The sequence below is a fragment of the Bos indicus genome, chromosome 8 (assembly GCF_029378745.1).
Source record: "Bos indicus isolate NIAB-ARS_2022 breed Sahiwal x Tharparkar chromosome 8, NIAB-ARS_B.indTharparkar_mat_pri_1.0, whole genome shotgun sequence".
In the NCBI taxonomy this organism is placed as follows: Eukaryota; Metazoa; Chordata; class Mammalia; order Artiodactyla; family Bovidae; genus Bos; species Bos indicus.
Genome location: NC_091767.1, coordinates 17,452,988 through 18,606,420, shown reverse-complemented (window position 1 = coordinate 18,606,420; position 1,153,433 = coordinate 17,452,988). Strand labels below are relative to the sequence as shown.

General features: G+C 38.7%; 1 protein-coding gene, 1 non-coding gene and 1 pseudogene across 2 annotated transcripts; 1 reads left to right on the top strand and 2 right to left on the bottom strand.

The window, feature by feature from the left end:
* Positions 1 to 186,797: 186,797 nt before the first annotated feature.
* Positions 186,798 to 188,336, bottom strand: TUSC1 (tumor suppressor candidate 1). Its single transcript, XM_019965523.2, has one exon. It carries the CDS (start codon positions 188,119 to 188,121, stop codon positions 187,492 to 187,494), a length of 630 nt encoding a protein of 209 aa, XP_019821082.2. The 5' UTR covers positions 188,122 to 188,336; the 3' UTR covers positions 186,798 to 187,491.
* Positions 188,337 to 997,253: 808,917 nt separating this feature from the next.
* On the top strand, positions 997,254 to 997,360 carry LOC139184752 (U6 spliceosomal RNA). The gene has a single exon (XR_011568304.1). It is a non-coding gene; the product is annotated as a U6 spliceosomal RNA (small nuclear RNA).
* A 43,690-nt stretch (positions 997,361 to 1,041,050) lies between these two features.
* On the bottom strand, positions 1,041,051 to 1,043,130 carry LOC109562446 (translin pseudogene; annotated as a pseudogene).
* Between the last annotated feature and the right edge of the window lie 110,303 nt (positions 1,043,131 to 1,153,433).

Genomic DNA, 1,153,433 nt, shown 5'->3' with positions numbered 1-1,153,433 from the left:
GGCAACAATTTGAAGTGCATTTTTATTAGTAAATAGTGTTTGAATAGGTAGAGCATCACCGCTGTTGACTTTGTCATCAACATAACAGCAAAGAAACTACTTGACTAGAAACATTTCTAAATGTTGCTTATATCAGTCAGGCTTCAACCAGAGAATCAGAAAACTGTATCAGTTGCAAATATATATATATATATATATATATATATATATATATGTATGAAGTGAAGTGAAAGTCGCTCAGTTGCGTCTGACTCTTTGCAACCCCATGGACTATACAGTCCATGGAATTCTCCAGGCCAGAATGCTGGAGTGGATAGCTGTTCCTTTCTCCAGGGGATCTTCCCAACCCGGGGATCAAACCCAAGTCTCCCACGTTGCAGGTGGCTTCTTTACTAGCTGAGCCACAAGGGAAGCCCATATATATATATACATACACACACACACACACACACACACACACACACACACACACACATACATACATACACACAGTGCTTGTGCCCAGCTGTTAAGTCATGTCCAACTCTTTGTGACCCCATGGACTGGAGCTCACCAGGTTCCTTTGTCCATGGGATTCTCCAGTCAAGAATACTGGAGTGGGTTGCCATACTCGCCTCCAGGGGATCGTCCCTGACCCAGGGATTGAACCCACATCTCTTATGTCTCTTGCACTGGCAGGTGGGTTCTTTACCAGTAGTGTCACCTGGAAAGTCCCATGTATATATTCAAATATATTATCTATCTATCTATACACACACACACACACACACACACACACACATAGTAAATAAACTCCTTGCACTACACAGAACAGCCTTCTACATTCTGCATCCTCTGGTCATGTTTGTATGAGAGTACAGACAAGGAGGCTCTTTTCCCCCTCTGCTGGAAACTCGTACAATGGCTGATTCAAATGTTTCACCATTCTGCACGTGTCCACAAATGACTGCAAAAACCCCACTGGTATTGATTTGGAGGTTATCAATACATTTTAGCAAGTAGACAAATTCACAAATACAGAATTCACAAATTTTTAGGGTCGACTCTATACATGTTCGGTAAACCTAAGTCAGTAAAATATACTTTGAAAGATGTAACACATGCAAATGTCAAAATTTATTATAGACATCAGATTGTGGATAAATGTTAACTATTTTATGCTTCATTTTCTAAAATGGAAACACACTAGTTTCAAACTAATGTTTTAACAAATAATGAATTCTGTGTTCTTTGGTGAAGAGAATAACTTAAATGTCACTACAGGCATCTAACATTTTAAGGTTTTTTAAAATGTAAATGAAAATTGGTATTGAACTATCCATTTTAGAGTATTCACATTTAATCACATAGTGTTGATAACCAAAAATTGTTAACTTTATGTTATACAGAAGAAAGTCAAAAAGTAAATGAAGAAAGATACTGTAAGTATTTCAATGAATATTTTTACTTTTGGCATATAGAATTCTGTATACATTCCTGATATGTTGTTTCAATGGTTTATATTTTTGTGAATGTGTGTATCTGTGTGTATGTGTCTATGTGTGTGTCTTCCACTAACAAAGAAAGGTGACATTTAGAAGGCAAAGAGGAAAATGAATAAGAAAAGAAGCAAAAATCCCACAAGTGGCATTTCACTAAAACATTTAATTTTTATTCTAATGTTCTAAGCAATATATGGAAATGACAGCTTTTTGAAAAAGCAATTTCCTTTTTGGCCGGATGAAAGCAAAAATTCCTATATGTTCAAATGTATTTCAAACTTCAAAGGACAGAACAGCCTTGGCATTGGCGTGGTTCTCTCAAGCAGTTGGATCAATTGACTACATAATGAGTCCTTGGCTGTCCCTAACCAAAACTTTGCTGGACAGGTTCATTTACAATCCTCAAACAGAATGACCTTCCATCTGGCTTAATGGCCCCTGGATTGTTGCAAATGCGACCTGACATTTCCTTATGGGTGAGTTATTAAATTATATCACAGAGCACAATAACATAATTTGGTTTCAGAGCCTAAGTGAAAGTGATAGTCCAGCAGATTAAGATGTAAAATTCCTTTGCAAAATTAAGTTATTTATAATCTGATGCATACCCCCTTGTTTTATCTGCCATATAATGTAATTACTTTCCACAGTACAGTAGCCGCATACACTGACAATGCTGACAGAACAGAAACAGCATTTGAAAAGCGGAAGAGAACTTCAGCAAGCAGGTAACTGACTTTTATGGCCATCTTTTTAAAGTGAAACCACTTGCAATTTTTGCTTTTTTTTTCCCTCCTAATGGAATTGATCCATTAAGCAGTGCTTCTCTCTTTCACTTAATAGTATTAGACATACTTAACTCTATGAGCTACAATTCCTTAATATAGCCCAAAATACCTGCTTTGAGATGACTAATACCAATATATTTAAATTTGGGGTTTTCATATATTTAGCTATTTCTAGCAGCCATGACTGGGTGAAAAGTAAAGCAGTGTCTCATCCATTACTCTATCAGACACTTGAATTATTACCTCTAATTCTCTAATAGTCTGGATTAATTTCAAAGACCAGTAAAGCTCAAAGAATAACTTACTTTTATACTTATTCATAGATAATAAAAATTTCCTTTGGATATTCTTTTGCCAGTAGAAAAAGAAAGATTTGAAGGTAAGATTTGCCTGTTGGTACAACTAGAATTTCCATTCAAACAAAGAGATTCTTCTGGTACATTTTACAGTCAAGAACTCCATTCTGCATGGTGTCAAATCTCTTTCCTAGAATTTCCTAACTTTGTAAAGCACTTTCCTTTATTCTGTTCACTCATGGGTGCTGTTTATTTGCCATCAACCAAGCTTTAGTTGAACGTTCATTCAGCAACTTCTTTTGAGGGCTTACTAGTCAAGTCACTCTGCTGGGTTTCATAAAAACAAAGATACCACTGGAAACCACAATAATGTTAGCTTAAATGCGACTAAATACGAGACTTACAAGACCTACTAGACACATATATATATTTGAAGTGCCTAAAATACATCTGAAACCTATTAGGAGCCCGAACATTGTGGACGGTGCTCAATGAGTGCTTCACATGTCTGTTCTCATCTAAACATGCCCTTGCCGGATACTGTTATTTCTCCTTGTTCCACATGAGGAAAACGAATAGGTTTAATCGTTTTTGCAAGTCCATGGAACTAATAATGGCCAACCATGTCTTGAAGTCAGAGAGAGTGGTTCCAAAGCCTACCCTTTGAGCAGTTATGTACGCTGTTGTTTGTGCCTGCCCTTACTTAGGAAGTTCAATCATATGCAGGAGCTTATCCACAATAAAGGCATCTGGGATTAACCTACTTGGTGAGCTTTGTACATTCATGACAGCACTTTTTGTACCCTGCCCTCATCATTCAGATCCATGATATAAATTACACTATATTATATAGTGTTATATATATGTATGTATGTGTGTATATATACATATATGAGAATTTCAACTTTTTAATGAAACCAGTTTGGGTCAATGAGAGCTAGCAACTTCACTTGAAGGAATATCATTCCCACATCACTGGTTTTATCAACAGTTAATTTGTCTCACATTCTGTCATCCAAGTTACATCACTTAGAGCTTTAAATCCAAGATTGAAGCTAATTTCCTGCATTAAACCTTCCCTCATTTAACAGTATTTACCAGTTCATGCGTCTCTTAATCTAATTGGGCTGTGTCTATATAAATCTGAATAATCTTATGCCAGGATGAAAGCATCAAACTGACATAAAGTCACAGAAATGCTATCAAGTGAATATTTCCTTCTAAGTTGTTGAAGAACACCATTTCTATTGATTACTTATCTTTTTTTTTCCTTCAATAAACTATACATAAGTTTCTCAGCCTTATGTGCTCTTGTTTTATTTTTGAGGGGACAGGAATTTGAACTCAATAACCCTAAACTCTTAGATGTTACCACATACCCTCAATAAGTGCAAAAAAGCATTCCTTCTCTATACTGTTAACATTTTCACATGGTTCCTTCCTGAGAGTTAGAAGAACTCATGGGGTGTTCAATGAATGGCATAGTCATCGTGTCATTTAAAGCTTGCCAGTTGTTTTCCATACTAAAACTAGTATCTTATTTGTAATTATTTAAGAATACTACAAGGCCAGTGCTATAACCTGTATTTTGCAGTTTAAGAAATTATCAGAAATTTCAAAAAAATATGACTGGGGTCAGCTATTTATTGGAGTGTATGAATTTACACTTTGCCTCCCTTTTAAGATGAAAGATATAGCCAAGAGTACCACTCAGTTCCTTGTTGGCTCAGACGGTACAGCGTCTGTCTACAATGCGGGAGACCCGGGTTCGATTCCTGGGTTGGGAAGATCCGCTGGAGAAGGAAATGGCAATCCACTCCAGTACTATTGTCTGTAAAGTCCCATGGACAGAGGCTACAGTCCATGGAGTCGCAAAGAGTCGGACACGACTGAGCGACTTCACTTACTTACCACTCAATTACAGTGCACAGAGTCCTCTACCTATTCCCCAATCCTACCATAAATCCACATATCATGTCTGCTCAAGCCAAATGACAGTGTCCAACTCCAGGCTTTTTTTCCTGCCCCAGGGACTGTGCATTTGTCTCTCCTCTTATTGAGGGTCATTGCTCCCACCCCTCCTTCCTTCATAAACCTCCACAGATTGAAGTCCTACTAGCCCTGAAGGATCAAATTCAAATACTAACTACTCTTGGGTATCTTGTTTTACCAGTTGAAGGTGAATTTTCCATGTGCTACAGACTCACGACCACAGTGTGCCCCTAACAGAGGTGACCTCAAACTGCCTCGTGGTGTAGTTTTCCCTTTTGTCAATGTTGTTTGCCTGCACAGTTCTAAGTCTCTCCAAGGTTAGAAGAGATATATATGCCCTGCCCCTCTCACCATGTACTTACCCTCACACAAATACATACCCAAGGCGGGGGGGCGGGGGGGGGGAACTGGCTCTCCAGAAAGAAAAACAAGAAAATCAGTAATGTGCTGTGCTTGCCTATTTTAGTGATGTAAATACTCCTCCGTGCTCAATGTCAAGCTGCCAGTAGTTTAACAAGCAGTTCACAAAATGTCTTAACATTGGAAAATTGACTCTTGATAGCTTTAGGAGCTGGCTCATATACACACATTTACACTTACTAGCATAGTTCCATGTACACAGTCAATAATCAGTGGTAAGCAATAAAAGAAGCCAGCAAGAAGGAGTGTAGTACAGAAAGATAGGAAAGCAGGAAGCTGAGTGTGAAAATCTCAGTGTTTCAGATTTCCTATAATACGAATAAAGCAGAACCAGCATAATATTATAGTCTTGTTTCCCATTATTCTTGATGAAGGGTCCCCTTGTTTTTCTCAGGGTCTCTCTCTCTCTCATACACACACCATTCTTTGCCAGCTAGTTTTCCTCTTTCCTCAGACCCTCCCATCCAGTAACTAAAAATTATCACAGCAGGACGAGAAAACCCAAGGTAGTGGACTTTGAGAAAGAGAGCATTTGCATCCGCCACAATTCACACAGCCCCTCAACAGTCCATTCTACACTGTTTTCATTAATCCAGGCTGGGAAGCTCAAGTCTGAAGGAGTTCAAGCATTTTACATCTCCAGGAGACACCCACCTTACTGCTTTCCACTGGTGGCTACGCTGACCTGGATGTCTCTGCAGCTAATGGTCCTTCAGAGAATTCTTGAAACGGAATTACTAAAATCTCATTTGGCTTTGTGTAAGTTCTTGACATTGGGCAGAGAGAGGTTACTCAGGAACACAGCATTCAATTCCATGTGGACCAGCCTGATAGCTGGAAGGCAGGTGTAACATTTGTTTAGTCTTTCAGTTACTTTATATCACACCCATGAGGAAAATGCCCCAGGAATAAACCAAGAATTAGCATATTAATTATAAATAAAGCATTATAGAACAACAGCAATTAACAGTTCAAACTAGTTTTTTAGTGCTATTAATCATGCTGAGCCACTAATAAAAAAAGTAACAGGAATGACAGAAGACAGTATAACCAATAAATTGTCTGTCTGTCTGTCTGGATGTCTTCTATCTCCCTACCTACAATCTTAGTTATATTATCTCAGGGTTGTTTTTTTAATCCTGATTCTGCAGCTTTCTACCTCTGAAATGCTATGCAATTAATTTAAATTCTCCAATTTTCTATATTCTCTACAAGGATGATGTCTAATGTACAACAGCAGTGTTGCTAACTTCTGTCTGTATATTGTTCTCTGTCTTCGTTTTGGTTCCCATTTCCTCTGACTTGTAATAAAAATGGCATACTTTGAAAATCACATATAATCGTCTACTTCCGTTCAGACGGAAATAGCCAAAACCTGCAGCCTAAGATATTTAGGCTAGGTAAGTGGGTGAATTTTACAACAGTAAACATTTAAAAATAAAGTAAGGATTACTCTCTTCATAGAAGGGAACAGAGAATTATCAAATCTCTCTAGAATTCTTAGAAATAATTCTCTATATATTAATGAATTTATTGGTTCCTTTCTCTACAGCCATTCTAAATATCAGGTTTTTTCCTACCCTTCTCCAAGGCTTTCTACAAAGATATTTCCTCCACAATTAGATACTATCAGCTCCTCAGAGTAACCAGTTCTTACCAGTTTCCTAGTGTTGGTGTCGAGGTTCATATTATTTTGTCTGTTAATGCTCACCACAGTGTGCTATTATATTCTGTTCTTGTTTCTCCTTTTTATTCTTTTTGGTAGCTATTACACACTAGAATATTAACCTCTGCCTGGGCGATTTAAGTGTGTAATGATCATCTTTATATCCCCAGAACTTATTATAATTCCTGGTAATAATAACTGCTAGTTGACTGAAGGGAAGAAGGAGAGAATCTAATAAATGATCATTTTTTGATGGAAACCGAAAGTTCATTGTTCTTATGGAAGTAAAGAATATACCATTTTGTGTCTAGATCATACTGATACACCCAAAGCAAATTAATGTACCAAATAAGAAAGGTCCCAACTCTCCTAGGTCTCTCAAAATTTCAAATATTCAAGCAAATATAATTTCTAGATCATTGCCGAAAATTGATTCTACATATAATTTAGAGAAATTCATGGTGCTCTATTAAGGTCCCACAATTAATATTTCCTTGAGAGGTAAATAAGGGTGTTTTTATGACCCTAATATAATGTACAGTGCCTATACATTTCTTCATACCTCAAATGATAGTAAAAATAATTAATTTGATTTATGTTAAATTTTGGAAAATTAATTATATACATTAAGTCAATCTTGTTTTTCACTTAAATCTAGTGTTCTTTTTCTTGACATTAAATAGCCTCCCTGCTTCGAGGGTAGGGAAAGATTAAACAACAACAAAAAATCCTTCCACTTTCACATTTTCAAGTGAAAAAGATCTCTCAGTCACTTGTAACACGTCTTAATTGCTTCATTATATTTTTATAGAGCACCTGAATTGCTTGGAAGCAGCTTAATTACAATGGTGCTTGTTTTATAGTTAACGGAAATGCAAAAAACACATATCCTGCTGCAAATCAATCATATTTTTTCTTGGCTGCAGTCTTAAAGACAGTGTAGACTGGGCAGATTAATAAGGCACTGAAATGTTTCAGCACCATCAGAATTTAGATGTGTGTATCTTCTTGGACCTCAGCTTCTCATAAACCTTAATGTGATCTTTCCTTAGATCTACTACATCATTTAATGCATTGCGGACCATATTATATTTTGTGGTCTGACTGTATATTCACCAACTCTGTATGTTATGAAAGAAAAGGACTTTTCAATAAAGCAGCGGTTGCCATTAGGCATAATTCTATATTGCTTTTGTAGTTAGTTTACCTATTATTTTCAGTAGAAGTAATTGGGAAACTAAGAGACACTTTTGAATCCTAATTCACTGGCAGGCATGTTGCATGGTCTCAATTAAATCATTTAATTTATCTATGCTTATTTCCCTTTTCTAAATAAAAATGGACTTCTTCCCTGGAGATACGTAAAATAAGCTTCTTTGCGTGATTGTGATTTATGACTCTTAGAGGGAGAAAGGATAGAGTGTAGAACTTGAGAAGGTCTGTACAGGAAAAAAGGTGCTTGCAGTACCAGTGGGCAGCATCTGCATGGCAATTGCCAGAAATTTCTGAAATGACTAAGTAGCTCACCGTGGGACTCTTGCAACCGTGCTGGTCTGACCTGCCACTGATATTTTTCTTCCTTACAATCACAATCACGTTAGACTTTCCAAGCTCTTAAAGGTCTATGCCAGAATCTGCCTTGTTTCTCCTATGGGAGTGAAAAATGGGGGGACTTTTTAGAAATTCTTCTTACTTTGAATTTTGTTCCAAACCTAAAACATAGCATTCGGTCATTCACTGGATACTCATTCAATCAGTCAGTTCAGTCACTCAGTCCTGCCTGACTTTTTGCAACTCCATGGACTTCAACATGCCAGACATGCCTGACTATCACCAACTCCTGGTGTTTACTCAAACTCATGTCCATTGAGTCGGTGATGCCATCCAACCACCTCATCCTCTGTTGTTCCCTTCTCCTGCAACCCTCAATCTTTCTCAGCATTAGGGTCTTTTCCAGTGAGTCAGTTCTTTGGATCAGGTGGCCAAAGTATTGGAGTTTCAGCTTCAGCATCACTCTTTCCAATGAATATTCAGGACTGATTTTCTTTAGGATGAATTGGTTGGATCTCCTTGCTGTCCAAGGGACTCTCAAGAGTCTTTTCCAACACCACAGTTAAAAAGCATCAATACTTCAGTGCTTAGCTTTCTTTATAGTCCAACTCTCACATCCATATATGACTTCTGGAAAAACTATAGATTTGACTAGATGGAACTTTGTTGGCAAAGCAATGTCTCTGGTTTTTAATATGCTGTCTAGGGTGGTCATAACTTTTCTTCCAAGGAGCAAGCATGTTTTAATTTCATGGCTGCAGTCACAATCTGCAGTGATTTTGGAGCCCCCCAAAAATAAAGTCTCTCACTGTTTCCATTGTTTCCCAGTCTATTTGCCATGAAGTGATGGGACCAGATGCTATGATCTTAGTTTTCTGAATGTTGAGTTTTAAGCCAACTGTTTCACTCTGCTCTTTCACTTTCATGAAGAGACTTTTTAGTTCTTCACTTTCTGCCCTAAGGGTCATGTCATCTGTATATCTGAGGTTATTGTTATTTCTCCTGGAAATCTTGACTCAGCTTGTGCTCTTCTAGCCCAGCGTTTGTCATGATGTATTCTGCATATAAGTTAAATAAGCAGGATGACAATATACAGCCTTGATGTACTCCTTTCCTGATTTGCAACCAGTCTGTTGTTCCATGTCCAGTTCTAACTAACTATTGCTTCTTGACCTGCATACAGATATCTCAGGAGGCAGGTCAGGTGGTCTGGTATTCCCATCTCTTGAAGAATTTCCCATAGTTTGTTGTGGTCCACACAGTCAAAGGTTTTGGCATAGTCAATAAAGCAGATGTTTTTCTGCAAGTCTCTTGCTTTTTTGATGATCCAGCAGATTTTGGCAATTTAATCTCTGGTTCTTCTGCCTTTTCTAAATCCAGAAAGTTCACAGTTCACATACTGTTGAAGCCTGACTTTACTAGTGTTTGAGATGAGTGCAATTGTGTGGTAGTTTGAGCATTCTTTGGCATTGCCTTTCTTTGGGATTGGAATGAAGACTGACCTTTTCCAGTCCTGTGGCCACTGCTGAGTTTTCCAAATTTGCTGGCATATTGACTGCAGTACTTTCACAGCATCATCTTTTAGGATTTGAAATAGCTCATCTGGAATTCCATCACCTCCACTAGCTTTGTTTGTAGTGATGCTCCAAAGTCCCACTTGACTTCACATCCCAGGATGTCTGGCTCTAGGTGAGTGATCACAGCATCATGATTATCTGGGTCATGAAGACCTTTTCTGTATAGTTCTTCTGTGTATTCTTGCCACCTCTTCTTAATATCTTCTGCTTCTGTTAGGTCCATACCATTTCTGTCCTTTATTGTGCTAGTAACTCAGTTGGTAAAGCATCTGCCTATGATGTGGGAGATCCTGTTTCGATTCCTGGGTCAGGAAGATCTGCTGGAGAAAGGATAGGCTACCCACTCCAGTATTTTGGGGCTTCCCTAGAGCCTCAGTTTGTAAAGAATCCACCTACAATGAGGGAGACCTAGGTTCGATCCCTGGGTTGGGAAGATCCCCTGCAGAATGGAAAGATTACCCACTCCAGTATTCTGGTCTGGAGAATTCCATGGACTGTATAGTCCATGGGTTTGCAACGAGTCAGATACAACTGATCGAGTCATTCAATATCTGCTTACTAAACATTTACTATGTTTCTGGCACAATTGATGTCAGATTTTATTGTTTTTGACATCAGTGACTAATTATAAAATATAGATATGAAATACAGGATGTAGATAATGTGATAATTGGAGAAAGAAAGAACCTTTGAACATTAAAATATGTATATTTTCAAGGGAAAATTCATAAACAAAATTTTTGACTAAGTAGTATTGTGTTACATGTTATGCTACGAATACAGTGATCAGCTGTGATTTACTAAAATACCACTGCACAAAGAAGTCATAGAGTTATATAAATGTCAGGGCCAGATTAGTAACAACAAACTTTTCCTGTAGTTAATGCTGAACTTTAAAATACAGTACGTAAAACTGATAGTACCCATCCCCTCCCCTAAATACACCCCCCCACACACACACATAATTTAGTTAACATAAAATAGAATGAAAAGAAATAGAATAAGCTTAATATACAAAAACACATGTTCCATTGACCAGAATAATCCACCATAATGGAAAAACTACCTCTAATTAGATTAATAACAGTTCTGGTTTGCTGGGTTGAATGGTAGCTGCCAAAAATATATTCTCCTATCCCTGGAACTTGCAAATGTGACCTCATTTCAAGAAAGTTTTTGCAGATGTAATTAAGTTAAAGATCTCTAGATGAGATGATGAATTATCTGGGTGAACTCTAAATTAAATAACAAAGTGTCCTTATAAGAGATACACAGAGCAGAAACTCACAGGGAGAAAGAAGAGAAGGCCATGTGGAGAAGGAAGAATAGGGGTTGGAGTGATGCAGTCAGAAGCCAAGGAATGTCTGGAGCTCCCTGAGGCTGGAAAAGTCAAAGAAGAATCTCCCCTAGAGAATGTGGCATTGCAGGTACCCTGACTATAGACGTCTGTCCTCCAGAACTCTATGAGAATAAATTTATCTTGTCTCCAAACTACCAAGTATGTGATAACTTGTTATGACAGTCCTAGGAGAAGGAAATGGCAACCCACTCCAGTATTCTTGCCTAGAGAATCCTGTGGACAGAGGAGCCTGGTGGGCTGCCGTCTATGGGGTCGCACAGAGTCGGACACAACTGAAGCAACTTAGCAGCAGCATCAGGAAGCTAATACATGTGACAAAATTTTGTCTTTTCACTACACAGTGAAGTGAGCCTGTATGAACCAATCATGTTGTAAATTGATTGGTGTGACTATGAATTTGCCTAGAAAATTTTAGGAGCATGCCAAGAAATCTCAACCTCATACATGATGGGATCATTTTCTTCAGTTTATTTGCTTTTTAATTTCCTTGATTTTATAATATACGAGCTTCAGTGTCCTCCAGCTAAAATGAAAATTAAAATGATAGTTGCTTAGTTGTGCAGAGTTGTTTGACTCTCTGCGATCCCATGGACAGTAGCCCACCAGTTTCCTCTGTCCATGGGATTTACCAGGCAAGAATACTGGAGTGGATTGCCATTTCCTTCTCCAGGAGATCTTCCCAACCCAGGGATCTAACCTGTGTGTCCTGCCTTGGCAGACAGATTCTCTACCACTGAGCCATTGGAAAACCTGTCTTATCCATTATCACATGCTATTTTCTTTTTCTGTTAAATTTTTTAAGAGTACTAAGCATAATGCCTAAAATTTCTTCATTTTTCCATGGCAAAACTTTTTACTCAAAGATATATTCTTTATCTGGCTTTTGCATTTCTGTGGTCACCACCTTATTTTATATTTCAAAATCATTTATTAGTTTCCACTAATGTTTTATTCTGTTCATTGTCTTTGAATAAAGGGCAAAAAGCTACCTATGCTTTCTATTTGCCTCTAAATAGCTTGTATGAATTTTTCATGGGTCCCTCATTTTATTACCAAAAGCCATCGTCAACTTTCTAAATATATCACAGTACAATCATTCAATTTTCTCAATAACCATGTAAACTGAGTACTGCAAGTGTCATTATTCTCCGTTTTTATTAGATGAGGAAACTGATGTACACAGCATCAAGAGATTTATTTAAAGCTTCACACCTTGAGACTACATCAAATGTAGGATTGGACCTCAGGCAGTTTGTCATAATCCATGTTTTTTGGTGTTTTTTTTTTTGACACACCATCATTTCCTTGGAAGACCTGATAATGAAGAGGTATATTACCAATTACATTCTTTAGAAGTCTAGTGAATAGGAAAACAAAGTGGTGAACAATCCCAGCAGAAAAACCTGTCCCTTCTGTGTTGCAGAATTCCTATAGTCCTATCTGGTAACAACTTCTAGGATATCAAAGCCCATCTCCCATAACCTCCTAGGTACACCATTTATATAGCAGCTCCCTCTGTCTTAACCTTCCCATTCCAGAAACAGGCCTAGTTTGCTTTTCATAACCAAAATGTTCAGAAGAACAATTTTATAAAAAAGAGGAAAATATCTATCTTTCCTCTTCCAACCCCAGTTGTCCCATGAAGATAGAAATCTCTCTCACCCAATAATCAAAGATTGCAGTCCCAACTGCAGCCACCAAGAATGTGGGGAGTGACTGCACCAGCTTTTACAGTCGCTTTTTCTTCTTGTCCTGGCTACAGCTATTTCTACCTTACAATATTCATTCCTATGAGAGTCTGCAGCAGGGGTAGCGAGATGTGTATGTTTAAATTATCTCATATCCTGAATTTTCAAGTCAGCCTTTTTGAACTAAATTTCACCAAGTGCTGGCAGCTCATCTTTGAAATCTGACACTGCAAGATATCCGTTGCTTTGAAGTTCATTAACAAAACTTTATCAATCACTTAGTCTCTCATTTTCCAAACCTAAGGGATCATTTAGCTCTCATAGATGTCTATAAACTTGAATGAATATTTGCATAACTAGTTATGTAAATACCGATTTCTCACTATTTACAAGAATTCTTAGAGGGGGAGTTTCTAGCTCTTACTGATGTTTATACTTTCTCTACCCTGTTTCGCTTCATGAATAGATAGATGGAGAAATAAAACTTAAAGTGATCTTGTCATTTTGGCCTCATTTGCTCAAGAAGCTTTGTGCTTGAAATGCTTTCCCTCTCAATAACCTTCTTGAATAACTGCCCATCTTTCAAGGTTAATACAAAGGTTTTCTTCATTATCAGTAATTTCCTATCTTGACTGAACGTAAGAGTTACAAGGTTACACCGTGGGAAAAAAAAAATCTCAAGTCCTCTAATCAGAACACCCAAAGGCAGGCATTTTTAATAAACACTTCAAATGAGTCATGATCAAGCACTTTTGGGAAAAGTTGAATCGCATGAAATCTGTAAATGCCAGTGAGAAACATTCTCTCCAATAGTTTTATACCTTCTTCAGAATACATTTAACATTCTACTTTAAAATATACTTTTATATGTATAATTTAACTCTGCAATAAACTGCTCCCCTTTCAGAGTTAGAAACTTGTTTGAGTCAAATTTTGAATTCACTGTAGGTGAGCATAGTGCTTTGCAAAATCTAAATATCTGTTGAGTTGAATCATTGCACAGACTCTCTGCAAAGTCATCTCTCCGAACTCAACTCAAACAGATTTTCTTAAAAGACAGATTTTAAATGTGTAGGGTAAATTCATATTTTTATTATTTCTAATATATAAAAACAACACAATGCTTAATATAAATTGAATCCCAATGATATTTTGTTATAAACATTTTAAAGCCTGATATACTAAGTAAACTTTTCTAGTGTTCAATCATTATTTACAAGTTTTTCTTAATTTTTGATAATAGTCAAAAAGCACCCAATTATAAACTTACCTCTTCTAATATATTAATTAAATAACAGATACCTGAGAATAGATTTTAGAAAAACCTACAATGAATGAATGATCACAGAGACTGAAAAACAACCACAAGTTGAGGGTTTTTTAAAAAATGGATCTTCTAAGGCACAGAACTTGACACAGAGCAAATGAAACATACTGTTGACTAAATGCAAAACATAACGTATCAGTCAGGATGCCCAGACAACCAGAACCACAGCAGCACACGGGAAGTGCAAAGGAATGAGACCTTCAAACAAGCACTCTTCTCCACAATTGTACTGAAAATTAGGGGTCTATTCTGACAATTCAGAAAAGAAAACAGAGAGAAACATGTATGTTCACATTTCAGACTGCACGTAGGGGTTCCTGTGATGATAAGTTCAGGCCATATTATTAAAATGACAAGAGTGAGTCACGTCACTGAAATCATACTTTAAATTTTCTTTACATTTTAATTTTAGGTTTTAAAATTCATTTCTGTGTCTTTGTCTTTATGTAAACGTCAAACATACAGAAAAGCAGTTTAGCATAGTAGTTAAAACCCTAAATTCTGAGGACCTTCCAAAGGCGCCTAGTCTATATCTATCCCTCTATAAAAAAAAATTTGATATTAATGCCTAAATCATGGGGTCATTACTAGTTAAGTGTGTTACATGAATTATAGTGATTATTTCTGTAGAGAACTCAAGTGATACCAATTGGTAGTAGCAGCTACAAGAAAATAAAAAGTAATATGTTAAGATGATGTAAGTACACATAACAGAGAGCCTTAACCATCTAGCTTAAACAACAGGTCGATTTCTTACTATTGTGTCAGCCAACTTAACTGCTCCCCAAAGATGCTTTTTCTAACCATAAGAACCTGTGAATATGGCAAAGGGAATTAATATTGCAGACGGAATAATTACAGTTGTTCATCAGCTGTCCTTGAGATGAAGAGATAGTCTGGACTATCCAGGTAGGCTTATTTTTAATACAAACACCCTTTTAAGTGAAAGAATGAATCAGGGGAGTCATAGTTAAAGAAAAGTGAAAAAAGCAATAGAAGTTAGAATGATGTGATTGCTGACTTTGAAGATGAAAAACAGCCAGCAGTCAGAACATACAGTCACTTTCAAGACACTAGAAAAAGTAAGTAAATAGATTCTGCCCTAGAAATTTGAGAAAGTAACAGGGCCTGGCCAACTGCTTGATTTTAGTCCACTGAGACAGATTTTGAACATCTGAGCTCCAAAATTGCAGGATAATAAACTTCGTTATATTAAGCCATTAAATGGGTGATCATTTGTTACAACCACCATAGGAAACTCTTCAGTTAAGATCATTTCAGGCATTCAGTCGTGTCCCACTCTTTTCAACCCCAGGGACTGGAGTATGCCAGGCTTCCCTGTCCCTCACCAACTCCTGGAATGTACTCAAACTCAAGTAAATTGAGTCAGTGATGCAATCCAACCATCTCATCCTCTGTCATCACCTTCTCCTCCAGCCGTCAATCTTTCCCAGCATCAAGGTCTTTTCCAGTGACTCAGTTCTTCGGATCAGGTGGCCAAAGTATTAGAGTTTCAGCATCAGTCCTTCCAATGAATATTCAGGACTGATTGCCTTTTGGAGGGACTGGTTGGATCTCCTTTCAGTCCAAGGGACTCGCAAGAGTCTTCTCCAACACCACAGTTCAAAAACATCAATTCTTCAGTACTCAGCTTTCTTTATATTCCAACTCTTACATCCATACATGACTACTGGAAAAACCATTGCTTTGACTACATGGACCTTTGTTGGCAAAGTAAATCTCTCTGCTTCTTAATAAGCTTTCTAGGTTGGTCATAACTTTTCTTCCAAGGAGCAAGCGTCTTTTCATTTCATGACTGCAGTCACCATCTGCAGTAATTTTGGAGCCCTCAAAATAAAATCTCTCATTGTTTCCACTGTTTTCCCATCTATTTGCCATGAAGTGATGGGACCAAAGGCCAGGATCTCAGTTTTCTGAATCTTGAGTTTTACGCCAACTTTTTCCACTCTCCTCTTTCACTTTCATCAAGAGGCTCTTTAGTTCTTCATTGCTTTCTGCCATAAGGGTCATATCATCTGCGTATCTGAGGTTATTGATATTTCTCCTGGCAATCTTGATCCCAGCTTTTGCTTCATCCAGCCCAGCATTTCTCATGATTACTCTGCTGCTCTGCTAAGTCGCTTCAGTCGTGTCCGACTCTGTGCGACCCCAAAGATGGCAGCCCACCAGGCTCCCCTGTCCCTGGGATTCTCCAGGCAAGAAGTGGGTTGTCATTTCCTTCTCCAGTGCATTAAAGTGAAAAGTGAAAGTGAAGTCGCTCAGTCATGTCTGACTCTTAGCGACCCCATGGACTGCAGCCTACCAGGCTCCTCCGTCCATGGGATTTTCCAGGCCAGAGTACTAGAGTGGGGTGCCATTGCCTTCTCTGGATTACTCTGCATATAAGTTAAATAAGCAGGGTGACAGTACACAGCCTTGACATACTCCTTTCCCGATTTGGAACCAGTCTGTTGTTCCATGAACAGTTCTAACTATTCTTGACCTGCATACAGATTTCTCAGGAGGCAGGTCAGGTGGTCTGGTATTCCCATCTCTTGAAGAATTTTCCACAGTTTGTTGTGATCCACACAGTCAAAAGTTTTGACATAGTAAATAAAGCAGAAGTCACTTGTTTTTCTGGAGCTCTCTTGCTTTTTTGATGATCCAGCAGATGTTGGCAATTTGATCTCTGGTCCCTCTGCCTTTTCTATATCCAGCTTGAATATCTGGAAGTTCACAGTTCACGTACTGTTGAAGCCTGGCTTGGAGAATGTTGATCATTACTTTACTAGCATGTGAGATGAATACAACTGAATAGTTTAAGCATTCTTTGGCATTGCCTTTCTTTGGGATTGGAATGAAGACTGACTTTTTCCAGTCCTATGGCCACTGCTGAGTTTTCCAAATTTGTTAGCATATTGAGTGCAGCACCTTCACAGCATCATCTTTTAGGATTTGAAATTGCTCAAGTGGAATTCCATCACCTCCACTAGCTTTGTTCATATTGATTCTTCCTTAGGCCCACTTGACTTTGCATCCCAGGATGTCTAGGTTAGTGATCACAGCATTGTGATTATCTGGGTCATGAAGATCTTTTTTGTACAGTTCTTCTGTGTATTCCTGCCACTTCTTAATATCTTCTGCTTCTGTTAGGTCCATACCATTTCTGTCCTTCACTGAGTCCATCTTTGCATGAAAAGTTCCCTTGGTATCTCTAATTTTCTTGAAGAGATCTCTAGTCTTTGCCTTTCTATTGTTTTCCTCTATTTATTTGTATTGATCACTGAGGAAGTCTTTTTATCTCTTTGCTATTCTTTGGAACTTTCCTTTCCTCCTTTGCCTTTCACTTGTCTTCTTTTCATAGCTGTTTGTAAGGCCTTATCAGACAACCATTTTGCCTTTTTGCATTTCTTTTCCTTGGGGATGGTCTTGATCCCTGCATCCTGTACAACGTCACAAACCTCCATCCATAGTTCTTCAGGAACTCTATCAGATCTAATGCCTTGAATCTATTTGTCACTACCACTGTTTAGTCATAAGGGATTTGATTTAGGTCATACCTGAATAGTCTAGTGGTTTTCCCTACTTTCTTCAATTTCAGTCTGAATTTGGCAATAAGAAGCCACAGTGATCTGAGCCACATTCAGCTCTGGGTCTTATTTTTGCTGACTGTATAGAACTTCTCCTTTTGGCTGCAAACAAAATAATCAATCTGATTTTGGTATTGACCATCTGGTCATGTCCATGTGTACAGTCTTCTCTTGTATTGCTGGAAGAGGGTGTTTGCTATGACCAGTGCATTCTCTTGGCAAAACTCTGCTAGCCTTTGCCCTGCTTCATTTTGTACTCCAAGGCCAAATTTACCTGTTACTCCAGGTATTTCTTGAGTTCCTACTTCTGCTTTCCAGTCCCCCATAATGAAAAGGACATCTTTTTTGGGTGTTAGTTCTAGAAGGTCTTGTAGGTCTTTATAGAACCGTTCAGCTTCTTCAGCATTACTGGTCAGGGCATAGACTTGGCTTATTATGATAATGAATGGTTTGCCTTGGAAATGAACAGAGGTCATTGTGTCATATTTGAGACTGCGTCCAAGTACTGCATTTTGGACTCTTTTGTTGGCTATGAGGGCTACTCCATTTCTTCTAAGGGATTCTTGCACACAGTAGTAGATATAATGGTCATTTGCGTTAAATTCACCCATTCTTATATCACTCAGTACAAGATTCCATAATAATGAGTATCCATTGCAGCTCACATCATCATCAGGAACTCAAATTTCTTCCATCTTTTGCTTGGCTATTATAACACAAAAGGTGTATATCAAGGTGTTTAACTAGCACCTCTGACCAATATAAAATGCCTTTGCCAGCTTCCAACTCCCTGACAGCTTTGCAGACCTACACAGTGCCGATCTAAGGGCAAATAGGTTATGTGTCTCCCTTTTATTTCTGTGTGAGGCTTGTCAGTCTATTTTTGGTATCTTTGTCATAAAGTTTTCTATTCTAATCTTATAAACACACCAATCTTTCTCCCTGTGATTTGTCCTTTATCTTGGCCTTATTTGCAAATTTCTACCACAGAGATAATTTCTCTAAAAGGTGTAAATTTTCTTCCTTGGGTCATACTTTGAAATCAGCTTGAATTTAACTCATGTACGGTGTGAGGAATAGATCTAATTTTTTCATAGATATCTGAGTTTTTTAATGTTACTTATTACAAAGCAACTCCTTTCCTCAGTGACTTGTCATATGCAACCTTTGACTTAAAGTTCTGTTTATAATGTATATAGATTTGGGGGCTCTCAAGTGTGCTGCCAGATCAAATACTATATTCTTGCATATTCTACATTTTCATTGCTATCACCTTGAAAAAATTATTTATATATGGTAAGGCAGTTTATTTTTCCATCTTCTTTTTAAGAATTTCAACACAATTCCTTCCAAGTGCATTTGAGAATTAATTTGTCAAGTTTTATGAAACATCCTATTGGAACTACTTTTAGAGTTATACTGTGTTTGCAGATTAATTTAGAAAGATGTGTTATCTTTCTGATTTTTTTTAAAAACTAGAAACATGTTTCTCCCCACATATTCAGATTAAATTTTACTTTGTACTATTCAAAAATGTTTATAATTATTTCCATAATTTTGCTCTCTATCTTGACACATTTATTTCTAAGTACCTTATGATTTTTGTTGCATGCATTTTTACATTTTTGAAGGAATTTAAGTTTTCTTTTTAATTTTCATTGGTTATTGCAAGATTATGAAAATACTTCTTATATTTGTATCTAGTGAAATTGACTTCTCATACTCTGAAAAAAATTTCATATATTCTATGTAAATAATGACAAATTTTAGTTATCTTTCATCTAAGAAACGAAAGATATTTCTTATTGATTCTTATGCCTCTTACTACTGTTTTTAGACTTACACTATTTAGTGTGATTTTTAGGGAACATATTAAGGGTAATAGTAGGAAAACTTATCTTGGTAATGATTATAAGGGAAATTCTATAATATCCCTACTAAGTACAACATTTCTCTCTTTCTCTTTTTTTTTTTCCTGGTTATACATTTTCAGTTTAAGGAGGTTTATATTTCCAGGATTTTTATGCTCTTGTTTGTGGTTTCAAATCATGCTTGACCAAGATAAATTGTTTCCTACTATATTTTTACTGGAAACTCATTTGGAACAACTTTATCTGCGTGAATCTCATCAGAAAGTTCTTGTATTTGTTTTTTCCAGGTAACCCAGCTAGACACCACTTTTATATTAATTTCCCAGGTCAAAAAGTTAATCTAAATGCAGTTGTCAAATTCATATGAGTGCACACCTGGTGTAAGAATTCTCAAGGAAACAAAATTTTCTTTTTCACCCAGAGCTTAAGCTGAGGCTTAGAAAGTTCTCTATAGTCTTCATTTGCAGGACATATTTTATCTTGTCTATTCTTTAAGAGTCCCAGATTTATTTATATACCTCATTCTAACTCTCTGACTTTTGTAGACCTAATGCTTTTACCCCTGTCCTTTTTTTGGCTAAAATTCAAAACTATAGGTTATTGAGACTGATACATATACCTGAGGAGGTGCAAAGTACATTATTATTACTATATGATTTCTATTTTCTCTTCCTTCTGTGGATTTTCCCTAATTTCCTACATATTTTAATTAATGTTTGTTGCATTTTAAAAGCATATTCAGTGTTTTGAAAAAGGCAATTTTGGGGACTTCCCTAATGGTCCAGTGATTAAGATTTTGCTTTTTGATTCCAGGGATGCAGATCTTAGCTTTCTTGGTTGGGGAGCTAAAATCCCACAGTCCTCATGGCCAAAAACAAAACAAAAACACATAAAACATAAGCAATATGATAACAAGCTCAATAAGGTCTTTAAAAATGGTCCACATCAGGAAAAAAAAAAGGCAATTTTTCAACATATCTAGTTCACATACTTCATAAATGAAAGCCTCATCTCTATCACTTGTTGATAAGCTTAATGGTTTTATATTTATTTAATTATTGATTAATCAATAAAAAGCAAGTTTATTCCTCTTGATGAAATATATCATTCATTACTTGATAAATCTACATGTTCCTGAGTTGTTTTGTTGAGAGAGATACTCAGGCCAAATAACTCAGGTGTCGTCTAAAAGAACATATGCAGTTCAGCATCTAATTATATAGAACTTCAAATTTCAGGGAAAGAAGATGCCAGAGATCAATTCAGCTTCTTTCACGAACACATTTGTGACATCTTTAGTTATGTAACTGTAAGGTCACTAATTGGGCTTCCCTGGTGGCTCAGATGGTATAGAATCTGCCTGCAATGTGGGAAGCTGAGTTTGATATGTAAGTTGGGAAGATCCCCTGGAGAAAGGAATGGCTACCCACTCCAGTGTTCTTGCCTGGAGGATTCCATGGACAGAGGAACTTGGCAGACTACAGTCCATGGGATCACAGAATTGGACATGACTAAGTAACACTTTCACTTTTCAAGGCCAGTAATTAGCCTGGAGTCAGGGCACATCAAAATCTTTTCTGTATATTCAAGAAGGTTATCCTTCCCAATATAAAATATTTTTTCTGATCAGCCCACTGGGAGATAAAAAGATAAGAGTATTTGCAAAACCTGAGTATAACTCTGAAGTAATGGTGTTATTCTCTCTTAAAAGTACTACCCCAGTGCCTTTGTGGGAATCTGCACCAGTAATGGAATCAACTCAGCAATCAACAAGTATAGTCTTACTGTATGTGTTTTCAAGAGGGGCATTTGTGTGGCAGAATCAAAGTAACTATAGTACAAAATGCAGTTTCTATTTTTGAACTGTTATTAGAATTGATGTGTTTTCTTTTTTTTCTTCAAAAATGAGGCATCTGAAAACATGAATACCTGTGTAATGCTTAAGTCTGTAGGATTCTAGAACAATATTTGGTGAAAAAAATGGAACCAAGAGAGACATTTAAGAGACCATTGAGTGTTTAAACAACTGATTCAAATTTCAAAATGAGATGAGACCTCATTTATATGTCAAGCACTGAAGTGGGACATACTGGTTAAAATGTATCATCTCATGAATAAGTCAGAAAAGAAAGAAAAGAATTCTTTTCAATGTATATCAGGAAAAAATGAGTATAATAGCAATGAATGAAATAGTAACAACTACAGACTCATACTATTTGAATAGCACTTTTTGAATGATTAAAATTCTCAGACTCTCCTAATTTAACTCTCAAGGGTTTTGTGTATTGTGTTGAAAAAGTACCATTACATTCAACTCTCTGATACATCTTACCCAAGGGCACATGTTGGTAGATTTCTGTCAAATAACTCTACTTAAGCTTAGTAATAAGTATTGGAAAAAGTCACTTTGCAGTGGTCTAAAACTGAAGAGGGGAGCAGTCATTTCTAATCCATCACAAAAGGACATTGGAAAATGTCTCCTGTGAAGTTAGCAAAACTGTGAGTGTAAAGGAGAAATGAGTAAAGAAAAAATAAAGCAGGTAACCACTATAGATAAAACTTTTAGCTCTATAAATAATGAATATGGAAATATGGAAATCTTCCAAAGAGTATTTAACTGACAGTTCTTCTGAAGTATGACCTAGCATTGCTCCATGTTTAGTAAATACCCTATGGATTATTTAAACTAAAGATATAATATTTCTTAACCAAGTTCTAATTGCTGTGCCCATAATATGTTAGGCTTGTATGTACTTAATATTATACTTATTTTTTTAATTTAACATCTATACAAGTGATATATTATTCAACAATGTATGTAAATCAAATTATATCATTCAAATTTAAGGCTCTTAGTAGTATTTTACAATCCTTAAACTCTAACAGATTGATATTTCCATAGTGAAATAATTTTAATCTCAAATTTCTGTATTCCTGACACATTTTGCCAAATATATGTTGTCTCATTCAGTACAAGACTCTTCATGACTGTTAGGCTTTGAGGGCAACTTTGTGAATACAAACTGACCCTCTGCTGCTGCTGCTGCTGCTGAGTCACTTTAGTCGTGTCCAACTCTGTGCGACCCCATAGACGGCAGCCCACCAGGTTCCCCATCCATGGGATTCTCCAGGCAAGAACACTGGAGTGGGTTGCCATTTCCTTCTCCATGCATGAAAGTGAAAAGTGAAAGTGAAGTCGCTCAGTCGTGTCCAACTCTTAGCGACCCCATGGACTGAGGCCTACCAGGCTCTTCTGCTGCTGCTGCTGCTAAGTTGCTTCAGTTGTGTCCAACTCTGTGCGACCCCATAGACAGCAGCCCACCAGGCTTCCCCGCCCTTGGGATTCTCCAGGCAAGAACACTGGAGTGGGTTGCCATTTCCTTCTCCAATGCATGAAAGTAAAAACTGAAAGTGAAGTCGCTCAGTCATGTCCGACTCTTAGCAACCCCATGACTACAGCCTACCAGGCTCTACTTTCTGTTAATTATTTCTGTACTAAATTTTATTTATCTATTAGTGTTATTCTTTTTAAGTTTGCCTGTGTTAATCTCTACTTTTAGTTTTCCTATTCATTCTGTTTTATATGCAAATCTTGTGACCAGAGACAGCTTTAATAGCAAACTATAAAATGTCAATTTCAGGAACCTTCCAAAGCTGTGTGACAGATTGTATTTATAATGCTACACTCATTTTCTTAAAGTCAGCCACAAACTTTTATAAGCGTTAGGTCCATCAGACCTGAATTTTACTGCTTGCTAGTAACACATAGCTGGTTTAAAACCCAATCTGAAATTCTTTATTTTAACAGGTATTTAACATGTTCATTGTAGTTGAGATATTGTCTTATTCTGGTCATATTATTTTATAATATTTACTGTATCCTTTTAATATGGCCTCATCCTTTCCTTGAAACTTTTGCTTACTTTCTGTTTGTTTAGTTGCTAAGTCATGTCAGACTCTTTTTTTTTTTTTTTTTTAAGGAATTCAGAATGTCTCATTTATTTATTTATTTTTTGAAATTGAGTAATGGAGCTTTATTAAACCATTCTTTTTACATATTCTGGGTACCTTTTGACTCCTTTGCCACCCTGTGGATTGTAGCCCATCAGGCTCCTCTGTCCATGGGATATCCCAGGCAAGAATACTGGAGTGGCTTGCCATTTCCTTCCCCAACTTTCTGCTCTATCCATTTTTAAATCAATTGTCCTCTTATTAGCATATGGTCAGAGTTCCTTCTATATTGTGCATATAAGTTCTCAGTTAGGTCCATGTTTGCAAACACTTTCATCCAATCTCTATCTTGATTTTTTTTTTTTGCTTAATTGTGTCTTATGAAGAACAAACATCTTTAATCTCGATGAAATGAAATTCAACAAACTTTTCTTTTATCATTTATGGTTTTTGTCTTATTTTGAAAAAATCTTTGCCTAACCCAATCACGAAGATTTTCTCTAGTTTTATTCAAAAAGTCTTTTAGCTTTAGTTCTTATTGGGGTCAATAATCCATTTCATGTCAATTTTTTATATATTATGAGACAAAGGGAAAGACTCATTTATTTTTGCAGACTTCAGCAAGTAAAAAGGCCTCATAATACAGGAATTGGGTAGACTCCTGTAGAGTAGGAGTACACTCCAGAGGGATACTGCCTTAGTCGTAGAGCTGAGTTCTAAGAAGTCCATTTTAAACACACTCTTAACAACAACAACACCACTTTAAAACAAACCTCAAAGTGATCAAATTGATTCCAAGTAACTGTCAAGTAGGAAAACTAACTGTTCTGAGCCCTCTGTAACCTTTGGAAATTCTTTGCCATCTTTGCCCTGGCCTCAAGTACCTCAAGTTATATATGCAAAAATTAATAGTCAAGCAAAGGCTGGAAGAGACATCTCTTTGGATCTCAAGAACTGAAGATACACTTTCTCCCTGTGAAAGTACCTTCTCTCTGGTATTCTGCTTTGCAAATTCTAGCTTCCTGGACTCCTCATACTCTGAGACTTCTCTTCAATCAAGAGACCTCTGGAATCTGTTTCCTTACCCTACAGATGCCTGAAAACTGCCTCCAGGAAGTAAACAAGTAGAGTTCATCTTGCTTATATCCAATCACTTAGAGATATACTTCCTGCTCTGTACCATACCTGAAAACTGATAGTTCTTACATATTGTCTGGTTTTCTTTTTTATAAAGTATGTGTGTGTTGGCAGGAGGGGGCGGTTAGTAAATCTGGTCCCTGTTGTTCCATAATGGCCAGAGCCCAAATATGTCTTGAGCAACGTACAAGGGTGACCATTGTCCAGAGTAAAACTCACTGAAATGTTTATATTTTAAATGCATTAGTGATCAGGAAATATATCTCTCTTTAAAGAGCCTTACTTTTTACTTATATTTCAGAAAAGTCTTGCCATTCTTTCTAGTTGTTTGCAAATGATTCCTTTATTGATTTGGTTAACTTTCAATTTGGAAAGCTTGAGAAGCCTAAAATAAGAGGTAAATTCACAATTAAAATTCATTACAAGTGTGTAATACAGTATACTAACGCATATATATGGAATTTAGAAAGATGGTAACAATAACCCGGTGTACAAGACAGCAAAAGAGACACTGATGTATAGAACAGTCTTATGGACTCTGTGGGAGAGGGAGAGGGTGGGAAGATTTGGGAGAATGGCAATGAAACATGTAAAATATCATGTAGGAAACGAGTTGCCAGTCCAGGTTCGATGCAAGATGCTGGATGCTTGGGGCTAGTGCACTGGGACGACCCAGAGGGATGGTATGGGGAGGGAGGAGGGAGGAGGGTTCGGGATGGGGAACACATGTATACCTGTGGCATATTCATTTTGATATTTGGCAAAACTAATACAATTATGTAAAGTTTAAAAATAAAATAAAATTAGAAAAAAATAAATAAATAAAATTAAATTAAAAAAACAATAAATTGATTTATCGTAAAAAAAAAATAAAATAAAATAAAATTCATTACAAGTGTGTAAATGTCACTGTACCTGGCATATAAGCAATTGTTGAATGAAGAAGAAGGATTATTAGAAAGTGGAAGTAGTGAGAGAATTCAGGAAGAAAAGAAGTTAGAATGTCTTACAGTAAATAAGATAATTTGAGGGATAAGCTTCAAAATAATGGGAAAAGGGAATTTAAAGTATTTGCTGTCGTGAAGAGTCAGACACAACTGAGCAACTTCACTTTTACCTTTCGCTTTCATGCATTGGAGAAGGAAATGGCAACCCACTCCAGTGTTCTTGCCTGGAGAATCCCAGGGACGGTGGAGCCTGGTGGGCTGCCATCTATGGGGTCGCACAGAGTTGGACACGACTGAAGCGACTTAGCAGCAGCAGCAGCAGCCAGCCTACTGATTCTCATTCTAGATTCTTTTCCTTACACCACCCAATTTTTTGTCTTAATAAATCTTTTAATGGGCCATTTACATTAAGTTTTTTTAGAATGATTATAATTTTATATTGTCCATAGAATAACAATTCTTGCCTGACACAACTGAAATATTTCAATTCAAACAAAGGAATTCAAACTAAGAATAAATAAAGACCGTAATAATAAAAACATCTAAAATATCATTTGTTCTAGCTTAAGTATTTAGGGAACTTAATTTTTGGCACAAAGGTACTTATGGAAACTTAGGAAGATTACAATAAGCATCATATATATAAAAAACTGTAGTATGAGAATATAACAAACAAACAAATTAGGTAGAGACATGGATGGACCTAAAGACTATCATACAGAGTGAAGTAAATCAGAAAGAGAAAAACAAATATCCTATATTAATTTTATACGTGGAATCTGAAAAAACTGGTATAGACAGTATTATTTACAATGCAGAAACAGAGACACAGACAGAAGACAAACATACCAACACCAAGGGGGAAACGGGTGTGGTAGAATGAATTGGGAGACTGGGCTTGACATGTATACACTACTGATACTGTGTATAAAATAACTAATGAGACCCTGCTGTATATCACAGGGATCTCTATCCAGTGCTTTGTGGTAAACTAATGTGTTTAAAAGAAGAGGCATTACTCTGCTGACAAAGGTCGGTATAGTCACGGCTATGGTCTTCCCAATGGTCGTGTACAGTTGCCAGAGCTGGATCATAAAGAAGGTCAAGTGCCAAAGAATTGATGCCTTTGAACCGTGGTGCTGGAGAAGACTCCTGAGAGTCCCTTGAACAGCAAGGAGATCAAAACAGTCAATCTTAAGGGAAAGCAACTGTGAATACTCATTGGAAGGACTGATGCTGAAGCTGCATATTTTGGTCACCTGATACGAACAGTCAACTCATTAGAAAAGTCCCTGATGCTGGGAAAGATTAAGGGCAGAAGGAGAAGAAGGCATTAGAGGATGAGATGGCTACATGCCATCACTGATGCAACGGACGTTGAGTTTGAGTAAACTCCGGAAGATAGTGAAGGACAGGGAAGCCTGGCATATGGGATCTCAAAGAGTCAGACACAACTGGGTGATTGAACAGCAGCAACAAATGGGAAGGAAATCCAAAAAAAGGGGGGATGCATGTATATATAGAGAGGATGCACTTTGCAGTACAGTAGAAGCTAGCACAACATTGTAAAGCAACTATACTCCAATGAAAATAAAATAATAATAATAAAAAAAGAAAACAACACCAATAGTGATGAATGCAAACTAAATCATCCATCAGCAGTTATGAACACATTTGGTCTATATGAGGGAGCCATTCACAGGTAGCCAACTTTTTAAAATCATACTCTGAGAATTCATGTATATTTCGAAAAAATCTCTTTGAAATCTAACTGAATTTCCTCCATGTATTCAAGTTTGTTTAAGACTAATAGAGAGAGTGTATTGACAAAGGTCCGTATAGTCATGATTATGGTTTTATGAGGACAGTACAGTTAATATGATTTCTTATTTACTTAGACATTTTGATCCAGCTTGATTGATTTAAATGTTTCAAATACTGGAAGTATGAATGAAGTTGACTGTTAGGAACAGGATTCCAAAACCACAATATATTCTCCAAAACCACAAAATACCATCTCATCCACTGATGCCCTCTTCTCCTTCTGCCCTTAATCTTTCCCAGCATCAGGGACTTTTCTAATGAGTTGGCTGTTCCCATCAGGTGACCAAAATGCTGGCGCTTCAGCTTTATTTTTTATTTTTTTAATAACTCACTTTGTTTATTCCTCAATGTTTGCATACCAGTTCAGAATAATATCACCAACATTAAAACCAATGTTTTTAATTGTTACTGAAAATAAACTTAAGATTGCTTTTTAGCTTTTAAAACAATCTTGGAACTGCGCTTCAGCTTTAGCATCAGTCCTTCCAATGTGTATTCACAGTTGATTTCCCTTAAGATTGACTGTTTTAATCTCCTTGTTTTCCAAAGGACTCTCAGGAGTCTTCTGTAACACCATAGATCAAAGGCATCAATTCTTTGGTGCTTGGCCTCCTTTACGGGTCCAGTTCTCACGACTGTACATGACCACTGGGAAGAGCATAGCCATAACTATACAGACCTTTGTTGGCAGAGTAATGTCTCTGCTTTTCAACACATTTAGGTTACCACAAAGCATTGGATAGACAGAATATATTGAGCCAAGATGACACATGGCTCATGAAAATATTTCATTGATTGTAGCCACAATGCAAATCACCCTATATGGTGATTTTTTTCCTCTCATTTTTAAGAGAAATGCTGGATCAAATTGCCAACATCTGCTGAATCATAAAGCAAGGGAATTTTTATTTTTTATTTTATTTTAAGGGAATTTTTAAAAATCTACATCTGCACCCCTGATTATACTAAAGCCTTTGACTGTGTGGATCACAACAAACTGGAAAATTCTTAAAGAGATCAGGATACCAGACCACCTTATGTGACTCCTGAGAAATCTGTATGCAGGTCAAGAAGCAACAGTTAAAACTGGACATGGGACAACAGACTGGTTCAAAATTGGGAAAGGAGAACATCAAAGCTGTATATTGTCACCCTGCTTATTTAACTTATATGCAGTGTACATCATGAGAAATACTGGGCAGGATGAATCATTAGCTGGAATCAAGATTGCCAGGAGAAATATCAACAACCTCAGATATGCATGATACCACTATATGGCAGAAAACAAAGAGCCATCAAGTCTCTTGATGAGGGTGTAAGAGGAGAGTGAAAAAACTGACTTAACAATTAAGCATTCAAAAAACTAAGATTATGGCATCTAGTCGCATCACTTCATGGCAAATAGATGGGGAAACTATAGAAAGAGTGACAGATTTTATTTCCTTGGGACTTCCCTGGTGGTTCAGTGTTTAAGAATCTGCCTTCAAATTCAGTATACATAGGTTTGATCCTTAGTCTGGGAAGATTCCACATGTCATGGAGCAACTAAGTCCATGTGTCACATGGGCTACTGAGCCTGTGTTCTAGATCTATGAGCCACAAAATGAAGCCACCACAACAAAAAGCCCACACTCCACAACCAGAGGGTAACCCCGACTTGCTGCAACTCAGGAAAGCCTGCACAGCAATAAAGAACAGCAGAGCCGAAAGTAAAAAAATAATTGAACAGGTGAGTGGAAGAACACGTAGAATTAAATATCCAATGAAAATAATATAAACTCATAAGGGAAAGTAGCATCTTAACCACAAGTCACGTTTCCCATACACTTTGAAAATTATCAGAGTAAATAAACTAAAACAAGTATGACTTAGTAAAATATATTTTTATTGTAACTATTCAGTTCAGTTCAGTTGCTCAGTTGTGTCTGACTCTCTGTGACACCATGGACTGCAGCACACCAGGTTTCCCTGTCCATCACGAACTCCCAGAGCTTACTCAAACTCATGTCCATCTCATCAGTGATGCCGTCTAACCATCTCATCCTCTGTCGTCCCTTTCTCCTCCTGCCCTCAATCTTTCCCAGCATCAGGGTCTTTTCCAATGACAGAGTTCTTTGCATCAGGTGGCCAAATTATTGGAGTTTCAGCTTCAGATTCAGTCCTTCCAATGAATATTCAGGACTGATCTCCTTTAGGATTGACTGGTTGGATCTCCTTGCAGTCCAAGGGACTCTTGAGAGTCTTCTCCAACACCACCGTTCAAAAGCATCAATTCTTCAGTGCTCAGCTTTATTTATAGTCCAACTCTCACACCCATACATGACTATTGGAAAAACCATAGCTTTGACTAGATAGACTTTTTTTTGGCAAAGTAATGTCTCTGCTTTTTAATATGCTTTCTAGGTTAAACATAGCTTTTTTTCCAAGGAGCAAGCATCTTTTAATTCCATGGCTGCAGTCACAATCTGCAGTGATTTTGGAGCCCAAAAAATAAAGCTTGTCACTATTTCCACTGTTTTCCCAACTATTTGTCATGACGTGATGGGACCAGATGCCATGATCTTAGTTTTCTGGATGTTGAGTTTTATGCCAACTTTTTCACTCTCCTCTTTCACTTTCATCAAGAGACTCTTTAGATCTTCTTCACTTTCTGCCATCTGCATATCTGAGGTCATTGATATTTCTCCTGGCAATCTTGACTCCAGCTTGTGCTTCATCCAGCCCCACATTTCTCATGATGTACTCTGCATATAAGTTAAAAAAGCAAGCTCACAATACACAACCTTGATGTACTCCTTTCCCGATTTGGAAACAATCTGTTGTTCCATGTCCAGTTCTAACTGTTGCTTCCTGACCTGCATACAGATGTCTCATGAGGCAGGTCAGGTGGTCTGGTATTCCCATCTCTTTCAGAATTTGCCACAGTTTATTGTGATCCACACAGTCAAAGGCTTTGGCATAGTCAATAAAGCAGAAATGTTTTTCTGGAACTCTCTTGCTTTTTATTTGATGTCTGGTTCCTCTGCCTTTTCTAAATCCAGCTTGAATATATGGATGTTCACCGTTCACATACTGTTGAAGCCTGGCTTGGAGAATTTTGAGCATTACTTTACTGGTGTGTGAGATGTGTGCAATTGTGCTGTAGTTTGAGCATTCTTTGGCATTGCCTTTCTTTGGGATTGGAATGAAGACTGACCTTTTCCAGTCCTGTGGTTATTAGTTTTATACAATTCATATAAAAATTTCCTACTAAAAATCTTCATGGCATAAAAAACCTTTTATGTCATAGTGTCCACCCTCTTTTTAAGTAACATTTTTACTATTCTTTTATGTGCAGTATGGTATGGTTACCCAGAATGTCTCTTGATTTCCCTCCATGTCATGTTCTTGCACTTCTGTCTCTGTATCTCTGCTTTGAAAGCCCACCTCAAACTCTTCTCTTTTTTTTGGTGATGTTCAATACAACATTTCAAATCAACCTTAGTGTTTGCTCCCTCTGTGGTGATGACTTTCCTCAGACCACAGAACAGATTAGTGTGATCAACCCTATCTCCTGTAGATCATCAGAATTTTAAACAAATCTCCAAGATAGTTCCTCTCAAAACCCTTGTAGTAATTTTTGGATGCTTATTAGCTTTAACAGACTGAGATACAGAGAATATATCTGGTTAAGTTCTATAATCTCAACTAGGAGCACCTTATAAACGAATATTCTGTGAGTAACAGATACAGAGTAAATTGTGGGCTCCTTTATATTAGCTTAATGATGGAGCTCACAGTACAAGTGGGTGAGAATCAATGAGGAGAAAAGCCAAATAGGAGAGAGACAGATTCATGTGAAGACTGATTGCTACAACACCTCAATGAAAATCATGATTTTAGAAAAATAACCTTATAAAAATATTTCCTTAATCTGAATTAATCTCATAATTAGTTCAGTTCAGTTCAGTCACTCAGTCGTGTCCAACTCTTTGGACCCCATGAGTCTCAGCATGCCAGGCCTCCCTGTCCATCACCAACTCCCAGAGTTCACTCAGACTCACGTCCATCGAGTCAGTGATGCCATCCAGCCATCTCATCCTCTGTCATCCCCTTCTCCTCCTGCCCCCAATCCCTCCCAGCTTCAGGGTCTTTTCCAATGAGTCAACTCTTTGCATGAGGTGGCCAAAGTACTGGAGTTTCAGCTTTAGCATCAGTCTTTCCAAAGAAATCCCAGGGCTGATCACCTTCAGAATGGACTGGTTGGATCTCCTTGCAGTCCAAGGGACTCTCAAGAGTCTTCTCCAACACCACAGTTCAAAAGCATCAATTTTTCTGTGCTCAGCCTTCTTCACAGTCCAACTCTCGTATCCATACATGACCACTGGAAAAACCATAGCCTTGACTAGACAGACCTTTATTGGCAAAGTAATGTCTCTGCTTTTGAATACGCTATCTAATTAGTAGATTCATTTAAAAAATCCACAGGAATATGGTAACATTTTTGGAAATGTTAGTATTACCAGTCTAATCCATATAGACTTCACCTAATGTGAATTATATTTTTAAAGGAAGTCACTTCCCTTAGTTTGCACATTGAAGGCATTTTTATTTTATTACATATGGCCTTTCTTTGTGGTTGTGACAAGCTAACACAGTCCAATTTTCATCCAATTATAGAGTACAGAGAATTTCTCCTAGGAGCTGCTTTTGAAGATTAAAGCATATAAATAATTTTATTAATGCAATTTTATTTTATTATATAACAGCAAAATTCAGCAAACCTAAATGCTTCATGAATATCAGCATTATCTGAATAAAATTTAATTTACCAATGGTACAATGTGAAAATGCCCTGGTTAGCTGTTGCAAAATGAGTAGGAGTGAGTACCCTAACAGTTACTGCTTGCTATGAGTCCTCAAAGTTTCACCAGAGATTGAAAAACTAGAAACTCTGGGCTCAGAGGCACCCTTCAATTGTGTCCATTTTCTGTTTTACAAACTGGTTATCTGAAACTATATTTAGCCTTACTACAACTCTGTAACCTAAATAAATTGCCACTTTATTTTGTGTAAGTGGGGGAAAGAGACTCAGAGATTTGAAAGTAACTTTCCAGGGTCATGAAACAGAGAAGGGCAGAGCTGGGTCTAGAACTTAGATTATGTGAGTCTTGGCTCAGTACTGTTTCTCCTCTTGAATAATTCTATTTAAGCCCTGGAATGGTTTATTAGAAGCTGTGCTGTCAGGTTCAGAACTGTGAAATAAAAGGGAGTACAAAAGACATAGAGGGAGCTAGAAGAAAATTTTTAAAAATCACTCAGATTTGTATTCATACATAGATTCTTGCAAGAAATACTGGACATCTATTTTGAGCCTTTCACTCTTAGTTATATTAAATTTAGCATTTAACATATGTATTATTTAAAAGATCTCATTTTCAAAAAAACTATGACACATACAAAGAAGTAGGAAAGTCTGGCTCATGTACAGGGGGAAAATAAATAGTCCATACAAACTTCCTGAGGTGGCCCTGAGATTAGATCTACTACCAAATACTTTAAATCAACTTTTGTAAATATATTCAAAGAACAAAAGAAATATCTATATCAATACAAGGAAACATGGGAGTGATATATCACTAAACAGAGATTATCAGTAAAGAGACATTATTTTAGAAAATAAGCAACGGGAAACTACGGCATTAAGAAGTATTCTTACTGAAATGGAAAATTCATTAGATAGGCTCAAAAGCGAATTCGAGCTGGCAGAAGAATCAGAGAACCTGAAGATAGGTTAATTGACATTATATTGCCTGAGGAAAAGAAAGAAAAAAGGAGAAGAAGAGAACAGAACCTCAGGGGCCTATAGGACCCCATTAAGCAATCAGATATGCTTATAATAGAGCAAAGAAGGGTGACAGAGAATAGAAGTGGGAGGCAAGAAAGAGCATTTGAAGTATAAGAAAAATATTGAAAAAGCTCAACTGTGAAATGGAAAAATTTAGAAATATATACCTAGATACTGCAAAATAAAGCCTGAAAAGACAAAGAGAATCTTGACAGCAGCAAAAGAGAGGACTCGACAAATGCTATGAGCCACGATAAGATTAACAGCTCATGTGTCATCAGAAGCCATGGGACTAGAAGGCAAGTGGTATTACATATTCAAAGAGCTGTCAATCAATAATTTTATATTCAGCCAAACCACCCTTCAAAAATTAAGACAAAATCAAGACACACTCAAATAAACAAAGATCAAGTGAATCTGTCTTTAGCAGACCTGTCCTACATGAAATACTAAAATAAGCCCTGGGCTGCCATGAAAGACCACTAGACAATAACCAGATTCCTCCAAAGAAATAAAGAACAATAGTGAAGATAATATAAAGTTATACATAGGTAAATATAAAGGATATTATTAAGTGTTTTTTGTTTGTAAAGCTTTCTTTTCCTGTGGTTTTTATTTTTAATACCATCTTCAGAGCAATAATTATAAAACTGTGCTGATTGGCTTATGTACAAAAATGTAATTCATATGATAATAATAGTCCACAGGATTAAGAAAGAAAGTTACATAGGAGGGAAAGAAGGTACATAACATACGACATAAATAGTAAAAATGTCCCCAGATTAAAAGATATATTCAAATTCTAAATTTGCTTTAGTGTAATAGGCAGCAGTGATTCAAAATTAATATTTACAGTTATGGAGTAATAAAGGTTGGCTCAAAAATATTCTGTTCTCCCTATGTGTAGAACTGTACTTATTTTCTCTCTTTGACTTAGGCAATCATGTCTCTTTGAATGAGTCTCCAACTGTGACAAAAATGACTTGATTCAGCTCAAGGCTATAATATTATAAACCAGAGTGTGGGTTGTACACTTTTTTGCCTTCACATTAATGGAAGCATGTGTAGAAACTGAGTCTTCATCAGTGCTGTATCTCTGGGTGGCCATGATATTCAGAGACCTTAGCTAATACACCTTAGACCTATGCTGGTGGAAAGAGATTTTCATTGAATTTAGCCATTGAATTTGGAGGGTAATTTGTTATCACCACATGACTAGCCTATTATGAAAAACAGTACAAGAAGAATTCATTGCAAAGCCTTTCTCTAGGATTAGTCACTCCATGATTATACCTGTATTTGACAAAAGATTCAGATATTAATAATTTGAGAAAAAATAATTTTAATTATTCTACGTGATCTTTAATAGGTGGCCCATATGACATCCAAATTTATTATCAAATTTGTTATTCTTTCAAAGAATCTTTTACTCTAACAGGACAATTTATTTTTCTGCTATCTCCTAAAGCAAGGCTATGGTTTTTCCAGTGGTCATGTATGGATGGGAGAGTTGGACTATAAAGAAAGCTGAGCACTGAAGAATTGATGCTTTTGAACTGTGGTGTTGGAGAAGACTCTTGAGAGTTCCTTGGACTGCAAGGAGATCCAACCAGGCCATCATAAAGGAGATCAGTCCTGGGTGTTCATTGGAAGGACTGATGTTGAAGCTGAAACTCCAATACCTTGGACACCTCATGCGAAGAGTTGACTCATTGGAAAAGACCCTGAAGCTGGGAAGGATTGGGGGCAGGAGGAGAAGGGGATGACAGAGGATGAGATGGCTGGATGGCATCACTGACTCGATGGACATGAGTTTGGGTAAACTCCGGGAGTTGGTGATGGACAGGGAGGCCTGGAGTGCTGTGATTCATGGGGTCACAAAGAGTCAGACACGACTGAGCTACTGAACTGAATTATAAAAATAATATCTATTTCACTCATTTTTGTGATTTATTTAAAAACATGTTATTTATTTAAAAACAGGTTCTAAATCCTATCTAAATTTGGTCTGTTGGCATCAAAACTGAGTTTGTTTGTTTAGTAAAATGGTTAAGCAGAATCACTTTAGGAAATTAGATTTGCCTCTTAAGCATTATTAGTACAATAAAAACAAGGTATTTTTATAGAGAAATCAGAATATTTTGGTGCATGTCTTCAACTCATTAAGATTTTTATTTTGGAAAATATTTACTATGCTGAGTTACAGCTATATTAAATATGGTGAATGAATATCTCCTAAGGGGACAAACTAAATTAAATTGGGAAGAAACCAAATCTAATTGTATTACATCTTTATAATCAAGCAGCAAGAATCCTTAGTCTCTCTCTCTTTTTTTTAACGGTAACATTTATACTTTATCATTCTGACTGATACTCTATTTTTTTAATAAAAGGAAATAGTAAATAAAACATTGAAAAATAAAGTTCTCTGTTAAAAATTTACTAATTACTTATAATCATTTCTTAATAATTTGCATGATTTTCTTGATAATTCAGTCCCTTTATGTTTTAACAAACATTTATTCAACAAATATTCATTAAGTAGTAGCTATTGAGAACACAGAGAATACCATATGATCCCTGTTTTCAGGTCTTCCATCTACTTAGGCAGATTTATAAATTAAAGAAATAAGTAGATGAGTAATAGACAGATGGATCGATAATAGATAGTAAAGCCATATAGGAAGCACTTTTTAAAGAAAAAGCTGGTGAATTTGTCTTTTTTCCCTGGGGAAAATCCAGAAAAATATAACTGGGGAACATTGAGTTTTTGAAATTTAGTAAAGAATAAGAAGACCAATCTAAGCAAAATACTAGCTAATACTTATTGAGCATCCAATATACATTTACATGTGCAGTAAAACTGAGGAGTAGAGAGGCAGGTAGCACAGCAAGTTTACACAGCTGGTGAGTGGAAGACTTAGAACTGGAATTCAGGTAATTTGACTTCAGAATCTACATACATTTTAGATAGCACTGCAAATCAGTGGTAATATGAAATCTAATAGGTCATCCTGGGTCATAGAATCTGAGATATTTGGGAGCTGATGGTGATGAGACTAGATGTTACTTATGGTTTATTATGAAAGCCCTAAAGTGCTTCACCAAGGAATTTAGATTTAATCCATTAGAAAGTATCAAAAGCTCCTAAGCAGAGAAATCATAAGCTCTGAGGAGGGTGGTTATTTAACAAAAATAACAACCACCACCTCAAATTTAGAATTTAAAAGTAAGAGACTAGGCACTTATTTAAGGGACATCATAGATTCACTGCAGAAAGGAAGTGTGGGTGCACAGCAGTCAGAGTCTGGAATGAGCACAGACTGTCATTATTGTTAACTCAGTGTGACTTCTCTGGTAGCTCAGATGGTAAAGAATCTGCCTGCAATGCAGGAGATCCATGTTCATTCCCTGGGTGGAGAAGATCCACTGGAGAAAGGAATGGCAACCCACTTCAGTATTCTTGTCTGAGAAATCCCATGGACAGAGGAGCCTGGTGGGCTACAGCCCATGGGGTCGCAGAGTCAGTCATGACTGAGTGACTAACACTTCACTTTCAGGGTGTCTGTGTGGGAAGGAGGGCCTGGAGTGCCCTAGTCTGCCATCCTTCTGACATTGAGCAACTCACTTTTTAAGTCACAATCGGTTTTAATGTAATATTTACCTAAACACTTCAATATTACCTAGGATGAAGTCTGTATCTCAAAATTCTTCAAGGGCTCCTCCTGCCTTTTGGATATAAAACTATTTAAGTATAGATGATGGGACTGTTCATGATCTAGCCTCCACATAGAATTCCAGGTCATTTCTTTCTTGAACTTGAACTCTGCAATATAGTCAAGATGGAATTTTTAACCAACACACTGTTTGGAGTTTCTCAAAGTTCTGGAGAAACCAGGATCAAAGTGCCAGCTAATCAGTTTCCAGGGAGGACCCTCTTCTTGGGTTGCAGATAGCCATCTTCTCCCCACCTCTTCATATGGTGTGTCTTTAGTGTGTGCACACGGAGAGAAAGAGAGAGATACCCTTCTTTCTTGTAAGACCACTAATCCTATCATGAGGGCCCCACTCTTAGGACCTGATCTTACCCAAGTGCCATCCCAGAGACCACATCTTCAAATCCCATCACATTGGGAGCAGAAGTTTCAATATATAGACTTTAGGTAGGGAGTCACAAACCAATCCATAACACACCTCTGTCCCAATTCTACTTTTCCTTTGCCTAACTAACCTCTTCTCAGTTGTTTTTCCAATATATCATTGCCACCAATTTCTAATATTTCCTCTGAAACTCTAATTAAATTTAATTTAGATCTCTTAATTTTACTGCCTATACCTCATCATCTGTCATATTTCATCTTTTTGTCTCTTCTCCATTAACTTCTTCAGATTTCTATACCAGTTTATTTTCTCGTGTGATAACTTGTGCATTAAATTTTCAGTTTGTAATGATTTTTTCTATTTTTAAAAATTTCTTTTCACATTTTGTCTATGTTTTTAAAGGACTTTGATTCATTGTTTATATATTAACTGTCCTTTTCTATCTTCTTAAATATTTTACACATTGTCTATGCCCTTGGGCTTTAGGAAATACCAGTTTATATCTGTCTGATCATTGTCTCTTACAGTAACTTATTTTAACTTTGGATTTTGAGCTAATATTTGTTTCATCTCAAGCAGAGAAAATGCTGAGGGTCTTTGTTGATGGTGAGTTCCTCTAGTGAGGATTTGCATTGGCTCATGCCAAGTGTGCAAGGAGTTCCTATCTCGGGATATATTTAGTTAATTTTATTGACTTTAGGTTCTCTGAGATGCCTTTGTAATGTAAATTTAAGCCCAAAACATTGTTGGTAAAGAGACTGAGTTACAAACTCTCTCAAGTTATTATTTTTATTTTTCCTATCCAGTGCTGTGGCTAAAAAAAGTTATTATGATCATGTTTCTGTGTTGGACTAAATTTTTTCCTGATTAACATTTTTCTCTTAAGATTCAAAGCTAAATATGAGAATCTGACCTGTGCCTTTTATCTTGTACCTGCTTAAGACATTGTCACCTTTCATAGTAGTGAAAAATGAAAGTCACTCAGTTGTGTCCAAGTCTTTGCAACCCCATGGGCTCTAGCGTGCCAGGCTCCTCTGTCCATGAAATTCTCCAGGCAAGAATGCTGGAGTGGGTTTCCATTTCCTCCTCCAAGGGACCTTCCTGACCCAGAGATTGAACCCCAGTCTCCTGTATTAGGCAGATTCTTTTCCATCTGTTCCATCTGAGCCATCAGGAAAGTAGCTTTTAAAACGACTCTTGGCTTCCTGACAGGTCAACTACAAATTAGCACTTGCCATGGTGCTTGGCATCTACCTCTCTACAAGGAATAAATCATGTACTGATGCTACTGACCTTCAGCACCCACAGGAGGAGTTCACGGTGGAGAGTGGAAATAAGGCACTCTGGGAAAACTGGTAGGACAGCTCTTCAGATAGTTAGATGTTCTCAGTCGCTGATTTTGTGAGCCCAATTTTGTATCACCTCATATCTAGAAAAGCACTAAAATCCTTCATGGTGATGACTGTTTCTCATGACTAGCAGAAGTTTCATGAGACCAGCAGAAACTTTCTACCAAAAAAAAAAGAGAGGAAAAAGTAATGCATGTACTCTCCCTTTACCAAAATCACATATATACTGTCCTTCCCACTGCCTCTTTGAAGCAATTTATCAGAGCTATCTGAGATGCTGTCTTCTGAACTACAGGCCTCATTTTGGCCCCAAATAAAACTTAACACACAAGTCTCACACATTTTTTTTTAAGTTGACAGCTATTAGCAAATAACATCAGAGAGCCCAGAATTCCCTCCTGTTTACTACTCAAATTGCATTTCTTAATTTATGCCCCCAATAATTCCTTGTGTGTGTGTGTGTGTGTGTGTATCTTCTCTTACATTTTAAGAATGTAACCAGCCCCTCTTCACTCCAGTCCTCTGTTATGCTTAATTATTGTTTACATTAAACTTACAATTCCCACTCCTGATTGGACTCAGACTGATTTACCATCTAATATCTTCTCATAAGATATTTTTGTCTCAATTTACTCATAACTTTGTATTTTAAGTTCATTTTGAAGTCTGTCTTCCCCATACTATGCTAGCTACTTCATAGAAAGTGCCTAATAAATATGTAGTAAGTGAAAGAAAGACTGAAAGCACTGCCCAATATTTGGCTACATTATGTACAACTGAAAGTTTAATTCTCTAAAATACCCAAGTTCATATATATATATATATATACACACACACCCTATATATAGAGAGAGTGTGTGTGTATTCTTCTCTTCATATATAAGTGGGTGTTTTCCCTATGTTTTAAAAAGTTTAATCCAAATTAACCAAAGGTATAAAAGGTAAAAATAAGAGTAAAAATTTTGAATGCAAAGGTGTAGAAACTTAACACATATATTCTGTCAATGCAACTAGTCTTACTAACATATTCAAATTAGGACATTACAAGAACACCCAAGTGGATAAAAAAAATAACTATACTTATACAACATCTTGCTTCTCACTGAAACAAACTTTTAATATTGAGATATTTCATAAAAATCCTCGTTGCAAAGAAAATAATATAATATAGTTGTGTTATACCTAACTTCATCTAACTAGCTTCTGATTCAGCTCTGTGGCAAAGAAAAATGGCAATAGTAACAGAGGGAGGAAAGAAAATTTAATAAGATCATATGTAGGAGGATGATATTTAGAAAAACAATTGCTGTATTTTTTCCTTAGTTTCCTGTGCCCATGTTCTTCTTAAAAAAAAAAAAAAAAAAAAAACCCGCCATCAGTATCTTAAGGAGACAGAACAAAACACAAAGAAAAATGGACTATATATTTTAAAACATTTTTTTCAGGCATAAAATAACAGACTTGGAATAATATGTGATTATTCAAATCAGTATTCCTCATTAATACTATTATACTTCCAACCTGGAAAACTAGATAGAAATTTCCTGTACTGGCAAACCGGGAAAAAGAGAGTTATACAAATACAGAGTTATCCCTCTGTATTTGTGGATGTGAAACCCATGGATACAGAGAGTGTACCACATCATTTTATAAGAGGCTGAGCATCTTCGGATTTTGGTATCCTTAGGAATGAGCAGGAACTAACCTCCTGCAGAAACTAGAGGGACAACTGTCCAGGGAAAGATGTAAGCTTATAGTCTAGTGGGTCTCTGATAAAAGTCTATGCCGTGTTCTTATCCTGCTGCTGCTGCTGCTGCTAAGTCACTTCAGTCGTGTCCGACTCTGTGTGACCCCATAGATGGCAGCCCACCAGGCTCCCCGTCCCTGGGATTCTCCAGGCAAGAACACTGGAGTGGGTTGCCATTTCCTTCTCCAATGCATGAAAGTGAAAAGTGAAAGGGAAGTCGCTCAGTCATGTCTGACTCTTAGCGACCCCATGGACTGCAGCCTACCAGGCTCCTCCGTCCATGGGATTTTCCAGGCAAGAGTACTGGAGTGGGGTGCCATTGCCTTCTCCGGTTCTTATCCTACCAAATACAAAAATATAGGAATGCCAGGAAACTCATAACCCAAGTTGAGATAGTCAACATAGATGTGACAGAAATTTGTAATAAAAAATGAGCTAATTAGAGTCAACTTTAAGTTCAAATCAAGAGCACAATCTTCAAAAATTCTTTAAAATGTGCTTAATTAAGTATGGTCAAGGAAATAATATTAAAGGCAAGAAAATCTGCCATTGAAACCTGAAACACCAGTATCTTGTAACTAAGTCTGGAAAAAGAGGCAGCTATCAAAAAGAAAGGTGGGTGTCATTATTGGCACACAGAATTTACTGGGATTAAAAACATATAAAACCAACTAGCTTTCTTGAGAAACTTGTACTAGTCAAAGAGCTCAAGGGGATTAAACAGGATTGTGATTGTTCAAGACAGTTAGGTTTTACCCAGATTCCCATTTCTGTAGGGAGGCAACAGCTCTCTCCATATAAGTTTATTCCAACAAAGATAATATACAGAAAAGGTCAGGCAGTAGGTGGAACCAGGAGAAAAGTGGTGGATCAATGGAAAAACAACTATGGGGGAACATTGCTAGAGCTTCATTACTACACAACGTTACCAACAAAACTTTAGAATAATTATGGACAAATGACTACTGTATGCCTCCTACTTTACTCTTTCTTCATGGAAGCATTTATAGCAATTAGGTGAAAGTCAAATAACCTAACATCTATTTCATATTAATTATTACAAATCCTAAATTTTGAGTCTTTTGCAAATCTTCCTAGTACAGGAATAAATATATTATATATGCTTTAAATGGAGGAAAATAACACTTGTAACCAAAAGTTAATCTATGACAAATTGTATTATTATTTCCAGTTATTTGTTACTTAATTGTAATAGGATTATATATCTCCCCCTAATATCATGTTGCTTCTATTAGCCATCTGTAAAAGGAATATTACTATTTTTTCCCTGTCCCATTGTCATAAGTTTCAGTCATGTGACTTGCTTTGACCAGTGAAATAGAAGAGATGACAAAAGTCATTCTAATTAGAAACTTTAAGATCCATCTTGTGATCCCTCTAGCCATTCTGCATTTCACTTCATGTCTCCTGAAAGAGCATGTCCAGATTCAGCTGGATCCTAGAATACAAAAAGACTCCCTGAGAGATGGCTAACTGAATACAATTGGCATCACTTTCAATCCAGAGTATGAACAAGTATTAGAGAGTCTATAATCTTTATACACTAGTAAATTGGAGAAATCTAACAATTTTAATCCCAAGCACACATGGTGCTTTTTATCCCTGATATATTTCTTAATCTATGAATCTTTATTGAACTTTAAATACTTTCAGATTAGAAGCTTCCACGGGGGACCATAAGAGTTCAGTACTATTTCTTATATTTTCCTGACTGGTACATGACAGTGTATCCAGATCAATTAATGTCTGAAAAGACTCTGATGCTGGGAGGGATTGGGGGCAGGAGAAGAAGGGGATGACAGAGGATGAGATGGCTGGATGGCATCACTGACTCGATGGACGTGAGTCTGAGTGAACTCCAGGAGTTGGTGATGGACAGGGAGGCCTGGTGTGCTGCGATTCATGGGGTTACAAAAAGTCGGACACGACTGAGCGACTGAACTGAACTGAAGGCTTCTGTGAAGTGCTTAAGAGTTTAGGACAAAACTAAGATATCGAGTACACAATCTTAGAGTTAATGATCTCCTATTTAACACTCAGAGGAAGAGTAAAATGTCAGAATGGGACTAATTTCCTAAAAGGATTGAGGAACAGTAATCAAGGATAGTATTCTAGGAGGCAACAAAACCATTTTTAAAGTAAATTGCAAATTGTTAAGATGAGTTCTAAGTAAGAAAAGTCAATAGACATTGGTAACATGCTGAGATTCTGTAGGAATGACATTGAGTCACTAAGAATTTTGTGAATAAAGCCTGCTGATTTAGGTCAACATTGAGAAATTACTGGAAAAAAAAACACAATAAAGATGATAATCTTTAAAATCTTTATTCTTCTACTGCATGAGAACTGATCATCATAGTTGCCCACTTACAAGGAAGAATTAGCACTTGAATTTTCATCACACCTTTCTGAAACTGGTAATAAGGAATGTGTAATGTTTAGTCATCATAGAATCTGACTTATATATGCATGATAATTTCCCCAAAGTTGATAATTTACTAAAAAGTGGCTATTCCCAAAACATGTGAAGTAGTTATTTTTTTAATGCAAATTTAGTTTTGAAACACTGTGTATTGAGCAACAATGCATTTTAACCTAAATTTTCCAATTCATATTCTTCATACCATAACATAACATTTGCTAAGAAAACAAACAGAAAAATAGGTGTTTAGATAAAAGAAATTCAGATGTATTGAATATGTTGATAATTTATCTTTTAATTTAATGTTATCTTTCCTCCTATTAGACCATGAGCTGTATCAGGCCAAGTGTTATGCCTTTTTTATTTTATTTTTTTTTATGTTACAATATAGCACTATTTCTAGAACAGAGGGGGTTGTATGAAGGACATATAAACATATAATACATATGTATATACATTTAGCAAATGCTGCATGACTGAATTGATGAACTTAAGAGTAAACAAAGCTCAATAATCTTGCCTTGATGACCCTTCTGTAAATAACATACACATATTAACCCAAGGAAGCTGCTTCTTCATTTTCTCTTTAACTGTTATGGAAGCATTGAACTTTAGAGTAGTGAGTATATTTTGAGGTATTTCCCTAATATATTTTGCTTCTATGAATAATTTTTATGTGAGTTCAACTAGTATAATTATGACCACTCTTGAAATTCATATAGTAGAAAAGTGGGAGAAGTGTAATTTAGCTCTTATGAAGTATTTATTAAAAAATACTGCACCAGGAACATAATACTAATGGGCCATGGCAGCTTGAATAATTCAATAGCATGACACTTTTTTAAGGTAGCACAAAAGTGGTTTCTAATATCCTATTTTTGTTTATTTCCAAGCTAATATATTTATTGTCTCCAAAGAAGGGAGAAACACCTGTGGGAGCTGGAAAATTTTTACTTACAAAAAAAAAAAAAGAGAGAGATATTGCTCTGTCTTCCATAAAGTCCATAAAGGTCCATATGTTGAAATACTTTTATAAAGCAGGTCATAGGCAGAAGCATAGTGAATATTATAATGGTAGGTGACTGAGATATCAGATATAAGGCAGAACCAGAAAACATTTCTATGAAGCTCTGATGCACGGTACAATGCCTGCTAGTGTCTAAGCCTGAGCTAGTATAATAGATCTAGTAAGTATCCTGTCCAATCTAGTTCAAGTTAGAAATCGTTTTGCTAAAGAGAGATACTGTATAACAATGGAAAAACCAGGATTGGGAATAAAGACTTGGAGGTAGGAAGAAGGAACGGAACTAAAATTTGTTCAATAACTGGCCACATGTCAAGCACCACAACAAATGTTATCTAATTCAACTTAATTCCTCCCAATAACCTAGAGACAAATGTAGTTCACCTTAAAAAATAGGAAACAGGTTTGGAGAGATGATGGAAACTACCAGACATCACATAGCTGTCCAGTTGCTGTGCCAATAAATGCATGCCTGTCTTATGCCAGGTTCCAAACTCTTCCTGCTTCTGTAGCTAATGAGCTCCATGAACTTCTGTGAGTTACATTCCTGAGGGCTATACTCTGGTTTTCTCTTCTGTCATATTTAGATAATACTATTTATTGTTATATTATATTGTTGTAATAGTATTATGTATTTAACTAATGGCTACTGACCTGGGGTTTCCCAGGTACCTCAATGGTAAAGAATCCATCGGCCAATGCAGGAGCCATAGGAGATGCAGTTTCAATCCCTGGGTGGGGAAGATCCCCTGGAGGAGGAAATGGCAACCCACTCAAGTATTCTTGCCAGGTTAATCCCATGGACAGAGGAGCCTGGCAGGCTACAGTCTACGGGGTTGCAGAGTCAGACATGACAGAGCACACGCACATGATGATAACTGACCTGGGAGCTTTAAGAATTGTTTTGATAATACTGAGATAAAGTATTTTTAACAAAGAGAAGCACTATGCAATGTAACTTATTTATAACTTAGAGTGAATTTACCCACAGTGGAAAGACAGCCAGCATACTAACACTCTTGGCTTCTCTGTCTCCTCATCTCTCATTTAGCACATGTGAAAACACAGTCTGACTTGGCCATCATTTGCAGTAAAGTTAAAATGTGATTCTATATCATTCTAGAATGTAAGAAGGGGGGAGGTTATTTTTTTCTTCTTTTTCTGAAATTCATAATTGCCATTCCTGTTGACTCATCTTCTAGCTTCAACTAGCAATTCACATACATAAGCCCTTTGAAAATGTCCTGTTTTGGATGTGACATGATTTTGTAACCTTATCAGTATCTTTTAAAGTAGTTTTATTTAGTCACGTAAATTTTAGGTTTTACAAACAGGTTCAGCCCTGGCATTAGAAAAACAGAAAACAAATGTCTGAGAACATATAAGTAACTGTACAATTTTATGTTTGTTTGTTTGTTTTCCAGGCACTAAACTTTAATGTGTGATAGCAACAAGATATACTTGCAATCTTTGGAAACAGATGAAAGATTAAATATATGGTTATTAAAATATCCACTTATTGTTCTCTAGTACAATATATTTTCCTGAATTTGGGCTTATTATGGTGATTAATGTGATAGTTAAGTACACTAAGTGGCAAAAAAAAAAAATGTAGAAGTTCAGTAGGCAACATCTTGTATACATGAAATCTCAAGGAAAGCTTGCCATATAAAAATACACCCTTGCCCATAAATACATTTGGAAGTTCTTACTAATCTCAGAATAAAATAACAAGTAGCACTGCTTTCCTGTGTACTCGCTGATACTAGGACAGGATATTTGCTTATCTGGAGAGTTATTTTTCTTTCGGATATTTCAAAAATATTTCCTATTTCTTTTGGTTAAGTTGAAGTAAAGGAAATGTCCTAATTACTGTTGCATTCTTGGAGCTCTGATAAGTACTTAGTGGTTCAGATTGATGTGACTGGGCTGTCTGCACTCATTTTCCTCTACTTTATTGTGATTGTAAAAAATATTTGTTTTTTTGTCCATGATATCTGACACAAAGCACCTAACTCTTAGAATTTCCTAAGTGCTAGGAACAATCAAGGTATTAACAGCTTCAGTTATGTTAATAAGGTGAATTTCAGAAAGCCCCGAAGGATGGGGGAGACAAACAAATGGTTAGAAGATGGAACTTTCAGTCCCACCCCTCCTGACCTCTAGGTATGGGTGAGGGGCTAGAGGTTGGATCAGCGGCCGATGGCGGTGATGTAATCAACCATGCCTATGTAATGAAGTCTCTATAAAAACCCAAAAGGACTTTGTTCAGAGAGCTTCCGAATTGGTGAGCATGTACAGATGTGGGGAGAATGGCACAAGAGAAAACGAATGGAAGCTCTGTGCCCTTTCCCACATCCCTGGCCCATGCATTTCTTCCAACAGGCTCGTTCTGAATTATATTCCTTTGTAGTAACCAGTGATCCAGCAAGTATACTGTTTCTCTGAGTTCTGTGAGCTGCTCTGGCAAATTAATTGAATCCAAGGAGAGGGTACTGAAAACCTGATTTTTAGCTGGGTATCATAAGCATAGGTGATAACCTGGACTTGTGCCTAGAGGAAGAAGGAGGGCAGTCTTGTAGCTCTGTGGCCTTAACCTATGTCATCGGGTGCTATCTCTGGATAGACAGTGGCAGAATTGAGTTAAATTGTAGGACATCCAGCAGGTGGTCAGAACTTTGTTGTGGGTAGTGGGGGGGAACCTCCCCTGCATTGGAACTGGTACCAGAACCCCCTTTTAGGTATATATTCTGAAGTGAGTCTCATGTATATATGTAATAAGTACTTAGTCCTGTTATAGCCAAATGCTCTGGGAAACAAACTCAGTCAGAAGGACAGCGTGGATAGTGGAGTGCAGTTTATTACACCGGCAGGTCTGAGGAAGAGTTTCCTCTTTAGTCAGGGACCCCGACTGACTTTTGTGAAAACCTTATATACCTTAAGTGTACATGCTCAAGCCCCCATCCCCAAATTCCTTAAACCTAGCCTGGAAAATGTTAAAGAGAGATACAATCAGGTTATAGCCATGATTCATAACCAGAAGGGTCAGTGGGTTGTACTTTGTAGCCTACACCAATGGGTGCCATAAAGATTACAAAGGCGATTGCCTACTGCTACTGCCGCTGCTAAGTCACTTCAGTCATGTCGGACTCTGTGTGACCCCAGAAACGGCAGCCCATCAGGCCCCTCTGTCCCTGGGATTCTCCAGGCAAGAACACTGGAGTGGGTTGCCATTTCCTTCTCCAATGCACGAAAGTGAAAAGTGAAAGTGAAGTCGCTCAGTCGTGTGTGACTCTTCACGACCCCATGGACTGCAGCCCACCAGGCTCCTCCGACCATGGGATTTTCCAGGCAAGAGTACTGGAGTGGGGTGCCATTGCCTTCTCCAGTGATTGACTACATAGGGGATTATTACAGTCTTTCTGGCAATGGGAAATCTTGGTATGGAATCTGGTGTTTATCAGTCCCGGAGGCCTGTTCTGCCTTAGGTATGCTATCTTCATGGCTACCAGGCACACAGTCCAAAGTTCACTGAAAAGGCAAGTAGGCGTATAGTCCAAAGTTCACTGGGAATGTAAGATGGAGTTTCCTTCTTTTTCAAGATGGAGTCAGCTTGGCCTGTTCCTTTCCTCCTTCAGTCCCAGAGAAATTAGTCACAGTCCCTTTCAAGATTCTCTTGATATTCCAATTTCTGATGATGCATGAGTTTGAAGGCCCAGGTTAGGTGCTACTTAAATACCATTCATAGGATCATAGAATTTTAGGTTCTTAGGGAATTATATAAACATCATCTTGTCTATCAATGTGTCAAAGTTTAATGTTTCCCATACTCCCTTTGGGATTTCCCCTTTATCCCGAATCATCTTTACCACTGTGTACAAATATTTTTTGATAAATTATTTATTTTAAATGAATGAATATATATATATACATAATTAAAATAATTATATCAAAGATATAATATAATAAAAATTTAACTCACTTAAGATAAATCAACATTAAAATAAACTGTGTATATAAAATTAAACTAGTTTATATATATGTATATATACCCATATACATATACAAACTCTGTAAGTCATCTTTGTTGTAGCAGTAGGATATTCACACTTCAAACAGTAATTTTCTTGAAAACTACTCAGTGATTTTCTTGAAAACCTTTCATCCTGTCCTCCATAGTAGGACATCTCTGAGAACAAATAGAAGCAAATACCTGTATCCCTATAGGATTTATTTATTGATCATAGGTCTATGAGGCTAAATAGAGAAGGTTAAATATTTCTTCCGGGTAATATCTTTTAAATATAGATTTAAATGGAGTCTTAGAAAATTATAAGATTGTTTAAAACAAATTCATTTGTGGGTAAGCTATGAAAAAGTATACTCAAGTAAACATAAAAGCATTGTCTCTAGCCAGGGATCAAAGATCAAGCTGATTGGTGACAGAATTTGTCACAGAGTGGCATAGCTTTTGGAATGAGTAACTAAAGTTTGATACCACACTCAGTAAGAAAGCCTTGATAACTTTTACAACACTGTAAAAAGAGTACATTTTTTGCAAAATGCTACTCATAAGCTAGTCTCATAAACAAGGAACATGTTTAAGGTCTCAGATCTTTTTCTTTCCTTCCTATTTCAGTCCCTATTCCAAAACATCTTTTTTCTGATTACTATTATTATTATTTTTTAAGAAATGGCACTTACAGAACAATGGCTCCTGGCCAGTTAGGTTCATTCCAGATGGACAAATTTTCAGCACATTCACTTCACACTGTAACTTTTTTCTTCCTAAGCTTACAATGAAGATGTCTACTGAAGAGCCTGTGAATAAGCCTGCAGTGATGTGAGGGTCTAGGATGAGAGAATCTATACACCCTTACCTCTATAGCTACAATCTTGACAGGCCTCTCTTGGAACACGTTCCTGCATGTTCACTATCCTTCAAAATCCTTCAGCCTCTAAGCCCATCAAATGCATGAATACACATACTCATTAAGTTGACTATAGATATAAAAATACAATTTCATAAATTTCATAAAAAGATCAATTTTCTTGGAATCTTCACTCATAAAGAATCAACATCAAAAGGCCTCTATATTACCTAATGTTGGTGACAGACAGTAATGGTTTCATATGTCTCCACTTATCCTTGTTTATTATAAGTCTCTCATTCAGATTCCATAGTTGTATTCTTATTTAAACACAAACGCACAGGCATGCACATAACAATACAGCATAATGGCAATGAATGCTTGCCCAGTGTATGTGAACCACACAACTGTCATGGTTGCTTGGCAACCACTGACAGGTACCATATACTGGAGAGCAAGGGATACAAAGCAATGAGTGAAAGACTTATCGCCTGCTCTGATTTCAGATGGAAGGGAACTGTCTTTAAAGCAAAAATGACTCCTTTGGGTTATGAAAGACAAACAAAAGGAAAAAAAACTTATTTGCCTGTTTTTTTTTAATTAAGCTAAATAAACAGATGTATTGTTATAGGATACTAAGTTGTTTCATGAAGAAATAGCTGATTATTGGTCAATAGGAAAGATGGATGTACCCAACAAATTAGCTGTTGAGTGTACTCTCATTGTGGTAAGGTGAACTTCTGATACTGCTTTGCACGCATATCTCTTTTCCCTCTTATTCCAAGATCAAAGAAAATCTTATTAGACTTGAATTTTTAGCATGGACCTTTTAAATGGGCTTCCCTAGTAGGGGAATGGGCTCAGCGGTTAAGAATCCGCCTGCAGTGCAGGAGTCACAGAAGACACAGGTTCCATCCCTGGGTTGGGAGGATGCCCTGGAGGAGGGCATGGCAGCCCACCCAAGTATTCTTGCCTGGAGAATCCCATGGGCAGAGGAGTCTGGCAGGATACAGTTCATAGGGTCACAAAGAGTCAGACACGACTGAAGCAACCTTGCACACTGCACACACACCCCCTGGTGGCTCAGCTGGTAAGGAATTTGCCTGCAATGTGGGAGACCTGGGTTCGATCCCTGGATTGGAAAGATTCCCTGGAGAAGAGAAAGGCTACCCACTCCAGTATTCTGGCCTGGAGAAATCCATGGACTGTATAGTCCATGGGGTTGCAAAGAGTCAGACATGACTCAGCGACTTTCACTTTCACTTTCAAATGTCAGTCAAAGGAAAAACTTGCTTCTTTAAAATACTGCATTTTTCTCTCCACAGTGTCTATCATATAGTTGGCTAATATTTTAAATATGGGCTTCCCTTGTAGCTCAGATAACAAAGAATCTGCCTGTAATGGAAGTGATCTGGGTTTGGTCCCTGGGTTGGGAAGATCCCCTGGAGAAGGGAATGGCAACCCACTCCAGTATTCTTGCCCAGAGAATTCCATGGACAGAGCTTGGGGTTGCAAAGAGTCAGACACAACTAACTAACATACACACAAATATGTTAAACTTAGATTCTAAAGGAAATAAGCATAGATTCAGTCATTACTCTTGGTAAAAATTCTTAGTTTTGTCTTCCCTGAGTCACAAAATTTCATGTCTTACTGATGTGGCTATTTTTCATAATATGCATTGATATCTCTGCTTATACATTTTGTACCTTTTAGTTTCAGAATATGTGTTTCCTCCCAAATAGTCACCTTTTGTTCTTCGGGTAAGATAAGTCAAATATATCTTACTCAGATCTCTATAGAAAAATAATTTTGTTTTTTTCAAACATGCTACTGTCAAATGTTGGCTTTCCTGGTAGCTCAGCTGGTAAAGAATCTGTCTGCAATGCAGGAGACTTGGGTTCAATCCCTGGGTTGGGGTTTTTAGACAGGGATATTTGTAGACAGGAGGGTCTCTGAGGAGCTGATGGGTAAGTATCAATAGAAACCTGAAATTTGTGAAGGAGAGAATTGTGCCAGGAGTTGTGAGCATTCCAGACAGAAGGAGCAGCCAGGCATTGAGGTCCTAGTCCAGGGACCAACCTTGAGAGGTGGAACAGCAGCAGAAGTCACTGTGGCTGGAGTATATGTGTACAGGGAAAGAGGGAATGTGAAGCAGAAGTGTGAGGTGTAGGGATGGGTGGTTGGCTATAGAGCTGGGAAATGGAAGTGCGAGGCTGCTGTGTCCACAGGTGTCCACAGGACTGAATCTTGTAGGTGGGGCTCACCAGCGCCCAGAGGTTTTGGCCTTGCCACAGGCAATTGAACTGCAAACCTGACTCCTGGCAGCCTGCCTTAGTGCTAGCCCTGCCACTCAAGTTTACTCCAGCTACCCTGACCATCATCTCAATTAGAAATAATCAATGACTATAGTAAAGTTGCAGGATATAAAATCAACACACAGAAATCCCTTGCATTCCTATACACTAATAATGAGAAAACAGAAAGAGAAATTAAGGAAACAATTCCATTCACCATTGCAATGGAAAGAATAAAATACTTAGGAATATATCTACCTAAAGAAACTAAAGACCTATATATAGAAAACTATAAAACACTGGTGAAAGAAATCAAAGAGGACACTAATAGATGGAGAAATATACCATGTTCATGGATTGGAAGAATCAATATAGTGAAAATGAGTATACTACCCAAAGCAATCTATAGATTCAATGCAATCCCTATCAAGCTACCAACAGTGTTCTTCACAGAGCTAGAACAAATAATTTCACAATTTGTATGGAAATACAAAAAACCTCGAATAGCCAAAGCAATCTTGAGAAAGAAGAATGGAACTGGAGGAATCAACCTGCCTGACTTCAGGCTGTACTACAAAGCCACAGTTATCAAGACAGTATGGTACTGGCACAAAGACAGAAATATAGATCAATGGAACAAAATAGAAAGCCCAGAGATAAATCCACGCACATATGGACACCTTATCTTTGACAAAGGAGGCAAGAATATACAATGGATTAAAGACAATCTCTTTAACAAGTGGTGCTGGGAAATCTGGTCAACCACTTGTAAAAGAATGAAACTAGAACACTTTCTAACACCATACACAAAAATAAACCCAAAATGGATTAAAGATCTAAACGTAAGACCAGAAACTATAAAACTCCTAGAGGAGAATATAGGCAAAACACTCTCTGACATACATCACAGCAGGATCCTCTATGACCCACCTCCCAGAATATTGGAAATAAAAGCAAAAATAAACAAATGGGACCTAATTAACCTTAAAAGCTTCTGCACATCAAAGGAAACTATTAGCAAGGTGAAAAGACAGCCTTCAGAATGGGAAAAAATAATAGCAAAGGAAGCAACTGACAAACAACTAATCTCAAAAATATACAAGCAACTCCTACAGCTCAACTCCAGAAAAATAAACGACCCAATCAAAAAATGGGCCAAAGAACTAAACAGACATTTCTCTAAAGAAGACACACAGATGGCTAACAAACACATGAAAAGATGTTCAACATCACTCATTATCAGAGAAATGCAAATCAAAACCACTATGAGGTACCATTTCACACCAGTCAGAATGGCTGCGATCCAAAAGTCTACAAGTAATAAATGCTGGAGAGGGTGTGGAGAAAAGGGAACCCTCTTACACTGTTGGTGGGAATGCAAACTAGTACAGCCACCATGGAGAACAGTGTGGAGATTCCTTAAAAAACTGGAAATAGAACTGCCTTATGATCCAGCAATCCCACTGCTGGGCATACACACTGAGGAAACCAGAAGGGAAAGAGACATGTGTACCCCAATGTTCATCGCAGCACTGTTTATAATAGCCAGGACATGGAAGCAACCTAGATGTCCATCAGCAGATGAATGGATAAGCAAGCTGTGGTACATATACACAATGGAGTATTACTCAGCCATTAAAAAGAATACATTTGAATCAGTTCTAATGAGGTGGATGAAACTGGAGCCTATTATACAGAGTGAAGTAAGCCAGAAGGAAAAACATCAATACAGTATACTAACGCATATATATGGAATTTAGAAAGATGGTAACAATAAACCTGTATACGAGACAACAAAAGAGACACTGATGTATAGAACAGTCTTATGGACTCTGTGGGAGAGGAAGAGGGTGGGAAGATTTGGGAGAATGACATTGAAACATGTAAAATATCATGTAAGAAATGAGATGCCAGTCCAGGTTCGATGCACGATACTGGATGCTTGCGGCTAGTGCACTGGGACGACCCAGAGGGATGGTATGGGGAGGGAGGAGGGAGGAGGGTTCAGGATGGGGAACACATGTATACCTGTGGCGAATTCATTTTGATATTTGGCAAAACTAATACAATTATGTAAAGTTTAAAAATAAAATAAAATTAAAAAAAAAAGAAAATCAGTGCTCTAGCGTTTAACTTTTTTAGAAGCAGATGAAAAGTGTGTTTGATGATGATACAGTTTTTAACAGCTTTATTGAGTTCACATACCAGTGGCTTTTAGCATAGAGTTATGCACGCTTCCCTGGTGGCTTAGATGGTGAAGAGTCTGCCTGCAACGCGGGAGACTCTGGTACAATCCCTGGGTCGGAAAAATCACTTAGAGGAGGAATTGGCAACCCACTCCAGGATTCTTGCCTGGGAAATCCCATGGACAGAGGAGCCTGGTGGACTACAGCCCATGGGTCACACAGAGTTGGACACAACTGAGCGACTTAACACCACACTGATGAATGTTACCAGATATATGAAACATGATATCTGAGTAAATTTCATACCTAACATCTTCAAACTGTATGTGTATGTATGTATATATATATATATATATATATATATATATATATATATAAATTAAAATGCTTATACATTTGAAATTTGTAGTCCCATTACTGATATTTTAAATTACCATCATCATAATTCTTTCAGTTGTAGGAAATATCATGAGTTACATTTTAAAAAATGATTAGGTAAAGCAGATGAAAAAGCCAATGAAAGAGCAAACTCTACATGTGCTTCCCTGGGTCTAAGAGAAGTGGAGATTAAACTGATGGAGAGAGGCAGTAATCTTTTCCTTATTCTCCAATTCCTATTGGCTTTCCCATGATAGAGAAAACAGATGATTCTAAAAGATGCTTTCATTTAACAAATATTAAGTGTTTCCTACCTCTTAGTACTAACTTCCTTTTCTAAATAAGAAAGCAGGACCATAGATAGGTTAAATATTTTGACCATAAGAAAATGCTGGCCAATGGTAGTACACAGACAAAATGAAGTCTCTCAATCTGAAACCTAAACACGTAATCTCTGAATTCATTGCCTCTTGGGATCCATTAGCTTACCTGAGTGTTCAGTTAAAGGGGTCACAATATCTCTCTGTAATACCAGCTACTTGACCATAAGAAGGGCTTTCTGGTGGCTCAGATGGTAAAGAATCTGCCTGCAATATAGGAGACATTAGTTTGATCCCTCAGAGAAGGCAATGGCACCCCACTCCAGTACTCTTGCCTGGAAAATCCCATGGATGGAGGAGCCTGGTGGGCTGCAGTCCATGGGGTCGCGAAGAGTCTGACACGACTGAGCGACTTCACTTTCACTGTTCACTTTCATGCATTGGAGAAGGAAATGGCAACCCACTCCAGTGTTCTTGCCTGGAGAATCCCAGGGACGGGGAGCCTGGTGGGCTGCCGTCTATGGGGTCGCACAGAGTTGGACACGACTGAAGTGACTTAGCAGCAGCAGCAGCAATTTGATCCCTGGGTTGGGAAGATCACCTGGAGAAGGGAATGGCTACCCACTCCAGTACTCTTGCCTGGGGAATCCCATGGACAGAAGATCCTGGCAAGCTACAGTCCATGGGGTTGCAAAGAGTCAGACACAACAGCAACTAACACTTCTTCTTTTTTTTTTTTTACCATCATACACTATAGGAAACTAAAATTACCAATTCCAACACTCATGGGACATTTCTGGGAATTAATCTGCATTTACAACCCACATTTGTGAGTTCACCTACAGTGTAATGAGCTGACCTTACCTCTTCAAACTTTCCACTTTTGCTGCTTTCTTTCTTTTTTTTTTTTTTCTTTTTTTCATTTCTATGTTCCATTGGAAAGATTTGTCTTGACCATTCCCCATTGGACAACTTAACCTAGAAGAGTTTGACCCTTAGTCATCCAATCACTATTCAGATTTTCTTGAGCATCTCACAAAACAAGCTATAATTTAAGCAGGTGTAAATTTTAGAAATTTCAGTCCTTTTAAAAATGTTGAACTTCTCAGTAGTCCACTTTTTAAAAAACTTGATAGAATATACCAAATCATTAACATTGTTATGGAAGGATATCAAGGGATGCTTTAATAAATCAAGTTTACAGTAGCCCCCACTCCTTATCTGCAGGGGATACTTTCCAAGACCCCCAAGATGCTTGAAACCTTGGATAGTACTAAACTCCATATACACTATTTCTTTTTCCTATACATACACACTTGTGATAAAGTTTAATTTATAAATCAGGCACAGTAATAAATTAACAACAATAATAAAATAGAACAATTAAAATAATATAATGTATTAAAGTTATGTAAATGTCATCTACCTCTCACTCTCTTAAAATATCATATTGTACACATTTAATGCCTTTTCCATCTTACCTAAGCACTTACCACACACAGTGGCCATAACTATTGTAGTTTGAGATGCAGCAGCAAACGCAATTTTTTTCCTTCTTTATAATTTCTTGGGTAGAAGATTTATTATTGTAGATCTTAGCAACTTCAGCATTTGACTTCTTTATTAAGTCAGTATCTTTCACCATTTCACTTAAAGGAAGGACTTAATGGCTTCTCTTTGGCATATCAAATTGCCAGCATCACTACTCTTATCCTTTGGGGCCATGATTAAGTAAAATAAGGATGACTTGAACATAAGTATTGTGATACCATGGCTGCTGACCTGATAACTAGAGGCTACTAAGTGACTAATGAGGACGATGCATTGGACAAAGGGATGGTTCATGTCCCTGGTTGGATGCAGCAGGACAGTGCAAGATTGCATCACTGCTACTCAAAATGATCTGCAGTTTAAAATGTATGAATTTTTTCTTTCTAGAATTTTCCATGAATATTTTCAGACCACAGTTGACCATGGGTAACTGAAAGTTTGGAAAGCAAAGCTGTGGGTAAGTGCTATTGGTTTACTGTTTCTGATGTAGGTGGCTGAAAGTTCCTCAAGGGGAACTGAAGTTCTCAGTCTAAAGTTTTCCTATTACACATTTATGTTATCAGACTTAGAGAGAGGAAACTGTTCCCAGAACAGTGTGAATTATTTTATTTTGAAATTTTACTAATACTTTAATAAGGGGAAAAATGAATAGTTCCATTTAACATTAAGAATTTTACCTTTCAGCTTATAACTATAAACAGAATTCTATGGAATTTCCTGGAGAATGCTAGTTAAAAGAAAATCCTCTACCTGTAAAATTGTGAAGGAAGCTACTTGAAATAAAGGCAGAGAAATTAATAGAGATGATTAGTTTTTGCTTATATGAATCAGCAGTGATTGGTGGTGTTTTTTTTTTTTTTCTCAAAAAAGTAAAGCAAGAATTTATGTACACAAAAGTATACTCTCAAAGGGAGACCAGACAAGCAAGCAAGTAGTTGCCCTGAGTTTTCTTAGCAAGGTGGTTATGTAGGGCATACAGATGAAGGGGCGGTATATTCATTGAGGAATGCAGGGTTGAGGGTTGTATTCCCTGATTTTCATCCCAGCTTCACCTTTGATTGCTGTTTCTTGATATACAATATTAAAATCAAGAGAAATTAATTTATGTTTAGATCATAGGCAATGATATATATATATATAATATCTTTAAGTGAATAAACATTAAGGAATTCATATTTTCAACTTCAAAACAATGTATATCTTGTTATAAAATTTATTATGTATTTGATAGCATAATCAGAAAAAAAAGAATATCTTCATCTGTCTATAAATGTGGCTTAAAAAAAGAAATAGGGCATTGATATAGGAGTTGCAATAGTTTTTTTCATTGATTCCCAAGTAAAGTAAGAGCTATTACAATTAAAAGTAAAATATTGAGAGGTGATAGAAAATCATCCATAATTTAAATACAAAATTGAAATTCTATTACAATGAAAACAAATATTAGTTATATTAATATATTCAGTTCAGTTCAGTCACTCAGTCATATACGACTCTTTGCGACCCCAAGAATCGCAGCACGCCAGGCCTCCCTGTCCATCACCAACTCCTGGAGTACACTCAGACTCATGTCCATCGAGTCCGTGATGCCATCCAGCCATCTCATCCTCTGTCGTCCCCTTCTCCTCCTGCCCCCAATCCCTCCCAGCATCAGAGTCTTTTCCAATGAGTCAACTCTTCGCATGAAGTGGCCAAAGTACTGGAGTTTCAGCTTCAGCATCATTCCCTCCAAAGAAAGCCCAGGGCTAATCTCCTTCAGAATGGACTGGTTGTATCTCCTTGCAGTCCAAGGGACTCTCAAGAGTCTTCTCCAGCACGACAGTTCAAAAGCATCAATTCTTAGGCGCTCAGCCTTCTTCACAGTCCAACTCTCACATCCTTACATGACCACAGGAAAAACCATAGCCTCGACTAGATGGACATTTGTTGGCAAAGTAATGTCTCTGCTTTTGAATATGCTGTCTAGGTTGGTCATAACTTTCCTTCCAAGGAGTAAGCGTCTTTTAATCTCATGGCTGCAGTCACCATCTGCAGTGATTTTGGAGCCCCCAAAAATAAAGTCTGACACTGTTTCCACTGTTCCCCTATTATTTCCCATGAAGTGATGGGACCGGATGCCATGATCTTCGTTTTCTGAATGTTGAGCTTTAAGCCAACTTTTTCACTCTCCACTTTCACTTTCATCAAGAGGCTTTTGAGTTCCTCTTCACGTTCTGCCATAAGGGTGGTATCATCTGCATATCTGAGGTTATTGATATTTCTCCCGGCAATCTTGATTGCAGCTTGTGTTTCTTCCAGTCCAGAGCTTCTCATGATATACTCTGCATATAAGTTAAATAAGCAGGGTGATAATATACAGCCTTGATGAACTCCTTTTCCTATTTGGAACCAGTCTGTTGTTCCATGTCCAGTTCTTATTGTTGCTTCCTGACCTGCATACAGATTTCTCAAGAGGCAGGTCAGGTGGTCTGGTATTCCCATCTCTTTCAGAATTTGCCACAGTTTATTGTGATCCACACAGTCAAAGGCTTTGGCATAGTCAATAAAGCAGAAATAGATGTTTTTCTGGAACTCTCTTGCTTTTTCCATGATCCAGCAGATGTTGGCAATTTGATCTCTGGTTCCTCTGCCTTTACTAAAACTAGCTTTAACATCAGGAAGTTCACGGTTCATGAAGCCTGGCTTGGAGAATTTTGAGCATTACTTTACTAGCATGTGAGATAAGTGCAATTGTGCGGTAGTTTGAGCATTCTTTGGCATTGCCTTTCTTTGGGATTGGAATGAAAACTGACCTTTTCCAGTCCTGTGGCCACTGCTGAGTTTTCCAAATTTGCTGGCATATTGAGTGCAGCACTTTCACAGCATCATTTTTCAAGATTTGAAATAGCTCAACTGGAATTCCATCACCTCCACTAGCTTTGTTCATAGTGATGCTTTCTAAGGCCCACTTGACTTCACATTCCAGGATGTCTGGCTCTAGGTCAGTGATCACACCATTGTGATTATCTGGGTTGTGAACATCTATTTTGTACAGTTCTTCTGTGCATTCTTGCCACCTCTTCTTGATATCTTCTCTTGGCACTGCTCCCTTATGTAAGTGGTGCTTGAGTTCAGTTCAGTTCAGTCACTCAGTCCTGTCTGACTCTTTGCGACCCCATGAAACACAGCACGCCAGGCCTCCCTGTCCATCACCAAATCCCAGAGTCCACCCAAACCCATGTCCATTGAGTCGGTGATGCCATCCAACCATCTCATCCTCTGTCGTCTCCTTCTCCTCCTGCTCTCAATCTTTCCCAGCATCAGGGTCTTTTCAAATGAGTCAACTCTTTGCATCAGGTGGCCAAAGTATTGGAGTTTCAGCTTCAACATCAGTCCTTCCAATGAACACCCAGGACTGATCTCCTTTAGGATGGACTGGTTGGATCTCCTTGCAGTCCAAGGGACTCTCAAGAGTCTTCAACACCGCAGTTCAAAAGCATCAATTCTTCCATGCTCAGCTTTCTTTATAGTCCAATTCTCACTTCCATACATGACCACTGGAAAAACCATAGCCTTGACTAGACGGACCTTTGTTGACAAAGTAATGTCTCTGCTTTTTAATATGCTGTCTAAGTTGGTCCTAACTTTACTTCCAAGGAGTAAGTGTCTTTTAATTTCATGGCTGCAGTCACCATCTGCAGTGATTTTGGAGTCCAGAAAAGTAAAGTTAGCCACTGTTTCCATGGTTTCCCCATCTATTTGCCATGAAGTGATGGGACCAGGTGCCATGATCTTAGTGTTCTGAATGTTGAGCTTTGAGAGTAGTTCCCTTCAAATACTCAGTAATAAAACTTACAGTAAGTAAGGACGGATGTTCTCACACAAGTTTCTGTCTGTAATAGGAATGCATTTCACAAATCAGTCTTCTGGATAATGTTCAGCATGGATGTTAGCAGTTATTTATACTGCACATATTAGAATTCTTTTGGAGAACCAACTCACGTGAAGGCCACGGTACATTAATGCCTAGTGTGCATGCTTAGTTGCTTGGTTGTGTCTGACTCTTTGTGACCCCATGGACTGTAGTCCACCAGTCTCCTCTATCCATGGAGTTCTCCAGGAAAGAATACTGGAGTGGGTAGCCATTCCCTTCTCCAGGGGATCTTCCCAACTCAGGGATCAAACTACTGTCTCCTATATTGTAGGCAGATTCTTTACCACCTGAGCCACCAAGGAAGCCCGAATGATGCCTATTAGCCTAAGAAATAGTTCAAACTTCTGGTTATCCATTGGCTGCCCTTGGTTGGCATTTCCTTATCTGAAGGCCTGCATCTCTCTACCTTCTAAATGGCCTCTTGATGACTGGGAACTCACTTATCTATATAGAGACCACCCACATGACCAGTATTTGCTAGCTAAGACCTGTGATTCCCCTGATTAATTTCTTACAATTGATCTCCACTTACAATAGTCAGTTCACCTGTAGAAACATGCTGCCTCTACACCTTAAACTGTGACTTCTGCCATGATGTAGAAACTTCTGAACTGTATAAATACCATACCTCTCCCACTTAGCAGAACTACTCCATGGGTCAGATCTACTCCATTGTGTTTTCTTTTTTTTCTTCCTAGTTAAGAGTCTTTTATTTCTTTCATTACTTATATTGTTGTGCATCAAACAAAATTTATAACTGGTCTATGAGTTCAGAGTCTTGGAATGTCTTTATACATCTCTATTAATGCCAATGTATTAAAATTGTCATTAAGTGTGCTAGGCACTTTTCATACACACACACTTTTTTAAACCCTACAACTGTTTGAGATTAGTGCAAATATTCATTTTTATCATATGAGGACACCAGGACACAGAGTTTATAGACATTCTATAAGCCAGCATAGTAAGAAATTGATGGTCAGGATTTAAATATAGGTGTTTTGACTTCTGAGTCTAAACTCATATGCACTATATTTCAATTGCTTTTCAAAGTAAGTTTTTAACAGGGTTACTAATCTAGTAATTCAGAGAATGTGATAGTGTAGTCTATCTAGAATTCAATATAGCATTTGATGATATGCCATGGAAATATTTTTCATCTCTTTTTGAAATGGAGAAGTATGCACTGAATACTTATTTAATCAAGTAGATTTTTACCTGGTTTTAGGATTAAAGGATCAATGCTAATCTGGAGGGAAATGTGCTGTTATGCCATAAAATTCATTTCAATCTCAACAGTTAAGCATATTTATTAACGACTTATGTTTACATATGCAAAACACAATGATCAGACTTACAGATGAGATGAAACTGGAAGAAAGAGTAAATGCTTTGAATTTCTGTACCAAAAATATCTTGATAGACTGCAGCAAAGGGCTGAATATTAAAAGATACCATTAAATCAGGAAAAAAAAATTTAAGATTTGGTACTTTCCTTAGATGTTCAAGGCAGCTAAGCATAAGTTTACATAGTGGAGGTGTGGACAAGTAGCAGCATCCACGGAAATGGTTTAGAGACATTACATCAACAAACCAGGCCCATGTGAATTACCAATTTGCTATGTGAAAGTGAAAGTCGCTCAGTCATGTCTGACTCCCAGGCTCCTATGTCCATGGAATTCCCCAAGCCAGAATACTGAAATGAGTAGCTGTTCCCTTCTCCAGGGTATTGTCCCAACGCAGGGATCAAATGCAGATCTCCCACACTGCAGGTGAATTCCTTACCATCTGAGCTATCAGATAATCTGAGCATGAGTATGGAGAAAATAGGACAGTACCTACAATGAAAGAAAGGCTAGTGCCACACTGCTCAGTTCTCATCAAACCATAGATTTGCTTTTTTTTTTTTTTACTGTTTATCAATAACTACACTTGAATGACAGTGTGAATACCATGGGCATATTTTTTTTGGGTAAACCAAAGTTTGGTGAAGGATGTCATGTAACGTGAGAGTGCCTGAAGAAGGTATAGATGCTTGCATGACAGAGAAATGGAAATATGTTTGAACTTAAATATTAAAAACTCTTTTTTTTCTGAAAAATGTATTTTACAAATATTCTAGTCTCCCAAGAGTTACCTTGGGGGGAAAAGTATGGAAGCAAAACGGTAAGACAAGTTTATGAACAGAAAGAAGTATCTTGAAATATTTAGAGCTAAGAAACACCTTATGAACACCCAAACATAAGACTTGCTCTATTATTATAGATGAATTTTAAGGGTAAACTGTGGTGTTGGATTTTATGCTAATGAAGATTCCCTTCAAACTATGGAAAGTTAAAGCTATTTCCTTTCCCACCCTTTTGTTTGTCTGTTTCTAAAAATTGAGATCAGAAAGGAAGGTTTCTCCTTGGAAGAAAAGCTATGACAAACTCAGATAGCATATAACAAAGCAGAGACATCACTTTGCCCACAAAAGTCTGTAGAGTCAAACCTATGGTTTTTCCAGTAGTCATGTATGGATATGAGAGTTAGACCCTAAAGAAGGCTGAGCACTAAAGAACTGATGCTTTCAGTGGTGCCGGAGAAGATTCTTGAGAGTCCCTTGGACAGCAACAAGATCCAACTGTTCAATCCTAAAGGAAATCAACCCTGAATATTCTTTGGAAGGACAGATGCTGAAGCTGAAGCTCCAATACTTTGGCCACCTGATGAGAAGAGCCAACTCACTGGAAAAAACCCTGATGCTGGGAAAGATTGAGGGCAGGAAGAGAAGGGGATGAAATGGTTAGATGGCATCTTTGACTCAATAGACATGATTCTGAGCAAACTCAGGGAGATAGTGAAGGACAGGGAAGGCTGGCGTGCTGCAGTTCATGGGGTCACAAAGAGTTGGACACTACTGAGCGACTGAACAACAGGGAAGGTGCTAGAGAAAAAAGACGGCTGTTAGTAAATCTACAGCAACTCAACACCATGGACAGCACAGGCCTTTGAAGCAGACCTGGCCTCCTTGGGGAACAGCAGCCTCTGCCTGCATTAAACTTTTATATTCCATTCTGTCTTCTGTTCTCTGCCTCCTATACACTTAAGTCTTAGTTCAATTTTTAAAGATATATTTTTTTAAATGTAGCTCTTTAACTTCTATGACAGAAACAGGGACCCCATTATTCCTCTGTACATCATTACATTCCTTGACAAATATTGTCCCTATGCTAGAAAAATATTTAAAGTAGTGTAGGGGGATTGACCATTTCAGTGGTTCCCATTGACTCTTTTAATATGACTCCAAAGATAACTTTTTTTTTTCTTTTTTATTAAATGCAGGGTCTTCTCAGTTGCTGGAGCAGAGTGCTTCATGCTTACAGTAATAATATCTTAGAGTAGATCTGCACTGACTTCCACTGTTCTGTCTTTCAAAGAATCTTATCTTCTTTCTCTGAAAACTGGCTAAAAGATAGAGGCAAACAAAGGTAGGGCATTACCATCACATAAGTGCCTACTTAAGTTCTAAACTATGAGTCCCTCTTTCCCGTTGCATTTGGTCCTCATACCAGTTTGGGAGAGTAGGTGTGGCTAGTTAATTTCACAGATAAGGAAATGGAGAGCGGTTCAGCTATGAAGAGAGGCTGACTCCAAGGCACAGAGTACAGACTGGTGTTAGAAAGAGTTGGCATCCATAATTGTACCCTCTTCTTTTCTCCCCACTGAGGAGGGTGGAAATACACAGACAAGAAAGGAGTGAGCTCTCACAGTTCTAGTCCTTAATTGCACAAATCTACTCCCTGTAAAGATGTGCCATTTATAGGCACAAGAACACAAACAACCCCAAAACAATTAGCATTAGGCCGCAGGGATTCTGGGAAAGTAGCACCATAGGAAGAGAAAGGAAGTCTTCAGGCTTTTTTTGGCACTCCATGTTAAGAACTGTGAAAATACAAGTTTTCAAAACTTCTGAAATAGTTGCATAACTTTTGATATCAATTTTACCACAATTCATGTTTTCCTGAAAAGAAGAAACCTAGTGGAACTACAGAAAACATATATGCCAGGTTTTTAAACTTTGGCCACTAAAACCTTAGAACAGTCTTATCTACTTATGACATATTCTACTTTTTGTAGACTCCAGGTTGAAAAGATCAGAGTCTAACTAAACTTAATGCTTCAATCATATATGAGCCTGAGAAAAAATAAAATAAAAAAATATATTGTTTTAATGATGGTATTAGATTGGTGCAAAAGTAATTGCGGTTTTGCATTGTTGAAATTTGCCATTTAATATTAGAATACATTCTTAAATATATGTGGTTATTTTATACATCATTTTAATATGTATTTCTCACTTTATGTTTTTCTGCTAATGACTTAGTACTTGCTATTTATCTTTATTTTACACTAGGGAAATGATGTTAGATAAAAAGCAAATTCGAGCGATTTTCTTATTCTCGTTAAAAGTGGGTCATAAAGCAGCAGAGACAACTTGCAACATCAACACATTCCACCCAGGAACTGCTAACAAACGTACAGTTCAGTGGTGATTCAAAAACTTTTGCAAGAGATTAGACCTTTGAAGATGAGAGTGCAGTGGCCAGCCACCAGAAGTTGACAATGATCAATTGAGAGCAATCATCGAAGTTGATCCTCTTGCAACTGCACAAGAAATAAGAACTCATTGTCAACCATCCTATGGTCATTCAGCATTTGAAGCAAATTGGAAAGGTGAAAAAGCTGGATAAATGGGTGCCTCATGAATTGACTGCAAATCAAAAAAATTGTCATTTTGAAGTTTCATCTTTTATTTTTATTGAGCTTCCCTGTAGGAGACATGCATTCAATCCCTGGGTCAGGAAGATCCCTGGAGGAGGGACTGGCAACATACCCCAGTATTCTTGCCTGGAGAAGCCCATGGACAGAGGAGCCTGGTGGGCTACAGTCCATGGGGTCTCAAAGAGTCGGACAGACTGAGAAATTAACACTTCTCTTACTCTAGGCAACAACAAGAAATCATTTCCTGATACCAAATTGTGACATAGTATGAAAAGTGGATTTTATACAACAACAGCTGACAATCAGCTTAGTAGTTGGACCAAAAAGAAGCTCCAAAGAACTTCCCAAAGCCAAATTTGCACCAAAAAAAGGTCATGGTCACCATTTGGTGGTTTATGGCCTGTCTGATCCACCACAGCTTTCTGAATCCCAGCTAAATCATTACATGAGAAGTATGCTAAGCAAATTGTTGCGATGCACCAAAAACTGTAACACCGGCAGCTGCATTGGTCAACATAGTGGGCCCAATTCTTTTCCACAACACCTAACCACACTTCACACAACCAACACTTCAAATCAAAAGCTGAACAAGTTGGGCGACAAAATTTTACCTCATCCACCATTTTCACCCAACTCTCGCAACCAACTACCCCTTAAGCATCTCGACAACTTTTTGCAGGGAAAACGTTTCCACAACCAGTAGGAGGCAGAAAATGATTTCTAAGAGTTCATTGAACCCCTAGGCACAGATTTCTACACTATGAGGCTAAACAAACTTATTTCTTATTGGCAAAAGTGTGTTGATTATTGGTTTTTATTTTGATTAATAAAGATGTGTTTGAGCCTAGTTATAATGATTCAAAATTCAGTCCCAAACCACAATTACATTTTCACCAACCTAATACATCTACATGAAAATGATAAAGAATTTTGAAATGGAAAAGATTTCCCACTTTGAAACTCAAGTTACTGTTTTACTTCTTTGGAAATAAAAATATCTATTTAAAGGAAAGCAGTAATAGAACCATATATTTCTTTGCTGCTCTAAGTTCCTTTTGAATAAGTTACAGCTTTATCAGACAAAAGGACAACCACCAGATAATTTCTATATTCTGTACAAGGCATAGCTTCATAGTCTATATATGTGCAAAAATACTGCCTATAACTGTAAAGTTTCTGCGTAAAAGAGAGGTCAATCACGACCACCCACTATGGCCATTGATCATGTTGGGCAATTAACTGAGATCCTGTGTTCTTGCATGGAACAAGGGAGCTGGACTAGCTCTTTTGCAGACATTTATCAGGCCTGATATCTTATGTGACCTCATGTTTTCTCTGACAGTACTTTTGGTGCAACTATTCAGGACATATGATGCCAGAGAACTCCCAAAACATAACCAAATGCCATCCTTTCTCTCCATTTTGTGAAACAGAATATGATACACTTTCCTTAGTTTACAAAGGTACTTGACTTTTATTTTATATAACAGAACTTAAAGCAACCCTTTCACATAAAAAGAACATAGTGAATATTTCTTAAACAAACAAATGAGTCAATGAATTCATAACAGTAGTTCATTTTGGACCGTGAATTCCTGTCAACATTTCAACTACCAAACTACTGTTTTCTAAGCTCACACTTATATCATTATACTAACATTTTAAAATGTTACATTTAAATGTTACATTTTAAAATTTAAACATTTTAAAACATTTTAAAAATGATACCCATCTAACAATGTTTTATGAGACTTCCCTTGAATCAGTATAATTTAGATAAACAAAGTTTCAGTGAGTGTCATTATATGCCTCTGCCTGGTTCTAGATGTGGGGACAATGGAACTGGGAAGAAATAGTATCTGCCCTCAAAAATTTCACAATCAAGTCAGATGGGTAGGAGAAGGTCACTGATAACCAAGGCCTCAACAAAGAGGGAGACTATCTGCCACATGTTCAGAGCAAGAAGAATATGCATCCATTTTAAAGATTCAGAAAACTTTTTAAGAGCATTAAAGACATGTCTTAGGATCAGGCAGAGTTTTGACAAAGACTGGTGGAAAGAAGTTTCTAATATTTTCCTATTTTAACTTGAAAGGTGCTTGATCCATTCTGGACTGAGTCCATAAATTCCTTTATATGATTACAAACAACAGGGGCCTGAGTGGCTTTTGTGATCTTTAGACTTCATTAAGTCATTTCATAACTTCATAGTACCCAACCCACATGTCAGGCAGAGCGGATACTATCACACCCATTTTGGAGATAATGAATCAGAGTTCTGAGATTTCCAAAGTCACAGAAAAAAACAGATGATTTAATGGATAAAAATACCTTTTACCTTGGAAAACCAATGCTATTAATGCTGCTATACTCCTAGGATAAATCGTTTGTAGAAAACGGTCACTCAAAGCAAGGCAAGCTTTTCATGGGAGTAAAGTATGCCCTAAGTGATACAATTTAACCAAAAATTTCTTAATTATCGTCAACCACACTATAATATTATGTTGTGGGTGATAATAGCACAGACACATGATTAGGAATTAGATCATATCAAAGGTGTATAGAAAGGAGTGGGGTGGGGGTGGGAGGTGGAGTACTGGAATGTTTAGTGAGAATTTGCCAGAAGAGTAACACAGTGTATGTCAGATTCTACAAGTATATGTCAACCCACTGAAAGGACATCACAGGCAGAGTACTGACGCAAAATATTATTAGACACCTAGGGTAGGCAAATATGTATTTAAACGAAGAGCTCTGTAGTGCTTTCTCCAATAAAAATCCTGTTCCTAGATGGGATGGGATGGTTTCCTGGGTTTCTGGACTAAAATCTATCTGTTCTGGGAAGACTGAAAATTTATAAGGAAGAGGGGGCACAGTATGGGAAGCATAGCTGAGAGGAAACGAAGGCCAAGGAGCAGAGTTTAAATGTCAGGATCACTCTCCCCGTGTATCCTTAGCTTTAATCGACTACAGTAGCTGCAGACTCAGTGCTGACTTTGTTCGAACCTAGGAGACAGTTAAGGGAAGGAAAAATTGAAGACTTATTTTCTCTTTAGCTTGCACAATCAAATTTATCTAAATTAGCAATGAATTCAAGAGAATATATGTAAAATTACTAGAGTTTGAGAGAGCCCTCACCACACTTCTCAAAAGTACACGCATTGCATTTGAAATACTCAGATGTGTGACTTTGATATTGTTGATACCCAGTAGGATTCTAACCATTAAGTCCAAGTATTCTCAGGAAAAATCTCAGCCCCCACATCCCAGATATGACTTTCTCACTTGTCTTTCCTTACAGAAACTATGTTTTGACTTCTTGAAGCCATCATAAGCCTGTGTTTCTTTTCTGTCTGGAAAATAACAGACAGTGTGACCCTGGCTGTCATCTTGTTTTTCAACTGCTGATCTGATCCCACCTAATAAGTAGCAACCAATGGTGACTATCGCAATTCAGATTAAAAGGAGGAGAGGGGCATGATGTGCAGACAAAGCTCAGATGTGGGTTTGTTGATATTTGTAGCAGGAGGTTAATTAGCATTAACAGAAGTATCAGCAGTCGCTTGGACTCACTCATAAGGTACCGGCTGCTCTCAGCAGTAAAGTACAGAGGAAAACAAGTCAAAATAGTTTTCTTTTTTCCTCTTACAGAAAAACCATTTACAAAAACAAACATAAAGTAATTGGATTCTTTTTTGTTTGCTTTCTGTTTCTCCTTTCCAGCTAAGTGTTTGATTTAGCTGCTTCTTTTGCTCCTTCCAAGTCCTACATAGTTTGAGTAATGATAGCGTTACTTGTACTTTACTTCCCCATCCTTTGGTGGTTATTTTCCTTCTCTTTAAGTAACAATTTTATGTTACTTTTATTTTATTTTATTTTCAGTGAATGATGAGTGTATATTTATGGGTGGTTTATACCTTTGGGATTATATAAATAAATGCAGGGCACACATTTATCCCTCTGATCACTAAACCCATAAAACTCTTGAAGGCCCTACTTCTCCCTTTTCTATGCAATGATCAGAATTAACATATCCAATGTTTCAGCCTTAAACAAAGCCCAGAAAAGGGATTTGTTTGTTCGACAGTATATTTCTTTTCCATTTGCTCTCCAATAAAAAAGAAACAACTTTTTTAAATGCAATTTTCTTGTATTTGTATGCAGGAGAGCTTAAGGTCATTTGAAAAGCTATTCCAGGTATTCCAAACATAAATGTCCACTGTTTAGTAACTGTAGAATTATTTAATATACACATGTCAGTCTATTATTATTTCTTCTTTGATGTTTTATAGAAAGTTTACTATTTTAAGGTATTAATGAAGGATTAATAAATAATAACCATAATGTGATTAAAATATTTTCTTCTTTGCAAGACTGATGTTAATAATTTGATGAGAACCTTTAAGATTAATTTCTTTGGTCTTTTCTTCTTTGGTCTTTTCTTGCTTTGCAAGACTGATGTTAAGAATTTTGATGAGAACCTTCAAGATTAATTTCTTTGCTCTCCTTCTTTGGTAGAAGGAGCTGGAAATGGATTCAAAGGAAAATTAAGGAAATATGTATATATATGTATTTAAAAATTCTGACCACAAAGCAAAGACAGCTTAAAATTCTTTGAGGAAAATTTACTCAGTGGTGATAAGAGATACGAGACAGGGTGTCCTGTCATTGTTTTGTACAAAAACATAAAAGGAAGTTAACTGTAACATCATTTCAACTTAAAACTAGCCAAATCAGATGGAATATATCTATCTATACCCAAATATACCTATCTAGACAGACAGACAGATATAAAGACATTACTGTAGATTATTTTATAAATGGTACCATGTATGAATCATAGGTAAGTGTTTCTCATCAAGTATCATGGCTCACTGGATAGACAAGATGGATTAGACAAATACCTCAATTTACCCAACCCTATCATATAGTAGGGTTACTTGCTTTTTGGAAGAAAAGCTATGACAAACCTAGAAAGCATATTAAAAAGCAGAGACATTATTTTGCTGACAAAGGTCTGTATAGTCAAAGCTATGATATTTACAGTAGGCATGAATGGATGTGAGAGTTGGACCATAAAGAAGGCTGAGCACTAAAGAATTGATGCTTTTGAACTGTGGTGTTGGCGAAGACTCTTGAGAGTCCTTTGGACTGCAAGGATATCAAACCAGTCAATTCTAAAGGAAATCAGTTTTGAATGTTCATTGGAGGGACTGATGCTGAGGCGGAAGCTCCGACACTTTGGCCACCTAATGTGAAGTACAAACTCATTGAAAAAGACCCTGATCCTGAGAAAGACTGAAGGCAGGAGGAGAAGGGGACAACCGAGGATGATAGATATGGTTTGATGGCATCATTGACTTAAGGATATGAGTTTGAGCAAGCTCAAGGAGATGGTGAAGGACAGGAAAGCCTGATATGCTACAGCCCATAGGGTTGCAGAGTCAGACATGACTGAACAACAAATCATACAGTAGAGGATACTGAGGTACACAAATGCTAAGTGAGAACCCAAACAGTAGTTATTTGGTGACTGAACTGGGGATAAAATCTAAGTCCCTGGCCCTTTATTCAGTAGCCTTTCCTTAAATATACAGTGCCATTCTTGGAAATCAGAGTAAAGAAAGCTTCAGTCTTGATGATCTTCTACTCTTTCTCTATAAAAATGCATCATAGGAATACAATATGTAACTCATGGGCTGAGGAACTGGACATGTGTTAAAAGTGAGGAGATTTTAAGATTCTATTCTTCTCAAATTTAATTTCAAAAGAGGATCCATATCTTGAATCCTTGTGATTGAGGAAGAACAATGAAGGAAGGAGAATTCTCATTTATAAGTATATTCTGTTATTTTAGTGAGGAGATAGCTGCTATGTTTTCTTCAGTTTGATGACAGCTAATTATCCAAATCATTAGGACAAAAGGAGATTGGACGTGGATGTATGGATAAGAGGTACATGTCTGCATCTTATTTGTCTTGTCAGTGGACTAGTTTTGTGTGCTCAGTCCCTCAGTTGTGTTTGACTCTTTGTGACCCCGTGGACTCTAGCCCGCCAGACTTCTCTGTCCATGGAATTTTCCACTCAAGAATACTGGAGTAAGTTTCCATCCGGGGGATCTTCCTGATGCAGGGATTGAATTCACATCTCTTGCATCTCCTGCACTGGCGGGTGGATTCTTCACCACTGCGCCACCTGGGAAGCCCTTGTCAGCAGAGACCCGGCAACATTTGGGTGTTTGGGATACTTTTTTGCTATTTTTTAATGATATGAGTAGGCTTTGGCAAGTGGTCATCCTAAAAGAGAATTTAGACTGCTCAGTAATTGAACACTGAATTATCACAGGAAGGAAGAGGATAGTCTAGGCTGATAAAGTCAGAGTGCAGGTGTGCACACGTGTGTGCAAGACAGAAAGAAACAAGGGCATCAGCCTAGGTAACAAATGCAGGAGTTTAGAAAAGTCGTGGTGGAAGTAAAGAATCAGACTTTCTGGAGTCTGTTGATTTTTCAGTGATAATTTTAAAAATTAACATTTTTGAGCATTTTCCTGCCAATTTTTTCCAGTATCCTAAGGTTTTACATAAGCCATCTCAATTCTTATAACAAATTAGAATAGTATCTATGATCATTTTCCAGAGGATAAAGAATAAGCTATGGCGGCAAAATAATTTCCCCAAGGTCACTTAACTAAAAAGTGACTGACAGAGGCTGGATTTGAACTCAGGAATTTCTATATCAAGAACTCAAAGTTCTCAGACATTACAATACAGTGTCTCCAGTGACCATTTGCCCCATATCCAAGACCAAAAGTTATATGATTTATAGGTGATTTGGGCTGGCACAAAGAACTGAGTGCCTGCTGAAAGACAATAACGCAGAAAAGCAAATGAAATTCTCCTATAGCTCTGCTATTTAAATATACATTATGGAGAATAACTTAAAAAAAAAAAAAAGACAAGTGTCTTTCTCAAATTTTCTTAAATGCCTAGCAAGCTGATGCTAGCAAATGTGCCATTTCCCCATTCTTTAAGTATATTCTTTCTCATCATAATGCCATCCTCCAAATAGTTAGCACATGGTAAATGAGGGGGAAAATCTATATGAAAAAATGTGGCAAGAATATTGAAGTAGTGATGAAGAACAGATGGATGTTTCATAAGTAAAACAGTTTTAAAATAAATGAGGGTTCACAAGAGGTTTGCGAGAACCAGTTAATAGCCTATTCTAATAGTGAGACACATATGTAAAAGTCCTCCAGGTTCAGATGTTATTTGTGAGTCACCAGCAGAAGGACAGAATATTTTTGCACAATGGCCAAATTTAAGTACCTATTTTTAATCCTCATGTCACAACACTTGTTAGATATAATTCACCCTTATTTCCCAGCCCAGGGTTCTGACTGACAGTAACTTTTCTACTTGATGAGCAAGCACCCGTCAATGTCACAACACAGGGTTTATAGTAACCTATAATCTTTGACTTTGGGTCACTGTGGGTTCTCACAATCACAATTCACCTCCAATCAAAGACACTGGGACCAGCAGGTCCAGATGAAGAAACTGGAGCAGAGGAAAAGTGAACCTCACCTAACATAAGAAGATCTTAGGTATGTTTTGTGTAGAGAAACAGGAAGTACATGAATGAAACCGCTGCTGAACAACAAAACTAGAAGAACACGTGGATCCAGGTTCAGTTTATTTGGATTGTTTGCTTGCTTGGTTGACTTTTTAAAATACTGTGACTCCAGTCACTAGCAAAATGTGGCCTGGTGAATATAAAGATGCCAACATCATTTTCTTCAAAATTTCCCTCATAGAAAGGAACAATGTTGAGCAAATATTATCTCCTTTTGATGAACAGAGATCAAAACAGGGAGAATCTAGTGCAGCTCTCTCCATTTCAAAAGAATCATTAGTGCAAATGGCAGTCCTTAATTCTATATGCTCCCTATTAAGATGTGGAGTAAAAATAATTTATTGATGGCTCCTCAGAAAAAAAGACGTCTAGATTTGGAAGCATCTAGGTTACCAAAAATAATATGTAATTATTGAATAGTTACCTTGTATTAGGTATTATATTAAGAGTTCCATGTATAGTATTTCATTTAATCTTCATAGTGTTACATTAGAAAGTATCATTCTATCCATGTGACAGACACAAAAACTGAGGAACAGAGATGTTGAAGAATTTAATCTATCAAAAGAAGAAGTAAATGGACTGCAAACTGACTCTAGGCAGTCATGAAATTCCATTGAAGAGTAAGGATTATGATAAAAGATACAATTTACTTTATGAATTTAATATGCCATCGATATTAATATTTAACGTGACACTGTTAAGAAGAATAAAGTAGCACTTGGGATATGTAATCAGATATAACTCTATGTCAAACTTGAATATCTGATTTCAAAATACTGTCCCTTCTGCCTTGCAGCATTTGCAGGAGGTGCTAATTCAGGAGGTAATGAGCTCTTTTCTCTTTCCTGTCACAGTGAAGCCACCTATGCATGCGTACCAGTAGACTCATCTCTGGGACAAGATGGCACATGGGAAGAAGTTGGGGAAGGCAGAACCACTGAGAACTCATAGTATGTCATAACCATGCTCTCTTTGTAATAGTGTGTCACTGGCTTTTTCTTCCCTGGTTAGAATCAGAGCACTGAGACTTTGGAGCATTTATCTTGCTGGTAGACAGGGGAGATGTAAATGCCAGAAAGAAGGAGTTAAAGGATAGTATTTTCCTTCTCTGATAAAGGTCCACATAAATGATAATGTACCCAGGAAGCTTTTTATTCTGTCTCCTAAATTTTAATCTCAAAATAGTGTTTCTTCATATATTTGTCCTTTGGTCATTAATTTCCTTTGGCAGGCATGTTTTTTGGTCTTACCTCAGGGTGTTCAGATCCCTGGGTTGGAAGATGCCTTGGACAAAAGAAGGGCTACACACTCCAGTATCCTTGCCTGGAGATTTCATGGACAGAGGAGCCTGATGGGCTACAGTCCAAGGAGTCGCAAAAGAGTCAGATATGACTGAGAGATTAACACTTTCACTTCCACAGGGTGTTCAACTGCAAATTGTTTTTGTATCCAGAGTTTGGTTTGCAATACTTCAGGTAGTAATTTCTTAAGTTTTAACAAAGATCATTTCCTAGAATTTTCTTTCAAAGAAGAATATTAGTAAAAATATCTCTGGAATCTAAATATTCAGTACAAAGGGAAGGTAGTAAATTTACTCAGCCAATGATGGTTGCCGAGTGCCTTGTATGTTTCCAACAATGTCCATGGAATTGTAAATTTTCAGAAAAAGTAATGGGTTTTATCCCATTTCTACAGGACTGTCTTTCATTATCCTATTCCTCTATTTGTCCATCAAAATAAAGTTAAGAGTCTGTATATATTGCTGCAAAGATTATGAGGGTTTGATCAATGGTCATTCATCCATTCTGCAAGCATATGCTTTAAATTATGTATTAGGCATATGCTAAGTCCAAGATATTCAATCTTGAGTAGGACATGGTGTAGGAATGGTAGCAGAAAATCAGTTGACTTATGAGGATATAAAATGGAAATGATTTACTGAGTGGCTGTGACTTGAATTTGAATCTTTGGCCTATCTTGTTTTACAGCAAACTAACCAAACTGATTACTTGAATCACAGCCTTGTCTAACTCAATAAAACTACAAGCCATGACGTGTAGGGCCACCCAAGATGGATGGGTCATTGTGGCGAGTTCTGACAAAACTTGGTCCACTGGAGAAGGGAATGGCAAACCTCTTCAGTATTCTTGCCTTGAGAACCCCATGAACGATATAAAAAGGCAAAAACAAAAAAAAATATGACACTGAAATATGAACTGCCCAGGTCAGTAGGTACCCAATATGCTACTGAAGAAGAGTGGAGAAATAACTCCAGAAAGGATAAAGAGGCTGAGCCAAAGCAAAAACAACACCCACTTATGGATGTGACTGATGATGGAAGTAAAGTCCAATGCTGTAAAGAACAATGTTGCATAAGAACCTGGAACGTTAGGTCCATGAATCAAAGTAAACTGGAAGTGGTGAAACAGGAGATGGCTAGACTGAACATTGACATTTTAAGAATCAGTGAACTAAAATGGACCAGAATGGGCAAATTTAATTCAGATGACCATTATATCTACTACTGTGGGCAAGAAACCCTTAGAAGAAAATGGAGTAATCCTCATAGTCAACAAGAGTCCAAAATGCAGTTCTTGGGTGCAATCTCAAAAACGACAGAATGATCTCTGTTCATTTCCAAGGCAAACCATTCAATATCACAGTAATCCAAGTCTATGCCCCAACCAGTAATGCTGAAGAAGCTAAAGTTGAATGGTTCTGTGAAGACCTACAAGACCTTCTAGAAATAACACCAAAATAGATGTTCTTTTCATCATAGGGGGCTGGAATGCAAAAACAGGAAGTCAAGATACCTGGAGTAACTGGCAAGTTTGGCCTTGAAGTACAAAATGAAGCAGGGTAAAGGCTAACAGAATTTTGCCAAGAGAATGCACTGGTCATAGCAAAACACCCTCTTCCAACAACACAAGAGATGACCCTACACATTAATTTCTACACACGAATATCACCAGATGGTCAATACCGAAATTAATTATATTCTTTTTGGCAGAAGATGGGTAAGTTCTATACAGTCAGCAAAAACAAGACCAGGAGCTGACTGGCTCAGATCATGAATTCCTTATTGCAAAATTCAGACTTAAAATAAAAAGAATAGGGAACACCAATATACCATTCAGGTATGACTTAAATCAAATCCCTTATATTTATACAGACAGTGGAAGTGACAAATAGATTCAAGGGATTAGATCTGATAGACAGAGTGCCTGAAGAACTACAGAAGGAGGTTCATAACACTGTACAGGAGGCAGTGATCAAAATCATCCCCAAGAAGAAGAAATTCAAAAGGCAAAATGGCTGTCTGAGGAGGCCTTACAAATAGCTGAGAAAAGGAGAGAGGTGAAATGTTGCGGTCCTTTAATGGACCGGAACCTGGTGGTCCAGAGTCAACGATAAGAAATTGAAAGAGAGAAAGAAGCTAATACTCCCTGGTTTAGGCAGAGAAACAATAAAACCCTAGAACAGGGCTTGCACTGCTCATGAAGGCACAGGGTGCCCTCTCAAGGGGGTCTTGAAAGCCCAGGCAGGAGAATGAGCTTGGTGGGTTTCCATGCTCCAGAGAATTAGCCTCAGGGAGGGGGAGAAAGAGAGAGAGAGAAAGAAAGAAAGACATGGGGACCCAAGCTCTGATGGATCAAAGGTGCTTTTATAATCTTTCTGTGAGTATATATAGACTGTTGTACAAGGAATTTCTTTTGACAATGATAAAGATCAGAAAACCAAATGTACAGCAACCGTTACCAAGGGAATAAGGGATTAACAATGGTCATAAGGTCAGGAGACAATCCATATCTCAAGAAAGAAGATCAAGACTAAGCAGTTTTGTCGTAAGGAGCATGTTTACTGAAGGAGATTCATGCGTGTCTCATCCTCTGACCTCAGTCCTGGGAGGGGCGTGCCATTCCACTCATTTCTGTTGCCAGAAACTGATAAGGAACAGAGGATTTATGAGAAACAGCATGTAGGAATCCTCCTGTTAAACATTCCCTGACAGTTAAAGGCAAAGGACAAAAGGTAAGCTATATCCATCTCAGTGCAGAGTTCCAAAGAAGAGCAAGGAGAGCTAAGAAAGCCTTCCTAAGTGATAAATGCAAAGAAATAGAGGAAAACAATAGAATGGGAAAGACTAGAGATCTCTTCAAGAATATCAGAGATACCAAGCGAACATTTAATGCAAAGATGAGCACAATAAAGGACATGAACAATATGGACCTAATGGAAGCAGAAGATATTAAGAAAAGATGGCAAGAATACATAGAACTATACAAAAAAGATCTTCATGACCCAAATAATACTGATGGTGTGATCACTCACCTAGAGCCAAACATCCTGAAGTTCAAAGTCAAGCGGGCCTTATGAAGCATCACTACAAACAAAGCTAGTGGAGGTGATGGAATTCCAGCTGAGCTATTTCAAGTCCTAAAAGATGATGCTGTTAAAGTGTTGCACTGTATATGCTGTCAAACTTGGAAAACTCAGCAGTGGCCACAGGACTAGAAAAGGTCAGTTTTCATTCCAATCCCAAAGAAAGGCAATGCCAAGGAATGTTCAAACTACTGCACAATTGCACTTATGTCACAGGCTAGCAAAGTAATGCTCAAAATTTGTCAAGCTAGGCTTCAACATTATGTGAACTGAGAACATCCAGAATTTGAAGCTGGATTTAGAAAAGGCAGGGGAATCAGAGATCAAATTGGCAACATCCGTTGGATCACAGAAAAAGCAAGAAAATTCAAGAAAAACATCTACTTCTTCATTAACTTCATAGACTATGAAGCTTCATTGACTATGCTAAAGCCTTTGATTGTGTGGATCACAAAAAACTGTGAAAAATTATTTAAGAGACAGGAATATCAGACCACCTGACCTGCTTCCTGAGAAATCTGTATGCAACTCAAGAAGCAATAGTTAGAACTGGACATGGAAAAAAGGGCTAGTTCCAAATTGGGAAAGGAGTAGGTCAAGGCTGTATATAATCACTTTGCTTATTTAACTTATATACAGAATACAACATGTGAAATGCAGAACTGGATGAAGCACAAGCTGGAATCAAGAATGCTGGGAGAAATATCAACAGCCTCACACATGCAGATGACACTACCCTAATGGCCAAAAGCAAAGAGGAACTAAAGACCCTCTTGATGAAAGTGAAAGAGAAGAGTGAAAAAGCTGGCTTAAAACTCAGCATTCAAAAAACAAAGATCATGGCATCCAGTCCCATCAGTTCAGTTCGGTTCAGTCACTCAGTTGTGTCTGACTCTTTGTGACCCCATAGACTGCAACATGCTGGTCCCATCACTTCATGGCAAATAGATGGGGAAACAATGGAAACAGTGACAGACTTTATTTTCTTGGGCTCCAAAATCACTGCAGATGATGACTGCAGCCATGAAATTAAAAGATACTTGCTCCTTGGAAGAAAAGCTATGACAAACCTAGACAGCATCTTAAAAAGCAGAGACATTACTTTGCTGACAAATTTCCATCTAGTCAAAGCTCTGGTTTTTTCAGCAGTAATGTATGGATGTTAGAGTTGGACCATAAAGAAAGCTGAGTACAGAAGCATTGACACTTTTAAAATCAGTTGAAGACTCTTGAGAGTCCCTTGGACAGCAAGGAGATCAAACCAGTCAATCCTAAAGGAAATCAGTCCTGAATATTCACTGGGAGGAGTGATGCTGAAGCTGAAGGTCCAATACTTTGGCTATCTAATTCAAAGAACTGACTCATTGGAAAAGACCCTGATGCTGGGAAAGACTGGAGACAGGAGGAGAAAGGGACAACAGAGAATGATTTGGTTGGATGGCATCAATTAGTTGATGGACATGAGTTTGAGTAAGCTCTGGGAGCTGGTGATGGACAGGGAGGCCTGGCATGCTGCAATCCATGGAGTCACTAAGAGTCAGACATGACTGAGTGACTGAACCATGTATTATATGTATGACCTTGAATATGGCATAATTGTTTTAAGCTCCAGCCCCACACTGGTAGAATGAGTCATCAATTCATCTTTCACAGGATTTTTATGACAGTTTAATGAAATTAATATATAATATATATATTATATATATAATATATAAAGTATCTACCACCTGGCAACTTTTAATAAACATCAGTTCTTTCTTCATTTTAACTCAGCCACATACAAACTTGTATGTACAAGTTTACAGAAATAAAGTTAATTCAGAAAGGTCACTTGAGTTTTGTAGGTAGAAGGAGACTAAAAACTTTGGGGAAATAAGTTCTCTGTTGAAATAATCTCATTTATGAGTCTAAGAGAGGGTCTTTTAGGAAGGTCTTGCTTTCTTTCTCAGCCTCAACTCTTTAATCTATGCTAATCAGGGCACATAGGACCAGAAAATATCACATTGAACCTCTGATAATTTTGGCTTATTTTTCCACAGAGCACAACCCAAATGTGTTTTCCTCAGCATCTTTTGATTTCTCATTAAACTAATAACTTCTCTTTTGAAGCCAGGTTAATAATTCTATTTATTATGACATAGTTATATGCCAAAGACTCTACCTTTGGTCTTCACAACAACACTGTGAGCTACGTATATAATTATTTTTACTTTATACAAGCAAAACGTGAGACTCATAAAGGAGGAATGATTTGCCCAAACTCACATGTCTACTATGAAGGACTAAATTTTTTTCTGGCTGTAGTGGTTACACTGCTTTGAAATTGTAAGAAAAAATAATTATTCCACTTTTTAAAGCAATTTCACCAAGAAATAGAGGACAGCGGCCCTTGCTTCTTTACTTCAAAGGCTCTTGAAATGATGTCACTTGGCTGATACTCCTAAATTGGTTTATCCTATGGGAACAATTAAGCAATAATCACTTATAAATGGCTTCAGGGAAACACTAAAGATGGACTTTGTTAGTCTACAACTCCTAAGCAAAATAATTGCAAATATGGCTATGGTGTTTCTGTGGAATATAAGAGAATAAATGAAATAAATTAAGGCACATTTGTCTGTATTAGAGCATAATAGACATTTGATACAAAACTGCTATTCAGGGCAAGATTACACTGTTTTTGTCCTGATAGATAATAATATCTAAAAATAAGAAGCCATATAAAGCAGTAGTTTCTAAAATGGTTTGTTTTAATAAATTTTAGTAAAAATGAATGGATTATTTTGTTATCATCTGAACAAAGGATTTGTTCTTGCTTCTTTATGGAAACTAAATTACCGTTTCAAGAAAATATAAAGTAGTGTTATTAAATGTGAAATTATATAGGTCAAATTAAATGTGTGGGATATACTGATGTAAAACTCATAACAAAGGAACTTCATAAATCCTGGCATTCAAGGACTGTAAAAAAGAGATGTTGCATCCAGCTTTTAAACAGTTTGGGTTCTCCTGGTGCCTACACTTATAAACAAAAATGCAAGTTACAAATGAAACAAGGAGTTGCACTTTGGGGCATGATCGGGTAACTGACACCAGACTAGCACTTCTGCCATAAAAACAAACAAAACACAAAACAGAAAACAAACAAAATCCAACCGGTACCCACCCCCCCCCCCAGAAAAGCCCTAGGAAACTGGATAAAATATATGAAAAATATATCCATATATTGGACAAAACACCATACAGGATTGTTACTCATAAGAGGAGAAGACAAAGGAGATGATTCCTATGATCATGCAGGCTTTCTGTCTGGAGGCATCTACCAGATTTTAACACACAGGAGAGAGAACCAAAGCAAAGCAGTTTCACTAAGCAAGAGAGACAGATATCAGAGGTGAGGGAATCAGAGACATCTAGAATTTGCTGGGCATAGTATTATACAGAAGGGAACTATACAGATTAAAAGCACCTAAGATCTATGCATGTGTTCCATTGAGTTCTTGCCTGAATACTAAACTGTGCATGTGTAGAGTGAGATGCTGCAGGTCTGATTTCAAATAATTTTGAACCTTCTGGTAAAAGTTATTTTTAAATGACATATTCTTAAAATTTACTCATCAGATGCTCCAATTGCAAAATACAATGTCATTTAAAAAAGAGAATACATTGAGAAACTAAGGAAAAATAATGAAAAGCGATGAAGCAAAAGGAAATGTACTGCCCAGGGATTGTCAAAATGAGAGCAGATTTTCAAAAGTATACTTGACCATTTTGCTAAGTATAGAACTGATTGAATATAGGTAACTGCAAACTCAAGAAATGCTAGGTTTTATGAACCCAGAGCAAAATGGTCCAGAGCTAAGTTATTCTAATGTACTTGGAAGCCAGTATTTCAGTACAGAATTGAGTTTTTGTCGTGTTATATGCCTTAGCAACTTTCCAGATTTAATACATTAAATTACCTTTTATTTTATTCCCTGTCAGTTATTGCCTTCTGTAGCAACTTCCACCTAGACTCTCTGGTTGTTTTTTTTTTCCCCCTATTGCAGAGTTTAGCTAAGACCAGACTCCAGGCTTCAGTCCCACCAGCTGTGGATAGAGTATAGCATGGGTCTTTGTGGGATCTAATGTGTCTGCACAAAATCCCGGACATCTTTGGTGTCAAGTTCCCCATCTAGCTGTCCAGTTTCCAAATGCAATCAGAGCACTGTGCTGAGCCTCCACTCATTTTTCTAGGGCACTGACTCCTTAAGAGGTTCTTGATTATTTCCAGGGAGCTAGATTCTATGTCCTCTACCTCATGGATGAAACTCTACTCCAGCGGGAACAATTTCTGAACGGGTTGATATTCCCCTACGATGATACCCCAAGTGACACATTATAATCTTAAACAACTTTAAAAATATATCTACATACATTACAAGCTTCCTAGAAACCAGAGTCCAAAGCAAGCTCAATTTTGTTGAGAAAGAGAGATGGAACAAGAGGAAGAAATAATGAATGTTTAAATAATAATGAATTATTCTATGACTCAGTGTACAATAAATGTAGTATTCTAATATTTTTATCAAAAGGCTTATTGTCAGGATAGATGAAAATTCTAATATATATCAGCTTTCAGATTGACCATCATCTCTTATGTAACAAAAGAATTCAGAGGCTTCTTTGGATTAGAAATATAAAAAGGGACCTGGTCTGTAACCTACTCATTTGCCTTATTATTTCTGCTACATTGAAACCACTGTGTGGCAATGGTTTCTACCAATAATGATGGATGATCACTGTGAGCCAGACACAGAGATGTCCTCACAAGATACTCTCAGCCCTTCGTAATTCTGACTTTAGAGATACCCCCTGAGTTTCTAAGCCTGAGAAGCAAAAGATATGCTTCCAGAAACATTTACACAGCCATTCCACAGTAGAAGTCCTAGGTCACTAAGTGTGAGCAGAATAAAGAACTACCACAGCCCAGTTGTCATAGGAAACTAGAATTTTGCAGAATTCCATCATACCCCCTGAAGTCCATTTATATTTTTCTTTCACATGGATCACCTACCTCTATCCCCATTTCTTGAACAATTCAACTTTGTCATTTCAATAGGCCCACATTTCCCCCAAAAAGGCCTTTTTCAAATCTCACTTAAAACTACTGGAAGCTCAAACTTTAAATAGGAAGGCCTCTTCTCTTTAAAATACTCTTTTCACTATTCTTGATGAAGCAAGAGTAGCAACAATAGCATCAAAAATGGTATAAGGCCCCACATCTATTGTAAAATTATGGATATTTTACAATAGCAGGATATTTTACATATCCTGCTATTGTAAAATGATGGATGATTTTTGTTGAAATTTATTGTGTTCTTGGTATTCATCACTATCTGCACTTCTGCTTTTTTTATTAGATTATTTATTTTTGCTGGAATCTTAGGCTATATTCTCTTTACCATTTTGTTCATGATTCTGTCCTCAATACCAAGAAATTTTCCCATATATAGGAATATTCAATACATATTTATTCTATTCAACTCCTTTGCACTTGTACTCATTCTCTTTAGTAAAACTAATAACCATAATAATAAACAGAAACCTCAATTAAATAGAGTTGGGGGAATAAAAGAAGGAGTTCTCACATCCTACAATGAGAAGCAGAGCCTAACAGGAAGAAGAAAGACACCTCTTTTCACCCAGAAGGAGCAAGCCTATGAAAAGTCATGAACTCTTTTGTTTATTGCAGCCCTCCCAACTTCCTTTTCTTCTCTATAAAAGCATTTGTTTTTCCTTGACATGTGAACACTTGCTTGTGGCTTGCCATGATTGCAGACCCCAAACTGCAATTCTCTGCTGATCCCAAATAAACCCATCTTTGCTGGAAAAATACCTGGGAGTCTAATTATTTCAAGTCAGTACTTTCTATTCCCCTTCCAAACTGTTGCTGAATATTTTTTCCTACTCCTGCATTAAACAGTATACCTAAAAATCTCCCACTGACTGTAGTCCATTGAGTTTTCCTGGCGAAAAGTGAAAGTTGCTCAGTAGTGTCTCACACTTTGCAACCCCACGGACTGTAGCCTGCCAGTCTCCTCTGCCCATGGAATTCTCCAGGCAAGAATATTAGAGTTGGTAGGCATTCCCTTCTACAGGGGGTCATCCCAACCCAGGAATCAAACATGGGTCTTCTGCACTGCAGCTAGATTCTGACTGCCTGAGTCACCATTCTGTCTCCTCAATCCAGTCATTGATTATTTAAATTATAAAGGTGTTACATATGCACAAGCATATTTTTCTGTTTGTTATTCATTGTTCAGCCAAATTACTTGACTTTTTATAATACTTTGATAAATGTTACTCAATTGAAACTGTCAACAAATGAAATTATGTCTTTCTACTTTTCTTCTCTATTATCCTAAATTCTCACATTTGATTTTTCACTATTCAGTTATTTCCTTAGAAAGTCATTTTTGTGTTCTACCCACTGTAAAAAATGTAGTCCTTTTTTTCCCATTAGGTTTATTTTCCCATAAGAGAGCAGAGGATATTAAATAGTGCACTTTTGTTTTAATATACAGAAGGGATATATATTATGGGAACCAAAGACTGACGCCACTGTAATAACACAATTCCATAACAGATTAAAAACAAAACAAAACAAAACAAAAAAAAGCACAATATTAGGAGATATGCAACCTGGTCCTAGTCTTGGCTTTGCCACTTTCGGCAGTTTTAGGTTATTTATAATATGACTAGTTTCGTGTAGTTTTCAAACATTTTAAACAGTGAAGTCAATTTAAAAAATCTTTCAATAAAATGCATTAAATAGGTAATCCAATTGAAGTGAAGAGGGAGATCTGGGGGCCTGGAGGCCTACAAAGTGGTATGTCCACCTACTCTTTCTGCAAGGCCCACCTTTCTCTTAAAGCAGCTTTCAAAGCAACTCCATGGAATACAGTTTAAATGAAAGGCTCTTTAAAGTTTCTTCCATCTAACATTTTAGGATAAACCACAACAACCATTAATACATGTATTGCAGAGACTTATTTTTATTAGCTATTTGCTTTACTTTTTAAAATTTATTTTTTATTTGCTTTACTTGCAAAGGTGCAGTACAATTACAATTCATTAGGAGAAGGGACGCTATTCTTTTTTTCCTCTAATCAATTATATGACCAGTTGTTGTTGTTGTTCAGTTGCTAAGTTCTGTCCAACTCTTTGTGAGTCCATGGTCCTCCACTCTCTCCCAGAGTTTGCTCAAATTCATGTCCATTGAGTCAGTGATGCTATCTAACCATCGAATCCTTTGATGCCCCCTTCTCCTTTTGCCTGGCTTCAGATGGTAAAAGCATCTGCCTACAATGTGGGTGACCCAGGTTCGATCCCTGGGTAGGAAAGATCCCCTGGAGAAGGAAATGGCACCCCACTCCAGTACCCTTGCCTAGAAAATCCCATGGACAGAGAAGCCTGGTAGGCTACAGTCCATGGGGTCACAAAGAGTCGGACACTATTGAGTGACTTCACTTTCACTTTCTCCTTTTGCCTATGACCAGAAGAGATGTCAATTCATTGCCTCAAGTCCAGGGGGACATTTTGACTGTTAGCTAGAATCCCTTACCTTTGAACTGCCCTGGCATAAAATAAGCCCAGATTCCAATGCTTTATTTTGTGTATGCAAATATTTGAGAGACAATTCAAAGGCAAAATTAGTTCTGATCATTTCTCTTTCCTGGGGTTAGGGGGAAGAAGAGAGAATAAGGGTGAATGTTCATTCCTGTAAATTAGTGGCAACTGAAATAAAATTGAAGATCCCTTTGAAATGTACAGTGTTCAATCTTTAAACCATCTGCAGCAAATTTTCAGCAAACACTCCTGCATCCCTGGAAACAGTTTTATGCCACAAACAAGGAATTTCTCCAAAGTTACAATTATATGATTCAAAACAGGTAATTTTCACCCCAATCTCAAGTTTTCATTCCAGGTCTTAGTTAATGCTGTCTTGATGGTTGCTGTTTGATGAATCAGCTTTCCAGTTAACTAGAGGTACAGGGCCATCATCTAATGAAAACACTCTGTATTTTATGGCTCCCTGGGCTGCAGTTCTGCATATTAAAATGGAATTTCAATCTCACTGTTAGAAATAAAATCAAAACTAGCATCTGTGGTTTGAACAGAACTGAGAAAAATGCTGCTCATTTAATTTTAACAATATTTTTCATGCTAGACAGTATAAAAAAGAGGGCCTGGATATAATTTTAGAATACCTATAAATTAGAAATAAATTGGTAGAAATCAACACAATAGTTCAGTGCAGGGGTTAGTTCATTATATCTACAAATTTAAATGCTAAAAGTTTTCTCTTCTCATTAGAAGTTTGCCAAAATGTTCACAAATTAAGGTTTCCTACTGTTCTTCATTCACAATGGTAACAGATCATTTTCTATTCCTCCTGTTGCAAATACTGAGCCTCTCTGGTCACTCTCTGAAAGTTTGTTCTCTCTCTAGGAATGATTGCACATTCAGTCAGGAAGAATTCAAGAGGAAGATGAAGGAGAAATCAGTTAATTGCTATAAAGATCAACAAGCAATGCCAGCAAAGTTACAAGTGTTTGCAAGTAGAAAGACCTTTTTCTCTTTTCTTGGGCAAGTGGGAGGGGTGTAAAATTGCGCAGTTAAGTGTCTTCCCAAAAAAACCCAAAAAGAGAATATTTTGAATGTAGGAATTATTAATATTTTTTTTTACAGATGGGGAAGTCTAGGCTCAGAAAAGTTAATTTGCTTATCAATGGTCAAACTATAACCTTTCCTCACTTTTAATGCCTAGGAGCTTTGTACATGATAGCCGCCATACTAAAATATTCCACCATAATTAATTTAATACCTCTGCATATAATAAAGAAAAAGTAAAGTTTTTCTAACATGTTTTGAAGAAAGCAAATATAACTAGACATTTCAGGAACTCTCATAGCTTTATCAATATTCCACATAAACTTGATTTGCCTTGTTAAACACAGTCAATGCAATAATTTCCTGGAGTACTTAACAAAAATGTTTAGACAACAATTTGAATTCAAGCATGAGTTCAGCTTGTTGCAGAGTGACATAATGAGACATGATCTCTAATCCCTATACGCTTAGAGTCAAGTTGGAAAAAATAAGTATGCAGGTAATACAAAATCATTTAATGTTAAAAAATGTGGGTCAGCTTTTAAGTACAGAAGAAAGCGATTCATTGGGTATGTGCCTTCACAGGATTCAAGCTGTGTTTTAAAGCAAGAATAAGATTTATGTATGTGAGAGTGGGAATAGGGTTAGATTTTTACATAATAAGATGATATTGAGATGATGAACCTCGTACAATTCCATCATTTCCAATCTTCAATTCTGAAATCCAAAAAGTTGTGAAAAGGAAAAGTTTTTATAACTTATTTATTGGTAAAACAGGGCCTAAACTGATGTAAGGATTTTAATAATCTTTATGGATTCCACTTGGTGTGAATCTTTATATATTTTGCTGCAGAAATATTAATGTTGTGCTGTTTTTGTTTAAAGATGTTGCTTGTATCCAGCGGGACTTGTTATATAATATACAGATATGCCTCCATTAGTAATCTCTCTTAGGCCTAAAATATTCAAATTCTTTTATACATTTGACACCACTTTTCTGGGTGAGGGCTTACGAACTTTTAATTGTATTGGGAGGAAGAGAAGGAAAGAGGACTGAGACACTGAGGAGCCAAAGGGGATGCTGTACAATGAAGGAGATGACACAGAGCCTTAAAGATAGGCTGATGATAACAATTGATGTAGGGACTTCTCTAGTGGTCTCATGGCTAAGACTCTGAGCTCCCAATGCAAGGGACCTGAGTTCGATCCCAGGTCAGAGAACTAGATCCCGCATGCCACAGCTAAAGATTCTGAATGCTGCAGCTACAAAGACCCTGTATGCCTCAACTAAGACCAGGCACAGCCAAATACATATCAAAAAAAGAAAAAAGAAAGAAAGAACTGATGCAGTAAGTACTAGGTAAGTGTTAACTGATTCTTCAGGATGAATATAATGTGGTAAGATCATGGATAAGGTATCTAAGTTCCCCCCTTAGCTCCCTTATACATGAAACTTAGGCTGTTGTGAACATCAATTGTTTTAATACACTCCTACCAGCTAGGAGAGTTCCTGACTTATATTAAGAGTTTTGATAAATAGTACCTTTGACTGTCATTGTCATTATAGGACTGGCCACACTAAGATAATTAAGGATAGAAACAAATGACAAGGTTGACCCTAAAGTTTATTTTCTGAGAGACTGGGGAAAGATGGCCTTGTTACACAAGAAGTATAAACACTTTTATGGCTTCATTTGTTCACCTCGGAGCCTGAGGGTAGATGATCAGATTTTTAAAAAGGAACAGAAAAGCACCATGAAAATCACTGCCTACTAAATCAAATGCAGGGGAAATAATAAAGAATATATTAATAGAATTATACAAATCTCTAACAGATGTTGGTTTCATGATATCCACATGGATATGGAATAGGCAAGTTTTAACTAGATGGAAAGTTTGCAGCATAGTTTTGTCTTTATTTTTCCATAAAATGATAAAATAATGGGATGACAAAAATGCAGTGCCTTAATTCCGTAATTCAAATATGGTCAATTTTGTTGAAAATAACCAAGAAAACACAAGAATATGTGTGTGTGTGTGTGTATCTCTCTCTATATATCTATATATTATCTATATCTATGTGTATGTGTGTATGTTAGTTGCTCAGTCATGTCTGACTCTTTGTGACCACATGGACTGTAACCCACCAGGCTCCTCTGTCCATGGAATTCTCCAGGCAAGAATACTGGTGAAAGTGAAAGTTGCTCAGTCGTTTCTGACTCTTTGCGACCCAATGGACTATATAGTCCATGGAATTCTCCAGGCCAGAATACTGGAGTGGGTAGCCCTTCCTTTCTCCACTGGATCTTCCCAACCCAGGGATCGAACCCAGGTTTCCTGCATTGCAGGTGAATTCTTTACCAGCTGAGCCACAAGGGAAGCCCAAGAATACTAGAGTGGGTAGCCGATCCCTTCTCCAGGGGAACTTCCTGACCCAGGGATTGAACCCGGGTCTCCTGCATTGCAGGCAGATTTTTTACCATCTGAGCCACCAGGGAAGCCCCTATCTATGTCTATTATCTATGTTTATATTTATATCCTGGATCATCACAGAGTGAAAATCCTGGGAGAGTAGGGAACTGTCCAGGAGTAGAGAATAGAGAATTGTTATAGTGGAAAGTTGAATACCTTATTTTAGAGACCCTGCATTCAACTTTAGAATTCATCTTCTTTAAAATACCCATGACAGGTAATGTCCATAATCACTAGGTGAGCTACATTTATCTTACTTGGATGCTATCAAGGATTGAACCCATGCTTCCTACATTGGTGGGCAGATTCTCTAACCCTGAACCAGCAGGGAAGCACTTGAGTACACCTGGAGGGCCATTATTTGGTCTGTAACATACATTTTCACTTATATTAACTCCCTACAATTACATGAATAGGAAATTTATTTGGAGAAATGTATACTGGAATTAAATATGATCTTCGAAACCAGTGTTACGGTCTTTGAACCATAACAGGAATTTTGTGATTTATTATCTACCAAATGGGAAAAATATCTTTCAAAGTATTGAGTGACAGAGAAGCACTAAATTAAAAAAGCAGGGTTGCTTAATGCATAGCATTTCTCTGTACATAAAATAACAGATTTCCCTCCAACAGATTTCTTGTTAGTGGAATGGATGTATTAAAATAATAGCATTTCATATAACAAGGTTATATATTACTTAGATTGCTTCTGCACTCTTCTTTTTTCTATGCAAATACAATATATTACTTTCATGTTCAGCTGTATTAGCCATAGTTCCGAATGTACTTATTTATCTGATGCAGGGTTAACGTGGTATCAAGAAATTTTATGAAGTTAGAATTTCTGGCTATTGAACAAGAGTTACAGCAACACCAAAGTCTTTATACTAGATGTGATACAAAAAGAAGGAAAAAAAAACTAATATAAACTAGGGGAGAATATTCTGATAATGACCTTCTTACATGCATTTCATATTGTGCAGATTATGAACTGGGCCAGCATGTCAGAAAACTGTATCTTTAATTGGTCTTTATAATCATCTTTCTAACCTCTGAAAGATATTAGCTAATAAAGGAGAACACGGCTTGCATTATTTAGGGCCCGAATAATTAGGAAGTCAGTCTCCATATCAGAGCTGATATGCTTTATTATTGTAAAAATCTAGGGTACCATATTAACTACATCTTTGCTATCTGAAAGACAGACATTGAGGTGGTTGGCAGAGATATGCAATAGCTTCTCAGATCTGAATTGTTCATTTCCATTGTAAAGCAAACTTGTTTTTCTTTCATTTAAATTTAAATAATGGTCTCTACCAACTGGTTGAGCAACATTAATGTCTTCAGTTTCCTTTGGGATAAAAGAAACTAGTTTACTTACCACAGACCACATCTAATTCATAGGCTCTCATCTAGTCAATAGCAGCATTTGCTATTAAATGCTCTGAAATGGAAAAGTGCTGAACACAGGAAAAAATAAATTAAAAGGAAATTAAATACTCTCTAACAGATGGACCAATTAGTTATAAACTTCAATGAGGTAAAAAAATGCGATCTGTGTTCAGGATTTTGTGTGTGTTGTTTGTCAGTGTGTACGCACACACGTGCATGTCTATAGTCACTCAGGAAACTTCCAGGCCTCCAGAAGATGTCAGCATTGAATGGATAGCAGGCTGAGGGTGGAGCGCAAGGTCTTAACTACACAGAGACACAGAGATGACACCAGAAGCCCATGTTTAGGTGGAGACAGGAAGAGCTGTATCTACACTTGGATTGTATGGACAAGTTTTCAGTGGTTCTTTACATTTCAGTTCAGTGCACCTCAAGAAACTGGTTCCTATTATGTGAAAAACTCCTAACTGAGTCCTAGGATATGTTCAGCTATATAAGATATAGCCTTTGCATATAATTCATACACACTCTCAATACACATACACACATACGTAATGCACACACATATTAGAACAGTCATGTTATGAAATTCAGGAAATGCTGGGGAGACTTTAAAAGGACAATACTCCAGACACATTTTCTTAAAAATAAGTGTTATACAAATGGAGAAATTGTTAGGATAACTAGAAGACATTAAAAAACATAAAAAATATGTGTGGAGTTTGTTTTCATTCTAACAAACCAACTATGAGCAGATATTAAGACAATCCAAAAAAAGTAAACACAAACTCAGTATTAAAAGATATTGAAAAGAAACATTATGTGGACTGTAGCCCAGCAGGTCCTCTGTCCATGGGATTCTCCAGGCAAGAATACTGGAGTGGGCTGCCATTCCCTTCTCCAGGGGATTCTCCCAACCCAGGGATTGAACCCAGTCTCCCGCATTGCCGGCAGATCCTTTACTGTCTGAGCCACCAGGGAAGCCCAGAATTCCCCATTAAAATGCACAATGATCTAAGTCAAAGTATCAGATAGTGTTACAAATACCAACATGAACTTTGTTGTCAATGAAGACAGACTACACCTGCACCCCTCCCCTACAGAAATGTCCTCCGATCCCTTTGGCTTTAGATTATTTGGCCTTTTCTTTGCATTTGAATTTCAGAGAGGTGACATAACGTGTTGATGGAGAGTGTGGGCTTTGGAGTCAGAGGGCAATTGCTGCCAGTGTTGGCTTCCTACTTATCAGATGGCTAACTTGGACCAAGTTACTCAAGAAGCCTCTAGAGGTCTCATTCTTACCATCTGTGAATCAGTTTATCCCTTGTGGGACTGTGGAGAGGATTTAATTAGAGGGTGTCACACAAGGCAAACAGCTTAGAAGAAACAAATTAGGAGGAACATCTCAACAGAACTATCTTTGAATTTTGAGCAAATGTTAAAGTAGCACTGATTTCTCATTATATGTACTTTCAACTCTCTGTCATGTAATGTGTAGAGGAGGCTGAGGTTAGGATGAAGGTACTATGGGAAAACACCTAGGTCAGACCATCTATTTTGAAAGCCAGGAACATCAGAAGTTTCACTCCCCAGGGTTCTCAGCGTCAAGACATCAAAAAAAAAAATGTACTCTGTTTCTGTAAGTTGAACTGATGTCTTTCAAATTATCGCAGTAACTCAGAGAATCCTGTCTTCTGAGGAAAAAAAAGTGATTTTTAATACTGTGAACTGGGAAAGAATATAAATATCATCAGAAAGATGCATATTAGCGGCTTACAGAGATTCAAAAGAACAAGAAGTAATTTTCAGCTTGTGAGAACAGTGAAGCCTACATGGGAGAAGTGGCTTTTGAAAGGAGCTTCTAGAAAGCTTGAGGAAAAAGGGGGCTGTGTCAAATGTAGGGAGAAGTAGAAACAAAGGCACACAGAACCATTGTTAATAATAATTATCTTCTGTATTTCCGTAAATATTGTGGTAGTAAATCATGAAAACATCACTGAAAGATCTTTTTTTTTTTTTAATTTGACTTTGAAATCTTATGAATTTATTTTTAAATTATATTTTGAGACATAATTGATGCATAACAAGTCACACATTTTGAATTGTGCAGTGTAATAAGTTTGACACAGGTGTACCACTGTGAAATGAACATCACACACAAGAGAATAAATGTGCCCATCACTCCTAAAAGTTTCCTCATGACTCTTTATAATTTCTGTCCCTTGACATTCAGCCCTCTAAGCCCTAGTAACTACTGACATATTTTCTGACACTGTCAATTAGTTTTCATTTTCTAGAAATTTGTAAGAATGGAATTATACACAGTGTACTCCTTTATCCCTGTTTCTTCCACTCAGCATAGCCATCTTTTGAGATTCATCCATGCTGTTGCTTATATCAAGAGTTTAGTTCTTTTTACTACTGAGTATTAAGCTTCCCTGGTGGCTCAGTGGTAAAGAATCTGCCTGCCAATGCAGGAGACGCAGGTTTGATCTCTGGGTCAGGAAGACCCCTTGGAGAAGGAACTGGCAACCCACTCCATTATTCTTGCCTGGGAAATCCCATGGAGGAGCTTGATGGGCTACACAGTCCATGGGGTCCCAAAAGAGTTGGACATAACTTAGTGACTAAACAAGTATTTCATTATATGAAAACTCCACAGTGTATCCATTTGTCTGCTGATGTTCATTCATATTGTTTCCATTTTTTACTATTTCACATAAACTTGCTATGAACATTTATGCATACATTTTGACATATGCTTTTCCTTTGGGTAAAAACTTAGTGGAATGGCTGGATCATATGGTAGGTGTGTAATTAACCTTTCTTTAAAACTTCTATTTTTTTTCTGCCAAACTGATTGTATCTTTTGATATTTCTATCAACAGTGCATGGGAATTTTGTTTCAAATTCTCACTAACATTTAGTATTGTCAATCTTTTAAATTTTATCCATTCTAAAAAAAATGTGTATTGATGTTGCCTTGTGCTTTTAATTTGATTTTTCTAATAACTGATATAGAATATCTTTTATGTGCTTTTTTCCCCAAAAGTATACATTTTGGGGGGAAATGTCTTACATTTTGCTAATTTTTTAACAAGATATTTGGTCATTAATGAATTTTTAAATGTTCATGGTCTGTAGCTTTCTATTTCATATTTAGTTTGTAAATCATATGGTTACTATAAGTGCATTTCTTATGTTCATAAAGTTAAGTAGAGGCAAGAAAAGCATAAAAAGACAGAAATAGATCTTCTAGAGATAAACACCACAATGTCTGCTGTAAAAAATATCTTGGAAGGGATTAATGAGATTAAACACTGCAAAGAAATGAATTCTACATTGTAAAGTATTAGTCGCTCAGTCATATCTGACTCTTCGAGACCCCCATGGACTGTCGTCTGCCAGGCTCTTCTGTCCATGGAATTCTCCAGGCAAGAGTATTAGAGTGGGTTGCCATTTCCTTCTCCAGGGGATCTTCCCAACCCACGGATCAAACCCGAGTCTCTCACATCGGAGGCAGATTCTTTACCATCTGAGTCACCAGGAAAGCCCTCTACATGGAAACTAAAAGGCATATATGGTTGGAAATATTATTCAAATCTCTCTAAAAGATATTTGATTGTCTAAACAAAAATTTTTACTGTTTTTCGTGCTTAATATTTTGTATTCTTTCTCATAAATCTGCTTCCAGGGTTTTCTGGAATTCAGTTAAATTACCTGGAAAAATATGATCCTTTGAGTCTTGTTTTTTAAACTTGTTAGGCACCACCAAAAATACTTACTCCTCACTGCTTAGGCAAGACCCCTTTAAGTACTTCACCAATGCCCAGTGAATTTTTTCAAATTTAAGTCTTAGGAACAAGCACTACTTTAGCATTGTGTGACCTCTGGACAATATTTCGCTTAATTATTTTGTAAGGTTCACTACCAGGGCTTTCCCAGTGGCTCAGCAGTAAAGGATCTGCCTGGTATGCAGGAGACACAGGAGACATGGGTTCCATCCCAAGGTCAGGAAGATCCCCTGGAGGAGGGCATGGCAACACACTCCAGTATTCTTGCCTGGAGAATCCCCTGGACAGAGGAGCCTGGGGGATTATGGTTTATAGGGTTGCAAAGGGTCAGACACAACTGAAGTGACTGACCATGCACACATGTATATGTGTGTGTGTGTGTATATTATCAGATCAGATCAGATCAGTCGCTCAGTCGTGTCCAACTCTTTGCAACCCCATGAATCGCAGCACGCCAGATCTCCCTGTCCATCACCAACTCCCAGAGTTCACTCAGACTCATGTCCATCGAGTCAGTGATGCCATCCAGGCATCTCATCCTCTGTCGTCCCCTTCTCCTCCTGCCCCCAATCCCTCCCAGCATCACAGTCTTTTCCAAGAGTCAACTGTTCGCATGAGATGGCCAAAGTACTGGAGTTTCAGCTTTAGCATCATTCCTTCCAAAGAAACCCCAGGCCTCATCTCCTTCAGAATGGACTGGTTGGATCTCCTTGCAGTCCAAGGGACTCTCAAGAGTCTTCTCCAACACCACAGTTCAAAAGCATCAATTCTTTGGTGCTCAGCCTTCTTCACAGTCCAACTCTCACATCCATACATGACCACAGGAAAAACCATAGCCTTGACTAGACGGACCTTTGTTGGCAAAGAAATGTCTCTGCTTTTGAATATGCTATCTAGGTTGGTCATAACTTTCCTTCCAAGGAGTAAGCGTCTTTTAACTTCATGGCTGCAGTCACCATCTGCAGTGATTCTGGAGCCCAGAAATAAAATGACACTGTTTCCACTGTTTCCCCATCTATTTCCCATGAAGTGATGGGACCGGATGCCATGATCTTCGTTTTCTGAATGTTGAGCTTTAAGCCAACTTTTTCACTCTCCACTTTCACCTTCATCAAGAGGCTTTTTAGTTCCTCTTTACTTTCTGCCATAAGGGTGGTGTCATCTGCGTATCTGAGGTTATTGATATTTCTCCCAGCAATCTTGATTCCAGCTTGTGTTTCTTCCAGTCCAGCATTTCTCATGATATACTCTGCATATAAGTTAAATAAACAGGGTGACAATATACAGCCTTGACATACTCCTTTTCCAATTTGTATATTATACGTTCTTTAAATTTATGAACTAGTAGTATTCTGCAAATACTTGATAGTGTGTGAATGCTCAGTCACCTCAGTTGTGTCCAACTCTTAATTCTCTATTTGCACAGCTTTCATTTCCCCTGTCTTCTGTGCTCCAAACTCCAGCCACCTTGGTCTTCCTCAGTTCTCAGCTCCACCTCAACTCAGGAAGAACTTCAAGCTTCACCTGAGTTCCCCCTTCCTATGCAGCCTCAGGGAAATACTCTCTAGGCCCTAACCTGGTGCAATTATTGAACTCATTTTGCAGGTTTTAAATATTTAGGGTCCCCTGCTTTTCATTGGGCTTCCCTGCTGGTTCAGCTGGTAAAGAATCCACCTGCAATGCAGTAGACCTGGATTCAATCTCTGGGTTGGGAAGATCTCTTGAAGAAGGGAACAACTACCCACTCCAGTATTCTGGCCTGGAGAATTCCACAGTCCATGGGGTCACAAGTCGGACAAGACTGAATGACTTTCACACTGCTTTTCATTGTCTAAAGGCCATGGTCAGTTTCTTAAAAATCACTGTTTCTCACATTTTATCTGTTTGGTTTCAGGAGGGAAAGCGTATCTAGCCCCTGTGACTCCATCTTGGTATGAAGTGCAAGTGTGGAACATTCTAACAGAAAGACCTCACACTTTCCTAAATTATGCTGAAATACCTATTTATATTAGGGAAGACAATTCCAGACTTCTTTTGCCAGCTACTTATTGATAGCAGGTTTCTTTTCTTATAACCTGGAGCCAGACATTTGAAAATGCCAGAAGCACTGGGGTAACTTGAAAGGCAGTGGCTTTCAGATTCTTCAGCCTATAAAAATGGAACACCAACTATATAATCTGAGCCTTAATAATGAAAATTAATCTAGTTTGGGTACTGGAAAAAATAATTCTATAAACCTATTTAATCCTGACTGGCTAAGGTATATTTTCTACATTAAAAAGATATATCCTGGTTCTGAGAATGTCAAAATATGGTATACATTTTTTTCTTCCCTTCCATTGCTTTTGACCAAAACCTTCTTCCTGCATTGTGTCTGTTAGTCCACTGTGAAGCAGCCAAAGCAGCTTTACCTATTCAGTACTGTAGGCATTTTACACATGTACTTTCTTTCCTCAAAAATATGGGCCTTGAAACTCATCCTTGCTGTCTGCTTAGGGTGTCACGTATTGAAGCCAGTCAAATCTTTGGCCTTGAGTATATATCTATGAAATTCATTTTGTTCATTAGTCAGATGGGATAATAACCACTCCTGTTTGTTTTGAAACTGGGTAAACGTCATTTGTCATATACAGGCTTTACAATTCTAGCTGAGATTTTCAACATTATTCTTATTTATTATATTAGAATTTTAAGTTTCAAAGACTACGCCCTTTCAAGATAAACACTTTTAACATTGTCCTTGCTGATGACTTTTAAAATAATCAGAAAGGCTAACTGAATTGCCATCTTCCATGTTCAAGAAATTATCTCCAGGAGCAAGCTCCAGGAGTTGGTGACCAACAGGGAAGCCTGGTGTGCTGCAATCCATGGGGTCACAAAGAGTCAGACATGACTGAGTGACTGAACTGAACAGACTGATGGCCTTTGTTCTTCCATCAACATCTAGTTGAAATGAAATGAAATCTGTTTCATCAAGTGCAGTACCAGTACTTTTTTTCTTCCCTACAGAGTAAGAAAGTTTAAGTTTCATTTAAGGATAAAGACCAAAAACCAAAGAAAAATATGAGCAGTAATAGTTCCTATTATCATGAATGAAAATGTTTGGCTTTTAGTAAGAACAGATTAGAATATGATGGCAAAAAAAAAAAATTTGTAATGAACAGCAATTATTTTTTTCCCCTAAACTGGCCAAAGTCAGGAAAAAAAAAAAAAAAAAACTGCATGCTAGCTATGTTGTCAGAAATGAGAATAATAATTAGTTAAGCAAATCACAAGAAATAAAAACTATCTTTTTAAAAAAAAATAAAGCATGAGTCAAATTTCCCACCTACCAAGAAAACAAGCTTTTTGGGGGGTCAGTTGCTGCAATTTCCAGAGTATACGATTTTTTGCATCCAAAACAAAGAAGACATGTGAGTTATCCCTTAACACATGGTCTGATTTTTATCAAATTCATTTAACAAAATTGTGTTATTCATGTTGAAGTACAATAACTGTGCATGCATCTATAATGAGGCATGTTTAAGAAAAAAGGGGGATTTTGCTACCAGTGACTGGAGAAAATGGCATCAAGGCTGGAAAAGCCCATGAAAATGATGTACATGGCATTCATTTTTCACTTCATCAGTACCATAAACCTTTCCATATATATCAACTGCAAATGTAGCATATGTTATATTTGAATAGTAAGTATTAAATTAAGTTTTTTGAACTTGCCTAGGGGCAGCAATCAGCATATTCAACTTTTTCATAGAGGGAAAAATATATTTTGACTTCCAAATGAATACATAGAAAGCAATGTATTTTGAGTTATCAAAGAAACTTTAGAATTCAAACTATTTACAAATGGGAATTGACTGTATTCTGATCTTATGGTAGCTTAAGAGAGAACGCAAAGAAGCAATATCTTATCTCCCTACTTTATCAATAGACATATCAATTTGGGGAAAAATGATATTGTTAAGAAATAGAAGGCAATATTAAAAATTTAGAAAAATAATGTATCATTTTTGTTTGCTGAATTCAGATTTCAAAACTATTTAGCTTTTTGCTGTTGTTTGTGTTATAACAAACAAATTAAAAAGATAAATATGATAATTTTAAAAACTGGTTATGTTTTGTAGGCAAGATTTCTAAGTAATAAAAAATAGCATAATTTTGAAAAAAAAATTTCTCAGTAATGATTTCATATGATTTTTTTTCTTCTAGCAATCTCTCCAACAATTTCAGTAAAAAATACAATCCTTAACAACTATTGAGTATTTGTTACAAGCCACATCTAGTGTTAAATAGTATACCTTTACTATCTCACCTAATTTTCCTATGAAGAATTGTTACTAAATTATACTTTACAGACAAGGAAACTGAGGCTTAGATCAAGCAATTTTCTTAACATCACACAGTAACTAGGAGAAGCAGGCAGAATTCAAAACTAAGACTACGACTAGCAGACTGGAAGATGCATTTAACCAGATGTCTCTTCTATGGATCCTATGAAGGGACAAAATAAGTTGTTCTAATAATGGGTAATGTTTATTGAGCACTTACTGTTAGGCTAGACAATCTTCATTTCACTTTACATGTGATAGCCCATTTAGGTGTCATAACAATCTATGAGTGAATAGCATTACCAATCCAATTAAAAAGGAAATTGTAACAAAGCACAGAGGTGGCTCGGATGGCAAAGAGTCTGTCTATAATGCAGGAGACCTGGGTTCGATGCCTGCATTGGTACAATCCCTTGGAGAAGGGACTGGCTACAGTCCACAGGGTCACAAAGAGTTAGACACAATTGAGCGATTAACACTCATTTTTCACAGAGATTTTAACTCTCTTATTTGCTAAAGATCATATAGCTGATAAGTGGAGCATTAGGGCTCAAATCTTGGACAGTAGAGTTCTCATATAATATTAATTTTTATATCTAAGCTTTGGACAGTAGGGCAGCAAGAAGCTTCAGGACATATTCACTGTCAAGAATTTAGAGATTAACCATAATACAGAGATGTGCTTTAAATGTGGAGATTTCAACTCAGTGAAAACCACCTAAAAGGCTTTTGCAGTTATCCAAGCATGAGGCTGCAGATAACTATTTTCATTATAGTGAAAACTGAAAGAAAAGTAATATATGTATATTACAAATTAAAGAACAATCACAATTTATGAACCCAGTTTGAGAAGCCAGTGAAAGTGACCACAAGTTTTGGAGTTATGCTGCTGGCATTGGCATATGGTAACAGGAAAGTTTTTGAGAAAATAATGCATTGGTAATTAATATCTATATTAATCAACTTATTTTGTTTCTATATCATCACTTAAGTTGATTTGAAGCTTGTGCAATATTTACCATCTATATAAAGGACATGGGGGAGGATGGTGGATGCAATGATTTGGGAGATTGTGACTGACATTGATACACTAACATCTGTAAAACAGATAGCTAGTGGGAATCTGCAATAGTGGAGAGAGCTCAGCTCGGTGCTCTTTGGTGACTGAGAAAGGTAAAATGAGGAGACGGGGTGGGAGGGAGATTCAGGAGGGAGAGGATATATGTGGACATAGAGCTGATTCCCTTTGTTGTACAGCAGAAACTGACACAACAGTGTAAAGCAATTATACCCCAATTTAAAAAAAAAAAAAAAAAAAAGAGTAGAGGAAGGCATTAGAGAGGAATGACTGTTAGAAACCAGTTTTTGTTCCATATCCTGAGATTCCCTAAACATGACACTAGCTAAATCACTAAATATTCCTGAACATTGCTATGTAATATGCAACCTGAACTTATATAAGGGCTATAAAGATCACAACATCTCATATATAGGGTATGGCTTTGTAACAGGCAGAGGAGAAAAAAAAAAGATTATCATTATTTCTATGTAGAAATCCCTACTCTTAGATTGTACACACCCTTGTTGCACTATCTGTAAATACTATTCTTGATGGTGACATGGGTTCATATCTCAGCTCAACCACTTAACCTCATGTTTTGGGATCTTGAACAAATTTCTCAAATTCTGTGCCCACTGTGTAAATGGAATACATAATAATATACAACTCAAAAGATTGTATCAAACATCCATGATACAATCAGTGCATGTAAAGTGCTTATAGTTGTACCTGAAATACATACTAGATCAATAACAGTCATTATTATTATTAATACTAACATCATTATTATTTTTTTTGTTCAGCCATATAATGCTGTTCTTATGGGTTATCATGGTCATTTGGATTTCACTAATTTAATATATACACAGATAAAATTAACAATTTTCACAGGTATTGAAATATTTAAAGATAGGTATAATGATTTCCTAAATGTAACACTTCATCACATAATATTTGTGCTGTTTTTAATTATGCAAATAGAAAAAAGTTGATACAATGCCTTCAACATGTATCCAAAATGTGCTGTACTTATTTTTTGCTGAACAACAATAATTATTTATTATCCAGTTGTTTAAAGTGTTCCTCTTACTATATAATAAGTGAAGACTGGTTCTGGTATGTCACAGTTTGATTTAAAGGTACAATGACTTTTTGTATTTTTTCTTTATTTTCAGTCAGTGTGTTAAAATAAGCCAATGGGGAAGGCATTTTCCTCGACAGATATTTTTCATAGTAAAAAAAATATGCTGAGATTACAAAATATTTTCAAATGTTACCATGTGACTATCATTTCAGTGCATGTATTTCTGTGTAATGGCATTTGCCATCTGGCATTCTTGCAAGTAAGTCTTCTTTCTTAACACACTGTACATTTTTTGCCTATCTTTCTCAGTTTGTCTCTATTCATAATTAATCTCTAAGTTCACCTCATAGACCTCTCCCGCATGTTCTCTTAGCCAAGGAAACAAGTACTCAGAAGTGCAGCATCATAGGCTGGGAACAAAGGATTCGCATTCCACTCTCTGTGTTAGAGAACACTTATGTGATTCTCAGGAGCCAAGCTTCTTAGCAACGAAATGAAGGATTTACAGCCCTCCAGCTTTCTCAGCTACCAAAGCTCTTGAAGGCTTTCAAGAGCTGACCTTTTTAGCAAAGAGCTGGATTCTTTTAATGCACTCACTTTCAAAAGGTAACATACCTATTTTCCAGTGTAATGTGAATGCTATTAAAAGGGAGTTTACATGGACACGAACGTCAGTGGGAATGAAATAGGATTGTCCTCTTCTCAAACTCATTGTTCCTCCAAATATTCACAAAACCAAGATCATGTCACTCCTTTTATTCACATTTTTTATGGCTAGCTTATTTGTAGAGCACTGTCAATAGTAATTAATGCCTTTTTAAGTGTGTAGGTTCAAACAAGATATTTATGAGAGATGGTGTAACATTGCTGGAGAAGAGGGCAGCTAAGTACTAAAGACTTTATTGAGTGTGAGTTTTGTTATGGCTCTTTTATATATAACTCTAGAGAATATACATTCATTAGAGACACCATCCATTTCTTTGAAGTAATACAGAATTTGTCAAATGCTCCTAAAATAATGTGAATTTGAAGTTGCATCATGACACTACCAAGTCCCCCTTCCCCTTCTTTTTGTATTTTGAGTGATTTTAAGTGTATACAATGCCCTTATAGTTACCCATTTCAGGAATATTATGGCTAAAGAATATCAAATTCTCTTTACCAAGACACAGTTACATGTCCAGTGTGGCCAAACAGGTTCATTTGTTGAATACTGAAATGTGTAAGGTAATATTCTTGTCACTGGGACTTCTACAATGAAAAGGTATTAACTTTCTCTGAAGATCTCACAAAGGAGTCATACCATCACCTCTTCATGGAGTTGTAAGACCTACCAGTAAGTGTTCCCAGACTAGAGAAGATGGTTACATACTATCTGAGCAATTTGTCATAAATCTATGGTTCTGGAAGTTCTCATATGGAAAGGAGGAGGAGAAATCCCTGAAATGAGGACAGAATTATGAAAATAAGCTATTGGGTAACTTTTCAATTGAGAAATGGTTCTTCATTGTGTACCAATGTTCCAAATTCAGGTCAGCAGCATCAATTATTTAATAACCCCTCAATAACTGAGGGGGAAAAGTCAGCCTCATCTTAAAAGGTAATGCTGACCAAGTTGATCAAAAATTCAGCTGAATTCACTGAGTTTCAAGGGAATTTAAGGTTGTTTATTGGCTTTTGCTCCTATTACATTGGCTTTTGGTCAAACAAATATAGGATAAACCATATTTCTCATGGTACCATGTTTTTTAAGTTTCTTATAATAATAAGCTGAAATTGTTAATTGGTGTAAAACTTTAAATCAATTTGTAAAGTGAGAAAATTTCACTTTTTTAATCTTCCAATAATCTTCTGGTCTCTTTTTTCGTTAAATGTGTGTCAAATCACTTTATTTCATTTGGTGCTTAAGAAAAAATCAAGGAATTGAAACATCATTAGTTTTCCTATAACTACTGATGCCCCCATATTAAAACATATGCCCCTAAAAATATGCATCTAACTTCTAACAAGTAACCTAGAAATTCAATGTAATCTTATTAATTTGTTAATTACTATCTGTCAGTTTAACCACAAACACCAGTAATTTCCATAGAAAAATTATATATGGTATTTTTATTTTGTTTTCTACCTTGGCATTGAAAAAGCTAAAAATTCAAGTTCATGTTAAAGAAGGCTTATTGTTATACCTGTAATCAAAAATTCAATGTTAACCTTCAAATTATAACTTCAAAACAATGGGCAGATTGAAAGAAAAATATTATTTTTTTTAAAGTGAAGACAAAAGGATAACTTATGATTTCCAAATGGCCTTTGAAGAATAGTAGTCATCCTTAACAAAAAAAATGTAACTAAATAACACTATTTAAATTTCAAATCATTTCCCTTCAAACTACAGAAAACCACCAACAAATATTTATTGTTATCAGAAAGATCCACAAACTTAAAAGCTTTTGCAAAACAAAGGAAATCATAAACAAAATGAAAAGACAATCTAGCGACTGGGAGAAAATATCATCAAACCAGGCAGCTGACATGGAGTTAATTTCCAAAGTATGCAAATACAGATGGCTAAAAAGCACATGAAAAGATGCTCAACAGTGCTAATTATTAAAGAGGCACAAGTCAAAACTTCAGTGAAGTATCATCTGAACAGCAGTCAGTACAGTGATCATCAAATAGTATACAAATAATAAATGCTGGAGAGGGTATGGAGAAAAGGAACATTCCTGCACTGTTGGTAGGAATGTAAATTGGTGCAGCCACTGTGGAAAATAGTATGGAGGTACTTTAAAAAACTAAAAATAGTTTTAAATTTGATCCAGTCATATGATCATACTGACCCAGCAAATCCACTCATCTGCATAAACCTAGAAAAGGCAAGAAATTTAATTTAAAAAGATACATGTACACCCAAGTTCATAGCAGTACTATCTACAACAGCCAAGTCATGGAAGCAACTTAAGGGTCTAACGACAGATGAATGGATAAAGAAGATGTGGAATATATATATATATATAATACATAATATATGTGTATATATGTTGTTTTGATGTTTAGTCACTAAGTCGTATTCGACTCTTTGCGACCCCATGGACTGTAGCCCACCAGGACAGCCCCATCTGTCCATGGGATTTCCTAAGCAAGAATACTGGAGTGGGTTGCCATTTCCTCCTCCAGGGGATCTTTCCGACCCAGGAATTGAATCCACAACTTTTGCATTGGGGGCTTCCCAGGTGGTGCTGGTGGTAAAGAAACCACTTGCCAATGCAGGAGATATGAGATGTGGGTTCTATCCCTGGATTGAGAAGATTCCCCTAGAAGAGGGCATGGCAACTCATCCCAGCATTCTTGCCTGGGGAATCCCCACAGACAGAGGAGCCCAGTGGGCTACCTTCTGTAAGGTCACAAAGAGTTGGACATGACAGAAGGGACTTAGCGCAAATGTACTTTTGTACTGGCAGGTGGATTCTTTACCACTGAGCCTCCAGGGAAGCCTATGTATGTATGTATGTATGTCATAAAAGAGAATGAAATATTGTCATTTGCAATAACATGGATGGACCTAGAGAATATATTCATACTAAGTGGAGTAAGTTAGACCAAGAAATACAAATATATAGGATATAACTTATATGTGTAATTTAAAAAATAATACCAATGAATTTCTTGATAAAACAGAAATAGACTCATAGACATAGAAAACAAATTTATGGTTCCCAAAGGGGAAAGAGGGGAGAGGGATAAATTAGAAGTATGGAATTTATGGATACAAACTACCATAAGTAAAATATAGAAACAACAAGGTTTTATTGCATAGGTAAATAGACAGAGAACTAAATTCAATATATTGTAAAAACCTATAATGGGAAAGAATATGAATATATATACATACATACATATATATATATATATATATATATACACACACACAGACCCATGAATCACTTTACTGTATACCTGAAACTAACACAATATTGTAAATCAACCAGACTTCAATTACCAACAACAAAAAATTCCAGCTTTTAAAACTTTACTTAATTGCTCATCAGAAACCTACATTAAATTGGACCCTGAAATTGAAAGATAATTAGCTTCAGATTATAACCTTTATTTTCATTAAATTTTTGATAAGAAGTCAGTTTTTAAATACTTTCAAAAGAAATATTTAACATATGCTTTCTTCACTATTGCTATTTTTGCCTTTCAGAAAAAAGATGAGAAAAGATTAATTATGCCCTTAAATATCTACCTACATTTCAGCCCAAAACTTTTAAAGGGTAGGGAAAGTGGAGAAAACTTTCAGAGAAATTCATAAACCCTTCAAGTGCCACAGATGGGTTTTAGGTAGCATGAGCAATTTATTAGATTTATTGCTTGTACTTGCTCACATGAAGGAAGTTATAAGGTATTCCACAAAAGAAGATAAAATTGAAGGTTGTTGGTAGAAACTGTTATTGTTGTAAACTATACAAACGAGGGATGTGACCTAGGAATAAAAAAAGAAGTTATTTTCTCTTTTCTGTCACCTGGAGACATCTCTCCTTTGAGTCATCTTTGAGTCTTTTTCATTGTTTTATTTTTCATCCTTGTAAAAGCACTCTTACTGTTTAGTAAGCAGAATTAGGGTAGCTGAAGTTTATAGAGTCAATGGCTGACAAACAATAAGGTCAATGTCTGTCCCATCCTGGAAAAATTGAGGTTAGAACAGGTGAAATTATCATTCTGTTTTGTTTTTATGGCTCTAATAGAATACCAGAGAGTCCCTGACCTCTGCTGCCAGTCATGTCTTACTCTAACAGCAACGCGTAACCTTTGACACTCAATTAAAACAGGAAATAAGACAAAGAATGGGTCAATATGCATGTTTGGCCAATGCAAGCCTTCAAAATAAATTCCAAGGGGCTTTCAAAGGAGCCATAACCCCTATTCACTTGGCACACTGACATTAAAGTTATGGTCAGTAAAGTAAAAGAAAATAGAAACAAAAATATAAGCTGTATCATTTATTTTCTTTCTGACCCTAAGACCTGTGTATTAAGGTATCTCACAACAGAACAATTCACTTTACACTTTCTGGTTACTGAGGGTGAGGTTCTTGCTGCTAACTGGCTGAACAGGACAGGATAGATGCCAAAGGCACAGAAGGTTGCTGACTTGAATAGTCAGATCATTTTATTTAATGTGAACTTATTTTGTAAATAGAAGAGAAACAGAGAGTACTTTCTTCATATGGAATAACAGCAGCTTTTTTTTTTTTTTTTTTTTTTAGAGAAGTTAAATACATCAGAGCTAGTAATAGGCTTTGGTGATCACTCAGAGAGGCTTTCCAGAGAAGGCAATGGCACCCCACTCCAGTACTCTTGCCTGGAAAATCCTACAGATGGAGGAGCCTGGGAGGCTGCAGTCCATGGGGTCGCTAAGAGTCCGACATGACTGAACGACTTCACTTTCACTTTTCACTTTCATGCATTGGAGAAGGAAATGGCAACCCACTCCAGTGTTCTTGCCTGGAGAATCCCAGGGACGGGGGAGCCTGGTGGGCAGCCGTCTATGGGGTCGCACAGAGTCGGACATGACTGAAGTGACTTAGCAGCAGCAGCAGCAGAGAGGCTTTCACACTAGGGAAAACAGGTGTGCCATAATTCTGACATGTCCTGCAAAGCGACAACTTGTTAGTGGGTGTAAGTTCCACATGTATACTCCAAGATATTATCTCATGTTTTATCAGGAAGCAATGAGGAAAGTGCAGGAGAAAAGACATATGAGGCAAAAAGCAACAGCAGACACACCATGGTCCTGGGATTGGTTAGGTCTACATGCCAATTCTGTGCTTCCCTGGTGGCTCAGAAGGCTTACTGCCTTCAGTGTGGGTGACCCAGGTTTGATCCTTGGTTTAGGAAGATCCCCTCAAGAAGGGAATGACTACCCACTCCAATATTCTTGCCTGGAGAATCCCATGGACACCATTTTCTAGGAAGCAGGGATAATACTATATACCTCTTGATACTGTGTTTATTTTCTTCCTATTATTGTTTTTGACTAAATGAGATGGTTCTTATTTAATTATTCAGTGACTAGCATAAAACAGGCATAAATATTTCTTGTGAAGTGTTAGTTGCTCAGTTGTGTCCAGCTCTTTGAGATCCCATGGACTGCAGCCTGCTAGATTTCTCTGTCCATGAAATTCTCCAGGCAAGAATACTGGAGTGGGAAGCCATTCCCTTCTCCAGGGTATCTTCCCCACCCAGGGATTGAACCTAGTTCTCCCACAATGCAGTCAGATTCTTTAAATTTGAGCCACTAAGGAAGACCCTCATTAATTCATTATATATATATATTTCTCTACTGAACCAAAATGATTTGATCTAATGTGGCTCAGTTGTAAAGAATCTGCCTGCCAGTGCAAGAGACACAAGAGATGAAAGTTCGATGCCTGGGTTGGAAGAAGGAAATGGCACCCCACTCCAGTATTCTTTCCTGGGAAATCCCATGGACAGAGGAGCTTGGCGGGCTACAGGCTATGGGGTTGCAAAGAGTAGGACACTACTTAGCAATGAAAAAACAACAATGTAATATTAACTGTTAGAACTCCAGAAACACAGTACCAAGGTGTACAATTTCACATAAAGTGGTCATATATTTATTTTCAAGTAAAATAGTTTAGACAGGCATTTGTATGCATACAAAACACACACAGATACACACCAACCCACGTACATGCATATCAGAAAAGATCTGGAAAGATATACATAAATGTCAATAGTAGCAACCTGTGGTGGTAGGAATATGATATATGTTTCTTATATTTGGGCTTCCCTGGTGGATCAGTGATAAAGAATCCATCTGCCAATGCAGGAGACCTGGGATTGATTCCTGGGTCAGGAAGATCCCCTGGAGAAAGAAATGGCAACTCACTCCAGTATTCTTGCCTGGGAAATCCCATGGGCAGAGGAGCCTGGAGGGTTACTGTCCATGGGGCTACAAAGAGTTGGACACAACTTAGCAAACTAAACAACAACAATTTGTTGCTTTTATAATAACAATATAAAAGGACATTTTAATATTTGCAAATCATCTACTTAGTTTAAAATTATAAACTTGATTACTGATAATCCTTCTTAGATAGGCTTTTTACTTAAAAATATTAGCGATATTATCTTTGCACCATCTCTTATTTCTAGCATTCACAGATCCATTAATTTCTGAATGTGTATATTAATTGATGGAAAATGTGATTTTCTACATGCCAGCTGATACTATCTCATCCCATTTTAAAGGAAAACATTCATGTGTTACTGCTTTAATATGATGAAGGCGATATTGAATTCTGCTAGTATTTAGGCATTAGACTTTGTAGTGTGGGAAATTAAGATTGGTCTTTAGTTTTCTTTATGGTATAAGATTATGATGTTTACTATAAGTACTTTACTTGTTTTTATGAAGAATTTGGATGCTTTCTCTCATTATATATGCTTTGAAACATTTTCAGTAACATTGTGATTTACATTTGTAGAATTACCTTGATTATTTTAATAATCCCTGATTATGTGGGGGTAAGTTTCCATAAATTATATTTTCTATAAAACATTCATAGAACTTATTGCACAGTTTTGTAAAATATTTAAAGCTTTTGGGATTTGGGGGATATATCCTTTTTGTCACTCATTGTTTTGTTTCTGTGTATTCTTCTTTGCTTTCTTGAATAGATTATTCCTAGTTACCTTATTTTATTTTCTCCAATACAAAATAAATATAATAGGATAGTTTATACTATTAGTTCTACTGCTTTCTAGATTAAATTCTGATTTTATTTCTTTATTTTTAATGATTTGAGCTACATACATAATGAAATAATTGCCATGATAAGTTTAGTGAGCATCCTTCATCTCATATAGATACAAAATAAAAACGTAATTTTTTACCTTGGATGAGAACTCAGGATTTACTCCCTTATTTATTTTGATATTAAAATAATTTATTAATTATCTCCTTTTTAGGGGACCAAGTTCATCATAGACCTGTAAGATTTACTTTTATTTCTTATGTTGTTTAGGTCTTCTACATCCCTGCTGTTTTGACTATTTAATCTATCTTTGGCAAAGATAGTATGTTAAAATATTATATTATGTTTGTGTTTCAGCTTATTTACTTCAGATTTCTGATACATTTTGCTTTATGACAGTTTATGCTTTGTTATTTGATGGATAAATATTTATAACTGTCATATTATCATTATAAGCTGTAGCCTTTAAAATTATAAACTGCCTTTTGTTGGTTTAATATTTCTATGGCTGAATTTTCTACTTTGTCTCTTGCCAATATTGTATCCTCCTTTTCATATATCTACTATGTCCACAACCTTCAAACTTTTTCAATTACTTTGTTTACTATGTCCCCTGTACACATCAGATAATTGAATTTTTCTTTGAGTAATCTGAAGATCTTTTCTTGTTCTGCTGAACAATTTAATCTCATTTAAATTGCTTTACATGACAAATTCTTGATCATTTTTGTCATTATTTTAGGTCATGCTGTTTTAGATATCTTTCACTATGTAGACAATTTTCTTATTTTTCTTTTACTATTACGATATACAGGCTATTCTATCATTGTGTCCTCTTAATAGCCTTTATATTAATACCAAAATAAGATACTCTGAGCTTCTTCTTTTTAGACAGTATCTTTCAGTTCCCTAAACTGATAATAAAATTAGAGTATATCCTTTCCTCACCATCCTCCTTTCTACACTTTCTCTGACTTAACTATCTGATACAATGGCATCATCTTTTAGGGTACTTTGCTACTATAGTATTACTTAGAAAATTCTGAATGTATTTTTGGCTTGCAACTGACAATATCCTTTCTTCTTTTTTATAGTTTCCATAATTTTATCAGTAAATACTTTGGTATGTATGAATCTCCTATACCAGAGATAAATTCTCCTTGACAGAGTATGTCTTTTCAAAATGAAGATTCTAATCTTTTTTTTTTTTTTTTTTTTAATTTATTTATTTTTTTTTTCTCCAATTTTATTTTATTTTTAAACTTTACATAATTGTATTAGTTTTGCCAAATATCAAAATGAATCCACCACAGGTATACATGTGTTCCCCATCCCGAACCCTCCTCCCTCCTCCCTCCCCATACCATCCCTCTGGGCCGTCCCAGTGCACCAGCCCCAAGCATCCAGCATCATGCATCGAACCTGGACTGGCAACTCGTTTCCCACATGATACTTTACATGTTTCATTGCCATTCTCCCAAATCTTCCCACCCTCTCCCTCTCCCACAGAATCCATAAGACCGTTCTATACATCAGTGTCTCTTTTGCTGTCTCGTACACCGGGTTATTGTTACCATCTTTCTAAATTCCATATATATGCGTTAGTATACTGTATTTATGTTTTTCCTTCTGGCTTACTTCACTCTGTATAATAGGCTCCAGTTTCATCCACCTCATTAGAACTGATTCAAATGTATTCTTTTTAATGGCTGAGTAATACTCCATTGTGTATATGTACCACAGCTTTCTTATCCATTCATCTGCTGATGGACATCTAGGTTGCTTCCATGTCTTGGCTATTATAAACAGTGCTGCGATGAACATTGGGGTACACGTGTCTCTTTCCCTTCTGGTTTTCTCAGTGTGTATGCCCAGCAGTGGGGTTGCTGGATCATAAGGCAGTTCTATTTCCAGTTTTTTAAGGAATCTCCACACTGTTCTCCACTATGGAGAAGATTCTAATCTTAAGGACATCTCCTGAATTATAATTTTAAATACTTGCTCCATTCCACTGTTTTTCTCTTCTTTCAGAGCTCCAATTATGTGATTGTTGACCATGTTTGCTTTGAAGATTGATGTAACTTCAATATTTATCACTTGGTCCTATGGCCCCTTTATATTTTCTTTTATTTCAGTTTTGTTTTCTTACTTCTATGCATTTGATCTGTTTTGTACCTTACTGTGTTGTCAATTTTTTTTTCTTTTAGCTCTTTGTAATGTAGTCATTATTTCAGAAGTAATCTTATGTTTTACATCTACTTTTATTCCCAATTGATATCCAGTGAATGAGTAAGACAAATTTTCTGGTTTCTCAACTCTAATGATGTTTCAGTGACTGGTAATTCTTTTTGTACATGGTATTAATGCTTCAATACACTGTACTTTCTATGCACTTTTTCTCTCTACCTTGGTTGTCCTTAGATCAATCTAGAACCTTTCTTTCTAGAAACCTAGAAACCTAGGTTTCTAGAAACCTAGAAACCTAGAAATCAATCTAGAAACCTTTCAGGTGCAGGAGCACCTGACCTGCAATGTTTGATACTCAGGAATAAAAAAAAATGGAATTGCATCTTAAAAGCTACAAATATCATACGGGAAATTTAAGAAAATACTTTATTATTGATAACAGCTGATTTGAATGCCTCTGTAAATAATATTTATGAAAATGTTATTAGAACATAATCTAGATATTTTTAAAATAAACTGGAAGATAAATTTAAGAAAATTAAAAGGAATTTTTTTAAAAAGGAGAGAAAAAGTGAGACACAGGGACTAAATTCAGAATATTTGTAGTTAATAATAATTTGAGAAGAAAAGCAAAGAGACACTAGAAGCGGAGGAAAATATGCATAAATATCTCAAGTTCTCTTGGGATTAAGAAAGACTTAATTCAGGCTGAAAATATTTTCCAAGCACTATTTGCTATAAGTGAATAAAACAAGAACACTTCATAAGTTTAAGGCATAGTCTTATAAAACTTCAGTGTTTCAAGAGAGAGGAAAAGTCTTAATAAAACTTAGGTGAGGTCAAGTAAAGGATGCTGGAAGACTTAGTTATACTAGAATAAGAGTCAGATTGGTATTAGACTGTGTACTCAAAAGCAATGGGACTATATGTCTACAATTATAAGGGAAATGTGATTTTGAACCTAGAATCCCTTACCAAGAAAAACTAATAACCAAGAATGAGAGTAAATATAATTTCAAACATAAAACACATATAGATCAACCTTTCATGACCACTTTCAAAGGAGGAAATATTAATGTACTTCATAAAAGGAACAGAAACCCAAAGAGGAAGATATAGATTCAAAGAAATAATCTATTTAATTTAGGAAAACAATGTAAGTAAATTCCAAGTTGTCAGCTCTACAAAATCCTTAGAATACAACTGGACTATATTGAAAAGTTAAGTCAAAGGCTCTATGAAGACTAACTTGAAAAGAGTCACAGATTTTGTTTGAAACAAATTGTCTATTTAAGAATCTCTATGATATTAGCAATTAAAGGATAACATGTTACTTTATTCAAGGAGGAAATGGTAAGGAAATGAGAAACTTCAGGGGATAAAAGTATATAAATTAGTTAAATATGAACTAGACTAATATAAACCATGGGTTTTGAGACAATAATATGTCATAAGTGATGATAATTTACTTGACTTGATGTTTGAAACCTTCTCATTTGAGAGGCATGGACATAGCAAAATGAAATCACACTTTCTTTTCCATATGACATAGCTCAACAGGCTATAAGAAAGATATTTTCAGATATAATCCCAGTATAATTATAAACATTTAAAAATTAACTCTTTTATAATACTATTATCAATCTATAGGGTCTATCCAGACTTAACTGTCACATTAGCGTTCTTCATAACAAAATAAAATCCTAAACTGTGGGTTGTATTGAGCTTTCACATCCTTGACAATAACTTCACAAGTTAGTTTTAGTGATCACCTTGGTTCATTTTGTACTTTGCCCCTTGGGTCCACTTCTGCTAGTGCATAAACATCACACATATCCAGTTATGTTTGCCATTTATATTCCATCTATGACTCCTGTACCTTAGAGGTCATTAGAGAACTTCTACAGTAGCCAACAAGTTTCTTTAAGTACCACCGATTTTCTCAGAGGAGTAAGTCAGAATTAATTGTTTTTAAAATTTCCTATGCTTTTAAGTCATCATCCATTGCAGAATTTCATGCCATAGAATTGTGCTTATTTGTTTCAATATTTTTAAAACTGTCTTCTCAACATCTAAGATGTATATCTGACTACACTCTGCAGCCTATTCTTTCAGTGCCATATAGACTATAAGATAACATAATGTCTTCGTCCTAAATTTCCCATTGTCTTCTCTTTAGCAATCAATTCTGCCCTGCCCAAAAGAATCAGATCCATTCTAACTGTTTGATGAGTTTTTCCCTTTCACCTCTGTGAAACTGACTTTTTCAAAGTCAAGTTAAGAATCTTTTTTTTTGTATTTGAATGAGACTTTCAGTAAATGTCCAGATGGTTGAAGCCTCAAATAACTATTATAATTTGCATCTTAGCCAATGTGAGCTACATGTACAAAAAGTGGTTTCTACTCCCTCTATACAGCAGATTACTCTAATCTAATCTTTCATAATGGCATCACTTCTGTTTCATCCTCTATGCTTGTTTGAATTTTCATGGATTTCTGAGAATGTATATATTGTTTTGAGTTTGAGATTTTCTCTGTCTTCTGATATAACAGATGTTTCTTTTGAATAGGGCATAATTTTCCATTAGGGTATTCTTATCTTATCCCACCAAGTTTTGGAGAATACTAAAAGACGTTATTTGCTATTTTATCCTATAATGTCAGATTTGCACTACTTATCATTCATTCTTTACATTTCAGGAGTCTACAGTTTCTCAAGCTTAGTGCTAGGTAATATATATTTTAAGATATAAGTGGATATATTGTGAAAAAATGGTGTCAGGGTCAAATACTTTGGGAAGCATCATCTACCATAATTTCTTAGCAATTCCCAAGCTGAATAACAAGTGAACAGCCCAGAAAAATACCACATTAAAAAAAAAAAAAAAGCTAAAAACTTGCTTAATTTTGTAAATCTTAAATGTTAAGCATGCCCCATTCAAGATACAGATAAAACACAAATACAGCATTGTTCTCCCCTTTAAAATTTATGCAATGAATTTAACCTTATCCTGGTCCTAAGTGAAAACTTCAGCACGTCCACAAGCCCTGTATGTTAATTACTATTAAATGATTATTAGAGTAACCCTGGAGAATCCCAGGGACGGGGGAGCCTCATGGGCTGCTGTCTATGGGGTCGCACAGAGTCGGACACGACTGAAGCGACTTAGCAGCAGCAACATCAGCAGCAGAGTAACCCTAAAGTTGCTGTGCTCTGCTCAGTAGGTCAGTCGTGTCAGACTCTTTAAAGTCCAATGGTCTATAGCCCACCAGGTTCCTCCGCCCACGGAATTAACCAGGCAAGAGTAATGGAGTGGGTAGTCATTCCCTTTTCCAGAGGATCTCTCTTGTATCTCCTGCACTGGCAGACAGATTTTTTCCCACTAGTGCCACCTGGATGGAGAAGGTGACGGCACCCCACTCCAGTACTCTTGCCTGGAAAATCCCATTGACAGAGGAGCCTGGTAGGCTGCAGTCCATGGGGTCGCAAAGGGTTGGACATGACTGAGCGACTTCACTTTCACTTTTCACTTTCATGCATTGGAGAAGAAAATGGCAACCTACTCCAGTGTTCTTGCCTGGAGAATCCCAGGGACGGTGGGGGGGCCTCCTGGGCTGCCGTCTCTGGGGTCACACAGAGTTGGACACGACTGAAGTGACTTAGCAGCAGAGCAGCAGCCACCTGGAAAGTCCAGCCCTAAAGTTACTTTCAATTAAAAACAAAATATCAATATATAACCAGATTGTCTATTCCAAGATGAATCAAAGAGCTTAATTTAACATATATCTTCTTCCTAACACCAGACCAAGTCTGTTTCAGACTGAAAGGAAAGATTATTTCCATCAACTTACAATTCTCCTACTTCTCCTTCCCAGGAGGTCCAGACACCTCCAGGGATTTAGGGGTGGATAGAAGAGTGATAAGGGCTTAAGAAAGCACTTAATCAAAGGCCAGTTCCTGTTCCTTAAGACTGGCAAAAGTTTATAGCTGTTGATCTCATGAGCATTTTTTGTTGGTGGTGGTGGTGGCAATCTTTGGTAAAAGTTTATCAGACCCACTAACTTCCAGGTGCTCACTTAAGGACATTTCCTGTTGTTTCTAGATATCCCATAATCACATCCATCTTCACTGCTGGGCTCCTTCTGCCCACTCAAGTGGCTCTACTAGCCAGGACTCAAGAATACTCTACCCTGACCCTCTCTCCTACATGGTCACATCTATCTACACGAAACTCTCAGGCACTCCCTGCCTCGATAAACTCTGATTGTACAAGTCAGTCTCAACACAGCCTCCTCTCACAGGCCACTTTCATTTTCTCACAGGAGTCAGGATCCAGTCTTCAGAGTCCCTAGATTTCAAGGAGCACATTTTAAGCTCTATGAGAGCTTCATAAGAGCCCTCCTCACTAGATTTGCCATAAGAAGGCAGCACAGCCCACCACTCCCTCTTGGTGAGCACAGGACCACTAGAAGCACTGTACTGCACGGCAGCAGGGCTTCCCTGGCGGCTCAGATGGTAAAAAGAATCTGCCTGCAGGGTGGGAGACCCAGGTTCCATCCCTGGGTCGGGAAGATGCCCTGGAGAAGGGAATGGCAACCCACTCCAGTACTCTTGCCTGATGAATCCCATGGACAGAGGAGCCTGGCAGGCTACAGTCCATGGAGTCACAAAGAGTCGGACACGACTGAGCAACTAGCACTTTCACTTTTAACAGGAAGTGAAACGACCTATATTCTGTGTGAACAACGGAGGGTTGGAATGAGCGTGTTTTTCAGAGGAAGTACAGCACCCTCTGGAATTGTGCAACATGGAAAACTTCGATGGGGGGAGGCTGTCAACACAGCAAACAGATATTGTCAAAGTTATGCATTCAAAGTCCTCCCTCTTTACTAGTTGATATTCTTTCATTGTGTCAGAGAGTTCAGAGGTCACTGAACTTGTTTGTGGACATTTCCTTTGTAAATTCTGCATGTGGAAATCTGTCTGCCTCATCTCCTAGCATCTGACATCTGTCATGTTTGCACCTTACTAAATAATAAGGAAACAAGGAAGCAGTTTTAATATCCTGTTATTCAAATATTTTCTAAAATTATTTGTTTACAGAAGATATTTTCCCCCACAAAACACTGATTAATATTTCATGGGACAATGATGATCCATGTAACAGAGTTTGGGTGACAGGAATCTGTAGTCATCTGAGGTCAGATGTAATAAACAAGATAACTATAATTTTTATTTGCCCAAGACACCTTTCCATCCTCTTCTTTTGATTCTGTGGGAGAATTTCACCCTCTTTCCCTGTCTCAGTGGCCTTTTATCAGAAAATAAGAATGGGCAAATAAACAAAGAAAAACATAAATCAAGCCCACATAAATATTTTGGATAGAATGAAAATGTTTTCCTGCATTTCTTAAGAAGAAAGAATATTAATCTGGGGGTAAGAAATGAATGGAATGTATCTGCAGAATAAAAAGGAGTCAAGGTCAAGAAAGGAAATTTCTGAGTTCCTGGAAATAGTTGAGTCTCATTAGACAATTATACCACCAAACCTGCTAGTTACATGAGAAAATACATTCCTCTCTCCATTTTTCCTGTTAGATATTTTGGAATAGTTCTCTATCACTTATTATTATTTTTTTACTTTCTTTAACCTTAACACTCTAAATATACTAGAAGCTCCTTCTCAGTTGTTTTTCTTAAGAAAACAGATACCTCTTGTTTGTGTATGTGTGTGTGTGTTTTCCAACTTTGAATCCATAGGCATATCACAGGTCAGTATTAGCAGGCTTATCATTTTCTGTCACTCAGCCTCCTATTACCTATGATTCTTAATATGAAACCAGAGACCCTGCCAGATAATCCTGGTAAGCTAATATAATGCCACATTTGACCCTAATATATCTTACTCTTAACTGGATGTAATAATGAAATATCAAGATAATATTAAATCATTTGGAAAAACTCAAGAGCATAAGTTTTATTTTGGGGTTTATATCAATTTCTGAGTGTAACTACACTAATGCTAATGACTTTTGGACCTAAAGCTCATATTTGGAAATGAGCAAGCACATTCGGTTCTAAAGGAATTATGCACAGGTAATGGTTCCCACCAGGCCCTTCCGTTTTATGTGTTGATAGATTTGGCATGATTTGCTATTATCCACTATTATTCTCAGTGAATGATTTACATGCTCACTAAAATTAAAATATATATTTTAAATATGGGAGAATATGGAGAGTTCACTTTAGAAACCTACTTGACATTAAAGGCGTCCTTGTATTAAGACACAATACGAGCAACCAAGGGAAATCAGACTGAAAATAAGCATAAAATTAAATGAACTTATGGACTCACACTTTATTAAATCCAACCACTATGAAAGATTATCATAGTTTACCTTACTCAAGTGAATATACTCTTAAGAAAAATTCGCATTGGTAATAAACTGGTGTTATGTGTGTGTGTGCACACACATGCAAGAAATATGTAACTTCTTTAAGAATTAAATGTGTTTCCAGATGAAGTGTTATGTAAGAAAAGGTAAGCATATAGGATTATATTTCCTTTCCAAAATTCATCCTCACCTCATCAAGCAATAACTATGATCAAGCTAAGTTGACACATAGTCAACTTAATCAAAAGAGAAAACAGGAAAAGGACAAAAGAGATACAGAAAGAGAATAATATAGTAAAGCTAAGCAAAGGATAGCAGCCCTTAGAAGTGTATTGAATAATATCTTTGTCAGGTAGAGACTCACAGAGAAGCAACATCTCTCTCCAGTGAAACATATTCACAAATCTTTCTTGTTATACTTTTACAATCTTTGAGTCAGTCTGTTCAAAATTATTTTAAATGGATAGAAACCTGCTCAGTTGCATTTCATAGCTGTGAATGGTCACACTAGTTCTGTAGAGAGAATGGGTGGCTATTAACATCGACACAAGAACACGAAGGATAAATTGAAAAATATATTTTCATTCTAATTTATGGGTTTTTTCCAAAGACTGAATTCAGTTCATTCTGAGGGTCTTAAATTGATCTCTCTCTTTCTTGGCAGAACAACAAATGTTAGAGGCAAAAGAAAGTAGACGGAGTTTTCTTGAGAGAATTTGACTACATAGTTATGAGTGATAGAAAAGTCATGTCTACCTCAAAGACTCATACTTCTAGAGAACCTCCAGAGCTAAGAAAATATATATTCACCAAATACCACTCCTTAGTTTACAAATAGGAAAACGAAGACCAAAAAGTTGAAGTGATTTGCTCAATGTCATACAGAGAGATACTAACAGATCTATAACTGAAATTTAGTTGTTAGGCTTTTTCTATAAAATTGTGAACCTGCATTGTCTGTCAATTACTGGCATCAAATACCCTTCGATCTTCTCTGAAGTGTTAAACTCAGAATCTAAGGCTGGCAATGAAGCACATAAGAACATTTAATCCCATCTAATCAGTGTGCATCATGTGAAAGATCCACTCTCACTTTCCAAACAAAATTCTCAAATACAATAATCAAAATTAAACTATTCCTAAAAATGAATTTGCTTTTGAAAAGTCTAATATCTTGCATAATTTTTGTAAAGGCACACTTAAGATGAATTTTTTTGCATGCAATAATTTCATAGAAAGAAAATGCATTAGGTGTCATTTTTAAAACTGGAAGCAACCATCAAACTGGTAAAAACCATTACAGAGGAATTTGCCTCATATCCACACTTGTGCTGCTGCTGCTAAGTCGCTTCAGTCATGTCCGACTCTGTGCGACCACACAGACTGGCAGCCCATCAGGCTCCCCCATCCCTGCGATTCTCCAGGCAAGAACACTGGAGTGGGTTGCCGTTTCCTTCTCCAATGCATGAAAGTGAAAAGTGAAAGTGAAGTCGCTCAGTCGTGTCCGACTCTTCGCGACCCCATGGAGTACAGCCTACCAGGCTCCTCCATCCATGGGATTTTCCAGGCAAGAGTACTGGAGTGGGGTGCCATTTCCTTTTCTGCACTTAGCTTATGTTTATTCAACTACACACAACCATAAAATAGAGTGTGAACAATGTAACTAAGTTGAGCTATATGAAATCAATATTTTTTATAGTTTAAAAAATATCACATATCAGCAACTTTATATCACTGAGCCCACTTGCTTCTGAATGATCATGAAATGCAAGATAGTAAACCTGATCTTATTTCTTGCATGATATGAGTATTTTGCTAAGCTAAATGTGACTCATATTAAATTACTTCCCCTTTTTTTACCATAGAAGTCTTAAATACAGTCCACTGGCCTTGTATTTACATAAATTCATGTGCACTGCACTTTTTGAGAATGAGCAATTTAACAGCATTATTAAAGTTAATTTGAGGAATGAACATTTATCACATTTAAATTTATAACTTTAAAATGTAAATCTGAGTAAGATATGAATTCACTTATCTCTGGGGGTTTTAAAGTAAAAAGATTTACTTTGATCATTAAACATTAATATCTTTTTTTTTTTTTTCTCCAATTTTATTTTATTTTAAAATTTTACATAATTGTATTAGTTTTGCCAAATAAACATTAATATCTTTTACAATCTTTTACAACAAATATGGCATTTATTTTATTATATGAAAGATATCAAAGACTACTACCTGAGAAATTACCTAGTCTACTGCTAAAGCTGAAACTCCAGTACTTTGGCCACCTCATGCCAAGAGTTGACTCATTGGAAAAGACTCTGATGCTGGGAGGGATTGGGGGCAGGAGGAGAAGGGGACAACAGAGGATGAGATGGCTGGATGGCATCACTGACTTGATGGACGTGAGTCTCAGTGAACTCCGGGAGTTGGTGATGGACAGGGAGGCCTGGCGTGCTGTGATTCATGGGGTCGCAAAGAGTTGGACACGAATGAGAGACTGAACTGAACTGAACCCTCCATATTATTTCAAGGATTCTAGAGGATAATTTAGGCTTCTTATGGTAGTTATCAGGCTTCCCTGGTGGCTCACATGGTAAAGAATCTGCCTGGAATGCAGGATACCTGAGTTCAATCACTGGGTTGGGAAGATCCCCTGGAGAAGGGCATGGCTACCCATTATAATATTCTTGCCTGGAGAATTCCATAGACAGAGGAGTCTGGTGGACTACAGCCCATGGAGTCACAAAAAGCAACACTTTCACTTTTGATGATGGTATCACTATAAGACGACATATCTTTAGTTTTAACCTGCTGCCCTTTCTACTACTCATCACTACAGTTTACATTCACCTCCAATAAATGGATCCTTTATTCTTCAGTGTTTGATTTTATATTATATGAAGGCTGTTTCAACCTAAGAAGTACCTGTCAATAGCTATGCACACTTCTTACTCTTCTGTACCTCAAATGTGGGAGCAAGAGAACCTAAATTGAGAACTTGTAATGGTGAGCACAGAAGACCTTGAGAAATCAAGCCAGATTATTTCCACAGCTGTTTACTACTCTTGGTTTACAGGACTTTGACATCACGATCAGTTCTTTGTTTCAAGCACTGGCATCACTTGCCAGAAGAAACAGGACAAAGAATCTAACAACAACAGCTGAAGTCAGGAGGGCTAAAAGTAGACTGATGGATTGAGTGTCAAAACTTCCTGGTGGGTATCTTTCCCAGTATTTAACAGAATAAGTGATTTGCAAGCAGAGCAACCTGATTTTGAAATCCGAGCAGTTTCACCTTCCACTCTGGATCTTGACTGCGCAAAATTAAATCACAATAAAGATTAATGCAATGTGTTAAGTTGTCCCTGAGCTATCGGAATCAGATAAGAGGCGTGTGGCATTGTGGGGAGATCACATAAGATTGTGATAACTCAAACGCGCAATTTGTCAAATGGCTCCTTCTGTTGGCACAAAAAGCTGAAGCATTTTCATGAGCTTGAGCTCAAGATCTGAGCAAGGGTGAGAAATAACTATTTTGCTTTATGGATGAACAAAGATAAATGCGTTCTGAATTATGAAGAGGAAAAACGAAATGTGATTAAGCTTAGATATTTCCAAAGTATTTTTCTTAAGAAATAAAGCTAACACAAACATTTCAACTGTCCCTACACCTCGTCCCTCTATATCGTATCCTCGGTCTCTGTAGAGGGAACGACAGCACTTTGCATTTATATAGCACCGTATGTCCAAAAACTCAGTAATGTTATGAATAGAAATAGTTTAATTTATCCTTACAATGTACCTCTTACATGAATAAAGGGCTATTTGTCTTGTTTTTATTTTTTGTTTGTTTTAAGGCTAGAATAAGTCAAGTTCAGAACTATAAAGTCATGCAGACCATGTAGGTGTAATAATTGGAAAGAATGGCCCTATTTCATCATTGGATTTCCATCAGAGCCAAGGATTACAAATTTTTTCAGCTGAAAATATCATAATAGAAGTTTAAAAACACTCTATCTACTTGCAGGGCTGCCACTTGCTAACAGGCAGCTTTTCTTACCAAGTCACTATGTCTATCTTATAACACTCTCTTGGTTTGAAGAAATGCAAATCTGTATCAGTAATTAATTATATTGAATGTTCAGTGTGGTCAAGACAAGATTTTGAACCAAAATGAACGATGATCCCCAAGCTGGAAAAGGCACATTTAGTTATTAACTCATAAACCAAACATAAAAGCCACTTTATATGAACAGTGGGTTCTCCAAAAAGAGTCAAGTATAGAGAAGACTGGAGAAGGCAATGACACCCCACTCCAGTACTCTTGCCTGGAAAATCCCATGGGTGGAGGAGCCTGGTAGGCTGCAGTCCATGGGGTCGCGAAGAGTCGGACGCGACTGAGTGACTTCACTTTCACTTTTCACTTCCATGCACTGGAGAAGGAAATGGCAACCCACTCCAGTGTTCTTGCCTGGAGAATCCCAGGGACGGTGGGGGCGCATGGTGGGCTGCCGTCTATGGGGTCACACAGAGTCGGACACGACTGAAGTGCCTTAGCAGCAGCATAGAGAAGACATTTAATAATTAAACGTTTCTATAAATATACATTATAATAGCCAGAAATGTTGTGAACTAGACTGGGGCTTCCCAGCCTCTGGGCCTCAGACCACACCTTCTGTCAGATCAGCAGTGGCATTAGATTAGAAACAAAAAGTACAATAAATGCAATGTGCTTGAATCGTTCTGAGACCATCTTTCCCCACCTAGGTCTGTGAAAAAATTGCCCTCCATGAAACCACTCCCTGGAGCCAAAAAGGTTGGGGGCCGCTGAGCTGGATGAAACTTGAGTATCTCCACAAGTGCAAAATGGCTCAGGGCTATTCCCAGAAGAGCTGATGGGAGGAAATGGTGAAGGAATTCAGGAAATAGATCAGGAGCAGTAGGGGCTTGATCAGGGACTCAAAAGTACTTGGGCTAGGTGACAGAACTTTGGACAACTCTAAGTTCAGTGAATATTTTTCAAACAGATTTTTCTCCCTAATAATTGAACTCTCAATGGCATCAAAAGTAACAAGCTTCCCCTACAAAGGGAAACTCTTCTGAAAGTTTTACTCTTTTCAGAAACAGTGATTAATTGGATGTGGTCTAGACCTCTTGTGTATATAGCACATATTCTCTGACTCAGGAATCTGTGTTCAGGCTATCCAAGCATGTCTTAATTTTCTTTGTCTTTCTCTTCTATGATATTTATTTTTGGTTTCCATATTTTCTCATAAAGGGGAAAATCCTCAGTAGGAATTCTGAAAAACGTTGTTTTGTATAAATGAAAAAAGATAGCCCAACTTCAAGGCCTTACATAAATAACACTGATAATGATCTACATTAAAAAAAAAAAATATATATATATATATATAAGCTTTGAGTGTATTTCAGAAGTCTGAAGAAGCATGGAGAGAAGAGAAATACCCCAATAAAAAAAAAAAATTGCTGCAATTAAGTATCATGGCTGCCTATATTCAAGTGTCCTAGCAAGTATAAAAGGAGTGGTAGTAAATAGCCCTTATGGACCTCCAACGACATAGATGAAAGTGAATTGAAAGAATGCCACTGAGTGGGTAGGAGTGTATGTGTGTGTGTCTATATGTAGTGCCATTATGTTTCGCCATTGAGTGTTGAGTCCATTTCAAATAATGTTAGGATATGAATAGACTAAGAAAGTTCTGCTACATCAGCATCTATACTGAAGAGAGTGATTCATAATCTGAAACTGTAATTCTTTAAAATATGTCATTACCCAAAGTCTTAGAGTGTACAAGCAATTAGATTGTTAAGTAAAAGCAATGTGGTCACCTATCTGCTCATAGGTAATGCCAAGAGACACAAGTTAGAGATGAAAGGTCAGTATAGCATGTATTATAAATTAAGGCAGATTTTAATTAAAAGTTTTAATTTATTCAAATACACATTTATTCAATAGCTAAAAATATGTACTGAACATCCACTATGTGAGCTATTTTCTAGGTACCCAGAACACATCGGTAAATAAAACAGAAATCTGTTTTCATGGAGCTTCTATAGAAAAGTGAATTTAAAAGTCAATAAATCTATACAGTAACTTAGAAAGGAAATGCTGCTAATGAGAAACTAAAGCAGGGAAGGAGGACTAGAAACCCAGATGGGGTAGCATGCACGCTTAGGTATCCAGTTGTGTTCAACTGTTTGTGACCCCATGGATTGTAGCTCACCAGGCTCCTCTGTCCAAGGGGTTCTTCACGTAAGAATATTGGAATGGGTTGCCACTCCCTTCTCCAGGGGATCTTCCTGACACAGAGATCAAACCTCTGTTTCCTGCATCTCCTAAATTGGCAGGTGGATTCTTTACCACTGAGCCATCTGAGACATTAGAAAGGGTAAATTTGATGATGGGGATCAGAGAAGAGACTGAATAGAGTGATATTCTTTAGTAGGCAAGAAAGAATGAATCTAGTATAGCTAAGCCGATAAGCCTTAAATAGGGGTATGGGGTGGGTTCATCTATAGGAACAGTAGGGGAGAGAGAACACACGCACACAAATTCAGACAGGGGATTTGAGGTAGGAGCTTGTAGGATTTCTCTCACTACTTTCAATTTTCTTAGTGAACTGGGAGTGCAGTCGCTGCATAAATATACGTGGAAACTTGAGAGAGGAGATGTTTGGAATTGTCTCAAATTACACTGAGACAGTGAATGAAGTAAGTAATTGTATGATGGTGGATGTGTTAAACATTCATTTGAAGTTACTAGCTATTAATTTCAGATTAAAACAATTTGGTTCTAAATCTTTCTCCAGTCATAGTCAATTTCATGAATCCAAATGTATGCAGTCAGATCAGCAGATCAGATCAGATCAGTTGCTCAGTCATGTCCAACTCTTTGCGACCCCATGAATTGCAGCACGCCAGGCCTCCCTCTCCATCACCAACTCCCGGAGTTCACTTAGACTCACGTCCATCGAGTCAGTGATGCCATCCAGCCATCTCAACCTCTGTCATCCCCTTCTCCTCCTGCCCCCAGTCCCTCCCAGCATCAGAGTCTTTTCCAATGAGTCAACTCTTCGCATGAGGTGGCCAAAGTACTGGAGTTTCAGCTTTAGCATCATTCCTTCCAAAGAAATCCCAGGGCTGATCTCCTTCAGAATGGACTGGTTGGATCTCCTTGCAGTCCAAGGGACTCTCAAGAGTCTTCTCCAACACCACAGTTCAAAATCATCAATTCTTCAGCGCTCAGCCTTCTTCACAGTCCAACTCTCACGTCCATACATGACCACAGGAAAAAACATAGCCTTGACTAGATGAACCTTTGTTGGCAAAGTAATGTCTCTGCTTTTGAATATGCTATCTAGGTTGGTCATAGCTTTCCTTCCAAGGAGTAAGTGTCTTTTAATTTCATGGCTGCAGTCACCATCTGCAGTGATTTTGGAGCCCAGAAAAATAAAGTCTGACACTGTTTCCACTGTTTCCCCATCTATTTCCTATGAAGTAGTGGGACCGGACGCCATGATCTTCGTTTTCTGAATGTTGAGCTTTAAGCCAACTTTATCACTCTCCACTTTCACTTTCATCAAGAGGCTTTTGAGTTTTTCTTCACATTCTGCCATAAGGGTGGTGTCATCTGCATATCTGAGGTGATTGATATTTCTCCTGGCAATCTTGATTCCAGCTTGTGTTTCTTCCAGTCCGGCGTTTCTCATCTTGTACTCTGCAGTAGGCAGCTGTATTTTTCCAAGACCGGGGTTTCGCCAAGTGTTTTTCAACAAAGTGAGAGGGAGGCAGAGAAGAATGTGTCTAAGATAGAATGGTTTTAGCAATGGTAGATAAATTCAAGTTGGGTGAGAAGAGCTGAGAGGACATGAAGAGGAAGACAGGCAGTGTAAAGGTATCAGAATCACTGGACTTTGGGACCCCAGGGTCAAAGTGTTCAAGAAAATCCTAGAGGATTTTACACTTGAGGTTGTAGAAAGGTTCAGTAACTTATAATGACAGAGTCTAGGTGTATACCCAAGGTAAGTGCAGAAGATGCTTTCCTGTAGGTTGGGGAACTGAGAAGCGAGGGCACAGGAAGGATCTTATTTGTGAATGAGACGGTCATCAATAACTAAGGCAAGAGTAATTTTGGCGATTGAGACAGGAGTTTAAAATCTTCAGAGTGAGAAGATCACTTTGGAGTAGAGGGGTGAATGATCCAACAAAGAGGGATTCACAGGTGGTCTTATCTGATGGGATGACTTGAGAGTCACACTGCAGTGCTTCAGGAGAGAGAGGAGACACGGACTGGAAGAAGCAGGGGTGAACTAGGAGACCTAACCCAGCTCTAGGCCACCTAGTAAGGAGTCCGGGAGGGAAAAAAACTTCACCACATAACAAAATTACAACATGTCCTTAGGGGAGCCAGGTTATTACCAGCAATAAAGAGGAAGGGAAATTCTTTCTGAGATTAAAATAATATAGAGAGGATTTTGCCGATGATGAAAAGTGCACTATTTTGAAAATTGCAAACATTTTATTTTCATATTGAAAATTGTAAACTTATATTTCATTTTCATATTGGTATCTTGTTGTTCCATTTTTGGTATTTATGATTTTGCTTTGGTATAAAGTTGCTTTTGTTTGGGGAAAATTGACTTTTTTTTTTTTGCATCTTCCACAGTCATTGCCCAGAAAAGTGTATCCTTATAAGCTTAAAGTTATCTAACAAATTTTTTCAACTCCAATTGTCTATCATTTTGATAGAAAAATAAAACCCCTAATACACTGAAAAGGTTTTAAAGACACTTTCCAGTGAAATCCTAATGGCAAACCTTACAGACTGTAGAGAAGAGAACCAAAAAATGATTCTGGGAGTGTCCACTCAGATAAGATGAGGCAAGAAGCTGAGGATACGGAATTCTTTGTACTTTTTTCTTTACGTTTCCTTACCCTCTCTATTTCTTTCCTCGAGTTTGTCTCTTGTTCTTTGTACTTCCCCCTACTTTTCCATTTAATTTCTGTCTTTCTTTCCTCAACCTCTCAATCTTTGATCCCCATGTTTCTACTTTTTTCTCCTTTTCCAAAATTCTTTCAAATAGAAAGTAATCCAGCACTGTTATTCTCCACCATCTTCCTTACTTTACGCTTCCTATCAGCTTTGCAGGACATTCGTCATCTCATCTGAGATTCCAGCAATGCACATTCATTTGTACTTACAGAAAAGTACTGTTCACTGCCCCTAGCATTTGTTGGCAAAGGTCTCTCATTAATAATTCTGACTCTACTTGGTACCAACAAGTTGGTAAATAGTGTGCAGTGACATTTCAGATATATTTACAGAATTTATAGCAATTGCAGAAATGAAAACAGTTCTCCTCTATCCATTTTATTTTTTTCTTAAGTTAGAACCAAACTGAAACTGATGATGAGTCACTGAAAAGTTTGTGTTGTTTTTTTTTCTTTTAGCGAGTAAAAATATTAATACAAATCAAACAAATATATTTTAGACAAGTCTTTGGAATATTTTAAGTATCTTATTCTCACTTTTCAAAAATATTAATTTTTTGAAAATATGAATAAAATCACAAATATTAAAATATCTCATAATCACTCAAAAATATGTCCTGTAATAAATCTGACATGATACATGCAGAGATGGTATTTTTGAGATCCTGGTGGTTAATTACCAGTCCTCATGAGACTGATTTCATAATGAAATCTGATATGTCACCTGCTAGTTACATATTTTTGGATGAAGTATTAACATCTCTTTTTGTAACACAAAAATAAGGGCAACAATACTCTCCTCATAAACTTGTTGGGAGGATTCAATAATACACACAAAGCACTGAAAACCGTGTCTGCCTAATAAACAATAATGACTCAATAAAAGTTTGCCATTAATGTTGCAGAATACTTTCATGTTTCGTGTTCATAGATGACCAATAAAAGGAGAGGTTTCAGTATTATCTGTGACATTTCTCCCCCTCTCTTTTTTTAGTGGATAAGCTTTGATAAAGATAAACTGGTAAATGATCAGTTAATTAAATGAAAGCCACGTCAATTTGTATGACTTGTCAGGTTATGATAGGCACTTAAAAGCAAAGGATGAATGAACCGAATAAAATGAAATGAAATGTCTTCTATTTCTAAAAGAACCATTTATTTGTATTTGTATTAATACTTAGAAATGTTTTCTCTTCTTCAGTCAAAATATAGAAAGTATGTTATGTGCTTTTTATTACAAACAGACACACTTCTATTTTTAAGTATGTTAAAATATTTAAGACACATTATATTATCAGATTTTCAAATTTCGTAAATAAACATTATAATGCCAAAATTTAAACTATGGGTCAATTAAAATTATAACTATTTTATAAATTTCAACTTACAACTATATATGAATAATATCTTAATCAATGTATTGAAGAGTGACTTTTAAAATGACATTCCTTGTTCTTTTTGTCACATATTATATAAAACATGTGTGTGATGTCACTTTCATGGTTATGTTTTCAAAACAAAAATCAAGATATACTATCTGATAAATCTAATTATACCTTTTGCACTGAATTGAAATAAAGACTATAGAGAAAGATCAGCATATATGATAACTTGATTCCAGTCTTCCCTGTTGACAAAATATCTGAGTCCAATTTTTGTTGATAAACCCCAGTATATAAACAAAAACATGACAGACAGGTATAATAAGCAAATAATGTTTCTCAGAATCTACAGAATTTGATGTAGCACTTTTTTTTCCCTCTATAAGTACTGCTTAATATTCAATGAACTCAACTCCAGATAAGGTCTTCTATCCAGTTGTCATCTTCCTACTTGGCCAATTATGAATTGTCAAAGTACAAAGAAGATTTTAAAACAAGTTAATTTTAACTTAATTAACTTTATTAACTACTTAATCCTTAAAAAAATAAATAGCAATTTGATTACAGATTAGAGAAGAAAACTGAGATTCTTGGGATTAGATTGTTTGTCCATGATCGTAAATGCTGAATTTGAACCCTAGAATCCTTGTTATCAAACATTGTGGTCTACTGCTATTCCAGCTTGGCTATGAACTGTTTGACTATAAAATGAGCAGAGATGGAAAAATAAGATAACTGGGTCTCACACATCCTGTTTCTGAGGATTATCTGATTATATTAGGAAAGAATAGACCTTAGCTTCTTAAAGTACTAGTTCAGTTCAGTTCAGTTGCTCAGTCGTGTCCGACTCTTTATGACCCCATGAATTGCAGCACGCCAGGCCTCCCTGTCCATCACCAACTCCCGGAGTTCACTCAGACTCATGTCCATCGAGTCAGTGATGCCATCCAGCCATCTCATCCTCTGTCATCCCCTTCTCCTCCTGCCCCCAATCCCTCCCAGCATTAGAGTCTTTTCCAATGAGTCAACTCTTCGAATGAGGTGGCCAAACTACTGGAGTTTCAGCTTTAGCATCATTCCTTCCAAAGAAATCCCAGGGCTGATCTCCTTCAGAATGGACTGGTTGGATCTCCTTGCAGTCCAAGGGACTCTCAAGAGTCTTCTCCAACACCACAGTTCAAAAGCATCAATTCTTCGGTGCTCAGCCTTCTTCACAGTCCAACTCCCACATCCATACATGACCACAGGAAAAACCAGACCCTTGACTAGACGGACCTTTGTTGGCAAAGTAATGTCTCTGCTATTGAATATGCTATCTAGGTTGGTCATAACTTTCCTTACAAGGAGTAAGCGTCTTTTAATTTCATGGCTGCAGTCATCATCTGCAGTGATTATGGAGCCCCCAAAAATAAAGTCTGACACTGTTTCCACTGTTTCCCCGTCTATTTCCCATGAAGTGATGGGACCAGATGCCATGATCTTCATTTTCTGAATGTTGAGCTTTAAGCCAACGTTTTCACTCTCCTCTTTCACTTTCATCAAGAGGCTTTTTAGTTTTTCTTCACTTTCTGCCATAAGGGTGGTGTCATCTGCATATCTGAGGTGATTGATATTTCTCCCAGCAATCTTGATTCCAGCTTATGTTTCTTCCAGTCCAGTGTTTCTCATGATGTACTCTGAATAGAAATTAAATAAGCAAGGTGACAATATACAGCCTTGACGTACTCCTTTTCCTATTTGGAACCAGTCTGTTGTTCCATGTCCAGTTCTAACTGTTGCTTCCTGACCTGCATATAGGTTTCTCAAGAGGCAGGTCAGGTGGTCTGGTATGCCCATCTCTTCCAGAATTTTCCACAGTTTATTGTGATCCACACAGTCAAAGGCTTTGGTATAGTCAATAAAGCAGAAATAGATGTTTTTTTCTGGAACTCTCTTGCTTTTTCCATGATCCAGTGGATGTTGGCAATTTGATCTCTGGTTCCTCTGCCTTTTCTAAAACCAGCTTGAACATCTGAAAGTTCACGGTTCATGTATTGCTGAAGCCTGGCTTGGAGAATTTTAAGCATTACTTTACTAGCATGTGAGATGATACTGTCATTAAACATATATATACATTTTCAAAAGAAATGCTGTGTCACTGGGCCCTAATGATGACTTTTAATCTTAACTCATTCCACTTTATAGCCAGAATAATCAGTTGATTTTAATGAGTTTATAAAAAAATGTAAAGATTACAAAATATCATCAATGATCAGTCACCACTTTTTCTGATCTCATTCCCCAATCTCTCTCTCCCTCTCTCCTTTTCCTCCCTCACTATCCACACCCTTCCCTCTCTCTGTTCACTAGAAACCTGTATCACCTTATAAATCCTTACTTTCTTATCCTCTTCAAACTAACCTTTTCCCATTAGCTCTTTAGATTTTTACAATGCTTTACTCACAAATTTATCCTTTCCAGACTATTTAGGGGGGAGAAAAGACAGTTGTAAGTTGAAATTAGAGTATGCATACACACATTGACATATATTTGCCCTGCTACAATATTTGATAGTTTCTTCCTAAGAGGAGATTTTATAAAATCTTCAATTTAATTATCTGTCCATTCTCACATTCGTAAGTTGGTTAAGTAAAGAAAGTCAGGGGAAAAAGAAAGGAGAAAATAAAATGTGGGTGTTTTGCCAAATAATAATAAAAATAATCTCATAGTTTCAAAATTTCTTCTCTTGGGGACTTACATTTATAGCTGTGTTTGAATAAGTGACTCAGAAAAAATTAAAGGAGAAAACTGATGAATTAATAATACATGATAAAGAATAAATCATGCAAGTTGCAAAGCAAAAACTAAATGAAGGACTGATGGATAATAGTTAAATTGTTTATAATAAAATCATAATAACCACACTGCTGCTGCTGCTGCTAAGTCGCTTCAGTCGTGTCCGACTCTGTGGGACCCCATGACAGCGGCCCACCAGGCTCCCCCATCCCTGGGATTCTCCAGGCAAGAACACTGGAGTGAGTTGCCATGTCCTTCTCCAATGCATGAAAGGGAAAAGTGAAAGTGAAGTCGCTCAGTCATGTCCGACTCTTCGCGACCCCATGGTCTGCAGCCTACCAGGCTCCTCCATCCATGGGATTTTCCAGGCAAGAGTACTAGACTGGGGTGCCATTGCCTTCTCCAATAACCACACTACAAAATTTAAAAACTCTGATTTTGAAGAGAGATTTATTCTTTTATAAATGGCTCTTTAATTGCCCTTAATTGTAACTACTTTCATAACTTGGATTAGAGAGCGAGACTTTCCACAACAGAATGCCTCATATTTTTACTACCTTTCTGCATTTGAAAGAATATTAAAAATTACATTTTCCCTATAATAGTTAATTTGACTGTCCATGACACAAACTAAAGCTATGATCATAAATAAAAATAAAGAAGGCAATGAATGTGATGTAAAGATTTGGGACATTTCTGTTAAGAGTTGCCACTTATTGTTTAAAGTGTATTACACTTAGTCATAGTTCATTCTTTCTCCCTAGTTCCAGTTTGTTCCTAAAAAAAAAGAATGTAGATACCTTAACTTTGGAAGATTCACTGAATTTAATGTTTCAGTAAAAAAAAAAATAAAAATAAAAATTTAAATCCTTACTGATGAAAATGAGTTCTCCTTGAGTCAAAATCCTGGAAGAAACCCAGGAGAAGAGTATACTGTCATAAAAAGAACAAGACAGCTATCTATTGCATAATGAAGGCAAACTGAAAGTAACTCCATTGTCTTTCGAGTCATTCAAAAATAATCTTGTTCTAGTTTGGACTCTTTTCATGAAATAAGGAAAAGTCGACATTCTATATAAAAGTGATAATATCACACAGAGATAACAATAAGGAGGAAATAAGAGGATAAATGCTATCACCAAAAAGAATAAGGAAATCTGTGTGTAGACACATGGAGTAATTTCTAACTTATACTGTTAAATGGAGCAAAAATAGATGCAGACGGATATGCTACTGACTGCAAATAAAGGGAAATGAAGATATATACGTAGGCATCTGTGAATTCTTGTATTTCTGAAAGAGTTTATAAGTTATTTCCTTCTAGAGGACAGTACTAGACAATTTCCAGATATGAATAGAAGGCAGACATGGTCTGTGCTGTATATGATGTTGCGGTTGTTTATTCACTAAGTTATGTCCAACTCTTTGCGACACCATGGACTGCACATGCCAGGCTCCTCTTGTCCTTCACTCTCTCCCAGAGTTTGCTCAATTTCGTGTTCATTGAGTCAGTGATGCTATCTAACCTCTCATCCTCTGCCATCCTCCTTGCCTTTTGCCTTCAATCATGTATACACGTCTTTATTTTTTTTAAAAATTATTAAGTGCATGTATTTACTATTGAAAACTAAAAATTTATAATGAAGATGACTGTCAGTATTCAGAAAAGGTCTGGCACTCATCATTATTGAGAGTCAATGCTAATGGTATAGCCTATCTAGGTTTGGGACAGATCTAAGAGTTTTGCAAACTCTCTGAAAGTGCCCTTAATTTGTTGTAAGCACATAAATATATATATATATATATAGATAATGTTATATAAAGCACATAAAATACATATAATGTTAGTGCTTATTTTATATGTAAGCACATAAAAATATATGTGTCAGTGCTAAATACATATATATATATATATTTAAAAATACAAGCACTCACATTCCTATGTAAAATATAACTTGAATGAGAAATTGCTTTGATGATGTATTAAGCTATACATCATCAGAGCCAACAGTCACTCTGATGATGTATTGGTGCAATATATCTACAGCTATGACACACTGAAAAAGTATTACTCAAAAGAGAATGGTCTTCAAGTTAAAAACTGATTCAACATAAAATTCAAAGAGAAAACTATAGAGAAACAATTTATCTGTTGCCAAGAAGTGATATGCAAGCAAAGATGTCTTCTCAGGGCACTTCTGTTTTGAGCATTACAACTTTAGCAGGCTCAGGGGAAATCAAAACAGTGTGCCCATTCTTCCAGCAACCAAAATTAATCCTGGAGATAAGTGGTTAAAAGCACACTCAGGGCATCATCAGAGGATAGAAGGCTCTCTGAGTACCAAAGATTTAAAGGTGGCCTAGGGTAAAAAATAGAGGCATAGGAGGAATTTCAGAAGATGATCCATATATAATATAAGTGAAAATTTGCTCTGAAGGCTGAAGAGCTCAAAAACTGCAATGGAATACATAGTCCAGGTCCAGAACAGGTGAGCACAAAGTGCCTGTCACAGGTCAACTTCAGAGGCAGTTTAGGGAATCCTCCCTGGTTGATAAACTGACACAGAGGAGGGAATTTTATAGGTTGATTCAGAACTTTTCTATTTATTATTCACACAACCTTGGAAATTTTGAAATAATCTTTTGACATTCAAATTAGAAAGAGAAATTTATGGTAGAGATGGAAATTGCTCACTTGCATCCATTTCAAATCACTAAAGGAGGTGTCTGAACAAATTTGTCTGTGGTTGTTTTGTTTCTTTGCTTGAGAGTCTTTAAGCAAATACAGAACGTGATCTTTTAGTTGCTACTCATTTACTGGTAATCAAAGTTTAGGGAGGTACAGACATTCTGAGGATTAATTTTGCAATATACACCAAGAGCCTTTAAAATCAGCAATTCTGCTTCCAGGAATTATACTAAAATATATATGCTAAGGAAATAATGAGAGAGGTGTCTGAAAACATGTACTAGAATGCTAAGATTTTCATTCTTCTTCCCTCCCTCACATGTGTATAGAAGTTTTTAAATGTAACATATGCTCATTGTAAAAATGTTCAGAATATTTACAAATGTATAAAGTAGTAATACTAAAGTCCTTTCTCCTTCCATTAAAAAAAAAATGTGATCTTTTAGATGTCACTGTGTGTGTAAGCAATGGGAACATCCCCAGTTAATTCATTAATTCAGTGAGCATGTATTTATAGATGACCTACCCGTGCTTCCCTAGTGGCTCAGACGGTTAAGCGTCTGTCTGCAATGCAGGAGACCTGGATTCAATCCCTGGGTTGGGAAGATCCCCTGGAGAAGGAAATGGCAGCCCACTCCAGTATTCCTGCCTGGAAAATCCCATGGACCGCAGAGCCTGATAGGCTGCTGTCCACGGGATAGCAAAGAGTTGGACACGACTGAGCAACTTCACTTTCACTTTCACCCGTGCATCAGGTACTGTGGACCTTGAGGATACAAAAGTAAAGAAAAGAAACATAGTAACTCTCTGCCTTTATCACGTTTTGTCCCCTGTTTTCATCCCTTGTCTAACAGCATCCTCTTAATATTTCATGTGCCTCATATAATCATCATGGCCACTCCATCCCAAGTTATGATCACTCTCTTCTGAATTTCACTGAATTTCACAAATGGATGAAACATCATAATCTAGTTCAACATTTTCAATTTAGATGAGCCTATTGTGGCCTATACCAATCAAGTGATTTAAATGCTCAGGTTGTATATATCAAGTTGTATGTACATGACTTGAACCAAGTCTTCTAACCTTTAAGATTTTTCACTGGTATCGTCTGCGTATTTACATGTCTGTTCCACTCATTTGGTACACAACCTACACTGTGTTGTTTTTAACTCTTTGTGTGTAAAGTTTATGATTTTCACTACTGAAGAGAACTTTTGAGTCTAAGGACTGTGTCTAATGTATCTACGTATTCTTCTCTCTCCAAACCTAGGACACCTCACTGTCTTCCTGATATAGAAACGTGACTGCAAATATTACTCTTTCTAACTTTTCTCGATCACTGAGTTCTGAGACAAGAGCCATTTCAAGTAGTGCTCTGCAAGTGACTTGATCATGTCACTTTTAAAAAATAGATTGTAAAAAATAAAATAAAAAAATAAAAGATTGTGCGTCTCTACTAATGTCACATTCTAAAAAGGAATTCCATCAGATTTGAAGTTGTGGCAAAAACATTTTCAGCAAAGGCAGTGAATTCCAGGGAAAGTACTAGTAGACTGACTCCTAATCTGCTTAGTTATTTCAGATTTATTTCTTTTTTTAAAACACTTTCTTGGATTATTGTTGATTTACAATGTTGTCTTTAATTTCCACTGAACAGCAAATGACTCAGTTATATATTGGGTTGGCCAAAAAGTTCATTTGGGTTTTTCTGTAGGATAGTATGAAAAAACCCAAATGAACTTTTTTTCAACCATATATATATATATATATATACATATATATGTGTATATATATTCTTTCTCAAGTTCTTTTTCATTATGGTTTTTCACAGGATATTGAATATATTTCCCTACACTACATAGCAGGACTTGTTGATCCATCCTATATATAATATACATACATAATACTTGGCATCTGCCAATCCCGAACACTGCATCCTTCCCTCTCCCTCCGCCTCCCCTTTGGCAACCACAAGCTATTCTCTATATCGGATTGATTTATTTTGATCTACGTGGGGCGGGGGAGAGGTGAAAGTCCTAGGTATGATTTAACAAACACACTGAGTAGAATGGTCCCTGAAAATGTGAATGCTGAATCTGACTGTAATATTTGAGATAGGAAAGAAAGACAGTTCAGTGACAACAGATAGGAAGCCTTTAGTTGTAGGATGCTTTTCTTTTTTTCCCCAAGGATTAGAGTGAAGAACTCCTATAATCAGCTCTGGCTAATGAAATTGAGGATATTGCCACAAATTCCTATAAACTTAATACAAATATTAATAACTTTTGCACATAAGAAACACTCTACACTCCTCCCCCTTTTCCAGGTTTCATTTGAAAATCCAATTATACAGAAATGAAGTTTTAATTATAATATTGATTTTACTTCTTTGCTAGGAGTGGGACTAATTCAATTAGTTCTAATTATGTGCATAGAGTGGTCTGACTAATCTTGCAAGATGTTGGCCCACTCCCTAATTTCATACCACTTTTCTTCACATCCAAATCCGAGAGGAAAATTAAGGCTCTGAGAAGGCTGAAATTGTGCAGACCTTTAATAAAGGAACATGAGACAGGAGATACAATAGTCTGTTAAAGAATTTGACAATTTGACAGTGTTTTTTTTAGATGCAAAACTGTGCAAATAAGATTTTGTTTAGTCTTTGCAATTAGCAACTGCAGCAGGATTTAGAGAACTTTCATGAGAATCAGGAGGAAGACTAATGAAATAGTAATAAAGAAATGTTCAGTGGTAACAATCACTTTCCTATTAAAAATATTAAGGTGGGATCAAATAATAGATTTAATCATTTATATAAAAATCAGCAGGATGTTTTGTAGAAATAAGAGGTGTTATGATCATTATAAAATGTCCATGACTATTAAACAGGTGGAGAAGACTTTATTCAAAGCTATTTTAATAGAGCAAAGAGATCTTTTTACTCAACTGAAACCATGAGCAGAATGGGGAGATGTTTAGGTCACCTGTGTTTTTCAGCTGGTTTTACTCAAAGGAAAAGTAAACTTTATGTCTTCATGACAGATGGTAGTTTTATAACTTGAAGCAAGGTGCTCACTAAAGTTAAGCTCTTTCACTCCCACAGAGGTCAGGAGATAGAAGCCTTGATGACTACATACCAAAGGGTTGTCTCCCAGGCCATTGAATAAGTAGTCCTAGGTATAAAAGTGACAATTTGTTGTTGTTTAGTCATTCAGTTGTGTCCAATTCTTTTCTACCCTAGGGACTATAGCCCACCAACCTCATATGTCCATGAGATTTCCCAGGCAAGAATACTGGAGTGGGTTGCCATTTCCTTTTCCAGGGCATCTTCCCAACCCTGGAATTGAACCCATGTCTCCTGCAAATCTCCTGCATTGCAGGCAGATTCTTTACCTCTGAGCCACTAAGGAAGCCCACTTACTAGCTAAAAGACTTCATAAAAGTAAAGTCATTTTCTTTCTCTGATTTTATTATCCCATGTATGAGACTTAGAAAGGCCTGGCCTCGGTGATAGTTTCAAGTCTCTTCCAGGTTGTGTATTATAGAAGTCTATGTGTGGTCTTTACAGAAACATTTATAACTCTGATAATCTCATTTACTGCTCTTTTCAACTGAAAAATATGTACCCTAATATCCTGGGATAAATTTTGAGTGATTAACTCCTTCTCTAAAGGAGATATAAGAAAGCCTTCTTAAGTGAACAACCCAAATAAATAGAGGAAAACAACATAATGGGAAAGACTAGAGATCTCTTCAAGAAAATTAGAGATATCAAGGGAACATTTCATGCAGGGAAGGGCATGATAAAGTACAGAAAAGATAAAGACTTAACAGAAGAGAAGAGATTAAGAAGAGGTGGCAAGAATACACAGAGTTCCAAAGTCTATGCTCAGTTATGTCTAGGGTCCTCTGTCCATGGAATTTCCCATGCAAGAATTCTGGGTTGCCATTTCCTACTCCAGTGGATCTTCCTGGCCCAGGTATCAAACCTGTGTCTCCTGCATTAACAAGTAGATTCTTTACCACTAGTGCCACCAAAGTCCAAAATACACAGCAAACTATACAAAAAAGAAAAAAAAGGTCTTAATGACCTGGATAATCACAATGGTGTGGTCACTCACCTAGAGCCAGGCATCCTGGAGTGTGAAGTCAAGTGGACCTTAGGAAGCATTACTATGAACAAAGCTAGCAGAGGTGATGGAATTTCAGCTAATGTACTTACAATCCTAGAAGATAATGCTGTTAAAGAACCTCACTCAGTGCGTCAGCAAATTTGGAAAATTCAGCAGTGGTCACAGGCCTGGAAAAGGTCAGTTTTCATTCCAATTCCAAAGGTGGGCAGTGTCAAAGGATGTCCAAACTACCATACAATTGCACTCATTTCACATGCTAACAAGGTAATGCTTAAAATCCTTCAGGCTAGGCTTCAGAAGCATGTGAACTGAGAACTTCCAGCAATGTGTGAATTAAGAACTTGCCTTTCCTAGAACAGGCAGAGGAACCAGAGATTAAGTTGCCAACAATCATTGGAACATAGAGAAAGCAAGAGAATTCCAGAAAAATAAACACTGGCTTCTGCTTAACTGACTATCCTAAAGCTTTGGGAAATTCTTAAAGAAATGGGAATACCAGACTACCTTACCTGTCTCCAGAGAAACATGCATGCAGGTCAAGATGCAATTGTTAGAACTGGAAATGAAACAATGGACTGGTTCTAAATTGGGAAAGGAGTATGTCAAGGATGTATATTGTTACCCTGCTTATTTAACTTCTATGCAGAGCACATCATGCAAAATGCCAGTCTGGATGAATCAAGATCACCAGGAGAAATATCAACAGCCTCAGATATGCAGATAATACCACTTTAATGGCAGAAGGTGCAGAGGGACTAAAGAGCCTTGATGAAGATGAAAGAGGAAAGTGAAAAAGTTGACTTGAAACTCAGCATTCAAAAAACTAAGATTATGGCATCTGGTCCCATCACTTAATAAAAGGGGAAAAAGTAGAAGCAATAACAGATTTTACTTTCTTGGGTTCCAAAATCACTGCTGATGGTGACTGCAGCCACAAAATAAAAAGACACTTGCTCCTTGGAAGAAAAGCTATGACAAACCTAGACAGTATATTAAAAAGCAGAGACATCACTTTGCTGACCAAGGTCCATATAGTCAAATCTATGGTTTTTCCAGTAGTCATGGATATGAGTATGGATATGAGAGATGGACCATAAAGAAGGCTGAGCACCAACGAATTGATGCTTTTGAATTATAGTGCTGGAGAAGACTCCTGAGAATCCCTTGGACTGCAAGGAGATCAAACTAATCAATCCTAAAGGAAATCAACCCTGAATATTCATCAGAAGGACTGATGCTGAAGCTGAAGTTCCAATACTTTGACCACTTGAAGTGAAGAGCTGACTCACTAGAAAAGACTCTGATGCTGGAAAAGATCAAGGGCAGAAAGAGAAGGGGCGACAGAGGATGAGATGATTGGGCATCATCACAGATTCAATGGGCATGAGTTTGAGCAAACTCTGGGAGATAATGAAGGACAGGGAAGCCCAATGCCCTGCAATCCATGGGGTCAAAAGAGTTGGATGTGACTTAGTGAATGAACAACAACTGTAATCAAATGGCAAGTAAAATAAGCACTAGGGGAAATTATGTTTCTGTAACACACTCCTTTTCCCCTAACAGACATACAAGAAAAGATAAAAACAAAACTTCAGGTTATTTCCATTTAAACCTCAGCTGTCTTCTGCAAACCTATTGTTGCCTGACCTCTTCATCAATTAAAATAGTTTCAGAGTATCAGATCAATCAAAAAACTTCCTGGATTCTCTTAATGAAGCTTCCCAGCTGGCTCAGTGGCAAAGAATCTGCTTGCCAATGCTGGAGACAAGGGTTTGATCCTTGGGTGGGTAAGATACCCTAGAGGAGGAAATGACAACTCACTCCATTATTCTTGCCTGGAAAATCCCATAGACAGAGCACCCTGGTGGGCTACAGTCCAGGGGGGTCACAAAAGAGTCAGACAGGACTTAGGGACTAAACAATAACAGTTCTCTCAATGGTTGGATAAGATCATGACTCTGAACTGCAGTGTTTTACTTTCAGTATATTCCGGGATGTACACATAACTTATAGAATTTTATCTATTTGGAACAATGTCCACTTATCACTGAGATCTTTAGCATTGACTTCGATCCCAAAGTTACCATTGTTTCTCATACATCTTATCAGCACAATCACTATAAACCCTTACATTAAAAAAAAAAAAAAAAAGTTAAAAAAAATTTTTTTTTTATTTAAACAAAGTCCAGAACTTTTTATTTTGTACTGGGATGTGGTGGTGGTGGTGGTGACCAACACTTGTGACCCCATGGACTATAGCCCACCAGGCTCCTCTGTCCATGTGATTCTCCAGGCATGAATACTGGAGTAGTTTGCCATTTCCTTCTCCATGTATCGTGATATAGTGCATTTAAACCCTCAGATTTGATGCCACGGATAAGACCCCATTATTAAAGTAACCAAATACATTAAAGTATTTACAGGAAGGCTCCCATTAGGTCTCTATATAGTCACTTAAGACCAATCTTTCTCTGTATGTTGGTGACAGAAAAATTAACTAAAAATATTAACTCTTCCAGGAAAGAAGGAAACTTAATATAGATAAGCAACATTTCTTTAGAAAGCCTATGAATTCCAGTTTTAGAATACGGCTTTTTGTAGATCTGAAATTTTATTACACTGGTACCTACTCATACTAAGGAGTTAATGTTTATAATTAAAGAAAAACACATAAATTGGAAAAACTTAGCTTCAATGCCAGAAAGGTCTACTTATTACAAAAAATATAATGATGTCACTGATGATTATCAGCTTTATTCTAAGCACTTTACCTGTATTAACTCATTTAATCTTCCTTTTCATCATTTTACATAAGTGAAAACAATGAAAAGGAAGATTAAGTAACTTACCCAATATCACAAAACTAGTAAATAGCAAAGTAAATAGTTATTCAAAGGTCAGAGCTCCTACACACTAAGCCTTCTTCACACTGCCACATCAGCTTTCAGGAAAGACTTACCAGTTTTTAATTCTAACAGCCATGTAGCTAATATCGCGTTTTATTCTCAACTAAAGTGGGATAATTACTTAATAAAATATTTATAAATATTTTCTCAATTTAATTAGTAAAAAGCAGTCTTTAATTGTTATTTGAATTTGAATTGGTTAATACTGAGTTTGGGCACTAACAAGCAACTCTCTGTTTAATTATTTTCAATTACAAGTTGCCTGTGTCTTTGACCTTTTTTTCCCTATTGAGGTAATACAGTATATATATACAGGGCTGGTGGCTGTATACAGCCTGGTGGCTCAGACAGTAAAGGATCTGCCTGAAATGTGGGAGACCTGGATTTGATCTCTGGGTTGGGAAGATCCTCTGGAGAAGGGAATGGGTACCCACTCCTGTATTCCGTCTGGAGAGTTCCATGGACAGAGGAGCCTGGCAGGTTACATACAGCCCATGGGATTGCAGAGTCGGACATGACTGAGTGACTTTCACACATTATATATATACATGTAATATAAATAACATATAGAACTGTAGCTATGTATATAATATACATAAAGTATGCATGTAATGACTTTTGTTTTGTTTATAGTATGTATTTTGTCTTTAGAGTTTGCATTTTTATATTGTTAAAAGCCTTGAAGTTGTCTTTATGATTACTCACTTAATACTTTATTCTTGAAAAAGGCTTCATTGTTCTAAAATCAGATAAACATTTTCTTCTATCTTCTGAGATATTTATGTTTTATCATCTTCACATTTGAAGTTTCAATACATGTAGAATATACTAAGGTCAGGTAATGTAAATCTCTCTCTTTCTCTCTTCACCTAACTAACCAATTGTCGGATAGCTATTATTTAACTTTTCATGTTTTCATTAAATTGAAATAAGATTTTCATATATAGATTTTTTTCTAACTTTTAAAAAACTTTTCTTGACTGATATATCTATTCCTGTGCATTTCCTTTCATACAGTTAAATTACTGGAAATTTATAATTAGCTTTAATTATTTCTATTAGTATTATTTTTTCAAAATATATTTGTCTCTTTTAGACTATGTATACTTACTAAATAATAGACTGATACATTAGACTAAACACTAAATTATGTTCAGATTCATAAAAAATGAAAGAAATAAGAAAAATCCTATTGATTAGAATTGAATTTAACTTAAAATTAACTTATGAAGAATTGACATGATGACATAATTTTAGATCCCAAACATGGCATTTATTTCCATTTAGTCAAGCTCTTCATATTGGTCCTGTACATTTCTTATAAATTTAATTTGTCAGAATTAAATACTCTGGTCATGATAAACATATATAATATGTATGCATATAGATTATCTATTTTTATTTTTGCATACACCAGTACCCTTGCTAAACCTTACATTAAATTTTTTATCAATTTTATTGTATTATCCTTATTATAAAGTCATTTTCTTAATAATAACAGTTCAATGTTCAACTTTTATCTTAGTCCTGATTTTATGAAAACTTGTCTAGAATATCACCTTTATATATTATGTTAGAATTTGTTGGAGACTTATAAGCATATTGTTGTTTTTCTTATCTATTATCTTATGTTTTATGTTCACTAGCCTAAGGAGGGAATCTGAGGTCTCCTTCAGCCCTTACCTTGCCCTGAAAATATTTTTTTTTTTCTGGATGGTCCTCAGAAGCATGAGTTTCTTCCCTTGCCTGCGTGTATGCTAAGTCTCTTCCGTCATGTCCAAGTCTTCATGACTCTGTGGACAGTAGCCAGACAGGCTGCTCTGTCCCTGGGATTCCCCAGGCAAGAATACTGGAGTGGGTTGCCCTGCCCTCCTCCAGGGGATCTTCCCAACCCAGGGACCGAGTCCACTGTCTCTTGTGCCTCCTGAATTGGCAGGTGGGTTCTTTACTACGGGCTGCACCTGGGAAGCCCAAGTTCATCCCTTTACAGAGTAACTCTGAAACATCAATCTGCAGGACTTGGCTCTGACGAAATTTCTGGATTCATCTTTCTTCACTGCCAATTTAGCAACTGCATAAGCATCACTGCCCTTTGTAGTATTGAGTGGATATAAGAAGTTTTAGATTTCAATAGAGGACGAGGATAAGGGACAGGAAAAATAGTTCTTTTGCCCTTAGGAAGTGTATTAGTAAGGAAAGTAGCATCTGAGGTAAGAATCCAAAGTTACAGTGATTGAATAGCAATTTCTTACCTTCATTTTTTTGGATGACCATACTTTTTCTCCTCAATAGTTCATTCTCACTTTAAAGAATAGAAATTCCTACTGAGGTATGGAAAATCACTGACCCCTGAAGCTTTGTGTTTCCCTGAGCAATTCAGCAACTCCATGGGAAAAGTATGGATGCAAAGCTAACATTGTTGATTTCTTTGTTAAAACCAAATTTTATATATATATATATATATATATATATATATAATTTTCATCTAAATATAATTCCACATCAACATTTCTCTTAAAGATGAATTAACTTCTTTATTTTTTTCATGTTTCTCTCATCCTCTAGCCTGTAATTCCATGCTTTTCTATCTCACACCAAATATGTACAATTCTTCTTTGGCAGTGCCTCTCCAAGATTATTATCAATGATATTGTGGTGTAAGTCTGTGAGATTGGACTTTCTTACTGTCATTTTTCAAAGTGCTGCTGACTGTGCTATCTAAGGAATGGTAACTCACAAATTACTTTTGTGACTGAAGATAGAAAAAAAAATGTTGTCAATTTCTCGAATTAATTAAGAGATAACATTGATATAGGAATGGGCTAGTGCCACAAATAATTATCACTTGAAATTACAGAGTCAAAAAGGCCAATTAAGGAACCAAATATAGCTAATGAGAAAATTTAATTGATAATTTTTCAAGCTGCTGGCCTGGCCCTGCATTTTTTTTTCCCCAACAGTTCAGCAAAAATCACAACAGAAAAAACAACAACAAAAAGCATTAGAGGCTCAGCTAACTTTAAATATTCAAGTTTCTGGATGTTAGTTGAAATTTGTTTTTAGCTATTTGAATCCACTTCACCACATTAATACATAGTTTATTGTTAACAAATAATAATAATAATAATCTTTCCTAATTAAGCATAGTTTCCTCCACTTTGTAGGAATCCTAAAATTCAAAGTAAAAGAGGAGTTTCTATACTTTAAACCTCCTGCTTAAAAAACCAATTCAAATTTACCATGAAGGCTTTATCCTTCACATTATTTTTGGTAGTATTGTAGATTATATCTTCTGACTGACCTTCCTGAAGAAAATATCTAAAAATCCTGGTGAATATATAAAAATGATCTTTTGAAAATTAATTGCTAAGCAGACAATATAGGAAGGAATCTTTATAGCCCCAATCAAAATGAGACAAGGAAAGAAGGACGATAAGAGAATTATTCAAGCTGGCTTTCATCTCGAGGATATTTCCAATGTCCTCTAACTGAGTCTATTTTTAAAGCTCCATGGAGCATGAATAGTAGAAAACCTTGAGTTTATTCAATACAGAGTGAATAATAGGAGATACAAGCATAAAATCCCACTGAGGAAACCGAAAATAATCCTGCTCTCCCAAAACAGGAGACTGTAGAAGCAACAGCAATGCAAGAAGGAAAAGAGAGCAAAGAGAAGGCGGAGGAAAGAAAAACTGCACCTTTCAAAAAACCTGTTTTTAGAATTCACACATCAAATCGAGACCTTATAAGGATTTGCAGCTTGAATTTACATTTGTTGCGTAAACTAATTTAAAATTAGTATTCAAAAGAAGTCCTAGACTGAAAGGGTCCCCAGGGGTCTGGCAGGAGAAAATACAGGTCTTTTGACGGCTCCACAGAACTCAACTCATACCTCAAATATAAGAGTTCATGGAATCAATCTTATAAATGCAGAAGAAAACAAGGCACCATGAGTCAAACAGGCAGAAACAACTGAAAATCAAGTCAGATCCACAAAGACTTCAGGTATCAGAATTACCAGGTTCAGAATTTTTTAAAAGAAGTTTCATTTATTTTAAAGCGCTAAAGATGGAAAACAAAAGTAGGATAATAGAGAAAGAGAGCATAAAAATGTTCACTCAGATTTGAAAAATGTCCATATATGACTTCTGGATATTAAAAATATTACAAATAAAATGATAAACACAGTGTGATATTGAACAACATATCATGAAAAATATAGAAGAGAAGTTAATACCTTGGAAGACAGATCTGGACTATTAAGAATGCTGCACAGCGAAAGAAAATATGGCAGATATGAAAGTTATACTACCTCAAAAGTAATGACTTTCAGCTAACTTCAAAATCAGAAGATAGTACTATTGCTAATGCTGTTAATGTTATTAAATATAGTTTACATTTAATGTTATTAAAGATATTCTATCTGTTAGGACAACTGTCAACCCAGAACACCACACAGAGTAAAAATATCTTTCAAAGTGATTTTTCAGAAAAGCAAAAATTGAGTGTTGCCATATTTTCTCATGGGAAGGATTTCTAAGAGATTTAATTCCATTAGAAGTAAATGATGCTTGGGGCTGGTGCACTGGGACGACCCAGAGGGATGGTGCGGGGAGGGCGGAGGGAGGAGGGTTCAGGATGGGAACACATGTATGCCTGTGGCGGATTCATTTTGATATTTGGCAAAACTAATACAATTATGTAAAGTTTAAAAATAAAATAAAATTTAAAAGAAAAAAAAAAAAAGAAGTAAATGAAACACAGAATGGAGGCCTGAGATGCAAAAATGAATGAAAACTAAGATAATATTTTATATAAATCTAAACAAATGTTGACTACATTAATTTATGATAAAAAGTCCATCTTTTTTTAAAAATGAATTAAATCTTCAATAAAATAGCAACAAAGTGGGTGGGAGTAGTTGAATTTAAAGTGATTAAAGACATTTTATTCTTAAGATGGGCAGAGATATTTATTAACATTTGAATTATATTAAGGAACTATCATGAAATTTCTAAGTTATCAGTAGAAAATCATGCACACAACCTTCTGACATGTAAGAGTAAATTATGGTATAATAAATGATAACCAATCCAAAAGAAGCTAAGTGCAAGAAAAAGAAAACTACAAAATTAAATGGTGCAATTAAATTCAAATATATTAGTTATTCAGTTCAGTTCAGTTCAGTCATAGCATGCATGAATGAAATAAATTTTCTAATTACAAAATAGATCAGGCAAACAGAACTTTAAAAATCCAAGTATATGTTCCTTATAAAAGTGATCTAGAAAATACAAAGATGTTTTAATTGACTTAGGAAGATAAAATAATGTGAAGTAAATACATACTTAACAATATGGACTCAAAATACAAATGGAAAAGTGGCTTCATTGCAAGAGAAAATTAGATGATCATAATAATGAAGGATTTAACACCTCCCTAACAACTGAAAGATCAGGCTGACTAAAAATCAGTAAGTATAGTATTTGAACAATATAATTAACAACTGCTCACATATATGGACACTTCTTAGACTACTAACTGAAAAAAAAATGATTATTATTTAAAATAGGAAAATAAGTTGACAGAAAAGTAACAAATGTAATAGAATGATTCTTTAAAGTTATATAATTCTTAGTTTTTAAAAGTTTTATTAAAGTATGTATAGCTCCTATTCTTCCCTAATGAACCCTCACTGAATGCCCAACTCAAAGGCATTTTTGTATTGAAGGTACTCATTCCAACTCCCTTTGAATTCAGCACTTTCTTCAGTTTTGTCATTGCCCATATTGTTGGTTAATAACACATTTGTCTCCTAGTCTAAGTCTGAGCTCTTCATAAGACGGAAAGGAAATTGCCAGCTTTGAGCTTGAGGTAGGATTATCTCTTAGGCCACCAGGGATATAGAGAGGTTACTTCCTACACCATTAAGGATCATGCAGTTTCCTTGGGAAGCCCCCTAATAAGTCATTCCTTATGTGATTCCAGGACTTAAGTCTATTAAAGAGAAATGCCCCATAAGTCTTTCTCTTATTGAGGATATTATTGGTCACCAGTGTCCCCTGGCAAAGTCTTTTGTTAATTCTCTAACCACACGGCCTTGATTCCCAGGGTACATGTCGGAATCCTTGACTCCCTTCGTTCTTCTCTATCCCACTAAGGGACACCACTATCCTTTTGATTCCTTATGAATGAACTATTAAGTCTTTTTAATTTTATGTTTTTAAAAATATATCTCAGTTTGTTTATTTCTCCACTCCTAGTCATGCTTGTCATAATTTACTTTAAAGTACTGCTAAAGACCCTGATGCTGGGAAAGATTGAGGGCAGGAGAAGGGGATGACAGAGGATGAGATGGTTGGATGGCATCACCGACTCAATGGACATGAGTTTGAGCAAACTCCAGGAGTTGGTGATGGACAGGGAGGCCTGGTGTGCTGCAGTCCATGGGGTCTCAAAAAGTCAGACACAACTGAGCGACTGAACTGAACTGAACTGAAACCTCTTAACTTCCACTGTGTCTCTCTATCAAGTATTTGCTATTATACAATCTCCTGAAGAGACTTGAAAAAATATGTATGAATCAGATTAACCCCTTGCCTAAAATCTTGTATTGTGTCTTCGCATACTTGGAATAAAATCCAATCCCCTTATTTTAACCTGGCTTGGCCTTTAATATCTCCACCTTCACCTGGTAGTTTTCTCCTTGTTAATTTCAATTCAGCAATAGGGGTCTTTTCCTTGTCCTCTGTCACACAGAACTCATACTCCCACATTAGGACCATTGCTTTATCTTCTGTGCCCTTCCCCTGGCTCTTTACAAAACTGCTTCTTATCTTTCATGGTCTTTGTTTAAACATCATCTCCGCCGAAACCTTATCTGAAATTCCTCATCTACTGGCTTTTCCATCCAATGATTCTATCAGGACCTTAAAAAATTTTCTTTAGAACTAAAAATCTACATTTACTTATTTAAAAACACGTTTCAAAGTGTATCTTCCTCATCAGACTAGAAGCACCAAGGGACTTAGCAGATCACATTAGCTTGGGCACACAGCACACATAAATGCCAAATAAATATTTTGAATCAAGTAATTAACAAATGGATAACTCAAACGTCTAACCACATAGAAGTCCTCAACAAATGATAACATGCATATTTTGCATATCTATCAGTTACACAGTGATATATACATACACTAAGCATTGGATGGGCTATGGTGAGCAGAGTAAAATATGCATTTGATGAATACAAGAAAGAGCTACGGTAGAGATGGCTATGTATTCACCAAATCTTTCATTCATTTCCTGGCAGTTAGCTACAGTGTACTTTTCAGTCTCCCATATAAGCAGAACTCTCATGAGACTGAGTTCTGAAAAACTGGATACATATAGAGGTGAAATATGCCATTCCAGGCCTAGCCCATAAAATTCTCCAACACAATCTTCCCCTGTCTCTCTTTCTTTATGCCTGGGTAATCAAGATAACTCAGAATCTAAATTTAAAAATAGGCTTTGTTCCTGATGATAGCATAGAATGGTTTCTCCCACACCTCTCTCCTTACCTTGGACTATGATGTGAGTGAGAAGTAAACTTTCATTATATTAAGCCACTGAAATGTGTGATTGCTTTTAGAGAAGCTGACCTACGCTTATTTATATACCCTCACAAAATTATAATCTAGTAGGGTTATAATGCTGTGTGACAATGTCTTGCATTGTTTTGCCCTTCTGTTAGTTTTAGAATAGTTCCTGTATTAGAATTTATAAACTGAAGTCATAGTCTTGTAATAGAAATGAAATGTCATTCTCTAAAATGAAGCTAAACTGCAGATGAAAAAGGAAATCACAGAAATGTAGGATCACAGAGGAGGTTACTAAAGACTTAAAAAAAAAACTTGTTAAAACAGTCCTTTTCAGGCTCTCTTTTTATGAAATTGTAATAAGAATCTACTTTCTGTCCAAACCTGCTTCTTTATGCTGCAACTTGTCACTTCATTCTCTGTCTTTTCCAATTCATTCAGTCATTTAAAAGCTGAAAGTATACCTGATTTGCCATTTCTAGGAACTAATTGGTACCTGTGCTAATTGCAGGAGGTACAATATCGGGATAATGGCAATCATCTTATTTTGGGTTATAAGGTTACCGGTACCCTGGGCTCTATAACAAGTCTTTTCATTACCATGTAATATCTTTTAAGTGGGTTTTTGAATTTTATTTTCAAGTATGAAATGGTGCCCCCCTTAAGTCTAAGAATTGGAATGTCAAGAGTGACAGCAGTTATTTTGTTGGTTGTTCATTTCATACTTCTTTTCCCTTTCACTACCTGAATATTCTCATTATCTGATTATTTCATCTGTTGTTCATTTGGCACAGTACAAAACTCCTGTCCCTTAATTGTTTTTGCAGGCTGGCCTTTGTACAGGAAATGTGTACTGTAGAGCTGATATTTTAAAAGTTTAATGAGAAAATGGAACCTCCAGAGCATGAAAATGAATTATATATTTTTAGTGAGTTCAGGATAATTATGAAATTGGAGCAACTGCTATACTTACAAGCCTTGGAATTTTACCTTTCGGTAATGTTTGAGTTTTATGTCTTTTCCTAAAATGTTTTAAAATATTTTGCCCAATATTGTAAACTTATTGATGTTTTGAATCCAAGAAAACCAACAGTATTATTTATTGTATTTTTCTATACATTTTATGGTATCATTTATGCCAATTGTTTTTGCTTATCACATGTGACAATTTTTGACATGGATTTAAATATCTGCTGATGTTCCATTTCACAAAATTCTCAGATAAAATTTTGTGGTGACACTAAGAAAGTTCAATTCTGTTTTTAAATATACAAATCTTAGAGGACAAAAGTATTACTCCTCCTTATATTTATCTTAATGTATAATCTCACTTTACTCTTGAAACTTGTTCATTTCCATTAAGAATAGTTTTCAGAAGAAAGTGTCTCAAAGGTAAATTATTTTATGCTAAAAATAAGAATTGTGTCAGAATACAAAACTTACTGAATTAGAAAACTGATGACTTACTGTGATGTACAGCATGATAATTAGAGTTAATAATACTGTATGGTATACTTGAAAGTTGCTAAGAGCAGATCTTAAAAGTTCTTATTACAAGAAAAACATTGCAACTTGTATAAATACAGATGTTAACCAAATTCAAAATACATACAAATATCAAATTATTATGTTGTACACCTGAAACTGTTACCTGTTAATTATACCTCAATTATAAAAATATATTTTTTAAAGACACAATCTGTTGTAACACAGCTATTGAAAATATTTCATGAATGCCAAGACTCAGGGACACACAACAGGCTCTTATTCTCCTTTCATTTCAAACTGGTTCCTTTTATGTCCCGTTTCAAGAGAGTATCCTAAATAGGTCCTCAGAGGATATCTTCAGCTCCTGTGGTTTAAGAATCTCTTGCAAACATGCTTCCCTTGATCCATTAATTCTTTCTTTGCCCAAAATGCTTTGCTCCTAAATTTCCGTGTATATCACTGAATCTATCTTTTCAAGATCTTTGGACTCCAGAGATAGTTTTCAAGAGATAATGTAAATTCTCACACTAACAGTATTAATTTTGAAAATGAGAACTACAAAATCTGGATTGAAGAAAATAATGTTCACTGTGGCATTGTAAAGAGTGATTAAAAGAACCATTTTGCAGATGAGGGAATAAAAATAGGAAGGACAAATAGCTCACCCAATGGTAACCTGTTTAGGAGCCAGAACGTGAATACATGATGGAATCAATTTTTTCTAATCTTTAAAAGTATGGTTATTTGACATTTTGCCTTATATTTTTAATACATTGTTTTGTGATCTATATATAGTATTATACCTGATTTTAAAACTGTTTTTATTCCTTAAGCATGTGTATATGGTTGACTAGTAAAACAAATATTTATTTTTGTTTGGTTATCATTTTTATTCTATTTTATAGCAGAGGATCCTCGCTGGGCATCTTTGGGAAATTTCTATTATTACTATTGTGTTTAGATACAGACAGTTTCAGTTTTCTCTTTTTTTTTTGGAAATTCACCAGGATGGGTTATTAACTACAAAGGCAAGCCCCTACTGCCTGCTCCTGAAGATAGATTGGGTGGGCTGTTTCTGAACATAATTCTGCAAACTGAGATATTAACGGCTCTGTTATGTTAAAGGAAGGCAACTTTGGGGACTGGCACTTAAAAACTGATGATAGATTTCTAAAACGTACTTTCTCTGAAATGTTGATCCTAATGCATTGCAACTACGAAAGGTTATGAAAGAAGAGAAAATCTGGGGGGCTGTTGTGATTGTGAACCATTGTCACTGCCTTGGTTGAAACAAAGAGAATATCCTGATTTCCGTACTACTGAGTACTGAGTGAGAAATTATTTCATTCTTAGTGGTGTCTAGAGGCAGAATTCTTGAGTTCATCTAAGTGTTTTGCTATTTCAGATCTAACAGTGAAGTCCATAACCCATTTCATGTAAATTCTTGTTAGTGGTAAAAGAAAGGGGTATGATTTCATTCTTTTCAATGGGTATATCCAGTTTCCCCAACACAATTTATTGTAGTGACTATCTTTTCTCCATTGAGTATCCTTGGCTCCCTTGTCAAATCTTAGTTGAGTGTATAACTTTTTCTGGGCTTTCAATTTTGTTCCATCAGTCTATGTGTCTATTCTTACTGCTAGTACCATACACTTTGGCTTACTATAACTTTTTTAAACTAGGAAGTGCAGTGCCTCCAGCTTTGTTCTTTCTCAAGATTATTTTGGCTATTAAGAGTCTTTTGAAGTTTCATATGAATTTTAGGATTTTTTTCTGTTTCTGCAAAACATACCATTGGAATTTTGATAGAGAATGTGTTAAATATACAGATAGCTCAGGGTATAATGGGCATCCTAACAAAATTAACTCTTCCAATCCGTGAACATGGGATATTTTCTTATCGTTATGGGTCTTTTTTAATTTCCTTCAATGTCTTAGAGTTTTTTTGGTGTGTGGATATTTCACTTTCTTGGTTAATTTTATTCCTAAGCATTTTGTTTTGCTTTGTTTTTAATAGTATTGCTTTCTTTGTTTTACAGATAGTTCAGTGTTAGTGTATAGAAATTAAACTGATGTTTGTATGCTGATTTTATATCATGAAACTGCAGAAGTTCTTTATTATATCTAACAGTTTTAGAGTGAAATTTTTAGAATTTTCTATATACAATATCATGTCACCAGTACGAAAGACAATTATACTTCTTCCTTTCTAATTTGGATGACCTTTATTTCCTTTTTCCTTGCTTAGTTACTCTCGTTAGGAAGCCTATTACTGGGTTGAATAGGAGTGGTGAGAGTTGATACACTTGTCTTATTCCTGACCTTAAAGGGAAAGCTTTCAACTGTTCACCATTTTGATGTTAGATATGAGTCTGTCATATGTTTTTTATTATACTGAGATAGGTGTCCTTAACATTTGTCTTGGCAATGATTTTTTTGAATACAACACTGAAAGCACAAGCAACAAAAGTAACAATTAACATTTGGGCATACATCAAACTAAAAAGCTTCTGCACTGCAAAAGAAACAGTCAACAAAATAAAAAACCAACCTATTGAATGGGAGAAAATATTTGCAAACCAAATATCTAATGAGAGGTTAATATCCAAAATGCATAAGAATTTATAAAACTCAGTATCAAACAAACAAACTGATTAGAAAATTGGTAGAGGAATTAAATAGACATTTCCCCAAAGAAGACTTACAAGTCTCTGTTCCCTGTGCCTTAAGACTATATTCTGAAGAGTGTGAGTTAAAATGGATGAGTTCTCCATGGGTGGTCCCTTCAGGGTGCTTTGGGAGCACGGAGTAAGGAATGGCTAACCTCCCTATTTACATGAACTAATAAGCAAGTTAATGTAATTTATCTGAGACTCAGTTTCTTTAAAATGACTATTCTAAAATATTCCATCCTAAAGGAGATCAGTTCTGTGTGTTCTTTGGAAGGACTGATGCTGAAGCTGAAACTGTAATACTTTGGCCACTTCATGCGAAGAGTTGACTCATTGGAAAAGACCCTGATGCTGAGAGGGATTGAGGGCAGGAGCAGAAGGGGACGACAGAGGATGAGATGGCTGGATGGCATCACTGACTCAATGGACGTGAGTCTGAATGAACTCTGGGAGTTGGTGATGGACAGGGAGGCCTGGCGTGCTGCGATTCATGGGGTCACAAAGAGTTGGACACGACTGAGCGACTGAACTGAACTGAACTATTTCCCAGACTTCCCTGGTGACTCAGTAGTAAAGAATCCTCCTGCTGATGCAGGAGGGGTTTGATCCCTGGGTTGGGAAGATCCCCTGGAGAAGGAAATGGCAACTCACTCCAATATTCTTGCCTGGGAAATCCCATGGACAGTGGTGTCTGGTGGGCTAAGATCCTTAGGGTCACACATGAGTCAGACATGACTTAGTGACTAAACAACAACCACCACCTAATATATATAATATGCTTCTCAAAATCCTCATCAATGGCTGTCCACTGAGAAGAGTATAACATCTCAAATCTTGAGCCTAGCATTCAAATCAGTTTGACCCAAACTTATTTTCTTCATCTTTCACTTCCCCTATTAAACATACTCTCTTGCAGATTTTGAAATTCTCCTCCAAGAAATCTCTCTTTTTTATTTTTTTTTTCTGAACAAATAAATAAGTAAACAAATTCTCCCAGATAAGAATTTCTCAAGATTTAGAGTTATCCTCTTCCTGGCACAAAGAGAGATACACTTACAGATGGAGATTTCCTTTATACCAATAGTCCCCAGTTTATGGTTTGACATATAATTTTTAACCGTATTATTGTATGAAAGTGATAAGTATTCAGTAGAAATCATACTTTGAATTTTGATCTTTTCATGGGCCAGCAATTTTCAGTAAGATACTCTCTAGTATCTTATCTGCTGCTGTAGAGCAGCAGCAGAGCGCCAAAGCTGCCAGTCAGCCACAAGACCGTAAGGGTAAACAACCATAAACTAAAAAGCATTCTGTATTCATACAGCCATTCTGTTTTTCACTTTTAGTACTTACAGTGTATTCAATAAATTACACAATATATTCAATGCTTTATTATATAAAATAGGCAAAAAGATGCTATTACCCAATGGTAGGACAATGTAGATCTTCTGTTGTAGGTTTAAGGTAGGCTAGGCTATGATGTTCCCTTAGGTTAGGTATATTAAATGCATTTTCAACTTGCAATATTTTCATCTTACAACAGGTATATTAGGACAATTAAACCCATCATAAGTCAAAGAAGATCTATAATTGTAAATGTCTCTTATAAAAGGTTTATAAGAGTTTTCAGTTTTCAGAGCTTCACCTGTGCCAGCTGTTTCTTAAAAAAATAATCAGATGTCAAAGAGGCATATTTTGGGGAGATATATTTTACTCCTCTTCAAGACCCACCTCAGTCTAATGGCCTTCTTCTTTAATTAATTTAATACCTGAAAAGTCTACCTTTGATTATTAAATAAGCCAATATGTTTATTGCTCCCCCCCCCCACTTTCTTTTTTCTGTTCATGTAACCAGGAAGAGATAATGCTGACCCAATCTGCATTTGTTTTTTGTGATTTTAATCCTTGTTTTTTGCAGGTTTTGTTATTTTAACATACAAAATGGCCTGCCTCAGGGAACCCTGCTCCCCTCTCCTAAAGTGCCTTTTTTTAAACTCACAGGAAGATAACCTGACCCTGCCCACCTGTGAAAGACTGTGACATTCCTAAGTTCCTCGTGTGGAGAAAGGAACCATTTGTCTGCTACTTGCTGGTGTGAATCAGAAATCCACATTTGGCAGGGGAGCGGGAAGGGGCTGTCGGTGAGGGGATAGCAAATAGCTGTGGCATCCTACTTTATTGATATAGTAGGAGATATTCCATCTGTGAAATGGCTGTAAGGAAGTGAAACTAGCACATCCCCCTACATGAGGTTTGCCATTCTAGGAGATATTTGTAAGAAGTAAGTGGTCTTTATACTTTGTTTCCTCACCCCACCCCCATATCTGATCCATAAAAGAACATGGCATCCAGACACTAGATAAGATGGTTATTTTGAGACATTAGTCTGCCCATCTTCTCTGTCAGCTGGCTCTCCAAATAAAGTCATATTCCTTGCCTCCACACCTTGACTCTCAAATGTATTGGCCTATCTTATGGCGAGCAGAGCAAGCTTGGACTCAGTAACAATTTCTTTCCTGCTTATAGGAAGCTTGCATCTCTTTTGCAATACATGCTATATACAAATTAAAAGTGTACTAAGAATACAATACAATTTATAAGTCCAAATAAGGAGTTGTGGCAATAGCATCAAAGACGGTTAGGGCAAAGATTTGAGATGGGCCACAAAAATATAGTAAGATTTAAGCTAAAATCACTAAATATTATTAATATGTGATCCAATAGATACTTAAATCTACCCTCAAACTTTTCAGTTTTTGTAAACTTGGTTTAAATAAGCTGACATACTTTTTCTTTGTATTGTAACATTTAGGATTATATTTAATCTGGCATCAGGAAAAAAAGCAACTTTTTTCATTGACTTTTAATGTAGTTTTACTTTTATATTTGACATCTGATTCCAGGAGTAATTATCATACCATTTGGAGAAATATTTATGTTTACCATGGTGTTTTCAACAGAATGCCTCCTTAAAAAAAAAAAAAAATCCATAAGTTAGCCAATCAAGAAGACAAATGGTCTGCAGCTGTTTTTTTTTTACTCCTATTAACACTCTAGCCTTACCCAACTCCTTCATTTATCCTTCTGTTTTCAAAGGAGCTCTTAATTACTTCCATTCCCATTTCAGTTGTAAATGCTTCTTTATTGCCATTCTTTCATTAGAATAAATCCTCCAACCTATTCAAGGACCTGACACTTCACCACTGATTTACAAATGATCCAATCTTATTAATCAGATGTTGGCCCTGGCTTTGAGGTATCTGTATTGCCATTGCTGATAACTGTTGATGAAAGACCCTCTTTCTTCCTCCCCATTTCTTGGAAAACACAAAGGTATATTTTCAACATTTTATTTCAGGAAGGCTGAAATTAAAAAGAACTAGGGAAATAGAAAATCATGTAATTGTTTTGAAAAGAGTTATTATTTCACACTGTTGGCTAAGCAGACTATGGTTGCAGTGGGGATAATTGTGGCTTATAAAAGATTTGTCTGAAATTTTCCATTAGAAATTCTTTCTTCATAGATTTCAAGCTACTTCTGAATTTATTATCATAGGACCAAACCATAACACCACTGAACAGTGTTCTAAAAACAAAATTAAACAGCACACAAGAAACCACATTAAATAAGTATGGTGGTTGACTTTAGTATTTCTTCTCATGTTCAGGAAACTACACTTTAAAGTACCTTTACCATAAAGAGTATATATGGACTATGTATTCATAAACTATATATATAATTACTATATATATTAATTATATATATACTGGGCCTCCCAGGTGGCCCAGTGGTAAAGAATCTACCTGCCAATGCAGGAGATGCGGGTTCGATCCCTGGCTTGGGAAAATCCCCTGGAGAAGGAAATGGCAACCCACTCCAGTATTCTTGCCTTAAAAATCCCATGGACAGAGCAGCCTGGTGGGCTTGTCCATGGGGTCGTAAGGAGCTGGAAATGACAGCCACACTAGCCAGTTCTGGGCCCAATGAGCTCTTTTCCTCAGGAGATTTGCCACTGTTTTTCTAGCTGTCTTATCTTCCCCAAAGTCTTTCCATTGTTAGCTCCTGTGCTTCAGGTCTTCACTTAAAAGTATCATCTTCCAGAATATTTCTCTGACTACCCTCCCTAAATTTGAGCCTTCCTATCATTATCTGCGGATTACTTGCATATCTCCATAATCTTCCCTAAAATGATGGTTCCATGATTTCAAGAGCTCTTTCTTATTTTTATTATATCCCCAGCACTCTTCATAGCACCTTATACATAATGGGTAACCAATCTGTATCTGGCAAAAAAATGAATTAATAGATGCATAAATTATGAAAGGGAGAGAGTTCACCTTATTCCTCTCAACACTGGTTTTTGACTCTCATTCCAAATTTACATATCGTACAGATGCAAAAGCTATGTTGGAGAAAGAGATGAGGAAGATATATAATCAAAGAGAATGTCCCACAAAGCAGAAAAAAAGTCATTTCCAAATACCTCACCCGCTAGTTATGACATTGCAACTGGAGAAAACTCCTATGCAAATTCAGTCATGCAAGCCCCATTTAGCTCAGGAAAATGTGTAGAAATTGATTGAGTGAGCAGCTGGTGATATTGTAGTCAGGCTCTCTGGAAGTTAATTGGGAAGCGTTGTGAAAAATCTTGACATCGTACATGTAGCTATACTGACTTCCATTGTGCCCTAGACACTCATCACACACAGTTGCTCTGCACTATTACAAAATAACGGGATGCCTCTGCATCTCTGATGACTCTCATCAGTAGCCTGCTAAGAAAATTGAGTAGGAGGGAGTGATGAGCTGAAGCTTGAACTTTTTAATTGGAATGAAAAAGCCCCTAATCTTGTGAGTTTTCATTTCATGAAATATTTTTATTCTGCAAACAATTTCTTTTCAGGTCTCTTTTTATATTGTTCTTATGGAAAATCTAGAATTGAGATTAAATGACTTTCTTTTCCTGATGTTTTATTTACATATCTGTATCAGTTACTGATGGTCGTGAAACAAAACATACCAAATCTTGGGCTTAAAACACCATGTGTATGTGTGTGTGTGTGTCTGTGTGTGTCTGTGTGTCTGTGTGTGTATGCATGCTCGTTCATGTCCAACTCTTTGTGACCCTATGGACTGTAGCCTGCTAGGCTCCTCTGTCCATAGGGTTTTCCAGGCAAGAATACTGGAGTAGGTTGCCATTGTCCATTCCAGGGGATCTTCCTGACCCAGGGATTGAACCCTTATTTCATGTGTTTCCTGCATTGGCAAGGGGACTTTTTTACCACTAGTGCCACCTGAGAGGCCCCAAAACACCACATGGCTGAATATTATTTCTTACAAGTCTGCAGTTCAACTCAACAGTGCTGCTGTTCTAGAGTGGGCTTATTCATATGTCCTTGAGGAGCTGGTAGGTTGGCTAGTGGCCTGGACCTCATCTGGAGGAACATGGCCATTCTCCCTGTGTTCCTCACATAAGTTATGTCTATTATATTCCAGGCATTGTGCTCTGTACTGAGGATACAAAGGGCAATCAAACTTTGTGATCTTAAAGAGTATAGGGTGTAAAAGAAGAATAAGGATGTGTGTGTGTGTATATGTGTGTGTATGTATGTATGTGTGTGTGTGTATATATATATATATATAAATGCAGGACTTAAATACTAAGAGCACTATGAGAGAAATTTGTGGTTTACAGATAGGACATCAGAGAAAAAATATTCAATCCTGAGTAGAATGAGGAGGAAGAATCAGGATAGACTTTGGGATATATGCCTCTTGAATCAAATCCTAAAACATGAGAAACATTCTGTTAGGTCTTTAAGCTAGGACTCCAGGCAGGAAGAGTAGCTGAGGAAAAGCACCGATGTATGAGACATGCAATGGTTCATCGGGCTTCAGGACTGTGAGGTGTGAATAGAACAGAGCAAGATAAAACTGAAGTAGCAGATAGTGGCTGTGGGAACTGTACATGACAGAATGAGTTTGAATTTTGCCTTAGACACTAAAATGGTAATAATAATAATAGTAATAATAATAAATTACCTCCAATGTTTATGTTTTTTCTACATAATAGAAACTCTTATAAATCTTTTGCATGCCTTTTCTCATCTAGACCTCCTTATACCTCTATGACATGGGTATATGATATACCTCTACAATATCTCTATTTTAAGATGTGGTTATTAAGGAAGGTTATTTAGGATAGAGTCTCTAAATAAACTTATATAATCCTTCAATCCTGAAGATCAAATCCTTCAAGTGCAAAAAATTAAATCTTGCCCTATTTCATCTCTTACACCACTAATTCCCAGTCAATAAAATATATACAAATCTCATTTTCTATTACTGAGAGCATAATATTAAATAAAATTGAAAGTTCCATAAATGATGAACTCCCAACTTAAGCTGCTTGCCATGCTTCACAGCATAAAACAGGGTAGTGAACTACTAATAAGCATACAAGAGATATTTACTAAATTTAAATAAACCATTCATGATGATGAAAAGATGTGAAATGTTTGCAGGCTACTTAATTTGGGGAATACAGTGTTTGTATATTTACCATAGTGCTAAATGATTCTAGGGAAACAAAAAAAGACTTGACAAACTCAGTATGCTTCTTTAGCACCTTGATTAACTGTTGCATTTGTATTAACATCTTATTGAGGCATTGTCTGTCATTCAAAGCATCCTATTTACAATTGAGTTTTAAGTTATTTATGTATTTCTTTCCCATGAAGAACAGTTATGGTTTTTACTTTCTAATAGCTTGAGTTATGCATCTTATGTATATTTTCCTTTTCATTCTGCCTTCCTGAAAACTTAGAGACAAACATATTTTATATGCAGTTTAAAAAAAATAAATGCCAGTCATGTCTTTCAGCCTAACATAAAGGCAAATAAGGAAATCTCCAAGCATATCATTCAAAGTGATGTCAATGTCCCAAGGCTCTATACAATCAATAATGCACCACTTATCTGTGAAATGACTTTGTGTTGTTCAAAATATTATTTTTTGGTATTTTCTTATTTAAAACATTTGTGATGAAAGAAATTAGAAAATAAAGATCATTAGTGACAGTTACCTAAATAATCCATTAGTTAGAGATGATTTCTAATAATATTGTAAAACATATATCTTTTTAGTCTTTTTTAACATACAATTTCATTTAAACAAAAATAAAATCATATGAAATAATGTTTCCTATATACCCTACAAAACACCATGAATACCTTTCTATGGTATTTAATATTTTTCTACACTATAAGCCTATATTAATGATACATTATAACTTACATCAAAAATACACTATTTGTGATGTAATAAAGAGTAATAACTGACTCTCACGTTGTTTATATATTACCATTATTACAAACAATGCTCTGACAAGCAAGCTTTTGTAAAGATCTTTCTGTACACTCCTCATTGTTAGAATAGATACCATGAAGCAGAATTATCAGGTCAAAAGGTACATACATTTTCAATGTTTTGTATAGACTATCACACATCCATGAAAGCTGATCAAAACATACAATTCCCCAAGAATATAAAAGTGTTCATTTCCTATACTTTCTCAAACATGGAACATTGTGATATATTATTTTCTTTACTATTTGATTGCTAATGTGTGTTTCTATAATTGTTAATGGAGTTGAGTTTGCTTTGTACATCAGAATTAGCATGCTTTGGACAAAGCATATTACTTCAAAGAAAATAAGTCTTTAGAGGTTAGGACCCTTACCTGGGTCATATTTTTAATTACTGGAATTAGGTACTATAATTGGCAGTTTTTAGTTCATTGTTATAGTATGGAGAGTAACCTTTTCCAAGGGAAAAAATACTTCCAATCAAAAGAGAAAAGTTGGTTAGTCAACTTAGATGTAATAACTACATCCCACTTATATCCATTCTCCAAGCCCTCCGTTGTGAAGGTCCTGACAAACAGTATTCCAGTGAGTCTCTTGCATGTTTTACATCTGAAGATGAGGGGAAAACAACCACTTGTTTGTACATGATTTTCTGTTGTGTTTGGTTTAAACCTTTGTTTAACTGAAATCAATTAGACAGCTCATCCTGCTGAGTGCTAGAGATATAATAGCAGAGTTTCACAGGAATTTGGGAATGAAGGCATTTCCTTTACTCATCGACCCAGAAGTGAAGATGAGATTCAGGGACCAAGTCTGTATGATTCAGAATAATGTGTTCAGTTTTAATGGACAAATAGACTTCATCCAAACAAAATCCATGGATGTGTCTCTCAGATCTGTCATAAAACCAGCACCAGTTGGCAAAGATAAAATAGGAGAATTGGCATCACTGTATGGGTTCTACATACCTGTATAGCTACATGTAATGTAGTAGCTAGGTTTCATTTATAAAGTTATATAGAATCTAAGCTATACTATCGGAGAAGGCAAAGGCACCCCACTCCAGTACTCTTGCCTGGAAAATTCCATGGACGGAGGAGCCTGGTAGGCTGCAGTCCATGGGGTCGCTGAGGGTCAGACACGACTGAGCAACTTCACTTTCACTTTTCACTTTCATGCATTGGAGAAGGAAATGGCAACCCACTCCAGTGTTCTTGCCTGGAGAATCCCAGGGACGGGGGAGCCTGGTGGGCTGCCGTCTATGGGGTCGCACAGAGTCGGACACGACTGAAGTGACTTAGCAGCAACTTAGCAGCAAGCTATATTATCCATTTTATATTTTCAAAACTTTAAGTCATTACTAACATAAATTTACTGCTAAGTGAACCATAGCAAATCCTCTTCCACTCAATTGGATATTTACCTAGTTGATTTAAGTTACTAAGAATCAAAAATAAAACTGAAATTTTTAATACAAAGAATTGTTATCACAGGCTATACTACATAATTACTCAGTAAAAGAGCCAGAGATCACCCTTGTATGAAACACATTATCTCATGAGCATCATCAATCTTAAAGTAATTGAATCATACACAATCTTTATCCTAAAAGTCCTAACCAGCTTACAACTCTGTTCATATGAATTCCCCATGTTTGCTCACACATGACCCAGAAGATAGATACTCTGCTAAAATCTAGGAATCAAGAATATAGATGTCCATTATACAAGTCTTGGTCTAAAGGTTACAAGTTCAACTCCAATACAGATTAATAATGATGCATTATCATTATACTTTGAAGGTCACTGGAAAGAAGTCAACAATTTGATGCTAGCTTCCAGGAAAAAAATGATACAGAGGTCTTCTCTTCATCAGTAAAAATTGGCCTAATTCACATAGGAAAAAGCTTTCATAGAAATAGAAACCAAAGCCTTAGAGAGATCAAACTAGACACAAGAGTAGGGAAAAAAGCACAAAACACAGTGCTCAAGCTCTCACCATCTACTTATATGAAGAAGCATGCTTTTACTTGATCTGTTATCAGTATGCAACCTTAGATGAAATACACTTAGTTTATGCTACATATGCTGTTTATTAATAACCATCTAATATTTCAAAGTTATTAATTTCAAATAATAAAAAATACAATATACAATTACATGTGTCTCTTTGCAAATAATCAATTTGAAAACTGTGTCTATTCAGTCATCTACAGAGAATAAATCATGCTAGGAGATTCAGATTCTATAGAATTCATCCAGAGATCATAATTAGACAACAGTTGAAAAAATTTGATTTCAAATTTGAAACTAGGCAAACAACATAATTGAGAACAACCAAACTAAAGTGAAAGGATTTATAATGATCTATCAAACTACATAATTGCTATAATTTATAGCAATATATTTGGTGCAAATTAATTCCTCTTTATTTGTTAACCCCTCCCTACTAAGAATTAGTAAAATACTAGCAAATGGCAAATCATTTCTACGAGTTCCCCGCTTAACCTCACATGAATCTTTTTTTTTTTTTCTGTCCACAGTAATAGTGCTTGAAGCATACTGAATCTAGAAGCTTTTGAAATTCTGTTGGCATTTACTTAGAATCACTTTCAAATATGAGAGTCATTTTTCCTTAAAAATTCTTGATATTGTTCTGCTCTTATTACCCTTTAATCATACTCGACTTGTCTGCAGCCTTATATTATTAATTTAGTCCATTAATATATTTCAGCATCCATTATGTATCAATCAGTGTGCTAGGGACCAAGAATACAGAGTCAAAAAGATGTGAGCCCTTTCTTTAAGATCCTTAATCTGTGGTGAGAGAGAGAAAGTGTGTGTGTTTGGGTGTGTGTGTGTATGTATGGGGTGTGTGTGTGTGCACGCGCGCGTGCAGGCATGTGTGTATGAAGTGTTGTGTGATGGCATATCTAAGGTCATTGAAAAATCAAATTTTGCTGTTCCTTGGAACACAATTTGAGTGCTTCTTGAACACTTATCTCCCATAGAAAAGTCTGTTAAAACCCCAAATATACACCTTTTTACTTAAGTCTTCATTTCTAAAATTTTGGTTAATATAGCAGAGGCAAAGGAAGGAATGACTCTGCTTAAGAATTGGGGGAATGAAAACAAGTGAAGCAAAATGACACTTTCCCTCAGATTTGAAGGATAAAAATGAGTCTTTATGGTGGACAATGGGGATAAGAAAAAAGTTTCCCCAGACACAAGGAATGACATCTTCTGAGTCTCTCTTACACACAGCCTGTAATAAGCCCTAGTTTTCTCATGAAATATGAACAGTGGGAAACATGGATGTGTATGCTTTTCACAGGCCCCACTTCTTAGTAGTTTCTCAAGGATGTTCTCAAAGCCGTATTCTCCTAAGGACCTGTCTGAGAGTTCACATTCTTAGACCCACACTGGTCATCTGAGTTACTGAGCTACTATTTGGCTTTGCTGACCTCTCTGATTCCACAAAGCAGACATCACATTACTCCCTGGATTCGTGGCCAGTGGTGCCTCACCTTGACCACCGCACCTTACACAAGTGTAAGACATAATTATCCTTACCAACTTTTCTCAGCCAACTAGTCTTCTGGTCTCAGTATTCTCCCCTCTTTAAGTGGTTGTTTAATTGTATTCAATGACTTTTTTGAAAAGGTGAGCATTTATTTAGAAAACTGACAAAAAGGAATGCCATCCCCCGTTGCAGAGGTAAGAGTTTTATCTTTGTGCTCTTTTAATATGTCCTTTGGGCTTCCCAGGTGACTCAGTGGTAAAGAAAATGCCTGAAAATCAGAGACACAGGAGATGAGGTTTTGATCCCAGATTGGGAAGATCCCCTGGTGGGCTACAGTCCATAGGGTCCCAAAGAGTTGGACACAGCTGAGCACACATGCTCATTACACTATGTCCTCTGTATATAACCTTTCTGCTTCTCTTACATTTGAAGGAAATTGAGAAGAAAGTGATTAAATACTTTTTAATGATATTAAAATTCAAAATGCTGCTCTTATTCTTGCAGCAAAAATATATTTAAATTCTTTATCTTGTTCACGTTCCACTGTATGGTCCTCGTATAGCACTGACTTGAATGGAAGACATGAAGGAAAATCAGTTTTAATGTGTACTATCCATAAAGGTTGAAAACTTACTACCTAAAATTGGAAATTATATATATGTGTGTGCGTGTGTGTATATGCATGCACATATATAATATTATATATATATATATATATATATATATATCTCACACACTAAACTGGTAAAATGAAACTGAAAGTGAAAGTCACTCAGTCGTATCTGACTCTTTGCGACCCTATGAACTATACAGTCCATGGGATTCTCCAGGCCAGAATACTGCAGTGAGTAGCCTTTCCCTTCTCCGGGGATCTTCCCAACCCAGGGATTGAACTCAGGTCTCCCACATTGCAGGCGGATTCTTTACCAGCTGAGCCACAGGGGAAGCCCCAAAACTGATAAAATATCACTTTTTAAAATGCTACATGTAATACTGATAGTATTGTGAGTTTTGAGAGCTTTACATTTTTAAGAAAATAAAAGGTTACTAATTGAGGAAGGCAAATGACTTTTATTTTAATACTCAAATTCTTTATAACACTATTTTTAGAGGTAAATTTTGGCCATTATGATTTCTGATTTATTCTGATATTTCAGCAATGTGTGTGTTCAGTCGCTCACTTGCTTCCGACTCTCTGTGACCCCGTGGGCTGCAGCCCACCAGGCTCTGCTGTCCATGGGATTCTCCAGGCAAGAGTACTGGCTGTTGTTCAGTCACTAAGTCATGTCTGACTCTCTGTGACACCATGGACTGAAGTGGGTGGCCATTTCCTTCTCCAGGGGATCTTCCCGACCCAGTGATCAAACCCTCATATCCTGCATCTCCTGCATTGGAAGGTGGATTCTTTACCACTAATGTCACCTGGGAAGCCTATATATTTCAACAATTTATTTTATTTAATTCATTCATTATTTTTACTTAAAAAAAAAAAAAAGCTCTCACAGACACAAATCTCAATCATTGGTTCCTCTTATAATGATTTTAGTACCACTGAATTGATATACTCTTTAATTTGGAAAGTTACTCTTCTTAATTCTGTAGACTGATTTTTCAAAGCTCATCTTTAAGTATCTTTGAAAAATATGGGTTTGAGATTTTAACTATGTTCAAAGGCCAGTTCATTATTTTTGGTATCAAGTAAATACTCATTAAAATCTGGAGTCATTATTTAAAAATATTAAAATAATTTGCACATAACTCCCATTCTCTTCCAATACACAATGCAAGATTGAATGAGACTAGGTTAATATGTGGCTGAGTTGTACTAAAATTCTTTTTACATTAACACAAGTAGCCTTTTAGAAGTTAGGAAGTCAATTCCCCCAGCTCTCTGGTATATTACTTCTTAACACTTGCTATTAATTTTAATGAAAATGATTGAAAGTAATATTCACTAAATGTTTTGGAAATTTTCCAAACTGTGTTAATACTTAATTGAAATGTGCCTAAGGCACTTAATATATATTAACCTTACAATGATGGTTGTTTGGTTTTACATAGGATAAGAAAAATTGTAAATAACAGCAATGCCTTTGGGCAGAGAGGCTGGAAATTACAAACCTAAGGTTAATGAAAATGACCTTTCTGCACAAATGTTACTGTCAGAGGTAAAAAGAATGATTTATTTGTTAGTTATGAAAAATAAACAAGAAATAAAAGGTGTTCGCATATCCCACTCCTAATTAGCAGTGTCTTGACCTTTTACTTTTTATTCTATAGGATACATTTCTTTTGTATCAAATGTTGTTCTAAGTTACAGTAGTCCCCTTTTACCTAATTTCTAGTTTTGAGTTTTTCTCTGTCAAAATATTGGATTGGTCAAAAATGTTTGTTCAGGGTTTTAATCCCAACCAAACTTTTTTGGCCAAGCCAATATGTATCTTGTCAATAACATGGTAAAAAGTTTCTTTTAGGTACTTATATAATACAAGTTCATTCATTTTATTCAATTAAAAACATTTCTGAGGATTTTCTTACAAGATATCATAAAAATGAATTGGGATGAATTTTGAATTACACTTAAATGATAGAGAATTAAGAGAAACAGCAAGATATGTAAATGTAGAAGATTCTTTTGGATCTTTTCAACAGATATTCAATTTGTTATTGTATTTCATGTGTAAGATATTGTCCTATTATAAGACTAATTTTTTTAAAAATGGTCTGTGTCCACAATAATCTACAGTAGAATTGGTAAATATAACTTATGCACAGAAGCAGAGAATCAACAAAAGCATTTAAAAATAGAAGAAAAAAAAAAACTAAGTAATTTAGAGACAAATTTTGTTCCTGACTTTTCCTTGAAGGCCATGAAAACAATTGTTTTACTATCCTTAATCTTAACAAATCATCAAAAATAGTATTAGTGAAATTAAAGAGCAAGAATTTGACATCTTGAGTTAATTATCAAAAGCAGTTTTCTACCCAAAAGCTAAAAGCCACCAGCAAACTCTCCTGTTACTATTGTAGACATGTACTGCTTACTAATTTTAATGGAAGCATTAAGAATTTTTCTCCGAAAGTTACTAAACATACATTTAATTAGAAATGTTTGGGTTCACTTGAGAAATCAGAGTTCTTGTTAGCAAATCTTTTGTGCAAAGAGAAACTGTTGTTACAACAGAATATAAAATCATGTACAAGGCACTTGAGAAAGTATGTACAAAGATACATGAAATTAAAAAGGCACACATATGCTCTGGACTTCTCTTTTCTGAAATAATCATACATGACAGGGAGGGAGGTATACAAATAAACAAAAAGATATTTGCAGACCAGAACCTTATTGGTAAAACAGAGAACAAGTCTATGAGTGGCAATATTTGCACATAGGTATCATTACTCCTGACTCAATGGACGTGAGTCTGAGTGAACTCCGGGAGCTGGTGATGGACAGGGAGGCCTGGCGTGCTGCGATTCATGGGGTCACAAAGAGTCGGACACAACTGAGCGACTGATCTGATCATTACTCCTAACCCAGTCACATGCATTTATTCCAAAAATATGTCTTGATGCTTCAATAACACACACATTTCAGGTTGATCACCTTTAAATTATCTTCTTCTCATGCTTCTATCTCTTGGGGACTCTCCTCTAGTTTGTCTACCACTACTCTGATTCCTCTTTCTGTTTTTTCCTACTTGCTTGCTCGCTGCTCCTCTTGGCCCTTCAGTGTACACCATCTCTAAGGCTCTGGAGTCCTTTTCTTATATTTTGTCATTCTATCTATGAACTACTCATTAAGCCCAATCTTAAATCTTTAAGTATCATCTCTCCTCACATGGCTCAAATCCTATATTTTCAGCTCTGAGTCCTCTCCCAAACTTTAAATCTAAACATTTACCTTCTTCCTTCCCAGAGCCCCTTGCTGTATATTCTTGGACTAGCATCTTAGGCAAACTTGTCCCCAAACCCACAAGAGTTCTGTACTCTCTGCTGTCTCTTCTCAAGACTAAACATTCCTGGATCTCCCTCCTTCATCCCATCACTCTTCCTTAGAGGCTCAGGGCCAATGCCTCTTTTTAAATGCCTGATTCCACCTTCTAAGCAGAAGTAAAGCCCCTACTTCACTCAAACTCCCACAAGAATGCATTATGGCTGCCTTCTACTAAGACATTATGGTTGTTTTCCTTTTGATTTTTAAATTTTTATTCATCACACCCACACCCTAGCCTTTCAGGGTTAAGAACTCTGAATCAACTTGATTTCTTTATCTTCCTTATCCTCACAGTTAGTTAAGCTGAAAAAGAGCAACTTTTTCTCTGGCTTGAAAGTTCTGGTTTGATAATTTATTCTAGAATTTCAGATCCCCCTTCTCAAGCAGTTCCCTCTTCTTTCCTCTAAACACCACCATACAAGGTGCTTTTTGCTATCTGTGTTCAAATACTTTATTCTATAATATCAATAACCTCAGATATGCAAATGACACCACACTTATGGCAAAGAGCAAAGAAGAACTAAAGAGGCTCTTGATGAAAGTGAAAGAAGAGACTGAAGAAGTTGGCTTAAAACTCAACATTCATAAAACTAAGATCATGACATCTGGTCCCATCACTTCATGGCAAATAGATGGGGAAACAATGGAAACAGTGACATAACTTTTTGGAGCTCCAAAATCACTGTAGAAGGTGACTGCAGCCATGAAATTAAAAGATGCTTGCTCCTTGGAAGAAAAGTTATAACGAATCTAGACAGCATATTAAAAAGCAGAGACATTACTTTGCCAACAAAGGTCCATCTAGTCAAAGCTATGGTTTTTCCAGTAGTCATGTATGGATGTGAGAGTTGGACTATAAAGCTGAGCACCAAAGAACTGATGTTTTTGAACTGTGGTGTTGGAGAAGATTCTTGAGAGTCCCTTGGACTGCAAGGAGATCCAACCAGTCCATCCTAAAGGAAATCAGTCCTGAATATTCATTGGAAGGACTGATGCTGAAGCTGAAACTCCAATACTTTGGCCACCTGATGCAAAGAACTGAGTCACTGGAAAAGATCCTGATGCTGGGAAAGATTGAAGGTGGGAGGAGAAGGGGACAACAGAGGATGAGATGGTTGGATGGCATCACCAATGCAATGGACATGAGTTTAAGTAAGCTCCAGGAGTTGGTGACAGACAGGGAAGCCTGGTGTGCTGTAGTCCATTGGGTCACAAAGAGTTGGACACGACTGAGCAACTGAACTGAACTGAACTGAACTGATTTTATCCTTAATTGTTGTTATACTGGAGACAACAATGACATATAATTATTATACTGGGAATAACTTCTTCATAGTGATATCTCTACTTCATGAGTAGTATCTATAACAGCAACACCAAACACTAATTTATAAATTTTTGTATTTGCCAATACATTATTCCTCTCATTATTATACTGTACTTATACCAGACTCCTTGACACACTAACTTCTTAACTAGAGGCATCACACCTCTTCACTAACAGGTGCTCATTTCTACTTCACTTCAAATTCTATAGCCTTGATTTTTATCATCTTTTTCATAATACAATTATCATTATCATCATCATCACCATCATATTCATCATTCTTCTTACAGTGTTTTATATTTATTTGTTCATAGATTTTCATTTCAAAGGATTTTCATAAGCTTATTTGTCTAAAAGGACAGCATAACATTTCAAAATCATTTTCCTAATTTTCCAGGATAATAACCTGAAAACACTTGGAGATAAATAATAATAAATGTGCTCCCTGAACTTAAGAAGTTTAAATTTCACAGCAAATACATAACAAATAATATATACTTGAGAGCCTTCAACTAGGGTCTGGGGGCTATGTCTTGAATTTGAGTAATTCTTTACTCCCTGAAATGCATAAGTTTCTTTTCTTCTAAAATTTCCTTTTTAACAAGTAAATGAAGCTGAATGTATGCTAATCCAGAAGTAATAATATGAGGAAAGTCTGAAAGCATCCTTATAGGCTTTTTTTTTTTCTTTCTTTTTTTTTTTTTTTTTTTGGTCTCAAGTACCCACACTGAACCTCTGTTAGCAAAAGATTCCTTACCCAACACTATCATACTTCAGGAACATCAGTGCTTCAGGAATAAAAGAGAACAAAAGTTCAATTCTCAAGAGAAAAGTCTATGAGTAGGTGGAAATATTAACTACTAAGTAGGCAATGCTACTAAACAAGCAATTAACACAATTTGAAAGATTATTTTATTTATTTCTCTAGATTTAAGGATATATTTTAGAGTTACTATATTAAAAATTTATCTCACTGGCCTACAAGGATTTCAGGCCTCTAATTTTCCTTTCTCCTGTGGGATACTGTATATTCAAAGCCTCAAACCTACTTTTAGCTTTTATTTCATCACAATAAATGTCAACAACCAGTTTTTCACCATACGCAACCATACAGTCTAAGCAGAAAATTACAAAATGCAACTCAAAAAATTAACCTGGATTTACCACTGTAATAGCTAAAAAGGAGATAAGGGAGGAGGAGATAACACAAAAGAACAAGGAAAGAAGGGTTCTTGCATATCTGCTATGAACAAGATACCTGTTAAACATATCTCTTTCAATCATTATAATTTAGAAAGATAAGTGTTATTATTTTCTGTTTATATCCAAGGAAATGATAAATCAAAAATCTTAAAACAGTCAAGCTAAGATTCAAATTGAAGTTTGGTTTTTAATTCTGTAATCCATGCAGGATTCAAAGAACAAATTTTAAGGAAGACAAAATGATAGATAATTGATAACTTTTAAAAAATTCACATAATTAATACAAAATATAAAGAAATTCTGGATTTTTTTAACCTTTTGGCAAAGCTTGGGTTGGCTAAAATGGGAGGTATAATTTGATGACCAAATATATGCCTTCCAAAACAGAGGTATGAAGCTATTTCTCAGTAAAAGGATGTTCACTGAGTATACAAAATCTATATACAGCAACAGTGTTTGGAGATCAGTAGTCAGTCATGCAGTTTTATTTAAAACAAGATGCCTAAAATCTCCCTGAAACAGGATGAATTGAGAAATGTAAATGTCAGTTAAATATCCTATCAGAAATTGTAGTCATTACAGCCCTGGGGAGGATACAAACTATTGATGCCCCAAAATTTCATTATGTGCTTAACAATTAAAAGGAACTTTTATTATGGTTATTCTTGCTCCAAATTTATGTTAAACATCTAAAGACTCCTTCACCAGGAGGTGAAAGTCATAACTGATCTATGCACTTCAGCATTCAGGCCTCATCAAATACATTCTCCAAACCAATGAGTTAGCAAAAACATACTCTGAAATCTTGAAGACGAACAAGATGAGACTCCCAGATCTTTTAGGAACTCCTGCTACAATCTATTTTGGCTCAGCATCTGTGAAAATGGTAATTTTTATTATAACATGAATATAATATTAATTATTCCATGATGTGAACTCTAAATTCTATTTCTACCTATTAGTGAATTTTAAATCTAGTTTGAAAGACAGAACGTGGCTTTTGTTTATACATGAAACAATGACCATCATGTCTACTTACTAAATCAGATTATCTCAAGCTAGAAGGTCAGGAGGTCCTGACAAAGTTGAAGTCAGCAATCTTTAAAAATATATATACTGAAATCAGATACCTAATACTTTGCTTTTGACCCTGAAAAGTTAAATGAATAAGGTCAGAGGAATTAAAAAAAAAAATAGTCATGGCAAATCATGGTGTCATTTTAAATATGTCTTACACAGAAGCTGAGTCCTTAGATTTTGAAATGTTATTCCTTATAATTTATTTTTAGAACCTACTTAATTAATATTCATAAGTATCTCTTACTGTCCTTTGTTGCTGAAATTAATACAATTCTAAAACTGGAACTCTTGTGTTTGGTTAAGAGCTTAAATCTATGCTATTTCACCTTATGCAAAATCAATTGGAGAACTGAGGATAATTATCCAAATAAATCAACCAAAAACAAAGTTTTGCAGCACTTGTATGTAATGAATAAAGAAAAAGATTAAATTTTACAGGTGAAACTTTGAGTTTTTACTTTAGAGGCCTGAATCTTGGCATGGTACTTTGACTTGCAGAGTACTACACTACAGTAGGCACAATAATGTCACCCCTGACTCTGGCCCCCAGAATAGGCTCATTTTATACTTTGGAAACTATGAACATTTCATGTTACATGGAAAGGGGAAATTAAGGTTGCTGTTGGAATTAAAGTTACTAACAAAATACCTTAAAATAAGGAAACCAGCTTGAATAACAGATAAGGAGATTATCCTAGCCCAATGTAATCATCAGGCTTCCTTGGTGGCTCAGACAATAAAGAACATGCCCACAATACGAGAGATCTGGGTTCGATCCCTGGGTGGGGAAGATCCTGTGGAGAAGGGAATGACCCTGCAGAATCCCATGGACAGAGGGGCCTGGTGGGCTACAGTCCATGGGGTCACAGAGTCAGACACAACTGAATGACTAATACTTTCAATGTAATCACAAGTGTCTTTAAAAGGGAAGCAGGAGAATCAGTATCAGAGTGACAGAATGTGAGAAAGACTCCACTAACCATTGAAAGTATATTTTTAAAAGAGAAAATGATAATCCAAACTTGAAAATGACAGCTATCCCTGACCAGGGGGGATATGACAGTAAAGGGGGATGGGACAGTAAAGGACCATCTAGTTGATGCTCTGTTTCTTTTATCTCCATTCTTAAATTGGGTGATGAGTTTATAGGTATAAATTTTACTATTATAGTTCCTATCTTCCATACTGAATTTGGAAAACTCAGCAGTGGCCACAGAACTGGAAAAGTTTTCATTCCAATCCCAAAGAAAGGCAATGCCAAAGAATGTTCACACTACCACATAATTGCATTCATTTCACATGCTAGCAAGTAATGTTCAAAATTCTCTAAGCAGTATTTCTTCAACAGTAGGTGAACTGAGAACTTCCAGATGTTCAATCTGGATTTAGAAAAAGCAGAGGAACCAGAGAAAAAATTACCAGCATCTGTTGGATCACAGAAAAAGCAAAAGAGTACCAGAAAAACATCTACTTCTGCTTCACTGACTATGCTAAAGCCTTTGACTGTGTGGATCACAACAAATTGGAAAATTCTGAAAGAGATGGGAATACCAGACCACCTGACCTGCCTCCTGAGAAACATGTATGCAGGTCGAGAAGCAACAGTTAGAACCAGACATGGGACAACAGACTGGGTTCAAATTGGGAAAGGAGTACATCAAGGCTGTATAATGTCACCCTGTTTATTTAATTTATATGCCAAGTACATCATGCAAAATATCAGGCTTGATGAAGCACAATCTGGAATCAAGATTGCTGGGAGAAATATCAATAACCTCAGATATGCAGATGACACCACCCTTATGGCAGAAAGCAAAGAGAAGTTTAAGAGCCTCTTGATGTAGGTGAAAAAGAAGAGTGAAAAAAACAGTTTAAAACTCAATGTTAAAAAAACTAAGATCATTGCATCTGGTCCCATCACTTCATGGCAAATAGATGAGGAAACAATGGAAACAGTGACAGACTTCATTATATTGGGCTCCAAAATCACTGCAGATGGTGACTGCAGCCATGAAATTAAAAGATGCTTGCTCCTTGGAAGAAAAGCTATGACCAACCTAGAGAGCATATTAAAAAGCAGAGGCATTATGCTGCCAACAAAGGTCTTTATAGTCAAATCTATTGTGTTTCCAGTAGTCATGTGTGGATGTGAGAGTGGACCATAAAGAAAGCTGAATGCCAAAGAATTGATTCTTCTTAACTGGGGTGTTGGAGGAGACTCTTGCGAGTCCCTTGGACTACAAGAAGATCAAACTAGTCAATCCTAAAGGTAAACAGTCCTGAATATTCATTGGAAGGGCTGGTGCTGAAGCTCCAATTCTTTGGCCACCTGCTGCGAAAACAGACTCATTAGAAAAGACTCTGACACTCGGAAAGATTGAAGGCAGAAGGAGAAGGGGGCGACAGAGAATGAGAGGATTGGATGGCATCACTACTCAGTGGACATGAGGTTGAGCAAGCTCTGGGAGATGGTGAAGGACAGGGAAACCTGGTGTACTGCAGTCCATAGGGTCGCAAAGAGTCAGACATGATTGAGCAACTGAACAACAACAAATCTTCCATACACAGAATATTAAATATATATATATATATATATATATTAGGCCTCAAATATTAGGAGATAAAATGCAAACTACATCTATCTAAAAAAATGTACATATTGATAATTAAAAATGAAAAGTCTAACAAGAGAGATGAAAACATTAAATATCTGGGAACCTCCCCCTCTCTAAGGATATGCTCACATAGGTTGCTTCCCACATATGTTTTTGCCATTGGTATCACTGCACACACATACTTTAGTACTTTGCATGCATGTTTAAATATTCACGTTCTCCATTTTTCTTAGAAGAAGGCAATGCCAAAGAATGCTCAAACTACTGCACAATTGCACTCATCTCACACGCTAATAAAGTAATGCTCAAAATTCTCCAAGCCAGGCTTCAGCAATACGTGAACTGTGAACTTCCAGATGTTCAAGCTGGTTTTAGAAAAGGCAGAGGAATCAGAGATCAAATTGCTAACATCCGCTGGATCATCGAAAAAGCAAGAGAGTTCCAGAAAAACATCTATTTCTGCTTTATTGACTATGCCAAAGCTTTTGACTGTGTGGATCACAATAAAGTGTGGAAGATTCTGAAAGAGATGGGAATGCCAGACCACCTGACCTGCCTCTCGAGAAACCCATATGCAGGTCAGGAAGCAACAGTTAGAACTGCACATGGAACAACAGACTGGTTCCAAATAGGAAAAGGAGTACGTCAAGGCTGTATACTGTCACCCTGCTTATTTAACTTCTATGCAGAGTACATCATGAGAAACGCTGGGCTGGAAGAAGCATAAGCTGGAATCAAGATTGCCGGGAGAAATATCAATAACCTCAGATATGCAGATGACACCACCCTTATGGCAGAAACTGAAGAGGAGCTAAAAAGCCTCTTGATGAAAGTGAAAGAGGAGAGTGAAAAAATTGGCTTAAAGCTCAACATTCAGAAAACGAAGATCATGGCATCTGGTCCCATCATTTCATGGGAAATAGATGGGGAAACAGTGGAAACAGTGTCAGACTTTATTTTGGGGGGCTCCAAAATCACTGCAGATGGTGACTGCAGCCATGAAATTAAAAGACACTTACTCCTTGGAAGGAAAGTTACGACCAAACTAGATGGCATATTCAAAGGCAGAGACATTACTTTGCCAGCAAAGGTCCGTCTAGTCAAGGCTATGGTTTCTCCAGTAGTCATGTGTGGATGTGAGAGTTGGACTGTGAAGAAAGCTGAGCACCAAAGAATTGATGCTTTTTAACTGTGGTGTTGGAGAAGACTCTTGAGAGTCCGTTGGACTGCAAGGAGATCCAATCAGTCCATTCTAAAGGAGATCAGTCCTGGGTGTTCTTTGGAAGGAATGATGCTAAAGCTGAAACTCCTGTACTTTGGCCACCTCATGTGAAGAGTTGACTCATTGGAAAAGACTCTGATGCTGGGAGGGATTGGGGGCAGGAGGAGAAGGGGACAACAGAGGATGAGATGGCTGGATGGCATCACCGACTCGATGGACATGAGTTTGAGTGAACTCTGGGAGTTGGTGATGGACAGGGAGGCCTGGTGTGCTACAATTCATGGGGTCGCAAAGAGTCGGACATGACTGAGCGACTGAACTGACTGAACTGTGGCGATTCTCTTATTTTCCCTATTTTACACATGAGAAAATTTAGAAGATAATTTACTCAAGGACATTCAACTCAGTGGAGATGGCAGAGCAGTAATTCAAGACTGCCTGATTCCAACGCCTAAGATTTATCATGCTGTACCTAGATGCTGTCACTGATTTTTAGGAGTCAACTGGCTTACTGGTCTCTAAACTGAACTCTTTATAAATGTATTATAGAAACACATTTTAAGAAAGCCCACGACATTAAAAGTCAGTAAAGTTAGGGATTGTTCTACAACACATCTTTAAATACTTCATCTAATTAATAAAGAAAGGATTCGTAACACTAATTAACCCCGTAGGACAACAGTAGGAGCTATTGCCAAAAGATAATAAAATTAAAATTTCTGTGTTTTTAAAGTAGTATTTTTACTTATCCTTGCATCTGCTGATCTTTAAAGATCCATCAGTATCCTCACGACAAGAGCTCCCTTACTACCATAAGTTTCAACAGGTGGGGAACAGCCACCACAAGTACACAGGTTATAGCTCAGCCTAAAACCATCACATCAAAATGGTACTACCCTAAAAATAAGTTGCAGTAATATCTGATAATCACAATTCAAGTCTTAATCTTCATTTTCTTTTGATATCAGATTTTCTGTAGCTCTGAGAAAATAGATGAATTTATCTGGCCTCCTCTAGTCGTGACATGTTTGTGTATCTTTTAGGGTGATGAAAAAATAAAACCTATGTTCAATTTCTGTATAAATACTATTGCAGGGACATAGATGTTAACTCCTTTTATTTTAAACCTCAGCCTGCCTTTGTATGAATAATCTCTTGGGTCTCCTCCAAATTTTCTCTAAGTACTGGTGACTCAAAACAAGGAAAATGTGAGTGAAGTGGCGTGTATTAGAGCCTCTGTAACTCACTCATAAACCCCACAGTGTAAGAAGTAACATAGAATTATCAGACATCTGGGTTTCAGATAATTTCCCAGTCATTTAGAATCATGTAGACGGCAGTGGCTTGGCTTAGAAAGAAAATGTAGTATGCAACCTTGAAAATAGATTTAGATGGCATCTCTATTAGAGTCAACTGCTTTATTCTTTTTGTAATAAGACAACTCCTTCCTTCCATTGCTGCTGATGACCTTCCTTCACACTTTGTTAAGAAAATAGAAAAAGAAGAAAGTAATGCCTTTAGAGTCCCTCTGATAAATTTGCTGTTCCACCAATATCTCATCTACTATCTGCTTTCACTCTTATGACAAAGAATGAAGTGTCCCTGCTCTCTTCGAAGGCCAGTCTTTTCATATAGTCTCAGACTCCTATCCTCTTGTCCCTATCTCCTCTTTTGGAGGACACTGCTATTCATCTGCTCCAGGAACATCGATCTTTCCCTTTCCATTGTATCATTTCTAAGTGTGCGCTCAGTCGCTCGGTTGTGTCTGACTCTTTGCAACCTCATGGACTGTAACTCCACAGGGGCTCCTCTGTCCATGGAATTTTTTCAGGCAAGAGTACTGGAATGGGTTGCCATTTCCTTCTCCAGTGTATCTTCCTATAATTGAAAATAATAAATAGACAAGTTTCTCTTAAGCCTGTATTGGCTCACTGTCACTTCATTTTGTTGTTATCACTATTCTTTTAAATGGAAAAGTCTTGAAAAATCTGTTAATAACTGGGCATCTATGAGTCACTTTGTCACCTTCCAATGTTTCTTTTAACCTGCACCACTGAAACCCCTCTGGTCAATGTCAAACACGGCCTTGGTGATGACACAGCTCCTGGATGCTTTTGTGTCCTCTCCTTGCTCTACCAGTCAGGGTATTTGGCACACTTGGTAATCCCCAATCCCTGTCACAGGCCCTTTGGCATCCACGAAGTCTCATGCTCCTGAATTTTGTTCTATCCCACAAGCTACTCCTTCTAAGTTTTCTTTTCTGGCGTCAGCATCTTTAGGTGATATCCAAATATTTAGGAGTTCAGGGCCCAATATTTTTCTGTCTATATTTACTCCCATGAGATTTCTTTGACTCTCTATGTATTGATGCCCAAATGTACATATTCAGCCCTGATCAAGTCCCTGAGATTTAAATTCTTATATCCAAGTAATTATAATACGTCTTCATGTCTATTTCCAAAAAAAAAAAAAAAAGCATTACCCTGATTTCTCTCTGGGCCGTCAGTCAGACTGATGATTTAGAACTAAAATGATATTCTATATATCTAGTGCTCAAAGTCAATGGCTTAACATTACATTTAGAGCAAAGTGCATTTTTTTTTTCAGAGTTTACAAGAAAGGACTGGTTCTCACTACGTGTCCTACTTCTCATTTCTACTACATTCTCCTTAATTCCTTCTATTCACTTCAATTTTCTCTTTCAGACTTGACTAAAACTAGTAAGTAATTAATTAAAAGAAATTTTTATATGTGACACATTTGAATAGATTTTTCAAGGTTCCTTTAAAAAGCAAAAATATTTTTCTCCATTTGCACTGCACAACTTTTTAATTGACCTCAAGCTGTTGTTTTGAGTAAATAAGCCCTTACATTTTTTGATCCCTCATAGTAGGGCTAAAAGTTTTTACTACTGGGTTTTCAAATACTCTACGTAACTTGATGGAGAGGACTCTTACCACTTCTATTGATGTTATTGCTATTTCAGAAAAACGATGCATATGTATAATTGAGGTCACATACGTAGACTCAGCAGTGGGATAAGAAGATACAGGGCAATAGATTCTTAAGGTGTTCTGATTTTCTCACTTCCCAGTGAATTTGCTGCGTTTTAATCTTATTTTTCCATCATTCAGAAAGCTTTAGAGGCTACCCTATAAAAAATTCTGTTTCTAATAATGGATGATTACAAATGATTTTTTAGTTTACCATAAGGCCAAGAAGACAATGGCTATGTCTGCCTTTTTCTTTTGTAACAAAACTTGATCTAAGTTTGTACTTGACTAATCAAGTACAGTAAACAGTTTACTTTAGAATGATATGTATTCTTCCTCTATCTTGTTTTGTTTCTATTGGATTTCATTTGTAACTGCTGTGTTTAGAAATATTTTGTGAAAACTTGAAAAAATCTTTTCACAAGTAAATGGGATATAAAAAATTTTGATACATGAAATAAACTGCAGGAGAGTATTGAGCTACTTACCAGCAGCTCTCTTATAATGGAGCTCATGGTTGTAGTGGATGAGAAATTGAAAATAAATCTGAGCTGTGTGATATAAAAGTTGTTATCTAGCAATAGATGAAGATGTTGTCATGGAGAAAAATATAATCCCACTATTCTATACTTATTAGACAATACTGTTAAAAGAAACATAAGTCAAGCTACATGAGTACTTTAAAATTTTCTTGAAGCCATATTAAGAAAGTAAAATAAACAGATAAAATAACTTTATTAACATATTTTATTTAGCCTAATATATCAAATGTTATAATTCTAACATGTAATTAATATAAAATTATTAATGTAATATTTTGAGATTTTCTGACTAAGCCTGTTAAATCCAGTGTTTATTTCACATTTATTTATGCATCTCAAGTCAAACTACTCAAATACTCAACAGCCACCTCTGGCTATGGGCTACCAATTGGCCAGTGTATTAGACTCTATCTGAAAGTGAATACCAATTTAAGACACGCCTAAGAAGCTATTAGAAAGTGAAAGTGTTAGTCGCTCAGTCATGTCCTACTCTTTGCAGCTTCACAGACTGTAGCCTGCCAGGCTCCTCTGTCCATGGAATTATCCAAGCAAAGATACTGGAGTGGGTAGCCATTCCTTTCTCCAGGGCATCTTCTCAAGTGAGGGATCGAACCTGGGTCTCCTGCATTGGAGGTGAACTCATTACCCTCTGAGCCACCAGGGAAGCCCACAGGAACTGTCTATAAATAAACAAGACGAGAGAAACATTCACTTCTCCTGAACTCTGCTTTATTGATTCCGTAAAGAATAGCAAGGAGAGATAAGAAAGCCTTCCTCAGCGATCAATGCAAAGAAAGACTAGAGATCTCTTCAAGAAAATCAGAGATACCAAGAGAACATGTCATGCAAGGATGGGCTCGATAAAGGACAGAAATGGTATGGACCTAACAGAAGAAGAAGATATTACCAAGAGGTTGCAAGAATACACAGAAGAACTATACAAAAAAGATGTTCACGACCCAGATACACACGATGGTGTGATCACTCACCTAGAGCCAGACGTTCTGGAATGCAAAGTCAAGTGGGCCTTAGGAAGCATCACTACAAAGCTAGTTGAGGTGATGGAATTCCAGTTGAGCTATTTCAAATCCTAAAAGACGATGCTGTGAAAGTGCTGCACTCAATATGCCAGCAAATTTGGAAAACTCAGCAGTGGCCATAGGACTGGAAAGGGTCAGTTTTCATTCGAATCCCAAAGAAAAGCAATGCCAAAGAATGTTCAAACTACCACACAATTGCACTCAGCTCACATGATAACAAAGTAATGCTCAACATTCTCCAAGCCAGGCTTCAACAGTACATGAACCATGAACTTCCACATGTTCAAGCTGGATTTAGAAAAGGCAGAGGAACCAGAGATCAAATTGCCAACATCTGCTGGATCATCGAAAAAGCAAGAGAGTTCCAGAAAATCATCTACTTTTGCTTTATTGACTATGCCAAAGCCTTTGACTATGTGGATCACCACAAACTGTGGAAAATTCTTCAAGAGATGTGAATACCAGACCACTTGATTTGACGCCTGAGAAATCTGTATGCAGGTCAAGAAGCCACAGTTAGAACTGGACATGGAACAACAGACTGGTTTCAAATTGGGAAAGGAGCACCTCAAGGCTGTATATTGTCACCCTGTTTATTTAACTTATATGCAGAGTTCACCGTGTGAAATGTCGGGCAAGATGAAGCACAAGCTGGAATCAAGATTGCCAGGAGAAATATCAATAACCTCAGATATGCAGATGACACCACTTTTATGGCAAAAAGCGAAGAAGAACTAAAGAGACTCTTGATGAAAGTGAAAGACGAAACTGAAAAGTTGGCTTAAAACTCAACTGTCAGAAAACTAAGATCATGGCATCTGGTCCCATCACCTCATGGCAAATAGATGGGAAAACAATGGAAACAGTAACAGACTTTATTTTCTTGGGCTCCAAAATCACTGTAGATGATGACTGCAGCCATGAAATTAAAAGATGCTTGCTCCTTGGAAGAAAAGCTATGACCAACCTAGACAGCATATCAAAAACAGAGACAATACTTTGCCAACAAAGGTCCATCTGGTCAAAGCTGTGGTTTTTCTAGTAGTCCTGTATTGATGTGAGAGTTGAACTATAAAGAAAGCTGAGTGCCTAAGAATTGATGGTTTTGAACTGTGGTATTGAACACTCTTGAGTGTCCCTTGGACTGCAAAGAGATCCAACCAGTCCATCCTAAAGGAAGTCAGTCCTGAATATTCATTGGAAGGACTGATGCTTAAGCTGAAACTCCCATACTTTGGCCACCTGATGCAAAGAGCTGAGTCATTTGAAAAGACCCTGATGCTGGGAAAGACTGAAGGTTGGAAGAGAAGGGGATGACAGAGAATGAGAGGGTGGGATAGCATCACCGATGCAATGGACATGAGTCCATGGGGTCACAGAGTCGGACACAACTGAGCAACTGAACTGAACAGAACTGACATAGCATTTAAAATATTTCTTTTCAAATAAACATGATTTTGTTTTACCTCCTGCTGCAGCAACTTCAAAATGCTGCAAGCAAAAAACTACTAAAAATTACAAATTCCCACCTAAGAAACCCTGCCTACAAGATGATAATTAGTCCTATTTTTGAAGGACCACAAATTATTGCCATACAATTAGATACATCTCTAGGAAAACTAATCTCTTGGCTTTCAAAATACATTTTTTGCAGAAAGAGAAAAGTAATCTCTTTGCATTAATTTTGGGAACACTTTTTTCAAAAGTAAAAAAATAATTATTTGTTACCTCTAATATTCTAGGTATTTATTAGGGATAAATGGTGAATAAGATAGTATGGTTGCCTTTACGAATTCACAATCAAATGATGTACCTTTATGTGATATCACGTTTTAAGATACATATCCACTTCAGTGAAACTTCTAAGAGCAAGGCTTTCTTTTTAAAGTGTTTTTTAAATATTTAATGTATACAACTCGATGGGCTTGGAGATAACTATACATCTGTGATGACAAACCTAGACAGTGTTTTGAAAAGCAGAGACATTACTCTATCAACAAAGGTCCAAATAGTCAATGGTCTTCCCAGTGGTTACATGCTGCAGTCAGTGCAGCAGGTAGGGATCGAAAGTGGTCAACGCACAGTTTGGGAAAAAGAAACTAGAGACAGAGTTAAAGTTTCAAAGATGGGACTGGGAGACTCAAGATCTCTTGGATCCAGAGCCCTGTTCCTCGGAGTCACATCACTTTTATTTAGTGTCTTGACAAGCAGAAAGTATCTGTAGTGCTACGATGAAATCCGCCTCCTGTGTCCCCAGTCACATCTCCCATTTTATTGATTACTTTAAACTATCTTTCTTATTTTCTTGTACAAGCGCTATCACCTAGCTGGAGGTCATAGATCTGCATATGCCTTGGGAAAACATCTTAGTGTGTGCACAAGCAGCGTTCTGAACTTAGGCTGACCTAGCGTTCCAAGGTCCACACTGTTTTTCCTTAGCTAAGCAGAGTATGCCGACCCCAGCTAATCAACCCGATGTACTTTTACTTGGGTTATGCTGTATTGCTATGTTTTGCTTTTATTCTTTCCCATGGTGATTTTCTCATGGCTTAGCCAGAGCAACAGGCAGCTGACCATTAACCCCTGCAGTTACGTATGGTTGTGAGAGCTAAACTGTAAAGAAGGCAGAACACCAAAGAATTGATGCTTTCAAACTGGTGCTGGAGAAGACTCCTGAATGTCCCTTGGACAGCAATGAGATCAAACCAGTCAATCTTAAGGAAATCAACCCTGAATACTCATTGGAAGGACTGATGCTGAAGTTCCAGTATTTTGGTCACCTGATGTGAACAGCTGACTCATTAGAAAAATCCTTGATGCTGGGAAAGATTGAGGGCAGAAGGAGTACAGGGTGTCAGAGGATGAGATGGCTGGATGGCATCACTGATGCAATGGACATGAACTTGGACAAATTTTGGGTGATGGTAAGGGACAGGGATGCAGTCTATGATGCAGTCTATGCGGTCACAAAGAGTCGGACACGACTAGGCAATTGAACAACAACAATATACATCTGTGAACCAGCATCACAAGCTATGCCATAAACATAGCCCTCATTTCCACAAGTTTCCTGACATCTTTATTTTTTTGTGTAATAAGAACACTTAACATAAGATCTACCCTCTTAGCAAAATTTTAAATGTGCAATATAGTGCCATTAACTATCTAACTATAGACCAGTAAGATCTCTAGGACTTATTTATCCTGTATAACTGAAACTTTGTACCCTTTGACTAATAGTTCCCTATTTTCTCCTCCTCCTCCCAGCCTCTGGCAATGAGCATTCCACTCACTGCTGCTGTGAGTTTGACTCTCTTAGACTCCTCATATAAGTGAAAATATGTAGTATTTCTACTTCTGTGTTCTGCTTCACTTAGGTTCTAATGTTGAAATGAATGAGTTCACATATGTCTTTGACATCATGATTACAATTCCTTTGGATATACATCCAAAGTGGGATTCCTGAGTCATATGGTAGTACTATATTTAATTTTTTGAAGACTTCCATACTATTTCCCATAGTGGCTGCACCAATTTGCATTCTACCAATAGTAGATGGAGAGGGAAATGGCAACCCATTCCAGTGTTCTTGCCTGGAGAATCCCAGGGACGGGGAAGCCTGGTCGGCTGCCGTCTATGGGGTCGCACAGGGTCGGACACGACTGGAGCGGCTTGGCAGCAATAGTATGCAAAGGTTTCCTTTTCTCTATGTCTTCATCAACACCTATTTAAAAAAAAAAAAAAAAAGTAACAGCCATCCTAGGTATGAGGTGATAGCTCATCATGGTTGTGATTTTCATTTCTCTGAGAAATAGAGATATTGCACATCTTGTCATATACCTGTTGATCACTTGTATGTCTTGTTTAGAGAAATGTCTATTCAAGGTCTTTGTCTACTTTTTATTCCGATAATTTTCTTCTTTAGTTCCTCCCTCCCTCCCTCCTTCTATCCTTTCTCTCTCTCCCTCTCACTTTCCCTTCTCTTCTTCCTTCCTGCTTGCTATTGAATTATAGACAGAATTTCCTTAAATATTTTGCATATTAGCCCTTTATCAGATACACGGTTTGCAAATATTTTCTCCCATTCCAGAGGCTGCTTTTTCATTTTGTTGATGGTTCCCTTTGTTATGCAGAAGCTTTTAAACTAGATGTAATCTTACTCATCTATTTTTGCTTTTGGTATCATCGCCAAGAAATCACTGCCAAGACCAATGTTAAGAGACTTTCGTTCTATATTTTCTTCCAGGAGTTTCTAAGGTTTCAATCTTACATTTAAGTCTTTAAAACCACTTTGAGTTACTCTTTGTATTGGTCGACCCGGCGTTCCAAGGTCCACACTATGTTTTTCCTTAGCTTAGCAGGGTATGCTGCTAAGAGTTCAGTTTCATTCTTCCACACATGACTATCCAGTTTTCATGGCACCATTTACCACAGAGACTATCTTTTCCACATTGTGTGGGATATTCACTTTTAAATTGTATCTAAAATTAAATGAATTGATGAGAAGTTATACACATAAGGAGAATTAAAATGGAAAGAAAGCTTTGTGCGTGAAAAGTAGAAGGCTCCGTAATGGCTGACTCAAAACCACCTGCCTCACTCAGTGTAAACTTTGTACGTCTTGTTGTCCCGATTTATATACCAAAAATTGAAAAAAAATTGTTAAATGAAAAATGGTAAATTATTTTGGATTGAGAAATGATATTTGTTATTTATTCCCCTTTAATTCTTTGTAAGCTTTCCAAAGTAGTGACTGAGGACAGTGCCTGTCCACAGAGCAGGGATTCAACATACATTTCAAAAGTGAATGACAGTTTCATCAATACAAGAATGGATTATTTCTAAATTGCTCACCTTGTATATATGTTTGAGATTTGATCTTTAGAATGCTAAAATACAGATTAGTAGGTGGATGATACTGCGTCTTTCCCTATTTTAAGATAGCAGGGAAAACATCTATGCTCAAAAATGATGCATCACTGGTATTGTACTCTATCAAAATCCACGTAGGCCAACGAAGCAAATAATTCTCATCATGAAGGATTTTCAAGTGGTACAAAAATGCTCATAAAATAGTTCATATACACACTGCATGAGAGAAGCAGTAAGATGTGCAGTGCTAGTGGGGTTAGAAGTAACTAAATTTAGGTTTCTTTGATAAATATTGAGTACATACATTAAAACACTGTATCTCCAATTTTATAACATGTAACACTCAGGGTATTATCTTAATCTCTTATGACAAATGTTTTAGATTAATTGCCTTGATCATTTTGAGACAGAACCAGTTACTTTTAAGCAATACGAGAAAGCTCATTCTTTGTATCATTTAAAAATCGATTTTTATAAAAGTTATCTTAAATATCATTGCCGTTAGCTTTAGCAAATCTTTTTCATTTGTATCAGGTTTTAGATTTTCAATGCACTTTCATGTAAACTCATCTCTTTTGATTTTTCTCAACAATTCTGAATTGATATTACTATGCTATAAGTAAAGATACTGAATTCAGTGGACTTTTCTGACTTCAGGTTAAAGAAAGGAAATCTCGAGAGACTGCCACAAAAATCCAGTCTTCCTTTCTTGTATAAATGCCTCTCATTCTTTGATTTGATCAACATCCTCCTCCAATCCACATTATAGAGACACAGAGATAGTATGCCATCTGTACACAAAAGACCCAAGAACTCTTTCTCATCAACTTCACAATCCTGGTGTTAAGCCTGATAAAGAGAGGGCGCTGTTTTCCTTACATTTCTTATGAAAATGATGTATTTCTCCCCTAACACTAGTTCTGATTCCAAGTCTCCACTTTGTCTCTTTCTTACACCCAATGCACACTGCCAAGACTCCAAAATTACGAAATTTTCAAATCTTCACATGCATGATTAATTAATTCTACTTATCCTAGTAGAATTAATTCAACTTATATAGCATATAGAAAGATATCAGAATTCAGTTGCCAGTAAGACTGTTTAGTGAAATTCAACTTTTAAAATAAGAAGTTCTCTTGTGCATCTTCAGGTTATTTTTCAGAGTTGTCTCTTGTATGTTTTTTTCCTCCCAAAGTCCAATATGATTTCTACACTTGTGCTGTGTTTCTTGATAGTCACCTGGGCTCTCAGAATCACTCAGCCATCCTTTTATCTCCCCACTGACTACCTTTGAAATATCTTTAATCGACGTTTGAAACTTTTCTCTACTTTTACAACAGCTAACTTAATTCAACAAATGATTTTACTGTTTTATGGAAAATATATGACCTCACCCAATCTACCTGTCTCCAATCTCATTCTTTCCCTGTATCATCACATGTGCTTTTCTCGCTAGCTCCTCTTTAAGAATTTAATCTATTCCTTTACCAGACTGTTCTAACCCTCTGTGCTTTTGAGATCATCCATTCATGAAAATGTGTTACTTCAATTATATCATCTTCCATTACCCTGTTCATCACATGTTCTTTTATTCGCATCTCTCCTGAAATGTAGTCTAATCCATTCTATACACATGATATAAATAATACTGCCCTCAGCAAATTTTCCAACTCTATTCTTCTCTTTAACAAGATACTTATTTAAAAACATTTAATACCCAATTCCTTGTAGCTGCTCAACAATTTATAATGTTAACAGTTTGCCCCCAAAACCTAACGAATTAAAACCACCATTAATTGTTGATCATAGGTTTACTTGGTGGTGGTTTTGCTGATCTTGGCCTGGCTGGGTTGACCTATACAGGGAACATCTATGTGATTATCTGACTAGTTGTTTGGAAACTGGCCCGCTGAAGATAGTTGGTTGGCTGCTGGCTCGGGTAACAGGAGTGATCAGTTACTAGCAACAGAGTCTTCACCATAACTAAAGGCAGATCCATTAAGTTTAAAATACAATGGAGGTTTTAAGTTTAAAATGATAGAATCAAAAGTAAAGTGAGGATATTTGGAAAAATGAAAGGCCAAGGAAGACTTTGATCAGAACCATGTATGAAATATCAGGTAGATTGCTGTTCAATTTCTCTAAGAATTCAAATTTTAGAGTAGAATGCCTACCACTCAGACAAGAATGTTTAAGCACCAACAACCTCACTAATGTCCTTTCTCAAATTTTCTCTAAACTTTAACAGGTATTTGAGAACCTGGATTTAATAAATTAACATGAATAAGGCCAACACTATACTCATAAGCATTAACAGATTCTGAATATGATTTTTAAATAAGCAAAATCCCCTACTTATTACACCAACATAGTTTAATTCTGATCTTTAAGAGATGTTAATGTTAGCATGAAATTTGAGCAGAATAACCTCATAAAATCAGATGTAGATATTATCTAAATATTTTCCTTGGTTCTTATTTCCATTTTATAAATATATTTTTAGTCTATATCAGATAACTGGGCTTCGTTGGTGGCTCAGAGGGTAAAGCATCTGCCTGCAATGCAGGAAACCCGGGTTCAATTCCTGGGTTGGGAAGATCCACTGGAGAAGGAAATAGCAACCCACTCCAGTATTCTTGCCTGGAAAATCCCATGGATGGAGAAGCCTGGTAGGCTACAGTCCATGGGGTCGCAAAGAGTCAGACACGACTGAGCGACTTCACTTCTCACACTCTTCACTCTATATCAGATATGTAAAATATGTATCAGGAAAGCAAGTTTATAGTAGAAAAGCTGGAATTTATAATTGATCACTTAATCACTGAACAGAAATACTAATAAATTTTATCATTCACTCATGAAGATTTTATGACAAATTCTCAGTGAAAAATCTGTTCCTTTAATCAAAACAGAAAATGCTATTTTGGCACTGAAGATAAAATCATTCTGCTAATAATTATTTAGAATATTAATGATTTAATGAATAATTTGGAATTAGTTTAATCATGGTAATACTCATAAATTGGCAAATCTATGTCTAAGGTTATTAAATAACAAAAGATATTTTCAAGTATCTTTCAAATATTCATAATGTTGAAGAAGTTTACCAAAGATACCTTGGTCTATGATCTACAAAATACTTTATATTACTCTGATTTACACCCTAATTTTTATAGATAAAAACATAAAGATAGCATATATTTGTGAGTAGTACCAATAAAAATTTCTGATTAAAAAAATGCCAGTGCTCTTCACTGAATTATGACATATTTTTGTTGCTTGTTTCTATAAATTATAAGCCCTCTTTTCATTGCACAACAAATCTGAAGTTATGAAAATAAAGTGTTATTGTAACAAGGAAGATAATCTGCAGTTTTAGGTTATTTTTTTTTTATCAAACTAGAACCCAGATAAAACTTTTCTAAAATCAGCTTTATCCATTTCTTAATCCAGTACTTATTTTGATATAACAAAATATCTTTTATAAACTATATGATGCCTTATCAATTAACAGAGGCGAAATTCAAAAGTTGAAATATATACTAGCCTTAACTCATGTTATGGGGCATTTGGGTTTCAGAATTTTTAAGACCTTTCAGGAATTATGCTCAAAAAACTTCCTCATTAGTGTGTGTACCTCAGTATTTTACAAAAATTGTTTTCACCATATTTACATTGTACATTATTTTAATACAAAAGGTGTTTAAAACTAGGTAAACTGAATATTTTGCTTAGTTCTTGAATTGCCAATTGACACAATTGGGAATTATTTTTAATTTTTTATATTATTTCCTTATTATAAAACCTTTAACTCCCATTTGCTTAAAAGGAGAGAAAAATGTCAATGCATTCGAAATCTACATATCTGCTAAAACCCATAAATTCGTATGGGAGCAAAATACAGAAGGAAAGTATAAGTAAAACATTTACTTTGAACTTGTACATTTTAGATTTTAAATTGACACAGCCCTTATTCTGAAGCAGGCATTCTGCATATAGCATCTCAATAAAATTTTTATAACATTCTGAGGTAGTTAGAAAAATTTTAATGGTGAGAAATTTTTAATGGTGTGAAAACTAAGGCTTAGAGAGATTAACTAATTTATATGCAAAGTAGGAATAGGGACAATCTGCTTTTTGCCTATTCTTCAATTCTTAGTGCCTCCTAAAAATGTTTTAATTCTTTCCCTATTAAATAAAGACAGAAATACTTTTCACATACCAACTTATTCTCACCAAGTTTCTTCTAACATTTCTTGATCATAGAAGATCTTAATGTTCACAACTATCAACTATCTTTAAGTAAAATGTACAAAGTGTTTTCAATACCCAGGATTAGAAAAATCTCGAAATTATTTTCCTTGGCAACTTGTTTCATAAAATTGGCTATGAAACTTTTGGAGTATGCCACAAATAAAACAAAAACTCTAATTTATGATTTTTTTCTAACTGTAACAAAAACTCTTTTTATTCTTCTTAAACTGAAGTGTTTTCCACCACTTAAACACTCTTTTACACGTATGATCTCTACCAGGTACAACGTCACCCTCTTGATTAATAGGCAAAAGTGTTATTCACTGACAAAGTAGAATCAACTGATCTTAGAATATTTGTTAGGATTAATCTCATTTTTTTGGAATTGAAATTACAACTGCCACTTAAATCATATTGTTTTGGGGCTTTTGATGAACATATAATTCATAATTTCTCAAAAATTTTTAAACATTAGCAGTATTAGGCAAAATAGCTGTGTTCTATATTCTGTCAAGTCTAAAACATGCACAAATTACAAAATAATGTTTAGATTATCTAATTTTTTTGATTATTTTAAAAGATCATTGTTACATAAAGTGAAAAGAGAATGATAGCTTACAAAGGATAATCAAGTTCAGATATTAAGGAAACGTATAAACACTTAACACACTTTAAATAACAGTCATGGGATAGCTTCAGGTTAGTTTCCGTGCACCAAATTTATTTATCAATTCGAAGGATTACTTATAGGAAGATAGTTTAAAATTTCCCAAGGCAGGGGGATGATGGGGGAGTGGGATTAACAAATCAGTATATATTAGATGCATAAGGACTAGAACCAGGGCAGACATGAGTTTCTAAATTATAAACATCACTTTGTGCATTAAAGGGTGATATTTCACAGGATACCAAAGTAACACCGACTTATAAAAACAAACCAAACACTTAAAATGTTGGCCACATGAGAGAGACTAGCTGGAGGCTTTAGGAGACGATGAAAAACAAATCCAGCCAAATCAAAATGTACTATCATCCCTGGAAGAACCAAAATAGAGGAAAAAATACCACAGGTCCTTACAACACCCAGAAAAGTTCAGGCATTAGGAAGGGTCGACTGCCACCCACTTCACGCTGTTTTAAAGCCCGCCCCTCCGGAGCTAGGTCTCCATTGAACTAGCAGGCGCCAGAGACATGTGCTCTGTGCATGGCAGGACTCAGCCCCATGCCCTCCCCAACCTCTCCCCAACCTCTGCGGGTAGAAAGCTCGCCCCCGGGAAGTGTCAGGGCCAGGCCGGAGGCGGGAGCGCGCGGCTCACGCGTGCGCCAGGTGGGGGCAGCACTGAACGGAGGAGGAGCCTGCACGAGGCTCCGCCTCTCGAGGCTGCGGCCTCGGGCTATGGCCAGGGCTCGGAGGGCTCTGGCTCTGGGACTTGGAGGCCTGAGTTTGGGCTGCCCAGAGAGGGCTCCTCCTTGTCTCCAAGCGGTCGCGGCCCCCTCTGTTCGAGGTGCAGCTGCAGCAAGGCCCGCCGGTACATGGCTTCCAGCTTCTCGAGCCGGGCTCTAAGGGCCCTGGGGCTCCCCGGCTCGTCCTCGGGGCCGCCGCCCCTCGCCCTCCGGTTCATGCTGGCCTCCTCCGGGACCGGGGTCGCCCTCGCCGAGTCCGCGGACGCCCCGTCGCTGCCCTCGCCAGGGAACCGCAAGGCCTGACGAAAGAGGCTGCGGTTCTCGCGCTTCAGCCGCCGGTTCTCGAGCCGCAGCCGGGCGTTCTCCTCGCGCAGCCTCGCGTTCTGCCGGTCCCGCTCGTCCCGCGCGCAGATGGCCTCCAGATGGCTCGCCGCCAAGTCGGCGAACCGCTCCTCCAGCTGCTGTCGGGCGCCGCCCGCACGGCCTCGCCAGCCCACGCTGCCGCCGCTGCCGCCACCCCCACGAACGCGGCCTGGGCGGCCTTGCCCGCGGCTGTCTCCGCCGCCTTCCCCGCCGCCACAGCTCCCGCGCCTGGTGGCGCCACCACGCATGCGCCACATCGGTCCCGTCCCAGCCGCGCTGCCAGCGCCGTGGGCCGAGGGGCCGCGCTGTCAGGCGCCAGCGAGTTCGGGGCCCGGCGGGGCGGCCAGGGCAGCTGCGGAGGAGGAAAGGAGGTGGCGGGCGGCGGCTGCTGGCTTGAGGCCAGAGGAGGCCGGGAGTTTGCCCGGTCTGAGGCGTGTCTAGTCTTCTCGGGTGGAGCTGCCCCCGGGGCCTGGGATCTCCAGGCCAGCTCACACACAATGCCCCCGGGGAGCGCTCTGCTGCTCAGCCCTTTTCAGCTGCGCGCTGGGGGGAAAACTGTATCCCAGACTCTGCCAGGGCGCTTCGCGAGGCCCTGAAGGAACACGCCTGCCTCACCCCGTCCCTAGCCCAGCCACCAGTTACCTTGCCTTTTACAGGGCAATCTCGAAGCAAATAATAGTACAGTGAGAAGTTACGGAATAGCTTTATGGGGCAGGTTGAAAAGCTTAACGGGTTCATTTAGAACACAACGGTTTAAACCACCTCCAAGCTTAATAAAACATTAAGCTTAGAGGCAACAGAAGAGCTGAACACTTGTCACTTGAGGCCTCCCTCAAGCAGGAACGGGTAGCTCTCAGAAGAATATAGGCAATGCCCAGTTTGTGAACAGCCAGCGTTTCACTCGACAAACTGTTTGCAGTTTTGTAGAAACGAAGTTGTAATTAGATTTGCTCAGGCCAAAACCTATGAAATTCAAAATGAGTCCAACTCATTCAGGAAAATTGAAATACTCAGTAAATTTCAAATGTTCTGGGTGGATACAACTCATTGAATGATGGCATTCTTTGCTTCTAAGGGAATCAACTTACACAGTAACTGGACAAATGCAAAGTAAATTAAGGACAAGATAAGAATGCCAGAATCTCACGGGCCAGACTGGTGGTAGCAAGATTCTACATTTTAACAAGGTCCCAGGTAATTCTTAGGTTAACTGAAGTCTTCAAGCCACAAGTAAATGAACTAGAAAAGCATTTGAGAAACCTAGTTCACAGTTGGGGTTTTCACTGAAAAATACAAAGAGAAGTAAGTAGAGGAAAAGATAGGATTATACAACTTTTATCCTAAAACACTACAAACACAATCTCTCAATCGTCATTTCATAAAGTCAAAAAAGTAGGAAAGAATAAGAATTTTAAGAAATAGAAATTAAATTTTATGAAAGAAAGGCGATATTCTTAATTTCCGTTGAAAATTGATGACAAAAACTTTGTTGCAGACATACATCAAATACTCTATGGATTATTGAACTATATAACTACATATATATATATATATATTTCCCCCCCTCCCCCTATAGAGTGTATAGTTCAGTTCAGTTCAGTTCGGTAGCTCAGTCGTGTCCGACTCTTTGAGACCCCATGAATCGCAGCACGCCAGGCCTCCCTGGCCATCACCAACTCCCGGAGTTCACTCAGACTCATGTCCATCGAGTCAGTGATGCCATCCAGCCATCTCATCCTCTGTCGTCCCCTTCTCCTCCTGCCCCCCAATCCCTCCCAGCATCAGAGTCTTTTCCAATGAGTCAGCTCTTCGCACGAGGTGGCCAAAGTACAGAGTGCAGGAAAAAATGCTGGTGTGTAAGGAAAGATGATTAGTTCTCAGTTTTAGACAGGAGCCCTAGGAACCCATGAGGTGAAAAGTTAGATATGCCATAGGACTTAGAGAAAAAATCTGCATAAGAAAGATTCAGTCACCTCTTGGATGTTATTACTTGAGTACTGGTGTTTTATTTTTTGTTGGCTTCACTTTCCTCATCCTTGCATTAGTAAACCTACTAGTATTCTCATTTTACATCTCAGATTTAAACTGCCTTGTATCCTTTGTAAAAATATCTCCTAAATTTTTGTTCCTAACCACTGTAAATGAACTGTACTGAGTTTTCTAAAGAATACTGACACTGGTTACATGAGAAGGCCTCTATGTCCTACTCTCTACCCCTTATCTAACCCCAAAGTACTCTTTTGCCCTTCATAAGTTATTGAAGTAATATAAAATATTATGAAAATCAGGTAAAACTGCTTAGGCAGAAATTGTCTGTTTTATGTAGTTTATAGTAACTGATCTAGATATATGTGTATCTTCCCAAAAGAGAGACTCCATTAAAATTCTACAACTCTGGTCAGTCACATGGCATATATAACCATCTTTATTTTACTAAAAGAAAGGAAAGAAGGGAAGAAGAAAAGGGAAAAAAAAAAGAGAGAGAAAATTGATCCAGCAAAAATTATCACTCATAATCATGAAGGTTATCTGTGGATAGCAATAAACATTCACCTAGGATTAACGGAGATTCCATCATCCTCCAAAATAGGAGGTAGAGACAATAATCTCTAAGTTGAAAGAGAATTTGGAACGGAATTACCAAAATGATCACTGCCCAAATTATTCCTTGTATTTAAATATATTTAAATTTACTTAGCATATGTCAAGAACTGTATACCTGAAGATGAATATTACATCATTTCTAAATATAGTAGCACAAGTTAGTAAAAATAGTTCTACCAACTATTATTTATTAGTAGCCTACATATGAAAATAGTATTGCATAAATAATAAAAGACATATACAAAAATAAAATGAAAAATCTTAGAGAAAACAATTATGGGAATGATAAAGTTTAAGATAAATTATTCTTAAAAGAGGAGAATATAGAAAAACATAAAAGCTCTTAATTAGAAAACATATAAATATCTGTGCTTTCTTTTAAAAATGAGGGCTTGTAAACAGTAAAATTATTTGCTTACTAAACAGAAAAATGCTCAAAGGACACAGATTTCTCTTTCCTGACCTTGTCATTATTGTCCTGTTAAGCTACTCTTACTCAAGAAAGAGATAAGAATTCTCCTATGATAAATGCCACAGTTTTGTAAATAAAAACTTCAATGGACTATTTGCACTGTGTGTTTAGGAAACTAACTCCAAAGATTATCCTTTGACTAAGGTTATAAAATTTGGAGTAAAAGAGCAGAAAAAAATTCAAATAAGTTAATTTAAAGTACTTGATTTTGCTGTTTCCCTGAAACAACAACTTCTTAGTTTTTTGTTAAGGGGACTTTTTGTTATTTTTTTTTTCCTCCCTCCACACCTTCAATACCCATTCTCTAATTATTTGAAAACGTATATTTCATTTTATGTTAGAGAAAAAAAAAAAAAAAAAAGATGAATAGATGAGGTTATAGTCACTGTGCTTCTTAACATAATGCCGTAAATCAGCATTTTTGTAAATACAGAGCTGAGAAAAGCTGTGTTAGCAAATTGGAGTGGCACTGCTTTTTTGCCTCAACTTTAGTATTTCTCAAAGCCACATTTGAATGACAGCTGAGTTCTTTATCCCTTTTCTCTCATCCTCCATACAAGTTCCCCCCCTAACCCCACCATATATACTGCTGCTGCTGCTGCTGCTAAGTCGCTTCAGTCGTGTCCGACTCTGTGAGACCCCATAGACGGCCTCCCACCAGGCTCCCCCGTCCCTGGGATTCTCCAGGCAAGAACACTGGAGTGGGTTGTCATTTTCTTCTCCAATGCATGAAAGTGAAAAGTGAAAGTGAAGTCGCTCAGTCAGGTCCGACTCTTAGCGACCCCACGGACTGCAGCCTTCCAGGCTCCTCCGTCCCTGGGATTTTCCAGGCAAGAGTACTGGAGTGGGGTGTCATTGCCTTCTCCGCCATATACACTATCTGGTGTATATTTCTAGGTGTTAGCTTGAGAAAAAGGTCCTGTGTCCCTAGCTGATTTCTAAGATTCTTTTATTGTCAGACTTATTTGACTCTCACTTTAAAAAACACATTTCTTATAAAATTAATCTTATATTAAGGTAATTTATGGCACATTCACATTGGAAAAAGCCACCCCATATCAAATATCTCTGTGTTGTCTCTATTGTTAAGACATCCTATAATATCTCATTCAATGATCTTTGGTTAACAACTTTGACCAAGGTCAGTTGTATATAATGTTGAACTCCTTACACTGGCAGTTGCAGCTGACCATAATCTGGATGCCCTGGGCATTTCTGTGTTTACCTTCCACTTCTCCTCTGATGCTCTAGTCCCTCTGCTACCAAGAGTCACTGAGGTCTTTTGCCCTGGAGTTTGAATGTAATGGACTATCTGTAGGCTGAATTCAGTTCAGTTCAGTCGCTCAGTCATGTCCGACTCTTTGAGACCCCATGAATCACAGCACGCCAGGCCTCCCTGGCCATCACCAACTCCCGGAGTTCACTCAGACTCACGTCCATCGAGTCAGTGATGCCATCCAGCCATCTCATCCTCTGTCATCCCCTTCTCCTCCTGCCCCCAATCCCTCCCAGCATCAGAGTCTTTTCCAATGAGTCAGCTCTTCGCATGAGGTGGCCAAAGTACTGGAGTTTCAGCTTTAGCATCATTCCTTCCAAATAAATCCCAGGGCTGATCTCCTTTAGAATGGACTGGTTGGATCTCCCTGCAGTCCAAGGGACTCTCAAGAGTCTTCTCCCAACACCACAGGCTGAATTATGTATTATGTAGGCTGAATTATGTCCCCTCAAAAATTTGTATGTTGAAACCCTAACTGCTAATGTGATGGTATTAGGAGATGGGGCTTGTGGGAGGTAATCAGGTTTCAGTTCAGTTTAGTTCAGTCGCTCAGTCATTTCCAACTGTTTGAAACCCCATGAACTGCAGCATGCCAGGCTTCCCTTTCATCACCAACTCCCAGAGTTTACTCAAACTCATGTCCGTTGAGTCGGTGATGCCATGCAACCATCTCATCCTCTGTTGTCACCTTCTCTCACCTACAGTCTTTCCCAGCATCAGCATCTTTTCAAATGAGTCAGTTCTTCACATCAGTCATTGGCCAAACTACTGGAGTTTCAGCTTCAGCATCAGTCCTTCCAATGAATATTCAGGACTCATTTCCTTTAGGATGGGCTGGTTGGATCTCCTTGCTGTCTAAGGGGCTCTCAAGAATCTTCTCCAACACCACCGTTCAAAAGCATCAATTCTTCAGCACTCAGCTTTCTTCATAGTCCAATTCTCACATCCATACATATGGAAAAACCATAGCTTTGACTAGATGGACCTTTGATGGCAAGTAATGTCTCTGCTTTTTAATACTGTCTAGGTTGGTCATGACTTTTCTCCCAAGGAGCAAGCATCTTTTAATTTCATGGCTTCAGTCACCATCTGCAGTGATTTTGGAGCCCCCAAAAATAAAGTCTGTCACTGTTTCCACTGTTTCCCCATCTTAGTTTTCTGAATGTTGAGCTTTAAGCCAACTTTTTCACTCTCCTCTTTCACTTTCATCAAGAGGCTTTTTAGTTCCTCTTCACTTTCTGCCATAAGGGTGGTGTCATCTGCATATCTGAGGTTATTGATATTGTTCCTGGCATTTCAGCTTGATTCCAGCTTGTGCTTCATACAGTCCAGCATTTCACATGATGTACTCTGAATATAAGTTAAATAAGCAGGGTGACAATATACAGCCTTGATGTACTCCTTTCCCAATTTGGAACCAGTCTTGTTCCATGTCCAGTTCTAACTTCTTGACCTGCATACAGATTTCTCAGGAGGTAGGTCAGATGGTCTGGTATCCCCATCTCTTCAAGAATTTTCCATAGTTTGTTGTGATCCACACATTCAAGAGGAGAGTGAAAAAGTTGGCTTAAAACTCAACATTCAGAAAACTAAGATCATGACATTTGGTCCTATCACTTCATGGCAAATAGATGAGGAAACCGTAGAAATAGTGACAGAGTTTATTTTGGGAGGCTCCAAAATCACTGCAGACGGTGACTGCAGCCATGAAATTAAAAGACACTTGCTCCTTGGAAGAAAAGTTATGACAAACCTAGACAGCATATTAAAAAGCAGAGACATTACTTTGCCAACAAAGGTCCATCTAGTCAAAGCTATTGTTTGTCCAGTAGTCATGTATGGATGTGAGAGTTGGACTATAAAGAAAACTGAGCACCAAAGAATCGATGCTTTGAACTGTTGTATTGGAGAAGACTCTTGAGAGTCCCTTGGACTGCAAGGAGATCCAACCAGTCCATCCTAAAAGAAATCAGTCCTGAATGTTCATTGGAAGGACTGATGCTGAAGCTGAAGCTGCAATACTTTGGCCACCTGATATGAAGAACTGACTCATCAGAAAGGACCCTGATGCTGGGAACGATTGAAGGTGGGAGGAAAGGGGATGACAGGATGATATGGTTGGATGGCATCACTGACTCAATGGACATGAGTTTCAGTAAACTCAGGGAGTTGGTGATGGACAGGGAGGCCCGGTGTGCTGCAGTCTATGGGGTTGCAAAGAGTCGGATAAAACTGAGCAACTGAAGTGAACTGAACGCAGTTAAAGGCTTTGGTGTAGTCGATAAAGCAGAAGTAGATATTTTTCTCAAACTCTTGCTTTTTTGATTACCCAACAGATGTTGGAAATTTTATCTCTGCTTCCTCTGCCTTTTCTAAATCTAGCTTGAACAACTGGAAGTTCATGGTTCATGAAATGCTGAAGCCTGACCTGGAGAATTTTGAGCATCATTTTGCTGGGTGTGAGATGAGTGCAATATGCGGTAGCTTGACCATTCTATGGCATTGCCTTTCTTTGGGAATCAGGTTTAGAGGAGGTCATGAGGGTGAGGCTCCGTCCTGATGTAATTAGTGCCCATTAAGAAAAGACATCAGAGAGCTTCCCGCCCCCGCTCTCTGTCCACCTTGTGAGTAGACAGCCGAAAGTTGGCCATCTGCAAGCCAGGAAGAGTGCCCTCGCTGGGGAGCTGAGTCAACCAGCACCTTGATCTGGGACGTCCCAACCTCTGAACTGTGAAAAATATATTCCTGTTGTTTGTACAGCACCTTTCATTTTTTTTTGCCTCACTTATCTGGATTGTAAAGAATCGAAGGCAAAGTTTATACCCTACCATTTCATACATTTGTCTTAGACCCCCTGAACTCAAGGTGCTTTTCTCTCTTTTTGACATTGATAACATAATGTAATACCTGTTCCAATAATTTGATGCTGGGGTCCTTTCCTGTGTTAGTATTCCTGTACAAGTAGATCTGCAAATAAGATGTGAGTTCCTGGATCTGCTTATATTGTGTAAGTGTGTGTGTGATACAAATATTTCTAGAATGACCAGGATATTAAAAGCATTTATTCCTCATTCTCTTATATAATCTTGAAGACTTTACCAAGTAAAACTGTAATTATTTAATATTCAATAAAGTCAACCTTTTGAAGAAGGAAATGGCAACCCACTCCAATATTCTTGCCTGGAGAATCCCATGGACAAAGGAGCCTAGCAGGCCACAGCCCATGGGTTTGCAAGAGTTAGACATGACTTAGGCACTCAACCACCAAAGTCAACCTATATACCCAGTAGCTGACCTAACTGCAACTCACAAAAAAAGGGTTTTAGCATGCTGAAAAATTTCAGACTGAATTGGGAAGGAGGTTGGCACTGCCTTGTCAATGACAAGCCTTGTTAAAGGCTTATCTTAGCATATTAATATATAAAAGGTTTATCTTGAAAGTATGTTTTTGACTATGAAATAAATAAGAGGTAAAAGTTCTGTACTAAGACATACCCAGATCTTATCATCAACACCACAACCCTTCTACCCCAGTTATATAGCCTTGGGCAGCCTTCTTAAACCACTTTCTTAATTTGTACAATGGGAATAAAGTAGTGTTTACTTTATGGGGTTCTTGTGAGGAACTCTTAAAAATCTTAAAACAGAGTCAGCCAGCAAGTATTACATATTAACTCTTGATATTATTATTATTTTGTTCTTTTTATAAGATGGGATTTAGAGAAAGTTCTTATGAAGAGCCAGTGCTATTTAAACTCTCCATGTGAGTTATTTGCTTAAGGAGCTGACCCAAATATAATATGCAGCTCCTTTGCAGATATGATTCTTATTTTTTGATAGTTTTCATTAAATGTTTGGATTTGAAAATCCATATTTTGTGAGGTCCATGTGCTGAAAAACTTGGTTAATCACATTCTGAGCTTGGTGTTTGCTAATATTCTCTCTAAAATCCTAGATGAACACAGTTTATTTTCTGGGAGCAGATTTATTAGGGCTATGAAGAGCATGTATCGATGCTTGGTAGCATGAATATCTCTTTATTGGAATAATTACTAGAAAGTTAGGAATTGAGAATATTGATTACATTTATTTAGTCTTTTGATATGGACAAAAATATTAAAAACCATCAAACATTAGCACTGCCCTTTGACAGCATCACTTAATTCTAGCTACAGGGAAAATTGTGACATAAACAAAAGCAGCATGACTTATTTGTCTTAATTAGGATACTTTCTACATGAGAGAGAGAGACTCTCCTTCCTTTAAACATTATAAAAGCCCTAGCCAGACTAATACAAGAGACCAAGGGCAATACAGATTAAGCAGAAAATAACATAGTAAGAGCAAAAGGTGTGCCCACAGGATCCTTAACCAAAACAAGTCCAAGACTTTTTAAGGTGGGAAATGTTTTTGTTAGTTTTAAACTAGTGTTTCCATCCTACATGCTTGCAGATTAGTATTGTTCCTTAAAGAGACTGGCCTGTGCACCAGCTATAAGCAGCTATTTGAATTTCAGTTTAAATGAATCTAAAGTTAAAATTTAAAAATTGGTTCCTACATTACACTAGCTCCATTTCAGGTTCTCTGCAGTCCCGTGTGGCTTAGTGTCTGTCATGATGGATTGAGCAGGTAATAGACCATTTCCATTATCACAGAGAGGTCTATTGGACTGCACTGGGACAATTAGTATACCTCACTTCTTACTCTAATTATTGGTCTCAGTCTTCAGAAAGCCATGGCGAAAGTGATACTGGGAAAAAAAATGCAAGAGACCACTCTGCATATTTCTAGTATTTTCTCTGTGTTTGATTTCACGTGAATGAAACAGTTTTTCTTTGTTTTGTTTTAAGTCAACCCTGAACATTTAGGGCTGTCTTATTCTTAAGCATATGTAACCAAAGATAGTTGTTCTGTCTCAGTTTGAGTTTTCCTGTCACATACACATAATTGAAGGTAGTAATAAAAGTTTAGGAATAATTTCTAATTAGAACTACCAGGTTATTTATGAGCTATTTTCAGAAGGGTGCAAAAAAAAATTTTTTTTAATTTTTCTCTTACCACTGTCCCTCAAACCCTTTCTGTCACCCTCCCCTCCCTTTCTTTGTATAGTAGCTCGAGAAGAACCATTACTGTACCATTACTTCTGAATGTTAATCAACAGTCTTCATTTTCAGATATTAAAAGTCCATTTCAATATAATTCAAAATGTCAAATGCTCAGTCAATTCCTTGTTTCTCATCTCCTCAGAGCACTGTTGCCACGCTTCCCCTCAGATTGAGACCAACCAGGCTTAATGGAAAAGGAGGGTAAAACAGATGTTTATTCTCTTCCATGCCTCATCTTCTCACCCTCCTCTAACAACTGCCTCTAGTTCCTTCAGGGTCAGCAACAAGGGTAAGGTGAATGTGGAATTAGAATAAAAGGAAAAAAAAAATCACAGGTATCTGGTGCCGCCATTTTCTGGCGTCGGGTCCTCGGGTATTAGACGACTTGACACCCCCTTGCGTTGCAAACCTGTTCTCTCACAGGGCACCATAGTGGTTTCTTTTTTTTTTTTTTTAATTGGAGGATAATTGCTTTATAATACTGTGTTGGTTTCTGCCATACAACTACATGAATTGGCCATAAGTATATGTATATCCCCTCCCTCTAGAGCCTTCCCTCTGCATCCCCATCCTACTCATCTAGGTTGAAACAGAGCATGGGGCTGAGCTCCCTGTGCTCCCAGCAACTTCCCACTAGCTGACTATTTTAAACAGGGTAGTGTAAATATTCTAAGGCTACTCTTTCACTTTGTCCCACCCTCTCCTTCCTTTGCTCAGGACATGGAAGCAACCTAGATGTCCACTGACAGATAAATGAATAAAGAAGCAAGTCCTACCATATTTCAATAAGTAATGGAATTACTTATTGAAATGGAATGGAATAATTGAAATAGTAATGGAATAACAATTATTCCAGTAATTATTCCAATAATAATTATTCCAAATGGAATGGAATAATTAAAAAGTAATGGAATAATACTTAGCCATAAAAAAGGAACAAATTTGAGTCAGTTGAAGTAGATAAACCTAGAGCCTGTTATACAGAGTGAAGTTAGAAAAACAAATACTGTATATGAATGCATATATATGGAATCTAGAAAGATGTATTGATGAACCTATTTATAGGCAGGAATAGAGATGCACACGTAGATTGTGGGCCATGTGGGGTTTTTTGACCACCACACACTGATCCTCTGACACAGCTCGTTCCCCTTTCTTAACTTCTAATAACTCTTTCCTCAACCTTTCCTCTGGTGGTAAACTGCACAGACTCTTTCTGTGAGGTTGCCTTCCTTCCCACAGGTAATCCCTTTGGAGAAGCTGTCTGGTGAAAGTTAAAGCCAGTTACATTCCTTCTTTCCCACCTCAGTCCAAATTCAGAAAGTGCAGGTCACTCCCACTGCAGCCTTGTCATTTTTCCTATCATCAAAATCATCCTCAGTTAACCTTTAAGATTTATTCAGGGAACAACATCCCACAAACATCATAGTGTGTGAAGGCCACTTTCCCCACAATCCACCTTGTGGAAGCATGTGCCAAGGATACCAGTTTCTGTAGCTGAGAGAGTGTCCTGCTTCAGGCTGAATGTCAGTTTCCATTCTGTGGACTGCTCACGTGATCTGGCTGTGTTTCTTCTGAGGTACTCGTATTTAGACTACATAGGGAGTGGAAAACACTCTCTGTTAGGCAGCCCACTCCAGTACTCTTGCCTGGAGAATCCCATGGAGGGAGGATCCTGGTAGGCTCACATGGGGTCGCAGAGTCGGACACAACTGAGCGACTTCACTCACTCACTCACTCAGACTCTTCCAAGAACTTCACATCCTCAGTCTTTTCACTGATCATGCTGCCCTCTTATATCTAGGTCAGTGAGCCAGTTTCCCAGTTCAAACCCCTTGGTGAAGGTTCTGGATATGGTTTGGACTCTCTTAGGTAGGCACCTATAATCAATGTGTAGTTTTAACACTTTAGCTGAGATGAGAGCAAGTCTTACCATATTTCAAAGAAAGAAAACATGTCTCATTGAAGGCTATACATTCATCCAATCAAGTAGTATTTAATAAATTCAACTATGAATCAGTATTTAAAAAACTTAAAATGTATAAAGTGCCCAGAACACTGTAGGAACTTGAACAAGTAATGCCATTACAGTTGTAAACTCCAAAATTGCAAACTCTGAGAATATGCTGGATTCCTATATCCTTTCTTTTTTTTTATGTTTTCATTAAATATTTTATTTAATCCAATGACCTTATTTTTATTTTTCTATACTATGCTAGTGTTCTGCAAATTTATGTCTCAATCCAAAAATTCTACTCTGAGTTCCAGCTTCATACACTGAATCTCACCTGACATGTCTTCTTGACTATCTTGCAGGTGTTTTAAACAATATTTTCAAAATGAAACTTAATACACTGCCCTGCTCTCCTAACCCATTTTGATTTTAGACTTACCCTTCTTAACAATTAGTATCATCATCCATTTGGTGGTATAAACCAGTTATCATCTTTCTTCCTTACCATTTCCACCCTCTTGGGATCGATTTTCAGTTGTTAATTTCTTACTCTTAAAAAAGAAAAAAAAAAACTTGATTTTTCTCAGCATCTCCTCTGACTTAAGATTAGTCCAAAGTACTATCACCTATTATGTGGCCTATGAAGCAACTACTTTGTTGGTCTCAGTATTTACTCTCTCAAATTCATTCTGCACAGAGTGATCAGTGTGACTTTTTGCAAACATAAATATAAGAATGCTGCTTCTCTACAGAAAACCTTCCAGTTGCTTCCCATTATAATGCCAATAAAATTTAAAACCTTTATCATAGCCTACAAATTCCTGAATAATCGCTGGCTCCTGGTTACTTCTTAAGACTCCTCTATTTTTATTACCTACTTGTCTGCTACATCCTAGCAGACATGTTGGCTTCTTTTAATTCTTAGAGCTTGTCAAATTGTTTCCTGCTTTGGAGATTTTGAACGTCCATTTCTAATTGGAATGTATTTTTCCTCTACTCTTGTGACTTGCCTTTAAAAAAATCATTTACATCTCAAGTTAAATATTCTTTCCATCAAAGTTTTCCTAGATAACAACCATCTCTGCTGTCTATCACTTCACCTTATTCACTTGCTTCAGAATACTGAAAAATGGCTATAACTATATTTTATTAATTTTCCATTAATCTGTTAAGTTCAATTTTAATACAATATTTTATTCACCTATTCTGCCAGTCTGTAAGAAACAAAGAAACAGAACCCACATCATATTTGTTTATCCCTTTATACTATCTAGTCTAATATAGGCAGACAATAAACATTTGTTGAATAAATGAATGAATACAGAGGTGACCTATACTTCTTTTTCAGCTGTTAATTTATTTTAAAAATCTTGATTATTAAATATAAAGTTAATATTAAATTAATTTTTAGCAAACCTAAATTTTCAAATATTAGGAAAATAGAACTTTGAAGTTCAAATCTTGATAAAATTGGCTAAGTTTGATTATACATGCAGGAAATATCCAGATATAGGGAGAAATTCACCAAGAAAATACAGCAATCCACCTAATCAGTAGATTTTAGGTTAGAATAAAACAAGACTGGGAGAAAATATGATAGTGCTGACTAAGCAATTTAAGGAGTGCTCGAGTTTAAGAAACTGATTTTACACAGTGTTTTTATAGTTTAAAAGCACTGCAGTCTTAAGCAAATGAACAAACAAAAAACCAGACAACAAACAAAAAATGTCATCACTTTATAGTTAAATGAAAACCATATCAAAGAGCTCACCAGTAATTATTTATAGACTGAGAGAAAAGTATTTGTACGAGATTGTGGAGAAGCAAAGGATAAGAAGTGGGAGAAGACTGTGTTCCTCAAAAGAGAACAATGGAGTGGAAAGAGGGTATCTGAAAACCGTGCATCTGAAATGGTTGTCACACAGAGAAGAAAGAAAATTAGAGGCTGGTCCTCTAAATTTTTCTTGAGTGTATTTTGGCTAGAACATAGATTCTGATTTCCTAGGCTATTGTTCAGAAGTTTATATAGTTGAAATACAATACACCCATTGTAAAACATATGGATAGGTAGTTGATAAAATGGATGAGCAACCGACTGGCAATAATATGACAACATACGTGTGTGTTTGTGTGTGCGCGTGTGTGTGCGCACACGCACGTGTGTGAGTGTGCTCAGTTGCTCAGTTGTGTTCAGCCCTTTGTGACCTCATGACAGTGGTGGTGGTGGTTTAGTCATCTCTGACCCTTGTGACCCCATGGGCTGGACCCCAGCAGGCTCCTCAGCCCATGGGATTTCCCAGGCAAGAATACTGGAGTGGGTTGCCATTCCTTTTCCAGGAAATCTTCCTGACCCAGGGATCGAACCTGGGTCTCCTGCATTGGCAGGTGGATTTTTTACCCACTGAGCTACTAGGGAGGTCCATGACATTAAGGGATGGCAAATCAGTGACACAAGGGCTAGTTCTCCCTCGCCTATGCAGATATCACTAACCACATTCTTCTTCCTTGCTAAGCTTGGATTTGGACTCAGATTTTAAAACTTTCTTAACACAATGCTCCCTTACTAAAGTGTGGAAGATCTAATTTCAATTTCCTCCACAAGCAACTGAGAAAGCAAAGAGTAGAGATTAGTCCTCATCTTTCAAGGACAACACTCTTCAGACCCCCTAAATTGTTTGAGTGTTATTACTCAGTATTTTAGCTGTACCTAAATGAAAGAGATAACAATCTCTCTCTGTTTACACTACAAATTCTAACCTCAGATATATCATTGAATATATGCCTCCAGATCCATAATCTCTTGAACTACCTCATACCCCACAGGAGACTTTAAGTTTTAGCTCTGTTACTGCTTTTCAAAAGATGCAATGTTACACATGTATGAAATATAAAGGCAATGATGTATGCATTCTTCTTTATATAATCAAAAATAATTATTCCCATATACTTTTATCTTTTTGCAGCATGTGGTAATAATAGAGACATGTTTGTTTGTTCTAGGTAATTTGAGTTACTTATAACAAGTACAGGGTAAATTATTGGTCATTTACTTCCTTTTATTTACTTGCTACTGAGAGATAAACCACCATTTGGCAAGCTCCACAGTATAACATGAATAATGATCCAATGAGTGGGGTGAGATGTAAGCATTCCAATCACCAGTTCTACTCTCAAAGCAAGCTCTGAAACCTTTTGTTTGAAAGGCTAGAAATAATACTCTTCAATTATTCCAGATATCAACAAACAACAAACAAAAGCCAAATCTTTGCTAAAATCCTCTTTAACGTCTCAGATCAGGACTGTCAGCAGAGCCTATTGTAGCTAAGAGATTTAGAGGCTTCAGGGGAGAGTCTAGGAGAAGGAACACTGTCTGCTTTAACAGTACTGACTTGAAAAAATAGGGTTTTTGTCAGCCACCTCACAAGCAAGAGGCATCTGTCTAGGGATAAGACAAAGGGTGTCAGAACAGAGCTATCCATCAGAATATGACTGAAGGGAAAAGACTATTCACATTTAGAAAAATATAATAATTGAAGTCCATAGAATGCAGTCTAGGAGAGACATTATACTTGCTAACAGGGATAACGGGACTCGATGGGGAGTAGCTGAGAATGCAAATGTGCTTCACATTCCATTCCCAGGGAATGTGCTGTCTGATTTGTTTGTTTGCTTATTTTTAAATTTAATTTACTTTGTGACAGTTTGGTGGTTATCGTTTTAGTCTGTTATTTTCTGTTTCAGTGTACAGATAGCGCTACTGCCCAAGAAAGTGACAGGCACGTTGTTCATGGCTCTAGCAGGGCCGAGGGTCCTTGTGGCAGCCATTCGGGGCTTCCTGGCCAGGGCTGGGAGCCACCCAGCAGTCTGTCCTCTTCCTGGTCAGAAGGCATTGAGCTCTGCTCAAGTGGACTCTAACACTGTTAGCAAATAGAACTCTAATTTTTTGTTCCCAATATTGCTTTGCATTTCAGGGAAACAGACAGTAGGTTTGCTGCCTGAAAGACTGTAAACTACTATCCTCAATTCTTCTCGCCAAAGGAAACTTCAGCCCCATTAACCTATTGACAGTTTTCTTTAAAATTAAAGGACAGGGAAGTGAATTGTGTGTGTGTGTGTGGTGTTAGTAGCTCAGATGTGTCTGACTCTGTGCATGGACTGTAGCCCTGCAGGTTCTTCTGTCCATGGAATTCTCCAGGCAGGAATACTGAAGTGGGTAGTCATTCCCTTCTCCATGAGATCTTCCTGACCCAGGGGCTGAATGTGGGTCTCCTGCATGCAAGCTGATTCTTTACTGTCTGAGCAACCTGGGAAGCCCAGGGAAGTGAGTTAAGTGAGATGATATGAGTTCTGGCAGATAAAGACATGATTAGACAATGGCACCCCACTCCAGTACTCTTGCCTGGAAAATCCCATGGACGGAGGAGCCTGGTGAGCTGCAGTCCATGGGGTCCCTAAGAGTTGGACACGACTGAGTGACTTCACTTTCACTTTTCACTTTCATGCACTGAAGAAGGAAACGGAAACCCACTCCAGTGTTCTTGCCTGGAGAATCCCAGGGACGGGGGAGCCTGGTGGGCTGCCGTCTATGGGGTCACACTGAGTCAGACACGACTGAAGTGACTTAGCATAGCATAGCATAGCATAGAGAAATTACAGGGATATTAAGATTTCTTGCTCTTATTTCCCACTTAGATGCTTCATCTCATATCTCAGAGGAGTTGTCATGGTTTTCCTATTTTTTTTTTAACATAATGAAAGGTTTAATAGGATCTTTAGAATCATAATCCTTATTATGGTTTCATAATATTCTTCATGTGGGACCTAATGGCAAATGAAAAATGTCAAATAAATATTTAATAATTCCCAATCAATTCTATGTTCAGGGTTCACCCAGGTGTGAACCCTTCAGAGATCCTTATATATTCAAAGTAAGTGGGAAATTAGTTCTCTTTCTCTTTCCTTTATCCTCTGTCAATTCCTCACTGTAGTTTTACCATTTCTTATTCCAATGCCCAGCTGCAATTCAAACATATGTGTATCAAACTGAGACTTCTAATTTAAGATTTTTGTTACCTCTAGATAAAAAAACTTACACATCACTTTTGGTAGTTAAGTACATAAAAAGAGAAACATATTTTAGAGCAACTGAAGGGGCACTAAACATACAAACGGAGTTTTTTTTTTTTTTTTTTCTTAAGAATAAAAAAATATAGTTGAGTTTTATCACTATGTATTCAGAGAAAATTCTTACATGCATTGTAAGTCTTCAGATTTACTCCCAGCATAATCAGTATGACCTCTATGGGACTTCTGCTAGTTTCAAATAAGACAATTGTGAAAATTCCAGCAGCTTCTGATAGCATTAATTTATGAAAATGTCACTCTCTGACCTTGGCAAGTTGCGATTCAATTTTTCAATGAACATCTAGTTCTTAGAACTTCAAAGTCCATGTTCTCACTGGAGGCACAACATCTTGCCTCTTTGCCCTGTGTTCTAGACCTGACATAGGTCTGTGTGCTTTAGGATCAGGCAAAAGACATGGCAAGGAAACCAAATCTTTTTTCATCTAAATATAGTTCTCAAAGGCATGCTGCTGCTGCTGCTAAGTCACTTCAGTTGTGTCCGACTCTGTGCAACCCCATAGATGGCAGCCCACCAGGCTCCCCCGTCCCTGGGATTCTCCAGGCAAGAACACTAGAGTGGGCTGCCATTTCCTTCTCCAATGCATGAAAGTGAGAAGTTAAAGTGAAGTCGCTCAGTCGTTTCCGACTCTTAGCGACCCCATGGACTGTAGCCTACCAGGTTCCTCTGTCCATGGGATTTTCCAGGCAAGAATAATGGAGTGGGGTGCCATTGCCTTCTCCGCCTTAAAGGCATAAACACTTATAAATGCTGAATTCAAATGCTCTAATCAATTATTTTTTAAATATCACAACTTATCAAAAGAAAATTAATAAATCTAGTCAAAATCCTCAGGCTTTCCCTGTACCGATGAAAATATACTGATTTTGTCTTGAACAGAACCCAGGGTCTGTGTCTTCAAGATGTTCACAGCAAATAGTGGACATGGACATTTCAATCTACCTATGAGGTAGGCAGTAAACAGCACTGAGTATGATTTTGAACACAGTTAACTTTGCCTGGTAACACTGTGCTTCATTTAGATTCCGGTGCCAAGAATCAGTGCTATTGAATCTTCCTACCTGGGTAGTTGGAGGCTGATCACTGTGGGAAGTGAGTACTTAGAAACGGGATATAAGTCAGAGTTCACCAAGTTAGTGCTCATGTTTCACTGGTATCTGAGCTATATTCTTTTTCTCATGTTTTCATGCACAGTATTCACAGGTGTAACAATATCTAACCATTATTTATAATACAGCAGTAAATAATGCACATTATATAGTATAGTATGACCAGTGAGGAATTCGTTTTATATAAAATCTCATGCATTTATATATATAAACAAATGTGTCTATAGACATGAATAGATAACTGAAAAAGAATGTTCTAAAATAGTACTTAACTTACTATATGTGTTTGATTTTTTAAAAATTTTTTTCATTTAATCAAGAGAAATATTTTTGGATCTTATACACTAACATACTGCAACTCAGAGCTTTAAAAACACTGTACTAGTCATTGAAGGAGCCATATTATATTACTAGTGGTAAACCTGGCTTTTAAGTCTAAAACATAAATGTGTTTTAATATAAAGTGATATTGTTAAAAATCATATTTCTTTTGCTGTCAGTTTCCTTTGATTGTAAGTGTATTTTAATACATATATTTGGGGTTTAAGACTGTTAATTTTAACTGTTTTTTTTTTTTTTTGGTTAGCTATTTAAGGAGATTCAAAAGGAGAAAGCTAGAAAAATCTCTTAGATTATTTCCACAAAAATATGGTAAAGTGGCAGGTACTTGAAGATATCAGAAAATAAGAAAAATGCCTTCTTATTAATTTCATGGTATCTTTAGCAAATCACTTGTAATGTGCTGTCTTCTTAAATGTTGCCTGAAGTTATAAGACTTTATTAATGTATATGAAAAATTTCCTACACATTCCATACATGGAAGTGCTGATGGTAGGACATTTTTATGGATGGGTCTCAAAATAATCATTTTATTGAAAAGGAAGCTAAGGATCAATAAGATTAAGTATTTTGATCACAAGCTGATTAGCAGATAAATGGGCCTGGAATTCTCATTTGCTCTTTCATTGTTTGTATTTCCACCACAGCAGCTTTTTTCCCAGTCTTTCCTGATCTTAAGAATTGTTTAGGGTACTTACCTAAAAATGAAAATTTAAAAACAAAAATTTCCAAACACTGTTCCAGAAGACTGTGAGTCAGTAAATCTAGGATGAGCCTTAGGAGTTTTCATTTTTCATAAGCATCCTGAGTGATTCTTACATTCAGGCAAATTTGAAAATCATTGCCTTTGATTATTTTAATGACTATATTATTTGCTTCTGCTACAATATGGATGATTTGTTGCTGAAAAAAAAAAGTGACAATTTCAATCAAAGTACAACAGCTCTCTCACTACTCCCATCAGTTCAGTTCAGTCGCTCAGTCATGTCCGACTCTTTGCGACCCCATGAATCACAGCATGCCAGGCCTCCCTGTCCATCACCAACTCCCAAGTTCACTCAGACTCATATCCATCGAGTCAGTGATGCCATCCAGCCATCTCATCCTCTGTCGTCCCCTTCTCCTCCTGCCCCCAATCCCTCCCATCATCAGAGTCTTTTCCAATGAGTCAACCCTTCACATGAGGTGGCCAAGGTACTGGAGTTTCAGCTTTAGCATTATTCCTTCCAAAGAAATCCCAGGGCTGATCTCCTTCAGAATGGACTGGTTGGATCTCCTTGCAGTCCAAGGGACTCTCAAGAGTCTTTTCCAACACCACAGTTCAAAAGCATCAATTCTTCAGTGCTCAGCCTTCTTCACAGTTCAACTCTCACATCCAAATATGACCACAGGAAAAACCATAGCCTTGACTAGATGGACCTTTGTTGGCAAAGTAATATCTCTGCTTTTGAATATGCTATCTAGGTTGGTCATAACTTTCCTTCCAAGGAGTAAGCTTCTTTTAATTTCATGGCTGCGGTCACCATCTACAGTGATTTTGGAGCCCAAAAAAATAAAGTCTGACACTGTTTCCACTGTTCCCCCATCTATTTCCCATGAAGTGATGGGACCAGATGCTATATGTAGAAAAAAAAATCCTTAATGTTTTAAATAACTTTTGCCCATTTAGAAATTAATAAGATGTATTGGAAAACCCCATGGACAGAAGAACATGGTGGGCTACAGCTCATGGGGTCTCAAAGAGTTGGACACAACTTAGCAACTAAATAGTAACAACAAAGATGTACTTATCATACATTTGAGATTTGACTTTAGTGTAATAACAAAACGTCTATACTTGGCCTGGTCTCATAGACCATGAGGACCCCTAAACAGCCTTTTCTTATCATTCCTTGACATCTTTTCATTTGATAACTCACACAATGTTGCCACTTAAGCCCCAAGTCTACTAAGTCACACAGCAAACTCTGCAATCATCCATAGCTGCTATACATCTGAAAGTTGACCCTTTCCTTTTCCTACCTCTAACTATGTATCCCCATCTTTCCAGATGCCATCTACTTTTTCCGTACAGCTTAGTCACTGAAAACTCCAATTTCTCAACTCCCATTGTTTTGTTGCCTATCCAAACCTCTCTGCACTATACTCTAGCTATAGAAAAGAAAAGCCCCTGGTGCTGGGAAAGATTGAAGGCAGGAAGAGAGGGGGATAACAGAGGACGAAATGGTTGGATGGTATCACCGACTCAATGGACATGAGTTTGAGCTAGCTCTGGGAGATGGTGAAGGACAGGGAAGCCTGGCGTGCTGCAGTCCAGGGGGTCACAAAGAGTCAGACACGACTGAGTGATTGAACAACAAATAGTCTAGCTACACTGGCCCCTTTTCAGATCCCTGGACCTGACAAGCTCCTTTCTCTATCTAGAGCATTCTTCTGTTAGCTTTCATATAGTTTTCTCTGCAAATTTCAGGAGGAATTTTTCATGACCTCCTACGTATGGGACCGCATCCTCCACTCATTATCTTCTTGGCATCCTACTGTTCCTCTTCACAGCTCTAACAACCTGTACCTAGACCCACCCCCCCTTTTTTTTATTGTTCTATTTCTGACATGTAACATAATGTCTAGGTTTTACTAGTTAGCTAATATGTTAACATAGACATTTTCACACTAGTCTGTTACTACTCTCATATTGTTTGTCTTAGAAAACAAGGATCATTTAGAAAGAAGATGGAATGTCTCAGAAACTATTTGCTAGAACAAGCAATCTGATCTCAAAAAATGAGAAAGAAGACAAATGAATACCTTGTTTATCAACCAGGAAGAGCTAATCTTAAAATGGCTCAGGATGTTTAACCTCTGTAATTTATTTGAAAATACTATATTTATTTTAGTTGCTATTCCATTAGATGTTCAAATCATTTTCACCTATCTCAAACATATTGTACAGTGACTCATCAGACATCTGTAGCAAGTAAATATACACAGTGTATTTTTAGAGTAGCAAATATGTGTGTATGCAAAATTAAACCTGATCTGGAAAAAAAAGTAAATTCTTCAGCTCTGACCACTATTGTCCTATTTTCATCCTTAGAACCCAAGTTTCCATTGTACAATTTTCAGATCACTTCCCACCTTTAAATGCCAGAATTAATAGGAAATTGTTCTTCTTTTTTTTTTCCATATACTATTTGGCTAGAGGAGCCCTTCTGAAATGAATGTTGAATGCTGTTAAGCCCTATTTATGGCTTTAATAGCTTTGCATTAATGAAAAAATCAGATACCTTTTATAGACCCACCTCAGGGGTTCATTGAGGAGATGTTCTATTGATGTGAAAGAGAGTCAAATTGATTTCTGCCAAAGATGAGAAAGTAGTAAAAAGGCTCAAACTGCATAGGGATAATGAAATGGCTTATTTTACCACAAATATTCACTGCACAAGTTTTCTTCTTATTTCTTCTAATGGCTGTCCCCTGCTTTTCATATAGCTCAAATCCTGATGTCTAAACTGTTATGTGTACCAACAGAAAGAGGGAATGAACAGAATCTCAGAACATTTTAGTGAGAAGAGAGTTAAACTCAGAAATATTCCTGCATTTTGATCTGTATGTGCAGGGTTATATGAATAATCAGAAAGTTTACTTTTTATGAGTTAGACTTTCTGGAACAATTAATCAAGATCTTAATCACTACATTTGTAAAAGTAAAGTTAGATGTGGAGGCTAAGAACTTTCTAGCACAGAACTGTATGTTTTTTCCCCTCTTCCTTTTAAAGTATCAGGAATTCCCAAGCTGTTGACATTTGCTAAATCTGGTAATGAATAGTCTTCAAAAATAGGTTATGTTTCATTTATTTTCCAAATATTTTCCATTGCAGTAGGTTTCCATGAAGTGAAAACATTTACCATAATGGATGAATTTCATCAGGGAACTGCTTTAACAGTGTTCTAAATGAACAGAGTAAAAAGTACTGCAAAAATACAGTAAAAAGAAGTTAGCCTCTTTTCAAATAAAAGTGCTAGAATTTAAAGCCCAGCCTTATTCTGCAAACTGGACAGTATCCCAAGTATTTTGCTGAGTGAATGAGTGCAGCAGAGAAGTCAGAAACAAAAGATAAATCTGGAGTGAATTCAGCTGGATTAGATCCAGCTAGCCTAGGTTTGGTTATAAAAGCAAGACCACCAAGGCCAGTGGAGTTTTCAATGAAACTGACACATAGGCCAGGAGTTATGTTATTGCCTAGGTAGAACCAGTATTGATAAAAGGTGCCTGGGGCCAAGACAGAGAATGGAAGAATCAGAAACTAATGACTCAGGTTCAAATATGAGATCACAAGATGAAACCAAAACCAACTTGAGCAAGAAGAAACAGGCAGGAAGAGAGCGATAAGCACCAGGCAGGACGTGTGCATGTAATTAAGTTAGAGATGTGTGTGTCTTCTGATTCATGAAGACAGGAAGGAGAGAAAACTCAGCAGTAAGTCATGGGGAATTGTATTTTGATTTGAATATAAGCTGTCATCACAATCAATGAATACAATTAGTCATTCTCGTCAGTTTGTATGTACAGCCTCTTAAACGTGTTAGGTGCTCCATGCTGCTGCTGCTGCTAAGTCACTTCAGTCGTGTCCAACTCTGTGTGACCCCATAAACGGCAGTCCACTGGACTCCCTCTTCCCTGGGATTCTCCAGGCAAGAACACTGAAGTGGGTTGCCATTTCCTTCTCCAATGCATGAAAGTGAAAAGTGAAAGTGACGTCGCTCAGTTGTGTCCGACTCTTCGCGACCCCATGGACTGTAGCCTACCAAGCTCCTCTGTCCATGGGATTTTCCAGGCAAGAGTACTGGAGTGGGGTGCCATATATACAGCTGCAAAAATGAAGATCTCTATTACTAGCATGGAATAATTGTCCAGATTGATTTTTAAGTGCAAAAGGCAAAGTACAAAAGAATATAGCATATAGCCTTTCTTACAGAAAGAGGTAAGACAATATCAATATATCTGCTCATTTGTACAAACAGTAATTTAGGAAATAAAACTAAGAAACAATTGATATGGGGTGAGGGGATGAGAATGGGAATGAATTAGAAAAGAAAGAAAGGAAGAGAAACTTCTTTGAGTATCCTTGTATGTATAGTTCTGTATATTAGAGTCATAGCAATATTTCATAAACAGAACAAATAAATAATTTAAATACAAACTGGATATAGGGGAAGGACTGAAAATGAAATACAAAAATAACAAATGAACCTAATCCTATTATAAAATAATAAATAGCCTCACTGCAGGGGTCAGAGGAAAAGAAAAAACAACTAACTTCATTAAAAACATATTTTCACAAGCCACTGTAATGCCCAAGGGAAAAAAGAGAACTATATACAAATACAATACTTCAGTTGCTAAATTTGATTTCATTGGAGTATGAATTAGAAATTCTCAACTATCATATGTCAATATATCTGATAGTAATAGATTGTAGGTTATGAGACTCAAGTTTCTCACTATCAGAGAAAGGCATTACAAACAAGGAAGGGGAAGGCTAGAATCAACTGCTGCTGCTGCTGCTGCTGCTAAGCCGCTTCAGTCGTGTCCGACTCTGTGCGACCCCATAGACGGCAGCCCATCAGGCTCCCCCGACCCTGGGATTCTCCAGGCAAGAACACTGGAGTGGGTTGCCGTTTCCTTCTCCAATGCAGGAAAGTGAAAAGTGAAAGTGAAGTTGCTCAGTCGTGTCTGACTCTTAGTGACCCCATGGACTGCAGCCTACCAGGCTCCTCCATCCATGGAAGTTTCCAGGCAAGAGTACTGGAGTAGATGCCATTGCCTTCTCCTAGAATCAACTATGTGATTTTAAATTAAAGTGGAACTATTGATTGGAACTGATGGATTTTATTAGAAATAATGTGAATTGATAAAAAAAAATGTAGATGTGCATATACATGGGTTACTGCACATACAAATATTTTCTATATTCACTGAGATGATGTAATAGCAATGACATCCCAGGAGCAATAAGGACACTCTATGCCTAGATCTTGGTTTCTACAAGCAATTATCCAAAAGAAGCAAAAGCATTTGAAAAATTACTGATTCTAGGACTAGGAAATTCCTGGGGAAGTATAAGATGAGTTTGGAACATATTATAGTTCTGAAAAGTAAGGAAGTGTTAAAAAAAAGATGAAGGTCACAGAAGCCAACTTAAATTGTTTCCAACAGCTAATGCTGAGATAATTTAAGGAAAAAAGAAAAACTAAATAGTAATAAGTAATGGATAATAGCGTATCAAATAAAATAAATCACCATGAGACTATATTATTAAAAAGATATATAAACAAGTAAATGGGGTAAAAGGGGTATCTATTTCTTATACTGGGATTACAATTACTGAATGTAGAGGTGGTAATGGTGATTGGTGACGGACAGGGAAGCCTGGGAGGGACAGGGAAGGACAGGGAGTGCGGTAGTACATGGGGTCGTAAAGAACTGGACATGACTGAGCAACTGAAATGAAGCTAAACTGAAGCTGAAGCTGAAGGAGGAATGATAGAAATTTGCCATTTGGTGAACATTTTAGTCATAGGTACGATAGGTAGGAGTCATCAATTAATGCTAAAATTACTGAGTGAAAGTATGATGAGAAACACAATATTTGCATAGTCTGAAAGTATCTCTCCACAACATATTTACTACTTTCAAAAAAAAAAAAATTAGAAATTTTGCAGTAGAGAAACCTGGCAAAAATCTCTAACTGACATCATCAGAAATAAGACATAGCCTCAATTCCTGAACATTTTCTTAAACTCTGTAGCCATTTATCTGAAAACTTAGAAAGCATCACTTCTATGTTAGAAACAGAAACACCACTTCCATTAGGAGTGATTTTCCTCCTTTTGACTTTTTAGGCACAGCATTCCATAGAATGTGTCCTGTGAAACTAAATAATGGTATGGACTTGCTTACAGTTTCAGTCTGACAATAAAGAAATGCTCTGGTTTAACGTCTTCTGCGTTTACTGGTAGAATCTAGACTAGAAGCTTGATTTAGACAGTTTTGACCAAATGACAGTCCTTCTCTGTTTAGTGAAAGAGATAATCTGATCACTGAATGGACCTTGACTACTATTAGGGTGACAGATGTTACCAGCTGTTTTTATTGTATCTCTCCTATCACAACTTCAATGGCTAAGTAAGAGAACTTAACCTCTACCTGTACAGAGTTGTGGGACATCTTCTAGGATACTCCTCACCATAGCCATAAGCCAAATGTATTCCCCCCAAATTATTCTGCAGAGTACCAGTTTTAAGGGATGTTAAATGGTGTTCAATAAAGGGAGAGGGGAGGAAATTTGAAAATATACCCATACTAACAGATAAAAGGTATTTGACTGCTACTGTAAAAACAAACCAAACCAATTTAATTTGCTCTCTCTACTAGTGAGTTCTTACTTTAGATACATAAATTAAGATGTAATTCCTGAAGATTATATCTGACCACATTAAACAAAGAATTGGTTACATTTAGGAAAAAGTGAGTTAAGTTGTATCTTTAACACATGAATTGTCAAAGTTTGAATTGTCTTCAAATTAAATTATGTATTTTCAAGAGGGAAAAAATAGTGTGCAGCTTTTTCACAAACGTTTTTGACCTCATTATCCCGTCATCTACCCTTTTTCCCGGAATATTTTAAGAACTAGCATTTTGTGCAACACTCTCAGGATACAGGATTTTAAGGAACCATAAATTAATCACAAAGTCATCTTCAACTCTAAGAAGTATCAAGAGATAAAGTCTTTGTGCTTAGAGTTGTGCTAGGAAATAAAAGTGTACACTTACATATCGATAAAGAATCAAATAATAAAACAATCCTAAAATGCCCAGTGGTTCAGATCATTTCCACAATGAATATCTCATAGGTTAGTATCAATAGAGGAGGCAAAGGAGCAGAAACTGGTGCTGAGCTGTGATGGGTGAGTAGGCTTTGCACAGGTAGCAAGCAGAACCGCACAGAGTGCTCCACACACAGTAGGTGTTTATTAAGCGCTTGTTAATTAACCAACTAGCCTGACCTGTATGACCCTCAGAGGAAGCATGGGCTAGCTCAAACTGGAGAGCAGGCACTGGTGAACTTTCCATCTGCAGTGACGCAATGGATGTGCCTTTGCAGGAAAATCATTAGGGCCCTCTTAGAAGAGATTGCACACTTTCTTTAGCAACCTGAAGTGAGAACCAGTCAGACTGTTACGCTTATCCTAGAATTCTGCCTTCAGAGATGAAAACTTGGCTGAGATGGTAGAGGGTACAATATATCATCCCCACCTGTCTCAAAGAGCATATATGAATATCTTCCTCCTGAGGAAGAACTAGCCCATTAAGTTATGACTGTGTTACCACTCCCTGCACTCACTTTCCACTCAGTCAAAAATACTGGCTAAGCAAGATCACAGAAGCAAGGCGCTATGACAAGCATTGTAATATGGAAGGTAGGAACACTTATATCAACTTACCTGGAATAAAGGGAGCCAATATAAACTTCATTAAAGTCTTCTTAAGCATATGATCCATATCTTACCCATCTCTGTATTACATTACCACACAATAAATGCACTGTGGATTCAGTAAGTAACTATCTTTACCTAGATAGAACATGGTTTAAAGATACTGATGTCTAATGCCTAATCACATAATCCTGCCATGTATTCATATTTAGATTAGTTTTCTTTTTCTTAAAGAATATCACCTTTTTGATAAAATATGAAAGTCCTCTGCATCAAAATTCAATACTGCATCAAGCTGCCGCCATACTTATGAGAAGACTCAATTTGATTCACAAATGACTTGGAATTTCCTTGAAGATACTTTGATATATGCCTTATGATGTCAGAGTTCACAGTAACCTTTTATTTTTAAATGCAGTGTCATGAAAAGATAAAAATCTCCACATATTAAGTGGTATTGATACAAGAACAAATTGATGAAAGTGTCGGGTTGTCTTCTTTACTCTTGAATTCTTAACTCAGGTACCTACATATGGATATAAATTCCTAAATATTACATCTGATTGCATTCAACAAAGGGTAGGTAATCTATAGAATGATTTCCTTTGACCCTTTTAAAAACTGCATGAATTTATTGAGGATTCTTTATAATTCTTGATGATGTATCTAGTATTGTCAACTACAAGATATTATTGAATATTTTTAATCAATTATTTTGTATATGCCCTTTCACAAATCTGAGGTCCTTCATTATCAATAAACAAACGTGTCGAGATAAGGACTTTTCATTAAAAGTGAGAAATGAGTGGTATAAATTACTTACTTGTCATTGTCCAGATCCTTCTATGAGAACAGGGATCTTTGTTTGTCTTGTTCGACACTGAATTCCATCTCCTAGGGTACAAGTAAAATAAATACCACTTTAATGTATAAATGAATGAACAAATAATAAGTTGCAGAAAGGAAACATCTGTATACCTAAAAAATGGAAGTAGGTAAAATGTAACTGAGCAGGACCCTACAGGGCCATCCTGGGTCAGGTATCTCCCATTTCCTATGCTATAGCTCCTCTCTGCAATATCTAGATAATAGTCTCTGATGCACATGTCCTGACTCATTTTATAGATACTAAAGTGTTAGTCATTCAGTCATGTCCGACTTTGCGACCCTATGGAATGTAGCCCGCCAGGCTCCTCTGTCCATTGGATCTTTTTCAGGCAAGAATTCTGGAGTGGGTCACCATGCTCTCCTCTTGGGGATCTTCCTGACCTAGGGATCAAACCTGCGTCTCCTGTATTACAGGAGGATTCTTTACTGTCTGAGCCATCACATGGAAGAAGTTATTATAACTACTTGATGATCATGAGCCCCCAGACCTATTGGCACCTAAGCATTGAAAATATTAACCACCTTATTACCTCAACATTAACCAATCAGAGGACTGTGATTCTCCTCTCTCACCTGGCTTTTAAAATGTTTTGCTGAAACACTTTTGGGAGTCTGGGGTATTTTGGAGTTTGAGCCACCCGTCCTCTTCTGTGGCCCTGTAATAAACCTTTCTCTGTGTCAAACTCTGACATTTGGGTGTGTTTCGCTTCATTGTGCATTGAACACATGAATTTACATTCAATAACAGATACTATAAATGGAAAGGTACCTGAGATAAATGGAAAGGTACCTGAGATTTTCAAGAGTTCTTAATTCAGTTCCTTAACCACCCCTGGTAGACATGGGGAAAATTAGGAGAATTTTTAGAATCTCCTCAATGTTTCACTTCCAGAAGACCCCAGATGGCACTGGTGGTAAAGAACCCACTTGCCGATGCAAGAGACTTAAAAGATGCACAGCTTTGATCCCACAGTCGGAAAGATCCCCTGGAGGAGGGCATGGCAACCCACTCCAGTATTCTTGCCTGGAGAATCCCATGGACAGAGGAGTCTCTGTCTCTGAGTCCATAGGGTCTCAAAGAGTCGGACATAACTGAGGCAACTTAGCATGAATGCAAGCCAGAAGACCCACATTTAGTCTGGAGCTTTGAAAGCTATAAGCAGAAGCTGTTCACACTATGTGGGCCGGGACTGAGAGCTCCCTGCCGTTTTAATTCTGCCAATCTGTAAAGCATTTGTCTAAACAGTACCACAATGGATTCTTTCCAGATGCTGCTCGTCCAAGGACAAGAGAAATCCAACTACAGTGTTCACTGTTTGACTCCAGTCTTTGAAACTGTCTTTGAATCTGCATCTTAAAACTGTACACAAGCTCCAAGCCTCCCACTTTTATTACTTTTTTGGTCAGAGCCCAAGCTAGCACTACCCAATCAAGTTCTCACCTGACTCATGTTTAATACTTTCAACTTAGCCTTCACTAAGATCCTTTAACCTATACTCGATATCCTTAGCCCACACAAGAGCCCAACGGATTCTGACTTAGGAAGGAAGGAGAGACATTGGAATCCAGAGAGCAGCATCCACTCCCTCAGTCACAGCCTCTTCCTTTTCAGGAGGAACCGCCCCCCCACCCCCACCCCACCCACTGCAAAAGCTACAGAGTACTCTGGAAGGCATCCTAGCCGCTGGGACTTTGCCAGCCCCCAAAATTAAAATAAAGTGAGAAGAAAAACACGACATTAGAATCTGGACATCAAAATGTACTTCTTTGAGTTAAGCACACATTCTCCAGAAAGTTTGTTTAAATCTTAACAGCACAAGGAATCTTGAAGATGCAAAAAATACAAAAACAAAAAACTAACAAACAAAAAACTATATCTTTATTTCAAAGAAACTATCAATCACATAGATGCCCTTCGAGGAAGAAAGCAACTAACATGGGAATAGATAATTGGGCATCCAGGAAGTAAAAGACCCTAGAAGAGAAATGAAAAAGACACACAGAGAGAGACAGAAGGACTCCGAAACCTAACTTTCCTTATCATACAATTTTTCCCTTGAGTTTATATATGTGCAGAATTTGAATGCACCCGAAGCCTTTAGAAGATTCTAGCATATCTTTTAAGCCCCAATTCTATTCCAAGCAAAGTTTACTGACTTAAAAGTACACTATTTAATTTTATTTGGAGCAGAAGAAGACAGGCCTTTAATGGTTCTATTTGTGATAATAATCTGGAAAAAAGAAACAATATTTTGCCATATTTGTATTTTTTATGAAGTCTAACTAAAGCCTATGAGTCAAATAATATAGAACCTCTTTTTCATATATTTTTCTGCCTCCTGAATATATAAAACTCCACTTCACTAAAGACAGCAAATTCATCTTTATGACATAAAATGTGACTTCTCATAACGGCAAAACAAAATAGTATACACATCATTTAAAAATAAAATGAGAAAATCTTTATATGAACAATAAATATAATAAACATGCTTAAATGTAAATGTAAAACACAAACCTCAGACAATGAGTCTACATGAACACTCTGATATTTAGACATTTGTCAGGCAGTCTTCTTCTGTTTTGACAGCTAAATGAATGTTATATATAGAGGGACTCTCTTTGGAAGATAGACTTCCGTGCCTGGTTTCTTTCACTCTGAATACAACAGTAAGACATTTCAATGTGTGGGAAGCAGCTATGGTACAGAGAGTTGGAAAACATTCAGGCTTGAAGAACCAAAACAGTAAATTACTTGCAAAATCCAATATGCTCATCCATAATGATTTCTTCTCTATTTAAAACACATTTTCAAAGCCTAGGACAACTCAACCTGTACAGTTAACAAAATGCCATTTGCTTCTGACCATCTTATAAATGAACTTAAGAAGAAGGAATACATAATCTAAATGTTAACCATTTTTAGCTCTAGGAGGTGTCTTTCCCACCCCATCCCCCCACTCCTAGGACTCAGACATGAGACAAAAATTAACTGCAATCATCATATCTTTATAGCATCTGTAGTCTTTCCTCTTTCTTTTTTGTTTTGTTCCTGCTTTGTATAAAACTGTAAGGGCAGAAACCATCAATTCAAACTTCTACCTGAATGAAATGATCCCTTCCCCCAAAAATTAAAAAATAAATTATTCCCCAAATCTTGGCTTTAATTTGATTAATATTCTTAGCATGGATTTCATTATATCCAGCTGGAAATTATCTTTGAGATATGTGGATATGACTAATGTGTGTGATTTTTAAATTTGGGAAAACAAAAGGACAATGTTGTTGATGATTCATCGCTTATGGCAAAACTTTGCCAATTTATTCCTTTTATAATTCTTAGGAGACCAGAGCTGTAAACAAGTGTGTCTTCTTCTTCCATACTCTGCTCATATCCTCCTTTCGAGGAGAGCATGTTTGAATTATTCTACCCAGAGAGAAGTGTACGTAACATATCTTCTTTCACTTCTGGTTATGTCTAGTGACAATTAATGGAATGAATATTTTTAAGTAGTGTAGAGTAAGAATTCAGAAGAAAGGAGAAACATAACAAAAGTGAGAAACTTGAGAAATTTTAACATTTTGGCAATATTAGTTTTGTTAGATTGTTTTGTTAGCTAGTTTTGTTAGCATAGTTTTGAAAGCATTCTAATACACCGGACAGTATTAGAGTTCTTATAGAGAGCATAAAGAAAAAGTCATGATGAAATCTGGAATATGTTTTAGTTTTGGAATTTTACTGATTTTATAAACATGATGGACATTGCAAATATCACACTGATTTTTTTTTTTCAAATCTGACCAAATAAAGTGAACCATCAAGAAATGTGGGTAAAAGACCATACTTTAAGAAAACTACTTATATCCTGTCTCAAAAAAAAAAAAAAAAAAGAAACCAAAACAGTGCATTCACAATAAGCTCCTTTCAACACACTTAACTTTGAAAACAAAACCTTAAAGCCCTCAATGTTCTAATTGGAGTATGCTCTTTATAGAGAATTATATATAATATTTCATGACATACATTTTTAAATGATTATAAACAAGAATGAGAAAAAAATAGTTCTTAAAATATGTGAAAATGCAAATTATCTCCTAGATTATAGTACTAAACATAGTTACTTTCTTTCCATCTAAGTCACACTTTTCACTCTTTTCACAAATGTATTTAAAACTTCTATGCTTACTTCATTTAGATATTTCTTTAAATGATGCAGACAATCTAAGGGCATCCAAGTGCTGTAATGAAGATATGACACAATGGAACAAAAAAGTGGAAAAAATGGCCTAGAGTCTCAAGTAGATACTTTACAAAAGAAGATATACAAAAGGCTAATGATCAAATAAAAAGTGGTAAATTTCATTGGTAATCACTGAAATGCCAATTATAACATTTTGGTATAACTATAAATAAACCTTCCAGAATGTCTAAAATGAAAAAGACAGATATCACCAAGTTTCAGCCAAGATGTGCGTAAATGAGTACAACATTTTGGGAAACTTTTTGGCAGTATGTTCTAAAGCTGAACAACAACACTCTATGACCCAGCAATTATCACTCTAGGCGTAAAACGATCAGAACTTCATTCTACATACAAAAACATTTAAAAAAAATTCAAAGCAGCACTGTTAGTAAATGTCTCAACTGGAATCTGCCAAAACACCTGTCAATCATAGAACAAGTATATCAAAGAGTGGCATATTCATATGCAGAAAGGGCATACAGCAATGAAAATGAAGGAACTACAACATAAAACAATGTAAGTGGATTCCACAAACGACGTTCAGCTAAAGAGGTCAGACATAGGAGTGTCTATATGAATCTATTTATATAAAGTTTATAAAACCAAGTAAGCCTAATCTGTGATTTTACAAGTCAAAAAGTAGTTAACCCTGTCAGGGACAGTGATGGGAGGAGGCACAAGAGGTCTTCTGGTGTGCTGTTCTTTTTTTTTTTTTTATCTGAGTACTAGTTTTAAGAGTGTGTGCACCTGAAAATTTACGCATACACTTATGATTTGGGAAGAAGGAAAGCTATCTTCAATAAAAACTTTACATTGAAAAGTAATTATTGTAAGTGCCCAGATGAGGACTTATGCCTGGTAGGGATCTAGTAATGTGTTTAAACTGAATATATACTATGCCCATGGGTATGTATTTGAAAAAAATTTTTAATTTTAATCTTTTAGCTTTATTTCACTCTCTTTCAACTTTGACTTCTTTTTATTCCTTTCAAGTGACTAGAGTTGTTGAGGACATTTTGAGGATCCAGCTAAAAGGAAGTTGAGTTGCATCCATTAATTCATTCTGCATTTGATAATAGGATAGATTAAGTAGTTTGAAACCACTTCTATAGAGGTTACATTATCGGTTGCTGTCCTTGTAGAGGAATGACTTCTATGAATTCTCTGAGGGTCCTTTGGTGTGTGAGAGAATACAGATAAAACAAAGTGTCCACAACCCTCAGCACTGGAAATATTAGGTAAGTAGAGGAGAAATACTTTTCAAATGCAGAGACAAAAACTATTCTATAAAAATCCTTCCAAGAAATACATATGTAAAATGTAAGTGGAAGATTTATTTATTTGGGGTGTTTCATTAAAATGGAGGCCACCTCCTGTCAGAAATATACTTTCCAAGGAAGAATATATAATTCTAAAAGCATAATTTTTATGGGAATCAGACAAAGTAGAATTGTTCAATACCCATGTTTGCAGGGAATAAGCTTACAGCAGTACTAAAAAATAAGTGGTCAGTTTCAAGTAAGGCAGTATTAAAACATGGTTTCAATTGTTTCTAATATTCTCTGACTAATGACATAGGCAAATAAGGTGAAATTTTCTAAAATGTTCATAAATTTTGTTGACTAAGCACATAATGAAAAGCATGATGTACTTGGGTTTCAATTAAAATTAAAGAGGGCAACAATTTAAATTTGAAGTCTTTAACTGGTAATTTGCATGGTCCTTAATGATATGATTTGGAGACTAGAAATCCCAATCGCTGAAGGTCATGGCCCAGCAATCTAAGTGTTATAGCTGCAGAGAAGCCAATTCTGTGCAGGCATCTTCACTCACTTGCTGTATTATTGTTTTTGGTGACTATTTACAATGATTACCTCCATGGCATCACTTCCACCCTCTGCCCCTTATGTGAAGAGAAGTGTAAAGAGTTTCACATTGCTCTCCAGGGCATGCATTCCAGATTCTGAAAACACAGCCACTTCTTAGATTTATCTCTTAGGAATGACATCAGTCCATATTCTGTGTACGGACCCCTCATTTCTAGGTTCCTCCAGAAAAAAAAAAAAAAAGCAAGATTGCTTCTTGTTAAAATTTTTCTTTTTCAGCTTAAGTAGTTTTGACACCTTCCCCAGCAGTAACCATCCCTCCTTGAAAAGAATACAAACAATATACAACCACATTACAGCACTGTTTTGTTTACATTTAAAAGTTTTATTTAAAACAAATCTTTGTCTGTATCTGTGTCTGTGTGTGTGTTTGTGAAAGTCGCTTAGTCATGTTGGACTCTTTGCAACCCCATGGACTATATGGTCCATGGAATTCTCCAGGCCAGAATACAAGAGTGGGCCTTTCCCTTCTCCAGGGGATCTTCCCAACCCAGGGATCAAACCCAGGTCTCCCGCATTGCAGGCAGATTCTTTACCAGCTGAGACACCAGAGAAGCTCAACATATCCATGTCCAGGAACACTAATGGTTTCCTTCATCCCTCCTTTTCTCTCATTGCACATAGGGGGAAAAAAGTTAAGGGGAACAGTTTTTGAGTACTCTTATCACATGTAATATATTTAATCCTTACAATAATCTCTGAAAATATGCATTGTTGTAGGTCAGGACCTGAAGGACAGGCGTTTAAGAAGTAAACTTTATTTTACAGTTCTAAATTTAGAACCAAAAGCCATTGTTTTTTCTCTAATTGAGGGAGAAGTAACACGGGGCAGGCAGATTCTCCAGCATTGAGAAAAATAAGAGGAAGCTTTCTGCCCTCCCTCCACCGGTTCACTCACCCTGGGCTGAGGTTAGAGGGAGCTCTATAATTTAAAGAAAAGGAATGCACTAGAGTCTTCCCAGTGGTGCCAGCGGCAAGATGGCCCAAGGGCCCCGTCTCCTGCTATTCACAGTGACAGTAACAGTATTTTACTTGCAAGATTATTAGAAAAGACAGTGAAAACAGTGCTGCAATGAACACTGGCATACACTGTTTACAATAGCCAGGACATGGAAGCAACTTAGATGTCCATCGGCAGATGAATGGATAAGAAAGCTGTGGTACATATACACAATGGAGTATTACTCAGCCATTAAAAGAATGCATTTGAATCAGTTCTAATGAGGTGGATGAAACTGGAGCCTATTATACATAGTGAAGTAAGTCAGAAAAAAAAAAAAACACCAATACAGTATAGTAAAACATATATATGGAATTTAGAAAGATGGTAACGATGACCCTATATGTGAGACAGCAAAAGAGACACAGATGTAAAGAACAGACTTTTGGACTCTTTGGGAGAAGGTGAGGGTGGGATGATTTGAGAGAATAGCATTGAAACATGTATATTACCATCTGTGAAATAGATCACCAGTCTAGGTTTGATGCATGAGACAGAGTGCTCAGGATGGGGGACACATGTACACCCATGGCTGATTCATGTGAATGTATGGCAAAAACCACTATGATATTGTAAAGTAATTAGCCTCCACTAAAATAAACAAACTAATTTACAAAAAAAAAAAATACAGTGTACTTCCACTTAGGCACTCCTCCTCTCTCTTGGATCTTGTACCCTGGGGAAACAGAACTGTCATGCTGTGAGAAGCAGGGTGGTAGAAGAGCCAGAAGGTGAGAAATGGAAGCCTCCTACTGACAGCCAAAGGCGGGAGCATTGAAGTGAACCCTCCAGCCCAGCCAAGGCTTCACAGGACTGCAGCCCTCGTTGGTAGCTTGATTGCAATTTTTATTCAGGCAATGCGGGATCTGCCACTGTGGATAGTTTTTTTTTCTTTTCCCTAGTCACAGAAGAATTTCCTTTTCCTTAGGGAGGAGGTTAAAATTCCTGAAATCTGCTCATACAGAACTGAGAGCTATTCTTTTTTCTTTTTTTAAGAAGCTGAAGATAATTGATAATGTAAAATGATGTATTTGGAGACAAGTACATACTTGTGAAGCTTCCCACTAGGGAAGCCACTATATACTTGTGAAACCATCATTACCATCAATGTCATAAATTTATCCATTACCTCTAAATGTTCCCTCAGGCCCTCTTTGTTTTGTGTTTGTTTCATTTTTCCCCTCTGTGATAAGATCACTGAACATAAGATACACCCTTTTAGCAAATTTTTAATTATATCATAGGGTATTGTTAACCATAGGCCTTATTTACACACTGGACATCCAAAACTTAAAGATTTTATAGAGTAAACACAGTACCCCTTTGAGCAACACCTCCTTGTTCCCACCTCTCACCTCGTTCCTGGCAATGACCATTCTGCTCTCTGCCTCTATGAGCTTGACTATTTTAGATTTCACATACAAATGAGATGATGCAGTATCTGTGTTTCTGAGTCTTGACTTATTATTTCAATTAGCATAATCTCCTTCAGGTTCATCCATGTTGTTGTAAACGACAAGATTTCTTTCTTTTTTAAGGCTCAGTAGTATTCTGTTGTGTGTATGAATATATATATATATATATATATATATATATATATATATGCGTGTGTGTGTGTGCCAGGTCACTCTAGACACACTTGCTGTGTCTGACTCAGTATGACCCTATGGCCTGTAGCCCACTAGACTCCTCTGTCGATGGGATTCTCCAGACAAGAATACTAGAGTGGGTTGCCATGCCTTCCTCCAGGAGATTATATATATGTAGAGATATATCCACATATATATGTATATATATATACATATATGCATATTCCCCACATTTTCTTTATCCATTCAGCTGTCAATAGACAACTAGTTTGCTTCCCAATCTTGCCTGTTGTGAATAATGTTGCAGTGAAGACGGGAGTTCCGATATCTCTTCAAGTCCACAATTCCAGTTCCTTGGGATATATATCATGAAGTGGGATTGCTGGATCAAATGGTGCATGTGCGTGCTCAGCCATGTCTCACTCTTTGTGACTCCCAAGGCCAAGCTCCTCTGTCCATGGAATTTTCCAGGCAAGATTACTGGAGTGGGTTGCCATTTCCTATTCCAGGATCAAATGGTAATTATACTTTTAATTTTTTGAGGAAACTTCATACTGAGTTCCATAGTGTCTACATCAATTAATGTAAATTAATTTTAATTAATTTAAAGTTAATTGTTACTCATATAAATTAACAATGTAAAGGGTTCCCTTTTCTTCACATCCTCACCAATAAAAAGGCAACTGACAGAATGGGAGAAAATACTTGCAAACCATCTATCTGATAAATAGTTCATGGCTTAGTATTTAAAAAATGTAAGGGACTCTTATAATTCAATAGTAAGATCCACAAATAATCTGACTGAAAAATGGGCAAAGGACTTGTACAGACATTTAAACAAGAAGTCATACATATGGCCAACTGTTACATGAAAACATGCTGAACATCACTATTTACCAGTATGAAAGAAAGTGAAAGTGAAGTCGCTCAGTCATGTCCGACTCTTTGCGACCCCATGGCTGTAGCCAACAGGCTCGTCCGTCCATGGAATTTTCCAGGCAAGAGTACTAGAGTGGATTGCCAGTGCCTTCTCCAGGGGATCTTCCCCACCCAGGGATTGAACCTGGGTCTCCCGCATTGCAGGCAGACGCTTTGCCATCTGAGCCACCAGGGAAGCCCCATTTATCAGTATAATGCAAGTCAAAACCATGATGAGCTATCACCTCACACCTGCTAGAATGGCTGTTGTAAAGCAATATTTTTAAAATGTTTGTGTATATGTATGTGTATGTGATAAGACTTGGTGGTAGAACAGGAAAGGACATATAGGAATTGATCATAGGTGTCAGCATTCAGCTAGTCTGGGGAGAAAATACACAGTACTCCTAGAGTAGCAGTCCCCAATATTTTTGGCACCAGGCACCGGTTTCACAGAAGACAATTTTTCCACTGACCGGGGAGGTGGTGTGGTTTGGGGATGATTCAATTGCATTATGTTTATTGTGCGTTTTATTTATGTTACATCAGTTCCACCTCAGATCATCAGGCATTAGATTCTGGAGGTTGGGGAGCCCTCTCTTAGAGGATAACATGGCTCTATAAAAGTTGAAGACAGACAGACATCACGGCATGCATGTGGCAGGCATGGGAGTGGGAGGAGAGCAGAGGTGCTCTGGAGAGTATGTAAGTTTGTCTGGGCAGTTGTCATGAAGAAAGAGGATGGAAAAAAACAGCCCACAAATTCATTTTCTATTTCCAAACTACACAGCTATCAGAAAGTTGAGATCTTTTTGAATACTTCTCCAAGAGATGACTGGGGTCAAAGGCAGGGCTGGGAAGGCAAAGGGGGATTCTGTATGTTTTACAAATAAAACTTAGTTATGATTTTTACACAACTTTCTTTAGTTTATGCCTATTGTGACATATGGGAGCTTCACAGGTGGGTTCAGTGGTAAAGAATCCCCCTGCAAAGCAGGAGACATGGGTTTGATCCTTGGGTTGGGAAGATCCCAGGGAAAAGGAAATGACAACCCACTCTAGTATTCTTGCCTGGGAAATCCCATGAACAGAGGAGCCTGGCGGGCTACAGTCCATAGGGTCACAAAAGAATCAAATATGACTTAGCAACTGAACAACAACAATTGTGTCATATGAGATATGTAGGCGGTTTCAAATGACTCATTCTCGATGGCAGCTTCTTTCCACGCCTCAGTGCTAACAGTTTCAACTGTCCTTTCATGAACTTTAAGTTCTACTTGGTTCTTTTAGGCCCAGAACTCCTGCCTCCCTGGGATTCTCATTCTTCTGAGCTATCACTTCTCATGGGTAGTTCCATCCATCTTCTCTGAACTGGCCTTCAGCTCCTTTACCTTGATTTCTGAACAAAGAGAACAACACTGAGAACCTTTCATACAAGGTATATGCATTTGGCAGACTTCACTAAAGGTAGTGTTGACAGGATTTTTTTTTTTTTTTTTGCTGCAGCAACACAAATTACACAAACTGAAACCTGAGCTTGCCTTGCTTTTGCAGTGGTATATTCCAACTCATTTCAGTTTTACTGTTTCTAACTTTATCTTTCTATTGCTTAGCCCAACTTCTCATCACTGCCCCCCAGCAATCCCAGACTCATTCACTCCACAATTCAGTTACCTGAACTGAGCTCCAGGCTGAAACTTAACTACAGATCTATTTTTTAACTTTTTAAAACCCAGATGCTGATTAATGGGTTCTGTTGAGGCAGTTCCCTCCACTTTGGACCTCACACATCTCCTTCCCACGGGGATAACCTGTTCCATCCCCTCCGCCCACACTTCAAAAGTGGCAAGTGGTAAGTCTTCCTTTGTTTTTTCTGATTCATACAGATGAATGAGCGGGGTTATTATTTGGTGACTTAAATATTTTTCACTCTCAGACTTGATATTTGATTACAGGTTGTTTGGATGAAACTCAGAAATGCATGGAACCCACACACTGCAGGGCTGATCCCAGTTCATTCACTCCTTTTTTTTTTTTTAACCCCAGACAACACTGAGTTATACAGAGTGTTTTTCCTAGACATGATCTCATCTGAGGCTCCCAGTAACCCTATGACTTTGACAGGACAGGTAGTGTATCAGTCAGGATTGTCTCAGGGGCTAGAGAACAAGAGAGAATTTAATGTGAAGGCTTAACTAGTAGTTAACTTTCAGTTAACTATTGCAAACTGGTCAGAAAGAACTCTTAAGTGTCATAAAAGTAACTACTTTATAAAGCCCTTAGGACAGAGGCAGCAAAGAGAAGAGGTGGCAAGTACTACAATTCACCTGATGCTAAGAGCTGACCCACTGGCAAAGACCCTGATGCTGGGAAAGATTGAAGGCAGAAAGGGATGACCGAGGATGAGATGGTTGGATGGCGTCAATGGACATGAGTTTGAGCAAACCGAGGGAGATAGTGAAGGACAGGGGAGTCTGGGGTCCTGCAGTCCGTGGGGTCGCAAAGGGTAGGACACGACTGAGAGACTGAACAACAATTACAATTTAGGAGCCTGAAAGAGGGGTCCTGAGGAACTGAAGTTCAGGAGACCCTGCAGCCCTGATCATGCTGGCATCTCTGAGCTGGAAGGAGGGATCTTTGGGGGCTGGGAGCCAGACCTCAGAGGTGGAAGCTCCGGCTGGTGCTGATGTTTGGAGCAGGGAAAGGCAGAGTGAAGCCGGTTTTGCGAACTTTGGGAAAACAGCAAACAGAATTCAGGATTCAATGGCTGCTGCGGGAAGGAATCGCTGCTGATGGAAGTAGTTGCTGATGAAGTCCCGCCAGCGTGACTCAGAACTGCCCGCGGGTGGGAGGAAGCTGGTCCCGCTCTTCTTCCTCCAGGCGCGTGATCTCCCCCTAGCGTTCGCTACTGTTAGAGCCCAGCATTAGCCAGCAGAGCCCACCCCAGCCCAGGTCACAAAGAGGAGGGTGTGGACGTTAAGGCGGAGAACTTAACAAGTGGAATAGATGATCCTCCTGACCTAACTTTGCAAAATAAAACAAGGAAACAAAAGAAGGAAAATAAGGCTTAAGAGAATGTAGCCAGTGTAAAATATCTTGCTAAGTTAATAAAGCACCAGTGATAGCACTGAGATTTACATCCCTATATCTTGATTATAGGGCTTCCCTGGTAGCTCAGCTGGTTAAGAATCTGCCTGCAATGCAGGAGACCCCGGTTTGATCCCTGAGTTGGGAAGATCCCCTGGAGAAGGGATAGCCTACCCCACTCCAGTTTTCTAGGGCTTGCCTGGTGGCTCAGTGGTAAAGAAACTACCTGCAATGCAGGAGACCTAGGTTCAATCCCTGGGTTGGGAAGAAGCCCTGAGGAGGGCGTGGCAACTCGTGGCAACTCACTTCAGTATTCTTGCCTGGAGAACTTCATGGACAAAGAAGCCTGGCAGGCTACAGTCCATGGGGTCACAAAGAGTTGGACACGACTGAACAACTTTCACACTTTATCTTGATTATAAATGTCATGCTCTTTTCACTATACCACATTTCTTGAAGCCCAAACAAGTGAAATAACCTAGAATCATATACCACTTCACAGACAAAACCTGGAAAAAAAAAAAAAAAAAAAAACTACTTCTTTTGAAATATCCAATTTATCATTTTTTCTGTATATCAGACTAACTCAAAAATGCCTCCTAGAGAAAAGGAGAGATCATGTTTAGGAGAAAGGAGCAGTCCAGGTTTGGGAGAGAGGAGAATTTCAAATTCGCAGCTTTTAGGGAGAAAGAGCTAAGCTAGCAGGGGGAATGTGAAAACTGAGAGAATCATCCATTTATGAGCTGATTCATTCAACAAACACTTAGCACATGTCTGCCTCATTCCAGACACTATTTTAGACGATGGTGGCTCAGATATGAATACAAATTCTTCCTTTCAAGCAGTTAACAATATAATAAGGAAGCAAGACAGTAAATATGTATAGGGCTTCCCTGATAGCTCAGTGGGTAAAGAATCTGACTGCACTGCAGGAGACACAGAGAATGCAGGTCCAATCCCTGGATCCAGAAAATCCCTGGAAGAAGGAAATGGCTACCCATTCCAGTATTCTTGCCTGAAGAATTCTATGGACAGAGGAGCCTGGTAGGCTACAGTCCATGGGACTACAAAGCGTCTAAATGAATGACTAAGCACACACATGTGGATGGCATAGACAGTAGGTTAGAGAGTACAGAAAAGTAAAGCAAGGGGCAAAGATAAGGATCACAGAAGTGGAGGCATTTCTCTCCAGGGTGGCTAGAAAAGTCCTCATGGAAGACTGTGTCAGTAGAGAGAGAATGAAAAAAAAGGAGAGTAGCAGAAGCAGCAGGAACAAGCAGTAGAGAAATAACAGAGGAGCTGTTCATGTAGAGCCTTGTTTGAAGAAATTCACTGCTGCTGCTGCTGCTAAGTCACCTCAGTCGTGTCCGACTCTGTGCGACCCCATAGACGGCAGCCCACCAGGCTCCGCCTTCCCTGGGATTCTCCAGGCAAGAACACTGGAGTGGGTTGCCATTTCCTTCTCCAATGCATGAAAGTGAAAAGTGAAAGTGAAGTCGCTCAGTTGTGTCCAACTCTTCGTGACCGCATGGACTGCAGCCTATGAGAATGATATGATACCAAATATCATGGTGTACCAACTAAAAATTAGTGACATAATAAAGTAAGAGAAACACAAGAAATACAGTGCAAATCACCATTGGCCTTATATACTTCTATCAATATTATGAAGAGATTACCTAAGACTGTCTTTATAGCACTTCTCTTAATTACATAAGGAATTCTTTAAGAATAGGAACCTGACTCATTCAGTCTTATATCCCCAAAACCTTATTAATTTTACCCAACAGAAGATAAGCACAGGGGGAAAAAAAATACATCTGTTGACCTAAAATTAAAAACAAAAGCAAAATCAAATAGATCCCTACAGAAATGGATCTTCTGTTTGAAAGTGTATTTTATATTAATACCTTTCTTCCCTCTTTTCTACCTAGTAAATGAATTTATATCTGAGATATCTAGAAATTTGCATATATATACATATATAGGGCTATATATTATATATGGCTATATAAATATGGAAACATACACATGCATAATTTTGAGTATTTTAATGTTTTATTTCCTATTATATTTGATCAAGGCATCAGTTCACAACAACAACAAACACAAATAAAACCACAGCACTTTTTTGTTGTTGTTTTTCCTGCAGTGCAAGGAAAGCCTATTGTAAGAGTGAATTGATTGCTGGAGTAGACATCTCAATTTCTGTATTCTTTGATTTTCCTGTCATTTAATCCTGAAAGCCAATATTGTCCTAACCCCATAAACTTTATTTTTATTTACTGAATTTCTGTAAATGCATCTGGGGAAGGGTTTGGAGAGAAAAATAATGTGTCTAGAATGTTATTACTAATATATACAGGAGCTGTCATGTTAAGAATGGCTACAATGTTGTTAATATGACTTTAGCAGAATACACATAGCCTCTAAATGGTGACATAAATTACATCCAGTGTTCATATTGCTGCTTGATGCTATTACCTAAGACAATATAAATTTTATACTCGAAGTAAGTTGGCTACAGTCTTCAATAAAGATTCAGCTCTCTCACACTGCATCTCCTAGAGCAAAACTAATTAGGACATTACACTGGTGACAGATAGAATCCTCACAATGTTATGTAATCTTCTGGGAGTCAGTTCTATTTTGTCCCATTAGCTTTTTCCTACGCAAAAAGAACATCCCAGATTTGTTACTCTTTGACACTTTTACAGATGAAACATGAACAGCATTACAAATATGAATGCACATCTTTTCAATAATTTTGGTTTCATAGCCCCTTATTGAATAATGAATTTAAGAGATGGCAAAAACCACAGGAAGAGACAGGGAAATTTAAATGTATTAGTTATGTTATTTATTCCTGTGGAATAACTTTGACAGGTAAAGCATTTGGAAAGTCATTGGCCTTAAATATGTAAGGGGTACGTATGGATATTTTCACAGTGTCCCTGTATTACCACAATAAATTACTAGAGTTTATTTTCCATTTCTTTCAGCTAATAGTTTGGAAAAGAGATTAAACAATTTTTTAAGTATTATCAATACAACTGAATCCTTAGTGTCATTATTGAGTCAAACATTTCATTTGTCTTCACTGAGTTTTTGTTGTTATTGTTATAATTTTCCCTTCTCTTCTCTACTGTCTTCTAACAAGGGCATGCAATACATCTTTCCCTTTCACTAAAACCTAACTTAAGACTCCACGAGCCAGAGTTATATTTAATACTGGAGCTATATACTTGAGACTCATTATTCTAAGAAAAAATGATTTTTAAGATACGAATAATTTGGTTAATTTCTATCCTTTAGCACATGAAGCCTAAAATAAAATCTGCTTCCTCCAGATTTGCTCTGTTGATTAGCAGCCTATATCTGACCTGTGACTTTATTCCCTCTTCCTCATCCTTTCTCAATTCTACTGAATATGGTTGAGGGATTAAAATCTTTTCAGAGCTTTTTGATAGCCTAGACATTCTGCATAAATGAGCTCACTGAGTTTGATATAAATACAAAGGCCTTCTATTTACAGTAACTTATTTGTTTTCTCTGTGTGTTTAAGACCATTGCTCATCTTTCTGTAATTGATCAAACTATTTATTTTTAAAAATCTAGGTTAAAATTGCAATATATGTTGCAATGTAATACATCCTGAAAAGGGAAGATCAAAAGAATAAAGCTCATCATTGTAACATATAACACTGCTTTCCAATTTTCTGTGAAATATAAATTTTACTTTCAATTTTGAAATATAACAGATTGTATCTTTTAAATTACTACAGTAAATGTGGAGAGAAGGAGCTGCATTTGAATTTTTACTAAATGTCTCCAAAACCAATTAAAAGGAGTGAGGCTTTTATGTGAGTAAGTCTTGAAGAATGTGGATAAAATATGTGAGAATGTTCTCACTGTATTTTGAAAATACTTGAGCTCAAGTTGAGGGACTATGCTTTACTATTTGATGAAGGTTACTTTAAGGCAAAATAAAATATAAATATTCATTATTATTTATCATATAATTATTTCACAGCTTTGCTCTCTGATTATATACATTTCTTCAATTTCTTGCAGCCCACCTATAAATTCATTTGCAATAATCCCCATCTACCTCTTCCATTCCGGTTTCAGTTCAGTTCAGTTGCTCAGTCGTGTCCAACTCCTTGTGACCCCATGAACTGCAGCATGCCAGGCCTCCCTGCCCCATCACCAACTGCCAGAGTCTACCCAAACCCATGTCCATTGAGTCGGTGATGCCATCCAACTATCTCATCCTCTGTCGTCCCCTTATCCTTCTGCCCTCAATCTTTCCCAGCATTAGGGTCTTTTCATATGAGTCAGCTCTTCACATCAGGTGGCCAAAGTATTGGAATTTCAACTTCAACATCAGTCCTTCCAATGAACACCCAGGACTGATCTCCTTTAGGATGGACTGGTTGGATCTCCTTGCAGACCAAAGGACTCTCAAGAGTCTTCTCCAACACCATAGTTCACGAGCATCAATTCTTAGGTGCTCAGCTTTCTTCACAGTCCAACTCTCACATCCGTACATGACCACTGGAAAAACCATAGCCTTGACTAGACAAACTTTTGTTGACAAAGTGATGTCTCTGCTTTTTAATATGCTGTCTAGGTTGGTCATAACTTTTCTTCCAAGGAGTAAGTGTCTTTTAATTTTATGGCAGTGATTTTGGAGCCTCCAAAAATAAAGCCAGCCACTCTTTCCACATCTATTTGCCATGAAGTGATGGGACCAGATTCCATGATCTTAGTTTTCTGAATGTTAAGCTTTATGCCAACTTTTTCACAGATGATATTCCTCTTGTATTCAATTAATCCTTCAACCTGTGCCCTGCATCTTATCCCCTCTTTCCTCTTGGTCCTTGTTTTATCAACTTTTCCTCTACTCTTCCGCATCTTTAACCTCTCTTGCTCCTTATTCTTTGTCCTCATTATATACACTAGCTCAAATCTGAAACTGGATTTTGATTCTATTTCCCCATTGAAATTAATCAAAAAAATGATCAGTAACTTCCCAAAGGCTAAATATTATGCATATATTTCAAATCCTATCTTTCTGGGCCTTTCTCTGCCATTGAACCCTTGTGATTACTTTTCCTTGAAAGTTTTTCTTTTGTTTCTATGATGCATCTTCCTGGTTTTCTCCTTCCTAAAATGACTGTTCTTTTAACCTCTTTCCTATTTTTTCCACCTTGACCTTTATCTGTCGGTTCCCATGACTGTCCTCTGCTCTCACTCCATACAAACTTCTGAAGACCTTACCCTCACTTATTCTTTCATCTGATTATGATAGAAATTCCATGCACACCCCTGTTGAGGCCTCTCTCATAAGCTCCAAATCATAATCTTAAAATGCCTCTTGTACCTCCCCAAGCACTTCAGTCTCAATTCCCATCTTTCCTCCAAAGCTGCTTTTCCATTTCTTTATATAAGTTAATTATACCACTATTTACTCAGTTCCCCAGGTTAATAATGTCAAAGCATTCTAGACTCATCATTTTTCCTCATATATCTCTACTCAATTATAGATGTCTATTGATTCTGCCATCTGTCTCTCAAATCTGCTTTCTTCTCTCCAATCCACTTCCATTGTCTACATGAAGCCATTATTATTTTGGGAGATGATAACTACAATGACAGCAGCCTTTATACACTTCTTCCCCTAAATCTATCTTCACTCTTCCATTGGAATGATTTTTTTAAATACCATTATTGTGCTTAAAATTCACCAGTTGTCTCAATTGTAAATTGAGATTATAAATTGTAATTTTAAATTGTAAATTAGTCAATTTGGGGTAAATTTTGATCCCCACAATCAGTTGGACCAGCTTATTTCTGTACCCTGTCTGCCTTTTAGCTTTTTTTCCTGCTGTGGAGATGATGCTGCAAGGTAAGCATTATTTCAAGCTTCAGATGAGAAAATAAAGACCCAGAGGCATGGGTAACATTCAGAATCACACAACTGGGAGCTTCTCCTCCCACTCTCCTAAGAAGACACAGTCATCCTCCGCATCAGCCACACAGCGTATTGGCAAGTCTTTAAAGGTGTGCTGCTCTCGCGTATTCTGGTGATGGGAATAAGGCTTCCTCTTACTGGAAGGCTTACTTGTCCTCACACATTCCCCTCGCTGCTTTCAAGAGGCAACTCCAGTGTCACCCCTTCTCTGAATTATTTTCTAATGTCCCAACGATGACATCACACACATTCCTTCTACTTCTTCTTCCTACTTCTGTAACATTTAGACATCCCCTAGTTTTGGTACTTACCCTGATTTTTAACGATGACCCTCAGGTTATGGTCTCCCATGCTAGACTGTAACTCAGGCATTGCATGTGCCTCATCTCTGTGTCTTCTGTTTTGTGTACAGTGCCTGGAATTTGACAGGGCCTCAGTTCTAACGTTTAATACACTGAAAATAGAGAGAAATCTCTGATTTTTCTTATTTGTAAATGAAGGTGGGCTTACAAGATGACTTGGATCCATTATGTGACACTTCAATTACTACTTCTGTGTATTCATATAACTTTTGTATATATTATGGAATGTGCAGCTATTCTAAGGCCTGTAATATGGTGTACTTGGCTAATATTTTATTTCTTTAGGACAAAAAGGTATCAATTAATTTTACTGCTGTGCTGTATATGCATGGGTTTTCATAGCTGAGTTTAAATATGGTAACTGACAGATAAGGCAGACAGGTAGAATATACACAAAAAGAGAATTGCAACTGAATGGTATGTACATTGGGCTGTCAATCTGATATTCAAACAATTTTATGGGTTTAGTCAGTTAAATAAAACTATAGGCCAATTTGATGGAAGAAAAAAGTGAAGAACATGTCAAGTTAGTAATTTCACTAAATGTATTCATTCTTCACTAAATTACTTGTTTAACCAAATTAATCAAAATTATCTATAATGTCAAAATTCATGAAATTCTCTATATATACTTTATATACTAGTTGAGAGCATTAAAAAACACAAATATTTATTTTTAAAGGAATAAATCTAGAGATAATCATACAGATTTCCTTACAGGCTGTCATATTCAGATACCCCAGATCTTAAAATAGGCCGGGTAGAAATGAAAACTATTTATCTGACTTGAGATCCCTAGTTATTGTCATGTGTAGCATATTCAAAGACAAGTTTCTCAAGATCAAACTTGATAGGCACTCTGTTTATAGGTTTTGCCCAGTCGGGGCAGCAGATTTTTGATTCTGATGAAAAAGTGATGTCCACTTTCCAGGTATAAATATATAGCAATAGGATATTGACTCAAAAAGCATATCAAGTTTGAAGCCATAATATATAATTTGAAAATATAATGTTTACTTGTTAATTTATGTAGGTATTTTACTACACATAAACAGGGTTTATGGGGAATTGCATAGCTATGTAATGCTGCATGGTAAAATGCATCTATAATAAGTAAGGAAAATGGAGCCAAGACCAATTAAGTATAGAAAACCAACAAAGAGGCAGGAAAGTGTTGAAAACTCAAAATCTAGGCAACAGGCCCTGAATTCTTGCTCAAAGAAAACAATTAAATTGTTCTAAGTTCTCTAGAGCTGCAGAAGAAAATAAAATCAGTAATATTAAGTCATAGCATCTATAGTATAGAAACAAGTTGATTGTTTAGAGAAGAAGAATTATTCCTATAAACACTGACATACATTTATCTACAGATTTTCCTAGAAAGGACACTATATAATGGAAAGAAAAAAAAAAGTCAACAACACAAAGTACAATGCTGAATGCTATGAAACTGCTTTTGATATGTTTTCCAATATAGCTTGATATTTTATGCCAAAGTTAAAAGTCACTTGTTTAGAAAGATCAGTTTATATGGTTTCTGTGTAATATCATTCCATGTATAGCTCCACAAAAGGAATGTTTTACAGAGAAGAGTACAAGATAAAATTCACTCAAAGTCATGAAAATAAGGAAAATTAGAGTAAGACAGGTAGGGATGGAAGATCTATGATGGCATGTCTAAACTAAAGGGATTTCAATGCAATGAAAAAAGAAATAAACTGTGTAAACACAACAAAGCAAGTCTAGAGATAAAAAAAAGATTTGTTCAGTCGCTTGCCAATTCTCTTTCTGAGAATTAAAATTAATAAATAGGTTATATATACTACAAAAATGCTGCATAAATATTGCTTACTTCAACCAATTTTATGAAAGTTATTGAAAATTAGTAATGTCAAGATTATACCTCCTGGAAGGTACTTGAAGTCTAGTTATTTAACATTACCAGTAAAACATATCTTTATACATCATCAAATAGATTAACTGGTGAAAGTGATATTCACCTGAAAGACTGAGCAGGAAAAATAAGCATATACCTGAATAGAGGAGAATTCCTGTGGAAGGGTTGAAACCTCCCTTATGATCTGATTTTGGACATTTTAGACACAATCACAAATACATCTTAAAATGAAAATAATAATGTAGCCATGATAGAAATTAAGAAAAAGAATCTGTGATGAATCAGAAATTTGATGATTCTCAAAAAAGAGAGGACTGTCAACCACTGGCCACCACCAAACTTGTGGAGGATTCTGATGAAGGTCTTGAGTTCTTCATTGATGCTAGGAGTCTCAAAGCTGTAAAATCCTCCCTACTTACTGGAAATACAGAGTATTTCTCAGTGAGCTGAAATATATTATGAGGTATTGTTTCTTTCTCCTCATGATTTTATCCATCATTATGATACTTTGAACTGGGACAAATTTCTTTCCTGACCCCCTCACCCAGAATGAGGAAACACTTGACTATTTAACCTTTGAAGCTTGCCAGTGTTCAATGAGGAAGAGTTATTAGAAAGTTTTTGAGGTAATTCAGACTTGAACCTGTTAGCTGATTAGCCATCAGAAATGAGAAATTAACAAACTGGCTATGAACTAACTTTTGAACAACAGGTGGAAAAATATTCTAGATGCCTTAATGCAGCAAAAAGGAAGTCGCTATTTTTAAGGCAGAAGCTCATTAAAACAAACATCTGATCCAGAAACTAAAAGAAATGGATGATGTCAAGAAGACATTTCTTACAAAGTTTCTTGCCTCTGCAATTGTGTTATGCCTCTATAATGGGTATATAGAAGCCAATATTTAAACCAAATTCTATCCTAAAATTAAAGAAAAAAATGTTAGGAGGAATCTGGATAAAATTTACATAAAGATAATCCAGGCTTCCCAGGAGGGCACCTAGTAATGCCAAAAAATCTCAAGTGGAAACATGCAACAATTCAGATGAGATCTCCCCAAGTCACAAGGACACGCTGTCTTTGGCACACTTCTCACCTGCCAAAAACATAACACTGACAAACTTTTAAAGGGAGGGCATGGACATGGCTGAATCCTCAGCCTACTTGAATAACTCTAAATGGAGCAACCCCACATCCAAGGAGCAGTGGCTGCACGGGCACAGGAGGGCCTAGAGGAACTATTCCATGTTCAAGGTCAGGAGGGGCGGTGGTGAGGAGATACCCCTCGTACAAGGTGAGGAGCAGCAGCTGCGTTTTGCTGGAGCAGCCATGAAGAGATGCCCCACGTCCAAGGTAAGAGAAACCCAAGTAAGATGGTAGGTGTTGCAAGAGGGCATCAGAGGGCAGACACACTGAAACCACACTCACAGAAAACTAGTCAATCTAATCAGACTAGGACCACAGCCTTGTCTAACTCAATGAAACTAAGCCATGCCCCTGGGGCCACCCAAGATGGGCGGGTCATGGTGGAGAGGTCTGACAGAATGTGGTCCACTGGAGAAGGGAATGGCAAACCACTTCAGTATTCTTGCCTTCAGAACCCCATGAACAGTATGAAAAGGCAAAATGATAGGATACTGAAAGAGGAACTCCCCAGGTCAGTAGGTGCCCAATACGCTACTGGAGATCAGTGGAGAAATAACTCCAGAAAGAATGAAGGGATGGAGCCAAAGAAAAAACAATACCCAGCTGTGGATGTGACTGGTGATAGAAGCAAGGTCCGATGCTGTAAAGAGCAATATTGCATAGGAACCTGGAATGTCATTAAAGAGCTCTGCAAGGCATTACAGTTTGCTCAAAAACTGCTGTGCACACAATCTGATCTTTAGGCAAAGAAGAAAGGACAAATCAGACTCTCAAATTAGCCAAAACTTTGAGAAAGACATAAACTTCCCTTAGTTTATTCCTTCTAACTTTGTAATAATAAGAAAGCTTCTTTTGGAGGTTCACCAGTTCTGCTTTTATAAGTTAAGTCATTGTGAATGTGCATATTCTCAGACATGTCTGATTCTTTGTGGCCTCATGGACTGTAGCCTGCCAGGTTCCTCTGCCCCTGGAATATTCCTGGTAAGAATACTACTCCAGGGGATATTCCAGACTCAGGGATTGAACCTGCCTCTCCTGAATAGGTAGGTGCATTTTTTACCATTAGTGCCACCTGGGATGCCCAGTAAATCATTGAGTACTAAGTTACTTCAGTCATATCTGACTCTTTGCGACCCTGTGAACTACAGCCGGCCAGGCTCCTCTGTCCATGGGATTTCCCAGGCAAGAATACTGGAGTGGGAACTACTGGATCCCCGTTCTCCAGGGCATCTTCCCCACCCAGGGATCAAACCTGGGTCTCTTACATAGTCTGCATTGGCAGGTGGGTTCTTTACCGTTAGTGCCACCTACCAAGCCCAGTAAGTCATTAGTCAAAGTGCTCAGTCATGTCTAACTCTTTGAAACCCCATGGATTGTAACCCACCAGGCTCTTCTATCCATGGGATTTCTTAGGCCATAATACTTGAGTGGGTTGCCATTCCCTCTCCAGGGGATCTTCCTGCTCCAAGGATCAAACCCCAGTCTCCTGTATTGAAGGCAGATTTTTTTTCTTTACCACCTGAGATTTTCTTTACCGCCTGAGTCACCAGGGAAGCCCAGTAAGTCTTTAGTACATTAGTAGAATTATATAGCTAGGACTACCATCTCTAATCCTAGATTTTTTGTATTTTGGCAAGAAAATATGACTAAATAATATAAAGCAGTTGTTCCCCACCCCACTTTTTGGCACCAGGGACCAGCTTCAAGGAAGACAATTTTTCCATGGGCAGGGGGTGGGGTGGGAGGTGGGATGGTTTGGGGATGGTTTAAGCATTTTACATTCAGTGTGTACTTTATTTCTATTATTATTACATCAGCTCCACCTTAGATGGTCAGCAGTAGATCCTGGAGGCTGGGGACCCTTAATGTAGAGGACATATGGGATACAGACAATACTATCATCAAAGCTTATAGAAGGCCGTTTCCCAACCTTGCAAAAAAATTTTTGTATGACTTAAAACCTAGAAACTTGGGTCTACTTGAAGAGGTGAGAGAAAAACAGTTATATTGAAAAGGACCTTATCTGGTACTATATATATTAACAACTAGCAAACAAGTCAATATTCACGGGGTTGATTTGTGTATACAACTGCAGAATGTCACGTGACTCACATCTCTTTATTCTTTGCTAACATCTGCCCTCACTTGCCTTGACACTCATCTCCAGAAAGCAATTGATTCAGAGTCATACAGCTGCTGAGGTCCTGTTCCTACACATTTCTGAAACTAATCTATAAGTAGTATGGCAATGAAAAGCAAAGTAATAAATGTGAACTCACTTCTTCTCATAAAATACGATTTCAGAATTACCTGTGCTATGTTCTGTCATGTGGCACTAAGACAATAGAACTCAGCTTTCTCATATTATAGCGGCTTTTTTATCTGAAGAGGGAACTTTTCTCAGTGGTATAAAGTAAAATCCACAGTCTATCTTTGGAGCATTTATTCAATAACTTTGGAAACTATATTTGTTGAAAATGTGATAGCTACTGTAACAGCTATATAGTAGGTATCTTAATTCTTTCATTAGTATTGTTAAAGCTTTCAGAAATCTTATCAGAACAAGTTAAAACAAAGAAGGAAGAATGAATAAAAACAAAAAGGAAGGGAAGGTATAAAAATAAAGAAAGCTACATTCCTATTCTCTTCCTCAGAAACTTGGATGAAAATCAATACAAAAGGATATGTGAAAACTAAGAGGCATGGTAGATAAAACATTTAGTCCAATGACATTCTGATGGATCTAAAGGTCATCTGAGGATCTTAGCACTACCCCCACAAGATTGGTTTGGCGAGGGGTAGCGGATGGAGGCGGAGAAGGTGATGGCACCCCACTCCAGTACTCTTGCCTGGAAAATCCCTTGGATGGAGGAGCCCTGTGGGCTGCAGTCCATGGGGTCACGAAGAGTTGTACATGACTGAGCGACTTTACTTTCACTTTTCACTTTCATGCATTGGAGAAGGAAATGGCAACCCACCCCAGTGTTCTTGCCTGGAGAACCCCAGGGATGGGGGAGCCTGGTGGGCTGCCATCTGTGGGGTCGCACAGAGTTGGACACGACTGAAGCAACTTAGCAGAAGCAGCAGCAGCAGCAGCAGATGGAGGAAGTTTATAAAAGTGGTTCCTCTGATTTTGCTGCAAGAGAACTTGGCTTTGGGAAATCTGTCCATCCTATCAGTTTGTCAGGGGGAAAGGTTCAGATCAAATCAGGATATTTTCTGTTTGTCCCATTCTTTTCTTTTCCCTTATTATTGGTACAAAGATTTTTGTTTTAAACTGTGTTCATATTTTTAATCACAGTTAATGTTACATTTTGTAACTTTTCTTAAACTACACTCATTAAATATGTTTATTATTCGAGTTGACAAAGGTAAGGATCACTGTATTATTCATTAAGAAAAAATGCTTCAGGGTAATCCATGTCTCTGAATCTCTCTCCACATAAACCTGAAACTTGTGTTTATTTTTCTTCTGGATATCTGTTCCCTGTGAGATTAATGTTCTCCAGTGAATTAGAGTGATAGAAGGACTGTTTAATTTTTTTTTTTTCAGCAGAGTAAGTCACTTCCTTCCTAGAAACACCATGTAACGTCCTCTGATAATTTATTTAACACCCCTGAAAACAGCAGGTAATGGTCATTACCCACTTCTGGTTCAGTATTGTACAAGTTACATTTATTCCTAGTAATCTGTATGTTGCATGAGGGACAGGAACCTCAGCACTTGTCTTTGCCTACTTGGAGGGATTTTGTTTGTTTCCTGGTTTTTATTACTCTCAGAGGAAGTGTAGAGCCAGATGCAGAGGAAAGGAATGAATTACACTGACTCTCGTTTAGATGAGACAACTGAATTTCTTTATGTTCCCTCTGTACAGCTCTGCCACCTGTTTATATTTTTCTAGTTCTCTTTAACTTAAGGAAATAAGGGACAATAGTGAGCATACATACCATTAAAAAAAAGTATTTTCAATTTTTCATTCTCCTCTACATGTCTACATGTAATGTACAATGGATTATTACGTTATACCACTTAGCAAGGAGATAAGATACAAGAGAATGATCCACTTGGGTATTAATTTGCTCTAACAATTAAAGGAGAAAAATTAAGCTCGAGCTACTAAGATGTAGTTTGAAAGACAAAATGATGACATGTGTACCTAGGGGATTTCAGTCTCCTGGATCAGTTCTGAAGGGCCCAAATTCCCCTAGGGATCTTTGTTCTGAGAGCTCCAAGTTTGTTTGTTTTTTTAAGTTATTCTCTTCAGCACAAGTTGTAACCCCCCTTTTTGGGCCTGAACTTTTTTGGGGACTGAATAGAAGAGGTCTGAACCTCTCCGATTAAACAAGACTGTTAGCAGGTAGAATTAAAAGTAGCCGATCCAATAAGCAGAGGCACCGTCTGGGGCTTGTACTCCATTCCTCCCACCAGAGACCAGGAAATATGGGCTCTATCTTGATGAATACATTTCAGACATGTTTCCCAGATCTTTGAAGAAGGTATTCCTGGGTTATAAAAATGTCAAGAAGCTTTTTTAAAATGTACATCTACAGGGCAGAGCAAGAATTCACAATTTCAGGTTTTCTAAAGTAAATCCTCTAAGTAAAGGAAGATCAGGGTTTTGAGCCTGGAAGAAGCCTGTTTAGTCAACCTGAGGGAAACATTCAGGCCATCTTGGCCACCTAGTAATGAAATTCTGTTTCCAATGAAAGAAATGATTTAAAAAAAAAAAAAACAAACCTTAAATATAGTGTCAGTCAGTGTTTAAATCCAAAAGCATATTCATGATGTCTTTAGATGGTGTCCTCAAGAGAAGTTGTCTCAGGTCTTTGATTATTCACAATAGTAAGACCCCCCCACCCAACCCCCGCCAAAGATCCCAGTAAATAGGAATCTGGAACTACTCATTCAATTTTTTTTGGAGCAAGGGAAATGTCAGCAGTTGACAAGCTAATATTTGGGCTTTCTTTGCTAAAAGAAATGTCCAGACTATGCCCTGAGGCCAGTTGTTTAAAATGTCTACATCAGGATCTTAAACAGGAAAAACAAAGTTCTGAAATATGACCCTGCAGCATAATAAGGTCTAAAGTCATCAAGGAAAAAAATATATTTACTTTTTTAGACACTCTACTACTATTTCAGAAAATTGTATGAATCACATTTTAGAATAATTGCTAAGAATTGAGACAAAAAATATGTTTTTAAGAAATAAAAATTTAATCCAAGCATTTTTCTTAATTAGGGTTTCACCATATAGTTCTAAAATAAAACTCATAACTGTGGTGAGTATCTGTCAAATGAAGGAATGACTTTTGGGTTCTATTTTACATTACCTGCACCTCTTCACACTTTTTCACTTCCTCTAGGAAGTCTATTTTATCACATTTGGAGTTTAGTGAGGACTGTCAGTAAACTAGACCCTCATTAGAGATCCTGCTGAGATAATAACACAAAGAAGGTGAAGAAGGCTTGGTTGCACTAGAACAGAGAAGTAAAGGAACTATGTTCTTGCACATGGTCAAGTATTTTGCAATCTTTTGCTCTAGTAAGTGCTATTTTGGAAGGACTGAATTCTCCATTCTTGAATTAAGCTTTAGGCATTTTTTAATGTTAGGGAAATTATAATTCTTCCTATCTAGAATTAAGCCATTTGACATAAGGAAAAAAATGTGGATCTTAAAATAGAATGCTTTAACTTTCTTTAGAAGCTTTCTGTGGTCATCTTGTCTGTTACCCTAAATTCACACATGGCTGACCTTATCTTGTTGAGCAATATATTTTTTTTTCAAGGTCTCCAGAAGCCCTTTGTGATGGGAGGGACTGGCCATGGGGAAAACTGGGTCTTGCTCTGGTGGGGAAGGCCAAAAACTTCTAGAGCCAAGAACTTCCAGATATTCAAGCTAGATTTAGAAAAGGCAGAGGAACCAGAGATCAAATTGCCAATATCTGTTGGACCATAGAAAAAGCAAGTGAATTAAAGAAAAACATCTACTTTTGCTCATTGCCTATGCTAAAGCCTTTGACTGTGTGATTCACAACAAACTGTGGAGAATTCTTCAAGAGATGGAGATACAAGACCACCTTACCTGCCTCATGCAAAACCTATATGCAGGTCAAGAAGCATCAGTTAGAACTGGACATGGAACAGATTGCTTCCAAACTGGAAAAGGAGTACATCAAGGCTGTATATCATCATCCTGCTTATTTAACTTATATGCAGAGTACATCATGCAAAATGCTGGACTGGATGAAGTATAAGTTGGAATCAAGATTGCCAGAAGAAATATCAGTATCTTCAGATATGCAGATAACACCATGCTTATGTCAGAAAGTGAAGAGGAACTAAAGAGCCTCTTGATGAAGCTGAAAGAGGAGAGTGAAAAACCTGGCTTAAAACTCAACATTCAAAAAACTAAGATCATGGCATCCGGTCCCATCACTTCATGGCAAATAGATAGGGAAACAATGGAAACTGTGAGAAACTTTATTCGCTTGGGATCCAAAATCACTGCAGATGGTGACTGCAGCCATGAAAGTAAAAGACACTTGCTGCTTAGAAGAAAAGCTATGACAAATCTAGACAATGTATTAAAAAGCAGAGATATTACTTTGCCTACAAAGTTCCATATAGTCAAAACTATGGTTTTTCCAGTAGTCATGTATCAATGTGAAAGTTGGACCATAAAGAAAGGTGAGTGCTGAACAATGGATGTTTTTGCATTGTGCTGTTGGAGAAGACTCTTGAGAGTCCCTTGGACTACAAGAAGATCAAACCTGTCCATTCTAAAGGAAATCAGTCCTGACTATTCATTGGAAGGACTGATGCTGAAGCTCCAATACTTTGGCCACCTGATGCAAAGAGCCAACTCATTAGAAAAGACTCTGATGCTGGGAAATATTGAAGGCAAGAGGAAAAGGGGACAACAGAGGATGAGATGGTTGGATGGCACCACCGACTCAATGGATATGAGTCTAAGCAAGCTCTGGGATTTGGTGAAGGACAGGGAAGCCTGGTGTGCTGCAGTCCATGGTGTCACAAAGTGTTGGACTTGACTGAATAACTGAAAAACAACAACTCTAGAAACCCTACTTTTAGCTGAGTAAGAAGATTTGCAATCAAATTTGGGATTCCCATGTATTTGTTAAATATGCTTAGGCAAGTCACTTAACCTTCCAAGCTTCAGTTTTCTTAGATGTTAAAAGGACCATGATAATAAATATTTACAAATTTGTGGGGCTGTAAGTAAGATGATTTATGTCAAATTGCCATTTCAAATGTGAAGCACAATTCCAGTGTTAAAAAATTAATATTGCAACTTATTTACTTATTATAAAGTTGCTTTCTTCAAGGTTACATATTCTGCCACTAAACCTTGATGCAGCATGAGATTTTTCTATCTCAATTACTTTCTAGCCATGAAAGACACTTTTTCGGAAGGCTATTCCAATGCCAACTTTTCTATTGGGAAACGGAAATACCCAGAGCTGGGATATAAATATTCTAGGCTCTAAGATTTATTTGTGTGTGCATGAATGCTCAATCATTTCCAACTCTTTGTGACCCCATGGACTGTAGCCCTCCAGGCTTCTCTGTCCATGGAATTTTCCAGGCCAGAATACTGGAGTGGTTGATTTTCATATCTAACTTTTTCCACTCTCAGATATGTGTGTGTGTGTGTGTGTGTGTGCAGTGTAGGCATGGTAGGACAGGGGAGAGGTGGAGAACAATTACTGTAAAGATAGTATATTGAAAGTGTGATATTGGAAGGGAAAATGGAGAATTAAAGGATAATTTTAGTCACTAAACTATCAAAAATCCAGCCTTTCAATAAATTGGCAAGATATGATGAATAAAATATGACTGTTTATGACATAGACACACAATACTTTTCAAAGGCTTATAAGAAACTATGCTCTCTTCATTCTAATGATAAATGGATGACATAAAAATGCTAAAGGAGGGCTTTTTTTAATTGACTTTTGATTACTTAACTATTGCTTCATTTATCTCTTTTTGACTTTTAGATTCTATCTCTCATAATATTTTATTTTTAAAGAGAAGCTTACCTAAAATCACAGTCTTTTATACTATTTAGCAGGGATCATTTAATAAATTTCATTTTACAGATAAACAAGGTGATCACAAACCCTGGTTTGTCTAACACAATCCAGGTTTAGGCTTGTTATAGTGTTGTAATTATTGTTAGCGCCCTTGTTCGCTCTCAAGCCTGTCCTGGTTTAGATGATAAATTACAGTCACCCTGCAGGCATGGAAAATCAAAGATTAAAAGTCAAGGGGCTTGCTCAAATCTGAATAATTATTTAACTCTGCCTTTAGGGCCAGAACTTGGACCTGCCGACTCTTTTCCTGAGTTTCTAGTCACTACATCCAGGGTTCCTACCATTTTTTCTTCTTAGTCATTGCAATTCATGAATGATTTTTAAACAGAGGCAGAAAGGCTAAATCTCATCATAAGAAGTAGACAATTTCTCCTCCAACACTCAACCATCTCTACCTAAAAGGAACTAAAATGTTTTCAACTTACCTTCTTATACATTGCTGTATATTATTATTTTTTACAGGGGATTTTTAGAATGATATGCTGACACGGAAAACTGCTTTTTTTCCTTAACTATAAGTGAATGCTCTTCAGTCGCTAGGGACCAAGGGTAGTGTCATTTGTTTCACCATACAGAAATCCATCAGTTATCAAAGAAATGGGCTCTTCCAGTGACTCGGGAATGTGCCAGATGCAAAATACTTGCTGCCTGCTCTTTAGCCCTGGGAAGGAGACGATTGTGCTTGTTACTAGGTAATCATGTGCTACAGAAAAGAAAAGAACTGGTGTTGAATGCATGTCCTGCACCTGTTAGTTTTGAAGGCCTTGAACTTGAAGATTGCCTCTGATTATGGACCCCCTTGGACAAGGGGCCTAAGTGTAAACGAAACTCTGTTGTTTCTCTAGGATTAGTGATTTGCTCTGCATCAGGCTTGGGCAGTCTGTCGTGCATCTGCTCTGTTCAGGCCTTGCCTGATGATGTGGGAGGATCACAGAGTCTAATCTGACACAATGGCTATGTAAATGTCATCTGGGTTCCTTGTACATTTGCCTGAGGCCTCCTGCATGGGGGCACATTTCAAAAACGATAAAGGTTATAGCACCCTGTGAAGGATTTATGCCATGCAGTCTTCTGGTCATGATTTAGTTTTGTAGCAGACATTCCATTTTAAATTTAGGAATTAATCATTTAGCAAAGCTGGTTTTATTGGGTACCATAGAATATGGAAGATAAAGGGATGAGATTTCTATACATCACTGCTTTTGTCAATGAAAATAATAAATTCTTGTATATTTTCTTTGATATGGTTCTGGTAAAAGAGATGTTAAGCAGACATCGATCAAAACTTTCTTTTGTTCTAAGATGGCCTAAAAGGTTTATAGTCAAATAATGCTGCCAATTTATAATCCAATACTGCAAAATTCTAATTCTAGAAATCAAATGTAAAATTCTTAGATTAATACTCTCATGATAAATGGAATATTCTAATTCTGATGAGGTCCCACATAAACACATATACACAGGAATTGTTATCTCCAAACCAATATGGAAAGACAGTTCTGGAATGTAAAATTTATGTTCACCTAGCAAACATGAATAAAGCACCGAAAGAAACCTTCAAGGTGTCACATTCATAAAAGTTATTCCTTCATCCTCTAAACATGCAGATCTCTTCCTGCACACATTAGAATTATCAGGACTACTTTTATATAATACCAGTACCTGAAAGCACCTCCTTCCTTTTGAAGCAGGTAGTTATTTCTGTAGTTAGGAGAAAACATCATCAAAGCCTATATTTGAAAGATACAAGGTGCAAGCCAATTTAAAGCTAAAATACCCACAAGAAAGTAAGGCTGAAACAATGTTAAACACATGCTTTCTACAGCCTTAGGTATGAAATTATTATATAGAGGGTCTGTCTAGACTTATCGCATTAATGCAAGTCATTTGAATGCAATTAGTAAGTAAAGTCATAAGTATTGCAAATTGCTGAATGATGCTCAAATTTGTATTTCTGGGAAGAGTATGAAACCATTCTAAGGAAGAACAATTCTGTTTCCAGTCTTATGGACTCTGTGGGAGAGGGAGAGGGTGGGAAGATTTGGGAGAATGGCATTGAAACATGTAAAATATCATGTATGAAACAAGTTGCCAGTCCAGGTTCGATGCACGATGCTGGATGCTTGGGGCTGGTGCACTGGGACGACCCAGAGGGATGGTATGGGGAGGGAGGAGGGAGGAGGGTTCAGGATGGGGAACACGTGTATACCTGTGGTGGATTCATTTTGATATTTGGCAAAACTAATACAATTATGTAAAGTTTAAAAATAAAATTAAATTTAAAAAAAATGTTATGCTGTTCAAATCCACCTAAACAGTGACCAAGCATCTCAGTTTGTCTGAGACTAAGAAATTTGGGGGGAAGTAGGATTTTTCACTGCAAAAACTAGAGAAGTCTTGGGCAATCAAAGAAGAAGTGGGCACCTTGTTAACTGCTTGCAACTTGAGGGAAAGGGAGATGGATATTGTCAAATGCCACCAACAAATACAAGTATATTCATATCCTCCCAAGAAAGCAATAACTTAAATGATCAGCTCAATTGACAGCTTTGATTACAGCTCAGTAAGTTAGAAAACAGTAACCCACTCCAGTATTCTTGCCTGGAAAATTTCATAAACAGAGAAGACTGGCAAGCTACAGATCATGGGCTCACAAAGAGTCAGACATGACTCAGCAGGCAAGTTCCCACTATTTCAAATATTCCTTGCCCACCTTCTCCTACCCTCTTTTTTCTGTAATGCTCTATTTGATTCTGTCACAGTTTTGTTTTGGTTTTCTCTTTTGTCTGTTGTCTACATTATAGTAACAGAGTTGTTTCTGTGAACAGATTTTGAAATAGGTTCCAATATATTTTATTGTCTACCCTCATTTATCTTTGTCTAGTTCTATTCAGATTGTTCTTCTTCCATTTCATATTGGGGCTATTTTTTACAAGAGGATTCATTTTCCACTTTATGTTTTCTGTTTAGTTTTTCAATATGAATGTGCCTTTTTCCAATATAAAATACTTCAGACATACCAAAAAATGTAAAATGTAATGTAAAAGGACTCATTTACCACGGCCTAGGGTAAATAACAATTAAAATGAAGTTGAACCCTCTTACCTCAATCGGTTATTCTCCCTTCCCTCCAGAGCAAATGATTATACTGAATTTAATGTTCATTTTCCCCAAACAACCCATCCATAAACAGCAGATTATATTGTTTGGTATGATTTTAACATTTTTATAAATGCAATCTTACACTATGTACTGTAGGGGAGGAGAAATAATTTTACCTCTGTCTTTCTAGGTTCTTGGCTGAAACCACCTTCCTCCTCCCTGCCACCTACATAAGAATAGAGATTAACAGGAGAAAAATTGAAAGTGTACCATATATGCCTCCTGTGTACACAATTGGCACCCAGAAAAACTGAGTAACTCCTCAAAATGGACCAAACTATTACCACAAATACTTTCAGCTAATAGCCTTCAGCTAATGACAAAAGAGAAAACGGAGGGAGGGTGGTGAGAAGGGGAGGCCAGTTTCCAGAGCTCACCACGTAAAGCTCTGTAAACAGGGCATGGTTGTTATGCAGACCTAAGTTGTGGTCTTCTCCCAGGATAAGAGTTTCTAGATCCTGAGGACCTCAAAGCAGTAGAGGAAACACATATTTAAACTTCTGTTTCTTTCCCTTGTTAAAGAGAAAAACCACAGGCTCCAAAAGGCATAGCTTGTGCTAGAGGCCATGGTACCTCAACTAGATACATAACCTAACTGCAGTCTCAGCCCTCACCAGAAATGTAACCTTAATCAAACAGTTTGAAATTTTCTTGTCAGCACCAATGAGGTTTATCTGTAAGACGGGCCCTCTTCATTCAATCCCTAACTCCCCAGATGAAGAAGCAACCTAAGTAATAAACCCATGCCATTTCCTTCCCCTCCAAAAAGATGTTGCAGCCACCAATAACCCTTTCTTTTCTTTTGCTAATGACTGTCTTGCCCCATCCTCCTTTAGATACAAGTCTTCCATTTTGTATAAGTCCTTGGAGCATGCTTCTAGTTGCAAGAAGGCATGCTGCCCAAGTCATGAATTGCTGAATAAACATTAGATCTTCAAGTGTATTTGGTTGATTTTTTTTTTAAAGCAATCATTTCCTTTATGTTTTTGTGTAGGTCTTTTCTAGACTCTTGCTCAAATGCTCTTGTACATCCTAAGTCTAGTCAATCAATACTCTTCCCAACATCTTATGAAAATTTATAGTAAAAGTGAACCCCCCCACCTTTCCTATAACTTAAATTAGTCTGACAATATTTTGGCCTTCATTTTTCATTGATTGTATAGCTAAAGTCACAATTTCTCTCAGGTGATCCCCAAAGAGTTCAGTAAAATCTTCAGGTTCTACTCAAAAAGACACCAATTTTTCCTCCAGTTCTCTGACTAAAGAAAACAAAAGCCTATACTCTAGTTTCTCCCTTTCAAGGCTTCCTTTGATCTCCCAGTTAGGCTTTTCCTCTCCTCTCTTTTTTTTAAGTCTCCTTTGGAATAAACTATGTAGGAGAAGAAAGTTACTATATTATCCCCATGTATGTGAGGATGGTCACTTGCTCAACTAACAATGGAGAAATAAAGGCATTGCACTGTACCATTTGATATAACAGTACATTACAATATACTATACCTAACCTAACTTCAATCTCAACCTTCACCAGAAATGTAATCTTAATCAAATAATTTGGAACTTTGATACAACTTACATTAGATAGCTAATCCCTTTATTACATAATTTTGTTTCATATAAATTTATAGCAATTGCCAATAATATACACACTTCCTACATATGTTTCTAGCCAATAAATAATAGTGAAACATGACCCAAATACAGTTTAAAGTCACATTAATATCAGTTCAGTCTACATGTTGACTATTTGTCAAATGATTTGGGGAAATTATTCTCTTATTGAAAGTTCTTAGCTGGATTTCAACTATTCTCTCTCCATTTCTAAAAGGATTTGTGTAGAAAAGTTTCTCTCTCTCTCTCTCTCTTTTTTTTTGTTCAATTTTCTCTCAGAAGTTTGCTGAATGAGGCAAGGGTTATATTGAATATTGTGCAGTGTTTGTAACTTTTGCTGAATGATAAATATTAATTATTATGAAAAACTACAATAAAAATTAAGATTCTTAGTCCCTAGCTCTTGTGCACAGCAATCTACCAAGTTAATACAAATTTAATTTATAATAATTACTTCTGTAATACATAAATTATATGGTATAGTATAATAAGTGATAATAGTACATATTACAAAATAAGCTGACATCTTAACAAAAAAACATTCTAACACATGGCTATTAGACTGGAGGAAAATGGTATTGTGAAGTCATTACACTTACAATTTGCTTAGGAAATGAAACATAATGCATTAATGTCTCTGAATAATTTGTAAGTAAATGAATAAAAAAAAAAAAATTACATAAATGACCAGCCATAGGTATTTATGTTATTGGGTGAGGGTAGGAGAGGCGGTGGTAAAGAGGGGAGGGAATAAAGCCTTGCATTAATAAACACTTACATGTATGCTAAGACATCTTACACCATTTAACCAGCAGAGGACTAATACAATTACTCTGTATTTATTATTTTGCTGATTTGTTTGCTAATAAAATGTTATCACCCAATGACAATGTTGAATTAACTACATGATGCTGCTCTTGAAGATGAGCCAGATTAGATAGAATCCAATAGCTGAAAAATTATCTCATAGATGAACTAGTCATTCTTGTCTCCCAGTAGCAAAATCCCTTTTAAAACACTGTATAAAGGGGTTTCATGTTCTTTCTGTCTGTGGCAAATCCTCTATCCAAGCTCCAAATCTGTTCTCCTCATTATCAGAATCTTCAGTTTGACAGAATTGCAAAGATATCTCAATAAATTTTTAACATCTCAGCCACATCTGTAGTTAAGACCAATCATCTGATAAACCTCTAGTAAAATAAATAAGCAGATATCTCCTAGACACTTTTGCAAAAGCATTTTATTTCCTGACAAGAGGGGCAAAAGTCTCCTTTTACATATTTTCTTCTATCTGGAATACTGATGTAAAGGAAGAAACCACAGCAGACATCTTGTTGCCTTGAGGGAAAGTCAAAAGACTTGCAAACATTGACCCCTGGCTAAACTACTGGTTGGCTAAATCACAGCCAACCACTGCATCACTGAGCGAAGACAGGAAGCTTGGAGTCTTGCAAGCCCCTGCTGGTAGGGCACATTGATTTGGAAACTCACACTTTGCTAGGCTCATGCACCTGCATTTTTTTTTAATAGTTCATTAAGTCATTTTAACAATCTGATGAGGAAGCATGGAAACGTTAAATATCTTTTTCTGTTTCTACAGTTGTTCAGTAGCAAAGCTGGGATTGGAACATAGATAATCTGATGAGAGAATATATACCCCATAAATTCTCACCTCTCACTCACTCACTACCCCATCCAGTTCTTTGGCAAATCCTAATGGCCCTGTCTCAGAACCTGTCAAGTGAGCCTACTTTATTCCTTCCCATTAGCATCAGTACACTGTGTCTCTCTAGCCTCTACTGAAGGGGACCCTAACACACCACACCTTCTGTACTATCTTCAAACCACAAAGATGATTTTCCAAACACACAAATCAAATCCCATCTTTCTTAAAGCCTTCAATGATTGTAATTAACCAGCCAGTCTCATTTTGTAAATGAAGAGAAATTCTGTTAGACCAGCTTGCCTGACAAATACCAAGCCACAACTCGAACAACTGACCCCTTTAGTAATTAATAAAACCTTTAATTATATGCCTTAAAAAATAGGATGATAGTCATCTCTATAAGATAAGATGGAATCAGCTTGCACAAAGCCAAGAAACAAAAGTACAAGGGCAAGATCCTGTTGATAGACTGGTTTTATCTAACCCATGTGGTGGTTTTAAAGAGAAATTAAGGTCTGAAGGTCTAGAAACAGTGTCTCTGTATTCCTTCAGGCTGTAGTCCTGTATTCCTTCTAGTTGGCCAGAAGGGAACAGAGCCGCCCACTCAACAACTTGCCTTAGTCCTTTCAATGTCCTTCAGTTTTTAAACTTGGCTTCATCTGCTTATTTATAGTATGAGCTGGAATCGTGGAGATTTGAGTGTGGAACCCTAGATCACTGATATTCCAACCTTTAAATTGTTGCTGCAAACTTAGCAGCAGCAGCAGCACTGTCATTTTGGCTTAGTAGCTGCCTGTTTATCACTGTGGGGGACATAAAAATGTCTAACAAGTCCATAATTAATAATCCAGGTAAGGAAGACTGATGCATCAAGTATTGCAGAAAGAAACTATGAATTTAGAGAGACCATTCACAAACTACACAAATGAAAATATTAATAACAGCCATGTCACATGACTGCTACAAGGATGAAACAATAAAATAACATGAAAGCTTCTAACAGTCTGCTGGTATCTATTTAGGTACTTAATTGGACTGAGGTTTCTTATTATGTGATAGGTGTAGAAAAAGTTACAGAATCTCTTTGAGAATCTACTAAAAGCATGAACATTCAATCCAAGGGAAATAAATGTTTGTTTACTCAAACAGATTTTTTTCAAACGATTTTAGGATCTAAAGCCACATAGAGGACACTGAAGTAGATCTTAGAATGATACTTGAAGCAGAAAATTAAAAATAGTGGTTCTTAGTGCATATGGATTTAAAATAGCAAAGCATATCATGAAACAGTAAAAAACTCTAAAAACATATCTGTATCTGTAAAACATAAATTAAAAAAATAAAACAACCAGGTAGCATTTGATTGTTGTAAGAGAAACGCATTTATCCCACAAGCAAAATTAAGGGTGTTTGTAGAGTGTTTACTGTAGTATTCTCAAGCATATTAGAAAAATTATAATAATTTGATTTCCAGGCACATAACCCTTGTAAAGACATAACCAGGCAACAACACTGGAGTGGGTTGCCGTTTCCTCCTCCAAAAAAAGACATAACCAGCTCTCACAGAAACAATTCTGTAACTAATGTCATCAATATTATTCTCAAGAATCATATTGCTGTTATTCCACTGTTATATAAAACCACAGTGTCTTTCAAATATCATTATGAAATAACTTTTCAATAGAGTATGAGTAGGTTGCCACTTCCTACTCGAGGGGATCTTCCCAACTCAGGGATCAAACTAGCATCTCTTGCGTCTCCTGCCCTGGGAGGCTGATTCTTTACCACTAGTGCCCCATGGGAAGCCCACATATAAACATGAGATATTATAATTAGGTTATTAATGAATCTCATGCAACAAATTATGTTAGTAAAATCAATGGCTTTGTAATTAAGATCTAAAACATCTAAAATGGTGTTCTTAAACAAAGACGTGAGTTTTTACATTCATCATGTTGTGGAAATCTATTAACAGTTCACAACTAGATTTGAATTTGCTGATAGGATTTCACTATCAACTAAGTCCATTCCAGATCACAGACACATCTCTCTCTATTCAAACAAAATGACTCCTATGAGTGAAGAGGTTCTGAATGAGTCTCCCCCAAATGAATCACTTTGGCATGGTATTTTAAGCTGAAGGCAACTGCTATCACAGAAACTACTGGAGACACCCCATTGTGTTAGACCTTGTGCTATGCACAGTTGCTCAATCATGTCTGACTCTGTGACCCCATGGACTGTAGCCCACCATGCTCCTCTGTCCATAGGGATTCTTCAGGCAAGAATACTGGAGTGGGTTGCCATGCCTTCCTCCAAGGGACCTTCCCGACCCAGGGATTGAACCCAGGTCTCCCACATTGCAGAGAGATTCTTTACCAGCTGAGCTACCAGGGAAGCCCCATGTTAGCCTTTATTCAGCCTTTATTCATCTTACCCATTCAACCTACAGATCTTTGTTTTCCTTCTGTTTCTGGCTTAATTGTACTCTGAAAATGACTGCTTTCTAGCTAAGATCATACTATACACTTGATGCTCACCCCTCCAAGACAACACTCCCTAACACCCGTTTCCTTTGGGAGCATCCTTCATTCCAGAAAGAATGTCACCTGAGGATGACCTCAAGGACCACTGGGTCCTGTTCTGGAGTCACCTGATTCCAGCCCTGATGATCTCAATGCCCCCAGGGAGAGGAGAATACAAGACCACATCTGAATCTTCTGCCCTATTTTCCACCCTAAAAGGATTAGACTTCTTCCAACTTCCCAGGAAGGCGGGCAGAGTCTTGAGAGCATTAGCTGGCTGTGGCACTCTTTCAGTTCAGTTCAGTCGCTCAATCATGTCTGACTCTTTGTGACCCCATGGACTGCACCACGTCAGGCTTCCTTGTCCTTCAGCAAATCCCACAGTTTACTCAAACTCATGTCCATTGAGTCTGTGATGCCATCCAAGCATCTCATCTTCTGTCATCCCCTTCTCCTCCCATCTTTAATCTTTCCCAGCATCAGGGTCTTTTTAAATGAGTCAGTTCTTTGCATCAGGTGGCCAAAGTATTGGAGTTTCAGCTTTAGCATCAGTCTTTCCAATGAATATTCGGGGCTGATTTCCATTGATCTCCTTGCTGTCCATGGGACTCTCAAGAGCCTTCTCCAACACCACAGTTCAAAAGCATCGATTCTTCAGAACTCAACTTTCTTTATAGTCCAACTCTTACATCCATACTTGACTACTGGAAAAACCATAGCTTTGACTAGACGGCACTTGGCAATGTCTCTGCTTTTTAATATGCTGTCTAGGTTGGTCATAACTTTCTTTCCAAGAAGCAAGCATCTTTTATTTCATGGCTGCAATCACCATCTGCAGTGATTTTGGAGCACAAGAAAATAAAGTCAGCCACTGTTTCCACTGTTTCCCCATCTATTTGCCATGAATTGATGGGACCAGATGCCATGATCTTAGTTTTCTGCATGTTGAGCTTTAAGCCAACTGTTTCACTCTCCTCTTTCACTTTCATCAATAGGCTCTTCAGTTCTTCTTCGCTTTCTGCCATAAGGGTGGTGTCATCTGCATATCTGAGGTTATTGATATTTCTCCAAGTAATCTTGATTCTAGATTGTGCTTCATCCAGCCCAGCGTTTCTCATTATGTACTCTGCATATAAGTTAAATAAGCAGGGTGACAATATACAGCCTTGATGTACGCCTTTCCCTATTTGGAATGAGTCTGTTGTTCCATGCCCAGTTCTAACTGTGGCTTCTTGACCCGCATACAGATTTCTCAGGAGACGGCTCAGGTGGTCTGGTATTCCCATCTCTGGAGGAATTTTCCAGTTTGTTGTGACCAACACAGTTAAAGGCTTTGGTGTAGTCAATAAAGCAGAAGTAGATGATTTTCTGGAACTCTCTTGCTTTTTCAGTGATACAACAGGTATTGGTAAATTGATCTCTGGTTCCTCTGCCTTTTCTAAATCCAGCTTCAACATCTGGAAATTCACAGTTCAAGTACTGTTGAAGTCTGGCTTGAAGAATTTTGAGCATTACTTTACTAGTGTGTGAGATGAGTGCAATTGTGCGGTAGTTTGAGCATTCTTTGGCATTGCCTTTCTATGGGATTGGAATAAAACTGACCTTTTCCAGCCCTGTGGCCACTGCTGAGTTGCCCAAATTTGCTGGCATATTGTGTGCAGCACTTTCACAGCATCATCTTTCAGGATTTGGAATAGCTCAACTGGAATTCCATCACCTCCACTAGCTTTGTTTGTAGTGGTACTCTTTACCTGGCAAAGTAATAAAGCTACACCTTTCTACTCCTCCAAAACTCTGTTGCCATATTTCCATTGGCATTGGTGAACAAAGACCAGGTTTTTGGCAACACAAATCAGATTCAGCAGACCCAAGACAAACTTTTACCTCTCCCTTCACTACCTGGAAGAATTTAGATAGGAAGTATGGCCCAGAAAGAGCATTATTACCCAGAGATAACATTTTATTTTGATGACCTACCTGTGTGGAAGGACAAATATGTAATTACCAAGTGTTTGCTCTTCTTATCATTGGGTGACATACCCTCTTCCCCTTTCAAGACCCAGGACCCTGTCCCATTCTTGAGTTCAAAACAGCATTAAAGTCTCAACTGTCTGACTTTTTCTTGGGTCTCATTGTCCTTGTGGAGTCCTGGTAGGTAGGTAATTAAATGTATCATTCTCTTGTTAATCTGTCTTATGTCAATTTAATTATTAGACCAGCCAAAGAACCTAGAAAAATGAAAGTGAAAGTCACTCAGTCATGTCCAACTATTTGTGACCCAATGGACTATACAGTCCATGGAATTCTCCAGGCCAGAATACTGGAGTGGGTAGCCATTCCCTTCTCCAGGGGAGTCTTACCAACTCAGGGATCGAACACAGGTCTCCTGCATTGCAGGCAGATTCTTTACCAGCTAAGCCACAAGCGAAGACCAAGAGAAGGGCAGAGGAAAAATGTTTCTTCCTCAACAAGAGCAATAAAAATACAATCAGGAAGGGGATATTTATATAGGGAGATACGAGGAAAAGAGGACGAACACTTATGGAGTCCCTATTATACACAGGACTCTATATTTGCTCATCTAACTTCATAATATCCTTGTGAAATAGTTATTATTATGCTTATTTTAAAGATAAGAAACTAAGGTTGCACAGGTAGTCAACAGCAATACACTTAGAATCAAACGAACCAAGGTGATGAGGGTAGTAATCAGATGTTAGTGAGGAAATGTCATAATGTTATTATTGACTGGTTTTAAAAGGTACCCATTACACATATAGAGACAGCAGTTTAGAATTCTTGGCAGTCTAGTTATGTAATTATACGGCCACTGATTGTAAGCTTGGCCAGAGTCGTAAGAGTGAATGGATAAGATTAATCACAAAAGTGTAAACACCTGAGCAATTCACCACAGCATGTTTTTCAAGCAGCTTCATAATACTCCTTAGAAGCCAAGCATAAACAGATACATGTGTATCCAACTCTAATCATAATATTTCGGAAAGAATAAATCCCTAGATATTTGATTTCTAGAATTAAAAAAAAATTGCACTATAAAACTGCCTTTAAAATCTCATAAAGAAAAATATTCATTGGGAGCCAAATCAGATAAGTGGTCTAGTTCTATGCTCAACTGAGTGATACCAATTTGCCAACTTGCTAAATATTAACACATCTTGCTAACTTGAGTCCACCTATTTTTTCCCTCCTCTGCTACTCTTTCCCTCTGTCACTTTGTCCTTCTCTCTTTTGTGTCTGATTATCATACAATGAACATACCACACAGCTTTGCTATTTCTTAAAAATGTAAATGGAGAAAATAAAGTCTTCATTGGATGTCAGACTCAGGCTGCTTTCCACCATTTACAAAATATTGGGTTCATTTTCATATGAAGCATTGAAATTGGGGGAGTCAGATCACATAATGAAATGTCCTAGCAGGCTATTCCTTCACGGAAGGCCACTGACAAATTTTATGGCCTTGGATCCAGAAATAAACACCATTTGGTGCCTGTTTGTATAGTCAGGCTATTAAGTGCAATGATTTGTATTTCCCCAAGGGATTCCTTAAGCTACAGTGCCTTGTGTTGGCAGCAGCTTGGCAGGAGTTGTGTGTGTGTATATACATATATATATATATATGCTGCTGCTGCTACGTAGCTTCAGCTGTGTCCGACTCTGTGCGACCCCAGAGATGGCAGCCCACCAGGCTCCCCCATCCCTGGGATTCCCCAGGCAAGAACACTGGAGTGGGTTGCCATTTCCTTCTCCAATGCACGAAAGTGAAAAGTGAAAGTAAAGTCGCTCAGTCGTGTCCGACACTTAGCGACCCCATGGACTGCAGCCCACTAGGCTCCTCCGCCCATGGGATTTTCCAGGCAAGAGTGCTGGAGTGGGGTGCCACTGCCTTCTCCAATATATATCTCCTACTCTTTCAGTTCATTGGCCAATAAAGTGTGTGTAGGGCACAATACTTCCCAGGAGGTATGAAAGAGAAGAGGTGGAATTGTAGGGCTTCACAGAGCCCCTGGTAGATATAAAGCATGTAAAGCATATTGAACACCAATCTATTAATAATCTTCATTGAGGCAACTTTCTTCATGGATGAGGCTGTTTAATTCTGTCTACTCTGTGCTCTGAAACTCTGGCCAAAATAGTTTAGATGGTTATCTCTAATAGTTCTGAAGTATGCTGTGCTTAGTCCCTCAGTCATGTCTGACTCTTTGTAATGCTATGGACTGTGGTCAGTCAGGCTCCTCTAACCATGGGATTTTCCCAGCAAGAGTATAGAGTGGGTTGCCATTCCCTTCTCCAGGGGATCTTCCCAACCCAGGGATCAAGCCCTCGTCTCTGGCGTCTCCTGCACCGGCAGGTGGATTCTTTACTACTGAGCCACCCAGGAAGCCCAGTAGTTCTGAAGAGGGTTCTTTAAAAAGAATCTTCCAAAGATAACAAAGAGTACTTCATAACAATGATTTAATTGCTATTCTGAAATAAGCCTACAACTATTCTACCAAGGATTTCCCATAGTGAGGAGACACATTTTTAGGAAAATATATTTATAAAAATTATATTCAATAGGATAACTGTCCCCTAAAAATTGGTAAAATCCATTGTCAGTTAAATATGGCTCTTATTTTCTAGCATTTGCTATCCTTCTTCATCCTCCTGTGGATGCCCTGTGCTGTTTATATAATTCATTATTTAGTGGAAATCCTCTTGTAGGTATAGCCCTTACTGTTGTGTTTGTTTACATGATTGCTCAAAGTTTACTTAACATTGTAAAGCAAATATACTTAAATTAAAAATAAATTTAAACCAATACTATATTTTTGTATACATTAAAAAAATAAAATGTTCTCAATAAATTTGCATAAAAATATTTTCCTGTTTCCTTTGAAGAAGCTGGATGCCTGCTTTGCATATTATCCAAAAGGTGATTTTCCTTTTTTTTTTTTTTCATTTCTTTTCAATCCTGTGCCTTGCTACCTTTCATCTTCCTGAATACCCTGTTTTCTGACCTCTGAATGCCTTCAATGTCATCTAATGAACTGTAGGATAATCAGGAGAATTGAAAATTCTCTGATAGAAGGAAGATATTTTCAGTGGGTTCCAGGCAGATGATGAATCCCCCACATTGGACAGAAATACATGCCATGGGATACCATGACCCCCTTCTCCTTTACTCCTCCATCATCCAACACTGATCTCCTGGAGGGGATTCTAACTTAACCTTTGGCCATGCATACCTGGGGCCGAAGTCCACAGACACATAGTACCTTACATCACACAGGAATTGAATTAGGATGCCAGGTTTAGATATGAAGATGTTTACAAAGCTACAATTTTAAAATGTTGTCTGTACTTTCATTGAGTAGCTATTATAACCAGGTATTGTACTAGGTGCTGGGATGCCAAGATAAGATCTGAGACTCAAAGGAATCACTTTCTAATGGCAAGATATATACTTATACAGCTACACATCTGTATCTATCTACAGAATACATGGTCAAGGGCTAAAATATAGACACATAAATTGAGTGGCTTTAGAATTTGAAATCATATGGTATCAACAGATACACAACAGAATGTACTTCTTAGAACAAACCATGTTTCTAAAAAGAGGTAAATGACTAAGAAATAAGATAAAAGAAGCCATTTATGAGTGTGTAGTGAGGGAGATATTAAAACTAAAAAAATTGAATAAATGAGAAATGAAAAATTTATATTTCAAATATATTATATATTTACCATATATTATTATACCTATCTAATATATTAAATATATTAATGCTTGTAAAACATCCAAAAATGTGGTATGGAAGTTTGATGACAGAAATTCAAAATTTTAATTTAGGTAGCAAGAAACAGAAGAAATCATTGATATTTCCATTTTTAGGTAGATAGTCCAATTTTATGAACACTTTGGTGGCATATGCATTTACTAGCATTTATAGAGCAAGTTTTACGTATCATTGCAAATGCAAAGAAAATACTGGGGTTTTTAAAATAAGTGTTGTATGCTTTTTTCTTGATAGAATCAACATCCTTCATGATAACTTATGGGAATTTCTCCCATTGTTCAGTTGTAATTATGTGACAGTTTTTATATGGACGGCACACAGTGAAGGCTGCATCTCAGCATGGTTTGGTCACCTTTGTCTCACTTTGGTTTTCCAAAACAAATGGAAGCAGTGATATATTTTATCTCTTTGGCTCCAAAATCACTGTTGACATTGGCTGCAGTCAGGAAATTAAAAGATACTTATTCCTTGGAAGGAAAGCTATGGCAAACCTAGATAGCATATCAAAAAGCAGAGACACTGCTTTGCTGACAAAGGTCCATATAGTCAAAACTATGGTTTTCCAGTAGCCATATACTGGGTGTAAAAGTTGGACCATATAGAAGGCTGAGTGGTGAAAAATTGATGCTTTTGAATTGTGGTGCTGGAGAAAACTCTTGAGAGTCCCTTGGACAGCAAGGAGATCAAACCAGTCAATCCTATGGAAATCAACCCTGAATATTCATTGGAAAGACTGATGCTGAAGCCGAAGCTCCAATACTTTGGCCACCTGATGCGAAGAGCCAACTCACTGGAAAAGACCATGATGCTGGGAAAGATTGAAGGTGAAAGAAGAAGGGGCAGAAGAGGATGAGATGGTTCAACAGCATCACTGACTCAAAGGACATGAATTTGAGCAAACTCCTACAGATAGTGGAGAACAGAGGAGCCTGGCTTGTTTCAGGCCACGGGGTCTCAAAGAGTCAGACATGAGTTAGCAACTGAACAGCAACAATCTCACTTTGTATAACATTCACATTCTCCCATGGAAACTCTGTATTTTCCCCTTGTCTCATCCTATGACTAACATTAAAATCCTTGCAAAATCTTTGTATCTGTCACACATTTTTTTCCTTTGCTTCCCTGCCCTCTCAGATCAGTCGCTCAGTCATGTCCGACTCTTGGCCACCCCATGAATTGTAGCACACCAGGCCTCTCTGTCTATCACCAACTCCCAGAGTTCACTCAGACTCATGTCCATCGACTCAGTGATGCCATCCAGCCATCTCATCCTCTGTCGTCCCCTTCTCCTCCTGCCCCCAATCCCTCCCAGCATCAGAGTCTTTTCCTGTGAGTCAACTCTTTGCATGAGGTGGCCAAAGTACTGGAGTTTCAGCTTTAGCGTCATTCCTTCCAAATAAATCCCAGGGCTGATCTCCTTTAGAATGGACTGGTTGGATCTCCTTGCAGTCCAAGGGACTCTCAAGAGTCTTCTCCAACACCACAGTTCAAAAGCATCAATTCTTCGGTGCTCAGCCTTCTTCACAGTCCAACTCTGACATCCATACATGACCACAGGAAAAACCATGGTCTTGACTAGACAAACCTTTGTTGTCAAAGTAATGTCTCTGCTTTTGAATATGCCATCTAGGTTGGTCATAACTTTCCTTCCAAGGAGTAAGTGTCTTTTAATTTCCTGGCTGCAGTCACCATGTGCAGTGATTTTGGAGCCCCCCCCCCAAAAAATAAAATCTGACACTGTTTCCACTGTTTCCCCATCTATTTCCCATGAAGTGATGGGACCAGATGCCATGACCTTCGTTTTCTGAATGTTGAGCTTTAAGCCAACTTTTTCACTCTCCACTTTCACCTTCATCAAGAGGCTTTTTAGTTCCTCTTCACTTTGTGCCATAAGGGTGGTGTCATCTGCATATCTGAGGTTATTGATCTTTCTCCCAGCAGTCTTGATTCCAGCTTGTGCTTCTTCCAGTCCAGCATTTCTCATGATGTACTCTGCATAGAAGTTAAATAAACAGGGTGACAATATACAGCCTTGACGTACTCCTTTTCCTATTTGGAACCAGTCTGTTGTTCCATGTCCAGTTCTAACTGTTGCTTCCTGACCTGCATACAGATTTCTCAAGAAGCAGATCAGGTGGTCTGGTACTCCCAGCTCTTTCAGAATTTTCCACAGTTTATTGTGATCCATACAGTCAAAGGCTTTGGCATAGTCAATAAAGCAGAAATAGATGTTTTTTCTGGAACTCTCTTGCTTTTTCTATGATCCAGCGGATGTTGGCAATTTGATTTCTGGTTCCTCTGCCTTTTCTAAAGCCAGCTTGAACATCAGGAAGTTCACAGTTCACATATTGCTGAAGCCTGGCTTGGAGAATTTTAAGCATGACTTTACTAGCGTGTGAGATGAGTGTGATTGTGCGGTAGTTTGAGCATTCTTTGGCATTGCCTTTCTTTGGGATTGGAATGAAAACTGTCCTTTTCCAGTCCTGTGGCCACTGCTGAGTTTTCCAAATTTGCTGGCATATTGAGTGCAGCACTTTCACAGCATCATCTCTCAGGATTTGGAATAGCTCAACTGGAATTCAATCACCTCCACTAGCTTTGTTCATAGTGATGCTTTCTAAGGCCCACTTGACTTCACATTCCAGGATGTCTGGTTCTAGGTCAGTGGTCACACCATCATGATTATCTGGGTCGTGAAGATCTTTTTTGTACAGTTCTTCTGTGAATTCTTGCCACCTCTTTTTAATATCTTCTGCTTCTGTTAGGTCCATACCATTTCTGTCCTTTATCGAGTCCATCTTTGCATGAAATGTTCCTTTGGTATCTCTGATTTTCTTGAAGAGATCTCTCGTCTTTCCCATTCTGTTGTTTTCCTCTATTTCTTTGCATTGATCGCTCAGGAAGGCTTTCTTATCTCTTCTTGCTATTCTTTGGAACTCTGCATTCAGATGGTTATTCCTTTCCTTTTGTCCTTTGCTTTTCACTTCTCTTCTTTTCACAGCTATTTGTAAGGCCTCCCCAGACAGCCATTTTGCTTTTTTGCATTTATTTTCCATGGGGATGGTCTTGAACCCTGTCTCCTGTACAACGTCATGAACGTCATTCCATAGCTCATCAGGCACTCTATCTATCAGATCTAGGCTCTTAAATTTATTTCTCACTTCCACTGTGTAATCATAAGGGATTTGATTTAGGTCATGCCTGAATGGTCTAGTGGTTTTCCCTACTTTCTTCAATTTAAGTCTGAATTTGGCAATAGGGAGTTCATGGTATGAGCCACAGTCAGCTCCTGCCCTCTGCCCACTGCTTAATTCATTCAGCGGCTTTCCCAAGTCCATCATTGATTCAGCAGGCCACACTGTGCAGCTGATTCTTGGATTGGTTCTGGAAATCTCAACTGATGGCTTTGGGCTTCCTTTAATGTGCTTTTCTGTCGTGTGTAGCACTTAAATAGCATCTCATGTGAGCAAATAATACACAGTTTATTTAAAAGCCCCTCAGCTCCCTTGCGGCAACAACTGAGCACAGGCTGCTAAATCGTTGAGTGCCTCTGTTGTTTGCTACAAATCATAACATCAAATACAGCATCAGGCACACTGAGGAGCACCCCATTAGCAATTTATGCTGATGAACCCCAGCTATTAACATAGGTAGCGCTGGATCTGTCTGCCTTGCTGAAAGCTAGATTGGGCTAGGAATATAGGAATCAGAGAAGAGAGGGAGCTCTCAAATCTCTAATGGCTTGACTGGGGTATAATTATAACAGGTATGCCTGTATAAATCATGTTTAACATTTTCACAGTACAATCACATTTGGGCTTTTCAAGAGCCTAAAGAAATGAATAAAAGAGAGCTACTAGGGATCGAGATAGCCCCAGGAATTACAATTCCCCATTAAAGCTAAACAAAACAATGACACTGATGAAAGTGAGTTTTTGGACTTGTTGGGATTATAGTATTGAAAGGCGGATTATTTTACTAAACTAACAACTCAAAAAATAAACTCCCAGAAAAAAACTGTATAGGTGGCTGTTACTAAGGAAGTGAAAAAATAAGCAGAATTTTGTATTTCCCCCTGCTTTGTTTGACTCTTTCAATGAAAGATGAAGGTCGAAACTGCACATCCCTTTTTGGGATATAATGGGAAAGACTGAGACAACTATAGCAATGCTAACAATCAGAGAGCTCCATCAGCACCAATCGCTCTAAGTCAATATCTAACATTATCTTTACAATCAGATATCCCCACAGCTGAAGTCAGAAGTGCCACAGGTCTAAGAGAAAGAGGCATGACATGTTCAGTAGGTGAAGTGGCACCAGGGTTTGAGGCCATAGTGCTCAAATCAATATCAATCAATTGTTAAACAAACAAGAAGCTAGTCATGTCTGACACAGATGTCATATATTGTATAATTGAATTCCTGAAGCCACAGCAGAAGCCTCCACCTATGTCCTTTTATAAAACATTTCAGATTTTGAGTTGTGGAAGAAAATCACTATTGGAAGTAAGAAAGAGGTATGCCAGGAGGGCCATGGATTCAAACTGGTATAAGGAAGAGGGAATGGTCACCAGGGATATTAAATAGACACAGTTTTCAGGGAACGGAATGGAGTTCTGTAGCTAGAGCCCACTCGGAAAATCTTTTATCCAGATGCACTGTAAAATCTATAATCCAGGAATATTTAATTCTTACACTTAAAAAATGATAATAATGTTCCAAAATATTGAAACTTGAACTTTCTAAATTGTCTCCTAAAAAAGAAAACAACACATTTCTAACCATGGTCTTTGACCAGCTGTGCTGATGAAAAATGACTTAGATTTAAATCCCAAGTTTCCTTCTTCTTTAAGTGCTAACAGATTTTCAGCCACAAATTCAGGACAGATCCTAATGTTGACATGCAGGATTACAAAACTTTGTTGAGGCTGTTTGTAGCAAGAGCTAAAATAATGGTTTGTTTCATACTGGTTTTCCTTTATGTCATAAAAGAAGCATCAAAGTTTGTAGTCACTTTTCTCCTATTTTCTTTTTTTTTTCTTCTTTTCTTCCCCTCCCTCCATTCTTTTCTTCCTTTCTTGTCCTAAGAAAAATATTTTGCAAAAGGTCGTTAAGATATTTTTGAAGTTGAAATATCATTATTCACAAAGATGGAATAATCCTTCCATCTCTTTCTTCTCTTCTCCTAAATCTGACAGATGCATTTCAACAGTAATACATTTTAGAAAGAAAATAAAAGCAATCATTTGTTTCCCTCTTTGACAGACGTCTGAAAAAAAAACCAACACAACCCATTCCAAACTATAGGTTCAGGTTTCTCTGTAGCATTCCTTTGGTAGAATGTGAGACATTCCAAGGAACATGCATAAAATCTATCCAATGTGTCTTTATTGCACACTCATTTCTATTTGATTATAGGACCTACAGAAGGCATGGCAGCCACTCTGTAGGGCCCAAAGGACAGAACATAGAGCCAGAGTGGTTTATTCTCTTGCCTTGAAATTTGACAGAATTTGCCTTGCTAGCTTTTGGACTTGCTTGGAACCCGTGACCATTTTCTCATTGGTCCTTTTAAAATGGAAACGTCTATTCTACGCCTGTTCCACCACTGTATTTTGGAAGTACATAATTTGTCTGGCTCTATAGGTTCCACAGGTAGAGAGGAATTTTGCCTCATGAAGAATCATACTTTAAATCTCACTCATATCTGGATTTTGATGGCATTTAGATAAGACTCTGATCTTAAAACTGTTGCTCAAATGGGTTAAGACTTTTGGGACTGTTAGTATTGAAATGGATGTATTTTGCAGGTGAAAAAGAACATGAATCTTGTAATTTCAGAAGGCAGAGTGTTTTTAACTGAATTTATCCCCTCCAATTCATATGTTGAAGCTCTAACCACCCAATGTGACTATAACTGGAGACAGAGCCTTTACAGAGGTAATGAAGATTAAATGAGATTTATAAGGGTGAAGTCCTAAACCATTAAGACTGATGTCCTTATCAGTAAAGGTATGTGCTTCACACACAAAAAGAAAAGGCCATGTGAGGATGTAGTAAGAGGGCAGTCATCTGCAAGCCAAGAAGAAAGGCCTCAAGAGAAACCAAACATGCCAACACCTTGATCTTAGATTTCCAGCCTCCAGAACTCTGAGGAAATAAATTTCTCTTGTATAAGCCAGTCAATCTGTGGTGTTTTGTTAAGGCAGCCCTAGAAGACTAATAAATCCTGAAAGGTGGAGAAAAGAAGGTACTCTCAATAGGAACCTTGGGACTCAAGGAACCACATGGCAAAATTGATAACCCAGAAATGCCAATGGATAATAATAAAACAAGCCTCAATAAAAGCCTATCCTCTCTAGCCAATGATAACAGAAAGGTGAAGTCTGGGCCACTTTCTAAAGATAGAAAACTTTAGACAATAACTGTTTTTCTCCTGTCAATGACACAGAAAACACTGGCTCTACTCACACTCCCACTAACAAAGGCTGGAAAACAGATGTCCACCTTCACAAAGGTTTTTTTTTTTCTTCTTCTTCTTTTTTAAATTTATGTTTAATTGGAGGATAATTGCTTTACAACAGTGTATTGATTTCTGCCATACATCAACATGACTCAGTCATAGGTATACATATGTCCCATTCCTCTTGAATCTCATTCCCACTTCCCACCCTATCCCACCCGTCTAGGTTGTCACACAGCACTGAGTTGAGCTCCCTGCATCATACAGAAAATTTCCACTGGCTATATATTTTATATACGGTAATGTATAGGTGTCCATGCTACTCTCTCAATTCATCCCACTCTCTCTTCCCCTACTGTGTCCACAAGTATGTTCTCTACGTCTGTGTATCCACTGCTGCCCTGCAAGTAGGTTCATCAGTATCATCTTTCTAGATTCCATATATAAGTGTTAACATATGATATTTGTCTTCCTCTTTCTGATTTACTTCACTCTGAATAACAGGCTCTAGGTTCATCCACCTCATCCACCTTCATCAAATTTTCATAAGACTGAGTGGGGTGACAAGATATTCATTCCAAGCTCTAAAAAGGTATATCTACTCATCTCCCTCTGCTGTTGATGTGATGTCAAAGGAAGCCAAGTGGACAGTTAAGACACTCAACACCACCCAGTGGTAAAAAAAAAAAAAAAAAAAAAAAAAACCCATACACTGATGGAACCAGTGGATGCTACGTGGACCTACTACCATTATCATCCAAAGGGGTCTCAGCAGAGGTCTAGGAGGGAGCCAGAAATCCTACTCCTGCCCAGAAGTAAAGGGAAACCCCTCATCTCATTAGCTATCAACACTGGTCTAGTGTGGAACATACATTTCTACCAGTACCTCACAGTAGGCAGTGTTTCCATTTCCTCTATCAGATTAGTGTCACAGCCAATCATATAAAATTGAAGGATTAAATAACATCCAAAATGTCATAACATAAAAATAATAAATATTATAAAACATCACTCATAACAATTCCACAAGAATTATCTCGTAAGTTTCATAATGATTCAATAAAAAAATTACTTATCACTGGAAAATGTCAATAAAATATAAAAGACAACAAATAAATGCCAACACTAAGAATATAGAAATTCTAGAACCCTCTGACAAATATTTTAGAGTTTGTAATAAAAGTATTTCAAAAATCAATTATAAAAACGATTGAAAAAATGAAAAAAAAATAAAAATAAAATGAATCAGCAAAGAAAAACCAAATGAAAATTTTGGTACTGAAAATATAACTGAAATAAACAATGTAAGGGCCCAGGAGCAAAATAAAGGACCCAGAGGAAATACTGAACTTAAAGAGAGAACACTAAAAATTATCCAGTCTGAACAACAGAGTAAAAATAGACTGGGGGAAAAAAAATGAACAAGCCTTTAAGAAAGAGCTAGTCTTAAAAATTACTTGGCTGAAAATTTCCAAATCTGGCAAGAGGTGTATGTTTACAGAAATCATGGAGGTCAGAAGGAAAAGACATGGTATTTTTCAAGGGCCACATGAAAAGAACTGCCAATCCAAATTTTTATATGCAGTGAAAATATCCTTCAGGAAAAAAGGTGTAAAGTAAATATCATTTAAAAAACAAAAAAAAAACACAAAAACACCTAAATTAAGAGAGTATGTCACCAAACAGCCTACTTTAATGGAACGGGCAAAGGAAATTATCTCAATAGAAGGAAAATGATAAAGGATTCTCACAGCATTATCAATAAAGAAAGAACCAGAAACTAGTAAAAACATAAGTAAATACAAGACATTTTACTTTCCCCCTTGACTTTTTGAAATTATATGTGACAGTTGTGCAAAAATTTTAACATTGTCTGAAGTAGTGGTAAATGAATACAGTAGATATATTTAAAATAATTATTAAGAGGATAAAGGAATTTAAAGGGAGGTACACTTCTAAGCTTCACTTGAATTGGTAAAATACTAACACCCACAAACTGTGATAAGTCATGTATATAATACCAAGCACAAAAACAACAAAAAGTATATAAAGAGATAAGCTCAAAAACATTGTACATAAATCACAACAGAATTCTAAAAAACTCTTCATGTAACCCACAGGAAGATAGGAAAGAGATAAAAGATAAAAAAGAAAGAGAAGAACCCAAGAAATAAAAATAAAATGGAAGATAAACTCTGACATATCAGTAATTAAATTAAATGCAAATGGCATAAACACATCACTTAACCCAAATTCAAGAATCTCATTTCATATATAACATTACAGGTAGGTTAAAAGTAAAAGGATGGAAAAAGAGAGCTAATACAAATATTCATGAAAATGACAAAAAATATATTTAAAAAATAATAAAAATCAATGAAACAAAAAGCTCATTTTTGGAAAGAGTAATAATATTAACAAACACAACTAGACTGATGAAGAAAAGAGAGTAGGCACAAACCACCAATACCAAGAATAAAACAAGGATTATCTCTAGACATTTCAGACATCAAAAGGATAAGGAAATACTATGAGCAACACCAAAGCAGTTACACAGATATTAAGCAAGTACCTGAAAATGTTTCCAATATCATTAGCCATTAAGAAAATGCAAATGAGAACCACAATGAAATATCACTATACACACACGAGAATAGTCAAAATAAAATATAGTCCTAACAACATATGCTGCAGAGGATGCAGAGAAACTGGATCTCTCATTCAGGAAGCATATGCGAACCAGTTTATTAATTTTAAAATATTTATTAAGAATGCTTTTAATAGTCTTTGCCACTTCCCTATTACCCAAATAATGAGCTTCTGAAAATTTATCCCAGAAAAATGAAAACCTATGCTCATCTTAAAATCTGTACATGAAATTAACAGCTCTACAGTGAACAACCCAGGGTGAAACAAATCATGACCCATGCATACCAAAGAAGAGTATTCAGCAATCAAAAGTATTTAAGTCACTCTTTTGAAGATTTGGTTTATAGCAGGTACTCAGCAAATAGCATTTTTGCCTAGTAACTTTAGTTGTAATGTTTTGATGGGAAATAGTGGGTGAAAGCAGAGAAGGCAATGGCAACCCACTCCAGTATTCTTGCCTGGAAAATGCCATGGACAGGCTGCAGTCCAGGAAGTCGCTAAGAGTCGGACACAAGCGACTACACTTTCACGCATTGGAGACAGAAATGGCAACCCGCTGCAGTGTTCTTGCCTGTAGAATCCCAGGAACGGGGGATCCTGGTGGGCTGCAGTCTATGGGGTCGTGCAGAGTTGGACACGACTGAAGCGACTTAGCAGCAGCAGCAGCAGTGGGTGAAAGACAGTGATCACATTGGCATGCTTGTGACTCCAAACTGGTGCACAAAGATTACAAGGAGCTTGAGCTAACACACCTGTGAAGAATTACTGATAGACAAAGTGGGTGGCTATAGATGAGTGTGTGTGAGTGCCCTCCTGGCAGAGCAGGGACCAGCAGCATAGTCACAAGGCACTCTTGTAATTCAGCTGAAGGTGAAATCTGTTAAAGTCAACACTGAGTATTCCATGTGTTGTGAGAACAGACATGAGGGATTATGGGAGCTGCACAGAGTAGGACCCAAAAGCTGATGGAACCTAGGAAGTAGCTACATCTTCTATCCCCTTCCTTCACACTTTCAAAAAACCTATAGGAAAATGAAGAGGAATGCAGAGCTGGAAGTTTGATCTGAGAATCAGTTAATCAAATACAAATCTGACAAAGAAATCACTGGATTGGACTGAATTTGCTTAATATCTCTAACAGAGAAAGGTAAAGAGTTTGTTTTGCTTTGTTTTTCAATTTTCAGAATTCCCTTTTTTGCCAGCCTAAGTTTTGTAAACGGTCCTAACAGTGAAATGTTCCCATGGCTGCTCAAATTTGATACTGGTTGCTGGTTTTCTTTAGATACTAAGGAACAAGGAATTAATTTTAAGTACTATGCCATCCTGCAGGCTCAGTTATGTGGTGAGAATAATACTGTAGTGGGAGCTAAATGTCATCAATGAAGCAAAAGGATAATTTGGTTCCCCTGCTGCTGCTGCTGCTGCTGCTGCTAAGTCGCTTCAGTCGTGTCGGACTCTGTGCGACCCCAGAGACGGCAGCCCACCAGGCTCCGCCATCCCTGGGATTCTCCAGGCAAGAACACTGGAGTGGGTTGCCATTTCCTTCTCCAATGCATGAAAGTGAAAAGTGAAAGTGAAGTCGCCCAGTGGTGTCCGACTCTTAGCGACCCCATGGACTGCAGCGCACCAGGCTCCTCTGTCCATGGGATTTTCCAGGCAAGAGTGCTGGAGTAGGTTGCCATTGCCTTCTCCGTTGGTTCCCCTAAAGCTCCCTAAACAGCTCTTAACACATGCCTAAGGTTCATATCATCTGAATAGGCTGGGTGTTAATTTCTACATGCTTCCTTCTGATTTTACTCCTCAATATGCTTAATTGCTGGTACAGTAACATATCCCATGACTAGTTTATTCTCAATTGTAAATTCCTTTTGTGTTCTCCTTACAAATAATTAGTTGAGACTTCTTTCAGAATTACTCTCACTGAGAATACAATGGTTATTAGTCATATTGCATGTATGTTATTATTACTATTTCTGATAAAATTCATAGTGCCTCACTAAATTAGATCAAAATATATTTGAAATGTTGGCTTCTCCATTGTGCCATACTTTTTCCTGGTATATTTGTGTACAGCACATCTGGATTTGTTAATATTTTCAATTATATGTCAAAAAAGCTTGGGCATATTTCCTTATGTTTCAGGTAGGTGTGGTTTTTTTGTGATCAAAATCATATAATAGTAAACAATTTTATAGTCAATTTACAAGTTTATTCACTTGTAATTGACAAATAGTAGTGTTTGCTCATAAAAACTGTATGCATTTTGAAGCATTTGTCTATTATTAAGAAAAGCAAATTTGGACTTTCTATGTCACATGATGCTAAACATATGTCAATTATTTCACACTTAATATATGCATGTAAGTTATAAGAAGCATTACTTTTTCATACTATCAGTTTTAAAAGGTATTTTGTCTCTTACTGGATATTTTTTATTAAATAAATGTAGATGGTTTAAAAATTAAACAGTACTGAAAGGGTTATAATAAAATAAAGCCACTTCTATTTCAACTTCTAAATTCTGCTCTCTGAAGGTAATCCTTCTTAATTGCTTTGTCTAGTTCTTCAGGTATTTGTCTCAAAATTCTAAGTGAAGTACTTTCACTCTAATTGACTTAAAAATTTTACATATTGTAAACTGATTTTAATTATAGATAAGATTTAAATATTTTTATCTTTCCAATATAGTTATGTGAGATTTTTAGTTTAAAAAGTCAGCGTTCATTATGAGCTATATTCATTGTTTGTACTATAAAGCCAAATATTCATGTATATATAAATACCCTTACTATATTTTTTCTGGTAATTTTAAGTAATTGTCTGTGGGGATGTGCATGTGTGTATATAAATATTCATGTTTGTGTTTTATCTGCTAGGCTTCAATAAATGGCTCTCTATTGTTAAATTTTTCCCAAGTGCTTTATCAGAAATTATTGTTTAGTCACTAAATCATGTCTGACTCTTTTGCGAACCCATGGACTTTAGCCTGCTAGGCTCTTCTGTCCGTGGGATTTCCCAGGCAAGAATACTGGAGTGGGTTGCCATTATCTTCTTCAGGGAATCTTTCTGACCCAGGGATTGAACCCACATCTCCTGCATTGCAGGTGGGTTCTTTTACCATTTATTTGGCTCCCACCTTAGATCTATTTTTTTATTGAATCTAATATTTTGGTTTAAAGCCTCATTTTGCTGAATATCCTTCACTAATTTTCTAAGGAAAAAGTATGTATATGATCTATTTTCTGAGTGCCTGAAGGCCTGAGAAATGAATATTTAATCCCACAAATGATTGATATTTTGGTTATGTATAAGATTCTAGCATAGATTTTCCCCAAGGATTAAAGGGCATTTCACCATAGTCTCCTAGCTTTCAGCACTGCTGTTTGGAAGTCTAACTCCATCCTGCTTCCCAATGCTGTTAAGTGACATGCTGATGGCAGCCGTGGTTTATTTTAATCTAGAATGTTACCGGATTATCTCAATTTGTGGTGTTCTGAAATATAAAGATACGTCTTTGTGTGAGTCTACTTTTATCTACTGTCCTGGGCATTGGAGAGACATTTTCAATATAGTATTTCATGCACTTTGATTATAAAAATTTTCTTATACTACTTCTCTCGATTTTCTCAGTCCTCTATGAAGACATTATTGGTGTGACTGCAAACTGCTACGGCTGCTAAGTCGCTTCAGTCGTGTCCGATTCTGTGCGACCCCATGGACTGCAGCCTACCAGGCTTCTCCGTCCACGGGATTCTCTAGGCAAGAACACTGGAGTGGGTTGCCATTTCCTTCTCCAGTGACTGCAGAAGGTAAATACAAATTAAAAAACCCACATGACAGGCCTTTAAGCTTTATTTAGTTCAGAGGGAGTATACATTCCTTTTGTTTGCATTTCATTAGTCAAATCGAATCACACGAACAGTTTTTGTCAATGGATAAAATAAATTATCCTCCAAGGGTCTCGTGGGGAGAGCCAGTGAATACTTGAGCAATAATGCAATCTGCTACACTTGGTGTCTGTTCATACTTAAAGTGCCTGTTAGGTTGCTGATAGGTGAGCTTCACTGTCCAGTGATAGACTGGGGTGGGGAAGGGCCACCTATTTAACAAGGGGACACCCTCAGTTTAACATGTAGTGTTTTTTTCACTTGTGGTTATCCAGTCTCTTCAGAGAAGAATTGATAGACTTCTGCTTGGGAGAATTCAGCTTAGCTACAGCCATTCTATGAACAAAGAGGACTAGGAATGCGGCTTTCAGTGAAACCACTTTTAGTCACATAACTTGTCTGTTTCTTAGTCCACTTGCATCTATAGTTGCCAGTTCTGTTCTATTAAGTTTCTCCAGAGTATAACCCTGTGGCCCCCTGCCTGATGGTATTCATTTGGCTAGGTGGGACTATGGCATGATCATACAAAGACTTGCAAAAATTGCGCTGATTTCAGCCTTCAACTCATTCCTCTCACTAATTTAGGAATTGATTTCTCCAAGCCCTAAACTTTCTACAAGCCCAGGGCCAAGGAGTGACTCACTTCATCTAGTTTTATCCTACCCATGCATCTGCATCTTGGTTTCAGGCATTCACCCAGTTGAGTTCATTATTGCTCTTCCACTGGTTTTTCCATTTATCTGCCTCTGTCCCATAATCCGACTGAGCAAATTCCCTTTCACTTTTCACTGTCATGTATTGGAGAAGGAAATGGCAACCCACTCCAGTGTTCTAGCCTGGAGAATCCCAGGAATGGGGGAGCCTGGTGGGCTGCCGTCTATGGGGTCGCACAGAGTCGGACACCACTGAAGCGACTTAGCAGCAGCAGCAGTCCAATAATCTTTGTCCTTGTGAGTTTACATCATTTTATATTTCTTAGTATCATTTTAGTAGCCATTTGGGAGGAAGAAAAAATAAGCACATGTGACTGGAAGTCAAAGTGTAAAGGGTTAAAGAGTGCACAAGGGGGTGAGTAATATTGAAGAATTTGAAATGCTCCAGAAGAGGTAGTAAAGCATTACAATAATGTTCCAATCAATCCTCATACTGAACAAGAATGATGACAAAGATCAAGAAGGGAAAGAATGGATCCAAACTGGGGGGGCAAGAGCAAAATTCCTTAAGATAATGAAATGGACATAATGGTGGAGAATAACCAACAGACTATAATTAATACAGAAGATGAGAAATTTGGTTAAATAAGCAAAATAATATCTTAATAATAATCTTAATGAGCTCTTATAAGTTTGTCTTTTTATATAAGATAAAGCTACTGAAAACAGATTCTGTAATATGATGTAGACCTGAGGGTAGAAAACATGTTTTGTTCATTTTTTTACTTTCACTGCCTAGCAGAGTGCCTGAAACATAATTCAATTGCTATTGCTCAAAGGCCTTACTGTCTTCTTGATTTAATATAATTGAGGGTCATAATACCAATTTAGTAATTTTAATTCAGAAAATTTGTGAAACAGGAGTCTGGCATCTGCAGAGTTATTCAGACAGTTTATTAAAACACAACACAGACTATATTTGGAAAAGGACCCCATGCCCAGGGAAATATGGTGATGTTTACATGAGTCTTTCATTTGCCAAACATTGTATATTGCTTCTGAAATTGCTGCTCAAAAACTATGCTCTGTTTGATAATTATAGCCAGAATTTGAGGTGGCATCATATATCTTGCATAAAGGAAGGACGAAGGTTTTCTAAAACAATGAACAAAACTAAAAGAATTCAGACTGATTTATATTATTATGGACACAGGAATCCATGCAAAAAAGATATATTGAGCACTATGTTTCAGTACCTACATGTTTTAGGTAGACAGCATGAACAAAATAGGAAGAAAGCCCTTCCCTAATAAATGTATATAGTAGTGGTGGTAGAAACACACACACACACAATCAATAAAATGCATAGCACATTGGATTTTCATGGAAGTTACGGAGAAAAATAATGCAGGGCAAGTACTTATAAAAGTGTTTCTGAAAAGGCATTTTGAGTAAAACCTGAACCTGTTCATGGTGGGGGAAGAGTATTCCCAACAGAACAAATAGAAAGTACACAAGTCATGTGGTGCCCCATTTTTTTTAAAGGAACTAAAAGAAGACTATTTCGACAAAAGCAGAGTGTGGGTAGGGATGAGAAGTAGAAGATAAGATGGATGACAGATGAATAGATAATATAAGAAACTTAGAGGCCATTAAAAGAACTTTGACTTTGACTTTGAGTGAGATGGAAACCAATGAGGATCTTGAGTAGCAAAGAAAAACCTCAAGAAGAACTCCTTTTACCTGAGTTCATGTCAACTTCTAATAAGAATTAGATAGGTTTGTGAATCTTAGTGGAATAAATTAATATAAGTATCCAGCCACAGCTGCTACTATGCCTGTTTGAAGTTGAGCTTCTACTACTGTCAACAAATTCGTATGCTGTGTACAATTAATTGCATTAATGGTGTCAGATTTTCAACCCTGCTCACGTCTGAGCCCTTAGTCACAGAAACTATCAGGGCTTCCCACTCTATCACTGCGTCTCCTTCTGGCCACAGGGAGTTATAGTGTAATGTATGCAGAGTCTTAATATACTTGCACAATTGCAGTTTCTTGCTCTTGCCCTCTATCAGGGCCATAAAAACATACCTTGTGTAGCCCATAAGAGAATAAGTGACATGTGGAATAGACCTTAATTGCCTGTTTCTCTAGAAGAAGCCATCCTAGATCACCCAACAGCCAACTAATCTCCATGCTGCTGCTGCTGCTGCTAAGTCGCTTCAGTCGTGTCCGACTCTGTGTGACCCCATAGACGGCAGCCTACCAGGCTCCCCCATCCCTGGGATTCTCCAGGCAAGAACACTGGAGTGGGTTGCCATTTCCTCCTCCAATGCGTGAAAGTGAAGTTCCTCAGTTGTGTCCGACTCTTCCTGACCCCATGGACTGCAGCCTACCAGGCTCCTCTGTCCTTGGGATTTTCCAGGCAAGAGTACTGGAGTGGGGTGCCATTGCCTTCTCCGGACATGTGTATAAATCTAGTCAAAGCCAAAAAACCTGTGTATGTGACCCATGGCCAAACACAGATTCATGAGCCCATACATATGGGATCACATGGGCCAATCCCAGATCTGTTGAAGGATACAGATTTATTGACTAAACAAATGCCCCTGAGATTTTTGGTTGTTTGTTGTAGAGCATATATGGTAAGGGTATCATGCATATGTCAAAAACTTTAATTAAAAGAAGGAAAATGCACATAACCAAAATAAAATAAGAGGGTATAATAAAAGATTTAAAAAAGATACTTAACATTTGAAAAGGAGATCATGTACAGATATATAGGAATAGTGTATAATCTGTTTGTAAATAGGAGAAAAAATAGTTTCTCAATTATTTTATCAACAAGAATAACCAAAAAGCACAAAGTATAACAAAATCCAGAAAACTATAGAAAGTGAAAGTGTTAGTTGCTCAGTTGTGTCTGACTCTTTGTGATCCTAATGATAGGATCTGTAGCCTGCCAGGTTCCTCTCTCCATGAAATTTTCCAGGCAAGAATATTGAAGTGGGTTGCCACTCCCTTCTGCAGAGGCTATTTCTGACCCAGGGATCAATCCCTAGTCTCCTGCATTGCAGGCAGATTCTTTACCATCTAAGCCACTAGGGAAGCCCTACAGAGTAAAATTACAGACTAATATTTATATATGTTGATCCAGATTCCTAAAACTAACAAAGCTATTATCCAATACAGTAAAAATAATTTATTAAAACTTTAAAAAAGTCTATTAATATAACACATAAAATTAAAAGGTCAAATAAGGAATAACTATGTCATCATTTTCAAAGAGGCCAAAATGCATGTAATGAAATGCAAATATATTTTTGTTTAATAAATCCTTTACAAAAAAGATGAATATAAATATGGATTTCCCAAACATAATGAAGGATATTGATTTTAAGCCCAAAACTCAACGCTATAACTTGTGGCTTTCCCATTAAGACCAGAATGAGGTAAAAATCTGTGATAGAATTCTAAAATGACCTCCAAGTTTTTCCTGCCCCCTGGTATACACATCTTTGAGTGAAGGCAGAACCTAGGTCTAAAATGGGATATCACTCTAATGACTGGATTATTAATCAATTGACCTTAGATTATTAAAGAGAGGAGTTCCCTGGTGACTCAGACGGTAAAGCGTCTGTCTACAATGCCGGAGACCTGGGTTCCATCCCTGGGTCAGGAAGATCCGCTGGAGAAGGAAATGGCAATCCACTCCAGTACTATAGCCTGGAAAATCCCATGGACAGAGAAGCCTGGTAGGCTACAGTCCATGGGGTTGTAAAGAGTCGGACACAACTGAGCGACTTCATTGTCCTTTCACTTTATTAAAGCGAGATTATCCTGGTGTGACTGGTCAGTAAAACCTCTGACCTACTGGCATAACAAATGTCTGCTGTGTTAAGCCACTATTTTCGAGAAATGTGTTATGCAGAAGTAGGAAACTAAAATAGATTTCACAATATCACTACTGTAATATAAGAAAAACAGCATATTAAGAGAAACACTGTGATAATCAAGTGAAAATTATTTGAATATGAATTTATTTATAGATATGGAAAATAATGTTAGAAAAAGGACCCAATTCTTGGTAGCAATAAATTTTAGAAACAAAAATAAGCCAAATTAAAAATAAACTGTGGGTCTAGATCTTAACAAATGTGTGAGAAATTTCTTAATCCAGCACCCTTTAAGCTTTCTACAATCCCTTCATTTCCATTTGATTAGAAAGCCTCCCTAAGGTTTATTAAATTGGACTCAATCTTGACATGCTCTAAGTGCTCCATGTATCCTTATTACTAGTTATGGTGTTAAAAATGGTATCTTTATATGATTTGCTCTTTCATTATTATCTACTTCCTCCAATAAAGGACATAATCATTTTTTTTTGATCATTGTTTTTCTCCAGTGTGTCTGTGAGTTTAGCCTGCAAAAATTATGTGATGAATGTTTACAAATGATATCAATTATTCCTAAATTAGTTTATAAATTCAAAAGAGTATCAGTCATTAAATAGTACAGGTGACCTTCAATAGAGACACTTCATCATTTAGGAAAAAAAAATCTACAGAAGATGAAGGTAAAAATAGACTATTCAAATGTATGTGTATGCAAATGTGTGCATTTCTGCATTTTCTTATTACCAACTTAGTTTCCAAATTATCTCACATTATTTAATTGATGACTACATAAAGACAATGTGGCAAAAAAGAAATTGTGATCAAATTTGATTAACTTCTAAATAGAGATAAGGAAATACAGAAATAAGCCATTCAAATCTAAAGACTATCAGATATTGGGTAATAATGCTTTTAATGACACACACAGGAAAAAAATGATGCCTAGGACATTTTATTAAGGAAAATGTCCTTTGTAAGGATGGAGGGATTAGTAATACCATTTCCAATATCTGTGGAGGGGACTACAGAGGGTAGAGCTAATGAACCAGAAAATTTCTTAAAAACATGGGGAAAGACAAGAAACAGTGTACTGTGTGAGTGGGATATCTTCTCATAAAAAGAGAGAGAAGGTTAGGGCCAAATGAAGGAAAGAACAAACGAAATGAAAACAAAAATATCAGGGAGAAAAATACAGGAGATAAATAGATTAAACATGGGAAGGAGGAGAAAGGAAATCTCTAAAGGTGAGGAAAAGGTAAAATACCCATTACACAAGGAACATGAATTTGTCATAAACGGGAGGAAAAGATCAGAGGAAAAAAGATAAATGAGATGATAAGTATAAATATATTGGCAATAGAGAAGTCACTATCAAGAAGGAAAGGAAGTAACTTACTTAGAAAGTAGAATGGATAGTTAGAAGAAAATTATTGTGTAGGAATTAGAGGGAAATACACGAGAGACAGAGACGGAGAGAAGGAGAAACACTGAGAGTGAGAAGGGCCAGAGGAGAACGAGTCATTATGGGACAGAAAGAAAGTGAGAAGAAAAATGAAAGTGGATGAATATGAAACACAGGAGGGAATGTAAGAATATAAATGGGGTTGATATTTCCAAGTAATTATATGGAAGCAAATCAACATTTTCATGACACTCTTCCTACTAGAGGTAATAGGTGTTTATGTGGTCAAAAACCTCAAGGATGTAACCCCTCAAAATGATCACAATCCTGTTACAATTCCTTTTACATATCAGGTACACAGTAGTGTTAATCCTCGCTATATTTAGTCATTGACTTCATTTATGTAGAGTTCAGTTCAGTTCAATCGCTCAGTTGTGTCTGACTCTTTGCGACCCCATGAATTGCAGCACGCCAGGCCTCCCTGTCCATCACCAACTGCCGGAGTTCACTCAGACTCACATCCATCGAGTCAGTGATGCCATCCAGCCATCTCATCCTCTGTCGTCCCCTTCTCCTCCTGCCCCCAGTCCCTCCCAGCATCAGAGTCTTTTCCAATGAGTCAGCTCTTCGCATGAGGTGGCCAAAGTACTGGAGTTTCAGCTTCAGCATCATTGCCTCCAAAGAAATCCCAGGGCTGATCTCCTTCAGAATGGACTGGTTGGATCTCCTTGCAGTCCAAGGGACTCTCAAGAGTCTTCTCCAACACCACAGTTTATTTTTTATTTTTTTTCTTTTTTTAAATTTTATTTTATTTTTAAACTTTACATAATTGTATTAGTTTTGCCAAATATTAAGTTTAAAAGCATCAATTCTTCGGCGCTCAGCCTTCTTCACAGTCCAACTCTCACATCCATACATGACCACAGGAAAAACCATAACCTTGACTAGACGGACCTTTGTTGGCAAAGTAATGTCTCTGCTTTTGAATATGCTATCGAGCTTGGTCATAAGTTTCCTTCCAAGGAGTAAGTGTCTTTTAATTTCATGGCTGCAGTCACCATCTGCAGTGATTTTGGAGCCCCCAAAAATAAAGTCTGACACTGTTTCCCCATCTATTTCCCATGAAGTGATGGGACTGGATGCCATGATCTTTGTTTTCTGAATGTTGATCTTTAAGCCAACTTTTTCACTCTCCACTTTCACTTTCATCAAGAGTAGACTAATAAATAAATGGAAGGAATGGCAAAATCAATTGTGTGTGTGTGTGTGTGTGTGTGTGTGTGTGTGTGTGTACATGGCTGTCTCTCCATACACCGTCCTTTCTAGCTCTGTTAGGGGAACTCACTGTGGATTCCATGTAACAGCATGAGGAATTGATGATTAATATGGGAGAGTGTTTTGAAATCCAAGGTTCTTCAGGATTGCTAAACTAGCAACCTCGGGGAACAAGAGCACATCTGCTCTGGTCCTAACTACAAATGAAAAATGAGAAGAGTGTTGCCTTTTCCTCCTCCGTCTTTCTATAGAAGAGGAAAACCTTTCAGAAATTAGCGGGGACCTCAGTGTCTGGTGCTAAATCCAAGTTCCATTCAAAACAGCATTCTCTCCAGTTGGAGCCTAGGAGCCTTCCTGAATCAACATTTCATTTTTTTATCAGTGATAGGTAAACTCCATTTGGAGAGATGTTGTAGGAGTTTTTAAGATGGTTTTATGTCCCCTTTGCCTGGTTTTTATGGGAAGGTCACACATGTTCCGTAGTGCTCCGGACTTCTGAATAAAAAAGACAGTTCTGAGTATTGTTTCAACATGCACAGAAATCCATGTTCACTGCGCTTATTGCCTTTGTCTTTCTTATACAATCCTACTTTCCAATCCATTTTCACCGACTTTTTAATTTGGTCTTTAGTAATATGCAGCGATCTCATCAGAAAATACATTTAGCACAATGGCTAAATTGCTGGGTTAGAATTTCATTTTCTTCGGCATTTTAAGATAGTCTAAGTAAACTGGCTTTGGGGATGATAGAACTCTTTTATCAGCATACAGCTCACCATTCTGTGTTAAATTATTTCTTGAAATAGTTAGCTGGTGAGAATAATATTGAGAAGAGAAACATTTAAATGCGTTTGACTAAGCTAAGAGCTCTAGCATATATTTTAAATTAGTATGTTTAGTATTATCACCCTTAATTCAGTCCCATCACAAATATACTGTGTGATGGTACATTTTTCAGATAAATAGGGACCAGAGAGTGGAATTAGCTGACACCAACTGAATAGCTATTTTATGGATTTTTTTTTCTGTTTAAATGAACTCCTAAGAATAAATGTAGAAGACTCTTGGGAAATGGACTGCCATGATTCAGAAATCTATATTAACACATCTTAGAGACAAATTCTTGGTCTAAAACTCCACCCCCATCCCCAGGTGCAGCGTAAGTGTGAAATATCAGAGGCAGAAGGGCAGGCAGCGGGGCATGATGATGACATATACCCAAGGACAGGTTCCACTTCATGACAGCCCTTCCTTTATAGTCTGCTTCTGCTCCCACATGAAAGAAGAACAGTCCCTGGAGCCAATTTCAGCACCGAAGTTTAGTGCTCAGTACTACACACGCTTCTTTAAAACGTGTGATCTTTTTCTAGCATCTCTAAGATCGCCTAGATGTCTGACCTTCTCACTGTTGTGATCTCTTCATATTCTTTTACAAAAAACTGATGCTGACTTATAACCCACCCTTTCTTTTTTTTGTCTTTCCATCGGCAAAGTTACACAACATGGACATCAATACCAACAATGAAATATAATTATGAGTATATTACAGAATATTACAGAAAATATGAGGAATAAAGTTACTATATGAAAAGCAGCACCCCTCCAAAATGGTAAAATTCCCTCCGCTTCTTTACTATACAAAAATAAAGTATGTAAGAGGATATGCTATTTCTGTCTGTTTCATCTCAAAGAGTATGATTTAGCTCATCTACACATATTCAGCCCATTCAAAGTTTTATTTTACATACGTACACACAAATAATCAGGAGGAGGAAATGGCAACCCACTCCAGTATTCTTGCTTGGAAAATTTCATGGACAGAGGAGCCTGGCTGTCTACAGTCCCTGGAGTCGCAAAGAGTCAGACACAACTGAGCGACTGAGCACACGCACACATTATACATATGCAAACAAATCCCTCAGTTGGACATACTGTTATACAGATATGTAATTTCAAAGGTTAAGCAGCTGTTCCCTTAGGAACTAGCTCAGTTTTCATCCCACTGCATATCCTTTCAGTGGAATTACTGGGATCTATTCATGCAAGAAAAATCCACTAAAGATGGGTGGTGGATGCTATTTGGTCCCCATTAGACTAAACTGTTTTTGCCTCAAGTGGAAGAACTGAGAAAAAGAGGAAACAGCCTGATATGTCATATTTAGAAGCTGAAGCACATTTATTGTGACATCCGATTCGGACATGACTGAGCAACTAAACTGAACTGAGCTGATGATAGTAATGTGCCTTGGTACTATATTATTTGGTGTGTCATTCTTAGATCTTATGTTGCCATAACAACAGAATATGTGCCTGTGTTTAGTAGAAAGACAATCCATTTTTCCCCCAGTCAATTTTTTTTCTTTGATCTAAAGAACTTGCTTCTTTTCTTTGAAGTTGTCCACAATAGGGCATGATAGAAGGAGCACAGGTAATAATTACAGAAACTTCAACAGAAGAAAAAAAATACATGTTTTAAATGAAAGCTTTAAACCCCTTGCCTTATGTCTCAGGACTGTACAAAATGACTGAAGTGATTTCTGCCTGTATCTATCATAATGCCCTTTTCCCCTTATCAGAGACCAGCCAAAGATACAAAGGTTATGCCTTTCTTGATTAATCTATGTGACAGGGGCAAATTGCCTGTTTTCTTTTGTTTCTATTTTTTCTTAAAGAGTGCCAGAGGCAGAAAACTACTATGTTTCACTAGTGACTCATAAGAAAACTTAATAGAAGGTCTCTAATGCCCACTGGCTCTCCAGTAGCTGATTGATGTAGTCCCAGACTAAGTAGGCTACCTTCATGGAACCAAGCACATCAGAGCCATGGGAGGGAGTGTGAGGGAAGGGTCCCTTGTACTCTGCCATATTTTCCTCTTAGTGGTTTCACCAGTATTTAAGAAGACAATATTTTGATATTGTTACCAGTGAAATGACTATATTTGTGTTTGTTTTTTATCTTGCTGGCTTAAAAATAGAGTTATAGTAGAGTCAGATGTCCCTGTGGAATTCTTTTCACAGACTGAAATGCAGTTTCAATAACAAATAATTCATGATCATTTTGTGAAGCTTATGTTAAATAATTCATGCAAATATTTAAGAGTATCTAGAAAAACCTTAAGAATCAATCAATGATGCATTGTGTTGTGCATGCTCAGTGGAATCCTACTCTTTGTAATCCCATGGACTGTAGCTCACCAGGCTCATCTGTCTGTGCAATTTTCTAGGCAAGAATACTGGAGTGGGTTGCCATTTCTTCCTCCAGGGGATCTTCCCAAGCCAGGGACTGAATCCATATCTCTTGCGTCTCCTGCTTTGGCAACCGGATTCTTTATCACTTGCACCACCAGCGAAGCCCATAATCAATGAATTCTATAATTATATGCAGATCTGTGAAAACCTTTTCATACTGTTCATGGGTTTCTGATGCTGGTAAAGATTGAGGGCAGGAGGAGAAGGGGATGACAGAGGATGAGATGGATGGATAGCATCACTGACTCAATGGACATGAGTTTGGGCAAACTCTGAGAGATGGTGAATGACAGGGAAGCCTAGCATGCTGCAGTCCATGGAGTCATGACTGCAATCCAAAGAGTCGGACATGACTTAGCGACTAAACAATAACAAATGTGAAAACCTCTGAAGAGAGTTCCTTGGGCTACTGCTGAGCTGATGACCTAAGCTCTTAATCCTTGGAAGTCACCATTCTTTATTTCAATGTTGTGCAGAAGAGTTTATCAAGTTTGTTTTTGGAAACTCTCTTGCTAACTATCACCTATCAAATAGACCAACACAACTCACTATTGAGAAGCATTATACAGTACTTTTCAGCATTTAACATGGTGATGCTGGATTAAGAGTAGTTATAAAATTATTATTTTATATACTTTACAACTTAAAAAGAAACTGTATGCATATTTCCAGGGTTATGTATGTATAAAAGTGAAAGTTTGTAAGTTGCTTTGCTGCTGCTGCTGCTGCTGCTGAATTGCATGAGTTGTGTCCGACTCTTTGCATAGAGTCCATGAAATTCTCCAGGCCAGAATACTGGAATGGGTAGCCTTTCCCTTCTCCAGGGGATCTTCCCAACCCAGGGATTGAACCCAGGTTTCCTGCATTGCAGACAGATTCTTTACCAGCTGAGCCACAAGGGAACCCCAAGTATACCCACTTAATATTTGACATGACTATCTTATCACAACGGTTCTCAAATCTAACTGTGCTTAATATCACCTTATATGTTCACAGGCAACTCAGCCCTGGTGTTCTGATTCAGTACGAAATGCTGGGACTCCCAAATCTACATTTTGAAAATTACTGTCTGATACATAATCGGGTATGGGAATTACAGTTCTATAGCAGTTCCTGTATTTAAACTTAATATGACTTTGTAGTGAAAAGACATTTTTCATTTAATAGTTTTTTTAGTTTTTCTCTCTTCTGATATATTCATGTACATGTCTCTAAGAAAGAGACAGTATGGCCCTTCACATGATAAAATATAGGAAGTACTGTATTTCCTTTCACCACAATTGGAAGATAATGCCAGAAAAATTGTTAATTGGAGAGAAAAAGATTCTATGCTGTTTTACAGACTTTTCATTACCTCATGCAAAAATCACTGAATTTAATTTTTTGAAAAATTTTTTCCTCTTAGATCTTATCAAAGCATCTTAAATACTGTGCTTCATTTGAATTTATCTCAGCAAAAATCAAGGTTTATAGTCCATCATTGTAGCCTACTTTTGTATTTCCATGATCAACGTAGTCATCACTATAATGTTAAGTAATTAATGAGATATGAAGAGTGAAACTATTATGAAGCCTTAAATCATTTAAAGTCTATTTAGTATTATTACATCTCTGACAGAGGAAAATAAAATCCATGATGAAAATGAGAATTACAGCCTCATTTAAACTAATTTAACTATGGTTTTTAAATATCTTTTGGATCAACTCGTTAGCCCTGCCTCATGACTGTCAGTCTCAGAACACAGGTGATTTGAAATAGCTTTACGGTATTCTGCATAAACTCCCCGGGCATATCTGAGAGGACTATAGAATGTATGGAATTCTTTCTAATGCATATAATGTGGTCCTTTATATTAATATTAAATTTGGCCAGCTGACTCCATGTTCTCTAGGATTCTAGGAGCATGCCTCCTTTCAAGACAAGTTCCCATGGACTCTTTTTCTTTTTTTCAAATGATTAACTGGGCAAATCCTACCTGAACTGGAAGAAGGACCAACTAACAGCGGTCCCATGAGAGAAACCAAACATCATTGAGATATTCTATTCAGCTTGTTTTGTAGGAAATGGTTCACAAAGCTGCTTGAAAAAGCTGTTTCCCTGGTTACAAAAGTAAAACTATGTGACAATCATTTTGATATCCCCTACCCCAAGATACTTGCCTCTTTTTATGCTTTCTAACATGTTTCAGTATGCATGCAAACATGTCCTCTTATTCCTCTCTGAATCAATCCAGTTAAAACTCTGTGTTTTTTCAGATTTTATGAACCATGAACTTCCAGACGTTCAAGCTGGTTTAAGAAAAGGCAGAGGAACCAGAGATCAAATTGCCAATATCCACTGGATCATCAAAAAAGCAAGAGAATTCCAGAAAAATATCTATTTCTGCTTTACTGACTATGCCAAAGGCTTTGACTGTGTGGATCGCAATAAACTGTGGAAAATTCTGAAAGAGATGGGAATACCAGACAACCTGACTTGTCTCCTGAGAAACCTGTATGCAGGTCAGGAAGCAACAGTTAGAACTGGACATGGAACAACAGACTGGTTCCAAATAGGAAAAGGAGTACGTCAAGGCTGTATATTGTCACCCTGCTTTTTTAACTTATACGCAGAGTACATCATGAGAAACGCTGGGCTGGAGGAAGCACAAGCTGGAATCAAGATTGCCGGGAGAAATATCAATAGCCTCAGATATGCAGATGATACCACCCTTATGACAGAAAGTGAAGAACTACAGAGTCTCTTGATGAAAGTGAAAAAGAAGAATAAAAAAGTGGCTTAAGGATCAACATTCAGACAATGAAGATCATGGCATCTGGCCCCATCACTTCATGGCAAATAGATGGGGAAACAGTGGAAACAGTGGCTGACTTTATTTTTCTGGGCTCTAATATCACTGCAGTTGGTGATTGCAGCCATGAAATTAAAAGATGCTTGCTCCTTGGAAGGAAAGTTATGATCAACCTAGACAGCGTATCAAAAAGCAGAGACATTACTTTGCCAACAAAGGTCCGCCTAGTCAAGGCTATGGTTTTTCCAGTGGTCATATATGGATGTGAGAGTTGGACTGTGAAGAAAGCTGAGCACTGAAGAATTGATGCTTTTGAACTGTGGTGTTGGAGAAGACTCTTGAGAGTCCCCTGGACTGCAAGGAGATCCAACCTGTCTATCCTAAGGGAGATCAGTCCTGGGTGTTCACTGGAGGGACTGATGTTGAAGCTGCAACTCCAATACTTTGGCCACCTGATGCAAGGAGCTGAGTCGTTTGAAAAGACCCTGATGCTGGGAAGGATTGAGGGCAGGAGGGAAAGGGGACAACAGAGGATGAGATGGTTGGATGGCACCACTGACTCGATGGACGTGGGTTTGGGTGGACTCCGGGAGTTGGTGATTGACAGGAAGGCCTGGCATGCTGCGGTTCATGGGGTCGCAAAGAGTCGGACACGACTGAGCAACTGAACTGAACTAAACTCTTAATTTAAAGAGATCATAAACTTCATGTAAGAAGAAATATGCCACAGTGATGTTCCATTTTATCACAATAACTACCAGACTGAGAGGGGCTTCCCTGGTGGCTCAAATGGTAAAGCGTCTTCTTGCAATGCAGGAGACCCAGGTTCGAACACTGGGTCTGGAAGATCGCCTGGAGAAGTAAATGGCAACTCACTCCAGTACTCTTGCCTAGAAAATTTCATGAATGGAGGAACCTGGTAGGCTACAGTCCATGGGGTCACAAAGAGTTAGACACAACTGAGCAACTTCACCTTCTTTCTTTACCAGACTGAGAAACTGAATACAAAAATAATACAAATAGGGAGTCAGGATGACTTAGATTGTACTCTCGTCAATCTGAAGTGATATATTGAGCCAGTTTTTGTATCACTCTCAGCCTCTATTCCCTCACAGGAAAATAAGAATAAAAATGTCTACCCTCTGCTTTAGGATATTACTATGAATTTTAAAAAGAAAAAAAAGGTAACTAATGTGAAGATGCTTTGAAACTGTGAAGTAGAGGAAAAATGGTGGTTTTAAAATAAGTAATCTTTAGACCGATTTTAGATTTCAGTGTTATAGAATGGAAGAGTGAACAAGCTATTATGTACAACAGATCTATACCAAAAAGCAGTATCAAAATTTACATATGTCTTCTGTGAACTGGTGAATAACGCCAAACAGTTAGGAATGCTGTGAGAATTAATGAGATAATGTTTATCTTTGAACTGTCTCTCCCTCCAGCTTCCACTGCCTAAAACTCATTCTGTCTTCCAAACCTGTCCAACTCAAAGCTTTTAAAAGTTTTACACATAAATGCTTGACAAAAACAAATAAACAACACATAAACATCTCTTCTCTGGCTTAGGAGCAGGATTGTTCTATCATAAAACTTACCCAAGGGAGTGGATCCAATTATACTTCATCTCCCCCCTTGCAACACATCTCATTGTGATTCTTTCTTATGTCTTTAGCTGTGAAAAACCTTTTCTGCTAGTCTTCAGGACATGTGTACAGAGAGTTGCTCCATAAGCAGCTATAATTTTGTATATCTATGGAGGAAGTGAGTTCAGAGTCCTTCTACTCTATCATCTTGGCCACATCTTTCGGGTTTAATTAACTTTATATTCACAACATGAGACAATTGTTAGATAGTACTCAATAAATTCTTGTAGAATTAAACTAGATAGCTCAATACTGGGCATCCAAGTGATGCTGAGTATAGAGAAAATTCTAATTATCACTTATATTAAAATTCAACACTTTCTTCATTGTTTAGAAATAATAAAATAGACCCTCTCTAACATTGGCATTCGGAGAAGGCAATGGCACCCTACTCCAGTACTCTTGCCTGGAAAATCCCATGGACGGAGGAGCCTGGTAGGCTGCAGTCCATGGGGTCAATAGGAGTCGGACACGACTGAGCGACTTCCCTTTCACTTTTCACTTTCATGCATTGGAGAAGGAAATGGCAACCCACTCCAGTGTTCTTGCCTAGAGAATCCCAGGGACAGGGGAGCCTGGTGGGCTGCCATCTCTGAGGTCGCACAGAGTCAGACACGACTGAAGTGACTTAGCAGCAGCAGCAGCAGCAACATTGCCATTACTATATTGAGTATTATTAATATAATGAGAGATACTTTATTTAGGGAAAGTGCTTTTCTGTAATAAACTGAATAGTACAATAAAATTCCATTAAAAAAATCCTGCTAAAGGCTTGAAAAGCACAACGCTAATTTTCCTTAAGATATTTGTCCTGTGTCTGTATCTTATGGAAATAGTGTTAGTGTTATTTCAGTTCCAAACCACCTGTAGTTGTAGTCAAGTGATTAATACATCTCTTTACACACTAGTCATATAATGTACTGAGTGTGTTTACACCAAATGGAACCACAGCTTGAATGGATGGTAAAAATAAACTTTAATGCTTCCCAGAAATTCATAGCTATACAATAGCAAGAAAGATTAAAAGGGGAAAGTTTTTCCCTCTGCCAACCTTTACTTTTTTGTTCTCCAAAATTGAAAAAATAATTAAATGATCTCCCTCTACAGGTACAAGTGGTATTCGGAACAGCTTGCCCGGTAGTGCTCACTCTCTTATTGAATTTCTCAATGTGTATGTGACGTACTATGAAAGCACTACCTTTTACCTTCCCCATTTTCTTGGTTCTAGCTTTTTATTCCCCTCAAAAGCATATAGGAGAGATATCAGGGACTGAAGGAGGTAATGCTCAGGATTGGTAACTGAGATGGGAATCTCTGCCTATGATCCTAAGAAATTCTATTTTCCCCTAGATAAACATGAACATCGCAAGACACAGTGAGAGTCACAGATCCAGGGATGGACGATCCTTCTGAGGACAATAGAGAGAGAATTTATGCAAGTTTCCTGAGTGAGAAACCTTCCAGATGACATCGCTGAAAGTTAAGGTTTTTCCTGCTCAAACCCAGAGCTTCCTCAAGAGGAAGATAACACTCAGTTTCATCAGAGAGACTGAGAGTTTTCAACAGAGCTACTGTGGAAATGGAAAACAAAACTAGTGCAATGAATTTCTTTCTTTTTCTTTTTCTTTTACATAATACAGTTGGTACATATGCCCAATGCTCTGCAGTGCAACAAAAAATCTTTTGCCACAGAATACAACACGTGAGGTATGTCTGCTGCTGCTGCTGCTAAGTCACTTCAGTCGTGTCCGACTCTGTGCGACCCCATAGACGGCAGCCCACCCCACCAATCAGGGACAGTAACACAGAACTCAAAAGAAAAGTTATCACAGGCTGGAGTATGAAACCAACTTGAAAGAATCAAGGAGAATGCAGAAGTGACCCAATTCATTCCCTACTCTTCTTACTGAAGTTGATACTTATCTCTGAAAAGGAAATCAATATTCATACTTGAATACAGTAAGTAGATGATTGCGTACATATTTAAGTTCATCAGTGGCTGTATTTGTTTACCCATTTTGAAATTGAGTTGTTTCCAATCCATTTACTTGATTGGAAAGTTAAGATTAAAAACAAATAAAAAATTCAATTACTCAAATGTACATCAACAATAGACATCCCTATAACTCCATACAATTTGAATACTATTCAATAGTGGTCCAGTGCGTAAGACTCCATGCTTCCTATGCAGGGGGGCTCAGGTTCAATCCCTGGTCAAGAAACTAGATCCCACATGCCACAACTAAGTGTTTCCATGTTGCAACTAAAGATCCTGCATGTTGCAACCAAAACCTGGTGTGTTTATTTATATGTGTGTATATATATTTTTGAAAAGAATAAACTATAGTTACACTGAACAAAAAGTTTGAGTAAAAGAATAAACACATGTATCTACTATATTATTTCATTTATACCAAGTACTACACCAAGCCAAACTAATCTATGGTGATAAAATAGTAGAAAAGGATAATTTTTATCATTGGAGGTAGGTGACTAAAGGATATTAGGGATGGGGGTGCCTCTACATGCTAGTAATATCATTTATTGAATTAGATGCTAGTTATAAGGGTCTTCCCAGGTGGCTCAAAAGAACCCATTTGCCAATGAAGGAGACATAAGAGACATGGGTTAGATCCCTGGGTTAGGGAGATCACCTGGAGGAGGGCATGGAAATCTACTCCAGAATTCTTGTCTGAAGAATGGAAAAGACAGAGGATCCTGGAGGGTTACAGTCATAGGGTCACAAAGAGTCGAACACGGCTGAAGCAAGTTGGCACACACACATGCATGCTAGTTACAATAATGTAATCACTTTGGGGAATTTTATCCACCTATATTACTTGTTCATTTTTTTAGTTATATATGTGATTCATCTGAGGGAAGAGTTTAAAACAAACACACATACTAACCATGAACGTCATATGTAGAAGAAATACCTGACAATAATTCTCTTGTCAACAACTCTCACGCTTGACATTCCAACCAGCACACTCCACACTTCGGCGAACAATTTGCCATCTCCACGTATCCTCATGCTTCATATTTGATGTGATGGCTCATGTACTCCCCCAACCAGGGTCATCTGCCTTCACCCTGACCAGAAGAAACCCCACTCAGTCCACAAAGCCCATTGTGAGGGACAAATTGATCTCTCTAAACCACAGAGCTCTGTACCTGAACAACTCCGAGCAGCTCAAAAAGAACTTTTTGTTTCTAATGTTGCTGCCTATCGCAGTTTATGTGCTTGTTTCTAACCTTCCTTTTAAACGTTAAGATTTCTTGAATCAGAGGCTGTGCTTTCTCCATCTTCGTGTTACCTCCCTGAAGTACTCGGCATAGTGCTTGGTCTATGATAAGTGCTATATCTTGTAAATGTTTATAGAATTAAATTGTTACTCATAGCCATTTTAACTACAATATCTTCATATTCCACACCACCTTCTAGGTCATCTTTGCAGTTTCTTGAAAGGTAATGATCTTTTCATCTACGGTCAAGGAGAAGATTACTTTGGGTACTTCATCACAATGTAACTGATAAGAGCAAACTTTGATTGTTTAGTATTTCAATCTGTAAGGATCTATCTAAAAGAAGAAAAAAGCCTTCCTTTCTTATGGGAGCAGATGTTCCAGGGAGGCTAAAATGACATTTTATACTTTTCTCTCATTTTTACCCCCTTGATTGCTATTTTTCTTCTTTAGAGCTGGAAATAAAAGAATTAGGAGCTAGAAAGTGAAATCAAGGTGTATTCTCTGTGTTATTCCACGTAAATGGGGAAGTTATAACACACTTTGAAGTCAGAAGGAGCTCTTTCTGCATTGACTATCAAAGTAACACACTCTATTCATTTCTGCTGGACTTCTCAGGTGACTCCGATGGTAAAGAATCTGCTGCAAATGCAGGAGACCTGGGTTTGATCCCTAACTCAGGAAGATCCCCTAGAGAAGCAAATGGCAACCCACTCCAGTATTCTTGCTTGGAGAATTCCATGAACAGAAGAGCCTGCTACAGTTATGGGGTTGCAAAGAGCCAGACATGACAGAGTGACTAATTCCTTGGTCTTCCCAAGTGGCACTAGTGGTAAAGAACCTGCGTAAGAGATGCGGATTCGATCCCTAAGTCAGGAAGGTCCTCTGGAGGAGGGCGTGGCAACCCACTGCAGTATTCCTGCCTAGAGAATCCCATGGACAGAGGAGCCTGGTAGGCTACAGTCCATAGGGTCAGAGCTGTCTCTTAGTTGAGGGGATTATCAACATGTTTATTTTTATTTCAGGGGGGTTATTCTCTGCATCTGCCTTTTGCACCTGCAGTCACTTCAGTCATGTAGACAGTTTTTTACATAACCTTCCCACCTGCCTCTTTTTTGGCACATGATGCTGCCCAAGAGAACAGTGAACCAGCCGTGAACAGGTCCTGAAGCAAATCTTCCAGATGGCAGCACTTTAAGCTCTGATGGCTTTCCTCCTAGCTATGAGGGTCTTTTCCCCCCAACATTGAAATACCATTATTCTTTTGATACAGAATTTGCTTACTGCTTGTGACCCCTCTGTTGCCTAGGGCTTTGAGAAATTTGTCTCCTTTAAATAATCCAAGAAAAAGAAAAGATTATCCAAAAGAAAGCATAGTTGCCAATAAAGTCTCTCTCCTAGCTTGAAGCTACACTAATTAGACATGCTTCTCTGTGGTTACAGATCTTCATCTGCCATGTTGGCTACAGAAAAAATGCCATTTCTCCATTTCACTCTCACAGATATGCATCACGGAGAGCTCCATGAAAAATCGCATTTATTGATATTTAAGATTGAGCCTTAGTAACTGTGAAAAACAATGTACTGATCATCCTGCAAAAGAGCTTTCTAATGTAACATAAGAAACCTAACAAGAGGAAAAAAGAGGGTCAGGGAAACAGGATTTCATTATAGCAACAGATAAATATTTTTCATTAAACATTAAAAACAACATCTGTTACTCCCTTTAATAGTGTGAAGATTTCACTTTATTAAGTTTGGGGTGGTTAATGACTTTAAAAGTAATTTGCAATTTAAACATGTCTCTGTCTAGTGGCTAATTCATGGCTAAGTCTTCAGTGTTAACTCTCATTTTTATTAGTTTTATTAATGGTCTCTCTCAAGCAAAAGTCACAGAGTGGTATATCATTCTTTTGACTAGTGATAATAAGAAATAAATCTGTATCCTTGAGATTTTGATTGCTTTCTTCCGTGTTTCCCTTTCTTACAATTTCCTTCTTTCTTCCAAGAAAAGGATGTTTTTTGGAACAAAAGAACAATTAATTAGGAAAAGAAGGAATCTTTCCATCTCTCCTGCATTATTATTCTCCAAACTGCCAACTGATGATAGTCATTACATTTCTTGCCATGATGACTTTACTGAGAGGTCAAACAATGTTTCTAAGTTGTTTAACAAATTTACATCAAGGAAGAAAATTTCAGCCCCAGAGTGAGTAGAGTTTAGAATTAATTTGGTTGCAGTGGACCTAATACATGGATGAGATTACAAGAATTCAGAGACCACTGGAGCCATAATGTTTGTCTATATTGCCTTAGCTATCATATGAGGCCTTAGCTTCAGGTTTTGCTGCCCACTGGAGCTAACATGATTAGCTCACGTTCTTGGCAATGTCCAGCCCCCAAAAGGCTGGAAATCTTCTTTCATATCTTCAATCTATATATACATGAAGTCAGTACAAGAGAGACACCAACCCAATTCAACTCTATGGTCATGATGGCCCTCGGGACCATATGATACCACTGATAACCTCCCCCTGGTAGTCCATCTCTTTCTAGCTTCATCTAGTCCTAATGTCTTCCCTACACGCGCTGATCTATGCCATAAAGTCACAGTAGGTTTGAAGTCTGCTTAAAGTATATTGGTAATTTGTAATTATTATTCACATATGTTAAAATTACAACATCTCAGTGTGCAGAAAAGGGAACCATTCTATGCTGTTGGTGGTACAGCCAGTATGGAAAATAGTATAGAGATTACTTAAAAACCTAAAAATAGAATTACCATATGATCCAACAATCCCACTCCTAGCTCTGGATCCAGAAAAGATGAAAATCCTACTTCAAAAAGATCACTTATGGTTGAGGCGGGATGGGGAAAAGGATGTGGGGAAGGGATAGTTAGTGAGTTTTGAGATGGACATGTACACACTGCTATATTAATGTTTAAAATGGGTAACCAACAAAGACCTACAGTATAGAACATGGAACTCTGCTAAATGTTATAATATGTGGCAGCCTGGATGGGAGGGAAGTTTGGGGGAGAATGGATACATGTATATGAATGGCTGAGTCTCTTCACTGTTTACCTGAAACTATCAGAACATTTTTCATAGCTATACTCCAATACAAAATAAAAAGTTTTTTAAAATGATACCTGCACCCCAATGTTCATAGTAATACTATATACAGCAATCAAGGGTGGGATGATTTGGGAAAATGGCATTGAAACATGTATAATATCATATATGAAACGAGTCGCCAGTCCAGGTTCGATGCACGATAATGGATGCTTGGGGCTGGTGCACTGGGACGACCCAGAGGGAGGGTAGAGGGACGGAGGTTGGAGGAGGGTTCAGGATGGAGAACACGTGTATACCTGTGGCAGATTCATGTTGATATATGGCAAAACCAATACAATATTGTAAAGTTAAAAAAAAATAAAATAAAATAAAGAGAGAAAAAGAAAAAAAAAGACATGGGAACGACTCAAGGGTCCATCCAGAAGTGAGTGGTTTAAGACAACATACTATACACACACAAGTACACAATGGAATATTCCTCAGCCATAAGAAAGAACGAAATATTTCCATTTGCAGCAATATGGATGGACCTAGAGAATACCATACTGTCAGTCAAAACAAATACTGCATGATATCATTTACATGTGGAAGCTAAAAAATAATACAAATAAATCTAAATATGAAGCAGAAACAGAGTTACAGACATAGAAAACAAACAAGTTTACTTAAAGGTGAAAGGGAAGACAAGAGGGTAAATTAGAAACATGGGATTAACGGATACAAATTACATACATAAAAATAGATAAGGAAAGAGGATTTACTGTATAACACAGGGAACTGTATTCAATATCTTATAATAACCTATAATGGAAAACCATCTGAAAAATATATAACTGAATCACTTTGCTATATTTGTGTTGTATTCAGTTCAGTTCAGTTCAGTCGCTCAGTTGTGTCCAACTCTTTGCGATCCCATGAACCGCAGCACACCAGGCCTCCCTGTCCATCACCAACTCCCGGAGTTCACTCAAACTCATGTCCATCGAGTCGGTGATGCCATCCAGCCATCTCATCCTCTGTCGTCCCCTTTTCGTCCTTCCCCCAATCCCTCCCAGCATCAGAGTCTTTTCCAATGAGTCAACTCTTCACATGAGGTGGCCAAAGTACTGGAGTTTCAGCTTTAGCATCATTCCGTCAGTAGTTCAGTAATGTCTGACTCTTTGAGACCCCATAGACTGTAGCTTTCCAGGCTCCTTAGTCCATGGAATTCTCCATGCAAGAATAGTGAAGTAGGTAGCCATTCCCTTCTCCAGGAGATCTTCCTGATCCAGGAATTGAACCCATGTCTGCGGCATTGCAAGCAGATTCTTTACTATCTGAACCACCAGGGAAGCCCCACATTGCTATATATCTGCAACTAACACAGTATTATAAGTCAATTATACTCAATCCTTTCTTTGTCTCTTGATCCATTAGTCCAAACACTAAATTTTCTTTTGAATTTAAGGGGAACTTGATGCCACACTTACAAAAGAGTAGAAGGAAGGACAGGAGGAGGAAAAGGAAGAATAGGAGGAAGAGAAGGAAAAAGAGTGCATTTTGTTTTAAATGTGACTTTGCATAATTGCATCTTTTGGCATCGTTGTTTAAAAAAAAATAGCTGAAAAATAGCTGAATAAGTGGATATGTTCAGAACTTAACAGTGTATTTTTAGTTCCCCTCAATACAGCTATCAGAGATCAGATCAGATCAGATCAGTCACTCAGTCGTGTCCGACTCTTTGCGACCCCATGAATCGCTGCACACCAGGCCTCCCGGTACATCACCAACTCCCGGAACTTCATTCAGACTCACGTCCATCGAGTCAGTGATGCCATCCAGCCATCTCATCCTCTGTCTTCCCCTTCTCCTCTTGCCCCCAGTCCCTCCCAGCATCAGTCTTTTCCAATGAGTCAACTCTGCATGAGGTGGCCAAAGTACTAGAGTTTCAGCTTCAGCATCATTCCTTCCAAAGAAATCCCAGGGCTGATCTCCTTCAGAATGGACTGGTTGGATTTCCTTGCAGTCCAAGGGACTCTCAAGAGTCTTCTCCAACACCACAGTTCAAAAGCATCAATTCTTCGGTGCTCAGCCTTCTTCACAGTCCAACTCTCACATCCATACATGACCACTGGAAAAACCATAGCCTTTTTCTATGGAAAAACCATAGACGGACCTTTGTTGGCAAAGTAATGTCTCTGCTTTTCAATACGCTATCTAGGTTGGTCATAACTTTCCTTCCAAGGAGTAAGCGCCTTTTAATTTCATGGCTACAGTCACCATCTGTAGTGATTTTGGAGCCCAGAAAAATAAAGTCTGACACTGTTTCCACTGTTTCCCCATCTATTTCCCATGAAGTGATGGGACCGGATGCCATGATCTTCGAATACAGCTATAGGATGTTCAAATGAGGGGATTACTAAATTTTTCTATTGATGAAGTTTTGTGGATAGCAGAAACACTCTAAAACAACTGTCGCACTTCTTTGCCACCTCAAGTTCTGTTTTTTATAGAACAATAAACATTATAATAAATATATATAGATGCTAGTATCATAAATATTTTAAAAATTGAGTAAATTTTACATTGCAGAAAAAAATTGCATTCATTCCATTAAGTAATCAAGCATACCTTTGTACACTCCTAGTCTAGACAAAGCAGAGACATTACTTTGCCAACAAAGGTCCATTTAGTCAAAGCTATGGTTTTTTCCAGTAGTTACATATGGATGTAAGAGTTAGACTATGAAGAAAGCTGAGCACTGAAGACTTGATGCTTCTGAACTGTGGTGTTGGAGAAGACTCTTGAGAGTCCCTTGGACTGCAAGGAGATCCAACCAGTCCATCCTAAAGGAAATCAGTCCCAAATATTCATTGGAAGGATTGATGCTGAAGCTGAAACTCCAATACTTTGGCCACCTGATGCAAAGAACTGACTCATTTGAAAAGACCCTGATTTGGGGAAAGATTGAAGGTGGAGGAGAAGGGGATGACAGAGGATGCAATGGTTGGATGGACTCAATGGACATGAGTTTGAGTGAACTCCGGAAGTTGGTGATGGATAGAGGCCTGGCATGTGGCAGTTCATGGGGTCACAAAGAGTCAGACACAACTGAGCGACTGAAATGAACTAAGTAGGGGTCTAGGTTCTGAAGAGTAATGTCTACTGCTATACTTTTGCAAGTTAGGGTTTGTCTCCATATTATTCAAAAATATATTTCCATATATGAAATAGATGCATTTATTTAAACAATATACATGAGGTTACTTATAAAACAGCATTATTAAAGTATAACTGGGGGAGGAGCCAAGATGGCGGAGGAGTAGGACGGGGAGAACACTTTCTCCCCCACAAATTCATCAAAAGAGCATTTAAACGTCGAGTAAATTCCACAAAACAACTTCTGAATGCTGGCAGAGGACATCAGGCACCCAGAAAAGCAATCCAACTCTTCGAAAGGAGGTAGGAAAAAATATAAAAGACAAAAAAAGAGACAAAAGAGGGAGGGACGGAGTTCCGTCCCGGGAAGGGAGTCTTAAAAAGAGAGAAGTTTCCAAACACCAGGAAACCTTCTCACTGCCGAATCTGTGCCGAGCTTTGGAAGCACAGAGGGCAACATAACAGGAAGAAAAAATAAACAAACAATTAAAACTCGAAGATTGCGAGTCCTACGGTAACTCCCCCAGCGGAGAAGCAGCGCAGATGCCTGCACGCGCCATTAGTAAGCGGGGGCTGGGCAGGGAGGCGCAGCGCGGGCTGCATCGCTTAGAGTAAGAATCTGGCCTGAATACCCTGAGCATTATCTGAGTGAAATAATTTGGGCTAGCAAACCAGACTGTGAGATATCTACCACGCGAAAAGCCAGCCCTAACCTAAGACCGCCAGGCCAGCACACGGAACAAAGAATTGAACAGAGATAACCGGCTGCAGACCTTCCCCCTCCGGTGACAGGCAGCCAGAGCCGGAAGGGGGCAATCGCAGCCCCAGAGAGACATTATCTATAAAACTGTAAGCAGGCTTCTTTGCTAACTAAAACTTTTTGGGGGTCTGGACAGTTAACATCTGCCTGAGAAGGTGCGCCGGTTTTACACCCAGATAACCGAGTGGTGGGGAGGCGATAAGTCGCAGCATTGGCGCTCGCCAAACACCTCATCACCTGAGCTGCTCGGACCTGGGAAGAGCACAAAACGCAGCCCCAACTGAGTCTGCGCCTCTGAGGACTACCCGAGTGCCTGAACCTGAGCGGCTTGGACCTGGGAGGTACATGCAACCCAGGGCCAGCCTCGGATTGTTCCCGGCGGAACAACCTAGAGCCCGAGCAGTGTGGGCAGGGAGGCTACACGCGCCGTGAGCGGGGGCAGACCCAGAGTGGCTGAGGCACTGCGAGCGCACGCCAGTGTTATTTGTTTGCAGCATCCCTCCCTCCCTCCCCACAGTGCGACTGAACAAAGAGAAGAAATACAGCTCCACCCATCAGAACACTGACACAAGCTTCCCTAACCAGGAAACCTTGACAAGCCACCTGTACAAACCCACATACAGCGAGGAAAAGCCACAATAAAGAGAACTCCACAAACTGCCAGAATACAGAAAGGACACTCCAAACTCAGCAATTTAAACAAGATGAAGAGACAGAGGAATAGCCAGCAGATAAAGGAACAGGATAAATGCCCACCAAACCAAACAAAAGAGGAAGAGATAGGGAATCTACCTGATAAAGAATTCCAAATAATGATAGTGAAATTGATCCAAAATCTTGAAATTAAAATGGAATCACAGATAAATAGCTTGGAGACAAGGATTGAGAAGATGCAAGAAAGGTTTAACAAGGACCTAGAAGAAATAAAAAAGAGTCAATATATAATGAATAATGCAATAAATGAAATTAAAAACACTCTGGAGGCAACAAATAGTAGAATAACAGAGGCAGAAGATAGGATTAGTGAATTAGAAGATAGAATGGTAGAAATAAATGAATCAGAGAGGATAAAAGAAAAACGAATTAAAAGAAATGAGGACAATCTCAGAGACTTCCAGGACAATATTAAACGCTACAACATTCGAATCATAGGGGTTCCAGAAGAAGAAGACAAAAAGAAAGACCATGAGAAAATACTTGAGGAGATAATAGTTGAAAACTTCCCTAAACTGGGGAAGGAAATAATCACCCAAGTCCAAGAAACCCAGAGAATCCCAAACAGGATAAACCCAAGGTGAAACACCCCAAGACACATATTAATCAAATTAACAAAGATCAAACACAAAGAACAAATATTAAAAGCAGCAAGGGAAAAACAACAAATCACACACAAGGGAATTCCCATAAGGATAACAGCTGATCTTTCAATAGAAACTCTTCAAGCCAGGAGGGAATGGCAAGACATACTTAAATTGATGAAAGAAAATAACCTACAGCCCAGATTATTGTACCCAGCAAGGATTTCATTCAAGTATGAAGGAGAAATCAAAAGCTTCTCAGACAAGCAAAAGCTGAGAGAATTCTACACCACCAAACCAGCTCTCCAACAAATACTAAAGGATATTCTCTAGACAGGAAACACAAAAATGGTGTATAAATTCGAACTCCAAACAATAAAGTAAATGGCAACGGGATCATGCTTATCAGTAATTACCTTAAACGTAAATGGGTTGAATGCCCCAACCAAAAGACAAAGACTGGCTGAATGGATACAAAAACAAGACCCCTACATATGTTGTCTACAGGAGACCCACCTCAAAACAGGGGACACATACAGACTGAAAGTGAAGGGCTGGAAAAAGATTTTCCATGCAAATAGGGACCAAAACAAAGCAGGAGTAGCAATACTCATATCAGATAAAATAGACTTTAAAACAAAGGCTGTGAAAAGAGACAAAGAAGGTCACTACATAATGATCAAAGGATCAATCCAAGAAGAAGATATAACAATTATAAATATATATGCACCCAACACGGGAGCACCGCAGTATGTAAGACAAATGCTAACAAGTATGAAAGGAGAAATTAACAATAACACAATAATAGTGGGAGACTTTAATACCCCACTCACACCTATGGATAGATCAACTAAACAGAAAATTAACAAGGAAACACAAACTTTAAACGATACAATAGACCAGTTAGACCTAATTGATATCTATAGGACATTTCATCCCAAAACAATGAATTTCACCTTTTTCTCAAGCGCACATGGAACCTTCTCCAGGATAGATCACATCCTGGGCCATAAAGCTAGCCTTGGTAAATTCAAAAAAATAGAAATCATTCCAAGCATCTTTTCTGACCACAATGCAGTAAGATTAGATCTCAATTACAGGAGAAAAACTATTAAAAATTCCAACATATGGAGGATGAACAACACCCTGCTGAATAACCAACAAATCACAGAAGAAATAAAAAAAGAAATCAAAATTTGCATAGAAACGAATGAAAATGAAAACACAACAACCCAAAACCTGTGGGATACAGTAAAAGCAGTCCTAAGGGGAAAGTTCATAGCAATACAGGCACACCTCAAGAAACAAGAAAAAAAGTCAAATAAATAACCTAACTCTACACCTAAAGCAACTAGAAAAGGAAGAAATGAAGAACCCCAGGGTTAGTAGAAGGAAAGAAATCTTTAAAATTAGAGCAGAAATAAATGCAAAAGAAATAAAGTATAACTGAAGATAATGAGCTGCATATATTCAGAGTTCACAATCTGCTATATTTTAACGTATGTTCACACCTGTTAAACTATCATCAAAATCAAAACAATAAACTCATCACTCCCAAGTGTTCTTATGCACATTTGTGAGTACTTTCTCCTGCTAGTGTCTGTCCTACTCCCATTCCCATAAAACCATTGACCTGTTTTCTGTCATTATGGATTAGAACTGCACTTTTTTTGAGTTTTGTACAAATTAAATCATGCAATATGCACTTCTTTGGGTCTGACTTTCACACAGCATGATTGCTTCAAGACTGACCCAGGCTGTAGCACATATCAATAGTTCTTTACTATTTTATTCCGTGAATCATTCCATTCTGTGGATATGATGGAGTTTGTTGCTCATCTCTTCACTAATCTGTGTTGTCTATAGCTTATGACTATTACAAATAAAACTTCCAGAACATACCAAATCTTGCTATAAAATACACTTTCAATTATCTTGGGCTGATACTTAGGAATGGGATGGTTGGGTCAAATAGTAGTACAAATTTAACTGTTTAAGGAATGAAAATATTTTTCAAAATGCTAGGATCATTTAACATTCCCACCAATAGTGTATGAAGGTTTCAGTTCCTCTATACCCTTGAAATTAAATTATAACTAATTTAACTATAAAGAGTCTAAATTCTCTTCTGGAGGCTCTGGGGACAAAATCCTCTTCCCAAATTATTCTTTTTGTCAGTAGAATTGGTGGTTTTAGGATGGAGTTCTCATTTACTTGCTGGCTGTCAGCTGCTGCTGCTGCTGCTAAGTCGCTTCAGTCGTGTCCGACTCTGTGCGACCCCATAGATGGCCTCCCACCAGGCTCCCCCATCCCTGGGATTCTCCAGGCAAGAACACTGGAGTGGGTTGCCATTTCAGCCAGGGAATGCTTTTAGCTCCTAGACGCTACCTGTATTCTATGTCACATGGCCTCTTCCATCTTCAAGCCAGCAGTGGTGTACTGAACCTTTCCTGTGCTTCACATCTTTTTTCTTCTTTCTGGAGAAAGTTTCTTTCAAGGTCTTCAGATGATTAGTCAGACCCACCTGAATAATCACCCCATTTTAAGGTTAATTGTGCCATATACTCAAGAGAATGAAATCTACAGCATCATTTCCCTGGGTAAATACATCAGGGCTTGGGAAATCTTGGACTATGTTAAAAGTCTCCCTATCACTTTATCCAAATACATTTTCTGTTCTCCTTCATTCATTTGGGGAATTTCAACACATATATATTAGGTCTCTGAAACTGTCCTATAGCTCACTCATGTCCTGCTCATTTTTTAGTCTATTTTCTGTTAATTTTCAGTTATTTTTACTGCCATGTAACCAAGTTAACTTGGAAAAGGCAATGGCAACCCACTCCAGTACTCTTGCCTGGAAAATCCCATGGACGGAGGAGCCTGGTAGGCTGCAGTCCATGGGGTCGCAAAGAGTCGGACACGAGTGAGCAACTTCACTTGCCCTTTTCACTTTCATGCATTGGAGAAGGAAATGGCAACCCACTTCAGTGTTCTTGCCTGGAGAATCCCAGGGACAGAGGAGCCTAGTGGGCTGCCATCTGTGGGGTCGCACAGAGTTGGACACAATTGAAGCGACTTAGCAGAAGCAGCAGCAACCAAGTTAACTATTCTATTCTACCATGGGTAACCTTCTGTTAATTCTACCCAGTGTATTCCACACACATTGTAATTTCATTTCTAGAAGTTTTAAATATCTTTTAATTTCTATCTACTTTTATAAATATATGGAATACAGTTATAAATACTGCCTTAATGTGTTGTCTACTAATTCTAACATATGTGATAGTTCATAGTCAGTTTTGACTAATTATTTTCATGATTGAATCTTGTGTTCTCTTGCTGCTTTGTAAGCCTGGTAATTTCTAATTAGTTATCAAACAAATTTTTCTTCATTGGGCCTGGATATTTTTATGTCTCTATGAATATTCTTAAGCTTTTTTTTTATTCTGGGACACAGTTAAGTTACCTATAAAATATGTGATCCTTTGGGACTTGCTTTTAGGATCTGTCAGAAATTCAGAGCAATGCTCAGTCTGGGATCAGAGGGATGGTAGAAATCACGTGTTTACTTTTGGATATGTTAAGTTTGAGGTGTTTATTAGTCAAGTGGAGAAATAAATTATGTACGTCTGGAGTTCAGGGAAGAGATCAGTGAGAGGATATACATTATTTATCTTGATAATGCAACCAAGCGATTTAACACACATACACAACATGGGTTATTCAACTGAAGAAGACCAATCAATAGACCTAACAGAAGGAGAATATTCTTTGCCTTTTTCCTCTCTTTATGTTGTCCAGGACTCTCAAACTGTGACATCCAAATGAGCTTACACGACCTAGGAATTTGTTAACAATACAGGTTTGTGGCCCTACTTCAGGCCTACTGAATTGGCAGCCCCAGGGGTAAGACCAGCTATCTCTTTTAACAAGCACTGTAGGTGAATTTTATAAGTTCAAGAGCAGGTGGTCTAGTCTGTAAGTCCTAGAGAGTACTTCAGTACTCTACTGTTGTCTTAGCTGCTAGGTCTCAGAGAATGAATGGAAGTTTCGAGATGGAGAACAGAGTGGGGAAAAAAAAAAAAAAGCATTTCAGAGAAGAGAAACATGTGAAAAGGAATTGGATCGAAATAACATGCAAATAAGTTCTTTACCATATAATGTGTTTGGGCTATTTATATTATCTTTACTTCTCAGCAGAGACACCCTGAGCATTACCAAATGCCACTTTCTAACCAGGAAATTCAAGTGAAAATTGTTTTCCTTCTATAATTTTTACCTTAGGTAGACAGAAAAAGCCAAATACCATGCAATGAAACCTCACATTTCAGAAATGTTGTATAATATTGAAATGTGTAAATTCAAGTAGCAGTTATTTGTAATTAATCATAACTAATTTGAGACTAGGGACCTATCAGAAATGCAGTGTTGTAGATAGTTTTATTGCTTTAGCATTTCCTACAAGAGTGTAGGGCAATCCCTGATATATAATAAGCATTCAGTACATTGTTCTCATCATTTAGTCACTAATTCATGTCTGACTCTTTTGCAGTCTCATGGATTACAGGCTGCCAGGCTCCTCTGTCCATAAGATTTCCTAGGCAAGAATACTGGAGTGGGTTGTCATTTCCTTTTCCAGAGGATATTCTCAACCTCGGGATTGAACCTGTATCTCCTGCATTGGCAGGCTGAGTCTTTACCATCAGGCCACCGGGAAACCTCAATGCAATACATATTAGCAAATATAACTTATTTCAGAAGCACTTCCCGCTCTCTGTCTTGGTGTATTCTGAAGTGTATCACAGAGGTACCATGTGATTCATAGCTAATGCTCTAAGTAATCTCTTTTTTAGGTACATGTATTTACATACCATAAAAAGTAGCGCAGGATTAACTGCATTGTTTACAGCGCTAATAAAGTGTTATTTTGGAGTAAATATGGCCTGTCTGTAGAGGTATTATTAAACACTGTTTTCTTCCTCCAAAAAGATGAAAGATAAATATTATGTGTCCATATTCCCCTTAGATGGTCTGGATTAGACACACATAAGAAGAGCATAATGTTGAGACAAGGTCTGGATGGCCAGAAATGTTAAATCGGCTGTCAGGTAAAGGGATGCAAGTTCAGGATTGGAAATGGAATATGAAGCCAGAGGTCTGAAGACAAATGAAGGAAATAGAGGAAAGCAGGGCCAAGCTGGGATAGTCGGATTAGTAGAACTGCCTGGATCTCTCTCCTGTCTGCCCACACTCCTTCTCAATGACTGTTTTTCACTAAATGCTTTGCTTAGGATCTGGTGCACATGTTCTTCCACTTCTGTTTAATTCAAGTTTGAAATAATTTTTTTTTAATTTAATTTATTTGTGTGTGTGTGTGTGTGGTGGATCCATTTATTTAGATCTTCAGCTGGTAAAGAATCTGCCTGCAATGAGGGAGACCTGGGTTCAATCCCAGGGTTGGGAAGATCCCCTGGAGAAGGGAAAGGTTACCCACTCCAGTATTCTGGCCTGGAGAATTTCATGGACTGTGTTGTCCATGGGGTCACAAAGAGTCGGACACGGCTGAGCAACTTTCATGAGTATAATTGTCTTACAATGTTGTGTTGGTTTCTGCTGTACTACTCGTGAATCAGCTGTGTGTGCGTGTACGCCCAGTCACTGCAGTTGTGTCTGACTCTGCAGTTCTATGGACTGTAGCCTGTCAGGCTCCTCTGTCCATGGAATTCTCCAGTCAGGAATACTGAAGTGGGTTGCCATGCCCTCCTCTAGGGGATCTTGTGGACACTGGGATTGAACCAACATCTTGGATTATTTACCCACTGGGCTACCTGGGAAGCCCAAATCGGGAAGACATATATATATATATCCCCTCCCTCTTGACCCTGACTCCCACTCCCCCATCTCACTCCTTTAGGTCATCACTGAACACGGAGCTGAGCTCCCTTTGTTATACAGCAGCTTCTCACTAGCTATTTATTTCACACATGGTAGTATATATGTCAATGCTATACTCTCAATTTATCACACCCTCTGAAATAATTCTTTGAGAAGAATTTCATACTGCATTGCCAATTAGAAATCCTGAAATGGACTAAACTTTCCTTCCTTACTTTCCTATTTCTTCTATCAGAAGCATACTTATTCTACTTACAACTGGGATCAAAATTTCAGAATTACAGTCATCAATTCTCTTTCTATTAACCAAACCTCACTTTCCCAATCCATTAAAAAATGGTGAGATATGTTATACTTAAAAGTTGAATACAATGCACTGAAGGCTGTATGACACTTAGGCATGAGCAGTTATGGTATCCGGGCAGTGCAGTTGAGCTCTCCCACGGTCAAGTTAAGGGAGCAGTGACCACCCATCATTAAAGTTGTTTATGCCCAAATAGCCTTTTCCATAAAATGCTGTACAGAAATCTGACATTTCAATTTGTTTATTTTCCAAATATTTTAGTAGATTCAATGCTCTATTGTAGAGAAACATTGGAAAGTGAAAGTCTCTCAGTTGTGTCTGACTCTTTGCAACCCCATGGACTGTCCATGGAATTCTCTAGGCCAGAATACTGGAGTGTGTAGCCTTTCCCTTCTCCAGGGAATCTTCCCAACCCAGGAATTAACTCAGGTCTTCTGCATTGCAGGTAGATTCTTTACCAGTTGAGCCACAAGGTTGCAAATATTCTTATGGATTGTTTCTGTAAAGAAGGGTGAATGTTATATGTCTGGGCAAGAAGGAAAGTCAACCTCTTCAATATTGGCACCATAATGCTGAGTGCAACTTCTTGTTCAGCTGATTTTGGAAGCACATGTATCCCTTTATAATATAACATATATAATACATATATTATATATATAATTATATATATTATATATTATTATATATATTATATATATATATATATCCCTTTATAATATATAACACTATTTAGGTACTAATTTCAGAACAAACTATGAATTAGCTATGATGCAGCATTTTCTAAAGGCTGCCTGGAGCATCTAATACCTAGGCAAAGTAGCCTCATGGATATGTTAATCTTTTATTTCTCTAGTTCAATAAACTCTATTTTGACATTGAGGGAATCTGAAATAATATGCCATTGTAATAATATTTTAACTGTCCTCAGAAATGCCTCTGTTCATGAGAACAATTGGCAGGTGGATTATTTACCACTGAGCCAGCTGTTGGGTCAGGAAGATTCCCCTGAACAAGGAAATGGCAATCCACTCCAGTATTCTGGCCTGGGAAATCCCATGGAGAGAGGAGCCTGGTGGGCTACAATCCATGGGGTTGCAAAAAGTCAAGACACGACCTAGCAACTAAAGAACAACAAAATGAGAACTATTGACCCATGATGTAGCATATACTCTACTGAGTGATTGGAACATCAGATGAAAAAGAGACACGCATGACTAACATTAAACTTGTACTGAAACTCTTAGGGTTAACAGTAAAAATGTCCATACGTGGAATATTAACATACTAATATCTTTACCACTACTGGGGGAAACACAGTATCCCTTATTACTATTGTTATCTTACATATTTATCTATTCAATAAATATTATTGATCACCTTCCACGTGCATCAGAAATATAGTAAAAACTGGGGCTTAGTAAAGTAAGTACTTAGTAAAGTACTTTTACTTAGTAAAGTAAAGCCTATAGTAAAGTAGGCTTAGCCCCTACTTTAAGGAAAAATGCACTTAAGTCACAGAAATATGGCAATTAAGGATGTAGCCATACTAAAACCTCATGACCATTAACACAAATGTAAAATAATTGGATTTAGGCAATGAAGCCCAAGGGAAAACAAGCAAAATTTATTACACCTGAAAACTCAATCTAACTGCTTCCGTAGTCTATAAGAAGTTACTCTTATTTAGATCGCAACTTACCTCAGCTTCCTGCTATTAATATTTCTCAGAAAAAAAAAATGATTCATAACAATCCTTAATGTTTTCAGTAGTGGGAAGTTTACTCCTAATTTGTTTTTTACTAAACCTATTTGGCTAAACTGTCATGAAATGCAGAACACATGTCACATAAGTTCTCTCATTAGGTCATTATCTTTTGTAATGATTTATTGTCCAATTTCATATTAAGTTTTGCATGCTATCTGATCAAAGATAATTTTTTATGGCCAACTTAATTAAAAATAAGCAAACAAATGGAAAATATATCTCACACATTAGGTAGAAAGCCTCAATTTCATATTAAATATAGCTATTTCTTACGGACACATACAGAGTTTTCAAAGCTGTCATAAACTCTTTAAGAGCAGTCACTATCCCTTATATATACCTTTTTTGTGTTCCATTCGTGAAAAACTGTTAGGACCATTATCAATTTTCCACTTTTTATTTGATAACAAGATAATAATTATTTCTAGCTTAATTGACATAAAATAGACATAAATAATTCTGCAAATTTAAAGTGTATGAGTTTATTTGATACATATGTACTTTCAAATGATTCAGTTTAGTTCAGTTCAGTCACTCAGTTGTGTCCCACTCTTTGTGACCCCATGAATGGCAGCATGCCAGGCCTTCCTGTCCAACACAAACTGCTGGAGTTCACTCAGACTCGTCCATCGAGTCAGTGACACCATCCAACCATCTCATCCTCTGTCGTCCCCTTCTCCTCCTGCCCCCAATCCCTCCCAGCATCAGAGTCTTTTCCAATGAGTCAACTCTTTGCATGAGGTGGCCAAAGTACTAGAGTTTCAGCTTCAGCATCATTCCTTCCAAAGAAATCCCAGGGCTGATCTCCTTCAGAATGGACTGGTTGGATTTCCTTGCAGTCCAAGGGACTCTCAAGAGTCTTCTCCAACACCACAGTTCAAAAGCATCAATTCTTCGGTGCTCAGCCTTCTTCACAGTACAACTCTCACATCCATACATGACCACAGGAAAAACCATAGCCTTGACTAGACGGACCTTTGTTGGCAAAGTAATGTCTCTGCTTTTGCATATGCTATCTAGATTGGTCATGACTTTCCTTCCAAGGAGTAAGCGTCTTTTAATTTCATGGCTGCAGTCACCATCTGCAGTGATTTTGGAGCCCCCAAAAATAAAGTCTGACACTGTTTCCCCATCTATTTCCCATGAATTGATGGGACCGGATGCCATGATCTTCGTTTTCAGAATGTTGAGCTTTAAGCCAACTTTTTCACTCTCCACTTTCACTTTCATCAAGAGGCTTTTGAGTTCCTCTTCACTTTCTGCCATAAGGGTGGTGTCATCTGCATATCTGAGGTTATTGAGTTTTCTCCTGGCAATCTTGATTCCAGCTTGTGCTTCTTCCAGCCCAGCGTTTCTCATGATGTACTCTGCGTAGAAGTTAAATAAGCAGAGTGACAATATACAGCCTTGACGTACTCCTTTTCCTATTTGGAACCAGTCTGTTGTTCCATGTCCAGTTCTAACTGTTGCTTTCTAACCTGCATACAGATTTCTCACTACCATAGAGTTAGCTAACACTTCCATCACATACGTAATTACCATTTTTTTTTTATGATAAGAATATTAAAGGTCTCTCTTAACAACTTTGAAGCATATAAAACAGTATGATTAGCTATAATCATGAGGCTGTACACTAAATCCTCACAACTTTCTCATCTCATAAACTGCAAGTTTGTACCGTTTGACTAACATCTCCCCATTTCCTCCATTCTTCATCCCCTGGTAACCACTACTTTACTCCGTTTCACTGAGTTTGGCTTTTTAAGATTCCACATATAAATGACATCCAACAGTATTTGTCTGTCTCTGACATTATTCACTTAGCATAATGCTCTCCAGATTCAGCCATGTGGTAGCAAAATGGCAGGATTTCTTTATTTCTGATGGCTGAATAATATTCCATTTTGTTTATATACCAAATTTTCTTCATTAGCTCATCTGTTGACAGTACATAGGCAGATTTCATATACTGGCTACTGTGAATAATACTGCAATGAACCATCAGAATGTAGATAACTCTTTGAGATTCTGTTATCATTTCCTTTGAATATATGCTCAGAAGTGGAATTGCTGCTTCATATAGTTGCTCTATTTTTAATTTTTTGAGGAACTTCCACGCTGTTTTCCATAGTAGCTGTACCAGTTTATATTCCTACCAACAGTATACAAAGGCTCCCTTCTTGCCACATCCTTGCCCACCAACATTTTTTATCCCCCATCTTTTTGATAACAGCTATTCTGCTGGCGTGAGGTGTTATCTCATTGTAGTTTTGACCTGTGTTTCCTTCATGATTAGTGATTTGAGCACATTTTCATGTACTTGTTGGCCATTTGTGTGTCTTCTCTGGAAAAGTGTCTTCTCAGATCCTCTGTCCATTTTTAATTTCATTTTTATTTTTTGCTGTTCAGTTGTATGAATCATTTATGTATTTTAGATATAACCTCACCAGGTATGTGGTTTGCAAACATTTTCTCCCATTCTATATGTTTCTTTTTCATTTTGTAGATTTTTCTTTTATAGTTTCAGTCTGTTGTTTCTTTGTGGAAGTTTTTTAGCTTAGTATAGTCCAATTTATCAGGCTTCCCTGCTATTTCAGTTGGTAAAGAATCTGCCTGCAATGCAGTTCAATTCCTGGGTCAGGAAGATCCACTGGCAAAGGGATAGGCTACCCACTCCACTATTCCTGGGCTTCCCTGGTGGCTCAGCTGGTAAAGAATCCTCCTGCAATGAGGGAGACCTGGGTTCAATCCCTGGGTTGGGAAGATCCCCTGGAAAAGGAAAAGGCTACCCACTCCAGTATTCTGGCCTGGAGAATTCCATGGACTGTCTAGTCCATGGGGTGACAAAGATGTTGCATATGAGAATCATATTGTTTGAAGAGCAGTGTGTCCAGCCCAGGGAAGTGTGTCACGTGACCCTGTTCTCATTCTTCACTTTCATAGTCTTGGCTGGGGTTAGACACATAATCAGTCACAGCAAAGAAAACAGAGCATCCAAAAAGAGTTTCTGAGAAAACTTTATCTTTCTTATAAAAATCTTACAGAATTCCTTTCTCTTACTTTTCTTGATCAAGGAGTTGGGTTGAAGATATGACAAGACATTGGGTTGGACAACAAGTTTACTCAGGTTTTCTCATACCATCTCATGAAAAACTGGAACAAATATTTTGGCCAATCCAATATTTTGTGACTGTACAAAAGGTATCGTACAAAAGAATGGAATTCAACAAAATGCTGGAGGAAATTTAGCAATTCTGGGTGTGATGGTATTGCTCAGAAATGGAAACAACACTAGTCATATCTCCCTGTGGTCTTATTAGGAGAGAAAAACGTCTATGTTTTGTTGTTGCTTATTCACTCAGTCATGACTGACTCTTTTGCAACCCCCACCAGGCTCCTCAGTACATGAGATTTTTCAGGCAAGAATACTGGTGTGGGTTTCCTAGGACACTATTAATTGAGATTTTAGTTTAAGGCAGCTTAACTCATATATTGCTATAAGTTTTTATTGGTTATACTCAACAATTTTTCAAATTGTTCTTTAACAACAATGTCATGTATGACACTTAGCCTCCCACTTGAGTGATCTAATTTAGGGGTTCACTAATTTTTGCCTGAGTTAGTCAATAGACCTTTAATAAATGTTTGCTAAATGAAAATGAATTAGATTTTTGTAATATCCATTTATGTTTTCTTGCTACATCAATTCTCTTCTCCTTCCAATAATCTTGAGGTCAATGGTTTATTTTTCTGGAGCATAATTTCGATCATGACTTTCTTCTGCTCATAAATGTAAATGGCTCCCAGGTGTCTTCAGATAACCAAATTCCTTACTCTGTTATTTGAAATCATTCAAAAATCTAACCCTAATATTCCTCTCCAACCTAATTTCACATTATTGATTATAATCCAAATAAATAAAACTGCTTTCAACTCTTCTTACATATCTAACCAGTTTTGGGGACGAGATATTATTTCTCCTGCTAGAATGATCTGCTGCTCCTCATTTTGACTGTCAATCATCTGCTTTTCAGTTCCATCTCACATTTCATCGCCTCTCAAAAGGCTTTATTCAGTCCCCAATTCCATCCAGCCCCACTGAAGTAGAACCAATCTTCTATTCTCAACTATAACAGATATGTACTTGTAATTTTCTAATAGCTTACATATCCTGCTGAATACTATAAGGTTCTATGTATAGGTTTTATTTATTCTAATATCTTTCAAGTAATATTTATTTGTGCTTGCATAAACTCTGCTGAACCTAATACACACAGAAATTTATAATCTACATACAGAAAGGTATACAAATTATAAGTATAGATGTTCTGATAAATTTCTAGGACCATGTACACTTTTATATACCTACCACTTAAATAAATGTATAGAACATCACCCGCACACAGAAGAAGCCTTTTTCATACCTCTCTTCACTGGCCACCCCAAGCCAAAAGTAACTGTGCCTCTGGTTTCCATCAACACACATGAGTTTTGCCTATCTCTGAATTACCTATAAATGTTATCATTCATTATGCGTTATTTTGTGACTGGCTTCTTTTGCTTAGCATATACCTATGAGTCATAATCATATTGTTCATATATCAGAAATGTATTTCCTTTTATGAATTTAGTATTTCTTTTTGATAAATATACTTCAACTTTTATACATTTTACTAACGATAACCATTTGATATGCTTCTAATTTTTTTTTCTGTTGTGGATAACATTAATATAAACATTTTTGTACATGTGTTTGGGGGCACTTTGGATACATTGCTGTCAAGTATATATTTAACCAGGGAATTTCTGAGTAACAATAAATATGTATTTCCAGATACTTAGATTTATGAAGGGGAAACAACTATTTTTTCTCCACCTGAATTGGAGGAGACTGTATATATGTGCTTGTTTCTGAACTTTCCATTCTGTTGCATGGTTTCTTGTACCAAATACCACACTGTCACAATTACTATAACTTTATAATAAATCTGAATGTCTGGTGTGGTAAATCTTCCAACTTTTTCCTTCATCTAGATTTTCTCTGCAATTCTTATCAATTAATTGATAGTGTTATAGTTAGGAATACATTAATACATTAAACCTATTACATATTAATTTAGGAAAACTAGTATTTTTTAAATTATGAGTTTTCTTTTTTTTTGGACTTTATTTATTTTTTAAATTTTATTTTATTTTTAAACTTTACAATATTGTATTAGTTTTGCCAATTATCGAAATGAATCCGCCACCTGTGTTCCCCATCCTGAACCCTCCTCCCTCCTCCCTCCCCATACCCTCCCTCTGGGTCATCCCAGTGCACCAGCCCCAAGCATCCAGTATCGTGCATCGAACCTGGACTGGTGACTCGTTTCATACATGATATTATACATGTTTCAATGCCATTCTCCCAAATCTCCCCACCCTCTCCCTCTCCCACAGAGTCGATAAGACTGATTCTAATCTACAAATACAGTATATTCCATCTATTTATAAAGGTCTTAAAATGTTCCTTTGTCAGAATTGCTCTGTCACTTTCTATGTGGAAGTCTTGTATCTCTTTCCTAGTATTATTCCTAGGTGTTTGAATTTACTTTATTTTCTTGTCTTTTTGGACCAGCAAGAACTTCCAAATGATATTGATTTAAACAATTATAGAACGAATCTTTGTCCTTCTCTCTTTCTCAATCTCTTCAATATTATATCATCAAGATGATTTTTTAAAACTTTGAATGCAACTGACATGTTAATTTCAGTATACAACATAATGATTCAATATTTGAACATATTGGGAAATGATAACCATAGTAAGTCTAATTATTTTTGCTGCAGATGTTCTGTATATATGTTTTATCATATTTTTAAAATTACTATTATGGTTTGATAAAAGTCTTTAACATGAATAGGGAGTAATTATCTTCTGACCATGAAGGAGTATAGAAGTTGTGTTCCCAGAGTAAACAACTTAAAAACTGGTCACATTAATGAAACAACTGTTTTTAGCCATTGAGACAAGTAGTGTGGGGCTTCAATTCCTGAGAAAAGGGAAATGAATAAAGTCCCTATGAGTTTCTAGCTTTCCTTTTAAAAACATTTCCAGACTACAGTGCAAACAAAAGAAACTCAAGGAGAATATTGCCATCTTATTGAAGAGACTGATATCAAAGTTTGACTAGGCTGAAGCAGCTGGGATACGTAAGATATGTCATCAAAGATGACATACCAAAAGCTCTTGGGATCTGAACAAGATTTCTGTAGTACCCTGCAGTCTACTGTTGATACTAAACTGTAAATCAAAAGTAAAACTGAATTATTTGTGGGTTCAGTTCAGTCACTCAGTCATGTCTGACTCTTTGCAACCCCATGAATCACAGCATGCCAGGCCTCCCTGTCCATCACCAACTCCCAGAGTTCACTCAAACTCATGTCCATCGAGTCAGTGATGCCATCCAGCCATCTCATCCTCTGTCATCCCTTCTCCTCCTGTCCCCAATCCCTCCCAGCATCAGAGTGTTTTCCAATGAGTCAACTCTTCACATGAGGTGGCCAAAGTATTGGAGTTTCAGCTTTAACATCAGTCCTTCCAATAAACACCCAGGACTGATCTCCTTTATAATGGACTGGTTGGATCTACTTGCAGTCCAGGGGACTCTCAAGAGTCTTCTCCAACACCACAGTTCAAAAGCATCAATTCTTCAGTGCTTAGCTTTCTTCACAGTCCAACTCTCACATCCATACTTGACCACTGGAAAAACCATAGCCTTTTTCTATGGAAAAACCATAGATGGACCTTTGTTGGCAAAGTAATGTCTCTGCTTTTCAATATGCTATCTAGGTTGGTCATAACTTTCCTTCCAAGGAGTAAGCGCCTTTTAATTTCATGACTGCAATCACCATCTGCAGTGATTTTGGAGCCCAAAATAATAAAGTCTGACACTGTTTCCACTGTTTCCCCATCTATTTCCCATGAAGTGATGGGATCGGATGCCATGGTCTTAGTTTTCTGAATGTTGAGCTTTAAGCCAACTTTTCCACTCTCCTCTTTCACTTTCATCAAGAGGCTTTTAGTTCCTCTTCACTTTCTGCCATAAGGATGGTGTCATTTACATATCTGAGGTTATTGATATTTCTCCCGGCAATCTTGATTCCAGCTTGTGCTTCTTCCAGCCCAGCATTTCTCATGATGTACTCTGCGTATAAGTTAAATAAGCACGGTGACAATATACAGCCTTGATGTACTCCTTTTCCTATTTGGAACCAGTCTGTTGTTCCATGTCCAGTTCTAACTGTTGCTTCCTGACCTGCATATAGGTTTCTCAAGAGGCAGGTCAGGTAGTCTGGTATTCCCATGTCTTTCAGAATTTTCCACACCGTCAAAGGCTTTGGCATAGTCAATAAAGCAGGAAAGATGTTTTTCTGTGCTTCTGTATTAGTCTATTCAAGCTGCTATAACAAAATACCACAGACTGGATAGTTGCAACAACAAAAATGTATTTCTCATGGTTCTGGATGCTGGGCAGTCTAAGATCAAGGTGCCCATTGACTGGATTCCTGATGTGTGCTCTCGTCCCAAATTATAGATGGCTCCTTCTTCGTGCCCTCACACAGCTCAGAGACAGCAAGCTCTTCAGTATCTCTTTCTATAAGAACACAACCCTGTGGGATCAAGGGTCCACCTTCATAACCTCAGTTAACCTTTATTAGCTCCTTTGGCCCTATGTCCAAACACAGTCACAAAATTGGGAGTCAGTGTTTTAACATATAAATTTGGGGGAACACAATTCAGCCCACAGTAGATTCTATTGTCCATGTCTCTCCTCTTTCATGTGATGTGTCTGGTGATTTTTGCCTAAATTCCAGCCATCTGACCTTTCCAGTCAGATTTTAAAAAACTGTATCCAGCTTTTCTAATTGTTTCAACAGAGGTACTGGTTTGCCATGAGTTGCTCCCTCAAAATAATTTACAATGTGAGGCTTTCTAATGTAAATGCTCTATGAAAACGGAAGTCAGGGGCTAGAATAAAAAGAAGCTCATTTAAAATTTAATCAAGTTGAGGGGTGCTGCTTTGGTGGATCAGATGGTAAAACCTCTGCCTGCAAGGCAGGAGACCAGGGTTTAATCCCTGGGTCAGGAAGATCTCTGTAGAAGTTCCCTGTAGAAGGAAGATCCCTATTGAATACCCACTCCAGTATTTTTGCCTGGAGAATTCCATGGACACACCATGGGGTCACAAAGAGTTGGACACAACTGAATGACTAACACACCAGTCACAACCTGGCTCAAAACCCATGTGATATTATGCAGAACCTCTTTCAATCTCTCTTTTTTTCTCCCTTCAGCCAGTACTGAGGGAAATAACAACAACATAACATCTCTATGGTAGTCATATTTTCATACCCACTTTATGGAAGAAGAAACCCTTACTTAGATAAGGCAAGTTCCTTGACTTTGTTCATGTAACTAGGAAGTGGCTGATGTCTATCATCAAGATTTAAGAGCCCATTTTCCTAACCACCATGTCAGAGATGAAATAGATCTCATCACATAATTTCCCACTTTTACACCGTTTTTTTTTGTTTGTTTGTTTTGTTTGTTTGTTTATCTTGTATGGCCTTCGTCCATATCATCATGTTGGGAAGTGCAACAAAACTAACCTACGTTTCAAAAATTTTGTACATGTTAATAGCAATCTTTAACCCCAAACATCACCAGAATTCAATGATAAAGACTACTAAAAGAAACTATGCCATTATCCCTCTGTATCCTAAGTTTCATATCTGCAGATTCAACCAACTGCAGATTTTCTTTTTTAAAAATATTTTTTAAAGGATATTCTCTAGACAGGAAACACAAAAATGGTGTATAAACTCGAACCCAAAACAATAAAGTAAATGGCAACGGGATCATACTTATTAGTAATTACCTTAAACGTAAATGGGTTGAATGCCCCAACCAAAAGACAAAGACTGGCTGAATGGATACAAAAACAAGACCCCTACATATGTTGTCTACAAGAGACCCACCTCAAAACAGGGGACACATACAGACTGAAAGTGAAGGGCTGGAAAAAGATTTTCCATGCAAATTGGGACCAAAAGAAAGCAGGAGTCACAATACTCGTATCAGATAAATTAGACTTTAAAACAAAGGCTGTGAAAAGAGACAAAGAAGGTCACTACATAATGATCAAAGGATCAATCCAAGAAGAAGATATAACAATTATAAATATATATCCACCCAACATGGGAGCACCGCAGTATGTAAGACAAATCCTAACAAGTATGAAAGAAGAAATTAACAATAACACAATAATAGTGGGAGACTTTAATACCCCACTCACACTTATGGATAGATCAACTAAACAGAAAATTAACAAGGGAAAAAAAAAAAAAAAACATGTATCTATAAAGCTCACTAAAGCAAAGCACAGTAAAATGAGGTATGGCAATAAAAGGCGTTAAATTTATCAAATAAAAAAAATAAAGTGCTGAAAAATTAAAGCTGTCAAAAATAAATAAATAAAATAAATAAAAATAAAATACCCAGTTATTGAATGAAAAAAAAAAAAAAAATACTGAGAGAAGTTTTTCTACCCATCACAGATGCTTCCAGCCATATCATTACATGATCTACAAAATAAAAGTCCATTAGTTAAAGGAAACAGTAATTGATACTCAACTTAGTGATCTGAAGGAAAATGTATCTCAAGGCTCAAAGGCATAAGTTGAATAGAAGTTCTTACGCTAAAAATAAAGATACAACGTCTTTCCTGCTCTCTGATTACAGAGAACTTTCATATTCTCAAAAAAAAAAAAAAAAAAAGAATAAAGTCAACAATTCTCTCTCTCAAAAAAAAATAAAATAAAATAAAATAAAATAATTTTTTATTGAAGGATAGTTGCTTTACAGAATTTTGTTGTTTTCTGTCAAACCTCAACATGAATCAGCCATAAGTCTACATATATCCCCTCGCTTTTGAACCTCCCTCCCACGTCCCTCCCCATCCTACCAAGAGCCCCTGTTTGAGTTTCCTTAGCCATACAGCAAATTCCCACTGTCTATCTATTTTACATATGACAATGTAAGTTTCCATGTTACTCTTTCCATACGTCCCACCCTCTCCTCCCCTCTCCCCATGTCCGTAAGTCTATTCGCTATATCTGTTTCTCCATTGCTGCCCTGTAAATACGTTCTTCAGTACCATTTTTCTAGATTCTGTATATATGCTTTAGACCAACTGCAGATTCTCAGCTGTGGAACTTTAGCCTGAAATTGGTTGAATCCAAAGGCGGTGCTAGTGGTAAACAAACCACTTGTGAATACAGGAGACATAAGAGACTCGGGTTTGATCCTGGGTTGGGAAGATCTCCTGGAGGAGGGCATGGCAATCCACTCTAGTATTCTTGCCCGGAGAATCCAAGGGACAGAGGAGTGTGGTGGGCTACAGTCCATGGAGTCACAAAGAGTCAGACACAACCGAAGTGACAGCATGAATAGGATGGGAAATCCGTGGATATGGAGGGCCAACTGTATTCATGGTGCTATGCCATTTATGTAAAGGACTTGAGCATCTGCAGGTTTTGGAAACAATCCCTCAGAGACACCAAGGGATGACAGTAAATCCTTTGTATATATTCTATATGACTCCAAAGAAAATTAGGGAGATTGGTATTTTTCTATTACCTGTGCCATCAGAGCAATAGATGATGAGCAAAAGCCAGACCCTTCCTATCACACTAACAAAAACAATAACTATACATTTTGATGGATAACTATGTGTCAACCTCCATACTAAGAGATTTGCATTTTTTTTTCTCACTTAGCTTAATTAACAACAGTCTGTGAAGTAGTTACATTCTTCATTTTAGATACTAGAAAACTGAGTGTTGGAGAGGCTAAGTAACTTACACAAGGAGATTCACTCTAATGATATTTATAAACCATTAAAACTTGAATCTGAGATTGAGTTTCCTATTTGCTGATCCCAGTGTTTGTGCTCAATGTCTTTCCTCAAGTGCTGTGGTTCTGGGCCACATGTCAGCTCCTTCCATTTCTCTCCTTCCTTTCTTCCTCCCATCCTCTTTCCCTCCCTCCCCTCTTCCTTCCTTCACTGCCTTCCTTCCATCTTTGCTCAACAACCTTTCTTTCTTTCAACTATCTCACAAACGTAAATAGATCAGCATTTAGGGTAACACATTTTCACACTGGAGCAATTTGAATACTGTGATACAGGTGACTCCCTAAATGGGACAATTTCCCTTAGGTACTAATAATAATTAAAACAGAAAAAAAAAATGTAAGACATTTTTTTAATTGGGGAAAAATTAAAGAAAGATTTCTGTTGTCATAGACATACATTAATATTCAATTAAATATTCAATTAAAATACAGCAGATTTTATAGTACACTTCATTGATCTGTAAGGGGGGATATCAATGATCAAAAGCATTCTTCATATTGTACTTTTACACCTTCAAAAAATGCTTAGTGTTTCAGTGTTTTTCAATCCTGCCTCAAAAACTTACCAGAGAAGTTTATGAAAATAAAAATTCTAAATATCCAAGCCCTACCCCACACCTATTCTAGAATTATCAGATGTATGTGAGTTGTGTCTTAAAAATATAAAATCCCCATGACTAAATCTGATATACAACCTAGTATTAAGAATTCCTGCCCAGTTTTTTTTTTTTTTTTTAATGAACATTTTAACACATTGACCAATTGAGCTTACAAACTGTGAAAAAGTATTCACTTTACTTCTGTGCTATGTAAATAACCATATTAAGGTTTCTGGATTTCAGCAAATATTCTCAGTTCTCACATCTGGGGATGTGATGGGCTTGTACTTCTCAGCTCCCTTGTGGCTGGGAGGATCCATGTGCCAATGAAACTGTACTTCCGGGCCTGAACATATCATTGCCTGGTTAGTTCAAAGTCTGCTACTGAAAAAATGGTGGATGGACCAGCAGCAGCAGGAGTATCGTTTGAGCTCTTCCTGCTGCTGCTGCTGCTGCTGCTGCTGCTGCTGCTAAATCACTTCAGTCGTGTCCGACTCTGTGTGACCCCATAGACAGCCTCCCACCAGGCTCCCCTGTCCCTACGATTCTCCAGGCAAGAACACTGGAGTGGGTTGCCATTTCCTTCTCCAATGCAAGAAAGTTAAAAATGAAAGTGAAGTTGCTCAGCCGTGCCTGACTCTTAGCGACCCCATGGACTGCAGTCTACCAGGCTCCTCCATCCATGGGATTTTCCAGGCAATAGTACTGGAGTGGGTTGCCATTGCCTTCTCCATGAGCTCTTCTTAGACCACATCAATTCTCAGACCCTGCTTAGATGCATTGAATTAAAACTGGCATTTGCACAAGATCCCCAGGTGAACTCATTCAGATTAAAGTTTGAAAAACATTGCTCTTGAGTTCAAGCTTCCCTGGACTGAGGCCAGCAATGTTGGAGATACTGGCTGGAGTACCCATGGTAGAAATGGTAGCCCATTTGCCAGCCTGGAACACTGAATAACTCTGACGGGCAGAGCTCCTGGCCAACTGGGGAGAAACATGTAGCATGAGCTAAACTTTTGTCTTTTGAGATGTTTGTGTGGCTGGACTCCGCAGCATAACATGCCCCATACTGACTTTAGCTTTAGATAGCTTTAGGATATATTTCTTTTCTTGAACTCCTTCTCTCTGCACTCAGTTATAAAATATACAGTGTCAAATTAAAATCAAAACATCTGTGAATAATTTCAATTAGAACACAAAGTTGGGGCTTCCCTGGTGGCTCAGTGGTAAAGAATCTGCTTGCTAATATAGGAGACATGGGTTCAATTTCTGATCTGGGAATATCCTACATCCCACGGAGCAACTAAGCCCCTGCACAACTACTGAACCCGCATTCTAGAGTTCATGAGCTGCAACTATTGAGCCCATATGCCACAACTACTGAAACCTGAGAACCTAGCACACTCCTAGAACCTAGCACACACTTGCTCCACAGCAAGAGAAGCCACCACAATGAAAAGCCCATGTACCACAACTGGAGAGGAACCCCTACTCGCCACACCTAGAGAAAACCCGTGCAGCAGTGAAGACTCGGGGCAACCAAAAACTAATATATACATAAAATCATAAAATACACAGTGTCAAATGAAAATCAAAACATTTGCGAATATTTTCAACTAGCATACACTTTTTTTTTTTTTTTAAGCACCAGAATCAAAGATTCACATTGACAGGAAAATAAAGTCAAGACCAGCCAGAGCCAAGCAGGAGAAGGCAGGTAGACAAGCCACACTAGAGGCACACTGGGTAGGTTTTGGTTTCATTCAGATCTTGGAAGAAACAGCTCTGAGTGGAGCCTGTAGTGAACAGAGAAGAACGGCTGCCTCTGTTTCAAAAATTTGACACTCGCTGGTATTAAAACCAAAACCAAATGCACAGATGGGGAGTGGGGCGAGGAAGATTATCATGACTTGCCATATGGGCAGCTCTGTTTACTGAGCAAGGGAAAAAAACAGGTGGGTCAAAAAGCAAGCAGGAAATAAGAGAGAGAAAGGGAATAGGAATAGTGACAAAGGTTTCAGGCTAACCACAGCTTGTTCTTTTATTTCAAACCTAGAAAATAGCTCTGGGCACGCTTGCCTTGATGAGCTGGAAGAGTTCCACACATTGAGGCCAGCGACCCCGACATAGGCCACATCGGGAATGAATGCATCTTTTCGACAAAGGGCTAATCTCGTACAAACACATTGCAGGCTGTTTTCAGGTCCTCTAATGACCCCCAGACTCTCGCTTGCACCATATTGTTAATGGAGGGGATATTTGGGCTAAATATTGTACAGATTAAACTGGGGGATTATTTCCCTTGCATGTTAAAAACATCATTCTGCCCTGTGGCCAGACCACTCTTGACTGGGAAATACAAAGTGTAACCGAATTTTCCTTTGGTTCAGTAGTGGAGGCTTGAGAAAATCTAAAGGGGCTCTTCAACTTTCTTCCTTAAAACAAGCCTGTATTTTTCTTCCTAGGACACCATGAGATACCAGTGGTTTCAGAAAGGAAATGCAACAACTACAGACTAGATGCTGAGTTTCCTTAATCATTCAGGTACGCATTTATTTTTAAAAACATGTGCATGCTCTCTATTTGCCAAACACTGTGTGGAAGCTGGAGATACAGTGGGAAACAAGAGACACAAAGTCTGGTCCTTCTGCAGATTCTAGCAGAGCTGTATGCCCTCTGGATAAATGGAAACCAAATATGTCCACCGGGAATGCTGACCAACACTGGGATATTCAGGTAACTGCCATGAACCCACCTTGCTTGGTACCACGGCATCATTTTATGGCACACTAATCCCACCTTATATGGCATGTGGAGGTCTTTTTCACTTTTGTCCATTTATTCAGTCATTTACTTAGCATTTTCCTACCATAAAACTTAGCCTTCTGACAAGCTACTTTCGAACCAAGGAGTCTATGACCCAGAGTACTTCCCAAGTCAAGTTCTATGCTAATGGGAAGGATTAGTGTATTGGTCAAGAATTAAAGTGAGTGGTTCATATTCGTACAGTTTATGAACAAAAGCAAGATAAAGAAAATGGTTATGGACTGGGGTAGAGTGAGCTAAGTTGGTCAAATTCCTGTTGGAAATTAATGCTGCAAATATTGAATGTTGACATGTCACATGATTCTTGCATACAGTTTTACTTGCTCTGCCAATCCTAAATATTGTTATTACTCTCTATTGTTATTATTACTGTGCTTGCATTAATGCAACCTAGATGCTGAGGCAGCCTGACTTGTACGTCACAAAGGCCACACTCCCCAGGAAAGCACACTTTGATTTTGTCGGCACCATCATTCACACACTCTTGTGGTGGGTACCTCTGACCCTTCATCTTCTCCAAGGCTCTGTTCCTGCTGAGCTAAAATAGGGCAGTGTGCTTTCTTTCCTGCTTCTAGGTGAAACTGCACACATGGGTTACAAATGGAAGCCTATTTATGATGGAGAAAATTGGAGGGTGAAAATAGAGTGCTTATCAACTTGTCACAATATGAGGATGCTAGAAGGGAAAGTGTCATTTCATGCTACCTTCAGAGGAAGGAAGCTGATTTTCCTTTCAACAGATGTCAAGGAAAACTTTTAGGCTGTCACATACAGTGTGTATTTCTAGAACCTGGTCCAACTTAGCAACCATAAGGGCTTTGTGAACACAGCCATCCATAAGATGTGGTTTTGAGAGGAGGAGGTGGGGCATCACCAGGGACAGAACAGTGAGACATGAATGCAGAACCGGAAGACAAGAAAGTAAGTACACTAAGAAAACATTCCTGAAAACAATGATGTTGAGTTTACCCATGCACACTAGTACTAACTGGAAATGCATCTGACTGTCTTCATGCCTGTATACGCTTACATGAAGACCTATACATATTATATACATTCTGTCTTAGGTTAAATTTCTCCATAAACTGACCCTACAAAGAGGACTGAGCAAGTTTTGCTGGGTAGTGACCTCAGGAATTACCAGTGGGGGAGCAGGAACAGAAGAAAACCTAGACAAGGTGTGTAAGTGGGCTGGTTGCTGCTCCAGGCCATGGGGAGTCCACATCTGGGACAACGCTGGGAGAGGTGCAGAATCCACCACAGTGTAATCCCACAAGAGGGGCAAAGAAACTGGGTCATGCATCCATTAGTCTCCATTCATCATGGCTAAAGGCTGATCTCAAGGATATTAATGCATAGCCCCTCCATTGTCTGTCCCTACATGTTGAGGATATTCCTGCAATCAGGACACCCTTCAGGAAGTGTCTGAGTGTTTTTAGGAAGCAGTAGTCAGTGTCTATGGGATGATGAGTGGGGAGGCACATGAGCAAGAAGCTGACAGTATCTGCTAGCCACACCAGTGTCCTCAGACTCTATGATGTTGCCTTCTGATTTTTCTTACTTGAGTCTGATCCTTCCTATTCCTATTCTACCAAATATGACCTATGGAGGGACACTTCAGGCTCTTGTATTGAAGAGAAAGGCATTTCCTTCATGTCGCCATCTTCCACCCAAGTCTCTAGAGTAGCACTGCTCAGGAGAAACGTAAGGTGAGCCACAAATGCAAGCCATGTAAGTAATGTTATGTTGTCCAATTAAAAAAACATGAAATGAATTTTACATTTTATTTTTACTCTATGTAACTAAAATATTATTTCAACATGTAATTAATATACAACTAGTAATGGGATATGTTGCTTTTTCTCAGGTAAAGTCTTCCAAATAGATGCATATTTTACACTTCCAGCAGTCAACAGTTCTATGTGGCTAGTAGTTACCATATTGGACAGGACAGATCTGGAGCTTCTCCACCCTCCATCTTCAACAAGGAGTGCTTAGCACTGTCTTACTACATTAAAAGTGAGATGAGTAAATCTACAAGGGCATAAACAGTTCACACTCCTAGAATATTAAGTGGGAGGCGTGCTACCAATGTTTATAATGGTTTGTCATTGCTTTACAGGGTAGATATATAGTAATACTAAAGGCCACATACACCTTCCCCTTACCCCATTCTCTTAAAGAAAGAAAAAAACAGTAGATTTCTTGCTATGTAAAGATTTACACACAGCTACAGGAATGGAGTCTAGGGGAACCTTCCATTGACTGTAATTAAGTTTCTATATCTAGCAAACTGGGGAGGGAAAATATGTAGGGTTTCCCCATGATCCACCTCCATCATTTGTCTGGTATTCTTCCACAGCGTATCAGGGTTGGTCTGTGTGACCAACAGAATAAAGCTTAAGTGATGGTACACCACTTCTGAGATCAGGCTATAAAAGAGACCTTCTTGCTATCTCTCTCATTGTTTCCTCTAGGAGAAGCTGGCTTCCATGGTAAAGAGCAGCCCTGTGGAGAGACCTATTTTGTGAGGAGAAACTGACTCTTGTCAACAGCCTTGTGAGTAACCTTAGAAGTGGATCTTCCCATGCTGGTCAAGTCTTAGAGATCGAAAGTCCAGCTGACAGATTAACTGCAACCTCATGGGAGACCTTGAGGCAGAATCCCCCAGTTTATGGGCCCCCCAAGTTTCTGATCCTCAGACACTGTATGAGATAACCAGTGTCAGCTGTTTGACTGTTAAGATTTTGGATAATTTGCTGCACAGCAAGAAATAACTTACACAACATCCAAGAAAATAATTTAAATTATGGATAAATGGGAGTACATTTCTGTGCTAATAGACTGAGATTTGTGTTTGTCACAGTCAGACTGAAAAGACTGAGCCTGAGAAAAGAAGATATAAACCAGACCACAATAGACAATGGAGCAGGCAATTGCAGCCCACTACAGTATTCTTGACTGAAAACTCCATGGACAGAATTGTCCATGCGGGTCCCAAAGAGTCAGACAGGACTGAACACAGACACACAAAAAAAGAACAGAAAGTCAAGACCATTAGGACAAGGAAAGTGAGAGTCCAGAATTTCCCCAGAGAAAAGACATCAAGCGTGTTTTCATTGTTTGTTAGTCAAATGTAAAAAGCATGGGGTCAAAATCAATTTATTAATGTGAGGTACTAGGTGTAGAAGTCGTCCAAGTCTTATGCAAATCATCAACAATTAAACAAAAAAGAGGGAAAAAATCTTATTCACAGTGTTTGAGAGTAATCCAAATTCTGGGATTATATATCAGAGAGAATTGAAAATATACTTATGCCCCCAATCTGGAATTTCACCTGGAATTAAAGATGGTTTTGGTTTTCCCTGGAGCCAATGTTCCAGAAATGTTAACTGACTTTCTAAGGAAGCCATGCCTTTGGGCATAGCATACAGAATGCTTTATTAATCTTGTTAAATAACATGTCTTTGCCATTCATTGATTAGACATACAAATCATTCATCCCCATAAGGAATTGCAAAAGCATCTAAAGTCACTCAAAACCCAGCCTTGTGCTGCCTGTGGTTGTCAAGGTAACAAACATCTTACAATTCCAAGCAAACAGATCTCTGCAGACTATTTTGAAGCCACCATAGGTATTAGCCAGTCTTCCACCTCCCACTTCATATAACAATTTCCAGAGGCATTCTCAGGAGAGCCAATCAAGATATTAAGTTTACCCACAGACAACCAGACTGCCAATACCCTGCAGCAAGTCAGGAGAAGTAAATAGGGTTTTCTTTGTCTTCCATCAACCTTTAGATGCCAGATTCTTCAGAGCCAAACAGAAGCCCCCTCTGCTGTCAATGCTTGTTACAACAGCTGTGTTCAGGGCACTGCCTGAAGGAGAGGTATCAGGAACCTAAGGATGCAAATTCTACTTGCTTTTTTATATTGAGCACAGTGATAATTATAGATGTTATTTCTTAACTGTTTACAATTGGATCAGGCCCTTTTAAACATTATCTCATGTTTCAAATATTATCTTAGGCAAAATAGGTTTCATCATGCTCAGTTTAAAGATGAGAAACTTTGTTTCTAGATTCCATATATATGCATTAATATACTACTGATTAACCTATTTACAGAGAAGAAACGGAGACGTAGACATAGAGAACCGACTTGCGGACACAGTGGGGGAAGGTGAGGATGGGACAGATTGAGAAAGTAACATTGGCATATGTACACTATCCTGTAAAACAGCTAGCTAGTGGGAAGCTTCTGTGTAACAGGGCACCTAGCATGCTGCTCTGTGATGAAATAGAGGGGTGGGATGCAGAGGGGACGGAAGCGCATGGGGGAGGGTATATAATTATGACTGATTCATTGGATCATAGAGAAAGCAAGGGAATTCCAGAAAAAAGCGTGTATTTCTGCTTAATTGACTATGCACAAAGCCTTTGACTGTGTGTATCACAACAAACTGTAGAAAATTCTTGAAGAGATGGGAAGACCAGACCACCTTATCTGCCTCCTGAGAAACCTGTATGCAGGTCAAGAAGTAACAGAACTGGACATGGAATAACTGATGGGTTCAAAATTGGGAAAGGAATATGACAAGGCTATATATTGTCACCTGCTTATTTAACTTATATGTAGAGTACATCATGCAAAATGTTGGGCGGGATGAAACACAAGCTAGAATCAAGATTGCCAGGAGAAATATCAACTTCAGATATGCAGATGATACCACCCCAATGGCAGAAAGCAAAGAGGAACTAAATAGCCTCTTGATGAGGGTTAAAGAAGAGTGAAAAAGCTGGCTTAAAACTCAACATTCAAAAAATTAAGATCATGACATCAGTCCCTTCACTTCTTGGCAAATTGATGGAGAAACAATGGAAACAATGACAGAGTTTATTTTCCTGGGCTCCAAAATCACTGAGGATGGTAACTGCAGCCATGAAATGAAAAGACACTTGCTCTTTGGAAAGAAAGCTATTGCAAACCTAGACAATGTATTAAAAAGTAGAGACATCACTTTACTGACAAAGGTCCTTATAGTCAAAGCTATGGTTTTTCCAGTAGTCATATACAGATGTGAGAGTTGGATCATAAAGAAGGCTGAGAGCCTAAGAATTGATGCTTTTGAACTGTGGTGTTGGAGAAGACTCTTGAGAGTCCCATGGACAGCAGGAAGATCAAACCAGTCAATCTTAAAGGAAATCTACCCTGAATATTCATTGGAAGGACTGATGGTGAAGCTCCAATACTTTGGACATCAGATGTGAAGAGCCAACTCATCACAAAAGACCCTGATGCTGGGAAAGACTGAAAGAAAAAGAAGAGGGCAGCAGAGGGTGAGATGGTTAGATAGCATCACTGACTCAATGGACAAGAATTTGAGCAAACTCCAGGAGTTAGTGAAGGACAGGGGAGTGTGGCACATGTCACAGTCCATGTGGTCACAAGGAGTTGGACATGACTGAGCAACTGAAGAGCAACATGACTGATTCGCACTGATGCACAGTAGAGATTACAACAACATGATCACCCAATAAAATAAATAAAACTGGACTAGTGGAAAAAAGAAAAGATGAGAACTTGAGGTTCAGTGTGTGGTTGAATTCTCTATGTGATACGACCTTGGTACATGCCAAACACTACCTGACTTCACCAGTCAGGTCCTACACACTGTGATTTTTCTCACAGTCACCTTACCACTTCCTGCCCAGGAGTCAAGTCTCTCTCTTCCTATTTCCTTCAAAAAATATCATTTATTATGAAACATTTTCTCCCCATCTCTACAACGATGATGCTAAAAACATTTAAAACCCGGTATGGCTTTGCATAAGATCTATACCATTTTTAGAGAGTCCATATGTATGCAATAATATACAATATTTGTTTTTTTCTTTCATTCTGCATGACACTTTCTATACAACATTGTTAAGCAATTAAACTCCAATCAAATTATTTAAAAAAAAAACAATATGCTTGGGAGTTGACTAGTCAGCATATATGCCTCAGAGAGTTAGTGCAGAGAAGGGTCCCACAAGTCCCTGAAATGACAGAGGTTAGCCCTTTAGTTCGGAGAAGGCAATGGCAACCCACTCCAGTACTCTTGCCTGGAAAATCCCATGGACGGAGGAGCCTGGTAGGCTGCAGTCCATGGGGTCGCTAAGAGTCAGGCACAGCTGAGCAACTTCCCTTTCACTTCTCACTTTCATGCATTGGAGAAGGAAATGGCAATGCACTCCAGTGTTCTTGCCTGGAGAATCCCAGGGACGGGGGAGCCTGGTGGGCTGCCGTCTATGGGGTCGCACAGAGTCGGACACGACTGAAGTGACTCAGCAGCAGCAGAGAATCTCAGTCTCTCAGAGCTGAAAAAAATCTGCATTGTATAATGACTACTATAAATTTATAAATAAGCTAATGTTCTTTGTTGGTTTCTTATATTTTGGAAAATAAATTGTTCATGGAAGAAAATTTAAAAAATGAACAGAATTTGGTCTCTTAAAATGAGTTTATACTTTAGGTATGTTAGTATACTGCTTAATTGGTTCAAAAAATATCTGGTCATTTTTGTCATGATATTCCCTAGTGTGCAAAGACTAGCATGATATTCATTTGAGATAGCTGGCAATCATAGGAGAAGAAGGAAAAGAGGGGACAAATATTCCAGAGGACTGCAGAGCAATGCACTGAGGAAAGTTTCTGAAGCTAACTCAATCTCAGATAAATGAGCACCATTCACAAGGAATATGAGGAAACTGAATGGGTATATTTCCTTGAAAAACACATTTTAAAAGTTTGGTATCATTAGTACTATCCTCAAAAGTTTTTTTATTATATCTGATGTAGCTTTAGAAATATCCTCAAAAACAACAGTCCCCAACCTTTGTGTCACCAGAGGCCAATTTTGTGGAAAACAATCTTCTTACAGACCGGGGGTTGGGGGGATGGTTTGGAGATGGTTCAAGCTCATTATATTTATTGTGTACTTCATTTCTAACCTAATGCCACCACTGATCTGATAGGAGGTGCTGGTCTGTGGCCTGAAGGCTGGGGACCCGTGCTCAAAAATATACCTGATTACTTAGCTATGAAACTATAAACAAAACTAAAAACAGGTAAATTAACTATGAAATATCTTTAAATAAAATAATGAAAATGCTATTTGTCCTCCAGAGATTCCTAGGTAATAAAATATTAAATGCCTAGCAGTAAATATTTCTCTTATAGGAACTTGCTGGTAAATGGCCATTTCAGACTAAGGGAATAAAACTGAGGATTATTTCTTCTGGGTCCTACTGTCTCCAATTTAACACACAAAAAAAGACACCAAAATATAACAGCTAATTATATGTTAAGAATTCTGCTAATTATTATTTTTTTTAATTTTGGGTTAAATCATTATTAATTTTAACCTTTGAACTTTTTTTTCTTTTCTGTAGAGTGAAGTTAATATTGTCCCTGCTGCTGTTGCGATCATCATATCCAAAGGATTTGGGGTTGCCATGATTTTAACAGAGAACATTATCTTGGACACTATTTACCTAAGGCCTAACAGGTGGTTGAATACAATGAAAGTCAGTAGGTGTCGGCAGTTATACTGAATTATTATTGCTTTTCCATGTCCTCTTTTCCAGGCAACTTTGCAGTTCCTCTTACAAAAATACAAATTGGGCTTCAGTAACCCTGGAGCTCAGCCAAAGAACTGCTTTGGTAGAGGAACTTGGGCATAAGTGACAGAGTGCTGGTTCCAAACGTAGGCATTGACAGGCCTTGTCTATTTCCAGTTTGCTTCTTGATCCACCATCATTGAGCTTCCCTGGTGGTTTAGATAGTAAAGAACCTGTCTGCAATGCAGGAGACCTGGGTTAGATTGCTGGGTTGGGAAGATCCCCTGGAGAAAGGAATAGTTACTCACTCCAGTATTCTTGCCTGGAGAATCTCATTGACAAAAAAGCCTGGTAGGCAACAGTCCATGGAGTTGCAAAGAGCTGGACATGACTGAGCAACTAATATACACACACACACATGCACGCACACACACACACACACACTCCCATCACTGTCATGAAAGCAGCTTCTCTGGATGGTTGCTCTCTCTTTGTCTCGGGCCCCAGCCTAAACAGGCTGGGAGCAGAACCCCTGTGCAGCCAAATGCAGCTTGGAGGAGACACTCCAGCTCACTTAGATGTGAGAGAAAGGAATGCTTAGTGGTAAATGACCTGGAAGCATTTGCAATTGCTTGTTACATGACAAAATTTGTCAGTAGTTGACTGATACACTGGAAGTGGACTTAAGGTAATATAGTCTTGCCAGTGTTGCTCTCTGCTCAAATCATGAACATGTAAAACTTCTTAAGAGGCCAGAACAGCATCAGTAAAGATAACCTTTGGTTGACTATAAATGAAAGTGAAGTGAAAGCTTTAGTCATCCAGTTGTGTGCAACTCTTTGTGACCCCATGGACTGTAGCCACCAGGCTCCTCTGTCCATGGAATTCTCCAGGCCAGAATACTGGAGTGGGTAGCCATTCTCTTCTCCAGAGGATCTTTCCAACCCAGGGATCAAACCCAGATCTCCTGTAGTGTAGGTGGACTCTACTGCCTGAGCCACTAGGAAAGCATAAATAAAGAGAATTAAAACAGCAATTTTAAAATTATTTAATTAGTTTTAATCTAGACTTAAAACTAAGTTAACCAAACATGTAATACTTCATCTGTATTGCATTGTCTGTATTGTTACTTTTTTAAGGTAATACAAATACTATTACCTTATTCTCAAAAGACATGTCCAGGTTTAAAAAGAGAGGGCCATTAGAATCCAGTAATTACAGAGGACCTCCTAGCTTAAATATTCTTACATTTGATTTAATCAAAATAAAATGTCATTTCTTGGGGGACTCCATTAGTAGGGATTATGGTTTTCATTCTGAAAACCTGAGATTGAATAAGCTCCAGGAATTGACGATGGACAGGGAAGCCTGGCGTGCTTCAGTTCATGAGGTTGCAAAGAGTCGGACATGACTGAGTGACTGAACTCAGCTGATTAATAGGGAACAAGTAAGTAGAAGATTCTGTCTGTAAATATGAAGTGGATGCAGTTTATTACAAATAATGTAATGATGATACACACAATTTAAACACACCCTGCTTGTGAGAACTGTGCAAACTTGCTTTGGGTCTAAAGACGTCAAAGAGTCCTTTCTTTTTTTGTGTGTGTGACAGAAAAGAGTTTTATTCTTTTCAACAAAACACTTTCCTAGGGCTGGGACCATTACTCCACTGTGCCTTTATCACCTTGGAGTTTTTATGGTTATTTTTGATGAATTCACATTTTTGTAAAGGCTTTTTGAAATAATGCCAATTTTCAATTTTTATTTATTTTATTTTTTAGAAATTTATTTATTTTAATTAGAGGCTAATTACTTTACAATATTGTATTGGTTTTGCCATACATCAACATGAATCTGCCACGGGTGTACACGTGTTCACAATGTAGTTTGGATTACACAAACTGTAGCTTTATATATTACATGCAGACATAGACAAGGCTCACTCTTCTCCAAGAGAAAATGGAAATAACACAACTTGCCAAAAAATGCTTTGTATCTTCGTGAAAGTTTCTACAGAAGAAAAATAGCAGAGCTCTCAAATTTCTTCACTGTAGAAAGAGGTTAATGCAGTTCCAGACAGAGGTCAATGCATTGATCAGCACAGCTTCAAACAAGGAGGCAGGTCTTTCCACGGTGTAAACAATATATCTTGAAATTATCAAAACACTGTTTTACTTTTTCTTTTTTTTTATCAAGCAAAATTTTTCTATTTTAAAAACCTTCTGAAAAATAGCAACTGTTATATAATTCCATGTGTATTTATTTTAAGTGTACCTGAGAACTTTTCTTCTATAAATATCATATAAAACACTTTCATTTTACAGATACTATGAAAAATGAAGGCTTATGAATAAAAAAAAATCAGTTGGAATTAAACTGCAATAGAAATTGAACACTATATGGACTACTTCCTAGACAGTCTATCTTTTAGAAGGCCACTATTCTGTTTTCTCAGCACATAGGGAATGAAGGAACAAGCCTTATCATTATTTCACATTATTGACTGATATCCTTGAACCAAATACCAATGTCTTTCTTTTTTGAGAAGATGCTTCATTTTCACCCTCCTTTACTATTTCTGCTTCAATAAAAACTTATTCATTCACTTATTTATTCAACAAATATTTACTGAACACCTAACTGTTCCCTGTGCTGTGCTAAGTCGCTTCAGTTGTGTCCCCACAACTGTGTGACCCCATGGACCATAGCCCACCAGGCTCCTCTGTCCAAGGGATTCTCCAGGCAAGAATACTGGAGTGGATTGCCACTTCCCACTCCAGGGAAATTTCCCGACTGAGGGATAGAACACTCATCTCTTATGCAGGCAGGTTCTTTACCACCAGCACCACCTGGGAAGCCCTAGACAATGGATATAAAGCAGTTCACAAAAAGACATGAATGACCTTAGCTCTTTCAGTTTACAGTCCAATAAAAGAGATAGACACATGCTAAGAACACAGATAGGGAGATAAAGTAATTAACACTGTGAAGGCAAAGACATTACTACTGCTAAGTTGCTTCAGTCGTGTCCAACTCTGTGCGACCCCTTAGACAGCAGCCCACCAGGCCCCTCCGTCCCTGGGATTCTCCAGGCAAGAACACTGGAGTGGGTTGCCATTTCCTTCTCCAATGCATGAAAGTGAAAAGTGAAAGTGAAGTCGCTCAGTCGTGTCCGACTCTTAGCGACCCCATGGACTGCAGCCCACCAGGCTCCTCCGTCCGTGGGATTTTCCAGGCAAGAGCACTGGAGTGGGGTGCCATCACCTTCTCCAGCAAAGACATTAGGTGCTTCAAAAAAAGAAAAAGAAAACTATATTCAGATTGAGTGGTCAGTCTAGAAGAACTGACACTGAAGCTGAGACCTTAAGGATGCAAGAGGACTGACCTTTGAATGAAATTGTCTCCAGGCAGTAGAGAAAGTTCCTGAAAAGGCTCTGAAGTGAGGAGAAATTGAGTCTACCTCCTGAAAGTTTGGAGGGATTTCCTCTGTACCTTCATTTCATTCTTCAGTCATTGTACTTAATACTTTTATTCTCTCTTAATGTATATGTTCTGTTCCCAAAGCTGCTTGAGAGCAGAGAACTAGTTCAGAGTCATTTTTATCACCCAGGATAAATTATCATGCATTCTAGGGTCACAAATTTAAATGCCTCCAGGGTTTGAACTGGAGGAAAGTAAGCTGACGAGGAATATTCATTTTATTTTTAATCCAGAGGAGAGATTTTTTTTCCCCTCCTGCACTGATTCAGCCTGGCTTCAGCAAGAAAAACATGTCATTCTATGTATCCTGAGTATACACCGTTACTTTGAACCTGACACCCGTGGTCTTCCGCAGTCACCTATCTCCTACTCCCTCTGGTGCTTTTCCACTTCTGTCTTCTAAATCTCACTGGTGCCTCTTATTAACAGACAAGAATCTGTGAGAGTACAAATAAATGGATTCTGGGAAGTGTAGTTCACAGGATCTCTGCTGCAATGCAGTTTGGCCCATGCAACATCCATATTGACCCTTTAAGATACAATTAAACTTTCAAATAACAACAAAAACAATACCTTTCCTCTATCTAGCATGATGGAACTATTCCTTGATCAAATGATGACTTGCCCTTCCTCTTCCCAAAAGGTTGAGATGTACATTCCACTATGTTCCTATATTCATATTTGGCTATAATTATTTTTCTAGCAGTCAAGATCTCCCTTTGTTATCTTGTAACTTAATATTAAATTTCTAAAATTAATCACTGTTAACATTATTAACCAGAGAAGGCAATGGCACCCCACTCCAGTACTCTTGCCTGGAAAATCCCATGGATGGAGGAGCCTAGTAGGCTGTAGTCCATGGGGTCACTAAGAGTCAGACATGACTGAGCGACTTCACTTTCACTTTTCACTTTCATGCATTGGAGAAGGAAATGGCAACCCACTCCAGTGTTCTTGCCTGGAGAATCCCAGGGACGGGGGAGTCTTGTGGGCTGCCGTCTATGGGGTCTCACAGAGTCGGACACAACTGAAGTGACTTAGCAGCAAGGATAACCTATGTCTACTGGTCCTGTGGATAAACTTCCACCCCTATTACTACAGTCAATAACATTGTCCATAAATACACTGAGAATACACAGAGCCTGATGTTTTTTCATCTATTGAAAATCTCCTTGGGATGGGATGTCTTTCGGTGAATATTCTTACAGGATACAAATATCTCCATTCATTGCCATTTTGAGAGATCTATTGACCTAAGTCTTCATCAGTTTTCCAGTGGTGTTTCTTCCAAACGCTTACATTGCCCACAAATTGATTTAGATCTCTATCTCTAGCCATCTCTTCTTTCATGTAAGTGAACAACAGATGCATGGCACAAAACTCTGCCCATCTGATGGAACGCCCTCCCATTCTGATCTTCAATACCACCCCTAAAAGAACCTTTAGTAACACAACACACACTTTAGGGTTACATCAGCATATCATGCACAGTCATCTATATAGGAGGCCACTTTTTTCCCTTTCACATTCAGGGAAATGTGAGGGAGTTACTCAAGAGGCCATAGTGTATGAGTTGAGGCAGAGATGCTGATGGAGCAGGAGTACATGTCATGGAAGCCTGAGCCACATGCACATTTATGTTTACTTATGTCTTCATTTCCCACTTGAGTCAAATCTCACATACGTCACCTACACTTGATGACTGAAAGTGAAGTTGCTCAGTCATGTCTACCTCTTTGTGACTCCATGGACTGTAGCCTACCAGGCTCCTATGTCCACGGGATTTTCCAGGCAAGAGTACTGGAGTGGATTGCCATTTCCTTCTCCAGGGAATCTTCCTGACCCAGGGATCGAACCTGGGTCTCCTACATTGTAAACAGTTGCTTTTACTGTCTGAGCCACCAGGGAAATCACACTTGATGACTGAATGCTGCTTTACATGCCCTGTTTTATGACCCAGGTCCATCCACTACATTATGAGCAGCTTGGATTGAATGCATCCCAGTCTCAAGAATTCAGTTAATTCCAGGGTTTGGTAGCAGCCGGGAAGTAATTCTCAAAAGAATAATACTTATATGTATAAGACAGCAGGACTTTGCTCCAAAACTTTAGGGTGCCACCTTGTGCTGTAATTTTATTAATATTTATCAAATGCACCATACAGTGTCCATAAACTAGTTCAGGCACTATCAGATCTGTTATATGATATTGTCCTAATGTGAGATTTTAACAGCAACCTGGACAGCTTGCAAAGTCTTATTCTATTTCAAGACCTACTTAGACCTGACCTTAGTTAAAACCATAAAATCACTTTATTCATACAAGTGTCCCTTAATTTACAAAGGCTCAGTCATTCATTCAGATACGTTTGAGGAGTTCACAGCATTCAAGGAACTTAAATATTAATATAGTGCACCATATTATCCCAAGTAAACAAAAGACTATTCTTATAAACTTGTTGGGAATAAAAACTTTATATAGTCATATAAACTTATTGAACATGTTATTTAATTCTCAGAATTCTACTTAATTCTGATAAATGGCCTGATATCTTAAATAAGAGAACAGATAAGGCTATGAATCCAATTTGCATTGTAACCGAGCCAATTACATGATCAAACAAGATATAATTTTCAAAAGCCTCAACCTTCCTAGATACATAAAATAAAGTATATTTTAGGACTAGTTCTCTGTGTCACTATCTGAGGGCTAAATTTAAGCTTTATAGGACAGTCAGAAGAAGGTACTCCACTTAATTTCACCCTAATATTCTATTGAAAAGCAGAGAAATTACTCTTCTGACAAAGGTCTGCATAGTCAAGGCTATGGTCTTCCCAGTGGTCATGTGAGCTTATGAGCTGGACCATAAAGAAGGCAGAATGCCAAAGAGTTTATGTCTTCAAACTGTGGTGCTGGAGAAGACTCCTGAATGTCCCTTGGAGAGCAAAGAAATCAAACCAGTCAATGTTAAGGGAGATCAACCATGAATATTCACTGGAAGGACTGATGCTAAAGCTGAAACCAGTATTTACACAGTATGATGCACACAGATGACTCATTGGAAAAGTCCCTGATGCTGGGAAAGATAGAGGGCAGAAGGAGAAGAGTCTGAAGATGAGATGAGATGGTGTCACCCATGCAATGAACATGAACTTGAGCAAAGTCCAGAAGACAGTGAGGGACAGGGAGGCCTGGAGTGCTGCAGTCCACGGGGTTGCAAAGAGTCGGACACAACTGGGCAAGTAAACAACATTCTATTGTAAAAAAGAAAAAAAAAAAAAAAGGTCTTCCTCAGGCTTCCCTATCATAAGTACTTAATCCCAGTAGCTACAGATGATAAGTAATTGGTTTTGCTACTGCATGCCATTGACTACCAAAACTTACTTTTTTCAATAGCAAAGCAATGGTGTCAATTACAACCTTCCAATCATTGAACCAAACCCAAATGCTTATATTGGATGTTCTTATTCTCTCACTCATCAATTACTAAGCATAATTTACTGTGTTCCAAGTACTGCCCAGGTCCCTAGCAAAGTGAATAGAGAGATAACCTGATCCATTGGCCAGGTGGACTGACCTCTAGCAGTCTTCTTGTTTCCTTCTGTCTATGGGATGCTCTGGACTAGACCCAAAACCATGTGTTAAGAACAATTTCAACCTGGTAGAATGTGGGGCCATCATTATGAGACTGGTCAGAATGAAAGATGGAAATGTGAATGCTCTCAGAGATCCTTCTTTTCCCCCCACTAAGCAACCAACGCTGAGATGAGCCCAGTAACATCGTAAAGCATTGGAACAAAACCTGGCTGACAGTAGGTAGACACAAGTGTGAATTCAATTCCCTTTTATCCTATTCCCCACTTGTATATATCAGCAGAAAAGTAGGATCCATATGCAAAAAGTGGGCTGTGGGTCTGCTTTGCTGAAATGGCTGCCTTCTCTAAACCAGGAAATGATCTCCAGTGCAGGAAATAACTGTAGACGAGTGCTCAAATCCTGTTTGTAAGGATCCTGTTTCTATTACTCTTTGAGCGCTCTTTCAGTCAGCAGCTTAACTTTGGGTGTCACTCATGATTTAAAACTCTCTCTAGCTTTCCTTTTTAATAAATGGGACCACAACTCAATTTGTATTTAATAAAAGGTAAGTAAATACTTATATTATTTCAGTATATAGACTACTTTAAGAGAAAGCTGCATAACTTTTGAGACATGCACACAAGTATGCCGATCATTCTCAGGCTAGTAAGAAATCATTTTCAAATGATTTGGCTTCAGCTATCAATATTCTAATGACTCAAAAAAGTTAAAGAATAGAATGAAATGTTGAACATATATACTGAGGACCTTGGTTTGAACTGTATCTATGACATTTAAACAAATAGAAAATCAAAACTATGAGAGTAATAATAATAATAATGTGTTCTACAAATCGCTAATGTTATTATCTCCAATACTAGTGTTTTCACATCAGCAGCTTATTTACTTTAAAGATATTTTATACAGATGCTCATTGGGAACAATACTGAGAAAATTTCAAAATTACCATGAACTTAGTAAAACTAGACTTGCATTAAATATTACATTTATTTTAAACAGTATTCACATTATTTGGTAATTTAACCCTACTCAAAGTGCAAATCTATGTGGCAATTTAGCTACCATTATTAATTTTTTATGAATTAGCTGTGACTATCTACTTTGCTCAGGAAGGCTCTTTTACATCTAATTAGTGCTAATAGCAAATGCCTTAAAAATGTTCAAATTGAAACAAAAAATATGACAGCAGTTATTCTTATCAGGGAAATTTGCAGACTCTAAGTCATCTTATTAAAGGAGATAATACAGCCATCAGTTGAAAGATGCCAAGGAATCACTTAATTTTTGTGTGTGATTTTTTTTTTTTTTCATTCTGTAAACCTGGGCAATTCAGAACCTTCAAAACTCCCATAAGCTTCTGAACAGTGAAATAATCTGGGAATTTTTAACCCTGAATTAAAAAGAAAGGAAAAACAGGAGCCAAGGAGGGAGGGAGGTAGGGAGCAGGAAAGAAGACATAGCTAACACACACACATACACATGCACACACACAGATACACGCACACAAGTGATCTTCTCTTGGAAGAGGTTGGTTCATTCATTTATATTTTGAGAAAATATTTTAAGAGGGTTCCCACTGTGTTTCAGTTAAAGTGCCAAACACTGGGAATAATTCAGTGTAAAGACACTATTCCTGATCTCCAGGAGCTCACAGTTAATAGGGAGGCAGACCCAAATATAGCATGGTGATTGCCCAGACTGCTACATACAGCGGTCAGTAGCACAAGGGGGAAGTGCAAGTTGTCGGCCTATGGAATTTGGAGAAGCCTTTACGGAGTACAGGACATATGAACTGTCACTTGAAGGAGGAGGAGGAGTTTGTTAAGTCAAGAGAGAGGGGGAAAAAAAAAAAAGGCACTGCCCGCAGAGGAACAGGCAAAACCACAGACACAGCATGCTGAGTTCAAGAAACTATAAGATGTTTGCTATGATGTGAGCCCAGGCTCCTTTTAAACAATGCTCAGTTTCTAATTATTGACACTTGAAGGGTAGATTATTTAGTTCCTGAAAGCATAGTGCTCCTGAGCCATGATAAGTTTAAACTGAGCTCAACTGAAATGAAATCCAGATAGCCATCAAGGGGGAAAATAGAGCTATACCTCCATTAGTGGTAGAACGGATCCAGTGGAAGTTGACCCGGTCCCAGGACTCAGTGAGAGGCCCAACATTCTGGCAACAGGAGGAAATACACACAGGTAGAGTGACAGTAGGCCACACTTCACATCTGGTACTGCAACACTTCACTACTTTCAGGAGTGCAAAACTGGATCTGGTTCATGGGCAAGAGAGCAGGAGCAGGGTCTGAGCAGACTGTCGAACAGGACTGTACTGTTAGGTGTCTTGAGTGCTGGTCTATGTCTTCCTAACTGTTTAAAAGGACACAGTCAATGTAAGGTTGAACTACACAAAATTGCCAGTATATGATCTTTGTGACCTGAAACATAGAAATTTAATATAGATTCTTTTGAACTGTGGTGTTGGAGAAGACTCTTGAGAGTCCCTTGGACTGCAAGGAGATCCAACCAGTCCATTCTAGAGGAGATCAGCCCTGGGATTTCTTTGGAAGGAATGATGCTAAAGCTGAAACTCCAGTACTTTGGCCACCTCATGTGAAGAGTTGACTCATTCCATTGGAAAAGACTCTGATGCTGGGAGGGATTGAGGGCAGGAGGAAAAGGGGACGACAGAGGATGAGATGGCTGGATGGCATCACTGACTTGATGGGCATGAGTCTCAGTGAACTTCGGGAGTTGGTGATGGACAGGGAGGCCTGGTGTGCTGCGATTCATGGGGTCGCAAAGAGTCGGACACGACTGAACGACTGAACTGAACTGAACTGAGTCTAATATTTGCTAAGTGCTCACCTAGGATCTATCAGTCTCTTGAAGACTCTAAGTGAAAACTCTGAGTGAAAGTCACTCAGTCATGTCTGACTCTTTGCGACCCCATGGACTACACAGTCCATGGAATTCTCCAGGCCGGAATACTGGAGTGGATAGCCTTTCCCTTCTCCAGGGGATCTTCCCAACCCAGGGATCAAACCCAGGTCTCCCGCATTGCAGGTGGATTCTTTACCAACTGAGCCACAGGGGAAGCCCAAAGACTCTAAAGACATTATCAAATACAATTTAAAATTTACAAGCTAAATCTCAGATCTTACAGGGAAGAAACCAGAGATCTAAGGGTCTGGGTGAATACCGCAGGAAAGAAAGCTACTAATAAATTATAACCTCTCTGGTTCCAAAGCTGGAGAATTTTGATACATTGAGCAATTAAGCAGAAAATAGCCACTCTGAAATGTTGTTGCTTAGTCGCTAAGTCATGTCTGACTCTTTGCTATCCCATGGATTGTACAGTCCACCAGGCTCCTCTGTGCATGGAATTTCTCAGGCAAGAATACTGGAGTGGGTTGCCACCTCCTTCTCCAGGGGATCTTCCTGACCCAGGGATGAACCTGCCTCTCCTGCACTGGCAGCTGCATTCTCTACCACTGAGCCCCTCGGGAAGCCCACTAGGAAATTAGATAACAAACAGAAGATGGCTTGGATCAGGAGACCTAGTAAATGGAGACCCAAACCCAAAGTCCACAGGATTTGCGTCCTAATTATCCTCTCTGTTTCTGTTCTCTACAATCTGCTTATCTCTACTCCTCTGCCTTCACCAGCCTCTATTCCATTTACTCTCTTTCCCCACCACTGTCTTCTTTTTGCAATCATGAAGAAACAGATACATAAAGGTTGGTGCAGCACAGGTAAGACTATGTAGCAATGAGCTACATTTTGTAGAATCACATTTAAGATATGGAAGAATATTCTGGCTCTATGAAGTGAAAAATAAAAATTTACAAGGTAAGAGTTGTTGATCAAACATCTGTCATCTATCTGGAAAATGTCTAAAATGGTAATCTAACAGTCATCTCTGAGGAGATAGATACTTCTGATTTTCTGATTATTTCCTTAGTTTTCTACTGCTTTTGTAATAAAGTAAAAACATAATACTGTTATTTTCAAATCATCTAATTTTATATCCCTGTTTCTGAAAGCAACATCTTAGAAATATAGTTCATTCAAAAGGAGGCGTTTTCAATCCTTTTTTGTATAGTGTTCCTATAGTCCTTGTTTTAGAGGACTATGCTCCCTTACTATATTTTAATTCTTTAAAAACAAGTTTTTCTTAACTGCTTAAAAAGTCTCTTCCAGTATTTTTAAAAACTACTGTAAAAATTTTCATCTTTCCTCTCTTGTCCCTCTCCCACCCACCAAAATAATTCTTCTTTGTGTCATTCATTTGAATCCCTGGTCCTTTCGGAAAGGAAGAGACTAGATACGGTTTATAAATCCAGTTAGCACAATGATTTCTTGAGTAGGACTATTAGCCCTGCCCTTTCAGGTGTCACTATCTATTTTTTTTTTTTTAAACAAGCTATCGATCTCCCCCAAGAAAGTGGAGATAGAGATCAAAACGCAGCTAAGAAAATGAAGAAAGCGAGAGAAAATAAACTGGAAAGAAAAGCAGACCTAGGACAGTATTAAAATGGAAAGGAAGATAAAATTCTTAGAATAATAGACCTGTGAGGGACCTTGAGAGGTCACAGCTCTCCGAATGTCTTTTAGGTAGACAGATATTCTGTAGTGGTCCCTCCTGCAATCTGTCTTGGTTCATGTGTTGTTACTGTAATGCCCTAGTCTATCTTTGAACTTCTCATCAAAGATTTTTACTTGCTATAACTCATCAACGATTGATAATATAAGTTGGTGAATTTGGTGGTTTTTATTCACGGAAGAGAAAAATCCTTTTTGTTCCTTTAAGGAAGAAAAGACAGAACATAGGGGACATCTGATTACTTGGCCCCCGTGTCAACCCTTGAGGAAGTTGCCCTCCATAGGGCTGCTCTCATCTGACCCCGCAGAGTTAGGTTGATGAATCAGGCTGCTAAGTTTTACTGCAATCCCCTCCTTCACAGCAGAGAATTCTCCTCCTTCAGCAACAGCACAGGGAGGATTAGTGCCCAGATCCTCTGATCCCTAGTCTGGTGTACTGCTCACACATCATCTCTGGGCTAATCCTGAGATCTTGCTGCACCTCACTTCTCGACTGAATGAAATAGTATGTGGAGCCCATGGGGTGTACTGACATTCCTCACTAGAAAAACTATACTTTCTTTTCTCAATAAAGAAAGACTCTGATCTTATGTATGAAGCATTGCTCTCTCATAGGCATTTCACAATAAACATAATAAAGATTTTAGTTATTTTAAGATATTCTACAAGCAAAAGCCCTATAAAACCTACTACAGTTTTAAATTTAGGAGGAGACTCAAGGGATGAGAATTCGATCTCTATGTTGGGAAGATCCCTTGGATGAGGAAATGGCAACCCACTCCAGTATTCTTGCCTTGAAAATTCCATGGACAGACCAGTCTGGTGGGCTATAGTCCACGGGGTCGCAAAGAGTCGGACACGACTGAGTGACTGAGCGCATACACACAAATAATTCCTATTGTAGGAGAAATCTCACAAAATCTCATTAGGAAAGGGTCAAGTCTCTCATATTATCCCCAAACATTATTTTGCTATATTTGAATGTTATAACCTTATGATTTCATTGAAATCAGTGTGCTCTTAAAGAATATAGAACACATAGTCATTTATCTATTATGTCTATATCATCTGTACCTCATTTTGAAAGAAGCATGTATGGCATCTAAATAGTTAAATAATTATCTAATTCAGGAAAACATTACAGAGTAGAAATGGCTTTGAAAACTAAAAAAGTCCTTGTATTCTTTGCATGTTAGCCTTCAAATATGAAATGAAAGAGTGATCCCTGTTGAGTATGTCACAGCGTCTGGAGAAATGCATCAAGTAGTGTTCAAGTCACTATTAACTTCACATAATACATATTAACCAGCTTTAAAATTCCACACAATACACTATACAGGATAATTCAAGGGAAATGCATGAATTTATAGCTGTATTTATAACTTGGGGTTTTTTAATATCTTATAAATAATAAGTACGAAATTCTTAAATCCCTCAATAGAAATACAACCTTATAATGGTACACTTGTCATGCATTATACTTCATGCAATTCTCATCACCATCTCATTAGGATGGTTTCCATTCATATCAATCATATACTTTTATAATTAATTTATTGCATCAGAAAAAAGTTCTTATCCCATTACACTTATAACTCACAAGCTATTAGAGAAATTGATGTGGAAGAGGGGAGTCCACATATATTTATTCCACCTATCTTCAGAGACTTTGGAATTTTGCTAAGTTTTCTTTTAAATATTTCTAACATGTGAAAACATCCAAGGTATTTCCCCAGGCCCTTCCTTTTTACATTGGTCACGTACTCTCTGGCACAGAATAACAGCCACACTCTCCTAGTGAGGTTTTGTGATATTTCTTCTACAATAGGAAGTATTTGTGTGTATGTGCTCAGTCACTCAGTCATGTCCGACTCTTTGCGACCCTGTGGACTATAGCCCACCAGGCTCTTCTGTCCATGGAATTTTCAAGGCAAGAATACTGGAGTGGGTTGCCATTTCCTCCTCCAGGGGATCTCCCCAATACAGGGATCAAACTCTCATTCCTAGAGAGTTCTCCTGCATTGGCAGGCAGATTCTTCACCACTGTACCACCTGGTGCAATATGAAACAAAGTGATATGAAAAAAACAAAAACAAAAAGCTTCCATTTCACACACAGAGCTATATAGCTTAAGTGACATTCTCAAGGGAGCAATGTCATATAAATTACGGGTTTATTTACTGTTCCATTCAGTTCAGTCGCTCAGTTGTGTTAGACTCTTTGCAACCCCATGAACTGCAGCACACCAGGCCTCCCTGTCCATCACCAACTCCCGGAGTTCACTCAAACTCACATCCATCGAGTCAGTGATGCCACCCAGCCATCTCATCCTATGCCATCCCCTTCTCTTCCTGCCCCCAATCCCTCCCAGCATCAGTCTTTTCCAATGAGTCAACTCTTCGCATGAGGTGGCCAAAGTATTGGAGTTTTGGCTTTAGCATCATTCCTTCCAAAGAACACCCAGGACTGATCTCCTTTAGAATGGACTGGTTGGATCTCCTTGCAGTCCAAGGGACTCTAGAGAGTCTTCTCCAACACCACAGTAAGTAATTCTTTAATCATGAACATCCTGCTAAGGGCATTCTGCATATAACAGTCCTTCCTTAAAGCATTTATTTACCCAGGAGTCCAGTCAATGAGATTGGACCCACTCACATCCTTTTCTTTCTAAGGGTGTCTCTCTGGTAAAGAGTGAATTGATAGCAGGGTACCTACTATAATACCTTCCTCCCGCAGGGTATTTAGTAATATACAAGTCCTTTTTTTATTCCTCCTGTTTTTGCTATCTTTCTCTCTTTCCCAGAGAAATGCTATTCAAAAGTTGCCAGCCATATTTATGCCAGGCAATTTCATTTACAAGTCACTTCTGAGCCAATTTCCTTTGTTCTTGTGAGAATTATCTGAATGGTCTATCTGACAGTGAAACTAAAATGAAAGTAGATAACAATGTTCTGAGTAATAGATATAAGGAAACTTATTTGGGGTTTTTTTTTTTTTTTTAATGGCATTGGGGTAAGTTAGTCAAGATACACTAATTATCTCGACGAAGCAGGGGAAAAGGCCCATCTGTTCTCTCATAGAAAGCATACTTCTGGTGAAATGAGATAATATCTAACAAAAGCTGGTATCTTCAAGAAGGTACTCATCATGAGAACAGTAAGGACAGATATATTTTTATTTCAAAAAGTGGTGAAACTGAGACTTTTTTTTCTGACTGAAGAACATTAGCACTGCAGGAACACTCTAGCTGTGACTATGCACATGGAAATGAAAGAAAATATGCATTTATAAGATCCCACTCTAATAGAGGCAAGAGACAGCAGTAGCTATACTAACACTGAGCAAGGTCTCTTCTTGCTCCTTCTCTAGATCTTCAATAGCAATGTGCCCTCACAGTGTCTTCAGGAAAAAGGCACCAACATCAAACTGTGCAAACATTAATTTAGCAGGAGTGGCAGCAGCTGCAGAATTCCTCTCTGAGCTATTAGCAAAGGACTGTCCCTTGCACATGTTAGGCTGTGACAAGCTCCTAATCATAGTGATGGGAGGATCCCTGCATTCAGAAGATGTACCCAAGTCCTAGAACAAGGCAAATGGAGGAACACTGATTTGGCTTTGAGTATGGCCTGGCTGTGGAAAACCAGCAATCATGGCAGAAAGGGCAGTGCCTGCTGCACCACCAGTGGATCAGACACGTCTGCTCATGTTCCAGCTTGTGGCTGCCTTAAGCTTCAGCTGCAGCACCTCATTTGGTAGCCTACCATTGGCTCTCAGACAGCAGCGGTGGCATCTTCATTGTACAGGCTTGAGTCTGACAACAAAAGGACAAGCATCAAGTCCAGGTTGATTCTGACAAAGAAAAGACAAAAAAAGAAAAAGAAAAGAAGGAAGGAAGAGACAGAAAGAAAAAGAGACAGCCATGTTGGAATAATGATGGGAGAAGGAATTCTGGAACAGAACAAAAAGATTTCCCTATACTGGCAAAAATATGATAAAGAAACATTATGTTAATCTTCTTATCCAGGCAGGACCATGACATACAGGAGTCCAGGTTTGAAAAATGTGAACGATGCCCTTTAACTTGTGCAATTATCAGACTAGCTCCAGATTGATGAACTATAGAATCTAGATGCACAAAGAAAACACCGAGTATTCTAATTTACATGAATTAGGATTAATATATTTTGATTTAGCCAACATTTACTATCTGCCTATCGCAACCTCTGCTGTTGTTGTTCAGTCACCCAGTCATGTCTGACTCTTTGTGACCCCGTGGACCTCAGCAAACCAGGCCTGAAGTGTGCCCAAGTTCATGTCCTTTGCATTGGTCTTGCCATCCTGCCATCTCATCCTTTGATGCCCTCTTCTCCTGCCCTCAATTTTTCCCAGCATCACGGACTTTTCCAATGAGTCAGCTGTTCACATCAGGTGACCAAAATACTGGAGTTTTAGCTTCAGCGTCAGTCCTTCCAATGAGTATTCAGGGTTGATTTCTCTTAAGACTGACTGGAGGAGAGAATGGCAAACCACCCCAGTATACCTGCCGTAGAAATCTCATGAACTGTATAAAAAGAACCTTTGCCGTAGCTTAAGTTAATTAAGAAGGGGGAGTCCTGACTCCCAGCCAGATGATTTATCATGTTGAAATAGAGGAGATGTTCAGGGAATTGTATTCCATAACTGTACTTGTTCAACTCTCATTAAGATAAAGTTTCAAAGAACTGCGTGGTCTACTAAGATTTTCTTGTACTTACATTGTGCTTAGTGTTTGTCAATCTGGATATATTATGATTTTACAAACTAAACCACATTTATATCCATATTTATATTGCTATCAATCAACTCATATGCATTTTAAAATGTTTTACTTTTATGTTATGTTTACTATATTATCAACAAATATCGACTATACTGATTGATAAAGGGGACACATGTTGATCCTACTATATTTCCAACACTCCTATTCCAGCTTGTGATTACCAATTGTTATGGGGAAACGATGACTGAGCACCTTTCACTGCATGAATCTCATGCCAGGTTTTTACTTCTTCCTCTTCCCCTTCTCTCTAGAAACACAAACTTTCTCATCAATATTCTTACTATTATAAATATCAATCTACACAAATTAATATTAAAACAGAATGTAATAAGATATGCAGACAAGTAAAAACACATTATTAACATTCTTCCCCACTATAAGGAAACATTACCTTAAAGCTTAAACATTTTAATGCTCAGTTTTCCACCTCTAGACTTAACTTTATTACATTGGTTAACTTTGGTTAACTAGGTAATCATGGAGAGAAAAAAAAAACTTGCTAGTGTCCAATATTCTTGTGATGGTCCTTCAGATCTCTGAAATTCATAAAAACTGAGATATTAAAAAGAGAATTGTTACCCCAACTCCAATCTGAGCTGGTTGGAAAATATCTAGACGTGGAATTAATTATGGATGCCGCAAAGACTCTAGAACAGAAGTCATCAAAACCTCTAATTTCTACTTTCCAAGTTTGTTTCTGGCACCATTTTTAAACTAAATTCTCAGAAACATCCCAATGCTAACATATCTAGAAATGCTAGATAAAATATAACAAATATCCTTCCAAATGCATAACTGAACTAACTAGAAAGTAAGGAGAGTCTCCAGAGAGTAGAATTCAAAAGAGAGATAGGAATCAGAATGGCAGGCTGATGCTGATGCCAAGGATGCCCTAAGGGAGCTTGTCAATGTCAGTAACCAAGAAGTTTAGGTTTTAATGGTTGTGCCCAGAACAGCAGAAATGACCTTGAGCCCAAGCAAGGTGATGTGTGAGAACAGAGTTTACATCAAAAGGACAGGAATGGAGTGGCACTGTTCCCCTATTCAAAGCTAGACTAGAAAAGACCCATGCGAAAAGGGATTAGTTGACAAGAAAACTTGTCTATCTTAGCCTCTAGTCTGCTAGGAAAAGTTAAAGGTCTACCCTGAGAATTTAACATTTCAGAAATTCCCCGACTCATGCATGCTAAATTTCTTCACTCATGCCTGACTCTTTTGTGATCCTGTGGACTGTAGCCCACCAGGCTCCTCTATCCATGGGACTCTCCAGGCAAGAATACTGGAATGGGTTGCCATTTCCTCCTCCAGAGGACATTCCTGAATCAGGGATGGAACTGCAGTCTCTTACCTTCCTGCTTTGGCAGGTGGGTCCTTTACCACTGGTGCCACCTGGCAGATTTGGCGATTTTTATGGAAAGTGAACACTAAAAAGTAGCACACGTTAGGTTAGTCTTTAGTTGGTAGTTTCTCGGGGCAACTGGCAGAAACTAAGTTCTTTCTGGAATGCTCATCTTCATTTCAGGCCTTGTGAGTGTTCCCATTAGATCTTCAGCATATATGAACTCACAATACCATAAAACCGAAACTCACATGAGGAAAGAAGCTGCCCCAAGAGGATGCGCAGAAAAATAAAGAGCACAGTTAGATCTCAAAGAAATGCAGATAATATAATCACCAGGAAAAAAAAAAAAACTAAAACAATGTCTATGTATATTTAAATGTTTGGGTTAGTATAAGTTATCAAAACTTGCCAGAGGAATATAATATTAAAAATGACAACCAGGCTCATATGAGAAAAATTAACCAGATGTTCTAGGCATAAAAATATAAAAAAATACCATTAAAACAGAATGTGCATATTAGATACGACTAAGAGATAAATACTGAATTGTAATATAGATAGTAGAAATTCACAAACTATCTCAGAGGAACAAAGGGATGGAAAATATGAAAGACACATAAAGGCAGATAAATCTCATTTGAGTTAAAGAAGAATGGAAAGCCTAGGAGGAGAAAAGATACCAGCTGATAACTTTCTATAACTGATGAAACATGTGACTATGCAGACTCAGCTAGAAGAATGAATTCTAAAAGGGGCAAATACATGTAGACATATCAGATTAAAGTGGCCAATCATCAAAAAGAAAGAGATTTTTAAAGTCACCAAAAAGATAAAAGACCATCTGTATAATGACACCTTACATACATACACACACACATACACAAAAGGGGTTTCTGTAATCTATATAAATGTTGATCAAAGTATGCTTTTCTGAGGTGAGCTTGAGAAAATCACAGTTGCTTTCCTCCCAGGAGTCTCTTGATACATGAATAACAAAACTCCTAAAGTCACTATAGATTAAATGTTTCTGCTTTGTATACTCCTGTGGGATCCTCATAAGTATGTACCTGAGGGTTCTACGTCCTAGGCCTCTTCGTTTGATCTTCCACATGATAAAGTGATAATACACCCTGTTTATGGATGAAAAGCCATGCCTAGGTGCCTGCCCATACATCAGAGCCATTCTCTCTTGAATTGCCCTTGATGTAGGTGCCAGTGAAGTCAGATCATTTGGAGCCATCTAAATGCTATGATGTAAGTTTAAAGGACAGCTATGGTCATCCTCATGGGTAATTATCTGTGTATCAGCAATTATATCATTTTTTCTTTCTCTGTGTCTCCACCAGAGGACTGAGACCCCATTCCTCCCCACATTAAGCCACATCAGGAGGTACTCCTAAAGAATGTGTTTCATTGGCTTTTTTGTGAACATTTCTCAAATGGAATGGTAGGTTTAAATTAGATAATATCACATAAAACACCCAGCAGATGCAGTGGTAAAGAATCTGCCTGCCATAGTGGGAGATGCAAGAGACATAGGTTCAAGCCCTGTATCTGGATAATCCTCTGGAGGAGGAAATGGCAACCCACTCCAGTATTCTTGCCTGGAGAATCCCATGGACAGAAGCCTGGTGGCCTACAGTTCATGGGGTATCAAAGAGTGAGACATGACTATTCAACTGAGATACGACATAAGAACATAAAACACCTAGTTAGTATCAGTTCAGTCGTGTCCGACTCTTTGTGACCCCATGGACTGCAGCACGCCAGGCCTCCCTGTTCATCACCAACTCCCGGAGTTCACTCAAACTCATGTCCATGAGTCAGTGATGCCATCCGACGATCTCATCCTCTGTTGTCCCCTTCTTCTCCTGCCTTCAATCTTTCCCAGCATCAGGGTTTTTTCAAATGAGTCAGCTCTTCGCATCAGGTGGCCAAAGTATTGTAGTTTCAGCTTCAACATCACTCCTTCCAATGAATATTCAGGACTAATTTCTTTAGGATGGACTGGTTGGATCTCGTTGCAGTCCAAGGGACTCGCAAGAGTCTTCTCCAACACCACAGTACAGACCCAGAAGTGTTCTTGGCACTCATTTGTCTCCTTCCATGGTAGAAGTGGCAGATTAGAGTCTCCTATAATTTTGTAATATTATGTATCATCTCTGAACTTCAGTTTTGCCACTTGTAAAATGAGTATAATACCTGTCTTATGGGAGACAGCTCCCCTGGTTGAAACTTCCACTGCTCTCAAAATAAGCATCAAATTCCATTGTCCTAAATTAAGAACCTTGATTTTTTTTTCTTTCTGATTTCCTCTTTATATACATCTAGCATCAGTCCCCTACTCCCATTCTTCATCTGGTCAAGGTAAAATATTTGTTTTTCCAAAATAAGCAATGTGCTCTCAGCATATCATTTTGCCTAAAATACTTCTCTCTTTAATCCATCACACACCTACTTCCTATCCATATTCCTGTTCTCAATTTATGTGTCACTATTTCCTGTATGCCTCTCCTAACCCCCATCCATCTTTAGATTAAACACCTCTCCTGTGTACTAACTTTAAAACCCTGTGCAAACTCGTATAATTAACATTTTTTGCAGGTTTGCAATATTGAGTTTGTGTGTCTATATCTCCTGATAGACTTTAAAATTCTACAGGGCAGGAATTATAGTTATATTATTGTTGTAACAAAATAGCTACAGCACAGATTTTAGCAAATTGCAACAATTTATTAACATCTGTTGAATAAAAATAAGTAGGTTTGTGATGACTTTTATTAATGATGATTATAACTGAGGATCAATAGCTAATGATAATAGACTACCTTAAAATAACAATTACTCTCAATCAGGTGTGTTTTAAAGACACCCCACGCACCCTTTCTGTTAGGTAGTATTATTATTATTTCCATTTTATGAATGATATAGGAATGATATAGCACTGAGGCACAGAGTGGTAAAGATATTGCACAAGACATATGTGAGTTAGTGGTGAAGCCAAGATTTGAACTTGGGTCTACCTATCCACAGAATCTAAGTTTTACAATGCCTGCATTGTATCCAATAAATACTGGCCCCCTTTCAGTTGCCTTTCTTCTTCACCACTCCTGTCTCTTTCAGAGCTTCCTTCTCTCTTAGGCAGTCCAAGGATCTCATATTTGAATAATAGAGTACAAAGCAATCCTATCAATTCCCCCCCCCCAACACACACACACAAAAGCCTCTTTTATGTGGATGAACAATGTGATAGCTGACTAATCAACCTGATGTTGGTCAGTGGAGCAAACCCCTTGATGTCTGGCTGAAGCCCTGCCATTTATTTTGCATGGCTAAAGGAAATTTGGATGGTATATTTTGTTGTGAATCCCGCAAGAGGTAACACAGTAAAATAAAAATCTATAAAAGACTGAGTGGGAAGACCACCTGTGGAATTCTATAAGGTCTTTGAGCCAAAGCCTGTGACATAGTAAAGAATCAGTATGGAATTCCAACCTCCTAATTACTTTGAAGATAGCACGCACTGTCACCCGTGTCCACAGGCCCAGGGAGAGTTTTCCTGGAACCTCAGCAAGGATTAGGAAGCTCTGGAAGCCCAGTAATTGCTCTACACAGTGGACCACACCACCTCATTATCCTCTGAAGCTTATTGAAGTTACATATGCAACAGGAGCTGCTTGAAGGATGAATCAAATAAACTTGTCCTTGGAGAGATCATACATATGTATTAACCAAGACTTTAAAAAAGACTTTGATAGCAGCAAACTACCAGGTTGAATTGTAGATGAATTCGTGAGTAGAAAGAATTTAATCTTTTTTATCATCACTCACAAGGCAAGATTAAAACTAGAGTGAAGGTAAGTAATCTTAGCAATTAATTACTTCATCTTTACTAAAATATTTTCTTCATTTAATACACATTTATGTCTCATGATAATGCAGTGTTTTAAAAGGTTGTATAAAAGGTGTTGTATGCAAAAAAGAAAAAGCTATTACTTAATAAACATGACTATTCATAAAAGACCAACAAAGTGCAACTAAATAAAAACCTTGCATCTAAACTACAAATGGAAAGAATCTGAGCAACAAGTTTAAGGTGGAAAGAATAGGAAAAGAAAATGAATTTGAGCTCCTTGAGAATAGGGAAAGTATTGTCTTCACAATATCTATTCTAAGTTCAACAAGTCATTTAGTAGATGCTCAATATACGCTGACTGGATTGAATTGCTTATTGAACAGAACTGGAAATCACAGAAGGAAAAGAAGGGGGACTACCCTCAAAAGGCACTGTTAGTCCTTTATATGAGTGCTCCAAAATTAGAGAGCATGGGCCAAAAGATGCCTACCACTTCTTTTGTAAATAAAGTTTTATTGGAACATACTGAAACAGAGTCATGCAAGTTTGTGTGTGAGCTGCATCTGCTTTCACACTACCCTGTGGCCCAGTCAACAGTACTTACTTCTGGTCTTTTACTCTCTGTTTGTTACAAGAAAATGCATACTATTTGGTCCTTTATAGGGCCAATCCCTGCCCTATATATTAATTGTGAAATGAAGAGAATTGCCATGATCTTCCACTATAAATCTTTCCAGTATCATCAGTTTCAGCTTGGTTTATATTAGAAAACTTATGTGACCTTAAAAAATACCAACGGGCTAATGGGACAAGATATGGATGGAAAAAATAGTCAAAAGCATACAACAGTCATATTTAAAAATTCTGAATTCATACAGTTCTGAGTATGAGATGTGTGAGTAGTGAGATCTGGGGCTTAACTTCTAAGAATCCATTTTCTTTTTCAGAAAATAGGGATGAAAATGTTCATTTCATAGCATTGTCAGGAGGATAAAATGAAATAACATATTTGGAGTGCCTGGTTGGTAATGTGTTCAATAAATATGTTTTATAGTTTCATAAGACCAGCTAGTTAGTTAAACTTCACTTTCTGGCCTCTCTCCAATGGTATTAAAGAAGTAGGAACTGACAAGCTGTTTCAAAGTCCCCATCTAAAAGTAAAGGTGAATGTTTCCATGTTGGCTCCTAATCTTCTGCAGTTCTTAATAATAACAGTAATAACAGTAACAACCTAATAAATCTATCAAAAAGGAGTCCAAGTGCTTTGTTACAAAGGCCCTTGGATTTGAAGTTAGGGAATTAACCTAGTTGCAATGTTAAAATATCAAGTATCAAAAGGAATTAGAAGGCAGGCTTTCTCTATAAAAACATCAGAAAAATAACTGAAATTAAAAAGGTGCAGTATTGCAATAAGAATAGATAAATGGTTTAATGGAAGAAAAGCAGTAAGTGTTTGAGTGTGTGTGTGTGTTCAGATCAATAAGAAAAACTGGGCATACAATACAGGGACTGCTGACAAATGACTAACCCCTTGGAGAAAAAATAAAGTTATATGCCAAACTCATTACATACATAAAACTAAATTCCATGTAGGTTAAAGAGTTATTGTTTTAATAATAAAATAACAAAAAGCATTAGAATAAAATACAATGTATATTTATATGAGAATATGGAGGACCTTCCAAAGGAAATAAAACCCTCCAGAACAATAAAAGAAAAAGGTAACATATCTGTTTGAATGAAAACTGAATCCTTACATGCAACTACAAAAATTCCAAGTAAAATTAAAGGATAAGTTATGTAACAGAGGAAACTTTTTGGAATATGTACAAACCACAAAGGTTTACGGTCAAGAATATATTGAAAAAGGTGGGACTCAAATCAAGATGTTGAAGTAAAAGGACATGGAACTCACCCTCATGAAGACATCAAAAATACATTTATAGGTGGAATAATTCTCACTGAAAACTAGCTGGACACTAGCAGAAAAACTCCAGTATAACCAAGGCTGTAAGAAAGACCCACATGGAATCAGGCAGGAAGGGAGGGAACATGATCAGGTTGGAATCTGTGTCCTGGGCTGGGACTAGAAGGAAAAGGGATGTTACATGGGTGGAAACCCTCCGTGAGGAGTGAGGAAAGGGAGACACATATCGTGTGCCCTAGCTCTGGGTTCTGACAAATGGAAGATGAGTCCCCTTGACAGGGTTGAAGGGCCAGTGGGACTAAGAGAATTACTGTGGGAAGCCTGGACTCCTGACATGAATAGTGCACAAATGCTTGTGTTTACCCAAAGCAGAGTGGAGAGGGTGGATTTAAATTATATGGGTGGCTAACGGGCTTTCTGCAACCATCTCAGTGCATATCCCAGTCTGAGCCGAGTGGATGTTCCAGCACTGCTTGCTGTACATGGCAGCTTCACAGTGAAATGTGAGCTGCCACAAATGGGGAAAGACCTTGGCCATGAAGTGCTGAGGCAACTGAACCCCTCAGCAGCATCTGAGCAAGGAGTGGTTGGCCCCAGGTGGCATACTGCACAGGTGGCATATCAGACACAGTCTAGCCCTCAAAGGGTTGCCAGACCCCCACAGCCTATGCCCCAACTTTTGGCAAATACCCATACCAACCCCTCTTGCTCTAGCACTGTTCTCCTCTGGGGCAAGTGTGCTGGTGCTGGGAGAGGGATGAGCAACACTTACAGCGAATTGAACCTGCTAAGACCCAACGCTCAGGGCTTCTTGGCCCACAGCTTAAGAAATGACCCCACCCCTGACATGGCAGTGATGACCACTGAGGAGAGGGGAAGGCCCAGCTCATATATGGCTCTGGCCCTAACTCCTCTTGCTACCAAGACAGAGCTGCCAGAACATCCTGAAGAAAGATGTGACTTGTGCTCATGTCAAGTTTAGCTCTCCCACCAAAGCCACTGGGAACATGCAGACTATATAGGGATGTTCCCATAGGAGGATACCCATTCAAGGCTGCAACAGGTAACTGTTTAGGCTAATTTATACAGACAGAAAGTTAAGCCAAATAAGAAGATTGAGAAATCTGTCTCAATTAACCCAAGGGAAAATACCTAAAAACTAATAAATAAAACAGAAATAAATAATTTACCAGTAAAATAATTCAAACAATTGGCAATGAGAATGCTAACTAAAATTAGATAAAAGAATAGATGAATACAGTGAGAATTTTAACAAGAAACTGGAAAATATAAAAAAGAACTAGTCAGAACTGAAAGATACAATGGCTAAAATGGAAAACAGGCTAGAAATAATGAACAGTAGGGTAGGTGATACAGAACACATAAGCTATCTAGAAGATAGAATAATGGAAATTATCCAATCAGAACAGCAAAAAGACAAATTTTAAAATGAGAACATTTTAAGATATCTTTGGGATAACATCAAACTTACTTACTTATTCACTTTATAGGTTACAAAAGTAGAAAAGAGAGAAGGAGGTTGAAAACATATGAAATGATAATAAAAGTTCCCAATCCTAAAAAGGAAACAGATATCCAGGAAAACAACCACAGAGGGTCCCAAACAGCATGAACCCAAATAGACACACACTAAGACATACTGCAGTGAAAATGGATAAAAGTAAAATAAACTGAAAATCCCATTTGCAGCAAGAGAAAATCAAAGATCCTATTCAAGGAAATCCTTATAAGTCTATCAGCTGATCTTTCTGCAGAAACTTTACAGGCCAGAGGAGAATAGCATGATATATTTAAAATTGACAACAACAACAAGGACCAAAAAAACACACAAAAACCTGCTGTATAGGACATATTATCCAGCAAGATTATCATTTAGAAGTAGAGGAGAGATAAAGAGCATCTCAGACAAGCAAGAACTAAAAGAATTTATTGATACTAGACTGATCCTAATATAAATGTTAAAGGATCTTCTTTAAATGGAAAACACTAACAAGAAGCAAATGTCTATAGGAAATAAAAAATTAAAATAGGAGAGGTGAATATATATAGCAAATGCTGAGAATCAACTGTTTGAATGTCCCACATAAACATTAAAACACAAAAAATTGGAAAATCAAGTAAAATTATAAAAATCAATAAAGGATAATCATGAAATTATAAAATATGACATCCAAAATGCAAAGTGTGGGGGAAAAGAGTACAAAAAAATGTAGATCTTTTAGAAAGTGTTTGAATCTAAATGAATACTTGTAGAAAACAAATAAATATGTCAACATACATAAATCCTATGATAAACACAAATCAAAAAACTATAGCAGATACACAAAAATGAGACTATAACCATACTGTTAAAGAAAATAACCAAACCAAAAGAAAAGAAATATACCTATCAATAATTAATTTAAATAACAATGAGTTAAATGCACCAATCAAAAGACAGAGTTTTGCCAAGAGAACGTACTGTTCATGGCAAACACCCTCCTCCAACAATACAAAAGACAACTGTATACATGGATATCAACAGATGGTCAGATTGATTATATTATTTGCAGCTGAAGATGGAGAAGCTCTATACAGTCAGCAAAAACAAGACCAGGAGCTGACTCTGGCTCAGAATCATGAACTTCTTATTATAAAATTCAGACTTAAATTGAAGAAAGTGAAAAAAAAAAAAAATTTTTTTGAAGAGAGTATGGAAAACCACTAGACCATTTGGGTATGACCTAAATCAAATCCTTTACAATTATACAGTGGAAGTGACAAACAGATTCAAGGGTAGACCAAACAGACAGAGTGCCTAAGAACTATGGATGGAGGTTCATAACATTGTATAGGAGGTGGTAAGCAAAACCATTCCAAAGAAAAACAAATTCAAAAAGGCAAGATGATTGTCTGAGGAGGCCTTAACAACTAGAAGACAAGAAGAAAAGTGAAAGGCAAAGGAGAAAAGGAAAGATATACCATCTGAAAGCAGAGTTCCGAAGAGTAGCAAGGAGAGCTAAGAAAGCCTCTTAAGGAACAATTCAAAGAACTAGAGGAAAACAATAAAACGGGAAAGACTGACTAGATATTTCTTCAAGAAAATTAGAAATACTAAAGGAACATTTCACGCAAAGATAGTCACAATAAAGGACAGAAATAGGACAGACCTAACAGAAGGAAAAGATATTAAGAAGAGGTGGCAACAATACACAGAACACCTATCCAAAAAAGTCTTAATGACCCAGATAACCATGATGGTGTGGTGACTCACCTCAAGTGGGCTTTAGGAAGCATTACTACAAACAAAGCCAGTGGAGGTGATGCAATTCCAGCTGACCTATTTCAAATCCTAAAAGATGATGTTGTTAAAGTGCTGTACTCAATATGCCAGCATATTTGAAAATTCAGCAGTGGCCACAGAACTGGAAAAGATCAGTTTTAATTCCAATCCCTAACAAGGGCAATGATAAAGAATGTTCAAACTACTGCACAGTTCAGTTCAGTTCAATTCAGTTCAATCACTCAGTCATGTCTGACTCTTTGCAACCCCATGAATTGCAGCATGCCAGGCCTCCCTGTCCATCACCAACTCACGGAGTTCACTCAAACTCACATCCACTGAGTCGCTGATGCCATCCAGCCATCTCATCCTCTGTCATCCCCTTCTCCTCCTGCCCCCGATCCCTCCCAGCATCAGGGTCTCTACCAATGAGTCAACTCTTCACATGAGGTGGCCAAACTATTGGAGTTTCAGCTTCAGCATCAGTCTTTCCAAAGAACACCCAGGACTTATCTCCTTTAGAAGGGACTGGTTGGATCTCCTTGCAGTTCAAGGGACTTTCAAGAGTCTTCTCCAACATCACAGTTCAAAAGCATTAATTCTTCAGTGCTCAGCTTTCTTCATAGTCCAACTCTCACATCCATACATGACTACTGGAAAAAACATAGCCTTGACTAGATAGATCTTTGTTGGTAAAGTAATGTCTTTGTTTTTGAATATGCTATCTAGGTTGTTCACAACTAACCTTCCAAGGAGTAAGCGTCTTTAATTTCATGGCTGCAATCACCATCTGCAGTGATTTTGGAGCCCCCCAAAATAAAGTCTGACACTGTTTCCACTGTTTCCCCATCTATTTCCCATGAAATGATGGGACCAGATACCATGATATTCATTTTCTGAATGTTGAGCCTTAAGCCAACTTCTTCAGTCTTTTCTTTCACTTTTATCAAGAGGCTTTTTAGTTCCTCTTCACTTTCTGCCATAAGGGTGGTGTCATCTGCATATCTGAGGTTATTGATCTTTCTCCCAGCAATCTTGATTCCAGCTTGTGCTTCTTCCAGCCCAGCGTTTCTCATGATGTACTCTGCATATAACTTAAATAAGCAGGGTGACAAAATACAGCCTTGACATACTCCTTTTCCTATTTGGAACCAGTCTGTTGTTCCATGTCTAGTTCTAACTGTTGCTTCCTGACCTGCATATAGGTTTCTCAAGAGGCAGGTCAGGTGGTCTGGTATTCCCAGCTCTTTCAGAACTGTCCAGTTTGTTGTGATCCACACAGTCAAAGGCTTTGGCATAGTCAATAAAGCAGAAATAGATGTTTTTCTGAAACTCTCTTGCTTTTTTGATGATCCAGCGGATGATGGCAATTTGATCTCTCATTCCTCTGCCTTTTCTAAAACCAGGTTGAACATCTGGAAGTTCATGGTTCATGTACTGCTGAAGCCTGGCTTGCAGAATTTTGAGCATTACTTTACTAGCGTGTGAGATGAGTGCAATTGTGCGGTAGTTTGAACATTCTTTGGCATTGCCTTTCTTTGGGATTGGAATGAAAACTGACCTCTTCCAGTCCTGTGGCCACTGCTGAGTTTTCCAAATTTGCTGGCATATTGAGTGCCACACTTTCACAGCCTCATCTTTCAGGATTTGAAATAGCTCCACTGGAATTCCATCACCTCCACTAGCTTTGTTCGTAGTGATGCTTTCTAAGACCCACTTGACTTCACATTCCAGGATGTCTGGCTCTAGGTCAGTGATCACACCCTCATGATTATCTGGGTCGTGAAGATCTTTTTTATACAGTTATTCTGTGTATTCTTGCCACCTCTTCTTAATATCTTCTGCTTCTGTTAGGTCCATACCATTTCTGTCCTTTATCGAGCCCATCTTTGCATGAAATATTCCCTTGGTATCTCTAATTTTCCTGAAGAGATCTCTAGTCTTTCCCATTCTGTTGTTTTCCTCTATTTCTTTGCATTGATCACTCAGGAAGGCTTTCTAATCTCTCCTTGCTATTCTTTGGAACTCTGCATTCAGATGTTTATATCTTTCCTTTTCTCCTTTGCTTTTCACTTCTCTTCTTTTCACAGCTATTTGTAAGGCCTCCTCAGACAGCCATTTTGCTTTGAATTTTCTCATTTCACATGCTCATTTCACTGAAGAAGTTGGCTTAAAGCTCAACATTCAGAAAATGAAGATCATGGCTTCTGGTCCCATCACTTCATGGGAAATAGACGGGGAAACAGTGGAAACAGTGTCAGACTTTATTTTTGGGGGCTCCACAATCACTTAAGATGGTGATTGTAGCCATGGAATTAAAAGACGCTTACTCCTTGGAAGGAAAGTTATGACCAACCTAGATAGTATATTCAAAAGCAGAGATATTACTTTGCCAACAATGGTCCGTCTAGTCAAGGCTATGGTTTTTCCAGTGGTCATGTATGGATGTGAGAGTTGGACTATGAAGAAAGCTGAGCATCGAAGAATTGATGCTTTTGAACTGTGATGTTGGAGAAGACTCTTGAGAGTCCCTTGGACTGCAAAGAGATCCAACGAGTCCATTCTAGAGGAGATCAGTCCTGGGTGTTCATTGGAAGGACTGATGCTGAAGCTGAAACTCCAATAGTTTGGCCACCTCATGTGAAGAGTTGACTCATTGGAAGAGACCCTGATGCTGGGAGGGATTGGGGGCAGGAGGAAAAGGGGACAACAAAAGATGAGATGGCTGGATGGTATCACCGACTCAATGGACATGAGTTTCAGTGAACTCCAGGAGTTAGTGATGGACACAGAGGCCTGGTGTGCTGTGATTCATGGGGTCACAAAGAGTTAGATATGACTGAGCGACTAAACTGAACTATGGTGACCAATGAAGTTACCCAGAGTGGACTTCCTCACTTTGGCTGGACTCCACAAGGAACCAGAGCCTTGGTACCAGCAGTGGCCTCTGTGCCCATCCGCCTCTCAGGGAGTGCAGATGAATTTGGGTATGTCTCTCCTGGTTTTCGAATCTCCCATATTGTTGCATTTCTGAGTTTTATTTGGTGGTGGAGCAGGTTACCTGACCCCCTCCCAGTAGGAAAGATACTGGGAAATTTGGTTGAAACATACCAAGAAATTCCCACCCAGGCAAAAGATCCTGGTTAGGAGGCTGGCTTAAAGATGCCAGGGGAATTACCCACTCAGTGGAAAGGTACTGGGTATGGGGGGCTTGATTGGAGAAAAAAAATCAAGGAATACCAGGGGCTTGATTGAAAGATACTGAGGTCGCTCCATTGTAGAGGACTGAATGGTCTTGGCTGAGTGGTTGAGAGGCTTCTGGACACTTTTCCTCAGTTTGACTGCCATTATAGAATTTGTAAGGATAAAAGTGAGGAAAATACATGAGAGCTTTGCTCTGAAGAAAACAGACAAGACTCCTCCCGGCCGGTTTCGGTTTTCTCAGGTGACTGAGAAATTTACGGGAGTGGTGGAGATGTAGTTCTCATACTGTGCAGTGGTGCCATAGGGAAACCCACTTATTAATTAAAATACTTGCTCATCCAGGGGTTGCACATAAGAATTGGCCGTTCAGCAACCTGAGCAGCCACAGTGGTCTTGGATTGCAGGAGGCAGAATCCAAGACACGTAAGATGAGCTGAAATGACTCTGGGGTGACTCCTGGAGGAATTAAGCTCACAAGCAGCACATGGGGCACTACACAAGTTCACTAGTGACTTTCATCCCTGAACAAATTCAGCCTAAAATGGGAAAAAGAATCTCTCAAAAATAGAAATAAAGGGGTGTCAGAAAGCCAGCCTCTGACCAATACTAGCCAGATTCATGTATAATACATACGGAGCTTATAGTTGCAAGTACCTAGTTAACTGGATAACTTACACTAAAAGAAATCTCAACCTAAAATGGCCAAATTGGGGTTCTTTCAATATTCAATATTGATATTTTTGCACACACAATTAGAAAAGGCTGGCCATCCTTACTTTGGCTAGTATCTAGATGCTTCTAAAACAGGAAATGATAGAGCAACTTCTTCACAGGAAACCAAAAAGAAATTGCTTGAAACTTTACCAAAACTTCAAAAAGGTTGCTGGACCTTTGCTAGGTTTCAGGTCTAGTAGAACTGGGAAGTCACGTTTGGCATTTATGCCATTTGGCTTTTGATTTCTGGGCATCAATTTACCATCTTTTGGGGGCCCTCTTGCCACCTGATTTTTGATTTCTGAGCATCTCTTTGTCTTTTGTTTCATTTGGAGTGTGACTCCTGGCTGGTGATATTCTGGTTCAGTTTAGTTTTGTTGATTTGGTTTGAGAGCACAAACATCTGGTACAAACTGCTAATATAGGAACTGTTCCACACTCTAAGGTTCCACACTCCACCTGGGAACCCCTGTGGGGAAAAAAAAATTTTTTTTTGGACTGGTCAATCGATAGCTATAATCCTATGACAAGAAAAATGTCCTAAAAATATTAGATCTTTATTGACAAAGGATAGCAAAATGGACTGAAGTTCCCTTATGTCCAGGACTTCCTCCTGTAATCACCAGCATGAAACTGATCAAACTAAGACCAATACTTCCCCAGAGGGCCAATCCTTGCTGGAACCAATCTGCCCTTGTTATCAGGACCAAGTTGAACATTATCTGGTCTACATTTGGACTATAAAACTAGGGTCACAGAAAAATACAATTTTTGACAATGTGGTCACAATATTCTTTAAACTCCAGAGAAAGCTTAAAGAAAAAAAATTATCTCTTTAAGAATTCTTGCCCTGAGGAAATAACTCCTTCTATACCTTTAAACCATAGCTCTCCAGATCACTTATGTAGACCATCTCTAATTCCTGAAATCAAAAGGAAAAAAAAAAAAAGCCTTTTAAAATCTTATTCTAATAATTTTTTAAAACTAGTATTCATAACTAGTTTGGAAAACAAACTATAAACTAGTTTCCAAAACAAAGTTTGGAAAATAAAGCTATAGGAACTCTTGTGTCTATCTGGATATATGTATGTCTCAGTGTGTCTTTTTTTTTGTTTTGATAATATTGCTGAGATCAGTTTGTAATTGAGCTCTAATCTAATCGGCCTTTTAAAAAAAGTAAGCACTTACAATCAAATAATTCTAAATACAAGAGAAATTAACCTAAATGAATTTCAGGTTCACATGAACTGGAAAATATTCGGTATTAAATGCCTGATATTAATGTTTGTTTGTTGATCTAACTAATATAGACATGTCTACAGTACTGGAAGAGGTCAGTTTTCATTCCAATCACAAAGAAAGGCAATGCCAAAGAATGCTCAAACTACCACACAATTGCACTCATCTCACATGCTAGTAAAGTAATGCTCAAAATTCTCCAAGCCAGGCTTCAGCAGTACATGAACCATGAACTTCCTGATGTTCAAGCTGGCTTTAGAAAAGGCAAAGGAACCAGAGATCAAATCACCAACATCTGCTGGATCATGGAAAAAGCAAGAGAATTCCAGAAAAACCTCTATTTCTGCTTTATTGACTATGCCAAAGCCTTTGACTGTGTGGACCACAATAAACTGTGGAAAATTCTGAAAGAGCTGGGAATACCAGACCACCTGACCTGCCTCTTGAGAAATCTGTATGCAGGTCAGGAAGCAACAGTTAGAACTGGACATGGAACAACAGACTGGTTCCAAATAGGAAAAGGAGTTCATCAAGGCTGTATATTATCACCCTGTTTATTTAACTTATATGCAGAGTACATCATGAGAAACGCTGAGCTAGAAGAAACACAAGCTGGAATCAAGATTGCCGGGAGAAATATTAATAACCTCAGATATGCAGATGACACCACCCTTATGGCAGAAAGTGAAGAGGAACTAAAAAGCCTCTTGATGAAAGTGAAAGTGGAGAGTGAAAAAGTTGCCTTAAAGCTCAACATTCAGAAAACGAAGATCATGGCATCTGGTCCCATCATTCATGGGAAATAGATGGGGAAACAGTGGAAAGTGTCAGACTTTATTTTTGGGGGGCTCCAAAGTCACTGCAGATGGAGACTGCAGGCATGAAATTAAAAGACGCTTACTCCTTGGAAGAACCAATCCCACGTCCAAGGAGCCATGGCTGCATGGGCGCAGGAGGGCCTAGAGGAGCTATCCAACGTTGAAGGTCAGGAAGGGCGGCAGTGAGGAGATACCCGTTGTCCAAGGTAAGGAGCAATGGCTGCGCTTTGCTGGAGCAGCCGTGAAGAGATAGCCCACGCCCAAGGTAAGAGAAATCCAAGTAAGACGGTAGGTGTTGCCAGAGGGCATCAGAGGGCAAACACACTGATACCATACTCACAGAAAACTAGTCAATCTAATCACACTAGGACCACAGCCTTGTCTAACTCAATGAAACTAAGCCATGCCTGTGGGGCAACACAAGATGGGCAGGCCATGGTGGAGAGATCTGACAGAATGTGGTCCACTGGAGAAGGGAATGGCAAACCACTCCAGTATTCTTGCCTTGAGAACCCCATGAAAAGTAGGAAAAGGCAAAATGATAGGATACTAAAAGAGAAACTCCCCAGGTCAGTAGGTGCCCAATATGCTACTGGAGATCAGTGGAGAAATAACTCCAGAAAGAATGAAGGGATGGAGCCAAAGCAAAAACAATACCCAGCTGTGGATGTGACTGGTGATAGAAGAAGGTCCAATGCTGTAAAGAGCAATACTGCATAGGAACCTGGAATGTCAGGTCCATGAATCAAGGCAAATTGGAAGTGGTCAAACAAGAGATGGCAAGAGTGAATGTCGACATTCTAGGAATCAGCAAACTGAAATGGACTGGAATGGGTGAATTTAACTCAGATGATCATTATATCTACTACTGCAGGCAGGAATCCCTCAAAAGAAATGGAGTGGCCATCATGGTCAACAAAAGACTCCAAAATGCAGTTCTTGGATGCAATCTCAAAAATAACAGAATGATCTCTGTTTGTTTCCAAGGCAAACCATTCAATATCACAGTAATCCAAGTCTATGGCCCAACCAGTAACGCTGAAGAAGCTGAAGTTGAATGGTTCTATGAAGACCTCCAAGACCTTTTAGAACTAACACCCAAAAAAGATGTCCTTTTCATTATAGGGGACTGGAATGCAAAAGTAGGAAGTCAAGAAACACCTGGAGTAACAGGCAAATTTGGCCTTGGAATACGGAATAAAGCAGGGCAAAGACTAATAGAGTTTTGCCAAGAAAATGCACTGGTCATAACAAACACCCTCTTCCAACAACACAAGAGAAGATTCTATACATGGACATCACCAGATGGTCAACATCGAAATCAGACTGATTATATTCTTTGCAGCCAAAGATGGAGAAGCTCTATACACTCAGCAAAACCAAGACCAGGAGCTGACTGTGGCTCAGACCATGAACTCCTTATTGCCAAATTCAGACTGAAATTGAAGAAAGTACGGAAAACCACTAGACCATTCAGGTATGACCTAAATCAAATCCCTTATGATTATACAGTAAAAGTGAGAAATAGATTTAAGGGCCTAGATCTGATAGAGTGCCTGATGAACTATGGAATGATGTTCGTGACATTGTACAGGAGACAGGGATCAAGACCATCCCCACGGAAAAGAAATGCAAAAAAGCAAATGGCTGTCTGGGGAGGCCTTACAAATAGCTGTGAAAAGAAGAGAAGTGAAAAGCAAAGGAGAAAAGGAAAGATATAAACATCTGAATGCAGAGTTCCAAAGAATAGCAAGGAGAGATAAGAAAGCCTTCTTCAGGGATCAATGCAAAGAAATAGAGGAAAATAACAGAATGGGAAAGACTAGGGATCTCTTCAAGAAAATCAGAGATGCCAAAGGAACATTTCATGCAAAGATGGGCTCGATAAAGCACAGAAATGGTATGGACCTAACAGAAGCAGAAGATATTAAGAAGAGGTGGCAGGAATACACAGAAGAACTGTACAAAAAAGATCTTCACGACCCAGATAATCACGATAGTGTGATCACTCACCTAGAGCCAGATATCCTGGAATGTGAAGTCAAGTGGGCCTTAGAAAGCATCACTACGAACAAAGCTAGTGGAGGTGATGGAATTCCAGTTGAGCTATTCCAAATCCTGAAAGATGATGCTGTGAAAGTGTGGCACTCAATATGCCAGCAAATTTGGAAAACTCAGCAGTGGCCACAGGACTGGAAAAGATCAGTTTTCATTCCAATCCCAAGAAAGGCAATGCCAAAGAATGCTCAAACTACCACACAATTGCACTCATCTCACACGCTAGTAAAGTAATGTTCAAAATTCTCCAAGCCAGGCTTCAGCAGTATGTGATCCATGAACTTCCTGTTGTTCAAGCTGGTTTCAGTAAAGGCAGAGGAACCAGAGATCAAATTGCCAACATCTGCTGGATCATGGAAAAAGCAAAAGAGTTCCAGAAAAACATCTCTTTCTGCTTTATTGACTATGCCAAAGCCTTTGACTGTGTGCATCACAATAAACTGTGGAAAATTCTGAAAGAGATGGGAATACCAGACCACCTGATCTGCCTCTTGAGAAATTTGTATGCAGGTCAGGAAACAACAGTTAGAACTGGACATGGAACAACAGACTGGTTCCAAATAGGAAAAGGAGTTCATCAAGGCTGTATAGTGTCACCCTGTTTATTTAACTTATATGCAGAGTACATCATGAGAAATGGTGGACTGGAAGAAACACAAGCTGGAATGAAGATTGCTAGGAGAAAGATCAATAACCTCAGATATGCAGATGACACCACCCTTATGGCAGAAAGTGGATCTAAAAAGCCTCTTGATGAAAGTGAAAGTGGAGAGTGAAAAAGTTGGCTTAAAGCTCAACATTCAGAAAACAAAGATCATGACATCTGGTCCCATCACTTCATGGGAAATAGATGGGGAAACAGTGGAAACAGTGTCAGACTTTATTTTTCTGGGCTCCAAAATCACTGCAGATGGTGATTGCAGCCATGAAATTAAAAGACACTTACTCCTTAGAAGGAAAGTTATGACCAACCTAGATAGCATATTCAAAAGCAGAGACATTACTTTGCCAACAAAGGTCCATCTAGTCAAGGCTATGGTTTTTCCAGTGGTCATGTATGGATGTGAGAGTTGGACTGTGAAGAAAGCTGAGCACTGAAGAATTGATGCTTTTGAACTGTGGTGTTGGAGAAGACTCTTGAGAGTCCCTTGGACTGCAAGGAGATCCAACCTGTCCATTCTGAAGGAGATCAGCCCTGGGATTTCTTTGGAAGGAATGATGCTAAAGCTGAATCTCCAGTACTTTGGCCACCTGATGTGAAGAGTTGACTCATTGGAAAAGACTCTGATGCTGGGAGGGATTGGGGGCAAGAGGAGAAGGGGACAACAGAGGATGAGATGACTGGATGGCATCACTGACTCAATGGACGTGAGTCTGAGTGAAGTTCCCGGAGTTGGTGATGGACAGGGAGGCCTGGCGTGCTGCGATTCATGGGGTCGAAAAGAGTCGGACACGACTTCACTTTCACTTTCACTTTCACTAAGAGTAATTAACATTAAGTCGAGTATTTCCAGAGAAGGCAATGGCAACCCACGCCATTACTCTTGCCTGTAAAATCCCATGGACGGAGGAGCCTGGTGCGCTACAATCCATGGGGTTGCGAAGAGTCGGACACAACTGAGCCACTTCACTTTCACTTTTCACTTTCCTGCATTGGAGAAGGAAGTGGCAACCCAGTCCAGTGTTCTTGCCTGGAGAATCCCAAGGACGGCGGAGCCTGGTGTGCTGCCGTCTATAGGGTCACACAGAGTCAGACATGACTGAATCGACTTCGCAGCAGCAGCAGCAGCAGCATAATATTTCCATTGTACCTAGGTTCAATGTAAGTTAAATATTATTATATCTTTTACAAGTTTGTCAGCAAGGGAATTACCTGGAGTGAAGAAACTTCTAAAAAATGTAAATGAGATATGAGCCTTTAGATAAACTCTATCGAGAAAAATTGTGCTTTAGGAATGTCTGTCTAAAACAGTCTCTTCGGATTGGGGTAACTTGAATTTCTAAGGGTTGTGCTAAACTAAGTGTATGAAGTCTATTGAACAGCTAGGTCATTTCCAAATAAAATAGAATTTTGAAACATTTATTACTGAACACCAATTTCGTCTTACAGAGAAACTAAAGAGATTTGGGACTAAAAATGAATGATATTTGGTGCCTTCCTAAAATGTTCTAAGAAAGCAAAGGTTTTAGAAATTATCACTGGTATTTATGCTTACCAATCTATAAAATGTTAATATAAAAGTCAGTTATTGGTTGCTTAAGGAAAGTAGGAAGTGTGTGTTCCGTAAAGAAAGTATGAGGAATGGAACTGCATTTTGTGAAGGGAAAAGGAAGTAAGCCTGACTTACAGGTGGCTTTTTAGGATGCAAGAACAAAATAATGAGTACAGAAAAGTGGTAAGAAGGTTTGTGCAAAGTGAACCATGAGAAAAGAGTTTTGTGCATGGTTTAAAATAAGTTTAAAATAAATTTAATTAAGTTTACCTTTTAAATAAAGTAAGCTGGTGCAACACTTGAATTTAGCTTTTATTTTAAGATGACACCTTTTCTTCAGATATTGAACTGCCTTTGATAATAGATTTAAGTGTCTTTATCTCTTAAATGATCTGTTCTGAAATCCGTGGTTGTTACTTTGGCTACGTGAATAGCTATGGTTTCACAATGACCTATAATCCTATCTGACTGAGTGTTCTAAACCTTTTTGATAATTGTTGATAAAACTTCCTAAATCATTCTAATGAAGAACTTGATTTCTGGCTAACTTTGTGATGCTTCAGAGGGTCCCTGAAACATCCCAAAGAAGGATATTACACTAAATAGGTTCATTTTGTATACAGAATTACATGAGGAGTATTGTCAAGTGAGTAATAAGTCTCGGGTTATATTGTATGGTAAATGTTACTAATATAGATATCCCAGAAACTGTATGGAGTTCCTAAAATTCTGATATGTTTGAGTAAAATGTTATCAGGCATAATTCTAGTTTTCTATTATCTCAAAATAATCTAATATCTCAAAATATTGTCATAGCACAAACCAAGTTTTGCAAAACTGCTTCCTATTCAAGAAGATTTATAGTAAGGACTTTTGGATAAATACCAGTTTCTGAACTGGGTAAGGATTCTAATGGAAAACCTGATGACTTCACAAAGGTTAACAAAAGGACTGAATGAACTGGTGAATATGCTTATAAAATTTATGGTTTCTATCTGAAAAATTACTGATTTAAATCTGTGTTTTCCAGCTGTAAGGAAGAAAAAAAAAAAAAAAAAAAAACTTCCCCTCAAACTAATTAAGACAGTAATTTGGTAAAGTTATATTTTATAAACAAATTGAAACATTTATCTTTTCTATCTGAACCCTCCAGAGATTGGAAGCTCTTAGTTTCCAGTTTACTTAACTTTATCAGATAAGTTAGGAAGGTTATCTCACTAACAGGTACAGAAATCTCATGGAATTTTGGAGACCTTGAGAAGGGAGGAATTCACTTAGATTTGTTAGGCAAAATTTGTGATAAGCCTTTGGCATGACTTTCCTAGCCCTAAAGGTTTTATTTTAAAAGTTCAGTCTGAGACTTTATAAAAGTTTCAGCAAAGCAAAAGGGTCTATGATCAATTATGACTCTATAAATCATCAGGCCAAGTCTGTTGAGATCAGACCTATATCACAAACAAGTCTTAATTTGGTTATGTTCAGTAAAAATGACCATGATTTTATGGAGCAAAAGATGTTTCAATGAATGTTAAATAACAGTTTTTTAATGGAGGTCTGTATCTACCAATGGTCATTTCCTGGATAGTTCTTTGCTGTTAGGGTATATTAATGTAAAATTTAATTGAATTATTAAAGGACACTCTAGGGTTGTTTCTGAAGCTTCTTTCAGTAATCTGTCTTTGGATGAAGATCAGATGCCTCACACAAGACCTGTAACCAAGACTGGGAGAAGACATAATTTAAGGAACTGTCTCCAACCTGGATGGAAGGACCTTTCTGTCAGGTACTCTTTTTTTTTTTTTTTTAATTTTTTATTCCTTTATTTCTCATGTGTTCCCCATCCTGAACCCTCCTCCCTCCTCCCTCCCCATACCGTCCCTCTGGGTCGTCCCAGTGCACCAGCCCCAAGCATCCAGCATCGTGCATTGAACCTGGACTGGCATCTCGTTTCATACATGACATTTCACATGTTTCAATGCCATTCTCCCAAATCTTTCCACCCTCTCCCTCTCCCACAGAGTCCATAATCCTGTTCTATACATCAGTTTCTCTTTTGCTGTCTCGTATACAGGGTTATCGTTACCATCTTTCTAAATTCCATATATATGCGTTAGTATACTGTATTGGTGTTTTTCCTTCTGGCTTACTTCACTCTGTATAATAGGCTCCAGTTTCATCCACCTCATTAGAACTGATTCAAATGTATTCTTTTTAATGGCTGAGTAATACTCCATTGTGTATATGTACCATAGCTTTCTTATCCATTCATCTGCTGATGGACATCTAGGTTGCTTCCATGTCCAGGCTATTATAAACAGTGCTGTGATGAAGTCAGGTACTCTTAACTAGCTCAAGCCCAGGGAAATTGACTCGGGTTAACTCCCACTTCAAAGGCCCCTAAGCTAGACCAGTCTATAGAGAGGCCTGCTGACCTCAAACTCATCTTAAAACAATGCTCAGAGGTAACTACACTACACTAGGATGAGAAGAAGACAACATCAGAAGTAGACAGCTTGCCCAAGATGCTGATGTGACTTGTATGATCATTTATAATGTTTGCTTGATTCCTTGGACCTACACCTATCAATCAAATGTTTTCTATCATGGACATGATTCTATGCTAGTTTAAAACTCAATCCAATTGTTGGGTTGTGGCCACTTACCTGTGTCTAGTACTTCTGGGTTACCTTGGTGGATTGGGTAGGGCTCGGTGGATTAGATTTCTAGGGCTCAGATTGGATATCCCCTAAGAAATTTATTTAGAAGAGAGTTCAGTCATGTTCTATCTATTCATTAGATTACTAAATGGGATCCTCTCACCTGGCCAATTAACAATACCTGCTCTGATGCTGGCCATAGATTTAAGTTTTCTCTTAGGGTCATTCAAACTCAGTCGGAATGACAAGCTGTCTCAATAAAAAATTAGCCTCTCATCTGTTAAAAGGAAAAGACCCACAGTTATGGGAAGAATCTACATGGTTAACACCAGACTATGGTCATTTAAGTCTAAAAGCTCCTCTAAGCTGGGAATGGTTAAATCATACTAACAATAATCAACCTGGTCATTATGAGACAAGGCTGGGTGCTTTGGGAACTATACCCTTAGAGAGAGTGATTGGTAGGCAACTCAGTGGATTTGTGGCACTAATTTATGGCCTTTACATCTACAGGGGTGGATATGAAGGTGTAGCCTGAGATTCCTATGAATTTAAGGTCATACACATTAACAAATTAGAGGTAACCCTAACCAATCTACCATTGGTATGAACCCAGTGGGTCAAAGATCTGTATTCTACTGGAATGACCATTTAGCAGCTTTATGTGTGTGTGTGTGTGTGTGTGTGTGTGTGTGTGTGTGTTTATGTGTGCCTTCATTGGGGTTGGAGGATGTATTTGGCCATATCGGAGCCTTAACTTTCATAAGCTTTAAATGATAGTATCTGGGCTATTAGCCTATTGAATTCTGAGATCTCTATGATAAGAAAGACAGTGTCTCATAACTTCAAGGCCCTTTACACCTTCTAGCATCTCAGGGAAATATCTGTGCTATAATTCAAAGTGAATCCTATATTTTCATACCTGATAAATCCTTTAATGTAACACATTTGATGAACCACATGAAAAATCAGATTTCTGCTTTAAGTGATTCATTCCCTAGTCTTGATCATCTTTTTTAAAAAACTGGTTTGGTGTGGGAGGCTCATGGCTAAAATATTTACTTTTAATTCCACTAATGTTATTAACTATACCATTTGCATTTTGCTTGTTTGACAAGATTATTATTTCTTGTACTACCAAGTGTATGACTGAAGCTCCAATGAAAATGATGACTAGACATGAAGCAGTTGATCAAATGTATAGCTCAATATATGATCAATGATTGTAATAATGTAACTCTAGATAAGGGAAGATACAATGAAAGGGAATACTTTCCTGGACCATAACTAGAAGACAGGTGTCCAGAGATCTTCGACTATTAAGACCTAGTCCAGTAATAGCACATTGAGTGGCCTATCAACAAAAAACTTCTTCAGAACTGGGAATGAGCTTTCCCAGCAATGTGGGACAAAATGGTCATGAAGTGCCACCCAAAGTATGGCCGGATTTATGACCACAAAGGGGCTGTGTCAATTACAAATTGGCACTTACCAAGAGCATTTCAAATGAGTGAACAAAGGCATCTGCCATCTGCCTCTATGGAGATTGAACCCCATGCTGCCATGGCTGTTGACCTTCAACAACCCCTGAGGGAATTCAGGGTGGAGTGGGGCACTCTGTGCTCCAGGGAATCTGGTGGAACAGGTCTTTAGATAGTTGGATGTTTCTAGGAACAGATTTTATGATCTCAATCCTTGCATATCCTCATATCTATCAGAGATTAGTTGCTCAGTCGTGTCCAACTCTTTGCGACCCCATGAATCACAGCACGCCAGGCCTCCCTGTCCATCACCAACTCCCGGAACTTCACTCAGACTCACGTCCATCGAGTCAGTGATGCCATTCAGCCATCTCATCCTCTGTCGTCCCCTTCTCCTCCTGCCCCCAGTCCCTCCCAGCATCAGAGTATTTTCCAATGAGTCAACTCTTCACATCAGGTGGCCAAAGTACTGGAGTTTCAGATTTAGCATCAGTCCTTCCAAAGAAATCCCAGGGCTGATCTCCTTCAGAATGGACTGGTTGGATCTCCTCACAGTCTAAGGGACTCTCAAGAGTCTTCTCCAACACCACAGTTGAAAAGCATCAATTCTTTGGTGCTCAGCCTTCTTCACAGACCAACTCTCACATCCATACATGACCACAGGAAAAACCATAGCCTTGACTAGACAAACCTTTGTTGGCAAAGTAATGTCTCTGCTTTTGAATATGCTATCTAGGTTGGCCATACCTTTCCTTCCAAGGAGTAAGCGTCTTTTAATTTCATGGCTGCAGTCACCATCTGCAGTGATTTTGGAGCCCAGAAAAATAAAGTCTGACACTGTTTCCACTGTTTCCCCATCTATTTCCCATGAAGTGATGGGACCAGATGTCATGATCTTCGTTTTCTGAATGTTGAGCTTTAAGCCAACCTTTCACTCTCCACTTTCACTTTCATCAAGAGGCATTTTAGTTCCTCTTCACTTTCTGCCATAAGGGTGGTGTCATCTGCATATCTGAGGTTATTGATATTTCTCTCAGCAATCTTGATTCCAGTTTGTGTTTCTTCCAGTCCAGCGTTTCTCATGATGTACTCTGCATATAAGTTAAATAAGCAGGGTGACAATATACAGCCTTGATGAACTCCTTTTCCTATTTGGAACCAGTCTGTTGTTCCATGTCCAGTTCTAACTGTTGCTTCCTGACCTGCATACAGATTTCTCAAGAGGCAGGTCAGGTGGTCTGGTATTCCCAGCTCTTTCAGAATTTTCCACAGTTTATTGTGATCCACAGAGTCAAAGGCTTTGGCATAGTCAATAAAGCAGAAAGAGATGTTTTTCTGGAACTCTTTTGCTTTTTCTATGATCCAGCGGATGTTGGCAATTTGATCTCTGGTTCCTCTGCCTTTTCTAAAACCAGCTTGAACATCAGGAAGTTCACGGTTCACATATTGCTGAAGCCTGGCTTGGAGAATTTTGAGCATTACTTTACTAGCCTGTGAGATGAGTGCAATTGTGCATTAGTTTGAGTGTTCTTTGGCATTGCCTTTCTTTGGGATTGGAATGAAAACTGACTTTTTCCAGTCCTGTGGCCACTGCCGAGTTTTCCAAATTTGCTGGCATATTGAGTGCCACACTTTCACAGCCTCATCTTTCAGGATTTGGAGTAGCTCAACTGGAATTCCATCACCTCCACTAGCTTTGTTCGTAGTGATGCTTTCTAAGGCCCACTTGACTTCACATTCCAGGATATCTGGCTCTAGGTCAGTGATCACACCATCGTGATTATCTGGGTCGTGAAGATCTTTTTTGTACAGTTCTTCTGTGTATTCCTGCCACCTCTTCTTAATATCTTCTGCTTATGTTAGGTCCATACCATTTCTGTCCTTTATCGAGCCCATCTTTGCATGAAATGTTCCTTTGGTATCTCTGATTTTCTTGAAGAGATCCCTAGTCTTTCCCATTCTGTTGTTTTCCTCTATTTCTTTGCATTGATCCCTGAAGAAGGCTTTCTTATCTCTTCTTGCTATTCTTTGGAACTCTGCATTCAGATGCTTATATCTTTCCTTTTCTCCTTTGCTTTTGGCTTCTCTTCTTTTCACAGCTATTTGTAAGGCCTCCCCAGACAGCCATTTGCTTTTTTGCATTTCTTTTTCATGGGAATGGTCGTGATCCCTGTCTCCTGTACAATGTCACGAACCTCATTCCATAGTTCATCAGGCACTCTATCTATCAGATCTAGGCCCTTAAATCTATTTCTCATTTCCACTGTATAATCATAAGGGATTTGATTTAGGTCATACCTGAATGGTCTAATGGTTTTCCGTACTTTCTTCAATTTCAGTCTGAATTTGGCTATAAGGAGTTCATGGTCTGAGCCATAGTCAGCTCCTGGTCTTGGTTTTGCTGAGTGTATAGAGCTTCTCCATCTTTGGCTGCAAAGAATATAATCAGTCTGATTTCGATGTTGACCATCTGGTGATGTTCAGGTATAGAGTCTTCTCTTGTGTTGTTAGAAGAGGGTGTTTGTTATGACCAGTGCATTTTCTTGACAAAACTCTTTAGTCTTTGCCCTGCTTCATTCCGTATTCCAAGGCCAAATTTGCCTGTTACTCTAGGTGTTTCTTGACTTCCTACTTTTGCATTCCAGTCCCCTATAATGAAAAGGACATCTTTTTTGGGTGTTAGTTCTAAAAGGTCTTGGAGGTCTTCATAGAACTGTTCAACTTCAGCTTCTTCAGCGTTACTGGTTGGGCCATACACTTGGATTACTGTGATATTGAATGGTTTGCTTTGGAAACGAACAGAGATCATTCTGTTGTTTTTGAGATTGCATCCAAGAACTGCATTTTAGAGTCTTTTGTTGACCATGATGGCCACTCCATTTCTTTTGAGGGATTCCTGCCTGCAGTAGTAGATATAATGGTCATCTGAGTTAAATTCACCCATTCCAGTCCATTTCAGTTTGCTGATTCCTAGAATGTCGACATTCACTCTTGCCATCTCTTGTTTGACCACTTCCAATTTGCCTTGATTCATGGACCTGACATTCCAGGTTCCTATGCAATATTCCTCTTTACAGCATCGGACCTTGCTTCTATCACCAGTCACATCCACAGCTGGGTATTGTTTTTGCTTTGGCTCCATCCCTTCATTCTTTCTGGAGTTATTTCTCCACTGATCTCCAGTAGCATATTGGGCACCTACTGACCTGGGGAGTTTCTTTCAGTATCCTATAATTTTGCCATTTCCTACTGTTCATGGGGTTCTCAAGGCAAAAATACTGAAGTGGTTTGCCATTCCCTTCTCCAGTGGACCACATTCTGTCAAATCTCTCCACCATGACCCTCCCATCTTGGGTTGCCCCACGGGCATGGCTTAGTTTCATTGAGTTAGACAAGGCTGTGGTCCTAGTGTGATTAGATTGACTAGTTTGCCTTGGAAACAAACAGAGATCATTCTGTCGTTTTTGAAACATACTTATTGACTATGAGTACCTCATATCTATAGAAGCACTAAATTGCTTCATGATGACATCAGATCTTCATGACTAACAAGAAAACCTTTTGTAAAATGAGTGCTTCATGCTATTGAACTCCCCCTTCACCAAAACCTTATATATTCATTTTCTCCCATTGCTGTTTTGGACCAGTCTCTCAGAGCTATCTGAGATGCTGCCTCCTGGACTGCAGTCCTCATTTTGCCCCCAAATAAAACTTAATTCACAGCTTTCAAGTTGTACATCTTTTTTAGTTGACACCAAACCTCTGCCATCCCCTTCTCTCATGCAAAATGCTGGGATGGATAAAGCACAAGCTGGAATCAAGATTGCTGGGAGAAATATCAATAACCTCAGATATGCAGATGACACCACCCTAACGGTAGAAAGCAAAGAGAAACTAAAGAGCCTCTTGATGAAGGTGAAAGAGGAGAGTGAAAAAGCTGGCTTAAAACTCAATATTCAGAAAACTAAGATCATAGCATCCATTCCCATCACTTCATGGCAAATAGATATGAAAAGAAAATAGAAACAGTGACAGACCATGTTTTCTTGGACTCCAAAATCACCAGGGATGATGACTGCAGCCATGAAATTAAAAGATGTTTGCTCCTTGGAAGAAAAGCTATGACAAGTCTAGACCACATATTAAAAAGCAGAGATATCACTTTGCCAACAAAGGTCCGTATAGTCAAAGCTACGGTTTTTCCGGTAGTCATATACAGATGTGAGAGTTGAACCATAAAGAAGGCTGAGTACCAAAGAATTGATAATTTCAAACCATGGTGCTGGAGAAGACTCTTAAGAGTTCCTTGGGCTTCAAGGAGATCAAACCAATAAATCCTAAAGGAAATCAACCCTGAATATTCATCAGAATGACTGAAGCTGAAGCTAAAGCTCTAATACTTTGGCCACCTATGTGAAGAGCCAACTTATTGGAAAAGACCCTGATGCTGAGAAACATTGAAGGCAGGAGGAGAAGGGAGTGACAGAGAATGAGATGGTTGGATGGTATCACCAACTCAGTGGACATGAGTTTGAGCAAACTCCAGGAGATAGTAAGGACAAGGAGCTTGCTGCAGTCCATGGGTCACAAAGAGTTGAACATGACTGAGCAACTAAATCAAAAGACACGGGGTGGCTGATTGGGTAATAAAATAAAACACATTTGCACGCTAATTATGAGATTCATATAAGAACTAAAGACACACACAGACTGAAAGAGAGGGGATGGAAAAAGATATTTCATGCAAACATAAATGATAAGAAAGGAGGGGGCATTAGTACTCATATCAGTCAAAATACACTTTAAAACAAAAAATAGACAAAGAAAGGCATTATATAATGACAAAGGAACTAATACAAGAAGAGGATATTACAGTCATTAACTTAGATGCATCAAATACAGGCACACATAAATATATACAGAAGACAATATACAACAATACAACAAAAATAGGGATGTTAGTACCTCACTTATATCAGTGAACAGATCATCCATATAGAACATAAATAAGGCAACGGTGACCTTAAATTACACAACAGATGAGTAGGACTTAATGGATATGGACATCCCATCCCAAAAGAACAAATTTCACATTCTTTTCAACTGCACATGGAACGTTTTCCAGAAGAGATCATATACTTGACACAAAAACAAGTCTCAAGAAATTTAGATGAATAGAACTTTCATCAGGCATTCTTTCTGACTACTATGGTATAAAATTAGAAATCAATTACAGGAAGAAAACTGGGAAAAGCACAAATACATGGAGACAACAAAATATTACTAAAAAAAAAAAAAGGTCAGTAAAGAAATCAAAGATGAAATCAGAAAATACCTGAAGAAAGACAAGACAAATGAAAATGTAAAACACAGCTTTCCAAAATATATGAGAAACAGCAAAAGCAGTTCTACAAGATAAGTATACAGCTTTGCAGTCTTATGTCAAGAAAAAAAAAATCTAAAATGAACAATCTAACTTTCTATCTAAAGAAGTAGAAAAACAAAAACAAAGCCAAAAGTCCACAGAAAGAAGGAAACAATAAAGATCCGGAAAATATAAAATACAGACAAAAAACGCAATAGAAAGTATTAATGAAACCAAGAACTTGCTCTTTGAAAAGATAAACAAAATTGATAACCCTTAAGCCAGACTTACCAATAAGTAAACAGAGAGGCCTCAAATAAAATAAGAAATGAAAGAGGAAAAATAACAACTGGTTGCACAGAGTTACAAAAAATTATAAGATAAAACTATGAAGAGTTACAAGCCAATAAACAGGACAACCTAGAAGAAATGGATAAATTTCTAGAAGCATATAAACTTCCAAGGCTGAATCAAGAAAAATTAGACAATCTATAAAGATGAATCACTAGGAGTGAAAGAAAAATTTTAATTAAAAAAAAAATCTCTCAGCAAACAAAAGTTCAGAACCAGATGATTTCACAGGTGAATTCCACCAAGCATATAAAGAGCTATAGTGATTAATTAAAAAAAACTGCAGAGGAAGAAACACTCGAAAATTCATTCCATGATGCTACTATTACCCTGATACCAAAACCAGACAAAGACACTACAAAAAAGAAAACTATAAGACAATATTTCTGATGAATTTACAGGCAATGCTGCTGCTGCTAAGTCACGTCAGTCATGTCCAACTCTGTGCGACCCCATACATGGCAGCCCAATGGGCTCCCCTGTCCCTGGGATTCTCCAGGCAAGAACACTGGAGTGGATTGCCATTTCCTTCTCTAATTAAAGACAATAATCCTTAACAAATACTAGCAAACTGAATCCAACACTATATATGTAAAAGATTATGCTCCATGGTTAAGTGAGATTTATTCTAGGGATGCAAAGATAGTTCAATCTGCAAATTAATTAAAGTGATACACCATATTAACATAAGGAAGAATAAAATCATGTGATAATCACAATAGACTCAGAGAAAGTATTTGACAAAATTTAATATCCATTCATGATTGAAACTCTCATTAAAGCTGGTATAGTGGGAATAAAACCCAATATAATTAAAGTCATTTATGACAAACCCATAGCTAACATCACACTCGAAACTGAAAAGCTGAAATCTTTTACTCTAAAAATAGGAAAAAGACATATATACTCACTCTTACCTTCTTTATTTAACATAGTATTTGAAGTCCTAGCCACACAACATAAATACACATGAAAGAAATATAAAAGGCCTCCAAATTAGACAGGAAGAAGTAAAACTGTTGCTATTTAAAGACGATATGATACTATATATAGAAAACCCTAAGGTCTCCACCATAAAACAAAGAATTCAACATAAGTTGAATAAATGAATTAAAAAAAGTTATACGATTAATACCTAGAAGTCTGTTGTTTTTCTATACACTAATAATGAATTATTAGAGAAACTATTTTAAAGTTCCATTTACAATCACACCAGAAATAATACTAGAAAGAAACTTAACCAAGGAGGTGGAAGACCTACACTGTGAAATCATAAAATAATAATGAAGGGATTTGAAAATCATACCAAAAATGGAAAGCTATACCTTGTTCTTAGATTGGAAGAATTAAGACTGGTGTACTGTCCATATTACTTAAAGCAATCTATAGATTTAATACAATTCCTATCAAAAAACCTATGACATTTTCCATAGAACTAGAATAAATTATCCTAAAACTTATGTGGAGCCACAAAAGACCTGGAATTGCCAAAATCTTGAGGAAAAAGAACAAAGTTAGATGCATCATCTTCCAAGCCTTCACACTATACTACAAAGCTACAATAATCAAAACCATGCGGGACTGGCACATAAGCAGACACACAGACGATAAGCCCAGAAGTAAACCCATGCACTATGTTAAATTAAAATATGACAAAGAAGGCAGGAACATACAATAGAGAAAGACAGTATTTTCAATAACTGGAGCTGGGAAAATAGGACAGCTACATGTAAAAGAAAGAGTAGAATATTACATGCATCATATACAACAATATACTCAAAATATATTGAATGTAAGATCTGAAACCATAAAACTCCTAGAAGAGATCACATGCAGAACATCCTTTGACAAAAACTGTAACAATATTTTTTGAATTTGTCTTCTAAGGCAAAAGAAACAAAAGTAAAAATAAATAAATGTGACCTAATTAAACTTAAAAGCTTTTTGCACAGCAAATGAAAGGATAAACAAAATAAAAAGACAACCTACGGAGAGGGAGAAAATATTTGCAAATTATATAACCATTGCTGCTGCTGCTGCTAAGTCACTCCGGTTGTGTCCGACTCTTTGTGACCCCATGAATTGCAGCACGCCAGGCCTCCCTGTCCATCACCAACTCCCAGAGTTCACTCAAACTCATGTCCTTTGAGTCAGTGATGCCATCCAGCCATCTCATCCTCTGTCGTCCTCTTCTCCTCCTGCCCCAAATCCCTCCCAGCATCAGAGTCTTTTCCAATGAGTCAACTCTTCACATCAGGTGGCCAAAGTATTGGAGTTTCAGCTTCAGCATCAGTCCTTCCAATGAACAGCCAGGACTAATCTCCTTTAGGATGGACTGGTTGGATCTCCTTGCAGTCCAAGGGACTCTCAAGAGTCTTCTCCAACACCACAGTTCAAAAGCATCAATTCTTTGGCGCTCAGCTTTCTTCACAGTCCAACTCTCACATCCATACATGACCACTGGAAAAACCACAGCCTTGACTAGATGGACCTTTGTTGGCAAAGTAATGTCTCTGCTTTTGAATATGCTATCTAGGTTGGTTATAACTTTACTTCCAAGGAGTAAGTGTCTTTAATTTCATAGCTGTGGTCACCATCTGCAGTGATTTTGGAGCCCCCCAAAATGAAGTCTGACACTGTTTCCACTGTTTCCCCATCTATTTCCCATTAAGAAATGGGACCAGATGCCATGATCTTTGTTTTCTGAATGTTGAGCTTTCAGCCAACTTTTCCACTCTCCTCTTTCACTTTCATCAAGAGGCTTTTTAGTTCCTCTTCATTTTCTGCCATAAGGGTGGTGTCATCTGCATATCTAAGGTTATTGATGTTTCTCCTGGCAATCTTGATTCCAGCTTGTGCTTCTTCCAGCCCAGCGTTTCTCATGAGGTACTCTGCATATAAGTTAAATAAGCAGGCTGACAATATACAGCCTTGACGTACTCCTTTTCCTATTTGGAACCAATTTGTTATTCCATGTCCAGTTCTAGGTGTTGCTTCCTGACCTGCATACAGATTTCTCAAGAGGCAGGTCAGGTGGTCTGGTATTCCCATCTCTTTCAGAATTTTCCACAGTTTATTGTGATCCAGGGGTTAATATATAAAGTACATAAACAGCTCATACAATTTAATATTAAAAGACTCAAAAATGGACAGAAGACTCAAATAGACACTTTTCTGAAGAAGACGTACAGATAGCCATCAAGCACATAAAAAATGTTCAACCTCACTTGTCATTAGAGAAGTATAAATCAAAACCATCCTGAGATACCACCTAACACCTGTTAAAGTGGCTCTCATCAAAATTCAGACTGGTAGTTAGGGTTTGACATGTATACATTTTTATATTTAAAATAGATAATCAACAGGGACCTATTATATAGCACAGAGAATGCAGCTCAATATTCTGTAATAACCTAAATGGGAAAATAATATGAAAAAGATTAGATACATTTATATGTATAAATGAAGCACTTTGCTGTATACCTGAAACTAATGCAATATTGTTAATTATGTTCCAATATAAAATAAAGTTTAAAAATAATTGTGGCTAACTACAAAAAACGTCAATAAAGTAACCCAAGCGCCCATCAACAGATGAATGAATAATGAAGATATGATATACATATATACAATAGAATACTACTCGTCCACAAAGAAAAATAAAATTCTGCCATTGCCATAATGTTGGCTGAATTAGAGTATATTATGCTTCGGAGAAGGCAATGGCACCCCACTCCAGTACTCTTGCCTGGAAAATCCCATGGACGGAGAAGCCTGGTAGGCTGCAGTCCATGGGGTCGCTAAGAGTCGGACACGACTGAGTGACTTCACTTTCACTTTTCACTTTCATGCACTGGAGAAGGGAATGGCAACCCACTCCAGTGTTCTTTCCTGGAGAATCCCAGGGACGGCGGAGCCTGGTGGGCTACCGTCCATGGGGTCGCACAGAGTTGGACACGACTGAAGCTACTTAGCAGCGGCAGCAGCATCACTTAAATGTGTAATATAAAAATATAAAACAAATAAAGGAATATACAACAAAACAGAAAGAGACTCACAGAGAACAAATTACTGGTTACCAGATAGGAGGGGTAAGATAAGGGTATGGGATTAAGAGGCAAACATACTATATAAAAAAATATATATATATACAAAACAGGTAAAAACAGCTATTTTTATAACTTTAATTGGAATCAGTTCATTGGAATATAACCTAAAAAAAGATTGAAACTGTATATTGTACATCTGAAACTAATATAGTATTGTAAACCAATTATAATTCAATGAAAATAAATTTTAAAAATAAAATATATGATGATTTGTTGGTAAAAAAGAGAATATATTGAAAAACTGAAATAGAATAATAATATGTAAATAAAACAATGAAAATGGCTAAAATATTAGCAAGCAATACTTAAAAGGAAGATTACAATAACCCACATAGATAAAACAGTACTCCCTTATCAGGAGCAGAAAATCAGAAATCTTTAAAAATAGCATTTTTTTTTTCATGTATTATCATGTTTAAAATTCTTTAAGTTTGAGATATTCAGTATGATTTAGAATACAGAAAAATGCACATGTTCTAAGCACTAATACAAAAGAACAATACTTTCAAATTGACTAGTATATACCAGGAAAGGTTTTGAGTGTGTATATATACACACACATATATAGACATATATAGATATAAATATGCATATATAGACATATATCAGCTAAAATAAATATAAATACATATCTATACAGATACCTAACTTTCTAATATATAAATCATCATCTGATTTTTAGTAATCACTTTGGAAGTATTGTTGGTGTGCACATCTATAGAATATAAACATGTATATTCTTAACAACCTTATAAGACAAGTACTCATTTTAGCCTCTGTTTGCAAGTGATAAAATCAAGTCACAGAAAGGTTAAATAACTTGCTAAGATCATACAACTACCAAATAGTTTTTTACATTCCTACCAACAACGTGTCAAGTGTTCGTATTTCTCTACAACCTTACTAACACCTACCTTTTGCTTTTTGATAAGAGTCATTCTAACAGTTATGAGGTGATGGCTCACTGTAGTTTTGATTTGCATTGCCCTGATGATCAGTGTTTTGAGGACCTTTTCACATAACTGCTGGCCAGTTGTGAGTCATCTTTGGAGAAATGTCTAATTGTGTCATTAGACATGTAAAAAATCAGGTTGCCTTAGGAATTTTTGGGTTTTTTTTTCTGCTATTGAATTGTAGGATTTCCTTATACATTTTGGATATTTACACTTATCAGATATATAATTTGCAGATATTTCTTCCCATCCCTTAGGTGGTCTTTTATCCTGCTCATTATATTTCCTGAGCAAAAGCTTTTGAATTTGATGCAGTCTCTCTTGTCTACTTTTTGTTTTTGCCTTTGGTTTCCTATCAATGTGATCATTGTCAGAACCAATATCATGATGATTTCTCCCTGTATTTTCTGCTAGATTGTTACAATTTTAGATCTTATGCTTCATGATTCATTCAATTTTGAGTGGATTTTTGTGTATGGTATAAGATAGGAATTAAATTTCATTCTTTGGTCTGTGGATACGCAATTTACCAGCACTGTTTGTTGAAGAGACTATCATTTTCCCATTGTGTATTCTTGGCACCCTTATTAAGATAAGCTGATTATATATTCATGAGTATTTCTGGGCTGTATATTCTATTCCACTGATCTACTGGTCTAAGTTTAGGCTGCTGCTGCTAAGTCGCTTCAGTCGTGTTCAACTCTGTGTGACCACGTAGACGGCAGCCCACCAGGCTCTCCCGTCCCTGGGATTCTCCAGGCAAGAACACTGGAGTGGGTTGCCATTTCCTTCTCCAATGCATGAAAGTGAAAAGTGAAAGTGAAGTCGCTCAGTCGTGTCGGACTCTTTAGCAACCCCATGGACTGCAGCCCACCAGGCTCCTCCGTCCATGGGATTCTCCAGGCAAGAGTACTGGAGTAGTTCCATATTATTTTAATTACTGTAGCTTTGCAATGTATTTTGAAATCAGGAAGTATAACATCTCCAGCTTTATTCATTTTTCTCAATATCATTTTGGCTCTTCTGTCTTTTGTGGTTCCACATGAATTTTAAGGTTGTTTTTTCTATTTTTATAAAATACGCCATTGAGATTCCTTAAAAGATGCCATTTTGATGAGAGTAGCATTGAATTTCGAGAAGGCAGTGGCACCCCACTCCAGTACTCCTGCCTGGAGAATCCCATGGATGGAGGAGCCTGGTAGGCTGTGGTCCATGGGGTCTCGAAGAGTCTGACACAACTGAGCAACTTCGCTTTCACTTTTAACTTTCATGCGTTGGAGAAGGAAATAGCAACCCACTCCAGTGTTCTTGCCTGGAGAATCCCAGGGACAGTGGAGTCTGGTGGGCTGCCATCTACGGGGTCGCACAGAGTTGGACACGACTGAAGCAACTTAGCAGCAGCAGCAGCATTGAATCTGTAAATCACTTTTGTTGAGTATATGCATACAATTGAATATCAATCAATCTTAAAAGAAAAGGAAGTTGTATCATTTGCAACAACATGGATGTATCTGGAAAACATTATTCTAAAAGTGAAATAAATCACAGAAGGAGAAATACTGCTTGGTTCCTCTTGTATGAGGCATCTAAAAGTCAAACTTATAAAAGCAAATGAGAATGGTGGTGGGTGGAGGAGGGAGAATATGGAGAGGAGTTGTTCACTGGGTGTAAAGTTAGACAAGATGAGTAAGTTCTAAAGTGCCAATAGATAAAATATAGTACTGTGCATTAAGAATTTTCAAAAGTTTTTTGTGATCTGTACTGTCAAAGGCTTTGGCATAGTCAATAAAGTAGAAGTAGATGTTTTTCTGGAACTCTCTTGCTTTTTCAATGATCCAACAGATGCTGGCGATTTGATCTCTGGTTCCTCTGCCTTTTCTAAAACCAGCTTGAACATCTGGAAGTTCACGGTTCACGTACTATTGAAGCCTGGCTTGGAGAATTTTGAGCATTACTGTGCTAGCATGTGAGATGAGTGCAATTGTGTGCGTTTGAGAATTCTTTGGCATTGCCTTTCTTTGGGATTGTAGTGAAAACTGACCTTTTCCAGTCCTGTGGCCACTGTTGAGTTTTCCAAATTTGCTGGCATATTGAGTGCAGCACTTTCACAGCATCATCTTTTAGGATTTGAAATAACTCAACTGGAATTCCATCACCTCCAATGGAAACAGTGACAGACTTTATTTTGGGGGGCTCCAAAATCACTGCAGATGGTGACTGCAGCCATGAAATTAAAAGACATTTGATCCTTGGGAGAAAAGTTATGACCAACCTAGATAGCATATTCAAAAGCAGAGACATTACTTTCCCAACAAAGGTCTGTCTAGTCAAGGCTATGGTTTTTCCAGTGGTCATGTATGGATGTGAGAGTTGGACTATAAAGAAAGCTGAGCACTGAAGAATTGATGCTTTTGAACTGTGGTGTTGGAAAAGACTCTTTGAGAGTCCCTTGGACTGCAAGGAGATCCAACCAGTCTATCCAAAGGAAATCAGTTCTGAATATTCATTGGATGGACTGATGCTGAAGCTGAAACTCCAATACTTTGGCCACCTGATGCAAAGAACTAACTCACTTGAAAAGACCCTGATGCTGGGGAAGATAGAAGGTGGGAGGAGAAGGGGATGACGGAGGATGAGATGGTTATATATGTGAGTATATACCAAGTATATGAAAAATAATTATGAAATAAAACATGAAATTAATAATTGTAGATACCTCTGGAGGCATCATATGAAAGAGTGGAAAGAAACTCATGTTTTCAATGTATGTTTATCTTAATTCTATTACAAATAAAATGTTTTCATAAATAACTTATGATACTTAAAATGTATAAAGCCATTCATGCTATTTATTTCATGGATCTCATTCTTTAGGAATGAGCCAGACAATTCAGTGGAGTTTTCTTTTGCTTACACAGGCTAGTTGAATATTTTAGAGAATATAAAGCTACATACATTCACAAAGGTCTAATGTTGGATTTTGAGATTAAGTTAAGGGAGAAAACACTCACTGGCATTCTAATTCAGATTCCTCATATAATACATTAAGCAATTTTAGTAATTCTTACAAAGTAGTTGAAGACTGAAGTATGTTTTCCCAAAATGTGCTTTACCTATTTAAACTGGATTAAATCCCAGCATTTGTCTTTTTTTTTTTTTTTCTCCTGAACTGGTCAGAGGAATGCCTGAATTGTCTTTATTGGACTTTGATTAGCTCCCATTTGCTTTTGATTTCTGTCTGCAAGAAGTGTGGTATTTCCTTCTGTTTATACTCCAAGTCTTATTCCATAGCCTGCTAGAACAGAAAGAAATGTTAATCACTTCTCCCCAGGCCCAAAATAGAACAGCTAACCTACAGGATCTGATCTTTACCTCTAAACAACAAATTAATTCTCTCAGATCTTTTCTCCTAAGACATATACCTTAACACTGCACGCCGCTGAACTCTGTGGTTTTACAAAAACATCACTGAACTCCTAGACCCAGAAGGAGTTGCAGGAGCAAGGAAGTCACTATTTACCTCTGTCCTCAAAGCTCTCATCCTTGATCTGCTTCTGAGCTTGTGTTCTGATGCACATTTTTCATTTTCTTAAAGATAAAAACAGGAAAAACTTCCTCTCAACTCTTCTCCCACTGACACTCCAGAGTTTATTTTGCTTGGTATAAAATATATTGCATGGAGAACTGTGCTCCTCAATTAAGTTCATCTTTAAGGTCTTTCAAAACAAGCCCTTGGGTCAGGTGAGCAAAGAATCGTGAGCCAGTGCTCTTTGAACTAGCATCTCAACTCTAACAGAGAACATCCACAGCAACACTGCTTGTGAAGTCAAATAAATAAATGTATGTCAGTTTCCTCAACTTGAGAAGAGAGCAGAACAAGATCAAGGAATGAGAGGAGAGGTGCTGGAGGCAGGTTGCCTGGCTTTGAATCCTGGTTCCCACCTTTCCTACTTTTTGATTTTAGAGAGGTACCTAAAGATTCTGCTTTCTCTACTGTAAAATGAAGATTAAAAAAGAGACATGGGTAGCCCTAGAGACTGTCATATGGAGTGAAGTAAGTCAGAAAAAGAAATATCATATGTTAACACATATATGTGGAATCTAGAAAACTAGGATAGATGATCTATTTATAAAACGGAAATAGACACAGATGTAGAGAATAAATGCGTGGCCACCAAGGTGGGGAGTGGGGAAGGGCAGTTGGATGAATTTGGAGACTGAGATTGATATATATACACTATTGATACTTTGTATAAAATAGAGAACTAATGAGAACTAATAAGTATAGTTCAGAGAATGCTACTCAGTGCTCTGTGGTGACCTAAATAGGAAAGAATCCACAAAAAGAAAAGACACATGTATAGCTGATTCACTTTGCTGTACAGTAGAAACTGACACAATATTGTAAACTATGGTTTCCCAGGTGGTGCTAGTGTTAAAGAACCCACCTGTCAATGCAGAAGATGCCTTGTAAGAGGTGTGGGTTCCATCCCTGGGTCAAGAAGATCCCCTGGAGGAGAGCCTGGCAACCCACTCTAGTATTCTTGCCTGGAGGATCCCATGGGCAGAGGAGCCTGGTTGGCTACAGTCGTGTGAACACTCAGTTGTGTCTGACTCTTTGTGACCCCATAGACTAACCCGCCAGGCTCCTCTGTCCATGGGATCCAGGCAAGAATATTGGAGTAGATTGTGAGGCTCTTCTCCAGGGGAATCTTCCTGACCCAGGGATCGAACCTGGATCTCCTGCAGTGCCAGCAGAATCTTTCCTCTCTGGGCCATCAGGGAAGCCAATGCAACTATACTCAAATAAAAATTTTAAAAAAGGGAGGGGGAGGGCAGCACCTACTTCACAGCCTTGTTGTAAGCATTAAATGAGAAGATTTACCTGAAGCTTTCAGAAGCATGCGTGCCTGATACTTACTGACACAGACTCTCAGGATTGTTATCTTGATATTAGCATTTAAGTCCTTCGGGCAAAAGTTTTTAAAGCAGGGCTGTTATGGGCTGAGTTATGCTCCCTTAAATTTCATATGTTTAAGTTCCAACCCCCACTACCTCAAAATGTAACCTGATTGGTAGACAAGGTATTTATAGAGGTTATTAAGGTTAAACAAGGTCATAGGGCAAGGCCCTAATCCAATAGGACTATGTCCTCACAGGAACAGAAAGAGAAAAGGCCATGTCAGGGCACAGGGAGGCTGTGGCTGCCTGCCGGACAGGAGAGAGGCTCCAGGAGAAAACAAACGTGTTCACACTATGATCTCGGGCCACAAGCCTCCAGAACCGTGAGAAAATGAATGAATGTTATTCAAGCCATCCAGTCTGGTATTGTGTTAGTATATAGTATAGTGTTAGTTGCTCAGTTGTGTCCAACTCTTTGTGACCCCATGAACTGTAGCCCACCAGACTCCTCTGTCCAAGGAATTCTCCAGGCAAGAATATTGGAGTGGCTTGCCATGCCCTCCTCCGGGGGATCTTCCCCTGCAGGGACCAAACCCAGGTCTCCTCCACTGCAGGCAGATTCTTTACCATCTGAGTGTTGTGGCAGCCTTAGCAAACTCAAACAAAGACACATGTGCCCGTTGATTTCCTGCCTTCTTATACTTGTGTTCTATGCCAAAACACAGTCTCTCTTTTCTAGTTCTAACCATCTAATGGAGAGAAAGTGACCAAAAAATGGCATTATGTGCTGGTAGAGGCAGAGAAAAATAAACAGCTTTAGGTATTTTAGCCTTTTAAGAAAAAAGCAACAACTAAGCAAGAGAAATCCAAGGCTCAGACACTGAATCATGGAAAACAAAAACAAAAACACCTGATTTAATATTATGCTGGAATTGTTTTTATTTCACAAATTGTAGTCATAATTTAAAGACCACAATAACTTTTATCAATGTATTTGTAACTTGACCATCCTATTCATCATCCGTTTTGCATCAGGGTATATAGAAAGTTTAAGATTTAAAATTCCAACTTAAAATCATTTCCCCTTGTTATTTAAAAAAATACTCTATTGGTGTACAACAGTGTGAATGACATTAATGTCACTGAACTGTACACCTAAAAGTGGTTAAATGGTAAATTTTGTTATGTACATTTTACCACAATAAAAATTACTCTATTTTATTCTAATATCTAGTAATGCTTTGAGAAATGATTCCAATCATTTTTTTTTCTTTTAGTAGATAACTTTTTTCTTTTTCTGTTTTTAAATCTCTATGGCAGGACTTTCTCTGATTCTGTGAAAACATCTGGAATTCTTTATTTTTTATATTCTTGAATTTTATTATAATGTGTCTGGTTTAAGTAATTCAATGTTTTTTCAAAATGAAGCCTTCTGTCTTTAACTCTGCAAAATTTGTCACTATTACTTCAAATATTTCTTGGCACTTCTACATATATCTTTCACATTTCATAGCTCCCCAATAGATTTTTCCAGTTTATCTTTTCTTGTTATGTCTGAAAAAATTCTTCAACCTTATCTTCTAGCTCACTAATTCACTATTTAGCTGAATCCATTATTTTATTGCTCTTGGTCGTGCCCTTTATTTCAACTATTATATTTTCTTATCTACTACTTCTACTTGTTTTTTCATAGTTTCTCATGCTTTCACATGGAGAAGACAATGGCAACCCACTCCAGTACTCTTGCCTGGAAAGTCCCATGGACAGAGGAGCCTGGTTGGCTGCAGTCCAAGGGGTCTCGAAGAGTCAGGCATGACTGAGCGACTTCACTTTCACTTTTCACTTTCATGCATTGGAGAAGGAAATGGCAACCCACTCCAGTGTTCTTGCCTGGAGAATCCCAGGGATGGAGGAACCTGGTGGGCTGCCATCTATGGGGTCGTACAGAGTCGGACACGACTGAAGTGACTTAGCAGTAGCAGCAGCAGTGTGCCTGCACAGTCCAGTTGTCTTCTCCATTTATGTAAAAATACTTATCTTCCTTAGTGCAAATTATTGTTAATTCCATCACAATTGGTATATATTGCCCAGCTCATTGTCTCTCTTATGAAGATATGGTTTCTTTCCAGATGTGTAGTTATTGCAGCTTATAAGCTCATGTTCTCTGTGAAGTTTAGCTACCCTGTCCAGTAGTATCTGTTAGAGAAAGGCCATGTCCCCTGCTTTTTTCAGTCCCATTGGGTCTAAGCAGAGGAGAAGGAAAAAGCCTCAGGTATCACAAATAACGAACCACAGAGCAACTGCTGACCACAGACTCTAGTCACAGCTCCTGGCAACTTACCCGGTCAGTATTTACTCTAAAACTCTGTGGAAGAAGCAGTGTTAGGAGCAGAAAGACTAGGTTATAATCCATAAGCCATGATGGGCTTACAAGAGGAGAAGGGTAAAGGAGATCTGATCAGTAGGTCCTGTTTTCATTACAGCTTCAGGTCAGCAGTACATATACACTGATGCTACTCTAGGCCAACTGCAGATGTTACTGCTGTATTCTGCCCTTATGGGGAAGGTGACTGTCCCAATTCCATAAGGGGAGAAGGAAAGAACAAAATTTTAAACATTTTCTTCCAACCTGTTCTCACTATTGCCCCAGTGGCTCTCATCCCAGGACGTACCTAAATATCCCTTCCCAATACATGCCAACTCAAGATGGTCTTCTGTTACCCCTACAGCTTTCTATTTTGAAGTTGGTTCCTGAAATATATGTTTTCCTATAACACTTCTATAGTTTTTTCAGGTTAATTTCCATGCAGGAGTGATGATAGCAACCCTAGCTTATTCCCTCGCTGAGCAGAAATCAAAATTTGTGTATTCCAACTCCACACTTAAATAATTACATAAACCTAAAATATGCATTTGTTCATCCTTAGCATAAAAGTACCTCAGGATTCAAATGTGTTTACGCCTATGCATACATATATTATATAAATGGCCTGCTTAATTCACTGCATACATGCTAGTATCTCATCCTTTCAATATAAATATTTTGACTAACCAGGGAGTACTTCTAGGTTTTTTCATTCCAAAAGCAAGAAAATTAAATCCCAAAGCAATAATAAACAATTACATCTAAATAGAATAGTACAGATTCACAGAGAAATCAATAACAGTGTTCAAGAATCATAGCTCTCCCTCCCTATAAAAGGGATAAGAAAGTGGCTATTTGCATATTTCAAGGAAATGAAGGGAGACTGTAATGAGTAAAAATAAGACGAGATAAAGAAGGAACTCATAGGGGCTTTAAATTAGAAAGCAAAAGTGTAAGCCTATGCAAATTCCAGCAATTTAAAGACATTCCAGAGGTCACTCTTTAATGACCAGATAAATTTAACCTAAAGAATCAAACACTGCACAGTGTATGGAGTCTATGAATATAAGAGGTATTAATAACAATCTAATTCTTTAATAAGCTTTACAGATCAATCAAGCAAACTATATAACGTAAACTTTAATATTTCTAAAGTTATTCAAGATGAAACTCTTGATAATCTTATCAACCTTTCAGAAGGTTGATTATTTTTAATTAATTTATTTTCTCCTCATTAACCTTAGAGGAAAACTTATACTTGGTAAAACAAAACATTTCCTTATCTTTTTAAACCTGTACCTCAAACATCATGTTGTTTTGTTTGTGCTCCAACCATTGCAAACTTCTATCCTGAGAACAGAAAACTAAAACTATCCACTTTCCTCCTCAGTCACAATGATAGATTAGTTTAAAATAGAAAAACCTCATCTTGCTCCTTTTTCTCAGCCGAAAAGGGGAGAAAGAGTATTAATCACAAGCTCTAGACAATTTGTTATTACATTCATGAGACAAATTTATAAAAAGATCCTTCCAAAATTATGAGTAGAACTATCTATGGTGGCCATAACAATTGCCACAAACTGGGTGGCTTAAAACAACAGAAATTTATTCTCTTACAGTTCTGGTGACTAGAAATCAAAGTGTTGGCTGGGCCAGGTTCCCTCCTAAGGCTCCGAAGGAGGATTTTGTTTTTGCCTTCTCTCCCAACATCTGGCAGCTTCTGGTGCTCCCTGGCCCATAGCAGCACAACCCCAATCTCTGCCTCGGTCTTTACATGACCTTCTTGTTTCTGCATTTCTTTTTGCTCTCTTCTTCTCTTAAGGACACCATCCATTGAATCAGGACCCACCCTCATCTAGTATGACCTCATTTCAACAACTTGTGTCTACAAATACCCCATTTCCAAAAAGGTCACACGTACCAGAGTTGAGGACTTAAGCATCTTTCTCTCTTTTGGCTTAAACAGGACATTTAGCATCTTATATAACAGTAAGTTGGTAAGTAGGGCCAACTTCAGAGCTGTTTGACTCACTAGCTCAGAAATATCAACGAGGAGCTATGCTGTGCTCATATCTATGATCTCTCATTCATATATCATTTCATCTTCAGACAAGTTCTCCTCATGGCCCTAGCTGGCCAACAGAGAATGGAAAACTCTACCTTGCTTTCATATTAGGGGAGAGAGAAAAGGACAGGCTAATGAATGAATGGAGAAGGCAACAGAGCTGGCTATCTCAAACATGAAATATAAAGTCTGGACCAACTTAGGCCACTTGTCCACACCCTGATGAATAAGAGTCACCGAGTGCCAAGCACTTATATTATTAACCAAAATTCCCATCCAGAGTTGGTAAGGAGGTAAGCATCTGTTGAGTCACAAGGGCTGCACAGGAGATTAATAGATGAACTTAGGGAGGAGAAAGAAGGCGTTGGATGCTGAGTAGCCAATTGACAAGAGTCCCCTACAAAACTACAATATTTTATGACATTTCTCTATCCTTATGATGTCCCTGGTAGTTGCAGTAATTTTTGTAGTATCTTTGCCGAACACGTATTTTGCGAGGATACAATTAAGTCTACTAATACTATGAAAAAATTTAGCTTACTCTACCAACAAGAGAACTAAACTAGAATCATATGAGTTACTTTTTTCTGCAATCCATTCTATTGCCCAACTACTTCTATCATCAAGCCACACAAATCTAATATTCTACCACCTTAACTTGGCCCCAGTGTATCTCATCTTATCAATTCTCATTATTGTTCTTTTAATTCAAATCATCAACATTTTTTGGGCAATGGTAATCTCTCTCAAATAGTCTCTTTCTCCAGCCTCTTTTCAAAGTCTCAAATATCCTCCACAGTGTAGACAAATTAACCTGCCTAAAACATAATCATAGCTCTGCTTCTTAATACTCTCCAAAGGATTCCAAATTTTCTACAGGAGAAAGTTTAAATCCTTAGCAAAACATGTAAGGAAGTCCATCAATTCTCCCTTGCTACACCTTCAGTCTTAGCTTAAACCTGCACTCTATTCTTAAGTCATAACGTGCTCCTTTCCATTCCAAAACTATGCTGTTTTCAGTTCAGTCGCTCAGTCGTGTCTGACTCTTTGTGACCCCATGAATCGCAGCACGCCAGGCCTCCCTGTCCATCACCAACTCCCAGAGTTCACCCAGACTCACGTCCATCTAGTCAGTGATGCCATCCAGCCCTCTCATCCTCTGTCGTCCCCTTCTCCTCCTGCCCCCAATCCCTCCCAGCATCAGAGTCTTTTCCAATGAGTCAACTCTTTGCATGAGGTGGCCAAAGTACTGGAGTTTCAACTTTAGCATCATTCCTTCCAAAGAAATCCCAGGGCTGATCTCCTTTAGAATGGACTGGTTGGATCTCCTTGCAGTCTAAGGGACTCTCAAGAGTCTTCTCCAACACCACAGTTCAAAAGCATCAATTCTTCAGCGCTCAGCCTTCTTCACAGTCCAACTCTCACATCCATACATGACCACAGGAAAAACCATAGCCTTGACTAGATGAACCTTTGTTGGCAAAGTAATGTCAAATGCTGGTTTAATATACTTCTATTTTCCTTTTGCATGTACATTTCCCAGTTTGTTTTAGCAACTTTCTTTTCTCTCCCTTAATTCCAAATCCCAACCTTTTTCTGACTAACCTGGATAAAGAAAAATACTTGAATAATTTTCACTCTCTACCAAGTTCAATGTCAGTAACTGACCTGGACCAGTGCTTCTCACACTTCAGTAGGTCTGACTCAGGATGTCTGAGTCACCTAACAGCAGATTCTTCTAGTTGATGGGTTACATGTAAACAGTGAGGATGTTAATAAAAGATTCAGATTTTGGCTTGGCTTTCCCTGCTATGACCTTTGACTCCTTCTGTATCAGCTGTTGCTGAGGTCCTGGGCTCCCACTTAGTCACATCCCGAATTCCTCTCCATTCATGTCTGCCTTTAAATTGTGACAGAAAATTATTGTCTTGTCCTCAAGTCTAAACTGCAAAATGAATCACAAAAGGAAACAGAATACATTCAAACTATGAAGTATCAGCAAGAGTTCTAGAATTTCTAGAGTAGTCATCTGGTTTAAGGACATGGGTCACTGGAGGACAGTGTTGAAGATTTTTTTCAATATTAATGCAGACAAAAAAGAAACACTGTGTTTCCCTATTAAAGAACAAGTAGGGAACTGCTCAGGGTCTGGAAAAACTCTCATCTCATCTCAGACTGGATTTGATGCCACCACTGTGAAATACTAGTTTAAATAAAAAATAGTATATTTCCAGATAAGTCTTTAAGCTAGCCTTCTTCATTTTTAAACTTGCATCTGCAAAGTGTTCTACCACTAAAGAGCTATCTACATAGATGACCAGTGCAAGTTTGATGCATGAAGCAGGGCCCTCAAAGCTGGTGCTCTGGGGCAGCATAGAGGAACAGGGTCGGGAGGGACGTGGAAGGAGGGTTCAGGATGAGGGGGGACACGTGTATGCCTATGGCCGATTTACGCTGATGTGTGGCAAAAACCATCACAATTCTGGAAAGTAATTATCCTCCAATTAAAATGAATAAACTAATTTAAAATTAAAAAAAAAAAAGAAAGAAATCCACACTGATTAGAAAAGGCCTCTTCACAGTAAGCTGGAAAAGATATGGTCTCCTTAGCCACAAAGGTAAATAAATCTGGGGTCGATAATCAAAATATGCATACAGAGCTTACATGTTTTCTATAAAAATGGTATGAAAATATACTTGATGTGGGCAACCTTTCTATCGATTTGAAAAAGATGAAAGTGTTAATGAAAAAAACAAAAAAACATGGGTCTTGAAAGATAAGTGAGAGGTAAAGTTGCCAGAATCGGCAGCCAGCAATAGAAAATTGTATGTATGTGTAAGTGTGTGTATGTGTAAAACAGTTAACTTCAGGGAAAAACAAATGTTTAAAACATATAATCATAATATACCATGTAACTCCTCTGTGTATAAGATTTCCTTGGTTCAAATAAGATAAACACTGAATATTAATTGAGCCAAAAATGATTTGGATACTATAGGCAAGGAGAAATGCTTAAATGTGTATTAACACACACACAAAAATATCTAAATGCTAATCCTTTATAATAGAAAACAAAAAGAAAATAATGGCTAAAATTAAAAACCAATAAATTTTATGTTATTTTGTTATTTAATAATACAATTAGAAATAAGAGGGAGAGGGCATAAAAAATGAAAGGGGTCGCTTTTGAAAATGGGATTTGTGGTGATTTTTATAAGGTTTGTACTATTACTTGCCTTTTATAATCTATGTATATCATATGTTTCTTTGATAACATGAAAATCACATTTAACTATAACTAGATACAATTGATTTTAGAGCTTTTTTCAGGATGTTTTAAAGAATAAAATCTGTATAAACCTTTCTCATGTTGATTTTTCTTTTCATATTGGTTTCGCAGCATAATTTTTGTTTTGGCAGTTATCTCCTTTAACTTTAGAGAACCCATAGATTTCAGACATTAGCATTCAATCTGATGATCAGGACTAGATTTCAGAAGAACATATTCTAAAAATAGATGAGACAGTTCTTTGTTTTATTCCTAGGAAGAAAATGTGATTTTATATCACAAGAAACTCTTCCTAAATATTTTCCTAAAAGGTAACACTGCCTTTTAAAGTCATGTGAATCCTAAGCACTTATTTTTCAACAATATGACTTCCAAATGCATAATCCTATCCTGAATTCAGTGGTTGCTTCAGTAAGAGTAAAGAAAATCATCATATTCCTAGCAAATTGGAGGCTTAATCAGCAACAGGAAGTGTTATGACCCTTCTTCGCTCTACCAGTCTCATTTAAACAATGAATAGTTGGGCCAGGTGGATGGAAACGTGAAGGGAAGGACAATTAACTTGCATTGATATAGATGATAGGTAGGTAGGTAGGTAGAGGCACAGAGAGATTTAAAAAAGCAAAACAAAATAAAACTCATCTCTAGGGCGCTTCGACTTTGTAAGTCTTGTCCAAGGTTACTTACTGGAAATTAAGGAACTTGAGACTCTGTATCAAATCTTTCTCCAGAGTCTACATTTCTAGTTTGCCAAAAACCAAGACAGGACAACTGGAAATCTCTCCCAAGTCTGGGATCCTACATCTGGGTCCTGCTTCTATGGTTTTTAAATACAGCAGAGATCTTTGTGGACTTGTTATTCACAGGACTCTAGATGCCAACATTCATTTTCCCTAAATAATACCTAACCTACATCTGTGAATTTTTAAGGTACTTAAGGTAGAAATCTAAACCCTTTCTGGATCCTTCCTTAAGTATCTTTGTTTCACTGCTTTTATTATGGGATTAGCTTGCAGCTGTCTTCCAAAAAGGGCATGATTGAAGTGGTATGGTAAAAGAAACTTTCCAAATGATCAGGGTGGAGGGAGACAGAGAAGAGGTGAAAATTTTCTGCAAACATCATAAAGACTCTTTGAAAATCCTTGACTATTAACTAAAGAATGAGATTAGACTCATGTCAAACTTCAAAGCTCCTTCTTTAACCATCTATTTCAAAAGGCTTTTCTCTGGAAATAAAATAGTTTCCTTTTTCTTCACAGCACAATGAGAAATATATTTCTGTTCATTTGCACTCTTTTTTTTCTTTAGTATAAAATTCTTTGAGTTTATATGAGGGGATGAGTTCTTCTCCTGACCTTTCTTGTCAATGATTTTTCAAGGTAATAAACAAAAATACATATAAACATTTTTTCCAATTTGTGATGAGCAGTCAATAAACAGAAAATGCTAATCATACTAATTACTTCTCACTGGCAAAGTGATGCATAAATAATCTATTAACATGCAGGGCCAACAGGGTTAAGCTGTTTAAACATTGTCATTGATTTCTTCCTTCCTCCCCCATGCTCACTTCTTCTGATTCATCTGGTACTGTGTAACCTTTCTTTTCCATTATATTGTAAAACTTTGCTCCCTTGAGCATCCCTGTAAGGCTCTGCTCTTAAGACATTAATTAAAGGGAGGTGAAGTATTTGACTAATCAGCAGAGAAGTCTGTAGGACTCCAGTGCTGAATGACAAATGTCAATATCTGCTTTAGGTTTGCTGGATCAACCAGACAATATGGAGAGACTGATTCATCATCGTGTCACCAATTCCCATAGCATCCCAGAAGCCTGCCAATTAAAAAAAGTTGTAATCACAATACATCACTCAGTGGTGATTGGAGCAACATGATAAATAGGGACCTTTTTCTTTCTCTCTGTTGAGTATTTGATGTCTTTTTTTGGAAATTTATTCCATTTTTCAGGTTGATGCAGAACTCAGATCCAAAATGAAAAAGCGATCACCTTAACATATATGCACATTCCACTGATCTTTTTCCTGAAGCATAAATTAACATTTTGTTGAATAGGTATAAATTTCTGTAGACTTTTGAAAAGTGACAGAAATGGTTAAGACAGTAACTTCTATTACTAAAAGTTGCCCCACTTAATGGCTTTTTTTCTCTTCAAAGGTAAAATTTGCAATTTTTCTTTGGTGACTGCTCACTAAAATTGGACGGTGATATGACATATAAATTCCTTAATATCTCTTTCCTTAACAGGGCAAGAGTATGTTACATAAACTTCTCCAGCCACATTTCCTGCCTCATTCCTCCTCATACCTTCTCTAGTTATCCTAACCTACAGGCAGTTCTCTAAGTGGGCCAAACAGGGCGCTGGGTATGTTTTTCCCTGTATCTGGAAGGCCCTTCTGACCCTTGATCCACGTGGTCAACTTTTACAAGTTCTTCCAGGCTTGAATCAAATGCCATCTCCCCTGGACGCACTCTGATACTCGAAGCCTGAGTTAAAGTCTCTTCTGGGTTTCTTCTCTGATTTCGCACAGCACTTGGTTCATGCCTTTGTTGTTTAGTCACTAAGTCGTGCCTGACTCTTTTCTGAGCCTCTGGACTGTATCCTGCCAGGCTCCATGGGATTCTCCAGGCAAGAATACTGGAGTGGGTTGCTATTTCCTTCTCCAGTGGATCTCCCTGACCTAGGGATCCAAGCCACGTCTCTTGCATTGACTGGAGGATTCGCATTCTTTACCCACTAAGACAAAAGGGAAGACTGGTTCACGCCTTTATGCAAATTGAAATCCTCTCATTGTACTGAGAGTTTTTCTTATCTGTGTTCCATGTAAAGTGGTAAGCTCCTTGAAGACAGGGACCAACTCACTGTCACCATATCCCAATTTTGAGCATAATGACTGGTATCCAGTAGGTGCTCAGATCTGTTACTGCATTAACTTGCTCTTCAAATGACTATGCTCAAATCTCTCAGCAGTTACTCTTTGTCTTAAAATCAAGCCCAGCTCCTTACTCTGGGCTTCAAAGTCCTAGGCAGGCAAGCTGGTCTCTGACCTCATCTTGAGCTTCTTGTTGAGCCAACCTCCCCATTTTACTTGCTCCCCAAATTACTCCTTCTCGAGGGGCCTATGTACACCGTCATGTCAATGCTTGAAATATTCTTTATCACTCTTCCCCTGGTCAACTCATCTCTTAATCTTCACTTTAAAAGCCACTACTCTAGGAAACTTTTCTCTGATACTTCCCCCCAACCAAACTGTATCCCCAGTTGCATAATTCCACAGCATCCTTAATAACGTTTATCATATGTATCACTGGTATAGAAATGCAGTCCGTTCACAACTGCAAGATCCAAGAGAAAGGGGGCTATGTTTCTTTTGTTGCTGTTGATCGTTGTATCTGTGATATGAGGGGATATACTCAGCAAACATTTGCAGGTGACTGAAATACATAAATCTTGAATATATAAACAGATTTCCAGAGTGCAAACCAGAGTAAAGGCTAGAAACCTGCTACAGCACTGTTTTACAATGTAAGTTTTTGTAGCAAATTCTATCAAACTCCGTTCTAAAAAAGGCAGCATCCTTACCTTCCTTTTGCAGTGAACCAATCAATAGACTTAAAAACGGAGAGTGCCTGAACTTTGAAAAGCCAGGTGCCTCAGGTTTTACAGCTCAGGCAATTGGCCTGGCAAGGCTCCAGAAACCTGAGGCTCTCTCATCAAATTAGACTGAAAATGCATATAATTGTTTTTCCTTAATGCCCCTAGCCCCAATAATTGCTTGCATCTGTAATTTCCTTGACAGATGTTAGTGCCACACTCCTTTCCTCTCCAGCCAGGTGAGAAGTAAATACAGTCACTGAAGGAATTCTGACATGCTCTAGAGGCAAAATGATTGGCACTCAGGGACCGAAGGCTGCCTATGTTTTCACGTTCCATGGCCTCCACCTCAGTTCTGACACCCACTGTTCTCTGTCCCCCTAAGTAGGAGACACAACGGAAGAGAAGGCAGTGGAAACCAGTGGTACTTGCTAAAATGTCTGAGAGGCCCCAGAAGATAAACTGTGACTTGTCTGTGTCATATCCTTACCAGGCGTCTGTGGAGACTGCTTCCTGCCTTCTCTGTTGGCTTCCTCCGTTAATGTTCAAAGACTTTGTGTGGCGGTGTGGTAAGCAGGCGGTGCTGGCCTTGGGAAGGAATCACGGAGGGCTGGAGTCTCAAATGCAGTCATGTAAAACACTGATGATATTTTGGCTTAAAAATACTGCCTCCCCCGTGACATAGCCTGCTGAAATCAGTGGAATTTATGAACTTATTTATTTATTTACCTTCTGTCTGAACAAGAATCTTATTATGGAATTAAAATTCAACAGACAGAAACCCAAGTTAAGAGCTGCTCTCTAGGTATTGTTTTTAATCTTTCATCTGATTCACGCTGATGAGCAAGACAGCATTAAAGCTCCTCTAGTCATTTTCTCAAACATTGCAAAGCAACAAGGACTGAGATTGCTTTTAAAGTGAATCCTCGCTAAAATATTCACAGACCAAACAAAGGAAAATAAGCAAACAGAAGGCCAGGAAAATTTTTAAAAATTTACATTCTGAACTGCCAGAGTTGGTCTGTGTGCTAAAAAGGATACCAGGTTCAAAATGAGTTATTTGATGTAAATGTCTCTTCAGTGCTCTTTTCAGAACTTCTTAGAGCTGATCTAAATCTTTGAGGAACTGAGAGAATTTTGCCATCACTATAAATTCATGAACCATATTTATAGGTTTTATTTAACTATGAAACATTAAAAAATTTTCATTGCTATTGCATAGAAGTAATCTTTACAGAAAGCTGGCAATGTAACAGAGATAGTTTACTATGTTTTTTAAAATATAAAGACATAACAGTGTTCTTAAGAGGATATTTATGCATTTTTTAAGAGAACTTGCAGATGTACAAGCTGGTTTTAGAAAAGGCAGAGGAACCAGAGATCAAATTGCCATAAACTGTTGGATCATAGAGAAAGCAAGAGAACGCCAGAAAAACTATTTCTGCTTCATTGACTATACTAAAGCCTTTGACTTTGTGGATCACAACAAACTGTGGAAAATTCTTCAAGAGATGGGAATACCAGATAACCCTACCTGCCTCCTGAGAAACCTACATGCAGGTTAAGAAAAGAGTTAGAACTGAACATGGAACAATGGACTGGTTCAAAATTGGGAAAGGAGTTTGTCAAGGCCATATATTGTAACTCTACTTATTTAACTTATATGCAGAGTACATCATGCAAAATGACGGGCTAGATGAAGCACAAGCTGGAATCAAGACTGCTAGGAGAAATATCAATAGCCTCAGATATGCAGATGACACCACCCTTATGGAAGAAAGCAAAGAGGAACTATAGAGCCTCTTGATGAAGGTGAAAGAGGAGCGTGAAAAAGCTGGCTTAAAATCAACATTCAAAAAATGAAGATCATGGCATCTGGTCCCATCACTTCATGGCAAATAGATGGGGAAATAGTGACAGACTTTATTTTCTTGGGCTCCAAAATCACTGCAGATTGTGACTGCAGCCGTGAAATTAAAGACTCTTGCTCCTTGGAAGAAAAGCTATGACCAACCGAGACAGCATATTAAAAAGCAGAGACATCACTTTGCCAACAAAGGTCCATATAGTCAAAGCTATGGTTTTTCCATTAATTCTGTACAGATGTGAGAGTTGGACTATAAAGAAGGCTGAGCACTGAAGAATTGATGCTTTCAAACTGCGCTCTTGGACTCTTGAGAGTCCCATGGACAGCAAGGAGATCAAACCAGTCAGTCCTAAAGGAAATCAAGCCTGAATATATATTGGCAGGATTGATGCTGAAGCTGAAGAACCAATACTTTGGCCACCTGATGCAAAGAATTGACTCATTGGAAAAGACTTTGATGCTGGGAGAGATTGAAGGCAGGAGGAGAAGGGGATGACAGAGGATAAGATGGTCGGAAAGCATCACTGACTCAATGAACATGAGTTTGAGCAGGATCCAGGAGATGGTGAAGGATAGGGATATGCTGCATTCCATGGGGTTGCAAAGAGTCAGATACAACTGAGTGACTGAACAACAATAACAAATGCATTCTGAAAATTAAGTACATTTATGAGACTCTTCTGTTTCCTCAACCACCATCTACTTAATTTTGGTATATTCTCACTTATATTTGGTTTATTCTTAGTTTTGGTATAATGATCATTAGTTGATCATTCTATATTCAAGATAAAAATGATTTGAGTCATAAAAGCCATTAAAGGTTTTCTAGTTCACTCTTTTAATCTCAACAAATTTTACACCATTCATGTGTGACTACGGCTACAGGCTACCAACATTACTACTTGACTTACAGTTCAGTCATTTATCATATTATGTAGGAAAAACACCAAATTCATTGATCTATCTATTCTTACTTTAGGGGGTTACCTTAATATCTTTTTTACACAGAATTATGATATCCCATGTTATAATCACTAATTCTAATTAGAATCACTATTTCCAGTTTTTTAAGGAATCTCCACACTGTTCTCCATAGTGGCTGTACTAGTTTGCATTCCCACCAACAGTGTAAGCGGGTTCCCTTTTCTCCACACCCTCTCCAGCATTTATTGTTTGTAGACTTTTGGATCGCAGCCATTCTGACTGGCGTGAAATGGTACCTCATAGTGGTTTTGATTTGCATTTCTCTGATAATGAGTGATGTTGAGCATCTTTTCATGTGTTTGTTAGCCATCTGTATGTCTTCTTTGGAGAAATGTCTATTTAGTTCTTTGGCCCATTTTTTGATTGGGTCATTTATTTTTTTGGAGTTGAGCTGTAGTAATTGCTTGTATATTTTTGAGATTAGTTGTTTGTCAGTTGCTTCATTTGCTATTATTTTCTCCCATTCTGAAGGCTGCCTTTTCACCTTGCTAATAGTTTCCTTAGTTGTGCAGAAGCTTTTAAGTTTAATTAGGTCCCATCTGTTTATTTTTGCTTTTATTTCCAATATTCTGGGAGGTGGGTCATAGAGGATCCTGCTGTGATGTATGTCGGAGAGTGTTTTGCCTATGTTCTCCTCTAGGAGGAGATTCCTTAAAAAACTGGAAATAGAACTGCCTTATGATCCAGCAATCCCACTGCTGGGCATACACACTGAGGAAACCAGAAGGGAAAGAGACACATGTACCCCAATGTTCATTGCAGCACTGTTTATAATAGCCAGGACATGGAAGCAACCTATATGTCCATCAGCAGATGAATGGATAAGAAAGCTATGGTACATATACACAATGGAGTATTACTCAGCCATTAAAAAGAATACATTTGAATCAGTTCTAATGAGGTGGATGAAACTGGAGCCTATTATACAGAGTGAAGTAAGCCAGAAAGAAAAACACCAACACAGTATACTAACGCATATATATGGAATTTAGAAAGATGGTAACAATAACCCTGTGTACGAGACAGCAAAAGAGACACTGATGTATAGATCAGTCTTATGGACTCTGTGGGAGAGGGAGAGGGTGGGAAGATTTGGGAGAATGGCATTGAAACATGTATAATATCATGTATGAAACGAGTCGCCAGTCCAGGTTCGATGCACGATACTGGATGCTTGGGGCTGGTGCACTGGGACGACCCAGAGGGATGGTATGGGGAGGGAGGAGGGAGGAGGGTTCAGGATGGGGAACACATGTATACCTGTGGTGGATTCATTTCGATATTTGGCAAAACTAATACAATATTGTAAAGTTTAAAAATAAAATTTAAAAAAAAAGAAATGCAAATTAAAAAAAAAGAATCACTAATATTCATGTTTACACTTTAATCTCTTATTTAAAATAGCCTGGTAAACTGAGATAAGAGCAAGTATTGATGAATTTATATTCCACGACTTGTTGCCTCAATTTTCCACTTTAATTTTGAAGTGACAGGCACTGTCATAGAAAATGAGCCCATGCTGGTTCTCTTTGGGATCCAAGGATACAGTCAACTTTGGCTAATTCTACATTGGAAATGGGGTGATTCATTGCAGATTATTACATCTACTGGTTTTCCACTAAAGGAAAATAAATAAATAAATTTGACTTTTGCCCTATGGGGCAGAATTTAAGCAGTGGCAGTCAATTCTAAAAAGGTCATATTGTCCTTAGTTTTCTTCATGATCAGATACCTCAGAAAAATCATGTAACATCCTTTCTAGATCTACCAAAAAAAAAAAAAAAAAATTAAAACCAATCTCAGTTATCCAGTAAGACTGACAAGAGATGACATAGGTCATCCAAGAACACTGGACAAGTCTCCACCAGAGCCTATGCTATTTCCTGCTTCTAAACTGGCACCTCTACAAAGTTGCTGGGTAGAATGCTCTCTGTTACTGTGATACTGTATCACATAGAGCTATATCATCTTGTGGCGAAAGAGTTAATTCAAATTCCCAGAAGCAGTCTAGAAATATACATCCTAAGAGATTATGACTCCTTTTTATTGCACTTGTTTTTACACGTGATCGCTTTAGTTAGCTATTCACGAACTTTTGGCAGCTCTTTCACAGGAAGCAAACCATACTGAGAAATTCTAGTGATTTTATTACTGATTAATAAATAAAATTCGTAATTTTAGTTAAGGAGTGGCGAAAAGTAAGTGTCCAGGCTATTAGCATTTGCTTCTGTCTCTAAATCACTCTAATATTTTTTCTAGTTTAACTAAAATGTGACAGAATCTTTACCAAGCACTGTACGTCATATTAAGTGTGAATTCCTTTGAAATGCAGGTTTGCTGTATTGCCTTTTACTTTCTTTTAATAACCTGAAGCAGTGGCCTTCTATTTTTCCAGAGGCGAAGATAAACCCATATGAATGGGATGGCTGCAGTCTGCCGGACCCGGTTCTGGGCACCTGATCTATGTCATTTCCCATTAGTCTTATAACAAATTGATGAAGCTGGTGTCACAAAGCCCTATAAATTTTCCTATCCTTACAAGGTGACTTTGATGTTTTGCCCAAAACAGAGAAGGCGGCAATGCAATATATGGTATGATTACTATTTTGAAAAAAGAAGACTTTTACCCAAATCATCTTAATACCTGTCCTTTGTTTTTGGAGTAGAGTTCTCATAAATGACCTGGCTATGAGTCAAAGTAGATCTGTTGTATTCTTCAAAACACATGTGGTCTGACAATTTCTGTCAAGTTTCAGGATGGTGAGAATGAAAATGTCCTAGTTATAAAGTGCTAAAAAAAAAATGTTCTAGTAATGGAAATGGCAGTTCAGCAAAAAATACATATTGACCAGGCTAGGTCCTGCTATGATGTCACTGGTACAAAGCCTGCAGCTGACCAGGGCATTTTGAAGCATTCTAATTCTCTTTCTCAGAGATTCCCCCCCCCCCCCCCCCATTTATTGGATTAGTAAGGTAAGGCTGTATTTTAGAAGTTCTGAAGCTAGATACAAATCTTATACCAACTTTCGAAAAATGTGTGCAATTTAATTTAGTAATATATTTTTATTGTCTTCTGGAAGCCAGACACTATTATATTTCCCTGCATTAGCATCTATGTTAAATAAGAATTGCTTGTTTTTGCATTTTATAAGAAGGAGGGAGTATTTTTGAATAGACTCTGTTGTCTTCTGTGTAGACACATGGCTGGTAGGCTATAAACTAATTACCATGGACAGTAGATATTAAGAGTGGTTTGTCACAGAAGCTGATAAGACACTATAGCCTCAGAAACAGCACCAAAGGATCCCTGTGCTTTGCTTGAAAGTGATAATACTAATACCAGTTTATTAACATTTATAATCTAATATGCTCTGCTAATTTTCTCTTGGGGATATACTTGTAACAAAAGTGTTGCTTATTATACATGTATTCAAAAACAGACTCAGTGAATGTTTGAAAAGCTAAGTTAGGATTTTCAGCTCCAGTCTTTATTTTCAGATGCGATTGGTTCTGGGGGAGGAAATTTGAGCATGTAAAACCGTCACATTTTCAAATCAACTGTTTTCAAACCTTTAATTAAATCATTCTGTTCTTTATAGTCTTTGGAGCTCAAACTCCTGCAAAAATAGTAGTACTACTTGTCAACTGAGCAAGATTATGAATAGCTTCACCAGCTAGAGAAAAATGTGCTAAATAGAGTAGTAAGAAGGATCACTCTCTCTTTTAACTGTAACAACAACTAAACATCAATGAGCATGATACAGAAGAAAGATCAAAGTTTTAGAGTGAAAGTAAAAAGGGTTTGAATCCTGGCTTTGACAGATATTTACTGAATCACTTTCCCAGTGGCTCAGATGGTAAAGAATCCTCCTGCAATGCAGGAGACCGGAGTTTGATCCCTGGATCAGGAAGATCTCCTGGAGAAGGGAATGGCAACCCACTCCAGTATTCTTGCCTGGAGAATCCCATGGACAAAGGAGCCTGGAGGGCTACATCCCATGGGCTTGCAAAGAGTTGAACATGACTGAGTAAACAACACTTTTACTTTCACTGAGTCACAGTAGCTGATTTCTTTGAGTCCCAGTTTCTTCATTGTAAAATAAAGGTCATTAGACCTAATTCAAATTTATGTACATCCGTTTTATAATAAATACTCAAAAAAGTAGTGTCTTTTCCCTCCTATCTAAGACTTTGAAAATCTCTTCCACTAAAAATAATATGTAAAATAAAAAGTAAATAACTAATATGCCAACTTCAATTCCATGTGAAAGAAAGTTACACGGCTCAAAATAGCCTGAAGTTAAACTCCCCTCCGGGTCCTCCGCAGCATTCTATGCAAAACAAAGAACTCTCTCACCAGAAGGGAAAAAAAAAATGGACATTAAGGTTGATTATGCCCAGCTCCCAGCTGGTCCCAGCCTCTGGCCGATCTCCAGAATTCCTTGCCCCTGCCGTTTAAGAGATAAGTACTCCGAACAACCTTGGAGAAGAATAGGCCCCCTTAAGAGAGTAGATTTCCACATATATACCTATATTATTTACTCTGTTCTTGGGTTAGTGTAGAAGCTCACTAATCTGACTGCTGCCCCTTCTCGCCTCATTAAAGGTGATCTGTTCCTATAAAGTGCCAGTCTCATTCTTTTTCTAAACCTCGCCTTCTCTAACTCCCTTACCCTACAGCATGCATATTTAAAACTCTATTTCTCCATTTTTTCCCTTATAGTTTCAGTACTTGATGGGTAGCCTGACAGTATATGAAACTCTTGTCTCATACTTCCATTGATTGATTTTTTAGAAACGTTGCTGAAATACCGTTTTGCTTTGTATCTTGCAACTGAGAAATTTGATGGCAATGTATTCTTTACTTAGTAATGAACATGGTATTTTGACTTTAATCTTTAAAGTCTAATTGCTTAACTAAGATATGTCTTGGAGATGTTGCTTCTACGTCAGCTTTTTCTGATGTATGATATTTTGTCAGTTTCAATATATAGATTCCATTCTTAATTCTAGCAGTTGTACTCTTAAGTCTAGCGGAATTAAGGTTCCACTCTTAATTCTTGGAATTTGTTTTATATGCATTCTATTTTTACTCTCCTTCATTTCTAGAGGACCAAAAATTTACACTGTTGCTCTCTTCTCTTTCCATACCACCAAGATTTAAGAGATACCACCTCCTTTCAAGTTGTTCTTAGACAATACACACTAAAGTACTTAGTAGCAAAGCATTATGATGACTGCAGTGCATTTTCAATGTTTCAGAAAAAATAAGATTTATACATAGACAAATAAATGCACAAATTATTAGAAAAAAATCTTATGTGGCAAAATATTTAAAATTGCTGAATATTTGTGAAAGGTGTATGAATATTCATTGTAGTATTTGTTCATCTTTTTCACAGATTTGAATTTTTTCAAAATAAAAATATGGGGGAGGGGGTAAAAATAAGCCTCACTTAGAAATTTACCTGACTAACAGTTCTATGACAGCATAATTTAAAACTTCATATGGGAGAAATTTCAGGAATTACTTTATATAAAGCTTTATTTTATAAAGAGAAAAATGTAGCCCAGGGAATTTTCTTGACTTGTTCAACATTACAGAGCTTAAAAGTTTCAAAGATAAGAACCAAACACTCCTTTTCTGAATCCCAAGTTTACTGTTTTTTAGGGTTTTTTTTTTTTTTTTCCCCATTTCCCTGGACTAGATGTCAGAAATTTTTTTTTTTTCTTTATAATGTTTTTTTTTTTTTTTTTTTTGAATATCCATTCCTGCACACATGGAGTTTTTACATTTTCTTTTTTTATTCTAAAAAATGGAAAGCCATTCTTAACTTGAAGGCCATTCCAAAACAGGCTATAGGGCAAGTATGACCCTTGGGCAGGGGATATAGTTTGGGAATAAGAGAAGCCACTGCAATGAGAAGCCTGCACATCACAAGGAAGAGTAGCCCCAACTCTCCACAACTACAGAAAAGTCTGTGCAGCAACAAAGACCCAACACAACCCCCTCCATAAAAGTCATCAAAATAGAACCAAATGGTATTACAGAATTAAAATATCCAATGATAGAAATAAAAAATTGTTGGATACACTCAATAGTAGAGAGTAGAAATGAAAGAGGATACATGGGTGAACTGGAGAACAGATAAAGAGAATCAAACAATCTAAATAGACTTTAAAAAAAAAAAAGACAAAAAAAAAATAAACAGAACCTTAGAGATTTGAATGAGACTATATTACAGATTGTTTTAAGTCCACTGAATCAGCTTTCATCATGAAGCATAAATAAACCAAAAAAAGTAAGGAAACTATACACTGCAATCAACTACTTATGTCCAGGTTACCTGTGGCCTAGTTAAGGCTGCTATATTTAGCAAATAAAAACACAGGATAAGAATTCCAGTCTAGATAAAATGGGATCTTTCCTCCCATCTTTTCTCTTCCACTGATCTTTCCTCCTCCACTCTAAGAATGACTATGAACCCTGTAAACTGTGCAAGAGACAATCAGAAAAGAACAATGAAAGGAGAAGCCAAACTAGTTTTGACTCCAAGTCTAAAAGAACAACATAGCAGCAGAGTGTCTTGTCGCCCAACCCAATAGAAGGTGAACCAAGAACAGTGTTTCCTGGACTCCAACAAAACAACAGAAGCAGCCCAGTTCTGGGGAAAGAAAAGGAACTCCTCTGAAATCAGCTTCCTGACACCACTGGTGCAGGGGATGAACTGGCAGCCCAACCAACAAGAAGCCATGACAGCCTGGGATATACCACCTGCTTCAAGAAATCTGAGGCTGGCAGGCAGCATCATCAAGAGGGACTCAGCCACAATGAGCATGTGGCCCCAGAAGCCACATGCCATTACTTGCCTGGGAGTCCCCTCTCCTACAGTTTGATCTTCCATGAGCCCTTCCTGGGGAAACATCTTCCATCACCCCAAGCAGCATAGGGACCAGTAAGAGCCCCAGCAACAGCAAAGCAGACCAAAATAATAATGCAAGTTCTCTAAAATTAAACCCTCATTGGAATCACAAAAAACTAGGCCAGGACCTGCATGCTAAAACTAAACAACATAAATAAAGCTTAAATAAAAAAAAAACTTAAATACACCTCAGAGTCTCCAAACATAATGAACAGGATATAATAGAAAACCACTAAATTATCTGTGATACAAAAGTATCAAAAACACATAACTTGCATGAAAAAAAAAAGACAGTTAACTGATGCCAACACTGAGAGGGAGCAGATGTTTTAATTATTTGACAAGAATTTTAAAGCAGCTTTCCCAGAAATGATTCAGCAACCAATTACATGTTCTGATATAGATGGGAAAGTAGAAAATCCTGTGTAAAAAAAAAAAAAGAAGAAGTTGGACTTCCATGGTGGTTCAGTGGTAAAGAATACCTACCTGTCAATGCAGGAGACACTGGTTCAAATTCTGGTCCGGGAAGACCCCACATGTCATGCGTGGGACAACTAATCCCATGACCACAACTACTGAGACTGTGCTCTAGAGCCAGGGAGCCACAACTACGGAGCCCACATGCTGAAACTACCGATGCCCGAACAGTCTACAGCCTGTGCTCCAGAATAAGAGAAGCCACTGCAATGAGAAGCCTGCACATCATAAGGAAGAGTAGCCCCAACTCGCCGCAACTACAGAAAAGTCTGCGCAGCAACAAAGACCCAGCACAAACCCCCCAAAAAAGTCATCAAAACAGAACCAAATGGTATTACAGAACTAAAATATCCAATGATAGAAATAAAAAATTGTTGGATACACTCAATAGTAGAAAGTAGAAATGAAAGAGGATACATGGGTGAACTGGAAAAAAGATAAAGAGAATCAAACAATCTAAATAGACTTTAAAAAAAAAAAAAGACAAAAAAAAAAAAAGAGAACCTTAGAGATTTGAATGAGACTAACAAAGGATCCAACATTCATATCATCAGAATCTCAGAAGAAGAAGAGAAAGAGAGGGGACTAAAAGAATATTCAAAGCATTAATGACTAAAAGTATTCCAAATTTTATGGAAAGCACAAAACTACCTAATCAAGAAGATGGTCAAACTCCAAACAAAATAAGCCCAAAGAAATTTATACCAAGACACCTTATAATTAAACTTTAGGAAACTAAAGACAAGAAAACATATTTTCAGTATCTCATCATTTCAGTATTTCATCACATACTGAAATGTGATGCCATTTATTGAGGTAGGGAATGTGGGGAAAAGCAGGCAGGTAATCAGTGTTATATTTTCACCTTTAAGTTTAAATGCCACATAATTTAAAATAATTTGCATATGACTTAAACAGAATACTTTTTAAAGCCAGAGAGGATCTCAGCCTCCAATACTCATCCATCATGGATCATTCCTACAAAAGTAAGGAAAGAATCCCCTGCCTACTATGGACATGCCACTAAAAAGTATCTGTATGAAATCAAAGCTTCAGTTTATGTGGCAATTAAGATTCTCTACTTATCTGTGTGCACATACAGTTTGTCTTTCTTAGCAAGAGTTTTTGCCACTCTATAAATCTGGTCCTAAACATTTCAAATCATTTGGGTTTGCTGGCCATTTTTCTGATGAGAAAAAATTTAGAGTGTCTGAATTGTCCAGTGAATCTTTAAGGGCTTTTGTGTAGTGAAGAGGAAAACATTCACCCTTCTTATGACACAACAGCACTAGCTGAGTTTGCCATTTCTTTAGACTGTAAGAATGCAGCATCTTTTATTGATTTTATAATTATCATTAAATAGTAGGCTTATTCTACATTCAGAAAAATGTAAGATAAATAAAATCTAAAATAAATATATATCTTTTTAAGAATTGATGCTGTAGCAAGACTAATGATAGTTAATGCCAATAGATGAAAACCTCCCCTATTTCAATTCCATCAATATCAGTATCAAATTCCTTTCCTATAAGAGTTTCCCATTTCCTTTCAGTAACTATGCAGCCTAAGGACAAAGGATGCATATAAATGAGGTCTTTAGAGTTGGTTGAAAACAGAAATAGGCTATTTAAAATGGAGTTTTCCCCCAAGTCCATTACTATATAACTAGTTAAACTGATAAAACATTAAGACATAAAATCAGTCCAAGATTTCTTTTTTTCCTCTGTAAAGATCCTATCATCTGGTTTTATCTAGCCATATCCAAAGTTCTAAATATGCTTCAAGTAAAAATTAAACATCCCATTTCTTTTCCATAGATGGTAACTGGCATTTGTTGGAGATCTATGTCAACCAAATTAACATATCATCTGGTAGAGTGAACAGTATTTTCCATGAAGGAAAGAAAAAGCTATGGAAGTAACATTTTGAGGGAGTCAGGCACTGTGTTAGGCATTGTCTGTTTTATATTTTAAAGTACCCTTTGAGCTAGGAATTATCCCGTTTAGCTTTTATATATCTATGAACAAGACCCATATAATACCACTCAACAAATATTGTTGAACACCCATTTTCTGTCAGGCACTGTGCAAGTATTTTCAACACACTGTTAGTATACATTGATACACCTAATAGAAATACACTCTAATTTTAAATTATAATTACTATCTAAACTAGAGAAGGTAGATCATTAAATGAACAATTACTGTAAGTTCCTATGTTAAAGGTAGATCATTAAATGAACAATTACTGCAAGTTCCTATGTTAAAGTACATATGCTCTGACAGCTCCAAATAAAAGTACCTACCCCAGCTTTTCATTGCTGTTCTATTTGTGCAAGTAAAGGGGCAGAAAAGAGGGAGATAAGATTTCAGAAGAAGTCCTACAAAGTATTGACAGTGAGTAAAGCTCAGTTCTGAAGAATATGTATGAATTAGCTCTGCACAGAGGCAGGCCGGGAATGTTTGAGACAGAGGATCTGAACAGTTGACAATGAGATAAAGCTGGCACATTCAAAAGCTAAAATGACATCCAAAGTATGAAGAGAAAAGTGGGTGTGGACAAGTCACACAAGGCCCATCGCAACAGCCTTATAAGCGTTTCCCATTATAAGCATCTCCTATAACACAAAATGTCTGTCTAGTCAAGGCTATGGTTTTTCCAGTGGTCATGTATGGATGTGAAAGTTGGACTGTGAAGAAAGCTGAGGGCCAAAGAATTGATGCTTTTGAACTGTGGTGTTGGAGAAGACTCTCTAGAGTCCCTTGGACTGCAAGGAGATCCAACCAGTCCATCCTAAAGGAGATCAGCCCTGGGATTTCTTTGGAAGGAATGATGCTAAAGCTGAAACTCCAGTACTTTGGCCACCTCATGAGAAGAGATGACTCATTGGAAAAGACTGATGCTGGGAGGGATTGGGGGCAGGAGAAGGGAACGACAGAGGATGAGATGGCTGGATGGCATCACCAACTCAATGGATGTCAGTTTGGGTGAACTCTGGGAGTTGGTGATGGACGGGGAGGCCTGGCATGCTGCAATTCATGGGGTCACAAAGAGTCGGACACAACTGAGCAATTGAACTGAACTGAACTGAACTGATAACCCAAACCAACATGAAGCTATTAAGTGATTTTGAGGAGAAATGACCAGAAGTGACTTATATTTTTCTTTGGAAGGGTACATTACAATAAAATTATATTGCACAATCCCAGAGCTGTGTCCCTCCCTCACAACCCCTATTTCAAATATTCTATATAATATTGTAGAGAAGGATTGAAGAATCTCTCTTTAATTTTTTTTATTTTTCTGGCTCAGCTTTAATATCTTTTTTAAATGGATCCCTAACTACCATAGGTAGTTATATATAATTCTTTCAAATTGACTCTGTCTTTTTAAATATTCAAAAACAATAAAATTGTGAAGTGATATAATGTTTTCTCTAATTAAGAAAATGGAAAAAAAAGTTGCTACAATTAACTGTATCCTAAAAGTAGGAGGAAATATTTTAAAATTTTGTTTTAAAATTTTTAATTTCCTTAATTTAAGAGAGAAGTTAACATATTTCTAATTACCTATGGAAATGCTATATTATTATACAACAGTTATATATAATGTGTATATATAATAATTAAGTATGTAAAACACTTTAAGTACAAATGGGCATTTTCCTATTTAGACACGACTTTTTGCTATTCTTTAAAGCGCTACATTTAACAACCACTGAACTAAAGACAGAATTTAGGTTTAAAGTAAACCTAAACTTATCCAGGTGGCTCACTGGTAAAGGATCCACCTGCCAAGCAGGAGATGTGGCTTCAGTCAGGAAGATCCCCGGGAGAAGAAAATGCCAACCCACTTCAGTATTCTTGCCTGGGAAATTCCATGGACAGAGGAGTCTGGTGGGCTACAGCTCATGGGGTCTCAAAAGAACTGGGCAGAACTTAGAAACTAAGAAACAAAACTTATCAAAGTTATCATTATACAGTATAATCACAAAAATGTTAAGAATGTTAACTATGAAATGAAAACATGAATCCTGGCAAGTCAACTCTACAAAGAATTAACTGATTTGGGGGAAAAAATCAGTATCTTGAATAGTTTTGTGGACTCCTGCCTTATCTTCTCTTTAGATAGATGTCTAGAATTTGCTCAGTAGTGTAAACTATTAGAGTAAAATATTATTTCTATTTTTTTCAGTAAAACATGACCCACCTTCATTATAAAGAAAACTTGCCAATACAGTTTTCCTCCTCTCTGGTCTTTGTCTTTACAACTGTTTTACAAATCAAACTCAGTTTTAATACAGGAGGAGAAACCGAGTGAAGATTTTCCACAATAGCACTGCCATTGCCATTAAGTGACTCAATTTGATTCCAATGGATAAGGAATTTTCAAAACCTCCCGTTTTTGACAATCAGTTTAGCTGAAATCAGCTTTCATTCTATCCTGTTTTTCTTGCTAAATTAGGATTTCTATAACTATTAACAGAACTGCTCCTCTGATAATTATCTCACTTCTGTAATTAAACAGAGGATTTGGCTTGGCAAAATGCCAGATCTTAATCTGCTCTCCAAAAATAACATCAACTTCCAAATTATCGCCAGGGAGGCTGAGCCCATCCTGATGAGTTCCTCTTAGAATATGCCTCTCAATCATTTTGTTTCCAAAGTGGAAGTTTAAGAGAAAAACTTTAAAAATAATAAATTATGAGGGTCTCCTGGCCTTCTGATCCAGAATTAAGCCAGAAAACTCTAATCTCTGTTGGCTACTGATACCAAATTAGACTTATCACTTAGTGATACCAAGTATTAGGTTAACAGAGGACCTTAGTCAACTCACTGGCACAAATGAGGAGAAGATATTCAGATTATTTAAAGACATAATTTATTTATTAATCTAACATATCACATAAAACTTTTGGTACCTGGCAAAAAAAAACAGAACTGAAGAAAAAGTGATTAGTATCAGTCAAAGTTTGTATTTAATTAATTTACACCAAACTTCAAAATGAGCTGTAGGTAGCTCTTAGCCAGTCTCCAACTACTGCCAGTGGAATGTAACTGTCCAGTAGAATGTGGAAACCAGGATTGCCCTCACTGTTCTCAGTTTAAATGCATGAGCCTAGCTTGGTGCCTAGAAAACAGGAAGTGCCCAATGAATACTACTAGATGAATGAATATTCTAACAGCCCTTACGAAAGCCCTCTATAAAGGTTTCCTTGTCAATCTCCTCTCCATCCCATCCAGACAAAGCATAAAGGAAAGGGTGGAATTATTTCATGAAATAAAATGTTCTCATTGCTTTTACCACCACCAATTTTAGTTATAGAATAGGCTGTTAAAAATATTTTTTTCCAAAAAAAGATGCAGTTCTTAAGATGGATAAAGCAATTTCATTTTGTCTTGAGTAGTTCAGTGCCATTCCTGATAGACTTATTATCTCATTATAAATAATTTTGAACTGTGGTGTTGGAGAAGACTCCTGAGAGCCCCTTGGACTGCAGGGAGATCCAACCAGTCCATTCTGAAGGAGATGAGCCCTGGGTGTTATTTGGAGGGAACGATGCTAAGGCTGAAACTCCAGTACTTTGGCCACCTCATGCGAAGAGTTGACTCATTGGAAAAGACTCTGATGCTGGGAGGGATTGGGGGCAGGAGGAGAAGGGAATGACAGAGGATGAGATGGCTGGATGGCATCACTGACTCGATGGACGTGAGTCTGAGTGAACTCCAGGAGTTGGTGATGGACAGGGAGGCCTGGCGTGCTGCAATTCATGGGGTCGAAAAGAGTTGGACGCGACTGAGCGACTGAACTGAACTGAACTGAAAGTTATGTATTTTGAGCCATTAATAACCTTGAATTGGAGAGATCAGGAAAATTTAAATAATTTATAAAAACATTTGAAAAAGAATTTTCTAGTTTTCAGAATATCCACAATTAGATGTTTCCAGTATATTCCAAGAGGCAGTTATGTAGTGATTATAAGCATGGGTTCTAGAATCAGACTGTGCAAGCTGCAATCTCAGCTACACCATTTACTGGAAAATTAATTCTTTCAAAGCATCAGTTTTCTGCCTATAAAACTGGTACATAATACCAAAAGTATATGCATGCATGCTATGTGCCTGCTAAAGTAGCTTCCGTCATGCCTGACTCTTTGTGATCCTATTGACCATGGCTGGCCAGGCTCCTCTGTCCATGGGATTCTCCAAGCAAGAATACGGGAGTGGGTTGCCATGCCCTCCCTCCAGGGGATCTTCCCAACCCAGGGACTGAACTCATGTATCTAAGGTCTCCTGCATTGACAGGTGGGTTCTTTACCACCAATGCCACCCAGGAAGCCCAGAAGTATATAAGATATATATATATTCCCAGCATAAAAAAAAAATGCTTGTGAGCTACTGCTAAATGAAAAAAAAGGCACATCACAGAATACATAATATTCTTTTGCAAAATGATACCTATGCTAAAAAGAAAGGACTTTTATGTAAAAATGTTAATTCTAATTATATCTGGAAAATCAAAGAGCAGAATTAGAGAGATAATTTCACTTCATATTTCTTGCACTTGCTTTATTTAAAGAAAAAAACTACACATTTCTAGTAAAACAAAAATGTAAGATTTGTTTTAGATGACTTTTTTGAGGACTAAATGAGAGAATGTTGACAAGCTTTAAACTAGTACATCAGCTAGAAACAAATATTACATATTATAATTTTTTCTTGATTTGCATTTTTGTTTTATTGTTATTCCATGTTTTCATAATCACATGAATTTAAAAAGTGTCATGTAACTACAATATATACAATTAACCTAGTATAAAGCTGTAATACTTCCTATAATCTGAAGTTGTCAGAACTTCTGATTGTACCTATAGGGAACAAAGTGACATGCTAATAAAGAATATACAATGTGGAGTGACTCTGGTGCATCAGGATATATTTGGGTCTCACAAAACCACCATGTCCCCCTGCCATATTGGGATCCACCTGAGCATATTAGAACAGGAGAAGGCAATGGCACCCCACTCCAGTACTCTTGCCTGGAAAATCCCACGGACGGAGGAGCCTGGTAGGTGGCAGTCCATGGGCTTGCACAGAGTCGGACACGACTGAGCGACTTCACTTTCACTTTTCACTTTCATGCACTGGAGAAGGAAATGGCAACCCACTCCAGTGTTCTTGCCTGGAGAATCCCAGGGACGGGGGAGCCTGGTGGGCTGCCATCTATGGGGTCGCACAGAGTCGGATGAGACTGAAGTGACTTAGCAGCTTAACAGCAAGATGTGTCTAATTTCTTCTATAGGTGTGAAGAACTCAAAACTACAATAAAAAATAAAATTAACAAGGAGAAAATGCTGCATATCAAAATAAAATGGGATTTTCTAAAGTTTAAAAAGAAAAAGATTTTTATCTGTAGAAGATATTTTATACCAGCAATCTAATTGCAAAGTAAATACTATTACTTAGCAAGTATTATCACCTCTTTTCACACCACTGCTTCTTAGAAGGGACTCAATGGTAGCCTTGGGGCTTGAATGAGTTAATAGGCTCTCTTGTGTATATGCAAATACAATGGAATCCTTCAAAAAACCAAGAAATCTGGCATAGAAGATCATCTTTTACTTTTTCGTCTTTCCTTTACCTCTCCCTAGTTATTTATGTATTTAGTTATTTTGCTACTAGTAGTATATAAGAAAATGTTACTTTGTTATTAAGAAAGGTATCCTTTGGTATATGTATTACTACACTCCTTTTTATATAAAAAGCTATTATCTTGTACAGCTTATCAGAAATGCTGACACTCACCCTTCCCCAAGTCTCATCTGAATTGTCAATGCTGTTATAATTTTAATGCACACACATTGGGATGTGTGTAGCTAATACAAATGTATGTCTTTGGCATAAGTAATATCCATCATTGAATTTTCTTCTATGATGTTTTTATGACCAGCAACCCTTCCACTAGGCAGATCATTGCAAATTGTGATTTTCAATGAATCATCTGGTAATAAAGTGTGTGCTGCACAAATTGAACCCTCTTCCATGCGACATGAACAGCTTCAACATAAATTATCCATTACAGGTTTATTTGTCATGAACTGCGGCCAAAATACCCTGATGGTTAAGTTACCTTCTGCATCTTAAACTCCCCATCAAAAATGTTTTTATGGTTTTTGAATTAAAGCTTTGCCTTCAACAACGATTCTTCTCTGATATCAGTTATAAGTCCTACTGAAATGGAATCGTTAGGGAGGATTGGTAATCACCAATGCCAAGTTTCTCAATGGTGGCTTATTTGGCAGTCTGTAACCATACACAAAGAAAATATGAAGATCAAAAGGAATATATAAAATCATGAAACTGTGTGAAAGTGAAAATCACTCAATCGTGTATGACTCTTTGCAACCCCATGGACTATACAGTTCATGGAATTCTCTAGGCCAGAATACTGGAGTGGGTGGCCTTTCCCTTCTCCAGGACCCCTTCTCCAGGGGATCTTCCCAACCCAGGGATCAAATCCAGGTCTCCCACATTGCAGGCGCATTCTGTACCAGCTGAGTCACAAGGGAAGCCCAAGAATACTGGAGTGGGTAGCCTATCCCTTTTCCAATGGATCTTTCTGACCCAGGAATTGAACTGGGGTCTGATTCATTGCAGGTGCATTCTTTACCAACTGAGCTATCAGGGAAGCCCTGTGCTAACTTTTTACATAGATTAATTCATTTAATGCTTATGACTTCTTTAGGAGATAGGTTTTATTACTACCCCATTTCACAATTTCACAGTAAGATGGCCAACATCACACAGTCAATAAGTGATGGAGCCCATAGAAAACCCCAGACTCCCAAGTTCCATGATTTTAACCATGGAAGTGAAAGTGTTAGTTGCTCAGTCGTGTCTGTCTCTTTGCAACCTCATAGACTGTAGCCCAGAGAAGGCAATGGCACCCTACTCCAGTACTCTTGCCTGGAAAATCCCATGGACGGAGGAGCCTGGTGGGCTGCAGTCCATGGGGTCGCTACGAGTTGGACACGACTGAGCGACTTCACTTTCACTTTTCACATATTGGAGAAGGAAATGGCAACCCACTCCAGTGTTCTTGCCTGGAGAATCCCAGGGACGGGGGAGCCTGGTGGGCTGCTGTCTATGGGGTCGCTCAGAGTCGGACACGACTGAAGTGACTTAGCAGTAGCAGCAGACTGTAGCCCACCAGTCTTGTCTCTCCATGGAATTCCCCAGGGGAGAATCTTGGAGTGGGTAGCCATTCCCATCTCCAGGAGAATCTTTCCAACCCAGGAATTGAACCTGGGTCCCTCACATTGCAGGCCGATTCTTTACCATCTGAGTCATCAGGGAACCCTGCTTTTAACCATACTGTTTTTCAACTCTACTTACAAGTTCTACATATAACTTTGCACTAGGGATTCTATATAAATTGGGAGTACAGATTTAGGATTGATGAATTCTGACTCTGGTGATCTAGGAAGGCTTCACAAAAAAGATAGCAAGAACATTTCAGGCAGATACATTAGATGTTTTATAAAGGCAAAGGAATTATAGGAGCTCAGGAACTATTTGAAGAATGTCTAAGTGTTGTCTGTGATAAATTTATTAATTTCTTATAGCTGTTAAGGTAGGCACTGATATTCTATCTGTTTTATATATAAAATACATATTGGTGATTTACCGAGACCTTAAGATTAGTGAAAGCCAGAGGTAGTATTAGAAATACTCCAAAACAAATGTGTTTTCCTCTACATCATGGATTGCAAATCCAAACATTCTCAGAGTTCAAAAAATGGTGGAATAAGCAGGCTGTATTTGAGACAGTCAGGGATGTTGGTCCTGCATCAAACTACAGAGTATGGGCCTATCCAAAACAGTTAAATGTTCAATCTCAAAATAGACTATGTAAGATTTAAAAAGTATGTGTGAACCAAATCCAGTCCCTTAAATTTTATATTATAGCATCTGCATTCTATGATTTTTCTTTAGAGTTTTAAATGACTGAATTAATTAATATTTGCAGCTATTTATTAATGAGCTATCAAGCCATGAAAAAACATAGAGGAAACTTAAATGCATATTGCTAAGTGAAAGAAGTCAATGTGAAAAGGCTAAATATTGTATAATTCCAATTATAGGATTTCCTGGAAAAGGTAAATTTATGAAGAAATTAAACAGATCATTGGCTGCTAGGGGCTGGATGAAGGGAGTACAATTTAAACCAAGAGAAACATTTCTTGGATTAAAAGGGGTTATATATATTGACTGGTATTAAAGAATGGTAATCAGATTGTTCTTCTAAAGCATAATATCTTCTCAAGTATAATATATCCCCAAAACATTATTTTTATTTTAAATAAATATATAAAGAGGAATATAAGGCTATATAGGAGTATCTGAGATTATAACCTAGATTAGCAACTTGATAGATGTCATTCATTTATTCATTCATTCCACACATTTCCCAAGCATCATGCTAAAATGATCACAAAAATAGACTCAGCTTTTATGCAGTTTGCAGTCTAATGGTATAGGAAAGAAAAAATGGAAATTTACTATGAAGCTATTTTGAGTCAAATCATGGAGGTTTCATGCTAAAGAGTTTTGAACTGAAAACAGCATTAGCAACTTGAATAACCTAGATGTATGTGAAGATAAACAATATCCTCATAACCAAGAGCCCTCAGTCCACCCCCCACCCCCCGACAACACACACACACAAACACCTGAACTCAAATGAAACTCGTCCTGGAAGCAAAACAGATACCCGGTCCCTAAAGGAAGTTTCAATCAGCAGGGCCTGGCTGGTAACCAACAGGGAATCCCAGCTGCCTGGCCCACAGCAATCCACATCGGGCAGCAATCCACTCTGTGAGAGCAAATGCTCTAGACCATCTGTGAATTTAGAAAGATGAGGCAAAAACAGCATCAGCTCAGCCAAAAGCGAGAGTATCCAAAAATGAAAGTGCAACCAATCTGTGCAAAAGAACATTGCATCAGGGATCCAGCTTTTTAGTTCCAGGCTGACACGCAGGTCAGTTCAGTTTAAGTAAACAAACATTTGTTGAGCCACTCCATGGGCCAGGGGCAATAAGAGGGACTCAAAGTAGAGAGATGATCAGGAAGAGTCCTTGCCCTCTGGGAGCCCACAGTCTAGTGGCAGAGACAGACATGTACAGAGAGTGTACTCAGAGTGCTCTGCAAAAGGTCAGCTGTGTCCAGCTGGAGAGCTCTAGCAACTTTTTCCAAAGCAGGCTTTCTTACAGGTATTTGTAGATACAGATAACGTGAGGATTGTCAATTTGTAGATTCGTATTCTGTACATCAGGGGTGGGACCCAAGAGTGCACATTTCTAACAAGTTCCCATGTAAGTAGTAGCTGCAAGTCTGAAGACTACATCCCGAATGTCCACGTTAGAGGAGACCACCATGCCAGCCCATTGACTTCATGATTAGTTGCACCAAGAAGCTGGGAACTGGTGCTTTCCTGAGCAAAAGCTGAGTGAAGGCAAGTATACATGAACCATCCAATGATCTGTGGGCATGTGGAAAACAGATCCCTCTTACAGGAACAGGCATGAGGCTGAAAGAGTCTAAACAGGTAGGCAGGAACCAGTCCTGAGCAAGAACTTGAGTTCTATTCTACAGGTGGGTGAGTGATTCATATGCTTTGAATACTTAAAATCACCTTGAGAGCTTCTTTAGGATCCAGATTACTGGACTTTAACCCCCACTAGATTCAGATTCTAAAGCCTTTGGTACAGGAATCTACATTTTTAAACAATGCCCTCCTCAGGCAATTGTGAAGTAGGTGATTAGTAATCTACCCCTTGGGAAAAAAGACGCAGATGGTGCAGGAGTGAGGAGTTGTATCCTGAGAAATGAGGTGTTTTTTTTTGGAAAGTCCTTAAGAGTCAGACAGGACTGAGCAACTGAACTGAACTGAACTGTGGAGTCATTGGTTTAAGGTAGAAAAGTCTGGAAATATGGATAGTAGTTAGGAGCCGATAAAATAGCACAATCGAGTGATGAGGTGAAACAGAGCATTCAAAGGAGGGGACACACTTGAGACACACGTAGAGATGGAAATGTCAGGACTTTCCAGCTCATTGAGTGCAAAGAATAAGGGGGTTAAGGAACCCATGTGACCCCCAGCTTTCCAGTCTGGGTGACTGGTAAGATGGTGAAGCCAACAAGTGAAAGAGAGGAAAAAAGAAAACAGTAACTAACAAGAGTTGGTTTAACTGGTGCTGATGATATATCTCAGTTTGCAGCAGCTAGTTTTTAGGCTTCAGGGGGCCAACCCAGAGAAAATGGGCAGCAACAGGCATGATCTCAGGAGAGAAATGGGGCTGGGGATGGAATGCAGAGGAAGAAGGAAACAGTCCCCCCCCCCCCCGGTCACCTGCTTATTGCATCCTTCACCATGTAAGGCTAATTTCTACAATAACAGCGGTAGGCTTTAATGCTCTTATTAATACACTATAGACCGTTTGGAAAGGGAACTATCCTTTGATTATCGACCACAAATAGCCAATACGAAATGAAAATAAAAGTTTTAACAGAAACTACTGAAGGAAGACCTCTGGGGATCTATGGACAAAAGAGATGTTACCCCACCAAGGAGTCTCCACTTGAGACATTGTCTTCTCAGGCAAAGGTCAGGCTTTGTGAATGGGTACAGAATCCTACCCAGTGCCTGACTCATCTTAAGAATCTTATTGCAAAACTGAAGGTTGGGGAAGAGATGTCAAGGTACGCAGCCTAGTGATTCTCTGGTGGAAATGAATTGACATAAGCTCTGTATCAGTACACCCATTTATTTAATTAAGCTAATGTAGAGTAACTAATTCAAACACCACCCACTGCCATCAATCAATCATCATTCTAGGTTGAGCAGATAACACTATCAATAATGAGTTTCGTTCTTCTCAAAGTGAAATACGTAATTTTTTAAAACATTAGTAGAAAGCACAGGTTGTGCATGGTATAATCCAATTTCTGGTGCCTAAAGAACTGAACTACTTTTAATTTGTTTAGATGTAGTCAATTCATAGACTATTCCACTGTGATCTGGGGAAAAAATGTAGAAATATGACAGGAGATCGATTTTTCATTTGCTTTTCTTTTCTACATCCAAAGTTGAAGCCTAGGAGCAGTTTGCCACTGCCCTCAGACCCCGCCAATGCTGGGGGAGCAGTTACACAAAGCTATTCCCATATGGCCAATGGTATGCTGATATAAAAAATAATGTTTAATAACAATAATATACATACATAGGATTTGATTTTCAGTTTAAAAAACCAAAACTACAAAAAAAAAAAAAGACATGTCTACATTATACTAAAAAGATAACAATAAACTTTGGACAGAATATTAGAATGATATCAAAGATAATTTCTTGGTGATAGGGTTATAGGATTTGGGAAAGCTTTTTCTTTGTTCTAAAGTTAATTTTATAATCACAAAATTGAGAAGATCACAAACAAACCAGCTCTTTTTTTTATCGATTTCCTTGTGATTCTGTTCTGGGCTAATTCTCTGCAGGCTTAAGACACTGGAAGGTTCAAGGGGTGATCAACAGAGAAGGGGTCACAGCAAACAGCCAGACATGAGGCCTGGGTCAACGTGAGAGGCAAACAGCGCCACGGTAGAGGAAGCAACCCAGGTTGCTGTCAACCGCCTCCTCACTGAGCGTGCCAAATGGCTCCTCATAACCTTCAGAAAATAACTGCTGGAGGATTTCAGGTCACTCTGATGGCACAAGCCTGACTTTTTGTTATTATATTTACAGGGTAGAAATCAACACCATATACAACATCTCTGTTGAAGCTATTTTTCAAGAAGCACAGTGTATCGGGTTATATTCCACCTGAAGAAAAAAACGTTACATTTATGATATAACATCTGTCAGAATGGCTATTATCAAAAAGACAGGAGTTAACAAGTGCTGGTCAGGATGCAGAGAAAAGGGAATTCTTCTCTAGTGTTAGTAGGAATGTTAATTGGTGCAGTCAGTATAGAAAACAGGGTGGAAACTCCTCAAACATTTTAAAATAGAACTACCAGGTGATCCAACAACTCCACTTCTGCATATATATCCAAAGTAAATTAAACTGCAAAGAAATGTTCATAGTAATATTGTTTACAATAGTCAAACCATAGGAACAACCTAAGTGTCCATCAACTGATGGATGGATAAAGAAAATGTGGTGTATATATAATAGAATATTATTTAGACATTAAAAAAATAAAGAAACCCTGCCATTTGTAAGAACATGGATGGAACTTAAGGGTGTTTTTTAAGTGAAATAAATCTGACAGAGAAAGACAAATCCTGTATGATCTCACTTATAAGTGAAATCTAAACAAAAACCCCTAAGTCACAGAAAGAGAACAGATTGGTGGTTACCAGAGGAAGGGTTTAGGGGATGGGGGAAATAAGGGAAAGTGGTCAGAAGGCAGAAACTTGCAGTTATGACTAAGTCCTGGGGATGTAATGTACACTGTGGTGACTCTAACTAAAAACATTATACGGTATACTTTTAAGTTGCGAAGAGAGTGAATTTTAAAACTTCTCACCATGCATACACACACAAAGGCTACCTATGTGAGGCAGTGGTTGTGTGGATGTGTTAACTTACCTCGTTGTTGTAATCATTTCATAATATATACGTATATCAGATCATCACAAGGTATACTTAATTATATAATATTACTTGCTAATTACATCTTCATAAACCTGGAAAAAGGATTAACATCTAAATCCTTTCTAGATATTGATACTTCAAACCTTTCCATTGCACACAGACAAAACTTTTCTCCTCTTTATATCAAAACATGCCACTTTCAAGAAAAATGTGCAGGTTAAATATTGATGATGATGTGCTTAAAGTATTTTTTCCATTGTACAAAACGATATTCTGCTTAGGAATTCATAAAACAGTGATCCTTATAAGAATTTCAGAACCAAGCTATTCTGTGTTCAAGAACAATTCTTTTTGGTATAGTTCTTGACAATTTTATTTGCATACCATATTCATGATGCTTAATTACATTAGAATAATTGTAGTATTGGGCTTTAAAATGTATAATGTTTAACTCTGTCCCATTTAGATTTTCAGGGTTCTTTGTGTAGCGTTTGAAAAACTTTCAATGACAAAAACAAAAATAATAAGAACAGAGCCTTTTTCTAAGAGTCTGAACTGTAATATTATAAGGAAACACAGTTAACAACATTTGACCACAACTACCTCTTTCAGAAGGCAACTCAAATAATACTTCAAAACTTCCTAAAAGCCCAGTGAAATAAATCAGGATTCCTGCTGTTTTCTCTTCTTCTCCACCTTCATCAAGCAATATAAATTTATGCCTGAATATTAGAACATCTGTTTTATGTAGAGAGAAGGACAAAGGTGCAAGGAAGTTCACAAGAGAAAAAAGAAACATTACAAAAGAAAATTATTTAAAATATAGAACAATAGAAAAAGCTAAAATGTGAAATTCATGAATATTTCTGCATGATAGAAATTGGATTAATAGAAACAAATAGACTTAAATAGATTTCTATCTACCATTTTTATGCATATAAATTTGCATCTAATTTGTATCTAGGCTAATCTTCCATACTTAAAACTTTTCAAAAACATGGTTTTAAAAATTATTTCTTAAAATGTATGACAAATAATGAGACATGAGCTTGTATGCATTAGAATTTAGTCAATTTTAAAGCCACAAAGAATTCAGAAATAAACTCATCCCAGAGAATAGAGCATGTTTATTAAGGGACTGTAGGGGACGCAGTGGTAAAGAATGTGCCTGCCCATGCAGGAGACACAAGTTCAATTGCTGGGTCCAGAAGATCCCCTGGAGTAGGAAATGGCAACCGATTTCAATGTTCTTGCCTAGAAAATTCCATGGACAGAGGAGCCTGAAGGTTATACTCAATGGTGCTGCAGAAAGTTGGACGTGACTAAGCACAGAGCACACCATGCTGTCAGTGATGCCCCGATAGTTACCATGCATGTGACCTCTTGGGCCACATGTGGCCCAAGTGTGGGTGTCTTATCCCGAAGAAATGACCAGAAGAGACACTCTGCATCACACCCTCACTTAACTCTGGTGCATTTGCATGGCACTCTAGTATACATGTAACTGTTGCCATGGACAGGTCATCAGTGGTTAGTGAAGTGTCAGCGTGTCTCAACAAATAGGCTGAACATATCTCTAAAGAATTCAAAGTAGTAATCTTCAGATGTAGAGGCATGTAGGCATCTGTTTCTGATAATAATGGCTATCAGTGAGCAGTAGGCTTGGCCACTGGATTGAGTTTCAGCTTTTACACTAGTGAAAGGTGCTCAAGACCTGTGGGACATATGGGGGTGTAATTTTAGAAAAAGGTAGGTCCCAGTAATCAGAATTAATATCATGAATGGGGATGGGATGGAAATCAGGGCTAGAGGGAGTGACATATTTCTTCAGTCAGATTTTATCCTGGGAATTGCAGGTGACTCAGTGTGAAGGGAAAGGCAGGAGACTGGGTATCCTGTGAGTTTAATCCCAACAGAAACAGACCTTGTTGCCTAAAGACTTTCCAATTTAGAAAAATAATTATTTACTCAGTAGTTTGTAAATAGAGGCATTTTTAGAGATAATATCAATCATAGTTTCAAGATACAGATGTTTGAAACTGAGAACAAAGATGACCGAGAGCCTATCCAAATTTGTACACCATAGAGTAATAACAACTGAAATGAGCTCCTACAATGTGTGATCTAAAACATTAGAACAAATAGCCATTTATACTCATTCTCTGAGGAAGGAGCTAGAATTATCTCCCTTTTGCAGATAATATAACTGAATTATGGAAAGGTTACAAGGCTATTCTAATGATATAAGATTTTTAGGTAGTAGAAATGGGAAAGGAAAATTTAATTTACAGCAGATGAGGATGAGAACCCCAAGTTGGACCTACATAATTTTCCTATAACACTTGCTCTAAACATGCAAATTCATTTCCTAGTCCCCTTTCACTGAAATCTAAAAAGAGCCCTTCGGTCACAGCCTGCTGCTTAACTCCTGAGCACCATATTCTTTTTCATGGAAAATAGCAACAGCGAGTGTGAACTGGGCTTTGATTCTGTGGCCAGAATCTGTGTTCTAAGGGTTTTACATCTTGGGGCAGAACCAGTGATGTTTATCAAACATTCCTTTTCTCTGCTCATTTTGGAGGTTCTTTCAGTTAGCCAGAGAGGCATGAAGTGGCACAGGTGTCACAGCTCAGCTCTGCCAGGGAAAAGCCTGGGCTACCTTTCTCTTGTCCAGATGGCCAAGGGACAGGATTCAAGCAGGCTGGATGGCTGAGCAGCTGCATGTTCACTGCCCCCAAGGCCTACCCGATTCCATAAATGACTTCGTATAAAGAGAAATAAATCTTTGTTGCACTAAGACACACAGATTTTAAGTTGTTTCTCAGAGTACGGCAATACCTCCTGTAACACATATGTAACACACCCTAATCTTCCCAATCATCTTAGAACTGCCAGATGAGAAAAGGGACGCCCAGAGACATGGCAGGTCACAGAGACAGGGCATGGGAATGCCAGATGCAAAGTCAGGCAGGCCCACTCCAGAGACTGTGTTCTTACCTACCACCTGCCCACTGATGTCTATAGTCACAAGGACAATATATACTGACATGCAGTATTAAAGTTACTCAGTTCATTTTTTTTCTATTGGAATATTCTTTTTTAATTTTTTTTAATTGGAGAATAATTGCTTTACAATGTTGTGTTAGTTTCTGCTGTACAACATCATGAATAAGCTATATGTATACATACATCAATTCTCTCTTGAGCCTCCCTCCCTCCCCACCAATCCCAACCCTCTAGGTCATCACAGAGCATCAAGCTGAGTTCCCTGTGCTAGACAGCTGCTTCTCAGTCCATTCTGAGTCATACTTTGCTTTTACATTCCAATATGAGAAATTACTGCTATAATGCAATTCCACTGAGCCATAAACTGGACTCGGCTTTGCTCCATCTTCTGTCAACACTTTCTATCATGGCACAGTTGGAAAAACAATGAGGAAAATAGTACAGAAATACTGGCCTCATAATTAGAAAGATCCTACCTTTAGTATGCTGCAGATAACAAACACAGAGCTCAATTGAATAAGAATAAGAGAAAAAGATTTCAATTATTATGACAATATTCTATAGAATAAAACAGACAGGTAAAAGTAAACCAGAGGAAAAACTGGCTTCGTTTTTAGAAAGTTATTAATAGTAAATAATGATCGCTAGGGGAGATAAATTTATTTTTTAATGAGAGAAGGATTTATTTTATGATGATTAAATGGTAAGCAATAGAAAAATGTATCTAGGGAAAGAAAGAGGGCAAAGGTGGAGAGGGAGAGATTAGTTGTTTTCTGCCAAACAGTCCATAATGAGGATGATTAGAGGAGACCATAATTGATTACTAATATCTCTCAGACTGGACATCAGAGGAATTAGAAAATTATTCTTTGGCATTAAAATAGAGGATGATAAATACCATATGTAACTATAATTGTGGAATAAAACAAGATGAGAAAGAGGAAGTTTAACAGTCATTTCTTGCTTTTTTGTACTAAGGATGCTGTGAGGGCACTGTACACAGCTTTAAGAAATGTATCAAAACAAAAAATAATATTAATCACTAATGATTATAGGGTACTTTCCATGTTTTAAGATGTTTGAGATGTTCTACAGGAATTAACTCACTTGATCCTCAAATCCACGTGTTATTTTTATTATTATCTCATTTTTTCAAAAGAAACTGATACCCAGAAACTTTAACATCTTGCCTAAAACCATAAATATAGAAAGAAGTAGAGGCAGGATTTAAACCAAGGGTCTAGCTCCACAGCCTGTGCTCTTAACTGCTTTGCTTGCTACTTCTCTCTCAAATCACTACCTGATGGGCAGGTGGTAATGAGGTCCTGTAATCATGGACAGAGCATGAGGCTTAAAACCAAAAAGGCAGCATTTCATTTCCATCCACTTCCATCACTTACCAAGGTTGAGACCAGGGAAAGTGTGTTCTTTTCCTATTAAGACATACATGATCTACGATCTACTGTCCAGGGTTGTTGTCATAACCAAATATGCAAAGGAAAGACATAGAATGTGCTTTACAAACTGCTAACTCCATTATACACATGAGAAATTAAATCCAGGACATAGCAAAGTACCTAGATGAGCATTCAAAGCACTCCATCTCATTTCCTGGGAGAATCAGCATATTGGCTTTACAAAGTACAATAGGGTATCTCTGGTAGCTCAGCTGGTAAAAAAATCCACCTGTAAGGCAGGAGACCTGGGTTTGATCCCTGGGTTGGGAAGATCCTCTGGAAGAGGGCATGGCAACCTACTCTAGTATTCTTGTATGAAGAATCCCTATCAACAGAGGATCCTGGTGGTCTACGGTCCATGGGGTCACAAAGAGTTGGACATGACTAAGTGACTAAGCACAGCACAGCATAGACTGGATGATTTAAACAACAGATATGTATTTTCTCACAGTTCTGGATATTAAAAGTCTGAGACCAAGGTACCAGCATAGTAAGGACCTGGTGAGAATTCTTTTCCTGGCTAGAAGATAGCTGCTTTCTGCACTGTGTTCAAACACTGCAGAAAGAGACCCTCTGGTGGCTCTTTCTATAAGGGCACTAATCCCATCATGAGGACCCCACCCTCATGACCTTATCTAAACCTCATCTCCCAAAGGTTTCATCTCCAACCATCATCACAGGGATTAGGGCTTCAACATATGAATTTGAGGGAACTCAATTCAATAAATGGGCTGCCCTGGTGACTCAGTGGTAAAGAATCCACCTGTCAATGCAATGTTGACAGGTTTGGTCTTTGGGTTGGGAAGATCCCCTGAAGAAACAAATGTAACCCAGTCCAATATTCTTGCCTGGGAAATCCCATGGATAGGAAAGCCTGGGGGTATGGATAGGAAAGCCTGGGGGTCTATAGTCCATGGGGTCACAAAAGAGCTGACCACAAGTTAGCAACTAAACAAAAACAACAGTTCAGTAATTAGCACTGGGTTTAAAAAAATGTGTTTATGTTGGATAGGGAATCTGGAATACCAGTTGAATACGGGGAGAAAGGAAAACCTTCCAAAAACAGTACCAAATGTTTGGTGAATCCATGATGTCACACAGTAAAAATGTATGACGGATCCAGTGGGAATATGTGTTCAAAATAATTGTTAAATGCTTTGAAAAAGATGGCAGAATTCTTCACTGGAGAAATGTTAGAAAAACAAACTAAATGTTATGACATATACCACTCTAGTGGGTAAGAACAGATTGCCAAGCTCATCACATCTAGGCCTTGATCTTGACTTTACCATTCTTTGTGAACAAATCATTTTGGCTTTCCTAAATATGAGATTTCTCTTTTTTACTGTTTAGTTTCCCTGTCCAGCAACCTATCATTGTTCTTGGGTCTTGGATATATACCATGCTAGTATACATTCTTCATTACCAGAGTTAGCCTTTGTCCTGAATCTCTGCTACTTTGACCTCATAATGCTGAACTTTAAACAGCCACATATCCAATTTCTGTCTAAATGCCTGCCCCGGAAGACTTCTAGGAATCTCTACACATATCCAGTGGAGGTGATGGAATTCCAGTTGAGCTATTTCATATCCTGGAAGATGATGTTGTGAAAGTGCTGCACTCAACATGTCAGCAAATTTGGAAAACTGAGCAGTGGCCACAGGACTGGAAAAGGTCAGTTTTCATTTCAGTCCCAAAGAAAGGCAATGCCAAAAAATGCTCAAACTACTGCACAATTGCACTCATCTCACACGCTAGTAGTGTAATGCTCAAAATTCTCCAAGCCAGGCTTCACCAATACGTGAACTGTGAACTTCCCGATGTTCAAGCTGGTTTTAGAAAAGGCAGAGGAACCAGAGATCAAGTTGCCAATATCCACTGGATCATCGAAAAATCAAGAGAGTTCAAAAAAAACATCTATTTCTGCTTTATTGACTATGCCAAAGCCTTTGACTGTGTGGATCACAATAAACTGGAAAATTCTGAAAGAGATGGGAATACCAGACCACCTGACCTGCCTCTTGAGAAACTTATATGCAGGTCAGGAAGCAACAGTTAGAACTAGACATGAAAAAACAGACTGGTTCCAAATAGGAAAGGGAGTACGTTAAGGCTGTATATTGTCATCCTGCTTATTTAACTTCTATGCAGAGTACATCATGAGAAACACTGGGCTGGAAGAAGCACAAGCTGGAATCAAGATTGCCAGGATCAAATATCAATCACCTCAGATATGCAGATGCCACCACCCTTATGGCAGAAAGTGAAGAGGAACTAAAAAGCCTATTGATGAAAGTCAAAGAGGAGAGTAAAAAAGTTGGCTTAAAGCTCAACATTCAGAAAACTAAGATCATGGCATCTGGTCCCATCATTTCATGGGAAATAGATGGGGAAATAATGAAATAGTGTCAGACTTTATTTTGGGGGGCTCCAAAATCACTGCAGATGGTGATTGCAGCCATGAAATTAAAAGACGCTTGCTCCTTGGAAGGAAAGTTATGACCAACCTAGACAGCATATTCAAAACCAGAGACATTACTTTGCCAACAAAGGTCCGTCTAGTCAAGGCTATGGTTTTTCCAGTGGTCACGTATGGATGTGAGAGTTGGACTGTGAAGAAAGCTGAGTGCCAAAGAATTGATGCTTTTGAACTGTGGTGTTGGAGAAGACTCTTGAGAGTCCTGCTTGGACTGCAAGGAGATCCAACCAATCCATTCTAAAGGAGATCAGTCCTGGGTGTTCTTTGAAAGGACTGATGCTAAAGCTGAAACTCCAATACTTTGGCCACCTCATGCGAAGAGTTGACTCAGTGGAAAAGACTCTGATGCTGGGAAGGATTGAGGGCAGGAGGAGAAGGGGATGACAGAGGATGAGATGGCTGGATGGAATCACTGACTTAATGGAAGTGAGTCTGTGTGAACTCTGGGAGTTGGTGATGGACAGGGAGGCCTGGCGTGCTGAAATTCATGGAGTTGCAAATAGTCGGACACGAATGAGCGAATGAACTGAACTGAACTGAAACATATCCAACAGTGACTTCTTGGTACCTGGTCTCACTGCACTTACTCTTCATGAAGAATTTCAGCAATTTGATTTTCCCAGAGTAAAGGTAAAAACCCAGGCGTGAGTTTGAGTGAGCTCCGGGAACTGGTGACGGACAGAGAGGCCTGGCGTGCTGCGATTCATGGGGTCGCAAAGAGTCGGACATGACTGAGCGACTGAACTGAACTAAAGGTAAAAACTTTTGAATAAATATTTGACTCTTCTCTCATATTCCATATCCTGACAGCTGTGCCTTCAGAATCTATCTAGAATTCAACCACTTATTTTTGCCACTTCCATCTTCATTCAAGCTATTGACATCTTGCACATGGATTACAGCTGAACATCCTCCTTATGGTTCCTCTGGTGTCTACCCCTGCTTGACTACAGCGTGTTTCTCATGACAGAAAAAGAAACATTTTAAATGCCTCTGTTAATGCAAGTGGATCAATTTCCTACAGCTTATTTTATCAACACTTCTCTCTACGTATGGAAAAATAAATCGAACAACTGAGTTAAAGCCTATTTGTGACTCTTTCTAAAAATGCTTACTGAATAGTACAGAAATACCTGATTATGCTCTGGAATTAAACAGTCAACAAAATACAAAAGGCAGAAATAATGTGTATACACACACCAATACATGCTTCTATACAGCTGAAACTCGAACAACTCAAGGGTTAGAGGCACAATCTGGCACAATTGAAAATTCAAATATAACTTTACAATCAAACCTCTGCATCTGTAAATGCAACCAAATGCAAATTGCATATTTCTGTAGTACTCATTACAGAAAATTTTGCATATAGAGGGACCCATACTGTTCAAACCCATGTTTTTCAAGGGTCAACTGTATATACGTGTATACATCTACACATACACACACATGAATTACACACAAATTTATATACATATGTATGTGTGCATGTATATAAATATCAACCAACTCAGATATGCAGATGATACCACCCTAATGGCAGAAAGTGAAAAGGAACTAAAGAGCCTCTTGATGAGGGTGAAAGGGGAGAGTGAAAAAGTTGTCTTGAAACTCAGAATTAAAAAAACTAACATCACAGCATCCAGTTCCAACATTTTATGGCAAACAGAAGGTGAAAAAAGGGAAGCAATGACAGATTTTATTTTGGGGGGGCTCTAAAATCACTGCGGACAGTGACTGCAGCCATGAAATTAAAAGATGCTTGCTCCTTGAAAGGAAGTCTATGACAAATCTAGATAGCATATTAAAAAGCAGAGACATCACTTTGCTGGCAAGGTCCATATAGTCAAAGTTATGGTTTTTCCAGTGGTCACGTACAGATGTGAGAGCTGGACCTTAAAGAAGGCTGAGTGCCAATGGCTGGTGCCTCTCCAGCACAATTCGATGCTTTCAAACTGTGGTGTTGGACAAGACTCTTGAGAGTTCCTTCGACTGCAAGGAGATCAAACCAGTGAATCCTAAAGGAAATCAACACTGAATATTCATTGGAAGAACTGATGCTGAAATATCAATACTGAAGCTCCAATACTTTGGCCACCTGATGCAAAGAGCCAACTCACTGGAAAAGACCACAACGCTGGGAAAGGTTGAAGGCAAAATGAGAAGAGTGCAGCAGAGGATGAGATAGTCAGATAGCATCTCCAACACAATGGACATGAATCTGAGCAAACACCAGGAGATAGTGGAGGACAGAGAAGCCTGATGTGCTGCAGTCCACGGGGTTGCATAGAGATGGATACAACTTAGAAACTGAACAACAAACAATAAATATGTGTATGTATAGAAATAAATAAATATGTATATATATACACACACATTTATATATATGTATACAGACAACACCAATCAATTATTAAGGATCTTGAAAAATTAGGAAGAGGAAGCTGTAAAGCATCTATGAACTAAAAGATGAAAAACTGGCATATCCAATTCCATACTGCTGGTGTTAAAGTCATGTGCAAAGGGCCTGTAAACTCCTGCTCTGGTCAGAAGCTTTCAGCCATGATATGCTGAGGGAGAAGAGTGAAATTGCATTCTGTGAACTGAGGTTGAGAGTTGTCAGCCAAACACATGGACTTTTCATTACAGACCCAGGACCAGGCAGGACAGTCAGACTCCTAAAGGCAGTTCCCAACTGCCAAACAGGTGATGCTCCAGTGGTTCATTTGAAAACTGATTGTGTGGAACTCACAGCATTTTCTCCCATAAAATGTGTTATAAACGGTGGTAGGGTAGCTCCCATAGCCAACACATAAAAGCTTATTTAGCCTATAGTGAAGTAGAAACTCAGCACATTTGCTGCAGACAAATAATTCTCTTGCGACTAGTAATGAAACAAATAACATTTTTTTTTTTTGCCACGTGACATGTGGGATCTTAATTTCCCAACCAGTGATTGCCCATGACCCCAGCACTGGAAGTGCAGAGTCGTAACCACTGGACTGTCCAGGAAAGTCCCATTACTGTATTATATAATCATAAAGATGTTTAAAAACGATTGAGGCTTACTGATAAACTTCAGGTTCCCAACAAACACATCTCTGCATATATAATGTTTGATCGAACACATTTTTTCTTCCCTGTCTTTTTTTTTTTTTTTTTTTGGCTGTTATTTGCTACAAAAGCATTTATTTAGCAGAAAAATTAATATGGGATTTCAATTACCTTTACATTTTCTTGAACTCTTCTGGTATATGCTCCTCTTGCTATGATTAAAGGTGCCCCAAACTCAGCCCTTTGTGGGATTCCCAGAGTCTAACCACAGCAAACATGAAGCCATTAGGACTGTGCAGTTATTTTAGATGTGCTGAGTGAAGCACTAAAATACCTTCCATTTTGTTTTGGGGCAGATAAGCTAATGTTTAAAAATTAATGCCTTCAAATTTCACTATTAATATACTTTTATCAGTGCTTAAGGTAGCCGAGAATGTGATCTGCTGTTTACTTGGAGAGACTGGGGAGAGGCCTGCCACAGGATCATCAATATCAGTGTAGCTTCTGCAGCCAATCTGCCTAAGTGCTGATGGGATTTCTTCCACTAACTCTTAACCTTCATGGGCCTCAGCCTTTTTACCTGTAAAGGAGGTTGATGTGAGACTTACACAAGTGTATCCACGTGAGAAACGTATAAAACTGACTGGCATATTGTGAGCACTCAATAAATACTGCTGCTGCTACTGCTGCTAAGTCACTTCAGTCGTGTCCGACTCTGCGTGACCTCATAGATGGCAGCCCACCAGGCTCCCCTGTCCCCGGGATTCTCCAGGCAAGAACACTGAAGTGGGTTGCCATTTCTTCTCCAATGCATGAAAGGGAAAAGTGAAAGTGAAGTCGCTCAGTCGTGTCCGACCCTCAGCGACCCCATGGACTGCAGCCTTCCAGGCTCCTCCATCCATGGGATTTTCCAGGCAAGAGTACTGGAGTGGGGTGCCATTGCCTTCTCTGAATAAATACTAGCTATTATAATATTTATTAAGCAAATATTTTGATGAACAGTTTCCATATCTGTCAGAAATTAGATTTTAGTCTCAAGGATATTGGAATATATTTAATGTTACCCCCTTGGACTGCAAGGAGATCCAACCAGTCCATTCTAAAGGAGATTGGTCCTGGGTGTTCTTTGGAAGGACTGATGCTAAAGCTGAAACGCCAATACTTTGGCCACCTCATGCAAAGAGTTGACTCACTGGAAAAGACTCTGATGCTGGGAGGGATTGGGGGCAGGAGGAGAAGAGGACGACAGAGGATGAGATGGCTGGATGGCATCACTGACTCGATGGACAAGAGTTTGGGTGAACTCCGGGAGTTGGTGATGGACAGGGAGGCCTGGCGTGCTACAATTCATGGGGTCACAAAGAGTTGGACATGACTGAGTGACTGAACTGAACTGAACTGATGCCAAGCATATAATGATTTTTCTTGTGTGTTTTAGAAGGCATCTTGAGTATGAGAGCATTTCAAAGTCATTTTCACTGACTACCAGATGTCAATTCTTATTACATTTCTGAGGAGTGCCTATTGTAGTATCAAAAAACTTGTGAAAAGTTTAAATTTCAAGTGTTTTGATTTAAATTTGAAAAAAAAAAATCCATGCTGTTGAGACGTTCTGTATCTCACTTAAGATCATGTTCTCAGAAAAGCCTTGTTTAGCCACCAGCCATGACAGCTTAGGAGTTCTTTCTATGAGCTCTCACAGTACTGGTTCCCAGTACTGGTCACACTGTCTCTTTCCTCATTTGTCTCTCTAGGTCTATATGTGTGTGCGTGCTCAGCTGTGTCTGACTCTTGGCAACTCCATGGACTAAGCCTGCCAGGCTCCCCTATCCATGGGATTCTTCAGGCAAGAATATTGGAGTGGGTTTCCACTCCCTTCTCCAGGGGATCTTCCCAACCTAGGGATTGAACCTGGGTCTCCTAAGTCTCTTGCATTTGCAGGTAGTGAGATCTGTGCAGACAAATACAAATTGGATACTCCTACTTGTGATGCACTGAGCCTCAAGTTCAACATTTCGAAACATATGTCTCCCCTACTCAGACCTCCTGATTCTCCATATTTCTTATTTTACATATTCCCTAGTAAAAGGTAACATTTGCTCCCAAATCTATCACATTAGGCATTTTGCTAACACTTACTTTTCACACCACACACCCAGTGAATCATCCAACCTGGTATTTCTTCCTTACAGTCTCTTTGATGTTTTACTCCACTCCAGTCAACACTCTCTACTTTGTTATGCTGACAGCTACAAAGATGGACATCGCCTACCCTGAGTTGCTAAAGTCTTGCCCTCTCCTGCCTAATGCGTTTACCTCACAGCCACTACTCTTTCTAAAAAACAAATATGATAATGCTTTAAAAAATTCAAACAATGGCTCCCCACTATCACAGACTAAAATTCAAGCCGATTAACTCAAGATACAAGGTTATATGTCAGCCATTCCATTATTTTACATCCAACCTTATTTTAGCTCTCACCTATGAAATGGAATTGTAGTGATTATCACATGAGTCCCTTGCCCATCCATGATTACTAGCTATTATAATCTACCTCACAGAAGCGCTACCCTTCTGCCAGGATGAATTTCACACAGCCTGGTTCCCCACACCTTGGCAGTCTAGCATGTATTAATATGCAATGTTCTTCCATCTTCAATTTAGTGCTCACAGTTATTATATTTATCCTTATAGAAATATTCTTGCTTTCTTAGCATTCTTTGTTAGTATGTAAGCTCAAGTGAATAAGACCATGCTTGCCCCCTTAACTAATTTTAGGTAACATAAAGCACAATGGCACACACACACACCAAGGTGCCCATTAACTATGTGTCAATTAGATTGATTAAATAATGTTATCCATGGCAGATAACAATGAAAATTATATAAAGGGTTATTTATACATTCATCTGACAAAAGAGTAGATACAACACAGTTAGTGGCAAAACTAATATTAGAGCCCTGGACTTACAGCTTTTCACTCCTTATTCATTCATTCATTTATTATAATTTATTCATTTATTACATGCTAGATATTTTCTATTTTCACAATCAATTTAGGGAGACAGACAATAAAAAACAATTGCAGGTTGGTTTAGTTAAGTAGAGTGAGGTAAGGATAAAGGTACCACAAGGACATATGAAACAGTCCTGTCTATTTGATGGAGCCAAGAAAGGCTTCTTGAAGAAACTGGTGCTTGAACTGGATCACAAAGGACACACAATAACCAGTTCAGCAGGCAAAGAATAAGAGAGCATAGGATAAGAGGCAAAGGAAAATGCATGAGTTAATTCATACATAACATAGATAATACTGGGGCAAGAGAATCAACAAAAAATTAAAAATAAAAGCAAAGTCAAGTTTATTGATGGCCTCATTAGGGTCATCATTGCTTTCTTCTTCCTGAATTGTGCCTGGCACATAAAATAACAACTACTGTTTTCTTAGAGGTATTGGAGAACACCTCTTTTTAGCTAATCTCTTTGTAACTGCTGCTGCTGCTAAGTCGCTTCAGTCGTGTCCGACTCTGTGCGACCCCATAGACAGCAGCCCACCAGGCTCCTCTGTCTCTGGGATTCTCCAGGCAAGAACACTGGAGTGGGTTGCCATTTCCTTCTCCAATGCATGCATGCATGCTAAGTCACTTCAGTCGTGTCTGACTCTATGTAACCCCATAGACAGCAGACCACCAGGCTCCTCTGTCCACAGGATCCTCTAGGCAAGAGTACTGGAGTGGGTTGCCATCTCCTTTTCCACTCTTCGTAACTAACACATGCCTAATCCTGTATCTGATTGGCAAGAGGGAACGACTCTGGGATCTGCTGGCTCATACTCCCTTTTGGGCAGGATTAACGTGTTGAGTGACTCAGCCCACATCTCGCTCAAGCTTTAGCACCCTGAGTAACTGTTTTCTGCTTTCCTATCTTGGGGTGATAGGTAAGGACCCAGAGGTTGGCTGGAAACAAGGTTTCTCAGCTCAGTAACTGGATGATTCAGGGAGTAAGATGGCAATTCTGATCATAAATAGAAGCCGTTTCCTTCAAAACAGAATTTTTTCAGGGGATGGGGGGTGGGAGAAGCTTATATTTGGAACCTGAATTTTCTGCCTGTGTCGTGCTTGGCTCAGAACCCCCAGGGAACAGTCTGAGTCATTCTGAAAAGGTCTTCAGCAGCTTTATTGGTATTATCAAGCGAGTTTAGACGTTTACCTTTCACAGGTGGCCAGCAATTGTAGGGGAGTTATTGTAGACGATTCTGTCTACAATTTACAGTAAAAAAAAAGAAAAAAAAAAAACTCCATAGGCAAGTTATTGACACATCAAACTCTTTCCAGGGAAAATCATATAAACTTTAAAACAACTGTATAGAATTGCCTAAACTTCATACGGATCACTGGAGGGCAAATGGAGCTATAAAGAAGGGTAAAATTACACTTTGAATTTACCTACAGTAAAAATGTTTCAAAGTACACTTGGGAAGTTGGGTATACGGCATTGTGAGCACAATTTCGCTAGAAGGAACAGGATAAGACCAGCTAATTTCTCTGATGGGACCCTGAAATTCTTTTATTATATTCTACACAAGGATTTATTGTAAAAGGACTTGAAAGATAAAAAGATAACCTGTTTATGATTTTGTCCCATCAGAAAATAGAAAATGAGAACCTACTCATAGGGGATCTTGGTTTGGGTGAAAGGCATTACATGGTCTCTTAATAGTATTAGTATTATTAATGGAATATGCACTTAAAGAGACATTTTTCTCATGAAAGAGATTTACAAGTCTTACAGTCAGCTAGGAAAAGGATGTAAGTGTGCATTTTAAAGATCATAATTGAAAAAGAAAATACGCTATACTCCTTTAGAGAAATAAAAGGATTACACTGTTTAATCTTATATGAGTTCAATATATATACATAGTTCAATCTGGAGGGACTCCTGTGGGGATTTAATTAACGATACTTTGTGGCTCCAATTAGAATGAGATTCTTAACCTTTCTAATGTGCTGACCTACCTTTATAAGGAAGAAAAATTATACCACAGGCATACCAAGTAATTAAATTTACATTAATGCTACCAAGAACTGTGAGCAACTTTTCGTATTGGGAAATACTCCAAAAGGTCAGTAGGTCTGATAAACTTTCCATTCTTAAACATAGTAAACAACTTCTTGACATGACAAATATATCCAAAAGGCCTCGTTCTAGTAATACCAACATCCAATATCACCCTCAAGGGATAAGCCATTACTATGCTTCAAGTAATATAGGAACAAGGCATTTATCATAAACTCCAATAAAGAAATTCCAATTATAGTGCCCACTTAACTCACACCTGATGGAAAACTCTAAGAAGGGACTGCTACTGCTAAGTTGCTGCTAAGTCGCTTCAGTCGTGTCCGACTCTGTGCGACCCCATAGAAGGCAGCCCACCAGGCTCCCCCGTCCCTGGGATTCTCCAGGCAAGAACACTGGAGTGGGTTGCCATTGCCTTCTCCAAGAAGGGACTAAGGGGCTCTATTTATAAAAATCTGATGATCTACTCTTCCACTGGTACAAATTACCTATTAAGTATATCATGTCTAGGTTGAAGAACAAATGTTTTACCAAATGAAATAAACCAGACACAAAAGGACAAAGGTTGTATGATTTCACTTATATAAGCTACCTGAAATACTCAAATACTCTACTTTCTGTGGAGACAGAAAGTAGAATACTGGTTACCAGAGGTTTGGAGGAGGGTGGAAAGGGCATTTTTTAATGGGTACAGAGCTCCAGTTTTGGAGAAGGCAATGGCACCCCACTCGAGTACTCTTGCCTGGAAAATCCCACGGACGGAGGGGCCTGGTAGGCTGCAGTCCATGGGGTCGCTAGGTGTCAGACACGACTGAGCGACTTCACTTTCACTTTTCACTTTCATGCATTGGAGGAGGAAATGGCAACCCGCTCCTGTTTTCTTGCCTGGAGAATCCCAGGGACAGCAGGGCCTGGTGGGCTGCCGTCTATGGGGTCGCACAGAGTCGGATACGACTGAAGCGACTTAGCGGCAGCAGCAGCAGAGCTCCAGTTTGGAAAGATGACAGAGTTCTAAAGATGGCTAGTGCTGATGGTTGTACAACATTGTGAATGTACTTATTGACACTAAACTGTGCACACAAAATTGTTTAAAATGGTAAATTTTATATTATATGTACTCTACCATAGTTTAAAAAACAAACAAACAAAAAACCTTTTACTGTATCCCGAATTTGGAAGTTGGGATATTTTCTCAAGCCATCTGAGTGTCACTTTCTAAAGGCTCTATCCCACTCAACCACTGAAACCAGGACACAGTGACCACCACAGAGCTTGTCTTATTTAAACCCTACTCCAGATTCATCACATTCATTTTTCAGTGTTTCCTAAATTAGTATTAATGTCCTTGAAAAAAAATTATTGAGTTCCTACTATGTGCCTGGCATTGCTTTAGCTTCTGTATGGAATAGTAAACCAAACAGTAAAAAAAAAAAAAAAAAAAAATTACTTTCTTATGGACATAACAATCTGCATCTCTAGCAACACGTTAATATGTATTCAAATACAGTCAATGTGAGTGTTATAAGACAAAATCTCAGTCAAGTAACAGTAGATCAGCAGGGCACATGCTACCAAGTAACCTATTCTTACAGTCTTTTTGGAATTTACTAAACCAACCAAAATTCTTGGTCAGCTTCTTAAGAAAGATACAGAAATTAACTCATGTGTGTCAAATAATTTCAGACAAAGGGCCTCTTAAACCTTGATGTACTAATCATAATGAATCATTTTGTTAGTTGTTTCTTATTCCATCTATTTATTCTGGAAAGTCAAAAATAATGGATCAAACAGAATGGAGTATTACTCAGCCATTAAAAAGAATACATTTGAATCAGTTCTAATGAGGTGGATGAAACTGGAGCCTATTATACAGAGTGAAGTAAGCCAGAAGGAAAAACACCTTTACAGTATACTAACACATATATATGGAATTTAGAAAGATGCTAACAATAACCCTTTGTATGAGACAGCAAAAGAGACACTGATGTATAGATCAGTCTTATGGACTCTGTGGGAGAGGGAGAGGGTGGGAAGATTTGGGAGAACGGCATTAAAACATGTAAAATATCATGTATGAAAGGAGATGCCAGTCCAGGTTCGATGCACGATACTGGATGCTTGGGGCTAGAGCACTGGGACGACCCAGAGGGATGGTATGGGGAGGGAGGAGGGAGGAGGGTTCAGGATGGGGAACACATGTATACCTGTGGTGGATTCATTTTGATATTTGGCAAAACTAATACAATTATGTAAAGTTTAAAAATAAAATAAAATTAAAAAAAAAAAAAGAAGTTGCATCAAATCCAAATGGTTGGCATTGGCCAAAAACACTAAAGCAATGTAAATCTTTGAAAATTAAAACTTACTGTTTTCCTTTATTATGTGAATTTAAGAAAGGGACATATCAAAATAAGTAATTAAGAGGCCTTTTGAAAATCAAAGAGATATGGAAAATAATCCATGTGAGGGTGCCCTGGGAATATGGCATTTGCATTCTTCAGATGTTCCAGGACAAAGTAAGTTGTCAGAATATTGTGAGAGACCACACACAGAATTCTGACTTAGAAAATCCTCTTAGCATGCCTCTAAAATAAAGGTAAAGGGATCAAATGTTTATCCTTTAATAAAAGAAGACAACAGGGAAAAAATTATATTTTTGAAATGCAAACAGAAAGAAGTCAAAGAATAAAAATGACTAAAAATGTAAAAATGCGATAGTACAGAATTTGAGACCAAATTTTTTTTTTAAGATTCAAAGTAGAGAAGAAGCAAGAACTATCTTAAGTGAAAATTAAGTGAAAATATCAAAATTAATATTAAAATTATATTAATATACATTGATATTAAAATAGGATATTGACATTAAATTGATATTAAATAGGAGCTCTAGAGAGACATGTGGGAGAAGCCCCTGAAGCCAAAATATCTTTTCCTCCAGATTTCCTTCAATATACATTCTCCATGTTGTTGTTTAGTCGATAACTCATGTCTGACTCTCTGCAACCCCATGGACTGCAGCAGGCCGGGCTTCTCTGTCCTTCACCATCTCCCAGAGCTGAGTCAATAGAGTCAGTGATGCCGTCTAACCATCTTGTCCTCTGTCGTCCCCTTCTCCTCCTGCCTTCAATCTTTCCTAGCATCAGGGTCTTTTCTCAGGGTCTATGCAATTCACAGCCTTGAGTTATTTGCAGGGTTTTTTCAGGAAGAATGGGACTCAGGGAAGCATGACCTGCTGTGATCAATGTATCCTTTGTGATCAGTTGACTGTTTTCCTTCAGTTACTAACTCATTCCCACAGGGGAGTTGACCTTTCCTAAATTTTAAAATAGTATTCATATATATGAATGTTTCATATGTGTAAAATATATATGAATATATGTGTGTGCATGAGTGTTGTCTGTGAGAGACAGAGAGAGATCAGGATAGGCTCAACTTGTTTTCTTCCTTCTTCTCTTGTATTATTACTCCATTCTCTATCCCTACCGAGGTAAGCAATATCAACAATATAAGATGCCTTTTTTCTTATTTTTATCCATACTTACATAATCCTATAGAGATATATGTATAAGTATTTTAATCAGTTGTTTGTCATTGTTTCAAAAAATAGGATCATAATATATACATAGTTAAACCTTGCATTAATCTCTCCCAGTAATCTCCCAGGACTCAAACTCATTCTTTCTAAGAGGTATGTGTGTTAACATTTAGAAATAATCTGCCTAGGAGGCTGTGATATGTAGCTGGGTTTGAAAAGCACAATTATGGATACATTCCCTGATTTAGGGGCATTTTCTACTATTGGCCATTAAGAAACAATGCTACATCCTTGTAATGGCTTTACTAACTGGCATTTTATTTCTATGGGATAAATTCCCAACAGTGAATTTGATCAATCAAAGGGTTTATGTATTTTTTTTTAAGTAGGTGCTGCTAGATTGCCTTCTGAAGAGGCTTAACCCTTCACATTTCTTCCATCAATATGAGAAAACACCTGTATCCATCTGAGGAGACTCGACAGTGCTCTGGTGATGACAATTCTGAAATTTCTGGGGGTAATACAAAAATGTTTACTTTCACTTATTAAAAATCATATATAAGCCCAGACAATTCTCCAGGCCAACTGCCCTTATGAAGTAACTCTGATTTCTTTGAATTTGGGGCTATCAACTCAATAGTCATCTTGAAGCCTCAATCATGTGAAGTCTCATCCACAATTATGATGGCAAGTGGAAAGGGAGACAGGCTAATGGCAAGGACAAGTAAGTGCTCGGACACAGAATTCACACATGTCCATATTGCCCAGTGATTAGTCAGAACTAGGAAAATTGCCACATCTGGACTCCAAAGGGGTTGGGGGGGGGTGCAATCCTGCGTGCCCAGCAAGGAAGACCAGACACCAGTGTACACTAGGTGTTTCTATTACAGCCTCTTTTACTCCATATCCTCTCTAGAACAGGCACTTCAATCTTTCAAATTGTTGCCTCACTGAAGGGTTTAAATGGTAACCTTGATAACTTAATTAGCATTTCCCGAACCAACATGACTTTGAACATTTTTCATATGCTAATTGACATTTTCAATTTGTTCTGCTGTTGTTGCTGCTAAGTCAGTTCAGTCGTGTCCGACTCTATGTGACCCCATAGACAGCAGCCCACCAGGATCCCCCGTCCCTGGGATTCTCCAGGCAAGAACACTGGAGTGGGTTGCCATTGCCTTCTTCAATGCATGAAAGTGAAAAGTGAAAGTGAAGTCGCTCAGTCATGTCTGACTCTTAGCGACCCCGTGGACTGCAGCCCACGAGGCTCCTCCATCCATGGGATCTTCCAGGCAAGAGTACTGGAGTGGGTTGCCATTGCCTTCTCCAGTTAATTTGTTCTATGAATTGTCTATTCATATCTTTATTTTCTGGCATTAACCTCCCTTTGCAGCTTTTTCATTTTTTCTGTCATAAAAACCTATAGTTACCCAAACAGATTTTTTAATTGTCTCTAAATATGTCAAGGGTTGTAACATTGCTGTGCTTGTGTTTATGCTGTCAATCTTCCATAGACTTTCCTTCACTTCTCTCTCTCACACATTGACCTAAGTCCCTTTCACTATTAAGGGGATTCAATGGCACCCCACTCCAGTACTCTTGCCTGGAAAATCCCATGGATGGAGGAGCCTGGTGGGCTGCAGTCTATGGAGTCACTGAGAGTCGGACATGACTGAGCGACTTCACTTTTCACTTTTCACTTTCATGCATTGGAGAAGGAAATGGCAACCCATTCCAGTGTTCTTGCCTGGAGAATCCCAGGGACGGGGGAGCCTGGTGGGCTGCCGTCTCTAGAGTCGCACAGAGTCAGACTTGACTGAAGCGACTTAGCAGCAGCAGCCGCAGCAGGAGCAGCAGCTGGTGGTTTAGCAATAAAGAATCCACCGGCAATACAGGAGACATGGGTTTGTTCCCTGGGTCAGGATAATCCCCTGGAGGAGGAAATGGCAACTCACTCCAGTACCCTTGCCTGGAGAACCTGTGGACATGCTACAGTCCATGGGGTCACAAAAAGTCATGCACGACTGAAGCAACTTAGCACATACACACTTTCACTATTAAAGGATGAACTAGAGGCCCACATCCTCTCTTAAACATTCCTGTGCTCACAAGCCTTGCTTTCCATGAATTTTCTGTATCATCCTCTTGGTGCTTAGTCTATACCACTCTCATTTGCTATTTATCATTTCATAAATATTCTGATTCCCTAGGAGAACTGGAAATTTCCTGTTTTTCCCCATAAACAACCTTGCAAAGTGAATTTCTGCTGTTTGGCTGGAGAAATGACAGGTCAAAGTAAAGACTGAAAAGTGAGTGAAGGTGTTAGTGGCTCAGTTGTGTCTGACTCTTTGAAACCCCGTGGACTATACGTAGGCCACCATGCTCCTCTGTCCATGGAATTCTCCAGGCAAGAATACTGGAGTAGGTAGCCATTCCCTTCTCCAGGAGATCTTCCCAACCCAGGGATAGAACCCACGTCTCCTGCATTGCGGGCAGATTCTCTACTGTTGGAGCCACCATGGAAGTCCATAGCTGATTCATGTTGACGTTTGACAGAAAACAATAAAATTCTGTAAAGCAATTATCCTTCAATTAAAAAATAAATTAATTAAAACATAAAGAGATTAAAGATAATACAGTCTAAGAGATGAGACAATAAAGGGTTCCTGGGACCTGGTGCATCATTTGCTTAGCAGGTTGTGCTGCTGCCTGTAGTGTCTGGAGCATGAGAATCATTGCAATTCTCATCAGATCAAATACTTCTTAGATATCTGCTACTCCAACTGTGCCACCCTGAATGGGCAACATGAGAGTACTTGATGCTGAAGTGGACCATTGGCACTTTCAGATGACTATGGGTCCTCTTATTAACATGGAATAGTTTCCATGAAACTCATGTAGATTAAAATATCAATATATCATCCAAGGTACTTTAGTTTCTCCAAAGAAGCAACTGCAATATTGAAAAGCTAAAGAGCAACATATGATATACATAGCATTAATTTTCAATCAACTTACTTGTCAAGTGCCAATGAAAATCATGAGTAACTCACTTCAGAGATGTGAATAATCAGGAAGATAAGCTATAAAGTTGCTGCCCTGTATATTAAACACTAAAAATACCATTCAAGACAGCTCATTTATGTGTTACAATACTTCACTCAGTAAGAGGAGTGGGGATATGCCGAACAACAATGAAATCTTTTAAGTCCAAGTTCTCCAAACAACTTGATTAGTTTTCCTTCTTTGATAATAATTATTCTTCTGGCTTAATAGCTGCTCTTCACATTCTTAAATATTCTAAGTATCCTTGAACCAGGTCAAGGATGATACAGGATTGCAAGCTCATGTCTGAAACTAAAGTAAAGATACGTTTTGGGTGAAACAATGGTTTTTATTTGCATAAAATTTCAATTTTGGATTATTACCATATATGTACTGCTGCTGCTGCTGCTGCTAAGTCGCTTCAGTTGTGTCTGACTCTGTGCAACCCCAGAGATGGCAGCCCACCAGGCTCCCCCATCCCTGGGATTCTCCAGGCAAGAATACTGGAGTGGGTTGCCATTTCCTTCTCCAATGAATGAAAGTGAAAAGTCAAAGTGATGTCGCTCAGTCGTGTCCGACTCTTAGCGACCTCATGGACTGCAGCCTACCAGGCTCCTCCATCCATGGGATTTTCCAGGCAAGAGTACTAGTAAATGCTAATTGCAAACTAAATCTGAATACATGATACATGTTAAAAGCAAAAAGGCAGGTTCAAATCCAGTTGCAAACATTAATCTCTGATATATATTCATTCTAAATCTCTAAACATGAGACCAAAATGGAAAGAAGGGCTTGCTCATCCACAGTAATCAATAATCTACCTTAGCTTGTATTTCCATGTTCTTGGTGGCCATACAAATTTGCAATATCAATTATCACCAGTTCCTTTTTAAAAAGTCAGTGCATTTTGGCATGTAAAAAACTGGAAGAAGTATCTGCTCTGTGACCAATAACATATTTGAATGAAAGCCGGAGTTACATGTTTTGGTTCTTACAGGATTGACATGTATCTAGTAAATGGTGATTTGCTATTCCACTTTAACATAGCCTTCACTTTTTTACCTTTTTGGTGTTATAATATGTTTAGAGTACATTCTTATGTACTCTAAATATGTGGTCTGACTGAAAAAAGGATCATGCTAAATCTGCTAAGATGAATTAAATTAAGATAGAAACTCTGTTGCATTTTAGACTGTCACTAGATGGACAGCCGATTGTGAAAATTTCCAGTAAATTTTCACAACTGCTTTAAATGTGCCACTTGGACTACGTAATTATTTGTTTTGATTGCATTTGACATATTCGTAGACTTCCCTGTAGCTCAAATGGTAAAGAATCTGCCTGCAACGCAGGAGACCTGGGTTCGATCCCTGGGTTGGGAAGATCCTTTGGAGATGGGAATGGCAATCCACTTTAATATTCTTGCCTGGAGAATCTCATGGACAGAGGAGTCTGGCAAGCTGCACTCCGTGGGGTCACAGAGTCGGAGACAACTGAGTGACTACCACTACTCTGACCTATTCATACTGGCTGTACAGTTCATTCAAAAATATCAACATTTTTGAATAAAGTTTCATGCATTAGAATCTTAGAGAAAGAAACAGCAAACTGGGTTTTGCCTTTTTCTTAGCAGTTCTTTAAACTTTTGGCAAAACTAATACAATTATGTAAAGTTTAAAAATAAAATAAAATTAAAAAAAAAAAAGAATAAACTTTCTACAAATAGAGTCATTCAAGGAGAAATTTCAAACTACAGATTCATGGGGCCTGCATGAAATCTTCTAAGTCAGACTCTCTAGAGCACAGTCTAAAAATTCACATTTAATAGTAACCTGCCCAGGAGACTGTGATGTACAGCTGGTTCACGAATCATAAGATGCAACCTTAACTCTCTTACTATTACAAATATATTCTTTACCTATCCAAATAAAAATATTAAAGAAATCAAAATGTGTTCAACTCATATCTACTGCATTAAAATTGATATTTTAAAAATAATTTTTCATACTGGTTTTGTTTTCCTACCGTTGCAGAGTTTATTCATTTGGAAATTTCCAGCTCTCCGCTTCACTTTGCTGCCCAAGGCTCATAGTAAAAATCTACATTCTGATTCCAGGGGAGCATGCTCCATGGATCAGGAAGAGTTGCCAGACAATAAGAGGGAAAGGTACAGGTTGGAAGAAAAGTAATAAAGGTAAAAGATCTTGAGTAATCATTGAGTAAAAGGATATTGCTATATCTTTTCTCTGAATTTTTCTCATTAAGGTTTTAGAAAAAGGTAGCAGATAAAGAATTTTAATTGTTCCAGAGAAGATGAGGCTAGTTGTATTAATAGAATCAAAGTTTCTTGAGCTGGAAGGAGTTGAGGGGAAATTTAGTTCAATAGCTATAAAATCCACCAGCCTTGTACCCAGTGAATGGCCCTTGAAGCCAGGCTCCACACCATGAGCACTCCAGATGCTGACTGACTGGGCAGAGATTCTGAGAGGCAGCTCATAGTGGAGTGGGGAAGAAACTGTATTTAGATTTAAGGCAAACCTGAATTCTTATGTGTAATATATGCCACATTCTTAGTTACTTAAACTAGGTGGCTTGGGCTACTATTTCCTCTTTATATACAACCTCCTTATACTGCTTTTCCTATTTTCTTTCCTCTGTTGAGATTGCTATTAATATTCCTTTTTACACGATATGTTCTTAATTTGAATATAGTAACCTTAATAAAAGTTTTAGAGTTATAAAGGAAAAATGAGAATAAGCTTGATCTAAAAAAGAAAGAGAAAACATAAAAGGAAAAAGGCAAACAATAACGTTAAAAATTAATAGATATCAAGTAAAATATGTAAGTAAAATAAATTTTATCAATCTATACAATACATGAAAGAACTGACTTTTCTCATTAAAAGAAAGAGATCATCAGGCAAACAGGTCAAATATAAAAGAAAACTCAGTTATCTTACTTAAAATTATACATTTAAAAGAAATGTTAAATACTGAATATGAAGGCTAAAAGGAAGGAGACAAATGCAAACCAAAAAACAATTAAGAGAAAAAAAAATAGACGTGATTTTTTTTATCAAAAGGTAGAATTTTTGGTTAAAAGTACTAGATGGAATAAAAAGGCTATAAGAAAGAAAAGGCGTAAGTGATAAGGAAAGTATGTCAGGTTACAAATTCATATGTACCAAGCAATACATCCAAATACACAAAATAAAATTATCGGATTTATAAGAAAAATTTGGTAAAAATTTAAGTTGAAGTATGATATTTTCAGTATACTTCTCTAATAGTAGCACAGAATAGTAGGCAAAAAATAAATGAAATTGAAATTTAAATAATGTCAGTACATTTGACATCACAGATATATTACTATAAGTGCTATACTGTTTATGGATTTGAAAAAAAGGAGTAAATGAAAGTCGCTCAGTAATTGGACAGTAGTAGAAAAAAATAAAATTTAAATTTAATAATATACATTTGATATCACAGATATATCACTCAGTGCTGTACAGTCTATGGATTTAGATAAATTTACTGATGTGTCCACCACTTTAGGATCATATACAGTAGTTTCCAGGCAAGAACCTGGAGAATCCCAGGGACGGGGGAGCCTGGTGGGCTGCTGTCTATGGGGTCCCACAGAGTCGGACACGACTGAAGTGACTTAGCAGCAGCAGCAGCAGAGTAGTTCCACCACCCTAAAAAGCCTATGTGCCTACCTAGTCATCCTTCCCTTCCCCAGCCCCTGAAAACCACTGATCTTTTAACGGTCTTCATAGTTTTGCCTTTTTCATAATGTTATATAGTTGGAATAATGCAATATATAGCCTTTTCTGATTGACTTGTTTCACTTCCTAACATTTCCTTGTGTCTTTTCATGGCTTGATGGCTTCTTTCTTTTTGCTACTGAATAAAATTGCATTGTATGGATATACCAGTTTTTTTTATCCATTCACTAACTGAAGGACAGCTTGACTGCGTCAAAGCTCTGTAAATTATGCACAACGCTGCTATAAACACCCACGCTTAGGTTTTTGTAGACATAAATTTTCAATCCTATGGGTAAATACCAAGATGTAGGATTTCTGGATCGCATTCCACCTGATGCAAAGAGCCAACTTTCCCTGATGCTGGGGAAGACTGAGGGCAGGAGGAGGAAGGGGCAACACAGGATGAGATATTTGGATGGCATCATCAACTCACTGGACATGAGTTTGAGCAAACTCCAGGAGATAGTGAAGGAAAGGGAAGCCTGGCGTGCTTCAGTACACAGGGTAGCAAAGAGTTGGACGTGACATGACTGAGAGAATGAACAAAAAATAGGATGTTTAATTTTGTAGAATTGAAATCAAGATGTTAAAGAAATATGTGCACTCCCATGTTTACTGCAGCATTACTTACAAAAGCCAAGAGATGAAAGCAACTTAAATGTCTATCAACCAAAGCAAGGAGAAGGAAAATGTGGAATATGCATACAATGGGATGTTATTCAGTCATAAAAAAAGAAACCCTGCCATGTGCTTTAACATGAAAGAAACCTGAGGATACTATGCTAAGTAAAGTAAACTAGTCACAGAAGGCCAACTATGGTTCTACGTATATGAGGCATCCAAAGTACTCAAATGCATAAGATTAAAGAGTAGAATTGGGCTTCCCTGGTAGCTTAGCTGGTAAAGAATTCCCCTGCAGTGCAGGAGACCCCAGTTCGATTCCTGGGTCAGGAAGATCCGCTGGAGAAGGGACAGGCTACCCACTCCAGTATTTTTGGACTTCCCTGGTGGCTCCGATGGTAAAGATTCTGCCTGCAATGCGGGAGACCTGAGTTCCATCCCTGGGTTGGAAAGATCCCCTGGAGAAGGGAAAGGCTACTCACTCCAATATTCTGGCCTGGACAATTCCATGGACCATATAGCCCATGGGCTCACAAAGTGTTGGACACAACCAAATGACTTTCATTTTCAAGAAGTAGAATGGTAGTTGCTAGGTGCTGAGTAGGGGAGAAATGGAGAGCTGCTGTTCACAGGGTATAGAGTTTCAGTCATAAGATGGAGAAGTTCTAGAGATCGGTACAACATTGTGCTAATATTTAACAATATACTATACACTTAAATTTGTTTTAGTGTTTAGATACCATATGATGAGATTTTTTTACCACAATAAAAAAAATCTACCTTCATGCAATGAATAAATAACACTCTTAGAAATATCTTTTATACATGTGAATTTAAATAATGTAATAATACAGCATGATATGCTGAATACAGTCATTAAAGTAATATTGTCCAGATTCATAATCACAGGTGGCAGTCTTGGAAACACCCCTCATTCATGTAAGAAGAAAGTTTAGAAAATGAAGAAACTAAGTATTTGAGGTAAGAAATAGGAAAAGGACAAAATACATGAAACAAAGAAATCAGAAAACAGAATGTGTGTTGGTCCAGGCAGACTGTCTTTTGTTTTATAGTCCTGGAGGATCCAGCAAAGGGCTCTCAACAAGACACTAACAAAAGGAAAGAGGTGTTTTCATACAAGTAGTCTGAAAACAATACAGAAAATAACAAAGTGAGAGCAATGTGGGACAGGGCACCAATTAAAATATTTTGCACAAGTCTAATTGGCAAACATGAGGCACCTGGACCAGAGCCATACGGGCAAGAACACAAAGTTAAAAACAAAAAACAGATATTTTCAGAGAGACAGCAGCAAACAATGGCTAAAACGATGCAGAGAATGAGAAGAAAAAAAGGTAAAGAAAAGGATGACTCTGAAAAGTCAACTTAAGGCAAAGTACTGCACGTTAACTCACTGAAAAAAATGTGGATGACTAAGTTTTGATTTATTTTGACAAAATAATGGCCAAATTTAGTAAGTAGCATTGATAAGGGTAGCTGGGAGAGATTTTAGCACTGATTTTCACATTCCACTCCTTGAAAATACAACTTCAATTTTAATCTAAGTATGTTATCTGTTGGGTATATAAATCCAATGTTAAAGATATTTTTCTACATCAGTTCAGTTGAGTTCAGTCACTCATTCATGTCTGACTCTTTGTGACCCCATGAATTGCAGCACGTCAGGCCTCCCTGTCCATCACCAACTCCCGGAGTTCACAAAAACTCACGTCCATTGAGTCAGTGATGCCATCCAGCCATCTCATCCTCTGTCGTCCCCTTCTCCTCCTCCCTGCAACCCCTCCCAGCATCAGAGTCTTTTCCAATGAGTCAACTCTTCGCATGAGATGGCCAAAGTACAGGAGTTTCAGCTTTAGCATCATTCCTTCCAAAGAACACCCAGGACTTATCTCCTTTAGAATGGACTGGTTGGATCTCCTTGCAGTCCAAGGGACTCTCAAGAGTCTTCTCCAACACCACAGTTCAAAAGAATCAATTCTTCGGCACTCAGCCTTCTTCACAGTCCAACTCTCACATCCATACATGACCACAGGAAAAACCATAGCCTTGACTAGACGGACCTTTGTTGGCAAAGTAATATCTCTGCTTTTGAATATGCTATCTAGGTTGGTCATAACTTTCCTTCCAAGGAGTAAGCGTCTTTTAATTTCATGGCTGCAGTCACCATCTACAGTGATTTTGGAGCCCCCAAAAATAAAGTCTGACACTGTTTCCACTGTTTCCCCATCTATTTCCCATGAAGTGATGGGACCAGATGCCATGATCTTCGTTTTCTGAATGTTGAGCTTTAAGCCAACTTTTTCACTCTCCTCTTTCACTTTCATCAAGAGGCTTTTTAGTTCCTCTTCACTTTCTGCCATAAGGGTGGTGTCATCTGCATATCTGAGGTTATTGATATTTCTCCCGGCAATCTTGATTCCAGCTTGTGCTTCTTCCAGCCCAGCGTTTCTCATGATGTACTCTGCATATAAGTTAAATAAGCAGGGTGACAATATACAGCCTTGACATACTCCTTTTCCTATTTGGAACCAGTCTGTTGTTCCATGTCCAGTTCTAACTGTTGCTTCCTGACCTGCATATAGGTTTCTCAAGAGGCAGGTCAGGTGGTCTGGTATACCCCCTATCAAATGCTTCTCTATAAGCCACAGACATAGAAACAAGAGGGCTACCTCTGGGCTAATTTCAAATTATGTCAGAATACAAAGTAGAAATGCTCAGCAAGATGTTTAAGATGCCATTGAGAACCTTGGAGGGCTGGAGGTTGAGTAAATATTCTTGGCAGAGGACAGAGACTTGCTGTCTTCTGTCTGATCTCAGCCAATTCTCTTTAACCTTCCTAGACCTTGGAACTCTCAAAAGACTATCCAACTCCTGTTATATTAAGAAAGCCTCTAATATGTGAAGTCTGGCAACACTTCACATACAGAGCGTCTGAAATTAAGGAGATACCATTTGGTGTTTATATAAATCTTATTCTAATATCTATGCAATAAGTTCCCAGATGGGAAATGCTATCTTAAGAATAAATATAGCCTTGTACAATTTTTACCCCCCTTTATGATGGCACATTTACTCAGTAATCATATATAAGATATTGAATTTGGTACTTTACTTTCAGTGTGTAATTCTTAGAGCATTATGGAAATTGATTATTAATTACTCTTATTTTACCAATGAAGAAATTGAGGCTCAGGTTTAATATCTTGCCATAGATAATTCAATTGATAAGAAACAGAGTCAGAATACCCAACTCTCTTGGATATTGCCTATGTCTATTATTTTCCACTGAATTATGTCTTATTTACAGCATTCAAATATTATATGAGAAACAGAGTTGAACATGACATGTTGCTGCCATTAGAAACAATAGTTCAAACATTAAAGCATTTTCTACTCAGTTATTACAAACACTTATTTAAGTGCCAGCTATTTATATTTTAGCTATTTATGATGAAAAACATTTTAAAATGCACCAGCATTTCTACAGTTTCTTCCACAGAGTACATAAGTCAAAATATTATTATTTCTTGGTGATTCAGTCTTATTGTTAAGATGCATTACTAAACTGCATAAGTGTTTTGTTTTATATACCTTGATAATGCTTTATACTTTCTGGGCTTGCATTAAATTGGACTTCATCCTCTATGGATGGCTGTCATTTTTTCTCTTTCATACTAGCATGCTCCATTGTTTCTAATCTGTTGCTTTATTTTGACTCAAATTATGAGAACTTGATGAGTGTTTTAGAATGATTGTAATCTCCCATGAAATAAGTCATTTGGACTCAGCTGCACATCATTGCTACTCAGAGGATCTTTTCATGTGTTTGAGATCACAGTTCAATGCCTCAAATAAGTTTAAATTTAAAGCAACTTGTATCACAACAAGATAAGAAAGAAAAAGAAACACAGGACTAGACTGTTAAAGGGCTAAGGCTTTTACAGTTTTGGTATATTATTAAATTATCCAGATTATAGTATCCAAGAAGATGTAATAAATTAGGGCCTTATCTGTCTGAAATAAGTGTTCAACAGGGTCAGATTTAATGTGAGTTGGTGACTCAACAGTAAAGAATCCACCTGCAATGCAGCAGACACAGGTTCAATCCTTAGGTCAGGAAGATCCCCTGGAGAAGGGGATGGCAACCGACTCCAGTATTCTTTCCTGGAGAATCCCATGGATAAAGGAGCCTGGCAGCTTACAGTCCACAGGGTCACAAAGAGTCAGACATGACTAAAGGGACTTAGCATGCATATACCATGAGTCTGTAGTATGTGCATTTGAAAAGAAAAAGGGATCAACGTTTTGGATAATACCACAATCAGCCAGAAGGGAAAAGCAGGAGTCATGTGAAAAGTATATCCAGTGTAACTTTACTTTTTAAAAATCCAAGCTCCAGACAATAAAGATCAGAAACATTATTTTGACTGACACGGATCCACAGAAGAAAACAAGAAAGTATTCTGAGGCTTAGGTCCAAACATTTGGGAAACCCAGATCGGAATATGTGGATATGCATTTTACTTTTTACGAGAGTCCCTGGTTTTGCTCAAAGTCCTAGCTAGTCATAGGAAATAAAGACAAATCATCTCATACAGTACCAAAAAGTCAGAAGGACAAGAGTAACTGGCACACTCTTCAAGGAGGCTGCGATGGTTTGGGGGCAGTGAAGCAGGAAGGCTAATTAGCAATCAAGGTAGAAGCCCTGCCATTTTGACTGAGTAGATCATTAAGGTAAGAACATGGCAAGAATGTGGTTGAGAATCTGATAGGTAGAGTGGACAGCTAATCTAAAGCCACAAAACAGATTCTAGTCCCCTCTCCCAGTGACAGTGGATCTTTCTAGGTTAGTCTGGATTCAGCAACTGGGTAGGGATAAATCTCTGTGTTAATAGAATAGATGTTTGCAAATGCTGACCAGTCAGAATAGTTCACTTAAAATCAGAGCACATTAATTCCTTCAGTGCTTGAAATGCTTCATCATCTTAATGTTACTTTCAGAATTAGGTCCACCCTCCTTAAAAGACTTCCCAAGCCTCATCCTTATCTGTTTGTCTAGCCTTAGCCTGTACCACTTTCACATCACCTTCCACATTGACGAACTTCCAAATGCTTTTTCAATCCCACGTTTTCCTGCCTCCAGGCTTGCACATATGCTATTCGCTCAGCCTGGAGGACCCTTAGCATTTCTCTTCCCTTGGATATTTTGGTTTAAATAATATATTCTCCCTTAATCCCCAAAGACCAGGATGTTTCATTACTATGTGTTCTTAGAACATTCTGCACGCCTGCCTGCAGTCTTTGCACAGAGCATTGTTACCCTGTTTTTCTGTATTACTGGCTGAACTAAACTGCAAGTGAGTACTAACCTTATGTTGGCAACAATTTTATCTTCCAAGCTAAGCATAGGTCCTGGCACCTAGTAAACTCTTAATAAATATTTATTATTTAGTTAATATTAATAATGGGATGGCTAGATGGATGAGCAGGTGGAAGGGAGAGTGGATGCAATGGATAAACAATGCAGACATTTTAGGAGTCATTAGAGTTGTCAGAAAAACAAACTCCTCTTGTTATTGTATTAATAATAAACTGGATTTCTTCTCAAATCCTAGGATGACTCTAAAAAAACATGGATGATCATTTTTTCCTCTGTTTTTCCACTCTGTATAGTATATAGCAATCTGTGAATACTAAGAACAATCTATTTACAGGGTAGAACACTTTTAATGCCAATAAGAACTATATTCCCTTTTGTTGTTCAAAAAGGATGTCACATTTCAATATAATTGCTTAGCATTTTCAAGTGAGCTATTTATAATCAATGGGGCGACTTAAAGTAAATGTATTTGAAATGGCTGTTGCTGTGTTATAACTGAACATCACTTAAAATACATCATAAATCATTTGTAAAGCATTTATACATGGCGTTAATGTTGTCTCGATATAGTGTATTTCTAAATATGTTCATTCTTAGAACTGTTCTTCAAGTTAAAAAAAAAAAAAAAAAAAAACCTTAAAATAAGATCGTTGTCAAAGCTGTGGAGTATAAATAAGAGTTTTTGAAATCATTCCTGTCTTGCCCCACTGAACAATCCCTGAGCTCTTCTAAAGACTTCCACATAGAAACATAGTTAGGCAAAACTTCCCTTTAAGCCTAGGGCATGGTACTGGTTATTCCAAAAGCCATAAGACGATAATAACCCTCCATACACATAGAGCAAAATTATGGGTGGTAATATGACCTCAATATTACAGTGACATGTAAAACATGGGATTTTAAGTACTCTAGGTCTTGGAACACACAGTTCTTAGGAGTGTCTTCCCTGAGCAGCTTCCTTCTTTTCTTTACCTCTCTGTCCTGAAATATTAAGAATAAACTGAAAGGGTTAGTTATTTCAATTAGCCACAGTGCTCTTAAGCCAAGATGAAAGTAATAAAGTGATGGAGAAAAATGATATGAACATAACAGTGATTAGTGAACCACAGTGGCAGATCTATGTTACATGGTTTATAGTTAATTGGGAATTACTACCTTATTTTGAGAGATGAAGAAACCAGAATGCAAAAGTCTGAGAAATTTGTCTAAGGTCACAACATTTAAAATTTGTAGAGTTTGGACTCAAAATCAGGTTTGAAGATACGGCATGACAGAGTAATAGACAATTGATCATCTAACCATAAGCAACCATCAACTTGTAATACAACATGTATTACAAAACAGGTAACACGACAGTCTTCAGTCATTGCACCTTAAGAGCACAAGACTATAATCCTTGAGAGATGAGAAACAGATAGAGAGCTCTACCTTCACATTGGCTTTGGGGCACTTTCTAAACATTCACGTTGGCTTTGGGGCACTTTCTAAATACCATCACAGGGAATTAGAGGACAAATAGAACAGTACTCTCACTAAGAAAAGGAAACCAAAATAACAATATGGAGGTGCTGAGGTGGCTTAAAATTACATGTCCAGGTCCCAGAGAGGAAAGAGCTAAGTAAAAAAAAAAAAAAAAACTGCATAGGAGTTACTTTAGTCTTTGGCCAAAGACTAAGCTATGCAAGCTGAAAACAAGACTCTGTGAGGCTTTGCAGAGAACAGCTACTGGAGACTACAAACTAAAATAAAACTTTGAAGGATATGTAGTACTGGGAAGCATTAGAATTAGAACCAGTCAGAAATGCTGAGAAACCAAGGCATTTAGTTAAAATCCCAGAAAGGCTACAGTATAAGCATAGGTTTTCCATAGTCCTTGAGAAACTTCATTAGATGAGCCCCCAACAAATTCTAAAAGTCTCCACAAAGCATGAGTTCTAACCATGAAAAAATTAACTGCTCTCCATAACAAGGCTCGATATTCGTTAAAGAAAATCTACACTTAAAACAACGTATCATCCATTATGTGTAGTATATAATTAAAAAAAAATGTTGCAAAGAAGCAGAAGACAGGTGACTCATAACCAGGAAAAATAAACAGTTAAGAGAAATAGATCAAGAGATGACTGACACAGATGCTGGACTTAGGATGAAAGGATTGTAAAGGTACCATAATACATACATTAAAGATACTAAAAGAATTTACAAATACGCAAACAGAGGATTTCACAGAGAAACATTATTAAGAAGAACTAAATGTAATTCTAAATGTAAAGCTACAATACCTGTACTGAATGGGTTTAACAGCAGACTAAGGGAACACAATAAACTTGAAGACAGATTAATGGAAATTAAAGCACACAGAGGAGGGAAAAACTAAACAGACAAGCAACAACAAACAAAGTGTCCATGTTCAACTACTAGAAGATATCAAGTGGTCTAACAAGAAATAGAAAAAAAGATTGGGGCAGGAAAAATGACAGGATGTTGAAAAACGAATCATTAAAAATATTTCAAATTTAATGAAGACATACTAACCCACAAATCCAAGAAAGTTAACAAATATGAAGCAGGATAAACACAAATAAAATCACATCTAGGGTTATTCTGGTCAAATTGCTAAAAATCAAAGCCAAAGTTAAGGGGAAAAAACAATCTTAAAAGTATCCACACAAAAGGTGACACTTTACACATAGGGGAACAAATATAATATTATTACTCACTTATCAGAAATAATGTAAATTAGAAGACAAAAGAATAAAGACATTACAGCACTAGAAACAAAACCACCTAGAATTCTGTATCCTGCAAAAGTGTCCTTCAAGGAGAAAGGCAAAATCAAACATTTCTAGAGAAACAAGATCTATTTGTTTTCAGATAAACAACTGGGGGAATCTATCACCAGATTCTTATGAGTCATAAGAAATGTCAAAGAAAATGTTTTAGCCCAAAGGCAAATGATACGAGATGAAAACTTCAGTCAATTCAGTTCAGTCGCTCAGTCGTGTCCGACTTCGCGACCCCATGAATCGCAGCACGCCAGGCCTCCCTGTCCATCACCAACTCCCGGAGTTCACTCAAACTCATGTCCATCAAGTCGGTGATGCCATCCAGCCATCTCATCCTCTGTCATCCCCTTCTCCTCCTGCCCCCATCCCTCCCAGCATCAGAGTCTTTTCCACTTCGCATGAGGTGGCCAAAGTACTGGAGTTTCAGCTTTAGCATCAGTCCTTCCAAAGAAATCCCAGGGCTGATCTCCTTTAGGATGGACTGGTTGGATCTCCTAGCAGTCCAAGGGACTCTCAAGAGTCTTCTCCAACACCACAGTTCAAAAGCATCAATTCTTCGGTGCTCAGCTTTCTTCACAGTCCAACTCTCACATCCATACATGACCACTGGAAAAACCATAGCCTTGACTAGACGGACCTTTGTTGGCAAAGTAATGTCTCTGCTTTTCAATATGCTATTACAACTACACAAGACAAATAACAGCTCCAAGGTAAACATATGAATAATTTAAAAGGTTTCACCTTTTGTAATGACTTTATAACATAACTATCAATAAGATACATATGTGTCTTACTCCTGCCTGCTCATGTTTATGGCAGGATCTACCTGTGCTCAGTGGAGGCTGTGTTGGCCCCACCCTGAGCAGCTGGCTACAGAAATAAAGACAAAGATGATTTATTACAGCAACAGATAACAGAAAACAGTAGAACACAAAAGCAGACCCATAGGGTAGCTGACTCATTGGAAAAGACCCTGATGCTGGGAAAGATTTAGGGCATGAGGAGAAGGGGATGACAGAGGATGAGATGGTTGGATGGCATCATCAACTCAACAGATGTGACTTTGAGCAAGCTCCAGGAGATAGTGAAGGACAGAGAAGCCTGGCATGCTGCAGACCATGGGGATGCAAAGAGTCCAACACACCTGAGAGACTAAATAACAAGAGTAGAGAAGTAGGTGGTTGAGGTCTCTCCTTCACTGGATGCTGGGATTTGTACAAGCAAAAACCAGAAACAGAGCTATCTTGATAAAAGATAAAGGCAGCCATGAACATTTATGTTATTGCCCTGCTCTGTCCATAGCAATGGTTTGGTGGATATATTCCGTACCTCAACAGTGGATCCACAGTAACAACTACACAATAGAAGGAAGGGTATATTTAAGAAACACAGATATTTGAAACCATTTTTATCCAGGTCAGCAAAAAAGAAGCAACTGTCGTACATAACTATATCCAAATGATTACTGTGGGTATCATATTCACCAGCTTCTCCTATTATACAAAGTCAGGCTTCTGGTTTAAACAACAACAGGCTGTGAAAAAGCATGCTGGATACAGCTGGGTCATCTAGAGAAGAAGTACAAGCCTACAAAGATCTTAGGGCTGATCTGGCAATTTCTCTTGAATTTTATAAAGACTTCTGTTTATGATCATAAGAAATAGCTTGTCTGTTGTCAAACATTTTATTCACAGTTGCGTCCCACTTCAGACACATGGGAAAGACTATTTGAGAACTTGGAAAAACTCACTTATCTCTGAGACCACGAGCGGAGGGTGATGGGTGTATTGAGGCCATCTCATCTGTGCACTGAATAGACATAGCCAAGTGCGTGCCAGTGGTAAGCCTCTATAGTAACTTGGAAATGCATTAATTATGGTAACAAAACAGCAGCAATGTGTAGGGGTGCCCACCTATAATTTGCTAGTAGCTGTCAAAATGTAAAGTGTACATATCCCTTGAACCCATTCTTATAGGAATCTTTCTATAAAAATATTAGTGCAAGTATGCAGAATATAAGTATATGTGAATTGTTGTTGTTTAGTCACTAAGTTGTGTCCGACTCTTTGCTACCCAATGGACTGCAGCATGCCAGGACTCCCTGTCCTACACTATCTCCTGGAACTTGCTCAAACTCATGTTCATTGAGTGGATGATGCCATCCAACCATCTTATCCTCCGTCACCCCCTTCTCCTCTTGCATACTTAACTGTAATAATACTTTGGCATTGAAGCTGTTCACACACAACAGAGATTACCATCTGACAAGGGTACTATAGTGAGATTCCTGAATCAAATGGGAGATTACACTTGATAATTTCAAAGTTTCTCCCAATCATAATCATCAACTGTTAATTTTCTCAGCAGTAGAAGAGTGGGGAGGAGCAGTAAAGGTAGCAGCAGTGGGGAAATCCACAATCCCAGAAGCAAGTACTGTGAGCATGGCAGCAAGCAAGTCTGCAGAACCAGGACAGACACACTCAGGAGCAATGGCAAAAATAACTAGTGAACACAGGTATTGAAAAGCAGAGACATCACTTTGCCAACTAAGGTCTGTATAATCAAAATTATGGTTTTTCCAGTAGTTATGTATGGATATGAGAGTTGGACTATAAAGAAAGCTGAGTGCTGAAGAATTGATGCTTTTGAACTGTGGTGTTGGAGAAGACTCTTGAGAGTCCCTTGGACTGCAAGGAGATCCAACCAGTCAACCTGAAAGGAAATCAAACCCAAATATTCATTGGAAGGACTGATGCTGAAGCTGAAGCTCCAATACTTTGGCCACTTGATACAAAGAGCTGACTCACTGGAAAAGAAAAGCCCCTGATGCTGGAACAGGTTGAAGGCAGGAGGAGAAGGGGATGACAGAGGATGGGATGGTCAGATGGCATCACTGACTCAAAGGATGGTTTTGAGCAGGATCTCGGAGATGGTGAAGGACAGGGAAGCCTGTTGTGCTACCGTCCATTGGGTCACAAAGAGTCGGACATGACTTAGTGACTGAACAACAACAGCAAGCTGGTGGATGTGCAGGAGGAAACAGCTGGTATGACCCTGGTGCGTGCTGGTACTGTGTCATCAGTGGCTGTAACACATTCAGAGTGGGTACTGCAAGCATATCCTTGGTAAGTACTTCCAGCATGTTGGTGAAGTTAGTCTTTTCCCAAAGGGAAGCGTAAGTGTGATTACAAAGGGAGAGATCACTGTGCAGGGCATGCTGCAGAAACAGTTAAAGGTTCTATAGTAAGACCCCTTGTCTCAAACTTTCAGAATGAAGACTACACAATTTAATGGGATGGGAGTCAGAAAGACTCCTGGCTCAATGCTGAAGCCTGTAAAAAAGGGAGAAAAGAAAAGAAAGACAGAATTCACAGCAGAAGGAGTTCTCGATACTACAGGACGGGTCAAAGTCACTACAAGACACAGGAGGACAAGTTGCATCCTGCAACCGGTCCATAGCTAGCCATGGAGCTACTGGAGATGAGACGGAGGAAAAGGGCTTTGCATCCCAGGCCACCAGACACAGTTCTCCTTACGAAAGCACCGGCTGGAGACCTACAAATTGTTTCACAAGTGAGGGAACAACTAATCTACAACTAGTTCAGGTTCTTCAAGTGAGTAACCTGGTGGGATAAGATCTTTCTTGAGAAAATTTTCAGTCAACCTTACTACAAAATCATTGATTCAAACTCTGATAGAGAACTGTGCATTGCGTCTCAGACTGTTGGGGGGGGCAACATAGAGGCAATTACGAGGACAAGAGACATGAAAGGCTGAATTCCTTGGTAATGACACATCTTAGAGCAAGGAGTCAGTAACCTTTGAAGCCGGTTAAATAGGAAATAAAGCAGGGAGCTGTAATGAAGACAGATTCAGAGATGTATTCCAAGAGAGCTAGTTCCAGCTTTCCTTAACAGCTTAAATTTTGTAAAAATGAAATGTTCACTTCTGTTTGAATTTTTATATACCACAGTCTAGTAGTAACTTCATAGTAGATTTTGTGATTTTTAACTCTACTATAGCCTGAAACACCCTCCTCTATCTGTAGCCCCTGTCTCACACTCACGCCCAGCAGAGATATTATTAGTGATTTATCTTATTTTCTTTCTGGCTTGTTTTCTCCAAAGATATGGCTTTCAAAAAGTCACAGATTTCAGGGTGGAAAAAAATAATCTCTTCCATTTCCTCTTCTTCTTCCTGAAGTTCTCTGAATACAGATATTTAGCTCTATCCATAGACCAAGGAGGGGCCACCTAGGTGATTTAGTGGTAACGAATCCACCTGCCCATGCAGGAGACACGAGACATGGATTCAATCCCTGGGTCAGGAAGATCTGCAGGAGGAAATGGAAAACCACTCCGGCATTCTTGCCTGGAAAATCCCATAGACAGAGGTGCGTGGCAGGCTACAGTCCATGGAGTCACAAAGAATTGGCATGACTGAGGAACTGAGCATGTACACAGATCAAGGAAGGAAAAGACTCATGTCCTAAGAGGACATTCAGAGGAAGAATGGGGAATGGCAGTTGTTCAGCAGCTTCTGCTGGCAATTGGAGTAGGCTAATCTATTATTTAGACCTAACAATCTCACCCTTAATATATAATTTGAATAAGTTTTAAATGTGTTATAGGGGACAAAAAAATATTTGCGAGAAAATAATCTGTAATAACAAAACCCCAATTTCCATGAACAGAAACATGAATACATTTGGGTGTGTATATACAGTGGAAAACTATAAAACAATGAAAATGAATAGCAGATATGAAAATAAGCATGAATAGATTTGACATAGTGTTGAGTTTACAAAAGCAAATCACAAAATATGTGAGATAAAATTACATTTATAGAACAGTTCAAGCATAAGACCAATGTATTTTTGAGTACATATTTATTAAAACTACAAAAAAAAAGGATAAACAAATATAAAATTCAATTAGTGGTTATTTCTTGAATGAAAAGAAGGAAAAGGAGATATGATAAAGTAGATATATACATGGCTTCAAACAGCATAGGGACTTGTTCTATTCTTTAAGCAAGGTGATAGGTACGTGGAAATTTGTGTTTGTATTATTTCACATTTTCACATCTCTGAAATCAGCATGGTCTTAACACTGTAGCCAGACAGATGGCAGCCAGGATGTAGTTGTCACTACCTTAAGACATTCTTCAGCCAATTTCTTACTTCTGTTCTCTTCTCTTGTTTTCTCAAGAGTGATACATGTCAAAAAAATCTATTTATAATACCTATTTTAATAAATGCAAAATTCTAAGTGACAAAAATGACTAAAGCAAAAGTAATAAAAAATGTTTTGTATGGTTTAATACATTTGTAGAAATAAAATGTATGATAATAGCACAGATAATGTGATGGGTAAATATATATATATATATATATATATATATATATATATATCTCATGTGACTTTTGCATTGTACTTGAAGTAGCATCATACTAATTCAAAGTTGATGAAAATGAGTTAATAAAGCATAATATAGACCCCTAAGAGGCAGGATCAATATGGTAGAGGGAAGAATCGAAGCTTCTCTCTCCCCATACCTCCATCACCAATTACATCAGTACTACAACTATATATAGAGCAACCTCATGGTAAATGGACTGAAGACGAGCAAAATAAATCTTCAACCAAGGCTGCTGCTGCTACATATATATATAAACACATGGGACATGGACTCTGGAAGAAGGGAAGGAGAAGACATCCCTTCTCCTAGTTGAGGTCCACATCCCTAGAAGGTGACCCAGGAAAGAAGGGCATATCACAGGCACAGAGATCCTCCCTGAGGAATGTGAGGGATTTGAGCCATGTATAGACACCGCAGCCCAGGGGTATGACACCGGGAAGACAAGCCCCCTTAGCAGGCTTGAAAACCAATGGAGCTTACCAGAGGGCTATGAGAAGCTGAGACTCTGCTAATGAAAGGCATAAGCAAAGACTTGCTTACTCCTAGTACCAGCACAGAAGCAACAGAATGAAAACAGCCTCCTGCTCTGGATGGCCTGCCAGGACCACCCCAGTGTGCCCTCAGCTTGCACCAGGCTCCTGTCACAGTCAAGGCGAAGGTTGCCACGAGAAATGCCTATGTGCACATGCATTCTCCAGGGGAGGAGCAAGCACAGAAACCACCACAACCTTGGAGTGGGTAGCCATTTCCTTTTCCAGGGAGTCTTCACAACCAAAGGATTGACCTGGGTCTCCTACATTGCAGGCAGACTCTTTACCGTCTGAGCCAGCAGGGAAGCCCACAAACATGCACACAGTTGGGGGAAAAAAAAAAGGACATGATAAAGAGTTAAAAAAATAGTAACAGAAATGCTATTTCTATTACTATTTTTTGAATAGTAAAACATAAAGAGAACTTAAGGGACCTCTGGGAGAATATCAAGCATACTTATATTCACATTATAGGGGTTTCAGAAGGAGAAGACAGAAACTCATAGAAAAAGTATTTGCTACAATTATGACTAAAACTTTCCTAACCTGATAAAGGAAACAGATCTCCACGTCCAGAAAGCACAGAGTCCCAAATAAAGTGAACCCAAAGAGAACAATACAAAGACATATCATAATTAAAATGGCAAAAATTAAAGACAGAATTTTAAAAGTGGAAAGAGTCGCATAGGAACTCTCATAAGAATATCAACTGATTTTTCGACAGAAACTTTCCAGGCCAGAGGAGAGTGGGATGATACACACCAAAGTGCTAAAAGGAAAAGAACCTACAATCTAGGATATCCTACTCGGCAAGATGATCACTGAAAGAGAAAGAAAGATTTTCCCAGACAAGCCACCATGAAGCCAACCTTATAAGAGAAGATAAAGGGTCTCCTTCAAGTGAAAAGTAAAATGATGTAACGTGAAATAAGAAAATATTCAGATTTCAATATTGACCATCTGGTGCTGTCCATGTGTATGTTCTTCTTGTGTGTTGTTGGAGGAGAGTGTTTGCTATGACCAGTGCATTCTCTTGGCAGAACTCTATTAGCCTTTGCCCTGCTTCATTCTGTACTCCAGGGCCAAATTTACCTGTTACTCCAGATATTTCTTGACTTCCTACTTTTGCATTCCAGTCCCCCATAATGAAAAGGACAACTTTTTTGGGGGTGTTAGTTCTAGAAGGTCTTGTAGGGCTTCATAGAACCATTCAACTTCAGCTTCTTCAGCGTTACTGGTTGGGCATAGACATGGATTACTGTGATGTTGAATGGTTTGCCTTGGAAATTAACAGAGATAATTTTTGAGAGTGCATCCAAGTACTGCATTTTTAATTTTTTTGTTGACTGTGATGGCTAATCCATTTCTTCTAAGGGATTCTTGCCCACAATAGTAGATACAAGGGTCATCTGAGTTAAATTCACCCATTCAAATCCATTTTAGTACGCTGATTTCTAAAATGTTGTTGTTCACTCTTACCATCTCCTGTTTGACCACTTCCGATTTGCCTTGATTCATGGACCTAACATTCCAGGTTCCTATGCAATATTGCTCTTTACAGCATCAGACTTCACTTCCATCACCAATCACATCCACAACTGGGTGTTGTTTTTGCTTTGGCTTCATCTCTTCAGCATTTCTGGAGTTTTTTTTCCACTGATCTCCAGTAGCATACTGGGCACCTACTGACCTGGGGAGTTCATCTTTCAGTGTCTTATTTTTTTTTGCCTTTTCATACTGTCCATGCTGCTGAAATCAGATTGACTATATTCTTTGCAGTCAAAGATGGAGAAGCTCTATACAGTCAGCAAAAACAAGACAGGGACCTTACTGTGGCTCAGACCATGAACTCCTTATTGCCAAATTCAGGCTGAAATTGAAGAAAGTAGGGAAAACCACTAGACCATTCAGGTATGACCTAAATCAAATCCCTTACGATTATACAGTGGAAGTGAGAAATAGATTTAAGGGCCTAGATCTGATAGATAGAGTGCCTGATGAACTATGGACTGAGGTTTGTGACATTGTATAGGAGGCAGTAATCAACACCATCTTCAATAAAAAGAAAAGCAAAAAGGCAAAATGGTTGTCTGAAGAGGCCTTACAAATAGCTATGAAAAGAAGAGAAGCTAAGGCAAAGGAGAAGAGGAATGAAATACCCATTTGAATACAGAGTTCCAAAGAATAGCAAGGAGAGATAAGAAAGCCTTCCTCAGTGAACAATGCAAAGAAATAGAGGAAAAAAAACAGAATGGGAAAGACTAGAGATCTCTTCAAAAAAATTATAGGAACCAAGGGAATATTTCATGCAGAGATGGGCACAATAAAAGGACAGAAATGGTATGGACCTAACAGAAGCATAAAATATTAAGAAGAGATGGCAAAAATACACAGAAGAATTATACAAAAAAAAGATCTTCATGACCCAGATAATCACTCACCGAGAGTCAGACATCCTGCAGTGTGAAGTCAAGTGGGCATTAGGAATCATTATTACAAACAACCTAGTGGAGGTGATGGAATTCCAGTTGAGCTCTTTCAAATCCTAAAAGATGATGCTGTGAAAGTGCTGCATGCAATATGCCAGCAAATTTGGAAAACTCAGCAGTGGCCAAAGGACAGGAAAAGTTCAGTTTTCATTCCAATCCCAAAGAAAGGCAATGCCAAAGAATGTTCAAACTTCTGCACAACTGCCCTCATCTCACACACTAGTAAAGTAATGCTCAAAATTTTCCAAGCCAGGCTTCAACAGTATGTGAACCATGAACTTCCAGATGTTCAAGCTAGATTTAGAAAAGCCAGAGGAAGCAGAGATCAAATTGCCAACATCTGGTAGATCATTGAAAAAGCAAGAGAGTTCCAGAAAAACATCTACTTCTGCTTTATTGACCACTCCAAAGCTTTTGACTGTGTGGATCACAACAAACTGTGGAAAGTTCTTCAAGAGATGGGAATACCAGACCACCGGACCTGCCTTTAGAGAAATCTGTATGTAGGTCAGCAGGCAACACTGAGAAATGGACATGGAACCACAGACTGGTTCCAATTTGGAAAAGGAGTACGTCAAGGCTGTATATTGTCACCCTGCTTAGTTAACTTATATGCAGAGTACATCATGAGAAACACTAGACTGGATGAAACACAAGCTAGAATCAAGATTTCCAGGAGAAATATCAACATCCTCAGATATGCAGATGACACCACCCTTATGGCAGAAAGTGAAGAAGAACTAAAGAGCCTCTTGATGAAAGTGAAAGAGGAGAGTGAAAAAGTTGGCTTAAAGCTCAACATTCAGAAAACGAAGATCATGGCATCTGGTCCCATGACTTCATGGGAAATAGATGGGGAAACAGTGGAAACAGTGTCAGACTTTATTTTTGGGGGCTCCAAAATCACTGCAGATGGTGATTGCAGCCATGAAATTAAAAGACGCTTACTCCTTGGAAGGAAAGTTAAGACCAACCGAGATAGCATATTCAAAAGCAGAGACATTACTTTGCCAACAAAGGTCCGTTTAATCAAGGCTATGGTTTTTCCAGTGGTCACGAATGGATGTGAGAGTTGGACTGTGAAGAAAGCTGAGCGCCGAAGAATTGATGCTTTTGAACTGTGGTGTTGGAGAAGACTCTTGAGAGTCCCATGGACTGCAAGGAGGTCCAACCAGTGCATTCTAAAGGAGATCAGTCTTGGGTGTTCATTGGAAGGACTGATGCTAAAGCTGAAACTCCAATACTTTGGCCACCTCATGCAAAGAGTTGACTCATTGGAAAAGACTCTGATGCTGGGAGGGATTGGGGGCAGAAGGAGAAGGGAACAACAGAGGATGAGATGGCTGGATGGCATCACCAACACGATGGACATGAGTTTGAGTGAACTCCGGGACTTGGTGATGGACAGGGAGGCCTGGTGTGCTGCGATTCATGGGGTCGCAAAGAGTTGGACACGACTGAGCGACTGAACTGAACTGAAAGCCAGATAATGACAACTGCAAAAAAGAGAGGAAAATTAAAACATATCAAAAGCCATTTTGATAAACCCACAGATGATATTATACTTAATGGTGAAAAGCTGGACATTTCTCTTCTAAGATTAGGAACATTACAAGCATGTCAACCTTCACCATTTCCATTTAAACACAGCACTGAAAATGCTACTCACAGTAATCAGACCAGAATAAGAAATAAAGACCTCCAGATTTGAAGGGAAGAAGTAAAAATGTCACTATTTGCAGATGCCGTGATATTTTATATATATATAATATATATAAAATAGAAAACCTTAAAGACTCCAGTATAAAACTATTAGAATAAGTGAATTCATTGAAGCTGCAGAATACAAGACTAATATAGAAATCTGTTGTCTTTCTATACACTAATGATAAACTTTCAGAAAGAGAAATAAGTAGTCCCATTTACCACAGAGGTGAGCGATCTATACTATGAAAACTATGTAACGTACAAATAAGGTACCCTGTGTTCGTGGATTGAAAAAAACTGGTTTTGTTAAATGTCTACACTACCCACAGCAATCTATAGATTCAATGCAATTCTTATTCAAATACCCAGGATATTTTTCATAGAATTAGAACAAATAATCCTTGTTATGTGTGTGTCTGTTAGTTGCTCAGTCATCTTCAACTCTTTGTGACCCCATGGACTATAGCCCACCAGGCTCCTCTCTCCACTTAATTCTCCAGGCCAGAATACTGAGGTGAGTTGTCATTCCTTTCTGCAGGGGATCTTCTTGACCCAGGGATTGAACCTGGGTCTCCTGCACCGCAGGCAGATTCTTTACTGTTTGAGCTACCTGGGAAGCCCTTGCATGCAATCACAAGACACTCCAAAAAGCCAAAGCCATCTAAAAAAAAAAAAAAAGTTGTTGGTACCATGTCCCCCAACTAGACTATACAACTAAGCTACAGTAATCAAGCAGTATAGGACTGGCTCAAAAGCAGATGTATAGATCAACAGAACAAAATAGAGAACCAAAGACATATCTACACACATATGGTCAATTAATCTATGGCAAAGAAGGCAAGAATAAACAATGGGGAAAAGATAGTATCTTTAAAAAATGAAATTAAAATATTCCCTAAACCATATGCAAAAATAAACTCAAAATATGTTAAAGATATAAGACCTGAAACTATAGAATTCCTGGACAGAAGCATGAACAATACTCTCTTTGATATAGAACTTGGCAATATATTTTGAATCTCCCTCCTCAGTCAAGGGGAACTGATGCAAAAGTATACAAATGGAACTACATCAAACTAAAAAGCTTTTGCACAGTGAAAGAAACCATAAACAAGATGAAAAGAAAACCTACAAGGTGGGAGAAGATATTTTTCAAATGACATATCTGATAAGAGGTTAATAACCAAAATATACAAATTCATGTAACATAAAAAACAAAAACACCACAATTATAAAATTGCAGAGGATGTGAATAGTCATTTTTCCAAAGAAGACATGTAGATCATCAATAGGCATATGGAAAGATGCTGCTTCACCAGGGACATGTAAATCAAAGCCACAATGAGATATCATGTTGTACCTATCAGAATGGCTATCATCCAAAAGATAAAAAATAATTAGTGTTGGCAAGGAAGTGGAGAAAAGGGAACCCAAGAATACTGATGATGGGAATGTAAATTGGTACAACTACTATGAAAAACTCTGATGCTGGGAGGGATTGGGGGCAGGAGTAGAAGGGGACGACAGAGGATGAGAAGGCTGGATGGCATCACTGACTCGATGGACATGAGTCTGAGTGAACTCCGGGAGTTGGTGATGGACAGGGAGGCCTGGCGTGCTGTGATTCACGGGGTCGCAAAGAGTCGGACACGACTGAGTGACTGAACTGAACTGAACTGTGAAAAACAATATGGTTTCCAAAAAAATAAAAAATAGAACTACCATACAATCCAGCAATTCTTCCTCTGTGTATATACCTATAGAAAACAAAAATATTATTCAAAAATATACATGGACCTCAATGTTTAATGTAACATTATTTACAATACTCAAGATATGTAAGTGACCTGGGTGTCCATCAACAGTTTAATGGAAAAAGACGACACCACACACACACAATGGAGTATTACTGAGTCATTAAAAATAGACATGGATTTCCCTGGTGGTCCAGTGGTTGGAAATCTGCTTGACAGTGTGGGACACACAGGTTTGATCCCTGGTCTGGCAGGATCCTAACATGCTACAGGGCAGCTAAGCCCACATGCCACAATTACTGAGCCTGTGCTCTAGAGCCTATGCTCTGCAACAAAAGAAGTCAACACAATGAGAAACCCAAGGACTGCAATGAAGAGCATCTCCTCCTTGCTGCAATTTGAAAAAGCCTGTATGCAGCAAAGAAGGCCCAGTGGAACCAAAGCTAAATAAATATATAAATAAAATTTTAAAAATAGCCCTAAAATGTTGCCATCTGAACAACATGGATGGACCTGGAGGATATTATGACCAGTGAAATAAGTCAGACAAAGAAATACAAATACCATATGTCTTTACTTATATGTGGAATCTAAAAAATAGAATGAATAAATATAACAAAATAGAATCAGACTCAAAGAGGAGAAACTAGTGGTTACCTACCAGCAGGGAGAGGGATTATGGAAGAGGTAATATAAGGAAAGGGGACTGAGAGGCACACACTGTTAGATATAAAATAAATGGATGTAATGTATAGGGATTCAAGTCAATGTTTCATATGGAGGACAATCTATAAAAGTCACAGATGAACCAATACAATATTGTAAGTTGATTATACTAAAAAAAGAAAAAATCCCAAACCTCAACCATCATTTTTAAATAATCTAACTTCTACCCAAAAATGTCAATGGAAGAAATACAATTGAATAAAAATACTTAATAAAGATCAGGTGGAAAGGGACAATAAGGGAAAAATGAAAAGAAAACAAATAGCAAAATTATAAAGCTAATACTAACCATATCAAGTATTATATTGAAATTACATGGACTTAACAATCCAATTACTTAATCAGACTGGATAAAAATACAAGACCACCTTTATGGTACCTAGGAGAAATATCCTAAATGTAAATACACAGAAAAAGTAAAAAGATGAGAAAACATAAATCACAAAAGAGGTTAAGTATAGAAAGCTGAAGTGCCTGTATTAATACCAGACCTCCCTCAAAATCACAAAATACTAGAGTTGACACAAAGTATAAGAGAAAATATAAATGTCTTAATATTGGTAAAGACATTCAATTGGATACTATAAAACTTTCCATGAAGACAATGCTGATACAGTTAAATTCCCTATTGGTTCCCTCAAAAATCTTAAGAATAATGTCAGTGTTACACAAACTCTTTCAGAGAATTGGTTAAAAAGAGAAAACACTTTTCAATATTACCCTGATACAAAAACTAGACAAAAATATCACCTTCCAAAACACAACTAAATCTATCCTATGATTCATGCACAAAAATACAGCTGAAATATTTCAAAGTAGACAGCTATTTCAATTACAAACTTAATTAACAGCAACATTCTCTGTTCATACACCAGCACACACGAAAACCCTGGGGTATTCTCTCAAGCATATTAACCTAATCTTCAGAAATAAAATTTCTACCAACTCTTACTAGTATGTTAACTATTAGGCCAATGAAGACAGAACAGATGCTCTAGTATACTTCTTTCCAGTGGGAGGATCAGTCAAGTGTTCTGGATATGATCACATAAAGTTATAAAAACACATTGGCTATTGATTGTGGACGGCGAGGGTAAAAAACAGGACTGGAGTGTTGGCGTGTGCGTGGTGTGCCTGCATGCATGCATGTGTGCATGTTTTAGTGTGAATGCTTGAAAACAACATTGACAAATACATTTGCTGAAGCAATTTCCAAAACACAGAAAACTAGGAGAATCAGAAGTAACCTTGACCAATTCTGTCTTAAAAATAACCTGCTCACTAATAAATTAAAATAGTAACTGTTTACCTTAGATAAAAGTAAAGAATGGAACAAAGAAAAAAGATTGAAACACAAGATAAAAATACAGAATGGAACAAAGAAAAAAGGTTGAAACACCTGTAATCTCACCATCAAGAAAAAAATTGATTAATATTTTCTAATTTCCCTACAGTCTTTTCAAGACATACATACATTTTATCTAACCAATCCCAAACTCCTAGACACAGGATATTTACAGTGTTTTTCACAAAGATAAAAATGACTATGAAATAATCTTTATGTATAGAATATTGGTTAATATCTCTGATCATTTACTTAGGTCAAACTTCTAGAAGAATTTACAAAGTTGAAGGTTACGAACTCTTTAAAGTTCTTGATACATACTGCCAAATTTCAAAACAACTGGACTGAATTTCAGTCCATTAGAAGGCCCAGGATTTGTAGCTCTCATATTCATACCCTGACTAATGAAAAGTATTATGTTTTTCATCTTTGATTATCTGATGAGTGACAGTGTTATAACAGTGCATGATCTATAACATTATACAATGTTATAAAACAAAAGGCAGACATGAGCCCACATCGGGTAAGGCTTATCAGATGATCTATCCAAAGTCCACATACAGTTGTCATTAAGAGGCACACAAGGTAGACAGAAAAATCCATGGGAAGCAGACTTTGCTGGAAAACATATTAATAGTATTATACACAGAAGATTCCAGTCCTCTTGATCCTCCCTTCATCACTACATGCATTAACATGGTCACACATGTTTATAGGACAGAAGTAGTACAACTAAGTAAACATGGCATTATTCAGTTCACTTCAGTTCAGTCACTCAGTTGTATCTGACTCTTTGTGACCCCACGGACTGCAGCATGCCAGGCCTCCCTGTCCATCACCAGAGTTTACCTGTCCTCCCAGAGTTTACCCAAACTCATGTCCATTGAGTCAGTGATGCCACCCAACAATCTCATCCTCTGTCATCCCCTTCTCCTCCTGTCCTCTATCCTTCCCAGCATCAGAGTCTTTTCAAATGAGTCAGTTCTTCACATCAGGTGGCCAAAGTACTGGAATTTCAGCTTCAGCATCAGTCCTTCCAATGAACACCCAGGACTGATCTCCTTAGGATGGACTGGTTGGATCTCCCTGCAGTCCAAGGGACTCTCCAAAGTCTTCTCCAACAACACAGTTCAAAAGCATCAGTTCTTTGGCACTCAGCTTTCTTTATAGTTCAACTCTCACATCCATACATGACTACTGAAATAACCATAGCCTTGACTAGATAGACCTTTGTTGGCAAAGAAATGTCTCTTCTTTTTAAAATGCTGTCTAGGTTGGTCATAACTTTTCTTCCAAGGAATAAGCGTCTTTTAATTTCATGGCTGCAGTCACCATCTGCAGTGATTTTGGAGCCCCAAAAAATAAAGTCAGCCACTGTTTTCACTGTTTCCCCATCTATTTCCCATGAAGTGATGGGACCAGATGCTATGATCTTAGTTTTCTGAATGTTGAGCTTTAAGCCAACTTTTTCATTCTCCTCTTTCACTTTCATCAAGAGGCTCTTTAGTTCTTCTTCACTTTCTGCCATAAGGGTGGTGTCATCTGCATATCTGAGGTTATTGGTATTTCTCCCAGCAATCTTGATTCCAGCTTGTGCTTCTTCCAGCCCAGCATTTCTCATGATGTACTATGCATAGAAGTTAAATAAGTTAACTAAGCAGTCCTTTTCCTGTTTGGAACCAGTCTGTTGTTCCATGTCCAGTTCTAACTGTTGCTTCCTGACCTGCATACAGGTTTCTCAAGAGGCAGGTCAGGTGGTCTGGTATTCCCATCTCTTTCAGAATTTTCCACAGTTGATTGTGATCCACACAGTCAAAGGCTTTGGCATAGTCAATAAAGCAGAAATAGATGTTTTTCTGGAACTCTCTTGCTTTTTTGATGATCCAGAGGATGTTGGCAATTGAACTCTGGTTCCTCTGCCTTTCTAAAACCTGCTTGAACATCTGGAAGTTCATGGTTCATGTATTGCTGAAGCCTGGCTTGGAGAATTTTGAGCATTACTTTACTAGTGTGTGAGATGAGTGCAATTGTGCGGTAGTTTGAGCATTCTTTGGCATTGCCTTTCTTTGGGATTGGAATGAAAACTGACCTTTTCCAGTCCTGTGGCCACTGCTAAGTTTTCCAAATTTGCTGATATATTTAATCTCAGAATTCATTTCAAGGGCTTGCCTAAATTATTTCCTGATAACACATTCGATGTTAAAGTGGATGATCTATGTGTGTACTGCCTCAGTCACGTCTGACTCCTTGTGACCCCATGGACTGTAGCCCACCAGGCTCCTCTGTCCATGGGATTTTCCAGGCAAGAATACTGGAGTGGGTTGACATGCCCTCATCCAGGAGATCTTCTAAACCCAGGGATCAAACCCAGGCCTCCCTCATTGCAGATAATTCCTTTACCATCTGAGCCACCATGGAAGCTAGTGTTTTATTTGGCTATAGCTTCATGACAAACATTTTCCTAAGCAGGATGATTAAAGAGGCTTGATTCAGTGGGAGAAAGTCAGAATTTGGAGACTGACCTGAATAAAAATCCCCTGTTTATACTGTGTGAAATTTGTTACATTACATAGTCTATATCTATTCTAGTTAATGTGTAATGTAGGAAAAATAAAATCTATGTCACAGTAAGATCAGGTCTGTACCCCAACTGGTCAAGCTTAAGCCTCCTATGAGGGAGGGTGTGTGTGTGTGCGCATGCTCAATTGTATTCCATTCCTTGGAACGCCATGGACTATAGCATACCAGGCTCTTCTATCTAAGGGATTCCCCAGGCAATAAACTGGAGAGGGTTGCCATGTCCTCCTCCAGGAGATCTTCCTGACCCAGGAATCTAACCTAAATCTCTTTCAGCTCCTGCATGGGCAGGTGAACTGTACTACCTGGGAAACCCATGAAGGAGGAGAAACCAGTGAATCCTTCTCTGGATGTTACAGAGATGCCTCCTTCTTCCTCAGAAACAGGAAAGAAGCAAATTCATCAAAGCCCAAGTTTTCACACCATTTCAAGTTATGAAATTGAGAAAACAGGTTAGACTATAGCATTTCTTTCTCATGACCATCTGTAAAATGAACAAAATTCTCTGCTTAGATTCTCCTGAGAAAAATATTCACTGGACTTGAGCATTTTCCCAATAGAAAAATGTTATACAGAAGAAAAGTTTTTATTGGATTCTATTTTTGGAAGAGATTATTTCCAAATCTAAACCCAATCTGTGGCATAATTCTCGGTACATCTAACCCCACACTCAATGCTAATAGAAAATACTTTTCTAGAATAAGGGCTAAACTTAAATCTCTCCTACTAAAGCTTCACTTTTTGTCAATTTTCAGGAATACATGAAACTCTATATTTTAAACTTTGCTTTCCTATTCTTAAAGCTGTCTAAAAAGAGCAATCATAAAGATACTTTGAGGACAAGAAAATTGTAGGTTTAAAATATATAAGTTGAATTTACTATTAAAACTAATTATATGTAGGCTCCACACGTTCTTCTAGCTTATTTCTATTTTAAAGGCAATTTTCCTGTTCTAAAGTAATTGTCTAGGTATTCTCTTCCTCCAAAGGAATTCTCCTGGATACTGATAACTGATAATGTACACAGGCAACCAGAGACAGAGAAGTTACTTTCCTAATACTTAGATATTCACATGTAGGAAACATGTGTTTCACAGGTCAAGACACTCAAAACTATCAAAAGTGGTGTATTTATTTCTGAAAGGATTTCAGAATAAGGAAATAATATTAGCATGGAGAATATTTTCCCCCAAATATCTTGAGACAATGTTTTTTTTTTTTCATCTATTTTTTTTTTTTTTTTAATTTTAGGAGAGATAAAGAACTAGGTCTTGCTTCCCTTTAAAAATGTATACTTTCTGCATATGGATCTTAATGATTAAGAGTCTACTGTTAGAAAAAAAAATTCCTGAGTTTGGATTTCTACATTACCAGCTGTAGAACCATGGGAAAAACAATCTTTTTGCCTTAGTTTCCCCATATGTAATAATAATAATGAAATTATTATTATAGGTAATAATTTTGTCAACTTTATATAGTTGAGATTCAATGTGTGATTATGAATAAAATACTTAGTATCATGTATGTTACAGAGTAGGCACTATAAAAATTAATAAATGATAAAGGTAAAGGACCATGGCCATGTCTAACTCAATGAAACTACGAGCCAAGCCATGTAGGGCCACCCAAAATGGACGTGTCATGGTGGAGAGTTCTGACAGAACGTGGTCCACTGGAGAAATGAATAGTAAACCACTTCAGTAGTCTTGCCTTGAGAACCCCATGAACAGTATGAAAATGCAAAAATACAGGACAGTGAAAGAGGAACTCCTCTGGTCAGTAGGTGCCCAGTATGCTACTGGAGATCACTGGAGAAATAACTCCAGAAAGAAGGAAGGGATGGAGCCAAAGCAAAAATAATACCCAGTTGTGGATGTAACTGGTGACGGAAGTAAAGTCTGATGCTGTAAAGAGCAACATTGCATAGGAACCTGGAATGTTAGGTCCATGAATTAAGGTAAATTGGAAGTGGTCAAACAGGAGATGGCAAGAGTGAACGTTGACATTTTAGGAATCAGTGAACTAAAATGGACTGGAATGGGTGAATTTCACTCAGATGACCATTATATCTACTACTGTGGGCAGGAATCCCTCAGAAGAAATAGAGTAGCCATCACAGTCACCAAAAGAGTTTGAAATGCAGTACTTGGAGGCACTCTCAAAAACGACAGAATGATCCCTGTTCGTTTCCAAGGCAAACCATTCAACATCACAATAATCCATGTCTATGCCCAATCAGTAATTCTGAAGAAGCTGAAGTTGAATGATTCTACGAAGACCTACAAAACCTTCTAGAACTAATAACCAAAAAAGATGTCATTCCCATGAAAGTCATAGTCTTTGAATGATACTACATTTACATCCCAGTTCCTGAATGCATAAAAAGTATAGAAGGAAAAAATAAATTATTACAAAACATCTGTCCATGATTAAGACTGACCATCATGAAGATTATCATACTGGACTGTTCAGATTAACAACAAATATGGTCATGATCTTTCAACTGAAATAAAACATTCTCCCAATGTTTTCAGGAGAAGAATAATTTATTTTCATTAAAAAATTTCCATATAGAAAATATTTAAAGTATATCATTTACCTGAATATGTAACTCACCCAGAATAAAATTTTAGAAAAACCGAAATATCTGAGGATGAGACTACAGGACTAGCTTTTAAAGAAGGATTTTAATCAGTCTAATCATCAAATTGTAAACAAGATTAAAGATTATAATCTTCAAGAGCTTTAAGAATGTTCTTAGTATAAATAGAAGAAAACAGTTTATTTAACAAATATAACACATGGCCGGTTTTGCAGTTAACACAGGCCATGTGATTTTTTTTTCAAATTATGTCAAAGAGGAAGTAAAATTGAGTTATGTCCATTCTTTTTTGCACGTGTACTCACACACATACAAATATGAATACCATATGCTATTCATGTCATCACTTTGTGAAAGTTGATATATTCTTTCATACCCCACTTTTCCATAATGCCTCCTGGGAAGATGCTACTTGATGAAAAATTAAGTTGAATCACTTTCTTTTTACAGAGTACAGAGATGAGAGTGACAAACCCACTGTACATCTCTGGCTTGCATAAGTTGCTCTTAAACTGTCACTTTAATTATTCTTGAACTGCAAGCTTGCCTCCAGGCAAATTTCACAGAGGTTTTAAATAATCCATTGTATAAAATATTATCATGGACAGTGGGAAAATATTGAAAATAAAAGACGAACACAGAGTTTAAACAAATACATGAAACACGTTTATTTCAGGACAGGTAAACTTTTAAAAATAGACCTTAACATATTTCTGTGTAGACTAGGTGCTTGAAATTTTCCGGTAAGTGGTTCTTCCAGTGCTTTCCTGATTCTTCGTCATAGGAGGGAGGGTGAGTCTATTTCGCTAAACACTTCGAAGACACTGTGAGTTATAAGTAATTATCTTAGAACCTGAAATACTATATAAATAAACAAACTAGACCTAGACTCATAGAGATATCCTTTAGGGGAATTTAAAAGGAAAGCTCCAACTACATTTGTGTACTCAGTCACTTAGTCATGTCCAGCTCTTTGCCTCCTCATGGACTCTAGCCCACCAAGATCCTCTGTGGAATTCTCCAGAGAAGAATACTGGAGTGGATTGCCATTTCCTACCCTAGGGGATCTTCCCAAGCCAGGGATCAAATCAACATCTCTTGCATCTCCTGCATTGGAGGGTAGATTATTTACCATTAGTGGCACTTCCTAATGTTATAATTTTTATTCTGCTCAAAATCAACAGTCCTATCATCAGTTCAGTTCAGTTCAGTCGCTCAGTCATGTCCGACTCTGCAACCCCATGAATCACAGCACGCCAGGCCTCCCTGTCCATTGCCAACTCCCAGAGTTCACTCAAACTCGTGTCCATTGAATTGGTGATGCCATCCAGCCATCTCATTCTTTGTCATCCCCTTCACCTCCTGCTCCCAATCCCTCCCAGCATCAGAGTCTTTTCCAATGAGTCAACTCTTCGCATGAGGTGGCCAAAGTACTGCAGTTTCAGCTTTAGCATCAGTCCTTCCAAAGAACACCCAGGACTGATCTCCTTTAGAATGGACTGGTTGGATCTCCTTGCAGTCCAAGGGACTCGCAAGAGTCTTCTGCAACAACACAGTTCAAAAGCATCAATGTGTCGGCGCTCAGCTTTCTTCACAGCCAACTTTCACATCCATACATGACCAATGGAAAAACCATAGCCTTGATTAGATGGACCTCTGTTGGCAAAGTAATGTCTCTGCTTTTCAATATGCTGTCTAGGTTGGCATAACTTTTCTTCCGAGGAGTAAGCGTCTTTTAATTTCATGGCTGCAATCACCATCTGCAGTGATTTTGGAGCCCCAAAAAATAAAATCTGACACTGTTTCCCCATCTATTTCCCATGAAGTGATGGGACCAGATCATACTCACTCTTTATTGAATTTCTAAAATTATTTGTGAATGAATGGACTACTTTTAAATAATTTTTGCATTTTTGCATTTAATGCTCATAGCAATGATATAAAAAAGCATTATTGGTCACATTTTGTAGTTTGGAGAGATTAGGCAATAACCCAAGTTACTCAATTTATTGTTGAGGTTTTGGTTTTTTAACCCATTTCTATCTCCCAAATCCTGGCTTTCACCACATGAGGTGGTAGGTATAGCAATGGCTTTTTTTCTTCTGGGAAGAACGAGGGAGAGTGGAAAGAAATGAATATTTACCCAGCATTTTTTAAAAATATAACCAATATGATCAAACCAGTCAATCCTAAAGGAAATAAGTCCTGAATATTCATTGGAAGGACTGATGCTGAAGCGCCAACACTTTGGCCACTGGATGATAAGAGCCCATTCATTAGAAAGAACTTTGATTCTGGGAAAGATTTAAGGCAGGAGAAGGGGACAACAGAAGACGAAACGGTAGGATGGCATCATGAACTCAATGGACATGAGTTTGGTCTAGGTAGGTCTGGGAGATGAGTGTGGTGTGCTGAAGTCCATGGGTTCGCAGAGAGTCAGACACAACTGAGAGACTGAACAACAAGAAGGTACTAGTTAGTATTTTACTTATTCTGGATCTTTCACATCATACTGTTTCAAAGAAAGTTATGTATGTGGAAGTGCTACTACATATACATCTGCAGACTTGGAAATATGTCTTCTGGTTCTCTGGATATTACCTATTTAATCTAGCCCTCCAGCTTGATAGTCTTAAAATCATTTGAATCCCAAATTAACTCTTCTTCCTAGCCTCTGCCCATGGAAATTTCCTGAAGCAGCCTTTCTTCTCTTCATATTTTATAGTTCTGGCCATATTCCACTCCATACAATGCAACCTCTTCTTCAACTATCAAAGTTTAAATACTGTAGCTCAAATAACAATAGGGTGTTTTCATTTGATAAAAGCATTGTCTTTATAGGAGTTGGACTATTTAAGTCAATGTATAATAAAACAGGCAGAATGCCCTTTAGGCCAGGAGTCTCCAACCTCCCCCAACCAAGGCCACACAGCAGGAGGTAAGCAGTGGGAAACAAGCAAACAAAACTTCATCTGTATTTATAGTCAATCCCCATCGTTCTCCCATCACCCCCAGATAGGAAAGTCTAGCTGCAGGAAAACAAGTTCAGGGCTCCCACCGATACTGCATTATGGTGAGTTGTATAATTATTTAATTATATATCAATAATAATAATGCAATAATAATAATACAAATAAAGTGTATAATAAATATAATGTGCTTGAATCATCCCCAAACCACCCCCACCCTTGGTCCATGGAAACATTGTCTTCCATGAAACCTGTTCCTGGTGCCAAAAAGTTGGGGATAACTGCTTTACATCTACAGAAAGAATAATTCTAGAACACTCTAGTAGATGATATAGGTTGAGTCACTAAATATTCTATCTTCTGTATCCCTCATCTCTCTATACAATGTAGGCTGGAATATCTAAAAACAATCAACAAAAACAAACTTATTTTTCCAGGTTTTCATCCAGGTGACTTATTTCTGGCCAATGAGTTTAAAGCCATATCGGGCCAATCTTCTAACTCTATCTTATTTTTGTGCTGTTTTTTTCCTCCAGTTTGTTCTTAGTGTGATAGATAGAGCTACAGTAGTAAGGTTGAGACTGTTAGGTAGTGGATGTGGGAGAAAGGTCAAGTTTAATGTGAAGGTACAGTCTTTGACATCTGTGAGTTGCTAAAGAATGTGAAGAAACACGTACCTTCATATTTTGGGGATGTAAGAAAATGCAGTTGGATTTTCTGGCCCTGATGCAGAATGCTTTATGAATTTTATACTAAAGAAAGGTCATCACCAAAAATAAATAAACTGACAAGCTGACACAGCAAACTGCAACCCTATGGCTCAAAAGACAAATGTCATCAGCTCACACTGAAAGTGAAAGTGTTAGTCATTCAGTCAAGTCCCATTCTTTGCCACCCAATGGACTGTAGCCCGTCAGGCTCCTCTGTCCATGGAATTCTCCAGGCAACAATATTGGAGTGAGCAGCCATTCTCTTCTCCAGGGGAGCTTCCTGACCAGGGATAGATCCCAGGTCTCCTGCATTGCAGGCAGATTGTTTACCATCTGAGCCACCAGGGAGCCCGACTGACTGTGTTCAAAAGATGAAATTTACCAGAGTCAGCTGAGAAGCAGCTCTTTCTGTACAATAGAGATATATCAGTATTTTATCTGGGTACTTAGGTCAGATGCTGACCCCTAATATTCCTGCCTCTAATTCTGAGTTCTTCCTCACCCAATCCCCCCACTCATGTTTTAACCCCCTGCCAATTTATACATAGGATTGGGTATTCTCTGCATAGGAAATCAAAGTATTATACCCCCTAGACAGAAAGATATCTAGATTAGAGACAAATATACATCCTGATCAATATATCATGGAATTAGCCAGGGTTACTAATGCCACCAACTTTATATAACAATGCAAATCTCAGTGGCCTAAAACAAGAAAGGTTTATTTCTTGTTCATTTCAGAACTGAGCAGCTCATATATACATACTTTTCCACCTCTGGAGTCTCCCTCCCACCTCCTCATCCACAGGTGGATGACCTCCTAGGTCATCACAGAGCACCATGCTGAGCTCCCTGCTACACAGCAGCTTCCCACCAGCTAACTATTTCACACATGGTAGTGTATATATGTCAATACAACTCTCCACACATATGGCTGTTTCGTGAAGTTGTACAGCAGAAACTAACACATTGTAAAGCCATTCTGTCCCAGTTAATAAAAATAAAAAGCAATTTTAAAGAAGAAAGTATTGTGACTTCTTTCTAAGCAATGACTGAAGGGTTCCTTCTGCAATTACTCTGTGGCTCTGTCGGATGCGGGCCCTCTCTAGAGTCATCCTCTGGGTCCATCGACCTAGCTGGTGTGTTAAGACCTTGTGGCAGAAAGTGGAGAAGAATTAAAGAGCCTCTTGATGAAGGTGAAAGTGGAGAGTGAAAAAGTTGGCTTAAAGCTCAACATTCAGAAAATGAGGATCATGGCATCCAGTCCCATCACTTCATGGGAAATAGACGGGGAAACAGTGGCTGACTTTATTTTGTGGGGGTCCAAAATCGCTGTAGATGGTGACTGCAGCCATGAAATTAAAAGACGCTTACTCCTTGGAAGGAAAGTTATGACCAACCTAGACAGCATAATAATAAGCAGAGACATTATTTTGCCAACCAAGGTCCATCTAGTCAAGGCTATGGTTTTTCCAGTGGTCATGTATGGATGTGAGAGTTGGACTATAAAGAGGGTTGAGCACAGAATAATTGATGCTTTTGAACTGTGCTATTGGAGAAGACTCTTGAGAGTCCCTTGGACTGCAAGGAGATCCAACCAGTCCATCCTAGGGGAAGTCGGTCCTGGGTGTTCATTGGAAGGACTGATGTTAAAGCTGAAACTCCAGTATTTTGGCCACCTGATGCGAAGATCTGACGCATCTGAAAAGACCCTGATGTTGGGAAAGATTGAAGGCAGGAGGAGAAGGGGACGACAGAGGATAAGATGGTTGGATGGCATCACCAACTCAATGGACATGAGTTTGGGTAAGCTCCAGGAGTCGGTGATGGACAGGGAGACCTGGCGTGCTGCAGTTCATGGGGTCGCAAAGAGTTGGACACGACTGAGTGACTAAACTGAACTGAACTGACAGTTGCATGTGCCATTATATGAACCAGTTATGGGGATAATACACATTGCTTACCTCCAGATAATACTGGTCAGAAACCAAGCACATGGGACCAAAATTAATAAAAGGGAATCTTGGCAAATAGCCTTCCTGTGTTCCCAGGGAGAGAAGACAAGACAATTAAGCAGATAAATAACCTCTGTCACAACCTGTCTCATGTGGATTAAGCTAGAATGAGTCTGTCCTTTGAGATTCTTTTTCTTGAATGAACCAATAAAGTCTAGTTTCCAACTATGCATGAATGAATACAAGACTTGGCATATGGAGATTCAAGTGAGAAACCCTGCCTGCCATCATTCAGTGTGGAACTAAAACCAAGATGCTACAAATGTCAGACACTGAAGCCTGCAATCTCTGATTCCAAAATTCATGCTCCTATGGGATCAACTGAATTTCAAATTTTTTTTATGAAAATTAATTGTCCTAAATTTTGGTCATTCTGTTTTCTAGAAAATAGAGAGACAATACGACATTAACAAAGTATCTCTTGGTAACCTGTTGCAAATTAAATCTGACACAAGGAAAATAAGGGACAATTTTAGGCTGATGGCAAACATAAAGGTGATTTATCTTTTAGCAAACGTATCAAATGGCTCACAAACACAACATGTTAATGGGTTGCCTAAAAATAATAGCACTACAACAATCTCAGCATTTCTCATGTGCCATAATCTGTGCTGTTCTTTATTGACTTTATGATAAATCTCATTATGACATAAGAAGTGTTTAACCTCCCCTTTTATATAAAGAGAAGCTAAAAGTCCAACAGCCAAAGAAACACAATAAATTGTCTATAATTAGCTGAATGACCACATGTACAAAGTCACAAATCACATAAGTGAACTCAAGTTTATCTCAAAGCAACGATTATATTTATATTTTATCAACTACAAGGAACAGAAATGTTGAAAAAAATATTCTGAAGTCATATTCATCAGTAAGCCAATTAAAGAATGGGTTATTTCCTGATTTTAAGTTGCATTTATTACTATAAACTAGGCGATAGAGAATATTCATTAAAAATTTTATTGTTAATAATTATTGTGCTCTTAGCATGTACCAGGGACTATGTCAAATACATATATGCATTTTAAAAGTACATTGGTCAGCTATCACTGCAATGTGGTTACATACTAAACAGCACTAAAACTCATTGACTTACAGCAAGAAGTATTTAACTCTTACAGGTTTGTGAGTTGTCAGCCACTCAGCAGGCATAAGCTGTATTTTATGTTCCAGTCTCAAGGCTGAAGATTGGGTTTAGGTCTGCTCTATATAACTCTCATTTTACTTGGACCAAATGCTACCTGGACCATGTTTTTCTTAAGGTAAATAGCAAGAATACAAGAGTAAGTGACAAAGCATCTAGTCTGCAAAGATTTTTGCCCAGAAGAGACCATGGTCACTTCTGCCCACATTCAAATGTGTGGAGCACAGGGAGGGCACTGTGAATCTGCAAAAATAATTCAACCTATAGAAAAAGCAATCCTGAAATCCTGATAACAACCCTTTTAGGAAGATACCTAGTTAAATGAGTGCTTCTCTTGTGGCTCAGCTGGTAAAGAATCTGCCTGCAATGAGGGAGACCTGGGTTCAATCCCAGGGTTGGGAAGATCCCCTGGAGAAGGGAAAGGCTACCCATACTAGTATTCTGGCCTGGAGAATCCCATGGACTACAGTCCACGGGGTCACAAAGAGTCGGACATGACTGAGTGACTTTCACTTTGTTTAAATGAGTAACCTTTTTAAGGTCAGAGTTAGGAAGGACCAGAGTCATATTTTAAACTCAGGTTCAGACAACTCCAGCCTAAGATCTAAGCTACAATACTGTCAAGTTGATAGCATTCTTGACTCAAGGATATATACCAGTTCATATTCAATTTTAGGCCATTGGCTACAAAAAATTGTCAGGCTATATAATTTACTATATCTATATCTATACCTATCTATCTATCTATCTATCTATCTATATATATATTGGAGAAGGAAATGGCAACCCACTCCACTCCAGTGTTCTTGCCTGGAGAATCCCAGGGATAGAGAAGCCTGGTTGGCTGCCCTCTATGGGGTTGCACAGAGTCGGACACGATTGAAGTGACTTAGCAGCATATATATATATATACACACACACATATATTTTATATATATATACACATATATACACATACACACACAATTAGTTTAAGAATTGGTTTCTTTGACCAATTAGGTATGTCAAAAAGCAAAAGTCTATCATATATCTGTCATGTTAAAACACTCTAAAATCCTTCATTTCAAATGAATTGAACTCTTTACGTCTCCATGAACAAAATGGTAGCTTAAAGAATTCAATTTGACAAAACTTTTGTTTTAGGTATTTTTAAAAATGTATTTCCTTTTATAAAATTCTATAGATTTTGTAGATTTTCCATCGATCATGAAAATTTAAACTTAATTTTAATTTGCAAAAAACCCTAAACATTCTTCCTTTGTCTCCTTTGAGAGGCTTTGTTTGCAGATAACAATAATTCTTTCCCAAATTGTTTTAAGAGAAAACTACAAAAGCACACATTCATTTGCATGTAGGTTAAATTGTCCTCTGGATGAGATAAAGTCATTTTACTTTCTCTGAGATGACTTTTTTTAAATAAAAATAAATGTAAATGTCTGTTTCCTCATTCAATTAATGAAAATTTTGTAGATATTTTTGTTTCTTAGATTGGAGAAGACTTCAAAGGCCTTTAGTAGCCAGCATGTGAAGCAGCAGGATCACATCCAGCAATTAGAATCATCAGAAATCACCTTTATCAGGACTTTGAACTTTCTTCAAAGGAAAAAGGTTCTTGCTGGGTTTTCACTTCTTTTTTTAAAAAGTAGTTCTATTTGATACATTTCTGTTCAACTTCAAATATTCAATCATAGAATTATACAAGGATATTATAAAGGAATATTTTGGCATCTTTTTGAGAGAATTATTACTTAGGGTAACAAAGTACTACCGCATGAATTATTACAATTAGTAGTAGTTTAATTACGATTGCATCCCAGTATTGCTATGCTTTCAAATTACTGAGATTAAGTTAGAAAATAAGGTATCTCATATTCTAAGGCATTACAATATCATAGGACCTAGTGCAGTATGACTTAAAAGAAGAAAGTATGCAAAATATTATTGAAATAGAGACAATAGAATTTATGAGGATCCACCCAGGACATCAGAGAGAAAAGTACAATAAAATTCAAGAAGAGACTTAGGTAAGACCCAAACTGAGAATACAGATTAAATCTAAAACAAGACAAACTAAATTTCACATGATTTCCCAGATCTAGGATCTGAGAAATCCCATTTTCTTTACATTTTGGAGAGCATGAGGACAAATGTTGAAAATATAACCTGCATTTATGTAATAGGATGTAGGAATAAAATTTCCAGGTAATTTAATATTTCAAAGAAATTTTCCAGAAAGGTCAGATGTCTAGGCTTGAGAGTAGCAACTTAAGATATACCAGTTTTTAACTCGAATGTGAATGACCCTGTTTTCTGGATGAGTGATTTATTGAGATAATACCATACATGGCTTTCAAATATCACAAATTTAGGACTTAAAGGTAAAAAGGAAATGTGGACAAAAATGGAGTTTAAAATATAGAGGGCTTCCCTGGTGGCTCCGTGGTAAAGAATCCACCTGACAATCAACGCGGGAGACCCAGGTTTGATCTCTGATCTGGGAAGACCCCATGTGCCTCGGAGCAACTGAGCTCCTGCACCACAACTAGTGAGGCTGCACTCCAGAGCCCAAATAGCTACTCCTGAGCCCACGCGCTGCAACTGCTGAAGCCAGCATGCCTGGGAACCACTGCTCAGCAGGAGAAGCCACCAAACGAGAAGCCTGCACGTGCTGCAGCTAGAGGAAAGACCACGCAGCAACAAAGACCCAGCACAGCCAAAAATAAGTAAAAAAAATGATACGATTATTTTTTCTAAAAATAGAGACTTATTGAAGGCAAAGACTATGCTTTTCTTAATATAATAATGCAATTTATAACAGAAATGCTAGTTTTCAAAATGTTTCCAATGATGTACTCTGTTTCTAAAATAATTATTAGCACTCCAGTCTATGTTTAGATACATAGATGCATGCATCCATGCGTGTGCACACAACTGATTATGATTGTGCTTATATACACATACATGTAGATATACGCATACACACACACACGCACACACACACACACATTTCTGCATTAATATGGAGTTAACATTTCAAGGCATACTCCAAAGTAGAAATTCAGAAATGACAGAGTATAAAAAAAAACATTTTTCTCTCAGATCTTAGTAGCTTTATTGTACTGTGTCATAAATACATTCCACTTTAGAGGTCAGATAGACACAAATGAAACTTTTTTTAAAGATTTTTTTTTTTAATGTGGACCATTTTCAAAATCTTTATTGAATTTGTTAACAATATTGTGTCTATTGTTTATGTTTTCTTTTATTGGCCACAAGGCACGTGGGATCTTAGATGCCCGACCAGGGGTCGAACCTGCACCCCTGCACTGGAAGGCAATAATAAATTGCCTTCTTAATAAATGTAACTTCTATAAGCATACTTATTATCACTCTTAACCACTGGACCACCACGGAAGTCCCAAAACAAATGTAGCTCCTCTAAGCATACTTCTAAAATAGTGAAAGGTGGTATGCATAATCAAAATACAGAAGGAAGAATAAATTTGTTTCCAACATGTATCTTTTTAATAAACTGAGGTCATGTAGTTGCATGCAGTAATAGATCAAAGTAGAGCTTATTTTAATTGAATGTTCATCAAAGAAAATACCCCATCAATTCCCATTTGTGACACTTGAAAATATGGTATTTAATTCCCCTTAATAAAAAAAAATCACAATTTTATTTTATTGGAAATATGGTAGAGATCATTTTAAAGGCAAAGTTATATATAGAACAACAAAGAAATTAAAAATGAATCTCCAAATTGAATTACCCAGAAAAAATTAATGTCTGATAACATGTTTCTGAGTATTAATGGAGTTAAAAAGATGAATGATGTCATAGATCATCTGTGGCATGAAGTGGAGGGCAATGGGAGTGCTCCATTCTGGGTACAGTCAGTAAGAGAGTATATTGACTATAGATAATTTGGAAATATTAATAAAATTAAAATTTGCTTTTTATTATCACTCTGTACCAGCAATTCTAAACAATAACTATAATTACAACACTCCTCCCATCAGAATAGATTCCTCCCAATGACACTCCACCTTGGAACACTAATGGAATAGCTAGCTAGCTGATAAATATATTCATAAAGTTGAATTTTATAGCAAAATTAATTTACTCTATTTTAACTTAAGTAAATTCACATAGAACTGAAGAAAGAACAGACAGTCAGGGAAATATAGCTTTACTACATCAGATATTACCATCCAAAATATAATTCTAACAATAAGAAAGGTTATATTTATGTTAAGATATAGGAGTCATTATTTTAATCATCAGGGGATTGAGGAAGTAGAAAAACAGGATACTACTGGCCTTAGATAGTTAAGGTGCATATCAGTGGAATGATTTCAGTAAGACTATACTTTTGCATCTTCCCATACACAGAAAGCAATGGCACCCCACTCCAGTACTCTTGCCTGGAAAATCCCATGGATAGAGGAGCCTGGTAGGCTGCAGTCCATGGGGTCGCTACAAGTCAGACACGACTGAGCGACTTCACTTTCACTTTTCACTTTTATGTTTTGGAGGAGGAAATGGCAACCCACTCCAGAATTCTTGCCTGGAGAATCCCAGGGACGGGGGAGCCTGGTGGGCTGCCGTCTATGGGGTCGCACAGAGTCAGACACAACTGAAGCGACTTAGCAGCAGAAGCATACACAGAAAAGCACTAAATTCACTAAGTTGAGATGTTTGATTTTTTTGTTGTTGGTTAATCACTCAATCGTGTCCGACTCTGCAACCCAAGGACTGTAGCCTGTCAGGCTCCTCTGTCCATGGAATTCTCCAGGCAAGAATACTGGAGTGGGGATCTTCTCCAGGGGATCTTCCCGATCCAGGGATCTTACCCATGTCTTCTGCATTGGAAGGTGGATTCTTTGCCACTGAACCACAAAGAAAGCTTCTGGTTTTCCTTAATTAAGAGTAAGGGCATGGCAACCCACTGCAGTGCTCTTGCCTGGAGAATCCCATGGACAGAGGACCAGGCAGGCTACTGTCCATGGGTCCATGGTGTCATAAAGAGTTAGACACCACTGAGCTACACACACAGACACACAATCTTTCGATGTTCTGGTTATCTGAGGGTTTTGTTTGTTTGTTTTGTTTTGTTTTCCAAAAACTCCTATTTATCCTGGCTCCTTTCTTTCCTCTTCAGAACAGCCCCTCAGAGCTATATGAGAGACAGTCTCCTGGACATAAATCTTTAGGAGTAAAACATTATTCTCAACTTTTAGGTTGTGCTTTTTAGTTGACACCAGAATTCACAGATTTTGTTTACTGGTAACTTAACATTTGCTATATTAAAACTATATCTTTAGATCCCAGCCTCACTGTTGCTTCTGTGCCCACTCAGCCAACACTGTCCTTGGATTCCCCTCCTTTCACCATCTACATCATGAGGAGGGGGCCAAGATGAAGTCAGGAGGGGAAAAGCAAGACTGCAAAATATTCACAGGAGTGCTACCTTTTAACATGAGAGGTCATTGGCATTTGTTAACTGGTGCTTATAGAAGTTAGCTTCCTACCATCCAAGAGAAAATGGCAGTCAGGGGTCCTAGGATGGTTCCCAGTTTCTTGAGAAAGACATTCCTGGGTAATAGAACATCATATCCTATCTTAAATGAGCAGAGAAAGAATTTACAATTTCAAGTTTTCTAAAGAAAAGCTCTAAGAAAAGGGAGATCAGGGGCTATGGTCAGGAAAAGTCTGTCTAAATTTCAGACAAGTGAGGGGAAAGTCAAGGTCACTTTGGTCAGTATTCAAAGGGCTAAGTTCCTAAGATAGTTTGTAAAGGAGACATAGTCCTGAACCTGAATAGGATTTGTATCCTGTTGTCTGGAAGTTGTATAAATCCAAATTATGTTGACTTGGTTGATAGTGCTTTTCAGGTCTACTATATCCTTCTACTTTTCTGTCTATTCATTCTGTTAATTTTTGAGAGTTTGATGTTGAAACTCCAACTAGAACTCTTAATCCACTTAACAATTAAAATATATGAAATATAATTGTAATATATAGTGGGACTATATTTATCTTTGTTCTGTATTTTCCAAGTCTCCTTTAAATGTGTTATACTTTTGTAATTTAAAAAATAAAAATGAAGGAAAAAAAGATATATAGCCCCTTGCAGATGGGATAGAAAAATGAGAGTCAGATGTGTCTTTAGAGGTGGGAGAATGTAAAGTGACTGTTTATGAGTGAGAGAAAAGGAATAACTATGATAAAAAGCAAAAGAACCGCACCGATCAGAATAAGTGGAGGCAGACAGGCTGACAACTGACATGAGGGTAGAATGTAGATTATCTAGAAATCCTCTTGGTGATGTCAAATTCTAATAAGCAGACCCAGATAGATAAATGAGTGTAGATAGCCAGCTGTGAGAAACCAAGGACTTTGAGGGGCTGTGGTAAATTTCAGAGTATCTGCTCTGTCCTATTACCAATGCAGGGTCTCAGGTCCCACCCAGAATAAATGAACCAGGAGTCGCGTTTTAACAAGATTTCAAAAGGATATAAGGACACATTAAAGTTTGAGAAGCATGGTTGAAATCACGCCTCTGCAAATAACCTTTTCTCACCACTTCCTTGCATTGGTTTTGATCATTTACAATACTTCACCTACACAGCAGCTCTTCAAAGGGAAGGACTTTTTTTTTCCCTCTCTAAATATTTGCTTTGACAACAGATTTTCTGAGTGAATGAAAGTGTTGCCCTATGTGTGACCTATGTAAAATTATTCTTGCACATTGGCCCTTATGTTGCTCAGGATTAATCACATTCATTTATTTATAAAGGTGAGAATTTCAAATATAACCCTGAATCACATTCTGGAATACATTTTGGTATGCAGAAGGAAAAGATGAACACATAATCATTACATATTCTTTAAAACAAAGGGAGGAAAGAGCAACAGAAAATATATTAATGTAATTTTATGGCTGAGAATTTTGAAACAAGCATCATGAAATGTAGAGCTATGGTCCTCAAAGGAATCATAACTTGGCTGTAAGGCAAATATATATTAAAGCATAAATATAAGAGTCTATATAGTAATAGAAAATACTACCAACGAGATGTGCCAAGAGACTAAATTATAATTGACGTGGGAATCATAGATTTGGAATCTCTTACTACTTAGAATTTAAATTTTTCTGAAGCACTGAAATAAGACCAAGACATCCAGGTACCACAGGATGTGTGATCAAAAATATGAGAGGTCATATCAACAACAAACAGCTCATGATATTTATTTTATATCTAGACAATTTAACTAAAAGAATAATCAATTACAAATTCAAATAAGGAAGCCTGCAAGTTTTATATAATGCATAAAAACCAATCACTATAACTACACATAGAATTATAGGGCATCTAAGTACACACGACATACAAACTCATTAATTTTGACTCATTAACTTAGAATTTATGGTAATGTGGATGAGGACTCACAGGCTCTTAGGTTGCTGGCGGTGGAAGAATTCTTAGAGAACATCAAGGCTGAATGCTTGACCACTGTGCTGGGGTTTGTGTGTGTGCTGATTAAGACAGCCTTAAGATTTCCCTGGACTTGACTCAACTTCAGACAGCTTTCTCCCTGACTGAAGTCCCCTGATCTGTATTTTACAGCTTTTGTCTTAGAAAACTTAACAGTTGTAAATTCTTACTTTGTCCCTTAGAGATGTAAATCTTCTTCAGCCTGGGTATTGTTGTACTCCAAGAACAGCAAGCCACCCCTTTGAAACAGATAATGACTATCGGGCCCCCTCACAGACTCTGTGGGTAGGGAGGAGCCTAATATCAATGAACTGCAAGGAGCACCAATTAGCAAACACTCATGGCCTGACCACACTGACCAGCTTCCCCACTGATGGCTAATGTGCCCCAGAACTTTGCCCCTAGTCTGCCCAGGGATGGAAACTTCTCCCACCTTTCTTTTTCAGGAGAGTTGAGTTGAATCTGTCTTCCCCATTACAATTGTCTTGACTCTTATAGAAATAGTCAAAAATAAAGTCTTTATTATCTACTGAATTCCATCTGATATAATTTTTCTGATTGCATTTGTGTGTGTGTGTGTGTGTGTGTGTGTGTGTGTGTGTGTGTGTGTGTGTGTAGAGGGTCTCCCAGGGGACCTACAGGTCACACCTACCCCATCCACATCTTCCTCAAAGTATTCTGTCTTTAATCTGTTTTATATGTTGGTTTTTTTTTCCCTAAAACTGTATTTTTAAAAATACACTTAGAAACACTTTAGGAAAACTATTTCATTTTTCAAGTGAGATAACAGAGGTCGCAAGGAAAGTTATTCACCACATAGCCCAAGATCCCACTGTGAGGAACAAGCAGCTTTAGAGCCCTGGAAGGCCGCTCCAGTGTTCTCTACATGTTATTTTTGTATCATTAAAGAAGACAATGTCAACTGGGCAATATAAGAAAAACATGAAGGGATGATTAACCTACTCTAAACGACAAATGATCTTCAAGTGCCTGAGGAACAATCATTTGCATGCAACCAATTCATATGCAAATTAGTAATAATTTTTATTCAGGCCTTTGTTTGGGAACATTTATTAGCCATTAGTTGTGTTATTTTATTTACTTGAATGCATATTTTCCTAAATGCTGCATAACTATGTAGAGGATTATAAATTTAGCATCGAAAAATGTAAGACAAAGTCATAAATAGAAGCCAGGAGCACCAGTACAAATAGTGACTTGATCCAGTTAACTTATATTAACATGAATAATTCTTTAGTTAGAAGGTGACTTAGGGCATTAAATTACAGTTATGAATTTGGCTGAGATGCTTAGCTTTGCAAAGTCTCCCTTCCTCATTAGTAAAATGATAGGTAATAATCCCTAACTTTCTACTGCTTTAATCATGATATAGAAAACACACTTTAAGTGCTTAGCTTAGCTTAGCCTCTCAGTCCTTTTTGACTCTTTGCAACCTCATGGACTGCAGTCTGTCAGGCTCATCTGTCCATGGGATTCCCCAGGCAAGAAGACTGGAGTGGTTACTCCAGGGGATCTTCCCAAGCCAGGGATCAAACCCACATCTCCTGTGTCTCCTGCATTGCAGATGGATTCTTTACAGTTAGTGCCACCTACAGGACTAAATAAACTCTCACTGGCGTTAATATCCAACATGGCGGTGTGAGTATTCAACACCAAAATAAAGCATCGTCATCACTCTTCAGTTTCTTCAGTCATTATAATGATTATTAAGAAAATGTGCCTAAACAGTAACTACTATTTGATTCTAGTCCCAGCCAGTGGAACTGTGAAAATCCACAACCTAAATGTGTAAGCTTCGGTGCACAATAGAGTGTTGAGTTTAATTAAGTCCAAAATTCCAATTAGTAACATCTGATTTTTTTTTTTCAGATGTTATTAATAGTACTGACTTGAGGCAAATGGTAATAACAAAGTAACTGGGTGGTCAATTACATGCGGCCTATAATTCTTGATCCTTTTCAGTGATGTCTCTTTATTAGATGCTGCTGCTGCTGCTGCTAAGTCGCTTCAGTAATGTCTGACTCTGTGCAACCCCACAGACAGCAGCCCTCCAGGCTCCTCCATCCCTGGGATTCTCCAGGCAAGAATACTGGAGTGGGTTGCCATTTCCTTCTCCAATGCATGCATACATGCTAAGTCGCTTGGGTTGTGTCTGAGTCTATGCGACCCTGTGGACAGCAGCCACCAGGCTCCTCTGTCCACAGGATTCTCTAGGCAAGAATACTGGAGTAGGTTGCCATTTCCTTCTCCTTATTAGACTCTATTAAGCTATTTTATGAAAATGAAAAAACAAAAACAACAAAATTACAGTATTATTAAAGGAAAAATGCAGCAAATAAAATAATGCTGCCAGTGTATTCTCACATAAGAGATCATTTTCTTCTCCAATTCTTCTGTGTCTCCAGAAGTTAAATCAAATGAATGACTTAGGGAAGAGAGAAAATGATCAATTGGGGGACATACTTTTGCTAAAATTTGACCTGGAAGTCCTTAATAAAACAGAATGACCTGGATTACCTTCATGTTTATTGTGTTTAAACATTTATTTTCCTTAGGAGTGGGAGGGGGGCTGAAAATTAAATTAGGGAGAAGTACTGCCATACTGATGGAGACAAGTTCAATACCAAAGATTTATTTACTTAGACAAATGAAATCAGAGTCAGTACATCTATCCAAAATGTTCTGATGTCTCTGCAGAAATACAAAAAGTTCTGGGCAAATGCAATTTTACTTCAGTCAAATTAGATGTAGTTGTCTAGAGGCTGCTAATCGTTAGGGGTAGGCTTTATCAAATCAGTTCCAGGGATTTCATAAGACTGAAGAATAGAATTACCACATAAAATACAGGTTTCCTAATTAAGACTATATTTTAGATAAACAACAAACAATCATTGGCATGTCTCAAATATATATATATAAATTGTGTGTGTCTATTTATTTCCATCAACTAAATAACCAATGATAGCTTCTAGATATCATTTTTCATCCTTAACATATGTTTGACCTAAGAGACAAATTGACTTTCATTTGGGGTATTCATATTTTCAATCAATTCATTCTAAAGTAGTCATTTAAAGGCTATAGCCACACAGAAAGAGAGACATGTGATTAAAAAAATTAAAATATGACATACCTATACTTTGCTGAGTTTCCTCAATGGGCAACAACAATCAGGTTAAATATTTTTTGATATTTTTAATTCAGCTAAAATTTGAATCTCCTAAATTACTTGATTTTTATTTGTGTAGATTGATATCAGTTTATTCTAGCTTATAAACTTCCATTCCCTAGGCTACTCAAAAATGAAAAATGGGGCTTCTTTGGTAGCTCAGTGGTAGAGAATCCACCTGCCAGTGCAGGAGATGTGAGCTCTATCTGTGGCATGGGATGATCCCACATGCCCCAGAGCAGCTAGGCCTATGCCCCATAACTACTGAGCCAGCACTTTAGAGCCTGAAAGCCATAGCTACGGAACCCATGAGCTGCAATTACTGAAGCTTGCGTGCTCTAGAGCCCATGCTCTGCAACAAGCGAAGCCATTGCAAGAAGCCTATGCACCGCAACTAGATCGTAGCCCTTGTTCACTGCAACTAGAGAAAAGCCTGCACAGCAATGAAAATAAAATAAATAATTTTTTTTAATGAAAAATATTTCCATTCCCTCAGATAATATCAGATTGGCCAAAACGTTCATTTGGATTTTTCTGTAACATCTTAAGGGCCAACCCAATATTTGTATCTATTATCACTTTAACTCTACAGGTATAATTCATGTTATCCTTTGAAGACCCGAAGTATAGAATCTAAATTTCATAAAATGATTAAACTTTATATTTTGGTCATTCAAATACTTTTCAAGAAATTTTAAAGAACATGTGATACTCTGGCAAAGTAAAAACTGCTGAAATAATTATTGTTATACAACTATCCATACAAATTTGACATGTTATCTATTTTTTATAAGAAATATACATTGATTTTTTGAATGATAAATACTTTACACTATTGTTTAAATTTGCTAATTGTTTTTTTAGATAATAGAGCATATTCTATGAGATTAATAAACAACATGTTTACCATGTATCCAAAAAAGATAGTTAATACTTCAAGTATTAATTAGAATATGTGAATCATGAACAAATAAGAAGGCAAATATTAATCTTTACTTCTTCCTGGATCTCCAGAGTTCCATTTAGAAATTTTTTTGCATACCTGAAAAATATTCTTTAATATAAACATGCTTGTGACAAAGTATTTCAGATGGATTTTGGTAAACATACATTTATTTTGGTTCTATACCTAAAGTTTATTTTAATGAATATAAAATTCATGCTTAGGATTTATTTTCTCTCAACACATTGAAGCTACACTCTCATTCGTGTTCATTATTTCTTTTGAAAAGTCCACTGTAATCTAAGTTTTGCTTCCTCCAAAAGTCACACGTTTTTTTTCATTATCTACTTATAAGATACTTGGTATTCTTTATTTTATTGTGATACTACAGACAGGAATTATTTATTGATTTGTTTTTATACTCCCAGGGGTTTACTGGACAGACGTTTTTCATTAGATTAGGGAAATTCTTATTCACAACCCAGTATTTCTTCTTTCCCAGTTTTTCTTTCCTCTCCTTTTGAGACTCTATCTTGGATCTTCCTCCTTTATGTTCTATGCTCCTACATTCTCTGTGTTTTTCATGTCTATGTTTCATTCATTTATTTTTCAAGTTGATGTTCTCCTCAGAAGTTAAACCAAGCCATTTAATTCTATTTTTACATAAAATAAAATAAATATACTTTACTTGTATTTTTCAGTTTTTTTTTAAATTTCTGGGTTTTGTTAATTTGCTAGATCACTTTTAATATTTTAGTCCCTGCTATAAGTTTGAATCTTGTCATTTATTTCCTAGAATGTGAAAATTACAGTTATAGTCTGTGTCTGATAATTCAATATCTGGAGTCATAGTAAATTTCTTTATATTTTCTCTTATTTCAGGTAGTTCTTAATCATGAGGTCTTATCTACTCACATCCTGGATTTTTTATTGTTATATTTTTGGATACCATATGTGAAAATTTATATAAACAATTTGAGAACAAAAATGATATTACAATCCTCCAGAAATGATGCCGTATGATTTTACAAGGTATCTAGGTCACAATAATTTCTAGATCATCTCAATCCAATTTTATAATTGAAATTTTTCTGACCACCGGTAAGCTGGTCTGAAGTCTATGCAAGACTTAGTTTACTTCTGTTTCATTCTTCTTATGAGAGTCCAAATAAAACTGAGGTAATTTACCATGCCACCATACTTAAGGCCTTCCCTCTGTGCTGGGGTCCTTCAAACTCAAAACACCAGCTGACCTGAAATCTCCCATAGGACCAGAGCAAAGAGAATCTCTTAAATGGGTTAAAATAATGGACTGATATCTTCTGGGTCTAAATTTAGCAATTATTACTATATTTTTATTTTCTATTATTATTTATCTAGTATTTCTTATATGATTTATTTGATATTTTAATTACTATGTTCTCACTATTTAAAATTTACTTTAGCTGCAAGTTTTGTTAAAATTATTTAATTTGGTATTATCAGAGGAAATATCAAATCTTCAACTATTGAAAGTTAATTTTTTTTTTTTTTTTTTTCCAATTTTATTTTATTTTTAAACTTTACATAATTGTATTAGTTTTGCCAAATATCAAAATGAATCCTCCACAGGTATACATGCGCTCCCCATCCCGAACCCTCCTCCCTCCTCCCTCCCCATACCATCCCTCTGGGCCGTCCCAGTGCACCAGCCCCAAGCATCCAGCATCATGCATCGAACCTGGACTGGCAACTCGTTTCCTACATGAAATTTTATATGTTTCATTGCCATTCTCCCAAATCTTCCCACCCTCTCCCTCTCCCACAGAGTCCATAAGACTGTTCTATACATCAGTGTCTCTTTAGCTGTCTCGTACACCAGGTTATTGTTACCATCTTTCTAAATTCCATATATATGCGTTAGTATACTGTATTTATGTTTTTCCTTCTGGCTTACTTCACTCTGTACAATAGGCTCCAGTTTCATCCACCTCATTAGAACTGATTCAAATGTATTCTTTTTAATGGCTGAGTAATACTCCATTGTGTATATGTACCACAGCTTTCCTATCCATTCATCCGCTGATGTGGAGATTCCTTAAAAAACTGAAAGTTAATTTTTTAAATGTAGTTTATCTACAGAAGACACAGTCTATTTCATTACATTGTGAAAGGATGCTTTACTCTAACCCCAATACATCCAGCTCTCAATGACCATGTTCTATAAATGAATAATATCAGGACTTATTTTCTTTAATCTTCAATCATATAGTAGAAAATAAAGAGCTGGTAAGATAACCAAAAAGCCAAAAAGCAAAGTCTAATTCACTTAACAGCAACCATATAAGGCAACAGATCCATATTGGAGAGAATTAAGTTACTTTGTTGACTCAACAACTCACTTTGCAAAACAAGTTCAGTGTTTTCATTCAATCTATCTTTTTTGATTTATATCCAAAATACCAGTCCCACAAATCAAACTGAAGGAGGAGACAACCTCAAGAGCTGATTATGACTTCCAAAATAGAAAGAGAAAATTACTTGTATACGAACATAACTGGAAAAAGGAAGAAAAAAAAAAAAAAAAGCTGGAAAAAATATGCCTTTCCAAGTATCTCTGTAGTGTGGGAATAATTATTAATGGTCAAAAATGAAGTTTTTATGAAAAATACTGATTAGCTGGAAATTAGAAGGTATTGTGTTCCAGCTTGCCTCCTGCTTTTATGAATGAATTCTACCTCTTAGTCCATGTCTCAACAGCCTCATTTGTAAAGTAAGCAATTTGGACAACACTCTCTCCAAAATCAATTTCCCTTCTCAGTTTTCATAATGTATGTTTCAAGTTACATTTTTTTTTTACATTGTTAGCAATCCCTTGAGTGAAAATCACAAATATACATACAAACACAAGAAAAAAGAGCACATTAAATGTTTCTCATTCACAAAAAGTACCTCTCACGAAATGAACAAAGGCAGAACCAACAGAACTCCCTTAGATTAAAAAAAAAAAAGTACTTCTAAAATAGGTCAAATTCAATCCACATTCTTAAACTAATGAGAACTATTGTTACCACATGCTTGCAAAAATATTCATTACAGTTCAAATCTAATTTCTGTTCTCCAAGCAGCTATAATAGAATCAGTGAATATTTCCATAATATCTTTTATGTTCATGTCAGTGAGATAACAGTTTCATACTCAAAGATTTCTAATTGATTTGACCATAAAATAAGCCTTTTGTACAAAGAAGGGCAAAAAATAAAAGATAAGAAAGATGGCAATTTAACTTTCAGATGTATACTGCATACTGATATATTGGGGCCATTAAAATGCTGAACACAAAAAATAAAAACGCTAAGGCAATAAAATCATGAAATTGACCAAAGAGTCATGTAGCTACAATAACTACACAAGGACACAGGTATATCTTTCTGTAACTTTTAGAAAACAGAGAGTTCATTTCAGAGAAAAACATCAGATGTTTACATATGAGTTATTTTGCAGACAGCATTATTAAAAGGATTATTCAATAGCAAGTAACTTACAGAAGTTTCATTAGTAAGTCTTGAAAATATCCCTGGTTGGAGTGTGTGCAAGAATGAGTGTGTGTGTGTGTGTGTGTGTGTGTGTGTGTGTGTGTGTGTGTAGTTCTTGCCTTTTGATTTTAAGACTGAATCTGAGCATTTGGAAAATATTTATTCCAAATTCACATTTCTTAATCTCATTTCCCTCATTTGTGAAATGTTGACTAGAAGATCTATCTAATGGGATTATTATGTGTACTAAAAGTTATAAAATAAATTCAAACATATTTACATTGGGTAGGAACATATTAATGTAAGCCATTACTACTTTCTCCTTGGTAGGCATTTAAGAAATTGGAAGCTCTTGTCTTCAGAGTAATCTGCCAAGGGTTTGAAAAAAATACAAACATCATGAGGGAAGCCACACATGGCATCCTTGAGCTACAATACATTTAGTTCTACATTTTGAAAAAAAAAATCAAACAAATATCTATAGAAGTATCTTGCTATTCATCTACCACTCCATATCAAGGAAGTGAATACAGCATCTTTCAAATTGTTCCATACACTTTTTATCACTCCCTTTCACTTTCCTTTTCTGATTGCTTTTACTTTTTCCCATCTGCATTTTCTAGATACTGCTCTCCCTCAGTGTTTTCTGCTTTGCCATCTACCACTTATAATCTTCATCATCTTAAAGTTGTCATCTAATTGTGGTTTCAACCTTTGTCACTAAGTTGATAAATTCCAAAATGAGTATTCACCAAATGATAAGTCTCACCCTTCCTTCTGATTTAATTATTTCAGAGGGGGCATCTCCATCTGGACAATCTCCTGACACTTCAAAAAAGAGTACACTCAAATAAACCACTCTCGCTCTTCCTGAGAAATACACTTTGTATCTCAAATATCCTAGCTCTTCTGCCAGAGGAACCTCAAATTTATAGTGAGCCTTTCATATACCTTTTATTTCACCTTGAGCTTTCATTTTTCCTCCATGTTTTCAGTCTCATCTGTCGGCAAGTTTTTCCAGATGTGCCTCTGAAACGTCCCCAGAACTGAATCTTTACTCGATCCTAATTACAATCAAACTGGCCCAGTATTCCAAGGCTTCCTGGGTATTTTCAAAAGCCAATCAGATAATAACTCAAAACAGGGTGCAAACTAATACATTCTTTAAAACTCTACATGTACACTCTTCTATATTTACAATGGATAACCAACAAGAACCTACTGTATAGCATATGGAACTCTGTTCAATGTTACGCAGTAGCTTGGATGGGAGAATGGACCCAGGTATATGTATGGCTGAGTCCCTTCACTGTCCACCTGAAACTATCACAGCATTTTTAATAAGCTATACTCCAATACAAAGTAAAAAGTTTAAAAATAAATAAAGTGTAAAAAACAACCCCAAAACTCTACTGCTGATCACAGAAGTGAGAAAATAAAAGAACATAAGAAAGAAGAGCTTAGTCAGAATGATGCTTTACTAATGTGAAAACGGAAGAAAGGAAAAAGAGATGAGGGTGCGTAGGTAAAGACTTGGTGAGCATACAGACATGCAAAGGGAATCACTGACATTCAGACTCAAACTTGACCCAGTGCTGCCATGGGGGGAAATGTGAGTTCCTTATGTCACTCAGTTTCGGGTTTTAATCTGTTGCTGGCAATTCCCATGCTTAGATAACAAAGGTAATACAGAAAGCACCATCATACGTGATTTCCAAATGCTAGTCCTCCGAAATGTCAGGCTTCCCTCCCCATCTTTAATGTTCTGTGCTCGAATTCTTCAGATCCTGCTGACTTAAAAAAATGCTTTTATCAGATATTACTTTTGCTTATATATATATACAATGATTCCCTATTATAATTTTGATTTCCCTGGTGGCTCAGAGGTTAAAGCGTCTGCCTACAATGTGGGAGACCTGGGTTCAATCTCTGGGTCGGGAAGATCCTCTGGAGAAGGAAATGGAAACCCACTTCAGTACTCTTGCCTGGAAAATCCCATGGACGGAGGAGTATGGTAGACTACAGTCCATGGGGTCACAAAGAATCAGATACAACTGAGCGACTTCACTTCACATTATAATTTTAGACATGATAAATTTCTCTGCTGACTTTCCAGGCCTTCTATTACCTGACTTCAAACTTTTTTCTAATATTTTCTTCTGGTTCTCTTGACAAACTAGTTTTGCACCAGAGTCAAGTTGCCTTATTACCCTCTAACTACATCGAGCTCCTTGCAGTGCCAACGGTATGCATGTTTCTGTCTTTTTCCCCCATGGACTCCTCTATTTCAGATCAATATCTACAAACATTCTTCAAGGTATAGCAGGAGTTCTACTTACTCCATGAAACTATAAACACCTAGACTATTTCCCCACTGAAACTTCTCCATAGTACTTAGTAGTAGTAAAAGTTGAATAGATAACATGATTAGTTAAAAGTAGAAAAGCTACTTAGATAAGCTGCTCTACATGGAATCAAATAGCCCCTGTGACTGATTGTTTTCCTTAGTTTGGTGATATTTCTACTACATTAACTAAAACAACCAGTAAATGGAATGCCCTATAGTCACAGTGATATCTTGCTTTTGGTTTATCCTATTCTGACAACATTTGAAAGGTTCATTAAGCCAAAATTATTTTCCAGCATGCTCCGTAATGACATAACTCCTTATGCGCCATATCAGTAGCATATTCTTGCTGCATGTGCTCAGATAAAAATAGCAATGTCAGACACAACAACTGTCAGATTTGATGCCTGGGGCATCGTTTTTTGATAGAGACAGCTGTGGATGCTAAATTGAGGCTTCCTATGTGCTCTGTTCTCCCACCTCTTTTAAGAAAGCTGTCTATCGATAGGCTTTATATTTTTGTGTTTTGCATCTGTATTTGGATGCTGAGAAAACAAATAATGTACTAAATCCATGGTGTGGAGAGAGGGGAAGGAAAAACACCTGTCAAATGTAGAACTTTCAGTTACATTAGAAGAGAAGGTTTTCTTCTCTTATTGACAAGGAAGGCCTTTTGGACCTGCTCAGACCATTGTTATGTTCCATTTAAAAGCTGTTTCTGCAAATAAAAGGGTCTTGTGAATTCCACTTCAGAGGCCTCATGATTGAAGACCTCATACCCCTTTGCATTCCTCTCTCATCAGTGTACATAAGGGGTCAACACACTTTTTCTATAAAGGGCTATGTAAACACTTTGGGCTTTGTGAACCATATCGTCTCTGTCACAATGGCAAACTCTGTCAAGGTGTTGAAAGCAGGTTTAGACAACATGGGAATGACTGGGAATGACTTCGTTCAAAAAAAAAAAAAAAAAAACATGATCAGTAACAAAGAATTTTGAATTGTATATAATTTTTACATGTCACAAAGTATTATTCTTCTTTTGATATGTTCCAAACATTTCAAAGGGCTTCCCAGGTAGCTCAGATGGTTAAGAATCTGCTTGAAGTACAGGAAACCCAGGTTCAAATCCCTGGGTCAGGAAGATACCCTGAGAAGGGAACAGCAATCCACTCCAGTATTCTTGCCTGGAGAATTCCATGGACAGAGGACCCTGTTGGGCTACAGTCCATGGAGAATTGAAAGAAGGCAGTGAGTGGGTTTGGTACACAGGCCCCAGTCTGAGAACACTGGGTCTGCACAAGTACTCCTCTATCTCACTTTCAAAAACAGATGTCCCGTTGGAGGCAGACTATCATCTCCAAATACTGAGATACCTGAGCCTAAGACTTATCCATTTTCTTTATCAGCAAACTGAGAGCTCTAAAAGAGAGGCACCAGGTCCATATTTTTCAAAGGCCAGAAAAAGTCATCAGATTCCAAAATAAAAGTACCCAACTATTCTTTTTAAGTTAAATTCAATCATAATCTAGCTTATCTGGTGGCTCAAACAGTAAAGCGCCTGTGTGCAATGTGGGAGACCCAGGTTTGATCACTGGGTTGGGAAGATTCCCTGGAGAAGGAAATAGCAACCCACTCCAGTACTCTTGTCTGGAAAATTCCATGAACAGAGAAGCCTGGTAGGCTACAGTCCATGGGGTTGCAAAGAGTCGGACATGACTGAGCAACTTCACATTTACACATATCCTTTTTAACTCAAATTCATTCATAATCTTAGCTTATCTACATGCTGCTGCTGCTGCTGCTAAGTCGCTTCAGTTGTGTCCGACTCTATGCGACCCCAGAGATGGCAGCCCATCAGGCTCCCCCGTCCCTGGGATTCTCCAGGCAAGAACACTGGAGTGGGTTGCCATTTCTTTCTCCAATGCATGAAAATGAAAAGTGAAAGTGAAGTTGCTCAGTCGTGTCCAACTCCTAGTGACCCCATGGACTGCAGCCACCAGGCTCCCCCATCCATGGGATTATATCATAGGTTAAAAAAGACTGGGTAATCAAAGGAATCACCTGTAGTTTCTGTACTTTAAAGAATCTTTTTTGTTCTACCATAAACAAAAGTGGAAAATTTAGTACAGTTCTGAAATTTCAGTGTGATTCAATGCTAAGCCTCCATTGCATCAGCCAGACTTACATGTGATACAATCCGCCACCATACTGAGTTCTATTCTGAAGACTGCCATTGCTACTTAGTCAAGGAATTGAGTCTTTAACACAGGTCAGATCAGATCAGTCGCTCAGTCATGTCCGACTCTTTGTGACCCCATGAATCGCAGCACGCCAGACCTCCCTGTCCATCACAAACTCCCGGAGTTCACTCAGACTCACGTCCATCGAGTCAGTGATGCCATCCAGCCATCTCATCCTCTGTTGTCCCCTTCTCCTCCTGCCCCCAATCCCTCCCAGCATCAGAGTCTTTTCCAATGAGTCAACACTTCGCATGAAGTGGCCAAAGTACTGGAGTTTCAGCTTTAGCATCAGTCCTTCCAAAGAAATCCCAGGGCTGATCTCCTTCAGAATGGACTGGTTGGATCTCCTTGCAGTCAATAACATTATGTTCTAAGATGGTTTATCAGCTGCTCAGCAGTGCTCACTACACAGGACAGGATTTGACCCCTCATCAAATTCCTGAAGGGGATGATCATTAGGAAGCTGTGTTATGGCACAAGTGCTGAGGTATGAGTGAGCAGGTCTATACAGTTGTCTTCAGGTATCAGGCAGCCATGAGAGGGCTGTCATGTTTCTCTTACTTTCTTTCCATCCTCTGCTTGTTGTGGAGGTATTCTTTTTTTTCTTTTCATCTGTTTATTTTATTTCATGGTGTGTCAGTAAAGAGTGATATAATCAAGTTATCTCTTTTAAGTGGTTTAAATCATAGCCTGAGTCCCAGAAGTACATAATTGTATGAGCAGGTTAACCTGGGCAGGTTAACACAGCAGTGGCTGGGCAGTGTTTACCAGATCCCCACAGCTTCTGGGTACTTTAACAAACACTGCCATGCAGTGGAACAGTATCATTATTTTCAAACTGGGGTTTATGTACTACAGATGAGAAGTCTTAAGTTTCTCAAGGAATAGGTGAAGCTACCGAATAATATACCTATCTTTCTAGAGCTTAGATTATATTCAAAGTCTAGTGAAAATTACCATCTGTATGTTTAGATAAGTATAGATAATGAAAAAAATGTATAAATAAATTATAGGGCAGAATTCAAATTCACAGAGATTTTTGACAATTAAGTGAACACTCCCCTCCCCAAATAAAAGTGTCTTCAGTTCAGTTCAGTTCAGTCGCTCAGTCATGTCCGACTCTTTGCGACCCCATGAATCGCAGCACGCCAGGCCTCCCTGTCCATCACCAACTCCCGGAGTTCACCGAGACTCACATCCATCGAGTCAGTGATGCCATCCAGCCATCTCATCCTCTGTCGTCCCCTTCTCCTCCTGCCCCCAATCCCTCCCAGCATCAAGGTCTTTTCCAATGAGTCAACTCTTCCCATGAGGTGGCCAAAGTACTGGAGTTTCAGCTAAAAGTGTCTTACAAATGGTCAATTCATCTACCTTATTAGACCAAGGAAATAACATGATTCTGCAGTGCCACTAGTTATTTTGGTAAACAAGTTTAGAAAGCATTGTTACAAGCTCCAGACATTTTCCTGATGGACAGAGCATTGAAATGTTTCTATGACTAATCAACACTTAGAGAAAGAAGGAAAAGTAAAATTCATCTTCTGGTTCTCTTTTCATTCAAATATTCCAAATGTTAGTAGATTTAAACAGACTCATCTACTGAAAGTGCACACTATTTTTTATCTCAGGTATTATCATTTAATATGGTCTGCTGCTGCTGCTAAGTCACCTCAGTCTTGTCCGACTCTGTGTGACCACATAGGGGGCAGCCCACCAGGCTCCCCCATTCCTGGGATTCTCCAGGCAAGAACACTGGAGTGGGTTGCCATTTCCTTCTCCAATGCATGAAAGTGAAAAGTGAAAGTGAAGTCGCTCAGTCGTGTCCAACTCTAAGCGACCCCATGGACTGCAGCCACCAGGCTCCTCCGTCCATGGGATTTTCCAGACAAGAGTACTGGAGTGGGGTGCCATCGCCTTCTCCTATATAGTCACTAGCAGTCTGTTAATGAAAGGTCTAGGAGTCTGTAAAGTTGAAATCTCCTTCCAAGTCTAAATTGTTACATGACATCAGTTACTTCTCTTCACTGTTCTCTGAGCTTTGGGAAAGGGGCCTCTACCTTCTTTCACTATATCACAGGTTTTAATAGAATTTTTGAAATAATATAAAAGCAAATTTAAAAGCAGAGACAATGAACAAATATTTAGGCTAGAAGAAAAAGTATTTTTCCTAGATTGTTTTTCAGTTGCTAAGTCATGTCCAACTCTTTGCAACCCCATGGACTACAGCACACCAGACCTCCCTCTCCTTCACTATCTCCTAGAGTTTGCTCAAACTCACTTTCATTGAGTTGGTGATGCCATTCAACCATCTCAACCTGTCGCCTTTTCCTCCTGCCCTCAGTTTTTCCCAGCATTAAGGTTTTTTCCAATGAGTTGGCTCTTCGCATCATGTGGCCACGGTATTGGGGATTCAGCTTCAGCCTTAGTCCTTACAGTGAATATTCAGGACTGATTTCCCTTAGGATTGACTGCTTTGATTTCTGTGCTGTTCAAGGGACTCTCAAAAGTCTTCTCCAGCACCATAGTTCAAAAGCATGAATTCTTGAATGAGATACATAAAATCAAATAAAAGTGAGGCTATAAGAGAAATGAATGTTATGTTCTCTGAACCAGCTCCTCCTAAAATGCCACTTCTTAAGGAATTGAGTGAATCACTCTTTTAACAGATTATATGAATAAATTTGAAATGCTTCACTTTGTTAGGATGAAAGTGTTTTCAATTATTGAAATTATTTGAAAAGGCAAAAATTGTACTGGCTTCTACCCTATTAAAATCTGTGTCTTTCTACTATTTTTTTCTTTTTGTTGTTGTTTCGTTTTGTTTAACAACAGTGCAGAATGACAGATGTGTGGGGGAAAAAAGAAAGAGAACTACGAAAATATGATAACAGTCACAACTGGCTCCCTAGATTTATTTCCAGTTGATTTTACATCTGGCCCAACTGTGTTGTTTGTTGATATTCTGTTGGCAACAGACATGAGCCGTATGTCTCTTTTGCTTTTATTAACATTTCCATAGCTCAACAAGAGAATTTGGTGGAAACTGAACTGACTGATCTTTGCATTACATCTCAAAGCTGGAATCTTTCCATCCCATATTCAAAAGGTCATCCAATCTGGTCAGTTTGGGGTATTTGTAAATATCTCTAGATTTCCTCCTCTCTAGTTACCAGGATCATCATGAAATTCTCCCTGATTACAGTAAAAGCCTTCTACTTTCTTTCTTGAGTGGGCATTTCAATCCACACATTTTCCTGGTACTATATTTAAGATTTTCAAATTAAAACCTGACCCTGTACCTAGAACTTCTTCAGTATGTCAGTTACCTGTAAAATAAACCCCTACTGTATTAGTGAGGCGTGGAATACTTGCAGTATTGGCTATCAATCTACTTCATATTTCCAAGCTCCCATCTCTTGCCATTTACTTACAAATCTCAGCAATTTTGAACTTATCATTTTTCAAACATTCCAAACCTTGTCATAACTGTGGCTCTTTACACGCACCTTTTACTCTGCCTGCCTGTCACTCATTCTTCTGAACCCAGCTCAATGTCAACTCCTCTATGAAGTCTTTATTGACACTCCTGGCTGTAACAACAAAATAAACCCCTCTGATGATACAGTGAATTCATATTCCCCTAGGAATGGCTCATAACTCGGAATGATTTTTATAATGACATACTTAGCAAGAGGGAAAAATAGATGGCATAAATACCACTCTAGAAACAAACACAAATATAACTTCTCCAAATGGTATTTTAATATCCCAATGGCTTATTTGTTTCAATCACTTAATTTAGATTGGAAGGATAATTTCTGATAATCCTTTTCTTCCCTCTTATATGTAGGCCTTTAATCTATGAATATGAAATTTCTCTTGGTATATTAATTAAGTTTTTCTACATGACTCAAGTATTCAGAGTACTGTGCAACTACAGATTTAAGAAAAAGAAAACTGAGCTTTTGCGATTTATCTAATGCTACACAGGAACTCTGGCAGGCTACAGTCCAAAGGGTCACAAAGAGTTGGACATGACTAAGCATACACGCATGCACCCAGGAACTCCATTATCAGGGAGAAGGACAAAAAGCATCTCAGATCCTCCAAAGCCCCATAATGGGAAAAAAGCATTCATAAAACTGGTGTCCAACCTAACTCCTACAAATGTTATTTTCCGAGGTTGGTAGATATTGCAGCCACTCTTCCAAACATTTTCTAAAAATAGAGGACAGAATAAGTAATGTTAGGGCTGGAGGCAGGGAAACAAGCATGCTGGTAATGGCAGTGAGGTTTTCTGCACCCCGGCTCCAGTCTTCTGAGATGCAAGTCCTGAGTGCATCGTTTTTGTGTGTCTCCTACAAATGTAGCAGTCATCTCAGTATGCTATTCCATTAATCCCCTCAGATAATTATTTAATGGAATTTTGCCATGTTGGCTTAATTACCTCCTTTTCTGCCTCCTGGGGATTTTGTAAATATGGGATGTTTTTGGAATGAAAAATGAATTGTTGTTTCCAAATAGCATGCCAAAAAATTATGATCCAGAATTTTCACAAAGGTTTGAAAATAACATATGCTATCTAAATTTCTATTTGTAGATTTGTTTTGACTCCTGTCACATGTCTAGAGGAGATGCAGCACTCTTTTCTAGGTCAAATCCCACATATATCACTAAAATGTTTGGTTTTCTGGGTTATTTTGATGTCAGTCCAAGAGATGTCATAGCTTTCTAAAGGTAAGAAGAGCAAAGCCTTTCCTTTTCTCTATAATGCCAACTTGGTATTTCTGAACAAGTCACATCTTTCTGTCTTGCTGAGAAAGACAGTTATTTTTGCTTCTTATCAATATTTATCTTTCTAGCAGTTCTATGATCTCCATCTCTACTTGGGAACCATGCCTGGCATCCTGAACTGTCAGTTAAAAATATAATTCCTTTCTATTTTAGTTTTTTGTATATTGGCTGTTGACTGCAGCCACAAAATAAAAAGACACTTGCTCCTTGGAAGGAAAGCTATGACAAACCTAGTGAGCATATCAAAAAGCAGAGACATCACTGTGCTGACAAAGGTCCATATAGTCAAAGTTATGGTTTTTCCCATAGTCATGTTCAGATATAAGAGTTGAATCAAAGAGGAGGCTTAATGAAGAAGAACAGATGCTTTCAAATTGTAGTGCTGGAGAAGGCTCTTGAGAATCCCTTGGACAGCAAGGAGATCAAACCAGTCAATCCTAAAGAAATCAACACTGAATATTCACTGAAAGGAATGATGCTGAAACTCTAATACTGTGGCCATGTAATGCAAAGAGCCAACTCATTGGAAAAGACCCTGATGCTGGGAAAGATTGAAGGCAAGAGGAAAAGGGGGCAACAGAGGATGAGATTGTTGGAAGGTATCATCGACTCAATGGACATGAGTTTGAGCAAACTCCAGGAGATGGTCAAGGACAGGGAAGCCTGGCTTGCTGCAGTTCATGGGGTCTCAAAGAGTCGGACACGATTTAGTGATTGAACAACAATTATATTGGCTTATTGCTCCAACTACATTTAAAACACTTTGAATAAAGGGCCCTTGAAGTATCCATCCTCAATTCCCAAAATAGGTCTAGCACAGTGTCATCAAGAGTAAATGCTCAAAGTATGTCTGCTGTTAAAAAATAAAAGAATAGATGGAAAGAAAAAAAAAAAACAAAAAACACACAATGGGAACAGAATGGTGCCCAAACTTTTGTTTTTAAACAAAACTGGGAATAATGGGAAACGTTCATATTTTATCTTATCTTCTTATTTTATCTTCTTAATACTGGCCAGCCTCAAGTCATCACAGGCAAACCTGATAAATACATAGAGTTGGTTTTCACATGGGTGAAGCAGATCTGCCCACCTGTCAAAACTTCTATAACAGAGCTGAGATCAGGTTTGCCAGCCCATCTTTGAGTTCCCACATTCCTGGAAATCAGCCAGGGCTTGCCCATCACTAGGGAAGCCACCACTCCTTGTACTCAGATGGTGTGTATCACCTGTCAGTTTCAATGCACTAAATGACATTCCAGTGACCAGGAAGCGTTAACGATCCTCCAGAAAGAGAACAGCTCACTCCCATCTGATTGTTAGGGTCAGCCCCCTCATGTTTTATTTGAAAGTTTTGGTCCTTTCTCCCTTTTCTCTCTGAAATGAAAATACTGGACCAATTAAGTTCAATTTAAACACTTTTACACTTGTCTTGAAACAATGTTTAATCAATTCTCAAACATGTTTTTTTTTCCCTTTATTCTCTCCACTGATTCTCTTATTTCAGGATAACTCCAGTTGGGAACATCTATAACAACAAAATCCAAATGCAGTAAGATACTGATAACTTTAAAGGCTTAACTATAAAGTTTTCTTAAATGTTGAAATGTCTTTCACATTTGAAAATAATAAACATATATCATTTATATTAAGAATAATAATAAGGCAACAGAGAACTTTAAAATTGTCCCTCTCACTAAACTGAGTTCAAATAGGAAAGAAAAAAAAAGTTATTGAGTGAGTGGTGAAGTGTGGAATATCAAAAAGATGCAGATCAGAGTTCATAGTATTTTCAGAAAATTCCCTATAAAAATACACACAAGCATTAAAAGACAGGAGTCTCTGCATTGGTCAGATCAAGCATTTGGGGAAGCCAAATGGAACAGGGAAAACATTGAGATAATTAAATGTGATTAAAGATCTACAACATTATTAACCCAATGATTCTTAGTAGGTAACTCATTCATTCATTCACCAGTCCATCTATCTTTCTCTCCTTTTATACTTTCTCTCCTTTTATATCATCCACTCATCTGTCTATACATCTATATCCATGATTTAAGTTCAGTGGCTAGTACAAGGTCCTCAAATAATTTCTTATTGATTATATGAATAAAGTAATGAAATAATAATTTAATTTAGTATAATTATATAAAATATAATTTTAATTTTATTACAATAATATTTTAACCTAGTTGGTTGCTTTTTAAATTGAGATAAAATTTATATAACATGAAATTCATCATTTTAACTTCTAAGTACACAAAACTATGGCTTTTAGTACATTTAAAATGTTGTGCAGCCATCACCACTACCTAATCCCAGAACATTTTCATCATCCTAAAAATCATCGTGTACTCATTAAACACTAACTCTCCATTCCCCTTTTTCCTCTAGTCCCCGGAAACCACTAATCTACATTATGCTAAGTAAAACAAGCCAGACACAAAAGGCCATTACTTAGCATAATGTTTGCAAGCTCCACCCATGTTGCACCAGGAATCCATATTTCATCCCTTTTTAAGGCTGAACTCAATCACACTGTATGGATATCCCATGATTTGATTATCCAATTTTCAGTTGATGGACATTTGAACTGTTTCCACTTTTTACTATTACGAATAATGTTACTGTGAACATTCATGTACGAGCTTTTGCTTGAACACTTACTTTCAGTTCTTTGGGATATTTACTTAGGAGTGGGACTGCAGGTTCACCTGATGACTTTATGCTCAACTTTGTGAGGAGTCATCAAACTGTTTTTTTAGAGCAAATGCATTAGCAATGTATGCTGCTGCTGCTGCTAAGTTGCTTCAGTCGTGTCCGACTCTGTGCGACCCCATATACGGCAGCCCACCAGGCTCCCCCATCCCTGGGATTCTCCAGGCAAGAACACTGGAGTGGGTTGCCATTTCCTTCTCCAATGCATGAAAGGGAAAAGTGAAAGTGAAGTTGCTCAGTCCTGTCTGACCCTCAGCAATGTATGAGGAGTGCAATTTTTCCCTGCCATCACTCACATTTTTCACTCCATTTTTGTTTTAAGTTATAGCCATCCTAAAGGGGTGTGAATTGATATTTCATAATTTTGATTTGTATTTCCCTAATAAGCAATAATATTAAGCATCTTTTCATTATTTCTTGGCAATTTGCACATGTTCTTTGGAGAAATGCAGATTTTAAGTCTTTTGCTCATTTTAAAAATTGAGTTGTTGAGTTTTAGATCTTTATATGTTCTAGATATTAAACACTTATCAGATATATGGCCTGCAAATATTTCCCCCCATTCTTCAGGTTATCTTTTCACTTTCTTGATAGTGTTCTTTGATGTACAATAGTCTTAATTTTGATGAAATCAAATTTATTTATTTTTGTTGTTGCTTACAATTTTGATGTCATGTTAAGAACACACTGCCAAATCCAAGGTCATCGAGATTTACCCCTATGTATACTTCTAAGAGTTTTTTAGTTTTAGCTCTTAGTTTAGGCGTTTGATCCATTTTTAATTTTTGTCCACAGTGAAGTTTGGGTCGAAGCTAATTCCTTTGCATGCGGTTGTCCAAGTGCCATTCATTAAAAGGACAATCCTTTCTACACTAAACAATTCTCATATCCTTGATGAAAACCAATTGACCAGAGATGTATAGGTTTATTTGTGGACTCTCAATTGTATTCTATTGATTGATACACCTATCCTATACCACTACCAGCTGTTTTGATTACCGTAGTTTGGCAGTAAGTTTTGAAACTGGAAAGTCTAACGCCTCCAACTTTGTTTTTTGTTTTGAAGATTATTTTGACTACTCTGATTCTTCTGAAGTTCCACATGACTTTTAAGATCGGCTTTTCCATGTGTGAAAGAGAAGTCTTTTATAATTTTGACAGGGATTAGAATTTAGAATTTTGACAGGGATTACATTAAATCTGTATATCAATTTAGGGAGTTTGTCATTTTAATAGTATTAATTTTTCCAATCCAGGATCAATGGATATCTTTCTATTTATTTAGTTCTTTAATTTCTTTCAGCAATGATTGGTACTCCTCAGTGCACAAGCTTTATACTCTTTTGCTTAAATTTATTATTCAATTAATATTTATCAAACTTACCAGATGCAGTCAGTACAGTGATGAAGATACAATTAAAAGCCAAATCCTAACTCCCTTTTATTTATTTGTCTGCAAAGCATTGACTCACTGGAAAAGACTCTGATGCTGGGAGGGATTGGGGGCAGGAGGAAAAGGGGAGGACAGAGGATGAGATGGCTGGATGGCATCACCGACTTGATGGACGTGAGTCTGAGTGAACTCTGGGAGATGGTGATGGACAAGGAGGCCTGGCGTGCTGCGATTCATGGGGTTGCAAAGAGTCAGACACAACTGAGTGACTGAACTAAGTGAACTGAAGTGAATAGATCCATTTGGACTGGGACAGAGGCTTTTATTTAGAACTGACATATACTCTGAAATCTTTACATTTTATTGCTTGTACATCTACCAGTAACCATTAATGCTGCTTCAAAATTAAGCCTGACTATATTTTCTATTCTTGCTTCTCCTCTATGTATGATCCTAGGCTTGAAGAAAGAAATATTCCAATGGTATCAAGTATTATTAATTTAATGGAATAATATCAGTAAGTGATTTGAGCATGCTTAAATAATCACTTTTCATTCACTTGCATGCTAAATGATTATTTTATCCAATGACATTTTTGACCTTCTAAGTGTTGGACATTATTATAGGCACCAGTGATGGAAAAGTGAAAAATACATTGTTCCTGTCCTCAAAGAACTGAATAAATTTGGGAAACAAGTATAAACAATACAATATAGGATTATAAGAGGTAAGCTCTAGTACAATGATTCTTGTGAAGTGTTAGGTTGGAATAAAGTAATAGAATAAAAGAAGGATTTTCAAGTTTTAATGACTGAAAAAGGCATTTGCCTGTGAGAAGGCATTTTAAGCAGCTAGGACAGAATATACAAAGCAGTGAAGTGTAAAGCAGGAAGTTATATTTTGAGAATTCTGTGTGATTGTATACAGAGGAGGAGTTGAGTGTGAGACGCCAGGGAAAAAGTGCCAAGAGATGAGTTTTAAAAGACACCCGGGTATTACACCATGGACAGCAGTCTACCAATCAGTGGTTTCCATACAGATTTTAGTCACATACTTCTTTGTATCCAAAACATGAGCAGAGCAAATTATACACAAATAAAATGAATAAAAGAGAGAAGACTGCAAGGCCTCCCCAGTTACCTCACAACTTTTAATTAGTCAACATTCATAAAAGAGTTTTGAAAACCACAGTTGTCCACATGAGAAACTTTACAATATTCTACAAATATTTGGAATCAAAAAAAAAAAACTTAATTCTTGCTGATTATACAGAAAGTCAGCTTATTAGCCTAGGAATGGTTTCAGGTTTGTAAAATGGACTAGGAAATACACACACTGATTTTACACATGCTCCTCTTTGATACTCCTCCATATAAATGCCAGTCATTTCCTTGAAAATCAGGTAACCAGTCTTTGGTTGAAATTCTTGCAACTGCATCTAAATAAGATCCAAACTCCTTTCTGTAGTCTGAACTCCTTGCTTGTCTCTCCATCTTCATTCTTCTACCATTGTCCCTCATCAGTTCAGTTCAGTTCAGTCGCTCAGTCGTGTCCGACTCTTTGCGACCCCATGAATCGCAGCACTCCAGGCCTCCCTCTCCATCACCAACTCCCGGAGTTTACTCAGACCCGCGTCCATCGAGTCAGTGATGCCATCCAGCCATCTCATCCTCTGTTGCCCCCTTCTCCTCCTGCCCCCAATCCCTCCCAGCATCAGAGTCTTTTCCACTGAGTCAACTCTTTGCATGAGGTGGCCAAAGTACTGGAGTTTTAGCTTTAGCATCATTCCTTCCAAAGAAATCCCAGGGCTAATGTCCTTCAGAATGGACTGGTTGGATCTCCTTGCAGTCCAAGGTACTCTCAAGAGTCTTCTACAACACCACAATTCAAAAGCATCGATTCTTTGGCACTCAGCTTTCTTCACAGTCCAACTCTCACATCCATACATGGCCACTGGAAAAACCATAGCCTTGAGAAGACAGACCTTTGTTGGCAAAGTAATGTCTCTGCTTTTCAATATGCTATCTAGGTTGGTCATAACTTTTCTTCCAAGGAGTAAGCATCTTTTAATTTCCTGGCTGCAGTCACCATCTGCAGGCAATGTGGGAGAATGGGGTTCAATCTCTGGGTTGGGATGGTCTCCTGAAAAAGGGAATGGCTACCCGCTCCAGTATTCTTACCTGGAGAATTCTGTGGAGAGAGGAGCCTGGTGGGCTGCAGTCCATGGGATTGCAAAGAGTCGAACACGGCTGAGAGACCAACACTTTCATTTCAGGTTGAGTATGAGGGACAAAATCACTGCAGATGGTGACCTCTTACATGGAGGGGGAATGTGTCCTCTAGTAGCTGAAGTGACAGTATTTTGGTAGGTTGTTTCCAATAGAAACTGGAAAGGAAGCTCCTTTTCAGTGAAATCAAAGTGCTGTTGTTTATCATCTGGGTATCACAATGAAATATGAAGGTGTTTGGGAAGTTAGCCTTTTCTGAGAGTCCTGAAATACCAGAAGAGCTGATAGGCATCAACTCTTAAAGATTTGTTTGCTCTAACCAGATAGGAGTCTTTGACTTGTGGATAAACTCAATGGAAAAGGATCAGTGGAACTCAGTGGAAAACCATTAGCTATTGGGAGAAGAAGGTACAGGATATTTAGTGAAGAAATACCAATTTAATATACCAACCATTGAATTTGCATATTATTAATTATGCTTCCTATTATAACTTGTCACCAAAAACTGCTGGCAAAATATGGTGATGTTTGGGGTTGGGTGATTATGAAAAACTACCTTATTTAGCTTAATAACTATCTCGAGTATAATTCAAACAGGGTGAGGTGTTCGCAAAGAATAGTTATACATTTGTGACTTCAAGAATTTTCAAAGATGTTATATTCAAATAGGGTTCTCTGGTGTTCTAGGTAAGATTATTTTGTAGATGCTATTGTTTCTAAAGGTATGAACCGTGATTCACATGGTTCAGCATTTTCTGTAATGCCTTACAGTTGGATATGTCACAGTTGATGGTCAATAAGTGCTAGTAATTAATGGATTAGTTCTTCATTCTCTTTAAGACTCCAATTTCCTTCTCATTTTGATTCAGATACTGTATTCCTGGCATCTCCTTGGGACATTATTTCATTTGACTTTACATGGGAATAGAGGAATTCTTGGGAAGAGGAAAAACTCTACACTTTTTGTCTTGCTGTGTTGACTCTGTGGGAGCTGGAGGGGTTATTAAAAACATGGAATGTGCAATAATTAAATATTTGAATGAAGATAGTCACAAGATCATAAGATACTGTTTCCTGGTTTTAAAGATAAAGTGAGGTCAACTAGTAGGACTTCCCTAGTGGCTCAGCTCTAAAGAATCTGCCTGCAGTGCAGGAGAGGTGGGTTCAATGCCTGGGTCAGGAAGATCCCCTGGAGAAGGAGATGGAAACCTGCTCCAGTATTCTTGCCTGGGAAATTCCCTGGATAGGGGAGCTTGGAGGGCTACAGACCACGGGATGGCAAAAGAGCTGCACGTGAGTTAGCGACTAAAACAACAACAGAGAGAGGAGAGGATTTGTAGCAGGCAGCATTAGTGTTTCAAATACTTCAGTATTTTAATTTAGCACTGATTATTATTTTTTCTTTTTTTGCTGTGGGAATCGTGTTTTCAATTCGGGAACAATTACAGACTCTCAAGATGATAGTAAAAATTCAGATTGTAGTGTAATAAGTATATATATCATTTAAAGTACTTAAGCTTGGTCAGCACTCTTGTGCTCTATCTGTGAAATGGGAGAGATCACTATACTGTCTGAGCCATGAAGGAACCTGCCCACTCAACCTCTCCTAGCCACAATGTCTTTCTTTTCTTCAAACACAATGCATGAGTTAGCCTTTTTTCTCTGCTCTCCTTTGGCCTGAAATGCTTTGCTTCTAGCTCTTCATATAGCAGGACCCTTTATCATCAGGATTTATTCAAAATTTCTCCCATTCCTAGAGGCCTCCTCTGTCTACATCAACTAAGAGAGATTTCTCTTGTCACTCTAGGATGCCTCACCCTCCTATATTTTTCTTTTTTTCTTGCATTTAGTGCAATTTCAATCATCACGTATTTATTGTTTCTATCTCATCCCCAATTTTCTCTAGAAAATAAACACCATTAGAGGGCTTGTCTGCCTTGTCCATGCCCAGGTTCTCAGAAGAATGCAAAGAGCATAGCAATCTCTCACTGCATATTTGTTAATAAATGAAGTGACAATGGGTTAAACAAAAGATAGCTCCATCAATAAAAAGTAGAGGAAATATCAGTGGGTGTAGGTCAAATAGCCCAGAACAATTCTAATACATCCTATAACATTCTAGTTGGTCACCCACCACCTGAAAAGATAGCTTCTGTGGATCTGGTATATGACTCATCACTTCCACCCTTTCTTTCATTTTTACCTTTCCTAATTCATTTTTCCAGTCACCTATGCCCCTGCCCCTTGAATTTGAACAAAGAGTTTTTATTCAAAAGCAATCCCAAAGGAGTACAAAACAGGAGGTAAGAACAAGGAAGCTTTGGTGAATCTATTATAGCCAGCAAGCCATCACCAGAACCATATGAGTTATCCCAATTTGAATGACAGGTGTGAAAAAGCATCTTACAGCACTAATGAAATGCTTACTTAGAGTCACATGCATTATTGGCAACAATATGTAAGATATTATATAGATTCTGGGCTAACCTCACACTTAAGATTCAGATTTTACCAAAAGAATATGATTTAAAAATCACTTTTCACATTCAACAGACCATTTAGAAAATTCTCTTAAGGAACTTTTGATGACTTAAAGAAAACGGATGAACTAAAAAGCACTCTGACTTCAGGGTAGAAGAAAATTAAATTGGTTTCCACTAGGTTGACCACAATCAAGAAATTCAAACTTAACTGCAAAAGTGAGAGAAACACTTGAAGACTAGTAATACGGTTTCAGGGAGAAGAAGACGAATTTAGCCAAAGTTTCTGAACTCTCTAGTGAGAAGGGAGGTCATAGATACGAAGACCAAGAAGTAGTCTGCAATAACCCACACAGGCAATGATTAAACCTGGGATGAGAACAAGAATTATTGATTGTCTAAAGGGGGACTGGGTGGGGGCAGTTAATTTCCCTTGCTTCTTCCTTACTTCACACAAATAAATCATTGCTTTCAACCTATACATCTGAAGGAAACACATCATGAAAAAAGAACCATTGGTGGTTTAAAAAACTGAGGTATAAAAAGTTAAATGCTGCTAGAACTGGATCCGTAAAGATAGCTGTATAAACTTAAATTATTAATTGCTAGGGCCAACACTGATTCCCATAGTGCCAGATCCTGCTGAGATTTTGAAAACCAATATGTTTTTGTCTTGAAGGGTGTTTGAAAGAAACTGGTTAACCTAAAAGGCCTTGAGATGTTGGGGGAATTACAGAAGAGAGACTCTGTAAATCAATACAATTTCTTCAGCAAATACTGTATCAAAAAGAAGGACATTGAATTCAACATTGTCAGCAATGGAGATAAAATCATTTATATCCAAGGAAGTGTAAACAGCCTCAGATTAAATAGTTGGCAGCACAGGAGGAAATTGAAAGAGGCTCTCATCATACTGCACCCACACAATCTTTGATTCAGTAGGAGGCCCATTTACAAAGACAGACCATTGGTTTGAAGAATGACCACCCTCTCTAAACTCTGCTTTTAAGACTTAGTAGAAAGCACTCTGCTTTCCTTTCAGAAAAATGAAGATGCTTCACATCTTCAAACAGTGATACCAGCCAGTAAAAGGATTAAAGTGATGTCTCCCATTTCACAGATAGAGCACAAGAGTGCTGACCAAGCTTAAGTACTTTAAATGATATATATACTTATCACACTACAATCTGAATTTTTACTATCATCTTGAGAGTCTGTAATTGTTCCCGAATTGAAAACACGATTCCCACAGCAAAAAAAGAAAAAATAATAATCAGTGCTAAATTAAAATACTGAAGTATTTGAAACACTAATGCTGCCTGCTACAAATCCTCTCTTCTCTCTGTTGTTGTTTTAGTCGCTAACTCACGTGCAGCTCTTTTGCCATCCCATGGTCTGTAGCCCTCCAGGCTCCCCTATCCAGGGAATTTCCCAGGCAAGAATACTGGAGCAGGTTTCCATCTCCTTCTCCAGGGGATCTTCCTGATCCAGGCATTGAACCCACCTCTCCTGCACTGCAGGCAGATTCTTTATAGCTGAGCCACTAGGGAAGTCCTACTAGTTGACCTCACTTTATCTTTAAAACCAGGAAACAGTATCTTATGATGTTGTGACTATCTTCATTCAAATATTTAATTATTGCACATTCCATGTTTTTAATAACCCCTCCCGCTCCCACAGAGTCAAACACAGCAAGACAAAAAGTGTAGAGTTTTTCCTCTTCCCAAGAATTCCTCTATTCCCATGTAAAGTCAAATGAAATAATGTCCCAAGGAGATGCCAGGAATACAGTATCTGAATCAAAATGAGAAGGAAATTGGAGTCTTAAAGAGAATGAAGAACTAATCCATTAATTACTAGCACTTATTGACCATCAACTGTGACATATCCAACTGTAAGGCATTACAGAAAATGCTGAACCATGTGAATCACGGTTCATACCTTTAGAAACAATAGCATCTACAAAATAATCTTACCTAGAACACCAGAGAACCCTATTTGAATATAACATCTTTGAAAATTCTTGAAGTCACAAATGTATAACTATTCTTTGCGAACACCTCACCCTGTTTGAATTATACTCGAGATAGTTATTAAGCTAAATAAGGTAGTTTTTCATAATCACCCCACCCCAAACATCACCATATTTTGCCAGCAGTTTTTGGTGACAAGTTATAATAGGAAGCATAATTAATAATATGCAAATTCAATGGTTGGTATATTAAATTGGTATTTCTTCACTAAATATCCTGTACCTTCTTCTCCCAATAGCTAATGGTTTTCCATTGAGTTCCACTGATCCTTTTCCATTGAGTTTATCCACAAGTCAAAGACTCCTATCTGGTTAGAGCAAACAAATCTTCAAGAGTTGATGCCTATCAGCTCTTCTGGTATTTCAGGACTCTCAGAAAAGGCTAACTTCCCAAACACCTTCATATTTCATTGTGATACCCAGATGATAAACAACAGCACTTTGATTTCACTGAAAAGGAGCTTCCTTTCCAGTTTCTATTGGAAACAACCTACCAAAATACTGTCACTTCAGCTACTAGAGGACACATTCCCCCTCCATGTAAGAGGTAATACAAGCTAGGGGAATGTGATCTATCTTCCATTCACACCAGAATTGGGACATGTTTATCGTCAAACCAGTCCTTAGTTCTTTTCCTTCCTCTGGCTCTCCTCATAATTTCCAGGCTCTTCCACTGACTTTTGGCTCTTAACTATTTAAAGTCAAAATTGATGAACCTTCTTTAGCTCCTCCAGAGAATATGGGTAAAATTAAGAAACATCCAAAATAATTTCTACCCAAGATTAGAAACTTGGCTATATTTCCAAGTTTCAAAGGAACAAAAGCAATCATCAATTCAGGGTTCACATTTAAAAAAAAAAAAAAAAAAAAAAGATAAAATCAGACACTAAAACAAACCGGTTTGCTCAGTTTTAATCCCTATATAAATACAACATATTCCAGACATTTCAGGATCTTACTTTAGAGGTTTGCCTATTTATTTTTTTCCAATTTTAAACTCACTGGATCTTTGATACTAATAGTCACTGAGATCCAGCTGCTGCTGCTGCTGCTGCTAAGTCGCTTCAGTCGTGTCCGACTCTGTGCGACCCCATGGACAGCAGCCCACCAGGCTCCCCCATCCCTGGGATTCTCTAGGCAAGAACACTGGAGTGGGTTGCCATTTCCTTCTCAAATGCGTGAAAGCTGCTAAAATGTAAATGTAAATCCCACCCCCACCCCACCAAAGAGGATAATGTCAGTGATAAAGGAGCAGCTCCTGATATTCTGAAAATATTTTAGGCTATTAATCTTTTATAAGCCTGACGCTATGGTGGGCAAATATGGACATTACATTATAGACATGGAAATCAAGCCCATGAGTATTAAGCAAGTTGCCCCAGATCAAACATTAAATCATGAGAAGAGCGAAGCTTCAATGTAAGACTGATGCCTTAGCATAAGAGAATAGCATTGAAACATGTACATTACCACATGTAAAACAGATGACCAGTGCAAGCTTGATGCATGAAACAGGGCACCCAAAGCCAGTGCTCGGGGACAATACAGAAGGATTGGGGGGAAAGAGAGATGGGGGGAGGTTCAGGATGGGGGGGAACACATGTATACCTGTGGCCAATTCATGTTGATGGATGGCAAAAACCATCACAATATTGTAATCATTCTCCAATTAAAATAAATTAATTTAAAAAATCAAATAGAAGGATTAACAATATAAACCTAAACAGTTCTTCAGGAGACTGAGACAACTGATCACATTTGATGAATCTTAGAATTTCAACAAGGAGAAGAAAAAGCAGGAAATATTGAATAGGCCCAAATAAAAACATACTGTGATGCTTTGGCAATATTACAATAGACTCATGGTAAATTGACTAGCACTGAAGTCAATCCATGTCTTCTATAAAGCATTAAAAAATAACATACTTGTTCAGATGAATGATACACCAGCTAAGTGATATATGTCTGATATATACAAATGAACACTTGTGGGAGAAAATGGTAGCCATGTCCCATGATGCTTACATGAAAAGATTAAAATTCACTCTTTTTATGATGATTATATATGTCACATCTTGAAATACAGTTTCACGTTCTGTTTAACAGCTTCTGTAATGTTTCTGATGAAAAACTAGAAAGAAATCTAACACATATTGAGTGCTTCTGTACTTTCAGGAACTACTTGAGGTTTAGTACTTGTGATCTCATTTAATTTCTATACAACTTCTGTAATGTAACTAGTAACTTCATCTCACTCATGCAGAATCTTTGGTCTATAATTATTGAATGTTGGATCAAGAGTCACCCAGGTAAAAGTGAAGGAGTTAGAATTTTCAGTCAAATACCTCATTTTTAAAGTGTGAAGCTCGTTGTATTACATCTGGGTTTTGGTATAAATAGTATTATTGTCCACTGTCTCATCTCTCCTCAGGGCATAAAGTTAATACCCTCCAGGGATGTTTTTCTTGCTGAACTGGGCCAAGGTCCAGAGAGTACTTCAATAAGTCACTACTGGACCGGATCTGATAAATTAGATAAAAACTGTCATTTCTGCACTAAGCTTTACATGCTAGATAATACATACACACACACACACATTGCAAACTTTAAAAGAAGTCTACAAGGTCCTCCATCCTGCATAGAATTAGAACAATGTTCAAACATTATAGATGTATGTTCTGAAATTCAAAGACTTGGCTAAGCCCCACTTCTAAACAGATGGTACATTTCCTATTACTTCTCATATAATTATTTTTCCAAATGCTGATCAGTAACAAGTCCTCCCTCTTCTATCTTCTTCCAATGCCACCAGTTTCAACTTCTATTTCGAGCCCTTCTTACCTCCTATGTTAAGCCTTCTAGTTGCTCCAAGACACAAAGATATCTCTTACCTCTCAATTCCTTTTTAGCACAGAATATTCATACTGGATTATCCACCACTTACTCATACATTATCTTACAGAGTTACCTACTATTTTTTGTTACTGTTTTCTTTCCAACTTTTTATACTGCAAACAGTAGTACTTGTCTTAGTGGTGGTGAGAGTTTGTGGCCTTTATGTTGAAATCAAGTACCCAAAGTCACCCAAAACAAACATTCAAACTAAATTAAAAGGTTGTGATTACTATGCAAATATGGTTTCCAGACAAAATCCCTAAGCTCCTCCCTAAACAAATATTTCCAACCAGAATGCTGCCTCTTCTAAGCCACTTTTTAATCTCTTCTTTTAATTGAAGGATAATTGCTTTACAGTGTTGTGTTGGTATCTACCCTACAGCAATGTGAATCAGCCATAATCCAAGCCACTCCTATGTAGATTATCTGAAGTCACCACTGACTTCAAGATTGCTGGGAGAAATATCAATAACCTCAGATATGCAGATGGCATCACCCTTATGGCAGAAAGCAAAGAACTAAAGAGCCTCTTAATAAAAGTGAAACAGGAGAGTGAAAAAGTTGGCTTAAAGCTCAACATTCAGAAAACGAAGATCATGGCATCTGGTCCCATCACTTCATGGCGAATAGATGAAGAAACAGTGGAAACAGTGATAGACTTCATTTTGGGGGGCTCCAAAATCACTGCAGATGGTGACTGCAGCCATGAAATTAAAAGGCGCTTGCTCCTTGGAAGAAAAGTTATGACCAACCTAGACAGCATATTAAAAAGCAGAGACATTACTTTGCCAACAAAGGGCTGTCTAGTCAAAGAGTTGGACATGACTGAGCGACTGAACTGAACTGAATTGACTGACTTCTAACTTATTTCTCTTTCTCTGTTTCTTATGATGCTTGATAGGCTAAATAGGAGTTCAAAATTACTTGAAACCTTCGACTAAATAAAAATCCTTCCCCCTTCTCAGGCAAAGTGATGTGAATTTGTAAACACATGATTTGCAAGCAATACTGACTTTTTCAATCAGGAAAACAAATCTGAAGCAGTTAAGTTTTCAAGTTTGAGTACAAGGGTTTGACAACATTATGTAATAAACAGGCACAATACTAAAACTGCTTTCCTTTTTTCCCTCTTGTTCCCTTTTCAGGTTTTCACTCAGGACACACTGAGACTATGTTGGTCTCATAAGTCGTGTCCAACTCTTGGGATACTAGAGTGGCTTGCCATTTCCTTCTCCACTGAGACTATGTTAGGCCCATGATAATCTTCGTCTTTTTACTGTTATGCTATTTTAATATGGAAAGTCGATTGGTGTCCTAGGTCATCTTCTTTGACACTTGCTTGCCTTTCCTTTCTCAGAACATATAAGCTATACTCATATTGGCTAAAATGTGCTTTGTTGTGTGATTAAAACTATGAAAGAACTCTCTATTCTATTCCTTATGTACATTTTAGATACCAATTATAATTAAATTGATCTGTATTTATTGTTCATTTGCTCATCTTGCACCTTTAATTCTGACTCATGGCAAAAACCATTTTTTTTTTTTTTGCATTTTAACTTATATCTACTTGTTTCTCAAACACCATGAGATCTATTTTTATATTTTATCCTTCTTCCCTCTGAATCCCTGTGTCAGACATCTGAGCAGTTAGACAGCTTAAGAGCATCTTTTCTTGGTTGATATTTGCTTTGACATCAATGGGAACTCACATGTGTAAATGAAAACTCTTCTATGGAAAGAATCTTCTTTAGGACCCATCTGGGTCAGCCAGATAAGTCTGAGAATGGTTTTATGTTGCTCAAGAAAATTCAACCATTTATTACTCTGAGGTACTCTAGCAAATTCATATAGGAATGCATCAGATATGTTTAAAAACATTTCATACCATCATATGAAAATGTATCTTCCAGTTCACAGCTCTTCATATAGTAATTCCTCATATGATTCTTCAAAAAATTACATCATTACAGAAATTTTTAATAACAATGTTATGGGGACATATTACCTTGGTAATTTTTAGGTAAATTAACTAAAGCATATTTACAAGATTAGATCATTTGATCAAGATGGTAAAGGGCAGAATCAGGATTAAAGTTTTACATGTTCTGATTAAAAACAATACAAAGGATTGATGATATGCAAATGGTTTTTAAAAGACCATTTCATAATATGAACTCATTTTAAAAGTCCATTCAATTAAACCAGTATTTTTTGCTTATATAAAATGAAATGATTAACTCACTTATTCATTTATTAATATATGCCATAATGCTGGCATTTATTCAACAAGAATTCATTAATCACCTAGTGTATGCCAGAACTGCTACATGCAGGAGCAGATGTAGAGAAGGACGAGGTTTGTGCAATATGTAGCGATGCAGTGTAGTGCTTAAAATGCAGGGTGTTGAGTCACACTTGGATTTTTTTTGTTTTTTTAATATCCAGAGCCAAACTGACATTGGTCTATGTTTCTGCACCTTCTATTTTCATATTAGTTATATAACATATCTAATGTTCTATACAAGGACAAATATTCATCCAAAAAGATAATAGAAAAATGAATATTGTTTTTCTTTTCTGAGGTAACTTTTAACTTCCTAAAGAATTGCAAAAATAGTTCAAAGATTATATGAAATGTCCAGAAGAGGTAAATTCTAGAGACACAAAGTAAATAAGTAGTTGCTTAGGTCCAGAGATGGGGAGCTTATGGGGGAGAAAAGGGTAACAGATGCGTGGGTTAAATGCTCAGTCATGTCTGGCTCTTTGAGATCCCATGGCCTGTAGCCTGCCAGGTTTCTCTGTCCATGGATTCTCCAGGCAAGAATACTGGCGTGGGTAGCCATAAGTAGCAGGTTTCTTTTAGGGTATTTCCATTGATAGTACACTTGTTCTTCAAGGCTGACATTTATATCTCTATTTCTACCTTTATGCTCGTATTTATATATCTACACAGGTGCCCCTTGAACAAGAGGGATTCAGCAAATACAAGCTAGAGTACTACACAACCCGAGGATGGGAAACTGCAGATACTATAGGACCCAATATGGGCCCACTATAAAGTTATGCTGTGGATTTTTGACTTCATGGGGGGTTGACATCCCTAACCCCCATGCATTATTCAATATCAGCTTGCTTTCTTTCCATAATTGTGTCAATATCATCTGTCATTTTTAGAGTTTAGGTTGGAAAGGGGATGCCATGTTGATCCTATCCCGCCACTAATTCACATTTGACTTTTAAATTCAAATAGTTCCTCTCCAGTAACAGCAAGTCAAAAACGCGATTTGTCCCTCCTGACCCCTGCCAGTTAGAACATTTCACAGAGCAGGATGCTTCCTTCAAGTGTGCACCTCCGTTTTTAGGAGTTCATGACATGCATAGAATCTGTCCACGAGCACTTCTACAGAGCGTCCTGAAGCCCCTGCCACCCCTAACACTCTACCCTTAAAAAGATACATTTGCTCAAGAAAGCATCTCATTATAAAACTGCATGCCTAAGGAAATGCAAGTCTGTTGGATGTCCTTCTTAGCTCCATACACAATTCACTCAAGAAAAGCCAAGAAATAGGCAATTCAATTATATGCTCATTTTAGATTTTGAAATTCATAAAATTGATCATACTCTCCATTGCACCATTGTCCTTATAGATTTGTTGAATAAATGACAGCAAATAAGAGGCAGTGATAGTGTAAAATTTCCAGCTTTCCAAATCAATTCAGTTTTATTGGCACAAAATTGCAAATACTTAAGATTTCAAATTATGGATATTGCCAAGTTTGACAAGAATTATGTGCAATATGCAAACTGATGGTTAGCCTGTAATTTCAGATTATTAGCAAGTTTAGAGGAGGCTCTTTTTAAGTGTCTCTGAAAATTCCAATTACATTATAATTATTAATCCCTAATCTACATACTGTACCAGGTTTGATTCACAATGACCAAAAAGGGTGTTTCTAATCTTACTTAGCTATCATAAAACATTACTGTGTAGTAAGGAATTGTTTCCATTGCTAATATCTCAATATCAGAATCCATCAAAATTAATTTACCTACCAAGAACTCAACTGTCCAAGAAATGGAACCATCTGCAATCCCAAATGCTAATCATAAAATAATCTCTTTTTTTAACTTTTTAACAGGTAATAACATTATAAGAAATTTTACTGGCCAAAAGGTTAGTGTGCCCTTTCTATTGTTTGACATAAAACTTTTACAAACTAGAGAATGGTTTTCAAGCTTCAGAAAAGCAGTGTATTATTGAAATAGAGAAATTCTATGAAAGGCAGGGTATGTAAAGAGCAGCCAGAGGGCTCACAGTTCTAGAACACTGACTTGCTCCTGAAAGTACCATAACTTGAAGCCACAGGCTGTCCAAACTGATGACCCTATATGGTAAAGAAAATATTAGAAGATATTAGTTCAATCCCATAAACTCTAATTAAAATAAATGGCATATATCATAAATATATGAAATATTTTCCTTCACTAGAACATTTTAACATTTGGGTATTTAAAGTGCTAAGCTACTGGGAAAAAAATTATATACCCAGAATGATTCATGCATGGAGGGCTCTTGTTAGACAAGATGTTTCTGTAATTATTTTTGTGAAGTATAATCATTTCAAAGATTAAACAGGTTCAAGGACTTTTTTCCTCAACAGACCATCTTATGAAGAACTTGCATCATATTTTTATATAAGGAATAGACCATTAAATGAGGTCATTGACCAAGGATCAAAACTCAGCTTATGCAAGCACTACCTGTAAGAGATGTTGCATTCACAGCACTAAACCAACAGGTAGAGGCAGCCAAACTAATTCAGTCAAAAAGAAATAAAAATAACTAAAATTTAGTTAAAATAGACAAGGTTGTTCCTCCACCCATTAAAACACTCATTGTTTACTAGAATCAAAGCAGTTTCTGGCCTGTCAGTCCTTGAATATATTCAGTTCAGTTCAGTTCAGTCGCTCAGTCGTTTCTGACTCTTTGCGACCTCATGAATCACAGCACGCCAGGCCTCCCTGTCCATCACCAACTCCCAGAGTTCACTCAAACTCACATCCATCGAGTCGGTGATGTCATCCAGGCACCTCATCCTCTGCCATCCCCTTTTCCTCCTGCTCCAAATCCCTCTCAGCATCAGAGTCTTTTCCAGTGACTCAACTCTTCACATGAGGTGGCCAAAGTACTGGAGTTTCAGCTTTAGCATCAGTCCTTCCAAAGAACACCCAGGACTGATCTCCTTTAGAAGGGACTGCTTGGATCTCCTTGCAGTCCAAGGGACTCTCAAGAGTCTTCTCCAACACCACAGTTCAAAAGCATCAATTCTTCGGCGCTCAGCCTTCTTCACAGTCCAACTCTCACATCCATACATGACCACAGGAAAAATCATAGCCTTGACTAGACGAACCTCTGTTGGCAAAGTAATGTCTCTGCTTTTCAATATGCTGTCTAGGTTTGTCATAACTTTCCTTCCAAGGAGTAAGCGTCTTTTAATTTCATGTCTGCAATCACCATCTGCAGTGATTTTGGAGCCCCCCAAAAAATAAAGTCTGACACTGTTTCCACTGTTTCCCCATCTATTTCTCATGATCAATGGGACCAGATGCCATGATCTTCATTTTCTGAATGTTGACCTTTAAGCCAACTTTTTTATTCTCCTCTTTCACTTTCATCAAGAGGCTTTTTAGTTCCTCTTCACTTTCTGCCATAAGGGTGGTGTCATCTGCATATCTGAGGTGATTGATATTCCTCCTGACAATCTTGATTCCAGCTTGTGCTTCTTCCACCCCAGCATTTCTCAAGATGTACTCTGCATATAAGCTAAATGTGCCCAAAATTGCTATAGGTTATATGACGGTAAAAAGTAACAAAGTTGGGCAAAAGGGAGAGAGGTTAATCCAACATTATAGGAGGCATTAAAAATGCTTTATAGAATATGCACTAACCTGAGTCTTGAAAAGGAGATCATGTCATGAGGCACAAACGGAAGGAAAATTTCTGACAGACCTTTAATATGTGCCTAATAAATATTTCAGAGAACCTTTGAATGAATGGGTGAATAAATGGGTATACCTCGGATAGGATGGGAGAAGGCAATGGCTCCCCACTCCAGTACTGTTGCCCGGAAAATCCCATGGATGGAGGAGCCTGGTAGGCTGCAGTCCATGGGATCGAGAAGAGTCGGACATGTCTGGGCGACTTCACTTTCACTTTTCACTTTCATGCATTGGAGAAGGAAATGGCAACCCACTCCAGTGTTCTTGCCTGGAGAATCCCATGGACGGAGAAGCCTGGTGGGCTGCAGTCCATGGGGTCGCACAGAGTCGGATACAACTGAAGCGACTTAGTAGTAATAGTAGTATGATAGGACAGAATTGTGTCAGCAAAGTCAAAGATAGAGAAAACACTCTGAAACATTAATAAGTTGTCAGTCAGTCAGTATGACAGGAACACAGATTACACTGTAGGGCATATAAAGACTGTGATACAGGCAGGGTTAGATGATAAAACCCCTGTTCTAAACTAAAAGTAAATTTTTAGCAGTAAAGGCAGTGGGAATAATTTAGGTCTTAACAGAGGACTATCACTGTCATATATAATGCAAAAAAGCAAAATGGCTGTGTGGGGAGGCCTTACAAATAGCTGTGAAAAGAAGAGAAGCAAAAAGCAAAGGAGAAAAGGAAAGATATAAGCATCTGAATGCAGAGTTCCACAGAATAGCAAGGAGAGACAAGAAAGCCTTCCTCAGCGATCAATGCAAAGAAATAGAGGAAAACCACAGAATGGGAAAGACTAGAGATTTCTTCAAGAAAATTAGAGATACCAAGGGAGTATTTCATGCAAAGATGGGCTCAATAAAGGACAGAAATGGTATGGACCTAACAGAAGTAGAAGATATTAAGAAGAGGTGGCAAGAATACACAGAAGACCTGTACAAAAAAGATCTTCATGACCCAGATAGTCATGATGGTGTGATCACTGACCTAGAGCCAGTCATCCTGGAATGTGAAGTCAAGTGGGCCTTAGAAAGCATCACTATGAACAAAGCTAGTGAAGGTGATGGAATTCCAGTGGAGCTATTCCAAATCCTGAGAGATGATGCTGTGAAAGTGCTGCACTCCATATGCCAGCAAATTTGGAAAACTCAGCAGTGGCCACAGGACTGGAAAAGGTCAGTTTTCATTCCAATCCCAAAGAAAGGCAATGCCAAAGAATGCTCAAACTACTGCACAATCACACTCATCTCACACGCTAGTAAAGTAATGCGCAAAATTCTCCAAGCCAGGCTTCAGCAATATGTGAACTGTGAACTTCCAGATGTTCAAGTTGGTTTTAGAAAAGGCAGAGGAACCAGAGATCAAATTGCCAATATCCAATGGATCATCGAAATACAAGAGAGTTCCAGAAACATCTATTTCTGCTTTATTGACTATGCCAAAGCCTTTGGCTGTGTGGATCACAATAAACTGTGGAAAATTCTGAAAGAGATGGGAATACCATACCACTTGACCTGCCTCTTCAGAAACCTATATGTAGGTCAGGAAGCAACAGTTAGAACTGTACATGGAACAACAGATTGGTTCTAAATAGGAAAAGGAGTACGTCAAGCCTGTATATCGTCACCCTGCTTGTTTAACTTCTATGCAGAGTACATCATGAGAAACGCTGGGCTGGAAGAAGCACAAGCTGGAATCAAAATTGCCAGGAGAAATATCAATCACCTCAGATATGCAGATGACACCACCCTTATGGCAGAAAGTGAAGAAGAACTAAAAAGGCTCTTGATGAAAGTGAAAGAGGAGAGTGAAAAAGTTGGCTTAAAGCTCAACATTCAGAAAACGGAGATCATGGCAACCGATTCCATCACTTCATGGCAAATAGATGGAGAAACAGTGGAAACAGTGTCAGACTTCATTTTTCTGGGCTCCAAAATCACTGCAGATGGTGACTGCAACCATGAAATTAAAAGACGCTTACTCCTTGGAAGGAAAGTTATGACCAACCTAGACAGCATATTGAAAAGCAGAGACATTACTTTGCCAACAAAGGTCCGTCTAGTCAAGGTTATGGTTTTTCCAGTGGTCATGAATGGATGTGAGAGTTGAACTGTGAAGAGAGCTGAGCGCCTAAGAATTGATGCTTTTGAACTGTGGTGTTGGAGAAGACTCTTGAGAGTCCCTTGGACTGCAAGGAGATCCAACCAATCCATTCTAAAGGAGATCAGTCCTGGGTGTTCTTTGGAAGGACTGATGCTAAAGCTGAAACTCCAGTACTTTGGCCACCTCATGTGAAGAGTTGAGTCACTGGAAAAGACTCTGATGCTGAGAGGGATTTGGGGCAGAAGGAGAAGGGGATGACAGAGGATGAGATGGCTGGATGGCATCACTGACTCGATGGACATGAGTCTGAGTGAATTCTGGGAGTTGGTGATGGACAGGGCGGCCTGGCGTGCTGTGATTCATGGGGTCACAGAGTCAGACACAACTGAGTGACTGAACTGATATACATATATTTGAGATTACAATTGTAGCAATGAGTAAGGAAGAAATAAATGAAATTAATTTGAAATGTCATTCATGCTATCAAGTTGATAAAGTTTTCTTTAATAAGTGTAAATACCTAGTATTAGCATAGCTGATAACTATCTAGATTGAATAAAATGTTAAAATTTTGGGAAAACTCCCATGTAAATGTGAAAAAGATTGTTTAATTCTCTACAGTCATACAAAGCAAGCATGATGTGACAGTAGAGAAGGTGAAGTATTGACTTGATATGAGGGTTAAGACTGGAAAAGTAGAAAGTAAAGTGGATCAATATATTGACAATATGAAATCAAAAACAGCACTAGACAAATTTAAACAGACAAGGAACACTGTCTTCAAGACTATTGCAGTAACGTGGGGAGAAAGATGAGAGCTCAGTCTTAATCCACTCAACTCCTCTGAGGGAAGTGGAAACCCTTAGGCCACCTTTGCTTGCTAATCAGCCATAGCCAAAGAAAAAGGATGTTGTTGTTCAGTCATTAAGCTGTGTCCAACTCTTTGTGACCCCATGGACTGCAGCACACCAGGCCTTCCTGTCCCTCATTATCTCCCAGAGTTTGCCCAAGTTCATGTCCATTGAATTGGTGATACTATCCAAAGGAAAAGGGTACTTCATATTTTCATGACAGGAGGCAGATTTACATCTTGGAGCAAAGTACCCACTGAAATTCAGGTATACTCTCCCACAGACTGGGTAATAGGGGCACCATATTCCTTGAAGATTAATTATCACTGGAATGCCTTCCAAGACTCAGAGAAACACATTACCAAGTAGCACAATAGGCAAAAACCATTTTAAAAGCTCTCAATCTCAAAGGGGCACAAAGAGAATTTACAATTTTAAGTTTTCTTATGTAAATGTTCTAGCAAAAGGAAAGTCAGAGACCTAGACTCAGGGAGCCAGCTTTAGTCAAAATGGGAGGAATATTAAGGTCCTCTTGATCAATGGGAAGACAGTGACTTCTGCTATACACAGAGCCAAATCTAAGTGGTAGATTGAAAGGTAATAAAAATGTTAAGACATGGGGTGTTTTCATGAGTTTAAGAACAAAGTATAGAACATGACAGACAGGTGAAGGTACAGGAGATGGCAGTAAATATTAATATGCTTCTGTATTTCAATTTAACATTTTGGAATGCATTTTGACATGGACCATGAACGTGGGTTTCTGACAATGACAGGTGGGTGAAAATATTAAAAGTAAAACTGAGGCTAGGGTGATCTATTGTAACACTAATGAGATTTTTTTTGAGGAGGGGTATTCCCTGAACTAAACATATTGCATGTAACAAACTCTAATCCCACACTTTGGAAAAAGCTGTTAGAAGATTGTTGTCACATTTGAACACATTCTTGCAATGCTTCATTTACTGCTTGAAGCCTGGTGTAAACTAAATGTTATGGAGTGTCATGATTCTGCAGTATTTGCAACTGTGTCAATGTGTTTGGTTGTTTTCTTTTTACTTTGTATTTTTGTTTCCTTTCTCATAGACAGACTATTAGGGTTTCTAGCTCCTTCCATGGAGAAGGCAATGGCACCCCACTCCAGTACTCTTGCCTGGAAAATCCCATGGACGGAGGGGCCTGGTGGACTGCAGTCCATGGGGTCACTAAGAGTCAGACACGACTGAGCGACTTCCCTTTCACTCTTCACTTTCCTGCATTGGAGAAGGAAATGGCAACCCACTCCAGTGTTCTTGCCTGGAGAACCCCAGTGACGGGGGAGCCTGGTGGGCTGCTGTCTATGGGGTCGCACAGAGTCAGACACGACTGAAGTGACTTAGCAGCAGCAGCAGCTCCTTCCAGGTGCCTTTCTCAGCAATACTAATTGCTTGCTTGAATCTAAGAAATAAAATACTCAGGCTTGTTGAATTTTACACACTAGAAATAATACTTACTTTTGCTGGGAAGCTGAATGGGAGTAGGGGAGGTGGCAGAGTTATGTTTTACTATAAATACTTCTGTATTATTGGAATTATTATAATAAGTCTATAATTCCTTTTAAATTTAAAAAGCCTATTTGAAAAAATATATGTAGATTGATTACTTTTATGAGCATCTGAGGGACTTTCTCCCAACAAAAATTAGTGAATGTTAATGTATAAGCTTTGTGGCTCCTTTTTCAGACTGCCCCAAGGTCTTCTTAGTGTCCTTTTCACTTTATCGGTGCCCTCTACATATGTGAGATCACAGAGTTTTTGAATTTTGAACTCTGGCATTATTACATGCACATATTTTCTAATTTCAAAAGGCAAAACAGTGACCAAAAAATCTGGGATCCAATAATTTCCATTATTTAGCAGTCAAGAGGTTAAAAATCCCATTGAAGCAGATTTTAATGTTTTAGCGTTCTTTGCACTTGAAAAATGCTTTCTCTTGTCATCACTAGGGAGTACTCTGCTCGTCTCATATTATGCAGAACAAAATCTCAGTCAGAGTAGGGGAAAACATCAATTATTAATTAGACATAAATTATTCCTAATCTACACACAATGCCTAATCCCTGGTTCACAGAAATGCTAATTGTGCTTCAAAAACAATATGTTAACAAGTCATTTGTCTGCAAAAGACAGGAGCCCAAGTTCAATATAAAATATAGAACAAATACTTCAAGCTCATTTCAAGGAATATGCTGATGGAAGGTTATCCAGAACTGCAAGGAAATGAAAACAGTGCAAACAAAATACAAGGTGAACTTGCTTTTTGGTGCATAGAAAACAAATAGTGTGTCGTCCACTGTAGCTATTTTTCAATTCTTCAAGAACGTTAAGAATTGACTGGGCAATTGTACTAATATATTCTTTACTATGAATAGTAAAAACAGTAATATATAACAAGGAAGAGATGATGGCTTTAGGACGCTGATTTTTTGTTACCCTAGCAGGAACACTCAAAACAGCACCTTAAATTAATCGCAAAAGCAGTAGGTTTTATCATTATAAATAACTGTCCTGTGATAAAACAGCGTCCTAGGTAGAAAGTAAAGCACAAAGTCATCTGGCCCAAACCATGCATTGTGTTTCCTTTCCTATTCAAGTTAACTTCAATAGGCTGTGAAGTATCAGAAGTGGCCAGATGCTCTTCGAGATTTATGAATTCCTCCCTCTGTCCAGCTTCATAATCCTCCATATACTCAGCATCAAGGTAACTGATCCAGGAAAGGTTCTACTACTATCCATTGCTAGAAAGATGAGAGCTTTTCCTGATCTACAATATGTCAAATTTCAGGTCTCAAAATCCCCAGTTAGTTGAGATGTATAATTGTAATACTACTAAAGGAAAGGAGGGCTACTTCTGTATTTTAGATTCACTCATTTTAGCTGTGGCTTTAAGGATATGTGTACAGTGTAATGCATTGTTTTCTCAAGTATATTCTCTAAGAGCTGATCCTAATGAGATTCACTATTTTAAAAAGACTGGTCAATAAATTTGACCAGTGATAAATCTGTAGGAATGGAGGATGCTCCTTTTTCTTAATGTCTCTTATCCCTCCCTGTTCCTCCAAAGATGATGACTTGTTGTTCTGACTGAACAGATCTCAGAACACTTCTTTGAATCTATTTGATTATTGGGTTGGGTAAATGACGCTCCAAAGGGTGCGCCTGTGGCACTGTGCACTTTAACACCTATTTTGGTATAGCTGAGCCAGTTCACCAACCGGGGTCCTTTCTTTGGACCTTTCTCTTCCTGCGTGTTCTTTTGTAAGAAATAGAAACTTTAAGTGGTCCGTTTTCAAGGCAAAGCTGAAGCCTGGACACTTTAGATCAAGTCAGTATTGAGGGAGGGACATCAGACTGGATTCTAAAGAGACAGGAATTCACCCATTGCCTGTGCCCTGGCTCTACACTTGCCTAAGGACTTGGGGACCTGACACAAAGCTCACGCACGTGGACAGTGCCTAAGCAAACAAGACGTTGGGGGAAGGGATAAACTAGCAAGAAAGCCTTTGTTGAAAAATGCAGATGTAAGTTGGGAAGGGAAAAAGAAGATACGCAATAAGGAAATAATGAAACTTAGGTGACCTCAGGGAAGACTGTACACCCCCTCAGCACTCAGCCAATGAGGAACTGGGGGAGGGACCTGCGGGTTAGGGAATAAATCCCTTTTTATAACTGCTCTGGGTATGCCTGCCCACCAGGCACCCTATCTTGCAAGATCATCATTAAAAGTCTCACTTTTGCTGTGCTCCATGTGTCCAAATTCATCTCTTGGTTTGGGGCTGGTAAGTGTATTTTTCACAAAGGGAAAATATGTCTACCAGCCAACAGTATGCATAAAGCCAAGTTAACTCCTGCTCTGGCCAATTGCCTATACCTTTTCTTGACGAATAGAAGATGACTGAAATTTCCTTAATATCAGGTTGAACTAGAATGTCTGTCTAAAGAAAGTGAGTCCCTAATTATGATGTACCTATTTGAGGAACTCAGAAACCCAGGCATGACATCTTTGTTCCAACTCCTGTGCAAGTTGCTCCAAACATAAAAACAAGAATATGACAGAAAATCATTCTGGAATATGTTGATTCTGAGTTTTTTGGTTAAGTTTTTTTTTTTTTTTTTTTCAGAAACCAGATTCTAAGTGGACTCCTCTGTAAAGAAACACCATATCCAGGTACTTCTAAATCTTGTGAGTAGAATTCATAGTGGAAACTCCAAACTTTAAACCAGAGTTAGTAATATAAGAATCTACTGGCCCTTTAATGCAAGCTTATAATCCCACTTCAAATTAGCAGATTTTAGAGACATAGCCTTGAGCCACTGATTCCTCAAATATACTTTCAAAAGAACACAGTTTTTTGTACAAACAACTTTCATAAAATACAATCTGTCATCCAAGAGTGAACATTAAATTGCTACAAAACTGAATGGCTAGAATATATCAAAATTAATTGACAGATCAATGTCTCACATGTAAAATAAACATAAGCAAACATTTCATGTAGGAGTAAATAACAGACCTAAATCTAGGCTCTCTGTTCTCACCACATATGTCCTGTATTACTAGTATGAATACATGAGATATGTTGACTATCTGGTAGGCGGAAGGTCAGGTATTTTCAGTTTTCCTGCAAAAACTTTTACCATTGTTCATGACACTTTTTTTCAAAGGATAAAAATCGTCTATGTTACATGTTGTTGTCTTCCTCTGGTCCCTGTGACCAATAAGATACTCAAAAAGCAGGACTGTAATAAGGCCCCCATTCCAGATGGGTTGGTTCCTACTCTGTCTTGGACATGAACATTGTCACACCTTCCTCTGTTCCTTTGCCCTATGCTCATTTTTGAACCACTTTTCTCACACTTTCCATCAAATGTTCGTAGGCTTCCCTATTCCAAATTCTTTCAAGGACTGATGACATTGATCTTTCTGGAGCTTTATCTAGCCCTTTCCATGGACTCAGCTGAGTCACAAAATAGCTTTTCACAATCATCTTGAAGAATTCCTACTCCTTAAAAGAGACAATTTGTATCCTCTTAAATATCCACCATGGAGCTTTGCACTTGGTAAAAGCCAAATAAATTTAATCTACTATGTCTGAGCTTTGATAATCTTCAGTTCAGTTCAGTCACTCAGTTATGTACAACTCTTTGTGATTCCAAGGACTGCAGCATGCCAGGCTTCCATGTCCATCACCAACTCCTGGAGCTTCCTCAAACTCATGTCCATCAAGTCAATGATGCCAACCAACCAGCTCATCCTCTGTCATCCCCTTCTCCTCCTCCCTACAATCTTTCCCAGAACAGGGTCTTTTCCAATGAGTCAGTTCTTCACATCAGGTGGCCAAAGGATTGAAGTTTCAGCTTCAGCATCAGCCTTTCCAAAGAATATTCAGGACTGATTTCCTTTAGGATTGACTTCTTTGATCTCCTTGAAGTCCAAGGGAGTCTTAAGAGTCTTCTTCAACACCACAATTCAAAACCATCAAATCTTTGGCACTCAATTTTCTTTATGGTACAACTCTCACATCCATATAGGACTCCTGGAAAAATTATAGCTTTGACTAGATGGACCTTTATTGGCAAAGTGATGTTTCTGCTTTTTAAAATACTAAGTTGGTCATAGCTTTTCTTCCAAGGAGCAAGTGTCTTTTAATTTCATGGCTGCAGTCACCATCTGCAGTGATTTTGGAGCCCAAGAAAATAAAATCTTTCACTGTTTACATTGTTTCCCCATCTATTTGTTATGAAGTGATGGGACCATATACCATGATCTTAGTTTTTTGAATGTTGAGTTTTAAGTCAGCTTATTCACTCTTCTCTTTCCCTTTCATCAAGAGGCTCTTTAGTTCCTCCTTACTTCCTCCATAAGGGTGGTGTCAACTGCATATCTGAGGTTATTGATATTTCTTCTGGCAATCTTGATGCAAAGAGCTGACTCATTTGAAAAGACCCTGATGCTGGGAAAGATTGAGGGCAGAAGGAGAAGGGGATGACACAGGATGAGATGGTTGGATGGCATCACCAACTCAATGGACATGGGTTTTGTGTGGACTCCAGGACTTGGTGATGCACAGGGAGGCCTGGCGTGCTGCAGTTCATGGGGTCGAAAAGAATAGGACATGACTGAGCAACTGAACTGAACTGAATCTTGATTCCAGCTTGTGCTTCATCCAGTCCAGCATTTCACATGACGTACTCTGCATATAAGTTAAAAAAGCAGGGTAACGATATACAGCCTTTATGTACTCCTGTCTCAATTAGGAACCAGTCTGTTGTTCTACATCTGGTTCTAACTGTTGCTTCCTGACCTGCAGACAGATATCTCAAGAGATAGGTCAGGTGGTCTGGTATTCCCATCTCTTTAAGAACGTTCCACAGTTTGTTGTGATCCACATGGTCAAAGGCTTTGGCATAGTCAATAAAGCAGATGTTTTTCTGGAATTCTCTTGCTTTTTTGATGATCCAGCAGATGTTGATTTGATCTCTGGTTCCTTTGCCTCTTCTAAAACTAGCTTGAACATCTGGAAGTTCACGGTTCACGTACTGTTGAAGCCTGGCTCAGAGAATTTTGAGCATTACTTTGCTAGCATGTGAAATGAGTGCAACTGGGTAGTAGTTTGAGCATTCTTTGGCATTGCCCTTCTTTGGGATTGGAATGAAAACTGACCTTTTCCAGTCCCATGGCCACTGCTGAGTTTTCCAAATTTGCTAGCATATTGAGTGCAGCACTTTCACAGCATCATCTTTTAGGATTTGAAATAATTCTATTGGAATTCCATCACCTCCACTAGCTTTGTTCAAAGTGATGCTTCCTAAGGCCCACTTGACTTAGTATTCCAGGATGTCTGGCTCTATGTGAGTGATCACACCATCGTGGTTTTCTGGGTCATGAAGATCTTTCTTGTATAGTTCTTCTATATATTTTTGCCACCTCTTCTTAACATATTCTGCTTCTGTTAGGTCCATACCATTTCAGTTCTTTATTGTGCCCATCTTTGCATGAAAAGTTCTCTTGGTATCTTTCATTTTCTTGAAGAGATGTCTAGTCTTTCCCATTCTGTTGTTTTCCTCTATTTGTTTTCATTGATCACTGAGGAAGGCTTTCTTATCTCTCCTTGCTATTCTTTGGAACTCTGCACTCAAATGACTATATCTTTCCTTTACTCCTTTGCCTTTCACTTATCTTTTTTTTTTTCCTCTGCTATTTGTAAGGCATCCTCAGATGACCATTTTGCCTTTTTGCATCTTTTTTTCTTGGGGATAGTCTTGATCAGTGCCTCCTGTACAATGTCACAAACCTCCATTCATAGTTCTTCAAGCACAGTGTCTATCAGATCCAATCCCTTGAATCTATTTGTCACTTACACTATATAGCCATAAGGGATTTGATTTAGGTAATATCTGAATGGTCTAGTGGTTTTCCCTACTTTCTTTAAGTCTGAATTTGGTCATAAGGAGTTCAGGATCTGAGCCACAGTCAGCTTCTAGTCTTGTTTTTACTGACTGTATAGAGCTTCTCCATCTTTGGCTGCAAAGAATATCATCAGTCTGATTTCAGTGTTGACCATTTGGTGATGTCCATGTGTAGATTCTTCTCTTGTGCTATTGGAAGAGGGTGTTTGCTATGACCAGTGTGTTCTCTTGGCAAAAATCTATTAGCCTTTGCCCTACTTGATTCTGTACTCCAAGGCCAAATTTGCCAGTTATTCCAGGTATTTCTTCACTTCCTATTTTTGCATTCCCATCCCCTATGATGAAAAGGGGCTTTTTGGGGTGTTAGTTCTAGAAGGTCTTGTAGGTCTTCATAGAACCATTCAGTTTCAGGGTATTCAGCATTACTGGTTGGGGCATAGACTTGGATTACTGTGATACTGAATGGTTGTCTTGGAAATGAACAGATATCATTTTGTCCTTTTTGTGATTGCATCCAACTACTGCATTTCAGACTCTTTTGTTGACTATGAGGGCTACTCCCATTTCTTTTAAGTGATTCTTGCCCACAGCAGTAGATACGACGGTCATCTGAATTAAAATTGCCCATTCCAGTCCATTTAATTTCACTGATTCCTAAAATGTCAATGTTCACTCTTGTCATCTCCTGTTTGACTGCCAATTGGCCTTGATTCATGGTTCCTAACATTCCAGGTTCCTGTGCAATATTGCTCTTTACAGCATCAGACTTTACCTCCATCACGAGTCACATCCACAACCGGGCGTTTTTTTGTTTTGTTTTGTTTTGTTTTGTTTTTTGCTTTGGCTCTGTTTTTTCATTATTTCTCCACTCTTCTCCATTAGCATATGTGGCACCTACCAACCTGGGGAGTTCATCTTTCAGTGTCCTGTCTTTTTGCCTTTTCATACTGTTCATGGGGATCTCAAGGCAGGAATACTGAAGTGGTTTGCCATTCCCTTCTCCAATGGACAACGTTTGGTCAGAGCTCTCAACCATGACCCACCCATCTTGGGTGGCCCTACTTGGCATGGCTCATAGTTTCATTGAGTTAGACAAGGCTGTGGTCCATGTGATCAGTTTGATTAGTTTTCTGTGATTGCAGTTTTCATTCTGTCTGCCCTCTGATGGAGAAAGATAAGAGGCTTATGGAAGCTTCCTGATGGAAGAGACTGACTGTGGGGGAAATGAGGTCTTGTTCTGATGGGCGGGGACATGCTCAGTAAATCTTTAACCCAACTTAAGTTTTAGATCCTAAACACAAATGTCCTTAAAACTCCATGTTGGGACACAATTATCTTTATTATACCAGATCAGAATTCCCTTATTAAGTGTTTGCACTCTGCTTTTTAGCAAGAATGAATATTCCCAATATTCAAGTTTCCATGCCTATAAATTCGTCTTGAAACCAAATGGAACTCCCAACCTCAAGTTCAAAGGCAAAGGCCTGACACCTATGTCAGTAAGCAATCCAGCACACTCCTTTCGTCCTCTGCTCTGTATAATTTCCCCAGTGCAATTGCTAGTACAGTGATGAATGCAGAAATGGGAAGAATGCAATACTGCACATGATTGATTGCATGGCAAACAGAGAAACCTACAGAAAACCCCAAGCTGGGAACTTATTTTATATCATTTCCTGTTGCTGCTCAGTCATGAATGCTGCTGTGATTCATTTCAAAACTTTGAAATCTCTTGGTATTTGTAACATGTTCAGAACCAGATATAAATCGATTGTTCAGCCTTACCTATTTTTTTTTCCAATTGAATTTTTTTAACTAATATTTAGCAACACATTTAATATTGCTTATATAAACCTGTTATTTCTGCTCATGAAGAAAAAAGATAATTTTACCTCAAGAGGATTTAGTTACTTAGGAGATTATTGTACGGTTTCTATAATCAGTTTTTCTTATGTGTTACAGAGCAGGCCTCAGTGGAAATGGAAGATAACCATATATGTTTTTGGAATTGAATTATCCCAGCATATTTCTTAAATGAATATATAGGTACTAAAATATATAATGTAGTTAAGAAGTACAAGTTTTGATCAGCACCAGGGATGAGCTATGAAACAGGATGGAGCTAACTGGGATTTTAGGAAGTGGTTCTGGATATGTAAACTTATATGTATTTTTAGAAGCCTTCTTACTTAAAGAAGAGATTAATATTCAACATAAAGGAGTCAAGAGCAAACAAAAAATGTTATTCAAGCCTAACAAAATTTTACAAAATGAGTAAACAACATATGAACTTCTGTTTCCAAACCAAAGGACTAAGCAGTTAGTGATTTTGGTTTTGGCTAATTGTCCCACATGAAATAAATGGGTTGTTCACTCTACATGTGTTCCAAACACACAAGTGTTAATAGGCAGTTTAGGATTCAGCAGCCAACTTGGAGAAATCAGGCCTCTTTGATATTTTTGCTATCCAGAATTTTAAAAGACAGCTTGCAGTCTTGCCTAAGTGTTTCCTCTAGGTAGCAGCCTGTTAATGCAAGAACAGATTGCTTATTCCACTGGTAGCTGGTTGGAATCAAGCAATTTGTAAAAGGATTTCTCCATAGATTAACTTTTTTCAAGCATGAATTCTTTAGGTGAAGAATGAGGACAATCTGGCTCCTAAAGCCTTGGAACAAGCATTCCATATTATTCTAACTTCAGCCATTAAATATTTTTAGTGTGACATTTAATTATTCCCCTTTGACAGCTACCTGTGTATGTGCCTAATTAAATGCATCATGAACCTAGGATGTGTTTAGTTACCGTTATAACTTAGTTAGCAAGAAAAAAGCTGCCTCAAAATCTACAGGTTCAAAATAAATCTAGAAATGATCTGATCAACGCTTTGGAAAGTACAGTAGTAGTCCTTTAAATTTCTTTTTTTTTTTTTTTTAATTTTTTTTTAATTTTTTTATTTTTTTTACCATACATAATTGCACTAGTTTTGCCAAACATCAAAATGAATCCACCACAGGCACACATGTGCTCCCCATCCCAGACCCCCCTTCCCCCCCCTCCCCACACCATCCCCCTGGGTCTTCCCAGTGCACCAGCCCCAAGCATCCAGCATCGTGCATTGAACCTGGACTGGCATCTCGTTTCATACATGACATTTCACATGTTTCAATGCCTTTAAATTTCTTAATCAAAATTAAGTAAACGTGTTAGTCTCTCAGTTGTGTCTGACTCTTTGTGACCCCATGGACTATATCTCTGTCCATGGAATTTCTCAGGCAAGAATACTGGAGTGGGTTGCCATTCCCTTCTTTAGGGGATCTTCCCGACCCAGGGATAAAACCCAGGTCCCCTGCATTGCAGGCAGATTCTTTACTGCCTGAGCCACCAGGGAAGCCCAACCAAAATAGTGAAGTGAAGTGAAGTGAAAGTTGCTCAGTCATATCCGACTCTTTGCGACCCCAAGGACTGTAGCCCACCAGACTCCTCTGTCCATGGGATTCTCCAGGCAAGGATACTGGGGTGGGTTGCCATTTCCTTTTACAGGGGATCCTCCGGACCCAGGGATCGAACCCTCGTCTCCTGCACCGCAGGCAGACGCTTTACTGTCTGAGCTATGAGGGAAGCCCCCTTCCATATGCTATGCTAAGTCACCTCAGTCGTGTCCAACTCTGTGCGACCCCATAAATGGCAGCCCACCAGGCTCCCCGTCCCTGGGATTCTCCAGGCAAGAACACTGGAGAGGGTTGCCATTTCCTTCTCCAGTGCATGAAAGTGAAAAGTGAAAGTGAAGTCGCTCAGTCATGTCTGTCCTAGCGACCCCATGGACTGCAGCCTACCAGGCTCCTCTGTCCGTGGGATTTTCCAGGCAAGAGTACTGGAGCAAATGAAGCAACTGACAACAACTAATCTCAAAAATATACAAGCAACTCCTACAGCTCAACTCCATAAAAATAAATGACCCAATCAAAAAATGGGCCAAAGAACTAAATAGACATTTCTCCAAAGAAGACATACAGATGGCTAACAAACACATGAAAAGATGCTCAACATCACTCATTATCAGAGAAATGCAAATCAAAACCACAATGAGGTACCATTTCACGCCAGTCAGAATGGCTGCGATCCAAAAGTGTACAAGCAATAAATGCTGGAGAGGGTGTGGAGAAAAGGGAACCCTCTTACACTGTTGGTGGGAATGCAAACTAGTACAGCCACTATGGAGAACAGTGTGGAGATTCCTTAAAAAACTGGAAATAGAACTGCCTTATGATCCAGCAATCCCACTGCTGGGCATACACACTGAGGTAACCAGAAGGGAAAGAGACACGTGTACCCCAATGTTCATCGCAGCACTGTTTATAATAGCCAGGACATGGAAGCAACCTAGATGCCCATCAGCAGAGGAATGGATAAGAAAGCTGTAGTACATATACACAATGGAGTATTACTCAGCCATTAAAAAGAATACATTTGAATCAGTTCTAATGAGGTGGATGAAACTGGAACCTATTATACAGAGTGAAGTAAGCCAGAAAGAAAAACACCAATACAGATACTAATGTATATATATGGAATTTAGAAAGATGGTAACAAAAACCCTGTGTACGAGACAGCAAAAGAGACACTGATGTATAGATCAGTCTTATGGACTCTGTGGGAGAGGGAGAGGGTGGGAAAATTTGGGAGAATGGCATTGAAACATGTATAATATCATGTATGAAACGATTCACCAGTCCAGGTTCGATGCATGATACTGGATGCTTGGGGCTGGTGCACTGGGACGACCCAGAGGGATGGTATGGGGAGGGAGGAGGGAGGAGGGTTCAGGATGGGGAACACAGGTATACCTGTGGCGGATTCATTTCGATATTTGGCAAAACTAATACAATATTGTAAAGTTTAAAAAAAAAAAAAAAGTACTGGAGTGGGGTGCCAAACCAAAATAAGTGCTTCACAAATGCCAAGTTCCCGTAAGTGCAGACTCTACTGATGGCAAAAACTCTGCAAATCAGCATATACTTTAAATAAGAACAGAACCAAAGGCATTCATCTTGATTTGAATCCTCCTTTTTTCCTTTACTGCATATATATTCTGGGCAAGTTATTCCAACTTTCAGTTATCTAATCTATAAAATAGAAAAGCTGATATCTACTATGTTAGATCTAAATGAGATAATTTGTAAATTATATAACATAATTTTTACTGAATACTAAGAAATCAGTAAATAGAGTATAATTTGTTTAAACACAAAAATCCTAAATCTTGCACCTTTACAGGGTCACTCTCACCTTTCAATGGTTAGAACCATATCATGTTTGCAAAGAGGCAGAAGCTTCAGTGTCATACTTTTCTGCCAGGATTACAGAGTGAGGGAAGATCTGATTTATGATCTCCTGTAATTTATCACTCTGTTCTGCTGAAAACTTAATTTTAATTATCTTTCTTAGCTTGTCTCAATTTCTGAGAATGTTTCTCTCAATCCCATTTTATGCCATACTTGAAGAAATCTTTCTCCATGTGTTTTCCCTAAATGATCATCTACTAGCACACAAGGCTGTTTCTCTGTAGTATCGTCACGGCATATTTGTGGGTAATTAAAAATAATTATAGCATAAAGCAAAATACAACTTTAAAACAGATGCCAGATATAACTGTTCCCAAAACTGTATCATGTAATCGTAAAAACGGGGAATTTCTCATTTGCTTTGTGACTTCAATATAAGCTGGACTGCTACAATATTGGGGGTGGTGGGGCTCTCTCTCTCTCTCTCCAGACACTTCCTTCTTCTGCTCTTTCCCATATTTTCCAAATCTATTTCTTCTAAACTGTCATAAGGCAATCCTCAGATTCCTGACCTTCAGTGAAGAAAAGGCTTTTCTTGTGATTCATCCCTATGGACAAATCAAATGTCAATATACTCCTCTTTATTTCACTTCTTTTGCAGTTAGATTGAGGCCATGTAGATGCAAAGGGATAGAATATAGACTAACGCTTTCAATGTACCACATTTTATAGACTTGACATTGGAGTCATGCAAATTGTATATCTTTATAAAACAAAATAAATATTTGAAAGTATACGCTAATTCATCTATTCAGTTCAGTTCAGTCACTCAGTCATGTCTGACTCTTTGCGACCCCATGAACTGCAGCATGCCAGGCCTCCATGTCTATCACCAACTCCCGGAGTTCACTCAAACTCATGTCCATCAAGTCAGTGATGCCAATCCAGCCATCTCATCCTCTGTCACCCCCTTCTCCTCCTGCCCCCAGTCCCTCCCAGCATCAGAGTCTTTTCCAATGAGTCAACTGTTCGCACAACGTGGCCAAAGTACTGGAGTTTCAGCTTTAGCATCATTCCTTCCAAAGAAATCCCAGGGCTGATCTCCTTCAGAATGGACTGGTTGGATCTCCTTGCAGTCCAAGGGACTCTCAAGAGTCTTCTCCAACACCACAGTTCAAAAGCATCAATTCTTCGGCGCTCAGCTTTCTTCACAGTCCAACTCTCACTTTCATACATGACTACTGGAAAAACCATAGCCTTGACTAGACGAACCTTTGTTGGCAAAGAAATGTCTCTGTTTTTGAATATGCTATCTAGGTTGGTCATAACTTTCCTTCCAAGGAGTAAGCGTCTTTTAATTTCATGGCTGCAATCACCATCTGCAGTGATTTTGGAGCCCCAAAAAATAAAGTCTGACACTGTTTCCACTGTTTCCCCATCTATTTCCCATGAAGTCATGGGACCAGATGCCATGATCTTTGTTTTCTGAATGTTGAGCTTTAAGCCAACTTTTTGACTCTCCTCTTTCACTTTCATCAAGAGGCTTTTTAGTTCCTCTTCACTTTCTGCCATAAGGGTGGTGTCATCTGCATATCTGAGGTGACTGATATTTCTCCTGGCAATTTTGATTCCAGCTTGTGCTTCTTCCAGCCCAGCGTTCTCATGATGTACTCTGCATAGAAGTTAAATAAGCAGGGTGACAATATACAGCTTTGACGTACACCTTTTCCTATTTGGAACCAGTCTGTTGTTCCATGTCCAGTTCTAACTGTTACTTCCTGACCTGCATATAGGTTTCTCAAGAGGCAGGTCAGGTGGTCATCTCTTTCAGAACTTTCCACAGTTTGTTGTGATCCACACGGTCAAAGGCTTTGGCATAGTCAATAAAGCAGAAATAGATATTTTTCTGGAACTCGCTTTTTCAATGATCCAGCGGATGTTGGCAATTTGATCTCTTGTTCCTCTGCCTTTTCTAAAATCAGCTTGAAAAGCACTAACATTTTTTGGTGGAATCTTTAGCATTCTTCATATACAGTATCAAATCATCTGCAAATAGTGGCAGTTTTAATTTTTCCTAAACAATTTTGATTCCTTTTATTTTCTTTCGTCTGATTGTTGTGGCTAAGACTTCTAGTACAGTGATGAGTAAAAGTGGTGAGAGTAGGCAAACTCGTCTTATTCCTGATCCCAAGAGGAAAAGCTTTCATCTTTTCACCATTGAGTATGATGTTAAGCAATCAGTTTGCCATGCTTCCCTGGAATGGCTTCCCATACCTGGCTCATCTGGTATAGAATCCACCTGCAATGTGCGAGACCTGGGTTCGATCCCTGGGTTGGCAAGATCCCCTGGAGAAGGAAACGGCTACCCACTCCAGTATTCTGGCCTGGAGAATTCCATGGACTGTATAGTCCATGGGGCCACAAAGAGTCAGACACGACTGAGCAAGTTTCATTTGCCATTCATGGTCTTTATTATGTTGAGGTACATTCCCTCTAAACCCACTATATTGAGTTTATATCATAACTGGATGTTGGATTTTGTCAAATATTCTTTGTGTATCTATGGAGATGATAATATGATTTTTCATCCTTTGTCTTGTTAACGTGATGTAGCTCTTTGACTGATTTGTAAATATCAAAGTATCCTTATACCCTTGAGATGAATCTCATTTGATCTTGGTGTATGATTCTTTCAATGTATTGTTGAATTTGGTTTGCGAGTACTGAATTTTTTGTTGAGAGTTTTTGCATCTACGTTCATCAGGGACAATGGCCTTTAGTTCTTTTTTTTTCATAGTATCTTTGATTTAAATACTAGTGTAATACCTGCCTCATAGAAAAAAATAATGGAAATGATCATCCTTTTCAATTTTGGGGGATAGTTTGACAAGGATAGGTATTAACTGTTTAAACGTTTGGTAGAATTCACCTGTGAAAGTGTCTGGTCCTGGACTTTGCTTGTTAGGACAATTTTGAAAACCAGTTATCAGGAAATTCAAATCAAAACTGTAATGACATATCACCTCACACCTATCAGAATGACTATTATCAAAAAGGAAAATAAAGGAATAACAAGTGTTGATGAGGATAAGGAAAAAAGGGAACCCTTGTGCACTGTTGGTGGGAATCTGAATTAATGTAGATACTACGGAAAATTGTATGGAAGTTCCTCAAAAAATTAAAAATAGAGCTACCATATCATCTAGCAATTTGATTTCTGTGTATTTTTCCAAAGAAAACAAAAACATTAATTCTAAAAGATACAGCCACTCCTATGTTCACTGCAGTGTTATTAATAGCCAAGATATGGAAGCAATATTAAGTGCCCACATATAGATGAATGGATAAAGCTGTGGTATACATACTTAATAGAACATTAGCCATAAAAAGAATGACATATTGCCACCTGTGACAATATGACTGGATCTAGAGGGCATTATGCTAAGTGAAAAAAATAAATCAGACAAAGAAAGACAAATATTGCATATCTTTACATGTATGTGGAATCTAAAAAAGAGAGAGAGAAACACATTTGCAGATACAGAGAGCAACCTAGTAATTGTCAGAAGGGAGAGAGTGTTGGGGAATAAATGAAATAGGCAAGGGGGTTAAGAGTACAAGATTCCAGTAGTTAAATAAGTCATGGGGTAGAAAGTATAGTATAGGTCAACAATATTGCAATACTTTGTATGGTAAAAGATAGTTACTTGACATCATGATGATTTTGTACTGTACATAAATGTCAAACTAATATGCTGTACTCACAGGCCCAATAATATTTTATGTCAACCATACTTCAATATAAAATAAAAATAAAAAAGTAAATCCTAAAAGTTAAAGTGAAACAAAAAGGCTGTATTATACACTCACTTGCAGAAACTACACCAATGTAGTTAAAAAAGAATGATTTGTGGCTATAATTAATAACACTATATTCTATTTTTGAAAGTTGCTAAGGGAAAAGTGCTCATCAGAAGAAAAAAAGCTTCTAACTGTATGTGGTGATGGATGTTAACTAGACATACTGTGATGATCAGTTCAGTTCAATTCAGTCGTTCAGTCCCGACTGACTCTTTGTGACCCCCTGGACTGTAGCACCCCAGGCCTCCCTGTCCATCACCAACTCCCGGTGTTTACTCAAACTCATGTCTGTTGAGTCAGTGATGCCATCCAATCACCTCATCCTCTGTCACGCTCTTTTCCTCCTGCCTTCAATCTTTCCCAGAATCATGGTCTTTTCTAAGGAGTCAGTTATTCATATCAGGTGGCCAAAGTATTGGAGTTTCAGCTTCAGCATCAGTCCTTTCAATGAATATTCAGGACTGATTTCCTTTAGGATGGACTGGCTGGATCTCCTTGCAGTCCAAGGGACTCTCAAGAGTCTTCTCCAACACCACAGTTCAAAAGCATCAATTCTTCGGTGCTCAGCTTCTTTATAGTCCAACTCTCATATCCATACATGTCTACTGGAAAAACCATAGCCTTGACTAGACGGACCTTTGTTGGCAAAGTAACGTCTCTGCTTTTGAATATGCTATCTAGGTTGGTCATGACTTTCCTTCCAAGGAGTAAGCGTCTTTTAATTTCATGGCTGCAGTCACCATCTGCGGTGATTTTGGAGCCCCCAAAAATAAAAAGTATGTCACTATTTCCACTGCTTCCCCATCTATTTACCATGAACTAATGGGACCAGATGCCATGATCTTAGTTTTCTGAATGTTGAGCTTTAAGCCAACTTTTTCACTCTCCTCTTTCACTTTCATCAAGAGCCTTTTTAGTTCTTCTTCACTTTCTGCCATAAGGGTGGTGTCATCTGCATATCTGAGGTTATTGATATTTCTCCCAATCTTGATTCCAGCTTGTGCTTCACCCAGCCCAGTGTTTCTCATGATGTACTCTACGTATAAGTTAAATAAGCAGGGTGGCAATATACAGCCTTGACGTACTCCTTTTCCTATTTGGAACCAGTCTGTTGTTCCATGTCCAGGTCTAACTGTTGCTTCCTGATCTGCATACAGGTTTCTCAAGAATCAGGTCAGGTGGTCTGGTATTCCCATCTCTTTCAGAATTTGCCACAGTTTATTGTGATCCACACAGTCCAAGGCTTTGGCATAGTCAATAAAGCAGAAATAGATGTTTTTCTGGAACTCTCTTGCTTTTTTGATGATCCAGTGAATGTTGGCAATTTGATCTCTGGCTCCTCTGCCTTTTCTAAAACCAGCTTGAACATCTGGTAGTTCATTGTTCACATACTTCTGAAGCCTGGCGTGGAGAATTTTGAGCATCACTTTACTAGCATGGGAGATGAGTGCAATTGTGTGGTAATTTGAGCATTCTTTGGTATTTCTGGTTTTGGGGATTGGAAGGAAAACTGACCTTTTCCCATCCTGTGGCCACTCCTGAGTTTTCCAAATTTGCTGACATATTGAGTGCAGCACTTTCACAGCTGTGATGATCATTTCATATTATATTCATATATTGAATCACTATATGGGAAGCCTCCAACTAACAGAATGTTATATGCCAATTACATCTCAATAAAAAAAGACAATTTGTCTATTTAATACATTTTTATAATAAATAAACCTAGTGGTTTATTTTAACCTATTTTAAGAATTAAGCAATGCAGGAAAAAACTTAGAAGCTATTTCTTGAACATGATGATGATACCGTTATTGTCAATTTGCTGTATGTAGATTTTGATATAAAGACAATGGAAAATTATGTTGTTGAGAACTAGGATTATGGACATAGGAAAGAGGAGGTATACATATAAGATATATTAATAAAGTAAAAATCTTATACTCCTGAATTTATATAAGACTGATTACTATGAATTCATGGATTATTTTAACAAAAATTCTAATTTCCTAGACAGACCACAATGATTTTCCACTTCTGATGTTTACACTTCTGTAAAATACCCTCCCCAAGTGGCAGTGAGATCTGTGTTGTTTCTCAGTAAGAGAATATGGCCAAGGTTGCTGGATACACTGTCTTTGTTAGAGTATTTTATTTGGCAAATGTGATAGGGTTACTCCTGTGAATATATCATACTCCATCTTAACAGAGTGAGAGATTCTTATCAGTGTGATGAAGTGAGTAGCCATGATGGAAAAGTTCTTAAGGCAAGAAACTGACACTTACTAGAACATAAAACCTGCTGCTGCTGCTGCTAAGTCGCATCAGTAGTGTCCGACTCTGTGCGACCCCAGAGACGGCAGCCCACCAGGCTCCTCTGTCCCTGGGATTCTTCAGGCAAGAACACTGGAGTGGGGTGCCATTTCCTTCTCCAATGCATAAAAGTGAAAAGTGAAAGTGAAGTCGCTGAATTGTGTCTGACTCCTAGTGACCCCATGGACTGCAGCCTACCAGGCTCCTCCGTCCATGGGATTTTCCAGGCAAGAGTACTGGAGTGGGAGAACATAAAAGCAGCTTCCAGTAAATTGTCAACAAAAAGTTGGGGCTTTCAGTCATACACTGCAAAAGATGGATTCCAAAACACAAATGTACTCTGGGCCTGGAAGTATATTCTCCACCTAGCCTCCAGATGACAATACAGGTGGTTACTACTTTCACTGCAAAGCACATGGCCAAGTCATGCTCAGAAACCAGGCCTGTGGAAACTATGAAATAAGAAATATATATTGTTTTAAGCTAAGTTTGTGATAATTTATTATGTAGGATTAAAAAAGTATACATATCACTTATTATTTTTAAAAAACTTACAATGCCTAACTCAGAAGTAACAAACACTCTAACAACCAGTGCAGACTCAATTTTTTCCTGAATAAGCTAATGCTTCTTAGAGAAATAACTGATTATACATTTAGAATAAGCAATGCATGACTAGAGCCTACACTCAGTAGAGATCTCAGAAGATTCACACCTTAGTCTAGGTCTACAGAAAAGAAAATGTAAATACGAGAAATGGAGAGAAATGGTACCCTAAGAACCAAAAAGAAAAGAGGTGGAAAATAGCATATCTAAAATGAAAAATGCAATATATGGGCTTAATGGCAGATCAGACATTGCAGAATAAAAGACAAATGAACTTTAAGACATACAACAGAATCCATCCAAAGGAAGCAGAGAGAAATAAAAGACTGAAAAAAGTAGAGACTTTTTTTCACATGTGAGCTAATATCAAATGGTTTAATATATACACAATTTTAATCCCCCAAATAGATACAGAAACAAGTTTTTTAGAAATAATTGATAAGAATTTTCCATGTTTGATGAAAATAAGAAACCAACACATGTGAGAAGCCCATCAGACATTAAAAGGGATGAACACAAAGAAAACAATATCAAGATATGCAACACTAACAAACAAATAACTCAAGACCAGTGAAAAGGAGAAGCTTTGAAAAGTAGAGACATAAAGAAGAAAAAAGAAAGACTGGCAATTGTATCCATCCAAAGTAATTAAAGAATAGAAACTGTATATATGAAATATGTATTGTTTACATTCGCTAGGATTGTGAAAATCACTACAAAAGAGTAGACAACTGACACATCTCATTGTTAGGGAAATGCACAGCGAGCAACGCAGTAGCAGCGAGCACCTTGGCACCCAGCCGTTAGACGTTTAATTTCTCACTAAAACAAACTAATATCCCTTAGAAAAACTGCTGGTTAAAACTTGCGACAGGTAAACTTATGTATGTATGACTATAACTACTTTACTTAGTCTAAACTTACTTTAAAGATAATTGACAGTTTCAATGAAAAATACTAGTAATGTATCATTTTTGAGTTATATGTGGTACTAAAATGCATAGCAAATGCACAAAAAGGAGAAATGGAGACAGTAGAGAAGAGGGAAATGGAAACCCACTCGAGTACTCTTGCCTGGAGAATCCCATGGATGGAGTAGCCTGGTAGGCTACAGTCCATGAGGTCGCACAGAGTTGGACGTGACTGAGCGACTTCCCTTTCTATACATCAAGTAGTATTCTATTATTTGAAAGTGGACTATAACAAATTAAATCCTAAAGCAACAGTTGAAAAGAATAAAATAAATAAGTAGAATTATTTTAAATATAATACACAAGGCTAAAAAGAAAAAAAAACAAAGAATAGGAAAAATAGAATATACAGTAATGGGTAACAAATTAAAATTCAACCGTATCAATAGTTACATTAAATGTAAATGTTTTAAATACTTCAATTAAGTAGCAAAAAGTATCAAACTGAACATAAACAGGACTCAATTATAAATTCTCTACAAGACAACCACTATAATATGAAGACCATTTGCAGAAAATTAAAAAATGAGAAAAGATCCATCACATAAAAATAAAAGGTTAAAAAAGTGGATTGGCTGTATAAATAGGAGGTAAAATATATATCAGAAAAAGAATAAAAGATAAATGTATCAGTGCCTCAAGAGGACATAGCAATTTAAAATAGATGTACATAGAATAATTAGAAGTAAGTTATGTAAACAATTTATGGAAAAAAACCTTAAATATTTGGAAATTAAACTACAAGATTCTAAATAACATATGGGTTAAAGGAAAAAAAGAAATTTTAAAATATTTTGAAAAAATTAAAATGCAATATAGCAAAGTTTATAGGATGCAACAAAAGTTGTGCTTAGAAGGAAATTTAGTTTTACAAACTTACATTTGACAAAAAATATTTAAATCAGTTATCAAACTTTTACCATAGGAAGCTAGAAATAAGAGAAAATTAAGCTAAAATAAAATTTACAGAATATTAAGAGAAAAAAAGGAAATCAAATAGAAAACAATAACATCATAACAGAAAGCAGATTGGTGTTTTCCAGGAACAGACTCAATGCAGCTCTTTCTCCAATCCTCTTTTGTCATAATTTAACCTCTTATTAAATTTTGCTTTACCATCAATAAAAATTACAAGACAAAAATTGCATCCCACTTCCAATGTTTCTAAATTAATATCGACATTGGCAACAAATCAGCTATAGGCTCTGAGAAACACTGAAATTTATTCATATATTTAGAATACCCCATTCCCTTCCAATCTGTCCTAATGTAATTGTACTATTCTCCCAGCTGTTTCAGATCTTTTCTTTTTTGGCTCCCATACCATTCTTGGGATAGACAAGCACAAAGTCAGAGCAATGACAATTGGAACTCCATGACTATTCCATTGAAAGTCAATTGAATTTCAATTTCCTTCAATGGAGAAAGCCAGGAGGAACCAATTATTGTTGCTTTAACATTATGCAATTTTACCTCAGGCACCACTTAGGATCCAAATGAAAACATTTCAATTCCTGCTTATTACCTTCTTCCTGATAAAACACTACTTTTCCCTGGCTCCTGAAAATGGTGCTATATCAAGGGAAACCTCTATTAAATACATTTTACCATCTTGGCCATATTAACAACTATTAAAAGAAAAAAGATACACAGAGACCAATACTGCACAGACAATGCTGTGTGCTGTTTATTCTGCCAGCCATTTTATGTGGTGATGCTCTTCTTTCCACTCGTGACAACTTACTTGAGAATAAAGTCAGTACACATTCACTTTCTGTCTGGGACATCAATTCCCAATCTGGAAGAACTCTCATCTCCATGCTGAGTTAGCTTGCATCTGCCACAACCACAGGATTTCAGGGAGGCTATTGGCACGACTCACACATTTCCACTGTGAAGCTTGGCTTTGGGAAGGAGGGAGTGCAAACACTGTTCCCCAAGCAGTCACTGGGTCCACAAACTGTGAAAGCCAGAGCCACCTAACAAGCTGTGAAAATTTCAGCCACCTGAGGAGCTGTGAAAGCCAGAGCTGGTATGAGCTGCAGAGACAGGAGCTGCAGGAATATCCAGAGGAGATGCAAACATCCTAGGCCCTTATGTCAGCCGAAAAGAAAAAACTCCATGCATTTTTGAATTGAGTAACAAAGTCAGCAGGAATGAAAAACTTAAGACATGAAAATAAACTCAACCATATTCAAAAACTGACTATACAAATGTAGGATGTTAGCCACCCTAAGCCATTAGGTTATAGGTCTCTTGTTCAGTTGCTAAGTCGTGTCTGACTCTTTTCTAGGATTCTCGTACTCCCCCCCTTAAGAAAATATATAAGAAGAATAAAAAGAAACTTAAGCATCAAACATGTCCAGGGCCTAAAAATTGAGTCAGTTTCTCAGCCAGACTCTTGATTCTGCAGCTCAGCATGTGAAAAAAAACTATTAAAAAAAAAAAAACCTCTGGGGTAGCCCAAGCTGCAAGGAAATGTTCTGCCTTTTTCCCAGTCCTCTCTCATGTTAGAGCAGCAACCAGGAGTTTTTATGGGTCATTACTTCTCCTTATGTTCTGCAAAATAGACTGCATTCTGCCCAGGACACATCTGGCATGCTGCCTTTCCCCACTAAGCCCCCTGAATACTGTTTCTCTTGTCCCAATTGGACATGAAATTGTCACGCCGATACAACTTCATCACTACATCGCTTTTCATGCTAGTGTGAGCCTCATCGCAGCTTTTAAGAATTTAAAGGGCGATATCAATTATCCTTTCAAAGCTGCTTCACATCACTGGAGAAGCTTTGAAAATTAGATTTAAGTTCCTGTTGTCAACTTATCTCGGAGTTGTGTTAGGTCACGGAAGCTGGTTTTTAGCTAAGGTATGAAAAGAAGCAGAATAACTTTGAACTTTGTTTTTTAGATTGGCACTGCTCAAAAGACCACGGGCATGTCTTGGATTAATAATCCAGAATGTGTCTCTCAAGATTTCTTCGATTACTTTTGTCATCCATAATAGATATTAGCTGTTAAAGTACTCAGGAAGTCAGAATCTTACAAAAATGCTTTTGGAAATTTCGAAAGGCTTTCAACACAGGGTAGTAGGGAAAAAAATGGAAGTTTTGTCCTTGTGAGTTTTTCCTTCTCCCTTAGGTTCTGAAGGAGATTATCAAAATTAAGAATTACATGCTGAATTCAGACTAGATTCTTATTAAAGGATACATTTCTATAAAGAGTAAAGCTATGACCTTTATGAAAATACAAAATAAGCATATGTCAAAGATTTTATTAATATTTAACTCAGTTAATGAGGAAACAGTAGGATGTTACAAGGAATTCAAAAGAGGATTCAAAGAACAACACACACATAGACAATCAGGAATGCTAAGTGAATTTGCAAAGAGATGATGAAAAACTAGATAACTGCACTTCCCTGAATACAATTAATATGCACTGCTGTGGACAAGAATCATCTACATCAGTATTAATTTTCTACAACCCAGAGGTGGAACGTGAAAGGCAGAGACAACCTGAAAAGGTACCCTGGATAATACCTAGTTTTCTACTAAAGACAGTGTCTTTTTCATTCTGCTCTTTTGCATAATTTTCCCTGTCATTGAAAACAAAAGGCTGAAAAGAAGTAAAGAAGACCTGCCCACATCTCACTCAGAACTGCTGCTTAAGAAAACCCAGAACTGGCCTTGCATGTATCTATAATTAACATTATTCTGTTGTTTATTTTGTACAACTTCCAAATACCAATCTGTTAAGAAAGTTATATATAGATGTATCACATGGCAAATTAACTTCCCAGGGTGGCTGCAACAAGCTGCCGTGAACAAGGCGACTTAAACAAAAACTTACTATCTCACAGTTCTAGAGACTAGAAATCTGAAATCAAGGTGTCAGCAGGGTTGATGTCTCCTTGGTGCTCTGAGGTCCTTCTCGTTTCTGATGATTGCCTTTAATCCACATCCTTCCTTACTTGTCTTACAGACACATCACTTCGATCTCTACCTGTATTGTCACATGATGCTTTCCCTGTGTGTCTGTTATTTTTGTCCACATTTCTCTCTTCTTATAAAAACACCAGTCATACTGGATATAGGGCCCACACTTATCCTGTATGACTTTGTCTTAACTTGTTTACATCTACAAAGACTCTCCAAGTAAGGTCATATTCACAGGTTCTAAGTAAACATGAACTTTTGAGGGACAGTATTCAACCCAGCATATCAGGAGATACCAATTATAGAGAATGTAGAGAGTGGCATTTCTTGCCAAGAGATTGCCAAGGAACCCTGAAAGGCAGACCGTTTTAAAAGGCAACAGGCTTACCAAAATACTCCAATTAAAAAGCAATTCTTGTTTATAACCAGGTTTGGATTATCTCCAAAAAGCAAACCAAGCAAGTAAGTGTGATACCAGACTTTTGGGCCAAAGTTCCAAAGGCAGCCATCCACTCATTCTTCAGGATTCAGGAGAACCAGCTCCTAATTCTAGCTTTGCAACTAATGAGCCATGTAAACTTGGGCATGTCCTCTGTCTAATTGAGCCTCACTTCCCTCTTTTGTCAAATGAGGGAAATAGACCAGAATATTTTTAAGTCTCCTTCCACCTCTAATGGGCTGTGATTTATGATCTCTATGTTATAAATGCAAAATGCCCAACCTAGTTATTAGGACATGAGCTAGACTGCCTTTTAAAAATGTCCAAACCTATTTATATATATGAAATGGCAACCCACTCCAGTACTCTTGCCTAGAGAATCCTGTGGACAGAGGAGCCTGGTGGGCTGCTGTCCATGGGGTCGCACAGAGTCGGACACGACTGAAGCGACTTAGCACGCATGCATGCATGGAGAAGGCAATGGCAATCCACTCCAGTACTCTTGCCTGGAAAATCCCATGGACGGAGGAGCCTGGTAGGCTGCAGTCCATGGGGTCGCGAAGAATTGGACATTTACTGAGCGACTTCACTTTCACTTTTCACTTTCCTGCATTGGAGAAGGAAATGGCAACCCACTCCAATGTTCTTGCCTGGAGAATCCCAGGGATAGTGGAGCCTGGTGGGCTGCCGTCTATGGGGTCACACAGAGTCGGACACAACTGAAGCGACTTAGCAGCAGCAGCAGCAGCATGGTTTCTAAAGTTAGAACACAATCTTTGGAATCTTTTTTCATTGATTGTAATAGGATACAAATTTGGGTCTCCCATTATCCCTTAAAAATGGGATATGTTCCCTGTTTCCACATTTCTTCCGTATGACCTTGTACCCTTGGCCACAAGGGTGAGACTTTCACCTTCAAAACCCCAGGAGACATCACCATAACAGTCTTGCTTGGCTGTAAGTGCAGCCCTTTGCAAAGATGACAGTTACAGGGACTCTGCTGGAAACAGTTTTCGATGCAGGGGTCCTGTAGGGCTGGCTGGATCCGAATGGACACTGGACCAGGCTGGAACAAACAGGACTCTTTTTTGAAAATTTAGAAGTGAGGATTAGATAAGACTCATCAGAGTCCCGTGGACAGCAGGAAGATCAAACCAATCAATCTTAAAGGAAATCAACCCTGAATATTCATTGAAAGGACTGAAACTGAAGCTCCAAAACTTTGGCCACCTGATGCAAAAAGTCAACTCATTGAAAAAGACTCTGATGTTGGGAAAGACTGAAGGCAAAACAAGAGGGTGGCAGAAGATGAGATGGTTAGATGGCATCATTGACTCAATGGACATGAATCTGAGCAAACTCCAGGAGACAGTGAAGGACAGGGAAGCCTGGTGTGCTAAGAGTCAGATACAACTTATGGACTGAACAACAAATAAGATCGCCCTATGCTCTTCTTGTAAACCGAGAAATACAAACTGGAAAACTACCGATTGCGTACATAAAGTCAAAAGAGAGCAAAATGAGAGAGCAGAGGAGTAAAAGGTGGTTGTTTTTTTTGTTTGTTTGTTTGTTTTAGTTTGTTTGCTTTTTATGTGCAGAGAGAGCAAGAGATGTTACTATCTGACATCTGATGGCTTTTACTTCTTGTGAGAACTGGAAGCATCCTTGGCCCAGGACTCTCTTTCTTAAGCTGCTTTGAAGTGGTTTTACTATTTGCAATTTAAATAAACTTGGCTGAGATATTGTTGATTTAATGCATTACTGATTAAGAAATTTCCTTGTTGTGTTAAATTCTTTGACAATGTCCTTTCTTAAGAGAATATATATATATATGGGATTTCCAGGTAGCTTAGTGGTAAAGAATCCACCTGCCAATGCAGAAGAGGTGGGAGATGTGAGTTTGACCCCTGGCTTGGGATGATACCCTGTAAAAGGAAATGGCACCCCAGTCCAGTATTCTTGCCTAGGAAAATCCCATGGACAGAGAAGCCTGGCGGGCTGCAGTCCAAGGGGTTGCAACGAGTTGGACATGACTGAGCATGCATACATACACATACATACATATATAAACACACACACATATATATGAACTTAATTATCCACACTATAGATCAATATTGATTTATCAGAGGTTAACAAAATTAATAATAAACAAAACAATTATACTACAATAAGCTCTTTGGTAATAGAACTTATTTAAAATGATTGTAAATATAATCTAGATAGTTCCCATTGCAGGTAACTTCACTTTGTTGAAGGATTATTAACATCTTTTGTGTAAACTTGTGTATGCCTAAGTTGCAACATGCAGACCACAATCTGGAATCTCCTCTGCATTATAGCCCTGAAACAGAAACATGAAGGGGCTGCAGGACCTATGTTCCACGAAAGGATAATTTCCACCTGCCATCCCAAGACCAATGGCAAGCATAAGAGACACGTAAGAAAGGCTACTTTTCATAGGTCCCCAGGAACAAACAAAAGGATCCATGAAGATCTCCTCCCATGATATCTTAGGAAAGAATAACTAGAGAGTCCAAAGTATATCAAGTAGTCAAATGGTGAAGTCAGTCTAAGAAAATTCAATTGGTTAGAATTCTGCTCTTGATCATGCATTTTGGAGACCATTTCATGTGGAGTTGTTACCAGGGGGCTCAGGTATTTGCCTAATTCTCCTCTCCCCAAGATGAGCCCGGAATAGAACTCAATGCTCATCTCCATGTTTTCTCCATGGGTAAGACGAAGTCAAGGGGCTGGGGAAGCACTACATTCACGTCTGTCTCAGTTTCTTAGGTAATCACTTCCCTATGTGCTTCTTGACGTGATCAATGAGGCAAAATATTAGATAAGCATTTCTTTTATTTATTTTTAAATTGAAGGTTAATTGCTTTACAGAATTTTGTTGTTTTCTGTCAAACTTCAACATGAATCAGCCATAGGTATACATATATCCCCTCCCTTTTGAGCCTCCCTCCCATCTTCCTCCCCATCCAACCCCTCTAAGTTGATACAGAGCCCCTATTTGGCTGTCTATTTTACATATGGAAATGTAAGTTTCCATGTTACTCTCTCCATATATCTCACCCTCTTCTCTCCTCTAGATAAGCATTTCTGAACTTATGTCTTACTTTTTTCCCACAAAGCCTCTCCCAAGCTCAAATACACACACACACACACACACACACACACACACACAAACACACACACACACACACACACACACACATATACATACACATATTCCTAGGGTGAAATTTCAGGCACTCTACTTTAAAAAACATATTTGTGTGGGAAGTGTTCTGTAAACTTGAGAATATTAAATACATGTAAACAGTGTTGTAATTTGGGACTGCAAGAACTGAATGTGTAGAGGACAGAAATACAGAGGATCTTGTACAACCAAGGGGAAACAAAGTTTTAAGTATTAGTTAATATCACAAATAAATGTAATTTTGTAAGAGTCTTTAAGTTTCAATTTCCACAAATACATACCCATGTCTATTATGCATTCATATAACAACAGAAGTTAACATCTAGTTAGTACACACTACATATCAGATATTGTTAGACACTTTATAAATATTATTTCTTCAAATCTCTCACTAAACTAATGTCTTCTTTCAAATACTATAAGCATCAAGATAATATAACTTACCTATGGTTTTCCAAAACCAGAGAGTGAATTTGGAATACTCCTAAACTACTCTATACCCACATTACCTGTAAATGTGATATTTTGGTTTTCTGTCTATGATGATTATAAATCCATGACACCGCCTAAAATTCACCCACTTACACACTCATTACAAACCCATTCCTGATTCAGACTACACCTCATTGAAAGGAATCTGGCTCACAGGATTATATGCTCTTCCTAAAACTTCCTCAAACGAAAAGTGAAACAAAACCAAAGCTAGTCCAGGAACAGTTCACCCTCTGAAACTCTCAAGAGCCTTCCCCTACTCCTCTCGCTCACCCTCCCTTGCTTGGGTCCTGTGGCCTTCTCTCTGTTCTGGGCCAGCTTATTTAGTGTTTTATAACCTGCTCCCCACACGTCACCTCTCTGTGCCGTGAAAACACCCCTGGGCTCGAAGTTCTTTTTCTGCTCTGATTGCTTTCTGGAGAGTAGTTGCCTTCATTGCTTTTATAGTTGTCCTTTGTTGGAGAGAAAATAAGGTAAAGAGAACGGGGCAGAGGAAAAGGGGAACACAAGACAATGAATTCTATACTGTGGTATGTTCAGGAGGAATATTTCTGGCAGTGTCAATACTAAATGACCTTGCACTTGAACTGAACACAAGTACAAGTGGAACATTTTTTTTTTTTTTTTAATAGCTGTTTCAAGAACATTTTATCCTTTACAGAAGGTTTACTTTTTGGAGGTAGAAATGAAAGAACATGGATAAGGATGATATTTAACAACACAGATGAACCTGAAAGGCATTATGCTACTTACAAAATAAGTCAGTCACAGACGGCAACCACTGCATAAGTCCGCTTATATGAGGTATCTAACATAGGCAAACTTAACAGAAGCAGAAACTAGAATGGTGGTTCCCAGGGAACTGGAGATGGGAGTTGTTCATTGGAGGTTACAGCCATATAAGACAAGTTCTGAAGACACACAATACCCCACGGTGCTCACAGGTAATAATATATGGTATGTGCACCTGTTTATAGTTTTGATTTTCTTCCTTTCTAGATTATTTCTGGGCTAAAGAAACACCACTGGTGATCTATGATTGGCATGCTTCGAGAATCAAGGTTTCTGGCTCACTAGCCAAAGGAAACGACATAAGTGGCCCATATTTGTTCGGCGGGTAAGTCTTCGTGTTAAGTGACCCTCCACAAAAATAAGAAACAACGGACATAAGGGAACTTGTGGACGTGATGGGCATGTTTACTACCCGGTTTGCCATTTTGGTACCACAAGTGTATGTATATGTCAAACGCATCAAATTGTATTCATTAGATATGTGCCGTTTGTGCTAATATCAATGAGATCAATAAAATGGGGGAAGAAAGATTTGATTCAAAACTAAGTAAAGATTATGTGAACCCACCTGCCAATGCAGGAAACACAGGAGATGCAGGTTTGTGTATCTTGTGTGAAACACAAGGATCTTGTGTATCTTGTGTGAAACACAAGGATCTTCCTGAGTGGGGAAGATCCCCTGGAGAAGGAAATGACAACCTAGTCCAGTATTTCTTGTCTGGAAAATTTCATGGACAGAGGAGCCTGATGGGCTATAGTCCATGGGGCTGCAAAGAGTCGGACATAACTGAGCATGCATACATACATATACGCATGCACACACACACACACACACACACACACACCAGGATAGAAGAAAACTACCCACACATAATTTTAACCACTATATTTGTGAAACACAGGCTGTGAGTGGACAGGGTTATTTCTAGCTCACCTCACTAACGGGCACTGCTGCATCCTCATCTCTAAAGTGGAGGAATAATAATGATTCATACTACATAGGGATGATGTCAAATGTGGGAACAATACAGCTGACCTTGAACAACACTGGGACTAGGGGCATCAAACCCTGCTCAATCAAAAATCTGCATATAACCCACCCCAGTGTTCTTGCCTGGAGAATCCCAGGGACAGAGGAGCCTGGTGGGCTGCTGTCGATGGGGTCACACAGAGTCGGATACGACTGAAGCGACTTAGCAGCAGCAGCAGAAGACTCTTACAGACCACATGTAAACAAAACTCACAAAAATCTCTTTACACACTTTATCTGGCTACACTAGACTGAATAAAGTTCTCAAAATATGTTCCAAAAAAAAAAATCTGCATATAATTTTACAGTCGGCCTTCCATATCTTCAGTTCCTCTGTGTATCTGTGGTTCCACATGCAAGGGTTCCACCAACCACAGATCATATAGTCTGTATTGATTTTTAAAAATCTACATATAAGTGAATCTGCATAGTTCCAACTCATCTTGTTCCAGGGTCAAGTATATCAATGATGGTAATTAATAACTTGATGTTCTTAGTCGTGTCCTACTCTTTGACACCACATGGACTGTAGCCCACCAGGCTCCTCTGTCATGGGGATTCTCCAGGCAAAAATAATAAAGTGGGTTGTCATCTCCCTCCTCCAGGGGATCTTCCCAACCCAGGGATTGAACCCAGGTCTCCCTCATTGCATGTGGATTCTTTACTGTCTGAGTCACCAGGGAAGCCCAAGAATACTGAAGCGGGTAGCAGCCTATCCCTTCTCCAGGGGATCTTCCTGACCCAAGAGTCGAACTGGGGTCTCCTTCATTGCAGGCAGATTCTAATAACTTTATAAGAATGAGTATAATGGTAATTCCCTAACCAACTTTTGTAGCATTACTGTATGCCCAATATGGAGCTAAATATATATATTTTATTTGATGTGTACAATTACCTGTGAGGTAGGAATTATACACATTAACTCTTTATCAGCATACCTGACCTACAATGAGGTTTCAGTAAAAAAAACTACAACAATAATTATTATCTTAAATGTTTTGTTACAGTTACTCAATGTTATAATAAAGCTTATCTTGTTGGAAGCATTTTTGCCACAGGTAGAAATTATAGAGAGCAAAGAAAGAGAGGGAAGGGTAGGGCCTCAATCTGCTGATGGAGAAATGAAGAGTCAGGTCTGTAACTGGCACAACTACTGATTAATAAGGACAAATATTTAGAAAGGGATCAGAGATGGGGACTTTCTGGGTGACGTTCTCAGTCAGTATTTCCACCTGCCCCAGCATAACTATTTCTGTTGAGTCATCACCCTTGCCCCCAAGGAAGACTGGATCAAGATGTCAGAGTAAGAGAACTGAGACCAGCTCCTTTAACTCATTGATCACCACCTAAATAATCCTACAAAGACAAAATCAGATGTTTCTGCGGAACCAGGTGCTGAGTGATTTCAGAGACACTTCTGTACTGTCCCTGAGTAAGAGAAAAATCTATTTGCTGATGCTTGAGATTGCTTTCATATGCAAATGTAGGGCAGCCTATAGTCCAAAATTAAAGAGAAGAGGATGAAAAAAGAAAACGTCTGTCTGGAGGGTAAACTTTGTAGTAAGTTTCAGATAAAATGTAATCAATAAAGTATAAATGAATAGTGTTAGTCATTTTCCAATTTTGATGGAGGAGTAGGGAGGGAGGAGGGCAGGAAGATCTTAGAGTAGCAGGTATCCACTGATAACAAAGATGAGAAGCCCTTAAAGGAATGACCATGTTCACATGAGTTGGATCTGGGTGGTTCTAACTAGGCTAGCACCTGCAGAGGTCATACACCGGGCTATCTTAAACTTGTCTGGAAAAGCCAACAGGGCAGCCCTAAGAACCACTTGGTGGTTCTTTCAGTGTTTCATTTTAAGATATAAATACCTTCTCTGAAGAAATATTAATTGTATTATAGCTGCAGTTTGAACTTGGGCAGGTGAATATCAATTTATTTTGGGACTCAGTGTTGAAGAATAACTAAGAGTTTAATATCAACTATGCTGCAGTAATCCAGGAAGATATAACCTAGCGAGAAACAAACTTTTTCACCCTCACGACAAATGTTCAAGGAATAAAAGGATCAGGAGGAAAGATGAGTCAGAAGAGATAATTTGGGATACTTTGACACAAGAGAAGATCTTAATTTAGGAAGGGAAAAAGTAAAGAGATACTCAGATTTTTTTCAGTATCAGAGAAGGAAGAACCAAATGTTCCCAGAGACTTTATCAAAACTCCCTTCAGGTAAAACACATTCCTACTGATATAGGGTTTCCAACTAGTCTCTCTAATAGTCCTTTCTAAGCTGTTTCATATTCATGCAATGTGGGCTGGGATGTTTGCCATAGAACACGCGCGCCTTTATTGTAATGGGTTTTACTACCCCGAACATTTGCTAACAACCTTGACATTTTTATTTGCACCGTGATGACAGGGGAGTATAATAAATTCCCCCCAAAGGTTGCAGAATTGAGACTTAGATAGCAAAGAGAAGAATGAAAAGTGGGAGATGCTGTTGATGAACTGGTGTACCAGGCAAGGAGAAAGTTTTGCAGAGGAGGAGGACACAAAGAGGAAGGCATACTGGGAATGGCTGTTGGGCTCTCAGAGCACAGCAAACGGTTTCTGAGGGCAATTTTCACCACTAATGCAGCCCAATAGAGCTAAAATTCTCCCTCCGTCCTCCTTAAAGTCCATCTAAATAGGAGAAGAACTGAACTGCTATCTTTTATCACAGAGTCTGGGTGGAGAATGGGTGAAATGGAAACAGCCCTTCCAGGCATCACAAGATGGCTTCTCTTCTGATTTTTTTTTTTTTTTTTTTCCATTTTAGGACTTTGTAACCACTAGAAGGAACATCAAGCAAGATGCTGAAGTGAGAGTAGTTGATGGTGGGTAAAAGAAATAGCATTACTGATCATCAGATGGGCATGAAAATTCACTTTTATTTATTTTAAAATCTATATCATTATGTATGAGGTGTATGCAAACTCTTACTGTAAAATAAGTGTAAAGCTATTACACACTGCATTTTCCTTTAGTTAGGAGAGCAAGCAAATAATAAATTTAACACAGAGGCATACTCAAAGTCAATCATAATTTCACTTTTCCCCAGATGAACTGGTTTATCACTTAACGTATATGTTACACTCCCTGAGTAGCCTCTCTGGATATCACAAGACTTCAGAATAATATTCACAATGAAAGTGTAGTGAAGAGACTTGGGAGAGGAATGAGACATTCCCAAATTGCAAATCCATGAAATTAGTCAGCTCTCAGACTTGGGTATCCAAGCCCTCTGCAATGGATGATGAATGGCCCACTGGGGACCTCCACCTCCTTACTGGGGATAGAGTTGTGAGGAGGAGAGAGGTGATGTCTTTTGCATAATGAGTCCACTGAGAAAGGGAAGTGTGTAACTGCTGAACCTACGGCAGGGAGCGGACTGTTTGTACGTCTGAAACAGAAAGAAAACAATTTCCGCCGGGGCATATAAGGCTCTTCGGGAAGCAAAAAAGAGACTCAGAACTCAGGAGCAACTTAAACACCTCTGGTGAGGGTGGCGGTTCCAGCATGCAGCTTGTCAAGTTAATTTATGGCTGTGTATAATTGCGTGGTTGCTTTTCCTCCAGAAAGATGAAACAGCCAAGCCAAGAGAGATGGGTATCTCACTGTTTCTAATATAGAGATAAAGATCTTATTTTTAGTGCGAAGTGAAAAAGAATGTGGGGATGCTGGGCAAAGATTAGGTTTTTGCAGGGTTGAAAAGTTTCCAAAAAAAAAAAAAAAGCAAAAAGAATGCAGAAATGTTTCAGAAAATCAGGAGCCTAATTACTCAAATTTTTTTAAAAGCTTAACTCTTAAACTTCCCCAAAGTAGGAGACATTCCTTCTGTTACATTATTTTAAATTAGGCTGAGATAGTTCTTGAAACTACAAATCAGGAGCTTGTCATTTAAATCCCAGATTTGTGAAAGCTTTTTTTTTTTTTATTATCCCTTTTAGACTGTGACTTGCTGCTATTATAATAAACTGTTAGTGGGAATAACAGCCATGATTAATCAAAGCAGTTGATTATACACTATTAGATTGATTTCAAATTAAATCTTACTTGGACTTCCCTGGTGGCTCAGATGGTAAAGCGTCTGCCTACAATGCAGAAAACCTGGGTTCAATCCCTGGGTCAGGAAGATCCTCTGGAGAAGGCAATGGCAACCCACTCCAGCACTCTTGCCTGGAATATCCCACAGATGGAGGAGCCTGGTAGGCTCCAGTCCATGGGGTCACAAAGAGCGGGACACGACTGAGCAACTTCATTCACTCAGGGTCCATTGGAGAGGAAATACTTTTGGTTAAATAAAAACTGTGCAGGAATGGGAATCTGATTTGTCATATCAAAAGGAAAAGTTGGTTATACCAACCTCCCAGGCCCAGCTCTTCTCCAGAAAACGCTTCTACTAACAGGGCTGTAAAAGGGGTATCAGAGTTTAAGGCATGCATAGGAGCTAAGTTGCGTTAGTCGTGTCCGACTCTTTGTGATCCAGTGGACTGCAGCCCACCAGGGTCCTCTGCCCATGGGATTCTCCAAGCAAGAATGCTGGAGTGGGTTGCATGCCCTTCTCCAGGGGATCTTCCTGACCCTGGGATGGAACCTTCATCTCTCATGTCTCCCACACTGGCAGGCAGGTTCTCTACCACCAGCACCATGTGGGAAGCCCAGTGTTGAAGCCACTGCTGGACAAATCATGACAGGCATTGCTGCAGCCATAGTACCTTGGTTGATGTAAAACAAGATGAGTTCTCTGCACTGAGAAAGCTAGGACTTGAATGGCTGCAAAAGTCAGTTGCCTGAGAGAATTCCTCAAATGAGATTCTTTATAAATGTGTAAAGCCTTGCTCAAGGACCGAATCCAAGGTTGTGGGCATTTTTTAAATGACAATGACACTAATGGAGTCACTGAAATTCCCCTGGTGCTAATAGGGAACTCATTTCCCTACAACATGTTGCCTCTCAGGATTCTCAGCAACAGTCCAGACTCCACCCCACCAAAATGAACTGTCAGATTAGGCTAGATGTGAGACAGGAGCTTGTTCTCAATGCTAGGGATCTCAGTTATTTGGGGAACCTCTTATTATGAATATTTAAACAGAGGCAACAAAAGATGGTCCCAGGCTCATCTAACCAAAGGGCATAACTAAAACTAGAATCAAGGGTAATATTTGCTTTTGATTGAAAATAAAGTTTCTTAACAAAATTATTTAGTTTGTCTCACATGAGGCATAGGGAAAGTGAAGATGATGAGAAAGGAAAGAACATTTATGTTTGGAATGTACTCTTCTGAATCAAAGAGCTAGCTAAACTCACATACTCATCATGAGGTACTGCTCCATATCTTTTTTTCTTTTCCCCCCTATGTTGCTAATCTTTGATTACTTTAATAGATGAAGCAATTGAACTATTTTTTTTTAAAAAGACTCCTACTACTAACGGATTTTTTTTTTTTTTTTAGGGTTCAGTTCAGTTCAGTTGCTCAGTCGTGTCTGACACTTTGCGACCCTGTGAATTGTAACACGCCAGGTCTCCCTGTCCATCACCAACTCTGGGAGTTCACTCAAACTCACATCCATCGAGTCCGTGATGCCATCCAGCCATCTCATCCTCTGTTGTCCACTTCTCCTCCTGCCCCTAATCCCTCCCAGCATCAGAGTCTTTTCCAATGAGTCAACTCTTCCCATGAGGTGGCCAAAGGATTGGAGTTTCAGCTTTAGCATCATTCCTTCCAAAGAACACCCAGGGCTGATCCAACCAGAATGGACTGATTGGATCTCCTTGCAGTCCAAGGGACTCTCAAGAGTCTTCTCCAACACCACAGTTCAAAAGCATCAATTCTTCAGTGCTCAGCTTTCTTCACAGTCCAACTCTCACATCCATACATGACTACTGGAAAAACCATAGCCTTGACTAGATGGACCTTTGTTGGCAAAGTAATGTCTCTGCTTTTGAATATGCTATCTAGGTTGGTCATAACTTTCCTTCCAAGGAGTAAGCGTCTTTTAATTTCATGGCTGCAGTCACCATCTGCAGTGATTTTGGAGCCCAGAAAAATAAAGTCTGACACTGTTTCCACTGTTTCCCCATCTATTTCCCATGAAGTCATGGGACCAGATACCATGATCTTCGTTTTCTGAATGTTGAGCTTTAAGCCAACTTTTTCACTCTCCTCTTTCACTTTCATCAAGAGGCTTTTTAGTTCCTCTTCACTTTCTGCCATAAGGGTGGTATCATCTGCATATCTGAGGTGATTGATATTTCTCCTGGCAATCTTGATTCCAGCTTGTGCTTCTTCCAGCCCAGTGTTTCTCATGATGTACTCCGCATAGAAGTTAAACAAGCAGGGTGACAGTATACAGCCTTGACATACTCCTTTTCCTATTTGGAACCAGTCTGTTGTTCCATGTCCAGTTCTAACTGTTGCCTCCTGTATGCTTAATTCCATTTCTGACCAGAAGCTAGGACTGTTTTTGGACTGGAAGCATTAAAATATTCTTGCTAATCCTTCAGATGATTCCCTGAGACCTGATAAACTTCACTGAGTTTTTTTTTTTTTTTTCCCCTTTGATTCATGTATTGCATAAAGATACTCAACAGAAGAAACACTATGGTTCAAGTAATGCTTTGGTCCAACCCTTCTCTAGTATAATACTATCCCTAACAATGCCCATCCTAAGGGAAAATGTACACTCCACAATTGCATCCTGCCTTCTGATAGTGATGAATGACTTGAAAGGGATGTACAATGAGTGCCAGTTCTTCCTTTCTGTCCACAGGCCCTGTGATATCTTTTTACAAAATAGAAGCTGCTTTAAGAACTTTTGTTTAATAAATACTAAATTTAGTTTACTGGGATAGGAAGAAAGGTAGAATAAGGTGTTTTTAAAGCTAAAGGAATAAGCATGAGTTAATCACTTGAGCTGAGGCCAAGGCACGTTGTCCTTAGCTTAACAGAGAGCACTCTATCATTGTAATTTCCTGTAGTCCCGAGGGTGCTAGGATTAGAGGGTAAGACTTCATTCCCCAACTTGAACTAGATCATGGCAAAGGCAGCTGTTAGACTCCCGACTTGCTCAAGTAGCTTATCACAATCTAGGAAAATCTTCCAGATCTTCACTAAACCACATTTCCTATTACACAGAGATCTCTTATGTTATTCCTCTAATCATTTGGGAATCATCTAGACAGTGATAAATTTATTACGCAAGGATTAAAAATATTTTTTCTTATCTGGAATACACCAAGTACAAACATTTTTCTTTTCTAGCATTTTCCTATCATGTGAATAAGAAGAAAACAATAAATATAATTTCCCCATTAGTATCACAGTTTAAATTCCCTATCTGGTCTCTGCAATGATTAAGTAAAATAAAACTTAAATATTTAAGACATTCCACATTCCTATGATTTAGATATTTTTTACAAACCTTGAGTAAATTAATTAAGGGACCAAAATAATTGTTTTGACCGGTTTCCTATAGGTAGCTAAGCAGAGCATACTGTTTTGGACTCACTTTCTAGTGATATCAATTTTAAGCAGTAGACTCTGATATTCATTCATTTATTCATTCTTGTATTAATTTCAAAAAAATATTTAACTTGTACAGCATGCATTGTGCCAGTAGTGTAGCTACACCTGAATAATCCATAATTCAATTAGTACAAAATTTGGTTTGCTGGGTTAAAAACTAAAGGAACTCAAAAATACAAGAATATCAATGACAGAGAACAAACAGTGTTAAAACAGGGTTTACAAGGCAGGACTGAGAGATATGAGATTCAGGAAACTACTCCAGCTAATGGAACAACTGGAGTAAAAGCAGAAGGTGTATGTGAGAATATGATGGAAGATGAGATGAGATGCGATACATATATACAATGGAATATTACTCAGCCGTGAAATTACAAAACCAGGAGATACATAGAGACGTGGATGGACCTCGACTGTGTCATACAGAGTGAGGTAAGTTAGAAAAACAAATATTGTATATTAACATGTATATGTGAAATCTAGAAAAATGGTTCAGATGAACCTATTAGCAGGGCAGGAATAGAGAGACACAGAGAACATGGAGAACAGACTTGTAGATACAGGGGTGGGCAGGAGGGGTGCGATGATTGGGAGATCGGAAATGGCATATATGCACTGCATTTCTAAGTTGCTTCAGTCGTGTCTAATTCTTTGTGATGCCATGGACCACAACCCGCAAGGCTCCTTTGTCCAAGGGATTTTCCAGTCAAAAATACTGGAGTGGGTTGCCATGCCCTCCTCCAGGGGATCTTCCTGACCCAGGGATAGAACTCACGTCTCTTAAGTGTCTCCTGCATTGGCAAGGAAGTTCTTTACCACTAGCGCCACCTAGAAAGCCCTATATATACACTGCTGCAGCTGCTGCTAAGTCGCTTCAGTCGTGTCCGACTCTGTGCGACCCCACAGACGGCAGCCCACCAGGCTCCCCGTCCCTGGGATTCTCCAGGCAAGAACACTGGAGTGGGGTGCCATTTCCTTCTCCAATGCAGGAAAGTGAAAAGTGAAAGTGAAGTCGCTCAGTCGTGTCTGACTCTTAGCCACCAGCTAGTCAGAACCTATTGTGTCGCACAGGGAGCTCAGCTCAGTGCGCTGCGGTAACCTAGAGAGGTGGGATAGGGCAGAGGGAGGTCCACAAGGCAGGGGATACATGTATACATATAGCTGATTCACTTCACTGTACAGCAGAAATTAACACAACATTGTAAAGCGATTATACCCCAGGAAAAATAAATAAATATAAGGGTTTCCCTGGCGGCTCAGTGATGAAGAATTCACCTGGAATGCAGGAGACTTGGGTTCAATTCCTGGATTGAGAAGATCCCCTAGAGAAGTAAATGGCAACCCACTCCAGTATTCTTGTCTGGGAAATCCCATGGACAGAGGAGCCTGGCGGCCTACAGTCCATGGGGTCACAAATGGTTGGACACAACTTAGGGACTAAACAACAGGAAAAGGGCATTCATGCTGCATCCCTGACATGTTAAGAAACTTGGACTTACTCCTGTAGATAAAGATGAATGTTTGAGAATACAAAGATGAAGGAGAGAACTGTATTTTATAAAACTAGTATTGGGTTTTAGTAATAGTGCCATAGGCTCAGTGAAAAGAATATTTGGAGGTGGATACGAAGGGAAGCTGAAAGTAGATTTAGAAAACTACTGTCATAATCCAGATGAGGAATGTTGGAAACTTGAATTAAGGCAGCTCAAGAGCTGTCTGAGAGTTAATGTGGTAAGACAAATTTGGTAGATATTGCTGAGACAGAGACTGCAGAACCTCACAATTAATTAAACCCAATGAGTGAAAAAAAAAAAAAAAAAGAATAGAAAATCAGGTGATGAACATTTTGTTCAGGAGTGACTAGCACAATTATGGTATCATTCACTGAAACAAGGCAAGTCCTAAGAAATTTTTAACAGTAAAGAAAACAGTGGTGACGATAGATAGATAGATAGTGGGGCAGACAGACGCACACACAGGTTGAATAAACTGGTTCAGAATAAGTAATAGATATATTTGCATCTTTTTAGGGTGGTTTAAGTTTTCATGAAAATATTTCCGTTTTCCCCAGACAATAATGCCATATCACTAATCCAGACTAAAATATGAAAGATGAATTTTTCAATTTCTACCTCCAAATTATCACACATCAAAACTGATGACTTACTTTTACGTTTTCATAATACAAACTAAAATGTTTAAAAATTGAATATTCAGAGAATATCCCTTAACAGATGGATGAACATGTTATGCCACTATGTAGAAACGAATGTATTTTAAAAATCTAATGCTTTTATCTCTAATAAGTTTTGTTTAGCTATCTCTGTTGAGAAACATGGGTTTGGAATTGGCTGTAAATGATCATTGTTAGGCAGCAACTGTTTGCCAGTATTTTTCACTCCTTCTACTACCACTATGTGATTAAAAAACAAACAAAGAAATTAGTAACTTCCTTCAAGGTCACAAGCCAGTAAGTACCAGATACACTACACAAATCCAGATTGGCCTGTCTCAGAAGACAAACTCCATAACACCAGTGAACTGGGGATGTATTTTTGGTTCTACTATATATACAAAAAGTGAAAGTGTTAGTTGCTCAGTTGTTTGACTCGTTGCAACCATCATGGAGTATAGCCCATCTGACTCTTCTGTCCATAGAATTCTCCAGGCAAGAATACTGAACTGAGTTGTCATTCCCTTCTGCAAGGATCAAACTCAAGTCTCCGACATTGCAGGCAGATTCTTTAATGTCTGAGCCACCAGGTTCAACCATATACATCTGTCCATGGGGTAACATTTTTTTGTTTTTTTGTTTTTTTCCTCTCTGAATTCCAGTTCTCTCATCTGCAAAAGGACAGAGTCATTTGTAAAGATAAAAGGATAATATCTGTGAAAACACTTTGAAAGCACTATAAAATAGCATCTGGGATTCCCAGGTGTAAAGTGGTGAAGAACCTGCCTCCCAGCGCTGGAGACTCAGGAGATGTGAGTTTGATCACTGGGTTAGGAAGATCCCCTGGAGAAAGAAATGGAAAACAACTCCGGTATTCTTGCCTGGAGAATTCCATGCCCAGAGGAGCCTGGTGGGCTACAGACCATGGGGTCCCAAAGAGACATGAATGCGCATTAGCACGCATGCATAAAATAGCATCTAATATAGAAAATATGTGGCATTATATGTATTAATGGTAAAAAATAAACTTTATTCCATCTCTTAAGAGGAATCCATGAAATATGGATTAGTTTTCAAAAAATGTGTCTAGAAGTAATTCCTTAATCAAAGTGTGACCTGTTCTGTATTATTACAACCTGATAACTGGTCTAGGATTAAAAGGAAAGACGTCAGTACAACAAATACATGTGGTATAAATCACACATGCAAATCATATACGTTATTTTAGAATTTCTAATAGCTGCATTAAAAAATAAATAAGTGACATTAATTTAATATGTATTTTGCTTCAAAATTTCTTAATATCACTTTATGTAATCAAATGTATGCTTTTATGTGGTCAATATAAAATTTATTAATGAGATACTGACAGCATTTTGTCCACTGGAAGTCTTAAAAGTCATGTGTACATTTTATAATTCCCCCACATCTCGGCTCACACTAGCCATATTTCAACTACTCAGTGATCGCCTGTGGCTAGTGGCTGTCATACTGAACATTGCACCTCTATGGTATTGACAGTGGTCTATGAAGTACTCTGTCACAAGAACTAAGCTCAAAAAGAATGCTCTGTGCTCATAAACAAGGCCACTCAGCTACCTCTTTGGGCATTTGCACAATAAAAAAGAAAGAGTGGGACACAGGCAGAAAGGTTAACAGCAGTCAAGAGACACAGAGGAAGTAGTAGGGAGGTGAAATTATGAATAAGCAGAAGCCATCAAGTAAACAAACAGATACAGAGCAGCCATCAGTGACCAGTAACAACACTAGCACCAAATCTAAACAAAGAAGTTGAATGGAGGTAACAGAAGGCTACTCAGAACATCAGTTGGCCAGTGAAGATGCAATACAGCCTAAAGTATCATTTCAGTTATCCATTAGGCCTGGCACATAGTTTATGAAAAATGTCCTATCTCCCTTCATCACCCTGTTTCCTTTCAATATACTTCCATCACCTTCTGTGTGTATTATGTCAGAGAGAAAGCAACTTCATTTTGCCTTCTACTATGCCTTCACATTTATTTATAGAGTATTCTTTCTCTGGCCTGAAAATAAATTCAACTAGCTCCCTGACTTCCTTAGTCATTCTATAGTCTTTCAGTTTGCAGGTCTTCAGTCTTTCAGGTTGCAAATTTGCCCACGCTTCTGTTATTGAAATGTTTAGTCTCATGTAATAATCAAAACTCCAAATCTCTTCTTCTTCCTGCTCTATGTAGGAAGCACACAGCCAGGAAAACCCCAACCATATCAAACTCTTATTCCCAATCTTCCTAACCACAGTTTTGTTTTGCTTTATATCTAGGGTAAAAGCAAAGTATAAAGAGAGATGAGAAGAAGGGCAGGAAATTTTTACCAGATGCTTGTGATGATCAAGCATTGACATCTCTGGGAGTCAGGTATTTAAAATTGCTTCTTTCTTTCTTACCACCTTTGTGGGTCCTTCAGAACCATATCTGTTCCTCTCACCCAGAGTTGAGGGTCTTTCTTTAGTTGATGGGTTCCCTTGACATGGATAAATACAGTTGGGTGCATTTAAATCCTTGGACAGCCCTGTGACATCCTGTTAGTTACTTCTAGCTACTTTCTTCTGAGGTTGGTTTAACATACTGGGATCATTGGTATTAACCTGAGTTACTAAATCTACCCCATATTGTAAATGACTTTATAATGGAAGTTCAGTTCAGTCACTCAGTCGTGTCCAACTCTTTGCGACCCCATGAATTGCAGCACGCCAGGCCTCCCTGTCCATCACCCACTCCCAGAGTTTACTCAAACTCATGTCCATCGAGTTGGTGATGACATCCAGCCGTCTCATCCTCTGTCGTCCCCTTCTCCTGCTGCCCCCCAATCCCTCCCAGCATCAATGTCTTTTCCAATGAGTCAACTCTTTGCATGAGGTGGCCAAAGTATTGGAGCTTCGGCTTTAGCATCATTCCTTCCAAAGAAATCCCAGGACTGATCTCCTTCAGAATGGACTGGGTGGATCTCCTTGCAGTCCAAGGGACTCTCAAGAGTCTTTTCCAACACCACAGTTCAAAAGCATCAATTCTTCAGCGTTCAGCTTTCTTCACAGTCCAACTCTCACATCCATACATGACCACATGGAAGTAGAATATTGCAAATCTCTTGACTGAAGGTTTGTTGGGCATCACCAAGGTTTGCATTCACTCTCTTTTCCCATGGTTGACTAACCTCTTCTCATGTGTATGTGTGTGTGTGTGTGTGTATATATGTGTGTGTGTGTGTGTATATATGTGTGTGTGTGTGTGTGTGTGTGTGTATATATATATATATATACACAGCCATCTCATCTCATAAAATTTACGACCACAGCCTGAGCCCCTTTATCCATTGTTATTACAAATGGCATGACTTTTCTCTCTCCCAACACATGTTGATTTTTAAAGATTAAGTCTCAAAGCATAATTATATATATATATATATATATATATATATATATATACACATATATATATATATACACACACACACACACACACACACATATATACACACACACACACACACATACACACAATTTATACGGGCTTCCCTGGTGGCTCAGACAGTAAAGAATCTGCCTGTAATGCAGGAGACCTGGATTTGATCCCTGGGTTGGGAAGACCCTTGGAGGAAGGCATGGCAACCCACTTCAGTTCTCCCCATGGACAGAGAAGCTTGGCGGGCTACAGTCCATGGGGTCACTAAGAGTCAGACAGAACTGAGTGACTAAGCCCAGCACATATATATATATTTATATTCTAGTTTCTGAAGAAAGCTTTGATGTATCAAATACATGCTAAAAACACTAAGCTTTAGCTTTGAGATATTTTAAGCACATTCCATGACAATATGCTTGTTGTTTTCAGTACTTTGCTCTTTTGTTCTGCATATTAAGAACCTGATGCTCAGAGACACAATTTTAAAAATGTTTTAATAAGCAAATCATGAATATTTAAACTCCTATTGAGAAGATTTGCTTGTTATGTTCCTTTCTTCTTGAGTCTACCCTAAAATATGCCATACTTTCAAGGTCTGGCTCACTGCTCACCTGGGACTGAATGGCCAATTCAATTTCTCCTTGAGCTATCACCTAGAAAACAGGGAAATAAATATTACTGCTTGGATGAAAAGAGGTTTTCTTTAAAATAAATAAAATTTCAAACAACGAAAGTTACAAAACAGAGTTTGCAGATTAACTCACAATGGGAGCACTGTGAGTATACATTTCTTTTGGTTTAGAGGAAGTTTTTCTAAGCATGTTTCGATAATTGAGTTCTGTCTCAGCAATCACTAATTGTCACATTTCTAAAAGGCTAGAGCTATTTCAGAAATGGACAACAGGCTTCAAAGGCCTCCTCCCAGAACAGGCCGTAAGTGCCTGGTTGGAAGCTAACGGGGTCACACTTCAACCTGAAGAAATCCAATCGCACCGAGCAGAGGACACAGAGTACGTGTGTGCTGCCGAGTTGAGTGCAGAAATCAAGACAATTGATCTGATAATTCAGATAAAATGCATTCCTGTCAGATGAAGCCAGATAATTTAAGCATGCATAACGTTTTAGTATTGAATTTTTGGAATAATTGAGTGTCGAGTTTCCATTTAAATTTTAAGGAATAATATTGCAAAAGAACCTTTACTAATATGAAGTGACTTACACTCTTTGAATTAAAACTGAATTGGAATTTAAAGGCAGTGTTTAGTCTAACAAATGTATTATTGTTGCAAAATGTCATTCATGATTTAATTTAACACTAAGTAGCAATTAGCCAAAAAGAATAGCTAACATTTTTTGAGGAATTACTACTTCGTGCCAAGCACTGTGCTAATAGCTTTACGTGGATTCTTGCATATTCGTAAATCACCATGATGGCGATGTTAGAGTGCTATTCCTACCTGTCTCAGGGACTTCTGCACAGAAGGCAGAGCTTGGTGCTCATCCTTCCATAATGGGCCCGGAATGGAGCCCATGTGTCACTAGTAAAATGGCATCTTGGAATCTTTCTGGAATTAAGAAATGATTTATTTTCCTTGGTATACAGATGAAAAAGTATAATTTATTTGAAAATGCTTTAATTAGAAAGACTAAAAATAGTATTATTGAGTTTTTCTCCCCTAATGTCCAGACCAGTAAGCTTTGTTTGCCTCTCAGATATATTCTACATGGTATCTACTCAGTACTTTTGCTCTTGTGAGTCTTACAAGTATTTTTAATTGGGGGTTTTAAATCTTTTCCTTGCTCCATTGGTGAGGTATATTTTTTGAACACAGTGAAAACAATAGCCTGTAGCTTTTGTAGATTTTGAGGTTGCTGTCATTCCCCCCTCCCCATGCATAATAAAGAAATTAGAGCATATTGGAACCTTTGAATTAACAAAAAGTTAAATAAAATTTTATGATCTCCCTTGCTGATACCCTGACTGACACAACATTTTGAGTAATACATCATTAGAGAAATCACCTTCTAATGCATGATTGTAATATTATGATGGGAGAGTTGTTACTTTGAGGCAGTGCTTAAATAGACTGTTGGCCCCAAGAGCCTTAAAAAAGAAAGTGAACTTCTTCTTTCCAGGACTGCTGGAAAAGATCTACAAAAGGCCCCAGGAGTTGAGACGAAAGTTACTGACTTTAAGGGACACTATCCCATTAATTTAGTAAGCCTGAGGCATCAGATACAAGGTCTTGATTTGTCAAATTACATCGTTATTATCTTGCAAAACATTTCAACAAATTTAGTTCAGTTGAAAGAGTCAAGAAGTACTTGTGATTAGACAGAAAAAATTTGAAGGTTAAATTAATCATACACATACACACACACTGAATTTAAATTTGACCAACCCCTTTTCTACCACCAGTATAAAGATCCACAAATTAGTTTAGACTGTTTAAGTGAAAAGGATTGTTGCATAATATATGATAAAACTTTTGAAGTTACTAACTGAACTCAGTGTAAAAGAATCATCAAACACTCTACCATAGAGAAGCAAACTACCACAAACTATTTTTCTTTGAATAAAAACACTCTTTGACAATACAGTCTATGATTTTATTTGACTTTCCGCCTTCTCCTTTGCTCATATAAAGAAAAGAAAATATTTTAATTATTTTTTTCCCCAAGATATTTCTACCTGAACATGGGTACCTCTGCCAAGGAAAGCAAAATTCAGACCTGAGGGAATTTATTTCAGTCTAAGAGTGTCTCTGTCCACAGACAGCAAATCACAAGGCCTATCTTCATTATCAAATTCAAATTTCTGCAGAAAGAGAAGTTGTAACTATTCATCATTTAAAAATACTCTTATACAAAGAATAAATACAAAGGTAGAATGTTTGGAAAGAATCAGGCTCCTCAGAAGGAGAATCATTTGAAATATGCATCCTAGTAGCTTAAATGTATCACTGGGAGTAATGAATTTTTATCCCAGAACAATTGTAAAAGTCAGTGAACTCAATTCTCTTGCCTTAAAACCCTTATCAAAAATAAGTTGATACATTCCTTTTAACAACCCTGTGAGCTTTTGCTTTCTATTTACTCTCTACTGTTGAGAAGAGGTGAAGACAGAACTGTTGAGCTGCCTCAGCTGAAGTGAAAAGGCAAAACAGGAAAGAGCAAGACAAACTAAGGCTACCACCAAATCCTTAATTTGTTTTCTGGTCATTTTCCAGGAGAGCTCAAAATCATATTATTCTTTGCCATTAAGATATCCGTCTAATCTTTAGACTATGCAGTCTTAAGCAAAGATGCCAGATAGGGTGTGAAAGAGACAGAAATAATAGATAATTGTCTGCCTGAATTGACTTTTATTTGGTTCTAAAGACTTCAGTGGGATTACAAACCATGCCAAAGACAACACTTCTTCACATGCAGAAGGAATGGGAGGCAATTTGATTTCCAGATTAAGATCAGTTAGGATTGTTCAGCCTTGGCAGACAGAACAAAGATTTTCAATGTAATACATACAAACTACCCAACTTTTACTGCTTCCTTTGTTAATAACTTTAACACCATTAAGACAAAGATAAATGGCATGCCTTTGAAAGAAATAGTCAGTGCAACTAAGAAAAGTGAAAAGGGAGAAAGAAAAGAAAAAAGTGGAGTAGGGAAACAAAGAACTGAGAACAGTTACAGGAGGTTGATTGCATGTGCAGAGAGATGGAGAGGCATCATTGTTTTACTAAGTCTGACTCTGTAATTTCTGAAACTTCCCTGTCCTTCCATATGCCTTTTCAGTTAAGATTTTGATACTATATATCTGTAACTCCATTAAAAGATGAAAGAGGAAATAAAACTACATGTGTAGTATTTCTTTTAAGGAAGAAGAGTGGGGGGAAAAAAGGAAAGAGGTAGGGAAAGAAGGAAGTGGGAGAGGGAAGGAATGGGGGAGGGAAGAAAGGAGGGGAGGGTTAGAAAGTGCTAGAATAAATGCTACCATTAATTGAGGGTCTAAAATTTGTTTCATAATCTAATAAATATTTTCTAAATCTTATTTTCAATTTTCAAAAAACCTCATATTAATTCTCAATAATAGCTCATGAGAAAGTTAGTCTCCCCTTCCCTCCTCTTCTCCTTCTTTCCTTTTTTTAATTGAAATATAGTCAATTGACAATATTATTATAGTTTTAGTATATAAAATAGTGATTCAATATTTTTAGGTTTATACTTTATTTAAAATTATTACAAAATAATGGCTATATTTCCTTGTACTGTACAATAATACCCTGCCACTTATTAATATTATATACATAGCAGTTTGTCTCTCTTAATCCCATACCCCTCTATCCCCTTGCCTTTCCCTACTAGGAATCTCTAGTTTGTTCTCTAAATCTGTGTCTTTCACTCTCTTTTCTGTCTCTCTTTTCTCTATTTTTTTTTTTTTTTTTTTTTGAGGAGCAAAAGATCAGAAAGTTCAAGTAACATCCAATACTACATAGCTTCAGAGTAGTTGAAATCAAGTTTATATCATCATGCTTTTCTTTCTACACCATTTAATATTAAGCTTGTTTTTAGTAGGCATGAAAAGTGGACTGTTAATAATAAATCTATTAACCAAGGCAGGTTATCATATTTTCACTTTTAAATATCTAACATGATCATCGCATCAACACTCTACCACGACCTAATTCAAATGCTGGACTGGAAAGGCCAGTATAATATCAGGGGTACATGGCCCACGATGCAGATTGCAAATAAGATCTGAGATTTCACTCATCATTTAATAATACAGTTTTGTGGAGATGGTTGAACTTAGGTTAATAAATAACACTAACTGTCTGAAAACAAAGTGTTCATGAGCATCTGGCATTACCCTTGTTAACAAGAGCTACAAGTCACCTAGTTAAAGCAGATATCTAACACAATGCCTGACACAGAGGAGTCCCCAACAAAATGCTCAATGCATAAAAAAAATAACAACTATAGTTCAAAAAAGACTGATTAAGTGGAATGTTCTGACTTTAGCTGCAATCTGGCCTAACGCATGCTTTCAAAGATGTCAAAATTGTCCTTCTTAACACATTTACTATTATTGAAATAAGAGATCCAGAAGAAAACTATGTTAAGAATACTAACTTTTCTGGAAACAGTGAAATATGAAAAATACTTCCACCCCTCCCCCCATTTTTTATTTACTGTGATGTGTATTGGCATGTTGAAATACATGCTCACAGGTAGTCTTGTGGAAACATTACTTTTTCTACTAAACTAGCCAATACTTGAAAATATGGAAGTCTGCAGGGAAAACAAAGATTGTTACAGAAAAATCAGTTGGGATGGCAATCATTCATTGTCATGAAATGTTATGTCCTTAATCAACCCACTGTACCTACCTGTGGCCTTAAAATTTCCAGGAAAGTAAAGTGTTTGTGCTAAATGACTAATTTTCCATCAGTTTTCTTCTCTCTTAAAGTATACGGTTGAAAGAGAGACTAATGTTATCTGTGATTAAGGTAATCACAGATTACCTTAGATTTCCTCAGATTTCCTCAGTCCATGGAATTTTCCAGGCAAGAGTACTGGAGGCAGGAAATGCTTTATCTCTTTCAACCGTATACTCCTTTATTAACTGATCCCCTAAATACTGTCCAAGGGAAACTAATTCTATGTTCCTTAGTGTCTTTTGCAGATGGGGATGAGGAATTAAATCTGAGTAGTTTCATGGAAAGATTTCTAAAAATAATCATTTTGAACCTCTGGACTCTTAATTCTTGCCTGGAATATGACTATAATAGTTAGAGACCCAAAAGCTATATCATAATCTTGAAAACAGGAACCACAAGCTAAGAAATTATTGAAAAACCCTGGATTCTTAATGGCTTCCTGGTATTACCATACCTGGGCTGAACCGATGTTAAGTTTTTAATATTGCTGCTGCTAAGTCGCTTCAGTCGTATCTGACTCTGTGCGACCCCATAGACGGCAGCCCACCAGGCTCCCCCGTCCCTGGGATTCTCCAGGCAAGAACACTGGAGTGGGTTGCCATTTCCTTCTCCAATGCATGAAAGTGAAAGTGAAGTCACTCAGTCATGTCCGACTCCTAGCGACCCCATGGACTGCAGCCTACCAGGCCCCTCCATCCATGGGATTTTCCAGGCAAGAGTCCTGGAGTGGGTTGCCATTGCCTTCTCCGTTTTTAATATTACTGCTTATTAATTTTGTCTTGAGTGTGTAACATGAGGTGCTGTGTATCATCAGACTGGTTTCTTCTTAATTACTCTGTAGTAGTTAAGTCTGTCAGCCTACCTCTACTTACCCAGGCCCTAACCCTGGAGCGACCTGGTGAAAGCCAGGTCAAACCATCCAGTGTTGGTAGTTGGATACTGCACAGAGAGGAACAGACAATAGATTTTCTCCACTTATATTCAGAAAAGAGATAGCCATTACTCCTCCAGAAAGGGGAGGAGAAAAATTATGCCGATAGGATAATAATCTCTCTGAAAAAGATGGGAACCTTTTTAGAAGGTAAATGCATCTTCCCAGGGATCAGAGAAACCACTGGGTATCTCTGGTGACTTTTAAGCGAGAACGATGTCTTCAAGTTCTGAGCTTCATCTCTTCCTCTTCATCTCATTTCCACTTTAAAATGGAAATGCCTAAGAAGGTATTGCCTCCAGTCTTCCTAACATCTCAGGTCTTAACTTAGAGACCTAGTCTAGGCTGGTTCCCTCAGATCAGAGCAATTAACTAGACAAATAGTTATAAATCAAATCTTCATGGTAATAAAGAGTAAAGTATTCCTAGGGAAAGTGAAAGCAAGCATTTCCTACCTTCTTATTACATCAATAACCTGTGACTGGGGAGGCCAGGCTTTTTACAAGAAGGTTAGTTGTTCTGTCACGTCTCTTTGAGATCCCACAGACGGTAGCCTACCTGGCTCCTCAGCCCATGGAATTTTCCAGGCAAGAATACTGGAGTGGGTTGTCATTCCCTTCTCCAGGGGATCTTCCCTATCTAGGGATAGAAACTCAGGTCTCCTGCATTGCAGGCAGATGCTTTTCAAGAGTACTAAATACTAAAGAAAATTTTTATTTCTCCACAACAGGCTACATTTAGATTCCTACAAAGGAGAATAAACCCTTATGTGTTTAAACCACTATAATCACATTTTTATTACTGGTATCAAATCAAAACTCCTAGTTGACTCAATGGTTGACTTTAAACATGTCAAGAACTTAGATGAATCTCCAGCTTTCAGCTCAAAGGACCAATGACCGTTATAGTGCTAGAAACACACCAAACACTGAATACAGGATTGATGAATGAACGAAGAACTGAACCAGTAGAAGCCAGTAGAACCGAACCCAAAATGATCCTTATTACACAGCGAGCAGCTGATAGAGGACAGGACTCTACATAACTATTGCCTGAATGAATATTTCCATTTTTACTGTCCTATTTACATTTCCCTTGCAGTTATGGTTTTATTTCTACCCTAATCCTACACGCATGCATTTTTCTTTAGAAACATTCAATGTTTCTACCCCAATATTCACCTGACCAATTCAACAGTCCATTGAAATGTATCTTCTTCAGGAACAAGTTGCAAAGGTATTCCTGACTTAAGTTATTTTACTATTCACTACTTTAACACTCTATTTAATTTGTGCCAGAATTTATCACATTAAAATCGCCTATATCACAGGTAGTTTGAAAACTCAGCGAGAACCAGGGACATGTTCATATTACAAGTGACGGAATTGCAAGAATCTAGCTCAGTGCCTGACATGTCTGTGTATTTAAGAAAGAAAGGGATCCGTCTCCGTCTCTCTCTCAGCATGTTAATCATAATTTCCTAACAATTGTCAGCAAATGCTCAGTCATAACTTTGGAGGTGTTTTCCAGAGTGCATTATTTGATGCCCAGGAATCCCTGTTCTATAGTTGTCTACTCTGCAGCGTGTCAGTAGACAAGATTACAGTCTGCAAAAGAGACAGGAGCAGATGATACAGCCCCAGGTTGAGAACTGATTTCTTGCTTCAAATATGTTTCCTGATTGAAGATTGCACACCTAGGAGGTGAGATGAGAGAGCTATTTTATAAAAGTGTCCAGCAGATGTACCACAGTAATTCCCAGTGTATTCATCACTTACTGAATTGCTCGCACACCAGAGGTATGATCCAATGTAAATGATCTCATCACCCATCAGTATGAGGGCTCACAAATCCAACGTGGCCTGAAGCTAAAACTTGACATTTCAAGGTTCTCAAATCCACAGTAAGTAAGCAGTATATTGATGACTTCCAAACGTCTCTTCAGAAACAGCCCCAGCTTTTGAGAAATGCAGGTGTTTGGGATCTGGAAATAGAAGTGGCCAGCTGCCCTTGAGGTACTTGGGGCACGGTTCCATATCTCCTACCCCTGATTTGGCCCTGAGAAGGGAACATTTTGTGCGAAAGATAATGAAATTGACACTATTTGCATTCTGCTCATACACGTACTAAAGAATGAAATTTAAAAGGTTCATTTTAAAGCCTCCCTTCTTGCAGTTTCACTGGCATATCTGTATGTGGGAAGACATAAAGCATTCTCGTGCTGTGAAATCAGAACACCACAAAGATTCACCAGACAGATTGTCAGGGGCCTTGAGAGTCCATCTATGCATGAACCCACTCCAATAATGGGTTACTGAATTTGAGGTAAGGCCACTAAACTTTCTCAGTCTGTGTTTCTCTTCTTGACAGAAGAGCACCAGAATAAATTGTTGTAAATCTACCTTCCATGTTTAACATCTTCTGATGACAGAACTCTGAACAAGATTTAGAGTATCTTCATTTAGAATTGATCATCACCCTCCCTATTCAGTTCAGTCGCTCAGTCATGTCTGACTCTTTGTAACCCCCATGGACTGCAGCATGCCAGGCTTCCCTGTCCATCACCAACTCCCGGAGCTTACTCAGACTCATGTCCATCAAGTCGGTGATGCCATCCAACCATCTCATCCTCTGACATCCACTTCTCCTCCTGCCTTCAGTCATTCCCAGCATCAGGCTCTTTTCAAATGAGTCAGCTCTTTGCTTTGGCCACTTTGGTGGCCAAAGTATTGGAGTTTCAGCTTTAGCATCAGTCCTTCCAATCAATATTCAGGACTGATTTCCTTTAGGATGGACTGGTTTGATCTTGCAGTCCAACAGACTCTCAAAAGTCTTTTCCAACACCACAGATCAAAAGCATCAATTCTTCAGTAGTCAGCTTTCTTTATGGTTCAGCTCTTACATCCATACATGACTCCTGGAAAAACCATAGCTTTGACTAGACAGACCTTTGTTGGTAAAAGTGATATCTCTGCTTTTTAATATGCTGTCTCAATTAGTCATAGCTTTTCTTCCAAGGAGCAAGCGTCTTTTAATTTCATGGCTGCAGTCACCATCTGCAATGATTTTGGAGCCAAAAAAATAAAACTATCAGTGTTTCCATTGTTTTCCCATCTATTTGCCATGAAATGATGGGACCTGATGCCATGATCTTAGTTTTTTGAATGTTGAGTTTTAAGCCAGCTTTTTCACTCTCCTCTTTCACTTTCATCAAGAGGCTCTTCAGTTCCTATTCACTTCCTCCATAAGGATGGTGTCATCTGCATATCTGAGGTTATTGATATTTCTCCCGGCAATCTTGATTCCAGCTTGTGCTTCATCAGGCCCAGCGTTTCTCATGATGTACTCTGCATATAAGTTAAATAAGCAGGGTGAGAATATACAGCCTTGATGTATTCCTTTACCAATTTGGAACCAGTCCGTTGTTCCACTTCTGGTTGTAACTGTTGCTTCTTGACCTGCATACAGATTTCTCAGGAGGCAGCTAAGGTGGTCTAGTATTCCTATCTCTTTAAGAATATTCCACAGTTTGTTGTGATCCACACAGACAAAGGCTCTGTTGTAGTCAATAAAGCAGAAGTAGATGTTTTTCTGGAACTCTCTTGCTTTTTCTATGATCCAACAGATGTTGGCAATTTGATCTCTGGTTCCTCTCCCTTTTCTAAATCCAGCTTGAACATCTGGAAGTTCTTGGTTCAAGTACTGTTGAAGACTCATTTGGAGAATTTTGAGGTGTAATCGACAAAACTTGGGTTTGTCTACAATCTAGTTCTTGCTCTGCCACAATACTTCCAAGCTGTGTGATCTTGGCTGAAACAGTTATTTTCCTCTTCTGATTTTTTTTTTTTACTGTTAAGTGGAGTTTTTTTTACCATAATAGTCATGGTACATTGCGCTGTGCAAACAAAACTGTCAGGTATTCCTGTATGTGCTAGAAGGGACTAATTGCAATCCTTGTTGAGGACCAAAGAGAAAACATGCTTAACTTGAATCAAGTAACAGATTTTCTAATAGGAACCATACTCTGCTATCTCCTTATTAGAACTTGGAAAATTGTAATTGGGGTGAAGCATGGATATCGAACTTCGTGTTTGTTATCAAATACTTTTCTCTGTTTTATATGATAAATGGAAAAAAGTATAGATGGTTATTTCTAGAAACATACCTAATTTCAAGGGCGTGGAGATGACAATTTTACTTTTCCAAATGTTTCCTTACTAACATCTGAATTCCTTTTGACAGGTAAATTCAATAGTCAGATAATTTTACAAGGAATAGAGACTATTCTGGAGGAGCTAGTTCACTGAGAAATTCAAATAAAGGTATAAATGATTATGTTCAGTTTTCTTGTGAAGAATAAGTTTATATAAGAAAAAGAGAAGCGTCTACATAGGGTCCCTGTAAAAGGAGTGATGCAAGTTTACAATTAGAGACATGACTGAAGATTTAAATTGGAATAGAAAAAGAATGTCTTATTAATTGGCTGAAAATAGTTCAGTCCATTAATAACCAAGGATGCACCGAGGTTTCTAAAACTATTGCTCATTTTCTAATTAAACCTGAAACTATTCTTGTGAAGTGTCTAGGAGCCAGCAATAATTATCCCCATTTTTGAATAAAAGAACACAGTGTCTGAGAGGTGAGGCAGTTTAAGTATATAATCAAATCAGTAACACTTAAGAACAAACCCTGAAAGCAATGAGTAGAGAATGACTTTTTCTCTGCATGTAGATAGCAGTAAACGAGCAAACTGACTGGAGCATGGTAGACAGAAAGTTGGATGTGAAACCATAACACTTAAATAAAGTGTATTCCAACTCATGAAGACCAAAATTTGGGCAGGTTACTTATACCATCTATACTATCTATGAGTTGGAAATAATAGCACTCACTTTCTAGCACTGTGGAAATGAATAAATGGGAATACATATGTTTGACATAGTGGAGTAGTGAGAAGGAAATCATGGTTCCTTCTCTTGCCAACTCTTCCTGCAAGGAGCAGTGCTCATCTGAAGCGATCAAGACCAGGAAGTCAATACAGGGCTCAATCCAAGCAGATGACACTTCCCAAGGATTTATGAGATTAACTTCCATAAATGTATAAGACTAATTCAGCTTCTAATCAGGATCTGGGTGTACTCAAAAGTATGGAGTCTCTCTGTTAAAATAAGATGTCTATACCAAGTATCTTTTCTCACTATATAAGAACTTTTGGGAAAGTTTAAGGAATTAAAACCGAATAGGAGTTTAAAGGCAATGTTTAGTCTAACAAATGCATTATTCGTTAGAAAGTTTAAGGACTAGCCAGAATAAATTCCAAGTCAACTGTTCTGACTCTTCCACTTTACAGAAAAAGATAATTATGTTTAGGCCCAGACATACCCAAATTAATAATAAATTACCAAGAAGGTTAAGACTGAATTGAATATCATTTTACTCTAAGATCAGAGCCCTATCATATGTCACTTGACATTCTGAAAGTCAAACACATTCCTCCAAGTACAGGAGAAGAAGATAGACTTGAACTTCCCTTGGCCACCCAAAAAGTAAATGTTCACGATAGGCTGCCTGAGCCAAAATATCCCACCTTGGTAAAAAGTTAAACTGTCAAGATGTCTGAAATATAGAATCTATAGTTCTATCCTCTACAGAATAAAATACATCATGGAATTGTGTCAAGATGCCAACAGAAAGTCTAGCATAAATGCCAAATAATATAAGTCTTTCACACAGACCTCTCCACAAGGTTCAGTCTAGCTCGTCAGAATTCTGCTTGTGGCTCGAGGTCAAAAGCTTTCATATTCATTTGTGTTGATTTCTCTCTTATGTTCATCTCTCTCCTTCAGGGCCCATGTAAAAATGGGTCAATATCAAGAATCAGGTAATCCTTGATCCTAGGGTTAATACCAGCTGAAAGTCCTAAACAGAACCAGCATATACAAAATCCCCCAGTAAGATGTAAAGCACAATCTAAAATTTCACTCCTAAACCCACACTTTCCCTTAAGATTTCTCAGTTCTGTTTATAAAGAAGAAAGTGATACATTTTAATTCCCTTTAACATTTTCTACTGAGTCAAGTGCAATTCCACTACCATCTGGGAGGATATTCTCAGTTATAACAGAACCAAAGAGAGAATTTTGTGAAACCATATACACTGTTAATAAACAAAATTACCAAATCTAATGATCTAACTTCAGAAGAGTTTTCCAAATAATGATAGGATGTTTTGCAAGATTAATCAAAGTGATTCTTTTGCTGGAAGTTTCTGTTCCTCTTTGTCTTCCTGCATTCAATCCATGCCACTTGGGAGAAGGGTGATTAAATAGAAGAGCACAGTGGAAAAGGTAAATTCTCAGCCATTGAGTTTCAAAATATGCTTTGGAAATACCTTACAGAGACAAATTCTTGAGGGAACAAAACGCTAAAGTTGTTAGAAACTTGACTTTGTATAAGAAGACCAAAATCCTAACAGTTCAAGAAACAATGAGTATACCAAACAGTAGACATAGAAGAATAAGTGATCCATTTAATATTTTTTTCATAAACCCATTCTAAATGAAACTGGAATGGAGATGAAGCCAAAGGCAAGAGAATTAGAACTTTATATTTGCCCCAAGAAAGGGACTTATACCAAGTCTTTCTAATAACTTCTTCCTCAGACTAATTTCCGGGATTAGATACATAATAAGGTTCATAAATGAGCTTTAGGATCCAAAAATACAGGAACTTGTACACCTCAAGCTGGGCAAATTCTTGGGACTTGTGGAGTTGATAAATGTCTCTGCCAGCATGGCATAAGGGCCTATATGCGTTTCCTAGGGCTGCTGTAATACCACCTACAGGTTTAATAACTTAAAAAAAAATTTACTACCTCACATGTTTGAGGGGCTAGAAATCTCAAATCGAGGTGTCAGCAGGGCTTTTTCCTCTTTCTGAGACTCTGAGTAGAATCCTTCATTTCCTCTTCCTAGTGTCTGATGGTGGACAGCAATCTTTGATGTGCCCTGACTTTGTAGATACATCTTTGCAACCTTTACCTCTGTCGTGACATGCCTGTTGGTTCCTTGTGTGTGTCTGTTTCCACATTATCTTACAAAGACATCAGTCATACTGAATTAGGCCCCATTCTAATGAACTCAACTTAATTAGATTTATTTAATTTATATATTTATAAATTTATGTATTTATTATATAGATTCTATTTCTAAATAAGATCACATTCATAAGAGAATTTGGGACTTCAACACATCTTTTGTTAGGATACAAAATTTAACCCATAAAAGGCCATCCATCTGCCAAGCAGGAGATGTGGGTTTGATCCCTGGGTCAGGAAGACCTCCTGGAGAAGGAAATGGCAACCCACTGAAGTATTCTTGCCTGGGAAAACCCATGGACAGAGGAGCCTGGTGGGCTACAGTCCATAGAGTCACAAAGAGTTACACACGCTTTAGCGACTAAATGACAACAATATGTTTATATGAAAGTCCTTAGACAATCACAGAGAGCTTTTAGTACCCTGGAGGGGAACTGGAAACCAATCAATTATTTACATACCCTCCAAGAGTGATATGTAAATGATGAGGGAGAGTGCTAGAATTTTGGGGGACTCATCATCAGGATAAAGCACCTGTGATGCCTTTTCTGTGCTCAGACATCATTAGAGAAGCATGAATTTCTCAGCAAATGGAAGAGTATAGATAATAAGGCACATGATTAGACGGAGTGATATAAATTTAAGAGGATATCAAGATGAAAAGGTGACTGAGAATCGCAGTCATCTACTCTTCTCCCATTGATGCCTTGACGCTACTTGAAACCTTTTGAAAATACATATCAGATGTACCCCAAATATAAACTGGAAACGAAAAACACCTGAATCGACTGAGAAGCACTGAATCGAATGAATGAATTCACCTCAGATGGACTGAGATTAAATATTTTCACACTAGAAGAAATGAGAGATGCAAGAAAAAAAGTCATGTCTTCAAGGAAACACAGCACTATATTATTTTGTGGCAATGTTCATTTGTGATCTGAGATTTATATATGTTACCTGTATAATGAAGATGGAAAAAACTCTCTGGGATGCATTGGGCAAGAATATATCAATAGAGAAACTGTCTTTCACTGGACATGCTGCCAATGTAAAAATAAAAACATATTAGAAACACTGAAAGCTGGAGAACTATAATTTCACAGGAATCCTGTGGACTCTAAAGTGTGTATCACAGAGGTAAAAACCATAATCAAACCTGGTTGCCTTTACTCTGGTCGTACCTATCATTTTTATTTCAGCAAGGAAATATCGTTTGCCCTACATTGATCAGGATACAGTTTCTGAAGGCAGATTCATTGCGCACACATAGCTCACACTCCCTGAAATTGTGAACACTATGTAAGAGATTTAAAAATAAAAGATAACATGTTTGTAAATGGATTTACCTGAAACATGAAGTAGAAAAAACCACAATAGATTTTTTGATATGTAGATGAGAAAGTAAGAGAGATAACTTTACATATAATAAATTTATGTGAGAGTCTCAGTCCTTACTGGCTGATTGATACAGGGCAACTGAATTAATATTCATAAATCTTGGTGTCCTAAGGTGCCAAATGGCCATAAGAATAGTATTGATACTAACCTCACAGAGTCTAGAGCTTTAAATGAGATAACACATGTATAGCACTCAGCACAGTGACAGACACATAGTAAGCATCTAATAAGTATTTATTTGTATACATTGCTTTTGCTCATCCAAATTGTGTTGTCTTCCAAAGGACAACTGAAATAAGAGAGCTGTGTTTCTGTCTCAGTTTTAGAATTGTCTAATTATGCATTTTAGATTTGGGTTTCTCAACTGAGCTTCCAATCTTTCATGTGTAACATGACTACATTGGCTACTGGATGGTCTATAATCCCATGTCCAGGCCTGATATTATACAGTTATAGGGACAGACATTGAGACACAGTTGCCTTAAAACCATACCATTTCCTAGCTGTACAAGACTTTAACAATTATCTCATAGCTAACCAAACCTAAGAATAGGTAAGGAAATAAAGCACTGATCAGCCAAGTGACCCACAAAGAATTCCCTACTGTTCATTTGCATTCTCCACAATCCTTGATTCACTGGCTTTGATACCTACTTCTAAACCTGGAGTATTACCCTTGCTGCTGCTGCTAGGTCGCATCAGTCGTTTCTGACTCCGTGCAACCCCATAGATGGAAGTCTACTAGGTTCCTCCGTCCCTGGGATTCTCCAGGCAAGAACACTGGAGTGGGTTGCCATTTCCTTCTCCAATGCATAAAAGTGAAAAGTGAAAGTGAAGTCGCTCAGTTGTGTCTGACTCTTTGCGATCCCATGGACTACAGCCCACAGGCTCCTCCATCCATGGGATTTTCCAGGAAAGAGCACTGGAGTGGGGTGCCATTGCCTTCTCCAAGTACTACCCTTATTTGTTATCAAAAGCAAAATTGGAGTTTCAAACTAATCATTTAGTTATCACTTTTAGTTCTGCCAGGATGTCACAGATTTCCTTGTCAGCTCGATTCAGCAGTTAATGGGTGCCACTGTCAGCGTTCCTCATTTCCTTTGTAGATATATGGAGCGCGAGACTCCCAGTCAGTCTGTACTCTGAAGTCATCGTCTTCTTATACATACTTACTTTTCCATTCCTACTGAATCAAAATGGCCTTTATCACATTTATGTCGTCTGTCCATGTCTATCTTCTTCTAAGTCTCAGCAACATGAAGCCGGGGTCCATGATTTCTTTGTGCTTATGCCAGGTACTTAGTAAAATGCCTCAAGAATAGTTATTAATAACTATTTAGAGTATCACTTAATAAATTAATGAGCCAGTGAATTTTATTATGTTGACTCATATGAAATTGAGTTGTAGTTTAAAAAAAAGGACAAAGATAAAAAAATTCAGCTTATGAGCAAATGCCAGTTATAGACCTAATTTCTACCTCTTCATTCAGTTGGGACAGATTTCAATATTGATGAAAGTATTCAATTTTTAGCTTTTCTTTTTTCTTCCACTTAAGCTCTTTCTTATTTCTACTTGAATCCTATTCTAGGAATATGCTGTAATTAAGTTTTGTTCTTTTATTCAGTGAATTAGTCATTTGAAAAAAATATTCACTGAGCATATTTGAAACAGGGACTGTGCTAGGCTCTAGGGATAAAATTTTGAACACAACTAAATGTGGTTCAAGTTCTAATGTAACCTTTAACCTACTTAGATACAGACATCAGTAAAACAATCAAATTATATAGAGAGTTGTACACTGAAAAAAAGGAATATTGTATTATGAGAATGCATGATAATAGAATCAATCCTACAAAGGAGAGGGTCAATTATGGCTTCCCTGAGAAAGTGACTCTAAAGTTGAAAATTTAAGGATAAATTGAATTAATCAGATAATACACACTGCAATAATACTTCTGTTTATAAAAATTGAGCAACTAGATACTATTTCAAGTTTAGCTCCATACAATCAATTTTTGACAGTGAACAGTATATACAAAGTAATGGGGAATAAAACATGTGAGCAAGTGAGAGAAAGTCAATATGACTGGATTAACCCTGATAAGAAATATACACAGAGACCAGGATATCTGGGGTCTTCAGAGCCATATTTAATCTTAAAAGTGATGGAAAGGTCTTAAAAGTTTTATAGCTAGTGCAAGTCTTACATATTTGTGCATTTTCTATTATATCACTGTGGATGCAATATATTTGATAGTTGGATAAGAAATGTGAAATTCAGTTAATAGTTACTGTGAAAGATGAAGTAACATGAGCTACAATGATGGTAACAGTGGTAATGGAGATTGCTGGATGGTAGTGGTGGTGATAGACTCGAGAAGCATTTAGGTTACGCATATAGTAATGGATTAACTTGGGATATTAAGGAAAGAAAGAAGTCAGAAGTGACGGGAACATGTTATTTGGAAAATATAAAATCAATTTTGGACACGAGAAGTTTGAGTTTCATTTCAGACATCGAAACGGAAATGTTGAATATACAGCCAGATGACCACATCAGGAACTGAGAGTTGAGGCCTGATATAGAATTAGATATATAGATGTATGTTTTGGTAGGGATCATTATGAAGTACATGACAAGTGAAGAAGCCTAAAGAAAACTAAATTTTCAGAAGATAGAGTGGTAAATTATGTCAAAATTTGCAGCAAGATTAAGTAAGATGAGGATTATAAAAGTTATTGAATATAGTAAATTTAGGTCATGTTTCAGCATAAAGAGAGCTATTTTGATTTACCCAATCTAGGAGACTGGCTTATGGATTAAGTTGTTGTTTAGTTGCTAAGTCACGTTCAACTCTTTGTGACCCCCCAGGACTGCAGTGCTTCAGGATTTCCTGTCCTTCACAGTCTCCTCAAGTTTACTCAAACTCAGTCCACTGAGGTGGTGATGCATGGATGAAGCAAACTGGGAGAAAATAGAGATTTTTAAGTAAAGATGATTTACTGAAGAAATTTCACTGGGAAACAGAGAATAGGGGGGAAATGGGTGAAATTTGAAGAAATGCATGAACAGAAGAAAGGTTTTTTTTTAATAGAATAAATCTTGTTTAAAAATAGATCAATAGAGCTTAAGCTCAGAATTGTATTTAACAATCCAATTGAAAAGGAAAAAGAGGATAGGGATCAAATAATAACATAACATTTTTGAAAACTCAATAAAGAATATGGTTGGAAGGACAAGTTAAGTGATTAAGAAAAACTTATATAGCAAGATGAAAAATAATAATATATACATAATAAAATACTGACTAGTATAATAATAATGATAAGATGATAGTGATGATGATGATTTCTGTTTAGTGATTACTATGTGCCAGTCACTATTTCAATCACTTTACATGTTAGATGGGGATATTGGTAGACTGTAGGCTTGATAACAAAACATTGAAAACATTTCCTTCTGATGGCTTTCTATTCTTTATACAGTAAGAAGTAAGGTCATATACTAATAGCAATGGCATATTGGGTTTGATGGGAAGAGGTTGCCAGAAATCTAAGAAAAATGACAAACTTTAAAACAGTCATAAAAATGAGAACAAGTTGAAAACAGAAATATAGTGGAACTGTGAGGCAATGTTTGGACCTGAAGCTAGTGATCATGAATTTATAGTGATATCAATCTGCTTTGTGGTGTCATTTTCTCTAATATGGCTCAGTAGCTCAGATTAAATTAATCATCAATCAACCAACCATTGATGCCTTTAGCACATAGGGTAAAATCAGATGCTCTGAAGAAAGCAAACATCAGTAAGCTTATACTTTGACTTTTACTTAGCCAAGATAATTAAAACCCCATGTTTTGGGGGTCTGGTTCCAAATACGGTGTAACTAGCCTTAGACAATCTATTAACAGATAGCAATTATAAGCTCTAAAAATATATTAAAACATACACAACTCTTTAAAAATACTGGGGAACAGCAGAATCACATTCTTCTGAAGTGCCCATAAACATTCTCCAGAATAGATCACATATTAAGCCACAAAAGAAGTATCAATAAATCTAAGAGGACTGAAATCATATCAAGTATGTTTTGGACCACAATAGTATGCAACTAAAAATTACAAGAAAGAAACTGGAAAAAATGCAAATACATGGAGATTAAACATGATAGTCAACAACCAAAGGGTCAATAATGAAATAAAAAAAAATACATCAAAACAAATAATAATTAAAATAAAACATTCCAAATCTACAGAATGCAGCAAAAGTGTTTTTAAGAAGAAAGTTCTTAGCAAAACAGGCCTTTCTCAATAAACAAAGTCCCAAATAATCAACCTAACTTTCTGCATAAAGGAACTAGAAAAACAAATTAAGCCCTAAGTTAAGAGAAAGAAGGAAATAATAAAAATCACAATGGAAGTATGTAAAACGGAGAATAAAGTAATAGAAAAGATCAAAAATTCAATATATTTTTCTTTGAAAAAATAAAGCTAACAAACCTTTAAACAGACTCACCAAGAAAAAAGGGAATGGGCTTAAATAATTAATATTAGAAGTGAAAGAAGTTACAATTAACACCATGGAAATACAAAAGAGATGAGTATGAACAATCATGTACCAACAAACTGGCAACCTAGAAGACATGGATACTTTCCTGAAAATATACAATCTTATAAGACTGAACATGAAGTATTAGAAAATCAGAACAGACCCATCATTTGCAAAGAGACTGAACCAGTAATCCAAAAACTCCTAACAAACAAAACTCCAGGACCAAAGAGCTTCACTTATGAGTTCCACCAAACATTCAAAGATCTAATGTCTATTCATTTCAAACTCTTTCAAAAAACTGAAGAAAAAAGAACCCAAATTTACTTTATGAGACCAGTGTTAACTCTTCTCATACAAAGACACCACCAAAAAAAAAAAAAATTACAGGCTAACAATTTTGGTGAAAGTAGATGTAAAAATCCTCAATAAAATTGACAAACCAAACTCAACAATACATTAAGAGGATCATACACCACAATCAAGTGGGATTTATTCCAGGGATATCAGAATAGTTCAACAACTGCAATGTGATACAACAACTTAAAGTCAAGGATAAAAATCTTGTGATCATTCCAAAAGATACATAAAAAGCATTTGATGAAATATACCATCCACTTAAAATAGAAACTCTCAACAAGGTGAGTATAGAGGGAATACAAACCAACACAATAAAGGCCATATATGACAAATCCATTCTGTTCCTGGGTATATGTCTAAAATAAAATGAAAGCACAACATTCAAAAGATATATACACTCCAGTGTTCATATCATCATTAAAATGGCTTAAATATTGAAACAAGTGTCCATCAACAGATGATTGAGTAAAGAAGATATACAATGAGCACTACTCAGCCATCAAAAAGAATGACATGGACAGGCCTATAGGGCATTATCCTTAGTGAAAAAGAGAGATACGGACAAATACTCTATCGCTTATATGTAGAATCTTTAAAATAAACAAACAGAAACAGACTTACAGTTATAGAGTACAAACTAGTGGTTACCAGTGGGAGAGGGCAAGTGGAAGGGCATGAAAAAGGAAGAAGATTGAGAGTACAAATTACAGTGTATAAAATAAATTAGCTACAAGGATATACTGTACAGTACAGAGCATATAGCCAATGTTTTAATATACAATAACTTAAAATGGAATCACTATGTTGTATACCTGAAAACAATACAGCAAGGAGATCCAACCAGTCCATTCTGAAGGAGATCAGTTCTGGGTGTTCTTTGGAAGGAATGATGCCAAAGCTGAAGCTCCAGTACTTTGGCTACCTCATGCGAAGAGTTGACTCATTGGAAAAGACTCCGATGCTGGGAGGGATTGGGGGCAGGAGGAGAAGGGGACGACAGAGGATGAGATGGCTGGATGGCATCACCGACTCGATGACCGTGGGTCTGAGTGAACTCCGGGAGTTGGTGATGGACAGGGAGGCCTGGCGTGCTGCGATTCATGGGGTCGCAAAGAGTCAGACACGACTGAGCGAATGAACTGAACTGAACTGAGACTATATATCAGAAGAAAGAAGCAATATTAACTCTTTTAACCCACTTGAGTGTTTAGTAAATAAAGAACAAAATTATCAAATAGGATGCCATATCATTAGCACATTAAGGCTTAAGTGTGCATTAAAATGGATTTTCCAGGTGGCACACTAGTTGTAAAGAACCCACCTGACAATGCAGAAGACAAGAGATGAAGATCAGGAAGAGCCCCAGGAGGAGGGCGTGGCAACCCACTTCAGTATTCTTGCCTGGAAAATCCCATGGACCAAGGAGACTGCTGGGCTACAGCCCATAGAGTCGTAAAGAGTCAGATATGACTGAAGCGATTTAGCACACACTCATGTGCATTAAAATATACAAGTTCAAATGGTGTATGCCTTAGTTTGACCACCACAGCTATATGCTAAATACCTGTGCAGAAAATTCCCCCAATACCAGTATGATTATTATATGAAAGAAGATTTTATATACATAGAATAAGGCTTGTTATAATCACTCAAAGTTCACATTGCCCTCAAACCAGTGCTTTAAACTTGTCTTAATTTCTGAAATACACATTACCACTTCTAGCCTTCTCATTTACCTTCCATTTGGGAAGAACATTTACTCTGAGCCTTTTCTTCATATATTTCTTGGTGCTTTTGGGGAAATCAATGCTCAGTGACATTTCAATTACTATAGCACAATATTTAAAGAGGATGAAATTATGTATTGCTATTATTTTATAAGTCTTACTAGGATGGCTATTAGTTTGGGGTCCTTCAATAATTCCCATGATGTTCTATCTGTGGAAAGAATATGATTCAGTTTTAAGACTTGATTATAGCCCCATAAAACAAATTTACTTTATTTTATTATTCCTCACTGGATGACTTGTAAGCTCAGACATGCCAATTCCCCTTCTTAAATATGAACAATAAATGTGCACGTGTGTTTGACTACACACACACAAAGATAACAATTCCCCAAGTTGCCTTAAATCCTTGAAGTATTATATTTCTATTTGAAATATAAAAAAGTATTTGAAAAGATTGGAAATAATGTTTGAATACTTGTTTCTTAATTATGTTATCAGTTAAGCAAGGTATTAGCAGATTTTTTGATTTAAACTAATATTTTCTCTATTAAATGCATACTACACGTACCTCTTTCCCTTCTGGTTTCCTCAGTGTGTATGCCCAGCAGTGGGATTGCCGGATCATAAGGCAATTCTATTTCCAGTTTTTTAAGGAATCTCCACACTGTTCTCCATAGTGGCTGTACTAGTTTGCATTCCCACCAACAGTGTAAGAGGGTTTCCTTTTCTCCACACTCTCTCCAGCATTTATTGCTTGTAGACTTTTGGATCGCAGCCATTCTGACTGGCGTGAAATGGTACCTCATAGTGGTTTTGATTTGCATTTCTCTGATGAGTGATGTTGAGCATCTTTTCATGTGTTTGTTAGCCATCTGTATGTCTTCTTTGGAGAAATGTCTATTTAGCGCAGCACTGTTTATAATAGCCAGGACATGGAAGCAACCTAGATGCCCATCAGCAGATGAATGGATAAGAAAGATGTGGTACATATACACAATAGAGTATTACTCAGCCATTAAAAAGAATACATTTGAATCAGTTCTAATGAGGTGGATGAAACTTGAGCCTATTATACAGAGTGAAGTAAGCCAGAAAGAAAAACACCAATACAGTATACTAACGCATATATATGGATTTTAGAAAGATGGTAACAATAACCCTGTGTACGAGACAGCAAAAGAGACACTGATGTATAGAACAGTCTTATGGACTCTGTTGGAGAGGGAGAGGGTGGGAAGATTTGGGAGAATGGCCTTGAAACATGTATAATAATCATGTATGAAATGAGTTGCCAGTCCAGGTTCGATGTACGATACTGGATGCTTGGGGCTGGTGCACTGGGACGACCCAGATGGATGGTATGGGGAGGGAGGAGGGAGGAGGGTTCAGGATGGGGAACACATGTATACCTGTGGTGGATCCATTTTGATATTTGACAAAGCTAATACAATATTGTAAAGTTTAAAAATAAAATAAAATTTAAAAAATAAATGCACACTAAAAATATTCCATATTTATCTGTTGTTATGATGACACTGAAATCATTGTGTTAATTGCATGATAGTCTAGAGAATATGTAGACATGCTGCTGATGAACCAATTGTCAATACTTCCAAATTCCTCCCAAGGCATTTTGACATTAATGCGATTATTAATTATTTTGGGCCTCATTACACAGAAAAGTTCTTTTTTCATTTTTCCATTCCTCAAGTAATGGCTTTCTTGTTTTACAGTGGTTTCAATAATGATCAGAAATTTACTGGACATCAGTAATTAGTAACTACTCCAATCATATTAGCCCTAATTAGCCCTAAAAATCAGAAGGAAGTTATTTTAGATGATAGCATTAATAACGACCACCACGCTAATCAGTCCTAGTAGTAAAAGTAGACAACTTGATCAACAGCAATTAGTTTTGGCTTTTTACCCACTGCAATCATGCAGACTCATTTCAGCATAGGGCTAAAAATCAATGTATTCTCTATTATTTAGATTGTCAATTATGCTTTTCATCACCCAAATGAATCCCAGCCTCTGGCCTATGCATTTACAGCAGTCCAAGCACTACTGACTCACAATAATCTACTGGTTGGGTAAGTTTACGCATTGTACAATATAAGGGTAAAGGTCTCATAATAATGTCACTGAATTAATTCCAAAGCTCTAGGATTTCTCCAAGTCTAAGCCTTCAACTAATCAGCTGTCACCATACATAACAACCAAGATCATTAAAATCATAATGTAACTGTGATTCTATTCCAAATAAACTACAGTCTAAATATTCTACATTCAGTATACAGCTAACCATTGAACAAAATGAGGTTTGGGGCACTGACTCCCGAACAGCGAAAAATCCCCATATTATTTACAGTCAGCTCTCAGTATCTGTGGTTCCACATCTTCCAATTCAACCAACCACAGACTGCATAGGACTGCAGTATTTACTCTTGGAAAAAATCCACATATAAGTGAACCAATACTGTAAATTTTACATTGTTGAAAGGTTAACTATACTATGTGCATAAACATAGTACAGTTAAAACTCTCCTCTGTGTCTTTCCTTAGTAGAAAATGACCAAAGAGTTCTATACAGTTACAATATTACTGTTTCATGTAAAAATTTTAATATTTAATAGGAATGTATATCTTATGAATTGACATCAATAAAATAAAGTCACTGTCCGTTTTCTTCTGCTTGGTCTCTTTGGTTACTTGTACCTGAAGAGTCTTCACCCAAACCATCAACTTGGAAAACATCTCCTTATGTGTCAAGAAACAGCTCACCTACCACAGTTTTAGGGTCGCTTGCTCTGGGAAGTGCCAGAGGTGATATGTACAAGGTATTCATAGATTTGTTAAATTCCAGTCTTGCTCTTAGTAGGTCACCTCACACTGCCTGAGTTTGGATGAACTTCAACAAGTTACTTGTATTTTCCATACTTCAGCGTCCTCAATTTATAAGATAAACAAAATAGCACCTCTTATAGAGGATTGATTTGGAGACAACTTAAGAATATATGTAGAGGTATGTTCCTTCTATTCCTGCTCTCTGGAGAGTTTTTATCATAAATGGATGTTGAATTTTATCAAAGGCTTTCTCTGCATCTATTGAGATAATCATATGGCTTTTATTTTTCAATTTGTTAATGTGGTGTATTACATTGATTGATTTGCAAATATTGAAGAATCCTTGCAACCCTGGGATAAAGCCCACTTGGTCATGGTGCATGATCTTTTTAATGTGTTGTTGGATTCTGATTGCTAGATTTTTATTAAGGATTTTTGCATCTATGTTCATCAGGGCCAAAGAACTAAATAGACATTTCTCCAAAGAAGACATACAGATGGCTAACAAACACATGAAAAGATGCTCAACATCACTCATTATCAGACAAATGCAAATCAAAACCACAATGAGGTACCATTTCATGCCACTCAGAATGGCTGTGATCCAAAAGTCTACAAGCAATAAATGCTGGAGAGGGTGTGGAGAAAAGGGAACCCTCTTACACTGTTGGTGGGAATGCAAACTAGTACAGCCACTATGGAGAACAGTGTGGAGATTCCTTAAAACTGGAAATAGAACTGCCTCATGACCCAGCAATCCCACTGCTGGGCATACACACCGAGGAAACCAGAATTGAAAGAGACACGTGTACCCCAGTGTTCATCGCAGCACTGTTTATAATAGCCAGGACATGGAAGCAAAACTGGAAATAGAACTGCCTCATGACCCAGCAATCCCACTGCTGGGCATACACACTGAGGAAACCAGAATTGAAAGAGACACGTGTACCCCAGTGTTCATCGCAGCACTGTTTATAATAGCCAGGACATGGAAGCAAAACTGGAAATAGAACTGCCTCATGACCCAGCAATCCCACTGCTGGGCATACACACTGAGGAAACCAGAATTGAAAGAGACACGTGTACCCCAGTGTTCATCGCAGCACTGTTTATAATAGCCAGGACATGGAAGCAACCTAGATGCCCATCAGCAGATGGATGGATAATAAAGCTGTGGTACATATACACAATGGAGTATTACTCAGCCATTAAAAAGAATACATTTGAATCAGTTCTAATGAGGTGGATGAAACTGGAGCCTATTATACAGAGTGAAGTAAGCCAGAAAGAAAAACACCAATACAGTATGCTATGCTAAGTCACTTCAGTTGTGTCCGACACTGTGCGACCCCATAGACGGCAGCCCACCAGGCTCCCCCGTCCCTGGGATTCTCCAGGCAAGAACACTGGAGTGGGTTGCCATTTCCTTCTCCAATGCATGGAAGTGAAAACTGAAAGTGAAGTTGTTCAGTCATGTCTGACCCTCAGCGACCTCATTGACTACAGCCCTCCAGGCTCCTCCATCCATGGGATTTTCCAGGCAAGAGTACTGGAGTGGGGTGCCATTGCCTTCTCCGCCAATACAGTATACTAAGGCATATATATGGAATTTAGAAAGATGGTAATGACAACCCTGTATGCGAGACAGCAAAAGAAACACAGGTGTATAGAACAGTCTTTTGGACTCTGTGGGAGAGGGAGAGGGGGATGATTCGGAGAATGGCATTAAAACATGAATACTATCATAAAAAAAAAGAATATATGTAAATCATTTTAAGGAAGGCTTGATACATGATGCTGTTGTTTAGTAGCTTAGTTGCATCTGACATTTTTGCGACCCCATAGACTGTAACCCTCTAGGTCCCTCTGTCCATGGGATTTCCCAAGCAAGAACATTGGAGTGGGTTCCCATTTCCATAAGCTCAATAAATGTTAGATATTAATAAGCTCTTGATGAAAGTGAAAGTGGAGAGTGAAAAAGTTGGCTTAAAGCTCAACAGTCAGAGAACGAAGATCATGGCATCTGGTCCCATCACTTCATGGCAAATAGTTGGGGAAACAGTGGAAACGGTGTCAGACTTTATTTTTCTGGGCTCCAAAATCACTGCAGATGGTGACTGCAGCCATGAAATTAAAAGACGCTTACTCCTTGGAAGGAAAGTTATGACCAACCTAGATAGCATATTCAAAAGCAGAGACATTACTTTGCCAACAAAGGTTCGTCTAGTCAAGGCTATAGTTTTTCCTGTGGTCATGTATGGATGTGAGAGTTGGACTGTGAAGAAGGCTGAGCGCTGAAGAATTGATGCTTTTGAACTGTGGTGTTGGAGAAGACTGTTGAGAGTCCCTTGGACTGCAAGGAGATCCAACCAGTCCATTTTGAAGGAGATCAGCCCAGGGATTTCTTTGGAAAGAATAATGCTGAAGCTGAAACTCCAGTACTTTGGCCACCTCATGCGAAGAGTTGACTCATTGGAAAAGACTCTGATGCTGGGAGGGATTGGGGGCAGCAGGAGAAGGAGACGACAGAGGATGAGATGGCTGAATGGCGTCACGGACTCGATGGACGTGAGTCTGAGTGAACTCCAGGAGTTGGTGATGGAAAGGGAGGCCTGGCGTGCTGCGATTCATGGGGTCGCAAAGAGTCAGACACGACTGAACAACTGAGCTGAACTGAACTGAATAAGCCTTACTCAGTGATCTATGCAAACAAATAAAGGAAAACAATAGAATGGGAAAGACTAGACATCTCTTCAAAAAATGAGAGATACCAAGAGAACATTTCATGCAAATATGGGCAAAATAAAGGGCAGGAATGATTTGGACCTAACAGAAGCAGAAGATATTAAGAAAAGGTGACAAGAATATACAGAAGAACTATACAAAAAAGATCCTGATAACCACAGTGGTGTGATCACTCACCTAGAGCCAGACATCCTGTAATTCAAAGTCAAGTGGGCCTTAGGAAGCATCATTACAAACAAAGTTAGTGGAGGTGATGGAATTCCAGTTGAGCTATTTCAAATCCTAAAAGATGATGCTGTGAAAGTGCTGCACTCAATATGCCAGCAAATTTGGAAAACTCAGCAGTGACCACAGAACTGGAAAAGATCAGTTTTCATTCCAATACCAAAGAAGGGCAATCCCAAAGAAAGTTTAAACTACCACACAACTGCACTCATCTCGCATGCTAGTAAAGAAATGCTCAAAATTCTCTAAGCCAGGCTTCAACAGTACATGAAGTGAGAACTTCCAGATGTTCAAGCTGTATTTAGAAAAGAGAGAGGAACCAGAGATCAAATTGCTAACATCTGTTGGGTCATAGAAAAAGCAAGAGAGTTCCATAAAAACATCTACTTCTGCTTTATTGACTATGCTAAAGTTTTTGACTGTGGATCATAGCAAACTGTGGAACATTTTTAAAGAGATGGGAATACCAGACCACCTTAGCTACCTCCTGAGAAATCTGTATGCAGGTCAAGAAGCAACAGTTAGAACTGGACATGGAACAACAGACTGGTTCCAAATTGGGAAAGGTGTACGTCAAGGCTATATATTGACATCCTGCTTATTTAACTTATATGCAGAGTACATCATGCAAAATGCTGGACTGGAGGAAGCGCAAGCTGGAATCAAGATTGCCAGGAGAAATATCAATAACCTCAGATATGCAAATGACAGGACTCATATGGCAGAAAGCGAAGGGGAACTGAAGGGCCTCTTGATGAAAGTGAAAGAGGAGAGTGGAAAAGCTGGCTTAAAACTCAACATTCAGAAAACTAAGATCATGGCATCTGGTCCCATCACGTCATGGCAAATGGATGGGGAAACAGTGGAAACAGTGACAGATTTTATTTTCTTGGGCTCCAAAATCACTTCAGATGATGACAGGATCCATGAAATTAAAAGATGCTCATTCCTTGGAAGAAAAGCTTGACCAACCTAGACAGCATATTAAAAAGCAGAGACATCATTTTGTTAACAAAAGTCAAGTAGTCAATGCTATGGTTTTTTCAGTAATCGTGTATGGATGTGAGAACTGGACCATAAAGAAAGTTGAGCACTGAAGAATTGATGCTTTCGAACTGTGGTGTTGGAGAAGACTCGAGAGTCCCTTGGACTGCAAGATCCAACCAGTCAATCCTAAAGGAAATCAGTCCCAAATATTCTTTGGAGGACTGATGCTGAAGCTGAACCTCTAATACTTTGGCTACCTGATGCAAAGAACTGACTTATTGGAAAAGACCCTGATGCTGGGAAAGATTGAAGGCAGGAGGAGAAGGGGACCACAGAGGATGAGATGGTTGGATGGCATCACTGACTCACTGGACATGAGTTTGAGCAAGCTCCGGGAATTGGTGATGGACAGGTAATCACGGCGTGCTGCAGTCCATGGGGTCGCAAAGAGTCGGACGTGACTGAGCACTGAACTGACTGAAACATATTGCAAAAACATTTTAAGGGAAAATATTAACTGTACAAAATAAAGGTGCAAAATAATTACAATGATGATTCAGACATGAGAAAAGACTGTACTAATCAGTAATCAGTGAAGGTTCTATTGCTGCATATGATAATGTGAGCTACCTATAATTAGCATTAGTTAATATTAAAAGACTATTTCCCTCTTGAATACATTTCTTGAATTACTTCTTCGGTTCTTTTATTGAAGCACACTGGGATAGGCTAACTTACTGTTTGCCCAGCAAGCTTTGCTATTCTTGTTTCTTTAACATGTAAAATAAGTTATCATATTCATCATTGCAATAAAGAACTATGCCTGTTCCAGCACTCTTCTCTTCCCTCGGCAGCTGATTAAAATGTATTTGATTTTGTCATTCACAACTTTTTCTATGTATTTGTGGTCAACTGGGGCATAGACTGTTGCAAGTAACAAATAATTTATTATCAAACTATGTGCATAAATGCAATCAGACATTTTCTTGAAGCTGTTTGGACTGAATGACTCACAAGGGTTCAAAGTTTACACTTATTTATTCCGGAGGGTTACTATGTGAAGAAAAACCTAGGCAATATTTTGCAAATCTATTCAAAGGTACATTGACTTCTTAAAAGTTAAATTATTTCCCCCACATTTTCTATTATTTTTTCGAATAGCATTTGGGGGAAGGTAGCTTTTAAATACTGATAAAGCTAACACTTTTTGATCTAAACTTATGAATTCTTTACCATAGCCTAGTGCAATGCCTGCTTTAGGCCCTGAAAGTTTTCTGTTCTGTCCCTGAGATTGATCTGCGCATCCAATTAAATCTGTTTCCAGACTTTACTGAGTTGAGGTATTTAAACAGGACTGATGTCAAGTACCAAATGAGAAAAGTACTGTAAAGCTAAGGAGCCCAGTCATATGCGTTTGAAAAATAAAGACAGATGGTGCCTATTAGAGAGTTTTCTGCAGTTGAACCACACTATTTACGCTTAAATTTTCTTTGATAACTGGTTCATTTGCAGATGTACATATGCTTTGGGAGGTAAATATAATATGCTAAATATGCTGTATATACTTGGGCTGTTTCTAGGTCTTCTCAGTGGAAAAAGCTAGTGTGCATGTACCCCACCTGCTGCCCACCAAAACACAGTTGATGTTAAACTGATACAGACTTGGAACAAAATATTTTTCTTATGCTGGATCTTATATACTTTTTCACACTGAGAATTCTCTTTTTATGTTAAAGATACAATACAATTAAATTTTTGTGCTTATTCTTTTAGATTTATTCCATGTTGTGTGCTGAACTGTATCTCCCAAAAGATGCTGAAGTCCTAACTTCCAGTACCTATGAATGTGACTCTTTTCTGAAATAGGTCTTTGCAGATGATCAACTTCGGAAGAGGTCATCAGGGTGGGTGATTTAATAAATAATATTGGCCTTTGTTTTTTCTGGGCTAAAGACCCAAAACCTCAGCCTCTCCAAATTATGTCATGATGTATATCTTCAGACCAAAAACCGAGCTTATGTGACTTAATGATTTCAGCGGTGGAAATAAACTTGTTGTTTGTATCCTTAATCACTGGTTAGCTAAATTTGTTATTCATCATATTTAGATGTTTAAAAACAGAGTCTTATTTATTAGGAGATTCAATGGGAAAGTAGAAAGTAATAGCATCCATCACTCATATTGTCCCACCTCAGTTCCAAAATCAAGACATTTTAAATACTACAGGATGGCTTCCCAGGTGGCTCAGTGGTAAAGAAACAGCAGGAGATGCAAGAGATGTGGGTCCAATCCCTCCTCTGGAGAAGGAAATGGCAACCCACTCCAGTATTTTTGCCTGGAAAATTCCATGGACAGAGGAGCATGGTGGGCTAGAGTCCAGGGGTTCGCAGAGTTGGACACAGCTGAGCATGCACGTGATACGCTACAGAAGACTCCACTTGGCAAAGGATATCAGCACTTTCTCTTGGACAACATCTTGAATATCGCTTAGCCTCTCTACCTCTTGTAGCTTGGTCAAGGGGATGAATCCAAGGAGTTAAGTCCATTTTCAGGGCATGAATTAAAGCGCAGGACATACAACCTTCAAGTCAAGCCTATGATTGTTGCTCAGTTGGTCCATACAGGTTTTGTTGTGTTTCTGTCTTCATAAAGAGGCTATGCTTACCATTGGTCCTTCTTATCCAAAGATTGTACAGAAGTCATAATTCATTTAAAATTAGTTTATTCACTTCTCAGACCAGTCTGTTATTTTTTTAAAAACTCCAATAAATCTTGTTTAGTGAAGTAGAGCTCTGAAGTAAAATATGGAAGCATTTACTAAAAGGAAAGAGTTTATCTACTTTATTTAAAGGGAACATTCTAAGTCTCAACATATTAACTTTTTGATATTTATTTGTTGACCATGGCAAAATAAAAATATTATTTAATAAATCTATCTGTAGTCTCATGTATATATGTCAATATTTTCTGTAAATTCCATTCAAAATCCTTTAACCACTTTCCACTAACTCCTTCAAAATTTCTAATAACATTATCTTTCTTATCTGCCATGATTCTGCTAATTTTCAATGTTCTATTTGTCCTTAGCACTTTGTACATACATCTGTAAACTCTGTGATAAACTGGTTTGATCAGACTTTTTCGCTCTCCCACTAGGCTCTTACTTCCTTTGGACACAGGCTATACCTATTCATCTTTAGATTTTCCAAATATGGACCTGTTGTCAGACAAATTGGCAGAATTCAATACATTCAATACATGAGCACTTATTTGTGGACATTGTTAAATTTTGTGTGTATGTAGTCACAGTAGCACATTATCTCAATCAGGATCCATTCAGGGAAACCAAAGCCTTATCAGATCTTTCAGCAGAAAGAAATTTAATTTATGGAAAATTGATCCCATAGGTGTTGAAAAGTTAAGAGTCTAAAAGCAGCACTGATAAAACCACAGACAGTAATTTTAGAAAGTGGCTATCATCTACATTGCTTGGGAAACAAAAAAGGAAGAGATGAAACTGCTAAAATTTAAAAGCTCAAGGAAGAAAATCTAGAGACAATTGCTGTTTAGACCTATGAGTAGGAGGTCTTTGAGAGACCTTTGAGAGGACATGAGCCTGAAAGAACCTGCAGGCAATTACTTCTGCCAAATTACTGACAAGAGGAAGACAACAGTGAGAAGGTACCTGCTGCCCTTCTCCTGCCTTTCAGTCTCCATCTGGTGCCTCTTAGTGACTGAAACTACTAGAGGCCATTTGGCAAGAAGTCTTAAGAAATGTAGTTTGCAGGGTCCCAACCCCAGCATCCAAACTCAGGGTCGAGAAATGTAGGTTTGGATTTTAAGACTATAGGAAAGTAATCAATATGCCCAATTTGGATGTAATTTTTTTTTTCTTTTAACATAGTTCAGGTGCAAGGGAAGGATACAAAAAGGAAAAAGACCTGTGAATTTTCAAATATCTATTAAGCACCAGACACCATTTTATATTCTAAAATATTAATCATTCAACAAGTATTTGCTGGACACATACTATTTCCAATCACAGCAAAGAACCTTCAAGTGCAATATGAAAAGATGGGCATTATCCTTTCTCTCATAGAATTTAGAGACTTGAAAGATAAAGGGGCAAATTAATGTATAATTATGATAATATGTGTACCGACCTAGCTCAAATCATGTAACCATCTTGGAAGAGTCAGAAAGGGTAATGAAGGGTAATGAAGCCATTTAATATTTCCAGGATAATAGATCCAAGCTGCATAGATAAGACCTGAATCCAGAGATGCAAGTCTCTAGGATTCACATATTTTCTCAGGACACCACTCTTCTTACTAGGTGAGAGAAGCTTGGAGTGGCCTCTTGATCTCTTCTTATTGCCAAGTTTTGCAAGCTCACACAGGGAAAAAGCAGTAAATTATTTGACTTGACTTTGTTTAGCTTCCTCCAAAATGGAAGATAAATATCTTACATGGATATCCATGCCAAGGGAAAATTCATTTTAATTAGTTTCATCAAAGTCCTTACACTCTACATCTGTACAGACACATTCGATTCCTCTTCTTGCACTTGTGGCTAACTAGACACTTTGCCAGTTCATCAGTGGTTTAGAAATATCCCTTTATTTCATCCTTTAGTATGATTCCCTGAAAAAGTATGGTGCCAGATTTTCAATTACAACAAGAAGCATTGCTAGGGGCTACCCAAATTCTCTTTTGTGCCATATCCATGAATTTGAGAGTTCTGCTTATTTCTGTCATTTGAAAAACAACTTTTCCTGGTGACTGCCTAGTAGATGTATGAACTAAGTCTGGGGAAAGAGAAAAGAGAGTCTGTTAGGGATAAAAGGAATCTTTAGTGATTCAGATCACTATAATTACTCCAAAGAAACTGTAACACTGAAGAGGTTGACTTATCTGTCTCTTGTTACATCTTTTAAGGAAGAAAACTCTATAATGTCTTGAGACTGTGAATATTAGTACAAGTCCTTTGCACAATGTCATATAAGGTAAATATACCCAGTTTTTCACAACAGAAAAACAACAAGCAAATGAACTAGTACAAAAGGTTTAATAACCCCTAGAGACTGGCACCCACTCCAGTCCTCTTGCCTGGAAAACCCCATGGACGGAGGAGCCTGGTAGGCTGCAGTCCATGGGATTGCAAAGAGTCTGACAAGACTGAGCGACTTCACTTTCACTTTTCACTTTCATGTATTGGAGAAGGAAATGGCAACCCACTCCAGTGTTCTTGCCTGGAGAATCCCAGGGATGGGGGAGCCTGGTGGGCTGCCATCTATGGGGTCACACAGAGTCTGACACGACTGAAATGATTTAGCAGCAGCAGCAGCAGAGACTTCTCAGACGGTAAAGAATCTGCCTGCAATGTGGGAGACCTGAATTCAGTCCCTGGGTTGGGAAGATCCCCTGGAGGAGGGCATGGCAACCCATTCCAGAATTCTTGCCTGGAGAATCCCCATGGACAGAGGAGCCTTGCAGGCTACAGTCCATGGGGTGGCAGAGAGTCAGACATGACTGAGCGACTAAGCACACACACACACACACACACACACACACACACACAAAGACTTCAGTAATGAGATACAGTTTAGAAATTATTTGGGATCTACCAATTAACACTCAAGGATCTCACCACTCGAAGTGGATGATTTGCAACAGAATTTGGATTGGAAAGAGAAATTCAACGTCAGTCATTTAACCCGAAGATCTCAAGTGGGTAAGATTACAGGATAACATTTTGGCCATGTGGGGGAAAGTCATGGAAATAAGCAGCCTCTTGACCTTAGGACCAAGTTATATGTTAACCCCTAACCTGGTGGGCTGCAGTCCATGGGGTAGCTAAGAGTCAGGCACGACCGAGCGACTTCACTTTCACTTTTCATGTTCCTGCATTGGAGAAGGAAATGGCAACCCACTCCAGTACTCTTGCCTGGAGAATCCCAGGGATGGGGGAGCCTGGTGGGCTGCTGTCTATGGGGTTGCACAGAGTCGGACACGACTGAAGCCACTTAGCAGCAGCAGCAACCTTTACACTAGTTAAATTCCAAAACCAAGGCTTCTGCATATTTTCTAAGATGTGTGTTTAGCCTTGCTTAACATGTTCATTCTTTTCTTGGATTAAGGGTAGGGAAATGATGAGTATGTGATTAAAGGATATCAAGACCCTTTCTCCACATCAGACTTGTGACTAGGCTACACAAAGAAGACAATGTCAGAAAAGGAGAACAATGCAGCCAGCTAGTCTGCACACAGTGGAAAATGATGAAGACTCTGATCCCTTCCCCAAATGATTGTTGTTTAGCTGCTCAGTCGTGGCCAACTCTTTTGTGACCCCATGGATTGTAGCCCTCTAGGTTCCTCTGTCCATGGGATTTCTCAGGCAAGAATACTGGAGTGAGCTGTCATTTCCTTCTCCAGGAGATCTTTCCAACATAGGACCCAGAGATTGAACTTGCGCTGGCAAGAGGATTTTTATTTATTTATTTTTTACCACTGAGCCACCTGGGAGGTGGTGTGATGTTAAGGAAGTGACCTAATTTTCTGAGTCTTTCTTTCTTTCTCTTTACAACAGAAATATTTGATACGGTTTTCAAAGATTTCTTATGACATTTATTGAGATATATGAGATGAAGTCCCTAAAACAGTGGCTGGAATAGAATAGAAATTTTACAAAACAATGTTACTGTAAAGAAGTTATTTTAATCTCACTCAAAGGATCTGTATGCAGGTATTTTGCTTCTAATGTTCAACATAATCCAATCTCTTTTAGTATACCAACTCTTCTCTTGCTTGGACAAAAAAGAAGGGAAATCATGAATAGCTTTCATTCTGAAAATAATAGATGAAAAAGTATTATCAAGAAAGGAAAAAGATAAGATGAAGACTATAGTGGAGATTTGCCATGGTAATATTTTGCACATTAATTGGTTTTGACTTGTTCCTTATTGTTTCCCTAAGGGTATAGTTCTTATCTGATGGATGGAATCAAACCACAAAAAGGGCATTTTCATGATTCACAATCACGAGAATTTATAAATGAAAGGGAAAATAAAAAACACATTTCTCCAGTGATAGATCTGCTTTCCTCCTAAGAGAAGAAAATGAAACAAATTTTATTCAGTCAGTCATTTATATAATAGTTTGAAGCACTACTATGTACTTTGGAAATCCAATAAAATCTAAAAATAGACTCATACCTGACTTATGAAGCTTACAGTCCAGTAAAGACAAATAATCAAAATAAATCACACAAATACATAATTATAAATGAGTTACATATTTGAGTATATAAATGAGTTTTTTATATATTTATTTATATATATATATATATATATGTAAAAATTATAATGTATTGAGTCACATGAAGAAAAAATATACTAAATGTTGAGAGAATACTCCCGGAAAATCTAAGTCCAAGGATCAGAACAACCCACACGAAGAGAAGACAAATTGGCCGACATCTGAGAGATGGAGAGGGATTAACTAGGTCAAAAGGTGGGGAGAAAAATCCTGTACTGGGGGCTCAAGTTAAGAAAGAACACGGGAACATTCAAAAACCACAGAAGTGACAGTTGGGCTGAAACACAGAAAAAGAAGGGCACGGGGGCAAAATACCATCTAGGGAATGAAGAAAGAAGCTAGATAATTTAAAGCATACAGGTTTTGGCAAAAATTTTGTTCCTTATATTAATTAGTGAAGGAATTTACATAGGAAAGACATTAATGAAATTGCATTTTGAAACACTAACTCTGACTATCCCCAAACAATGAACTGGAGGGAGAAACAACTTGTGGCCAGGAAAACAAAGCTGAGGCTCATGCAGCTGGTTCAACAAAGAGATGTGGTAGCTTAAACTAGGCAGTAAATGGATTCCAGAGCTGTGAAGCAGGTTTATTTGCTTAAATTTGTTGGTGGACTAGATATGGGAGATAAGAGATGGTGAGTGACAGCTAAGCATTGATCAGGGTCAGAAGAAGGGAGAGAGAAAAAGTTACCCTAAGTATGAAGTACTATGATGTACTATGATGGGTATCACATTCTGACTTCTACATGTACTGGTTCTTCTAAGAAATCCTTACTGAGAGGGAACAAAAGAAAGTACATGTAAACAAGGAGGGCATGGCCCTGGTAGACTGCCCTTTAGTGTTTTCCACTAGATGGAGAGGTCACACGTATGGAAAATGTGATGTGGTGGATAATTTTATGAGTATATGGATGCTGTTTGCCACAGCCAGGATTTCCCACAAAGACCTTCAGACCCTTGTATAACATTTTTATAGTCCCTCCTGCACCCTCATGACCAACAGAATATGGTGGAACTGATGTGCTTATTTAACTAATATATGTTAAACATATAGTGTATACCAGGCACTCTTACAAGCCATTAGGAATCGATACTGAAATACTCAGTGAGGCGGTGAGAGTAGAAGAAACAGTAACATGTTGTATTTTATCAAATGATGATTACAACGAGGGTATACATTGCTGAGGAAACAGGTAAAATTCTGCGTGATCATTAACATGAACAATATTTGTATTATTCCAGGCTTAGCATAATGCTCTGCACTTAGTAGGTACTGTAAATGTTACACTGGATCGATTGAACAATAGGGACTTTTCTATATTTATAACTTAATCAAAATAGGATAAATAAAAAGGAGGATTCTGTTCCTCATTGAACACGTGGCTCTGCATATTGTCCTTCGTTCACTTATCGCTAATGAAGCCGTAACTATTCAGACTTGATAGATGTCTGTGACTTCACACTTACATAGAATAAATGCAAGCCAGGCTGTACCTGTCATCTCAGGATGATGACAGGACCTTAGAAGAGCAGTTATTTCGGAACTAGTTAAGTATTTGCTCTATTTGGGCATTGATCATCCCTATCAAGCATTTTGTTTGTTTTCCAAGGACTATTATTTGTTGATATGACCTTTTCTAAAAACGACAAGGATGATAATGGCAATCATCACTGAGCAGGGGAATCAATAAAGTTATATCTCTGTCACACACATATACACACAGGGCTTTTAAAATCTTACTAAAAGATTGCATTAACAAATAAGTCATAAATGTTCTACGTAGGTAAATCTGAGCAAGCTAAACTGATTTCCTTAGATATATATTAAATCTAAAGGCTGGACTCAATTTAACCAGTGAGTTCTAGCTAACACATTTTGTGCATTGTTAGTGTAAAAATTTGCTTCATAGGATAACTCATAAGAAGGACAAGAAACCTAGAGAAGCAATGACTTGCAAAATCTTAAGTGGCTGGAAAAATAATGGAAGCAAAAATTAACCTGTCCTAATTTTTAAGCAGTTAATAATGATCTACATGAAGAGGTGGAAAGAAATGCTTTAAATCACAGGACATAATAAATTAAGAGTCAGTACCAAGCAGGACACAGCAAACATATAAAAGGAAAAAGAAAGATTTGACTTATAGGGCAAGAAATAACAAGATGAGATAAACTTGAAAAGATTCAAGTAATGTATAAAAATGATCACGAATACAAACCTATTCAGCTGGAGAAGGATCAACGAAAAGTTGCAAGAAAGAAAAAAAAAAAAGATTAGGTACCAAATGTACAGTGAATTGAATAAGAAAGATAAGGTGATATTAGCAAATAATAGAAAGGTACCATTAGCTAACAGATGGAATAAAAAATCATCATGGAATCATACATGTGAACCCTTTCTATATGTGTAGGTAACCATGCCACACACAAGCTACAATCTCTAAAGGGAGTGTAAAGACTGTGAAGAAGAAACCAGGGGAAAAATTAGCCAAAACATATTTTTTAAGGCATTTTGAGTTACAAAATGGCAGGATCTTGATACTGATGAGGGTCCTGAGAACATCTCAAACATTCAAAGAGCATGTAACTTTCTCATAAAATGCAGTGAAACAAGGCTTCTGCAGAGTTCATGTCTAAAGAGCAAATGGCACTCTGAGATGAAGAGAGTAGCCACATCCCCTTCTTCATTCACTAAGGACACACACCCTAAATCTAGGACTCTTGGCTCTAATTAGTGACTTGGGGAAGTAATGAATTATATATAACTATACGACAAGCACCTTTGGGGTCATACACAGATAGTTTTACTAGCGGATCTTCAAAGTCACAGTGAAATTTTCTGGTGTAATTATTAGAAGGCAAACTTCTAGGCTCAGGGACTATTTTAATAATCATTCAATATTATTTGGATATAAGTAGCCTTCCATCTACACAAGAGGTTAATATTAAGTGTGTCATTCTAAGGAGATACACTATATCTCAATCCAAGACAGCAAATAGAATGATGGGGCACATCCAAGGGTAACAGATTAACAATTAAATTACATGTGAGGCAAAAATAAAAATAATGTTTTATACAATCAAAGCATTCCTGAAGGTTTTGGTGTAAATATAAGGCAAGGAAAAGGACCGACTGATGGCCTCTCCAGTCTCTTCCTATCTCAAGATGTTTTTAATGATAGCGATTATCCTGTAAGACAGTTCAACTTGTATTGTTTTACTCTTTTAACTGAAAAAAGCAAAAATGCTTCATAATGTAACATAATAAACCATTCTTCTTTAGCTGAAGAGCAAGTAATAATTATAGTTCTGCAAACTGAGTGGCAGGACTTCATCAATTACACAAACCAAACAGCCTGACTTTTTATTATCATGACAGAGCTCATAAACAAATCAATAGAGTTTTCATTGTACTGACTACACTTTAAAAAATATATGGAGTAGGTATGTTGATAAATGCCTCTATGTTTTGTGGCTCCTCCAGTGGAACTGATTCTTTTGTAAAATAACAGGAATGTGCATTCCCTACCTTGCTTCTCAATAAAAGATAGAAATTTGCTCCAACTCTGGAACTTGGTGGAAAAGGAAGAAGCATTAACTACATTGGAGAAGATTATAACAATGTATAATCCCAGTAGTTTATATGATTATATCACAGTTGCAATTGAGTAAAAGATACCAAAGTATTAAAAATAAAATAAAGATAAATTGGCCCATATCTCCTAATATAAGACTGAGCAGACTCACAGATCAAGGTATATGATTTAATTGAAGAAAAGCAGTGTGTTCTTTTAACACAGCCTCACTTTACTTATATTTCTCTTTTAGAGAATGCTTTGATTCAAACCCCATCTTAGCTAGGGCTGTTTTTCTTTTACCTGATAGATAAGATACTCCTTGGCAATTTCCATTAGGCTTTTTGTCCAAAGATAGTATTCAGTATCAACTGAAGGTGAGGTATTTCTAACCAGCACCTTCCACCCATGGTAAGGCTGAACTGAGTGAAATCTTTCTCACTGCTCCCCCACAGAGAAGGCAGAGTACCAGCCAGATAGTGAGAATCAGAACAGAATGCCAAGGCATCCATGCTAACATCAGTGAGGTTGCTCAGGTGCTCCTGGAGTAGTAGGACATGGAAGGACATGTCCGAGTTAGCTAGGGAGAAGTACAAATTTCAAACACACCAATACAATATTGTAAAGATAAATTAAATAAAATTAAAAAAAAAAAAAACACAAAGTGCCAAGGTCAAAGACAAAACCTGACGTATAAGAAAGTGAAGCTATTGGATATCTTTCATTAACAGAGTGACTTTATCATTTCACTCTATCACCCCATAGGAATCACAGTTAGAGATAGAAGTGCAAACTAAATTTTCTGAGTCCAGTTTGAAGACAACCTGTTAGCATTAATACTCTCCCAGGGTTGGAACAAAGCGTGATCATAAGATCACTAATCAGTGATCTATACTCTAGAAGTGAGTGTACATTGCTTCACTGCTTTTCCAGAGCATCTCTTAAAATTAAAAAATGGTGTCTGTGGTTAACATGGCATACCATCTTCAGTGACTTTTTTATGTTGAAATACCAGGGTGTTCTAGTTGATTCAACTTAGGATCAAGGTATTTAGTGGGAATTGTATGGAAAATCTGCTCTGAGATTCTTTAAGGGTCTTTAAGGAACTGAATAAAAAGAGCATAGATAATACAATCAGAATCCAGTCAGTTTCACTTGCTTGTGGCGAGACTTATTTTTAAAACCACACCATTTTTTCTCCATGCTTTCTGATTCTCATTTAAAAGTATTATACAAAATAGAAAATAATTAATAAAACGTGACAAGGTTAAGATACTAGTCTAGGCATGATAAAAGATCAAACGGTGGGAAAAAAGAGAGAGCGAGCGTGCTATCATCAAGCACACAAATTGATCCAGATATCAAATAATATTAAAGAATCAAACAAAGCCTTTCATCTGAATTTTTAGAATTCTGTAAAGCAGTAATTGTCCCATATAAGAACTAAGAAGTCTCATAAAGGAGTAATTCTGAGAAGCCACCATTGCATATAAAGCTCCTGTCAACCTTAAGATTGCAGATCACAAACTAGATGCAGAGGGATCTTTTCCACTTATTTCAGGAGACTGTGTAGTGTCATGGAAAAAGCACTCTTCTTTTGAGCTCTGAACTGTTTCTTAGTTGGTGGAGCTTAGGTAACTTCTTCTGAACATTGCATTTTGGGTTTTGATTTTTTTTTTCACCCCTAAGGCAGAAATTATCAGAACTACTAACATATTTTTAGACAAATATCGTAAGGGTGTAAGAGAAAATTAAAGTATATAGAAGTGCTATAAAACTGAAAAGCACTACATAAATATGAGTTGCTACTACTTACCCAAGGAGACAATCACATTTTCTGTGTTCTGCAGAATTCTTTCTGTTGGCATTCCTCAACAATACTGAGCAGTCCAGCCCCTATGACATCTTGGTTCTTCTTAGAAGAACCGTCTTATCCTTTGACCACTTAAGGATGCTGGACCATCCTTAGCCTGTCCACACAAGCAAATGCCCATCCTCATTAGCACTCTTCACAAACGAATTAGGCTTAGCAAGCCAAAATGTACCAGCAGGTGATTATGTGAGAGGCTTGTGTCCCCTGGAGAGTGATCTCATCTCTGATGTCTTCTGAGAGACTGACTTGTAGGTGGCTGGACTCCATGGGATACAAGAAACCTAAAGTTTGAGTTGGGTCCTTCTCCATCCCTCCATCACTTTGTTCCAATGAAATCTGCTCAGTTCCACAGTCACAGACTGCTCTTCTGACCCAAGTCAGCTGTCTCAAAATGATTGCCCAGAATCAGATGATATTCTGCAGAGAGGTGCCAGAAAAATTCAATTTCTGTGAGGAAAGAAAGAAGAATTAGAGAACCCATTTTCAATGTCAATAGCAGCTCTGGTTTCTTGAGCACCTACTATGGGCCAGTCACTGTGCTTTCACATGTGAGGCAGGATAATAATTTAGAGTATTAATTTAGGTGTTTCTTTTCTGACATTTTGCCCCTTTTAATGCTCACTTCAGGCTTTTCAAGTGGCTCAGTGGTAAAGAATCCCCCTGCCTATGCAAGAGATGCAGTTTTGATCCCTGGGTTGGGAAAGTGAAAGTGAAGTCGCTCAGTTGTGTCCGACTCTTAGCGACCCCATGGACTACAGCCCACCAGGCCCTCCGTCCATGGGATTTTCCAGGCAAGAGTACTGGAGTGGGGTGCCATTGCCTTCTCTGTTAACAGCGGCTAGGCATATTATATTTACTTGGAGCTGGTATACTTGGTGACAGCCTTAGTGCCCTCGGACACAGCATGCTTGGCCAGCTCCCCAGGTAGCAGCAAGCGCATGGCGGTCTGGATCTCCCTGGATGTGATAGTCGAGCTCTTGTTGTAATGCGCCAGGTGCGATGCCTCGCCAGCGATACGCTCGAAAATGTCGTTGACAAAGGAGTTCATGATTCCCATGGCCTTGGACGAGATGCTAGTGTCCGGATGGACTTGATCCTCTGGAAAAGGAAATGGCAACACACTCCAGTATTCTTGCCTGCAAAGTCTCATGGACAGAGAAGCCTGACAGGTTACAGTCCCTGGGATCGCAAAAGAGTTGGGACATAACTGAGTGAATAAGCAACAAGAACAAATGCACACTTCTCCCAACTTTCATTCAAGGGTTGATGACAGAATTTGTTTGCTTTCTTCAAAGAAGTTCAGGGAAGAGTGATTGTGTTCAGAATTTCCACACCTACTAAGCAAATAAAGCTGGATGCTCCCAAGAGAAACATGGGGAAAAGGTACTGGTACATATAGACTCAGCAACTAGGAGAGGCAGGGCACTCTCCATACCTATATTAGTAAAATGTTTTCTTTGTTTTGGGTAAGAAACAAAGAAAGAAAATTCTATGGATCCTGAGAGCAGAGGAAACCTACCCCCTGGGCAAAAGGGCTGGATATGAACTTCTAAAGGATATCACCAAATACTCAGCACTCAAGCTGAGCAATGAAGAGAGAATTTGAGAATCCTGTTATCTGAAGGGGTCACATATACTGAGGCCATAGACATCTCGGAGGCCATATGGGTTAATCTATGACCTTAGACAAGACACCTAACATTCCCCCCAAGACCAAAGAGCCAAAATCTTACCACTGCACGATATTCTCAAAGAGCGCATATTGCTGCTCAAGGAAAGTGAGTATTTCAGGTACAGAGGATACTGAGTTTTTATCTTTGTCTCTCTCCTGGCCCAAGAGAAGAAGGGTTCAGGATCAGAAATGACCAGTTACAGCAAATGAAAAAAGCTTGTTTTCTTCCACCCCTGGATTTATGAGTCCAGATTCATTCACACTACATGTTTAATGCTTCAATTAATCCCTATGACAGCATTATGAATTACAAATTACTCCTTCCCTTGTTATAGATGAGAAAACCTAGATAAAGATATTTAGGTCACTTCTCAAGATAGCCTAGCTAGTTTATGATGGTTCTGGCTTCAGTCCCAAGTTTTTCTGACTCCAAAGCTATCTCATCTTCAGTTCTGTAGCATCTATACCATGAGCTTGAGTAGGCTGGGTGAAATTGTGTTGGCAATTACACTACTGATTCTTCTCAAAGGAAATGTGAACCTGTAATGCATACCTGCCCCTTCATATTAGTACAAAGTGAAAAGAAATTCTGGGGTTTGGGGTCATAAAAGTCAACACTCCTGAATGATATACTTCAGAAACATGTGTGTTTGCCTTTAATAGCTGCACTTACAATTTTAAAACACTACCTAGACTCTTCATAGGCATTTTACATCCTAAATTTTCCACATGTGTGGGCTTGGTGGTGGTTCAGAAAGGACAAAGCTCATGAGGGATAAAGATCCATCTGCAGTCATCAAGTAATTTTCTGAAGATTAGACACTTGGCTGGTATAAAGAAAACTTTGGCAAGACCCAGAAGTAGAGGAGGCAGCTGAGAATAGTTTACAGCTACTCAGGGGAGTGCCACGTGCATCAGAAGAAGGCTGACAACGAGTGGCTGCTCAATGAGCTGCCAGGAGATATTGGCACTTGCATACTGAAACCAAGGGGGGAAACATGCTGCAAGGTAGTGCGCCAGCTGGAATCGTGGTGCCCAGTGAGAGGATGGAGACGAGTGCACATGGAGGGTATGGAACACTCACTTCTGAAACGTGCAAAGAAGGCTGATGTGTGGATATGGGGGGCCAGAAACAGATGCAGGACAATAACACAATCAAGCAAAATGGACAGATGGAAGGAATGGACAGAAAGAGGTCAGCTTCCGTGAACTTAAGAAACCTAGCCAGTTAGCATATTCCATAAAAGGAGCCTGGGCTAGTTCATTTGGTACCAGTTACATTAAATCATTGGGTAAAGAAAGGAAATTTTAGTCACTTAGTCATGTCTGATTTTGTGACCCTATGGACTGTAGCCCACCAGGTTCCTCTGTCCATAGAATTCTCCAGGCAAGAATACTGGAGTAGGTAGCCACTTCCTTCTCCAGGGGATCTTCTGAACCCAAGGACTGAACTCAGGTCTTCTGCATTGCAGACAGTTTCTTTCTTGTCTGAGCCACCAACTCAATTCCTTCTCTGGTGATTTAGTGGTAAAGAATCTGCCTGCCCATACAGGAGACAGCCTGCAATGCAGGAGATGGAGTTTTGATTTCTGGGTCAGGAAGATCCCTTAGAGAAGGAAATGGCAACCTACCCAGTATTCTTGCCTGGGGAAATCCCATGGACAGAGGAGCCTGGCGGACTACAAGCCATGGGGTTGCAAGAGTCAGACATGACTTAGTGACTAAACCACCACCAAAGAAAAGAAGGACAGGAAAACAAGATCATTATATAAAAAAGAGAAAGACAGTACACAGATACATATTAAAGAGCAGACCAATCTGATTAATCTAAGATCTGATGCTTTTAAAATGAATGACTTGGCTCTACTGTAACCAATTTTAAATATTAATTTTCTCATATGTAATTGGATCTGATAACAAAGAAATGATGATTTTATTATTACTATTAAAATCTAAGATTGAATTGGCACTCAATATATGCACCAAGCATATTAAATCGATTCTCTTAAACAATAGTTCTCAAAACTGAATGAGGTACCAGAGTTGAAGTTCTGTTCTAAGGTGCTAGACTCCTATTTTGTGTTGCCATTTAGTTGCTAAGTTATGTTGGACTCTTTTGCAACCCCGTGGACTGTAGCCCACCAGGCCCTCTGTCCATGGGATTTCCCAGCAAGAATACTGCTGTAAATTGCCATTTCCTTCCCCTTCCCAACCCAGGTATTGAACTTGCATCTTCTGCTTGGCAGGTGGATTCTTTACCACTGGCTCCTTTAGTTAGTTGCTCAATAAATTGTGGCTACCATTAATACTGGCATTGAAATTATTCTTTTTACCTAGTTAGTCCCTAACCTCAAAGATATTCTTAACACATATCTATTACTACCCTAATGCCAGACAAAATTGGAATGAAGGATTTCAATTCTAATTCTAGCCTAAATTTAAGACAAATACTCCTTCTCAAGGAGATCCAAAACATTTAGACTGACTACAAGTACCTTGCATTAGGCTGGATTCATACCTGTTATATACCCCAAGTTAGGATTTCCCATTTATGTACACAGTCATCTCACTGATGTCCATATAAGATTTTCTTCTTACTATTCATTAAGTAAAAACATGTTCTTTACTATTCCAATCCTACACATATTTTTACTAAAAGGTGTGTGTACATGTGCTATCAGAAGGTTATAGACTAATTGTTGATAATCATTACATTTTTTGGCATGTGTAAGAAATAAAGTGTTCTCCCTTTAATTTCAGAATTCTAGCCCCTTTTCATCATGAATTGCCACCTCCTCAGAAAAGCCTCCCCAACCAGTCAATCTAAATTGTTTCCCCTATCAATATCCATCTCAATGCCTTGGCAATTGCTTTTGAAACACTTATCAAAATTATTTCTCAAAATTTATACGCTATTCTGTCTGCTTACTTTATATTTGTCATTAGCACCAACTACACTGTAAATTCTATGAGGGCAAGGGGCCACATTCATCTTCATCAGCATTCAGAAATATTTACTCAGTTCATACAGTGCCAGGCATTGTTTCCAGGCACTGGGACACAGCACTGAACTGATGTTCCAGCTGTGAGAAACAAACAAAGGGCAAAAAAAAAAAAAAAACCATGATAGGCGATGATGTTATGAAGAATCTACAGTAGAAGGGGCTAAAGATGGCTCCTGCATTGCAGCAATGAGAAGTTATTGACACAGTGGAGTCTTTTTCATCAAAGGTGATTAAGGAATGGCTTCCTTGGTGGCTGAGACAGTAAAGAATCTGTCTGCAATGCAGGAGACCTGGGTTTGATCCCTCGGTTGGAAAGATCCCCTGGAGAAGGGAACGGCTACCCACTCCAGTATTCTTGCATAGAGAATTCCAAGGACAGAGGAACCTGGCGGGCTGTATAGTCCATGGGGTTGCTAAAGAGTTGGACATGACTGACTGACTAACAATTTCACTTTTTCACTTTCCTGATAAGTGGACCCATGATGAAGAGAGGATGAAGAGCATTCCAGATAGAGGAAATAGTAGGTGCAAAGACTGGGAGTATAGGATCTGGAAATCAGGCATTGTAGCTAGAGTGAGGTGGAAAAGGAGAAGAGAAAGAAGAGGTGATATTGCAAAGATACAGAGCACTGCAAGAGCTTCCCTGCTGGCTCAGACATTAAAGAATCCGCCTGCAATGCAGGAGACCTGGGTTTGATCCCTGGGTTGGGAAGATCCCCTGAAGGAGGGCATGGCAACCCACTCGTGTTCTTGCCTGCAGACTCCCCATGGACAGAGGAGCCTGGTGGGCTGAAGTCTATGGGGCTGCACAGAGTAAGATGCAACTGAGCGACTAAGTACAAAATAGCACAGAGTGCTCTGAAGCCCTATTGATAAGGCTTTTCACTTTATTCTGGCTGGGGTGGGAACAAAATTGGAGAGTTCTGAGTAGAGAATGATAGCGTCTGACTTATGTTTTAAAAGAACTGCTTTTGCCTGTTGTGTAGAGAATACCCTGGCAAAGATTGGTCAAGGGTGAACAGTTAAGAGATTATTGCAGGACAGTGAAAGATCATGACGGCATTAAGTGATTAAGATAGAATTATACAGTGATCGGTGTGGCAGTGATGGATACTGGTCAGATTCTGTATTTATTTTTAAAATAGAGGTGATTAGATGTGCTGACAAAATGGATGGGAGGAGGACAGAATGGAAGGAATCAAGGGTGACATTTTTGGCATCCACAGTTTAAAGTTTAGAGTTGCACTGATCAAAACAGGAAATGCTTGGAGAGAAATCTCAAAGGTAGAAATGATGAGTTAAGTTTGAGTTGGGTGAAGTGTCAGCTGTGGGAATATCAAGTAAAGAGTTGTCTACACAATTGTGGAGTTAAGAAAAGAGTTTTGAGACTAGAAATATGTATTTGGAAGTTACTGGAATATAGATGGTGCTTGAAGACACTGGAATAGATGAATTCAGTTATGAAGAAAACAAAGTAAAGTTGTGAGTGCTGACTTTCAGGGTACTCAGGCATTTAGTGCTTGGGGAAATGAAGAGGAAAGAACAAAGATGACTGAGAGGGATTCACCTATGGGGTAGATGAAAAGCCAGGAGAAGCTGGCGTCCTGGAAACCAAGGGTCTATTTCTGCTTCTGGGTTTGTAATGTGAGAACTGAGAATGGAGCAATATGGCCAGTGCCAGACAGCCTTGACATGTGCAGTCTTAGGAATTAACAGGGAAGAATGCTTAGATGAAGCAGTTACAAGAAAGCCTGGAAGGAAAGGAAATGGAGTATAGACAACACTTTCAAGGGATTTTGCCCCCCCCCCCCCGAAAATAGAAGGAACTAGAAAAATGGGGCGATAGGAGAGTAATGTGAGTCATGGGGAGAGATTTTGCAAGTGGGATCCTACTTTATCAAAAAGGATAATCTTGCTTACTGAAAGTGAAGAAAACTGATGGGCAGGGGGCAATTGCAAGACTGCAGTTTGAGTAGAAGAGCAGGCATGGGACACACTATTCAACAGAAGGAACAGGCCATGATCAGGAGCTGGCAGTGAGGGCAGTGGGGGAGAAGAAAAAAGGGAGTGTTTTCGGCACAGATGCAGGGACATTGGTAAAATATTGGTAGATTTGGCCTGTGAGCATATAGAAAGTTTCCTCCAATTCCTTAATTGAATTCTTAACATCATCCACAGTGCCCGGCATATAGTAGGTGTTCAAAAAATTTACTGAATGGATCTGTGTACACTATTAAATCTGATTCCAGAGAATTCCCTAAGAATAGTGCTCTGTACAGGAGTTCGTCTGGCTTTGAGCTTACACCTGCACTAGCAAAGAGAAGACTGTGAGAGGAAAAGAGAGAAGCTTTTCAAAGAAGCTTTAAAGATTTGCTTCATAACCGCCACCTTTCCTTCTAAAACAAAGATGTGGATAGAAAGGTATGGGATGTTGTACTTTTATTATCGAAGTGATTGGATATCTGCGACTCCTCTTACCCTCTCATAATATCTGCTGGATATAACTCTTGGCTGTTTCATTTTGGCTACATTCCCAGAACTGTATGTAAAGTGTTTCCCTGAAATATTGAAAAGGAGCCTACATTTTAAGTTCATCATCTCTCTTTGCTTGAAAAGTGGCTTATTCTCTTCCTGTTGAAATTGCATTTTGTGTGGGCTTTTCTCTTCTTTGATTATTAAAGTTCCGCAAGGTTCATACAAGCCAACCACGTTGTGGCGGACAATAAAGAGATAGGAACACCAGTAAGGGAAAGAAAATAAAGATGACTGGAATGTGTTTTTGTTTTTTTTTTTTTTTTCATTTTATCATATTGTATTTTTATTTTTTTTTAATTTTATTTTATTTTTAAACTTTACGTGAATTAACGGGAATAGAGGGAATGCAATGACTGAGACCCTACCCGGTGCTATGCTGTCTACATATTTATATTTAGTCATCTCATACTCACACAAACAGAAACACACACACACAACTGGAAAGTGGGCATCATTCACTTGCTACCAATAAACAAAAACGTGGAACGGAAGTTTGAGGTTAAAAATACAAACAATATTTCCACTTTTTAGGTAGATTATTATGTCCCAGATCTACTGGTAAGTACTTGACACGCATCATCTGCTCCCGTTTTAGACTAACCCTGGAAGGCATATATCTTTAGTCCATCTTCTAAGATAAGAAAACTGGAGCATTAACAGGTTTAATGATTTGCTGAAACTAACACAACTCCCAGGGCCGAATCCTGGTTGTTGGAGACACACTCTTCCCGTCACACACGTGGTTCCCCAAGGGAAGCTGAGGCACCAGGGAACTGAGCAAACACAAGAAGAGAAAGCAAAACATAACCACTGAATAAATTTTGACAAGGAGTATCAATGGTCCAACGATTTTGCTGATTATAATACGTCACAATTGGTTTATATCTAGTTGCATTCCTTAGAAAATGATGAGGTTTCCTTTCATTTCCAAATCCATCTCAATGCATTCTGACTGAACATTAGCAAAGACGCACAAGTATTAAAACTCAATTTAATATAAGAAATGTCTTTTTTTGATCCCTTAACCAGCAGGCAGCTAGGTTACAATGAAACACAAACAAAGAAAATCTTATATATTGTGTAAAATATATTTATGCATGTACAAATGCAACTTCTTCAAGAGTAATTTCTCCTCGGGCAACCTCAGTTCAGACAGTAATTAAGAACACAGTCCTTAAAATCAGAACTAAGTTTCCAGGCTACCCTGCCAGGACCTGGGTACGAGATTGGCACCAGTTCCTTTTCCTAAGCCCTTTTCATGGTCCCATTAGGGAGAAAAGGATGATGCAATTACCTACCTCACAGAATCACTGAGAAGAGCACTGAAATAATCCAGTTAGCACAGTGGCTAACATAGGAAACGTGCTCAATAAATTCTTTCTGTCCCAAATGCCATTTGGAAATACAGCACAAGGCACTAATAGTCGCTTTAGACTCTGCAACAAGCATGGAGATTGACCTCAAATAAAGTGCTGGTTTTTCAAAAGGTTCTAATGATTAAGTCAGATGCAGATAAATCACAGCATAGGCTGTGTGATTAAATTGCACCTCCTATTTAATTGCATCTCAGGTGCCAGGTACTTGTTACAATCCTTCTCTCTGCTGCAAGGACAGGCTTGTGTTTTATAAGCACAATCAAGTGGAAAGGAGATGAAGAAGTTTAAATACAGCCAAGACCTTAGTACATAGGAATGGGGTCTGTTTACTCTTCCAAGACAATATTATAAAATTATAATGCAGCAACAATTTTATAAAATTATTTAATAAGCTAGAGAACTTGAAAGGAAAGAACATTTAAAAATTTAAACCCAGTTTGGTTTTAATTTTCCTAACAAGTCCAGGAGAAATCTTAGCCAATTTCCTAAGTCCTATGCAATTACCACAACTATTCATTTAGGAGAGGAATTCATGCCAGTTCTTAGAAAGAAATGGCATTTTCTTTTTCCAAATATGATACCATTACTCTCCACATCCTCTGCTGAGGACAGAACCCTCAGGGAAAAATACATCTTTATATTCTCAGAGCTTTATCTCCAAAATCATAGTACCTCCATAAATCTAAATGTTCGGTTTTTCTGTTTCTATCGAAAGTCACCTCCTCCATAAAAGTTTCCCTGATGCCTTCACCTACATGTAAACTGGTTCTACATTTCTAAAGTCATATAGGATTTTATAACTTCTGCCTGTTTCTTATCTTTATCTCTATCTCTACTGCTGTCATTTTTTACTACAAAGGATTCTAAAGAGCAAGGGCTACCTTTTCGGGCATCTGTCCTACAGAGATCTCAACACAAACTCCTGGACATGCATAAATTCTCCACCAACCCCCGCCCCCCGCCCCCAGCATTAAGCCTCCAGTGTGTTTTAGACATGGATATCAGAATCAGTTACATTTACTAACTGCTCTCCTTTTGCCACAAATCTTAAGACTCAAATCACAAATCCCTTTATCAAGGTTTAAGGGACATTATCTCATTCAAGTCTCAAAACTACCCTGAGTAGGTCCCAATATGACACACGTATTTTTGTAAGTTAGGAGGTTGGGGCTTAGAGATTGTGAGCCACAGACCTAAGATCCCAGAGTGGAAACATTTCACTTGGTTCTTCCTTCTCCAGATCTCACGCTGTTGACCACCACTGCAGGCACTCAGTGAGTACCCATTGTACGAATAACCAAATAAAATTCAAGGACTAGGTTTTGTTTTGCTAGTCTCCAACTCTAAGATTGGAGAAGGCAATGGCACCCCACTTCAGTACTTTTGCCTAGAAAATCCCATGGACAGAGGAGCCTGGTAGGCTGCAGACCATGGGGTCGCTAGAGTCGGACACGACTGAACGACTTCACTTTCATGCATTTGGGAAGGAAATGGCAACCCACTCCAGTGTTCTTGCCTGGAGAATCTCAGGGACGGGGGAGCCTGGTGGGCTGCCGTCTATGGGGTCGCACAGAGTTGGACACGACTGAAGCGACTTAGCAGCAGCAGTAGCAGCAGCAACTCTAAGATGAAGTATATTATAGGCAGGTGATTATATTTTCTAACAGACCAAAAAATTCCTTACATAAAAAGACCAAAGACTAAAATTTAAATATTTCTTTATCCTTTGAATAATCCAGTGATACAAACATAATGCATTACGTGTATTACTGAGAACATTCAAATTTATTCTCAGTGACTTGCAAACTGCCAGTTACTTAGATTTAATGAGTTATGAAGGCATTGGCCTTGCATTTACAGTTTTAATGGGAAGGAAGAATTCTGGCATTTCCTTTGGGTAGTAGGACCAGTTACTCAAGCAATTAAGCTTCACTTTCTGTACTGCATTGTGTACCTGAAGTGTGCTGTTCTTAAAAGTCTTAAAAGTTCTCAACACAGGCAACATGCAAAAGGGGTGGTGACTGTGTAAGGTGATGGATCCGTTAACTAGCTTGGTTGTGGTGACCGTTTCTTATTGTATTACACATCAAGTCATCGTGTTGTACACTATATATATATATATATATATATAATTTTTGTCAAGTATATCACAATACACCTAGAAAAAAGTAGCCTTCACTTTCTGTGCTGTGCTCAGTTGCTCAGTTGCGTCTGACTTTGAGACCCCATGGACTGCAGCCCGCCAGGCTTCTCTGTCCATGGGGATTCTCCAGGCAAGAATACTGGAGTGGGTTGCCGTGCCCTCCTCCAGGGGATCTTCCCAACCCAGGGATCCAACCCAGGTCTCCTGCATTGCAGCCAGATTCTTGACCATCTGAGCCACCAGGGAAACCCCTTCATTTTCTGCTCTGCTCCAAAAGAAGTGAAAGCAATGGTTTCAAACCTTCCCTAGTAATTATAAATGCTTACATTTGGATCCATATGAACTGATGCCATTGTTTTCTACAAGTATAGAACAAAAATTAGACACAGGTTGAAAAAAAAGACAGATAGATATAAGCCTTGAGAAGAAGGTCAGTTGTGAAGAAGAGGGCATGGCTAGTCTGGTAACTAAATTCATCCAAGCTTCTCTTTAAGTACAATACACTCGGAATTATTTTTCCATCCAGGGTGCTCAAGTAGGAATTTAATGGGGTAATACGTGTCTGGAACAATGGATTAAAGAGGGGAAAAGACAGTATGTTTTCTATTAATAGTAGATGAGCTTCTCTTAAAAAACAAGATTAGTATTCTGTAAGCAGAACATGAAAAGCTTATGCTTTTAGGAGAAAATAAATTGAGTGAGGTTATTCTTGAGAGAACACAATACACGTGAACCTCCTAATAATGATATTTAAAGGGTTAACATATGCACACAAAAAATTCAAAGTTTGAACCTTAGCATTCTCTAAAGACCCTTACAGCCAGCTATGATCAAAGATCCTGGTAACCATAGCTGCTTGATGGGTAAAGCGGCTCTAAAATCAGACGACCTGGCGTCTAATCCAAGCTGTTATTAGCACTTTGTCTATTTTGAGTTATTAAAAGCTTCTAAGACATTACTAATAAAAAATAAAACTGCATAAAGAAAATAAATACCTGAAGATGTGACTAATAGAACTCATAAGGCCATATTCATGTCAAGTCAAGCAAAGGCAGCGGTTTATGGTTGGGGAGAGTGTGTTGATGTTTTCGATTGTTTTTGTCTCATTTTCTTTTTAAAGCATCCGAATATATCAAAAGAAGGGGCAGTTCATAGCAGTCCTCACCGCCTCATGAGTGACAAGAGGGTCACCACCGGGGCAGGCCAGAAGGTGAGAAAACAAAAGCCAGTCCAGAAACAACTGTCTACGAGACATGTTTCCTAAAATGTTCAGTGCACATCAGTTCCTTTTTAGATGCCCGATGAGAACTCACTGTTTACACAAATTATTCTAATAAGGTTATTTTTGGTCACTGTTTGCCAAAACCACAGTCCTGCTCAGGTTACCAATGAAAAACAAACAATTTATGGAAACAATACTTATTTAAAAATTAGGAATCCTAGCTCTAGGAGTGAAGGAATTGGGCAGCTCCAGAGAACACAATTTCCTTCTCCCTCACCCTCCTCGTTATCTCCACCCCTCCCCCCACCCCCAGCCTCTACAGCTTCTACCTTCTCTGTTCTGTTCTTGTTGTCTTCCCCTTCCTTTCACTCACTTTTCAATAACCCATGATCAATAACATTGGATTAGACAGTCCATTTCCCACTCAACAAAGAAACAAAGATGGATGGCAGGGGAATGCATGTAAGAAGGACTTCAAATAACACAAGTGTCTTCAAGCATTCCATCCCTTGCCTGGTAAGTACTCTTGTCCCTATAAATACATCAAAAGGAGTCTCTGTAGAGCAGTTACCCATCTACCGCATATATAATAACCAACAAGCCCAACTTTTTAAAAAATGTGTCTTCCAAACAACCTGAAATCTTTAAGAATTTAATTTTTATTAAATCTTACTTACTCCTATTCATAACTTATAATCAGAGCTTCTGACCAAATAACTAGGTTTTTGAGGTTGTTTATATGACTCAAAGCAAAGGAATTTTAGTTGTTTTGTTAGTATGCTTAATGTTATCTCAAGTAAATTTCAAGTTTTTAAATATATTGAAGAGGTTCTGTAGTACTAAAATCTACCCCAAATATGGTTTTCAGAGACTAAAGGTTCAAAAATGATAAGTCCCCTAATTCATACAACAAGAAGATGTTTTTTTTAGGATAAGGACAAGTTAATAAATGGTTCTATGCCAAGTATAAACACTGATACAGGCTATACTGATTGGAGTTTCATCTCAAAATGAAAAGGGGAAAGGAATCACACTTGGAAAAAGCTATGAAGTTTCCTGACATAGAATGCTGCTAGAGCACTCTATAATTGATGAACATGTCTCTTGGATGTGACTGTTTATATGTGATTGGTGCAACAAAACTTGACAAGCAGGAAAAATAAGCCCTCATTTCATGAAAGATGGGTGGACATTTTCCAATCATTTTCTGAAGTTAAACTCAGGCTCTCTAGAGCATTGGAATCTTCACTTGATTTTTTTTTTTTTCCCTGAAATATCCTTTGTGGCATCATATGTTGGAATAGCCCAAGGATTTCTCTTGAGATCTTAATCCAGATACTGAAGGATCTTCTAAATTTTCCAACTGACCATAGACTCTAAAACTATTGTGAATATGCAAACAGAACAGCATTGCCATTCATTCAACAAATATTGATGACACCAAACACTGTGGTAGGTGTTGGAAACCTAATAAAGAACATAAGGAGGGACTCTCCTGGTGGTCCCGTGGTTAACAGTCTGCCTTACAATGCAAGGGGCATGGGTTCAATCCTTGGTTGGGAAACTAAGATCCCAAGTGCCGCAAAGGGCCTCATGGTTTTCAGAGACTAAAGTTTCAAAAATTATAAATCCCCTAATTCATTCAACAAGAGGATAAGGACAAGATAGTAAATGGTTTTATGCCAAGTAAAAACACTGATACAGGCTCTACTGATTGCAGTTTCATCTCAAAATGAAAAGGGGAAAGGAATCACACTTAGACAAAGATATGAGATAGAATTTCCTGAGATAGAATGTTGCCACAACTACCATGCCTGCTATAAAGCCTGGGTGCCGCAATTAGAGTCCGTGAGCCACAACAAAAGACTCCACATGATGCTATGAAGATCTCGTGTGCCACAACTGAGAACTGTTGCAATAAATAATTCTTAAAAAAAAAAAAAGAATAAAACCGTGGCGGAATTTCTGTTAAATAACAATTACAGTAAAGGCTAATGAGTCCTATACCAGAGGAAAAACAGAGTACGACGGTGGTTAGCATCATCCAAAAGTTCTTCTGTCTCTCCTCCCATGCACATGGCACCTTGTACATCCTGCCGTATTAAAGTTAGTGGTGGCTGAGTGACTTACTTTGACCAATGACATGGAGTGGAAGTGGTGTGAACCGCTTACTGGAGGAAATCTTTAGGAACCAGGATACAATTTACCATGCCTTTGTTTTTTTCCCTTCCCATAGTACTGACATTCCCAAGGGAGCTTGACCTGGAAACCTGGGTCATGCAGTGCAAACAATGCAGAACAGGTCTCCTAGCAGAGCTTTGATAAACATGTAGAATACGTAAGAAATGAGCATATAATTTATCAAACCTCTGAGATCTTGGGTTTTGTTTGTTACTATACCATAACCTAAATTATCCACATTTGTGTGGATGCCACATGGGGCATACAGAAAGCATATCTAATCCAAGCTAGGGTGGGGCAGGAAACGATTCCTTGTATATACATGAGCATGCAAGATGTTTTTCCTTATCACCTACTCAACTGTAAACTATGAGAACACAGTACTTTTCACAGTCTATCTGCCCAATAAATGCTGGTTTAATTTGGATGAGTCAGAAATAAAACTGTGGCTTGAGAGATTCAACTTCAGTGCTTTTCTGCAGTGCCTGTTAACCAGAACTTGGTTCTGGACAAATTCTTGGCTCTGTTATACTGTATAACTGGGGAGTTGTACATGTGTTTCTTAATTTCAATGGGCATCAAATCCTTCACAAGCTAAACTGAAATGATGAATATATAAAAATATTCATCATAACCTTGGTTCAAAACAGGTGATCAACAAAATGCTAATTTTCTCCCAGAATCACAGTTTTTTGCCTCTCTCCACATTCCAATGTGGATAAATTCTAAACTATATATGGAAACCAAGATATTGATTTGCTTCTACAATGCTGGAACACAAGACTGAAAAACTGAAGACATGATGAGTTTTCATAAAATTAACATACATCAAATGTCTTTCCCCTTAAAGTATCACTGACACATTATTGGTAAAATAAAGTATTCTGTTTCAAATTTGACTGCAAAGGTACTTTTACAATTTCCATTGTGAATCTGACAAGTATTTTTGCCTGGAAATCTCTTAATTTGTTTTTTTCTTTTATCAATAGTATCACTTCTGAGTGGTCAAAAATGCCAACTGCGGACCTAGGTCAAATATAATTCTATGCACTAGTTACAGCAGACAGTTTGAAACTAATAGGAATTGTGCATGAGTAATTTCAACAAGAAAAGGTGCCTAATAATTCAGTGGTATATTTATATTTTTAAGTGTTCCATGTGTCTTAGATACTCTTTGCTAAGTGCTGCTACAATTCCTCCAACTCATAATAAACCTAAACTCTGCTTGTCTCCCATGAAATGATTTATACAGAAATCTTCCATTATCCTTGCTGATAAGAATGCTCCCCACTACACGCTGTAGCATCTTCAAATAGGTATTCATCTCAACCAGGAAAAAAATCTTTTTTAATGATCATACTGCTGTGATTTACCGTTGTTAGCTGAGAGAAGATTAATCCAGAGAGACTTGATGAAGTCTATGTCAAAAAACTTGGATAGGAAGTATTTAACCAAAGCAAAACATTTTGGAGTTGTGTGTCACCTTTGATGAACTCAGGCATACCCCTGCAGACTGAATAAGTAGACTCAATCTTTGTACACTCTTTACATCAGCCTTCCTACCAAGTGAATCAAAAACAAATAAACAAACAACAAAAAAAATTAAAAACGACAGATTGATCTCTAAATGTATGTCTGAGAGGAACCGGGAAGTTCCTGACAAAATTCATTCAGTGACTCTAACTGAAGCCCATTCAGAAATGTGCCAATCAGCTTGTGTACTAAATATCTAAGGGGAGACTGCATTTAGTTTTCTCAACCCAAATCTGCAGGCTCAGCCTATTCATATATAATTTGGATGAGCACAAGATTAGCAGCCATATTGCTCTGATTCATCTGATTTTAATGGAACCCTTGGGGTCTGACTCAATGCAGCTGACTGGTTTCCTGCTATATTAAATTGTCCCTAATCTGATTGACTATATCATAATATTATAGACTATAGATTCTATACTTGGATTCTACATTTGGTTCCCTGCGTTCAGGAAAGTTAGCTCTTTTCTTAAAGCTTTGATTTCTAACTTCAAATCTGAGGATATGGCCATATCACTAGCAAATATCAGGAGGGCACAAAAGTGGAAATAAAGGCTATCACTAATGATACCTTACTTCACCATTTAAACAATGAATATAGGTCATGAAGCTTCTAAGTTCTTAAACTCTCTTGGAAGCATTTTCCAACTCTGCTTCTGGAGTTGTTGAGTCTCTGCAAGTATGTGTGCATAGGTTCAGTTCGTGCTTCCATTTAGCACAGTAGCTTCATTTACAGGAGGCTTATGTGGACATCAGTGTTTTCTCATGAGTCACCACGTGTCCCAGTGCTCAACATATAGATTACAGTGTGAGTACGGAAGCAATTACAGCCTTCCAAATCCTAAGCTCTCAAACCTCCTCATTTCACAGGGCACCATCAGTTTACTTTCCCAAAGCTGATTTCAGCACTTTGGCAGATGTTTTATGAATGTTGTAAGAGGGTACAAAATAGAGAAACATCCTAATACTGAGAGTTGTAAATATCGTTTCATGAGCCTAAGGCTTCTTCATAAACATTAGAAAAAAGTACTCTCCAAAGAGAATGCTTAGGAGTTAAAAGAGAATAAATCACCATTGTAATAATCATAAAAAAAGCAATTGCATACTGGTATTAGTCTCTGGGTAACCAGGTGCTAATAATTTTATTATATTAATGAAGACAAAGTCATATTGGTCTACACATTTGAATGGTATTTGCTTCAGCATTAGGAAGGCCTGATGGCTTCCTTTTAAACTCGAGTTATTAACTTGACCCTGTTATTGAGAGATTGAAATTCTTAATTTAAGGGTAATTTACAATGGTGTCTATAACATTAGATACAAATGGGACATTAGCTAAGGAGGAGTGGAGGACATTCATGCATTTTTATGCTCTATTATGGCTGACAAAGGATCAGGCCTGTGGCACAGACAGCAAATATTTACACTCTGTCTTTTTCCTGATCCTTGTCACATCACAAAGATTAAGACCAGGAAGATCAAGCAGAGAGATGCAAATGCAGAGGTCTAAATTGTTTCACATAATGCAAAGGTCTAAAGCATCATTATCCCCCCAATGTTACAGAACTCACTTCCTACATAAGGCTATATACTCCTAACTTTTCACTATGTAAATAGTATTTTAGTTAAAACCTTTAGCTAAATAAAGTAGGTAATACATATTATTTAATATTCGATATATTAATTATTAAATTAATATATTATTTAATATAAATATAATATAAATTATTTAACTAAAGCCTTTTAGTTAAATAATTTATCATATCCTTAAAACAAATCTTTAAGATCTGAGTCAATTCTGCTGTTGTTCACTCAGTCATATTCACTCAGTCATATCCAACTCTTCGCAACCTCATGGACTGCAGCACACCAGGCCTCCCTGTCCCTTGCCATCTCCCAGAGTTTGCCCAATTTCATGTTCATTGCATCAGTGAGTCAATTCTAACTTTTCACAAAAAAGCCAAAATCAATAAAATGTTGATAAGGGTGGGATTACCAATCCCATCCCATATTTTCAAGTACATAATTCCTACTCGGGATTCAGCATCTTCAAACCAAAGGAGTATATGCATTACTATGTTAGTAGACAGAGAAGGCAATGGCACCCCACTCCAGTACTTTTGCCTAGAAAATCCCATGGACAGAGGAGCCTGGTAGGCTGCAGTCCATGGGGTTTCGAAGAATCGGACACGACTGAGCGACTTCACTTTCACTTTTCACTTTCATGCATTGGAGAAGGAAATGGCAACCCACTCCAGTGTTCTTGCCTGGAGAATCCCAGGGACGGGGAAGCCTGGTGGGCTGCCTTCTATGGGGTCGCACAGAGTCGGACACGACTGAAGCGACTTAGCAGCAGCAGGTTAGTAGAAATTTCCAAGGAAAGTCTGTTTTCAGTCTATTTCTCACTAAGGTAAAGAACAAGAAAGCACTTTCTATTCATATGTTTGCCTTGATCCTTTTGTGGCACTAGTCATAGCAAGAGGAAAAATACATATCACCATACACATTAGTGATCCCCACCCTGGCTACATACTAGAATTATCCAGGATACTTAACAAACAAAACAAAACACTGATGTTTACACCCTACAGTAGGCAACCAAATCCAAACTCTGGTGAAACACTGAGCTAAAATAATTTTGATGTGCTAAAGACAATGGATTGGGAAATTTTATTGATTTTTTTTTTATCCATCAACCTATTTAAAACCGTTAGTTTCATTGCCATATTGGCAGAACAAGAGGCTTTGAGAATAGGGAAAATATGACAGGTGAAAGTTGCTATTGAGAAGATGACTGCAAGTCCAGATCATTGAACACTTCTTTAGTATGAAAGACGGCTGCCATGGTGAGTCACAGCAGACAGTGACAGATTAGATAAACTGCTTCCTCCACAGCTGGGGTTGGCCTTTTCCCTATTTCTCCCTCTCTCTCATTGTTAAGCAATTAACATCTTCACTTTCACAATGTCAGAGTGGAACTACCATGAGTCTTGATTTTGCAGATTAGGCTTCAGTTTTGGTTTCAACCCTGCCCATTAATCTTGAGAGTCACTTCATCTCTCTGATCCCATTCTTTATCTGTAAAATAGAGATAAGACAACTCCTCCCATGGTTAACCAATGTTACTGAAATAAAATAAAACCCAATCTGGTGCCTGCTGCATAGCAGAGTTCACTCAATGGCTGTCATTCCTTCTCCTCCTTCTCCATATGAACAACATCTATTTATCCTTTGTAACTCAAATTAAAAAATCACCTTTTTTTTAATATAAAGTCATAGCTATGCATTTCCCTTCTATTGCCTCATAGAACAACATGCACTTGGGAGCATTAATTACTTGGGAGCATTTATCTTCCCCCCACGAGACTACCACAAACTTCTTGAGGTCAGAGCCTTTGCTTGTAACTCCAATGTCTAGTGCGGAAAGCAGAACACAGCAGGTGCTCAGTATCTGCTGGGTGAACAAAAGGATGGGGAGATGGTGTTTGTGATTCAGCCCTTGGAGTCTGGAACTGGAGGACAATAGGAAAAAAGGTCAGTGATTCAATAAATAAAAGTATATCAATAAGGAAAAGAATGGAGAGTATACTGTCTGTCTGCATATTTCTCATCTGGCCTTAGCCAACCATCTGGAAAATAGTTCATACTGTGCTGCACTCTCACTGCTGGAGGAACATACAAGAGCAAATGCCCCGAACATGCCACCACTCTGTAGTCTTCCGGCAACAGTACCATCTGAAGACACTACTTTAAGGTCCTTTAAGCCGTACCTTCCTCTACTAAGCACTAGCTCCACTCCTAGCTGCATTTCATCTACAAGTCTTTTCCTAGGCGATGCTATCCCCTTTCCACTATTTGTGTAAGTGTTTCAACTGAAGCATTCCGTCTCTTTCTACTGCTACCCCTCTCCCCCACCCCAACCCGAGCCTTGGTAAATCCCATGCTCTTTAAAATACCGTCTAAAGGCTGTTTCTACTGTCTTCCCTAACCAGACTAATGTCAATGATCTCTAGAAGTTCCATCCTCAAACAGCACATTACCTGTGGTTCAAAATGGCAATTAAAAAGCTCTTCTTGATCCATGAGTTACTTGTTTCTGTCAAGCCCTCTAGAATATAAAATCCCAGAGAGAAAGAAGTATGTTCTATTACCTGTGTCCACTGTGATGCCTGGCTCAGAGCCTTGCACTTTACAGCAAGAATTTTTTGGTAGGACTGAAATGAATCCCCAGGATAAAATATTTAAGCCAGTGGATAGTATAGCTTCCTAAAGGTTTTTAATGTGTTATATCTACAGAGATCTATTCTGATTCTATTTACACATAATTTAACTTACATGAATCTAATATATCATACTTGCTGAACCTTTCCAAACACAGAAAAATTCTAAGTTCCCTTTGAACAAAAAAAATGTGAACTGGACTCCATGTATCTTGTAGACAGTGGCCAACACAGAACATGCCTAAGGAATCAGAGATGGTAGAACAAGTCTCCTGTTACCAGGAGCAGGAGCTGGAGAAAATATTGAGGCACAGTGGACAAGAGTACACTGTACTGTCCTACAAAATAACTGCTTTAAATTTCTTATTCAAAATTTACTTGTTTAGGTACAAAGAAGTTAACTGTTTCAAAAAAAAAAAAGGTTGAATCTCATCATGTTTAAAATATGATAGATGTACTAAATGCTCAACATAACATTTTTAATTACTTGAAGATGTCTTTTATTTCAGTATTTATTAATTCCTAATTATTAATATATGTCATTAGCCAGCTCTCAGAATAAAGGTAACAATAAGATTCTAAAATTCCATTCTAGATAAATAGCATTATACCATGCACTTTTCAGTTAGAAAATTTCATCTCACACAATTATCAAGAGACTCATGTACCTGCTGTAAATTTGGTGGTTCAACCTCCAGCAGCCAAAGGTGGAAACCTGAGTTAATTGGCAATAGTTATTTTTCTAATTTACCTCAGTGATGTTTTATTGTTGCTTGTAGATTTAGGTCTAAGGTTGTTGCCTGGCTGCCCCTCCAATTCAACCCTAGTCAGGGGCCAAAGATATATTCAAGGCTAAAACCTTAAATCTATTGATCTAACTCGTGATTAATATAATGATTTGATTCTGTAACAATAAGTTTGAACCCCTATTGAGATAATTTATTCCCAGTTTTTCCACCTAATTACTAAGGAATCTTGGTATTTTATTATACTTTTCTAACGTTTCAAATTCCTCAACTACAAAATAGTAATAACAATAGCATTTACTTCTTAGGGTTGTTCTGAGGATTAACAAAATAGTAATAACAATAGTATTTACTTCTTAGGGTTGTTGTGAGAATTAAACGAGACAATTGGTTAGGGCATAGATGGTAACTGATGATCAATAAACATTAGAAATTGATTGTGTCACCAAGAAGAGGGAAAATAAGTGAGAAATAAAGCCCATTTACAGACTCTGTTCTCATCCAAGGACATCAAAGGAAAAACTGAGCAGTGGCACCAAGTGGAAAGTTTTCAGAGTCAATTGGTTCTGGGTCTGATTCCCAGACCCACAATTTACAAACTGTATGAAATTAAACAGACTTCTTAATTTCTCTAAGCCTCCATTTCCTTATCTCTAAAAAGGAGTTAATAACAAATGACCTAGAGGTGGTGAGGATTAAGGGAAATAGCATAAGTAAGGCTCTGAAATTTAATAAATAGGAGAGGAAGCATAAAAGGGTTAAATAGTGCAGCATTTGTCTGTAGGCTGGGATGCAGCAGCTGTTGATGGAATATGAAAGAAGCTCTGTTGACTTGGTGATTCTTCCTCAAATAGAGATGAAAATATGAAGCCTTAATAATACCCGACTATTTTAAAATAATCTTCTGGCTAAGCTACAGCTGTGCTACCTTGCTATCGCTGTTCAGGCCAGCACTGTGTTTATCTGTTGAATTTTTTTAGACAGGACATCAATAAGCAGGAAGACCACTTGGAAAAGCTGATTGTACCATAAGCAGTCTACAGGGAGAGGCAGAGTGAGCTGGATGGATCACCAGGAAGCTGCACAGAGGTCAGTGTTGGCTGAAACCAGACTTTAAAGAGATCATGTTTCAGTGCTTCACTGTGATAGAGTTTGTGAAATGCTTTTCTAAAACAAACTCTTCCCCTGCATCCCCTGGGTTTCTTTTTATGGCACCAAATGTCTTGTATCTTGTCCCAGCCCTTTGGATAATCCGGAAGATGTGATTAGCTTTAAATCTTGCTCACTTGTTCAACTCAAGACTTTGGATGCACTGAGTGTCCAATAAATGTTTGTTGAATAAAAGGAATAAATTATTCAAAATAAGGTATATATACAATTATAATGGCACAGGATATTGTCTCCGAATTTTTGGAAAACAATGGAGACTCTACAACAAGAGAAATTAAAATGTTCATACTATAGGATCTTGTAATTTACTCCTGGGAAATAATTCAACAGGAAAATAGCTCTACCCATAATGCTGTTTTGTGCTGGGCGATATTATGTGAAAAGTGTAAATATTTAGCATAATAGAATTGTTTGAGTAGACTATGACATTTTATAAAGTGATATTATGTCTACCTAAAAGAAATAACTATAGAGACTTTATTGCAATATTTTACAAAACATTTGGTAACAGCAGTAGCATTAAAAATACCCAATTATGCTACATTACGAAGGCAATGGCAACCCACTCCAGTGCTCTTGCCTGGAAAACCCCATGGACAGAGGAGCCTGGTAGGCTGCAGTCCATGGGGTCGCGAAGAGTCAGACACGACTGAGCGACTTCACTTTCACTTTTCACTTTCATGCATTGGAGAAGGAAATGGCAACCCACTCCAGCGTTCTTGCCTGGAGAATCCCAGGGACGGGGCAGCCTGGGGGGCTGCCGTCTATGGGGTTGCACAGAGTCGGACACGACTGAAGTGACTTAGCAGCATGCTATATTAATAAATATATAAAATACATATAAGCATGTATAGCTACCATAAAAAATCCATATACATTAAAGGTTGTTGATTTAGAATGGTCAAATTACAGGTATTTTCCTGACAAAAGTCTTCTTTGCTGTTGTTTTATTTTTAGCAATTCAAGAAAAGTTAGAGGATAGCTTTGAGGCTTCTCTTGTTATACAAAACCTCAGATATGCAGATGACACCACTCTAACGGCAAAAAGCGAAGAGGAACTAAAGAGCCTCTTGATGAAAGTGAAAGAGGAGCATGGAAAAGCTGGCTTAAAACTCAACATTCAAAAAACTAAGGTCATGACAACCAGTCCCATCACTTCATGGCAAATAGAAGGGGGAAAAGTGGAAACAAGTGACATACTTTACTTTCTTGGACTCCGAAATCACTGTGGATGGTAACTGCAGCCATGAAAATAAACGATGCTTGCTCCTTGGAAGGAAAGCTATGACAAACTTAGACAGTGTACTAAAAAATAGAGACATCACTTTGACAACAAAGGTCCATATAGTCAAAGAACTGACTCATGGGAAAAGACTCTGAAACTGGGAAAGATCGAAGGCTAAAGGAGAAGGGGGTGACAGAGGATTGGATGGTTAGATAGAATCATAGACTCAATGGACATGAATTTGAGCAAACCCTGGGAGATAGTTGTCAGGCGAGTGTATTCTCGGTTCTGTCTCGTCACAACAAAGATTTGGAGTGACGGACATTAAAGCCCTCGGTGCGTCACAGCTCTCAGGTCTTGAACAGACCGTGTTATAGCTCTTAGATAAATCAGTATTACAGCTCCGTGTTACAGCTATATTTTATTTAGAAAATAGCAGGAGAATCCATCCTGGAGGAGTGAGGGCATGCCGACCCAAAGACATGAAGAGAAGAGTGCCCCAGCAAGCGGGAAGGAGAGGGAGAGTGGAAGAGAGAGAGAGAGAGAGAGAGAGCAAGGGAGTGAGCCCTTTGGCTCCTCTTTTCATATGTTTTTCCTCCCCCCCTGGGCCTGCCCCATGCTGTTTGTTCTACCTGAGGTCCTCACTCCGGTCCTCGGACCTTCTTTTGACCTTCCTTTGTTCTATTTTCGCAGGCTTTTCCCTTCCTTGTCTTTTAGCCACTGCCATTTTGGACTCCTGTCTCCTCTTCTAACTACCTAACATAGTGAAGGACAGGGAAGTTTGGCACCCTGCAGTCCATGGGGTTGCAAAGAGTCAGACAGGACTTTGCGACTGAACAATAACAACAATTTGTTTAAAAGAGTTTTCTACAGTATATTCAAGACTGAATGATCATCTTTCAAATCTTTGACATCTTCCAAACTCACAATGTGAAGTGTCATAGTTTTTAGATCTGAAGAAATGTGAATCTAGAATGGACTTCAGAGATTAATAATTTTACAAATAAACAAATGGAGAATCAAAGAGATCAAGTGATCTACACAAACTCAAATATTATAATCAATTTCAAGTTAATAACAGTTCTCATACACCATAAATGAATTCTTCAATTATGCCTCTGAAACATTTTCAAAATCAGTGTTATCAAGGAAAAGATTTAATTGTGCTTATGAAATTACATATACTGAGACAAGGAAAATCTCAAAGATAAAAAGTTATACAAATCTTACTCCAACTTTTATATTCATGACAATGGACATTTTTTGGAAATAGGAGTTATAACAAGAAAAGTTTTTTTCTTATTGTTTACTTAACCAAAAATATAACATTTCCTCAAAACTTTAATCAATGAGTTTATTTACAAAGCATTTTGGGGGAAAATTTCAAGTTCTAATAAAGTCTGTTCTCAAGTCTCTCTTCACTGTTACAGGAATTAAAATGAAAAGCTGATTTAAAAAACTGAAACATAATTTCAATAGCATCACATCTTTTTAAACCTCTGCATCTGGGAGATAAAATAAAACTAATTTCTAGGTGAGTTTTCAAGCAGTGAGCTTTGAAAGTCATCTCTCTAATATACAAATTCTTTGATTTCTAGTGGTCACTATTTGATTGAAAATAGTACATATTGTGTAATTTACAAACTAAAGACAGCTAACTCATTTCAAAAGATTACTTTGAAGACATTCATTTAAAATCATTTCTGATGTTCAAAGAAATAATAACCACATGAAACTTGAGTACATATTTCTCTATCAATAGGATAATTTGCCACAAGCAATTACACAACATAAATTTAATGTAATACTGCCTTTGGAATTTTCAGACAGTTAAACTAGTTTCCCTTGTAAGTTGCAAAGGTGTGAGAAACAGGGACATTTAAGACCTATTAAACTTAATGACCTTTCCATCTTATTAAAGAAAATTAAAGGACAACTACTTCAATGAGATTTTTACTTTTAAAATGTTGGACTACTAAAAACAAATGATTTGCCCAAAGGATGCTGCATAAAAGTGACAATCTTTGAATTCATAGAGCTGTCTCTATAAACACCATGACAACTAGTTTTCAGGTAATTTGTATAGGTCATACAACATTATATCTGAATATTTCAACTTATTGTAAGTAAAAGTATAGATGTGATACCCTAAATTTTAATTTTGAAATAATTTGAAAACAAAATTTTAACTATTCATTTCAAAGTTAATTTTTTAAAATAAAATTTATTTGACAAAAATTAAAGCAGTCATTTTGTATTATAATTCCCTGTACTTTCAACAATAAAATATTATGTCAATATAATTTATAAAATTAAACACAAAACATGTTCCCTATCTATGGTTTTTAAACTATGTTTCTTAATTTATTAATTCAATCATTTATTCTTTAATCTAATTTCTAGTTGGGTTGTGCTAGCTCAAGTTTTCTCAAAATGGAAACATGTACTATTGATAGAAATTTACAAAAAGAAAAATGTGCTTAGGTTCAAACTACTACGAGTTAACATTATTAAGCTTGTTTACTGATGGACCTTTCTATGACTTTTAACATGCTGATGTGCATCCCCAGTCTGTATCCTCCAGAACTGCATAAAGCATTTCCTAAGAATAGTTCATCATCAATTACTTGTTTTTATGAAGCATCTCCACAGACTACAATTTACAAGATCATCATAAATAATGGTTGAATTAAAAATTATGAAATAACTTCTTTCAGTGTTTACATTTCCTGGAAACACCAGGTAAAATATTAAAGACTACATATATGTGTGTATATATGTATATACACATACATATACACACATTTACATAATACTCTACATACGCATCCACATATATTTATGTGTGTATATATGCGTATGTGTACATGTATAATGTACTTCCCCAAGAGTGGCAAAAAGTTGCTAGCTCTTTATCTCAATACCCACTCTACACTTCTTCCCTGGTAATGATTCCAGTTTTTAGCTAGGCAAATTGCAACCAAGAACAAAGCCTTCATTCACAATCTCCCTTGTATTGATGCATATCATGTGCTTCCCAGTGTTAAAGAATGCGCTTCCCATGCGCTTTCAGTGTTAAAAGAATCCACCTGCCAATGCGGCAGCCACAGGAGACACGGGTTTGACTCCTTGGTTTGAGAAGATACTCTGGAGGAGGAAATGGCAACCCACTCCAGTATTCTTGCCTGGGAAATCTCATGGACCGGGTAGCAGAGAGTCGGACAGACCAAGCACAAATGCAGGCCTTGTACATATCACACACAGAGTGATGTGATACGTAAGCAGAAACATATGACAGTTTGAGGAAATCTTAAAGGGTAGCTGGTATGTGCTCTTTAGCACTTCTGCATTCTTTCTTCTGTGCTGCTAAGCCCAAATGGAATGTGTATCTGGAGCAGACTGCTATGGCATTCCCTTCCTGCTTACCACCCCATCAGCTCTAGGATGTGACCCTCATCTTCACAGCTCAGAATGATTCCTTCTCTGAGAATTTCTTTCCCTTCTGAACAGGGTATAGACATTCAGCAGCCACATGCCAATGCTGTAAAATAGTTTCATGGACTACCCTGGATTGGAAGATTTTCTCTCCCTGAATTTGTGGATCTGTGATAGAGAAAAAGGAGATTCTTGACAGCTTAGAGTTTGGAATAGAAGCATGTTAGAAAATTGACTACCAAACAATATTCTTGAGCATCCCAGAGTTGACCTGGTTTCCTACTTCTTAAGGCTCTACTTTGCTCTTCAATAAATAGCAAAGATTAATAAATAAATCAACTGAATTCAATAAATTCAATCTCTCTATATTCTTTTTTCTGAGTTAAGCCAGCCAGAATTGGTTTCTACTACACAAACCAAAAGAATGCAATTAGCTTTAATTAAGATACAGTGAGTCGGAAGGAAAGGTATACAACATAAATTGTATTTAGCAAACCACTGATTAAACACAATTTAAGAAATCAAACCAGGAAATGTAGAGTAGAAAAGTACTTGTATTGATGCAGCAATTCAAACTGTTCTGACTCCTATTCCCAGTTTCCAGTGATCCTGCATCCACAGGTATCCAACTGATTGTTTTAAATACCTACTGGCAGGTGCTCCTGGCCCCGTTTTCCCTCTCTTCCAGAGCATCACTGCAAACTCACCTTATCATAACATTATATTCATCATTTCAGCTAGAAAACATAAATGTTTTTTCTTGCCCATCAAATCACTTTCAAGACTGACCTCCCTGCTGGTACTCCCATCACCTATTTTTTTATTTTTGGTAGGGAAGAAAAATAACTTTTCTACCCTTTTGAGTTCATAGCTGAGATCCCTGTAACAAAGGGAAGATTTGCAAGAGAAAAAAAAAGAAGTTTATTAGCATGTAAGCCTCCCGTACATGAGAGATGCCCAGGAAAAATTACTATGTCTTCAACATAGCTTAGAATTCAGGAATAAAGGCCATCTCAATGGGAAAAGAGGAGTGGGATGTAGGAGGTTTGATGGGATGTAGATGGGAGGTTTAATGGTTTGTGAAACTTTGTGTATGATGTCAACTTCTAATCTATTTTCCTATAAAGCCTGGAGGAGAGCATAGCAACCCACTCCAGTATTCATGCCTGGATAATTCCACAGACAGAGGAGCCTGGTGCACTACAGTCCATAGGGTCTCAAAGAGTCAGACATGACTGAAGTGACATAGCACACACACATCCCAGTAGGGTCAATCCTGTCTGGTTTAATCTCTAAGAGAGGAAAAATAATTGGGGCAATTGCCATGGACTCCAAAATTTCAAGGCTATTTCCTGTTACAATGATGCCCCCGCATCCAAAGTAAAAATCTTTTCTGTGTTAATTAAGCCACTAACCTATCAAAATCACCATGACAGTTCTGCAGGGATTCTACCATTGCCCCAGCCTCTATCATAGCAGCTGTTTTTGAGGTTCTTTTTTCCTATTCACTGCTAACCTTCATGTCAGTTTTAACCTGCTCCTAAAATAATGTTGCAAACAAGGCTAGAATCTCCTGGCCCTGGAAAAGATAGGACTGGCTTTGGGAGTCCAAACTTTCCTGAATCCCTAACCAAGGACTGTGACACTCAGTATGTCCTTGACTAGTACTCAAATTCACTTCTATCTCCAGCCACTTTAAGCTATTTCCATCCTAAGAGGTGAACTTCTCAGACGTCGCTAGTGGTAAAGAAGTTGGCTGCTGATGCAAGAGATGTAGGAGACATGGGTTCAATCCCTGGGTAAGGAAGAACCCCTGGAGAAGGGCATAGCAACCCACACCAGTATTCATGACTGGAGAATTTCATGGACGGAGGAGCCTGATAGCCTACAGTCCACAGGATCTCACAGAGTCAGACAGACTGAAGCAACTTCGCATGCACATATCCTAGTAGGTGCCTCATTCTACTATTTCGTTTTCACAATCAGACCACCCCTGCAAATGGCAATTTCCATCACAGCTCTTTGGAATTTCCCCAGCTCATACTGGCCTCTTCCTTTTCTGTTGTCCTGTTTAACAGAGTAATTACTTCCCAAATAATCTTTAATTATTATCCAGTATAAATATCAATAACCTCAGATATGCAGATGACACCACCCTTATGGCAGAAAGTGAAGAGGAACTAAAAAGCCTCTCGATGAAAGAGAAAGTGGAGAGTGAAAAAGTTGGCTTAAAGCTCAACATTCAGAAAACGAAGATTATGGCATCCGGTCCCATCACTTCATGGCAAATAGATGGGGAAACAGTGGAAACAGGGTCAGACTTTATTTTTCTGGGCTCCAAAATCACTGCAGATGGTGACTGCAGCCATGAAATTAAAAGACGCTTACTCCTTGGAAGGAAAGTTATGACCAACCTAGATAGCATATTCAAAAGCAGAGACATTACTTTTTGCCAACAAAGGTTCGTCTAGTCAAGGCTATGGTTTTTCCTGTGGTCATGTATGGATGTGAGAGTTGGACTGTGAAGAAGGCTGAGCACCGAAGAATTGATGCTTTTGAACTGTGGTGTTGGAGAAGACTCTTGAGAGTCCCTTGGACTGCAAGGAGATCCAACCAATCCATTCTGAAGGAGATCCGCCCTGGGATTTCTTTGGAAGGAATGATGCTAAAGCTCATTCCAGTACTTTGCCCACCTCATGCGAAGAGTTGACTCATTGGAAAAGACTCTGTTGCTGGGAGGGATTGGGGGTAAGAGGAGAAGGGGACGACAGAGGATGAGATGGCTGGATGGTATCACCGACTCGATGGACGTGAATCTGAGTGAACTCCGGGAGTTGGTGCTGGACAGGGAGGCCTGGCGTGCTGCCATTCATGGGGTCGCAAAGAGTTGGACACAACTGAGCGACTGATCTGATCTGATCTGATTGTCTGTTATTTTAGCTTTCTTGACCAGATTGAAAGTTACTAGTTAAAAAATCTTGACCTCACCTTCCAGAGTGCCAGGAGACCACTACTCAGTCAACATTTCTTGGTTGGACAATGACAAGAAATTGATTTTGTCATCTTGGTCATTGGTATTGATTCAATGGCTAGTTATGCCTGCCCTACTAATTCAAGGCCAGCACACACGTTCTTCCCCTTTTTGGAATATACTTCATCCCACATTTTGTGTAACCAACGCTTTTGACCTGTGGTGTTAGAGAAGACTCATGAGAGTCCCTTGGACTGCAAGGAGATCAAACCGGTAAATCTGAAAGGAAATCAATCCTGAATATTCATTGGAAGGACTGATGCTGAAGCTCCAATACTTTGGCCACCTGATGCAAAAAGAACTGACTCATTGGAAAAGACCCTGATGCTGGGAAAGATTGAAGGCAGGAGGAGAACTGGACAACAGAGGATTAGATGGTTGGATGGCATCACCAACTCAATGGACATGAGTTTGAGCAAGCTTCGGGAGTTGGTGATGGACAAGGAATCCTGGCATGCAGCAGTCGATGGGGTCACAAAGAGTCAGACATGACTGAACAACTGAAACTGAACTGAATGCCTTAGGCTTTAGTTCTCCAATTAGATCTTATTTCCTTCAGAAAGCATTTCTTAAGCCCCAGCCCTGTCTATTACAGCAATAATTGGTAATTAGTTAATTACCACTGCTCAGGGGTTCTCAGCTGTGGGAATTTTTTCCCCACAGGACACATTTGGTGGTCACAGCAAGAGTAGATGGAAGGCTGCCACTGCCATTTAGTGGAGGGATGTCAGGGATGCTCCCCAATAACCTATAACACATAGGACAACCCCTCAGAACAAAAAGTCATCCAGGCCCCAAATGTCATTGCAGCCAACATTCAGAAGCTCTGCCTAGCTTGATGGCGTTAGAGTTACTCTGAATGTGTGCTTTGACATTCACCCTCAAGCTATTGAAAATATTATGAGACTCAGCTGTTATAGAATTTTAAGATATTGAAGATGTAATCTACCACACCAAACACTGTTCCCTTTGAGAACAGAAAAGAAAAAAATGCACTTTCTCAGGAAAAATCATACTTCTTTATCCAATAAATTTATAAAATTATTGTTTTTCTCTATTTCTTTGGCTGCAGAAAGATTAGAACCAAATTTTCTCCCACCTGTGACAATAATATATGATTGTATGATATTAATTTCTACTAACTTTATTGTTGGCTTTATTATTTTCCTATTTTTACTTTCTTGTATCTAAATTTCTTCAATTGCTTCTTTACCACTGTCAGGCATATACATTTTTTTTAAATACAGCAACATTCTTATACTTAACTCCCCATCAAGCTCAAAGGAGGATAACACATCATTAAATGATGTGCTTTGGATCAATATTTCAGAGGAAGAAATAAGAATAATTTTATCACTATTATGCAGTCATAGAACAATAACAACAGTCTAAATATAAAGTGACCTAGGAAATGATATGGAGAAGGAAATGGCAACCCACTCCAGTGTTCTTGCCTGGAGAATCTCAGGGATGGGGGAGCCTGGTGGGCTGCCGTCTATGGGGTTGCACAGAGTCAGACACGACTGAAGTGACTTAGCAGCAGCAGCAGCAGGAAATGATGTAATCAAGTTTCTCAATTTAGTCTGAAGGAAAAGTTGATCCAAACAGATAAAGTGCATTACCTAAATTTATGCACTAGCACAAAATTTGTACCAGAATATCTAGATTTCCCATTTTTCTGAAAGGTATTTGCATAAATAGACAATAATATATATTTATGCTGCCCTGATTTTCAGATACCATAGACTGGTGGGCAGTACCAGAAATTACCATGTAGGAAGTGAATCTTTTAAACTTTGAGGTGCCTGTGATTTCTGTAGGAAGAACATCATGAAACGTGACAGCTACTACTTTAGAGTTCTGTTGCCTTAACCACCTACTTCCTCAGCAGAAAATGACAAGTTAGAATGCTGGTGATTTCAACAGCATTTTTGGAGAAACAATTGCCTTAAATTCATAGATTAGTGTCTGTTTCCAAGAGATAAGCAAATGCAAGTGCCTTTTAGAGATCCTGTTTAAGAAATCACTCTTATTAAAGAAGCTCACATATGTTTGAAATGTATCTCTCTTTAAATCTCACAGGGCATGCCTTACGATTTTAAGTAAAATGGGATTAACTATTTCACTTTTACAAAGTCTCTCAAACAACTCCCTCTTTAGTTCATCTTTTCACTAACTTGCAGGACTTCACTTTTTTGCAACAAAACACAAAGTTGTGGGGTTTTTTTCCCCAGTTTTATTGAGCCATAACTGATGGACAACATTGGATAAGTTTAAGGTGTATAATTGGGAAACAAGTACATCAAGGCTGTATATTGTCAACCTGCTTATTTAATTTATACTCAGAGTACATCATGAGAAATGCCAGGCTGGATGAATCATAAGCTGGAATCAAGAATGCCAGGAGAAATATCAACAACCTTACATATGCAGATGATAGCACTTTAATGACAGAAAGCCAAGAGGAACTAAAGAGCCTCTTGAATAAAGTGAAAGAGGAGAGTGAAAAAGCTGGCTTAAAACTCAACATTCAAAAAACTAAGATCATGGCATCCAGTCCCATCACTGCAAACAGAAGGGGGGAAAATGGAAACAGTGACATACTTTATTTTCTTGGGCTCCAAAATCACTGCTGATGGTGATTACAGCCATGAAAATAAAAGGCGCTTGCTTCTTGGAAGAAAAGCTATGACAAACCTAGACAGCCCATTAAAAATCAGAGACATTACTTTGCCAACAAAGGTCTATGCAGTTGAAGCTACAGTTTTTCTAGTAATCATGTACAGATGTGAAATTTGGACCAAAAGAAGGCTGAGTGCCAAAGAACTGATGCTTTTGAACTGTGCTGTTGGAGGAGACTCTTGAGAGTCCCTTGGATTGCAAGGAGATCCAACCAATCAATCCCAAATGAAAGCATCCCTAAATATTCTTTGGAAGGACTGATGCTGCAGCTGAAGCTCCAATACTTTGGCCACCTGATGGGAAGAGCCAACTCATTGGAAAAGACTCTGATGCTGGGATATATTGAGAGCAAAAGGAGATGACGGTGGCAGAGTATGAGATGGTTGGATGGCAGCACTGACTCAATGGACATGAGTTTGAGCAAACTCCGGGAGACTGAAGGATAGGGAAACCTCTCATGCTGCAGTCCATATGGCTGCAAAGTTCAGATATGACTTAGCGAATAAACATTTTCCATTCAGAGAATTTCAGTTTACCTTCTAACTCTTAATGGAATGAGATAATCTTAAATGAACTGACCTTCTTTCTAGCCGTGCCTTGCTAATATTTTTTCAAATGTTTGCTCTGAATTATTATCTGCTATTATTTGATATTAAAGATGTTTTAAATGGCAGTATATTCTTAGCAGTATTAGTCTTATTTTAAAAGGAGGGGCTTTTTAAAGGGAATGGCAAATAAAAGGAGGGTTCTTTGTCCATTTCTGACATGGGACACAACATCTCAAAAATGTGCCTTGACTCTAATTGCCTAGGGAACATAAGCACTTACATTTATGTGTCTGTTAAAATGTTTCTGGTGGGCTTTTGGTACCTGAATCCTACTGTTTACCATCTCACTGGAAATGTGAGAAAGAAATGCCTACTCAGAAGTAGTTCATAAATTTATTAATAATACATGTTAAGAGATCTCTAACAGCAACCCCCTCCACCCCTCAGCATCCAATCCAAACTGCTTAAATGAAAGCTCTACTGAAGAACATGCATTAGGTACAAGGATTCCTGTGTACTCATGCCAGAACAAAAATGGCCAGGTTGCTTAACTTAAAAGCTCAGACTTGAAATGAAACTTGCCCTTATAGGTCTGAACTTGAGTCCCTCTTTTTAGATACAATAATCACCCAACATTAAATGGAGTCAGTAAAGGCCAGTCTCCCCACTCATCAGGCTGGTCATTGCCCTCTCAGAGCAAATTTGAAAGGTGGAGGTCAAGAAGAGGGATAAGCAAAGGGGAAGCTTGGGAAAGGGCTGCAAGTGTTAGAAACGGAGTTAAAATATCCGTTAGATAGATTATGAAAAGCTTGGAAGGAAACTGGCAACACCATACCTAATTATGAGATAGTATGTGCTCTTAAACTAATATTCAGATTCAAACTGCTTTGCTGAATTTTCATCTCAGAAGAGACAGTATATACAGTGAATCATATAAACTAAAGCAAAATAATAAGTTGGAGACAGAACTTATAGGTTAAGATCCTCAACAGAAAGTGACTCTCCTAGCATCTTAATGGCAAAGATTATTTTTAAATTCCTAGAAAAGGCAGAGGAACCAGAGATCAAATTGCCAACATCCGCTGGATCATCAAAAAAGCAAGAGAGTTCCAGAAAAACATCTACTTCTGCTTTATTGACTATGCCAAAGCCTTTGACTGTATGGATCACAATAAACTGTGGAAAATTCTGAAAGAGATGGGAATACCAGACCACCTGACCTGTCTCTTGAGAAATCTGTATGCAGGTCAGGAAGCAACAGTTAGAACTGAACATGGAACAACAGACTAGTTTCAAATAGGAAAAGGAGTATGTCAAGGCTGTATATTGTCACCCTGCTTATTTAACTTATATGCAGAGTACATCATGAGAAACGCTGGACTGGAAGAAACACAAGCTGGAATCAAGATCACCAGGAGAAATATCAATAACCTCAGATATGCAGATGACACCACCCTTGTGGCAGAAAGTGAAGAGGAACTAAAAAGCCTCTTGATGAAAGTGAAAGTGGAGAGTGAAAAAGTTGGCTTAAAGTTCAACATTCAGAAAACGAAAATCATGGCATCCGGTCCCATCACTTCATGGGAAATAGATAGGGAAACAGTGGAAACAGTGTCTGACTTTATTTGGGGGGGCTCCAAAATCACTGCAGATGGTGACTGAAGCCATGAAATTAAAAGACGCTTACTCCTTGGAAGGAAAGTTATAACCAACCTAGATAGTATATTCAAAAGCAGAGACATTACTTTGCCAACAAAGGTCCATCTAGTCAAGGCTATGGTTTTCCCAGTGGTCATGTATGGATGTGAGAGTTGGACTGTGAAGAAACCTGAGCGTCAAAGAATTGATGCTTTTGGACTGTGGTGTTGGAGAAGACTCTTGAGTCCCTTAGACTGCACAGAGATCCAACCAGTCCATTCTGAAGGAGATCAGTTCTGTGTGTTCTTTGGAAGGACTGAGGCTAAAGCTGAAACTCCAATACTTTGGCCACCTCATGCGAAGACTTGACTCATTGGAAAAGACTCTGATGCTGGGAGGGATTGGGGGCAGGAGGAGAAGGGGACAACAGAGGATGAGATGGCTGGATGGCATCACTGACTTGATGGATGTGAGTTTGAGTGAAACTCCGGGAGTTGGTGATGGACAGGGAGGACTGGGGTGCTGTAATTCATGGGGTCACAAAGGGTCAGACACAACTCAGTGACTGAACTGAACTGAAAGCTTATATTAAGATAAGTCATATCACTTTTTCTATTAAAACCATCTGAAGTATTTATATATTTTCACATTTCCTGATGACTTGATTCAGGACTGTGATTGCCTGATGAAAACAGTAACTCATATTTTAAACTTATAAACAACCATATGAAAAATATTGCAAACCTCCTTCAATCATAATAAATAATTTTTTAAAACTAAATATGAGGAACTGAAATCAGTTTAACCATGTTTTGTCTGTAAACAAAATCAAAATGTAAACTGAAGAAATTAAAACTTTCTTCTAAAAATAATTGTATCTTTGGTTGCAAATGGTTACTTCCAGGAAGCCAAAATGTTAACTACAAAAATCAAATACAGTTTTGAATTTTTTTTTACTTCTGACCATCATCCAGCTTTGTTTTACTTTCAGAAAATGAAGATATGTATAAATCATATTTTATATGCAGATTTCATCTCTCCAGTAAAAAAAACCTTCAGATCATGTTGTCACTAAGAAAAATGTCCTTTCAGACACAATTCCAAACACCTGTGGTATAAGATCATACCATAGTCATTTCTTTGTGTTTTTAGTTCCTTCAATAGTTCTATGAAGACCTACAAGACCTTCTAGTACTAACACCAAAAAAAGATGTCTTTTTCATCATAGGTGGTTGGAATGCAAAAGTAGGAAGTCAAGAGATACCTGAAATAATAGGCAAGTTTGGCCTTGGAATATGTTGAAGCTGAAACTCCAATACTTTGGTCACCTGATGCAAAGAGCTGACTCATTTGAAAAGATCCTGATGCTGGGAAAGATGAGGGTAGGAGGAGAAGGGGATGACAGAGGATGAAATGGTTGGATGGCATCGCTGACTCAATGGGCATGAGTTTGGGTAAACTCTGAGAGTTGGTGATGGACAGGGAGGCCTGGCATGCTGCAGTTCACGGGGTCGCAAAGAGTCAGACACAACTGAGAGACTGAACTGAACTGAACCGACTTGCCCTTGGAATACAAAATGAAGCAGGGCAAAGACTAACAGAGTTTTGTGAAGAGAATGCACTGGTCATAGCAAACACCCTCTTCCAACAACACAAGAGATAACTCTACACGTAGACATCAAGAGTTGGTCAATACTGAAACCACATTGATTACATTCTTTGCAACCAAAAATGGAGATGCTCTATAAAGTCAGTAAAAACAAGACCAGGATCTGACTCTGGCTCAGATCATGAACTTCTTATTGCAAAATTCAGACTTAAATTGAAGAAAGTAGGGGAAACCACTAGGTCATCCGGGTAAGACCTAAATCAAACCCCTTATGATTATACAGTGGAAATGACAAATAGATCCAAGGGATTAGATCTGATAGACAGAGTGCCTGACGTCCTAGGGGCAGAGGTTTGTGATATTGTATAGGAGACAGTGATCACAACCATCCCCAAGAAAAATAAATGCACAAAGGCAAAATGGTTGTCTGAGGAAACCTTACAAATAGCTGAGAAAAGAAGAGAAGTGAAAGGCCTAGGAGAAAAGGGAAGATATATCCATCTGATTGCAGAGTTCCAAGGAATAGCAAGAGATTAAAAAAAAAAAAAAAGTCCTCCTCAGTAATCAGTGCAAAGAAATAGAGGAAAAAAATATAGACTGGGAAAGACTAGAGATCTCTTCAAAAAATGAGAGACACAAAGGGAACATTTCATGCAAAGATGGGCACAATAAAGGACAGAAATGGTATGTACCTAACCAAAGACAGAAGATATTAAGAAGAGGTAGCAAGAACACACAGAAGAACTATATCTATATCTATATATATATATAAAAGATTTTAATGACTTGATAACCATGATGGTGTAATCACTCACCTAGATCCAGAGTGAGAGGTCAAGTGGGGCTTAGGAAGTATCACTATGAACAAAGCTAGTGGAGGTGATAGAATTCCAGTTGAGCTATTTCAAATCCCAAAAGATGATACTCTGAAAGAGCTGCATTCAATATGCCAGCAAATTTGGAAAACTCAGCAGTGGCCACAGGACTGGAAAAGGTCAGTTTTCATTCCAATCCCAAAGAAAGGCAATGCCAAAGAATGTTCAAACTACCACACAATTGCGCTCATTTCACACACGTAGCAAAGTAATGCTCAACATTCTCCAAGCTAGGCTTCAACAGTACATGAACTGAGAATTTCAGTTGTTCAAGCTGGATTTAGAAAAGGTAGAGGAACCAGACATCAAATAGACAACATCTATTGGATCATAGAAAAAGCAAGAGAATTCCAGAAAAACATCTACTTCTGCTTTACTGACTATGCTAAAGTCTTTGACTGTGGGGATCACAACAAACTGTGGAAAACTCTGAAAGAGATGGCAATACCAGACCACCTTACCTGCCTCCTGAGAGATCTGTATGCAGGTCGAGAAGCAACAGTTAGAACCAGATAGAACAGACTGGTTAAAAATTGGGAAGGGAGTACATCAAGCCTGTATATTGCCATCTTGCTAATTTTACTTATATGCAGAGTACATCATGTGAAATACCAGACTGGATGAAGCACAAGCTGGAATCAAGATTGCCAGGAAAAATATCAGTAACCCCATATGCAGATGACACCACCCTTATGGCAAAAAGCAAAGAGGAACTAAAGAGCTTCTTGATGAAAGTGAAAGAGGAGAGTGAAAAATGTGGCTTAAAACTCAACACTCAAAAAACTAAGATCATGGCGTCCGATCCCATCACTTCATGGCAAATAGAAGGGGAAACAATGGAAACAGTGACAGATTCTATTTTCTTGCGCTCCAAAATCACTGCAGATGGTGACTGCAGCTGTGAAATTAAAATTGCTTGCTCATTGAAAGAAAACTATGACCAACCTAGACAGCATATTAAAAAGCAGAGACATTAGGTTTACTGACAAAGGTCCATATAGTCAAAGCTATGGATTTTCCAGTTGTCATGTAGGGATGTAGAGTTGGATCATAAAGAAGGCTGAGCACCAAAGAATTGATGCTTTTGAATTGTGGTGTTGGAGAAGACTCTTGAGTATCCCTTGGACTGCAAGGAGATCTAACCAGTCAATTCTAGAGGAAATCAGTCCTGAATTTTCATTGAATGGACTGATTCAATAAGGTGGCCACCTGATACAAAGAACTGACTCATTAGAAAAGACCCTGTTGCTGGGAAAGACTGAAGGCAAGAGGAGAAGGGGACAACAGAGGAGAATTGGATGACATCAGCAACTCAATGGACATAAATTTGAGTAAGCTCCAGGAGTTGGTAATGGACAGGGAAGCCTGGCATGCTGCAGTCCATGGGGTCACAAAGAGTTGGACATGACTGAGCGATTGAACTGAACTGAACATATTTTTTACTTTTTGGTAGTTGAAAGAAAAGTTTTTAGGTAAAATATGAGTTCTCAAAACATATTATATTAAATGTTTTCATTTTTCTACAGTTGCTTCAGTTAAATACAAGATGGATTATATTATCGCTTCCTTTCTGCATTACAGGAACTGATGTAATTGATGGTTGAGCTGAGTGTGCCTGAAAAAAACTAAACTTTACTCTCAAATATTTCAATTAAAATCATAGAGAAAAATAGTTTGCCTCTAATGGCAAATAAAAGGTATTCATCTAAGGCAGTGCCACATCAGACTAGAGGAATCAAACTCGCCATGAAATTCAAAGATCAATTTAAAATATTGCATAAAATAACATAATCTCTGTATGTCATTTAAAATCTAAAAGTGTTAACATCTTTTTGTTTCAAATATATGTCTCAGTTGAATTTATACAGCATCAAAACACAGCAAGTAATTGCTCCTAAGTGCTCCCTGAAAGCTGACAAAATTATTTCTGGGGTAAACCCCTTTTTCTTTTTCCCATGAGAAACCTCACTTAGCAGTTGTTATATATGGTTGAAAAAGCCATACATAGATTTTTGAAAATTCAACAAAAATTGGGAAAGTACAAAAAGCAGCACCAGACTCAAGTCAAAATTGGTCAGAAGTATTGACTACATTGACTTTTTTTTATTGAGTTATTTCCAAAGATGAGTTTTCAGTAAAAGATCATTAATCTTTAATCAATGACATCAAAAACTTTAAAGCTGAATATATTAACTATATCAAAAATACATGTGTGAAACTGCCAACTACTTCTAGATTTTGCTTCATCAGACACTATACCATTTTACTGTATTATTGATTAAAAATTAAACTAATGATTTTTTACTAACACATCTTTGAAAGTGACTCAATAAAAGAAAAATTCATTTTTCTAAAAGTCAGTGATGCTGAGCGTCTTTTCACATATTTTTTGGCCAGCTGTATGTCTTCAGTGGAGAAATGTCTACTTATATTTTCCAATCATTTTTTTATTGTTTTTTTTATATTGAACTGCATGAGTTGTTTGTATGTTTTGGAGATTAATCCCTTGTCAGCCACTTCACTGGCAAATATTTTCTCCCATTCTGTGGATTGTTTTCTGGTTTACTTACAGTTTTCTTTGTTGTGCAAAAGTTTTTAAGTTTAATTAGGTCCCATTTGTTTATTTTTGTTTTTATTTTCATTACTCTACATGGTGGATTAAAAAAGATACTGCTGTGATTGATATCAGTGATGGTTGTGCGTATGTTTTCCTGTTTTATAGTATCCAGCCTACAATTAGGTCTTTAATCCATTTTGAGTTTATTTTTGTGTATGGTGTTAGTGTTCTATTTTCATTCTTTTGCATGTAGCTGTCCAGTTTTCCTAGCAGTGCTTATTGAAGAGACTATCTTTTCTCCATTTATATTCTCCATGTATAGTCTTGCCTCCTTTATTATAGATTAGTTGCCCATAGATGTGTGGGTTTATCTCTGGACTTTGTACTCTGTTCTGTTGATCTATCTGTCTGGTTTTGTGTTAGTACCATGATGTTTTGATGACTGTAGCTTTGTAGAATAATCTGAAATTAGGGAGTCTGATTCCTCCAGCTCCGTTTTTCTTTCTCAAGATTGCTTTGGTTTTGCAGGGTTTTGTATTTCCATAAAAATTGTAGGATATTTTGTTCTAGTTCCATGAAAAATGCGATTGGTAATTTGATAGGGATTGCTTTGAATTGGTAGGTTGCTTTGGGTAGTATGGTCATTTTCACAATATAGATTGATTTGGATAGTTTTTTCTCACAACATTGATTCTTTCAAGCCAAGAACACAGCATATGTCTCCATCTGTTTGTCTCATCTTTGATTTCTTCCATCATCATCTTATCATGTTTTGAGTACAGGTCTTTTGTCTACTTAGCTATATTTTTTCCCTAGGTATTTTATTCTTTCTGATTCAGTGGTAAATGGGATTATTTCCTTAATTTTCTTTCTGATATTTTGCTGTTAGGGTATAGGAAAGCAAGAGATTTCTGTGTATCAGTCTTGTATCCGTTACCAAATTCATTGATGAGCTCCAGTAGTTTTCTGGTAGCATATTTAGGACTTTCTGTGTACAGTATTGTGTCATCTGCAAACAGTTATAGTTTTATTTCTTTTTTTCCAATTTGGATTATTTTTTGTTGTTGTTCTCTGATTGTCATTAAAACTTCTGAAACTATGCTGAATAAAACTGGCCAGAGTGAACAACCTTACCTTGTTCCTGATCTTAGAGGAAATGCTTTCAGTTTCTCACCATTGAGAATTATGCTAGCTGTGGGTTTGTTATATATGGCCTTTACTGGCTTCCCTGGTGACTCAGATGGTAAAGAATCTGCCTGCAATGCAGGAGACCTGGGTTCGATCCCTGGGTAGGGAAGACCCCTGGAGGAAGGCATGGCAACCCACTCCAGTATTCTTGCCTGGAGAATCCCCATGGACAGAGGAGCCTGGTGGGCTACAGTCCACGGGGTTGCAGAGTGTCAGACATGATGGAGCAACTAAGCACAGTACATGTTGAGGTAGGTTCTCTCTATGCCCACTTTCTGGAGAGTCTTTACTCGTAAATGGGTGTTGAATTTTGTCAACAGTTGTGTGTGTGTGTGTGTGTGTGTGTTTTTTCCCCCTGAATCTATTGAGATGATCATGTTTTTTTCTCAGTTTGCTATCTGATCACCAGATCAAAGACTGAATCTTCGCACCAGATGCAAAGATTGAAGACTCTTTGCATGCATGGGATAAAACCCACTTGATCATGGTATATGATCCTGTCAGTGTATTGCTAGATTTGGTTTGGTAGTATTTTATTGAAAGTTTCTGCATCTATGTTCATCAGTGATATTGACCTACAAATTTCCTTTTTTGTGCTATCCTTGTCTAATTTTGGTATCAGAGTGATAGTGGCCTCATAGAATGAGCTTGGGGTTATTCCTTCCTTTGCAATTTTCTGAAGGATTTCAGAAGGATAGGTGCTAACTCTTCTCTAAATGCTTGATAGAATTTACCTGTGTAAGCCATCGGGTCTTGGTCTTTTGTTTGAAGTCTTTAAATTGCAGTTTCAATTTCAGTACATGTGGTTGGTCAGACTATTTCTTTAATTATTGATTTTAATTCAATTTCATCCAAACTGCAAACACAACAGAATCTCGATTTACAGATCTTTCATCTAGGCAGTATTATAGGTCTTCATGTCTAAGGACATTCTTATAAATCTGCCCCTTGCTTTTTATTTTGGAACTATAGTGGTCTTCCATTTTTACCAACGACATTTATTCAGGCAGCATCCTTCTCAACCTTGTGGCCATTTGACAGTGTGTAACCATTTATTTATTCTTAAGTTTTCTTCTTGGTTGGTATCTAGTACACGCTAGTTCACTTACTAATTCTCTGTTACTGTAACTTTTATGCCTGCTTCTGCCTCTGAAATCTAGATTTCTCCAGGGATTTTATCTCCACTGTTCTCTTTCCTCTCTGTACCCAATACTGTAAACTTGTCTTGTTTCTTCAAATATCATCTCCATTTACTGGCAACCAATTATGTAACTCTAGCTTTACTCTCTCATGAAAGAAATAGTCCAGCCTTCTTCTCCCCAAGCACCAGTTAAAAGTAGTCACCAGGTCCTGCCAAATCTATTACCTAAAGGGCCCAAGAATCTTTCTCTTCTTATATAATATCCTCCCACTATTAATAGCTATTTCATGCCCTACTTACATCCTTACTCTCATCATAATATCCCAATGTATCTCCCCTGTCTCCTAACCCAGAATGGCAAACTGTTTTTGTTCCCTGTGCCAACTTCAGTTGATTGGGAATGGAAGCCCAGAGTGCCACCTTGAGAAAGACTCTAAGAACACATTTAGCCCCAGTAGGAAGGAGTTCTATGTTGAATTAGTGAAGTCAGCCCTTTGGCATTGCCCTAATCTATCTTCTCCATCACTGTCACAGGGACTTTTTTTAATCAAGGTGCAATGTGAGAGTGAATTTTTAGAGTATAATTCAGATCATATCATCTCTCTGCTCTAATGTTTTCTGTTTTCAACTGCCTGGCAATAAATTCTGAGAGTTTTGAATGCTACCATTTAAAGTTTCCCAGTGCAAACATTCCTTACCGCTTCTATTATACTCTATCTCTCTTATGTTTAATTGAACTAGTCTTTCTTATATACTGTTGCATTGGCTCCAATTACACTCCTATATCAAAGGCCAGTACAAATGCCATTTTCTCTATTTGCCTTTCCGGAATATTTTCAGGCACTTCTGAGAAGTCCCTCTTCAGCCTTCCCACAGTCTTTAAAACTTCTTTCCCAGCATGCATCTCTTTCTGCAACCGTTATTCAGCATTTTGAGGAATACGGCTTTCTCATCTTCTTAACCCCTTAGACTTAGGGTGCTTTAACATAATAGGGATTCAGTAACTCTTTATTTAAGAATGGATTATACTGAAGAATCCATAAGACCATTTTAGTCCACATGTATTTATAACTTTAGCAACCTAGCACAGTTTTTTTTTATATTGTTGTTCTTGCCTTTGTATAAATAGTACAATTTTTAACAGCTGCAACAGTTAAGTTTGAGATACCACACTGAGTAACACTATAGTCAAAGGTGTACAGAGTAATGGATTAATCTCTATGTTTTCACTTACAGTAGATATTAGAGTATATGGTTGTTTTGATGTCAAATCCCATAGTGTGCTTTCCAGATGTCAGAATGCATTTGAATGGAAGACCAAGAACAAAATAAAAACAAAGAAGTATACATGTGTGTGCACACACACACACTTCAATTTACTGCCACCACTAACTCTTGCCTGAATTTTAAGCCAATTTTTTAAGCCAATTCTTAACTATCTTAATGCTTGGGCTATAATTTGGTACATGAAAATTTCAATCTAACTAAAAAGGATATATATGTGGAGACTTTGGCACTGTTTCTGATGTACTTCCAGGATAAGATAACAAAAATGTTTGACACTCTTGCTAATCAATGTGTGGCTGATGGATCAGCAGCTTGCCAGGGTCAAGGAACTTGTTGGAAACGCATCATCTCATTCCGTACCACAGTCGTACTGAATCTGAATCTGTACTTTAATAAGATCCCTATGTCATTCCTATGTGGATTAACATTTGAGAAGCACTGCTCTGGAAAACCTTAGTTAGAAAAAAAATTAACAATCTAATTAAAAATGAACAAAGTGGGATCTCCCTGATGGTGCAGTGATTAGGACTTACTCCCTTTACTGCCATGGCCTGGGTTTAATCCCTGGTCGGGGAACTAATATCCCACAAGCCATGCAGTGCGGCCAAAAAAAAAAAATTTTTTTAATGGGCAGAGGACCTGAATAGTCATTTTTCAAAGAAAACATACAGATGGCCAATAGTTACATGAAAAGATGGTTGACATCACTAATAGTTTGGGAAATGCAAATCAAAACCACAATGGGATGTCAACTCACATCTGCTGGTATGCCTAGCATCAAAAAGAGAAGAAATAACAAGCGTCAGCCAGGATATGGAAGAAAAAGGACTCTTGTGCACTGATGGCAGGAATGTGAATTAAAACAGCCACTACAGAAAAACTATGATTCCTTAAAAAAAAATTAAAAATAAAATTACCCAGTGATCCAGCAACTTCACTTCTGGGTATCTATCCAAATAACTAACTAGAAAAGGTACATTCAGACCCTTGTTCACTGAAGCACTATTTACAGTATCCAAGATATAAGGGCTTCCCAGGTGGCTCAGTATTAAAGAGCCTGCCTACAATGTAGGAGACATGGGTTCAATCCCTGGGTCGGGAAGATCCCCCAGATAAGGAAATGGCAACCCACTGCAGTATTCTTGCCTGGGAAATCCCATGGACAGAGGAGCCTGGCAGGTTACAGTCCATGGGGTCGCAAAGAGTCAGACATGACTGAGCGAGTAAACAACAAACACAACAAGATATGGAAACAACTGAAATGTCCATCAGTAGATGAAATGATAAAGATGATGTGGTACATTATTCAGTGCAGTAGATATTATTCAGCCATCAAAAGAGAGAAATCTCTCCATTCGCAACAACATAGATGAACCTTTAGGGCATTATGTTCAGTGAAGTAGATCAGCCGGAGAAAGCAAATGCTGAATTATCTCACTCATACATGGAATCTTAAAAAAAGCAGAATGAAACTGCAATGAACAGATGGTGGTTGACCGAGGTAGTAGAGTGGAGGTAGGCAAGATGGGTGAAGGGAGTAAAAAGGTACAAATTTCCATTTCTAAAGTAAGTCACGATGACGTGATGTACAGCCTTGGATTATAGCTAAGAATAATTTATTGCATGTTTAAAAGTCATAAGAGGGTGAATCTTAAAAGTTCTTACCACATGATAAAGTTCTGTTACTATGCATGGTGACGGATGACAACTAGACTTCTAGTGATGATCATTCCATGATATCAAACCATTACACTGCACACCTGAACTAATAACGTCATATGCCACTTATACCTAATTTTGTAAAATGAGAAGAAAAATGATACTGACACATGGACCACCACCCTCAGAGGTTCTGACTTCATTGATGGGGGGTACATCCTAGGTTTTGGGCTTTTAAAAGGCTCCACAAGTAATGCAGTAGCCCAAATTAAGTAAACTTTGGTGCATACTGGGATCACCAAGGAACTTGGCAAAAATATGAAGACTGAGGCTCTATACTCCTTTAGAATTCGGGGCTTCTGAACGCCATATCAGTTCTTCAGGTGTTTCTAATAAACACACTAAAACTTGAGAGCAGCTGGTCTAGAGAAATCCTATTTTAGGAGGTCTGGAAGTTTCCATTGGCCAGAAAATGAATATAGATGAGATGTGTCTATGGGCCCTGTGGGGAGCAAAATTCCGAAAACACATCCCCTTCTCCAAAATTCTCATTATTTTGCTTATTCAATAAAACACTTAACTGGGTACCATGATGAAGGGACTTTGCAGGCAGAATTAAGATTACTAATCTTCTGACCTAAAAATAAAGAGATTATTCTGGGTTATTTAGGTCAACCCAATGTAATTACATGAGCCTTTAAAAGCATTAAAAGCATAAGAATCAATCAGAGAGGAGGCAGAAAGGAAGATCTTCTCCAGGGGATCTTCCCAACCCAGGGATCAAACCCAGGTCTCCTGCATTGCAGTCAGAGGCTTTAACCCCTGAGCCACCAGGGAAGCCCTTTCTTTCACTTTTAAAAGCATAAGAATCAATCAGAGAGGAGGCAGAAGAGGAAAACAGGAGAGCAGCAGCAGGTAAGTAAATCAAAGAGATTCCAAGAGCGAGGACAGTTCAGTGTATATAGTGAGTTCTGAGATATACGGACCATGGCCAAGCACAAGAGTGTGGCCTTTAGAAGCCAAGATGGCCTTACATCGACAAACAGCAAAGGAATGGAGACCTCAATCCTACAACTGCTTGAAGTGTTAGTGAAAGTGTTAGGTGCTCAGTTGTGTCTGATTCTTTGAAACCTCATAGTCTATCCATGAGTTCTCCAGGCAAGAATACTACAGTGAGTTGCCATTTCCTTCTTCAGGAAATCTTCCTAATTCAGGGATTGAATCTGGGTCTCCTGCATTACAGGCAGATTTTTTTACTGTCTGAGCATAAACAACATCAATTGTTATAACATCTAACAATTACTATTGCTGCTGCTGCTGCTAAGTCACTTCAGTCATGTCCGACTTTGTGTGACCCCATAGTCAGCCTCCCACCAGGCTTCCCTGTCCCTGGGATTCTCCAGGCAAGAATACTGGAGTGGGTTGCCATTTCCTTCTCCAATGCATGAAAGTGAAAAGTGAAAGTGAAGTCGCTCGGTCGTGTCCGAATCTTCACGACCCCATGGACTGCAGCCTACCAGGCTCCTCCATCCATGGGATTTTCCAGGCAAGAGTACTGGAGTGGGGTGCCATTGCCTTCTCCAATTACTACTGAAGAACAGCAAAAGAGACCCCTAACAAAGAAAGTATCCCCTGCCCCCAAGCCCCACGAAATCTGAATTTAAATAAGCCTAAATTTATGCAATGCAAATATTCTAATTCCTTCCTTCAACATTTCTATAGAATGAAGATTAAACAGGGTGGATTCAATACTCCTGTTTATGTCGGCTCTCTCAAAAGCTCACTAAAAAATAGTAAAAAAAAAATAATAATAGCCAAATTTAAACCACACGGATAAAAAAAGAAAACAGTGAGTCTTAAAATTTTAGATGACAGAAAGATAGAATAAGTGATACAGACAAGTGACAAGAAAAAGCTGAAACCCAAGTGACTAAGTCACAAGACAACTACAAAAATGGATTCAGACCATGTAACCCATAAAAGCTCAGGAATCAGAAGCACCAGGAGACTCTAATGGTGGAGGTTTATAATAGAATAGATTAATCTTCCAGAATTCTTCCTAAGCCCATGAAGTTAGGAGCCTGCCCAGGTAGAATAATAGAAGGTTACTCTCTGGAGACCCTGAGCCAGCAAATACTGGGTTTGGGGATATCTGGCACAGGTGAGGGCAGTGGTAAAGCAAGTGAAACTCTGTACACTGAAGTTTAAAATTGCTTTTCTATTCTTGGCTTTCAGGAAACTGACAATTGAACCTGTCAAAAGCAGTATTTTTTCATAATTTCTTTCCAATAAAATTAACCCTTCTAGAGAAAGAAAGCTTCAGGAGCTGAATTCTAGAATCTTCCCAATGGAATAGAAAAGCTCCATGTTAACTATGCAATCCTGAGGACCACCAGTCCATTAATTCTCCCCATGCAGAAAAAGAAAACTCAATTAGTTTTTTAGTCCTTCCATCTTGAGTCAGAATATACAACTAACATTCCTTAAACCTTTGAGGAATAGCTCTTACATGGAAAACAAAGACCAACATGATCAACTAGAAGTGGGGAAAGTGGAGTTAAGTCAGAGTGAAGAAAAAAATATTAAAAACTTTCATGTATGTTATCAGAGAGATAAGACATGAAAATATATTAGCATGTGTGAAAAATAAGAGCAGGATGCTATATGAATTTTTAGAAAAACAAGACGGAATTTTAAGAAATTAAAAATATGATGGCAGAATAATTATATTTTAACCCCATAAAGTATTAGAAGATACAGTTGGGAAATCTCCAGCAAGATGAAAAACAAAAAGGTGAAGAGAAGAGAAATAGGAGACAAAAAAGGTAATAGATTATGGGTAAACATAAGAATGTCTATGCAGGAATGCCAATATCAGAGTAATTAAAGGCCTTGAAAGAAAGATCACAGAAAATGGAGATAAAGAAGTAGCATGAGACTTTCTTAAAACTAAAACATAGAATTTTCAGGTTGAAAAGACCCACTGAGGATAATAAAATGAATAAAAACAAAAATATAATGACATTAAGTGATATCATAATGATATTTCAGAACACCAAGATGAAAGAGATAATCAAAATTTCCAGAAAGAAAAAAGTCCCATCACAAACCAAAGACCAGATATTAAAACACTGTCTTTCAACTGCAATACTGGAGGTCAGAAGTCAGTGAAGTATGCCATTAAAATTATATGAAAATGATCTTTAACCCAGAACTCTATTCCCAGATAAAACAGCAATCATATGTAACAGGGTAAACTCAATATTAACATCAAAGTGTTATGTCTTAGAAAGCTACTGGGGATTAAATCACCAAATCAAGAGAGCAAACCAAAAAAGAAAAGATCTCAGACCTGGGGGTGATTGGGGGCATGGTGGAATAAGGATTAAGACAGTCTTGAGAGGTGAAAGGCATTCCCAGGATCAGTAAATGGGTGTTCTTGGAAGATGCTGTGCAGAGGGCTTAAAAATCAGTAAAACAAGACTGGAAGATGGGGCAGAGAACTCAGAGAGAAACTGTCTACAGTTAAAAAAAAAAGAAAGCAAAGGAAAAAGAGAGACAGCTACCCTATGAATTTGACCAAGTTTCTGAGAGTTTTCCTCATCTGCCTCATAGGTCTATTTAACTCAAAATCTTAGATGTGTATGACCTTGATTTGAAATAAGCTAGTTAAGTTCAATTTTTATTGATAATGTAGCTAACATCTAAATTAACCACTCTTTCCTCAAATGAAAATCCTTCTCTTATTGACATATTTTTCAAATATATTTAAATCATGAAATAAATCAACATAGACCATAATAAATAACTCTTATAAACTGACTCATTAGCTTTTTAGACCCCCAAATTTCCCTCAGCAAACATAGAGTCACATATATTTAGTAGTTTTAACTTTCCTATAGTTCTTCCCATTTAAACCACTCAGTTTCTAAGAAAATTATTGGTAGTGTGTATTTGGAAATGGAGTTATAAGGAAAAAATAAGAATTGTGGCAGGATAAATGTTTTTTTTCCTGCAACAGTCACTTCTTGCTCAGGAAATTCAGTATTATTTCGCCCTGTGTTAATAAATTCAGTAACCAAATTAGTTACAAAATAATCATTAATAAAGTTTTCTTTGTCAGTCATACTGATTGAAATGAGTGCACTATTTTGATCCCCATTACTTTATTTATAGATTTCTCTTCACCTGGAAGTCCCCTGAGATGAGAAACACCACCCTGTCAAATTGATTTGATAAGGTTGCTATTCACCCACCTATACAGCCAAACATTAAATGAGGCTCAGTTCATTTCCTTGAGGGAGTCGTGCTAAATAAAGCAACCTAGGAGAATAAGTTGCGGAGGACAGAATAAAGAATAATGGCAAAAATCAAACATATCTAATACTGCAGAGTTGCTTAAAAGTAAGACTTACTTCTCTCTTGTGGCTTCTGACGTATAATATCTATCATATTTTGTCAAGATAATGTTCCCAAGTTGCATTGTAAGACACAGAGCAGCCTAAATGCCGAAAACATTTTTAGAAAGTGGCACAATGAAGAAATAATACTATTTTTCTACGGGCTCTACCATAAAATTGGATCAAGATATCTCTAAACAATTTATTTTTAAAAGCACATCCAGTTAGATAACAATGATTTCTGGTGTCACATCATCTATTTTAATCTCTGTGAACAATGCACCTTCTTACTCTCTGATCAGATCTACTCCATTGGCCCAAATCACTGAGCTAAAATAAGTGAATAGGTTTATTTCTAATACAGACACACATTCAGTTCTTTTTCATAAAAGAAGGGAAATTCAAGTTGGATGGGATGTTAGAATGCCTCAACAATTTCATTTTGTAGATGAAAACCTGAAGTTTAGAGAAAAATGCATGATTTTTCATTCATTTTTCAGTACATGCTGTTTTTTTAATCATCTGAATTTGTTTCTTTCTATATGACAATTAATAATGATAATATTACTAATCACTTACATATGTAAAACATATGTGCATTATCAATTATCATAGCAGGGCTAGTGTTATTTTTATACATGAAGAGTCTGATTCTCAGAGACAGAAGTGAACTCCCTGTTTTGGGCCACGTAGCCAATAAATGGCAGGATGAGACCGTCGAAGTCTGTACAGTTGCCCTGTGCTATTCTGGGTCCCACTGAGACTGGCTGTATCATCTGACCCAGACATAATTGAGAAGGGGGGATAAAAACCGTACCTGTTAAGTTTTTCATAACATGAACTTAAGTTTAGTCACAGAAGCAAGTGAAACTATCATTTGCTTCAACACGGTGCTGCACTATTTCCATGACTAATATTACTGTTATTTTAAAACAGTGAACCAAATTAACAGTGAACTAACTTCCAAAACTGGAAGTTTTTTTTTTTTTTTTAATATCCAGGTATACCATAGTTTACAAATGTTTCTCAAAACATTAATAACTTTATCCTGTGATTGCCTGAAGTGTTATGTGAAATGAAAGTCACTCAGTCTTGTCCAGCTCTTTGCAACCCCATGGATATATAGTCCGTGGAATTCTCTAAGCCAGAATACTGAAGTGGGCAGCCATTACCTTCTCCAAGGGATCTTCCCAAGCCAGGGATCAAACCCAGGTCTCCTCCATTGGTGGCAGATTCTTTACCAACAGAGCTACCAGGAAAGTCTGATGTGTTATGGCTGGGGTTGAATTTAATAATAAAGATGTATGTTAACACAATTGTAAAAATGCTTCTATCATAACTTTAAATGAAGGTTAATTTTAAATAACCTATCATTTTAATGATATAAAGAGAAGGAAACAGTACATATAACATTCAATGTAAGTCAAGGTAATATAGAATTAATTCATTACTATATAATACAGTAATGCTATTTTCAAGGTAGACACAAGGAAACACTATTTTGTTACATTCTTGAAACATCAATACAAGACAAATGCTTGTTAGTCTCATATCTGCTAAACAGTAAATCAGGCTACAGATATCTGTCTTATTATTTTTAACTAGAATTATAGAAGTCAAAATATAAAAATGAAAATGGCCTAATTCTGCTATGTTTAGGGATTTAGAGATTTCCTAATCTGTTTAGATTAGGAATAGCAGATACATTTACTTATTGGAAATCTATCACTTGCTACAACTCCATATACTCTGCACTTCACAGTATTTGTTCTTTAAATTTTAATCATTGAAATTAATACTTAACTTCCATTGGTGAAACTTGAGTTACCAAATTATCTTAAATATTCAAAAAGGTGTTTAATCATTTTTGAGTCAGAAACCCCTTTGGGACTCTAATGCAAGCTACTGACTCTTTACTCACAAGAATGCACTTGAACTCCTACACATACTGGGACCTATCTTTTCAAGGAATTTATAGATACTCAGCAATTGAGAACTTCTGCCACACATCAACTTAAAATAGAGAAATATTGTGAACTGAAAATTCATCCGCATGGAGCTCTTCTCAAATTTTCTGAATTTTTAAAATACTATCTTATGGCTTAAGGATTATATCAAGTTATAAAATATATTTATCAATCCTCCTGAATTTTCACAGCAATAATCATTAGCATTAGTTTATCTTAATTATTTTTCATTTCAGCCGGGATGACAAAGGGTCTCTTCTTTCTTTGTGTATTTGTTTATAGCCTAAAAAGACATATCCCTGAGTATCTACTGAATTACTGTAAACTTTACTTGCATATGGGCTTCCCTGGTAGCTCAGATGATAAAGAATCTGCCTGCAATGCAGGAGACATGAGTTTGATCCTAGGTCAGGAAGATCCCCTGGAGAAGGGAATGGCTACCCACTTCAGTATTCTTACCTGGAGAATTCCATGGACAGAGGAATCTGGTAAGCTACAGTCCATGGGGTCTCAAAGAGTCAGACATGACTGAATGACTAACCCTTATTTGCATATAAAGCTCCAGTATCTAAAAGCTTCCTGAAAACAGGGACAATGCAGAAACAGACACAGAGAAAAGACTTACGGACACGAGGAGACGGGAGGAGAGGGTGGGCTGGGAGGGAGACGGGAGGCAGTTCCAAAGGGAGTGGGTATATGTATACCTATGGGTGATTCATGTTGAGCTTTGACAGAAAACAAGCAAAATTCTGTACAGCAATTAGCCTAAAATAAAAAAATAAATAAAAAGAAAAAAAATACTTTTACACATTCTGGGAAAAATGTCAAAAGACATTGCTGAAATTTGTACAATTTTAGCAAGAATCATCGAACCAGATTGAAGACTTTCTAATGTGGAAGAAAATAGAGCAGGAGTGATAAAAGAGAAAACTATATGAAGCTTTAAGGAGAGTTAAATATGAATTATTGATTTGGGAATGGACCCAAGTGAAACAGCATACATAAATGTTAAGTTTCCTAGAAAAACAATCAGCTAATTCATTAAAAAAAAAAAAATGCAAAAAGAAAAAATGGTTCCCTGAGGAGACCTTACAAACAGCTATGAAAAGAAGAGAAGCAAAAGGCAAAGGAGAAAAGGAAAGACACAGCTATTTGAATGCAGAGGTCCAAAGAATAGCAAGGAGAGATAAGAAAGCCTTCTTCAGTGATCAATGCAAAGAAATAGAGGAAAACAACAAAATGGGGAAGACTAGAGATCTGTTCAAGAAAATTAGAGATACCAAGGGAACTTTTCATGCAAAGATGGGCTCGATAAAGGAAAGAAATAGTATGGACCTAACAAAAGCAGAATATGTTAAGAAGAAGTGGCAAGAATACACAGAAGAACTATACAAAAAAGATCTTCATGACCCAATCACGATGGTGTGATCACTCACCTAGAGCCAGACATCCTGGAATGAGAAGTCAAGTGGGCCTTAGGAAACATCACTACAAAGCTAGCGGAGGTGATGGAACCAGTTGAGCTATTTCAAATCCTGAAAGATGATGCTGTGAAAGTGCTGCACTCAATATGCCAGCAAATTTGGAAAACTCAGCAGTGGCCACAGGACTGGAAAAGGTCAGTTTTCATTCCAATCCCAAAGAAAGGCAATGCCAAAGAATACTCAAACTACTGCACAATTGCACTCATCTGACACGCTAGCAAAGTAATGCTCAACATTCTCCAAGCCAGGCTTCAACAGTAAATGAACCGTGAAACTTTCAGATGTTCAAGCTGGATTTAGAAAAGGCAGAGGAACCAGAGATCAAATTGCCAACATCCATTGATCATCAAAAAAGCAAGAGAGTTCCAGGAAAATATCTACTTTTGCTTTATTGACAATGCCAAAGTCTTTGACTGTGTGGATCACAAACTGTGGAAAATTCTTCAAGAGATGGAAATACCAGACCACCTTAGCTGCCTCCTGAGAAATCTGTATGCAGGTCAAGAAGCAACAGTTAGAACTGGACATGGAACAACAGACTGGTTCCAAATTGGGAAAGGAGTACATCAAGGGTTGTATACTGTCACCCTGCTTATTTAACTTATATGCAGAGTACATCATGAGAAATGGACTGGATGAAGCACAAGCTAGAATCAAGATTGCTAGGAGAAATATCAATAATCTCAGACATGCAGATGACACCACCCTTATGGCAGAAAGTGAAGAGGAACTAAAGATCCTCTTGATGAAAGTGAACAAAGAGAGTGAAAATGTTGGCTTAGAACTCAACATTCAGAAAACTAAGATTTAGGCATCTGGTCCCATCACTTCATGGCAAATAGATGGGGAAACAGTGCGAAACTTTTTTGGGGGTCTCCAAAATCACTGCAGATGGTGACTGAAATCATGAATTAAAAAGACGCTTACTCCTTGGAAGAAAAGTTATGACCAGCCTAGACAGCTTATTAAAAAGCAGAGACATTACTTTGTCAACAAAGGTCCATCTAGTCAAAGGTATGGTTTTTCTAGTTGTCATGTATGGATGTGAGAGTTGGACTATCAAGAAAGCTGAATGCCAAAGAATTGATGCTTTTGAACTGTGGTGCTGGACAAGACTCTTGAGAGTCCCTTGGACAGCAAGCAGATCCATCTAGTCCATCCTATAGAAAATCAGTCCTGAATATTCATTGGAAGGACTGATGTTGAAGATGAAAGTCCAATACTCTGGCCACCTGATGCGATGAACTGACTCATTTGAAAAGACCCTGATGCTAGAAATGATTGATGGCGGGAGAAGAAGGGGACGACAGAGGATGAGATGGTTGGATGGCATCACCGACTCAATGGACATGAGTTTGAGTATACTCTAGGACTTGGTGATGGACAGGCAGGCCTGGTGTGCTGCAGTCCATGGGGTCGCAAAGAGTCAGATATGACTGAGCAACTGAACTGAATTCATAAAAATGATTAATCAGTTTTCTATTTTATGTTCTTGGTTTTAGTGGAGAGAATGAAGAAGCCTGCTGCTCCCAAACAATGCACCCTGCTCTTCCTGGAAATAGTCTAAGCCAGAGGAAAAGCAGTATCTTGCTTAGAAGAGGAGTGAAACAGTTATAAGCCAGCCAGGAAAAAACCTTTAGTAAATAAGCAATATTGTTTGTAACGGGAAAATAAGATTACTCCCACCCCCACCAGCAGCCATACATTGAACTAAATTGTGAGATCTTAACAATCACTTTGTCATCGTTCATTGAAGAATGGTAGGTGGGAATGGGGAGAGAAAATAAATCAACATCTTTTAAGAATATATGGCTTCTTAGGTTTTTCTTGAATATTAACATATTCTTGTTAAATATTTGTAATACAACCTAAAGACAGACATAATTATTTCTGTATTATCAATGAAGAAATGGTAGCTAGGAAAATTTCTCCAAGATGCCCAGATATTAAGTGCCAGAGGCAAAACTCCAGTAAAAATGTGTCTGAATCCATCTTTCTCTTTCCACCTACTTCACAATATTACCTAGGACATAGAGGAAATGAGGACATAAAGTAAAACAGCACATTTGTGAAAAAGATTTTGGTTGAGGTTGATGGTGATAAAGGTAGATTTCAGGGAAGGAGACAACACCTTCTATATTTGCTTCTACTATTATTTTGGATACTGGGATTCACACAGATACATGGTGAGTAAGAGGGGAAAAACAAGTTGTTTAGCACTGACAGCCAAGAGTGATCTCAACATAAAGTTAAAGAGCTGCATGTGAAGTCCTGTGAGGAGGCAAAGATCTCCAGGAGTCAGTGAAAAGCAGACTGCTTTAGAAGTGAAAGATGTAAAAATCTCGATGGTTTATTTCGTTAAATAAGGTGTGTGAGTCAAAGGCAATGAGGGAAGCATGAATTAGTAATATATTTCATGTGAGGTGTCTGATTTATGCCATTTCTCCACATTTAAGCTATATTATGATTTCAGTGGCTGAGAATGACCTGTGGGTATGCCTTGGATCAAAAAAAAGAAAAAAAACAATTCTCTCCTTTTGTCTTACAGAAAGAAAGCAGAAGTTCTCATCTAAAGACTATTTTTCTTGACGCAGTATTTATATTTTCCTTACTTTCTTAATAATGCTTTTTCTACCTTGTTAAATTTAGTTGAGCATATTCAGAGTAGTTAAATGCATAACCCAATTTGACATCAACAAGAAGCAATATCTTATGCCTTAGTACATACTTATGATTCCTCCCTACCTTACACTCTCTAAAGTGTTCTCACCCCATCACTTCATCCACTCGTGTCATTTCCACTCAGCTATTCCCTACTGGAGACTAACAATACACAATTGAAAGCCAATGGTAAATGCTATCTTCCATGAAAAGTTCTACTGAAAAGTCCGTTGATATTTTGATAATAAAAATTTAGAGAGATCAAATGAATTTACCAAGAAACAGTCACCAGTCTTGATGGATATGACCAGCCTTGATGGTACGAGGTCCTTAGGGTGAAATTGTTTTAATAGTCTAAGAAGTAATAAAAAGTCACATCCATAGGGCTTTGTACATCCTGAATCTACCTTATCTATTGGAGGGCTGAACAACAGCAAGAGATGTTATGACTTAAATATGAACACAGCAACCCACTCCAGTAGTCTTGCCTGGAGAATCCCACAGACAGAGGAGCCTGGTATGCTATGGTACATAGGGTCACAAAGAGTTGGACAAGACTGAGGTGAGTTAGCACACAAACACACACATACACACACAATCTCTATTTGCTAGGTTGATAATAAGCAGAGGAAAGCAGCCAAGAGAGGATGTAGAGACACCAGCTTATTAATGCAACTGTTGCAGTGTTCAAGATAGAGCGTGATGGTGGCTTGGGCAAAGTGTTTCTCCATCGCAGAGAACAAGGTAAAGATACTGCCTGAAGATCTGGAGTGAAAAGTCCAGCAGAAATTGACAGGGATACTAATCCTCTGTCTGGGGCAACATGACGCCAAATGCAGTGACAGAGGAACTGAGTCAGGCCCACCTCCTTGGAAACTAGTGTGGGTCCATATAACTCTGCCTGTTGACAACACAGTGACCCAGGGATGGTTTAAGTACCATTTCAGATCCTCTGTTTCAGAATCCAGTGTCTCTTTACTTCCATTCCTCCCTTTTGAATCCTACTCATATCCGATTGCGTCCATCAATATCACCTCCTTCCTGAGCCTTCATGATTACAACAAGATTTGCTCTCTCATTCTTCTGGACCACCTTAGTACTTCTTAAGAATCATGTTCTCCTTTGATTGTCCATATCATCTTCCTTGTGACATCATTTACCTAATATCAAATAAGCGTGCATTCTGTGCTAGGCTTTATATTAGGAAACTCTCTGAAAGCACTTCATTATGTGCTTTGAACATGGGAAGCCCTTGAATAAATGGAAGAATGAATAGACTTTTGGCTGAAGATGAGAGCAGAAGTCAGGTTTGCTAACTTCTAGGCAAATGCTGCCTCCCCTCTACCCAACTCAATACCTCAGCAAACTCCAATGTCCTTACCTCTACAGAGACAGCAAAATAGGCCATCAAATACTAAGTGCATGTCAGTTTGGATAACTGGGCCTATTGCATGCGTCAGTTTTTACAGAGTAAGGCAATTCACATCAACTGAACAACTTTTAGACCACTCAGTTTATGAAACAATGAATTATGCCTACATTAACTCAGTTTTATCTGTAATATCTGAAAAGACAACACAGGTATAAGTAAAATACTGATGATGCAATAAAGATGATTCTTATATCACCTTACACAAGCCCCATTCGTCCATCTCTCTTTCTGAGAATCATCCTATCTTTACTTATTATTAATAACCCATAAGAAACTCCTTTAAAGAAACAGAATTATTAGCCATTGAGTATTTCACTAGGTACTAATACTGTATATGTACTATCTTTATTCTTAACTTATATACTGAGATAGCCAATATATTTCACATTTTACTAGGTGAAGAAACTAGAGAGCTTAAGAAATCTTCCTAAGATCATATACCTAGTAAATGAACTTGACACTTGAGACAGTTTCCTATTATGATGTTTTTGTGTTGTAAACATGTATTTCCAAAGGTCTAGTTTTTTAGTCCTTAAGAAATAAAAGTCTACTACTCTGGAGGCAACAGCAACTTCTCATTAAAAATAAATAAATAAATGAATATACACACACACACACACACCCCTAGTTCCTTTCCATTTTCTTCTGGTGCTAATAACTAGCATTAGTTGGAAGATGTTATTTTTGTATTAGGCCTTAAATTGAAAACAATAAGTCAAAATGAATGTTATTTTATGCAAAACACTTGAATTGCATTAAAATCCAACATGTCATATGAGGCTGATTTCCATGGAAAAGAATAAGAGAATAAGAGTACGTGTTTAAAAATAACACACTGGAACCAAAAGGAATATCACCAAGACTCAAAATAGAAGGATACATATTTCCTTGTAATTTTAAGGAGAAAGATGTGCATAATTCATTCATTTTAATTAATTACCTAAAAGTAATTTAATGATAATTTCCAAGTTTGATAATCATCACATAAAAAGACATTTTAAAAACATTTTGTGTTTCAAAAGTATTTAAAAGAAATTTTGAGAACTTATTTCAGTTAAGTATGAATGATGTCCAGAGAAGGCAATGGCACCCCACTCCAGTACTCTTGCCTGGAAAATCCCATGGACAGAGGAGCCTGATGGGCTGCAGTCCATGGAGTCACTAAGAGTCAGACACGACTGAACGACTTCACTTTCACCTTTCAATTTCATGCACTGAAGAAGGAAATGGCAACCAATTCTGGTGTTCTTGCCTGGAGAATCCTGGGGACGGGGGAGCCTGGTGGCTGCCGTCTGTGGGGCTGCACAGAGTCGGACACGACTGAAGTGACTTAGCATGAATGATGTCAAGTAAAAGGTGATGAATGGTAAAGTTATAGGAAACTCAAAGAGAAAATGCTACATGTAAATAGCAGCTATCCTAGAAATTTATTCCATCCCTGGTTATTTTTTTGTACACTTCTATAGCTCATAGGAAAATGAGAAATTAATGTAGACTACTACTACTACTACTACTAAGTCACTTCAGTCGTGTCCGACTCTATGTGACCCCATAGACAGCAGCCCACCAGGCTCCCCCGTCCCTGGGATTCTCCAGGCAAGAGTACTGGAGTGGGTTGCCATTTCCTCCTCCAATGCATGAAAGTGAAAAGTGAAAATGAAGTCGCTCAGTTGTGTCCGACTCTTAGCGACCCCATGGACTGCAGCCTTCCAGGCTCCTCCGTCCATGGGATTTTCCAGGCAAGAGTACTGGAGTGGGATGCCATTGCCTTCTCCGAAATGTAGGCTAATTCCCTACATTTACTTATGACACAAATGCAGACCAGAGTTTAAGTAAATTACTGAAGGTCATGGATTTACTTAGTATTTTAGAAAGAATTAAGGCTAAAACATTCTTAGAATAGAACCACCCAGTGATTGTATCTGCTAATTTTGATGAATTAAACCATAACTTAAGGGATTCCTTGATATTTCAAATTTAAACTCACATATAAATTTCCATTCTGTGTCCACTCACACTCGATTTCAAATTTAGAAGCAGTCTCACAGTCCCTGACTTTCACTTTATTATCAATGAAGTGAAGAAGTGAACCTAGAAATACTTCCTAGACATTTTGTGAGAAAGAGTCAGACTGAAAAAACCTGCACCGTGGATTCTGTGTATTATGGCTCTCTCTCGGGCATGCTCAGTCATGTCCAATTCTTACAACCCTGTAGACTGTAGCTCCTCTTCCATGAATTTTCCAAGCAAGGTTACTGGAATGGGTTGCCATTTCATCCTCCAGGGGATCTTTCCAACCCAGGGATTATGATTAGGGGAGCAATAGAATTTCCTGTGTCCTTCTGTCATTCTGGAGCCATTCAATATTTTCAGTAGTTCAGTATTAAGAAATCCTGCAGCCTTTCCCAGGTGAGAAGCCAGAGCTGTGGTGCACAGTGGAGAAACAGTAAGTGAGGTGGGAACAGTGTGCACAGTGTTAAGAGTGAGATAGTCATCATTCAAAGGATGAGCACCTCTTGGGAGGCTTTATAGTATAACCGAACTGGGAAGGAAAAACCATAGACTTTAAGAATTAGTGCTATGGGTTATGGGCTTCCTGATGGCTCAGACAGTAAAGAATCTGCCTGCAATGAGGGAGCCCTGGGTTCAACCCCTGGGTTGGGAAGATGCCCTGGAGAAGGGAATGGCTACCCACTCCAGTATTCTTGCCTGCAGAATTCCATGCTACAGATTATAATTCAGATCTCCTTTCATGTGCTTTAAGAGATACAGGTGACACTCGTGGTAAAGAACCTGCCTGCCAATTCAGGAGACATAAGAGATGCAAGTTCGATCCCTGGGTTGGGAAGAACCCCTGAAGGAGGGCATGGCAACCCACTTCAATATTCTTGCCTGGAGAATCCCATGGACAGAGAAGCCTGATGGGCTACAGTCCATAGGGCTGCAAAGAGTTGGACACGACTGAGTGACTTTCACTTCACTGGCTATATTCAGTCCTTGTGATTGCCCAAAATAGAGAAGTCACCATTGTGACAATCACATGGTATTAGTGATTAAATTCTTTAGGTCTAATGAAATAGTCCACACTGTGAACTAACTCAGTGGATATAACCAAGGTGATATCATTCCAAAGGAATGGTCCTTGTGGTATTAATGAGGTTAGTGGGACAGGAGCAAAGTAGAACAGGGGGTTGAGGTAGGGTACAGGCAGGGAAACAACAGCCAGAGTATTCTTCATTCTTGGCTCAACCAACTATAGTTAGAAGCTCACTCCTTAGAAACTGACCCCCAGGCTTCAAATCTCCCCTTCAGAAGGTTTATGTCCCAGTGTAGAGTCAGAACCTGGGAGCATTTCTTCACCAGAGGAGAAGGAGAAGAAATTTTCAGTCCACCACATTCTGGCTCACTTGAGACTGTGAGTGCTTTGAGGTTAAATACTAATCCCAGTACCTGGGATGGTATCATCAACTCAACGGATATGAGTGTGAGCAAACTCCAGGAGATAGTGAAGGACAGGGAAGCCTGGCATGCTGCAGTCAGTGGGTCACAAAGAATCAGAGACAACTGAGTGAATGAACAAGTACCTGTGTTCTAGCCTGGCAAGATGAGACTAATATCTTGCTCTAAAACTCACCTACAGTTCCTAGGTTATAGTTCAAGCCAACTGAACCCAAGCTTAATGATTCTTACCCCATATGAGAGTATCTCTGAATCTTAGGCTCTTCCCAACCTAACCTGTAAATTCTTTGGGAGTCCAAAGTCAAGCCACTGACCTCTGAGGCCCTATTTCCAGATAAATACTCTTTAATTGTGTCTAAAATAAGAGGTTATAAAGAAATGATTCCTAAAGCCCTTGCCAATCCCAAAGCCTATTACATTTGGGTCTATCAAATGTCTGGTTCATCATTCAAGTCTCCGATCTAGACCTCCCTTTGGCTGACTCAGACCAAATGATAATAAAAATGGAGAAATGTCTCTGAATTGCAAGGCAGGACTTGTGACAATCAATGGATTAATGTAAGATTTGTGAATTTCTTTGAGCCATGTGAAAAAAGAATTATTGTTATGGAATTATAATTTCTTACATTTTGACATCTGAATTAAAGTACCTGAGCCCTAAGGGGTGAAATCTCATTAAGATTTATGTTATCAATAATAGAAATAGGTTTAAAAAATAATGACATGCTAATTTCTGCATAAATATCATGTACTTTCCAGTTTCTTCTGCTATAAACTTTTGCCAAGTACCAAAGGCACACTTTTACAATCAGTATAGTGAGATTGTAAGTGAGGAATATTAAAAAATATTAAGATCATTTTCTATATTTTGCAGATCTTTTTAGGAAATCTCTCTCTCTTCCTTCCCTTCCCCACTGCATATACAGAAAAAGAAGAATATGACTTATTTTGCAAGAAAGAGAGATGGAGTGACTACAAATGGTCCTTGCTGGTGGGGGCTAGAGAAAAATCTAAAAAAATTAAGATCTACCAACAAATTAATAAATAATAATTTAAATGTTATTTCTCTACTTCCTTTTAATAGCTCTATACGAGGGGGTCAAGGAAGTGGCCTCATTATCGAACAGTCTTCATGGTTAGAAAGTGTCTATCTGGCTATGATGAAAGAGCTAATGACAAGTCAAATAACTCAAAAGGAGACAGTGGACAAGCAAGAATTTTGAATATCTAGACTGCTTTCTAGGCTATAAAGAATGGAACCACTTTGAAGTAATATACAGTGAGTAAATCCTATTCTAGGGTCTTCCAGGTATTGGTTAGAGAAAGTTTTAGAATTTTAATTCTCTAGGTTCATAATCATTATCACCAACAAACCATGCTTATTTAGTACTTTATAAGATTTAGAGCAATTCTAAATACTTAAATTATTTGAGCCTCCGAAAAACTGTATGAAGTATTTTCAGTGGCCCCATTTTAATATTGGGGGCTTCCCTTATAGCTCAGTCAGTAAAGGATCTGCCTGCAATGCAGGAGACCTGGGTTCGATCCCCTGGGTTGGGACGATCCCCTGCAGAAGGAAATGGCAACCCACTCCAGTATCCTTGCCTGGAAAATCTCACGGACAGAGGAGCCTGGTGGGCTGCAGTCCATGGGGTCGCAAAGAGTAGGACACGACTGAGCGACTCACACACACAACATACACATTTCAATATTAATATATGAACTGAAGAGTCCCCCAGAGGTTTAATGAGTTACTGATAAAACTATCATGCTAGTGAGTGAAAGACTTGAAAAGAGCATTCAGATCTTCTGGCTCTTAGCAGTGATGATAGTATTAAATGAAAGAGTGCATATAAGGTAACTTACGGATTTTTAAAATACCCTTTATCAGGATAAGGAATTTCCCTCCTTTATTTCTAAATTTTGATACGTCTTATTTATGAATGGGTGTTGACTTTTATCTAATGCTTCTTCTGGATTGATTAAGATAATCAGGACTTTTTCTCCCTTACCCTTGATGACTTATTAGATTGATTGTATGTAAAATACTGAAACAACTTTGCAGGAAACTTCCCTGGTAGCCCAGTGGTTACGATTCCAACTCCTCCTATGCAAGTGGCATGAGTTCAGTTCCTGGTCAGGGAAGTTCCACATCTCACAGGATGTGGCCAAAAATAAATTAATTACAAGTAAATAACAACCTTGCATTCCTCAGATAATCCTCACTTGGCATGATGTATTACTCTTTATATATGCCTCTATTTCACTTGCATACATCTTGTTAAAGATTTTTATACCTATATTTTTTAGGTATATTCAGTTCTGTTCACTTCAGTCGCTCAGTTGTGTCCAACTCTTTGTGACCCCATGAACTGCAGAGGCCAGGCCTCCCTGTCCATCAACAACTCCCAAAGTCCACCCAAATCCACATCCGTTGAGTCAGTGATGCCATCCAGCCATCTCATCCTCTGTCGTCCCCTTCTCCTCCTGCCCTCAATCCTTCCCAGCATCAGAGTCTTTTCCAATGAGTCAACTCTTCACATGAGGTGGCCAAAGTATTGGAGTTTCAGCTTTAGCATCAGTCCTTCCAAACAACACCCAGGACTGATCTCCTTTAGAATGGACTAGTTGGATCTCCTTGCAGTCCAAGGGACTCTCAAGAGTCTTCTCCAACACCACAGTTCAAAAGCATCAATTCTTCGGTGCTCAGCTTTCTTCACAGTCCAACTCTCACATCCATACATGACCACTGGAAAAACCATAGCCTTGACTAGACGGACCTTTGTTGGCAAAGTAATGTCTCTGCTTTTGAATATGCTATCTAGGTTGGTCATAACTTTCCTTCCAAGGAGTAAGCGTCTTTTAATTTCATGGCTTCAGTCACCATCTGCAGTGATTTTGGAGCCCCAAAATATAAAGTCTGATGCTGTTTCCCCATCTATTTCCCATGAAGGGATGGGACCAGATGCCATGATCTTAGTTTTCTGAATGTTGAGTTTTAAGCCAACTTTTTCACTCTCCTCTTTCACTTTCATCAAGAGGCTTTTTAGTTCCTTTTCACTTTCTGCCATAAGGGTGGTGTCATCTGCATATCTGAGGTGATTGATATTTCTCCTGGCAATCTTGATTCCAGCTTGTGCTTCTTCCAGCCCAGCGTTTCTCATGATGTACTCTGCATATAAGTTCAATAAGCAGGGTGACAATATACAGCCTTGACATACCCCTTTTCCTATTTGGAACCAGTCTGTTGTTCCATGTCCAGTTCTAACTGTTGCTTCCTGACCAGCACACAGGTTTCTCAAAAGGCAGGTCAGGTGGTCTGGTATTCCCATCTCTTTCAGAATTTTCCACGGTTTATTGTAATCCACAGTCAAAGGCTTTGGCATAGTCAATAAAGCAGAAATAGATGTTTTTCTGGAACTCTCCTGCCTTTTCCATGATCCAGCAGATGTTGGCAATTTGATCTCTGGTTCCTCTGCCTTTTCTAAAACCAGCTTGAACATCTGGTAGTTCACGGTTCATGTATTGCTGAAGCCTGGCTTGGAGAATTTTGAGCATTACTTTCCTAGCATGTGAGATGAGTTTGAGCATAGTTTGAGAGTAGTTTGAGCATTTGTTGGCATTGCCTTTCTTTGGGATTGGAATTGAAAACTGACCTTTTCCAGTCCTGTGACCACTGCTGAGTTTTCCAAATTGGCCAGTATTTATAGTTTTCTTGTAATGAACATATGGACACAGAAATTATGCAGGCTTCAAAAAACAAAGTGGAGAATGTTTTCTCTTCCTCTTTTTTTCTGAAACCATTTGTCAAAGACTGGTCATTTTTCTTTGCTTGAATTTTTTATAGAATTCACCAAGAAGCCCATTAGGTCAGACCTACCTACCCTGATAACTCTAACCAAAACAGCTGCCTCTGCTCTTTACTTTCATAGCTCTCCATTGATTTCCTTCCTTTGCTTTTGTGTGAGTTAGTAACTATGTACTCATATAATCAATGTCTATCCGTAGGGTCGCACAGAGTTGGACACGACTGAAGCGACTTAGCATGTATGCATGCATTAGAGAAGGAAATGGCAACCCACTCAGTGTTCTTGCCTGGAGAATCCCAGGGACAGAGGAGCCTGATGGGCTGCCATCTATGGGGTCGCACAGTCGGACACAACTGAAGTGACTTAGCAGCAGCAGCATACCCCCCAGACTAAACACTGAGAGCTGGGATCGTGTCTAGTTTGTTTATGATGATGTCTTAGAACCTAGAATAATAACAACTGGCAAATACAACTTATGTACTTGTTGAATGGTTAAATGAATGAATGAATGAATGAATATAACTGTTGGATACTGTTTTCACACCTTCCCTGTATTCTACGAGCTATTGTTATAAGTACATTAATTTTCATATTTCAGTACAGTATAATGAACTCTACACTTTTCTCACTTAAGCTTATATTTTTGTATTCTTACATTAATATAAAGTACAGTGTAATGAAAACAGTATGAGACAGATAAGAAAAATTTGAGGGCCTTTTTCCATGTTATTCTGTATAACCCTACACTGATCATAGTATTCACAAGATACGTGATATTGGTTTGGACATTAGACATTTAATTGATTTTAGTTCCTTCATTTCAATCTAAAAATTATAATGTTGCCTTTCCCTAATGGCAAATATGTGAAAATGTTTGATAAATCCTAAAATGTTACAAAAAGCTACGGGGTTGTCAATGATAATGTTGAAATTGAGAAGGTTTACCTTGCAAGTATGCATTTATGTTTCCTTTAATACTCATTCAAAATGCATATATTTGAATATTTTTGTGTCTAGAAAAAATGCTGGACAAAAATATTTTCTTTAGGGTGTACGGGTTTGCATTTACAGTGAGGGGGAAGAACTTAAAAAAAGAGCATGCTACTTAGATTATTGTGACCACGCCATTATTGTCTCTATGTATTAACTCACCTCCCTGTATTCTATTCATAAAACTGATCGGTGCCTTGAGAAATGTCCCCACAGTACCACAATGAAGGCTCCTTTTTAATATGGAAATCAAGCCACTTTCACTTAGAATTTGACAGAGTAATTCTTCTCCAATCTAAAGACAGGAGAAGGACAAGACACACTGTTTCCTAGTCAGTCCTTCAAAGTCCTGGAATCCTGTGAGACTCCAGGAAAAGAAGTAACTCAAAGCACAGAATCCCAAATAAGTTATTCAGAAATCAAGTGGCTGCTTTGACACAGTTCAAATAGGATAACAAAACCATTCGACAATTTTACCAGCGAACAGGCAGCACTGACCTTGGAGAAAAGCCATAACGATGGTCAGAAATAATTTCAGCTGCCATCAGCAACATTATATATTCATGAAGTTATGTTTATTTGTCCTTTGCATCAAACATACTTACAAACTAACCAAGTACTTAAGTTGTCTTTGCCCTCTTTGACACCAGCATAAACAGCTACAATATACATTACACATCTTTCAACTGCACAGAAAAGAACTATTTCATAAAGCATGAAAACATGATGCTGAAACTTCTTTCTCCTCCTACTCTTCCTACCGTCAAAAGCCCTACAGACTCTTCTTAGGGTTTTCAAGGTATTGGTATAAATATTTCTTAACCTCAGTTAATTCTAGAGGCAAGATCCAAGTAAAACTCAGAACAATGAAAGGAGGAGAAAGAAAGGAAAAAGTCCTCTCTCTACACATTTAGCTGGAAGAAGACAAATGCCCTGCAACAAAACACATTTTATGTGTTGAGCTCCCTCTTCTAATTGTAAATGTGGAATTTCAAAATAAAGGGACACAGTAAAATGACAATGTCTCCAGAGAGGCAGGCAGGCTAACTACCAAGAGGCTGAAAGAGGACATTTCTTTTACTGAATTCATCACAGTCAAAGGTCTGCCCTTCAGCTTATATAGGCTCAGTTCAGTTCAGTTGCTCAGTCATGTCCGACTCTTTGTGACCCCATGGACTGCAGTACACCAGGCTTCTCTGTCCATCACCAACTCCCGGAGCATACTCAAATTCATGTCCATCGAGTCGGTGATGCCATCCAACCATCTCATCCTCTGTCGTCCTCTTCTCCTCCTACCTTGAATCATTACTGCCAGCATCAGGGTCTTTTCAAATGAGTCAGTTCTTTGCATCAAGTGGCCAAAGTATTGAAGTTTCAGCTTCAGCATCAGTCCTTCCAATGAACTTTCAGGACTGATTTCCTTTAGGATGGACTGGATGAATCTCCTTGCCATTCAAGGGACTCTCAAAAGTCATCTCGAACACCATAGATGTGATGGAGAAGCATCAATTCTTTAGCGCTCAGCTTCTTTATAGTCCAACTCTCACATCCATACATGACAATTGGAAAAACCATAGCTTTGAGTAGATGGACCTTTGTTGGCAAAGTAACATCTCTGCTTTTTAATATGCTGTCTAGGTTGGTCATAGCTTTTCTTTCAAGGAGCAAGCATCTTTTAGTTTCATAGCTGCAGTCACCATCTGCAGTGATTTTGGAGCCCCCCAGAATAAAGTCTGTCACTGTTTCCATTATTTCACCACCCCTTTGCCATGAAGAGATGTGACCAAACATCATGATCTTAGTTTTCTGAATGTGGAGCTTTAAGCCAACTTTTTCACTCTCCTCTTTCACTTTCATCAAGAGGCTCTCTAGTTCTTCCTCAATTTCTGCCATAAGGGTGGTGTCATCTGCATATCTGAGGTTATTGATATATCTCCTGGCAATCTTGATTTCAATTTGTGCTTCATCCAGCCTGGCATTTCACATGATGTACTCTGCCTATAAGTTAAATAAGCAGGGTGACAATATACAGCCTTGAAGTACTCCTTTCCCAATTTGGAACCAGTCTGTTGTTCCATGTCCAGTTCTAACTGTTGCTTCTTGACCTGTAAGCATATTTCTCAGGAGGCAGGTCAGGTGCTCTGATATTCCCACCTGTTTAAGAATTTTCCACAGTTTGTTGTGATCCCCACACAGTCAAAGGCTTTGGCATTGTCAATAAAGCAAAAGTAGATATTTTTCTCAAACTTTCTTGCTTTTTTGATGATCCAGCCCTGGAACTCTCTTGCCTTTTCAATGATCCAGTGAATGTTGGCAATTTGATCTCTGGTTCTTCTACCTCTTCTAAATCCAGCTTAAACATCTGGAAGTTCATGGTTTACATACTGTTGAAGCCTGGCTTGGAGAATTTTGAGCATTACTTTACTAGCATGTGAGATGAGTGCAACTGTGCAAGATTGAGCATTCTTTGGCATTGCCTTTCTTTGGGATTGGAATGAAAACTGACCTCTTCCAGTCCTGTGGCCACTGCTGAGTTTTCCAAATTTGTTGGCATACTGAGTGCAGCACTTTCACAGCATCATCTTTCAGGATTTGGAATAGCTCAACTGGAATTCCATCACCTCCACTAGCTTTGTTTGTAGTGATGCTTCCTAAGGCCCACTTGACTTCACATTTCAGGATGTCTGGCTCTAGGTGAGTGATCACACCATCGTGATTATCTGGGTCATGAAGATCTTTTTTGTATAGTTCTGTGTATTCTTGCCACCTCTTTCTTCTTAATATCTTCTGCTTCTGTTAGGTCCATATCATTTCTGTCCTTTATTGTACCCATCTTTTCATGAAATATTCTCTTGGTATCTCTAATTTTCTTGAAGTGATCTCTAGTCTTCCCCATTCTATTGTTTTCCTCTATTTCTTTGCACTGATCACTGAGGAAGGCTTTCTTATCTCTCCTTGCTATTCTTTGGAACTCTGCATTCAAATGGCTATATCTTTCCTTTGTTCCTTTGCCTTTCATTTCTCTCTTCCTTCTCAGCTATTTATAAGGCCTCCTCAGACAACCATTTTGCCTTTTTCCATTTCTTTTTCTTGGGGATTGTATTGATCCCTGCTTCCTGAACAATGTCAGGAAAATCTTTCCATAGTTCTTCAGGCACTCTGTCTATCAGATCTAGTCCCTTGAATCTTTTTCTCACTTCCACTGTATAATCATAAGGGATTTGATTTAGGTCTTACCTAAATGGTCTAGTGGTTTCCCTTACTTTCTTCAATTTAAGTATGAATTTGGCAATAAGGAGTTCATGATCTGAGCCACAGTCAGCTCCCAGTCTTGTTTTTGCTGACTGTATAGAGCTTCTCCATCTTTGGCTGCAAAGAATATAATCAATCTGATTTCGGTATTGATTATCTGGTGAAGTCCATGTGTAGAGTCTTCTCTTGTGTTGATGGAAGAGGGTGTTTGCTATGACCAGTGTGTTCTCTTGTCAAAAGTCTATTAGCCTTTGCCCTGCTTTATTCTTTATTCCAAGGCCAAATTTGCCTGTTACTCCAGGCATCTCTTGAGTTTCTACTTTTGCATTCCAGTCCCCTGTAATGAAAAGGACACCTTTTGGGGTGTTAGTTCTAGAGGGTCTTGTAGGTCTTCAAAGAACCATTCAACGTCAACTCCTTCAGCATTACTGTTCATGGCATAGACTTGGATTACTGTGATATTGAATGGTTTGCCTTGGAAACAAACAGGGATCATTCTGTCATTTTTGAGATTGCATCCAAGTACTGCGGTTCAGACTCTTGTTGACCATGATGGCTACTCCATTTCTTCTAAGGGATTCTTGCCTCAGTAGTAGATATAATGGCCATCTGAGTTAAATTCACCCATTCCAGTCCATTTTATTTATTTTTTTTAAATTTTATTTTATTTTTAAACTTTACAATATTGTATTGGTTTTGCCAAATATCGAAATGAATCTGCCACAGGTATACATGTGTTCCCCGTCTTGAACCCTCCTCCCTCCCCATACCATCCCTCTGGGTGGTCCCAGTGCACCAGCCCCAAGCATCCAATATCATGCATTGAACCTGGACTGGCAACTCATTCCATATATGATATTATACATATTTCAATGCCATTCTCCCAAATGATCCCACCCTATCCCTCTCCCAGAGTCCAAAAGACTGTTCTATACATCAGTGTCTCTTTTGCTGTCTCATATACAGGGTTATTGTTACCATCTTTCTAAATTCCATAGATATGCGTTAGTATACTGTATTGGTATTTTTCTTTCTGGCTTACTTCACTCTGTATAATAGGCTCCAGTTTCTCCACCTCATTAGAACTGATTCAAATGTATTCTTTTTAATGGCTGAGTAATACTCCATTGTGTATATGTACCACCGATTTCTTATCCATTCATCTGCTGATGGACATCTAGGTTGCTTCCATGTCCTGGCTATTATAAACAGTGCTGTGATGAACATTGGGGTACACGTGTCTCTTTCCCTTCTGGTTTCCTCAGTCTGTATGCCCAGAAGTGGGATTGCTGGATCATAAGGCAGTTCTATTTCCAGTTTTTTAAGGAATCTCCACACTGTTCTCCATAGTGGCTGTACTAGTTTGCATTCCCACCAACAGTGTAAGAGGGTTCCCTTTTCTCCACACCCTCTCCAGCATTTATTGCTTGTAGACTTTTGGATCGCAACCATTCTGACTTGCGTAAAATGGTACCTCATAGTGGTTTTGATTTGCATTTCTCTGATAATGAGTGATGTTGAGCATCTTTTCATGTGTTTGTTAGCCATCTGTATGTCTTCTTTGGAGAAATGTCTGTTTAGGTCTTTGGCCCATTTTTTGATTGGGTCATTTATTTTTCTGGAATTCAGCTGTAGGAGTTGCTTGTATATTTTTGAGATTAGTTGTTTGTCAGTTGCTTCATTTGCTATTATTTTCTCCCATTCTGAAGGCTGTCTTTTCACCTTGCTTATAGTTTCCTTTGTTGTGCAGAAGCTTTTAAGTTTAATTAGGTCCCATTTGTTTATTTTTGCTTTTATTTCCAATATTCTGGGAGGTGGGTCATAGAGGATCCTGCTGTGATGTATGTTGGAGAGTGTTTTGCCTATATTCTCCTCTAGGAGTTTTATAGTTTCTGGTCTTATGTTTAGATCTTTAATCCATTTTGAGTTTATTTTTGTGTATGGTGTTAGAAAGTGCTCTAGTTTCATTCTTTTACAAGTGGTTGACCAGTTTTCCAAGCACCACTTGTTAAAGAGATTGTCTTTAATCCATTGTATATTCTTGCCTCCTTTGTCAAAGATAAGGTGTCCATATGTGCATGGATTTATCTCTGGGCTTTCTATTTTGTTCCATTGATCTATATTTCTGTCTTTGTGCCAGTACCATACTGTCTTGATGACTGTGGCTTTATAGTAGAGCCTGAAGTCAGGTAGGTTGATTCCTCCAGTTCCATTCTTCTTTCTCAAGATTGCTTTGGCTATTCGAGGTTTTTTGTATTTCCATACAAATTGTGAAATTATTTGTTCCAGCTCTGTGAAGAATACCATTGGTAGCTTGATAGGGATTGCATTAAATCTATAAAGTGCTTTGGGTAGTATACTCATTTTCACTATATTGATTCTTCCAATCCACGAACATGGTATATTTCTCCATCTATTAGTGTCCTCTTTGATTTCTTTCACCAGTGTTTTATAGTTTTCTATATATAGATCTTTAGTTTCTTTAGGTAGATAAATTCCTAAGTATTTTATTCTTTCCGTTGCAATGGTGAATGGAATTGTTTCCTTAATTTCTCTTTCTGTTTTCTCATTATTAGTGTATAGGAATGCAAGGGATTTCTGTGTGTTGATTTTATATCCTGCAACTTTACTATAATCATTGATTAGTTCTAGTAATTTTCTGGTGGAGTCTTTAGGGTTTTCTATGTAGAGGATCATGTCATCTGCAAACAGTGAGAGTTTTACTTCTTCTTTTCCAATTTGGATTCCTTTTATTTCTTTTTCTGCTCTGATTGCTATGGCCGAAAACTATGTTGAATAGTAATGGTGAAAGTGGGCACCCTTGTCTTGTTCCTGACTTTAGAGGAAATGCTTTCAATATTTCACCATTGAGGATAATGTTTGCTGTGGGTTTGTCATATATAGCTTTTATTATGTTGAGGTATGTTCCTTCTATTCCTGCTTTCTGGAGAGCTTTTATCATAAATAGATATTGAATTTTGTCAAAGGCTTTCTCTGCATCTATTGAGATAAGCATATGGTTTTTATTTTTCAGTTTGTTAATGTGGTGTATTACATTGATTGATTTGCAGATATTGAAGAATCCTTGCATCCCTGGGATAAAGCCCACTTGGTCATGGTGTATGATCTTTTTAATGTGTTGTTGGATTCTGATTGCTAAAATTTTGTTAAGGATTTTTGCATCTATGTTCATCAGTGATATTGGCCTGTAGTTTTTTTTTTTTTGTGGGATCTTTGTCAGGTTTTGGTATTAGGGTGATGGTGGCCTCATACAATGAGTTTGGAAGTTTACCTTCCTCTGCAATTTTCTGGAAGAGTTTGAGTAGGATAGGTGTTAGCTCTTCTCTAAATTTTCGGTAGAATTCAGCTGTGAAGCTGTCTGGACCTGGGCTTTTGTTTGCTGGAAGATTTCTGATTACAGTTTCAATTTCCGTGCTTGTGATGGGTCTGTTAAGATTTTCTATTTCTTCCTGGTCCAGTTTTGGAAAGTTGTACTTTTCTAAGAATTTGTCCATTTCTTCCACGTTGTCCATTTTATTGGCATATAACTGCTGATAGTAGTCTCTTATGATCCTTTGTATTTCTGTGTTGTCTGTTGTGATCTCTCCATTTTCATTTCTAATTTTATTGATTTGATTTTTCTCCCTTTGTTTCTTGATGAGTCTGGCTAATGGTTTGTCAATTTTATTTATCCTTTCAAAGAAACAGCTTTTGGCTTTTTTGATTTTTGCTATGGTCTCTTCTGTTTCCTTTGCATTTATTTCTACCCTAATTTTTAAGATTTCTTTCCTTCTACTAACCCTGGGGTTCTTCATTTCTTCCTTTTCTAGTTGCTTTAGGTGTACAGGCAGGTTATTTATTTGACTTTTTTCTTGTTTCTTGAGGTATGCCTGTATTGCTATGAACTTTCCCCTTAGGACTGCTTTTACAGTGTCCCACAGGTTTTGGGTTGTTGTGTTTTCATTTTCATTCATTTCTATGCAAATTTTGATTTCTTTCTTGATTTCTTCTGTGATTTGTTGGTTATTCAGCAGTGTGCTGTTCAGCCTCCATATGTTGGAATTTTTAATAGTTTTTCTCCTGTAATTGAGATCTAATCTTACTGGATTGTGGTCAGAAAACATGCTTGGAATGATTTCAATTTTTATGAATTTACCAAGGCTAGATTTGTGGCCCAGGATGCGATCTATCCTGGAGAAGGTTCCATGTGCGCTTGAGAAAAAGGTGAAATTCATTGTTTTGGGATGAAATGTCCTATAGATATCAATTAGGTCTAACTGGCCTGTTGTATCATTTATTTTTTTATTGTCACCCTGCTTATTTTATTTTTAAACTTTACAATATTGTATTAGTTTTGCCAAATATTGAAATGAATCTGCCACAGGTATACCTATGTTCCCCATCCTGAACCCTCCTCCCTCCTCCCTCCCCATACCCTCCTCTGGGTCATCCCAGTGCACCAGCCCCAAGCATCCAGTATCGTGCATCGAACCTGGACTGGTGACTCGTTTCATACATGATAATATACATGTTTCAATGCCATTTTCCCAAATCTCCCCACCCTTTCCCTCTCCCACAGAGTCCATAAGACTGATCTATACATCAGTGTCTCTTTTGCTGTCTCGTACACAGGGTTATTGTTACCATCTTTCTAAATTCCATATATATGCGTTAGTATACTGTATTGGTGTTTTTCTTTCTGGCTTACTTCACTCTGTATAATAGGTTCCAGTTTCATCCATCTCATTAGAACTGATTCAAATGTATTCTTTTTAATGGCTGAGTAATACTCCATTGTGTATATGTATTGTTTAAAGTTTGTGTTTCCTTGTTAATTTTCTGTTTAGTTGATCTATCCATAGGTGTGAGTGAGGTATTAAAGTCTCCCACTATTATTGTGTTATTGTTAATTTCTCCTTTCATACTTGTTAGCATTTGTCTTATATATTGTGGTGCTCCCCTGTTGGGTGCATATATATTTATAATTGTTATATCTTCTTCTTGGATTGATCCTTTGATCATTATGTAGTGACTGTCTTTGTCTCTTTTCACAGCCTTTGTTTTGAAGTCTATTTTATCTGATATGAGTATTGCTACTCCTGCTTTCTTTTGGTCCCTATTTGCATGGAAAATCTTTCTCCAGCTCTTCACTTTCAGTCTGTATGTGTCCCCTGTTTTGAGGTGGGTCTCTTGTAGACAGCATATGTAGGGGTCTTGTTTTTATATCCATTCAGCCAGTCTTTGTCTTTTGGTTGGGGCATTCAACCCATTTACATTTAAGGTAATTATTGATAAGTATGATCCCGTTGCCATTTACTTTATTGTTTTGGGTTCGAATTGTTTCCTGTCTAGAGAATATCCTTTAGTATTTGTTGGAGAGCTGATTTGGTGGTGCTGAATTCTCTCAGCTTTTGCTTTTCTGTAAAGCTTTTGATTTCTCCTTCATATTTGAATGAGATCCTTGCTGGCTACAATAATCTGGGCTGTAGGTTATTTTCTTTCATCACTTTAAGTATGTCTTGCCATTCTCTCCTGGCTTGAAGAGTTTCTATTGAAAGATCATCTGTTATCCTTATGGGAATTCCCTTGTGTGTTATTTGTTGTTTTTCCCTTGCTGCTTTTAATATTTGTTCTTTGTGTTTGATCTTTGTTAATTTGATTAATATGTGTCTTGGGGTGTTTTGCCTTGGGTTTATCCTGTTTGGGACTCTCTGGGTTTCTTGGACTTGAGTGATTATTTCCTTCCCCATTTTAGGGAAGTTTTCAACTATTATCTCCTCAAGTATTTTCTCATGGTCTTTCTTTTTGTCTTCTTCTTCTGGGACTCCTATGATTCGAATGTTGTAGCGTTTAACATTGTTCTGGAGGTCTCTGAGATTGTCCTCATTTCTTTTAATTCGTTTTTCTTTTTTCCTCTCTGATTCATTTATTTCTGCCATTCTATCTTCTAATTCACTTTTCCTATCTTCTGCCTGTTATTCTACTATTTGTTGCCTCCAGAGTGTTTTTGATTTCATTTATTGCATTATTCATTATATATTGACTCTTTTTTATTTCTTCTAGGTCCTTGTTAAACCTTTCTTGCATCTTCTTAATCCTTGTCTCCAGGCTATTTATCTGTGATTCCATTTTGATTTCAAGATTTTGGATCAATTTCACTATCATTATTTGGAATTCTTTATCAGGTAGATTCCCTATCTCTTCCTCTTTTGTTTGGTTTGGTGGGCATTTATTCTGTTCCTTTATCTGCTGGGTATTCCTCTGTCTCTTCATCTTGTTTAAATTGCTGAGTTTGGAGTGTCCTTTCTGTGTTCTGGCAGTTTGTGCCGTTCTCTTTATTGTGGTGTTTCCTTGCTGTGTGTGGGTTTGTACAGGTGGCTTGTCAAGGTTTCTTGGTTAAGGAAGCTTGTGTCGGTGTTCTGGTGGGTGGAGCTGGATTTCTTCTCTTTGGAGTGCAATGAAGTGTCCAGTAATGAGTTATGAGATGTCTATGGTTTTGGGGTGACTTTGGGCAGCCTGTATCTTGGAGCTCAGGGCTGTGTTCCTGTGTTGCTGGAGAATTTGCTTGGTATGTCTTGCCCTGGAACTTGTTGGCCCTTGTGTGGTACTTGGTTTCAGTGTATGTGTTGAGGCATTTGATGAGCTCCGTCAATTAATGTTCCCTGGAGTCAGGAGTTCCCTGGAGTCAGGGTTTGGAGTTAAGCCTCCTGCTTCCAGTTATCAGTCTTATTTTTACAGTAGTTTCAAAACTTCTCCTTCTATACTGCACCACTGATAAAACATCTACATTAAAGATGAAAAGTATCTCCACCGTGAGGGTCACCCAGAGAGGTTCACAGCATTATATGGAGAAGAGAAAAGGGAGGAGGGAGTTAGAGGTGACCTGAATGAGATGAGGTGGAATCAATAGAGGAGAGAGTGGGCTAGCCAGTAATCACTTCCTTATGTGCACTCCACAACTCGACCACTCAGAGATGTTCACAGAGGTATACAGAGAAGAGAAGAAGGAAGGAGACAGAGGTGGCCAGGAGGATAAAAAGGGGAAATGAAAAAGAGGGAGACAGATCCAGCCAGTAATCTGTTCCCTAAGTGTTCTCCACCATCTGGAACACACAGAAATTCACAGAGTTGGGTAGAGTAGAGAGGGGTTAGGGAGGAGACACAGGCGACCTGGTGGAGAAAAAGGAGAGTCCAAAGGGAGAGAGAGCAGTCAAGCCAGTAATCTTGCTCCCTAGTGAAAAATGGGTACTGAATATTGGGTTCTTAAAGGTACAAAATTGGTAACAAATACATAAAAGCAAAAATTAAAAATCTAGAGTAGAGTTGGAACTTCAAAAATACAATGTTAAAGAAAAGAAGAAGGAAAAGAAAGAGAGGGAAAAAAAAAACAAACAACAAACAAAGTCGCAAAAATTATAAAGAAAATATAGGTACAAAATTGATAACAAATACCAAAAAGCATAAATTAAAAATCTAGAGCAGAGTTTGGAATTTCAGATTACAATGTTATATAAAAGAAGAGAAAGAAAGAGAGAGAGAGGAAAAAAAAGTTGCAAAAATTATAAAAAAAAAAATATAGGTACAAAATTGATAACAAATACCAAAAAGCTAAAGTTAAAAATCTAGAGTAGAGATTGGAATTTCAAAAATACAATGCTAAAGAAAAGAAAAAAAGAAAAAGCAAAAACAAGGTCACAAAAATTATAAAAAATATATATATGAAGTTTGCTTTAAAAAAAAATAGGGTCTTTTTTTTTTTAAGGTAATAGTAGGTTATAAAAGTGAAAATTAAAGGAATAATAGAGGACTTAAATTTTTTTTTTAAATTAAAAAAAAGGAAAGAATGATCATAAAAATAGTAAAAATATATCTAGGACTTTCTCTGGTTTTGTTGTGAGTATTGTGGTGTCAGTTCATTTTCGGCTAGTTCCTTGGTCCGACTTATATTTCTCAAGATCTATAGGCCCCTTCCTATGTAGTCGGTACTAACCACAGGGTTTAATCTATTGCCTGTAGCTTCCAAGGCGGTTCCCTCTGTTATAGCTTCTTCTGTTTGCTGGTCTCTTCAGTGTCTGGTTTCCACCCTGACACAAAGGGGATGGTGGTGGACACTTTTTTTTTTTTTAGGCTCACCTGTTCAGTTGCGCTGTGGGGAGGGAGGGACACTGCAAACAAATAACACTGGCGTGTGCTCGAAGTGCCTCAGCCACACTGGGTCTGCCCCCGCTCACAGTGCGGGTAGCCTCCCTGTCCACACTGCTCAGGCTCTAGGTTGCTCCACCAGGAACCATCCGTGGGCGGCCCTGGGATGCTTGCAGCTCCCGGGTCCAAGCCGCTCAGGTTCAGGCACTCGGGTAGTCCTCAGAGGCACAGACTCGGCTGGGCCTGCATTTTGTGCCCTTCCCAGGTCCGAGCAGCTCAGGTGATGAGGTGTTTGGCGAGTGCGATTGCTGCGACTTATCGCCTCCCTGCCGCTCAGTTATCCAGGTATTCAACCGGCGCACCTTCTCAGGGAGATGTTGACCGTCCAGATGCCCAAGAAGTTTTAGTTAGCAAAAAAGCCTGCTTACAGTTTTATAGATAATGTCTCTCTGGGGCTGCGATTGCCCCCTTCCGGCTCTGGCTGCCTGTCACCGGAGGGGGATGGTCTGCAGCCAGCTATCTCTGTTCAGTCCTTTGTTCCGTGCACGGGCCTGGTGGTGTCTTAGATTAGGGCTAGCTTTTCGCGTGGTAGATATCCCACAGTCTGGTTTGCTAGCCCAAATTATTTTGCTCAGATAGCGCTCAGGGTATTCAGGCCAGGTCCTCACTCCAAGCCATGCAGCCCACGCCGCACCTCCCTGCCCAGCCCCCGCTTGCTAGTGGTGTGTGTAGGCATCTGCGCTGCTTCTCCGCTGGGGGAGTTACCATAGGGCTCGCAATCTGCAGGTTTTAATTGTTTATTTATTTTTCCTCCCTGTTATGTTGCCCTCTGTGCTTCCAAGGCTCGGCACAGATTCGGCAGCGAGAAGGTTTCCTGGTGTTTGGAAACTTCTCTCTTTTCAAGACTCCCTTCTCGGGACGGAACTCTGTCCCTCCCTCTTTTGTCTCTTTTTTTGTTTTTTATATTTTTTCCTACCTCCTTTCGAAGACTTGGGTTGCTTTTCTGGGTGCCTGATGTCCTCTGCCGGCATTCAGAAGTTGTTTTGTGGAATTTACTTGGCGTTTAAATGTTCTTTTGATGAATTTGTTGGGGAGAAAGTGTTCTCCCCGTCCTACTCCTCTGCCATCTTAGCTCCTCCCCCTCCAGTCCATTTTAGTTTGCTGTTTCCTAAAATGTCAATGTTCACTCTTGCCATCTCCTGTTTGACCACTTCCAATTTGCCTTGATTCATGGACCTAACATTCCAGTTTCCTATGCAATATTGCTCTTTACAGCATAAGACTTGACTTCCATCACCAGTTACATCCACAACTGGGTATTGTTTTTGCTTTGGCTCCATCCCTTCATTCTTTCTGGAATTATTTCTCCACTGATCTCCAGTAGCATATTGATCACCTACTGACCTGGGGAGTTCATCTTTCAGTGTCCTATCTTTTTGCCTTTTCATACTGTTCATGGGGTTCTCAAGGCAATAATACTGAATTGGTTTGCCATTCCCCTCTCCAATGGACCACGTTTTGTCAGAACTCTCCACCAGGACCCATCCGTCTTGGTTGGCCCTACACGGCATGGCTCATAGTTTTATTGAGTTAGACAAGGCTGTGGTCCATGTGATCAGATTGATTAATTTTCTGTGACTGTGGTTTTCAGTCTGTCTTCCCTCTGATGGAGAAGGATAAGACGCTTATGGAAGCTCCCTGATGGGAGACACTAACTGAGGGGGAAACTGGGTGGGGCCTTGCTCAGTAAATCTTTAATCCAATTTTCTGTTGATGACTGTGTTCCCTCTCTGTTATTTGACCTGAGGGCCAAGCTATGGTGGAGGTAATGAAGATAATAGCTACCTCCTTCAAAAGGTCCCATGCATACACTGCTGCATGCAGTGCCCCCAACCCGCAGAAGGCCACTGCTGACCCACGCGTCCACCAGAAAAACTCCTGGACACTCATGGGCAAGTCTGGGTCTATCTCTTGTGGGGTCACTGCTCCTTTCTCCTGGGTCCTGGTGCACACAAGGTTTTATCTGTGCCCTCCAATAGTCTGTTTCCCAGTGTTGTGTAAGTTCCAGCGGCTCTATGGTGGGGTTAATGGAGGCCTCCTCCAAGAGGACTTATGCCATACACAAGTCTACTGCACCCAGAGCCCCTGCCCCTGTGGCAGTCCATTGCTGACCCGTACCTCCGCAGAAGACACTCACACACAGTTCTGTCTCACTGTCTGTGGGGTCTCTGGGTCCTGGTGTCCACAAGGTTTGTTTGAGCCCTCTGAGCATCTCTGGTGGGTATGGGGCTTGATTCTAAATGTGATTTCACTCCTCCTATCATCTTTCTGGGGTTTCTCCTTCACCCTTGGACATGGGGTATCTCCTCAAAGTCACTCCAGTGCTGCACAGAAACCTAATTTATCAGATCTGGAGAGAAGAGGGCCCTCCACATCAGCCAAGCTTATAGAGATTGACATGTAAAACAAACTATCACTTTATTAATCAAAATGAAAACTGCAATAATCATGTAAAATATATAGCCAGAATATTCTGTATCTCTTGAACAGATTTGCATTGGATACTAAACTATAACCACTTCGAGAATAGGGATTCAAAGGCAAGAGAGTGGCCTGGATGATTTACATAATTAATGCCTTCAGGATAAGTAACCTCATGTGTCCCTATTTGCCACCAAAAATCTGTGAGTGAATCTCTTCAAACCAGCATTTGAACAACATGGTAATTCTAGTTCTTCAAAAATCTGTCTTACTACTGCGAGTTATACCATGAAGCTTTAAGGGTAGTTTTACTTTACTCTGTTTAGCCACAGTAGATTTTTGTTAACGCTCTCAGGACTGATTAATCTGTTAAAGGCTAACTTTAAGAGCACTGATGCCTTGAATAGAGACTGTATTTAACATATTCCTGGGAAAGAGAAAATGTCTATTTATAATGTATATTGCAGAAATGTAGACATGCTTACATCTTATTTGAGCATATCACAGAACTCACACAGGTAAATAGTACCCTGATTTATCTCTCCCACTCAACTCTCTTGTTAATATCCTGGAACTCTGGGACTCTATTTTATTCATATTCTATTCCAGAATTTAATCCCAATATCCAGATTGAAAATCAATGTATTCACTGGTTGTTTAAAAGAATACAAACACACACACACACACACACACACACACACACATGGAACAGTATCATTTCCCTTGAAGTGAGTTCCCCTTGAAGCAACTTTGTAGGACTTTGTGTGGATTCTGAGAACCTGTCAAGGTATTGGGGTTAGAGTGAAAGAGGACGGGAAATAGAAGTGGGTGTAAAACACAGACAGGAAAAAACAGGACTCCCTAAGACAATGCTTTCACTACTTGTAAATTTTTCTCAGGATAGGCCTTAATCATAAACAGAGCACCTCAAAACAAGACAGGCTTTACATTTTAAGGCTCCTCTTTCTAGCTATGTTCAGGGAATGTTCCTAAATTCTATTTTAGGAAAATTCTGAAGAACCCCTCCCTACTTTTTCAAACAAATCTTCTCTTTACAAAATTTCCAGGGAACATGCTGATTCCAGGAATGACTGAGTGAAAAAGAAATAGTGAAACTGAGTAAGAGTTGAAAGGAATGGAGCATGCCAGAAACAAATGTTCCATAAGAGTGGAAGTAAGAATGTACTAAGATTAAACAGAAGCTTTCCCATTTTTGAAGGATACAACCATATCTCAAGGAATTTTCTAAATCAAATAATAGAAGCCAAAAGAAAACATTTTATATTAATTATACAAATAAACAAATGCAGACACCATAAAATGAAAAAAAAAATCCAAGGACTCTTCTATAAATTCAATAACAGATAAGCATACAAATTATGAAATTGAATCTACAGAACTACTGTGGAGGAAACAATTTCATTTTGCCCCATGAGATTTCTTCTTTAACTTTTAAAGAACTGTGCAACAAATTGTTTCTTGATGCAATTTAAGATACTAAGCAAGATCAATGTACACACCGATAGAACTTCTGACATCTAAGTTGAGCTACGGATTACAGCCCGTTCAAGCTCCAAGCCAGCCTATAAACATGTGACAACTTTTGTTAGTCTAATGGGCAGTCTACCAAATCTATTTCTAACTTCAAAATTATTATGCTGTGTTTAGTTGCTCAGTCACATCCGACTCTTGTCACCCTATGGACTATAGCTCACCAGGCTCCTCTGTCTATGGAATTCTCCAGGCAAGAATACTGGAGTGGGTTGTCGTGCCCTCCTCCAGGGGATTTTCCCAATCCAGGGATAGAACCCAGGTCTCCCACAGTGCAGGCAGATTCTTTACCGTCTGAGCCACTAGGGAAGCTCAGAATTATTATCAGTCATAATAATGAAACTCAGATCACAACTTGACTTTCAGAGCCAAAGTAATTAACAAAAAGCAATGCCACCAGTGCAGTAAACTAGAATATATTTACTCCTTAGCAAAAAGTGTTCATAGAAGTCAGAGAGACCTTTATATGAAATGATACAAACATTTTCATGAATCCACCCTTCACAAATATCAATTCCTCAAGTAATTTTCTATAAGTTTCTCAGATTTGAACTCCGAAAAAATGCTTGGTTTTTTTGAATAACAAATGCCTCCTCAGCAAGACTTCTAAAAATTTAGGATGGAAGAATTCGGGAGCTGGTTGAATCTGATTTCTTTCTGCCCAGTAGAGTGATATAATGCTTAAGGGCACAGGCCTGGGTTTGAGTCCTGGAATTAACATCTCTTAGCTGTGGATCGCTGATAAAGTTATTAACTCTCTAAGCCTCAGTCTTCTCATCTGTAAAATGGTGATAACAACAGCACTTAACCCAGAGAGTTATGTTGATTAAACAACATAATGCATGAGAAAGTGGCACACAGTAAGCAGTCTGTAAAGGTGGAATTAAAAAATCCTAGAATATATATTTTTGGCGGTCTAGACATTAGAGATTTTTAATATCAAATAACTAACAGAAATGAAATACTATTTATGTTTTCTCCAAGAAGTTGATAGTTTATAGACAATTTATATATCCAATAGTTGACAGACAATTTATATATCTGAAAAAAATAAATATGCATTCTTATAGTTTGAGCCATCTTCCTGAACAGGACACAGAGGTCTTGGGTCTTGAAGTCCACAGTGATGTCATCTGGAGACCATAGTCTTATCTTTCCCAAAAAATGCTCAAAACTGATTTTCTTCCGTGTAGAGAAAAAGGATTTTCAAAGACATGAGCTATTGTGATTGGTAAATAGCTAGTGTTTCATCAACTTTCTGTACTGCCACAACCTTCGGGCTGGTCTATGGTTCCTTTTTACTGCCACTCAGCTGGCCTGAGAGAAAGGAAAATTATGACTGCAAAGTTAGCAATGCGAAAGGAAGTAAAGTGAAGTCGTTCAGTCATGTCCGACTCTTAGTGACCCCATGGACTGTACCCTGCAAGGCTCCTCCGTCCATGGGGTTTTCCAGGCAAGAATACTGGAGTGGGTTGCCATTTCCTCCTCCAGGGTAGCAATGCAAGTGTACAGGTAAATGCAAGCAGATACATGGGGAAAAAAATTAATGGCCCCAGAGAAGCAAAAGTAAACCACGTATTCAGAGAAAAGAAATATGTCCTCACTTTCTAAGAAGTCCATGTTGTTATCACTTTTTGTGAAAGGAATCAAGCAGGGGCATTTAGCTATAAGGCACAATGGTTAAGATATGTACTGACAGCCTTGGTTAGACTCACACATGCTACTTGGCTTTGAAAGTTCATTAAGTTTCCATTTACACACAAGGAAAAATGGATAGTAATGTCTCCATCTCATGGTTATTGTTACAATTTACTGAGATAATGTATGTAAACTACAGCATAGAACCCTGTATTGGAACTGTGATAGCTATCATTACTATTATTATTTGCTACGGAAGTATCTAAGAGGACCTTTTACTGTGCTTTCCTATCCTTCAATGTTAGAGGTTAGTCTCCCACTAGATTTTCAAATTAAAATACAAAGAAAAAGTCAGCCACAGCCTAAAAGCAAAACAGTAGCCAAACATAGAAGAAAACAGTTGTTCAGCAATGATTTTAAGATACTTAATTCAGTTGCCTTCCCATTGAAAAGACACTCAAAACAAGGGCAGTCCTTCCATTAACCTGAAAGCTTGTGTATATAAAATGGGCACACAGAGACACAAATTTATATGATTTATGTAATTTATATATAAACTCGAGAGGAAGGCAGAGATCTAACTCACTTTACATATTCATGCCTAGAAAATGTCTCCCCCAAGGTTACCAGATGGTTAGTCACTAACACTGAAAGCCAAGTATCTGCCAGTCTTTCCATTAAGACCAACAGCTTTCCATACTATTCATTCCTGGCTTTGATTATCAGCAAAGTTTCTTGTTAGGAGAGTCGATTTCTAAAGCAATTCTGGATTGCCCTTGAACACTGACAAAAAGAAAGAGTTAGGACAATTTATATCAGATTTGAGGGATACTTTAGATGATGTCACTTCCCAATTTCATTGCAAGACAGTATTTCCGGGTTTTATTCTCATGACTCAAAGCAATGAAAGAAAGTCAAACATAAAGGGTAGTGTTTACCTGAATAATTGGAACAGCTTCTTATGAGCTGTTTTACTTATACTTTGGGTAAATATATTATTCAGGCAGTTTACTTTCATGCATTACATATTTTTATAACATTTTAAATGCACATAGTTTCATAAACCCTGTCTAATGTACATTGTAGGCTGACAATAATTATTAGAAATTGAAGCATATCACGAAACACTGTAAGAAATTCAGAGAATTTCTAGCCTTTTTTATTTTACTATTGATATATCCACTGTGGAATTTACAGAATGGCATCGCCAACTCATCTGAAAGAACAATGATTTTCCTCTACTTACATATTTACATTTGAACACAGATCTTCAGAATAAATCTGCAAAACTAGGACTGATTTATAACAAATCATTGCAAGCATTCCCAGGTTGTTATTAAGCCCATGTGATAATATGGGGGAAACAGTCCATGGGGCCACAAAGACTTGGACACAACTGAGTATAATGCTTATGCTCTTAGCATGAGCATAAGAATAATACCAGGCCATGTTCTTGCTGCTGTTTAGTAGCTCAGTCATGTCCGACTCTTTGCAGCCCCATGGACTGTAGCCTGTCAGGCTTCTCTGTCCATGGGATTCTCCAGGAAAGAATACTGGAGAGGGTTTGACATTTCCTTCTCCAGGGGAGCTTCCAGACCCAGGGACCAAACCTGTATCTCCTGCATTGGTAGGTGGATTCTTTACCACTGAATCCACTGAGCCACCTGGGGAGCCCATACATGACAAAAATCCATTTTCTCTTATTGTGCGCCAAGAATTGTGTTAAATAACCACTGTAGCTCAGGATTTCTCCATTTTAGCGCTTCTGACATTTGGGACTGGGGCATTATCTTTTGTAGGGAGCTGTCCTGTGCATTATAGGATGTTTTGCAGTATCCATGGCCTCGACCTTCTAGAAGCCAGCCCTCTAACTGAAATGCTTCCAGACATTGCCACATATCTCCAGGGTGGCAAAATTACTCCTGTTGAGAACCACTGCTTTCATTAATTGAATTCTCTCAATAATCCCATGAGGTATATATTATTGTCTCCATTTTGTAGATGAAATGAGAGAAACAAGGAGTTTAGCAATTTGGCCAAGGTCACACAGACAGAAAGTGGAAATCCAATCATTGGCAAATGGCCCATAATTTAATCACTGGATGATACAACCTCACTCAAGGACCCAGATGAACATAAAATCAAGTTCTATGTATCCACAGATATCTTCCCAGCCACAGTGAAATGGAGAGACTCCTTCAGAAAGGGGCACATACCAGTTCCCTGCAAAATTTTTATTTACATGTACAATGTACGAGTCACTGAGTTATGCTGCAGTCACAAGGAAGGTGAACGTTTTAGTGGCTTAGAGTATCAAAAGTTTGTTTCTGGCTCCAGTTATTAATATACTGTCACTGTCACGTGGCCTGAATGTCTTTCCTCCATCGTCCTGGGATGTGAGTCAAAGATGAGGACTTGCAGGGGACAGACCAGTCTCTCGCAAGGTGATAAACTACCTGGAGAGGCAATGTTTCTGCTCAGAAGTGGCACAGATCATGGTCAAAGCCAGCCAGGCAGTCAAGTGTAAAGACAGTGGGCAGGAAATTGTACCTTCCCTTGAGGGGTGGAGGGTAGGCATTAGGGAGAGGCCAGGTGAAGAGAATTCTTAGTAGGAAAGAATAAAATTTTTGAAAAATAATACAGCCTTCATACAAATACACTGAAAAGTGATAAGAGGTAATGTCATTTAGAAAAACAACTTGTTTATTATTCAAAATGCCCATATCTGTATGTTTCCTAGTGGTTTCTGTTGGAGAAAGCATTTCTGATGTAGCATCTAAATGCCAGAAATGGACATGTTCCATATTTTAGAATCTCAAAACAGTAAAACAGCAGAGATGTCCCAAAACAAAGTGGATGCCATCTTCTGATTCTTTTTTTCACCACCTTCCTTTGAGAGACTCAACAAATTTCTTTCCTTTTCTCTGAACCCATTCCATCGTCTCTTAAATAGAAGCTCTAAAAAAGCTATTCGACTTCTGCCTGATTCCTAGGCTATTCTAAGTAAGAAGAAGGTAATCTTCTGAAAATAGAAAGAGTAAATTGGTCATCACCAGGGCAAGACGGTGGGGGAAATGGGTGGTCAAAGGGTACAAACTCCATTTATAAGATGAACACTTCCTAGAGATGTAATGTGCATACAGCATGGTGACCACAGTCAGCACTACTGTATTGCATATTTGAAAGTTGCTAAGAAAGTAAATCTTAAAAAGTTCTCATCCTACACATAAAAAGGTAACTATATGAAGTGGTGAATGTGTTACTAACCTTATTGTGGTATAATTTCACAAGGTACAGGTATATCAAATCATCACTTTGTACACCTTAAACATAAACAATGCTGTATATGTCTATTATGTCTCAGTAAAACTGGAAAAAAATAAAAAAAGAAAGGGTGCTTGTGTTTGGTATTTTGTGAGAAAACACTGCATCAGTTATGGATATCTGTAAGAGTATTCATCACAATGTGTACATTACAATGAAAGTTACTCATTGTAATGCTTTCACCGCACAAACCTCCTCTCCCCTCTCCCCTCTGCCACCATTGCCTCTCACTTCCAACTCTCATCCTCACCTTCTCTTTATCATCTCTCTCCCCCTCCCTCCCTTCCTCCCTCTCTCTCTCAAACACACACACACACACACACACACACACAAATATACCCCTACATTCTCTCAGGAAAATTTAACATTATAAAAATCACAGAAGTCACTATAAAACAACACTGGTAAAAAAACATTTGGTTTTTTACCAAATGTTTTAAGGATCATTTAATGGAGCTACATAATACGTACATTTAATTTCAAGTATTCTCGGTCAGGAAGATCCCCTGGAGGAGAGCACGGCAACCCACTCCAGTATTCTTGTCTGGAGAATCCCATGGACAGAGGAGCCTGGCGGGCTACAGTCCATAGGGTTGCACAGAGTCAGATACAACTGAAGAGACTTAGCACACACACACATCCTTGGAAGGAAAGGGACAGGGAAGAGAAGTAGAAGGAAGGAGGGTTGGAAAAAGAGAAAAGAGGAGCCCGATAGATTACACACAGTGGCAAATCCTTGACCCTCCTCCCACTGAGACACGAAGTCTAGTTTTCCTGCCCTCGACCTTTGAACTGGTCCTAGTGATTTTCTTGATCAATATATAGAATGCAGTCTCAGGGACGTTCTAGGACTTGTGAGGGCAGACGACTATACCTTTTAGCCTTGCCGCATTAGCCCCGACTATTTGGAACACTTAGTACTGTGGATTGAATCATTCTCCCCCTCCCCCCAATGAATTTGTTGAAGTTCAACTGTGAAAGTGATATTATATGGAAATAGAGTCTTTGTGGTTGTAATAAAGCTGAAATGAGATTATAGTGGATGCGTATGGGCCCTAAATGTAACAATATCCTTATATGGAAAGAGCTATCAGGAGACAGAAGGACGCAAAGGGAACACAGTCACCTCGAAACAAAGGAAGAAAACGGATTGACCCGGCTACAAGCCAAGGAACGTGAAGCACTGCCGACAACCACCAAAAGTTACAAACAGGCGAGGAAGGATTCCTCTCTGGAGCCTTCAGAGAGAGCACCCCACCCCCCATAACCCCAACACTTTGATTTTGGACTTCTAGCCTCCAAAGCTATGAGAGAATAATTTTTTTGCTATTTTAAGCCACTCATCCCCAAGAAACAGAAACATCTGGTCTCAGAATGCTCCCCATGGGAACCTACAACCCATCCATATGATGAGAATCACAAGCGATATGGAAAAACTACATGTGGACATCCATCCACAGCCCTAGCTGAGCTTCCAGTCAACAGGGAGAATCAACCACTGGGAAATCCCTGCTGAAGCAACAGGTTGCAGGTGGAAGAAGTCATTGTGGAAGCTGACACTGTGAATCTGAGATAATCTGCCTAAGCAACTCCATCTAGAATTCCTGATATGCAAAATAGAACTGTTTCTAGCTATTAAGTTTCCTGGTGATTTGTTACATGGTAATAAACAAATGGAGCTTAGTCCAGTACCTAAAGGTGGGTTACATAATAAAAACCTAAAATATATAGCCTTGGCTTTGGGCCAGGTAGCAGGCAGAAACTGGAGGGACTTTGGGGAATCTGCTGGTGACGGCTTAAAGGACGATCAGGAAAGAAAACATCATATTCCAAAAAGGATGTCATAATTTTAAACTGGCAACCTGGATGCCTGTCAGATAATGAACCCTTGGATTTGCCTGAAGAGATTTCTAGACATAAGGTGTAAATTACCAACTGCCCCAGAAAAATCGTTTTCAAATTTCTGACTAATGCAAAAATCAGCAAAATAAATAAATTTCAAGCTACTGGGTCTAGGAATAGAAAAACAGAAGAAAGAAGGTAGGAGAACAAGAAAGAGGAGTGTGATAGATTAAGATTATTCACTAATCCGACTGTTTGCAACCCCATAGACTGTAGTCCACCAGGCTACTCTGTCCAGGGGATTCTCCAGGCAAGAATACTGGAGTGGGTTGCCATTCCCTCATCCAGGAGATCTTCCCATCCCAGGGGCTAAACGTGAGTCTCCTGCATTACAGGTGCATCCTTTACCATCTGAGCCAAGTAAAGAGGTGAGGAGAAGATAAGATTAAAGATGATGACAAATCCTTGACATTGTTCCAACAAAGAGGTGAAATTGAATTCCCGTACCCTTGAATCTGGACTAATGTTCCACATTTATTACATAATAGTGAATAACTGGAACAGGGGAAAAAATGTAGTGAGGGAACAAGAGAAGAAAAACATCTGAAACTGTGAACCTTCTAGAATAAGAATAAAACGCCTGATATAAATCCACCTTTTAATAGTGGAGCACTTCACCTGCTCAGTGTTATTCGAATGTTTCAAGATTATACGTACAGTTGCATCATACTCACTAACACAATCAATGACTTTACATGATGGGTGACCAAAATGGCTGTTTAATTCTGGGGAATATCTAACTAAGCTGTATTCACTCCTTCATTGTATTGTAACTGAGAAAGGCATTTTTGTTTGTAAGGTGGTATCTCCCTAAGGGATTTTCAAGAATAACCTTCTTGCCTTAGGCATGGACTTCAGAACTTCAATTTGACCTAAGATATGTCTTTATCATATCCTTACAAACAAAAAGGATTCATACAAGGCAGAACACGCCTGATACAAAGTTCTGAGTAAGTGTTAAATGAGGAAGATACAAATCTAATACTATGCATTCTTTTATAGATAAATCTCCTTCTTCCATCAAATATTTAAAATGGTTCAAAAGCAAGACAATTCACACTCTATAAAAAATAAAATATGTACATAAGTCCAGCATCAGAGAAAATTTAAGCAGAATAAAAGTAACAAATTATGAATAGTCAAATTAATGCTAAATAGTTAATGAATTGAATTTTATTCTGAGCTTCCAGACAACTAAAGGGGAAAAGGAAATAACCATGTGTGCTTCTTAAAGAAAGTGAAAACCTTTTCAATGCAAAGGAGAAACAAAGTTATTCTGTCAGAGAATTCTGAAAAAAAATATTTCTTAGAAGACTGACATCAGGACACCCTGATTTCAATAATATCTCTACAGTTAGCCTGACACTAAATCACATTTCATTTAATGTTTCTTCAACCTTTTCTCAATGAATAAGAACATCATTTCAAAACTCGTCTCAGTCATAGAAACATATAAGGCCAAGAAAACCTGTCCAAAGACGCACCTCTAATATTTTTTCCCTTTCTCTACAATAATAGGAACTCTTGAAGGTTAAAAAAGCTTATTTTTCTTCTCAATGCCTAAGTATAGTATAATGCCATAGTATCACACCTATGTGGCACATGGTATCATGCAGATATACCATACTTCTGTGTTCTGAGAGCACGTCTGAGGCCAGGGTCCTTATATAAAGAAACCAAATTCATTTCCTTTCACAGTTCAGACTCAAAAGAATGACAATGTGATTTGTTTATGCTATGTTAGAATGCATAATAGAATACATAAAAGCATGCAATGATGTATGAAATTCTGGCAAACAAAAAGCTAATATTACTATGGGAGTTATCTGTATGTACTTTTCTTTCCTTTTTCACAATGCATTGCAGTGTGAAATGTTTATAGCCTATAGCTCATACAGAACTAAATCAGAGTCTTGCTTACTAGAAAATTGAAGGAGAACAAGTGGTTTATGCGGGTTAAGCATTAAAATATCCCAAAAGGTTTGGAAAAAAATCAAGACACCAGCACCATTAAAAATAGGCATTAGTAGTAGCACAACGGCAGTATTAAATCTGAATGGTGAGATGGGAAGAGGGAATCATTGCATGAGTTTGGTGGAGATTTACAGAGAGTTTCACAAGGCAGTTTAATGCTTAGGCAGCTGACTTTTATTGCTATCTCAAGGGCCAGATCTGACTAAAACTCTCCCTAGTCTTCACTCCACATTGTGCTAAAATGGAATGGAGCATCTAGGCAAAAAGATTTAATGTCTTTACCATTTGGAGGGAAAAAAAAAAAGAGAGAGAAGAAGAAAGCTACCTCTGTAGAGCCAGACTGGTAAGTAGCATTTACCTCCCCAGCAAGAAGCAATTTCTGTCTGGCTGGGCGGGGGGAGGGCACCATTCCATTTATCTTACAGTTTTATGAGCACCCCGGGTCCTAAAGAACCAAAATAGGCAGAGTAAACTGGGAAAAGTATTTAGAGGCTGATACTGCAGAAGAACAGGTATCTACCCATCAAACAACTTATACTTTTATGAGTACATACTCAGACCAGAAGATAAGAGCATATGAGAGCTGAAGGGCAAAGACAGAGTACTCTCCCCCAGGAGATTAGGACTGAGTCAAGAAGAGATGCAATAACAGAATGTGCTACTTAAAAGTCTCCTAAAGAGTTTATCAGGTCTGGTAGCTTTCAAATTGTCCTCCTGTAAGTCCTACCATAGGAAAGGAAGGAAGATGAGTTCAAAAGAAAAGCCTCCAGCACCCTCTCCAGCTTTAAACAGAGCAGCTCTGCTTTATCTCGTGTGTGCTCAGTCGTGTGTGACTCTTTGAAACCCCATGGACTATATGTAGCCTGCCAGGCTCCTCTGTCCATGGGATTTCCCAGACAAGAATACTGGAGTGGCTTGCATTTCCTTCAGCAGGGAATCTTCCTGACAGAGGAATCAAACCCGAGTCCCCTGCATTGGCAGGATTATTTACCACTGAGCCACATGGGAAGTCCCTACTTTATTTCACATACTGTATTAAACAACAACAACTTCAACAACAACTCTATGTTAAGTCCATCAATAGTAAAACTTGAAGGCCTTTTAAGAAAATGATTAATCATTTGAGACGGAAATCTGTTCCTCTGCTTTCCCAGCATTTATTTTTGCCTCTTTGGGTCCCTGAACTGCCTGAAGATGCCACAGTTCCCTCACTGTCCTTATCAAGTTGGTTGCAGTAGCAAAGATATTTGGCTAATTAGTTTTATTCAACCTCTCTGGCCACAGAAACTGGTTAGAAAAAAATTTTTATGACTTAAGGCAGATCAGAGCCCAGAAGACTCAGTCCAGGGTTTTTAGGCAAGCCTTCAGGTTAGAGGTAGGTTAATCCATTAGAATTACTGAAAGGATGGGGCTGAGCCTGGAGTTACTTACTGGAAGACACCTTCTGGACAATGGTGTCCAACTCAAGAGAAAGAGCTCCTGTGTGCTGCTTTGTGCAAAGCCAGCCCTGTCCCCGGAGTTTCGGGTATACGACAAATAAACAAACACCTGTTTTTGTTTATAATTTTGTTTTCTCCTCTTTACAAACTAAGGGCTTTGCTGGTGGCTCAGATGGTAAAGAATCTGCCTGCAATGCAGGTGACCTAGGGTCAAACTCTGGGTGGGGAAAACCACCCTTGAGAAAAGAATGACAACCCACTCCAGTATTCTTGCCTGGAGAATTCCATGGACACAGGAGCCTGGCAGGCTACAGTCCATGGGGTTGCAAAGAGTCAGACACGACTGAGTGACTCACACACACACAGTAAGTAGACACACCTAATGGGAACCCAGGGACCCTGACTCTCAGGCTCACGCTCCTTCCACACATTCATCCTTGTGCTCAAGGCAGTATATACTCAAAGAAGGAATGACACTCTAAAAATAGCAATGTTTCTAAAAACTGAGGGAAATACCTCTTCCCCCCAAAAAAATCACATTTTGAATTTAGTAGAGGAACACATAGTCCAAAGCAAATCTATAGTGGATCCCTTCATTGCATTTGTGAATTCAAATGTGTATGTGCCTTGACCTGAATATCTAATTTCAATCTTGCAGAATCTTCTTAGCCCAAGTCTGTGGTTCAGAGATCCTCAGAAGGGGGTCAGCCTGAGTCATCAGCACCTTTAGAACACATTTTGGCATTTAGAAAGTATGTTTTTGCTCATCCTGAGTCAGTAAATCTTTAGCCCCCCTGACAAAGTGGCAATACTGCAGTGGTCATTAACCATGCTGGGCTTCCCTGGTGGCTCAGTGGTAAAGAATCTGCCTGCCAGTGCAGGAGATAAGGAAGACACAGGTTCAACCCCTGGGTCAGGAGTAGAAAATGGCAACTGACTCCAGTATTCTCACCAGGGAAATCCCATGGACAGAGGAGCCTGGTGGGCTATAGACCATGGGGTCGCAAAGAGTCTGACACGACTTAGCAACTAAATAACAACAATTGACAGTGCCAGAGTTAGATTACTTCATGAGAACTATAGCTCAGTAAATGACCTCTCCCCCTTTGTTCTTTGTATTTTCACTTATTTTAGTGGTGGAAAGGAAATTTTACAAATCCATGCGGTGATAAAATACAGTTCATTTTGTTATGATTAACTAGCTGCCTAGCCTTGGGCAAGAAAGTTCAATACTGAGTCTACTTTCAAGGTGTTTAGGTGAGTAACTCTGCTCTCAAATCTCTTTAGGATCTAGCTATCTCTAAGACTGTGGACTTAATCACATCGTAATCTACACAAATCTAAAATGTGGTGAAGTCTGGCCTTCAACACTTTGATGGGGATGGAGAAGCTGGGTGCAGGCTGCTGAGATAGGCGTCTCAGTGTAGATTTCCTTTGTAAAAGTCTGCTCTATAAATGTTTTTGTCTGTTTTTCTAAAACCTGCATGGAAATGTTTAAGGTAGACAGATTCTAATCAAAAAGCAATTCTTACAAATGTTAGATCAGAAGCAAAATTTGATAGTTAAGAAAAAAAAGACTATCTCCTTAAAAATCATTGATCCGAGAAAAGTAGGTTTATGCAAATCAGTGGCCATTCCCATTCTACACTTGATGCAAATTTTCCAATGTTTCGATAGATCTTATAAAAGTATTTCAGGATATAAACTTTGGGATGAAAATATAACTCATCAGCAATTACTTAGTAAAGCAAATACATGGAATAAAATATTGCTTCTTTTGATAATTCTGTCACTGCTATCGTAATTTCACAGAAAAAGGAAGCACAGTGTGATGAAAAATGGTTTGAACTTCAAACACAGACCTGGCTCTAACTCATGTCCAACTGGAAATTTACGGTAAGAGATTTGGAGAAGTTACTAAACTCTTAGAAACTTAGTGTATATTTCTATATATATAGTATATTCTTAATAATACATATGTGTGCTCAGTCGCTTCAGTCGTGTCTGACTTTTTGCAACTCCATGGACTGTAGCCTGCCAGGCTCCTCCCTCCATGGGATTTCCCAGGCAAGAATACTGGAGTGAGTTGCCATTTTCTTCTCCAGGGGATCTTCCTGACCCAGGGATCAAACCAGTGTCTCTTATGTCTCCTGCACTGGCAGGCAGGTTCTTTACCACTAGGACCACCTGGTAAATACACTTAATACATATAATAATATATATATGTGTGTGTATATATATACCCACGGACCGTAAATATATATATATATATATGTGTGTGTGTGTGTGTGTGTATACATATTTTTCTCCAAAGTGATTGAAGGTACTAAAAATAGCAACGCCTAATTAATGAAGGAACCAGTGTGTTATAAAATGTTTCAGTATTCAGACTCTCAACCACACAGCTAACTACAGATAGAAATTCACAGCATACAAAATTATTTGGGGGTATTCTTTATGCCGTTTTCAGAAAATGCTTTACCCCTCACCCCAAAGTTTCAAATGTCTGGTTAGATAGAGCTTGCTTTCTTGGCTTTCTCCTAAATTGTTCCCTTTTTCCCTACATTCAAGGCAGGTCGCCATGCTCTCTCATTTTCCTTGTTTGCCTGCTTTCCCCTTGCCCTCTCTTCCTCCCTTGCCCTCCCTTCCTCCCTGTCACCTCTGTTTTTCTTTCTGAGCCTGTTTCATTTTCTTCTTTATAAACTGGCTTATTTAGAATACCTTCTCTATCCAAAATTCTTGCTAGCTTTCTTTTCAGTCTGACATGGTTTGGCATATTATCCTCTGAGTTTCAATTTCAGAAGTTTCTATGTTTCAATTTCAGAATCAGCATTTATCTTACAATGAAATGACCAAGCAAAGGCAGACAGAGTACAGAGTATCTTCTGGGGCTCTGTGGGAGGAAGGAAGTGTCATTTTTAATCAAGATACGGTTGGGGGAAGCAGGGGAGAAATCACTTAAGCCTTTACCTGTTTGAATGTACAGATTTCAGAAATAACTGGCACAGATGGGAACGTCAAAATGGTATTAGGTTATTGAGAAATAAACATTTGGAAAGAACATAACTGAGACAATGGTAAAGAGAAAGGACTTTAGGAATTAAAACAAAGGATTATCTTATCCTAGTTTTTATCATTTTTTCTGAAGGACCCATAACTCCCAAGTGTAACTGGCCTGAGGCTTTACAGAAGGAGACAGTTGGGAACCCTCAGCTAAAATGAGGAGAGCTCACAGAAAGAAACTTTCTGATAAGAGCTTCTTGAATACCCTCTTCAATACAATCTTAATTTAAGTCACAGCAAAAGTTTACAAATTCTCAAATTGCAATAACAAAATAGAAATACTTATTTATCTCTTATTAAGGACAGTTAAGAGCCTATTTCTTTAAAATTTGAGAGTTAAAACGGATAAAGTCAAAAGCCAAGCCAAAAAAATTACCATTCTTGCTACAAATTTTGATACAATCTATTCAGAGAAAATAATATTTACTTTGCTCATTATTTATTATTAATCAGAGATCACATTAAAATTGTAGAAGCCAGTATAGTCTTTTCAGTTGATGGAATAAAGAGGGATTTCTTATCTTTTTTTCCTTTCTACTTATTGGGAAGCTTTACTGATTTTTTTTTTTTTTTAAGTTGTATCGAATGGTGATTTTAATGTTCAGTAACTTCCTTCAGGGGTAGAGTGACTTTAGAATCAATAGTACAGTAAAGCTATACTAGGTTATGCTGTAATAATAATTATAATAATAATCTCCAAATCTCAGTAAACTTCTAAAAAAAATGCCATTGTTCCTTCTTCATATCCATCCTGGATCAGCTGGGAGCTTTGCTCTGAGGATGATTAAACAACCACTATTTTGAACCTCTCAGGATTTCTGTTCAACATACCCACTACAGAGCTGTTTTTGAAATCATGGTGTCCTCGGTGACAATTCACTGAAGCATGTCATTTTCATAATTCTATGATGAAACAATGTGTACAATGATTATAGGAAAATAAGAAAACGTGTGTACGTTTGCTAAGGCACAGAATACCTATGTAAGTATACAGCTGACTCGGACAGTGGGTTTGAATTGCATGAGTCAATTTATTGCAGCTTCTTTTTCCATAGTAAAAACAGCAGTACTACATGATCCATGGTTGATTGAACCCACTGACGCAGTAGCATGGATACGGAGGAAATGAGTGTGTAGAGTATACATAGGGCTGGCTATGAATTAGAGCGGGATTTCTACTATGTGGAGGGTCAGTGCCTCTGAGCTCCACTGTTCAAGGGTCAACAGTAAGTATAAGAAATTGGTAAGCGTGGTAGACTATGAAGGAGAACTAGATAGCTCACAATAGGTTTAGATACAGAATTACTTTTCTGTTTATACGCATCTATATATGCTTCTTATTGTACTATGTGGAGGAATTTTCTGCTAAAGGTAAATAGTCACTAAAATACTTCTTTTTAAATGCCTCTGATCAAGGCTGCTGCTGCTGCTGCTGCTAAGTCACTTCAGTCATGTCCGACTCTGTGCGACCCCATAGACGGCAGCCCACCAGGCTCCGCCGTCCCTGGGATTCTCCAGGCAAGAACACTGGAGTGGGTTGCCATTTCTTTCTCCAATGCAGGAAAGTGAAAAGTGAAAGTGAAGTTGCTCAGTCGTGTCCGACTCTTAGAGACCTCATGGACTGCAGCCCACCAAGCTCCTCCGTCCATGGGGTTTTCCAGGCAAGAGCACTGGAGTGGGGTGCCATTGCCTTCTCCTCTTATCAAGGCTAGGTCACAAGAACACTGAACATAGCATACAGTAAAGTTGGTTAGTTCATGAAGAACTAACTTTACTGGTCTCCTTGTCATTTTGAGCCACTCCCTGAAACCACAAGTCCCAGATAACACAGCTTATGATTTCAAAAATATTATCAGATTTTCACCACACAGATCCCCCATTTCACTACAAAATACACAGGCAATGAGAAAGGGGGAATTTCACAGCATCTCGGCGCATGGAGAAACTCTGGAGGTCATCTGGTTTAATGGCCCAAGTAACTTACATAACAGTGTACATCAACTATATTTCACTTAAATAAAAAACTGTTCTATGCTGCCTTAGCATCCACTTGGGATAGAAGAAGGCAGCCATATGGATAAGATTAGCTCATGCTTCAACGAAAGCCCCTCTGTTTCATATAGCTTTTCCTTGTTAAGTTTTTGTCCAAAGTAACGATCCTAAAATATCTTCGAAGGCCACCTATGTGAGAATCTCCTCTATAACATGCTGATAAGAAACAATCCAACTTCTGCAAGAGAACCTTAAAGGCTAAGAATTCACCACCTCATTAAGGGCTTGGATAGCTTCAACTTTTAGAAAGTTTGTCTCCCACTAAGCCAAAATCTGCCTTCCTATAACTTTGATCAATTGGTTCACATTCTTGCTTTGGGCTATTTAATTGCTGGTAGAGATTTCAGTTGCTTGCCTGAAGGCAGAAGACTTAATGTTTTGTAACTACTATTGATCTTTGGCCAGCTTTGGCCTGTAGCTGGGCAGCTAGATAATTTATTTCTCTTTGAGGTTCTCTGATACTACCTCTGAGCTCCATTTTCTGTTTTATTTCTTGACGCTTACATTTCTTTATGTAAAGAAATTTGAACACATGATCTTTTTTTTTTTTTTACTATGAGCTACACATTTTTACATAAATACCAATTAGCTGCTAATTATTAAATGTGTAGGTGAGAGGGCACAGATACATATTTATAGCTCAAATGAAAGCTTGCTGTAATTTCGATTAAATATTATGAAAATCTTTATAACAGTAATATTAGAAAATTAAGTAAGGGGACAAACTGCCAAGAAAGGTTGCATAATGACTGTCACTAGAGGTATTCAAAGAAGAAATGGCCACCTGTTGGGAAATGATGGTTTAGAGCTAATTACATCTTCTGGTTATCATCTGTGGATATTTATCTAGACTATCCTCTTCAGATTACTTTAAATTTTAGTGATTTTAAAAGGCACAATTTAAGCATATTTATATAAACACATGTCTGAATCATCCATCAATACTACTTTTAAAAAATTGCTATTAAATGCTTAGAATTTTTAGTATCCTACATAATCCTCAAGAAATAATCTGAAAAAATGGGAGCACAAAAATGCTCACTGTAGACTTATTTATGGGAGTACATAACTCATAAACAATCTAACTGTCAAAACATAGTAAACTGGCTAATAACTTATGATACACGCATGCAAGGAAAAACTGGGTAACCAATTAAGCTGTACTCACAGTTTGTAATAACATATATAATATTAACTGTTATACTATTAAGTGGAAAACCAAGGCCTGAAGCTGCATACAAAATATGATTTCAACTATGGGGAAAACTGAATAGGAAAAAATAGTATAGCTCTGCCAACAAAGTGACGAATATTTTAATATAGATCATTTCCTCTGCTACACTTAAGAAGGTTGGATAAAAATATATAACAAAGATAAGTAAGTTAGATGAAATGATCAATGCTTCATAAATCTAGGACTCTAAAATTCCTCTGTGTGAGGAAGATTAAAGAGCTGTACACAGACCCATAGCAATAGGAAAGAAACTTGGTAACTGCTCTGGGCTCTAGGTGGGTAGAAGTGGGTGAAGGCATTTCCTTCAAACCTTTGCCATGCTCATACGTGGAATACAAAGGTATATAACCTTGAAAGTAGGGTCTAAAACCAAAGATACACTTGGGCCCCAGCAGAAGGGAATTCTATTGCTTCCAGTACACAGGACTTTGCGGACAGAAGACAACTCCAGCTGAAGTTGAGTCTACAATAAAAGGTTACCAACAGCACACAAAACAAACAAATCCATATAGAAGGGTCCACAAATATAGATACAGAAACTGAACTGACACTCAAAGTAAAAGAAATAATATAATATAGACAGTGAAAGTAGTATGAAAGCCACTAAAAGGATTAAAAGAAATCTAAAAGCCATCAGGAAGCACAACCATGCTCTTAAAAGAATATTGAGTATATCTGTACAAGTACAAATAGGAATTTTAGAAGACATGTAAGAGGGTTAAAAAAATATTAGATGTAATTAGTGGGCTTTGGGGCAGGTTTAAAGAAATCACCTAAAATGCAGCCCAGGAAGATAAAATCAAAAATATATACTGCAGTTGTTAATAGGCATGAAGTATTAAATTTAGAAGGTTCAAAATCATGTAAATGGCATCTCCAGAAAGAGAAAGGAAAGTCTGGATGAGAAAATATATTAATACACTTAATGAAATAATGAAATTACGAAACATGTGAAGTTTGAATTCCCAAGAATAACTGATAGAAAAAAAATCATGCTGGGTCATATATATCATATATTGTATGCAGAATACCATAGAAGAATAAGGCAAACAAATGCTGTCAAAGAAAAAAGACAAATTACCTAAAATTGAAGGACAATTGAAGACAAAGGTATCCCAGATCAAATTCAGAAGCCTTGAGACAGGAGACTTATGTCTTCTAGTAACTAAGAGGAAAGAAACACAAGCTTAAAAGTCTATGACCTGCTCAACTATCACTCAAGAGTGAGGGCAAAATTTTCAGGAAAAACCTACCAATGACTGATAATTACTATAAAGTACACAATGAAAAGAGGAAATTCAACGCATAAGGAACATGTGAGATAAAAGAATTAATAGGTATACAGAAGCTGATAAATCTGTGGATAAATCCACACTTGCCTTGAATATAAAAATCAAGATTCCCACTTTAGGCACAATGAAAAAATGACAGAAAATAATGGATGGAAAATGATGAACAAGACTTTAAGGCAAAATATATTATTAAGGAAGAGATGAAATGTTTCATAATGATTAAAGGAACCATTCACCATGGATATAATATCCTGAACTAAGATGGACACAAAAACTACCATCAGAAGTCAAGAGAACAATGACAATCAATATAACATCATTGTAGAACTAATAACGTTACAGGGAATCCATTCTGAGGGGGCTCAGGGTCTCCTGCTTGGTTCTCAGTTTCATATGTAAAACCATAGATATTAAGAAATGTATTCTATATTAAGCTGGAAGTTGTATTTGTAAAAGGAGCACTGTCATAGGTAAAGGTGACAAATATTTCCTTTGGCATGCTTAATTAAGTACAGAAAGAATGGAATTAATGTGTGACTCAGAAATGAGGTTCCAGGAGGAATCAGTGATAAAGGCAACATAATTACAACTCAAACAAATAGCAACACAAGATCATTCTGTCACAGCTCCACGCTCTCAGCTGCAAAACACTGAACAGCTGTCTTTGCAGAGGAGAGGTACCTACCCAAGTCCTTTCCTTGATGGTCCCCACTTCTGCTCTCTTGACCATTTCCACCTTTCTACTGGTTTGAGAACACCCAGGGAGCAATGTGGCTGCTGAAATCTTCCACCGTCCGTTTCTAGTTCCATAGGCTGCTCTATCCCTACCCCAGGTGTTATTTTGTGAGGTAAGTGTGTCCTGTGGAGAAGGCAATGGCAACCCACTCCAGTGTTCTTGCCTGGAGAATCCCAGGGACGGTGGAGCCTGGCGGGCTGCCGTCTATGGGGTCGCACAGAGTCAAACACGGCTGAAGTGACTTAGCAGCAGCAGCAGCAGCATGTCCTGAGTCACCGTCACTGCGTATCTTCCCCCAGTCTCCCACTTGATTAGACCAAGCCTCATGGGAGGAAGCGACAGCATTCCCTTCTCATGGTAAAGGCACAATGTTTACTGTATGCTATTCTGCTCCCTCCAGTACCTACAGAACTTCTGCATCACATCTACAGTTGTATGAAGCCTGCTATTCAGGATACACAGTATCTTCATTTTGGCCTTGTGTATGGACATTTTGTGAATGTCACTTATTCCTGGTAAGAACAAATCTAAAGGTCAGAGGATTTTAGATACATCCGTAGGATCAAGCTTGTTATACTGACATGCAAAAAGCCTGTATTCTTATTACTTTTGTTATCTGCTGCTTCCATTAGTTTCTAGGAGATAGCTGTTCTCTGTAATAGTGTGGATTTGGTGTATAGCGTCAAATTTTTATAAAATGTTAAGCCTGAATTACAGAACTTTGTGCATCATTAAAAGCAGTTTTATTCTTTTTAAGCATAGAAAAATAATCCCTAAAAATTGAGTATAAACTATGCAACAAAGGAAGTCTTAACAATACTAAACAACTGTCTTACAGAATAGGTTATTTGATGATCATGTTATAAACTAGAAATTAACAACAACAAAAAAAATGGAGGGTTAACAAAAACCTTAGAAATTAAAGAGTACTTTCCAGTAGTTAATGTTTTAAAGAATTCACCATTGAGATCACAATTTAAAATAATGAAAACTCTGTGTATCTAGTAATTAAGTATTTATAGCAAAATTAACTTTCTTAAAAACATACACACAGTGATACTCTAATCATGAAGTGGTTTTAGGCTAATAATTGTATATATGGTAAAGCAAATCTCTACTTCACAACTAATAAAACAATATAACCAAAATATATTAATTAGTGTGAAAAGAAAAAGAACAACTTTTAAATTCTTGGAAGAAAATACTGGAGAAAATCTTTATGATAATGGGATGGAGTTGGATTTCTTAGACATAAAAAGTGCATACCATAAATTAAAAATACTGGTAAATATGGATATATTATTTTTAATGTACCCAAAGAAACTATGTACCAAGTTTAAAAATCAATAACAGATTGAGAGATATTTTCAAGGCATAAAATTGTCAAAATTAATTGGTTAATATGTACATTGAAATCAATACAGAAATCAAAGACTTCTGTAGAAGAAAACTGTAGGAATATGGACAGGCAATAAAAGGGGAAATAAAAATGGTCATTATATTTATGAAGGGACACTTGACCTCACTAGTAGTCTGAGACACAAAAAATTAAAATGACATTAAGGTAACACATTACTGCAGAGAGCTATAGGGAAATAAATAAAACCTGAATATACCACCTGCTGACAAGGAGGTAGAGGATGAACCAGCTTCCATAACCAGAAGAATTATCTACTCTATAACCACTACTGAGAACAAGTTGGTATTATTAAATATAGGCAGTGTGTGCATGCTTGCACAAATATAGGCATTAAAACATTCTTTATAGTGTATTAAAAAGGTAAAAGAAACAGCCTAAGTACTCATCAATAGGGGAATAGCTAAGTGACTAATATTTATACAGTGTAACATTTTAAAACAGTTCAAATGAAAGGGCTATATTACCTAATTAAACAGATGAATATGGGAAACAATTTTGAGTGAAAAAAAAGTTGTGGAAACATGTACAATATATTTACGTAAAATGTAAATACATGCAAATCAGAACTCTATATTGTTTGGTCATGGATACATGTGTCTCCGGTAAAATTATATTCAGGTCAAGGCAGTGGCTACATCTCCATGGAGAGGGATAGGAAAGAGAGAGTTATACTTTGTTTCAATAACAGATTGGAAAATTTGAAATTAAAAATAACACCTGAAGCAGTTATGGCAAACTGTTCATTTTTAGTAAATCTGAGTTGTGAATACATAGTATTTTTTGCGTGTTATTTATAGTGTTTTACACATAGAAATAATCCAGAATTTCAAGAAAAATTCCTTGGGTAACAGGATGTACACCAAAATATTACTAAAAGCTGTTTCTTGGTGAAGGAATTAAACTTTTGTTGTATACTTTTGTTTTTTTGTATACTTCTTTCTACATCTAACTTTTCCTAATTTTTCTTCAATAAGAATATTTTTATTTTATTTTTAGAATAAAATTTATCTTACTTGTGGCTCAGCTGGTAAAGAATCCACCTGCAATGTGGGAGATCTGGGTTCAATCTCTGGGTTGAAAAGATCCCCTGGAAAAGGGAAAGGCTACCCACTCCAGTATTCTGGTTTGTAGAGTTCCATGGTCCACGGGAACGCAGAGAGTCAACACAGCTGAGTGACTTTCACTTCACTTTACTTACTTTTTTAAAAACATATCTAGGGCTCTCCTCCGAAGATTTCTTCTTAAACTAGGCTGCTATCACACTAAAGGTGATGCAGTTAGAGAAGGTATCATTTCTTTGAAGAGTTAACAGAAGTTTACTTTGGATTCCTTTCAATACCATTAAAAGAGTTGCCTTTACTTTGTTAACTACTGACATGGATGCTGAGATTTATTATCATCTGAATCAGTGGGGCAGAATGATTTATTCTTGGCACTGAAATTTAGGTCCTCAAGGATGAAAACGTCACCAAAGAATGCAAATGATCAAATTAAGCACTCTTTTTCTATTTCTAAGGATGACTTGGACTATATAATTCAGGTGGCTTGCTTTGCTAAAGTAAGATCAATGTCTCCTGCCTGGTTTTTGACTCATACTTGTTTGCCTGGAGTTACAGGGAGGACTTTTATAAGTGTTCCTCGTGATACTAGGCTCTTAAATTGATATATTCTGATTTTTAAAACTGGTAGGATTTTTGTACCGAGTAAAACACCAAACTTCACACGTCAAAGGAGAAAATGGATTTCTGATCTGCAGAAAGCATAGTGTGCATCCATATCTTCTCTAGCACCCAGTCATGCCTATTTGACACAATTTACACCTAAATTGGTTATATTTTAGGAATTTTTTGCAATAGTTATATCTAAAAATTACATTTGCTGCACAGGCATTTAATATACTACTAGATGATTATTGATTTTTTTCAAGGTCTTTCAAAACCTTGATGTTTTTGAGAGGAACTGTCACCCTCAGCATCTCTTTCCCTAGACTGAGAATATATGATTTTATCATGTGCAATGGGCTTAGGCATCAAGCGAACCCTTTAGACCGATCACATATTCTCAAGATTCTTTGAGGTTAATTAAAAATGGACACTGTAACATTATGCAAAGACATCTAAGCTTCCTCTCCTGGAATGGAGAAATAACATCGAATTTTCCCAGCTTTATCAAGTGCTTTACAGAAATCATAAAAGGAGAACAATTGTTTCCAAAGAAAATAATCCTTTGAAACTTTTACTTCTCTAAAAATCCTTATCTTTTGCTCTTTCAGGGTATCACTTCATTTATAACATATGCACACACACACACGCACACACCCCCAGCCTGAATTAGATATTCTATTGACATGTTTTGGAAGGAGGGAAGATTAAGCTAAGTGTTTTGATATTCAAACCGACTGTTCCATGGTTTCTAATCATTGCAAACCTGATGTTTTAAATCATTAAGCCATTCCCTCTAGCTTACCATGGGAATATATTTCCATATAGTTTGCTGTGATATATTGAGAGAGATAAGAATTAGAATTCATTTGCCATTTAATTTTTCTCCCAAAGTGACTTAAAAAGGTCATCTAATGCCCACAATTCTTCTATTTCCAGAATATTTTTATTTCATCTATCAGAAACCCCTGTGTCAAGGTAATTTATTTGACTAGACTTCTAGGATTTCAGCATCATGGTTATATTTATTTGAATAAATCCAGAGTTCTATCTGATTCTAACCAGCAAATTATGGGAAAACAGAAAATGGTGATATTTAATAAATCTAATTTATCATGAAGTAAGTTCCTGCATTTTTCCTTACACTGAAGTGATGTCAAAATATCACAGGTGTCCATTTTTTTATTTTAATACTAATTTGCTCTTAAAGTATATCCCAAGCTATTGAGATCCCTAGTTATTATATTTCTCTGATCTAAAACACATTTTCTTAAATGAAGGCTTAGTTTCATTTATTGAATTTTCTGATAACATTCTATAATTTCTTCTCCTCCCTCATGTCAATTCCCAGCTGCCCAACCTCTGAGATAATGAAGCAATCAAAATTTTAAAAAAAAGTCAACAAGTCACCGTCCATGGTGGCTGCAATCACTGATGGCTGTTATATCCTTGTTTACTGATATGGCAGGAGATATTCCCTTTCTCAACTGTTAGGCCTGAGAAACCAAGGGAAAAATTAAAAAAGCAAAGACCTATAGGAAAGCTGAGGCTCAGATACTTCAGAAGGTCAATGTAGAGAAATTTCTAAAATAAGAAAAGCAGGAGTCCTGAGACAGGAACCCCATCAGACTTGAGGGTCAACTATGCTTTCTGAGCCTTAGAGAACTTGTACCTGGATGGATTCCAGAGCAAACGGTGAAAGCAACATCTTATTTCCTTCATATCTCCAGAATTTACCAAGTATCTGATACAGAACAGATTCAAGAAATATTTATTGAAAACCAGAAAAAATAACTAAATGGGTAAATAAATAAAAATTAAAGCAGCAAACCATGCATAACTGAAAAGTCACTCTAAATTCTGAAACCATGTCTATCCATCTCCTTTCTTTTTATCAGAGATCTCCTGCCTCAGGTTCCAAGCAGTGGTCCAGAAACGGCTGAAGGGAGAAAACATTCCACTTCTCATGTAACCAAAGATGCTAAGCTCTTAGGATGTAAAAGTACTCCCAGACAAGTTTGGTAAATGCTGATTCTCAGGCCTAACAGTTGAGAAAGGGAATATCTCCTGCCGTTTCAGTAAACAAGGATGTAACAGCCATCAGCGATTGCAGCCACCATGGACAGTGACTTGGTGAGCCCTGAGGGAACTCAGAAAGAAGAATACCTGCCATCTAGCAGCCATCAGACCTCAGCCACTCTCCATGGTGACCCCTGAGGAAGCTCAGGATGGGAAAACAGGATACTGGCCCTAGATAGTTGAGGTACATATCAAAGGAACGATTTCAGTGAGCCCAGACTCTTCCCATACATAAAAAGTGCTAAATTTCTTAACTTGGGTTATCTGGTTTTCTTTAATTAACAGTAATCTTATGATGTCTAGACTACCTGCCCTCTGTTGTAAAATGTCTAGGTAACGTGGCTCCTCACCTCACCTCCTCAGAGCAGTTTTCTCAGGGTCACTTGACATGCTGTCTCCCAGGCTTGAAATCCTAAAAATTCCCACTGAATAAAATATAACTCTCAACTTTTAAGTTGTAACTATGTTTTAAGTCCACACATTCAAAGAATCGAATTCAGTGATTTAGGAGATAAGTCAATACTTTCTAATGGAAGATAAAATAACAGTTAACAATTTATTAAGTGCTTACTAGTACTACTCACGGAGAAGGCAATGGCAGCCCACTCCAGTGTTCTTGCCTGGAGAATCCAGGGACGGAGAAGCCTGGTAGGCTGCAGTCCATGGGGTCGCACAGAGTCGGACACGACTGAAGCGACTTAGCAGCAGCAGCAGCAGCAGCAGCAGTACTATTCATGGAGAAAGCAATGGCAACCCACTCCAGTGTTCTTGCCTGGAGAATCCCAGGGATGGGGGAGCCTGGGTTGCACAGCGTCGGACCCGACTGCAGCGACTTAGCAGCAGCAGCAGTACTATTCACAGTGGTTTGCCCTAGCAAATAATCTGTATAAGCCACTAATGACCAATCATTTTTAAAAGCCCCTCCCCATGAGATGAGAGGTTGCTTTGACCTTGGCTCTGCTATGTACCTGCTCAGGAGAAAAGACTAAAGAGTAACGTGAGAGCATGGCCTCAGGTCTCTGGAGACATGCTGGCCTTTGTCTCCATCTCCTCTGTTTACTAAAAGAGAAAAACGAAACAAACAAAAAAGCCTAAAAACACTGTCCATTTTCCTCAAAACATAGCATAATTTTTACCATAAAAGAAAGCTTGGAGAATGAAACAATTTCATTTAACCATTCTGGGGACCAAAAATAACAGAGCTTTTCCTCCGCTCATTAAGGCAAGAATCATCATCCTTTGCAAGAATTCTCAGATGGAAAATGCTGATAGGTAATTCCATTACATCAACTCTAGTCTAAAAAGAAACAGAATCTGGATTCTCATCCTACTGTTTTAAACCAGCCAATTTATATGAGTCCCCCAGGTATGTATTACACGGATATTTCCAAGGGTAAAGAAGGCATGTGTCACCTCTCAATGTGCAGGCAACTGCACATAAAATACCTCTGTGGCTTGTTGCTGAAAAGTCACACCTCTGATCCACAGATCGGCTTAATTTACCCATTTTTCAACATGTTAATACATTTCCCTATTTTAAATTCCTGCTTAGTGGAAAGTTTCCCCCATTGAGCATCTGATTTAATTTTGTCTGCTTGGATGCCCTTTAGGTAAAGGACACCATTCAATATCAGAATTAGAAGCATTCTATTCATTTCTCCCCCTGCAGCCAGGGAAAGAGAAAGTAGAGTGCAGAGAGGCAGAGATTCAAACAACTCTAGATGCAGCAATTCTCCAGCCGCTGAGCAATGAGGTTTCATACGCTGCTGGAGGACCCATTCATCTTAATCCATCTGGAAAGAGGGCTACGCGCAATATTTCACAATCTAAGTACTTTCTGACAAATCTATTAATTATGCACTCAAACAAATTATTTGCTGCCTGTGGAGGGTTGCTACTGGATTTTCTCCTGTGCCAGAATCCATGTTCTCTTTTCTGCTTTTAACTCATTGCTGTCATCGGCACAGTCATAGGAGTCCCCTCTTTTTAATCATCTATTATTTTACCTTTGATGTGGTCACTAGGAGAGAAGCTGAACAGGGGACCGAGGTAGCATGATACCAAATAGCTGAAAGATATTTTCTGCCCACTTCCTTACAACTTTTTGTCTTCTGTTCTCCTTTGCCAGAGTGTATGGACGATGTCTACTCTACGTGCTCAACCATCAGATGAGACCATTCGTCTAAAGCTTACTGACGTTTCCCACCCACGACTTCTTTTCCTCAGTTCTGAAGACAAGGCCTCCTCCCCAATGCATGAATAAGAGCTTTCTGAAACATGCACAATGTTTAGAAGGAAAAAAAAGAAACAGAGATGCAATTTATTCTCACTAATTTGATGATTACACTCAAGTTCTAGTATATCATTTAAAAAGATCAAATTAAAAAAATAATAATTTCCTAGCCTTCGAAGTACTGTGTGCAATTACAGGAAAATATTGAAAACAATTACAAGGACATAAAAATCACCCATAATACCACCTTTTAAAAAGATGTGTGCATGCCTTTCTAGTCTTTCTATATATATTGAAGATGTATGTGATACATATGAAAAAATACATGTATATATAATTTTATATGGATTTTAACTTACACTTTCATACATATTTTCTACATTACTGAGACCTTGACATTTGTTGGGGTAATACAATTAAGAACAATATCTTCTCCTAACCCCAAAATCCTCTCCAACAAAGACAGAAGAGAAAGAAGACACTTGTATTATTGAATAACCATTTACCCAAAATGTGATCTGCATTGCAAGCAATCTGCCAAGGGATTGCAAAGACAGAAAGACATCTCACCCTTTTATACAGCCAAGCAGATACAACCCATCACACACATGTGTTCAAGATAAATAATAACTAGTCCTCAAATAAGATGACTTGACAGCACCATTTGTCACAAATTGTTCCCAACTTTACCTGGCAATTGAGGTGACCATCTGTTAGCTAATGGGCTTTACCAAAGAAAAAACAAACTTCTCCTATCTTTATGACAGGAAGCACTTTTGCAACATGCTCAAGGCACAAACATCTTATTTTTTCTTCGTATTTGTTTTTACAATATACACAAAATTTTAAAAATATTTTCATTTCCTGTCATAAAGGTAAAGAGTAATTTACCTAAGCATTCTCTACTAATTATTAACTAACCCAATTTTAAATAATTTTGCAACATACATTTTTTCATTTAAATTTTTTAAATTAATTTTTATTGGAGTATAGTTGACTTACCATGTTGTATTAATTTCTGCTGTATGGCAACATCAATCAGTTATACATATACATATATCTACTATTTCTTAGATTCTATTCCCATATAGGTTATTACAGAGTACTGAGTAGAGTTTCTTGTGCTATACAGTAGGCTTTTAATCATTATCTATCTTATATATAGTAGTGTATATATGTCAATCCCAACCTCCCCGTTTATCCCTCCTCACCCTTTTCTCCCTTGGTAAGTGTAAGTTTGTTTTCTACATTTGTGACTCTATTTTGTTTTGTAAACAGTTTCATTTGTACCATTTTTTTTTAGTTTCCACATATAAGTGATATCATATGATATTTGTCTTTCTTATGAATAAGGCTTTCAATCACTTTTATTTTCAAAGACCACATGAAATATTACAGTGTTCTCTTTGGGACAAACAGAAAAATATTAAATATCGCATTAAAATATACACATGCTTAGACACACACACACAGTTAGTGTACTTCTGATAATTTAAAATGCATACAGCAAGTATATTCAGTGACCAGCTGCATGTACTCAACAATGCACTAAGTGCTTAGAAAAGGTACTATTCAGATCCTAACCATCAAAATCCTGAGTTGAAGATGAGTTCCTTAAGAACATCCATCAACTGGCCCATTGTGCAATCTACGCAAACAAGGAGCATTTATGACCCATCTTGTGTCTCTCAGAACTGCTCCTTCTGTAAAAAGACTAAGCACCTTCCATTTTAATGGTCATTAGCTCCTCTGATAATGGGAAAAAATCATTTTTCAAATGGCAGTTGGGTGGTTTGGAAAAGTGAGTTTGCCTTCAAGAAGAAGACAGAGAAAAATATTTTACTTTTCTATTTTGGAGATGATGCTGAGTCAAAACATCTTTAACTTTTCCAAAATATTTTTTTCCTTTTGAGGTAAGTAGACTCACTGTCATTTTACACCTAAAGGAAATGAGGTGCTGGGGGAAGCGGGTCATAGAGCAAACAAATGGAAAATCCACAGTTTGAGCTGATTGCCACCAGATTTCAAAATTCCTCTTTTCTGCATTATGGTAGGATGCAGTAACCACAAGAAAGTTTCTACTCCTTGCCTTGCAAAGTATCTGTATGTCAAATTAACTGTAATTTCATAACCACTAGCAAAAAGGAAGGCACAGTGTAAAACCCAAGAACTTGCAACTGAACAAATGTATGGCAGCAGACTTTAAAAAGAATTCATGCAGAATTTTGGAATCTCAATTCAGTATACAAAGAAAGGAAATAAGATAAAGCCTTACCGATGTGCAAAACAGCCAGCATTATTTGCCATAATTCAGTCTCAGAAAAGAAGTCCTCCAAGTCAGCATAAATTTTAATAAATTGACAATAATTTCACAAATTGCACCTCCCTAAATTCAATTTGTTTTCCAGAGTTTTGGCAATGGTCAGATGCTCTCTGTATATTAGCAAAAAAAAAAAAAAAAAAAGGTGAAACACTAAAATTTATAATTAACAATTAATTTCAATATAACAGCAAAAATTGGCTTTTAATTTCTTAAAGAAAAAATTTTACAGTAATATCAAATTACATAATTTATGTTGAACAGAAGTTAGTCAAAGCAGCCAGAGCTTCTTTTACCTTTCTCTGAAGAAAACCACCTTTTTTTTTTTTTTTGGCTAATATAATGTTCTCTTTTCAGTACCTGCAGATTGTTTGTTAATCATTAATGTAACCTCTTTGCAATAGATGGGAAAATGCACCATCAATACTTACATTACTCTTTCAAAGATTATATTCAATGGTTAAAATAGTCCTCTTTGCTCACAGTATAGAATTTCCATCAAATCATGATTGAGCACAAAAATAGTTTAGTCACTGAAAGAGTATCCCCTGATTTAGCTTTCTCTAAGAGATGTAGCATGGTATCCTAACTGGTCCAGGTTTGAAACTGGACAGGTCTAGAATGTGGAGCATGGAACTAAATGCTTAACCATCTAACTTAACCATCCTCTTAACATATCCGTTTGCTCAATTTTACATATACACACACACAAAGAATGAAATAATTAAGCCATGAATGTGAGAAAATGGTAAAATGCCATTGGTTGTCATCATGTTACAGCCTCTGTCCAGCTATACTCTTATCCTCAGTTTGGCCTACCAGACTAGTTTTGAGTCTCAGAGAGGAGGCTGCTGTTGTTTAATTGCTAAGTCATATCCAATTTTTTGTGACACTATGGACTATAGCCCAGCAGGTTCCTCTGTTCATGGGATTTCCCAGGCAAGAATACTGGAGTGGGTTATCATTTCCTTCCCCAGGGGATCTTCCCAACCCAGGGACCTGCATCTCCATCATTGCCAGGCAGATTCTTTACCACTGAGCCACTGAAAGTGAACATTACTCAGTCGTGTCCGACTCTTTGCAACCTCCTAGACTGTCCATGGAATTCTCTAGGCCAGAATACTGGAGTGGGTAGCCTTTCCCTTTTCCAGGGGGTCTTCCCAACGCAGGGATCAAACCCAGGTCTCCCATATTGCAGGCGGATTCTTTACCAGCTGAGCCACAAGGGAAGCCCAAGAAGACTGGAGTAGGTAGCCGATCCCTTCTCCAGGGGATCTTCCTGACCCAGGAATCGAATCAGGGTCTCGCATATTGAAGGCAGATTCTTTACCCACTGAGCTATCAGGGAAGCCTCAAAGAGGAGGGATAGAGTTCAAAACTGAACAGGCTGACTCAAGACAATCAGGACTGCCTTGGAGCACGAAAACCAAATAATACATGAATTCAGGATAAGGTGGGTGTTAGGCAATGGGAGGATACAGTGTGCCTGCTCACATCAGGACCAAGGAGAGCAGCAGAACTGAATTATGACGGCAACGTAGAAACACAACAGCAGCAGTGCTCACTTATTGCAACTAGTGGCAGGCCCAGTGCAGATCTCTCACTGGGCCCTGATGGAGACATGATTTGGGGATTGTTCATTAGCAAATGGATTTTAGAGGTAAAATGAAATGAAGATAATCATGTTAATGGAATATAATTCATACCTACATCCAGTCAGACCTTAGCCATGAAATTTATATAACATGTTGTACATATATCATCTTTAAACCAAACAGTTTCTTAAAAGACTTTTGCTGTGATGATTGCCGACAATATATTTCATGTATCTGAACACTCCCCATAGTCACCCACTATGGAAAGCAGCCCAGGTGAAGAAGAAGCTGGAAACAAGACATATCTGATCCCAAGGCATTGTTTAATGTGCCAGCTGCAGTAGACTCGTCCAAGAGAAGTTGGGAGATTAAGGATTAACTGTTAATGAAGCACTTTAAATATACCAAGACCCGTGTCAGACATTTAACGATACCACCTAACTCTTACATCAGCTAGAAGAAGGATTAATGATCACTCTGCCATAGACAAATTCAGAGGAAGCAGAATTCAGTTCATACACTTGTCCTACAATTAGCCTTAGAAAACCCTCTGTGACATCATCCACAGGAGGCCATGTTTTGTCTCTTTTCTTTATGGAAGTTGTCAGAACAATACCCTAAGTCTAACCATAACCCTATCTTCCCATGTCTCTCTTCCAGTCTAACTACAAGAGATGCATGCAGATAACCTTTACGCAAATAGCCTACCTGCTGGCACAACACACCACTAAGAAACTGAGGAGCCAGTGGGACTCCATGACTCAGGGAGCTCAAACCCGGTGCTCCGTGACAATCTAGAGCAATGGGACGGGTGGGAGGTGGAAGGGAGGTTCAAGACAGGGAGGACATCCGTACTGTAGGAGGAAATGGCAACCCATTCCAGTGTGTTCCTGCCTGGAGAATTCCATGGGCAGAGGAGCCTGGCAGGCTACAGTCCGTGGGGGGTCGCACAGAGTGGGACACGACTGAAGCAACTTAGTCCATAGGACACATGGTGGATTCACGTTGACATATGGCAGAAACCGACACAATATTGTAAAGCAATAATTCCCAATTAAAAAATATTAATTGAATAAAAATTAAAAAAAAAAAAGAAACTGATGGTCCTGATATTCTGAAAATTTCAACAATTGGAAGAGTTTGTTGCAAACAAAAGAAACCGACCCAGGCTAACTTGAGCACAAAAGGTATTCTCAGCATACATGTTAGCTTACATAATCAAAAGGAACCAGAAGAGCCAGGACTGAAGCATAGAGAGCAACCAGGTTAACTCTGGGGAGCAGAAGCAAACGGGCCATGTCCTCAGGGCTCCGCTATCAGGACAAATGAGCCGCAGGCTGTTTGCATCATGAGATATCTCCACTCAAGATTCAGGTCGAGGGAGAGAGGGAGGCCGTGCGCCCACCTGGGTGATGGGCTGAGGCCGGCAGGAGAGAGGAAGGCTCAAAAACTGAATCCATGCAAGCCTGCGCATGCCAGGGGAGGAGACGTCCCCACCGGAGAGTCAAAGTGCTGGGCTGGCGAAATAACGGATCACCACTATGGTAACGAGAAGCCTCCCAGGCCCTCACAAACGCCTTCCCTTGTCACATGACAGAGCGCTTTCTGCTTACTCACACATTCCTCACAGGGCCCTCTGACGCGCAGGCTGAGCCACGGAGGACTCCGTCTCCCTCACTATCACCACGCACCAGAACCCCTTCCAGCTTTGATTCATTACACACATCACTTCTATCTTAGCCACCAGAACATGATCTATATGGTAATTTATTTCACTGCTTTGTACTGGCTGCCGCCCCCTCACGTCCTATATCATTTAGGCTGAGTTCTGCATAGGCAGCAGTGAACATTCAGACCCAGCCCTGGTGGAGAAAAAAGAACTCTCCCAGCCCTCCTCACAGAGGGCATCAGCCCAGCCACAGTAGACAGGACAGATTAGCCTCAAGCCCTCTGCCAACATCCGTGTTTTGGAGAATGCTGAGTTCTACAAATCAGAGATGGAGAAAATGAGCAGACAAATGGGTGTAACTGAATCGAACAGCCACAAGCATTGCTCTGAAAGCACACAAAAGCCCTTCTACAGAGATACTGGGTTCTTGAAATTAAGCACTGTAGAGTGTCCAGAGAGAAGTCTAGAAATTTCCTGAACCAGGAGGCAGGATTTGTGATTCTGAAATAGAGATACTGCGTTTGAATTATCCACTTCATTAAGATACCCAAAGAGGTTTTCAATTTACCATTATGACATTCAAAAATAAAAACATGGGCAAAGGCTACCCTTAGAGATAAACAAAAGTCTGTGCAGGGAGGAAGAGATGAAGCGATGGCTTTGCCAGCAAAAGGAATGAAGCAAAGAATCTGCTGTTACCTGGTGGCCTCCAGAGCTGCATGTTTAACAGGCTCTTTATTTCTGTAAATCTGTCTTCAGAATAATTTGTGGGACAGGCATGCCTCCTTTTACTGTATTTACTAGGTAAAGCAACTTGGTAGGAAAACCTGGACAGCTACAGGGTCAGGGAGAGAGCAACTTACAGACCTCAGAATCTTCCTCCCTCGTTTCCCAGCTAAGTGGTCCCCTCACTGCAGGGGAACCCAAGTTCTAGAAGTGGCCAGGAGACAGGCGTGGAGAAGTTGAGTATCTCTGTTCATGAGGTCAGAGAGTCATGACAGTTTTTGTGCTAATTTTTTCTTATAGTTAATTTTTGTTTCCAAGGAAAGAGCAAAGAAGGGTTGCAAGAAGGGAGGGGATATATAAGAGGATTATTAAACAGGAATTTTTAAGAAAGATTAACATTCGACATTAAGTTTGTCTGTGAACTAAGGCTCTTCATCTGCTCATACTTGAAAGAGATCTCCTTCACATAAAGAAGGTCCTATATGAGCAGAATCAAGTGTGTGTGGGTGTGCATTTTCACACACACAGGAGTGGGAGGTAGACTGCCATAGTCCAGATGTGTTCTAGGTGCTTGAGCCATCCTCACCAGGAACTAAGTTGCAGATTGGCCATAGTTAGCTTTTTTGTTCCATATGCCAGAGTGTTTATTACTATTATTTTAGAACAACATATAAATGACCACCAGTTGTAAGTGCTAAGATGTTTTTAATGTTCTCATTTCCCTAAGTGAATTTTCAACTTACAAATGGATATCAGCTCCTGCTACTTAGCATAAAACTACTTAGCATAAAAGATCCTTCTTTTGGGCTTCCAGGCTCAGACGGTAAAGCGTCTGCTCGCAATGCAGGAGACCTGGGTTCGATCCCTGGGTTGGGAAGATCCCCTGGAGAAGGAAATGGCAACCCACTCCAGTACTCTTGCCTAGAAAATTCCATGGATGGAGGAGCCTGGTGGGCTACAGTCCATGGGGTCACAAAGAGTCGGACACGACTGAGTGACTTCACTTTCACCTTCTATTAACAAATAGCCTATCCGATCTTGTGTCTCCTCATTTCTAGTACTGTGACTTAGCCAGGCTGATGCACATTCGATGTTCCACGTATGTTTAAGACTTTCCAGAAGCTATGCCTTTGTTTATAACATTCCACACATTGGGAAAAGCCTCCTCAATTCCAATTCTTGATCTTCATTGTCATAGTTCATGATTCACAAATTACCTTTGCCCTGAGCCTAAGCCCACACTGACCTTTTAAGCTCTCACCACAATAATTTTCCTGTCCATAGGTTGCCTTTAGATGCCCTATAGCTATCCATACATTTATTGTTTTTATGTTCACAGTTTATGAGCATTTCAAAGGCAGCAACCAATCTGTCCACACCTTTGCAACCCTAAAGCCATGAACTATGGGGGGGAGGGTACTGCAGTACATACTCAGAAAGTTTTGTTGAATAATTAAGTAGACCTCTTTGAATGGCAACAGACTGTACTCAAAGCACAAGAGAGGGAGGAAAGGGAATGGAGGTAATAAAAAAAATGTAAAAACCGTGGCCCCACTCCCCAAGGGACTTACCTCTACCTCTGGAGAGGCTAAAACCCACATAAAAAATCACAAGAGTACACATCTGACACATAAATTCACATTTTTACCTCGGGGAAATATAACCTACCCTGTGTAGTCCTCTGACCCAGTGTATACAGGTGTCTCTGTGGCTACAGGGGAATCGTGAAGATCCGGGAACTGATGAAATCAACAGACCCAGGGAAGTGCCCCCAGCAGGTTTTACTGGGGGGATTCAGGATCTCATGGTTTTAGGAGAAGCCCCTATCCTGGACAGGGCAGAAGACAACTGAGGGGGGCAACCAGAGGTGTGATGTTACTGGCTATCACCCAGGAGTTTGGTCAATCCAACTCAAAGAGATTCCTTTTTAAACATTTTATTTTTCCAGGTATATTGAAGTATAAACAGTATGCCAAAAATACACATAATTAATGTACATAATTTGGACACATGTATACACTCACCTTACCATCACCACTATCAAGGTAATAGATGTATCACCTCCAAAAGTTTTCCTGTGTACCTCTGTCAGTTTTTATTTTCTTTGTGTGTGTGTGTGTGTGTGTGTGTGTGTGTGTGTGTGTAGAGCAATTAGCAATTAGTGTGTATAGAGAGCAATTTGCTAGCAGAGAGCAAATCTCATGCTAAGTGCGCAACATCTTATGTTAACTATAGGAACTATGATGTACAGCACATATCTGGAACTTATTATGTATAAATATAACTTTATCCCTAAGAAGACTCATTTTCAGAGAAGCAGCTGTCACACTGATGTGAACTGCCCTCTAGAGGCAGGAGGAGAGTAATGCTGGTCAGCCCATCTGCGCAGGAATGTTGCTAGAAAGCCAGTGACACTTTCCTCTGGATACCTTCATAGGCTTGAAAATACAGAAAGTGGGTGGAGGCTCACTCTGCTTTATTTTTCTAATTCCCTTAGAAAGTGCCCAGGCGTGCTTCATTTTCCATCAGCACACTTATCACCACCTGGCATAATATCCATTTATTTGCTTATTTGTTATCTTATGTCTCCCGTTAGAATACGAGAAAACCTATTTAGCCTGTTTTGTTTTGCAGCTTCTAGAATGGAGCTGGTCTCTTGGCAAGTGATCATGAATAATTGTTGAATAAATGTATTATTTATAGATAACTAAATTAAATAATTTACTAATTGTTCAAGATGCATTTCAATCCCTTTACATTTCACTTTGCAGAATATGGTGCCTATTAAATGGATAAAGCCTGAACTTCATCTGATACTCAAAGGAAAAAAATCATAGTTCCTTATCAAAATGGTTTAAATGACTAAATAATATAGCATAGTGTCTGCAACTGAAAAGTAGTTTAGTAAATTTTGTTTATCAACTACCAGAAATAGTTGAATTCTCTCCCATCACACATGCACACATACATACTTTAATGGTAAAATATCTCCCTATTTATCTTCAATGATGGACAAATACCTTATCTTAGGCACATTTGTCTTTAAAGTATAGAAACATAATTCTTAATAATTACTCAAAGCATGCTTAATAAATTAATGAATCTTGCAATAGACATTCTCTAACAGGACCAATGATACCTTGTGTAGTTAATCCAATGCCTAAATCCTGAAAGGTGCTAATATGAATTGCAAATATGCTAAATTTATTAATATCATAAATAAGCAGTCTTAAAATTAAACCCCTGCTATTATCAATAATACTTCTGTTGTGTTAGAAATAAGATCATGAATACCTTTCTGCTTTCAGTTTTTATCTTGCTCTTATTCAGAACAGTTATGAATAATAAATTACACCTATCTCTGTTAAGAAAGACTTCAGAAAGCCCTAAGTTTTGCCTGTTTTACTTCAGAAACTTGTTGCTGACTCATGTGTCTCATCTTCTCATTCTTTCCCTACCTTAAAGCTGATTTGAATTCGTCTGACAACTGGCCTTCTTGTCCTTTCTATCTTCTTATTTTGTGGATCACTGGCCAGAAAACAGTGGCTCTCAATAAAACACACGTGAGACACTATAGACAGTTTTGAATGCAATTAGAGGGAGCAACGTTTTCTTGTTTTGTTTTGTTTTTAATCTGTATTTTAACACTATTTTCCATCATGCAGGTGTGACCCTTATACTTGAATGGAGTGCTAAACATCTAATAGCCAGAGTTAGAACATGATTCTGTGAAGAGTAACTAAACCAGATTTTGCTCCACCTCTACAACACTGGTCACACTACCCATGTTGTTTGTGGTCTTTTACAGCCTTACCCAAGGCTCATCTGACAATACTTCACTTCTGTTTCCAACTAACCAACAACTCAGAATTTTTTTTAACATCATGTCTTCCGGTCTTCTCAGGCTTCCTACGTCTGCATCCCTCCCCAGAGCACTCATTTCTGCTTTCACAGCCTCTTCAAACTCTCAAGTCATAGGAAAGGGCACAGGGAGGACCAAAGCCTGACAGGACACAAGACTCGGCTGGTCTCAAACTCAGGACGTTCTCTACCCATTTCCAATTTGTCAAAGCATGACTCAGGTGAAATGGCTCCTTTTCAGCTTCCTGAGCCAAACATACTAACACCTCCTTCAGTATTCCTCCACCACTCTGTTAGCACTGACATGATCCCATTCAGCAAATATTTAGAAAGGAAATTTTGAATGTCATCAGATTTAAATAGCGACATGTGGCCAGTGATTACTGTAGAGTGCAGCTACATTGCATAGTGTAGATGTAGAATGACACCCCTGTTTCCAGCACCGCCTGAGAAACTTTATTTTTCCAGTGACTTCAATACCTTCTCTCCTATCTCAGTTTGTTCAAGAATAGTTTTGTTTTCGTATTCTTTTTCTCCCGTAGAGATGCTATTTTCTTGAGAGGCTACTTTCTCAAATGCTTTTTCTATTTTTTAATTGTTTTCATCCTTTTCATATTAGAGATTTCCTTCTAACCTGATCTTTGGCTCCCCGCCCCCCAACATAAAAGTGTGAAATTTAACATCCGAATAGAAGTACGTGCTTATGGATAGAGCTTGTGGATGGTGGTCTTTTTTGCACATGGAAGTGACCAATAATGTTGACTTGTTTATTTTTAAAGTTAGCGAATCCCCCATGTCAACTCATTCAGGTTGTTAGACGCAACAGAAAACTTCTGTGCATACCCAGCTCTAGGTGTCCAAAAAGCTGACAGAGGACAACAGTAGAACAAAGGTCTCAACCTTCAGCATATACTTTAGTACTAATGTGGCCTGTCTTCAATAGGGAAGACGGTTCTTGCATTTACAGTACATAGATCCTCTGGTATTACTCGCCAGAGAATGAAACCCCTATGTGTTCTATCTAGAGGCAGAAAGAACATTGCCTGTCTGCAGGATGGGATGGAGAAACTTTTGGTGTTATAAATGCTTCGTAAGCAAACTTTCAGCCATTTCATAAGATTTAAGCATCATCTGAGCCCTTCAAAGTGAAAGTGAAGTCGCTCAGAAATAAAAAAAAAGTCGCTCTTTGCGACCCCATGGACTGTAGCCTATCAGGATCCTCCGTCCATGGGATTTTCCAGGCAAGAGTGCTGGAGTGGATTGCCATTTCCTTCTCCAGGGGATCTTCCCAACCCAGGAATCGAACCCATGTCTCCCGCATTCCGGGCAGATGCTTTACCATCTGAGCCACCAACGAAGTCCTTCAAAGGTCGCCACAAATAAACTGGGTGGTTTCTTAGACCTCCCTGCTGTCCATGTATTAGTCTGCTTTCTAGAGACTTCTTGATTAATCACTATTCTGAAGAATCTGCCTGCCAATGCAGGGAACATGGGTTCAATCCCTGGTCCAGAAAGGTTTCACATGCCATGGAGCGACTAAGCCCATGGGCCACATCTACTAAAGCCTGCACACCCTAGAGCCCATGCTGTGCAACAAGAGCCACCCAAATGAAAAGCCTGAGCACCACATCTAGAGAATGGCCCCCATTTGCTGCAACTAGAGAAAGCCCTCACGCAGCAACAAAGACCTAGCACAGCCAAAAATAAATCAAATTAAATTACTACTCATCCTCTCCTGTTCTGACCACCTTTCTGATAAGGTTGAGCTGAGGTAACTATGTGTTCAGTCTATTATTTTTAACCAGAATACGTCAATATATCTTTCTATTTAAATGTGAGGGGTTTTTGTAGACAAAGAACACTGCCTGCCATTTCAGTAAACAACAAATGTTGCTCACCATCAAGCCATCAGCCTCAGCAGACCACAAGGACACTGCACCCTGATGGGATGGAGAAAAACAGGATACCAGCCCTAGATACCTGAGATCCACAAAGGATTTATCTTAATGAGTTCAGATTTTTGGGTCTTATACATAGAAGGCAATGGCAACCCACTCCAGTGTTCTTGCCTGGAGAATCCCAGGGACAGAGGAGCCTGTTGGGCTGCCATCTATGGGGTTGCACAGAGTTGGACACGACTGAAGCAACTTAGCAGCAGCAGCAGCAGCAGCATACATAAAAAAGCACCAAAGTCATTTACTTGAGATGCCTGGTTTTTGTGATTAGTAGTTATATTTTGATGTTCCCTTATGTGGGTTTTTTTCCCTCAGGAAAAATTCCTATATACCTGGTTCCTCTCTTACCTCTTTGGAACAGCATCTCAGAGAGAGAGGTTGTCTCCCAGGCTATAGCTCTAAGTGCATTCCCCAGATAAAAATAAAAAACAACTCTTAGGAGGTGTATTTTTTTTTCTAGTCAGCAGTGAGATGGAGGGATCTTATCCATCCTTTTGTTTCTAGTGCACAGTGCATCAAACAGGACAAGCGCTCTACAACAGTCACTAAAAGAACAGATAAATACAAGAACATATAGATCAATGGAAGAAGGATGGATGGATGGGTAGATGGATGGACACAAGAGAGAGCAACTTCTTCTTGGCTCAAAGAGACTGTGTCAACTATCACCTATGGGAAAAAAAAGAGCTCTCTTTTGACATAGACTGCCTTTGGAGTTGTCTTTCTACCCTGTAAAGAGGTATACCTGCTTTCTAGATCATCAAATGTTTCTCTGGCTTGAATCACAGTGCACTGATATTGACTAGGCTATGCGTGAGATCATTCACCCCTTTTCTATGTTTTATCTTCCCATCAGCAGCCAGTTACATCCCCCAGGCATCTTGTTATGAATAGCATAACAGAAAGTAAAGCTCATTGCTCCTTCTCCTGGAAACTTATGAAGCAACATTGCTACAGTAAGAGACAGTGCCTTGCAATGCAGATTTCATGGATTTTCCATGAAGCATTGTAAGGTAACAGTACGCTTTTCAGTGATTTTTGCTCTGCAGAAGAGTCTTGATTGCATCTAGCATACAATACCATAGCAGTGAAATTCATGAATATTTTACTCATACAGGGAAAAGGAGCCTGCCTAAATAGCTTTTATTTTGTAAGGTTTCAGATTTAGGTGTTTTCTTTCTTTTTTTTTTTCCCTCCCCTCCCAGATTCTTTCTTTTCCCTTAAACCCTACATTAAACAGCTGCTTTGAAAGTTTCTCTTTCCCTTTAAGTGTTTTCACATTTCCAGGCGGTGCTCCTATGATCTAATAAAATTAAGCTATCAGGGGGAAATCATCGCATCAGGGCTGGGGAAGCATTGTAAAGCACCAGACATCTCGCTAGAAGAGCATCTCTCGGGAGTTTGCTCCGGGAAAGAAGCAGTGGGTGGAATTGCTGAGCTCCTTGGTCTGTTAAGCTGATGCCTGCCTTCCCACACTTGTCTTCTTTACATAAGCATTTTCCTTTTAAGGCAGCCCACGGCAGCTCTGGGAGAGAAGCCGTCAGGCACAACGGTCAGATCTAAATATTCCAGGGAGGAGATAAAAATAAAGTGTTGTACCTGAGTGAATGACCTTCTAACATTTCCAATCTTGAGCTGCTCGATGAAAGTGCTTTCACTTCCCACCTCACTCACCATCCCCACTTTCTGATGTCCTTGTAAATTTTAACTTCCAGGGGACAGCATATGCTTCTGATTGTTAATAGCTACAGCAAAAAGACTGGGGCTTTTTTTTTTTTTTTGACATGCAGCATTTCATCCAAACTAAAAATGGGCAGCAAGTCAATCCTCAAGTACAACTCACTGGAAATTTATGCCCCCAATGACTACTCATCTAGACAAGCGTATTTTCTTCTACGTAAATCCCTTTTACTTTTGCGACTTGGCTGACTATTGTTCCTTAATGAAGACACAGTGTAGACAAAAACTGACTTCTATAGACAACTGATGCTCCTACTTTAGTGGAATTACTTGGAAGGCTTTATTTAAAATACAGATCTGTAGGCCCTATTCCATATTCCCCAAATCAGAATGTTGGTGGTATTTCAAAAAATTCATGAAATCTAATCTCTAGAATACAATGGGGCTTGAACAAGAAATATAAAATATTTTGGTTTGCTGATTTTAAACATCACAGACTAGCAAAGTTAGACAAATCTAAGCTTGGATAAAGTCTTCCCCACATCCTCTGTACCCTGTCTTTTCTCCTTTCTACCTACTGTTTCTTTTGTCCCTTCTACTTATTCGAGGTCTACATTTAATTTTTGCTTGAAAATGTTTTTCATCTGGGATCCTTCATATGCAGCACAGTATTGAGAATGAAGCAGGCAGTTCACCAGGCTTAACTAGTATTTGAAGATTAAGAGGCCAGAGGAGTGGCGCTGTGAAAGGGGACTATTATAAGTTCTCATTACTCTGCGGAGAACTCTAGGAAGAAGTCTTGTATTTACATGATATTTCAACCACATTTTTGTGTCCCCAGAAGAATGATTTATTTCTATGACTCCATGGGGCAGATTTTCTTATTTAAGTGGGTTCCTCTGTAGATTAACTTGAGTGAGTCACCTTTGACAGATTTTTGGGTTCTATGTTCTCTGGCTGTCTCTGGTCACTTGTGGAGTCCACTCTTCCAACAGCCTCAGAATAACAGAATGAACATTTCAAACAGCTGTCATGAGGAGAATCAACATGACCGAATATACAAAGAGCTATGATTCTTGGCAGGTATTTATAACAGAAAGCACTTCCTTATTCTGAAATAACTGAGGTAATCCCCTTCCTTTCCCCTTTTCTCTCTTTCCTCCACCTCTTACTTTTCTCTCTTACACAAATGCTTTGGCGGTAACAAGGTACAAAAATAGAGATCCAGAGTTGTCATTTTTGTGTCAAATGGCTAGAAAAATGGTACCTGCCTCGGAGCATTTCATTAGGAAATAAACAGGATAACATTTGAAAGTACACAGTGTTACCGAGTCCAAGCTCGCTCTACTCAATGCAAGCAAGGTAAGTCAGTGAATCTGAGACAAGGTGTTAGGGTCAGAAAGGGACTTTATTCAGGAGCCGGCTGACCAAGAACATGGCAGGCTAGTGACTCAAAATAACCATCTTGTGGGTGCCTGGTTGCCAAGTTCTTTTCTAGATCAGAGATGGGGGGGGGGGGAGGTAAGGAAACAAAAGGAAAAAGACTATTCAATCCTTGCAAATATCCCCGAGAATGGCAAGCTTCAGTCAGGGGAATGTGTTAGTTTTAGTTCCTTACAGTCAGTCCGTCACAGCTGGGGCTCAGGTTATCTCCCCTGAGGCAGGCCATTGTGTATGCTTATAATAACAAAAGCAGCAAAATAAGGGTTAAAGTCACATAACCAGATCCAGTATAAATTCAAAATTGACCCTTTCCAGTTACAACAGCATAGATCTAAAATGCAGGAGAGCTTAGAAGATAGTCACTGTACTAACCGTGCACCTAGAGCATATAAAATGAGTTTGCAAGTGTTTCCAATAAAAGCTTCTACAAGTTTAGGCTAAGTCACTTCAGTCGTGTCCGACTCTGTGCGACCCCATAGACGGCAGCCCACCAGGCTCCCCCGTCCCTGGGATTCACCAGGCAAGAACACTGGAGTGGGTTGCCATTTCCTTCTCCAGGTCAATTTCTAGGAGTCCCAATTTCAAATGGAAATTGCTGAGAGACAATGCCAGGACCACGCCAGAATTAAATAAATACCTTCTAAAGCCCACTACAAAAATGTTAGATGAGCATTCCATTCAAAAGACATCAAGAGTTAAGCAATACAACAAATGAAGAGGATACATCTCATTGACCACTGAGAAACTACAGAGTCAATAACCCTGAACACATTTAAGCCCCCGAATACCTAACTACGTCTATGATTAAAAAAAAAAAAAGTTGATAATCATGTATGTTTAATGCTTCTCATCAAGCCAAATGCACCTGTATTTCTCTCATTCTTCAGAAATGCCAGCTGTTAGTTATCCACAATAAATGGGATTTCACATTTTGTGACAAGCCTATTAAGGGGAAAGTACAAATGCTAGACTGAAATAGAGAATAATAAGTTATCAAGACGTTTTTCTCTCAAATATACATCATTATGTTTGTTATACTCATTCTCTTCTTGAGAATTTTGTGTTCTAAGGAGGATAGTGGCATTAACAAGAGGCTATATCAGAAAGCATTCTTTAGAAGAAATTTCAGCTGCAGAGCACCACACTCTGTAATGTATTTATTGGAATATCCATTTCCCACTATGATCAACCTTTCAATCTGGTGCCTTTCCAGAACTGTCATACAGTTGCATGAGAGAGAAATGTAGGAGTTATTCTGCTTCAACAACTATATTCAAGTCCTGTCAGCTTCATTTCCCATATATTTGTCAATCAAGTCAATCCACCTCACTCTATCTATATGACACACCTATCTGAACGTATGTCATCTTTTTTCTTACCTGGTTTATAGCAATACCATCATAACTAGTTCATCTGACCCTCTCTAGAGACTCTGAAACCAGACCTGGGTTCAATCCCTGGGTTGGGAAGATCTTCAGGAGAAGGGAAAGTCTACCCACTCCAGTATTCTGGCCTGAAGAATTCCATGGACACAGTCCATGGGGTTGCAAAGAGTCAGACACGACCGACCGACTTTCACTTAAACTCACCATTATTCTTCAGTTCAGTTCAATTGCTCAATTGTGTCCGACTCTTTGTGACCCCATGGACTGCGGCACGCCAGGCTTCCCTGTCCATCACCAACTCTCCAAGCCTACTCAAACTCATGTCCATTGAGTCGGTGATGCCATCCAACCATCTCATCCTCTGTCACCCGCTTCTCCTCCTGCCTTCAATCTTTCCCAGCATCAGGGTCCTTTCCAATAAGTCACTTCTTCGCATCAGGTGGTCAAAGTATTGGAGTTTCAGCTTCAACATCAGTCCTTCTAATGAATATTCAGAACTGATTTCCTTTAGGATGCACAGGTTGTATCTCCTTGCAGTCCAAAGGACTCTCAAGAGTATTCTCCAACACCATTATTCTTAGTGCAGCTCGAATTATCTTTTTGGATTTCAATCTGGATCACGCAATCCTTAAAAAATGTCTTATTTTCCTTAAGGAAAAAATAAAAATCCACAGGTTGGCCAATAAGCCCTGTGAGGCCTGCCCCAGCCTCTCTCCCTACCTCTCCAATCTCCACTGGGCTTTATTTTCCTCCTACTTTTCCGTACTGATCTCAACAAGAACAGATGCTTAAAACTGTATTGTACAATAGTTGCTCTCCTCCATATTACTTTGCAAAGAGCTAATTAAGGTACATATTTTAAAGAAACATTCAAAGTAATAAACTTGGTTCACCACATTAAGAACTAAGATCTGGGCATTCATAAACATTTGGAAACACGCAGGATCAAATTTTCTTTCCTTCACTGCGTCAACATGCTCTCAGTTCAGTTCAGTCGTTCAGTCGTGTCCGACTCTTTGCAACCCCATGAACCGCAGCACGCCAGGCCTCCCTGTCCATCACCAACTCCCAGAGTTCACTCAGACTCATGTCCATTGAGTCAGTGATGCCATCCAGCCATCTCATCCTCTGTTGTCCCCTTCTCCTCCTGCCCCCAATCCCTCCCAGCATCAGAGTCTTTTCCAATGAGTCAACTCTTCACATGAGGTGGGCAAAGTACTGGAGTTTCAGCTTTAGCATCATTCCTTCCAAAGAAATCCCAGGGCTGATCTCCTTCAGAATGGACTGGTTGGATCTCCTTGCAATCCAAGGGACTCTCAAGAGTCTTCTCCAATCATTATCTACTCCCATGGAAACTATACAATAAAGAGGTGCCTTGAGTATTAGAACCCATATTTACCTAACTTTATATGATCACGTGAGTCTACTCCAAGTAAATAAGATTTTCAAAGCACTTTGTTTCACAGAATGGTAACAGGGCTTTTTTTTTTTTTTCCCCCTCCAGCTAAACTTTTCAAACACTCCAGTATTGTATCTTGCTAGTGAACTTGGGTAAACTGCTTTACTTCTGAGTCTTTTTCCTTCAGTGAAACTGGATACCCAGGTTGGTTATAGGAATTTAAAGAGATTATGCAATGGCATAGAAGTGTGGCAAGTGGTTTTGTTCCCCTGCCCACTTTTTTCTCCCCTTCAGTTGCTTTACTAATATGATTCTGAGACAAGGAAAATGCATTGCAACTAATTCCCACTCAGAAACACAGAATATTTTTATGCTAGCAATGATATAAAGATCATTGAGTTCAATATCCTCATTTTACAGATGAGAAATCTAAGGTCCCAAGTGATGCCCCAGGTCACAAAGCTAGTTAGCATGACAGTTGAGACCAAAAAGAATGTCTCCTGAATCCCATGTTAATCCATTTGGTATTAAATCACACTAATTTGGGTAGATTTCTATTCTTTTTCTGTTTGCATATTTCATTTTAAAATTAATGACTGCAAATGTGTATCTAAAATTGGGCTATATTCACTTCATAATTTTCAGAAAGTAATCCTAACTATAAATAGATTATGCCAGAGTTCAGGCTTTGAAAGAAAAAGATCTGAGCTTCATTCTTGAATCTGCTATTTATTAGCTGAATAACCTTGGGCAAGTCATTCAATTTCTCAGAGCCTCTGTAACCTCATTTGTTAAATGGGAAATGTTAACACCTATCTCAAATAATTACCGTGATGATTATATATGAGATAAACTCTGAATGCAAAGAGCCAAATTAGAACAGAGTTCAGAACCTACTAAGTCCATAAAAAAGTTAACTTCCTTTCTCTCACTCAGAGTCTGCAGACTCCAATCCCCCAAAAATATAACATCATACTTTGGAGGGTTTCATGTTACAACACCTAAGTCAAGATGTAAGGAATGATAATAGGGTCTTGGGCAGTCATGATTGCTAATAGAATTCAGAATATCAGTTTTAAGTTTGTTTTCAAAGTTAAATAGAAATGCAGGCAGCTTTAAAGTGTCTTTGAAACAAGCTGGCTTTCTTCTCCTCCTATTTCCATTAAAAAATCACATATAAATTCCTCTTTTCTGATAACGAGAGAAAAAGAGAACTATCAGCAGGAAATTTTTACCTATGATTGATGCTTCCAGTCAGCTTAAAACAGCAAGTATCTCAGATGTAAAAATTCTGACACATCACTTTCTGACAAAACTACATTAAACAGCCACAAGTTCAATCCATTAAGTCAACTCTGTAAAATGACAAAATTAAGTCTTTGATATTAATAATCTTCAAATAGTTCTCTTCCTCCCCCAGTTCTCTAAACTGAATCTTTTTTTTTTTTTTTTTGGTCTCGTTTCCAGGGTGGGATTGCATTTTACCCTGCTTTTGATTGGCAGGATGAATAGACAGTGCACAAGTTTACTTCCTGGGCCTCAGATTGTGATGTTAAATTGCGCAGTCACAGGGAAGCAGAGCTGGGGGAAAAGAGGTGAGAAATGGAATTGCTTTCCTCCAAGATCCCCAGTGGGTATATAATATTTTAAACTGTATCTTGATTTTCTTCTTTCAGATTCTCAAAATATTTTCCTCTTGTTATTCCAAGGAGCCACATTTTTTTTAAAGGTTAATGATGAATATATTTCAGGGCCTATTTTATGGCCGAGAAAACTGAAGCAAAGTGGTAAAGCAAATATATCTGTATCACACAACTTGTTAATAGCATTGCTACAAATCATTATTCTGATTCCCAGCCCAGAAATATTCTGGTTTTGACTTAATAGCAAAATGGGTAAGCCCAAAGGGGAAAAAATAACTAGTCCTCAAGTATGAATTATAGGCACTCTACAATTGTTGATTTATACCAATATGGACTCTAACTAGCCCCAATAAATTAAATATTTTCTTAAACTCAGCTGTACATCTTGAAGCCATTGAAAGTGTGTGTTTGTGTGTAAATTCAAGTTGTGTAGATGAATGGAGAGATAGATATATAATACATGTGTCTGAATATTTGTGTTTAGTGGGTATTTGACTTAGAAAAGGGTAATAGTAACAATGATTATTCAAGAAGCCAAGTTTCAGAATTATTTCAAATCTAGAGCCAATAAGATTTGCTGTACTTGGTGAAGATTCAGATGTAAGGCATGAGAGAGGAGGTGACTAATTTTTCTGTCCTAAGAAACTAAGAGATGTGAGTTTCTACTTGCAGAGATAAATTGATTATAGAAGGAAGAAGATAAATTGATTATAGAAGGAAGAAGTATATCAGGAGATGGATGTGAATCCAGGGTCCACCTCCAGACATTTTAAGTTTGTTCATTAGACATCCAGGTGGGGATATAAATAGACAATGATACATATGAGTCTAGAATTCAGAGGAAAGGTTGAGTTAGAATGCACAAAGTACTTAAATTATTTATCACCATGATATTGGATGTGATCAACCATGCAGTGAGTGAAAATAGAGAGGAAGAAAGTTGGAGCTTGTAATATTCCCTTGCTCAGAAGTCCCAAAGTTAAAGATATCAGTAAGAGACTTTAAAGATGAGTAAACTGAGAGGATCACTATTAGCAGTATTAAGAGATCAAGTAAAGAAGTATTTCAAGAAAAAATGTCATCAGCTGTGCTCATTGCTGCTCACAGGAAAAGTAAGATGAGGACTGAGATTTGATCAAATTTGGCAAAGGTAATGCCATCGATGCCTTATTAAGACCATGTGGCAGAGAGCTGTCAAAGTAAATTTCTTTTTTTAACTTTACAATATTGTATTGGTTTTGCCATATATCGAAATGAATCCACCACAGGTATACATGTGTTCCCCATCCTGAACCCTTCTCTCTCCTCCCTCCCCATACCATCCCTCTGGGTCATCCCATTGCACCAGCCCCAAGCATCCAGTATCGTGCATCGAACATGGACTGGCGACTCGTGGAAATGGCAACCCACTCCAGTGTTCTTGCCTGGAGAATCCCAGGGATGGGGAGCCTGGTGGGCTGCCATCTATGGGGTCGCACAGAGTCAGACACGATTGAGGTGACTTAGCAGCAGCAGCAGCAATGCCATTCTCCCAAATCATCCCACTCTCTCCCTCTCCCACAGAGTCCAACAGACTGTTCTATACATCAGTGTGTCTTTTGCTGTCTCATATACAGGGTTATTGTTACCATCTTTCTAAATTCCATATATATGTGTTAGTATACTGTATTGGTGTTTTTCTTTCTGGCTTACTTCACTCTGTATAATAGGCTCCAGTTTCATCCACCTCATTAGAACTGATTCAAATGTATTCTTTTTAATGGCTGAGTAATACTCCATTGTGTATATGTACCACAGCTTTCTTATCCATTCATCTGCTGATGGACATCTAGGTTGTTTCCATGTCCTGGCTATTGTAAACAGTGCTGTGATGAACATTGGGGTACACGTGTCTCTTTCAATTCTGGTTTCCTCAGTGTGTATGCCCAGCAGTGGGATTGCTGGATCATAAGGCAGTTCTATTTCCAGTTTTTTTTGAGTGAAGAAAGGATGTTCTGCTAAGCAAGAGATCTGAGAAATGGGGGTGGGGGGCAACATGCAGATATAAGACCAAGAGAATTACTTTAATGAGATATTAGCACATATGTGTATTAGATGAAATGATCCAGGAAAAAGAAAACTTGATAATATGGGGAAGAAGGAAAAAGCAGATGTCATAACCATAGAAGAGAGGATGGATTTCAGTGTAAACAGAAGAATCAGCCATAAAAAAAAAATATTAACACAATATTATAAAGAAGAAAGACAAAACACAGGTTCAAATTCAGATAAACTGGCATACTTGTTGTAGAAATATATAAAAGTTCTCTTGCATTTGTCTCTATTTTCTTAGTCAAACATTAAACAAAATCAAGGAAAAATAATGAGGAGGAAGGAGTTATTGGTGACTTGAAGGCATAGGAGACGTTTTAAAATATTTGCCTAAGACAGGATGAAACAAGGGGAATATAATTGGATAACAGGACAACACATATCTGCCATGAATTTAAAGTGAGACCAGACAGTGTGGTTGCGTGATTTTTTTTTTACTTATATTATCTGTCAGTACAGCTGAGAGAAGACTGGTATTTAAATGTAGCCAGGTGATGATGACAGAGGGAGAGAATTGAGAATTGAGGAATTGAGAGTGTATGCAAGAAAAAGAGCATAATGATGGGCCTTATGATGCCATCCAGCTAAGAGGGAAGAGAGGCTAAGTTGTGGTCAGAGAGAGTGAAAGATGAAAATAGTCCAGTGGGTTGGAAACAGTAGAGGGATTGAAGAACTGTTGGCTATGAGGACATTAGAGGAAGTAAGATGGCAAGTTGGGGGTTGCAGTTGGAAACTGTGTGTCTGAAATAGGGGTTTGGAAAAAATGGAGTTAGACAGCTAGGGTGGAGTGCAGGAGAACATCATTGGAGATGAGGTGCTTCAAAAACTCAGAGGACAACTTACTGGGAGCATCTCTTCTGTGAAAATTGAAACGTTCAAGATTTATGACAGAAGAAATGTTTGCAAGAGACAGTGAGCCAGTTGTCTGGAATTCTCAGCAATGAGTGGCAACAGTTAGAAGGTCTACAGATCTATGGATGATGTGAATGGTCAAATGGTGTATTCCTCAAAGACATAGGAAAAAATTAATGAATATTTATTCTGATGGGCATCAAATATTTAAAAATTAACCCACTGTGTTTTTTTTTTCCCCCCAATAATGTTCAAACTACAGTTTGAACGTTGACTTCTGCAGCTAAGACACAGAAAAAGCTACTTCACTGTAGGCTCCTCTCTACCAGTGTGATCACACAAGAGTTCATTGCACTGTCACACAAAGTGGTTCTTTGAACCCTGGGTGCTTTTCTTTAAAGGTGGGCTTTCTTTATATGGGTGTATATATTTACCTTTAACATACACAAATTATGTATTTACACCTCCATACCCAGCTTTTACAAGTTTAAGCTGGAAGAAAAGTAATCAATATCCAAGATAAACTGAGGAGGTACGAAGCAGAAATACTAAAATGTGTGGAGATAAGCAAAGAAGTTAAACTTCCAAGAAAAATATTTCTTCAACCACAAAATGTCCTGTGCCCAGGGTGAATCCTAGGCGTGTATGTCAAGGTCTCTGGGCCTTACCCTCACCCCTGCAATTCATGGGCTAAAGTGAGAGGCACTTGGACTTCAATCTCAGTATTTGATTTGTGCCCTGGCTAACTGGAGCCCTCTCAACAGGAATTGTGACAACTCTCTTAGCCTGTCCCATTCTGGAATTCTTAGAAATTAGATCTTGATCCCAAACCCTTCATTATTAGCCAGTAAGAAGTCTTAAATGTGGTAGACCACAAAGATCCCTATCATCTTCTGGCTTCAGTTATCACCATCTGGATGAGACCTCTAAAAATGTGACTCATCCCATTGGACACTTCTAGATGACAGATCAATTTTGAGCTTATCCCTTTCTTCCCACAGTGTAGTCAGAACTGCTGACTATCCTTCCTGTGGCCAGCTCCATAATCCAATGAGTTTTCTGATCTTGGTCTTGTGCAGAGCTCGCTTTGCAAATATTCTTTCTTCCCACTCCCATTGCTTAGTCCTTGCTGAGTTCCCCAATGTGCCCATAGGCAAAACTTGCCTAGGTCTTGACACAGTAGATTATTTGATACCCTATCTCCAGGTTTTTCTTGGCTCCAGGTCTTTGGTATGTCAATGATTTCAAGGGTGGTTACTTTTTTCCAACCCACAGCAAACACCCTGTCTTTCTCTGTGCGTTCTTTGTCCGACTTCACAGAAACATCACATTAGAGGAAGAAAGCAAAAACAGGAGACACAGACTGGAAACAGTAGAAATTTGAAAAGATATCAATAAGTAGAAGTTAATATATTTATTTCCTTTTCAAAGAAGGAAGTGAGTGTGTATCAATTTATACATAGGGTATGTTATCAATGTATAATAGGAAAGAAAACATGTTAAATCCTATAGACAAGCCAACAGAATATTTTTATCAGCTTATGCAGGTACGATGATGATTGATATATTATTGGTTCCACACAATTCATGCTCTGTTGCTTTTAAAAAGCTCAAAGTTTAAAAGAACTATTGAGAAAATGCCCTCCACCTAATGTTAAGTGAAAAAAAGCAGGATATTAAGTAGTGTGCAATATACTCATAATTCTGTTCCAAAATGGGTCTCTGTGCAGACAAGTCTAAGATACACAGGGGAAATAAACTGAGCCTATCACATTCAGTTTATCTTTGGGACATATCTTATCAATCAGGTAAGTCACTCCTTTTCAAAGAGACAGAATGAATAGGGGTGACACAGACACATGAGAAGGGAAAATATCTTAGACTTGAGGTAGAAGACAAGAGTTAGCAGCTCCGCTCCTCTCAGCCCTCTCCATAACCCAAGGATCAGGACTGTAGTCTACTCAAGATGTCAACTGAAAGAAAAAACTTGATTTGCATGACACAAGAACACTGATATTTTTGACTCTAGAAACAAAGGGGATGTAAAAGCCAGAAGTGACAGGCAAGCTCACCAAGATGAACAGTGGCTAAACTGATTGGGAAGGAGGACCAGTGAAATTCCATGGTGTAGGGTGATTAAGGAAAAGGCAATGGCACCCCACTCCAGTGCTCTTGCCTGGAAAATCCCATGGGTGGAGGAGCCTGGTAGGCTGCAGTCCATGGGGTTGCTGAGGGTCAGACACGACTGAGGGACTTCACTTTCACTTTTCACTTTCATGCATTGGAGAAGGCAATGGCAACCCACTCCAGTGTTCTTGCCTGGAGAATCCCAGGGACGGGGGAGCCTGGTGGGCTGCCGTCTATAGGGTCGCACAGAGTCAGACACTACTGAAGCGACTTAGCAGCAGCAGCAACAGCGTGACTGAAAGATTTTTAAGAACAGTGATGAAAATTTTTAAAGCTACTTGTATTATTGAGATATTTTTCCCTTTCCAAATTTTAAATAAGGCTATTTCACATATAAATGTATGAATTTATACTTCATGTATAAATTTTTTCTGAGTAACATTTCTAAGCCTATGTTTGTGTATAAGTCAAAGCAAATGTGAAATTTTCCATCAGGATGAATAGAATTAAGAGTAAAGTTTGCAAGGGTAGAAATGAGAGCACAGAGGCCAAAGAAGACATGAAAATGACCCCGTGAATTTGCAGAAATATTTTAAAGGGTTTTGTACCTTTACACACCATGGAATTGATGGGAGTATGTGTGTGCTTGTCGCTCAGTCATGTCCGACTCTTAGCGACCTCATAGACGGCAGCCCACCAGGCTCCCCCATCCCTGGGATTCTCCAGGCAAGAACACTGGAGTGGGTTGCCATTTCCTTCTCCAATGCATGAAAGTGAAAAGTGAAAGTGAAGTCACTTAGTCGTGTCCAACTCGTAGCGACCCCATGGACTGCAGCCTACCAGGCTCTTCCGTCCATGGGATTTTCCAGGCAAGAGTGCTGGAGTGAGGTGCCATTGCCTTCTCTGCATTGAATGTCTACAGCACGTCATTTACTATATTGGGCACTAGAAGTACAACAAGGATCCATACCCTCACGGAGAAGCATCAGAAACATTTGATACTCAGGCTCCTATATAAAGCAGGTAGTATGATGTGATGGAAAGCCAGTATAACTAAAATCAGAATTGAATGCATACCTCAACTCTTTCCCAACTAGCTATGTTAAGTGTGACTTATAAGTGTTAGGACTCAAATTTCTATTTCAAGATGAGATGGATGAATGGATGATATCTAATATTTCCTACAATTCTAATATACCATGATGTGTAGTTTATTACTGGGGGCTTTGTAAAATGAGAAATCCATTTAAAATTCTTATTGTTTATTACAATCAGAAACCAAATGAATAAGTACCAAAATCATCATTGGTCCTATAAAAAGAATGTGACCAAAGACAATGCAACACACAATCCCAAAATAAGTTTCTAAATATGGATTTTTTTGTAAACCTCCATTGGCAGCAACAATATCTGGGCTAGACTGAGAATTTGAAAAGGAAGAGGAGGAGAAGACACTAACATAGTTTAATCACCACAATGAACCAATACGTATGATAGGTGCTTCTCACTGCAATGCAAGAGATGGGAACGATTAAACACCTCTATAAAAGGATATATGCAAAATAAGGAACGAGAAGCTATTTGTACAATCTCAAAGGGCGGGAGAAGAGGTTTGAATCCAAACTTTCTGATTTCATTCACCACGCTTCTCTCACTATATCAAATAGTTTTCTATGTATTAATAGAAAGGTCATCTTACATTTTCTTTGATCTTTCTTTTCTGCATATCTGTTTTCCTTCCATCTCCCATCTCTTCCCAAGATGAGGAAGGGACAAAATTGCCAAAGATATGCTATTTAAAGTAAGTGAATATCTATAATTGAATTTACAAGTGACATACCTATGTGTCCACAACCATATTTAGAAGTGGAACACTGCTCACCTCCTTGCCTGAAGAGCCATTATTCTAACTTCCATCGCCATGAATTGACTTGACCAGTTTTTAAAATGTATGGAGAATAAAATGTATATTGTTTTCATTTGGGCTTCTTTCACTCAAATTATGTTTATGAGATCTACCCATGGTGTTAACTGCTGTAATAAATTTTCACTGCTAACAAATTATATGATGTACTTCAATTCTACTGCTGTTAGATATTTAGGTTATTTCCAGGTTCGGGCTAAGAATATACTTTCATATATGCCTTCTACTAACATATGATTTTTTATCCGGTCTACCCAGTGGAATTGCTGGGTCATAGTTAACTGTTGTAGATTGAAATTTTAGCTGAAGCTCTTTAGCCCATTCTGTCTCCTCTGCTATGGGACTTTGTAGTTGCTTGCATTAAAGGCAGAATATAATTTCCCAGCCTTAACCTTTGGGCTTGGTATTGGAATTTGTGTTGGCCAATGAAATGCAAGCAGAAGTGGTAGTTTGCCAGTTGCATGCCCAGGCCAAGAAGCACTGCAGATTTTCTGCTATCACTATGAAATGAGCGCTCTCTGAGTAGCTAATGTCTTTTTAAACTTGGGCTCCAGAATGAAAACAGCTAGTACACATCTGATCCCAACCTACCCAAAGGGGACAAACCCAAGAGACACACTGCATAAAGCAGAGTCATGCTGAGTTCAGCTTAAATCAGCTAACCCTAAGGCAGCCTGGCAACACAGAGCAGGAAACATTTCTAATTGTGGTAAAACACAGAAACATAAATTTTATCATCTTACCCATTTTAAGTGCACAACTCAGCAGTGTTAAGCACATTTCACATTATTGTGAAATAGGCCTCCAGAAGTTTTTCATCTTACAAATCTCTAAGTCTATAATCATTAGACAACAACTCCCCTTTTCTTAAGTGAAATAATCCAGTCACTCACACACACAAAAGCAAGAAACTTACCTCACTATGCTAATAGGAGAATACACATGTTCCATTAAGCTAGACCCTGACAAATAGTTTTTCAAAGTAGCTGGACCAATTTATAATCCCGCCAGCACTGTCTGGGAATTCTAGTGACTCCATATTTGCAACTGTGGGTGAGTCAGATACATCCTCCTTTCCTCAGTGGTTCTTCTTCCACCCTCTAGCTTCTTGCTCCTGTGCAGTTAGGAGGAGAAACCTCAACCCGAAATAACGTTCTAAATCGTTTTCACTTGAGACACTAGTGTATACACTTCAACAGCTGTACTAAACTTTTCATGATACTAATGAGGTGGAGTACCGTTTCATAAGTTAATCAATCAACTGAATTTCCTCTTTCCTGAAAGTCTTGTTCAATATTTTGCCCGCTAAGAAAGGGGGTATCGCTTTTTCTTATTGATTCACAGAAAACTTAACATTTTGAATATCAATATTGTGTTGGTTATGTGCACTTCAAACATTTTATCTGACTCTAAAAAGTAGGTTTGTACTCTATTCAAGTGTCTTTTGAGGAAGAAAAATTCTCACTTTTTCAATAAGTATAGTATAGTAATCTATTTGCAGTCATCCATCCATATCCAGGGTCTCTACATCCAGGGATTTAATCAACCTGTCATCATTTAGTATGCTTATGACTGGAGTTGGCTGAATCCAAGGATGTGGAATCCTTGGGTACAAAGGACCAACCATGGGATTTGAACATTCAAAGATTTTGGTATTGGTGGCAGATCCTGGAACCAATCCCCCCTTAGATACTGAGTGATGACTCTACTTGACTATGGGTGAGGGAAAAAGAGAGTTTAAAATTCTAAAGAAAGAATATACATTGCTTCTTTAGAAGGTCACAATGGACATAATATCTAAATTTTCAAAAAAATCTTTATAGAACTAAGTCAGTGTTTACAATCTGCCTTGTGGTGCATTTATGACACAGCTGCCTTAAGAAACTCTTTTCCTACCTGAAGTTTTCCCCACACAGAAAGTTATTTAGGTAACATTTCTTTGACACCCTCACTTCATTCTCCTAGGATAGCTTAGTGTGGGGAAGAAAAATAACAGAGTGTCTCTCTGATTTTGGATTTAAAAAAAACAAAAAGTGTCCGAATGTTTCACAGGTAAAAGAGACCCAGCTGCATCATAATTTCGTTTTTCTTCTTTGGTGAAAATATTGACTCCTCCTATTCTCATAGCACAGTTTACAGTACGAGCATACCTCTGAGATATTGCAGGTTCAATCTTGGCCCACAGCAATAAAGTAAATATCGCAATAAAGTGAATATCGCAATAAAGCAAGCCACACAATCTTTTTGGTTTTCCAAGTACATATGAGTTACATTTACACTATAGTTTATTAAGGATCCAATTTTATTATATCTAAAGAAAATGTACATATCTTAATTTATAAATACTTGACTGCTAAAAAACTGCTAATCATCATATGAGCCTTCAGCAAATCATTTTTTTTTGCAATAGTAACATCAAATTTAACTGATAATAGATCAATATGGCAAATAAAATAATCAAAGAGTTTGAAATATTGCAAGAATTACCAAAGCATGACACAGAGGCACAAAGTGAGCAAATGTTTTTGGAAAAATGGTACCAATAGACTTGCTTGGCACAGAATTGCCATGAACCACCAAATTCTTTAAAAAAAAAAAAAGTTAGATCTGCAAAGTACAATAAAAAAGTGCAACAAAACAATATACGCCTGTATTTTGTAGTTCCACTGAATATTAGGTAAAGTCCAATATTAAACGTAGAGTCAATACAGGTTTCAGGACCTTGTAGAGTGAAGATGAGGGCAAGAACAGTGATAGAAAAGGGTAAGGCAAGAAAGGGAGCAGGGGCAGGAGGAAGAAAAATATGGAATAGAAAGAAAAACAGGCTGGAAAAAGAAAGGTGGAGAAAGGACAAGACAAAGGAAAACACCACCATATAGTAACAAAATAGACTTGGCATCTTTGAATAATACTATGAGTCTTCATTAAATGCCCATCCTTAAATGTTATTTTAAAATACAGTTGACCCTGGAACAATGGAGGAGTTAGAGGTGGCTTACACCTGTGTAGGTGACCCCTAATCCATGCACATCGGAAATTAACTTCACAGTCAGCACTCTGTGCCCAGTCTCACATGCACACATTCAACCAACCACAGATCGTTAGTACAGTTACATATTTATTAAAGGAAAATTCACATAGAAGTGAACCCACAAAGTTCAAAGCTATGTTGTTCAAGGGTCAACTGTACACCATCTATTTTGCAAACATTTCATGTTATGCCCATTTTCAGTAAATTTTAGGCTGGCTGAATGCCTAAACATGCTTTGGACCCATAGATAATAAAAAGAGGTTAACACTCTAGTTTCTTTTATGACAAATTGTTACTAAAAACCTCTTCTAATTTAAGAAAAATTTCAGATCTGCACAGTTAAAAAAAAAAACACAATAAATCAATATATATCCTGTCCACTGCTTTTGAACAGTGGATAAAAATTTGGTGTCTTTTATTGAGGTATCCTTTTTGGTGCTCAGTCATGTTCAACTCTTTTGTGACTCCATGGACTGTAGCCCCCCAAGCTTCTCTGTCCATCAAACTTCTCAGGTGAGAATCCTGGAGTGGGTAACCATTTCCTTCTACAGGGCATCTTCCTGACCCAGGGATCAAACCCGTGTCTCCTGCATTGGCAGGCAGATTCTTTACCACTAGCACCACCTGGGATTACCAATAGAGCTAAAGTTCAACTCATCATCCCTTTAAACTAGACTAATTTACCAGGAGACCCTCTTTGAAGTTTGGTGTGCATCACTCTCTTGTAGTCTCAGTGCCTCTCTAGGTCTTCCTGCTTTACTACAACTTTGGTGGTGCTGGTTTAGCCACTAAGTCGTGTCTGACTCTTAAGAGACCCCATGGACTGTAGCCCGCCAGGCTTCTCTGTCCATGGGATTTCCCAGGCAATAATACCGGAGTGGGTTGCCATTTCCTTCTCCAGGGGATCTTCCCAATTCAGGAATCAAATCCAGGTCTCCTGCATTGGAGGCAGATTCTTTACCAATTGAAAGTCACTGCAAGGAAAGTCACTGCAACTTTGGACAATCCAAATCCATCTAGATAACAGAGGTGGTCTCAGTAATTTATTCATGCTGCCCTCTCCTCTTCTAATGCACTCCACCATAAGGATTTGTGTTTATAGCTTTGACCTTTAGTACAACCACCTAGTATGTCCCTGTAATTCTTCCACTATCATTAAAGTAAGGATAAATATATAAAATTTTATATTATGCCCTTTTATGATTTATATATTTCATTCTTACTATTCAGTTCAGTCGCTTATTTGTGTCCAACTCTGAGACCCCATGAATCACAGCACGCCAGGATTAGTCAGTGTATTTGGAGTCTAATTTGTCTTTACATGATAACTGTATGTATCTCTACCCTGATCCTTCATGGATTTGTAGGTCTTAAAGTGTTTACCAGGAGTAGGAAATGGAAACCCACTCCAATAACTTGCCTGGACATTCGATGGACAGAGGAGACTGGAGGGCTACAGTCCATGGGGTCACAAAGAGTCAGACATGACTGAGTGACTAAGCACAAGGTGTTACTATCACGGAACACTCTCTCCCTTTTCTTTCTAGGTTGTTTGTATACCGGCAGCACATTGCAGGCACTGTTAGATGTGTGTTGAATAAATTAATGCACAAAGCATATTGCATAAATGAATGAATGAATCAATCCATCAAAATCTATAACAAATATTCATAAAGCCAGAACCTAAATTCAAGATTTCTCAGACCAACTTCACAGTACTTTCCACTTATCCAAATTAAATATCAAAACAGACTATAGGTGTCTGAATATACTATTGTTAGGTTAGAAAGGAAAAAATGTTATACCAGATTAAGATGTCAGATTTTTTCTTAGCATGTCCTCATCCTGTATTTTATATAATTTTAGGGCACAGAAAAATGCATAGCTGAAATTCTACATCAGTTAGTATCAAATGATTCCAATATGTTTTTAAGATTTTGGTTTCAGGAGTGAAACAAATGGATCATGGAGAATGAATGCAGTAGATCATTACACAAGCGATCAGTCAGCATCTTTGCCTACGCATTAAGGTTACTGAGTGAACAGCTCAGATTTATAATAGCCGAATTTCATGCCAGCGTAAAAACCACAACCTACCCTGAGTTATCACGAGACATCAAAAAGAAAGTATGGTGATAATATATCCATCCAATTGCTACATAAACGGAAACACTGTAAGAAAGGTGGCTGAACACCTTGATAACCTAATTCATAATGTCTCTAAAAAGCCATACGATGATTTAGGGGAAATAATGAATGCCAGATAAAGATATATATAATTTAAGAAATATATGTATCATACATATTTAAGTCTTGAAACTCAAGCACTGTATTAGATTTGTCTAGAATTGTCTACTAAAAGCTAAAATGTTCTGATTTTTTCTGCTGTCAAGACATCTTTACACAGTTTTATTAAAGTTACTAAGTTTGAAAATTTATCTTCCCCAAATTTTTCTAAAGAGAATTTCAGATGCAGCGATACTACACTGGCTTTCAAGACAGACAAACCAGACTTAAAATGTTACCCTAGGTAAATTAATTTCTCTGAAGTTCAGTTTTCTCAGTACATAAAATTGGCATAATTACACTGCAGCAAAACCAGGGCAGTATGTTCACCAAAACCAGAGTCATTTTTATCTTGGGAAGACTGGCTGCCTAAATTTATCAACCTCCATTATGGTAAGTTTGGGGTATGAGACTCAACTGGTCAATGAAACACTGGGGAAAAGTAAATAAGCCATTAATAAGCCTGGTCTTATTTCCTAAAATTCATTGGAAGGACTGATGCTGAAGCTGAAACTCCGATACTTTGGCTACCTGATGCGAAGAACTGACTCATTTGGAAAGACCTTGATGCTGGAAAAGATTGAAGGCAGGAGGAGAAGGGGACAACAGAGCATGACATGGTTGGATGGCATCACCGACACAATGGACATGAGTTTGAATAAACTCCGGGAGTTGCTGATGGACAGAGAGGCCTGGCCTGCTGCAGTCCATGGGGTTGTGAAGAGTCGGACATGACTGAGCAGCTGAACTGAACTGATTTCCTAAAACGTCCTTTTTAATGTTTCATATGCAGCACTAGTGGAAAAGAACCTGCCTGCCAATGGAGGAGACAAAACAGATGAGGGTTGGATCCCTGAGTCAAGAAAATTCCCCTGGAGGAGGGCATGGCAGCCCACTCCAGTCTTCTTGCCTGGAGAATCCCATGGAGAGACGAGCCTGGCAGGCTACAGTCTATGGGGTCAAAAAGAGTCGGGCATGACTGAAGTGACTCAGCACAGCACAGCACATACTCCTTTCACCTGCTAATCAGTCTTCTTGTATAGACCTCAAGGTCATTGAGGGTGGTAGAATCATAAGATAGAAGAAGCCTAGATTCTGAATAGTTCTAATGAGTAGAACTTTCTTGTTCAGGCCTCCACATCAGGCCAACCCCCACTGACCTATACTGGACTGTGACGTAAGGATATTTTACTGAGTTGAGCCACTAATATGCTGTGAACATTTATTACGGCAGTAAGCCTACTCTAACTAATACAAAAATCTATTTTAAAGAGCAAGTGAGGGGTAAAATAAATTAATGACTGTAAGAACCTTGATGGTGGTGGTTTAGTCACTAAGTCGTGTCTGACTCTCGTGAACCCAGGACTGTACCCTGCCAGACTCCTCTGTCCATGGGATTGATTTCCCAGGCAAGAATACTGGAGTGGGTTCCTTCTCCAGGGGATATTCCCAGCCCAGGGACTGAACCCAGTCTCCTGCACTGCAGGCAGATTCTTTACCAACTGAGCTCCACCTTAAGGCAGTTTAATAGAGTATCTGGAACTTACTATGAGGTCAGTTCTCCTTCGTCTGTTTAGCAGGGTAATCCAAACATATCCAGACTCTACATTTCATTTTTTTTTTTTTTAACATTCTTTAGCCTATGGATTCTGCACTCATCTCACAAGCTAGTAAAGTAATGCTCAAAATTCTCCAAGCCAGGCTTCAGCAATACATGAACCATGAATTCCAAGATGTTCAAACTGGTTTTAGAAAAGGCAGAGGAACCAGAGATCAAATTGCCAACATCCGCTGGATCATCGAAAAAGCAAGAGGGTTCCAGAAAAACATCCATTTCTGCTTTACTGACTATGCCAAAGCCTTTGACTGTGTGCATCACAACAAACTGTGGAAAATTTTGAAAGAGATGGGCATACCAGACCACCTGACCTGCCTCTTCAGAAACTTGTATACAGGTCAGGAAGCAACAGTTAGAACTGGACATGGAACAACAGACTGGTTCCAAATAGGAAAAGGAGTACGTCAAGGCTGTATATTGTCACCCTGCTTATTTAACTTATATGCAGAGTACATCATGAGAAACGCTGGTCTGGAAGAAGCACAAGCTGAAATCAAGATTGCCAGGAGAAATATCAATAACCTCAGATATGTAGATGACACCACCCTTATGGCAGAAAGTGAAGAGAAACTCAAAAGCCTCTTGATGAAAGTGAAAGTGGAGAGTGAAAAAGTTGGCTTAAAGCTCAACATTCAGAAAACTAAGATCATGGCATCCAGTCCCATCACTCCATGGCAAATAGATGGGGAAACAGTGTCAGACTTTATTTTTAGGGGCTCCAAAATCACTGCAGATGGTGACTGCAGCCATGAAATTAAAAGGCGCTTACTCCTTGGAAGGAAAGTTATGACCAACCTAGATAGCATATTCAAAAGCAGAGACATTACTTTGCCAACAAAGGTCCATCTAGTCAAGGCTAAGGTCTTTCCAGTAGTCGTGTATGGATGTGACAGTTGGACTATAATGAAGAATTGAGGCTTTTGAACTGTGGTGTTGGAGAAGACTCTTGAGAGTCCCTTGGACTGCAAGGAGATCCAATCAGTCCATCCTAAAGGAGATCAGTCCTGGGTGTTCATTGGAGGGACTGATGCTGAAGCTGAAACTCTAATACTTTGACCACCTGATGCAAAGAGGTGACTCATTTGAAAAGACCCTGATGCTGGGAAAGATTGAGGGCAGGAGGAGAGAAGGGGATGACAGAGGATGAGATGGTTGGATGGCATCGCTGACTCAATGGACATGGGTTTGGGTGGACTCTGGGAGTTGGTGATGGACAGGGAGACCTGGAATGCTGCCGTTCATGGGGTCACAAAGAGTTGGACATGACTCAGCGACTGAACTGAACTGACCCTATGGATTCTTGACCCTTTTCCAATTATGTGTAAAAAAAAAAAAAAAATACCTTCTGCAGATAATAATTAACTTCACAGTGATAGTGTACAGTTGTTTTTTAAAGGCTATTTTCTATTATTAAAATCATCACTTCTTTTTACCTTTTCATCCAACACTTTTTTACACAGACAGATAGCTTGAAATATGGTTTGGGGAAATAATGTGATACACAATGTCATTTGAATGTATGCCATAATATTTATACCCTAACATGAAATTATTTTTGGGTGCATTAGGACAAATCTATGACTCACAGAAAGTTTGTGTAATTATAACAAAGTACGCAAGGGACAGCCAGTAGACTGCCCTCTTGCACCTACAGAAAATGAGGGGGACAGCAGAATGCCTGTTGATAACTTAATTGCTATTAAAATGTGTGAGGTGATTCCAAAATAAATCAGGATGATCTGGTCTTTTTTTTTTTTTTTTAATTCCTCTTTAGCAAAACCCATTTTAAAGTGGGGTGGGCGTAAGCAGTGGTGGAGTGAAGCCATCGATCTAGGCTAAGGGAATTTATGACCCAAAACTCCCTAAAATTTGTTTTGAATTACCCTGTGCACATTTCACACTTTGAAATGAGCGTCTGAGGAGTTTTATACATATAGATATATTTGTTGGCTTCCTGACATTAATTCAAGTCTTTTTACAGGGTTATTTGCAAAAGCTTTATGGCTGTGACCTCTGCCTTCAGAATACAAATGTTCCTGAAAATCTGGACACAACTTTGAAAACCAAGAATCAGTATCACTTTGCCACTGGCTCTCATTGTTTAAGTCTCCCTTTTACTGCACGCCTACTGTGAACCAATCTTGTGGAGAACTCTGCATGTGCTATTTTATACACTCCTCGTGACAACCCTATGAGGCTGATAGCAACATCAATCACTACACTGCACAGGAGAAAACTAGACTTAAAAGAGGTTCAATCACTGCTCTTGACCCTAAAGCCCAAGAGCTTTCTGGTCTAAGCGAGTCTTGTCAATAATGAGCACAGAGATAACAGATATGTTATGGTATGCATCCGCTGTCACTGCAAAACTGCCCTTTCCACTCTATCACTAACAGTGTGAGTGTGTTTTCCTATCTGTAGATCTCTCTTCCTGCCACTCATCTCCTCCAGGCTTGGCAGTGGATAGTAGGTCCATTTACTGTGTATATGTGGTAAGAAAACATTTTCCTTAGCTTCATGGAACATTGGTTATTAAATCAGAACCAACTCCAAAACTGCCTGCAGCCTTGGAGACTGTCCTAGCCTTTTTGCTCATTACCACTCAGCATCTTATTCTCACCAAGCCACTTCCAGCTGTCTGTTCCCGTTGAAGAGATGCTCTGATCCCCCCACATGATTCTTATTAAGTTCCTTATCTCATCCTCCAGAGGCAATGCCTGAGGCAACGCCTGAGGCAACGATGTGAACGCCACAAGTCAAAATGTATACAATTGGTTAGAAGTTAAAAAGCAGCCAACCTAGGGCTGCACACTGAATTGGTCATAATTAAAGTGAATGGTTTTAAGACCTAAAATTTCAAGTGTTGCCTTCACATCTTTGAGCCTCACAGGACCACAAGGGCCTCACCATGCATTCCCTCTACTCTCAATAGATCTATACCCTGACCCAATACCCAATGGGGAAGGCTTCTCATCTGGCAACTTAACCCACCAGCCAGATTAGCTTCACTCCACCTGGTCCTCAACCCAATAAGTTTCAATCTGCTGCCAACCCATGGAGTTGTTCCAATAATTCAATTACACACTCGTGCAGGGATCAGAGGGTACCCCACCCTCCTGTTACTACAAAGAGTGTCTCCAACAGCCCTTTCTTCTCTCTTTGTATGGCTCAGCATGGTGTGCAGTGTACTCTCCCCCCACCCACGCCATGAGAGTGCCTAATAAACTACTGTAAAGTTCACCTGTCAAATGCCAGGCGTCATATATTCAGCCATCTCAGACTATGGTGGAAAAAAGGTGAATTCATCAACAAGGTGAATAAGAGATGATCAAACCATTGGTTCCTGGTATTTACATATTTCAGAAGCACATTTGGAGGGGGAAAGGCCCACAATAACTTATTATTTATGATTAGTTCATGATTAAGTACACTTTAACTGCCAAAATGAGAAAAGACAATCTTAGAATAAAAACAGTCCTTTAAATTGAACAGTTAGGTTGAACAGTTAAATCTAGTCTCACAGAAACCCACTACACTGCCTTTATTTTTCTCTTTGTGTTACACATTGGTGAAAGGTTGAAGAGAGACGAGCATGGTCTGGAGACAGACGTGTGATCAACACTGGATCACGTGTCTAGAGTCATCCACTATGAACTGGAAATAAACTGACTCTGCTGCTACTCTTGTTTATACCTGCATAAGACATTTTCCTAACAGTTGCCAAGTTTTGGTAAAAGAAAGGATACAACGTTTGGGCTACTGTTAGCACCAAATCAAATGTTCAGTCAACCTGAGGATCTTCTCTAAGACCCGTGGCTACAACAACCAAATCATTGAGTATTTTACTTTTTATCAATACTGCCTTGAACTTGGTCCACTCTGCTTATTCCATGTGGAGACTGATGTACCTGTTTTTTTGTTTTTTTTTTTTTTTTTGACAATCTGATTGATTTAATGCATTGATTTTTAAACATACATATTCCAACAGTTGCAAATTTTATTTTATTTTTTTTTAATTTTATTTTATTTTTAAACTTTACATAATTGTATTAGTTTTGCCAAATATCAAAATGAATCCATCACAGGTATACATGTGCTCCCCATCTTGAACCCTCCTCCCTCCTCCCTCCCCATACCATCCCTCTGGGTCGTCCCAGTGCACTAGCCCCAAGCATCCAGTATCGTGCATTGAACCTGGACTGGCATCTCGTTTCATACATGATATTTTACCTGTTTAATTCGTGTGAATAATTAAATGTGACATTTAGAACTCAGACCAGAAGTCTTTGGCACAAAATCAAACATCTCATTAGGGCCTGGGCAAGGTTACTCTAAAAGCTGCTCATGGAAACTGTCTAACGTGATAAACAATACAGGATTAGTGAAATGAGTACGTGTGCTCAGTCCCTCAGTCGTGTCCGACTCTTTGAGACCCCATGGGCTATAGCCCGCCAGACTCCTCCATCCATAGCATTTTCCAGGCATGAATACTGGAGTGGGTTTCCATTTCCTTCTACAAAGGATCGTCCCAACCCAGGGACTGAACCCCTTTCTCCTGCATCTCCTGCATTTACAGAGGGACTTTTTACCACTGAACCACCTGTGAAGCCCATTAGTTAGTTAAATACATTTTGATAAAATTATATTCTGGAAAAGTACATAATCATCAAAAAGAATAATATATATCTATGTGTGTTACTATGAAAAGATATTCTTAAAAGGTTGCAAATTTGAGGATGAGATACACAGTATGTCCAACTGTGTAAGAGAAAAAGATTATATATTAATATATGTTTATATATATGCATAAAATTTTCCAAAAAATAGAAATGGTTAAAATGTCACCTCTTTAGCAACAGACAAAAAAAGACCAATTAAGGATTTACTTACAAACATCAGCAGTGTAGCCAGTCAGAGGTTGATTAAACAATGTCCAACAGTTTAGATTTTAGATTCATAAAGTAGCAAAAGTGACATTTTCTTATGAAAATATAAAAGGCTAAACTAGAGTATTAGTCTAAGAGAGGTCCATCTAATCCCTCAAAGAGCTAGAATAATAAGGAAAGGTTAGTGTGTTACTCCAGAGAAGGCAATGGCACCCCACTCCAGTACTTTTGCCTGGAAAATCCATGGACAGAGGAGCCTGGTAGGCTGCAGTCCATGGGGTCGCTAAGAGTCAGACACAACTGAGCAACTTGACTTTCACTTTTCACTTTCAGGCATTGGAGAAGGAAATGGCAACCCACTCCAGTATTCTTGCCTGGAGAATCCCAGTGATGGCGGAGCCTGGTGGGCTGCCGTCTATGGGGTCGCACAGAGTCAGACACGACTGAAGTGACGTAGCATAGCATAGCATAGTGTGTTATTCGGAGAAGGCGATGGCACCCCACTCCAGTACTCTTCCTGGAAAATCCCATGGACGGAGGAGCCTGGTGGGCTGCAGTCCATGGGGTCGCTGACAGTCGGACACAACTGAGCGACTTCACTTTCACTTTTCACTTTCTTTCATTGGAGGAGGAAACGGCAACCCACTCCAGTGTTCTTGCCTGGAGAATCCCAGGGACGGGGGAGCCTGGTGGGCTGCCGTCTATGAGGTTACACAGAGTCGGACACAACTGAAGCAACTTAGCAGCAGCAGCAGCAGTGTGTTACTAGCCTAAATGCAGTTACCAGAGAAGACAATGGCACCCCACTCCAGTACTCTTGCCTGGAAAATCCCAGGGACAGAGGAGCCTGGTGGGCTGCAGTCTGTGGGGTTGCTAAGAGTCGGGCACGACTGAGCGAATTCACTTTCACTTTTCAGTGTGTTACTAAAAAGGACTTTTTAATCTATGGTAATGCTTTAACTGCTACTACCTGGAAAGCTCATATATTGGAAGTTCAATATTGGACATGAAGACACTGCAGAGAAGAACGGCTGCATGGCACATGCACACCATCTGAATTTGTATAGCTTTAGAACAATATGGCCAACAAGACAGATTTTGCTGCATCATGTAACTCTCAATTATTGTAATTAAGGACCCTGTTAGGAGAGCATCTTCATTATTGTCCATTTAAACATTTAAGACAATATAGAACAAAAAATTTACTTTTAACTAAGAAGCTAATGTGGGCAAATATTCTAAAAATACAAACTCAGCTAAGAGCAATCCAGATTCATGATAGCAAGATCATATCAACCAAGTAACTTGGGCATCATCTGTCATGGACAATTTGTTATTATAGTCATCTCTAGGTTTCCACCGGCTTCCCTGGTGGCTCAGACGGTAAAGACTCAGCCTGCAGCATAAGGGATCCCTGGGTAGGGAAGATACCCTGGAGAAGGAACTGGCAACCCACTCCAGTATTCTTGTCTGGAGAATCCCACAGACAGAGGAGCCTGGTGGGCTACAGTCCATGAAATCCCAAAGAGTCGGACATGACTGAGCAGCTAACACTTGGTCACTAGGTATCCACTGCATGGAGGCCATGCTTGTAGCTCTTCAATTTTTAGTAATAAGTACCTAATTCTTCTTTGGGTTACCAACTAATGTGTAACAAATCACTCAAAATTTCCTGCAGTAGAACACTACCAGTTTATCATTCTCAGAGAGTCTATGATTCAGGCATGTGCACAACCCACAGGCGAGATGACTTGATCCTGCTCCATGGCATTTAGGACTAGAATCTTCTGGAACAAAAGTCAGTAAACTTCTCTCTTTAAAATGCCAGAGGATAAATATTTACAGCCTTGTGGTTCACAAACAATGCCTGCTGCATTTTGTGTTTTTCTACTTATAATTTATTTTAAAATAAATTTTAGCTCACAGGTGTCACAAGAGCAGCCTGCAGGCTAGATTTGGTTCACACACTATAAGTCAGCCAAGCCCTAACCTGGAAATGTTTACATCATCATATTTAGCACCTAGACTGGGACAACCGAAAGGCTAGATTCAGTTGAGACTGAACCAGAGCATCTACACAGAATCTCTCTAGGTGGCTTGGGTTTTTCACAGCCCCGTAGCTGAGTTGAGATGGAGTGTCCTGACAGCAAGCGTTCCAAAAGTATGAGGAGAAACCTGTATGTTTCCTCTTCAACAAACTCCAAAGTTCACCCAGTATTACTTCACTGTATTTCAATCATAACAAGTGAGTCACAGAAATCAACCTTGTAAATTCAAAGGCAAGATAATCAGACTCCACGTCTTGTTGCTCACATTACACTGGACCATGTGAGATGGGAGATACTGTGGTGGCCACCTTTGCAAACTCAGTCTGCCAGAACCCTTCTACGATTCACAAACTATATATGCATATAGATATACACAGGTCAGTATTTGCACACAAGACTATGGTAACATTGTACAGTCAGGTTTCTTATGTATTTCTGACTGCCTGAATCCTCCCTTATGAATTCTGTTGCACACAGAACAAAATCATTGTATGGTCGTAATATCCCCTTTTCGGTAATGGAAACTACAACCTATACTTTAGAAGTGAACATACAGCGTTACCATCTAAAACCTTCTAGACTCCCAGAAGTATTTGCTACATATTCCCACTTTGAAGATCCAAATTACAACCAGCACGTAGACTAAGGGAAAATGCAAATAAACAGGTAACTGAGAATACAAGAAGAAATTTTAAAATGCAAGCAAGCTTATTGCTTGGAAAAGGCTTCCCTAGTGACTCAGTGGTAAAGAATCCATTTGCCAGTGTAGGAGCCCTGGGTTCAATCTCTGGGTCAGAAAGAGCCCCCTGGTGAAAAAAATGGCAACCCACTCCAGTATTCTTGCCTGAGAAATCTCATGGACAGAGGAGTCTGTTGGGCTAGCGTCCACTGGGTCACAAAGAGTCAGACACAAAGTAGCAACTAAACAACAACAATAATCATTACCATCCTCCCGCATATAAATTTTCTACTTAATTATTTTCAGGAGAGTATCTGTGTTAAGTAGGAATCAGAAGTACATGACAAGAGGTAGAATTTTAAAGCAAGGTTTGTCTGGGGAAATCGCTTTCCAGCTCTTCTTTTCCACAGACACTAGAAATAGGGAATATCCTCAAGTCAAATAAAGCCTTCTTTCACGTAGATGTACTTTACATCATGTGCAGCAATATGTAAGCCTCATTTTTTTTTTTATAGTGAACAGTTACCGCACGGCCACTCAGTTTTTATGAGACATTTTTTTAATTTGGAACATAAATTAAATATTTATGCCAGAGTGGCCAAAATGAAGACAGATAGCTCTAGCAAACAATTCTCTTAATAAAATTCAATCACTGTGATGCAAACTGCTGTCAAAAGGGTAAATGCAAGTTAACTTTTTAAAAAGTTTTGCTTCATGACCCATGGAATTAATAACTCATGTCATGAACACTGAAAATGGAATGCATCTTTACATTTTTGTACTCCTTTGTGTTCCTGCAAGTGTTTTTTAATTTATTTAATGTCCATCTTTCTTGCAAGGGGTCCTTTCAAAGTTAAAAATATAATTATATTTTCCCAGCTAATTAAAATGTCAATCATTTATTTTGGCATATTAAGTATAATGGCTGTTACCCAAGTTTTCTTTTCATTTAGATTCTGATTATTTTGTCATGTCACTCAAAAATCTATGCTTTGCAACTTGTCCAAGATTTTTTCCCCTCATTAGCATAAAACATCTTAGAGTCCTGCTGGTAGTGCTTTATCTAGTGCATGAAATGATTGGGATAATAAACAGCTGGAAACCAAAATGTTATACACTGGCAGGGAAATAAATGAATATAAACTTTCTTCTCTACCACCCCTTGTAATTTTGTATATTGAGTTTCAGAATTAAAAAGTTCCAGAAATGCATACTGGAAGATTGTCTATTAGACTCTTTTCTTCTTCCTCTATTCTCAATTATTATTATCATTTTTACCAGTTCTGATTTTCTACTTCTTTTCTCTATCCTCATTGTCTACTTTCTCCCTAAGATGAGGTGCTCTTTTTAAATTTATTTAATGTCCATGTTTCTTACAAGGGCTCCTTTCAAAGTTAAAAATATAATTATATTTTTTTCATCTAATTAAAATGTCAATCATTTATTTTGGCATATTATGATGAATATAATCTCTCTAAATGTATAACTCCTAAATGATATCTAAAATCGTGGCCAGCTTTAGTATTCCTGACTTTAAAAAACTTCTCAATATAATCCAGAGGTTCTAGGATAGCAAATATGTTAGAGGAACAGGTGTAAAGGGCATATTTTTGTTCTCTTTCTCTTTACTCATGACAGTATTTTATCATTTTCTTATTTCTGCATCCTTTCTTTTGTCTTCTCCATTTCCTACCAAGCTACAAACACAGTTCTCCTTTTACATAGCTCATTTTTATTTTAAAGCAACTAAAATGTTATGAAGTCACATACAGATATGTGTGTGTGTATAATTATTTCATCTTTTCTTAGTTTTTGTGTTTTTTTTTTCTGAATCATCTGTCTCACCATTTCTCTTCAGGTTATTTTCCATTCAGGGAAAGAGAGTAAAAGAGCACATGAAGAAAATATTTGTATATTTAAGGTCTTGTTTGAAGCTCCTGTGTTTAGCTCTTCTGAAAATGACACCTTTGCTTTGGAGGAGACTACTATCTGGAAGAAAAATACCAACCTACCTGCTGTGTAATTGCTGAGCTATTACAGGGATTGAAAATGAGCAGGAATGTTGACAAGTCTTCAACTGCTAGCCACGGCTAGAATTTTGACATTGAGATGAAAAAGCATAAAACCATTACTGATCTGCGAAGAAATAAGGCGATTTCTGACACATGAGATGCTCCTAACTGCTCGTGGACAACTTAACCTCAAGCGTTATCACTCCTCAAGAACGGATACATGTATATGTATGGCCGAGTCCCTTCTCTGCTTGCCTGAAACTATCACAACCATGTGAATCAGCGATACCCCCATATGAAATAAAAGTTTAACAGAAGTTTAAAAAAAGCTTAAATTTTTTTCAAAAAAGTTATCATCCCTAATCTCTATAAAATATGACTGAATATGGTTTAGGCAAAAAATAAAGCACTAAGACCATGAATAATATATTAATATTGGAGAGGTACTCTTTACATGATCAATATAAAACTGCTAATTTACTCACTTATGTTACTTATGTACAATACCAATAATGTGGTCTAGAAAATAAGATACAACTATATGTCAGGAAACATATAACTGGTTCTCCTCAAAAGTCTGTGATTTGGAACAGTGTCTGTTTTGGAGAACAGCTGTAACCTGAGATGAATGCCAATGTACCAGTACTTTTTTCCTCAAAATATCTCAGGAGTGGCTGCTCCCCTTTTTAATTCAACTCTACCCTGGCATACACATGCTTAGAGGTGAAACTGAGCAGATGTCTTGGCAAGCTGTACTCTGGTTTATGGACATCTTGTATAAGCCAACTGACCTCAAGAATGGTCTCCTTGCATCCCTACAGAAATATTCAAGAATTAGGGCATTCAGAGTTTAGACTGATTTGGCCAGGAGGTTTGGTCACACTCAGTCACAATTTCCAAACTAGAAACCATTCAGTATTAAAGAAGGCAGATACACTTTGTTTAGAATAGCCTCGGGACTCAGGTCAATTCTGAGAGAATCTAACAGGAACTCTTTTGTCTGAACAGTTTCCAAATCAAATTCAACAGCTATAGTGTGCATGCTACAAATGTCTGTCTCTCTTAAATAGGAAATCAGTTCCATCCCATGATATGGATTCAGTAACTGACAGGTATGAAATTAATTATTCTATTATATTGTCTTCTATGAAGAAAATTGGATATTTCTTGGTTGCCCACCTTTAAAGCCTTTATTTATACAATCACCTCCTGAGAATATTCAATAAATCTCATTGGCTGTATCTTCTTATTCAAAAAGTAAGCTAACTGAGCAAAATATTTATTACAATACTTTTCAAAGACAAAGGGAGCAGTAAATATAAATATGGCTGAAGATTCAAACTAAAAAGTATTTTAGGTTATTTATGTTATTGATTACTTGAATTTCATGTAGACCTTTAAGGTCTTCACAGTTTTGCTGGGTACATAAATGGATCAATATAAGACTATCACATAGCAGGTACTCAGACAGTATGCACTGAATTTTTTAGTTCAAGAATTACAGAGGAGGAAATCAAGACGTTAGAATAATGGGATGCAGAGCTCACATCCCCTCCCGCCATGAACACAGCAAAAATATATCCAAGTGTGGAGTATTTTCACTGAAAACAAAATGAAGACTGGCAGAAAAATTGTTTTTTTTTTCTTTGCCAAAAAATCAGAAAGTTTATTTTTTTTTAATTTTAATTTTTTAATTTTATAATATTGTATTGGTTTTGCCATATATCAAAATGAATCTGCCACAGGTATACAGGTGTTCCCCATCCTGAACCCTCCTCCCTCCCCGTACCATCCATCTGGGTCATCCCAGTGCACCAGCCCCAAGCATCCAGTATCGTGCATTGAACCTGGACTGGCGACTCATTTCATATATGATATTATACATGTTTCAATGCCATTCTCCCAAATGATCCCACCCTCTCCCTAGAAAGATGGTAACAATAACCCTGTATATGAGACAGCAAAAGAGACACTGATGTATAGAACAGAAAAATTCTTATACAACCAAATCTATAAGAAATATCCACACAGAACCCAGTAGGAATGGAAGTGAAGTAATCAGGTCGGAACCTGCACAGTTAGAAGGGGACACACAAGAGGTGATTACACATGCTCAGAGATCCTCCCTGGGGAGTGAGCAGTTTGAAACACATACTGGGATCCCAAACTGTGAAGTCCCGCACAGAAGGCTGAGTGCTCTTACCTGGTTTGAAAACCAATGGGTATGACATCAAGGATATAAGAAACTTAGACTCCACCCATGACAAACAGGTACTTGCTTGCTTACTCCTGAAACAATGCCAAGGAAGCAGACCGAGACTGCTGGGAACTCTGAACCAGTGAGTAACCCAGCCCAAGCCACATTTCTGCTCTGGCTCCTCTTGCCCCATAGTACAGATCCAAAGAAGGGCAAAGGCTGTCCCAGCCAAGAAGAATGTGTAACTACAGGGCCTGGAGACAGCTTAGACACAGCATAGCATCCAAACAGGGCAAAGGCAGCCATCATTGACACTCATAAAGGCCAACATAAAGGTCAAAGACTAGTCTGGTGCTCTGACTGGTGCTGGGAATAGCTCAGCAGTTGCCCCAGCCGACACCAAGCATCTCTTCAGGCCCTTCTTGATGCACAGTGCAGCTGAGAAGAGTACACATTCCTAGGATTTGAGCCTGATCAGACCCAACACTCAGGGCTTCTGCTCCAGCAGTGCGGAACCTGAGCCTACCTCAGGTAGGGTGGGGGTTTAACCCCTGAGAAAGGCAGAAGTGTTGGCTCACACCTGACTCTAGTTATAGCCCTTCCATCTCCAGCCCCACCAGTTACCAAGACAATAGCTGCAGGACACTGTGGGGGAGACAAGATCCATGCTTACTTCAAGTCCAGCTCTCCCACCCAAGCCACTGTAAACGTGCAGACTTTACAGGAATGCTCTCACATAAAAACACCCCTTCCAGATCAAGGTAGGTAAGTGTTTCCCCTAAATTTCACAGAGAAAGTGAAAGTTAAGCAAAATGAGAAGACACATGATTTTGTTTCTAATGGAGTAACAAGGAAAGAAAACTGAAAAAATAGCTAATTTAACAGAGATAATTTACCAGATAAATTATTCAAAGGATTAGTAATAAGAACACTAAATTATGGGTAATAATAGATGAAGAATGAGGAAATATAAAATATGAAAAAGAACCAGTCTAAACTGAGGAATACAATAACTGAAATGAAAAAAAAAAAAAAAAAACAGAAGGAATTAACAACAGAGTTAGGTAATACAGAAAAATATGTAAGTGATGTAGAAGACGGAAAAATGGAAACTGCCCAAACAGAACTCAGTAAAAAAATTCTGAAAAATGAGAACAGTTTAAAGGGAGTTCTATGAAAATAACAAGCATACCAACATTCTCATTAGCGAGGTCCCAGAATGAGGAGAGAGTAAAGGGTTGAAAATATATTTGATGAAATTATGGCTGAAAACTTCAAATCTGATGAAGGAAAGAGATATTCAAGTACAGAAAGCACAAAGAGTCCCAGACAAGATGAACTTAAAGAGACTCACGTGAAGAAATACCATAATTAAAATAGCAACAATAAAAACTCCCAGCAAAGTAATGTTGAGGAGCACACAGTTTCATAGAAAAGTTTAACCAAACATATAAAAAAGAGCTAGTACCTATCCTCTCAAACTATGCCAAAATATTGAAGAGGAAGGAATACTCCTTAATTCATTCTATGAGGCCAGCATTATTCTGATACCAATACCACACAAAGATACCACAAAAAAAAAAAAAAAAGAAAGAAAGAAAATTGCAGGCCAATATCACTGATAAACACAGATGCAATTATCCTCAAGAAGATATTAACAAACTGAATCCAACAATATTTAAGTGGGATTATACACCATGATCAAGTGGGATTTACTTCAGGGATGCAAAGATGGTCGAGTATCTACAAATCAATGTGATAAATGACATAAACACTTGATCTGAGGCAAAAGGCCAAGAAGCAATATACCATATTAACAAAAGAATAAAAATCACATGATCATCTCAATAGATAATGTATTTCACAAAAATACATCTAACATGATAAATCTCCCAAAGCTGGGAGAAAATGAACATATGTCAACATAACAAAGTTCATTTATAATGAATCTATAGCTAACATCCTACTCAAAGGTTAAAAGCTGAAAGCTTTTCCTCTAAAAACAGGACAAGACAACAAGGCCCACCTTTTCCATGTTTATTCAACATAGTGTTAGATGTCCTAGCCACAGGAATCAGACAAGAAAATTAAAAGGAATTGAAATGGGAAAGAGAGAAGTAAAACTATAAGTGTTTGCAGAAGACATCATAACTATGCATAGAAAATCCTAATGTATCCACCAAAAATTATTATAACTAATACATGAATTCAGCAAAGTGGCAGAATACAAAACATACCAAAATTTGTTTTTCTATACAGTAATAACTAACAGAAAGAGAAAGCAAAAAAGTGATTCCATTTAAAATTAAATCACCAAGTATACTTAAGAATAAACGTCACTAAGGAGGTAAAAGATCTATACCCTGCAAAGCATAAAACATTGATCAAAGAAGTGAAAGACGATTGGATTCAAGGACTCGAGGAATTAATCTTGTTAAAATGTCCATACTACCCAAAGCAATCTACAGATTGAATGCAGTCCCTATCAAAATACCCATGACATTTTTCACAGAACTAGAAAGCATAACCCTAAAATTTATATAGAACCAAGAGAGACACAATAGCCAAAGCAATCTTGAGAAAAAAAGAACAAAGGTGGAGATATTATGCTTCCTGACTTTATACTACAAAACAACAGCAATCAAGCATTATGGTACTGTTCAAAGATCAAGAGAACAGAATAGAGAATCAAAAATAAACCCATGCACCCATGGTCAATTAATCTCCAACAAATGAGGCCAGAATATACAAAACAGAAAAGCCAGCCTCTTCAGTAAGTGATGCTGAGAAAACTGGGCAGTGACACGTAGGAGAATGAAATTAGAACATTTTCTTACACCATATATAAAAACAAACTGAAAGCGAATTAAAGACCTAAGTGTAAGACCTGAAACCATAAAACTCCAGGGTAGAAACATAGGCAGTACACTCTTTAACATAGTTCTTAGAGGTATCTTTTGGGATCTATCTTTTCTGGGAAGGAAAACACAAGCAAAACTAAACAAATGGGACCTAACTGAGGTTAAAAAGCTTTTGTGCCCAAAGGAAACCACTGACAAAATGAAAGGATAATCTACTGGACGGGAGAGAGTATTTGCAAATTGTATGACTGATAAGGGATTAATGGCCAAAATACGTAAACAGCTCATATAACTCAATATCAAAAAAAAAAAAAAAAAAAAAAACTAAAACTGGGTATAAGACCTGAATAGACATTTTTTTTCCCAAAAAAGACATACAGATGGCCAATAGGCACATTAAAAAAATGTTCAACGTCACTAACTAGAAATTCAAATCAAACCACAATGAGATACCATCTCACACCTGTCAGAATGGTTGTCATCAAGATAACAACAAATAACAAATGTTGGCAAGATGCAGAGAAAAGGAAACCCTTGTACACTATTGATGGGAATGTAACTGGCACAGCTATGGAAAACACTGGAGCCACTATGGAAAACAGTATGGAGATACCTCATAAAACTGAAAACAGAACTACCACATGATCCAGCATTTCCACTCCAGGGTATATATTTGAAGTAAACACAAACACTAATTTAAAAAAAAAATCAATGTTCACAGTAGCATTACTTAAAGTAGTCAACACATGAAAGCAGCCTAAGTGTCCAACAAATGGATAAAGAAGTTGTGGCATATTTATATGCAATGGGATATGACTCATCCATAAAAATTATGAGATTTTGCAATTTTCAAAAATATAGATGGACATGGAGGGTATTATGCTTCGTGAAACAAGTCAGAGAAAGACAAACACACTATCACTTACATGTTCAGTTCAGTTCAGTTCAATACTCAGTCGTGTCCGACTCTCTGCGATCCCATGAATCGCAGCAGGCCAGGCCTCCCTGTCCATCACCAACTCCCAGAGTTCACTCAGACTGACGTCCATTGAGTCAGTGATGCCATCCAGCCATCTCATCCCCTGTCGTCCCCTTCTCCTCCTGCCCCCAGTCCCTCCCAGCATCAGAGTCTTTTCCAATGAGTCAACTCTTCCCATAAGGTGGCCAGAGTACTGGAGTTTCAGCTTTAGCATCATTCCTTCCAAAGAAATCCCAGGGCTGATCTCCTTCAGAATGGACTGGTTGGATCTCCTTGCAGTCCAAGGGACTCTCCAGAGTCTTCTCCAACACCACAGTTCAAAAGCATCAATTCTTCGGCGCTCAGCCTTCTTCACAGTCCAACTCTCACATCCATACATGACCACTGGAAAAACCATAGCCTTGACTAGACAGACCTTTGTTGGCAAAGTAATGTCTCTGCTTTTGAATATTCTATCTAGATTGGTCATAACTTTCCTTCCAAGGAGTAAGCATCTTTTAATTTCATGGCTGCAGTCACCATCTGCAGTGATTTTGGAGCCCAAAAAAATAAAGTCTGACACTGTTTCCACTGTTTCCCCATCTATTTCCCATGAAGTGATGGGACCGGATGCCCTGATCTTCGTTTTCTGAATGTTGAGCTTTAAGCCAACTTTTTCACTCTTCTCTTTCACTTTCATCAAGAGGCTTTTTGGTTCTTCTTCACTTTCTGCCATAAGGGTGGTGTCATCTGCATATCTGAGGTGATTGATATTTCTCTCGGCAATCTTGATTCCAGCTTGTGCTTCTTCCAGTCCAGTGTTTCTCATGATGTACTCTGCATATAAGTTCAATAAGCAGGGTGACAATATACAGCCTTGACGAACTCCTTTTCCTATTTGTTTTTTCCAGGATCCAGTGGATGTTGGCAATTTGATCTCTGGTTCCTCTGCCTTTTCTAAAACCAGCAAATAAATAAATTTAACAAATCAGAAACAGATTCATAGATATAGAGAACAAACTAGTTTACCACTGGGGAGAGGAAAGGGGAGAAGGGTAAGATATAGTTAGGAGATTAAGAAATACAAACTATTGAAAAAGCAAGAGAGTTCCAGAAAAACATCTATTTTTGCTTTATTGACTATGCCAAAGCCTTTGACTGTGTGGATCACAATCAACTGTGGAAAATTCTTCAAGAGATGGGAATACCAGACCACCTGATCTGCCTCTTGAGAAACCTATATGCAGGTCAGGAAGCAACAGTTAGAAGTGGACATGGAACAACAGACTGGTTCCAAATAGGAAAAGGAGTACGTCAAGGCTGTATATTGTCACCCTGCTTATTTATCTTCTATGCAGAGTACATCATGAGAAACACTGGACTGGAAGAAGCACAAGATGGAATCAAGATTGCCAGGAGAAATATCAATAACCTCAGATATGCAGATGATACCACCCTTATGGCAGAAAGCAAAGAGGAACTGAAGAGCCTCTTGATGAAATTGAGAGAGAAGAGTGAAAAAGTTGGCTTAAGACTCAACATTCAAAAAATGAAGATCATGGAATCTGGTCTCATCACTTCATGGCAAATAGATGGGGAAACAATGGAAACAGTGACAGAGTTTATTTTGGGGGGCTCCAAAGTCACTGCAGATGATAACTGCAGCCATGAAATTAAAAGATGCTTACTCCTTGGAAGAAAAGACCAACCTAGACAGCATATTGAAAAGCAGAGACCATTATTTTGCTGACAAAGGTCCATCTAGTCAAAGCTATGATTTTTCCAGTAGTCATGTATGCATTGGAGAAGGCAATGGCAACCCAGTCCAGTACTCTTGCCTTTAAAATCCCATGGACGGAGGAGCATGGTGGGCTGCAGTCCGTGGGGTTGCGAAGAGTTGGACACAACCGAAGCCACTTAGCAGCAGTAGCAGCAGCATGTATGGATGTGAAAGCTGGACTATAAAGAAAGCTGAGCACCGAAGAATTGATACTTTTGAACTGTGGTGTTGGAGAAGACTCTTGAGAGTCCCTTGGACTGCAAGGAGATTCAACCAGTCCATCCTAAAGGAAATCAGTCCTGAATATTCATTGGAAGGACTGATGCTGAAGCTGAAACTCCAATACTTTGGCCACCTGATGCAAAGAACTGCCTCATTGGAAAATACTCTGATGCTGGGAAAGACTGAAGGCAGGAGGAAAAAGGGATGAAAGAGGATAAGATGGCTGGATGGCATTACCAACTCTCTGGACGTGAGTTTGAGCAAGCTCTGAGAGTTGGTAAAGGAAGGTGAAGAGTTGGTGAAGGGAAGCCATGGGCTGGCAAAGACTCAGACACAATTGAGCAACTGAACTGAACTGAACTTAAAGACCCAAAGATCAAATAAGTTATCCTCTCAAAGTTTGAGATACTCTGTTTTACAAAGAAGTGAAGCCCGGAAATATACACTGAAGTTTATAAATTAGTATGTGAGTAACACACATTTTTCAAATAAAGTGTACAACATTCAGAGATCCAAAATATATACAAAAACAATTATTTCAAGTTTATTTGAAATGAATAATATCAGTAACACTAAAATTAAGAACGCTTTTACCTCTACAGCTTTTGCATATGACATAAACAGAAAGTAGACCCAGAAAATGACAAGCAGAGCTTTTAGTAAATAAAAATGTGTTCCAGCTGGGCTATCCTTTCCATAACATGGAAAGGAATTTCAAGATCCAGTGGCAAGTTTGCCAGTGCTCAGTGTATTTTCCTATTGGCCCCCTCCCCATCAATTAACTTTCCAAGTCATTTTAATCAAGGCCAAGCTAAAGTACCAGATAAAGAGATCAGAATACAAATTGCCCCTCTAGTTGTCCTCTTTTTATTCCTGTATCCACCTTCTCAACTTACATTGCAATATCTTTATTCACTTACTTTGATTTTTCAATACTATTTGACATAATCTTTTTCTGTCCTTTTTACCTCCTGGAATCCAGGAAATCTCCTTTGGTGTGTTGCTTTTGTTTAGATTTTATGTTTTTGTTTTATCAAAGGTCAGTTATGCCCACATTCAAAGTGCCTATCTTTTGTAGAGATTCTCTGGCCAAAACAATATAACACAATAATGTAATCACTAAAGGACAGTGTAACCCTGAGTATGTGGGATTATGACTGTTCAGCAGAAGAGCAGTGGCAAGAGTAGGAAGTCTGGAAATCTGCAGTCAGGGAATTCAAAGACTAAGGATCTGTATAGGACAGCTGACATTTCTCCAACTAAGCATCTATCACGTGCATGCTCTTTGGAACACCAGAAAGGATGGCTTTGGTGAGCCATTTCAGACTGTCTACCACTTTAAAATGCTAGCTGATTTGAAGGACTTGTGGAGTTAATACTGTGAGATTCAAAGCAGGCCTGTGAATGTGAAATGCTCTTGTCTCTTTTGACTACCACAGCCATGTTTTCTAAAGGTACTTTCCTATGGTGGCAGTGACTTTGCCCATATAAGGCATAGCGACTATCTATTCAAATCAGGCAAACTACAAATCAATCCTAATGTGGGAAGGAGGCATCAATTCAATGACTTATTGGACTGAATACTTTAGTAACAAGAGTTCTACCCACAACCCTTAGCAGACATGGAGAGTTTTTCATTTTTGCTTTGTTTTTTTCCTAGAGAACACACTCAGTTCCAAAGGAAACACAAAGCTTTTTGCACAAAAGAATATTACAAGGAGACTGCTTCCGAGAACAAATCTCAATGATGTGGTATATTTGATATATTATTGTAACTTGATGGTTTTTCAACTAGAATAGAGGAAAGAAAGATCTGTCCTAAATCTCTCTGTCTGGGAAGGCTCTCATAGGAGTCAGTCAACTCCAGGGGCATCTCCTTTACTACCAGGGGTCAATAACTAGAGCTGAAACTCAACTGTGTTGTCATATGGCTCCCTTCCAGTACCCACATGGCAGGGAAAAGTAGAGTATCATTCCAGAATTGAGTATAAAAATAAAATATTCATTTTTCTGAAGTATTTTCTTTATTAAATAATATTTCTCACCTGAGCAATAGGAATGTCCATCAGTGAATGCTGTTGACCACTTTAGAACTTAATCTCTCTTTTAATAGAATTTATATAACATTGCTCAAATTTTTACTCAGTAAGGATCTACAGATTCAAATGAATTATGCTGTACTAAATCTGGGAATTGGGTTTAGTAATGGTCAAAATTAAGATAATCTAATAAGAATATTTTTAAATAAACTGCCCCATGTAAATTAAAAGCTTACAAAGCTAAGAGGAAAAATACTAGTTAGGCTCTCTCCTCCAAAAATTAAAGTACCAGTTAAGTTGTTTCTTATAAAGATTTATTTAAAAACTTTATACAGAAATTCTTTTATAATGTCTGTGATTTCAAATTTTACTTAGGAAGTTAAAGAAACATTTCCTATTGCTTCACTTTTCTAAAGAATTTAAAGGTTTGTCACTGAGAAATATGAATATGAAAAATATCCATTTTCCTGCATTAGCATCTGATTTGATGAGCAAAGACAGAAATGAACAGGTGTAGTGGTCAGGTGACGAATTTGGAGTCCAAAGCCTAAGGATCCAGGAGTTTCCCAGGTGGTGCCATGGTGAAGAATCCACCTGCTAATTCAGGAGACAAGAGATGCGGGTGTGATTCCTGGGTCAGGAAGATCCCCTGGAGAAGGAAATGACAACCCACTCCAGTATTCTTGCCTTAAAAGTCCCATGGACAGAGGAGCCTGGCGGACTACAGCACAAGGGGTTGCAAAGAGGCAGACACAATGAGCAACTGAGAAGCCTGAGGATGCACAGATGGAGTACAACAGACTCTTTATATATTAAACTAGAAAGTAATAAGATGTCAGTGAAAGATGTGTGAAGAATCACGAGGTGCAACCTAAGAGTGGAGGGAAAATGCTGACAGACTGGAAACGGTAAGAAAAGATGGATGGGGCACCGTGACAAGATGAGCTTGCACGGTGGGCTTTTTTAGTGTACAACTTATTTTACGGCCCTGTTAGTAATACAATTGAAATGCTATGACCTGATTATATCCTTGAGTATTCAGATTACATTTATTTTATTAGGAGCAATAAACCAAGCACATTTTAAAAATCCTTTTTGCCTAATTCAATAAAGAATAGAGTTGAATGCACAGGGGGAGAAAATGAGAGCCTATCACTCCAGGGAACTCAGGGCTGCCATGAGGAGAATATCCGGAAGATTAAGTTACAGCATTGGTAATTTATGGCTTCCAGAACTTGAGAAGCCTATTTCATAGCTGCATTTCATCCTTGGGGTTGATGTGTACTTTAAAAACATATTCTGCTAATTACACTTGTTCTCTATGTAATGAAGAATCCATGCATAGAAGCCCATAATGCCTTCCTGGAAGTTACCCTTTGCAATTCATTGAGTTTATGAATAAATTTATTCCTTTTCTGTCTGGTTATGGAACCAATATCTGCCCCTCCCCCTCCTTTTTCAATACCCAACATATTAACTCCATGGTTCAAAAAGTATGAATTTAGTTTCCACTTGTAAACCAACTGCTGTATTATGCTTATAATATAGATAAATATTAAAGGTATTAAAATAGGAATAAATTAGAGCCAGAAAGTAGCTCGTTTAGCCCAGTGATATTTCCAAAGCACCAGAGTCAAGAAATGTGAGATTACAGCACTAGCATTGCAAAATATAAGCACCGCATAAACAGCAATCCATTTATAACTGTTGTTTTACTGCTGTTATTCCTGTAAGGTAAGCTACTATTAGCGTCAGCCTTTCCAGTCTTCTGAATACATAGAGGGCCAGGGAGAAAATAGCCATCTTATTAAAACATGACATCAAAATGCCTTCTTATTTCAAGTTGTAGAAATCTGAGTACACAGTAGTATTCTGGGAACATAGGAGCCATGGGATAATCTTAACTGTGTGGAACAATGTTATTCAATAGTATGTTACTTATAATTTATCTTTTATATTAAAACATACATGGCCAGATTCTAAAGAAAATGCAAAATGTATAGGAATTTTAGAGATAACACATGACTTCAAAAAATATTTAAGATAGATAACCAACAAAGACCCACTATATAGTACATGGAACTCTGCTCAATATTGTGTAATAACCTAAATGGGGAAAAGAATCTGAGAAAGAATAGATACATGCATATATAGAACTGAGTCACTTTGCTGAACACATAAAATGAGCAGAAACATTGTTAATAAACTATACTCCAACATAAAATAAAAAAATTTTTTTTAAGTGATTGGGAAGTTTCTTCTGTCAGGTCACTAAGGATGATTTATCTCCCATCCACTTTCAGAAGTGTCCCAGGGCAAAAGTTGGGGGAGCACTGGTCTAAGGGGTTCTTGAGAAATCCAACTAGACAGGAGGTGTTTATCTCAGAACTTTCTGTCATCCAGTCACACCAACAGGAAAATATCACTTATTGGAGACCTTGTACTAATGACTGTTAGGAATTCAGGCCAAGTTTTCTCTCTGATTCTCATATTCCTCAACAGAGAAACAGGGTGACCAGGTTAGGCTTCTAAGTTACCTTTCAACACCAATCCATGATATGCATGGGCAGAGTTAGGGAATGGACAGCTACCAGAAGAGGCACCTCTTCATGCTGCTTGAGGTAGAGATGAAGACATCTGGTCTCAAGTTGGAAGTGGAAGATGAATAGAGATGAGCTATGAACAAGAGTGCATTAGGATGAAGCAGCGCCGTCTATGAGAGTGATAAAGCTGTATTACATGCTTTATCACATTTAATTTCATAACAGTCCTAACTGTAGGTAACATTGTGTCTGGTATACTGAGAAAGATACTGAGAATCAGAAGTGTAACTTACAACATCTCCTATAATGGATCCCTGGCTTGACCCTTGAGTTTCTATCTTAATCACTCCACCATACTGCATTATTAAAACTCACAAATTTGGAGAAACAGGGATTGAAGCTGCTTTGCCAATGAGGGGCTCAAGATTTTCAAGTGTATTCTACCCTCAGACAAAATAGAAATCTACTTGCTGCCATGAGTTCAGAGGTCCAACATTCTCTCTCCACTAATTCTTTCAATGAAAAATGGAGGAAGCTTAGAAGAGAGGGAAGAAAGGAGGAAGGAAACAACCCATGATTCCTAAATTTTCTCATGAAGTGCCATTTCTTTAGATTAAATTCTGAATTCCTTAACAAATTAAGATGTTTGATTAGAGGCAGACTGCGTTCTGAGATATTATCAGTCATGTTATCTTTCCTGAGAGCAAATTTTGAAAACTAGGGCACATTTTCCACAGTGTTCTGACTGTAGTGTTCAAGTCTTAACACCCATTACCACTCCTGATTGTGCCTGCAGCAGTGATAGGAAGCACAGGTTTGTGTCTCTGTGATGAGTGAGTCAAGAGTAATCTAAGAATTAGATTCTTTAGGCTGCAAGTAACAGAAATGTCCTTGAGCTGGAACTCATAATTGGGATTTAATTGTTGTAGGAATACAGAGTATCTGGGGATATCCTTAGGAAAAATGAACCAATATCTCATGAATACAGATAACCCAGCAAGTTCTCCATATGCCTCTCTGCTTTATTCATTCATTTCTACTTCATTCTTCTCCCTCAGTGAAGAGCAGATTCCGTTGTTTCCTGGTTTACATAAGGCAAACAACCACTGCCAACATTTCTCTAGCTTATGTACATCTCCTCCATACCAAGTCACTAGGATGTATTTAGACAATAGAATCTCTTAGACTCAATTCCATACCATTGGCTACTCTTGAGCCAAGATCATACTGGGAAGCCAGACTGCTATTCTTATAATCAAGTGAGTTATAGACAGGAGGAGATAGTGCTAGAGATGAGGAGAATGCTGACAGCTAGAGACACAACTCAACTGGGGTTCATACTAGGTGTGTCAATATTCTCCAGTGAAATCTGGATACTTCATGAGTCTATCTGTTTGTGTTCTTTCTCCTTCAGAAGACTCAAACAGAAAGAGTTTATTACCCAACTGGATAGGCTGAAACACAATTTCCCAAACCATCCCTCAGTTCAGTTCAGTTGCTCAGTCGTGTCCGACTCTTTGCGACCCCATGAACCACAGCACGCCAGGCCTCCCTGTCCATCACCAACTCCCGGAGTTCACTCAGACTCACGTCCCTCGAGTCGGTGATGCCATCCAGCCATCTCATCCTCTGTCGTCCCCTTCTCCTCCTGCCCCCAATCCCTCCCAGCATCAGAGTCTTTTCCAATGAGTCAACTCTTCGCATGAGGTGGCCAAAGTGCTGGAGTTTCAGCTTTAGCATCATTCCTTCCAAAGAACACCCAGGGCTGATCTCCTTTAGAATGGACTGGTTGGATCTCCTTGCAGTCCAAGGGACTCTCAAGAGTCTTCTCCAACACCACAGTTCAAAAGCAACAATTCTTTGGTCCTCAGCTTTCTTCACAGTCCAACTTTCACATCCATACATGACTACTGGAAAAACCATAGCCTTGTCTAGACAGACCTTTGTTGGCAAAGTAATGTCTCTGCTTTTGAATATGCTATCTAAGTTTGGTGCTTAACCTAATATTAAAACCCACATATCCTTAGATTCTAATTAGGTTAGAGACTTAGGTGTGTAACTGAGGAGAAAAGCACACAAACACAGCAATTTGGGACAGCTGATACACTGATTCATCTGTCAGATAACCTTCTATCTCTATGTAATTTGCATAAAGTCAGGAGAAATCTTTCCCCTGTTCAGTGAGAAGAAAAGCCCTTGTTCAAACTTCAGAAAAAAATTCTGTCTGCAAAAACTTTAGTGTCATGGTTCAAAGACTATGGAATTCTAAGTACACACAGTGCCAGAAAGTACTTGGTGCTGCTTATTTTCATTCATTCACTCAACAAATATTTTTTGAGCACACCTACTCAGGACCCAGCATCATGATGTAAACAATAGAATGGAAACAGCCTCTGATCTGACAGCACTCACACTTCACTAAAAACAAGACAATGTGTCCCATGCTATGATAGATGGAAGCACAGAGAACCAAGAGAGTATGAAAAACAGGCTTGGCTAGGATGACTCAAGGAAGGCCTACTGCAGAGGAGTCTCCATCGAGGTTTAAGAGAAAGAAGCAAAGATTACAAGGAAAGAGTTTTTGGCTGGAGGTATAGCAAGCTCACAGTACCAAGTGTGGTGAGATAACCAGGCAAGAACAAGGAACTATAAATAGATCAACATGGCTAGAATATATGGTTTGAGAGAAGACCATTAACAATTGTGATAAATGAGACTGTCTTGGCAATTCTTTTTCTTAAAAGAAAATTTCATCCCATTAACAAATATAAAATATCCACTACTGTTCTCTATATGTGTTTTTACTGAGAGATTCCACTGTGATTATGTTTACCAAAGACTTGCACATTCTACGTTTCCATCCTCACCCACACTTCCATAGAACTCCAAGACCTTACTTGCAGCTAACAGTCCTGGCTCCCTCTTTCCTGGACTCCATGTAAGTGCTTTGTTACTAGTGCCAATAGTGTTCTTATGGACTTGGTCACAGAAACTGATTTCTTTTAACAGCAACTCTCCTTGGAGTTAATCCTCCCTAGGCTCCCACAGCACCTAATGGTTTTGTCTTTAGGATACAACATGATGAATGGTGAGCAATGTGATGATGTAGGAGGACCTTCCAGAATTTCCCCACAGTATCATATCATCCTGTTAATTCCTCCAGGGTGTGTCTTAATAGTCCTCACAGCCCACCACTACACTTTCCTCATCAAATGCTTCATCATCCTATAGTTCCTTACAGATTCCATCCCTTCTTAAAATTCTTCCTCAGTTTGAGTTTTGAATCAATACATCACTGGGGGTTTCACTTTAATGAAGTTGAAGACTCTTTAACTCATAAAACACTTCAGTTCATCCAAAAAATTCCATGACTCCAGAACATTCTATATGTCAGTAGCCCAGATTATTCCTACAAAAGTTGTTTATACCTACCCTCCTCAGGCCCCAGGTACATGTCCATCCTTCATGCATTATGCTCAGTAACTGTAGGTATTAAATATATTCACTTCCACATTTTATTTGTTAAAGATAATTCAGCTCTCTCTTTAAAAAATAGCATTCTGTCAATTGGGCCCTCTAATCATACATCACAGCAGGATCCTCTATGACCCACCTCCAAGAATATTGGAAATAAAAGCAAAAATAAACAAATGGGACCTAATTAACCTTAAAAGCTTCTGCACATCAAAGGAAACTATTAGCAAGGTGAAAAGACAGCCTTCAGAATGGGAGAAAATAATAGCAAATGAAGCAACCGACAAACAACTAATCTCAAAAATATACAAGCAACTCGTACAGTTCAACTCCAGAAAAATAAACGACCCAATCAAAAAATGGGCCAAAGAACTAAATAGACATTTCTCCAAAGAAGACATACAGATGGCTAAGAAACACATGAAAAGATGCTCAACATCACTCATTATCAGAGAAATGCAAATCAAAACCACTATGAGGTACCATTTCACACCAGTCAGAATGGCTGCGATCCAAAAGTCTACAAATAATAAATGCTGGAGAGGGTGTGGAGAAAAGGGAACCCTCTTACACTGCTGGTGGGAATGCAAACTAGTACAGCCACTATGGAGAACAGTGTGGAGATTCCTTAAAAAACTAGAAATAGAACTGCCTTATAATCCAGCAACCCCACTGCTGGGCATACACACTGAGGAAACCAGAAGGGAAAGAGACACGTGTACCCCAATGTTCATCGCAGCACTGTTTATAATAGCCAAGACATGGAAGCAACCTAGATGTCCATCAGCAGATGAATGGATAAGAAAGCTGTGGTACATATACACAATGGAGTATTACTCAGCCATTAAAAAGAATACATTTGAATCAGTTCTAATGAGGTGGATGAAACTGGAGCCTATTATACAGAGTGAAGTAAGCCAGAAGGAAAAACATAAATACAGTATACTAACGCATATATATGGAATTTAGAAAGATGGTAACAATAACCCGGTGTACGAGACAGCAAAAGAGACACTGATGTATAGAACAGTCTTATGGACTCTGTGGGAGAGGGAGAGGGTGGGAAGATTTGGGAGAATGGCAATGAAACATGTAAAATATCATGTAGGAAACGAGTTGCCAGTCCAGGTTCGATGCACGATGCTGGATGCTTGGGGCTGGTGCACTGGGACGGCCCAGAGGGATGGTAATGGGGAGGGAGGAGGGAGGAGGGTTCGGGATGGGGAACACATGTATACCTGTGGCGGATTCAGTTTGATATTTGGCAAAACTAATACAATTATGTAAAGTTTAAAAATAAAATAAAATTAGAAAAAAAAAAAGATTAATGTTAAGTACCATTTCAACACTGAATTCATATACTTCTAGCTAAAAGGAATGTAACTTGACATTTTCTTTACCCAGGATAACACATCACAAAGAACAGTAAAATTTCTATTCGAACTTTTTAAATGCAGAATATGATGCAAGCTTCCCTCTCTTTGCTAATATGGAGACTTCAGCTAAAGTAAAAGAATCCCTTGGAGAGCTCTCATATGGACAATCAGGAATTCCATGGGCCTCATAATTGAGGCATATGAGATTTTACAAAGAGAGCTAAGCCATCTCTTTCCCATTTCTGGAGGGAACATATAGAATGATATTAAATCCAGAGAGATTGAGGATAAACCACCTGTATAGTAAATGCTGTTAAGTCCTCGTGTTTATGTACCTGAGTAAAAGACATAAAATCTCTATCTCAGGAGTTCTTTCAAGCCAAAAATACTGGCACCATCTATTCAGATTACAATCTACATTCACCTTGGAGACACATTGTTCAGTTAAATTATAGTAGAACTGCATCTCTGTCTTTCCTTTGTTGGGCTTTGGGGTATTGACTAGACCTGGCGGGCATCATACTTCCACTTCGCTCTTTCACTTTCAGCTTCTTCATAATCTACCTACTAAGAAACCCCCCAAGTATAATAGATAGTTTTAGATGTGTCTTGTTCCTAATATATAAAATACCACCGTCATCAAAAACATATTTATCTGCTGTCCATATGCCTTGACGATAACGTCAGAGCTCTCCCCAACTTGATGACTGAAGCAGACTGTCTCAGAGATAGTCAAGCTCTTATTATGTCAGGAAAAAAATACCTGTGGTGAAAAAAATCCTTAAAATATATAATATTTTGAGCTTAAATTGATTCCTCTTTTAATTTTTTTTTAATTCTAGTTAATTACTGAGGGAAATGCTGTATTTTGAACTCTCAAAGTTCAAAACTACCACCTTATCTTATCTTTTTCATCAGGAGTCAACTCATTTTAGCATAATCTGCAAACATGTTGCTCATTTTTCTTTTCAAGGCAAAACTTTCAAACATATACTTAAGGACCATTGATAAGTGTAAAAAATTATCTGATTCAGATATAATGAGCTAACAATATCTTCACTTAGTTAAATAAATATTTACCAAAAAAGAAAATGTAAACTAGACTTATGCCAGACAAAAGTTAAATCATAAGGATAGGAAATAAAAAATAGAAATGAAATACCTATGAGATATACCTGAGGGGGAAAAATGTTGAAGTTTTGAAAGTGACAAAGAACACTTTCCTGGAACATATTTATGAACAAGTTGTAGCCCTTTAGTATTTTCCAAAAGGACAATGAATAAGACTTATCTGACAGAAATTTGGGAGATGGCAAATATCTAGTGCTTATCCTATGCTCTAGAAAGCCCATTGTAAGAAAAGGCATTTTGCTGTTACAAATATCAAGATTCTTCAAATAATTTCTTAGAGTAAAATCTGTAAAATGCTTCCATTCAAAATATCCAAATATTAAAATGCATATGGCTTGCTGTTTTCTTAGTTCTACAAGAAAATGTTCATTATATGCTAATACCAGAAATTGTCTACACTAATTGCAATAACTTCATAGGATTAAGGGAAAGCAAGGAAGACAAATAACATATTTTGCCAAGTGTTTAGTGCTTCACCTACAACATTTCATTAGATCCAACAACAAGATAGAATTTATCATTTTCATTTCACAACTGGAAGTATGATAATCAGAGAAGTTAAGTAAGTAGCCAAAAACCCCTTAGCTACTCTAGTAGAGTCTGAAGTTAAGCTCTACAGTTAAATCCATGTAACATTAAAGCTAATTTCACTGTAAAATACTGACTTTAAGTTTCTTGGGATTTTGCTAAGAGTAATTACAGAAATGTGCAAAGAAAAAGTAACAATAACCACAGTCTAAAAATGTGAACAAAAAATCCTGATGTTTGAGTTACACTTTGTATACTTGCTTCACATATGTCATTCTATATCTAAAACAATAAAGAAACCTTGACTTTCTATTACTAATTTTTAATGTTTTTTCCCTTGGTTTTCTGGATTCTTGCCATCTAGTTTAAGGTAGATATATGTATTTATATGGTGTGTGTGTGTGTGTGTATATATCTTTTGTAGTATAAAATATGTATATTAAGTACATACAAATTGTACTTCAATACAGAAAACTTCTAGGGAATATCTAAGTATTTTTGTGCTACTTTTTTGTTTCATATTATTTTAGAAAGTCATCAAAAGTTAGAAAGTAAACTTTCTGCGTGTTACAGAGATGTCTTTGTATTAAATAATCATTGGGAGCATGTGTGCCTAGTGAGAGATCCCTTGCATGTAGTTCTACTGCATTGAACAGGACTACTTTTATCAGAAATAATTCCTAGGACTTCTGTACCATTTTTGCTCAGATTTTTGATCATCAGGTTAAAAACTGAAAGATCATTTTGGTCCCAAGTTTCTCTTGGCTAATCATATTGTCTTGTACTTCATTACTGAAATACATTCATTACACTAAAGAATTGTAAGAAGTCCTAAATCAAAAGAAATCATCTCAAAAATGCTATATTTTTTTTTCCTCTATAGAGACTATACCAGTGACATCTAAATGGCCCCCAAAGCACAAAAGATGCATAAGTAATTTTCTCAGAGTTCAGTTAATCAATTTCTGACCATGGGCACTCACTACAAAAAAGCATTTATTCAGACTAAGTTGAATTAAAAACGTAGATTATCCTAAGCTAACAATTATGAGTCATCTATTAGCTATAGAGTTCCAAACTGATTAAAAAAAAAAAACTTTCAATGAAAAGCCATGCTTGAAGGGGTAAAAACACACCTTCTACTTAATGTTATCTAGAAAAGAAAGTCAAATTTACTTCAGTAATAACTGGGCGTGGCAGTCATATGCTCTGGTGAAAAACAGTAATCTCTAAGTTCTTTGTCCACCTTCTGCAGAATAAATTACAAAACCACCAGTGGCACTGATCCTTAAATACTATGCTTGTTATTTTGTTCACAATATATGACATATATATACACATATATATTTAAAGCCGTCATTTGTGAAAAACCTTCAAGAGATCCTTCATCTCTATGAGCTGTAACTAGGTTGTGAAATGATGCATCATCAAAGCCATCCTACATCTGACTGCAAAGAACTCACCATGGGGCCAGGCCTGAAGCACAGATTCTGCTGTGTGCAGAGTGGACCTCAGCAAAACCAATATTGCCACACACAGGCCTAGGAGTCGAGTGGCTACACGGCACCCACAGGCTACGCAAGCGGCACTTGGGGACTTCATGTGGGTGGTGCAGGAGACCAGGCCCAGTGCCCCAGCATCGAAGCCTAGGGAGCTAGTCCAGGACCACATGATTAAGTGCAGGAGGTAACACCCAAGGCCACCTCTGGGAGTGCTATTCCTGCCGCCACACAGCATCCCCTGGCATTGAGTGAGTGCAAGGGCGGCAGGGCCTGGCTGCTGCCAGCTGTCTCCATTTCCCAGGTGGTCCACGGCTTCCTTGTGGAGGGCGCAGAGGACAATAAGGAGTCTGCTCCCCACTTGGCCCTCTTGACAAGGGGTCTGGTGGGACTCTACCAGGGCCACGTCCCATGGAGTCACCCCTGCAGAATCCCAGGGGACCCTGAATCAGGGACCACCAGGCTCTCTGCTCTCTCCTCACCCTCTGTGCGGGAGCTGTCTAGAATAAGCCCATCTGTGCGGGAGCTGTTGCCCTGAGGGTGAAACAAGTGTGAAGAATGAGTGGAGAAAAGACAGCAGCTAGGCAGATGGCTCCAGTACCCTACTCCCAGCCTCCAGGCCATCTGGGACATCTGTGCCGCCCTCAAGGGACCCTGGACATTGAGGAGCTCCATCAAGTGCTGACGTCTGCAGAGGAAATGGGGGACAGCTCTGAGCAGGACCTTGTCCCAGCTCTGCTGCAGCTTGGACACTGAGCTGAGCTGTGCCCCGAGAAGGACCCCCGCCCCATCCTCAGCCCACCTAGGCTGGCCAGCCTTTAAAGCAGGATCTCTGGGGCTATAATAAATATCTAAGTGTTTGTGAAAAGGAAATTTTAAAAAGAGGAAGAAGAGACAAAAAATAAAAGAAAGGCGGGTAGGGAAGAGTAGAAAAAAGGTACCTAAATTCCAACTCAGTGTCAAAGTCAAGAACCAAACAATTGTTTCTCCTCCTTTGCAGCCAACTATCCAGGTTCAGAGGCATTTCTAATACATGACTTCACTGCATTGGTTAAGAAAATGATCTGATATATAGGAATGAGAGGAAGCAGACTTATCTTTTTTATTTTCTAGCTGCTTTGGTGCTTAAAACCCACACTTAGTGGGTCTGCCAGACACAGATAACCACCTATCTAACATGTCTTCTTTTGTAGTCTTTGAACTTTAGGAACAAGTTCAATGATTTTCTAGAAATGTTCAAAAGCCTTAACAATTTTACAACTTTTTAAAAAACATAAGTCAATCTGAAAAGGCTACAAACTATACAATGTCACCAAAATGACATTCTGAAAAAGGCTAAACTAAGAGGACAACAAAAAGGTCAGTGGTTGCCAGAGGTTAATGGTGGAGGGAAGCATGGATAGGTGGAACACAGGATTTGCAGCAAAAATACCCTGTATGAGACCACAATGATGGATACATCTCCATTATACATTTGTTCTAACCAACAGAATATACAACTGCAAAAGTGAATCAATAATATAATCTATGGACTTTGGGTAATTATAATGAGTCAATGTAGGTTCATCAGTTGTAGCAGATGTTCTGTTCTGGTAGGGAATGTTCATAATAGGGGAAGCTATGCATAGGTGAGGCCAAGAGGTATAAAAGAAATCTCTGTACCTTGCCTTCAATTTTTCTGTAAACCTAAAACTGCTCTTACAAAATACAGTCAATTTAAAAAAATTAAAATAGTAAAACACAATGGATATAGGGTTACACCTCAGATCCAACAATTATCAGCTTTTAATCTTACACCAATTTACTACCCTCTCTAAACACGAGTTTGCTATTTAGAAAGTGGTGTCAAAAGAGTATGTGTTTCAATGATACATTCTTATATAGAAGTAATACTATTAGGCATGAAAAAAGGCTGAGCACAGATAATTGATGCTTTCAAACTGTGGTACTGGAGAAGACTCTTGAGAGTCTCTTAGACAGCAAGGAGATCAAACCAGTCAAACCTAAAAAGCAACTGTGAATATTCATTGGAAGGGCTGATGCTGAAGCGCCAATACTTTGGCTACCTGATGTGAAGAGCCAACTGTTTGGAAAAGACTCTGATGCTGGGAAAGATTGAAGGCAGGAGGAGAGGGGACAACAGAGGATGGGATGGTTAGAGAGTGTCACTGACTCAATGGACACGAACTTGAGCAAACTCTGGGAAATAGTAGAGGACAGAGAGGTCTGGCGTGCTGCGGTCAATGGGGTTGCAAAGAGTAGGACACCACTGAGTGACATAAAAACAGCTATCAGGCATATATAACGTGAGTCCAGGGTCTAGCAGACAGCAGGTGCCCAATAAGTAACGACTGCTCAATTTAAATTTAGTTCTTTCTTAACAATACAATTTATGTGTAAGGGGGGGAGGGGCATAAAAGACAAATCCCAAATATGTATGTTCAGAAACTAAGTCAAGCTGTTTTTTACTTTTTTTTTTCTAATTTTATTTTATTTTTAAACTTTACATATTTGTATTAGTTTTGCCAAATATCAAAATGAATCCGCCACAGGTATACATGTGTTCCCCATCCCGAACCCTCCTCCCTCCTCCCTCCCCATACCATCCCTCTGGGCCGTCCCAATGCACCAGCCCCAAGCATCCAGCATCGTGCATCGAACCTGGACTGGCAACTCGTTTCCTACATGATATTTTACATGTTTCATTGCCATTCTCCCAAATCTTCCCACCCTCTCCCTCGCCCACAGAGTCCATAAGACTGTTCTATACATCAGTGTCTCTTTTGCTGTCTCGTACACCGGGTTATTGTGTGTGTGTTTGAATATTGATTCTTCCCCTCTAAGTAGATTATTTCCAATCATATGTAGAGCTATATTTTCAAGTATTTTGTACTTGCCCTTTAAGAAAATATTTTAGATGTTTCAATAAATTTTTAATTTTCGAAATTCTTTTCAATTTTCCTCCTCCTCTATTGTTGAGAACAGAGTTTAATCTTTTCATATATTCCACTTAACTATATTGCATGGAGGGGAGAAGATTAATTCACTTTTTTTGTACTCATGACCTTTAACACTGATCACATTATTGTCTACACAGATCAAAGGTGAAGTGGGTAAAAGACGAGTTTACACAGAATATTTACCTAAGAACATTTATAAAGATTATTTTATGTTTACATAATTCAGTAATGTTATCTACAAATTTATGTTACCCTTATGGATTCATTGACAAGAAAAATTTAAATAAAAGCACTTATAGTAAGTCAGAAATCTTGAAATCTATGTTTGTTGGTGGAAGATATCCAGGATTTAGGGTATTTAGCTACATAAAACTAACTATCAATAGGTATAATCAAAATATACATACACACACATAAATATACAAATCTATCTACATATAAATCATAGTTTATATTCTTGGTATGACGTACAATTATCAAATGTCTTTAAAACCATATTAGGGGACTTCCCTGATGGTCCAATGGTTAAGAATCCACCTGCCAATGAAGGGGATGTGGGTTCAATCCCTTGTTTGGGAAGATCCAAATGCCACAGAGCAGCTAGGCTGGTGCACAACAATATTGAGCCCACACACCTAGAACCCATGCTGAGCAATGAGGAGTCACCACAATGAGCAGCTGCTGCGTTAAAATGAAAGGTAGCCGCCCTCCCCACACCGCGCCCCACCACTACCCACCCCCTGCAACTAGAGAAAGCCCATGTGAGCAATGGAGACCCAGTGCAGCCAAATATAAATTTAAACTATATATATATATATATATATATATATATATACACACACGGACTTTGTTCAGGCAGAACTTTAGACACTCTAGTATTATAAGGGAAATGTAGCAAAAATAGTAGTATATTACTTCCTTAGTAACATAAACAGCATTTTGTTAGACTTAAAATCTGAACATAAGGAGTAGTCCACATTAGGAACAAATCAGTCATTCATGTACAAAATTCATACTCCAAGTCCTCTTCTCAAAATCATATGGATTTGGTTAAATAATAACCAAAGTGGATTCATCAAGATATTAACTTATTTATCCTATAGCATTATTCATTCTGAGCAGCACAGAATTCTACATCTAACACTATTAAGTATGATAGATTATGCACTCTTTATTAGAAAGTAAAAATCATTTAATATTTCAACTATGAGATGATGTGGTACAGTCATTTAAATTTTTTCCCATAATGCCAAACTGCTTGCTTCCATTATTGAATCTAAAGGAGCCAATGGAAAAAAAATAAAAATATAATACCCTCAAGTCATGAGAAATCATGGGAAAAGTTACTTTGAAAAAGAAAAAAATAAGCATTTCTTGACACACAGCAAAAAGTTTTCCTCAACAAATAATTAAAAACTGAAACCATGAGAAGTGCTTACACTTATTTTTCTTTACTAACAACTAGATATAATGTTTGTATAGTTAGAGGGGGTAGAGCAGTAAGTATTAGAGGGGGTTCTAGATCCTTATCAAAATGAGTAAAGTTGGGACTTCCCTTTCCATCTGAAGTGGGACAAACCGCTTCTAGTGGTTAAGAATCTACCTTGCAATGTGGGTGACATGGGTTCAATCCCTGTTTGGGGAACTGGGATCCCATGTGTGGTGGGGCAACTGGGCCCTCCTGCCACAACTAGAGCACCCTGTGCTGCAACTAAGATCCGACAGGAGTCAAATTAAAAAAAAAATGAGTAAAGTATGGTCAATGCAGATACTGAGATTTATTTGAAGGTTAATATTTAACTGTCACAGAAATATTGGTAATAAGCCTGATATTCTATAGCCAAATTTATCTGAGGCCAGTTTGCCTTTTAGGCTCAGATTCTGACAGTACATCAAGTGAATGTAAAATCCTGTAGACTTGTCTTAACTAGTTTAGTTCATAAACCTAACATGTAAAGCAGAATTCTAATTTGCTAAGGCATGATGAAAAATATGAAGGTAATACAGACTAGTAAATTCTTAATCTCCATTCTCTGAGCCAAAGAGTCATTTGGTAGGTGCTTGGCCTCAGAACAGGATTTATATTAATTGAATTTTATTGGCCTCAAGCTACTCCCTCATAGAAGCTTCTCCCACTGGAATGTTAAAAATCTTTTGGATAAGGCTTTCTATATCCACCTCCCCAGTAGGGATGGTCTTTTTAATTTGGCCTTGATAATAGGTTAATCGCCACTGCCTATGTCTTTTAATTTTTGTTTATGCCTGCCCTTAGAAAACTTAAAAAGAAAATGTGAAATATACTATTTCTTTTAGTTATTCAGTCTATTCTTACCAGCCCAAAATCTGATCTTTTTATGGCATGAGACAGATTTTTTATTTTTTTGCCCAACTAATATCCATTCAGTTCTTTCCCCCCAGCAGAGCAGCCATGCTGTTTGGGTAGGAATATGGAAGGGGCAGGCAGAGATTACTCCACCTGAGTTCAGGGTCAACCCTAGAGTTTCCAAAACAATCAGGATACTCCCAAAACCTCTGCCATATTGATTGGTGCAGATAACCCATCCCAAAAGCCATGATCAAAATGCCTCATTCCTATCAACCTAATTTATAAAAAAGCATGTGAACAAGCTCAAACAAATGAAAAATGAAGCATGGTGTGCTAGTAACCTTTGCGAAAGATGATGTCTTGTTCCACTCAGAAAACTACACATTCTCTTTCTGGAAAGTGTAACGTGAGATACTAAGGCTGGGGTCATTTTACTATCACATAGAGAACCAGGCTTGGATGACTTTGCTCATCCTGTAAAGGCAGAACCCAAAGGCAGGAATTGCTCTAAGGTAATATCACTGATATGCTTAATCAAATCATATTTGATTAAGACAAATATACGAAGACAAACTGTGGAAGATTTAAAATCTGTCCACTAAGTGTCAGATACATCTTCCTTTAAAATCTAAAATTAACTCCTTTCACTTTAACTGAACCTAGTAACTCACCTGTAACAATTAGTGTGGCAGAGTAACCATAACTTCCAAGACTAGGCCAGAGACGACACTGCAGCATCTTCTTGTTCTCTCTCTCATTCTTTCTCTCCCTCCTCAACTCTTCCCCTCTCTCCCATCCTCTCCCTGTTTCTTGGGGAAGACAGCTGCCATGCCAAGGGGACACCCAAAGTGGCCTATAGAATGGCCCACATGGTATGGAACTAGGACCTCCTGCTCAGAGCCAGGAAGAAGCCGATGCCTTTTCCCAACCATGACATGAGTGAGCTAATGAGGAAGGGGATTCTCCAAGCTTAGGCATGTATTGAAATAATGGAAGCCCTAGCTAACATTTTGGCTGCCATCTCATGAGAAACTGAGCTAGAATCACCCAGGAAAGTCATTCCATAATCCCTGAACCACAGAAACTATGGGGGGTGGGGAGGGAAGTTTATTGTCTTAATCTGCTAAATTTTGGCATAATTTGTTCAATATTAGAAGAATAATATGCGATCCAACCTCTGGAATGCCTAATCTACACAGCTAATAATTCCTCTTTATGTTATTACTTTGAATTCCTTTGTTATTACCTTTTTTATTATTAAATAATGAGTCCTAAATTTCTACAAGGTAGTATGTATTTTTACTGTGATCTATGACATAGTAATATAATAATATTTTAGTTTAATTCTAAAAGAAAATTGTTATTTCCAAATTCTTGGGCAAAGAGAGGGTACGACTAAGTACGGCTAAGTCACTTCAGTTGTGTCCGACTCTGTGCGACCCCCTAGACGGCAGCCCACCAGGTTCCCCCATCCCTGGGATTCTCCAGGCAAGAACACTGGAGTGGGTTGCCATTTCCTTCTCCAATGCATGAGAGTGAAAAGTGAAAGTGAAGTTGCTCAGTCGTGTCCGACTCTTAGCGACCCCATGGACTGCAGCCTACCAGGCTCCTTCGCCCGTGGGATTTTCCAGGCAAGAGTACTGGAGTGGGGTGCCATTGCCTTCTCCAAAAAAGAGGGTAGAAAGGAAGAACTTTCTTGGTAGTAAACAAAGTACTGGAAGGAGTAGGAAGAAAGTATCATTTTTTATAATCAGGAATCACCAGAGGAAAGCGCTCCCAGGCAAAGTAGCTAAAGAAGTAAAGATGTCCACCATCTAAAACTGACTTTTGATCTCTCTTTACAAATCTGGTATACTGATTTCCTGCCACCTTCAGGCTATTGGTTCTAAGTCTGAGGCCTTAGGTGCCTCAGCTTCCGGTCATCATCAGATGAGTCCTGATGCTGGGAAATGTTGAGGATGGGAAGAGAAGGGGCAACAGAGGATGAGATCCTTGAATGGCATCACTGACTCAATGGACATGAATTTTAATAAACTCAGGGAGATAGAGAAGCACAGGGAAGCCTGGAGTGCTGCAGTCCATGGGGTCGCAAAGAGTCTGATGTGACTTAGTGACTGAACAACAACACATGAGGTGTTAGGTCCATGCAAACTCAAATCATGCCAAGAATGTTTGGCAAAGAGTTCAAGGTGCTATTATTCTGGCAACAAGAGAAAAGAATGCCAATCTGCAAAGAAAGAATCAAGTTAAATGAATACCAGAAAACCATGTTGGGTAAGAAAGAGAAACATGACTGAATATCTAAAAATGAGTAGAGACCAAGCAAACTGATGTTCAGTAAGACTTAAAGACTTAAAATAGGTTATGGAAAACTCAGTTATTAGGATTAATAAAAGCCAAAGTATAAGTCACTTGGAGAATAAAACAGAAAACTGCAATGTGATAAAGGAATCCAACGATTCAGACACACAGAGATAGAAGCGGCTCTAAGCTAAGCCAACAGGTATGCGCTGACTGGGTCAATCTGTCAAAATAAAACAGAGCAAAGATGGAGACAAGAAGCAGCAATTATTTTAGTGACACTTGCCGTGAAATTACACTGACATTTGCATACTTTTATTGACTCTCCTAAAATGTATGATACATGTACAAATATGTCCATAATAGAATCTCAAATGATACTGTCAACTTTCACGTTTCCGAAGGTTCCTGTTGTTCATAGAACTCACTGTTTTTCTTTCTCTGATTTAGGAAGAAAAATAGTTAACATTTACTTCAATATTATATTTCATGCTATGAACTAGGGGGAAAAAAAGCACTGTTCTGTTTAATTGACACGAAATTAATCTAGACTGAACATTACTATGGTTCCTTTTAAAGGTGGGGGGATCTGGGATCAGAATTCACGATTTTAATAATCGAATTCAAACACGTCCATGTGCCTTCCAAGATGTCATCACTTTCTCTATTTACTAACAGATAAAACTGTTTCAGAGACTAATCATAATTTTACCCAATGCCTTTTTTTAGAAAATAAAGTTCTAGCAATTATCTAGGAAGTTGAAATGAAGCATTATTACACATTATTACAGTGTTTGTCTTTATGTTTTGGGGATTTTGTTATTTTTTTTTCCCTTGGCTGTGCCGGGTCTTTCTTGAGGAGCATAGCCTTCCCTAGTTGTGGCATGTGGGCTTAGTGCTCCAGGGCACATGGGATCTTAGTTCTCCCACCAGGGACTGAAAATGCATTGGAAGGTAGATTCTTTACCACTTTACAAATCAAGAAAGGAGTACATCAAAGCTATATATTGTCACCCTAATTATTTAACTTATATGCAGAGTACATCATGAGAAAGGCTGGGCTGGATGAAGCACAAGCTGGAATCAAGACTGCTGGGAGAAATACCAATAACCTCAGACATGCAGATGACATCACCCTTATGGCAGAAAGTGAAGAGGAACTAAAAAGCCTCTTGATGAAAGTGAAAGAGGAGAGTGAAAAAGTTGGCTTAAAACTCAACGTTCAGAAAACGAAGATCATGGCATCCAGTCCCATCACTTCACGGGAAATAGATGGGGAAACAGTGGAAACGGTGTCAGACTTTATTTTTGGGGGTTCCAAAATCACTGCAGATGGTGACTGAAGCCATGAAATTAAAAGATGCTTACTCCTTGGAAGAAAAGTTATGACCAACCTAGACAGCACACTAAAAAGCAGAGACACGACTTTGCCAACAAAGGTTTGTCTCGTCAAAGCTATGGTTTTTCCAGTAGTTATGCAGGATGTGAGAGCTGGACTATAAAGAAAGCTGAAGAATTGATGCTTTTGAACTGTGGTGTTGGTGGAGACTCTTGAGAGTCCCTTGGACTGCAAGGAGATCCAACCAGTCCATCCTAAAGGAAATCAGTCCTGAATATTCACTGGAAAGACTGATGCTGAAGCTCCAATACTTTAGTCACCTGATGTGAAGAAGTGACTCATTGAAAAACACCCTGATCTGGGGAAGGATTGAAGAGGGAGGAGAATGAGATGACTGAGGATGAGATGGTTGGATGGCATCACTGACTCGATGGACATAAGTTTGAGCAAGCCCTGGGAGTTGGTGATGGACAGAGAAGCCTGGCGTACTGCAGTCCATGGGATTGCAAAGAATCGGACACGACTGAGCAACTGGACTGAACTGAACCAGGGAAGTATTTTTATAGTAATAGTGAGGCAGAATCCACAGTTTCCATACAACCTGGGTAGCTACTTTACTTTACTTTTTTGCTTACCCATAATAGTGCTTTTACATAGAGCACCTTATCAATTCATATGCGGACTACTGCCATTCCGCTTCAGTTTTCTAATCCTTCACTTTATGCATGCATTGATTTAAGGAGTAATTACTGAGTATTTGTTATAAAAAGGTATGTTTCTGCCTCCACCTATTATAAGACATTTGATTATGTCACCTTTGTTTAAGTAGAAATATACCAAGTGCCCATACTTTAATAGTCAGGATCTATATATATGTAGCATAAATATGTGTGTATATATATGTATATAATTTCTAAAGTAGAAGAGTTCTTGCAATAAGCCTGTATTAAAATTAAGGCTTTATAAATGAGAGTTTACTTCTAGATTACAAAAATGACCTTACCTGAGATTAGGACAACAATGCAATAAAAAATTCAAGTGTTAAGTAATATCTTTTTTTCTGTAACTTCAATCAATATACTGGAATCAATTTGACTGCAATTTCTAGTAATAAATTTGTTGGAGACCTACATATGGCTGTATTAACCAAAAGCAAAATAATAAAAATATTTTCTGTTCTTTGATGCAGACACAAAATTTATCAGTGCTAAAGGACAAATATATTTGAATAAACAGATTCATTTTCAGCATCTAACAATTTTCTTTTTCCCCTACTCTGTTTGATTTTTAATTTGTATTTTATGTCCATCATATAAAAGATGGTTTTCCTGTTGCTCTTTTTTATTAAAGGTCTGTAGTGGTGGAGCACACATTTCACATTCAGTGCAATGCATTCATAAACAGAATTTACATATTCTAAAATTAACATAAATTTTGCTGCTATTTATGCATCCTATCTGGTCATACTCAAGATCAGGTAATGGGCTGTTTGTTTGTGTTGCAAATAGGAATAACTCAAGTTATTCATACATCTCAACTGCAAATCTATCACTTTGATATTTTTACACTTTTTATGTATTTTGTGTCTTAGCAATATATATCAACTAGGCACATTGAGACAGAAGGTTAAATGTTTGGCTTAATGACTTAAAACTCCAGGGAAAGGGTTTTCAATAATTTTTGTTGAGGGATGCAGTATTTACTGCTACATCCTGTAGGAGCCTAACTCTTATTTCCTACAGAGTAGAACTAACCATCTCCATTTCTGCAGCAATTTTTAACAAGCCTTCAAGCTGCTGCTGCCGCTAAATCACTTCAGTCGTGTCCGACTCTGTGCGACCCCATAGACGGCAGCCCAACAAGCTCCACCATCCCTGGGATTCTCCAGGCAAGAATACTGGAGTGGGTTGCCATTTCCTTCTCCAACGCATGAAAGTGGGCTACCCCACAATTTCTCTGGTTTCCTGCTCCCTCCTCTCCCATTAAATACTGATAAAATCCTATTTGGATCTCTTGGCTAAACAATCCCAAAGGTCAGGAGAAGCCTGGCCCATTTCCACTTTTGGAGGCCCGATTTATATTAAAGAAAAAAAAAAAGAAATAATAAAACAGAGTTATAAAAATGGTGGTATACCTAAAATGTTTATATTTTAGAAATTATGATTTGTCTTGGGCATATACACAGATTCAGTAAAATTTAATTAGGCTATCCAAGATATTTGCAGGATTTATAAAAATTAATTAATTAAAATATTTAAGACAGTGGGTTCAGCAAAAGGACACAGAACTAAACTTCCATTATGGAGATGTTGGCCTCAGAGTATTTCTGGGTCTTCAGATATACATGAATTAGTACATAATGCTACTATTCTAAATTCAAGGCCTTTCATGTTTATGAGGCCTGAATGAAATGACCCTTTTGTCCTAGCTGCATCAAGTTTTAAACCAATCTGATGTTCAACAGAGGAACAATGAAGGATCCTGTGCTGGGTATACTATTCTTTTCTATTTCTTAGTTCTGACTTCCTACCATATACAAAACATCTTGTTTTTATTACAATCCTCCTTAAATTCTTTGGTCAAGAGAGCATGATTTTATAAGTTTAAAACAGCATATAAAATTATAAAGAATAAAATATCTTAGCAGTTATTAAAAATACTCTCTACAAATTGAATTTTACTTCCTAGTCATACACAGATTCACTTAGTGACAATTAAACTTAATTACCTCAATCCTCTTCTAACTGCAAAAGACATTACTATTATCATTACTACTATTAATATTATTATAGCCAAATTCACTGAATGCCTCACTATGTGCCAGGCACTGTAATAAGGCTTTGATTTGCAGCATCTTACTTGATTTGTGTAAATATTATTTACCTCATTTTTATAGACATAATATCAGTTATATACTTAGCGACTCTGAAACCTAAAACAGGTTAATAATTTTAACCACAGCCTCATGGAAAATAAGAGTTGCATACCCTGGAATGAATCACTCCTGTTACCTAATGTAGACTTGGCCTCCTCAATCTCAGTTGAAATGTAAACAATAAATTATTTGATTATTAAAAATATAAATATCAAATCTAAAAATCTAGGCATAAAAATATCAAATGAAAAGAAGATTAAAATTTGGCATAAACATTAAGAACATAAGTTCTGAGTATTACAGCCCACTCATCAGCTCATCCTTTTTCAGATCTTGCCTCATCAGTACAGACATATCATCCTATGTTAGCCAGCCAGGGAACCAAAATTGTGGCCATCCATCAGACTGCTTCATTGCTTCCTGCAAAGTGTTGAGGGAGGAGATCACAGGTGGCTGAGTAGGTGGACAAAGCTTTGTTACGTCATGCAGTCTTTAAAGTATGTGATGGACCAAGTACTATGGAGGAGTAGTCGTCTTTTTTAAAAATGTTCTTTTGTGCAGACGTTCCAAAAGACATATGGGCTGGTAGGATCACAGATGGTAGGACTTATGTTACTTTTTCAAATAAGCAAGATGTCAACAAAAGAAGGAGCTTAGAGTCAGCTGGTGGACTTTAGGATTACAAAAAAAAAAAAAAAAATGACCATGATATACCAATGGGAGAACTCAAGAAAAGAGAAGACTTTGACTTTTACCTGGTAGCATCAGAGCATAGTCATGCCAAGTGCCCATTAGGTAGAAGAACCTTAATAGCAGATCTAGAATGGATTCCTCAAGATCAAGCACTATCGTTGTCAAGAAGTATTATTTTGCCTAAGTATCCATTTTCAACACATAGATACTTTCAATAACTGCTGCTTTTATAAATACATGCATGTGTGCTATGTGAGCTAAGTTGCTTCAATCATGTCCAACTCTTTGTGACCCCATGGATGATAGGCCACCAGGTTCCTCTGTCCATGGGATTCTCCAGGCAAGAAAACTGGAGTGGGTGGCCACGCCCTCCTCCGGGGATCTTCTCAACCCACGGATTGAACCGACAGTGTCATGTCTCCTGCATCAGCAAGTGGGTTTTTACCACTGAGCCACCTGGTGGTCTAAATGTCCTTAATTGGAATTGTTAGTTCATTTATTCCAAGTCCTTATCCATCTCAGTATTGGGCTTCTTATCACCATTATTTACTTTAGTTCATATTACAATTATAGTAAGAATCCTTTCTTAATTTTACATCAAATGTATTAAATATTGTTTAATCTGCCGTTGTTGTTCAGTTGCTAAGTTGTATTGGACTCTTTTTCCACCCCACTGAACTGCACGCCAGGCTTCCCTATCCTTCATTAACTCCCAGAGTTTGCTCAAACTCATATCCATTGAGTCAGTAATGCCATCCAACCATCTTATCTTCTATCACCCCTTCTCCTCTTGCCCCCAAACTTTCCTAGCATCAGAGTCTTTTCCAATGCTACTAAGCCGCTTCAGTCATGTCCGACTCTGTGTGACCCCGTGGACTGTAGCCCACCAGGCTCCTCTGTCCCTGGGATTCTCCAGGCAAGAACACTGGAGTGAGTTGCTATTTTCTTCTCCAATGCATGAAAGTGAAAAGTGAAAGTGAAGTCGCTCAGTCGTGTCTGACTCTTAGCGACCTCATGGACTGTAGCCCACCAGGCTCCTCGTCCATGGGATTCTCCAGGCACGAATACTGGAGTGGGTTGCCATTTTCTTCTCCATTTTTCCAATGTGTTGGCTCTTTGAATCTACTGTGGGGCTATATTAAACCAGCTATTTCAGATTTATTGATGATATAGCCCTCAACTGGGACCAGAAAATCTGGTCCTAGCCTTGCTTTTGACACATTATGGTTAGGTGACCCTGTGTGGGTCTCTGAGCCTTGTTTATCACCTTTGTAAATGAGAGGACAGGAGTATGTGACAACTAAAAAGGAGGAAAGAAAAGATCTTTGTTTCAGCTCTAATTGTACATGATATAAGAAATTATCACTCTCTCCTAGAAAAGTATCTCCAGGAAAAGAAAAAAAAAATCCTAATGCCCATTTCATTTACATTCCTAACTAACCTATGGAGAAGCTATCTAGTGAAGTTGGGGCCACTGGGCCTATCAATTTGAGAGACAAATTGAGGATACTGTGAAAAAGATGCCACCTGCAACAGCCCAGTGTTAATGTGAAAGTTTAGTGTTTAAAAAAACAAAACAAGCTCTCTGATTTTTATGGGTTCATAATCATCTCAATGATTTCTGAGTAAATTTTGAATTAATCACCTACAAGAGTTGAAGCACTGAACATAAAAACCTATTCAACAACGATGTGGCATGGTGTGAAACTAAAAATATGTGTTTCTCTTCTCAGTAAAGGATCCATTTTTATTTTCCATCTGCAAGAATGGAATACAGCAGCCATCTCAAACTGATGAATTTGAAGTAAATACAGAGGCCTACTTAGCAGGCATGCAGCCACAAGATAAGGAATGAATGATTCTAGAAATATGGCATTGTTCCCATTAAAATTTGGAGGTTTGTTCATTTCTATGCATGCCACAGACATTTAATGTCTTCCTTTCTCATTGAAGGGAAAACTGAATAGCATTTATTAATGAAGTGGCCGGCAGCAAACCTGAGCTTTCCAAAACACAATGTAGAAATTGCTATTTGAAAGTGAGCAATGTGAAATTCAAACTTAATCTCACAGCTAGACATCATTTGGCTTATTACATGTAAGAACTTTTATAAACATGCCAGTCTTCCACTAAGTTTTTAATTGACAGATTTACTTTCTGCACCTTCAGAAAGAGCCTCCTCTTTCTCTCTCACCCAGGTTCCATTAAATATTACTTGGAATATTATTCTCAAAGTTGAAAATATTTGCTGAAACAAAGGATAATTTATTCTGGAATAATTTATTTAGGGAAAAATGTTGTCTGCAAGGAAAATCACCATAAAAGACTAGGATGTAGAAGACCAAGACTGATGAGGGAATTAAATCCACAAAAAAAGAGAAGAGGTGATCTGAGTGGTAGCACTGCTCTCCACCTGGTCTCTGGTCTGAACTTTTCTGATGGAAACTTTTGTCAAAAGCCAGGCAAAGAAAACAGGAAAAAATACAGAACTGAACCTAAAGATATTAAAAGTCCAAGAAAGCATAGCTTTGTTGTCTCTAGAGCAGAAAAGGCCACAATTGGGGAAAGGAGTCTCATTTAAGAGTCAACTCTCACAACACTAAAACATGGACAAAAGCATCAATCTTAGAAACCAACAGGAGAATGAGAGGATTGCCTAATGGGGAGCAATGCTAGTCTACAACCAGAAAGGAGGCTGCACGAACATCCCGGAGCATGCTGGACTCAAGAGGGTTGCTTTCCTAACCATAGGCATGGTTAGTAAGGTGGAAGGGGAAAGTATCGGTTGGCCAGAAAGGCCATTCAGTTTTCCCAAATGAACATTTTGGCCAACCCAACACATTTTTTAGTATCTACTTGAAAATCAGTTTACAGTTCCTATGATACATGACCCTAAATTCTCCAATAGTCATTTTTCTGAACATTCTTCCCATCTGGGGAGACTTTGTAATCCAACTAAATCCTTTTCTACAATATTTAAATAGCATGTTATCACCTACATGCAAGTACCTAGTTCATCCCATACTATAGACATTTCTTCCTATGTGAAAAATTTCACCATGACACCAGTTTTAGCCCAGTACCATCTCTTACTTAAAGGCCACACTAAGATCTCCTGGGATAATAGATAACTAGTGGTATGCCACTGCTTACATTTATTCTCGTACACTCCACTGTGGCTTAAAATGAGTCCCATGAACTCAGTGATCCGGAGGTTCACTCAGGTCTCAAAGTAATTACCATCCTATAATCGTAATCTACTTTCAAAGTAGATGAAAAATACGTGACAACTAAGATGGTTCATTTTATCAACTTCTAATTACCTGATATATTCACTCTTACTGGAAATGATTTTTACTCATTATTGATGAACGCACTCTCAACTTTATATACAACACAACACCACCCAAGACCTTGCTTGCTCTTATTTAATAGTTAAACCTCTCATTGTCTTCTAATCCATTCTTATCCAACCTTTGGTAAAAAGCAATAGCTTACATTTATGGAGCACCAATCATGAATCCAGATCAATTGCCAGAGCATTATTCTTCCTCACAGAAATCTAGCAAGACCTGTTTATATGTTTCTGTAAGTTTAGGTATGAGGCAACTGCTTTACAGAGGTTCAAATAACCTATCCAAGTTCATATAGCTATTAAGTCAGGGAATCTGTATTCAGAGTGATGTTTGGCTTAAAAACTTGTCTTTTCCTTGTATTATCACACTGCTTCTTAGTTTAATTTGTCCTTCCACAAAGAGAAATTGTAATGTAAACCACTAAAAAGAGATTTAGTCTTGGCCTGGGTGGGCTACTAGCTCTTCTTGCTTTCTGAAAACATTTGTTCATATCTTATTGCCTCTACATCCTGGTTCTTTTCCTCCATGTCTTGTGTACAGCTTCCTAATTCTATGTCCTTCCTCATATGTCCTTCCTGCATGAAACATTATCACAGGCACGCAAGTACTTGCTGCCCAAACTATGCAAGTCAGTTACATCAACTTGTTTTCTCCTTGCATCGCTACTTAAAATTGAGAACTTCAGTTAGCAGAATCCAGGGACAAGTAGATGCCAGAGAATCCCACTTTCTTTTTCTTTTTAACTTGTGTAGCCAAGGACAGATATGATTCTTTCAGGCTTAAAGCGAAGAAAGCCTCTGGTACACCTTTCACAATTTATAGGAAACCTAATTAAGCAGGAAATGATTGTGGTGCCTCATGTGTACATAATGTATCATTTTGAGAATTCCTTCAGACAATCATTTCATGTGACCATAACAATGATTATAGGAGGTAGACAAAAACAGGGTTCAACTGAGGTTGGAAGATTTTCTCAAGGTCACACAGCAAAATTAATTAATATTAAAATACTTTTATCCCATCCCAGTTGAGTAATTATTTAACTGGAAATATTTAGCTATCTCCACTGAAAATAATTTTTAAAAATACTTATATACTGAGAATTTAAAATGTTTAATGTTAAATATTAAAAGGATAGAAAGCAGTATACATTATGAACTTTTTCATAACAGTAGGTTTTCTTAAACCCTGGGTGGCGGGAGGGAGTCACTGATGGACTTTTAGAACTTCATGAAGTTCAGGAAATTATATACAAAATTTTGCAAATTCTACATTTTGTTAAGGAAAAGTTTGACAGTTCTTATCAATTTTCAAAGCTGTCTATGACCAAGAAACTTTAAGAACCACAGATTTAGAGCTAAAAATGTAGTTAAAACAGAATAATTAAACCTCTAAGATGAGTTGATTGTCATATAACTTCAATTATTCAAAAAATAATGGCAAAATTAATTTTTTTCTAAAGATCTCATATGTTTTCAAAATCACATAATCTCAAAACAGTATTTTTTTGGAGTAAATGCTCCTCAGACTGTTTCAAGCCTTTCATTAATTTTCAGAATTCTGAAACAGTTGACTTTGACACTTTCTAGTGCTCTTGTTGCTTTTATGAAGATTTTTTTTTTTTTTCAGAAATCTTTACTTCACTATTCCAGAGGTGCACCCCCAGCTGTGTATTGGTATGATCTGACCTGGAACACTGTGTAAAAGCCTAAGTGCTTTTTTGAAAATGAAAGGATCTCAATCTCAGTGGCAAACAATCAAGGAAGGTGAAGATTACCACTGCCTGAGACTTCAATACTGGTTGGGGAAAGTAAGTAACCAGCAAAAAAATTAATTCTAGGGGAATGAGATAGTTGTAGTGGGCTTTGATAAGCTCCCAAATAAACTCTGATAAACTTCCCAGGGGCAGAGGTTGGAAAAGTTACATGGAAGTTTAAAAGGGACTGGAAAAGTTCCCACTTATATATCTATTGCTAGTTAAATCTGAGACTCGCACAAGCAAGAAGTGAAAGCTGGGGAAGACTTGTAAACTGAACTTTGAACGTATGCCCCACCCCACACATAGAACCCCTCAGCAACAACTGGAAAGCCATTGCCTCAAAATGTCTATGTATAACCTCTAACCAATCACTGGCTGACCTTTAAACTATGCTAGTATAAAGAATCCACCTGCAAGATGGGAGACCCAGGTTCAATCCCTGGGTCAGGAAGATCCCCTGGAGAAGGAACTGGCAACCCGCTTCAGTATTCTTGCCTGGAGAATCCCATGGACAGAGAAGCCTGGTGGACCATGCGGTCCCAAAGAGTCAGATATGACTGAGCAACTGCATGATGTGATATGACGGGAAAGATTGAGGACAGGAGGGAAAGGATGCAACAGAAGATGGACGGTATCATCAACTCAATGGACGTGAGTTTGAGCAAACCCCAGAAAATAGCGAAGGACAGGGAAGCCTAGCTTGCTTTCGTCACTGGGGTCACAGAGTCGGACACAACTTAGCCACTGAACAACAACAAAGCTATCCTAGGAAGGAAGCAATAGCTAAGAAACCAGTCAAGAATAAAAAGGATGAGCTATCAGTGGCCATAGAATCCATGAAAGACATCTACAAAATTTTGTCCAATCAAGTCATTAAATAATTGAACAAAAAGCACCAGCAGCAACTACCAACCCTGAGTAAGAGATCAGAATCCATCGGTGCTACAATATATCATTCAAAATATCCACATTTCAAACAAAACTTACAACAAGCAAGCAAGGAAGTGCCGTCTACACACAGGGACTTCTCTGGTGGTCCAGTGGCTAAGATTCTGCAGCTTAAATGCACGAGGCGTGGGTTTGATCCCTGGTCAGGGAACTAGATCCCATATGCACAACCAAACATCCCACACACCACAAGGAAGATGGAAGATCCCGTGTGCTGCAACTAAGACCCAGCGCAGCCAAATAAGCCTTTTTTTAATGCTTAAAAAAAAAAAAAAGAGTCTATAGAGACTGACTCATTGCAAAGGAATAGAACTTCTACAAAAGCATTTCTGTGAGTTATCCAGGACTGAAGATGCTGCAACAGTCTTAGTTGTTCCTACAGGAAGGAAAATGTCAGCGTTTCAGAGTGACTCGGGTGCCCTATATTCTAAAGTAGTCTAACTCTTCCATTTGGGCACTGGTCCGTATACTTTAAATACCAGAAACACCCATCTTTCTGTATTTAACCCACTGGCTATCATTTCAATCACCCAGTCGCAGCAGCTGTCTGTTCCACTTGCAACTCTTGCTGTGATCATCTCCAGAGAGGATGGGCATAAAAATGGGATATGCAGGGCTGCCGTTGTAATCTGGCACTGGAGTTTTTGCCCTTCCCAATGCATCACACTGTAACTGATTAGGTGGAAAGGCACCAAAGAGCATTTGGGCAGGAAGAGAAATGCCTTGTTATCTCGAGGAGTCCATACTTCAGTGGGTCTGGTAGATTTCCTCGGGTCCTAGAGCCCGCATTTCCCTCTATAGCTGGCAACAGAAAAAGTTACTGCTCCACATGGTGTTTTTTTAAAATAAAGTCAAGTAAGCAAGAAAATAGCTTCTGAAGAAAATGGTAGTAAGGGAAGAGGCATAAAACTTCCGCAATTTTAGTATGTTCCCATTGCTGCTGCTATAAATTGCAGCACTGAGACGGTGTGGTTTGAAAGAGACCCCGCCAGCAGTTTATCATTTTGCTTTTGCACTTCCACCTAATAAAGTCAAATTGAGCATCCTGAGATTTAAATTCTATATGATTGTGACTGTTTTAAGCAACTTGACTGTGAAGGCAAAACACAGCAGCAGCATGGCTATATCCACCTACATATACGCTTAGCGTGAACACGTTTTCCTCTAGGTTTCTATGCAATGTGGAAGCACGCTCCTTCCATAAGAGCATCTGAGGCTGTTAAAACCCACAGGAGAACTACTCTCTGGAGATACAAGACCCATGAAAACCAAGGGAGTGAAGACAGGAAAAGATGACTGTAGAGTAGCAGGACCAGAAAAGAGGTGAGGAAGGAATTTCTATGTCTTGGGAGGAGCCACACTGCAAAGACTTCAATATAGAAAAGCTTCAATAAAGAGATCACTGGGAAATGTAAGCTGAATCTGATCATGTGGGAAATCAGTTAGGGGCAAGCTTCTCTCACTGCTGTTTAGGAAGCAGAACTGTGTCTTATTGTCAATCTTTTAGACAATCTAGTAAACACAGTTTTTCTGCTCTGTATCATAAAGAAGCCAGAAATCCAGCTTAGTCTGAAGCCTACCTGGTCCCCAGGCAGGCTTTTGACTTGTACTGAAACTCTAATCTTTCATTCACAGTTCTAATACTGGAAAGCAACCGAGCACTGCATGTTCTTAAAGAACATTTTCCAGTAAAACATAGTGGATTTAGTGCTGCATTTGAAATTTAAACGTATCAGAAGTTGCAAATCAAATAAGGAAGAAGAAAACAAAATATCAATAAGCTTTTATTTTCTATTAACTGTAAAATTCAACTAATTAAAATAACATACACCCAGCCTGGAATGCTCTTCCTTTAGCTTTTCCCATGATTAACTCCTCATCATCCTTTAGGACTCAAATATTAAGGCCACCAACTTCCAGCATCTGGCTTGGGCTATATCCTCTAAAACCTCTTTGTTTTCTTTTCACATATAATCATTTGTTAGTGTTTATCTGCTCCATTTAAATGGAACCTCAATGAGAACAAGGATTGTGTTTATCACAGACCCTAATAACTAGACAATGCATCATAAATATTTGAAAGAATATTTTTGGATCAGAAAATGGATTATGCAGCTCTTCTACATGGGTCATATTTCTGGTATAGTAACTCTGAGCTTCAACAAACAATATCAGATAAATTTGCATTTTTATTATCTTTTAATATATAAAACACATTTATTCCTTCTTTTGTAAATTGACCTGATTTTTTAAGCACTTACAATTTAACCGTTGTTTTAAGATTTTAGAGCACCAAAGATAAATGTCACAGACACTGTCTGGAAGGATCCACAATAATGAACATTCTAGTAGTTATACAGAATTGCATGCAACATCACTGGCCCTTTTACTACTCTGTGCCATTGTATGTGTGCATGTCTGCTAAGTCACTACAGTCATGTCCGACTCTTTGCAATCCTATGGACTGTAAGCCCACCAGGCTCCTCTGTTCTTGGGATTCTCCAGGCAAGAATACTGGAGTGGGCTGCCATGCCCTCCTCCAAGGGATCTTCCAGACCCAGGGATTGAACCCGGGTCTCTTATGTCTCCTGCCTCGGCAGGCAGGTTCTTTACCACTGGCTCCACTTGTGCATGCTGATCCCATTTTCTGGAAAGCCATGGTAGCTTTAGTATTAATACCTTGAAATACCTTCTTCATTTTCTGCAACACACTGAATAGTGATGATACATGCTACATTTCAAATACATACACAGAGGAAACAGCAGAGGTTTTCACAACTATCATCTAGAACCATGGTGCGTCACAGTAAAGGAGACACAGAACAAAAATACTGACAAGTTTGCTGAAGCCGTAAGTCTTTGAATTGTTGATGCAACCGCAAACACGGGATGTCTTGAAGGTATTAGGCAAACCGATGTTTAGATGACTAGGCTCAGAAATTAGAAGACAGTTGGAAGTGGAAGGTCAGAAATGGTTAGAAACTTCTCTTACCCGGTGAGCTTAACTGAAAGCAATTTATCACTCCAGAAGCACAGAATATCAGACAAGAGTTTCTGTATTAAAAAGTAAATAAAGGTTTAAATCCTAAATGGTTTATATTTTCTTAGTGAGAATAGAGTTGAGGCTAATGCTACCCCATGCTTTAACACTTCAACCATCTTGTGTAAGTACCCTCCAAAGGGCTTAATTTAATCCTGCTTTTTATAAAAAGAGCTAAGAAAATAATAACAACTGATTTCAGTTACAGAATAAAGGTAGAAGTCATTGACAGATGCAAACATTTATGGATTATAGTTTAGTAGAAAATAGCAAGGATGAAAATATCATTTTTTAATCAAACATCCTTAAAAGATTTGTATATTACCAAAATGGCATAAAATAGTGAAGATCATAAATGTAATCTGCCCCATGTGATATACTGTCTACAGGTTAATCACATTTATAAGCACCTGTAATGTATTTTGGAAATAGAGTAGGAGTCCAAACTCTATTCTTCTGTCAACCACTAGCTTGTTGGCAAAGAAACTTTCTACAGCTTATTTCTCAGCTCTAGAATGGGGACGATTTTCTACCTTCCTCATGGGCTGTTTTAAGGATTACAACTACCTCTGAGTGTTTTGAAAATGTATAAAAGGATTATGCATGAATTTCTATGCCACCTTAAACAGCCACCTTCAAATACCTGAGAATTATTATTGTTTCTAATAATAAATCATCCATGTTGTTCATGACTAACCTATCAGGTCAGATCCCAGTCTCCAGGTCACAATCCGTCATCAGGAAGTCAGGACTCCCGCCTCCCTCCCTTATGTCCTTCAGCCACTAGATGTGGAGTGATCAGTTCAGTTCAGTTTAGTTGCTCAGTCCTGTCCAACTCTTTGCGACTCCATGAATCACAGCACTCCAGGCTTCCCTGTCCATCACAAACTCCCGGATTTCACTCAGACTCATGTCCATCGAGTAGGTGATGCCATCCAGCCATCTCATCCTCTGTCGTCCCCTTCTCCTCCTGCCCTCAATCCTTCCCAGCATCAGAGTCTTTTCCAAGGAGTCAACTCTTCGCATGAAGTGACCAAAGTACTGGAGTTTCAGCTTTAGCATCATTCGCTTCAAAGAAATCCCAGGGCTGATCTCCTTCAGAATGGACTGGTTGGATCTCCTTGCAGTCCAAGGGACTCTCAAGAGTCTTCTCCAACACCACAGTTCAAAAGCATCAATTCTTCAGCGCTCAGCCTTCTTCACAGTCCAACTCTCACATCCATACATGACCACTGGAAAAACCATAGCCTTGACTAGACAGACCTTTGTTGGCAAAGTAATGTCTCTGCTTTTGAATATGCTATCTAGGTTGGTCATAACTTTCCTTCCAAGGAGTAAGTGTCTTTTAATTTCATGGCTGCAATCACTATGTGCAGTGATTTTGGAGTGATCAAAACCCTCTAAAAATCTAAGTTCCACTCTGACAGCAGACACTGCCTCATTCCTGTCTCTCCTACATCCCCTTTCTTCCATCATTTAAGTAGCAGCAAAGCCATTCCCTTGGTTGCCCATCTTAGGGGAAATTCTCTCGTACTTCCTATTTCTCTATCTGTAATAGAAAAACTTGTTCAAATGATATTTGTCTCTTGCTGTCCTGTCAATTCCTTGAGGGCAAATGAAGGTCACTTTTTCTTTTTTGTGTTTATATTTTCATTCAAATCCCAAAGAAAAGCAATGCCAAAGAATGCTCAAACTACCTCACAACTGCACTCATCTCACACGCTAGTAAAGTAATGTGCAAAATTCTCCAAGCCAGGCTTCAGCAATATGTGAACTGTGAACTTCCAGATATTCAAGCTGGTTTTAGAAAAGGCAGAGGAAACAGAGATCAGATTACCAACATCCACCGGATCATCGAAAAAGCAAGAGAGTTCCAGAAAAACATCTATTTCTGCTTTATACTATGCCAAAGCCTTTGACTGTGTGGATCACAATAAACTGCGGAAGATTCTGAAAGAGCTGGGAATACCAGACCACCTGACCTGCCTCTTGAGAAACCTGTATGCTGGTCAGGAAGCAACAGTTGGAACTGGACATGGAACAACAGACTGGTTCCAAATAGGAAAAGGAGTACGTCAAGGCTGTATATTGTCACCCTGCTTTTTTAACTTATGTGCAGAGTACATCATGAGAAACACTAGGCTGGAAGAAGCACAAGCTGGAATCAAGATTGCCAGGAGAAATATCAAGAACCTCAGATATGCAGATGACACCACCCTTATGGCAGAAAGTGAAGAGGAACTCAAAAGCCTCTTGATGAAAGTGAAAGTGGAGAGTGAAAAAGTTGGTTTAAAGCTCAACATTCAGAAAACGAAGATCATGGCATCTGGTCCCATCACTTCATGGGAAATAGATGGGGAAACAGTGTCAGACTTTATTATTTCGGGCTCCAAAATCACTGCAGATGGTGACTGCAGCCATGAAATTAAAAGACATTTACTCCTTGGAAGGAAAGTTATGACCAACCTAGATAGCATATTCAAAAGCAGAGACATTACTTTGCCAACAAAGGTCCATCTAGTCAAGGCTATGGTTTTTCCAGTGGTCATGTATGGATGTGAGAGTTGGACTGTGAAGAAAGCTGAGTGCCAAAGAATTGATGCTTTTGAACTGTGGTGTTGGAGAAGACTCTTGAGAGTCCCTTGGACTGCAAGGAGGTTCAACCAGTCCATTCTTTATGAGATCAGCCCTGGGTGTTCATTGGAAGGACTGATGCTAAAGCTGAAACTCCAGTACTTTGGCCACCTCACGCGAAGAGTTGACTCGTTGGAAAAGACCCTGATGCTGGGAGGGATTGGGGGCAGGAGGAGAAGGGGACAACAGAGGATGAGATGGCTGGATGGCATCACCGACTCAAGGGACATGAGTTTGAGTGAACTCTGGGAGTTGGTGATGGACAGGGAGGCCTGGCGTGCTGGGATTCATGGGGTTGCAAAGAGTCAGACACGACTGAGCAACTGAGCTGAACTAAATGTGTTGACCAGTATATTGTCAACATAGCAGCAGTACATAAAAGTTTATTAAGAAATAAACATTTGGATTTCTCTCTTCTGCAGAGCCCTCCACTACTTAGAATTAAGACAGTGAAGCCTGAGTCTATCCTGCTTAGAAATGGTGTTTTCATTGCTCCCTTACTTAATGCCCATAATAACTGCTTCCATTCTGCACCAACAAACCCCTCAAGTCCATTCTCCATACAGCAGCCAGACTGATCATCTTAGAGCATAAATTAGAATGTGGCCTTTCCCAGATTCAATTACTCCAATGGTTTTGCACCAGCACTTAGAATTAAATTCAAACTCCCTTTCCCAGCCTTGGTGATATGATTTCTATTAAGAAGAATGTTCCTGCACATGTCCCCAATCTCACCTGCTCCCTGTTCCCTTTTACTCACTGTACCTCAACCACAGTGATCCCAGAGCACACAGCTAATTTTCAGGTTAGGACATTCAGCCAACCATCCTTTCAGCATGAAACGCTCTGCTTCTCAATCTTTATTCGGCTCACTTAGCTCCACAGACACTGCCTCTAAAAGCCTATTAGCATGAGATCCAGAGGAGCCGCCCAAGATACTCTCTATCACCTCTATTTTGTTCTTAACAGTTCTTAAGATTATATGGTACATTCTGAATTATGTGTTTATCCTCTCTCTTTTCTCACACTATGTAAATCCCAGGAGGTAAGAAACCTTGCCTATTTCACTTCCCACAATATCCCTAGTGTCTAATACAGTACCTGGCATATAGTAGGTATTCAACGGATGATTTTTGGAGAAGTAATTGAATAAATATGGGTTTTACCTCCACATTCCCAGATACTCTTTTAAAATATGCTTTAGAGTTTTATTCTGAAATATCTCTCTTTTATATTCTAAAGACAATCCCAAAGCAGCATCTACAGAAATCACAGTTTAATCATTTTAAAATCTATTCAGTCTAGCATGTGTCAGACATGCGGGTCATGCTCCGTATTTATGGAATTCTACATAAATGAAATACACATAATCATTTATTTTTATATGGCTCAAAGTTATACATTTACACTTATTCAAATGCAAACTCCAGCTTAAGAGTTTATTTTGCTACTAGAGTTCATTTTTCAATGTGTTCTTTTTGGTTAAAAAGATGAATCCTCAGATTAATTTCATAAAGGGAAAGTTGGATTCCTAGGTTAACTGTTAAGAATCTGTTCAGTTTATCAGCTTCTGAACCATGAAAAGAACCTTTTAACATTCGGATCAACTGTGACCTCAGCAATGATTTATAAAGAAACTATAGGATGCTGTTTGATTTGCATGACCCAGTCTTCCCTTCTTCTTTGGGCTTAATTTTTGAGTATGATCAAGAAAATGTTTAATAGTTACCTATCCTTTTTTTAAATTATTTTTTATTGAAGGCTAATTGCTTTACAGAATTTTGCTGTCTTCTGTCAAATCTCAACATGAATCAGCCACAGGTATACATATGTCCCCTCCCTTTTGAACCTGCCTCCCCTCTCTCTCTTCATCCCACCCCTCTAGATTGATACAGAGTCCCTGTTTGAGTTTCCTGAGCCATACAGCAAATTCCCGTTGCCTATCTATTTTACATATGGTAATGTAAGTTTCCTTGTTACTCTTTCCATACATCTCACCCTCTCCTGCCCTCTCCCCATGTCCATAAGTCTGTTCTCTATGTCTGTTTCTCCATTGTTGCCCTGTAAATAATTTCTTCAGTATGCTCATGGGTGTATATGTATATGTGTCTATTCAGTCACATTTTCTATTGTTGTTATAAACCCCTGCCTCTACATTGAGCTTTTGCAATTCTGAGGAGTTTCCTTTTTTTTCCCTTTTTTCTTTCTCCTTCCCCCCTTTTTTCCTCTCTTTTATAATTTTAATTTTTAACTTTTTTAAACCTATTATATTTTTTCTACATTTCTTTCTTTGCTTGCCTTTCCTACTGTTCTTTTCCCCTTGCAGTTAATCTTTAATGTATATAAATCTTCATCTACCTCTATTTAACTTTGCATACCTATCCTTTATTGAATGAAATCAAATATTGGAATTACTGCATAGGCACATACATACTTTTTCGCCATTGTTCTTGCTTTGTGATTTTGCAGTCTTATTTACTTTCCATACAAGTAAGTCTTGTAACTTATCTTCTCCAGGGGAGCTTCCCAACCCAGGAATCGAACCCATGTCTCTTGCATCTCCTGCACTGGCAGGCAGGCTCTTCACCACTAATGCCACCTGGGAAGCCCAATAAAAAAGCTATTTTCTCTTAATGAAAATTCATCTTTTGTCCAGTCTGCTTGAGGCTCTATCAAGCCTAGATACATGTCTGTTAAAAAGCTCCGCTGAATCTTTAGAATTCACATTCTATTTTTCTAGAGTTCACATTCAACATAAATGTCAAAAAAGCACACCTATGGCTAACACCCTCTGCCTAATACTTTTTAGACCTGATCACTTCATGCTAAGCCTCACTATACAAATGGGAAGGATCTTGTTAAAGCTGCAAAAGAACATAAACAGATGTCCCCAAAGGATAGGAAATTTTAAGACTATGAATTATGAAGAAGATTAGACTTAATTCAACATTTCTAACTTAGAAATGATAAGATTAATAAGCAAGATCACATTGACTCAATGATAGGCATTTTCAAAACTTTTTAAGCAGAAAACTGAGTCCAATGAGTTTGTTGAGCTAAGAGAAAATAATTCAAAAGTCATTAACTAATATTGACAAGGGACCAGACCCTGGGCAATCAAAACTATTTTCTCTATAGGAAAGATTGCTAGATTCTGATACCAAAGGAACAAAAAGATTTTCTTGAAATAGTTTAGGGGTAAAAGATATGTAAAGATTTCAGAACTTTAGAGCACAAATATGAAGTGGGCTGATATGAAACTAATAATTAACCTGTGTAGATCCAAGCATCAAGTACATCTGTATTCATTATCGCTTCATGAACATTGAAATCTGTTCCCAGCCTCTGAGGGCTGAGGTAGTGAACAAGAGGCATTCTCACAAAATGACCAGGAAGCAGGAATTATGAGTTCAATGTGATAAGCAATGACATTGAATTTCAGAGATTAAAAAATGTCCACAATTGGCAACCTGTGCAGGAAGAAAGTCCAAAAGGGAGGGGTTATATGTATATGTGTGGCTGATTCATGTTTCTGTACAGTAGAAACAATCTACATTATAAAGCAGATCAGATCAGATCAGATCAGTTGCTCAGTTGTGTCTGACTCTGCAACCCCATGAATCGCAGCACGCCAGGCCTCCCTGTCCATCACCAACTCCCGGAGTTAACTCAGACCCACGTCCATTGAGTCAGTGACGCCATCCAGCCATCTCATCCTCTGTTGTCCCCTTCTCCTCCTGCCCCCAATCCCTCCCAGCATCAGAGTCTTTTCCAATGAGTCAACTCTTCGCATGAAGTGACCAAAGTACTGGAGTTTCAGCTTCAGCATCATTCCTTCCAAAGAAATCCCAGGGCTGATCTCCTTCAGAATGGACTGGTTGGATCTCCTTGCAGTCCAAGGGACTCTCAAGAGTCTTCTCCAACACCACAGTTCAAAAGCATCAATTCTTCAGCACTCAGCCTTCTTCACAGTCCAACACTCACATCCATACATGACCACTGGAAAAACCATAGCCTTGACTAGATGGACCTTTGTTGGCAAAGTAATGTCTCTGCTTTTGAATATGCTATCTAGGTTGGTCATAACTTTCCTTCCAAGGAGTAAGCGATTTTTAATTTCATGGCTGCAATCACCATCTGCAGTGATTTTGGAGCCCAAAAAATAAAGTCTGACCCTGTTTCCACTGTTTCCCCATCTATTTCCCATGAAGTGATGTGACCGGATGCCATGATCTTCGTTTTCTGAATGTTGAGCTTTAAGCCAACTTTTTCTCTCTCCACTTTCACTTTCATCAAGAGGATTTTTAGTTCCTCTTCACTTTCTGCCATAAGGGTGGTGTCATCTGCATATCTGAGGTTCTTGATATTTCTCCCGGCAATCTTGATTCCAGCTTGTGCTTCTTCCAGTCCAGCATTTCTCACGATGTACTCTGCATATAAGTTAAATAAACAGGGTGACAATATACAGCCTTGATGAACTCCTTTTCCTATTTGGAACCAGTCTGTTGTTCCATGTCCAGTTCTAACTGTTGCTTCCTGACCTGCATACAAATTTCTCAAGAGGCAGGTCAGGTGGTCTGGTATTCCCATCTCTTTCAGAATTTTCCACAGTTTATTGTGATCCACAGAGTCAAAGGCTTTGGCATAGTCAATAAAGCAGAAATAGATGCTTTTCTGGAATTCTCTTGCTTTTTCGATGATCCAGCAGATGTTGGCAATTTGATCTCTGTTTCCTCTGCCCTTTCTAAAACCAGCTTGAACATCAGGAAGTTCACGGTTCACATATTGCTGAAGCCTGGCTTGCAGAATTTTGAGCATTACTTTACTAGTGTGTGAGATGAGTGCAATTATGTGATAGTTTGAGCATTCTTTGGCATTGCCTTTCTTTGGGATTGGAATGAAAACTGAACTTTTCCAGTCCTGTGGCCACTGCTGAGTTTTCCAAATTTGCTGGCATATTGAGTGCAGCACTTTCACAGCATCATCTCTCAGGATTTGGAATAGCTCAACTGGAATTCCATCACCTCCACTAGCTTTGTTCATAGTGATGCTTTCTAAGGTCCACTTGACTTCACATTCCAGGATGTCTGGCTCTAGGTCAGTGATCACACCATCGTAATTATCTGGGTCGTGAAGATCTTTTTTGTACAGTTCTTCTGTGTATTCTTGCCATCTCTTCTTAACATCTTCTGCTTCTGTTAGGTCCATACCATTTCTGTCCTTTATCAAGCCCATCTTTGCATGAAATGTTCCTTTGGTATCTCTGATTTTCTTGAAGAGATCCCTAGTCTTTCCCATTCTGTTGTTTTCCTCTATTTCTTTGCATTGATCGCTGAAGAAGGCTTTCTTATCTCTTCTTTCTATTCTTTGGAACTCTGCATTCAGATGCTTATATCTTTCCTTTCCTCCTTTGCTTTTCGCTTATCTTCTTTTCACAGCTATTTGTAAGGCCTCCGCAGACAGCCATTTTGCTTTTTTGCATTTCTTTTCCATGGGGATGGTCTTGATCCAACTATACTGCAAAAAACAATTAATTTTAAAATGCCCACAGTCACACAGTAATGAAAAAAAACAAACCTCTAACTCTGAGGTTTCTTTTCCTTAATATAACATTTGTTCAGATAAGTTGCACTGAAATATAAAGGAACAGTTGCCATCCCAATTTTCCCTACTGGTTAAGACTACAGATTTTGAAGTCAGATGTGTTGCATGCTCAGATGACCACTCATGTCTGATTCTGTGACCCCATGGCTGCAGACCACAAGGCTCCTCTGTCCATGGGATTCTCCAGGCAAGAATACTGCTGGGGTTGCCATATCCTTCTTCAGAGGATCTTCCCAACCCAGAGATCAAACCTGAATCTCTCATGTCTCCTGCACTGGTAGGCACAGGGTGCAGTAATTGGAGGCATGGACTTTAGAGTCTGGCAGCACAAGGGTTAAATTCACATTTAGCTGAGCTACTTTTATCAAGTTACAGAAAATCTCTAAGCCTAAGTCATTTCCTTTGTAAAAGGGTGACAATTATATCACCTCCTTCATGGGATTATTAGGAGGCTAAAATTACTGGAATAAAGAATAGAGCATGGACTTTAATAAGTGCTCAGCATTACTTTTCTTACATATAGTCATTCATCTAAAATTAATAACTATAAACAATTAGATATCAGCTTAAAGATCTTATAATAAGCTGATCTAATAAACTTTTATATATATAATTACATAGACATTTAAAGTGTTGTATGGAATATTTTATGCAACAACATAGCACTTAAAAATAATATGAAGTGTGAAGTATATTATTTTTAAATAAAAGGACTTGAGTTTAAACATTTAAGAGTGGCTTTTCCTCTTTGGTAGGATTATACACAATTATTTATTCTTGCTTTATATTTAAAAATTTATAAGTAATATGATTTACCTATATACCCAGAAAACTTATAAGTTATAAATGAAGAAATCAAAAGAAAGTATTTGCTTGTCTGCAATCTTTTGATTTGTTTTAAATTGCTTTACAGAGCTTTTTAGTGTCAATAGTGCAAAAGTGAGCTTAATTCTAGGTCAAATCTTAAAAATAATTTATAATTTCTCAGTTAGTTCAAACCAAATTCACTATACTTATAAAGATTCTCTCTGGATTCTATTTAGCACTCCATCAGTGACTCCACCGTTAAAGAAACAGGTGCAACATTAATGAGACCAAGGTAGAAAAATCTTCCATGCAGAAATAAAAGTGTTTTGACATTATGAAGTGGATTGGCTGTGTAAAATTACATAGCCATGTAGATTTCAATTCTATTTAAAACATAGGAACACCTTCTTGTCTACTAAGTGCAACAATATGATAGAACTGGGGAGAATAACAGTTAGGTTTTGTTATTTCTGAGACAGAGAGCGAAAAATGAAGAACAAAACTCATCCCCAAACCTGAGCCAGACTTACTACATATAAAAGCATGTTTTCCACCCCTGGAAATGCACAGCAGATTTGTAAGGACAGTTTAAACACAAATACAAAACTCAGCAAACAAAAAGAATATGCACTTAATGGAAATAAAACATGTTCTATTCAGAACCGGTCCTTATAATCTTCTGGTGTAAACAACCATACGTTACAAGTCTAAATTCACTCTCACCCATGGTCATAATAAGGCAGAAAAGAAAACAATAACCAAAAGGATACTCAAGAGAAACGGGTCATAGATAAGCAAGTAACTCAACCAATTTGGGAGATGCTTTTACAACAGATCCAAATTCTAGACCATGTATCTGTTGCTATTTACCATACAGTCCTTCCAGGGAAACCATTTAAGTATTGAGAAAAGAATAATAATAAAAGAAAACCAAACCCAGCTGATAAACATAATGCCACAAACTGCAAAAAAATAATTCATAAATTCATATTCATTCGTTTATTCATCCTATCATTTTCACTCATCTTTAATCTCTTTTCACTGTGTTTATTAATAGTTGATGATAGAACAGAAATTGCATGAAATTCTAGTTCTGTCCTGTAAACAAAAATTCTATCCCCTTTCTCTTCCAAAACTTCTACAACTTCTTACAACGTGCCCCATACTCTTCCCCCCTCCCCCACCGTGACAAAGTTAGTTGGGTAAGGGTCCATTAGAGCTGAGATTGTCCTGAAGCGCACTCAGTCTGGAAGATGACTACATCAAACTGATATCAAACTGATACTCATGAGTTCCATGTGAGAGTAGAAGTGGAGGGAAGGAAATCAAAGCCCTAAACTCAGAAGCTATCCCCTGGTACAGAATTCTATCAACTCACATGGTTTCTTCCTTTATTAAAAGCAACCAAATCTGATGAATGATTTTACAAGTCCAACCAGTGTTCTCTTCAATTTCTGAAACTGCATTTTTCTCTTTCATTCACTTCACAATCAATAAGGTTGAAAATTGTGATTATTATAATTGGGAAAACATTTCAGAACACTGGGTCCAAAATTACTTCACCTAACTCTCATTTTGAAGATGATAAAACTTCAGTTCAGTTCAGTTGCTCAGTCTTGTCCAACTCTTTGCGACCCCATGAATTGCAGCACGCCAGGCCTCCCTGTCCATCACCAACTCCCAGAGTTCACCCAAATTCAACATCCATTGAGTTAGTGATGCCATCCAGCCATCTCATCCTCTGTCGTCCCCTTCTCCTCCTGCCCCCAATCCCTCCCAGCATCAGAGTCTTTTCCAATGAGTCAACTCTTTGCATGAGGTGGTCAAAGTACTGGAGTTTCAGCTTCAGCATCATTCCTTCCAAAGAAATCCCAGGGCGGATCTCCTTCAGAATGGACTGGTTGGATCTCCTTGCAGTCCAAGGGACTCTCAAGAGTCTTCTCCAACACCACAGTTCAAAAGCATCAATTCTTTTGAATGATCAGCTTTCTTTTTTTTTTTTTTTTCCAGCTTTCTTTTTTTTTTTTTCCTAGCTTTCTTCACAGTCCAACTTTCACATCTGTACACGACCACTGGAAAAACCATAGCCTTTAACTTAGATGATTAAAAAAAAAAAAAAAACCTGTCTACATCTACAATAAGTTGAAGGCCACATATAAGATTTCTTATAGCATTAACACTATGTCTCTTGTCTCAACAATTGGATCCAAAGTTCTCTGAGCTTCGGCTGTTTAAAAAAAACAAAACAGGCTTATTCAGACCACCAGGCAAGTGGAAGAATATTATTTGAAAAGCAGACACTCAGTAATTCTCGTATAGGTTGAGCAGAACTAATGACTCTCTCCAATAGTTAAATTGTCTCTGTGTTGTATAATACATTCTAAATAAACAAAATTAATATAAATAAGTAAATCAAGGAATTCTAACACGAGTCTTCACAAAAGCAAAGGATTAGTAAAACTACTCAATGTCATCTTTATCTTCAAGTCAGGAAAATAGTGGAAATGTTTTCTAAATAGTAGGAATTTTCAGTGGTCCTTCCTCTCCATAAATACATAGATGAAGTTCTCTGAAAAAAATAAAGTTCCACTGTGCAAGTGCTCAGGGGTATACACACAAACACACAGTTTTACCATCACAAGAGGTAAAAAGATTCAGATACAATCAAGAGCTACCATACGACTCAAATGCAGACTGTTCTAGCCAACATCCCTCGCTACACACAAGATATTCCATATAATGGATTTTTCTAGGAGCTACTTGGAACATCCACTGTGGTCAGACCATAATAAATGAGGATCACCAATTTCATAATATTTCCACTTTTGATTAGAGTTTTGTTGATTTCTATTTGCGTGTTCAGTGTTTTTCAAATAAAAGCAAAGAATAAACGATTTCTGTAAACTCTCCTTGATGAATCTGGCATGACTGAATGCCCCAGTAAGAAAAACTTATTGAGTTGTCTACCTGGAGTCATGATAACCCAGAAAGCTAAAGGTGACCTAAACCAGTGTGGAAATGGATATCCACATGGAACAACGCAATGATCACCGGTTCATGAAGAAAAACACACCTGATTCCGTAATAATCATTGCCTCTAAGGGGCTCCATACTCAGTCTTGAATCAATAAACTTCAAGTCTCTACAGATTTTAACTTTTACCAATAAATAAAGGATATAAAAATAAAGATGAGTAGCATGCAAAATTTACTTCTGTTTGCCATCAAAATTAAATTTTGAATATATCAATGAGAATATTCTAAAGTTTGCCTTACAATTACCTGTCCTTTAACACCCCCCCACGAAAAAAAAACCAAAATATTCCTGTATAACAGAAAGTAATGCTTTTGTAGTTTTTCCCATTGAAATCACTGACTCTCTCCTAAAACTCACTGTTCTTCCTGTCAACTCATTAGCCCAAATCAGAAATCAAAAGTTATCCTAGGTATTACTTTCTCAATCACGTCATCCTTCACCATATCTAAATCACTAATGTTTATCAGATCTATATGTATATAAACTCTGTAGATTGCTTTCCAATCATGCCTCCAGTCTCTATTACTGACTTTATTGTTCTAATCTAGGTCTTCACCTACTTTTCCCAAGATGTATTTCAAGGGTCATCACTCAGTCAAATTCCTGTGAACCTTGCCCTTTTTTTATAAGGTTTTCCTGATTGGTTTACTCCTTTTATAAAATCTTCTAGAAAACCCTTTACCTACAAGATAGAATCAAAACTCCTTAATCTATAAATTCCTCCATTCTTTGACCACTGCCTAAATCACTCATCTCATTCCTTGTGATAACTCTACCATCCCTGAAGATAATCTGTGTGAAGCTTTCTCTGTTTGCTCTCTCCCAATGTCTAGAGTGAGAAGCGATCATCTTGTCCTTTGGGAATCCATAGTGACCCACGGTTCTAGAGACACAACTATTCACAGCTCTTCACTAAGCCTGTCACATATGTTGCAAGTGACCGATTACACGTATTCTCTAAGAGAAGAGTGACAGGCACGTTTTGTTTCTGTTGTATGCTAATTTTAATCAATGGTTAGAGGTTGCCTGGAATCAATATTGAGAGAGAACTGTTGAGAAGCTTACTTGACCTGCATTCAAGCTCTGTCTACTATTGGAACCAGAAGGGAGAAGAACTGTCTTTGGACCCGCTGTCTGGCATCTTTGCCCTAGACTGTGAATCCTGGAAGGTAATGAAATGTGTTTTATTTTTTCATTTCAATGCCTGCCACAGTGCCCAGCACAAACATCAAGAACCACACATCCTAATCCATAACACCACATATAAGAATCCATAATCATTCTTTTCTGGTTCTTGAAAGATAAATACTTAAGTACCTGAATATCATCTGCATTACTTGATTAATAAGAGGATATATTACTATGTCATTATGGATAGAATGACAAAGGATCTAGTAAGAGTGACATCTGAGGCATTCCAAACATAATTGTTTTCCTAGTAGCTTTGTAAAATTTTCCTCAGACAATTATATGACCCTTCCCAAGCTCAATTTCCTCATCAGGAACATAGGGATAATGAAATCTGCTTTGCAAGGTTGCCATAGGGATTAGAAATAAAAAGCATCATTACATAGTGGGTCCTCTGTAAATGATAACTATTAGTATGTGCTATTTTGGTTCACAACAATTTCCATGGGGAGAAATACACTTTTCAAACCCAAAGGAGGCAATTTTAGTCCCTTTTAAAAGGCATCTTTTCTGCTCAGTTATGTAGTTTGTTTTATTAGTTACATAGAATCAATGAGTATCAATTCTATTTATTACGTCTTTATGTTGCCACTGCCCTAGCCCTGAGCTCATGCTGCACAACAGCCTCGAGGATGTTTATTATTACTTTTAAGAATCAATGAATAATTGATAACCATGAAACACTCTGCCTTTGTGTTTCACTTATGGATTTTGAAGAGTTAAGGTCTTTAGCTCTTCTCTTTCATATTTCAAATTCTAGCCTTTACTTACCACACCCCAAAGGAATTATAAAAAAGAATAAGGGTTTTGCAGAATCAGTCAATGGATTCTTTGATCTCCTTTGAATTCATATGTTATCAAGAATGTCCTTTTCACAAAGTCTCCATAGGCTTTAGCTGAACAACACATGGATATACGTGTATACATATCAGGGAGTTTAGGGGAGGAGATGCTCACGAGTACAGGCTGGAGTCAAGAACTGACAGTGAGCAGAAGCACATAGCTGAATCTAGTGCAACGCCCTCCAGCCACTGACTGTCCCCTACTAGGTTCCAAATTTCATTTCTCACTTTAATTTGACCCTATTGAGTAGATGTTACTGTCCTCCAATAAGGAAGTAAAAAGTTTCAAAGATTAAGTCAGAAGGGATACAGCATATTATGGAAGAGAAGATGGTGCCAAAAATAATGGGCTTCACAGGTGGTGCTAGTCTTAATGAACCCACCTGCCAATACAGGAGACATGAGAGACATGAGTTCAATCCCTGGGTCAGGAAAATCCCCTGGAGGAGGGCATGGCAACCCACTCTAGTATTCTTGCCTGGATAATCTCATGGACAGAGGAGCCTGGCGAGCTATAGTCCACTGGGTCACAAACAGTTGGACACAACTGAAGTGACCGAGCACAGCACATCACACTAGAATTAACAACCACCCTCACCATCACCACCACCAATCGCTATCTTACACATGCTGTCTGCTCTAATAATCCACAGGTTCCTGAATGACAGAGCTGAGACTGAAACCTAGATTCCCCTGGTTTCAAAGCTAATGTTCTCCCTAACAACTTCCTCTGAAAGTAGAGTTGGAACATCTCAATCCCCTCATCATTCAGAGCCTAGCCTTTGTGTCCAAAAATCTCCTATCTTCCCCCAAACGGTACCTTAGCCACTCCAGGGCTTTCTGCCACTGCAGTGGATTGATTCATCTTTTCTATTGGGACAGAGAATGACCTACCTGCCACATTAGAGGAAACACAAGCAAACTTTTGAAGGTGTTCTTCAGTCTATGCAAATTAGTGTAATGATGCCAGACAATCTAACATAGACAGAAACTTAAAATTAATGAAGCCATGGATCCAAAACTTGTATCACAATGGACAATTAACCCAAAATCATTGCCATCGTGAATCATTTCAGAACAAGGAGATGAATCATAGCTTTACAGAAGCATTGCCCTGTCTAGTTAATGAGTGTTTGCAATATTGTTAAAATTTTTGTTAGTGTTATCATTAAGCACTTACAGAGCAATCTGCTAGTAGTCTCCTATCCCATCCCCACTTCAACACCGAAACAAATGCTATGGCAGTTCTAATTCTGTTTTTCCAAATTTTAAAAATTAAGAGAATGTTGGCCCAGAGATGATTTGAACTGGCACAACAAATACCTCTTGTCTCTTAGAAAAGAAGCCTAATAGAGATGATAAACAGGGATAAATGACATCAAAATGTTGCCACATGGATGGGCAAGTTATGGGAAGAGCTTTTCTGCCCCATTAAAGATGACCTCAAGAGAAAGAAAGATATACCAGAGACTGCGACTGAGAAATTATGCACTTACGAGGTAATCAGTAGGAAGTTAAATAACTGTGCTTCTACTAGAAGCAGCTGCTTTGTGATTCAGCAGTCTGAGAATCAATGAGCCTTGTATGGAAATGTTCCATAAACAAAACCAAAAGCCGGTGTTATAAATGTAAACAATGTAATGCAATTTCCCCTAAAATATTGACCACCTTTGCTTCTAGTTCTTTCCATGGTTCTTTTGAAAACCTGAAAATCTTTATTTTTACTAAAAATTAAAAGAGTTTTAATTCTTCCCTTTCATTTTGGAAAAAAATTTAAGTATACTTGCAGGGGAAGATTTAAAAATCTAAAGAAGAATCACATTCTATCAGTTCAGTTCAGTCGCATCCGACTCTTTGCAACCCCATGAATCACAGCACACCAGGCCTCCCTGTCCATCACCAACTCCCAGAGTTCACCCAAACCCATGTCCCTTGAGTCGATGATGCCAGCCAACCATCTCATCCTCTGTCGTCCCCTTCTCCTCCTGCCCACAATCCCTCCCGGCATCAGAGTCTTTCTATAGGTTTCCTTAAATACACGGAGGGTGTTTAGGTCTCTAACAAAACAACAAGAACAAAAAATTTTTTCCTATTTGATAGGTCCTCATGGTCTTAGTGGAAGGGAAAAAATTCATCACTTGATGTAAAGATTTCAGACTTGTTGGTATTATTTCCCCCAAACAAACCCCTCTATGAAACTTGCATGCTGAGATGTTCTCTTAGGGTAAAAACCATACAATAGGATTTAAAGCAAGCTAAAGATCATGTGACAGACACACCGCAGTGACCATGACATTGTCAGTCAGTCATTCCTACAGCCAAATATCTTTTCTTCCTTTACAGAAAAAGTGCAATTTCGTCTGTGTGTTTGCGTGGTGTTGGAAAGAAAGTGAGAGAATTAATCATGAAATAAAATGGAATCCATCTCTAAGTTCCTGCAATACTCACCGCCCTAAAATCAAAGTCAAGTGGAAATTATATTTTGCCATCTTCAATGGTCACAATATGGAATATGATTAGCAAACCCAAGAGGCACTACCATAACACGGATCTCACCAAGCCATGCCAGAATGTCTTAGCACACCAATTACTAAGATATATTTAATGAAAGATTATCTGTAGTATTGAAATTATTTATTAGGTGAGTTGTATGACAAAATTACAGCTTCAAGTGGTTATGTTTCCACTCACTGTCATCATGGATCCAGTTCACACATGGCCAAAGATTTCAGAATAGTGCAATTAGCAAAAGACCCACAGAAATCAGTATTCCTAATATACAGGTCATCTTAAGAAAGGACAAGGGCCTCTGGACCTCAGCTGCTATTTGTGAGGCTCTGGGGAAAAGCACAGAGGGAGGCCAACATAACACATGCCTAGATTTTTAAAACTTACAAGAAAATTAAATACTTAATTCTAACTATTCATATTAATAATTCTAGTATGCAGTGTCTATACAGGTGCCAGCATACAGCACTGATAAAGAATTGAAATACACATTACATCTAGGCAAGTGTGGTTCAACAGAACTGCCATGATGGAAATGTCCCATAACTGTGTCATCCGTATCCTAGCCACTAGCCATGTGTGCAGAATGAGCACCTGAAATGTGGCTAGTACAACTGAGGAACTAAATGTTAATGGTACTTTATTTCAATAGTCTTCTATAGCTATTGGCTTCCACATCAGGCAGCAAGGTATAGACCTACGAAATGTTCCTCAGATGCCATATGCAATGCCAAAACTGTGCTAATTCATGAGAAACACGCATTAGAATAAGAAGCCAGAATACAGACATTTATATGGGAAACTTTCTTCATTATGCAAGATCTTTCACGTTCATGAAAACAGAGGGAAAGCTGACACTTAAATTGACTTGCCTTTTATCTATTAAAGTGCTTCCATTGCTCCAGTCTCTGAAGCAGGGTCCATCTGTACTGTCAGCAGCAGACCAACTCACATTCACTGTATTTACTTAACTACCTTTTATTTCAAAGTCATGGGGCAAAAGATATGGAGACAATTCACCCTGGCTGGTCAGTGCTGAATGTGAGATGAAATGCTTGGCACAGTAGGCTTCTCTAGGCTAACTGCTTGTGGCAGAGTTGCTTGTATATCCCTCCATAAATGTGAGAGAGACAGAAAAACATAAAGGACCTCTGTAAAATACGGGGGTTTGGCTGAGAACCCTTTTGTCTAAGATGTACTACAGTGGCCTCACACTAAAAAGCAATTAGAAAATTTAGTTTAATGGTTATATGTTGTATAAAATTAGCTTAAGATGATATTTTCACTTAGAACCAAATGGAAACATGTATCTCACATAAAGTGGCATTATTACCAAAGTAAAATCAGCAAAAGCAGCAGGAAATTACTAATTTCCATTTCCCTTTACCCCACAAACAATGACAGACCCATTATTATAGCTGGTGCTCTCATTATAAATCATTTCCTGTATGCATTTGTGTGTGAAAAAAAGATTGAAAAAACAAATAACATAAAGTTTTAAGAGATACTAATAATTGGGAGGAATAAACCATCAGTCAAAAAATGTAGGAAGCCAAGAGACTGCAGAATGAGAGCCTTCCCATAACACATGGAAATGATCTTCCACTGGGCTTCAGTCTAGGGCTGCACTCTGCCTCAGTTCAGTGAGCACTAATGTATTAGTGCTTAGAGGTGGCTTCCTTGGCTTCCTTTGCTAGACATGAATAAAATAAAACTTCCCCATTCTGTCCTTCTGTTATTTTCACATGCATACTTCTCATAGGATGAGGCAGATTGAAACCGATCTGATCTATTGTTGGCAGTCCCTAAAACTGTCTCAACTCAGCCCAGAATGTTCCTGACCTCTACCCAGAGAGAAGTGCAGAGAAAGAGGAGTCAGGACTGTCTTTTGAAAAGAGAAGCTGCCAATGCAATCTTCAGTAAGAAAGTTCTAGAAGAAAGTTCTAGAAGAAAGTTCTATGAGGGTCATGCTGACTTGTTTCCAAAAGGCGCTGGTTCTCCTAGGATGCCTCATTATTCTCATGCCAAGTAAAAATTTCCTAACAGGATGGGTAAGACTCTTCACTATATGGTCTCTGCTTGTCTCTACAAGTTCGTCTATCTTCCAGACATACCACTTATTATTTTTTATTCAAACACACCAATTTCTCTACCCAATGCCTTCTAACTGTGATGTTCCTTTGACCTGCTATGAAACAGGCCTTAAGTTAAGACCTTCCTCCAAACTGTACCAGTTTCTCCCATGTGCTCTCAAAGCATGTCAAATTTTGCCCACTGAAGCAGCGATCACTCTCTAAGGTAATCCCATACTTGTTTGCCTCTACCATCTATGTTGTTCTCTTCAGTTACCAAGTACCAGACAGCTTCTTACCTTCCCTAATCTTACAAGGTGGCACCTAGGATACAGATAAGAAAACCTGACCATAGAAAAGTTAAGAAACTTGTCAAAGGTCATGTAACTCATGAACTCATGTAACTCATGGCAGTGCTAGAATTTAAACCCAGGCATCTGGATGCAGAGCCTATGATCTTTATCACTGTTCTCTGATGTCACCTAACACAGTTCAGCTCAGTTGTGTCTGACTATTTGCAACTCCATGGATTGCAGCACGCCAGGCCTCCCTGTCCATCACCAACTCCCAGATTTTCCTCAAACGCATGTCCATCGAGTCAGTGATACCATCCAACCATCTCATCCACTGCTGTCTCCTTCTCCTCCCACCTTCCATCTTTGCAGAATCAGGGTCTTTTCCAATGAGTCAGTTCTTTGCATCAGGTGGCCAAAGTATTGGAGTTTAAGCTTCAGCATCAGTCCTTCCAATGAATATTCAGGACTGATTTCCTTTAGGATGAACTGGTTGGATCTCCTTGCAGTCCAAGGGACTCTCAAGAGTCTTCTCCAACACCACAGTTCAAAAGTATCAATTCTTTGGCGCTCAGCTTTCTGTATAGTCCAACTCTCATATCTATACATGACTACTGGAAAAACCATAGCTTTGACTAGACAGACCTTTGTTGGTCAAGTAATGTTTCTGCTTTTGAATATGCTATCTAGGTTTCTCATAACTTTTCTCCCAAGGAGCAAACGTCTTTTTATTTCATGGCTGCAGTCACCATCTGCAGTGATTTTGGAGCCCCCCAAAAGTCACTGTTTTCATTGTTTCCTCATCTATTTCCCATGAAGTGATGGGACCAGATGCCATGATCTTTGTTTTCTGAATGTTGAGCTTTAAGCCAACTTTTTCACTCTACTCTTTCATCAGGAGGCTTTTTAGTTCTTCTTCGCTTTCTGCCATAAGGGTGGTGGCATCTGCATATCTGAGGTTATTGATATTTCTCCTGGCAATCTTGATTCTAGCTTGTGCTTCATCCAGCCCAGCATTTCACATGATGTACTCTGCATAGAAGTTAAATAAGCAAGGTAACAATATACCGCCTTGATGTACTCCTTGCCTGAATTGGAACCAGTCTGTTGTTCCATGTCCAGTTCCAACTGCTGCTTCTTGACTTGCATACAGATTTCTCAGCAGGCAGATCAGGTGTCTGCTATTCCCATCTTTTCAAGAATGTTCCACAGTTTGGTGTGATCCACACGGTCAAAGGCTTTGATGAAGTTAATACAGCGGAAGTAGATATTATTTTGGAACTCTGTTGCTTTTTCAATGATCCAATGGATGTTGGTAATTTGATCTCTGGTTCCTCTGCCTTTTCTAAATCCAGCTTGAACATCTGGAAGTTCACGGGTCATGTACTGTTGAAGCCTGGCTTTGAGAATGTTGAGCATTACCTTGCTAGTGTGTGAGATGAGTGCATTTGCATGGTAGTTTGAACATTCTTTGATATTGCCTTTCTTTGGGATTGGAAAGAAAACTGTCCTTTTCCTTTGCTGTGGAGAACTGACCTAACACAGTAAGTCAGTAAATACTTTGAGAATAAATACATAAAGGAAGGGATAAAATCTCTAAATGAATGATATTTTGATATATTTCTCACATGTTTCAAGTCCCTTTCAGCACTCCAAGGCATGAGCCTTACTCCTTTTCTGATTCAATTTCAAGAATTACAAATGACATAATAACTTAATTTGGGATCATTCAAAAACCTTATTCAAATCCTGTGTGAGAATTAACATACTAGCCCTGAGATTGCTATACTTTACAAGGCCTTCTTATAAACACGGCCCCTAACCAACATCTGGAAACTTGATTGGTTAAATTTCCCTACTCTGCTGTAAAACTTTCTTTAAAGGATAAGAACATCTCACTGTGCCTAAATTATGCAAACAATGTGGCTTACTCAGAACACTTACTGTCCTTGTGGAATTTTGGTGTGTGCTAATCAGAGTACCTTTGTAACTATTACCAAAAAGCATTGAGTGCTGAGTCTTTAATGAGCTTTTCTGTAAACCAGACTCACACACTGTCGCAACTCATTGCTGGAGGAATTAAGCGCATCTACCGTGTCTCCACTAGGAGAGGAGTTTTGAAAGTGTCTCGGGTTTTCTCCAGACTGCCCATGAGCCATGAGCTTTGCTTATCTTGCTTTTTTATCCTTTCATTATATCTTAGCCATGTGTGCAACTATATGCTGAGTCTTGTGTTTCTTTTTAGCAAATCACCAAACACAGAAGTGATCTTGGGAATCCCCAGTCCAAATCCCTTTGTGAGTGGGGCATGAAGCAGGAGGAAAAATAAACAATGACCAAGGCCTTCAAGTATATTTGCTGCAAAAGCATAACAATTTCACTGGGTTTAATCAAAGCAATTTTCCCACTGGAATAAAAAGAAGTACTGATTTTACTTATTCTTTAGAAGTACTGATTTTAGACATAAAACTCACTATTTTGATATTATTTCAGTCAATATTAGGTATGTGACCTTGTGCAAACAACTGAACATCTCAGAGCTTTGTTTCCTTATCTGTAATATGGGAAAAATAATGCTTATTTCTCAGATTTCTTGGAAGTTTAGTTGGAACAACATAAGTAAATGAGCCTAGGTCTGCACTTAGCATAAATAATCACTCAATAAATATACAATTATCAATTCTAGGACCTGAGGCATTTCTTTTCAAAGCATACCTATGCTGCTGCTAAGTCACTTCAGTCATGTCTGACTCTGTTCAACCCCATAGATGGCAGCCCACCAGGCTCCCCCGTCCTATGAAGGGCACAATAATTCATTTCACCTGTTAAGATATGATGTAATCCTATGTTTAATCAACTGCACACACCACCAACATACACATACTGACTTGTCTTAAAAACAAATATATAAAAAGCACAAATAAATGCAGCTTTTTTCCTGCCAGTCCACATAATTACAGTAACCAAAATAACAATCAACAAACCTAGCCGTTTTTGTTGAGGTGCCAGCTACTTGGCTCTCACAAAAAAAGACTTTTAACATTTTATTAATCATAAGACAGCACTAAATTTACTTCCCACCTGACAGTTTTAAACATGCACTCAAATGGTAAGTTAATTAAGTGACAGTGTCCACGTTACTCAGGAAGATGAAGCAATAAATGGTTTCTGTGGTAGATTAAATGCCAGAATAAAATTGAGGGGTGTTTGATAAACCACTGAAGAGGTCACTGGCTCCCCTCTGCTGTCCTGGAAACTGGACATGAACATGAACACCTGCAGATTCAGCATCATTGATGCGATTTTTAAAGGTGTGGGGTATGCAAGTTTGAAAGGTCAAAAATGATCATTTCCAAGCAGGCTGAATGCCCTAAATTTTGGTGATCACTGACTGAAATGAAAAGTCTACAGGACTTTCCTCATCTGACAGATGAGAGAGTTTGGACCAGATGGGTCATCTTTCAGATTAATATAGAATTTGGGACCTTAGATTCTTCAGCAAATAAAGAAGCAGCTAAGCAGTGAGACTCTGTTCTGTCCACACACACCACCTCCCCACCAGCAGCTCCAGTCAGATCTCATTTAAACAACACTACTCAGAAGAGGAAATTAGAAAGAGAGAGAGAGAGAAATATCAGACTAAATGATCTTCTATTTGCATCTGTCCAATTTTAAATTTCTATGAATTAAAAGGTTAGAGATGTCCCTCTTCACTTTGCCCTGATAATTTTTAACACTACAGACACAATATCTTTCTCAAGGAGAAAGCAATCCGTTCTCTTTTTTTAATCCATCCTTAACACAATAGTAATTAGCAAAGGAAGAAAAGAAAACTGATTAAGACAAAGAAGGAAAGATAGAAACATACTGCTGCTGCATTATGCTAGCAGTTATACGTACAGTATTTTATTTTTATTTTCCAACAACCCACAACTCCTCCCTAATGTATTCTTTACAAAACGTTGCACAGTGTTCTCACTTTGATTCCAAAGGTGAGTAAACTGTGAGATTGGAAAATTGAAGAAATATGCTGAAGTTCACATAGCAAGTATGGTGTAGATCAGCAATGAATTTAAGGATGCTCTGATTTGACAATCTGCTTTCCTTTGAGTAGAGAGGAGGGACGATGAGGAGGATAGGGAGAAACCTTAGAGCAGCCTTCCTTTACTTGGAAGTACCAATGTCTACAAAGAATATGATGTACATGTACACGATGTACATGTGAAATCATAGAAAAAATTGGAATATTAAAAATATTAGCAGTGATTACCTCTGGGGAGGGGAATGGAAAGAAGAGGCTAATAAGAGGATTTGTACATTGTCGTAGTGTGTTTATGCTGCAATAGCAAAAGACCACAGACTGACTGATTTTTAAACCACATGAATTTAATTCTCACAGTTCTCGTGGCTGCAAAGTCCACGATCAAGACATCAGCAGACACAGTACCTGGTGAGGACTCACTCTTCCTGGTTCTCTGAAATCTTACCTGACAGAAGGGAAGAGGGAGCTCTCTGAGTTCTTCTTTCAGTCAGTTCAGTCATTCAGTCGTGTCCGACTCTTTGCGACCCCATAAATCGCAGCACACCAGGCCTCCCTGTCCATCACCAACTCCCGGAGTTCACTCAAACTCACGACCATCAAGTCGGTGATGCCATCCAGCGATCTCATCCTCTGTCGCCCCCTTCTCCTCCTGCCCTTAATCCCTCCCAGCATCAAGGTCTTTTCCAATGAGTCAGCTCTTCGCATGAGGTGGCCAAAGTATTGGAGTTTCAGCTTTAGCATCAGTCCTTCCAAAGAACACCCAGGACTGATATCCTTTAGAATGGACTGGTTGGTCCTTGAAGTCCAAGGGACTCTCAAAAGTCTTCTCCAACACTACAGTTCAAAAGCATCAATTCTTCCATGCTCAGCTTTCTTCACAGTCAAACTCTCACATCCATACAGGACTGCTGAAAAACCATAGCCTTGACTAGATGGACCTTTGTTGGCAAAGTAATGTCTCTGCTGTTTAATATGCTGTCTAGTTTTGGTCATAACTTTCCTTCCAAGGAGTAAGTGTCTTTTAATTTCATGGCTGCAGTCACCATCTGTGGTGATTTTGGAGCCCCCCAAAATAAAGTCTAACACGGTTTCCACTGTTTCCCCATCTATTTGCCATGAAGTGATGGGACCAGATGCCATGATCTTTGTTTTCTGAATGTTGAGCTTTAAGCCAACTTTTTACTCTCCTCTCTCACTTTCATCAAGAGGCTTTTTTTTTTAGTTCCTCTTCACTTTCTGCCATAAGAGTGGTGTCACATGCATATCTGAGGTGATTGATATTTCTCCCAGCAATCTTGATTCCAGCTTGTACTTCTTCTAGCCCAGCGTTTCTCATGAGGTATTCTGCATATAAGTTAAATAAACAGGGTGACAATATACAGCCCTGATGTACTCCTTTTCCTATTTGGAACCAGTCTGTTGTTCCATGTCCAGTTCTAACTGTTGCTTCCTGACATGCATATAGGTTTCTCAAGAGTCCTTCTTCATAAGGTCACTGATCCTACATGTGAGGGCTCCACCCTTATGACCTGTTAAACTCCCAAGGGCCTTATCTCCAAACACTGTTACATAAGGGGTTAGGCTTCCACACATGAATTTTGAAGAGACATAAACATTCAGCCTATGGCATACATTTTATTCTATATGCTGTCATGTTATTTGAATATTCTGCTTCAATAATGTAATAAGTTACTCCTATAATTTAAGGAATAAAGAGAAAATAAAATATTCTGTTTATAAAAACATACAGTCTCATATCAGTCTGACCAGAGGATTATCAAATAGCTTTGAAAACAAATTTCCTTAACAATAGGTTACAAGACTTCTATTTTCACATTCAACTTTATTACTAATCTGCTTAGCTAAATCCTGCCCTAAAGTGTTAACAGTGAATGTGGATTATGGATGGATGGAATCCCCTATTTTCATTCAGAAATATTGAGCATCTACAACTCTGCGCTTTCCATATGCTCCACCTACTTCATGGAGGTGTGAACCATTTGGTACTTATGGCAATGGCACCGCACTCCAGTACTCTTGCCTGGAAAGTCCCATGGGCAGAGGAGCCTGGTAGGCTGCAGTCCATGGGGTCGTGAAGAGTCGGACAAAATTGAGTGACTTCACTTTCATGCCTTAGAGAAGGAAATGGCAACCCACTCCAGTGTTCTTGCCTGGAGAATCCCAGGTACGGGGAGCCTGGTAGACTGCCGTCTATGGGGTCGCACAGAGTTGGACATGACTAAAGCAACTTAGCAGCAGCAGCAGCAGGGCACCTATGAACATTTCTGTAATGACAGTTCTGTCAATTCATCTAGGAATTACATCAAAATGTAGTCTCCTGCCTGCCACAGTACCCTCCAGAAACAAGCATTCCCTCAAAGGGAAATCTTCCAATTCTTAATTACAGTTGGAACTCAAAAAATATGAAGTTTCTCAACATTTAAACAATATGGTTTAAACTAAAAAACAGGATTATCTCACATTGCCATACTAGCAATTCTGAGTATTATATGTATATATAATGAATTATTACATTAAGCAAGATATAATGATATTTTCATTCAGATGTGCTTTCCCATCTAATCTTTACAATAGGCTTGCATTGTTTTATTCATCGAAGAAAATACCATTCATTATTTTGCTAAAATCATTGACTCAGTCAATAACAAAACTGAAACTTAAATCTCATTCCTTAAGCTCAGAATTCTTCACCGTATAACACGTTAGGTTTGATTATTTCAGATGGAAGAGAGAAGGAATGAAAAGCCATTAAATTTTTCAAAGCCCCTGAAGTTAAAATCCTGATCCATTGATAATTCCTATGATCAAGAAGCTGACCTGATAAAAAAATATGTAATACTCAATTATCATTGCTTTAACTAATTATAATATTGTACAACTAAAATGAAAATCTGGTATTGGAAGAGAAATTTGTAAATTTTGCCTCCTAGCAAGAAATTCAACTCTGCAAATATAGTGATGGCTGGTAATTATTTTTCCTATCTTACCTGTTTTGATTATAGTACTTAGAAGTAGGTATAGATTTAAATATATTCGTTAATTCCACATTTAGTGATAATCATTATGTTTTATAACAATTGACTTATACAATGGCTTAACTAAGGATGTCTACATTTACATTCTAAAATTCAAGAAACACAGTATCAGTTCAGAAAAATGACATGTAAATATGAGATCATATTTCTAAATAATGAAAGAATGCCTAAAAGAAGAAATTGTCTTCTGAGAAAAGTCCTGGAGTGTGCAGAGGGTGTTTACGAACTGCTGCACTTTCTGGTGCTTCACAGAGTATTTCATTTTTAGAGTATAAGCATATCTTACTCCAATAAAAAAATTTGTAAAATTCTTCTCAGGCACTTCATTTTAAATTTGTGTTATTGCTACAAGTGCCCTAGCTCCTTTGGAGAAGGGTGCTGGTCTCTGCATGCTCATGCTAAGTCACTTCAGTCGTGTCCAACTCTTTGAGACCCTATGGACTGTAGCCCACTGGGCTCCTCTGTCCACGGGACTCTGCAGGCAAGAATCCTGGAGTGGGCTGACATTCTCTTCTCCAAAGGATCTTCCCAACCCAGGGACTGAATCCACATCTCTTAAGGCTCCTGCATTGGCAGGTGGGTTCTTAACCATTAGCGCCATCTGTAATGGACTCCTTTTAGGGTTACAATTTCCTTTTCTTTGTATACCTAGTAATTTTGGATTTTGTATCATGGCTTATTTTAATGCAGCTATTAATAATAAAAATTTTATTTGAAAGTAGAAAATCTGAGATAAATGGCCAAAATGCCAGGATAAGGGGTGAAAACCTGAGCAAATCAGAATATGTACTCAGCTTAACTATGGAGCAGATGAAAGGTTTCTACCAATTGAAGCTCTGAAAGTCACATTCTACTTATTAATCAAACTGATCCTGCAAAGAATATAGAGTTAAAAGGGCTCATCTTTGAATCTGCTTCATTCGTTCCTTCTTGCAATACATAACCCCCAACCCAGCACTATCCACCCAGAATTATAGTCACTTACGTCAGTAAGATACACAACTTAATTCAAGGGAACTCTGTATCTGTTTGTTCTGAAAAGAAGTTACCCAAACACACCACAGAGAGAGAACTGAAGGCCAAACTTGACCTTTTTTACAATAGGCAACTCCATCCACTATGAGATAGGAGGTCATGGTTAGCACTGCTCAAGCAATCTCAATGTTCTGAACCAGAGACCAGTGGCAGGTGCAGTCATCAGAAGTGCCCAGTAACAACCCTGCCATGCACCAGAGAACCCAAAGCCAGAGAGATGAGTGATGCACCAGTAAGAAATGCCAACGGGCAGGAATGAGATCGACCTCTGCCAAAGAGGAGTCTTCAATCTGGCACATTCACCTAAAGAACAAACACATGGAAGAAAATAGTGAAAATGTTTAAGTAGATGTGCCAGGAACAGGAAGAGAACCTGAGAACAATGCAAAGTATGGGGTAAGCAATCATCACAATGTGACTGTTCTGCCAACCCAAAGCAGAACTGGAAGACAGAAAAGTCTACGGTGACAGTCAGACAAATGACAAGGAGGAAGTACCAGGGAGGTTCAAACTCAAAGTATAAATCCCTAAAGAAAGATTAAGTAAATAAAATTGGAGGAAGTAAATGTTTCACTGTAAAATAAAACAAACAGTAATAAATCAGGAAACTTTGCCAACTTGTAGAATATCTCCAGGTGGAAACATTCAAAGGTGTCAATGACGGATTCTGTGGTGGCTCAGTCAGTGACGAATCCGACTGCAATGCAGGAGAGCCAGGTTCGATCCCTGGGTTGGGAAGATCCCCTGGAGAAGGAAATGGCAACCCACTCCAGTATTCTTGCCTTGGAAAATCCCATGGACAGAGGAGCCTAGTGGGATGGCAAAGAGTCAGACACGACTGAGCAACTAAACCATCAGCACCATGATCATAACTGGGAAGGGAAAAGACGTAAGTCCGCAAGTATGATGATGAGGAAAGAGTTTGGGCATACTGAATAAACAAAAACAGAGTTAGCTCATCAAAATGTTTTTTCTGAATAAAAAATTCTACGTTACAGCATCATAGCAGGACCTAGGGAGCAGAAAAAGACTTTACTTTTTCCATTCTTTTTTTTTTTAATTTATTTATTTTAATAGTACTTTTTCCATTCTTGTATCATGTGTCCATTCTTATATCATGTGTTTTCACAATAGCTGGTGTGAGAAATGACAAGCTTGTCTTTTGTTTTTCACAGCAATAAAGAATTATGTATACCAGAATTTAAAGGGGGGGATGCTAAAATAGAGTTGCTTATGCTAAGCCTCTGTCACCAAAAACAATCTTGTAATAACCAACCTGATTTTTGCCTGGTATAACTTCCTTGCTCTTGCTTCTTTCAGCCTATAAAGTCTTGCATTTTGTACGGCTCCTTGGAACGCCTTTCTATCTGCTAGATGGGATGTTGCTCAATTTGAACCAATGTTTCCTCAAATAAACTCTTAAATTTACTTTTATATACTTTCTGAATTTAAAAAAATGAGTTGTTAATAGTCATATGATGATGATTTATAGACTTCCATCCCTGTCCTCTCACCCACTTCTTTTCTAGGATGCGTATGTTTCCCATAATACCAGGTGTTAAAAGATAAACTGGAGCATGTTAAAACTTTTAAGTGGATACTACTGACCTTAAAAAAACTCAACATTTCTCTATTAAAATGCAAAACAAGGGCTAAATGTCCACCTGAAAATTAAATGATAATCAAACTAAAAATCACCTTAAGTCCCAACTTAATTTAGGACAACATTCAGCAGAGGAAATTCAAAGCTGATAAACAACTTCACACCAAGCTAAAAAAAAAAAAAGAAAAAGAAAAATTTATATATAAACAAATATAATTAGGTATCCACAGCTCTCAGGGGTCTTTTTTATCTCTAATTCATTGGATAATTAGGCCCTCATTCCATACACTGTGGTACGATCTGTACTCTCCTGGAGCACCTGCAGATTGAGGTGAGGGTGGTGTTCTTTGTTCTCATTACTTCCCTGTATGAACTTCTGCTTTCAATGATCTCTCAGAACTTTTCCATTGTCCCCATTTTTGTGTCTGTCTTCCTCTTTTGGACCCTCTAGAAAGTCCTTCAGTGTAACTTACACTTGGCTACTGTCCCTCCTCTGCATCCATCAAAGTATCACCACTATAAGGCAGGTGCATGCAGTGAACTCGTATCGGTGCTTTTAAAGACATCATAGGGTGACTGGACCAGAGCACAGAATAGTAGCCAACTTGAAAGTCAACAGCAGGCAACAGGGACTATTTCTTGGACAGAGTCAACACAGGATCCTGGCTTAACAGATATACTTCTTACTAAGCCCCAGTATCTTACCATGTTGTAGACCACATTTTTAAAGACACACCCCTTCTCCTTTACACTTCATGGCCTCGTAAGTCTCTGTCTCCTCTTAACAAGAATGGATTCAAAGACATGCTATGTTTTTTGGTTCAGTTCAGTTACTAAGTCATGTCTGACTCTTTGCAACCCCATGGACTGCAGCACGCCAGGCTTCCCTGTCCATCATCAACTCCCGGAGGTTACTCAAATTCATGTTCATCGAGTCGGTTATGCCATCCAACAATCTCATCCTCTGTTATCCCCTTCTCCTCCCACTGTCAATCTTTCCCAGCATCAGGGTCTTTTCTAAGGAGTCAGTTCTTCTCATCAGGTGGCCAAAGTATTGGAGTTTAAGCTTTAGCATCAGTCCTTCCAATGAATATGCAGGACTGATATCCTTTAGGATAGACTGGTTGGATCTCCTTACAGTCCAAGGGATTCTCAAAGTCTTCTCCAATACCACAAGTTCAAAAGCATCAATTCTTTGGCATTCAGCTTTCTTATAGTCCAACTCTCACATCCATACATGACCACTGGAAAAAACATGGCTTTGACTAGACAGACCTTTGTTGGCAAAGTAATCTCTCTGCTTTTTAGTATGCTGTTTAGGTTGGTCATAGCTTTTCTTCCAAGGAGCAAACATCTTAATTTCATGGCTTCAGTCACCATCTGCAGTGATTTTGGAGCCCAAGAAAATAAAATCTGTCACTGTTTACATTGTTTCCCCATCTGTTTCCCATGAAGTGATGAGACCAGATGCCATGATCTTAGTTTTCTGAATGCTGAGTTTTAAGTCAACTTTTTCACTTTCCTCTTTCATCAAGAGGCTTTTTAGTTCTTCTTCGATTTCTGTCATAAGGGTGGTGGCATCTGCATTTCTGAGGTTATTGATATTTCTTCCAGCAATCTTGATTCCAGCTTGTGCTTCTTCCAGCCTGGCATTTTGCATGATGTACTCTACGTATAAGCTAAATAAGCAGGGTGACAATATACAACCTTGACGTACTCCTTTCCCAATTTGGAACCAGTCTGTTGTTCCATGTCCAGTTCTAACTGTTGCTTCTTGACCTGCATACAGATTTCTCAAGAGGCAGGTCAGGTGCTCTGTTTTTCCCATCTCTTTAAGAATGTTCCACAGTTTGTTGTGATCCACACAGTCAAAGGCTTTGGCATAGTCAATAAAGCAGAAGTAGATGTTTTTCTGGAACTTTCTTGCTTTTTCAATGATCCAACAGATGTTGGCAATTTAATCTCTGTTTTCTCTGTCTTTTCTAAACCCAGCTTGAACATCTGAAAGTTCTTGGTTCACATACTGTTGAAGCCTGACGGAGAATGTTGAGCTAGCGTGTGAGATGAATGCAATTGTGTGGTAGTTTGAACATTCTTTGGCATTGCCTTTCTTAGGGATTAGAATGAAACCTGACCTTTTCCAATCCTGTGGCCACTGCTGAGTTTTCCAAATTTGTTGGCATATTGAGTGAAGTACTTTCACAGCATCATCTTTTAGGATTTGAAATAGCTCAACTGGAATTCCATGACTTCCATTAGCTTTCTTCGTAGTGATGCTTCCTAAGGCCCACTTGACTTCACATTCCAGGATGTCTAGCTCTAGGTGGGTGACCACACCATTGTGATTATCTGAGTCAAGAAGATCTTTTTTGTATATTTTTTCTGTGTATTCTTGCCACCTCTTAATAGCTTCTGCTTCTGTTAAGTCCATACCATTTCTGTCCTTTATTGTGCCCATCTTTGCATGAAATGTTCCCTTAATATCTCTAATTTTCTTGAAGAAATCTCTAGTCTTTCCCATTCTATTGTTCTGTTGTTATGGCATATGGGATCTAATTCTCTGACCAGATATTGAACCCAGGCCCCCTGCATTGGACATGCAGTCTTAGCCACCAGACCACCAGGGTTGTCGAAAAATGATGCTACCTTTTTTTATAAAAGAAAATTGTAAACAGTGCTGTGATGAACATTGGGGTACACGTGTCTCTTCCAGGACATGGAAGCAACCTAGATGTCCATCAGCAGATGAATGGACAAGAAAGCTCTGGTACATATACACAATGGAGTATTACTCAGCCATTAAAAAGAATACATTTGAATCAGTTCTAATGAGGTGGATGAAACTGGAGCCGATTATACAGAGTGAAGTAAACCAGAAAGAAAAACACCAATACAGTATACTAACGCATATATATGGAATTTAAAAAGATGGTAACAATAACCCTGTATACGAGACAGCAAAAGAGACATTGATGTATAGAACAGTCTTTTGGACTCTGTGGGAGAGGGAGAGGGTGGGATGATTTGCGAGAATGGCATTGAAATATGTATAATATCATATATGAAACGGGTTGCCAGTCCAGGTTCGATGCACGATACTGGATGCTTGGGGCTGGTGCAATGGGACAACCCAGAGGGATGGTATGGGGAGGGAGGAGGGTTCAGGATGGGGAACACATGTATACCTGTGGTGGATTCATTTCAATATATGGCAAAACCAATACAATATTGTAAAGTTAAAAAATAAAATAAAATTAAGAATAAAAGAAAATTGAACTTTCAAACCTTTTCCTATTAATGCATAGCTCCCAAATGTACACCTTCACATATACCCACACACATACTCAGAAAATAAACTTTATGGTGTTTTAATAAAATAGCTGCCTACAACACATCCTTTAGGACTGACTGCCGAGGACCAGTCAATCCTAAAGAAATCAATCCTGAATATTCATTGAAGAGACTGATGCTGAGGCTGAAGCTCCAATACTTTGGCCACCTGATGTGAAGAAGTGCCTCACTGGAAAATACCCTGATGGTGGGAAAGACTGAAGGCAGCAGGAGAAGGCGACAACAGAGGATGAGATGGTTGGATGGCATCACCAAGTCAATGGACATGAATTTGAGGAAACTCCGGGAGAGGATGAAGAACAGGGAAGCCTGGCGTGCTGCAGTCCATGGGGTCACAAAGAGTCAGACACAACTGAGCAACTGAACAAGAACAAGCACACACCTCTACTCTTACTACAAACCAATATTTTTAAAAAGAGCCTTGAAATTCATTATTTCTCACCTTAGGCCAAACAAAATTCTCAGAGTTCCGTCTATTACCAAACAGGACTTCTATTTTAAATAATTGTTAATTTCTGTTTTCTGAGAAGAGCTACTTACAGGGTTAGTTTAGAAAGCCTTTCAGCAGCTGAGAAAATTTTTCTGATCACTGAGTACATAAAAGTGAGAATAACAAGAGTTCTCAAGTTTTTCTTAATTTTCGTGCTTTGAGGAAGCCAAAGAGGCGAAGAGATGGAAAGACAGAAAACAGGATAAGGGAAAAACTGTAAGTAAAATCCCCAAACTGGGGGAAAGTTAGAGATAGGAGATCTAGGTATTGCAAGATTCCATGAATAAATACATAGAATCCTAAAGGAAGAGACTGCATTTGGATGCTACACAAATCAAAGGCCATGTGGGTGCATGATTTCTAGAGAGGTAAAGGGAAGCAGGCAGGGGTCATTTGCAAGGACTTTCGCCTCATTGACTTTTGCTCCCTCCAGGGTCCTTTTTGGCTGATCTGTCATCTATGGTTCAGTAGAAGAGGAGTTTTTTCACTTTCTCCCATTTTGCCTCATGGCTCTTGGCTCTTCAGGATGGTGTTTAGTTCAGACAACAGCTGGCTACTGTCAGTTTTGTGTAGGGTTATGAAATACAGTACTTCAATGTTTATTCCAGAGGCTTTTTGAAAACATTTGTGTTCAGTTGGCTTCCACCTCTGACTGCCTGGACCTGTGTTTACTCATTATGGGAAAAAAAAGTGGGGGAAGGAAAAGGCAAGAGGCTGTCTGTGACAATAGGAATACCCTTCAAAAGGCAGACTGCCGTGTTTAGGGGAAAGAAATTCAAATAATGGAGAGGCTAATGCAATCTGCGCCCACTCTGTCTGGTGGTCTGGCAGCTGATGAGGATGTCTGAGATCATATCGATTTCTTTCTGAAGCCTGAGTCCCTCTGGTCTGTGCTCAGTTGCTCACTCGCTTTCTGCTCAAGAATTTTCAGTAGTTCTGCTACTGGCCTCCTCTTTGGCTGTTTCTTCCAGGAGGTCGAGATAATATTCCTTTAGAAGTGGTGCTTTAGCAAATCTCTTCCCTTTCCTTTAGTATATACCATTGCTTCTCTAACTGTGTGTGTGTGTGTGTGTGTGTGTGTGTGTGTGTGTGGTCAGATTAGTCGTGTCCAACCCCAAAAGTGACCCTATGGACTGAAGCTCTCCAGACTCCTCTGTCCATGGGATTCTCCAGGCAAGAATACTGGAATGGGCTGCCGTTCCCTTCTCTAGGGATCTTCCCAACCCAGAGACTAAACCCGCGTCTCCTGCATTGGCAGGTGGATTCTTTACCGCTGTGCCACCTGGGGAGCCCTTCTCTAACTATATATGAAACTTTAATGACAGAAAAAGCTTTAAGATTTTTTTCCAGGCTAGGGATTTTTTGTGATGTTGGGCAGTGGCTCCCAGCCAGCCACATGATCTCAAGGATAAACAGCTGACGCCTTTACAATCATTCTGTACCCAGACAACCATTCTGTTTTTCATTTTCAGTACAGTTTTCAGTCATCTACATGAGATATTCAACACTTCATTATAAAATAGGCTTTGTGTGAGATGATTTTGCCTGACTGGAGGCTAACAAGTGTTCTGAGCACATTTCATATAGACTAGACTGAACTCTGATGTTCAGTAAGTTAGGTGTATTAAATGCATTTTCCACTTTGGGTATTTTCAAGTTACAAAATTTGAGGAAGATCTGTATAAATACAGAGAACTTCTGGATCCACTTGCTGAGCTTCAGTTTCCACATATTAATTTTTTTTTTTTTTTTGCCTATAGGTCCTTTTCATCCAGACATAGCAGAAAAGAAGCCATAGAAAAAAGCATATTTTTTTAAGGGCAGAGAAAAAAATTAAAAAATACACTGAGAAGAAGAGAAAGACTGACCACCCTACATGCATATGGTAGGTTTCCAACACACTGAGTCAAGGTTTTCTATGATTTCAAATTGCAATAGCATTAGTACTCAAGAATTCTCAGAACCAGTCCTTTAACAGAAGGGTAATAAAGATGAGAAACTGGGAATGAACTGGCGTTTGACATCAGACAGTCCCAAGTTCAATTCCTAGTTCTGTCGTTTGCTGGCCAAGATTTAAAGAGGTCATCTTGCCTCTCTCTCTCTTCCCCTATAAAATAATATTCACAATGCCCACTTCTTAAAGATGTCATGAAAGCTAAATGGGATAAACTGTATAAGGTTTTAATTCCAGCCACTAAAACATTCAATAAATATTCATTTTCTTACATTAATCAACTGCAATTTCATGAGGATTCCTGACCAAGAAGGTAGTTTCAGAGCTCATTATGTGGACAAATTGAACATCTTTTAAGTGACTAACACTTAAGCATACCTACAAATTTTATTTCACAATTTACTCCAAGGTGCTTTGCTGTCAAGGAAATACTCAAAATGCACAGATAAGGTATAAAAGGAATCCCAGCATTGATAGAGCCCATCGTGGACTCTCTTATCTCCAGACAAGAAGTATCTGTAAAAGGACCAGAGGGCTGGCACAGCAGTGGGCAAATCTGGGTGGCATGCCGGACAGGGTGCCTAGGACTCTGTGCATTTTGCCTTTTATTTTCTCCACTTTTTCTTTGGGCATCCCCCCATGAAAGGAAACGGGTCTCGGGTTTTTCTTTTAATAATTTTCACCAAAAGAAAAAAAAATGGCATCTGTAGTCAAAGTTACAGAAGAAGCAGAATTGAAAGAAAGAAATTGTTTCCTGGTGTCCTTTCTGTTCTTTGCAGAGGACAGTTTTCCACACCTTGGAACTCAAGGAGAGCTCCGTTGTTCAGCAAATACACACTGCCCTCTGTTGGAAAAGTGGTGCATGTCCACTCTGCTGACAAGACTGACCTAAAGGATTAACTGCAGTGCAAAGGGAAGTTTCCTGTCTGAAATTTACAGGGGCTTAGCCCTACTAATCAGAACAAGAGAAAAGAGATAACAAAAGCATCTTACACAAAGTCTATGCTACAAAGTGTATCCCAGATACAATCCTTTGGGGAGATTTTTTTTTTTTTTTAAGGAAACAAAAGCAGAATATTTTCTTAAAACCAAAAAGCCTTTCCTTGAAAACATTTTGGTTTGTACCTTTAACCCTTACTGGGTGAGATTGCTGGAAGTGTCTGAGGTAGCTCACTCCATTGCCTCTGAGATTGAAAATAGTCACTTCCTGCTTGCAGTAACACAGAAATAACCTGCTCAGCAGCTGGCTTTTAAGGACTAAAAAACCTCTGATTAAAGAGAGAAAGCAAAAAACAGTAACATTTATATTTGCCACAACGTTGTCTACTGCTGCCACTCTAATGCCTTAAATATTACAATTTCAAATCATTGTAAACTCTTGATTCTTATTACTACTCAAGCAAAACTAAATCCACCCAGTTTCAGTTCCCAACTCCAACCTTTTATCAACACCAAGGGGCAAATGGAAACACATGTTTTTAAATACAAAGAAACAAATGGAAAAACATTTAACCAACTAGTAAAGGAACAATATTAATGCACAGATTAATGAATGAAGACATTTGGTATACAATGCAAGATATAAACATAACAGAATGCACACAGATATTATCCAGATACTCAAAGAGCGGATGTAGAATCAAGGGAAACACAAAAGAATCTCTCTAGAGAATGGATTTCAGCTGTGTTAAAATCCTTAGCGAGCAGTCTGACTGCAGTCATAGACTCAATTTTAAAATAAACTCACAGCATGCTTTTTATTATACTGTATCTGTAATGGTAATGTGGATGTCTTCTCAGTTTGTTCAATTGCTTGGATTCCAGGAAGAGCAAGCCAGATTTCCAAAGCAGAGAACAGCCTTCAACGCATAATGCAAGTGTAGCCACTGAGTTATAGTACCTTTTAGCTATTCCAAACAAAGTAAGTCCACATGGACATCTTAGCTAACAACCAGAATTGAGAATTTACATTAAACATCATATATGTGTGTGTGCTCAGTCACTAAGTCCTGTCAGACTCTTTGCAACCCCATGGACTGCAACCCACAAGGCTCCTCTGTCCATGAGATTTCCCAGGCAAGTATACCGGAGTAGGTTGCCATTTTCTTCTCCAGCAGATCTTCCTGACCCTGGGATGGAACCCGCATCTCCTACATTGGCAGGCAGGTTATTTACCACTGAGCCACCAGGGAAGCCACAATATATAGAATCTTATAATTCATCTTATGACCAAATCTGAACAACTTCAAAATTATGTTCCCAAACTTCAGTATTATTTGCAAAGACAACAAAAACTCAATAGTATCTAGAGGAAAGAGGATAAATGGAGAACATCCTGGCTTCAGCCTCACTGACTGTCAGCCAGTGCTAGTTATTCAGAATTCTTAGCCTGTGAACTTGACTCCAGAAATCTCTCCTTTACAGATTAATGTTGGTACTCTTCCATTTATAATTTTGGGGAAGAAGGTCTATAATGTATGCCTCATCACTTTTCAGAAACAGCCCCTTTAGCTAGAATGCTTTAGAAATCTACAACTGTAGCAGTCTTACTCACCAGGTCGTATCTTTTTTTTTTCTCCCATGGAGTTTATTAAAACCTCTTGGTTTCCAGCTTCGATAATTCCAAGTTGAACAAAGGTTCTTTGTCGTGGTATAGCATCCTTACTCCCATGTGAGCGGGCACCGGCAGCGTCTCTTTCCACCAGGGCTCTCTGCAGGTCAGAAACGGGACACCTGAGGAAGAGTTCTCGTGTTTTCCGTATTAACCAATCCAGAGTTTCCTTGTGTTCTGAGTAATTAACCAAGCCAGAGCCAACGCGATACGGCATATGGGCGGGGCCTCTTGCCAGGTGAATCCACTTCAATATAACTACAGTCACTTTTTTTTATTGTTTTTTATTTTTGGCCACACCCTGCAGGCATGCAGGATCTTAGTTCTCCAACCAGGGATGGAACCTGTGCCCCCTGCATTGGGAGAGCGGAGTCTTAACCACTGGACCGTCAGTGAAGTCCCTGCAGTCTCCCCATTTTTATCCCTGGTCCCAAGTACAGAATGGAACTCGGGGCAGCCCATCAAGGCCCTGCCTCTCTAGGCTTCCACTGACAATTTAAATCCAAAACCGGCTTAGGGTTCAGAGGTCCCTGCGGAAGCTGGGTGCCTTACCATCTCAAAACAGCAGATATCGTTTCTGTTCACTCATGCCTAACAGGCTGGAAGGTTCTCTTTTCCTCTAATAACGCTTTGCCTCAGCCCCAGCTGTAGCTCCAGCCTGCAATCCTTTCGTGATGAGGCTCTCAGGCCCATGCCTTTGCTCCCTTGCCTGCACGTGGAGATCAGAAACGCACGGTTTGATTGGATCCTTGCCTCCACTGTGCCTCTTCACTAAGAACTCTATGGCCCACTGTCCCCCACTGAGGCTCTCTGGCTCAGCCGGGCCCATTCTCACAGCACTCATGTGGGCCTTCTGCACAGTTTGACCACAGCCAAGTACTTTTGTAATAGGCACTTCCATATAGTCAATCGCCAAGGTCAGAAGACCATGTGACTGGTTTAAAGCCTCTTGCCCAGGCCATAGCAGTTAAAAGCAAACAACCCAACTATAACACTCCCCCTGGCCTAATAGAAGCCTCCGCAAACTGTCAAGGTCACAACAGCCTGGCTTACCAAAAGTCTTTCCAGGGTATATTTTGATTCCCCTTATTTCAAGCCTTTGATTTTTAGTGTTCACCATTCTGGTCCGTGCACCCAGTGCTGGAGTCTCCAAGAGGTCCCCATAAATATCACACCTCTTTCCTTGCTTGGGACTGGTGCAACTCTCCCCGCTGATGATGAAGTCTCCCAGGGCAGGGTCCCTGTTTTATTGACTCTTGGATCTCCAGCGTCCAGCACTATGCCTGGCATTTCAATATTCGTTTATGCCTCACCTTTGAAAAGCAAGCCACAAAAACAAGTGAAATTAAAGAAAAATGGGAATAAGACAATCCGATAGACCTACAGAAACTAGAGCATATAAAAATGGATGACTTCCAAAATGGAATTATTTTCAGCTTCTGCTACATGGCTCAAGAAGAAAACGCCTACACGCTTGCTACTCAGTGTGATCAACTGGTATCACCTAGAAGCTGGTAGGTTCAATCTTCTTCGGTATCTAAAAGAAAGAGAGTAGCTGAAAATATTGAGAAAACAATACTAATACTACTTTGGTGTGTCCCCACAAATATACGACATAAAATAATGAGAGGTGAACAAGTGCAAAAGTGAAAGAGAAATATGGGGAAGCAGAGAGAGAGAGGAAGAGAGACTCAGCGGGAACCAGGGCTCAATCCTGCAGGATTCTGTATTGTGCCCTAAAGAGTTTGGACTCCATCCAGAGGACAAGAGATGTGTTTGTTATTGCTGAGTACAGTCAGCCACTCAGAAACTCCTCTCCCATAAATTAATGGAGCTGGATTTTGTGTTCTCTGTGTAAAATCATATAATTTATTTCTAAATCAGGGCACTTTGAAAAGTGAAAGACAGCAGTGTTAAGGTTATTCCATGACGACAAGTAACAACCTGAACTGTCTTTAGCAAACCGGGACTTAGTGGTGCTTTCAAAGCCCCAGTCCCTTGATGGTCTGACCTCTTTTCTGTTGACCAGCCCTATCTCTACACCACACTGCCCAGGAGCCCACATTCTGCTTAGCACAGTGAAGTAGTGAGAGTCAGTCTAAAGTGTTATTCAAACAATTTTCTTTCATTTCATAATTCCTTGGATGCATATTATAAGTCCATAAAATTCAACAGCCCATAAAAATAGACAGCTTGATTTCATAACACTCTCTTTTTACTACAACTGCTCAGTATTAACCACCACCCCCCTTCACTTTCATTCCATAAAAGTTTGAGTGTTCTTTAAAGCAAATTTAATGAATGGATTTGTTTTAAGAATTTTGGGAAATATGAAGATACCTGGGAATAACAAAATAAACAAAGGGAAATTATATCTCTATAAGTGTTATTTGCAGGTTGAGGTTGTTCTGTCTTGATTCATCATTAAAAAATATTTTTTTCCTCACTTTTTTTATATCCACTGAAGCTAGAGGCTAAGACCAGTGGCATGAACCCCTAGGATCAGATATGAGTGGGACTTTAAAAAATTAATTTAATATTGGTGACTTGAAAAATGAATTTCAAATAATAATTGAATTTTATTACATGTAAATAATAAACACATTGTAGGACTTTCTACAAATACTTTTTCAATTGGTTGTGGAAAAATTCTCCCAAAGCAGTGTCCCATGATGTAGCAACAACTAAAATGAAGATATGAACTGTATGAAGTGCATGAATAATGCATATGAAATACAAAGTACAAAAGTATAATGTAAATGGTATATTTATAGAGACAGGCAAGAAATAACAATGGTGAGATTTTGGATAATTTTTATTTCTCTCTCTTAATTTCAGTCTGTTAAAAAATTACCTAATCAGCAGAGAATTCTTTTTCTTTTGAGAAGCCGGGACTTCTCAAAGTTTAATATGCTTATAAATCAACTACTGATCTTTTTAAAATGCAGAATCTGATTTACTAGTTTGCAGGGGATCTGGGACTCTGCATTTCTAAAAAGAACCCAGGTGATGCCAGTGTCACCAATTCAAGGATCCCACTTAGGGTTATAATGCTTGCCAATCAGGAGGCGTGGGTTCAGTCCCTGGGTTAGGAAGATCCCCTGAACTAGGAAATAGCAACCAGCTCCAGTATTCTTGCCTGGGAAATACCATGGACAGAGGAGCCTGGTGGGCTAGAGGTCCATGGAGTTACAGAGTCAGACATGAGTTAGCAGCTAAAAAACAACAACAACTTTAGGGTTAAGGGCATAGAACTCTAGCTCTCCAATGTGGCTGTACCCCAAAATCATTTGGAGAGTTTTTTAAAACACACATCCGTGGGTCCCACTACCAGAGGTTTCAATTTAATTAGTCTGGGCTGGGTCTCAGGATTTTTAAAACTCCTCAGGTGATACTAATGTGCTTCCAATTTGGAGAAGCGCTGACACAGAAGTTTGGGTCCCAAAAGGTCTGCTCATATTTTTATACAGAAAGCATACATTTTGTAGGCGATTCTCACATAATTTTGATGCTCTTTGCAATGGTAAGACATTAGCCTTTGTAGTACAGACCTAAAGATTGCATGTTTCTCCCACAGTGATCGATTTTGATTTCTCCAGAAATAGGAAAGCAACATCAACATTCACAGCTGTGGGTTGAAAATGGCTCTTTTGGAGTAAAGTCTGTGAGTTACTGGGTTTGATTGGATGCTGAACTCACTGCATGAAAGGACTGTGGTGTCAAAGAAGACATGTGCTTCACAGATAGGAAAAGTCTTTCTATATTTCTTATTTAATATTCCACTTCTATTCATCTTGGAGTCAGGAGTCAGCAAATGTTATTTCTTTTACTAACTGTGCTTCTGACCTTGGGAAGCCACTTAATCTTTCTGTGGATCATATAGGAAATGAAACAGTTTAATAGTGCGACAGTCGTCGTGCTCAGTCACGTTCTACTCTTTGTGACCTTAGGGACTGTAGCCCGCCAGGCTCCTATGTCCATGGAACTGTCCAGGCAAGCATACCAGAGTGGGGTGCCATTTCCTACCCCAGGGGACCTTTCCGATTCAGGACTTGAACCTGCATCTCTTGTGTCTCCTGCGTTGGCAGGCAGATTCTGTAAGGTTGTGACCAAATCGTCCCTCAAGTGGTCCCCACCTCCCTTTCAAGTCTCAAGATTTAAGTTTCTCCCCTTCTTTTCCACCTCGCCTTTTCCCACTCTCCATTATCTTTATCCATGTCCTCAACATCGTCATCCTTTCAAAATCTCTCCTGTGGAGCAGTTATTTTCAAACGTTAGTATATATCCAAAGAACCAGTATGGCTTATTGGAATGCAGGTTCTGAGCCTCATCCCCTGCATGTGTGGTACGTTAAGTGTGGAGTAGGGCCTGAGAATTGACATGTCTAAGTTCCCAGGTGATGATGATAATGATGGTGTTGGTGATCCAGCCCACAGTTTGCAAACTACTGCTCAATGCATTCACAAAAGCAAAATTAGAATACTATACTAGCATGGCATGCGGGAGAAAAATGGGCACTTAACTCCAAAAGCACACTCCCTAAGGGATATTAAGGAGTTTTTACATGTGTGTTTTTAGAAAACTCTGCCTGACCTACCTTGTAGATCAATGCACTTGGAGGAAAACGTCATTGCTTTCCATTCCTGGCATGCAATATGGTACCAACTGTAAGAAGAGAGTACAAGGTCAGCTCCTTTATGCCAAATAAAAACAGTCTGAAAAGAAGCACCATTCCCCTCAGTTTGATGAACTAACTTACCAGGCTTGAGCTGGGAAAAGCATAAACAATCAAGCTAACATACAAACAAAATCAATCCAAGAGCAGTGCAGGTTAACTTAAAGAACACCTTCTCAGACCATTTAGTCATAAATGTCTTCCAGAAAATGAGAAATGATATCTAAGTTCTGATGCCTTTCTCCTTGCTGTGTATTTTTTCAGAACATCTGGATACCAGTTACCTGACTCTAAAGCTTTCTTAGTGAGAATATTGGGGTGAAATTTTTCCTCTCTAAATTCTACCTTTTTCCACTTGGAGTAAAAAGACAGGGGAAACTACTTATTATTGTCGTTCAGTTGCCCAGTCGTGTCTGACTCTTTGCAACCCCCTGGACTGCAGCATGCCACACCTCCCTGTCCTTCACCATCTCCCGAAGTTTGCCCAAGTTCATGTCCATTGCATCCGTGATGGTAAATGCATTATCTCAATTTCCTTCCTGACACCCCTTATTGAGAGGAAATTTGAACTACCAATAAGTCCACCCTTCCTGTATACAACCATTCCTTTGTATTGATCCGCAGAACAGAAGATATTCACAAACAATGCACACAGCTGCATACGTAAAATTTACACAGATAAGTACATGAGATGAAAACACGCATACACCTGCGTGTTCATGTACATATCATCCTCCTAAAAAGTTCTTTGAGTATTGGAAAAACAATAGCCAAGTGTCTTGCTTCTATTTGCTGTAGCAGATAGAGATGACCAAGTGTCTTTTGCATATTTAAAGGCTTCCCAGGAATACGTGGGACATATGAGGTCACACTGATGGTGCTGATCAGCATCAATCTGACAACTGCTGCTTGGTTTGTGTAGAAACTCCTTCCATGCCATGCTTGGTATTCTCCAAACATATTTAAGATCAATATTATTAATATTTCTCATTAGGCCACTGTAATTGACAGTTTTCTTTCATAGAAAATTATTTTGAAATAGCATGAAATCCTCAAAATTGTTTAGATGAAAGAGGAATGAGGTAGTGCGGAAATGGCTTGGGTCTTTTTATTACTATTATTTTTAAAAGGAGGATATTAAAATGTTTACCCTGAAGCTTTATCAAATGTTTTGGAGATTCTTTGTACCTCTGTTCAATAGTTATAAATTTGAGGACTCCATGCTGCTTCCACCATGGGCATTTTTTCAGCAACTTTATATGAAAAAGAGGGAGTTCTGAGTTCCGTTGTCATGGTAACCCTATATTCAGGTTGAAAAGCTTTATTGAATGTTTTGGGTATTTCTCCATCACAGCCTTCATTTAATAGATTTTGATGTTCAAATGTTTAAATATACTATTTCATCTCTGCTAGGGTTGTTTGGCTTTTAATATATCTATATGCATGTATATTGTTTAGATGGTTAGGTACTAGAGGAAAGAAATATGCTAACTATGATTTTTCTTTCTCTTCCTCTATCCCTGTTGGTACCCAAGAATTTTCACTTGTGAAAAGCAAAGATGTACAGATAGAATCTCAGATATAGAAAACACTGATGTCCTCTTATTTGGATCTCAAAACAGGACCATGATGTGTTTCTGAAAAGACCATAATGTTTCCTGCTTTGTTTCGCATTTGAAAGGATGGAGGTGCTACTAAGGCAAGGGGCAATAGAGGTCAGAGGGGATAGACAAATGAAGCGGGAAAAATCACAGGGTATCCAAACGGTAATCCCAACCATTTGTCCTTTTGACAAAGACTATTTGTTGTCACTTCTCATTTCTAGAAACACTTTTCTAGAAAATACATGAGTCCTTTCAAGGATGAATGAGAGTCTCAAGGTAAACAGGACTTCATTGTTAAATATGTTGGGATGACACTAGATCAGATAAAGGATTTAATATGCTTCTGTGCATTGTGATGTCTTTAGGGGTCAAATAGTGGTCCTCAAATATTTTGACCAGGAACCTTGGGGAGTGGGGGTGTGGGGGACACCTACAGAACACGCTCTAGGAAACACTGCTTTCTAATATATTTCTCAAAGGTTTCTTCTGTTCCCAATGTGAGCAGAAGATAAAAGATTCGTGGGTCGGTCAGTAAAGTAACACTTAAGTCACGTCTTGCCCTACCGCATAACTGCAGAATATGATGGAAGAGACAGATTTACTCAAAACAAGGTCAGAGATCATGTGAGGAAAAGGATAGACACCTTGACAATAGGCTCTCCATCTACTAGCTAATCACCTCTACACACGTACCCTCAAGAAACTGAAAGCCAAAAGCCTCCAAGGGACACTCTGGAAAGGGTAGGAGAGGTGGGGTAGATCATACCCTGAAATTCGGACATGAGAATTATCCTTTGGAAATGAGCTCTTTAATTAGAGGGCAGGACACACATGAGACTGAACTTTGAAGGTATCCCTCCTATGAATGCTGCTGTTTTCCCTGATCACTTATCTTAATCTGTGATTTAAACCTTTTATTATCCAGTACAGTAGCTACAGGAGCCTAGAGGATAATTTTCAATCAAATATAATTTTCTTTGAAAATTTTGGATAAAAAAAAAATAGTTATTTGGGCAGATGATTACATCTTTTGGACTATGATTGACGGAAATAATATTTTTATTGGAGTGCAAAACAATTAGAAATCATTGCCTGCATCATTAACATACAGTGCTTTGGCCTTCTCATTCTGTATTGAAACACCCTAATAACAAGTCTATTATGATGATAATGAGTATTATTTAATACTTAACACATCCAACCCTACATTAGATGTTCTCTGCCCAGCAGGGTAATTTTGTAAATACAATTTCAAATAAAAAACATAAACAGAGGTGTCGATGGTTTATATCCGAGAAAACAACTAGCAATTTTATTTACATCATCATCTGTTAGTGATCAGGAGTTATTCTTCCTGATTTCGTCTTCCAGCTCCCAGCCATCTTCCTCACTGCTGCATGACATGCCTCAAGGAATGAGAGGGAAAGCTGCTGAAGGAAGAAGCAGAAAAGATGCTGTCTGTCTGATAGGGTCTATTTCATCTGACAACACTATGGATTTGTTAAGGGAAAAAGGATCTCACAGTAACAGAACCCATTCCACAACTGAACTGTTTGTTGCTGGATGCTTCAGTGTCTAAAAATCTGCCTGAATAAATTATCAGACTCTTCCCTTCAAGGGCCCAGTTTTTCCAAAGTTGATTAGTCCACTCTGAAGAGTATATGCACTCAGTACCACGTTCTCCAGTCTCTTTGCCCCACTGACTTAACACAGTGAGTTGAGCACGGCAACTGCAGGGGTTCATCGTCCTGCCCAAGCCAGATCCCCTTTCCCAGGCAGCAAACTCATCGCCCAGCAGTATTTGTCCTTCTGTGACTGGTCTATTTCACTTCAGATACAGTTCTCCAGGTTCATCCATGTTGTCACATATAGTGGGATTTCCTTTTCTTTTCTCAAAGAGTAAACAATATTCCATTGTGTGAATACAACATATTTTCTGTATCCATTAATCTATGGATGGACATCTAGCTTGTTTTCATGTCTTGACTACTGTGAATAATGCTGCAATTAATATGATTGTACTAATATCTCTTCAAAACCTGATTTCAATTCTTTAGGATAAATTCCTAGATGTGGATTACTGGATTGTATGGTAGTTACATTTTTTTTGTTTGTTTATAACTACATTTTTATTTTTTGCACTTTAATTTCAGAACACAATCCCTGATAGCTTAGTTGGAAAAGAATCTGCCTGCAATTCAGGAGACCACAGTTAGATTTCTGGGTCAGAAAGATCCCTGGATAACGGATGGGCTACCCACTCCAGAATTCTTGGGCTTCCCTTGTGGCTCAGCTGGTAAAGAATCCACCTGCAATGTGGGAGACCTGGGTTCTATCCCTGGGTTGGGAAGATCCCCTGGAGAAGGGAAAGGCTACCCACTCCAGTATTCTGGCCTGGAGAATTCCATGGACTGTATATTCCATGGGGTTGCAAAGAGTCAGACACAACTGAGCAATTTTCACTTCACACCACAATGCACAGTATTTAAACCCAATATCAAATGTAGGACGCAATAGGACTTGAGGTCCTTGTATCCACGTTAGACAGAAAGATGGAGAAATAAAACCACTAGACATCAGCAGAGGGAACCAGGGGGCCAGGACCACACAGGTGCTGCCAGGGGCAAGTGAGGACACTATGTGGAGGGACAAGTCTGTAAGGAGAATCTCCTAAACTCCTTCTTCCTGTGATGGGCACCCTCATCCGCCTCAAGGGGTGGGGTCAGGGATCTTATCAGGAACAGCAGCACTTGATTTCTACCGTAGTTTCTCATAGACATGTAAGTCCAGACTCATAGTTAGCATGGGGGCTCTGAGATAGAATTGGTGTTTATGGCTCTTACTTACTGAGCCCTTTCTGGGGCTCTGTGGCAGGTACATTACCTATATAGCTCTTTTAATTTTCACAACCTTGAAGTTGTGAGACTACCAGTGTTACAAAGGAGGAAACTGAGGCTTAAGTTAGTTAATCCTAGACCACAAAGTAAAGGATGAAAGACAATAAGAAATAACAGGGAGTAGGAGATAAAATTCTAACCACAAGACTTTCTAGAAATTTCTATTTAAAGATTCTGAAAATTAAGCAGTTTATTCAACTTGTGTCTGATTGATTGCTTTGCATTTAGAAATATGTTCTTTCCTTTTACTACTGACTTCTTGGACTCTAATAACCATGATTCATTCTGAGAATTATTTCAGAATCATTCCCACATTTATCTGACACCCCATATCCTCTGTCTTCCTCCCTACCCAGTAAAACTCTCTTATAAGCCACATAAGCTTCCTCTTTTTTATATAAAACAGCTGTCCACCCATCAACAATCTTTACTGGGGACAGGGCAGAGTACTTGACACTCTAGCAAATTTTACAGCTACTCAAATATGATGAATTCAAATAACAATTTTATCCAGAAACATGGACTGAAATACCAAGTCTGTTCAAAAACAGAGGAAAAGGAAAAGAGTATTCAACTTTTCTCTGTAGATTTTTTTCATAGAACCTAATTTATGAACTTATAATTGACTAGTGAGCATCATGCTTTAATTATGATTTTGAAAAGGCCTTAGCAGTAGACTAGCTCTGACAGCCTGTGACATGGTGTGGGCTTAAGAGAATAGGTATTTATACAGGCAGTGTCAATCACCCAGTGCATGTCATTTCAACTGCCTGTCCCAATCAGGACCAGCATCCAAGAGCACAGCAATTAGAATGAGGAGATGAAAAGCACCGGGGACATTATGATGGAAGTCAATGGCAGAGGAACCCAAAGAGATGGCACAAAATGTCACCTTCACGCAGACACTATTTTAATACTGATAAGGCAAACTGCAGTCCTTTAAAATGGGGCCACATAACTCATTGAAATGGAGAAGGAAGAACTAATTTAATGAAATCAAAAGGCTCACATATCTCCCAAGGAAATGAGGGATTCAACTCTAGATTCCACTGTCATACATGACAATAACCTCTAAACCAAGAATTTAACTGCTCAGTATGATATGTGTGCCACTATTTGATCTTATAAGAACCACTGGACACTGAAGATAGAAAATCACAACCCATTAGTATATTCACCAAACTCATTAATTAAATTAATGGGTGTCCTTTTTGGGTCAGCATTTAGTGAAAAGAGGAATGAAGAACAGGGTCATAGATGAAAAAACATTATATTTAGGGTCAGAAGGTATAAATTCACACATTGATTCAATTTATTTTAGCTTTGAAAACTTAAACAAGATTCCAAACCTCAGTTCTTTTATCATAAAGTGTGACAATAACACAGAGCCATTGTGCAATTTACTTGATGCAAGGCATGTGTAAACTATGAAAAGAGAAGTAATACAGAGAATCAACATTACTAAAAACTATTAATTATCTATTGCTATGTAACAAATTAGTTTAAAATCTAGCAGCTACAAACAGCAAACATTTCTTATCTCACACTTCCTAGGGGTCAGGAATCTGGGAGTGGCTTCATTGAAAGGCTTTGGCTCAGGGACCCTCAAGGAGGCTGCAGTCAAGGCATTAACCAGGGTCTGCTCAAGGCTCAACTATGGCAGGATCTGTTTCCAAGCTCATTCATGTGGAAGCTGGCAGAAGATCCACTTCCACACTCACTCATGTGCTATTTGCAGGCCTCAGAAGACTTGTTTTCATATTCATTTACATGGGCCTTCCTCCAGGGCTGCCTCACTAACATGAATAGCAATTAGGTTCTCCCAGGATGAGGTACCCAAGAGAAAGCAAGAAAGAATGCCCGAGGGAAAACCACAATCTTTTTTATAATCTAATTTCAGAAGGAGCTTCCCATCATCTTGGCTGCATACTTTTGTTACAGGCAAGTCATTCAGTCCAGCCTACACTCAAGACAGATTACACAAGTGTGTGGATGCCAGGAAGTAGACCGTTGGGGCCATCTCAGAGGCTGTTTACTATAAAAACTATTCCTCAACTATAGAGATTTGGCTGAGCCTCACAGTCAATTCAGCCAAGGAGTAGCTGAAAGCAAAAACAACTATAGCTTTTTAGGTTCTTTCCATGATTTTGACTCTACTTGAGATGCGTAACTCATTCAGTTGTTTTGTCTATACATATTCACTCTGTGTTAAGCAACAAAAGTTTTTAAAGCTCACATATGGTCTTCTTTTACCAGTCTTTGAAATGTAGGCAGCTGTCTATTTATAAACTACTTTCCAAAGTCTAAGGGTTAATTATCCATTTCACAGAGTACCAATGACTAAGCTTGTCAATCTGCTGCAAGGCTTTACATTTTTCTTCACTTTCTCCTTCCCTAGGCTAAACTATAATTTGCATTCAAAAAGTAAGCAGCAAAGTAAGTGGTTTAAATTCTGAGCCTCTACCTCTGTCAGCTTATCCACAGAAGCTCTCTTCATGATCCAACCTGTGATTGGCAACCAGAAAAAAATTTACACTCACCTGTTCAGGGAAGAGGCTAATCAGCTAGGCTAGTACCTACAGTGTCTCCTTACAAAATGCCTGGCTGAAAAGTTGAGCTTTAACTGTAGTATACTATGAGTTGAGAAAATTAAAAACAATCATCCAACTCAACTTAATTTTACAAAAAGGAAAACTGAGGCACCAAGAATACAACTAAGTACAAATGCTAGAAATGAAAAATATGACACAGAAATTTTAAAAATTCACTCAGTAGACTTCAGAGAAGACTGGAAATCTTAAGAGAAGGGCTCAGTGGACATTAATACATTTCAACAGAAATTATATAAATTAAAAAATAAAGTGACAAACAATGGGAAAATAAACACCACATCTGAGAGCAGGAAAGCAATATCTAATGCTCTAGACTCATGCTTAGGTATTATAGTCCCCAAAGAAGAAGAGAAAGAGAATAAAACAGAAGAACTATCTGAAGAGATAATGGCTGAGAAATTCCAAAATTGTCAAAAAAATCAAAACTACAGGACAAATATGTCATGAACCCCAAGCAGCATAAATAAGCTACAACTAAAATCATACACAATCATGTCTTAGCCAAAATGCTAAAATCAAAAATAAAGAGGAAAACTTAAAGCTAAAATGGACATAGACATACTCTGTAGAGAATGGCAACAATAAACTATAAACAAGGTGAAAAGACAGCCCTCAGAATGGAAGAAAGTAATAGCAAATGAAACAACTGACAAAAGATTAATTTCCAAAATATACAAGCATCTCATACAACTCAATACCAGAAAAATAAACAACCCAATCAAAAAGTGGGAAAAAGACCTAACAAGCATTTCTCCAGGGAAAACATACAGATGGCTAACAAACACATGAAAAGATGCTCAATATCACTAATTATTAGAGAAATGTAAATCAAAACTATAATGAGATATCACCTCACACCCATCAGAATAGTTAGTGATAGTTCAATCACTTAGTCATGTCCAATTCTTTGCGACCCCTGCAGCATGCCAGGCTTCCCTGTCCATTACCGACTCCCAGAGCTTGCTCAAACTCATGTCCATCGAGTCAGTGATGCCATCCAATCATCTCATCTTCTGTCTTCTGTCCCATCAGAATGGCCATCATCAAAAAGTCTGCAAGGAATAAATGCTGGAGAGGGTGTGGAGAAAAGGGAAACTTCTTGCACTGTTGGTGAGAATGTAAGTTGATACAGCCACTATGGAAGACAGTATGGAGATTCCTTTAAAAAGTAGGAATAAAACCACCATATGACCCAGGATTCCCACTTCCAGGCATATACCCTGAGGAAACCAAAATTGAAAAAGACACATGTATTCCAATGTTCATTACAGCACTATTTAAAAGAGTTAGAACATGGAAGCAATCTAGATGTCCATTGACAAATGAATGGATAAAGAAGCTGTGGTACATATACGCAATGGAATATTACTTAGCCATAAAAAGGAACACATTTGAGTCAGTTCTGAGAAAGTAGATGAATCTTGAGCCTATTATACACAGTGAAGTAAGTCAGAAAGAGAAAGATAAGTATTATATACTAACACATATATATGGAATCTAGAAAGATGGTACTGAAGAATTTATTTGTGGGGCAGCAATGGAGAAACAGTCATAGAGAACAGACCTATGGACACAGGGAAAGGGAAGGAGAGACTGAGATATATGGAGAAAGTAATATGTAAATTTATATTACCATATGTAAAATAGATAGCCAATGGGAATATGCTGCATGTTTCAGGGAACTCAAACAGGGGCTCTGCACCAACCTAGGTGGGGTGGGATGGGGAGGGAAATGGGAGGGAGGTTCAAGACGGAGGGACATATGTATACCTATGGCTGATTCATACTGAGGTTTGACAGAAAACAACAAAATTCTGTAAAGCAATTATCCATCAATTAAAAAAAAAAAAAAGAATCATGGCTGATGTATCACAAGCAATTGAAGACAAAGACAATGAAAGAACAAACTTAAAGAACAGAAAGAAAAAACTAACCAAGTGTAATTCCACAATGGCTAAAATATCTTTCAAAGTTAAGGCAAAAAATAAAGAATATTTTTCCAGAGACAAAAATGGAGATAATACATCACTAGTAGACCTGCAGGACAAAAAGTGATGAAAGAATTTATTCAGGCTGCAGGGGAAAAATGCCAGATGAAAGCCCAGATTCACAGGAGAGAAAAAAAGTCACTCCATACACCTCATGTGCATATGCTTTGATTGGATTACATTTTTAAATATATATTTTTGATGTAATATCTTTCTATTGCAACCCAGATGGAAGATGTATAAACACCTTTTCAGGCAAATATTCACTATTTGTCTTCACACTTTGCAATCAATATATAATTTGCAAATCTCTGCATTTTATGTTTTCCATCACAGCATATTTCCCATATCAATTCAATTCTCTACAAAGCCTGTAATTCCCCACATGCTTTCTCTGTTTCTTCCATTGACTCCTAGTCAGCTGCTTGACCACTGCTCCAACACTCTTCCAAGTTACCCTGAAAGTGTGAGAAAGGACCAGAGAGTGCAAAGGAGATTCACGCCAACAAACCACAAAAGGACTGCTATCTCCACCAAAGGGCATACCCCCTAACCTAGGAAAATAGAAATTTCATAGGGAAAAACTTGTCCTTCTCAGTATAGAAACCCTAGAAGTTACTGCACTTGAAGTTGTTCAGTGGTTGCTTCAACAATGAGGTAAAAAAATTAAACACATGTTTTCCTATCTGTTTGCTTGGTTTTTTTTTCCCCTTTACAGCATATATCTGTTGCTTTAATAATGTCTTTGACATTCAAACCTTCCAGTTTGACTTTCATATCATGCTTATTCTCTAGGCTAAAAAGAGTAGTAAAATAATATCGGGCCTATGGAAATAAATATGGAAATTTATTTGTGAAAAATGTCTAGAATTTAGATGGACAAATTCTATAACAAGGTGCTGTTGTTTGTATTAAAACAAATTTTGAGCAGGATTCAGAAATTTCAACTTGGTATCATAGTTCAGTTAACACATTTTTAAAACTCCCTTTTAAAAATTCTCTATGTATAGTCCATCATACCCAGAATTTCTTAAGGAAATCTTCTCAAAGGGGTCTAACTTACCCAGACTGAGCACAGAAAATTTTATCACATTCACCAAAGTCCTAGGCAGATAGTTAAATGTTTGACAGGTTTTTAACAGGGGAATTATAAGAAAAAAAAATCAAAACTTTTAATAACTAAAATCACATGTTGTAATGGGACATTCTGGAGAAGGGAATGGCAACCCACTCCAGTATTCTCGCCTGGAGAATTCCATGGACAGAGGATCCTGGCAGGCTATGGTCCATGGGGTCACAAAGAGTCAGACACAGCTGAGCAACTAACACTTGCCCTTGCACAAGGGGAAGTTAACACTTTACTGGAGAGTTAATACACAGCAAATGTAACCGTGGTTGGTGTATTAAAATTCCCCAACTCTCTGCTTAATCCTTAAGGATGAGATTCACACGTTATTTCCCATGTGTTACTCTTCCAAAGTAGGTGGCAGATACTCCTCTACATCAATTTTAGGTCTGATCATGCAACTTTCTTTGGCCTGGAATGTGGGCAGCCATGATGCATGCCATATCCAAAGAGGTTCCAAGTGGACTTGCTTTTGCGTGTCTGTGTGGTCTCCCTAGGCCATGAGAACAATTACAAAACAGTCCAGACAGAAACTACACTGTCATCACCGTAGATTCAAGAATGAGAAGATATATAAAATAGACACAATTAAGACCAAATGAGATTGCAGCCAATCTGCAGACTTGGCAACAAAAAAAATGAATATTTACTGTTTTAAGTCACTGAAATGTAGAGACTATGAGTTACCACAACAAAGTGATTTAATATTGTGTGTATGTTTACATACATACTTCCTCATGTAAAGTCTATTAATACTGAGAGAATTATCATTCTCTCCCTTTGAAACCGGAGAAGGCAACGGCAGCCCACTCCAGTACTCTTGCCTGGAAAATCCCATGGACGGAGGAGCCTGGTGGGCTGCAGTCCATGGGGTCGCTAAGAGTCAGACACGACTGAGTGACTTACCTTTCACTTTTCACTTTCATGCATTGGAGAAGGAAATGGCAACCCACTCCAGTGTTCTTGCCTGGAGAATCCCAGGGGCAGGGAAGCCTTGTGGGCTGCCGTCTATGGGGTCGCACAGAGTCGGACACGACTGAAGCAACAGCAGCAGCAGCAGCCCTATGAAACTAGTTCACATTTAAATATCAGGAAGCAAAGGCTCGATAGCACATTCCAGAACTGAAATCTATTCTTAATTGTAACTAATTTAGGAAGTCCCCTATGCTTTTCATAAACTTTGTAAAATTCCAGGCAGTGCTGCTCAGGGTACCTCTCTGCGTGTTTCTCTAACTTTACATTCATTTGTTGCTCTGAATGTTCTATGAAGTATTTCTGAGTATTTTTGAATAAACATATTCCTGCTTTTGTATTGTTACATGAAAGCCTCTTGAAAACATGTCTCACAAACTTCTTATTAAACTGTTCATTCTTGTTTTAAAAATAAATTATTTTACTTCTTCCTGTTTAATATTGCTTAAGTAGTATAACAGACTTTTCATCAAGGCACTGGGCTTCCCCAAAGGCTCAGATAGAAAAGAATCTTCCTGCAATGCAGGAGACCTGGGTTTGATGCCTGGGTTGGGAAGATTCCCCTGGAGAAGGGAATGGTAACTCACTCCAGTATTCTTGCCTGGAGAATCCCATGGACAGAGGAGACTGGTGGGCTACAGCCCATAGGGTCACAAAGGGCTGGATACAACTGAGTGACTAATACTATGTCACTTAGTATCCCTTGACACCAAATTTTGAGCCAGATAGCTTCATAGCTCATATTTCTATCTGGAAAACAAAGTGGGAAAATACTCAACATATCAAGTGGGAATATCATTGCCTTCATGTTTTTTGTTAATTTCTGTCCCTGTGACTTAGATGCATAGATCCTTGCTCCATTTCTCCCAGGAACATGAGACGCCCTGAAACTTCATAGTTCTCCATACAGAGGGTTCTATACCACAGAGCCACACTCAGACCAGTAATAAGTTTGCCTGAATTGATGAGAACTACACACAACCAAATATCAGATCTATGTTAGTGGAAGTGTTTATAAGTACATGAATCAGGTGAGTCATCAATAGTATCTATCTTTCCTTTTGTCTTATATTTCTCTTTATTCCTTTGTGGTGATTTGTGGTTTAGTCACTAAGTTGTGTCTGACTCTTTGCGACCCCATGGACTATAGCCCACAGCTCCTCTGTCCGTGGGATTCTCCAGGCAAGAATACTGGAGTGGGTAGCCATTTTCTTCTCCAGGGGTTCTTCCTGACCCAGAGATCAAACCCGGATCTCCTGCATTGCAGGCAGTCTCTTGGATTGCAAGCATATTCTTTACTGACTGCGCCACCAGGGAAGCCACTCCTTTGAGGCAAAGAATATTTAGAAGCCTTTTCAAAAAGGCTGAACGTTTTAAAGAATGAGAATTTCATTCAATGTTGTCATAAAAATTTTTTAAGAAAAGAAAAAATAATAAGGTTTCACCATTGGAAGTAGTTTACCTAGCAGAATGACTATTTGACAAATCATGTAGTCAACCAGCCCAATTATGAATCACCGAGTGTGTGCACTGGCACCTCAAGTATCTGGCAGAGTGGCTGCCTTTTTAAAATTCATGACATCATACTCTGGTGCTTTGAGTTTGGCTCAACACGAGAAACCTCCTTCTTTGGATGAATTAATTGGAATATTGGCTCTATGGGAAAAATAATCCCTCCAAATCTCTTTATGAGGAAATTACTATCTCAGATATAATTTTCAATTCCCTAAAGGAAATAATAACTCTTGACAGAGAAACTAAAATGCTTCCCCAAATTCGTTAAAACTAGTTCAATAGTTGGCTTCGTTATATTAAGCACTGCAATGAAAAGAATTTTCATTGTCACAGATCATCTATGAACCAATGCACACCAATGAGTATTGAGAAGTATTAAAGAAGTTCATAATTTTAAATGTATATTTCATTCATTTGGGTTGGGAAAAAAAGCTTATTTTAAAAAATAGAAAAATAATAAAAGAGCCTTTCAACTTTATTTATCTAAGAGGTATAGTATTATGGTGCCGGGAAATTTCCCATATCCTATACATTTGTTCACTATCAACAATTATAATATCACATATCACAGAGCTCTTTCCTTGTTCCATCCATTTGACCTACATACATCTCTATTCATGAGGTGAAGGTTAACAACATCACTCCCACAAGTAGAGCAGCTCAACTTACTTTTTCTACATTTTCACCACTCTTGCCTCAAATTTGTCCCAGGGTTGGGAGTAGGGGAAGGAAATGCTTGCAATTTGTGCTCACTATATACTAAACCTATAATATGTTAGCCCATTGCAAAAAAAAAAAAAACAAGCACTTTGTTCTGTCTTTCAGAGGAAGTATAATTTTTCACATGAAAAGTAAATACTCCACTTCAAAATGTTGAATAAAAATGTCCTTAAAAAATTCTTGCTGGTTAAATTTAGACTGCTAAACAAAGTCCAATCTAAGAATATTCTTTGGCTCTATGCCCATAGCATTTTCATTTGATTGTAAATTGGACATATTTTCATTCAGTTTAGAATCTTGCGACTCAGTAAATTTTTCCCCCTTAAGAGGCTCAACAGGCTCTGATTAGCATAGAGGCACCAGAGTTAACTCCCCGACTTTTGAGGACACTTGTATCGTTTCCAGTCAATGATGCACCACCATCCTTGCCCTTTCTACCTAGAGCATTTTCTAAGAATAACTGTGACTAGAAAGGATAATGTTTCTTTTTTTAATAAATCAATCTTACTGAGGTATGGTTTGCACACAGAAAAATATGCCCAGAATCAATGCTTAAGTGAATTTTGCCAAAATATAAGTTTAGTTCAGTTCAGTCACTCAGTCATGTCTGATTCTGTGCAACCCCATGGACTACAGCATGCCAGGCTACCCTATCCATCACCAGCTCCTGGAGTCTGCTCAAACTCATGTCCATCGAATCGGTGATGCCATCCAACAATCTCATCCCCTATCATCCCCTTCTCCTCCCACCTTCAATCTTCCCTAGCATCAGGGTCTTTTCCAATGAGTCAGTTCTTTGAATCAGGTGGCCAAACTATTGGAGTTTCAACTTCAGCATCAGTCCTTCCAATGAATATTCAGGACTGATTTCCTTTAGGATTGACTGGTTGGATCTTCTTGCAGTCCAAGGGACTCTCAAGAGTCTTCTCCAACACCACAGTTCAAAAGCATCAAATTCTTTGGCGCTCAGCCTTCTTTATAGTTCAGCTCTCACATCCATACATGACTACTGGAAAAACCATAGCTTTGACTAGACAGACCTTTGTCAGCAAAGTGATGTTTCTGCTCTTTAATATGCTGTTGAGGTTGGTCATAGCTTTCCTTCCAAGGAGCAAGCGTCTTTTCATTTCACGTCTGTAGTCACCATCTGCAGTAATTTGGGAGCCCCTCAAAATAAAGTCTGTTACTGTTTCCCCATCTACTTCACAAGAAGTAATGGGACCAGATGCCATGATCTTAGTTTTCTGAAAGTTGAGTTTTAAGCAAGTGTTTTCACTCTCCTCTTTCACGTTCATCAAGAGGCTCTTTAGTTCTTCTTCACTTTCTGCCATAAGGGTGGTGTCATCTGCATATCTGAGGTTATTGATATTTCTCCCAGCAATCTTGATTCCAGCTTGTGCTTCATTCAGCCCAGCATTTCACATGATGTACTCTGCATATAAGTTAAATAAGCAGGGTGACAATACACAGCTTTGATGTACTCCTTTCCTGATTTGGAACCAGTCTGTTACTCCATGTACAGTTCAAACTGTTGCTTCTTGACCTGCGTACAGATTTCTCAGGAGGCAGGTCAGGTGGTCTGCTATTCCCATCTCTTTAAGAAATGTCCATAGTTTGTTGTGATCCACACGATCAAAGGCTTTGACAAAGTATTTTGACAAAATATAATCATAATTAAAACAATAGAACTTTTCTAGCACCCGCCCAAAGTTTTCTTGTACCACTCTATGTCAATATTCTTCATACTAATCATCTAGAACAAATGAGCTTATTTACAAGACAGAAATAGAGTCACAGATGTAGAAAGCAAATTTATGGTTACCAGGGGAAAGGTGTATGGGGGAGGAATAAATTTGGGAGATTGGGATTGACATATTCATACTACTATATGTAAATAGTTGTTCTGGACATGGAACAACAGACTGGTTCCAAATCGGGAAAGGAGTACATCAAGGCTATATATTGTCACCCTGCTTATTTAACTTCTATGCAGAGTACATCATGCAAAATGCCAGACTGGATGAAGCGCAAGCTGCAATCAAGATTGCTGGGAGAAATATCAATAACCTCAGAAACGCAGTTCACACCACCCTTATGGCAGAAAGCAAAGAAGAACTAAAGAGACTCTTGATGAAAGCGAAAGAGGAGAGTGAAAAAGTTGACTTAAAACTCAACATTCAGAAAACTAAGATCATGGCATCTGGTGCCATTGCTTCATGGCACAGAGATAGGGAAACAATGGAAACAGTGGCAGACTCTACTTTTTTGGGCTCCAAAATTACTGCAGATGGTGACTGCAGCCAGGAAATGAAAAGACGCTTGCTCCTTGGAAGAAAAGCTATGACAAACCTAGACAGCATATTAAAAAGCAGAGACATTACTTGACCAACAAAGGTCTGTCTAGTCAAAGCTATGGTTTTTCCAGCAGTCATGTATAGATGTGAGAGTTGGACTATAAAGAAAGCTGAGCACTGAAGAATTGATGCTTTTGCACTGTAGTGGGTGAAGACTCTTGAGAGTCCCTTGGACTGAAAGGAGATCCAACCAGCCAATCCTAAAGGAAATCAGTCCTGAACATTCATTCGAAGGAATGTATCTGAAGCTGAAACTCCAATAGTTTGGCCACCTGATGCGAAGAAGTGACTCATTGGAAAAGACCCTGAGGCTGGAAAAGATTAAAGGTGGGAGGAGAAAGTGACAAGAGAGGATGAGATGGTTGGATGGCATCACCAAGGCAACAGACCTGAGTTTGAGTAAGCTCTGGGAGTTGGTGACGGACAGGGAAACTGGCGTGCTGCAGTCCATGGGGTCACAAAGAGTCAGACGTGACTGAGCAACAGAACTGAACTGATATATATAATAGATAACTAATAAGAACCTGCTGCATAGCACAAGAACTCTATTCAGTGTTCTCTAATGATCCATACCAGATAAGAATCTAAAAAGGAATAAATATATGTACATGTACAATTGATTCACTTTGCTGTAGAGCAGAAACTAATACAACTTTGTAAATCAACTATATTCCAATGAAAATTTATTTAGAAATAAAAAATAAAATAGTTATTGATCTGCCTTGTATAGACAAGGATATGTACAATATGCCTTCTGTTTACATGACTTCTTTCATTTAGCATAAAGCCTGTGAGATTCATCCATGGTGTTGGATATATCAGTGGTCTATTTTTTTTGATTGCCAAGTAGCATCACATTGTTTGGATATATAACAATTTTTTACCTACTCATCTTGGATGAACATTTGGGGTGTTTCTAGTTTGGGACTATTATTAATATGTTAGTCTTTGTGTGGATATATATTTTCATTTTTCTTGGATTCGTATTTTCTAAACTTTATCTCTGAGTATTTTATGTTTTAATGCTATGGTAGACGGCGCTGTTTTTCTAGTTGTGCATCACCAGTATACAGAAATCCAATTAAATTTTTTATGACTGTCTTGTGATATTTGTAAATTCAGTTATTCTAGCAGCCTTTTGGTTAATTTCTTAGGACTTTCTACGTAAAGAATTATATTATCTGTGAAGAGGGACAGTTTACTCCTTCTTTCCAATCATTATGCCTTTATATTTTTCTTCCATCGTTGCACAAGCTAGGACTTCCATTACAATGTTTAACAAATTGTAAGAATAAAAGTCCTTGTCTTATTCTCAATATTAGGGAAAGAACCTTCAATGGTTTATCATTAAGCATGATACCAGTTGTAGATTTCCGTGGATGTTGTTTATTTGGTTGAGGAATTTCCCTTTTATTTCCTAGGTGGTAACTGTTGCATTTTATCAAATGCTTTTCCTACACCTATTAAGATTATTATATAAATTTAGGAAATCAATCCTGAATATTCCTTGAAAGGACTGTTGCTGAAACTGAAGCTCCAATACTTTGGCCATCTGATGCAAAGAACTGACTCACTGTAAAAGACCCTGATGCCAGGGAAGATTGAAGGCAAAAGGAGAAGCGGGGCGGGTGCAGAGGATGAGATGGTTAGATAGGATTACCCCAACTCAAAGGACATGAATTTGAGCAAACTCTGTGAGAGAATGGAGGATAAGGGAGCCTGGCATGCTACAGTCCATGGGGTCACAGTCAGATGACTTAGCAACTGAACAATAACAACTGATTTTTACTGTTGTTAAAAACATTAATCCAATTGCTTCCATTGATTATCATTATGTGTGTGTGCTTGGTGTGAGTGCTCAGTTGTTTCCGACTCTTTGCGACCCCATGAACTGTAGCCCGCCAGGCTCCTCTGTCCATGGGGATTCTCCAGGCAAGAATACTGGAGTGGGTTGCCATGCCCTCCTCCAGGGGATCTTCACAATCCAGGGATCAAACCCAGGTCTCCTGCACTGCAGGTGGATTCTTTACTGTCTGAGCCACCAGAGAAGCCCAATTATCATTATACATCATATTGAAGTCTTGCTGGGAAAAAAATCACTTAGTCATGATGTTTTCTCCTTCTTATACATTAGATGATTCAACCTGGTAATATTCTGTTAAGGATTTTTGCATCTATATCATAGCCAGGGCTGCAGCAACATTTTTGCAATTATAAAGTACAAGAGATTTTCAGAGATATTCATTCCAACATTATTAAACTTTGAAACCAAGGCCAACAACTGTCTACCTCTGGAAAGTTTTTTAAAACAAAATTAAATCCCTGTTTGTATAAGCCAGAACAGTTGGGATTCCTCTCACTAGCAGTTAAAAGCATCCCTATCTGATTTAAATGCAATGTGGGGAATGGCATATTTTACAACTACTCAAGAACATAGGGGAATTTCACTTCAACATTTTTTGCATTATTTTTTTACAATTGTATTGACTTCAGATATATAACATAGTGATTTGATATTTTTATATGTTATGAATAAACAGTAATTACAGCAGTAGTGCTTCATCAATTGTCTTATTTTATTTTCGCATCAATTTACCTCATAAAAGGGGTACTTCTATTCTTATTTCACAGAAAGTGAAACTGAAACTCATAGAAAGTAAGTCATTTGCACCTTATCAGCCAGTTTTTAAGGCTTAACACTAGATTTTGAACCTACTTTTTTGTAAACTGAAGTATAGTTGATTTACAATGTTGTGATAATATCTGCTGTACAGCAAAGTGATTCAGTTATACATATATGCATGTTACTTTTTAATATTCTTTTCCATCATGGTGTATCATAGGATAACGAATACACTTCTCTGTGCTATACAGTAGAACGTTGTTATTTATCCACGCAATATATAATAGCTTACATCTGCTAACTCCCACACCCCACTTCATTCCTCCCCCAAACCTTCCCCCCTTGGCAACCGCAAGTCTGTTCCGTGTGCCCATGAGTCTGTTTCTGTCCCATATATAGGTTCATCTCTATCATATTTTAGATTCCACACTAAATGAGATCGTTTGGTATATGTCTTTCTCTTTTTGACTTACTTCCCTTAGTACGATAATCTCTCGTTGCATCCATGTTGCTGCAAACGGCAATATTTCATTATTTTTTATGGCAGAGTAGTATTTCATTGGGCCTACATTTATCTAACTAGAAAGTCCATGCTCTTAACCATGGCATCTCTAAGATTAAAAGACATTTCTTGAACATTTTGTCAAATATCTTGGAATTCATACCTGGAATTCCATGGTCCACCTATTTGCACATTGTATTCTAGAAAGGTATGAAATTTTGACCAATGGAAGACCTAGTACTGAACAGTGAGAGCGTAAGAACAGCCTGGCAGTTCCAAAGAGGAGTATTCAATGGTAGTCAAGGAAGTCAAGTCGAGATCTTATTCTTTTTATGCCTCATTTATAAACAGATAGCAAAGGGTGGCATACAAAACTGGAAAATAAAAACTATGGTGTGGTATCTTGAGCCTTCTGGAAGGGCATTACTAACACAAAATAATTTTAAAGCTTCTATCAAGTTTCTGATAATATTCTCGCTCAAAAACAAGTATAAATATAACATCTGTTGACTTTTTGCTATACAATATTTTCAAAACTTTAAAGGACACTAAATTGCTATTGAATTCCAAGAAGGGAAAATATAGCTCTCAAAAATAACTAGGGCTGTAGTGTTTCGGGGCAGAATTTTGTCAAGTTGAAACACTCAGGCTTACTGTGATTACATAAATACCAAAACTAGAAATAAGAATGAATTTGAAAAAAAGCTTAAAGAACAAAACCAAGTTTAACTGAAACATTAGAAATATGAAAAAAAAGTGACACCTGCAGACTTGGAAAGAATGTTTAACAGGAATAAATAAACCTTCACTTGGAAAAAATGTTTACCAGGAAGAAATAAACTTTCACATGGACCTCAATTTTTTCAAGAAGTCTAAATACACTTATTGACATTTCTCAAGATGCAGTCATGTAGCAAACCTGTTTAAACTGATAAAACAGAGCCCAGGGTTTTGTACACAATCAGAAAAAGAGACAAGTGCATCCTCCAATTAATTGGCAGAGCCTGCTTCAATACTGATTAGGTCTCCCGCACAGTGAGACATGAAGGAAAAAAAAAAAAAAAACCTCCTGGTGACCAAATACTAGAAAATGAAAATGAAGTGAAGCAGGAAATTTAGAGAGATTGTTTTGTAGCTTATAAAACTACAGTTCAGAAACATTTTAAAAGTGTGTTGTCTCTAGCCAGTATTCTATGCTTTAAAATAAAAAGAAATGAGCTTTAACTGTTACTTTATTATATGTGACAAAAACTTACATTTTAGAAAGTACTTTCAGAGACATTATCACATTTGACTTTTGTAACCATCAGTGAGGTGAAAAGTATGATTACCATTGGACAGATGAGGAAACTAAAGTCAGGTAAGAAAACAAAAGTATGAAATTACTTGTTCTTCAGTTCAGTTCAGTTGCTCAGTTGTGTCTGACTATTTACAACCCCATCGACTGCAGCATACCAGGCTTCCCTGTCCATCACCAACTCCCAGAGCCTACTCAAACTCACATCCTTCGCGTCGGTGACGCCATCCAACCATTTCATCTTCTGTCGTCCCCTTCTCCTCCCTCCCTCAATATTTTCCAGTGTTAGGGTCTTTTCCAATGAGTCGGTTCTTTGCATCAGGTGGCCAAAGTATTGGAGTTTCAGCTTCAGCATCATTCCTTCCAATGAATATTCAGGACTGATTTCCTTTAGGATTTACTGGTTTCATCTCCTTGCAGTTGAAGGGAATCTCAAGAGTCTTCTCCAGCATCATAGTTAAAAAGCATCAATTCTTCAATGCTCAGCTTTTTTTATAGCCCAACTCTCACATCCATAAATGACTACTGGAAAAAACATAGCTTTGACTAGACAGACCTTTGTTGGTCAAGTAACGTCTCTGCCTTTTAATATACTGTCTAGTTTGGTCATAACTTTTTTCCCAAGGAGCAAGCATCTTTTAATTTCATCGTGGCAGTTACCATCTGCCATGATTTTGGAGCCCAAAAAACTAAAGTCTGTCACTGATTCCATTGTTTCCCCATCTATTTGCCATGAAGTGATGGGACAGGATGCCATGATCTTAGTTTTCTGAATGTTGAGTTCTAAGCCAACTTTTTCACTCTCCTCTTTCACTTTCATCAAGAGGCTCTTTACTTCTTCTTTACTTTCTGCCATAAGGGTCGTATCATCTGTGTTTCTGAAGTTATTGATATTTCTCCTGGCAATCTTGATTGCATCTTGTGCTTCATCCAGCCCAGCATTTCACATGATGTACTCTGCATAGAAGTTAAATAAGCAGGGTGACAATATTCAGCCTTGATGTACTCCTTTCTCAATTTGGAACCAGTCTGTTGTTTCATGTCCAGTTCTAACAGTTGCTTCTCGACCTGCGTACAGATTTCTCAGGAGGCAGCTAAGGTAGTCTGGTATTCACATCTCTTTAAGAATGTGCCACTGTTTATTGTGATCCACACAATCAAAGGCTTTGGCATAGTCATTAAAGCAGAAGTAGAGTTTTTCTGGAACTCTCTTGCTTTTTCAATGATCCAACAGATGTTGGCGATTTGATCTCTGCTTCCTCTGCCTTTTCTAAATCCAGCTTGAACATCTGGAAGTTCATGGTTCACGTACTGTTGAAGCCTGACTTGGAGAATGTTGAGCATTACTTTGCTAGTGTGTGAGATGAGTGCAATTGTGCAGTAGTTTGAACACTCTTTGGCATTGCCTTTCTTTGGGATTGGAATGAAAATGGAACTTTTCCAGTCCTGTGGCCACTGCTGAGTTTTCCAAACTGGCTGGCATATTGAGTGTAGCACTTTAGGAGCACCATCTTTTAGGATTTGAAATAGCTCAACTGGAATTCCATCACCTCCACTAGCTTTGTTTGTAGTGATGCTTCCTAAGGCCTACTTGATGTAACATTCCAGGATATCTGGCTCTAGGTGAGTGATCACACCATCGTGGTTATCTGGGTCATGAAGATCTTTTTTGTATAGTTCTTCTGTGTATTCTAGTCACCTTGTCTTAATATCTTCTGCTTCTATTAGGTCCCTACCATTTCTATCCTTTATCATGCTCATCTTTGCATGAAATGTTCTCTTGGTATCTCTAATTTTCTTGAAGAGCTCTCTAGTCTTTCCCAGTCTATTGTTTTCCTCTATTTCTTTGCACTGATCACTGAGGAAGGCTTTCTTATCTTGTCTTGCTATTCTTTGGAACTCTGCATTCAAATGGACATCTTTCCTTTTCTCCTTTGCCTTTAGCTTCTCTTCTTTTCTCAGCTATTTGTAAGGCCTCCTCAGACAACCATTTTGTCTTTTTCCATTTCTTTTTCTTGGGGATGGTCTCAATCACTGCCTTCTGTACAATGTCATCAACCTCCATCCACAGTTCTTCAGGCATTCTGTCCATCAGATCTAATCCCTTGAATCTATTTATCACTTCCACTGTATAATCATAAGGAATTTGATTTAGGTCATACCTGAATGGTCTAGTGGTTTCCCTACTTTCTTAAATTTAATTATAAATTTGGCAATAAGGAGTTCATCATCTGAGCCACAGTTAGCTCCGAGACTTGTTTTTGCTGACTGTATAGAGCTTTTCCATCTTTGGCTGCAAAGAATATAATCGATCTGATTTCGGTATTGACCATCTGGTGATGTCCATCTGTAGAGTTTTCTCTTGTGTTTTTGGAAGAGGGTTTTTGCTATGACTAGTGCATTCTCTTGGCAAAACTCTGTTAGCCTTTGACCTGCTTTGTTTTGTACTCCAAGGCCAAATTTGCCTGTTAGTACAGAGAACTCTCGACTTCCTACTTTTACATTCCAGCCCCCTATATTGAAGAGGACATCTTTTTTGAGCATTAGTTCTAGAAGGTTTTGCAGGTCTTCATAGAACCATTTGACTTCAGCTTCTTGTTCTTATGCTGTGACAAAGAGTCGGATGTGACTGACCAAGTGCACACACACACATGCTGAAACAATAGCCACAAAAACAGAAAGACCACCATTTACTGACTATACACCAAATGGCAGGAATTATCGTAAGCATTTTAAATAATCTAATTTAATCCTAATCAGAATTTTACAAGACACATATTATATAATTGGCCCCACATTATATGTGAGGAATATTGAGAATGAAACAGCTCAAATAACTTGTCCAAAATCACAAAGCTCGTAAGTTAAAGACTGACAATTCAAGTTTCATAGCTGTTGAAATGTGAACCCTATGCATTAAAAAAATGGGTCTATTATATTATTCTTGGTTAAATTAATGACTTCCTTACTTCACTATGTTAAAATTATGTAACTGTGCATTTACAAATACTTTATTTATATATATTACACATGGATTTATATAAAACAAGTATGATAATACTTGTATACATCTTTATTTTTTTTAAGTTTTATTTAATGTCTAGTCGGGGTCAAAAGTAAATAGGTGAAGTGATTTTTTTCACTTTTACCATCCAAGGCCATTTGTCATTTATTAGATAAACTTATGCAAATAAGCTGAAGCAAAGATATGCTTAAATTGTACAAGCTCTGAACTTCACACCATGGAACCAGGCTAAACAAGTTCAATTATATTCTAAAAAGTTTGATAAATAATAAACTATTTGTTGAATAAAAAGAAGTCTAAAAAAATAGTACAACTTGCTTTTGATCATTGCTGCGTCACTAATAATATCAATGTATTAGTTTGATGTATTAGTTTTCAGTTTGTTTCAACGTTTATGAAATATCTACGTCAAACTAAACATTATGCTACAAATATTAACAAGATATAACCTTTGTCCTTGAAGAGTGAGGGTCAAGTATATGTGATATGCATAAATGGACAATTCCAGATCAACTAGATAAATACAAAATGGAGATGTCAAGGTGCTTTAATAGCTTGGAGGAAAGTGACAAAATAAGCAATCGAAGAAAGAATGCCTTGCTGGAGACAATTCTTGATGCACACATTTAAAGGACAAGCAGAAGTGAGCCAGTAAAGATGGGAAACCAAAGCATTGGTCACAACCCGAACACCTCTCATGTCCTTCATTCTGTAACACTAAGCTTGTATGTGCACTGAAGAGAAGAAACAAACCCATATCCCTTAGAAAGTCAATTCAGTTTAGAAAACAAGTTAGATTTCCAATATGCTTATTCATTCACGTGTATTCACCTTAAATTGAGCCTACTCTTTTTCTATGTTATTTATTCTGTTTTGAATGCTTTTGCCCTCAATACGCTCTTATTAGGCTATCACTCAATTTTTTTTTCTTTAATTATATTGAGAACAAAAAGTTATTTGTAGGCAAAAGGGAAAAAAATAAAGAAAAAATATTGTACGGGATACTAGAAAATATAAATATTTGTTGTTCAGTCCCTAAGTCGTGTCTGACTCTTTGCAACACCATATACTGCAACATGTCAGGCTTCCTTGTCCTTCACTATCTCCCTGAGTTTGCTCAGAGTCATGTCCACGGAGTCACTGATGCTACCTAACCATCTCATCTTCTGCTGCCCTCTTTCCCTTTTGCCTTCACTCTTTCCCAGCATCAGGATCTTTTTCAGTGAGTTGGCTCTTCATATCTGGTGGCAAAAGTATTGGAGCTTCAGCTCCAGCATCAGTCTTCCAATGAATATTCACAGTTGATTTCTTTTTCAGATCGACTGGGCTTCCCTGGTGGCTCAGAAGTTAAAGCGTCTGCCTGCAATGCAGGAGACCCGGGTTTGATCCCTGGTTTGGGAAGATCCCCTGGAGAAGGAAATGGCAACCCACTCCAATGCTCTTGCCTGGAGAATCCCATGGATGGTGGAGCCTGGTAGGCTACAGTCCATGGGGTTGCAGAGAGTCGGACACGACTGAGCAACTTCACTTTCACTTTCAGATTGACTGGTTTGATCTTGCAGTCCAAGGAACTCTCAAGTCTTCTTCAGCACCACAATTTGAAAGCATCAGTTCATCATCACTCGGCATTCTTTATGGTCTGACTCTCACATCCATACATGACTACTAGAAAAACCATAACTTTGACTATATGGACCTTTGTCAGTAAAGTAATGTCTTTGCTTCTTAATATGCTGTCTCAATTCCCTGAGGCTTTCTGGTAGGCACTGATAATAAACATCTGACTCCAGGGTGTCATCACAGATGAACCAAATTTTAGTACTTTATTTTGTTGAAATTTTAACTTCCTATGTAAATGAAGAGTTGCTTATCTCTGCTTAGTAAATTGGCATAAACAAGTAAATATTAAGCACCACAGAGGGAAGTTCTTTGAATTATTTAATTCCCAATTGAGAGTAGCTCACATCTAAAATCCATTGTTCTCATATAGTAACAGTACCTGTCCTCTTAGCTGTTTTTTTAAAAATCTCTTGATAATTTCTTTTATTTGAAATATATGTTCTATTTTTCAAAATCTCTGTGTACCTAATATGATCAGAAAGTTGAAACAATTTTTTTTTTAATCTTAGCAATGACTCTTGATCTATCTTTTACCATTTCTGTCTGCTGAATTAGGAAACTCATAACTTGGGCAGTCTTGAAATTGAGACTTGGCTTTGAGGAAGAAGGTACTTTCTAGATTTAGTGACCTTGTATTTCTAAATTGAGGGGGCTGTCCTGACTACACATTTACTTCCCAATTGCACCTGTAAGTAAATTAATACATGATGATTCATCCATTTTGACTTGGGATTCTGAATCTGCAGATTCCCATAATGAGGAAGAGCACAGATTCTTAAATGGGGCTACATGGGTTCTGATTCCAGCTCCACCACTTACTATGTGATCTTAGGCAAATTATTATCTTCTCTTAGCTTATGCTTTTGAACTGTGGTGCTGGAGAAGGCTCTTGATACTCTCTTGGACAACAAGCAGATAAAACCAGTCAATCCTAAGGGAAATCAACCCTGAAAATTCATTGGAAGGGCTGTTACTGAAGCTGAAGCTCCAATACTTTGCCACCAATATGAAGAGCCGACTAATTGGAAAAGACCCTGATGCTGGGAAAGATTGAGGGCAGGAGGAGAAGGGGACAATAGACAATGAGATGGTTGGATGGCATCACTGACTCAATGGACAGGAGTTTGAGCAAACTCTGGGAGGTACTGAAGGACAGGGAGGCCTGCAGTCCATGGGATTGCAAAGAGTTGGACACGACTGAGCGACTGAACAACAAGCTGAAAAATGCGACTGTTAAGAGCATCTTTATGATGAGGTTGTTATGAAGTGCAAATGAGTAAATACATGTGATCAAAACAGTGGCAGACACAGAGTAAGCACTACGTGCATATTTTGTATTATTGTTATATGTGGAAAATAAAAACCAGGTAAAAACAACACAGCAACAACAGTAGCCAAACTCACCAGTGACTGCACCTTTGACTAGAGAAAACTCATGATATTTGTCTCCAAGATGAGATTTGTCTCCAAGATGAGATTTGTCTTCAAGATGGGATTTGAGGTTAGGATTCTTCAAATAATCCCATTATTCAAGAGGACAGTTATTCATAAGCCCCTGCCACCAGGGAGACTCAAAAATCTAGTAAAGAAAAGAATTCCAGACCCACAATGGCTCCCCAAGTGTAATCTTTTGGGCAATTCAGACACTTCCTAAGTAGGAAAAATAACTTTAGTAAATACGTCTTTATCAGTCACTTAGTCTTCCTCCTCCTTGTCTTTAATCTTACCAGTTTCTTGTCTTAATATCTTAATTACTTCTTTTCAAGACTTCTGTGTCCTTAACTATCCAGCTAAATTATATCCTCAACTATGCTACCCTTCCTTTCCCACTCTAATATTTGTTTAAACACTGTACATGTTCCACATAATTTGTTGTCTGGTTTTGTACTCTAGCACAGTTCTGTTGTGTCCGTGAATAAATCCTTGAGTTTCTATACCTCCTGAGATTGAGCATATAGTCGGTTTTCAAAAATCTACTTCATTAATGAAATTACAACACATTCACAGATGTTTCCATTTCAATAAGAAACCCAACACATCTTACATATCGGACTAATACTTATAGGAAATAATATTCCCTGACTCAAAAATGAAAGTATGTATGTTTATGGCTGAGTCACTTTGCTGGCCACCTGAAACTATCACAACATTGTTAATCAGCTATACTCCAATACAAAAATAAAAATTTAAACAAAAATAAAAACAGTTCAACTGTCTCCAAATTTAAGAGAGTCAAAGAAAAAACAATCTGAGTTGACTCCCTTGATATATCTTGACCTAAAACTGATGATGGATGGGGAAACGTAATAACACAATTTGATTATCTGGCACCATTTTGAATAAAAACATTGAAATCAAATATTGGGACTGATTTTGTTAAGTCACCCAAAGGCAAATTAATTTGACCATTTAAATCCCAACTGTGCGGTATGTCCTGAATACGATTCAAATATCATTTCCAATTGAATCATTTTTCTATTTTATGCTAATTCATCTTTGAATGTCAGCAAATAAAAAGAAAAAATGTAAAACTTTACAATGTTTAGGGTAAGAAAGAAAGTGCTGTAATAGCTGTATTATCTACTACTGATCATCCTCTGTACAGGTTTGGTATACATTCTGAAAATTCTTAACTTTTAGCAGCACAATGCATCCAGAAATGCATATCTCATAGGCTCCGTTATGCCACGTAAACTTTTTCAATGTAAATATATTATTAATAATTTTATGATTTCAGCTAAACTCCTGATTCTTATTTGTTTTCCTGATGTGTTTTTCCTCCTTAATCACCTGTTTCAGACATTTTTGTGTATCTGTCTTTCCCTATGTTCCCTTGAGGCCTCATAATTAGAGTTTGCTGTACCAAACAGGAAACCAAGAAAATCTTGCTTGATTTCAGGTTTTTGTAAAATTCGGAAACTTGGAACTGGTTTATCAAAAGTTTTCTTGAGGTAGACAAACCTTTCAGCAAGTTTTACGTATCTGGGATGAATTCAAAGTCAGATTGAGCCAATTAATTTTTTGGCAGGGAAAATTGTAACATATGATGGCTGCATTTGTGCTGCTGCTGCTGCTGCTGCTAAGTCATTTCAGTCGTGTCCAACTCTGTGCGACCCCATAGTCGGCAGCCCACCAGGCTCCCCTGTCCCTAGGATTCTCCAGGCAAGAATACTGGAGTGGGTTACCATTTCCTTCTCCAATGCATGAAAGTGAAAAGTGAAAGTGAAGTCATTCAGTAGTGTCTGACTCTTAGCGACCCCATGGACTGCAGCCTACCAGGCTCCTCTGTCCATGGGATTTTCCAGGCAAGAGTACTGGAGTGGGCTGCCATTGCCTTCTCTGGCATTTGTGCTAGATGGCTTTACATAAAGATGGGTGACTTTGGATGGATCTGGCTTTGATCCATCCAAAGAGCCATTTGTTGGCTCTTTCCATTTATAAGCATGAAGTGTGAGTCAAGTCTTGTCGAATTCTGTCCTCTCGGATCTCTTGCAGGAAAATTTGTCTCCTATCATTTAATGTCCCAGAACAATTCTTTATTCAATACTAAACATTTCCCTCGGTTTGTGTTTATACTGAAACTTATGTTTCTTTAAAAAGCGTAAGTGGCATATACAAGGACAGGTCACAAAAAGGAATAAGCCCCAAACTACATATGCCATGAAGGCAGGGATTTCTGCTCCATTTACAGTTTGTAAAACAGTGTCTACTATGTAGTTGAACATTGAACATTTGTTGAATAAACAAATAAGAATTCATTCCTCCAAAGAACACCATAGCAGTAGAATGAAGATAAAGAGAGACCCCCTGCTATTTCCTCAAACTCATTAAGCGTTTTGTTACTTATTTATATTTCTTCCCTCAAATATTCAATTTACCAAATAAATCACAAGATTACTCAAAGAAGTTTATGCCCTCGCTTTCTGTCATTGTCGTTCAGTTGCTAAGTCATGTCTGAATCTTTGTGACCCCATGGACTGCAGCACACCAGGCTGCACTATGCACTATGTCCCAGAGTTTGCTCAAACCCGTGTCCATTGAGTCGATGATGCTGTCCAATCGTTTTATCCCCCTATACCCTTTTATGCTTTTGCTTAAATATAACAATAGTGATACTCGTGGGCACACAACAGCAGAAGCTGTTTTGGAGTAATTAATTGGTTCTCATTATAGAAAATAATTACAAACACTTATAATACTTTTTTTTTTTTTGTATCTTTCACAACACTGAAAGGGACTAAAAAACTCATAGGTTATACAGGAGGAATTTAAGTTCAGGAGATGACATGGTTACCCAAATCATACAACTGAGAGGGGAAAAACAGGTATGTGGCTAGGTCACTTGGTTTTAGGCAAAGTGTTATTTTCACTGTACGAAGGATGAAATTTTTCTTTTCATCACTTTCTTCCCTGCATACAAAATATACTTCAGGATATCTGGCTTTATTTTAACCCAAAATTAGAATTGGAGGAACCAAGATCTCAGATTTACAGTATCTTTTCAGGGTTCCCATGCATGTGCTTTGCAATGTCCACAGCTTAACAATACCTCTTGAAATCAACTCAAAAAAGGATACTAGGTCTTCACTGTGGGAATGTAAGTTATCATAGCTGGTCCCTGTTCCTACCAGCCTCTGTTCTGATACAGTCTCCCTCCTCCATATTTAACTCACTTTGTTTTGTAAGTCCTTCACCCAAGTATAAAGTATGTCAAAATAATGCAATTTGATGCCATTCTATTGACCAGACAGCCAATACTACTCAGTAAGCAATGATACACTTCTATTTTGGTTCCTAGGTTAAGGCCTCACAAACAGAACATGAGAGGAAAATAAAGCTAGTCACTGGAACCGGAAAAAACTCAGAGAAATCAATTTTGTAAAATCATAAAATTAAGAATTCTCCATAGCTACCAGTATTTCCTCTGTAGTCTAAAGAGTCAGATTACTGGACCTCACCTACCACCTCAGTTTACTAGAATCTCGACATACACTCACTAAATTATTCACCATGGTTTTATAGAGCAAATACTTAGACAATGTGTTTGCTCAATCTGTGAAGCTCTATATTTTTATTCATCAAAGTTTTAATAATCATCAAATGTGTACTTGCACAATATGTATATTATCCTAGGCGCTGGGCATACAACTGAGAACAAGACTGGCTCTGGCTGTACGCTGTAGAGCTTGGATTTTTATTTTTTCTACACCATTCTCTTTCTCCTCTCCTTCTGGGGACCATAATTTTTGGTATGTTAACGCCACTTAATATTGTTCACATATCTATAAGGTTCTATTTATTTTACCTCAATCTTTTTTTATCTCTGTTCTTCACACTGCTAATTTCTATTAATCCACCTTCAAATATAGTCTTTTTCTTATCACCTTCAATGAGCAGTTTCTGTATATTACAGTTATTGTATGTTTAAGCTCCTTTTTTTTTTATTTAGTTTCTATTCCTCTGCTGAGATTCTTCATCATTTTATTCATTATACATATATCTTCCTTCACGTCCTTAAAAATACTTAAGATAGCTGCTTTTAAATCCTTTTCAGCTAACTGTAACATCTGGGTTATTGCAAGAGCAATTTATATTTACTGCATTTTTTTCTTGATTATGGGTCACATTTTTCTACTTCTTCATACGAATTGTGTTCATATACTGGATATTATGGATAATACACTATACAAACTAGGCACTGTTATGTTACTAAGATGAGAGAATTTTTTCTTCTAGAACCAGATAATTTGGCTGGATTTAAACTCCAAATTTCTCCCCTTGCAGAGATCACATTCTCTGAAACTTCTGCACAGTTCTCTCAACTTCCAGATGAAATGCTGTTGTTGTGTTTTATTTATTTTTATTTTTTGCTGGGCCCCATATGGTTTTCTCGAAGCATGCCAGCCAGTTCAGCACGCAGCTAAAGATTTGAGTGGATTTTATAAGCAGGTTTGAGACCTGAATTACTTTGTGTTTTTTCCTTTCAGGATTTCTTCCTAACCTTGTGGCTTTTTTTTTTTTTCTTAGATCCACACTGTTCTCTGATGCCTCAGGCCAGTAAGACAGTGGCTTTCTGCCTTCATAGCCTTTGGGAGATTTGGACACATACCGAAAAAAATAAATAAATAAAGAGCTTCAAAATAGCAAATCTCACCTGTTAAACTTCATCTTTCAAGCATAACATCCTCTGCAATTTTTTACCTACTTTTGGTCATTATCTGCTGCCTTCAGGTTGCCTGGTAGATAGATAGACAGACAGACAGATAGATAGATAAATGTTGTTTAGTCATTAAGTCATGTCCAGCTCTTTGTAACCCCACGGACTGTAGCCTGCCAGACTCCTTTGTCCATGAGATTTCCCAGGCAAGAATACTGCAGTGGGTAGCCATTTCTTTCACCAGGGGATCTTCCCAACCCAGGGATCAAACCCGGGTGTCCTGCATTGGCAGGCAGATCCTTTACTGCTGAGCCAACAGGGAAGCCCAGACACAGACACACGTATTATAGATTTTGTAATTTTTATCTGTGAGAAAAAGTTTCTAACCAAATTAGTCTACCATTATGTAAAGCAGTAATCACAAAAATCCACCACCAATACATTTGTTCAAATGTGTAATAAGCCATTTATAAATATTTACATAGGCACCGTTTGAGATTTTCAAGAAGAAATAAGAAAAATAACACTGTGTCTGAGTCTCAGGACAGCTCAGAAGATGGAATTTGAGTCTCAGAAGGTAGCTAATAACTTGGGAGGCATACATTTCACAGAAGGAAATTTTCCAGGCAAAGGAGGAAAAGAGAAAAAGCTTTCTTCTATTAAGATTCTGTTATCTGTCAGTGGTAAAGAAGTTCCACAATAGATGAGCCTTGATCTTCAGACAGCACCTGAGTCTCCTGATTCTGTCTTCTGTGCCCTGAGTCATTTCAGTTGTGTCCAACTCTTTGCGGCTTCATGGACATAACCTCTGCGGGTTCCTCTGTCCATGGGATTCTCCAGGCAAGAATACTGAGTGGGTTGCCATTTCTTCTCCAGGGATTGAACCTGAGTCTCTAATGTCTCCTGCATTGGCAGGCGGGTTCTTTACCACTAGTGCCACCTGGGAAACCATTCTGTCTATAATATAACACAATAAATGTGGGGCTGAACAAACCTTTGAAGAAAATCCCAGCTGTATCCTCAGGGTACTAATCAACAGACTCTCCTTGAAGGTCAAGTGTATTTATGCTAAAATGATAATGTCAGTGTTAATCCAAGTCACAATCACTTGGAGATGGAAAACACACACACATACACACACACAAACTCAAAAACCCAGACCTGCACAGGGACATTTTCTCTCAATGAGTGAGTGAGTGAGTGAAGTCACTCAGTCGTGTCCAACTCTTTGCGATCCCATGGACTATAGCTTACCATGCTCTTCCATCCATGGGATTCTCCAGGCAAGAGGACTGGAGTGGGTTGCCATTTCTGGATGGTATTTGTTTCTCATCAGTAGCAGCATAACTCCTTGCCATAAATGAAAGAATAATCCAGTATTCTCATTAGAAAGAGGTTATTTGTCAATAATTTCCTCAAGATGATATATGGAATAATAAAATACTGGACATTTGAGCCGTCAAGGAAGAGTTTTTGTTTTAGATAGACTGTTAACAAAACAATCAGTTTTAACATCAGGAAAAGATTTCCTTCTATTTCTGTAGAGAAAAATAACTTCTCCCTTGCTGTTAAATATACTTAATTGAAGAGATCCACATTGTACTGCTAATACAGTGGCATATCACTTGAACTTTCGACTAAGTGTCATTCTTCTAACATTATTATAGAATCCTAGCTCATCATGAGAACAGAGGTGCTAATCAAGAGGAATTACTCAGTAATTACATTTTTATTTAGAATTTTAAACGTGAGCATTGCTATTTTGGGAAACACCCCAAGCATAATTTTTTTCCATATGTTTATCTGAAGCGGCTCAATTAACTCTTTGTTATCTGGGCAAACCTAGTTGTTTTGCCCCTCTTGTAGCACTGTTGGCTGGATAGAAATGTTATAGAACCCAAGTTTAATCATCACGTGTACACACACATTCTATTGGTTCTGCTTCTCTGGAGAATGCTGACTAACAAAGGAAAATGTATTATTTACTTGTTTGTTTGTTTATTATAAGGGTTAGGTTCATGTGATTATGGAGGCTGACAAGTCCCAAGATCTGCAGTTGGCAAGGCATTCTGGAGACCTATGAGAACTGATGATGTCATTGTGGTCCTAGTCCAGTGGCCTGAGAAATAGGAAAGCCAAAGATACAGCTCTTGAGAGTCCTTTGGACAACAAGGAGATTAAAATAGTCAATCCTAAAGGAAATCAACTCTGAATATTCACTGAAAGGACTGATGCTGAAGCTGAAGCTCCAGTACTTTGGCCACTGAGTTTGAGCAAACTCAAGGAGATAGTGAAGGATCAGGAAGCCTGGCATGCTGCAGTTCATTGGGCTGCAAAGAGTCAGACATGACTTAGCCACTAAACAATAATAAAGATACAGCACTAGTCCAAAAGTCAGCAGGCTTAAGATCTAAGAAGAGCCAATGCTTCACTCCAAGTCCAAAATGGGAAAGAAGTGATATCTCACCTTGAAGACAGTCAGGCAGAAGGAATTCCCTTTTACTCACTGTAGGGTTAGCCTTTTCATTGTATTCTGTCCTTCAGCTGATTGGAAGGAGCCCACCCACACTTGGAAGGGCAATCTGCTTCATTTGGTCTACTGATTCAAATGTTAATCTTATTCAGAAACACCCTCACAGAAGACATACCCAGAATAATATTTGATCAAATGTCTGGGTGCCTCGTGGTGAAAGTGACATGGGCTAAATTATGTTAGAAATTTCTTTCCATTTTACATAGTCTCAGAAAGAACACGAGATTCAGTTTTAACTCTAATAACCAGAAAAGGAAGTAATAATTCATGACGATCTGTTTTTCTCAAGTGTAAAAATTAAGCATAGTTTATGTCTGATGTATACGATTTATGCTTCTTTGTTGCAAAGATGATACACTGTTGCTCCTTTTTGACATATATCATTCCTATCTGTCAACTACCAAAATGAAAACAATCTTCAAAAAGCTGCAGGGAAACATATTTTGGAGATGCACAGGTGATATTAACAAACATTATCATGAAAATGTCATAGCTCTGAACAGAGGTGTTTTCAACAAAAGCTTTTTTACACATGTCACTTTTATTATATGTCAACTGAGATGCAATAATCATGGTCAAACTGGTTAGTTAAAAACAACTCCAAATACCAATCAGAACACCTGGGTTTGACTTCCAGTCTGAACATTTAACTAGCTATATAAGCATGGGTATGGTATGTAATTTCTCTGGTCCTCAGTTTGTGGAGCAATCAAATGATAAAAAATGGAAAGTCTACAAACTGTTTGATAGCTCCTTGAATTATAGTCTTCCCTCAAATCAGTTCAGCAAACTTCTGTTGATTGCCTATGAACCAGAGGTTGAAACTCTGTGCTAGGCACCTGGGGGATACAAAGATTAATAATTCATAATTTCTTTACCTCAAGGGGTTCACCATCTAGAGGGAAAAAGAAAAATGAATCTACAACTACCTTTAATGCAAGAAGGACGGTGGTAAATATTTTAACCAAGTTTCTAAGCAAAAGCCAAAAAATGACAGAAGCTAAAATAATTAATTTCAGTCCAGGTACTGGAAGACTGGCATTTTATGTGAGCAGGAATTCAATTTATTATATGCAACCCATAAACTTTACTTTTGCTTCAGCGCTTAGAATGAAATGAAATGTTAGTTATATAATATAACTTAAGCATAACGCTGAGCTGATCTTGATGGAAATAGAGAATGTTGTAGAAAGAATGCTACACGGCACCAAAACGCATTTCCTTCTGCTAGTCACACAGCCAGTAGGCATGGATGGATGTGAGAGTTGGACCATAAAGAAAGCTGAGTGCCAAAAAATTGATGCTTTTGAACTGAAGTGTTGGAGAAGACTCTTGAGAGTTCCTTGGATTGCAAGGAGATCCAACCAGTCCATCCTAAAGGAACTCAGTCCTGAGTGTTCATTGGAAGGACTGATGCTGAAACTCCAATACTTTGGCCACCTGATGCAAAGAACTGACTCACTGGAAAAGACCCTGAAGTTGGGCAAGATTGAAGGCAGGAGGGGAAGAGGACAACAGAGGATGAGATGGTTGGGTGGCATCACTGAATCTATGGTCATGAGTTTGAGTAAGCTCCAGGAGTTGGTAATGGACAGGGAAGCCTGGTGTGCTGCAGTCCATGGGGTCACAAACAGTTGGACATGACTGAGTGACTTAACTGAACTGAACTGGTCACACAGCCAGTCTACACTTCTTAGCTTTCTGCTTTAATAGGAATGGCTGGGAAACTGCATTATACATCATGGAATATCACTATCGCTAACTCGCTTCAGTCGTGTCTGACTCTGTGCGACCCCATAGACGGCAGCCCACCAGGCTCCCCCGTCCCTGGGATTCTCCAAGCAAGAACACTGGAGTGGGTTGCCATTTCCTTCTCCAATGCATGAAAGTGAAAAGTGAAAGTGAAGTCGCTCAGTCGTGTCCGACTCTTCACAACCCCATGGACTGCAGCCTACCAGGCTCCTCCGTCCATGGGGTTTTCCAGGCAAGAGTACTGTAGTGGGGTGCCATCACCTTCTCTGACCATGGAATATAGGCAAAGAGAAATCCCCCCTTTCCAGGTCCACTTTCTTTCTTCTTCTGTTAGCCAGATTCCAGGAATACACTGGTGACGCTGGTGCCATAGGGAAGTGTGTAGCCACTGGAAGAAGAATTCCTGAGTGATTGTTTGAACAAGAGCCTTTTTCTTGGCAACATACATTAAACTATGACATGAAGGTGAAGTAAACTTTAAATCACTGCAATTTTTGTACTATTTAAACCTTTAGCCTACTTAGGCTAACAGAGAAATCAGTACCTTGACATGTAATGATTTCATAATGAAATTTAGATTATGTGGTGTTTGTTTAGTAATAGGATGGTTAAAGGAATGAAATTCATTTCAGAGACAAGAAACACAGCAGCCTACATTATCACTGGCAAAATACTAACAGAAACTTAAACTAGGAAAATTGAAAGAATAAAAGAGAGAAACAGAGAGACTCATATTCATAATCAGAGATTTTAACCCTCTTCTCTCAGTAATTGAAAAAAACAAATAGAAAAAAATCCAAATAATATAAAGTATCTAAACACATTCAACCAACCAGATGTAACTGAGATTTATAAAACACTGCGTTCAAAAAATCTAAAGAATATATATTGTTTTCAAGCAAACAAAAATGTTCCCAAGACCATATTGGGGCCATAGAAAAGTCCCCCAAAAAATTTCCGAAAAAATTAAAAGCATCCAGAATACATTTTCCAATCATACTAATTCAATTATAAGCCCAAACAATAAAATATCTAACTGTTTAGACATTAAGCAATACCTTTCTAAATATTCATAGGTGAAGAATAAAGTATAAAGGAAGTTAGAAAATATTTCAATCTGAAATGTAATGAAAATAAAATGTATCCAAATTTAGGGAGTATGGCTAAAATCATTAGAGGAAAGTTTATGCCTTTAAATGCTTGTATTAGAAGTGAGAAGAGTTAAAGATTAATCATCTAAACTTATATCTCAAGCAGAAAAAGAAGTGCAACACTGACAACAAAGAAAAAAGGAAAGAAGGTGAAAAATAGATAGTAACAGGATCACACAAGTTGGTCCTCTGAAAATGATTAATAAAACTAGTAAACCCTAAGAAAGGATAATCAAGGTAAAGGCAGAGAAAATACAAACTATCAATATGAGGAATAAAGATTAGAGATTATACACACTGAACCTTAAAAGGAAAATAAAAGGATAATATGGCCAACTTTATGACACTATATGGAAGAATTCAGATAAAAAGGAAGCATCTCCTTGAAAGATTAAACTTACCAAAACTAATACAATAACAAATAAAAATTATGAACAGTCATTACATGTGCTTTTAAAAAACAAAAGCTGGACTTCCCTGGTGGCTCAGTGGTAAAGAATCCACCTGCCAATGCAGGAGATGGGTTGGATGCCTGAACCGGGACAATCCCACATGCCACAGAGCAACTAAGCCCCAGCCCACAGCTACTGAGCCTGGGAACGTCAGCTCCTGAGCCCACGTGCATGTACTGAGGCCCTGGCGCTCTACAGCCCATGCCCCACCAGAAGGGAAGCCACTGCAATGAGAAGCCTGTGCCCCAGAACTGAGAATAGCCCCTCCTTACCACAACCAGAGAAAACCCGTGCAGCAGTGAAGACCCAGCCAGGCAAAAATACAAAATATATACATAATTTTTTTAATATATAAATAAAAAACAAAGAGTTGGTTAGAAACTTATCATAAGAGAATCTCCATGTCCAGGTGGCTTTATTGGTGAGTGCTATCAAATATTTTAAGAACTACTAACCTTACTTATGTAAGGCATAAGTACCTTTTCAGGCAATACTGAGGGAAGAAATATTTTCCAAATCATTTTATGAGACCAGTATAACCTCAATATCAAACCTAACAAAAACATCAAAATAACAAAAAAAGCATAGACCACCATCCCATATGAATACAAACATAGAAATTGTCACCAAAATATTAGGAGTATGGGTCCAGCATTATAGAAAAAGGCTAATACATTATCTCCAAGTTAATTAGGATTCTTCAGATAAACAAGACCAATAGTAAAATAGTGTGTGTGTGTGTGTGTGTGTACAGAAATATATATTTAAGATTTATTAAATAGTAAAAGAAACTGTTCTTAAAAATGCATTGATTTCAAGAAGAATTTATAATGAAAATTATAATAGAACTGAAGAAAACCTAAATCACTAAATATCTCTCTTGCAGGAAGTACCATATAATAAAGGGGAAACACATAGCATTAAATGCACACAATAGGAAAGAAGAGAAGCCGAACATTAATAAGCTAAGCATCCTACTCAGGTAGGTAGAAGTCAGCAGGATCCATACAAGTGAAACACTGGATATTTATGAACAAATAACAACCAATGAGAAAGTGTTATATCTAAAATTACTATTCAAAATAGCAAAAAAAAAAATAAAACACACACAATCAAAAATACTACAAAAGTACACAATAATTGAAGGACAAAAGGAAAGGGAATTTGCCTTACCATATATCAAGTAAAACATATAGTATTTAAATATACACAAGGTATATTGAAATGTAAGCACCCAATGCGCCCTTTTTCAGACAGCTGTCTAGTTTGGTGAGCTGAGCAATGAAAATTTAAGCTCAAATATTTTATTACCCCTCCAAAAGTCACTCCTGAACCCCAATGAACTAAATGGCTTTCTATGTTCATCTCTACATTCTACTTTCATCTCTAGACTTTTGAATATCTGAGTTTATGTGTTTACTTTCTCCATCTGTCCATGAGCTCTTTAAAAGGAGAGACTGTGTCATATTCCCCAGCATATAAATTCAGTGTCTACCACTGTAACTCCATTATGAAAAGTATTCAGTAAGCTGTTCATGCGTTGAGGATGTTATAGCTTGTAGACGTTACAAATTCTGATGAAAAGAACAATGGTCTAGGAGTTAGAGAAGCTGTGTTCTAGTCCCAAATCCATCATTAAATACCTGGGTGATTTTAAGATGTTATGTCTGAGTTCCAGCAACTTTATTCATAATGCGGAAGTGACAGTCCTTGACTTACCAACTTCAAGTGATACTTAAATACCAAATAAAAAGACAACTGAGATCTTATAAAACATTATCTAGATATGATAGATTATAACAACTGAACAGTTTCCATCAGTTTGTAAGTTACCTGGCCCAAAATTAGGAAACATAGGCAATACTCCCAAAGTCCTAGCTACACACTTTTCTCAACTGCATTTGAGAAACAGATTGCATTTTCCATGGAATATTTCATATATATGTATCCCATCCCACATTCTCTTACAATGTAATGTTAACATGCCTTCATGGAGAGGTGCCCTTGAATTTGGGACGTTATAACTGTATTAACCAAAAGTATGTCACAGAAATGACCTTGCATAACTTCCACAGGCCATAAAAGTCAGTATGTCTCTCAAGAGACTTGCTCTCGAAATCCAGCCTCCTTGGTTTCAGGAAGGTGAAGCCACATGGTCAGTCTACATAGCCTTTCAGCCAAAAGCCAATATGAGCTACTGGGCGTGTGAGCAAATGGGCCTTGAGATGATGTCAGGCCCAGCCTTCAAATATTCCATCTGAGATAGAACACGTGGACAAAGATATCCCCATGGGGCCCTATCTGAAATCCCAACCCTCAGGAACCAAGAGAGATGATATATATATTTTTTAAGCTATTCAGTTTTAGGGTTGTTAAACAATTGATCACTAATATAACTTGATTTTCACAAATGTCTCTAAACATACCCTAACAGCAGCTTCTGCTTCCTCTCCTATGAATGGGGGCAATAGCTTTAACAGGACTCACAAGGCAGAGCTGACAGGTTTCAACAGAGAAGATACCTAAGATAGGAACAGTAATTTCTAAAGAATGCTTGCCATCAGAGTTTCTGACTTGGGTGGAAATGGGGCAGAGAAGGAAAAGTTAATGAGAAACTAACTTAGAAAATACCAAGCTGATAAAATACATCTTCATGCCAGCCTTCCCATGGCAACTTTTTGTTCAAACACAGGCATGAAATATTTAGAATTGCTCAAACTCCACTTGGAAGGCTTTTATCCCTGCAAAAGAGTTTGTAGCCAGAAGCTGCCTGCTGGCACTGCACGCAGGACTGCACCATTTGCTCACTATCGGATTTACCCTTTGAATGACTGGCACACTCCAACCCATTTCCAAAGGCTCCTTTGCCTTCATGACTGACACTTCCCAGGAAAGAGGGGTTGTAATTGCCTCTTCTTTAGGAACTGAAGGCTGTTGGAGGGTTTTTGCTTTGGAGTGCCAGAGACCTTCCACTCTGCAAGCATCACAGACTCCGTGGAAGGAACATTTCAACTCAGCAGGAGACACAAAGACAAGGGAAATAAAGAAATTTGCAGGGCTGTTGTATTTCTGTCCAGTCTCCCAGTGTTGTCATCTCATTTTTGCCCAGTTACAGGGACTTCTTTAAAACCTGTCACCATAGATTTTATGACACATTTATTTTTTAAAAAATCCCAAGTATGTTCTTGTCCCACCTACATCCCCCTCAGAGAATATCAAGAATGGAAAACCAGGGATGACACATTTGGCCCAAGCACAGTCTCTGCTGCTGAAAGAAAACCATGTTATTTCTCCTTTCCAAGGGAGACAAGGGACTATGTGACATGTTCAGAAATGGTCGGAGTCAAAGAGGTTTCAACCCAGGTGCCTTCCTCAGATGAGTCAAAAATGTCCCTAAGAGTCAGGAAAACTGGTGATTCTGTTTGATGAGAGTGCAGATTTTCATAGACAAAAAGCATTTTATATGTAAATTGGCTTGATCTTGTCCTAAGAAGGATGGACAATATTATAGATCAAAGATTCCCACACTTTCTGTAAGAAATTTTATTATTACTTTATGATTAGTATGAGATATATATTCTGAGACGATGAGTTGTATAATTCCATTAAAAAACCTACCACTTTGATATTTTTTGTAGACCAGTGTCCTATTATCATGACATAAATATATGGTGTATATTAGGCATTTTGAAACATTGAGGATAGGTTGTAGATACCTATTATGACCTCTATAAAACTGAAAATTTCAGGTAAAGAACAATCAATTTAGAAAAGTCCTGGGAAATGTTATAAGAAACAAGATGTCAGGTTCTACCCTGGACCTACCAAATAGAGTCTACATTTCAACTAGATGCCCTGATGGCATGATCATTTCCATGTTCTTTTTTTTTTTTTTAATTTTTATTGGAGCATAGTTGTTTTACAAAGTTGTATTAGTTTCTGTGGTACACATAGTAAATTAGCTATATGCATACATATTAATGAAGGCGGGAAGAGAAGGGGACAAAAGAGGATGAGATGGTTGGATGGCACCACTGACTCAATGGACATGAGTTTGAGTAAGCTCCAGGAGTTGGTGATGGACAGGGAAGCCTGGCATGCTGCAGTCCATGGGGTCACAAAGAGTTGGACATGATTGAGTGACTGAACTGAACAGATGCATATTAATATAGCCTCTCTCTTTTTGATTCTCATTTAGGTCACCACAGTGCACCGAGTAGAGTTCCCTGTGCTATAGAGAAATGTTTGAGGGGGGTTTCTCAACAGCAGTATAACCGGCATTTTTGCCAGATATTTCTTTGTACTGGGGAAGCGGAGGGCTATCCTGTACATTATAAGGTGTTTATAGAAGGCCAGCATCCCTGGCCTCTACCCACAATATACCAGTAGCTACCCTCTCATCCCTCCCCATTTCCATCCCTTATCTCTCTATACCCACCCCTGTCACCTTCTTGACCACAAAATGTATCTCCGGACAATGCCAAGTATCACCTTCAGGGGTGACAAGTCAATCTCGATTGAGAGCCACTGATCTATAATGAAACAATTTTGTCCTCAGTTATATGTTGTCCACATTATTCACTGTAGTTTTAGAACGGTAATTTTATGTATTCAGTTCTTGATTATAAATGACACATTTCTCTGCATCTTTTGTACTGGCTACCATAGCGGTTGCCTGCAGCAGTAGCCATCCTTATACAGGTCCCTCCTCTCTTATCCCAGGCACTCTTGACCTTTGAGATCATCCCCCAGCTAAACGACCTGCATAAAAGGCTTGTGTTTCAAGTTCTGCTTTCAAGTAAACCCAAGCATAGCCACTCCTATAAAATCTAGAATTTAGGTCCTATAGTCAATAAATGTGTCAACTGCTACATATAAAGCAAAATATCATTCACTGTAAAGAATTCAAGTTCACTGAAGGCAGTGGTAGCATATTTCATATCTCTGTCTCTCCATTAACCATGAAAATGACTACCATGTGAGTTTCTCAATAAATAATTATTAGCTAAATTAATATAAAAAAGTTTTAACTTTATCTCATTCTCCTTAAATAATACCTTTCCTGCCACTGCTACTTCAATTTTATAAGCCAGTAGTTTGGAAAGAACAATGTTTAAAGTCCTTTCTTTGAAATAAGATAGTTAATTACTTCCTTGTCATTAGATGTGAAACAACAAGCAAAAGCATGAGAAATTTCTAAGTTGGGCACATGAAGGAAATTTTTTCTGGGTTTTCCCAAGCCATAATTTTCACCACTTTTTCTTTTCAAGAAGAGAGATTGAAGGGGGACTTATTTTTGAATTAATTTTCATCTGAATTAATTTTCTAGGTGTGATAATACAGCCGTTCCCTAGTGTTTCTGGAATTCATCTTGAGATTTTTCTTGCTGTTTTTGGCTGCCATGTCACAATTATCCTTCTGCTTTAATTATTAGAACTCTTATAATGGAAAGAAGCAAAACCCTTAATATTCGGGCTTTATGGTATTCACATGGTTAATATCAAGAAAGGGACCCCAAGGAAAGCAGGTGCAACGACATTTGTTTAAATTCCAAAAAAGATGCATTGCACATAAAATACACAGACATCATATAATAACGATAAGCCTGTGATCTTAACTTACTGAGCAACAGAAGTCTCACAGATATTTTCTTACATTTTGCTTATTATAGCTCTCTCATAAGGAATTTCAGTTAACTAATAGAGATAAACATTTGAAAAAGGAGTTTCAAAATGTCATTTCTATTGTTGGTTAACTCTGTTCTTTGGGTAGGCGTTCCCTGGTGGCTCAGAGGATAAAGCATCTGCCTGCCATGCGGGAGACCCGGGTTTGATCTCTGGGTTGGGAAGATCCCCTGGAGAAGGAAATGGCAACCCACTCCAGTATTCTTGTCTGGAGAATCCCATGGACAGAGGAGCCTGGCGGGCTACAGTCCACGGGATCGCAAAGAGTTGGACACGACTGAGCGAGTTCACTTCACTTCACTTCACTTAGGTTACTTTACAATATTTGTTTGAGGAGAGGGTTCCTAGGAGAGGTATTTTTCATTTGTTACCTATATTCTAGCTACCAATGTCATGTTGGTACAAGATGGCGAGGCAGCTGACAAACATTGATTCTATTTAAAATGATGGTTTCAGCCATTTCCCTCACTGCATTTTATCCACAGAAGCATTCTGTCACAGCTGTCAAGGTTCCCCTACCTTAGCAAGAAGCCAGTCACAGTGGTTTGTACAAACTGACTTTAAGCTCCAGCTCAGTGGGGCTGTATCTCAGGAAAGGTTCTTGGGAGATATAAGGTTAAACTGATGGATAACTACCATGTGACGGTGTTCAATATTGTTACTAACATCCCAAGAACCAAAAGGAGCCAGGAAAGCAAGAAGGCAAAATATGCCAACAATGGAAGATCAGGTCCAGACCAAGAAGCATGAGGCCTCAGAAGGAATGCAAATGTGGATAATTGGGCAAAAAGGATTCGCACAAGAAGCAGATTCAGGTAACTCTCAATAAACGGAGTTGTTTGTATGTGCACTCAGTAATGCATATCCATAATCTAGTTATAGGGCTTCCCATGTGGTGTTGCTGTGCTTAGTTGCTCAGTCATGTCCGACTCTTTGTGACCCCATGGGCTGTAGCCACCAGGCTCCTCTGTCCATGGGGATTCTCCAGGCAAGAATACTGGAGTGGGTTGCCATGCCCTCCTCCAGAGATCTTCCCAACCCAAGGATTGAACCCAGGTCTCCTGCACTGCAGGCAGATTCTTTACTGTCTGAGCCACCAGTTACTACTGGTAAAAACCCACCCGCTGATGCAGGAAATGTGAGAGATGTAGGTTTGATCTCTGGGTCAGGAAGATCCCCTGGAGGAGGATCCAGTATTCTTGCCTGAAGAATCTCATGAACAGAGGGACCTGGCAGGTGTCACAGAGAGTAGGACACAACTGAAGTGACATAGCATGCATGCAGGCAATCTAGTTATAGGTTAAAAGGGATATCTCACCATTCCCTACCCTGATTAAAATTCATAAAAATATAACAAGACCCACATATGGAGTTTTTAATAGAGACAAGTATATTCACCCCCAAAGGACTTTCATTTCTTAACATTAAAATTATATCTCTTAATTTTTTGGTTGGTTATATTAGGGTAAGTATATTCTAATATTCTCTCCTTTCTGCTATAACTAACATGAAATTTCTGTGCTTAAGATGATATAAGTTTATTCTGTGTTCCCATCAAAACTTATAGCCATTCAGGGAAAGAGAAAAGGAGTTCATGATTATGTGCCAGTCTTCACATTTCTTTTTAATTTGACTAACACACTAAAGCTCAAAGTTTGGGAAACATACTCCTTTAGAAAATGTTACATGTATGAAGTTTTTTGAAGCTGCAACTTTAATTCTATTCATAAATGGTGATTCAGCGGTAAAGAATCTGCCTGCAATACAAGAGACACGGAGATGCAGGTTCAGTTCCTGGGTTGGGAAGATCCCCTGGAGGAGGAAACTGCAACCCACTCCAATATTCTTACCTGGAAAATCCCATGGACAGAAGAGCCTGGTGGGCTACAGTCCATGGGGTTACAAAAGAGTCAGACACAACAGAGCAACGAAACAACAGACAAAAACGAGTCAACTGAATCCTATACCTTCACACAACACCTTCCAGGCCTTTCCTTCTATTTTCTTTCCAGACTAGTTATTGAACTTTCTCTATAGACAAAAGAAGTCCACAGGTCAAGGGATAGGAAAGACTACAAAACTGTGACAAGGAACCAATCCATTGCTTTGGGCATTTCGACCTGGAATCTCTATTATTTGTACATGTTAATGAACTTTCCTGAATCAGAAAATAAGCATCCTGCTGAAGAATTCAATGAAGACGTGAACTTATTAAGCAACAGAGGTCTGAAGAGCAAGTAAAATGGCAAGAATAATGAGAAAGCAGTGGGAAGAAAAAGAACATATGACTGAGTAATACTCCATTGTGTATATGTACCACAGCTTTCTTATCCATTCATCTGCTGATGGGCATCTAGGTTGCTTCCATGTTCTGGCTATTATAAACAGTGCTGCGATGAACATTGGGGTACACGTGTCTCTTTCCCTTCTGGTTTCCTCAGTGTGTATGCCCAGTAGTGGGATTGCTGGATCATAAGGCAGTTCTATTTCCAGCTTTTTAAGGAATCTCCACACTGTTCGCCATAGTGGCTGTACTAGTTTGCATTCCCACCAACAGTGTAAGAGGGTTCCCTTTTCTCCACACCCTCTCCAGCATTTATTGCTTGTAGACTTTTGGATCGCAGCCATTCTGACTGGCGTGAAATGGTACCTCATAGTGGTTTTGATTTGCATTTCTCTGATAATGAGTGATGTTGAGCATCTTTTCATGTATTTGTTAGCCATCTGTATGTCTTCTTTGGGGAAATGTCTATTTAGTTCTTTGGCCCATTTTTTGATTGGGTCATTTATTTTTCTGGAATTGAGCTGATACACAATGGAGTATTACTCAGCCATTAAAAAGAATACATTTGAACCAGTACTAATGAGGTGGATAAAACTGGAGCCTATTATACAGAGTGAAGTAAGCCAGAAAGAAAAACACCAATACAGTATACTAACGCATATATATGGAATTTAGAAAGGTGGTAACAATAACCCTGTATACGAGACAGCAAAAGAGACACTGATGTACAGAACAGTCTTTTGGACTCTGTGGGAGAGGGAGAGGGTGGGATGATATGGGAGAATGCCATTGAAATACATATGATATCATATATGAAACAAGTCGCCAGTCCAGGTTCGATGCACGATACTAGATGCTTGGGGAGGGAGGATGGTTCAGGATGGGGAACACATGTATACCTGTGGCGGATTCATTTCGATATTTGGCAAAACCAATACAATATTGTAAAGTTTAAAAATAAAATAAAATTTAAAAAAAAAAAGAACATATGAGAATGGTCCTGCTTGAATCAATAGATTCTCAGCTTATGTACTTATTCCTTTCAGCTCTAACTAACACATCCAAAATAGATGCAGATTAAATGGAAAAGCCTCTCCACAATGTGCCTACTTTCTTTTCATGGAACTGCCAGCCTAAATTAAAGCCTATTGTAGTAAGGATACCTGAATCAAGGTACTAAACCCTGAAGTGTGAAAGTGAATGGGTCTGTGCATTAGCAGCCAACATTACTCTCCTTCCCCTGTCATTTTTTTTCCTGTAAATCAACTCTACTACTTAATAGAAAAAAAAGTTTATATATATATATATATATATATATATATGTGTGTGTGTGTGTGTGTGTGTGTGTGTGTATGGTATTTTATATATACACACACACACACACACACATGTCCATTTCTTTGCAACCCCATGGACTATAGCCTGCCAAGCTCCTTTGTCCATGGAATTTTCCAGGCAAGAATATTGGAGTGGGTTGTCATTTCCCTCTCCAGGAGATCTTCCTGACCCAGAGATGGAACTGGCATCTCCTGCATTGGCAAGTGGATTCTTTACCACTGTACCACCCGGAAAGCCCTCTATATATGCTTTATTATTATTCTATGTATATGGCATTATCATTGGGTGCTAAATGTTTGTATGCTCATCACAAGATACTAACATAATTGGACCACCAAACGGGGCTTGAGGGAAACTGGAAAGGTATTATCTTCATTTTAAACATAAAGGAAAAAAATCTTAGACATGTTGTTTCAATTTGAAACTATCGGCCTAACACAGCAAAGATTAATTATTTCAGGAAATTTACAGTAGTGCTGCATTTGGATCACTTAGCTAAAAGAGGTCATGGTAGCACCCCACGCTGTGTGCAGCACTGGAAGTGACGTGCCCACATGAGGCACCAGATCTTTACTGTTATCATCTGAATGTGCTCTCTCACCTGCTCCCAATTTCTTTCCCATTTGGAGGCCCACTCAACCCAAATAATGAACTATAATAACACACAGAAGGCCCCGTTAACTATAACATTCATAAGGACATCAGCAAGAATGAAAATGCCTAAGGTAATATTCTGGAGACAGAACAATATGCATGGTTACTCTTGTTAGTTTTAGAACAATAATATGTAACAAATTATAAATCGAATAAAATATAGTTTTTACATTGACTTCTGTATTAGGAACTGCTTCAGTTGCTGGAATGGAGAACCAAAATGACACTTGCCTAAAGAAGAGAATAGTTTACTGTTTCTCACTAAAATGTAGGCGGGCGGACTTCCATCCTGCTGCTCTGCCATCCTCAACATCTGGCTCCATCTTGTGGCCCAGCAAGGGTGCTCCAGATCCCACGATCACATGCCCACTCTAGTCTGGGAGAAGTGAGACGCCTGCCCTTCAGATACAACAGGGAACCTGCACATAGCACTTTCAATAATAACCCACTGGCCAGACCTTAGTCACATGGTCATGTAAACCTTCCAAGAAGGCTGAGAAATGCAGTCTTTAATCAGGTTCCTCTGTGCCCAGCTAATACCTTATGACTAACATTCAGAAAACGAAGATCATGGCCTCCGGTCCCATTACTTCATGGGAAATAGACGGTGAAACAGTGTAAACAGTGTCAGACTTTATTTTTCTGGGCTCCAAAATCACTGCAGACGGTGACTGCAGCCATGAAATTAAAAGACGCTTACTCCTTGGAAGGAAAGTTATGACCAACCTAGATAGCATATTCAAAAGCAGAGACATTACTTTGCCAACAAAGGTTCATCTAGTCAAGGCTATGGTTTTTCCTGTGGTCATGTATGGATGTGAGAGTTGGACTGTGAAGAAGGCTGAGCGCTGAAGAATTGATGCTTTTGCACTGTGGTGTTGGAGAAGACTCTGGAGAGTCCCTTGGACTTCAAGGAGATCCAACCAGTCCATTCTAAAGGAGATCAGCCCTGGGATTTCTTTGCAAGGAATGATGCTAAAGCTGAAACTCCAGTACTTTGGCCACCTCATGCGAAGGGTTGACTCACTGGAAAATACTCTGATGTTGTGAGGGATTGGGGGCAGGAGGAGAAGGGGAGGACAGAGGATGAGATGGCTGGATGGCTTCACTGACTCAATGGACATGAGTCTGAGTGAACTCTGGGAGTTGCTGATGGACAGGGAGGCCTGGCGCGCTGCGATTCATGGGGTTGCAAAGAGTCGGACACGACTGAGCAACTGATCTGATCTGAAGAATGTTCTGCTGAAACTGAAAAAATAAAAAGTGATGAAGATCCTTAGCAGGTGTTGCTAAAGGAATTGGTTTCTTGTTTGATCCAATTGTATTTCTGTTGTACCTTTGGTTTAAAGTTGGGCATTAAAATGTCACATCCTAATATTTCATTTTATGGTTGCATAAGAAACCCTTCCATTGTTAGCAAATACCCAAAATTCAGTCTTTAAATTGTTATCTGTGTCTTTATGCAGGGTTATATGGGAATGTCCTCTACATGTATTTGCTATATTTTCTGTTTTGCTATATTTTCTGTTTCAATTTTCAGTTCTCTGAGAACTTCTGATATCCTTCAGGAGCAGGAAATGTTAGTAGCTTATCATAGAATGCAATATACATCTTAGATCTGACCTGAAAAGACTCATCTCTTGCACAAAAATCACAGGGGTTTTAATACTACTATCAACCAGTCACTCTGGATGCAGTTGTCAAATATTCGAACTCTCTCAGTTCAGTTCAGATCAGTCGCTCAGTCGTGTCCGACTCTGCAAACCCATGAATCACAGCACGCCAGGCCTCCCTGTCCATCACCAACTCCTGGAGTTCACTCAAACTCATGTGCATCGAGTCGGTGATGCCATCCAGCCATCTCATCCTCTGTCGTCCCCTTCTCCTCCTGCCCCCAATCCCTCCCAGCATCAGGGTTTTTTCCAATGAGTCAACTCTTCGCATGAAGTGGCCAAAGTACTGGAGTTTAGTTCAGCTTTAGCATCATTCCTTCCAATGAACACCCAGGACTGGTCTCCCTTAGGATGGACTGGTTGGATCTCCTTGCAGTCCAAGGGACTCTCAAGAGTCTTCTCCAACACCACAATTCAAAAGCATCAATTCTTCCACACTCAGCTTTCTTCACAGCCCAACTCTTACATCCATACATGACCACTGGAAAAATCATAGCCTTGACTAGACGGACCATTGTTGGCAAAGTAATGTCTCTGCTTTTGAACATGCTATCTAGGTTGGTCATAACTTTCCTTCCAAGGAGTAAGCGTCTTTTAATTTCATGGCTGCAGTCACCATCTGCAGTGATTTTGGAGCCCAAAAAAATAAAATCTGACACTGTTTCCACTGTTTCCCCATCTATTTCCCATGAAGTGATGGGACCAGATGCCATAATCTTCGTTTTCTGAATGTTGAGCTTTAAGCCAACTTTTTCACTCTCCTCTTTCACTTTCATCAAGAGGCTTTTTAGTTCATCTTCACTTTCTGCCATAAGGGTGGTGTCATCTGCATATCTTCTGCTGCTAAGTCACTTCAGTTGTGTCCGACTCTATGTGACCCCATAGATGGCAGCCCACCAGGCTCCCCCATCCCTGGGATTCACCAGGCAAGAACACTGGAGTGGGTTGCCATTTCCTTCTCCATATCTGCATACCTGAGATATCGATATTTCTCCCAGCAATCTTGATTCTAGCTTGTGCTTCTTCCAGTCCAGCATTTTTCATGATGTACTCTGCATAGAAATTAAATAAGCAGGGTGACAATATACAGCCTTGATGCATTCCTTTCCCAATTTGTAACCAGTCTGTTGTTCCATGTCCAGTTCTAACTCTTGCTTCCTGACCTGCATACAGGTTTCTCAAGAGGCAGGTCAGGTGGTCTGGTATTCCCATCTCTTTCAGAATTTCCCACAGTTTATTGTGATCCACACAAAGGCTTTGGCATAGTCAATAAAGCAGAAATAGATGTTTTTCTGGAACTCTCTTGCTGTTTCAATGATCCAGCGGATGTTGGCAATTTGATCTCTGGTTCCTGTGCCTTTTCTAAAACCAGCTTGAACATCTGGAAGTTCATGGTTCACATGTTGCTGAAGCCTGGCTTGGAGAATTTTGAGCATTACTTTACTAGCGTGTGAGATGAGTCCAACTCTCTAGTGTATAATAAAAGTACTATTTATAAATTATACCACGGGCTATGTTGTAGTTTACTCGCTAAGTCGTGTCCGACTTTGCTGTGACCCCATGGACTATTGTAGTCCACCAGGCTCCTCTGTCCATGGATTTCCCAGGCAAGAATACGAGTGGGTCACCATTTCTTTCTTAGGGGATCTTCCTGACCCAGGGATCAAACCTATGTCTCCTACATTGAAAAATGGATTCTTTACCACTGAGCCACCTGAGAAGCCCATCACAAGCTATAGAAAGAAAGAAGAGGAAGCAAGACTGGGATTTAAAGGACTAGAACTCTAATTTTACTCTGCTCTGAACAATCTAAGTCACCAAAACAACTCACTTAACTTCCCTGCAAACCAGTTCTGTCATCAAACAGAAATATATTAGATGTTCTTCCTGCCTTGTAGAGCTATTATGAACCTAGATACATTTTACTCACTGAGTTACTTGAGAGAATACTTACCATAAAGAAGGAAAACAGCTTGCCATTGTTGTTATTGGCACCAAAAAAATGGTAGGGTTTGGACACTCCATAGTCACTCATGCCAACAGGTCAGAAAACAAGTGAAGTTAAAATATGCTCAGAAGAATATTCATTCTCTGTTTTACTTTATTTTTAGAGCAGTTTTAGGTTCACAATAAAACTGAGTGGATAATATCTTGTATACCACATACAGGGCTTCCTTGGTGGCTCGGACAGTAAGATTCTGCCTGCAATGCAGGAGACACAGGGTCGATCCCTGGGTTGGGAAGATCCCTTAGAAAAGGGAATGGCTACCCACTCCGGTATTCTTGCCTGGAGAATTCCATGGATGGAGGCGCCTGGCGGGCTACAGTCCATTGGGTCACAAAGAGTCGGACATGACTAAGCAACTAACACTTCACTTCATACCATATATCACTTGCCCACACCTCCTCCACCTCCAGCCGTGAGATGCACAACCTCCCCCACCATCAACATTTCATAGCAGAGTGGTATGTTCATTACAATTGATAAGCCTACATTGATACATCATTATCACTGACAGCACAAAGTGTACATTAGAGTTCATTCTTGGTGTTGTACAGTCTGTGTGTTTTTAGACAAATGCATAATGACATGAATCTACCATTAGAGTATCAAACAGAATAGTTTTACTGCCCTAAAAATCCTCTGTGCTCAGCCAATTCATCTCTCCCTTCCTCATAACCCCTGGCAACCATTGATCCTCTTACAGTCACCATAGTCTTGCCTTTTCAAAGCTTTTTTATAGTTGGAATTATATAATATGTAGCCTTTTCACTGTCTTCTTTCACTAAGCAACATGCCATTTTTTTCCTTCATATCTCTTCCTGCCTGGATAGCTTATTTCTTTTTAACATTGAATAATATTTCACTGAATGAATATAACAGTTTATTCAGTTCATTTATCCAGTGAAAGGCTGATTCCAAGTTTTGGCAGTTATGAATTAAGCTGCTATAAACATCTGGGTACAGATGTGGTTTTTGTGGACATATTTTCAACTCATTTGAGCAAATACCAAGGAGTGAGAATATTGGATCATAGAGTAAGAATATGTTTACTTTCGTAAGAAACTGCCAAACTGCCTTCCAAAGTGACTGCTGTGTTGTTCTGTCGTGTCCGACTCTTTGCAACCCCATGGTCTGCAGCACACCAGGCTTCCCTGTCCTTCACCATCTCCCGGAACTTGCTCAAACTCACGTCCATCAAGTCAGTGATGCCATCCAACCATATTGTCCTCTGTCATCCCCTTCTCCTCCTGCCTTCAATCTTTGCCAGCATCAGGGGCTTTTCCAATAAGTCAGTTCTTGGCATCAGGTAGCCAAAGTACTGGAGCTTCAGCTTCAGTATCAGTCCTTCCAATGAATATTTAGGACTGATCTCCTTTAGGATTGACTGGTTTCATCTCCTTGCAGTCCAAGGGACTCTCAAGAGTCTTCTCCAACACCACAATTCAAAAGGATCAATTCTTTGGTGCTCAGCCTTCTTTATAGTCCAACTCTGACATCCATACATGACTACTGGAAAAACCATAGCTTTGACTACAAGGACCTTTGTTGGTCAAGTAATGTCTCTGCTTTTTAATATGCTGTCTAGGTTGGTCACAGCTTTTATTCCAAGGAGCAAGCGTCTTTTAACTTCCTGGCTGCAGTCACCATCTGCAGTGATTTTGGAGCCCAAGAAAATTAAGTCTGTCAACTGTTTCCATTGTTTCCCCATCAATATGCCATAAAGAGATGGGACCAGATGCCATGATCTTAGTTTCTTGAATGTTGAATTTTAAGCCAGTTTTTTTTCACTCTTTCACCTTTATCAAAAGGCTCTTTAGTTCCTCTTTCCTTTCTGCCATAAGGGTGGTGTCATCTGCATATCTGAGGTTATTGTTACTTCTTCCGGCAATCTTCATTTTGGCTTGTGCTTCTTCCAGCCTGGCATTTAGCATGACGTACTGTACATTTGGTATTCTCACTAGCAGTGAAAGAGAGTTCTTGTTGCTCCACATGTTCGCCAGTAGTTGGTGTTGTCATTGTTTTGGATTTTGCTATTCGAATAGGTGTGTAGTGGTTTCTTATTACCTTTTCAATTTGCAGTTTCCTGAGGCATAAGGTATTGAGCAGCTTCTCATTTGCTTATTTATCATCTATATATCTCTTTTGTTGAGGTTTCTGTTTAGAACCTTTGCCCATTTCTTAATCAAGATTTATTTTCTTATTGTAGACATTTAAGTGTTCTTTGAATAGTTTGGAAAACTGCTCTTTACCAGATATGACTTTTCCAAATATTTTCTCCCAGTCTGTGGCTGTCTTATTAATGTCTTGACAGTATCTTTTATATAACAGAAGTTTTCAAGTATAATGAAGTTCAAATTTTTATTCTTTCATGGATTATGCCTTTCGTGTTCTATCCAAAAATCACCAATAAAACCAAAGTAATCTAGATTTTTACCATTGTTATTTTCCAGGAGTTTTATACGATTGTATTTTACATTCAGATCTATGATCCATTTTGAGCTAATTTTTGTGAAGTGTATAAACTCTGTCTAGACTCACTGTGTGTGTGTGGATGTAACCCATTTCAGTTCAGTTCAGTCGCTCAGTCGTGTCCAACTCTTTGTGACTCCATGAATCACAGCAGGCCAACAAAGCCAAATGGAAGCGGTGCATTATGGGGATGGAATGAGGCATGGACCTTCCATGCCCTCTTCAATGTACACCACCCTTTCAGCACCTCAATGTGTCCAATCCAGAAGTTCGTTCTACACTTTTTTTTTTACTCTTTTTAAATTGTCCATCTTTCCTTACCCAATCCCAACAGAATGTAAGTTTTATGTGTTAGTTGCTCAGTCATGTCCAATTCCCAGTGACTCCATGAACGATAGCTTGCCAGGCTCCTCTGTCAGTGGAATTCTCCAGGCAAGAACACTGGAGTGGGTTCCCATTCCCTTCTCCAGGGGATCTTCCAACCCAGGGACTGAACTCAAGTCTCTTGCACTGCAGGCAGATTCTTTACGCTCTGAGCTACCAGGGAAGCCCAAGCTTTAGGAGGGTAAGGATTTTTGCCTGTTTTGTTCAGTGCTGTATCCTTTCTGCCTGTCACATATTTTAAAAACTATTTTAATTAGTTTTAAACCTATAAAAACAGCAATAGGAGATAATAAGAAGGTCAGGTTCAGTGCATCAATGCAACACTTAGAGCTATTTCTTAGACCATGATCAGGGTAGACTATCATTGGAGGCAAGAGGAAGTACTACAGAAAGAAGTTAAAATATTGGTTTAAGACTGTAAAACAAGGATAAGAAAAAGAAAGCATAAAGAAGAAAACCTACTAAAACCCAGAAACATCACATGTGTGATGTGTTTTATTATTCCCAGCAACGCTGTGAAGTGAATATTCTTATTTTAGTCAGAGAACAACTTTGGCTAAACACATTAGGTAACTGTCCAATACCCTACAGTTAGTAGGATTTCAATTCTCGTAATAGTTATTTGACTCCAGACTTGATTTATTCTGAAAGCTAAAGAAGTAGAAAAGAAAGAGAAAGGAGCTAGGAAGCACTCCTTTCATAAACAGTGAGATTATGGGAACTCCGTGCCTGCGGGCTAAGTTGATTCAGTCATGTCCAACTCTTTTCAACGCTATAGACTGTAGCCCGCCAGGCTCCTCTGTCCATGGGGTTCTCCAGACAAGAATACTGGAGTGGGATGCCATGCTCTCCTCCAGGGCGTCTTGCTGACTTTGGAATCAAACCTGCATCTCTTACATCACCTGCATGGGCAGGCAGGTTCTTTACCGCTAGTGCCACCTAGGAAGTCCAGAAAGGAAAAATACAGGGAGGAGAGAAGAGGCTACTCCATTAACATAGATAAAGAACAAAGTAAAGGGCTTCAACAAACACAGCAGTTAAGCAAAACCACAAGAAACAGAAAAAAAGGACCAGCGGTTTAAGAGGCAGAAAAAGACGAAATGAGGAAAGACCAAAAGGGGGAAATTTAACCTCAAAAGGCATGAGTTCAACATCCTTGAAATAAGCACACAGGACAGTAACTTCAGGACATGGAAGATCAAAGTAATGCCTTAGGAATTAAAGATCATGTTTTAGAAAAAGGAAAAGGGAAAAAATTGATATATTACTAGAAATGCAGGTAGGATTTAAACAGGTACGTGTAGATTATTTCATGAAAAGGCCTATACAACAATGCCTGTCAAATAAGAGGGCCCATTCTCCACCACACAAAGCTTTGGGTATTAGGTCAGGGTGGCAATGTCCTTCTTCTCCAGGTGTGGACATCACTTCTGGATCCCTGTGGTCTTTACAGTTTTGCTTCTGGCAGTGACTCACTGGAGAAAGAACAGACTGAAGTAAAACAGACCTAGTTTTAATCCTGATCTATCGTTTCTTTAACTTGAGTGTTTTCAGGCAAATCTCAGAGTCCTTAAGCTGTAAAAACACACTTCTTGCAGATTCTACTACAATTAAATGAGATAGTGTATGCTGTTTAGTCATGTGCTCAATAAACAGTAACAACTACTATTAACAGCCTCATGTCGGGACTATTAGGTGGGTAAAAACATAATTGGAGTTTCAGACCGTGAATTTTAAATCATTATAACTAGGATCAAACACATCTTTATTAAGCAAAATAGGAACCATTACAATCAACACATTTTTGCTAACGAGAAATAAGTTTGATTATTCCTGTAGAGTAAAAATCCATGCTTAGGGATTCTATTGTTAGGTAGATAGAATAGGGAAAAGGAGTCCAAAATGGTGGTGGCTAAAAGACAAGGAAGGTCCGAGGACCAGAGTGAAGACTTCAGGCAGAACAAACAGAACAAACAGCACTCCTGGCTAAGCCCAATTTGCATAGGGCAGGCCCAGGTGGAGGAAAAAACATATAAAAGGAGGAGCCAAAGCGCTTTCTCTCGGACTCTCTCTCCCGCGTGCGTACGCGCGCGCGTGCGCTCTCTCTCTGTCTCTGTCTCTCTCTCTCTCTCTCTCCTGCTGTCTTCTAAATAAAATAGAGCTGTAACACTGATTTGCCTAAGAGCTGTAGCACGGTTTGTCCAAGACGCGAGAGCTGTGAAGCACCGAGGGCTTTAATGTCCGTCGCTCCAAATCTTTGTTGTGATGAGACAAAGAACCGAGGAACATACACTCGCGTGACACTATGAACTCTTGGAAAGCATTTTCTGCCTCCAGCTGGTGTTCCTGCAAACAGCTGTCAAGATGCTTGAAGAAGGGGTAGTCAGTTGGCTAGAGGTCAGGTGAATATGGTGGATGAGGCAAAACTTCTTAGCTGAATGCGTTCAATTTTTGAAGCGTTGGTTGTAGGACGTAAAGTCAGACGTTGTCGTGGAGAAGAATTGGGCCCTTTCTGTTGACTGATGGCAGCTGCAGGCACTGCAGTTTTCGCTGCATCGTACCAATTTGCTGAACATAATTCTCAGATGTAATGGGTTCACCAGAATTCAGAAAATTGTAGTGGATCAGATGGGCAGCAGACCACTAAACTGTGTGTGACAGTGACCTTTTTTTTTTTTTTTTCCTTTGGTGCAAGCTGCCTTTGGGAAGAGCTTTGGAGCTTCTTCTTGGTCCAACCACTGAGTTGGTTGTCATATAAAATCCACATTATGTCACACATCACAATTGGATAGAGAAATTGTTTGTTGTTGCTTAGAATAAAAAAAGACAACACTTTACAACAACAATTTTTTTTTACTTTCGGTCAGCTCATGAGGCACCCATTTATCAAGCTTTTTCACCTTTCCAATTTGCTTCAAATGCTGCATGACCATAGAATGGTCGACATTGAGTTCTTCAGCAACTTCTCATGTAGTTGTAAGAGGATCGGTTTTGACGATGGTTCTCAATTTGTCGTTGTCAACTTCTGATAGTTGGCCCCTGTGCTCCTTATCTTCAAGGCTCTCATCTCTTTTGCAAAACTTCTTGAACCATCACTACACTGTACATTTGTCAGCAGTTCCTGGGCCAAATGCATTGCTGATGTAGTGAGTTGTCTTCACTGCTTTGTGACCCATTTTGAACTCAAATAAGAAAATCGCTTGAATTTGCTCTTTGTCTGACATCATTTCCCTAGTCTAAAATAAATATACACAGCAAGTAATATCATTAGCAAAAAAAAACATTAAGCGATAAATGTGCATCAAAATGATGTACAACATAACCACATCTATTTAAGAATGTATGCCAGTATCAAATAGCAAAGTTCAACAATGCAAAACCGCGATTACTTTTGCACCAACCTAATACAAGGACTTAATTCTTCAAATAAAGAACCAGAGGGGAGAGATTGCTGTGTTTGAGGCTTGTTAAATTGTGAAATGAAAGGATCGTAGGAGACATGGACCTACAAATCACATGAGCCTGGTCATTCAGAATATCCAAAAGTCCCTCTGCAAAAGTGGAATAGATTTTGAATAGGTCTGACTGTTCTTAAAAAGTAAAAGTGAACACTGTATTTAAATGGAAACTTGGACGCTACTTGTCCCACCCTTGCACTACATCAAGCCTATTCTAACAATAGACAGAGCACACTGATTACAAATCAAAGCTTCTATTAGAAAATCCGAGATTTTCCCTGAAGCTCTGCTTAACTACATGAAGGATTGCAAATATATTTTCCCAGTAACTCAAGCAGTTCACTGACATTTACAGTCTGAACTTTCTCATTTCCTCTTGGTCTTTGGGGGAGTAGAGATGCGTAGAAACATGCTGTTTGGTTTAAAATTTTGGCAGTGAGGTGGTAGACACTGATCTTATTCCCTTTCTTGGATTTTTTCTGCTAAGTTTATTCATAGCCCTGTGAGAGCTCAGTGAATAAACAGACTAAATTCTCTCCTTTGCCACCCATTCTAAGAAGTCCCTTGTTCTAAGGCAGGAACATTAACTCTTCCAAGCTTCCAGGAGATAGTCTAAGGGAACTAAGATGTTAAATTGTTGTTGTTCTTAGTCGCTAAGTCCTGTCTTTTCCGACCCTTTGGATGTAACCTGCCAGGCTCCTCTGTCCATGGGATTTCCCGGGCAAGAATTCTGGAGTGGCTTGCCATTTCCTTCTCCAGAGGATCTTCCTGATTCAGAGGTCAAACCTACATCTCCTGAGTTGGCAGATGGATTCTTTACTTCTGAGCCAGTGGAGAAGCCCAAGATGTTAAATAGAGGGATAAAAAATGGTTGTGAAACTCCCTGCTTACTTTGAAAGGCAGTTTTCTTATAAATATCTCTTTTAAAAGAAGCCATCTTAATTTTTTTATTACCACCCCTGTAATCTCATCATGCATTTCTGACTAATCCACAGTCTTCGGGATTTTTTGGATTTTGAATTTTACCTTATCTAACCACTGCACAGATATCTTCTAGATTGATCTTCAAAACATGGAATTATTGTCATATATCTTCTCTTTGCCCATGTAAATTGCTCCAAGTGGCCTAAAACATCTTTCAAAGATTGGTTCCAATTTACCTTTGTGTGTTCAACTTCCCCAACACTCTATACAAGTCCTCAATTATTATCTTGAATAAGCTGGTAGGGACACAGTGCAAGCAAAGGAGATCACTTCTTTCCCATCTCTCCACCATTAATTAATACACTGCCAACAGTTCTTTCTCTACTCTTGTTGAAAAGCTCAGGCAAGTCTCATAGCTCACCTAGTCATCTGTGGATAATAAAGGATCCTCTAGTTTCCTTCAATCTTAAGAACAATGGTACTTTTGTAATTAAAAATGGCATCCACTGTGATAATCAAAACTTCCATCCAGCCCCTCCATTCAACCTAAAACTTCTCTCTTCTCTTTCCAGGCCATGTGGGTTTCAGGTTCAGAACCTACAGTGAGGAAAGGGCACTGTGGACCATTCTGTTCTATCTACTCCCATCTAAGGAGCCATGGCTTCTTACAACCCTGGGGTTGAGAGAGTAGGTAAGGGGTTCACAGAAGAGAGCTCAATTCAGTCTTGCATGGGTGATATTGATCAGGCTCCCTTTGAAGGTGATGAAAGGAAATATTTGATGAAAGGGAAATATTCTTTCCCTTGCATGGGCTCTACAGCTTTGGGGGAGAAGCCATGATGGAGTAAGGCCTTCTCTTGCTGGCTATCTAAGAACCCAACCCTCTTCCTTTGGGATTCAGGCAGTTCACCCCATCAAGAATCGGCATTACAGTCTTCTGCTCCATCACACAGTCCTCTTAGGCAAGTCCTTCTTAAAATAACCCCTGGCTATCCTATCTACATACTTAGCCCATGGAAATCTCACACATATTACCCACTCACAGGCAGCACACGTCCTGCTGGCACCCAAAGCAGCCTCTTTATGCTAGCTCTGCTCCCTCAAGCTGAAATCACAGGAGTCATACATCAGATAAATCACATGGCCTCCTTGAAGCACCTCTAATTTACCTGTATCTGAAAAAGATCGTTACCACTTTCCTCTCTGATAGAGTCAGTGTGAGAAATGGAATGCTCAAAATTCTCCAAGCCAGGCTTCAGCAATACGTGAATTGTGAACTTCCAGTTGTTCAAGCTGATTTTAGAAAAGGCAGAGGAACCAGAGACCAAATTGCCAACATCTGCTGGTTCATCAAAACAGCAAGAGAGTTCCAGAAAAACATCTATTTCTGCTTTATTGACTATGCCAAAGCCTTTGACTGTGTGGATCACAATAAACTGTGGGAAATTCTGAAAGAGATGGGAATACCAGACCACCTGACCTGCCTCTTGAGAAACCTGTATGCAGGTCAGGAAGCAAGAGTTAGAACTGGACATGGAACAACAGACTGGTTACAAATTGGGAAAGGAATGCATCAAGGCTGTATATTGTCACCCTGCTTATTTAATTTCTATGCAGAGTACATCATGAGAAACGCTGGACTGGAAGAAGCACAAGCTGGAATCAAGATTGCCGGGAGAAATATCAATAACCTCAGATATGCAGATGACACCACCCTTATGGCAGAAAGTGAAAAGGAACTCAAAAGCCTCTTGATGAAAGTGAAAGAGGAGAGTGAAAAAGTTGGCTTAAAGCTCAACATTCAGAAAACGAAGATCATGGCATCCGGTCCCATCACTTCATGGGAAATAGATGGGGAAACAGTGGAAACAGTGGAAACAGTGGCTGACTTTATTTTTCTGGGCTCCAAAATCACTGCAGATGGTGACTGCAGCCATGAAATTAAAAGACACTTACTCCTTGGAAGAAAAGTTATGACCAACCTAGATAGCATACTCAAAAGCAGAGACATTACTTTGCCAACAAAGGTCCATCTAGTCAAGGCTATGGTTTTTCCAGTGGTCATGTATGGATGTGAGAGTTGGACTGTGAAGAAGGCTGAGTGCTGAAGAATTGACACTTTTGAACTGTGGTGCTGGAGAAGACTCTTGAGAGTCCCTTGGACTGCAAGGAGATCCAACCAGTCCATTCTAAAGGAGATCAGCCCTGGGATTTCTTTGGAAGGAATGATGCTAAAGCTGAAACTCCAGTACTTTGGCAACCTCATGCAAAGGGTTGACTCATTGGAAAAGACTCTGATGCTGGGAGGGATTGGGGGCAGGAGGAGAAGGGAATGACAGAGGATGAGATGGCTGGATGGCATCACTGACTCGATGGACATAAGTTTAAGTAAACTCCGGGAACTGGTGATGGACAGGGAGGCCTGGCGTGCTGCGATTCATGGGGTCACAAAGAGTCGGACACGACTGAGCGACTAAACTGAACTGAACTGACTGAGAAATGGAAAGCTCAAAGACAATCACAGTGGAGAAAACTCTCTCATGCCCGAATATTTATTTTCTCCAGTTCTCTGATCATACCCTTTGATAAGTGGTTGCTGCCAAAATAGCTTTCTTAATTTCTTTGCACTTCCTGTATATGTCCATGGCAACTCCACTTAGAATGTTGGTGACTTAGTCCCTATTGAAAATTCCAGGTCTTTTGGTCTCAACCAAAGAGATCGAAGAGTCCTGTTTGAACATCCTGCTCTACTAGGCCACCTGTAGGTTGCTCAGCACATTCACTATTTTCCTTTCTTCTTTTCTTTGCTTATTTTGTCATCAACCTAAGTTCTTTAAACCATGTCCTATCTTTAAAGATAGATTTCAAAGGGACTTTTCAGACCACATTCTCTCTCTACTCACAAATTGAGGAGAGCTGTTTTTTAGAAACTCTTACACCCTTTCTACAGTATTCACACTCTATCTCATAGTCCAATCATTTCTAGGAGTCTATCAACTTATAAAATTATTTTATCTTTTTATGAATCATAAGCTTCTTGAAGGAAATAATTGTTTATTCACACTTATCTTTGTAAACCTTGCAGTTCACCAATCCATGTACTCAAAAACTTCTTTTTTTAGTTTCTGAAAAGTTCAGCTACTGTAAGACCTAACATTCGGCCCCGAACTTCACTCCTAGAGAAATGACTACAAATGTCTGCACAAAGAGTTGCGCATGAGTGTTCAGAGAAACACCTTTCTTAATAGTCAAGAACTGAAAACAACCCAACTGCTCATCAGCTTGTGAATGGATAACCAAAGTGTAGCATACCCATGCAATGAAATGCTATTCAACAATAAAAAGAACTAAAGCACTGACATACGCTACAACACAAACGAACCTCACAAATGTTATGTTGAGTAAGGGAAGTCAGATCCATAAAAGATGATGCGCTGTATGATTCCATTTATATTAAATGCTCAGAAAAACCAAACCTATAGAGATATAAACTAGACTAGCTGTTGTCTGGACTGGGGTGGGAATGGGGAGTAACTGTAAATGGGCATGAGGGATCTTACAGGAGTGATAAAAATGTTACATAACTCAGTAAATTTGCTAAAAATCATTGAATTGTACACTAAAAATGAGTGAATTTTATGATATGTAAATTATGCCTCAATAAAAGTTTTCAGAAACCTGCTTGCTCAGTGGAATTCAGGTTTTTTTCCTTTGATGTCAGCTTCTTGTAGGTGTTAATACTGCTGAAGCCTTGAACAGTTCAAAATAGGAGAGAACAGGCCCTCTGGGTCTATGCTTTGTTCACAGAGTCATAAACAAACATATTGCTTCCATATCAAAAGCCAGGATTCTTGAAATTTCATGCGAGGTCAGACCACAGTGAGATTAAGTGCAGCTCTAATGCACTGATGGTTTTCTTGCAGTTGAAAAGAGCTGATGGGCTCCCCAAGTGTCTAGCTTAATAATAAAAAGTGACTTGGGTACTGAGCATCTAAATTTCCTCATAACTTGACAATCTCATCTTTGTGGGATTTTAAATTCTAAATTGTATCATTGTAGCCAAGCAGTTTATAAATCAATAGGCTTCATGAGTGTAAAATGACAAACGTGGGATTAATGTTTCCCTCTGGATATTTAAAATAAAATCATGCTTTAATAATTGTCTATATTTTAGCCAACAGTAAAGATATATATGTATGTATATATATTCAGTTCAGTTCAGTCACTCAGTCATGTTCTACTCTTTGCAACCCTATAGACTGCAGCATGCCAGGCTTCCCTGTCCAACACCAATTCCTGGAGCTTACTGAAACTCATGACCATCAAGTCAGTGATGCCATCCAACCATCTCATCCTCTGTCATTCCCTTCTCCTCCCACCTTAAATCTTTCCCAGCATCAGGGTCTTTTCTAGTGAGTCAGTTCTTTGTAGCAGGTGGCCAAAGTATTGGAGCTTCAGCTTCAGCATCAGTCCTTCCAATGAATATTCAGGGCTGATTTCCTTTAGGATAGACTAGTTGGATCTCCTTGCAGTCCAAGGGACTCTCAAGAGTCTTCTCTAATACCACAGTTCAAAAGCATCAATTCTTTGGCACTCAGCCTTCTTTATAGTCCAACTCTCACATCCATATACGACTATTGGAAAAACCATAGCTTTGACTAGACAGACCTTTGTTGGTCAAGTAATGTCTCTGCTTTTTAATATGCTGTCTAGGTTGATCATAGCTTTATATGTATATATGGGCTTCCCAGGAGGCACTAGTGGTAAAGAACCCTCTGACCAATGGAGGAGACATGAGAGATGCAGGCTGGTTGGATCCCTGGGTCAGGAAGACTCCCTGTAGTAGGAAATGGCAACCCACTCCAGTATTCTTGCCTAGAGAATCCCATAGACAGAGGAACCTGTCGGCTACAGTTTATAAGGTCACAGAGTTGGAAATGACTGAAGCGCACACAAAGATATGCATATATATGTGTGTGTGTGTGTGTATATATATATATAATGTAAAAGAATAGACACAATTCATTCCTTACTAGAGATCTTGAAATTCCACTCAAGACTTGGAATTTTTTAATACACATAATATTTCTAATTATTTTAATTTATATTTTAAAACAATTTTGTCTTTTCCATTGTTAGGCTATCATCTAAAGGAATCCATCTAAATGAATTTGAGTAAATTGTAATTTGGTCCTCAAAGAATTTTCTCTTAGCATCTATTCATGAGCTCAGATTCCATGGTAGAGGTTGTACTTCAAAATTCCCAGCAATTAAATCATTTGTGTAATAATAACAACTCTACAATAAAAATACTCAAATGCATATATGCAAACAAATAATTGACTTGTTTATTGTAACAGCTACAAATATTGTCTGTTGAGTAGTAACAAGATAATTAACATAATAATAAAATGTATCAAAATCCTCAACTATCTACAGCCTTATCAATTTATGACGAGTTATACAAAGACTGGGCTTCCCCTGGTGGCTCAGCGGTAAAGAATCTGCCTGTTGTGCAGAAGCTGTAGGAGATACAAGTTCGATCTCTGGGAAGCTCTCAATCCCTCGATAAGATGCCCTGGAGAAGAACACGGCAACACACTCCAGTATTCTTGCCTGGAGAATCTCATGGTCAGAGAAGTCTGGCAGGATACAGTTCATATGGTCAACAAGAGTGGGACAGGACTGAAAGGACTTAGCATGCATTCATACAAAGATCACAGTAACTGGCAGGTTTAGGTTTAGAGGGTTTTGCACGTCTAGAAGGCATCAGGATTTAGGCTCAGAGTCAGTCAATACCAGAAATGAACAGGAATGCATGTCAAAAATATTTAACAGGAAGTAATCTTCCTATTTAGCTATGCTAAGGACAAGGAAACAGCAGCCAACAGCCAGTCCACCCTGGCATCAACTCAGTTTGGCAATTATTTACTGTCAAATGTGTCCCTGGGACTGCACTAAGCATGTGACGGAATAGCCCCTGTCTGATTTTACACGGCACCGCACAGTGCTGTGGCTGGAATACAGTAGTGGTAGTGGGGGCATCTGTGCAGAAGGGGATGGAAGAGTTCCCCAGGCAAAGAAAGCCCAAGGCAGCAAGTAGCTTGGGGCATTCAAAGGACTTAAACTAAAACTCTGCTAGAGAAAATAGGAAGGGAGTGAGTGAAACAAGTTAGATGGAAGAGATAGGGGCAGAATGTGAAGAGTTCCAGAAGAATTTAGATCGCATTCTAAGTCAAGGAATGACACATTATGACTTATATTCTGAAAACATTGTTTGGCTGAGTTGAGAATTAATATATATTTAAAGTTAAAATTGACAATTTTTAAATGATAAATTAGATACTATAGATGAAAAAGAGGAAAGATTAGAACCCCTTGGATCCTTTTTAACAATTTTTGTGCATTTCACACCTCTTTTTTGTGTGTACTTCTGCTTCCAACAGCCAGTACTTCTGATTTGGGGGGAAGTGTTGATCTCCAGCTTCTGGTACCAACTTGACTTACAGGCATAGAAAGCTTAGATCCTGGGAATGCACATGCTGCTGAGAGAGTATTTAACCAATGATTAACAAGCCAAGGAGTATGAAAGCTCCAACTCCCTTCGTAAGGTCAAGACAACCCTGAGACTTAAATTACAGACCTGAGCTTTCTTGAGAGATTCTATGGAATTTTGCCTGACATTTCATTCCTGCTAGGTGTCTTTTCCTATCATCCTTGAATCCCCAACTTCTTTACTCCCTTCCCCCGTGAGCCCTTTCTAATAAGTCATTTGCAAGGACTCTTGAGATATGCTTCTAGGCCACCTAACCCGAGACAAGGAGTCAATGACTCATAGGTTGATGACTTGAGCAACTTCACGGATGAGCGGGAGGGGAAACAGACAGTGATCAATGGTAGTGTTTGAGACAACCAACCATGTAACCATGTCATGTAAACTCCCTTGCTCCAACCTGCTTTTGACTGCCCTGTTACACCTTCAATTCCCTGCCTCTCTCTCCTCAGTCCTATACATCTGACAAAACTAACCCTAGACCAATCCTGCATGCACGTGTGTTCAATTGTTCAGTTCTGTCCGACTCTTTGAAACCCCATGGACTGTAGCCCCCCACGCTGCTCTGTCCATGAAATTTCCCAGGCAAGAATACCAGAGTGGGTTGCTATTTCCTCCTCCAGGGGATCTTCCCAACCCAGGGATCAAACTCACGTCTTCTCTGACTTCCGCATTGGCAGGCGGATTCTTTACCACTGAGTCACCTGGGAGACCTAGATAAATTCTACTCTGTTATGCACAGCAGCACCTGCGCAGGTCATTCCAACTGAAGGCAAATGCATGCCTATGCCAACAGGTTTTGGTTTACGACCACCGATTTCAAGCAAGTCTTTCCCAAAGTCAAGAAATGCTACTACCATTCCATGTTCCGTTATTTATCCCAAGGTCTTAGAAGACCATTTCACATCTACTCCTCTCTTCTCAAATCTCTTAATACTTTCTTCTGCACCCACATCCTAATGACGTTTGGCTTCCTATTTCACCAAGAAAGCACAGCTAGTGAAAAGAGAACTCTCTCAAGGCTCTATCTCAAGACCTTTGCAATTGCTATTCTTTTCTCTGACTCTTTGCTCAGCCATCTGCATATATTATTCCTCGCCTTCTTTATGTCTCTAATGTCATCACATCCAGGAGACTTTTCCCTGATCACCCTGCCGTATCCCCTGTTATGCTTTTTTATTTTGAACTACAGCACTTATCACCATTTGGCACATTATGTAATTCTTTTTATATTTCCTATTTTTCTTCTCCTTCCTCTATGAGTTTTATGATTGTTTTTGTTTTGTTTTGTTTTTACTGCTCTGTCTTCAGCACCTAGAACACAGTCTGACACAAAGTGAGTTCCCAGGCATGATTCACAGAAAAATGAATGAACAGGAAAAATACCCAAGTCTCCAACCAAATAAGCAGGTCAAATGTGCAACTATATAGCAGTTGGGCATTCTTATTATTCAAGAACATTATGCGTATTTTTGCAAATATTTTGAGTTTGAGTATTTTATCATTAACTCAGCATTCTGATTAGATAAATTGTGTGTGTGTGTGTGTGTGTGTGTGTGTGTGTGCGCGCGCCCGCTAAGCTGCTTCAGTCATGTCTGGCTCTTTATGACTCTATGGACTGTAGCCCACCAGGCTCCTATGTCTATGGGATTCTCCAGGCAGGAATACTAGACTGGGTTGCCATGCCCTCCTCCAGGGAATCTTCCCAACCCAGGGATCAAACCTGCATCTCTTATGTCTCCTGCATTGGCAGGTGGGTTCTTTACCACTAGCACCACCAATTATACTGGATATTTAAATTTCTAGAATATTTATCCAAATTTTATTGAATGAAACAATTATGTAGTGAGTCATCAATTACTGAATATTGGCTCACAAAATTTGTAATAAGAAACTCCAGGTTTTCTATCAACAACTTTTTAGCCAAAGGCATCAGTTCAGTTCAGTTCAGTTCAGTTGCTCAGTCATGTCTAACTCTTTGTGACTCCATGGACTGCAGCACACCAGGCCTCCCTGTCCATCACCAACTCCTGGAGCTTACTCAAACTCATGTCCATTGAGTTGGTGATGCCATCCAACCATCTCATCCTCTGTCGACCCCTTCTCCTCCTGCCTTCAATCTTTCCCAGCATCTGGGTCTTTTCTAATGAGTCAGCTCTTCATAGCAGGTGGCCAAAGTATCATTTTGAAAAACTGGAGGCATTTCCAGACAAGGAAGATAAGCATAATCTGTTTAGTACCAAATATGACTTCTACGATTACAAAGCAACATTATTTTTCAGATCTATATAAGACAACTGAGGGTAACCCATATGGCTTATTTGCTACATTTTGGTTCTCTAACATTCAGCATTAAAGAGTTCCTCACCCTTTAAACATTTATACACAGAGATATGTGTAGGGACACACCCCTGAACCTGGTATTAATTCTGTTTGGCAGGATAACAGAGGAAAGAAAAGCTCAAATTATTAGCACAGTCACACAAAACACTTGCAGCATTTGGCTGTCCTTAAAGATTCAGATTCCTGTGTGGAATATTGCCCTTTATTGATTTTTTGGAAAAGTATTCTGGAGAACAGATAAATGATTTCCCATACCAGCCTCAGCTTGCCTCAATGAATCATCAATCCAAAAACACAAATGGGAAGAACCAGTTCATTTAAAACAGACTGACTTTCTCCAGATCTGGGACATTTATTTCAAAGGTGGAGAAACTGCAGAGGTATCAGGGCTTTGGCCAATAGATCCTGAAGCCAATCAATAGAAGAACTGAGTGGGAACAGAGTCCAGTAGTTTTTCTACACTCCAGGATTTTTCAGTCATATTCTCCAAGTCTGAGAGTTTTCCGTCATGAAAAATTTTCTCTTGAGGATGTTAAGTTTTATTTTAACAGCATCTTTACAAATTATACATTTATAATAACTACAAAAATGCTTTGTTTTCATAACCAGAAAAATTAAACAACATCTAAGCAATTGACAGATGTCACACAATTCAAAGAGCCTTTCTCAGGATCCATGACATTTCAAGTTTGGGCAACATTACAGGACATCACTCAATCCTCTACATTTACTTACAAGGTGACCAGTATGTATTTTTAATCGTTCCATGCTGTGAGTCTTGTTCCTCTAACCCCAGCTCGCATTTTCCATGCACAGAGCCTTTCCTATTGCCTCTCTTTAGCAGATACACTGGGCAGGGTCTTGGCATATAAGCTCCCAAAAGGATATCATGAAGGGAACTAAAGCCCAGTGGCACCTCTGTAAAATCCTTGCCACTCAGCTCAATCAGCATTATATTCTTCCTACCATGTGCAAAGAACTTCCTGAGGTACCACAAAACTTATGATGACCATGACTAACAAGTTCTCTGACATGAATGAAGGCATCTACAGCCTAGAAGGGGAAACAGACAAAAAGAGCTCTATTATGACACTGGCTACAATATGTTTTGTAATTGGAATTGCAGCTCAGACATTATAAATTGATTATCTAGTTAATATATAGGAGAAGGCAATGGCACCCCACTCCAGTACTGTTGCCCGGAAAATCCCATGGATGGAGGAGCCTGGTAGGCTGCAGTCCATGGGGTCGCTAAGAGTCAGACACGACTGAAGCGACTTCACTTTCACTTTCCACTTTCATGCACTGGAGAAGGAAATGGCACCCCACTCCAGTGTTCTTGCCTGGAGAATCCCATGGATGGAGAAGCCTGGTAGGCTGCAGTCCATGGGGTCGCACAGAGTCGGACACGACTGAAGTGACTTAGCAGCCACAGCAATTAACATCTAAAATGTTTAGGGTGGGTTTCTTTTCCCTATTTTTAATCTCTTTTTAAAGGTTAGTTAATAATATCAGAGGAGAAGGCAATGGCACCCCACTCCAGTACTCTTGCTTGGAAAATCCCATGGACGGAGGAGCCTGTTAGGCTGTAATCCATGGGGTCGCTAAGAGTCGGACACAACTGAGTGACTTCACTTTCACTTTTCACTTTCATGCATTGGAGAAGGAAATGGCAGCCCACTCCAGTGTTCTTGCCTGGAGAATCCCAGGGACGGGGGAGCCTGGTGGGCTGCCATCTATGGGGTCTCACAGAGTCAGACACGACTGAAGTGACTTAGCATGTAGCAATAACATCAGAAGCTGAAGCTCCAATACTTTGGCCATCCGATGCAAAAAGTTGACTCATTGGAAAAGACTCTGACGCTGGGAAAGATTGACAGCAGGAGGAGAAGGGGGTGACAGAGGATCAGATGATTGGGTGGCATGATCAACTCAAAGGACATGAGTTTGAGTAAACTCTGGGAGATAGTGAAGGACAGGGAAGCCTGACATGCTGCAGTTCGTGGGGTAGCAAAGAGTCAGACACAACTGAGCAACTGAACAACAATGATATCAGATACCTATAATAGAGAAGATTTCAAATAGTTACATCTTAATATTCTACATTAAGAAGTTATTTTCCCAAAGGCAACCATGTCTGGAACATATTAGGTAGACACTGAACAATGATTTGTTTAATGAATGAATAATTGAATATGAAACAGCATTTGGGATTATAACTCCAAACCTGGAAGTAGATTTTAACTTTAAGGAGAATTTTAACTTTAAGTTAACTTTAAACTTAACTTTAAAGTTAAATTAAATCTTTAACTTTAAGGATAACGAATAGATAGCTTTAATCAGTTCTAGGTTCTAGGTTTCAGGGATTAACTAGATACGGAGCACAAGTTGATTATATCTCAGAGGAAAATGTGTTTGACCTTCAGTCAGTTTAGCTTGTGCAAAACACTAGCGAATTCTAGGTATTTCTTCCTGGTTTCCTGGAAATACCTGTTATTCGAGAGACCTACAAGAGCAGTCTTCCCTCTGAAATGTTGCAGGACACAGCCCAGGCTGAGCCTGCTGTTCTTCTAACAAGATCACTGCGGCTTTGTAACAAGGCAGTGTGCTCACACAGGGAAGGGAGTGAAGTGTCAGGGCAAGACTGCAGGAATGATGTGTGTAGAACCACATGAGTTCTCAGCTAAATCTCACTCCTTTTTGTCTCTATGACCATTTTTTATTGATCTTCTATTTTTATTGAAGTACAGTTGATTTACGATGTTATATGAATTACTGCTATACAGCAAAGTGATTCAGTTATACATATATATGAAATTCAGATACACAAATATGTATAACTGAATATACGTACATATATATATACTTTTATATACATATTCTTTTCTATCTATGGCTTACCAAGATGCAAGCTTTCATATGTAGAACAGATAAACAAGATCTACTGTACAACACAGAGAACTATATTCAATAAAGTTTGTTCCTTATTGTTGTTCTTACTGAAGACTCACCACGATTAAAACAAAGCTTGAGTAATAACCAAACAGGAATTGGGAGTTCACCCTTAATGTACTCCATTAAGAAAATATAAACTCTTAACCTAAGGAGTAAGTTAGCAAGTGAGGTTAGTAATTGGAAAAAAATATCAGTTAAAAATTCAACACCCTCTTTGTTTTTATACTGTGTTTTTCAAATTTGTATAAGACATTTATCACTAAACTTTTACATTTAATGAATACCATTATATAGATAAAAGTAATTTCATACATCAAGAATGCAATAATGAAGAGTTACATTTCAAACACGACTTTGAATTTACCTGAGGTAAATCCATTATTTTATCCTCCAATTACTACATAATTGACTTTTTAGCAGTGGTATAATTGATATCCACATAAAAGACTTTCCATTAACCAATTCTGGAAATAAAGCTACTGTAATATGTCTATACAGAATCTGATTTTTCTTACTTAAAGGCCTTTTCAGCTGCAAAAATGCCTTTGCTTTCAAAGCACCTCTGTTTCATGAACTGTGACCAAGTGAAATGTTTCGATGTGAACGTTCTCCTGGTTAACTTTTGCCTGATACTGGCTTCAGTGATTATCCTGCTGAAAAACCACATCAAATGTTTGCATTTGAGAAATCACTTCCCCCACCTCTGCCTCCACAGATTCAAGGAGAGAGTGGGAAGAATTTGCAGCAGAGAACTGAAGGATAGAGTAGGCCTCACTGAGAATACTCAGGATATTATCAGTAGAAATAGAAAATTGCTTTTGAACATTATTACAGACTTCCTACAGATTCTTGAATCATCAGGAACACAAACTAAGGGGGAGATCAATTGTGATTATGTTTCTGGTGATCATTGCCAGTTTGAAATAAGTACTTTCACATTTATTTTTAAATAATTGAGAACTGAGTTTATTTTTAAATGTTGGCAAAGGTAGCTTACAATCAACCCACACAGTCCAGTCTCAATGAATCTTAATCAAGCTCTAATCTCAAGACAGAGCGGGCTTTCCAAGTCTTTTGGTGACTACTTCAAATGTCAGTGTCCTAAAGAAAGGCAGGCATGGAGGTGAATAAAGGATCTGTATGCTATAGTGGTGGCATCTGACTTTAAAATAAGGGTAATTTCTTACGAGCAACCAGAGCAGAGTGCAGAGGCTGGTGAGCTTTGAACCAACATTACAAATCAAGGGTAGATATCTTCCTGCCCTGGTGTGGCGTGGATGTCACCAGGAGAGATATGCAAGCTGTTTTCTAAGTTCCCACTGAAAAGATAGATACCTGGATCTCCTATCCTAAGCAGGAGCTCAAAATGAAAAGGAAAACAACTTCAGCCTCATATTAAATTTGAGTTATGGTGCTACAGAGAAGCTGATATTTCCAGGAAGAGTTATAACTGCAGCAAAAAGGGCCATTTGCTTCCAACTTTGAAAGAATGACGGCCCACCAGGGTCTCGGTACAGCCCACCTACCTGCAGCTCTCAGCTTTTCACACAAAATAGCAGCTTCTTGCCTGTCTGCTATTGGCCAAAAAAAAAATAAGTGCAGTCTTGAAGAGGTTTCTTGGTGTAACATTAGCAGTTAATCAGATAATTGCTGAACCTCTTGCCAATAGCCTGCAGCCATTTGCTGTACTGAATAATAAGTGGATTATTAATTTCTTCATCCTGGCCCTGAGCCCCAGCTCCTTTTCCCTCTGCTGCCTCCTGCCTCCCCGCTGTGTCAGCAACCCCACTCACAAGCTTATGCTTTCTATCCTTCACATAAACCAAGATGTAAATTGTTGCTTGTAGACCCCATAGGTAAATCCTTCCAGCACTTAGAATGCAGAGATTGTATTTTTATATTATATTTTTCTTAATATTTTTCTTATAATAAATATTAAAATATATTATATTTTATATAATATATAATATTTTATATAAAATATAAATATATTAAAATATAATACTCTTATATTTTTCTCAAGAAAGCCTACTTTCAACTGCTCCCAGGTTATCAGAACCAGACCACAAGGGAAGAGGGCAGTGATGCTGTTCATTTCTACAAAAATCACGTTTGTTTGGCATAAAACAGACAGTCTGATGCTTGTTGAGTCTTTGCCACAGGGAGTTGGATTTGTCTATCCTTGAGCACCTTAATTGAACACCCATTAATTGCAAGCATTGCCATAGATACTTCAGAAGAAGCAAAGTAAGACATAGGTTCTGTGTATTCCAGGTAATCCTGTCCTACAGAGGGCAGAGGTCCCTACATAATAAGTAAATATAAGCAACAATGAGAGATGCCGAAGAGAAATAAAAAACTATGCTACAAGAAACTCTAAGAAAAAGAGAACTGACCTGCTGAGACACTCAGAAAAAACATTCTGCAGAAGAGGGTTGTATTTGAGAAGCCTGGGCATGGGCTGGGATTGGGAGATGAGAAAGATACCCTAGGAAGAGAGAAGAACTGGCATAAACCTAAAGCTTCTCCAAGTTCACTCACTCATTGGGTTCATTGTGTATATCAGGCACTCTGCTGGTCTCTGGAGATACGGATCAATAAGACACAGTCACACCCTCAGGCAGGAGACAGACAAGTAAACAAATTACTAAAAGGTGATGTGAAATAGGACAAAAAAAATAGATTCAAAGTGGGGAATTTTTTTTTCTTTAACTGGAGCATGGGGAAGAAGAGATTATAATGGAAAAAGCTATTAGTGCCAGAGTAAAGAGTCACAAAAGCTATAGAATAATGAACTAGTGACTCAGGAGCTAAATGTGGAATTGGAGATTTAAAAAAAGGCAGGGTAGAGTCATGAAATATTTCACAGGGAGAATCACTGGGAGGGGAGGGGGAAGGAAAAGAAAACAAAAGCACTCTAAGTTATCTCTGAAATTTCCTCAACACAGCTTTCATAAAATTAAACCCTAAACTATGCTCTTTAAAAATATTAGGATTCAATTAAGGCTGTCCAAATTTAGCAAAAAGGGATCAGGAAGATATAGACTAATTCTAATATGAAAAATGATACCAGGAATCAAGCAATTAACTCACAGACATGTAGAGCTAGAAAATAGCCTAGAAATCACTTAAACTACCTTCCTTATATTGCAGCTGAGGCTATAAACTCAAGAGAGGGTGAATGGCTTTTCCAGGGTCATACATTTAAGAAAGCTGACACTAGACCTAGAAGGGCTTTTTCTGAGTTCTGATTCAGAGCCAACTAAAGCCAGGGTTCTATTGTGTAATTTACGTTTGCACTGTGGTGGCAACCAAGACTTCTACACCAAAAATGATGCTCTGGTTTCCACGGCTGTCATCCTAACAAGCCGGCATCCATCCATCTCATCTCCTTTCCTTGAGCCCTAACCCACTTCACAAGACTACTGGAATGCTGTTTCTGAACATTCATCTGATCACACATTTTCCTTCAGAAAGCCCTGTTCAGTTCAGTTCAGTTGCTCAGTCGTGTCCGACTCTTTGCGACCCCATGAATCGCAGCACGCCAGGCCTCCCTGTCCATCACCAACTCCCGGAGTTCACTCAGACTCACGTCCATCGAGTCAGTGATGCCATCCAGCCATCTCATCCTCTGTCGTCCCCTTCTCCTCCTGCCCCCAATCCCTCCCAGGATCAGAAGGCCTGAGTAGTCCTTATTTTAGAAACGGCTTGGCCAACGCCTAACACTAGCGATTGCACCCCCTCGCAGCCCTTTTATTCACTGTACCAGCACCTCCCACCTTCATGACTCCTGATCCAGCCAGTCAGTGTAACAAACATCCCAGGACACGCCTGTACGCCCTGGCTGACACTGTTCCCTCCGCTTGGATGGCCTTTCGCAAATAAGAAACAAATGGGTGCAATCAAGTATTAACAGGTGCCCTGAGAAAGAGCTGGACAGAATAGGCAGGACACAAAAGAGGGAGCAATTTCTTCCATTTGTCATGGTCAGGAAAGGTTTCATATAAACTTGTTCCTTTGAGCCGAGTCTTAATGATGAGTAGGTGTTTCGCAGACAGATAAAACCCTAAGTCTTAGGGTTTCAAGCTGCTTTTGCACTGCAAATGCCACCGTGGTTGTGACAGACATTCTGTAGCTTGAAAAACCACAAACATTTACCAGCTGCCCCTTAACAGAAAATGTCTGCCTATTTCTTTCTTGGCTATGAGCCCTTGTAGGTCACAGAAAAATTCTTTTTTTACAGTCTTGTTCTTAGTACTTAGCATTTAATTGATACTCAGCAACTGTTAGTTGAATAAATGAATGAGAAAAGGCAACTATGTTACACATTTTCTAGGAAAGAAGGCAAGGAGACAAATGAAAAAAATTAGAGAAAGGCTCTTCAATAGAGCTTATATTTAAAAAAATTATATTAGCCTGGTCAGTTTTTTGATTAATATGGAACCATCTCAATTATCCACAATAGTTCCTTCTGCCCCTGACTCTGTATAGTTGAGGTTTTGCTTCTCAGGGCTGACACTGAATACTTTAAGATTTTTTTGACATGGACCAGTTTTTAAAAGTCTTTATTTGAATTTGTTACAATATTGCTTCTGTTTTATGTTTTGGATTTTGGCTGTGGGGCATGTGGATCTTAGCTCCCTGACCCACACCCTCTGTATCAGAAGGCAAAGTCTTAACCATTGGACCAGGGAAGTCCTGACATTGTGTGCTTATAGAAGGAGTCTAGTGTGATGGTTCAGTGAAGATGAGAAAGAAAAGTTCCCAAATATGACAAACTTTCTGAATCCATTTTGACAGCCAGCAGTGAGTACGAAGAGTCTAAATCTCTTTAGGGTCAAGGACTCAGGGGAAGTCACCCACATCACAGGTGACACAAGCAACCTACATACCTGTTCATTTGTCAGAAAGCCCCTAATGCAGTGGTGACCACTGTATAGCCTGGAGCACGAATTTATCACAAGGAAATTGGTTCCTAAATGTAAAATTCAATACATCAAATTCCACCAGGCAGACCAGAGAGAGAGACAGAAAGTAGATTTAATATTGCATTTGGCCATCAGAGCTCCTATACATTCACCATTATTTACCCAAAAGCCTGCAGGGAAGCAGAAGTGACAAGTAAAACTTTATTCCCCTGATGAATTTTTCAGGGCCACTCTTAATATTGGAGCTTTCAAGATGAGAAATGATTATATTTGACTGGTCCTCAAAGAATCTCATCACAGAACAGGCCCACATCTAAGGGCAAGACACAAATGGACGGGACTTTCAACTTGGACTCCAGACATTCAGTCACCAAAATGTACTGGAGCAGAGGTTGGAGATAGGTATTCCCAGAAATAAAAGAAAATACAGAGCCTAGACCTTGCTCTTGGGTAACCCATAGGGGAAATGGATTAAGAAGAGAGATACAGGGAAAATTACTCAGCCTAAGAATGACGGTAAATGGAAAGGAGTGGAAGGACTCTTATTATCAGAGCTCTGGAGAGGAGGCAGAGTTATTAAGAAAATATTCTCCATGAAGGAGGCAAAGTTTAAAGGGTCTAAAATGGTGTGGCTTGGCAGAGAAGGATGCTAGAAGGCAACTGCAAACTGAGGTGCCTGGTCTGAAATCCATGGCAGGGAGTAACGAGAGATGGAAGCAGTGAGATGTGGGCATTAAGAGATTATGCATATGAGATTAACTCCAGCAGGCCTGGAAACATGTGATGAGAAGCACAGGTTTCATAATAAGAATATCTTATGGTTAGAGCAGTGTGGCTTTGCAAATCATGTTCGCGTGCATTATTTCCTCCCAGTAACCTAATTTCTGTAGATCGAAATCCTCTATTATCCTTCATCCTCTCTGCTTCACCTCATCTTCAACATATCACCCATCTAACCTCTAAACATATGCTGAAATGAAACTTCTTCTGGGGAAGGTTTCCTTGACTCCCAGACTAGATCTGATCTCCATTTTCCCTTCGATTATTCTCAGAATACCCTGTGAAACTTCTAAGGAAGGTAACCTAGAGATGGTATGGTTGTGCCATTCCCCAAACTTTTCAGGAACTCAAGCCCGCTCTGGTCTTTCACTCCAAGACCCAAAGAAGTTACCCATATTCTCATGATCCAAGATGCAGCTGTGACCAATACTACATTCCAATCAGCAGAAACAGAGGAGGGACAAAAACAAGGGACAAAGGATATCCAGCAGGTGCTCCTGGGGACGGCTTTTGGAAAGTGCCCCATGATATTTTCACATTTATCCTATTCATCAGAACTTAGTTACATGACCTCCTTCATTGAAAAAAAAAAAAAAGGTTGGTAGCAATGGGTGGACCTAGAGATGGTCATACTAAGTGAAGTAAGCCAGACAGAGAATGACAAATATGTGATATCACTTACATGTAGAATCTGAAAAAAAGGTTTAATGATACAAATGAATTTATATACAAAACAGAAATAGACCCACAGACATAGAAAACAAAATTATGGTTACCAAAGTGGAAATAGAAAAGGGAGGGATAAATTAGAAGCTTGGGATTAATGTATACACACTACTATATATAAAACACATAACCGACAAGGACCTTCTGCATAGTACAGGGAACTATACTCAATATTTCATAACAACGTATAAGGGAAAAGAAAGAATCTGAAAAAAATAGATATATGTATGTACAACTAAATCACCTATTGTACACCTGCAACTAACACATTATAAATCAACTACACTTCGATTTAAAAAAAAAAAACACCATATTGACAGCTACAAATTCTGCTACTCTGGAATATAAGGAAAAAAATATTAGAGGACAACTGGCTGTCTCTTGTTGTTGCTCAGTCACTAAGTCGTGTCCAACTCTTTGCAACCCCGTGGACTGCAGCATACCAGGCTTCCCTGGCCTTCACTATCTCCTGGAGTTTGCTCAAACTCATGACCATTGAGTCAGTGATGCCATCCAACCATCAAACCATCTCATCCTTTTTCATCCCCTTTTCCTCCTGCCCTCAATTTTTCCCAGCACCAGGGTCTTTTCCAATGAGTTAGCTTTTCATATTAGGTGGACCAAGTATTGGAGCTTCAGCTTCAACATCAGTCCTTCCAATGAATATTCAAGGTTGATTTCCTTTAGGACTGACTGCTTTGATCTCCTTGCTGTCCAAGGGACCCTCAAGAGTCTTCTCCAATGCCACAGTTTGAAGTCATCAATTCTTCAGCACTAAGCCTTCTTTATGATCCAACTCTCATATTCATAAGTGACTATTGGAAAAACCATAGCTTTGACTATACGGACCTTTGTCAGCAAAGTGATGTCTCTGCTTTATAATACACTGTCTAGGTTTGTTATAGCTTTTCTTCTAAGGAGAAAGCATCTTAATTTCATGGCTGCAGTCACCATCTGCAGTGATTTTGGAGATCAAGAAAATAAAGTCTGTCACTGTTTCCACTTTTTTCCCATCTATTTGCCATGTAGTGATGGGACTGGATGTTATGATCTTAGTTTTTTGAATGCTGAATTTTAAGCCAGCTTTTTCACTCTCCTCTTTCATCTTCGTCAAGAGGCTCTTTAACTCCTCTTTGCTTTCTGCCATAAGGGTGGTGTCATCTGGCAATCTTGATATTTCTCCTGGCAATCTTTATTCCAGCTTGTGCTTCATACAACCTAGCATTTTGCATGATATACTCAGCATAGAAGTTAAATAAGTCAGATGAAAATATACAGCCTTGACATACTCCTTTCCCAATTTGGAACTAGTTCATTTTTCCATGTCTGGTTCTAAGTGTTGCTTCTTGTCCTGCATACATATTTCTCGGGAGACAGGTAAGGTGGCATGGTATTCCCATCTCTTTAAGAATGTTTAAGTTTCTTGTGATCCAAACAGTCAAAGGCTTTAGCATAGTCAATGAAACAGAACCAAATGCTTTTCTGGAATTCTCATGCTTTCTTCATGATCCAACAAATGTTGGAAATTTGATCTCTGGGTCCTCTGCCTCTTTGAAACCCATTTTGTTCATCTGGAATTTCTTGGTTCACACACTGAGGAAGCCTAGCTTGAATGATTTTGAATATAACCTTGCTTGTGTGTGAAATGACTGCAATTGTATAGTAGTTTGAACATTCTTTATCACTGTCCTTTTCCAGTCCTGTGACCACTGCTGACTTTTCCAAATTCACTGATACTGAGCAGCACTTTATTGAGTGCAGCACTTTAAAAGCATTACATTTTACGAGTTTAAATAGCTCAGCTAGAATTCCATCATCTCCATAGCTTTGTTCATTGTAATGCTTCCTAAGGCCCACTTGACTTCACACTCCAGGATGTCTTCCTCTAGGTAAGTGACTACACCACTGTGGTTATCCAGGCCATGAAGACCTCTTTATATAGTTCTTCTGTGTATTCTTGCCACCACTTCTTATTATCTTCTGCTTCTGTTAGATCCTTATGGTTTCTGCCTTTATTGTGCCCATCCTTGCATGAAATGTTCCCTTGATATCTCCAATTTTCTTGGAGAGATTTCTGGTCTTTCCCATTCTATTGTTTTCCTCTATTTCTTTGCATTGTTCACTTACAAAGCCTTTCTTATCTCTCCTTGCTGTTCTCTGGACTCTGCATTCAGTTGGGTATATCTTTCCCTTTCTCCTTTGATTTTTGATTATCTTCTTTTCTCAGCTATTTGTAAGGCCTCCTCAGAGCCACTCTGTCTTCTTGCATTTCTTTTTGGGAGGGTGGTTTAGACACAGCTTTTGAAGTGCTAGCCTTCCTGGAGAACTCAGCTTTCTACCGTGACAGGCTCCGTACTTCTGTTTGGCATTGGTGCACAGTGAGTCAAAATTTTGCCAACAAACCTGGGGCTCGCCTGGGATCTGCTCATGGGCAGGAGGTTCTGCAGGGCCCCTTGGCTTGATCCAGTGCTTGGTGGTTTCTCCCCTCACCAGGCTCCTCTGGGAGAGTGGAGGTTTGGAGGATTTCTCCGAGGCTAGCAGTCTCTTACACAAGTCCAACACTTGACAGTGAAATTAACTGTTTGTATGTCTATATTTCTAGATTATTTTTTTGGCCTGTTAGCTTCACTGGATAATGCACAGTGTCAGAGCAAGAACTGAACCTACTTTGCTCACCAAGTTATCCTCAACACTTGGCATGTTGCCTGGTGCTAGATACAAGATACAGATAGCTGTCAAAAAAAAAAAAAAGATGGTTGAATGAACGTTGAAGACAGTAGGTTTAAAATGTGCCAACTGCATAGAAAAGCAATACTGAAAATCTGTTCTTCAGGTTGTGTGAGAGGTACTGGATATAAAAGGATGAATAAAATAAGGTCATCTTGTGGTGGGGAAAGAAAAGCTTTCACTTCTAGTGTTGGCCTTCAGATACCACATTGTCTCTCCAAATGATACATGATTGATCAGGCTTAGGGGGCTTCCCTGATAGCTCAGTTAGTAAAGAACCTGCCTGCAGAACAGGAGATCCTGGTTTGATTCCTGGGTTGGGAAGATCTGCTGGAGAAGGGATAGGCTACCCACTCCAGTATTCTTGGGCTTTTCTTGTGGCACAGATGGTAAAGAATCCACCTACAATGTGGGAGACCTAGTTTAAAGTATGACCATCCCAATAATTTCTATATTAGAACAAGAGAAATTGCCATATAAGAAAGGAATGCTTTTCTGAGATTGGGAAATAATAGTGAGGGTCTAGATTAGGGAGATGAGATGAACTCCTAGAATCCTTAAAGTCACACGAACAAAATCGGAAGTTAAGTGGTCCCATTGTCATTCAGTTTCTCAGTGGAGTCTGACTCATTGAGACCCCATGGACTGCAGCACAACAGGCTTCCCTGTCATTCACTGTCTCCCAGAGTTTGCTCAAACTCACATTCATTGATTTGGTGGTATCATCAAACCACCTCATCCTCTGTCGCCCCCTTCAGTTCAGTTCAGTTCAGTCACTCAGTTGTGTCTGACTCTGCGACCCCATGAATCGCAGCACGCTAGGCCTCCCTGTCCATCACCAACTCCCGGAGTTCACTGAGACTCATGTCCATCGAGTCAGTGATGCCATCCAGCCATCTCATCCTCTGTCATCCCCTTCTCCTCCTGCCCCCAATCCCTCCCAGCATCAGAGTCTTTTCCGATGAGTCAACTCTTCACGTGAGGTGGCCAAAGTACTGGCGTTTCAGCTTTAGCATCATTCCTTCCAAAGAAATCCCAGGGCTGATCTCCTTTAGAATGGATTGGTTGGATCTCCCTGCAGTCCAAGGGACTCTCAAGAGTCTTCTCCAACACCACAGTTCAAAAGCATCAATTCTTCGGTGCTCAGCCTTCTTCACAGTCCAACTCTCACATCGCCCCCTTTAGAACACATCAAATCTGATGTCTCCCAAAGTTGAGTGAGCATGAGAATCACCTGGGGAAAATTTTAAATCGCCCCTCACCCTCTGAACCCTAAGGCCTAATGAATCGTTATTTTAAACATGAGGCTAAGATTTTTCCCAAGATGTCCAAGTTACTCTTGTTCATAGTTATGCAATAATAGTTCACTACACCCCTTACACTTCACTTTCATACTTAAACCCACGATTTTCATTGGAAAAGACCCTGATGCTGGGAAAGATTGAAGGCAGGAGGAAAAGGGGATGACAGAGGATGAGATGGTTGGATGACATCACTGACTCAATGGACATGAGTTTGAACAAACTCCAGAAGATGGTAAAGGACAGGGAAGCCTGGTGTGCTGAAGTCCATGGGGTTGCAAAGAGTCAGACATGACCGAGAGATTGAACAATGACAAATATGTCATGGCTTGCTTCATGGCAAGCATCCAAAATGGAGTGCCTAAGTGCTTAGTCCTGTCTGACTCTTCACAACCCTAAGGACTGTACCTAGCCAGGCTCCTCTGTTCATGGGATTTTCCAGGCAAGAATACTGGAGTGGGTTACCATTTCCTCTTCCAGGGGAAAATGGCAAGGGAACCCACTAATTCCTCTTTATTCAGAATCCTAGAGGAAATTTAGTGTATCAGTGGGGCATTGTAGCTAAAATGGATGGATACAGGCCTTGGTACTATATTCAGCTATTGGACATGGATCCTTGGGAAAACTTTATAAGTTTTCCAAGATTCATTTTTTCTCATCTTCTCATCTGTAAAATGAGAATCATCAAAGTATAAGCTCAGTAGGTTTTGTTTTGTTTGTAGTAATAAAATGAAATATGTAAGCTGTTAGAACAAATTATTATTTCTTACAGTATTTTTAGGACAATAATACCCAGTGTAAAATGTTTTTATAACAGTGAACAGAGAAATAGTCTAAAAGATTTGCAAAACCCTCATAACTCATAAGAAACTTACATAAACAATTTGAAAAATAGAAGGAATTATTATTATTCAAATGGGGAAACACACATTTGACTTGTTTTGATCCTTGTATACTTGTGGTCATAGTTGTTGTTTAGACTCAAAGTCATGTCTGACTCTTTGCAACCCCATCAACTACAGCCTGCAAGCTCCTCTGTCCATGGTATTTCCCAGGTAGGAATACTGGAGTGGGTAGCCACTTCCTTTTTCAGAGGATCTTCCTGACCCAGAGATCAAACCTGCATCTCCTGCATTGCAGGTGGATTCTTTACTGCTGGGCCACCAGGGGAGCCATGTTTATCTGGACTTTTCACCAAATTACAAAAACCTTTTTTCTTCACTAATTTGCCCATGGAAAAGTGACAACTTCTGAAAGTTAGACAGTGCAATTATTTCTTGTCAAGATATTATAAGATTACACTGCAAACTCTGTGATTTAGAGGTCTCTATTTATAATGAATTTAGAATTTTTAGATACAAAACTGACTATTCCTGCTTTATTTTCTGTTTCCAGCTGTCAGTCAAAGATGGGCCAGTAACAGTGACCACTTTTTTCTTTTCTTAATCCTCATGGACCTTAGAACAAGAATGTAAGAGGACAGATTATACCCTGCAAGCTGAGGAGTATCTATTATTTTTGGTGAACAGAACCAAAGACAATTTTGAAACATTGTTGGGGGTGCTAGTGGTAAAGAACCCGCCTGCCAATGCAGGAGACATAAGAGATGCAGGTTCGATCCCTGGGTCGGGAAGATCCCCTGGAGGAAGAAATGGCAACCCATTCCATTATTCTTGCCTGAAGAATCCCATGGACAGAGGAGCCTGGCAGGGTACAGTCTATCAGGTCTTAAAGAGTTGGACATGACTGAAGAGACTTAGCATACAAATGAAATAAAAGAACAGGGCTTCAAAATACTACCTGTCCGACAAAGAAAACAGTAGAGGGTGTTTTCCACAACTCCCACAGCAGCGCATTGCACCAGGAAAGGGTGGAGAGAGGGTACTCCAGGAAGATTAAATAGTATCTCGAACAGTGATATCCCCAGAGATCTTAGGCTTTTTTTTTTTTTTTTTTTCCAGGCCTAAAAATTGGCAGAATTTCGAGTAAATCACAAAAGCAATTGTCATCGAGCACATTCGCAGCTGCTCACACAACTATTTTAAGGCGAGGGAAGCTGGCAGGCAGAGGGAGTCAGGATAAAATGAATCAGGATGGAGAATATAAAACAGGGTGAAAAAAGGAAGGGCTGCGACTTCTAAGGTAATTCGGCCTCTGTGTTTGCATTTATAGAGAAAATGGTTGATGGGATTGTCGTAAAGTATGTTTTAACCATTTTAATGCATGACAGTGTTGCTGTTGAGACTATGGGGAAGAAAACCATAGATCAGTTTCCAAGACAGACTCCAGGTTTAACTCCCTCACAATTTCTCCGATGGCTCAGAGTTGAAATATTTGTACAGGGATGCCTAAATAACTAACAACCTCTAAGCCTTAAAAAAAAAAATCAGAATTAAATATGATGACAGTAGGAGCAATTGAAAAGGCTGCACAGAGACTCTTTACTGAGTGTTCATTCACAACACTGTTCTGAGACGGTCATCATAGACAGAGGATAGTGAAGTAAGTCTCCCCACTGTTGTGATGGACATCATTTGTGTCATAAACATTTGGCAAAGCAGAAGTTAGTCATTTCATCATGACACTAATTCACCTATCCAGATGGGATTACACACCATGGGATGCTGTTAGCAGCTAACTTATCTCTAAATATTACAAGCAAGATGTTTTGCTGTCTCTTGATGTTTACTAACCTTTCGTGGCTTTCATTTCTAACATAAATTCCTATTAAAATTGGTAGCTGAGTTTGGGCTTATTTTAGTTGCTTTTAAAGTTAAAAACATTCTTCAAGGACATTTATACTATAGTTGGCTTTACAACAAGGGAAATAATGTGGTTAACGGCTAACACTACAGCCTGATCAGCATTTTAATGTGTGAACCAAAGCAAGGCCAAAATAGTACATCATTCAACTGCAGTATATCTTAACTCCTTCTATAGTCATCTATCCTGTATCTTCTGAAAATCCACCTTGGGCCAGTCACTGGCAGAGATATTGAATGAAAAAGCCTTGGTCACTCTCATCATGTCACTTAGTCTATTTAAACAAATAATTAAATAGGAGCCTGTGTTTGTCTTAACACAAGAGTAACTTTTAGTGAGAAATAGCTGACATTCAATAAACTGCACATATTTAAAGTATATCATTTGATAAGTTTTGACATATGTATACATTAATGAAAACATCACCACACCTAAAACCCATATACATAACCCTCCCCAAGGTCTTCTTGTATTGTACACCTTTGTAATCTTTCCCTCCTGACCCTCCCCACATGCCTCCTTCCCTGGTGTCCACCGATCTGGTCTCTGTCACAAGCTTGCATTGTTTAGAGTTTTGTGTAAATGAGGTCACACAGTATATTTTCTGACTTATGTAGCCTCTTTTGCTCAGCATTATTATTTTAAGAATTATTCATCATGTGTGTAGATACTCTGTCCTTTGCATTGTTAAGTAGTACTCCATTGTCTGAATATATCACAATTTGTTCTTATATTTGTCTATGATAGATATTTAAATTGTTTCCATTTGCAGCCATTAAAAATAAAGCTTCAGTGACAAAGCCTGGCATTTCATTATATCTGGGTTGTAAGTGAATGTGAGGAGAAAAGAAATTCAGATGAGAGATGGTTGTACTTTGGGATAAGCCTTGCACTCGGATAAGAGGTTTGAGGGTTTTGTTAACATTCTCCTTGTTGTTGGCAGTTACAGGAATAAGCAGATCTAAGGATGGAAAGAGGGGTTAATTGATACTCTAGGAAGCCCTTCCAGAGGTCCAAATTCAGCAAAACTATGTATATGCTACACAAGCTTTGGAATCAGGCTTCTGATACTTGGGGAAAATAAATGTTTGTCCTTGGGTATTTGCTGCTCTCCAGAGTTCACAGCACCCATCAGCTTGGTCTGGGACCATGTCACCAGAAACCTGGGACCATGGCTCATACATATCCGCACCTTCAGCCTCCAATACAGTATCTGTCTTACAGGTTCACTGAGAAAATATTAGTGGAAGAAAGGAAAAGAGGGTGGGAAGGAAGAAAGGGTCAAGGGAAAGGGTAAATAAATAATGGATAAAGTGATAAAAGTTGAGACATACAAAACGAATATATTCATCTAAAGGATTAAGTTTGGCTGGAAGCATTGATAAAATAAGACAGATGGTATAAACACTTGTATAACACTGAAAAAAATTAACAATGATTTCTGTGTTTAGAAATAAGAGAAAAACCCCTGGGCAAGGTGGCCTCTTTTGCTGAAATAAAACTTTGTTCACACTTCTATTAGCACTTTTCTCTCTTCTCTTTGAAGTAAATAAAATACCTTAATAGAATCTCACTATGCAATGAGCTTAGAAATGTCAGGTTCTGATGTATTATATCCTCAGTTCATAGCACAGGGCCTGTTGATATTCAACAGCAGTGCACAGTAAGCTAATTAGTACAGATAACAAGGATTCAATCTTCAATATGCTAGCAGAAGCCATTTAAAGGTCACTGATCTTCCTCTCTTTCCTTAAAGCAAGCAAGACCCTGTGACAGCACTTCTCCCTATACTTCTCACATTTCCCATGTTTGTTCATAATGTTCTCTCTGTCTGAAATTCCCTTCCAAACCTCCATACATATCTTCATTAGAAATCTCAACCATCTTATTAAAACCCACTGAGAAGCAAGTTTGAAACTCTAGTATGATTGACTGACAGAAGATCTCTTTCTCTATCCACCCACGCTATTTTATTTTCTTCCTCCTCTGGTGCTTATCCCATTGTACCTTATATACTATTATTAGTTGTGTATTTGTTTTATCTCTTTTGTTAGACTATAATATTCTTAAGAAAAGAGATCAGTCTTACTCATCTCTATACTCTCTGTGTATGTGTATGTGCTAGTCGCTCAGTTGTGTCCGATTCTTTGCGACCCCATGGACTGTAGCCTGCTAGGCTCCTCTGTCTGGGATTGTCCAGACGAGAATACTGGAGTGGGCTGTCATGCCCTACTCCAGGGGATCTTCCCAACCTAGGGATCAAACCCAGGTTTCCCACCTTGCTGGCAGATTCTTTACTGTTTGAGCTACCCAGGAATCAAAATGACTTGTAAATAGTAGCAGTCTAAGAAATACTTGCTGGATGAATAAATAGGTCAATGAATAAAAGAAGTCGAACTTTCTAATGTTTACAATACATGAATGGCTAGAAGGAACACACTTTCCCATATATCTCACCCATTGTTTCTACTGTAATGTGAGAAACATTAGAAATGCCATTTTAACATAACAGTTTATAAGTCATGAACTCTTTGGTTGTAATGAATTTATGCAAGTAATCAACTGGTTCCTTTAGAGGATCCTGAAAGAATAAACATGGGAAAGGATGCAAGGCAGAGAAGTCTAGTATATCTATAAAGACAAACAATGGGAATCTCTGGCATATGTATACACATATGTATATATACTTAAGTCCTGAAATTAGAATTTTATGGGATAATCAGAAAAAGAGCATGAAAGGAAAACAGTTAAAAGAATAATGCTAAAAGTAACACATACGTATGTCTAGCTTCAGCATAACATAAGCAAAAATCTGGACTCAACTTTATAATTTTGCATATTTGGTACAGTGGGGTACATGCATCCCTATATTTTTATTTTGGAATAAAAATGGATACAAATTTCTGCTTTTAGATATGATGAAGTAATTTACTCCAATGAGGACAACTAGAAAAAGCAGGTAAAGAGCAAGAATTATGGTATTACACCATAAAATGTAAAAACAGGAAAGAATAGGAAAATAACATCTCTAAGACCAAAACCTTTGAGATTGAGTAAATTCTAAGCCTTCAGAGGTGAACTGAAGTTCTGAAGCTGCCTCTTCTTGGGTCCATTTACCAATCCCAGGCGTGGCCTAGGGGTCTGAAATCTATACTTTGCCCGGACCACAGCCACTGCAAAAGGACCAAGAGACCCTAGCAATTTGGTGACTGCACAGGCCTGGAATGGCAACATTGGAGACTTCAGGTGTCTCAAACACACTTCCCGTCTTCCCTTTAAACTTGTGTCAAATTGTGAAACTACACATAACTCGAGATTAAAGAACTCAGTTGAAAATCCCTGAGAAGCAGAACAGAAATTTCTTTTTCAACATAGTGCAGTATCTGATTAGATTAAAGTTATGGCTGTCTCCCGCCCTACTCTCCTGCCTGGCAAAAGAAAAGACAAATCATCTCTGGTGAGAAAGAGCATCATCTGGTACCTCTACAGATTTTACAGTTTCCAATATGCAATCAAAAAATTACAAGGGACGTGAAAGATAGGAATATACAATCAGTAACTAAAAGGAAGTATAAGCAAAGATCAGAAGCCAACCCACAGATAATCCACAGAGAGAAATTAACGATTTCAAAATGGTTATGATTAATTTGTTAAAAATAGTAAAAAAAAAAAAAAAAAAAAAGATACGTAGAATAAATTAAAGGAAAAAAGGATTTCAAAAGAGAATTAATTTTTTAAAATACCCAAGCAGGCACTCTAGAACTGAAAAATATACTAACTGAAATTAAGAATTCAAGGAATGTGTCTAAGAGCATACTGAGAGAAATAGACAAGAGGTATGAACTGAAAGGTTAATGGAAATGTGTAACTGAAGCTTAGATAGAAAAGAAAGAAAATTTCAGAAAATATAAATGATATCATTGGAGTCCTAGAAGGAGAGGAGTGAGAGGACATAGAAATAAAGAGATTATATGAACAAATAATGGCCCAGAATTTTCCAAAATTGATAAAAAAGAAAAAACTCCAACACACAAACTCAAGAAACTCAGTACAGCTTAAGTAGAATTTTTTAAAGTGCATCTAGGTGCATCAGACTCAAACTACTAAAACCCAGAACAAACAGAAAATTTTTATGACACCACACCTTTGTTATCTTGAAAGGAATAACAATAAATCTGGCAACCAACTTCTCAAAGGAAATAGTATAATCCAAAAAACAGCAAAATCAACATCTCTATAACACAAAAAGGAAATTACTGCCAAGCTAGAATTCTATGCCTAGCAAAATAACCTTTCAAAATTTATACTGAAACAAATACATTATCAAAGAAAAATACTGAGAGAATTCATCACTGGTAGACTTGACATATAAGAAATACTAAAAGGAGTTTTTGAGGTAGAATAAAAATGATACCAAATGGAAACATGGAAGTAAAAGCAATTAAGATGATGAAAAAGCTAAATGTGTATACATATATAAATTAATGTTCAACATAAAATAATAGTACCAATGTTTAAATTAAAAGATAGGTGAAATTAAAACACATTTAAAAACTAACTATACTGGTAATGTCATTAAACACATTTGAAAAATAGAGGGCAAATGGAACTAAGGGTGGTAAGTTTCCACTATTATCAGGGCATAGGAAAGAAATAATATACATTGGACTTTGCATGCATGCATGCTAGGACACTTCAGAACTATCCCAGTCTTTGTGACCCCATGAACGATAGCCCAAAAGTTCCTCTGTCCATGGGATTCTCCAGGCAAGAATGTTAGAGTGGGTTGCCATGCCCTCCTCCAGAGGACCTTCCCAACCCAGGGATCAAACCCATGTCTCTTGAGTCTCCTGCATTGGCAGGCAGATTCTTTACCACTAGCACCACCCAGGAAGCCCCGCACTGCTGCTGCTGCTAAGTCGCTTCAGTGATGTCTGACTCTGTGCGACCCCATAGACGGCCTCCCACCAGGCTCCCCCGTACCTGGGATTCTCCAGGCAAGAACACTGGAGTGGGTTGCCATTTCCTTCTCCAATGCATGAAAGTGAAAAGTGAAAGTGAAGTCGCTCAGTCATGTCAGACCCTCAGCGACCCCATGGACTGCAGCCTTCCAGGCTCCTCCATCCATGGGATTTTCCAGGCAAGAGTACTGGAGCAGGGTGCCATCGCCTTCTCCAAGCCCTGCACTAGACAGTAACAAGTCAAAAATACTTTTAGTAATCTCTAAGGTAACTGCCTTTCTTTGGGATTGGAATGAAAACTGACCCTTTCCAGCCCTGTGGCCTCTGCTGAGTTTTCCAAATTTGCTGGCATATTGAGTGCTGCACTTTCATAGCATCATCTTTCAGGATTTGAAATAGCTCAACTGGAGCTGAGCACCGAAAAACTGATGTTTTTGAACTGTGGTGTTGGAGAAGACTCTTGAGACTCCCTTGGACTGCAAGGAGATCCAACCAGTCCGTTCTAAAGGGGATCAGTCCTGGGTGTTCTTTGGAAGGAATGATGCTAAAGCTGAAACTCCAGTACTTTGGCCACCTCACGTGAAGAGTTGACTCATCGGAAAAGACTCTGATGCTGGGAGGGATTGGGGGCAGGAGGAGAAGGGGATGACAGAGGATGAGATGGCTAGATGGCATCACTGACTCGATGGACATGAGTCTCAGTGAACTCCGGGAGTTGGTGATGGACAGGGAGGCCTGGCATGCTGCGATTCATAAGGTCGCAAAGAGTCGGACACAACTGAGCGACTGAACTGAACTGAACTGACTGAAGGTAACTACTTCAAAACTATACTGATAATGACATTAAACACAAAAGATCATATACTTAAAATAAAACTATTATCGTCATATTGGATTTAAAAAATAGCCTCCATAATAGAGGCACACTTAAATAATAGGACACAGAAAGGTTGAGAGTAAAAGTACAGAAAAAAATGTGCCATGAAAACATTAACCAAAATAAAGCTAACATAACAACACCAATGTTAAACAAGGTATATCTGAAGGCAAGAAACATTATTAGAAATTTTAAAGTATTTTTTAAAGGATATGTGGGTCAATCATAAAAAAAATAGCATAGTCCTAGATATGTATGCACCCAACAATAGAGTTTTAAATATTTTTTTAATTCACAAAGTATAAAAAATAAACACATAAATCCAAATCATATTAGCAGATCTTAAAACATTTCTCCCAACAGGTGTTAAGAGAAATAAACAAAATATCCAAAAGACAGGTGAACAGATAAACACGTTGGGTACAACTATTAAATGTAGTACTACTCAGCAGTAAAAAATTAACTATTGATACACAAGGCAAAATGAATGAACAGCAAAATTATTATACTAACTGAAAGAAGGTAGACAAAAATGAGTATATACTATATAATTTCATTTCTATAAAATTCTAGAAAATGCAAATAATCTATAGTAAAAGAAGCAGACAGGTGACTACCTGGGAACAAGAAGAGGAAGGGAGAAAAGAAGGCAAGTAGAAAAAAGAGCTCTGGCAATGGTTTCACAAATTTATAAATATATCAAAAGTTATGAAATGGTATGGACCTAACAGAAGCAGAAGATATTAAGAAGAGATGGCAAGAATACACAGAAGAACTGTACAAAAAAATCTTCACGACCCAGATAATCTCGATGGTGTGATCACTGACCTAGAGCCAGGCATCCTGGAATGTGAAGTCAAGTGGGCCTTAGAAAGCATCACTATGAACAAAGCTAGTGGAGGTGATGGAATTCCAGTTGAGCTGTTCCAAATCCTGAAAGATGATGCTGTGAAAGTGCTGCACTCAATATGCCAGCAAATTTGGACAACTCAGCAGTGGCCACAGGACTGGAAAAGGTCAGTTTTCATTCCAATCCCAAAGAAAGGCAATGCCAAAGAATGCTCAAACTACCACACAATTGCACTCATCTCACACGCTAGCAAAGTAATGCTCAAAATTCTCCAAGCCAGGCTTCAGCAATATGTGAACCGTGAACTTCCTGATGTTCAAGCTGGTTTTAGAAAAGGCAGAGGAACCAGAGATCAAATTGCCAACATCTGCTGGATCATCAAAAAAGCAAGAGAGTTCCATAAAAACATCTATTTCTGCTTTATTGACTATGCCAAAGCCTTTGACTGTGTGGATCACAATAAACTGTGGAAAATTCTGAAAGAGATGGGAATACCAGACCACCTGATCTGCCTCTTGAGAAATTTGTATGCAGGTCAGGAAGCAACAGTTAGAACTGGACATGGAACAACAGACTGGTTCCAATAGGAAAAGGAGTTCGTCAAAGCTGTATATTGTCACCCTGTTTATTTAACTTATATGCAGAGTACATCATGAGAAACGCTGGACTGGAAGAAACACAAGCTGGAATCCAGATTTCCAGGAGAAATATCAATAACCTCAGATATGCAGATGACACCACCCTAATGGCAGAAAGTGAAGAGGAACTCAAAAGCCTCTTGATGAAAGTGAAAGTGGAGAGTGAAAAAGTTGGCTTAAAGCTCAACATTCAGAAAACGAAGATCAGGGCATCCGGTCCCATCACTTCATGGGAAATAGATGGGGAAACAGTGGAAACAGTGTCAGACTTTATTTTTCTAGGCTCCAAAATCACTACAGATGGTGACTGCAGCCATGAAATTAAAACACTTACTCCTTGGAAGGAAAGTTATGACCAACCTAGATAGCATATTGAAAAGGAGAGAAATTACTTTGCCAACAAAGGTTCGTCTAGTCAAGGTTATGGTTTTTCCTGTGGTCACGTATGGATGTGAGAGTTGGACTGTGAAGAAGGCTGAGCGCCGAAGAATTGATGCTTTTGAACTGTGGTGTTGGAGAAGACTCTTGAGAGTCCCTTGGACTGCAAGGAGATCCAACCAGTCCATTCTGAAGGAGATCAGCCCTGGGATTTCTTTGGAAAGAATGATGCTAAAGCTGAAACTCCAGTATTTTGGCCACCTCATGCGAAGAGTTGACTCATTGGAAAAGACTCTGATGCTGGGAGGGATTGGGGGCAGGAGAAGGGGATGACAGAGGATGAGATGGCTGGATGGCATCACTGACTCGATAGACGTGAGTCTGAGTGAACTCCAGGAGTTGGTGATGGACAGGGAGGCCTGGCGTGCTGCGATTCATGGGGTCACAAAGAGTCGGACACAACTGAGCGACTGATCTGATCTGATCTGATGAAATTGTACACTTTAAATATGTATACTTTACATTGTCATATGTCAATTATACCTCAATGAAATTATTTTAAAAATCACACAGTTAACACATGTACCCAAATATCATATAGAAACAGAGAGAAGACTTTGCATAGAACAACAGGAGAATTCACATCCCATAAGTTCCCGTGGAATATTTACCATATCAACCACAAAGAAGCCTTATAGAAAGCCTCAACAATGCTCAAAGAGTTAATTACTCAATATATTCTCTGATCACAGTGAAATTAGTTAAACTACCATAATGACAACTATAAAACCCTAATTCCTTGAAACTTAGACAATATTTCTCTATACAATGGGTCAAAGAATAAATAACAATAGAAATTAGAAAATATTTTGAATTGAATAATAATGAAGATGGAACAGATCAATATTTGGGAGAATGCACTAAAGTAGTGTTTAAAGGAAAACATATAGCTTTAAAATCGGTATAGTAGGAAATAAGAGAGTCTAAAACATAATCTAAGAATATATCAGACATAAATAAAGTACAAGAAATAAGAGGAAGGGCAAAAGGAAATGAATAGGAAATATCAGTACAATAGAGATAATCAACAAAATTAAAAGATAAATATTTTAAAGATTTTTTAAAAATTGGTAAGCCTCTAGCAAGATTGACTGAAAAGAGAAAAAAAAATGATTTTCTGATTAAAAATAAAGAAAAATACACAAAATCAGAAAAAAAAATGCCATGAAAATCAAATTGCCAAGTCTCAATATTGCATGAATACAGGCAAGTGAGTTTCCTGTTTTTAATTAAATTTATCTCTAATACAGTTAACTTTACATTTAAATTATAATTTTCTTAATATATGGTAACAATTCTCTTTTAAGATGCCTCTTTATGTCTTTGGATTTTTTGTCAACTGAGATATTTTAAAATATGTATGAATGTCTAAAATTAAATAATTTCTAAACATAGCTATATGATGCATGTAATATACAGATAACTATTATGAAATTTACAGTTATTTAAATTATGTTAATTTAATGTTATTATCCAATAATCCTTCTTTTAAAACTTTGATAACACTATCCTAGAACAACAACAACATAGGCAAGAGCTATGATTAATGTTATGTGGGAACCTTGCTCAAGGTAATAAATACACTGTCCTGGGCTTCTCTGGTGGCTCAGTGCTCAAGACTCTGCCTGCCAATGCAGGGGGCATGGTTCAATCCCTGTCCAGGAATATCCCACATGCTGCAGAACAACTAAGCCCATGCACCACCACTATGGAGCCTGTGCTCCAGAGCCTGAGAACCACAGCTGCTGAAGCCTGAGCGCCTTGTGCTCAGCAAGAAGAGAAGCCACCACCTTAAGTCCACGCGTCTCAACTAGAGTAGTCCTGGCTCGAGGCAACTAGAGAAAAGCTCACACAGCCTCGAAGACCCAGCACAGCCAAAACATAAACACACAAATAAAAACTATAAAAAGAAACAAATACATTCCCATGAATTTCTTTAAAAAATAAAAAATTACATAGGGATCTGCTTATTTCCATGGTTTTACTTGCTATATAATCATAGTCTAGACAGTAGCTTCCTGAGGTCATGACTATATATACCCCATATCAGAAAGTTGTTAAAACCTACATTTTCTTTGGACTTGTCCATAGCTAAAATTTTCATCTTAATATAAACATCCAGTAGGTAATGCAAACTCTCTGATAAATTATGAGAGCTGAGAAACAAATGCTAGGCTACATAAGAGAGGCTGTGAAAGAAAGTGAAAATGAAAGTCCCGCAGTCATGTCTGACTCTCGGACCCCATGACTATAGCCCGCCAGGCTCTCTGTCCACGGGATTCTCTAGGCAAGGATGCTGGAGTGGGTAGCCTTTCTCTTCTCCAGGAGGTCTTCCTAACCTGTGGATTGAACCCAGGTCTCCCACATTGCAGGTGGATTCTTTACCATCCAAGCCACCAGAGAAGCCCAAGAGAGGCAGAGTATCTCTAATAAATGGCCAATGAAGATTGAAAGCTTTCTGTTTACTACAACGATTTTAAGTAAATCCTTAGTCTCTCAGGTCAATGGTGTGAAGATGAAAGAGAATTCAACTCAAATTCTCACTGAAAAAATATTTTACATGCAGGCCTTATATGATATTAAAATGCACTTCATGCCTGAAACCTCTTTTATATAAACACGGATGCAAGAACGGAAGCAATTCCAGAGAAAAGCACAATAACAACTGTAAGAACAGCATTATATTCTACCACTAGTTTCTATGGCAGAAATTCATACCAACTGCTGTTATCTAACTGATTTTTCATATTCACTATCCAATGATGATATTCACATCATTTTACATATATATATGTTGCATATACATATATATGTTGCTTAGTTGCTAAACATCATATACATGTTTAATATATATATACAGTTGTTTATACATATATATGTTATTGCTTGGTTGCTAAGTCATGTTCAACTCTGCAAACCCATGGAATGTAGTTTACCAGGCTCATTTGTCCATTAGATTCTCCAGACAAGAATACTGGAGTGGGTTGCCATTTCCTTCTCCAGGGAATCTTCCTGACCCAGGGATCAAACCCAGGTCTCCTGCATTGTAGGCTGACTTTTAACCACTGAGACACCTGGGAAGCCACATATATATGTGCATATAGATAGATAGATAGAATTGTAATTATTTTTATGAAAATGTTTAAATGAGTTTCATTATCCTACTTATCTCCCTTTTTATCTCCAAAACTATATAAATCAATGCTAATTTTACTGTGCACAAAGATCACTATTTTAGATGGTGTTTATATCAATGATATAAAGAAGGCAGAGTACCAAAGAATTGATGCCTTTGAATTGTGGTGCTAGAGAAGACTCCTGAGAGTCCCTTAGATAGCAAGGAAATCAAACCAGTCAATCTTAAGGGAAATAAACCTTGTATACTAGTTGGAAATCAACCCTGAATACTCGTTGCAAGGACTGATGCTGAAGTTGAAACTCCACTATTTTGGTCATCTGATGGGAACTGCTGACTCACTGGAAAAGTCCCTGATGCTGAGAAAAGATTGAGGGCAGAAGCAGAAGAGGGCGTCAGAGGATGAGACGGCTGGATGGCATCACTGATGCAATGGACATGAACTTGGACAAACTTTGGAAGATTGTGAGGGTCAGGGAGGCCTGGCATGCTGCAAGCAGTCCATGGGGCTGCAAAGAGTCAGACAAGACTGGGCAACTGAACAACAATATCAGTGATCATGTGACCTCTCGTGAGAAATGTGTGGTGGAAAAGGACAGAAAATCCCATGAAAACAGTTCCTTTGAGTTTTAATTAGTAAATGCATTTTTACTTTCATAATATTAATATTACCCTCACATATTTTAGTTAAAACCTATTGCTACTTAAAAATAGTTCATAATTTTTATAATTTACCATGTTGAAAAGAGGAAAACAGTATTAGTTATAGCTTTATCTTTCTTTCATTGAACTCCTTATGAAAAAATAATCTCTATATTTATAGAATTTTTCACTTAGGAAATTCAAACTATTTAACAACTATTATATTCCCTGATAGCTCAGCTGGTAAAGAATCCATCTGCAATGAAGGCGACCCCGGTTTGATTCTTGGGCTGGGAAGATCCCCTGGAGAAGGGATAGGCTACCCACTCCAGTATTCTTGGGCTTCCCTTGTGGCTCAGCTGGCGAAAAATCTGCCTGCAATATGGGAGACCTGGGTTCAATTCCTGGGTTGGGAAGACCCCCTGAAGAAGGGAAAGGCTACCCACTCCAGTATTCTGGCCTTGAGAATTCCATGGACTGTATAGTCCATAGACTCGCAAAGAGTCAGACACGACTGAGTGACTTTCACTTTCATATCAAGATTATGGCAGAGGGATAAAAATTTGATTATTTAACTTGCAAACTCCCCAAATCACAAGATAATCTTGTCAATCACTCAATTTAGGATTGAAAACCTTCCATAGCACCCTTTTCAAGTTTTGAAAAGGTTTTGATAAAAGAACCCTAAATAGTGGAATTAGCACTAGAAAAGTAGCACATCACAATATACTATTAATGCATTTTCTTATTATAATCTTGTTATGGTTTTCATACATATGCATTACTGGCTGCCCTTGATACCAAATGAATCTATTCCATCTTCTTCATTATAGCCCTTAAAATATTTGAGCACAGCTATTACTGTCCCCCTGATTGTCTCCCCATTATTAGGTTTTCCCCATAACAACTCATTTGACACAGTTTGGGTTTTCTCTCCATTCTGCTCAATCATCACCATTCATCTCCAGCTTTCATAAGCTGCAATTTCTACTATAGCACTCAGTACTCCCAGTTGCACTGATTAGTGCTGAGAGAGCAGGACTCATGGCTCTTCCTCTGGGTACCAGGGCAATAGAAGGGTGTTCATCTTCCTGGAGTTTTAATTGCATCCTTTACTGACACTGAGTTGAGCTGAGCAAATCCCATGATGTTTTTAATTTATTTTCATGAAGTCCTATCTCCTCTCTGTAATTACATCACTATATTCTTAGGTATAAGTACAGGGCTTCCCTGGTGGCTCAGAGGTTAAAGCATCTGCCTCCAAGGTGGGAGACCTGGGTTCGATCCCTGGGTCAGGAAGATCCCCTGGAGAGGAAATGGTAACCCACTCCAGTATTCTTGCCTGGAGAATCCCATGGACGGAGAAGCCTGGTAGGCTACAGTCTACGGGGTCACAAAGAGTCGGACATGACTGAGCAACTTCACTTCACTTCACAGGATTCTAGACTTATCCCAGATATTTATTTAACATGGATATACTTATTACTCAAGAACAACCAGCTTATGACAGAAAAAAAAAACTGAAAACTGACACACTCCTTCTCCATTACATATGGTGATCACACCATTCTCTTCTTCACAGATAAAATGGAAAAACAGTAGGACACATCTAACTATTGGACACAGATCTTTCATTCCAGGAGAAAATGGAGAGAGGGAATGTGTTGTTTGCATTCTTTTTCTTCTTGCTTAATTTACCAAACAAATATCAATTCTCTGCTTCGTTTTACCTGTAGAGACACAGTTGGAACAAGAATTCTAATTTAAGGGAATGAAACTGTCAATAGAATTGTTTCTTGATCAACCACCATTAATTCAGCCATTGTAGAGCAATGGACCAGGCACTGTGTTACATCTTGCTTTGCTTTAGCTGAGAGCACACAACCCAAATTTTCCATCAGTTACACTGAGTGTAATAATTGCTTTTGTTTGTATTCTTTTTGTCACATCTCATTTTTCAACTTTTCTAATAAAACACTGAAGAAAAGCATAGAACACTACAAATGGGATCTTTTAGTTATACCATTTTATTAATAGCACTTAACTTTGGCTGTTAAACTATTAACATATAATTAAAAAGCTGCAATATTGCATTAGCAGAGTAAATGCATTCCAGTGAATAATGATAAACCATTCACAATTTACTAAGAGCTCAATTTAGCCCAAATTATATTGTTAACAATATGCCTGGTTTACTCACATGAAATTTAAAAAACCATCCACAAGAATTAACATAAAACACCTTATGCTACTAATGTACACTATAACTCATTGGTGGAATGGGCAAATGAAATTAACAAAGTTAACATTTAAGCCAGTCTATCAGTGTACCAGCCTTAAAAAATGCATGCCCATCTCTTTTCTTTTATTTGTATGTCTCCATTTGTATTCAGGTTGTATTTATAGTGATGAAGTAAAATATGTCATATTGACCCTGTCTAAGGATAGATGGTGTTTTATAGACTCAATGGTGCATCCATAAAATTAAGAGTCTGACCATATTATTATAAGTAGTTGTTTTAGAGTGGGAAAGAGCTCTAGCGAACCTTTTGCTTTTTACAGAAATCTCTCTATAGCATTTTAGAAAATAATCTTAAGAAATACTATCTATGTTTTTAATAAGTGCCACTTTACATCCATGAACATCCATAAGGATTTACGAGGTGGGTACTGAGAAAGAGGGCTTCCCTGGTCGCTCAGCTGGTATAGGATCTGCCTATAATGCAGGAGACTCCAGTTCAATTTCTGGGTCAGGAAGATCTGCTGGAGAAGGGATAGGCTACCCACTCCAGTATTCTTGGGCTTCCCTGGTAGCTCAGCTGGTGGCTCAGCTGGTAAAGAATCCACCTGTAATGTGGGAGACCTGGGTTCAATCCCTGGGTTGGGAAGATTCCCTGGAGAAGGGAGTGGCTACCTACTCCAGTATTCTGGCCTGGAGAGTTCCATGGACTGTATAGTCCATGGTTTTGCAAAGAGTCAGACACGATTGAGCAACTTTCACTTTACTAAGAAAGACAGAGTAACTTTCCCATCATCTCCCAGCTAGTAAGGGGCAGACAGAGCCAGGAAGAGCATTCAGACCCTCTGGTGGCAGGTTTCCTGTGTTTATCCATTACACTTGACAGCCTTTCCACCTCTGTGGTTAGGCACAGCCTTTTAGTAACTGCTTAAGCAATTCTGAAGAAGGGACGCTCATTTTCTCTCTAGGCAACCCATAGTATTTTGGACATCTCCAGTTTAAGAAGTCCTCCCTTATGTTGAATCTGTGTAACTGATACACCTCTTTGTCCTGACTTAATTCCTTGGAACAGCACAAAATAAGCCATATCAGTCCATAAAAGACATTCATGTTTATGAAGAAGGCAGTCACATTTCCTCCAAAGCTCCTTTATTTCTAAGTGAAATACTTCTAAGTTCCTTCAACTTTTTTCATACAACATTGTCTTCAGAAAACACTGATTGCTCTTCCATCACTACAACTGTTTGCCAACAACCATTTAAGTGGGGGCATCAAAACTGAAGAGCAATATTATAGGTATGAGCTGACCTTGAGATTGTCCTTGGACTCTGCCCTTCCTTGTCCTGTGTGGTAGACCAGAGGACTTAGCATTTCTGATGGAATGTTGATTCTTCTGAATTTTTGAAGGCAAACCAGCAGTTCCATGGCACACATACTCTAACGAGGATATGACATGTATTTTATAGGACACTTCAATTAAATTAGATAATGAAGATAAAATGGGTGGCTCAAATTATAGGACATGCACTTCAAGACAAGTGTTTAGTAGTAAGTTGCTTCCATAATGCATCAGCCTAGCTGGCTGATTAGTCTTCCTACATCAGTGATTGTCATTTTAGATGTGGGGACATGAGACGTTCAGATCAAGTCTTTAATGGATGCCAACAGTCAACTGTAGTATGGAACGTACCAGGTACCAAGGCATATTTCTGTCCCATCCTGACCTTGAAATCAAGAAAATTCTCTGGATTACTGAGTCATTCTTCTCAAGCTCAAGCTTGGATAATTTATTTTTTTAATCTTAATATAAATGATAGACTATGTATTTATCTTCAGCGAATATTATCTTTCAGTTTAGCTGTTAACCTCTGAATACTTGTTTGGTTATCCAGGACATTAGCTTTTCCTCTCAGAGCAGTGTTAGCCTCAGATTTCATAAGCATACTACCTTTATAATTTTCAAGCATGATAGAAAGGGAGGAAGAGGGACCAACCTGGCTATGCCCCTAAGGCAGCAGCTGAACCCCGGGAAGTCGCTCCAGGGAGGAGCAGCATCAAAAGGGAAAAGAGAAAGTGCAGCAGTGCCCGTACAGGATTCAGAGATCTATATCTATCAGATACCCAACACCCTATTATGCCACTATAGAGTCTATCAGCCCAGACTATACTCTGACTCTGGCATCTGTAAAGAAATCAGATTTCAAGTCAGAAATCTGAAGCAGCAGCCCAGAAGAATATACGAGTCTCATCAAGACAACTTTATTGAAAGGTTTATCATGCTCTCAAAGAATGGATATAATAATGGCCCTGGTTAGTAACTATTTACTATGACCCAGTCCCTTTTATGTGACTTCTTAATACTCCCAACAATCTTCTAAAGCAGATATTATTACTATGGTTATTTTACAGAGAAGCAGCTAAGCTACTTGCCTAGGATCCCATAGATGGAAAGAGCATTCTCGGGATCTATAACCAGCAGTCTGTCTTCAGAATCTGTAATCTAGGACATCCACCAGACTGCTAGTGTTGTTGTCATTCAGTTGCTCAGTCGTGTCTGACTCTTTGCAACCCCATGGACTGCCTCTCGCCAGGCTTCTCTTTCTTTCACCATCTCCCAGAATTTGCTCAAACTCGTGTCCATTGAGTCAGTGATGTTATCCAACCATCTCATCCTCTGTCCCCCTCTTCTCCTCCTGCCCTCATTCTTTCCCAGCATCAGGGTCTTTTCCAAAGAATTGGCTCTTCCTATCAGGTGGCCAAAGTATTGGAGCTTAAGCTTCAGCGTCAGTCCTTCCAATGAATATTCAGGGTTGCTTTCCTTCAGGATTGATTAGTTTGATCTCCTTGCTGTCCAAGGGACTCTCAAGATTTTTCTCCAGCATTAAAATTTGAAAGTATCAATCTTTTGGCTCTCAGCCTTCTTTATGGTCCATCTCTCACATCTGCACATGACTACTGGCAAAATCATAGCTTTGACTATACAGATTTTTGTTGGCAAAGTGATGTCTCTGCTTTTTAATATGCTGTCTAGGTTTGTCATAGCTTTCCTTTCAAGGAACAAGCATCTTTTAATTTCATGGCTGCAGTCACTGTCTGTTAGTCCATCTTTTAATACAAGAGGCAATTTCTAGCCTCCATACTTTTCGTAACAATTACAATCACAGTTTTATTCTGATTTATTTTTGCAGTCTAATATTCTTCAACTCTGTGACCTAGGAAGCCCATTACCATCTTGAGTCTCTGAATATTTCTTCCTTATCATGTTTAATACCTTGCATTTTTATTTACTGAATCCAACCTAGTTCATTAATCAATGAACTAAGTACATATCATGTTCTCAGCATTATGCTAACAGCTTGGATAGCATTTCTAAATGGGAACACTATTTTGATTTGTTAACAAAGATCCTAATTATACATCCAATAGGGACGATAACATATCTAAAGAAAGTTGTTCTCAATGAATTATGAAATTATACATCTGGTCTCTACTTAGAAAAGCCTAACTCATATATATATATATATATAGTCGTATGTTTAAAGTCACTCTTTCCATATATAGAAATCAAATGGATCAAGAAAAGTTCAGGTTTCCTGCGAAGAAACTCTCCAGTAATTATCTCTGAAACAATTCCTTATAATTTAAAGCACATGGCAGAGGTTCTGCAAAGGGAAAGAACAAATCCAAACAAGTGAATCCTGCAATAGTTTTGTTGATTTGGTAACACAGCTCCATCCCAATCCCCTCAACCACCAAGCAAAAAAAAAAAAAAAACAAGATTATACAGGAAACTTTGCCCAGCAAACACTTTCAAAAAGAACTGTCTCATGCAGACCATGCCCCACTGTCACTCGCGGTGGCTGGTTCCACTATACTTCAGGGATGTTACTCTTGAATCAAATTTTCCCTAATCGCCAAAACTTCTATTCTTCCATCTCAAATGCATGAGGTTATTGTCAGCCAGAGAAGCATCCAGAGCCTCATACGGCTGCCTAATGCTCCCCAGGCTCTTGTGATGCAGCTGCAAGAGAGAGAGCTGAAAGCCCAACCCAGGGCTCAGATTGCCTTGCCTGCTCTCTGCCAGTGCCAGAGCAGCCCTGGCACCCATGGGTGCTCCTGGAGAAATTCCCCAGAAAACAACAACAACAACAAAATAACCACCCTGCTATCCCTGCCCATTTTCCATAGGGCTGCATTAATTTCAAGGTTTACAGAGATGTATGCACAGAGAGAAGGGGAGGTAGAATGGTATTAAGGAGAGGAGTTGACATCAGTCAACTTTTAGCTTCTCCCCACAGTGGTCATAGCCGAGTGATGACCCATACCCTCCATGACCAAATGTGTAAATCACAATTTGAACTTGCCCTCTTTCTAGGCTGAAGGGGTGGTGTTCCTGCTCGGTGTTGAGATGGCTCCCCCATTGCCTGGGTTTGGTTGGGGTCCTCTATTCCTTCTTCTACCTCTGACTTAGCTGGAGGTCCAGCTCAGATTCCAAAGAGATAGAAAGGTCCTTCTTGAAGCATAAACATAATTCCATATTAACCCATTACCAGTTTTCCAATGCATATTACTGAGATATGGCTGGTTTCTACACTTGCTCAGAAAAAAAGAAAAGGCAAACAATTACTGCCCCGCTTCATCAGTGAAATTTTCATTCATCATATATTTTAGCCAAGATGACTTTCTACATGGAAGAGGAATCAAGTAATCACAAATGTTTATACGAGTATCTACTAAGTGCCAGACATGTAAGTGAAAGCTTTCCATGCAATGCCTTGGTCAACCCTATAATCAGCCAGTGAGATAAGTGCTTTCATGAGTCTCATGTTTTCAATAAAGAAACACACTCAGAGATGATAAGGATTTTCCTTGAGGTCACCCAGTTGCTAAGTGAACAGACCAGAATTTGAACTAGACCTCAGTAATGGCAGAGCCATATAACTTGAAATAAAAATGTCCTCAATTTCCGACTTAATGGGGTAAATCCTTATCTAATTTAAGTACAAATTGAATAGGCTTTCAAATGATAACTTTTAACATACTTTTTACTTATACATAGCATAGAAAGAAACTATATAGGGTACAAAAAGGATTCCTAGGACTACATTTTAGGATATATTTTTCCTTTGGCAATTTCTCAAACCTAACTTGCTTCAATGATATATTACACCCTGTTCATTATCTACAAAGAGCATAAATAGTTAGAAAAATGTTTTTGAGCCCTACCCAAAGCAAGTATGACCTTGTTTGTCAACCAGAAATCTTTGTCTGGACTTTGAATACTGATTTGGAAACAAGTTTTTGAAAGAATTAGCTCAAAGCAGCAGGTCTGTAGTTCATATGACATGAGATGATCAATGACCACATTAGCTGCTAATCTAAGGCATAAAACATGCATGAGGCATTAGCATGGAAATCTAACACGTTCCCACCCCAGGTGGCACTGGATTTCTAATCTGTTGTCCCATCTAATAGGAATAAACTTAAATAGCTTATTTAGAACTTCATTTACAATGTTAATAATTAGGGTGATTTACTCAAAAGGCAAGGGAAGTAGAGGAAGAGGAAGGGAGACAGCTGGGTAGGGGTTGACAGGAGAAAATGAAAACAAAAGTCAATTTGAAAGAGTTAAACTTAACATCTTAGGATAATTTCACCGCAAAAGATATCTGTGATGGTGGGGGCGGGGCGGGGGGGGGTGGGCGGCGAGAATCAGGGTTAGAAAAAAAGCTTGACCTCAAGAAGCTGAGTCTTTGTTGAAGACCAACAAATAAATCCTGTTATTTGTTATAGGATGTGAGGCAAGTTGCTAATCTTCCAAACAAAGGTTCCTACATTTTGAAAATGGGAATGATAAAACCCATTCAAAGAAACTGTATACAGTCTGACACTCAGCCCTCCATGTTTCTTTATGTATCATTGATGTGATCCAGCTCCAGGCTTCAGGTGACATCCTTAAGTTTTTAAAGGCCCAGAGCAAGAACCCAAATGGAAAACCATATACTTAAATATTTAAAATTTATAAAACAGTTAACAAAATTTAAATATTTTCTATCTTCTTATCTGGGCTTCCCAGGTGGCATTAGTGATAGAGAATCCACCTGCCAATTCAGGAGACATGAGACATGGGTTCAATCCCTGGGTCGGAAAGATCCCCTGGAGGAGGAAGTGGTAACCGACTCAAGTATTCTTGCCTGGTGAATCCCATGGACAGAGGAGCCTGGCAGGCTACAGTCCACAGGGTCACAAAGGGTAGGACACGACTGAAGTGACTTGGCACACTCATACAGACACACATTCCTCTTACCTAAACAAAAGCACCATAATTCTCAGACCCCTAGGAGTTCTGTGCTGAGCCATGGCACATGGGGAGAGCCAACTCTTCCTCCTTCACTCCCACCCTGGCTCTGTCCTACACTGCGAGGCTACTTGCATGCATGTGGACGTTCCAATCCTCACATCCAAATTCCACCTCCACTCCCTGCCCTCCCAAACAGCCACCTAAGACCATCTTTCAAGCCCATTAGTGTGCCCACCAACAGCTTGGTTATTCCTCCCTCAAGAGAAAATTCTAGGAATGAGGCCCATGTGGGCCCTGGAAGCAGGCTCAATACTACCTAGGCTGGAAAGTTCGGGGTCCCAAATATCCAAAGATCTGTCCAGAAGTGGGGGAGGGAGGCTCCAAGTGGCCATGGAGGACACACGGCACATGGAGAAAGGTGGGAAGAACCAGTGGAGAGCTAAAGAAGAGGAAGCCGATACACAGAGCCTGTGCAGGGGTCCCTTTCCCCTAGCTCAGTAAAGCCTATTTATTCAGTAGAGTGAATTTATCTCCTCCTCAGTCCAGTTGCCATCCTGAAGGGCAGGGTGTTAATAAATTCGCTGCAAGGGAGCTGGATAGTACCCTTAAAGTGGCCCCAGAGCAGACCGTCCTTCTGCGATAGAAAATGTGGCCATTATTATTAACACTGGTAATTTCACTTTCTGAATCACATCGGTCTTGATAATTAGCAGATTCCACCTTCTAAACAATTAGCTAGACTGGTAAATAAGCAAGAGACAGGACAAGCTAATTAACCTTCGATTTACTTCCCAGGAATCTACAGAGAATGTTGTTTTATACTTAATGTACTTTAGGGATTTTGTTTTCACAGAAAGAATTGTTCTAAGGGGTTTTTATGCCCACCCTTATGATATAAAAGCGCAGTCTGCCTCACATGTCTAATCATCCTTGGCACCCTTAGTATTGCTAAAAGGTTTTCTGGGCACGGAGTGAATTTCTGCAAGCTGTATAAAGGCCAGAAGAATGCTCATTTTAGAGGGCGGTAAATCGAGGGTACAGCCTGTTAGCCATTCCTGCTGCTGCCCTAACAGAAAGGAAAGGGGCTCCTCATAGCTGCCCCAGGCAGACTAAGGCTCTACATAATAGAGCTCTACAGAAATACACTCAGGGAAGTGGCAGCACCTCTGGTTAGGAGTACATTACTCCACGAATTGGTCCTTGCCCGCTTCTCCATTCCGACTCACCCATCATTTCTCGTCGGCCTCTCAAGGGCTTTCCACCTCCAAGGTTCTCAAATCGCATTGTAATTGCCCTGAGAGTTTTTTTAAAAAATGGCTCCAGAGACTCTAGTTAATTGGTGCAGCCTGGGCAAGGGGAGTTTTACGAGCTCCCCAGGCGCCTCTAAAGTGCAGCCACGTTTGAGCGTCAGCACTCCACTGCGGCAGCACGGGTCTGCTTGCTCTTTCCTGAACACACCCAGCGTGCTCACTCACAGCTGTGCCTTCTTCGTTTCCTTCAGTGTCCCACTCCCACCTGGAAAACTTCTCGTTCTACGATATTCAATCAGAAGAAGCTCTACCGGAAACAGTCAGGTCTCCCCATTTGGAGATGGCAGATCACCTCATATAATAGAGCTAACAGAGACCAGGTAATTTATGATCCCAACCAACACACTGTTGAATGTAAACGAGAACACTACTAATAATTATGCTGGGTGACAGGTGTCAACTAGGACTACCCCAGGCAAACTGGAACGTCAGACCCTTCTGATGATAGCTCCTACGATATCAATCAGGAATCACAAACTTGTCTTCTTGTCTTCCACTCTTGTGTGAAAGTCATTAAGGCAGGGACAGCCCTTCCTCATCTCTCTAACCTCAGTACCCAACACACGTTAACTGTTGAGTCGATGTTTCTTTAAGAAGTCCTCTGTTTTTTTTTCCATTGCACTTTATCTGTTATCTTTATTAATAAGTTAACTTTTTTACTCCAGTGGAGAACTCAATGCTATTCATCTTATGAATATTAAAATAGTAATTGATTAATAAACATGTTCCCTATGCTAAGTCTATTCTCCACCCAATATCACCACCATTTGAAGACATCATATTAAAACTACACTTTTATGTCTATCAACAGATGAATGAACAAAGAAGTGGTATTCCATTACACAAGGCAATACTACTCAGCTATAAAAAAATTAATGAAATGTTGCCATTTGCAGCAACATGAATAGACTGTGAAAGCACTATGCTAAGAAGTCAGAGAAAGACGAACACTGTATGGTATCGCATGCAGAATTAACAAACTAATGAATGTAACAAAAAAGAAGCAGAGCACAGATACAGAGAACAAAGCAGTAGTTACCAGTGGGGAGAAGGAAGGGACAGACAATATGCAGGGCAAGGGATTACAAGGTACAAACCATAAGGTGTAAAATAAGTCACAAGGATATACAGTACAACACGGGGAATATAACCAATATTTCATAATAACTATAAATGGAATGTAACCTTTAAAAATTGTGAATCACTCTACTGTACACCTGTAACGTATAATAATATTATGCATTATACTTCATTTTTTAAAGCAACACTTTAAAATTTTTAACATTAAATTTTAAATACCATTAAAATTTTAAAATTGGATACAATAAAAATTAAATCAACAACTTATTTTCCTTATGAAACTCTCTGTGGAAGACACACTGGAAATATATCCCTTCCTTCTTGGAAACTTGCAAATGACTTGCTAATGAAAAATATGAAAATTCTGAATCTTGTACAATATGCTTCTAGATTTTGTTTTTCACAGTGAGAGAGACTGGAAGAAATGGATTTGCATATACTTCTTCAATTAAAGGGACTTTCAGATTGCTTTTTAAAACTCAAATTTATATAACCTCAAATACAGTGATAATTTACTTGTTACTGGACAGAGAATTATCAGACAATGAGAATTGAAGTCCTCTATTTTATGATTAAATGCATGGACTGTGTTATCAAAGAAACTAAAACGTGAAAGTGAAAGTCGCTCAGCCGTGTCCGACTCTGCAACTCCATGGACTATACAGTCCGTGGAATTCTCCAGGCCAGAATACTGGAGTGGGTAGCCTTTCCCTTCTCTAGGGGATCTTCCCAACCCAGGGCTCAAATCCAGGTCTCCCACATTGCAGGTGGACTCTTTACCAGCTGAGCCACAAGAGAAGCCCAAGAATATGGAGTGGGTAGCCTATCCCTTCTCCAGGGGATCTCCCCCACCCAGGAGTCAAACTGGAGTCTCCTGCATTGCAGGCGGAGTCTTTGGGCTCAAATTCCAGCTCTGCCACTTATTATTAGCTGTGTGACTGGACCATTTCTTGTGATTTAGTGACTTCATCTCTCAAATGTGGATAATAGTGGAATGAATGTACTTAATAGGCCTGTTTAAAAGCTTAAATGAGTTGACATATGCAAAGTGTTTAGAGGATAGTACTTAAATTTCTGAAGCACTGTATGAGTCTTTCTTATTATTTGTAAAAAGAATGGATAAACCAATTGAATAAAAGTTTTCCCATGGAACTCCTCTAAATGACCATGCCCACAGTGAATGCTCATCATAACATACACTGATGAGTCACTGTGTTTCAGGCACCATCACATGCTTTGCATACATTATTCCACTTACCCTTCATCACAACTCCTAGCAGGAAAGTATGTTATCTATTACACCAAGCTTACAGATAAGGAAAGTAAAGCTCAAAAATGAAGAAGATATCCACGGTCACCAGGTTTTATCTTTCTATAAGAAAAAAGGCAACTAAAATCTATTCGCACCGTGAGCTTCCTGTGAGTCCTTTGAGAAATAAAAGGACTTGTCTGAAGTCTCTGTAATCACACAATGTACCCACTGTTTGAGGAAATGGAGAGTGAAAAGGCAATTGCCCTGAAAGATGTGCTTTTGAAGGATCTCATGTTTGTTGCTTTTTGAAGTGCTTTAACAATTCATGAACTAACATTATCAAGAAGGTAATATGTACAAGGCAGTATTAGGGGTACCTAGCTTACACCCCAAATTATAAAATCTTCCTCTTACTCCCAAAGAGTTCAAAATCTAGTTGAGAACATGGAGAAAACATTCAATAACACTATAGGATTTAAATAGCAGTGGTGGTACTAATGGTAAAGAACCCACCTGCCAACACAGGGGACGTAAGAGACATGGGTTCGATCTCTGGATCAGGAAGATTCCCTGGAGGAGGGCATTGCAACCCATTCCAATATTCTTGCCTGGAGAATCCCATGGACAGAGAAGCCTGGTGGGCTACAGTTCATAGGGTTGCACAGAGTCAGACACAACTGAAGCGACTTAGCATGCATGCACACACATGTAAGGTAGAGTCTCAAAGCAACACCATTAATTCCCCAGGAAATGGTGCAGTTGGTACCTGCCACAGAAGGTCAGGAAAGAAAGGACTTCTGAAGAAAAGAGACTGAGAGGACATGAGAGTTGTGTCTTTAAACGTCACTTGAACAGTCTTTCACCGACACCCATCAATGGTCCCTCTCCAGCACACCGGAATTGTGGAGACAAGAAAGTTGTCTAGAGTGTTGCACTCAAGATGCTGAATGTCCTGAAAGGGAATAAGACCTGTGAACAGAGAACCCAAGCGTCATGTGAATCGTTATGGCAGAGAAGCTATTCTCTGATATACTCTGGAGCCCAGAGAAGGTCATTTACTCAAACTAGACTGGTCAAAGCTGATGGGAGCAAGATGGTAGAAGCGTTTCTAGAACAGAGATTGCCCAAGTTGAGTCTTAAAGAATCAAGAAGAGTTACCAAGGGGGAGAAAAGGAAGAACAGGCTTCAAGAGCAGTACAAATGTATGGGAAAGGGAGGGAGTAGGTGTTAAATTAAAAGATATAAAGACTGAGGAATTCCAAAGAAAGAGAATCAAAATCGTAAGAGATGAAGGATGGGAAAACTGGGATCATATTAGGGAGACAAAATCCTCTGAAAGGAAATACTTAGAAGCCTGGAAAGGGAAATGATCTTTTTTTTTTTTTTTGCTGTTGTTGTTTATATTGTTCAAGAGAATTCCAGATAATAAAGATATTGCATATTTATTAATGAACTTCTGAAACAAAGGCATATAGCATGTTATGGTGGTTTAGCCGCTAAGTTGTGTCCGACTTGCTTCTGTATGGACTATAGCCTGCCGGGTTCCTCTGTCCACAGGACTTCCCAGGCAAGAGTGCCAGAGCAGATCACCATTTCATTCTCCAGGGGATCTTCCTGACCCAGTGATAGAACCTGCGGCTCCTGCAGCTGCAGGTGGATGCTTTACCACTGAGCCAGCAGGCAAGCCCCAGAGCATGCTCTACACTGCTTGAATGTACATGGAAACCCAAGAAGCATTGAAAATATTTGCTCTGTGAAAAATATATATGCCCGTGCACACGTGAACACAAAAACATCTGCCAAAGTACAATCTTATCCTAGTTCAACTTCATAAGTGGTCTCAAAATCAACAGTTGTTTTTGTTTGTTGTTAAAAGCTGTCAGCGCAGTCTTCCTCTTAGTCTCTGCCCCTGATAGGAGCAAGCTGACATAGCCCCTGGAGAAATGCGGAGGGCATAAAAGGATAAAAAAACAATACCTCCTGTTGACCCTGAACTAAGCTTATAAAGTACTTGCCAGAAGGGAGATCTAGACAGCATTTATCTGTCTGGTTTCATCAAAAAGTGCACATAGCCTACTACTAGAGAGGAAAAACTATGCCCATAAGAAGTCATAAAATTTGACAGTAAATATCATGAAAAAAAACTAGTTATAAATGTATATGTATGTGCATATACTATATACATATATAAAGATATATAATACATACTTTAACCTTCCCATTCCCTATGAATGAAATAACTGATCACAAGGCAGGGGAGCAGAGTGACTAAGTATACATCCCCCGAAGTTAGACTGCCTGGCCTTCCAGTCTGGCTCCTCAATATACCAGCTGAATAAACATTTTCCCTATGATTGTAAGCAACTTAACCTCTCCAAGCCTCAGCAACTTCTCCATCTATAAAATCAAAATAATAATAGAACCCACCACATGTGATTAAATAGTGATCCTCTTATGATTTAATCCTCTTATGAGGATTAAATGATATAATTCATACAAAAGTGCTTAGCATATTGGCTGACATATCATAAGAACTGAAGAGTAGTCCCAGAACTATTCAACTTAAACTGGAAATTATTCTGAAACATAGAAAGTAGGAAACATTTTGAAATCATTAAAGTGATTAGATGGGACTGACTAGCCTTTTTGAGACCAGCTGTAAATTCACTCATGTAAGATTAAATTCACTCACGTAAGAGAAACTTCTTTTGTAAAGGACCATCCAGTGCTTAAAACAGAGGATTGTTTTTCATATTGCTCTCCATATATTCCTGTCACTTTGACTTGCCTCATTTATATAAATGTGCCTTAAAAAAAAAAAAAAAAACCCTGAATCTAATCACTCCTGGGGTCTGAAAAACCATCACAAAGGAAATGGTTACTTCTATAAATTGTTTATAAAATGCAGGATCCTAGCTGACAGACTTGCTGGCAAGTAAGACAATGATACAGCCACAGGCTTGGATAAAATGCCTATGGTCAAGAAGTTTAACAGTACAGAATTAATCTTAAAAAATGCAAGTAAGTTGCAATTTATTTTTTAAAACTCCAATCTTTTTCCTTGGAATTATCCATCACCGAGCTCACCCTCTCACCCATCCTCCAATCTCCCTTCATTTATACCTTACTCCCAGGGAATCATTTTAGGAAGGGAACTTCACCAACATTCTGAATCACTTGTAATGCGTAATGCATATACAAGGAGAAAAGGACATATCTAAAACCTGAGTATAAAAGCAGCCACTCCAGATTTGTAATATTTGGAGCTAGATTGTAAATGGTGGAAATTTCAAAGTGGGAGAAAACCCTCGTGATCAGACTCAAGAAATATTTTAAACCACCAGAAACTTTGATGTGAAACCTTTGTGTTTTGCACATTACAAATGTAAAATATGGCTCTTTCAATCAGGAGAAGTACAGGTATTGGGTAATAGAGTCAAAGAAACTCACATTTCCACATCTAACTTTTTTTCCTGTCCTGGAAAAAGGGAATTATTCTTCCATTGTGCAAATCCACCTACTCGGAGGCATATGATTAAGACAGTAAGGAGCTCAGGTCTTCAGGCACAAAGTGGAAAAAATAAATCTAAAACTTAAGGTGAATTATCAGTCTTTTAAGCTGTGATTAAGTTTAAAAATAAAACCATCAATGGCTTTTGTTCTATGTTGAAACCAGAAGTCTACTTTCCCCCCTACTGTCTTCACTTTTGCCTTCAAATAAAATCTTGCAGATCTAAAAGTCTCTTTTGTGGCTTAGGTTTATTAAACCTTGATATGATTCCTCCAGGGTTGAAGATCCTTGTGCTAAACTACTTACCAAGGGTTTACAAATTGAAATGGTTCTCAAGGGAATTTTTTTCTGCCCAGTTAGTTCTGTTACTGCTGCTTCTGAAGTCAGGATTATTGAGATAAAACTGATTAGAAAACCAAGCCTCTCTAACTCCCAGTACCAAATGGGTCAGAGAAGCAGGGAGCAGAGTGCTTGGAGCTCTCCCACTTTTCTATTATTAAAAGACTTCCCCCCTGGTAAGTGAAAGCTGTATTAGCTCAATACCAGGTTTCAAAAAGCAATGCCTCAACACATCTATCTCTGTTGCCACACACAACACTCAGAGCACAGATTCTTGATCAAATTCTGGGTTAAACTGGTGAATGCCACGCCACTTATTGATTCAACTGCAAAGTGACTTCTACGGACTCCACCTGGCATCATGGCAGCTATACAATTTATCAAGAGAGTTAAAAAATAAAGACACTGAAGGAAATAAATAAAACCCTAATGCTCTCTTCTGAGCCTCAAGTTTTATAATGCCTGAAAACTCCTGAATACCAACGCAACCTTAGATTTCTTTCCTAGGTCAGTGATATAGCAACTAAGGTCAGTGATATAGTCACTGACTTATAATTCTTCCCACTTTTTCCGAATCATGGAAAGCATAACATTTTATATAAGAAACTCCCACTTTCAAGAGGGCCATCATCTCAAAGTTGTACATTAGCTGACTAAAACTCAGAACATATTTCCCACGGAAACTATACCTGTTGACTTCGGAAGCGAGTCCACATATTATTATACCCATACTGTATCAGTTGGAGAAGGCAATGGCACCCCACTCCAGTACTCTTGCCTGGAAAATCCCACAGACGGAGGAGCCTGGTAGACTGCAGTCCATGGGGTCACTAAGAGTCGGACATAACTGAGCGACTTCACTTTCACATTTCACTTCCATGCATTGGAGAAGGAAATGGCAACCCACTCCAGTGTTCTTGCCTGGAGAATCCCAGGGACGGGGGAGCTTGGTGGGCTGCCGTTTATGGGGTCGCATAAAGTCGGACATGACTGAAGCGACTTAGCAGCAGCAGCATATTGTATCAATAAGAAAACCTTGTATCTAACCTCCATAACAGGTGGCTGAACCACCAGTGTTTAAATGACTTTACTGATGCACTCATGGCTCCTAAGGCAGGCCATTTCTTTTGTTGGACATCTCTCTTGGTACATGAGCTAAAAACTACTCACATTCAGCTACAGTCTCCCTGCCACCTGGCAGATCCTCCTATCACGACTCAGGGAGCCATCTGCTAGTTTCATCTCCACTTCTCCACTGTACACGTGCCCCATTCCTTGAATCACTTCTCCTGACAGGGATTCCGGCGCCCATGCCCCTGAATATGCTCTGTCTCATTTCGAATGCCATTTCTGTAATGTGATGTGCACAGCTGGAGAGAACTGGATGTGTGGCTAGCACAATAGGGCACTGATTACCACAGCCCAGACAGTGGGGTTTTATTTTGTTGTACTGAATATGACGTCACTGAAGGACACAAACAGCTGGTGTGTGTGTGTGTGTGTGTGTGTGTGTGTGTGCATGCTCAGTCGCTCAGTCATGTCTGACTCTTTGTGACCCCATGGACTATAGGCTGCCAGGCTTCTCTGTCCATGGAATTTTCCAGGCAAGAACACTGGAAAGTGTTGCCATTTCCTCCCCCAGGGGATCTTCCCAACCCAAGGATTGAACCAGCATCTCTTGAGTTTCTTGTATTAGCAGGTGGATTATTTACTAGGACCACTTGGGAAGTCCAAACAGCTGTTCATGGGCCTTTTTTAGGTTGCCTCATTGTATGCCATGTGTGGCAGAGTGCCTAAGTGAGGGAAACTTTTTTTTTTTAAACCAGAGGGCTGAGAACAGAAAATACCAGCCACTTTTATATCTAGAAATAAAACCAGCAAATAACCTCAAAATAAGTCCTTAATTTCCAGAAGAATAGTTTGGATGGCCTTGGGAATAAAATCGTAAGGCAAATTTTTGCCCAGCATCATGGAAAATCTTTGTCTCTATAGCTTGGCCAAATCTGTTTCTCCCAACATCCCCTGCTGCTCCAAGCTCTGGTGTGGAGCAGGAAAAGAGCAAGTTGCCTAAAAAGTGTGTGTGTGTGTGTGTGTGTGTGTGTGTGTGTGTGTGTGGAGGGGGGCACCTTCTGAGAGAGAAAGGACCCAGTGGTAGGAAAAAGTAACCAAGCTCCTGAAATTGAGAAGGAAATGGCAACCCACTCCAGTATCCTTGCCTGGAAAATTCCACGGACAGAGAAACCTGGAGGGCTACAGTCCATGGCGTCACCAAGAGTCAGCCACGTCTGAGCACACCAGCATGGAACTACCGAGCAATATGAAAAGACGGCTGCTTTCTCCTTGCAGTCAAAGGAGGAAAACAGAACTGGAAGTTTTCAAAACTTGGGACCCCGTGCTCCCCACTCCAACCCCAGGGACACACCCTTAGGCTCTAAAGAGGAGATTGTGGATAAACCCAGGAAGCTGTCAGCTTAGAGGCCCCAGTCAGTTGTCATGGAAATCCCTTGCATGAGAACCAAGAGGCCCAATAGCAATAGAATAGGATCCTCATCTCTTTTTAAAAATTTTTATTGGATTACAGTTGCTTTGCAATGTTGCATTAATTTCTACAGTACAGCAACATGAATCAGCCGTACCTATATACTAGCCCCTCTTTTTCAGATTCCCTTCCCATTTAGGTCACCACAGAGCACTGAGTAGGATTCCCTGACCTATTCATAGGTTCACATTAGGTATCTATCTTATATTTTATACATAGTATCAATAGTGTGTATATGTCAATCCCAATCTGTTAATTCACCTCAACCTCCCCTTACCCACTTGGTGTTCATACGTTTGTTCTCTCTGTCTGTATCTCTATTTCTGGTTTGCAAATAAGATCATCTATACCTTTAAGAACGACCAACTGGCTATTATAAACAGTGCTGCGATGAACATTGGGGTACACGTGTCTCTTCCAATTCTGGTTTCCTCAGTGTGTATGCCCAGCAGTGGGATTGCTGGATCAAAAGGCAGTTCTATTTCCAGTTTTTTAAGGAATCTCCAGACTGTTCTCCATAGTGGCTGTACTAGTTTGCATTCCCACCAACAGTGTAAGAGGGTTCCCTTTTCTCCACACCCTCTCCAGCATTTATTGCTTGTACACTTTTGGATCGCAGCCATTCTGACTGGTGTGAAATGGTACCTCATAGTGGTTTTGATTTGCATTTCTCTGATAATGAGTGATGTTGAGCATCTTTTCATGTGTTTGTTAGCCCTCTGTATGTCTTCTTTGGAGAAATGTATACTTAGTTCTTTGGCCCATTTTTTGATTGGGTCATTTATTTTTCTGGAGTTGAGCTGTAGGAGTTGCTTGTATATTTTTGAGATTAGTTGTTTGTCAGTTGCTTCATTTGCTATTATTTTCTCCCATTCTGAAGGCTGTCTTTTCACCTTGCTGATAGTTTCCTTTGATGTGCAGAAGCTTTTAAGGTTAATTAGGTCCCATTTGTTTATTTTTGCTTTTATTTCCAATATTCTGGGAGGTGGGTCATAGAGGATCCTGCTGTGATGTATGTCAGAGAGTGTTTTGCCTATGTTCTCCTCTAGGAGTTTTATAGTTTCTGGTCTTATGTTTAGATCTTTAATCCAATCAGAGCAGAAAAAGAAATAAAAGGAATCCAAATTGGAAAAGAAGAAGTAAAACTCTCACTATTTGCAGATGACATGATCCTCTACATAGAAAACCCTAAAGACTTCACCAGAAAATTACTAGAACTAATCAATGACTATAGTAAAGTTGCAGGATATAAAATCAATACACAAAAATCCCTTGCATTCCTATACACTAATAATGAGAAAACAGAAAGAGAAATTAAGGAAACAATTCCATTCACCATTGCAACGGAAAGAATAAAATACTTAGGAATATATCTACCTAAAGAAACTAAAGACCTATATATAGAAAACTATAAAACACTGGTGAAAGAAATCAAAGAGGACACTAATAGATGGAGAAATATACCATGTTCATGGATTGGAAGAATCAATATAGTGAAAATGAGTATACTACCCAAAGCAATTTATAGATTCAATGCAATCCCTATCAAGCTACCAACAGTATTCTTCACAGAGCTAGAACAAATAATTTCACTATTTGTATGGAAATACAAAAAACCTCGAATAGCCAACGCGATCTTGAGAAAGAAGAATGGAACTGGAGGAATCAACCTACCTGACTTCAGGCTCTACTACAAAGCCACAGTTATCAAGACAGTATGGTACTGGCACAAAGACAGAAATATAGATCAATGGAACAAAATAGAAAGCCCAGAGATAAATCCACGCACATATGGACACCTTATCTTTGACAAAGGAGGCAAAAATATACATGGATTAAAGACAATCTCTTTAACAAGTGGTGCTGGGAAATCTGGTCAACCACTTGTAAAAGAATGAAACTAGAACACTTTCTAACACCATACACAAAAATAAACTCAAAACGGATTCATTTCGATATATGGCAAAACCAACACAATATTGTAAAGTTAAAAAAAAAAAAAAAAAGAATGACTAACTGGAGCAGAAGATTTAACCATTGCAACATCACTGATACCACCACCAGTAACAATTCCTCCTCAAAGGAACTTAGCCCTTTACTCTTTAACTTAGAGTTAAGAGCTGGAGTAAGGTCAGGCAAATCTATGGGACCTAGCTCTGCAATTTCCCAGCTGTGTGACCATAAACTTTTCTTTGCTGTCTTATTTTCCCATCTGGATGGTGAAATATGGGCTTCCCTGATAGCTCAGTTGATAAAGAATCCGCCTGCAATGCAGGAGACCCCGGTTTGATTCCTGGGTCAGGAACATCTGCTGGAGAAGGGATAGGCTACACACTTCAGTATTTTGGGGTTTCCCTTCTGGCTCAGCTGGTAAAGAATCCACCTGCAATGAGGGAGACCTGGGTTCACTCCCTAGGTTGGGAAGATCCCCTAGAGAAGGGAAAGGCTACCCACTCCAGTATTCTGGCTTGGAGAATTCCACGGACGGTATAGTCCATGGAGTCGCAGAGTCGGACACGGCTGAGCGACTTTCACTTTCACTTTCTTTGGTAACACAGCCCATGCATTTAATCATTATAAAATAGAGGACTTCTTAAAGAAACATCAATTCAACAGTTAATGTGTGTTGGGTATTGAGGTTAGAGAGATGAGGAAGGGCTGTCCCTGCCTTAATGACTTTCACACAAGAGTGGAAGACAAGAAGACAAGTTTGTGATTCCTGATTGATATCGTGGGAGCTATAACCAGAAGGGTCTGACGTTCCAGTTTGCCTGGGGTAGTCCTAGTTGACACCTGTCACCCAGCATAATTATTAGTGGTGTTCTCGTTTACATTCAACAGCGTGTTGGTTGGGATCATAAATTACATGGTCTCTGTTAGCTTTATTAAAGGGATATATGAGGTGATCTGCCATCTCCAAATGGGGAGACCTGACTGTTTCTGGAAGAGCTTCTTCTGATTGAGTATCGTAGAATGAGAAGTTTTCCAGGTGGGAGTGGGACACTGAAGGAAACGAAGAAGGCACAGGCGAGTGAGCATGCTGGGTGTGTTCAGGAAAGAGCAAGCAGACCGGCGCTGCCGCAGTGGAGTGCTGACGCTCAAACGCGGCTGCACTTTAGAGGCGCCTGGGGAGCTCGTAAAACTCCCCTTGCCCAGGCTGCACCAATTAACTAGAGTCTCTGGAGCCATTTTTTAAAAAAACTCTCAGGGCAATTACAATGCGATTTGAGAACCTTAGAGGTGGAAAGCCCTTGAGAGGCCGATGAGAAATGATGGGTGAGTCAGAATGGGGAACCGGCAGAGGACGAATTCGTGGAGTAATGTACTCCTAACCAGAGGTGCTGCCACTTGTCCCTGAGTGTCTGTAGAGCCTTAGTCTGCCTGGGCAGCTATGAGGAGCCCCTTTCCTTTCTGTTAGGGCAGCAGCAGGAATGGCTAACAGGCTTGGTTAGCAGCTTGTACCCTCCATTTACCACCCTCTAAAGTGAGCATTACAGAGAAGGCAATGGCACCCCACTCCAGTACTCTTGCCTGGAAAATCCCATGGACAGAGGAGCCTGGTAGGCCACAGTCCATGCAGTCTCTAAGAGTCGGACACGACTGAGCTACTTCACTTTCACTTTTCACTTTCATGCACTGGAGAAGGACATGGCAAGCCACTCCAGTGTTCTTGCCTGGAGAATCCCAGGGACAGGGGAGCCTGGTGGGCTTCCGTCTATGGGGTTGCACAGAGGCAGACACTACTGAAGCGACTTAGCAGCAGTAGCAGCAAAGTGAGCATTATGACCTTTATACAGCTTGCAGAAATTCACTCCCTGCCCAGAAAACCTTTTAATACTTTCACTTTTCATGGTGAAATAATAACATCACTTATCTCTTTACACTGCTACAAAAATTTGGAGAAAATAATAGGTTCACAGATTTAAAATATTCTTTAGAATCTGACAAAAAACATACAATTTAGCTTTTGTTTATCTTTTATACATTTTTATTAGGCAATATACTTGGTGATGCTAGTGGTAAAGAACCCGCCTATCAATGTAGGAGATGCAAGAGACACAGGTTCAGCCCTTGAGTCAGGAAGATTCCCTGGAGAAGGAAATGGCAAACCACTCCGATATTCTTGCCTGGGAAATCCCATGGACAAAGGAGCCTAGTGGCGGAAGTCCATGGGGTTGCAAAGAGTCGGAAACGGCTGAACAGCAACAATATTACATATAGAGAAAAGGACACTTAAATGTACAGCTGAAATAAATTATTTTAAAGCAAAGACTACTACTCAGATTCTTAACTCTTTTTTTAAAATTTTTCCTTCTTTTTAGAATTTCTCGTTTTTTTAAATCATCTCCAACTCTGCTAAATTTTTTAAGCTTTCCTTTTATTTCCTTGAATCTACTAAGTCAAGTTATTTTTAAATCTTTAATAATTCTATATAGTCTCATTTTTATCAACTTGTGTCTCAGTGTTCCAGGAAATTATTATATCATGTAATGGACATTGTATTCCTAGAAATAATTTTAAGCCTCCAATGATACTATCTTCTTACAGAAAGGATTTATTTTGTTGCTTGAGTCAGGCACCCTGAGGAACCAGAAATCACCTGTAAGGATTGAACTTTTCTGAACCACAAATCTGACTCTAAGCTTTCCAGTCTTCCTTACTGCTCAGTGTGGCCCTTCAGGGTCCAAACTTAAAGTACAAAGCGAGGTTTTCTGACAGACCCTAGACTCCAACTTCTGTCCTCTTAGCCTTGCGAGTCTGTCAAGCCAGGCTTCAAAGTATGTGAACCATGAACTTCCAGATGTTCAAGCTGGATTTAAAAAGGCAGAGGAATCAGAGATTAAATTGCCAACATCTGCTGGATCATCGAAAAATCAAGAGAGTTCCAGAAAAACATCTACTTCTGCTTTATTAATTACACCAAAGCCTTTGACTGTGAGATCACAACAAACTGTGGAAAATTCTTAAAGAGATGGAAATATCAGACCACCTGATCTGCCTTTTGAGAAATCTGTATGCAGGTCAGGAAGCAAGTTAGAACTACACGTGGAACAACAGACTGATTCCAAATCAGGAAAGGAGTACATCAAGGCTGTATATTAGCACCCTGCTTATTTAATTTATATGCAGAGTACATCAAGAGAAACACTGGACTGGATGAAGCACAAGCTGGAATCCAGATTGCCAGGAGAAATATCAATAACCTCAGATATGCAGATGACACCACCCTTATGGCAGAAAGCGAAGAACTAAAAAGCCTCTTGATGAAAGAGGAGAGTGAAAAAGTTGGCTTAAAACTCAACATTCAGAAAACTAAGATCATGGCATCCGGTCCCATCACTTCATGGCAAATAAACAGGGAAACGATGGAAACAGTGACAGACTTTATTTTTGGGGGCTCCAAAATCACTGCAGATGGTGATTGCAGCCATGAAATTAAAAGACGCTTACTCCTTGGGAGAAAAGTTATGACCAATCTAGACAGTATATTAAAGAGCAGAGACATTACTTTGCCAACAAATGTGCATCTAATCAAAGCTATGGTTTATCCAGTGGTCATGTATGGATGTGAGAGTTGAACTATAAAGAAAGCTGAGTGCCAAAGAATTGATGCTTTTGAACTGTGGTTTTGGAGAAGACTCTTGAGAGTCCCTTAGACTGCAAGGAGATCCAGCCAGTCTATCCTAAAGGAGATCAGTCCTGGGTGTTCATTGGAAGGACTGATGTTGAAGCTGAAACTCCAATACTTTGGCCACCTGATACGAAGAATGGGCTCATTGGAAAAGACCCTGGTGCTGGGAAAGATTGAAGGCAGGAAGAGAAAGGGACAACAGAGGATGAGATGGTTGGATGGCATCACCGACTCAATGGACATGAGTTTGAGTAAATTCCGGGAGCTGGCAATGGACAGGGTGGCCTGGAGTGCTGCAGTCCACGGGGTCACAAAAAGTCAGACATGACTAAGTGACTTAACTGACTGATTTTGATCATCTCTTCAATAATCTACAAATGTAAAGCAACCTTAATGCTGCCCTCATCTCTGAATATTTGTCTTCGCCCAGTTCTTGGCTCCACGATCCTTCAACATATTTGTACCTTCAAGTACAAAATGTTGTCCAGTTATTCCTATTATTTTTGTTGATAATGTTGGTTAGAATTACCTCAAATGCTATTACCAGAAGTGCAGGTTTCTCCCTTATTTGTATTTTTTAATTACTCACCATAAGTTGACCCAGTTACTGAACAGAACTACTGCTTTATGTCCACCTCTCCTACAATACTCATCAGTTGCAAACTAGTATTGTAATGATTTTTTAAAATATTTATATTTCTCCCTCTGCCTTTATTAGATTTTGAAGCTTTTCTAGGACAGAATCCATAATCATGTCTGATTCAACTATGGATTACCTCCATATCCTGCATCTTATTCACATTAACCTTGCAGGAACTGTTAAGTGAATGAATAAACCCAGATGCTTCTTGTTTGCATAAACTGGACACTTCTGAAATAGACCCTCTAAATTATCCTAAACTATATAATGAGAAATCTCAGCAGAAATAAGAAGTAGGCTATAATCCCAAATATCAATTGTGATTTGCATTAACAAGTTCCTCCAGAACTTGTATGATAGCAATTGCATACCTGCAGAAACAAACATGAGTATTAGGACATAAAAAATGAAAGCTTGGATACCCCAGGCTGCAGTTTCAATATTGATCTGCATACTTCATTCAGTATTAGCACATGTGACTCAAATTGTGTAGCTGTCACTCTCATTAAAATTCATACACTCCCTCTGGAATTCACGTCAGCCATCTGGCCAAATACTGGCTTCTTACATTTGAAACTCAATTGCATTGAAGTCACTGAATCTCTCAATCAATTACAAAGGATCTGAGCTCTTAGAGTTTACATTGATTGGCCACCATTTTCCTAATGGAGTCATAGCCTCTGTAATTACCTATTTGACAGGAGAGGTGCCTGCTTTCTGGAGGCTATATATCCTAGCTCTTCATTTACCTAAAATGTTAGTTGGCAGCCCTCATAAGAGCATCAGCTACAAAATGTGATTAGAGTTAATGTAAGTGTAACAGAATGACATTCTTATCTCATCTCCACTTACTGCATATGGTTGCCACATATTATCCTTTCACGTGCATTGCACTTTTAAAGTAACTTCAATGTACGTTTTTATGTTATAATTCATTAAGAGCCAAAATTTATGCATTTGCAAATACCTTCCTATGTATAGTCATACTCAAAAAGTGCTATTTAATTTGAAAAGCTAACATCTCTTTACCAAATAAAGAAAAATTTCTGACTGTCAGAACATGAAGTGTATTTAAAAGGCACCAGGTCAGGGGAGCCTGGTGGGCTGCCGTCTATGGGGTTGCAGAGAGTCGGACACGACTGAAGTGACTTAGCAGCAGCAGCAGGAAAATAACTAAGGTCCCCTTCCTAAATATACTGCAAGAATTTTTTAAAAAATAGCTGTTAGATTCAGACACAATTCAGATTAAACCACAGATTATCTGCATGACATAAGTTAAATTTTTTAATCTTTCAGAGGTTGTATTTTCATTTATAACACTGAGAGATTAATACTATTTTATTTTAATAATTATTATATTGTTATAATAGTTTATTATAATAGCTTTGTAGAGTTGAAATAACAAAAATAGAGCTCCCTCACACCTAGAAAATTGAATATTTGTATGAGTCAGGTTTTGCTCAAATAAAGAAGCTATAACTATCTTGAAATCTCAGTGGTTTATGACAGCAAATGTTTGCCTCTTACTCAGAAATCTTCATGTTATCTGTGGCTCTGCTGAGTCCGGTCCCATCACTTCATGGGAAATAGATGGGGAAACAGTGGAAACAGTGTCAGACTTTATTTTTTTGGGGCTCCAAAATCACTGCAGATGGTGATTGCAGCCATGAAATTAAAAGACGCTTACTCCTTGGAAGGAAAGTTATGACCAACCTAGACAGCATATTCAAAAGCAGAGACATTACTTTGCCAACAAAGGTCCGTCTAGTCAAAGCTATGGTTTTTCCTGTGGTCATGTATGGATGTGAGAGTTGGACTGTGAAGAAGGCTGAGCACCAAAGAATTGATGTTTTTGAACTGTGGTGTTGGAGAAGACTCTTGAGAGTCCCTTGGACTGCAAGGAGATCCAACCAGTCCATTCTAAAGGAGATCAGCCCTGGGATTTCTTTGGAAGGAATGATGCTAAAGCTGAAACTCCAGTACTTTGGCCACCTCATGCGAAGAGTTGACTCATTGGAAAAGACTCTGATGCTGGGAGGGATTGGGGGCAGGAGGAGAAGGGGACGACAGAGGATGAGATGGCTGGATGGCATCACTGACTCGATGGACGTGAGTCTGAGTGAACTCCAGGAGTTGGTGATGGACAGGGAGACCTGGCGTGCTGCAATTCATGGGGTCGCAAAGAGTCGGACATGACTGAGTGACTGAACTGAACTGAACTACACTGAGTCAGTTTGAGCCCACTTGTCCAGTTCAACTGCACTCGGCTCCTACATGTAGCAGTTTGGGTTCAGATTTGCTCCGTAAGTCTTTCTTTCTGGGGTTCGGGACAAACGAACATCTCTGGCATGCTCTTCTCATTGTGGATAGCAGAAGTATGAGAAAGCTGGAGGGTATTTGCTCACACCTCACACACTATTACTTCTACACACTTGTTATTGCTCATAGTGAGCCACGTGGGCAACCCCAAAGTCAGTGTGGCAAGGAAGTGTGTTCTGTCTACAGGGAATTCATCCCGAGGCGGAAAAAAAGGAACAACTATGAGTGAACACTCACTACCACACAATTCAGTTCATGGTACAGTAAGTCTGCTACATACGAACCTTCAAGGTACAAACTTTCAAAGATGGGAACATGTGTTCCATCAAAGTCAGGCATGAGAGAAACTGCAGCTCGCCCCCTGTCTCCTACTGCTGACAGTCCTTCAGCTCTACCATCTCCCACCTCCCCTCCCTCCTCCAGTCAGTAACTTTTATTGCCTGTTCACTCAATGCCAGACCCTGTATGCCAGCTGTTGTACTGTACTACGCTACTGTACTTTTCAAGGTACTCTACTGTAAGATTTAAAATTCTTTATTTTTTGTGTCTTTTTAATTATTTTTTGTGTGAAAAGTATTATAAACCTATTACAGTGCAGTACTACATAGCCAGTTGTGCTAGTTGGGTGCCTAGGTTAACTTTGTTGGACTTACAAAGTGAACTTATGAATACTCAGGGAATGGAGTTCATTGGTATGTAGGGGACTAACTGTGGTATCAATAATTAGCCATTGTAGGACATTGTGTTGGTTCTATCTCTGAAAACATCCTGAGATCTGACCAAGGAAGTAATTGAGAGGATGTCACTGGAGGCAATCTGAGGCTCCTCTCCTCCTTCCCTGTCCTGGGAATATACATTCTGCCCATCATTCCATGAATGCTAAGTCGCTTCAGTTGTGTCCAACTCTGTGTGACCCTATGGACCCCAGGCTCCTCTGTCCATGGGATTCTCCAGGCAAGAATACTGGAATGGGTCGTTGTGCCCTCCTCCAGAGGGTCTTCCCAACCCAGGAATAGAACCCACATCTCTTACGTCTACCTTCATTGGCAGGCGGATTCTTTACCACTAACACCACCTGAGAAGCTCATCATTCTCTAGCCAGAGCCATCACAGGGATGCAACCTCCAGGCAATGAATCCTGTTAGGGCCTCTCTAGAAACTTCTGAGATTCTGGTGAGCAGGTTCAGAGATCTATCTGTCTTGAGGCTGCCCAAGACAAACCTCATGCATAAGTTTCCTTGCTTATTAGAACCATCACCTACCAATTTGAATGGTATGCCCCTTTCTTTAATTTCTCCTTGCCCTCTGGGTACAGGGGCCAGTTTCAGATTTTACCCAGGGGATGCCCAAGAGTGTGAACCAACAAGATTTCATAGCAAATTATAAAGACATTTTCCTAGTTACCTCCAAGACATCAACGCTTCTTCAGAGAAAGCTTTTATTAGATGATGTAAGTGCCTCATCTTAAGTTACTATGGTTATTCATGCAACAGGCAGTTACTGAAGAAAGCAGTGTTATACTACTTGATACTTCCCCTAGTACTCCTTAAAAAGTAAAATGTATACATATTTTATTTTTACATTGTACCCATAATAAAAGGTGTGCATGCATGCTAAGTCACTTCAGTCATATCCAACTCTGTGCAACCCTATGGACTGCTAGGCTCCTCTGTCCATGGGATTCTCCAGGTAAGAATACTGGAGTGGGTTGCCATGCTAACCTCCAAGGGATCTTCCCGACCTAGGGATGGAACCTGTTTGTGTCTCTTATGTCTACCTGCCTTGGCAGGAGGGTTCTTTACCACTAGCGCCACCTAGGAAACCTATAATAAAAGGTACATGAATAAATATTAACAAAAACAGTATATATAGTACTTGGCTCCACTTGCTATTTGTAAACCACAACAATCCTATTAATTTAGGAAGCAAAATATAACTAAGGCCTAAAATATAACTAAGGCCTTCTTCACAAATTTAGGAGTCAAAAGTCTTTAGCCATTGGTCATCCCCGCCTCTCTGCTCAGGAGCTGCCCTCCAACATTTTATAGTCTCTGGCCCAGTGTTCTGAATTGAACTTAACTTTTATCCCTCCCTCACTTCTATTCAAACTTTTACTTCTAGTTAAAATATAGTTATCATTAGTTTTAATACCCTTCTGAAAATTACCTTTTGGCCAACTCTTCTAGTCTCTTTAAGACTAGAAGACTCTAGTGCTTTTTCTCCGCAGTTTAAATTATTTGCTCTATCCAGATATCTAAGTTCTTGGGACTTTTCTCTCCCCCTGATCTTTTGAGGCACTCTGTACCGCCTAACTAGTGATATGTCTGTGACGGCTTGGTTTTCTACCCTCCTATCTAACTACACCAAGAGTAAAGAATCAGGGGGCCCTGTTAGAATGCTGCCTACCACATCAGTTTCGAAAAATCATTTACAGAGCAGAGATAATGTAGCAAAATGTGGTTTTCCCCCCAAAGAACTACATATTTATAATTTTTCAATTGGAAAGGACCTTAATGTTTATCCAGACCAACCCCCTACCCAATGCAGGTGCTTTTCTATAGATCACAGTTCATCTGGTCTCTGCTTCAACATTTATACTGATAAGAAGACTCACTTGTTTATGAATAAGGACATTTAGATTTTAAAACTTTGTACTTAATTTTAAAAATGCTACCGAATCTTTATTTCTGTAACTTATAGAGGTCTTCCCTCTAGAAAATTTTTGAATAAAAAATAATGTTTTAACATGAAAGATTTTTAAACTTTACTATCAACCACCATTCTTTCCCTAAAGAGGGATAATCTAGGTGCACTCCACTTCAGACTAAATATTCTAGTTTTCATATGATGTCATTCCCACATCTTTTACCATCTTGGTCACCCACCTGAATTTACTCCCTCTTATTAAAAAAAAAAAAAATCTTAAAAACATGGCTCTTACACCTTGACCAAGTATATTATATTAGGAATAGTAATTCAGTGTATAAATCAGAGTAGTTCATCATTAAATTTGTAAATGTAATGTACAATACAAGAAAGCTAAAGAAAATAAATCATGTGACTTCTTCAATAGATTAAAAAACTTATTTGATAACTTTTGCCTTTTCTATAAATATATGAGACATACAATAGAATAGCAGTAGAGGGAACGTCACTCAGCCGTGTCTGACTCTGTGACCTCATGGATTGTAGCCCACCAGTTCCTTTGTCCATGGGATTTTCCAGGCAAGAATACTGGAGTGGGTTGTCATTCCCTTCTCCAGGGCATTTAACTTATCTTTAATTGTTAAGGAATCTCTTTGCCTAAAACAACACCAACTCAGTGATAAAATATTATCTACATTATTTAGAAATTATTTTTTTATAAAATGAAGAATACATATCCCACTATTTACTTTTAAAACAATTTTAAATCAAGTATAAAATAAATATGTTATTATTCTATGGTGTTACTTGAAGAGTTCTGGGAAATTCAGTAAGGATGAAAACTAATATTATCAAGTTTTGGAAAGTTAAAAAATAATTATTTTTAAATTATTATAACAGATCTAAAATTATTCTGAAACTTTAAAGTTTTGAGATAATAAGAAATATATGAATGGAAAATAATTACACCAAAAAATTATGCTCAGTTCATTAGTTTAACCAGAAATTAAATAAATTTTTTTAAAAAAGAAGAAAAGAAAAAGGAATGTATAACCCATAGTTTAGGATACAGATAAAGAGGTAGACAGAAACATGTAGATAAGTGTGCTTATTTTAGAAAAGGAAAAGTAAATGCTGCCGTCAGGTCTGTTATTTAGTCATTAAATTGTGCCTGACTTTTGTTACCCCATGGACTATAGCCTGCCAGGCTCCTCTGTCCCTGGGATTCTCCAGGCAAGAATACTGGGGTGGGTTGCCATTTCCTTCTCCAATCAGGTCTAATCTAGTAAATTTATAGAGTTAATGGAATTCAGTTAAAATCTGATCAAGACTTTTGTCTATGTGTGTGAGAAATTTAGCCATATGATTCTGAAATTTATTTATAAACAAGGAAAATATCACATAATACCTAAAAATAACATCAACAGTGTGTAGGGGGAAAGGAAGGACTACCTTAGCAGGTAATAGAATGTGTTACATAGAAACAAACAAGAAAACTCCATGTCACTACTACTGAAATGGATATATTCTACAGTGGATTAGAGGAGAGAAAGATTAGAATTGGCCCAAATACATATAAGAACATTCTCTATTATAATTACACTTTTAAAAATAAGCTGAAAATGATTATTTTAAATATGAACTGAAATTTTGGAATAGCAATATGAAAAAGAACAAAGTAATCCATATCTTTATCTGAAAAATGAAGTATGTCATACGGAATAAAAAATTTAAATATAAAAAAGTCAAATCGTGGTAAAATTAGCATAATCCAATGTGCTTTATCAGATATCAGAAGAGATGATCATTTTTTTTGCATTACAACAGAAGAAATTGTGAAAGGAATAACTAATAAGCTGCTCCCCCCCAAAATAAAAAGAAATTACACTCAAGAAGATGTTCTAGAAACACTAACCATGTAAATAAATATTGAAAACAAACATACATGTGAAAACAGGATATTGTTAAGTAACTTATTTTATTTTAATATTTTTAGAGGAGTATGCATGAATTTTCTGGACTTCCCTGGTGGCTCAGACTGTAAAGCGTCTGCCTAAAATGTAGGAGACCTGGGTTTGATCCCTGGATAGGGAAGATCCCCTGGAGAAGGGTGGAGAAGCCTGGCAGGCTACAGTCCATGGGATCATAAAGAGTCGGACTCGACTGAGCAACTTCACTTTCACTTTCATGTATGAATTTATAAATGAAGATCATTAAGACTAGGAAAATTTATTGGCAATGTTTATGGTAAAATTTTATAACTTTTGAACATCGTATATACTCATCGTAAGTACAAGCACTACCTTAAATAATCTGATTAATAACACGAATGAGGTTTATCTACAGGAAATTAACAAATAGTTTAATCTTCCTGAGTCCTAATGTCACATTAATAAAATGGAGTTACTTCCTATCATTGTGAAGATTCCATGTGACAACATAATTAAAGAGATTTGGCTCATAATCATTGTTGTAATTGCAGAAATTATAGTGTTTATCTTTCAAACAGTTCCTTAAAATTGTGAAACTACTATTTTTATCCTATCTCAAAAAGTTGTGACAATGATAATCATCCAAATACTATCTAAGGAGATTAATGATAGGTGACCATAAGTCTTTCACTTTGTACCTTGCCTTCTACTCACAAAGCTTCAAATTTCCCAAAATCAAATTTCCTCTTAAAAAATTCAGAAATTTAGCAGTTACAGAAGTTCCTAAGTTTGGACAAAGGGTCAAAAAGTCACCCCCTCTATGGAAAGGTCTGATTTTTTCATTCACTCCCTAGTTGCTTCCTCGGAAATGAATAAAGATCATATGTGTCAGCTACATTAATGGGTGACAATAATTATGACCAAAAACATGAGAGATAAACTGAATCTAACCTGAGAGAAGTATAAAGTTGCAGGATATAAAATCAATATATAGAAATCTACTGCATTCCTATATTAATAACCAACTATCAGAAAGAGAAGTTGAGAAAGCAGTCCCATTTGCAATTTTATCAAAAAGAATAAAGTAACTAAGAAAAAATTTAACCAAAAAGGTAAAAGATCTGTACTCAGAAAAATATAAGACAAAGATTAAAGAAATAAATGAAAACACAAATTAATGGAAAGATACACCATGCTCATGAGGCAGAAGAATTAACATTGTCAAAATGTCCACACTACCTAAAGCAAAAGCATACAGATTCAATGCAATTTCTATCAAAATACCAATGGAATTTTTCACAAAACTAGAACAAATGATCCTAAAATTTGTGCAAAACCCAAAAGACCCCCAAAGAGCCAAAGAAATCTTAAAAAAAGAAGGTGGGAGGTATGATGCTCCTTGACCTCAGACTATATGGCAAAGTTACAGTAATCAAAACAGCGTGACTTTGGCACAAAATAGACCACAAATCAACGGAATAGAATAGAGAGCCCAGACATAAACATATGCTTATATGGTCAATTAATTTATAGTAAAGCAGCCAAGAACATACAGGGGGAAAATGACAGTCTCTTCAACAAATGGTGTTGGGAAAACCAAACAGTTACATGACAAAGAATAAAAGGGAACCTTTTTCTTGTACCATATACAAAAATAAACTCAGAACAGATTTAAGAGGTAAATGTAATATCTGAAACCATAGAACTCCTGAAAGAAAATTTAGGCACTACGCTCTGTGACATCAGCCTTAGCAATACTTTATGGTTCTGTCCCCTGAGGCAAAGGCAACAAATACAAAAATAAGCAAGTGAGACAACATCAAACTAAAGATCTTTTGCACAGTAAAGGAAACTAGCAAAAACAAAAAGGCAACCTACTGAATGAGAGAAGATATTTGCAAACCATATATCTATTAAAGTGTTACTGTCCAAAACATAAAAAGAATACACATAACTCAATATCAAAAAAACAAACAACTCAATTCAACCCAATTCAAAAATGGACAGAGGACATGAATGGACATTTTTCCAAGGGAGACATACAGATGGCCAACAGACACATGTAAAGCTGCTCAATATAACTAATAATCAGGGAAACACAAATTAAAACTACCATGAGATATCACCTCATACTGATGCTTAGGCTGAAGCTCCAATACTTTGGCCACCTCACGCGAAGAGCCAACTCATTGAAAAAGACTCTGATGCTGGGAAAGATCGAAAGCAGGAGGAAAAGGGGATGAGAGAGGATGAGATTGTTGGATGGTATCACTGACACAATGGACATGGGTTTGAGCAAGCTCCAGGAGATGGTGAAGGACAGGGAAGCCTGGTGTACTGCAGTCCATGGGGTCACAAAGAGTCACAAACGACATGACTGAGTGACTGAACAATAACAACAACCCCTATGAAGATACTTCAAAAAACTTAAAATTGAACTACCATACAATCCAGCAATGTGACTGTTGGTTATTTATCCTAGGAAAGCAAAAACACTAATTGGGAAAGATTCTGCAACCCTATGTTCATCACATCACATAATAGTCAGGATAAGGAAGCAACCTAAGTGTCCATAGATAGATGAATGAATAAAGAAGATGTGGTAAAAACATGCAATGGAGCCATAAAAAGAAATGAAATCTTACTATCTGCTACAAAATGGATGGACCTGGAGGTATTATATTAAGTGAAAGAAATCAGACAGAGAAGGACAAATGCCATGTGATTTCACTTATTTGTGGGATCTAAAAAAACAAAACAAACAATGAATAGAACAAAACAGAAACTGATAGACAAAGAGAACAAAATGTTGGTCATTAAGGGAGTAAGGGGTGGTTCAGTTCAGCTCAGTTCAGTCGCTCAGTCGTGTCTAACTCTTTGCGACCCCATGAATCACAGCACGCCAGGCCTCCCTGTCCATCACCAACTCCCAGAGTTTACTTAAACTCGAGTCGGTGATGCCATCCAGCCATCTCGTCCTCTGTCGTTCCCTTCTCCGCCTGCCCCCAATCCCTCCCAGCATCAGAGTCTTTTCCGATGAGTCAACTCTTCGCATGAGGTGGCCAAAGTATTGGAGTTTCAGCGTCAGCATCAGTCCTTCCAAAGAACACCCAGGACTGATCTCCTTTAGGATGGACTGGTTGGATCTCCTTGCAGTCCAAGGGACTCTCAAGAGTCTTCTTCAACACCACAGTTCAAAAGCATCAATTCTTCTGTGCTCAGCTTTCTTCACAGTCCAACTCTCACATCCATACATGACCACTGGAAAAACCATAGCCTTGACTACACAGACCTTTGTTGGCAAAGTAATGTCTCTGCTTTTCAATATGCTATCTAGGTTGGTTATAACTCTCCTTCCAAGGAGTAAGTGTCTTTTAATTTCATGGCTGCAATCACCATCTGCAGTGATTTTGGAGCCCCCAAAAAATAAAGTCTGACACTGTTTCCACTGTTTCCCCATCTATTTCCCATGAAGTGATGGGACCGGATGCCATGATCTTCGTTGTCTGAATGCTGAGCTTTAAGCCAACTTTTTCACTCTCCTCTTTCACTTTCATCAAGAGGCTTTTGAGTTCCTCTTCACTTTCTGCCATAAGGGTGGTGTCATCTGCATATCTGAGGTTATTGATATTTCTCCCGGCAATCTTGATTCCAGCTTGTGCTTCTTTCAGTCCAGCATTTCTCATGATGTACTCTGCATAGAAGTTAAATAAGCCAGGTGACAATATACAGGCTTGACATACTTGACATACTCCTTTTCCTATTTGGAACCAGTCTGTTGTTCCATGTCCAGTTCTAACTGTTGCTTCCTGACCTGCATATAGGTTTCTCAAGAGGCAGGTCAGGTGGTCTGGTATTCCCATCTCTTTCAGAATTTCCCACAGTTTATTGTGATCCACACAGTCAAAGGCTTTGGCATCAGCAATAAAGCATAAATAGATGTTTTTCTGGAACTCTCTTGCTTTTTCGATGATCCAGTGGATGTTGGCAATTTGATCTCTGGTTCCTCTGCCTTTTCTGAAACCAGTTTGAACATCTGGAAGTTCATGGTTCACGTATTGCTGAAGCCTGACTTGGAGAATTTTGAGCATTACTTTAGGGAGTTTGGCAAAACAGGTGAAGGGAATTAAGAGGCACAAACTCTGCTGCTGCTACTGCTAAATCGCTTCAGTCGTGTCCAACTCTGTGCGACCCCATAGACAGCAGCCCACCAGGCTCCCCCATCCCCGGGATTCTCCAAGCAAGAACACTGGAGTGGGTTGCCATTTCCTTCTCCAATGCATGAAAGTGAAAAGTCATAGTGAAGTCGTTCAGTCGTGTCCAACTCTTAGCTCTAATTACAAAATAAATAAGTCACAGATATGTAATGTTCAGCATAGGAAATATAATCAATAATACTGCAATAACTTTGTACAATGACAGATGGTTTCTAAACTTATCATGATGCTTATAATATTAATAATATATATGGATGCTGAAGGACTATGTTGTACACCTGAAATTAATACAATATTGTTTGTCAACTATTCTTCAATTTAAAAATAAAAAAAATGTCTGCTTTAATCTAAGATAGTTCCTTGTGGGTATAGCAATAAGAAAAAGAAAAATCATATCTATCCTTGGAATTGAGATGGAATGTTTTCTTAAGTTTTTTCAAGTGTCAAATGTTTCTTTAATAATAACTATGTATTTTGAATCATATAAGAAACAGAAGGCAAAAGTTATTCATAGAGCTGGGGCATTAGGAGCAAGATTAAGAAACTTCTTGGGGGAAAATGCATGTAGAAAATGTTCAGGTACAGGTTACTGACAACTCTGATAGGCTGATGAGATACACAGTACACCCCACTTCTAAAACCCTGAGGACATCATATAGGACTACACAGCTGAGGATTCCATAGCTGAAGTCCACTACATGGCTATAGCAGTTTGGGGACATTTTGTGTCTTGTGACAGCCTTAGGTAGGCTGTGCTTCAGCTTTACCTGTATGTGTATAAAAGGCGAGCATATTTGAGTCCAATTTCTCTCGAGAGTAAGCAGGACTAAGACTCCATGGGCGGTTGAACTAAAAACAAGTATGTGGTGTCCTTTGGCACATGAATAATTAATATTAACACATTATAAACATAAGAATAATTTCTACTCTTATATAGTTCTGTCAGCCTCTCAGCTACCCCTGGGGAAGAGAGTATTTGACCTGGAACATTGAAGAAGATAAGGTTTCAACAGTTTAATTTGCAAGGGGATAGGAACATCCAGGATAGGTTTGTGCAAACAGAAATAGCCTCAGGGGACTAGTGTGTAGTGTGGGAAGGGGAATGGGAGATGAGGCTAGAATGAGCATTGAACAAAAGGATTTCAGTGAGCAATGGAGAGTTATCAAAAGTTTTTCAGCAAAGTGATAACATAAAACCAGACTTTATTACCTACTCATAAAGCAACATGAATGAACAGGGTAAAAACAGGAGGAAAATGAATGCAGCTTGTTTTTCAGTAGCTGTAGAGGGTATTTCATAATGTTTACATTAAGCATGTTGTATATTTCAAATATTTTGTTAAGATTATCAGTCAAGTTTTCCTAATCCTTTTCTTGAATCCAACTGAGACCTATGAGATTTAGAATCAAACTGAAATATGTCTTCACCACTTAGAGGCTGTATGGGTGTGTGCTCAGCCACTCAGTCATGTCTGCCTCTTTTGAGACCCCATGGACTGTGTGTAGTCACCAAGGTCCTCTGTCCATGGGACTTTTCCAGGCAAGAATACCGGAATGGGTTGCCATTAGTAAACGCAACTGGAGTAAATTGCCTCCAGTACAGACTCTATAAACTCAAGCAAGTTATTTAACGTTTCTGGGCCTTGATGAACACACCTAGATGTCAGAGGCAGTAATACTTACCTCATCAGGTTATAAAGACACAGTGAGTTAACACTTATAAAGGCCTAACAGAATGCCTGGCATTGGGTAAGTATTTGATAAATAGTAGTTAGTGCTATTAATGGAGCTTCCCAGGTGATGCTAGTGGTAAAGAAACCACCTGCCAATGCAGGAGACATAAGAGACATGGGTTCAATCCCATCAGAAAGATACCCTGGAGGAGGGCATGGCAACCAATTCCAGTATTCTTGCCTGGAGAACCCCATGGACAAAGGAGCCTGGCGGGCTACTGTCCATAGGGTCGCACAAAGTCCGATATGACTGGAGTGACTTACCAGGGAGGCAGGCAGTGTTATTAATAAATGAGACAATTGTTAGTCGCCCAGTCATGTCTGACTCTTTGTGACTGCATGGACGGTAGCCTCCATCCATGCAATTCACTAGGCAAGAATACTGGAGTGGGTTGCTATTCCCTTCACCAGGGGATCTTCCTGACCCAGAGATTGAACCGGGTCTCCCACATCACAGGCAGGTTCTTTACCATCTGAGAAACCAGGGAAGCCCAATAAATGAGAGATAGATGCCAATTAAATTCAGTTTTAATCATTTTGGCCCAGATTTACAATTTATCACCATCTCTGCATCTTCGGAGCCTGCCTCTTAAAGATCTTTTCCCACATTAGCATGAATTCATTAACAACAAAAAAAACAAATTGGGCACAATTTTTCTAGCAGATATATATCTGTCTATACTATATTACTTCATCTTATCCACAAAAATATCAGAATGTCCTTTGTCAAATGCTTTGCAAATTAGAAATGCACCAGATTGTATAGTGGAGCTATATGTAAGTTTATTCTGCATTTTCCAAGCCTTCTGTAAATGTGCTATCATATTTTCATAATTTAAAAAAATGTAGCAGACGGGTGTATTATTTAGACATCAGAAATAAAATTAATTTCTATAGTGCGACACGTTCTAATGAACTCTCAGTGATGTCTAAAGATCAGTGCTTTCTCTTTTAAGTCTTCCCAAATTGTTTAATACTGCAAGAATTTTAACAGAAATCAGTTAAAATCCATCACTCTGTATTTCTACTATCTGTATTTCCCAGAGCAGAGCTACATTTATAGTCTATACAATACTCTAACTCAGGAATCTGTAGTAATTGTTTCTGTGCTAAATATAGAGACAACTGTGGAAACCTTAAAGGGATTAGGTTAACTCATCATCAAAATAGGTGTACTGAAAGAGTTAACCTCAGCAGGCCTGGAATTGGTCTGATCTGTTTTTCTGAAATACCTGCATGGTACTGACATCTGGTCAAGGCATGAAGTGTAGTTTTTAATAGCATTGTTCTGGAGCAAATTTGGGGGTTATCTCTACCAGCCCATTAGCCTAGTTTATTAATTAGAGCAAGATTGATGGTTTGCATGCAATTTCAGCAAAACTCCCAGAGGACTCTGCCATTGGGTCTGGTCATACAGCAATAATGTACCAACATACCCAACCGGGTAAGAGCCTCACTTGAGAAGCCACCTTGGGCTTTCTGGTTCTGAGGCTTTCCACACACATACGTGACTTGTTCCTGATCTGAGAGGGAAGACACATCTGAAATGCCCAGCAGAGGAAGGGCAACGGAGCTGACTTCTGACTTTTTCAAACCCTTCTCTGTGAAAGAGCCTCTGGCTGCCCAAAACATCTTTACTGCTATTCTGCCACAACATCCTGTTGCTCCTGTGTGTCCTTTTCTGAAAATAAACTGTAGGTTCAGAAGCATTATCATTTGGGGTCTTGTGAATTCACCATTTGCACCATAGGCAAAATAAATTGCCCCATCATTTTTAGTTGCAAAGTTTTATATGCTTCTATTTTTATTTCTGAAGTAATTCCATTTCTATTGCACGAGCTCATGGGTTATGATATATATTTATTGGAATCAAGCATATAAAAGAATAAACATAAGATAAGACTTTATATTGATCAGCCCTCATCTGAACTGCAGCCCACTGCAATGGTGAGTTTGGAAGCAAGTGATCTCACTTATATGTAGGTTATTAAACTGAGAATAGTCAAGATCAGTGATCTAAGGGGAAATCCTTAAAGGAGAGTGGTCTGTGACAATAGAAGAGGGTGGCAAAAAGTGAACACAAAATTCTCCAACATAGAGTGTGGCAGTTCAAGCTCTGGACCTACTATCCATACTTTTTATATGGCCTTAGGCCAAACCGTTCTGAGAATCTGACACGATCTGAGCAGAGGGCTTATATTTTGCTCAACTTCATAGGAAACACTCAATTCCAGTTAGCAATTTCAATTCCTGTATTAGGAATTACATATATTACTTTATTTTCTTCATGGCACATATTACTACTTGAAATCATCTTGATTTACTACGTTTTTTCCCATCAGAATGGAAGCTCTTTGACACCGGAGAACTTCTGTATCATGCTTATCAATGTATGCCTAGTGTCCAAAGCTTAATACATCATAGATGATAAAAAAATTTTCATTTACTAAGTGTTAACCATACTCAATGGACGTGAGTCTGAGTGAACTCCGGGAGTTGGTGATCGACAGAGAGGCCTGGCATGCTGCGATTCATGGGGCCGCAAAGAGTCGGACACGACTGAGCGACTGAACTGAACTGAACCATACTCTAGGCATTGTTATAAGCATTTCTTTAAATACATGCCACATCCTATGATGCAGCTACAATCTCATATATTACAGATGAGGAAAGCAAGGCACAGAGAGGTTAAGTAACCTACTCAAGGCCACACAGGTAATAAATGGCAGAACCATTTGAGTACAGATAGCCTGTCTTCAGAATCCAGGCTCTTGGAAACTCCTCAAAAATAAACAGCTAAATATGCAGATCATCTCAGAAAATCACTTATGAATCATTGCTAGATAGTTCTGTGTTTTAGTGAAGATTTTATTTTTACCTTTCATCTAAGCTTTTCTCTTAAAGTATTAGAAATTCAAACATAAAACCCTAAATTCTACCAAGGCAAGAACCTCCTTTCTAAAGGAAAGTGGATCAAGAATCCCTCCTATCTTCAGATGCATTGTAGCAGTCCCAATGTCACCTCGGAGAGGAATCTATTTGCGTCACACAAACAGAAGCAGGTGGCCCGATGCAGGTGTTGTCATGTTTGTGGAGCTTTAATGAGGATGTGAGAGTTTGCTGGGAAAGAGAATAGCAAAAAGGAGGTGTTTCTTTCCCTCCATCTCCAGCTTATCTTTGGGAGAAAAGGGACACATCAAAGCACTCGTGTGATGGAAGCAGACAAGGAACTGCTTCTTCTAAGTTAAAAATTTCCATAATTGTGAGGGCCCCCACTGGAAGTGGAGAGCAGAGGCTGGTGATGGGAAATACAAGATGTAAAGTGTTGATTCTAGAGAGAGGCGCAGAACACCCCAAGAAGACTTGCATTTGTTTCTCACTCTATTGAACAGGCTTATCTTGCTCGGAGAAAATGACATGTCTCTGTAAACTATTTTTCTAGTTCAATTCAATTTGAAATTTGAAATATAACTATTAAAAAAAACTACAAATCATCCTTAACCCTACAGTATAGGTCATACTAGACCTATAATTGATTTTCTACTTCTCAAATTCTTACACCAAAAGGCAAATTCATATAGAGTTAAGGAAAGGGCTAAGAATATTTGTATCACAAATAAGAGTCTCTGGGAACAAAGTAAAGTGGGTTCTCCTCACTTTTGGGTGACTTTTTTAATATACTTTTGTTGTTGCTGTAAATAGATAAGAACGAAACTATCATCAATGTCTATTTATCATCAATGTCTTCAGAAAGAAAAGGAGAGGAAACACCAAGTACCTATGACTCTGTGAATTTCTCCATATATTACTCCAAAATAAGCATGGAAAACAAAATATTTAACACTAAAATTAAAGACACATTTAGGCCCGCAAATTAGATATGTAGTACAGTGCACAGGAAATGGAATGGAAACTCAAAATGATAAACAGGGCTGAAGCCAAGAGCCTCCTGGGCTGCAGGTCTGCAAGCAGACAGAAGTAACTATACATTTAATTCCTGCACTGTCGCACAGTAACAGGGGAAAACAGTACTTTTCATTACACAAAATGGACATAGAATCACTAACTGAATTGAGGACTGGTACAAGCTTACCTCTGAAGAAGAAGGCTGAATAAAAGTTCCAAGTGCTTCTAGAACTAAGTGTGGTTGAAAACCACTCTGTTAAAACACATACGCACACACACACATGAACAGATATGAAGAATAACAGAGCCAAGTTGCTTTCTAGTCCAGGGGCCTGCATCTTCCTTAAGAAAGATTAAAATTAAAACCCAATAGGAGCCTGGGCCATTAATATGAGGCTAGGGGAGCTGAAAACTAGGTGGATACAAATGTCTATCTGCTAGATAGTAAAGAAAATGTTTAAGAAATGCTCATAACATATAGAAAGATTACCACAAACAATAATAAATGAGATAAATTTAGCCCCAAGAAAATGGAAATAATGGAAAACTCTCAGAAAAACTTTGACATAAAATAGGTTTAATGTCTTCAAACAAAGAATATTGTATACAAAAATTGTAAGCTAAAGATAGGCAGATATTAACCAAGTTTAGAGAGATATGAAAATTAAACCATTAGAAGTCCCACTATTAATATTGCTATTGCTAAGTCACTTCAGTCGTGTCCAACTCTGTGTGACCCCATAGATGGCAGCCCACCAGGCTCCCCCGTTCCTGGGATCCTCCAGGCAAGAACACTGGAGTGGGTTGCTGTTTCCTTCTCCAATGCATGAAAACGAAAAGTAAAAGTGAAGTCGCTCAGTCGTGTTTGACTTAGCGACCCCATGGACTGCAGCCTACCAGGCTCCTCCATCCATGGGATTTTCTAGGCAAGAGTACTGGAGTGGGGTTCCATTGCCTTCTCCGCACTATTAATATGGGTATTTCTAAAACATAATAAGGGAAAGAAATTCTAGATACTATATATGAAGAAGTTTATCACTTCAAGGTAGACTGAAAAGTTTAGTATATATATTTTGAACCCAAAAGCAAATATTAAAATAATAATTAAAACTGATAAGCCAAACAAATAGATAAAATGAAACTATTTTGGATTAAATATTCAGTTAATCCAAAGAAGACAGTGCAAAAAGAACCAAAGAGAAATAAGAACCAAATAATAGGTGAGACAAAGAGAAAATAAATAGTCAGTTGGTAGACTTACAAATTGACATTAAATGTAAACTATATTGATGGACATTTAAGTTGCCTAAATATATTCTTTAACAGAGAAATAGATAAAGAATATGTGGCATATACATACGATGGAATATTTGCAGCAACATGAATAGACCTAGAGATTGTCATACTAAGTGAAGCAAGTCAGACAGAGAAAGATAAATATCATATGATGTTGCTTATATGTGGAATATAAAAAAAAAAAGGTACAAATGAACTTATTTACAAATCAGAAATAGAGTCACAGATGCAAAGAACAAACTTCTGGTTACCAGGGTGAAAAAGAGAGGAGGGGTAAGTTGGGGGACTGGGATTGACGTATTTGTTGTTGCTGTTGTTCAGCTGCTAAAGCACGTCCGACTCTTTGTGACCGCATGGGCTGCAGCACACCAGCTTCCCTGTCCCTCACCATCTCCTGGAGTCTGTTCAGATTCATATCCATTGAGTCAGTGATGCTTTTCTTATCTACCACTACCACTCCTTTCTCCTTTTCCCTTCAGTCTTTCTCAACATCAGGGTCTTGACATATACCCACTATTATATATAAAACAGATACTTAATAAGGACCTACTGTATAGCACAGAGAATACGACTCAGTATTCTGCAAGAACCTATATGGGGAAAGAATGTAAAAAAGAGTGGATATATGTATAACTGATTCACTTTGTTGTACACCTGAAACTAACACAACATTGGAAATCAACTATACTCCAATAAAAATGTTTTTTTTAATGTATATGGTGTATACACCTCAAGTAAGGCAGATACTGTAAGACTGAATAGAAAAACAAGACCAAGATAGATGTCAACAAGAAGAATGCAAGCAATAAGAATCTTAAAGTAATTGTACTGTGGAAGAAGCCATTCAAACTAGAGTATACAATGTATAATAACATTTAGATAAAATTCTGAAAACTACAAGCTAATCTATAGTGAGAGTAAATCACAGTTGCCAGGGTAGAGGGCAGGAAAATCCAGGAAGGGACGATTCCAGAAGTGCACAAGGGAATTCTGAGATGTTATATATGTTCACTTTATAAGGATTTCAGAGATGTATGCAAATTGTGCATTATAAATAGATGCTGCTGCTGCTGTTAAGTCGCTTCAGTCGTGTTCGACTCTGTGCAACCCCATAGACGGCAGCCCACCAGGCTCCTCCATCCCCGGGATTCTCCAGCAAGAACACTGGAGTGGGTTGCCATTTCCTTCTCCAATGCATGAAAGTGAAAAGTGAAAGTGAAGTCGCTCAGTCATGTCCTTCTCTTTGTGACCCCATGGACTGCAGCCTACCAGGCTCCTCCGTCCATGGGATTTTCCAGGCAAGAGTACTGGAGTGGGGTGCCACTGCCTTCTCCAATAAACAGATGCAGTTATCTTTATGCATTTTGCCTCAATGAAATTGTTAGTCAGTGAAAGAATGAATGAACTGGCAGAGCACTATTTCTGTTAGGTAAAACAAAATTAAAGGAAAATGCATGAATAGCATTAATGCAATAATCTAGAGTAATATGGGGGCTTCCCAGGTGGCTCAGAGGTAATGAATCTTCCTGCCAATGCAGGAGACATGGGAGACATAAGTTTGATCCCTGCATCGGGAAGATCCACTGGAGAAGGAAATGGCAATCCACTCCAGTATTCTTGCCCGGAAAATTCCATGTACCCTGGTGGGCAATATGGGGTCTCAAAAGAGTGGGCATGACTGAGCGACTAAACAACAATAACATATACAACAGACAATCTTTGACAGCAACAGCAAGATGTGGGACCCAGAAACAGGCCAACCAGAGAGAAAGGAAAGAGATTCCCAGAATGATGGTGAAGAGAAGTCTGGGAGGACTATGAAACACCAGGTCTTGTAGAAATCAAAGCAAGAGGGCCAAAGAATCCAGAAATATTACCAAAAGAAAAAGAAATGGGAATCTAATCATGCAGCTGTGAGCAATACTAACACAATAGTAATTAAGAAAGTGAAAAATCTGTATTCAGTTTTGTATGATCAAAACTGTAAACAATTCAGCTGTCCAAAAAAAGGGGGATATTGATAAATTTTGGCATATTCAGAGAATAAAAAGCTATCCAGAAATCAGCAGATTAAACCAGAGATATGTGTATTGACATGGTTAAATTTCACTTACATGAAATTGATACAAGTTGAACTATGTTACTATTTATGGAAATACCACTTTAAATAAAAACAATGCCATTCTCTGTTTGTGTTTACATACATATTAGTTAAAAAGTAAATAATATGCTAATCCTAAACTCCCAATCTTTCTCTCCCCACCCCACTCTCATTGGGAACCACAAGTCTCTTCTCTATGTCCCTGAGTCTGTTTCTGGTTCATAGATGAATCACTTTGCTGTACAGCAGAAACTAACACAAGATTGTAAATCAACTACACATCAATAAAAAGAATTTTTAAGTAAATGATATGGATTGTATATTCACACAATTTATGATGGTGGTTGAACAGAAAGAAAAAAGGAAGGAAAGAGGAGAGTAATATGATTTATATAACAGGAATATAGGGGAATTTAATCTATCTGTAGTTACTTATTATTTTTTTAATGATCTGAAATCAATATTACTAATAATATGCTCATCTAAAGATGCTTGCTCCTGGAAAGGAAAGCTATGACAAACCTAGACAGTGTATTAAAAATCAAAGACACCACTTTGCTGACAAAGGTCCATAAAGTCAAAGTTATAGTTTTTCCAGTAGTCATGTATGGATGTGAGAGTTGGACCACAAAAAAAAAGGCTGAGGGCCAAAGAATTGATGCCTTTGAATTGTGGTGCTAGAGAAGATTCTTGAGAGTTCCCTGGACTGCAAGGAGATCAAACTAGTCAATCCTAAGGGAAATCAACTTGAATATTCATTGGAAGGACTGATGCTCAAGCTGAAGCTCCAATATTTTGGCCACCTGATGCACAAAGCCAACTCATTGGGAAAGACCCTGATAACTGGGAATGACAACAAAGGCAAAAGGAGGAGAAGGTGGCAGAAAATGAAATGAACTGACTCAACAGCCATGAATGTGAGCAAACTCTGGGAGATGGTGACGGACAGGGGAGCCTGGCATGCTGTCCATGAGATCACAAAGAGTCGGACAGAACTGAGCGATGGAACAACAGCAACAACTTGGGTAGTAAGTACTTGGTGCTTGATCCAGTGTCCTTTCACGTTCTGTTATTCTCTCAATCCAAAACAAAGATTTCAAAAAGCAATTTGCCTATCCATCTCCTGGATAGCCACAGAGGCCACGTCTTTAGGAAAGAACTCAGGAGAAAATGTGGTCTATCATTTTGTGATTAAGCAATTTCGACCAGCCTTTTCTATTTCAGAACTTTCTAAAGTCTCATAATTACAAGTGCAGTAAAGATCATTGCTGGCTATTAACAGATCAGCCTTCTACAGGATGTGGATGCTAAGTCACTTCAGTCACGTCCAACTCTTTATGACCCTATAGACTGTAACCACCAAGCTCCTCTGTTCATGCAATTTTCCAGGCAAGAGTATTGGAGTGGGTTGCCAGTACTCCTCCTTCAGGGGATCTGCCTGACCCAGAGATCAAACCCACGTCTCTTATGTCTCCTGTATTGGTAAGTGGCTTCTTTACCACTGCAGCACCACCTGGGAAGCCCTTCTATAGAGCTTATCCTCCCATAAGCAACACTGCTCTGCAACCATCAGACCAAGAAAGTGATAATAATAACAAACCTTTCTATACATTTACCAAGAACTTGCAAGGTCAACTTTTACTGGTTTGTTTAATGGAGGTGTTAGGTGCTTTCACATATATTGTCTCATATGACCCTTCAGAGCCCTATAGCGTAATATAGTAGAGAAAACAGAGGCTTTAAAATAGGTAAACTTGAACCTGAAATTTTGTTCTGTCCTTTACAAACCATCTGACCTTGAAGTTACAAAATATCTCTAAATCAATTTTCTCATGTGTAAAATGGGGAGAAATTGCTTACCTTACAAGTTAAGGTAAAGGTCAAATAAGATGACATCTAAAAACTGTCTAACATGGACCCGAGATAGACTTCAGTGAACGTTACCACCTCCGTTTTATAGTCGAAGGGATGGAAGTCCTGAGGAGCTCAGGGATGTGATGCTGGTCACAAAAATGATAGAATCAAAGAGGCGTGGCAGTGAAGAGCCTGTACTCTGGAGCCAGGCTGGCAAGGCTCTAATCCCAGCTACATGACCTCAGGCAAGTTGATTAACTCTCTGTGCCTTAGTTTCCACATACATAACACAAGAACAATAAGGGAAACTCTTTCATATGCTTGTTATTAATGTTATATAAATAAGTACTTCAAACAGTCTGGCATAGAATAAGTACTGCATAATTTAATTAATAAGAAGTAACAAATAAGTTAACTCAATATATGGAAATTCATACTCCATGGAAGGAGGCATAGCTTCTCCTTACGTGGAATTCCAGCTGCCGTCCAGCAGGGATGATGGCATGCAGACACTATGTCTTGGGGTGTGTGTGGCGGCTGGAGGTTGCGGTTTGTGTCTTTTTCTGTCAAAGTTTAGGGGGAAAGTGGTGCCTGAAAGAGAGGGAAGTAAAGATAAAGGTGAAGTTTGTTATCAACATTGTTAATTCTTACTGTCTCATGGGTGATGCAATTTTCATCTCTGCTGTATTTTTTTCCAAGTTGCAACTAAGCCCATCAGCAAGTTTAAAAGAGCTAGATCTTGACATTAAACTATGATAATAGGCTCATATGTTTGCATCAAAATATGGACAAGTCTCTGTCCCTTTGTACCACGTCCTTTTCTCCCTTTCACCAGCAGCCATGAGGACTAGCTGGCACCACTTCCCCATTATCATCCTCCTGAAGGGCATGCAGAACTCACTTAATTGCTTCACACTACAGTACACTGCTATTCAGAGCCAGTCTGTTTCTTTCCATTGTAACAGCATGGAAATAAATAAGCAATTTTCATACATTAGGAAACATAAGCATGCCAGAGTCTAATTCATACTTATGTGATTAATAAACCAGAGCACTTAGATGAAATACACTATACCACACAAACACTATCCCATTAGAGTGGTCATTTGGGGGTGAGATATCACCCACAGTTGGCCCAGTCAAGAGCCCCTGTATGGAAACACATGGAACTTCCTTAGGGCGAAAAATCTCCTTCGGGGTGAAAAATGAAGGGTAAGAAATGGAGAGCCAACTTCCTTGATTTTGTAAGTGGTATTGGCTTTGTGTGAGCTATGAGCAGGCTGCATGACTCTGAGCAAATATATTTTCTGTGCCTTGTTTATTAATGGACAGAAAAGCTAGCCTGAAAATGAAATTGATTTTATTCACTTAGGATTTTATACTTCATTGCACAACCACAACCCAGCAAATTCTTCATTAAGAGAGATAATTACTTTAATGAAGATTAAATATAATTTAAAATTCACATTTATCTTTATCTACCTAGTGCAGGTCAGAATGAGCCTAAAATGGCTAGAGAACTGGGAAGAAATAGATTCTCTAAAAAGTCTCCATCTGTTTATGCAGAGATGGGTCTGATCTGACCGCCAGCCTGCCTTTCTTCCTCTTTGTCCTCTTCCTCTCATTTCATCCATTCATGTCTCCCACGTCAAGCCCAAATGAAACCTTCTGCTTTTGAATAATCCTAACTTTAGGATGTTTGGCAGAGGCAACAGGACAGCAGCAATTTATACCCAGGATGCGCAATGATCTTTGAACAATTGTATCCATGATGGGCATGTGGGGGAGAAAGATCAAAGAAGTAGTAGGTTGATTTTAGAAATATCCTCCCTCCTTGAGACACAGAGTGTCTACTCCACCTGCCAAAGACAGGAAGCCAAGGATATATTAAGTGGATTAGTATTACTCATCATTTTGTGTGGTATTATCATTATTCCTCATTAATGGCACCGATGAAGCTGAAAAAGGAGAGTGAAAAAGCTGGCATAAAACTCAACACTCAAAAAGCTAAGATCATGGCATCCAGTCCCATCACTTCATGGAAAATAGATGGGGAAACAACAGCAACAGTGAGAGACTTTATTTTCTTGGGCTCCAAAATCACTGTGGATGGTGACTGCAGTCATGAAATTAAAAGACACTTGCTCCTTGGAAGAAAAGCTATGACCAACCTAGACAGTGAATGAAAAAGCAGAGACATCACTTTGCCAACAAAGGTCCATCTAGTCAAAGCTATGTGTTTTCCAGTAGTCACGTATGGATGTGAGAGTTGGACCATAAAGAAGGCCAAATGCCGAAGAATTGGTGCTTTCAAACTCTGGTGCTGGAGAAGACTCTTGAGACTCCCTTGGACTGCAAGGAGATCAGTGAATCCTAAAGGAAATCAACTCTGAATATTCATTGGAAGGACTGATGCTGAAGCTGAATCTCTAATACTTTGGCCACCTGATGTGAAGAGCCGACTCACTGGAAAAGATCCTGATGCTGGGAAAGATAGAAGGCAGGAGGAGAAGAGGACAACAGAGGATGAGATAGTTGGATGGCATCACCGACTCAATGGACATGAATTTGGGCAAACTCCAAGAGATGGCAAAGGACAAAGAAGTCTGGCATGCTGCAGTCCATGGGGTCGCAAAGAGTCGGACATGCCTGAGCGATTGAACAATGAAATGGCATTTGAGCACTGTTGTGGAAAGAGCTCAGGAAACAGAAAAACGAAAGCTTGATTTCTATTTTCTCCTCTAAGTAAATGGGTGACCTTAAAAACATTTATTAACATGTCAGAATCTGGCTCCTCATGTGAGATAGAATTAATAATGCCAATATTGAGTTCAGAGGTTTATAGCAGCTGGCATTTAGTATAAATATACATTAAATGTATACTCATAAATGTAATATACTTCCATGCTGAATGATGAGTTGCCATGTAAAAGCTCCAAAACACCATAGCAATGGCCCAATTATCCACAGGCCATGGCAACATTTGATCCTGCAGAAGTGACCAGTGAGTTTTGCCTCCTTTGCTGAAGGAGGGGCAAATGGAAGTATGGCCTCATCAGACCCCCTAGCACAGATAGGCATGGGACTGTTTCCACACTCCATTTTAAGGGAAGAAAACTAAGTCCGGCTTAGTGAGAAGGTACAACTCATTCCCAGAGGGAATATTCCAAATAATAGCTCTCATTTACTGAATACCAAGGAGATGTGACATATTATAAACAGTACCTTATTTAATTAACAGACTATCTAATTTATCACTTAAATCAGGACACTTTCAGAGTGAAAGGGGATGCTACACTTCCATCAAGACAACAGGTGTCATCTTGGATAGTCAAGATTGACAAGATGGTCTTGGATGGGCAAACTGCATGGTTCCCCCCTGTTTAATTCATGAAATCACTCATGAATGAGATATGAAACAATCCCTGTTCTACAGGAGGAAACTATGATTCAGAGAGGTTAAAGGAAATGAGCCCAACGACCTACAAACTAGTGAGTGGCAGACTCAGGGTTGAACCTCAGTGTGTAAGACACAAAAGGTTCTTTCTTCTAACCTACTTCCCTTCTTGGAACTCATCAGTCATGATATCACCTGCCAAACAAGAGCATTAATTTTGTTTTGATAGCCTGCCTTGAGTGAGTAACACATTTCAAGCTCTGGGTTATGATTTTCAAATGCTATCAAGAAATAGGGAGGAAAAGGGTGAAGTAAAAGCCAAATGAGGCCAGTAAAGGCATCACATGCTAGCGAATATCTGGCTCTTTCTAAGGACTCAGTGCTGCCTGAATACTACAAGCCTGTATTAATGCTTATTCGTATGTGGAGAATGACAGTCAATAGGGCCAGGCCTCAACAAGCATCTTTCCCCATGTGCTGGTCTGTATTCTCATGCACCCAATAAACTCCCACTTCTAGGTCAATTCACTGCTGATTTTCAGTGATCTGCAATCTCAAATAAATCTCCTTTACTTCTATAACATGCTGGGAGCTATTCTTTTCTCGAGAGCTTAATAGATGTACGAAGGTTGAGAGATGATCAACATTCAGTCCGCTCCATGATGTTTCAGTGGGTGAACTCGAAGGGGACCACACACTTTCATCCTTTAGCCCACCTGCCAATTACTGTTTGAGTTTTCCTAGTCTCTTTACACAACAGGAATGGGGCCAGCTGGGCCTCCATCAAAAGCGAGGCACACTGGCAGAGACAAGAGAGTTTATATTCTGGTAAAGAAACAACAACTCAAATCGGTCATAGATTCCAAGCATCCTTAGTCACCACTCCCTAATGAAAAACCATCTTCAGAGACCAAGTGTGTCCCTGGGCAGATATTTCAGTGATCCTGTAAAAGATCCCACTGGGGACATAAGCCAAAATTCAACCCTGTGTTTCTGACAGTGTGTGGTCTTAATATCGAAATTACTCAAACACTCTAAGCTTCAGATTTCTCAACTATAAAATGTTGCTTCTCCAGCTTTTCCCATAGAGCCTATTAAAACACATTCCTGGTGCCTGAGCTCAGAGATTCTGACTTACTAGGTCTGGTAAAGAGCCAGAAGACTTGCATGTCTTGTAAGTTTCCAAGTCATGATAATGATCATGCTGTCCATGGAGCATACTCTGAATAGTCCCAAACTGTCCCAGTAACTTCAATGTCACAATTCGAGTAAAGATCTGAAACGATGGCAGGATGCTTAGCAGAGCTGCTGACTCAGAGCGCCTCTCAATTAACATGTATTCTTTGAAAAGAAGAACAAAAGTCCAAGTGTATTAGTACGAAGAAAAGTTGGGGACGTTCAATCATTTCTAATATGCCAGGTACAAGACTTAATTACATTTCAATCCCCCTTGTTATAACGCATTCTCCATAGCAATTAAAATGGGGTCCCAGTCTCAAATTGTGAATACACCGAAAGGCCTCCCGGTTCTCTTTAATCACAGAATACAACTTTTTGCTCACAATGTCCATGAGTTCTTCTTAGGCTCAGCTGCATCACCATTGCATGGAAACCCCATTTAAAATCATCTTGACTACTACTTAAAAAATAAAACATAGATCTTCCCCCTTAGAGCACAGTCTTCAGGAAACAGACGAAATGATATTTACTTTGCTGCAACCAGGAATCCCCTCTTACACCAACTGGCAGTCCTCGGATCAGCTGGAGCCCTTCAGTTTATCCTTGTCTGACTCAGCTCTGTCGTCAGAGAACTCTCCCTGGCTCCCGCCCCGCCTCGTCCCCCACCCTCCCTCCCTTCCCCTCCGTTCACTTCGGTTTTCTCTGTTCACGACATTATTTAATCTCTCAGTTGCAGCTTCTTAGGATTAGCTACAGCATCTATTAATAGTTTTACTTCTGTTTACAGTGCCAAGGGGAGAAAAATGGCTCATTCCTTTGCTTCAGTCTTGAAGATAGGTCTTCTGGCTGCAGGAGGAGGATGCGCAGGCCCCGTGAATAACCTATTTCCACAATCATTCCACTGTAAAGATGTTAATGTGCCTCTATGCAGAATGGATCCATTTAATAAGCAGAACAAGTTGGATATAAACTCTTTAATTGCTTTCAGCACACCGATTATCTTTCTATGTCACCTATTGTATAATGCAAAAATGTTAACAAAAGCACTTACTGGAGACATTATTGAGAGTTAAAAAACAAAGAGCCATAAGTTGTCACTAAATATGCCTTTCATGTTCCCAAATGAAATGCATTCGCGCACTCAAGAAATAGGATGGGAACGTGCAGGCCTGCCATTGTCAGACGCAAACATCTTCATTAGATTTTGATCCAGCTGCTGCAAGATCTATAAAAAGAGCTATCAAAGCTGGCAACTCATTATTGGTTATTTCAGGAAAACTTCAAAAAACCATCCCCAAACCTGCACTGATCTTTTCAGACAACCTCCCTGGTCAGACAGTTGGTTTGAAAAGAGCAGGCATTAAAAACCTCTGCCAAGCCTGGCCCTAGAAATGGTACCTCAAAGGATGCAGTGGCTGGGACTGTTAGACAGGCCACGCTCACAGAACCAACCTGTGTTCCCAGACACGTGAGCTGAAAAATCTCTGCCTCTCAACCCCACCCCCAAACCTCCTGTTGTGACCTAACAGCATCTCCTTAAGAGTAAATAAGCAAAAGGAGCCAAACTTGGATCTTTATAAAGCAAAACCAAAAGATTAATATGTTTGATGTCTCATAGCACCCTTTCTCTGCTGCAATAAATCTTCCTCTGCATATTGGCAGTCAGCTCATTTCTAGTACGTCATTTTCCACAGACACTGGATTTTTTTTCTGGCTGTTTTAAAAAAAGAAAGGGAGTAGTCAAACAAGCAAGGAGGGAAGAGCAGAAGAAAAAAAAAAAAAAACAGGAGGGAGAAAAGGGAAAGAGCAAGAGTCTGGATTCTAGGGATGATGTATAGAGGAGGTTACAAGAGACAAACCAGAACTGTCAAAAGTACCTACAATTCTAAGTGAATTCTGTTGAAACAGAAGAGATACTGCAAAAACCTGAATAGCATGCATATGAATCACAGGCGCTAGCATCTTGATTTGGAGACCTCTTCAGTCAAGCTCAAGTCGCAGGAAGCTTTTGACAGATACCAAACAAGTGACAGATAACAACTGTCAGGGACGTCACTGTCTTTCACACAGGCCCTCTCCCTGCAAGGTCTATACATCTCCTATTTATGACAAAGAGAAGTGCAAATCATGACCGCTATCATTCAACCTCAGTCAACAGCAAGGGCATAACACGTGGACCACTAAATCTGCTTTAAAGACTTTTAGCTCCGTCTTTAACTCATGCACTACATTACCTACTTTATAGTCAAAAGTAAACTGAATGCTCAGAATATTAAAGTAACATCACATTCATTATTTGAATTAGGTACTAGTGCTCATTGGGGCGAATCAATTCATTATTTTTATATTGTTATTAAAACTATTACCCAAATCTAAATGTTCTTGAGACCCACAACATATTTTCCTTCATAGAACACCTCTGCACATGTGCTAAGTCGCTGCTGCTGCTGCTGCTGCTAAGGTGCTCAGTCGTGTCCAACTCTGTGGGACCCCAGAGACGGCAGCCCACCAGGCTCCGCTGTCCCTGAGATTCTCCAGGCAAGACCACTGGAGTGGGTTGCCATTTCATTTCATGAAATGTGAAAGTGAAAGGGAAGTCGCTCAGTCCTGTCTCTAACTCTTTGTTACCCCATGGACTGTAGCATGAAAGTGAAAAGTGAAAGGGAAGTCACTCAGTCGTGTCTCTAACTCTTTGTTACCCCATGGACCATAGCCTTCCAGGCTCCTCTGTCCATGGGATTATCCAGGCAAGCATATTGGAATGGGTTGCCATGACCTCCTCCAGGGGATCTTCCTGACCCAGGGATCAAACCCGCATCTCTCATGTCTCCTGCCTTGGCAGACAGATTCTTTACCACTAGCACCACCTGGGAAGCCCATAGAACACCCTTTATTCCTTCAAATCATGACCTTTTCAGCGTTCACTTCTGCAGCACACATACTAAAATCAGAACATTATAGAGAAGACAAGCATGGCCCCAGTGCAAGGATGACATGAAAATCTGTGACACACTCCCTATTTTTAAAACTTAAAAAATAATAACGTTTATAAATTTAAAGAAAAAAATTTAAGAGTGACCTTTTCTGCAGAGCTGTAGCTATCAGCTTCCCTCCTGCCAATGGTCTTAGTCAACAGTCACATGGATAAGAGAAACAGAAGCTGAGGCCCACGCTTCCTCCAACCAGAGTGGGAATTGGAGCTGGGAACCTACTGCAGCAGCATGATCTGTCTAGAACATGAATCTGTTCACAAGGCTCCTCTGTGTAACACCATTCAGCGATTTCCTACTGCCCTTCAGATAAAATCACATTCCTGCTGTGTGCCTACAGGCAAGTTATTAAACCTCTCTCTGGCTCAATTTCCTCTTTTATAAAATGGTGATAATAATCGTGAGGAAAATGTAAGTGAAGCACTTAGCACAAAGCTAATCAACATTCAACATTATTATTATTGAAGGTATCTCACCAGCCCTGTTTCTTCTCTGTTCTCCTGGACTCTATCTTGCAGCCACACTCAGCAATGAGTTCCTCACTTTTCTATGATCTTTCTTGTCTTTATGTTTTGGCTTGTGATTTTTTTTTTCTGTTTTTAACACTCTCTTCCTCCTCCTGGCCCTTGGTCAGTTTCTCTCCTATTAATACATAAACTGTTAGCTCAAATGCACATTATCAAGGTTTGCTTCCCCCAATTGCAATTCCTCTACTGTAAGATGCATCATACATTACTATAATCTTCTTAACTGAAATGTCCATAAAGGATCCAAGATTAGATACGGCTTGCTCATAACTGTGTTTCTCAGTAGCAAGTACAGGTACTCAGGGTAGACTGGATTATAACACAACCGAGAAAGAAATCTTAGCAGATTACAGGGACAAAAGATTAGTCTTTGTGTGTGTGTGTGTTTGAGTGTGTGGTGAAGGAAAGTGCAATGTTTATAGAAAGGTGCCAAACAAGGAGTCTGGCACAGCTAGTGTTCAAAAAGCCCAAACTCCCAGATGGGTTTCAGCAAAGCCTTTTTCTTTAAGATTAGTCCTTGATCACACAGGACTTCCCTATGGCTCAGCTGATAAAGAATCTGCCTGCAATGTAGGAGACCTGGATCCAATCCCTGGGTTGGGAAGATCCCCTGGAGAAGGGAAAGGCTACCCACTCCAGTATTCTGGCCTAGAGAATTCCATGGACTATATAGTCCATGGGATCGCAAAGAGTCAGACACAACTGAGTGACTTTCACACTTGATTCTACTACAGTAATCATAGGATGTCTCCACAGTGTTTTCATGCCAAGTCTCAGGCTGATGGTTGCCCCAGGTCCTAAAACATTGCTTATCTTATGGTAGAAAGAAAGGAAACTTGGTAACTTTTCATTGCCTCTTATAAAACTTCCATTCAGAAGTGGGACATATAATTTCTCTTCACATTTTATTGGCTCAGGCAAGTTACATGGCAAAACCTGATGTCAATCTGATGGGAAATCCCTATGCAGAAAGGTTGCTACAGACAGGGAAACTACAATATTTAGTGACTTGTAGTAGATACAACAGTGTGTTGAAAAGCAGAGACATCACTCTGCTGACAAAGGTCCATATATTCAAGGTTATGGTCTTCCCAGAGGACACATACAGCTCTAAGAACTGGACGGTAAAGAAGGCAGAGCACCAAAGAATTGATGCCTTCGAACTGTGGTGCTGGAGAAGACTCCTGAGAGTCCCTTGGACAGTGAGGAGATCAAATCAGCCAGTCTCAAAGGAAATCAATCCTGAATACTCATTGGAAGGACTGATGCTGAAGCTGAAGCTCCAGCATTCTGGTCACCTGATATGAACAGCTGACTCACTGGAAAAATCTCTGATGCTGGAGAACATTGAGGGCACAAGGAGAAGAGGGCGACAGAGGATGAGACGGTTGGAGGGCATCACCAATGCAATGGACATGAACGTGGGCAAACTCAGGGAGATGGTGAGGGACAGGGAGGCCTGGCATGCCACAATCCATAAGGTGCAAAAAGTTGGACTCAACTGGGCAACTGAACAACACCTACTACAACAGATACAATAGATTGCAAAGAAATAATAAAATATTTCTTTGCTGCAAGTTGACAAACATAAACCCCACACCAATTAACATCTGGCCAGAAAGTTCGCTGTTATTCAAAGAGATATCCATTTTGGGAGTCCAGTTTATTTATTTATTTATTTATTTTTGTCTCTCTACCTTTTTTTTTTTTTAGCAGTTTATTTATTTATTTATTTATTTTAAATTTTATTTTATTTTTAAACTTTACATAATTGTATTAGTTTTGCCAAATATCAAAATGAATCCACCACAGGTATACATGTGTTCCCCATCCTGAACCTTCCTCCCTCCTCCCTCCCCATACCATCCCTCTGGGTCATCCCAGTGCACTAGCCCCAAGCATCCAGTATCGTGCGTCGAACCTGGACTGGCATCTCGTTTCATACATGATATTTTACATGTTTCAATGCTATTCTCCCAAATCTTCCCACCCTCTTCCTCTCCCTCAGAGTCCATAAGACTGTTCTATACATCACTGGAATTTAAAAAAAATTTTTTGGAATAGAGTTGATTTACAATGTGTTAGTTTCGGGTACACAGTAAAGTGATTCAGTTTTATATATACATATATTCTTTTTCAGATCCTTTTCTCATATAGGTTATCACAGAATATTGAGTACATTTTAGAAATTTTTGACTTCTTTCACAAAATCATGTTTTCTGCCATAGGCATTAGCTGCATGTCTGTGTGGTTCCAGTCTCACAAACCATACCAGTATGTACACCACCTGTCAGTAAAGAATAACAATTAAGCTCAACAACAACAAAATCTCCATTAGTTTGCTTACTTATGCCATGCAATATGAATGTGGACATGTGAGGTTATAGCCAGTCTCACAGAAATATATAAATTTTCTTGTATAGCAAAAAGGGAACCTTCAAAATCACTTTCTTTGATCTCTCAGAAGAGACCCAGAAAAACCAAGTGACTTACCAAGTGCAAAGAGCTAAACAGTAGCAGAGTTGGACAAAAATGTGAGTCATTTTTTTGTGAATCACCAATTTTAAAGCAAGCGCTCTCTTTCAATTATAGTACAGCCTTCCCATAAGGAATGTCACCAAATGTGAATGACTAGAAGAGATAACCGTTTAAGAAATGAGGAAACTGAGACCCATGGAGGTGAAATGACTTTCTCAAAGTTATCCACAGGATAGTTCTGTTTTGCTTAACCGCAAGAAATCTTAAGGAAACATCAGTTCTTTCACCATCTAGGATAAATGCTCTTCACTGAAGGCTCAAAGAAATATATGTTGAATTGAACTGATCTGAAAGTGAACTGAATTGCATTGAAAGGACACAAAATTTAGAGATGCATTTTTTTCCCCCATTACACAGCCTTTGTCTCCACGTCCTCTGGAATTTTAGACTTGTCAATCCATCAAGTTATACACCAGCAACTATGACTTTGTTAGTTTCTCCTCTATAATATCCTTCCTTGTTCACTGCTTCTTCTACATTTATAACTGCCATCCTCCTTTGAACAGAAACAAATTAATATCTAGAAATCTTGTCATCTCATGACATTTATAGAACAACATAGGATCTAGAAAGCAAAATCACCAATGATAAGGGCCTCTGAAAGACCATTAGACAAAGAATTTAATTCCCTCTGAGCTAAGAGGTCAGCTAAAAAAGTGACATAACCCAGATGCTCCTAAGCCACAGGAACAAATGCCATTAAGTTGCTGTCTCCTGACAACCGAGTGATATGTACAAGGAATCAGAATTAAATTTGGAGAGAGAATACAGATTCCAGCTTGGCTCCAGGGATGAAGGATATTAGATAAGAAAGAAACAATAGTGCTGTCAAGTCTAATTGTTTAAAACATAAAACTCTTTCCATATGTCTTGAGATGAATAGAGTTGCACAGTATTGGGATGCTCTAAGAAACTATACAAAGAAAGTGTATACCATTTGGGTTGAAAATCTTGACTCTGCTTTCTTTTTCTTTTTATGACCCACCTGGGCACATAGGCATTTGAAAATAACTATTGAAAAAGCATATTATGAAGCCTTTACACTATATCATGGATTTGACTAAGTATGAGAAATGGATGGACTTTGTGGTCAGAGATCATTTGCTTCCAATCCTGAAAATACTCTCTCTTGTTGTTTGATGTACTTTCTCACCTGTAAATAGAGATTATATTCTTATGGCATAAGGATGTGCTAAGGACTAAATAAGAAAATAGATATAAAGTGATTACCACTTAGAAGGCAGGGCTTCCCTGATGGCTCAGACAGTAAAAGTCGACCCTAACACTGGGAAAGGCTGACGGCAAGAGGAGAAAAGGGCGGCAAGGATGAGATGGTTAGACAGCATCACTGACTCAATGGACACGCATCTGAGCAGACTCCGGGAGATAGTGAAGGATAGGAAAGCCTGGCACGCACAGTCCATGGGGTCGCAAAGAGCCAGACCCAACTTAGTGACTGAACAACAACAGCAAAACTGAGCAGGCATTCATTACAGTGTCCCTGCAGAGGTAGTCATCCACAGGGAAGCTCCATAGAAGTCTGTGATGAGATGAGATAAAGTTGTCACTCATTAACAATAAACTGAGAGATGCCTGCCTTTCATCCCTTCAATTAATTAATATAGATTTACTTAGAACTACTAATAGTCAAAACTCGGCAGTAGGTATTATAAATGTTACAAAGTCTTATTACACAGAATCTACAAAACTAAGGCATTTATTGAAGCCTGTAGGCATCAGTTATGACATTAAGTAATCAAGATTATTGGGGCTTTTAAGTAATTTTCTCTATGGGATGTATGTGTTCCATTTAAAAAATTAATAACAAAATACTCAGACTCAAGCTAGAATAAGTAGGTTTTGTTTCATACCAGATTGTTTGGAAATTATTTGTTTCCAACTAATTTTATGATATGGGTATATCTATATCTTCAGATCCACTTCTTGTTATCATGGCAGAAAGAGCACCGGGCTGGGTTTGAGCCCTGCCTTCCCGTATCCTAATGGGTATAAGAATTGCCATTGTGCTTCTTTATGGCATCTCGATTTCCTCTTTGTAAAATCAGATTTCATAAATAATTTCTAAAATCATTGCTATATATAAAAGTTTCATGGAGATAGATACTACCATATAAAATGCCATTTCACATAATACACCAAGACATCAATGAAAGGAAGGTTCTCAGAAGGTTTTCAAACTGCTGTTTACTTCAGTATCTGCTGGAGCAAATCCAGAGATGGATTTGAGGGGATTTGAGGGTAATACCAGACCTCTTCTCCTTTGGCCTCTTGGGGCTACCATAAGCACAGGAGTGAGCATAGGCCAGATGGACCCACAGCTGGAGGGGGTTTAATTGGCCGTATGATGCCATACCTATGGCCCCAGTTAAAACCCTTGAGCCCCATCTCAAGAGTAACAAGGACAGGAAAAATAAACACTTCAGTAAGATTTTATGAAGAGCCACTGCCCAATGTTACAGTATTTTTGACTGTCATCCCCCAATTCCCCCTTAACTCATCACTAAAATCACCTAAATTCCACTGAAAACAACTCAAACCATTGCTAACACCAGTACCAGGTGAGGGAGGTTAGTGAAATTTGCATCATCGGGGGTCTTATCTTCTTTATGACTTTCTTTCTACCACTGCAAAAGCATTACATAAGCCCTGCATATTTTACATTTCTAAATATTTCCAAATTCCTGGCGTGTGTATTTTAATGTCTTATGTATTATTTTTTAAGGACCAGTATCCAAATACATCAAAAATCATTTTTCACATAGCTCTTATAACAAAACTTGAAAATATATATATATTATTTTCCTGTGCCATAACCACTGAAGTCTAATGCATAAATTTGCCTTTGATAGAATGAAAGATACAGAAGATAAAGAAAGAAATATATTTTCCATCATAAAAATTTTAACTTGGAGAAGAAAAAGGGCAATTACATAAACAAGTCAATTCAGCCTCAGGGAATGTGTAACTTGCAGAGCTTTCAGGTTGAAACCCAGATGAAAAGGGAGAAGAAAGATATATAAAATCTTTCTGCATAATTCATCCCAATTCTGTGTGAATATTAAGCCTCTCTGTGATTAATATTAGGTTCTTGTTTTATTAACCATCATTGACCTCTTTAAAAAATGATCCCCCCAACACCTACTGACACGGAATATCTGAGCTGTGGGGATGGCTTCACGTGTATTTAAACACAGAATTTAAAAGCTACACACGTGATTCTGATACAGGCTGTATTCGTGTGTATCACTGGTTCCCTGGTCCTCTCAGGAGAAACACTTTTCTTGGGTATTTTCAGATGGTTTTTCTTCAGTTCCCTTAGTGATACGTCACACATTTGTAATGCAGTTAGACTCTTTTGTCGTAGATTTCTTTCCACGCGAGGATCCTCTGACCTCCTAAATGACTGTCTCAGATTTAAGAAATACGTACATTAAGGCTCATTCTCTGGGCTGTAAAGTTCAATGGGCTTTTGAAAAACGCGCAGGGTCTTGTGTCCATCATCACAGTGTCGTGCGGGATAGTTTCGGCTGGACTTAGAATACTGTGCTCTCGCATGATGTCATCGCTTTAGTGAATGCATTGTCCTCCTCATGCCTGCTTTGCTCAATCTAATTACCATTAGTCCTAGAGCAAATACCAAGCATTAACTCTGAAGTTGATTTTAACCAAACACTTGTATGGGCCTTTCTCTGGGCATGTAACACTCCAACTTGTCCTTTAGTGTGCGGTGTAATGGGATGCTGCTCTCCAGGAAAAACATCAAATAAAGCATCTGAGCTTGAGATTTACGGAAGAACTGAAACTCAGTTCACAATCATGGTGCCTAGTAAATAGCAAACAAAACAAAAATGTTAAAAAGATAGCAGCTAGGGCTCCATTTGAAAGATTTTTTTCTTCAGTTTAATATATATTTCTATGCTATTGTTGCTTATTCCTGAGGAAATTCACAGATAATAGATTTTAAAATATGTTCAAGAGAAATTTAGGTTCATAAACTTGTAACCAATACACTTGCTTTGATGATGAAAATTATCATCAAACCTTCTGATGGTGTGTTTTCCCCAAATATGGGTCACAAATGGTAAATTAGTTGGCCTTAACATTAGATTTCCCAGATTTATTATATCAGCAGAATTAGAGACATTATGAAGGTCCCTCATTTTCCTTTTAAGTACAGATGCCTAACACACTAATCAAGGAACTCATCACCTTGCATTGGGGAGAGAGAATAGGCAGAAATCAATATGAATACTTAAAGGTAACAACTTTTGGGAGAAAAACTTAGTCTCACAGCAAAGTCCTGAATCCAAACAGAGAAGAATGTATATCTCTGAGGAAAATATACTTTATCCATCACTCCGGAATCACTAGTATATGAGGTTTTGAAAATGCTGAGTTTCTTTTCTTTGAGTTAGGAAAAACATCTATTTTATTAAACCATGATCTCCCAGAAGTAAATTTTTCTAAATCTACATTGTCCTATGAAGGTTAATCTCTCCCACTCAACCATGTACCTTGCAAAGTTAAGCCTAGGACAGAGCATTCTTTGAAGAGAAGATAAAGGCTGGAAATATCAAGAGAGATTATTCAACTGAGAAGAGAAAATCAGTAAATCTTTTATAACGTGAATTCTGCTTTGACAAATTCTTGAAAGAGCCATTTGTACCTCTTCATTTAGACTCTCCACTGATTAATGGAAATGAAACATACTTCTCGCCCCTCCCACCAGCGCTGCTCTAGAGGCGCCGAGAAGAGTTAACAAAGGACAGAGGGGCCTTCTCGTTCTTTGTCCACAATAACTGAGCATCTTGGGCTGGAAGAAAAGGGAATGTTGATCTCCTGGGCTTGTTTAGCTTTGCTTTTTTAATTGCTAAATGCCAGCCTGGGAATTCTGCCTAAAATGGTAATAAGTTGCATTTACACTACACCTTTCATCCAGAAAGCACAGGCTGCCCTCGCTTCTGAAACACAGCCATCCTGGAGCTGAAAAGCAGTAACTGTTTTCATGTTGAACATTTATTCAGTGCCATGATTATACAAGGTGGAAGAAATTGTTTGATACAGAACCAAAATATTGCCGTGACAAAGACTGTGGGCTACGGGTTTTGAAAATATACTAGATGCAGTCTGTCTTGTGCTTCCCTCTGCAAACTGTATATTTATAGACCCATTCTGAATCTTGAGAGCCTGAAGATGGCCACCTTTGTGCTCCCCAGGTTGGGTTCAACATAGGTTGCAAAAAAGTCAGGAAGGATGAACTGATATTCAGGCATTTCTTTTAAGAAAATCTGATATTTAGAATGGACACCAAGAAAAATGATAGTGAGAAAGAATTCCGTCATTTTATCTCTTCTAAAGACATTTCTGTCTCTGAAAGAGCAGGTAAGGGAAAACAGGATGGTTTAGACTCAGTCAGGAACTCCTGAACATGTACATGATAGCTGATTCCTCTTCTGCTGGCCCAAGAGACAGACATCTGACCCTGGACTAAAAACTTCCCAGCTCAATTTCTGAGTCTTGCTCATTGCTATTATCCCCAGGACCCAGACAGTACCTGGAGATAACAGATCTTCAATAAATGCTTGTTAAATAAGCGAAAAATTGGTTTTCTTGCTCTGCAAACATGTGGACCAAGGCTTGTGAATTTTCAGCTAATGCTTGAGTAGCAATCTGCTTTTACTTGAACAGCAAGAGAAGAAAAAAAAAAAAAAATAATGATGATGATGATGCAGGTAATAAGAAAGTCTGAAGGACTGATTTGAGAGACATTAAAAATAATGTTCATGTATCTTCCAAATACCAGATCTCTCTCAGTTGACTGCAGTCAATAATCAAGTTTTATTACAGCCCCCCACAGGAAAAGAACTGAAGACTTATGAGTCATTTACATCTGTACCTACAATGAGGTTATACTGTCCTTTCTGGAGAACAGACTTTGAAAGTGGAGTAGAAAAAGGGAAATGGGTTACCAAATACCATCCAGTCCAAGGGCTTAGGAGTCTTGATTTCAGCCCTTGCCCACATTGGATGAAGGAGTGAAACTTCTAAACCCCCTCATTCTTTCTAGGTCTCAGCTTCCTCACCTGTAAAGTGAGAGGCATGGATCAAATTGACCTTGGTGATCTCAACAAGAGCCCATGGATCAGCCATTTTGTCTTCTATGGCCCTAGAATCCAAATGTGGAATCTAGATTAACATTATTCACCTCTCTTTTCCTTAAGTAGCTTTGGCATCACACAGGCACACACACCTCAGTAAATGAACATCTACATGTTCTCTTGCTTGAGAGCTTTGGAAAACCCCATCTGATCTAGAGAGATGACTGTATGTGTGTTAGTCGCTCAATTGTGTCTGACTCCTTGCAACCCCATGGACTGTAGCCCAAAAAGCTCCTCTGGCCATGGAATTCTCCAGGCAAGAATACTGGAGTGTGTTGTCATGCCCTTCTCCAGGGGATCTTTCCAACCCAGGGATCGAATAACTAGTCTAGACTAAATGTCCTGAAATAAAGACCAGCATATTCAGCTTTCCCTTTTTATAGTTTATGTAAGTGAGTCTTAGAGAGGTTACGTGACTAGCCAAAGTTGTCCAGCCAGCATGAGAAAAAAATCTTACTTAAACTCAGGATCCTTAAACCTCCGGGATCCTGGCTAAAGTTTCCCATGCAACTTTTCTGTGTATCTTTACAGCTGAGTAAGTTTTAAAACCATTTATTGAGTTGAGTAAAGCCTTTATTTTTTTCCTTCAGTAAAATGTCCCAATTTTAGTGGGGACATCAAAAGTACTACAGGGAAGATATATATATATATATTTTTACTTTAATGAGCAAAGTAATACCTTCTGAAACTCATTAAAAACTGTCTACACTACCAGCACCAGCATCATTACGGATGTAAGGCATTCAAAGCCTGGAATTGTGCTGTTACCCCATAAAATACATTATTTGAGCCAATCCTGACAAATATTGGTATCACTTTATTCAAGCGTGGCTTTCAACTTCCAGAGAGTTAATAAATTGGATTCTAACAGTCTTCAGAGAATATGCAATAAGATAAAAACATCTTCCAAAAATTTACAGTATATCTTAGGATGAGTTGAAACATCAGCTACCATAGCAAATGCATTTACAGGATTTTTAGAGTAGCACATTTCATCATAAACGGCTCTGTGATTCAGTATGGCATTAATAATGGAAAGAACAACCTTTAAAATAAAGTAAATGCATTTGCAACAGTTACCGAGGTGATATCTGTCTCCAAAAACCCAGTTACCAACTTGCAAGTTGATATGATATATTCCTTAGCCTATCCTGTCAGGAAAGATTTATCTTTTGTGTTAAACTTCAGGCTGAAAAATTAAAATAAAACTTGATGTCTCCGTGGCAAACTGCCTTCCTCCATTTCCTTTACCTTTTTAATTTCTATTATTACCGATTTTAAGAATTGTTCTTTGACCCCATGCAATATTTCAAAAGGTGGTTTAGATGCCAGACGACTGCCAAAAACAAAGCTGTAAATAAGCTGTGCCTCTGCATGTAAACATTTACATTTCAAGGCATTAATCAAAAAGGACATAAATCACGAATGCATTTTGCCTTCACACAAATGAAAGTTACAACCATGTGTCCAATGTATTTTAGTTTTATTACTTTTCTTTACAGCTACTGTCTCAAACTGTTTCAGAGGCCATGAGTTCCTCTGAATTTTCTTGCTTAGTTCCCAGTAAGTCTCTCTTTCTTCCTCCATGCTCCCAAGGCACCGTTCCATGAATATGTGTTGAGTACATTGAAATGCTCAAAGATGGAAAAGAGAATCTCTTTTTTCATTTTCTCTTTCCCTTTATCCCCCCTTTTTTTTTTCATTTCCCCTCCTTTCTGGCCTCCCTCTCCTTCCTCCCATCTCTCCTCTCCTCCACCTCCCTCTATCTCTCATCTTCCAGCTTCTTATTCCATGAACACCATCTTTCTTTCCTTCTCAACATACGTGAGTGAGCAGTCAGGAAGGCCTGAAGGGAAGAAGGTGTGGAGCATCCATGACCCTCTCATCCAAAACTAGATTAACAACATATAAAGGATCTCACAGTGATTCTAACAGAGCTCCTAGAAGGGAAAAAAATATTTTTCCTTATTAATATAGTTACCAACCAATAAATTCTGACTGTATCAAGATGAATCCCACATTGGCCAACAAAAGCAAACAAAATACAGTTGAATAGATTTAACCCTGTTGCTTTCCACACACCGCTCATTAGCAGGAAAGGGTGAACACCAGAAGGATCCTTTGGGCGCTGTGCTGAAATAATTTTATAAATGTCACTGTCATGTTTTTAATACATCACCAAGATGAGGCACTTACAAGGCAACATTTCCCAGATCTCATCAGAATGAAGACAGAAGCCTAAAATTCCAGAAGCCTACTAAAAAGACACACTTCAATGCCATGCCATATTTTAAAAGAAGATAAAAAGCTATTTTTTCGAAAGGCTAATAAAGAAAATTTTAAAAGAAATTGATAAATAAATAAAAATATATACCATTTCCATCCTACTGCTAATAATATTCAAATTATAAAACTAAAGTCTATCCTTTTCATGCTCTTTCCTTAGATGCAATGATATGCTTCACCTGTCTGTCAAGCAGATGAGAAAAGCAATGTCTAACAGCCCTCCAGGTCAGCTCAGCATCTAAGAACTGAACACACCAGAAGTGTCAGGGGTCTGTTTTTTGTTTATTTGTTGGCTCGTTCTTCTTCCCCAAGACATGCCGCATGGGGTGGGAGGGAGGGGAGGAGGGGGTGAATTTTCCACAAGAACTTCTCTCATGAATAGGATGTTAAAAACATCTGAACAGGGAAAAGCAAAGCAGTGTTTTGATGTGGAATCTTGCAGCAGCTTGCACCAAATACATGTGGCAAATAAAAGATTCAGTGGTTTTTCTCCTATTCAACCCACTCTTTTTGAACAACAAAAAAAAACATTAAAAAATCATTATCATCATAAACACCAATACTTATGAAGTCCCCTATGATGAAAACTCCCTTCTCATTCATTCTAAATTCTAAATCTAAATTCTAAATTCTAAAATCATGACACACAGGTGCTCTGAGGCCTGACTTCATCTGCCTCACCCACATACCCCTTGTTCCACCGCAGCAACTTCCCAAACAGCATGGGATTTCCACAGTCAGTGCCCTTTATTGAAAAAGCCTGTCTTCACTTCCCCATTTGCCTGAAACCTACACAATCATCTACATTCAGGTCACACCTAACATCTTTTGAAGAGTTGTTCTTGATTTTAAAACCTAAGTTACTATCACTATTCAGATTGTTAAGGGCACATTTTGCCCCTAACTAAGAACGTACTAGAGCCTTTGGTGCCTCACCAGGTAAAGAATCTGCCTGTAATGTGGGAGATCAGGGTTCAATCCCTAAATCAGGGAGATCCCCTGGAGAAGGGAATGGTAACCCACTCCAGTATTCTTGCCTGGGAAAATTCTACGGACAGAGAAGCCTGGCAGGTTACTCTTCATTGGACGCAAAGCGTCAGCCACAACTGAACAACTAACATTTTCACAAGAACTTACTGTTGCATTTTTCAGCATTGTCCTTAGGAAATGGAAGGTGGCATTAAGATTCTCCTTTCAGTTCAGTTCAGTTGCTCATCGTTTCCAACTCTTTGCAACCCCATGAATTGCAGCACACCAGTCCTCCCTGTCCATCACCAACTCCCGGACTTCACTCAAACTCATGTCCATCAAGTTGGTGATGCTATCCAGCCATCTCATCCTCTGTCGTCCCCTTCTCCTCCTGCCCTCAATCCCTCCCAGCATCAGGGTCTTTTCCAATGAGTCAACTCTTCGCATGAGGTGGTCAAAATACTGGAATTTCAGCTTTAGCATCATTCCTTCCAAAGAAATCCCAGGGCTGATCTCCTTCAGAATGGACTGGTTGGATCTCCTTGCAGTTCAAGGGACTCTCCAGAGTCTTCTCCAACACCACAGTTCAAAAGCATCAATTCTTCAACGCTCAGCTTTCTTTACAGTCCAAGTCTCACATCCGTACACGACCACTGGAAAAACCATAGCCTTGACTAGATGGATCTTTGCTGGCAAAGTAATATCTCTGCTTTTCAATATGCTATCTAGATTGGTCATAACTTTCCTTCCAAGTAGTAAATGTCTTTTAATTTCATGGCTGCGATCACCAACTGCAGTGATTTTGGAGCCCCCCAAAATAAAGTCTGACACTGTTTCCACTGTTTCCCCATCTATTTCCCATGCAGCGATGGGACCAGATGCCATGATCTTAGTTTTCTGAATGTTGAGTTTTAAGCCAACTTTTTCACTCTCCTCTTTCATTTTCATCAAGAGGCTTTTTTTAGTTCCTCTTCACTTTCTGCCATAAGGGTGGTGTCATCTGCATATCTGAGGTTATTGATATTTCTCCCGGCAATCTTGATTCCAGCTTGTGCTTCTTCCAGCCCAGCGTTTCTCATGATGTACTCTGCATAGAAGTTAAATAAGCAGGGTGACAATATACAGCCTTGACATATTCCTTTTCTTATTTGGAAGCAGTCTGTTGTTCCATGTCCAGTTCTAACTGTTGCTTCCTGACCTGCATATATGTTTCTCAAGAGGCAGGTCAGGTGGTCTGGTATTCCCATCTCAGGGGCGGTGGCTGCGTGGGCGCAGGAGGTCTGAGAGGAGCTACTCCATGTTCAAGGTCATGAGGGGTGGCGGTGAGGAAATACCCCTCATCCAAGGTAAGGAGCAGTGGCTGCACTTTTCTGGAGCAGCCGAGAAGAGATGCCCCACGTCCAAGGTAAGAGAAACCCAAGTAAGACAGTAGGTGTTGGGAGAGGGCATCAGAGGGCAGACACACTGAAACCATAATCACAGAAAACTAGCCAATCTGATTACACTGACCACAGCCTTGTCTAACTCAGTGAAACTAAGCCATGCCTGTGGGGCCACCCAAGACAGACAGGTCATGGTGGAAAGGTCTGACACAATGTGGTCCACTGGAGAAAAGAATGGCAAACCACTTCAGTATTCTTTCCTTGAGAACCCCATTAACAGTATGAAAAGGCAAAATGATAGGATACTGAAAGGGGAACTCCCCGGATTGGTAGGTGCGCAATATGCTACTGAAGATCAGTGGAGAAATAACTCCAGAAAGAATGAAGGGATGGAGCCAAAGCAAAAACAATACCCAGTTGTGGATGCAACTGGTGATAGAAGCAAGGTCTGATGCTGTAAAAAGCAATATTGCATAGGAACCTGGAATGTCAGGTCCGTGAATCAAGGCAAAATGGAAGTGGTCAAACAAGAGATGGCAAGAGTGAATGTTGACATTCTAGGAATCAGCAAACTAAAATGGACGGGAATGGGTGAATTTAACTCAGATGACCATTATATCTACTACTGCGGGCAGGAATCCCTTAGAAGAAATGGAGTAGCCATCATGGTCAACAAAAGAGTCCAAAATGCAGTACTTGGATGCAATCTCAAAAATGACAGAATGATCTCTGTTCGTTTCCAAGGCAAACCATTCAATATCACGGTAATCCAAGCCTATGCCCCAACCAGTAACGCTGAAGAAGCTGAAGTTGAACGGTTCTATGAAGACCTACAAGACCTTTTAGAACTAACACCCAAAAAAGATGTCCTTTTCATTATAGGGGACTGGAATGCAAAAGTAGGAAGTCAAGAAACACCTGGGGTAACATGCAAATTTGGCCTTGGAATAAGGAATGAAGCAGGGCAAAGGCTAATAAAGTTTTGCCAAGAGAACGCACTGGTCATAACAAACACCCTCTTCCAACAACACAAGAAGACTCTACACATGGACATGACCAGATGGTCAACACTGAAATCAGACTGATTATATTCTTTGCAGCCAAAGATGGAGAAGCTCTATACACTTAGCAAAAACAAGACCAGGAGCTGACTGTGGCTCAGATCAAGAACTCCTTATTGCCAAATTCAGACTTAAATTGAAGAAAGTGGAGAAAAGCACTAGACCATTCAGGTATGACCTAAATCAAATCCCTTATGATTATACAGTGGAAGTGAGAAATAGATTTAAGGGACTAGATCTGATACACAGAGTGCCTGATGAACTTTAGACGGAGGTTCGTGACATTGTACAGGAGACAGGGATCAAGACCATCCCCATGGAAAGAAATGCAGAAAAGCAAAATGGCTGTCTGAGGAGGCCTTACAAATAGCTGTGAAAAGAAGAGAAGCAAAAAGCAAAGGAGAAAAGGAAAGATATAAGCATCTGAATGCAGAATTCCAAAGAATAGCAAGAAGACATAAGAAAGCCTTCCTCAGTGATCAATGCAAAGAAATAGAGGAAAACAACAGAATGGGAAAGACTAGAGACCTCTTCAAAAAAATTAGAGATATCAAGGGAAGATTCATGCAAAGATGGGCTTGATAAAGGACAGAAATAGTATGGATCTAACAGAAGCAGAAGATATTAAGAAGAGATGGCAAGAATACACAGAACTTACAAAAACCATCTTCATGACCCAGATAATCACGATGGTGTGATCACTCACCTAGAGCCGGACATCCTGGAATGTGAAGTCAAGTGGGCCTTAGAAATCATCACTACGAACAAAGCTAGTGGAGGTGATGGAATTTCAGTTGAGCTATTTCAAATCCTGAAAGATGATGCTGTGAAAGTGCTGCACTCAATACACCAGCAAATTTGGAAAACTCAGCAGTGGCCACAGGACTGGAAAAGGTCAGTTTTCATTCCATTCCCAAAGAAAGGCAATGCCAAAGAATCTGGTCCCATCACTTGATGGGAAATAGTTGGGGAAACAGTGGAAACAGTGTCAGACTTTATTTTGGGGGGCTCCAAAATCACTGCAGATGGTGATTGCAGCCATGAAATTAAAAGAGGCTTACTCCTTGGAAGAAAAGTTATGACAACCTAGATAGCATTTTCAAAAGCAGAGACATTACTTTGCCAACAAAGGTCCATCTAGTCAAGGCTATTGTTTTTCCAGTGGTCATGTATGGATGTGAGAGTTGGACTGTGAAGAAAGCTGAGCACTGAAGAATTGATGCTTTTGCACTGTGGTGTTGGAGAAGACTCTTGAGAGTCCCTTGGACTGCAAGGAGATCCATCCAGTCCATTTTGAAGGAGATCAGCCCTGGGATTTCTTTGGAAGGAATGATGCTAAAGCTGAAACGCCAGTACTTTGGCCACCTCATGCAAAGACTTGACTCATTGGAAAAGACTCTGATGCTGGGAGGGATTGAGGGCAGGAGGAGAAGGGGACAACAGAGGATGAGATGGCTGGATGGCATCACTGACTCGATGGACGTGAATTTGAGTGAACTCCGGGAGATGGTGATGGACAGGGAGGCTTGCCATGCTGCGATTCATGGGGTCGCAAAGAGTTGGACACGACTGAGTGACTGAACTGAATTGAAAGAATGCTCAAACTACCACACGATTGCACTCATCTCACATGCTAGTAAAGTAATGCTCAAAATTTTCCAAGCCAGGCTTCAGCAATACATGCACCACAAGCTTCCAGATATTCAAGCTGGTTTTCGAAAAGGCAGAGGAACCAGAGATCAAATTGTCAACATTGGCTGGATCATGGAAAAAGCAAGAGAGTTCCAGAAAAACATCTATTTCTGCTTTATTGACTATGCCAAAGCCTTTGACTGTGTGGATCACAATCAACTGTGGACCATTCTGAAAGAGATGGGAAGAGTCTCCTTTAAGGAGCTTCAAACACCTGGGGGTAGAAAATTCACCAAAGAAAACCACACAAGGCTGTACTTAATGGTACAATGCAGAGTGTAAGAAGAGTGCAGAGTAAAAAGAAATAGTAAGTTTTGAACCCAGGAGTGCACAGCATGTTCAGTAAGAGTCATTTGATGTCCCAAGGGTACCAAAAATGCATCATCAAGACTGTGGTTCCTTGAAGGTCACTTAAATTTGAAAGCCTTTTCTACAAATAAGATAAACTCTGCTACAGAAAAACAAGTGAATAAGTACGTCTAAGTAAAAATTGAGTCTTTGACTACTTTATGCCTTCATGTGACATCTTTGGGGAAAAATAACAGAAATAACAACAAGCAAACAGCCTTAACGATGAAGTTTACGGTTAAAAGTGTTTCTAAAACTAAGAGAATTCACTGTGGAACTGGAAAATACCATGATGCTTTAGCGATCAATTAATTACTCCTCAGCACTTCATCAATCCTAGTTATTCAAGATTTAACCAGGAGTAATGGGAATAAATTAGGAAGAAAAATTTAAGCTGAATATCAGGAAAATTTCCTTAATCATTAAATCAATTAGATAATAGAATTTAAAATTGGATATTTAATGTGAAAGATGGAACCAGAAAAGAGAAAATACATATCAAGAATAAAAGAGAAATCATAGTTTTAAAAGGTTCTGCATTATCACTAGCCCATCCTTCTGTGTTTGGAAAGAATGATGCTTTGGGTTCCTATTCAGATTACTATATATTCTACATATTTTGAAAATGCAGAATATATACTTACTAAATTAAAGAAGTTACATTTCTCCAAGGCCAGCAGATTCTGTTTTAGAAATCTTAATAAATCCCAGAAAATGTGGACATTCTTTTTGACTATCTATTGAGAAGACCAGAAAGCCAGAGACTACTCTTTGCATACTGTTCTGGAATATAATCTTGTAAAAATAGTCAAAAGACATCATGTAAGCTATCACTATATTCCAATTCTGGACTGTATACAGTGAAGTCCAACAGAACTTGGAAAGTGATGAAGAGCAGAAAATTTACTTCCAACAAAATAGGGGAAGAGACACCCTGACCAACCCTCCCAACTGAAAAATAATTAAAATACTGACTAAAATAAGCTATTAAGAATATGTTTCTAAAAATGCACTGATGAGTTAGTAAGTTATGCTCAGAGGTCAAAACACTAGGCAAATTAGGAAGTGAGGTGAAATAGAACTCTGAGCACATATGCTGCAAGTGAACTTGAACTTCAGTTTTATACCATGAAAGGCAGAGAGATAATGGAATAATAATAGAAGACTGCACTTGACCTTAGTGTAAAGGCAAACCAGAAATAAACCTAGTTCAAGAGGATGCAAGAATAATTATTCATCTTAAATTTGATACTGACTGAAAGGGAGATTTCCCTCAGAGTTTACAAACATAAACTAATCCTCATGAAGTTTTGCAGCTTCACTTTACATTACCTGAGTGACATTAAAAAAATAAAATAAACAAACAAACCAAGACCTTATTTTAAAGTGATTCTGGGCTAACAGTGTCCTCTGGCAACTGACAGAGTCAAATGTAAATTTTCTTTGAAATAGCATGCCCCAAATATGTTCTCAAAGAATGCCTACTGATGAAGTTCTGGTGGGGCGGGGGAGCGGTGTGGAAATGGTACTAAAATTAAAAAAAAAAAAAGGACTTGGGCAAGACACCTTGAATAGCTGCCAGAAGAAATGATAGTCAGCAAATTCAGACCAGCAAAATCTTCAGCTACTGAAGTTATCAGAGATAAAATATAAATGTATTTGATGTACTTTTAAAAAGAGATTAAAAATATGAAGAGAAAGCATATTTTAAAACAGTAGATATCCAGAAATGAAAAATATAATCATTCCCATTAAAAATTCAATGAATAGATTTCACTTTTATGGTAGCCAGCCTCTGAAATGACCACACATAATCCCTACTGATATTCACACCCCTGTATGACACACTCCTACAATGCACCAGAAGTGGTCTCTGTGACCAACAGAATATGGCACAAGAGATGGTATGCACTTCTGAGATTAGGTTTTTGTTTGTTTGTTTGTTTTGAGATTAGGTTTTAAAAGATGTTGTACCAGATCTGCAGCATTTAAGGCCACAGGAACACAACCCCCTACAGGGAGGTCTCAGGAAAGAATGCTGGTCAAGGTCAGTAATAGCAGAGCTAAGGACACCTCAGCACCCCAGAACTCGGGAGTAAGTACTCCTGTTAAGATAGATGACAAAATGTGTATCACAAAACATTGTCCTGGCCAAGTATTCATGACTATGTTTTCTGTGTAGTTTATAAGCTCATAAGGAAAATAAACCAGAGTTCATTAAAAAAAAAAAGATGCTGTGTGCTGCGTACGGTCCTCACACATCATTATCATCACCATCCTCATGACCTCATCACACGAGCAGGAGCCAACCACCATGCAATGAGGAGGCCTCCTACCAATATCCCCACGAGGAAGCCTGGAAGTAGGTCCTCCCGCACTTTCACATGACTGCCTGGCTAGCCTACAGGTTGAACACAGTTTCATGAGAGACCCTGAGCCAAATCACAGAGCTAAACAGCTTCTGGACCCCTGATGCTCAGAAACTCTGAGAGATAATGACTTGTTATTTTATACTGCCAAATCTTAGAGTAACTGTTTACATAGAAATGGAGAACTAATGGACAACTTAGACATAACTGAAAACAGAAAGAGTTAGAACACAGAGGAAAAAAATTCAGAATACTGGACATAAAGACAGATATTGAAAATCAGAAAGATAAGAAACATTGAGGATAGATTGAGATGGTTTAATAAATATCTAATTCAAATTTCAGAGGAAAAGAGAGAGAATATACTAAAAACAAATATGGCTATAATTTTTAAGAATGGATAAAATCATCAAACCACAGACTCGGGAAGATCAACAAATCCTAAGCAGAATAAACAACAAGAAAACCATTCCTAGACATATTAAGATTTAATTGAAAAGCACCAAAGACAATAAATCTTATAAACAGATAAAGAATAGAGGCAGTTTACTATTGAATGAGGAAGAGATGAAACCCGACAGCGATAGTGACACCAGACAACAGGAAAATTCCAAAAGAAGAAGTGCCGGCAGAGGGAGAGTGATTCCAAATGAAAATTCTGAGATTCAAGAGGGAGTGATGGGCAAAGGCCAAAATAAATACGTGGGTAATCCAAACACAGAGCATATAAAACAAAAGTAATGAAGGTCAGTGGGGCTAGGGGAAAAAATACAAATGGCACTAATATATGTGGCAGCAAAAGCACAGAAACCACAAGAGATGATGAGGGAGGCTGGTGATGGAGGTGACGTGTGGAACGGTCTTAATATTATTGGGGGAAAGGCAGAAATACTGAGCTACTTTAGCCTTTGAGAAGTAATCATAGTGATGTTTATAGGACAGCAACTAAATGTAAAGAAATACAGCGAAAGAATACAGCGCAAAAGAGTCAGACACAACTTCCCTGTAGCTCAGATGGTAAAGAATCCGCCTGCAATGTGGCAGACCTGGTTTCAGTCCTTGGTGTGGGGAGATCCCCTGGAGAAGCGAAAGGCTACCCACTGCAGTATTCGTGCCTGGAGAATCCCCGTGGACAGAGAAGCCTGGTGGGGTACAGTCCATGGGGTCGCAAAGACTTGGACAGAGCTGAGCAACTAATCACATCACATAAGCAAACAGCATTTATACCAATAGTGTGCAGACGGCAAAAAGGAATGGGAAGAAAACTAATCAGTCCTGAAGGAGTCAAGAAGAGGGAGAAAAAGAAACATAAATGAGACCATCATCAAATAAATTGCTAGAAAAAATGTTTAATCAGTAATTACAATAAATGTAATAGATTCAACATTCTAGTTAGCAAAGCTGTTAGACAGATTGTCACCTGGTTGTAGCTGTTGCTGAGACATATAAACAACATGTATGCTCCAAAAAGAATCAAAGTAAAAAGATATGAAATTAAACCAAAACAAGGTTGGTATACCCATACTCATATCAGACAAAGGAGACACTGAACAAAAGACATTACTACAGATAAAAAACATGTAGCCACATAATGATAAAAGTTTCAGTTGACCAAGAAAATATAACAATTCTAAATGTGTATGCATTGATAAAATAACCCTGTTGCTGCTGCTGCTAAGTCGCTTCAGTCTTGTCCGACTCTGTGCGACCCCATAGACGGCAGCCCACCAGGCTCCACCATCCCTGGGATTCTCCAGGCAAGAACACTGGAGTGGGCTGCCATTTCCTTCTCCAATGCATGAAAGTAAAAGGATTATAAAAATACACAAATCCTGCATCCGAGTGACAAATTTTAATATAAACAACATGAGTAATTTTGTAAAGTAGACAAAAATAAGTAGGAATATAACAGTTTTGAAAAATAGCATTGTTTGATCACTGGATATACACAGAAAACTGCAAAATACATATTCTTTCCAAGCATGTACAGAAAATTTACCAAATATGAACCCATACCTGGCCAGTAAGTAAATTTTAGCAAATTTCAAATGTTGAAATCAAAGATCACATTCTCTGGTAACCCTTTCACTTAGAAATGAATAACAAAAATATTACTAGAAAAATCTAAAGTTTAGGGAATATAGGAAATACATTTATTTACAACTCCTGGGTCAAAGAAGAAATTAGTGAAATCAAATAACATTCACAACTGAATGGTAAAAAAATACTATGCACCAAAATTTACGGGGTACTAAGAAAGAAAGATATGCATTTAAATACTTACACTAAAAAAGAAGAAAGCCTAACAATAAATAACTCAAGTATCAAACCTAAGATATTAGGAGGAAAACAGAAACAAAAAAATAGAAAATAATAAAGATAGAAGCAGGAATAATGAAATAAAAAACAACAAATTGAAACACTGTTAACTGAGAAGATTAATACAATACCCCAACTTCTGAAAATCATAGCAAAAAAGAGAAAGAACGAACAAATAAGCCACATTATTAATCAATAAATATGAAACTACTTAATGCCAATAAATATGAAAGTTTGATGAGATAGAGAAATTCTGAGAAAATAAAGCATACCAACTAAATGAGAAGAAATAATTTAAAAAAAAATTAATAGCCATTAAGCAGTAACTGAAACAGTACTTAAAATTCTTACCAAAAAGAAAATACGAGCACTAAAGGATTTGCCCATGAGTTATACATAATAATTAAGGAATTCCAATCACTTTAAAAAACTCCAAGTAGGTAAAAGAAATATTCTCTAACTCAATTTACGAAGCTGATATAACTTTGATACTAAAATCTGACAAGAACCATAGAGGACAGTAAAATTATAAATGAGCGTCATTCATGCACCTAATATCAACAAACTAAATCCATCAGGGCATCAATGATACATTTTAACCAACTTGGATTTATCTCAGAAATGTTTATGCTATTTTAACATTAGAAAATAAATTAGTAATATAATTCACTATATTAAAAGTTTAAGGTGATAAATCATTATCTCCATAGATAAAGAAAATACATTCAATATAAGTCAATATCAATTCATAACTGAACTATGAATACTGACAAAATACTGACAGTTAACATCATCTTAAATGGTAAAATGTTGACAGTTTTGCTTTGAAGACCAGAAAGATTGTCTGCTATGACTGCTTCTATTTATCACAGCCTCCAAAGCCTACACAGTATATTATGGCAAATAAAGATATAAGAATTTGAAGGGAAAACAGACTGTTATTTTCATAATGAAAACAGAAAAATAATGAGCATAGCAAGTTTGCTGAACTCAGGATCAATGCACCAAAATAAATTGCATTTATTTGATCTATTAGAAGACTCAAAATGTAGTTTTAAAAAGATACCACTTTGGTAATATAAAAATATATATAGAATAAATTTTGACTAACTCTTAACAAAGGATATTCAAGATCTTCCTGAAGAACATTATAAAACTTTGTTGAAAGATAATAAAGACTAAAAATGAAGGAGTAGATTGTCTTCATTGATTTAAACATTCAATATTTAAAATGTCAATTCTCCTGAAATTAAACTATAAATCCAAAGTAGTTCTAAGAAAATGCCACTTTTTTGGTGAAAACTTCATGCTAAAATTCTTTGCAAAAGCAAAGAAAAACTCCCAAAGAGGCATAACGGATATCAAAACTGATACAAACTACAGAATAAAAACAGTATGGGATTAGCATATGCAGAAACAAAGTGATCAGTGGAAAAGAGCAGTTCAAAAACAGATCCACACATATTCACTTACTTGATTTTTGGTGTCGCAAAATGTAGATTACCAGAGAAGTAACAGCCTTTTCAGAGTCACTGAGACAAGTAGACAACCATATGGAAAAAAAAAAAAAAAAACAACTACCTTGGCCTCACCATGTGCTCAAAAATCTGAACAGACTTAAATACAAAAGGCTAGATGACTATTCCTTTGGAAACAAAATACAGGAGAATATTTTTTAGACTAGTGTTAGAAACAAAGTTACAAACAAGGATTATAAGGCAAACTATAAGGGAAAAATTTATAAGCTTGAATATTTTAAATCAAAAACATCTGTTCTCCAAAAGACACCATTTTTAAAAGTTAAAAGAAAAACAGGCCAACAAATTATGAATGGAAGAAGACGTTTCCAACATAAACTTCCCTGGTGGCTCAGACGGTAAAGCGTCTGCCTACAATGTGGGAGACCCGGGTTCGATCCCTGTGTGGGGAAGATCCCCTAGAGAAGGAAATGACAACCCACTTCAGTATTCTTGCCTGGAAAATCCCACAGACAGAGGAGCCTGGTAGGCTATATAGTCCATGGGGTCACAAAGAGTCAGACACGACTGAGCTACTTCACATTAATACCCCTAATATATAAAGGATTCCTTAAACAAGCAAATTAAAACTTTAGGCAAAACATTAAAAACATGTATATCACAGAAAAGGAAACAAAAATGGTCAGTAAATATATTTTAATACTTTAATGTCATACAATTGTGGAAAAACAAATCAATATCAATAAGAATGATAACTGATGTTCATCAGACTGGGAAAACTGATAAATCAAGGGTTTGCAAGCATCTGGGAGCAAGGAAACATTTAGATGCTACTGTTTAAAATATCAGTTGATAAGTAACACCTTAGCTACTAACTAGGTATTATCTCAGAGAAGGCGATGGCACCCCACTCCAGTACTCTTGCCTGGAAAATCCCATGGATGGAGGAGCCTGGTGAGCCGCAGTCCGTGGGGTCGCTAAGAGTCGGACACGACTGATCGACTTCACTTTCACTTTTCTCTTTCATGTACTGGAGAAGGAAATGGCAACCCACTCCAGTGTTCTTGCCTGGAGAATCCCAGGGACAGGGGAGCCTGGTGGGCTGCCGTCTATGGGGTCACACAGAGTCAGACACGACTGAAGTGACTTAGCACCAGCAGTAGCAGCAGGTATTATCTAGGTGATGAAGCAAGAAGGATGCAAATTTGATGGGCATGTACCTCAGAGAAACTTTTGCACATAAACTCCAAGGGTCATGAACAAGAATCCATTGTGGCACTGTGAGAAATATCAAACCACGGAACAGAAACTAAATGCCCATCCACTCACATGAATAAATAGTCACATAGTCTACACAGTGAAAACTACGTAATTACTGCATGGATGAAGCTTAAGAACATGCTGTTGAGCAAAAAAATTGTAATAATAAAGTTACTAAAATACATCTCCCATAATCAATTTGCTTTTGACTCTTTGCAACTCTATGGATTGTAGCTGGCCAGGCTCCTCTGTCCATGGAATTCTCCAGGCAAGAATACCGGAATGGGTTGTTATTTCCTTCTATAGGGGATTTTCCCAACCCAGGAATCAAGCCTGCATCCTCTCTCTTAAATCTCCTGCATTGGCAGGCGGGTTCTTTACCACTGGCACCACCTGGAAAGCCCTTTACATTAAAAAAGCAATATATTTTAAGATTACAAGTACACATATTTGAACTGATTATTAAAGGCAAGAGAAAGTTAAAACAAAATTTGGAATAGCCATATACATAAAGGGGGCATGAGACAAATGATAAATAAGTGATAAAATAAGTGATAAGTGATAAATAAGTGATAGTGATAAGATAAATAAGTGATGGGAGGCACTCAGGAAACCTCAAAAGTAATGCTAATATTCCTTTTCTTAAACCATGTAACTGGTATAGAGGTGTTCATTATGTGCCTACCTTTTTTATCTCACATACATTTTAAAATGTTTTTGTATCAACTTAATACTTGGCCTTGGAGTACGGAATGAAGCAGGGCAAAGACTAATAGAGTTTTGCCAAGAAAATGCACTGGTCATAACAAACACTCTCTTCCAACAACATAAGAGAAGACTCTATACATGGACATCACCAGACGGTCAACACCGAAATCAGATTGATTATATTCTTTGCAGCCAAAGATGGAGAAGCTCTATACAGTCAACAAAAAGAAGACCAGGAGCTGACTGTGGCTCAGATCATGAACTCCTTATTGCCAAATTCAGACTTAAATTGAAGAAAGTGGAGAAAAGCACTAGACCATTCAGGTATAACCTAAATCAAATCCCTTATGATTATACAGTGGAAGTGAAAAATAGATTTAAGGGCCTAGATCTGATAGATAGAGTGCCTGATGAACTATGGAATGAGGTTCATGACATTGTACAGGAGACAGGGATCAAGACCATCCCCATGGAAAAGAAATGCAAAAAAGCAAAATGGCTGTCTGAGGAGGCCTTACAAATAGCTGTGAAAAGAAGAGAAGCGAAAACCAAAGGAGAAAAGGAAAGATATAAGCATCTGAATGCAGAGTTCCAAAGAATAGCAAGAAGAGATAAGAAAGCCTTCTTTAGCAATCAATGCAAAGAAATAGAGGGAAACAACAGAATGGGAAAGACTAGAGATCTCTTCAAGAAAATTAGAGATACCAAGGGAACATTTCATGCAAAGATGGGCTCGATAAAGGACAGAAATGGTATGGACCTAACAGAAGCAGACGATATTAAGAAGAGGTGGCAAGAATACACAGAAGAACTGTACAAAAAAGATCTTCATGACCTAGATAATCACGATGGTGTGATCACTGACCTAGAGCCAGACATCCTGGAATGTGAAGTCAAGTGGGCCTTAGGAAGCATCACTACGAACAAAGCTAGTGGAGGTGATGGAATTCCAGTTGAGCTATTCCAAATCCTGAAAGATGATGCTGTGAAAGTGCTGCACTCAATATGCCAGCAAATTTGGAAAACTCAGCAGTGGCCACAGGACTGGAAAAGGTCAGTTTTCATTCCTATCCCAAAGAAAGGCAATGCCAAAGATTGCTCAAACTACCACACAATTGCACTCATCTCACACGCTAGTAAAGTAATGCTCAAAATTCTCCAAGCCAGGCTTCAGCAATATGTGAACCGTGAACTTCCTGATGTTCAAGCTGGTTTTAGAAAAGGCAGAGGAACCAGAGATCAAATTGCCAACATCTGCTGGAACATGGAAAAAGCAAGAGAGTTCCAGAGAAACATCTATTTCTGCTTTATGGACTATGCCAAAGCCTTTGACCGTGTGGATCACAATAAACTGTGGAAAATTCTGAAAGAGATGGGAATACCAGACCACCTGATCTGCCTCTTGAGAAATTTGTATGCAGGTCAGGAAGCAACAGTTAGAACTGGACATGGAACAATAGACTGGTTCCAAATAGGAAAAGAAGTACGTCAAGGCTGTATATTGTCACCCTGCTTATTTATCTTCTATGCAGAGTACATCATGAGAAACCCTGGACTGGAAGAAGCACAAGCTGGAATCCAGAGTGCCAGGGGAAATATCAATAACCTCAGATATGCAAATGACACCACCCTTATGGCAGAAAGTGAAGAGGAACTAAAAAGCCTCTTGATGAAAGTGAAAGTGAAGAGTGAAAATGTTGGCTTAAAGCTCAACATTCAGAAAACAAAGATCATGGTATCCGGTCCCATCACTTCATGGGAAATAGATGGGGAAACAGTGGAAACAGTGTTAGACTTTATTTTTCTGGGCTCCAAAATCACTGCAGATGGTGACTGCAGCCATGAAATTAAAAGATGCTTACTCCTTGGAAGAAAAGTTATGACCAACCTAGATAGCATATGCAAAAGCAGAGACATTACTTTGCCAACAAAGGTCCGTCTAGTCAAGGCTATGGTTTTTCCTATGGTCATGTATGGATGTGAGAGTTGGACTGTGAAGAAGGCTGAGCGCTGAAGAATTGATGCTTTTGAACTGTGGTGTTGGAGAAGACTCTTGAGAGTCCCTTGGACTGCAAGGAGATCCAACCAGTCCATTCTGAAGGAGATCAGTCCTGGGTGTTCTTTGGAAGGAATGATGCTGAAGCAGAAACTCCAGTACTTTGGCCACCTCATGCGAAGAGTTGACTCATTGGAAAAGACTCTGATGCTGGGAGGGATTGGGGGCAGGAGGAGAAGGGGAGGACAGAGGATGAGATGGTTGGATGGCATCACTGACTCGATGGACGTGAATCTGGGTGAATCTGGGAGTTGGTGATGGACAGGGAGGCCTGGCATGCTGCGATTCATGGGGTCGCAAAGAGTCGGACATGACTGAGCGACTGAACTGAACTGAACTGAACTGAATACTTTTAAAAAACATATTAAAATGAAACACATAATTTGTCTCTCAAAACCAGCCCTCTACCTAGTTTGGTGAACAAACCCACCAAAAGCTGTAATAGTAAAAACTGTGAAATGATTTTTAGATTTTTTAGAAGAGTTCAGTGAAAGTATTATGGTAATACTTGTGTTAGTGGAGAAGCTGGAGAAGCAAACATTCTAGAGACTGGGAATGGTCTTCACCCTTCAGGAGTACAGGTTGGACACTTTTCGTGTGCCATGACAACAGATACAAAAATAAAGTCCCTGCTGAATATTAGCCACAGTAAAGGCGTGGCTAATGAACCAGATGTTTAGCTCTATCTCAGGTGTGTGTTCAAAATGTCATCAATTCTGGTTGTGTTTTTAAATGAGATATAAAGATAAGCTCAGGAACTGTTAACAGGGTGCTGTGGCTGGAAGCACTCTCAGAGCATGAAGACCCTCAAAGCAGAGATCTGAAAGTCAAATGGGAAAGGGATTCCTCGTACCCCGGGAATCTATTCACCACTATGGGGCCCCATTAAGTGGAAGAAAGCACCCTTCAGTGGCGAGAGGTCTGCAGCCAGGTGCAGTCCAAAACCCAGTTTCATCCTGCGGCCTGAAGAGCACGTTTCAGGTAGGCTGCTTAACTCCAGACACTAGAACACTCTCAAATGACTTCCTGTGGTATTTTTTAGTCTTCAATTCCTCCTTTGCATTATTTGACCAATGTCAAAAAAGGACCAAAGTAATGCATCTCAAAATGCAGATCTGCATGGCCGTTTTTGGAGTGGGTGCCTTACACATCCCTCCATGTTGCTGCACTTCCTGAAAATTAAGCAAGGGCACCTCTGCAAGGTCATGGGTGCTGGCAGTGAGACAGGTTCCTCAATATTGTATTCACACCTGGGTAATTCTCTGCAGTCATAATGGGTCTAAAAGCTGATGCTGACTTGAAGGTGTCTGATCAGTGAGAAATAAATAAAATGATGCCCAAATTGCTAAGGTCACAGAGTCCAGAAATGACAGGGCTCTTGCCTACACACCCCAACTTCCTGTTGGTTTTTCAGAAGAGGCTTCCACCCAAATGATGATTAGAGGAACAATTCTAGCTCCTCTCCTCTAAAGTGTGGTAGATACAACTGAATTCAATTACATCATAACTTCTCAAGAAGTGACACTTCGGAAGATGAATGTTTAATTTTGCTCTGTCAGCTGTTGCTAGGTGGTCTTAGGTTGTTAGGGGAATCCTTTCCATGTTGAATGCTACAGTTGATGGTTCTGTAGCTGAGAGGAAAATGGGACTGAAAATAGCTCATGCTCTCCTTGCAGAACCCCTGCCCTGGTGCATGATCACCTACACCTAGATGGAGGTACAACTTTTCCTCCCAGCAGCTTCCCTGTGCTGACCACGCCTTCCACTTGCAGGGCTGTAACCACCCAGAAGAGGCTCCTCTCTCCAATTCACACAGATGCTCCTGAAAGCCAGGTGTGGTGCTCTTCATGTTGGTTAGGGTGACACAGTAAATAAAGCACCTGCTTGGGAGTCTTTGAAACTTCAACTGAATCCCATGAGCCACCTATACCATCATCTGACCTTGAGAAACTTCAGTACAGCTCTGAGCTAGTTTCTTCCCTTTTAAACAGGGATAATATTGTAAAACTTGCAAGACTGACATGAAGATTAAGTTAAATAGCATGTAAGTATATAATAGATGTTTAGGAAATTTAACATTCCCTTTCTTTTCAGACTCTTTCTGCTTTTGTATTACAGTAATGAACATTTGTATAGTAAGCTTACTATGTGCTGACTTTTCTTCATTCTACCTTGGATCTTTTTTTTTTATTTTATTCAAGTATGCTGCTGCTGCTAAGTCACTTCAGTTGTGTCCAACTCTGTGCAACCCCAGAGATGGCAGCCCACCAGGCTCCCCCGTCCCTGGGATTCTCCAGGGAAGAACACTGGAGTGGGTTGCCATTTCCTTCTCTAATGCATGAAAGTGAAAAGTGAAAGTGAAGTCGCTCAGTCGTGTCCGATTCTTAGCGACCTCATGGACTGCAGCCTACCAGGCTCCTCCGTCCATGGGATTTTCCAGACACTACTCTATATAAAATAGATAACCAACAGGGACCTACCATATAGCACAGGAAACTATATTCAATATTTTGTAATAACCTATAAAGGAAAAGAACCTTAAAAGAATATATATGTATAAAATATATGTATGTATATCTATAGTCTCAGGTATATGTATGTGTATATATACATATATCTGAAACTAACAAGACATTTTAAATCAACTATATTTCAATAATGGAGAAGGCAATGGCACCCCACTCCAGTACTCTTGCCTGGAAAATCCCATGGACAGAGGAGCCTGGTAGGCTGCAGTCCATGGGGTTGCTAAGAGTCAGACACGACTGAAGTGACTTAGCAGCAGCAGCAGCAGTGTGTACATGCTAATCCCAAATTCCTAATTTATGCATACTCCCTTTTGCTCTTTCCTCTTCAGTACCATAAGTTTGTTTTCTATGTCTTTGGGTCTATTTCTGTAGATACCCCCCCCCCAAAAAAAAAAAAAAAAACTACAGCCAATATCACTGATAAACATAGTAAAACATTCTTAACAAAATACTAGCAAACTGAATCCAACAATATATTAAAAAGATCATACACCACGATCAAATGGATTTATTCCAGGGATGCAAGGATTTTTTAGTATCTGCAAATCAGTCATGTGATATACCACATTAACAAATTGAAGAATAAAAATCTTATGATCATGTCTATAGAAGCAGAAAAAGTTTTCAATAAAATTCAACACCCATTTATGATAAAAAGTCTCCAGAATGTAGAACACATCTCAACATAATAAAGATCATATGTGACAAACCCACAGCCAACATCATACTCAACAGTGAAAAAAGCTGAAAGTATTTCTGCTAAGGCCAGGAATCAGACAGGTATGCCCACTCTCACCACTTTTATTCAACATAGTTTTGGAAGTCCTTGCCATGGCAATCAGAGAAGAAAAAGAAATAAAAGGAACCCAAACGGCAAAAGAAGTAAAACGGTCACTGTTTGAAGATGACGCGATACTAGACATAGAAACCCTAAAGGTGTTGACTATTTACACACCTACCTCACCTAATGGTCCTGAAGCACAGGACAAATGGAGACAAAGAGATATATGTTGATGGTTTACCTAGGATACGACCAAAGTCTGGGTCATCTGATTGTAAATCTCAGGACTGTCCTGTTGCTTCAGGCTGGAGTTACTGAAATTGTGATACCACATGACAAGAAGACACAAGAGGAGCTATGTTGCTATAATCATCACATGAACCTGAAATAAAACCACTCACCATGTGATTTGCAGTTTGGAAGTTCTCCAGTCTCCATGGACGGAGGATGAGACCAGATATGCCACGTTCTCCACCGAGTTCACTCCGTGCCTCGTAAAGAGAAAGATGTAAATCATGCAACCGAGGCCTCAGGGCGTGACAACATCGTTAGAGTGTCAGAGAATAGAACATTGGTTTTCAGATCTCTTTATATATTCAAAAAGCGTTTATTGAGGATCTATTATGTCTTCAAGATAATTCTAACTTTCAGGATATAGCACAGAATTCAGCAGGCAAAATAGCCGCTCTCAAGGACCTGACATTCTAGTGGGAATAATCAATAATAGAAAGAGTGACAAATAAATACACATCAGGAGGGAATGAATTCGATTAATAAAAATAAAGCAGAAAAGGGGGGGAATATAACAGAATAGAGTGAGACAGGGCAACAGACTGATATAGTTGACATCACTGATAAATGAACATTGATATTGTTTCCAAAAAGTACTGCTTTGTTCCCTTCTAAAGAAAAATAGCAACAAAATAAACAAAACAAACAAACAAAAAAGCTCAGAAGTGAGGACCCTGCCTTTACTTTCATAGTTCCCCTTGCTTCTTTTACCCTTTTCCCCTGTGAAATCTATCAGCACAGGACTCAGAGGCTCCCAGAAAATGAGGCTTCCTTCCCAACCTCCTCTTCATCTGAACTCTCCCTCTGGGCCAGCAATTCTCAGCCTCTGATATAATAAGAACAACAGCACAGCTCTCTTTGAATGTGAAAATCTTTGGGGATGTTGCAAAATTTGTCTTATACTCAACTTATCAAGAACACATTAGACATACCTTTAAGCACATCTAGAAACTTAAGCAGTAGCGATGCATAAAGTACTGCAATCAAGTCAGAAAAATCAATAGAAAAGTACTTGGCCACTTTAATTTGTTTTCCTGCCCCAGAAGGATAGCTTTGATGAAGCAGGACTCTCCATTGAGATTTCTGAGTATGAAGTTAGATAATACAGCAGAGACTACTGACTCAACTCACCCATCATATAAGTGAGGATCTGGGGTCCTGAGAGTTTAGTAAGAATAGTTGCTCATACTAAGTTCAGTTCAGTTCAGTCTCTCAGCCATGTCCAACTCTTTGTGACCGCATGAATCACAGCACGCCAGGCTTCCCTGTCCATCACCAACTGCCGGAGTTCACTCAGACTCACATCCATTGAGTCGGTGATGCCATCCAGCCATCTCATCCTCTGTTGTCCCCTTTTCCTCCTGCCCCCAATCCCTCCCAGCATCAGAGACTTTTCCAATGAGTCAACCCTTTGCATGAGGTGGCCAAAGTACTGGATTTCAGCTTTAGCATCATTCCTTCCAAAGAACACCCAGGACTGATCTCCTTTAGGATGGACTGGTTGGATCTCCTTGCAGTCCAAGGGACTCTCAAGAGTCTTCTCCAACACCACAGTTCAAAAGCATCAATTCTTCAGTGCTCAGCTTTCTTCACAGTCCAATTCTCACATCCATACATGACCACTGGAAAAACCATAGCCTTGACTAGATGGACTTTTGTTGGCAAAATAATGTCTCTGCTTTTGAATATGCTATCTAGGTTGGTCATAACTTTCCTTCCAAGGAGTAAGTGTCTTTTAATTTCATGGCTGCAATCACCATCTGCTGTGATTTTGGAGCCTCAAAAAAGAAAGTTTGACACTGTTTCCACTGTTTCCCCATCTATTTCCCATGAAGTGATGGGACCAGATGCCATGATCTTTGTTTTCTGAACGTTGAGCTTTAAGCCAACATTTTCACACTCCTCTTTCACTTTCATCAAGAGGCTTTTGAGTTCCTCTTCACTTTCTGCCATAAGGGTGGTGTCATCTGCATATTTCTCCCGGCAATCTTGATTCCAGCTTGTGCTTCTTCCAGCCCAGCATTTCTCATGATGTACTCTGCATATAAGTTAAATAAGCAGAGTGACAATATACAGCCTTGACATACTCTTTTTCCTATTTGGAACCAGTCTGTTGTTCTATGTTCAGTTCTAACTGTTGCTTCCTGATCTGCATATAGGTTTCTCAAGAGGCAGGTCAGGTGGTCTGCTATTCCCATCTCTTGAAGAATTTTCCACAGTTTATTGTGATCCACACAGTCAAAATCTTTGGCATAGTCAATAAAGCAGAAATAGATGTTTTTCCGGAACTCTCTTGCTTTTTCCATGATACAGAGGATGTTGGCAATATGATCTCTGGTTCCTCTGCCTTTTCTAAAATCTCTGTTCGTTTCCAAGGCAAACCATTCAATACCACAGTAATCCAAGTCTATGCCCCAACCAGTAATGCTGAAGAAGCTGAAGTTGAACAGTTCTATGAAAACCTACAAGACCTTTTAGAATTAACCCCCCCAAAAGATGTCCTTTTCATTATAGGGGACTGGAACACAAAAGTAGCAAGTGAAGAAACACCTGGAGTAACAGGCAAATTTGGCCTCAGAGTAGAGAATGAAGCAGGGCAAAGACTAATAGAGTTTTGCCAAGAGAACGCACTGGTCAGAGCAAACACCCTTTTCCAACAACACAAGAGAAGACTCTACACATGGACATCACCAGATGGTCAACACCGAAATCAGATTGATTATATTCTTTGCAGCCAAAGATGGAGAAGCTCTACACGTCAGCAAAAACAAGACTGGGAGCTGACTGTGGCTCAGATCATGAACTCCTTATTGCCAAATTCAGACTTAAATTGAAGAAAGTAGGGAAAACCACTAGACCATTCGAGTATGACCTAAATCAAATCCCTTATGATTATACAGTGGAAGTAAGAAATAGATTTAAGGGACTAGATCTGATAGACAGAGTGCCTGATGAACTATGGATGGAGATTGCTCATACTATTGGAGGCCTATGTGCCTGGAAGTCTGCTAAGCTTTATTCCCTGTATTAATCAAAGTTCTCCAGAGAAATAAAACCATAGAAAATATATGTGTATGCAGTTGTTGCTAAGTCGCTTCAGTCGTGTCCGACTCTGTGCGACCCCATAGACGGCAGCCCGCCAGGCTCCCCTGTCCCTGGGATTCTCCAGGCAAGAACACTGGAGTGGGTTGCCATTTAAAACCATAGAAAATATGTGTGTATATGAATATATATTTTGTGTGCATGCTCAGTTGCTCAGTAATGTCTGACTCTTTGCAACCCCGTGGACTGTAGCCAACCAGATTTCTCTGTCCGTGGGATTTTTCCTGGCAAGAATACTGGAGTGGGTTGCCATTTCCTTCTCCAGGGGATCTTCCTGAACTGGTATGTCCTGCATTGGCAGGTGGATTTCTTACCACTGAGCCACCTGGGAAACGTACATATAAGAGAGAGACAGAGAGAGGCACAGAGTAAGAGAAGAGGCTTTAAGGAATTGACACCTAAGGAATTACTAAGACTGAAACCTACAGGGCAGGCTGGCAAACTGGAATTCAGGTGAATTGATGTTACAGTTTTGAGTCTGAAATCTACATGCTGGAAAGGAAAGCAGAATTTCTATGTTGCAGTCTGAAGGCGGAATTGCTTTTGCTTCAGAAAATCTCAGTCTTTGCTTTTGAGATCCTCACCTGATTAGAGGAGGCCCAGTCACATTATGAAGAGTAATTTGCTTTACTCAAAGAGCATGAACCTAAAGAGTATCTTCTCAGCAACATGGAAACTAGCATTTGACCAAATGACTGCCTTCTCCAGGGGATCTTCCCAACCCAGGGCTTGAACCCGGGTCTCCCACATTGTAGACAGACGCTTTACTGTCTAAGCCACCAGGGAAGTCCACTGGGCACCATAGCCTTTTCAAATTGGCACATGATATAACCATCATTTTTCTTTATCTTACTATGAAACTAACATTAGTATTGCCTACATTTTATAAAGGAGAAAATTGAGGGTTCAGAGATCTCAGGGGACACGTCTAGGTATACAGCACTAGGAAGCATCCATGTGGAACAGCATAAAACAGAACCCGAATTTTCAACCATCAGCTCTCTGGCTCTGGGTCTCTCAGTTAGCATAGAGGTGATTGCTGTGTCCATCAGACTGTTAATTCTCATCTGATAAAAGTCATCAGGGACATTCCTCATTAACTAACTGCTGCAAGAAGACCACACATCAAGAAGAACCATTTGGCACCTTATCAGCCAAATGAAAAGATAAAGCTGTTATAGGATTTGAGGAGAGAATGCAAGGCAAGTAAAAATGAAGTAATTCTGATAGGCTCAGGACCAAGCAGGACTATGTATAAATGATTAACCTAAGGCCTGGATTCCAGATTGGATTCAGGGTTCTATTTCCTTACATACTACAAAGTTCAAATAAATATAGAGAGCTATGTCTTTAAAAAGCACATCTGAAGCTCTGCACTTGGTTTAGAAAACAGACCATTTCTCTGTTTCAAAATGACTCCTTGGATCTTTCAGGAGAGAATAAGTTATTCTGTTCTTACGGATGATTCCTCATCATTCTGCTTTATTTTTAATTCACGGTCTGCACAAGTCCACAATCCCAGATACCAGCTCAGTGTAGAATTGGTCAGTCACTAAGTCGTGTCCAACTCTTCATGACCCCATGGACTGCAGCATGCCAGGTATGTCTGACTCTTTGCAACCCTAAGGACTATAGCACACCAGGCTTCCCTGTCATTCACTATCTCCCAGAGTTTGCTCAAACTCATGTCCATCCAGTCGATGCAGAACAGACAAAGCTGAATAAGACGTTCTAGGATCCCAGTGAGGAGGAAATACACATCCGCCAAGTAATTACACTGCAGCATGATGAGTGCAAGGACAGAGGGCGAGACAGGAACCCAGAGACATTACAGGAAAGATGGCTTTGATCGAAACAGATGAATCAGCAGAATGAGCATGTCACCAGGTGAGGAACAAGAAAGACAGATTATGTCCAAACAACTACAAGGTTGTATGGTACATGGGAGGATGGAGAACGAAAGTGCTAAGAGCTCAACTAACTCTACCTGACTGACTCCCTCCAAGTGTATTGTGCTCTTGCAGCCCCTGGACATTGCCTATCCTATTTCCTCTTCTGCAAAGTCCTCTCCATCCCCACCCCAGTCACTACCCTCCCACCGCTGGCCTAGTGACCACAGTTTACCCTTCCAGGCTCAGCTGAAATATGTCCTTGGGGAAGCCTTATTACTTTCACAAATAATGAGAACAGAAATAACAATAATAATCATGAAAATTTACTGACCGATTTCTACATGCCAGGCATTTACCAACGAATCTACCCACATCATCTCATGTAATAATCACAAGAATCCACGAGATAATAGTCATGCATTTTATGGAGGCCACGCAAAATTAGTTGAGTAATTTTTTCATGTTTTGTTAGCTCAAAAGTGGCAAAACCAGGATTTGAACTCATTGAGCCAGATTCTGAAGACAACCTGGTATCTTAAGTATGAAGCCTGGCTGTAGCCTTTCCTGCCTCATGCAAGTACAGTCAACCATACCCTCTTTGGGACCAACTCTGAATCTTTATGCATCTGTGTTATAGCACTAATCTCAGGCTTGTGATCACTTAATGGGCCCTATGGCTCCATGACATCATGAGGTCTTAAGAGTGGTATTAACTTGTTATCTATCCCTAGTGCCAACAACTGCTACAGATACACAGTAGAAATTCGGTAAATGTTTGTGAATGAATGAATGGATGGATGGATGGATAGAAGAATGAAACATCTGTGGAAGACCCAGTCTGTGAAACTCCACATAGGTCACTGCCAGGTATGTTGTCAGAGAATGAACTATGAAGGTTCATGTCACATGCAGGAAATAGGCATTCATGGAGGCCAGGGGAAGAATTGAGCAAAAGAGTGGACAAAGTACAGAGCAAAGGCTGTAGCATCACTCTGCTGTTGAGAGGTGGTCCAGGCAGCCACTGCCAATTCCTATGAAAAATCCCCCCAGGCAGGAGATGGTCAGGGCTCTCTGACAATGGCTGCCTCTTTGCTAATATCCCTCTCAACACACACACACACACACACACACACACACACACACACACAGGAATATCCTGGCATCTCTTGTCTCCATTCGGTTGCCCTCCCAAAATCTAATCCCCACTCACACATCTGCATTTTAAACCCAACTCCTTACAACCAGGCATTCCAGATTCCTGTAAAGAAACCAACAGAAACGAACAGCAAAAGAGGTTTACTGCTCCTGCAGTGTTCTCCCCCAGCACCTTTAGGCTCTAGGTTACAGTTACAGGTGCTGCGTCTTTCTGCTGTTCTTCTCCTGCTTTAATTTAGAGCTCAGGGTTCTGATTGCATTAACGGTCAGGGCTCTTTGGAACAGCCCTTGCTCAGCAATATGCATCTGTCCCTTGCAGGGACACTGTATCCCCATACACCATGTCCTCTCCTGAGCTATCTATTGTTTCACATTTTATCCTCTGCACAAAAATTGGCCTTCAGTTCACAGACCTCATTTTGCCGCATCTGTTGCATTGATAACTAGGAAACTCAGTTCAGACAAGGGCCATTCACCAAACGCTGTCCTCATGCAGTAAATAATCAGGTAGCAAGGAGTTATCTTTGCAAATTTCATTTTCTTGACATCAAGTCCCAAATAGAGAGAATGTCTATGAAAATACATCTCATCTATATATGGTAACATAATGACATTACTTCATTGAAATAGACTGTATTTATTCTATGATATAAAAAGTTAAAGTACATTTAATAAAACTAGCAGAATATAACAATCAGCTTGAAACATGGGTGAAATTTTGCCTTTCTCTAGGTGACAAGACATTTTGTAAGGACAAGAAGAAAAGTCTCTTCAAGTCCCAATTTGTTTCTATCCAGAGAGCGTCATGTAATAAAAAGAAAATAGCACTGAAATCAGATGCATCTGAGGTTACATCCCAGGTCTGCCATTTAGTATTAATGTGACCTTTGAGCAGATGACTCCAGCTCTCTGAGCTCAGTTTCCTCACTTGTAAAATAAGGATACACTGACTGTTTTGGGCTTCCCAGGTGGCGTAGTGGTAAAGAATCGACCTGCCAATACAGGAGAGGAGGGAGATGTGGGTTCAATCCCTGGGCCAGGAAGATCCCTTGAAGAAGGAAATGGCAACCTGCCCCCATCTTCTTGCCTATAAAATCCCATGGACAGAGGAGTCTGGTGGGCTACCCATCCATCTGGTTGCAAACAGTTGGACACAACTGAGCACACACACATGCACGCACTATCCTACAGGCTTGTGGAGGAAGAAATGTAATATGTCATTCAAAGCACCTAACAGCATTCCTGGCGTAATGAGGTGTTCAATAAATGGGAATCCCCTTGCATAGGAGATAGCATGTAGGAAAGACCCCAAGGACCAGGCATTGTTGCTCTTCTTCAGCCATTCTGCCTGCTGTCCCGCTCTCTGCTCCTACCCTCCCCTCTCCCAACAAGCCTGGTAGCATGAGAGGTTGGCTTAGCAGTAGAACCATTACCCTCTTCCTTCTCCTATTAGTGTGTCAACATTTCAACTCAGAAACAGATTTTACCACAAATGAAGCTTCATTTTGGCACATACCTAGGTTTAGAATTTACTAACAACCTGTGGCCACTGAAGCAGTCAGTAGACACTGTAGTTATATTGAAACATTTAAAACATTTTTAATATACCTTTTTGATAGTATTAAGGAATATAAGGAAACAATTTGAGCTATTTTAAAATCCTTTTGATGGCAAGGATTGTGTTCTTTGAAGTCCTGCTTTGTTCCCAAATTAAACTATATGGGTTATGGTATTACAAGTTTTATTTCCCTCAACTTGACTATCAGATTTTTAAGACCAGGGCTTTGGCTTTATCTTATTCTCATCTCTTAGCACCTAGCATACTGCTGCATATGCTTCAAGCCCTTTAATAACAGTTTTTCCTCTTAACTTGATTCACTTTCACATTGACCATCAAACCAAACATGACCTTAACTACAGTTTGGGTTAATCGATTTCCTATTCCTTTCTCAAACAGGTGATAGATGTATTCTTAAATAAATAAGGAGATGAAAAGGTGCTATGCCAAATGAATCCTAGTCTCTTGGCCCAGGAGTATGTTTCAACATCCTCAGAGAACTTGTAGAAATGGCTGAATCATTGTCAGTGCACCTGAGAAACCCCAGAGGAAAAGAGCTCCTGGAAAATTGGATACAGGCAAGTGTCATTTGGATTTCTAAAAAGAGGAAGAGTGCGTATTCATGAACTAGAGAGCACTGAGCTTGACATCTATTCAGGGCAAGATTCTAGAACATTTTTTTTTCTAAACAATGGCTTCTGAGCACTTAGAAAAAGAAGTGGTAAACTCAGCGTGAGCTCACTAAGAATAGTCCTGTCACACTAACCTCATTTTCTAGTGACAGAGTTACTACACTGGGAGATCAGAGAAATAGAGTAGAAATAGTGTAGCTGGATTTCAGAAAAGCTTTTGACAAGTTCTCTCCTGATACCCTTAAGGGCAAGATGCAGGAAAAGAAGCCTCAATGATATTACAGTTGTACCAATGTATCCAATGTTAGTATCCAAAAGGAAATAGTGATTCATCATAAGTTCAACAAAAAATGCAATTAACAATGTTTTCCTGACCTATGTCAAGGGCTACTGGTTCAAGTGTACAGACAGAGAACAGAGGAAATCAGACTTGGCAGCAGCAACCTTCAAATGCTCCATTTGTGTGATTTGACTTTCAAAAGTATCATGTAAACCTGAGATTATGTCAGACAAATAAAGTGTCTAAAATGAGTGAGGCAATGAATACCTCTGTTCTTGTCTATGTAGACTGTATTCCTTCATGCACTAAGAAAAACTCTGGGTTGTATCCTAAAAAGGGTGATCAGGATGATGAAAAGACATCAATAAAATCATATTGAGAAAGAATGCAATATTAAAAAAAGAAAACTCACAACTACCTCAATGCATTCCAAAAAGTAGAAGTAGGACAGAGCAGGAATTCCCAATGGGCTACCTAAAAAGATGTTGAGTTTTCTATAAATGGAGCTGCTTAGGTGTGAACTGGAACACAAGTACCAAGTGGTTGGAACCCATAACTTGCAATCTTAGAGTTTTGGTTTAAAAAAAAACACACACATACAAAGACTTTGTAATCTCCCAAAGCAAAGATTCTACAATCTGCTTGGTTATTTATCCCATGATTTAACTATAAGCTACTGTATTTTTTCAACTTATTTTAAATCAATAAAACATTAAAACTATTTTAAAGTACAGAGAAAACTGAACCAACACCCATATACCTACTACCTAAGTTTATCTGACTTGAATATTTTGTCATTTGCTTCATTTTTAATAAATAAATGATTATACATATAGTTGTGCTTTCTTCTTCCCCACCCAGAGGGAGCATCATCTTAAAGATGGTATGCACTATGTGTACTATGGCTACTACATTTTATTTACATGCCATGTGTACATATAATAATAATAATAAATAAATAAATTGTCTTGTTGTAAGGAAACAATATGAAGGAATCCAGTTTAGCAGAAGAGGTGGAAAATTTTCACAAAAGACATAATGCTCAGTGTTGAATAAAGGGTATGAATTATCCAGGCTTTCCAGGAAGAGGAGGGTGTTCCAGATAGAGGAAACAGCAGTCTTGCTCTCACAGAAACAAGAAAAGAGTTGGAAATTTTAAAAAACTGCAAATAAGTTTATATATTGCTTTAAATAAGTGGTAAGTTGGAAGTGTGAAAAAGTGAAAATTGAGAAATCAACAAGGACCTGATTATGAAAGCCTTTATGGCAGAGAAGGACAGTTAAGCATATTCATAAGGGGAATAATATATGCATGTTAGATAAATCTTGTCATGATGTGCTTAGAATGGGGTGGAGGGTAAGTACAGTGGTCTGAGAGCCAGGTTGGCAAATATTGAAAAAAGTCCAATAAAGAGATGATGTATAGGATTAGAGAATGTTCTAATTTCATTCTTTTACATGTAGCTATCCAGTTTTCCAAGCATCACTTATTGCAGAGATTCTTTTACCCCTTCTATATTCTTGACTCCTTTGTCATAAACTAATTGACCATAGGTACATGGGTTTATTTCTGAACTTTCTATCCTCTTCCGTTGATCTATATGTCTGTTTTTGTGCCAGTACCATATGGTTTTGATAACTGTAGCTTTGTAGTATAGGCTTCCCTGGTGGCTCAGACAGTAAAGATTCTGCTGGCAATGCAGGAGATCCAGGTTCAATACCTGGGTTGGGAAGATCCCCTGGAGAAGGGAATGGCTCCCCACTCCAGTATTCTTGCCTGGAGAATTCCATGGACAGAGAAGCCTGGTGGGCTACAGTCCATGCAGTTGCAAAGAGTCAGACACTTTCATTTTCACTTTTCACTGAAGTCAGGAAGCCTGATTCCTCCAGCTTGTTTTTCTTTCTCAAAATTGCTTTGGCTATTCGGGGTCTTTTGTGTTTTCATAAAATTTTAAAGTTTTTGTTCTAATTCTGTGGGAAATGCCATTGATAATTTGATAGGAATTGCATTGAATCTGTAGATGTCTTGGGTAGTCATGTTGACAGTATTAATTCTTCTAATCCAAGAACACAGTGTATCTCTCCATCTGTTTGTGTCATCTTTTATTTCTTTCATCAATGTATTATAGTTTGTGGTGTACAGGTCTTTTCTCTCCTTAGGTGGTGTACAGGTGGTGTACAGGTCTTTTCTCTCCTTAGGTAGGTTTATTCCTAGGTATTTTATTCTTTTTAATGCAATAGTAAATGGGATTGTTTCCTTAATTTCTCTTTCAGATCTTTTATCAATAGTGTATAGAAATGCATATCAAAGAAAACCATGAATAAAACAAAAAAAAAATCTTACAAAATGAGAGAAAATATTTGCAAATGATGTAACTGACAATGGATTAATCTCCAAAATATACAAACAGCTCATACAACTCAATATCAAAAAAACAAACAAGCCAATCAAAATAGGCTGAAGATCTAAATAGACATTTCTCCAAAGAAGCATTCAGACATTCAAAAGGCACAAGAAAATATGCCAAACATCATTATTAGAGAAATGCAAATCAAAACTACCTCACACCAGTCAGAATGGCTGACATCAAAAAGCCTACAAATAATATTAATAAATGCTGGAGGGGGTGTGGAGAAAAAGGAACCCTTCTACACTGTTGGTGGGAGTGTCAGATACTACAATCACTATGGAAAACAGCGTGAAGCTCCCTAAAAAACTAAAAATAGAGCTACCATATTATTCTTCAGTCCCACTCCTGGGTATGTATCCAGAGAAAACCATACTTCAAAAAGATACATGCACCCCAATGTTCATAGCAGCACTATTTACAATGGCCAAGACATGGATGCAACTTAAGTGTCCATCAATAGATGAATGGATAAAGAAGATGTGGTATATATATATGTATATATATACATGCAATGGAATATTACTCAGCTATAAAAGTGAATGAAATACGGCCATTTATAGTACCATGGATGGACCTGGAGATTATCATATTAACTGATATCAGTTAAGTTGGAGAAGACTCTTGAGAGTCCCTTGGACTGCAAGGAGATCCAACCAGTCCATTCTGAAGGAGATCAGCCCTGGGATTTCTTTGGAAGGAATGATGCTAAAGCTGAAACTGGAGTACTTTGGCCACCTCATGCAAAGAGTTGACTCACTGGAAAAGACTCTGATGCTGGGAGGGATTGGGGGCAGGAGGAGAAGGGGATGACAGAGGATGAGATGGCTGGATGGCATCACTGACTCGATGGACATGAGTCTGAGTGAACTCCAGGAGTTGGTGATGGACAGGGAGGCCTGGAGTGCTGTGATTCATGGGGTCGCAAAGAGTCGGACATGACTGAGTGACTGATCTGATCTGATCTGATGATATAATATGATATCATATTAACAGACAGTTAATATATAATATGATATTATATTAATAGAGAAAGACAAATATCATATGATATCACATATATGTGGAATTTAAAAACATGATACAAATGAACTTATTTACAAAACAGAAATAGACTTATAGACACAGAGAACAAACTTATTACCAAGGAGAAGGGAGGGGAGGCATAAATTAGGTGTTTGGGATTAAAACACACACACTACCATATATAAATAACCAACAAGGTTATTGTTAAGGTAACCAACAAGGACCTACTATATAACATAGGGAACTATACTTGATATTTTATAATAACCTATAATGGAAAGTAATATTAAGAAGAACACATATATATATATGTATCTATAATTGAAACACTTTCTGTACATCTGAAACTATCACAACATTGTAAATCAATGCTATTTCAACAAAAAAATTTTAGAAAAGATGATGGAACTTAAATCAGAATGAAATGAACAGAGTAAGAATATCTTTTATACTGCTGTATGTGCAAAGATATATTTTTAAGAATGATGAGAGGTATTTAAAGAACTTAGTGACCCATTAGATTTGTAATTATATTTCAGGGAACAATTCATGACATGACATATCTGAATCATTGTAATAGTATATTGGATTATTAATAACATTATTAAATAAAATACATAGCATAATGTTTACAAAGTTATGAAAACTCTTGTATTAGCATTGTACAATGGACAATTTCTTTTTGGGGGGTGGGGCGGGTGCGGTAAGCAAGAAAAGAACTTTAGCAAGAGATCGACACGTACGTTTGCTGACAAAACTGAAGTATATACTGAGTTACAGAGCAAATTCACTGAAAACAACAAAGAAAAACCTGTTCTTGTAAAGGCTATTCTGTCACCCCCTAAAAAGTGTTTCAACTCTGAAATACCACACAACCGGTTAAAAAATGACGGGGTATCCTAACTACCATGGGAGGCGCTGGGCTGGGCCTGGTGGGCACCGCTGGAGTCAGCAGGGCCAGCGGGCAGCCCCTGCTTCACGCAGGCGGCTGCTGGCTCCCTGTTGCAGCCCTGGATGGAGAGATCATAGACCACCTCCTTCACTTTCTTCACATCGTACTTCAGGCCCTCGTAGCGCTTCCTCAGGGAATCATTTTTGAGGTTGAGGAGGCACAAGCCGGAATCCAGCTCGTTTGATGAAGGTGGAAATGTGCAGGGGCCGGGAGTAGTCTCCGGCGGTCACTCTGTTGATGGACAACCTCAACAGTTCACTAGTGAGAATGAGAACCCCCGAGAGATAATCATCCACATCCAGGTGAAATCCCTTCTCCTGATCAGGCTCAGTGCCAAGGATCTCGGTAACTGCTTCTCGGTTCACTATGGTTTCGGTCTCCAAGGAAGTCGCTTAGTCGTGTCCGACTCTTCGCGACCCCATGGATTGCAGCCTACCAGGCTCCTCCGCCCATGGGGTTTTCCAGGCAAGAGTACTGGAGTGGGTTGCCATTGCCTTCTCCTCAAAGACATTAGATGTGTTTTTACTGTACCAAAATGTTCTCGAGCTTTCAAACGCCTCGGGAATGTCCTGAAACCCGGCACCCTGATGGACCCCTTGCAATAGAGTTAAAATCTCTCGAGCTGTTTGTTCTAGACTCTGTACAACTTTTCGGATTTCCTCTCAGATGTCTTGCAGCCAAAAAGCCCTGCAGCCCACTAAGATCTCACTCACGGACTTGCTACCAGCCTCACGACTGTCCACCAGGGCTGCAAGGGTGGCCGGCAGAGTGCGCTCCGGAGACAACCCGCGCGGTCAGTCGCAACGCCCCGCCGCCACCGCCACTGCCCATGGACAACTTTTGAGTTTTGTTTTTTAAGATGCCCATTTAATTTTCAAACTGTTGTTGTTGTTCAGTTGCTAAGTTGTGTCCGACTCTTGCGACCCTCCATTTTACTTGAGTTAGATGGACGGCATCAACGACTCAATGGACACAAGTTTGAGCACACTCTGGAACATAGAGAAGGACAGGGAAGCCTGGCGAGCTGCAGTCCATGGGGTCGCAAGAGTTGGACCCGACTTAGCAACTGAACAACAGCAAATCATTTTACTTATAATGTAAAACTATAATTTAAAAAGTGGGACACGACCAAAGCAACTCAGAAGGAAGGCATATAATTAAAACACCACTCAATTTAGTTCAGCTCTTGCCTAGTTTATTTCATTTCTTCCATTTGCCTTCACTCCCATGGAGAAGAGGGTGTGGGGCAAGAAGATATGAATTCTACTCATGTTGCATAGGGATAAGAATGGACTCTCCGCTGCTTCATCATCTCCAAGAAACAGAATGGTGCTTCAAAATATTGAGTACTAGGACACAAAGATTCTCACATTCACAAACAAAACTAGATTTCTAGGAAGACTCATTTGATTAATTTGGACTATTGGGCCTATTTTGTTTTCAAAAGAATCAGGTTGTTTTTGTTAATGATGTTTTGCATTGTGTAACTCTAATGTAATTAATTCTTTGTCTTCTACCTTTAAACCATTTAAATGTGTGTGGACAGGGAAAGTATATGTAAGTAACAGTTTTTTAAAATGGAAGCTGTTGCGCTTTTTCAGTACAGTTTAGAGACAAAGAAAAGAATAGGAGATCTTAGATGACTTAATTATCAAGAGGTATCAATTATGTAAATAAGCCTGATAGTAAAGAAAGCATCTTTTCCTTACAAAGTTGTTACTGAGCCTGAAGCAGTGGTTATTAAACCTGAGCATGTATCAGAACCATCCAGAGGGCTTATTGCAAAACAGACAAAAGACCCTCCCTAGAGTTTTTTATTTAGTACATGTGGGATGGAGCCTCAGAGTTTCTTTCTGACAAGTTCTCAGGTGATATGATGCTATAATTCAAGGATCACACTTTGAAAAGCGCTGCTGTAGGGAGACTTCCCTGACCCCTGACACTGGGTACATTGGTCCTTTATGAGCCTGTCTGATTATCCCTCCCCGAGGACCATTACCCTGAAATCTGATGACTAACAAACACATCGAGCTCCTTTATCAGACCTTGAGCTACCTGAAACCAGTGCACGTCTAATTTAGTAGTGCATCCCCCAGGGACAGCACAGGGCCTGAATGACAGAGACTAGTAAATAGTTAATAATTTAGTGTTGAATTATACTTGATTTATCATCAAATAAATGAAAACATAAGTTTTGAGGATGAAAGAGAATGTCTGTGTATGTGTGTGTATTTGTAACTTGAAATACTCAGAACCATGATAAGGAAAATGCTGAGTATTCAGGGGAAAAAAAGAATATTATAGAGGCAAGATATATCCAATCAAAGGAAAAATAAGAAATTAGACTTTGAAATTCACTTTAGCTACCATAGTGTGTGATGGGAATAAAATAATTTGGAAATATCACAGTAATATGTGTATAAATGTTTTGAACTTTTTCAGACATACTCTATGGCCCATAATACTCCATCCTGTGTAGCTAGTAAAACTGAGAATCACCCCAATTTACCTGGGTATAGCCAAGGGCACACCAGATATTAAAGAGATCACCCACACCCTAAACAGAAAAAGAGAATTATACGAAAAAAATGGAAAAGACCTAGTAGGTCACTCAGTTCTAGTCTCTGGAGTAGTGAAAGATTAAATAAAGTAACAGAAAAAAATTATGGAAATATACTAAAGAAAATGTAAGACTCTCTGATCCTTTAATTTTTAGTGCCTCATGAAGTTCAAGGGTTTATTGTCAACTCATTGCTTAAACCCCTATTCATCAGAAGAAAAATATTGCCTATGGTCTGCATTAGAAATGGAAATAAGAAAGGCAATGTAAAAAGTTGATTTTTGTGGTATTAAATGACTCACTTTTTCCTGTGTTCATGAATTTCTGGTTTGTAACTGTACTTATCCAAAATATTAAAATGACCTTCAGGCCAACCCCTTTACTTAAGAGTAAAAGGGGAAGGGAAAATTACTAGAAGTTGACCATTACAGAAATTACTTGTGAGGCATTTTTCTTTGATAGCTGCAGTTTCACTCATATTATCATCCTTTTCTGTTGACAAGTTTCCAAGATTTTAATCTTGGATTGGAAATGTTACCCTATCAGAAAGGACTTATATTGTCAGAAGCAGCGCTGTCTTGGAATACAGAATCATATATGAGAGCGCTTGCTGTATTGAAAAATATACCATTGCTAGGAAAGGCATTTAAATGTTTAGTCTGCCTGCTTATAAATCACTTTCAATGTGCTCAAGTTCTTAGACAACATATTGAAAGCTTTTTTATTTCTTTTATTATAGCAGTGTCATTTGCATTGCTGAACTTGGGGTTATGTTGGCAATTCCATATAAACCCTTGCTCAGAGGGTTTATAACTGCAATTAAATTTCACCCTGGCTTGGAATTCGAAAGTAAAATTTTTGTGAGTTTTTTTTTTTTAACTTAAAGTATATCTGATGTTTTTAAGACATGATCAGATTGACAATTTGGGTTTACAAAGGGAAAACAAGTGGCTTAAAGCACAGAAGACTAACAAAGGCATTAGGAGACCACGTGTTTACCTAAATTCACAGATTTGCTTGGTTGTTTTAGAAGAACATAATCATGGTATTAAAATTTTTTTTCTATTAACTTGATTTGGAGACTGCTGCTGCTTTTTTTTTTTAATTGAAAAATGTTTTAATTGTATGGACAGCTTTTCCACTCCCTCTTAGTCAAAATATTTAAAATTCATTTAGACATGTCTTTAATCTTGGGCACACACACTGAATGAGTGCTTTCCCTTTCGCTGTCTTCTTACACAAAGCTAATACTGCCATCCTGTCTTCTGCCTACCACCTGGAGTTGTTCTGGGGATGAAATAAGTCTCAATGAGCTCAGAGTTGTTTGAGAAAGAGAGAAGTTAGGGTATGCTGACAGGAAGCCTTTGGTTTGAGGATGAAACTGAGTTAGAAATATGAGACAATGAAGCATTTCTGAGAAGGAAAATTTGAAGGAGATTTGGAATAACAAGAAAAGAAATGACTCCCATGTTTACTGGGTTTGAAAAAACAATCCTCAGCTTCTGGGTTCAAGAGTGGGAGTAGTTCGGCTCAAGGCTGGCTAAGGGAAGGGGTTCTCTTCAGGCTTTCCAGGACTTATCCTTCGATTCTCTCTGGTGGTGCTGATGCTGGTGCTGAGTTGTGTCCAATTCTCTGTGACCCCATGGTCTGTAGCCCGCTGAACTCCTCTGTCCATGGGATTTCCCAGGCAAGGATACTGGAGTGGGTAGCCATTTCTTACTCCAGGGGATCTTCCCGACTCAGGGATCAAACTTGTGTCTCTTGAATCTCCTGCACTGGCAGGCAGATTCTTTACAACTGTGCTACCTGAGAATCCCCCAACTTGCTCTACCTTTGTGAACAAAACAGAAGTAAAGACAACACAGGTTTACTGGCTTTGAAGTGAAATAAATCAGTAGTAATAAATCTAAATATGATTCTGACTCTGTAGTGGAGGAGAGAAAAACGTCTGGCATAAAGGGAGATGTCTCTGCATAAAGGAGAAGGAATGTTCCTCCTCAGGACTCATTCCTCTGTGTATTGGCTCTTACAGAAATACAGCAATAATCAGATTGGTTAAAACTGCAACTCAATGCCACAGTAAAGATTTGAGGAGTAATGAGGACCTGGCTTCCCTGTGGCTCAGTGCTAAAGAATCCACTTGCCAATGCAGGAGATGTGGGTCTGATCCCTCGGTCAGGAAGATTCTCCTGGAGAAGGAAAAGGCAACCCACTCTAGTATTCTTGCCTTCAAAACCCCATGGACAGAGGAGCCTGGCAGGCAAAAGTCCATGAGGTCCCAAAAGAGTCAGATACGACTTAGCAACTAAACAACAACAAGGTCCTCCAATACTAGGCCATGTATGCGCAGGCCCATGGAAACTGCAAGGTAACCCAAGAATCCCAGTGGACGTGGAGATCACTTGGGCGGATTGAGAGGTTCCCAGTAACTCTCTCCAAGAGTACAGATGCCAACATTAGATGGCAGTTGCGGGAGGAGGAGACACAATCTACCCCACTTATAGGTCTAGCCCACGTTCTTACACAGACCTCCACTGTGGTCTGATTTACAGGCTGAAATGATTACTGTAGAGGCAGCATGCATCACTGGGAGTCTGCTGTAGAAAATCATGAGAGCCTATGTAAGGGAGTTGGGGCAGAAGTGAAAAGGAGATATAATCTGAGGCATATTTAGGGGAAACAATCGACAAGAACTGATTTCCAACTAGATGTGAGATGAGGGTGAGGGATACAAGAAAATAAAGGAAAACTAAGATGTTAAAATATCAGGAAAATCAATTAATGCAAATAGACAAAATAAGGCTACACAGGTGAAGCATGGTTCATTTCACAGTGTGAGACACCATCACTGGGGAAAACAAGGCTGGGAGAGAATGGGAGGTGACTTATACAGAGTTCACAGAAAAAGCATGACAATGAAATGAACACAGTGTCGTAACATTACTGTGAATACACATGCCCAGATTCTCTCTTAGATAACCCCATTCCTCTGTACATGCTAGGAAACTGACTACGGACCAAATAAATGAGCTGCGCCAGTACTGAGTGGGAAGAGCAATTAAAACAATTTAAAGAAAGATGGGAGGACCTTTAAGTCCATAAGGTCTAACTTGACTTCTGAGAAACCCAACAGCCTCTACCGTCAATGTGCCCACATCCAGCCAAGTAGAAAAGAAGAAACATGCCATGCTGCATCTTAAAAATGGCAATTTACTCTTCAGAAGCTCCAGGAAAGAACCAGTACATGAAAAAAGAGTCCCATTATTAACACAGGTGTCTAGTTTAATGACTGCACAGTGTTATCCCTACACAAAGAAGAAAAGACAGGACAAGAAGCAGAATTGGATGGAGAGAAGAGTTTAGTTTGGAGCATTCTAATTACGTAACACTGCCCATTAGGTGAGTGAAAGCACAGAAGGAAGCTCAGGAGAGTGAAGAGGTCTGAGGACAAAGTAACGTTCTCCTGCTCACATTGAGAATTGGAACGAATCATAAGTGTAATTTTGATATGTTACACATTTACGAAAATCTCTGTCTCTTACTCTGTCTTACCAAAAGCCAAAGTTGACTTCTTCTACCTGTGAGAATAAAAAGTGCAATAAGCAACCAGGTGAAAATTCCACCCTGCCACAGTAAGAAGCCAAGGATAAAAGCAGCCTGAAAAGGAACAAAGAGCTTCCGTATCTAGCAGATTCTCAGACGAGATGCACTGAGGAACTCTTCTACTGAAAAGAGCAAAGAATGTTGAGCAAATATAAATAATATATATCAATGAGCTAGCAGACAATTAAGAAATTCTCAGGGGCCAGTGGTTAAGTAAAGAGGAAATCCAGGTAAGCAGATACCTGAAGCCAGCCTTCACTCTGAGGGCAAGATAAAGGGTATAGAGGTGGGTGTTGTGTTGTTATTCTATATATTCTGCACTTATTTTGTAAATATGCATTCATGTTTCCACGGCTGAATGTGTCACGTCAGTTACCCTGTTTCTCTGATGTGTTCTGTGCCCTGAGAAAGCTGGTCTTTAGGGACTGCATCAAACCCATGCCATCCCTCTAGCTTCCAGCTGAGTCTGGCCATGACCACAGATAGCAAATGACGGGAGCAGAGTATATACTCTCCCGGATCTTTCCCTCCCAGGGAGCCAAGGTTAGCCATGTTCCTTTGCCAAAGGAACTCCAACAGAACATAACTCCTGTTGGCTACTCAACTTCGAAGAGAGTTCCCTGTGGCCCCTACAGGCCTGGGTGTGGCAGTTCAGTTCAGTCACTTAATGTGTCCAGACCTTTGTGACCACATAGACATCATCACGCCAGGCTTCCCTGTCCATCACCAACTCCCGGAGCCTACTCAAACTCATGTCCATTGAGTCAGTGATGCCTCCAAACATCTCATCCTTCGTCAGCCCCTTCTCCTCCCGCCTTCAATCTTTCCCAGCATCAGGGTCTTTTCCAGTGAGTCAGTTCTTCGCATCAGGTGGCCAAAGTATTGGAGTTTCAGTTTCTGCATCAATCCTTCCAATGAATATTCAGGACTGATTTCCTTTAGGATGGACTGATTGGATCTCCTTGCACTCCAAGGGACTCTCAAGAGTCTTCTCCAACACCACAGTTCAAAAGCATCAGTTCTTCAGCACTCAGGTTTCTTTATAGTCCAAATCTCACATCCACACATGACTACTGGAAAAACCATAGCTTTGACTAGATGGACCTTTGTTGGCAAAGTAATGTCTCTGCCTTTTCATGTGCTGTCTAGGCTGATCATAGCTTGCCTTCCAAGGAGCAAGCATCTTTTAATTTCATGGCTGCAGTCATCATCTGCAGTGACTTTGGAGCCCAAAAAATAAAGTCTGTCACTGTTTCCATTGTTTTGCGACCTATTTGTCATGAAGTGATTGGACTGGATGTCATGATCTTAGTGTTCTGAATGTTGAGTTTTAAGCCAACTTTTTCACTCTCCTCTTTCACTTTCATCAAGAAACTCTTTAGTTCTTCTTCACTTTCTGCCATAAGGGTTGTGTCATCTGTGTTTCTGAGGTTATTGATATTTCTCCTGGCAATCTTGATTTCAGCTTGTGCTTCATCCAGCCTGGCATTTCTCATGATGTACTCTGCATAGAAGTTAAATAAGCAGGGTGACACTATGCAGCCCTGACATACTCTTTTCCTGATTTGGAACCAGTCTGTTGTTCCATGTCCAGTTGCAACTATTGTTTCTGGACCTGCATACAGATTTCTCATGAGGCAGGTCAGGTGGTCTGGTATTCCCATCTCTTTAAGAATTTTCCACAGTTTGTTGTGATCCACACAGTCAAAGGCTTTGGCATAGTCAATAAAGCAGAAATAGATGTTTTTTTGGAATTTTCTTGTTTTTTCAATGATCCAGCAGATGTTGGCAATTTGATCACTGGTTCCTCTGCCTTTACTAAATCCAGTTTGGACATCTGGAAGTTCTTGGTTCATATACCGTTGAAGCCTGGCTTGGAGAATTTTGAGCATTACTTTGCTAGCATGTGAGATGAGTGCAATTGTGCGGTAGTTTAAACATTCTTTGGCATTGCCTTTCTTTGGGATTGGAATGAAAACTGACTTTTTCCTGTCCAGTGGCCACTGCTGAGTCTTCCAAATTTGCTGGCATATTGAGTGCAGCCCTTTCACAGCATCATCTTTTAGGGTTTGAAATAGCTCAACTGAATTCCATCCCCTCTACTAGCTTTGTTTGTAGTGATGCTTCCCAAGACCCACTTGACTTCACATTCCAGGATGTCTGGCTGTAGGTGAGTGATCATACCATTGTGGTTATCTGGGTCATGAAGATCTTTCTTGTATAGTTCTTCTGTGTATTCTTGCCACCTCTTAATATCTCTGCTTCTGGTAGGGACATACCATTTCTATCCTATATTGTGCACATCTTTGCATGAAATGTTCCCTTGGTATCTCTAATTTTCTTGATGAGATCTCTAGTCTTTCTCATTCTATTTTTTCCTCTATTTCTTTGCATTGATCACTGAGGAAGGCTTTCTTATCTCTCCTTGCTATTCTTTGGAACTCTGCATTCAAATGGGTATATCTTTCCTTTTCTCCTTTGCCTTTTGCTTCTCTTCTTTTCTCAGCTATTTGTAAGGCGTCCTCAGACAACCATTTTTCCTTTTTGCATTTTTTTTCCTTGGGGATTGTCTTGATAACTGCCTCCTGTACAATGTCACGAACCTCTGTCCATAGTTCATCAGGCACTCTGTCTACCATATCTAATCCCTTGAATCTATTTGTCACTTCCACTGTATAATCGTAAGGGATTTAATTTAGGTCATACGTGAATAGTCTGGTGGTTTTCCCTACTTTCTTCAATTTAATTTTGATTTTGGCAACAAGGAGTTCATGATCTGAGCCACAGTCAGCTCCCAGTGTTTTCTGCTGACTGTATAGAGTTTCTCCAACTTTGGCTACAAAGAATATAATCAATCTGATTTTGGTATTGACCATCTAGTGATGTCCATGTGTAGAATCTTTTCTTGTGTTGTTGGAAGAGGGTGTTTGCTATGACCTGTGGGTTCTCTTGGCAAAACTCTCTTAGCCTTTGCCCTGCTTCATTTTGTACCCCAAAGCCGAATTTGCCTGTTACTCCTCTTGACTTCCTACTCTTCCATTCCAGTAATGGTTTAAGGATGTGGTAGTCCCAGGGAATGTCAGCACCCTTTATTGTTATTCTCTTAACCCTGCTCACACCTTTGTAAATAGTCTCACATTAACGATCATTAGTTACCCTACTTGATTAGTTACCTACTGCAAGAGGGTAAGCCCCTTGCAGGCCCCTGATCAATATAGCTATACAGTAGTTAGAGGAGAAATTGTTTACAGAAAGATAAAGAAGACAAAGGAAACAAACGTATGAGGGAAAGGTGGTGTGTACTAAGTCGCTTAGTGGTGTCTGACTCTTTCTGACCCTATGGACTGTAGCCCACTGGGCTCCTCTGTCCATGGGATTCTCCAGATGAGAATACTGGAGTGGGTTACCATGCCCTTCTCCAGGAGATACCCCAGTCCAGGATAGAACCTATGTCTCTTGTGTCTCCTGCATTGGCAAGCGGATTCTTCACCACTAGTGCCACCTGGGAAGCCCATGGGGAAAAGTGGGAGAAAGGATAAATTGAGAGACTGGGAATGACGTATGCAAATTACTATACATAAAATAACTAATAAGGACCTACTGTACAGCACAGGGAACTCTACCCAATGCTCTGTAATGACCTATGTGAGAAAAGAATCTAAAGAGTAGATATATGTATATGTATAACTGAGTCACTTTGCTGTACAGCAAAAATGGACATAACATTGTAAATCAACTAATGGCCAATAAAAATTAATTTTGAAGGAAAGAAGAGTGGTTAAAAGAGGCAAATACTATAGAGATTGTATACCTTTAAGGCTAAGAAGGAAAGAACAGACATGACAATAAACAGGCAACCAGTGACCTTTATTAGTAGGGAAAGCTTGTGCATAACAGTGGGGTTAGAAGCCGCATCTAGGGGATTAGCGACTGGGACAATGGAGTCAATATAAGGAGATATTTCTTTGGAGAAGTTTGGCATTAAAGGAAGCAATTTTCTAGCGTTTTGAGATGGTAAAGCCAGTACACACACACACACATTTTCAGTTTACGGTTTGATAGAGAAAGAGATCAAGCCAGAGAAGATTGCAAATTGAAATGTCAAAAAGAATAAGTGATAGATGCTGCTGCTGCTGCTGCTAAGTCACTTCAGTCGTGTCCGACTCTGTGCGACCCCATAGACGGCAGCCCACCAGGCTCCCCTGTCCCTGGGATTCTCCAGGCAAGAACACTGGAGTGGGTTGCCATTTCCTTCTCCAATGCATGAAAGCGAAAAGTGAAAGTGAAGTCACTCAGTCGAGTCCAACTCTTAGCAACCCCATGGACTGCAGCCCACCAGGCTCCTCCATCCATGGGATTTTCCAGACAAGAGTACTGGAGTGGGGTGCCATTGTTTTCTCCAAACTGATAGATGAGGGGTCCGCAAGGTAGCAGGAAGAGATAGAATCAAGATAATGAAGTAAGAACCTTTCTCTTCTGAAAAGAAGTTGAAAAAATAAAGGTAAAAGAAGATCAGGACAACTCTGGACTTGAGATCGGTGAACATTTCGAGCATTCATTCTTGTCTGTTTTTCTTCCCTTCTACAGCAGGAGCAACAAGGTTTCCCCTGGAAGCAGGGAGGTGTGAAGGGTGAGGCTGGAGGCTGGATAAAACTGGTAAATTTTGGAATAAACTGTGGGCATTGGAAGAGGTGTGTTTTACTTTAAGTAAATCATCTCTTTTGGTTCACAGTAGCTAACCCACCATCAATGGGGGTGAGCAGGGGACAGCCACTCAAGTGTCCAACAAACAAGTTTCCTTAGCTTTCTGGATGGCAATCATATGCATTTCTGTTGGCTTCTATGGCTGTGATGCTCTAAAGGTAACCCAGGCTCATGTACATCTGACACAAGGATTACAAATATTCATCAGGCATCCCAACAAAGGAAATGCAGCAGGCGCAAAAGCGAGAGAATAAGTGAGAGCAACCGGAGGGGGAAAAACCTAGCAACCAGCAAATAACACCATCCAAATTCATCCTATGCAGTCACTGGCGCTTTAACAGGGAAGCAAAGAAAAGCAGGTTTGATGAGGCTTTGTGTCTTAATAAAACATCTTTGAGGACTGAGGAAACAACATATACAGAGCGTTCTGTGTTCCTTCATCATCAAAGGCACAGGATTAATGGATGCGGCTCTTCTTTCTCATGTATGACAATGTATTTTTCATTCTTTACTTTACTCTGAGACTGGATAAGAACAGCTCCATCCGGTTGCCCTGCCAACCCTTCTCAAGTAAGAGGAGAGTTCAGACTCCACTTTGTGTTTGACTGTTATATCCCTCCTATTGAAGCTGACCTGAATAGAAAAGCTACCCACTAATGGCGTAAATGTCAACACTGTAAACAAGCTTTAGAAATGAGAAACAGCCATGATAATCAAGCTATCTAAATGCAAGTGCTGTAAGCTTCAAAAGTTGTGGCTAATAATTTCTGTAAGTAAATCTCATTTTAATGTGCCTGTGTGTGTGTGTGCAAAGTCGATTCAGTCATGTCTGACTCTTTGCGACCCCATGGACTGTAGCCCACCAGGCCCACCAGGCTCCTCTGTCCATGGGATTCTCCAGGCAAGAATACTGGAGTGAGTTGCCATGCCCCTCTCTAGGGGCTCTTCCTGCCCCAGGGATTGAATCCCTGTCTCTTACATCTCCTGCATTAGCAGGAGGGTGAGCAGGAGGGTTCTTTCCCACTAGCACCACCTGGGAAGCGCCTTTAATGTGCCCACTGTATGGCAAATACACTGCATGAAAACTCCATCACCAAAGTGGGGAAAGGCAGAGAGTGAGGTGGCAAAGCTTCAGGCCTGCATTCTCTCTGCCTGACTCCACCCAACTAAAACAGTGGGTTTTTTACATGTTACAAATAGAATCTTCAGGTAAGAATGCATTTGAGCAAAGGACTTTACATCTGAGAATTTTGAAAATCACTGCACCAAAGGAACACACAATGGAAGGGAATCCTTCCACAAATCCTTCCTTAAACTAAATACTTGTTTTCATTTCTTGTGCAGACATTTATTGAGCATCTTCTGTGCACAAGAGTATGATCTTTTCACTATGATGGGCACAAAGAAGTTAAAAATACAGGAGAGAAGGAGGAGGGAAAAAATGGAAATTAACGGATAGGAGTGCCATTCTTGAGAAGAATGAGTGTGATCTTGAGCACAAGAAAAGGGACTAGCGTCAGCTGCAGGAGGAAAGCCTTGTCCACAATGAAACAAAAGACACAAACGGCTTTGTGGTATGGGGGTGGGGAGAGTAAATAGAGAGGGGAGGGAACTCAGAATATGAGAGGAGTCCTGCCTGGTGGCTGTGATCTCCTTTATAAATTGTTCTCCATTCATCCCACATTCATCAACTACCTACCCTGTGCCAGACATTGTGCTCAGTGATGATGGACATGGGCAGCGTCCCTTGGGAACTTGCAATTCAGCTGAAACAGTGAAACCAGCAGATTCAAGGCTACAATTCAGACAGCTGGCGAGAAAACCCATAAGGCATGGGAAAGAAAATAGGCACTGTGTGGATACAGAGGAGATCATTTTGGACCTAGCTAACCAGAAAAATGAGGATGATGAGGTGTTCAACAGATGGAGGTGGTGTGAGGTGATAACAGGAGTATTCTGTTTAATAACATAGTGATGATCTTTGTATATCACAGACCATCATAGCCTATGCATCTTAAAAGAAGGTACATATGTCTTTCAGATACGTTTCATTTAATTGTCACAATAATCTCGCAAACCATGTACTACTGTCACCACTTAACAGATGGGGGTGGGAAATCTCTAGGAAGGAGAATAACTTACTCAAAGACATTTCCTTGATAAAGGGCAAAGCCAGGATTTGAATCTAGGTCTGTCTGAGTCCAAAGTTCATGTTCCATCCTCAGCACCAGACTGCCTCTTCATTGATCTTTTTTTTCATCATTTTTTTCCTGCCTCACTTTCCCTGAATCTTTCAACTCACCTGCACTCAGTTGATGAGTAATCAAAATTCTTTTAAAGAATAATTACATACTTCTAAGTAATGTTTACCACAGTAGCAAATGTGTACTGAGAGAATATATACTCTCTTTTAAACTTTGACAGGTTTCCATTTATCAGAACCAGAGATAACCAATTCAAACTGAAAAGGTCACTCTAGAGCCTCATTCCCACCAGAGATATCATGTGGCTTCAAGAAACTTCAAGGTATCCATGCGTTACTCATCTGAGGATCTTCAGAACTTAAACCAGAGCCTAATGCAAAGGAACAATCTAATTAATGCTAATTGAGAGGAAATGGATGAATAATCAAATATTCCCTTTGCTTTGTGCTGAAGAATTGATGCTTTTGAACTATGGTGTTGGAGAAGACTCTTGAGAGTCCCTTGGACTGCAAGGAGATCAAACCAGGCAATCCAAAATGAAATCAACCCTGAATATTCACTGGAAGAACTGAAGCTGAAGCTCCAATACTTTGGCCACCTGATGCGAAGAACTGATTCATTGGAAAAGACCCTGATGCTGGGAAAGATTGAAAGCAGGAGGAAAAGGCAGCGACAGGGGATGAGATGGCTGGATGGCATCACCGACTCAATGGACATGACTTTGAGTCAACTCTGGGAGATAGTGAAGGACAGGGAAGCCTGACATGCTACAGTCCATGGGGTCGAAAGAGTTGAACGTGACTTAGCAACTGAACTTTGTTTTCAGTGAATGGGCTGATTAAATTAGGCAGAAGAAGCTGTTCTATATGGCAAACTCTCCACATGTCAAACCCATCAACCAATAATGAGACTGCACCATGTGCTAGGATGTGCTCTCTTGCTCAGTTGGGTCCGACTCTTTGTGATCCCATGGACTGTAGCCCACCAGGCTACTCGGTCCATGGGATTTTCCCAGCAAGAATCCTGGAATCTATTGTCATCTCCTCCTCCAGGGGGTCTTCCTCACCAAGACCTCTTGGATTCAAGAGACCTGAATCCAAGCCTCTTGTGTCTCCTACAGTAGCAGGCAGATTCTTCACCACTGTAGCACCTGGGAAGCCCCAGTTGCCATGATATTGGTGGTGGTTATTTGTTTCTCTGCATACTGACTTGTTTATATTTCAACACCCACCTTTTCCATTTCCATTCAATTGTTATTTATTTAATTCTAATGACCACCTATGAAATAAGGTACATTATCCTCATTTTGCAGCTGAGAAAACAACAAAGGCTCAGAAATATTAATAGTTTTATGATCTCCATCAATTCACTCAGCTAATAAGGGCTGGAGACTGGATTTCACTGTGGAATGTTTTTGAGTCCCAGTTTGCAAAGGACAACTTATGAAGAAGTCTTAGAAGAAAGCTATTCCAAAAACTCACTGATATCTTCTGCCCAAGAGAAAGTTCTATACTCGCAGGACCAGCCTTGCACTGGGTTTTGCCCAAGAGGCATTAAGAGAAAATTCTGTCACAGAGATAGTCTCTGCAAATGAAATTGGAAGATCCAGGAAACCGGAGAAAATAAAATACCCAGATTTAATTTTCTACAAATACATCTATCATTAATCTTTTAAATGGATTTTATAAGAACTTTATTACACATAATTCTAGTCCTGAAATCTCAGATTTACAGAGGCTAAAATTTCCATAAAATATAAAATGTGAATAATTTAGATTACATCCTACTGTACAATAAATACACACCCCAGACAGGAAAAGATCTATAACCTCATTTTCTTCCTGACATCCACCGAGCAGCTTTTCCTGGCAAAAAGTTTGCTGACTCAAGCAGTTCAGCCAGAATCCTAACAAAGAAAAGGGTAGTTCTCTTTGGCTAAAATGCCTTTCTTACCAAACACAGTTTAGAGAGGTGCCTCTAGAGTAATGGCTGCCCAGTTTTAAATTCTATTTCTGCCATTTACAATCTGTGTGATGTGACCTTGGACAATTTAGGAAAACTCTCTGTGTCTGTCCTCCTCCAGGGCTAGGACTATTATGAGGCTTAAATGAAAATAATGCATATAACCTAATTAACTTATTTCTAGGCACAGAGCAGGCATCCAGTAAACGCCATCAGCATTATGTATTATGTGTACACATGTGTGCTGTGCTGTGCTAAGTCTCTTCAGTCCTGTCTGACTCTTTGCCACCCCATGGACTGTAGCCCACCAGGATCCTCTGTCCATGGATTCTCCAGGCAAGAATACCGGAGTGGGTTTCCCTGCCCTCCTCCAGGGGATCTTCTCAACTGAGGGACTGAATCCACTTCTCCTGCATTGCAGGCAGATTCTTTATCACTGATCCACCAAGAAAGTCCCCTTACAACCCATCTAAACTTCTCTGTCCAGTATTCTGTTCTTCATTTCACATTCTTTCTTGATGAAAAAATAAATTAATTTTCACTAAGGTATTAACAGACATTAACAACCTAATTTTAACCCTCCTGGGATAGCAAGAATAATAACTAACATGGTCTTGTACTTAAGACGTGCTGTGTAGGTAGCTACGTATACAAGAATGAAGTTAGAACACTTCCTAATGCCATACACAAAGATAAACTCAAAATGGGTTAAAGACCTAAATGTAAGACCAGAAACTATAAAATTCTTTGAGGAAAACATAGGCAAAACACTTAATAACATAAATGAAAGCAAGATCCTCTATGACCCACCTCCTAGAGTAATGGAAATAAAAACAAACAAGTGGGACCTAATGAAACTTAAAAGATTTTGCACAGCAAAGGAAACTACAAACAGGTGAAAAGACAACCCTCAGAATGGGAGAAAATAATCGCAAAGGAAACAACTGACAAAGAACCAATTTCCAAAATATACAAGCAACTCATACAACTCAATACCAGAAAAACAAACAACTCGATCAAAAAGTAGGAAAAAGACCTAAACAGACATTTCTTCAAAGAAGGGATACAGATGACTAACAAACACATGAAAAGATGCTCAACATCGCTCATTATTAGAGAAATGCAAATCAAAACTACAATGAGATACCACCTTACACCCATCAGAATGGCCATCAACAAAAAGTCTACAAACAATAAATGCTGGAGAGGGTACGGAGAAAAGGGAACCTACTTGCACTGATGGTGGGAATGTAAATTGATATAGCCACTATGGAAGACGGTATAGAAATTCCTTAAAAAACTAGGAATAAAATCACCATATGACCCAGCAATCCCACTCCTAGGCATATACCCTGAGGAAACCAAAATTGAAAAAGACACATATACCCCAATGTTCATTGCAGTGCTATTTACAATAGCTAGAACATGGAAGCAACCTAGATGTCCATCGACAGATGAATGGATAAAGAAGCTGTGGTACATACACACAATGGAGTATTGTCCTATGCTAAGTCGCTTCAGTCGTGTCTGACTCTGTGCAACCCTATAGACTGTGGCCTGCCAGGCTCCTCTGTCCACAGGATTATCCAGGCAAGAATACTGGTGTGGGTTGCCATGCCCTTCTCCAGGGAATCTTCCCAACCAAGGGATTGAACACGCATCTCTTGTGTCTCCTGCATTGGCAGGCAGGTTCTTTACCACTAGCACCACTGGGAAGCCCACAATGGAATATTAGTCAGCCATAAAAAGGAATGCATTCGAGTCAGTTCTAATGAGGTGGACGAACCTATACAGAGTGAAGTAAGTCAGAAAGAGAAATATAAATATCATATACAGATGCATATATATGGAATCAAGAAAGGTGGTACTGATGAATTTATTTGCAGGGCAGCAATGGAGACACAGACATAGAGAACAGACTTTGACACACGGAGACAGGAGGAGAGGGTGATCCTCATGGAGAGAGCAATATGAGTAATTTACAATGCCATACGTAAAATAGACAGCCAATGTGGATTTGCTGTATGACTCCAGGAACTCAAACAGGGGCTCTGTGACAATCTAGCAGGGTGGGATGGGGAGGGAGATGGGAGGGAGGTTTGGGAGGGAGGGGACATGGGTGTACCTATAGCTGATTCTTGTTGATGTTTGACGGAAAACCACAAAATTCTGTGAAGCAATTATTCTTCAATTAAAAATAAATAAATGCTTTTAATGTGCTGTGTACTTTGTGAATTTGCATATTCACAAAGCTTATTATTTGTGATTTCAATTCTCACCAAACCATTTTACAGATGATGAAACTAAGGTTACTTAACTGACTGCAATTCACAGCATTTGCAATTGGCTGTCCAGAAGTGGTCCAGAACTGCCTGACTCCAAAAGCTAAACTTAAAGAGCATTTCACTCTTAATTGTTGAGGCCCCAGTCAAAGTGTGGAGAGGGGCTGGTGTTGTTTAGAAGGGGAGAAAGGAAAGAGGGATGATTTCTTGGTCCATGTTACAGTCTACACAGTCAACAGTTTGGGAAGTTTTAAAAGTTAAGGTTTTATTATGACTAATATTCAAGTTTCCACTTGATTATTTCCTTTCCATTCTCAAATATTAACTCAAGCATTAAGCTCCCCAAATATGCATTTTTAAGGATAAGCCCACTCCTGAAGACTGGGAGAAGGGTCAAAACCACCAAGAACCTCTGACAATTTAAAAGGCTTATCCAGTGGCTTTAAGAGAGCCATATGTCCCTGTAATGGTGGGAAGATGTTGGAAGAATATTGCATGGTGTGTGAGTGGTCAGTTGCTCAGTTGTGTCCAAGTCTTTGAGGCCACTTGGATTGTAGCCTGCCAAGTTCCTCTATCCATGGAATTCTCCAGGCAAGAATACTGGAGTGGATTGCCATTTGCTATTCCAGGGGATCTTCCCGACCCAGGGTTCAAACCCATGTCTCCTGCATCTCCTGAATTGGCAGGCGGATTCTTTACCATGTTGAATGATGGCATCACATGAAATTTATCAGATTTGTTATAATTTTTATAGTGGATTCATTGCCTATATGAAATAAGAAGATAAGGCAATCTCTTGACAAAAATACACAGAAAGGGATTCCAACCTTAAAGTTGCTGTGCAAATTGTGCCCCTCCCCAAAGAACATGATAACGATGATGTCTGCAGGATTATGTCAGTGAGCAAGACATAATTCTGGGGCTGTTTGAGGCAACTGGATTCAGTTGATGATCCTTAGGGGTTAATTGCACAATGTATGTTACCGACGTGGGATAAATCTACAAGGATATTTCAATAGGGGACAGATTTTGTATTACAAATTTGGATCTGAGATCAAGGAACAAAAGCAACCCTGAATTTGTAAAAAGCTAAGAATCTTCTCCTCACTCTACAAGCATCTGCACCTTAAATTTAGTCTTCACTTCATCTGCCACCATCTCACAGGGTGACTGAGATAATCAAAGGGGATAATGTATCTGAGGGTGCTCTGAAACACCGCACAAATGTGAGGAATCATCGTCATCTTTATTACAGTAGATATTCAAGACTTTTCCCAGCTAACGACCTTCAGAAGTCAGAGAAGAATGCCGGGGGGGGAAAAATACAGAGTTTTATTAATTCATTTAGGCTTTGTGCCAATTGAATCTAACTCTAGAACTATTTCCTGTAATTATGATTTAGTAGTGCCAGAAACAAATATAGCTATCAAGTTCAACCACTTGCCTGGAGAACAAATTAGTTCATAAAACGTAGAGGATTTTATCTCCAAATTGAAAATTTGGCCTAAGTCAGTAACAGACACTAAGTCCCTTGATTTTGTTCTCAGTAGGGTAAGTTTGGCTAGGTGGTATTTTCAGGGGGAAAAAAAGTAGCCATTAAAAGTTAATGTAATTAGAAGAAAAATATATTCCCATGTAATGTTCAAAAAAGGGTCCATTCATGATATTAGTATTTTGATCCATTTTTTTAAAGACTATAATTCTATCTGGTCAGTGGGATCAATGAAGGTGGCTACAGCAATGAAATTAAAAGATGCTTGCTCCTTGGAAGGAAAGCTATGACAAAACTAGACAGTGTATTAAAAAGGAAAGACATCGCTTTGCCGACCAAGGTCCGTAGAGTCAAAGCTATGGTTTTTCCAGTAGTCATGTAAGGATGTGAGAGTTAGACCATAAAGAAGGCTAAGCACTGAAGAACTGATGCTTTTGAATTTTGGCGCTGGAGAAGACTCTTGAGAGTCCCTTGGACAGCAAGGAGATCAAACCAGTCAATCCTAAGGGAGTGAGTGAAAGTCACTCAGTCGTGTCTGACTTTTTGCGACCCCATGGACTATACAGTCCATGGAATTCTCCAGGCCAGAATACTGGAATGGGTAGCCTTTCCCTTCTCCAGGGGATCTTCCCAACCCAGGGACTGAACCCAGGTCTCCCACATTGCAGGCAGATTCTTTACCAGCTTAGCCACAGGGGAAGCCTAAGGGAAATCAGCCCTAAATATTCATTAGAAGGACTGACCGAAGCTCCAAGACTTTGGTCACCTGATGCAAAGAGCCAACTCATGGGAAAAGACCCTGATGCTGGGAAAGATTGAAAGCAAAAGGAGAAGAGGGTGACAGAAGATGAGATGGTTAGATAGCATCACCAACTCAATGGACATGAATTTGAGCAAATTCCCGGAGATAGTGAAGGACAGGGAAGCCTGGCGTGATGCAGTCTATGGGGTCACAAAGAGTCAGACATGACTTAGCAACTCAACAACATCAATTATTCCAATAACTTCAGTAAGCAAAAGTATCACTATGTTTTATATCCATGCATTTTATTTTTTAGCCCAGGGCAGGACCAGGGATTCTCCATTGTTAATAAGAATCTCAAGTACTTTTGATGTAGGAGGTCCCCAGAATCACTGCTGGAGATCAGAGGTATGCAAACTCAAACTAGTCTCCTATTTAGACCAGGGCAAGGGAGGCAGCAGAAATGAGTAAAGCAAGCTCAACAGGGATCGTGGTAACAGAGGATGCTTTTTCTCTTCTATGGGATGCAGTAGGTACTTGGCATAAGTCACTTTTCCCCCCAAAGAAATAAATACGCATTTTCCAGGTGTTTCAGTATTTTAAGAGATGTCAAAGCTGTATTTGTGTGTAAAATATTCTGATTTTCAAATGTTCGCTCAACATTTAGAATACTATATAGATGAAACAATGCACTGACAGGCTACACTTAATCAGTGAAAGGCTATTCTAGAACCTCTATTCTAGGCTAGAACTACTTGCAGGTTACAGAGTATGGGCCTTTGCCATGAACGAATGAATGAATGGTATGCCAACTCTTTAGGACTGCTGCCCTTACCTTGCAGCTGAAGCAAAGTGCTATCCTATCTCCTAAAGAAATTAAAAATGACCACCCCATTGTTTTCAGTGGTGGGAACTGTCCCATAAAACAGCAGTACACTTGCTCATTGTGCGCACGTCCTCCCCTCAACAGTAACATTTTATTTTGTTTCTGGAATGTTGTCTACCTATCTTTCACGGTGCAGCTCATTGCATTTTTAAAAGATGTTTTTTCCAGGAGCTAATTGAGCTTTATCTATGTGAGTGGGCTAGAATCTGTCACTGACAGCCTGCAGAAGGCCATTTCTTCAATTGCTTGGAAGAACTAAAGAGTCAGACATGACAAATGCAGCCCGGAATACCTGGCAGCCAGCCCATTAGAGCTGCTGTGGTAAGATGCAGTAATAAATTACTTAGAGAACACAGACTCACTTTATTTCCATCATGAAACTCGCCACCCTAAAACCAAAAGAAAAGATTTTATTTTATTTTTTTTCTATCATGGTTTGTCAGGGCCTTTTGGAAACAGAATGCATTATTTATTTTCTACAAAACATAATTGCTGGCAAAACCACTCTAGACTATGGAAACAGCTTTCTTTTGTTTCTTGTATGATTTCTTGAGAAACAAACCTTCGGCTTTCTTTATACCCCTTATGTTCTGCCAAGGAGCAACTGTTAACACAGTAGCAACTGTAGCGAATAAAAAATCAAACTGTGCATTTCTTTCCAATCCTGTTTTATAAACTGAATCCTATTGCCTCCACGTTCCTTCCAACCTACCAGACAATTAACTTTTTCCTAAGGGGTGAAGCAAAAGTACCCCTTTTACCAGGATGTTATCAACCACTGACTTAAAGGATTAAGAATAAACTGTAAAAGGTGTCTGCCAGTATCCTGGGGATTTGCTCTGTTTAGTTTGGATCAAATCCTCCCATAGGCAAAGCAGGCTATATAGGAGTCTCGATTTGAAATGGATGGGTTTCTCCCTAGATAGATAATTTTCTGAACTGACTGCTTTTTCTGTCTTGATCCCAGTTCTAATGTTTATTTTTGATCATATAGCATGTTACAACCTCACAGATTTTGGTGTTCACCTTTGTGCAGTACTGGGTGTTGATACAGCCTTGCCACCACTGAATCACTGTGGTCAGGGAAAGAAGATTCTCTGCCTGGCCAGCCTGGGTTGGAGGAGTCTTTTGAAGGACCATGTGCAGTGGGGAAGCAGCGATGCCCCAAATGAGAAGCAGGTTGTTTCTGCCGGTGGATAGCCGGTAGAATGTAGCCATGAAGAGCATCAGTTTGGTCGTGGTTTAGTTGCTCAGTCGTGTCCGACTCCTGTGACCCCGTGGACTGTAGCCCTTCAGGCTCCTCTGTCCATTGGATTCTCCAGGAAAGAATACTGAAGTGGGTTGCCACGTCCTCCTCCAGAGGATCTTCCCACTCCAGGGATCACACTTGCGTCACTTTTGTCTCCTGCATTGGCAAGCAGGTTCTTTCCCACTAGCACCACCAGGGAAGCCAATGCTCTTGAACAATGGAAGCCTCATAGGAGTAAGTGGGCAGATTCCCAAGAGATCTTTGGCACAGATACGAATACTTATTTGGAGGTAAGATTTCTTGTAACAAGTGCAGCCTCAGTATTATTTGCTAGAACGCTGTAAATATTATCAAACTGACAGAGACAGGTGGGCTATCAGAGGACTTGAAGCATCTTCTTTAGCTTTTCCTCACTAGTCATTCATTTGGTGTAGTCTTCCAAGAAGATCATCCTGACAGTGAAGGAAGCAGCTGTCCAGCCACCAACTCCCAGGGATGGGAGGTGAAGAATCTTCAGGAGTTCCTGTGCTCGCTCACTTAGCCCGCTGACTGAGCCCCAAGGAGTCATGCCATTTGTATCCACAACCCAGGACAAGGACACACTGAAGTTACCATTTAGTAAGTTCAGTCTCTGTGCTCTGAGCTGCTCTGCATTGAGACAGGGATAGAAAGAAGAAGGAAATGAGAAAACTTAATTCTGGTACTTATATTTTTTGACAGTCTCAAAGTTCAGAAGAAGTGCCCTTTCTCACAGGCTTACATCACATACAAGCCTCTTCCAAGGACTTTTGCTGCAGCTTTGAGAGAGAGATCTCGTGCAGCTCAGCCTCCTCTCTAGGCAAGGTTGCTGCTGCTGCTGCTAAATCGCTTCAGTTGTGTCCGACTCTGTGCGACCCCATAGTCAGCAGCCCACCAGGCTCCCCCATCCCTGGGATTCTCCAGGCAAGAATACTCACCTACATTTCCAATAAAAAAGAGTCCTTCACTCTTTGCCACCTGGCTCGCCTTTTTAGGGTCACTTAGACATCCCTCCACTGAGAAATACCTACTTTTCTGTGCTGTGAGTCTGCAGGTAAACTGGCAGCTACAAGAATACAACCAGAACTGAATATTCTTGTCGTGTTCCTCTAGACAGTTCACTCTGTTCATGGTGTTTCCTATCATCCTCCGTTTTCAATTTTTCCTAAACAAGTTCCTCTACATGCTGTTACCCTATCTCTCTGGTTGATTCAATCTCTTCTTCAGAAAATATTTATTTTGTACTTTTTTTATTCTCATGCTGGGCAGCAAGAACAAACAATATATTATTTAATTCAACCAACATGTATATGCCAGGCACAGTTTCCATATCCTAGCAATCTCTCAGCCTGATAGGGAAACTAAGCAAACCAGAATATATATATATAATAGAGAGAGGCAAATGATGCTATCCTGAGCACAGTGCGCTTGGGAAACACAAACGGAAGTGGGACTCCAAAAAGTGGACAGACACAACTTAGCGGCTAAACAACAGCAACACGGCACTCACTCTCTTGAGAGCTGAGGAACACAAGAAAGAAGAGTTGCAACGACGATGGACATATCCATGGTAGCATGTACGGGAGCACCACTGAGCCATGTAAGTGTCAGTGGGGGAAAAGGCCGAGAAGTTTGGGCATCCTCTTCCATTTTTCTGAAACATCTCCCTCCACCAATTTGCTGTCAGGTGTCTACTATTTCCTCCAGTCTCAATTCATAGAACCACAAAAAACATCCTCAAATGCCAGTGAAGAACAAACAGCTCCCTCTTCATTCTGCTCGTCAGTGATAAATAATTTTTGCCATGTTGAATAGCAATCCAGATGCTGGTCTCTCTCCCCAACTTCTCTGCAGGACCCTGTGAGCAGGGACTGTACCTCTCTCCTTTCTTTACTCCAACACCAACCCCAGTTCTTTGAATGTAACAGAGGCTTCTGAGCAGTTAGTTTGTGGGTTAGACTGTGTCTCACTGCACCATGCACATTTCTTTAGCCTAGGCTGCCACTGTATAAACACTATGCCCATGAAATGAACAGTCAGCATTCACTGGTGAGAACTATTGAATACTCTGCTGCAGGTAGGGAGCTAGAAGCTGAGAATACAAAGACGAACTTCACTGTCTCTCCTCACGAGAGAGAGAGCCGTCTATGATTCCTAGAAGAGGTGATACCTGCCAAGAGGAAGAAGAGGAAAAGACGAGTCTAGATCTATGCCTCTCAAAGTGTGGGCTGAAAATCAGCAGCAAGAGCACCACTGGGGAATTTGTTACAAATGCAGAAGGTCAAACCTCACTTGAGACCTACAAAATCAGATGCTGCAATGTGACCAGGCCCCCAGGCACGCGACAGGCACGACAACCATGCACACTGTTGTTGCCGTTTAGTCGCTAAGTCATGTCTGACTCTTTCGCGACCCCATGGACCATAGCCCGCCAGCCTCCTCTGTCCATGGGATTTTCAAGGCAAGAATATTGGCGGGGGTTGCCATTTCCTTCTCCAATGCCATAAGCACATTACAGCTTGACAAAAATTGATGGAGGCAGTGAGACAGCGTGGGAAACAGCAAGAAAGGATGCTCACACGTGGCTTTTCAGTTGGGCCCCATAAGTTGCTCCACACAGCTGGAGAAAGAGCGCAAATTTGGGAGTGGGTAAAACAGACTGGAAAGGTAGGGACGGGCAGATCTTGAGGCGCTACCTGTCATCCTGGGAGTGTGAATTTTGTCATGTACATGAAGGCTATGAGGGTTCAAGGAGAATGGTATGCAGGAGAGCAACATGGTCACACATGTTGTAGAAAGATCACTTGGAGGGCTGAGGGGACAGGGCTGGGAAGGGGGAGTCTACAGGTAAAGATTAATTCAGAAACTGTTTCAAAAGTTGAATTATGACCCAGCAATCCCACTGCTGGGCATACACACTGAGGAAACCAGAAGGGAAAGAGACAGGTGTACCCCAATGTTCATCGCAACACTGTTTATAATAGCCAGGACATGGAAGCAACCTAGATGCCCATTAGCAGATGAATGGATAAGAAAGCTGTGGTACATATACACAATGGAGTATTACTCAGCCATTAAAAAGAATACATTTGAATCAGTTCTAATGAGGTGGATGAAACTGGAGCCTATTATACAGAGTGAAGTAAGCCAGAAAGAAAAATACCAATACAGTATACTATCGCATATATATGGAATTTAGAAAGATGGTAACAATAACCCTGTATACAAGATGGCAAAAGAGACATTGATGTATGGAACAATCTTATGGACTCTGTGGGAGAGGGAGAGGGTGGGGAGATTTGGGAGAATGGCATTGAAACATGTAAAATATCATGTATGAAACGAGTCACCAGTCCAGGTTTGATGCACGATACTGGATGCTTGGGGCTGGTGCACTGGGACGACCCAGAGGGAGGGTATGGGGAGGGAGGGAGGAGGGAGGAGGGTTCAGGATGGGGAACACAGGTATAACTGTGGCGGATTCATTTTGATATTTGGCAAAACTAATACAATATTGTAAAGTTTAAAAATAAAATAAAATTTTTAAAAAAAGTTGAATTAACACAATTGCATTTGTGGTGGTGGGGGAGGCATTTCAAAAAGAAGAAAAGCTTCAGTGTATAATTAAGAGAGTAGAAGTTTTTTACATTCATGTTCGATTATTCTTTAGATTTAAACATTTTAATTTTATAGCCTTTATTGAGATCGTTACTATGATGAGGAACTGTATTTAATTGTTGGGTAACAAAAATAGAGAAGCCACAACCCCAGTCAGGAAAGTTTATGCTCTTAGAGGGGAAGGCAGACAAAAAAATCATTAGCAGACCATCTATTAGATGTGAACAGAAACTGTAGAATCACAGAGGTGGGCAAGAATTACTAAATCCTGACCGAGCCAATAGGAGAAAGCTTCACAGAGGAGGTTACATATGGGCAACTGAATAAAACACAATAATGAAGGCAATATAACATCATGGCTCAGAGCATGAGTTCTGGAGCCAGACTGTTTAGGTTTCAATAAACCATCTACAGGTACTTGCTTAGGCTAAATAAACCATCTATACAGACCAGCCCTACACAATCTTATTGTTATTATTGTTGTTCAATCACTAAGTCATGTCGGATTCTTTTTGACCCCATGGACTGCAGCACACCAGGCTTCCTTTTCCTTCACTGTCTCCCAGAGTTTGCTCAAATTCATGTCCATTGAGACAGTGATGCTATCTAACCATCTCACCCTCTGCCACCCTCTTCTCCTTTTGCCTTCAATCTTTCCAAGCATCAAGGTCTTTTTCAACGAATCAGCTCATTCCAGCAAGTGGCCAAAAATATTGAAACTTCAGCTTCAGCATCAGTCCTTCCAATGAATATTCAGGGTTGCATACTGTCTTCTAAGTGAAGTGAAGTCACTCAGTCGTGTCCGACTCTTTGCGACCCCATGGACTGTAGCCCACCAGGCTTCTCTGTCCATGGGATTTTCCAGGCAAGAGGACTGGAGTGGGTTGCCATTTCCTTCTCTAGGGGATCTTCCTTCTGCAAAGTATTTAATCTTTGTTTCGTCTTTATAGTGGGGATGATAATAAGCAGCCCATCTTACAGGGTTGTCCCAAAGACTAAACAAGACATGTCAGGTTTATAACACAGTGCCCAGAATCTGGTAAGCACTCAAAAAAAATGATACCTTTTATGACTACAATATACGAGCTGAATCTTGAATAAGACAGTGTTTTCTAGAGAGAGAAAAGCTGAATATAATTTCTGGTAGAGAGTGTCTGTGCACAGGCAGGGGAAGATGCTGAAACAAGAAATTTGGGAAATATGGCACAAAGCCTGGAATGAGACTCTCAGAAGCTTCCATTTTCCCTTGAGGATCCTGGGTATAGATGCAAAAGAGTAATGTGATGGTGTTCATGTGTTCAGTTCAGTTCAGTTCAGTCGCTCAGTCGTGTCCGACTCTTTGCGACCCCATGAATTGCAGCACGCCAGGCCTCCCTGTCCATCGAGTCAGTTCATGTGTTAGGAAGCATAAAAGATGTAATAAAACAAGAAGAGCCTGGAAACACGGTGAACTATTCAGAGTGTCCAGCACAAATGTGACAAGAGATGATGGTCAAATTAATGTTAGTGATGAGCAGGGGTGTGGCTGGAATCAAGAGTCAGCTCCGAATTTGAACTCCTGGGTTTCAGTGAGCAATTAAGTAACAGGATGGCTCTGAGTGTCTGTGTGGGATGAGAAGAACAATGGTGAAACATCTCATCACGTGTCAAAGCCAGGCTTAGGAGGCAGCTACAAATAGCAAAAAAAAATAGTAGAGATTAGAAACATCGAAGTTTGTTTCTGTCGCAAGCGTAGTCCACAGCTAGGCAATTTGTGACTGACAAGACACCCAACAGTGGGGACCAAGGCTCCTTTGATCTGTTGATCCCATGTAAGGACTCTCTTCCCAAAGTCACCCCATGATTCAAATTGCTGCACCAGCTCTAGCTTCAACCACTATCTCCTCATTCCAGTCATTAAGAGAAAAGAAATGAATGAAAAAGGAAAAATGCTTTCAATGACATTTATTTAAAGGAGGGTCTCAGAAGCTGTCACGTGACCCTTTCACTAGCATCATATTAGAAAGAATAAGCAAGGGAGGCAAATCAGTAGATTTACTTGGAGTGCTGAGCTAATAGCTAGAGATTCTATCACTGTGCTATGCTGGAAGGATACAGAAGATCCTGGGGAAAAAAGAAGCAGTCTCTGCCATAACCAGACAAGGAATAGGGCAGGGAAGCAAGCTCAACTGAGGGCAAAATAAAAATTGAGATGAAGGTATCTATAGGGACAGTTAATGAAAAGCACCAAGGAGGTAGTTGGTGACATGTCTCTAGAGATTAGGAGAGCGGTGTGAAGACATAGATAAGAAGCTGACATGCCTTTGCTCCCGCTTCCAGCTGTTGTGAAATAAACCTCTGAGGTACCGAAAGTAGCCGATTTATTCCATCCATAGAGGAATTTGTTGGCATGACAATAAACCCAAAGCAGAAATTATTATATTATGATGGTCAACAACACACAGTAATTCACATGGTTTACAGATAAGAATCTTCTCCCAGGACTGCTCCATAGCTCTGCTATTGATGCCTATGGGCTGGTCATATTTTTCCCATGTTGGGCTTTGGAGCTGACGTTTGCTTCTTGAGTTTGAGGCTACAATCATTTGAAATCCCTTATAGCAACTTCTTTAAAACAAACTTCATATCCCAGTGCTTATGCTGTGTCAGGAACAACATTTATTTTCATGGCTCTAAAATGACAGAATTTGAGAGACAGAATTCCTAGATTTCATGATACCTGGAAAGCATGAGTATCCTCTCCCTGTCCCCACGTGTGACACCCTCAGATCAAAGGTCAGTCAATACTGTCCCCAATTTGACCTTGTATTCCTAAAGGACTCCTCATATATTTCTGTGAACAACTCATATGGTGAAAGGCCTGAAAATCAAGTACACATGGGATAGTTTGAGAAATCTTGAGAAGGCAGGAAGCTGAGCAGGATTTTAAGATTCCAATATCAGAAACATGGGCAAGAAACATACTTATCTATAAAATGGAACCAAAAGGAAGAAGTTCTGAGCAAGTAGACTGAGCCTAAAGGTAGACAGCCTAACATTTGAAAATAACTTACTGAAAAAAATTTCTTTAGTAAAGTGAGAGAATAGGAGGGCATGCCTGATGTAGGAAAGAGTACACAGCAACAATAAAACACTGGAGGCATTTCCATTCAAATCAGAAACTAAACAATGATGCTTATTGTTGACACTTTGACATTATTCTGTAAATTCTAGAGACTGAAATACAACAATAAAAGAAATAAGGTGCATAATCACTGGAAAGGAAATGACAAAAAAATTAATTACTTGCCGATGGTACAATTTATAGTTTTACCCAGAAATCTCAAGCAAATCAACTGAAAAGCTATTTGCACAAATAACATTTTAGGAGGATAGCCAAGTAGGAAAAAATGTAGACTACCAACAGCTTGCCTATATAGCAGTAGTGATGAATTAGAATATGTAGTGGGAAAGGATCCCATTAGTAATGGAATGACAAATATCAATTTCTTGTAATACACCTCACAGTTTGCTGTTCTAAACGCAGGGGCACAGAAGCAGAGTGAGCAGAATCCATCTGATTCCCAAGCTCTCATTATCATGATGAGCACCAGACCTAGGCTGAGCTGGGCCCCAGGAGAAAGCCCTGGCCCCACAGCACGTCACTTATTTATGTGGGGGAGGAGGGGCAGAGGGAAATACCAACCGTCTTTGCAATGTGTGCTAAGTCACTTCAGCTGGTGTCATGCTCTCCTCCAGGCGATCCTCCCAACCCAGGGAGCAAAGTCTCATCTCTTAAGTCTCCTGCATTGGCAGGCATGTTCTTTACCACTAGCGCCACCTGGGAAGCCCTTAATGTGAGTTAACTGTGTTTTGAGAAAGAGCCTTCTTATAAAAAGTAGCGTTGAGGCACCCCGAGCTCGGCCTACTGTCTGGATCAGTCAGAGATGTTGCTGTCCTACAGCCAAGCCTGCACAGACCTCTGTTAGCTCACAGCGAAGCTACCAAACAGGGGGATGCCACTGCCTCCGAGGCCACACAGGAGACAAAACTTTTGTCCCTCCTTACAAGTAAAGAGCAATGTCTCCAATAAGGAGAAGAAAAAAAATTCTCTGAAGTATTATAGATTTTGGTAATATTTTCATTCTATTTACTCATCCATTCACTGAGAAAAAAATATTTTGAGGCTGTACTCTGCTGGCCACTGTCACAAGGGCTAGACAGCTAATGGAGAAGTCTCGGGGAGCTTGAGGTTCAATGGGAAAGAGAGTTAATGCACAAGTAAGGAAAGAAATAAACTTTCTAATTAAAATTATGATAAACATTAGAAATCAAATAGAGGGCAGTACTAAAGAATAACCCAGACAATGGGACAGGGAGGTAGGCTACTTTAGACACTGGGACTTGATGCATTAGAAAGAGTCTATCACTAAAGAGCCAGAAAAACAGTATCTTAAGAAGAAGAGGTATCATGAGGTTTTCAAAGAACAGGGGGCAGGAAGGCCGATTTCATTAGAGATCAGTGGGCAAGAAGAATAGTGGTGTGAGACGAAAATGGAGAAATAAATGAGTGTGGCTTTGCAGACACTAAGTCGTGTCCCACCCTTTCGAGTCCATGGACTGTAGCCCTCCAGGCACCTCTGTCCATGGAATTTTCCAGACAAGAATACTGGAGAGGGATGGCATTTCCTTCTCCAGGGGATCTTCCCAAGCCAAGGATCAAACTTGCATCTCCTGCACTTGTAGGTGGATTCTTTACATCTGAGCCCATGTGGCCTAGGAGACCATATTAAACAAGTTGGATTTTATTTTATGTGCAGTGGGAAGTCATTGGTGGTTAATACACAGAAGAGTCAGATTACCAGGTTTTTGGTTTTAAAAAATTACTTTGGCTTAGCAGGCACAATGGATCAGAGACCATTAAGGAGGGCAGGATTAGAATACAAGAGAAAAATGATTATGGCCTAAAATAAAGTGCCAGCGATGGAGCTAGAAAGATGAGAATAAATGCACGCAATATCCCAGAAATAGAATCAAAAGGAATTCTTTGAGATTATACGTGCAAGGTGAAAGAGGAAAAGAAATCAAGGAAGACTTCCAGTCTTCTGGATTGAACAACACAGGTCTTGGTGAAGTGGCAAGGAGAAGACAAGGAAGCGCTTAGGGGAAGAAAGCCCCAGAGTTTACTTTTGAACATCATAACTTTAAGGAGGCTGTGAGATGTCCAGGAGGAGCTGTCAAGCAGGCAGTCAGTTAGAAGAGCCTGAACTCCAAGAAGAGGTTTAAGCTCAAGACACAAGTGAGGCTGTCAGCATAGCATATTTAGCCAGCAAGAGAATATAATTGCCTTGGAGAATGGTTCTAAACTGAGTCATGCTCTTTGCCACATCTGTGTAGCAGCACATCTATGTATTTTATTTACTTAATACTTTTTCTAGAAATCAACTGAAACATTCACTTAAATGCACACTTTAATCTCTTTCAAAGCTGTAATACCTGTAAAATCTCTTGTTTAATATGATAGTTACATTCCAGTTTAACATGCATCTAAAATTAACTTTAATTATAGGAGAATGCGTAATTCAGGAAATATTGACTGAAGAAGAAGAAATGTTGAGAGGAGGTACTAGAGAACCTAGGAGGTTCTCTTATACTTGAATATTTAGAGTTGTAGTCCAGGGGAAAGAAATTTGCAAAACATGTGCAAAGATTGAGCATCCAGAGATGAGGGGGGTACATCAGAAGAGTGGAGTGTAATGTGTTACCTAGAGCCCCCTTTAGGACTAGAGGACTTACTCCTTCCACTCAGGAAATTGTCATCATCTGGAGAGAACTACCTTCTCAGGGGTTACACCTCCTCCTCAGGGGGCAGACATATCTCATGATAGTCATATCCAGTGGTTACCCAGAGGTTCTAAAGACTACGCCCATCAGCTCAATTTGAGACAACTCTAAAGGCTTTTAGAACTCTCACAAGGTTGGCCGGAGTATTTGTGAGGTCCAATATTTTCCACTCCATGCTGTTTCCTTCTCTTATTCACAGATAACAATTCCAAGAGCACTCCCTAATCAATTTTCTGCACGCTGATCTCAGTCTCAAAGTCACCTTCCTGGTAAATGCATCCTTCACCTTGTGATACCTCAGAAGGTAATAAAAAAGCATGCTTCAAGGAAAAATAGAAGGATATTGAAAAGTCAAGTAAGAAGTTATAACCTCATTTTTGTGGGAAGTCTCAATAATTGCAAAGTATACATTTTTACCAAATTAAATGTGGGTATTGTTTGTTGTTGTTCAGTCACTAAGTCATCTCCTACTTTTTTGTGACCTCATGAAGTACAGCACACCAGACTCCCCTGAGCTTCACTATCTCTCAGAGTTTGCTCAAATTCATATCCATTGAGTTGGTGATGCTATACAACCATCTCATCCTTTGCCTCCCCCTTCTCCTTTTGCCATCAGTCTTTCTCAGCTTCCAGATCTTTTCCAATGAGTCAGCTCTTTGCATCAGGTGGCCAAAATATTGGAGCTTCAACTTCAGCATCAGTCCTTCCAATGAATATTCAGAGTTGATTTCCTTTAGGATTGACTGGTTTGATCTCCTTGAAGTCCAAGGGACTCTCAAGAGTCTTCTCCAACACCACAATTCAAAAGCATCAATTCTTTTACATTCAACTTTCTTTATGGTCCAACTCTCACATCCAAACATGACTACTTAAAAACCATAGCCTTGACTAGATGGTAATGTCAGCAAGGTAATGTCTCTGTTTTTTAATATACTGTCTAGGTTTGCCATAGCTTTTCTTCCAAGGAGCAAGCATCTTTAATTTCACGACTGCAGCCACCATCTGCAGTGATTTTGAAGCCCAAGAAAAGAAAATCTGTCATTGTTTCCAGTTTTTCTCCTTCTATTTGCCATGATGAGACTGGATGCCATGATCTTGTTTGTTTAGTTTTAAGCCAGCTTTTTCACTCTTCTCTTTCGCTGTCAAGAGTCTCTTTAGTTCCTCTTTTTTGCCATTAAAGTGGTATCACCTGCACATCTAAGGTTGTTATTTCTCCCAAAAATCTTCATTTCAGCTTATGATTCATCCAGCCTGGCATTTTGCATGATGTACTCTGCATAGAAGTTAAATAAGCAGGATAACAATATACAGACTTGATGTGTTTCTTTCCCAGTTTTGAACCAGTCTGTTGTTCCATGTCCAGTTCTAACTGCTGCTTCTTGACCTGCATACAGGATTCTCAGGAGACAGATAAGGTGGTCTGGTAGTCTCATCTCTTTAAGAATTTTCCACAGTTTGTTGTGATCCACATGGTCAAAGGCTTTAACATAGTACATGAAGCAGAAGTAGATGTTTTTCTGGATTCCCTTGTTTTCTCTATGATCCAATGGTATTGTTTGGAAGAGGAAAAATGAATTTCAGATCCAACAGGAAGTAAAGTGAGAAACATTTTTTGAAAACCTTTGAAAAGGAAAAAAGAGATCTTCATGCCTCTAGTGTACTTAGTCGCTCAGTCGTGTCCAACTCTTTGCGATCCCATGGACTGTAACCTGCCAGGCTTCTCTGTCCATGGGGATTCTCCAGGCAAGAATACTGGAGTGGGTTGCCATGTCCTCCTCCAGGGGATCTTCCTTACCCAGGGATTGAACCCAGGTCTCCCACATTGCAGGCAGACTCTTTACTGTCTGAGCCACCAGGGAAGCCCTATAATTAATATAGATTCATGCCTCTAGAATCTATATTAAAATGCACTGAAAAGTATAGTAAGTCATACAGAATGGGGCTGATAACTAAATAAAACAGATTAAGATAAACAGAAAGCTCAAAATGGATCCAATATACATATAAATACATAAGGATAAGTAAGAGTCATTCAGGAAAATGTGTGTGAGAGAGAGAGTTTTCCAGCAACAGAATTTATGTTTGTAAGACCCCAGAAGTTTGAGAGAGGAAAAGAGTTCAACAAAAAATTTATTATACCTAGCACCAAAGCAAAGGAGGCCATGGCATGAGATAGCACCAAAGCAAAGGAGGCCACTGCATGAGATAAAACAAAAGGGATAGTCATATCAAGAGCCTACTAAATCAGACCAAAGATTTTGGATTTTCTCCTAAAAGCAATGGGAAACCATCTAAGGCTGTGGTGGCCCACAGGTTAGCCACTAACACCAAGAGCCAAGCTTGTATTTCAAATACTGCTAGTTTGAATAGAGAGATGCTGCAAGTATAAAACACACACCAAATATTTTGAAAAACTTTTATATAAAAAGTATGTAAGGACTTTCTTAGTGGTATCAGTTCAGTTCAGTCGCTCAGTCATGTCTGACTCTTCGCGACCCCATGAATCGCAGCACGCCAGGCCTCTCTGTCCATCACCAACTCCTGGAGTTCATTCAGACTCACATCCATCGAGTCAGTGATGACATCCAGCCATCTCATCCTCTGTCGTCCCCTTCTCCTCCTGCCCCCAATCCCTCCCAGCATCAGAGTCTTTTCCAATGAGTCAGCTCTTTGCATGAGGTGGCCAAAGTACTGGAGTTTCAGCTTTAGCATCATTCCTTCCAAAGAAATACCAGGGCTGATCTCCTTCAGAATGGACTGGTTGGATCTCCTTGCAGTCCAAGGGACTCTCAAGAGTCTTCTCCAACACCACAGTGCAAAAGCATCAATTCTTCAGCACTCAGCCTTCTTCACAGTCCAACTCTCACATCCATACATGACCACTGGAAAAACCATAGCCTTGACTAGACGGACCTTTGTTGGCAAAATAATGTCTCTGCTTTTGAATATGCTATCTAGGTTGGTCATAACTTTTCTTCCAAGGAGTAAGCATCTTTTAATTTCATGGTTGCAGTCACCATCTGCAGTGATTTTGGAGCCCAAAAAAATAAAGTCTGACACTGTTTCCACTGTTTCCCCATCTATTTCCCATAAAGTGATGGGACCAGATGCCATGGTCTTCGTTTTCTGAATGTTGAGCTTTCAGCCAACTTCTTAGTGGTATAGTGGATAAGAATCCCCGTGACAATGCAGGGGCCACAGGGTCCATCCCTGATCTGGAAGATTCCACATGCCTCAGCCAACCCCACCACAACTTTGGAGCCTGCACTCTGCAGCTCCCAAGTCGCAACTGCTGAGCCTGTGTGCTGCAACTCCTGAATCCTGCTCATCTAGAGCCCATGCTCCATAACAAGAGAAACCATTGCCATGAGTAGCCTGTGCACTGCAACAAAGAGTAGCCCCCGCTCACTGCAACTAGAGAAAGCCCAAGTGCAGCAACGAAGACCCAGTGCAACTATAAATAAATAATAAATGATTTAAATACTTCATCAATAATTTTTGTGTTGATTATGCTTTAAAATCATAATATTTCACTATATGGGCTAAGTATAACATATTCTTAAAATTCATTTCACCTAGTTTTTACTTTTTTTAGTTTGGGCTTCCCAGGTGGCTCAGGGGTAAAGAATCAGCCTGCCAATGCAGCAGACACAGGAGATGTGGGTCGGATCCCTGGGTCGGGAGATCCCCTCGAGAAGGGAATGGCAACCCACTCCAGTATTCTTGCCTGGAAAATCCCATGGACAGAGGGGACTGGCAGGCTACAATCCATGGTGTCACAAAGAGTCAGACATGACTGAGCATGCAAGAGACAGTAATAATGTGGCTGCTAAACATTTTTAAATTACTCACATGGCTCACATTTATGGATCATATTATACGTCTGTGGGACAGGGTTGACATCAGAGCTTCGAGCCTAGACAGGAAATGATGGACTTTGCTTCATCATGAGATCCCTCTGGCCTCAGTGTGTCATCATCCAGGCTCCTCCCAGCCATCTGTGCGCGCTGAGTTCCTGACCGGCACTGCCTCCTTCCCATCCTCTTCCCATCCCTGTGCAGCACCTCCTCCCTTCACTTTATCCTCCCGGGAAAGGTCTTATCCTAGTATAACATATACCAGGCCATTTGCTAAGGATTTCAGGTGTTGTCGTTGCTGTTTGATTGTAGAATGGAAGACTGTATCCCTTCAGGAAAGAAAGGCAAGTATGGGGAAGCACTGAAGACAGATACACGATGTAGCTCGTGGCATCCCCTCACGCTGCTGCGCGCCCCCTCCCTACCCAGAAGCCCATGAGTGCACAGTCATTTCCCCATGGTGGGCACTACCTCCCCGGCCCCAAAGTTCAACCGTCCCCTACAGGCTGGCCAATACCAAGTCAGTTCTTCCCTCATCAGCATCTTGCTTCTCCACTTCACTGCTCACAGCTCCCAAGGGACTCCAGAAATGTCTTGAGAGAGGAGATCTGAGGCCTGTGTGTGGAAAGGCCCCTCCTCCTCCTAGGGCATTTCAAGCAGTTAATTCAGGGAGTTCAAGAGTAACTTTAACCTGACCTTTACCAACTCTGGCCATAGCCTTTCCTTGTAAATCAAAGCTTTGGTGGGGTTTCAGGGGTGCGGGTGTTTGGCACCTTCTGGCAGTGGTCATGGAGGGTCTCAGTTAACCTTCTTGTGGATATCAGATAAGATTTAATCTCTCCCGGATGATTAAGTGGTTGTACAGTAAGCTCAAGTTTGGAAAAGTCAATGTATATGAAAACACAGAAACTGACGCCCTAGAAGGCATTTGATAATTGCTGTTGAATCTGAACCTGCACTGCCTTCAAGGGCCCATTGCTGTTAAAGAGCTTTGATCATAACTAATGGGCTAGCGGCTGGAGGGAAGACCGCACAGCAAAGGATCTTCAAAGCGAGGCAAGAGGCCAGGGCTTCTCTTTTCTAGTTGGGGGTGGCAAACTGAAAAGCCTACCAGAACCAGGCAGGACATATAAAAGAATGAAGCAGCCAACCCTGGGAATGGAAAGCACACCCCCAGTGTTTGTGAAACCCTACAATTCAATCCACAAGTCTTCTCAGTTTTTAAAGCATTTGGATGCAGAGATCAGTTTTATATGAAATACTAGAGTGGGTAGCCTTTCCCTTCTCCAGGGCATCTTCCAAATCCAGGGATCAAACCCAGGTTTCCCACATTGCAGGTGGATTCTTTACCAACTGAGCTACAAGGGAAGCCCAAGAATACCAGAGTGGGTAGCCTACCCCTTCTCCAGGGGATCTTCCCGACCCAGGAATCAAACTGGGGTCTCCTGTATTGCAGGTGGATTCTTTACCAACTGAGCTATGAGGAAAGCCCTTTATATGAAATTACACACTTTTTAAGTTAGCAATGAATCCACTAAATACACATACACACCAACACGTACATACACACACATTTATACACACACACCTCTATGCAGAAACAATGAAATTCACCTAAGGACTCCTATCTGGAGCTAACCAGTCTTTTGCTTACCTGGCCAGGTAGTATGACTTAGCTTTGGATCAGTGATTTCTAACTTGTGGTCTTTAAATCTTTGACTGCTATTGTGTTTGTGCGTTATATTTGTTGAAAAGTGAAAGTGTTAATCGCTCAGTTGTGTCTGACTCTTTGCAAACCCATGGATTATAGCCCACCAGGCTCTTCTGTCCATGGAATTCTCCAGGCAAGAATACTGCAGTGGGTAGCCACTCCCTTCTTCAGGAGATCTTCCCAACCCACGGATCAAACCTCGGTCTCCTGCACTGTAGGCAGATTCTTTGCCCTCTGAGCCACTAACAAAACCCTCATTGAAAAGAATTAGCCATGAAATATGTTAGCATCAGTGTGACTTTTGATATCAGAACTAAAAAGGCAAGTCAAGGCTGTTAGCAAGAGCAAGAGGACTTCAAGCATAGATGATAAAAGACAGAGAAACAAGGACAGTGTTAGAAATATGCCTGGTAAGAAATAAGAAGTACTAGACAGATAAGGAAATTAACCTATAAATATGTTTTGCTTCAAGTCGGGTTTGGCATTTATTTTTATGTAAACAGTTATCTCTATTGAGATCAATACACTGGGGCTGGCTTATTTGCATATGACACAAACAAGCCCAAAGACTTATTTAAAAAAAAAAAAAAATGCAACTTGCCACCTTGATGGTTCATCCAAAGGGCTCTTCTGATTGAACTCCTGTGTGTGCCTTCTAGGAAAGAGAGCAGAGAGTGGCCCCGGCCTCGCATACCAAGACCTAACTTCTTCCTGAGCAGTTAAACAAGGAGGTGGCAGAGCGGAGGGCAACAGTGTGGTGTCCTGAGGAGCCCAGAGCCACACGAACAGAGCCCAAGCCTTCTGCCTTGTTTTTCCCTTGTGCTTCACTTCATGGTGATCCTTTTGGCCATGGGTATTATTAGTCATTCAATATTACTCTTATTGGCTATTAATCCCAACCCTTCAGCTGGATACTGAAAATAGGTCTTAACCAGCTTCACCAACATGTGCTTGCTGTTAATTTACCTGCCTGTGAATCTGCAAGTGATCATACCAGCATAAAAGGATCCACCCACCAGGTGCCAGGATGTACTAGACGCTGGACAGCTGGAGACCCAAAAATAACAAGGACACTCCCTTGTCTGAAAGAGCTCACATCCTAGTGGCAGAGCATCCATGTAAATGTGCAAGAGAGATTCCCATCTCCCACCTCATTCTTCCCACAGTTGCCGTGTCCCTCCCATTAGAACATTCCATGACACCAAGCCTGGCATCAGTTACATGTTTGTAATTTTCAAGCCCCGAAACTAGAAAGATAGTTAATTTAGGAATGTACCTCCCTACAGTGCCCCAGGAGATTGAGATTCCATAAGGGTACCAAAAAGAATCCATATTTAAAATGAAAATCCCCTAAAGGGTTTCTTATGATCACTCAGGCTAAAGCATCCTGATTCCTACCCCTCATTTTGCTCCCCATCCCCAAAGCTCTGACTATTTCTGCTGGTTATTGAACTACCAGCCTCAGGGCCTGAAAATCATACCCACGGCCCTGACACAAAGCTCTGTCCACAAAGACTGTTCAAAGCCATGGACTGCTCTGGCTCTTTCATAATTGTAATAGATATTGAAATGAAACACATTCTATTCTCTCCACAGGGAGAGTTTTTCCTTTTTTCCCCTGCAGCTCAAAGACTCCTCATGGTACCCTGGTAGCATAATAATTTGCCTCTCTCTACAAACTCCTTTGTTTTTGTCCTATTTCAATAAAAATTATTGACACAAACTTTACAGTGAATGCTCTGATATAACTGATTGTTCTCCTGTTGAGTAATAATACTCATAAAAAAAAATGGAAGGCACAAGAAGAATCAGAGTGGGCAGAAATTGGAATCGTAGAGGGAAACTGTTTAGCATTTATAACTTCCATAAACTTAACCTTGTATTTGTGTCAGCTACTTTATAGTTTTCCAATTTACTTTTTAATTGAGTCCTTTTTTTTAGCTACGTTTGGAAGATATAACTCTAAGCCGTCCTTCAAAACCACACCACTTTAGTTCAGTTCAATTGATTGTTCCTTGTATTTATTATTCTTGTGCCCAACATACATCACTTACCATTTGGCCAAGTGCAAATGCAATTTACCATGCATCAAGCCACTTACACGGCAGACCTGCTTTAGTTAATATTTTATTTGGAGTGATCTCTTCCATGTTTGCTGTTATCCCTAATCACGGCCACCTACCATATTGTTTACGTTATAAGGACAGAAAGAATGACCCACGTGAACTGATTTACTTGCAGACGGTACAGTCTAACTATGGGATATGAGCTTGTGGTTAAACGCACATAAATGTGAGTTAATTGAACTGACCTTGGTCCCAGATGCTGCAAGAATTCTGCAGAAATGTGAAAACTGCCCTTTCTGGCTTCCTTTTCAGTATAGCTTATTGGAACTGTCCTGGAGTTGAAAAATCGAATTCAGGCTCTGCTACCCACATAGTCTGTGACCGTAGGCTCTAGTCTCTGACTTTTCTGTCTATTGCCTGAGCCTGGAACACCCAACAACTGCTTCCTAAAGAGAAGTTTCACTGTCATCTGCCAGAAAGGTGAATCCAGAGAAACTGATCACTCCACAAGGAGGGGGATTGAGTGGAGTAGAAAGGGAGACATATGGAGCCAAGAATAGGGAGTCTTTAAAATCCAGGAAAGGGCAACAAGAAACCAGAGGTAGGAGCAGGAAAGCAGGAGGTGACTCCATCCAGCCACACAGGTCCTTAGCTCTCTTTAGAGAGAATAGATATCTATGATTCTGGGTATCATATTTGCCACTCTCAGTGCATTCAGGAAACTGGATCAAAGTTACACAGGATGGCATTTTCATTAAGTGTTTAGCTGGGTGCCAAGGATGCCCTGATGAACACGGCAGACACATATCCTGCCCTCTCAGAGCGCAGAGTCAGAGACGTTTTAATGTAAAGGGAAGGACTATGGAGACACAGGGTGTCACCACTGTGGTTAGTGTTGTTGAAATGAGATCAGTCCTGACTTCTCCTACTAGAAAAGACTAAATTATTTTGAGGTTTTTAAGTAAATGTTACTAAAATAGATTTTACCACTGGGAAGGTAGCACCTTATAGTTTTCAGGGACTTTAATTCAAGTATTCATTCAGCTCCTAGTTTTAATTCTAACCCACGCATTCAGAACATATGACCATTCAGTCAGCTTCTCAATCTTAAATTCTACGGAAATTATAGAAATATATTTAAAACATAAACAATTATCTGAAGACAGCTCTGATTTGTTTATACTGGTAAAGTCCCATTTGAGTAAGTGAGTGAAATTGCTCAATCGTGTCTGATTCTTTGCGACCCCATGGACTGTAATCAGGCTGTTCTGTCCATGGAATTCTCCAGGCAAGAATACTGGAGTGGGTTACCATGCCCTCCTCCAGGGAACCTTCCCAATCCAGGGGTCGAACCCAGGCCTCCTGCATTGCAAGCAGATTCTTTACCATTTGAACTACCCAGGAAGCCCTACTTACGCTTTCTTCCTATATGCTCACAACTCTTTCCACTTGTATCTATTTTTTTTTCCTTTTTTTTTTTTTCTAATTTTATTTTATTTTTAAACTTTACATAATTGTATTAGTTTTGCCAAATATCAAAATGAATCCACCACAGGTATACATGTGTTCCCCATCCCGAACCCTCCTCCCTCCTCCCTCCCCATACCATCCCTCTGGGCCGTCCCAGTGCACCAGCCCCAAGCATCCAGCATCGTGCATCGAACCTGGACTGGCAACTCGTTTCCTATTTTAGAGATTATCTGATTGTATTGATTATTCCTACTAGCTCTTGGAGAACAATTATGTCTCAATTGTTTTTGTGTCACTGACAACAGATGCAGTTACCAAGCACCCACCATGTGACAGGCACTGTGGAAACCACTGGAAAAAATAGAGGCAAAGAGATGAGTCTTTTTCATAGCTCATAATCCAGTGGGCAGACATATTTGCAAACAAATAATTGCAATAATGTATTATGGGTTGTGTGCTGGTGTGCTGCAGTCCATGGACTCGCAGAGGGTTGGACTCAACTTAGTGACTGAACAATTATGGGTTGCATCATTTTGCATGGTTTAGGTGGCAAGTAACAGAAAAGTCAACTCAAACTGACTTTAATAAAAAGACATTTCCCTGCCCTTTCCATCTTTACTTCCTTTTCCAACTCCTTCTTCTCTCACATTCCTTTCACTTCCCACACTGGGGAAGAGATGCTGATGTCCGAAACAGCTGGCTGAGGAGAAGGTGTGGCATGGAAGTGGCAGAGGAAATATATGACTGGAGTGCTTGGAAATTGAGTAAATAAGTTAATTGGTAGAGCAAATAAGTAAATATATTGAGGACAACAGAAGTCACTGTCTGAGAAGGTATTGTACGAACATGGAAAAGAGGAGACTAGAAAGAATCTTGAAGTATTAGGCTGGGGTTTTAAGCCTCAGTGTGAACTTAGAGGGTTTTTAATGTATATATTCAGATAAATTGCCTGGAAAACTTCATGGACAGAGGATCCTGGTGGGCTACAGTCCATGGCATCTCAAACAGTCAGATATGACAGGGTGACTAAGTATACATTAAACACATTCAGATAAATATGGAAATAGTGGCTGATGTCAATGTGTGTAAATGTGTATGCAGATATCTACATGTATACCTTAATGCTATCCTCTGAGAGCGTCTAGATGTAGGGGTCACTAGTAGCAATGATCACACTGAACCCCTAGATGGTTTCTAAATGACATCCTCTACTATAGCCTGGTCATGGGGAAATATCAGGCAGATCCAAATAAGAGTCAATATAAAATGAAAGGTCTATATTCTTTAAGACTGTTAAGGATGTGGGACATGGGAAAAGACTGACTGAAGAACAGTTTCAAGTTGGAGGAAACTGATGAGATGTAACAACTAAACGCAAACATGCTCTTGGATAGAATCTTGGACCAGAAAATAACAAGAAGCATTCTTGGGACCCTTGATGTAGGCTAAAGTTAGAGCTTAATAAGTGCCTCTGAGTTGCTATTTAAAGATTCAAAACAACGAGACTATTGCCTCCACTGCTTTTAGCACTCGCAAAAGTCTAGTTAGTTACAAAGCTTTCATTTTTCCTCAGATATTTTGCTGCCTTCATAGCGATGAATACTCATTAAAGAAAATTTAATTGACACATCTGATTTTAAAAAGATTCCTCAGTGAACGTTATCCCCAAGGTTCACTGCTAATGACAATAAAATGAAGTTACATTTATATTAACACTCAAACCACAATGGCTTAGCACCTCTACCAACTACACTGCAACTCAAAGCACACACAAAGCCACCTTTACTCCTGAGTCTGCGCTCACCTAGCTCCAGTTCTTCATCAAGCGTCCAGGCTCGGTCCCTGGACATCTGCTGCAACACACAGGACACCCAGGAGCTCTGGGGAGCTGTGTGGGTCCCGCTGCTGTTGTCGTTTAGTTGCCAAGTCGTGTCCGACTCTTTTGTGACCCCATGGACTGTAGTCCGCCAGGCTCCTCTGTCCATGGAAGTTTCCAGGCAAGAATACTGGAGTGGGTTGCCATTTCCTTCTCCAGGGGATCTTCCTGACCCAGGATCAAACCCATGTCTCCCTGTCTCCTGCACTGGCAGGCAGGTTCTTTACACCTGAGCCACGAGGGAAGCCTCTAAGTCTCAAACCCAGGTCTGGGAGAGAACTCTTCCTTGATTCTCTACAGCATCACTGAGACCTGTCTTGAATTTCTTTAAAAGTATTGGAAGTTTAAGCATAAGAAGGAAATAACATTATACCTAGTAATGTATTCATGCTGTTAGATGTGATACTCCAGGAGCCCGTGGGCCCCACACATATGCTTGATGTATCCCCTAAAGAATCATGCTGCTGACCTCCCAGCCTGCTTCCAGAAGGCTGACTTTTCCTTATGCTCACTGCTATGTGCTCCATACATTCCAACAACTCAGAATCCAGGTCCAGCTGCCCAAAGAGAAACAGGATTTTCCCTCCCTCCAATCTTTGGCCTGACTTCTCAATTTTCTTTTCTGTCTCTGGATCAGTCTTTTCCTAAATAGTAGGACTTGCTGTGAGCCTTAAGTCATAGAATTAACCTATGGCCCCAACAGAGTAGTTGCAAAATACTATGCTCTGAAATACTCATCAATTCCAGGTTAACATAACTGAAATAATATGGAGGACATTGTTAAGGACTGAATTGTATCCACTCCCACCTCAAATATTCATATGTTGAAGTCCTGTGCCACAGTATCTCAGAATGTGGCAATATTTTCAAGAAAGAGCCTTTTAAAAAAAGTTTTTATTTTTATTTTTGGCTGCACTAGGTCTTTGTTCCTGGACATGGACTTTCTCTCAGTGTGGAGAGTGGGGGCTACTTTCTCATGCAGTGCACGGGCCTCGCATTGTGGTGGCTTCCCTTGCTGTGGCGCACAGGCTCTAGGGCACGTGGGCTTCAGTAGCTGCTGCTCATGGGCTCCAGAGTGCAAGCTCAGTCGTTGTGGTACACGGGCTTAGTTGCCTCACAGCCAGTGGGATCTTTCCAGACTGGGGATCAAATTAGTGTCCCCTAACTGCATTGGCAGGCGGATTCTCAACCACTGGACCACCAGGGAAGCCTGAGAGGAAGAGTCTTTAAAGAATCAATTAAGTTGAGTCATTAGGGCAGATCATCACCCAATACCACTGATGTCCTTACAAGAAGAAATTTGGATACAGACACACACACACACACAGAGAAATGGTGGAAAGGCAAAGAGAGGAGACAGCCATCAACAAGCCAAGAACAGATTCTTCCCTCAAGGTCTTCAGAAGGAACCAACCCTCCTAACACCTAGATCTTAGCCTGTAGCCTCCAGAATTGTGAGAAAATACATTTTTGTTGTTTGGGGCACCCCGTCTGTGGTACTTTGTTAGAGCAGTCCTAGCAAACAAATACAGATGCCAAGTTTGAATTGTGTCAAACCAAGTCCAGTTTCTTTTTGGTCTTCCTCCCATTGGTAGATAGAAGATCAAACTTTGAGTCTTCTTAGTTTCACAGGTTTTGCCAATGACTACTAAAAGAAAAATGATATTTTCCACAAAAAATAGTTCATAGGTACAAAACATTCTAAATGCAAAACTTATATATAGAAAAAAATCATTTTCCTAATCATTCCCCACCTCCCTGAAAAAAAATAAAAGCCAGCAGAATCTCCAAAATAGGTTGCTGGCTCAACTATAAATAGCCATTTATGTTTACAGACAAAATACTAAGCTTCTCAGTGTAAAAAAATCTACCTCATGATTTTCCCCAAGTACCTTTATAAATGTGTAAAACATAACAAAGGAATGATATGCCCCAAAGAAGAATTCAAATCTCCACCTTTCAACAAAGAGAAAAACAGCTTAGAACTTCAAAATACCAACTATGCTCACATTTGACCCACCAGGAAAGAGCTGGAGCTGATTCATGTCACTGCTTCTTATTCCATGGTGTGTGAGTTGTATCCAAACTACTGATGAATGAAATAAATGGAATGACATGGAAAAGGAGAGTGTTTATTTTATTCTCTTCTAAGAGACTGCCCATGATCAGAGCACAGATTTCCTGAGAACCAGCTTACTTCTCTCCATTCAGGCTCATCCTTTTACCTCCTGTCTTCCCCCTTGTCTGTTTGCATCGCTTCTGCTTACTGAGTCCCCTACCTCTTTCCCATTCCTTTCCTCCAACTTTATCACAGCCTTTCCTTCCCTGTTTCTGTCTGGATGACATGCCTCTGTTTGGAGTTGGAATGCTCTGTTTCTTGGATTCAAAATGACAGAAAAGTCATCAGTATCTAGAGCAGTAGTGCTCACAGTGTGGTCTACCAATCAGTGGTGGCATACGAGGTCATTTTGGGGAGTCCACAAATAAATTTTTAAATTTAATAGCTTTTTAAATCTAAATGTACATTAGAAAAAAATAGAACTGGCACATCAAATCTTTACATTCTGACATAAATGAGCAGATGGAGGAAGAATTCAGATGCTGAAGAGAGTTTTCCAGGTGACCTTGAAATCAAACCACATTAGATTTTATAAACCTAAGTGCTTTCTCTGACACATTTAACCACTGAAATAGTGCAGGTCTCCTTCCATAAAGTCTCAGCACCATGCAATTCTCCTTTACAGCACTTAGCCCAATTACAGCCCATTCTTTGTGTAACTGTTTGTCAAGTGGCCATCTTTACTACCAGACTCTTCACTCTGAAAATGGTCCCATGACTGCTTGCCTCCTATTGTATCCTTAGCTCTTGCACATTCTCTCATATATAAGCTTTCTTTGGGAGTTTGTAGAATAAATGCATGAAGAAATAAATGAACAAGTAAAGCTGACCCTAATTAGATGATAGACACATCACCATCCTAAGATTTCTGAGCAAAAGAAGGAAACCATAATCAATTAAAACATTAGAAGAATTGATGCCTTCAAACTGTGGTGCTGGAGAAGACTCTTGAGAGTCCCTTGGACAGCAAAGAGATAAAATCAGTCAATCCTAAAGAAAATCAACCCTGAATATTCATTGGAAGGACTGATGCTGAAGTTCCAATACTTTGGCCACCTGAGGCAAAGTGCTAAAAGACCCTGATGCTGAGAAAAATTGAAGGCAGGAGGAGAAGGGGACAGCAGACGATGAGATGGTTAGATGGCATCACTGACTCAATGGACATGAGTTTGAGCAAACTCCAGGAGATGGTGAAAGACAAGGAAGTCTGGCATGCTGCAGTCCATAGGGTTGCAAAGATTTGGACACAACTGAGCAACTGAACAAATAATCTATGAATTAATGATATACCCATTACCTTCCTATGAAGATTTCTGAGCTGAAGAAGGAAACCATAACCTAAGAACTGGGCCCATCAAAAGATAAATGGATCAAGTGCATAATGCATGGAAAAGAACAATGGGCTCAGAACTGCAAGACCACAGTCTGAGCCTTAACCCTGTCAATAACTAGCTGGTTGAGTGACCTCTTGTCATCTCCTGAGTCATTCCACCTCCTGTGATCTTATTTCCTCCTGTGCAGCATGAACAGATATTCTCTAAGACATGCCACTATTTGGGTGCTATGCAGTCAAGTCAAAATAGTTCAAGAAAAGGTTCCTTAAAGCTACACCTTTCTTTTCCTCTTTCTGTGTATGTGTGTTCAATGACTATTATTTAGGACTAAAACTTCCATCACACAATGTTATTATGAGTGGAGAAGATGTCAAACACCTGGTTCACCAAACAGACAAACCAAAAAACCCAAAGTCCAGTGGGTTCTCCTGGCAGTAATAAAAATGGAGCGGCCACTGTGGAAAACAGTTTGACCTTTCCACACAAAATTAAACATAGAATAATTAGCATATGACCCAGAAATTGGGTCATATGATCCATATGACATTCTACTCCTAGGTATATACCCAAAAGAATTGAAAGTCGGTATTCAAACAAAAACTTCTACATGAATGTTCAAAGTAGCATTATTCACAACTGACAGATGAGAAAGCAATCCAAATGATGAATGGATAGACTCAATGTGGTTATGTCCATACAATGGCATATTATTCAGTGATAAAAAGGAATAAAGTACTGGTACATGCTAACACATGGATGGATGAGCCTCAGAAACATGCTAAGTGAAAATAGCCATACACATAAGATCACATGTGTGATTCCAGTTAGATAGGATATCCAGAATAGCTAAATCCACAGAGATAGAAAGCAGATTAGCAATCTTCTACCCATGACGGTAACCTTCTGAGCTTTAAGATATGGCCCCTGATACCATTACAGCCACCAAAATCTAAAAATATTCAAATCTACTACTACTAACATTTATCATGTACTTATATGCATGAGTTTAGAAAACCTGTCCAGGGCTGAATAATTTCTGTCAACTCTCCTCCACAAATTACAAGTGTTATGTTCTGTGAATGTGGCTAGTATTGATATAAAACTGTCTCAGAAACCCCTTACTTTCTTCACAAACACAATATATAACTCATTCAAAACTCCATACTGGGCCCATATTCCTCTCTTTAGACATGCAAGGGCTGTGCATGTCAAGCTCTATAGACGTACATGTAGTTTAAACACTCCAAACTTAGAAAAGCTATGCCTCTGACTGTGAAAAGAGTTTTGCTTAAAAATAGCAGTGTACTATTTTTAAGAGCTTTCTCCCATTCTCCTTTCCTTTGACATTGCCACACAGTCCCAGGAGCAGAGTGGCCGTGAGTTCCACATTCCAAGAAACTACACTGGTGTGCGGGGACAGGCATCCCCCATTAGGCTCACCACCAGCTTACCCAGCACACCTGCCCAGGACCTTCCAGACCAATAGCAAAGGCAAGCTTCACACTTTATAGAAATTGAAGACAAATCCTTGTTCGAACTGTTTTCTAAATGCTCAGTCAAATGGTTCATTTGATCAGCTTGTGATGCCTTTGTAAACAGCATCTAGGTTTTGCCACATGACATATAAAGCCCCAATGTGGTGCTAAAAGAACAGTTCACGATACACCTGTTAAAGAATAGCACCTGTATTTCACTCCATCCATATGTCTCCTTTATCACATCCCCCTCCTTGCTTTCTTTTTTCCAACAACCAAAGTCATGTAGGTTCATGTCAGAAAATTTGAAGAAAACAGAAACAAAGAAAAAAGAAAAATCACCCAGAGCCCCACAGTCTAAATGAATCACTATTAACATTTCAACCATTAATTTCTAATCTATGTCTAATGATTTAGCAAAGTTTTGATCTCCATTTTCCATTTTACTATCTTCCTCTGCAATTGAGGTTGGTCTTTTGGGTAATAAATCGGAACTGTTTTTATATAAGACACTAGAGTTTATGCTACATGCTCAATAAAATATTTTTGGAATAGTACAAGCCCCTTAGAGAAAAAACAGCCTCTGTTTCATAATCACCTCTTTGCAAGTCCCAACTTATATGTCACCTCCACTGAGAAACCTTTCTAACTCTCCAGATCAGGTTAAGCCCCCATTTATGTGCTCCCATAACATCCTTTGTTTTTCTCTCATAGCATCTATCACACTTAACCATCTGGAGCATTTCAGCTATTTTCCCCTACTAGAGACAAGGTACTCAGAAGGATGTCACCAAGTCTGTCTTATTCTTCTCTGATTCTCCAACAGTTAAGAGAGTGTTTTTATGTAAAAGAGATTTAGCTAATAGTTAACAGATGGGTGGATGGATGAACCAATGAATCAATGAACCAAGGAACAAACCTTCTAGGGATGTAATCCTGGACCAAGACTGACTGAAGAGATGACACTTGCGTGGACTGTAATTGCATAAATAAGAGCTGAGTTTATACTGGGATGAGTTTATACCTCTTTGGTCCTCCTTCTCAGACACCAGGACTCTGAGGAAAGATCTCTGTTTCGTATGGAGACTCTGCCCAGGGAACTTACCTGCTGTAATCCATGAAGCAGTGGGACTTCGGTTCTGAACAAGATGGAGTCACAGGGACTGAATTTACCTTTCTACTTGAAACAACTACAAGAAAAAAAAGATGAAGTATGATTTTCAGACATTGGGCAGGCAGCATAAGATAGTGATTCCTGAGATAAGAAAACAGGTACCGTGAGCCCTATGAATGCCCCACCTTATTACCTCCAGAGTTTCCAGGCTACAACTCAGGAAAGAACAACCTAAGAGGCACTGATGTTCTCCCTGAGTTTCTTCGTTCACAACCTACAGAGTTGCCCAAGTGAAATTAAAAATTGGCTCCTGCACATGAAGAACAAGAAAAAAACAAAGAAAGAGGCAGACCAGTTCTGATTGGTAGATCGCACTTTTAATAAGCAAAAGAATTTACATATGACGCTTGTCTTGGGAGGCTGCAAATGAGTAGACATACACACAGCTCTCCAAAATCTTAACAGTTTACACAGAGGCTTTACATCCGCAGTCTAGATGGTCTCAACAACACAGGGCTCTCCCGAGGCTGCTCCTTGAAGTGACTCCAGTTCAGGAGCAGTGCATGGACCACATACTCCAGGGACAAGTCTCCAAATGCCTGGTCCAGCTGGCAGATCAAGAGGCAGTCAGGTCCTCTCGATGACCTCTTCCAACAGAGTGAAGGGGATGACTCATTAATCTTGAAAAGTCATGACAGCCAGTGATCACACGGCAGAATACCAGAGAAGGAGAGGGATGCAGAGAGAACTCCAGAGATCTGCAGAGGGTCCCCCCTCAAGTCTTTAGCTGAGTCCATGTAAGTGAAAAAATTACCTGAGGATATGGGAAGAATCCCCTGGAGAAGGGAACGGCTACCCACTCCAGTATTCTTGCCTGGAGAATCCCCATGGACAGAGGAGCCTGGCGGGCTACAGTTCAGGGGGTCACAAAGAGTCAGACATGAATTAGCAGCTAATTCCCACACACACACGTGGGAAGAATCACCTAGAGGGATCAGAAGGAACAATTCAGAGTGCTCACACAGGACTCCTGTCCTCAAGGGTCAAGGTGGAAAATCATCGTAATTCACAGGGAGTGGGTAGAATATTAAAGGATAGTGACTAAAAAAGGGCCCTAGTCCACAGTGTGTTCTGGCCCCACCAGGCTCAACCCATTCAAGTAACGTGACTGTGTACTATAATAAAGCTCCATAGTATTTATAAGAATACAAAAACATCCAGCACCCAACAAGAGAAAATTCACAGTAGGTAACATCCAATAAATGATGATTAGGCTTGTAAAGAAGCAGGAATACAGGAGGAGAAAACAGCATTGGGAGAGATAGTATCCAAGGGAGGAAACAACATGAAATCATGACAGACCATCTAACACCACCATTAGAGAGAAAATACGGCATTAAACACTAGAGCAAATGTTCAGATTTGTAAACTTTCTCCACCGTTTCCTAGATAAATCTAACACAAAAACTTACTTTTATAACCACTGGTTCTTCTTATGTTTACTTATGCTCTTCCAAGGATTGAAAGAATTCAGATGTGTGTACATAGAGAATGCTTAAATAAAGGCAATAGGAGGTTTTCTATTTCAGATGATCAAGCCATCAGCGCATCTAACACCCCTCGAGAAAACAAAAACGAACAACTCCCACTACACAGAAAGAAGAGACTGGTATTTTGAAAGAATGGCTACAGTCTAACCAGTATTTGCCTCCAAAGCTTCCGCCCATCAGTCCTGAATTTTGGACTTTTTTTTTCTTTGCTAGCAGCTTTCATAACATGATTCAAAGAGGATGGATTTTTCATCAGTTAAGTGACATATCATGTTGCCCTAATGTGTCATAAATTTCAAGGATTTCTCAATATCTTGTCATGATGAACCCAAATTTAGCAATATTATCAGCCTGTGTCTCTACATATCAAGATACTTAATGTTTGTGCCAATAACTGAAATTTATCGTTTCTTGAATTTAATGGACTCAGTGCCATTGCTTCTTTCAGATTGTTTCAGCAAGACTAAACTTTTTGAAGTCAATAAACCATTTCCTGTCTTGAAAATAAACTTCAACCATTCTCTCTCAGGTTGTCTCCATGGCCAAATTATTGTTCTTCACCTCTTGCAATGTGCTTTTTGGAAAAGGACTATACTTTGGATTTTACTCACTGAGGCCTGAGTCTCTGAAATGGTCCAAAGTGTGACAAAATAATTACTAAAGCTATGACTCTAAAAATAAGGACACAGTGACAAAAATACTCTTTGGGTAAATGAAAGATGCCATACAAATATGCAGTGTCTATTAATGTATCACTCTTCTGAGGGACAGACAGTCAAAGAAAATCATGCCTTTGACACTTGTCTGCTACCCAGCTCAGCTGAAGAGTCTTTGACAGCACCAGTGGAACAAGGGCTGCAACATATTGGAGGAAGGGATGATCAGGAAAGCTTAAAATCAAAGGGCAGATCAACAAAGGAGGGAGTAGACCAAAAGCATGAGGAGTTATGGGAATGGGAACCATACACACCACAAATTATAGCATCGGTAGAGAGAACGAGGGAACACATCAAAGTGTCAGGCACAACTCTCTTTTGTGAATTCCCAGTGGCTCTGAAGACCCACATGGCCAACAGAGTCAATAAGAAGGGCAGGGTACATGGCTTCTGCTATGGTCCTAGCTATGGGTTAGGACCTTGCGTGAGAGAGTAGTCTTGACCATCACTCTGACAACATGTGGGCTGATGATACCTAACTAGGAACACCATAACATGACTGAGGACATTTAAAAGATGGATTTTCACGGAGGCGGGATGAAGACAGAAATAAATCCTAACATCTGATGAATCACAATGGGACCAAAGAAACCCAAATTTATGCGTGTCTGTGTACACACACACAAACCCCTCAGTCCACTAAGACAGAAAGCCCTCAAGTTGAAGACTTACTGCTTGCTAAAATTGACTTTTCTTGTAAGATTTTCTAAAATCTTCTGAGGAAAGAAAGTAGCCTGAGTCAGAGGAGTTCTTGTTTTGAAAATCATACGTGCCAATATGCTTCTATCTCAAGAAATGATGAAGCTATATGACCCCTTCCTCTGACTTTAAGACACATTGAATGAAATTCAGTGGAGACAGGAGACCAAAAAAAAAGCAAAAAAAGTAAGAAATGAGAGATTATTTCTCACATCCTACCATGTCTCCCTCACTAAACTCTAAGCTCCAAATTGCAGAGACAATGTTTGTTCTGCTGAATACTGAATATATAGTGCCTAACACAATGCCTGATGCATAGTAGGTATTCAGTGAATCCTTATTAAATAAATAAGGATGTAATGTTACATAGAACAGGAGGACATGATAAAAACCTCAGTCCTTCAAGGTAGAAATAATACTGGAGGTTGAATTAGTTAGAATTAGTTTGGCTCTGAGTAAAACAGAAATCCAAAATCCGAGTGGCTTAAACGAGATAGAATTTTATTTCACATCCACTTCTTTAGAGATGTCTGGGTGAATACAATGTTAGGGCAGGTATCCTGTTTCCACAAAGTGTGCAGGGACCACTGCCACCCCATCCTCTGCTAGCCACTAGGTCTGGCCCTTCTCCTCAAGGTCCAATATGTTTAATGTTAGAGTTCCTGCCACTATATCTTCATTCCATACAGAGGCAGAATGATAGAAGGGAGAGAAGGAACAAAAATAGCACATTACTTGAGAACTTAAACCATGCTTTCAATTACACTGATTAATCAAAACTTACTCACACATAACTACAAAGGGAGACTGGGATATTCAGCCTTTTAGCCAGAAAGCAGTATTCCAGTTTAAAATCGTTTATGAAAAAAAAAAGAGGGATAATAGACACAGGGCATTTTCCACTATAATCTGAGTACTAATTAAAATCTTCTCCAGAAAGAAAGGAGAGAAAATAGAAATTCCTGGGTCAGGAAGATCCCCTGGAGAAAGAAATGGTAACCCACTGCAGCCTTCTTGCCTGGAGAACTCCATGGACAGAGGAGTCTGGCAGACTATAGTGCATGGGGTTGCAAAGATTTGGAATGACTGGGCATCTGAGCATACACAAGACTCATTACTCCTTTGTTTCTTCTTTGTTTCTTCCAATATTTCTCCTTTGTTTCTTCCAGTATTCCAAGAAGCAAATTCTCTTGAAATATACTTAAGGACTGAAAAAATAACTAACCAATTGACAGACCTCTCAGCTAACAAAAGATGGAAGAAAAGGAGTAGATTTTTCCCTCTTTGTTCCATTTTTTAAAACATCTCAGCAAGGACTGCTTGAGCTCAGGAAATCAGCCATCTCCATGTTTTTCCTCCCAGTGATGCTGGGATCTGTCAGATTGGTGGGAGTTTGAACTAGACTATTCTTTGACCCTGCCAGTCCTTGCCTATCACCAACCCCTTCCAAATGATGCAACTTGCCTACAGCTCAAGATGTTTTTTCGCTGCCTCCAGAGGGGAAAAATGATAATTCCAGCTCACAATAAGGCGGGCATTCTTGAATGCTACATTTACTACTGACCAATAATAGACCAAACCAATCATTGTAGTAAAAACAAAACTGGCCCAGAAATCCTAACAGGTCCCTACCACCATTTGTTTGTTTCTTTATTCATTTTTCCACACATGATTTTAGCTGATGGTTTCCAGCTGAATATTTCTTAGAAAACAAAACCACTACAAAGAAAAAACATTGAGGCTATATCTTAAGTCTGAAAATTTTAATAAATATCTGAGAGCAATTTGAAATGTGAAGTCCTGAATCAAAGAGAACTGAAAGGATTTTTTGAAAAATAAAAAAGGTTGGTCAGCCATACCATCTTTGAATCTTCCTGGTGATACCTGGTGACCAGGACAGGAAGAGCAAAATTTTAAGTGACGTTCTTCAAACTCCTCATCCTCATCCTCAATCTAGTTACAAGGGGAAAACAGACATTCTAGTGGCCAATCAAATGTCTCCCCTCAACTCCCACTATGTGTGCATGGCAAGTCTCATCAGTCATGTCCAACTCTTTGCCACCCTATGGACTGTAAGCTGACAGGTTTCTCCATCCACGGGATTCTTCAGGCGAGAATACTGGAATGGATTGCCATTTCCTACTCCAGGGGATCTTCCCAATCCAGGGATTAAAGCTGAGTCTCTTGCATCTCCTGCCTTGGAAAGCTGGATTTTTACCACTAACACCACTCCGCTATAAAGATTATAAAACCATAAGAGACTGACAAAGCTCTCTGCTCTACATTAAAGGTCAAAACTTGCTATCCTAAACACTAGGGTGTTTGGGTGGAATGACAGGAATGATGGACTTCCTAATTTGAGAATATGTACACTCACAGGGTCAGGATGGGGAGCAGGGTCTTAAAAGATGAATCCCATCCAAGGATAGTATTCAATGTACTTAGCAAGTGGCATCACACAGGCAACAGCCTATTAGAAATTGCACTGGCCAAAGCACCAACTCTGGGACCAAGAAGCTGTCTGATGAGCCAGGAATTAACTCTTTAGCTCCTTTTTTTCAATACAGCAAACTTTGTGCATGTTCAGTTATGTCTGATGGCTTGCAACCCATGTGCTCTAGCTCCTCTGTCCATGGAATTCTCCAGGCAAGAATACTGGAGTGGGTAGCCATTCTCTTCTCCAGGGATCTTCCCAATCCAGGGAATAAACCTGGATCTCCTGCATTGCAGGCAGATTCTTCACTGTCTGAGCCACTCTAACTTTAATCATGTCCTTTTCTAATTATACCCTGGTCTCCTCTGGATGGATAAATTAGATTGGAATATGCTCTAATGTCTTCAACCTGCACATTTAAATCAGTGTCACTTTAATTTTCACTTGTGAATGTGTGTGAATAAGATTATAAAATTATTAAAAGGGTAAAAAACATAACAGAAAGACAGGCTTATGGGTGACACCAATCACAATGACCAAGAGATACTGTCTTAATTATTTTAAGAAAAAGCAGATTCCCTTCAATAGACTTCTATATTCTATATATTCTATTACACAGTAATTCTTCCTCTTTTTTCCTTTGTAGATTTTCATTTTTAATAAAAGTCTTATTTGAAAATTTCAGAAAGGATTACAACTAAAGAAATATAGTTTTTACTTCCTATAATTAATGAGTCTAACATTGTGTCTCTGGCTTGTTCTCTCATTCCTCATGTTATTCTTTCTTCTTCATCTTACATGTCTCTTTTATCTGAATCTGTTTCCTAGTAATCACTTGTTTTTTCTTAAGATGAAGTTCACATAACATAAAATTCACCATCTTAATGATTTTAAACTGTACAATTCAGTGGCGTTTACTGTACTCATGATGTGTGTGCATCTCTATCTAATTTCAAAATGTTTCGAGCATTCCAAAAAGAAATCTTATACCCATGAAGCAGTCACTACCCACTTCCCTCTCCCTACTCCCAGACCTTATAAACCACTAACTTGCTTTCTGCCTCTACAGATTTGCCCATTCTGGACATTTCATATCAGTGAAATGATACAAGGAATGGCCTTTTATGTCTGGCTTCTTTCATTGGACATAATGTTTGGAGATGCACCCATCTATCAGTACTTTTCTGTGGCTGAATAATATTCCACTGTATGGATATACCACATTTGTTTATCCACTGCCTGGTTGCTGGACATTTGTGATGCTGGGGCTGGGAGTCTGTAAACCAGCTTCCAGAACTCCCCACCACAATCTGTGAAACTCCACCAAAAAGGGGCACTAGAAGAAGACTGAAAATCTGGAGGAAAAAAAGAAAGAAACTCGTTCATTCCTGTTTCCTTTTGATTTCCCATTTCTTCCCAGCACCATCCTACCAACACCTTTGAACCTCAGAAGCAGTATATTTTTTGTACCAGGAGAAGCTGAATTCAATTGAATCCAGTTTGCGGGGCTTTTTTTTTTTTTTAATGCTTGCAGACTAGTCCTATCAAATTTTCTGGAAGACAAAAGGACGCTCTGTCTCTCCTCACTCCTCAAAGGTGTGGGTCCCAGCCCAAGAAAGTTCCTCCTCTAAATTTCTCAGTTTTAGTAATTCCAAGATTTTCCTTCATTTCCCAACCCAAGAACTGATAGATTCTTGCTAGTGCTCCTTTCTGTGATATCTTGTTTTATTGAAGTATGTATGTAAATATATTTGTGTGGGTGTTAGTTGCTCAGTCACGTCCAACTCTTTGCAACCCCATGGACTGTGGCCCTCCAGGCTCCACTGTCCATGGGATTTTCCATGCAACAACACTGGAGTGGGTTGCCATACCTTTCTCCAGGAGATCTTCCCAACCTAGGGATTGAACTTAGATGTCCTGTATTGCAGGCAGATTCTTTACCGTCTGAGCCACCAGGGAAGCCATATATATATATATATATATTTATATATGCATACAGCCCTATATATATTCATATATATTTATGGATTCACATATGAATTCATATATAGAGAGAGATTCACATATATATATGGATTCATATTTTTTTTTCATATTCTTTTCCATTATAGATTATTTCAAGATACTTATATAGCTCCCTGTGCTCTAAGATCTTATTGTTTATTTCATGTACAGTGGTGTGTATCTGTTAATCCCCAATTCTCAACTTATCTCTCTCCCTCTTCTCCCTTTGGCAACCATAAATCTGCTTTCTATGTCTGTAAGTCTATTTATGTTTTGTAAATAAGTTCATTTATATCACCTTTGCAGATTCCACATGTAAGTAACACGATATTTACCTTTCTCTGTCAGACTTGTTTCACTTTGTATGATAAGCTCGAGGCCCCTCAATGCTGCTGCCAGTGGCATTATTTCCTTCTTTTTTGTGAGTCACTAATATCCCAGTGTGTATATCCACCACATCTTCTTTATCCATTCATCTGTTGATTTATTTATTTAGGCTGATTCCATGTCTTGGCCATCATAAATAGTGTTGCAATCAACACTGGAGTGCATGTGTCTTTTCAAATTAGAGTTTTCATCTTTTCTGGATATATGTCCAGGAGTGGGATTCCTGGATTACACGATTCCTGGATCAAAAACTCTAGTTTTAGTTTTTGAAGGAAACTCTATACTGTTTTCCATAGTGTTTGTACCAGAGCACATTCCCAGCAACAGTGTAGCAGGGTTCCCTTTTCTCCACACCCTCTCCAGTATTTAGGATGCCATTCTTATCAGTGTGAGGTGATACCGCATCATAGTTTTGATTTGCATGCCTCTAATAATTGGCAACACTGCGCATCTTTTCATGTGCCTGTTGGTCATCTGTATGCTTTCTTTGGAGACATAGTTTATTTAGGAAATTGGGTTTTCCTTCTGTGCTATCTTAGTGCTCTTTGTTTGCTTTTTCAATTTTCTAATACTCTCTAACAATTGTTTACATTTAATTCTCGCTATTAAAATAATGGGAGTGGCTCTGTCTCCTGACTGGACCCTGATGGATACAGTTCCCCAGCTAATTGCCTGCTGGCCCTATTTCTCTCCAATAGGAATGGAAGTTCTCAAAATTGCTGCTGAGAAGCTGGTTTTCCTCAGTGGGAAGCCAGCAGCCACTGTGTATTAATACATTGAGAAATCTAATCTCATGCATTCTCCTAACCCTTGTGTGAACTGGTGTGACTAAAATCTTCAGGAAAAGACATCTGAAGAATAGCAAATTGAAAAAGACATAGAGTAGATTAGTGTTATCCTGGCATGGAGGTGGGAGCAGGGATTGACTGCAAACAGGCATAGCGGGATGTTTTGGGAGTAGAGTGTGTTTTAACACTGGATTGTGATGATGGGTCCATAAATTTACTAAAAATCATTGGACTGTTCACTTCAATGGATGAATTTCAGATATAAATTAAAGCCCAATAAAGCTATTTTTATCATCAGTCTTTTAAAACTAACATAAAGGATCTTTGTGATCAAGGTCTATCATTGAGTGAGAGGGTCATTTAGACCAGGATGCTCACTCATGAAAGACCTCAAATTTAGATTTCCACAGTTATCTTCAAATCAAATCTGACATATAGTCACAGAAATGCACTGAGAAAATTCGAAGGACATGTCCATTCCCAACATTAATTATTAAAATATAACCACAGTTTTGTAACTGTAGGTCTCTCCTTATCTGAGCTATCTTCAACATCTCGTAAATACATATTAATGGCATGGGATTGCTCTCTTTGCTATCTGAGCTGAATTCTAAGGTGTTCCAAGTCAAAGACATACAAGGGAGGCTACAAGAGTTAACACTTACTAAGCATCTACTATGGAACATGGACAAAATTCTTTGCTTTACATCATCATTTAAGCTTATTTTACAATAGCAACACCTATGTGATGGGCTTCCCTGGTGGCTCAGACGGTAAACAATCTGCCTTCAGTGCAGGAGACCTGAGTTCAATCCCTGGATTGGAAAAATCCCTTTGAGAAGGGAATGGAGACCCACTCCTGTATTCTTGTCTGGAGAACTCCATAGACAGAGGAGCCAAGTGGGCTACAGCCCATGGAGTCGCAAAGAGTCAGACACAACTGAGCAACCAACACTTTTCATGTGATGGGCATTCCAATGCAAACATTTATACAGAAGAAAACTGAAGCACTTAAAAGTGAAATAACCTGCATAAGATGATGTACTCAGTAAGTAGGCAATCCAGCTTTTTGCACATGAAATGACCTTTTCATGAAAACCTTGGTGCCTCTTTCAGTGAGGCATTTCTGAGGGCTAAGAGAGACCTGGACCTTTAAATGAGCAAGAATACTAGTTAAATCAACTTAAAAAGCACATTATTGTTTAAGATTGTATGAAATATGAAGTTCAAAGTCTTTAAGAAGGTCTCAAATTGTCGGTGACCCACAATGTATTTAACATAATATTGAAGGTAGGTATTTCCCCTTAGTTTCTTTAGGTTCTTTTTTTGTAATGCTATATAGATAGATAGATAGATATGCTATATATATATATATATATATATATATATATATATATTTAATTTTCACAATGTTGAGTTGGTTTCTGCCATACAACAATGAGAATCAGTCACAATTACACATATATGCCCTCCCTCTGAAGCCTCCCTCCCTTCTCCCCATCCCATCCCTCAAGAGAAAAACTAGTGTATTAGCACATAGATACAGAATCTAGAAAAATGGTATTGACGAGCCTATTTGCAGGGAAGGAATGGAAACACAGATGCAGATAATGAACTTGTGGACACAGTGGTGGAGGGAGGGCGTGGGACAAATGCAGAAAGGAGTATCAACATATATACATGATCATACAGAAAACGGAGAGTTGGCAAGAAGTCTTTAGGTTCTTTTCATTCAAATGCTTGGCAAACCTTTACATCATGTTGTTTTATAGCGTTCTGTGCTGACAAGCGTATTCTGAGAAAATACATTTCTTTTATTCCAAACCTATAAAAGCAACACTGTGCATTTTTGTCTTTGGTAGTCCCTGTGGTTGTGACTATGTATTTGAAGTTGCTGCTCTCCCGGGGTTGCCTAAGCCAAGATGATCAACTTCAAAAATACATCTGAAGACAAAATGCATCTTTTCAATTGAGAAAAACAACAGAAAGTATAAACAGTATATTTTAAAAACACATAATTTTTTTTAATTATTAAGGGAATTTTTCAGAGTTTGTTTTGTCTTTTTTTTTCTTTTCTTTGCATTGAAATGAACGCTGCCATATTTTAAAAGAGAAATAAAATAAAATAAAAACTGCTTGTTTTTATTTTATTTTATTTTCTACTTGTGGTTCAAGTCCAGCCATGACAGAATTTTCAACAGAAATTTGAATATAGATCCCTAATCCCAATACTTTACAGATATCATGAATATTTTTTAACATTTTACCACAGAAAAATGATATTATCTTAGGATAGATAGTCCATAATTTGATTTAAAATGTTAAAATGAAATCCCCATCTGTGGCTAAAGGCTAATGGCCATATCCACTTGGTGCTTTGATTCTCGAAAAGGTCACTGTGACAGAATTGCCATGGTCTACAAAAGTTCACATTATCCACCTTGGGTGAGGGACATCACGATGCAATAGTTGGTGAGGCTCAACTAAGGCTATTTCCACTAAAAAAATAAATAACTTTTTTAATGAAAATACTGTCAAAGGTTACCTCAGAGAAGTTGGCTAAGGAGTTGAAGAGACAGACAAAGGAATTTTTACTTTTCATATTCTATTATTCTGTGCTTAAATTTTAATGAGATTGCTAAAACTTTTATTTTATCGTGGGCATGCACCACTTTGTTAATGAAAGAAGTAATTACTTTTAAAAAGGATTATTTCCAAAGAAGAAACAAAAAATGACTCAGGAAGAGTCACATAATTTTTAAAGAAATTTTTCATTACAAGATGGGTAATGCAACCCCAGGAGACATACGCTCCCTGGGGTAAAATTGCAATTACCAATAAAAGCAAAAGAAGAAGCAGTTTTAATGCCTAGAGGAAAAAAATACAGAGTATGTGGCCTGTGGCTTTTAAGTAAATTGGTGAAATTACAAGTACACACAGTAAGATGAGGAGCCTGTGTCAGAGTATAAGCGAACCCACAGCTTCCATCTACAAAAGAATCTTGCTATGGAAAATAAATAAATCAAAGGAGTGGAAAAAGTGTGTTTGATGACTAAATTGATTTACACTCTGATACAAATTGGTCTCAATAGTTCGGGCACCAGAGACCTCACTCTGAGTAGCTCTGGAACCTACAAACAAAGAAATGGAAAAAAAAAGGTTTAGATTGTGAGTCAGCTGGGGCTCAATGGAGGACACAGAAATCACTCTAGACATTTCAAGTAGGAAAAGGACTTAATACAGGAATTCTGTGCACACAGAAATGTTGGAAGGCTAGAAGCATAGGTGTAAAGTCAAAGAGGCACCACTTAGTTGAAGAACCTCCACCATAGCTCCAATCCAGAGATCAGGAAGCTTTCCTCACTGCCCCTACCACCTCTGCTTATTAACATTCATGGAGCTGATGGCTAGACAGAGGACTGCTGAGCCTGGTCAGTGCAGTGACCTCCAGGGCCCAGTGAGCTTGCTTGACAGCTAAAGTGAAAGAAAGAAAGAAAGTCAAGTCGCTCAATCATGTCCCACTCTTTGCAATCCCATGGACTGTAGCCCACCAGGCTTCTCTGTCCATGGGATTTTCCAGGCAAGAGTACTGGAGTGGGTTGCCATTTCCTTCTCCAGGGGATCTTCCTGACCCAGGGATGGAACCCAGGTCTCCTGCATTGCAGGCAGACGCTTTACCCTCTGAGCCACCAGGGAAGCAAAGTGACCTCCATCTCTCTTCTGCCTCCCAAATCTCATACCAATGTACCTAAATGAAACAATCTGTCTTGCAACCTTCCCTGGCTTCAAGGAAGTCTGGCAAAAGTAATCATTAGCTTTTCAGTCCCTGAAGAATAAGAATATTTGTAGAAGAATGTAGGAAGAGAAGGCAATGATAACTGACCGTACCTAACCTGGTAAGAGATATTTTGTAAAAATGAGTCTTCAAACACATGAAGGGCATTATTGCAGAAGAAAAACTAGACTTATTCTGAGTGCAGCTGAGAGCAGGCTAGAACACTTAATCTGCCCTGGTGTATCTTCCTAAATGGGCGTTCTCTGGAATCTACATCTTTGGGTTGGGACAACTTCTGCTCTGAATATGTTCATTCTGGGGCCCAGGCTGAAGGGGCAATGGCTATCCAGGGAATGATCAGCTCATAGAGATCAAGCCAAACTACACAAGCAGCTCACAACACATCTACCAACATTCCCTTGTCAAAAGCAAGTCACATGACCAAGTTCAATACCAGTGGAAAGTATTCTCCACCCACAATGGAATACCACTGAAATATTACACAGCAGAGGGATGTACTATTGCAGGGAAGTCAAGAATTGGGGCCAGTTATCCAATCTACAACAATTTCCAAAGTCTTTTCTAATGCTACTGCTTTGCATTCTGTAATTCAATGACAGAGATTCATGAAAATATGTGAACTACTTCAACTCTCCAGTTGCCCACTTTCTTGCCCTCAAAAGACCACAAATAATTAATGTCAAACTGATCCTTTTCTTAACCCTTTGTATCTCAAGGGGAGAGTTTTCTGTCTCTAACCAAGACCCATTTTCAATCTCTCCTCTAAATTTCAACCCCCAATCTCAGAGACTTTGATTCATCCCTATTTCCTCTTCTCCTCTCCTAAATCTTCACCCTGGCTCCTTACCCAACACACATCAAGCATTTGGCCTATGATATTAAAAATAAAACCTCTCTCATGGTCTTATATCTCTGCTTGCACTCTGCAGCACTTTCTGAAATCCGGCCCAAACTACTCACACAAAGAACAAAGACATATTCACCAAGTCTGCCATTTATTGTTGGAGGCTTGTGGTGAGGCACAAGAAATAGCATTCCTGTTCCCTGCCTGAGTTCCACATCACATGAGAAAGATGAAGCTAATGTTGAAGAAATGTGGCTTAGTTGTGAGAGCCAGAAGCACCTATTGACTTCCCATGCCCTCAACACCAGCCAACGTGAGGACAGTTTGAGTCTGCAAGGAACACACACTTCACCCAAGTTTCTGGCTTAGTGTTACAGGTAAAAGAGGAAGGAGAAATGTACAAACCCCATCCTACTTCTTGATTAGTTCTGTTAATGGAGATAAATGGACCAATAGCAACAACCTAAGACCCGAGAAAAAGATGCAGAAATAGTTGTAAAGTGTCTGGGTAAATTGTCCTTCATGGAGACTAGAGGACTGGAACAGAACCCTCTGAGAGCTACTTTACAGGTCTTTAATTTCATTGAGTTCTCTGGGATATTTACAGTATTGTTCCTTCTGGAATAAAGCTTTTATCCACTTAACTTCTCAGTAACCCTCATTTCTAGGTTTTCCTCTTAATACTCTGAGCCATTCTATTTGATCTCTTTAACGGGAGTGATCATGGGGATACTTCCTGTTTTCCAATTCTGCAATGTCCCTTGGAAATCCCATCCACTCCTGTAACTTTCACTGTCACTCATGTGCTAGAGACCCATATAACTGGGTATTTATCTGCCTACCAGACATTTCACCTCAAGGATGACCATCTATATCTCAAATACAAATGTCAGAGCAAATCTGTCATCTTTTCCCAAAGCAAGCTTTCTCTTCTATTGTCTCTGGCTTTGTGAGTGGTACTAACATTCACCCAGCATCTAGGTCAAAAACTTTTAACATCCTGACTCCTCTCTCTTTTCTCCCCATCTGCCCTCTCTACCACATTAGCAGGTCCAATGAATTTCATTTCCTAAATATCTTTCAAGTCAGCCCCCCTCCCTCAGCCTCCATTTCTACTAGCCCGTGCCTTGGTTGGAACCCTCGTATCCATTCAAACGTAATTTACTGTAATAGTTCCTCAACTATTACACCCAATTTCAACTTCCTTAAGGTGGACCTCTTTTGCTTGAGGTTGTTTGTTCTCTTTTATTTTTATTTTCTTTTTTCCCAGTCTAACAATAATTACCTCTTCCTTTTTTAGCAGCATGACAATTTGCTAAATGAATATAAGGTGCCAGCATGTTTTCTTTTAAAAAATTATTTTAAATCCATGATGTGTGTGTGATGTATATGGCAGATCCCCGACAGTGGAAATATTTGAGTAACCAGAACTGTCTATTGTTTAATAATGGTGGTGAATAGAAATGATACAGGATATGTTAAGGGTGAGAGAACTTTTTTAGTTCCAACTTTTTTAGGCCCAATAAAGGATTTCATAATAAAAATTAAATACGTCAAACCAGATGATCAATGATTCTCTACCTTCTTCTTCTTTGTCACTAGTAATGATTTAATATCCTCGGGGCTCAACTGCACAGTTTCTGTGGGTTTTCTTACAGGCAGACATGGTTCCTTTGAGTAGAACTGTATCTGTTACAATATCCAAGTTAGTGAAACCCACTCCATAAACTTGTGCTATACAAATCTGTGCTTTCATCTCTGTAACGCCCCCTGAAACACTTTTCTATCAAAGTAACATTTACCCTAGATGTGTTGAAACCCACCAAACATAAAGTACTCACTTTAGTCTGTCACACACTGCTTCCTCCACCTTATATACTAGAAGGAAGTCCTTTGGTTTGAAAGCTTTTCCAGTGTTTGAGAAAATAAATCACTTTCAAGTTCCGGGTGAATATTTTCAAAAGCATTTTACAAAGAGTTTTAATGACACCACTGTCTCTCTTCCCCCAGCCTCAGCTCAAACCTGATTCTGAGCTCTTTAAATTCAGTACCAAGCTTAGATTTTTAGACTGTAAGAGGAGAAAAAATTTTCGTTTCCATCTCAATCCCACCTACTCACTTTACAGCCGAAGAGACAGAGACCAGGAAAGAGCAAAACAGTTGCTCAGGGTCTTGATGTGGTTGACATGACTGAGATTTATTTCCCTAATAGTCTCAGGATTTTGAACAGCAGGGGTTTCTCTGACCCTCGGACTCTGGCACCTGTCTCGCCTGATGCCCTGGCTTCTGGCGCTATCTCAGCTGCCACTCATGATCACCCATAAAAGGCCACCTGTGGCCTCTTTTCCTTAAATCTGAAGAGCTCTCTTCAAGCCTTTCTCAGAGAAAGGAGCCGTTGTGGGTGAGGCTGGGGAATTTCTGCTAAGGCTGAGCAGTGAGCCACTGTTTCTGGTGGCTTATACCCCTTATCAGAAAGAACAACCTGGTGTAAATAGATGTTGCCAAAGCCAGTGGCTCAGAGAGGCAGCTGGTATCCAACTTGAAATATAAGTGACACTCTGGTGGCCTAATGTAACTGGGAGGAAGGGGGGTGTCGGTGGGGGATGGAAGATGATAGCATCATAATTTTCTCTTCCAAAAACACAAAAATAAAATGATTAATCCCCCCATTCCTTTTTGGAAACCCCCCTCCACCCCGTACACACACAACAATAACCACTACCTGTCAAGGCTGTATATTATCACCCTGCTTATTTAACTTCTATGCAGAGTACATAATGAGAAACGCTGGGCTGGAAGAAACACAATCTGGAATCAAGATTGCCGGGAGAAATATCAATCACCTCAGATATGCAGATGATATCACCCTTATGGCAGAAAATGAAGAGGAACTAAAAAGCTTCTTGATGAAAGTGAAAGTGGAGAGTGAAAAAGTTGGCTTAAACTCAACATTCAGAAAACGAAGATCTTGGCATCCAGTCCCATCACTTCATGGGAAATAGATGGGGAAACAGTGGAAACTGTCAGACTTTCTTTTTCTGGGCTCCAAAATCACTACAGATGGTGACTGCAGCCATGAAATTAAAAGATGCTTACTCCTTGGAAGGAAAGTTATGACCAACCTAGATAGCATATTCAAAAGCAGAGACAATACTTTGGCAACAAAGGTCCATCTAGTCAAGGTTATGGTTTTTCCTGTGGTCATGTATGGATGTGAGAGTTGGACTGTGAAGAAGGCTGAGTGCCAAAGAATTGATGCTTTTGAACTGTGGTGTTGGAGAAGACTCTTGAGAGTCCCTTGGACTGCAAGGAGATCCAACCGGTCCATTCTGAAGGAGATCAGCCCTGGGATTTCTTTGGAAGGAATGATGCTAAAGCTGAAACTCCAGTACTTTAGCCACCTCATGTGAAGAGTTGACTCATTGGAAAAGACTGTGATGCTGGGAGGGGTTAGGGGCAGGAGGAAAAGGGGCCGACAGAGGATGAGATGGCTGGATGGCATCACTGACTCGATGGACATGAGTCTGAGTGAACTCTGGGAGTTGGCGATGGACAGGGAGGCCTGGTGTGCTGCGATTCATGGGGTCGCAAAGAGTCAGACACGACTGAGCGACTGAACTGAACTGATTCTAGCCAGCTATCATTTTGAGATTTTGCTATATGTTTACATCTATTAATCTGGGGACATGGGACAATGACATAGTGTGATTTCCTCTGAGTATTTGAATATTCCCACTTTTTCTAGAGTCATCATCTTTACTTTGTATCCTAAACTATAAGGAATATACATGAAACGCTGAGATTGCAAGAGTTAGCCTTCTTCTTGCAGCAAACAAGAACTGCAAGTATTCATTTTCCAATTCTTTTTTCAGTCACCCAAGAAGACCAAGCAAGGTATAGAGCCCAGCTCAAAGAATCTATAAAGAAGAATGCTATACTATTACACCATGAAATGTGAAATGAGGTATACCTGGAGGCAATGATGCCCCCATCACTGGAAATAATCAAGTAGGGAGTGAACAAATAGTTGATCAAACCTTTGTTAAAAGGGGTTGTTAGCATCCAGCCGAGGGTTGGAAGAGACGGTCTTTCAGTTGCCTTCGAACGCTGAACTCCTTAGGCCCAGTTGTGGTTATGTGCTGAGAGCAGTTGGAGCAGTGATTGGAAAGTAGACTACGGATGAAAATGGATCAAGTGTAGGACAAGCCTTCGTGGAAGCTGGTAGGGTGGATTCCAAGGAGACACCAGCTCTACAAATCAAAACATCAAGGCAATAAGTCCTTGCTTTAGTCAGTATTTATCTTTCAGGTTAATCTGCCTGGAGGTTGAACAAAAAAAAGAATTAAGCGCTCCTGGCTGTCTTCTCCATATACATAATCAATTAAGCAATGCAAGTTAGATTGGTGTCTGGCTGCATAAAAATTGACTATTGGGGCTGTTCTTTTTCAAAGAACATCCAAAAGGCAAAACGGCCTAAAGAGCTTGTAAAAAGTCATTATCTTCTTTCTGAGAATCGAGTACAATTGTAGTCAAGGCGAACAATTGTCACTGAACTCGGCAGCAGCCAATGGAGAGAGCCTACTTGTGTTTGTGAACTGACTAGTTAATACTGTTGCAAAGCATCATTGATCCTAGACAGTGTGAATGAGAACTAGGCTGAATACTTTTACTTCTTTTTCCTTTCCCATCACAAACCAATAGTTTGGGAATAAATGGACATCATTGTTTTGTAGGTAGATACTCCATGTTATTTGAAAAGTATCCCTCTCACTAAACAACTTCCTTCTTTCACAGAGAAAACCTGGCAGATAAAACTGGTTTCAGAATCAAGGCCTGTGATCCAAGAGAAGGTCATCTAATATAACAAGGGCCAAAAATATTCATGTAGGCCAGGAACAGGAGTCATGCATTTGTAAATAGCAGGGGATATTTTATCATTGACATGGTTCAGAATTGCTAATGCATGGTGATAATCAAGTAGATGAACTTTTTGTCAGCTTTTTGATAGATTATCCTTCTCATAGAGACAAATGATTGTTTCATGGCCACACTAGGTCTTCCCCCATCCATGATAAGACACCATTTGTGAGCATCTTCCAGCCCATCTCCCTCATAATATCTCTCTAACATACCTCCTTTTAAAGGAATATCCCATATCTGCCTGCTGGTCCTCATAGTCTCTTACTTTGCTAACTGGTATAATGAACAAAAAGATTTGAGAAGTGGAAGAAGCCAAAGATAAGCCAGGGGATTTTTTTTTTTTTAATTGAAAAGAGATACACAGTTTAGTTCAGTTGCTCAGTCATGTCCAACTCTTTATGACCCCGTGGACTGCAGCACACCAGGCTTCCCTGTCCATCGCCAACTCCCGGAGCCTACTTAAACTCATGTCCATTGAGTTAGTGATGCCATTCAACAATCTCATCTTCTGTTGTCCCCTTCTCCTCCCATCTTCAATCTTTCCCAGCATCAGGGTCTTTTCCAACGAGTCAGTTCTTCTTATCAGGTGGCCAAAGTATTGGCTTTCGTGAAATGTGGATGAATGAGTGAATGTGAGTCTATCTACCCTTTGGATCCAAATGACATTTAAAAATTACTTTAGAACTTTCTGATGAGACCTAGAAGCCCAGAGACTTGGCATCATCATTATTGAAGGCACGTAGGCTATCTGACTCCATGCAGAGAAAATTAAAATAACAAAACCAAAGATCTTATCCATTAGGAAATGTGTATAGTGCCAATGCTCTGATATTAATCTTGCTCACTCCTAATTTCTTCAGATCCCTCACATCAGAGAAGTTAAGATCTTCCTTTGCCTTATCTCTGAATAAATTAAATTTCTGATTAGAGCCAAAAGATGGTTTTACATCAAGCAGGTTTTAAAAATGAGAAAAATTCTTGCAGGAGGCATTTCAGAACTGACTCCTCATCTGCGACAGGACAGTTATGTGACTGACCTTTACATTCAATAAAAGATCCAGAGCCCAGACTTATTTTTCTTCTCAGGGTGCTGGGGTGAGAGTTCTGGGAGCCTTACCAAATGTCCCATCTATAAAATCTAGGATAAATTTTTTTTTTTTAAGTATGTCATTTTCTACCACTTTAGCCATTAAATTATTATTACACATTAAGAACTGATCTTTTTGGCTCTAGGACTTAACCAGTTCCTGCTTACTTTTGTAATCAGATCATTTAGATGGATCAGGGAAGAGTGAAAAGATTTAGAAGAGATAAAAATAGCTTCACTTCTGGGATAACAGTAGTCTGAAGGCGAGTCATAGGGTTGACATATTAAGAATAGCTCTTCTCCCAGGTTCTGAGCTAAAGGGATGCTTTCCAACTATGGAACAAGAAAAGACCATAGAAAGGTATCTTCAAGGAAACAGACTTCCTAGTGGCACTGCCAAACACAACTTCTTTTTGCCTTGGTTCTCCAGGGCTAGACAAAAAAACCCTCCCCTGATCCTGAGGGCTTGTCGATATCCAAAGATCAAAAACAGCTTGCCTGTGGATCAGTCTGGAGTGTGGTCAAGTAACCAAGGTCATCAGCAAGTCTTAAAAAGTATTTTATTTATTTTGATAAAGGGCATCAAATCTTTTTTGGAAAGATCATAATAAGCAAATATTGGTCAGTGATGTCATTAACCCAATATTCATGTCATTAACACAAAGTCAAACAACAGGCTTCCACAGACAACTGAGAGGTCTGAGCAAATGGTCAATGAAATGGTGTAACCTTAATGAAAAAGACAAAACGCAAGAATGGAATACAAAGATTAAAAAAGCCCTTTGTAGGCAATCAGAGGGCTTAGGTATTTGGACAGTTGTTCACACCAATACATAAGGCAACGTAGGGAAGAAAAAGCACAAACGAGGGAAAAAATGACACTCAATAAAACAGCAAGAAATAAAGCAGAGAAATTTCACATTTAAACACTAAGTGTGACTCTAATGACGCTTCATATACTAAAAAGAGACCTATGGACCAAGATTTTACCAGATTCTAACAAGGGAAATCAGTGGTTTAAAAGTCATGCCTTGAGGTAGGCCTAAGTAAACTAAGTTTTTTTCTAAGTATTTAGAAAATCTGCTTAGAGCTCATTCTTTGTGTCAATGTATTGTTCAATTAACCCTTTTGTGTCTATGATGCTGCTGCTGCTAAGTCACGTCAGTTGTGTCTAACTCTGTATGACCCCATAGACGGCAGCCCACCAGGCTCCCCAGTCCCTGGGATTCTCCAGGCAAGAACACTGTAGTGGGTTGCCATTTCCTTCTCCAATGCATGAACATGAAAAGTGAAAGTGAAGTCGCTCAGTCGTGTCCAACTCAGCGACCCCTTGGACTACAGCCTACCAGGCTCCTCCATCCATGCAAGTTTCCAGGCAAGAGTACTGGAGTGGGTCGCCAGTGCCTATAGTCCCAAGTTAAAGGATGTTATTCAGCTGTGAAAACAGAAACATTAAAAAAAAAAAAATCCAACCAAATCTATTTGAGCCTGGTTTTGGCGCCTTGGCAGCAATAATGGAGACAAGGATTTTGGTTAACAGTTACACTAGTAAATTTCTTATGTCTGAACTCAAATCAGGGTTCCTCAACCTCGGGGCTTTTGAAATTTTGAACTGGACTTCCCTATGCATTTTAGGATATTTAGAGTATCTCTGACCAATAGCACACATGCGTGTGCACACACACACAAACACACACTCACCCAAAAATGTCTTGAAGGTGGGGGGAGGGGGAAGAGGGCAGTCAGAAGTGGGAGAGGGAGGCGGGCAGGAGACAAAATTGTCCCTGATTGCGGAACACTTAGACTAAATCGAAATTGAGCATTGCGTAACATGTAACGGTGATAATTGCTGCTCCAAATGACGATCATGGGGCATTTCAAGTTTAAATTCTTGGGCTTATTAAACTCTTCAGATGAAATTTCTTAAACGGTCCTTGATTTTTGCAAATATCATTACATATTTGCATGCAGGCAGTTAAAGTCAATTTTAAATTATCAATGTTGAACGAAAACCCCCAAATTTCCCTGCCACAAAATGAAAGTATGTGCAGATGCAAGTGAAAGAAGGGCGTGACTTTCATCTGTTTGTGTGTTCTTTAAAAAATAAATATATATATATATATATATATGCACATTCAGAAAAAAAAAAATTCTGTTCACTTTTTAGGGCACATTACAATCTACCCTTGTGACTGTGACAAACGCTTCCTTCACTGTTGGAAATAATTCAGACAGGCAAAGGAAGAAATGGGGCCAGCGCTCTTGCTAGCACTTTGAATCTATGTAAAGTTGGATTTAATCATTTATTGATTCATACAGGTTTCCCACATACTTCCCAGAGCAATTTCAATAGGGAGGAAAAAAAAGAAAAATACCAAAACTACTGTCCTAATGGCAGTATCATTTGCAGTGATCAACTACCAGTCATATGGTTTTGATGAAAAATGCCTTGTAGAGAAGAATTCCTGCAAGAAGACAGAATACCAGTAGTTACCTTTTGACATTCAGGAAAAAGAAATTGTGATTACAGTTTCCTAAGTGGCCAAGTTTGTGGAGGAGTATCCATTCACAGTCCCTCCAGGGTTACTCTGCCACTATCTCTTTTTCAGTTTTTGAAGGACATCTGAGTCTAAATGACTTCCAAGTTCATTTTAGCATCACTATCCTTAGACCTAGGTGGTCACATAGGTGAGGCTGTTTGTGTCTTGCATGACATGAGGAAGTGACAATGTTTTATGATATTGAAGCCTGGGACCTCCAAGGACCCTTTAATTTGAATGTCCTTGTCCCCATGACCTCTGAGGTAGCCACACATTTTTCACTGACCAACATATAAACCCTGAATTCTTCATTCTGCAACCTGAGGTTGACGGTGCACCAGAGTATTTGGAAATGGCATTTGTAATTGGTCTCCTTGGCATTTGACTGCCTTCCTTCCCAACTGCTTTTTGACTACTTGTCTTGCCCAAGTTACTCTTTGCCTTATAAGACCCTCAGGAAGAACCTTGATCATACTCTAGTCATAGATGCTAACCTTTCCACTAACCACTGAGTGAATCTACAAATCTTTATCTTCCCTTTACGAACAATAAAAAGTCAGGAATCTGCTGTCAATAACAAAATATCCAGAGATATGCAGTCTAGATCGATTCAAAATTCTAAATCTTAAATCATCTGATTTTTACTATACTTTATGGACGATGGTATTTTCCAAAGCTAGCAGCAATATTTTTCATCCCGCATACACTTTATTTTTTAATTGGAGTATAATTGCTTTACAATGTTGTGTTAGTTTTTGCTGGACAACACGTGAATCAGCTATATGTATACATAGATCCCATTTTTCCTGAGCCTCGCTCCTACCCTTGACCTCCACATCCCAATACTTCAGGCCATTGCAGAGCACTAAGCTGAGCCCCCTGTGCTGTATAACAGCTTCCCACTAGCTAGCTATTTCACACATGGTAGTGTATATATATATTGTAGAAGGAAATGGCAACCCACTCCAGTGTTCTTGCCTGGAGAATCCCAGGGACGGGGAAGCCTGGTGGGCTGCCGTCTATGGGGTCGCACAGAGTCGGACACGACTGAGCGACTTAGCAAGTGTATATATGTCAATGCTGCTCTCTCAAATATGACCCAGCAATCCCACTACTGGGCATACACCCTGAGAAAACCACATGCTCTTTTAAAACACTGCTACTTCCTCCACCAAGGTAAAGTCTGCGCCCTCACCTCTCAAACCTGGGCAGGCCCTTGTGAGTGCCTCACCAAGAGAGTATAATGAAATAGACACTTTGTGATTTTCAAGGCTATGTCACAGCCTTTCTGCCTGTCCTTTTAGGATACTCACCCTTGGGAGCACCACGCTATGAAGAAGCCCAAACAGTCCATGGAAAAAGTTCTGTGGAGAGAAACTATGGACCCTGGTCCACAGCACTGACAGAACTTCCAGCTGACTACCAACACCAGCTGACCATACAGGTGACTGAGCCATCTTGAAAGTAAATACTTCATTCCCCCAGTAAACCTATGGTGATGGTTGGTGATTTAGTCACTAAATTGTATCTGACTCTTGCTACCCCATGGACTGTAGCCTGCCAGGTTCCTCTGTCCATAGAATTTCCCAGGCAAGAATATTAGAGTGGGTTGCCATTTCCTCTTCCCAACCCAGGGATTGAACCCAGGTCTCCTGCATTGCAGGAAGATTCTTAACCACTGAGCCACCAGGGATGCTCAGCAATAAACCTATGCATGTGTGTATGGTTGCTTCAGTCATGTCCAACTCGTTGTGATACTATAGACTGCAGCACACCAGGCTCCTCTGTCCACGGAGAGTCTCCAGACAAGAAAACTAGAGTGGGTTGCCATGCCCTCCTCCAGAGGATCTTCCTGACCCAAGGATCAAACCCAGGTCTCCTGCATTGCAAGCAGATTCTTTACCACCTGAGCCACCATAGAAGCCCCTGCTGCTGCTGCTGCTGCTAAGTCACTTCAGTCGTGTCCGACTCTGTGCGACCCCAGAGACAGCAGCCCACCAGGCTTCCCCATCCCTGGGATTCTCCAGGCAAGAACACTGGAGTGGGTTGCCATTTCCTTCTCCAGGCATGAAAGAGAAAAGTGAAAATGAAAGTGAAGTCGCTCAGTCGTGTCCGACTCTAGCAACCCCATGGACTGCAGCCCACCAGGCTCCTCGGTCCATGGGATTTTCCAGGCAAAAGTACTGGAGTGGGGTGCCATTGCCTTCTCCGGATAGAAGCCCCAGTAAACCTATAATTGACATGATACAGAGGAGGGACAAGCCTGAGAAGAGACCATTTAAGCTCCACCCAAATTGCAGATCTATGAGCAAAATAAATGATTTAGTGACTTTAAGGAAAAGTGAAAAGTCAAGTCACCCTGTCATGTCTGACTCTTTGGGATCCCATGTGCTGTAGCCTGCCAGGCTCCTCTGTCCATGGAATTCTCCAGAGTGAATACTAGACTGGGTTGCCATTTCTTACTCCAGGAGATCTTCCCTACCCAGGGATCAAACCTGGGTCTCCTGCACTATAGACAGATTCTTTACCATGTGAGCCATCAGGGAAGCCCATTTAAGTGGCATTAGGCCACTAAATTTGGGGGGTAGTTATGCAGCAAAGGATAACTAATATATACCTTATTATGTCAAGAATCAGCATATATGTTTTAGACAGAATGAATTTCAGGAATTTATCCAGACAAAATTCTTCAACAAGTGCTTAGGTAAATATTTTAAAACAATGTTTATTATAAGCCTGTTTATTTTAGAGAAAGATGTTTAATCTAAATATCTAACAATTTAAACTGTCAATATACGGCACATTGTGTGATACTGGAGCATTATCTGAAAAGATGACATTTGAAGTATATTGAGATAAAATTTTTTCAAGGATGACCATACAGCAGGGGTTTCTGTTTCATTCTATTGAGTGTAATTGACATACAATATTATATTACTTTCAGGTGTACAACATAATGATTCAAGATTTGTATACAGTGTGAAATGTTCACAATAAGTCTAGTCACCCTCTGTCACCGTACAGTTTTCTTTTTCCTTGTGGTGAGAACTTTTCAAATTTATTTCCATACAACTTTCAAAATTACAATCAATATTATTGACTATAGTCACCACGCTGCACATTACATTCCCATGACATTTTTTTTTCTAACTCAAAGTTTGTATCTCTTGATCCCCTTCACCCATTTTTGCCTACCCCCCAATAATCCTCCCCTCTGACAACTACTAATCTGCTCTCTGTATCTCTGAGTTTTGCATTTTCATTTATTTTGCTTTTTTTAGATTCCACATGTAAGGAAAGTTATACAATATTTGTCTTTCTGTCTGACTTATTTCACTTAGCACAACACTCTCAAGTTCTATCCATGTTGCTACCAATGGCAAGATGTTATTATTTTTATGGCTGAGTGGTGTTTCATTGCATATATATACACCACATCTTCTTTATCTTCTTTATCTATTCATCCACTGACGGACACTTCAGTTGTTTCCACCTCTTTGCTATTGTAAATAATACTGTAATGATCACAGAGGCGCACACATCTTTCCAAATTAGTGCCTTCACTGTTGGATGGATAGATATTTATTAATGCTATATCTTCTTATTGGATTGACAACGTAATCAATATAGTATGCTCATCTTTGTCTTTTAATAAACTCTTTGTTTTAAAGACTTTTGTCAGACTTCTCTGGTGGTCCAGTAGTTAAGAATCTGCTTGCCAATACAGGGACACAGGTTTGATCCCTAGTCCAGGAAGATCCCACATGCTGTGGGGCAGCCAAGCCCATGTGTCACAACGACTGAAGCCAGTGCACACGAGAGCCTGTGCTCTGCAACAGGAGAAGTCACAGCAATGAGAAGCCCACGCACCGCAACTAGAGCAGCCTCCACTTGCCACAATTTGAAAAAGTACAGTAAAAATTAAATAAATAATTTTAAACATAATAAAGTCTATTTTTTCTGTTTTAAGTATAGCTACCCCAGCTTTCATTTGGTTTTCATTTGCAAGAAACATCATTTCCCATTCCTTTACTTTCAGGCTGTGTGTGTCCTCACATCTGAAGTGAATCTCTTACAGGCAGCATATAGATGGGCTTTGTGTTTTTATCTATTCAGCCACTCTATGTTTTTTGGTAGAATTTAGTCTGGTTACATTTAGAAACATTGATAGGTATATACTTACCAGGGCTTCCCAGGCGGTACTAGTGGTAAAGAACCCACCTGCAAATGCAGGAGACGAAAGAGATGTGGGTTCGATCCCTGGGTGGGAAATACCCCTTGGAGGAGGAAATTGCAACCCACTGCTGAAGTGACTTAGCAGCAGCAGCAGCAGCAGTACTCTTGCCTTGAGAATCCCATGGATAGAGGAGCTTAGCAGGCTACAGTCCATGGGGTCGCAGACAGTCAGACATGACTGAAGCAACTTATCACACACATACACGTACTTATTACCAACCTGTTAATTGTTTTCTGGCTGTTTTGTAGTTCCTCTTTGTTCCTTTCCTCTTTTTTTGCTCTCTTCACTTGTAATCTGATTACTTTCTACAGTGTCTGCTAGATTCCTTTCTCCTTATTTTTTGTGTACCTACTATAGGTTTTTGCCTTGTGGCTACCATGAGGCTCATATGTAATAGCCTATAGCCTTTTAACTTAATATCAAATTAAGCACATTTTAACTTAATAGCAAGTTCTAACACATAAGTTTGAACACATTCTAAAATTTTCATTTCATTCCCACTGCCCCAGGTTTTATGTTTTTGATGTTCCATTTTATATCTTTTACTTTGAATATACCTTAACTAATGATAGTTACAATTCTTTTTTGCTATTTTTGTCTTTAAACCTCCTTACTAGCTTTAATGATATTTATCTACAACCTTTAACATACATTTATCTTTATCAGTGAGATAATCATATCCATAGGTTTTCTTGTTACAAATTAGTGCCCTTTCTTTTCAGCTTAAAGTAGACTCTTTAACATTGCCTGGAAGGCTGGTTCACTGGTAATGAGCTGCTTTAGCTTTTGCTTGTCTGAAGAGCTCTTTCTCTCTCCTTCAGTTCTGGATGGTAGCCTTGAGGGAGAGAGTGTTCTTGGTTGGACTGTTTTTTTTTCCTTTAAGCTTTCTGAATATATCATTCATTCTCTTCTGACCTGCAAAGCTTCTGTTGAGAACTCTGCTTATGTCTTATGGGAGTTCCTTTGTACATAATAAGTTGTATTTCTCTTGCTGCTTTTAAGATTCTTTTACTTTTGACAGCTTAGTTTTAATTAGTCTAAGTCTCTTTGGGTTTATCTTGCTTTGAACTCTTTGGGCTTGTTGGATCTAGACATCTATTTCCTTCCCCAGGTTAGGGATGTCTCAGCCATTACTTCTTCATGTAAGTTTCCTGCCTGTTTCTCTCTCTCTTCTCCTTCTGGGATCCCTATAATGTGAATGTTATCCCACTTCATGTCCCATGAAAGTATCTTCACTCTTTAAAATTCTTTTTCCTATTTGCTTCTCTGTTTGAGTTCCACTGCCTTGTCTTCCAGATCACTAATTCTTTCTTCTGCTTTATTTAGTCAGCTGTTGAATTCCTCTAGTTTTCCATTCAGTTATTGGATTCTTCAGCTTTGTGATTTTGTTTTGGACATTCTTATATTTTCTGTCTTCTTGTTAAAATTTTCACTGTATTCATCCATTATTCTCCTGAGTTTGGTGACCATCTTTATGAACATTACTTTATGAACTCTTTATCAGGTAAATTACATATATCTATCTCATCAAGGTCGTTCTGGAGTTTACCTTGTTCTTTTGTTTGGAACACATTCCTGTCTCCCCATTTTGCTTGAGTCTCTGTGTTTGTTTCTATATATCAAGCGAAGTAGCTATCCCTCCCAGTCTTGAAGGGGTAGCCATAGACAGAAGATGAACCTTATTGTTTAACTTTGCCCTAACTCTGGTTGTCATGTGAAACTTTGTGATTCTCTAAACAGCCTGATTTATCCCTGATAGGTCCCAGTTGCTGGTGTTGTGCCAAGATCTATGAGCATTGCAGAGGGAGGTATCCTCAGTCAACAGGGAGTTTCAGGCTCATCAGAAGCTAGACCCTCAGGCAGCAGCTGTTAAGGTATGCAAATATATACTGCCCTGTGGGACCACAATTGTTAAACCCTGCTTTTCTCCCATCCAAGAGTCTGGAGGTGTCCCTTAGTGACAGCTACAAAAAATCAGAGCTCCAGTTCAGTGTGTGAGCTACGTTCTGGGAAGTACAGGAAGCTACAGCAAAAGGCCAAGGGTGAGGGCAGAGATGCTGTCCCTATTTGACATTCCCTGAGAGTACTTCTATATCCTCTAAAAGTAGGATAATCATAAGTGTGTCCCTCAGGCCGAAGTCCCAGGATGAGTTCTCAGACCTTTTTCACAAGGAGACTGGGGGAATTGAAGTCCCAGGATGAGTTCTCAGACCTTTTTCACAAGGAGACTGGGGGAATGAGTCTGCTTTCTGCAGTTCCCTGAGGATAGTAACTTTCTAACAAATTTCTAACAACTGCCCCTCCAAATTTCAGACCCATGGAGCCCAGAAATGCAATCCTCTCGACCTTCAGACCAAGGCCTTGGTACCCTTCTTTGCTGGGACTGGGAGTGGCACAGGGTGGGGCACACCCACCAAGCCAGCAGGTTAAAGGGGAAGTGCAAAAACAGTGCTTACTAGTGACAATGCCAGCAAAGTAGAGAGCAAATGCAAAATACCATACTCTCTAGTGCCTCTGTCCCCAGAGAGTCCCAACAGACTCCTGATCCTCAGGCAGATGCTTTAAGATTTGCAAATAAGTCTCTTTCCCATATAGTCTGGGCGCCTTTCAAATTGCTGCTTTTGCACTTGGTCCTGGGTTAAGTGAGTCTGTGTTTGAGCCCTTAAAGAGCGGAATCTCTCCATTCCCTACAAACCTGTGGTTCTCCTGAACAGTAAGCCCTATTGGTTTTCCAAGCCAGACGTTTGGCATGAGGGAGGTCATTTCTCCAATGCAAGTCCCAAGAGTCGGGGCCTGATGCGGGGCCCAGAACCCTCACTCCTCAGGGGGCTCCTCCCTACTTGTGATTTGTAGGTTGCCACGTTGGGGGTCAGGTTTTTGATAAGACTGTGCCACCGCCTTTCCTATGCAGCTCACCTCATGGTGACTCTTTATTCTTTGTTGTGAAGGAGCTGTTCAGCTAGTGTTTAGGTCTTTTTCAGAGGGAATCGATCTATATTAGCTGTAGAGTTGCTGTGTCCATTGAAGATGAATTCAGGACTGTCCTACATCACTGTCTTGAACTGCTAGTCCCTAAACAGTAGTTTTTAAAACAGTATGCACATAATGATTCAACTTTTGTAATGTGACTGTGTGTACACTTATATATTTAATATATGGGGAAAATTGTTAAGATCTATACTCCAAAATACACTTAAAGTTTACCTCTGTATGAGGGCGAAGGAGTGATTTTATTTTTTTCCTGCTCATTTGCATATTCTAAATTTTCTTATTAAATGCAGAATGCTGAAATAACGTTTAAAGACTTTAAGGAAAATAAAGGATTTCTCTTTATAATTTTAGTGTAAGAAAAAGGATCATATCAGGCCATTTCTGCTTATTGTTGTGTTACCAGGAAAAGGATCAAAAACAAATTTCTCTTCTTTCCAAAGTAGCAACTGGCAGGCTAGGGGCACGAATGCCAACAGAGACATTTTTCTGTGGTTGAAAGGTTAGGAGCTGGCAGCAAGAGCAGCAGCAATAACCCTGGCACCTCGTGTGATTCTTAAAATCGTCTGTCATCACGGGGAGAGTGAGTCAAGCGACCATTCCATGTGGAGGGAAAAGTTAATTCCTTATGTCTGAAGGGCAAGTTTGGACAGAGCCTTAGATGGTCAAAGAGAAGAAACTGGGTCCCCAAAGAGGACAACTTTGCGAACCCAATCTAAAACATTTAAATCCAGCTCTCAGGTTTTCTCAATCACGTGCACACGTTCCGCCTTGTTGAAAAGCCCTTGTTTCCTTTTCTTCTGATGTCAAATAGTGCAGTGAAAACCGTGTCATGCCTTTCCCTGGATAGACTAAGGGTCTGTAGTGGTAATGCATCAGTGCATAAGGACTTGGAAGAGTGCTTAAGATGTGTGCAGGTGAGGTTGGGGCTACAGGAATGTCCTATTACCAGCCACTTGAACTTGAACCTGAAACTTTAAACTCATGCTCTTCAAGGGAAAACAAAAAAACTGCATTATTTAAATGGCTGCATCATATAAACAGTTCTCATGGAAGTGGCAGCTCATTCACTTTGGAATGAAAGGAAAAAGCTGCTGCAATAGCATTCCTCTATCCTCTCCCCTTCTGCTCCTCCAAGAGAGATTCCTTATTAGTTATTTGTGGTAGAATACAGAACGTTTTCATTTTCCTGCTTCTACATAGGCTGCAGTTTAGCTCAAACCATCTGACCTGGGGTTGCAGCCCATCCTTGGGGACTTGGCACAAAAGATTTATAAATAAAATTGGTCTAAGTACCTCATATGGGTCACAATGAAAGGGGAAGCCTGAATGTTTAAACAAAATGCATTACCTGTGGTAGGCTGCCTGCCTGAGTGATTATCATAGAAGAAGGCTCAACAAGAAGCCTGAAGAAGCTAACCCAGGTTTTCCCAAACACAAGTGGGAGTCCAGGGTTTCTAATTTGGAGGGGTAGGATAGGAGAGAAGATCAGAGAATGGCACTGTGACTTGCTTATTGAGTCTAAAGTAGCCTGAGTAGTTACGAAGTACTGGGCAAGCAATACACAAATTTCACAAGGAAGCTTTGAATGCTGCAGACTTGGGGTTTTACTCTTGTTCTACTTGCTGATATGCAATTATATGCTAAATATTTCATTCTTATCCTGGGTGATGTGTCAACTTGATTGGGAACACTGAGTGCCCAGACTTTTGGTGAAATATCATCCTGGGTGTGTCTGTGAGAATCTTTCTGAATGAGATTAACATCACTTGACAGATTAAAGCAGATTGCCCTCCCTAAAGCTGGTGGGTCTCATCCAATCAACTGAAGATGTGAACAGAACAAAAAGTCTGTAAAAGAAAGAATTCCTCCTTCCTGACTACCTTGAGCTGGGACATTTTCTTGCCTTCAGACCCAAATTTATACTACTGGCTCACAGGGCTGTGGACCAGACCAGACTATGTATATTTATTTCACTGGAGAATCCTAATACAACCTGCTTTTTCATCCATAATTTGTGTTAATGCTTATCTGGTTAAGACCTCTGCAAATGAAATCAATGAAATGTGTCCCATCAGCTCTGGTGTACAGTTGGCACACAATACATGTTGGCTCTCCCCCTAACTTATACTTGCCTGTGAGAAGATTTGCTTGCTCCCCTTTTTAGTAAATCAGTTCCCTAAGATTATGCTGAGGTCATTGGGTATGTATCACAGTCCACAGACACAGGTGTGTAATAAACATTTTATTTCCTTTATAGCAATTTGACTCAGACCCCAGGCACACATAGCACAAGACTAAAGGCATATTCTCAGTACAGAGATTTTCTCTCCTCTCCGGGGAGGAATTGAGGATATTTGTGTCACTCAGAAAACAGGAAAAGGTAACAATCTCTAGTTATAGTTGACACTCACACTGGCCAAGTTGTTCCCTGAGGTCCAAAGACAGCTGTTTCCTTGTCATGCACAGCTCCCTGGAATCAAGGTGGAGACTCCCTGGTGCCCAGGGCTCCAGCAGCCAAGTCACCTTACCCTACCCTGCGCAGCATCCCTAATTCTGAGGACTCCTCAGGTGCTGCCACCCCAAAGGGGCCCCTGATACGAAACTACTCATATCCATATCATATTTCACCTGATTTGAGAAAACTTGAGAAATGTAAAATGTATGGATCTACAATTTAGCTAAATAAAGATAAAGGACATCAGATCACTTAAAGCAGGGCAAGAGGAGTGATTCCTATTATCTCATGTTTTTGGTAAAACCAGTTCTTAGAGCCAACTAACAACAAACATTGGGAGTGGGCATAAATCATACTCCCTTTTGGAGGTTGAGTGTTTTGTAATTGTATCCTTCACAGAGCAATGTTATGGAGAATATATTTCATGGTTTTGAACTCTGTACTACTTTGAACTTTATACCATTTTGTGCATCTAAAAAATCAGAGGCATGCTAATGCAGATAAATGTTAGCTATGCTGAAAGCACAAAGACGGAAACTGATAGAAACAACTTATTTTAAAACTAAATCTTTAAAATATTGAGAGAAAAACAAGGAGAATATAGGATCAGATATCACCAATGATGTTTCTATATTTTAAAGGAAAATACTTGAGGAATACCAGATAGTAAAACCCACTTGGTGAGCAAGCTAGCAAATTCAAATCAATTTGACACCAAAGACTGGCAAACTTCGGCAAAATTTCAGATGACACAAACCTGGCCAAGAAGATGGTGACAGAATCAAAGTTCAAAACTACCTTCTCAATATGAAACAAGCTTCTAAAAGTAAAAATACATATATAATTTTCAGTGTGGATCACAATAAACTGTGGAAAATTCTGAAAGAGATGGGAATACCAGACCACCTGACCTGCCTCTTCAGAAACCTATATGCAGGTCAGGAAGCAACAGTTAGAACTGGACATGGAACAACAGACTGGTTCCAAATAGGAAAAGGAGTCCATCAAGGCTGTATATTGTCACCCTGCTTATTCAACTTCTATGCAGAGTACATCATGAGAAACGCTGGGCTGGAAGAAGCACAAGCTGGAATCAAGATTGCTGGGAGAAATATCAATCACCTCAGATATGCAGATAACACCACCCTTATGGCAGAAAGTGAAGAGGAACTAAAAAGCCTCTTGTTGAAAGTGAAAGAGGAGAGTGAAAAAGTTGGCTTAAAGCTCAACATTCAGAAAATGAAGATCATGGCATCTGGTCCATCATTTCATGGCAAATAGATGGGGAAACAGTGGGAATAGCGGCTGACTACTTTTTTGGGCTCCAAAATCAATGCAGATGGTGATTGCAGCCATGAAATTAAAAGACGCTTACTCCTTGGAAGGAAAGTTATGACCAACCTAGATAGCATATTCAAAAGCAGAGACATTACTTTGTCAACAAATGTCCATCTAGTCAAGGCAATGGTTTTTCCAGTGGTCATGTATGGAGGTGAGAGTTGGACTATAAAGAGGGCTGAGCACCAAAGAATTGATGTTTTTGAACTGTGGTGTTGGAGAAGACTCTTGAGAGTCCCTTGGACTACACGGAGATCCAACCAGTCCTAAAGGAAACCAGTCCTGGGTGTTCATTGGAAGGACTGATGTTAAAGCTGAAATTCCAGTATTTTGGCCACCTGATGCGAAGAGCTGACTCATTTGAAAAGACCCTGATGTTGCAAGAGATTGAAGGCAGGAGGAGAAGGGAAAGACAGAGGATAAGATGGCTGGATGGCTGGATGGCATCACCGACTCAATGGACATGAGTTTGGGTAAACTCCAGGAATTGGTGATGGACAGGGAGGCCTGGTGTGCTGCCATTCATGGGGTCGTGAAGAGTCAGACACAACTGAGTGACTGAACTGAAATGAAACCAAATTAAGGTTTAAAAGAATTAACTGCTCCTGTATACTGTGCTATTGGCCTGTTTAAACAAAAATTTAAAAGAGATTTGGATTCATAAGGATAACATGAAGCAATTTAGTCAGTTTAAACATTACTTACATTAAATATTACCTTCAAGACATGTGGTGTATGAATCATGGAATCACCGGTAGCAGAAATCACTAAGGATATACCAGTCACATCTCACCGGAAGCGACGTGTCTGGTCGTCAACACCGTATTATAAGAACAGCATAGACCAGTAGGCGGCCACTGTGGCAAGAACTGCTTAGTGGCTGACCCAAGACTGCTGTGGGTATAAGCCAACATTTTCTTCAGTCCTTGTCTCAACCCAGCCAAGAGTCAAACGTCCTTTGAGAAGAGGACTCACTGAGCTGAGATCTTGTCACTAACCCTTTGGTAGGCCAGAGCAGTGACAAGTCTCCAGAAATCTCCTCCGACTTCTGTAGTCAAAAGTGCACACATCTCGATTCATCATACTACCAAGACACCTTACATTATAGAGATTACGTTTCAAAAGGAGACTGGAGAAAACGATGCTGAGTAATAAAAAGCTGATGTTAAAAATATAATGAGAATCATTTAAGTTAATAGAAAATGAAGACTTAGAGATTAGCTATTTGTCCCTCCCTATAATGAGCAGAATGACTTTGAGAAATGGTGAGACAGCCCAAACTCTGTTGTTGCATGTTCGGTCATATCTTTGACCAAAAGCCATGAGTAGGAGGGGAATATTAAGCAACTAAGGTTCTCCCTCAAAACAGACACTATAAGGCTGGCCCACTAATAACCCCATGGGAAATAATTTATCCTAAAGGAAGAGTCAAGAGACACAAAGACAGTAGGCCAGAAACCTAGGTGAAAGGCAATTCTGAAGAAAGCACTGTGCCACCAGTTACCATGCAACTCAGCGTAGGCCCCATGGGTTCAGTCCCATATCTTAGTAGAGAAACCCGCAACAATGTATTAAAAAGTAAAAGAACATCTTCTGGCTAAGATGACATTGTAAACTTAAGTCAGTCTCCCCTCTCCACCACGTTTAAGTCAGTCTCCCGTCTCCCCTCTCCACCACGTTTAAGTCAGTCTCCCCTCTCCACCGCGCTTTCCTCCAAATGGGTAGCAGTGATAGATGACATTTAAAAAAAAAAAAATCTAAAATATGCAGTCATGTCTTTGTGGAGAAAAAAAGTAAACTAGAACACATAGCAATAAGCGAGCTCAAGCTCCAGATGCGCTAGGCTCTGGGCCTGAGGTCTGTTGGAGGCTGACCGGAGTCTGAATGAAAGCTTCTCTCCTCCACACATCACATAGGACCTACCCTAGTTTCTCAGCTGTGGTGGGGACTCCCTTGTCATGAAAAGAGACTAAAGAGGTTTCACTGAGCCATATACTCTGCTGAGTTGGGCTATGTTCTAGGGAACAAAGCTGCATGGCCAAGACGGGCTTGGGAAGATGAGGCAGACATAGTCTCAAGTCACGGTCTAGGCCAACCCACCTCCTGCCTCACTGGCTGCTGTGTGAATAAAGGAGTTAACATAGCAGGTCCGAGGCTGCCAGCTTTAGAAGGGCCTCCTTGCAAGGTAGGCCCTGGACTAGCTTCTCGGGATGTGGCACCCGAAGCATTCCCTGATACGGCAGGTGCCCTGTACCTAAACTGTTTGTACAAACAACGCGATTTATGGTTAACATCTGCTTTCCTTCTGGGAGTCTGGAACTTGGGTACACGCTAAGCAGAAGACGCCTCAATCAGCTTCCAATAAAGTCCAGAAATCCAATTATCTAGTAGACAATCCTGGGCAGAAAATATTCTACACATATTCTACATTTTTTGCTTCTGAAAAAAAAAAAAAAAATTTGGTATGTCTCCTCAGGGGAGGGAAAGAGTGTAAGGAAGCCTGTGCATAGCTTTCTCTAGAATCTGTGTATTTTTCCCTCAGTGATCCTGTCATACATTCTTCCACTGTAATAGACCTTAGCGATGAATCCACCTATATGCTGATTTCCATGATTCCTCCTAAAGTAGCCCCAAATGTGTGTGGCCTCGAGGATCCCCCAAAACAGTGCTGGCCATGGGATTCACTCCAACTCACCGAAATACGGCTACAGTCTTATTTTGGGAAAGAAAGAAGGGCTGGGGATGATGAAATGCTGGTGCCTGGGTGACTGTGGAGTTACTCAGAGTACAAAAGAACAGCTGAATCGTTACCTGCAGTGAATCGCTCTCTGCTGTGAGAGGTAAACGTTACCTATGGAATTTGAAAATACATGCAAGAGAAGAAGACTAGACTCCTGGGATACCCTGGCTTCTTTTGGCCCCGCCAGCTGAAATGAAGACAAGAGAGAGGCCTGGTGAAGTCTGTTCGTGACTGGTGTGAGGCACCTGGTGTGAGAGAAAAGGGATCAATGTTCCCAAAGGTGGGCTTTGAATGAATCAGAGGTGATAAAAACAGCTGGAAAGGTGTTCATTCCTTCAGGCAGAAAGAAAAATAAAGCGGGGGGTTGGCGGGGGGAGATACACCAGGAGCCTTTTCTGCAGCTGAGCTCCAGGACCACCCCTCACCCTTCACTCCAGCTGAGGTCTCTCTGTAGCTGTCACTTTAACCCTGTAAATGCCGAATTTACTGCTGGGGCTTTGAGCAAAACATGCAATGATTAAAAAATTTTTTTCAATGGTTTTGTGGCTATTTCATTCACATATGATTATAACATGCTTATAATTTTCATGAATACTAGAGAAAGATCACAATAATCAGGGGAATGTGCAAAGAAAAATTATTAGTTGTGTACAACTCTTCGATGCTTTTGCCATAAGTAGGAATACTGAAATTTAAACTCTGAACGTTGAAAACAGCAAATCTCCATAACCAATGACCTGTGTTATGATTTTTCCTTATTGGCACCTCTTTTTACAAAAGGGAGACATGTGAAAAAAGAGAAAATCTTCAGATGGAAATAAACTTTTTTTTTTAAGTTTTAAAAAGCAGTTTTTAATTTGCTAACAAGCTCCTGTTGAAATCAAATGCCTGACCCTTAAAGACTGATGATTTTTCTGCACAAGTGCATATTTTAGAGTGGGTCGATCTGGACTCCAGGCAAGGGATAAAGGCCTTAGGAAACCCTCATTACTTGGGCTTTGAGACCGGTTGTCTGGCCCTGCAGTGTCTCGGGTTTGCAACTGCAGAAGAAAATTAGTTGCTGACATTTCTTGAATTTGAATTCCAGATCCTAATTGCCTAGATATGACTTTACATCTGAATCTTATACTGTCCACAATGCACTCTGGTAACCTTAGTACTAGCTGCGCTGAACAGAATTCAGATGAGATCCCTCCACTCAATGAATAGGACTCAGACTCTGGAAATGCTGTAGCTTTAGAACACCCCTGAGAGGGGCTATCAACTGTAAAATCATCATGGAGGCTATCTGGCCTGCCTGAGCCATATACAGATGCCGACAAAGAGGGATCTGTTCTCTAATGGGACCATCTGAAGTTGAGCTGATTGGCTCTATACTGTTGTACCAGGGACTAACAGCGTCCATTAACTTGTGATTCCTGCCAAAAGCTACAAACTACAGGAGGCACATCGCTTGAGGAAGCCACCAAGCTTCTGAAAAAGTGAAAAGAAAGTCACTCAGTTGTGTCCGACTCTTTGCAACCCCATGGACTATACACAGTCCATGGAATTCTTCAGGCTAGTATACTGGAATGGGTAGCCTTTCCTTTCTCCAGGGGATCTTCTCAACCCAGGGATCGAACCCAGGTCTTCCACATTGCAGGCAGATTCTTTACCAGCTGAGCCACCAGGGAAGCCCACCAAGCTTCTAAGATAGTTCTTTACAACTAATGGGATTTAACTGGCTAAATCTAGGACTTTAGGGTGTAACTGAGGTCAATACCACAGGTTGGTCCCTGCATGTTGAAGTCCTAATGATAGTAACTGCTGTAAGATGCCTTGCATAAAGGCGAAGAGGGTGGACTTGTACAGAAAAGACCTAATTTGGCAGGGCTGAGGTTGGGACAGGTTTCCCCCACTATCCAAAAGTAGGCCATTTCTATAAGACCCTATATAAGCCAAATGGCATGAAGCTAAGAAGCAATTACCTTAGGACACATCTTGCTGGCGGAAGCACAGAATAAATTGAGATGAAGCACAGATGGTCACACAGTTTAAAGCTACGGTGGCTTGATGCTGAGATTCTGTGTGTAGGTCCCAGGGACAGAGCTTGAATGGGTGCTTCACTGCTCATGGTACACTTTGCCTCCCTACTGGCTCACTGCAAAGCAAATGCTGAACGCTATTTTTGCTTTTTGCCTCTTTTTGGTAAAAGTGAAAGTCCTCTTCAGATTTCTTCTGGTTAGCAGAAACAGGTACAAATATATCTTTCTTTTATAAAAAGCAAAGTGGTGTCAGGCAAACTTTCAAAAAGCAAAAGATACCTGTATCTCTTGAAGGGCCTGCTTGCAAGGTAGGGCCTGAGCTGGCATCTGGTAACTTGGCACTCAAAACAGTTCCCTGACTGATAAGGAAGTCTCACTGTGCCTAGACTGTTCATACAAACAGTCTAATTTATACTGAACCCCTACTTTTCTTCTGGTAGTCTGAAATACCAGCCTCCAAAAACCTTGGGCATTACACCAGATTAAATGGCAGCCCCCCAAAAATTCATGTCCAAGTCCTAATTCCTGGAACTTGTAAAGATGATTTATTTGGAAAAAGGGTCTTTGCAGATGGAACTAAGCTAAGTACCTAGGATGAGATCATTCTAGATTTAAGGGAAGCCCAATGGCAGCTGGTATTGTAAGAGAAGGGTGGAAAGAGATTTGAAACAGAGAGAGTGAAGAAGCCCACCCGAAGGTGGAGACAAGAGACTGGAGTGATATATCAACAAGCTGAGAAACACTGACATTTGCTGGCGGCCATCAGAAGCTAGGAGAGGGTACAGGATGGCTTCTCAGAGCCCCATGAGGATCTAACCCGGCCAACACCTTGACTTCAGATTTCTGACCTTCATAACTGTGAGAGAATACATTTCTGCTCTTTTAAGCCATCAAGTTGTGGCAACTTATGGCAGCCATAGGAAACAGATACAGCACCAAGTCTCTAATGGGCTTCCCTGGACAAAAATATCACAACATCTTTCTGCATTTTTTTTTACTGTCAGAGAAAGAAACATGTTAGATAGGTCTCTTCACAAAAGAGAGGGTACAAGGAAGCCTGTATGGGCTTTTCTCCAGCCTTCTCCCGTGTCTTTGTCCTGCCCTGACCCTGTCTTGTACCCTTTGGTTATAACAAACCTTATCCCAGAACGCAACTATATGCGGAGCCCCATGAGACCTTTTAACAAATTGCTGAATGGGTGGCTGGGTCTTGAGGACATACAAAACAGACTGAATTTGTAACATCCTCACTATCTCAATACAACACAAGACTCTAGGTCATTAGTATAAGCCCTAATGGTGAGTAGGAGACCTCTGGGCTACCCAACGGGGGAAACCATAAAAATCTCTATTCAGGGTAAAGTTAGTACAGAGAGAAAGAGAAAATACCAACTCAAGGGAATCCAACAGATAAATGTCCCCAACACATGAGAAAAATAATGCTGGGAGCTGTCTTGTATCCTCTAGTAACAATACAAAACTTACAAATACAAATCAAAACAATACAAAACAGTAATTTGAGAAACTGTAAATACCACTGGGGAAAAAATGACCTACAAACTCATGACACGCAGCCGAAAGTAGACTTCCAATAGCAATAGGCTATTAACTCCCTTTCCTTCCCTACCAAATGAGAGTAATGGAGCAATTACAAAATAATTTTAAAATAAGATTTTGCATTCTTATATAAAAATACATTAAATATAATCAAGAATAAATCCATTAAGAACAAGACATGATACAACAAAAACAGGCAGAAGTGAAACAGTGTATACATTCTAAAACTCCAAAATGCTAAATGAAATATTAAGAGTTACTGGAATTTTAAAATTCAGGTGAAATAAATGCCAGATGCCAGAGACAATTTAAAGAGAGAACAGTGAACTGGAAGAGACTATACAAAGGAAATTAACTGAAATTCTTCACAGTAAAATAAAGATAATAAAAATATGAGTGAGAAGACAAGACATGTAGGGTAGGTGGAAAGGGCCTGACATGAATCTACATCTATTGAATGAGAGCTTAAGAAGAAAAGTACAGAGAGGATGGCAGAGAAACAATACTGAGAAGTTAGAAGTCAGAGCTGAGAGATAAATTCGCATTAACACAAACAGTAAGTTGAGAAAACTGTAAACACCAATGAAATAAATACGACCCATAAGCTAAGGACATTTGGACCGAAAGTAGATTTCTAATCAGTGTCAATAGATAGCAAAGGACATCTATAGAGAAATAACTAACAGCCAAGAATTCTGTATCCAGTAAAACTAGTATTCAAAAAGTTAAATATTATATATACAAATAAAAAGGGAACCTATAGTCTCTCGTTTACAGACTAAGAAAGGAATTACTTGGGGAAAAAAAGAAAAAAAACAGAGTGCAGAGAGAAAGAGGAAGACAAAAAAAAAAATACTGCACACATAGAAATTAATAAAATACATCATTAAAATTAGACTACTAAAAATGGTAAATTTTTGTGTAAAAATAAAAGAACACTAAAGCTCTAAAGAATAACAAAGGATAAATAGGAAGTTATTCAATCAGTATGTAAAGTATGCTGTAGTTCTGGTATTATTAAGTAGCAAAAGAGTAACACTAAATGACTTTATATCTTTACAGAAAAATTCATAGTTAACTGTGTGTATTAAACATTTCAGAAAAACATGCCATAAGAATATATGCCATGTATACAATAAAAATGCACGTTTAATACAAATAAATTCATTGTGCATTAAATAATATAATAATATATAAATATAATTTAATGCATATATGTAAATACTATGTATTGAATACATAAATGTATGTCTATATATAAGTATGTATATATAATTTAATACATACATAATACAATCCATCACTTCAAATGCAGCAAAGAAAACCAAAAATAAAAAAGAGAAAATATTATTAATTCCAACAAAGCAGAAAGGTAGAATAAATCGATAAAAATATTTACTTAAAAGACTACATGCAAGAAGAATATAATAGATAGAACACTAAATATATCAGCAACATCAAAAATAAATGAAAATTTAAAAAATAAATACATAAATGAAAATAAACTCATCAGTTAAAAATAGAGACCCTTGGATGAATGAGATTAGAAATGATAATAGAATAGAATTTAAGGAGGAAAATGCATTGATATTTACCAAGCAAAATACTATATAATAATACTTTGTTAAGAAGACATAAAATTATGAAATAATATACAAAAGAGCCTAAATACATAGCACAATAAATGACAAAATTACAAGAAAATGGTAAATCAATCATAATAGCAGGAGATTTTAATATACTACTATGCAAACTGAAATAATATGCAGAACTAATGTACCAAGTAAAACATTTTTTAAAGTATAATTCTAAGAGCAATACACAAACTTATTCTAAGAGCAGAACACAAAACTCTACATCCAGTAATTACTGTATTCAGTGGTAAAGAATCCACCTGCCAATGCAAGAGATGCAGGTCCGATCCCTGGGTGGGAAAGATCCCCTGGAGAAGGAAATGGCAACCAACTCCAGTATTTTTGCCTGGGAAATCCCATGGACAGAGGAGCCTGGTGGGCTACAGTTCATGGGGTCACAAAAGAATCGGACACAACTTAGTGGCTAAACAACAACTAGTTCTTAAGGAAATTCTCAATAAACATTAAAGAATCAGTATTTTACTATGTTCTCTATCCACAGGACAATTTTTAAAGTTATTTCTTAAAATAACTGATACCTATGTTTGTGATTTTTAAAGCATACTTCTAAACAACTTACTGGTAAAGGCTGTAATTCCCAAACATTTAAGATTAGATGATAATTAAAGTACAACATATCAAGTAGCTAGCTTTAAATTTGTAGTCAAATTAATTGTTTACAAAAGAAAAGATATATATATATATATATATATATATATATATATATATATATATATTTTGTCACACTGCATGGTGTACAGGCTCTTGGTCACCCAATCAGGGATAGAACCCATGCCCCTTGCATTGGGAGTGTAGAGTACCACTGGACTGCTAGGGAAGTCCTTCAATTAACTTAATATTCAATTCAAGAAACTAAAAAAGGAATAACAAAATAAAGCCAAAGAACACATTCTGTGAAAATATTAATAAATTTATCACCAAGAAAAGCAGAAAACAACAACAAAAAGTATATAGGTAGCATAAATCAGTAATATTGAAACTGAAAAAAAACATAAAGACAGAGTGTAGATCTTTTTAAAGCACCTGATATAAATACTACAAACAACTTCCTCTCAAATTCTCCAGAAAAAAAATATAAATTACAAAAATTGACTCAGGAAGAAACTGAAAAGCTGAATAATAGCATTCTAATTATTGAATCAAGAGTCAAAAATAACCCCTCTCTCAATAGGTTCAAATAGTTTTGCAGATAAGTATAACCAGAGTTTTATGTTACAGATTATCTCTATCCCTTTACAAGCTATTTCAGAAAATAATAAAACAGAAAACGTTTCCCAAACTATTTTTATTAGGCAAAATAACCTTGGGACCAAAACCAGACAAGAATAGCACAAGCGTATACAAAGCTTACTTAGGAGAACAATGTAAATTTTTACTTACGCAAAAATCTTAAATATTAACAAACCAATGGTGTTTGGGGTTGAACTGTGTCTTTGCAAAAAGATAAGCTGAACTCCTAATTCCAGTATCTAAGAATGTGACCTTACTTGGAAATAAGGTTGTTTGTAGATACAATTAGCTACTATGAGGTCATACTGGAATAGGATGAGTCCTTAATCCAATGAAACTAGTATTCATTTAAGAACACGATGTAAAGACAGGAGGAGAAAACACCATGTGATGATGGAGACAGAGACTGCAGTTAGGTAGCTGCAAGCCAAGGAATGCTAAGATTTGCCAGCAACCCCAGAAGCTAAGAGAAAGCCATGAGACCAATGCTCCTCTCAGTTCAGTTCAGTCACTCAGTTGTGTCCAACTCTTTGCGACCCCTTGAATCGCAGCACACCAGGCCTCCCTGTCCATTACCAACTCCCAGAGTTTACTCAAACTCATGTCCATCGAGTCGGTGATACCATCCAGCCATCTCATCCTCTGTCGTCCCCTTCTCCTCCTGCCCCCAATCCCTCCCAGCATCAGAGTCTTTTCCAATGAGTCAGCTCTTCTCATGAGGTGGCCAAAGTACTGGAGTTTCAGCTTTAGCATCATTCCTTCCAAAGAACACCCAGGACTGATCTCCTTTAGAATGGACTGGTTGGATCTGCTTGCAGTCCAAGGGACTCTCAAGAGTCTTCTCCAACACCACAGTTCAAAAGCATCAATTCTTCAGTGCTCAGCTTTCTTCACAGTCCAACTCTCACATCCATACGTGACCACCGGAGCCTTCCAAAAAACATGACATTGACAACACCTAGACTTCAGACTTCTAGCCTCCAAAGCTATTAAGACAATACATTTCTATTGTTTTAAGGCACCTAGTTTGTGGAACTTTGTTACTTCAACCCTAGAAAACATACAAATTTCAAAGTAGAAAAAGAACTGAATCAATCTGGGTGATAGGAATACAGAACTGATACAGATTATAAATTTTCTGTACTTTTGAGATTATTCATATTTAAAAAGAAATCAGCTCTCAAGATAACCCATATGAATGAGAGCACCAGGCAGCAGGGTTTGGAGGAGCAAACGAAAGGATCATATTCCTACTTGTCATGACAGTAACAATCCAGAAAACAGTCATCTAAGCCATGAGCCAGACTTAGAAGGTGTAAAATGAGAGAAGCAGAGGGCCTGATTCAAAGGGATTAACTGGCAGAGGCACATACATCAAGTCCCCATTGCTATCATGTGCTGCAAAACAACCAACCACAAATCACAGCGGTATAAAACAGCACTTAGTTCAAGTGTCTAGTGGGTTGACTGAGTAGTTCTGCTGGTCTGGACCAGATGGCTGATTTTAGCCATGCTTACTTAAAGCAATCTGCATTCTAGAATCTTGAGTGATCCGCAAGAATGGACCTCAGCTTTGATGGATTGGCTTTGTTCCATACAATCTCTAATCCTCCAAGAGACTAGCCTGAATACGTTGCCTTGGCAAAGGCAAAGGAGCAAGAGAAGAAACAAAAACATTCAAGTCATCTCGCAATTCCCATTGGCCAAAGCAAGACACACAGTCAGCCCCAGAGCAGAGTGGGAAGAGCCTACAGTGCTACAGAGCAAAGGCCAGGGAGGTCATTAACCAAGGTCATCAATGGATTCAATCCACCATGATAGCTCCCGTGATACTAACATCAGTCAAGCACAAGAGGAAAGGAGAAAAACTGAACACAGGTAGTAAACTGAAAAAATTGCCAATATCACCCAGAGACCCCCTCAGGAACTTCCTGAATAAGTTTGAGGACACATAGTGACAAGATTCCCACAGAAGCATCAGCAGAAGCACAGAAATACTGAGCTTCATTGTTGCAGCCCTACTTCTTGCATCCTGTCTGGGTGACTGAAAACAGCAGCAACACTTCTTAGTTCTCCAAAAAGTGGAGGCCCAAATATCTCCCCACTTCCTGGCATTAAGTCAGAGTATTCACCGAAGTTACCCAAAAAAATTAAGCATCTGCACCAATGACCAACATCAATGCTTCCAGCCTATGGCAGATGTAGAGTCAGAGAAAGTTTAAACACATTCATCTAGTTCTTTTCTTCCCCTTCTGGCCACTTCTACAATTCTTTTGCTAGGTTTTAAGAAAACACAGCCGGAGAAGGCAATGGCAACCCACTCCAGTACTCTTGCCTGGAAAATCCCAGGGACAGAGGAGCCTAGTGGGCTGCTGTCTGTGAGGTCGCACAGAGTCGGACACGACTGAAGCGACTTAGCAGCAGCAGCAGCAAGAAAACACAGCACGTGGGGAAAGCCCACTACAAGACACTCCAGTGAAAAGTCTGCCTGGCAATTCGTTTTTTAAAAAAAAGTAATATCAAACTCAGGGGGCCAACAAGCCAAGCCTTGTTTACACTCCCACAAGGGGATATCAGTTCAGTTCAGTTCAGTCACTCAGTCGTGTCTGACTCTTTGAGACCCCATGAATCGCAGCACACCAGGCCTCCCTGTCCATCACCAACTCCCAGAGTTCACTCAAACTCACATCCATCGAGTCCGTGATGCCATCCACCCGTCTCATCCTCTGTCGTCCCCTTCTCCTCCTGCCCCCAATCCCTCCCAGCATCAGAGTCTTTTCCAATGAGTCAACTCTTTGCATGAGGTGGCCAAAGTACTGGAGTTTCAGCTTTAGCATCATTCCTTCCAAAGAACACCCAGGACTGATCTCCTTTAGAATGGACTGGTTGGAACTCCTTGCAGTCCAAGGGACTCTCCAGAGTCTTCTCCAACACCACAGTTCAAAAGCATCAATTCTTCAGCGCTCAGCTTTCTTCACAGTCCAACTCTTGCATCCATATATGACTACTGGAAAAACCATAGCTTTGACTAGAAGAACCTTTGTTGGCAAAGTAATGTCTCTGCTTTTGAATATGCTATCTTATCTGAATAAGCGTCTTTTAATTTCATGGCTGCAGTCACCATCTGTAGAGATTTTGGAGCCCAGAAAAATAAAGTCTGACACTGTTTCCACTGTTTCCCCATCTATTTCCCATGAAGTGATAGGACCAGATGCCATGGGGATATGGATGACAATTATTATTTTAACTAAGGATAATATTCAGAAATAGCTCACCCTGTCTCTTAAGAAATTCCTCTTCAGAAATTTTTCCACCCAACAGGTCCCTCCTTCTTTTACAGGAAAAGAATTCTGGCTCCTTGCTTTCAGATACATAATTTGGCCTTCTGGAATTCTGGTGAGAAATAGAGCTGACTGGTTTGTAGAGGCAGAATAACTCAGAATAATTTTAGTTATGAAATTTCCCAGGGGAGCATAGAGATAGGAATCCTACATGAATTACTTACTGAAAACTTATTTGCTGCATTTGGTGTTTGGTGGGAATGGCGCAGAGAAACAAAAACAATAGATACCTACTTTTATTGATAAAATAGAACTCCCATCTAAAGACTGAGACCAGCCTAGACCCCCATACTTATACCTTTGTCCACATATACCCTAATTCTTAGAAGTGACTGACTTGTTCTGTACCGTATTTATTCTATTTATTCTATACTACATGTGTGGACTTCCTAGTGAAACATATCACATCAATCAATCTTTATTTTGTAAGTTAGACTCTCCAATGCATAAAATAAAAATTTCCCTTCCCTGTCTCTCCATTTTATACTTCCATAAAAATTGGTAAGAGTTAGTGACAACCAACAATATTTATCAAGCAACTAGTTCTGCCTTCATGGATCAATTGAGATTAAAATAATGTGGTAAGTAAATCTCTATGATGCAGTTCATTTCTAGCTCCTCCATGATGGCTAATCTCTATTACATTACAGACTCTTGAGGAGATGCAGTCACTTTGATCCATCTGATGGAATAAAAGATCCACTTATTCATACAGGTTGACCTGCTTTGCAAACAGTATCCATAATAAAGCGTATTTTGGGGGGATTAATATACATAACGGAGAAGGCAATGGCACCCCACTCCAGTATTCTTGCCTGGAAAATCCATGGAGGAGCCTGGTAGGCTGCAGTCCAAGGGGTTGCAAAGAGTCGGACATGACTGAGAGACTTGACTTTCACTTTTCACTTTCATGCATTGGAGAAGGAAATGGCAACCCACTCCAGTGTTCTTGCCTGAAGAATCCCAGGGACAGGGGAGCCTGGTGGGCTGCCGTCTATGGGGACGCACAGAGTCGGACACAACTGAAGCGACTTAGCAGCAGCAATACACATAAGGGGCTTTCCCAGGTGGCTCAGTGGTAAAGAATTCACCTGCCACTGCAAGGGATGTGGGTTCTATCGCTGGGACAGGAAGATCCCCTGGAGAAGGAAATGACAGTGCACTCCCATATTCCTGCCTGGCAAGTCCCATGGACAGAGGATCCTGGCAGGCTACAGTCCATGGGGTCACAAAAGACTTGGATATGACTTAGTGACTAAAACAACAGCAGCAATTTATGGAAAGCAAGCAAATCTGTGTACAGCTTAATTGATTTTTACACATGTGCCCACATGTATAGAGCATAAAAATTGTTCAGCATCTCAGAAACCATCCTGACAACCACCTCTATTAATATTCCCCAAGAGCAAATACTGTTCTGCCCGCTATCATGGTATATTAGTTTCACCTAATTTGACATCTTTTATATAGCATTCATATCTCTACTTAACATATTCAATCTTTCCTCTATCTTCTTGAGCATATGGAATACGGTTATAATAATTGTTTTCATTTTTGTCTACTAATTCTATCATCTGTGTCATTTCTCAATCAGTTTCAACTGATTGATTTTTCTTCTCATTATGGGTTATATTTTCCTACTTCTTTGCATGCTGGATAATTTTTCATTAGATGCCTGATAATTGTGAATATATTCTTTGCAGTAGAAGATGAAGAAACTCTATTCAGTAAACAAAAACAAGACCTGGAGCTGACTGTGGCTCTGATCACAAACATGTTATTGCAAAATTCAGACATAACTAGAAGAAAGTAGGCAAAACAACTAGACCATTCAGGTATGACCTAAATCAAATCACTTACGATTAAACAGTAGAAGTGACAAATAGATTCAAGGGATTAGATCTGATAGAGTGCCTGAAGAATTATGGACAGAAGTTCATGATATTATACAGGAGGCAGTGATCAAGATCATCCCCGAGGAAAAAAAAATGCAAAAAGGCAAAATGGTTATCTAAGGAGGCCTTACAAATAGCTGAGAAAAGAAGAGAAGCTAAAGGCAAAGGAGAAAAGGAAAGATATACCCATCTGAATGCAGAGTTCCAAAGAATAGCAAGGAGAGAAAAGAAAGCCTTCCCCAGTGATGAATACAAAGAAATAGAGGAAAACAATAGAATAGAAAAGATTTGAGATCTCTTCAAGAAAATTAGAGATACCAAGGAAACATCTTATGCAAAGATGGGCTCGATAAGGACAGAAATGGTATGGACCTAACAGAAGCAGAAGATATTAAGAAGAGGTGGCAAGAATACAAAGAAGAACTGTACAAGAAAGATCTTCATGACCCAGATAACCAGATGGTGTGATCATTCACCTAGAGCCAGGCATCCTCGAGTGTGAAGTCAAGTGGGCCTTAGGAAGCATCACTACAAACAAAGCTAGTGGAGGGGATGGAATGCCAGCTGAGCTATTATTTCAAATCCTGAATGATATTGCTGTGAAAGTGCTGCACTCAATATGTCAGTAAATTTGAAAAACTCAGCAGTGGCCATAGGACTGGAAGAGGTCAATTTTCATTCCAATCCCAAAGAAAGGCAATGCCAAAGAATGCTCAAACTACCTCACAATTGCACTTATCTCACATGCTAGCAAAGTAATGCTCAAACTTCTCCAAGCCAGGCTTCAGCAGTATGTGAACTGAGAACTACCAGATGTTCAAGCTGGATTTAGAAAAGGCAGAGGAACCAGAGATCAAATTGCCAACATCTGCTGGATCATTGAAAGAGCAAGAAAGTTCCAGAAAAACATCTATTTTTGCTTTATTGACCACGCTGAAGCCTTTGTGTGGATCATCACAAACTGTGGAAAATTCAAGAGATGAGAATATCAGACTACCTTTCCTGCCTCCTGAGAAATCTGCATGCAGGTGAAGAAGCAACAGTTAGAACTGGACATGGAACAACACACTGGTTTCAAACCAGGAAAGGAGTACGTCAAGGCTGCATACTGTCACCCTGCTTAATTAACTTCTATGCAGAGTACATCAGCGAAACGCTGGGCTGGAAGAAGCACAAGCTGTAATCAAGATTGCCAGGAGAAATATCAATAACCTCAGATATGCAGATGACCCCACCCTTATGACAGAAAGTGAGGAGGAACTAAAGAGCCTCTTGATGAAGGTGAAAGAGGAGAGTGAAAAAGTTGGCTTAAAACTCAACATTCAAAAAACTAAGATCATGGCATCTGGTCCCATCACTTCATGGCAAATAGATGGGGAAAGAGTGAAAACAGTGACAGACTATTTTTTTGGACTCCAAAATCACTGCAGATGGTGCCTGCAGCCATGAAATTAAAAGACTCTTGTTCCTTTGGAAACAAACCTATGATCAACCTAGACAGCATATTAAAAAGCAGACTAACTTGCTAACAAAGGCCCATCTAGTCAAAGCTATGGCTTTTCCAGTAGTCATGTATGGATATGAGAGTTGGACCATAAAGAAAGCTGAGTGACAACGAATTAATGCTTTTGAACTGTGCTGTTGGAGGAGACTCTTGAGAGTCCCTTGGACTACCAGGAGATGAAACCAGTTAATCCTAAAGGAAATCAGTCCTGAATATTAACTGGAAGGACTGATGCTGAAGTTGAAGCTCCAACACTTTGGCCATGTGATGCAAAGACCTGACTCACTGGGAAAGATCATGATGCTGGGAAAGATTGAAGGCAGGAGGAAAAGGGGACAACAGAGGATGTGATAGTTGGATGGCATCACCGAATCAACAGACATGAGTTTGAGCAAGCTCCAGGAGTTGGTGATGGACCGGGAAGCCTGGCATCCTGCAGTCCATGGGATCGCAAGGAGTTGGAAACGACTGAGTGACTCAACTGAATTGTGAACTTTACCTTGCTGGGTGCTGGATATTTTTGTTCAATGCCTGGATCGGGAAGATCCCCTGGAGGAGGGCAAGGCCAACACTCAGGTATTCTTGCCTAGATAAACCCCATGGACAGAGGAGCTACAGTCTGGCGGGCTGTACAGCTGCTGTCATGGCCTGGCAGTCCATGGGGTTGCAAAGAGTCAAGACATGACTGAGCAACTAAGCACAGCACAGAGCACTGTTTAATCTGGGGCTAGTTTTTCTCAACTCTTGAGTTCTGTGTCTGTACTCTATGCAATCAATGCCCTGTAAATTATGAGATTTTTTACATTCTTGGGTGGTGTTCACAGGAACTATTCCCACTAACACTTGTTAGGTGGTTTTTTCCTTACGTACAAGCACTAATTAGTACTCAGCTACAGACTCAATGGAGACTCTGAAAATCTATGGATTTCTTTCTCAGCCCAGCCCTCTACTTCTCATACTCCACCTGAGAACTCACACCACCTTGATGGCGCAGATTCTCAGCTCCATATGCTCTTCTAGAGACACTACTGGGCTTCACCTGCAGTTCTTGCTCCCAGCGCTGCATCCCAGGGCTTCCTGTGGGGGCTTAGCCTCACCTCCTTTCTTTCCCACCTCTCACAGATCACTGTCCTTTGCTGCTTGCTGCATAACATCTTGAAAACCATTGTTTCCTATGTTTTGTCTGGATTTTAGCTGTTTCAGAAAGGAGAGTAAATCTAGCCAGTTACTCCCTCTTAGCCAGGTGTAAGAGCTTGTTTTGTCTATTATCGAGCTTCATTCTATAGGCAATCATGTTGCACATTCTCTTCAGCGTCTGACTTCACTGACTCAGCATTGTGCCTGACCCATCCATGTTGCTGCATGTATCAGTAGTTTCTTTTCTCTTTATAAAACTTCATTTTGTTCTCTAGTATTTCTACCAAGAATATTTTAAAATTGGTATTGAAATTGATGCCCCCACCCCCCACAGATGACTCAAGTGGTTAAAGAAGTCCACCTGCAAAGCAGGAGATGCAGGAGACGTGGACTCGATCCCTGGGTCGGGAAGATCCCCTGGAGAGGGAAATGGCAACCCACTCCAGTATTCTTGCCTGGGAAAGCATGTGGACAGAGGAGCCTGGTGGGCTACAGTCCATAGGGTCAAAAAGAGTCAGGTAAGACTGGGCACACACGCATTCATTCCAGGGCTTGTTTTAAGTATGTTGACTAACATACTTAGCCTTGGTGTTAAGAAATCATGGATGTGAACTCTAGGTTTGACATTGAATAGCTATGTTCCCTTGAACATGTCACTTGGCTTCCCCAAAGCTGTGGGCCCAAAATTAATGATTTAGTTCAAGTGTTTACAAAGTGCTCTAAAATACAAAGTTATTTAATTTAGAATCATAGAGCACATAGAATCAATGTTTCCTAGTGTTTTCTTTACAACAAAGTGATAATTCGGTATCTACCAAAACAATTGCAATTCTCATAGAATGCTTCACTGAGTGGGAAGTGGAAATAAGTACTTTCCAAATATACACTAGGAAACTCTTTAAGGAATACTGATTCCATGGAGTAGCTCAGATATTACTACTCGGTTATCACACATGGTTAAGAGACTTAATTTGACCATGGTGATAAAATCAGGGTAAAAAAGAGTATGCTGTATTATGAATACCTTTCAAAATCAGAAGCACATTGAGTAGGAACAACAGATTGATTTTCAGTGATGATTGGGCATCAAAGGGCACCAAAAATAAAATTTATGCATTTTCCTATTTGCATATAACTTCTCTTATATTAATGAGATAAGAAATTCCATTTTTAAAGAGATGTGCTATGATAATATGGTTATAATGACATTGAGCTCAGTAACGATGAGTACACTGCAGGAATCTATTCTGAAAATATAAATTCATTTTCTCTCGAGGCTTTTGAATTTTTCTTTTTTCCCTTAATTTAAGTGCCTGAACATTAATTATTCCAATATCAAATCACATGCTTTCATTAGTTTGAGGACAAACTACTCCCAAACAAAACAAGTGTTTTAAGAGAATTTCTGATTCACTATATCTGATCAAACAAAATATAGTATGTCTTAGCTTCTCTTGTCAGTGAGGACCCCTCAGAATTTTCAAAGGCATTGGTCTTCTAAAAGAAACATACTGCTCATCTAACACTGTCAGCTTTTCCAACTGGTAGCCAAGGTGGATGAACCATAGTTTTTGTTTTGTTTTGTTTTTAGAGATATGGCTAATTTGGAAAAGTGGAGTTACACTGCTTCTGCCACCTGTTAGTTATGTGTCGCTGGGAAAGTTACTCAACCTCTGAGTTCGTTTTCCATTTGAAACAGCAGTAGCCTTTTCTACTAACATAAAATTCTGTATATAAGGCCTTTTGTACCGCACCTACCACATAGAGCTCAATATTAGCTGTGCTTGTTATCATTAGTCAACTCGCTTGGCACCTCCATGGTCCTCCTTTCAAGGCTGCTCCCCCAACTACTGTAGCCAAGAAGGGGATCTCACTGATCCCCAGGTAACGCCAGCTGCTCACCCTTATGTACAACACACGCTGAAAGGCTACTCACAATGGCAGTCTTCCTTTGAACAAAATATTCCTGGTTCTGAATTTTGCATATTTCTGTGGGTTTCTTCTGTAACCTATTTGCCCTGGTTTGTTTACTTCCTTGAGTGTTCTAACACTATATAAATTTGTAAAGCAGATTCTGAAATCCAGCGGCCTGAGTTTGATCAACATCTACCAACGGACCATCATCCACCCGTGGGACTTGGACAAGTTAGCTACTTAACTTTTCTAACCCTGTTTTCCCATCTGTAAAATGGGGATAATATAAGCACCATGTTAGGTTAATGTGAAGACTAAGATCTTGCAGACAGTGGAGACTTAGCATGAAGACAGCACTCAAGAAGCATTCATTAAATAGTATCTTCTGTTAATAGTTACAATAGAAGACCCTATTTAATAATAATCACAGAGAGAATTGGTCTATTATGTACTGCTAATGACTGAGCAACTGAAAGTACACCCACGCACACACACACACAACAGGTAAATCTTCAAGGCAGCAGAAATACAAGTCCAGTAACCGAGATAGTGTGCTCCCTGTTACATCTCACCACTCAGAACATCCTGATCCTCTTGGTTGTATGAAGACCATCCCCTTCTACTAATGATAACTTCTGTTAGGTCAGTATGGATACTGTATTTATATACATAGATATACCTATCCCTGTGTATCTAAAGATCTACACAGTGGTAGAGATGGGAAACTTGTAACAGGTCAATGAGATGAGCAGAGTCTGTCCTGAAATGGTGGCTGTTCCTATAAAATGTTAACTCTGTCTAACCTAAAACTGTTAGGTCCTCTGTCTTACCTAACTCTGTTCAACTGGGGATGAACTTAAGGCCAGCTTTTCTTTGGAGAGGTATCGAAAACATTGAAAAACTCTTCCCCACCGCCAGCTTTGACGTTAATAAATGAAACCAACTCAGAAAAATTCCTTTCACCCTACTTGGGTTCTTCTGCTGAGGTTCCATCCCCAGAGGCTTCCTAGAAAGGTAGGAACTGCTTTGGTATTTTAAAATTAGCTTTGTCAGAGGGCGATGAGTAAACTCCCCTGGTGGCCTCTGGTCCTGGTGCCCCATTAATCTTTGTGCTTATCCATAACATAGATCCATTACTCTCTTCCAGAATAATTAGATGAGCATCATTGGCCTTAGTTTTTAAAAGAGATCCAGAGCAGCCTGAAGGGTGACTGTGATGGTTCATCCTTGCCCACTGACCCTGTGTGGTTCAAGCTTTGGGGAAGCAGGATGACAGGGGCATCTTCTGTTCAGATTAGCTTTCCTTCCCAGTGGCCCCCATCACTCACTCTCCTTTTATGTAAATGGACTTGTGGGTGGGAGACAGTAAACTCAAAGCCTAGAGGGAGATGGGCAGTTGCCTTGCCTTCTGGACTCTGGCAGAGAGCTTGCACTTGCCGAGGGCTCTCTGCATCATCACCCAGATGCCACCCACCTCCTCCACCTTTAGTACGTTTAAAGCCCTTATGAAAGAACTAATTGTATGCAGGAAGCAGAATTTCTCTTTCTTTTTCAAGAAATCTCTTTGAAGACTCTGCTGTGCTTGGGTTGGGTGCCAAACACGGGTCTGGGTGAACGGCCCTCTCACTGGCTTTGCCATCTCACTACCCCTCACTGTCATCCTGTCATCAAACTAGTCTTAAACTGAGCCAGACTTCTACTCTCTCCCTCTCAGCCGTATTCCCCTACACCACATGGAGCTAAGGGATGCATGTGTTTATATTTTTTTAAGAATTTTAAACTTTATTAAAAATAAGTTATTTGAATATTGGATTTCTTGTTTTGCACAGACATTGGCAAGGTAATAAGACAAAGGCAGGCCGAATTGATAAAACCATTTCCTAAAGCCAGTCTAGTGGCAAGAGATAGTAGGAGCATTTCCAAGAATTTCCTGGATATACAGGTGAAAGATGGGTGTTGTCTCATATAAAAAGAGAGGACAAGTAAGATGGCATAGGGAGAATAAAAGAGGAAAACTTATTACTCAGTCATTCACCTTAATTCTGTGGTTTCTGAACATAAGTTGGCCTGTTTGGGAAAGAACCCATTTGTTTGACCATTTTCGTCCAGGCCACCGACACATTTTATCTTCCACTCAACTCCCCCTAAATGGCCAGAGACATACTTAACACTCATGGCAATTGAAAGAAATGACAGGTTAGCTGTTTGGGGAAAAGAACTTAGAAAAATTGTCCCAAAGTTACAAAAACATTCATACCCTCTGACCCAGAAATCTAACTCAGGGAATGTACTCAAATGAAAGGAGAACTATATGTAAAAGGCTTCTTTTGTAATATTTGTAACAGCATAATTAAAAGGACAAATGAACAATGGAAGAAACCAAACTATGTTCTGGTTTATGAAATCAATTGGCTATTATACGGCTTTTGGAAACAGTCATTAAGGGCCAATAATAATGCAGACAGTGTTCAATGCAATATTTACAAACAAGTTTGTATCCACACTCTGATTATAATGACTTAAGAACCACACCTACACGTGATCAAGTATCTGGAAAAACTATGGAAAGTGAAAATGGAAACCTTTTCATGAGTGGAGAGGGAAAATGACAGATTGCTCTTTCCAAAAGAAAGGAAGCTACTTATCTCTAAATGCAGTTACCAATGAACAACATTTAAAAGGAGCCATCGCAAGAGCTCTTCTTTGAAGAGGGAAAAAGGAAATATTTGGGGAAGTATGAAGCAAAGACTTTATACTTTTGAGTTTACTGTGGAGCTGCAGAGAAGGATAAACACTCTTGAGAAAGGGCCAGCCAAAGGGTGGCGGGAACCACAGTGGTCCTCCTGAGGGCTGCTGCCTGCCTGGTTCAGTGAGAGGGGAGTTCATCTCAATGTCCACCAAGTGTCTGAGCACCAAGAACATTCCAACCAAAGAGACAAGAGCACCCTGCGTCTTGAGGGATTGTCCCAGGATGCACTTGGTCCCAAACATGAAAAGACATTCAAAGAAGCATCTGGATCATGAGGAGATCAGAGAAGCTGTCCAATAGGGTGGAGGAAGCACAGAAAGGCAGGGATAACTAAACTGAGTTTTCCTTTGCAAAAAAAAAAACAGTGCAGAGGATCCACGATTGCAGACTGCGAAGAACATAAAAGAGAGTGAAAGAGAGCCAGGGGGAGCTATCCTGTGACTGACCTTCCCAGGAGAGGATCAAATTGAGGAAGCGCAGAATTCACAACAGACTCTGCCCTAACCTCCAAGCTCACGTTCCTCACGTCGCCTATCTCTGCAGTCCATGCCTGTATACACGCTGCCATATGTCTGATTCTTTTAGCAGAAACAAGAGCTGTGGCCTAGATAGGTAGCAATCAGAGGTGCAAAGGTGGTTAACTAGATACCTATCAACATCATTTCCTCGTGTTTAAAGAAGAAGAAACTGAGGCACAGAAAGGGAAATTGCCCTGTGAGGAAGGAAACCACTTCTCACTAAAGCTGACTGGCCAGGTCTGAGGAGCACAGCCCAATAGCCACGAGTCTCCAGCAGGGGACTAGGGACAATGTGATAGATTCCAGCAGTCTGGCTAGGTTTCCTGATTTCACTGCCGTGTTTTACTTTAGGGAGGAAACAGAAAAGGGCTCATTTCCTTAACGAGAGTTCCAAATATAAAGGGACTGTGGAGATCTCTGTCCTCTCCCTTTCCTTACGTGTTCATTGTAGCTTCACAGTACCCAAGAGCCTCCTAGATCTTTGATGCTGGGAGGAAAGCCAGAGTGCAGCAGATGGGAACAAGGGAAAGCACGGAGGCCGGGGACACAGAGTTGAAAAGGCCTGGGCCCTCCGGATGATGGAAACCAGGTAAGCCCCTGTCACCCAGTGCCCAGGAGTAGAGGTAAGAAAGGACCAAGGTTCTGAATTTCAGGGAGACTCCAACCTCAAGCCTTCTCTCAGGGAAATGGAACAGGTAGAGCAAGCAGGAGAAGCAGAGCTCTATCCAGAGTAGTCAGGGGACAGCCTCAGAATAGTCAGTGGGCAATTTCTCTCCTTCAGCAACCCTGGATGTACCACTGCAGACGCAAAATCACCAGTGGTGAGATCAGCATGGGAAATCCCAAACTGCAATGCCTCTTACAGAAAAGCCACTCCCCAAAATGAAATTTTTTAAATTTCAGTTCTTAGAGATCCTGAGGGTAAAAATAAGATAACGATAGCCAAGCCACTCGGTGCTGACAAGAATTCAGGACCAGGCTAGAAAGGAGAAGAGTCCTAGGCTTCAGAAAGCTTTTCTTTTCCTCACAGAAGTCTTGTGGTTCACCCTCAACCTGTCTCTCAAGAATGGGGCTGTGCCTGTCTTGTATATGCATCTGTAAATCAAGAGAAGGGAAAACTTGAACAGATATAGAAAAGACGGTAGCAACTGACTTAACTTTGAAGACACCGTGGTGGTCATCATCTGATTTCCCAGCATCAATGTGCCCACCACAGATTTCTGGACCGATAATGACAACTGAAAGCTATTAAATAAGAGGCAACCAGAGGACCACCATGACCTGATGATGTGCCAAAGAGATCCAAGGCCAGGACCCCCAATTCTCTCATCCCTGGTGAGAATCATTGTCTTAGCAGGACCTGCAGTCCTCTGTTCTCCAACCTAGAGCCCTTCTGGAGCACGAAACACGAGGTAAGGCAGGGCTTAGCTATGTAGGATACCATTTTGGAGTGTCACAAAACAGAGGGCACCATCAAGGTCAAGAGCAAAGGTCAAGAGCAAGGTCAAGACGAGTAGAACAGCTCCATCCAAGAGACCAGTTCCTGGGACAGTCTTAAGGAAGTGTCCCTACTATGGGCTTGACCCAAGTCTGAATAGCTGGGGGAGCTCTGAGACCGAGGGTGGATTGTCAAAACCAGCCCTTCCAGTCCCCACAACACCCCCACCAATATCCAACAGCCGCACCAGTCATGCCAGGATTGAAATATCTCCATTCAGACCACCCACTGCCCTCACCAAAGGTGGAAAGAGCAGACCATCCTGTAGAGACGCAAACCCCCAATGAGGTCATCTCTTGTAGAAACCACAATCACTTTCTCCATCCCCACAGTTGAGGGGCCCACTCACTTGGTGGGTGAGACAGAAAGGCGCCAGGTGCAAGGCGGACTCTTCACACAGACCCCCGGACCCCATGGTGGAGCAAGCAGGGGAAGTCCATCAGCAGGAGGCTCCAGTGAGGAGGTGCCTCCAATGTCTAGGCCATTAAGAACCAGTCTGTTCAACTTCAGGGCCAGTAGATTCACAACCTGGGTCTGGAATCCCAGAGGCCTGTGATTTCGTTTATAATCACAGATTGTGCACCCCAAGAGCAAACATCCCATAAATGGATCGGAACTGTCTCTGGGGACTTGGTTTCTGTCTTTGTACCTTGAGGAGACAGGATGATAACAGCAAATAGAAAAAGAGGTATCCATGGGTATCCAGACAAGATGCAGCATTGTTTTCTTCCCAGCATCCTCTCATGCCATCTCTGGTATATATTGCAGTCACCACACAGAGCACATTGTTGAACAAGTGAAATTCACACTAAGTTGACTCTGATTTCAATATCCCCTGCAAGATGAGAGAAACCAGATCCTAGGAGAGAGGGCAAAGACTTGGAAGGGAGTGGGGGGCACAACCTGGAGCATTTTAAAGCAGAACAGAATATAGGTTCAAAAATAACTAAGATCTAGGCACAGGAGTGGAGAAGGAAATGGCAACCCACTCCAGTATTTTTTTTTTTTTTTAATGATAAAGTCCCCTTTTATTTTTTTATTTTATTTTTTTTTAGTTTAAATTTATTTATTTTAATTGGAGGCTAATTACTTTACATTATTGTATTGGTTTTGTCATACCTCAACATGAATCCGCCACGAGTGTACACGTGTTCCCCATCCTGAACCCCCTCCCACCTCCCTCCCCGTACCATCCCTCTGGTTCGTCCTAATGCATCAGCCCCGAGCATCCTGTATCCTGCATCAAACCTGGACTGGCAATTCCTTTCTTATATGATATTATACATGTTTCAATGCCATTCTCCCAAATCATCCCACCCTCTCCCTCTCCCACAGAATCCAAAAGACTGTTTAGTATTTTTGCCTGGAGAATCCCGTGGACAGAGAAGCCTGGTGGGCTGCTGTCCATGGGTCGCACAGAGTCAGACATGACTGAAGTGATTTAGCATGCATGCTTGCATTGGAGAAGGAAATGGCAACCCACTCCAGTATTCTTGCTTGGAGAATCCCAGGGACGGGGGAGCCTGATGGGCTGCCGTCTATGGGGTCGCACAGAGTCGGACACGACTGAAGCAACTTAGCAGCAGCAACAGCAGGCACAGGAGACTTCAGGGCCCAAGAAAACCATCCAATTAGTTGGACCCATTCGCAAACCCTTTTGGCTTTGAGGGCCCTGAACAAATTCCTCTGATTTCTCTTCCTACCAGGCCCAGCTCCACAGAACAGGGCATATCTGAAGTTGGGTTCATATAAATATCTCAGAGAGCCTCTAAAGTGGAAAGAACCCACAGGAATGCTTCTTGGGTCTTAGTCTCAGGAATGATTGCACTGATCCTTAGACACAGTAATGATCACATTTCCCTCTTTCAAGTGGGAAAATTTAATACTTAGAGCTAAGCTCATGGCTCCCTTCTACCAAAAATATAATGAGGTAGTAGCAGTCCTTGGCTTTGAGATACTAGGACCTTCCTTTTCCCTTTTGGCACAGTTCTTTACCTTTTTTTTTTTTTTTAATTTCCCATATCTCATTCTATTAGATTATCTCATTTCTGTGTGACATTTTAAATTTTTTTTGGAACAAGGTGATGTTTTGCTTTGTTTTTAAATAAGTCATTAAGCCCAATGTGCAGTGTGGAAGCACCTGGAAAAGGGTGGTGGCCATGCACCATCTTTGTTCCAGTGATGTGGGGCCCACTGTCTGCTCTGTACAAGAGCCTCCTGTTTCTGTTAGCTATGGCTGAGATAACTTGCCCTATTTCCCTCACAAACTAAATCCCTAATTCTCTCAAGTCTATTTCCAACCTCTAGCAGAGGTTAGCCAAGAAGACGGTCAGATACGTGATGGACCTTGAAGAGTTCTGGGTAGCTGAGGGGCAGTGACTACAGAAGGACATGTGGAAGTTAGCCTAGGGTGGAAAGAAAGAGCATTCCTGAGAAAGGGAAGAGGGCCCAAAGATTAGGAGTCACCGTATGGTTAAGCATGGACTCAAAGTTTATGGAAAGAGGAATGATGGGACAAGAGCTAAGCAAGGAGAGCTGTGTAGTAGTCACATCATAAAGTCACCTCTGTGCTAAGAGGTTCAGACTTTTTCTCTTATAAGCCATAGGGAGCCAGGGAAGGATGTGAGGCAAAGAAATGCCTGAATCACATTTGCACTTAGGAAAATGACGTGGACAGGGTGCGAATGACTGACGATTTGGAGTGGGGGCTGGAATCCAAGTCATCTGGGCAAGACTTAGTAAAGGCCTAAATTAAGGCAGTGGGAGGCTGAGTAAATTCCAGAGGTGTCTGTGACACCCAATTGGCAAAACTTGATAACCACAGCGAAGCAGAGGTATCGATCTGACTCTCGGAACAGACTCAGGTCACTCCAACTTCAGGGACGTGTTAAGATGGTGCTGTCACTCAGAATAGGCAGTGGGACGTGTCGAGCAGAGGGTGAATGGCTCCGGATACTGAATGCAGATGGGCTGGGCAAGGTGTCCAGGATACGTTTGTGGAGAATGATAATAGGACAGGATTTCAAGCACTGAGAGGAGGGTAACACATGCACTGAAGCTCAGAAGAAATACCATTCTACAAAGAGTGAGGACAAGGGTGGCAGATGGACATTAACAAGGACTGACTCCCTGTGTCCATGTTCTTTCTGCTTATCTGTATTTCCTGATCTCTCCAGAATGACGTTCTACTCTTCTTATAAAAGAAAACACAACTTTGCATTTTAAAGTGAAGTCACTCAGTCGTGTCCAACTCTTTGCGACCCCATGGACTGTAGCCCACCAGGCTCCTCTGTCCATGGGATTCTCCAGGCAAGAATACCAGAGTGGGTTGCCGTTTATTCATGCTCATGTTTCTCTTCAAATAGAATCTTCAGCCTTTTAAAGACAAAAAAAAAAAAAAGAAAGAAATGTCATACCCCAATCTAAAGAAACAGACTTGAAGACACAGAGCACAGTATGGAAACCATCACTGTTGTGTCTAAAGCAATGCAGAAAGGGCGTACAGGGTGAAGAGAAAGCTGTGAATGGATCTGCAGGCCACAGGAGGGACTGGGCAGGCAGGAAACCCTGAGAGCAAGTCTGAAAGAAAGCAGTGCCCCAGAAGCCAGTGTTCTACGAAAGCTCTGATACTGTAGCTTCTAAGTTCTTCATGGAGGGACAGTCTCTTATTCATATATGAACTCCATCCCACTGGCAGTCTGCCATCTCCCAGACAGAAATCTACAGAGTAATGGCTCAATGTGAAAGTGAAGTCGCTCAGTCGTGTCCTACTCTTTGTGACCCCATGGACTGTGGCCTACCAGGCTCTTCTGTCCGTGGGACTTTCCAGGCAAGAATACTGGAGTGGGGTGCCATTTCTTTCTCCAGGAGATCTTCCCAACCCAGGGATTGAACCCAGGTCTCCCGCATCGTAGGCAGAATTTTGTAGACGCTTTACCATCTGAGCCACTAGGGAAGATCGTTATGGTTGGCCCAATAAGCACTTACAAATAAATGTGATCTTAATTCCCTCTTTGCCTCTATTATTTGAACTCCTGTGGAATACACTTTCTGGGACATTTTCTCTTAGAATATAATTAGAAAGGGTTTGCAGAGCTTGTAAAAAGAGAAGGAAAACTCCTCACTCACTTAGAACACTTATTCTCCCTGAGAGAGACTGTTTCATAAAGCTTAAGACAAACCCCATCTCAGGTTTGCAACTGAGGTGGTCAAATACTAGAGCAGCAATACCAAGCTCCAAAGAGTTGAAGAAGCCAGCATCACTTTCCTTGCACAAGTGGCCATAAACAGAGAAGGGCCATGTATCTGATCATTAATATTGACAACCCCTCAGCAGCAGCCCTGAAATTGATCCCAGGTGCAGCTGATTATACGGAAGTATAAAAATTTTATTCAGGTATGAAAATTACATAAATATCTCATCCACTTATGAAGGAGGCACGAAGAGAACATGAAAAAAAAATAAAAGATTCTTGGGCTTCTTGTATTTATCTTTTCACTCATAAAATAGACTTATTGTTGCAATTAAAATAGACTCATTGTTGCAATGTTGATGCAATAAACATTTTAAAATGGGAAAACACACCAGCTGGAGGAGGGTCACTGCACATGAGTTAAGTCTAAACTCCCGGGAGGCACAAGTGAATGGGAAGAGCATCTGAACTGTGACACACAAGAATGCAGCTCAAAGGAAGAGAGAGAAGATGGAGAAAATAAGTCAAAGATCTTTCTTTCCTAACTCCAGGAGGTTCTTCACGGGCATGTTCAGCAGTGCCTCAGAACACCAAAGTCTTCTCCCTAGGACACTTTCCCAACAGGTAAAAGGGAACCTCACCCCCATCCTGAACATGGGAAATGAACTTTTTTTTTTTTTTTCAACTGAAGGAAGCCACAGAATCCTCAGGATCCACCAATGAGGACAGAGAATCTTACGGAAGCCCTGGTGAACGTCACAATGGAATGGGTTTTGAGAACCGCCCCCCGCCAAGTTATTCCTGTGGAGACTGCTAAACTCGCACAGCAAGCAAACAATCATTCTGGTTAGAGGCAGACCATTACCAGCTAATTGTCCGAAAGTCAAGAACGCACCAGCTCTAGGGACAAGTGGACCCTCACATGAGGAGACTTCCCAGAAGCCATTCATATCACTACCCACAGAGCTTCACCAAGATGAAGAGCCCTGGAAAAAGGATGCTACAAGATAAGCCGAGCCACAAGCCAAAAACAGGGAGTTAAGATATCTTCAGGCCAGAGGGCTGGATCAAGCTTCCTGCGAAAAGAGTGATGTAGGGAGATCTTGGCATTTGCAGTGGGATGGATGGGGGCTGTGTCTGCCCTTCATGCCCAGCGCAGTTCTGTCACCTAAGCAGAAACTAAGGTTCTACTGCTGCTTCCTTAAAGCCAGTCATGACCAGGAACCACCTGGGAAGCAAACATGGAAATAAATCATCCTCTAAGGCTCTCCTTCTTCAAAGGAGAAAACCAAGACTCATTGTTGATAGGAAGACAAATCCCTGAAAACTCAAACAACGGAGTAGAGAACCCAAGATGTGGCTTCTCTGTGACAGTGAAAATACTCTGGAGGACCTAGCCAGGGGTGTGGGTGGCACTGTGAATCTCACTGGCAGGCTCTGGCAGCTCCATGTTTCCTGATCAAAACCTAGGTTTTAACAGGGGATAATTACAGAGGACAGATGGATATGAGGCACTTGCCTTAAGAGTCCATGGGATCACTATTCTCTTGGAAGAAAGGGCTTCACTGAAGACTCCGGTCTGTGAGTGGATGCCTACGAGGATCCCAGGGTAAGTGTTAAGTGAGGGCAGGCAAGAGGAAGGATGAAATTATGACAGATAATGGGGAACCCAAGGATACAGGGTCAGTATGCTTAGAAGCGTTCTGCAATTGACAGAGAAGGGAGAAGTCAGGGATAGGGAGGTGATCTTGTGGCCAGAATGAAGAATATTGAAGGGCTCCTGTTGAGACCTGCTTTGGCATGAGTTGGGGTAGCCAGGCTCCCAGGGCAGAGACTCCCATAGTAGAAGGTCAAAGACAGGGATGGAGTTGGGGTAGCCAGGCTCCCAGGGCAGAGACTCCCATAGTAGAAGGTCAAAGACAGGGATCAGAAGAGAAAGCCCCCACCTCCCCAACAAACTCTGAAATTCTAAAGCATTTAGATCACTGGATCTAAATGCTGGATCACTTATCCTAAGTGAAATAATTCATGGCATAAGAGGCACTCACAAAATAAGAACAGTTTCATGGGTGCATGAAGAAATCAAATACTTCCTAGTCTCTACCTTGGAAACTTAGAGAAAGGGAGACGGTGCTGAGGCTCTCTAGGGAGTTGAGCATATACCCAGAATCCAAACCCAGAAGAGAAGAGGAATTCATCTTTCTGACCACTATTGCTCCTTAGGTTACAGCCTCTGAAAATCCTTTCTAGCTATATTCCAGGGGGAGAAGACCCAGTCCACATTAGGAGTTTAGGAGTCAACCGGGGCCACATGATGAAGGGTGATGTGGTCTCCAACATAGCAGGTCACTCTGTGAGGAGACAACCACAGACTTGCCTCCCCGGAAAAAGGAAAGTTCCCACCACAAGCTTCCTTAAAGCCAAAGAGCCCCACAAGGAAGAGGAAGACATCGAGATAGGAGCACTTGTGAAAACCCAGCTCTGGCCCTGCCAGGCTGCCTTAGACAGTGATCTCCACCCTGCAGGCTTGGCTGCCACTACGAAGTGCCCTCTTGGTTCCTAGTGAGTCAAGGCTTTGCCTTCTCTGTAAACCACTCCATGAATGGACAGATGGGATGAGCCAGAAAGACCATCAAGATGAGGAGAACAGGAGACCCTGGAGTGACCATGGTGAGCAAGTTGGGGTAGGGCAAGGCTAATACCAGGCTTCCCAAGGATAGTGTTCCAGGCTCCCAGGGCAGAGACTCCCATAATAGAAGGCTAAAGATGGGGATATGAGAAAGCCCCCATCTCCCCAACAAGCTCTAGTTCTAAGGCATGGGCTGGATCACTTATCCTAAGTGAAATTATGAAACATGGTGCCCATTGCCTAAGAGGCATCCACAAAATAAAGAACAGTTTCATGGGTGCATGAAGAAATTAAATACTTCCTAGTCTCTACCTTGGAAACTTAGAGAGAGGGAGAAGGCACCAAGGCTCTCTAGGGAGTTGAGCATATACCCAGAATCCAAACCCAGAAGAGAAGAAGAATTCATCTTTCTGACTGCTACTGCTCCTCAGGTTATGGCCTCTGCAAATCCTTTCTAGCTATACTCCAGGAGGAGAAGACCCAGTCCACATTAGGAGTTTAGGAGTCAGCTGAGGCCACATGATGACGGGTGGGTGGGGTGGCCTACAACACATCAGGTCACTTTGTGAGGCGATAACCACAGACTTGCCTTCCTGGAAAGAGGAAGGTTCCCACCACAAACTTCCTTAAAGCCAGTGAGCCCCACAAGGAAGAGGAAGACATTGAGATAGAAGCGCTTATGAAAACCCAGCTCTGGCCCTGCCAGGCTGCCTTAGACAGTGATCCCCACCCTGCAGGCTGCCACTAATGGCTTTCTCCACATGGAAGGCATTTCTGGGGCCCTCTTGGTTCCTA

What these genes read in the sequence shown, in the direction of transcription:
- TUSC1 (XM_019965523.2), bottom strand. Translation starts at nt 188,121, where the DNA reads ATGTGGCGCATGCGTGGTGGCGCCACCAGGCGCGGGAGCTGTGGCGGC.